Source organism: Martes martes, assembly GCF_963455335.1.
Source record: "Martes martes genome assembly, chromosome: 16".
NCBI lineage: Eukaryota > Metazoa > Chordata > Mammalia > Carnivora > Mustelidae > Martes > Martes martes.
The window spans coordinates 49,759,199-50,912,631 of NC_137904.1; the positions used below are offsets into that span (position 1 = coordinate 49,759,199).

Below are 1,153,433 nucleotides of genomic sequence, written 5' to 3' on the forward strand. Positions count from 1 at the left end.
AAATGTTAATTGCAGTTTTATAGCTGAAAACTGGAAACAACCCAAATGTCTTTCAACATGTGAATGGTTAAATGAAGTGTGGTACATTCAAAATACTATTGAACAATATGAAGAAATGAACTATTGATAGACACAACCACCGTATGACTCTCCGGAGGATTAGGCCTGAGTGAATAAAGCCAATCCCCAAAGGTTATATACCACATGATGCCATTTATAGGAGATTCTTGCAATGATAAAATTATAGAAATAGATTAGTGGTTGCCAGGGGTTAAGGAGGGGAGAGGGGTAAGAGAGAAGCAGATGCAGTAATAAAATGGCTAACATGGGAGATCCTTGTGGCAAAGGAAATGTTCTGCATCTTGGCTATATCAATGTCAATATCCTGGTTGTGACAGTGGGCTACATATAGTTTTATAAGTTACTATTGGAGGGGCATCTCAGTGGCACAGTCAGTTGAGTGTCTGACTCTTGCTTTTGGCTCAGGTCATGAGCTCAGGGTTGTGAGATCGAGCCCTGCATCCGGCTGTGCACTGAGTGCAGGGTCTGCTTACGTTTCTCTCTCCCTCTGCCCCTTCCCATCTCGCTTGCACTCTTTAATAAGAAAATCTTAAAAAAAAAAAAAAAAAGTTACTATTGGATAAAGAGTATATGAGATTTCTCTGTATTACTTCTTATAACTGTACATGAATCTACAATGATTCCAAAATAAAATGTTTAATTAAAAGAGTCAGGTGGGGGTGCATGGGTGGCCAGTCAGTTAAGTGTCTGCCTTCGGCTCAGGTCACGATCTCCAGAGTCTGCTTTTCCCTCTGCAACCCCTCGTCATGCTCTCGCTCATAAAGTCTTTTTTTTTTTTTTTTAAGATTTTATTTATTTCTTTGACAGAGATCACAAGTAGGCAGAGAGGCAGGCAGAGAGAGAGAGGGGGAAGCAGACTCCCCCACCAAGCAGAGAGCCTGATGCGGGGCTCAATCCCAGCACCCTGGGATCATGACCTGAGCAGAAGGCAGAGGCTTTAACCCACTGAGCCACCCAGGCACCCCTCTCTCATAAAGTCTTAAAAAAAAAAAAGTCAGGTAATATTTTTGCTGCTTGGGATATAACAGATGTCTTAGAGTCCTCCAGCCCACCTCAAAATGACTGTTCAATGGCTCACCATCAACGGTTCCCTGTTGACTCTATCCAGAATATTCCATGTAAGGGTACTGGAATCCTATGAAGTGCTATTATTCCTAGTTCTCTGACGAGGAACCTGAAGTCAGTGAGGTCCACTGACCTGCCCCAGGCCACACAGGTGCAAAGTCCAGTGTTCTCAAACCCTGGAGACCATGTTCTAAACCACCCTCAGGAAGCAGAAGATCAGGGGCGCCTGGGTGGCTCAGTGGGTTTAAGCCTCTGCCTTTGGCTCAGGTCATGATCCCAGGGTCCTGGGATCGAGCCCTGCATTGGGCTCTCTGCTCAGCAGGGAGCCTGCTTCCTCCTTTCTCTCTCTCTGCCTGCATCTCTGCCTACTTGTGATCTCTGTCAAATAAATAAATAAAAATCTTAAAAAAAAAAAAAGCTGAAGATCATAAAGTAGGGTAAGAGGTGAAGAAGTGAAATGAAACACCTTTAATGTTCAGATGACTCAAAGTAGGTAGTTACAAGCCCAGTTATAGGTCTCCACCCAACCCATGCTGCTTTGATGGTCCTTCCCAAAGACTACTCCCTCCAGGTGGCTTTTCTAGAATTTCCAAACCAGTGACGTCTTGCCCCTTTCTCCCAGACTTGAGAGTCTTGGTTCAGTGCAGTCCACACTGCTTGTTGGTCAACCTCAAGGAGACGATATGCCTACTGAAGACGGTAGACCTGTATCCATGGCAGACCTCCTGTGTGGCAATGTCAGAGCCCTCCAGAAGCCCAGAGGAGCCGGGTGCCAGCCCAGGGGAGAGGGTAGAACAGGACAAAGCCTCCATGGGCTGCGGATCAAGACTGTGGGTCCCCGGAACTACAGCTGGTCATCACATAGAGCTTAAAGGCAGAGGATGGGAGAATGAAGAGGTTGGCAGGGGCCAAGTGCACATTTTAATCACCTGGAGGGAGGGTTAAAAATAGCACCACCTTCAGAGATCCAGAAGACAGCTCAGCTGCAACAAGGGCACCCTGGTGGTTCTGATGTCCTGGATGGCAGGGGCTGGCACACAGGCTCTGTTTGAGTTTCCTATGCCTTCCACATCCAGCGCACTATGAAATTATGGCTATGCAAACAAAATCGTGGTTTAGAGATACATACAGAAGTATTTACAAAGGAGACAGCTTATGAGGAGTGAATTCCATGCTGAGGAGTTGGTTTGTATTTTTTGAGAAAGACTTTATTTATTTAAAGAGGGCATGAGCCAGGGAAGGGCAGAGGGAGAGAGAGACAGAATCTCAGGCAGACACCCTGCTGAGCCTAGAGCCCAACGTGGGGCTTGATCCCACATCCCTGAGATCCTGAGCTGAACCAAAACCAAGAGTCAGAGGCTTAACCAACTGAGCCACCCAGGTGCCCTGGTTTGTATTTTGAAGGCAAAAGGGGTGTCTTTTGGAGAATTTTAAGGAGAAATGTTGTAAGATCAGATTTGTAATTTTCAAAGGTTATTGGTATTTGTTCCAATAACGTGCTTTCTAGCAAAAGCAAGCTCCAAATCACAGGTTGCATTCTGCAGTCACATCTCTGCAGTTACCTTTAATCAGAAAAGCCTCCTCGCTGCTTCCATTGTCTTTTGTGAACTTGACATTTTTAAAGGGTCTGGCCAGTTACTTTGCAATGTGTCTTGATTTGGGTTTTCTTATGTTTCCTCTTGATTATATTCAGGTTATGCATTTTTTTTCAAGATTTTATTTACTTATTTGACAGACAGAGATCACAAGTAGGCAGAGAGGCAGAGAGAGAGGGGAAAGCAGGCTCCCCGCTGAGCAGAGAGCCCGATTCGGGGCTTGATCCCAGGACCCTGAGATCATGACCTGAGCTGAAGGCAGAGGCTTAACCCACTGAGCCACCCAGGTGCCCCCAGGTTATGCATTTTTGACAGAAATACCCTAGAACTAATGTGTGTCCTCCTTAGTCCATCACATCAGGTGGTATCACAAGGTCGCATTAATTGTGGTGTTAATTTAGCTCCTTGGTTAAGGTGGTGCCTATCCAGTGTTTTCATTGGAATGTTACTTTTCCCTTTGTAACTTACAAGATCATTCTCTCTTGGTGAAACAGATTTTGAGAGGATTGTAAATATGCTTTTACTCCTCAAATTTTTACCATTTAGTTTTAGTAAAAATGAATGATTGTTGCTGGAGTCTATTATTACCATGATGGTTGCCATATGACAATTTTCTACTTTCATCATTCCTTCCATATTTATCAGTTGGTTTTGCTCTGTAAAGCAAAAATTTCCCTTTTCTTCCATTTATTTATTTACACAACACAGACTCATATTCTTGTTTTATTCAGCAAATTTCTTGACTTTTAATCTTTCTGCATCATGTTTTAGGTGTTTCCCTTGTAATCAGCACACAGCTAGGCCTTTTCTTCCTCCATCCTCAACTTTCTAACCTTTAAATGGTAGGTTTTTAGATGAATTGTGAAAAGAGTATCATGGATTTATTTCTACAAAAGATGGATATCTACATGTAGTGATGTAGAAAAATGTCTAAGATGTAGTCTAATGTAAAAAATTATAGGCAAGTATGCATCATAGGAGCCCATCTGTCAGAAGAAACCGTGCATGTACACCTATTTCCATAGTCCTGAAAGTCTGGAAGGTTACACAGGAAGTAGGTTAACACTGATGACTTCTAAGGAACTGGGGTAAGGGTCTACTCACAGTTTGATATTTTATTTGAAATTTTTTTTAAGATTTTTTTTTTTTAATTTGACAGATCACAAGTAGGCAGAGACCAGGCAAAGGGGGGTGGGGAGCAGGCTCCCCACTGAGCAGAGAGCTGGATGTGGTGCTCAATCCCAGGACTCTGGGATCATGACCTGAGCCGAAGGCAGAGGCTTAACCCACTGAGCCACCCAGGTGCCCCTTTTATTTGAATTTTAACACCTGTAAACAGTTTTGGGGTTTTGTTTTTGTTTCTTAATAATGAAAAGGCCCAACATCTGCCTGCTAGCAACCCACAGCACAGGACAGAAACTGATGATCACTTGTACTGCACATTATCTGAGGCCAGTAGAGAGGGGCCTGGGCAGGGTGCTGTAAGAGCCAGCAACATGAGAAGTCAGGGGAGGCCCTCCGGAGAAGACATCTGAGTGTAGTTTTAAAGGGAGGCATCTTGACTTCATGGAAAGAATGTAGGCACTGGAATCATGCAGGCTTGGATCAAAGTCTCTCTTTACCTACTCATCAGCTGTGTGACCTTCAGCAAAGCCTGCAAGTCCCATAGTGTTGTTGGGAGGATTAGAAATTATATGTGTCCGACACCAAAATAGTGCCAGTGTAAACAGTCCACGTATTTTTGAAGAATGAGTGCGTGTTAAGTGAGGGAAGAAAGGGGGCCATGAGGGGAAGGCCTTGTTGAGAGGAGTGGCAGGTGGTTTACTGGGCCCGAGTGGGGGAGTGGAGGGCACGCCAAGGACGGCTTATGGAGAGGACAGAATTCCAGGTTAAGGAGTTTGGTTTGCATTCTGAAGGCAAGCGGCATCTCTTGAAGGATTTTAAGGAGAAATGGCTACAAAATCAGATCTGTAAGTTGGAAAGGTCATTGGCAACCGACTGAAGGGAGAAGGGCTAAAAGTAGAATTGGGAAGGCCAGTTTGAGTGTTGTAGTAACCCAGACTGGGTTACTTTAGTTATCTTTGTGTTAACTATCGTAAGTATGGTCATGCGTGCAGGTAGGCAGAGGAGCAGATGTGGAGTAAAGGAGTCCAGTTTGGCATGTTGAGTTTAAGGTGCCTTTGGGATATCCAACTGGTGATTTAGTAAGCCCCAGGGAATGCGAGGCTGGAGCTCAGAAGGCAGTCTGTGCACGAGTTAAACTCCATTTCATTTAGCGCAAGAGAGGATGGATGGCCAGAAAAACAATGATAATTTTGGGTAATGATCAAGCACGATGGGGCATAGACTTGGTGTGGTTACTTAGTCTTCAGATTCTAAATAAAAGGCTGATGAGAAGTTTCAGTATCAATAACGAGACTTAAAGGAGTAGGAGAAGTTTAAGGATGACACCAGGAGGTCATTCCTGTGAAAATAACCAAACAATTCTGGACGTCAGCACAGACTTCAACTCTCTGTACTTGCAAGGGGAGCCAGTAACATGACAACTATTGAAACACATGTGGCAAGTGGTAAACCTGAAGCTGACAATGACCATATTTGTTCCAATCAGAGATGTAAACCTATGGTTGGAAGAGTCTCTGAGAAAGGCTATTAAATCAGACAAGAATCCTGAGTAGAATACTTGAAAGCCCATGCTGAAGCTTTGGGTGTGGTTCACTGTCGCATCCTTGTGAGAATTAGGTGAAATGATCAGAGCAGCATTAAAGAAAAGTTAAGAATCCTGATTTTTGCTTCCGCAACGAGCCCTATAGGACTGATAGGGAAACCCCAGGTCGTTGCTGATGCCTCCCCATGGAGGTTTTCGCTTGGGTCCCTAGGAGAGGGAATTCACAGGGAATTCACAGTATCTGTTTTAGAGAGAGTGTAAACAGGGGGAGGAGCAGAAAGGGGAGGAAAGAATCTGAAGCAGACTCCCCGCTGGGCTCCATTTCACCACCCTGAGAACACCACCTGAGCCAAAGTAAGAGCTGGAGGCTCAACCAACTGAGCCGCCTAGGCACCCCCCAGCTGATTTTTCTCTTCCTCTGACTTCCCCCTACTTTCTCCTTTTAGCTATTTCCTATGTGTTTGTTTCTTTCTTTGTCTCTTGACTATGCCTTGGGCTTACCAGGCCACAAAGGAATTTGCTTACCCCACTGTCTAGCCCTGTTTATTCCACATACAGTGCAAATGGCTGCTGACCCTTGGTCTAGAGAAGTGATTTCAAGCACCCTCACCTCCCTATCAAAAATAAATAAATAACAGAACCTCCTCCAATCTTTCTGTTTTGTCAAAAGAAATCTTGCATGGAGGTCAATTTAGCAAACTGATTTAAAATACAAAGAGCAGGGACGCCTGGGTGGCTCAGTGGGTTAAGCCTCTGCCTTCGGCTGGGGTCATGATCCCAGGGTCCTGAGATTGAGACCCACGTCGGGCTCTCTGCTCAGTAGGGAGCCTGCTTCCCACCGCCCGCCCTCCTGCCTCTCTGCCTACTTGCGATCTCTGTCTGTCAAATAAAGTCTTTAAAAAAACAAAAATCAAAGGGCAGCTGTGTATGTACCAAAGTGGGGCAGCCTGGTCCCCACCCACCAGGCCAGCTACAGTTGGGTATTAAGTCACACTGAGATGGAGATCAGTGGACAACTCCATGACAGTCCCTGCAGGGGAGCTGTAGTGCCCATGGTGCCAAGGGGTGCAAGATAAGTATATCTCTGATCTGCTGGGCCTCAAAGCTTATCCAGATGGGGTAGCCCTTGAGGAGGGAAAGGAGGCACAGACTGGCTCTCCTGGTTGGTTGAGTTGTAGAATATGATGTGAGCAAAATGGATGATTCAGGCCGGATTTCTTCCTCAGTCTGAGCAGCTCCAGGTTGCTGCCTGACTTTTCTCCAGAGTGAGCTCCTTCTGAGAGCTGTGGAGGAGAGCCGCATAAACCCACCTGTAATGCTGGGGAAGAAAAGGACCAACCCTGCAGAACACTGCGTATGATTTGTCAATTACGAAAAAAAAAAGGATCCTTCTGAATGTGTCTTCTGATGGCTTTCCTAAATCGGGAGGAAATAATTTCAAAGTCCTTAGTCCCTCTTCCAACTTACCCCTTTGTTGACTGTTTAGAAATGAGTACAGTCATCCTTATGGTCCTTCATCATCATCTTGGGACAAAGGAATGGCCAACCAGGTGATCTCGAAGGTTTTAAAGTCATCGTGGCTGATCCTACCAGTAGAAGTGCCAGATACCTCCAGATACTATGAAGCCATGTCATCTGGCCACTTTCTTGTCCAGCCCTAGGGGAAGCCAGATCACCCATCCCGCTGCTAGTGGTCAGGCTGTCTTGGGTAACCTGGGTATTTCTACTCCCCTGGGCTTTGGCGCCCAGGTTACTGACCTAGTTCTGGTGCTTTTGCACCTGTTTTGGATGAATTCTCTTACTTGACCAAGTTTCTCCAGCCATCAGAGTTCAACTGTCTGAAGCTGGCCTCATGTGATGCTTCCCTCCTTCATGCTCCACTCGCTCCTCTGTCCAGGGATTTTATCACCTGCCTGGCCTTCCTCCACCTAGTTTCCTGCTGCGTCCTCTCCCCTGCCTCTTTCCTGCCACCTTGCTGCTGTCCCCGGGTAGATGTCCCGACTCCCTTGTAGAGCGTGAACCGCGGAGTCACTTGGAGAGGCCAAGCCTTGATTCTAGCCATGAGGGCATCGCCCAGTTTATTGGTACAACTCTTGCCTTCAAGCCTGTCTCACATTATTTTGAGTATCTTCAGCGACTCTACTTCAGGGATTGACGTTTTTTCAAATGGCCAGCCATTATTCAGGGCCACGCACAGTAAAGAAGATTGTGATCAAACCCAACGCTGTCACTTGTGTCACTTAAGTACTAAGATTGATTTTCCGTGGCAATTTGTCATTTGGGCTCCAAAAGAAATTCCATTAGGACCGTAAGCGTGAGGGTAGGCGCTGCATTTGCTCTGCTCACCACTCGACGCTCAGCTTGGAAAACTAGGTGCTCTATAAATACGCTGAGTGAGTGAGTAGGAGGACTTCCAAGAATGTCTAGAGAGGAAGCTGCAGCGTTCAAACAGGAAGGTGACCTCTCAAGGTGACGGCTTTGAGAGGACCCCCACTGGCTCAGCGCAGAAATCCTGACGTGTGTGCGTCCTCTCCTTTATTCCTTTCTGTGCATGTGGAAATACACTTCTGATGAGTTGCAAGTCCAGAGAGTTAGGAACAATTAAACCAGGAATGTAAACCTTAGGATCATCTCCATGTTGAAGCCATGTGTGCAGACGTTCCCACGTGAACCGTGGCCAGGGCTGACGGTCACCGCCATGTGTCGAAGTCTTTCCATTATAAATCATTATTCCCAGAAAATTAAAAAAAATGTTTTCAAGTACAGCTCAGTGCTTTAGATAGATTTGTTTTTCCCTTCATGTGGTAGACTCACATCTGGACATTAGTTAGATATATTTCATCTAAAAATAGCATTTATCCAATTTACTGTCACTTGAGGAGAGATATCTTTTTTTTTTTTTCCTTTGAGGCAGGCTCCACTTCTTATTCTCTGCAGTCTTTCCTGGCTCACTGCCATTTAATATTAAAAAAAAAAAAAAGGTATCAGGTCGTGTGTGTGAGTGTGTGTGTGTGAGTATGTGTGGAAGTACAATGAAATAGTTATTTTTAGAGGCTGCAAAATTATGACAACTGCATTTTCATTCTTTGTCTTCCTTTTTTCTTTAAAGTTGTCGCTGATGCTGATCTTTGCGGCTATGTTGTTAAACCCTAAACTCCGCACTGGTATGAATGCCATCAGACTTTCCTTAGTCATTATTTGGGAGTGATGGCACATGAATTTGGGGATTCTTATGTTTTCTTTCAGACCGTCTCCTTTTTACTCTCGTTGGTTGTGTCCTCTCCTTGGTCTGTGGTTTGGAGGTTAGAAAGAATGGAGGAGAGAAGTGAGAGCGGAGTCAGGAGAAGAGATGAAGCAGTGGTTAAGGCACTAGGCCTGTGGAGCCTTCTGGAGAAATCTGCACGCATTTAAGCCAATAACCAGAATTAAATCTGACTAAGGAAAAATCAGTACTCTGCTGCTTCATCTGCCAGCACTGACATTAAGTAAGAGTTGGCTTGGGAGGGACTGGTTGTAAATAAGGGGGCACTTGCTAGTCAACCTGATTTTATATTTGTCAAAGTCCTTGATTGTTCTGGAAAGATTTATCTTTGGCTATAGGACTCAGACCTTTCTTGCTTTGTGATCCTTGTCCTGCCTCCCTAAAGAGAACTCTGGCTTTTGCCCTTTTTCTCTGAAGGCACAGCACTCTCCCCAGCGCTCTACTCGCCAACTGGGATCATTATATTTACATTACATTACATTACATTACATTACATTACATTACATTACGAATGGGGGAGGGGCAGAGGGAGAGAATCTCAAGCAGACTCCATACTGAGTGGGGAGCAGGGCTCAATCCCACAACCCTGAGATCATGACCTGAGCCAAAATCATGATTCAGACGCTTAACCGACTGAGCCACTCAGGTGCCCCAACTGGGATCATTATTGTCGTCATTGTATCATCATTTTCTTTTGTTTCTTCCCACCTTCCAGAGTTATTTGGTCAGACCTGTTATTGTTAAAATGTGTCCTCCCTTGTGTGTTAAAGTGGCTTCCCTGGCCCTCAGTGAGTACAGCCCGTGCTTGGCGATCCTCTCCATGCTTCAGGGAAGGGTTCACCTAACATCATCCACACCCTCTGTCCTCGTTTGTGTCCTCCCATAGAGCGGTGAAATGTAAAATGGCAGAGAGGTGTTAGGGCTTTAGCCTGACCTATTGAACTGAGCAACACCGGGTGAGCCGAATGGCCATTCAGTCCAGGCTCTTGGTCTCATCAGTACCATGTTCAAGCAGGCATGCTAAGAGCCAACATATCCAACCAGGTAAGTTGAAACACATATGAGAGGATTATCTTCTGATCCACCAACACAGGGGTCTCCCAGGTCCTGAGCATATTCTGTCTGTACAAACACTTGCAGCATCAGCCCTGAGAATGGACCTGCTGAACCATTTTCATTTCGTGAAGTATTTTTATAGATTTTTCTTTGGGTATGTCTTGGCATAAATGAAACAACAGACTTAACATTTTAAGAGAAATTCTCATTCTACTGTAGTTATTTGCAGCCCTCATTTCTCATCTATAAAAATTTAGCAGCTACGTGAAGATCATGGGTAGAATGAAATTAAGTTTTACCACCCACAATAATTCATTAGCGAACTAGTGTATTTAATGGATCTTTGCTTGGTGTACCTAAAATTATTTCATCATAACAAAAGGTCTTGAAAGACTAAAAAAAAGTATGAGGACAATTAAGTTGCCTATCTGAACAGTATTACTGTATGAAAGGAAAAGTCTTAAAAATAGCTCATTGTAGAGTTGAAAGAGATGGAGAAATTCATAAAGGAAGCACAAAGGTGTTGCAAATGGAATGAAAACCTTTTAAAAAAATACCAACAGGGCACTTGTTCTTTGCCAAATCAGAGTCCCTGATTTTTACAATCTTTCATGCTTCCATTTCATCTGTGGGGGTGTGTGTGTGACTTGCTTCAGGTAGAAGCCTAAGCAAACTCTATTTCCCTGCTCTAAAAGGCAACCCTTTATCCCTCCCAAATGTATAGGAAAGCTTTGTATTCTTCCCATTTGAAACCTACCAATTAAGAATCTGACACTGTCTATGAAAAAAAGCCAACAGGACAGGGAGACAGGAGAGACGATTTAACAGACTTTGCTCCATCCTCTCATAGCGCCCCCTACATAACGTTGCCCTTAGGGGGGTTTTAGCAGCCACTAGTGGAGACCCTCTTTTCCAGACAGAGACAATGGAGCCAGGAGACGGTGGGCGATTTGCTCCAGGCCAGGCAACCAGGGAGTGGCCAAGGAGAAGAACGCAGCCTGGTGCCCTCCCTCACTGTAGCTCCTGGACACCCGTGTTCACTTCAGCACGAATACATTTTTATAGCTATTTGTCTTTATTAATGCATCCAATTGAAAGAAGTCACATTCCTTCAAAACGTCCTCTAATGCAGACTTTGCAGAGAGAACATTTCAACGCGGCGTCCTTCGTGCTCCATCCTGAGCCCAGGTGAGTGTGGTTCGAAGATGTTTTCCTACAGACGTTCCTGCGAGGAGGTGAATAAGTGGAAGCCTTTGGTTTCTTAGGTCAGAGAATGGGGACCCTGCTCAGAATGAGGAGGTCTGGAATCCTCTTGGTCCCATGAGGTCTTCTTAGTCTTCCTTCCCCTCCGCTCCTCTTGACTCTCCAAGGCAAAAACAGGGAATGAACCCCACATTTCTTTTTCATGATCTGGTAACATTGTGCTAAAATGGCTCTTTTACTTTTCTGGTTTTCTAGCTGCTTGTGTTTTTATGGTCTGGACTTCAGAAATTTTTTAAGTGATAAATAATCATCTTGTGAAAGGTTAAAAGAAAGGGGGGTGTGAAATCTGGATTCCGCACGGGTTCCGCTACGTCGTTGCAGTCTTTCAGCACTTATCTCTGTGCTTGGCATTTGGTGTGTGGCGGGAGGGATAAAACAAAACAAAACAACAACAACAACCAAAAACCAGACCAGAGGGGCCCCATAATCAATTTTTAGGCTGAAGGAAACAAACAACAAAAAACCCTAGAAATTAAAGGTGAGTTACTGATAATACAGTAACCATGCAGCTGTCTCTGGGGACTTTGTAATGTGGGTCGCATGTCATCTTTTTTCCTCATGACGCAGTTCACCCAGATGCAGAGAAGGACTAAACGGACTGGAACCAGGGGGAGGCAAGCGAATCACTTACCGTGGGTGTACAATTTAAGGGGGCTCCAGAAACTCAGTAATCAAAATGAATACAAATCCATGATGAATGGATTCATCCACTCAATCCATAATGAATTGAATCCCTAATGAATCCATGATGAACAAGGTATCAACATTTTAAATAAAGAGAAGACCAGTATTAATGATTTTTCTTTCTTCTGTTGCCTCAGGCTCTAATGTGGCTCGGCACAGCATTTGAGTTAATATCCAGAGATAAAGCAGAATAAGTGTGCGTACGTGTGCGTGTTTCAGGCAGGCTCTCTCCAAGGACAGGCTGATGGAGATATGTGAGTGAGTGAGAGACAGAGGAATCCTAAAGCTGGAGGAAATCTTAATCCCAAAAGGTTAGTCCAGTCAATTTTACAGATGAGGAAATGGGGAAATGATTTACCTTGAACCGATCACACACATTTTGGAAAAATCCCAAAGCCTAGGTCTCTCGACACGAGTCCTGTGGATAGTTGCACAGGGACGGCTTTCAAGGTGGGGGAAACTCACCTCTCCCAAGAGGAGGCGAGCTCAGTGAACTGGTCGAATTAGGGCATTTTGATGGGCCACAGATGTAGTGCTAGAACTTTTAAAATAGAGGTTCAGAGCACACATGTAGTCTGTTTGGAGTCTGTACCTATAAGTGTTCCTGAAAAATAAAGCATGGCCTGGAGACCCAGCCACTGCCTCTTTTCAGGGCACCAGTCTTTCCGGAGGGTTGAGGAATTCTTGGGGGGCAGGGGCAGCTCAGTTGATATGCCTACCACATTGGCTAGAAGACCTGCCTGGCTGGAGCCATTGGGGCAAATACATCCTTGCTCTCTACCCGTCCCTTGTTCTTTGGCTCTGGTCCCCGGTGACTCTCCTGGCTTGGCTTTTCCTCACATCACAGGGGTTTGAGTTAAGATCTGAATTTCGTGCTTTGGTTCTGATTCAGCTAGAGGAAGCCTTTCTCTGGAGTTTGACAGTAGGGTTTGGGGCCAAAACCCCAGCTAGAATTAAGTGCCCCTTTTCCCCCAGGGATTCTAGAGTCCCTTGTGACCCTGCAGGGAGTGTAGGTGACAGAGGAAAGACGGTCTGGGTGTGGCAGGTCCCTGGCCCAACTCTTAGCAATCCAGTGTTTCTCAGTGTACAAGTAACTGTCAACAACTGAGGCTGACAAGACAAGAGTGTAGTTCAGGGATGGTTGATGGTGAAAATCTGTTCCTCCTGCTCCTTCCCTATCCAGATCTAGGGGGACAAAGCCTAACTTGGGCTCTGAACACAGCAAGAATTCTGAGTAAGGCAAAGGACAGGCTGCAGCCTGCAGTTCAGACCCAGCTCTTTGCCCCCGTGGGTTCTGGTAATGCTGCACGGCCCATGGATGCTGGGGACCTGGTCTGAGAGGATCTGTTCTCGTTAAATCGATCAACCTGTACCAGGTTGCTCGGGACTCTGCTGCTTTTAGCCCTGAACCTGGGAAACTGGGACAACTGGCCAGCAGCCAGTAGTCCCTAGGCCACACAGTGATCTCTAGTTAGCACAGAGGGGGAGGCTTTGCCTTTTTCTTAAGAACAGGAGGGAAGCCCCAGTGTGTGGAGTAAAGGGGCAGATGAACTTGCTTTTCAAGTTTGGGGAGAGGAGCTCTGGTAAAACCTGTCCTTCAGCCTCTGGTTTGTGTAGATAAGAATCTTAATAATTATCTTAATCTTAATTATCTTATTTAACTATTTTTTAATTTTTTGTTTTTAATTTTATTTTAAAAATATTTATCTTAAGATAATCTTTATCTAGTTATCTTAATTATCTTAAGAAGATAAGAAGGAATAAGAATCAGATGCTTTTGGCCGGGGTCTGTTCTGAAGGCTGCCCTTCAAAAGCACTAAGAGTCTACGACTTAGGCCCCAGGCCAGGGACATCTGGGGAGGACCCTTGGGTCTTAGGCAAGCAATGATGCTGGCAGCAAGCGGACTAGAAAATCCTGGGTGTCTGATTCCTTCCCCCATTAGAATCAGGGAAGAGGGAAGGAAGGCAGGAACTCCTGTACCCACCATCCAGGGACAGGGATTCCAGGGTGATATTTTGTGGCTGGCTTTGTAAGAACTCTGTCTTCACAATCACTAACCCAAACTTGCCCTCGGTACTCAGGCTCCTCCAAGGATGGGCTGACGGAGACGTGTGCGTGAGCCAACACACGCATGGTTAGGAGCACTCACCTGGATGTTGAGAGGCAGCTGTGGACAGGAAGGCAAGCGAGTATGCGGGCTGGCAAACCCTTCAGAGGGCTCTCTCCCACTCCAGGGGGCACACACACATACTCCAGTCTGAGCAAAGCATGAAGAACTCTCAGGAGAGAAATGAGAACTGAGAAGTCCTGAGTGAAGTCGGAACTGAGGGTCCCAAAAGTGAGTGGCCAAGGGGATCGAGTTACCCCGCAGCTCCGACGGATGTTCACGGTGCTCAGGGCCTCTCTGAGATCTGCACAGTGCCAGTGGATTCAGGCTGTCCTAAAGGCCCCACTGAGCCTCCAGCCATGACTCCCATGGTCCAGGGATGAACCTCCATGCTGTGGAGGTCACGGGGAGACCACGTGCAACGGAAGGCCTGCTGTGATAATGAGTAGGATGGAGAGGGGTGGGCTTGAGACAGAGACTGGGGGGGTGGGGTATGAGAGATGGAGGGTGGTCATAGGCTCCAGACACAGAGCTGGGGGTGGGGCTTAAAGAAGAGTCTGTACTGTAAGCTGAGACTGATCTTTCCTGCCTTCCAGTTACTGGTATATACTGCTCATTGTGCCTAATTCTCTTCCCACGTAGCCCCTCCACTTTCAAATTGTTAAGACCCCTAAAGACAGGGCTAGGCCTTGCGATACCCGTATCAGTGTTTACCACAGTGCCTTGAACATCACAGATAGCCAGAAACGTCCCTGGTGAAAATGGAAGCAGCATTTAAGCACGGATTTATTGAAGTTTCAGGCATATATTTTGGGACAACGAAGAGCCGCCACAGATGTGGAAATAAACCTAGAAGCCAACTGAAGTCCATGTCAGTTGTGGCCCACATCAGAGTAGCCCCAATGCCAAGTACGGATCATTTCTAGCACATGTGGAAACCAAATTATTCAAGCTATAAAACTAAAGTATAAAAAGTACATGGCGGGGTGCCTGGCTGGTTCAGCTGGTGGAGCATGTAACTCTTGATCTCAGGGTTATGAGTTCGAGCCCCATGTAGGGTGTAGAAATTACTTAAATATTTTAAAAAGTACATGGACTTCAAGATCATGCACATCATTTCAATTAATGTAACTTTAACACTTTAAAAATGCCCATGAAATTAGAATAGAGATCTGAATGACCCAATTCCACGTAAGTCAGAATGACCAATTTGGTAACTTGGAAGGGCTTTGTGTTTGCAACCTCTCGCGTTCTGCAGGCCGGCTCCTCATTAGGGACGGCCCATCTTCAGCGACAGGGGGTGGCTGATTATGGGCCAAAGCACCTGGGGAGAGTGTTCCTTCACTTCTCAGGTTATACAGTCTTTCCTCTCTTCGGTTCCTGTACTTTGTTCCCCACCTTCGTTTCCTTGCTGCCTTCCTACCTTCAGGAGTCTATGCCCACTCCCTTGTAGGGGCACCTGCCTGCCCTTCGTCTGTCACCCCACTCCCCTGCGCCACTCTTCCTGAGCTGATCGCTCAGCTTTCCTTGGGGGTCCATGAGCTCTTATAACCATCGCTCTCTTACAGGAGCTTGTCTAAGTAGATTTCTGTTCTTACAACTGGGAGTGTCTCAAACCCCTTCCTCCAACAGACTCTGTTGTAGTCGCACTGTGTGGAACTGCTCAGCCCTTGTCGGGTCACCCAGGACGTAAGAGGGACACCACCCAACCTGGACGCCGCAAAGGGTCAGTATTTGGAAAGGGGTAGACCACTGAATTTTCTTTTCACTGAAATGTTTTAGATCTTGTGGACAAGGCTCGTGGGCTACACTTAAGCACCTTGCTGAGACCATCAAATGAATCTTGTTGTGCAAAACAAGGAGGATTCACGCAGATGTTGCCACTGAGCCCTGCCTACGTGGTAGGCTTAGCTGCCCAGAGGTGGTCAGGGATTTCGGTTATTTATTTATTTATTTTTGAGAACGACAAACGTTTAAAATTGGGAAATAAAGTGGACTTTCTCTCTGTAAAAGGAAGGGCTGTATTCTATCTCCAGAAGGGAATTGTGGCAAGAGAACAGAAGCTTTATAGGGAATTACTGGTATTATCAAAGGCTTTTCAAAATAGACTTGAAATGAATAGTTGTGTGCTGGTCTTATTACTGCTTTGCGAGTTTACATTTTGTTTTTGTACGGTATTCCCCCCTCCCCCCAGGAGATGGTTGCTAGGGCATGAGAGCAAATAACCTTTATTGTGTTAAATTTGGGACTGAATACAATTATCTTATAATTTGGGTTCATAGTGCCATTTTTGACAAGTTATATTATGAGCTTTTTGAGGAAAACTGAGCCCACATGCCATAAGCCGCTTCCTACTCGGTAACTCTCCAAGTTACGGTGTCACTGCTCTCCCCTCCCCCCCACCCTTCCTCGGCACAGGGGCAGCCTTGGGACCAGATGCTGCTGGAGGCGAACCAGATGATCCCGTGAGTAAACAAATTTTGCAAATCATGACCATGTTCCTAGGAACCTCCAGGACCAGTTCAGAGAGGCTTCATCTCCCATTTCTGACTGGTCTGTAGTCGGCAACACTTGGGACCATAGCATTTCTGTAAAGGTAGGCAATGAGCTGTAAGGAGACACTAACACGCACCGTGGGAGCACACACTTACAGAAATGCTTCTGAAAAACAATCCTTTTTCTCTGTTCCTTCCTATGGCCCTGGCAGAAATTGGGGTTCCCCTAGCAGCAGGCCTTGAGATAAGGGTTTACGTGCAAATGGCTTACTAGGGAGGTAAGACAGGGAAGGACAGGAAGTCAATTCAAGCAAGGACATGGAGGGCACGAGGGCGGGCTGGGGGTGCCCAGTCCTGCTGGGAACCTCTGGGAGGCAGTGGAGAGGGCCTGCCTTGGTTTCATAACCACCTGAAGAGCGGGAGCCTGGGCTTTATCCATGGGCTCCCACGGTCCAAATTAGGCGAGGGCTGCATTCGGGGAAGGAGGTGTCAATTTCCCAGCCCTTCTACCTTCTACAGGGGCAGGGGCTATTCCAATCCAAGAAAGCTCTTGGATAGTAAGTGCTGGTAGCTGGCAGCCAAGCCAAATGTAAATGGCTGAAACATAAACGGCTCTGGGCAGGACACCCATAGTCTGCTATGCTTAGCTTCTCAGAGCATGTGTGAGGAGGTGGGACTCTCCGTAGCCCCTGAGCATCCCTAAAATGACCATTGCTTACTGGTGTCTTCTATATGAATTATCTGCCAATCAAAAAAGATTCATGGGGTGTTGGCTGGCTCAGTCGGTAGAGCATGGGACTCTGGATGTTGGGGTCATGAGTTCAAGCCCCATCTTGGGTGTAGAGTATGTGTGTGTATGTGTGTGTGTGTGTGTGTGTTTAAGGCTTTTAAAAATTATTAGGAAAGTGAAGTATATCCCTCAAAATGCCTTCTTTATGCAGAAAAACTAGGAAATGTAACCAGTGGCTACAACCAATGGATTAATCTCAACCCTTTTCAAAATGCTCCCATCCATCCTTGTCAGTGGGCGGAAGATCTAGAAGTGAATAGATACAGCCTTTATTCTCAAGATGATCTTTGATCTACCATCAGTGATTTCCAGGAATAGCATATGCTTACCCCTTAGATGCTTTTCAAAAGTGCTCGCCTATCCCTGGGTACCTTGTGGACCCTGGTGTGGGAGGCAGACCAGCTCTAACTTGCCCAGGCGGGTGGGGGTCAAACAGAGGTATGTGACACCATCCTTTATTTAGGTACCAGCTCTGAACACTAACAACTGAAAAGTGTGTGATTGAACCCAGGCATCCTAATTCCCATGACATTCTCCTGGCGACCTGGAGCCTCTGTTTCTCCCTGATGTCAGTCTGGCAGGTGCCCCAGTTGGCCTCTTGTTGTTTTTGAGAGTTGATGAGTCTAAGTTCCTCATATAGCATGAGCGCGAGAACTTGGTAAGGAGGAGAATTAAGCTCCTGGAGTCAGGACAACACACAGATGCCACAACTGAGTGGAGCTGGGCTTCCCTTGAGAAGCATACTGATGGACCGGAATCTTGGCCAAATGGAATTCAGAACACTTCTCCATCAAGTCCGCCTAAGTGGCAGCCTGTATCTGTATCAGATCCATTGACCATTTCCACTTGGACTCCTAATTCCAGTCCCTGGTATGTAATTTGTGAGATTTCAGAGCTAGAAAAAGATTTTAAAGATCACTTAGCCAACCTGTCTGTTTAACTGATAAGGGTACTGCATTCCAGTGTGGTTAAGTAATTTGCCCAAAATCAAACAGCTAGTGGAGAGCTGGCCCGAAGGGGAAGAGCCCGTCTTCTCCCTCTTTGCTGTGAAGCTAATAAGGCAGAATTTCTCAGTGGATTCAGTAGAAGGAAATGCTTGATTCCACAAATTTTCTTGAATTTTCCTCAAGACAGTGCAAGGCCGGGTGGGAGACTTGAAGAACCAGACATGGTGTCCTCATGGCTCTTAGTCATGCAGGTGTAGAGAACTAACTGTACAGTGTAGCAGAGGAGTTTTGTTTTAATATGTGGGCCCCTATGATCAAACGAGGGACTCACCTTGCACCCCATGTTTGATGAAGCTCCCATTACTGGCAAGGAATCCAGCCTTCCAAATCTGTGCTGGGACACGGGGCTCCAGGGCCCGGCAGCAGACACAGGAGAGGACACATGGGTAGAGACAGGCAAGTAGACTCCCTGTCCCTCACTCCCCTTTGTCAGAGATGACTGAGGTCTGAGGTCCGCTGCCTGCGACCACCCACCCGCAGCTACTTCCTGACTCTGCAGCCTTGGGCAGGTACGAGATCCTAAAATCGGATTTCCCCATTTCTAAAATCCTACAGATCGCAGCCACAGTGGTGGCAGGCAGGAAGACTAAGGCAGGTAACACACGGCAAATTCTCAGCCCGTGATAAATACTAGGGTCAGTGTTCTTATCCCCAGTGGCTACCTCTGCCCCACAGTACCTCCCCCTTTCTCTGCCGCTTCTGAACAGCTTCCCACCCTTCCCTTCTCCCCCTGCTCTCCTGCACCATGTGCTCAAGCTCTTGGCTTCCTAGCTCTTACCCTCCTACTTCTACTCCCCTCTCCCTGGTCTTCATTCCCTCTTACTCTTCCAGTTCATTCGCCTTCCTGCTTTCTTATAAATTATGTCTTTCATGTCAATTCCCTTCTCCCACCGCTTCTCTGTCCCCCTTCACCGGGTTCTCTTGCCCTTCTCGGCTGTTCCTTTCCTCCTGTTTGCCTGTAGTCCACTCCCTTTAGACTCCCCTGGACAGCCTTGCTCTGCCCTCTCCAGTGTTCCAGGCCTAATTAGGAGCCTGACCTCCACCCTCCGTCTCTCCCACTCACAGTTTGAATCTAGGAAGCATACCGGATTATGGTGGTAGCAGCCTCTGCGATGGCCCCCAAAAGTCCCCACCTCCTCGGATCCGTGCTGTCGTGGAATCCTCTCCCTTTCAGTACGCGCTGGACCTAGTAACTGGATTCTTAGGAACAGGATAAAAATGATGGGATGCTGCTTCTGAGCTTAGGTTAAGAAAGACTGCTGCTTCCATCTTCGGTGCTCTCTGGCTCTGAGGAAGCCGGCTGCTAGGCTGTAAACTGCCCTGTGCGAGGCACACGTACCAAGGAGCTGAAGTCTCCCACCAGGGAGGTCTGCCGACAACCACCTCTCAAGCCCCAAGATCACTCACAGTCTGTGAGGGATCCGCGAAATCCCAGGCACCTGGCGAAGAGGTTCTAGATTCCAACCCACAGAACTGTAAGACAATAGACGGTCACTGAAGATGTTCAATTTTAGGGTAACTTGTTAGGCTGCAATGTTAAAAATGTGGAGTTGTCCTTCCTAGATCACCCTTCAGCAAGGTTTGTCTCCTATGACCTTGAGCAAATCACTGCTGTTCTCTGGCTCCAACTCCTCCCCTACCTAAGAGACGTGGGGGTTAGCGGCCTGCGTCCCAGGTCTCTGGTCCATGAGGATGTGGTCGAGGATGTTACAAGAGGCCTATGTGTTCTGCTGTGGCACAGAGGGAGCCCAGCTAACCCGGCGCATCTCTGTATTTCAAGCTCCACATCTCTGTATGTGCCTCACATTTTTCACTCCTATTATCTGAAGTCTGTTTCTAATTTCTGACAGAACCGCCATGGCCTATTGTGGGCCGCACTCTACGTGACATGCCAATTTCATTTTGGAGTCACTGCTATTGTCTTTTGCCCTGCTAATCTCTCTTGTTTTGCAAAAATTCCAACAGAACGCATGAACCCAGAGAGCTGCCCTTGCGCCCGATCTTGGCGCTCTGTGGCCCCCACACAGGGGTGGATGACAGACAGACAGACAGCCCGTCTGCCACCCGAGGCATCTTTTCTTGCTTAAAAATTTGCTTTCCAGATTGCAGACTCCCTTCCAACTTGAGCAAAGACTGGAACGTACTAAATAAAAGCAGAGCTGAAATTGGACAGAATGTCTCAGCCCCTTCGATTCAGACCTCGCTTGCAGGGGAAGGCGTGGGGAAGCGGAAGGGGCTCGGACGGACGTGCCTGCATGGGGAATGCAGGGGAGGAAGGCTTCCATACCTTTCTCCTACCATTCGAGCCTGAAGCGGGGCCTGTAACCCAGGACCCATCACTTATGTATGGTGTCCATGGCAACCAGGCAATGGTATGGGACCCCTTCTCACTGGGGAATTCCTTTTATGGCTCATTTCCGAAACCAGCATGGCCAGTACACGAGTCGGCAGTTTCCCAGTTGCTTAGCAACCAGCTCCAATGCTCTAGTCACTAGGAAAAGCAGACAGTCTTTTTTTTTTTTTAAAAAAACTGTTTGTCGTCAGAATCATATGTTATATTCTCTCTACTTTGTCTCTTTAGAATAAAATAATTAGCGTGTGATAAGGATGCAGGAAAGGGCGACCGCTCCCGTCATTAATGCCTCCACTGCTCCTGGAGGGCCGTGCGGCAGGCAAGGAGAGGGAGGAAAATGTTAGCATGCTGGTAATTAAGCAGTGTGAGCCATCTGCACGTTGAAAGCTCTACATTTTTCACGTCTCGTGGGGGCATCGAGTAAGTAGAGGGCCAGCAATCTGTGCTGCGTTCCCTCCCCCAAAGCAGAGCAGCCCGGCCCCACCCACAGGTGTCACCGGGCCACGGCTCCTTGGCTTATGCTGGGGAGGGGGCTCCGAGGGGAGGGTTGTTGGGTTTTGGGCAGCAAGCTAAGGATACCGTCTAACTCCGTTGACTTATGGTCGTGGTTTCCAGAAAGGGGTGCTCCCAGGCAACTGTTGGGTAAGGTCTGCAGACATTTCTGGTTGCCACAACTGCTGGGGGAGGGGGAGGTTACTGAGATGCTGTGGATGATACTGCTGAGGGCTAGAGAGCAGGGGTGTTGCTCGACGTCCTACAATGCAAAGGACAGCCCCCCAAAACAAAGAAGTATCCTGCCCACATATCAATACGCTCAGGCTAAAAAACCCTGAGTTCGAGCAATCAGAATTCCCATCTGTCTTGTTAAAAACCAGCACTAGAGCGGACTAGGAAAAATGTTGACAAGGTAAAGGGACTGATCACAGTCTGTTCGACACAATTCCAACCTGAATTTCTGTATGGCCCAGAACTGCACCCCTACCAGCAGTGGACTTGGCCAAGGTGTAGAAAAGAGAGTCCCTGGTGGTTAGTGGTAATGGAGATGAGCCCTGAGGTTGTAAAAGAACAGAGATGGAATGGTCTCTCCTTCCAGGGAGGCAACTTTGGTGCCAGGAAGATTTAGTTTCACAGACGGGGTCTACTGCCTACACACCATGGGCATGTAGGCACATTATGTAATCGGAGACCCAGTCTCCCGGGCCCAAATGAGCCAAAATGGAAATTCAAATGGGTGTTGTGAGAATGACAGGTCAGAACACTCAAAATGCCTGCCCCCTAGTAGGCCCTCCCCTTCCCCTTCTTGTCTCGGTCCCAGGACCCTAACTGTCCCCCTCCCTCCAGCTTTGAACCATAGATTTATAGAACAAATATGCTAGTCCTAGAATGACTGAGGTCCGTTTTCTCCAGCAGTGAGCAAAGGACAAAACCACCATTTCTGGAATTTAGGGTGGTAGTCTTAGACTAAATTTAAGCATGAACTACGGAAAACCATACAGGTGAGAGAGAATCAGTACTACCATTAAGAATATGCCTAGAGGGCACCTGGGTAGCTCAGTGGGTTAAGCCTCTGCCTTCGTCTCAGGTCATGATCTCAGGATCCTGGGATCGAGTCCCACATCGGGCTCTCTGCTCAGCAGGGAGCCTGCTTCCCCTCCACCCCCCGCCTGCCTCTCTGCCTACTTGTGATCTCTATCAAATAAATAAAATCTTAAAAAATATATGTATATGCCTGGGCTTCCAAGTCCCACCCCCTCCAATTACTGGGTGTGTGATCGTGAGTAGTTACTTAACCTGAGTGGTTTCTCTTCTATGAAATGGGGTGATTATTATCTCTTACAGCATTATTTTAAGCATTAAAGATAAGGTATAGACTACCACCTCTCATGCCACCTAACAGTAGGTAGGCACCTGAGCAGAGGACAATACTTTTTTAAAAAAGTTTAAAAAGGGGCGCCTGGGTGGCTCAGTGGGTTAAAGCCTCTGCCTTCGGCTCAGGTCGTGATCCCAGGGTCCTGGGATCGAGCCCCGCATCGGGCTCTCTGCTTGGCGGGGAGCCTGCTTCCTCCTCCCTCTCTCTCTGCCTGCCTCTCTGCCTACTTGTGATCTCTGTCTGTCAAATAAATAAAATATTTAAAAAAAAAAGTTTAAAAAAAGATTGGCAGGCGTGGTCCAGCCACGGATGCTGAGGGTGAGGATAAAGGCTGTCTTTAGGAAGACACACATGGCCTCCCTATTATCTCCGACAATCAGATTTCCCTCAGGAACCTAGGACAGCTCCAGCAGCCATAATGTGATGTAAGCAGCTTTGAAGCCAATTCTACTTTCAGCCTGTGCTACCTCGGGGTGGGGGAGTGGGTCATGAGTTCCATACATTTAGTAACCTTTTCTTACTTCCTTAAGACTATCTCAGAATACTTCCTAGTTCCGAATAAGTGGGTTTGGGTTTACGTTCACTTTCTCCGTGCCTTTCAGAATTTTCCAGACTGGAGCGTATCCCCCATCAGCCTCCACCCTGGCTTGCTATGGAACCCCTCCAGCCCCCGCCGCCCCAATCACTGAAAATGCCTTGTGAGCTCCGTTATTCCTTTCTTGAAATGCGTCAACCAGAACTGCACATTCTTTGCAAAGGTAAGGTAATATCTCTTCTTTATATTTCTGTTCGTCATTCTTCCTACCAGGTTCCAAAAATTGGGAGGCCTTTTGGGGCTGGAGTCTTGGCTGCACACTGTCGCCATGAATCCTGAGGCCTTTTCTAGGGTCACAACCGTTGGTTTATAGAGGCAGCATCTCACCACCTACAGTTTGTACTTGCCCTGCTGGTCATGCTTAGTCCCAGCCAGGTTTTGGCCACTCACCCAGCTTCATCTAATCTCAACAGGGTTGGCTTCTTGCTGAATACCTAATACAGCCCGGCGATCTCTAAACACTTAGAGATTTCACTCCCCCTCCTCGACTGTTGTGTGATCCCACCTGATTTTGCCCAATCAACAGAAGCTTCTTGGGAGTGCAGCTCTAAACATGTCACCGCTGTGATTTTTTTTTCCCGTCCACCTGGGATAATTAAATGATGTTAAATTTAGAGGTTGCTTGTTCATCCCTCCCAAGCAGAATTATGGAATCTCACCTAGAAGCCACCATAATTGGGAAAAGCGGCAGAAGGGTGTTTACTGGGCATGCACAAGCCCAGCCCCCCCAAGAATGTAGCACACAGGTGTCTTGTGGGAGCCAGGCACCCCAGAGCAGTGGTGAGTGGCTAAACATGGGACATCTCAAGGTTTACCAGAAGGACCAGAAGCACTCAAAGTATGTAGAGGTCAGGGCAGCAGTAAAGAAAGCGTACAGGCAGGCTGGGGAGGGGTCAAGGGCCATCAGGCAGCCGAGGAAAGGGCAGGCAACATGTCTGGGATCCAGGATGACAGATGGGAGATTCAAAACAGGGCACCATTAGAGCCCTGAGACAAGGCAAAATTTTATGAAAGGAGGAACAACAGAGCTCCAGGAACAAGAGCAGTGGGGCCTGGCTAAAGTGGGGGGCAAAGGGGCAGCAGCTGAAGGTAGATTCTTGTAACAGTAAAACAGCAGGGGAATCAGGGTGGGAGGGGGCTGATGCTGCTTTGGGGGCAAATTTTCTCCCTATTCATGCAACAGTAGGGGTTCCTAAAAGATCAGTCGGTCAACTGGCAGGGAACGCTGAAGTGTGCTCTGGGTATCACACACCATATATGGCCACTACGTTCACAGAGCCCCTGCAGAACCGAAGACAGGGCTATGCTTACTAAGTTTGGGATTTCTGCATAGTACAAGTCCCTCTTGGAAATTGATACTGTACATCAGTGTTTTAAAAGCTCTAAAAACCCCTGCATAGAAACTTGTTTGTTTTTAATTCAATGTTTCTCCAACACAGTTCCCAGCAGGATCCTTTAGTTACGTAAAAAAGTATGAATATCCTGTGGACACACCTTGAGAGACATTGTTCTAGAACATTCCTAATCTGGTGTTCCCAGGCCCTTTACAACCTGGGCCTGCCCATGTTCCCCAACTTGACCTTCCTTTATTTTCCTACATTCCAGCTACACTGAACTCTTCCCTTGCACATGCTTCCTTCTTCATTACGGCAGGTGATTCATCATCTGCCCCAAAATGGAAAAAAAGCTAAGCCTCCCTCACTTCACCCCTGCCCCCCATTTCTATATATTCTTTAAGGCCTACCTCAGAAAGGACACTTGATCCATCTCTGCCCCAGCCCCCCTGTTACTATAAATAATCCGTTCTCTCCTGTGATCCCTTATTTCATACTATCTATTACATTTAGAGCATTTAGCACTTTTAAATTCCTGTAGGGCCATTTATGCATTTCTTTTTAGAAGACAGAATTCACATCTGATTCTTTTTCATATCTCCACCTCGGAATACAGCACATCTGTAGGACTGTTAAGGGATGCAGAAACGATCCTATGACCCCTATGGTTGAAATAAACTTCTCAACACGAATGCCAGAGATGGCCAAAATTCTGGCTTATCTGCTGCCAACCCACACTCCCCTGTGACGCAGAGACCCATCCATCACCACGTGCTTTTGCCCTGGGGCCCAGAAAGCCCCCCAGAATGCTTCTCAACACAGTGCTTTCAACAGGCACAATCACCGGGTTGGGCCTGGCATAACAGAGAAAATCTAATTGTCATCCCTGATTTGGACTTTTCCGTGAAGTGAAAAGAGAATTTAGCAAGCCGAATATGGGAGCTGTTAATACTTCAGATCAGGGACTGTCCATAACAGAAAAGAGCAATTAGCAAAACTATTCATTATACTTTCATGTTCATGTCTAGTCTCACGGCTAATTATTTGTATAATTAACATGTTACCAAATGCAAATAATTGATGAGCCTGATTTCTTGGAATGAAATACGAGTCTTGTGAAATGTAAATAGCTGTGAATTACCAACAGCTTTCCTTTACTACGGCTTCCTAATAGGGCAACGCCTGTAAATTAAAGAAACAATGTAAGTATAATTCTCATTTATGTTTTAAAAAAAAAAAAACCTGACTAAATAAAAACAATACAATGTGTTTAAATGCATAGAAAAAACAGAGGCTTTAATTCTTTACCACGTTCCAGCTGGGTGACCTGGGCAAGTCACTTAACCTCCGCCTGATTACTCATGTTCCTTGTAAGCCTTAGTTTCTGCAGTTAGAGAAGGTCCTAGGGAACCCGTAGTTCACTGTGAGAATTAAGGAAGCTAACTCACTTGTAGAGAGCACACAGTAAATATGAGCCATTGTTTTCACTAGTATACCTTAACTGCCTTTTTTTTTTTTAAATACAGTAAGTGCCTAAGAAACATTGGTGGGAACGGGATACAGACGTCTCTGCTGTGACACCATATACTTGTTTCTGAGAAGCTCCCATGGTCTACAGCGTGGACTGGTGGGGACAAAACTGGGTTGGGGCAGACCACACTCAAAGCCCATACAACTTTGTAACCAGAGCACTCGCAAAAACTTTGTCAAAACTAACAAAAATGGGGCCACAGTCCATTAAGCATCTGTCTTCCACTCAGGTCATGATCTCTGGTCCTGGGATGGAGCCTGCACTGGCTCCCTGCTCTGCCTGCTTCTCCCCCCTCCCACCCTGCTGCTCCCCCACTGCCTGTGCTCGAGCTCGCTCGCTCACTCTCAAATAAAATCTTTAAAAAAAAGTAAAAACTAACAGAATGGGAGCCCCACTAAACCTCAATGTGCACAAACATCTACACATGGCATCCTGGCCTTGAACTGGGGGCTCCTTGTGGTGCTTTTGAAATAAAAGTCCTGGGGGACATTAATTCTCTCTCTCTCTTTTTTTGGTTAAGATTTTATTTATTTATTTGAGAGAGAGCATGAGAGAGGAGGGTCAGAGGGGGAAGCAGATTCCCTGCTGAGCAGGGAGCCCCCGACATGGGACTCGATCCCAGGACTCCAGGATCCTGACCTGAGCTGAAGGCCGTTGCTTAACCGACTGAGCCACCCAGGTGCCCCAAGGACATTAGTTCCTAATGGGGACCAGCTGCATCACAATTCAATACTGGATTTTTTTTTTTAATTTTTTTTATTTTAATAAACATATAATGTATTTTTATCCCCAGGGGTACAGGTCTGTGAATCGTCTGGTTTACACATTTCACAGCACTCATCATAGCACATACCCTCCCCAATGTCCATTTCCCCACCACCCTCTCCCGTCCCCCTTCCCCCCCGCAACCCTCAGTCTGTTTCTTGAGATTGAGTCTTTTATGGTTTGTCTCCCTCCCAATCCCATCTTTTCATTTTTTCTTTTCCTACCTCCCCCCAAACCCCCCCACCTTGCATCTCCACTTCCTCATATCAAAGAGATCATATGATAGTTATATTTCTCCGATTGACTTATTTCGCTAAGCATGATACCCTCTAGTTCCATCCACGTCGTCGCAAATGGCAAGATTTCATGTCTTTTGATGGCTGCATAGTATTCCATTGTGTATATATACCACATCTTCTTTATCCATTCATCTGTTGATGGACATCTAGGCGCTTTCCACAGTTTGGCTATTGTGGACATTGCTGCTATAAACATTCGGGTGCACGTGCCCCTTCGGAGCACCACGTTTGTATCTTTAGGATATATACCCAGGAGTGCAATTGCTGGGTCGTAGGGTAGCTCTATTTTCAGTTTTTTGAGGAACCTCCACACTGTTTTCCAGAGTGGTTGCACCAGCTTGCATTCCCACCAACAGTGTAGGAGGGTTCCCCTCTCTCCGCATCCTCGCCAGCATCTGTCATTTCTTGACTTGTTAATTTTAGCCATTCTGACTGGTGTGAGGTGGTATCTCATTGTGGTTTTGATTTGTATTTCCCTGATGCCGAGTGATGTGGAGCATTTTTTCATGTGTCTGTTGGCCATCTGGATGTCTTCCTTGCAGAAATGTCTGTTCATGTCCTCTGCCCATTTCTTGACTGGATTATTTGTTCTTTGGGTATTGAGTTTGATAAGCTCTTTATAGATTTTGGATACGAGCCCTTTATCTGATATGTCGTTTGCAAATATCTTCTCCCATTCTGTCAGTTGTCTTTTGGTTTTGTTAACTGTTTCCTTTGCTGTGCAAAAGCTTTTGATCTTGATGAAATCCCAATAGTTCATTTTTGCCCTTGCTTCTGTTGCCTTTGGCGATGTTCCTAGGAAGAAGTTGCTGCGGTGGAGGTCAAAGAGGTTGCTGCCTGCATTCTCCTCAAGGATTTTGATAGATTCCTTTCGCACATTGAGGTCCTTCATCCACTTTGAGTCTATTTTCGTGTGTGGTGTAAGGAAATAGTCCAATTTCATTTTTCTGCATGTGGCTGTCCAATTTTCCCAGCACCATTTGTTGAAGAGGCTCAATACTGGATTTTTAAGGAGTAGCATTTACTATCTCTCCTGGTTTAAAGGGAAACGGCTTCACAGCTTCATCTGCATCTTCACTTGTCCTGAAAGCTTGCCGGGGATTCTTAAAGTCCCTACATCAGTCCTTTTCTGTAGGTAAAGAGGGCAGCTCTGTGTAGTCTCAGCTCTTCCCAAAGGCCTTCACAGAATGCAGAATTTCCTCTTGTTAAAGAGGCAGTTACCATGAGAAGGCTTACCTCTGGTGGCTTCAAATATGAAGATGCTAGAAAAAAGTTCCATAGGAACCAACAGGACTTCATGTTATACCAATTCCCTATTTACCTATGGCACATAAGGTCATTCCCATTTAAGGGACACATGTTGTAGCAAAATAGTGTATACTGAATATCTCTTATCCCTTGCTATGGTAGGAGCTAAATATAAACCATGTGATTTACTCTGCACATTAACCTAATGGGGTAGGTGACCTTATCTCTGAGACCTTATCTCTGAAACCCAGGGACATTAACTTGCCTGAGATCACAAGTTTTTAAGTAGCAAAGCCAGGATTCCTAGCTAGTCCAACTGACACCAGAACTCAAGCTCTTTGAGACCACACTACCCCTTTAAGAGTGGAGGGAGGCAGGGAAGAAAACAGCCTTTCCACCCCCCACTGCTGACCGGTGTCCTATTCCTAACCACAAGTCACTAACTTTTAATCTTTTTTAAAGATTTATTTGAGGGGCACCTTGGTGGCTCAGTGGGTTAAAGCCTCTGCCTTTGGCTCACGTCATGATTCCAGGGTCCTGGGATCGAGCCCCACATCGGGCTCTCTGCTCAGCGGGGCGCCTGTTTCCCTTCCTCTCTCTCTGCCTGCCTCTCTGCCTACTTGTGATCTCCGTCTGTCAAATTAAAAAAAAAAGAAATCTTAAAAAAAAAATGTATTTGAAAGCAAGCAGTGAGGAGGGACAGAGGGCGACGGAGCAGATGCCCTGCTGACTGCAGAGCTCGACGTGGGGCTCAATCCCAGCACTCTGAGATCTTTTTTTAAAATTATTATTTTATTTATTTATTTGACAGAGACACAGTGAGAGAGGGAACGCAAGCAGGGGCAGAGAGAGAGGGAAAAGCAGGCTTCTCAATGAGCAGGGAGCCCAATGTGGGGCTCAAACCCAGGACCCTGGGATCATGACCTGAGCTGAAGGCAGAGGTTTAACGACTGAGCCACCCAAGTGCCCCAACATTCTGAGGTCTTGACCCGAGCCAAAATCAAGAGTCAGACGCTCAAATGACCGAGCCTCTCAGGTGCCCCTAATCTGATTTTTACTTTTGTTGTTGTTGTTGTTTTATAAAAGATTTGCGAGAGCAAGAGAGAACACAAGCAGGGGGAGTGGGAGAGGGAGCAGCAGACTCCAAACTGAGCGGGGAGCCCCACACAAAGCTCGATCCGAGGACCCCAGGAACAAGACCTAAGCTGAATGCAGATGCTTAACTGACTGAGCCATCCAGGTACCCCCTTAATCTCATTTTTAAAAAAGATTTTATTTTTTAAGTAATCTGCACCCACTGTGGGGCTCAAACTTACAACCCTGAGATCAAGAGTTGCATGAGCCAGTCAGGCGCCCATATTTAATCTCATTTAATCCTCACAACAACCTTGCTACTTAGGTATTTGTTCCACGACTTTTATAATGAGAAAGTGAAGCTCAGAGAAGTTAGAATTGTCTGGCAGTGGAGCCAGGATTCAGACCTACACCAGCTGTTTCCTAAACGGGAGTGTTTCTCCCTTTTTCCTATTTAGGTTTATGTCTTCATACTTAAAGACACCATTTCCTGAACATCCCGGTTAGTCTGCTAGTTTTCAAAAAGCTACGTGAGCTGGACATCCCCATTCCCTCATGTGGCAAATTTCACTAAGTGTGTACATTCATACAACTGGCAATTCTCAGGGGTAGAGCTTATCAAGCACGTTTCATACCAAAGCCATAAAGTCACAGCCTCTTTTTCAGTTTCTGAATATTTTCTCTTTGCTATTTAAGTTTGCCTTTTAAACCTCCCAGAAAAGAATTCATAGCTAGAAAAATGCTACCTACTTAGAATCCAAAAGAAAGAATTTATCAGGTGGAATATAATTTATTGATTCTGTTAATTTATTTTTCCCTCCAGTTTACTTTTAAAGTGACAGTGCATTTGATTTTTTACCAAGTTATAAAATTTTGTTTCAATAATGCATTTCATGTGGAAAAGTGTTATCTGCTGATCAGACTAAACGAAATTAGAAAAATGATGTGTGAGGAAAGAGTTTAAAGAAATAAAAACCATCAAAAAAAAAACCCAAATAGATATTCTAGAGCTGAAAAATACAATGACTGAAGAATTCAACAGAGATCTTTAAATGCAGACTCAACAATGCAAAAGAAAATCAGTGACCTGGAACAAAGAAAATTTGATATTATCCAGTCAGAGGAGCAAGAAGAAAGGGAAAAAGAATGAAGAAAACCTACAGGAATTGTGCGACACAAAAGAAGTAATATGCACATTATGGGAATGCCAGGAAGAGAAGAGAAAGAAAAAGGGACGAAGTGTATTTAAAGCAATAATGGCTGAAAACTTCCCAAATCTGGAGAAAGAAAAGGACATCAAGATTCATGATGCCCAAAGGACCCAAAGTAGGTTGAGCATGAGCACCAAGATACATTGAATTGTCAAGAGTCAAAAACAGAGAAAGAGAAAAGCAGCAAGAGGAAAGAAAATGATATGCAAGTGTATCCCTATTAAGTCTCCTGGCAGATTTCTCAACAGAAACATTTTAGGCCAGAGGAAAATGGGATGGTATATTTAAAATATTGAAAGGAAAAAAACCCTGTCAACCAAGAATTCTATAACCAGCAACAATGTCCTTTGGAAATGAAGGAGAGAGAAAGACTTTCTCAGAAAAACAAAAGCTGAGGGAGTTCATAATCACTAGAACAGCCTGACAAGAAATGCTAAAGGGAGTTCTTTGAGCAGAAGTAAAAGGATGCCGATTAACATTATAAAAACAAGGTAGTTTAACTCACTGGTAATGGTAAATATATATATATATATATATATATAGAGAGAGAGAGAGAGAGAGAGAGAGAGTGTCAAAGTTAGATTCTATAATTGATAATGGTGCTGTGTGATTAGCTTAAAACTCTGGCTTAAAATTTAAAACCCAAATGTACTAAAAATAACCGTAACTACAATAATCTGTTATTGTACTGTTTATACACAGTATAAAAAATGTGAATTGTAACATCAACAAACTGAAATGTGAGGAGGAGAAGTGAAAATATAAAATTTCGGCATGCTATTGAAATTATCACTTTAAAATAGGGTATTGTGATTTCAAGATATTTTATGTAATAACCTATAGAGAGAAAAACCTGTAGAAATTATACGAAAGAACATGATGAAAGAGGTCAAAACTTACTGATACAGAAAGGCATCAAAACATACAAAAAAGACAATGTATGTGAAACAAACAATAGTGCTATAAAGCAGAAAACAACGAATTGGTAGTAAGTCCTGACCTGGGACACCTGGGTGGCTCAGTGGGTTAAGCCTCTGTCTTCAGCTCAGGCCATGATCTCAGGGTCCTGGGATCAAGTCCCTCATCAGGCTCTCCGCTCAGCAGGGAGCCTGCTCTCTCTCTCTCTCTCTGCCTGCCTCTCTGCCTACTTATGATCTCTCTGTCAAATAAATAAATAAAAATCTTAAAAAAAAAAAAAAAGTCCTGACCTGTAATTACTTTAAATGTAAATAGATTAAATTCTCCAACCAAAAAATACAGAATTGCTGAATGGATTAAAAAACAATAACAAGATCTAATGAGTCCTGCCTACAGGACTCACTTTGACCTTAAAGATACACATAGACTAAGAGTGAAGGGATAGAAAAAGATACTTCAAACAAATGGTAACCCAGAAAAAGTCAGACTTTAAAAATGGTAAAAAGAGACAAGGTCCTTATATAATGATAAAATGATAAATCTATCAAGAGGATATAACAATTGTACATCTTTATGCAGTCAACACCAGAGTACCTACATGTATAAACCAAAATCTTACAGAGCTAGAAAGAGAAATAAACAGCAATACAAGAATAGCTAGGGACTTCAGCATTTCACTCTTAACAATGGGTCTACCACACAGAGAATAAGGGAACAGCATATTTGAACAACACCACAGACCAAATGGACCTAACAAAACGTATACAGGCTGTTGTATCTGTGCATTAGCAGAATATACATTCTTCACAATTACGCCAGAAGCATTTTCTACAATAGACCCTATGTTAAGCCACAAAACCAGTCTTAGCACATTCAGTAAGACTGAAATCATACCAGCTATCTTCTCTGACCATATGGTATACTATTAGAAATCAGTAACAGGAGGAAAACTGGAAAACTCAAATACATGGAAGTTGACACTCTCCTGAGCAACCAATGGATCAAAGAAATTAAAAGGAAAATGAAAAAGAATCTTGAGACAAATGAAAATGGAAACACAACCAAAACTTATAGGATATAGCGAAAGCAGTTCTAAGAGGGACTTTCACAGCAGAAAAACCTACATAAAGAAACAACTAACTATGCCATTAGGAACTACAAAAAGAAGAACAGGAGTCCCTGGGTGGACCAGCTAATTAAATGTCTGACTCTTGATTTTGACTCAGGTCATGATTTCAGGGTCATGAGATCCAGCCCCACACCAGGCTCCACAACCAGCACAGAATCAGCTTGTCCCTCTCCCTAGCCCTACTTGCCCTTGTGTTCTCTCTAAAAATCTTAAAAAAAAAAAAAATTTTGAATGACCCTAAAGACTCCACCAAAAACTATTAGAATAAGTGAATTCTGCAGTTACAAGATAAAAATCAACATATAGGAATCTATTGTTACTTCTATACAGCAATAATGAAGTAACAGAAAAAGAAATAAAATATTCCAATTTACAATTACACCAAAAAGAATACCTAGGAATAAACTTAACCAAGGTGGTGAAAGACCTGTACTCTGAAAAGCATAAAACACTGATGAAAGAAATTGAAAAGAACACAAACAAATGGAAAGACATACCATGTTCATGGATTGAAAGAAATAATATTGTTTAAAATGTCCAGACTACCCGAAGCAAGCTACAGATTAAATGTAATCCCTATCAAAATACCAACAGTATTTTTCACTGAACTAGAACACATAATCCTAAAACTTGTACAGAAGCACAGATAACCCTGGAATAGCCAAAAACAATCTTAAGAAAGAGGAACAAAGCTAGAGAAATCATAATCCCAGACTTCAAAATATACTACACATAGCTATGAAAGAGTATGGTATTGGGGCCCCAGGGTGGCTCAGTCAATTAAGTGCCTGACTCTTGATTTTGGCTCAGGTCATGACCTCAGGGTCATGAGATCTCAAGGTTGGCCCTGATCTCAGGGTTGTGGGATTGAGCCCTGCATCAGGCTTCATGCTTGGCATGGAGTCTGCTTGAGATTCTCTCTCCCTCTCCCCCAACTTGTGCACTCTCTACATGAATAAATAAAATCTTTACTACAAAAACAAGTATAGTAGTGGCACAGAAACATAGGTCAAAGGAACAGAACAGAGAGCCCAGAGATGCCCATGTTTATATGGTCACTCTATTATAAAGAGGCAAGAATATACAATGGGGGAAAACAGCCTCTTCAATAAATGATGATAGAAAAAACTGTATAGCTGCATGCATAAGAGTAAAACTGGACACTTTGCTACACCTTACACAAAAATAAACTCAAAATGGATTAAAGACCTAAATGTGAGACCTGAAACCATAAAACTCCTAGAAGAAAACATAGGCAGTAATTTCTTTGACATCAGCCTTAGCAACATTCTCCTAGATATGTCTCCTAGGGCAAAGAAAACAAAAGCAAAAATAAACTACTGGAACTATATCAAAATAAAAAGCTTTGGTACAGTGAAGGAAACCATTAGCAAAACAAAAAGACAACCTTCTGAATAGAAGATATTTGCAAATGATGGATCCAAAACAGGGTTACTATCCAAAATTAAAGAACACCCTACAACACCAAAAAAAAAAAAAAAAAAAAAAAAAAAGAAAAAAAAAGAAAAAAAAATCCAAATAATCGATTTAAAAAATGGGCAGAGGATCTAAATAGATATTTCCCAAAGACGACATGCAGGGGGCCAACAGACATGTGAAAAGATGCTCAACATCACTAACCGTGAAGGAAATGCAAATCGAACCCATAAGGAGCTATCCCCTTACAGCCCTCAGAATGGCTAATGTCAAAGACAAGTTAACAAGTGTTGGAGAGGATGTAGAGAAAAAAGAAACCTTATGCACTGTTAGTGGGAATGTAATTGGTGTAGCCGCTGTGGAAAACAGTATGGAGGTTTCTAAAAAATAATTAAAAATATAAATATCAGATGAACCAGTAATTCTACCACTGGTTATCTACCCCCGAAAACAAAAACACCAATTCAAAAAGATACACCCCTCCTATGTACATCACAGCATTATTTACAACAGCCAAGATACACAGGCAACCCAACTGTCCATCAAGAGATGAATGGAATATTACTCAGCCATATAGAAGAATGAAGTCTTGCCATTTGTTAACAATATGGATGGACCTGGAGGGTATTATGCTAAGTGAAATAAGTAATACAAAGACAAATAACACTGCACATTTTTTTTAAAGATTTTATTTATTTACTTGACAGAGATCACAAGTAGGCAGAGAGGCAGGCAGAGAGAGAGGAAGGGAAGCATGCTCCCCGCTGAGCAGAGAGCCCGACGTGGGACTCGATCCCAGGACCCTGGGATCATGACCTGAGCCAAAGGCAGAGGCCCCAACCCACTGAGCCACCCAGGCGCCCTAACATTGCACTTTTATGTGGAATCTGAAAAAACAAACAGAAACAGACCCATAATAAGAGAATAAAGTGGTGGCTGCCAGAGGGAAGGGGATGGGACCTGGGCAAAATGAGTGAAAGGGAACTGGAGAATCAGGCTTCCAGTTACTGAATAAATACCTCACCAGCGTGAAAGGTAGCACAGGGAATATTGTCAGTAGTATTGGCAACAGAACTGTATAGTGACAGATGGTAGCTATACTTATGAGCTTAGCAAAATGTACAGAGCTGTCAAGTCACTATGTTGTACACCTGAAACCATTTAATACTGAGTCAACTGTACTTCAATTTAAAACAAAAATGTTATTATTGGGGCACCTGGGTGGCTCAGTGGGTTAAGCCTCTGCCTTCAGCTCAGGTCATGATCTCAGGGTTCTGGGATCGAGGCCCGCATCGGGCTCTCTGCTCACCAGGGAGCCTGCCCCCAACACCTACCTCTCTGCCTACTTGTGATCTCTGTCAAATAAATAAATAAAAATCTTTAAAATTAAAAAAAAAATGTCATTATTGATGTAAGATTTGAATGGATACCTTCCAAAGGACAGGTAAAATTGTGAACACTGATGACACAAAACTCTGGCAAAAATTTGGAGCGACTGGAACACAATTCTGTGAATTTGACAAAAATTGTCAAATTGTTGTTGACAGAAGCATAAAATGGTGAAGACCATCCTGGAAAACAGCCTGTAGTTTCCCACAAATTTGAACTCACACCTATCCTATGATTTTAAGCATTCCACACCTAGGTATTTACCCAAGAGAAAGGAAACTATAGGTCCACAAAAAGGCTTGAACAATGATATTCATAGCAGCTTTATCCATAATAGAAAATGAACGACTACAAATATGCATCAATTGGACAGCAGACTTTTTTAAGATTTTATTTGAGAGGGTGGGTGAGCAAGCAAGCATGAACAGGGGGAGGAGCCGAGGAAGAGGAAAAGGGAGAATGATTCCCCACTAAGTGAAGAGGCCGATGCAGGGCTCGATCCCAGGATACCAAGATTATGTATGACCTGAGCTGAAGTCAGATGCTAACCTGCTGAGCCGCCCAGGCACCCCTGGACAATGGATTTTTAGAACTTGGGTATATTCGTGCAACAGGAGAATACTCAGCAATAAAATGGAACTACTGATGATATGCGAAAACATGGATGAGTCTTTTAGACATTATGCTGGGCACAATAAGACTGACACAAGAGTATACACCGTCTGGTTCTATTTATATGAAACTCTAGAGCAGGCACGAGTAATCAATGGTGAAAAAAAAAAACAAAACCCAGAAAGTAGTAGCCTGAAAGGTGTGTAGGATGGACTGAGAAGAACAATGGAACGTCCAAGGTGACAGAAATATTCTAGATTTTATCGAAGTACGTATTTGTCAAATTCACAGAATCGTGTACTTAAGATCTGTGCATTTCATTTTATGTAAATTTGACCTTACAAGACAAACAAACAATTTTGAACTCTAGTAGATTTGCTTTTCACAGTGGTATAGGTTAGCAATTCTGAAAATTTTTTCTGTTTATTGCAAATGAGTAAAAATATTCAGGATAATGAGATCCAGGCTTCTCACTATGAAGAACAGTTTGTATGGAAAGGATGTGGGGGAAAAAAAAATACTTCTCAGATACAGAGAACACATTGGTGGTTGCAGAGGCAGCAGGGGCGGGATAAAGGGGGCCAACAGGTTATAAGACAGAAGTTCTAAGTTATTCCAGGTGTAAGTCAGTGCTGGGGATGTGATGTACAGCATGGTGACTGTAGTTAAAACTGTACTGTATATTTGAAAGTTGCTAAGAGATTAAAAGTTACAAGAAAAAACACCTTGTAACTATCTGGTGATGGAAGTTAACCACATTCACTGCAGTAATCATTTCTTGAAATAAAATTACTCTGTACGTAAAAGGAATACAATGTTATATGTCAATTATATCTTAAAGAAAAAAAAAAGGATGTATTCAACACTGTATCCAAACCAGCGCTGGCTTGGAACTAGACATCAGTATGAACTCATTGAGTGTGTGTGTGTTTATGTGTGTGTGTGTCTGCTTCCTGTCAGAGCCTAGAAACAGTATCACACCACTAGAAATGAACACATTAAGACCAAAGATCCTGGTTTCAAAATGTTTCCCCCCTGAAAGGAACCACTGGGGTTGAGGAAAGGAACCACTAATTCCAGGGTTGCAACAGGGAAAGAACAAGATGAACCTAGGTCTTGTTGCTCTAGAGAGTGCCCGAAAGAGGTCCTACTGGGCAAATCAGAGAGGACTGGAGCATCACAGTACATAATGGCAGGGAAACATTATAACTTGTTCAATAAAAAAGAATTCTATGAGTCCATATTGATGTAAATTTAAAAAAAAAAGAACTTCTGTACTTAAGATATTAATTATTTTTTTTGACGTGCTTGCTTCGGCAGCACATATACTAAAATTTTATTTGTTTTTTTAAGAGACAGAGAGCACAAGCTGGGAGGAGGGAAAAGCAGGCTCAGTCTGAGCTCAGTCCCAGGACTACGACCTGAGCCAAATACAGACGCTTAACTGACTGAGCCACCCAGGCACCCCAGAGAAATTTCTTCATAGTAGCAAGGCAACTGATGTACATAGAAGAAATGATGGTGTTATGGAGTCATCAGTGGATATTAAAACCAGTGGGTAAATGTTTTATGGGAAATAGCATATTGACATAGTCTCAAAGTATTTCCCAAAAAACTACTACTCACAAAGGGAAAGACAGAAACTTTACAGTAGAGAAACTGAGCAAAGACCATCTGATTTATTTATCAGAGCATGAGCAGAAGGGGGAGAGGGAGAGAGAGAGAGTCTCAAACAGACTCTCCACTGAGTGTGGAGCATGATGAGGGGGTTGGGGGAGCTCGACCCCATGACCTGGAGCCAAAACCAAGAGTCGGATGCTTAACTGACTGCGCCGCCCAGGTGCCCCCAAGTGATCATATGTATATTATCAACACTGGAACCAACTTCCATCATGGGACATTTCTAACTTATTCTCAAGTGACTCTGAAAATTGGATACCTACAGTAAAGAAAGGAAGGGAGGAAAAAAGAAAAAGAGGCAAACAGGGGTTAATAAGGGAGTTCCTTGCACTATTCTCGGAACTTCTCTGTATGTTTTCAATTGTATCAAAATAAAATGTTACCCCAAAATGTTGGAAAAGATTCTGGGGGACAATTCTCCATAACCTCTCATGTTTCTCCCATTACGTGATCAGATGCACCGACAGCTTTTGCCTCAGACTAGTTTTTCAAGGATATTTATACAGTGAAAGAGCCTTAGAAAATAAAGATCATATCCTCTTATAGAGCAAAGGGCAGATTTGTTTCCTGTCGAGTATAGTAATATAATGTCTCCCACCAGGGCAAAGGTATAGGTTCACCTGTAGCCCATTTCAGAAGATTCAGATTCCCTAAACTCCGTGTCCTCAGCCTTGAAGCAAATCTGTGCACAACCTCTAGCTGGGCCCCTGTGTGTCATTCTTTAAGACTCTACGGCGGGGAGAGAGGGACAGGTGGAATTATGGAGCTCACGCCGCCTGATCTGCCACCGCCTGATCTGCCATAAGTAATAAAGTTTTTCTGTCTCTAACCCATCGGTCTTATATCTTCTGACACATTCATGCAACAGTGATAGGCTAACTTCTTAATTTCCAATAGGAGGAAATCTCAGACCCTTCACCATTCTTGACAAAAGGAAATACAAAAGCAAGCACTGTCAGTCAATTTGATTACTGTGGGTATGTGTTGTTTTACATTACTGGACAGCTAACAGAAGTCACGGGGTGCTATATACTTGGGAACAGGGGGGCCAGGGAGGAATCTGGAGAGAAGAGATGTCAACAGGAAGGAGAAGTGAACAAAGGTAGCAGAACAGTCATGGGGGAGCAATGATGATCAGAATTCTGAGATTTACAATATAGAAACAAGTGTCCTACAGCAGTATAACAGTGGTGAAAAGATTCATTGGGGGGGGTGTTTGTTTAGTTCTTTTCATTTATATACACATAAAACAGACTTGGGAGAAATTCTTCATTTGAGCTTTAAGCTAACTGGGGTCAGAGAAGACTGTGACTTATGTTCCTTTATTTTGCCCCTACTAACCTGTAACTCAGTGGTCCACCCAATAATTTTTTTTTTAAGGGTTACTTATTTGAGGGAGAGAGTGTAAGCAGGAGGAGCAGCAGAGGGAGTGGGAGAAGCAGGCTCCCCGCTGAGCAGGGAGTCTGATATCGGACTCTATCCCAGGATCATGACCTGAGCTGAAGCCAGACACTTAACCGACAGAGCCCCCCAGAAGCTCCCCAATAAATACTATTTTGTAAAAGTTTTTATTTAAATTCTAGTTAGTTAACATAGTCCAATAACGGTTTCAGGTGTACAATCTGGTGAATCAACACAACACAAGGGGCTCATCACAAGGGCCCTCCTTAATCCCCATCACCTGTTTAACAGCCCCCCCCCCATGACCATCAGATTGTTCTCCATAGTTAAGAGTCTGTTTCTTGGTTTAGCTCGCTCTTCCCTTTGCTCATTTGTTTTGTCTCCTAAATTCCACACGAGTGAGATCATATGGTATTTGCCTTTCTCTTACTTTGCTTAGCATAATACCCTCTAGTTCTATCCATGTGGTTGCACATGGCAAGATTTCGTTTTTTTATTGCTGAGTCATATTCCATTGTGTGTATACACACACACGACCCGCATCTTTTTTTTTTTTTAAGTTTATATTTAATCTCTACACAGAACATGGGGCTCGAACTCATGACCCCAAGGACAACAGTCACATGCTCCTCCGACTGAGCCAGCCAGGTGCCCCTATACTACATCCTCTTTATCCATTCATCAGTCCATGAACATCTGGACTCTTTCCATATTTGGCTTTTTTTTTTTTTTGAAGATTTGTATTTTTGGGGCGCCTGGGTGGCTCAGTGGGTTAAGGCCTCTGCCTTTGGCTTGGGTCATGATCTCAGTGTCCTGGGATCGAGCCCCATGTCGGGCTCTCTGCTCAGTGGGGAGCCTGCTTCCTTTCCTCTCTCCCTGCCTGCCTCTCTGCCTACTTCTGATCTCTGTCTGTCAAATGAATAAATAAAAAATCTTAAAAAAAAAAAAGAATTAAAAAAAAGAGATTTGTATTTTTGTCAGAGAGAGAGAGAGTGAGCGCACAATCAGGAGGGAGCAGCTGGCAGAGGGAGACGCAGGCTCCCCACCAAGTGGGAGGGGACCCTGGGATCATGACCTGAGCTGAAGGCAGACACTTAACTGACTGAGCTGCCCAGACATCCCCAGACTCTGGCTATTGTTGACAGTAAATGCCTTTTAAACAATCAATTCTATAAGAAATAGCCCTACTTTTGTGCTGGTAGTAGTGAAGAAAGAAAACAAGTTTTCATAAATTCCCCTCACAGTATTTCACTAAAAAAAAAAAAAAAAAAGCCTTTAAATCCTCATTATAAGAGTAATAAATGTTTATTAAAATAAACTCAGAAAATTAAAAGAAAAAACTAGATCACCTTCATTTTATCTGGAGAAAAATCACTGTTAATATTTTTGCTTGTTTTCACTTTACACAAAATCAAAATTCTGTTGTATGTAATTTTGTATCTTGCTTTTTAACCTAATGCTGCACTGAAAAAATGTTTACATCTTGAATTTTTTTTTAAAAGCATGACTTTCATGGCTACATATCATACCTAATGAACCTCCTATCATATATTTTAATTATTTTTCTGGTCTGGGTCATTTTTACGTTGTTTCCAATTTTTTGCTTGTGCATGATAAACTCATTGTTTAGGATTAATTTCCATGGGTGGGATTACTGAAGTCCTTTTCAAGTAGCTTACTAGAAAAGTTCTGCAACTTTGCCATTCCATATAGAAACACAGGTATGAATGTATTGCTGACAAAACCTTAACCACATAATTTAAGAACATGTGTTTTAAGTTGTGATTATTACTGAGGTTTATACTTTAAAATTATTATTAATAAAACAGTATGGTAGACAAAGACAGGCACACCGATCAGTGGAACAGAGAGCCCAAGAATAAACCCATGCATATACGGTCAATTAATTTATGACAAAGGAGCTGAGAACAGACAGTGGGGAAGAGAGTCCCTTCAACAAATGGGGCAGGGAAAGCTGGACAGCCACATGGGAAAGAATGAAACTGGACTGCTGTCTTACACCACACACAAAAATTAACCCAAAATGGACTGAGGATTTGAACATTAAGACCTGAAAACCATAAAAGTCCTAGAAGAGAAAACCTAGTCAGGTAGCTCCTTGACACTGGTCTCGGCAATGAAAATGGTTTTGGATTTGGTATCAGAAGCAAAGGCAACAAAAGCAAAAATCAAACAGGCCTACGTTCAACTAAGAACCTGCATCGCAAAGGAAACCATCAACAAAGTGAATTTTTTTTTTTTTTAACAAAGTGAAATCTTAAAAAGATTAAAGAATTTTCTTAAAGAAAAGCGGGAATGGGAGAAAACGTGGGCAGATCATTTATATGTTAAGGGATGAATATTCAAAACATATAAAGAACTCATAGAGCTCAATAGCAAAAACACAATCTGATGTTTAAAATGGGGAGATCTAACAGACATTTTCCCAAAAAAGACATACAGATGACCAAGAGGTATGTGAAAAAGCTCAACATCACTTATCACCAGGGAAATGCAAATCAAAACCACAATGAAATACCCCTTCACACTTTTTAGAACAGCTTCTATCAAAAAGACAAGAAATATGCGGTGCCTGGGTGGCTCAGTGGGTTAAAGCCGCTGCCTTCGGCTCAGGTCATGATCCCAGCGTCCTGGGATCGAGCCCCGCATCGGGGCTCTCTGCTCAGCAGGGAGCCTGCTTCCTCCCTTCTCTCTCTGCCCGCCTCTCTGCCTACTTGTGATCTGTCAAATAAATAAATAAAATCTTAAAAAAAAAAAAAGACAAGAAATAAGTGTGAGGAGAGTGTGGAGAAAGGGAACCCTTGTGCACTGCTGGTGGGAGTGCAAACTGGTGCAGCCCCTATGGAAAACAGACAGAGCTTCCTCAAAAAATTAAAAATAGAATTACCATATGATCCAGCAATTAGACTCTCAGGTATTTATCCAAAGAAAATGAAAACGCTAACTCAGGAAGGTATATGCACCATGTCCATTGGAATACTATGTACCATAGCTAAGACACTGTGGCAACCTACGTGTCCACTGATGGATGAATGAATAAAGAAAATGTGGCGCATATGCACAATGGAATGTTATTCAGCTATAAAAAAAAGGAAATCTTCCCATTTATGACAACCTGGGTGGATCTTGGGGGCATTATGCTAAGAAAAATAAGTCAGAGAAAGATAAATACTATATGATCTTAATTGTAGAAGCTAAAAAAAAAAATTTTTTTTTTCAAACACACAAAAACCAAAAAAAAAGCAAGATAAAACCCAAAACTCCGAGATAACAGAGAACAAGCTGGTGGTGGTCAGAGGTCAGGGGTGGGAAGTGAGTGAAACAGGTGAAGGAAGTCAAAAGGCACAAACTTCCAGTGACAAAATAAGTGTCATGGGAACATAATGTACAGCATGGTGAGTATAGTTAATACTGTCTTTTGCATTTGAAAGCTGCTAAGAGAATAGATCTTGAAAAGTTATCAAAGGAAAAAAAATTTTTTGTTACCTATGTACAGTGGCAGATGTGAACTAGACTCTGTGCTTACAATGGACTACAGAGGGAGGAGCTCAGGCTTAGGAACCAGAAACCCTGGGGTTTAATCATTCTTCGGTGCTGTGGAAATTCAATTAGATAACATTTGTGACATAAATACTATATACAAATTACCTAACACAATGTCTGACACTCAGAAAATGTTGGTTTTCTTCTCCTATCTGGTTTTCTGGGTCTGCAAAAAGGAAATTCTTTGATAGCAAACATGGATAGGAACATTTTATTTATTATTTTTTTAACTTCAGACAGGCAAAGGAATGAAAGAAATGCGCCTTTCTGTTGATAGACTGACTGCCCAGATCCCAACGTAACTAGAATTTCCAAAAGGTAAACCTGATCTTATAACATTTTTAATCCAAATTTCTATGTACTTCATGAGAACGGTTTTCTTGTTGCCTATACCTTTATTGTCAAGCTGTCAAAATAGTCACTTCCTACCGAAGTTCTATTTATACAAGCATATAAAGTGCTTTTTATTAAATTTACTTGTGGTTGAATTAGATGGAATCTTTTAGAGGAAATAAATCATTCTTACAGCAGTAAGGAGGCTGACCTTAAGGGCACCTTCCTGAGAATGATGTCTCATTATCATTACCAGGAAGTACTGGATCAGCTTCTGGAAGCTACAAGACTTTCTGAGTTCTGGAGACGTGGGGCAGTACCTCTCATACCCGTGTTTTATCAGGCTTTCTGCCTGGGTCCTACCCACTCTGAGGGTGGCTTTCTTTGTCTTCACTCTTTGTGCCTGTTATACAGACTGATGCATTTGAGACAAAACCACTAAGAAGGCAAGAAGCAGGAGCTGTCTTCAGTGTAAGCATCCCCCAGAAGCCAACCCTTGGAAGATGGAAATGATAAAGAAGCTCTTTACTAGGGTCCTCTTTGTGCAAGAGGTCATTTGGCACACAAATGGAGAATCAAAAAGGGTGGGGGGAGAAGGTGGAGAGGGAGACGCTCATCTATAGAATGAGCATTGAGACCCTTGGCTTCTCAGCCTATAAATCCTGGCTCTGGTCAGATTTGGGTACATGAACTTTCCTGAGATTGCTGGAGAAGAAATCACCTGCTGGCTGTGTTCTGTTGGTTGGATTGCGAGGGAAAAGGTTTAGAGGCAAGAACTCCATTTTTCCTGCAGTTACATACGCCAGCACCAGGGGAAACGGATGGTCACCAGTTGTCTGTATGCTCCTTTCTGCTGGGCTGGGCTGCATCCTTACTGGAGCCCCAAGAATGCTTACTGTCCTGTGGACTAACTTCACATCCTCTCTCCGTTTTCTGCAGGCTACAAACGCCTTGGAAATGAGTATGTGCCCCTCATTGTTTTCACGAGGTGTTGCTGTAGATCATTGTCCAGGAAAATGGACTGCTAGACGGGCTATCTTACTATAGAAGTTCAGCTGTGTTCCCAGTCTGGTTAGGTGGGCTGTCAGTTTCATTTATTGTTAAATTTTTTGTAGTGGTTGTCAAGTAAGGGGTTGGCAGTCCTCAAGAACACAGTTCTCGGTTTCATCCCCAGACAGGAGACAATGTAATTTGACACTTAACTGCCAAGGAGGAACCTGTCCTTCCAATTCAGCTTATTGTTTTGTTTTTTTTTTCTTATGGGCTCTGTATGATTTCAAAAGTCTCTTCAAAAGGGCAGCCAAATTAGCCTTAAATAGCATTTCTTGGATTGCTTCTAACAATGGCAGTAAGGCCAAAGCTTCTAGTCTTGTTAGAAGCGGTTTCTTTACAACTTGTTTTTATCCTGCCAGCATAAGCCAACAAAACTTGAAAATGTGTTTTATTAAGGCTAAAGACCACGTTTTAGCTGATATCTCCCGCAAGGGGAGAACAATCTGCAAATTTGTTTCTTACATCTCTCTTTAGCTTTCTGCTCCTAAGGCAAAAACGAGGGGGTTTTGTTTGTATTTTATCGAGGAACTTGTGCCTTCACTTAGCACAAGGAACCTATCAACAAAAATGTGTGTTCCCTAAGTTCTGCCTTTCGCTGCAAACAGTCAAACTTTTAAAGCGACGTTCATTTACCAAGAGCCATAATCAAGATTTAAAAAAACAAAAACAAAAACAAAACAACTTTGAAATTGAACAAGCAGAAATATCCACTATTTTGCACATCTTCTTCCCTTGCAGATGACATTCGCCTATGATCCAGACATGATATCATCTCCAGGGTGTACCCCGTGCCAAACGACTGCATGCTTTTGCCCCAAACGGTGGTTTTGTGCAGACTTACAAATACGGCCTGAATAGCTTTGAGTCGGTCTGCACATTCACAAACAGGTCAGAGCAGATTTGAGTTACACAACTCCCGCCGAGGGAGCCTGGTCCCCCCGTGGCCAGCTGGAGAGTTTACATTTGTCAATTACTTCCTTCAGGGCCTGGCTCAAGATTCATTTCCTCCAAAACTCCTTCTTCTACGAACTCACTTTGCTCAGCCATTCCCTCCTCCCACATCTGCTTATTACTCATCTCATACTCTTTGTTCTGCTCTGCCACGTACTGTTGTGTTTTACCTCGTGATCATTCTCTGAATTTTTACTTTATCCTTCAGCTAAATTAAAACTGCCTTGAAAGTAGGGCCTGTCTGCTCCTTTTGTATGCTCCCGTGGCTCTTAAGTACAGTGCTACACGTGTAATGGTTTCCTAATAAAAGAGGAATGTTTTGTGGTTGTCGGGTTGGGCTTGGGATCCTGCCTTTGCCTTCTGTTCCTGAAACCCACATTCAGTGCTTCGACATTCACAGGTTTTCCCAGGTCTGCTCTAGCGACAGGATGTCACTTTGGTTTATTCCTCTCTGACCCCAGAAATTTCTCCCCTGACATCTCATGGATTTGATCATCCAGAGGTTAGATGGTCCACAATCAGGAAGGCAGGGGTGAGGAGGCAGGGAAGAACCAAGTCTGTGCAGAGGGATATTAAGTGGACAGCACAGGATCCAAGAGGGGAGGGCAGTACACCTGTAAGTGGCAGAGGGAATAATGTTGGCGGGGGGGGGGGGCGGCTGGAGAGGTAGTTGGGATAGGACACAGCAAAGAGCTTCAGATCTTTGGAGAAGGCTCAGGCTGGGGACGAGCTGGGACAGTCTAGAGCCAAAGTGTTCAGAATCAATGTGGATTTGAAGAAGAGGCAGAGGTACAGTCTAGCATGTCTGAAATAAAGATACAAGGTCTCACACATTCCTAGGGGGGATACATGACAACGTGCTGGGGGAAATATGAACCCACAGGAGAGACAAGGCACTTTTTCTGGAATGTCTATTTTACTACACAATTTAGGAATCTTCCAGTTGCAAATGAACTAGCCTAATAAGCAAACTCACCCTGCCCTTTGTTGGAGGGGTGCACTTAACCCCAAGGCCTATGAAGCTTCAGGTACGGCTGGATACGGCGCTCTAGGTACATTGCCAGAGCTCTAGCTTTCTCTCTCTCTGCCCTGCTTGGCTTTCTTCTGTGTGTAGGCTTTCTCCAAGTTGCATTTGTATGCTGGCAACTCCACATCCTTATTTACCTCGCTGAGCCACCCAGAAGAGGAAAAAGAACTTCTCTTGGGGCTCCTGCCTGGCTCAGTGGTAGAGCATGTGACTCTGGATCTGGGGGTTGTGAGTTCAAGCCCCATGTTAGGTACAGATTACTTAACAATAAATTTTTTTAAAAAGGAAAAAAAAAAAAGGCACTTCTATCCATACACCTATTAAAGAAAGAGGCGGCTGCTGGGCCTTGCTGGAGATATGTGCCAGTGGGGTACCATGGTGAGCCCTACCTGGGTCAGCAGCCTGTGAACAGAGATCAATGCCATGGTCATGAATGCTGGCTCCACAGCCTTGGTGCAGCAGGGGACTAGGATTTCTCCCAAGGACAGGATGCTAGCAGACAAAAACCTCATGTCCACAACATGTCCGTATTCCATAATCGAACACATGTGTATATTCAAATAAACCCACCGTGGGCTGCCAGCAGGGGCTGGGTACGTGGTTTACTTTATTTCTGCTGATAATAGAACTTTGATGAAAAGGTTTGAGGAACACTGATCAATATATAAGCCTTTTCAAACCCACAGCTACTGGGTGGAATTAGATGTGATTGTACTTATCGCACTGGACAGCTGGGCCTTTCAGAGAGAGGCTAGACAGTGTTTGCAGACATTGTAAAAGTAGAGGGTGTTAGAAACAAAACATGAATATAGGGGAAGAGAAGGAAAAATAAAATAAGGTGAAGTCAGGGAGGGAGACAAAACCGTAAGAGACTCTTAACTACAGGAAACAAACTAAAGATTGCTGGAGGGGAGGCGGGTCGGGGGACGGGGTAACTGGGTGATGGGCATTACAGGGCACCTGATGGAATGAGCACTGGGTGTTATATGCAACTGATGAATCCCTAAAACTCTACCTCTGAAACTAATAATAAAGTATATGTTAATTAAATTGATTTTAAATAAAAAAAAATTAAAGAGTGTTTTTTCAATTTCATGGACAGCATCAATCTCCTTGCTCCTTGTATCCGGCAGACCTACATTGTTGACTTGTGGGCAGTTGTGGTAAGAGCCAATCATGGGTGTTGCTACCATTTCACTCCAGTGGAATGGACACCTTAGAAAACGACAGGAGGGCAGGAGACAAGGCTGGAGAAGCACCTGGAGAATAGGCAGGAGCAGGAAGGAGAACTGGCATGGGGGAACACATTGCTCTGGTCAGCACAGGACGTATCCTACTGCTCTGATCTGCACAGGCTTGGCCTGCTAAGCACCCACCCCACCCGGGGTTTCATGCTCCCCAAGTAAAGGGAAAACCAGAAGGAAGGAGTAGCTGATGCGGTCAGTGCCCCACGTTTATCCCTTTACCTACCACTGCTAACAGGAGACCACCAGACTTCTGGCTTCCACCACCTCCACTTCCTTGCTCGACGGTGGGCCTCCTGGCTGTGCTAGCGTGGCCGGCTAGAAGTGCTGGGTATCATTTCTCCTGTCGCAGCCCTTAGCCAGTGCCCGCCTGGCAGGAGCTGAAGAAATACCCCATCTCCTTATCTCGTCTTTCGGATGATGCTCCTCTGAGGTATGTTCTATTCTGGCTCTGAGAACGTGCCCCACGGGACTAAGTTCCAGTCGCTCACAGTAGCAGCTGACCTGGAAACCCATCGTTGGTGGTCTGGTTCCCCTTCCTTGTGTCACTCCATCCCACACTTCTGTCACTTAAACGAACTATTTGAACCTGAACCTTTATCTCACAGTCAACTTGAGTGGGAGTGGGGGTGGGGGGGGTGTACACCACACCCAAGCCAAGATGGAGCTTTCTGGTAAAGGCTTGGGATCTTTTCTTAGACCAGTGAAGGCTTTCTGTCATTCTGGACAGGAATGGTGGGCCCATTATGCAAATATTCACTAATGTCTCTGTAGATTCATCTGGTTATTAACTTTGGGATTTAGGGCTATTCTGAGGTTATGGAACCACAGAGAGCCGATATGACCCCGTAATACCTATTGGTTAGTTATTGTTAGTGACAGTAGTGATCCACCATAATAATAATCCCTTGTTGTTACGGTTCATGCATCCAGGAATTGGCTGGGGCTGGCTGATCGAGACTGGACTTGCGCATACAGGCACAGTCAATTGGGGGCTCTTACAGGTGGAGCTTAGCAGGGGTCTTTCCTCACTGCCTGGGGCCAGTCAGCCAGCCTGGGCACATTTTCTTCTTGGCAGTGGCAGAGGTAGAGCAGTCACATGTCCAAATGAGCAAGGGCGTTTCTGAGCCTCTGTTTGCATCCTGTATGTGAGCGTTCTTTGGCAGATGTAAATCAAACGGTCCAACTCAGAGTCAAAGAGTAGAAAAATCTATTCTTCCCCCCTTGGTGGGGGGTAGGAAATCTGCAGGGTCACATGGCAAAGGACACAAGAGAGGGAAGAATGAGGAACTGAGGCCAAATCTACTCAGCACCTAAACACTTGTCCTTTTAAGTCCACTTTTCTATTTGTCCCCGGAAAAGCTCTGCAGGAAACACTTGGCTCTCATCAATTTAAAAAAAAAAAAAAAGGAGATTTGAGAGCGAGCGAGCTTGCATGCACGAGTGCGAGTTGGGAGGAAGGCAGAGAGAGAAGCAGGTACACTGCCCCCCAGCAGGGAGCCCGATGCAGGGCTCCATCCCAGGACCCCAGGATCATGAACGGAGTCGAAGGCAGACGCTTAACCGACTGAGCCACCCAGACGCCCTCTCATTAATTTTTATAACATGTAAATTACATATTACATTCTGACTTGGCCTCTTTTTCTATTTCTTTCTTTTTTTTTTTTTTAAAGATTTTATTTATTTATTTGACAGAGAGATCTCAAGTAGGCAGAGAGGCAGGCAGAGAGAGAGGTGGAAGCAGGCTCCCTGCTGAGCAGAGAGCCCGACGGGCTCGATCCCAGGACCCTGGGATCATGACCCGAGCTGTAGGCAGAGGCTTTAACCCACTGAGCCACCCAGGCGCCCCTGGCCTCTTTTTCTTAAGGATTTTCTATGCTTCTTTTTCTCTTATGCAGTAAACCTGTTCTTATTAATTTAAAATGAATCCAATAAAGGTGTCCATCGGAGCTTGCCTTCGTACCGAACTAATGAATCTGCAGTGAAGTGTGTATTTCAGTAGCTGAAGCATAAAAGGAATAAGAAATTAGCAAGCAGGAGCACTGCTTCAAGACAACACACACTCTGCCGGAAGTGTTTAATCGGAGGATTTCTTTTCGTGATGATTCAGACAGCCTTACTTCTGAAACCTGACACGGACCATCATCAGGCCTTCCCCAGACCTGCTGAAATGGCAGGAAAATGGAAAAACCTATCATCAGTATTCATGCTCGTCCTTTTTTGTACGCTCTGTCCATCAGAGGGAGAGAAAAAAAGTTTTATGACTCATTGTTTTTCAAGGATGCTGCTTCCTCTACAGTTTTACAGGTTGTTTTTGGATAAGATTTTCTCCTTGTTTATACACTGCCCACTGGAGTTCTTTTTATAACCCAGGTCTGTATGTTTAAGGGCCCAGCAGCAAACTTTGTAGTACTATTTTTCTGCCCCTCAATTACGTTTGGTGCTTTGAAACTGACCTGATATGCAAAAGAGGAAGAAAATGTATCTAGATTCTGCTAATGCCATTAAAAAGTGATCCTACTGTTTGACCTATCCCTCTGATAACCTTTTAGGATAGTTCAGTTTCCCCAGATCTGCTCTTTGGGATGGCCTCTGGCCATTTCTGAAGGGGTAGGCTTCTGGGGTTCTCTAGGGAATTGTCCCATAATCTGTGGGAGCCCAGGAAGGAATCTTACAGTAATTCTGCTACAGTGAAACATTTGCCTTGAGGCCAGAATCAAAAATAGCAGTTGGAAGGACATCTGGAAAGGGGGGCACGGTGTGGGAGTGCAAGAGAGCTGGAGAGGGAGAGCTTTTCACATTTGGATAAAAATACTATCTCTAAGGCAAAACTGAGACAGGGCTGGCATCTCCCACCCTTGAAACGATCCCATCTCCTCAGGCTTGGCTCTCCAAGCCAGTGATTTCAGTGCTCAGAGCACTGACCGGGGTCAGCGCACCACGCTTGGCAACGCACAGCGAGCACCAAGATTCCTGGATGGTGACCAGCAGCCCTGGCTTCTCTTCCCACCACACCGAGAAGCCCAGAGAGACGGCTGCTCCTCCCGCAGCCGGTTAGCCTCCAACATGCAGACCAGTTTGCTGGAGTAACTAGAAACTGAAGGACTCCTCTGAGCCCTCTGAAAACTTCGGGGAAGAGATGCTCCAACTGTAAGCAACAAGTGTCACTGCAACCCAGGACTCGGGATTATAGGAGGTCTGAGCTGGAGCCTAAGAGAAACACATCATCAGGACAGAAGACATGGAGACGGCCAGTCTGCGAAGACGGCCTCCGGCGAGCCATACCGCTGAGCACTAGTCATAGTGCCCTTGAGAAATTTCCTTCCTTGCATCTGAGCTGCCTTGTGAGTTGTGACTATCAGAACAGGGCTTAAATGACACTGTGGGACTTCTCAGTCTAGGTCATAAGCAGCCTTGCAGCTTCTGCCTGGGCAAAGGGAGATACTCCTCTGGGACACCCCCCCCCAACCCCCGCTCCAAACCCAGCCACCAGTCCATGGTGAACTCAAGCCGCATGGAGAGTCCATGAGCAGGGATTCTAGAGGGCAGCCCAGCTGTATTCCCTCTTGACAGCCAACATCAACTCTCACTTCAGAGAACTCCAGCTGCCACTCGACAGCAACCACATGAACTGTCCCAAAAAAAACCGCTCAGCTGAGAGCACGGAACACCAAACAGGAGCTCATGGGATCATAATGTTGTCTTAAGCCATTCAGTTCGATGGTGTATATAACCCAGCAACAGGTAACCGGAAGTCATACACGTATATGCATGGACATACACCCTGACGGATGGACATAGCCACGGATAGATTAGTTGAATGGTTTTTTATTTACTCACTTGTTCATTGATGCAATAAGTATGGGGCATACACGGGCCAGGCACTGTGCTAGTCTCTGGGAACACAGTGGTCAACAAATCAATTATGGTTGCTGCCTCCAAAGAGCTGATGGGCAGGGGGGATAGACAACAAACAAGCACACGCACAATCGTAGGACTGTAAGTTATGTCAAGTTTTAGGCTAAAAAAAAAAAAAAGACCTTGGTGCTGTGCCTGAACAAGAGAGGGAGACCCACCCTAGCCTGGGTGATCAGGAAAAGTTGCTGTGAGGTGATGGTTTTGAAGTGGACAGCTGATCTATGAGGAGGAGCTAGCCCTGTTAGGGGTGGGGAGTGCAAAGAGCTTTCTAGAATAAGGGAATAAGGAAGAACCTAAAGTAGGAAGGAGCCTGGGGTATAGGGAGGACCAAGAGAAAGCCAGCATGGTTGGGCTGGAGTTATTCTCAGGGAGAGAGGCTGGAGAGGGAGACCTGGGCCATGGTGGGCAGGCTTGCAGGCTGTCGGGGAGGAGTTCGAAGTTTCTCTTAAATGCAATGGGAAACCCTTAAAGGGTTTTAAACAGGAGTGACAAGATCCAATTTACATTTTAAAAAGGTCACCCAGGCAGTCTGGTGGCTAAGGGATTAGAAGGGGGCAGGAGGGGAATCAGGGAGGCCGTCATCAGGGTTAGAAAACAGAGGCCTGGGACACTCCAGACAGAGCCCTAAGAGGCACCACATGGCACCTGCTTCTCGCCCTGTCACTGGGGCCACCGCTCCTCAAACAGCCACCGCTGTCCTAAGGCCGTTGCTCCACAGAGTGCACTTCTGATTGATGACAAACGCCACAGGCCCATCAATTCTCATTCAGAGAATCTAAACCGTTTTCAGCAATGCAAACAGGACCCTTGTTCCTGCTTGACAGACCAACAGCACTTAGCGCCGACCCAGCCCAGTGAGGCGGTGTGTCAAGCAGTGCTCCCCAAGCCTGCCCAGCTCACCCACCTCTCTAGCACGCCCCGTCATTTTACAGAGGACACCATGCCATTGGGGGGGGGTGTACAGGAACATCGCCACCCCCCACAGCAAATCCTGTATCTTGGGACTCCTGAGGACTGAGGTGCCAATCCATCTGGTTGACCAGATTTACCACCCGCCGGGATGAGGCAGCGTTTCCTGACCAAGGTACTTGTTAGAACCAGTCAGTACTGGGTCCTTGTGCTGTCACCTGTGCTGTGAATAAAAGGGAACCCCAGTAACTAAAGCCCCCAGTCCCCAGAGCCTAGAGAAAACCTGCCAATAGTTATTATTCCCCAAAATTGTCCTTACAAAGACATTTAGCTCTGCATGTTCCATTTCCCTCTGACTTTCTCAGGATTTACAGACTGTACTTTCATAGAAACCGCCAGCCACATCTGACAAAAAAACCCTGCCTATGTATAACCAAGTGTGCGAGGCAGGCACTGAACGGAGCCTTCTGGGGAATGGATGCTGCCGCCCATCCCCAACCCTCCCCTCCACTCCGCTTCCCCCAGGTCTCCCACCTCCCCCAGCACCATCTGCCCACTGTCTGCCGAAAGTCTGGGAGTCAACCTTGACCTTCTCCTCCCATCTTCCTCCCTACCACCACTCACAGGATACCCTTCCAAACTGTTCACTTGGTTCCTTTTGCTCAGGGAGTTCAGGATGTCGCCAGCAGCTGTCTCTCCAGTCTCTGCATCCAGGCTCCTCCCACCCACTTTCTGCAGCCTCCTCTCACCTCCCCGGCCTCCTCACCCACCTCCTCTCTGCAGCAGCAGTACGGGATCAACTCTCAGTCCCTCAACCCTGCTTTCTCCCAATGCTGGGCCTTGTACCATGGAGTCAGCAAACAAGGTTCCATGGGCCTGGTGCCTGTTTTGTAAATAGAGTGCTTTTGGCACACATCCCTACCCGATCGTTTGTCCACAATACAACATGGAACATATAACACTCAACGGCAGCACAGTGGCAACAGACTCCACAGCTCACAAAGCCTCAAATATTTACTATCTGGTTCTGTATAGAAAAGCTTTGCTGTCCCTGCTATATACCATTCCTTCTGCCTGAACGCTCCTCTCCTTCTGTCCTTTTGCCACATCCACTCCTTCCCTCCCTTCACTTGCTAACACCTACTTAGCCTTCAGCTCTTAGCCCAGTGATAACTTCCTCCAGGAAGTCCTTCCTGACCACACCGCATCCCCTCTACAGGTTTTTCTAACACTCTAGTTGTGTGTCACAACAATAACTACATCTGCCCACCGGTGTCTCCCACTAGACTGTGGGCCCCTTGAGGAGCTGGAGGCTGGGTCTGCCTTGTGGCCCTGCTTCTCCATTTGCGGGCCCTGAGGCAAGAATATAAATAAAGTCCGATGTTCCATTCGTTCAAATATTTAAGCAACATACACTACATTGTAACTGACAAGCTAACACAGTTAAAGAATACGTCTTTATATTCTTACCCTGACAAGTATTCCTTCATATGTGGTGAAAAATACATGTAAAGTTAGGATTCTGAGGGGATTAAAAGTTGGCAAAATAGTAAAGACATGTTTAGATGAGTCATGAAAATGGCACACAATTTAAGAACTAGCGTATATTTTATGAGATTTATTTTTCTTGTCTTTGTTTCAGCTTAACCACTAATTATGTCACTATAATCTGATTTTTACACAATGTGTGTTTGGTTGTTCATAATCTAAAGGATTAAAAATAAAATTAATTGTATTGGAAGTACAAAATTTCATCAAAAGTAAACTGAAATAGGGGCATCTGGGTGGCTCAGTCAGTAGAGTGTGTGACTCCTGATCTTGATGTTGTGAGTTTGAGCCCCATGTTGGGAGCAGAGATTACTTAAAAATAAAATCTTAAGGGGCGCCTGGGTGGCTCAGTCGGTTAAAGCCTCTGCCTTCAGCTCAGGTCATGATCCCAGGGTCCTGGGATCGAGTCCCGCATCGGGCTTTCTGCTCAGCGGGGAGCCTGCTTCCTCCTGTCTCTCTGCCTGCCTCTCTGCCTACTTGTGATCTCTGCCTGTGACATAAATAAATAAAATCTAAAAGAAAAAAAAGAGCAAATTGAAGTAAAAAGGGGCGCCTGGGTGGCTCAGTGGGTTAAAGCCTCTGCCTTCGGCTCGGGTCATGGTCTCAGGGTCCTAGGATCGAGCCCCGCATTGGGCTCTCTGCTCAGCAGGGAGCGTACTTCCCCCTCTTTCTCTGCCTGCCTCTCTGCCTACTTGTGATCTCTCTCTCTGTCAAATAAATAAAAAAATCTTAAAAAAAAATCGAAGTAAAAATAAGCAAATCACGATTATATCTATGCTATCTTCTAAATTATTAAAAACTAGAGCTTAAAAGGCAAGTAAGTATAATTAATGAATTAAAACTATTCAAAGCTATATTTTAATTTCATAAGAATGAAACCTTAGTAAATACATACAGATAAAAGGATTCCAATTCTAGCGTGCAATGTCTACCAGAGGACGATGTAAAAGAGTTGGTATCATTCTTCATGTGCTATTTCTAGACCTACGCAGGCACAAACAGGAACTGTTTAATACAGTCAATATCATATTATTTCATAAGTACCTTTAGAACTAGGAATTAAAAGAATCCGGAGAGAAGCCAGGAAAAGGAACTTCAGCCCCACTGGGAAACCATCCTTTGTTTTTCAACAATTTATTGCCTTCATGCGGAAAGGAAGTTTTGACAACTTGTCTGCCTTTTCTCTTACCTGAGCCCTTCCACTGCTCATAGCTTCCCCACCCGCCAAAGAAGTATTCCTCTCCGGTATCAGCAGTGGCACAACCCACATCTTTGTGGCACTGACACACCGTCTTCAGTCTCTTCAATCTTAAGGACACATTGCCAGGATGTAGCAAAAAGCTTCCCTGGGACCCACATGGCCTGGGCTCCAAGGAGAGCTGCTTCGAGTTCTAGGCCACCGGGAGCCAAAGCCAAGTCCAAGGGCCCACACAGTCTCTTGAGTCTGTTTCTGTAGGTTTATAACCTGCATGGCTGTCTCAAATGAAGGGCCCTCTCACCCAAGTTCTCACCCATGGTCATTTCCCTACTTCTTAACCATCGAGTCTGGCACAGACCAGTCAGGCACTAATACATAAATGATTCCTCTCTGGCCTGACCACCATTCGTGTAGCTGACTACTAGGGGTGTGGGGAGGGGCGGGGGGCGGTCAGCAAACCTTTTCTGGAAAGGGCCAGATGGTGAATAGTTTGGTCCCGTGGGCTAGGTCACCTTGTTGCAAACATTCAACTCTGCTGTTGTCATACAAAAGCAGCCATAGACAATATGTCTGCAAGTGTGACCACGCTCCAAGAGGACTTTATAGAAACGCGGGTGGGCCAGATTGGACGAGTGGGTGGCAGTTTGCCAACCCCCACACTAGAGCACAGGAGGAAAGGGATAGTGCTGAAGGAGAGGAGGGACAGGTGGACACCATTTAGGAGGCGCCATTGCTAGGAGCCGGTGACTGCTAAGGACATGGCCAGCCTCTCTGATGGCCTTCATGACTATGGTACTGGGAGTCTCCGCTGAAACTGCCAAGGGATGCTAAAGGCATCCTCCTGCTGGCTTTCCTTCCTCTGGGCTGTTTCTGCTTCCCCAGCTTTGTCACCTTGACGGCCGGTCTTTCTACAGGTATCTGCTTTCTGTCTAGTTCAGCGCTTCTCCAGCCTGGCCGTGCATTAGAATCGCCCAGGGACTTGATGAGAAAGACCTGTCTGGACTCTCCCAGGTGTGTTAGTCTGCTTGGACTGCTGCAACAAAACACTACAGACTGCGTGGCTTAAACAACAAATTTATATTCTCACAGTCCTGGAGGCTAGGAGTCCGAGATCAAGGTACTGTCAGGGTTGGTGTCTGATGCAGCCTTTCTCCATGGTTCGCAAATGGCCACCTTCTTGCTCTGTCCTCACATGGCCTTTTCCCTGTGCAAACACTGGCAGAGAAAACAAGATCTGGTGTCTATTTCTTTTAAGAACACCAGTCCTATCAGATTAGGGCCCCCACTCTTGTGACCTCGTTTAACCTTAATTACCTCCTTACAGGCCTTATCCCAAAATAGAGTCACATTTCCATGTAAAGTTTCAATGCAGGAATGGGGGGCACGTTTTGGTCCTGCGATATTGTGATTTATAAAAAATATATGTTTGGCCCATTGTTCCTGGCACATAGCTCCTAAAACCCTTGCAAAGAGCCCTTTTGTAAAGGGGTACCTTTTGTTACAATATTTAGTTTTTCCTCAGATCCTGAAATAGCTTCAGAGCCTAAAGTGAGTGTCTTTTGTTATTCATAACAAGCCCCTTTCAACCACACTGAGTTTATGTTAATGAGGTGACTTTTGGAAAGCCCCTAAGGATGGGGGCTGGTTGCCAGGGGAACCAACCAAGATTAGTGGGCTGGCACTTTCAGCCTCCCATTTCCACCCCCCACACCATCTCTGGGTAGGGGAGAGGGGCTAGAGACTGATTAAATCACTGGCCATTGGTGATTTAACACAATCATGCCTATGTAGTGAACCCTCCAAAAAAATCCGAAAGGATGGGTTTCCGAGAGCTCCTGGGTTGGTAAATAAGTATGCATCCGTGTGCTGGAAAGGGGCAAACTCCAAACTCCCCTGGGACAGAAGCTCTTGTGCTCAGGACCCTTCCAGACCTTGTCCCATGTATCATTTCATTTGGCTGTTCTCGTTTGTGTCCTTTAATGTTCTTTGTAATAAACCAGTCATGTAGTAAGCAAGCTGGTTTCCTGGGTTCCGAGAGCCGCCCTACCCAATGAATCAAACCTGAAGAGGGGAGTCTGGGAAGCTCAGATTTGTAACTGATCTGTCAGAAGCACAGGGGACAGTCGGGACTTGCAACTGACATCTGAAATCGGGGGGAGGCGGTCCTATAGACCTGACATTTTCTCCAGTGTCAGAATTAAGCTATAGGACATGCAGCTGGTATTACAGAATTGCTTGATGTGTGAAAAACCTATACATCTGGTGTTAAAAGTAGTGTAGAATTGAGAATAGAGACCCAGGAGATGTATTTTTCCTTTCTAAGACCATCATACCAGGTTTGGGGATTAACTGGTTTCAGATGGGGTCCACATACACATATACAATGCTCTGTGCAGCTGAGAAGCCACTCAGATCTGATATTCTGGTTCTGATCTTGTTATCAGCCCAGCTCGGAAAGAGAACTGGATGGGATGGGGAAGGTGGCAGAAGCAGGCTCATTCAGTTGGTGGGAACTCCATGGAGGAAGAGGTCTACAGGGAAAGGGGCTGCGTCTGGCTTGGTCATGTCGACCTTCAGAGATGCCAGTGAGAGTCACATGCCATCAGCAGGTTTGGGACCGAGAGGTCTCAGCTACAAATAAAGATGTTAAGTCTTCATCAGCATACAGGGAGGAACTGAGTACCTGGGAGTGAAGGAGTAGGAGAGGAGGGTCAGAAATGGAAACCTGGAGAATTTTAGCTCTTAAGACAGGGAGAAACAGTTTCCAGCGAACAAGACTAGCCAGGAGCCATCTGAGTTAGTTGAAAAACTAGAGGAGGCGATAAAAAGGAGGAGAAAATTATAAAATGTAACCAAGGAGCTGGGTTTAAAAGCTTAAGCATCTCCTGGATTTGATAGTTAGGAGGCATGGGCAAATGTCGTGAGATGTTTGGGACCTGCGGATACCTTTGGTTTGGCCCTGCTCTCAGCCCTCGGAGTTTGACCTGTATGGGCAGCATCAGCGGATTTTCTGGCCTTCTGGCTTAGCCAATGGGGAATATTAACAGGAAATCAGAGGGAGAAAGGAGAGAAGGGTCGAGGTATTGATCTCACTTGGCTCCCTTGACGTAGGTCTCATTTGGCTCCCGTGACGTAGGTCAATATGGCCTGCCTGCATTCCTCCCGAAGACCACCACTCTTGAAGGGTGGTCCTCTCCATACAGTACTCTCTCAGGCTGTGCTCCCAGAAAGCCTCCCTCCCCTTCCCCTGCAGGCCTAGGGTAATGACAGCTTCCCTGCTGTTACCAGCCCTTGGGGTGCCACACTATTCTTTTGGCTTCAGTATCCTGTCAGCATCTTTGTAAACAGTCCCTATATTAAACCCTCCTCAAATTACCCTATTTGTGCCCTTCGTTTCCTGCTAGGATCTTGACTGATGCAGGACACAATCCAAATGGCAGTGGGTTGGGGAATCAGTGGCAGTATAGAATATGCATTATTTTGAAAAGTACCATAGAAAAGTACAGATGATATAAAACTATGTGCTACTAGAATGAAAAAAAAATTATCATTTTACTTCGGATTAAAAAAAAAGAGAGAGTAATAGGGACACCCAGGTGGCTCAGTCAGTTAAGCAGCCGACTCTTGGTTTCAGTTCCGGTCATGATCTCAGGGTCCTGGGGTTGAGCCCCAATGTGGGGTTCTGTGCTCAGCAGGGAGTCTGCTTGTCCTCCCTGTGCTCTTCCCCCCGACCTTGCTCTCATGCGACCTCTCTCTCATAAATATATCTTTTTTTTTTTTTAAGATTTTTATTTCTTTATTTAACAGAGAGAGAGAGATCACAAGTAGGCAGAGAGGCAGGCAGAGAGAGAGGGGGAAACAGGCTCCCTGCTTTATATACTTTATATACTTTACTATTTACTATTACTATTTACTATTACTTTATATACTTTACTATTAGTACGTATATTTTTAGAATTTACCTAAATGCTGCCATACTAGATCACTCAGCAGATCCTTTCTTTTCTCCTAAATACATCGTTGAGAACGAGCCATGCTGATATTTACAGAGCTCGGTCATTCATTTCAAGTGTTGCACAGTATTTCATTTTTTAAATCTATTTATTCTGTTAATGGACATTTTTAGGATTCCAGTTTTTCTACTATAAAACAATACTGTAATGAACATCTTTGTACCTTTCTCCTGATAGGAGGGTTTGTCCAGAGTATATAAATAGAAGGGAAAGTACTGATTCTGGGGTTTATCTATTTTTAACTTTACTAGGCATGACCAAATTGACACCCTCCCCAAGTAGTTCTACAAATTCCTGTAAGCAGTGGGTACAGGTTCTTGTTTCTTCATTTCATGGTCAACATTTTATACTATCAGAGTCTATAATTTTTGAAAATCTGATGATTGCAAAATCAGCATTCAAAAACCAGTATCCAACTGTTGCTATTAAATATAAATGTATTGGAGTGCCTGGGTGGCTCAGTCAGTTAAGCATCTGTCTTTGGTTCAGATCATGATCCCGGGGGGTCCTGGGATCAAGCCCCGTGTGTCAGGCTCCCTACTCAGCAGGAAGTCTGCTTCTCCCTCTGCCCCTGTTCTTTCTCACACACTTTCTCACTCAAATAAATAAATAAAATCTTAAAATTACATATATATATACTTATATGTATATATACATATATGTATTTTCAGAGTGACTAACATGCACATGGTATGACATTCAGAAGGTACAAGAGCATATGCAGTAGAAAGTGACTCTTCCCCATCCTGTCCCTTAGCCACCAAAGCTCTGCCTGGTTATTGGTTTCTTGTGTTCTTCAGATACATTCTGTGTTAAATCTGTGCAACACTACACTAAAATAATTGTTGGGGGTCGCCTGGGTGGCTCAGTGGGTTAAAGCCTCTGCCTTCGGCTCAGATCATGGGTCCTGGGATCTAGCCCGGCGTTGGGCTCTCTACTCAGCAGGGAGCCTGCTTCCTCCTCTCTCTCTCTCTGCCTGCTGCTCTGCCTACTTGTGATCTGTCAAATAAATAAATAAAAATCTTAAAAAAAAAATAATTGTTGGTATCTCACTTCCTTTGCTGCAGTAGATTCTACACAGTTTTATAGACTCAACGTTGTGTTCATTTCACCATAAACCCTGTTTCCTCAGATTGTGTAATCCCAGGTTTGGGTGACAACTTGAAAAGCTCCCAATCCTGGACTCCTCACCTCCAAAGATCCCATCACAACTGTTATGAGGGGCTTTGAGAACCTCTAAAGTAAGTTCTACCGTCCTAAGGTTTCCAATGAAGCTTGTGGACTAGGTTCTTTTATCCGTCATGGTACAGTCCAGAAAACAGTCCCTGCTATATGTACTTCCAACAGGAAGGGGTTTAACACAGGGAATCAGACGCTTTCACAACTCTAAGTTGCAGGAGGGATGGAGGTTAGGAACCTTTCAGAGAAGCTGGAAGTGCAGCGACCACAAGGAAGCCACTGCCATTGATCTCAGCCGCCTGTACAGCAGATTCCTGGAGGCAAAAATCCCACATCAGCCATTCCTGCTGCTGCTGCCCATGGTACCCCCAGAAAACAATGGCTTCTCCTCCTTTCTCTACCGAGTATCATGCAAGTGCCTCTCATCGGTGGAGTCTAAATAGGCCATATTCTCTTGTGGAAAAAGAGTCAGTGCCCAGAAAGGCAGACAGGGTACCAAGTATCCCCAAAAGGCAACCTGCAGGGTTCCCAGTAAAATCCCCTCCCTCTATACCGGATAACAACCAACTTTGTAATATTACATTCTGTCCCGGGTAGGGGCAGACACCATGAGAATTTGTGGGACAGCTGTAATTTATGTCACAGATTTTATATAGGCCAACAACGACTAAGCACCTTTTTTACCTTCCAAATGGCCCAGAAGGGGAGAAAGATTTTGGGAAAAGTAACAGAAAAGGAAAGACAAGACCCAGTTCCCGTCCTTAAGGAACCATCATTCATTCAACAGACTTTGAGAACCTACAGTGTGTTTATATCAGAAATCCTAGGAAAGGAGAACTTGAGAGGGACACATAAATATGCAGTCAAAGGATAAAAATCGGCACAGGAATGATACACCTGATAGAGAGATAGAGATTGTTTATGGGTGGGAGGGGACACTGCTACAATTGTGCAAGTAATGTTTTAAACTAGATGGCAGATATACATTTGTGTATTTATTTTTACCTCCAGTTTTTCCTGTGGCTGAAATATTTCATTTAAAAAAAAAAAAATCAAGAAAGGAACCAGGCAAGGTCTCTGTCCTTGACCTTACATTTTAATGGGAAAGGTCCCTCTTTTTCATATAAACACACACACACACACACACACACACACACAAAATAGAATAACAATGTCAAAAATTGACATGGGAGGGCACCTAGATGGCTCAATCAGTTAAGCCTCTGTCTCAGGTCCTGACCACCCCCCCACCCCCCCCACCCCCCCAGGATTGAGTCCCACAAGTCCCATGGCACTACCTGCTCAGCAGGGAGTCTGCCCCTCCTCTGATCCCTCCCCCTGCTCATGCTTTCTCTAGCTCACACTCTCTCTCTCAAATAAATCTTTTTTTTTTTTTTTAAAGATTTTATTTACTTATTTGACAGAGATCACAAGTACATAGAGAGGCAGACAGGGCGGGGGTGGGGGCAAGCAGGCTCCCTGCTGAGCAGAGAGCCCAATGCGGGGCTCCATCCCAGGACCCTGGGATCATGACCTGAGCCGAAAGCAGAGGCTTAACCCACTGAGCCACCCAGGCACCCCTCAAATCAATAAAATCTTAAACAAAAATTGATTTGGGGCTGAGCAGCTCTCTTGGGTAGAAAAGCTTTCTGAAAGCCAACCTTTGTGGAGTTAATCAACTATATGAAGTAGAGAAATTACATGTGAACTCTGCAACAAAGGGTTGATTGAGGGTTGGCATAAAATTTTTTTTATATCAAGGCGATCATACTTAAAAATCTTTCTTGCTTTGGGAAGTAAGACAGAATGAAGCCAAAAAGCGGTCTCTCACGCTGATTTCTATGAATCGACATCAAACAGAACATTCTACAGACCAAACACGTAAGTGCAGAGGCAAAGTAAGCAGCAAGAGGTGAGGGCAGCTGAGTTCTGAGCCAGGCTTTGGTGGGCCAGAAGATGATAAGGAGATGGAGGGTGACGCACAGCAGTGAGAAAGGGAAGGAAAGGGAGAAAAAGGCAAACATGAGAAATTCACTTGCAGTTGAGACTTATTTTAGAGGTCATAGAAAGTTAAAAGAACAAGACACGTTCCCTGGCCTCAAAAAACTTAAGTATTTAAGTTTCAAGACTTGAACAGCCTTGAATGATGCTAAATGCACTCTGTGCTTTACAAGGATGGTCTCGGTTAATCCACTCCCTGACCCCATGACGTGCGCACGTCTAAGCTCATATTCAGGTGAGGAAACTGAGGCACAGAGCTGTTCCACAACTTGCTCCCCTCCATCAAGAAGCAGAGCCTGGAGCTCGTCAGCCCCATTCTTAACTGCTGCCCCTTCCAGGCAAGAAAAGACTTGGTGGATGATGGAACTCATGAGGGTCTGGAAAGATTTGTCTCCAGAAGATAGAAACCTAACTTGTTCATTCCCCAGCCTCCTCCTCAGGTCCGACGAATTTATTTTCTGGCTCATGCTATTTTGAGTCATATTCCCTATTCTCCTGCCCCCTCAAATACCCTTTTCCCCACGCTCATTTTCTCTCTCTGTCCAACTCCTCTCCCAAAGCCTCTCCAAGGCAGTACATACACACCAAGCAGTTCTGCTTTCAAGTTTTCCAAATGGTCTTCATTCTTTGGGTGTATGTTTGGATGAGCTCCAACAGGTAATCCCTGAAGAGCCTTTCAGACTGTAATTTTCCCTCTGTCCTGCATCATTCCCATCAGCTTAGAGACATAGTTTAGCTCTCCTATCTTTAAAAAAAAAAAAAAAATTTTTTTTTTTGAAAACCTGTCCTTGACCCCATACACTCTTGGAATTGTTTTTGTATTCCTCACTTAGAGTGTCTTAGAAAAAAGTTGTCTGCAGCCGCTGTCTTCATTTCTTACCTCTCTTCAACCCACTTTATTGGCTCCTGTCCCACTCTCTATGCTGATAACTCCCAAATTTATATTTCCAGCCCCAACCTTCCTTCTTAACCAGCTGCCTACTTCACATCTAATTTGGATGTTTAATTTCCAAATTAACATGCCCCAAGGCAAACTCCTGTTTTCCCAGCCTGATCTACTCTTCTCCCAACTTTCCTTATCTGGCAAATAACTTTCACGGGAGCCCAAGCCAGGAATGTGGGGCTCACTCATCCCCCCCCCCCACCTCATTAAATCCACCACCGAGGGCTAACTACTCTCCTCTACCTCCAGAATAACCCAAATCTGTCTGTTTCTCTCCATCTTTATCCTCACCCAAGCCACCATCATCTCTCACCAGAGTTCCTGTTAGACCCACTTTATATAATCCACTCCCCACATGGTAGCCAGAGAAATGTTTTAAAATGCAAGTCAGATAATATCATCCCTCTGCTTAAAACCCTTCTAGGTCTTTCCATTACATTTAGCATAAAATCTGGCCTTCAAGGCTTTACATGATCAGGTTCTGGTCCCCTGCTAAGCCCCCCAGCCATACTTGCTGTCTTTCTGTTTGTTGAGCATTATCAAGTTTGGGAGCTTCTGTACTATTTTCTCCCTCTCCCTAGATGATGAATTCCCTTGATCTTCCATTACTGGCTTCCTCCCACTGTCTGGGTCCCAAGTCAACGTCACCTTCTTGGAGTGGCCTTTCCTCATGACCCAATTTAAAATACTCATTTACTGTCACCCTGTCCTATTTTCATATTCACACTTGTTACTCCCTAATGTTCCATTTCTGTGCGGGTCTAGTCACATTAGAATGCAAGCTCTGTGGGAACTAGAACCTAGGATTTGTGTTTTGCCATATGCGCAGCACCTGGAATGGTGCCTAGCACTGTAGGCACTCAAGTATTAGTTTCATAAATTAGTGAAAGAGAAGATCCTCAAGGGGCACCTGGGGGGCTCAGTCCGTTAAGTGTCTGCCTTTTTGGCTTGGGTCAGGATCCCGGATGGGATCGGAGCCCTGGGATGGGCTCCCTGCTCAGCAGAGACTGCTGCTTCTCCCTCTGCTCCTTCTTCCACTCATGTGCACCCATGCACTCACTCGCGTTCTCTCTCAAATAAATAAAATCTTTACAAAATCCTTGAAACCTGGGACTACAATTAACTCAATTTTTTAAAGAGATTGTTTAGAGAGTGAGCGAGCAAGAGAGTGAGCACAAGAGCAAAGGGGTGGGTGGGGTGGGGTGGGGAGGGGCAGATGGAGGGAGAGAACTTCAAGCAGACTCACCACTGAGCCTGAAGCACAACGAGGGGCTCCATCCTAAGACCCTGAGATCATGACTTAATGAAATTAAGAGTCAGATGTTCAACTGACTGAGCCACCCAGGTGCCCCACGACGCATAAACTTCTATACAACTTTTCCCAACTGCCTAATGACGTGACTATACCTCTAATAAGTTCTCAGAATTGGAGGACGAAAATACGCAACACATCTCCCGTAAAAATTCTAGCAACAAAGGGAAAGTGACCACCTTAACGTAGGCTTCACTTTAACAAAACATTTCTAATGAAAACTTGTGATAAATCAAAGTAATACCAACTACAAGCCTCTGAACATGGGAATTTTTTTCTAGGTTTGGGGTTCAATTCTTAGAACCAATAACTGGGTGGTAAGTCCCAAAGGCAAAGCATTCCCCAACTACCTTCATCTGTCACCCTTGGCCTCCTTTCTCCCTCTACCCTGTGAACTGTAGGAATAATCCGTACTGAAGAAGTCTTCTCTTCCATCAAGAAAGTGTCAGGAATTCCATGCCCTGGAGAATTTCAGGTATATATTATGAAACACTTTTTTAAAAAGTAGGTTATAGGTACTTTTCTATACACACTGTATAACTCTCATAGATTGTGTAATGCCTTACGAAGGGCCTGGATGCTCACCACCCACACCTCCAGTCGAAAACTAGGTTAGGAGTAAAATGAAAACTCTGCAAAAAAAAAAAAAAAAAAAAAATTTCCTCCTGCTTCTCATAAAGTCCTCAGCTCAATTCATATCTTATAGCCATGGAAATCCAGAGCATGCAAAGAGGTCAAGAATCTAAGTAATTAGGGGCACCTGGGTGGCTCAGTGGGTTAAGCCTCTGCCTTCGGCTCAGGTCATGATCTTAGGGTCCTGGGATCGAGCCCCGCATTGGGTTCTCTGCTCAGTGGGGAGCCTGCTTCTCTCTCTTTGCCTTCCTCTCTGCCTATATGTGATCTCTGTCAAATAAATAAATAAAATATTAAAAAAAAAGAATCTAAGTAATTATTCAGCTAGTAATAAACAGTAGGAGACACTCCCTTTGAAATTGTGGGAATTCTCATTTCCACGCTAAAGTCAAGAAACACAGCCCTGATCAGCAGGCAAGAAGACTGGAGAGGTATTTTCCTTATCTACCTGATAGCTCCTGCCCTACTTCATCCAGAACAAAGCCAGTCTGCCACACCTAGGGTTCAGGAAATTTTAGGGAGGAGGAGGGGTAGGGTGGAAGCGAGAGGCTTATCAAGCTGAACTACACATAGTCTGGGAAAGTGCCCAAGTGAGAACAATTGAACACCCAATCGTTTTCCCACAAGGCTGGTAGAGGTGAGGTTTCCACAGACCGTTAAGCTTCAACCGCTCTGTAAACTCTACGGGGATCTCTTTAAGGTCCTACTTTCTTCCCCCCTGGGGAGAGGTCTTCACTCCGCTTCAGGACGGTAGCCTGGGAAGATACAGTTATCTGCAATCCACCCCTGTCCTCCCACAGTTCCCCACAGTTCCCGTGCTCCACCCTAATTGACTTTAGGAAACTGAAAGGGCAGCTGTGGAAATAGAGTAAAACATTCTCTTCCCTTCAAGGCAGCTGGCACTGTTTGCACTTTTCCAAAAAAAGGGGCCAGGAGGTGGTTATTTTCCATTTTTTAAAATGGTTATGGACCCAAACGCAACTAAGCAACCACACCAGCATGGCGTCAATTGGTCCACAGTTCACAGGTAGCTCATAAGTACATAGATATTCACTCGGAACTTTGTACTGTATTTTAAAATGTCCACAGCAGTAGAGAATAGTTCAACAAACCCCAGCGCTTGATAACCCAGCTTCAGTGATTATCCATGTAAATCCACTCCTTCTTTAATGTTCTTACAACAAACCACAATTTTATTGTGAGAATGAGCCCATGTGTCCTATGGGCTGTTACATTTAATTTGTTATGATATATAATAACTTCTTCAGAGTTTTGGGGCAGAAGAGTAAAACTTCACAAGTTCTGACTAATTGGCTCGAAGTCTATCCAAACGATTGAAAAAGCCGCATTATGCAATTTTTTAAAGGCAGCTTTATCACTTCCAAGTTAAAGAGGACCATAAAAGCACTGCCAAGGAGAGGGCCTATCGGTTTTGCTTTAATGAACACACACTCAAGCGGTAACTGTAAAATTATCATCTTTGCATGCAAATAGGTGTTTCAAAGCTAACCTAAGATGGGTTCACCAGCGCACACTGTCACCGAAAAACAACATAGCCCGGGAGGATTACACAACATAAATTAATTTTCTCACCGGTCTGGAGGCTGGAAGTCCGAAATCCGGGAGCCGTCGTAGCCAGGGTACGGCGGGAGTTCTCGTCTCGCTGGGACCTCAAACGGCAGAGAGAGCTCACGAGCTTTCAGGTAAACCTTATCAGGGCACTAATCCTATCAGGAGGGCTCCACCCGCAGGACCTCCTCTAAACCTAATTGCCTCCCAAAGGCCCCAACTCCAAATACTGTCACCCTGCAGACTGGGGCTTCCACGTAGGAATCTGCAGCAGCAGGAGGACCGATGAGGGACCCCATTCGGACCACAGCAAAAGACAAGTTTTATTTATTAATTTATTTTATTAAAAAAAAAATATCTTCTGGGGCGCCTGGGTGGCTCAGTGGGTTAAGCCTCTGCCTTCAACTCAGGTCGTGATCTCAGGGTCCTTGGATCAAGCCCCGCATCAGGGGGAGCCTGCTTCCCACCACCCCCTGCTTGCCTCTCTGCCTACTTGTGATCTCTCTCTATCAAATAAATAAATAAAATCTTAAAAAAAAAAGATTTTAAGAAAAAAATTTATTTATTTGATAGAGATTACAAGTAGGCAGAGAGACAGACAGAGAGAGAGGGAGAAGCAGACTCCCCACTGAGCAGAGAGCCCGATGTGGGGCTCGATCCCAGGATGCTGGGACCATGACCTGAGCCAAAGGCAGAGGCTTTAACCCACTGAGCCACCCAGGTGCGCCGAAAGACAAGTTTTATTCCTTCATGTTGAAGTCCTCTTTTTTGCAAATTATAATTATGGAGACATTACGTATTTGCCGAGCACACCCTTTTTATTCATGGTGCAAATACAAACTTCAGACCAATTCGCAGACCACAAATTCTGTATTAGGTAAATTTTATTGAATAGGTTTTACAGTATATTAAATAACTAGTCAGTATCTGCCAAGCTGTTACTCTTGGCCCAGACATTTCCCCCTAAATAAACTGATAAGGGACAAAAAGTGATAAGGAATGGGTAGGCTTTCTGAGTCTGCCCCTGGGTCTGAAGGTGGAGGCAGGGTTGTGAAGGCTGGTTTCGGGTTTATAGAGTTAATTATCAAAGCTTACCTAGTAATATTCAAATGGATACTAAGATCTTCTAAAAGTAACCCGGATTTAAATCTTGCTTGTGTTTTTCTAAAGATCAGTCTTTTTTTTTTTTTTTTTTAATTGACAGAAGTTAGGATGCTTACCAGGAGACCTGGTAAAAATCCGGGCCCTCAAAATTCCCCTTGAATTTTCAAGTGGGTCATTCATTATTCTGCTCCTGTCCTGTGGATGCCCAGCTTTTGGTGGCTGAACTCTCCTGGAAAGGTGACCCTGCTGGAGAGGTGAGGTCATGGTCAGAGTGCTGCTGAGAGCTCGCCTTGAATGAAATGGGGCGTATGTTCTCGTCCTAAGGCCTTTCTGATTGGAGATGAAAGGGCTTTGGAGACGTGGGGCCCAACCTCGTGAATTAAGAGCAGGAAAAAAAAGGGTACTTTGTGACAGGTGTCTGAGTTCTCAACACCTGGGAGAACTTAAGAATGATCTGTAACCAACCGTAGTGAAACTTCGTCTTGACATTTTCCACGGAAGCTGGGAGTAAATATTGAAAATCAGAATGCTTAGTTTGAGGAGTAGCAACAAATTAACTGGAAGATAGCACATTGTAGCATATACCCTTATTATACCTAATGTTATTACTGCTTGTGAGGCTTGGGAGTTTGGAAGTTCTGAGTTCAAATTCTGCCTTCAACATGGAGTAGCTGTGTGACTCAGGCTAATTTCTGGGCCTCCTCATTTTGTTTTTGTTTTTTAAATCTGGAAGACAGAGATATCAGCACATACCTTCAGGAAGTGGTTGTAAGGAATAAAAAAATATATGTAAATAGCTTGGCATACTATCTGGTACAGAGTAAGAGCCAAATAAATGGTGGCTACTATTATTAGCTTAGCATCATTGAACGTCAACAATTATAATTAACTACACCTGCAAAATTTGAGTAAAGATTCCTTTCCTTACTATCTCAACAATCAGAGACACCTTCTTGGGGCACCTGGGTGGCTTAGTCGTTAAGCATCTGTCTTCAGCTCAGGTCATGATCCCAGGGTCCTGGGATCAAGCCCCACATTGGGTTCCCTGCTCAGTGGGAAGCCTGCTTCTCCCCCTCCCACTCCCCCTGCCTGTGTTCTCTCTCTCACTGTCTCTCTCTCTGTGTCAAATAAACAAGTAAATAAAATACAAAAAAAAAAAAAAAGAAACACCTTCTCAAGGGAAGGAAGGTAGATTTTTTAAACTCCCCTCAGCGTTTAGGTTGTACATCTTTGGAGTATTTTAAAAGATGGCAAGCAGGGTTTTTTTTTTTTGTTTTTGTTTTTGTTTTTTAGCATTTTAGAGTATCCTTCTGGCTCATAGGATATCGGTAGCTTATTTGCCACTTACATGAGAAGCTGTGTCTTCAGTCCAACTTTGCAGGAAATAATATCCACCAAGCACTTTTCAGAAGTAAGAGGTAAAACATTCAACCAAGGTTCTGGGGATATCTATATGGTGCAACAAGATAAATATGGGGTCTCAATGTAATATACAATCCCGCTGAAAGTAAGTGTGAGTTTACTCCCCCAGGGGTATAGGAGTTGCCCAAGTGGACCGCTCTAGGACTCCTGCAATCACAGCAAAAGGACCAGCACGAGCCGACTGTAGCTCTGGGATACACTGAATGAGACGGCCCAGCCTCGATAGGCCTCAGTGTCTCATTTATGGTGAGGAAGGCAGTATCTGCCTCCGAGAGTGTGAAATTCATCTGCAGATTCCAAGGGGGGGGAAGCTGGAAGCTGAAGACTACATGAGAAGACGTGAAGTCTTTCAGGAAAACATGGTGAAGTGGTAACAGGAAAATGATGCTCTTGAGTTCTATTTCTCCATAAGTAAGTTGCTTGAGAAGAGTTGGTCTGATTAAGACAGAGAAAAAAATATCCATGTGCCAGAAAACGAAAAGTGGGTCTTGCCTTGTGGTCTCCTTGCTCACTACCAACATTTTTTTTTTTTCTATTAAGAGCTAGGAATGGGGTAGTGCAAAATTCCACATTTATGAATAGTGTAAATCAAGTTTTACTAATTGAATTCTAAAATGGGGGGAGGGGGTAGTGATTAGAACACTGTGGAGTAAAATGTTTCATCAGTGTGAAGTCTTGCCAGCTGCTACAGTTGGTATAATATAATATATCCCTGGGTACAGTTCTGGCAAACAAGTGCCAGGAGCGCTGTGGTTAATCTGGATGTGAGAGGATACTGACATTCACACGTGCTCCGTGGGCCTGGGAATGTGTGTTATAGGTGATACGTTCAGGTTCCTTCATCCTGAAGGCTTTCACGGTGCTTCTCAATCTTGGGTAAAGTAGTAACCTCTTCTAAAGAGAAATGAAAATGCTCCGCTGAGCCTTACATTTCCTTTAAATCACCCCTAATGTGTTATACGTTACCGTAACATACCAAAATAAAACGAGGTGCAAACTCCTAATATTTATAGTTCTTATGAACCAAAGGTTTTTATTTTTCAGGTTAAATTTAAATCACACTATCAAGCCAATGGTATTTAAACTGATAATACTAATTTAATGAGATGGATGATATTATTTTGCTGAAAGTATGTAACCGATTATAAAGTAAACATGCTACTGATTGCCACAGGGTAGGTTCTTTCGATTTCAGTGCATTTATAATGGTAATTTTTCTTTATTTGAACTATTAGATTACCTTCCTTAATACAGTGGTAATGTATCATTCACATGCTAAGGCCAACTCTGTTCTTTTCTCATTTGCCTAGGATGACTGGAGAATGCTACATTGTGTCAGTTTGATCACAAACACAAAGCAAGCAGGAGTGAAATTGAGGCAGTACTCAGTTATAAAGTGGTCATTTTATTTTTAATGAAACTGTTCTATCTCTGCATTCTCCAAAGCCACATGTGGCTATTGAGCACTTGAAGTAGACAAGAGTAACCCAGGGACAGGATTTCTAATTAATTTTCATTCAGTCACATGAGGCTAGTGGCTACTGTTGGTTGGTGCAGAATCCTTGTTCATGTATTTACTGGATAGTTTTTTAGGTTATCATTAAAATGAAATCACTGGCTCTGTAAGCAGGGCAATGTATTTAACCTTTCCAAACTTCATTGCCTCATCTATAAATTGGGGATGAGATATAACGCATTTAATCACTCAGCGAGGTGCTAAATGAAAAGAAACAACATTTAACCCCTAGGGATGCGAGTGGGCGATAGGCTGGAAGTCTACCCTTGCTCATAGTCTCCATGGCTGCCCTCTCACCTCACCCGTGGCTGTACTTCTTTGAAATATACATTAACATTTTCTCCATTTCATGTTAAGTACCAGTAGAGGCATTGTCAGACAACGTTGTTATTTTTATTAACCTCTAACAGGCAGACTAAGTAAAAACAGTGTGTTTACCAGGCAAATGCAGCTTTGATTAGTCACCTGCCTTCCACTCAGATTGTCCCCCTAACACCTGGGTGGCTCACTTGGTTGTGTTCAACCCTTGATTTCAGCTCAGGTCCTGATCTCAGGGTTGTGAGATGGAGCCCCCCCTGGGGTTTCCCGCTCAGCAGGGAGTCTGCTTAAGATTCTTTCTCTCCCTCTGTCTCTCCTGCCTCTAAAAAAAAAATCGATGGTCTCCCTGAACCCCTCCCATATTGAAATTCTGCAGCTGCCGGTGATCTTGAATAACTGTCACAGGTGCATCAAATAGCCAAGGTGTTTAGACCTCATTTTTACTTCTGTGGAAAACAGGAAGCCTAAGTCCCTTAGGGGTATAGTGGACCATTATGAAATTGCTTCTGTCACACTACGTACTGCCTCTGATGCTACTCCTGCAGGGGATATCCTTCCATTTCCCCAGGTCCGATATATCCCATTTGGACCTAGCTAACATTTGGCATGATTTTCCAGAATCTACTCAAGTTTCCCCTCATCTATGGAACCTTTCCCGACCCTTCCAGGCAAAACTTATCTCCCTTATCGCTGCCCTCACCCTGTCCTTTGACAGAGACTGCATCATAGCACCCATAGTCCTCACATTTATTTTACATTTATTCTTAACCTTATGTTTTTTCTTTTTTTTTTTTAAGATTTTATTTATTTATTTGACACAGAGAGAGAGATCACAAGTAGGCAGGGGGCGGGGGAAGGAGAGGAGCGGGAAGCAGGCTCCCTGCTGAGCAGAGAGCCCAATGCGGGGCTGGATCCCAGGACCCTGAGATCATGATCTGAGCCGAAGGCAGAGGCTTAACCCACTGAGCCACTCAGGCGCCCCTTAACCTTATGTTATTGACTGAACAGTTTCCCCTCCAAAAATAGGTTGAAATCCTAACTTCCAGTACCTCAGATTATGTCCTTATTTGAAAATAGGGGCATTGCAGATGGAATCGGTCAGGTGAAGATGAGATCCTCCCGGTAGTGGGCGTGCCCTGGATCTGTTACGACTTCCCTCTAAGAAGAGGAAAAGAGAGACACACAAGGGGGGGAAGTCAGAAATTTAAGTGTTGCAGCTCTAAGCCAAGGAATGCCACTGATTGCAAGGAGGGATTCTCCTCTACAGGCTTTGGAGGGAGTACAGCCCTGCTGACACCTTGCTCTCAGACCTCAAGCTTCCAGAACTGTGAGGCCGTAAGTTTGTTTTTGCAAGCCACTCTGTTTGTCTGTTGTTGTTTGTTACAGCAACCCTAGGAAGCCAACATGCCTTATGAAAATCATAAGCTCCCTGAGGGCAGGGACTTTGCTTAATTTATTCCCGTATCCTTAAAGCTGTCAGTGTCTGGATGGATAAATGAAAGAATGGATAAATGAAAGATGGATGGATAAATGAAAGAATATGGCATCTATTCCTTTGCCTTCATCTGGTCTCAAACTGGAACTGCAGAAAAATCACTTTAAATAAATTCGGTGCTGCTGCCTATGGCCACACAGGCTAGGTGGGCACTGTATGATTCCAGAGTTGTGTGATGTGGTGACCATTGATTATTTATTATTGAATAACTGAATCTACATAAGGAAAGTCAGTAGAACAGTGAACTCCACCCCCTGCCCCGTACCATCTTGTTAGAAGAACTGCTGCTATTATGAGGTTCAGCTCTTACTTTGCCCAACAACAGAAAACCATAAATAATTAGCCTCTAGATTGAAGGACTGGTAATCTACAGCCTTGAGCCAAGTCCAGCCTGCTTTTGTAAATAAAGTTTTATTGGAACACAGTTACACTCACTGATTAACATATTGTTTATGGCTGCTTAAATCCTACAGTGAGAGTGATGAGTGGCTGTGATGTAGCCCACAGAGCCTAAAACAGTTACTGTCTGGCCCTTTACAGAAAAAAATCTGCAAAGCCCTGCTCTAGATAATATAAATTGGTAGACATTGCCAGAATGTTTTATATTAAGTGGTAAAAATCCCACCTTGAAACTGAAGCAATTCATTTTATCACGGTTTGGAAGATTCTATAAAACTACTGTTAACGTCGGCACGCCAGAAAGAAAATTATGTGTAGAAAGTAATTTATTTCTTCCTCGAAATGGGAGCCAAGGATTAAGAAGAAAAGAATGTATGAGCTTATTTATGTGTGTATGTGAATAGGGGGTGTGGGCAGTATAAGTTCCAATCAAATATAACATATGTAACTTATACAATTAGGTGCTCTATATAGGGAATTTTTTGAACTGTGTCCAGCTCCGCAACCTGGAGAGGTAAGAAGTGGAGAAATGGATGGAGATCTATTACAAAGTCCAGGAGGAGAAATGCTGTTCCAATGTTTACGAGAACAGTTTTGCCTGCAGTTTTATTCTTTCTGGAAAGTATTGTGGAAAGTCTTAGACCTTTGTGAGAGGCCCCTTATGCATCAAGCCTGCCATGTGACCCCATCACCCTGGCCTCAGATGATTGGGCCCATGCTGGATGCCTGATCCAAAGGTCAAAGGCCTAGGCAATGGCCTAGTACAAGGACTCTGCCCAGTAGGGGTGAATACTGGCCACACCAACCACATGCTCTCTTTGGGGGAGTTTAGAGACTTAATGGAGACAGTGAATCTATTTATCAAGATTAGCAAAGCAGAAACAGAGCATACTTGTTACCACAATGACAGGGCAATTGTTACCTAAAAAGAAAATCTGTTCACAAGTAACACTGCCTCCTGAGGGATGTTGACATTTCCGGAGGCTGACTATGCCATTGGCATGGGCCAGCGTGCACCATTTTTGTGTTACTGTTAGGGGATGGGTTTAGTTCATGGTCAGCTCAGTTTCTTGATCTCATCACCTCATCCATTCCCTTCCCATCCTCCGCATCCTTGTCTGATTGCCTTGCAAACTCTGATTCTCCACCAACCCAAACAATTACTTTTCTGTTCTTCCACGTGGGCAGTTAGGGCTCACCCAGCCCTAAATATAGTCCCACCACTGTGTTGGTGGGGTTATAAACACGTGGTTTCCAACCTCAGCTTGACTCTCCGGATGCTCCTTTATGAGTCTGTATTTGACTCACTCACCGATCCCTCGCAGTTGAGAGCGCAAACCTTCAGTCCTTCCCAGGCTTCCATCTCCACCGTTAACCTTGCTTTCCACATCAGAGAAAACTGATCTAGCTTCAATTTCCAGACTCTCTCCAACAACTTTATAAACCTGCACCCTTTCTTTCCTGCTTTCCTGTTTCTAAGAGGTGAAACTCTCCTGTTAAAGCTAATCCTTCACCTAGGCTCCAAATCCCAAGATCTTCCATTCTTGATTCCAGCCTTACTCCCGTAAGACTGACTGTTCCCTCTCATTCCCATATCTGCCATTTCTCCCTTGGTTTTTTCCTCCCTTGCCACTTCTCTATGGTTTCTTTCCTTGAGCATATGTAAATGCTCGCGTGTCCCCTCTTTAAAGCCCTTTCCTGACACTTCATAACCTACTAGCTATCATCTTATCGAACTCATTCATTTTAAGGTTATTCACTTTAAAAAGGACAGGCAATGGTCAATATGGAGAACTGGGGTAACTTAAAAGAACCCCGTTCCCAAGTCTAAGTACATAGAAATGTTTAAAAGACAATAATGTATTTGCTTCTCAGACTTTGTTTTGAAGCATCACATAGCCCATCCTGACTGATATCAAGAAAATAGCAAGCAGAGGCAAAAGACACCACTTTAAAGTGTTAATGAGATTTTTCTAGAATTGAAAAAAGATAGGAGTCTTCACATTAAGTGAGAATATTGAGTTCTGAGGACAAATAAAAACAAATCCACAATCACACACATAATAATAAAACTGCAGAACATAAAAGCATTCTTCATCTCGTTAAATCCTCATAGCAATCCTATTATATAATATCACTATTCCTATTTTATATATGAGGAAGGCAAACCTCAGTAGACGGCCATAAGGTAAGTAAGGTACAGAACCCGAATTCAAACACAAATCTATCTTCCAAAACCCACCCTTTTTCATACCTCATTTGAAATCTCACTTTGACTTCACAACACTCTTATTTTTCCACTTTGTAGACAAGAAAGCTGAGGCTGACAAATGCTAGATGACTTGGCTGAGAAAAGAAAGCTGGTACACGGCAGGGCTCAGGTTTGAACTCAGGTCTTGTTGGATTTCAAGCCTAAACTGTTTTTCCTATATCATACTGCCTCCCCTACTTTCTATGAAATTTGGCTTACATACTGTTATTATTAAATTTTTATGCATTTACTCTCCAGCCACAGTGGCCTTCCTCCTGCTCCCTGAATACGCCAAGTACGTTGCACCCTTAGGGTCCTTCCATTGAAGGTTCCTTCTGCCTGGAATGCTCTTTCCTCAGGCAGCATGATGATCCTGATTCCAGCTCAAATTTTATAGTTAGAGTCTTCCCTTTACCACTCTCATCCTTCATGTTCTTTCCCCTTACTCTGTTTCCTTTTCTTCGTAGTGTGTACAGTTATCCAGCATTAGAAATCAACTTGTTCAGGGGGCACCTGGGTGGCTCAGCCATTAAGCATCTGACTCTTAGGGGCACCTGGGTGGCTCAGTGGGTTAAAGCCTCTGCCTTCTGTTCAGGTCACGATCCCAGGGTCGTGGGATCGAGCCCCGCATCAGGCTCTCTGCTCAGCAGAGAGTTTGCTTCCTCCTCTCTCTCTCTCTCAGCCTGCTTCTCTGCCTACTTGTGATCTCTGTCAAATAAATAAATAAAATCTTAAAAAAAAAAAGAATCTGACTCTTGATCTCAGCTCAGGTCTTGATCTCAGGGTCATGAGTTCAAACCCTGTATTGGGTTCCATGCTGGGTGTGGAGCCTACTTAAGAAAAAAAAAAAAGAAAAAAGAAATCACCTGGCTTATTGTCTCTCTCCCCATCTCTAATGAAAGCTCTATGAGAGTGGGTTCCTTGTTCTTCCTCCTCAGTGTCTAGAACAGTGCCAGGCACATACAAGTTGCTCAGTAAATATTGTTGAGTGAACAAATGAACCACAGAGTGTCTACACTTAGCAGCACTGAGCCTCATGAGAATAACACGAAGTGCCGTGGTATTATAGGTCAAAATGTCTCCTCCAGAAAATGTCTCCTCTATGTTGAAGGGCTTCCCTCCTTAGTATTTATAATCCAATATGATGGGTTTCCTTATAAAAACAATGCCATGTGAAGAGACCAAGAACTCCGTGTGGTCATGCAGGACTGGAGTGATGTGTCTACAGGCCACGGAAAACCAAAGGTTGCAGGCGAGGCACCAGAAGCTAGGACCAGGCAAGGAAGGATTCACTGACAGGTTTCAGAGGAAGTGTGATTTCAGCTTCTGGCCTCCAGAACTGTGAGACAGTAACTTTCTCTTGTTCTAACCCACCCGATTTGTGGTTCTTCGCTATGGCAACTAACTAGGAAACTAACACAGCCTCTCCTCTGTGCCTTACCATCTTGGATATTTAGGGCAGGGTTGACTTGTAAGGAATGAGTGGAGAAAGAATGCATGCTTAAAGAGTCTAGAGACTTCATTTTGGCTGAGATCCCAAAAATAGAACCAGGAAGCACCTAATGATTTATTTATTCACATTATAATATCTACAAATGTGCAGAAGTGGGTCCTCCAGTTGACCAAGTACAAGTTTGTTCACTAGAAAGAGTACACCAGGGAAAATGAGATGTTGCCCTGGGCAACCTCCCCAACATGTGTTTGTCATCGCCCACCTCCTCACCCCCAAATTCAAATGATACTTATGGATCTCCCTAATTACATCCAAGATGCTTTCCTCTTCTTTCTTCTTCTCCCTACTCTCTAACCTCAACAACCACTGGTTTTTTTTCTTCAGCTTACCCTGGTTTTGTTTTAAATCTGGCAGTGATATCGTAAAGCAGTTCTTTAATCCCACTGGAAGGAAACAGAGTACCAAAATATCCAATCCCAGCTCTACCACTTCAATCCACATGTATTCCTTTGAACAACGTGATAACTCTCCCTGGTGCTGCCATCAAGACACGGAGTTGGGGGCGGGGAAGACAGAGAGAGGGAGAGAGAGAGGCAGACTCTGTGTAGCCCGCAGCGGAACAGAGAGAGTGACAAGGAACATGAAAGTAGACATGAAGGTGGGTGACTGAGGGTCCCCCACCTTTCCTCCTGGAGTGGATGTTCTGAAGCTTCTTGACCCTTGGGAAATAAACATTTTCCAGTGTTTCCTTGCCTTCTGCTCTGAATTTCTTATTCTGATTTTTAGAAGTGAAAAAAATATTTTGATTTAAGCCATATGGCCTTTTTCTCCTTACGCTGGAGCTGTGGAAAACTCAGAGGGGCAGGTGTGGAAAGCAGTGGCAGCAGGGTGGGTGGGTACATAGGGTCTGTGTGTCTATAGCTTGTGCGATTCTGTAGCTATGGCAACCATGAGCAATGTCACTTGCGTAGCATCATAACATGGCCCTAGAGTTACCCCTGGCTCCTCAACTATTCCTCTTCAATGCACTCTCCATGCTGCTGTTTCCTAGCTACCATAGCTGTTATATTTTTTTGAAGTCGTGCTTAAGTATTGTTTCTGTCAGCTGTGCTGCTTGTCACCACACTTTAGTTCAGCTGGTAGCAAAACCAAAAACCCATTTCTCATAAATACTGTTAATTGTTAAAAATTGTCAGTACCTAAATATATTGAGTTGTAAAGATTCTTGCGCCTGTGATCTGGACAAGGTGACCCCTTGAGACTTTTTCTGGTTCTAAAGCCCCATGCTGGATTCTGTCAGAGCTCATGATAGTATCAATCGACTGCCTGCCTACTGAAAATTATTATTTTTTCTTTCTTTCTTTTTTTTTTTTTTGCCAGTTGTTGTAATTTCCCAACTATAAAAGTGGTTAAAATTTATAACAGTATATGCAAATATTCTATGGAGCTTGTACACAAGAAAATATGTGTATATATGGCCCATAAATGAAAACTTCATTGTGTTAATTCTGAGAATATATACATGAATAATTTCTTTTATTTATTGTTAAGAACAATCCCCAAATCCTCAGAAATATTTCTTCTGTAATTAAATTTGAATGCTTTTTAAAAAATTCATGTGAGTTGGCAATTTACTATGTTCGTATTTTAGCTTCCTTATGTTTGGTCATTAATTGTGGTATCATAAACAGCTAAGATTTACAGCCCTTAACCTTCCCAGGCCCAAGCAGAAGCAAGATGTCAACACCCATAAGTTATGAGCAGGCTCCCAAAGGGACTGTAATACAAAATACACTTATAATTGAATTAACTCAGGAGAGGATTCTGGGAAGATGACAGCATCAGTAATATTTCATTCTCTCTGAATCCTTACATAAAGATAGAGAGAAAAACTGGATAGCAAACCCCAAAACCTGTGAACAATATTTACAACACACCTAAGTGACAAGGCACCCCCGTAAACTCCAAAATATAAGTGGATGGGTACAAACCACCACGGGCCACCAGACCTTCATGGTATCAGTGTCTTTGTGGGAGAAGGGATAAGGAAGATGCATCCGAGGGACCTGAGAACAGGAAGACCCCCAAATAGCCAATGGGCATTGGCTGGAAAGAGGACAGGCCAATTTGAGAAGAGCAGCTGGAACTGGAAGGGGTTTTGACCAATATCAATATCACGCCCATGAGAAAAGGTCTGATGGAGCTCCTATGAATTCTCAAAATCAACCCCTTTGTAGGACAGTGACTCAAAGCAAAGAGAAACTACTTAGGGTGGAATAACAATTTAGCAGGACATGGACAACAGAGATGAGAACGAAAAGGCCCAGACCAAAGCGGTATAATATTATAAAGCAAACTGCCTTATTTAAAAAAATTTTTTTTAATTATTTTTTTTAACATATAATGTATTATTTGCTTCAGGTCTGTGATTCATCAGTCTTACGCAATTCATAGCACTCACCATAGCACATACCCTCCCCAGTGTCCATCACCCAGCCTCCCTATCCCTCCCTCACAACCCCCCAGCAACCCTCAGTTTGTTTCCTGAGAGTAAGAGTCTCTTACATACGGTTTGTCTCTCTCTCTGGTTTCATCTTGTTTCATTTTTCCCTCCCTTCCCCTATGATCCTCTGTCTTGTTTCTCAAATTCCTCATATCAGTGAGATCATGTGATAATTGTCTTTTTCTGATTGACTTATTTCACTTAGCATAATACCCTCTAGTTCTATCCACACTGTTGCAAAGCTGCCTTATTTTTTTAATACTTTCCAAAATCAACAGAGGAAGTTCTGTGAAGTGAGGAATGCTTTTGTGAATACCACCTTCTAACAAAAGTTCAGGAAAACTGATTTCATATTATAAGGAGCAACAGAAAAGAAAAAAAAAAAAAGAGGGGGACAAGAAGCTGAGTAACATCCCTTCAGACAATGAGAGTGCTCTGGAAAGTCATACTCACAAAACAGAGCAAAACTGTAACCTGCTATTGCCAAATGAGCTAAAAGAAACTAAGAAAATAATATAAGATATGTAATAACAGAAAAAAATTTTTTTTCCTTTTCATTTCTTCAGAAATGAAGTGATAGGACTCAAAAATAATTAGAAATAAGGAAACAGGGGTGCCTAGCTGGTTCAGTCAGAGGAGTATGTGACTCTTATTGGGGTTGTGAGTTTGGGTCCCACGTTGGGTGTACAGATTACTTAAGAATAAAATCTTAAAAGAAAAAGAGCAATAAACAATAATTTAAGAAATGATGAGTATTTGAGAAAGGAAGTAAGAGAAAATAAATTCAACAGTACTGCCCAAAGAGAAATCAACAAAATAAAATATTTTTTTTAATGAAGAAAGAGACAAAAAAGGATTTGAGAGAAAGTGACAGATATGAAGGAGTGACAAAGAGGATCCAAAAAACAGATAAAAGAAATCTGTAAAGAAGAAAACAAAATGATATGAGAACAGAACAAATACTAAAACTATATCCAAGAAAATCTTTCTGGGGAAAAAAAAAAGTGAAATGAGTCACTGACAGAGTACACCACCATATTCAGAGTACAGAATAAAATTCTAGTAAGATTATTGGATTTTAAAGAAAAAGAAAAGAATATTTTGGGCCCCTAGAAAAGAGGACTATATGACTCAAAAGGGAAAGGAAATGAGATTATTATCAGGCTTACTTTTTAAAATTATTATCAGAAAAAAAGAGTCATATCTTTAAGATAATTAAGAAAAGAATGATGAGTCAAGTAAGAACAAAGTCAGACTGTTAACCACCTCTAAGAACTCAAGGAATATTGTTTCCATGAGCCCTCTCCAAGGAATTTACTAGTAAATGAACTTCAGACAAACAGCATGACTGGAGAGACAACATATGAAATGGTGGTGAGCATTAAGAATTACTGGTATAACTAAGACTAAGTGGGGGCAAAAAGAGATAATTATATATAATGGCTGTATGCTCTGATGATATAGATGTAGCCCAACTATAAAATGTGAGAGGAGAGCATATGGAAAAAAAATGGTGGGAGTATTAGTATTTTTTTTTTAAGATTTTATTTATTTATTTGAGAGAGAAACCGTGAGAGAGAGCATGAGAGGGGGGAAGGTCAGAGGGAGAAGCAGACTCCCCGTGGAGCTGGGAGCCTGATGCGGGACTCGATCCTGGGATTCCAGGATCATGACCCTCAGTTGCTTAACCAACTGAGCCACCCAGGCACCCCTGGTATTAGTATTATTATCTTAAGACCATCCTGGGGAGACAAAAGTTGGACTTTAGGGTTTGTATTAGTCAGGATACTCCAGAGAAACAGAACCAACGGGATACATATAGAGAGATATATAAGAGGAGATTTATTATAGGAATTAGCTCAAGCAGTTAGAGAGGTCAGGAAATCCCATGATCTGCCATCTGTAGGCTGGAGAACCAAGAAAGCTCGTAGAATAATTTAATTCAAGTCTGAAGGCTGAGAACCAGAAGAACTGATGGTGTTACTCCCAGCCCAAGGACAAAAGCCTGAGAATGGGGGCCTACTTGTGTAAGTACCGGAGTCAAAAGGCCTGAGAACCTGCAGTGCTGATATCCAAGGGTGGGAGAGGATGGACATCCTAGTTCAAGAAGAGAGGGAGAGAGAGAGAGAGAGAGAGAGAGAATTCACCCTTCCTCCACCATTTTGTTCTATTCCAGCCCTCAACAGATTGAATGGTGCCTGCCCACATTGGTGAAGGGCACTCTTCCTTATTCAGTCCACTGATTCAAATGCTAATCTCTTTTGGAAACACTCTCACAAACACTCCCAGAAATAATGATTTACCAGCTATCTGGTCATCCCTTAGCCCAGTCAAGTTTGCACATAAAATTAACCATTCCAGGGTCCATCAAGGAGAAAGAATTCTGATAACAAACAAGGGTTTTAATGAAGAGTCCTGAAAAGGCTATGCCCTAGAATTAGGGTAGCTTAGTCTTACCTGGATAAGGGTGATGTGCCTGAAGTCTGTCTCACCACCAGAAGAAAATGAACTGTTCTGTAGAGAATAATATCATCATTCAGAACCTTATAATTTTTCATATACAAAGCCTAGCATTCAATTTAAAAAAAAATCAGTAATGCTGGGAAGCAGGACTATATGGCTGAAAATCAAGAGACAAAACAGATCGTGGAAAAAAACCTACATGGGACAATCATACTTGTCTTATTTATTTAGTCACAATTAAAAAAATATGATTAGTATGTTTAAGGAACTAGATGAAAAGATGAAGAAAAGATGGAGAATTAGTATTAATAAAAACATAATCATTATAAATCCTAGAAGTGAAAAATATAATAAACAAAATTCAGAATTCAATAGATGGGCACTTGTGGACTGTTGAGGGGAATGTAAATTGGTGAAACCATTGTGGAAAACAGTATGGAGGATCCTCAAAAAAATAAAAATAGAAATACTATGTGGTACAGTAATTCCACTACTGGGGATATACCCAAAGAAAATTAAAACACCAATTTGAAAAGATATATGCACACTTATGTTTATTGCAGCATTATTTACAATAACCAAGCTAGAGAAATAAATCAAGGGTCCACTGATAGAAGAATGGATAAAGAAGATGTGGTTCACATGTGCGTGTGTGCACACGCATGTACACACACACAGACTGGAATATTACTTAGCCATATAAAAGAACAAGATCTTGCCATTTGTGACAATATGGATGGACCGAGAGGGTATTACGCTAAGTGAGATAAGACAAAGACAAATGCCATATGATTTCACTTAATGTGGAATCTAAACAAACAAACAAAAAGCAGAATCCAACCCATAAACATAGAGAACAAACAAATGGTTGTCAGAGGGGAGGAGAGTCAGGGAGATGGGCAAAATGGGTAAATGGGAGTGGGAGATACAGCCTCTAGTTGGAAAAAATAAGTCACGAGGATAAAAGGTACAGCACAGGGAATATAGTCAATGGTATTGTAACAGTGTTGTATGGTGACAGATGGTAGCTACACTTGTAGTGAGCATAGCACAATGTAGAGACTTGTCAAATCATTATGTTTTATACCTAAAACTAATGTAACATTGTGTGTCAACTATACTTCAATTAAAAAAAAAAACAACCCTGCAGAAGAGATTAGTGAACTAGAAGATTGGTTGATAGAAAATATCCAGATTGAAGCATAGAGAAAAAACTAGGGAATATAGAGAAAAGAACATAAGAAACATATGGGACATGATGGGAGATTTTGTTATGATTGTCAATGGAGTCCCAGAAGGAGGAGAGACAAGAAATGTGTCAGGAGACATATTTGAAGAGACACTAGCCAAGAATTTCCCCTGTCAGAAGACATTAAGTCACAGAATCAAGAAGCTATATAAATCTGAAGCAAGATAAATACAAGGAAAACTGTACCTAGCCAAGCCACTGAAAACTAAATGCTAATATTAAAATGCTAAAATCAGCTGGCGGGAGGAGGGGGGAAGGCACATTATCTTCAAATGAGCAACAATAAAACTGACAGCTAACTTTTCCAGCAGAAGTGATGGAAACAGGAAGACAATGGAGTGACATCCAGAGAATGGAGTACCCAGAAGACAATGGAGTGGGGAAAAATTACAGCAAACTTAGAATTCTATAGCTAGCAAAAATATTCTCCAAAAATTAAGGTAAAACAGACATTTTCATAAAAATAAGAACCTAGAGAGTCTAATGTCAGTAGATGTGCACTAAGAGAAATAATAAAAAGAATTTTTTCAGTGGAAGTCAAAAGAATCAGCAAGGAGCCCAGAAATTCAAGAAAGGACAAACAACTCCAGGTAGAGAACATCTGAATTTGTATTGATAGTTTAAAACAACAATAACAATGTCTTGTGGTGTTTAAAAACCCTTCCGGTAACTTTCATACCGATGGATGGAACGCTGTTCTCATTCAAACCCAGCATGTACATTCTTGCCTTTGTGCCTCTGGTCTCTCCCTTGTCCATTCTTCAAGGCCAGATGTACATCATCTCATCTTTAGGAAGAGATCACTGGCCACTCCTTCATTTATGTCTCCTCCTCACCCCTCTAACTCAGTACCATGTTGTGTGGGTCCCTTATTCAACCTGAAATGGAGACAAACTTTGGCTCTTTTTTTTTTTTTTCGTTTTTATTTCATTTTGTTTCTTGGTTACTCAAATGGAATGTAAATTTAATGTCCTTTCAAAGTGTCCACTCTACATTATCTATACAGTATGTGCTGAACAGGTGTTTGCCAAATAATGAAATCTGTTGAAGAATAAATTGGTAATAAGTGGACTGACCTTGCTGTTTTCTAGAATAGAATTTTCCATCCATTAGTTAATTATTTTTCTAAAATTTAGTAAGGCATCTGCTGTAAACATATTCAAAAAAAGTTTTAGTAACTTCTTAGATGATGGATCCATGAAGAATAGATTGGATATTCACACTACACACATAATTTTTTGAAACTGATTTTATGCCTGTTTTTCTTTTTGCCCCCCTCCCCTCCAATTCCATACCTGTTTAATACAATCTTTCTTGGTATTATTGTCCAATGTATAAGGCTGGTTGCAGTATGTCACAGGTATGGCATTTATTTATTTTGAAAAATTTATTTATTTAGGAGAGAGAGCACATGTGCATGGCTGGGGGTGGATGGGTAGAGGGAGAGGGAGAGAGAGAATCTAAAGCAGACCTCTCACTGAACATGGAGCCCAATGTGGGGCTCGATCCCACAATGTCAAGATCATGACCTGAGCTGAAATCAAGAGTCGGAGGCTTAATTGACTAAGTCACCCAGGCACCCCTTAATGTGAGTCATTCATACCATTCCTGGATGCTAAAGAAATATAAGTCACAACTCTTGAGTTCCCCAGACTATGTAAAATCTAGTTGGAGGCTAAAACATATATATACAAAACAATTTGAGATGAAATCTAAAGAAATATTTCAGTAACTGCAAGAAAATAAGTATCGTGTAGACCAAAGCTACAAGAGATAAGAAAGCTAAAAATAGTAAGTGATCACACTCAAGATGTGTGATTACCAGGGAAGGCATGTGAAAAGAGGTATGTTCTGGTTTTGAAGGTTAGATGGGCATAGAAGAGAAGAGGCATAGTTTTTTGTTTTTTGTTTTTTGTTTTTCCTAAGCAGGGAGAAGAACTTGCAAAGCACAGAGGCAAAATAGTAAGCCATGTTCCGGCAACTACATTACAGACAAGCTTGGGGAATGGAGGAAATAGCGCAGCTTGAGAGAGGCAGAGGGGCGGTTGACAGAAGACATCAAAAATGTTTATTTTTTGAAATTGTGTGGAATTTTAGTTCTCTTTTCAGTAGAAATAACCTTTATGTCAACAGCCCATTCAGAGCCCTTAGCTGATATAATGACGATCCCAGCCTTCTAGGCTACTATTTGCAATAATTTTAGCCATATGAGTGTAATGGGAAAAACATACCACAAATGAATTATTTTTGAAATGTATTGCATGTTGACATTTGGGAAATTAGATCCTGAACGAAATGCCTCCTGATTATTTGAGGTGCCTTCCCATCATGAAAAGATAAATTCAGCCCAACAATTAACAAAAGAAAATCTGCATGTTAGATTAATTTAAAGTTCTGTTCTTGGGCAGGGTTCTTCTCTGAACTTTTGGTTACCATTCAGATGAATAACCGTGGGCAGAGATTATTCCTTGCCTAAACAATCTGGTCTGAGGAGTCCAGATGCCCTCATTCAAACATATTTTAGGCCAGCCCCTGGCTGTAACTGCCAGCCTAGCCCCATCTTGTGAAGAATTCTGTTGTGCCCATCCTCTATGTACCCCAAAGTGTCAGTGCTAGAGATGACCTTGCTCAGCTGGTTTCCTTTTCATTTTCTGGAAAAAGCACAGCCCTACTCTCTTATGAAAAACAAACGAGTCTTCACTTCTCCATTCCCACTCAGCAAATTCCTCTGGCACCACTGGCCCATCTCATCATGAATATACATTTGCTTTAGCCCTTCCTCCTCCTCCGGTAAGTTTGTGTGTTGATGGGCTTCTGGGATCAGCCACAGTCAGTTCGGCAGCCCTAAATCCAGAAGCACAGATAAGGAATGAGTTTGACAAAGAGCCTTCTGAGAGATACCATAAATGCTACTTCAAGGCGAAAGCCTTCCTTGTTTTCTGAATGCCTCCAGTTCGTGTGCTGAATAGAGCAATGTGATGAGAGCATGGGAAGATGGATGGGGGAAAAAATGGGACCTCACATGAAGAGTAGAGCATGAACCTGGAAATTAACGGGGAATGCTAAAGAGGAATAAGGATATAAATGGAATAGGGAAGGGTCGATAGTTTCTACATTCTCTGGTCATTGAACTAAGCATGCTTATAACCATGGCTTTCCATATAAAATAATAGCTCTTGGCCATGACCCTGTCCTTTGGAGTCAGAGAGACCTGGGTTTGTATCCTGGCTTATTGCACATCAGATTAACGACTTTGATTCTATTACTTAACCTTTCTAAGTCCTTGTTTCTTTATTTATAAAACGTGAATGCTAATAGTATCTCCCTCAATGGGATTATTGTGCGGATAAAAAAGATAGTACTGGCAAAGAGCTTAGCACTTTGCCTAACATGCAGTAAGCACAAAATAAATGTTAATTTTTTTTTTTTTAATTTATGTTAGTCTAGTTTCTCTAAGGCAAACTGGTTTATACTCATGAGGAGGAATGCATAATGAAAAGAATCTTCTGCTGAGTCTTTGGGGGCAGCAAATCATCACCCTCTGACTGACCTTTTTTGGTGCAGCTGTATTTTCATTGAGTTGGCTTAAATCAAGTTGCACCTGTGAATATAAGTACGCCTATGTTGTCACTGAGCAAGTTTTCTTGTCGAAAGCTAAGCATATGTTTAATAAATAGTGAACAGAGTTTGTAATTTCCACAAAGCGGATTTGGTGACTACCACTAATACTCAAATTCTGTTGTGATTTTATAAATAAATATATATTTATATTTTACATGTAAATTATAAACATAAAATATACAATAAATGTTAAATATTTATGAATTATTATAATAAATATGTATAAATACATATACTTTATAGATCAGGAAACTGCATCAGAAAGAGATTAAAGTCACAGTGCTTGCTGGATACATCTGCTTGATCATTTTCCAGGTGTCTTATACTTAAATATTGTCCAAAACTGAACTCATCATATCGGCCCACAAACTTCCTCTTCTTATGTTCCTTTTCTCAGTTAATGGTACTACCATCTACCTAGCGACCCAAGCCAGAAATCTGTGAATCCTCTCAACATCTCCCTCTCCCTCACTCATCATCACACCAGATTCTATAAAGTTTAACTATTTAGTATTTTTTGAGTTTGACCTCCTCTTCTCCATTCTTACCACCACTGATTTTATTCAAGCTTCCACCATTTCTTACTCAAACTATGGCAGTTGCCTCCAAACTGGCCTGATACTAGCCATGCTGCTTTCATATCAGTCTCCTATACAATGGCCAAGATGTTAGGTCTAAAAAACACTAATCATGTCAACCCCCATCTTAAAAACTCAAAGGTTCCCTTCCTCTAAATGAAGCCCAGGTTTCTTATGGCCTTCATAATCCCAAAGCACACCTCTTGGTCCCAACCAAGGTAATTTAATATGTAGTGTGTATGTGATTGTCTCCCTTTTTAGACTCTGGGCTCCTTAAAGGTAGAGGCAAAGTCTTTTCAGTCTTTGTATCTTGGCATCTGTTTGTGTCAGTAAAAAATTGTTAAATTCAAACAAAATGGTTGACATCAGGTTTGAAGTCAGGTGGTTCAGATAACACTTTTTAACATGGTCATTATTCTTTAAAAAAACTGAGATTAAATCCACCATTTTAGTATATCCAGTGGTTTTTGGCATATTCACAGTTGTGTAAACATAATCACTATCTAATTCCAGAATATTTCTGTCACCTATAAAAGTGCTTACATGGGGTACCTGGGTGGCTCAGATGGTTAAGCATCTGCCTTCAGCTCAGGTCATGATCGCAGGGTCCTGGGATTGAGCCCCATGTTGGGCCCCCTGCTTGGTGGGGAGCCTGCTTCTCCCTATCCCTCTGCCTGCCAATCCCCTTGCTTATAATCTCTCTCAAATAAATGAATAAAATCTTAAAAAAAAAATAAACTGCTTACCCATTAACAGTCATTCTCTATTATTCCCTCTTCCTCTTCACCATCAAGAAAATGAAAAGGTAGTTCACAGAACGGGAGGCAATATCTGCAAATCATATATCTGATATGGGACTAGTATCCAGAATATATAAAGAACTCTTAAAACTCAGCAATAAAAAGACAACCCAATTAGGGGCGCCTGGGTGGCTCAGTGGTTTAAGCCTCTGCCTTCGGCTCGGGTCATGATCTCAGGGTCCTGGGATCGGGCCCCGCATCGGGCTCTCTGCTCAGCGGGAGCCTGCTTCCCTCTCTCTCTGTCTGCCTCTCTGCCTAGCTCTGATTTCTCTCTGTCAAAATAAATAAAATTTAAAAAAAAAAAAAAAAAGACAACCCAATTAAAGAATGGGCAAAGGATTTTAATAGTTAATTCTCCAAAAGAAGTACGCAAATGGCCAATAAGCCGATGAAAATATGTTCGTCATTCGTCATTAGGGAAATGCAAATCAAAACCATGATGAAATACAACTTTTCACCCAATAGGATAGGTATAGTCAAAAGGACATAACAACATGAAGTGCTGGCAAGGATGTGGAGAAATGTAACATGGTACAGCTGCTCTGGAAAATAATTTGGCAGTTTCTCAAAAAGTTAAACGTAGAGTTACCATATGACCCAGCAATTCTGCACTTAGTATATATCCAAGAAAACTGAAGATGTATATGCACACAAAAATATGTACATGAGTGTTCATAGTGGCACTATTCATAACAGTGTTGAAGTGGAGTACAACTCAAATGCCCATAAACTGATGAATGGATAAATAAAGTGTGATAAAGCCAAACAATGGAATATTACTGGGCTTTAAAAAAGAGTAGCGGCAGCATGGCTGAACTTCAGAAACATTACGCTAAGTGAAAGGAACCACACGCAGAAGACCACACGCTGAATAATTTCACTTATATGAAATGTCCACAATAGGCAAATCTGTAGAGACAAAAAGTAGATTAGTGGTTGCTGAGGGCTGGAAGGGTTGAGAGGAAATGAGGAATGCCTGCTAATGGGTAAAGGGTTCCTTCTGGGGGTGATGAAATGTTCTAAAATCTATTGTGGTGATGGTTTCACAACTCTGTGAATATACTAAAAAACCACTGAATTATATATTTTAAATGATGAATTTGATGGTATGGGAATTAAAACTCAAAATATTATAAAAGAAAAAAGGCAAAAAAAAAAGGCAATGCATAAATATACAACTGGCCATTTACACCTAAAAAAGGAAAAACCAAAAAGAAAAAATGGTTATCCTGCCTTTCCTGTATAAAGTGGGGCTCAACTGAGGACTGGATCAGGTTAGCAGGAATTTTCTCTAGGATAAATTGCCTGAAGCAAGAGAAAGGAAGGGGAATTTAAATATCCTTCAAATGAGAGAAAATAGGGGTTAAGGGGATAGAGAAGGAATTGTACGTTTTCAGGTTCATCCCAAAACTCTGGTTTGAACAATTGTTTCCAATTTGGGCTGCTAAGCCACTCTTGGAAACAGATATCTAGTCCTGCTTATTCTGATCGAGATCTTGAAAGCATAACTGAAAAGCCCTGGCACAGTTTATCCCAGGCAGGACCTGACTTCGATGCCAAATTTAGCCTTTGGCAACTTCTTTCTGTTGAGAGTCCCTGGGGACTTGTTTGACCTCCTTTTGGAGTGCTGCAAGGGAATTCACTTCTGGACGGTGGCCCAGCAAGCAGGGAGTGGCTCAGCAGGCTCCCTAATCCTCTATTACATTAATGATAAAGTGTACCCGGGCACCGGGCACCGTCCACTGAAAGGCCAATTCCCTATATGTGGGGTTTGGACCAGGAATTTTCCAGATAACCAAAGGTAATCCCAGCATTTAATATTATAATCATCTTGAGAGGAGATCTTTCAGAATGCATTGTTTACACTCCTGCCTTTTTGTACTTAGAATTTTTTCAACTGATAATGAAAGTATGACGTGGCCACCCAAAACTTGGAAAGTACAGTGCCATTTTCCTTCCCTGGAGTTAACCATTGCCAATAGTTTGGTGTGTATCCTTTCAGACCTTTTTAAACTTTTTTTTTTTAAATTTCTTAAAAGATTTTTATTTATTTGACAGACAGATCACAAGTAGGCAGAGAGGCAGACAGAGAGAGAGAGGAGGAAGCAGGCTCCTCACTGAGGGGAGAGCCCGAGTCGGGGCTCAATCCCTGGACCCCGGGATCATGACCCGAGCCGAAGGTAGAGGCTTTAACCCACTGAGCCACCCAGGCGCCCCTTTTCAGGCCTTTTTAAAAATCTGTTTATAAGCATAGATACACACACATATGCACACACACTTATATCTGTAGCAGGGTTTTTTTAAAACTTTTTTTTAAAAACATAAATAAGATCATACTCTATCTCCTGGTCTATCACTTGCTTTTCTATTTAACAATACATGTGGGAGGGGCGCCTGGGTGGCTCAGTGGGTTAGGGCCTCTGCCTTCGGCTCGGGTCATGATCCCAGGGTCCTGGGATCGAGACCCGCATCGGGCTCTCTGCTCGGTGGGGAACCTGCTTTCCTTCCTCTCTCTCTCTCTCTGCCTACTTGTGATCTCTGTCAAATAAATAAATAAAATCTAAAAAAAAAAACCAAAAAAACCAAAACAAACAAACAAAAAAAAACAATACATGTGGGAGATCTTTCCATGTCAGTACATGTAAATCTACCTTGCTCTTTCTTAGGCCTATATATCCTTATATAGGATATATCCTATATATGGTATGGATATATGTAATCACTCCCTAATGATGCATATTTCCTATATTTCTAATTTTTCTTTATGACCATGAATGATGAAATAACAACTCTTATACAACATCTCTGTATGTGTCTACATACAAGAGTATTTTGGGGGATGTCTTCGAAGAAGTATGATTATTTATTTACATTTTTGATACATCTGGAAATTATCTTTAAAAGCTTTATTTTTTTTTAAAGATTTTATTTATTTATTTGACAGAGATCACAAGGAGGCAGAGAGGCAGGCAGAGAGAAGTGGGGGAAGCAGGTTCTCCCCTGAGCAGAGAGTCCAATGCGGGGCTCGATCCCAGGACCCTGGGATTATGACCTGAGTGGAAGGCAGAGGCTTTAAACCACTGAGCCACCCAGGCGCCCCTAAAAGCTTTATATTTTGAAATAATTCCAAATACACAGCAAAGCTGCAAGAGTAGCATAATGAATGGCCATATCCTCTTCAGCTCAATCCCCCAATTGTTATCATATACGTACGATTGGTTTTTCTGATCCATTTGAGACAGCTGGTCCATTGTGGGCATAAAGCCCTTCCTTGTAAACACTTCAGTGTGTAGTTCCTAAACACAAGCACATGCTCTCATGTAACTTTAGCACAGGCATCCGAATCAGGACATAGAAATACAACTTTGAGGTCACACCAGTTTCTCCAGTCCATCACAGAGTTCATTTTAGGCTTCTCACTTTCCACATTCGTAACACCCCTCTCCAACAGAAAACTGCTTTCACCATCCTCCATGTATTTCCTCTTCTGTCCAACACTCCTGAATATGACAGTTCTCCCTGCCATGCCAGTTGTCTCCTCTGTCCTACCATACTGCCTGCTGTTTGCTTGGCTCCAGCTAGCCCAATCCTAGCCATGCCAGCCTCCACCATGCTGGCTGCTGCCTGTCCAGGCCTTGGCCCTGACCATGCCAAATGCCAGGTAGGGGAAGTTAATTATTTTTGAATGATGTGATGTAAGAGATATACTTTTTTTTCCTTTGAGTGCATAGCCGGTATTCTCAATTATTTGAAATTCTTTTACATATGTTTGTGTCAGTAGCTGAGGGTCTATCCTCTTTCACTAACTTATTCTTCTATTTATGAGCCAATATGATACTTTAATTACTGTGATTGTATAACATGTTCTGATATCTGGTAAGAAGAAGACCCTCAGGGGCGCCTGGGTGGCTCAGTGGGTTGAACCTCTGCCTTTGGCTCAGGTCATGATCTCGGGGTCCTGGGATTGAGCCCTGCACCAGGCTCAGTGGGGAGCCTGCTTGGTGGGGAGCCTGCTCCCTCCTCCGCCCGCCTCTGCCTGCCTCTCTGCCTGCTTGTGATCTCTCTCTGTCAAATAAATAAATAAAAATCTTAAAAAAAAAAAAAAGAAGACGACGACCGTCATGATACTTAACAAAAGTCTAGCTATTCTTAAGTCTTTATTCTTCCAGATGGATTTTAGAATTAGCCTGTCAGGTGCACCTGGGTGGCTCAGTCGGTTAAGCAACTGCCTTCAGCTCAAGTCATCATCTCAGGGTCCCAGGATTGAGTCTTGTATTGGACTCCCTCCTCAGCGGGGAGTCTGCTTGTCCCTCTGCTCCTCTCCCTGCTTGTTTTCTCTCTCTCTTACTCCCTGTCTCTTTCTCAAATGAATAAATAAATAATCTTAAAAAAATTATCCTGTCAATTTTGTTAAAATTCCTATTGTAATTTTGGTTGGAATTACACTGAATTTGTAAATTATTTGGGTAAAATGGCACCTTTACAATAATGAGTCTTCCCATCAGGGAAAATGGTATGCCTCTTCATTTCTGCAGGTTTGCACTTTCCTCCAGTGAATACTTATAGTTCTCTTTGTGTGAGTATTGAACATATAGTTTGTTCCTAGGTTTGAAAAAACTTGGGGGGGGTGGGCATTATTAATGAGATCTTTCCATTTCATTTTCTTTCCATATATGTTGTATGTTGTTGAGATTAGGCTGCATAGACAGTTCTGTATCCTCTTTTTTAATTTAATATTTTGCCATATAAGTTTCCTAATAAAAATATAGTTTTTCCTGTTGCATATTTGTCGAACAAATATGTATGTGTCATAATTTATTTAACCATTCTTTGGGGTTGGTAGATTGCTTCTGATTTTTAAAATGCTAAATACTACCGTGATGAACATCTTTGTGCATAAATCTTTGTTCTGTTTTGGATTATTCCTTAAAATGTACTCCTTTAAGTGGTATTTCTTTATCTTCTGCATTATATAGATATTCCCTGAGAAAGTCTTGGATAACACAAAATCAGGATAAGTTGAAATTATCTTCTTACTTTTTTAAAGTTTTAATATTTTGTTCTTATTCAATTACTTATTTTACAAAATAGACCTACATTCTTCCTAACTCTTTGTCACTTTTTGGACATGGTTAAAAGTAACAAAATGGGGCATAAGCAAACAGCAGTTTCATAACCCAAGCTGATTGTATGAGAGTCTATCTGGGACCAAAAGCCATGCAAGACTGACCACAGAGGTCCATTATCTCCTTGTACCTGCAACTTCTGCCCTTACATTCTTTCTTTGCATTGCTCATTTGTATACTTGACTTCTTCAGATTTCTCTGTGTGATATAAAATCTCTCACATCTTCAAAATTTTATTATGTGCCTTATGGAACTATTTACATAAAGCTGAGTGCTGCATAACTCAGGGAATGTCTTCATACTGAATGTAATTTAATTTTCTTGACTTTTCAGGGTTAATATAGAATCAATTTAAAAAATTTCTTCCCTAAGGCCTATGGAGTAGGACTGTTTTCTCCTCTGCTAAAGGCACTAAATGGCTGTGTTTTTTGATCATTAAGTAAATTTCTATGCCTTTTCTCATCTCTACACTGTTTAAGACTTCCAGCTTTTTCTTCTCACTGCTATCTGCATGCCTGCATGCGATAGTTTCTCCTCCCTCTTCCAGTTTACTGCTTTTAATTTTTTATGAGTTTGGAAACCAGATTGCCAGGTCTTTTAAAATCGAATCCAAGTAAAAATTAATAGCCTCTGAGAAAGGGCTTCGATGAATTGAAGCTCTAGCAGTAATGGGCATAATCTTTAGGGCACAGTCTTTGGTGATTTTTGTTTTGTTTTTGCAGAGGTCTTTTTCCATCTCCTTTATTTCCCTGGGTCTTTGTGGTGCTCCAGATAGATGAGATTGTCAGATAACCAAGTTCCATATAAATGAAGCTCCATGACAATTATTATATTGGTAACATTAAGATGCCTCTTTTCCTTTTCCTCTACTGAATTTTGATTCTTTATTTTCTTTTGTTCCTTTCACATTGTGTGTCAGGCTGGTTGACTAAATCTAGAGAAAACGTTAATTGGGCTTCAGATGTGTGAGATAAGGTCCAATGGAAAACTTTACTTCCCCTAGATTTTCTTCCTTATACTTCTTTTTAATAACTATAACTTCTCTATACTTCCCATCAATACAACTACAATTCCCTTGTATTTAAAGTAATTCATTTCTTATCTAAAGATTCTTTTGATTAAAAAGAAGTGAAATGTATTCCATTATATGTAAGAAAGAAAACACAATTTACACAATTCTACTATATTCTTTACTTTTACTCATGGTTAATTGATAAGGGCTGTGGTACTAAATCAAGATTGTGTGCTCATTCTCTGCAGAGGCCAGTCATTCCCCCTTTGCTTCTAATCATCTCTCCTAATATTTCCAAACTACCGTGTAACTACTTAGGTGCTTTGAGTGAGGGGATATAGCAGGTTCATTAAAACCCATGCAATATTAGAGAATCAGCTCAATTTAATATTTATTAATGCAGAATCCAAGGATAGAAATGGGATGGATCCATGGACTCAAATGCCATTAAGGTAGGTTCCCTAACTTCTGACCTATGTTTTTCTCTATGAGACTCTCTCTTTTTCCTCTCCCCTCTCATTCTGCATTTAAGCATTTTCTCTTTCTCAGGCTCACATTAGGAAACAGATCAGCTAACAGCATCCATAGTTTCAGCTACTATGGTGAGACTGATTTGAATTTCTGGATATAAAGCACAAAAATTCCAGACGGGGCTCTGATGGGCCAAGCTTGCCTGTGTCAAGAGCTTTCTGGCAGTTAATTCCAAGGGTATCCATTACAAAATGTGTGACCTGTACAAATATGAATAATCTTTTTTTTTCCTAAAAGGGAGGATCCATTGGTTCTATCAGATTCTTAACTGATTCGTAATTCAAAAGCAATAAAAAACTACTACAAACACAAAATATGCTAACACCATCCCTTTCTGTCTTCTCTTTCAAACCAATCCTGCTGACTCCCCTGCTTCTGTCATAGGTACCACGGTCTTCTAGAGTCTTGTCACCTTGCTGTATTTTGATTTCTCACTCTTCTTTACCTTTTGCAGTTATTCAGAAAGTTCTGTTAATTCTTCCCATGCAATAGCTGTTGGAACTATCCCTTTCTATTTCCACTGCCACAATTCTTGACTATCAGCTGTCACCTTCTTTAGCTCATAAAATACTAATATCTTCTTAACTGTGTCCTTATCATTTGTCCTTCCATGCTGAAATCCACCTGTCTAGAGAAAGTTTTAAACATTGTCTTCTTGTCATTCTTCTGCTCAGAGATTTCATGGTGTCTTCCTTTCCTGGGCACCACCCTCTGCAGTTTGGTCCTGGCCCTTTTTCCCAACCTCTTACCAATCAAATGTTACCAGATGTTTTATCTCTTGATTAGTAAGTAGTCTTCTATTCATCAGTAGTCTTCTATTCATCAACACTTAATTGCTCATTGGCCTGTTTTTTAGGTTTGTACCCTATGTAGTTAACACCAAGGCTTGTCTTTGTTAAGGAGGCAACTCACCTCCAAAAGGGACTTCTTCTTTAACTTAAGAGTTGTTATGCTAAGGGAGCCTGGGTGGCTCAGTTGTTAAGCACCTGCCTTCTGCTCAGGTCATGATCCCAGGGTCCTGGAATTGAGCCCAGTATCAGGCTCTCTGCTCCGTGGAAAGCCTGCTTCTCCCTCTCCCACTCCCCCTGCTTGTGTTCCCTCTCTTGCTGTGTCTCTGTCAAATAAATAAATAAATAAAATCTAAAAAAAATTAAAAAAAAAAGAGTTATGCTTGTTCCCTGCTTTAAACTTTTGTTGATTCTCTAGGGCCCTCCCTGGAATAGTTCTTCCTTCTTTCCATCTGTATTATTTCCTTTTCTACTTTCCTCAAGTAGCAGTCCCATACCATTCCAGTCAAACTTACCTCTCTTCCTTTTAGGAATTATTACAGAACCTGCTACTTTACTCATGTCTTAACACTTAATTCTATAATATGCTGTATTAATATTTAAATGTTTAAAGTACTTTGTTTCCTATAGTAGGCAAGACATCCCTCAAACTGTTAAATATGCACTGTGGTACTTACTATAGTTATAAGCATTCAGTAGGCACAAATACTTGTCAAGCATTTATCAATGTCAATTAAAAATATATGGAGTTTTGCTTCTTCATAATATAAATGACATTTTCACTTTCAAAAAAAAAAAGTGATTTACCAGAAACTTCTTTTAAGTAGTAGCTCCTCTACCTGGAAATGCTATTATGTGTTAGTCTTAAAATTATTAAATATTCATCAAAAGACCGAGGTGGGAGTTGGTGGGGAAAATGTCGAAGCTATTGAGTTTAGAATTATTAATTGCAGTTAAAAAGAAATGAGATTATGAAAAACAATCAATGAGAAGAATATCTCTTACATCAAGTTTTGAGAGAGACCTTCATTGTGTCATATGGTTCACATTTTTCAAATGATGTATTCTGTGTTCTCATTTATATTTCATAGACCATTATCTTGAGGATAACTGATAGAGGATAAAGTTTGTTTGGGTTTACACTGTGATCTTGACCAGTCATTTAACCTCTCAAAGCCACCCACCCATTCAGTGTGATCTTGACCCGGTCATTTAACCTCTCAAAGCCACCCCCTCCCCACCAATTTAGAAACCTGAGACAATATTGATGGGATATTGTGAGAATTAAATGCAATAGTATATATAAGGCATTTAGTAAAGTATTTGTAGCCAGTAGGCAATCAATCAATGCTGGATGTCATTATTCTTTATTCAATAGGGAGAGAATTGAAAAAAAGGGTAGGCAAGGTGAGCCTGATGGTTTGCGTAAGAGACTTAGAGGTGCCGGGGAAGACATGCAGGGGTGAGTATGAGTGTGCAGAGTTGACGGATCAAGAGGACATTTTGACTGGTATAGATGGCACTGATAAGTTGGTAGGTATAAGGTAAGGTTGGGTTAATTTATGCATATTTGCATATTCCTCTTTTTTTTTTTTTTTTTTTTTTTTTAAAGTTTAATTTCTAACTCCTGGATATGGCTGAATTGGGCCTCAGGAGTTTCCCTTAGTTTTTTTTTTTTTTTTTTTTTTTTTAAGATTTTTATTTATTTATTTGACAGAGAGAGAGAGAGAGATTGCAAGTAGGCAGAGAGGCAGGCAGAGAGAGAGAGGGGGAAGCAGGCTCCCTGCTGAGCAGAGAGCCCGACGCGGGGCTCGATCCCAGGACCCTGGGATCACGACCTGAACCGAAGGCAGAGGCTTTAACCCACTGAGCCATCCAGGCGCCCCTGCATATTCCTCTTAATGGCATACGTTATGTTTCCAAATTTAAGTTACAGACTAAATGATCATTTTAACTAGAAGGGATTTTTACTAGGTTAAAAAAATTAGCATTCGCAGGATTTCAGGTATCTTTGACAGAAAAGCAAATCAGGGAGAAGAGCTGAGAACAGGGGTGACTTCTCTCTATAATGTTACTCACCATCCCTACTATACCCCACTCTTATCTCTGTCAAGGACAGAGGGTTTCCTTCACAAAGTTAGAGTGTGGCAGCAAATTGCAAGACTTAACAGCAGTATTATGTGGAAGAGAATGGGCTGAATAGAATCATGCTGGATGATCAAAACAGCAAGGCGGTGAGTTCATTCAGTGGGTACTCGCACTGCTCAGTGTGAGCATGGGATCTGGGAAAGGTCAGCCAAAAGAAATGGAGACTGATCTTTGGGAGTATGATGAGGACAGTGAGTCAGAGTTACTCACTTCATCAGAGTAAGAGACCCTGTGGGTCACAGCTATTAGAGCTTACTGTGGGAAAATCCAATAAAGAGAGATCTGCTGCTAAAACTGAACAATTACAGTGTTTTTCTAATTTCCAGGAAAAATGGACTTCAAGGCTTTCATTTTGTGAATTGTTATTAAACTTTTGGTAGTTTCTACTTTGTGAAAAGTTGCAAACAAATTTTAAAGGAAAAACATGGACTTATTATTTCTTAAAACTACATTTTTAAAAATATGTGAGAGATCTGCATAAACATCATATAGCCAGATTTAGTGCTGGTAAAATTGTCATGTCCATATGGCAGAATTAAATCTATCAATATTTCATGGTGTTCCACAATGAACACAATAATTTCTAAGTACTGCCACCTGAACTAGTTTGAAAACTAACACATTACACCCCTGACTGCCTTTTGTTATTTCTTGTAGGAAGGAATGTTATTAGCCTCACTGAAACTCACAAAGGTTGAGATACAAAGTAATCTTCAAAATAAACAAACAAATAAAAAACTCAAAGGAGAACCGAAGAGGGCAAATTTGAGTGCAAAAAGAGTAAGATAACAATAGCTACTGCTTCCTGAGCCCTTACTATATACCAGGCTCTGGGCTAACTATTTTTCCAAGATAATTTTACTTAATTTTTACAATTATCCTGTGAGGTATGATCATCCACATTAGACAGATGAAGAAAAGAAGGCTCAGAGACTTGCTTAAGGTCACAGAGCTGGTAAGTCATGTGTGACACAGATTTAAACCCAGGTTTCCAGACTCCAATCATGATGATGTAGTGCCTCTCTGCATGTATGAATGCACATTTTGCATATGTATTAACCCTTGTAGTCATAGCTAGATCAAGATATTGAACATTTCCAGCAACCCAGAAGGCTCCCTCCTGCACTGTCAAATCCCCCATAAATAATCACTATCATGCGACTATCACCATAGATAGGTTATAGTTAAAGTTAATCTAAGTTTTTGGAGTTATCACCAAAAGATTCCATATATCAATCCTTCGCCTTGCCATTTTAGCTGTAGTATTCAAAGCTGCTCCAACTTTTCAAGCATTCATTATAGAAAATAGCTGTTGAAAATGGCGTCGTATTCCATTTCTTCTATTATTCTGAAGTTAATACTAATTTTTAAAAAGCCAAAGAGACTCCTGGATGAAGTAGGTTCAAAGAACTGTTAGCAAACAAACAAAATTATCTTGGGAACACCACGGACACACGTTCCTTGACTGAGGTAGTTTGGGGGCATCTATTTTCAATCATGCTGTCTCATTAGGAAATAGATGACCAGGAAAGGTCGTCTCAGTTTATGAACAGTAAGATTAGCCAGGAAGAGTATGTAATAGTGATTGTTTTGCATCATCTCACAGCACACGAAAAAATTTATGTCCAGATATCTTCCACAGTTGGCTTGGTGTTTTATGATGCAAGGGAAAGGAAAAGGAGAAGAAGCTCTAGGTGGGGGGTAGTGGGGAGGAAGTAAGACCTCGGAGGAGGCTTTAATGTGGTGGCTTTCCGTGCCTTGCCCACTAGCTCTTAAAACCACATTACTTCTGTCCCACCTGACAGCGACAGAAGCAGCGTCACAACTTCACCTCAGGTTCTCAAGCTTTGGTTGGTGAATTTTCGGCATTTATTCTAGATAACATAGTCTCCCTTCTCTCTCCTCCCTCCCCACCCACCTCCCCACCCATGGCTGGTTTTGCACCTCATTCTGATTCCCATCACAGCCAACTGTGGCATTTGGAGCAGTTTACATATTACAGTTGAGCATCAGGCAAAGGGTTTGATGATTCCGGGAGTGATGCGTACGTAAGGTGACTGAAGTGGGGGGAAATCTAGAGGAACGTTCTGCCCATTAAAGCAGGAGGACAGGCCCAGAAGTGGGCGCACGTGACAGCAGCAGCACCTCGAGAGTGACATCACCCCTCCGGGGGCGGAGCCGAACTATTTAGGGCCTTGTCTGCTACTGAGCTTCCAACCCCTCTTCCGCACCAAACGCCCTCGACCCCACCAGTCAGAGCCCCCTGAGGAAACGAGAAATGCCCAGACCTCACAGAGCAGCAGAGTCAGGGCCCAACCTCTCGGCGCAGGGAAGGGTTCGGTCTTCGCTCTCTCTCCCAGCCACTCCCCACCCCCAAACTGTGGAGGGGGCGGGGGCGCGCGCGCTCCACCACGCACGCGCCCCCACGCACGCGCTCTCCCTCCGCGCTCGCGCTCCTCCCTACCCCGGCCCGGAGGGGGCGGGGCTGCGGGCGGCCTGAGAGGGTGCGACGCCCCCGGCGCGGCGGCGGCGCTAGCGAGCGGCCGGCCGGGCGCGGGTTGCTGGGCGCGCTGTTCCGGCGGGGCCCGCTGGCACAGCCGCCTCACGCGAGCCGCCCGCCGGGCGGGGGAAGCTGTGAGCACTCCGAGCGCTGGGCTCGGGGCTGCCGGCGCTGCCCTCCCGCCGCCGCCCTCCGCGCCTCCTCCGGGCGGCCCCGCCCCCGTTCCCATCCCCCTCGCGCTCACCTCCCGGCTGTGCCGCGCGCGAGGCGGAGCAAGGCTCCCGCCGCAGCTGCCGCCGCCGCCGCGCTGAGGGGCGAGAGCCTGCACCGGCGCCGCCGCTGACAAGAGGACCGCCGCGGGCTGCGCTTGCCAGCCGCGAGGCCCCGCCGCGCCTTTCCGGGGCGCAGACCCACCGCGGACGTCGGAGCGCAGCGAGGTGCTCTGGGAATCGCGGGCGGCGCCGGTGGGCGGCGCGGTCCTCACTGGGGATCCCGGGGGCTGGGGCTTGACCCCGAGGTGCAGCGAGCCCCTGAGAGCGGCAGGTAAGAGACCCGGAGAGCGGCGGAAGGAGGGGTCGCCTCAGTGACAGGGGCGTTCGCCTCCAGTGTCTCGGCTTCAGGGAGAGGGGCGGGGGCGAGCAGGGAAGCAGCGAAACGGGCTGCGAGCGAAGTGCCTCCGGTGTCCAAGGTGTGGGGAAGGTTGGCTCCAAATGTGGCCCTCAGGATGGCTTCAGATTGGGCCAGGGACGGTCACTTCGGTGTCACCGAAGGTGTCACGGAATTTGGTACCGAGAGAGTCTCTAGGTGACGGGGACCCAGGATGAGATGCGAGGCAGATTGCTAAACGTGGCAGGCAGTGTGGTGCAGAACGAGTTGCAAAATGTGCCCCCAGAATGCAGCATAAAAAGTAGTTGTGAAATGTGCCAGGTAAGGCGCAGGGTGGGTTGGCCTGTGTGGCATCGAAATTGATGGTAGAAGTGTTGTGAGCAATATTAACAATCCCACTGGGAATGGAGATGTAGTCTAAGAAAAGATTAATAAGGCTCATTGCTAGATATTTTATCACAGGAAATCGAGAGGAGCTATGATATGCTATTTTTTGAGATAGAGATAGTACGTACCCACGTGAAAGAAAAAAAGCATATTGTGTCTGGTTGTGAGATGGGAAAGAAAAAATAAGGCTAAAATAATTCTAGGTTTTGCTGTCAGCTTGTAGAGAGCACTGATAGAATTGTATCCTGGCGTTTATTTCAGTTGTGGAATGTTTAAAATGGGTTTCACAAAACATAAACAATGATCATTAACATTAGGAAGATTTGGTGTTTTGGGTGTCTTTCACGCTGTTCTCTCCTCCTCTCCAGGAAAAGAAACACAATAAACAAAAAAACACCACATCTTGATCATAATTCTGAGTTCAAGATCATTAGGCAAAGGGATTTTTTTCCCCTATGTGCTGCTGTCTTCATTTTCACACAGGTGAAATTATCTGGAATGAAGAAAACAAAACAATATGGTGAACAAAAGGGATAAATTTTCAGGCATTTTGAGGGGTTGGAGCCAAAAGCTATTGCAGTGGTTAATTACAGTGAATGACAGTAGTGATATATTCTTGCATGTTCTTCGTGTTGGGGTGGCAAAATAGGGGAAAAAATTGAATACAGTAAATGTAGCATAAAAAGCAGCAACATGGATACTGTCAGTGGAGCACTTCTTACAGCGTTTCCCAGGTACATCATCTTAGGAATGTGAGCACAAGAATAAAATAGTATTCTCTCTCATCTGTTTGTCTTTATGTATGAAATTACCCACATGCTGCAAAACATTGTGATTTCCATTTAAGAAGGACATCTGTGGTCTGAGAGGATTGTCAGAAAATAGCTGGAATTTCAGAAGTAACAAAAGATAGTTCAATGAGCTATGTAATAGAACTTACATATGTACATTCAATGAGTGTCTCTATGGTATGAAACAAGCAGACATAATCTGGACGCATTCATTAGGATGTAGTTAATGACTGAGAATTTAGTGGTTTGTGTTGTGATTATTGTATAGAGAAATTGAATTACTTGCCTGAAGAATGTTGTTTTTATAATAACAGTAAGTAATTTGCTAGATAATACTGAAAATTCATACTGATTGGCATCCTCCTGCATCCACATTCAGACACTGAGGGATCATTTGCTTCAAAGAGAAAACTGGATTTTACTTGGTGATTAATAATGGGTTTTAGCGTTTTCTATAGATACGTCCCTCACCTTGAGTCTATGTTGGGGCTAAAGCAGAGAGGAGAGGGCAGAGGAGAATAAAGAGCAGTTCTGTTGGGTCTTCCTGTTTTGTTCTGACTGTAAGCCGTATGTACTGCCACCCCCTACTGTCTGTAGAAAGAGGTGTTGCAGAGCCCCATTCTTTTCTTGTTATCACTGCCCCCTTGTGTAAGGGAAGAAATTGATAGTTGCACTTGGGAAAACTGCTCTCAGGTTGTTCTTGACAGGGTTGTTATGTGGTTCTATTAATAATCTATTCTTTTCAGAGTTGCAGGGCTTCTAACTTACTGTTAATCAGGCTTCAGATTTAATGTCTGTTTTTAATAGTATCCAGTTTTAGTCAGTAATTAAAATTGCACAGAATGTTTTTAATATTTTTGGGAAGATGGAGTACTGTTACTAGTAGAAGTACTAGTTGTAATAACTCACCCTCTTATGGCTCTTATTCTGTGCCATTCCTGTTATACATGTTTTATCAATTTCAATACCCTATGAAGTGTGTAATGCTATTTACATCTTACTGATGAGAAACTGAAACACAGAGATGTTCAATAACTTGCATAGGACAGTCAAGAAACAAATTTACCTGGCAAGTGGAAGAGTTGAGTTTTAGTAAGACGCATAAATGTTAAACCTACAAATATACCAAAAATACAGTTATTTTTGGTAAGAACATTTCTCTTATGGGATTTATTTTTGTAATTTATCTCTGGAATTTTGAGTAGAGGAGTATCAGTACTTTTTATGTAGTTAAGGAGATATTGTGATGGAGGTTGGTTTGGGGGGACTTTAAAGATAATTACTTTCAAGTGGTTTGGGGGGTGTGTGTGTGTGTGTGTGTACACAGTTTGCTGTAAAGGTTTACTGGTGCTTTTAAAGAGATAGTACACCACACACACAGAGATCTACACATTCTCTCTTTAAAAGCACCAGTAAATCTTTCCTGCTGACTTTCTCAATGAAAATTGAGGAGAAATTATCTATTTTTCCTTCCTATTCATATTTTTATGATTTATTTTATTTAAAAAAGTAACAAATATGGATTGGATGAATGTGTATATTTTACCGCTTCCATCAATAATTGTTGGCTCAGATTTTTGTCACTCTTACACGTTCATATATATTACATATGAAATCATATTTATAAAAAATGTGTAAAGTATAAAGAATATAGGGGGCACCTGGGTGGCTCAGTCAGTTAAGCATCCAACTTGATTTCGGTTCAGTTCATGATCTCAGGGTTGTGAGATTGAGCCCTGTTTTGGGCTCATGTGCTGGGTGTGGAGCCTGCTTAAAATTTTCTCTTTCCTTCTCCCCCTCCCCCACTCCCTAATAAAAAGAAGAAAAAAGAATAAATCAAATCATCTCTTATACATGTAACAATTATTTTCTTCTGTAAGCCAAGCTTTCTGCCATTCTATAAATCATATACCTCATGTAATCAAACATTTCTTTCATTTTTATGTATGTTTGTTGATAAGGGAATTCAAGATAATGTACTGATTATGGATAAGTTTTATTTAGGGTGTACATTTATGTGCTTTAGTATATTTAGTAAATTGTCATAGACTTAGATCATGCTCTGTATTTTGGATTGGTTGATAGTTCCTTTTAGCATACTTCATTTATGAAACCTAATTTGATGTTTGCATCTTTATCGTAAAGTTTTACTAAAGTTGTTAAACGTGCAATGATTTCCCTCTTCCATGTTTGATTTTTGGACTGTCCCATGCTGGCTCTGCTGGCTCTCTAGCTTTCCCCCATACTTCCCCATAAATGCCTTCTCTCTTTTCACGTTTTTTGAAAGATTTTGCGTGCATTATTTTGAGTGGAGAAGAAAGTAAGCCTGGAAGGAAGTATAATAATCCCCTCTTACCTGTGGGGGATACATTGCAAGACCCTCAGTGGATGCCTGAAACCATGGATAGTACTGAACCCTATGTATACTGTTTTCTTCTGTGAGTACATACACACAATAAAGTATAATTTATAAATTGCGCATAGTAAGAGATTAACAATAGTAAGAACAATTATAACAGTATATTATAATAAAGTTAAGAGAATGTGGTCTCTCCTCTCTAATTATCTTACTGTATTGAATTCACTCTTCTTGTGATGACCCAAGATGATAAAATGCCTATGTGATGAGATGAAATGAAGTGAATGGTGTAGGCAATGTGATGTAGCCTTGTGTCACTATTGACCTTCTGACTGTACATCAGAACGAGGATCATCTGCTTCTGGACTGTGAGTGGATTAGCAGGGGACTAACATATACTAAGCCAGTACTAGTTCCAAAGAGGGAATATTAGGATAGTTGATTTTTTTTTTTTTAATTTATTTGAGTGAAAGACAGAGCATGACGGGGGGAAGGGCGGAGGGAGTGTGAGAAGCTGGCTTCCGGCTGACACAGAGCCCTGTGCGGGGCTCCATCCCAGGACCCTGGGATCATGACCCAAGCCGAAGGCAAATACTTAACAACTGAGCCACCCAGGCGCCCCCATCTAACATGGTCATCTGATTATGTCATTCTTTTCTTCAGAATCTTATTGTAGCACCTCATCACTTAATGTATAAAACCGAAACTCCTTCCCAAACCATGTATAGTCCTTCGTGATGGTCTGATCTTTGCCTCCTCTTTAGACTCATTGTCACATTCTTCAACGTTCTAGGCATCAGGAGATAGGTGTAGAGAAATATATATACATATACCCACCCATCTAGAATATTATTCAGAGTAACTCCTGGACTATAGTGAAAAGACTCTAAAGATAAACTAATTTTTATTTCTTTTTTATTTCCTGGGTTGGGGAGAGGAAGATTAGAAGTTTCCCTGTGTGACGTTTAGCTGAATTTTTTTCATTGTATATTACAGAGGTTGGCAGGCTACAGTGCATGGGCCAAATGTAGCCCAGTGTCTGTTTTTGTATGACCTGCAAGCTAAAATTGTTTTTTATATTTTTAAATGATTGAAAAGATATCAAAAAAAGAATAATGCATTGTGATATGTGAAAATTATAGGAAATTCAAATTCACTGGCCATGAAGAAAGTTTTATTGGCATATGACCATGCTCATTCATTTATGTATTGGTTATGGCAGTTCTTTGTGTACAGCCACAGAGTTAGGTAGTTTCTATAGAAACCTAAGAGTACACAAAACCTAAATATTTACTATCTAGACCTTTACAGATAAAGTTACCAGGCCTTAGGTTATTATGTAAATGATCATTGAATGTCAGGTATGTCTGTTGAAGGCTCTTGCAGGGCATAATTGCTTCTATCTATTGAGAAAAGATTGGCTACTTTGCCTTAGTAGGGATTTATCTGACAGTCTCCATGTGACAACCACATTGTGTCTAACTCTGAAGAAGTTTCTGACAAAGTATATTCTTTTTCTTAGATGAGGTATCCCACCTAAGAGTTTTGGAGCACAGCATATGAGAACATTTTTCTTTGTTTGCCCAAGTCTCAGTCTCTCTTTTGCATATTTTATGTTAAAAAAGATTGTAGTTACATTAAAAAAAAAGAAAACCCTTGATTTTTTGTATTAGTTTGTTTTACAGATATCTTGGTTTAAAGGCATATGAGTTGAGTTAGATTAGTTATATTGGAGAAATTGAGGGATTTTTATGCAGTATATTAATGCATTAAATCATACACTTAAATATTTGGTGACTGTATACTATGTTTTTACTACTGTAGTCTTTCAGTTGAAGGTGGGCATTTCATATTCTTCCTTAAATCAAAACTAATAGTGTAATTCAGAATTCTGTGTCCAAATATTCATTCTATTCTGGGAAAAATATAAGTAGTAAAACCCCATGTATTAAAATTTGTCACTTCCGTAAAGTTTTACTGGCCAATGTTCATAAGTTTTACTGTTTTCATTAGGTGGCAAAGGTATCATGAAAAGGAAAACAGTGGGCACCGGGGTGGCTCAGACGGTTAAGCATCTGCCTTTGGCTCAGGTCACGATCTCAGGGTCCTGGGGATGGAGTCTCTCATTAGGTTTCCTGCTCAGTGGTGAGTCTGCTTCTCCCTCTGCCCCTGTGCCCAGCTCATGCAGGCATGCTTGTGCTCTCTCTCTTTCTCTCACAAAAATAGATAAATAAAATCTTAAAAAAAAAACAACACCAAATTAAAGGAAAACAGTGATTCAAACATTCCTTTTTATAAATGTCGAAAGTATTGCAGACCCAAAATTCACAAAGCAATATATATAAGCAATAATAATGGAAAGCTTATTTACTTGAAACAGGTATCTTTGGACTAGGTAGCCATGCTTTATTTCCTTGTTTGTAATACTGTACTTGCACTATCATATCCGATTATATCAGATAACGAAGGATTATGGAGATTGATAACATGAAGAAATATGGCAACAGTTTTTTATTGCCATGAGAACCCCACCTATGGATCTAGCCTTATAAGTAGATTAGTTAGTTATTAAACTTGGAAATGGGACTAGGTATGTAGATACTGTGATTTTAGTCATTTTAGTCAAGGAGACTTTAGTCATTTTGGTCATGGAGAATCTGCCTCAGAACTCAGTAAATTCCTTCTGTCTAAATGAAGGAAGTCTTTTCTTAGCCCTTTGTAATCTTGGGTTGTGGGGTCCCACAATTTCTAGCTCCAGTTGCTAAAATTTGGTAGGGCAAAGCTAGTCAGGTTATGGAAGCTTGATGGGTATGTGTTGTTACTCTAGAATTCTGTTTTTGTTCCAATTCCAAGGGATTCTGTTGGGTTCCTTCGGATTGGGAATTAGGGTGAATGAAAGTAATTAGTTTTATTAGACATGTGGGATGAAGATTTACTTCATCCATACCCATACCCTGTTCTAGCATCAGAGAATCTTAGCTCGCTCTTTTTAGGGTTTTGAAGAGGAAGAAAGACTTCCTTTGGAAGTTATCAGACATTCCTTTACTTTATTTAATTTTTTTTAGAGGGGAGAGTGACAGAGGGAGAGAGAGACTCTTAAGCAGGTTCCATGCTTCCTGTGGATCCTGAGGTGGTGATGTATCTCTTGACCTTGAAATCATGATCTGAGCAGAAATCAAGAGTCAGATGTTTGACTGAGCCGCCCAGGCTCCCCACACATTTCATTATGATAGAATGACAATACTGTTGTTCAGTTGTAAGAAGCTTTTGAAATTCTACAATCATGAGACCCATTTTATAGTAGAAAGAACACGAAATTTTGAGTTTTTTAATCATGGAAACAGGTTCGAATTATTGCTCTGTCACTTAATGAATGTACGAGGGGCTAAAATCTATCTCGTAGGTTTCGATGATGGCAAAGTGAAATAATATCAGTGAAAATCCTTAGGACATGTCTGGTACTTAAGGAATGGCAATTTTTATTAGGCTTTGGAAATCATCCTGGATTCCTCTTTTTTGATGCATGCTTCACCCAACTCCTCTGCACAGTTTTCTACTAGCCTGTCAGTCCAGCTTTTCCTTGTTATCTTGTCTTGCTCTCCTTTTCAGCCTTGTAGGGCACTTAAAAGATACCATGGTAATTAAGCTATTGATTTATTTTGTATCCTGAAATTTTCTCTTATGAAAGATTTGATGAGAGCTGAGAGAGAGAGTTCTTAAATAACTGCAGATTTAAAAACAAAGAGTCTTAGAAGTGAGATGCCCTTGGGCAGACTTCTGGTGTGCATACCTTTTTGGGCTATTTCCCTTTAAGTACCACAAACTCGACAAAAAATTTAGTTTTTAATCTTATTTATAAAATAGCAAACCATGCCATTTCTTGAGACTGTGAGCCCTTTGACAGTTCATTTTTCAACTCGGTCATGTAAATGTCAGTTTTTAATAAACATTATTCACTTTTGTGAATAACTGGAATTTTCTGTGATAACTTTATCTCCATCACCCATGCTACATGTTGCTAGCTTTTTGTAATTTTTCTTTTTTAAAATTGTGTATGAGATAATCAGTTAAAGTGGTTGCTTTTCTTTTGTGATTTACTTAATAAAAAAGCCTTGTCTAGTTACAGTGTAAAATAATACATTAGAAAAAATCACCCATTTCTTTAGTATAAGTATTCAGAATCTCATTTTTTCTTGAGTTTCCATTATTTCTGTATCATTTTGCCCATTTTTGCTAATCAGTGTATCATGTGTACAGTTATTCATTGAATATTTTTCTTTGACTCACTTTCTCTTAGTTTTATTTGTAGTTGTCAAAATATCCATGAGTGGATAAGTTTGTGCTGGTTATAAAAGAAAAACTGGTTCATCCTGAAGACATTTAGCTTAATGCACTTCAGAAAGACTACTTATATGCAACTTTGGGTCCAGATTGGATTGTTTTGTATTTTTAAATAAATTAATTTTGTAATAATTCCTCTCCTTGCTTTACATAATTTAACTCTAATTTTGTCTTTGGATGCATTAAAATTAGTCACTTACTGGTTGTCAACTAATGTTAATTGTCATTACTTTTAATAGGTAACTGTTCTCTCCCCCCCCATTCTACCTTTATTAAAAAATTATAAAAGTCAGACTCTGCTTGCAACCACGAAAATAAACAAATAAGGGTGAATAAAGGAAAAGTTAGTATTTTCCTCTCCCCTCAGGTCTCTCCCTTCTCCAGTTTTCCTCCCTGGAGTAGCCAACATTAACCAACACTGAGTATTTTTCAACATCTTTTTCTCACTCAAAATCATATAAGTACATAAACACACATATAGGTTTTTTGTAACTTGCTTTATTCTTTTAAGAATGTATCACGGCATCTCCCCAGTTTAGTAAGTGGAACTCTAATTTTAAAAAGCTGAATAACATTCCAAGGGAAATTACACCATAATTGATACTGTTGTTCCCCAACTGATGGACATTAAGATTGTTTTCTTTCTTTCTTTTTTTTGGCCATAATAGACATTAGTCCACTCTTATTCATGGCCAGAGAAGCAAACATTCTTTTTTTTTTTTTTTTTAAAATATTTATTTATTTATTTTAGCAAGAGAGCATGTGTGAGTGTGGAGAGGGGCTCAGGGGAAGGGAGAGAGAGAAAATCTCCAGCAGTCTCCTCCTGAGCACGGAGTCCAATGCAGGGCTGGATCTCACGACCCTGAGATCACCACCTGAGCTGAAATCAAGAGTTGGACATTCAACCAACTGAGCCACCCAGGTGCCCAAGAGAAGCAAACATTCTAAAATATTAGCAAGATTAAACTAGTAGTGTATTTAAGAGATAATATATCAGAGTTTATTCCAGGAAGGAATAAACATAATTTACTATATAAAAAAATTACAAGATCAAAACTATATAATTACCTCTCTCTTTTGGTATGAATTGGAAGACTTTGTATTGTATTTATACAAAATAACATAGGGAGATGCCTGCCTCTGTGGACAGTGGTCTAAGTTTTGTACAATTCTTTGACCCACAAAGTTGATAGAAGCCTTTTTTTCAGAGTCTTTGGGGAACGTTGTGGGGCCTAGGCCTCAGCTTAGACTTTCGCCTGACTCCTGGAATTTGGTTACTAAAGCCTGGTACCCTTGACACTGTGGAAATGAGTATACTTCCTGAGACTGGGAGGTATGATAAGAGTGAGCCTATCCAACTTAGGGTTGGTGTCTTTTAAGATCTTGTATTTGATAACTCTGGGCTTAAGGAGCACCTTGTGGCCTCTGTACTGGTGCTCATTGTTTGGAAATATTGGCCTGAATCTTTTTCAGGCCTTTTTTGTGCTTGTTGGCAAAATATGCATTCCTTAGGATCTAATTTTCTTGAAGCTTTCTAGGGCTGGTTGTATATGATGTTCTTGGATTTGGCCATTCTGTACTGCCAGTGGTAGAGACTGAAAGAAAAGAAACCCATGACTATCTTATTGGATGCCAAAAAAGCATTTGGAGTAATTTCCTCAGTGGATGTAGCACAATTTCTGAATCCTTGTTTGACTGAAAATGCCTGTCTTATCTTGGCTGTATAGTGTTCTTGGCTCATCATCCCCCTCTTATTTTTCCTGCTATATAACATATACCCCATCTATTGCGTGTGCAATAGATAAGTCTGATGCCAGTCTGATTCTGCTTTCTTTATGAGTAGCTGGTTCTTCATTTCCGACACAGTGTTGCCACCCTTATGTACCCTGAGATTTTTAGATTTAATCTCATTCTGCACTTTAACCCTTTTATAGCCTGGGAAACCCAGTGCTGCTCGTTCATCTCTCATTTTCTGGACTCCTGTCTATCGTTCTGTATGTCCCCCTTTCTGACCCCAGTCCCCCACCCGTTTTTTCCTTAATGTTTAGTAATAGTATAGTAAAATAATTTTGGTTGTTCTGAGTTGATATTCTCAGGGACACATTGCGCTCTTTAAAAATGTAGTTTAAAATCTTTATTTCAGGGAACTTTTTAAAAATTATTATTTTTACTATTCTGTTCTTTGCTTGGATTTCCTTCTTCCAGGGTTCCTATCACTGTATATTCAATCTTCGTTGCCTATTTTCAACATTTGTCAGTTTTTCTCAAACCTTTTTGATTTGAGTTTTAAAATTTTCTTCTTTTTTACTTTGTATTTTTCTTAAGGGGTTATCTGTTTTTATTTACTCTTTATTTCTGGAATGATTCATTCCTTTTGTTTTTAATTATTTTGAGTTTTGTCATTTTGAGTTTTTATAATTCTTACATCTGTTATTCTTTCATGTTTTGTGCCATTCTCTTAAGATCTTTTAATTCATTTTGAAATAGCATGTTACAGTTTTGTTTTTGTTTTTTTTTTTTTAAGATTTTATTAATTTGAGAGGTGGAGAGAGAACAAGAGCAAGCAAGAGCTCAAGAGTTGGGTGTGGGGAAGAAGAAGCAGACTCCCTTCTGAGCAAGGAGCTCAATGTGGGGCTCAATCCCAGGATGCTGGGATCATGACCTGAGCCAAAGGCAGCTGCTTAACCCACTGAGCCATCCAGGTGCCCCTAGCATTTCACAGTTTTGATCTGAGGGCATGTCTTTCTGGCATGCTTTCATCATTTGCAGGGATGTTATTCTGCCCCTATTCTCTCTTCTTGTAACTTAGTATATAGAATTGACCTGATATTTTCTGTGACTCATTTTTATTTGAAATTAATTTCAAAAAATCTTTTAGAAAGGGGCTGGATTCAGGAAAGCTTTTTCTAATTTCCTCGAGCTTTTCCTGTGGTTGTTTTTGTGCAGTGTTAAAAAATATGGTGCTTGGGGCGCCTGCGTGGCTCAGTGGGTTAAAGCCTCTGCCTTCGGCTCAGGTCATGATCCCAAGGTCCTGGGATGGAGCGACATCCAGCTCTCTGCTCGGCGGGGAGCCTGCTTCCCTCTCTCTCTCTCTGCCTGCCTCTCTGCCTACTTGTGATCTCTGTCAAATAAATAAATAAAATCTTAAAAAAAAATATGGTGCTTGTGTTCTGAGATTTCCTGGCCTTATTTCCTCCAGTAGTTTTGTCTGGACCTTTTCTTTCCTTCATCTCTCTTGTCTGATCCCAATTTTCACCCCTTTATGATCACTGAACCCTTTTCTCTGTGCCTTCTGGAGTTCACTGTCAGTCATCTGCAAAACTCCCTTTATTTTTAACCTCTTCTCTAAACATGAATATCTTCTTGCTCTCAGTAAACTTACCTTTCCCCTGGGGGTGCTACTTCCCCATGGAGTTCTTAACTGGTGGCTCCTCCTAGTGACATGGGTTAAGTGTTCTCTTTGCTTTCTTTTAGCTTGTGGGGGCGGGGTGGAGGGTGCGGTTCACTGGTACTCTCCTACTACTCCAGTTGTGATTTTTGGTGATTACAGTATCTATACAGATGAGCCTTCTGGTGTTCTGGCCTCGTGACTTCCTCTCCTCTACTGCTCTTGCCCTTTGCTTCAGCCTTCACTTTTATGGCATATCTGGTGCAGATGTTTTTAAACCCTCAGTTCATCTGCATTAACTGGGGAGCTTTGAGAAACTACAGGGATCACTCCCAGAGAGTCTGATTTGGTTAATCTAAGGTGTGGCTTGGTATGCGAGTTTTAAGTTTTCCAGGGTGACTTTAATGTGCAGCCAGGATTGAAAGTCATTGTCCTACACCTCGTTATTAACAATAGCTACAACTTTCCATAATGTAATTTCTGGCATTTTACTCTCCAACTACCACTTCCAGTTTTTCTGGCTCACTTCTAAGTACCCAACAACCTTAAATCTTTGACCTCAACTGGGACCTTTTAATTTACCACCTTTTCACTTTTCCTCCATACATACTTGTTCTCAATTCCTTTTATGACTTGGTGAATTCCCTTTTCAGTATTCCTCGATGCATACATGTTCTCAGTTCCTTTTTTGACTTGCTGAATTCTCATTGTAATTGCTCTTCTGCATTTATACTCAACCCCCTTGACCTCTCTCCCTTGGTTGTTCTTGCCTGGCAAAACCCAATTTTATTTAAAACCAACTCTACTTTCTTACACCTGTGTACTTGTAGCTGTGTATGGCTGGAGCAACACAACTATGCTGACTTTAAATTCTTAGTTAATACCCAGTGACTTTAAATTCATTGCTTAATGCTGCCAAGCTATCCTACTTTATTATTTTAGTTCTCCCATACTCCCATTTGCTTAGATGATTATATCTTTTCCTTGCATGCAAATCTTCAGTATTTCCCTTTGCATTCTCCCTTTCAGCTGTTGACCTTCCTATTTCATTAAGAAAATAGAAACAATCTTCCTACCACCTGCATCTTTACCAGTTATTGTGAATTAACTGTCTTTTCCTCTATTGAAGGTCATTCCCACGAATTGTTCCTTTGAGCCCATCCCTTCTTGCCTTCTCAAGGACATTCTTCCTGCAGTTCTTCCTGTTTTTCCTTTTCTGGATCACTGTCAGTAGCATAAGAGCATATTGTAATTTCTTTCATCTGAAAGAAACAGTCTCTTGACCATACTAACCCTTGCAGCTACTACCTCATTTCTTTTATCATTTATGCTAGACTCTGTAAAACAGTTATCTGTGTTTACCTTATCCAACTCTCTTTTTTTTTATAGCTTTATTGAGGTAGATTGTTCATATTTCAAAATTTACCCATTGTAATAGTACAATTGGATGATTATGGGTAAATTTATAGAGTTGTGCAGTCATCACCACAATCCAGTTTTACAATATTTTCATCATTCCCCAAAATTCTTTGAGCTCATTTGCATTCAGTCTCCATTCCTACCCCTACCTACCCTTAGGCAACCACTCATCTGCCTTTCTTTCTATAAATTGGCCTTTGGACATTCATGCAAAAGGAATCATAAATATGTAGTTTTGTTTTATAATATGCAGTCTTGCTTCTGTCTTCTTTCACTTAGCGTAATTTTTTGAGGTTAGTATTTCATTCCTTTTTATTGCTGAATATCGTTTCATTTTATGGACATACAAATCCATACCTTTCAATTGTTTCCAGTTTTTGGCTTTTATGAATAATGCTGCTATAATCATTCATTTACAAGCCTTGGTGTGACTATATGTTTTCATTTCTCCTGGATAGATCCCTAGGAGTGGAATTGCTGGGCTTGTGATCCACTTTAAGTTAATTTTTGGATATGGTATGAGGTAAGGATCTAGGTTTGTTTTTTCTCCATATAGATATACAGTTGTCCCAATACCATTTGTTGAAAAGACTATCCTTTCTTGCAGTGAATTGTCTTAATACAATTTAAAAAAAAAATCAATACTTGGGGCCTGAGAAGGGATTATCATCCAGATATAGTGGCTGTATCACTACTTGGTACTTCCTGTTAAATCCTCAGTCCATTAGTTTATTGTTTGCTTAGAACAGGAATACAGCCTCAGGCTAGGAGCTCTGACACTGCCTCTGGTCACTTGCCAGTGAGATGGCTACTTCAGTTGGTAGTGCTATTAATTGAGTCCCGTTAGGCAGCAGCAGTAGCAATGCTCCTGGTTTTCATGGCCTGGTCCACCATGCTTGAGCCACTACTTATAGGGGCCCCATTGGGGAGAGTGAGAGTAGCCCCAGGCAAAAATGCCACAGGCTTTCGTCATTCTTACCCAATGTTGCCTAGTTTGCTTGAATCATCATTTCTTAGTTTGTTGTACACCTTTAGTTGATTTCCAGAGTGTTGTTTAAGTCAGATCTCCATTCTCTTTGAACCCATTCCAACCAGGCTTCCTCTCCCACCATTTCACTGCAGCTTCTTCTTGTGGTCATCAATGACTTTCATATTGCTTAATCCGGTGGTAGCTTCTTAGTCTCTCTTGCTTGATCTATCAGTACTGTTTGATATAATTGATTACACTCTTCTTGAAGTCTTTGACTTCCAAGATAGCACTGTCTCTTGGATGCTCCCGTTTTTGTGAATTTCTTTCACTTAGTCCTCCTCATTCTAATAAGCCTATAAAACTTGTAGTGCCTTAGGAATTTTATCTCTCCTGAGGACATTATTTCTCCTACTGCCATCTCAAGAGATGCCCTTCCCTTTTTTTCTTCTCATAACCCTCATAGCACTGGATAGGAAAATAGAAACTCTCTTCATTTACCCCTTTCAGGATTTAAATCTTTCTTCTCTCTTCCCTAAAATTCTCTAGCTTTGAAGTTTATGCCATCACATATTATTTACTACAACCCCTGTTGCTGTTGACTGTATTTCCTGGTTCATCCCCTGCAATGAATTCTGATGATTACGATCTGAGATTAGACCAAACTTCACATGTTAAGGACACAGTCGTCCACAGGACAACTTTCACTTCAGACGCCAGCTGCAGGCTTGGGGGTTCCAGAATCACCCTTATTTCTAACCAACTGGCGGCAAATGTGGGAGTTCCTGCTACTCCCTCAGGTTTGATAATTTACTAGAATAGCTATAGAACTCAGGAAAGTGCTAAACTTATACAGTTTTACTGTAGCAAAAAGGATACAAAACAGAACCAGCCAAAAGAAGGGACACATAGGGTAAGGCTTAGGAAGCTCTCAAATGTGCAGCTTCTGGTGTCCTCCCTGTTTGGAATCAGGACACATCATCCTCCTGGAACTTTTTCCTTCTGGCACATCAGTGTACTTACAGTACACAAAGTATTGCAAACCCTGAAGCTCACCCAAACTTTGGTGTCCAGAGTTTTTATTGGGGTTTTGGTATGTAGGCATGTTTGATTGAATCATTGACCATTGATTAAACTCAGTCTCCAGCCTCTGTCCTCTCACTGGAAGTCAGGCTGTGATAATCCTGGCTCAAAGCCCCAGCCCTCTGATTACATGGATGGTCTTTTTGGTAAAGCTAGCCCCCATTCTGAGTCATTTTATTAGCGTGAACTATTTAGGGGCCCACCAGGAATCATCGCCTTAGCATAGGCTATCAGGGTCTACCATGAATAACAGTGACACTCCTGTCACTCAGGAAATTCCTAGGATTTGGAGACTACCTCCCAGCTACCAGGAATGAAAGCCAGCCAAATTCTTGATTATACAGGATTCCTTCCTTCTTCTTACTTTTTTGTTTGTTTGTTTATACTCTTCTTTTCTTTCACCAGTACTGTGTCTGATCTCAATTCTTGGTGATTTCAACCATATAGATATTTTTTCAACATTCACATCTTTCAGTTCTTTGAATCTCCATCAGTGATCTTGTCTTCCACCTTATGTAAATCATTCATTACCAAATTATACCCTAGATCGTGACTAATTATTGCAGCTTCTCCATAATTTCAATTTCGTTTCCCACTCTCTGATCACCATTTGCTCTTTTTTAAAATTTTTATTTTATTTTTAAAATTTATTTATTTAACAGACAGAGATCACAAGTAGGCAGAGAGGCAGGCAGAAAGAGAGAGGGGGAAGCAGGCTCCCCACCGAGCAGAGAGCCTGATGCGGGGCTGGATCCCAGGACCTTGAGATCATGACCTGAGCCGAAGGCAGAGGCTTTAACCCACTGAGCCACCCAGGCACCCCCCCCATTTGCTCTTTCTGAATCTTTTTCCCTTTAGTACTCTGACTCCAGTAATTCTTTAACCCCACTAGGACCTCTAATCTACTGATTTTACCATCATTTCATGGTCTCACTCTTGATAACTTCTTTCCTTTCCGAACTCAGATCATGCATAACTATAGTTATCCCTTGCACATACCTTTGATATTTCTTCTTTCTTGATTTGTTGTCCTTGCTGTGCCAAAACCACATTCCTCGTTAAATCTGCTTACCAGCTGTTCCATGCCTGCCCACATGAAGCTGAATGTAGTTAGTGAAAACCATACAAGCATGCTAATTGGTTTCATTTTGAATTCGTGACCATAAACCTGAAGCAGAGCCCTAATGCTTCCAGGTAATCATGATATATATCCTTAGTCTAGTAGTTGGGAGAATGAATGGATGATTATTTTATACCTTTTCCCCTCTCATCTCACTTCTAATACTTCCATTCTTTTTCTCAGCTAAGGACTTTTTTTCCTACTTTATTGAAAAGGTTGAAGAGAACTTCTGTAGAATTCCACAGTCATATTTACTCATTTATCAGCATTTGCATTCACATATTCTGACAGTTGCTATGGAACTATGCCTACTTCTGCCTGAGGCAGTTCCTCTATTAGTGCACCAGATCATATCCACTCTTGCCTAATCAAGAACATTGCCTGAATTATTTTCTCCTCCTTCAATTTTTTCTTCTCTGACGCATTCCCATCAGCACAAACATGTTATTTCTCTCATGTTAAAAAAAAAAAAAGGTTTTTTTGACCTTACCTTTCCCTCCAACTATCACCTAATTTCTCTGTTCCCTCTTGTAGCAAGCCCTTCAAGAGTTGTCTCTATAATGCTGTTCCATTTTTCTCCTCCCATTCTTTTTTCAATTTTTGAATTTTTTACTTTGGAATTAAAACATTACAGTAGTGTCAGCTCTCACAGGTAAGGGCTCATTTTTACCAGACTGCTCCCTCTTATCCCAACTTCAAATGCCAATCTCAAGTTCAGGTTATCATCTGTGCTTTCGATCAACTGGCTGTAAATTAGAGCTTCCAGTGCCCCCCTCCTCAGGTTTAATTCATTTGCTAGAGCGGTTCATAGAACTCAGGGAGACACATTTACCAGTTTATTAAAGGTCATGGTAAAGGATACAAATGAACAGCCAGATGAAGAGATATATAGAGTGAGGTCTGGGAGGGTCCCAAGTGCAGGAGCTTCTGGCCTGGTGGAATTGAGGTGTGTCACCCTCCTTGTGTGGTGTGTTCGGCAGCCTAGAAGTCCCCTGAACCCCACGCTATTGGGATTTTATAGAGGCTTCCTCATGTAGACATGATCAGTTATTTACGTTTCTAGTCCCCGCTGCCGTCTTTGGAGGATATGGAGTAAAGCTGAAAATTCCAAGCTTCTAAGCATGGTTTGGTCTTACTGGTAACCAGCCCCCATCTTAGAGTCATCCAGGAGCCCACCCAGAGTCACTTCATTAGAACAGAAGATGCACCCCTCGTGCTGTAATTATTTAGAAATTTACAAGGGTTTTAGGAGCCCTGTGTTAGTGAGAGGTCTAAGACAAATATTAGAACAAGAGATGTTCCCAGTGTTTGTATCACTTAGGAAGTTACAATGGTTTTAGGAGCTCTGTGCCAGAAACTAGGGGCAGAGACCAATATGTATGTTTTCTGTGATTTCACAATATTCTGCTATGGAAAAGCCAGCCAAGCCTTTGTCTTCCGTTCCTTAATTACTAATATGAACTCACAGGTTCCTACTTTATTTAGTGGGTTATGATCTATTTCTATTATTTGTTCATGCTCAGATTGTTCCTGGTTTTCCCAATGGGAGCAGCTTCAGACTGATTCCTTGCTACATGCACTGATCATTATTTTGAGCACTTCCTTACATTTTGGAGCACCATGATATTCTAGGCTCAAGTTTTGCTTTCCTATCCCAGCAGTAGGATCAGGCATTTCTCCATGGAGCCTTGGATTCCTTTTTATCTTCCTTTTAATTGAGGTATGATTTATAGAGAATCATATGCAAAGATATTAATGTTTAGTTTAATGAGTATTAGCAGTTTTATACATATGTGTGATTATTACTACAAACGTGATATAGAACATTTCTATCATCTAAGAAAGTTTACTCATGCGTCTTCCTATCCAATCCTTCTCCCTTCCCCCAAATAAGAGGCAACCTTTTTTTTTTTTTTAAACTTCCACTACCATGGATTAGTTTTGTCTGTTGTTTTACTTCATATACATGGAATCATACACTAAGGATTTTTTTGGTTTGGTTTCTGTATCAGTCTGAGTCTAGTCATGAGAGAGAAACTACATAGTAATTTGAATAGCAAACATTTAATATAAAGAGTTACTAACTATAGTGGGAAAATGGAGTAATGAGGCTTGTAAAAAGCAGGGAAAAATTAGGAATAGGAGGTGTACAGAGAAGACACTACTCGATTAAGTGAAATAGAATGTCCAAGGAAAAGTGCTCACCCCAACCCCCAGCTGACATCCAGGCTTTGTTGGGAAGGGCATGGCCCTGACTCACTTGAATTGCTGTGATGCTGCACTGAAAGAACTTTCTGGAAATCTGTCCTACCAAGGAAAGCTGTACAAAGGGAAGTGTCTCACTAAAGGTACTTTAAAACCACCAGAGGGAGAGTGTTTGGTGAAGGTGCTGGTTGCTGGGTCTTCTTGGCTACCCTGTAGCCCAGGGGCAGGACATTGGATAAGCTGCACCTAACTTGATGTTGGAGAAGCTGCCTTTGCCACAGGAACCAGGTGCTGAGAGATCATGTGCCCTGTAGGAATCCGCTGAGCAAGCACAGTGGAATACAGAAACAAAACTTTCTTTCGGCAAAGTTTCTCCAGTGAATTTTGATAAAGCTTAATATGGTGGCACCTGGCAAAGGAAAAAAAATATTTAAAGGTCTCAGATCCATTTTCACAGAGCAGGCAAAAAAGGATGAATTTGGAGCTGAGAGTAAAAATGTTATTAGTGCTGGTCACATTTTCTTTGGAATCTTCTAATTTTTGTTTGTATGCTAAGCATTTTGTATAAAAGAATAATAGAGACTTAAATAAATAATATTCATCTCCATGCTACTACTTCTGCCCCATAACTAGAGTAGGAGGCTTTAGTCAGTCTCATTTATCTTTGACCTGTGACTGGGCTTTGTTGTTTAGTTAATTTTATTTCACCACTGGCTTCTAATATATTAAGGGTGGTGTCAGGACTTTTTTGTCAGGAGGGCTTAGTATCTGCATACTGGCAAGTTTTCAGAGACCTCTTTGTGATTTACAACTTAGCCATCAGCTTCTGAATGCAGAAGATTTCTTTCTGTTTTATGTCCTGGCTGCCAAGTGTTTTTGGCTTATCCTTTCTGTGTTTATTCTTCTAAAAAATTAGCATATATGTGCATATAAATTTTAATTTTCTCTTTCTTATAGAAAAGGTAGCATAATATAGTACTCTTTTACATTTTGCTTTTTTAACAATATACCTCAAATAATTTTGTATGTTTTATAGAGACATTTATTCCCTTTTTTTTTTTTAACGGTTCTGTATAGTACTTCTAGTGTATATGGGCCATTGTTTATTTCCTTGACTCCCTGTGTTTGAGCATTTACATAGTTTCCAGTATATTGCAGTAAAAAAATATTCTGTAATAAGTAATCTTTTCTGTATGTATTAATGGAGTACATCCTGTTTCCAAGTCTTTCTAAACAGAATTTTGCTTTTACTATTCCATTGAAACTTCTCTTATCAAAGACCTCAGTGTCCTCTATGTTGCCCAATACAATAGTCCTATCTAAGATGAAGATTTCATATGATCTCAGTCTGTACTTATTCCCTATGTCTGTATTTACTGCCTATATGCTGGTAACTGCCAGGTCTATGTATCCAATCGAGATTGCTTTTCCAAATTCCAAACTCCTATATCCAGCTGCTTACTTGACATTTCTCCTTGCATGTTTAATAGACATTTTAAGCACACTTGCCCCAAATTAAACTTCTCACTATTCCATTTCTCTCTTCCCCCCCAGCTATTCTACCTGCAGTCTTTTCCATCATATTGTAGAAGCCTCTTCCTTTTACTTGTTCAGAATGTTGGAGTCATCCTGATTTGTTGTTTACTTGCCATATCCAATCTATCAGGAGATCTATTGGCTACCTTTAAAACCTACTTAGAATCTGACCACTACTGACCATTTCCACCCAGGTCTGAGCTACTGGTATCACTTACCTGAATTACTGTAGCTACCTAATAACTGGTTTGCTTCTATAGTTTCTTTAAAAACAAAAAACAAAAACAAAAACAAAAAACAGCCAGGGGCGCCTGGGTGGCTCAGTGTTTTAAAGCCTCTGCCTTCAGTTCAGGTCATGATCCCAGGGTTCTGGGATCGAGTCCTGCATTGGGCTCTCTGCTTAGCAGGGGGCCTGCTTCCTCCTCTATCTCTCTCTGCCTGCCTCTCTGCCTACTTGTGATCTCTGTCAAATAAATAAATCTTAAAAAAAAAAACACAAAACAGCCAGAGTGATCTTTTAAAAAATATGTTGGATTATGTCTTTACTCTTGTTAATATCTGTCCTGTGAATTTTTATTTTACTCGAATAAAAGCTAAAGTTCTTATAAGAGCCAATAAGGCCTTTCATATTGTGGCTCAAGTCAGTTCTCTGATCTTACCTCCTTCTTTAACACCTCCCTCCTGCCCCTGATGCCCTGGGCTTTAGTTACACAGGCCTTCTTGCTGCCCCTTGAATAAGCTGAGCAGGGTTCTGGCTTATGACCTTTGCTTTTACTGTTTCTTCTGTCTAGAATTTTCTTTCCCCAGATATCTGCATAGTTTATTTCATCATCCTCTTCAGGTGTTGCTTATCCGGTTTATAGTTGCAACCTTCCAGTCTTCCTTTCTCTCAGCCTTCAGTATTCTGGTCCCCTTTCCTTGCCACCCCCCAACCTTTTAGGGTTTATTATTTTCTCACATACTGTGCTTTACTTATTTATTTATATAGATTTTAAAAAAATACTTATTAATTTGACAGCGAGAGAGAGATCACAAGTAGGCAAAGAGGCAGGCAGGGAGAGAGGGGGAAGCAGGCTCCCCCGCTGAGCAGAGAGCCCGATGTGGGGCTCTGTCCCAGAACCCTGAGATCATGACCTGAGCTGAAGGCAGAGGCTTAACCCACTGAGCCACCCAGGTGCCGTATTTATATAGATTTTTATATAGACTCTGAGCTTGCTAAAAGCAAAGATTGCTGCCTGGTTCCTCGCTATATTTGTATAGAATAGTGTTTGACACATAGTAAATAATCCGTAATGACTTGTTGAATGAGTTGAATTAATCATTCCTCTCTTGAACTCAGAGCTCTTTAAATCTTAAAGCTTAAATCTGTTTTTCATCTTAGAGCATTAGTTCTCAAACTTTAGCATGACTCATGCCTTTTGATTAGAAGGGAAAACTAACATTTCATTTACTATAAAAGTACATTCAGAACAATTGTTTTAAATGTTATGAATGTATGTGAAGATTATAAAAAACTGGTAGGAAGATTAGGATTTCAATAGATCTTGTAAGGCTCACAAGGAGAAGGAAGGAGATAATACAAAGAGGGAGGATGGGGTAAGTTGTAGAGAAAAAGATTTAAAAATGATAATGAATAAGTTTGCTTAGCTGGTAGGTCGGGATCTGGCAGAGTGTGGGTGAGTGAGGTTTAAATTTTTAAATGGATTAACTTAAACTTTGTCCTTAAAACTTCACCTCTCTTTTTTATCCCCAGTGTTTTGTTTTTTTTTTTCTTTAAAGATTTCTTTTATTTATTTGATAAAGAGCACAAGCTGGGGGAAGTGGTGGGCACCACCAGAGGGAGAAGCAGACCTCCCCACTGAGTAAGGAGCCTGATGTGGGACTCGATCCTAGGACCCTGAGATCATGACCTGAGCTGAAGGCAGGCATATAAACCAACTGAGCCATCCAGGCATCACTTTTATCCCCAGTTTTATTTTCTGATTTTGTCTTGCTCTGTCTTTGCCTTTTCTCTGCCCCTTTCTCTGATTATTATATTACCTGTTTATTCTGTCTACTTTGCTTCATATCACATTCTGTGCCCTTCCACATTCTGATCCAGAAAATTAGCTTGGTAGTATTCTCTTTCTGCTATTGTTTTGTAATGTATTTCATTATTTTAAGCGAAGAGTGCTTACTGGCTATTATTTTAAAAAGTAACTAAATTGTTTCTTAATCTTTATCTGTCATTAACTCTCCACTTAACATTTTACTTTATCTGAAACAGAATTCTTAGTTTTAGTTGTGTGCCCCCTCCCTAATAGCAGTCTCAAATTCATGTATTTCATTCCATAACATTTAGGGCTTGCACATTGTGGTGTGGGTATGCTGTATTAGTGAATGAACTTAAAAGCTATAATAACAGAATTTTCATCCAAATGCATTTTTTTCTTCTTTGTATTTCACCAAGGACACCTTTCTTGATTAAAACTATATACATCCTTTGATTCTCTGTGTTAGAATATATATCTTAGTGAATACATTATAATACCCCAGGTTTTAATAACTGGGTTTTGTGTGCACATGTATGTGTGTTAGTTCACATCCCACTGTTTCATTGCTTTACTGATGAATAATTTAACACTACTTTATTGTTGAAGAATTTAACACGTCCTGTTAAATGAGAAGTTTTGTGAGATAATTGCCTTTACTGGTCTTCTAGTTGTTGGATTCTTTTCCTAGGTGCTTTTACACACTGTTAGGATTGTGTTCAGCTGCATGTAACAGAAACTCAAGTGCAATGGCTTAATCAAATTGGGCTTTTTCTTCAGGTAACAAAGAAACGTGGATGTAGGCAGTCTGGGGTTTACTGCAGTTACACAATGCCATCATGCTCCTTCTTTGTTTCTTCTCTGTTATCTTTGAAGGGTGGCTTTTGCTCAGTGGATTGCAGGATGGCTACTTTCTCCCCATTTTAGCTTTTTCTTAGCAAAACAGTAACTTTCCTTTAATCCTTGCTCATAAGCCTTATGCTTTTATCTCATTGGTTACAAATGGGTCACATGGCTACTATGGGCTGCAGGAGAGTGTGGGAAGTTGATATTTTAGTCACATTACTTGCTTTCTCCAAAATTAGTCTTCTGATAACAGGGAAGAGAATGAGAATTTGGGGTGGGTAACTTAAGCAGTTGGTAGGTGATATCAAATAATGCATCTTTATTCCTTTACAACAGCCTTGCAAGTTTAGATGGTGTCATTTTCATCACAGAGGTGAAACTGGGGGGTCATAGAAGCTAAATAACTTGTATAGATAAAGTAATTGATAAAGCCAGGATATGAATATAAGTAAATCTCTGTCCAAAGATCATATTCTTTCCATTATGTTGTATGATCTCTTTATATTATCCACTTAGCAGTCTGATTTAAGTAAAGATTTTGTATAAATAGTATTTAAGATGTTTTTTAGAATGTGATGCTCTTTTAGAACACTTTATTGGTTTTTAAAAAATATAGTGAGTACAAGAGGGTTCCTGCTATTTGATCTTTTGGATATATAAAAATGATGAAATTCTTGTATCAGAATCAAGATAAGCTGTGAATGCTGTAACTTTATTGAGATCTGCTCAGATAGAGGATTATCATAACATCTTATAAGGACCATAGCTGGCTTTTCAAATTAAATGAGATACAGTAATATTTAATAATCTGGGAATTGTCATAAAGCAGATCATTTCTGTTTCTTTGACCAAGTTCATCAGTATTCTGTGATTTATAATCACCACCTACCTAAATACTAATGTTCCTTAACATGTCTGACTAGAAAATCTAATGTAGCAAATCATAAAGTGTCACCAATTTGATATTTTGATAAATGCTTTTATTAAGAATAAACTTGTTTTCACATTGGCAAAATGTTCCCTTTTTGCTTTGTATCTTTTTCATCTCTTATTTGCAAATTCTGGTACTTCAGATACTTGTTTGGACCACATTTTTCTTCTTTGTCATCTTACGGATAACTGCTCATTAAAGTGTATTTGTCTAGCTTTCTTATAAATGTGTCGAAGAGCTTATAATGAGATATGGATAGGTAGAGATATTAAAACAAGTAGAAATTATTATTGACACTGAGAGAAAAACGTAAGTTCTCTTCTTCCTCTCTGCCTTCTTCCCCACTGCCAGGGTTCAAATTCCATGGATCTGAGTGATCATAATTTGGTTGGGGAAGGTGGTGGTTTGCATTAAGGAATAATGGAAATTTCCTCATCTCTCCCAGTGGGGGACTTTGAATGTAAGAATAATACAACTTACCACTCTTAGCGAAAATATTTATTGAACATTAACATGGCAGACAATGAGCAACTTGCTAAAGATAAAGGATGAATTTAGGGAAAACATTATTTCATGATACATGAGATAAGTGATTATGAGCACAGGTTTTGGAGTCTGACAGACCTGAGTTCACATTCTGACTCACTTGCCAGGTATATGATTTGTGTCTAGTTATTTGACCCCTCGAAGCCTCAGGGTTCTCATCTGTAAAAGACTCATGTCATAGTGTTTTTGGGTTAAATGAATGAATGCATCTAAAGTGCTTAGCACAGTTTTGGCATATGGTAAGCATCTCAAAAACTATTATCTACTGCTATGATGATAATGAAGGTATAGTAGGGTATAAACATGCAACCCAGTGGAAAGAGTGTTTTTATTGTTGTTGTTGTTGTTTAGGAGGGGTGAGAGGAGGAGAATGGAACGTATTAATAAAAGAAGTCACTTGTCACATAATATGGCTATCTTTCATAGTTTTGACAGTGCATGTAGTAAGTCTCCACTAAGCATAGTCTTTTGATTCACTGGTAATATTTTTGCTTGGTGAGAGTAATAATTTTTCTTGCAAGATAAGGGATAAATACATGGGAAATCAGATTACTTCAATCTCAGGATGTCTTAGATGGGACCTGCTTCCTGCTTTAAATACTTTATTGTGGATTTTCTTCAGCACTTAAGCTTTGCTCATACTATAATGACGTTTTCTCTGGTTGCATGTTGAGAATAGCAGTGGTGTTCTTGTGTAAGAATGATTTTTGAAGTTTAAATGCAGTTGATGTATAGTGAGAATATGTATTGAGGTGTAGGATTGCTTTGGATTATAGTCCAAAATAGGCAAATCAGGAATTTAGAGGAAAATAGATAAGGAAAAAAAAATTTTTTTAAATGGTATACAATTAGGGCTACAGAATTAGGGCAAAAATAATAAAATGATTCTTACTGAGTATGGTCTAGATATCCTGGATTTACAAATCCAGCACTCAGGCACAGCTCTGAAGTTTCTCAGAAGACCAAATCAGCACTGGCTCTAGTTGGGCAATATGCCCCAGAACTGAGCTTAGAGACAGAAGGAGATGGAGAAAAGGAGCCATGGTTTATGTGAAACTTTCCCTTGAATTTTATTTCCGGGAAGCTAGGAGAAATTATTTTACTTATGTAAAAGTCTACTTCTAGGAAGATGACATTTTAAAAAAGAAATAGGCAGCCAGTGTAAAACACTTGTTATAAATAAACAACTAAGGAATTTAGAAAAGTGATGGTGGTTTGTATCCCCAGTGAATACTGATTTTCAGATAACACTTTTTTTTTTTTTTAAATTTTGTTTGTTTGTTTATTTATTTGTCAGAGAGGGGGAGAGAGAGAGAGAGAGAGAGAACAGGCAGGGGGAACAGCAGGCAGAGGGCAGAGGGAGAAGCAGTCTCCCCCTGAACAGAGAGCCCTATGTGGGGCTCCATCCCAGGACACTGGGATCATGACCCCAGCTGAAGGCGGTGCTTAACCAACTGAGCCACCCAGGCTTCCCAACAGTTAGCATTTTCATGTTTATCAGTTGGTTAGTAGATGCCAGACTGTATGAAGTCCTTTATTTGCTTTAGTTCCCTTAATTTTTATTTATTTATTTATTTATTTTTTAGTTCCCTTAATTTTTAAAAATTTTTTTAAAAAAGATTTTATTTTCTTTATTTCAGAGAGAGAGAGCACAAGCAGGGGAGAGGTCAAGGGAGAGGGAGAAGCAGGCTCCCCGCAGAGCAGGGGAAGCCCGATATGGGACTCCATTTCAGGACTCTGGGATCATGACCCGAGCCGAAGGCTGTGGCCTAATCAACTGAGCCACCAGGCGCCCTCCCTAAATTTTAAAGTGGAAAGCCACTTTAATATTATTATCCTCAATTTATAGATGAGGAAACTGAGTCTTTGAAAGGCTAGTTTGCTCACAGTCAGAAAACTAGTAAGTAGCAATGGAGAATATCCCCAGAGCCCCAGTTCTTACCATTACACTAATACAGTTAACTGGAGGTTTTTTTGGTTTGGTATGAAGAGAGAATCAAATATGACAGTGATGATTAAAGACAGATATTGGGAAACCTGATTTCTAATGTTAGTTCTGATTTGGTGAAAATTCTGGGGTAGTTAAATAATCTGCCTTGCATCTACTCCTGAGTCATCATCTTTCAAGTCTGGCTTGTCTTCTGATGTCTTCTGCTTCCTATGTCTGTCAGCTTTAGAAATTGGAGGCTGATCCTGGCATTATCTTTAAATGTCCCAAGTAAATAGCTGGGAGTAGCATGGAAGCCAAGTAAAGGTTGTAAGTAGCATTTTCAAAAATTTGAAAATGGTTCATATTTGGAGGATTAATGGATTTAACTTGTGTCCATATTTCATGATGAAATCATAAAAAATTGCTTTGGAGGACAGATATTCTGATACGAATAGTTGATTTCTTACTATAACTAATAATTATGGTTTTCCCTGGCATTAACTGTTTCGGTAAAAAAAAATTAAAGTGTTCTTATGGGTAACTTATTTTGATCTCCTTAATGACAATGTATTATTCTGCTAACTGCTTATAAAATAGGAGTTTATTGACAATCTTTGTTTGGTTTTAGGTTATTGCAATGTCCAAGAATATCCAGTCATTGCTTTCTAAGAATGTTTATTAGAAAACAGCAAATTATTTCCCATCCTCAATACTCTAAGAATTGAGATTAAGTATTTTGGTGGATATAAGCACTAATATACTCAGTTCTGTTCTATCACTTATTCTGAAAATGTGAATTTATTTTAATGTGATTGATATATCAAGGAACGATTTGAGCATAATGGGAAGTTCACGTGGTTATGCACAATTACCTCTGTGAGAAATACTAGGGAAATGGAGAAAACTGTACCCAACCCCAAGATCAAGAGCTTCATGCTCCACTGACTGAGCCAGTCAGGCCCCCTACACTGTGAAATTTTTTTTTTTTAATTTTTAAATTAAAAAATATTTTTTAAAGATTTTATTTATTTGACAGATTGACAGAGAGCATAAGCAGGAGGAGCAGGAGAGGGAGAGGAAGGCTTCACGCTGATGTGGGGCTTGATCCCAGGGTCCTGGGATCATGACCTGAGCCAAAGGCAGATCCTTAACTGACTGAGCCCCCTAGGAGCACTAGGCTGTCAGATTTCTTGAGGGCTGTGCATTGTTGCTATCCTTAGTACCCAGCATGACACTGGGCACCTTACTAAACACTTAGGAACAGTTTGTTTATGTAAACCCTCTTACAAACTCCCATCACACTTTGTATTTCTCTTGTGCTACCTAGCACCTTCTATTTTGAATTGTATTTCACTTCTGTTTTCCTTAACTCTAATTACTAGACTGGATGCTCCTTTTAGGCAGGAACTATTATTAACTTAAAATTTTTTTTCTTCAGTACCTTCTTAAGGCCTTATATTTAGTTTGTTCATAATGAACATTGAATAATTAGAAGATCAGAAGGCAGAATTTTATTTATAGGTTAATACTAGAAACAGATTTGAGGCGGCCTTGCCCATCTGTATTTCACATGTTTTAGAAATAGAGAAGCATTCCTAAGCCCAAGAATATAATTTGTAAAGAATTTTAGCGAGCATATGTTACTAAAATAAAGTTTTTACTGTGTAGATGTGTTTTGGTTGTTTCTTGATGTTATTTATAAGAATGCTTAGTGCCTGGACTTGGTCCTCTAAAATAGCAGGTTAATTTTAACTTCACAGTCCTGCTGGACTGCTTCATTACATGGTTTGGAGAAACCAGGGGAAAGCAAATGATGCAGGAAGTGGTAGTGGTAGTTCTGTACTCTTGATTTGACCTTTTGCTGAACTGGTGACAAAACAGTTCTGTAGTGTAACTTTAAAATATTTTATTAGAAATGCCTATATTAAAAAGGATGTAAAATTTTAAACTTCATCTCCATGATTTTGGATTTTTTTTGGGGGGGGCGGATATAGAAATGCATTGAGACATTGTAGATTGGTGGGATAACTCTTTTGAGAAGCCAGTCAACTTAAAAGACCAAGATTTTCTAGAGTGCTCGTCACCCCTTGAGATCTTGTCTTCTTTGTGGGGATTCACAGAAAATTTGTACTGACTTAATGAATAATTAAAAAGTTATACTGACATTAATAATGAAGAAATACTTTTGGGGTGATGAAAATGTTTTGGAACTAGACAACGATGGTGAGTGTAGTACATGCCACACTGAATTTCTTTTTTTATTTTTTAAGTTAAGTATATTTATAAAAATTGCTCCTTTATCTCCCTTTTCATACTGTACTCATTTTCTGTGGGAAGGTTTATAAAGTTTTGTGTGTATTTTATTACACTTCTAAATACATACACACACAGGTCTATAAACATATAGTTTTAAAAATTATAACAAGGCCATATTTTACATACTGCTCTGTGACTTACTTGTTTTCACTTTTCGTCTTACGATAGATACACTGTACACTGTTTAAAATCTACATAACTTTCCATGGTTCATAGTATCTCATATGCCAAAAATTTGATCATTTCTCTATTAATTGCTCCTCCCTTTCCTCATCTTTCTCTCATTTTCTTCTTTTCTTTTTAAAAAAGCAGTTAATCTTTATTTTTTAGAACAGTTTCGAATTCACGGCACAGTTGAGCAGAAAGTACAGAAGTTCTCATGTCCCCCCCCCCCCGCCCGTCCTCATGCATGTGCAGCCCTCCTCCCACTCAGCCTCCCACGCCATGATTGTATACATCCGTTAAAATTGGTGAACCTACATTAACACATTAGTATCACCCAAAGTCTGTAGTTTACATTAGGGTTCACTCTTGGTTCACTGAATATTTCACTGAGTTACAAAGTAGAAATGGCTGAAGAGAGAATTAATGATTTGCAGTAGATTTGAAGAAATTGCCAGAGTGCAGTGTAGAGAAAGAGATGGAAAATAGGGGAGTGATTAAGAGAGAAAGGGCCTTTTCCTTCTGTAGTAAACACTATTGGTTCCTGCTCATATTTCCTTAAGCCCACTTGAATACTTAGATGAAATGGGTGGCTTAAAAAAATATTTTAAAAACTGACTCAAGAAACAGAAAACCTGAATATGCCAGTAATCATTAAATGACTTGCATCAGTGGAAATGGGTAGATAGGCATAGATGAGAAGACGACTCAGTCCTGTTATTCTCTTCCTTTAGTTGAATTCTGTGATTCAACTGTAAAAGGGACTACTTCTCCCTCCCCCTTTAGTCAGTAGAGTGTATACCCCATTATCGTTGTTATCAGGCCACATAGAAAGCGTTCTTTCTGGGCATCCTCAATTCATAGATCAGAATTTTGGTTGGATCTCTGGTCCAGAGAAGATGTTGCCATTCTACTACTGAACTGCAATTTCTTCCCAGCCCTTTCCACTCTGAGTCCTCCCTATCCTTTTCCTGTCCTTCTGCAGTACGGATACCATTCTCAAATTCTTGCCTTAGACATATCCCAGGCACAATCCACAATCTGAGGTTTGTGCTTTAGAATCTGTGAAAGGGAACTCATTGCTTCCATGTGTGGTGGAGGGAGGTGTCTTCCTTTTCTTAGAGAAGTAACTAAGGACTCCTCCCTAAGGCATTAAGTATCCCCTCCTTCTCCTTATGATTACTGTGTCCTGCTCACTTGTGGGATGGTGATATGTGTTGTTAATCTGGTCAGTGAATGAATCTCTTCTTAGCTCCCACTTGGAGCACTACTGGCTAATCTTTGCTTATTAGTGTCAGTTGGCAGGCAGGGGTGGCTCCCTTCTTCTCCCTGCCAGTTCTGGCTCTGGTTTGGTTGTACTATGTTAAGCTTGCAAGTATTCCTCTGAATTATTAGTTACGACTTCTGAGACTATATACAGTTGTTTTCAAAACCCATTTTACTGGAGGGCTATAGTCACCCATTAGTTAGTGATAATTTCTGACATTCCTGGAAGAGAGAACATTTTTACCTTTAGTCTTCCCTATGAGGAGTGTTCACTGTTCCCTTTCTCCCCTTTACTGATATAGGATGTTACAAATCTTCCCATTTTCATTTGGGAAATGGCTCATTTGGGAACAGTGGCTCAAGTTTTAAGGGTGTGTAAATCAAGGCTGCTCCAGATATATATACAAAACTCAGATGACCTCCACTCCTTCTATTACCTCAGTGGTTTGGGGGTGGAAGCAGTTGATTTTGCACTGTCAATAATTAATACTGTGATCATAGTGTAAGGATCATTCTTGTTGCCCTGTGATATTCAATTTAATGCTAGTAAGGACATGTATGAAGTTTTTATCAATCTGTATTTCTGAATGTACCTCTATATATTCTCCTTATATTTTTGGATTATTATTTACTTCAGTGATAAAACTCAAACTTATTAATGGTATATTAGTCTCTTGGATGGTTTCTGAATAGGGAATGCCATATGTTTATTTTCTCTGAATCATCTTGATACAGAATTGATCCCTCAGTCATTTGAAGTGGGTGTATAAAAGGTTATTGTGCAAAGGCTTATGGGGGTTGTAAAGAGTCATTACAGGGACATTGATTTTTCCACCATTGTTTAACATTGCTGCTTGCAGTGCTTTCCCATCTCTCTCCAAAACTAGGCCATAGATTGAGTACCTGCCTTAAAGTACACACAGTTGCCCCTGCTGTTTTCTTGCTGATGTAAGATGCTAAGACCTGCCAGACTCTCTCTGGTCAACTTGGCAAGGGGCTTAGTGAGAGCCATGTAATCTGTCTGTTATATCTGCTTAGTCTCTCAAATATCATTTTCTAAAGATGGTGCAGTTAGGCATTTGAGCAATTCTTCTCTCTGACCTTGTTTGAGAAATTATGGCTCTGCCTCATAGCTTCCCTCACTGAGTTATGATAAAAATGACACTCATCCAAGTGATGGTTTTAACTGTCTCCTATAGGCAGTATAGCACCATGGGGGACATTATTGCGTCTCTTAACTTACATTCCATTTTCCCTTTGGTTTAGTAGCTTTAATTTTAGTGCGAAATGCCGTTTCTCAATATCCATTCACTTGGCCTGAGAGGGGCAAGAGGAGGAGGATATGACATAGGCCTTAGCTGATCAGTGTGTCATTTTGGTTTGGTTCAGTAGTACACACATGACCTAAACCAGCGGGTCAGAGTAAATCTCAGAACAAAGACCTTGCTCTCTCCTGTTGGACTGGATATGCTGATGATGTGAGTGTTAAGTTGTTGGGGACCACATTGTGGGTACTGAGACTAGATCCAGTCTAGGTGAAAGAGAGCCAGGAGTTGGATCCTTGGGACACCTGAGGGCTCAGTCAGTTAAGCATCTGCTTTTGGCTCAGGTCATGATCCCAGGGTCCTGGGATCGAGTCCCAAATTGGGCTTCCTGCTCAGTGGGGAGCCTGCTTCTTCCTCTGCCTGCTGCTCCCCCTACTTGTGTGCACACACTCTCTCTGACAAATAAATAAATGAAATCTTAAAAAAGAAAAAGAAGAGTAGAATCTTTGTCATCCTCAAGCCTTGGTTGCAACAGAGGTCAACTTACTCCTGGTTATTCTCTAAAATAAATAGCAGATTCTCTGTTTTGCTTACACCAGTGAGGAGTGAGTTTGTTTCCTTGTTACAGAAAGTCTTAACTGCTGAGGATACCTTAAAGAATTGCTTCTCCTATTCTTTGTAAGTCCTTCCAGATAGTTATGTCTCTATTAGATGTTGGGATATTTGCAAAGACTCAGACTTGGTTGTCATGCCAATTTTTAAAACAAACTTAATATCCCTTAAATAATTGACTTTTGACCAAGCAATCTTTTGAAAATGTGCTCTGGAATTCTTGGGACTTCTGTAACTCTGTTGTCCTCTTTTTACACAAACTATATTTCCACTTGTGGGAGTGGGAATACATTACTCCTATCTCATAGCTGTTTCTTTAGTCCCCTTTTTATTTTGGCAAATTGTTGAAATCAAAACTGTTTATCACCACCCTTTGGAAGGTGCTGGCTAAGATGTGTAGGTGGTGGTCCCCTGGGTCCTTGGAATTTCTGATTGTATAAAATTAGCATACAAAACATATATTAGGAGGTTGATCAGATATTGCACCCCATTTAGTAACCAACAACATGGATGTTATTATCTGAAATCATAGTTGGTCTGTCTAATGTGTGTTTTTTTCAGCACCACTGAGCAGTTATCTTAATTCTGACCCTACCTCAAGATAGGGCCAGATCCCACAGGTTAAGGGCTCAGTGCTTGCTGCAAGATTGCCTGCTGCCTCCTAGAGTCCACTTCAGATGCCTGTTGCAAATCTAGGTTGTCATCTGTGCTTCTGAGCCTACTGAATGTAGATTGAAGACATCAAGCATACTGTGTCCCCTTCCTTGTGGTCAGCTAATGTGCTAGAGTGGCTCACAGAATTCAGAAGAACTTTTTACTTATGAGATTACCAGTTTATTATAAAAGGATACAACTCAGGAACAGCCAGATTGAAGGGATGCATAGGGCAAGGTATGCAAGAAGGGGCATGGAGCTTTCCTGTTCTGTAGGTGCAACACTCTTCCTAAATCTCCATGTGTTCACCAACCTGGTGGAAGTTCTCTGAACCTCATCCTTCTGGTTTTTTATGGAGACTTCATTACATAGGCACAATTGGTTAAATCTCTGGGCATTGGTGATTAATTCAACCTCCAGCCTTTCCCTTCTTCCCCAAATGTTTGTGGGGTAAGACTAAAAGTTCCAACCCTCTAATTACATTGTTGGTTCTCTTGGCAACCAACTCCCATCCTGAGGTTACCTAGAGGCTTTCCAAAAGTCATCTTATTAACATAACAAAAGAATATTACCACTCCCTTGGCAAATCACTAGAGTTTTACTAGTTTTGTTCCTAGAACAGTGGTTGAAGACTAAGTATATATTTCTTTTTATCAAGTCACAGTCTTGCAGTTGGTTCCAAATAGTGCACTAGTATGGTGAGACTTGGAGGGTCCACATACTGCTGAAGTAACTTCTGCTTTCTTAACCCCAGTATTCTTTTAGAAATCCCAAGCATTGTACAGTGTACCTCACCAGCCCTACCCCATTCAGATCTGGGTATGTATATATGAGCCAAGTACAGCGAATAGACCAACCAGAAACTGGTTGTGGCTTATTCGTCATAATAAATTTGATATGGCTCTTCTTACCGCAGCCTTCACTTGCTGTCCCACCAGTCTCAGGGAGGTTGGAGATATTGGAAGCAATGCTTTGGGGTTGAGTCTTACGCCATGTGGAGTATGAGTAGTTTCAGTTCGGGGTTCAAAGATTATTTCCTCATCTCGTTTTTCAAAAAATGGGAGGAGTTCTTGTGATGGATTTAATTTATCAGAATATGCTGTATTAGACAGCAGGGTAACAGAAACTAGGTTACCCTTACCAAGGAGGCTTCTGAGTGCTCCCCACCTTCCAGAAGATAAGGCTTAGAGTAATTTTTCACTGTGTTTATTATAGCTGTTAGCACAGTAATGTGTTTCTCTGAAGCCACATCTGTCTATTTTCCTGAAAAGGGTGTTTTTGTCAAGATGGCAGTAGGGGTTGTTCAAGTCCTGCAAATAGCTAGTTCAGTCTCAGAATGATATATTGACAAGTTAAACCAATCTTTATCTTGCTAATATTGATTGCCTCTTAGAACAAAACTCTGGCGAATTATTATTATACTCATTATCTCTATATCCTGGCTTTGTATGGATCAGGGTCCTGGTGTGATGATGATGATGTTGGTTTGATGATGATGGTGATGGTGATGGTGATGGTGTGTGTGTGTGTGTGTGTGTTCTGCTAATTGTCCTTGGAAGGGGTGGACTAGGGAAACATGTCATTGCAACTTATTCCTCTTGTAATCTAGTTATTACTGTATTAGTTTATGCCTTCATCCTGCAAATATTTATTGAGCGCTTAAAAAAAAGATGTATTTACTTATTTTAGAGAGACCATGAGCAGGGGGAGGGGCAGAGAAGGAGAGAGAGTCTTAAGCAGACTCACTACAGGGTGTGGAGCCTGATGTGGGGCTTAATCCCACGACCCTGAAATCATGACCTGAGCCGGAACGAAGAGTTGTATGCTCAACCAACTGAGCCTATGTACCCCAATTGTGCACCTTTTATGTGTGGGACACAGAAGGTGCAAAGATATAAAGTTTAATTTTTCCATTTATAGAGCTGATAGGCTAGTAGGGGAAATAGTTAAAAAAAGCAATTATGATAGAATATAAGTGTTGATAGAATTGTAAGTGTTTGTTATAAGAGAAGGACAAAGGAGGGACAGGTAACCAGAACTTGACAGGGTAGTCAGGGAGTCTAAGCTAAAATTTCAAGAATGAGTAGGAGTTAGACAAACTGAGGTAGAAGTATGTTTGACTATCTAACTTATGTAAATCTATTTATTTTGTTAAATCTTAATAAAATAGTTATACAATTATTTCAGTCTCCTGAAATAATAATGACCAATATTTAAGGGCTTTTAATATAAAAAATAATATATAATGGTCTTTTTCATTAGCCAGCCAGTGTGTTAAGTTTTTACATGAATTACTTAATTTCTGTAAGGTACAGAAAATTTAAGTAACTTGCCCAATATAACATAACTAGGAAGTGGTAGGACAGCAAGACTTTACTTTTGATCATTGTGGTATACTGCTTTTTTTCATAATAGTCATCTAGTGAGTTTTTTCCTACACATTTTTTAAAAAAGATTTTATTTGTTTATTTGACAGAAAGCATGAAGAAGGGGAGTGGCAGACAGAGGGAGAGGGATAAGCAGAGAGCTAAGCAGAGAGCCTGACTTGGGACTTGGTCCCAGGACCCTGGGATCATGACCTGAAGGCAAACACTTAACTGACTGAGCCACCCAGGCATCCTGAAATAGAACTTTTTAAGATGGACTTAACAAATACACCTCAAATCTGGTTCTTTGAAAAGAACAATAGGTAAATTGCTGACCAAGAAAAAGGAAGAAATGTTTATAAATAATATTAATCTGATTTCCTCATACCTCACTGATATCACCATATCAGCAAATCATGTAAATTGTACCTTTAAAATATATATAGTTAAGTACTGTAAGAATAAAAGGGGGGATTTTAAGATGGTAGAGGAGTAGGAGATCTTAGTTTCATCTGGTCCCAGGAATTCAGCTAGATAGCTGTCAAATCATTCTGAATACCCGCAAACTCCAGCAGATCTAAGAAAAGAATAGCTGCAACTCTACAAATAGAAAAGTGATCACTTTCTGCAAGAATGACAAGATGGAAAAACTTAATTCAAGAAAAGAGAACAAGAGGCAGTATGGACTGCCATGGACTTAATCAGTATGGATGTCAGAACCAGAGTTTAGAAGAATGGTTATAAAGATAGTAGCTGGGCTTGAAAAAAAGCATAGAAGACACTAGAGAATCCCTTTCTGGAGAAATAAAAGAACTAAAATCTAATCAAGTTGAAATAAAAAAGGGTACTAATGAGATGCAATAAAAAATGGAGGGTAGAACTGCTGGAACAAATGATGCAGAAGAGAGACTTAGTGATATAGAAGACAAAATGATGGAGAAGAAAGAAGCTGAAAAAAAGATAAGCAAATACTGGATCATGGGGGGAGAATTTGAGAGAGATGTGATACCATAAAGCAAAACAATATTAGAATAACTGGGATCCCAGAAGAAGAGGAAAGAGAGAGAGGGGCAGAAGGTATATTGGAGCAAATTATAGTGGAGAGAACTTCCCTAATCTGGGGAAAGAAGCAGGCATTCAAGTCCAGGAGACACAAAGAATCCCCCTCAAAATCAATAAAATAGGCCAATACCTTGACATATAATAGTGAAACTTGCAAATCTCTGAGACAAAGAGAAAATCCTGAAAGCATCTTAGGACAAGAGGTCCTTAACCTACAAGGGTAGAAACATTAGGTGGGCAACAAACCTATACACAGAGACCTGACAGGCCAGAAAGGGCTAGAATGATATATTCAGGTTGCTAAGTGAGAAAAATATGCACCCAAGAATACTTTATCCAGCAGGGATGGCATTCAAAATAGGAGAGATTAAAAGCCTCCAGGACAAACAGAAACTAAAAGAATTTGTGATCACTAAACCAGCCCTGCAAAACATATTAAAGGAGATCTTTTAAGTGAAGAGAGAGCCCAAAAGTAACATAGACCAGAAAGGAACAGAGACAATCTACAGAAACAGTGACTTTATAGGCAATTCAATGGCACTAAATTTATATCTTTCAGTAGTTACTCTGAATGTAAATGGACTAAATGCCCCAATCAAAAGATGCAAGGTATCATGTTGGATAAAAAAGCAAGACCTGTCAATAGAACAAAAAACACAAAAAACACATCAATAATAATACAATAATAGTAGGGGACTTTAACACCCTACTCACTACAATGGACACATCATCTATGCAGGAGATCAATAAGGAAACAAGGGCTCTGAATGACACACTGGACCAGATGGACTTCACAGATGTTTTCAGAGCATTCCATCCTAAAGCAACAGAATATACATTCTCCTTGAGTGCAAATGGAACATTCTCCAGAATAGATCACATACTGGGTCACAAATCAGGTCTCAGCTAATATCAGAGATATTCCCTGTATATTTTTGGACCACAATACTCTGAAACTTGAATTCAGTCATGAAAGGAAATTTGGAAAGAACTCAAAACATGGAGGTTAAAGAGCATCCTATCAAAGAATGAATGGGTCAACCAGAAAATTAAAGAAGAATTAAAAAAATTCATGGAAGCAAATGAAAATGAACGCACAGCTTTGGGAGGCAGCAAAGGCAGTCCCAAGAGGGAAATACATAGCAATACAAGCCTTTCTCAAGAAACAAGAAAGGTCTCAAATACACAGCCTAACCTAAATGAGCTGGAGAAAGAACAGCAAACAAAGCCTAAACCCAGCAGGAGAAGAGAAATATAGAAGGATTAGAGCAGAAATCAGTGAAATGAAGCCAAAATAACAGGAGAACAAATCAATGAGACTAGATGCTGGTTTTTTGAAAGAATTAATAAGATTGAAAAACCCCTGGCCAGACTTATCAAAGAGAAAAGAGAAAGGACCGAAATAAATAAAATCGTAAATGAAAGAGGAGATACCACAACCAGCACCGAAGAAATGCAAACAATTGTAAGAACATATTATGAGCAACTATATGCCAACAAATTAGGCAATCTGGAAGAAATGGATACATCCCTAGAGACATATAAACTACCAAAACTGAACTAGGAAGAAATAGAAAACCTGAACAGACCCATAACCAGCAAGGAAATTGAGGCAGTAATAAAAAAATCTCCCAAAAAACAAGAGTCCTGGGCTGGATGGCTTCTCAGGGGAATTCTGCCAAACATTTAAAGAAGAATTGATACCTGTTCTTCTGAAGCTGTTTCAAAAAATAGAAATGGAAGGAAAACTTCCAGACTCTTTCTGTGAGGCCAACATTACTTTGATCCCAAAGTCAGACAAAGACCCCACCAAAAATGAGAATTACAGACCAATATCCCTGATGAACACAGATGCAAAAATTCTCATCAAGATAATAGCCAAGAGGATCCAACAGTATGTTGAAAAGATTACTCACTGAGACCAAGTGGGATTTATTCCTGGGCTGCAAGGGTGGTTCAATGTCTGCAATCAGTCAGTAGATGCAGAAAAAGCATTTGACAATGTGCAGCATCCTTTCTTGATTACACCTCTTCACAGTGTAGGGATAGAGGGAACATACCTCGATATCATAAAAGCCACATATGAAAAGCCCACAGTGAATATCATTCTCAGTGAGGAAAAAACCGAGAGCTTTTCCCCCTAAGATCAGGAACATGACAGGGATGTCTGCTCTCACCACTGACCAACATAGTACCAGAAGTTCTAGCCTCAGTAGTCAGGCAACAAAAAGAAATAAAAGACATCCAGATCAGCAAAGAAGAAGTCAAACTTTCACTCTTTGCAGATGACATGAATATTCTCTGAAAATCCCAAAGACTCCACCTCAAAATTGCTAGTATTCATACAGGAATTTAGCAAAGAGCTGGATATAAAATCAATGCACAAAAATCAGTTGCATTTCTATACAATAACAATGAGACAGAAGAAAGAGAAATTAAGGAGTCGATCCATTTACAATTGGACCCAAAACCACAAGATAACTAGGAATAAATCTAATCAAAGAGGCAAAGGATCTGTACTCAGAAAAATACAAAATAGTAATTGAAAGAAATTGAAGAAGACACAAAGAAACAGAAGAAGGTTCCATGCTCATAGATTGGAAGAACAAGTATTATTAAAATGTCTATGCTACCTACAACAATCTATAACATTCAATGCAGTCCTGATGAAAATACCATCAACTTTTTCACAGGGCTGGAAAAAATAATCCTAAAACTTGTATGAAACCAGAAAAGATCCCAAATAGCCAAAGGAATGTTGAAAAAGAAAACAAGCTGGTGGTATCATTATTCTGGACTTAAAGCTGAATGATAAAGCTGTAATCATCAAGACAGTATGCTATTGGCACAAAAACAGACACATAGATCAATGGAACAGAATAGAGAACCCAGTAATGGACCCTCAACTGTGTGGTCTACTAATCTTCGACAAAGCAGGAAAGAACATCTAATGGAAAAAAAGACAGTCTTCAACAAATGGTGTTGGGAAAATTGGACAGCCACATGTAGAAGAATGAAACTGGATCATTTCCTTATACCATAAATAGACTCAAAATGGGTGAAAGACCTAAATGTGGGATATGAATCCATCCAAATCCTAGAAGAGAACCAGGCAGCAACCTCTGTGACCTCAGCCCTGCAGCAACTTACTGCTAGACATGTCTCCAAAGGCAAGGGAAAACAAAGGCAAAAATGAACTATTGGGAGTTCATCAAGATAAAAAGCTTTTGCACAGCAAAGGAAACAGTCAACAAAACCAAAGATAACTGACAGAATGGGAGAAGATAATTGCAAATGTCTTGTCAGGTAAAGGGGTGGTATCTAAAATCTATAAACTTACCAAATTCAACATTCAAAGAATAAATAATCCAGTCAAGAAATGGGCAGAAGACATGGATATTTCTCCAAAGAAGACATCTAAATGGCAAACAGACACATGAAAAAATGCTCCACATCACTTGGCATCAGGGAAATATAAATCAAAACCACAATGAGGTATCACCTCACACCGGTCAGAATGGCTAAAATTATCAAGGCAGGAAATTGCAGATATTGGTGAGGATGCGGAGAAAGGGGAACCCTCTTACATTGTGGTGCAGTCACTCTGGAAAAGAGTATGGAGGTGCCTCAAAAGTTGAAAATAGAACTACCCTATGACCCAGCGGTTGCATTATTGGATGATTTACCCCAAAGATATAAATGTAGTGATCCAAAGCGACACATGCACCCCAATGTTTATAGCAGCAGTGTCCATAATAGCCGAACTATGGAAAGAGCCCAGGTGTCCATCGACAAATGAATGGGTGAAGAAGATGTGGTATATATATATATATCAAAATATATACATGTTGTATACATAAAAACTATATATGTGTGTGTGTATATATGTTTGTGTGTGTGTGTGTATATATATATACACACACACAAATATAATGGAGTACTACTCAGCCATCAAGAAAAATGAAACCTTGCTATTTGCAACGATGTGGATGGAACTAGAGGTTATTATGCTAAGTGAAATAAGTCAATCAAAGAAAGACATTGTATGATCTCACTGATAGGTGGAATTTAAGAAACAAAACAGAATCATGGAGAAGAGAGGAAAAAATAAAATAAGATGAAATCAGAGAGGGAGACAAAGCATAAGTGACTCTTAATTATAGGAAACAAACTGAGGGTTGCTGGAGGGGAAGGGGGGTAGTGGGATGGGGGAGCTGAGTGATAGGCCTTAAGGTGGGCACGTGATGTAATGAGCCCAGGGTATTATATAAGACTGATGAATCACTGACCTCTGCCTCTGAAAAAATATATCATATGTTAATTAACTGGATTTAAATAAAAAAGAAACATATACAGCAGTTCTTTAAACAAAAACATTATAAAACACATAGCAATTATTTTATGTATTTGGCAGAGAGAGAGAGAGCAACAGAGAGCACAAGCAGGGGAGAGACAGGCAGAGGGAGATGGAGAAGCAGGCTCCCCGCTGAGCAGAGAGCCCTACGTGGGACTCTATTCTAGGACCCTGAGATCATGACCTGAGCCAATGGCAGATGCTTAACTGACTGAGGCACCCAGGTGCCCCCTATAGCAATTTTGACCAGTTAGTACATCATTTCTGCCATGATGGTGGTAGTCCTCATAATCTCTTACTTGGGCTACTCCAGAAGGATTCTAAGATTGCAGGTCTACCTGCAATCTTTTGTTTGTGGAGCAGTGTTTCATGAAAATTCTCTACTGGTTTCCCACCATACTGAATAAAATTCAGTCTTTACCAGGATCTACAGTACCTTTATAATCTGAACCCGGGCTACCTCTGTGACCTCATCTACCATTACTCTTCTCCAGTCACATTGGCCTTCATTTTTGTTCCTTGAACATTCCAAGCTCATTCCTGCCTCAGTATTTTTGTAATTGCTTTTTCTCTGGCCCAGATCTTCATATAAATTCTGAAGGATTGCCTCATTTCATTCAGATCTCTGCAAATGTCATCCTCTCAGACAAAACTTCCCTGATCTTATTTGTATAAAATAGCACCTTATCTCACTTTCTAAACACTACCCTTCTTTATTCGTCTTCATAGTGTTTTTCACTACTTGAAATTAGATCATTTATTCATTTGTTTACTTATTGTATCTTTTCCCTTCTAAATTAGCAAAAATCTTGTATGGCTCTCTCTCTCTCTTTTTTTTTAAGGCTTTATATTTACCTGCCCGTAAATATAGAAGGTCCCGTGATATATAGTAGAAAATGAAAGGTCCCGTGATATATAGTAGAAAATGAAAACTCTCAGTTGAAGGTAGGAGAGAAAAAGAGATCTAACTACAGATATACCAGAGATTAAGAATGAGAGACTATTGCATATAAGTTTTGGTTAACAATTTGAAAAATTAGAAGGAATGCCTTTTCCAAGAAAAATATAGACTATGATATTTAAAAATAAATGGAAACCTAAATTATTTATGTGAATTATCTGGAATAGGTGACTCCATAAGAACAGAAAACAGATTAGTGTTTATCAGGGCTGGTTTCTGAATTCTGGTATATTAAGTATGTAAGTATCGAGTATATCAAACTGTGCCCCTGCACTGCTGAATTGATTGATTTGTCACAGTATTAGCTCTTTCTTATATATCAACTCTGTGTGTGTGTGTGTGTGTGTGTTACCTTTTACGTAAACCTTCCTTACGTCAGTTATCTCACTTTTTGTCTTTTAATTTCATTCTTTTTTAAAAAAAAAATTTATCTGAGGAGAGAGCAAGAGAACAGGAGAGAGAGTACAAGCTGGGGAGAGGGGCAGAAAGAAAGGGAAAAAAGTAGGCTCCCTGCTAAGCAGGGAGCCTGACCTGAGGCTCAATTCCAGGACCCTGGGATCATGACCTGAGCTGAAGGCAGATGTTTGGCCACCTGAGGCACCCAGCTCATTCTTTTTTTTTTTTTTTTTTTAAGATTGTTTTCTGTCCCTGTTTTATGAAAGCCATGTCTTATTGTATTGTCTTTTGGGTTTGAATTAGATTCTTTTAAAGGACATCCCTTTCCTTTGGTTAGCTGGATCATAAACTCCATGAGGAAAGGGACTTCTGTTTTGTTCATTGCTGTATCATTAGCACCTAGGACAGTACTGGTGCTTGGTAAGCATGAAAGTAAATATTTTTTTTTTTAAGATTTTATTTATTTATTTACTTGACAGACAGAGATCACAAGTAGGCAGAGAGGCAGGCAGAGAGAGAGCAGGAAGCGGGCTCTCCACTGAGCAGGGAACCCGATGCGGGGCTCGATCCCAGGACCCTGGGATCACGACCGGAGTCGAAGGCAGAGGCTTTAACCCACTGAGCCACCCAAGCGCCCCGAAAGTAAATGTTTGATGAATGAATGAGGGGATACATGCTCCCTTTATTCTGCAGCATTTTATAAAATGTACCTCATATTGAGTTATGATATTTATCTATGTTTATCACCAGATGTGGGGTATGGCTTGGCTTTGGTTTTGCCATTTATTTATTCATTATTTACTGAGGCTCTAGTATATGTCAGTCAGTGTGTAGGTACTGGATGACAATGAACATGACAAACATGGTCTATCGCCTCGTGGGACATAAATCTGTTTAGTGTGGAAGTCAAACACTGTAAGTTATTAATGTTATAAAAGATCAAGAACAAGGTGTCTAAGTATTGGGAGTTATAATTGCTGGAGGTGATCTAGTTTGGGGCATGAGTGATGGTATATGCTTACTGGTTAGAAAAGTAGGTGGGTGAGAATGAATAAGGGATGATTGAACATGTTCGTGATGATGCTAATTTACTGGGCTAGAAAGTACTAACTAAAACTCAAAGAGGATGAGATTTGATTATCCAGATAATAGGTGGCAAAATAATGGCAGTGGATGAACTAGAGAAGGAGGACATTGAGAAAGGATTTTTATGTTTTTAAGATGGGAGGATCTTGAGCATAGGGAGATGCCCATGGAAGGAGCAATTAAAGGAAGAAGTTCAAAATCTAAAAGGCAAAATATAAAAAGTCCCAGGAAGAATGGAAGGGAGTGGGATACAGAGCAAAGGTAGAGAATTTGACAGTAATACATTTGTCTGTCCAATTGTCTGTTTTTATTTAGCAACAGAGATATATTTATTTTTTTCCTATTTAGATTGATAATACCACTTCCTTCTGGAGTGAATTTGTATGATTTTCTTTTTTTTAAATTTTAATTACAGTGTAGTTAACATACAATGTTATTATTAGTTTCAGGTATATAATATAGTGAGTCAGCAATTCTGTACATTAATCAGTGCTCATCAAGATAAGCGTACCTTTAATTCCCTTCACCTAAGTAATACATTTATTTTAATAGGAGATGAAGGTGTGTGTTGATGGGCTCAAATCTGTATGTTTGTTGGTAGATAGTTAAAGGAATTCTTTCTGATAATTTTGAAGATACATATTTATTTTTCTTCGTGTTATGGGAGCCAAAACCATTGGCTGAGAGTGTTGGGGAGAAATGGAGACTCAGACAGAGTTCAGAAGGAATTAACTAGAGAAAAACAGTAGATTGCTGAACAATGAAAAGGGTCAGTTGAAATTTGCAACCATGGATTTCTAGTTTATCAGTCTAGTCTGGCTAGTAACATGACTCTCTGCAGTAGTGCTTAGTGGGCTTGATAGAGTAGAATCAGCTTGAATTTTGATTTTTGTCTGGTTGTGGAACCAGAGCAAAGAGGCTAAGGAGTTTGGGATTTTGGTTGGAGAGTGATTGAAATGATAGATCCAGTATTCTTATTGGGTGATATAGAACTAAAGACCACAGGGGACTGATTCCTTGGACTCAAAAGCCTTCATTTAATATTGCTGTATTTGTTGAAACTGTAAAGTTTTATAGGCGAGATAAACATGACAGCGGGCGAGGTAGGCACAAGGCAAGATTTATTAAAGGCACTCTCCGGCGAAGTTTCAGGGCTCAGGAGAAGGGGAGCCAGGAAAGTTGCACCAGGAGGAGGTGGGCACCCTCGGGCGAGGTTCCTCAACTCCAGAAAGGGGAGTGGGGGAAGTCGCACTGGGAGGGAGATGGCAGGGGTTTTTTATAGGGCCAAAGCAGGGCATGGGCTCACATCCATATATGGTAGGGTATTTGGTGATCAGAGGGTATGGGGTGGGGGGTCCTGATACCTCTGTTTCCTGCATAGGTATGAGGTTACCTATGGAGACGTGACCTGGGCATACATCCTTTTGGCGGGAGAGTCAAGGGTTAAGGAAAGGTGGTGGGGGAGGAGGCTGGAAGATGGCGGGACCCGGTGGTGGTCATTTCTGTTGTTCCTCCTGCATTCCTGGAGCCCACCGAACCCAACAGAAACCACTTCCTAAAATCTGGGGGAAAAAAGTTCTATGCATATTTTCTTGTGCTCTTGTGTGCCACATTTTCATTTATGTTCCCATCTTTTTCTTTGGTGATCTAACCAGAAAACTTTAACGTTGTATAGGTTGACAGAAAGATTTGAGGCTAAGTTTTAGATTTCTGTACACCTTACACATCTAAGGCACACCCCAATGCTGTTCTTAGGTGGTGTTACGAGAGCTCTTTAGATATGGTGTAAATTTTTTTTTAGGATTTTACTTATTTGAGAGAAAGGGCAAGCACAAGTGAGGATGGGATTGTGTGCGGAAGGACAAGCAGACTCCCTGCTGAGCATAGAGCCCATCATATATTTAGTGGCTTAAAACAACACACAGCTGTATTATATTTCTTACAGTTCTGGAGATCAGAAGGTTGAAATGGATTAGTTATGGGCTAAAACCAAGGTTTCAGCGTATTTGTGCTCCTTCTGGAGGCACTATCAGAGACTCTTTTCCTTATCTTTTCCAGTGTCTGGTAGCCACCTAAATTTTTTGGCTTAGGGCTACACCACTTTGACCTCTCTTCTGTCATAATGTTTTCTGAGATGTTTCTGCAGTCTTTTCCTGTTTTAAGGACTTGTGTGATTACATTGGGCTCATCTAGGTAAAATCTAGGATAATCTCCCTTTATTAAATTCCTAACTTAATCACATCTACAAAGTCCCTTTTGCCATGTAAGGTAGTAAGTCCTAGAGATTAGACTTTGGATACCTTGGGGGGTGCTTTATTGACTTTGTTCTTTTTTGAGAATGTTTTGGCTCTTCTGGCTCCCTTGCATTTCCGTATGAATTCTAGGATTGACTTCTCAATTTCTGCAAAAAGGTACCTGGGATTTTCTGAGGTTACTGCATTGAATCTACAGATCAGTTTGAGGAATATTGCTATCTTAACAATATAAGGCTTTCTAATCCATGAACAGGGGGTGTCTTTCCATTTATATAATTAGATCTTTTTAAAAGTTTTTTCAGTGATGCTTTGTAGTTTTCAGTGCACAAGTCTTGTGCTTTTTTTTTTTTTTCGCTCACTTTATTCCTAAATTTTTAAATGTTCTATTTGATGCTATCACAAATGGAATTGTTTTCTTGATTTCATTTTTGGATTGTTCATTACTATAGTATAGAAATACAACTGATTTTTGTGTCCTGCAACTTTGTTGAATTCTTTTATTAGCTCTACTAGTTTTTAGTGGATTCTTTAGACATACATAAGGTCAAGTAATCTGTGAATATAGACAGATTTACTTCTTCTTTTCGTTTTTAGATACTTCTCTTTCTTTTTCTTGCCTAATTGCCCTGCCTAGAACTTTTCTAACAATGTTGAATGGAAGTGATAAGAGCAGACATCCACCTTGTCTTAGGGGACAGTAGCATCTTTGAGCTTTAAGGATGATGTTAGCTGTAGGTTTTTCATAGATGCCCTTTATCAAATTGAGCAAGTTTCCTTCTGTTCCAAGTGTTTGGTGGTTTTGTCGTGGAAGAGTATAGTTTTTTGTCAAATGCTTTTTCTTTTTCTGGTTGAGGTGATTATTAGGGTTTTGCCCTTTATTAGTATGGTGAATTACATTGATTGGTTTTTCAGTAGATTGATGGTTCATTTCCATGAATGAAATTTATAAATTAATAAATTTCTAGAATTTATTCATCGATTATTGAGTGTGAAAAAATTCATCTGTGATATGGTGATCTGAAGACTCATAGTCTGAGACTTACATTACACGATCATTTTCACCTTCATCAGTGTTTAGAGTGCTGCCGTCTATCTTTTTTGCATTCATCTTCTCATCTAATAATTGTGAAACATCTTCCTTTGATAGTATTCTTTGACATTTTTGGCAGAAAACAAAAATTTCTGTATTCTCAAATATGTTCTGTGAGAGCTTTAAAAAAAAAAAAAAAGGAAAAAAAAGTCTACAAAACTGGTGTTGCCAAACTTATATCTTGTTGAAAGTTGATGCAACACTTTTCAGCAAAGTGATAAGAAAACCAAAGGAGGATGTAATAGTGATAATTTACTTCATTGTTGAGTCATTCTTTTAGAAAATTCCAGCATGGGGATGCCTAGGTGGCTCAATTGGTTAAGTGTTTGCCTTTGGCTCAGGTCATGATCCCAGAGCCCTGGGATGGAGTCCCACATCAGGCTTCTTGCTCAGCAAGGAGCCTGCTTCTCCCTCTGCCTGCCACTCCCTTTGCTTGTGTGCTCTCACACGCGCTCTCTCTCTCTCTCACATAAAAACAAAATACTAAGAAAATTCCAGCATGTCTTTTTTTTTTTAAGAAGTTTTAGGATTTTTTAAAAAAGATTTTATTTATCTACTTAAGAGAGAGAAAGAGAGCAAGGGAGGAGCAGAGGGGAAGTGACAAGCAGATTCCCAGCTGAGTTTGGAGCCTGACATTGGAATCTATCCCACAATCCTGATATCATGACCTGAGCTGAAATCAAGATTTGGATGCCCAGTCAACTGAGCCAGCCATGTGCCCCCAGCATGTTTCTATTTTCTTTTTCCCCCCTATCTTTTATTTTTTTAAAAGATTTAATTAAGTAATATATTTCAGGCATGACCAGAGGGAGGAGCAGAAGGTGAGGGAGAGAGAGAATCTCAAGCAGACTCTGTGCTGAGTATGGAACTTGATGTGGGGCTCAGTCTTACGACCCTGAGAGACCTGAGGCAAAATGAAGGATTGGATACTCCTAACTGACTGAGCCACCCTGGAGCCCCATTTTTTCCTATCTTTTACAGTGAATATACATTATATAATAATAAAGCATTTTTTTTTTCCTCAACACCATTCTAAATCCCATTATTTTATCTGGCTATTCCACATTGTTTCTTAGGCAGTGCAGCCTGCAGGGGCTCAGATGATGCTAGTAGCTGTGTTTGGGCAGGAGTGGCAAACTGGGGATATACGAGCCTATGATATAAAGATCCAGAATCTTGCATGAATTGAGAACTCACTCAGTTGTAAATCTGTCTGGACAGACTACTTGTGATAAAATATTTGGTTGAGTTTCAATTTAGAAGTTAGGCCACTTTCCCTAATGGGGAGGAAGACTGGGGTGGGTGTTGATATTTATATATGTGTGTGTGTGTGTGTGTGTGTGTATACACACACACGTAAGAAATTATGCTGTCTTTTAGATATTTTCAAAATACATATTTTAAAATTTAAGGATATGTATTTAATTGCTTAGTATCTCTTTCACTAAAACCATGTATTTTAAAATGTTACCACTGTTTTTTAACATTTCCATCACATCTGCCTCATTAACCACTGCATCCTTTCATATAGTGTTTAAAATTTTCTTTGAAATTTTGTAAATGTGTGTATGTGTGTTTTGTTGCCTTACAAAATTTCTCTGAAGGGAAGCTCCAGATTGATAAATGCTGCAGAATGGGTAGCATTTACCTTAAAGGTACATAATTTACTTTTTGTAGTTATACCAACAGGTTATTTTCAAGGGGACTTTAAAGGCAATATCCAGATTAGTACCGTAGAGAAAATCATAAAAGGAGATTTTGTTGGTTGCCTGAGTAAGGAAAGATAATTCTTAATCCATCATTTGTATCAATATGCATTTTTGGTTTTGTAGTAGAATTCTACAGACAATATTTTACTTTATTACTTTTCCTTATTTTTTATTTTCTTACTATTTGAAACATTCTCTTCAGATCCTGTAGAACTTTAAAAGCACTTCAGTGGTATTGTTTATCCATTAAGCATAGTTCTAGTGTCAAGAAACTTGTTCCTAGAATTGGAAAACAAAAAAATAAGACCAAGCCAGTCTATCACAAAACCAACAATGAAAATAAAAATATCATCAAACACTCAAAATGGAAAAGGATATAGAAAAATATATATATTTTTTAAAAAGCCAGCTTGTAGGATAAAAAAGCTCCTGTGTGGAAGAGTTAAGGGGAATACTGTGATTATTTAGCCTGAATAGTGCAGAAGTGCTTAACAGTTAATTTGATTTCATCATTGTTACATAAACATTTTTATGAAGGGAGATATTTTGCTCCTGTTTTGAATAAAAAAGTAAGAAAAGGTCTTTATACAGGAGGGATGAACACTGAAAATGAAAATCGATTGTCCACTAATAAAAGAGCTTGAGAGTATATTCAGTAATACATTGAGTGTCCAGCCTTGGTGGACCATTTAGAGGAGAATAGTCAATACTTTCCTTCAGTGGTTTAGACCAGGTGTTACAAACATGAAAGCTTAGGGGCCATGTAGATAACAAAACGTTTGAATCAGTTAATTATAAGACAATTAGAAATGACTGGGGGCCTGTGAATGGCTTGTTTGTTATCCTTCTGCCAGAGATTTTTCACTTGCTAGGAATTTATTTGATGATTTCTCCTGAGAGAGATACCATTTTTAACTTTGGACATATAATTTGGAAAAGTAAGATGAAATTTAGCCATATATTACTATCATAAATCCAATTAGATGGAACTGCTATTTCCCACTTAGCTTCAATTTTGTGGAGTTTCTGTACTAATATTTTATTACAATAAATTTTCGGGTGATGTGTTAACTTGAATAAGAAAGTCATTTTATCAAAGTGTAATATGAGATGGATAATTAGTTTTAAATAAGTATTTTATGTTTCATTTCATTCTTCATACACTTCAGTCAATTTTTATAAAATATTTTAGGACTAGCAAAGAAAAACCTTTATACTTCAAAAAGTGATCATTGTAATTATTTTATTGCATTTTCTATGCACAGAAAATCTTATATGTAAGAAAATAGTTATTCATTCACTTTCAAGAAAATAAAAATTGAAGAGTTATAAGATTTATTGTTTAAATGTTATGGTTTATTTCAAAACATGGAATATATTTCATATATATCATTGCATATGACACAATTTTTTCAAGTTTTCAAATATTAGTGAAGTAAATACCAGACTTAGATTTTCTACTTCTCAGGTAGTCTCTTAAAGTAAATAGGGGCCAAAAGAAACTAAGAATAGCTCTCGAGATGAATATATTTCTTAAATGTTTGAAATACTCTTTTCAGGATTTATTACCTTATTTATTTTCACTGATTAAAAGGGTAAGTTATTTGTTGGTGTTCACCTATTTCTTTATGTTTTACACTGTATTAGTGACCTTACTAAGCTGACTTATTCTAATAGTTTATAAATTCCTTTAGGTTTTCTTTCTTTCTTTTTTTTTTTTTTTAAAGATTTTATTTATTTATTTGACAGACAGAGATCACAAGTAGGCAGAGAGGCAGGCAGAGAGAGAGGAGGAAGCAAGCTCCCTGCCGAGCAGAGAGCCCGATGCGGGGCTCGATCCCAGGACCCTAGGATCATGACCCGAGCCGAAGGCAGAGGCTTTAACCCACTGAGCCACCCAGGCGCCCCTAGGTTTTCTAAGTATATAATTATATTGTCTGTGAAAGTAGCATTTTTATTTCTTTTGCATTCTTTATATTCCATCTTCTTACCTTTTTGTAAAGGCGTAGTCCTCCAGGATCATATTGAGTGTAAGTGGTGATAAGAAGTGGTCACATCATTCATTTCAGGTAGAATATTTTTATTCATTTACCATTAAGTATGATGTTTACTCTGAGTTTTAAAAAAGATATGCTTCTATAGTATTAAGGAACTTATCTTATTTCTAGTTTTATAGAAGGTTTTTAGATCATGGATAAGGAAGTGTTGAATTTCATCAATTACTTTTGCTTCATCTATTGATAATATTTCTTTCTCTTGTTAATGTGGTTTAAGTTGTATTGATTTCTGTATGTTCAATCATTTTTGTATTTCTGGATTAAACCCACAGTGGGTCCTGATCAGTGTTTTGGTAGATTTTGTTTTCCCAATATTTTGTTTAGGGTTTTTGCATCTGTGTCAAAAGAGAGGTTTGTAATTTCTTATAAATTATTTCTTATAATAACCATGTAATTTTTGTTATCAAACTTATGTTATCTTTGGAAAACAAGTTTGGAAGTAATCCCTATTTTTACTGTCTGGAACAATTTGTGTAAGATTGGTATTATTTCTTATTAAATGCTGGTGGAATGCATTGTTGAATGATCTAGACTTAGAGTTTCCTTTGTGGGAGTGTGTTTTTAACATACATAAAAACTTTCAAATATATAGAAAATTTAACGTGATTTTACAGTTAACACATGTATACTCACTACTTAGAATCTACTGTTAACATTTTGCTATAATTGCTGTATTACATTATCTGCCTTACCATCATTCCTCCATCCATTCATTTCACCTTATTTTTTCATGCATTTCAAAGGAATTGGAGATATACGAGGCTTTATTCTAAATATTTAAGCATGAATGTAATTAAGTAGAGTTCAATGTTTACTCTTTTCCTTTTAGGTAAAATATATATGCAGTATGATTCATAAGTCTGATGTGAACATTTGCTGAATTTTGACAAATGCCTACATCTGTGTATTCCAGACTTCTTCAAGATAAAGAATTTACCATCATCTTAGAAAGTTTCCTTTTGCCTTTTCTCAGTTAATCCTCAAATTTACCCCCAAGAGACAACCATTATTCTGATTTTTTTCTACCATTGATTATTGCATACACTTTTATGTCAAGTTCTTTTATTCAGCATATTTTAATTTTGAGATTTATCTATGCTGTTATATACAAATATATGAATACTTCATAGCTTTTTTTTTTAAGATTTTATTTTTATTTATTTATTTATTTGACAGAGAGTGAGAGAGCACAAGCAGGGGGAGCAGAGGGTGGGTGAGAAGCAGACTCCCCACTGAGCAGGGAGCCCGATGTGGGGCTTGATCCCAGTATCCTGGATCATGACCTGAGTGGAAGGCAGGCACTTAACCATCTGAGCCACCCAGGCGCCCTAGTTCATAGCTTTTTAATGCTGAGTAGTATCCTACTATATGAAAATCCCAAAGACCCCCATTTTCCTATTGATGAACACCTGGGCTACTTTTGGGCTGTTATGAATAAAGCTAATATGAAAATTGTTATAATAGTCTTTTTATGCACATGTTTTAATTCCTCCTGAGTATATATGTAATATATGGAGTTGTATGTTAGGAATATGCTTAGTTTTGTAATAAACTGCTAGACTTCTGCCTAAAGCAATTGTACTATTCAACTCTTGAAACAGTATATTAAGAGTTTCAGTTGCTCTTCATCCTTGTCAATATTTGGTATTGTCAGTCTTTCAAAAGTTTGCTTTTCTGATGGATCATAGTGGTAGCTCATTGTAATTTGTATTTTCCCAGTGACAGATTTTGTTAATCTCTTTCAATATGTGTGTTGGCCAGTCATATACTTTTATAAAAAGTGTCTGTTCAAATCTTTAACCCATTAAAAAATGTGATTGTCTCTTTGTTGGGTTGTAGGTGTTCTTTATATATCTTGGATATCAGTTCTGTTAGATACATGTTTTGTGAATAATTTCTCCCAGTTTGTGACTTGCCTATTCATTTTGGTGATGTTATTTTTTTATGAGCAGATGTTTTTAAAAATTTTAATAAAGACTAAATACATACTTTTTTTCTTTTATGGTTATTACTTTCTGCATTCTAAGAAACCTTTGCCTATGGCTGAATAATAAGGATATTCTTTTGTGTTTTCTTCTAAAAGCTTTATGATTTTAGCATTCATGTGTTTGATGCTTGATTTATTTTGAATTAATTTTCATGTATACTGTGAAGCACAGATCAAGGATAATTTTTTAAAAAGTGGATATCTATTAGTTCCACCACCACTTGTTGAAAAGACTTCTTTTTATTCATTAATGACTTCATCCCAAAAAATGGCCATATAAGTGTAGGTCTTTTTCTGGACTGCCTATTCAGTGTTGTTGATCCACTTGATGATACTTATGAGAGTACCATACTGCCGTGATTTCTGGAGCTGTAGAGTAAGTCTTGAATTCAGGTCATATAAGTGCTCCAGCTTTGTTGTTAGTTTCCAAGATTGCTTTGGATGTTCTTGGCTCTTTGTATTACCATCGGTGTTTAAGAATGAGCTGCTGGATTTCTTTCTTCTTTCTTTCTTTTTTTTTTTTTAAAGATTTTATTTATTTATTTGACAGATCACAAGTAGGCAGAGAGGCAGGCAGGGGGAGGGGGGAGCAGGCTCCCTGCAGAGCAGAGAGCCTGATGTGGGGCTTGATCCCAGGACCCTGGGATCATGACCTGAGCCGAAGGCAGAGTCTTTAACCCACTGAGCCACCCAGGTGCCCCGAGGTGCTCAATTTCTTTCTTTCTTTCTTTTTTTTTAAAAAATATTTTATTTATTTATTTGACAGCAAGAGAGAGAGAGATCACAAGTAGGCAGAGAGGCAGGCAGAGAGGGGGGAAGCAGGCTCCCTGTTGAGCAGAGAGCCCGATGTGGGGCTCAATCCCAGGACCCTGAGATCATGACCTGAGCCAAAGGCAGAGGCTTAACCCACTGAGCCACCCAGGTGCCCCGAGGTGCTCAATCTCTTTAAAAAAAAAAATAAAATAAATAAAAGCCTGCTAGAATTTGAGGTTTTGTTGTCTCTTTAGGGCATTATAGGGAGAATCAACATTTTGGCAACATTGAACTTTCCACTTTATGAATGTGGTCTATCTCTGCTTAAGTTTTCTTTAATTTTTTTTTAAAAGATTTTATTTATTTGGCAGAGAGAGAGATCACAAGTAGGCAGAGAGGCAGGCAGAGAGAGAGGAGAAGCAGGCCCTGCTGAGCAGAGAGCCTGGCATGGATTTCAATCCCAGGACCCTGAGATCATGACCTGGGTCAAAGGCAGAGGCCTAACCCACTGAGCCACCCAGATGCCCCTTCTTTAATTTTTTTAAGCAACCTTTTGTACTTTTCAATGTCTTTTATTAAGGATTTTTTTGAATCTATGTTCATGAGGTTTGTGGTCTGTAATTTTCTTATAATTTCTGTTGGGTTTTGGAATTAAGATCATGCTGCTTTCATAATATATGTTTGGAAATATTCCTTCTGTTTTTTTAAGGAAATTCTATAAAATTGGTATTGTTTGTACCTTAAATGTTTGGTAGACTTCACCAGTGAAATAATCTGGCCTGGTAGTTTTCTTTCTGGGAGGAGTTTTGATAAGTTCAATTTCTTTAATAGAAATAGGGCTGTTTCAAATTTTCTGCTCAATTTTGTGTCAGTTTTTTTAAGTTGTATTTTTCAAAGTTTGTTTTATGTAAAACAGTAAATTTTGTGTTTATTTAAAACAGCCTTTAGGGGCGCCTGGGTGGCTCAGTGGGTTAAAGCCTCTGCCTTTGGCTCAGGTCATGATCCCAGGGTCCTGGAATCGAGCCCCGCATCGGGCTCTCTGCTCAGCAGGGAGCTTGCTTTTCCCTCTCTCTGCCTGCCTCTCTGTCTACTTGTGATCTCTGTCTGTCAAATAAATAAATAAAATCTTTAAAAAAAAAAATAAAACAGCCTTTAATACCTGAAATGGTGCCCCCTATTCCTTTCTGATATTGGCAATTTCTCTCTCTCTCTCTCTCTCTCTTTTGATTAGCTTTGCTAGGGATTTATTAATTTTACTACTTTCCAGAAACCCAGTGGTTTTTTTAATTGATTTTATCTGTTTGGGATTTGTTTTCTATTTCATTCATTTCTACTCTTTTTCTTTCCTTTTGCTTTCTTTGATTTGTTGTTTGTTTTTGAACTATTTGAAATAGAAGCTTAGATACTGATTTCATCCTTCTCTTCTAATGCATTCCATCTTCTCTATATTTATTTATAAGCATTGTTTTAGTTTCATTCTCTATGTTTCCATCATTTATATTTTCATTATAATTTATTGCCGATACATTGAAATTTCCATTGTGATTTATGTACTTTTATTTTTAAAATTTTTAAAAAGATTTTATTTATTTATTTGACAGAGAGAGATCACAAGTAGACAGAAAGGCAGGCAGAGAGAGAGAGAGAGGGAGGCAGGCTCCCCGCTGAGCAGAGAGCCCGATGCGGGACTCGATCCCAGGACCCTGAGATCATGACCTGAGCCGAAGGCAGCGGCTTAACCCACTGAGCCACCCAGGTGCCCCTATGTACTTTTACTTTTTGACTCAGAAGTTATTTAGAAGTATGTCACTTAATTTTCAAGTAGTAGGGGAGTTTCTCAATTTTTAAAAATTGTTCATTTAGAGAATATGCTCTCAAAGACTTAAGTCCTTTGAAATTTATTGGAACTTGCTTTATGATGCAGACTGTGGTTCATTTTGGCAAATATTTTGTGTACAGGTTGTATATTCTTTTTATTTGGAAGAATGTACTATGTATATTAAGTCTTGTTAGTTAATCAGATAGTTCAAATCTGTGTCTTAGTAAAAAAGTTTTTTCATCTGCTTGATCTTGTAGCTATTGACAAGGGTGTGTTTGTCTCCCACGTGATTATGGGTTTTCCACATCCTCTATTAGTTTTGTATATTTTTGCTTTATATATTTTTAAGCTTTGTTATTGGATCCATTCATACTTAGAAGTAGGATATCTTTTTGTTGGTTTGACTTTTTAATTATTAGGCAATGTCTCTCTTTATCTTTAGTAGTGTTTATTGCCTTAAGTTGACTTTGGTATTGGCATAGCTTTGACAGCTTCCTTTTAATTGTTTTTTGGATGATAAGCTTTTTCGCATCATCTTCTATTTAATCTTTCTTTGAACATAAGTAGTCTTATAGTAGAGTTAAAATTTAACATGGTAACTATAATTTGAGTTTAAAGCTAACATCTTATTATTTGTTTTATATTATTGATGTGCACTATGCTTTTTTCTCTCACTTTTTACCTTCTTTGGTCTAATGAAATATTTTATTCTTTTTCTCACTTCAATTAACCTTTAATGGCTATTCTAGAAATTACTACATTAGTTTTGAGTTATTGCAGTCTGATGGAGATTATTACTTCTTCCATTTCCTGCATAATACAGATATCTCAAAAAGTTTTAATTCCATTTATCCCAGTCCTGACCTTTTTTTGGTTATTGTTGTCACACATTTTAAATCTACATATATTTTAAACTTAACAAGTTATTAATGTAATTATCTTTATGGTCATTGTTCATGTTTGCAAACATTTACCTTTTTTATGGCTCTTCCTTTTTGCATTTCCATGCTTTTTTTCTAGTATCATTTTCCTTCTGTTGGAAGAAATCCCTTTTTAGTATCTCTTTTACTGATAAATTCTTGTTATTTTTCTGAAATCACCTTTAATTCATTTTCATTTTCAAACATTTTAAAATTGTGATTGGATTTGACTGGCTTCTATTTTCTTTCAGAATTTCCAGGAAGTCATTCCATTCTCTTCTGCCATTCTTAATTTCTGTTGAGAGTTATTTCTGTTGATTGTTGCTTATTTAAATTTTTAATTTTTTTCTCTAGCTCTTTAAAGTTGTGACTTTATGTTAGGAAATTCTTCTTTGTTATTATTTCAAATATTGGTTCTTTCTTGTTTTCTCTTTCCTTTCTTCTGGGATTTCAACGATGCATATGGTAGAACCTTTCAGTGGATTCCATAGGCCTCTTATTCTCTTATGTTTTCAACCTTTATTTCTCAGTGCTTTGGTTTGGATATTTTTTGTTAACCTCCATTTTAGTTTATGTTTATTCTGTTCCATCTGCTGGAGGCACCAAGTATTAACAACACTTTTTGGAAATTTTGCTACGGAGAGTAACGATATTGGCAGTAATTGGACCATGTGGGAGCAAAGAGAGGGACTTGCTTATTTGTTTTTGGTTAGGAGATACTAGCATGTTTGTGTTATGATTGGAATGATTCAGTAGCGTGAAAAAAATTAAAGCTGTGTGAGAAGGAAAAAGTAGATGGTTTTTGGCTAAACGTCCTTGAAGAGGTGAAAGAGGACATAATCCAAAGCACAACTGGAAGAATTTTCCTTTGATAGAAGTGGGACATAAAGAGGATAGGCACTTGTTCACATATATCATTGGTCTTTGAGGTGGAATTCTGGCTCAGTCAGTGGAAAATATGCAACTGGTCTAAGTTTCTCGACTTATTAAATTTTGGATGTGTGTGTGTGTGTGTGTGTGTGTGTGTGTGTTGGCATGTGGGAAAATTGTCCAAGAAAAGGAGAGTCAAATGAAAGAAATTTATAGCTACCTAATTCTTTATTTTATTTCTTTGTACCCTTCATGATTCCTATCTTTATCTCTTCGGGCACTCAAAGTATTGTAGTATATTTTTGAAGAAACACTAAAATGTTTAATTAAGTTAATTTAATTAAATGTTTTTGTCATATTGTTAAAATTTCTGTACTATATATTTAAACATAATTTAATTCCAGATAGTGCATTTAAAATTAATTATTAATAGTATTTTGAGTAGAAAATCAAGTTTTCTAATGTATTTTCCCATATTTTCTTTTACAGCCTTGTGAGAAGTAGAATAGCACAACCATGTTTCGGAATAGTCTCAAGATGCTTCTTACTGGAGGGAAATCAAGTCGTAAAAACAGATCAAGTGGTAAGTGACTATTTTACACTTATTCTGTGTGATATTTTAGAAAGGGAAGTTCTTCTAGGGATCTGAATTGATGCTACAACTTTATATTTATTAAATGGTTTGTTTAATTTAGAAAAAAAGAAAGTTTATATTCCTCTAGGCTGCCATACTCTTAATTAAGAGGTTGGAACACTTGAATACTTACCAGGAGCAGTCAGATAAAAGAAAGATTGTGGAGGAAACATATTTACTTAAAATATATGACAGAGTAATTCTTCTGTATACTACTTATTAAAAACTTTCTAGACCAAAATTTACTTTATGAATTAACATGTGATATTATTTCAGTCCTAGGCACTCTTTGGGGAAAGAGACTGTAAAAATAGAAACTGTCCTCAGAGGGTTGTACAGAAAGTGAAATACAATGCAACTGATATAGAATTCTGCAGTCATTAAAATAAAGTTTATTAAGGTTGTATAAGGAATAAGGAAGTAATTCTTAGGCTTTTAAGGCTTTTAAGGTAAAAACAAACAAATTATATATATACTTTTTTGGAGAAATGTTGATGAGAGATGTACTAAATATTTGTTTTTTGCTAATGGGTTATAGATATTTATTATATTCTTTTAATCTTTTCATTTCCCAGTTTTTCTGCATTTTACAAGTTAATTTTCTTTTTTGACAGTTTTTGAGATTGACCTTATTTGATGAATGTTTTGGATGCACCTGAGGATAATGTGGATTCTGCAGTTATTGGGCACAGTGTAGTTAATGGTGGTATTCATGTATTTTAGATCCTTATTTATTTTAAAGAAATTATTTACTGAGATATGATTAAATCTTATACTGTGATTATTGAATTGTCTGTTTCTCTTTCTTGTTCCTAACGGTTTTTGCTTTAAATATTTGGAAGCTATTTTATTAGATACATTGTCATTTAGAATTGCTCTGTCTTCCTGGTGAATTTGACTATTTCACCATAATGAAATGCCTCTTTATTTCTAATAATGTCTTTTGTTTGAAAGCTGACTTTGTCTAATATTACTGTAGCTATCCTAACTTTCTCTTGATTAGTGTTTGCATAGTATGATTTGTTTTATTCTTTTACTTTTAGCATTTCTATATGGTTTTAATGTTAATAGGATATAGTTGAACTTTATTCTTTCAGACAAGTTTTTTCTCTTAAGGATGATGTTGGTTAATCCACATTAATTCAACCAATGATCTGTTTGGGTTTAAATATCACATATTTCAGTGTACTTTCTACTTGTTCTGACTGATGTTCTTTCTCCTTTCTTGGTTTATTTTATATTGATCAAAAACGTTTTTTAATTATTCCATATCTCTTCCCTTTGACTTGGAAGTTACATATTCTTGCAATTCTTTGTGTGATTACCTTAAAGATTCGAGTATCCAAGTTTAATGTCAATTGGTACTTTCACTTTCTTCTTGGACAATACAAGACCATTAGGTTCTTTTTACCTGTTTATGTTTTTTAAACTCCACAAGACATTATTATTGTTGTTTTATGTAGTCACCATTATTTAGGTTTACCTACATATTTGATCGTTATAATGATTTTCATTCCTTCCTTCATCCCTTACTTTCTTCTAGATGGGATAACCTTTTTATCTGGAGAAGACTCTCTTATCATTTCCTTTCTGTGGTAAATTTACTTTTCTTTATGTGAAAACGTCCTTATTTTGTCTTTATTTTTTGTAGGATATTTTTGCTGGCAGTAGAATTCTAGGTTGGCAGTTATCTTCCTTCAGCACTTTCAGGTATAGTTCATTGTCTTCACCACTTGAATTATTTCTGGTGAGAAGTCAGTTGTTAGTCTAATTGCTGCCTCTTTAAAGGTGATCTGTCTTTTTTCTCCTTTTTTTTTAGTTTTCTAGATTTACACTGATGTGCCTAGGAGTGGTTTTCTTTTTTCTTTTCTCCTTTTTTTTTTTTTATTATTATTAAAGTATGGTTGACATACAGTGTTATATTAGTTTCAGGTATACAACATACTCATTGCTCACCATGATAATTGTAATCACCATCTGTTGCCATACAACATTATTACAGTGTTACTGACCATATTCCCTATACTGTACTTTCCATCTCTGTGACTTATTTTATAACTGAAAGTATGTATCTCTTGATCTCCATTATCTTTTTTGCCCATCCCCCCAAACCCCTCCCTTTTGGCATCCACCAGTTGGTTCTCTGTATTTATGAATTTGTTTCTGTTTTTTTGGTTGATTGTTTTTTTTCTTTTAGATTCCACATATCAGTGAAAACAAATGTTGTTTGTCTTTGTCTGATTCATTTCACTTATACCCTGTTCTGTCTTTTTTTTTTTTTAAGATTTTTATTTATTTATTTGACACAGAGAGAGAACACAAGCAGGGGTAGTGGCAGAGGAAGAGGCTCCTCACTGAGCAGGGAGCCTGATGTGGAGCTCCATCCCGGGACCCCGGGATCATGACCTGAGCAGAAGGCAGACCCTTAACAACTGCACCACCCAGGCGATCCTTTTAGTGTGTATTTCTTAAGGACAGGGAAATTCTTTTACATAATCACAGTATAGTTATCAATCTCAAACAGTTTAACATCGATAGAATGCTTTCATCTAATCTACCATTTTCCAAATTTTGTCAGTTTACCCAGTAATTTCTTTTGTAGAACTTTCCCCCTTATTTCCAAGATCTAATCAGGATAAGGCACTGCATGACTTGTTGTGTCTTTTTACTCTCATTCAATTTGAAATAGTTTCTCTGCCTTTTGGACAGTTTTGAAGAATAAAAGCTCTCTGTCCTTTTGAAAATAAGCAGAATGCCCCTAATTTTGTGTTTGATATTTTTTTTTTAAATGATTAGATGCAGGGTATGTATCTCTGGTCTGAATGTTACTTAAATGTATTTTTTTTTCCCTTTGGGGCATCATAGCCAGAAACATACAATGACTCTGTCATTCATTAGTGATTTTGATGACCAAATCAAGGTATTCTCCATGTTTTTCTATTATATAGATACTGATTTTCCCCTTTCAACTGAAAAACAATTGGCAGATGGACACCATTTTATTTATGGTTTCCTATTCTTTGTCAGTATTCTCAATCTTGTCTCTTGCCTGGAGCCTGATGTGGGGCTTGATCCCAGGACTCTGGGATCATGACCTGAGCCAAAGGCGGATGCTTAGCCTACTGAGCCACTCAGGTACCTGTAGATTAAATTTAGATTTAAAGAGTTGCAAAGATAGTACAGACAATTCTCATATACCTCTTACCCACTTTTATCTGTTGTTACATCTTAATTATTATGGTCCATTTGTCTAAACTAAGAAACCAATGTTGGTACACTACTGTTTACTAAATTCCAGATTTTTATTTGGATTTCATTAGTTTTTCCATTCATGTCCTCATTCTGCTTCAGAACCCAATCCAGAGAACTACATTGCATTTAGTTATTTTGTCTCCCCAGATAGACTGAGTTTGGTAGAAGACAATAATTGACATCATTCCACTGGTCACTTTTTGATTACACACACACACACACACACACACACACACACACTAATATATGTCAGATATCCAAACTGCCTCCACATTTGACATTTAAAGAAATGGTTTGTCTAAGATTTGTTTTGTGGCCTAGAACCATGATTTTCTTAGACACCTTTAGCTGTTCACTTTTGACAGCAGCACCAGCATTTTCTCTCACTTTGACAACTTCATATAACTAATAGAAATCAGTTAAGCCGTAATAGGGTACAGTTGTGGATAGTCTTTGCCCTGAGTACTGGATAAGTAACTTATGCATATATACTATCCTTATTAAAGGTAGGCATTATATTTTCACTTTAGCAAAATTACAAATTATTATATGCGAGGCTTCTGAGTAATACTGCTCTAGTAGAGATATTGTTAAATTCATACATGTCAAGGTTCTACTGTATTATTAAAACTAATTCCTTTGATTTACTAGGTATTTAATTATGTCAATAATGATTTTGGGGGTCTTATTTTAGTATTTATGCTTCTCCATGGTTTTTCATGTAAAATGTTTATAATTTAGAGTAGTTATGTTAGAGTAGTTATAAAAATAGTGCTTTGTATTCTGTATGAAAAGAACCCTATTTGTAGAGAAGCAGTACTTTTCTTCAAATGTACTCCAAGGCAGGAAATTCTAGAGCAAGAATAAATTTTATAATTAAAAAAAAAAGTATGCTAATGGAATGACTTCATTAGTGTTTTCATCATTACTTTTTTCTTTAGTTAATGAATAATTGGGTGGACTTTATTCTTTATATTAACTTTTGTTCATAGCTTATATTTAGGATTAATAAGGTGAGATTTCTCATAGGCATAATTATTTGGGTATTAGGAAACCAACTTAGTATTAGTTTAAAAAGAATTTGTAATAAAGAGAAGTTGTTATAATTTGTCTTTTATTTTTTTAAAGATTTTATTTATTTGACAGAAAGAGATATAGCAAGAGAGGGAACACAAGCAAGGGGATTGGGAGAGGGAGAAGCAGGCTCCCTGGGAACCGGTTGTGGGACTCGATCCCAGGACCCTGTGATCACGACCAGAGCCGAAGGCAGATGCTTAATGACTGAGCCACCCAGGCACCCCATAATTTGTCTTTTAAATAGTTGATCTGAACTTTTGTGTAGGCCACTAGATAAATATTTCACAGAAATAGATTTTATATCATATAATAACATGAATTTTCTCAAGCAGTGTTTTCCCCCTAAGGACATGTGAATATCAGCTTTGAATTTTATAACTTAATTCATATTTTCCATGTAAAATTGTTCTTGATGCATATAGGACTAGGTGCTCCTAAGTTTTTATGAAAAAAAAAAATTGTATGACTCTCCTGAATTATGAGTTATAAAGGAAATATATATGTGTTTCTATGCTATTTAAAAGTTATATGTTTATATAGATCTTTTCTTAACTTTATTTTAACCTTATTACTTAAAATCATTCAAGTAATTAGTAAAAGTTAAAATATGCTTCTTTGATATATGTAAATGCTATTACTTAGTATCACTGTAATGGTAAACCATCATTCAAGTATGAGCAGGAAAAATAACTGCTAATTTCAGATATTCAAGGACTCAGAAAGTATAGTACCCCAAGTATAACAAAGCTATGGGGAGAAAAAAACTTGAGGGTGTCTCCCAGCAAAGTAAAAAAAAAAAAAAAAAAAAAGAGGGCAGGAGTATAGAAAGAAAAGTAAGACAAAGTAAGTGAGTAAAGCTTATAGTTAAATACAAATAATCACCAGCGGTGCCTGGGTGGCTCAGTTGGTTAGAGTCTGCCTTTGGCTCAGGTCATGATCTCTGGGTCCTGGGATGGAGACCCACATTAGGCTCCCTGCTTAGCAGGGAGTCTCCTTCTCCCTCTCTCTCTGCTCCCCAACCCCCACTCGTGTGTGCTCTCTCTCTCTCTCTCAAATAAATAAATAAAATATTTAACTATATTAAGTAAACTAATTTTGTAACTGCTAATTTTTAAACTACTAATTTCATAACTCATATATGTTAATTTCTTTTTCTTTTTTCCTTCCTTCCTTTTTTTTTTTTTTGCCTAGTCGAGTGTCCAGTACTTTTTTGCCTTAAATCTATCTGGATTTTTGTATTTAAGGTGTATCTCTTGTAAATGTCATGTATTTTTGTCTTGTTGTTAAGTTCAATTTGATTTTCTATTTCTAAATGGTATAATTAGTCCATTTACATTGACTGTATAACTTGATATGATTTGGTTTAAGTCTCTTATCTTTGTTTTACATTCCATATGTTCCTTGTTCTTTTTTTCCCTGCTTCCTGTCTTTTAAAAATTTATCAAATTTTTTTTTATATTCTATCCATTTTCTTAGCCTTTTTGCTATACCTTCTTGGAATTTTGTTAAAGAGATTACACAGGGATTACAGCCTGCATTTTTAACTTTTTATGGTTTAACTTGAATTTTTATTTTACTACTTTCTTAGCACTGTAATGACCTTATGATATTTAATTCTACTTATATCCTACTCTGTTGTCTTATATTTTACTTCTTTTTTTAATTTTTAAAAGATTTTTATTTATTTGGTAGAGACACAGCGAGAGGAAGGAACACAAGCAGGGGGAGTGGGAGAGGGAGAAGCAGACTCCCCACTGAGCAGGGAGCTCGATGCGGGGCTCGATCCCAGGACCCTGAGATCATAACCTGAGCTGAAGGCAGACGCTTAATGACTGAGCCACCCAGGCGCTCCTTATATTTTACTTCTGTGGCATATATTTCATAATATGTTATACTACTGTTGCTTTAAGCAGTCAGTATCTTCAAGACATTTTCTAAAATGTCTTTTATATTTACCCATATATTTATCTCTTCTAGTATACTTCCTTCCTTCTTACAAAATGACATTTTAGGGGTGCCTGGGTGGCTCATTCGGTTAAGTGTCTGCCTTTGGCTCAGGTCATGATCCCAGGGTTCTGGTATCAAGCCCCACATGGGGCTCTCTGCTCCATGGGGAGTCTCCTTCTTCTTCTCCCTCTGCCTGCTGTTCCCACTGCTTGTGTTCTCTCTTTCTTTCTCTCTCTCTCTTTCTGTCAGATAAATAAATAAAATCTTAAAAAAAGAAAAATGGTGTTCTATGTGGGATTCTTCTTCACCCTGAAGAATTTCCTTTGCTTTTCTTTAAGTGTAGGTCTGCTAGCAGTGAATTATCTCAGTTCTTGTTTTCCCATGATGTTTTTACTTTACCTTCATTTTTGAAGGATATTTTCCTTAGGTGTGAAATTTTAGATTGGTAATTTTTTTCTTTCAACACTTTAAAGATGTTTTCTATTATCTTTTGACTCTTATTGTTTCTGGTGGAAGGTTAGCCTCACTTGTGTTGTTTCTCTCCCCCCCCGCCCCCCAAAATTGGCATGTAATGTGACCTAATTTGGTCTGTTTGCTTTAAATTTTTTTTTCTTCATTTTGGCTTTTATCACTGGGATATGATATTGCCTAGGCATATGACTTTCATTCTGTTACCTTTTTTAGGTTTTGGAGAGCTTTAGTTTATGTGTTGATGTCTCATCAATTGTAGAAAACCTTAGCCATTATTTCTCAAAGTATTTCTTCTATTTTTTTTTTTCATCTGTGTTTTGGAACCTTAGTTTGTATATATTAGATTCTTTGATATTATGTACATGGAACTGTGTAATTTTTGTTTTTTGGACTTTTTTTTATTGTTGGTTAATTTATGTTCGCCTGTCTTCATGTTTACTGATACTTTCTTCTGCTTTGTCCAGTCAGCCGTTAAGCCCAGTTAGTTAATTCTAACTTAGCAGTTTTCAGTTATAGAATGTTCATATGGTTCTTTTATTTTTTTATTTTTATTTATTTTTATTTTAAAAAGATTTTATTTACTTATGTGACAAGGAGAGAGAGAGCACAAGCAGAGGGAGAGGGAGAAGCAGACTCTGCTGAGCTGGGAGCCTGATGTGGGGCTTGATCCCCGGACTCTGGGATCATGACCTGAGCCGAAGTCAGATGCCTAACTGACTGAGCCACTCAGGCACCCCCATATGGTTCTTTTAAAGATAATTACATTTCTCTATTGAAATTTTCAACCCATTTTTTTGTTTTTATTTTTTTATTTTCTTTTTTTTTAAAGATTTTATTTATTTATTTGTCAGAGAGAGAGTACACACAAGCAGGCAGAGAGGCAGGCAGAGGCAGCGAGAGAAGCAGGCTCCCTGCTGAGCAAGGAGCCCGATGTGGGACTCGATCCCAGGACCCTGGGATCATGACCTGAGCCGAAGGCAGCGGCTCAACCAACTGAGCCACCCAGGCGTCCCGATTTTTTGTTTTTATTTTTAACATCTTTTTTCTTAGCATATATAATAGCTAAAAATAATAGCTTAATAGCTGACGTCTTTGCTAAGACACGTAGGTCATATATGCATTGGCTTCCATTAATTATTATTATTTTTTAAATATTTTATTTATTTATTTGTCAGAGAGAGAGGAGAGGGAACAGGCAGGCGGAGGCAGAGGGAGAAACAGGCTTCCCGCTGAGCAAGGAGCCCGATGCGGGACTCGATCCCAGGGTGCTGGGATCATGACCCGAGTCGCTTAACTGACTGAGCCACCCAGGCATCCCTTCCATTAATTATTTTGCCAGTTGATTATGGATCATGTTTTCCCGCTTCTTCACACATCTCAACATTTTTCTTTTGTTTATCAGACATTTTGTTTACAAGAACTGTAGTGTCTAGAGTAAATAATTTTCTCAAGAAAGGGAAAGCCTTTACTTATATAAGGCATCTGTGATGAGAGTCTGACCTTTTGGATTTCATGGACTGTTGAAGTGGATAAGGGATAGGTTAGAATTCAGCTTGTTTCAATTCACATGTATTCCATATGTCTAGGGTCAGATCTCTTTGTCCGTGTCAATCCTTACCCTTTAGCAGGACTCTGGCTAATTCCATCCAATCATGAGATTGTCATCAACTTTATTGTCAGTCTTCTAGTCCTCCATATTGTTGCCACCATGAACTTAGTAGAAATCCTGTGTGGAGAATCAGTGAGCATGGAGACCTAGTTTTGAATATAGGATCCCTCCATCTTCTATATTAGGAGCTGGTAAAGTGTGGCCTACAGGCTAAGTCTGGCCTACCACCTATTTTTGTAAATAAAATTTTATTGGGACATAGCCATACTCACTTGTTTATGTTTTGTTTATTTCTGCTTTTATGTTATAAGAACAGAATTCTGTAGTTACAACAGCGACTAATAAGTTTAATATTGGGGGGTACCTGGGTGGCTCAGTTGTTAAGCGTCTGCCTTTGGCCCAGGTCATGATCCCAGGGTCCTGGGATCGAGCCCTGCATTGGGGTCCCTGCTCTGTGGGAAGCCTGCTTCTCCCTCTCCTACTCCCCCTGCTTGTGTTCCCTCCCTCATTCTCTCTCTCTCAAATAAATAAATAAATAAAATCTTTAAAATAAACATATAAATAAAATGTTTAATATTGGGGTGCCTGTGTGGCTCAGTCAGTTTGGCATCTGACTCTTGATTTTGGCTCAGATCATGAACTCAGGGTTGTGAGATTGAGCCCTGTGTGGGGTTCCTTGCTCAGGGCAGCACAGAGTCTGCTTGGGATTCTCTTTCTCCCTCTCCCTCAACCTCTCCCCCTGCTCATGCATGTGTGCTCTCTCTCTAAATGAATACATAAATAAAGTCTTAAAAAAATGGACTTCAGGGGTACTTGGGAAATGCAGTTGGTTAAGTGTCCAACTCTTAATTTCAGCTCAGGTAGTGATCTCAGGATTATGAGATTGAGTCCTGTATCAGGTGCCATTCTCTGTGCGGTGTCTGCTTGATTTTCTCTTTCCATCTGCCCCTCCTGCTCTTGCTCTTTCTCTTTCTCTAAAATAAATAAATAAATCTTTAAAAAAATAAAATAGACTTTATTTTTTAGATCACTTTTAGGTTCATGGCAAAATGAGGGGAAAATACAGAGATTTCCCATATACCTCTGCCACCACATATGCATGTAGTACTCACTTGCCTTTCCTCTCAGTCTCCTCAGTGGTCTTCCTTTTCATCCCCTACTGTGTTCATACTCCATCCAATTATCATTTCTGTCCTGAGAATAGATATTATTTTTTGAGATATTTTACTTTGCTTGGTTTGGGTTGTTGTCAGTCTTTCTTGATAAGTGTAAGCCCTACAAGTTTACTGACTGACTGATTTCCAGCATCTAGAATATGCCTAGAAATTAGTAGATCTATAAATATTTGTTGAATGCATGAACAAACAAATATATTGTTTTCTGTGATTCACTATCATCTGCCCTCACTTTCATCCTACTGCCATGTTAATTTTCTCAGCTAAAAAGTTATTAGCTTGGCAGTACCTGACCTCATCTAACTTCTCAAGCCTTATTCCCTCTAATTCTTATTAAGAAACTTTCTACTTTATCTAAATCAGACTTCTTAATCCTTTATATTATTAATGTTTTACCCCTTTGATCATGACATTCACTCTATCTGGAATAAACTTGCCACTTGCTTTAAAGTTACCTCTTTAATCCTACCTAATCAGTCATTAAAGTCCAGCTTATATCTCATTTTGGTTCACAATTATCAGCCTTTTGCCTCATGTGCTATAGTGCTTATTGCCTGTATTCCTAATATGTAACTTCTGTTGTTTATGAACATTATAGAAATGTTTTCCTAATATAGTTAGGTTAACTATCTTATGAGTAAGGGATGTACACTTTTTTCTGTCCTCCCATCAGTTCAGACTGTCACTGAATTTACATTTATATATCCGTATTTCATTGAAAGTGAGTATAAGAGGTCAAGTAAAGTTACTGGCTTTGTTGGCTAGCTCTAACCTTACCTTTGCTTATCTTCTGTTTCACAAAGGCGGATGAATTTAACGTATATTATTCATTTAATCTGTATAGCAAATACCATGTCATTTTACAGATGAGAGAAAAAAGACTTGCTCAAGATAAAAAGACTTTCTCAAGTGTCCACAGCTAGTAGACAGCCATAGTAGAAACTTGAATTTTCACTTTTCATATATTGCTGTCACTGAATAAATGAGACAGTTAGTAATGGAATTAAGTCTAAACTGAGATCTGAAAACTATCTTTTCTTTGAAGTAACAAGTTGGATGTTAAGGGATTTTAAATTGCCAAGGATTATGTCACAGCAACAAGTAGGCCAGAGTTTAGTGGCTTCTTGTGGTAGTTGAGAGAGATTTTTTTTAAGTTGTGTGCATTTTTGCTCTTCGATTTTTTTCCCTTATTTTTCATGGAAATATTAAAAATGGGTACCAATCATTTGCTGTGAGTTGACTTGTCATTTTCTTATATGTTTATTATTTGAAAAATTGCCTTAGGGGCGCCTGGGTGGCTCAGTGGGTTGAGCCACTGCTTTCGGCTCAGGTCATGATCTCAGGGTCCTGGGATCGAGCCTCGCATCAGGCTCCTTGCTCGGTGGGGAGCCTGCTTCTCTCTCTGCCTCTGCCTGCCTCTCTGCCTGCTTGTGCTCTCTGTCAAATAAATAAATAAAATCTTTTAAAAAAAATTGCCTTAAATGTAAACTAATATTAACATCTCTCCATGGCTTTCCTGATTATTTTATTATTATTATTATTATTTTTTAAGAATTTATTTGTTTATTTGACAGAGAGAGATCACAAGTAGGCAGAGAGGCAGGCGGAGAGAGAGAGGAGGAAGCAGGCTCCCCGCTGAGCAGAGAGCCCCATGAGGGGCTGAGATCATGACCTGAGCCGAAGGCAGAGGCTAACGCACTGAGCCACCCAGGCGCCCCTATTATTTTTGTTTTTTTAGAGAGAGAGAGAGAGAGAGAGTGAGTAGGGGGTGGAGGGGTAAAAGGAGAGGGGGAGAGAATCTTGAGCTAGTTCCATGCTCAGCATGTCACAACCCTGACATCATGACCTGAGCTGAAATCAATTGTCAGATGCTTAACCAACTGAGCCACCTAGGGTACCCCTGCCATTCCTGATTATTAAATGTACAGTAATACAGTTGAGGTTAATTAAAAATAATTTTTTTCATGCAGCAGAATATTGATCTCAATAATTTTTCTGCCCATACACTCCTGCAATATTTACTAAAAATATTAGGGATTCTCAACTAGAGTGGCAAATATAAAGATGAGAATTGGGCAAGTTAAGTTAGATAATGCTTCCCTTCCAGATGTGGATATTTTCTCCTCTGTTCTTGCTGGCTTAAGGTAGAGTATTTGGGCATAGTCAAGTGGGGAGAAAGAATTGACAGAATGGAATGACAAATAGTGAAGGCCATAGTGAGAAATTATAGCAAGGAGTTGCCCCCTACCCTTTCTTTACGTCCCTCTTATTATTTTGCATGTACAGCCCTTTTATATTCTGTCTCTATTGTAATTATCACTATTTATCTTATTGTATATCTTGTTACTCTGTTTTATTATCTCTCTTTCCTACTGGAAAGCAAGTTTCATGACAAGTTCATTCTCTTTTCCACGGCTGTATCCTTAGCACAGCCCCAGCACCTAGTAAGCGCTTAGTGGTACTTGTTTTATGCATGAATTACATTTGTAGGAAAATATCTCTGGGATCAGTGCATAAAATGGACTGTAGTGAGGGGATACTAGTTAAGAGATGATGAAATGAGTAAAGAAGTGACAGTATGACCAATGAGGTTACACAAGGCAGACATTTTTGAGGTAAAATAGAAAGGACTTGGTTACTAGAATATCTGGGAAAGGAAAAGAATGAACAGAAATAGTTTGTTCTGAAATTTCTGGTGGGAGAGACTAGCTAACTAGTGACGTTGAATGATTTTGGACCCGTATTATGTGTACAGTGATCATATATTAAACAAATAACAATCCAGAGAGAAGCTTTTACCTTTGCATAGAATTTTTTTTCAATTTTAATAAATTATTTATTTATTTGTTTATTTAAATTTCTTTTCAGTGTAACAGAATTCATTGTTTATGCACCACACCCAGTGCTCCATGCAATACGTGTCCTCTGTAATACCCACCACCAGGCTCACCCAACCTCCCCCCCCCACCCCTTCAAAACCCTCAGATTGTTTTTCAGAGTCCATAGTCTCTCATGGTTCATCTCCCCCTCCAGTTTCCCTCAACTAATAGAATTTTGCTTTTAAATATAATTTATTTAACTCTATGGTTTATTTCCATTCTTCTGGGTTCCTTTGTAGTCTACCCTTATTTGAGCTTTGGAATTATGCTTCCCCTGGGCTTTAGGACAAATTAATGTTACAAGCCCTTTTAGCCCTGCACTACAATTACATAGGCCAAAAATTCATTTCGAAGGTTGTCTGTTTTCACAGTTTTCTGTTTCCATTCTTGTTGCTGAAGAAGGAAGCCAGAGAAATCTATGTAGGGTTTTTGCTATCAGCAGAAGTCCTTTTGTGACTCATTCTTTCCAATTTAAGGGATGTTGTTTTCATTCTTGTAATTAGTTTGTGCCTATCCTCCAGGTGCCCATTCTTTGCCTATTGCACAAGGTGCTTGAAATTTAAAATACTGATTGAAGTTCCTCTGAAAGCTGTCTTCAGTTATTAATCCAATCATATATTTTAAACAACAATTTTTTAAAAGATTAAATCATTTAAACTGGTTTAATTTAGACACTCTTCCTGTATATCAGTTACTTTAAAAAGCCAAGTATATTTCAGATAATGCCACTTACAATCCTACATTCACAAATCAGAATGTGCAATGAAGAAAAATAAATATTTAGGAAATAGATTCTAATTTTTGATTTAAAAAGATATTTAAGTAGTGTTAAAACATAAAATTTTCTTTTTAATGCTTTTTTTCATATAGTATACTTTGATATTTGGTAATGCTTTCACCAAGTTAAAATGGTAAATTATTTTAACACTGTCAGATTTTTCATCTAAATCGATCTAGTTTTTTGTTTTCTTAGAAAACTTTAAATATTTCATATAAAATGCTCTAGATTATAGATGTGTGCTTTTGCAAGTTTGTGATATTCAGTACTATCTCATGGTTTCCTCATATGTAATATAATCATGCTTATTTGTGATATGTGGCAGATTTTTTGGAGGGGGGTGGAGGGGCAGACAGAGAGGGTGAGAAGGCTTGTTAAACAGGCTCCACACCCAGCGCACAGCCAGCCGCATGGCTCAATCCCACCATCCCCACTATCATGACCTGAGCTGAAACCAAGATTCTAATGCTTAACTGACTGAGCCACCCAGGTACCCCTGCATGGCAGTTTTAATAAAAATACATACATGTACTCATGATAGTAAAACGTTAATGATAGATCCATGAAATGAATGAGATGCTAAAGAGAGAAACTATCTTTTAAAAGTTGCTGTGGGGTGGCTTTCATAAACTCTTGTCCTCAAGGATCTTTGGAGTATGGTTCTGTGAATGGGGAACATCTTTACTACAAGTTGTATGTCTTTAAAGAAACTCAGTTTTGGTGCCTGGGTCGCTCAGTCAGGTAAGTGTTGAACTCTTGGTTTTGGCTCAGGTCGTGATCTGGGGGTCATGGAATTGACCCCAGTGTTGGGCTTCATGGTCAGTGCAGAGTCTGCTTGAGAATCTTTCCCTCTTTCTCTCTCCGTTAGCCCCTCCTCCCACTTGTGTGTGGGTGCACGTGTATGTGTTTCTTTCTCTCTCAAATAAGTGAATAATAAAAGAAACCCAGTAACCAAAAATTTAACATTATAAATGTGTTCTGCAACCTCCCCTTCCCATTTTCATAAATTTCTTATATTCAGGTTTTATTTGACTTCCTGGAGAAAATAGGTTAACTTAATTTTTTCCAGATTCAGAGTGTTCTAAGAGTCATGATTTTTTTTTTTTTAAGAGTTTATTTATTTATGAGAGAGAGAGAGAGAGAGATGGCAAGAGTGATAGCATGGGGGGTGGGCAGGAGCAGAGGGAGAAGGAGAACCCGGCTCCCTACTGAGCAGGGGGCCCATCGCGGAGCTTCATCCCAGGACCCCGAGTTCACAACCCGAGCCTAAGGCAGACATGCTTAACTGACTTAGCCTCCCCGCCAACCCCGAGAGCCATGATTTTCTTTCATTCATCCCTAAGTATCTTCCATCAAAAGAACTGGTTCTTTAAAAAAGTTTCATAAGGATCTTTTATGTCTCACCAAGATATAAAGTAAGCTAGTCATGTTTTTAAATTAAAGATTAACGAGCTGGGTTTGATTTTGTTTTGTTTCTTCCTAAACCACCCTTAATCTTTTAATAAGTTGAAGGAATAAGTAACATTGAAAATGTTATCTTTACTATTAGAACGACTGAAATTCTTGCATAGTAGCTCCATGGTTCTAGCAATTTTCAGATGGAATGTCTTCGTAAAATTATTTCTTGTAATTAATAGGATGTATCAGTAAATAATAGGATATGGCAGATATGATAAAGATATCACTATAACACTAATTCTATTTCTATAACAAAAGAGTTTTACTGTCCTCAGATAGTAAACCTATGTCTATGGTATTGAAATGTCCTTTCTGTATGTATTGTCAGGGAACAAAAATTCCTGTTTCCATCAAGATCCTTCTTCTAGACTAAAAATCAAATTGACATGAGACAGATTAACAGGAGAAAATCAAATTTAGTAAACTAAGTATTGAAAATCCATATAGACATGGAGATTCCAAAGAGAGGCATCATAAGGTATATATGTCTTTCTGAACTAAGGAGGAGGGGAAAGGGTCCTGGGCTTCAAGGGGAAGGAATACCCTTCATAGGAAGATGAAAAAGAGTAAATGTTTAGTAAACAAATGTTTGCTGGGCCACTCAGACAAAATGGGACATGGAGGACTTGGATCAAACAGGTCTTGTCAGGTTCCTCCCAGTATACCATACTTAGTTTATACAATAATGTAGTTATCTATGGGGATAACTCTGTTCCTATAGTAGATTCTCTAAATTCTTTTTAGGCAGTTGAAGTGAGATAAAGCACTTTTCCTGAATTTGCTGGGTTTTGATTGCTTTCTAACTCAAAATGGTCTTTATGCTAAGGTGGCTCATTTTGAGGCAGCCTGCCCTTGGCTATTACAGTATATAAAGATACAAAACTGGGGGAAAAAACTTTGTTCATCTGCATTACAATAGACTCAGATTCAGCCTATATTTATTGAATATTTATTATGTGCCTTGCACTATATTAAATACTTTAACCAAAATTATAGTCATGTATTAGTCTACATTAACTTGAATTACATGTAAAAATTTGAAAATTGTGGGATGATTTGCTCACTAAAGATTTTATTTTAAGGGGGTGCCTGGGTGGCTCAGTGGGTTAAGCCTCTGCCTTCGGCTCAGGTCATGATCACAGGGTCCTGAGATCGAGCCTCACATCGGGCTCTCAGCTCAGTGGAGAACTCGCTTCCTCCTCTCTCTCTGCCTGCCTCTCTGCCTACTTGTGATCTCTCTCTCTGTCAAATGAATAGATAAAATCTTTAAAAAAAAAAGATTTTTATTTTAGGGAACTTACCATTTTGATTAGGAAAGAACTTGGTGTAAATATCATTTATGGTTATTGTAAAGCATTTAGGTAGTAGTCTGTGTTCAGATCAAGAATGTTATTGGGAACAGAGCTATCTCTTAGACATTTTATGTTCTTGGTCCCGTTTGTCACGTGGCATGAATTTTCTGAAAAAAGCCATATTATTTCATCTTATATTTTGTAACTTAGTGACCCTTTAGAGTAATGCTATTCAGTAGAACTTTCTGTGATGATGGATATATTTTATAAGTCTGCATCCAGAATTGTAATGGAAAGAACTTAGGACTGCCCCCCAAGTATGGTTAATTAAACCACAAAGGGTTTTTTTAGTGCTTATTCTGTATCAAGCATTGTGATACATGCTGGGGATAGTTCCTGTTCTCTGAGATCTTAAAGTTTAATATAGGAGAGAGATTCCTAGCCTAACAGTGATAATACAGTTGGGGGATAGGAAGGAGAGGAGAATGCAAGTTGAACACTGAAAGATAAGTATGAGTGAGGGCACACTGGGAAGGTAACATTTGCTGGTAGATGAAGATAGGAGACCATATGGTACATTCTGGCATGTGTAAGAATTCTCTATTCCTGGAACCTAGGGTGAGTTAGAAAGTTGCCAAAAAGAATGGACAGTTAATCACTCATCAGTCAGTGAAGTGTCTTGTGTGCCATACTGAAGTTTGAATTATAGCTTTAAAGCCACAAGGGAGCCATTGAAAGGTTTTAAGTAACTGATGAGTAAAAAAAGATTTTAGCATCTAAACTCAGTACCTCTGCCCCCATTTATTTATTTATTTATTTATTAAAGATTTTATTTATTTATTTGACAGAGAGAGAGATCACAAGCAGGCAGGGAGGCAGGCAGAGAGAGGAGGAAGCAGGCTCTCCGCAGAGCACAGAGCCCAACGTGGGGCTCGATCCCAAGACGCTGGGATCATGACTTGAGCTGAAGGCAGAGGCTTTAACCCACTGAGCCACCCAGGCGCCTCCCATTTTTTTTTTTTTTTTTAAGATTTTATTTATTTATTTGGCAGAGAGAGATCACAAGCAGGCAGGGAGGCAGGCAGAGAGAGGAGGAAGCAGGCTCCCCGCTGAGCAGAGAGCCCGATGCAGGGCTCGATCCTAGGACCCTGAGATCATGACCTGAGCCGAAGGCAGAGGCTTAATCCACTGAGCCACACAGGCGCCCCCCTCTGCCCCAAACTTTTTAAGTTTCAAATTTCTAGAGGAAATGAGAATTTTCTGTTAAAATTTACCTTTGATTAGGTCCTGTATAATCTTTTCCCTAGTCAGTTTTATTTGCTGTTGTAGCAGTTAGAATAGTTAGAATTACCAAAGATCCAATTTAGAATGACTGAGATATGAAGGGAATTTATAATTTCATATAGTAGAGAATTCTGGAGGTGTTGTGATTATAGAGAAGTTAATTCTGAGGCTCAACAACATCACGAAGGACTCAATTTATTTCAGTCTCTCTGCTCTGCCATTTTCAGCATATTGGTCATTGTTTTCCAGTTTGTCTGTACATAGCTGCAAGAGAATTACCACACCTTCAACATGTATATTTACACACATTGTTCAGAGACTGGTAGAACAACTGGCCTTCTTGAGTCCATTTTTAAGATTGAGGAAAAGTTTCTTGAAATCCATCTCTCTCCCACCCCCATTTGGTTCACATCCTGTTGACCAAAGAAAAGCATGTAACTTTCTTAAACCAATTAATGAAATTGCAATTGTTGTTACTAAGATTCATTTACTAATTAAGGTTCACTCCCGAAGGCTAGGGAAGAGAACCAACCTTAAAAAACCTAAAATAAAATCAGCGTTCTGTTAGTGTGAAAGAAGGGATTGGATGGGCAACCAGTGGAACCTGCCACTTTGGTTTACTAATCTAACTGTGGGGTTTTTTGGTTTATTTTTAAAATTAGTATTTTTTTCCTTACCAAGAATTACAACAGCCTGTGTTTGCCCCTAAATAGGAAAGACAGGAGGACCTCCTTATTGTTAGGGTCCGTGATCAAAGGAGCAAGACTGATACAAAGTGAAGGTCAAGCAAAGCTTTATTTCGGGGGAGCATGGAGAATCAAACCAACCGGTCGGGGCCGCCTCTTGCAGAGAGAGCAACCCCTCCCCAGCCTTATAGACTAACTTTTATCGGGCAAAGGCCATGTGGTTGAGCCTGGCCACACACAGGTGGCCAATGAGATTTTTAACACACAGAGAAAGTTGCATAGTCATGCTAGGTCACACACGGGTGGCCAGTTGAATTTCAATTTACCCTACAGTAGATATTTGAACTAGCCTATCACCTTGGTCAGAATTGGCGCCCAAAAGGCGGGGCCCACATTCTTTGGTAGTTAGGGAGATAGTATGTGCACTTTACTGATTGGACGCCTCCACCTGGCCTGACACATACTGGTATCTGGGCTCTGTTATCAGAAGCTGGTTGGCCATATTTTACTGGTTTCCCAGACTTGTTTCTAAGTAAGTTCCTCTGGGCGGGGGTAGGGGGTGGGCAGGGTCAATCTGAGTTCACTGCATAAACAACAAAATGGCTGTTCTACTGAGATGGGGTCGCTCTGGCTAAGTAGGCCCTTACACTTATGTTTGTCAATAATGTGTATACTTTGCTGTGAAGTTTGCAGGTGAAATAGAGCTATAGTGGCATAAGTCAGTCTCTTTGAGTCTTACCTACTTTGAAGACCTATCTTCTTTAAAGACTTGGTTTCTGACCTGCAAACCTGAAGACTGGGCTCTGAACCATAGGATTTTTCTGTATGAGAGGCCTTGCCTGGGAAACAAACCAGATGATCATGCTAGAAGATAGATTTCTATATTGTTCTGATCAGTGTAATTTTTTTCTGGTTTATAGAGTATGAGAACATGGGAGATTAGCTCTTACTAATTCTTTTCTCCTGAATATATATTTTTAATTATGTGAATCCTTTCTGTGTTTTTTGTTATGGTGCCAGATTTTTCAACTCACATATTTGGAACAGATTTGTCTGCTTTTTTGCCGTCACTTCCCATCCTAACCACAAAAGACTTGGCTGCTTTTGAATATTTGGTGGGAGAAAAACAATATTGCAGGAAAATTTATTTTTTCAAAATAATGCCTAGCTGTACTTTTTTGCCCTAAAATTTTACTTCATGCCTCGTTCTGTTACCTCTGATATTATTCATGCCCTAGTTAGTGCAGTCATTTCTTTACTCAGAATATTGTGTTACCTTGTGGCTATTCTTTGTTCCCATCTTAAAGAATGATGGCCAGACTAGTAATAAATCTCATTTCTGTTAACCTTCCAATTACTTTATATTCTGAGGCTGAAGTACTGTTAGATACTCTTTAGATACTTCTCTCTTCACCTCCTCTCTGTGTTCTATCTTTTCATCCCTGATTATATTGTGAGCACCTACTATATGGGTCAGGTGAAATACTGAGGCATATAGTTTACTTAGGGATATAAGACATAGTCTCTACCAGATTATACTCTATGGTATACATAAACCATTAGTATTAAAATATAGTGTGAACAGTATTAAGATAAAGTTCTGCCAGGATACTATTGCAGTACAGAGGAAGAACTGCATCTCAGACTTGAGGAGGATGGAACAATTTGTGGAGGAGGTGGTGACTATCATCATTTTAGGCAGAGGATACAGAAATTATAAAGGCTGAAGTTATGAGGGAGCTTGATAAATTTAGAAAATTACATACAGGTAGTTTGGTACTTTGGTTGGCTTTCATTTCTTACATCTGCTTCTTTCTGCATGTCTATTTCATTTTTTTTTTTTCTGATCTAAAACATTAGTTTCCTCTACTATTTGGTTCAAATAGTAGAACACTGCTACTAACAACATTTGAGTTATACATCTTATAGTTCAGGTGCCCAGAGGTGGACACCAACTCAGTCGTTTTGTTTTCAAATCTGTATGCCCATGGGTAGGTTAACTCTGACCTAATTTAGTTCTGGTATCCACCCCTGGACAAATCAGTTTGTGCTCTGGAGTAGGGTTTGGGTAAGGTTTGTCATCATGTCAGCTTGGGTTAGGTAACTTATCTTAGTGGAAATCAACTACAGCAGAGAGAGAGAGTAAAGTAGTAGATGAAATGAAAATTAGTGAAGGGCAGTTCCCAGAAAGAGGTGTGTATATGAAGGTGGGTGGGGCAGAACACATGTCATTTTTAGAAGCAGTGGCAGCATTGTGAGAGATTGAGATTGAGAGGTGAGAGATTGTGAGGGCCTGAAATAAGAGGGTGGCAGTGGAGATGAGTAGATACAATGGAAGAGTCAACTGGACTTGACTGAGTCTTGGCTTAAATGAAGGAGATACCATCATTTTTTAATTTTTTTATTTTATTTATTCGCTCAACAAAACTATTTGGTGAGTGCTTGCTCCAGTTAGAGGTACTAGAGATATAGCAGTGCTGTAGATCAGGTTATGGTCCTAGTTATGTAGTAACTGCAAAACTTATGGGCATTAAGGAGGGCATAAGATGTAATGAGCACTAGGTATTCTATGTAACTAATGAATCCTTGAACACTACATCAAAAACTAATGATGTACTATATGTTGGCTAATTGAATTTAAATAAAAATACTTATTCAAGGTTCATACTCATGTTTCTGGCTTAGATGATTGGGTGAATGGTGGGTTTTGTTCACTTGAAGTTTGAGGGCGTATATAATGAATTCATTTTGGAGATATTAAATTTGGACCGATAATGGTATATTTAAGAGAAGTTAGATATATAGGTTAGGGGTTTAGGATAGGGCAGTAAGAGGTCTAGAATTGGGAGTCACAATCACATGGTAGTGGCTGAAGTTTTAAAAACTAACCAAAAGGTAATATTTACTTAGCGTGTATCTCTAGTTCTGTGAATTTTTTAAAAATTTATTTGAGAGAGAGAGAGCACAAGCAGGGAGAGGGGCCGAGGAAGAGGGAGAATGAGAGAGAAAATCTCAAGGAGACTGCAGTGAGTGCAAGCCTGACACAAGCCTCAATCTCAAGACCCTGAGACCATGACCTCAGCTGAAACCAAGAGTCAGACACCCAACTGACTGAGCCACTCAGGTGTCCCTGTACAGTTCAGTGAATTTTAACATGCATATGAATGTATGTAGCTGCCACCACAATTAGTATACATCATGGTACCAGTTACATTATGATACCCTTTTCTAGTTACACCCTTACCCCACCCCTCATCCTGAAAAGCAGTGAACTATTTTTCTCTATCTCCATAGGTTCTGCTTGTTTTAAGAATGTGATATAAATGGAAGATGGAATAATACAGCTTTTAAGACTGGCTTCTTTTATTCAGCATAATGCCTTTGAGGTTCATTCAAGTTGTTCTGTCCAGCAGTAGTTGTTTTTTATTGCTCAGTGGTATGCTGTTTTATGGATGTACCATAGTTTCTTTATTCATTCACCTACTGAAGAACATTTGAGTTGTTTCCATTTTGGGGCAGTTATGAATAAGCCACTTATAAACATTCATATACAGGTTTTAGTGTGATTGTGAGCTTTCATTTCTCCAGGGTCAGTGCCTGGGAGAGAGATTTATAGATTATATGGGAAGTGTATGTTTAGCTATAAGAAACTGCCAAACTACTTTCCAGAGCAAATTTCATTCCCACCAGCAAAGTTTGAGACTTCCAGTTGTTCCGCATCCTTGCTGGCACTTGATATTGTCAAGATACTATATCTTTTAATTTTAGTCATCCTGTTAAATGAGTAGTGGTATCTCACTGTGTTTTTAATTTGCATTTCCCTAATGGCTAATGATGCTGAACATAGATTCAGGTGCTTGTTTGCCCTTTGTATATCCTGTATGGTCAAGTGTCTCTCTAGATTCTTTTGCCCATTTTTTAATTTGGTTGTTTGTTTTCTTGCTGTTGACTTTTGAGAGTTCATTATATATTCTAGATACAAGCCCTTTGTTGGTTGCTTTTTTGTTGTTCTCCTAATAGTGATTTTTTTCAGAGCAAAAATTTTAAATTTTGATGATGAAGTCCAGTTATCTTTTTTTAAAAGATTTTATTTATTTATTTCACAGACAGAGATCACAAGTAGGCAGAGATGCAGGCAGAGAGAGAGGGAGGAAGCAGGCTCCCTGCTGAGCAGAGAGCCCGATGCGGGGCTTGATCCCAGGACTCTGAGATCATGACCTGAGCCGAAGGCAGAGGCTTTAACCCACTGAGCCACCCAGGCGCCCCCAGTTATCTTTTTTTAATGGGTCATGGAGTGCCTGGGTGGCTCATTGGATTAAGATGCTGCCTTCAGTTCAGGTCATGATCTCAGGGTCCTGGGATCGAGTCCCGCATCGGGCTCTCTGCTCTTCAGGGGGCCTGTCCCCCACCCGACCCCCGCCGGCCTCTCTGCCTACTTGTGATCTCTGTCAAATAAATAAGTAAAATCTTAAAAAAAAAAAAAAAAGGGTCATGCTTTTGGTATCGTATCTTAAATCTGTGTCTTACCCAGGTCATAAAGATTTCTGCTATTTTTTTTCCTTAAAGTTTTACAGTTTATATTTAAGTTTGTGGTCTGTTTTGAGCTATTTTTCATATAATAAATGAGGTTAAGGTTGATGTGTGTGTTTTTTGCATATGGATATACAATTGTTCCAACACCAGTGTTGAAAAGACTGTCCTTTCTCCTTTGAATTGCTTTTGCATCATTGTAAAAAATCAGTTGGCCATATTCGTTTCGGTCTATTTCTTTCTCTTTCCTTTTTTTTTTTTTTTTAGAGAGAGAGAGAGCACAAGCAGGGCTGAGGGAGAGGGACAAGAAGGCTCCCTGCTGAGCAGGAAGCCCATTGCGGGGCTCAATCCCAAGACCCTGAGATCATGACCTGAGCCGAAGGCAAAAACTTAACTGACTGAGCCACTCAGTCGCCCCTGTTTGGGTCTATTTATGCACCATCTATTATTTTCCATGGTCTGTTTATGTATAATACTATCTTGATCACTGTAGCTTTGTAGGAGGTCTTAAAACAGGGTAGTATGGTTCCTGTAACTTTGTTTTTCTTTTGCAAACTTGTTTTAGATAGGTTAGATCCTTTGCCTTTCCATATACATTTTAGAATCTCTATGTATTAAAAAAAATACTTCTGGGATATTAGTTGGAATTTCATTACATCTATAGATCATTTGGAGTAGAATTGAAATCTTTACCATGTGGGGTCTTCCAGTCCATGAACATGATACTTTTTCCACTTATTTTGATCTTACCTGATGTCTTTCATTAGCATTTTGTAGTTTCTAACATACAGATCCTATATTTATTTTGTCAGATTTATACCGAAGTGTTTTCTTTTTTTAGCCGTTGTTAATGGTATTCCTTTAAAATCTTGAGATTATATATAATATTGATTGATTTTTGTTTTTTGAGATTGTACTGTGACCTTGCTAAACTCAGCTCTTAGTACTAAGAGGTGTTTTGGGGGGTTTTATTTGTTTGTTTTTTGTAGACTACTTTGAATTTTTAAGTGGACAATAATACCTTCTGAGAATAACGGTAGTTTTATTTCTTCCTTTCAAGTCTGTATGCAATGACTAGTGTATGGTAGCCAAGAGTGGTGAGAATGTGTGCTCTTGCCTTGTTCCTGATCTTAAGTGGGAAGCATTTAGTCTTTGCCACTAAGTATGATGTTGGCTGTTGGTTTTTTGTAGGTGTTCTTTATCAAGTTGAGGAAATTCCCCTCTATTCCTAATTTTCTAATTTTTTCATGAATGGATGTTGGATTTTGTTAATTAGTTTTCTGCATCAAGTGATATCATCATGTGATTTTTCTTTAAATCATTAATTTAATGGATTACATTGAATGATTTCCAAATATTAAACAAGTCGAACATGCCAGTATCAGCCTCTCTTGGTCATTGTGTGTGTGTGTGTTTATACACTACTGGATTTGATTTGCTAATATTTGTTGAGGATTTTTGTTTTGTTCAAGAGGGATACCAGAGTAGTAGTTTCCTTATTTTGTAATGTTTTTATCTGCTTTGATATCAGATTAACTTTGTCTTTAAAAAAAAAATGAGTTTGGAGTGTTTCCTTATCTTCTGTTTTCTGGAAGAGATAATGTAGAATTCTAGTGTTCTTTATTTAAATGTTTGGTAGAATTCACCTGTGAAACCATCTGGGCCTGGAGATTTCTTTTTTGTAGAATTTTTTTTCTTTTTTAAAGATTTTTACTTATTTATTTGTCAGAGAGAGAGAGAGTTCTAACAGGGGGAGCAGCAGGCAGAGGGAGAAGCAGGTCCCTCCTGAGCAAGGAGCCTGATGCGGGACTCCATCACAGGACCTTGGGATCATGACCTGAGCCGAAAGCAAGCACTTAACTGACTGAGCCACCCAGGTGTCCTTTTGTTGTTTGTTTGTTTTTAACTACAAAATTTATTTAATAGTTACAGGTATATTCAAGTTACTATTCAATTTTGGGTGAGTTTCAGGAGTTACTTACTTATTATAAGATGTTTTTGAAGACCAAGATTTGCTGCTGACTGGCTATGTGACTTTGGGAGAGGTACCTTAGTATTAACCTCTCTAGTCCTTAATCTGTTCATCTGAAAAATTAAAAAATTTATTTGATTTCTTTAAGGTTTCACCCAGTTTTTAAATTCTATAATTTGGAGGTGCCTGCGTGGCTCAGTCGTTAAGCATCTGCCTTTGGCTCAGGCTCGGGTCTTGATCCTGACGTCCTGGGATCCTGCCCCATATTGGGCTCCCTGCTCAGTAGGGAGCCTGCTTCTCCCTCTCTAGCTCCCTCGTGCTTGTGTTCCCCTCTCACTTTCTCTCTGTCATAAATAAATAAAATCTTTTTTAAAAATTCTATAATTTGCTTAAGATAAGAGTGTATATGTTTGAAGTTTATGTGAAAGGATTGTGAGCCTCTGTTTCTTGTTTAATCTGTTAGTGTTTGAACGTTGGTTTACCTTGATTCACTTAGTCTTTAACAGATAAGTTCTGTATTTTCTTCTTATCAGTGGATTATTTGGTGATGAAAAGGTATGGTTAGAGGCAGACCTTTTTATGCATTTATACATGATACTATTATGGAATATGAAAAATTACTTTCATAAGATAATTATGTAGGAAGATGTAAGGTACATCGTATGCTAGTTTTTAATGTTATATTTTTTGAGTAATTAAATTACCAGTTTAGAATTTATAGAGTGTTAGAAATGCATTTCTCTTTTGGTGATTATCCTTCTGAATGTTCATAATTTGGTGATTATCCTTCTGATTTGAAAAGTCACTCATTTTTTAGATACTTAATGGAGACAGTGTGTGTTTAAGTATTTTATGTAAAATTCATTTTTAAAAGGTGCACACTGTTGTGCATCCTGTCCATTTATTGGGTTAAAGCAAAGTGAAAATAGCATACAGATCTGCTGCCGAGGGAAACATTAAGTTGCAGGCTGCAGCTGGAGGATTTTACGTAGGCACCTGTGGGTTTGAGTGCGTTCAATATACAGACTGCAGTAGGAGGCTGGCACTGCCTCTGCTGACTCCAGTACACTCCTTCACTGCTGTCTGCCGATTTCTCCACTGTCCAGAAGACAAACAAAATGGTGCAGCACGTAGAGGGCATGGGAAAAAAATAACCGTCACTATGATTCAAAGGTGGGTTGAATAGCAGAGAAAATTGTTTAACAAGATTAAAAGCTTGGATATAGTTCAGTATGTCAGAAATCCTTAGCTGTTTTAATGTTTGATTGTGGCCATTTAAGAATGAGAATGTATAGTTTTGAAATCTGCATGCCCCTTATATAGGGAGATTTCAGGTATATTGCATGTGTGACATTAATAAATGTATGCATGGAAGATTATAAACAGGTTTATATTTGTACTAAGTGTGTGTGTGTGTGTGTGTGTATACACACACATACACATATGCATGAAGGGTTTTTTACTGTTAATACTGGATTGTTAAAAAAGTAAGCACTTACAGATTTTATATTTTCTCTGTTGCTTATTTGTCGCAGCTCCTACCAATGCCTTTTTCCTTATATTGTTCATTTTATAATAGTAGAGAGCATTAGTAGAGCATTCTCTGGTGAGATGGAAAATAGTAGAATGAACACTGGAGTTGGCACTTCATATCTTATTGATGACTGTAATGCAGTGTGAGTTCGCATTGCACATAGTCATCATTTAAATGATTACCTCTTTTATGAAAGCAAAATGTTTGTAAGAACGGCCATGTTGTAGACAGTGAGTATAAAATAAGGAGAGGAAGTAGGACAAGTAAAATTTCTCTGTCCTTGGTTTCTTGAGCAATGTTCAGCATTGACTCAGGCACTGTCATTTTAGAAGTACAGTACAGAAACAACTGAACATCAGACATAAAAAAAACATGGAGGTTTAGTTTCCCACCCCCTCCCGGAAGCACTTTACTTATGTACTCATATATTTTGGGTTTCAGTGGCTGCATGTTACTGGGGAGCTGTCCAGTTGAGACAAGATATATTTACTTAAGCCACACCCAACAGATTGAGCTTTTTATGCATTCAGGCACTATTTTAATCCTGTGCTGATTCGTAACCATCATATGTGGGATGCCTTTGAGTTGTAGAAAAAAAAGAAAAGAAAGAAAGAAAATACTAGATTCACAGGTTCCAGCTTAATGTGTTCTTGAATATCTGAGCTGCTATATTAATAGCACAGAAGAGCAGTGTTGAAGTTATGCAGTTATCTCTAGCAGAGAGAGAGATTGAGAGAGGAAATATTTGTATGGTGCCAGTACAAGTGTATGGCAAGTATTCTGGTCATATAGGTAACAGGGCTGCTGGTATACTATTTTTTGGTTAGTATCGTAGGTGTTAAATTGGGGGTTTGACATTTAGAGTGCAGATTTTCTTGGAGCAAATATTGGTCCAAGTGTTTTAAATATTTTACTTAATTTTCCCATGCTTTAAAAAATTGGAAAAGATTAAGCCTGAGTTTGAAATGTGTTTATAATATTTTATTCTATACTAATGACATGCTGTAAGTGATAAGAATTAACAACTGTATGGCTGTTTGCCACTGTGTTGGATTACCTCACCCACTTTACTATAAACAGAAATAATAAGGATCAGCATTCATCTTAGTAGTCTGCAGAGTGCCCACATTCTGTATTTTCACAAACTCTTTCTTTTAGACAAAGCAAATTCACTCTATCATCTTCTCAAAAAGAAAAATAACCCTCTCGTCTGTACTATTATTCCTTTGATTTGATTGAGTAACACAGAAGAATAATACAGGATTTTTCTATATCAAATTTAGTGACAATAAATAGCTAACTACAGATTGAAATATACTATATTATTAGAATGTTTCATGTATCTAAAATGTTATATAACCCTGATGGAATGTTGCAGATGAAACAAAGAAATCTGATTGGTTCCTCACAAGACACAGCAGCCTTGAAATCTGTTTTAACCAGAGGCTTCTACAGCAGACTGGATGGCTAGTTAGCATCACTGTAAAAACACAAAAAATACTGTGGAGACAGGGAGGGGTTTAGAGGAGAAAATGAAGTCGTTAAAGCCCTTCAGTAATTTCTATCTTTTGAGCATTTTATTTCCTTGCAGATCCCTCCCCCCACCTCACCGCTCCCCCCCCCCCACACTTTGCTTATAGTTACTTCAGGGGTGTTATATTCTATTAAGTTAGCAAACTTTTTAAATAGTGTTATTTAATTAAATAGAAGAGCTTCTCTAAAAAGAGTTTCATGTTAAGTGATAGGGTGGGTTAATGAATAATAGCATTTCAGAATATTTATTAAATAAAGATGAGTGGGACTTGTTGGGGGAGGAGGGAGGTTCTGATGGAAAAGAGTCCTGAAGAACAGGACACTAAGAGGAACTCTTTGGCCCTACCCTTCCCCATCCTATTACATTTGTATTAGCTTTGTCATCTAAGACTTCAGTGATGCTGGGTGAGGGCACATTGTTATTGACATTCAAACAGCAGCCTATTGCAAGTCAAAACAGGTGGAGAATTGTTTGCTGTCTGCTGGCTATTAGAAACATCCTTGAAATGTGAGAACAATATATGTTAGCTTTTATGTATTTTTTATTCTTGGCTAGGTGGTCTGCCGGAATATAGTTGTAAATTATAGTGCTGAATATCCAATCCTTTTATCCTTTTACAGAAAATATTCTGTGTAGTTTATTTTATTAAAATTTGAAATTCTTATTTTTAAACAGTTGTAGGTCAACCTCATTTATAGGATCTGGGGGAGGGAAAATTACTGTGAGCAGGAAATGAGCATTTAAATTAAGAAAATTAATTATATTGAAAGGAAGGAGAGAAGTAGAAGGCATAAAGAGTAATATCTAATAGATATATTCTGATAAAAACTAACTATATCTTTTATGTTCCATTTCTGTGCTCATTTTCTAAATTATCCGATATGCTAATAGAGTCAGGCTGAAGGCAGCTGGCTGCTCGTGTTACAAGCTGAAAACAAAATGGCTGGCAAGGATTAGTACTGTAAATTTGTGATAGAGAGCTGGATGCAATTAAGCTATCTTTTGTTGAAGGAGACTGTTACAGAGTAAGTTGATGAAGGGATGATGGTTGTAGATGTTTTAGACAATAAAGAAACATCTTTTTATTAAAAAATGTAAAAATACTCTATTACAGCATAAAAACAAAAGATTTTATGCTATAGAGAGTAATTCATTTTCAACTAAGCAATAAAAAACTCTTGTTAATATTCATTTAACCATCGTCGTCTTTGTCATTCTAGGGCCCAGGTATTTTCTGAGTGTATTATTTATGAATCTTTCAGATTCACAGTATGGTTAAATGAATACATACATTGAGTAGGGGAGAAAATCAGAGACAAGTTTCTGGGAGTTTTATACATAAAGGAATCTTTTAGATTAACATTAGATTTATTTATTTATGAATCTTTTAGAAGGATAAAAGAAATAGAATAACAGGAAGCTTTAGAGACAATGAAAATAGGGTTTAGAAAATGACTTTATCCCTAGGTTTGTATATTAGTAAGGGTTTTTCTCTGTATAACTCTAAGCCTTTTCTGATGATGTTTAGCAATTGTCAGACGATTAAATGACATTGAAATGGTTGATGGGCTCAGAAAGACTGAGAGATAGCTTCAGGAATTCCTAGTTACTTAACTGGAAGACTGTACGTTGGCTCACATGTCTGTCTCTCACAGTGTTATGGCTATGTACTGTGAGAGGACAGACAATATAAATTTGTCATCTCCACTTCTCCAACACCTAGTGCTATGCCCCAGCACTTACTGGGTGTCTAGTAACTGATGAAGAAGAATAACAGCACTTTGTGTGTGCATATAAGGACACGCATGCATACGTAAATACATACATAATTTTACCCATTTAATCTTAAGAACCTTATGGAATAAATTCTATTACAGTTGACCCTTGAACAACTCAAGGGTTAGGGACGCTGACTGCCATGTATTTGAAAATCCACAAATAACTTTTGACTCCCCCAAAACTTTAATAGCTGACTGTTGCCCAGAAGCCTTACAGATAGCACAGTTGATTAACACATAGTTTGTATGTTATATGTGTTATAGACTGTATTCTTGCAGTGAAGTAAGCTAGCAAAAAGAAAATGCTAAGAAAATCATAAGAAGAGAATATATATAGTACTATACCCTGTTAATAAAAAAATCCTGTATAAGTGGGTTTGCACAGTACACATCCACATTGTCAAGATCAGCTGTACTTTATTTTACACATTTAGCAGATGAAGAAACAGAGGCAGAGAAAAAGAAGTTCGGTGACTTGGCCAAAGTCGTACAGTAAGTGTTGGAGCCAGGATTTGTACTTAATGTGGTCCTTTTTTCATCTCTTCCTCCAGTAGCTGAAGATTGAGATGTTAGTATTCAACAGGATCCTTAACCCTCAGGAGGACATGCTATGCATATAATCTGGCAGAAACTGCAGAGCAGGGAAATCCTTTCTGGTACCTCTCTTTCAAATTGCTTTAACTGGTATTTTGTTTTCTAAAAACCTTTTCTATCACTTAACTATGGTTGATGGCCCATTATCATCATCAGCTAATGTAGATGTCATTTCTAAAATCTACTTAAAAGCCCATAGCAGGTGTATTCAGGAAGCAGTTAGAAAACATACAAAGCTTTCTGCACTCCCAAAATGGCTGCCAACATCTAACCCGTCCAGTTGATTAGAACTTCTGAATGCTTCTTAACTTGGTTTTCTCTTGTCCTCTTCCATTCTCACGTCCTAATTTAGGATTTCCTCTTTTTCCACTTAAATTATTACATTTCCAGTCTCAGTACCCTTTAGTCCATTCTCTGTTTTGCTGCAGTTGTGCGTTTTCATAAATGTAAATTCCTATAACTTTCAAAATAAAATATGGCATGTCTTTTCACTAGTTCTCATTGCTATAACCATATCCTAACAGATGGACACATAATATAGATAATACACAGACTCATACATACAGATAAAGAATTTGGTTAAAAAAAAAAAAGTTGATGTTTGAATCTCCTTTATCAGAGATGAAAAATCTTAATATAGTTGTAACCATGAATAATTTTTAGTATTGTATGTGTTCTAAAATTTACTAAGCGGTATCATTCTCTCTGTGGAATTCTGCATCTTGCTTATTTTACTCTTGTTGGTGTATATGGATTTGATTTATTTCTCGTGTGTTGCGTAGTATTCAATTTCATTAGCACATTTCTCTTATTCATTTCTCTCCTAATAGAAGTCTGAGTTTATTTCAGTGTTTGTTTTGTTCTGTGTTATTACAAATCAGGCTGCAATGAATATCCTTACACATGTATCAGAGTTTTTCTAGGGGCTATACCTGAAAGTGGAATTGCCAGGTTGTAGATCATTTGCATTTCACTTTCACTGGGTAATTTCTTTGCTTTGTCACTGTACCAGTTTATAGTCTTCTCAGAAGTGTTTGAGAGTTTCTGTTTTGTAGTATGCTTGCCAACATTCATATGATCAGACTTCATCATTTTCCCTAATCTGGTACATGAAAGGTAGTATCCTACTGATTTAATTTCTGTTTCCTTAATTTCTAGTGAAGCCAAATATCCTTTGATGTGTTTGGCCCTTCAGATGACCTCTTTTGTTAATAGCTTCCTTATATTCTTTGTGCATTTTTTTTTCTTGGATTTATTTATCTTTGTCTTATTGATTTATGGATATTCTTTATATATTCTAGACAGGGTTCAGCAAACTATAGCTCCTGGGTCAAATCCGGTCTACTACTTGTTCTTGTGCAACCTGTGAGTGAAGGGTACTTTTTACAATTATTTTATGATTCAGAAAAAAAAAGAATGTTAAAATATGTGAAAATTATATGAAATTCAAATTTCTATGTCCATAAAGAAAATTTTATTGGAATACAGCCACATTTGTTTATTACATATTGTCTGTGGCTGCCTTTGTGCTACAATGGTAGAGTGAAGTAGTTGCAAAAGAGAACATATGGTCTGCAAAGCCTAAAATATTTACTCTCTTTACAGAAGTTCATAGATCCCTGCTGTAGATCGATCCTTAGTCTTTGATATTTATTGTGGATATCTTTTCTTAGTCTGTTCTGTCTTAAGACTTTGCTTTTGGTTATAAGTCTAAAACTCTAAACCTCTGTTGAATGTAAGTTTAAAATTTTAGTTTATTCATTTTTATCATTCTTTATTACCCCTGTGTTGTTTCAGAAAATTTCTTTTAATGATTGAAGTTTTGATTTTTCACTTTCAGATTTTTTACTACATTTTTACTACATTTAATACATTTTTCCCCTTAATTTTTTAGTAATGAGATTGAGGTATGACAAGGAGATAGTTGTTTTTTCTCATATGGAAAAAGTTAGTTTTTGTACCCTCTTTGTTGTTGAATAGGCTTTTCTTTCTCCAGTGCTATATAATGCTATTTTCTCATATATGAAGTTCCTTTATCTAAATGTGAGTCTGTTTTCTTGATTCCTTATTCAGTTCATCCTTATTTTTTAATTAAATATTTCTTAAAAAAATTTTTTTTTTAAATTTTAGAGAGAGAACACATGTAACTGGGGGAAGGGACCTAGGGAGAGGGAGAGAGAGAATCTTAAGCAGACTTCCCTCAATCTCAGGACCCTGAGATCCAGACCCGAGCCGAAGTCAAGAGTCACTTAGTCAATCAAGTCCACCCATCTGCCCTGATTAAATATGTCTATATTCTACAAGATCCTAATGATTCCTGTTATTCAACCACTTAATCATTGTTGTATTTATGTTTCCTAGTTACATAGGAGAAAAATACAAAGTAGTAACACTCTAGTAAGGACTTTACTAATGACAAGTTTAGAGAAGGGAATATTGTTCTGAATTTTGTATATGACATATACCAAGGTTTTTCCTTTAAAAAAAATTTCCTTAAAACATTTTGGTCTTAATTTTTTCTATTCATTGCCATCATTATATTCAAATAATATAGGTGTATGGGATTAATAAAGTATAATTTGTTTGTGAAAAAAATGAAGGTCTCATTAGATAAAATATTTTCTGGCTTTTTGTTATTTTGGGTTTTCGGTGAGTATCAAGTACATTTAAGTACACTTATTAGTCAAAACAGAAAGATGTGCCCTTTTGAGGGGTGAGGTGGGAGAGGGGGAGATTTGATTTTTAATCTGTCAGTAGCTATCATTCTATCTTTTTAAGGTATAAGAGGAATAAATTTAAGGTTTTATTTTATTATGAATGTATGACATAAAATAAATATTTTCTATTATTAGTGCTTTTGAAACTTACTTATCCTTATATATGAAGGGAGGAATTTGGGATCAAAATCACTTTATCCTGACTTCCCAAGCATATAGTAGTTGTTTCTCAGGTTTCTACTTTAGATCTTGAAGGTAGAGATCAGAACCTGAACCAAAGCCAATATTAGGAAAACAAAGGGAGCTCTAATTAGAAATGAAGCTGGAAAAGTCGAATCTTATAGACCACGTTAAGAATTTATATCTGTTCTAATGGGGATCACTTCAACATTTTAAACATTAAATGGGGAAACTATTACAGCTGCATTTCTAAATGATTATTTGGACATTTTGTGGATAAACATTTAGAAGGGAATGGGTGTAGGAATTGGAAACAGGTTCGGTATGGATTCAAGGGACATTAGGAAGGAGAATCAACAAAATTTGGTGATGAATTCATTGAGATGGGGAGCTCTGATAGTATCAGATTTGAAGGGGTGAGGGGTGAGAATTTCCTGTTTGGGTATTTTGAGTTTGAGGTATATATGAGACATTCAAGCAGAAATTTCAAAAAGGCAATTAATTAGTAGATGGACCTCTCTAATTTTTACACAAATAGATGAATAAAGGGACCTCCTTTTACATTAGAATACATTAGAATAATGTATTTAAAAGTTAAACATAAACATTTGTGTTGAGAATTGAGAATCGTTATAGAGTTCCTGTTTGAGAATTACCTGTTTGGTTTAAAAACAAACAAACAAACAAACAAGGGATTAAATAATTTCATTTCCGGCTGTTCATGTTTCCCTCCTTCCAGTCTTAGAACTCGAATTGATGAGGCACTAAATAGAGGTTAAGATTAAATTAGGTTGTAAATTAAATCTTTAGTTAAAGTGACATATTATTTCTTCTTCCCAGTCTGCCATCTTCTATGCTTTATCTTGGTTAATGGAATTACATTAAGTCCAGTGAAATCCCCAAATTTGGGGAATTTCTAAGGCATCCAGAATTCCCTTCCTTCACTCATTTCACTCACACAAATTAATTCAGACATCAGCTGTTGCTGTAGGCATTTGTCCTCATAGACCTTACATTCTAGTAGAGGAAATGGCTAAAATTAAAGTAAATAAGTAAGATATAGAATCTGTTAGTGGTAACTGCTAAGGAGAAGCAAGAATCAGGGAAGGGAGAAAAAAGCATGTCTATGTAAATCTGGTGTCTGAGGGGCTACGATTTTAGATAGGGTGCTGAGGGAAGATGGTTGTTGAGGGGACACTTAGATGCCATCTGAAGGAAATGAAAGAACAGGCCATACTGATATCTGAGAGAGAAATATTCTAAGCAGATGCCTTGATATGGGTACATCTTTGTTGTGTATATTTTTTATTTTTATTTTTAAAAGATTTTATTTATTTGAGAGTGAGTGAGAAAGAGCAGGGACATGGGGAGGAGCAAAGGGAGAGGGAGAAGTAGACTCCCCATCGAGCAGGGAGCCCTGCCATGGAACTCCATCCCAGGACTCTGGGATCATGACCTGAGTAGAAGGCAGACACTTAGCTGACTGAGCCACCCAGGCACCCCTCTTTGGCATGTTTAAAGTATGAAGGGAACCAGTATGCTTCAGTGAAGTCAGAGGCGCAAGAGTAGTAGGAGATGAAGTCAGAGAGGTAATGAGGGCCATATTGTGTAGCGCCTTGATCTAAGTGCTTTGACTTTTACTCTTACTAAGATGGGGAATCCTTGAGGAGAGGAGTGTCACGATGTGATTTGTGTTTTAACAGAATCATTCTGATTGCTGTGTGGAGAAAAAACTGAAGCCAGGCTGGGGCAGAAGCAGAGAAACCAGGTCATAGACAAAGGTGGCTGGGACCAGGGTGGCAGGAGTAAAGGGTGAGAAGTAGTTTGGATATATTATGAAGGTACAGCTGACAGAGTTTATTGTTGGAATGCATTTGCAGCATGAGACAAAGATAGGGAGGGGTTAAGGATAACTCCCAGGTTTTTGACTGGAGCAACTAAAAGAATGGATTTGCTATTCACAGAGATAAGGAATGGGGGAATAAGAGGGGAAATGAGTGAGAGGGGGAATGAGAGGCTGCGTCAAGTTTGGAGATGCCTGCTTAATTTCAAAGTAGAGATCTGGGGTGGGCAATTCGGAAGTGCTGAGCTCATTCACAAACAAGGTTCAGGCTGGACACACAGATTTGGGAACCATTAGCATCTAGATGAAACATAAAGCCCTGAGTCTGTTTGAGATAAACAAAGGAGTGTACATAGGAGAAAGTACCAATTAGAAAAATGAGCCCTGGGGCACTGGGCCATGTAGGGACTGGGGAGAAGAGGCAGAACAAGCCAAAAAGACTAAGAGGGAACCGCAGAGATTGGAAAGGGTGGTGTCTTGGAAGTTAAGTGAAGAGAAAGCTTCAAGGAAAAGAGAATGGTGAACTGCATCAAATGTTGTTATAATAAGGCAAAAAGTAAGAAAACAGAACTGACCACTGGAATTAGCAGTAGACTTTATAGGAGATCTTCATAAGTGTGAATTTGCTGGAGCAGCATGGGCGAAAGCCTGATGAGAATAGATTCAAGGAAGAAAGGGGAAAGAAAACTGATTGACAGTGATTGGAACACCTCTTTCAAAAGGATACAAAATATTTGGGGTTCTTAATCCTAAATATGCCACGAACCTACCCTTTCTTCTGTATTCGCAGTGTTAACGTATTTCTTCAGGCTTTCCTTTCCTCTGGGCTTATTTGCAGTGATCTCTTTGCCTCTTTGACCCCATAGTGCCATCTATAAATGCTCAACAGATTTATCTTTTGAAAACACCGTTCAGATCATGTTACTCTCCTGCTCACTGTCCTTCATTTTCTTCCCCACACTTAGAGGATGAAGTCTAATCGTGAATAATGATTATGCCTTTTGTGATGATGCTTTTGCCAACTTTTCTACTTTGATATCCTGCCTTTTCCCCATACTTTCTGTGCTCTAGTATACCAGGCTCTTTGGATTTTCCTAAGTGCACCACGTTCTTTTATTCCTGTCTGTTTTTATAAATAAAATCTCATATGGTTCCTGAACATCCCTTCTCATGCTTTAGGAGCTGGGACTTTCTTGAGACCAGGTTGATGTGAAGAAGCAGAGGCTATTCTAGTTTCCAGAATCTTAGGAAGCTTTACATCTAGAAGACAAAATCATCTTGGTAGTATAACTTCACAAACCCATCTCAAAAAAGTAAATTTAGTCTAGTTAACTGTATGTTAGAACCTTCTTCAAATTATGCAATATTATCCTGGTTTACTCCATAAACTCCCCAACTCACCAAAATCAGTAGTAAATAGGGAGTGAACATACGAGTGTAACCTTCCTCAATTTAGGGATCATACCCTTTAGTATAATTAGTATTTCTTACCTGTAGCATCTGTTAGCCCTGGAAACTTGCAGATGGATCCAGTTTGTTTCTGTATCCAAGCACCACTTCATCTCTATGAATATTTCTCAACTTTGGCTGCATGCTGAATCATCCAGGGAGGTTTTTTTTTTTTTTTTTAAAGATCTTATTTATTTATTTGTCAGAGAGAGTGAGCATAGGCAGACAGAGAGCCAGGCAGAGGGAGAAGCAGGCTCCCTGCTGAGCAAGGAGCCGGATGTGGGACTCGATCCCAGGACCCTGGGATCATGACCGGAGCCGAAGGCAGCCGCTTAATCAACTGAGCCACCCAGGCGTCCCTATCCAGGGAGTTTTAAAGAACTAGTCATGCTTGGGTCTCTCTCTCAATTCTTATTTCATTGATCCGGGGGGTAGCTTGAGCATGAGGATTTTTTTTAAATCCCTGGATTTTTAGATCAATCTGGTTATATGGCCAAAGATTGAGACTCACTTGTATCCTCCTCAGCATCCAGTTTCAACAGATAAAAACACCAAAAATAAACAAAGTATGTGTATGTGTATATACACTTATTGTTGACGTTCAGTTATATTTTTAACTGTTGTTAAGTTGTTCTGCTGGACTGCTTTTTGCTAAGCTTCACCCTCACAAATTGTTTAAAAAGCATAAATTGACAAAAATAAACACAAAATTCCTTCTTAGCGCTATCATTCTGGGACTCTAAGAAGTGTTTTTCTGTAGAGCAATCTATGCTTCTTAACAACTCCAAGCAAACTGTTAAACTCAAGAATTCAGGTGAGCCATACTGAGTACCCGATTTGAGGGGAAGAAGTTTGAAATCAGAGATTATTTCAAATTCACCTTGGAATGTTTTCATGTTTTTTTGGTCTCCTATCAACTGCATTGTTGAGCTCTCTTAACCTGTCGTGCTATGTTTGTGTATAGACAGAGAATGGTGGAGAAGAGAACAGGCTTTAGAATGATTCAGATTCTGGATCCTGCACTTAAAAACTACAGCTGTGGCCATGTTTGCTTGAAATTTTGATTCCTGTTTCCTGATCTAGCAAAAAGAAAAATGGTATTTATATCATAAGGTTTTACTGAGGATTGAATGACATAAATCTGTACAACATTTTGCAGTGTCTGACACATAGTAAGAAACAAATAGGTAATGTCTGTTTTCATTAACAGCACAGCTGAAGAAGCTAGAGCTTGAGTTTTCTTTTTAGTTATGTAGGGTATGTAAAACACCTAGACCTATTTATTTAGTTTCAGTATATTGATAGTATGCATTCTTGAAATTAAATGATGGAGAGAGCAATTTGCCTCTGTGGTCTTCTTCTTCTCACCTATAACCCGAGTCTAATCATGAGAAAAACATCAGACAAACCGCAAAAGAGGTTGTTGTATAGAATTCCTTACTAGTACTCCTCAGAACTGTGAAAGTCACCAAAAACAACAAAAGTTCCTGAGAAACTAGTCTAAGGAGTCTAAGAATACATAATGATGATGATTAAATGTAATATGGCATCATGGAATGGAAAACAAACATTAAAAAAAAAACTAAGGAAATCTAAGTAAAGTGTGGACTTTAGTTAATAATATTGTATCAATATTGATTCATTAGTTTTGGCAAATGACTAATCTAAGTGGGAAACTGGGTGTAGGGTTTATGGGATCTCCCTGTACTATCTCAGCAACTTTTCTATAAATCTGAAACTGTTCTAAAGTAAAAACTTTATTAATAAAAAACAAGAAAAATATATAATTGCAGATAACCTTTGTTTTTTATAGTTGTTCTATTTAATTTTGTGTTAGGCTTGACATTTTATATATTCATTGTGCACCTTGAAAGCATAGTCATCAAGTTTTAAACTACTGGCATTATTACTGGTGATTACTCCATTTACATTTAGCAAGTCTACTTTGTTTTCCTTTTATTACTCATCATCATTGATGTATAGCTCCGTCATGAGAATCAAACCATTCTGTGTTTGGAACTACTTCTCTTAAGCTACAGATCAGACTTTCTGGGATACCTTAGGCAATTTTGGATACATTAGGCAAATATAAATTGATAACTCATCACAGGGAAGTCATTTGTCATATTGAGATTTAGAGTACAGAAGCTAGATCTATGAAAACTTGTGAGAAGTATTAACTATAGTATTGATGGCATTATGTGAAATACTTTTTATTTGGAATAGAATGCTTCCTTTAGTATAGATGTTTTCTTAAGAACTAAATCACTTTTAGGGGGTCTGGCTTACCTGTGAAAATTCTTTTTGATAATTAAGATCTTTGAGAATAATGTGGAGGATAAGGTCTTTGTGCTTTAGAATAATGCCACTCTTCTTTTCACAGTAATAGTTTGGATAAGAAAAAGACAACATTGAACTCCTTAAACTGTGTCTCAAAACCACATCCATACCACTTGTTTTTTCCTTGAGCTTGGTTTGGTTTTATGAATACACTAATTTTAGAGGTGGCTCTTGACAAAATTAATTCAACAATTTTTGCGGGGTGGAGAATACCCACGCCATACCAGATTCTAAGTTGGCACTGAAAATATCAAGATGAAAAAAGCTTTCAAGAGGCACACTTTGAACTTTAGTCCAAAGATAGTCATGTAAATAATTAATCATGCAATGTGTCAGTGCTATAAAATAGATATGTATAGTGTGCTAGAGAAGAAGAGAAAACAATTAATTCTTAATGGGATTCTCCCAAAAATCTTACAGAGAAGATAAGGAAATGATATTTAAACCATCTTTTGGATGAAAGGATGTTGTTATTGATCATAATGATGATCGCTGAAGATTCCCGTTATTTAAGAAGTGTTTACTTAGTGGGGCGCCTGGGTGGCTCAGTGGGTTGGAGCCTCTGCCTTCGGCTCAGGTCATGATCCCGGGGTCCTGGGATGGAGTCCCACATCGGGCTCTCTGCTCAGCAAGGGAGCCTGCTTCCCTTCCTCTCTCTCTGCCTGCATCTCTGCCTACTTGTGATCTCTGTCTGTCAAATAAATAAATAAAATCTTAAAAAAAAAAAAAAGAAGTGTTTACTTAGTGCCAGATGGCATGCTGTGTTTTATATACATTACTGCATTTGTTTTTTACCACAACTTCATAGGTCTTACTAATATCAGCTTCACAGGTAAATTGAGGTTCAGAGGATTTCATTAAATTTCTTTTTTTTTTTTTTAAAGATTTTATTTATTTATTTGACAGAGAGAGATCACAGGTAGGCAGAGAGGCAGGCAGAGAGAGAGGAAGGGAAGCAGGCTCCCTGCTGAGCAAAGAGCCCGACGCGGGGCTCGATCCCAGGACCCTGGGATCACGACCCGAGCCGAAAGCAGAGGCCCTAACCCACTGAGCCACCCAGGTGCCCCGATTTCATTAAATTTCTTAAGGTCATGTAAATAATAGTAGTTCAAAGATTGAGTCTAGCTTAGTTGTGCTAGACACTAAGCCCTATTAATATGTGTTAGATACAATTTCCTTATATTGTTAAGTAGAGGCAGCTGCATTTTAGGTAGAGGAAAAAGTGTGAATAAGTTGATGGAGGCCTTGTAATGCGTTTCCTCTTTGAATATCATCAAGTAGGTTTGTGCTGCCAGAGTCTAGTGGAATGGGATTGTAGGGAATAGAATATTTGCCTCAGAATTGCTTATACGAGGGGTTAGCAAACTTTTTCTGTAAAGGGCTACATAGTAAATATGTTAGGTGTTGTAGGCCATACAGTTTGCAACTACTGAACTCTGTCACTGTAGTGTAAAAGCAGCCATCCACTCATTTATAAAGGAGTGATCATGACTGTGTGCTAATAAAACTTTATGGACACTCAGATTTGAATTTCATATACTTTTTATGTCATGAAATATTACTTTTTAAATTTTCAATTGTTTAAAAATGTAAAAACTATTCTTACTTAGCTCACTGGTTGTCCAAAAATAGGTGGCAGGCCAGATTTGGCTTATGGGCTAGTTTCCTCAACTCTGGTTTATATGATGGGAAGGATTTGTTGGTTATATAACTATAGACCAGAAATAGGGTAGTTTTCTTCAGTAATCCAGTGTTAATAAGGACCTTGACGTCTTGCATCCAAGGTCTCCATGGGTTGTCTAACATGTCTAGGGAGAGATAAGACCTTTTCCAGAAACTCTTTCTAATCACTCTTGAGCTTAATCCCATTAGTTTCATCCCTACCACTCCACAGGAATCAAGTTAAAGTTTATCTACATCGACTAAATTTAATGGTCAGTTCTCAGTCTTCATGTTACTTGACCTATCAACATTTGACCTTTTCCGTTTCATGAAAGGCTGCTGCTGGTGCTGCTGCTTCTGCTTCTCATCCTGCTCCTCTTTGTCCTTCTCCTTCTTTTTTTTAAAGTAGACTCCATGCCTAGCCTGGAGCCCAATACCGGGCTTGAACTCATGACCTGCGATCGAGAGTCTTAACTGACTGAGCCACCCAGGTACCCCCATGCAACTCTTTCTTTACTTGACTTCTGTAGTCTTCTTGTTTTGTTCCTGTTCTCTGGTTGCTACTTCTTACTGTTTGCTGTTGTTTCTCATATTACTGGCTTCTGCATGTTGGATTCAGCCCCAAGGTTTAGTCTTTTGACTTCACTCTTTCTCTGTCCCCCAACCCCTCAACTATAGTCCTTCCATGGGGATGTCATACAGTTTATTAAAAGTGGTTTCTGTACTGATGGCATATGTATATTCATGTCTGCTTATTTGTGTAACGGGTACCTCAAGCTTGGTGTGTCCAGAACTGAGCTCCAAATACTCTCCTGATCCCCAGCCTATACGTTCACAGTCTTCCCTATCTCAGTAAATTGCAGATCCGTTGTTTGGGCCCAAAATACTGGTATTACCCTTGATTATTTCTTTGTTTTTCTCTTCTGACAGGTGATTCTTTCTGCTCCAGCAACAAAATATATCCAGAATCTGACCTCTTCTCACCACTTCCACTGCCCCCTTAGTCCAAATGTTTATTTTCTTCTGAATATTTGCAGTAGCCTCTGGTTTGATTTCTGTCCACTTTTGCTCTCTTTTCGCTTCATGACCCTGTACCACCCCCTTAATGACTTCTTTGTTATAGAAGAGAGCAGCGGAGAGTTTTGAAACCAGACAGTTTGAATTTTAGGATTATAGTGGGATTTGGGGAAAGTCACTTTACTTCCCTGAATCTCAGTCTTACATTTTTTTTAAAATTTTAATTTATTTAAGATTTTATGTATTTATTTGACAGACAGAGATCACAAGCAGGCAGAAAGGTAGAGAGGAGGAAGCAGGCTCACTGCTGAGCAGAGACCCTGATGTGAGGCTCGATCCCAGGCTCCTGAGATCATGACCTGAGCTGAAAGCAGAGTCTTTAACCCACTGAGCCATCCAGGTGCCCCTCAGTCTTACCTTTTAAATGGGCACAATATTTGTTTCATAGAATTGTTATTAGTAATGAATGAGATAATGTTGTAAAGATCTTTCTGGCACTACACCCAGTAGTGAATAGATAATGGACAAATAAATTCCTTTTCTCTTTTCTACCCCAAACAAATGAGCTTCTTTTTTTTTGGTTATTAAAGTGCTTATGTAGCCAGGGAGCATCTTATCTATGTACCTATTCGTAAGTGACCTTTGGCTAATAAATAAGTCTAGCTTATGTTCCTAGTCCTTTCTTTTGCACTTTAAAAAAATTCCATTCATACCTTCCAGTCATGTCTGCCTTGTTGGCCTTAGGTGTATCTAGTTCTTACAAATTCATGCTTGATTAGTAAAAAGCACCAGAGTTTATACTTGAATAGTAAAACTTTAATCTCTTTGTATTGTATTCTATTCAGTTTTAATACCCCTCCCATGTCTTCTATTAGGGTTGTATATTTAAGTTACCAAAGAAAGATTGAAAGCAACCAACTTCAAAATTTTTATTCATAAAAACTAATCTGTTATTCTAGCACAGTATTTAGCTGAAAACACTAAAGATGAGCTTGGCTTACCAAATTCAAGGTTACTTAAATTGCTAATTTTTCAACTCTAATATTTTGATCCTGGGCTGAAAAGAAGAATCATTTAAAGTATCCCCTTCTTACAGGAAAGAAAATATTTTTCTTGGAATTGTTCAGGCACTTTCTCATTAGACTTTCTCTAACTTAAGTACCTTCATAGAAATCAGTACATACTGAATATCCCAATATGGTTGGTATTTCTTTACCAGGCATATTTCAGTGCTTTAATACACCTCAATTGAAAGCTGTCTACCCTGTGAGGTAAATTCTCCAGTGACATTTTCCCCTTTGAAATAATGGGAATAGGAAATCTATTCATGTTTCTCAGTATTAAAAGTATATTGTTTTATATTACTTGCTGGATTTAACTCAGTATGCAGTTAAAAAAAAATAAATGTTCTCTGCTGATTATCTCAAATCCAGGAAACTTAAGGTCTGGTTTTGAAAGCTAGCACTTTAGTTGGACAGTCAGGTCTTTTTTTATATCTGTATCTGTTACAACAGGGGGTTTTCCTCTGGGAAGTTCACAGCATATCTGAAGTAAGTCTTTAACTCAGGTTTGATGAGTAAATTCTTACTTCATAGACGCAGCCCAGTCCTACCTTCTACACCCTGGGGTGAGGTAATCAGTCTTATGCAAATAACTTGACTTGCTTGACGACTGAAGGTCTTCTGTTTTGTCCATAAATGTAGATGTAAGTGTCCTGCGTGGGAGGTCTTATCTGTACTGAAGGAATTGTGTGTTAAGCAAAGCAAAAACATTTGAAGTACTGTATGTCATTGTAGTCTTGCTATTTTGGATAATGGATTCATTGGTTCCGTAAGCATACCACAAACACTTTTAAAGAGGTTGAAATTTTTTTCCTGCATCATCTTGGGAAAGTGGTGAGTTTATTCTTCTTAAAAAATCTTTAACTGTTTACTTTTACCTGAGAGTTAATCTCAACTCTTAGGCTCAGTCTTCATTGGAGTAAGACATGGATGGTTATAGGGTTTCAGTCTTAGAGGAGTGAATTGCTCAAATTTACTGTAATGTATTTCTGATTTAATTTTGAAAATTTAGGCAGTTAAAACATTTTAGATTATGATGGTATCAAAATTGTGATTTGTTTTTTGTCTTGGAATTCACTGCCCGGCTAACTCAAAACTATGTCTTAAACCATTTCTTGCCTGTATTTTTCCTGTGGATTGTTTTATTGATACCCTGACATTCCACAGATCATGCAAAAATACTGTTTAAAGCCTAGGTTTTGTTTTGTTTCGTTTTGTTTTGCCTCTTATTGTTTAGGAAGGCAGTCCTGATAAGGGGACATGTCTATGTTTTATTCATATTACTTCTCACATACTTTAAGAGCATGTTTTGATGTTAAAACAGATTATATATGTAATTTTATCTTCATAAAAAATTAGAAAAATGAAAATTTAAGACCTGCCTGGATATGAATGTTGCTCATTGTAATTGATTTCCAAGGAAGATACTTGCATAAAAAATTAATTACTAGGAAGAAAAATTGGCTAATACTATATTTACACATCCTGATTTAAGGTGCCATAGATTCCTGATATAGTTTTGTATTTTGATAAAATGAATGTTGGGTCTCCTGTGTGGTTCAGTCAGTTAAGCATCTGCCTTAAGCTCGGGTCATGATCCCAGGGTTCTGGAATGGATCCCACATTGGGCTCTCTGCTCAGCAGGAAGCCTGCTTCTCCCTTTCCCTCTGCCTCCTGCTCCCCCTGCTTGTGCTTTCTCTCCCTTTCAATAATAAAATAAATAAATAAATAAATAAAATCTTTAAAGAAAAAAAAAAAAAGAATGTTTATTCCACAATAATTTAGGACTGCATAATACTTTATCTTTTTCTTTTGTTTAATTATTTGTCCTGTAAAATTTCCCACAATCTGAATTTTGTTGTATGCTCGGGAACAATTCAACATTTTCCTCTGTCTTTTGCTTTTCCTGAAAACTGACAGCTAGATTCAGAGGTTTGACAAGACTCAGGTTTGATCGAAAACTGTAGCTGTTGTGCTCCTATCATCAAGGGGCATATAATGTCTGGTTTTTACTCCTTTTTAATGTTATTAATCATTGATGCTCAGTGCCTCTGGAGCTATTAGTTCATTATGAAATGGTGATATTATGATTTTTTCTTTTGGTTCCCATTTATTATCTGGAATGATTTTATAGAAGATCTCACTTATGTACTCTTTGTGTACCAGTACAATTTATATAGGAAATATAGGATAAATTGCTTGGTTCTTTCCTTTTTCCCAGATTTCAAGATAATGAACTGGATTCCTGTCTTCCTCAGAAGGTGACCAGTTAGTTTAGTGTTGTTTCTTAAACGTCATTGTGATCTCAAGACCAGAGAGAGCAGACTCCCCACTGAGCTTGATCCCAGGACCCTGAGATCATGACCTGAGCTGAAATCAAGTCATCAGCTGGGCTCAGCCAACTGAGCCACCCAGAGGCCCCAACTTTCTTTTTCTTTTAAGTTCTTTTGTTATGTTTATTTGTTTATTTTCCTATAGTTCAGTCTTTAGTACTGGAATGACTTTTGTTTTATTTCTAGTTCTTTCTTGGTTTCTGTCTCTTCATTTCTGAGTTTTTCTGATACTAATTTACATTGTTCTTTCATGTATTATATAATTTTCTTATTATAACTTATGAGACATATAAATGTAATTTTTATTAGTAAAACATAGAGCCCAAGGAATTGTTTGACATACTTCAAACAGGCAGCTGTAATTAATTTAGACGTTGCTTTAAATCTTTAAATCAAGGTTTCAATACTGGAATCTGTGAGTGAATTTCAGGGTTGATAACATTATTCATTTCATGCAAAGTAGAGTGTATGTGTATAGGAATAGGGAAAGAACACCTTGACTTTCTTTACATTTCCAGAGGGGAGTGTTAACTGTCCTCACAAAAATATGGGTAAGAACGTTTGGTTTATATAGGAAAAAGTCTCCTCAAATATTTTAATGATTGAGATTGTAAGAAATGAGAACAAATGCTAGACATCATAGTTGTTTTTTTTTCAAAGATTTATTTATTTATTTTAGAGAGAGAGAGGGAGAGAGAGCGTGTGCAGGGTTGGAGGGTTGGAGGGAGAGGGAGAGCGAGGATCCAGGCAGACTCCCTGCTGAGTGCAGAACCCAGTGCTGAGTTTGATTTCACAACTCTGCAACCCTGAGATCATGACCTGACCCAAAATCAGGAGTTGAACACATAACCAGCTGAGCCACCCAAGTGCCCCCAGATGTCGTAGTTTTAAGATACAAATGGTACCGTAGAAGATACTACATCAGTTCCATTATCTATTTGCTTATGCCCTTTCTACTTGTATATAGATGGAGGGAGCGAGGAACCACCGGATCGAAGACAGTCAAGTGTAGACTCTCGCCAAAGCCGCTCTGGCCAAGGTAAGCTTTCATTAAATTTATTATTAAATTAAAAAGAAAAGATATCAGCTGTTCTTTTCTAGTACTTTATCTGAGGTTTGGGGTTTTCCCTGGGTCTAGTTTAGGTATTCCAGTTTCTCCTTTAGGGCTTTAAATGTTGCAGTCTAAAAGTTCTGTGATATCATTTATTCAAGGTAAAATGAAAAATGTTCTCATATCATTTTTAAATGGTAATACCATAATAAGATTTTAAGTAGTTTAGGAACATTGTGATATATATCTGGATATCACTTTTGGAATATAACCAAAAGTAAATTTTTAACAGTAACATTTGTATCAGCACGCTGGCTTTTTAAGATTTCATCAGCACAATATTTGTTGTTTTAGCTCTCAGAAGAAATGGTTTTTGTGTATAGTTGCTATTTTAAATTAGGACCTTACTAATTATTTTCCTTTTCTGTTTAAAATTTATTATAAGCTGTAGACTGGTTTTTTGAAGTGACAACTTCCAAACTAGGTAAAAACATCCTGTATCAGTGAAATCTTCATATAGGCCTTTCCTAATTAACTTGTTTAAAATTGTATGACTAGTACCTCCACATTCTTTTTCTTCATAGTACTTATCACCTTTGTATTTATTTTATTTTCTCTGTCCAAAACTAGAATGAATGTTTCATGATTGTAGAGATTTTTGTCTTGTTTGTTCATTGCTGTATTTCCAGTGCCAAGAATAAGTACCAGGCATGTAGTAGTTACTAAATAAATATTGCTGAATGAATGAAATGGCCACTAAGAGAATGGAGTTGAGAACCCAAATTGATGAATATATTATAAAACTTCAGGCAGTCATTTTGACTGATGTATGATTCTTAGAGAATCTTTACTTAGAAATAAAATAAAGCTTTGATTTACAAATGTATGGTGTTTTTATCCTGTAAAAGTTCCTGGTTCTTTTGTTCCATAATCTTCTTACCTTTTTTCTCCAAGTTTGCTCTACCCAAGTTTTAGAGTTGTGTTTTTATTTATTTTATTTTTATTTTTTAAAGATTTTATTTATTTATATGAGAGAGAGAGAAAGCACAAGCCGTGGGGGAAGGGTTAGAGGGAGTGGGAAAAGCAGGCTCCCTGCTGAGCAAGGGGCCCAACATGGGGCTCTATCCCAGGACCCTGAGATCATGACCTGAGCCAAAGGCAGGCACTTAACTGACTGAGCCACCCAGGTTCCCCGAGTTGTGCAGTTTTTAAAAAATTGTTTGTTGCAGAATAAAAAGAGGAATAATATACGCAGGTTGATTTGGAAATTTTAACTTGTACTAGTACTTATTCATTTTTAAATAATATGCATGGTATTTTATCAGGAATTTGTCTAATTTTTCTCCTTTTTTCCCCTTAAACATATTTTTATATGAAAGAAGAAGTTAAAATGAATTATAGTATATAAGCATATCAAATCAACACATTGTACACCCTAAATTTTTATAATGTTATATATGTCAGTGATATCTCAATAAACCTGGGTTGGGGGGAAAGAAAGAAAATGAGCACATGTGTGAAAGACCCTAAAAATAAAATTAGTAGAAATTAATAGAAAAAAATTATACTAATTTTATTAAATATCATAATTTGTATTAAATGTCACAGATGTAGATACGGGAATTATTCATTTATCTTATGCCCCTTAGGCTGTGTCAGTTAAAATATTTTTCAAATCAATGAGTGTAGTTGAGTTTTAATAACAAAAGCTGAGGGGCACCTGGGTGACTCAGTCAGTTAAGTGTCTGCCGTTGGCTCAGGTCATGAACCTGAGGTCCTGGGATTGAGCCCTGCATCCTGCTTCCTGCTCAGCCGGCGGGTGGGGGGTGGGGGGGTGGGGGGGTGCTGATTCTCCCTCTCTCTCTGCCCTTCCCCCGTTTGTGCTCTCTCTCTCTCTCAAATAAAATCTTTAAGAAAACAGCAGAAACAAAAGCTGAACCTAATAACAGCAAAATCCATGATCTCTGTGACCTTGAGCACTACTACCTGATTTCAATCAGAAATTACCAGGAATTCCATCATCATCAGAGTTAACTAATAGTTAAAACGTGTTTCTTACCTTCTTGGAAATTTTGTTTGTAGTATCTCTTTATTTAGACGGCAGACATAAAAATACATGTATAACGAGCTGAATGAGCATCAGTATTATCAGGAGTAAAGAGATGGAATAAACACACATTTCTACATTTGCTCCTTGCAGAAACCTGCTAAACCATCAGTAAAGGGGGACTGGAGAAAAGCCAACATCAACACAATTTTAGAAACTGGAGAGTATATGAATAATTAAAAACTGAACCCTAAGCTCAATAGCAGAGAAAATCAGGAAAACAACCTCCAGAAGCCTCAAAAAACTCGAGAATGGTAGCATGTAGAGATGGAGGTGAAAGGAAGATTAGCTGAAAGTCAGTTGAAGAAGCATTTGATTCCTGAGACCTCTTCCTCAAAATTAGCTAACCAGTCAGCTGGGCAGGTGCCCAAGTCCCTACTCTTAACCTTGGCAAAACTCAGAAATGTATTCTTCGGAACAAAATAGAGATTCTCTGGGAGACATCTACCAGGCACAGTTGAGGGCAGTCCTCTACTGAAAATAGGACAATTGCATTCCAGCTGTCTTTATCCTACTGGCACTAGGATACTGGCAGTTAGGCTTTCATATTTCAGGCAGGAGGTTGGCATAGTCTTTTCTGAAGAATCTGACTAAAGAGAAGGCCACAAAATGTAGCCATCAGAGATTACTTAAAAAACAAAAACAAACAAACAAAAAAACCCATCCCAGCCAGTTCACTCTATGTATCAAAGCTCTCAATCAGCCTTTTAGTCCTGTTCTTTTAAATATTAGCAACTAACCAAGGGTTACTTTAGATATTTGAGGAAACCTTCTAATGTATGAAAGATAGAGATTAAAATAAATAGAATAAAGCAACTTAGAGAGAACTTGGAGAAATTTTGCAGAGAGAAGTAATAGAACCATTATTAACATCCTTACGGAAATAAACTAATACAATCTTTTAAGACATGTAAGTTTTTTGGTTTGTTGTTGTTTTGCCTGCCTTGTACCCTTTCTTAGGACTCTTTAGGATATGATCCATCAACATGAGAAAGACAAATAAACGAAAGAGATGGGTTATAGGAAATAGGAAATTCAACAAAGGAGAAAGGTAGAGAAGTCTTTAGAATGACAGTGAGAAAACAGGGAGAGAGGGCAACCAAACCAAATTGGAGTATGTTAGAAGTCTCCAGAAGAGTTATCTCGTGAAAATGAGATTGTTAGAAACCTGCTGCATTAATTATCTTCAGAAAAATTTTAAACAATTGGCAAAAGGTTTAGGGTTGATTGGTGATAAATACATAAAATAGTAAGTAAAAAAAAGAAGTCCTAAATTCAAGAGAAAACAAATAATGTGTGGGAAAGAAGATATTCTTCAGAGTAAGTCCTCAGTCTTGGGGCAAGGTCTGGGGTAGCTGATGTCTATGCCCGTCTAATCACTTTACTCCAGCGTGGTACAAATACTTCCATTATTTGATTTGGACCAGTGAGCAAATCTGGTGTATGTGGCTTTTATTTGTACAGTTGATTTGATTTGCTAAAACAATTTTATTATTTTTGCATCTATGTTCAAGTGGGATATTGACCTTTAGTTTTCTTTGCTTACAATGCCTTTGTCTGATTTTGGTAACTGAGTAATGCTGGCCTCCTAGAATAAGTAGAAAGTTGAGAAGCATTTCCTCCACTTCAATTTTCCTAGAATATTTTGTATAGAACTAGTATTATTTCATCCTTAAATGTTTAATAGACTTTTTCAGAGAAACCATCTGGGCCTGGAATTTTCTTTATGGAAAGTTTTAAGATACAAATTAAATTTCTTGAATAAAGTATGACTATTTGAATTATATCTTCTTGAGTAACCTTTTAAAATCTGTGGATCTTCAGTGATGTCACCTCTTTCATTCCTGATATTGGTAATTTGGGTATTCTTTCTTTTTGAACTGATCATTCTGGGAAGAGATTTATCAGTTTTATTGATCTCAAAGAATCAGTTTCAGTTTTCGTTTATTTTCTCTGCTGCTTTCCTCTTCTGTATTTCATTGATTTCTGCTTTACTCTTTATTCCTTTCTTCTTTCTGCTTTGGGTTTAATTTCTTTTTCTTCTCTACTTTTTTCGAGTGGAAGCTAAGGTGATTGTTTGGAACTTTCTTTTTAGTATAGGAATTTTAGTGCTATAAAATTTCCCACAATGGGGATGCCTGCGTGGCTCAAGTCAGTTAAGCTGCTGCCTTCGGCTCAGGTCATGATCCCAGGATCCTAGGATCCAGTCCCGCATCAGCCTCCTTGCTCAGCTGGGAGCCTGCTTCTCTCTCTGCCTCTGCCTGCCACTCTGCCTGCTTGTGCTCTCTCTCCCTCTCTCTTTGACAAATAAATAAATAAATAAAATCTTAAAAATACTGCTTTATGTACTGCTTTAGCTGCATTTCACAGAATTTGATGAGTATGATTTCATTTAGTTTGAAATACTGTCTGATTTCCCTTATGACTTCTTTAACTTGTGTTATTTAGAAGTGTGTTGATGTAGTTTCCAAATATTTGTGAATTTTCCATATCTTTCTTATATTGATTTCTAGTTTAATTTCATTATCATCAAAGAACACTTTCTTTGAGCTGAATCACTTTTTATTGAAACTTGTTTTATGCTCCAGGAAATGATCTTATGTTCAGTATGCACTTAAAAAGAATGTATATTTTACTCTTCTGGGATGGAAGGTCCCATAAATATCAATCTGGTCAAGTTGATTGATAGTGTTGTTCATGTCTTCTCTACCTTTGATGATTTTCTGTTGGCTCATCCTTTCAGGTAGTAGGAGAGGAATATTGAAATCTCAAATTATAAGTATGGATTTATCTATTTCTCCTTTCAGTTATATCATAGTCCTTAGGCTTGTGTTCTTCTGGTCAAAAGGATTCCCCTCCCTCAGAGACTTAAGTCTCCCCTCAGTAACAGCTGCCAATAGTGAAAAAAGTTTGCCTGGGGGGCGGAGCTGGAAGAAAAAGGTAAAAAGAAAAAAAAAGCCGGGGGATTTCCCCTCAGTCCCCTAAGGAGCCACCCTCACCCCCTTCATTCATACTGCCTAATCAGGTAGAGAAGACTTGTTCTTGCATCTTTCTTTTCATCCATGCTCTGCTATTTCAGGATTTGGATTTCCTTTGAGTTCAGAGTTTGGGGACATTAAAAACAGTAGGAAATGTGCAACTGAATTGGTTGTCCTTCAAATTCTGCTTTCCTTCCACAGTTTGCCTGCTACTGTTTATTTTTCAGAGTCTTCAGATTGCTGTTCTACTTTCCAGGGTTTTCATTTACATTCACCAGTTTTAGTTACATTGAGTTAAGGTGGAGCGTGCTTATTCCGTCTTAACCCAGGACTAGAGGTCTTTGGTGTTATTTTATTTTGTGTTTGCCTCTCTGAAGGGGTGATGTTCAAATTACTTAACAATTAATATGCCATAAACATCAACTTACCAAAACAAATGGCAGTCTTTTGGGAACAGATACTAGTTTTAAACAACTGATAGGCATCTGTAGGTGTATAATGCTTGGTGACTGCCCTGCCTGATTGTGAATTCAGTTTTCATTTAGTGTCTCTTCTCCCATGATAACAGTAGACGGTAAGGTAAAGGGTCTGGTGAGATGTCTTATCTAGGGGCATGATAGCTCTTTCCTATGTGTTGACTGACTAGCTTGGCCTCTGTTCTGTTTCTCAGGTACAGTGGATTCTGACTCAAACATGACCACACTCCCTGCTCTAGCTTGGGGCAGAGACCTGTGATGTCTTCTGCTTATAAAATGTAGGAGATGGGAGATGCCTGACTCCTTGCAGTGAGTCCAGTCCTGCTCCTCTCATTCAGACTGCTGCCCATGGGCACTTCCTGCTCCTTGAATCTACTGCTTCTGTCCTTAAAACAGACCTGGAAACACTCATCTTTCACAGTTATCCTCCTACACATGCTCTGGGCTATAATTTCCTCACTCCGAATGCATCTAGTTTCTGTCTTCCATGGATTTCTTAACATTTATCCTCTGTTACTGGCTTTTTGTTTTATTTTATTATGCTTTAAGAATTTTTCTTTTTAAAATACTCTTTTGTCATTCCACCCTACCTCTGTTGCCATTTTAGTCTGAACTACCCTCATTTCTTTCCTTACAGTCTGTTATAGTCTGTTGTCCTTGTGATAGCTAGAGTGTTCTTATTAATACAGATCAAATCATTTATTTCCCCAGACTTGAAGTAAAACTCCTCAGTAGCCTTCTCACGTTTAGAATAAACTCCAGCCTTTATCACTCCCTATAGAACCCTACCTGAATTGCCCTTTTCCTAGAACTCTAAATCTGTGCCTTAGCACTCCCTCCATTTTCTACTTTGTTTCCTTTCTGCTGGCCTTTTTGTTTAAACATGTTAAGAGTATTTTCTTTTTAAGGCCTTTATACTTGTTCTTTCTTGAATAAAGGGCCATAGATTTCTGCTTAAGTCAGAGGCCTTCTGTGACCATCATACCAAATACCCTAGACCCTAACCTTCATAGTGTTTATCACTACCTGAAAATAATTATTTATTCATTTACTTGTTTCGTTGTTGTCTCAATTACTAGAAAGTAGGTTTCATTTGAGCAGACTTCATCTTCTTCACTACACTTGCCTTAGAACACTTGCATATATGAATTTGTCAGTATTTGTTGAATGAAAGATTGAACAAGTAGCACTTAGGGTGCTTGGTAAGATATATGAATGTTCCCAGGCTACATAATGGATGCAGTATTCACTTCTGTTACTTAACATAACTAAACAAGTAAAGTATTGAAGAAATTATGTTGAGGGACACTGGGTGGCTCAGTCAGTTAAGTGCCTGCCTTTGGCTCAGGTCAGTCCTGGGATGGAGCCTGGAGCTGGGCTCCCTGCTCAGCAGGGGAGTCTGCTTTTCCCTCTGCCCCTGCTGCTGTGCTGTCTTGCTCACTCTCTCTCAAATAAACACGTAAATAAATCTTAAAAGAATTTTTTTGTTGTTGTTGAGTGTAGGTAGTTTATCAGACTAATTAATTTGTGAAATGAGGATCCTGGAGTATGATTGTGCCTGTTAAACTTCTAAGTTAAGGCCTTCTGAGATTGGGTGGATATTTTCTGCTTTCCAGTATAACATATTGTGTATAATTGGGATATATTATTTATTGTATTTAGTCTTGTCTGTTGAGTCTCTTTTTTTCCATGTAATTTAGGAGTTCATTATCAGTAGGATCTTTGCATCTAGCACAGTGCTACTGTCTTGCAGTTAGGTCATCAATTTGACCATCAGTTCTAGGAATTCTAGTTCTGTATTTCATATGTTACTTATCAGAATTGGTTTTGGTATACTAGCTCCATTTTCTGCAGCAAATGATTTTTTCATTAGAGGTCATATATAAACAGAACTTACTTCGTTCTAGATATTAAATAAATGCATGAACCAGTGTGATGTGACTGAAACCCAATTTTTATTTAGTTTTACAAGAATAGCATTAAGCTGGTATTAGGCTCTGATACACAAAATGTGTATTGGTGTAGTAATGCTCATGAGCAGCTCATGCTGGAAGGCTGGGAAACTGTACAGGGTTTAACTTTGCATGATTCTCATTATCTGTAGCCAGTTTTATTTGATTAGTACATGTTGGTGCATTTATAGGAATAATACAGTAAATGGTCAAATATGATGTGTTCTGATTATTTTTCTTTCCTTGCTAATATGTAAAATATATAGTAGAAATGAGATGTTCATGCTCTTAAAACATACACAGATTATTTTTCAGTCTGGTAAGTTACAAAGATTTCTTTATTAAACCAACTGTTTAATAACATAAAATGATAAGGAAAATTATTTCAGCATTTAATGTGTCATTTTTGTATCATTGTAAGTATCACTATAGTGGGTCACTAATGAACAAAATTTTTTATTGTTTTAGTGGTTTATCATTGTGATAAAAAAATCACTTAGTTTTCAACATAGGTTGCTTTGAAAAAAAAAATTTAATTATACATATGTGCCAGGCTCTGGGCGAGGTGCTTTTACATAATCCTCATTTAATTCTCAGAATAATGCTGTGAAGTAGGTATTATTTTCAGTAGGAAAATATTTCAAGCTTTATACTAATCTACACCAGAAGTTTCAAATCAGCTTTGTTGGTAGCATGTACTTAGAACCCTTCTGTTCTGATATTTAAAATTAAATTTGTTGGTGGTTGGATAAGATCTAGAATGAAAGATCTGACCTTAAATGATAAATCCCTCTAAAGTGCCTTTATTGCTAGTCCTGTAATTCTGAAATTTAACTTCATGTTTATTATTCTTTGTATAACACTCATTTTTCATAGACTTAAACTTGAAATTGGCCTTTTAGCAAACAACTTCTTACTATCTTGGGCCTCTAGGAATGTGTCAGAATGTATTTACATATATTAGTCATGCTTTTTAAAATGTGAGTTATAATAATTTTACTAATTAAAAGATTACTTTTTACCAACAATTTAGATATTTAAAAAGAACATGTTAAGGCTTCTTTTCCTTCTACTACCCTAGAGTAACTAATATTAACTACATTCAGTCTGTATCCTTTCATGTTTTTTCCCTGAGTTCATATTGGCAAATGTAGGGATGTGTCTGTATGGATGGGTGGGTGTATTAGTTTGAAGATTTTTAAAAATAAAATGCAGTTTTAGTTCATTATCCCCCAGTCAGCATGACCATCCCTCAGGAGCATACTTAAGTTCTAATTGTAAAAAATCGGTATAATGGTTCACAGCATAAGCAACCCATAATTTATTTCACCATTTCCTCATACATGAGTGTTCAGACTTTCAAAGTGATTCATAATCATTTATCTAATAACACCTTAAACTCTTGGAATTTGCAACCCCAAGCACATTTTGTGTCAGAACATACTAAGTATCCTACTTACATTATGATAATTGGCCTAGTTAACACTAGAAACATTGTAGAAACCTCTCCTTGCTTATCCATATTTATGAAAGAAAAGGAATAAAAGCATGACAACTAAAAAGGTTGGAAAAGGTATCTTTCCAAACATCTTTTTTGGCAAGAGATAAAAATCATAAAACCTCTTTGGAAAACTTCATAATCTTTAATTAAGGGCCGTACAGAGTTGAATAACAAAAGGTGAAGAAGAGACCTGTTAGTAAAGCCTGGGATAAAGTTATTACTGAGTAAATATATTTTTTGTTTTATTTGAGGTACAGTTTGGATTTATTAGTAAGTCTTATTCCTAGTGAGAGATTAAAGAGCTGGTTCCCACAAGGGGGCAGACTAAGACTACCTGAAAACCTTCATACTATAAAGAATATTTATTTTAAATTCATAGTTGATTTGTTAAGAAAGAGGAAATTACCTGGGGCTAGAAATGAGTAGGAAGATAACTGGTTGATCATCCCGTGAATGGTACCATATATTGGGGCCATACACCTACCTCATCCTCAGTGTAAGCATGGACTGTTGGCATGTTGGATACTCAGCTGTGGCTATGGTCAGATTAGCCTGGGTGAGTGGAAGTCCATATTGCTGAGCCCATGTATAAATTCCATCCCTACTACCATGGCCACTTTGTTAATGGGCCCTTTGCGCAGGGTTAGTGTGACTGAGTAGAAAGACTGTCTCCCCCCAATAGGTCATCTAATCTTCTGTGTTCAGCACCTTCTCTGCAGTTTGCTTTTTGGTAAGCATTCACATGGGACATAAATTGCTCCATATTCTGTGCTCTTTCAAAGGGTCTATTCATATACCTCATCCCCAGATTTCCTTGTCACTAGTTTTCCAGTTATTCCTTTCAAATCTCTGAATATCCATTAAACACTCTCCATGAGTCAGTTCCTCTGTCATCTCTTTTCCAAGGCAAAGTAAACAACTAGGTACCGTGTTCCAATTTCTGCCACTGGAAGGGTTTCCCTTCACTAATGTCCTTTAAGACTGCCTCAAAGTGGGGTTGTAGTGTTGTCATCTCTGGTGTGCTGTTATCTTGCAGAACTATCAGTTAACAGGCCTGATTTTTTTTTTTTTTCTTCTTCAGTAAGATGGTTATAGAGAATTTACCAGATTAAGTGAAAAGAAGCTATAGCAGGAGCAGGAACCTTGGGCATCTGGGCCACTTGCTCATGCAAATTATTTGTGCCTTCAGGACCTGCTCAAGCCTAATCTCATGTACACTTCTTCCTTTTGCTGGTGAAGTGCTGTAGTACACACCCAAGCATATTGATTTCTTGTTTTAACAATACTTAGTTCGTGATGGGCTGCCGAGGTCACATGCATTCATTCTGAGGTCCTATGGTAAGGCAAAAACTAATTTTCAAGAAAGGGTAGTAGTTGTTTACACAGATAGGATGGCATAGGTTTTTTTTTTTTTTTTTTTTCTTCTTCTTTTCCAAAGTACTAGAGGTCTTCCCTGAGATTGACCTAAAGTTCTGCAATAACAGTGCAAGAGCTCTGTCTACCACAGAAACTTCAAACATCAGAACTGGTAGGTTATATAACCCGAGGGGCAAAGTAGCCCATATTTATTGCAAAACCTTCTATTGTTCTGGTCCTCTCTCACATCCAGCAGTGTTGGTAAATGGTTCACAGTCTCATAACCCAGTGAGGTACAGGGTGCTTAAAAAAATCAAGGAGGTCTACTAGGCACTGTACCTCTTTCTCAGTAGTAAGGGAGAGTAGATGCAGCAACTTCTTCACCTTGGAAGGGGTGTTTTGAATTGCTTAAGACCATAGGGCTCACAGAAGTTTCACAGTGTGGAAGATCTCTTGACTTTTGTTAAGATTTATTTCCCACTCTCTGGCAAGCATGTTTTACCACAGTAGCTAGATAGTTGCTACTTCCTATTCACCAAGTTTAATCATCATGAAATTATCAGTATAGTAGTACAGCAATAGTGTCCTATGAAATTGAGGGACAGTTAAGATTATTACCTAGAGCAGGAGAATTAATGGGAGGTAGGACAGTGAAAATATATAGCTGACCCTGACAGCTGAATGCATACTGCATCTGATTATCTCATTCTCAGGTCAATAACTGCAAACCAGGTGTTAGGGATATGCTGATTTGCTTTAGCAAGAAACCATATCTAAAATAGTAGCAGCAGTGGGAGTCACAACCTGAATAAGTTACAGAAATACACTGTCTCCAAGATATGTCTATCCTCTGCACTGGGCAAATAGATGAGTTGAATGGGGATGTGGTAAGAGTCATCACCCTTTGATCTTTCCAGCGTTTAGTGATTGGATCTACTTTTACCTTATACCTTAGAGACTAATTGAACTTAGTTCTAGATATAGGTCTAGAACTTCACTGGGCAGTACAGTAGTCATTGGCCACATGTGGCTGTTAAACACTCGAAATGTGGCTGGTCTGAAGGAAGATGTGTTGTATATGTAAAATACACACTGGATTTGAGACTTCCTATTTTTCTGTTCATTTCAAGAATATTTGCCTTTACTTACTGAAGCATTTTTGTAATAGTTGCTTTAAGGTCTTTGATTTTAATTCTAACATCTTTGTAATCTCAGGAATGCTGTTATGGATTTTTTTTTCCCCCTTAGATTGAGATTTTCTTATTCCTTCATATGCCATGTAATTTTGGATTATGTTCTGAATGTTTTAAATATTATCTATGAGACTGTGGGTTTTATTTAAATCCTAAGGAGAATGTTGTTTTTTGTGTGGTTAGTGGCCAGTCAAGCAGAATTTGTTCAGGACACAGTTCCTGTGGGGGCTGTGTTTCCAGTGTCAGTTCTGTTTTCTAAGCATTTGGTGTACTACTGAGATGGGTCCCATGTGTGTGACCAGTGTCCATTCTTGGATCCGAGTAGTGGTACATCTTGTTGTTCTGTTCTCAAAGCCCGTGTGTGCTGTTTAGGGTCAGATCCATGCACACAGAGCTCTTAGATAAACCCAGAAGTTCATATACAGCTTCATGGGATTGTTTTCTTGATATCCCTTCTTACTCCAATCTTGTGAACAATTTCCAGCTTCCTCCTTTCCCAGCACTCCTGCTAAAAAAACAGACTCTAGTTTTCCCATTCTGGTGTTCAATGACTGTAATGGTTTGTATCTAGATCGAGATAAAAGGACATAGAGAGGGAAGAAAGCAGTGAGGATTTACCACAAACTAGTGGGCTCACAATTCTTGGAGTTAGAGAAAAGGGTTCCTTCTCCCAGAGTGTTAGGTGCCTGCTCAGTCACCTGTACCATCTCTGTGTAGCTGCTGACAAAGAATTGTCTGGACATTGATATAGAAGATAAGGAGGAAAAGAGGGCTTTCCCTAGTCTCTCAGACCAGTTAGGGCCCCCTTACCTGCTCCTACCAACAAGGGAGAAATTTTATTGGAGCTCTTTCTTACCTGGTATGCAATTCTGAGTTTTAAGTGTCCTGGTCAGGCAGTACCTGAGGAAGAAACATGGTAAACTCACCACCACTTCAGTGGAACTGCATACTCTGTGCTCCTTTCCCAGTCCTCCCACTGCTGTTTTCTTTTTCAGTCCTCAGATAGCTACTCTGTGCATTCTTTTTATTTGTTTTGTTTGTACATTTAAAATTTCTAAAAATAAATTGTATATTTTAGAGTAGTTTTAGGTTTACAGCAAAACTGAGTGGAAGGTACAAAGAGTTCCCCGATGGCTCTTGGACCCACATGTGTAGAGCCTCCCCCATTATCAGTATCCCTCACCAGACTGATACATTTGTTTATAATAGATGACCCTACCTTAACATATCATTTCACCCTAAGTCCGTAGTTTACAGTAGAGTTCACTCTTGTCGAACTTTTTATGGGTTTTGACAAATGTATACTGACATGTGTCTGCCAGTATAATATCATAGTTTCACTGCCCTAAAAATCTTCTATGCTCTGGCTATTCATCCCTCCCTCCCCCAATCCCTGGGAACCACTAATCTTTTTACTGTTTCCATAGTTTTGCCTTTTCCAGAATGTCATTCTATTGGAATCATACAGTATGTCCCCTTTCCCAGTTAGCTGCTTTCACTTAGTGTTGTGCATGTTAGGTTCTGCAGTCTTCTCATGGCTTGATAGCTCATTTCTTTTTACTGCTGAATAATACTCTGTTTCCTGGATCTGCCATAGTTTATTTACTGTTCATCTACTGAAGGACATCTTGGTTGTTTCCAAGTTTTGACAATTATGAATAAAGCTGCAATAAACATGCATGTGCAGGTTTTAGTGTGAATATATTTTCAACTCATTTGGGTATATACCAAGGAGCACAATTGCTGAATTGTAAGATAATGTTTAGTTTTGTAAGAAACTGCCACACTGTCTTCCAAAGTGGCTGTACCATTTTGCATTCCCACCAGCAATGAATGAGAGTTCCTATTGCTCTGTATCCATGTCAGCATTTGGTGTTGTCAGTGTTTGGGATTTTGACTATTTTAGTAAGTATGTAGTGGTTATCTTATTGTTGTTTTAATTTGTAATTCTCTGGTAACGTATAATGTTAGACATCTTTTCATGTGTTTATTTGCCATCTAGATGCTTCTTTAGTGAGGTGTCTGTTCAGATCTTTTATCCTTTTTTTACCTGTGTTTTTCATCTTATTGAGTTTGTATATTTTGCATAATGGCCCTTTATTACATGTCTTTTGCAGAGCTGAAGTTTTAAATGTTTAAAATTTAAATTAATGAAGTCTAACTTATTATGTCTTTCATGGATTATGCTTTTGAGGTTGTATGTAAAAAAGTCACTGTAGGGGCACCTGGGTGGTTCAGTGGGTTAAGCCTCTGCCTTTGGCTCAGGTCAGATCTCAGGGCCCTGGGATCAAGCCCTGCATTGGGCTCCCTGCTAAGCAAAGAACCTGCTTCCCCCTTTCTCTCTGCCTGCCTCTGTCTACTTGTGATCTTTCTCTCAATAAACAAAATCTTAAAAAAAAAAAGTCACTGTCATACCCAAGGTCATCTAGTTTTTCTCCTGTGTTACCTTCTAGGAGTTTTGTAGTTTTACATGCTACCTTTAGGTGTATAATCCATTTTGAGTTAATTTTTTGTGAAGGGTGTAACGTCTGTGTCTAGATTCATTTTTTTGAATGTGGAGGTCTAGTTTTCCCAGCACCCTTTGTTGAAAAGACTTTTCTCCAGTGTATTGCCTTTGCTCCTTTGTCAAAGAGCAGTTGACGTAGTTTTGAGGGTCTATTTCTGGGCTCTCCATTTTCTTTCTTTCTTTCTTTTTTTTTTTTTTAAAGATTTTATTTATTTATTTGTCAGAGAGAGAGAGAGAGAGCGCGCGCGCGCGCACCCACACAAGCAGGCAGGGTGGCAGGCGCACAACGAGGCAGAGTGGAAGGCAGAGGCCGAGAGAGAAGCAGGCTCCCCATTAAGCAAGGAGCCTGAAGCAGGACTAGATCCCAGGACCCTGGGATCATGACCTGAGCCGAAGGCTGCGACTTAACCCACTGAGCCACCCAGGCATCCCTGGACTCTCCATTTTCTTATATCGATCTATTTGCCTGTTCTTTCACCACTATGACACTGCCTTAATTACTGTGGCTTTGCAGTAAGTTTTGAAGTTCAGTAATGTCTGTTCCCTGACTTTATCCTTCTTCAAATATTGAGTTGACTTTTTGGGTCTTTCGCCTCTGCATATAAACTTTAGGATCAGTTTGTCAATATTAACAAAATAATTTCCTGGGATTTGATTGGCATTGCTTTGAATCTATCTGATAGATCAAATTGGGGAAAACTGACATTTTGACAATATTAATTCTTTCTATCCATGAACATGAAATATTTTTCCATCTATTTAAAATTCCTTTTATCAGAGTTTTGTAGTTTTCCTCATATAGTTCTTATACATATTTTGTTAGAATCATGTCTAAGTATTACATTTTTAAATCTTTTAAAATTCTTTTAAAATTTTAAAAATTCTTTTAAAATTCCTTTTATCAGAGTTTTGTAGTTTTCCTCATATAGTTCTTATACATATTTTTTTAAAATTCCTTTTATCAGAGTTTTGTAGTTTTCCTCATATAGTTCTTATACATATTTTTTTAAAATTCCTTTTATCAGAGTTTTGTAGTTTTCCTCATATAGTTCTTATACATATTTTGTTAGAATCATGTCTAAGTATTACATTTTTTAAATTCACAGTTTGGTAATCCTGACATCCCTGCCATATCTGTTTCTGGTTTGACACATATTCTTTCTTTTCAAATTGTATTTTTTGCCTTTTAGTATGGCGTGTAAGTTTCTGCTGAAAGGTAGATATGGCGTTCATGGTAAAATGAGCTGTGCTAAGTAGTAATGTAACGGTAAAGTGGGACGGGGAAGTGCTCTGTAGTCCTATAAGGAAGCTGGAAGTGAGCTCTCTGCATTCTTTCAAGGGGTTAAGTTGCATTCAGTGGGAGAGTAAAGGTGGAATATGTTTATTCCATCTTTCCTGGAACAGGAACCTAATCATGTTTTTCAAAGATATAACCTTACTGATACTTATAAAACACTCATAGGACTTGTTTCTTTGTATTAATTCTCTTATGTAGAACAAAGGAAAATTTGGGGTTGAAGGCTCTCCCACATGGTGTATATTCATAGATTTCTTTCCAGTGTGAGTTCTCATGTCTGTAAAGGCAAGAGGGATCATTGAAACCTTTCCCACGTTTTATATATATGTATAAAGCTTCTCTTCAGCGTGCGTGCTCACATTTTTCCCGTGGGATGAGTGACGTCTAAAAACTTTTTCACAATTATTGCATTCATAGACTTTCTTCCCAGGATGTACTTGCATATGTTTGGTAAGTTTAAGGTTTGCATAGAAGGCTTTTCTGAATTTATCACAGTCATGGTGTTTCTCCTTTGTGTATTCACATAGACCTGTGAGCTTACTTTTCCTACTGAAGGCTTTTTCTCAGTCATTTGTGGTTGTAGAATTTCTCCCCATTGTGGATGCCCTGGTAAGAAGTAAAATGAGTGATCCTGCTAAAGGCTTTCTTTTAGTCTTTTTGTTCATAGTTTCTGCCCAGTATGTATTCTCTTGTGTACCGCAAGACCAGACATTAATAAAGTTTGTCTCCAGTGTGCAATCTCATGTATATTTTGGAGATGACTATAGACCAGATGCTTGTCTGCTCTGAAATTATTTGAAGAACCCTTCATTTTAATTCTCCTATTTCTTTGAAGAAAATAATGGTTATTTAAGGCTTTTTTAGAATTCTTATATTCGTGATTTGTTTCTCTTAATGATTCCTCCTGTAAAATAAGATTAGTGCTCCTTCTGAAGGCTTTTCCACATAGATTACATTCATAGAGTTTATCTCATTAAGGTTGCCTTCTATTTGCATCTCATTTATGCAGACACTGTAGTGAAAAGCTGAAAGCATTCCTTCCCTCTCTGATATCTGCTATCACTGCTTTTCTTCATCTGTGTCTGGAGATCCTAGCCAGTGCAGTAAAGCCTCTGTATGGAGAGATGTTCTTTCTGTACTAAGATCAGGATGGTAAGAAGAAACACTGAAAAGAGACCTTAGGACAGAGCATCCAGGCAGATGGAAGGGTCAGAGCTGGGCCCCCACAGAATACTGGGAGCCTGAGTCAGCAATGCCACCCGTCTCTACCCAAGGGTAACTCCAGTACCCAGGTCTCAATCAGGCCAAAGGACAGGAGCAATAAACAAGCCAAACATTTCTACTATTATAATGCTTTCATTCTAGAGGAGTGAGACATGAAAGAACCAGGGAATTTCAGGTCATGATAAGTGCTATCAAGAAAAAATAGGAGGACACCTGGGTGGCTCAGTTGGTTAAGCCACTGCCTTTGATTCAGGTCATGATCCCAGGGTCCTGGGACTGAGTCCTGCATTGGGCTCCTTGTTCAGCAAGGCTTCTCTCTCCGCCACTCTCTCTGCCACTCTGCCTGCTTGTGCGCTCTCGTGTGCGCGCACGCTCGCTTTCTCTTTCTCTTTCTCTGAGAAATAAATAAATAAAATATTAAAAAATATGACTGAATCTCCTTTAAAAAAAAAAAGAAAAGAAAATAGGATTGTGTGTTAGAGAATGAGAAGTGGGTTGGGGCGCCTGGCTGGCTCAGTCGTTAAGCATCCCTGCTTGTATTCCCTCTCTTGGGGGTCTCTCTCTATCAAATAAATAAATAAAATCTTTAAAAAAAAATGAGAAGTGGGGAAAAGAGTGAATGGTAACTTTAGGTTAATCCTGGTAGCATTAGGCATTAGGTTAATCCTGGTCAGCATTTTGTTTTTGAATTTTAGCCATTTCACTAGATATACAGTGACATCTCCTAATTTGCATTTCCCAAATGATTAGTGATGTTTTTTCACGTGTTTATCAGACATCCATATCTCTTATTTAATGAAATGTCAGTTCAGATCTTCTGCCAACTTTTTAAATTGGAGTAGTATCTTGTTCCTGAGTTAAGAGTTCTACTTATATTCTAAATACCAGTCCTTTACATGTATGTGTTTTGCAAATGTATTCTTTCAGTTGATACTGTTTTTTTCATTTTGTAACAGTGTCTTTTTGAAGAGTAAATTTTTAAAATATATAAATATTTATGAATCCCAAAACTTACCAGTTTTTCTTGAATAGCTCATCTTTTTGGGGTTCATTATAATAAATCTTTGCCTGACACAAGTTCATCCAGATTTTCTCCTATGTTTTCTTCTAGAAGTTTTATAGTTTTAGGTTTTGCATTAAGGTCTATGATCCATTTCAGCATGATTTTTGTATGTGGTAAAGATTTAGGTAAAGGTTTGTTTTTTGTGTATGGATATCCAGTTGTTCCAAAGCTATTTGTTGAGAAGATTATCCTTTGAACGTTAGGTTGTCCATATACTTTTGTCAAAAATTACTTGACCAGGGTGCCTGCATGGCGCAGTCAATCACCCAACTCTTGATTTGGGCTCAGGTTGTGATCTCAGGGTTGTGAGATTGAGGCCTGTGTTGGGCTCTATGCCCAGTGCCGAGCTGGAATTCGCTCTCTCTCCCTCTACTCTTCTCTCCTTCCCTCTTTCTTTCTTTAAAAAAAAAAAAAGAAGAAAAGAAAAAAAATTAGTTGACTGTATTTGTGTGAGTCTTTTTCTGAACTCTGTAGTCTGTTCCATTGATTTCATGTCCATTCTTTTGCCAGTACCACATACTGTCTGGATTACTGTAACTTTACAGTTAGTCTTGAAATTAGGTCCTGTGAGACTTCAAAGTTTGCTTTTCCTTGCTGAAAATTGTTTTGTCTGTGTTTTTGAAATTTTTACATATAAAGTTTAAAATCAGAGGTGCATGGCTGGCTCAGTTAGTAGAGCATGAGACTCTTGATCTTGGACTTATTTCAAAAAAATAAAATCGGCTTGTTGATTTTTACCAAAATACTGCCTGCTAGATTTTCACTGGAATTGCTTCAAATCTATAGATCACTTTGAGAATAGGCGTCATAATGATAGGCATCTTCAGATCCATGAACACATTCTATCTCTCCATTTTGATTTTTTATATTTTTCATCAGTGTTTTACAGTTCTTAGCATACAAATATTGTACTATTGTATTTATTTTGTCAGATTTATTCCTGATTAATTTTGTTGTTTCTAATGATGCTATTTTGATGGTGTGCTTTAAAAAATTTTTATTTTCCAAGTATTATTGCTAGTATGTACAAAGACACTTGACTTTTGTACTTTGACTCTTGAACCTTTGAATTTACCTAACCCACTTATTTTATTCTAGTAGCTTTTTTTTTTTTTAAAGATTTTATTTATTTATTTGACAGAGGTCACAAGTAGTCAGAGTGGCAGGCAAAGAGAGAGAGGGGGAAGCAAGCTCCCTGCTGAGCAGAGAGCCCGATGCGGGGCTTGATTCCAGGACCCTGGGATCATGACCTGAACCGAAGGCAGAGGCTTAACCCACTGAGCCACCCAGGTGCCCCTCTAGTAGCTTCTTTGTAGATTCTTGAGAGTTTTCTACAGAGGCAGTCACGGTGTCTGATTACATGATCCTGTATGAGTTATTATACTTCTCAATGCCTGTTGCCTGCCTCATATATGGATCTGTTGCAAGAATATTGCCAAATTACAAAGTGATATAAGCCATGAGTTAAAAGGATGTTCAGAGTAATTTAGGCGAGCACCCTTTGTTTTTGAAATATGTAAAAGTCCTTTGACTTTAGGGGCTATTTTTTTTACTAGGCTTTTTAAAAATAAACTTTTATTAAAGTGTAATATATAAACTGAAAAATTCACGAATCATATGTGTAGTTCAGTGAAGTATCATGCAGGAGGTTTTGATTTGTAAGTTTTATTTGTGTTTAGTCATGTAATATGAAAAGTTAGAAGGCCATTCTAGAATAAGTATTGCCTTTGACTAAGGGATTTATTAACTTGAGCTTCAATATCTAATAATCATCTATATTAGACTTAGTGATGACCAAAATTTTTATTGAATTATAATTACTCCTAACACTTCTTTTTTTAAAACTAATTTATTTATTTTAATAAACATATAATGTATTTTTATCCCCAGGCATACAGGTCTGTGAATCGCCAGGTTTACACATTTCACAGCACTCATCATAGCACATACCCTCCCCAATGTCCATATCCCCACCACCCTCTCCCGTCCCCCCTTCCCCCAGCAACCCTCAGTCTGTTTTTTGAGATTGAGTCTTATGGTTTGTCTCCCTCCCAATCCCATCTTCTTTCATTTTTTCTTTTCCTACCTCCCCCAACTCCCCCACATTGCATCTCTGCTTCCTCATATCAGGGAGATCATATGATAGTTGTCTTTCTCCGATTGACTTATTTCACTAAGCATAATACCCTCTAGTTCCATCCCTGTCGTCGCAAATGGCAAGATTTCGTTTCTTTTGATGGCTGCATAGTATTCCATTGTGTATATATACCACATCTTCTTTATCCATTCATCTGTTGATGGACATCTAGGTTCTTTCCATAGTTTGGCTGTTGTGGACATTGCTGCTATAAACATTCGGGTGCATGTGCCCCTTCGGAGCACCACGTTTGTATCTTTAGGATATATACCCAGTAGTGCAATCACTGGGTCATAGGGTAGCTCTATTTTCAGTTTTTTGAGGAACCTCCACACTGTTTTCCAGAGTGGTTGCACCAGCTTGCATTCCCACCAACAGTGTAGGAGGGTTCCCCTCTCTCCACATCCTCGTCAGCATCTGTCATTTCTTGACTTGTTAATTATAGCCATTCTGACTGGTGTGAGGTGGTATCTCATTGTGGTTTTGATTTGTATTTCCCTGATGCCGAGTGAGGTGGAGCATTTTTTCATGTGTCTGTTGGCCATCTAGATGTCTTCTTTGCAGAAATGTCTGTTCATGTCCTCAGCCTATTTCTTGATTGGATTATTTGTTCTTCGGGTGTTGAGTTTGCTAAGTTCTTTATAGATTTTAGACACTAGCCCTTTATCTGATATGTCGTTTGCAAATATCTTCTCTCATTCTGTCAGTTGTCTTTTGGTTTTGTTAACTGTTTCCTTTGTTGTGCAAAAGCTTTTGATCTTGATGAAATCCCAATAGTTCATTTTTGCCCTTGCTTCTGTTGCCTTTGGTGATGTTCCTAGGAAGAAGTTGCTGCAGTCGAGGTCAAAGAGATTGCAGCCTGCGTTCTCCTCAAGGATTTTGATGGATTCCTTTCTTACATTGAGGTCCTTCATCCATTTTGAGTCTATTTTCGTGTGTGGTGTAAGGAAATAGTCCAATTTCATTTTTCTGCATGTGGCCGTCCAATTTTCCCAGCACCATTTGTTGAAGAGGCTGTCTTTTTTCCATTGGACATTCCTTCCTGCTTTGTCGAAGATTAGTTGACCATAGAGTTGAGGGTCTATTTCTGGGCTCTCTGTTCTGTTCCATTGATCTATATGTCTGTTTTTGTGCCAGTACCATACTGTCTTGATGATGACAGCTTTGTAATAGAGCTTGAAGTCTGGAATTGTGATGCCACCGACTTTGGCTTTCTTTTTCAATATTCCTTTGGCTATTCGATGTCTTTTCTGGTTCCATATAAATTTTAGGATTATATGTTCTATTTCTTTGAAAAAAATGGATGGGATTTTGATAGGGATTGCATTAAATGTGTAGATTGCTTTAGGTAGAATAGACATTTTCACAATATTTGTTCTTCCAATCCAGGAGCATGGAACATATTTCCATTTCTTTGTGTCTTCCTCAGTTTCTTTCATGAGTACTTTATAGTTTTCTGAGTATAGATTCTTTGCCTCTTTGGTTAGGTTTATTCTAGGTATCTTATGGTTTAGGGTGCAATTGTAAATGGGACTGACTCCTCAATTTCTTCTTATTGTTAGTGTAAAGAAATGCAACTGATTTGTGTGCATTGACTTTATATCCTGATACTTTACTGAATTACTGTACAAGTTCTAGCAGTTTTGGAGTGGAGCCTTTTGGGTTTTCCACATATAGTATCATATCATCTGCAAAGAGTGATAGTTTGACTTCTTCTTTGCCAATTTGGATGCCTTTAATTTCTTTTTGTTGTCTGATTGATTTCTGCTCTGATCTTTATGATTTCTCTTCTCCTGCTGGGTTTAGGCTTTCTTTGTTGTTCTCTCTCCAGCTCCTTTAGGTGTAGGGTTAGGTTGTGTATTTGAGACCTTTCTTGTTTCTTGAGAAAGGCTTGTACCGCTATATATTTTCCTCTCAGGACTGCCTTTGTTGTGTCCCACAGATTTTGAACCGTTGTGTTTTCATTATCATTTTTTTCCATGAATTTTTTCAATTCTTCTTTAATTTCCTGGTTGACCCATTCATTCTTTAGAAGGATGCTGTTTAGTCTCCATGTATTTGCGTTCTTTCCAAATTTCCTCTTGAGATTGAGTTCTAGCTTCAGAGCATTGTGGTCTGAAAATATGCAGGGAATGATCCCAATCTTTTGATACCGGTTGAGACCTGATTTATGACCCAGGATGTGGTCTATTCTGGAGAATGTTCCATGTGCACTAGAGAAGAATGTATATTCTGTTGCTTTGGGATGGAATGTTCTGAATATATCTGTGATGTCCACCTGGTCCAGTGTGTCATTCAAGGCCTTTATTTCCTTGTTGATCTTTTGCTTGGATGATCTCTCCATTTCAGTGAGGGAAGTGTTAAAGTCCCCTACTATTATTGTATTAATGTCGATGTATTTCTTTGATTTTGTTATTAATTGGTTTATATAGTTGGCTGCTCCCATGTTAGGGGCATAGATATTTAAGATTGTTAGGTCTTCTTGTTGGACAGACCCTTTGAGTATGATATAGTGTCCTTCCTCATCTCTTATTATAGTCTTTGGCTTAAAATCTAATTGATCTGATATATAAGGATTGCCACCCCAGCTTTCTTCTGATGTCCATTAGCATGGTACATTGTTTTCCACCCCCTCACTTTAAATCTGGAGGTGTCTTCGGGTCTAAAAGGAGTTTCTTGTAGGCAGCATATTGATGGGTTTTGTTTTTTTATCCATTCTGATACCCTGTGTCTTTTGGTTGGGGCATTTAGCCCATTAACATTCAGGGTAACTATTGAGAGATATGAATTTAGTGACATTGTATTGCCTGTAAGGTGACTGTTACTGTATATTGTCTCTGTTTCTTTCTGATCTTCTACTTTTAGGGTCTCTCTTTGCTTAGAGGACCCCTTTCAATATTTCCTGTAGAGCTGGTTTGGTGTTTGCAAATTCTTTCAGCTTTTGTTTGTCCTGGAAGCTCTTTATCTCTCCTTCTATTTTCAATGATAGCCTAGCTGGATATAGTATTCTTGGCTGCATGTTTTTCTCGTTTAGTGCTCTGAATATATCATGCCAGTTCTTTCTGGCCTGCCAGGTCTCTGTGGATAGGTCTGCTGTCAATCTAATGTTTTTACCCTTGTATGTTACAGACTTCTTTTCCCGGGCTGCTTTCAGGATTTTCTCTTTGTCGCTAAGACTTGTAAATTTTACTATCAGGTGACGAGGTGTGGATCTATTTTTATTGATTTTGAGGGGCGTTCTTAGCATCTCCTGGATTTTGATGTTTGTTCCCTTTGCCATATTAGGGAAATTCTCTCCAATAATTGTCTCCAATATACTTTCTGCTCCCCTCTCTCTTCTTCTTCTGGAATCCCAATTATTCTAATGTTGTGTCGTCTTATGGTGTCGCTTATCTCTCGAATTCTCTCCTCGTAGTCCAGTATTTGTTTGTCTCTCTTTTGCTCAGCTTCTTTATTCTCTGTCATTTGGTCTTCTATGTCACTAATTCTTTCTTCTGCCTCATTTATCCTAGCAGTAAGAGCTTCCATTTTTGATTGCACCTCATTAATAGCTTTTTTGATTTCAACTTGGTTAGATTTTAGTTCTTTTATTTCTCCAGAAAGGGCTTTTATCTCTCCGGAGAGGGTTTCTCTAATATCTTCTATGCCTTTTTCGAGCCCGGCTAGAACCTTGAGAATCATCATTCTGAACTCTAGATCTGTCATATTACCAATGTCCATGTTGATTGGGTCCCCAGCATTCGGTACTGCCTCTTGTTCTTTTTTTTTGTGGTGAGTTTTTCCGCCTTGTCTTTTTGTCCAGATAAGATTTGCTTTCTCCTCCTATTGAATTTCGCTGTTCTTGGTGAGTGAAGTTGGTCTTGGCTGGGTTTCTTGTTGATCTTCTGGGGGAGGGGCCTGTTGTAGTGATTCTCAAGTGTCTTTGCCCCAGGCGGAATTGCACCGCCCTTACCAGGGGCCGGGCTAAGTAATGTGCTCGGGTTTGCTTTCGGGAGCTTTTGTTCCCTGAGCCCTTTCCGTAGAGTTCTGGAGGACGGCAGTGAAGATGGTGGCCTCCCAGTCTCCGGCTCTGGGCCGAGAGCTCAGGGTCCCGCTCCTCAGTGCGCCCTCAGAGAAAAGCGCCCAACCACCCCTGCCTCTCTGGCCTCCAGTTGCGCCTGGAGGAAAGCGCTCAGTTGCTCACTTGGAGAAAAGCGCCCGGTCGTTTCCTTCTCCGTGGCCTCCAGCTGCGCTCCGAGCCCACCCAGCCTGCGACCGGCTCAAGGTAACCCTGAGCTGAGAGCTCACTCCTCGGCTTTGTTGCTGTGGCCGGCTTCCCCGCTCTAATACCTGCGAGCTCTGCAATGCTCAGACACCCCCGGTCCTTCTGTGACCGCCGGGACCTGGGGTTACGCTGACCCCGCGTGGGCTTCCCCCCCGGTTTAGCCTTCGGAGCGATGTCCCTCCGTGGAGCAGACTTTTAAAAGTCCCGATTTTGTGCTCCGTTGCTCCGCCGCTTGCCGGGAGCCGTCCCCTCCCCCCGCGGTCTGTCTTCCTGTCGCTTTGGATTCACTTCTCCGCAGGTCCTACCTTTCAGAAAGTGATCGATTTTCTGTTTCTAGACTTGTTGCTCTTCTTCTCTTCGATTTCCCGTTGGATTTGTAGGTGTTCGCAATGGCTAGATAAGCTATCTAGCTGATCTCCTGCTATGCGATGTCGTCTCAGCCTGCTACTTCTCCGCCATCTTGACTCCTCCTCCACTCCTAATACTTCTTTAGTGTCCATCTACTTGATGTCCTGTGCTTTCTTAGTTCAGCTTTTGAATATTTAATCACCAGGTGTCCAACATAACAATTTTTTAAGCAGGTTATTTTATTCTGCCATAATTTTTATCACATTATTACAGTAACTTTTATTTGGTTGATTGAAGCAGGAAAAGTGGTAGGGGAAAAAAAGATGGAAGATGAAGATGAGTAATTTGGAATACCAGTAAATATCATCCTACATGCTTGGTAAATTGGATTCCCAGTTTCACTTCCTCTCTGTTATAAGATTAATTATTCCTTCATCCCTTTGTAGTCTCTTTCCCCCCTTATACTGCCCTGTTTCTTTCTGTAGCAGAGCTTCTGTAAATGTCAAAAGAGTCTGTAGTTTAGGCTTTGTGAGCTCTATGGTCTCTCTTGCAACTACTCGATTATGTCATTATGGCACATAGGCAATATGCATATAAATGTGTGTTGTGATCCAGTAAAACTTACTTACAAAAATAGGTGGAGGCCAGATTTTACCAGCAACCATTGTATGCTGGGCCTTGCTCTAGAGCTAGCACTTTGCACCCCTGGAAAAATGTTATTTATTATCTTTCACTAGAATATGGGTGCTTAATAAATATGCTGAACATATGAGGAATGAATAAGGAGCATTGCTTAAACATTGAAAAAAATTAATCATCCATTCTTTTTGCTATGCAACTTTGCTACATGTAGTTCCCACTGAAACAGGCCAAGTGGAATGTCAGTGAACAGAGGTCTTAAATATGCTCCACTGGTTTGACTTGGCCTTCTACACGCTTGTGATCTACCTTGAGAGGAACAGCCCCACATATTCACTACCTCTTCAGTGATTAGGCCCAGTATTGCAAACCCACTGGAGTAGTTCTGAACCTGATAGCTCAGCCTAGCTCAGCCGACCCACAGTGAGATCCACAGTCTCATGAGTCTGAAGACTCATGAGAAAAGTAAATGTTATAGACTACTGAGATTTTGAGGTTGCTAGTTATCCAAGAAAAACTGGCTAATGTAGCCGAATTCTGTTAATGCTTACCAGAACTTTACTTGAAACATATTTTTAGTTTTTTCCTCTTTAGCTACAATGAGTTCAAGCACAATTTATAGGACAAAGAATATGAAGGAAAATATTTTTAAGTAGAAAAGTGAACTAGGACATCCAGACCGGACTAATTGCAGTATTATTCCTTAAGGAGTATTATTAGATTCTAAAATTATCAGCCAGGTTCTCATACTGGAACATTTCAAGTGAGGAGGAATGCTTCACTAAATCAAATGCATTCTTCTAGATACATTGCTTTTAAAAAATATAATGCTGATTTTTCTCAACAAAAGGATTCCTTAGTTAGGGAATTACATAAATAGCATGTCTCTGTGTGTGTAAACATAAAATATTTTAATTCCATATAATTCAGTCTCAAGTCTATTCATGAATGCCCAAAGATTAGAAATCTATTATGAGAGAAAGAGAGACTTGAAAAATATGTCTAGGAGATACTATATCCATCTGATCATTGTTCCAGAGAGAGAAAAAAGAATAGTTGGAAGAGAAGAGTTAGTCAACGTAGTAGAAGAAAGGACCCAGAGACTAATGAGAAGAAAAAAGTTAAGTCAAATCTTGGTAAAATTTTTAAGCTCCAAGGATAAGGAATAAATTCTATATTTCTGCCAACAGAATCTTGGAGGAAAATAATAGTGATCTGGACTATGGTAATGGTAGGAAAAATGGAGAGAGTATAGCTGATTTGAAATCTGTTTATACTAATAATCTGTAGAACTTCTAATGCATTTGTTGCAAAGGGATGTGTCAGGAAGAAATTAACAACAATTTACTAGGTTTCTCAGGTTGAATAAATATGTGAGTAGGTGGTAAGTATCTACATAAAATTTTTTTATTGAGGTAAAATTCACTGTTTAAAAATGTACAATTCAGTGGCTTTTAACGCATTTATAATGTTTTGCAAACATTACTGCATTCATTACTCCAAAAGGAAATTCTGTACTTCATAAGCAGTCACTCTTCATTCCTTCCTCTCTGTAGTCCATAGTCTACTTTTTCTCTAGATTTGCCTATTCTGAACATTTCATATAAATGGGATCTTACAACATGTGACCTTTTGTGGTTTTTTTTTTTTCACTTAAACGTAATGTTTTCAAGGTTTATCAATATTATAGCATGATTCAGGCTAGCTTCTTTTTATTGCTAAAGAATATTCGATTATATAAATATGCCACATTTTGTTTATCCATTCACCAGTTCATGACTTTTAGTTATTTCCACTTTTGAATATTGTGACTAATGCTGCTGTGAACATTCACGTTCAGGTTTTTGCTTGAAAACTTGTTTTCATTGCTTTTGGGTGTATACACAGAAGTGGGATGGCTGGGTTATTCTGTGTTTAACTTTTTGAGGAACAGCACACTGTTTTACACAGCAGTCATACCATCTTATATTCCTACCAGCAATGTATTAAGGTTCTAACTAACTTCTCTACATCCTCAACAACACTTTTTTGTTGTCTGTTTTTGTTTTGTTTTGTTTTAATCGCTATCCTACTGGGTATAAAGTGATATCTCACTGTGACTGATTTACATTCCATAATGATTAATGATGCCGAATACCTTTTCATGTGCTTTTTGTCCATTTGTATCTCTTCGTCAGAGAGATGTCTATTCAGATCTTTTGCCTGTTTTTAAGTTGCATTGTCAAGCTGTAAAAGTTGTAGAAGTTCTTTATATAGTCTGGATTCTAGACTCTTTTTAGATACATGATTTGCACATATTTTCTGCCATTCTAGATGTTGTCTTTTCACACTTTTTTTTTTTTTTGGAGAGAGCGCATGCATGTGCATGAGGTGGGGAGTGGAAGGTGGCAGCAGAGGAGGGGCAGAGGAAGCAGACTCCCCGCTGAGCAGGGAGCCCAAGGACCCAGGGCTTGATTCCAGAACACTGAGACCATAACCTGAGCAGAGGGCAGACGCTTAACTAACTGAGCCACCCAGGCACCCCCATTCACACTCTTGTTATAGTGTCTTTTGATGCATAAACCTTTTGCCTTCCAGTTTACTAATTATCTCTTCATCTCTGTCTAATCTGTTTTTCAATTCATCTGTTGAGTTTTTATTTTTATAATTTTAATTCTTAGCTAGAATTCTAAAGTTTTATTTTCTCCAAATATTTAAGCATACCACTACACCCCCCTTTTTTTTTACATGCAACATGACACAGACTTTTTTTTTTTAAAGATTCACTTATTTATTTGAGAGAGGGCACAAGAGAAATAAAGCGAGTGGGGGTTGGGCAGAGGGAGAGAACTTTCAAGCACACTCCCCACTGAGCAGGAGGCCAACATGGGCCTGATCTCTTAAGACCCATGAGATCATGATCTGACCCAAAACCAGGAGTAGAACGTTCAACCAACTGAGCCATCCAGGCTCTCCTACACAGACTTGATACAGCATTTAGTCAGTATTTCTCAGTGGAAACTCTCAGCACTTTGACCCAGTAATACTATATGTATTATCTATAGAAATACTATGGAAAGAGCTGTGTAAGTGGCCCTTAATTAGAGACTGGTTATGTTATAATGCATGATACATCACAGTAGTTTTTGGTGGTTATTTTTTTAAGATTTTACTTATTCATTTGAGATAGATACAGAGAGAGAGAGAGAGCATGAGCAGAGGGAGAGGCAAAGGGAGAGGGAGAAGCAGACTCCCCAATGAGCAGGGAGTCTGACATGGGGCTCAATCCCAGAAACCGGAGATCATGACCTGAGCTCAAGGCAGATGCTTAACCATCTCGGCTCCCCATGGTAGGTTTTTTAAATGAGTTAGAATTGCATATGATGAAATTACAACTATAACACAATTGGGAACCTAAGTGAGACACTTGCTTTAATTTTTTAAAAAATATTTTATTTACTTATTTGTCAGAGAGAGAGAGAGAGCGAGCGTGTGAGCGAGCATGCACTAGTGGGGAGGAGGGGCAGAGAGAGGGGGAGAAGCAGAGTCCCCACTGAGCAGGGAGCCTGATGTCGGACTCGATCCCAGGACCCTGGGATCATGACCTGAGTTGAAGGTGGTGGCTTAACCAACTGAGCCACCGAGGCATCCCCACTTGCTTTAATTTTACTTCTCAGTGTAAACCACATTACCATCATTTCATGTAAGACCATGTGCTTGTTTTTTTAAATTTTCCACTCTTTTACCCCAGGTTTATTGAGTTATGATTGAGAAATACAAATTGCATATATTTAAGGTATATAACATGTTATTTTGATAAATGTATACATTGTGAAATGATTACCACCATCACACTAATTAAATATCTATTACTGCACAAAATTATCCTTCCTGTGCATGTGTGAGAACACTTGAGATCTACACACTTAGGAAATTTCAAGTATGCAGTGTGTTATTATTATCACCACTAGTCATCATGCTGTACATTAGATCTCCAGAATTTACTTAACTTATTACTGAACAACATCTCTCTTTTCCCCTCATCTCCTTAGTCTGGGTAGTCACCATTCACCTCTCTTTACTATGAGTTTGGCTTTATTTTTTAGATTACACATATAAATGAGATTATGCAGTATTTGTCTTTCTGTGTCTGGCTTATTTGGCTTAGCATAATATTTTCTAGATTCATCCATGTTGTTATAAGCGGCAGGATTTCCTTCTCTTTTATGGATGAGTAATATTCATTTGTGTGTGTGTGTGTGTGTGTGTGTGTGTGTGTGTGTAAAAATCACATTTTCTTCATCTGTCATTTGACAGACACTGAGGTTGTTCCAGATTGTGGCTACTATGAATAATAATCCCTCTTTAGAATGATAGTTTTATTTCCTTTTAGTATATACTCAGAAGTAGAACTGCTTGGTCATGTGGTAGTTCTATTTTTAATTTTTTGAGGATCTTCCATGTTGTTTTACATAATGGTTGTACCAATTTACATTGCCACCAACAGTGTACAAGGGATCCCTTTTCTCCACATCAGTGCCAACACTTGTTATCTTTTGACTTGACTTTTTGACTTTTTGATAATAGCTGTCTTAACAGGTGTGAAGTGGTATCTTATAGTGGTTTTGATTTGCATTTTTCTGATGGTTAGTGATATTGAACACCTTTTTATGTACCTGTTGGCTATTTGTGTGTCTGCTTTGGAAAAAATGTTTATTCTCGTCTTTTGCCCATTTTATAATTAGGTTGTTTGTTTTTTTGCTATTGAGTATGAGTTTCTTTTTTGTTTTTTTTTAAAGATTTTATTTTTATTTATTTGACAGAGAGAGAGAGATCACAAGTAGGCAGAGAGGCAGGCGGCGGGAGGGAGGGGGAAGCAGGCTCCCTGCTGAGCAGAGAGCCCGATGTGGAGCTTGATCCCAGGACTCATGGGATCCATGATCCCAGGACTCATGGGATCCATGATCCCAGGATCATGACCTGAACCAAAGGCAGAGGCTTTAACCCACTGAGCCACCCAGGTGCCCCGAGTATGAGTTTCTTACGTATTTTGGATATTAACCCTAACGATGTGTGGTTTGCAAATATTTTCTCTGGTTCCATAGGTTGCTTTTTCATTTTGTTGGTTGTTTACTTTGCTGTGCAGAAACTTTTCATTTGATGTAGTCTCACCTGCTTACTTTTGCTTTTGTTGCCTGTGCTTTTGGTATCAAATCTAAAAAACCATTGCCAAGACCAATTTCAAGGAGTCTTTCTCCTGTGTTTTTGTCTAAGAGTTTTATGGCATCAGGTCTTATGTTTGTCTTTAACCCATTTTTCAGTTGATTTTTGTATATAGTATAAGATAAGGATCCAATTTCATTCTTTTCACGTGGCTTTTCAGTTTTCGCAGCGCCGTTTATTCAAAAGACTCTCATTTCACCGTTGTATATCCTTGGTGCCCTTGTCAAAGATTAGTTGACCATATACGTGTGAGTTTATTTGTAGGCTTTCTATTCTGTTCTTTTGGTCTATGTTCCTTTGGTCTTCTGCTCTGTTTTTATGCTACCACCAATTGTTTTGATTACTATAGCTTTGTAATATACTTTGAAATTAGGAAGTATGATGGCTCCCACTTTGTTTTTCTCTCTCTTAGAATTGCTGTAGTTACTTAGCGTCTTTTGTGATTTCATGTAAATTTTAGAATTGCTTTTTTCTACTTCTATAAAAAATGCTATTGGAAACTTAATAGGGGTTCCACTGAACCTATAGATGACTTTGGGTTATATGGATATTTTATTTTATTTTATTTTTTTTAAAGGTTTTATTTATTCATTTGACAGAGATCACAAGCTGGCAGAGAAGCAGGCAGAGAGAGAGAGGAGGAAACAGGTTCCCTGCTGAGCAGAGAGCCTGACATGGGGCTCGATCCCAGGACTCTGGGATCATGACCCGAGCTGAAGGCAGAGGCTTTAACCCACTGAGCCACCCAGGCGCCCCTATGTGGATATTTTAACAGTACTAATTCTTCTGGTCCATGAACTTGGGATATCTTTCCACTTATTCTTCAGTTTCTTTCATCAGTGTCTTACAGTTTTCAGTGTGTGGATCTTTCACATCCTTGGTTAAATTTATTTCAAATTATTTTAATCTTTCAGATGTTAATTAAATATACTACTTTAAATTCTGTGCCTCATTGCTCCATAATCTCTATCCCTGGTGAGACTATCTCTTTTGAATGGTCTTTCTGATTTACTTTTTTCATATTGTTTTACCTCTTTGTGTTTGTTAATTAAGGGCCAGATACTGTGTATGAAAAATTATAGCAGTAATTTGAGACCTATGACAATGTTGTCTCCCTCTAAGAAGATTTGTGTTAGTTTTTGGCAGGCATTAGCAATCCAAGATTGCCTTAATTTAATTTTGTGGTAGACATTTCGAGCTGAGCTTTTCTTCCTGTAAAAGGCCAGACTAGCTTTGGTTCATACTTACTCCTAGAGTGTAGCCCTTTAGGCTTCCAAACAAAAGTGTTGGAATTTTACCAGCTTTCCTTTCTGTCTATGGGTTTTCTCTGCATTTCAATATTTGCCCTTCCAGCTCTTTAAAACTGTCAATAACTTCTTAGCGTCTCAGATGCCACTAAGTAAAAAGTAGCCACAAATACCAGACTTCAGTCCCCCCAACCCGGCTTTTTTTTCTTTTTGTAATCTTTCATCATGCTATTAACTCTTCAGTGCCCGGGAAGATTTTAAAATATATGTATAGTTCTAGTTTTTCTTAGGGAAAAGTTGGTCTGAAGTATATACTCTGCCATTATTAGAAGTAGAAGTCAACAGAATATAGGTAGAAATACATAATTTTTTAAAAATATCAAAGCGGATTCAAAAATCACCATATAATAATGTCAGTCTTACCTACTTGTATTTGCACATACTTTCTTGAAGAAAAGAGTGAGAAATAGAGTTGCATTGGTCCTACTAGCAATTATACATATTAGATTATCAAGCAGGTGAATATCTTCTTTTATGGTTTTTATCAGGGGGAAAAAACCAAGACCAGTGCTCAAATTGTAACACAGCGTTGTACCATAATTATTTCTTTATGGGACTGTATCATTCATGGGGCAGTGAGCCCTTATAAGGAGGAGCCTTGTTTTATCCATGTTTTATTTCCTAGTGCTAAACCTGGTGTTAAGTGTCCATTTAGTAAGTATAGAAATGAATTTGGGTGTTGAAAATAACCTTATTTGGCTTTTCACTGTGAAAATCAACATGGGTATATGGTGTTCTGAATTACCTTAAAAGGTAGATCTTAGAGAAGAAAATCTTTTCTTATCAGCTCTTTTGTTCCATCCTTTCCTGTCCTAACAGGTGGCATCTCCACAGAAAGCGACTGTGCTTTTGAGCCAGACTACGCCGTTCCGCCACTTCCAGTGAGTGAAGGTATGCAGCACATTCGGATTATGGAGGGCATGTCTCGCTCTCTTCCATCCTCCCCCTTACTCACACATCAGTCTATCAGTGTTCGGCTCCAACCTGTGAAGAAGTTAACTGGTAAGGACTTTACCTAAATTTAGTATGTTTAACAGGAAACCTAACAGTATAGCACTTGAGGTCATAACAGATATATTTATGTGCATCTTTAGGGTTTTCCTTTTTGGCCTTCCTAATGTCACAGACATTGGAAAGTGAAACTCCTACTGATTTTAATTTAGGGAATTAGAATAGTATGCAGTTTGACAGATTGATGTATTTATTTTCTAAGTGATCCATCTGTTGTGGACATATTTTTCTGGGCTTTCAGGAAACTTCTGGTTTTGCCAGAATACACTGTTGTTCTGATTTCATTTATCAGCTTGTTTCATTTATCAGCTTGTTTGTGTCAGATTAACAGATGGAGATGTTGTAATTTTAGGATAGTAAGAGCTTCATAGTTCAGCAAAGGTACATCAGTCATGTTTTGTTTTTAATCCTAATCTGTATATTTCACATCTATTTCTAAAAGCTGATTTAGATATTTTTCTTCTCCTATTGTACATTCTTTCAGCTTCTTAGGGTATTAACTATAATTAATAAGTTGTGGATTGTACTGACTTTTTAATATGATCTCACAGTATATATTACCCATTCAGTTCCAGTGATTAGGTGTGAAACTGTGTCTTAATTACTGAATGAACTTTTGTCTTTTTAAACTTTCTCAGAGAAGAAATTTTAATAGGTTGAATGATACTTACATGTGAAAATATGTAAGCCTAGGTCAGTTTCTTAGGTTTCTTTTAACATTATCAATATATATCTGGTATCATTAAGTTGACTGGTATTGGTGGGTTATGAGTGATTGGGGCAAGAAATTAAGTCATTCCCAAAGGATACATTAACTACTTCCTGTATGTCTGGCACTGAGCTAGGCCATGGGGAGGTTTGATTATCATATGACAGTTCAAAAGAAAACAGGAGGAGAGAAAGGAAAATGGAATTTTTAGACTCTTCCATCTGTTTTGAATAAAAATTTTACAATGTGTATAATTTTCATGAAAATAATAGTATTTCTTTATTCTTTAGTTCCACAAGGCATAAATCATGCCTCTTACATTGTTTTTAGACTTCTTCATATAACTGAGTCAAAGTCTACTTTTGATTCATGGGTCATTAAATAAAAATCAGTAAAATAGCCTAGTAACATTTTACTGAAATATTTATTCCCTCTGATATCTAAAAATAGGATAAATTCTATGTGTTTGAACTTAATAAAATTTCTTTGCTTAGAAATCTCCCCTTTTTCTTATAGTTTAAGACATTACTATTACTGAGATACAATCAACCAAATATAAGATGGCTACCAAGTGATGTTTGTCATTTACCACACATTGGAAGAGTTAGCAAGAAAAGTTGTTTCCTTGCAGAAATGAAACTGGATTGCCTGAGGTCCCTATCCCATCTGCCTATCCCAGTTTAAGCTTTCCTATCCCATCTGCCTATCCCAGTTTAAATAAGGAACTTTATTAAAAGATAAGTACGTTTAATAACAAAGTCAATTACATGCCTGATATCACAGAGATGAGACAGGGAAGTAGTAATAAGAGACTTAATTGGTTATTGGCATGTGTGAACTATTCGGTTTTAATTTTTTGATGTTTGAAGTATTTGAATGCTATCAAACAGTTTCATTTGTTGAAGAGACTGCTAAAGGCCTAAGAATTTAAAGATTGAGGATGCATTTTAAAATTTCTGAATGAGAGAAATCTGTCTCCTGCAAAAGGATGCCATGAACATTTTCCTGTGGCCAATTTTCTGCCAAGTGAAGCAGATGATAAGAACTTTTTGATTTAACCTAGAATGAAATTACTTTGAAATTTAAATTTAAAACCTTAGTTAGTAAAGTTATGAGTTATCTTTCCTTTCCTAATTATATTTTGTTATGAATAACTAAAAAGAAAGCCAAATAGAGAAAGATTTGCTGACCATAAGTAAATGTCCTCCAGAGAATGGTTTTTAACAAAATGCATTAATTTAATCCAGCCATTAGGGCTTCACTTACTGATTTATCCATTTCCATGCATTTAAATTTCCAATTACCTATATTTCTTGTATTCATATTACCAACCAAACTGAATAAGTAGGGCCAGAATAGTCATCTTACTCTGTTTTCTTTCTGACGTTCTAATGTTTAGTTCCTGTCTTTGCTATAGTCAAAGTGGTTTATTATTTTTCTGTGCTTTTCACCTAATTGTTCAGCAAATGTTTGTTTAGAACCAGTAATATGCCAAGCACTGCTCTAGACCCACTTAATAGAGTGGTGAAAAATTTTAGATGGTGACAAGTAATATGAGGGTAATAAAATAAGCAATGGAATAGAGGGAGAGTGGAGTGGAGGTAGGATTTCTTTCTTTGGAGTCATCAGGGAAAGTCAAAAGAGGAGCTGTTTGAACAGAGATGTGAATAACAAAAGGAAGCCAGTTGTGGGAAGATACGGGATCAGAGCCTTGTAGGCAGAGGGAACAGCCAGAACAAAAGTCCTAAAGCAGAAAGCGGCATGTTCAGGGAATGAATAGAAAGAAGGCAAGTGTGGTTTCAGCAGAGTAAGTCAGAGGGGAGGGTAGTAGAAAATAGTTGAGGAGGTAGGCAGAAACCAGGGTTTTTAGATCATGGTAAGGAACCTAACTCTGTAGGATTTTAAGCAGAGCCAGAATGGCAAGTAAAGTGATCCGATTTACCTTTTTATCAGATCTTGTTGGCAAATGTGTAAAGAATGGCATATGAGGGGATAAAGTTTGCTATGTTCATTAACCTTGTGTGTTTTCCTGATCTTTAAATCTTGTCTTTAACTTCTAACAAGTTAATAGAATGGTGAAAAGAAATCTTTTTTTCTTTTATCTTGTGAGATATAGTGAAGAAATAACTAACCTTTTCCTGTCATTTTTATTATAGAACCTTTGTACTCCTAACATATTTAGCCTAGTTCTTCACACAGGTGTAGATGATGACCCATTTGGTATATCAATTAAGACTTTTTTATTCCAAGGGACAAGATACAGCCAAATGGTTTAAGCATTAAAGGAAAACCAGAAGACCTAAGGTTGGGCAGGCCTCAAGTTTCATTTGACTTAGTTGGATATCACTGTGCATTGGGGAGGTACGGATGAAAGTGTGCAGAGACACTGTTGGCCCCTGTTACTGTGGTAATGGCATTGCCCCAGTTCTCCAGATTCTTGTTCAGTGCTCTTTCCAAGATGTTCTTGTTCATAATATCCCAAAGCCCCTCAAGCATGCTTCTTAAAATATAGATAATTAGGAGTGCCAATAATTCATTCATTGAACACTTTAAACCGTTTGCCTATTAGATACACTGTAAATTTAGTAAAAGTTAAATTTTGAGTATTCACATTTTTGGTAGGGTTATAAATCATTGCAACCTTTTTGTAGGGTAGTTTGATAGTGTGTATCAAAATTGTAATGCACAGGGGTGTCTAGGTGGCTCAGTTGGTTAAGCCTCCAACTCAACAGTTTCAGCTCGGATTGCACGTGCACTCTCAAATAAATAAGATCTTTTAAAAAATTGTAAGGCACATAATCCTTGACACAGTAATTTTATCGCACAGAGTTTATTTTACAAATAAATTTGAACAAGTTTGAAATATGTATATATCTATACATATGTATAATAAAAACTAAAATCTAAATATTTGTCACTAAGAGTAATCTATTTATGTCTCTCTCACACACACACACACACACACACACACACACACACACACAGACACGCATTCGGTGGTGGTATGGAGAAACAGTAATTCTAACCCAAAAGTGGGAGAGGGATGACAGATTCTGTTGTGTACCTTTCTGTAGTGTTTGTGTTTTTTTACCACGTGTAAAATCTGAAGTCTCTTGCAAAATGGACTCTGACTGCTGTTTCTTAACTGTGTAAACTTAAGCAAATTTGCTAAAAGTCTTTGTACTTCACTTTCCTTCTTTCTAAAGTAGGGATAATAGGACTTTACAAGAATTGCACGAGTTGGTACGTATAAAGCTCATGAGACAGTATCTGACAAAGAATAAGTAGTCAATAAATGTTAGCCGTATTTATTATAATTCTAGAAGAGATTTGGGTGACTTTCCATCAGCTCTGTTTATATGAGTTCTGAGCCTTTGGGAGGTGATCTTCAAGTAATTTATTTAATCACCTTAAGTAAGCCCTTTCTCTTTTCTGAGGCATAACCTTCAAATATTAATACCCAATGGATTATTATCTGATCATTGGGAAATTTTATTTGGCCTGATTTGAAAAGTATTTGCTGCATAGATTAGAATGACTGTGTGGCAGTCCAATTTAGATGGTAAGTAAGTCATAGTAGCCTACATGATCATGCTACAGCCTAGTTACTTTGATGCTAGCTATGGCCAAAATATTATTTCCATCATGGATAAAAAGGAGTCATTGACTTGTTTATGATACATTCTGGGGAAAAGATTTCAGGCTATTTTGACATTAAAAACAGCCCGTGCGTAATATTAGTCTACATATTCTGATGTATTTTAGTGAACTTAAGATAACTTTTTCACATGATAGTCTTGTAATTTTTGGAAGCACTGGAATTCAAGATGTACTTTAGTGAATTTTATTGTTAAAAAAAAATATAGGGTTCCTGTGAAGATTGAATAAGATTTCTTAAACTTAAAACCTAATACATAATAAACATTAAGTAAGTGTTACTTTTCTTTTCATTTATTATCTTGGATAAAATGGAAACATAATCTTGAGAAAATTATTGAAAAGTCAACTTGAAAATATAAAGAGCATAATGATATTGTGTATTTATAGTCTGATTTATTGCAGTGTACTTATGATTCTGTAGCATGAGTAAATATCTTGCAATTTTAGGAAAAATATTAGAATTCAAGATCTAGTGAATTTTATTAGATTAAAAATATAGTGTGTGTGTGTGTGTGTGTATACATATATATATATTTATATATATATGGTAGTCTAAGCTCCATCATTGCTGATGTTAAATATTTATTTATTTTTTATTTATTTTTTAAAGATTTTATTTATTTGACAGAGAGAGACACAGCAGAAGAGGGAACACAAGCAGGGGGAGTGGAACAGGGAGAAGCAGGCTTCCCGCCAAGCGGGGAGCCCGATATGGGGCTCGATCCCAGGACCCTGGGATTATGACCTGAGCCGAAGGCAGACACTTAAATGATTGAGCCAACCAGGCGCCCCTGATGTTAAATATTTCTATTTTAATTTCCATATGGATAAAGTATCTTACCAAATATCTCACTGTGGTCCCTAGAACCACTCACATTAGAAATACTGGGAATACTTCTTTGGAAAAAGCAGATCCCTGAGTATCCAGATTTACCTAATCAACCTCACTTCAGAGATTCTGTCTCATTAAATCTGGAGCCCCAGAATCTCTGTTTTTTTAAGGTTAAATGAGAAAATGTATATGAAGAATTTTAAGCTCTTTGGAATGATAGTACTAATTAAACTAGGTCTGGACCTCATTACTGTTTCTAATTCAGATTCTCTAGTTTTATGGGTTAAAGATTATGCTGTTGTAAATTCCAAGTTTTACTCAGTGGCAGGGGTAGAGAAAAGGGGACTCTTCCATTGCTGTCCCTGTAGTCTTCCAGACCAGAAGTATAGAATGTTAAGAGGTTGTTACTTAATTCAGTTTAGATAATTTCAGTTATCATCAGTCAGTATTGTTAAAACCAGAGCTGGACAGTAGGTAGTATTCAGGAACTATTGCAATGGAGAAAAGAGACCTTAGCGCAGAACTGGGCTCAATTCTAAATTCAGTAAAAGAAAGCTAAGGATTTATAGCCAAGGAGCAAGGTGAGGAGGGCAGCATGGTGGATGGAAAATTACAAAGAGGGAGACATCAGGTAGAGGGATCCTTGCTAAAACCAGTTTAACAGGACTCTTGCTGGATTGGCCAGGGTGATTCGAAGAGGGTGGTAGGATTCTCTCTAAATGGACTTAGCGATCCCTAGGGCTACTGAACTAGACTGCAGGCTTGAGGATAAGGCTCAAGGAGGAGGCACAGTAGAAAGCAGCTCAGAGGAGCCTGACAAAGTTTAGTCAAGGACAGAGTCTTTGTCAGTATATATATTTTGAACAACTAAAAGTCACCATGTATTACCAAATAAAGAATCCTTTTGCGATGTTTACACATGCTGGATTTGCAACATAATTCTCTTTTTAGATTTTGTAAGAACCGAGCCTAAGAATTTGTATGTAAGAAAATAACTCTGTTCTACTAACTATTTTCATAATTGAATGGAAGTCACTCAGAGTGGAACTCTTGTCCATAGTATTATAGTTTTATTTATAGTAAGATTATTTATTGCAGCTGTAGTATCATTGTATATATTTCATTGAAATATAAGAGTCCTGTTTTCCTGCCCCTATTCAACCATTACTAGGGAAAGTTTGCAAAAATGCCACAATGTTCCTTAATGGAGAAGGGATCAAAATAATAAATTATTTACATTTTTCTTATGAACTGGTTTTGTTTCTGTCAGGTTAGAAGATTCATATATGGAGACTTTATCACACACAAAACCTTACACCTTATTATAGAAAAAGCAAATGAAAGGTGACTGGGTGGCTCAGTTAGTTAAGCACCTGGCTCTTGGTTTCAGTGTGGGTTGTGATCTCGCTGTCGTGGGATCGAGCCCTGCTGGCTTTGTGCTCAGCTTGGAGTCTGTCCCTCTCCCTCTGCTCTGTCCCCTGCTCCTGTTCTCTCCATCTATCTGTAGAGTGCATAAATGAAATCCTTTTTTTAAAAAAAAAAAAAGGAAAAGCAAATGAATTTGATACTTGGAAAAGCAGTGTATTCCAATGTTTGGCTTCAAGTAACAAAATACATGGGCAGTGGTGTTTTTGTAGGATTGAAACAAGTGTGAAGAGCCCATAGGTCCACTTTTAAAGCCTCCTCATGCATTCCTCAAGTATAAGAACCGCAAGTATAATGGAAACAAATGGGCTTTGCTCTTAAAGTAAGCTGAATCTCAGGCTTGCCTCTTTCTGGCTGTGTTATACAAAGTATGTTAGTTAATTTATGCTTGCTTTGGTTTTCTCTGATACAGAAATGTGATAATTTACCTTCACACAGGTGCTGTTAAAATGAAGTGAGATACCTATATACACAGCCCGGCACATAGACATTGAGTAATTGATACTTTTCTTCTAATTTTCTGCACCTCCTCCAACACACATTTACACATGAAAAAAAGAAAAAGAAAAAAGAGGGAGGTCGAATTTGTGGCTCCAATACTATAGGAAAATCATTACCTATGTAAAATGCTTATGGACAGTGTCTCTCATGTGTGGCCCCTCGATCACTTGCATTAGAAATCCTGGGAGTACTTTGAAAAATTCAAATTCCTGAGTATCCAAATTTACCTAATCAATCTCACTTCACAGATTCTGTCTCTAATTCTGTCCAGATTACATCTGGAGCCTACGGATTTCTATTTTTAGCAGTCTGTTTTGCTCACTAAAGTTTGAGAGCCACTGCCCTGAGGAGTTACTGTAGATAGTTGCTTTTGTTTTGTTTTGTTTTGTTTTTTACAGTATTAAGAATTTATCTCTTCAGATTACTAAACAAACAAACAAAAACAACAAAAAACCCCCCACATTTTGGAAGAGCATCTTTGAAGAATGTGTTATTTACTTACATGCTCAATTTAACCTTTTCTTGATGATTTAGAGTTGTTACTATGAACATGAAAAACTGAACTAGACTCTGGTATGTCTTTCGGTGACCTACTGGAGTTGTAGCAGTTTGCTCCTACCCCATGTGCCCAAATCATTATAGTTTGACTGTTCTCTCCTTTAATCACACACTCTTTTGTCAGTTTCCACAACTCTATTTTTACCTATTACAGTTCTTCATCTCCTTCTAGTTTGAACTTAATGAACTTAGAAATCACATTACTAAACCTGTTGACCTGGTGTATGGCATTCTCTTACTTCGTCACTGAAGGCATGGGAGGGTAGGTACATCGTATTGGTAAAATCCTAGGCTACATATCCATACATTAACGCAAAGGAATCTGAGAAACGTAAATTTTTGGCTTTCTAGCCATATTAGTATAGAAACACAAGTTGGAAGAGTTGAATAAACCAGCTTACGGTGTTTGCCACCAAAGTCTTCACATTGCTCTTGAACTTAATAGTTCATACTTTATCCTCTGTTAATGAATGACACATCCAAAAAAAAGAAGAAGAAGAATGACACATCCAGTCAGCGTGATATTCAGGGAAAAAAATCCAACTTAGTGAGTCTCTGTGGGTTGTATGAATATATCAGTGGTGACTTAATCTATTTAAATAGAAAGTCTCTTAATATTTCTGTAGGTCTTCTCAGTGATGTGAGTGGTGTTAACTAATAACTGGTAATATATTCTTTTGTATTCTTTATGTACTTCTTACTGCTCTGATTAATAATTGGTCTCTTGGTGATATGAAGTATTTCATAGTTTAAAAGTTGGTACAATTTTTGTCAATCTAATTAGCATAAATATAGTCTTATAGATGGTTTTACCTTATAATTCAAGTAACTTTAAACTAGCACAGTACAGATTCTTTTTAGCAGTTTTATTATAATGATTTATTATTAGGATAGTGATAATGTAAGTGCTGAAATGAATTTCTTTAAAAGTAGCACTTTTGAAATCATCCCAAAAGTAATATTAACATTTTTCTACTTTTACATTTGCCTTAGTTCATAAATGGCAGATATTGACATGCTATTTTTTCTATTAAATATTTAATAATATATTTTTTAAAGATTTTATTTATTTATTTGACAGAGATCATAAGTAGGAAGAGAGGCAGGCAGAGAGAGAGGAAGGGAAGCAGGCTCCCTGCTGAGCAGAGAGCACGATGTAGGGCTCGATCCCAGGAGCCTGGAATCATGACCTGAGCCAAAGGCAGAGGCTTTAACCCACTGAGCCACCCAGGCACTCCTAATAATATTTTATAAAAATTTTGGAAATTCATATTTTTGATGTGTTTAATTATCAGAATGTTCTAATTATTATCACTGATTTTTTTTTGATTGAAGTATAGCTGACACACAGTGTTACATTAGCTTCTGGCATACAACATAGTGATTCGACGAGTCTGTACGTTATGCTGCGCTAACCACAAGTGTGGCCACCATCTGTCACCATAATTTTTACTATGGCACCATTGACTGTATTCCCTTGCTCTACCTTTTATCCCCATGACTGACTCATTCCATAACTGGAAGCCTGTATCTTCCACTCTTCCTCAGCCACTTTACTCACACTTTCACTACCCCCTCACCCCTGACCACCATCAGTTTGTTTGCTGTATTTATGGGTCTGTATCTGTTTTTCATTTGTTTATTTATTTATTTTGTGTTCTAGAGTCTACATATCAATGAAATGATATGATACTGTCTTTCTCTGACGTATTTCACTTAGCATAATACTCTGGGTCCATCCATGTTGTTGCAACTGGCAAGATCTCATTTTTTTTTTTTATGGTCTTCTGTCATATCAATGGACACTTGAGTTGCTTCTATATCTTAGCTATTATAAATAATGCTGCAGTAAACATAGGGGTACATATATCTTTTTTTTTTAAGATTTTATTTATTTTTTTGACAGACAGAGATCACCAGTAGGCAGAGAGGCAGAGAGAGGGAGAGGAGGAAGCAGGCCCCCCGCTGAGCAGAGAGCCAGATGCGGGGCTCCATCCCAGGACCCTGGGATCATGACCTGAGCTGAAGGCAGAGGCTTTAACCCACTGAGCCACCCAGGTGCCCCATCTTTTTGAATTAGTGTTTTCATTTTCCTTGGGTAAATACCCACTAGTGAAATTACTGGATCATGTGGTATTTCTACTTAATTATTATAGTTGAAATAAGACATGGTTTATGTCTTCAGAAAGTTTTACACACCACACATGTAACTGATTTATTTTTTCTTTATTCCACTGTGCATTTATGTGTATTTCTATATGCTTGAATGCTATTAAAAAGTAATTTTATTAATCATTTAACTCAAGGAGATAGAAGAACAAGTAAATATAAAAGAAATAATGAAAATTAAAAGCATAAATGAATAAAATTAAAAATAAAAAACCTCTTGATTAGTGAAGACACAAGCAAGTTTATTGGAAAGACTAAGAATAGAAAAATCTTTGTCAGGAATGATCAAAGTGAAAAAGAGAGGAGAGAGGGAAGATAAATAATATATGTAACACGTAGAATAAGAAATGAAATAGTCACTGATAATGTTTTCTTATTAAAAGAGAATATAGTTATACAGCTTTGTAGCAAAATAACATAAAAAAACTAGAGGAGATAGTGGTGCCTAGCTGGCTCAGTCAGTAGAGCATATGACTCTTGATCTTGGGGCCCACACTGGGTACAGAGATTACTTAATCATAAATACACCCATACATACAGACATGGAAGAAAACAGACTGTAATTGACATAAAAATATGTCTAGCCCATTACCATAGAAATCAAAGATCCCTAAGAGTCAGCAGGCACAGATGATTTTACAGGAAGTTTTACTAAACATTTAAGTAATAGTATCTGTAATAATAGATAATGTGTATTGAGCTGTTTGTATGTCCCAGACGATATGAAGTGCTTTACATATGGAAGCAAATTTAGTTTTCAGAGCAAAAATCCCAAGTGGCTAGTCAACAGCTTCTGTGTGAAAACTTTCAATGAGGGCAAACTTTCTACTTTGTAGCATAGCTTATTCCTTTGTTGAATAGTTTTAACTGTCAATATTCTGATTTACACAGATGGAAATCTGTTCCTCTTTTGCTCCTTCCCTTTAGTCCTAGTACTGCCTGCTAAGCTGTATGACAGAAGTAAACCTCCTCTTTCCCATGGCAGTCCTTAATATACTGGGAAGCTACTCTCAGATCTGCTTTTCTCTAGCTTACCTGTCCAGTGTCAAGATGGCACTACATCTGTGTTATTTCCTTCATGTTCTGTATCAAAATGGACATGAGGTTATTTTGGAATTACTTTTCCTTCTGATCCCTTATTGACTCTTAGTGTTTCTGCCTTTGTAAAGATTTTATATAAACTATTTTATATCCATATTTTGCCGCTATCTAGTCCTGCAACCCTCCTAGTTTTCTGTATGGTTTTGCAAAGACTGCTGTTAGTATTTTCATGTTCTTATCCTCATGTTCTTTTAGAACTCAAATGTCAATTGTGTGGGCCTAAATTTTGAGTATATGTTTTTTATAACCTGTCTTCATAGTCATAACATACACTTCAGTAATTCTTAACAATGTTTATTCACCCTTTTTAGTTTAAATATATTTTCTTTGATGGAGAAGATTAAGGGAAACTAAGGTGGAATAATTGTTCTATGTCTCTTGGTTGGAGGCAGGATGTTGTTAAACACGGCAAACTTTGGAGTCAGTCATACTTGAGTTCAAGCCCTGATTCTGCCACGCATTAGCTCTGTGACTTAGTCAAGTCACGTATCTACTCTGAGCAAGTTTGCTTATCTGTATTATTATTTTCATTTTTATTATTTCTGCCTCACAGGGCATTGTATGGATTGAGTAAGATATTATGTATGTCAAGAACATAGAGTTTAGCTCATAGCAGCTGATTCATAAATGAAAGCTTATAACAGAGTCATTTCTTTTGTTCTCTTTCTCATGCACTGGATCTGGCCGTCCTTTGTCCATTTTTTTATTCTAAAAATATCCCAACAATCCTTAATGCTGTCTTAGAGACACAGCGCTTCTCAGCTTAGGCTCTGTTCTTTCTAGACAATATAATTAGAAAGTTTTCCACTGTTCGTTTTTGATTATATCATTCTCTCTTTGTATATTTCTTTTTTTGGACACAGATCTGTCTTTATCAGAAAATTCCTGGTATGGCCATATTTATTTCTTTGTATTTTTTCATACATTAGTGATTGCATAAATTACTTATTAATTTTTAGCCTGTATTCTCAAGCTATATTCCTTCTTAGAATTACTGACTATTGGCTCATAGCTTCTTTTCTCTGCATTTTTTTAAAAGCTGTTTGCCTAAAATATGAAGTATAGATTTTACTTTATCCAGGATTTGTATTAGAGTGGTGGCCCCCTAAAGGGACACCTAGGATCTGAGGTGGAGAAGGCAATTTAGTAAGATGCAGTCTGATAGCAATCACTAAGTGGAGACCTAAATAGACCCTATATATTAGGGTGACCAGCAATAAGTAATTGTTGTTGGGATGCCTGGGTGGCTCAGTTGGTTGAGCCGCTGCCTTCGGCTCAGGTCATGATCCTGGGGTCCTGGGATCAAGTCCCGCATTGGGCTCCTTGCTTGGCAGGGAGCCTGCTTCCTCCTCTCTCTCTGCCTGCCTCTCTGCCTGCTTGTGTGTACTCTCTCTGACATATAAATAAAATCTTAAAAAAAAAAAATAAGTAATTGTTGTCACAGGAGGGTAGGGGGGTGGACCCTTTTAATCCAAGGGAAGGGAATATAGGAGCAGATGACAGGCAGAGTTCTAGGAGGGCAGGTGGTCAACATCAAGAAAGATGTTTAACAAGGAGAACACACCATAAAACAATGTTCTTGGCAGATCTTTATGGGATAAAGTTATAGCTATATCTATAATGTGGCAGAATTAAGGCTTAGAACTCTAGGCCCAAAAGAACTGATAATGCCAAACTGGTCAAGAGCCAGGCTCTCTTGGACAAAAAACGAGTTTGAAATTCTGTACTCATTAATTTGTAAGCTGTATGTCTGAACAGATTAACTCTTTTTGAGCTTCTGTTTCCTCATATACATAGTAAGAATAATAATATCATAGGGCTGAAAGGAAAACAGAAATGTTTGTAGAGTTTCTCTATGTGCCTAGCACTTTACATTATAAAATGTAAGTATAATTCAATAGTTACTTTTTATTTTTTAAAGGTTTTATTTATTTATTTAATTTGTTTATTGAGCATGAGTTGGGGGAGGGGCAGAGGGAAAGAGAGAATCCCCAGCAGACTCCCTACTCAGTGTGGAGCTCGAGGGGGTGCTTGATCCCAGGACCCAGAGATCATGACCTGAGCTAAAATCGAGAGTTGGGTGCTGAACTGACTGAGCCACCCAGGTACCCAGTTATTTACTTTTTAAATATCATTATTGTTACCACAATTAAGCTCTGTAACATTCAGTATCATATCCTGGATATAATCCTCCGTATTTAAAAAAGCCTCAAGGAAAATACACGTTAACTAGTCATAAAATAACATGGGCCAGCTTACTTTGCTTTGGATGAAATTATATCATCTTACTGGGATCAATTCACATTTTTTTTAAAAGATTTTATTTATTTATTTGACAGAGAGAGAGATCACAAGCAGACAGGGAGGCAGGCACAGAGAGAGAGGGGGGAGCAGGCTTCCCGCTGAGCAGAGAGCCCGATGCGGGGCTCGACCCCAGGACCCTGAGACCACGACCCGAGCCGAAGGCAGAGGCCTTAACCCACTGAGCCACCCAGGTGCCCCTGATCAATTCACATTTATTTGAAACTGTAGTAAATAGTTATTATATCTTGTTTAAATTAATAAAATTTTTGATACATAAAATCTTTCAAAATGCTAAGTATGTATAAATGGAAAAAATAATAAAAGGAATCCTAACAGAAAAGTTGGCAATCACTTTGTTAATAATCTCTGATATCATTTTTTTGCAGCTATATGGTGGTTCTAAGATTTGGATATCAATTTCATTTATTTTTAAGATTTTATCTTTAAGTAATCTCTATACCCAGCATGGGGCTCAAACTTAAAACCCCGAGATCAAGAGTTGCACACTGTACCAACTGAGCCAGGCGCCCCGGATATCACTTTTAAATGTGGCAAATACCATGGAGGTTACAAGAAAAAAAATACTTCATTGTCCATGCCTTCTGTGATCTTCCCCAGAAAACTCACCACTGTTTTATGCCACAGTTCCTAGAAAGTCTGTGATTATGCTTAACTGACCTTATCTCCTTACTTGCTTATCTGCCTACCTACTGTGGAATATAAGCAGTTGAAAAAGGGTCAAACGTTGAATGTAAAGACGAGTATTGGTCATCAAGAATACTTCTCAGTCACAAAGCATTGTGAGAGAGGCAAATGAGTCAAATATCCACGATTCAAAAGAAATTCTCTTAGTGATTCTCCCAACAAGAAATAATTACAGTATGGGATAATAGAAAGCTTAGCACAGAATATATATTATTGCTGTTATAATAACAGAACTTATTATAATGTTCAACCATGTTTTTTTTCTCATTGTAGAAAATTATGTGCCCAAATTGATGTATCAGCCCGCAGAAGTAATAAACATGTGGTGTGACACAATGCTCCCTCTCTGATGAACATTTTAAACACCAGAGGGCAGAATGTTCCAGAGGACATTTTCTTTATTATAAATACATCATCTTATTGTCATTTATACTTTTTTGTCACTGGCTACATTAAAAATAAGAGATATGACCATTTTGGAATTGTGTGTATATGAGTGGTCTGTTTTGTTTAGACAACATAATGAACAGTCTTCTGAAATATAGCAGAGTTTATTGAACATCTGTGTTTTCCCCACTTTCTGGTTAAAGTCAGTATTTCTGGCTTCTAAAGTGATTACATTTAAAAAAAAGTCATATATACATCTGTATCATTTAGTGAATTTCATAAATTCAGATTCACTTAATGAATTAAGTAAAGTGAGAGGAAGAAGATTTGATGTGAATATCTTTAGCTCAATACGCTCTTTTACATTCTATTAATCAGTAAAAAAAATTCTGAAAGAGCCACCTGCCATCAAATGATCTTTTTCAAATGTTGAGATTATAATTTAGAAGTAACATCACACATTTGGTGTTAGGTAATAGAGTCTACATATCAAGTGAAAGCTATATATAATGAAAATTATTCTCAGAGGTCCTGTAACTGTCATTCATGACATTTGTTAAACACCGCTTTTCTTTTCTTTTTTTTTTTTTTTAAGATTTTATTTATTTATTTGAGAGAGAAAGAGAGAGTGAGAGTGAGAGAGAGCATGAGAGGGGAGAAATTCAGAGGGAGAAGCAGACTCCCTGAGGAGCTGGAAGCCCAATGCAGGACTCGATCCCGGGAGTCAGGATCATGACCTGAGCCAAAGGGAGACGCTCAACTGACTGAGCCACCCAGGTGCCCTAAACACTGCTTTTCATTATGTCCAACTTCCAGTTTATCCTACTCTTTTACTGACCACCAGATGAATAGTTGTCTTACATGTAGAGGCTACATTATATCGTGTTTAGGTATTTTATGGTATTTCTTTCTCTTCTCTTAGTCACCATTGTACTGTTGCAAATTGACATTCTAATCTGGAGCAGTAGCCATTCCTAAGAAAGGAAAAACCCAACATTAGAAATCTGGCCAAAGCTTGAAGGGGTGCCTGGGTAGCTCAGTTGGTTAAGCATCCAACTCTTGATCTCATTTCAGGATCATGAGTTCAAGCCCTGTATTGGGCTCCATGCTGGGCATGGAACCTACTTAAAAAAAAAAAAAGAAAAGAAAGAAATCTGACCAAAGCTTGAATTGCTATAACAAGTAGGATGGATACTTTATGACTTCTGTGGAAAAAAAAAAAAATGATTTCATATATTCACCTCTTCACAAGTATTACCCTACCTTTAGACACTGCAGAGTTCAGCACTGATGATTACTCTTTAGAGGAAGCTTATAAAGGGGGAAGATTGAAAAAAGAATAAAAATAATATAAAACTCTGTATAAGTTTTAGAATGATTTACCTAAATTAAGCATAAGGGAGTTAAAAATTAGTAGCCAAGGAAATAGTTTAGCACCTTAAATCTCTCTCTACTCTTACCTTAATTAAACCCATTTTTACAAAAAAACACACAAAAACCTATGTGTTTTGTCTTTTAAGGTACCTCAACCATGGCCATTTCCCAATCAGCTCCTATAGAGCATAAACAATGTTAAAATGAATGTCAGTGGAAAGTAATTATTTGTCAAAGTTTGTATTTTTTTACAAGACCAGTGCTCTAACCCCTGAGCTATGGAGCCTTCAAAGTTTGTATTTTTTTAATAAAATTATTCTAGAATCCTTCTAATACATGGATCAGCTCAACTTGATTTGGGACAGACATGGACTTGCCCTCTTTTTCCTAAAGGTATTGAGTTCTTGGTGTTCTAAAAGTAACAACTAAAGAGAATTTCCCACAAAAATAACCAGTGTGGCAAGACAATATTTGATTTTAAAGCTTCACTAGAGAGAAGAGGTTAGATTATCAAGGAGAGAAAATTTGAGATATGTTTGTGGAATTTTAAAATCTAACATAAATGCCTATTTTTAGGTTTACCCTACAGTTTTCTAGTTAGGAGAGTTGAGAAGTATTGAAAGTAATTTGAAACAAGTTTCTTACTTTGCATGTTATTTAGTATTATTCTATCAAAATTGCTTATTCTTCTCTCTCTCCAAGTTATAATTTTCTAAAGCCATGAGTAAGTCGTATTGGGGTAGTGGGGTTACTTTTACATTATTATCTTAAATAACCCTTTAGCATTAGTCTACAACATCTCTGTTTACTATAATTTTAAAATGAAAGGGTTCCTTGCAGCAAGTATGTGCAGTGTGATGAGACCATACATTTAATCAAACAAAAAACTAGCCTGACATATATTTTCTCTTATGGGCCATTTTCTGTCTGTTGAGTTCTATTGAAATCTTTTTTTCCTTTTTTATCTTCACTGTTTTGCTTAATTAGGTATTTTTAAATATGATAACAGATTTTTAGAATTTCAAGGCTTTACATTATTTTATTTTATTTCTATAGTTGCTTTAGGAAGAAGTAGAAAATACGTTATTACTCAGACTTGACTTCTGATGAGTTTGAGTATTGGAATTAAGTGATTTACCAGGGTTAGGTCTCATAAGCAACTAAGCCATTACTGCAACCACCATCAGAAGACAAGTCAAGGATATGTCCTTTTTTTTTTTCTTTTTTAAGATTTTATTTATTTATTTGTCAGAGAGAGAGCCTGAGCGTGGGCAGGGAGAAGCAGGCTCCCCACTGAGCAAGGGTCCTGATGCTGGACTCAGTCCCAGGACCCTGAGATCATGACCTGAGCTAAAGGCAGATGCTTAACTGACTGAGCCACCCAGGTGTCCCGGCTGTGTCCTTTCTATTAAATTGCAGTCCTTTTCATTCACATTGTACTAGGGTTATTATCATTTATGGAGATTAAAATATCATAAATTCATAATGAACAAATATGTAATTATATCAGAATTATTGTACTGGTAATGCTGTCCACATAAGAGAACCTTGTAATGAATGTTTTACCTAATTGTTTTGCTTTATTTTGCATCTTAACATTTCATTAAATACACTGTGCTAGGAAGGAAGCATGTATCCATATGATACAGAACAATTTCATGTAGAATTGCCCTATCTAAATAGATGGATAGCACCAGCGGATCATGATCCAGAAGCCTAAGGCTCAGAGCTACATCTAGAGTACTGCAGGGAGAGTACTGTAACCACTGCTCAATTCACGCGTGGACACTTTCCCCAGTTTTCTCCTTCCATGATTGTTTTTTGACACTCCTTCTGTCCCCTGGAAGGGAAGGGGCTCTTCTGGATTCCTAGATTCTCACAGGGGAAACTGTCAGGAGAAAGGTTCTCCAGAGCCAGTAGGGAAAGTCTTCAGAAGCGTGGGGTGGAACAGTAACCCTGTCTCACCATTGATTGACACAAGGAATTTCCTTGATCTTAAGTTAAGGCTATTGGCATTTTCAGGGAAGTTAGTGTCTTTTGAATCTTTCTGCTTCTAGAAGAATACCGGTAGAAGGAAGACCGGCAGTTTGCCGGTCTTTGAAATTAATATCATTGCTACTGTATCAGTCAGTTGGTTGTTCTCTAGTGTTGGTGTCTTTGAAGCTACCATCTTAATGAAAGACATTTAGTCAGGTTTTTAGTATCTCTAAGGGTTTAAAAATAAATTTTCTGCTCTCACATTCTAGACAGTTCTTATTATCACTGTCTAATTTTACCATTTAACCCAGTAAATTATGGAGATACCACAGGCACATGTGTTGCTAAAGTGTTATTAATCTTTTTAGTTACCTCAGTGTGTGGTTTTTTGTTAGTGTCTACTTAGTTTACTGTATTTTGCAATATTTATTCACACACTTCTGATTTGGGAATTCAGAACAGAAAAATCTGAGGTGGAATTAGTAAGAGGAGTTTATAGCTTTAAGGCATGAGGAGCTTACAGCTTTTTAATATAAATTGTTCCCAGAATCCATGTCACAGCTCCTTATATGGTGCTGCTTTTTTCCCTCTCGGTTGCTATGACAACAGCAGCACTGCACCATTCATCAGCTCTGGACCTGGGCTGCATAGCTAGCCTTCCCTGTTACTCCTGAATGTTAAGAACATCCGTGAATCATTCACTATGTTAATGCTGCGCCATTAGAAACCTAAGAACCAGTTTTTCCAGCAGTTTGCTCTAACGGAAGGGTAAACTAAACTGCGCCACAGAGAAAAATTATATAAAAACATTTCTTTTTTTTCCTAAGGGAATCATACAATCTATATTTGCTGCAGTAGTCTGAAAGGATAAGCTGCTGTCAGGCAATCTCATGAAAAGAGCTCGTCTGTGTAATCTTTCTTGAAATCATTAGCTGTTCAAAACAAATATCACATTGCATCTCTGGATATAAAAAGAAGCAGGTGATGTTGTTAGGGGTTCTAAGCTCCTGTGGGAGCATCCCTAGTGCTTTGGGACCACAATCAACAGCTGCCGTATGAAGTATCACCTGTAACGCACAGTAAGTTCTGGGCAGTGTGAAGAGCTGGCTGGAGAAGATTAAAGTGTGGATCATTACTGACGTATCAGATCCGATAACAACGTGACCAGTGAGTAAGAAGAAGCCTTTCAGGTTTTCAGGATAAAAGACTATATAGTATTGACTAATGAGGAAGAAAAATTAAAGCCTGTGAGTATGATGAGTAGAGTATTTGTGTGTTACATGGATTTTTGAGATCTAAGGCCTACTTTGAGCTTTGTAAAAAACGAAATGCAACCTAAGAGAATTTGACACTTAGTTTTTTAGGGAAGCCATTAAGAAATGTCGTTAGGCACATTTGTTTAATTTTTAATTGTGTGTTCTTTTACTGTGTGTGTGTGTATATATGAGTCTTTTAAAGTAGTTTCATATTTTAAAAAATAATTCATTGTGAAGAAAGATACTAATTTTTCAATGTAAATGTGACAGGTTGCTTTTTTTGTTAGGTTGTGATTCCAGAATAGATTTCTACTTCTTAATGTAATATCCTTATGAGTAAAATACATTAAAAAAGAAAGTAATGGTATGGGAACCTAAAATTGTTTAAGCCTGCTTCCTTAATACATCAGATCTTTCTTATCTCATCAACGAAGTGCTTACAAATGGATGTTCTTGCAGTTTACGGATTTTTTTCTTAAACTTGACATTATTTGCTAGTTTGGTTTATATTGTCTGTTTTCCCAGTTGAGAAAGGTAAATTATTTACCATTCTTGTATTTTTAGGCCATTTAGTAATTATAAATTTAAGGCAAGTTGAATTTATAGACTGGATTTTCTCACAAGATTCGGTCTCTTTCCTGGCTCTTAATTCTTTTCTCTTTTTAGTTCCTCAGCTAACCATGGTAACTTAGAAATGTGCTAAAAGTAGGAACTTTGGTTTTTCAAAATTAGAATATTCAGACTGGTGTTCAGCTACCTCACAAAAGAAAAAGGCATTTCATCTGGGTTTATACTTTCAGTTAGTTATCTTCCTGAATTACTCTTCTTAAATGCATGTTATTCAGAGAAGATACACTATAGGGAAATAACTGTTCCTTTAATCTGCACGAATAGAGGGGGAAAAATATTTTCTTTCTTTGTTGTTACTTCATTTTGATTTCTATTCTTTCTTCCATTTTTGAGATTTTTGCCTACAGGTCTATACATATGACTTTGCCCAATGTTTAAGAAGCCTTTAAATAGGGAGAATTAATATATTAAAGAATAATGAAGGTACTAATCACTTATATTTACTGTCATATTTGTCTTTAATAAAAGGATTTTACTTTTATTTGAAAGCCTATAATTAATAGATTAAGTAAATTGACTATTCATACTTTAACCATTGTTGTATAAGAAAATAGGAATTTTGAATTGTATGTATATTTAGTAACTGTATACATTGTCAGTTGACACTCTTTTATGACTCCACACAAACATATATAACTAAAGGATTTTGTATTCCATTATCTCTGAAACCATAATTCTTCTTAAAAATAACAAAGACTAATTTGGACTCTTCTAACAAGAATAGTATTTTGATAACATATTTATTTATTTTAAAGTAATCTTTATATCCTTTGATATTTTTTTCTGTTTGGAGCCTTGCCCAATGGATTATTCCAGAAAGGTTGTATATAAGCATATTTGTTTGTTTGTAAAGTGTCTAAATTAAAATCTACCCATGAAGCTATTTTGAGAGATTCTGCAGTAAGGTAATTTGGTGAATCTATGTATCATGTACTAGGTTTTCTTAAGTAGGAGCCGTCTGTTTTTTTTTTTTTTCCCCAGAATATAAAGATTCAAATTACAGATTTAACTGGCAACATGCTATGAAAAATTAAGCCTCATGCTTTGGATTTGTAGTTCAACCCCTCAGTTTCAAAATCTTCAGGTTTACTTTCTGAAATCCTTTGAAGTCTTTTCAATATTATTAATATAATAGGTAACTGCCTAAATCATAAATTGATAGTAGGCATTGCCTTTATTTGCGAGGAAATGTGCTAGTGAAGAAATAATGTATAAAATTTATAAATATAAAAGGTGTAAGTTTCTTCCCTAGTTTCCATTAGCTAAAACTTAAACAGTCATTCTAATAATAACTTCTGGATATCTAGAAACTTATTAGTACCACTAAAAAGGTTTTACAAGGAAATAGGTGCTTCATTTATGTCAAGATCTACATTAAAATTTAAAATCTCATACTGGTGATAAATTATTTTAGAAGAGTGATTCCTAGTTATTTATTATTATTATAATTTTTTTTTTTTTGGCTCATGGGAATCAGCAGTCATAAAGTTTCTGTGATAAATGTGTCTTCTTGATCACTCCAACATTATGTAGTAAAACCTTTTAACCACTTGTCAGTGTTGCAGCTTAGGACATGTTAACCTCTCTGAAGTCTCCCTTCTATACAGTTAATGAACTAATGCCTTTTTGCAGTGTCATTGCAGACATTGAGAAAGATACTGTATGTAAAGGATTTAGTATAGGACTGAGCACAAAGGAAACATTTTCTAAGTAATTTTCTTCTCTACTCTTCCTCTCCACCGACCTATTTCTTGGGCTTTACCTTGGCAGTACCTGTAGGACAGAGGAATCTGAATGCATACCCGTAGGGTGTGGGATGTAGCCTAAAGGGCTTCCTAAAGCAAATGTGGAGGCGCCCAGGTGGTGCAGTCCTTTGACGGTCCGACTCTTGCTTTTAGCTTAGGTTGTGGTCTGAGGTCCTGAGATGGGGTTTTGAGATCCTCCTGCATTGGCCCTGTGCTCACGGTGGAGTTAGCTTGGGATTCTCTCTACCTCTCCCTCAGCCCCTTCCGCTTGTTCTCTCTCTCTCTCTTTCTCTCTAAAAGTAAATGGATAAATCTTTAAAAACAAACAAAAGCAAATGTGGAAATTTCCTGAACCTCATATTTCTTTTTCTTTTAAAAGAGTCTGCATTCGGGGCGCCTGGGTGGCTCAGTGGGTTAAAGCCTCTGCCTTCGGCTCAGGTCATGATCCCAGGGTCCTGGGATCGAGCCCTGAGGCGGGCTCTCTGCTCGGCAGGGAACCTGCTTCCTCCTCTCTCTCTGCCTGCCTCTCTGCCTACTTGTGATCTCTCTCTGTCAAATAAATAAAATCTTAAAAAAAAAAAAAAAAAGAAAGAGTCTGCATTCTACATTTCTCATCATAGAAAATGTTTTCTAAAAAAATATTTGAGTAAAACAAACTCTTCAGGAAAACATGCCACATTTCTTCCTATTAACATGCATGCCCCCAACAACACATTACTACCTATGTCTATGAATTTCTAAACGTAAAACATACTACTTAGATCTCTTGGCATGGGTATCATTTTTAGGAAATAAAGATTGTGAAATAAAAGAAGTATTTATTTCTCTGAAGAAACAGATTGAGAATCAACAGTCTGGGACGAAAAATGAATTTGATTAAAGCTGAAAATGTACTCAGTTCAAGAGTAAGTAGTGGTATGGAGCTAGGTCAAGCTGTAGTGAGTTGAGAGAGGAATACCTTCAAGTCAGAAATAAAAATGATAATGGAGAAACTAATAGTTAAGCATTGTTAAAGCTGTGAGAAGTCCTACAATAAAGGAAACTATTTGGCTGTTTAATCTCACACCTCTAAAACTCAATTTAACAACAGACCCCCTTTTTTTCTTACACAACTCCAGCAAAATCATGACAGGTGAGCATTTCAGGGAGCATACTTAGGGAAATAAATGACTGAAGGGAGTTATTATGTCACTTAGAGGGAAAGAAGAATGGGTAACTGTACAAAATGAAGTTTGGCAGCAATCATTTTGGCACTGCAGAAGATTATGTAAAAGTTAATTTTACTTAAATTCCTCCCAAAAATTGTGCTTTAATATTTTGAAGAACAGTATTTTTTTATTTTTTTAAGCTGGAGGAAAGATGATCATGTAGATTAGCAAGTGAAATGAGAAAGTGACTTGAGTAAGTACTTGGAGCAAGAGTTTATAGGAGACATGCAAATTGTAGACACTTCAGTTTGTCTGGAACAGGGGTTTTGTGAAGGATGCTGTGGAAGAGGATAGCAGGACCAGACTGAGGAGGCCTTTCGGGCAATGGTAAACTAAGATGGTGGCAGTGGAAAAGGTTCAAGGAAAGAAAGGTTTTGAGAAATAAGATAATTAGTGATTGATCAATTCTAGGATCCGGGAATGTGGGATATCTGTCAAAGATGATGCCAAGACTTGAAGGTAGAACTTGATGGCCTCACCAATAGGAATAGAAGGACTGAGACAACTGGTTTTAGAAGAATCAGGCACATTGAGTGAGTTCATGGTGGCTACAGGATATTGTAGTAGAAATCGTGTCTGCAACATTTTAAGAAGAAGTAAAACTTTAACGTCTAAATTTGTAAGTTATACGCATAGTAGTTAAAACTTGAAAAGTAGGTAAGAAAAAAAATCTCTTGAAAATGAGAGTAGAGGGGCACCTGAGTGGCTCAGTCGGTTAAGTCTGCCTTTGGCTCAGGTCATGATCTCAGGGTCCTGGGATCAAGCCCCGCATTGGGCTCCATGCTCAATGGGCAATCTGCTTCTTCTCTTCCTCTCCCTCTGTCCCCTATTCATGTTCTCTTTATCACTTTTTCTCTCTATCTCAAATAAATAAATACTTTAAATTAAAAAAAAATGAGAGTAGAACATATAAACAGAAAAAGTGAGAAATGAGTATTTCATGAGCATATATCAGGCATTTTTACTTTAACTCGTGATGTTTTTTCAAAAGCGGTTTGAATTATTACGGCCCTGATCTTACAGATTAAGAAAACAAGACCTAAGCAGGTTAACCATTAAGCAATTTAAGCATAAGAGATCAGGATTCCAACTTAGGTCTTTTTCTAACTTGAGTACCTACTCTCAGGGGTCAAGAAGTAAATCTTAAGGAATATCCACTTACCAAAAGGGGAAAACCCGTGTTAAAAACAGATGAGATAAATAAGGAGCAGTCTGAAAGACCCTGGAAGGACCAAGTAGTAAAACTATTATGGAAGCTGAAGTTTGAGGGGGGGGTTTAAAGTATATTTAATCACCATTTTCAAATTTAGAAGTCAGGAATATAAATTCATATGGGAACATGAATCTATTTTTTAAGTGATTCTGCTTTTTATTTCCTGAACTGTGGATGAAACTCTTAGCTGCAGTCATCTGCATTAGACAAATAAATAATTGCATTCTGTTTCTTGGAAGAGGAGAAGGGAGAGAGGCTGCCTAAAACAGGTGTGAGTGGAGATGGAACAAAGGAAGCATCTAGCAAGAAATCCACGGCTAAATATGCTTCTTGGAGTTGTACTTGTTTTTTGGTATCTATAATATACAGTCACAAATAGGACCCTTCAGGACTTTTGAAGATAGTTTAAAACTAAGTTTCTTTTCATTTAACATCACCCCAGTAAATTTCCCATTTTTAACATAGTTGAAGTTATCCCTAAAGCAAGATGATTATTTTACATTAATTCCTGTGATATGATGTAGTAGTTAACATTCTACCACTTCCTAGCTTTGTGATATTTGATATGTTCTATAACCTCTCTATTTCATTTCCCTCATCTGTGAAGTAAGTACAATAGTTCCCATATGGTTTGTAAGGGTTGGATGTGTTTTTACAGGCAAAATGCTTTGAACAGCCTTTAGTACATAGTAAGTTACTCAGTAATAATAACTGATGATGATAGTACTTATTGGCAATTCCAGCACTTCATTAATCTTTTCCTGTACACTTCTTTACTTTTCCAGTTTTTCCTTTGGTGATAAGGGGAACTGTTTTTACTCTCTCTGTTGTTATTAAAGTGAGCGGAGAATAGTTAAAGCTCTGATCAGAAGATTTAAAGTATGCTTGGATTTAGAAAACATCTTTCTGTCCTTAGTGGTGGGTACTAGTGTGGCCCTTTCTCTGGAACACTGTTACAGAGTATTTCAATGTTCACAGTATTTCAGGGTGAATTTATGTTACTTCCAGGAAAAATTGGTTTCATACTCAGACCAAAACAATTTGTAAGTGTACAATTTTCTCTTCCTTATTTGAAAGAACCTCCTTCCCTGAAAGTATGAACAGGCAAGTTTATTGTCATATTAATATGATATAATGAGAAGCTTAGAATTGTAAAATTGTACATTCAGTACAGAGTGGGCTTTTCATGTTAGTATTTATGAGAAATACATGTTTTAAGTTATTTCGCAGTATAGTTTGGCATGAAAGGCTATGTAACATGGTTTGTGGACTCTGGAACCAGACTGCGTACATTTAAATCCTGACTGACACTCACTAGTTCTGTGTCTTTGGGCAAGTAATCGAACCTCTTTGTGCCTCAGTTTCCTCATCCATAAAAAACAGGTCATAGTAGTATCTACTTCGTACTGTTGTTGTGAGGATTAAATGAGTACAATGCTTTGAACAGTTTCAGATCAGAATTGCCCAATTGTTAACTTTTCTTGTGATTTTGTATATAATTTAGGTCTTGTCTTCTTACAAGGCAGAACCAGTAGTTATCCTCTTCATTACTATATTTCAATTCTTTAGGACAATGCCTATAATACAGTAGATATTCACAGTAGATGTTCAATACCCATTTGTTGAATAAATCAATGAAACATTCTGAGCTTACCTAGGGCTTCAGTAATATTCTTGCTTGAATACCTTCAGCAAGCAGACCAAGGCAGTTTCACCCTTGTATAATGTGAAATGCTTTCTCACTAAGGTTTTAAGTAAAGTCTTGAAGGTGCCCAACTTACCATTTTGTTTACTGATCAGATTTGTGATGGTAAACACTTTTAAACTGAGGTTCAGGGAACCTGGGTGGCTCAGTGGGTTAAAGCCTCTGCTTTCAGCTCAGGTCATGATCCCGGGGTCCTGGGATCGAGCCCCGCATCGGGCTCTCTGCTCTGCGGGGAGCCTGCTTCCCCCTCTCTCTCTGCCTGTCTCTCTGCCTACTTGTGATCTCTGCCTGTCAAATAAATAAATAAAATTTTAAAAAAAAAAAAAAACTGAGGTTCAAAGTCAGTATGACAAATCGGTCTGGCTCTTCCTCTCCTCCCTGATTCTCAGGATTCTCTGAAGATATTATTATAGTACCTAGAAAAGGAAGAAATAGCTTTCTTCATGCCAATTTTGACCTGGTTTAAGAACTTCGTCTGGAAAACTTGCTCTGATGTATGAGATCAGCTTACCTAAGTTCAAGGCTGGGGTATGCTGCAGGTCTAAGTCTCTCACTTTTAAGTACCAGAAAAGGTCAGATTTAGTTTGGCAAAGTTGAGATTAAGAATTAGTTTTTTTTCTTTTTCTCACCACTGGATCTTCTCTATTGTGTTGTGGAATTCTCTATTGTACTAGTATTTTTTTGCTCGTCCTCTTTCTGGGGATAAATCATTGCTTTAATGAACAATCTTTGTAACTATGTTAGTATCTTGTCTGTTTAGCTTTGATTATTTCAAATTGTGAGCTACCTCTTCTACTTCTAACTTAATTTTATTTGGATTTTAATTGTGTCATTTTTCCTAGATTACACCTTGGATTTTGAAAAGACATTTTTTTGTTTACTGTTAATCTGTCTGAAGCAATTTTGTTGTATATTTCTAGAATTGCTTTTGATACTTTACTTCTCAAATAGTTTATTGTTAAGAATATGGTTAGTAGACCACCAGATACTCTTTGGACTTGAATCACTAAGTAGTACATATGAAACTAATATTGAACTGTATGTTAACTAACTGGAATTTAAGTAAAGACTTAAAAAAAAAAAAGAATATACTCAGTAGAATGTCAGGTAACTCCCTTTTATGGAAATCTATTCATGCTTTATTCCCCATCGTTAGTTAGGTCATCTCTGTCTTTTTAATTATGGACGTTGGCTCTCATCAGTCACCATAGTGGATTGGCAGGATTTTATACTCTGTGTTTTATTTCCAAATCTAAATCTTGGTGATTGGTCCCTTGCAGGCATCTTGTTATCTGGACGATGTTCAGTTAAGTTTCTGAGTCCAGTCTTAACATTCTCATCTGCATTCTACATGTAAGTATACTCTAGGCAGGATGTGTTAGCTCTGCTAGTAACAGGAGAAACTTTCTTAACTGACTTTCACTTAACCACTTGCACAATTGAATAATGTTCTCCATTCCCTTTTTGACACCCCCCTGACTGTTGTTAGGATAAGATGGATATCATAGGCCAGTTGGCCACCTTCTGACTTAACCCTGGTGCTTCTGTTATCCTGTGGCGGCATGTGCTTACTGAGAGGCAATTAAATTACTGTTCATTGTACTTCTTATTAGGATCATATAACTAAAATTTTTATATATAAACTAATGAAATATAGATGCAACAAGGATAACATTTATAAAGGTACCATATCTAAGAAAACTCTGAAAAGTCTTGGAAAAAATCAATTAAAATGTCAGCAAAGATAATTTGCTAAAAAAAATGCTATAATGAATTAGGATGAACACTGAGGGGGATAAGATTGATGGTGCTTAAGGGTACAAACTTGTAACGAGTAGTAAATAAACCACAGAGATCTAATGTACAATATAATGAATATCAACAATTATATATACTTATGTATGTGACAAATATTGCTACATCACCAGTCATATTACATATCTAAAGTATCAGTAACACGCTATACACTTTATACAATGTTACATGTCAAGTTTATTCAATTAAAAAACACTTAAAAATCCATCTGTACTTAGGGTATCTAAATTTGTTTTATTTTAGAGAAAATGAATGCACTGCATATTTTAGCATAGTTTATATCAGAAAGAAAAACTGGAATTCATGTTCAAACAGAAAGGCCTTGGCTTCACATCGGAAGTTTGGTGAATAAATGTGCATTTATATTTTAAGTTTAAGAGTTTCATATGTGTACCATTTTTGTCTTTCCCCACTTCTATCAAATTTTTAAAAATCTGATAGTTCCTATCAGTGTAGCATATGAGGACTTCTAGTATGTACATTACCATGATATTTTTTTGAAAGCCCTGAACGAATTTGGGAGAATCATGATAAGAATCATAATTTGTGTGGAATAGATCTGTGAATTCTGGTCTCATCTGTATAGGACTAAGGCCCAGGTTTAATTGTAAGTAGGGATTTGTGTTTAGTAACATGTCACTCCTGCCCATTAAGTTTAAATGCCATCTGTCAAACTAGGGAGCCATGTAAAAAGAATATTCTGTTCCTTTGGGTAGAAGTGCATACTTCAAGGTAGTGTGCAGAAGTAGTTAAGTTACTGGACTTTGTAGTCAGACATACAAAGTTCAGTTTCCAGCATTACCACTGTAAAAAGTGGGACTTTTTACAAGTTATTCCTACTCTCCCAGTTTCAATTTCACTGTTTATAAAATGTGCATAATACAAGTAAGTGCCTCGTAAGAATGTTACGAGGATAAGCAAACAATGTATGTCAAGTGCCTAGCTTTGTATATAGTGAATCATATATTACCTATGCGTATACCATTAGAATATGCTCACAGTTAGACACACAAACTGTTAGGTGATCTTTATTATTAATAGTATAAATAATGTTGAAAGCTCATAAAAATATGTAATAGAGCTAGTAAACTGATATATGTATGTACAGAAACACATAGCAGGGGTGCCTGGGTGGCTCAGTGGGTTAAAGCCTCTGCCTTCGGCTCAGGTCATGATCCCAGTGTCCTGGGATCGAGCCCCGAGTCGGGCTCTCTGCTCAGCAGGGAGCCTGCTACCCCACCCCTCTCTCTGCCTGCCTCTCTGTCTACTTGTGATCTCTGTCTGTGAAATAAATAAATAAAATCTTAAAAAAAAAAAAAGAAAAGAAACACATAGCAACAACTAAGAACAAGAGAGTTAGCATTGTCACTACCTGTTGGTATAAGTCCAATTAAAATGAAAAAATAAATTATAGTCACCACCTTCTATTTCCCTTATGGCAACCCTGTTATATGGCTACATAATTATAAAATAGGAAATAAAATCTGGCTATTTATAGTTTTCCTTCAGTATTTGAGTTAATTATTTCTTTCCTCTTAGCCAAATTTTTTTCCCATTAGGTAGCACCATAAAAGATGTATTCTCTTCTGTTAGCTGTTTGTTAATTCCTTTCTTAAAAGGAGTCAGTACTTGACAATTACTTTATAAATCTGTTAATTTACTGTTTACATTTCAGGGGACATGGCCTAACCTAACACATAATTGAATCTGTACAATTATAAAATATTTTATTTTGGGTATTATTACCAAACAATTCTACATACCTTTTTAAGAGCAAAATAGTTTTTTTATGCCAGGAGGCTTCCCTGAGAATTTGAAGCTCTGATTTAGTACAGTTGAAATTATATTAAACAGTAAATTCAGAACTCCTTGTAATATACATACTTCTCTGCAGCTTACATTGATATGCACAAACACCACTAAAATTTATAAACAATTACTAAATCAGTTTATTTTTCAGGAATCTAAAAACAAAACATTAACTTTTTATTCCTTCAAAGTAGTGGGAAAATGAATGTAGCAAATTTTTAGAGATTCAGACACCATCAATGAAGATTAAGCTTCAGGAGGTTAAAACTGAGGAACATTGAATAGATCAGAAGACACAAAATACTGACTAGAATTTTAAAACCCAGGAAAGGTTTTTTAAGAATTGTGGCTAAATAGAATTTATTTAAAAGACAATGGCTCTAGTCAAACTGCTTTGGAATATGTTGTGTGATGACAGTAGGAATAGAAGACTGATTCTCCACTGTGCTTTTTTTTTTAGTGGAAAGTCTGTGGCTATAATGGTGGAGGATACATAACATAAAAGCTGTCGGAGAAAAGGAAAATATCAGGATCATTTGTTGACTGGTTATATATTTTGGTTTTTCTTGCTGACCACTCCCTTCTCCACCCCATGAAAAAAGGGAAGGGGGGGATTAAATGTATATCTCTTACCAAATATCACATCATCATTACTGTTTCAAGCAAAATTTCTTTTTTTTTTTCTGTTTGCATCAGTTGTGTGGATTTGTATGTAAATTGGTTTTCATCAGTATTAATGGATGTTCAAAATCAAGTGTAAACCACTTACTTTCAAGACTTTTTATATGACATTATTTCATAGCTTTTAAATTGGAGATCATCTGGATTGGTGAGTTTAGAGTGTGGTCTATGGACTGGCATCACCAGCATCACCTGGAAACTTTTTGGAAGCATAGATTCTCGGGCCCTGCACCAAACTACTGTATCAGAAACTCTGAGGATGGAGTCCACCAATCCAAGTGATTCTGATGCATGCTAAAGTTTGACATTTACTTATCGAGATGTTGTAGCTTCTTAGGAGGGTATTTTTCACCAGACTGTTTCAAATAGAATTACACACTACTTGCTTTTGAGATCAGTTGGAAGGGGAACTCCCCTTTGCAGGCAGTAGGTACCTTTGTATTATATCTAGAATGAAATGCCTATTCTACGTGTGTTAGGCTGCCTGGCTATTCTCCTCGTAGTTGAACAGCCTGAAGATAAAGTTTTGGGGACAACAAACTACTCTTTGGCCAGGATTACACATCAAGTTGGCTATAAGATGGACTTGCCTTGTAAGGAAGAACTGCGAAGCCCTTAATTACTTGAGCCTGCTTTACTTTAGAATTGGTAGGGAATGAGTGGATTGGCCAGATTTCCCAGAGAAAAGAAACAGAGACATACCAGTTTTTCCACAGGAGTAGTAGAGACTTAGGTGACATTACCACTGCCGTTTATTAGACTCCAATAAGTCTCTTAAAGCTGAAGGTTTGGCATTTCTTTCCTGGTGAATGCCTCAGGATGGCCTATTATCACTGTAGCTGATTTTATTCTTTCTTGTGTCAAAGCAAGGAAGGGAACCAAATATTAGAAGCTTAAAAAAGGCAAAGGTGTTGGAAAAGTGACATTGTTTATATTTCTATCTTTTCCATTCTCTCTGTACCCTACATATTTTTTTCAGAGTTATCCAGAGATTAATACACTTTTTAAGTGGATACTTACCCTATTCTAGTACTCCTGGTAATACAGATGGTGCTATGAAAATGTTACTATAACTTGCTCTTTAGAAGTTCTATTACCTGTTTGAGACTAAGATAAAAGTGACAACTTTCTGGTAATGCTTTTTGTTAACAGTTACATTCAAACTACACTGACTATTATAGAGATTGCAAACTTTTTCTTAAACAGATAATTTAGGCTTTGTTGGCTAACAGGTAAAATCAAGAATATTGTGTAGGTATTTATGTAATCACTTAAAATGTAACTGTTTAAAAATTTAAAAGCCAGTCTTAGCTCACGGGTCATAAAAAGGTGGATGGCCAGATTTGGCTCACAAGCCACATGACTTATGAAATAGAAAGGATCCTTAGATATTTACCCTTCAAATTTTGGGGTGGTATACATCAGTGACTATGTTATATATTAATTATGTAATTCCATATAATATGGTTACATAATAAACTTGGTCAATAAGTTCTTTTTCACCAGAATATCTTAGAAATAGAAACATCTGTCCCTCTTTAAATTACCAAGCATTCCAAATTATAGGTTTAATTTCATATTTTACGTTAATGGGAAATAAGGGAAATGGATTCTTGGAGGCCCTTCAAGATAACTTTTGAATGCTATGAAAATATTACAGAAATATATGTAAGTTTACGTCAATTCATAAATAAGAAACTTCAGAAGTTTGCTATTCAGAGAAAAGGAAAAAAAATACATGATAATTTGAAGAGAAACTAGTTGTGTTGTAATGAATATATATAAAATTCAGCTGTTTGGAATCATTCGGAATGTCAGAATCTAAGTTACAATATCTTACTGCATAGGAGGGAGATTTGAGAGACTGTTCTTTGTAGTCGTTTGGAAAAATAACCCATCGTGAACCATTTTCTTCAGCCAAATAGGATAGGGACAAAATATGCATAAATAAGACACTGGGGCTAGACCTAACCATAAGTCATGAAAAGTCTAGTTATTTGAAAAGAATGTTCTATTAGAAGACCTGCCTACCGTTCCTTTTTCTAGGTGATCTAATACATTCCTACAACTTGAAAATATCTGTATGCTGATGTCAGGAACTCAGAACTCTCTTATGAGCTTCCAGTTATTAACCACTAAATCCGGCTGCCCTGCTGACAGATCTACAGATCTAGAGATCCTGTAGAAGACTAGGTATTGAGGAAGGGAAAAGCAAATTTTGATGCCTATTATAATGTTTTGCGTGTTAAAGTTACCTAATAAATACTTAATGTTTTCAATTTTTTTAAAGGGAGAAACATTTATTTTCTAATAGTTTTATGTGTGTTTGTTTTAATGAAAGGATAATACACATGTTTTGTTTTGTTTTGTTTTGTTTTTAATTCAAAGTGGGAGTGCCTGGGTGGCACAGTTGGTTAAGTGTTCAACTTGGTTTCAGCTCAGGTCATGATCTCAGGGTCCTGAGATCCAGCCCCACATTGGGTTCTGTGCTCTGCATGGAGTCTGCTTAAGATTCTTCCTCTCCTCTCCCCGACCTCCCTGTCAGCACACACTCTCTCTCTCAAATAAATAAATAAATCTTAAAAGAAAAAATGAAAGTGTATGGAAAGGCTTAAAATGAAAAGCTACTGTCCCTAACCTTACCTTTTCTCATTCCTAATTCTGCTCCCCTAGGGGACAATCACTTAAAGGCTTTTGGCTATTTCTTTTGGTAGTTATGTCCACATCTTTAGTTAACATGCTTCTGCTGGCATTTCTTGATTGATCAGTTTTAAAACATCTAATGAAAAAGTAAGCTTATTTGCAATGCTCGCACCTTTCCTCCCAGCATAATTATGTCACTGGTTTTTGTTTTATTGGTTATGGCTATAAATGATTTATTTTTTATTTCTATATTTCTTGTTCCATTAGGTATAAAACACTGTTTCTTGATTTCCACTTTGTAGGAAGTTGTTAGTACCCCTACCCTACCCTTCCTTCTTCCCACTTCCTAAATTCTGTCATCTGTAATTTATGGTTCAAAGGCTGATCATGTTTACATTCTGGTGTATAATCATAATTAAGTCATTTGTGCTTTATCTCTAGATTAATTTTAGAACTTGAAAATCAATATAAATATTGTTCTGATTATGTAAATATTGTTACCTGCAGGGACAGGTCATGTACTATGACTACATCTTTTCTATATCATTATTTGTTTTTCCTGTAGTTTCTAATTATGTTTCTTTGTTGTACTGCCAATATTTTTCAAACTCTTCACCATATAAGATAACAGATCTTTTTTACTTTTCACCAGAAACCTTCCGAGTATCTTCCAAACTCCTCTACCCAACTGGAATGGTTACTGTCTAGACTTAAAGTTGTGCTATACTCCTGTATCTTAGCTGTTTTGCTTTTTTTTTTTTTTTAAGATTTTATGTATTTATTTGACAGAGAGAGAGAGAACGAGAGAGGGAACACAGAGGGAATGGAAGAGGGAGAAGCAGGCTTCCCGCTGAGCGGGGAGTCCAAAGTGGGACTCGATCCCAGAAATCTGAGATCATGACCTGAGCTGAAGGCAGACGCTTAATGCTTAACAACTAAGCCACCCAGGCATTCCCACTGTTTTGCTTTCTTGATTGATTATCCCATTTTCTGGATCCCAAATATTTCTTTCTTGGTTTATTCACTCTTTTGCTGCACCATTCCTTCAAGCAACCTCTCAAGAAGTGATGTGTAAGAATTCAATTTATGAGTTTTTATACATCTGAAAATATTTTTATTTTGCTACCACACTTGATGTAAAATGTAGAACATTTGGAACTGTACAGATCTATTTGTACCTTCTGTCACCCTTCATGCTATCGCTGTCATGTGTCTCACGTCTGTGTACATTTTAAATCCCATGAGAATATGTGAAACAGTCACATGTATTGGAAAGAAATTAAGGATAAAAGAACAGTCTTTTGCATTTACTCAGATTTTTACCATTTCTAATGCTCTTCATTTTCTGAACACTTATATTTCCATGTGGTATCATTTTTCTTCACTTAGTAACCTTTAACATTTCACAGTATGCATCTGCTCTTGACATATTCTCTAAGTTTTTTGTTGTCTAAAAATGTCTTATTTTGGGATGCCTGTGTGGCTCAGTTGGTTGAGTGTCTGCCTTTAGCTCAGGTCCTGATCCCAGGGCTCTGGGATCAAGCCCCATATCGGGCTCCTTGCTCAGTAGAGAGCCTGCTTCTCCTTCTCCCTCTGCCCCTGCCCCCAACTCCCACTCACATGCTTGCTCTCTCTCCCCAGCCCCATAAATAAATAAATTAAATGCCTTATTTTGCCTCCGTTTTTGATGTATATTTTCACTGGATATAGACTAATGCGTTGATTTTTTTTCCAAACCTCCTCGCTCTTTAGGGATGTTACTTTATTTTGTTTTGGCTGCCATAGTTTCTATGAGAAACTAGATGAGAAGTTAGACATCATTCAAATTGTTGTGTTGACCCTTGTATGTAATAATCTTGGTTTTCTCTGGCTGCTTTCAAAATTCTCTCTCTCTCTCTCTCTCCTTTTTTTTTTTAAGCCATTTGACTATAATGAGCCTAGTATGTTTCTGTTCATATTTATCCTGGACTCCTTGATTATGAAAATTTATGTCTTTTACAGACATAAGATATTTAGCCAGTATTTCCTGAAATATTTTATCTGCCTCGTTTTCTCTTCTTCTCAGCCTCTAATTACATACATATTAGACCTTGGGATATCATCTCACAGGTCCTGAGGTATTTTTTGTTTTGTGTTTTGTTTTTAATCCTTGTTCTCCATGGTCTTCAAATTGTATAATTTTCATTCTTTTGTCTTCAAATTCACTGACTCCTCTGTCATTTTAAACTTTTCAATTTACTATATACTATTTATGTATGTGTGTACATACATATATATAACATACTATATAGTATCATTTAAATTGTGATATTTAAACCAGTGACTTTTTAATCTTAGCTTTTTATCTTAGCTATTATGTTTTTCAGTTCTAGAATTTGCATTTGGTTCTTTTTTAGTTTCTCTTTCTCTGATGAGATTTTCTTGCCTTTTTTTTTTATTAAGAAAATGTATTTCTTTACCTCTCTGAAAATAGTTATAATAGCTGTTTTAAATTTCTTATGTGCTGATTATAATATCTAGAGTGTTGCAGTGTTGGTCTCCGTCTTTTCTCTTGATGATGGATCTTATTTTCCTGGTTCTTCATGTGATGAGTAATTTTGTATCCTAAACATTTCATTTTGTAGATACTCTGTATTTTGTTATATTCCTTCAAAGAGCATTACCAGTTTTCTTTTAGCAAGCAATTAACTTGGTTTGATTTAACGGAAAACTCTGTCTTTAGAGCATCAGTTTAATTCAGTTCAGCTGTGTTAGACATAGCCCGTCTGCTGCGTGCAGTGCATGGTTCAGCAATCAGCCAGAGGTCTGAGCAGAGTTTATACACAGAATTTTGGCTACCTATTATAGCTCTCTCTCTCTTTTCTGGAAATCCTCTTCCCTATAACTTTTCAGTGACTTATAGCTCTAAGCTCTGTCTTTTGATACTTCAGAGTAGAAGAACTATAGGTTTTGTCTTGGAGTTTCAGTGACCCTATGCGGTGCTGTGGTTTGTTTTTAGCTCAGAAGCCAAAAAATAAAAATAAATTTAAAAAAGAGAAACGCCTAATGATCTGTTGTTGTTGTTTTGTTTTTTTTTTTTAACACCCCCCAATTGTTAGCTCTCTTCCAGAATCTATTATGTTTAATCTCCAGGGTTCAGTTTAAAGTTAATCTGTAAGGGGCTCCATCTAGTAGAAGCTTACTTGGCTGTAGAGAAGCAGAACCTTTCTGATAGGATTTTCAGATTTTTGCCTTTCATAATATTGAAAGTTTCTCAGGTTGTTTCTAATTATAGAAATATTTATGCGTTGGGGAGCTGACATTTAGCTTTAGGACCCAGTTTTATAAAAAATGACTTTAGTGTTCTTTTCCTTACCACTTATTGTTCCATACTCAAATGTATATCTGTTTTCTCTTTTCCATACGTCCAGTAAGGTACATTATTAAAATGAGAGAAATCATATGGAAAATTTATGAACTCTTCAATTTGAGATTTACTTTTTGGCTCCTGTTCCTCTTTCATGTAATAAGCACCACTGCTTCTGCCTCCATCCAGCTGTCAGATTTTTTTTTTTAATCTCAAAGAAGTAATGTGGTGAATAGAACAATATGTTTTATTAGTTTAAAAACCAGGAGTGGGAGGAGACTTATAAAAACCCTAGGGGAAAAAAAAGATTTCTAAGCTTAAGTCAGTGTCTGCTTATGCATATTTATAGACCACCCTTTTATTAACATACAACCAAGGAGAGTAAAGCAAACCATTTGTTTCTTTTGTGTACTTAAGGAACGTCAGAATAAAAATTTCTGCTTTTATCTCTAACTCAAAGACTTGCCTGGTAGAACAATAATTCTGTTCCTCCCATTAGCCCTCTTTTTTTTCATGATTTACTTTCCTTGTGAGTAGGCAACTCATCTTTCCATAACATGTTCTTGTCAGCAGTTAATCATCATCTTATATTCATCCCTATTCCTTTCCAGTCAGATGATCCCAAGGTTTCTGAGAGATGAAAAGCAACTTACCCTGTTAGAGACTGGGAATTGCTGAGAGATATTCTAAGGTTAGAGGAACGCTGGTGATTCTTTACCCGTGGTTAGTGGCCAGGGAAATTGTTCTCTGTTGTGAATTCTTTATTATAAGATTAGTAACAACTGCACATTCCAAAAACAAGCCAAAAGTTATTGGTCCTTCATACTTAATCTCTGAAAATGTCTCAGTAGTCATTTTTGCTCGTGGGACAAAGACTTAATTTGTTTTAAATCTACCCTTGTAGAATTTCATTACAGTCTGGCACAATGTTAATGTTCATGCAGATCTTAGCAGTTTTCTGCCTCCCACATTGACTGCCTAGGATCTTTTTCAGTATACTTTCTTTAAGTTTTGAAAAAGAAAAAAAAAGGGGTTTTAATTTCCTTCCCTAATGGTTAACTTTTTCTTTGTTAGCTCTAGCCTTTTGGGTCTGCCTTGGAGAAATCCATTTGGAATTGTCAGTAAATGACAGCTAACCATTATTTACATGCTTACCATCCAGGTTTATTTTTCCTATCAATTCTTAAGTGTATGTAAATCTATTTTTTTCCAAGGAATTTTATGTTACTGTACATGGCATGTTTTCAGCCATTATTGAGAACTGGTACAAAATGAAAAATAGCATTATATATCATTCTTAAAACGCTGTTCTGAGATGATTATTCTATAGTCCTTGCCCTCAAAGAGTTTATAATCTGGTAGGCTTTGATGATTTAGACAAAAATAATCGGGGATAATGGAATTTATACTTAAAATTTATAATGCCAGAATCCCATATCCAATGACCTATAACATACATACATACATTGGTTGATTGATTCATTTGATGTAAGCTCCACACTCAAAGTGGAACCCAATGCAGGACTTAAACTCATGACCTTAAGATTGAGACCTGAGCTGAAATCTAGAGTCAGATGCTTAACTGACTGAGCTACCCAGGTACCCCTCTATAGCATACTTTTAAATAATAGTTTGTAAAGCATTCAGAAAGAAACTATCACTAGCTTTCTCATATTATAAAACCTCTTCTCCAACTTATGTTACCTTTCCTCATCATATATACAAGAGGAACTGTACTAGTTCTCATGGTATAATACATATTCCACTAAAGAGAGAAACTTCATCCATTAAACAACAGCTATCCTTTTGGGTGCAGGGAGATAGGGAGACAGAACTGAAGCAAGAAGTGTGAGTAGATTGCTTCTTGCAATCTGACATCATAAATCATCCCCTCTAGATGCCAAACATTCTGATCAGCATCTTGAAATTTACTTTGTATGTGTCCACGTCCTTGCATTACCTATCACATCATCACTATCATCATCAAATACTAATAATGACAACAACATCTAGTAGTGAGCACACTTTATGTGCAAAGCACTATGCTAATTGCTTTACAAAGATGAATTCATTTAAATCTTCATAATATCCTTGAGAGGTTAAGTAGCATATTATTGTGATTACTTAAGCCACTTAGTTTAAAGATGTACACAGCGTCTATTGTGTGCACTGTGGTTGATCCACAAATCTAAGATCCATATTTTAGTTCCCGTTCCAGGGATAGTTCAGTCTCTGGCCTTGAGTAGCACATTGTGCTTCAGCTTACTATTTCCAAAGTATAATAAATGTTAATACCTTCTTTTTTAGCCTTACCTGTATTGCTCCTAAAATGTAATCCTCATAACAATTCTGAGAGAGAGAGATTGTGGCCCACATTTTAAAGATGCAGACTCCAGGCTTGGAAAAGTTGGATAATTTGTTGAAGACCACATAACAGGGGCAGTATGATGCAAGTTTCACTTGAAAGCCCTTTCTTTCAATCACTGTGTTCTTTATCCTACTGTTTCTTTCCCCCTACTTTCTCATAAATGTAGATGAGAAGATATGAATTATAGATGTAATATTCCTGTCTTAAAGGTGCTAAAGAAGATACTTTTTTTTTTTTAGAAGAGGTAGCGTATTCATGAATTTTTAGAACATTTACAAGTACATCTCACCTCATGCCTTACAGTCATACCACATGTCTACTCTGTGTTATGGCATAAATTGTATATATAAATATGTTATATTTTTAGTTACATTTACATTTTGAGGAGGTGAGAGCTAACAAGGAAAAAGCTGTGACTAATATTCAAGTTCATATTAGTGGAGCAAATGTTCTTGGACATCACACGATCTCCCTTCATGTAAAATGTTGCTCAGTGAGTTCGCTTGCCACTTTTAGGGTCTTAAGTATTTAAAAAAGAAGTCAGCACGCCTGGGTAGCTCAGTTGGTTGAGGATCCAGCTCTTGATTTTTTGCTCAGGTCATGACCTCAGGGTCCTGAGATGGAGCCCTGCGTCAGGCTCCCTGCTCAGTGGGGGAGTCTGCTTGAGATTCTCTCTCTCCCTCTCCCACTGCCTCTCCGCCTGTTTGCGCACTGTCTCCCTCTCTCTCTCAAATAAATAAATCTTTATTTTTTTTAAAAAGCAAAGGCAGAAGTCATTAGTCATTTTTAGCTGCTTTTGTTGGCATTAAAATTTTATATAAAATAAAATGATCAGAAGGGTCATAATGCTTTGGAATTTTAACAAAGGTAGGACTCTGATCATTTTTAGCTGCATTATTTGCTTCTTGTATTTTCCAATCTTCCTGTGATGAAACATGTTTCTATAATATTTTAAATTTAAATATAGTTATATTTCATTGCTAAAATTCAGAAGTTAACCTGACACATACGTAGAATTTCTTATATCGGTATACCAATAATCACACATAAACCAACGTAAGTAAAATTTTGAAATTTGGAACTCTTTTATGTTATCAGAAACTTAATGCTTCTTCAGATGTACGGAAATGAAATCTAATATCATTGGCTTTTGAGTATTGTGTTGGCTTATTTAAAAGTCTTTTGTATATGCAAAGCTATTAAAATAGGTAATTGACATATACACTGCCTTATTTTATCTCCTATACCATGACTTTTGCCATACACTGAAATAGATAACATTTTCAACAATGAGTTGTAAGCTATAATAATTTGCCTTTTTATTTGTAATCACATGTAAACAAAGATTTAAATCCCAATTTCTTCTTGAATTGAGAATTTCTATTTAAATTATTCAAAATCGTATTGAAGTAATGTCTTATAGGAATGTCTTAAAAGTTGTTGGCAATCATTTTTGGAGTAACTGTTTCTTTGGAGCATCATGTTGTTTCTGTATTTATTGCTCGTATGGTCTATCTGTATTTCAAAGTGTCTAGTGTACCCTTTTGTATAAGACAACATAATTGTATGAACATAGAAATTAGGATCAGACTTACTCTTGATTACCTTGGATACCGCTTAGAATCACCTGTTTTCTTAGGCCTTAAGCACAAAATGGATGAAGGACAAATAGAGAATTTATACCTCCAAAAATATATGGATAAACAGAAATAGTTCATTTAACTTCATCCCACTCCGATGGTGAAAAACCAGTGCTGGACTTGCCCTCCCACTAGAAACAACTGTTTTCAGACATTGGACAGTTAATAGCATGGTAATGTGATCCCTGAGAGAGAGGATGGGGGAGGAAACTGGGCGAACCCTGGCTTTTTGCCTAAGGGTATTCTCTTGATGGTGGAGAACTCAAAGAAAGATAATCTTACTGAATTGAGGAAATAGATCAAAAATTGGGGAAGTCAAGGCAACTGAAATTTACAGAGTACTAAGGAATAGGAGGCTTTCAGAAACAGAACTACAGAATTCTGCAGAAGGGTCCTTTTGAATCTTTTTTTTTTTTAATTTTTTATTTCTTTTTCAGCGTAACAGTATTCATTGTTTTTTGCACCACACCCAGTGCTCCATGCAATACGTGCCCTCCCTAATACCCACCACCTGGCTCCCCCAGCCCCCCCCCCCCCCCGCCCCGTCAAAACCCTCAGGTTGTTTTTCAGAGTCCATAGTCTCTCATGGTTCACCTCCCCTTCCAATTTCCCTCAACTCCCTTCTCCTCTCCATCTCCCCTTGTCCTCCATGTTGTTTGTTATGCTCCACAAATAAGTGAAACCATATGATAATTGACTCTCTCTGCTTGACTTATTTCACTCAGCATAATCTCTTCCAGTCCCATCCATGTTGCTACAAAAGTCGGGTACTCATCCTTTCTGATGGAGACATAATACTCCATAGTGTATATGGACCACATCTTCCTTATCTATTTGTCCCTTGAAGGGCATCTTGGTTCTTTCCACAGTTTGGCGACCGTGGCCATTGCTGCTATAAACATTGGGGTACAGATGGCCCTTCTTTTCACTACAACTGTATCTTTGGGGTAAATACCCAGTAGTGCAATTGCAGGGTCATAGGGAAGCTCTATTTTTAATTTCTTGAGGAATCTCCACACTGTTCTCCAAGGTGGCTGCACCAACTTGCATTCCCACCAACAGTGTAAGAATGTTCCACTTTCTCCACATCCTCTCCAACACATGTTGTTTCCTGTCTTGCTAATTTTGGCCATTCTAACTGGTGTAAGGTGGTATCTCAATGTGGTTTTAATTTGAATCTCCCTGATGGCTAGTGATGATGAACATTTTTTCATGTGTCTGATAGCCATTTGTATGTCTTCATTGGAGAAGTGTCTGTTCATATCTTCTGCCCATTTTTTGATGGGCAGATAGATATCCAGGATCTATAAAGAACTCCTCAAACTCAACACACACAAAACAGATAATCATAAGCGAAAATGAACTTTTGGGACTTCATCAAGATCAAAAGCTTCTGCACAGCAAAGGAAACAGTCAACAAAACAAAGAGGCAACCCACGGAATGGGAGAAGATATTTGCAAATGACAGTACAGACAAAAGGTTGATATCTTTTTGAATCTTTAACTTAATACTAAGTTGCATATAGATGAGGTGAGACCCCATGAGGCTGGAGAAAGAATACCAGGGAGTTATAAACAACAATTCCTAGAGTTCCCATAGGAATGGGAGATTTTTTTTCATTCTGAGCAGCCAGAATGTAGAGAATCTTGTTTTAAACCTGCAGCATTCTGTAGAGATCCAAGAAAGAACACACTTTGGTAGTGAGGCTAAACTAGCCTTAGAGTAAAAAGTTACTCCATACCTGCCTAAACAAAGCTTTTAAGGCTCAAAAGGATCAGACTGATCCACCAGTGACTTATATGCCTTGGGTCAGAAAGCAGCTGCTTAGCCTTCCTGTTGAAAGTTAAGAATAAAAAGGATGTTGACTTACTCTGTTAATACATCCTTCAAATATCCCTGAGTGTGGAAGAGCTTGGGTGCAGACAAAGACTTTACAGCCAAAGTCTTCTAGGCTTTCTTTCCCTTCTAACTCAAATGTATTCTCAGCATATTTTGTTGGATATTTCTTATGGAAAATAATCCAGTCATTAAAGCTAGAAATTAAATGATTATAGTCTGATTGTAATGATGATGATTAATACAATGTTTGTTTTATGAAAGTCTGAGTCTCTCAGTCAGGTGATTTATACTGTGATTAACATTTATAATATCCATGAGTGCTTTTTAAAACTCACTTTTTAAAATCATTTGTTTTATTGGAATCATTTGTTTTATTTGTAATGCTTGTCTTTGTTTTGATTTTCTACTCCATACTATTCATTTAGCAGTTATTAACCAGCTGCCATATGCCAGACAGTATTATAGGCACTGTAATCCAAAGCATTATATTTGAGAAAATACTGATTAAGCTAATTTTTTATGATATATATTCAGCCCATTTAAAAGAAGGAGCTAAATTTATACAGAATTTGCTCCTTTGTTCATTAGTTCTGCATCTTTTATGAATTGTCAAGCTATTATGTAAGATATAGCAAAGAATGCTATGTGTTCACCAAAATTTATTCCCTTTCCTCCTTGGGATTGGGATTTAGGCAAATTATATATTCCAGCCTTTCATGCAGATAAGTGTGTCATGTGACTGAATTTTGAACAATATGAATGGAAATAATGTATACAGATTCCAGCTAGGCTATAAAAAGGTCACATATGCATCTTCCCTCCCCCCTCCCCCACTCCCCCTTTCCCAGGTCTTTAGCTTGATGTGGAGAACCCACAAGAGAACAACTCTAAGGCTTATCTTAGGATAAGAAGCTGCCTGCTGAACACCCATACTGAGTGAGAACTCTGTTCTGTTGTGTTCAGCCTCTGAGATTTTAGGGTTGTTTTATTTCTTGGCCTACCCTAGTGCAAGGAGGAAACATGATTGTGCTGTAACTGCAGTGATGTATCTGTGGAAGAGGACAATGATTTTTACAAACACCTAACTGAGTTGAGAGATTTCAGTCTTTCTCAGTGTGTCTGTTGTGTACACTAGTTCGTTCAGGTGCAAACACTGCTCTCTTCCTTTGGGCTCGGGTGTGGGCCCTGGTTCCACTTGAGCCACTGAAGAGCTGCTTTAACCTCCTACTCCCATACCTCCCCCATACCCTGTCTCCATCTCCCTGTCAGTCTGCGTCCGTTCTTCCACTTCCCTGCGTCCGTTCTTCCACTTCCACTTTCTCCTCTTCTCCATCTTACCTACCTTTCCTCTTCTTTTTCTTAATAATCAGGGGCAATTTTTTTAAAGATTTTTCTTTCAGTGCCAGGTTTAGTGCATAAGCACGATGAGACCCCCTTTACCTTTTCCTAAGTGTGGTAGCACAGTGTTGAAACTATGAGTGTTAGAACGCACTGATCACCCATCACATCTAAGAACGACCTCATGGTTTACTCAATTTAACAGACCAACGAAAACTTTTCTGTGTTGACACGTTGCACTTGTTTAAGGATGCCACAATACCCTACATGTAGTTTCCTCGGAGGTGGGTGCTGTATGATAACTGATTCAATCTGTGCTCCTTTCCCCCTTTTTTTTCTTTTTTGAATTCAGCCTTTTATTGAATATGTTACAAAAGAAGTTCAGTCAGAAAGACCAAAGCCCATGTCATCATCACACTCCTCAGATTCTTCTTTCTTTGCTTCCGCTTCTCTTCTCCTCAGCTGGGGAGCAGTGGTGGAGGGGACAGGACCTCCTCTTGGTGCAGGTGAGGCTCCCAATGTTGATGTCAGCCACGGACTTGGTAAATTAACCTGGCCAAAAAGTTCAACATTTACACTGGCTGCTTTTTTTTTTTTTTTAAGATTTTATTTATTTATTTGACAGAGATCACAAGTAGGCAGAGGCAGGGCAGAGAGAGAGGGGGAAGCAGGCTCCCTGCTGAGCAGAGAGCCCAATGCAGGCTCAATCCCGGGACCCTGGGATCATGACCTGAGCTGAAGGCAGAGGCTTAACTCACTGAGCCACCCAGGTGCACCTATGCTGGCTGCTTTAATGATCATATTATTGTCTCTCACCCTAATCTCATTGTCTTGCTGGGTGAGGGCCACGTAGATGCAGGTGAGCTCCAAGACAGAGGCCATGGTATGGGCAAATGGTGGACTGGGCGCTGCTGGGTGTGGTGCTAGTTGACTGATGAAGTGAGGGCCTTACCGCAGCTCAGCCTAGCTTTCTCAGAAAGATGGAACACCTTAGTGGCAGCTGAGGAGATCCTCTTTCCCCACTTTTGACCTCTGACTATGCATCAGTGGCTCTTATAAGTGTATAGAAATGGGTTGGTCCTCCTGAAAAGATGTCCTCCCCCTACCCCCCCAAAAAAAGTGTTAGGAAGAGACTGCTCTGATGAATCAAATGACTAGATTGCCCAAATGACCTTAAGTCTATTTATATGAGAAGTCTTTTTTTTTTTAAGCTTAATTTATTTTCACCATTTATACCTGTTACCTCCTGAGTCTCAATTACTATCTTTAGTGATAACCAATATCTCAGTTATGACTAGAGTAGATTGTTCTTATTATCTCGGAGTATTTAATCAGTTCTATTCCTTCACACTGGATACCAGTTCAAATGCAGTTGCCTAATATTTTGCTCCCATCTTAACTTGGAATGGACAGAAAATAGAAAATTAAATTAAGTCACCCATTTGAGATACAGTTTAGTACAGTGCACGTTTCTCAAATTTCCTTCATTGGCATAGTTCCTTCATGATTTTTGCCATTCCTGCTTATAACCGTACTTTTTTAACCTAATATTTTCTTTGAATTTCATGCTTTTATTTAAATAAATTTACTTTAAAAGAAGTTATATATTACTAATCAAACTGTAAAGTCAGTATTACACATTATAATTGTATAATTATCCAGAATGTTAATTCTAGTTAAATACTTTCGAATGGCACTGACATCAAAATCTTTTCCCTCTTTTTAAAAAGTTGGATTAGCTAGTATTAGCACATTAAAATTTTCTTCTGGACCTATTCTGAAAGATGGAAACATAATTGGAAAAAGAATAACACTGTAGCCATTTCATTTAGAATAAGCTAGACAATGCTGTCATGACAACAACTTCACAAATCTCAGTGGTTTAACACAAAGAATGTCTATTTCTAGTTTACCCAACAAGCCTGGGCAACTCTCCAGGGCAGCTGTTCTTTGTATAGTAGCACAGCAATTCAGCCTGTTTCAATCTTGTATCTGTACCATCTCAACATGAGATTTCTCTGAGTTTTGTGTCATAGGAGAAGACAGACTATAAAATCATGCAGGGCCTATGTCACCTGTGTTCTCATTTCATAAATCTGAACCAGTCACATAATCCTAAACTTCATGGGAGCTGGCAATCGTAGTCACCCTTGTGCCTAGAAAGGAATGGAGACTAGGATGTTGGTAGGCATTAGTACAGCCCACCATATTATGTAATTCAGTGCTATTTACTGCCAGTTCTATAAATCATTTAAAATCATCTCTTGTTTTTTTTTTTTAAAGATTTTATTTATCTATTTGACAGAGATCACAAGTAGGCAGAGAGGCAGGTGGGGGGGGGGGAGCAGGCTCCCTACTGAGCAGAGAGCCCAATGCAGACTCGATCCCAGGACCCTGAGATCATGACCTGAGCCGAAGGCAGAGGCTTAACCCACTGAGCCACCCAGGTGCCCCTCTTGTTTTTTTTTTATTATTATGTTATGTTAGTCACCATATAGTACATCATTAGTTTTTTATGTAGTTTCCTTGATTCATTGTTTGTGTATAACACCCAGTGCTCCATGCAATAGGTGCTCTCTTTAATACCCATCACCGGGCTCACCCATCCCCTCTAAAACCCTCAGTTTGTTTCTCGGAGTCCATAGTTTTTCATGGTTCCTCTCCCACTCCAATTTCCTCCCCTTTTCCCTTCCTTCTCCTAATGTCCTCTGTGCTATTCCTTATGTTCCACAAATAAGTGAAACCATGTGATAATTGACTCTCTCTGCTTAACTCATTTTACTTAGCATAATCTCCTCCAGTCCCATCCATGTTGATGCAAAAGTTGGGTTTTCATCTTTTCTGATGGCTGAGTAATATTCTGTTGTATATATGGACCACATCTTCTTTATCCATTTGTCTATTGAAGGACATCTTGGCTCTTTCCACAGTTTGGCTATTGTGGACATTGCTGCTATAAACATTGGGGTGTATGTGCCCCTTCTTTTAACTACATCTGTATCTTTGAGGTAAATATCCAGTAGTGCAATTGCTGGGTCACAGGATAGCTCTATTTTTAATTTTTTGAGGAACCTCCGCACTGTTTTCTAAAGTGGCTGCACCAACTTGCATTCCTACCAACAGTGTAAGAGGGTTCTCCTTTCTCCACAACCTCTCCAACACTGTTGTTTTTTGCCATTCTAACTGGTGTAAGGTGGTGTTTCAGTGTGGTTTTGTTTTTTTGTTTTTTTTAAAGATTTTATTTATTTATTTGACAGAGAGAGATCACAAGTAGGCAGAGAGGCAGGCAGAGAGAGAAAGAGAGAGAGGAGGAAGCAGACTGCCTGCAGAGCAGAGAGCCCGATATGGGGCTCGATCCCAGCACCCCGTGACCATGACCCAAGCCAAAGGCAGAGGCTTCAACCCGCTGAGCCACCCAGGTGCCCCTCAGTGTGGTTTTGATTTGAATTTCCCTGATGGCTAACAATGATGAACTCAACATCGGCTAATGATGATGAACTCTTCAACATCGGCCACAGCAACCTCTTTCAAGACACGTCTCCAAAGTCATCTCTTGTTAAATGAGTTCCATACCTTGAAGAACAATATTGTTGATCAAACAATATAGTATTCTAAATTGAAAGCCCCGGATATGGTTTTATAATCTACCATTTAAATACTCTGATCTTGGGTAAGAGATCTTGTGATTCTGTTTTCCCTTCTGCAACAAGGTTAATGTGTTCCTCATGGAAAAATTATGAAGTGTAAAAAAAATATAAAATAAACTGTTATACAGATGTGAACAAGGCATCTGGGTGGCTCAGTTGGTTAAGTGACTGACTTTTGATTTTGGCTCAGGTCATGATCTCAGTCAGGGTCCTGAGATGAAGCCCCGTGTTGGCTCTACACTCAGTGCAGAGTTGGCTGAAGAGTCTCCCTTTCCTTCTGCCCCTCCCCCCCACTCATGTGCATGTTCTCTCTCAAAAAAAAAAAAAAAAAGTTAGCTGTTATTCGTTGTAGGGTAGCTTTTTTGAGAGTAAAAGTATGTTTTTAGAGCTACATACCTGACATTAGAATCTAGCTTTGACAAGAAGTTAGTTTCACTAACTTTAATTTCACAAGAGATTAATCTTTCTAAAACAAAGTTTAAGCATATTTCTCTACAATGAAAATGCTCTTCATAAAAAATTTTTGTGTACTTCATTCTGTTTTGAATTACCAAATAAGATCAGAGCAAACTTAAGAATTTTTTAAAGAAAACTATCAATTAATGTAATGTTAGGAAACTTGGTTTTTAAACTTTTTTGATAAAATTTACAATAGTGTATTTATTTTTAAGACAAAGCAGAGTGATACTTAAATGATGAAACTAAGAATAAATTCACAAATCAAATGAATACTACATATTTCTTATAGACCACTGATATAAAATCTAGTCACATGTACCCAAAGTAATCTGTTTTTCTAGGTCACTTGTTCCTGTCCCACCTTCTTCCCTATTTCCTGATAGAGTTTATAGAGGAGTTCTATTTCTTCTTAAATAGTTGGTATAGTTCACTAGTGATGCCATCTGGGACATGGCTTTTCTTTATGGGAAGACGTTAATTGTTTCCTCGTGTGTTACCTATCTATTCAGATTTTCTATTTCTTAAAGAGTCAGTTTTGATCATTTGTGTCTTTCCAGGAATTTGTTTATCTAAGCTGTCTAATTTGTTGGCATAAATTTGTTCATAACATTGCCTTATAATCCTTTTCATTTCTGTTGTGTTGATGGTGATATCCCTTTTTTCATTCCTTATTTTGATAATTTGTGTCTTTGCTATTTTCCTTGATCAGTCTAGTTTAAGGTGTTTTCAGTTTTGTTCATCTTTTCAAAGATTCTTGATTTCAGTATTATTCTCTATTTACTATTTTCTTTCTTTCTGCTATAATCTTTATTGTTTCCTTTTTCTGCTTGCTTTTAATTTTAGTTTGCTCTTTTTCAACTTTTTAAAAACATACACTATTTCCCCAGTAGCATTTTAAATGTTATAAAACTCTGCTTTAAAACTTTATTTTTTTTTTAAGATTTTTTTTTATTATTTAACAGAGAGAGACACAGTGAGAGAGGGAACACAAGCAGGGGGAGTGGGAGAGAGAGAAGCAGGCTTCCTGCCAAGCAGGGAGCTAGCTCCATGCGGGGCTCAATCCCAGGACACCGGGATCATGACCCGAGCTGAAGGCAGACACTTAACGCTTAATGACTAAGCCACCCAGGCACCCCTGCTTTGAAACTTAAAAAAAAAAAAAAGTAAACTAGAAAAACTTAGTAATTCTCTCCAAATTAGCTTTTAGAAATAACCTTGTAATTTTGATTTTAATAGAAAATGAATGGTTTTTAAACTTTTTACTGAGTTGGGAGGTACTCTGAAGTAGATTTTTCTCTTCTTTAAACTCTATGACTCGTGCTTCGTATTGTTTTGTGGCACTTAGCTTTCTCTGCTTTATATCATGGCTGTTCTTACTCTGTCTCATCTCCATCACTGAGTTCCTTCAGGCCACAAACTGTTCTAATCCTGTTTGAATCCCGTGAACCATCTAACACTGAGCGCTGCACATGGCAGAACACAGTAACATTTTACTGACTTGAGCGGAACAGCTCTCTCATGCATCTTATGGTTGGTTTACAAATAGTTGCATTCAGTTTTCTAACAAAACAATTCTCATTTTAAAAGTATCGCTCTTTATGTGTGAAAATTTCATTTAGCATCAGATTTACATATTCAGGAAATGATATATCTTAATATTGCCAAATGATTATGATAATCCCTTAAGTGTATCCTGATGGCTTTGTTTTTGTTTACATAGAAAGTAATTAGATTGTAATTATATTAGTTTTCAGTAATATGTTTTCTACACATAAACTTTCCATCTCACAACTAGAACTTCTGAGTAAGAAAGTACAAGTAAAGCATTTAGCCCTAATATCTCAACCTCTCTATTTTAGTCAGTAGACAACTTTATGAATATATTTGTGGTAATTATTATCATTATTATTATTAAATATTATTCTTGAAGTTATTAGTTGTGAATGAGTAAAGGCACTAATGTACGTTCTCAAATTCCGTTTCTTTTGGTTATCTCTGTGTAGCAGTGTGCTTTGTCACTGATAGGAAGTAGTTCTATCCTTTATTAAATTATATACAAATTTAAAATTATTAATGGCATTTCAGTTATTTGGATGTTGTTACTTTAGAGTTTTTTGTTTTGTTTGCATTGTTAGGAAGTTAGTATTAAACTCTTTATGTGGTAGATAGTTTCTTTAAAAAACTTATTTTGACTTCCAAATTGCTAAATTTTTAACATATTGAAAGTCAGAAAGAATATTTTCCCCACATTTGGCTAGCTTCTGTAGTCTTTGTGATGTTCAAGTGAGCCCCTTCCTTTCACTAGGACCATAATACCGTAAGTTAATACTGATTAACTAACTTTCTTTTCCTTTCTTTTAAAAATGGATATAGTTGGTGTTATTCTTGGATGAGTTGGATAAATTGTAAAATTATGTAAGGTTGATTCTTTACTCAAGTAAAATGAATCCTGTTTTGGCTGTTCATTATAATCAGTCAAGATAGAGATATGTGAGCCTGTCATGGACAACTAGAGGCCATACACTAACTGATATTTATATTTCTAAACAAAGTTAACTTTACTTGGCCACACTGCACACATTTTGTATTTCACTTGTATTTGCACAGCTTTCAGAGAAATCAGATGTCTATTATAGTTGTCAAGAATATGTGCATTGTATGTCTAGCTACACTAATATATCTTTATTCAGATTTAAAATAAATATGTTCTAATTATTTGATACTTCATGGCATAATATGAATGTAAAACAACATGGAACAGTTTGTATTTGTAAAGTAGAGTCAGAGAGTGGGGAGACTAAAGAGGATAGTGCATGGTATTTGAGGAAAATGCAGGAAAAAGAAAAGTGTATAAAACATACATTTCATTTATTATACTTTCATGGACAGAAGAAAAGAGAGCTGGAATAATACTCTGCAGCTATGTATTAATTTTGTAGTTGGTTTTAGATCAGTAAAGTTTTGTTTTTCGTTATAAAGAGTCAGCTTATTTCTACAGTAGATCAGATTTTATTTGATATAGATTGTCATGTCAAGTTCTAATTTCCTCTTTCTGCATTGTATCTGGGGGGGTTTATTTTTTTTCTTTTATTTAGATACATTTTCCTTGCAAAAAACCCAAGGAACTATGTGAATTGTAGTTCTTTTTCTCCATCTACTTTTCACTTACATCTAGTCTTTGCCAAGTTGTCAAATTCTATTGTTTTTTATCTCTCACTTTTTTTTTTTTTAAACTTTGTTGATTTTGATCCTCTGTTTTGGGGAAGGTGCAATACTAAACAGTGAAAGCTCCTTGGCATTCCCCTTCCTTCAAGGTATTGTTTATGTCATTTAAGCATGATCATGAACGGTAGTTAATTAGGAATTTGGATAGGTTAGAATTTCTAGATTTTAAACCCACCATAGACTAGGGGTTAAGAAGGAGGAAATAGAGAATGTCATAAATATCTCTCCTCTACACTTTTCCCCCACTCTTCCACTCCAGGAAATTCATGGCATGCAAAGGTTTATTTTTTAATAATTGTTTAGGAGCTAAAATGTTACGAATATTCATAAGATTCTGCCTATTAAAGCTTTGTTAAAAACTTTTTAAAATACAGTTGACTCTTTCCAGATAAAATTTCCACCATTTTTCTCCAACTTCCTTTAATAGTTCTCCATTAATATCTTTTTCTCTTGTGTTTTCCTCTCAGAGTTTTAGAATTTTAATTCTTATATATAGGTCTTTGATCCGTTTTGGTTTTGTTTTTTTTTTAATTTATTTATTTGTCAGAGAGAGAGTGGGAGAGAGAGTGAGCGAGCATAGGCAGAGGCAGAGGGAGAAGCAGGCTCCCTGCCAAGCAAGGAGCCCGATGTGGGACTCGATCCCAGGACGCTGGGATCATGACCTGAGCCGAAGGCAGCTGCTTAACCAACTGAGCCACCCAGGTGTCCCTTTTGATCTGTTTTGAGTTAATTTTAGTATATGGTGTAAGATAGGTATCCAGCTTCTCCTTTTGCATATAGATATCCAGTTTCCCCAGCACCATTTATTGAAAAGGTTGGCCTATTCCCATAAAATGGTCTTGGTACCTTCATAAAATCCTTCAACCATAGGATTTATATATCTGTCTTTATGAAAGAGTACCACACTGTTTTGATTACTTTGTAGGAAGCTTTATGGTAAGTTTTAAAATCATGAAGTGTAAGACCTCCAACTTTGTTCTTTTTGAGATTGGTTTGGCTCTTCAGGGTTCCTTGAGATTCTATATGAATTTTAGGATGGATTTTTCTATTTCTGCAAAAAAATGTCGTCGGGATTTTTATTAAGATTGCATTGAATCCATAGGTCACTTTGGGAAGTATTGCCATTTTGACAATATTAAGTCTTCAAATCTGTGAACAAGGGATATCTTTCCATTTATATGTGTCTTTAATTTCAGCAGTGGTTTGTAGTTTTTCAGTGTACAAGTCTTTTGCCTCCTTAATTAAGTTTATTCCTAAGTATTCTTTTTTTGCTATTTTTTTTTAATTTTATTTATTTATTTTGACAGAGAGAGATCACAAGTAGGCAGAGAGGCAGGCAGAGAGAGAAGGGGAAGCAGGCTTCCCGCTGAGCAGAGAGCCCGATGTGGGGCCCCATCCTAGGACCCTGAGACCACGACCCGAGCCGAAGGCAGAGGCTTTAACCCGCTGAGCCACCCAGGCGCCCCTGTTGCTATTTTAAATTGAATTGTTTTCTTAATTTCATTCTGGGATAGCTCATCATTAGTAACCTTTTGTGTATGGATTTTATATCTTGCATCTTTCCTCAGTTTGTTTATTCTAACAGTTTTATTATAGAATCTTCACTTTCATTTAAGGTTTTCTACATTTACAGAACGTCATCTACAAACAAGAGATAATTTTACTTATTCCGCTCTGACTTGGATGCCGTATATTTCTTATTCTCACCTATAGCTAAAATCATTTTGCCCTGCTTTCACATTTGACAATGACTTTGTCTTCGATTAATCTTACTGAATATGCTTTTTATCATAAAACCAACTCTGTGAAGAGAGTTTCTTGGTACTTTATGTTGTTCTCATCTTAAATGTATCCTTCAGTTCTCTTTTTCTGGTCCTTGCTTTGGTTTGGTCGGCCTTCATACCTGTCTCCCATAATTATCTGGGTCCTGTGCCAGTTGTCTCCTAAAAATTCCCACCTGCTCTGAAACCTTTATCAAAGACAGATACCTTAGTAGTTATTTAAAATCCTTATTTTAGTGCCTTGATTCTTGCTTGGATTAGGTGTGCTTCAGCATTATCTACAACATTCCGGTTTGCAGAGGCAGATTTTCTCATTTACCATTCATGTTGCTGTGTGATGGATCCGATTGTTCTTATTTCCTCCCCAAGGAAATTTATTTTGTCTCCTCCCCAAGTGAGTACAAAGAATATTGCTCTCTCTTCAAAATAGGCCCCAAATGATAGATAGTTATAACTTAGGACTCTTTTTAAAAAATACATAACATGGGCGCCTGAGTGGCTCAGTTGGTTAAGCATCTTCCTTTGGGTCAGGTCATGTGGGATCAAGTCCCACATCGGGCTCCCTGTTCCACAGGGAGCCTTCTTCTCCCTCTGCCTCTGCTTCTCTCTCTCTCTCTCTCATGAATAAATAAAATCTTTGAAAAAAAAAATTACACAACAGTTATATTGCTTTCTTAGGAAAGTCCCCTTCCTGATCTGCTGTGATGAGGTATTTACAGATATCTTTCTCTAATCCAGTATTCACAAACTTTAGCATGCATAGAATCATTGGAGGGCTTGCTACATGAAGATTGCTGGGCTCCACCTCTCACAGTTTCTGATTCAGCTGATCTGAGGAGTCCGATCATTTCCATTTTTAACAAATTCCCAGATGATGCTTTGCTGCTGGTCCAGGCACCACATTTTGAGAACCAGTGGTCGAATCACACTATTTAATTTTCTTTCTTTACAATATTTGACAATGACAGTATTTCTCCTTGTCTAGACCATTTTGATTTGGGTAACCTACTACCTTCTAAGTTATAACATGTTTTCCTCAACATTATTTCCTTCTAAATTAAAAAAAAATTGTTGACGTCACTTTTCTTGTCATTCTCCTATGACATCTTAGACATCCTTGTTTTCTTCCTTCCAGCCATACACAATTCAGACTCTACAAATCACGCTGCATCTGTGATGATAGTGATGAGGCCAAAACAGTGAGAAAAACAGCTAGCATTTATGGAGGACTTATTATGTGCTAGACATGGTTCGGAGCATTTTATTTCAATCAGTGTAATCCTTAAAATCCCCCCCACGGAATGGGTAATGTTATTAAGTTCGAATAACTGATCAGAAACTTAGAGAAATATTCTCAGCTAGGGAAAAGTAGAAGAGATGGAATCTAACTTAAGCTTTCTGGTTTCAGGGCCCAGACTTTAATTCCTCGGCTGTCGAACCCCTCACTCCTCTACTACCTACCACGTTATATCACAGTAAAATACCTGGTTTGGTGTTAGAATCCTCCTGCCCATCTCACTTCAGCCACTTGCTAAAAAACGGTCTGTTAAACCCTTTTGACATGGAATTCTTGTACCCAGCTGAATCATCTTCTGTACCCTTTTTTTTTTTTTAACAATGAAGTATATTAGAATTCTAGGCTTCCAAGCAAAATATCATGTCTATCTTCCAAATTGACCTCTTATGTTCTCCACCAAGCAGTATTAAGACTATCAGACAACCTTTCATACCTGCGATTGTATCCCCTGTGTTTGGACTTACAGACAGCACTAATTTTCTGTAATTTGTATGAGAGGAACATTATAATCTGCCTTAAAAGATAATTTAAAGTCATTATTAGACATGTACGGTATCCCACGAATGAGGATAGAGGTGAAGGTAGAAAAAAAAGAACCAGATGTCCACTGTGAGCTGGAAAGATAACCTCAGTTGGACTTCCTGAGAAGGGAAAATCAAGATGTCTGCATGGCATGGAGTTTACAGATCTCTGGGATCCTGAGTTATTCCCTCGACTCCATCTCATAAGTCTTATACATTCCTCATACCACCCCCCTCAGTTTCTCCTGCCATCCTTCAATTTCTTCCTTATCTACCCTAAGTTGCTGATTTCTGTCTGACTACTAGCCCACTAGTATAACTTTCATTATAAAAATTGTTGTTAAGATTTTTAGATATATGGAATCCCTTGAACAGGGACCAGTACTGTCTTTGTCAGAACTCAGGAGGTAAAATAATTTTTCTGCTGCCATGATAAAGAAAATTGAAAAATTCTAGTAAAGGACTTAATAGCTTTAAGAATTAAATTATAATCATTTCTATACAGAACAATACTGGATAAATAAAATGTTTCATTATTTTTTTAATTGGTTGGTGAGATTATAATGAAAGAGACTCTAATATTGGTTATTAGTAGCCTGCAGATCTGCATATAAATCACTTGAGATCTTTGTGATAGTGACTTTTAAAAATAGGCTCAGTTATTACAGTTTTAGCAGAGGTGAGAGTTCTGCTGTTCCAAAGCTTACTTTTGGCGGAGAACCATACTGTTAGCACCTTTGTTGCTATGGAGACAGAAACAGGATTTATTTTGTTTTTTAACATACACTTAAAATATACATACATATCTTAAGATTTAAAATGTGATTTAGTTGCCTGTAGGCTTTGAGTACTGGCACATTTCAAAAGTACTTCTATATTTTTTAATACTTTATTATTTTTATCCTCCAGAGAAAATAGAGAATTCTGGCCATTATAATGACCAAGTTTTATATTACTTTTTACAGGGTCTTTTAGGAATAACTTAGAATCCCCTATGGATCAGTAATGGATGAGGATTTTGAAGAACATGCAGAAATTTTGAAAAAAGCAATGTGATCTTAAACACTCCCATGTCTTGGACACCTATAGTTATGACACAAATATATAATGCATGCAACTCATTTTCAGATTCAAACGATAATTTTGAACCAGTGTTATGCTAAGCACTTTGACCCTGTTGTCATTTATTTAATGAAACTCAATTTGAAAGTACAAAAGTAATCTTCCTAATGTTAATTTTTAATGTATTACATGGATTATTTAAATGTATATCAATAGTGTCCCTTAACTCTTCTCCCTACAAATCAATACATAGAATTTATACAAGCCTTTGATAACTAGAACTTTAAATTCGTGAATTATACTTTCTATTTCATTCCTTACAAGAATGAATGGATTCCATGGCATGGGATATGACTAATCCATAGAACTCCTGAGTATATGTGCAACTAAAGCACCTCTCTTTACCTTTAGCATCCTGTGTCAGACTGGCATCTTAGTCCACTAGCAGTTTTGACTTCTTACCTTAATAGCTGAGCCATCAGGTGATTGATTTCCTTTTAAGCTAGGTAGATTAATCCTAGTTATGGTATTTATCACAACTGAGTATTATAGCAGTTATTTCTGGTTAAAGAAAACCTTTGATTACAGTTGTTATAAACAGAATTTTAAAACTTAGCCCTATACTTTCCTCAGTTCATACCTTTATTTAATGGCAAAGGAAGACAAAATAGCTCATTACTTTCTAAAGAGAGAAAGTAGCTAAAGGTGATAGACAGTTGCAACTCAGGCTCATAGTTTTGAATATTAGATTTTAACTTTTCCAGTTTGCAGTGACTTTTTAACAAGACCCATCTCCTCTATGAAGAATGCAGTTCATTTTTTTTCTGGCACAAAAAAATAGGGTAACCTGATCTGAGTCTGACAGAGTGTGTCGTTCATTTAAGTGCTTCCATCTGTTGCCTGCTGTTCCCCTTACTCATGACCCCTCTATGTTTCTCTTTCCCTTCTCCTTCCCCGTTTCTCTTTCCTTTTTCTTTCTTCCTTCCTTTCTGTTTTCTTCTCTCTCTGTCTCTCTCTGTTTTTCTCTCTCTCCTTTTTCCCTCTCCCTCTCTCTCTGTCTCTTTTTTTTGTCCTTAGCCCCTCTGAGGAAAGCAAAGTTTGTTGAGAGCCCACGAATTCCAGAATCCGAGCTTGGCTCACCAACCCTCGCTTCAGCTCAGAAACTGGACGTGGATGCGTACTGCCCTGGTAAGCATGCATGCAAAGTGTCTGCTTTGACAGAGGGAGGTTTGGATCAGGCCCATACAGCAGAGCAGTGTTTTGCATGTATCCTATTCATAAAAACATATCCATAATCCCTTTTGCAACTGATGGCATATTTTCCTTATTAGAACATAGTTTTTACTGAATATCCTTTTTGGCTATTGATGTAATAATGAGTAGGTATTGAAAACCATTTCCAGGATAATCTTCAAAAGAATTAAAATAATTTTGGTAGATCGGTGTTTTTCAGGGTGATTTTTGTTATTTGAGATACTTGAAGAAATTTTCCTCTGGCCATGTGCAAATAAGAATATTAAAGATATGAATAAAAATGTTCATTCAACACTAGCCCTTTATATATGACCTACTTTTTCTAATTCCCATTGGATTTCTGCAGAGTTATAGAAAATAGTTGTGATGTTGGAAACATTAAACTTAAATTACTAGAAAAGAAGCCTTATAGGTTCCCAATTTGGACTCCTGGACATTCACTTTTAGAAATACCTCTTCTTCATGAATGGCCTGTGAGCACATGTGGGAGTTCACTAAAACCCTTCTCTTGTGGGAGCCAAGCTGAGACAGAATCATTATCAATGCTTAGATTCTTGCGAACTGAGATGAGTTGCCTGGCAACATCCTTTACACTCATTCTACAGTGAGTCTATAGAGCTGTGTCAGAAATGTTCAAAGATCTACTTGAGTATACAGATCAGAGCTTTAGCAGAGGGCCGTAGAAGACTTGGTTTTAGGTCTTTTGTTTTTATTTCTGCTCATTAAAATTGATGTCAAGCCATAGAATGAAACTAGTACATATTTACAGCATTAGGGGTCAGCAGAATAAAATAATTTTTAGTTCTAGGGAAGGTATCAATAATCTGAAACATCAGGATAATATGGCTCTGAAGCCAAATAATACATATTTAAGGGGGAAAAAAAGGTTAATAGGCGAAAACTTGGACCAAACCTAATCAGAGACATTGATTGGATGCATCAGTTTTAAATATTGAAGGACCTTGGGGATTTTACTTTCAGGATGCAGAATCCCAGGTTTCATCCACCGTCGGAGATGACTGTTTTTAAGTCAGTCACAGTTATGTATCAGAAACCAGCTTTTCTGTGTCTGAAAGGAACAAAATTGCTCTTTAAAAGGCACCATAGCACATGGTTAGAGGAATCGTTTTCATGTTTTGAGGTACTGTCACACTTCTTGGGCAGTGGCATAGTGTGCTTTGCATTTCTTCATACAAATTTTGGTATAATTAAGTAAAACAAATAAATGCCCTAATTATTACATTAAGTTTTGGGAAAGAAACTTCTGTTGGAGGGCTTTTGCCTTCCAGATTTGCAAGTCAGAATGGCTCTCAGGAAGACAATCTTTCACTTCCTGATTGTCCATCTGACATCTTTAATCTAATCTAGCCATTGTTATCTTCAGGAACCAAGGTAGCTGCTGTTTGTTGGAATGCCAGTGCTGAACCCCTCTGAAAAATCTTATCCACGTTTTTTATGTATATTTCCCACAAATATGAATCTTTGCTGAATTGGAATCGAACCAAACTAAACCTCAGTTGAAACTTCCAGAAAGCCAGGAAAAACTAAAATATGTTGCCAGAATGTTAATTGCCATGCTCCTCAGTCTCTCCTTTTCTTATCTGAACAGACTTAATGCACAGAAACTTCTTAGTGTTTTACTCTTTTATAATGAAGTTATTAAACTCTCCGAAAATAAGTTTCTACTGAGATAAGATTAGTGACCTGAAGGTTGAAGCTGTTATCTTCTACATAGTACCAAAACTTAATAAACAGATGAACTCAGTGTACTCAGAAAGCAAACAAATCATTCGTTCCTTTTGAATTTCTCTTACATAGGATATACTAATAGACAGAGATTGTGTTTTATCATATGCTTATATATAGTGACTCAGTTCAGGCTGTTTCTCTTCTTGCCCACCTGCTTTATTCATTATCACATATGAATTTAGGAAAATAGTATGTGTATCTCACAGAGACAACAGTCATAAACCAAAGGTTCGAGCAGTGACTTTCAGATTTTGGCATGCTTCAGAATTACCGGAAAGAGTTGTTGCAGATTGCGGGGCCCACCCTCAGAATTTCTGATTCAGTAAACCCGGGTTAGGTTGAGAATTTGTTTTTCTGATGAAGTCAGAACAGCTGGGTTACAGGACTGCTGCAGGCTGCTTACAAGCGGTCCAGTGAACAATTCCAGAAAGTCATTCTGCTCTTCTGCGGATGTTGTTTCTGTATTATCTGAACTTAAACCTTTTGATGCCTGTACCTTAGGTTGGAAGAATAAAGCTTTTGTGTATAAGAAACGGACATGTCTTTTTTTTGGTTGGTCCTTTTGTTCCTGGTATCTGTGTACCTATGTCTAGTTTTCAGTATTGTCCTACGTGTAAAAGGAGATTGTGAATCAAATCAGAGCACGTCACTGATATTTGGTCTGCAAAGTCTATAGAAAGCTATACTGAGATATAGCCGTTGATCCAGAATATTTGTCAACAAATTATGGGATGCAGTCTACATAGCATTAGATTCTAAAATACCTAACTTATATTTTACCATTCCTCAAATCAGATTTGTTGTATGTAAAAAATGTAAGAAAAATATAAGTGAACAGTGTGTTTTGGTTCTGTGCTAAAACCATGGGACATGATTGATGATGTTGCATAACTGACCCACCAGAGCGTAGGGGATGTTAAGTGAATTGTGTTTGATAATTGTCTTACAGTGGGGAAATTAAGACCTAGAGAATTTAAGTGATTTGTATAGTGTCACAAGCAGAATTTATTGTTGAACTCCTGAAGTAGACACAGCGTAATCCAGGAATTCTGGTACTGTTTAAATTCCATAAACACCCCTTAACTCTCTTTTAATTAAGATGCAGAAAATTCAGTTTTTACTTATGAGACTGGGCTGTAATCTGTTTTTAGGGTAACCAACTGATATCAGGGATTTCAATAAAAGCAATCCCAAGGTAAGAGAACAGATTCATCCTACACTCTGACTTTCTTGCTTATGGCATTATTTATTAGCTGTGTGGTTTTAGGCAAGTCACTTAACCTTTCTGAGCTTCAGTTTCCTCATCTGTAAAAATGGGAATAATCTTAAATCAGATTAATATAAAGCACTTAGCAGAAACCTGATTCATAGTAAATGCTTATAAATGTTAGCTGATTTTGTTACTATTATAGTGATAATCCTGAAGTATACTGCAGGGTGTTAAAGCATCTTCTTAATTATCAGGGAGGTGGGAAGATGTAAAGGTTTAGGGTCATTTTTATTTTATTTGTTTTTTTTTATTATTATTTATTTATTTTAGAGAGGGAAGGGGAGAATCTTAAGCAGGCTCCACACCCAGCACAGAGTCCAGCTCAAGGCTCAATCTTGCAACCCTGAGATCATGACCTGAACCAAAAATCAAGAGTCAGACGCTTAACCGACTGAGCCATCCACGTTCCCCAAGAGTCATTTTTACTTAAGTATTCTGTGTTTCAGTTCTGATTTCCCCCCTACTAGTCATGTGATCCTAAACGTGTGATATAATGTCTCTGGTGTGCCTCAGTTTCCTGTCACAGCAACATGGCATATACCATGATCTTATTTCTGTAATTTAACATATATATAAATATATAATTAATTTAACATTATATAACATATATATAAATATATAGATTCTCAGGGAAAACATTGGTTGCCTAAAGAGAAAGAGAGTTGGGATTGGTTAAGTCAGGAGAGAGTGGGATTAGTGTTAGCAGTGGTTGTGGCTGGTTGGTGGGGTTATAGGTGGTTTTAATTTCATTCTTGGGCAGCATATATTAGTGAATGAGAGCTCAAGTTCTAGAGTTAGATCTGGGTTTAATTTCTGACTTTGTCACCTACTAGTTGTAACAACATGTTAACTTTCATAACCTTGAATTATTTGCAAGCTTTGATTAAAATAGGTCTTTTATGGTAGGTTTATCTCATAGGGTTGTTAAGATTAAGTAAAATAACACAAATGTCATGTATTTTTATATGTACTACATAGTACATATACATATACTGCAAAAAAAAGTAGTAATATATATGCCAAATGCTTACTTCAGGCAAAATAATAAGAGCACCTTTCCTGTTACTGTTGTTCATCATCATCATTACACTTTGTTCCTTTTCTAAATTTTCTACAATGACTGTGTACTGAAATCTTGTAGTCATCAGATGCCACTAAAGGATGGTGATATTCTTTATTTAAATACCTTTGTTTCTTAAGTTTTTGTATTGGGTGTTGTAATAATCATCTCAACTGTAGAAACGAATCTTGACACAAGCCAACTGAACAGTTTTATAGGACTTTTGACTACACATGCAAGGTTAAGGGCCAAAGTCCAGACTGGTATTCTGAAAATAGACAGGCTTTTATCCACACCGATTATTTTCAGAGAAATTTGAGATTAATCTTTTTATAATAGATCTTTTAAATCTCTTTTAAAATGGCACTGCCCTTTAAAGGACAGTGTTATTTAAGATGACAACAAGATTAGGATGTATTTAAAACTCAAGAATGGAAAAGAGTTTTATGATAGTTATTTGGTACATATTCATATTTATATATATTTTTTGAATTCATAAGGATTTTTCCTCTGGACTTCTTATCAGCATTGTACATTCTGTGGACATATACAAGCCACTGTAGATAAATGTTTTATAAAAAGTAATTCCTTGAACCTCTTTTCCCAACTCCTGTATAGTTGTGGTCATTCTATTTAAAAGAAAAGGATAATTTGTTTTCTCATCTTTTTCTTTATATTTTTTTCCCTGAAAACATTATCAAATGTTATCTTCATTATTTAGACATGCTTCATTTGTTCTGCTGTGAATTTTATACTTAAAATTATATTTTAAAACCCTCTTTATAATTTTTGATTGGCATGTAGATACCAGGGGCCTTTTCTTGTAATTTACATCTTTTGCTATGTTGTGTTTGTATTCCCTATGTCTACTTGTGTGAAGCAAGGTTTTTAACCTGACTTAAATTGGTGGGCTTTAAGGGTGCTCTAAACTCCTTATTATACACAAACATTCTGTAATGTGCATGTGTGCTTCTTTCTTTTTTTTAGATTTTATTTATTTTTGCAAGAGAGCGTATGTGTGTGAGCACAAGGGAGGGGAGGGCGAGAGGGAGAATCAGGCTCCTCACTGAGCAGGGAGCCCAATGCGGGACTTGATCCCAGGACCCTGGGATCATAACCTGAGCCAAGGCAGACACTTAACCAGCTGAGCCACCCAGGTGCCCGAATGTGTGCTGCTTTCTATAAGAGGCTCCCAGAGCAGTCTGTGACATATACTTAACCACCCCAAATAAAGGAGAAAAGAAATACTCTTGTAAAGATAGAAATGAAACAAAGGTTGTTAGTGGTATAGCTATTAGAACAACAACAACAACAACAACAAAATACACACACACACACACATATAGTGGACAGACTTGTAAATGGAATGAAGGGAATAGCTGAAAAACAGTGCTGCTCTAATCACAATGTGAAAGTCAGTATAGAAAGGAGAGCTCAGAAGCAGAGAGATAAACTGAACATATTTCAGTGTATTTTAAGTACGAGAGACACAGCCTGGTTACTGGTTATGAAAAAAAGCATGCCAAAGAACTAGAATATGAATATGAATAACTTTTCTTGCCCATATTCCTTAGCCACTGGTAAATTCTTAACATGTCAGAAAGTTATTTCAGTGCACAGATGCTTTGTTGAATAAAATGTTTCATTTTGATAATTTTTAGTTGTTTTCCTGATTTACATCTTACTATTATTTAAAAGATAAATAGTCTCATCCCACAAACTCTTAGATTAGCTTTTCTCAGATGTCTTGCATCACAAATTCTAAAAACTTGGCCTACGCATGTGGCGCCTAGATCCATAAATTAGATATCCAAAAGAACAGTTTTTCCATTAATTGAAAAACGTTTTAACTTACAATTTTTTTTAAAGGTTTTATTTATTTATTTGACAGCGAGAGATCACAAGTAGGCAGAGAGGCAGGCAGAGAGAGAGCGGAGGAAGCAGGCTCCCTGCCAAGCAGAGAGCCTGATGCGGGACTCGATCCCAGGACCCTGAGATCATGACCTGAGCCGAAGGCAGAGGCTTAACCCACTGAGCCACCCAGGCGCCCTTAACTTACAATTTTTGAGGCAGAAAAATGCACTGATTTAGAGTAAAATGCACTGGTGTAGACAACAGATCTTGAAGCTAGAGTGCCTATGTTCAAACATTTGTTCTGTCACTACTTGTGTGACCTTGAGCAAAAAACAACCATAAGAAATTAATTTCCTTATCTGTAAAATGGAGATTATAATATTACCTACACCATAGGAATGCTGCAAAGATTTGTTAAACTATGTAAAATAATCAAAACAGTTATGTATGTGGCCTATAGTGCTGTGTAAATCTTAGCTACAATTATTATAATGTTTTAGAACCTTTAGTGCCTTTTATTTAAGAATACTGTGGATAAGGCTATCATCCTTTTTAGAGTACTTTGCAGAAGATAAAATTACACCTGTATCCTGTAGTCATTAGTTGTTTTTACAGGCAATGTATGTATATGTATAGATGCTAAGTTGTGCGGGTTCTAGGTTTTGTTTTTTTTAGTGGAGGCAGTTTTTCACAGCGGTAAATAGCTCAGGCCCTGGGATCAGACAAGCTTGGATTCAACTCTAGCTGTGCTGCATATTAGCTGTAACTTTTATTACTTTATCTTTCTAATCCTCTGGTTCCTCGTTTGTAAAATGAAGATAGTCATATCGCCTACTCCATAGGGTGTTTGTGATGATTAAGTAAGATACAATACATAATTTACTTAGCTCAGCATCTGGAACATCAATTATTATGACTAATAACTTGTGTTTCACAAGTCTATATTACTGTAAATTTATTTCTGAAAATAAATATAGTTTTATCTTTTTCTTTTCCTAAACAGTATATAAGTTCCTGCAGCCTAATATCCATGAAAAATTCTGTGGGTGGAAGGAAGGGATAGAAAGGTATTCTTGACCTGTGTTTTGACACCCAACAAACTCGAGACTTATGAATTCTGTATGAAGTCGCCAGTGCCATCCTTTATTTCTAAGTCACTTAAAATCCTCCTTGTCTTTTTGTTTGTGTTTTTCCTTATCTAGAAGTTCTGCATTGTAACATTTACGCTTATAAGACTTGTGGGAAGTGTTGGTTAAATTCTGTTTATTTTCACAGAGTTCACTTGAAAATAGATCCTGTATTAGTGATCTATTGCTATATAACAAATGAACATAAAACTTAGTAGCTTAAAACAATAGCCCTTAACTATCTCACAGTTTCTGTGGGTCAGGAATTTAGAGGCGGCTTAGCTTCTTTGTGTGGCTCAGGGTCGTACATAAGCTGCAGTCATGTTGACAGCCTGGGCTGTAGTCATCTCAAGACTCAACTAGGGAAGGATCCTCTTTCAAGTTTATATATGTGGTTGTTGGAAGGATTTGGTTACCTGTGGGTTGTTGAACTTAGGGTCTTAGTTCCTTACTAGCTTTTTAGCCGGAGGCCACCTTTAGTTCCTTTCCATGTGTATTTCTCCATAGGCACCTCACAACATGGAAACTTGCTTCATGAGAGCAAGCAAGCAGAGGCAAAGTGAGTGCAAGCAAAATGAAAGTGACGATCTTTTGTAGTATAATCTCAACAGTAACCGGGCACCTGGCTGGTTCAGTCAGAAGAGCATGCGACTCTTGATCTTGGGGTCATGAGTTTGAACCCCACGTGGGGTATAGCAATTACTTAAATAAATAGAACTTTTTTAAAAAGTAGAATCCTCTAGTTTTTGCCATATTCCATTTGTTGGAAGGAAGTCACTACATCCAGTCCACACACTCAAGGGAGTAAATTGGAATATTGAGGAAAGTTGTTTAAATGAAGCAACAGATTTTTCTTGTTTTTTCTACATATTTGATATATGCCATCCCATGGTCTGGAAGCATGTATCTTTCTCATCCTTACATTCCAATAGAAAAAAAATCTATATATTCCTAGTATCCACCCTTTTTATATTCAGAAACTTCTGCTGTCCTTTTTATAACTATCTATAGGTCTTTCCCTGATTTATCTGTACAGATTATTTACAGATTACAAATTGTTAACCTGTACTGCTAAGCAATTATAATCAATGCTACTATACCTTTAAGTTTACTGTAATGTGTTTTGACTTTATAGAAAAATATATTCAGTGAAAATAACTAAGTAATATAAAGTGGTTTATACCACTTGCATGAGGTTTTGGCTTGGAAAAATCTGTCTCATGATGCCATATAAAGATTCTGATGTTGCAGCTAGCATTTCCGGATTTGTTTTTCGTGGTCAACATAGAAAGGAAGAATAAAGAACAAAGATAACTTACCACCCCTTTGTATTATACCCTTCTTTCCTACCACTATTCAAAAATCTTTTTTCAGGGGCTCCTGGGTGGCTCAGTTGTTAAGCATCTGCCTTCAGCTCAGGGCATGATGGGATCGAGCCCAGCATTGGGCTCCCTGCTCAGTGGGAAGCCTGCTTCTCCCTCTGCCACTCCCCCTGTTTGTGTTCCCTCTCTCACTGCCTCTCTGTCAAATAAATTAATAAAATCTTTAAAAATTTTTCTTTTCAAAGTATAACATTATTCCTTACCAAGAGGTGGCCAGTATTCAAACGTATTTATGCCAAAAAACATGCACAAACCACATTATGGAAGATTACTATGTCCTGTTACCATCTTAGATTGTATTTACTATATTAGAACAGATATCCTTACTTAGAACAGGATTTCCTAGACTGTGATCCAGCGAAGTGATATGTTAGTTTATGCTACATGAGCCACGCTAAACTATAAGATCTATGAATGTGGAACCTGTTCAGTATCCCTAGCACTCAGACCAGTGACTGCTATATAATACTCAACAAATACTAGACGGATAAATGGTCAACTATAAAACAGTGGCAACAACTAAAAATTGGAATATTTTGCAAACAAGGAAAATACCAGAAAAGAAGAGGTTAATTCTAGAGATGATAGCAGATTCTAAGGAGTATGTGAAACAAAATCTCATAAGAGCTGCTGTGTCAGATACCATGAACACACATTCAGCAGATTATTTGGAAATGATCTGAGGAACAGTTTGTATTACAAGCATTATCTTTTGGCATTAGACAAGCCAGTCCTTGAAGAAAAGGCAGCTACTGCAAATACATAGATTCTGCTGGATTCTCTCTCCTCATCTTTCAATTTACTCAGGGAGATTAAAAGAAAATGCCACATTTAAACAACTGAAGGAACCTCTGGGTGGCATAGTCAGTTAAGCATCTAGTTCAGTTTCCACTCAGGAGATGTTCTCAGGATCATGACATCAAGCCCTGTGTAGGGCTCCATGCTCAGGGAGGAGTTTGCTTAGGACTCTCTCCCTCTCCCTTTGCCCATCGCCCCCATGCTTATGTTCACGCTCTTTCTCTCAAATAAATAAATCTTTAAAAATAAATAAATAAAGCAACCGAAGGAAGTATTAAATTCTTGTATACACTAAAAAAAATTTCCGTAAGAGCTGACTAGGAGAGTCCATTCTAGATCAATCCCCTACTTTCTTCCCTAATACTTCAGCTTTCCATTTCACATCATCAAACTGTACTAATCACTACTTTTCCTTGTTGAAGTTTCTCTAGACTCTGAGGTCATACCACTAATTCTTTAAAGGTTTTAGCTGCTGGTTCATCAGAATTCCTGCTATCCTACCCATTTTGTTTTCAAAACGCCCCTGCCACTTTAAAAAAAAAAAAAATTTTTAAGTAATCTCACCCCCCCAGTGTGAGGCTTGAACTCACAACCCAGAGATCAAGAGTCACATGCTTCACCGACTGAGCCAGCCAGGTGCCCCTACCCTGCTGTTTTTCATATAATTACCTGTAGGTCTTTCCCAGTCTGTACTGATTATTACAGTACAGTGAAATAATTCTTCCTAGAATGGTGCTTTTCTCTTTAAGCCTGCATGATTACATCATGTTATTTTAGTGTGCAGTTTCTAGAATAGATCCGAGATTTGGAAGTCAACAGATTGTAAATTTATTTAGACAAACATGAGTTTTGAGGATAATACTTTTCCTTACTGTAACCAGTATATACATACCTAGCTTTCTACATTAGAATAAATTGTGCTGTGGATGAGGAAATCCAGGCCAACAGGGAAATAATATGGAGAATACTGCATTACAGAAGTAATGCTTTTTTACCATCACTTGTATCTCAAACATATGTCTATTCAAAGCAGACGTTAGAAACCTCAGTTTAAAGCCCAAAGGAACACTCAGTGAGAAACATCAGTCTTAGAGATTTCAGTGAAGCATTTAAGGTTCTTGAGCTTGTCAAATACTGCTTTTTATCCCAGCCAAATAGTCATCACTATACATCATTGTGCACATACTACTTTTTGTACACTGGGGGCAATTACGTAGGCAAGGAAACACTACTCTAAGTGTTGCCAGCAGCGAGTACTTTCTATATATCCTGTCTTTGCAGTGATTCCTACTTCAGTGGGAGAGAATCAGAAGTAGGGTGTTGTGATAGAAGATTATTTAGCATTTTAAAACCTGTTTTTTTTTAAACAAATAACATTTAAGTTTATCTCAATGCCAAAAAAATATCATAGAAGTTACTGAATATAAATGTACCGAATAGATTTTTATCCTCTAATTCACAAAGTCAGTGGCTGTTTCCTTCCTTCCTTTCTCCCCGCTTCCTCCCTCCCTTCCTTCCTTTTTTCCATCTCTTGCTCCTTCCCTTAACTCCCTTACTGCTTGCCTTCCCTCCCCTTTTCCTCCCTCTTCCTTCCTTGCCTTCCAGGATTTTTGTAATTGCACACCTGTTGAAACCTGGAAGAATTTAATGAGTACACCCATAACCTCACCTCCCAAAGACAGTGAGTACACCCATAACCTCACCTCCCAAAGACAGTGACAGTCATATTTTTACATAACGACATCCCAAATTTTGTGTATATATTAAAAGCTTGCTCAGTATAGAATAAAAGCCTGTTTTCTTAGCCAAGTGCCAAACTAATGAGATAAAAAAATATGCAGAGTCCCAGGCAACCTGGTGGCTAGGTCAGTTGGGTGTCTGACTCTTGATCTTAGCTCAGGTCTTGATCTTCAGGTTGTAAGTTCGGGCCCCATGTTGGCGCCACTAAAACAAAATAAAACAAAACAAAACAAAAAGTAGACTCCCTAATCTTTAAACATTTAATTTCTAAATAGCAAAAGGACCAACAGGTATGTGTTTATATGTGTGGGTGACTTTTTTCCACTTACTTATGTCTAAGTTATTAGTTAAAAGACTATAAGATTATGAAAGATTAGATAAATTTATTAAATTTACTTATTCTTTAGGGAACATATTTGTAAAAACATTTTTTCCAGCTTTTATGAGATATAGTTGATATATGACATTGTGTAAGCTTAAGGTCTACAATATGTGTGATTTCATATATGTATATCTTGCAGAATGATTGCTGATGAAATTTATGGACAATCTCTCCAGAAAATTGAACCTACATACAAAATTTTGCATATTGTCTGGAGTTTCGAAAAAATTAATGAAACATTAATATTTGTTGCATTATGTAAATAGTTTTATGTGAAAGCTAGTCTGAACAAACCAAAGTTAATAAGAAAGACTAACCTGGAGTACTCTAACGAATCTAACTCCCATCCCATACCCTAAAGCAAGGCATCTAAATACTCCTCTCTGTAACTGGAGAGAGTCCTTAAAAGTTGATTCTTTAACTTGGGCTCTAGGTAAGTTAATTTAAAGAAGGCAATAATTTGGAAGAGAAGGAAGGGTAAGTTGGAGAGGCTCAGACACTTCCCTTTTCAAGAGATGGGGTCCTTTAATTAAAGATCCTTAGACTTTTATGTACCTGCCCCAATTTAGGCAATTTTTTCCTCAGTTGAGGATGGACAGTGACGTGTCATTGATAGCCTAACATGGACCTAGTTTTCCCATCTATCTCCAGGAACCATTCTTCTCTACTTTTCTGTCCTCTGGACCAAATTGAGAGGTAGTTCTCAGAACTATGGAAAACATGTTAGACTATCATCTTAACCTCCAAACTTATATAACGTCCAAACTTACAGACTACCATCTTAACCTCCAAACTAGTAAAATAGTAGATAAATTTTTCTAGACAGTTAATCAAAATCCTGTTTGACAAGCACATTTTTAAAAAATTAGGATTAGAATGCCCTCTTGTTGGCCATACACTTCATAGTTGAGTATACATTTTACCATTTCCTACTACCACTAACCCAGCCATGACAGGCATATTAAAACTGCTTGTATCCTGAAGGTATTTGAGTTTGCAGTCTCTGCTATGGGTTACTGGGAATTGTTATTTTCTTTTTCTAGGAGATGCAAAGAAGCAGTGGAGGATAGAAGAATGAAAATTTCCTTTATTCTTTCCCTATTAAAACAAACAATTTCAGCAGATTCACAGACTTCCAAAAGAGCAGGTAGCAGAGGGCCTCAGATCAAGAGTTCCTGATTGAGATCCTCTGTTAGCTTCCATATGCTACGGTTTAGAGGATCATTTCTTATTAGCTACCGTGGTTAGCTGTACCAGGAGAAAATATGCATGACTGAACAGTTGAAATGTGAAGTTACTTTGAAAAGAAAAGAACTAAGGAGACTTTCCTCAACCAATAACTTCTAGTGGTGTTAGGGAAATATTTGCCATCTTCAGTGCTGTGAACATCAGATAACTCATTCTTGTAGCTCTTCTACAACTCACTCCTTCCTCCATCTCCACCGATCATCATGCCATAGACACTAGTTCTTTTCTACCGCAGTTTTACAAGATTATATTAAGAACTATCTTAAGAGATCAACCATAATTCTATAACCCCATCACCTTTACCACTATTACTTTTGCTTATTATTTCTTCTAGTTCTTTTGTCTTTGCATACCCCTAATTATTTTTGTGTGCTGGATTTAATATTTGAGAATGTTCATAGAAATAACCTGAAGATAGGATGGGGGTTCCCCCCTCCCCTTCAGAGAAGATTTGTATTTGCTTCTGCCACCTGAGACCAGTTTGATCCAAGTTCAGAGTTTGTGGTTTCCCAGGCTAATCAGATGACGTAAGTCAAAATTACAAGGCTTAGTTTACTTCTGGTTTATCTTTACCCCCCGGGTACAGTTAAGGGTCTCAGCCCAAAGTGTAGGTTGCTTTACTAGATTTCCCACTCTTGGCAGATTCTAGACTCCACAGTTTTGTTCCCCTGACCTTGTGAGACAGACAGAAGCACAGCTCAGCCGTGCAATCATTTCTTCCCTGTTAACAAATGCCCCTGTTTAAAGTGGCCATTGGTAGTGGGTGAGATCTCCATTCTGGATTTTCCTCTTCCTGTTCTTTTGATTTATCACCATCTTGTTAGGTTTTTAATGCTTTAAAAAAGATATTTAAGGTATGTTTTGTCCAGTTTGTATTAGTTGTCTTCAGCTAGAAGAAGGTCTCCAGTTACTGGGAGGTCCCTGCCACCACCATTTCCTTTGGGGGCAGCAGGGGAAATTCTAGCATTTATATTTTTAGATTGCATACACATTCTAAAGTGTATAAAAAGAACATTTTAATTTTTCATTCTGTGCTCTCCATGAAGTTAAATGGAAACAGACTGGATACTAAAATAGTCTTAGAACACTACCTCTTTGAATAAACCAGTCAACCTAAGTTCTGGGAGCTATATAATAAGAAATTGAAATGGTATTGTTAGCCAGGTGATTACTTGAAATATAAAGAAGTTCCCTTTTCAAACAGGCTTTTACAGTTGATTCATGGTCTGTCTCTTTGAGCAAGTTGTCTCCTATTTGGACTTGGAAACTAAATCTCAAATTTGTATTTTGCATCAAAATTTTGCAAGTTTTGCCTATTGTGGTTATAAGACCTTTGATACTAAATTGTTGAAAAATTTGTCTTTCTGCTTCTGATCTCCATCTGGCCTCATTTGACCTGTTACCATTAGCGTGGAGTGAAAAATGTCTGCTTTATCCAGCCACAAATCTCAAATGTATCTCATAGATCATTAAGATAAGTTCAGCGTTATTTTGTTTTCTAGTTTTATCTTAACTTCTACAGTAGCCATGAAAGCTCACTTATAAATATGAGTAGATGAAACTGATGTTTCTTTTGTTGCCAGGAAAAAAGTACTAAATAGGAAATAGGAGTAATCATGCAAAATGAGTAGAGAGTTTCTTTTCGTGTTTGAAGAGGATCATGAGACATAAGCTTACTACAGTCTGGGTTTATATTGCTTGGCTCTGTTGCAAACCAGTTTTAAAGGAATGTTCTTATCTGCTGGTCAATGTTTTATTAAAACATCAAATTTCAAAAGCCACACAATACATTTTTGTATTTACCACAAAATGACTAGTGTATATATTGAAGACTTACCCTTCTATTAATCCATGTAAATCATCTTTGGCTACTCTAGAACAGAAGGCTACCCTTAAAATCTAAAGGTATTATTTGTTTTATATAAGTAATTTTTCTATTTATAAGTCTTAAAGAACATTGGTTAGAATTCATATATGTACAAGTAAAACTTCCATTTCATTCAGGGACATAAAATATGGATGCTGTTTTCTGGCATCTTAACAAAACAATGATGCTGATTTTCTTCATTAAAATGAGTTCTCTACTATAACAAATGCCTTAGCTGGTCCCTAACCAAGTAACATTTTCTATAATGACAGAGAAGGTCTGCTGTTTGCCCTAGAGAAAAGAAAGAGTTAAGCTGTAGGTGAATCATCATGGCCTTTTTTCAGTGAAAGCTTTTAAATAACTATTCCTCAATCATTTCTTCTCAAGTGCCCAATCAAGAAAAAATAAACACTAAAATTATCAAAAACACCCATCTGGAGAATTTAATAGATTTTCTCCCTTATGCTTACAGTTGTATTCACGGTGCTTCCTGTAGTGCCTGGTACATAGTAGACTTTCATTCAGTGTGTGTTGAATGAATGAAATGAACCCCAAAAGTCAGAGGAAGGCAAAATGAAACAATTTAATATGTTATAAATGTATGTAAATGACAGATATTTCTCTCTACTAAGAATATATCTTTTCACTGTCTCATTTGCTACAAAGGGGTTCATAAGCTTGAAGAACTGGAGCCATATAACAAGCTGGAGCCCAGTTTGGGGAGAATGTGGCAGAGCCCGTGTGCCGGCTTCAGCACTTACTGTGACAAATAACAGCCCTGGTTTTAACAGCCATCCATTTCCCAATATTCTTTAGAAAATGAAAAAGTTTAGGTAATCATTTAAGAACTGAGAAATGAAAATGTTACCAGGTTTGCTTTGGGCCAAGCTAATCATAGGTTTTATAATTCTGTGAGAGAGAATGAATGGGTTTCTTTATTTGATTAAATGTAGTACAAATTTCTGAGTTTTGCAATAGATGAGAACAAGTGGTTTATAATTAGCAGATCATAAAGGAAAAATGTAAACAACCCGATGTGAAAATGCTAAGAGAATGTGGAGAATTAAGAGAGTCTATACACTGAGACTCTGTGTAGCCTGCCATGTTGCGGATGTAGATTAGGGGTTTGGATGCATTAGCTATTAGACATTCATTTCTTTTTTTTTTCCTTCATGTTCAGTTAGCCAGCATATAGTACATCATAAGTTTTTGTTGTAGTGTGCTGTGATTTACTAGTTGTATATAACACCCAGTGCTCATCGCATCACGTGCCCTTCTCAGTACCCATCACCCGGTCACCCCATACACAGTCGTTTCTTTACACAGTTTTAGTCATTGTCTAATCCCTCTGTGGTTGGGCTACAGAAGTAGCCAAATAGAAGACACAGTTTTTTGCAAATATAAAGTGTAAACCATCTCTGAAAGGAGAATTGGTATCATCAAGGAAAACAAGGACCAAAATGTTCAGCACTTGCTTTTTTACAGCATCCTCTTTCTTGCTTGCATTGTATTTCTCACGTATTTTAATTTACTATGATTTAATTAATGGACTGATTGATTTTCTTTTTTCCCCCAAGAGACTGTAACCCCCTTAAGAATGGAGGCTATGCCCGTTGTTCATAAATGTGTAGGTAACACCTGACACAGTGCTGGGGACATACAGAAAGTACTCAGTAAATATTTATTGAGTTAATGAATGCTTTCCTATATTGTCTGTCATCAGGATACTGTTAAAGATAAACGTAGGGGCTCCTGGGTGGCTCAGTTGGTTCAGCGTCTGCCTTTGGCTCAGGTCTTGATCCTAGGGTCCTCGGATGGAGCCCTGCATCGGGCTTCCTGCTCAGTGGGGAGTCTGCTTTTCCCTCTCTCCCTCCTTCCTCCTCATGCACTCACACACTCTCTCTGTCAAATAAATAAATAAAATCTTTTTTAAAAGATGAAAGTGAACAAAGTAACCATATAAACAGTTCATATACAGCAATCACCTATTTCCTGGCGAAATAATAAGGTGGTTGAGAACACGGGCCCAGGAGCCTGACAACCTGGACTTCAGCATTAACTCTGTCACTGATCTAACTCTGTAACCACGGGCAGGCAAGAACTGTCTCCATGTACCTCCCTTTTACTGACTGTAGGGTAGGGAACCTTGTGAAGATTAAGTGATTTAATACATGTAAAGCACTTAGGAAAGTACTAGACACTAATAGCCCAGTAAGTATTAGTTATCATTGTTATTACTACTAGTCTACTATCAATATTATTATTCTAGAAATAAATTTAAAACACTCTTGTAGAACAACATTAAATATGCTGCATTTAATCCGTCTTGAAATTAGAGCTCTATGTTTGTGTTGAACTGGCAAGTCATATAGAATGTGAATCTGGAGATCATTCTCTCAGCTCCCTCAGAGCTCCCTAGCTCTACTGTTATAAAACCAGCCTCATCCATTATAAGACTTCTGAATATAGCCTCGTTTAAGAGCCCTCTTCCCTCCTTTTCCTGCTTCCACCCTTCCAAGACAAGTTTAATTGTTTTCTCTGTGGTCTCCAGCACTTTCTTTATTTATAAAACATTTCTTGTATTCATTGGCTTCTCTCTCTCTCTGTACGTCATTGCTCTACTTTAAGTTGTTAACTGGTACAAGAGGAGTGGCCAAGTACTTTTTAATTTTATACTAAATTTTGAAATACGTACAGCATTATTTCTTTTTTCATAATTCTGATTTATTTCTTGGAGGAAAAAACAGTATCAATAATTGTTTCATTCTTAAACCCAGTGTCTTTAGTATATTTTCTGTTAAGTTTTAAAAATTGAACTATAGGGGTGCCTGTGTGACTCAGTGAGTTAAGCCTTTGCCTTTGGCTCAGGTCATGATCTCGGGGTCCTGAGATCGAGCCCCGCATCGGGCTCCCTGCTCAGCAGGGAGCCTGCTTCCCCCTCTCTGCCTGCCTCTCTGCCTACTTGTGATCTCTCTTTCTGTCAAATAAATTAATAAAATATTTTTAAAAATTAAACTATAAATACAGAAGGGCATACCAATCGTAATTATGTAGTCTTGATGAAATTCTCTGAAGCAAACCCCCACCTAACCACTACCTAGGTCAAGATATAGAATATTACCAAGCACTTTAGAAGTTTTCCTCGTGCTTCCCCCACATCATTATCTACTCTGTGAGTATAACCACTATACGACTGCCATTCTGTTATTTCCTTTCCCCGTTTTCACACTTTGTACAAATAAAATCACTTAGTATGTATTCTTTTGAATCTCTCTTCTTTTGTTCAATAGGATATTTGTTAGATTCTCTCTTATTGCTGTCGTATTTCATTGTGTCTATACTGTTAATGGACATTGTCAATTTTGGCTATTATGAACAACTCAGTGAATATTTGTTACATATATTTTGGTGCACCTATGTATACTTTTCCTTTTGGTAGATACCCAGCAGTGTACATGCTACAGTTTTCAGTACGTTCAACTTAAAATTTTTCCCAAATCTAATGCTACCAATTTGCAATCCCACCAGCACAGCAGTATTTAAGTATTTTTTTACACTGTATTGTCAGGGTTGTTTGTTTATTTGTTTTGCATGCTATTCTGCACTGTACATGTGCAGTGGTATCTCACTGTGATTTTTATTTTCATCTCCCAGTAATGTTTTGGGTTTTTGGGGGGAGGCAGCATTGTTTTTGTTTTTAGCAGGATTCTTTTCTTTTCATTTTATTTTATTTTACTTTATTCTATTGTGTTAGTCACGATACATCATTAGTTTTTGATGTAGTGTTCCATGATTCATTGTTTGCGTATAACATCGAGTGCTCCATGCAGTACATTCCTTCCTTAATATCCATCACTGGGCTAACCCATCCCCCAACCAGCCTCCCTTCTGAAACCCTCAATTTGTTTCTTGTAGTCCATAGTATTTCCCAATAATGTTGAACAGCTTTTCATATGCCTATTGGTCATTTGGGCATATTCTTTTGTAAATTCTTGTATAAATTTTTTGGTTCATCTTTTGATAAGATTGTCTTTATTTTTCTTACTGATATGTATGGATTCTCTGTATATTCTAGAATAAGCCCTTTGTTGGATATTTGAATTAGAGATTTCTTTTCCTACCATATGGCTTGCCTTCTTACCATCTTAATGGTGTCTTTGGTGAACAGAAGTTTTTCTTATCAATAAACTTCACTAAGAACCAGTCTTCTTTTGTGGTTAAGTGCCCTTTTTGTCCTGTTTAAAATGTCTTTGCCCAGTCCTAGGTCATGCAGATATTCTGTTAGTTTATCTCCCAGAAAATGTATTGTTTTACCTTTCATATTTGGGTTGTAATCCTTATGGAATTGAGCTTTGTATATGGTGTGATGTAGGAACAAGTTTTATTTTTATTCATATCATATTGATCCATCATCAATTACTGAAAATACTGTCCTGTTACTAAAATATGGCAGTGGCTTTCCCTTGTCCTAAATGAGGTGAATTATACATGTATAAATATGCTTCTTGATTCTTTATTCTCTTCCACTGGTCTTTTTATCTATGCTTGTGTCAGTCACATTCTATCTTAAGTGCTTTAGCATTATATTAAATCTTGATATTAAGTAATGAAAGTCATTCTTCTTCAAGTTTTCTTTACTATTCCTGGACCTTTCCATTTCTGTGTAAATTTTAGAATCCTTTATCTCTTACGGTGCTATATTCTTTATTCAGTGTTCTGGGAGCAAAGCCTAATGCATGAATACACTCATCCTAAACAGCTAAAATAAAACAAGGCTGTAAATTTAAATAGTTTTGATCAGCAGAGAATGTATGAAAGTTATATGATTTATTTCGTGTAAAATAGTCTTACAGTGATCACTTGTTTTGTTTATCATATTCCAAATTCATCATTATTAAAGAAGTCAGAGTAGAATTCCACTCAAGGAAAGTACTATCTTTGTTTACAGGCATACCTTAATTGGGTGTGTTTGGTCATAAAAATGCCTAGATGGTCATGGACAAGTCAAAAAGGTGGGTAAAACATTTGGTATGAAGAAGAGGATTTTTTTTTAAGATTTTATTTATCTATTTGAGACAGAGAGAGTGAGCATGGGCAGGGGCAATGGGGAGGGGCAGAGGAATAAGGAAGAGGGAGAAGTAGACTCCCCACTGAGTACGGAGCCCATCATGTGACTTGATTCCAAGACTCCAAGATCACCACCAGAGTTGAAGTCAGACATTTACCCAACTGAGCCACGTAGGTGTCCCATGAGGAATTTTGACAGCAAATATTTGGTAGGAGGATTTAAGAGGAATTTTGAGAGTTATGAGAGTAGGTACCCTGAGTAGAGGGGTGGTAGGGAGTGATGCCAGCGACACGGTAAGAGACTGGAATCAAGGATTACAGTATAACCTGGGGTTAAGAGCTTGAGTTCTAGATCCAAATTGCCTGGACAACCACTCATTACCCATATGAATGTGGGTAAGTTACTTATTCTTTCTGTGCCTACTTCCCTTATCTGTAAAATAAGGATAAGAATACTTACCCTTGTAAGGCAGTTAGGATAATTAAATGGGTTAGTATGTATAATACAATACTTAGAAACAGTACATGACATATAGTTAATCTTCATATGTGCTAGCTATTGTTTTAATTAATAAAGGATCATCTGTGTTATCATCTGAGATGTATTATATTTTTATTTAAGTTCTTCTGTGCCTTGTTCTGTTTCTCCACCCTTGACATACACAGTTCATCCCCAGTAAGTCCTATGTAAGACCAAAGTGTGTTGAAGACTGAAAAGATTATTAGAACCTAGTAGTACAGAAAACAAACCCCACACTCAGGAAAGAAACAATCTAAAGACTAAAACTTCATTGTAAGCCAGAAATTGAAGTAATTCTAGGAATTCTCAGAAATAACAGATTGCGGGCACCTGGGTGGCTCAGTCAGTTGAGTGTCTACCTTCAGCTCAAATCATGATCCCAGGGTCCTGGGATCCAGCCCTGCATCTATAGGGCTCCCTGCTTAGCAGGGAGTCTCCTTCTACCCCTGAGTCTGCCCCTCCCCCTGCTCATGCTCTCTCTCTCTTTCTCTCTCCCTCCCCCTCACTCTTGTGCTCTCTCTCTTTCAAATTAAAAAAAAGAAAGAAAGAAAGAAAGAACTAACAGATTGGACACTCTGTGTTGAGAGTACATCCAGTTTGACAAATTTTGAAAGGGAGGGTGTTTCAGAGTTTCTCAGCCTCAGTACTGTTAAACTGTTGAGGCTAGAGAATCCCTTATTATGGGGAGCTCTCTTGTAAAATGTTTATGTTTAGCAGAATTCCTGGTCTCTATCTACTAGAGCTTATGTCCACTCAAAACCTTGTACATGAATGTTTGTAGTAGCTTTGTTCAGAATATACAGAAATTGGAAACAACCCGAACGTCCTTCAGTAGGTAAATGGTTAAACAAAATGTGGGTACTTCTATGCAATGTATTACTGCTACTCAGAAATAAAAAAGGAACAAACTATTAAAACAGGCAACAATTTGAATGGATCTTAAAAGCATTATGCTAAATTTTTAAAAAGCCAGTCTCAGGTATAATTTTTTACTGTATGATAGTCTCAAAATCACAGAATGGCTCACAGAACTCAGGAAAACACTTGAATATTACCAGTTTATCATAAGGGATTTATTTTATTTTATTTTATTTTAAGTAAGCTCCATGCCCGACACAGGGATTGAACTCATGACCCTGAGATCAAGACCCGAGCTGAGATCAAGAGTCAGATGCTTGGGCGCCTGGGTGGCTCAGTCAGTTGGGCATCTGCCTTCAGCTCAGGTCATGATCCTGGGGTGCTGGGATCAAGCCCACCTTGGGCTCCCTGCTCAGCGAAGTGCCTGCTTCTTCCTCTCTTCCCTGCTCATGCTCTGTCACTATCTCCGTCGCTCTCTCAAATAAATAAATAAAATCTTTTTATAAAAAAGTTAAAAAAAAAAAAGTCAGGTGCTTAACCAACTGAGCCACCCAGATATCCCTCATAAGGGATATCTTTACTGATACAAATGAACAGTCAGATGAAGAGGTACATAAGGGGAGGTCCAGAAAAGTCCTGAGCACAAGAGCTTCAGTCTTTGTGGAGTTTAGGTGTACCATCCTCCCAGTGTGTGGATGTGTTTATCAACCTGGAAGCTCTCCAAACCTCATTGTTTAGTATTTTCATGGAAGTTCCATTATGTAGGTATGATTGATTAATCATTGACCATAGCTGATTAACTCAATCTTCAGCCCCCTTTCCCCTCCCTGTATGTTGGGGAGTGGGAGTGAAAGTTCCAACCTTCTAATAACATGGTTGATTCTCTGGTAACTGTTATTCTCTGATTCTCTGGTAACTCCCACAGCTGTTTAGTGGTCCACTAAGAGTCACCTCAAAAGGGCTTCTGAAAAACAAAACATGTTTCTCTCACCACTGTCACTCACAAAATTCCTAGAGTTCAGGAGCTCTGTTCCAACAACTGGGAACAAGGACCAGATATACATTTCTTATATCACAATATCACATATAAGCAATATGGCTGTTAATAAGTTGTCTCTCATTTAGACATTCTCACTATTTGTAATATTACTTTCTAGTGAGTGAGCCGTATAACTTACTAGCTGGGCACATTGATTCTGGAGTTAGGGAGCCTGGGTTCTAAACCTGGCTCTATCATTTATTGCTTGTCCCTAAGTTTTCTCATCTGTAAAATGAGGATGATAATACCTATTTCATAAAGTTGTTATAAAGACGAGTTAATATTTGTAGATTGTTCAGTGACTTGTACATAATAAGCACTATATGTTAAATAAATGAATCATATAATTTAATGTCTTATTTTCCACATAGAGTATAAACTTTAAAATCAGTGACTGTACCTCCTCCACATTATCTAAAGCCTCATAGTACCTGGTGTTATTAACATGTACATAGAAAATACTTGATAATTGCCAGAATAAGTCCTAGAAGAAAATGAAGTGGAGCCCCAAAATGTCTAAAGGTCAGGAATCTATGCTAAGAAGAATTTGGAAAAGCTTAGCTAGTTTAATCTATAGAAGGGGAAAAGGGTAATTCATCCATTTGAATATAGCAGTTACCTTTTTTTTTTTTTTTAAGATTTTATTTATTTGACAGAGAGAGATCACAAGTAGGCAGAGAGGCAGGCGGGGTATGGGGGGGGAAGCAGACTCCCTGCCGAGCAGAGAACCCAATGCGGGGCTCAATCCCAGGACCCTGAGATCATGACCCAAGCCGAAGGCAGAGGCTCAACCCACTGAGCTACCCAGGCGCCCAGTAGTTACCTTTTTATGAAGGAATAAAAGGCTTTCATTCTTGAGGTGAGTCGGGGGGGCAGCAAGAACTGTGTAAACTTAAATATTTGTAAATAAAAATAACCTCATTGGTTCTATTATATCTGTTCTGTGGCAGAGAATCTATTTTTGTTGACTCTTGGAGAGGAAGTAGGGAAGAGAAAATAAAGCCTGCTTTTCTATTCTGACATAAATTCAGTTAAAGTTCTGTATAGATTTTCCACAGATGCACCACTTGAGTTCAGCAATAGTATGCAAAAATATACAAATAGTCCCTTCCTCTGACCCCCAGCTTATAACTTTAGTAGAGAAGTTAAGATAAATGTAAACTGAATAATAACAATGTTAATCACATTTTCTTGCCATATGGAATGGTTTAATGTGTAAGACTGAATATTAAGAAAAAATTAAGAAGCTATTTTGGCATCAAACCATATGACATTATAGCTGATGCTTCTTGTGTTAAAAGGATATGTCTCTCTCTAAAAAAGATTTTTGTAATGTCCTGTAGAATCTGTGCTTCTGTGGATTGTTATAAAGTTAGATTAAATGCATCTAAATGTCAACAAAATCTGAAAAAATGTTAACCATGAGTCAAGTTAGTATAAACAGGTAGTTTAAATAAATTATTTCTACATCACATTTAGAGTAGATCATATTGCATTCCTTGGCTCCTTTTTGTGTGATTTCTATAAATTCTCTTTTTTCACTTGATCTTAGCCAAAAGACTGAGAAACGATGATAAATTCTCGATTTGAAAGTAAGTTTATCTTGATGGTGAGTCCAAGGAAAAACCTCATACTGACTTTGTTTAGCATCCCTCAGTGAAAAGGTTTGAAAAAGAATGATTCCTATAGTTGGTGACCACTGAAAAATTGCCTAAATAGAAAAAGAACCTAAAAAAGCAAATTGTATGAAAAGAATGTAGCAGTCTCTAGATAGAGGATTAAAATGAATACCAATGATCAGGAATTTGGGAGGGGGGTTGTATAAATTTCAGGGCAAAAATGAACTTTAATGGGGTTTCTTTTTGGAGTGATTAAAATATTCTGGTATTAGAAAGTGATGGTGGTTGTGTAACCTTATGAATATATTAAAAACCATTGAACTGTGCAATTCAAGAGGATAGAGTTGATGGTATGTGAATTATATATCAATTTTTAAAAAATTACCCTGGGGGCACCTGGGTGGCTCGGTTAAGCGTTGGACTTGTGATTTTGGCTCAGGTCATGATCTCATGGCTTGTGGGATCGATCAAGCCCTGCATAAGGCTGTGTGCTCAGTGGGGAGTCTGCTTGAGATTCTCTCTCCCTCTGCCCCTAGGCTCCACTCTCATGTGCACGTGTTATGTTCTCTCTCTCTCTCTCTTAAAAAAAAAAAAAAAATGACTCTGACTGTGGGGGACATGCTAGTCAGCCTCCTGTGGCATGGGGTAGGACCCCAAGCTGGGGGAGTAGAGCACTTGTGTGCAGGATGGCAGTGAGCAGCAGTGACATTTGTATTTAAAGGGGGAACAGATTAAGTAAGGATAGTGAGAGTCAGATTTCTCACAATAGGAGAACTATGGGAAAAAAGCTTTGGGGAAAAATAAAACCTAAATTAACCTTATGGTATTGAATTGGAATTAGAGCATCACTGGGAACTTTTGGGGTATATGTTTGTGTACAGAATTACAAACAAAAATGAATATAAGGATGTATGAATGTGTATGTATATATACATGTATGTATGTACATGATTATACTGCCTAACTCTGTCCCAGTGGACCTGGAGGTCAATGGCATCCTAACAGCCATAAGCATACCTGATATTCTAAATGCCTTTCTCCACTAAAAATAACCAGGGCTTCTTGGAAAAACATCTGATTCTAAGGCTAGGGCAGGGAAAGTAAAAGATGATCCTGGAACTTCTTATTGTACCAGAAAGAAAAGAAGTACTCAGAAAATGACACAAGTATTTCCAAAGGTTACAAGAGACACACTGAAACGGCTTACCCTGGCCAAATCTGGAACAACAAAATAAATAACGATAGTAACAGATTGTAAGTCAGTGAATATATAGGAATCATTAAGTTCGGATAAATAAGTAAGGAAAAGAAACTAAGCTGTAGAAAGAGTGATGGGTTTAGAAAAATTACTATTTGGCATGATAGTAATTAATTCAATCAAGAAGCATTAGTGAATGCTAAAAAAATAGTGGGCAAAAGTTCACTGAGGAGAGTCAGACTGATACTTTTACACCAGTGTCTATACGATCATTATTCTAATATATAACATATATAGAAATATATATATATGATATATTCTAATATCTAATAGATAAAAACAACCCCCAGGTCCAATATCAGTTGAATAAACTATGGTAATATACATACAATGGAATATTATTTATTCATAAAAAGGAATGAAATTCTGATACATGCTACAACATGAATGACCCTTGAAAACATGCAAAGTCAGTTAGGCAGGATCTCAAAGGACAAATATTGTGTGGTTCCACTTACATGGTACCAAGAAAAGGCAAATTTGTAGAGATAGAAAGCAGAATAGAGACTAGTTGGGGCTAGTAAGAGGGGGGAATGGGAAGTTTTTATTTAATGGGTACAGAGTTTCTTTAGGGGAAGATGAAAAAGTTCTGGAAATAGACAGTGGCAGTGGCTGTACAACACTATGAATGAGCTTAATGCCACTGACTTGTACATGTTAAAATGGTTAAAATGGAAAATCATGGTATATATTTTTTATCACAAACATTTTTTAATTTAAAAACTTGTTGATATATTTATGTAGACTCAAAGTAAACCCCCCCCACACAGAATACTTATTAATTACAAAGAGAAAAGTATAATTTTAGAATGGCAGAATATAGCAAACACTACTATAACCAAGCGATCAAAGTTAACAGAGCATCACTTTTGTGATAGTTCTGCCCAAAATGCATAACCTGAGTCAAAGTACAAGGTAACAGGAGATAAATTCGAATTGAGGGACACTGTACAAAACAACTGGCCTACAATTTTCAGAAGTGTCAAGGTCATGAAAGTTAAGAAGACTGGAGGACTGTTCCAAATTAAAAGAGTTACAAGAGAACTGAGAATGAAATGCACTGAATAACACTGAAATGGATCCTTTTGCTAGAAAGGACGTTGCTGGGACAAAACTTGAACGGGATCTGTGGGTGAAATCATAATAATGCCAAATGTTAGTTTCCTGACGTCTGTGCTGGTGCTGTGATCATGTAAAGAGAATGCCCTTGTTTATAGGACACACTAACTGGGGATGATGTGACATCATGTCTATACTTTCAAATGGTTAAGGGAAACAATGTTCTTTTTACTATTCTTGAAACTTTTTTTGAAGTTTAAACTTATTTCAAAATCTTTTGAAAAAAAGAATATTTACACAAACTGTAAGAGAAAAGAAAAAGAAGATAAAAGAACTTGAATGAAGGTGGGGATTGTGGCTGGAGCTAGATCCCAAGACTAGAACTGAATTGGAACCCTAACTGCCAAAGAAATAGGAAACTTCTCCTAGTTAGTAAATTACAAACATTCTCTTAAACCCAGGTTTCAAGTAGACACGTTGAGGATAATCGGAGGAAACAATATTTCAATTGTGCAGAAGTGGGAAAATCAGCTTCTAGGCAGGGACCTGGTAATTTTGGATTTAGAACTAAAACAAAGGAAATGACCAAATTAAATATAAGAATAGCTGTGGGACGAGGCCATTTTATTTTGAAAGACTCAAGTGTTTCAATGTCTGTCTGTTTTAGGTGATGCTGAACAGGAACTTGGTCCCCCTCCATCTGTAGATGAGGCAGCAAACACACTCATGACTCGTCTGGGTTTCCTCCTTGGAGAGAAAGTCACGGAAGTTCAGCCGGGTGACCAATACAACATGGAGGTACAGGATGAAAATCAGGTAAACTGCTTGCTGTCACCTGCAAAATGTGGAATAAATCAGCCTGTTATATCAGGAACAATGTTGCAGGGTGTGTGTATGTCTGCATCCCAATGGTTGAATGACTTTTTTTTTTTTTTTTTTTTGGTTGAATGACTTTTGAGGCCTGAAGATGTAGCTTAACTTTCTATCATCACTGTATTGCTTTAGTTTATGAAACACCTTTTAGTTTCATTCTTAGGTCTAAAAAGTCACTTTAAAGTTTTGATTCATTATGGAATGAATGAGGAAATTATTAAGTGCATAAGCCAAGAAACAGAATTGACCTTTATGTGAGCACTGCACCCGGAAATTATAGAATATACATTGTTTTCAGGTACATATGGATTATCTACCAAGTTGACAATATGCTGACCAGGTCTCGATAAATTTCGGATTACAATTACTGTGATCATAGTAGAATTAATCAATTACAAAATGATAACCTTAATAATAGCTAGAAGATAATTTAGAAAATCCCCCAAATATTTGGCTATTAATCTACTTCTAAATAGCCTTTCAGTCAAAGAAGAAATCGTAAGAAATTAGAAAATATTTTAAACTGAAATAATAACAAAATATAACAAAACTTATAGTATGTATTAGTAACATATAAAACTTACTGTTAAAGAGGTGCTTTAAAAATTTAAATTTGAATACATAATTAGAAAAGTGAAAATCTGAAAAATTAATAATCTATTCATGTCAGAAAGTTTAAAAATATCAGCAATGTGAACATTTATTTCATAGATTTTTTTTCTTCTAGCTATTTTTTACTTTAAATATAGCAACGGAAGTAGACTCAGATTTATTTTTGTGCTCATTTTTAAAATGTATGTCCTGTAGTGAATCCTTTATTCTAGAAGATGACAGTTTGAGATCATCTTGTATATTCTTCGCAAATATTTGTAAGGATTCTGTGTCCTATGTTAGTTTTGTCACAAAATAAGACAGTCTTTAAGGATTATATTTATAGATCATGTGGATAATATTCAGGTGTTCCAGAGCTCTCTCCTCTGACTTCCCTTTGCTCATTCCCTTGGTCATTGGTTTTGCTGACTGCACATTATAATCACCTGGGCAGTTTTTATAAAATTCCGGTGCCTGGAGATTCTAATCATACTGAAACTCCTCCATTCCTTTTTTTTTTTAAATACTCTCTTAACTCCTGAATTGCCTCTGGCCCTGCCTTTCCCCTTAACTCCAGTGTATTTCCAGCTACCTGTACTCCCTTTTCTACGTGTGTCCAAGACACAGCTCAAACCTAACATGTCAAAACCTGAACCCTTACATTGTTTCCCAGAACCTGCTCCTTCTGCAGTGTTTTCAGTCTGAGTAGTTTGTACCACTTTCATGCTTTGGACAAAAGCATCGGAGCCCTTCTTGAGTTTTCACTGTCAGATTATTCATTCACTCTTTTGGCAAATCATGTAGGCTTTGTCTGCAAAATATATGCTGAATCTGCTCCTTTCTCTTTATTTCCACTGCTACACCTGAGTCCAGGTCATTGTCCTCTTGCCTGGGCTACTCTGATGGTTACTGGACTGTAAGGCCTGGAACTTTTTTTTTTATTTTTTTAAGATTTTACTCATCTATTTGAGAGAGAGAGTCAGAGATAGTGAGAAAGAAAAAGAGCATGAGTGGGGAGGAGAGGGAGAAGCAGGCTCCTCGCCAAGCAAGGAGCCCAACTCAGGGCCAATCCCAGGATCCTGGGATCATGACCCTACCGACCAAGCCACCCAGGCACCCCTGGAACTTTCGCCTGTTCTATTTACTGCTGTATCCTCTGCATCTAGAATAGGGTCTAGCATTGGCAGGTGCTCAGTAAATATTTACTGAATGAATAAATAACCTCCTAATAGGCCTCTGCTTCCACTCTTGCTCCTTTGTAATCTGTTCACACAGTAACCAGAGTGATCCTTGTAAATTGTGAATCCGATCCTTTTGCTTCTGTGCTCGCAATCTTCCACTGTTTTCCCATCACATTTAGAGTTGAATCTAAAATCTTCAGCATGATCAGAAAGGCACTGCCTCATCTGACCCCTTGCTACTACCTCTCCTACACTGCCAACTCTTCTCCCTTTGACCTGCAGCCTGCAGCATCACTGGCCTTCCTGTCATTCCTCTGACACAGAGCATTCCTTTAATACTGGAAAGCACTCCCCTCAGAACTCACTTGCTCACTTCATTCAGTGCTCTGCTCAAGTGTTACCTCTTCAGGGAAGCCTTCCTTAACTGCTGTCTCTAATAGCACCTGCCCGTCATTATGGCCCCTTATCCTGTTGTTGTTTTTTTAATAGCTCTTAATCATTAATTTATTACACTCCATATTTAATTGTGGATTTCTGTTTTTGTTTTATTGTGTGTCTCTCATACAGGAGTGTAAGCTTCATAATGGCAGGGATTGATCATTTTTTAAAATCAGTTTATATTATAACTGTGTTGGTATACTATGTCCCGTGAATAAAAAATAGGAATGATATATGTTGAGGGCCTTTCTGATACTGGTTTAAGTAAAACATCCATTTTTATTTTTTACTTTTTATTTCTTGATATTCGTGTCAATTTAAAAATGTGACTGTGTTCTAATAATGACCAAGGAACATGATGTTACAGTAGGAGTATTTGCCAAGGATCATGTTGTTTCTAATAATAGAATAGTCATTTACATTTGTGGTGAGCATAGCATAACATAAACTTGTCAGAATCACTGTTATTCATCTGAAGCTGATGTAACATTGGGGGTCAACTATACTTCAGTTAACAAAAGAAAGAAAACAGAAAGTCCCTGAACGAGGAAGTAAAAAATCTGTGCCCTGCTTCCAACTCTACCACCTATGACTTTGTAAATTCGAACATGTCACTTAACCTCCCTGAGCTTTAGGTTTTTCATAGGTAATAACAGCTGACATTTATGAAATGCTTACTGCATGCTAATCATTGTACTAATTGCTTTATTTGTACTATTTTGTCTAAGCTTCCTTACAACCCAATGTGGTAGGGTCCTTGGATATTCCAGATTTCAGATAAAAAAGTGGAAACACGGTGCCACAAAATGATGGAATAGTATTCAAATCCAGACAGTCTGCTTTTACAAATTTCTGTTCTAAACAGCTGCACCGTACTGTTTCAGTGTAATATAAAATAATAACACTTGACAGGATTGTTGTGAGGATCAAGGTAAATCATGAATATGAAATTACTTTGTAAGCTGTGAAATGCCATATAAATAAAAGGTATAAAATACTATGCAGTATAATTAGTATATAAATATATGGCAAGAACTATGATTTGGGGAAGTTAAAGCTTTCATTCTTGAGGGAAGTTTCTTATTCACATTTCTTAATGGGAAAATAATGTTCATTTTGCCTTATATTTGGTTGGTAAGGAGTAAATGAAATAATGCTAAAATTTTTTAAACTGTAAAGCATTGAACAAATGTAAAATATCAATAATGATGACTGTCTTGGAATATAATATACCATGAAACTATCTTGGAGCTACGGAAGGAAGTGACTAAATTGATCATTGGAATTGGAATTTTTAGTCTTAGGAAGGTTATTAAGGTTATCATGTTCATTTGGTGACTTTCTTCTGAGCTAATCAGCATGCTAACAAAGATAAATTGCTTTGTTCTGGAGGGCCTGAGGGTAATGGCATCCTCAGAATTATACTAGAAAGGACAGAATCCAGCACAGGAAAGTTAGCATGTATCGTTTTTCTACAAAAGACAAAGTACTGAAGTGATATTCAACCAACCATTATATTTTCTTCACTCAGAATTTCTGGAGTAGTAGGATGTACTTTAGGAATTCCATCATCAGGTTCTTACCTTGTGTAATTGTAGAACCTTTAAGAGATCAGACTGGGAGTTTGGGATCCTTCCAGAGAACACAATTGAAAAACGACTGAAAGTCTTTGAAAGTGGAGTGGTTTAATTAGATGTCCATTTTAGCTTAAAGTATGGAGAACTGTTAATGTTGTCTTTCTCTGCCTAGAAGAGATTTCTGTATCTCATTAACTAGCCTCCTTAGATAAAGAGGAGGCCTGCTTTTTAATTCATAAGCCATGAGCAAATTTCTGCTTTCTAAACGGCTTGATCTTTAAGCTTTGCTTTTACAGTTAAAGCTTTTAAAGCATACATTCTGTGATACAAGTTTTATTTTGTAGAGAACAACTTGTAGTAAAAATAGTGTCGTTTGGGCTTAACCTCCACATTGGCTGTATTATGTGTATAAGATAGTTTCCTTGCTCAAAGAACAGACCGAGAATCTTGTCTAAAAATGGAAATGAGTTGCTATGGAGGTAATAGATTCATACCAAAATGGAACTTTTTCAATATGGAATGACTATAGATATATTTAATGTAAAAAAAAATCCTAGTATAGTTCATTTCATCTACCCACATATTTTTTAAAACTGAGAGTGAGGAGGTTAAAAATTGCCATGTTAGATTCTAACTAGGGAGGATTCTGATTCAGTAAGTCTGGGGTGTGGGGTTCTACATCTGTCAATTTCATTGGGGAGCTTGCTTTTTTACATTCCATAGGTGATTCTCCTGCATGCCCAGTTAAAACTCATTGCTGTGGTAGGCCAGCATCATTTTATAAAAATAGAGGAGATTACAAAGAAATTGAAACTCCTCCATCCTCTGGAGAAAAAAATGACAGAGAAGAGAAATGGTATAGATTGGAGGGCTTGTGGTATGACTAACAAAAATCAGTTCCTAATATTATTAATACAATTGAAAAGATTTGCTTCATTGCAAGGTTCTGAGAATGTCACTTGTGCTTTAAGTTGACTGTATCCTTTATGACCTAGCTATAGCATTTAAATTAAAGTCAAAACCTGGATTCAACACATGTGATTAAATACAAGGGATTGTATCTGAAACTTATTTTAGAATGAGTGAAAGAGCCTTAATTTTCTCGTATTTAGTGATTAACACATTTTCAAGTCAAGTTGTTAAATGTAGATCTTCAATTTTAGTGGAGAGAATGTGAATAGTGACTCTGTAGGTAAAGAACTCAAAAGATTTCTTTTAGATTTGACATTTAAAGATGTTGAATGGTAGGTATCATTAGTGTTCCTTCAGTAATTTTGTCACTGATAACTTACCATTTTAAAAAGGATAGAATTTTTTTAGTTTGAAAAATATATACTTGTATTTATTATTTTGGCAATTTGTTTGGGTAGAAAGAGCTAAGGAAAAGTGGATTTTTGTTAAATTAGGTTAAGCCAAGATATATTGCCACCAATCTTTTTGGTGATTATTCATTCCTTCCCATCAAAAACTTTAAACTGAGGTGACCTCAGATATAAAAGTCATTCAAGATACAAAGCAATCTCAGTCTATAATCAGTTTCTACAGAGAAATTATTTAGTTTTGCTTTAAATGAACATTGTTTTTTTTTATCTATTTTTTAGTTAGACTTTCAGGATAAGGCATGTTCTCTGCATTCATTTACTGTCTTAGAGTAGCCACCTATGTATTTTTTAAAAAATGTTTATTTGCATTGAGAGCCTTATTTTTATTTCTCCTTGGCTGCAGATTATTTTTTTTCAGTCTGAAGAAAAGTATTAACAAGACTAAATTCTAAGCCTTCAGAATAGTTTTGTTTATAGGAAAAAGCAAGCACAACTTGCAGTTAATTAAAAATAACTTTGTGGGGAAAAAAAAAAATCTCTCTGAATTCATGGAAGTGATAAAGAATATTTGTCACTAGAAATTTCTTAGGCAGAAAAACTGACCACAGTCTCTGCTTGTGTTAAATTTATCAAGTTGCGCCTTAATTGTATGATGCAGACTCTCTTACCCCAGAAGGCAAAAAGCAACTAGTACCTAGTTGACGTAAAACCTATGTATGTAGATTTTGTTCTTTTTCTCATCAAAGCATATATTTTGCCATAAGATACATTTTACTTTAACAGCGATCAGTTGATCTTGTTTTTCATTCCAATTTTTCAGACCTCAGCAATCACTCAGCGGATAAGTCCCTGTTCCACCTTGACTAGTAGCACTGCCTCTCCACCAGCCAGTAGCCCCTGCTCCACCCTCCCGCCAGTCAGTACAAATGCAGCTGCCAAAGACTGCAGCTATGGGGCTGTTACTAGTCCAACCTCTACCCTTGAAAGCAGAGATAGCGGCATTATTGGTGAGTTGATTTTTACATTAATCATTTTTTGGGTTTTTTTCCCCTCTTTAAAATAATTACACAAACTTAAGGTTTTAAAAAGTTCTGTGTTTGAATTGTTGAAGTATGTATACAAAATGTCCTTTTTAATGATGCTGGAGAGAGAAATAAAGGTAAACAAAATGAAAGCTATCCCTCCCTCCTCAACCACTCCTTTAAAGATAATTACCTGATAAAAGACGGGGTGGATAAAAAAAGTTTTGTCTACTGCTCCCTGTAAATTCATCTCTCTGCCAACAGAAGCGGTTCAGAAAAGGTTCATTCCTCACTGAGCTGAGGTTCTCAGTTCTTCATATATGTATTGCTTACTGTGTGCTTATTAAGGGGAGTCAGTCGAATGGAAATGAGTGAAGTTTTGGGAAATGAGGAATCTGAAGAAAGGGAATCCACAGAGAAGGAAACAGGAATGAGCACCGAATCTTAGGCCATGTTCAAATTGAGCAGGAAATTAGAGGTAGGAGAATGAGCCCGTGGACAGAAGTAGTCAGACAAATAGAAGAATTGGAGGAAGGCCAAAGAAGATAGAAGTTTCAGGGCAGGGATGAGGAAAGGTTGGTCAACAAATGACAAAAGCTGAAAAGACCAGGCATAGGGAAAATATTTCTTCTTCATTTGGCTTCCTTCTGAAAGTTACCAAATCAAACTATTTACTTATGTAGATGGTGAGGCAGATATTAATGCCACGCAACTAAATATATATCTACTACCTAAAGGCATATATATTAACTTGTGGATTCATTCATTTGAAATAAGTATTAAGTAAATGAAAAGAATTTTTTTTTAAGATTTTATTTATCAGAGAGAGAGAGAGAGAGCACAGGTGAGCACAAATGAGGAGGAGGGGCAGAGGGAGAGAGATAAGCAGACTCCCTGCTGAACAGGAAGCCTGACATGGGGCTCAGTCCCAAGACCCTGAGATCATGACCTGAACTGGAGGCAGATGCCCAACCCAGTGAGCCACCCAGGTGCCCCAATGAAAAGAATATTTTAACAGCAGAGTTGCAGGATACAAAATGAGCACACAAGAACCAGTTGCATTTCATACATGCTAACCATGAACAATTCAAAAAGAAAATTATGAAAACAGTTCCATTATTATAGCATCAAAAAGAACAAAATACTTAGGAATAAATTTAACCGAGGTAAAAGACTTCTACACTAAACAGTACACTAAACTAAGACCAGTACACAAAACACAAAATATTGCTTAAGGAGTTTTAAAAGATTTAAATAAATAAAGATATATTCTGTGTTCATGGATTGGAAGACTTAATACTGTTAAAGTGATATTTCTCAAAGCAATCTACACATTCAGTGAAATTACTATCATAATCCCAACAAAGTTCTTTGCGCAAATAGAAACACTTGGTGTTTCTATCCTAAAATTCAGTGGAATCTGAGAGGATCCTGAGTAGCCAAAACAATCTTGAAAAAAAAGAACAAAGTTAGAGGACCCAGGTTTCTTTATTTCACAACTTATTACAAAGCTTCTTAAAGGCAGGATTCATGTCTTACAGTTTGTATACATCCTCAGGATTTAGTGTAATAATTTCTAACTTGTGATTTATTTATATGAGAAGTCTTTATGAAGATATAGTCATTAAGTGACTAAATGTTTTAACAAAATAAAATAGAGAAATAAACTGTAGAAGAGTACCCTCTTTCTATCCTCAGAATAATTTATGGAAGATTGGAATTATCAGTTCCTTGACTATTTAGTAGGACTTGCCATTAAAATAATCTGGAGCTGATACTCATGAGGGTTTTTTTAAACTACTACTTTTTTAAAAAGATTTATTTAATTTTTGAGAGACAAAGAACAAGTGGGGAGGGAGAATAAGTCGAGGGAGAGAGAGAGAGAGACAACCCCAAGCAAACTCCCCACTGAGCACAGAGCCTGGCGCAGAGCTTGATCCCAGAACCCTGAGATCATGTCCTGAGCTGAAACCAAGAGTTGGAAGCTCAACTGACTGTGCCAACCAGAAGCCCTTAACTACTGATTCATATAGTATTTAATAACTATAGGACTTTCTAAGTTTTCTCTTTGTTTTTAAATCAGTTTTCCTTCATTATGGTTTTTATCTTTTTCAAATTTACTGGTATAAAGTTGTCCAAAATATTCACTACCTACACAGGAACCTGAGCTAAAGAGCTGAGAGGAGACCTTCCCTCCCCCCACCCTAAATTTCTTATCCCCAGATTTTATTTTCATCTTTCTTAGTATTGTCTGGGCAGTCCTCATTATCTTAGACATAGATTAATATAAATGTAACTATTATTTCTGCTTTTCATCTTGTCCCTTCCAAGTCTATTTTTCACACAACCACCAAAGTGAATTAACCGAAAACCAATTACTCTTTTGATCCTGTTATCTATAAGGTAGATAGTGAACTACCTGAAAATCAAGTCTGATCATAACACTCCTTTGACTCCCATTTACCTATAAAATAAAGCCCAGGCCCTCCGGACCTGACCATGGCCAGTTTCTCCAGCCATCTGTCCCACTATTTCTAGCTTTGTATATATTGTTCTAGCAACATTAGACTTTATTGTTACCTGATGCATTCCAGTTTTTTTCCTCTCTGTGCTGTTGCTCATATTGACCATTCTGCCTGTAATCTCTCTCACACATATGAATGAGTCCTATGGATTTTTTAAGACTTTGTTAAGTATTCTGCCACTTACTGCAACCACCACCTCCCTTCAATTTTCCACTTCATCTCCTATCCAGTATATATTATTATTCCATGTTCCCAGTAACACCTGAGCATATAGACGTCATGGCATTTAATGTGTGGTGTAATAATTACTTTTTGAACCTGCTTTCCACCATTCAACTGTTAATCTCTTATTGGCAGAAACATTGCCTTACTCATCGGTATCTGCAGCATCTGGTCCAGTAACTGGTATGTGGTAGCACAGTCAGTGTTTAAGGAAATGTTTACAAATGGAAGGAGAGCAAAAGGGGAGAAGGAGAAGGGCCCAAGGACTGACCTGGTATTTTGCATTATTTTTTCGATAGTGCTTAGAGTGACCTTTAGGTACAAGATAGGTATTGGATTTATTCGATTTTGAACAGAGTAGAGATTAGAGTTATCCATTGACCAGTTTTGTTCTCTTACATTCTCTTTATGATTAATTTTAGCAAAATGACTTTTATAAACCCAGCCACGCTTCTTCTTGGGTTCTTCTGTTGATATTGCTAGTGTCTATCATTGCATATCCCCTTTGTTGCATATAGAAATGTGTTCATCCAAGTGGAAGGGATGGTTCTCATGGATCAGACAAAGTATGTTTATAAGTAGTTACCTGTCAAAGGGAAAACCTAACACGTCAGTGGATGTTCAGAGTTAATGTTCGTATGTCCTGAAAATTAAAAATGGAATCTTGCTTTGACTTAACAGCTGGCAGTGTTTCTCTATTTTTTTTTCTGAGAAGTTTCCAAAATTGTGTTCCTTGTACCGTAAGTGCCTTTGTTCGTAATAGGTGTAATTTAAAGAATGATGAACTTCCATTCTTTAATGTATGTAAATAAACATTTGCTTACAAAATTATGAGAGAAGAATGAGAATAATATCTGGTCATCAAATTACTTCAGCTGTAGAACAGTTATCAAATTATATGTGCAGTTAACTTAAGAAATGTTTTGTTTCTCTTTCGTTTTTATTTTTTTAAATGCAATTTGAGTCTGAAGAAAACAGAATGTGGCATAAGTAATAATAGTCAAAGATTGTTATTACCTTGGAAATCTCATGACTGACCTACCTTAACTGTTAAATACACTTTCTTTAAGTATTTTCCCCTCTGATTATACAAACACCTGCTTTTCCAAAAATCATATTGCTTGCATTATTTCAAACAAAACTTCCAAGATGGTCTGTTGTTTATTAGTGCTCTGTATTTAAATCCTGCCCTATTAGCAAAAACGCACAAAAGTTATTAAATGTTTTAATTTATGCATTTTAAATTCCTGTGTAGGTCAGCTTATTGTGATCCTTTGTGATGCACTGCATTTTCCACTTATAGCTATCAGAATTTTAGCCATTCATGTGCTTGACTGTATCACTCGCGTAGTTGACCAAAATTATGTAGAATACTAGTTAAAGATTTGGAATACTAGAAATACAGACTTCCTAAATTTTTAAGTATTCTGAATGTAAAATAGGGTTTTAGAAGATTTTAAATAACTGTGACTTATTTGATTTTGTGTAGTCGATTCAGCCCAGACGTGAGCTAATTTCCACAGAAAGCATTCTCTGCTCCAATTGTAGCATCCCTCCCCAAATTCATAACCCTTCTTAAATATGTGGTGAAATGTCACCAACACAGTTGTCAGATATTTGCGTGTTAATTTTATATCTGTGACTCTTTTTTAATTTTATTGGTAAAACTCTAATAGTATAATGGTCTTATGTATGTGCCTAGTAGGTGATACCACTAATGACATATAATCTCCTATCAGCTGTATCTCTATTTATCTGTATATGTATTTATATATCCACATATATAGATACATATACACATAACTTCAAGCAAAAATCTTGACAGTTGTAACCTCCATGAGATACCATTTTTCTATCCTGTTCCTTTTTCATGTTAAGTTTTAATAATGGTCCTTTTTGGTATGGTTATACAGCAAAATGAATTTAAGCATGGGTCCATTTTGCTTTTCCTCTTGTTTATTTGGAGGTCACAGTTCTTTCCAGAATAGTATAATTCTTGAATTATTTCTTTTAATCAAATCTTGGAATGTTTTAAGTCCTGATTTTGTTGCCAAATTTCCTATAGCCTTATATCACTTAACACCTACAAAGATGTAGTATCTGTGACTTTGCCCATTTTTTGTGATTATGTTTTCCTAATGTTTCACATTAGTAAGTAAAAATAATCAGTATTAGACTCTGGCAACCCCAGAGATGAGCATAGGGTTGGCCCAGTCTAGTTGTAAAATAACTCTGCCTTATCTAATAGTGTAATAATCTTCCTTAGAATTAAAAAACCAAGATTCAAAAATAATTAGTCTCAGGTCACAAAGACAGTAAGAGGCAAAGCTAAGATTCAGATTCAGGTCTGTATGACTGTAGACCAGTGGGATGTTGTATATTCTTTATTTGATTCAGATTGTCATATCTTGAAAGTCATACCTCCCAGAGGGAAGGGGTTACGGGGATGAGCAACATCGGTAAAAGGGAGTGGGAGATACAGTCTTCCAGCTACAGAGTGAGTAGGCTGTGGGGATAAAAGGCACAGCATAGGAAATACAGTCGGTGATATTGTAATAGCATTATAGGATGACAGATGGTAGCTACACTTGCAGTGAGCATAGCATAACCTATAGAGGTGTTGAGTCACTGTGTTATGTGCCTGAAACTAATGTAATACTGTGTGTGAACTAAACTAAAAAAAATTAAAATAAAAAAGTTACCCCTCTGGGTCATAATCTGAACATTACATCATTTGAATTACTTTTTCATGTTTTCCCCAACCTGTTTTCAGAAAAGTGCAGGTTTATTTTTACTACTGAGTTTTTCCACTCATTGTTCTATGACTCCATCATTCTTCCCACCTCTCTAATCACTTAGCCCTAAGTAAAATGTCAATAGCTATAATATGACATGCTTGTTAAAGAAATCTGGACACTGCTTATTAGAATGATCAAGGAGACCTAACAAAGCATTTCTCTTGCATATTGACCTAATAGTAACAACCAGCATTTATTGCGTACAAACATTGAGCCAAGTACCATTATTTAATTGTTACAGTGATTTTTTTTTTTTTTAATTTGACAGACAGATCACAAGTAGGCAGAGAGGCAGGCAGAGAGAGAGGAGGAAGCAAGCTCCCCGCTGAGCAGGGAGCCTGATGTGGGGCTCGATCTCAGGACCCCGGGATCATGACCCGAGCTGAAGGCAGAGGCTTAACTGAGCCACACAGGCGCCCCTGTTACAATGATCTTGTAAGAAATTAGTTGTCAAGATTTCACAGGGTCATGTCATTGATATGATACATAAGACTTGACAGAGAATGCTTATAAAGTCTTTTAATAAAGATACAGAATAGCAGGTAAAGGAGAATGCAAACAAGCAGAGGACCCTAGACACTTCCAAGTACAGCTCTCCAAGTTCTTTCTTAAACAGGATGTGCTCTATCTCCAGAATATAAATGACCAAATTTGTACAAGGAATCTTGGTTTCAGGAGAGCTCCCCAGAAGTTTATAGTGAAGATTTTTATGCCCCTCTTATCCCATAGCCAAGTCAGGTTGTCTAAGTCCTCCAGTATAAGTTGTCAATAAACTGCTAGTTTTGGGGGCTGCAAGAGGAGTTTAAAACTTTAAAGAGCAAATTATAGATCTTTAGTTATCTTGGTGAAGAATCAGTAATAGACTCCCAGGCAACCCCAGAAATAAGCATGGGAATGGCCCAGTCTAGTTGTAAAATAACTCTGTCTTATATAATAGGATAAGAATCTTTCTTAGAATTAGAAAACTGAAATTCAAAAATAATTGGTCTCAGGTCATATTATAGACTGTAAGAGGCAAAGCTGAGATTCAAGTTCAGGTCTGTATGACTTCAAAACCCCTGGTCCTAATTATTACAGAACAGTGCATAGTTCTGAAATAATTCTGCCTCCGGATAGATGACTTAGAACTATTATATGGCATTAAAAATGTAGTCTCTATCAACAAAAGTAGAGTAATGAGTCAAGATAAAAAAATTAGCTCTGTTAGTTTTAAAATATTATAGAAGACAGATGAACCAATTTTATTTTATATATATATATGTATATATATATATTTTTTTTAATTTTAGTATAGCTGACACACAATGTTACATTAGTTTCAGGTGAACAATGTCATGATTCAACACCTGCATACCTTATACTGTGTTTACCACAAGTGTACCAACCATCTGTCACCATACAGTGCTTTCACAATATCATTGACTATTATTCCCTAAACTGTGCCTTTCATCCCCATGACTTATTCAATCCATAACTGGAAGCCTGGATCCCCTTCTCCCCTTCTTCCATTTTTCCACCCCCACTCCTTCTCTCTAGCAACCATCAGTTTGTTCTCTGTATCTCTAGGTCTGATTCTGCTTTTTGTTTGTAAACAATCCAGTTTTAAAATGTACAAAAGACATTGGATAGGCATTTCACCAAATAGGATACATGAATAACTAGTAGGCACAGAAAAAAAAATGCTCATTATCATCAGTCATTAGAGAAGTGCAATTAAAACCACAGTGGGACACTACTGTTTACCTACTAGAATGGCTGTTACCAAAAAAAAAAAAAAAAAAGTACCAAGTATTGGCAAAGATGTGGAAAAACGAGAACCTTCATGTATTGCCCTCATGTATTACTTTATGTTTATGAAGTAAACATAAACTTACCATATGACCTAGCAGTTCTGCTCTTTGGAATAGGTCCAAAAGAAATAAAAACATGTCTCAGAAAGAAGCATTATTCATAATAGCCAAAAACTAGAACAGTCTAGATATCCATCACTTGGTGAATGGATGTACAAAATGTGGACTGTCCTTACAATGGAGTACTCTTTTGGCAATAAAGAGGGAAGAGGTTATTAATAAATGCTACAGAATGAATTGACCTCAAACATAAGGGCTCCATCTTGTGTGATTCTGTTTATATGAAATTCCAAAAAAGGCGTGTTTATAGAGGCAGAAAGCAAATCAGTAGTTGCCTGGTACTGGGATGAGAACAGAAATTAACTGCAAACAGGCACAAAGGAACTTCTAGGGGTTATGGAAACATTCTAGAACTGAATCATAGTGATGATTGCACTGATCTATAAATTTGCTAAAAATCATTGAATCGTACGTTTACAGTGGGTATATTTTACAGTATGTAAATTGTACCTCAATAAAACTGATTTAAAAGCATAGAGAGTTAATTTTATTCACAGTAAGCCTGTTTTATGTGCCTGTGATTCCTTCTTCCTCACACTATCTCTTTTCTGGCCTCTATGACAATACAAACAGACGTGTCACATAAATAGTTCTTTATACTGAGGTAACAATTTTTTTCTGTATCAGAGAAGGAAATCTCTTCAGTTACTTGAGACTCAGTATTTTCTTCCTATCCTTTGTTCCACCTGGTCATTATTAGAAATAATGATAGATTAGGGAAACAAATATGTATATTTTCAATGAGGAACCGTGTCTTCCTTTCCAACTCCATTCATAGAAACTTTACACATATGAGTGCTTAATTCATCTAGGCCCAGCTAATGCGGCACAAAGACTGCATGCATGGGCTTTGGGCTTTTGAAACTTCTAGCATGCATGAAAATATTACTGCATTCTCTGATGCTTTAGTTACCCTGATGACCCTAAATTATATGAGATCTCACCATAGAGGAATGGTTGAATAAAATAGGATGTATCCATAAAGGTGGATAATATACAGACATTAGCCTATTGTTATTAAAAATAGCATCTCATTTTATGATTCATTTTTCTTTGTATGACCTCTTTTGTCACAGAATTGTCCTTCTTCTATGATTAAGGATTTAGGACCTATCTTATTATATATTAGTTGCTCAGTAAAAATTTATTGGATCGGTAGGTGAATGGAATTAACCAAAAGTCACCAAGTACAGTAAAAAGCATCAATGAAGCAAATATGCACAAAATCCCTAATTAGAAGTAGTTGCTTAGAGAATTTCACTTCTAGTATTTTGTGTCAGTTGTCTATTTTTACTTTCTGTGCCCCTAAGATCCTAGACCATTGTGCATCAAATAAAACTGAGGTAGGATCCTTAGGCCACTGAATAATTCCATCTCTGTGTACCACAGATTAACTCACAGTTTCTCTAATCTTTCCACCACTGATCAGTACTTTCATAATTTTTGTTGGTAGATCCCATAGTTTTGAAAATTTTTTCAGCATCACTCTATTTGTTATTTAGCAGTTTCTCATGTTTAATTTATCAAACATGTATTTCTGCCAAAGCTTCTGTTTAATGAGGTAACTGATGTTGTCACCTTTGATATAGTTCTACCTATGTTGGCAGAAGTTTGATGTTTTAACTAGCTACCAGTTTTAACTAGCTACATATTATTTATAAATTACTTGAAATACTGAAAATAGTGAACTCCGTTGCTACTTTCTTTAGACCTGTAAAGGTATAGTAGTCCAGTGTACTGAATATTTTCATGTTTTATCTGGGGAAAAGGGGTATATTTCCGGGATATTTAGCAGGCTAAGACCACACAGATCCAGGTAGTTCTTAGCCAAATCTGATTAGGGACTTAAAAATAAAAACTTCTTTTGGACACAACACAAAAAAACATAAAAGGTAATGGGTTAAATAGCAGACACTTCACATGTAGACAAGTTCTCTGGGAAACAAGAGTTTTCCTTCTCTGGCTTGATTCAGCATACTGATCCTAGCAGCTATATGAACTCTGAGCTTCTTGCAAAGAATTACAAAGCCAGCTGAATCACTACATCTTTATACCAAATGAAATATTATTTTCCAATTTTTACTGAATATTTAGCAAATTTTACTAAAAAAAGTTCAAGTATATTCTAAATTAATGAGATAATTTTCAGAAATTAGGAAGAGAACACACTATCCCAGATTCATCACTTAACAACTGATTGATCTTAAGAACATCACTTACCCTCTCAGAGTATTATCTTTCTCATCTAGAAAATGGGTTAATGCAACTCTCCTTATACATATTGATAGAATTTCAAATGAGGTAATACAAGCATGATACTTGGTGATAAATTAATAGTTGTAACTTATTATCACAAATATATATATATATAAAATAAAAGAACACACAGGTACATACATAATATAAATATGCTATCACTGAACACATTTAGAAATTACAAAATAATGCTGTGGAATCCATGATAACCTCATCAGGAAAGGTATAGCATTATGTTTAGCAACAAAAAGTTAGGAACTATTGGGCTGTTCATGACTGAAAGTCTGAATATATGAAAGGAATTTTTAATTAAAGTGAGTAGTTTTGACTGAATACTGAAACTGACTTGAATATTTGGATTAGCTATAAGAGTATCCCATGGTTCTCAACATTTTCATCAACAAGACTTCCTGAGCATAGATTCCTTAGAAAAATAGAGCCTGAGACAAAAAAGTTATGTGCTCATATTATGTTAAGGGAGTATAAATGAAGGAAACAAGAGTGAATGAAAGAGAAGTGAGGCAGAAAAGGAGGAGAAACAGTTATAAGGAAAGGAATTACAGAGCTGGCAGAGGTGATTGCTTGATTCTACTGAAAGTCTTCAGAGAGACCATGCATTTCTTAACTGTGGAAGAGGGAATTACAAGGTGATATTACTGCTAGTAATTCTCACATTTGTATGTTAGCCCTAATAGGATACTATTTCCCTGACTCTTACTATTGCATAAATCCAGTAGCCCTACTGCATCTCATGTCTCCATGGCAACTAGGAAGTCTAGAGACAGATAAAAGGCTGTATGGCAGTACATAAGACAGTGGTTGACTTCTGCCCGTGATTATTACAAAGGACCAAGAATAGCCACTATAGTCAGTTCTTCAGTATGGAGCAGTATGTTAATAACAAGGACCCAGCTCCAATCATGGGAATAGTCTACACCACTGCTAGAGTTGACGTAGCCAGACAAGAGGCAGGTAAGTACATTTAGAGTGGCAAATCCAGTTCAACTCCTATACTACGTAGATCAATTATTAATAACCTCTTTTAGCATCTGGTCTCACCTGGGAACATGATACTGTGATACTCAATTCTTTTCTGAGAGGAGAGATCCAAATCCAGTTCTTCAAGATGACCAGTAGCAGTCTCCCAAAAAGACTTAGAAATGGTTGGTAAATGAATATTAAGTCCCTGTTGCTCCTGCTGGTCCTGGAGTCTATACTATATGCTCATCCTCTCCCTCATTCACCCGTTTCAGAACAAAGAGTATCAAGATAGATTTCAGAATAAACAGTGATAACCTATCAAGAAGGTCATTTCATAATGATAAATGGGTCATTTCATCAATAGGAAATAACAATCCAAAATATTCATGCGTGGAATAACAAAGCTTCAAAATGACAGAAATCCGCAGAGATTTTTTTACCTCTCATCTCTCAGTGGTTTAAAGAACAAGTAGGAAATCAATTAGCATGTAAAAGACCTAAACAATTCCATGAACCAACTTGACCTAATTATTTTTTATAGGACAGTCCACCTAACAATAGCATAGTTCAGATTCTTTTTAGGTATACACAGAAGATGCACCAAGAGACCATATTCTGTTTCATAAAACAGGTCTCAATAAAGGTAAATGGATTAAACCATTACAAACTGTGTTCTCTAACCACAGTGTTTAAACTAGAAACCAGTAATAGAAAAATATCAGGAGATTTCACAAATGCTTAGAGATTAAACACATTTCTAAATAACATGGTCAAAAAAGAATCACAGTGGAAATTTTAAAGTATTTTTAATTGAATGATAATGAAAGAAAAATATCAAAATTTTTAGAATGCAGCTAAAGAAGTGCTTAGAGGAAAATTTATAGCATTAGATGCTTATTTTAGAAAAGGAAGTTTTTTTTTTTGTCTCAGAATTTTATTTTTTTTATTTTCTTATTAACATAAATGTATTATTTGCTTCAGGGGTACAGGTCTGTGAATCATCAGTCTTACACAATTCACAGCACTCACCATAGCACATACCCTCCCCAATGTCCATCGCCCAGCCACCCCATCCCTCCCCCACCGAAAAGAAAGTTTTTTAATTAGTGAACTAAACTTCTACTTAAATAAGAAAAAAAAGAAATTCAAATCAGACCAAAGTAGGAAATAATAAAAAGCAGACATCGGTGAAATAGGAACAGAGAAAATCAGTGAAACTGAAAGCTTGTTCTCAGAGAAAATTATATTGATATACCGCTAGTCATATTAACCAGGAAAAAAAGAAGATAAAAATTACCGTTATCAGGAACAAAAGAGGGACATCACTACAGACCCCACAAACATTAAAAGGGTAAGTAAATGTCATGAACAACTTTATGCCAATATATTTGACAATTTAGATGAACAAATTCCTGGAAATAATACATGACCAAAGATCATTTGAGAAAAAAAAGATAACCTGAATAGTTTTATAGCTGTTAAATATAAATTGAATTTGTTATTTAAAACTCTCCCACAGGGAAGCTCTTAGTCCAGATGCCTTGACAGGTAAATTCTACCAAACATTTAAGGAAGGCATAATACCATTTCTTTTTTTCTTCTTTATTATTATTATTATTTTTTTAAAGATTTTATTTATTTACTTAACAGACAGAGATCACAAGTAGGCAGAGAGGCAGGAAGAGAGAGGGGGAAGCAGGCTCCCTGCTGAGCAGAGAGCCAGATGCAGGGCTCAATCCCAGGACCCTGGGATCATGACCTGAGCCGAAGGCAGCGGCTTTAACCCACTGAGCCACCCAGGTGCCCCTATTATTATTATTTTTTTATTATGTTCAGTTAGCCACTGTATGGTACATAATTAGTTTTTGATGTAGTAGTTCAACAATTCATTCGTTAAGTATAACACCAGTGCTCATCACAGCACATGCTCTCCTCACTACCCATCACCATTACCCCCTCCCCCAGCCTCCTCCCCTCTGAAACCCCCAGATTGTTTCTCAGGGTCCATAGCCTCTCATGGTTCATCTCCCTCTCTGATTTCTCCCCCTTTAGATTTCCCTCCCTTCCCCTATTATCCTCATGCTATTGCTTATGTTCCATATATGAGTACAACCATATGATAATTGTCTTTCTCTGCTTGACTTACTTCACTTAACATAATCCCCTCCAGTTCCACCCATGTTGATGTAAATGGTGGATATTCATCTTTTCTGATGGCTGAATAATATTCCATTGTGTATATGGACCACATCTTCTTTATCCATTCATCTGTTGAGGGACATCTCAGCTCCTTCCATAGTTTGGCTGTTGTGGACATTGATGCTATGAACATTGGGGTACATGTGCTTCTTCTTTTCCCTATGTCTGTATCTTTGGGGTAAACACCAAGTAGTGCAATTGCTGCATCATAGGGTAGCTCTATTCTTAACATCTTGAGGAACCTACGCACTGTTTTCCAGAGTGACTGTACCAGCTTGCATTCCCACCAATGGTGTAAGAGGGCTTCTCTTTCTCTACATCCTCACCAACATTTGTTGTTTCCTGTTTTGTTAATTTTTGCCATTCTAACTGGTATAAGGTAGTATCTCATTGTGGTTTTGATTTGTATTTCTCTGATGGCTAGTGATATTGAGCATTTTTTCATGTGTCTCTTAGCCATTTGTATGTCTTTTTTAGAGGAGTGTCTGTTCATGTCTTCTGCCCATTTTTTGCCGTGATTATCTGTTTTTTGAGTGTTGAGTTTGAGGAGTTCTTTATAGATCTTGGTTATCAGCCCTTTGTCTGTAATGTCATTTGCACATATCTTCACCCATTTCTATAGAAACTGCTCCAGGAAGTTGAAGTGAAAGGAATACTTTATGAGACCAACATTATCTTAAGATCAGACCAAAGACATTATATAAAAAGTAAACTGCAGGGGCGCCTGGGTGGCTCAGTGGGTTAAAGCCTCTGCCTTTGGCTTAGGTCATGATCCCAGGGTCCTGGGATGGAGCCCCGCATCAGGCTCTCTGCTCAGCAGGGAGCCTGCTTCCCTTTCTCTCTCTCTGCCTGCCTCTCTGCTTACTTGTGATCTCTGTCAAATAAATAAATAAAATCTTAAAAAAAAAAAAAAAAGTAAACTACAGGCCAGTATCGCTCATGAACATAGACATAAAAGTCCTTAACAGAATTCCAACATTGAATCCAGCAATATATAAAAAAGATAATAGGGCAATATACAAAAAGGATGTGTCAGGGCACCTGAGTAGCTCAGTTGGTTGAGCATCAACTATTGATTTCAACTCACATCATGATCTCAGGGTCCTGGGGTCGAGCATCAACTATTGATTTCAACTCACATCATGATCTCAGGGTCCTGGGGTCAAGCCCCATGTTGGGCTCTGCGCTCAGCAGGGATTCTGCTTGAGGATTCTGCTTGTCCTCTGCCCTTCCCCCTGCACACACACACACACACACACACACACACACACACTTTCAAATAAATGAATAAATCTTTAAAAAAAGGAGGGGAGAATGTGTCAAGAGTAGGTAGGGGTAGGGAGCGTTGTCATCTTTGAGAAGCCTAATGGTGACTGCCCACTCCGATGCAATCAACAGGTAGATTTTGCCTTGGAACTAGACTCCCTTAGTATCAGTGAGGATACAGAGACCAGTTGGCAGCACTTAATTCTCAGATACAAGGAGGACTTATTATTGTAAAGAGCAGAAAGTCTCGAAGGCAACGAGGGTGTCTTCCTTTGTAACTCATCTTTTCCCCTGTTACTACAAAGTCCAGAATTCCATTTACATTTCCAAAGAGAAAACCTCACTAAAAGGGATTATGGAAATTACCTAATAAATTTAGGTCTCTTCTTTTAACAACAAGTATATTGAAGATGTAAGAAGAGAATATGAACTAACCTATTAAAAACTCTCCTGGGATGACCTCTTTTATTCTTATAATTATTGCTAAGATTTTTATAATCTTGATTTTAATGTTTTTAATCCTTGCATTTCTAGCATTGATGAAAGTTTTTTAAAATCTTCGGGGTTTGTTTGATTTCATGCAGGAACATCTAGGGTTAGCGGTACAAGGGGTAACTGTACAAGAAGGCCCTGTACTACTTCCTTATTTGGACAGATTATTTCTCCTGTATATCCTATGTGTCTACTTAAGGACCGTTTGTTTTTTTCTAATTCTTAACTACACAGAAGGAGCCAGGAAATAAATTTAACTGAGGGAAAATATGGGATAAAAAGAACATAAAGATCTTTTTGAGATTTGGAGGACTCTCCAGCAATCCATGAAAATTATATAAATTCCCTTTTTGATGAAATTCTGAAATTTTTAGCATTGATAGGTTCTAGTTGTAGATCTTTAAGCACTGATGTATGAATGTGTTTAGTTCCATTTAGAGTTGTTAAAGTAAATACATAACAGATGTGAGAGAAAATATATAAGAATTATTTTGCTTTCAATTATTTAAAGTTCATGGAGATGAAACGATCATCTGTAACTTCTTAAAAATAGTATCGTTACTACTCTTAATAGCTAGTCATGAATTTGCATAGTAGTAAACAGCTTAATCTGTAAGTTTGTGAGGGTTTTTTTAAACTTGTTCTACTCTCTTTTTCAGCTACGTTGACAAGCTATTCTGAAAATGTAGAACGCACAAAATATGTTGGGGAAAGCAGTAAAGAATTAGGATCTGGAGGAAACCTAAAACCTTGGCAGTCTCAAAAATCCAGCATGGATTCCTGTTTGTATCGAGTAGATGAAAACATGACGGCTTCTACCTATAGTCTGAATAAGATTCCAGAGAGGAATTTGGAAACAGTTTTATCACAATCCGTACAGTCTATTCCTCTGTATCTTATGCCACGGCCAAATTCAGTAGCAGGTAAGATTTTTTTTTTTTAATTGACCATTTTACCGGCTTATATACTGGAATGAAAGCAAATTCTGCTTTAACAGAATTTTCCATTCATCTTCTTTGACTAAGCTATTCTTTTGTGTTTGGGTAATATGCACGTGTGTATCTTTTTGAACCTGGCTTTGAATATGAATATCATCATATTCAAGTGGTTATTTAGTTCTGCTCCCAGAGTGTGTAACAGCATGCATAAAATCAGAAGTAAAACCAATAAAGTTTATTATTGAATTTCTAATTGTATTTTTTTCACATCCGAAGTCTTTGAAAAGATTTCAGTTTGAGGTTTTTAAAAACAATAGTGTTAAAAAACATTTTAAAATTAATGTGTATTTCAGTAGAAGTTGTGTTATCAGAAATCATCATCCATAGTTTGAGGGAGTGACAGGCAGGCAAGGCAGAGCTCAGTATTTTCAAAATACCCCGGTCATCCTATCATAGGAAAATCACCAGGTACCTACATTGCTAAAGAATAACTCAAACACTCCTAGCAGTCTTAGTCATAAACTCATAAAGGAAGTTTGGAGCCATTATCCTTTAGCAGCTGTTCAGAATTGATGTCAAAGGATATTTTTATACAGCTAAGTTGCTACTTAATAATTCAGACCAGGAGCTTTTGCAGAATAGTTGGCATTTTCAAAATGCAACCTTATCTAGATTTTGTCCGTACTATAACATCGTAGTTATGTTTGTCTTTCTTACTTGCCTGATGAATGCCTGAAAGGTTTGTCTCTCTGACACAAGGTAATAAAACACTTATTGTAGTTGGGAGCTCTTTTTTCCCAGATACAATGATTTATATTATACAGATGATAATGTGATGCTTCTTGCCTCTTTGTACCTTTTCTAAAACATTGCTCTTTGTTCCATTGTCTGGGAGACCATCAACCTCAGTCATCACATGTGATTATGTGGTAACTGTAGGGATTTTAATATTAATTTTTCAAGATTATGCACTTTAAATAGTGACAGAAACTTTTCTCTCTTAGGTTGTTTGGAATATATTGATCCCTACTAATGATGTCATATTAGAATCCTAGAATGCTGTAACTTAAACAGTGCTAAGCAAATTCAGTCTTTCCAGAAAAGAACTGTTTAAGTCCTTGCCTGCATAACATTGAGGAAATATAGCTACCAGTCTTAATGGTACATCCCACCTTCTTAACTAAGCTGCAGCGATTTATAGGAAAATTCCGGCTCTGCTATTAGAGAAGGGCACTGAGCACTTGGTAGGAGTCAAAAGTATAAGCTTCTCTTGTCCTCTTTTTAGTTTACTGGAGAGATTATAAAGTACTTTGCCCTTCTTAAGAATAAATATCTGTATTCATTATTTTACCCTATTCAGATGCTAACCTTAGGTTGTACAAAGAATTGTCCAGGACGAACTGGCCAGATATTATCCTTCTCTCTCTCTCTCTCTCTAAAGTTTTCTAACACTCCTGTTTTCTAGGAATTAGCACAAGGCAACTGTCATAAGTATCAGTGAGTTACCAGTTCCTTCTCTAATACATATAGAAGAAATTGACTGTATAACTCCATCACAGAGAACAGAACTTAGCTTTTTTACAGAGAACAGAGAACAGAACTTTAGCTTTTTTTAGAACTTAGTATTTTAATCACCAGGTAAAAAATGCCATTTAAAATATTTTTTTTTTAAACTTTCCAAAGCAAGCAACATTTTATCAGGTGAAGAGTACCTTTTTTTCTTTTACATGGGTTGTAAGATTTTCGTTTATTTAGAATTTTATCTTGCAAGAGCTGATATTCTAGTTACTTAATAAAATCTTTTAAATTGTGGTCAACTTTCAGGGAATTGCCATCCAATCTGTGAATTTTGAGGACTTCTAAACTACCTCTCATGGTATATTTTTTGGTAACTGCCATTTAGCAACTCTACCCCTTATAGGCATCAATATATTTGTGGCTACACTTCAACTTCAGTAAGTCTTTGCATATTCTTTGGGACACTGACTTCAGCAAATATTAGGATAAGAATTTTACATGGGCGCCTGGGTGGCTCAGTGGGTTAAGCATCTGCCTTAGCTCTGGTCATGATCCCAGGGTTCTGGGATCGAGCCCCATGTTGGGCTCCCTGCTCTTCCGGGAGCCTGCTTCTGCCTCTCCCCTCTGCTTGTGCTCTCTCTGTCTCTCAAATAAATTTTAAAAACTTTTAAAAAAAAAAAAGATAATTTTACAGAGAATTACAGGATGGAATTCTAATTGACATCCATTGCTGTTTTTGTAAAATAGTCAGCCTCACTGCTCTAATACAGTAATTTATAAAGTACCATAGGAACACAGAGGAGGGAAGCATCTGAACGCCAAGGAAGGAGGGTAGAGGCACCTAGGTGGCTCAGTCAGTCAAGCGTCTGCCATCTGCTCAGGTCATGATCTCACAGTCCTGGGATCAAGCCCCATGTCAGGCTCCCTGCTCATCAGGGAGTCTGCTTCTCCCTCTCCCTCTGCCCCTCCTCCTAGCTCTTGCTCTCTCTCTCTCTCAAATTAATTAATTAATCTTTTAAAAAGGAGGGGGAGAGGGTAGAGAGGAATAGAAGACATCACAGAAAGGGATGAGCGAGAAGTCACAAGAAGGACACAAAAAAAGAGGAAAGGCACCAAGAAGTGAAGGAACTTGGCATGTTACTGGCATTTCAGCATGACCAGAACCTGGCGTACAGTGACAACATAGTAGAAAATGATGTTGCAGGTGATACCGAGGAGCTTCTGTGCTCTGATGGTATTAGGTTTATTTTGTTGCTAGTCAGTATAAGCAGGAGCTGTATAACCAGATTTGCAGATTAGAAAAATAGCTATATACTCAACCATATAGGATGAACTGAAGGAGGAGAGCCTGGAGTTAGAGAAAATAGTTCATCAAAAGCTTGTGGTATTATGCAGAATTATAGGGAGCGAATCACCAGGTATTGGTAGAGTTGAGAAAATGGCCTGGGAGATTTTCTTCTCTTATTGCCTTAAAAAGTAACATTTATTAGATTTTTTTTAAAAAATACAGAGAAATACAAAGAAGAAAACAAAACAAAAATGAGCCATAATTTCCTTGCCCAGTAGTTCCTGCTGACATATTCTAGAAATTAAAGATTCATATGTGTTACATAATATATATAAAAATCAAACAAAAGTTAAAATTCGAACAAAAAAATATAAGAGAAAAAGCCACTCCTCTCCAAAGGTTAATATTACTTATGAGTCTTTAAAGTATATATATTATACATATAATATCCAGATTATATATGTAATACATAATATATACATATGTATGATTATAATATATGTAAGAGACATGTGAGGTCAAAAAATCAGTAGGATTTATAGAGAGAGAAATGGAAACATATGTTCTTACAAAGGTATACACTTTTATTTGTTAATAGCCAAAAATTGGGAACATCCCGAATGGCCCCCAGCAGTTGAATGGATAAACAAATTAGATCATATCCTTCTGATGGGTACTACCTAGCAGTAAAAAGAAATGAACTATTGATACTGCAGCAATGCATACAAGTTTCAAAATGGTTACAATGAGTGAAAGAAGTCAGACAAAAAGGAGAATATACTATATGATTCCACTTACAAATTCCTAGAAAACACAAATTAATTCATAGGCACAGTGCACCTCTTCTCACAGCACACCCATCTGCATGTGCTGGTGTCACCCAGCTCTTGGTGTTGCCCGTGGGAATTCCGCCTCAGAGAGCAACTCCAGTGTTGATACTCTGGCTTTTCTTTTCTTCTGAGTAATGAAATGTCTTTCATCTCTGACCTACATGTCTCATGTCTTCCGCCATCCCAGTTTGTTAGAAGTAGAGTAAGATATCAGATCCTTCCTACTTCCTGGCAGTGAGATACGACTGTGGGCATACCCACAAAATTAAAAGGAATGACAATACCACGTGTTAGTGTGGATGTGATGCAGTTGAAATTGTCATATATTGCTAATGGGAGTGTAATAATAAACTGGAACTAGCACTTTGTAAAGGTGCTTGGCAAGGTCTATTAAAGGTGTCCAAAGCTGTTTATGCATGTTACCTAAAACCTATCAGTTCCACTCCTGCATAGAATGGCCATCAAAAATAAATCCCCAGGTGCCTGGCTGGCTCAGCTGGTAGAGCACATGACTTTTGGTCTCAGGGTCATGAGTGCAGGCCCCGTGTTGGGCATGGAGCCTACTGGGGAAAAAAAAAAGTCTTTATATTCACCAAAAAATAACTAAAATAAATATAAATAAATGTAAGAATGTTCATATCTATTTTATTCATAATACCCAAAAGCTGAAATCATCCAAATGTCTGTCAACAATAGACTGGTTTAATAAATTTTATATAACAATGAAAAAGAATGTTGTAGCCAAGATAACATCATGGAGAGGGCATACTATATGAAATATGTATATTTATATGAAGTGTAGAAAATTAGACAAAACTATGTCATTTCTATGGTGATAGAACTGAGATAGTGGGTACCTTTGGTGGGAATGTCAAGGGAGCCTTCTATATCTTGATTGAATGGTGGTTGCATGGGTGTGTACACATACAGTCATTTCTTGAGCTATGCACTTAAGATTTATATAGTTAACATATATAAGCCATACCTCAATTTTAAAAAAATGTATAAAGTATTTAGGCTTCTGTCTTTCTAGAAGAATTTTCCCTTTGGTTTAGAAATAGTGGTTCTTGGTGACATAACTAGGTCTTTGAAGAAATACCTAATTTTAGTGTTGACTAAAAGTCACCTAGGGGTGGGGCGCCTGGGTGGCTCACTGGGTTAAAGCCTCTGCCTTCAGCTCAGGTCATGATCCCACGGTCCTGGGATCAAGCCCCGCATTGGGCTCTCTGCTCCGCAGGGAGCCTGCTTCCTCTTCTCTCTCTGCCTGCTTCTCTGCCTATTTGTGATCTCTGTCTGTCAAATAAATAAATAAAATCTTAAAAAAAAAAAAAAATCACCTAGGGGCGCCTGGGTGGCTCAGGCTGTTAAGTGTCAGACTGCTGATTTTGATTCAGGTCATGATCTCAGGATGTTGAGATCAATCCTCTTGTCTAGCTCTGCATTGGGGGTGGAGTCTACTTGGGATTCTCTCTCTTCCTGTGCCCCCCACCCCTCTCTCAGAATAAATGAATGAATATATACGTGTGTGTGTGTGTGTGTGTGTACATATATAAATTATCCATTTGTTGAAATTACTAGGTTAGTGTATATATATGTATGTATATTATGTATATACATATATACACACACATATATACATATACATACATATATACATATTATATATATAATATATATACATACATATATATGTATACTAACCTAGTAACTTCAACAAATGGATAATTTACTTAAATTGTTCCACGTGTTAAGACCATAAACCTAGGATCAGTACCCAAACTGGCCAGAAATTATTTTAATTGTCACCTTAGTTCAGTGTTAGCCTAGATAAAGTCCTGAAGTAGCAGTCTGTATGTGAATTTATCCTTTTTTAAAAAACAATTATTTTGAGTTATGTTTTACATATCATAAAATTTACCCATTTTGAATAATCTACCCAATTTAGTAATTTATAGCATATTTACTAAGTTATGCAACCTTTACCATAAATCAATCTTAGAACATTCATCATCCCAATAATATGTCATGATGACATGGTCCTCATGTCTATTTAATATTAATTTTATTCCCATCCCCTGCCCCAGGCAGCCACTTATCTATTTTCTATTTCTGTAGACTTATCTTTTCTGGACATTTTGTATAAATGTAGTCTGTGGTCTCTTGTGTCTGGCTTCTTAGCATCATGTTTTTGAGGTTCATCTATGATATAGCATGTATCAGAAGTTTGTTCCTTCTTATTGCAAATAGTATTCCTTTGTGTGCCTGTACCACATTTTATCCATTCACCAGTTGACAGGCATTTAGGTTTTTTCCAGTTTTTGGCTATTTTGATAGTGCTACTATGAACATTCGTGTGCAAGTCTTCAGATGGACATATGGTTTCATTTCTCTTGGATAGATACCTAGGAGTGGAAATGCTGTATCATAGGGTAAATTTATGTTTAACTTTTTAAGAAATTGCCAAAATGTTTTCTAAAGTAGCTGCACCATTTTACATTCCCACCCATAATGTATGTGTGGATTCCTCTTTCTCCACATTCTCTCTACCGTTTGTTACTGTCTTATCTCTTACTATCGTTACTTGGGTGGGTGTGGAGTACTGTCTTGTTATATTTTTAATTTGTATTTTCTTAATGACTGATGGTGTTGAGCTTATTTTGTGTTGGATTGTTTGTCTTACTGAGTTGTAAGCATTTGTTGTATATTCCGGATACAATGCTTTTATCAAACGACGGGTTTGCAAAATATTTTCTCCAAGTCTGTTGCTTATCTTTTCATTTCTTCATTGATGTATTTTGAAGCACAAACATTTTGATCATATCAGTTTATCAAATTTTTCTTTTTGTGGATCATGCTTTTGGTGTCATTTTTTATCTTTTTAATAGAAAGTACACTGTTTATATCATAAACACCACAAAATAATGATTTTTCTTTGTTATGGAATTTATTTGTTTTAAATTCAAGTATTGGAAAATATTTTCTGTACTCACTTAAATTCTTTCTACCCTCTTCTTTTCTTTCTCCTGCCCCTCCCCCATGTTCAAAAAAATAAAAGGGATAACATTAGCCTGTTTTGCTATGCCCATAGACCGTAACTGTTGATTATTTTTCCATTTATCACAGTGTTCATACCATAATTAGAGCCTTTCTGGCTAGCACAGATTTTCGGATTCTTAAGTAGTACTGATCATGTTTGCTCAAAAAAAAAGGGTAAAAGGTAAATGTACCATCAGAAGCCAGATAGATCAGGGGTTCCTGGGTGGCTTGGTTAAGCATCTGCCTTTGGCTGAGGTCATGATCCCAGGGTCACTGCTCAGTGGGGAGTCAGCTTCTCACTCTCCCCCTTGCTCCCCCAACTTATGTGCTCCCTTGCTCTTTCTCTCCTCTCAAATAAACAAATAAAATCTTTTTTTTTTTTTAAGTTTAAAAAGGAAGAGAAAAAAAAGAAGCCAGACAGATCTGTCTTGAAGAATAGGATTTTATACTCTCCGAGTAGTACAAATTGAATGTATTGGAGTATGAGCATACTTCATCAGAAAATTGGTTTTTATCATTGTTGAATGTAATACAAACAAATCTAGTGTTGCCTACAGTGCTAGTCATAGGTCAGGGAATAGTTTGTATTGGATTGTTTTCTGTATCTGGAAACCATGGTTTCAGTATCCTCACAAAGAGGCAGGAAAGTGAACTATAAACCAGAGGACTCCGTTATCTTTAAAATTTAATAGGTTATAGGTTGAAAATGTTTCCAGAATGTAGAGAAATAAAGTTACTTTTACAGGGAATAATCTTGCTAACTGTGTAATGTTCTATAAATGTTTGGTAAGACCACAACCTCTGATAGTTAAAATGATTAGGTATCTAAATCATTTTTAAAAACAATTTCTTAGCTGTGGAGGGTCAGCTCTCGATATAGCTCTAGATATACTTATTTTCCTTTACTTTCTAATGTGCACATATGAGTGGTTTCCCAAAGTGTGGGAAGATCAAATACTCAAATCTCCTTAGTGAACAGGAGTAACTGAGGATTTCAAATCTGAGATATTTATTTATACTTATTAAATTATTCTAAGCATATGAACAGTTGAGGGAAAAAATAATGCCAGTTATAAAAGGCCTTGTTCAAATCCAGCTCTTAAATTTGCCTTCTTTTTAAACTTTATTTCAGTATGAATAATATAATTACTTTAGAGACAAAATAACATTGAATAATGATGTGAAAATACCATTCACATCACTTCAGAAAATCTGGGGGAATAATTGTTTAAATGGTCCTTGCTATGTTATAGACTTTTTCCTACTTGGGGAAGAGAGTCACCTCCTTTGCTTGAGCTCGCTGGCATCTTTATGGGGCCACATCTTCTGGCAGGCCCAGGAAATTGTCAAGGAATTATTTAAATTAATTTGCTGCATTGAATTCCAAAGAATAAAATTGACTTTATTATTCCATATAACCCTTGATTTTAAAAAGAATGGGAAGGACACTTTTGTAACACTTTTTACTTAGAAATGGGGTCAGTACATATTCAGATGTTTATGGTGATTTTTAAACATTTTTTTCTGAGCTTTGAACTCACCTGCAACATAAAAGGAAAATAGATATGTAAGGAAATCTTTAAAACAACCATGTACTGGGGCACCTGGGTGGCTCAGTCCATTAAGCATCTGCCTTTGACTCAGGTCATGATCCTGGGGTCCTGGGATCGAGTCCCGTGTCAGGCCCCCTGCTCAGCAGGGAGACTCCTTCTCCCTCGCACTGCCTGCTGCTTCCCTTGTTTGTGCTCTCTCTTTCTGTCAAATAAGTAAATAAAAATCTGTTAAAAAAAAGAAGAAGAAAGAAAAAACAACAACCATGTACTCATTATTAACTATTAAAATAGAAGTCTGATTATTCTAAGTATAAATATATTGATCCATTAGATTGGTCCAAAAGCTGTATACGTTTAGAAACATAAAGATTCAAACAAGTGAAGTCTATACTTAGATGTATCATTTAAAAGCTCGATGATATACCATATATGAAGGTAGTGCTATTTACTGAAAATAAAAACTTTTAACTCGAATGACAAAGTGATTAAAGCTGAGTTTTGGCAATCTCTACCTTCAAGGCTTGAGTTTTTCCTAGAGTACCTCGGTTTTCTGAATATAAATTCAGATGTATAGATTACCTTTAAATTAAAACTCTAAGATACAGAAAATTGAAACTACTGTCTTTTGTTGTTTTCAAAATGTAAATCACTACTGCATGTTTATTTTTTAAGCCTGTTGTGCTGAAAGGAATTAGACAATTTGTGGACTTGCGGTTGCATGGCAGAAATTATCGGAGAGTAGGATGTCTGTGATCTCTTAAAATGAGATTGGCTGGGAATTGGAGGGATGTGGACGGCAGGAATAGTCACTTACAGCAGCTGTCCTCATTGCTTTGTGTGAAAATGAGGAGTCTGTCAAGGAAACATATAAGCAGTGGAAGTCAGTGAGAATACAAACTCTCAGCATCTACTTGCTAATCTTTGGAGCTGCACATTTTCCTAAGAAAAAGATCTTAAGAATCAGGTAAATGCAAAATGGGAATCTTGGGGGATTTAGGTGAATCCAATCAGAAGCTGTAATGAGGATCTTATGAAGAAGAAAATATGGGCTTTTCAGCAGTCAGAATGTTGATTTTATGCATCAAGGGTATAAGGACAGCAGAGTGGCTTCTTGCCCAGACTGTAGCAAACATAATGTCATTCCAAGCTCCCTGCTCAGGTCAGCCAGAATGACAGTCGTTTGTACTAAAATCTGTTTGTACTAGTGACAACTGATATAAGAAGAAACAATTCAGGCTGGTTTCATACTCAATATAGAGTTGCCTCTGGAATGTTTTGTACCAAATGCTGTCTGCTGGATTTTTTTCTGCCCACTTATTTGTTAAGTTATTTTGACTTCAAAAAGTATGTCAGTTAAATGTTCTATAAATGAATCAGCTGTTCAATCCTATGAGATCTCAAAAAATATATAGATGCTCCCTTTTTCCTCTTCCCTCTTCCTTCTCTGAAAACAAGGATTTTTAATGACATAGATTTTATTAGAGAGATTTTACATAAAAGTTTACTTTTTAAAGCATTTTCTTTTCACATAATTTTTTTAAATTGTATATTTGTTTTTCTTCTTTCTTTTGTTCAATCCAAGTTACCTAATTATCTCCTATGCATGTATCTGGAAAATGTTCATTAAATATTATAGTATTAATTTAACTTGATGGAACTCTCTCAGATAAAACATGCTAGGACAGTTTCACAGTGAGAGTACCACCGTGAGGTGGAAACATGTATGTCCCTGTAGATCTGCCATTGGTGTTTGTATGTGATGAAGATATTCAAGACATTGTTGCTATAGCCACCTCCTTCATCCTTAGCTTTCAAAACAACCCCGTAAGAAAAACCTAATTTGTCATTCATTGATCATTTAAATGTAGCCAGAACACAGAGTGTATGTCAAATACAATTATTCAGTTATTAGACAAGTGTTTACTGAACATGTACTGTATATATGGCAGGCAGTGTTCAAAACACTTGAGAAACATCAGTTAACAAAACAGAAATCCCTTCCCACCCCCCACGAAGCTTATATTCTAGCCAGAGAAAATAAAATAAAGGTAATAGGTAATTTATATAGTATGAAAGAAAGTGATATCTGCTATAGAAAAAAGTAGAAGAGGGACTTCAAGACAAGTACTTCAGCGGTACTTGAAAGAAGTTTATATAAACATCATTGGAGCCGAGCATATTATCATAGTGATGTCTGGTAAGCATTAAACAGAGCAATGAAGAGGATGAAGCTAGAGCCAGACATATCTCTAAATCTAGGTATTTAGTTCTGTATTAAGCATAAGGTGCAGAGTACTTTGATTTACTCTGAGGGGACAGGGTTATCAAAGATGAATCAGACATCGCTTTCTTGCCTTCCAGAACCTACTATAACAAGGGAAGACAGCAATGTAGACAAGTAGCTGAATAACACAGATTTAATTAATATATGTATGTGGTTGCTAAAGGGGAGAAGCAATTAATTTTGACTGGAGGATCAGTCAGGGAAGCAGAGAAAATATAACTTGAGTAAATTTGACAGAGTGAGATGTTTAACAAACTACAACAGACTTCTCAGAAAGTGGCTTACAAATGGAAAACATTCAAGTGATCATGAGGGAGAGTACACCTATACAACTAGTGGAACAAAGGGCCACAGCTAACAGAATTTCAGGTCTCCTGGCTCATCTTTCCAATATTTGTCTCATATTCCTTTAAATTATGGGCAAGAATTTTGAAAATGATGAGGCAGTGAGAAGCAAAGTAAGACTAAGGAGAATAGTGATTTAATAAGGGATACGAGCAGTGAAAAAAAAATTTTGGATTATTTGATAAAGCTGTGATAGATTCAGAGATCAACAAAAAGAAGATACTGGTTGCTAAAATAAGAAAAAGAACAAATGTTTGAGTAGACTTAAGTAGCACTAAACATAATTTATTTGCAATCCGGATTAAAACAGTAGTTCCCCATCAGCTGATTTGAGGTCTGTCTGTGTCCTGAATCAGGCTTCAGAGCTCTTGCACTTGACACCGAAGATCACTGTTTTTCCTTAGTTCACTGTTTGCCTATGAGTATCTGGATTTGTAGAGGAATGAACCGTTCATTCAGCTCGATAATTACGGTATTTGCCTTTTTCTCCTAATGTCATCTGACTGAAATTGAGACGTGCTCATTCCAAAATAGCTTTACTACATTTCTTGGTTTTGCAAAGTAAAGCAATAAAACAACTGATGTCCATTTTCCAAGGAATTAAGATGGTAAAGGTTCGTTTAGCAAAGCTTGTTAAGTTCACACTAAATGTTTAGATTTAACAAATGCTGCCAGCAGCTCTTTTGGAATAGGAAACTGACGCTGTGAAACTGAGGCTGGAGCTGGTAGTACCTGCCAGAAGGTCTTTTCAGTAAAGAGAAATTAAAATGAATTGTCTGTTATTCAGATCTCTACTCAAAGTACAGATCTCACTGAGTTTAATCTCTAAAAGATTTATAGATGAATATAATACAGAAAAATAATTTAGGAGAAAGGGCCATTTTTTCCTTAACACAGCTTTTTGCTCCACTCCACGTTGTTGCTGTATCATTCCACCTACTGTTAAAGAAATACACATTCTCTTTTTATTAAAACGTATCAAACCATTTTAGTGCATTGACATTTTAGCAAGAGAATGTTGCTTTAAAATTACATAATGTGCCATTAATATTGCCATAATGGTAACCCGAAACTAAGCACTCATCCAGTGGTTAAAGTTTCCATTTGAGTTTTATTTTGATGTGAGTAAAAGATTCTTGTTGTCATTAATACTCTTTTCATATTACTCTTAGTTTATCAGCTTTAGAAAGTACCTTATCTGTATTTTTCATATTAAAAAAAAATAACAAATTTGGGGGCTTTTGTTTGTTCTCTTATTTCTTACTGTGGGAAAAATATTTGAAGGGTGAAGATTATTAGTCCGGGCTACACCAGCACTTTCACTTGCATTCTAAGGTCTCTGTTGCCCAAGTTTGATTACTGCTCTTTGAAGCCATAAAAAACTAGGAGTTGAGGGGAAGTGACAAAGATGAAGAAGGGATTAAAAAAAATAAGCCTTTTAAGGAAGAATTTAAATCTGTTTAAGCTTTAAAGATGGGGGAAAGGGGCACAATGCAGAGAGCACTCACTGGACTGATGATGACCAGATAGCTGGTTTTGAGGCCTGGCTCTACCGTAAAGGAGTGATTCACTGTAGACAAGTCACTCTACAGTACTAATCTGTAAAATGAAGCTATTTGACTGGTTTGGGATCAACAGATGTTCTATTAAAAGGCCAGCTAGTAGGTATTTTAGGCTTTGCAGGCCAATATGACCTCTCTCGCAACTCTGTTGTAAATGAATACTTAAGGAACAGGCAAGGCTGTGTTTCAGTAAAACTTTATTTACAAAAATGGACAGCAGGCCAGATTTCACCTACAGGCCTTAGTGTGCTGACCTCTGGACTAGGTGACTGTTAAGATTCCTTCCACATCCTCATTCTGTGGTATGGCTTTATTACCAACATCACATATATGAAAAGATTGCTGCTCCACTACATTCTGTGGTGTATGGGTCAGGGGCTAGCCAGGATACAAAAATCGTATTTTACCAGAAAATTCGATATGTAAAAAATGGTTGACTATGTTTAAATGAACTGAAAAGGTAAAAAGGAAACACTGAGGTATCATGGACTTAGCAACTGCAGGAAACAGCTAGCATCTCTGAGCCTGCGGGCATAAGAAGAGGCTGCGGTTATTAACCCATAGAAACTTGGAGGAAAGGCCCTACAAAGCTGAAACTCTGATCTCTGTGTAAGAGGCCCTGCTCAGCTGATGGTAATATTTCTCTGTTCCTGCAAGGGTTCTGTGGGAATGGAAATTCTGAGGGCTCTTTTTTTTTCCCCTCTCCCTTTCTTCTTCCTCTCCTCCTCCTCCTCCTCCTCCTTCTTCTCCTCCTCCTCCTCCTCCTTTTTTTTTTTTTTGGTAGCTACACACAGACAGGCAAAGAACCATACAAAGGAAAACAGACTTAGATTAAAGCAGGAAAGACTAATAAACATAAGAAAGAACTAATTCACGGAACCACATTAGAGTACCAGTGGGAATAGTGTAAGTCATTGTCCACAGTGTTTTTATATGAAAACTTCTGTAGTTATTTTTTCTGGATAGTTTTAGTTTCCGAATGCAAAGATCAAGATCATCTCTTATTCCTCTGTTACTCTCCCAGTGGGAATGATGTAAGAGTCATATCTCCAGTGTTTTTAAATAAAAGATTAAATAGTAATCTCTTCTGCATCGTTTTAATTTCAGAATGCGGAGATCAAGATTATCTCCTACTCCTCTGAGACTCTCTCCCACTGATGTGTAATGTGACATTTGACTTCCTTTTCTTGGTTTACTTCCCAAGATGAGCTTTCAGAGACTTTTATTTCCCCATAGAAACTATATCTCTAAATTTGGAGAATTCCTTTTGTCTAGGTTTCTAGCAGACCCAAGTAACTGAGGTTATTGCAGTAGTTGAAGGACGAAGGGAATATATATCTCTTGAACATGTTCTCTCTTGTTCTTTTCTGTTTTTCTCTACCCCTATTCTGTTTTTCTCTGTCTTCCCCGACCCCCTTTTCAGCTCAGAGAGCACTTTGTGACTTTCTTTGTGCCACTTAGTCATAATCCACCTTAGATTGTTGTTTGTGTCTTACCTCAACTAGGGATATGGACAGTACTTCATTAGAGCTCTGTAGCCAAGAGTGATCTCATTTTGCTTCCTCTCACCCACTCAAAACAGTTACCAGAGGTAAACTGGCAGCCATGCCAGGGAGGGCCTCAAGAACAGGGCCTGGCACACAGTAAACTCTTGGTAAATAATTGCCATTGAAGAACTGAATAACCCCCGGCACAGAATCGTACATAATTAGCAACAAACTGAACCAACAGTTTAATTAATAATTTATAAGCTCTAAATAATTGTATTCTGACAGAAGTTTGGGCGTGTTATTGTTAAAAACTGTTTTGTCTTTAGTGCTGATCCTTAATTTCCTCACTTTTTGGTTCATTGTGAATGTTCCCAACAGCTCTCAATATATAGCCGTGCCAATACCCATGCATTTTCCCTTTCTCTCCTGTGGCTGGGTTAAAGGGTTTATACATGCAATGGGGGGCCTTTATTACCTGACTATGTTTGGAGGGCAACTAAGTGTTTCTTGGAATTCATGGACATTAGCAGTTCCCTAAAGGCTCTTTAGCAGTTCTCTATCTGTTGTCCTAGTGCCCATCTTTCCAAAAGATACACACACATGAAAATTGTTTTCAGAATGTTTTCATATTTCATTCTTTAGCATGAAGGGAAAATGTCAGAAACAGAGCTTCATGTTTTTCTTACAGCTCAATATAATTTGGAACATGGTTCTCCACTGATGATGTTTATGCCTTTTTCTACAAGTGGTAGTTGTGACCCCAAAGAAGCAAAAACTAGTAATTTTTGTTGTCAGGTACAAGTGTGTTTGCCAGCCTGTTGCTAGTACTCTTCATAACGTCAGGCAGTTGATAGCGATGAAGGAGCTGAAGACAACTCTTGACATTTCCCCCCGCACATGTTCGGGACACTGATGAAGACCATGAGTTCTGCAAACTCTTGGTAAATGTATGTGCTGGAATAAGCTCTGATTCCCAAGTTCGGGAGATAGAGACTAACTGAAAGTGTTCTGAACTTATATATTCTGACTAAACTTTTCTGTCTTGTCAGCCACAAGCTCTGCCCACTTGGAGGACCTTGCTTACCTGGATGAGCAGAGACATACGCCTTTGAGAACTTCTCTTCGAATGCCGAGACAGAGCATGGGCGGTGCTCGCACACAACAGGATTTAAGAGGTTAGAACTGCAGAAGGGCTTTGCCTGGTGATGCCCAGGCAAAAGTGGACATGGGCAGTAGGCAAAAAGCTTGTTTCCTATTTCCACTGTTACTGAAGCCTCGCTTAAGAAATGAGCATGTCACCATAGAAGAGAAAGATAAACACCAATACATTATACTCATCATAGACATTGTAATTTTGAACAGTTGGAAACATTGACCCTTGAAATTCTCCAAGGAAATAAGAGTAAAGGTGGTGATGGAGGAAACAACCTAGATTTCAGAAGTGGGTGTTGATTCACTTCAGCCCTAGTGCCCCTGGTGAGCTTGGTGCTAATGGTCACATGTTTCTTGGAGAATTCATTTTGTTTTCATCCTAGTGGCCATTTCCAGTGACATACAATAAGTTTATTAACTTGGAGTTTTATACAGTGCTTCTAATTCTCCCCTGGCAACATTTAAACCACTTACTCTTTTCCCACTCAGGCAACAGTTTCTTTACATTTTTTATGCATACTGCTCATTTCTACAATCAGGAACCCAGTCTTTTCAAAAACTTTTCATTTTGTTGATCCTTTCCAAAGACAGTCTAGCTGAGAAACGTGTTAGTGGTATCACTGCTTGTGCTTCTGGCTTGTTCAAAATGAACCAGACCATTTCTGATCACCTTAACAGAGAGTGGTCTGCTTTCTCTAATATGTCATCATCTAGAGTTCTAATATCCCAAGTCCCTTTTTAAAAATTATATCTCCTAGATTATTTTCATCTTTCCTCTGCTCTCCTCCTCACCACTTGTCCAGTGCTAATCCATATAGGCCAACATGCGTAACTCACACAGGAAGGGTTACATTCATGCCTCCTGTCCATTCTGGAAGTCATGGTGCTGATAGTTTATCAGTGATGACTGGGCAACTAGGAGCATAAAATAATTGGGTGTATTGCTGCAGTTACCAAACCTCCCATCAACTATAGTGAGTTGACGCCTGTCAGTTTTAGTTCCCAGTCCTGTTCATTCTCCTCACCATTTCTTCAGCTAAGCCACGTGCTAGTTGCTTAGTGTATACAGTTGTGTATTTCCAGCCTCGGAAGTGGAATTCTATTTAGTACTACTTAGTGCTGATTGATTGGTTATATCCAAAGCCTGAATAAATCTAATCAAAAGACTGAATAAGTGATTTGTGCTAAAACCAGTATGCATAGCCATAATAAAGAAGTTTGGACACCTGATTTCACTCATATGTGGAATTTAAGAAACAAAAGGAATGATCATAGGGGAAAAAAAGAGAGAGGCAAACCAAGAAACAGATTCTTAGCTGTAGAGAACAAACTGATGGTCACCAGAGGGGAGGGGCAGGATGGGTTAAATTGGGGATGAGGATTAAAGAGTGCACTTGTCTTGATGAGCACTAGGTATTACGTGTAAGTGTTGAATCACTAAATTGTACACTGTACATTAACTGGAATTCAAATAAAAAAAAAAGATTGGATACAGCTATTGATCTGTATAGACCTTCAGATTTGGCTGAAAATCTGCTGCATTGACATCACCTTGTATTTCATGGCTGGAAGACATACACTGTTTATCCTGTTTTGTGCTCTGCTAGTCATTGAATGATGGATTTCATACGACAGGCATACTTCAGAGATCTTGCGAGTTTGGTTTCAAACCACCGCAGTTTTAAAGTAATATCACAATAGAGCAAGTCAAATGGATTTTTACCTATAAAAGTTATCTTTACACTATATTGTAGTTTATTAAGTATATAAAAGTATTGTCTAGAAAAAACAATGTGCATACCTTAATTTTAAAATACTTTATTACTTAGGGGCCCCTGGGTGGCTCAGTTAGTTAAGCATCTGCCTTCGGCTCAGGTCATAATCCCAGGGATCGAGCCCCACGTTGGACTCTGTCCTCGGTAGGAGTCTGCTTCTCTCTCTCCCTCTGCCCCTTCTTCTGCTCATGCTCTCAGTCTCTCTCAAATAAAAAAAAATTTTTTTTAAATCTTTGAAATACTTTATTACTTAAAAAATGGCAACATCATCTGAGCTTTCAGTGAGTCATAATCACTGATCACAGATCACCATAACAAATATAATAATGATGAAAAAGTTTGAAATAGTGCACACATTCCCAAAATGGGACACAGAGACAAAGAGTAAGCAAATACTCTTGGAAAATGGCACTAGTAGACGTGCTCAATGCAGGGTTGCAACAGACCTTCAAATTGTTTAAAAAAAAAAAAAAAAGGAATTATCTGCATGTGAAACAAGAAAACAAGGTATGCCTGAAAGTAGAAAATAACATCTGTTGACAGATTGCAGCTGTATATTTTTGAGAACCCTTCTCAAAGGGTTGGGTTCTCTTAATACTTGATGGTGTCTATCTGCTCTGGTAGGTAAAGACTTAGTAAGATCTTTGACAGATGCATTCTAGTGAGCATGATATTTAGACACAGATAGCGCTTATATCCAGAAAACAACAAAAAGCTTTGCTATAGCCCTGAGCTTCAGCCTCAGCGTTCAGTAAAACCAAAGCGCATCCGAAGATTTTCAAAGCATGCCTAAATCTTTAGAGAGCTCTCTGCCTGAATAATGCATTCCTAACAAAACGAATTTTATATTCTTGCAGATAGTGTCTCAATTTACTGTTTACACTACTACTTGAAGATGCAGTTTTTCATTGATAAAGGTGCTGTAATAGGAGTGTTTTAGTTTCTTAAAGTTGTTCTTTGAAGAGCTTTTTGTTCAGCAATCCAAAGAGTTAGAACATGCCATTCCGTTGAGTACTTTAATCCATAAGAGACTGGGTGTTTACTAAGAAATATTTTGCCTTCTAAATTAGCATACTAATCTTCCCTTAAAAAGCAACATGTTATCTTAATTACTATTTACAGATGAACTCTTTGTCTCCTGATATGACTTAAAACACATTAACAAGAAAGGAAAGCAGACTTGGATTGACTTCCGTTATGTTTCTATAGACCTGCTTGGCAAGCCTTTATAATTTGTACTTGTTATACCCAAACATTGTACTTCATCGTAGAAACAGTATTATATTGTTTTCCTGGCATAATTTTAGAAAACATGTCACATCATGGTTTCTGTTTTATTTAAAGAGACATACAAATTTCAGTCATATTTTGGTCTTACATATTTTTCTTCTGGCTGTGATTGAAGTAAGACAACTTTACCCCAGAAAAATAATAATGTGATTGAAACCTTTTGTGGTATCTAAGATAAATCTTTCTACACTAGAGATAGATCTTTCTATACTTTAAAATATTACTCAGACAAGTCCTATGAAATAGTGAAATAGTTTTTCTATCACAATTATCATAAGTGATGGGTTTTAAATGACCCTGGATCTTCAGAGAAGGTAGTTAATGGTCAGATATACTGTAGTGTATCCGTTGGCTACTGAATTTACTTGACTGATTCCCAGCATGGAGATTATCTGAAATAATATCTTTTGAGGATAAGTCTAAACAGGTAGGTAGCAAACACTTTTTGGGCACTTCATACAGACATTCTTGCATTATTCTATTTAGAGCGGTGGTTCTTGAACTTTTTGGTATCAGCACCCTTTTATACACTTAAAAAAATTACTGAGGACGTTAAAAGCTTGTGTTTATGTGAGTTATATTTATTGATATTTGCCATATTAGAAGTTAAAACTGAGAAAGTGTTCAAGTATCTGTTCGTTTTTCAAAGACAATAGTAGACCCATTATTTGTTAATATCACATAAGCTCTGGAAAATTCTGCCATACATTTGTGAGAGGATGAACACGGAAAAAGACAAGTAACCTCTGAGTATTAAATAATTATGATTTTGTGGACCCCCTGAAAGTGTCTTTAAAAACTCTCTGGGGCCTCCAGATCACACTTCAAGAACCATTGGTTTAGCAATTGGAGGTAAGTGCCTTTACATCTTTAAGGACCATAAAGTCTATTTACAGAAATAGGAAAAAGTATAGTTTTAGAATTGGTTAAAAGTCATTCATAGGGGAGCCTGGGTGGCTCAGTGGATTAAAGCCTCTGCCTTCGGCTCAGGTCATGATCCCAGGGTCCTGGGATCGAGCCCTGCATGGGGCTCTCTGCTCAGCAGGGAGCCTGCCTCCCCCTCTCTCTCTGCTTGCCTCTCTGCCTACTTGTGATCTCTGTCCGTCAAATAAATAAATAAAATCTTAAAAAAAAAAAAAAGTCATTCATACACATTGTTTAACAGTACAAGGATAGAGCTGTACTTCTCATCTCTGTGACTTATTTTATGACTGGAAGTTTGTACCCTACCCACCTCCCCTCTGGCAGCCACCAGTTTGTTCTCTGTATTTAAGAGTCTGTTTTGTTCATTTGTTTTTTAGATTCTGTATATAAGTGAAATCATGTGGTATCTGTCTTTGTCTATCTAAGGTTTTCACATCTTTTTATATTTCCACACTAGCAGGACTCTTGTAGCTGATAGGCTGTACTCTTCTTCGAGCTCTGGGTAGAAGTACTTTTTGAATATTTGTCCTGAGTTCACTTAGGTTAGATACTTTCATTCTGGAATTCTAAGCTATCTGTATGATTCTTTAATCCTTTTATCACTAGCATTTATTATGCTAACTTTGTGTTAAAAGAGCCAGCCTTTAATTGTGTTCTTTAGTTGTGTTATTTAAATACAGTGACTGAAACCTTACAGATAAGAGTTGATGCAAAATGGCTCTGTCATTGAGTGCTGACCATTCTGCCTGAAATCCAACACTTAAACAGTTGCCAGAGTACCTGTGCAATAAATGTTTATTTGAATTAATTAAAAAAAAAAAGACTGCAGGCATAGTTCACTTAATAGTTGCCTTAATAGTAACTACGGTTGTTTGATCATAATGGTAGTGTTTTAACCACTGAAGCAGAAGTTGCTGGGTAACATCTAAGCTAGAATTTGGATCTTAAGTAGGGTAGTAACACTAGCATTTGCAAGGGGGAAAAAAAAAAAGAGCACAGATAAAATACAGAATAAAGAAAAGCAATAGAAAGAATTTTTTTAAAAATCCGCATTTGCTTCATTAGTAAAAAGTCTCTCTCTTTTTTTTTTTTTTTTAACTTCTCAAGGCAGCTGTTTTGAACAACTGTTCTACCAAAATTGATGTTTCCAGAGACCCAGCCCAACAATGGGGAGAAGGTCACATAAGTGCACTGTCCAAGATCCCATTGCAGCAAGTTAGTAGATTCCTAGCTGTCAGCCATCCAAGAGCCTGAGCTCTCATGGTAAAACAGTTACAGAAGATTGTGTACTAGGAGTGCAGAGTAGATAGCTGGCTAGCCAACCATGAATGCCTTTTCTAATCTCAAAGCCTAAAGTCTTTGATAGATATTAATTTGAAACATTATTGAAGTTTTTAATTTAAGTTTTAAACATTATTTTGGAGTCCATTTTTAAAAGTTTAATCACCATTGTGTTAATGTGAAGTTAGGCTAGGAATAACCTACCTGAAAACTCTCATTCTTTCTGACCATCTTAATGGACTCTCTTCTTCCACAGAGAAAGACAGAAACCAAGTTTGCTGTCTAGCCAAAGGAAGGCAGAGGTTGTTGGTTTTTATGGATAAATGTAATAAATCTTATGATGGAAGACGTAAAGGGAACAAGGGGGAATTAAAATACACAAAACAAATCATAGCATACTGATTTCCCAGAGTAGCTACTTGGGGTAAATAACAATAAATTATTAATTATAATATTCTAACACTGTTCTGGTTGAAGAGATTATAAACCTAATTAAAATTTATTTCCCAATATATGTTGGTTTCCCTAGGACTTTTACTAAATCCCATTACTCAATGACCACTCACAGGCATTGGCTTTAGTTCACAGCTACCTTAGTAGATACTAGGTGGGAGGGCATATGTGCAAATGATAATCTGACTCACTGGCAGCATTTATATGAAACTGACCTTGCCATGGTTAATGTCGCTTTGTCAAAGCAAAATGTTGAATTTTCATCAAATAAAATCAGTGCATCACAATATTTGTGAGTCCCTTTTCCAAAACAATGAATTCATTATGAAGATGACTAAGATGCATGTCATGAAGCTAATTCTCTTGCATTAGCCCACTGAGTCACACACCCCTGAGGTTCTTAGTCATCTTGATCATGACCTGGCTGGCTCTTACAGTTACAGGAGAATATTTCCATCATTGTCTTCTGTCTCACTGTTCACTATTCTATTTTTACAAGATTAGGTTTCTTTTAAAATTCAGAAGTAAGATTGCATGTACATACTGCCTATAGATAAATAGATAGTAATATATTATAGATATATATGTATACATATAATCTGTATAGATAAATAAATTATAATCTTTAATTATATGAAGTTGATCCTTGCACACCCCAGTCAGCTCTTTTGGAAAGTACCTTAAAATCTGAAAATGCAGTGTTCAAACTGGTTATCTTTGAATGTCTGCTAGAAACTAGTTTATGCTTTTTGTAGTAGTCTGGATATGATTTTTTAAAGCAGATCATTACTTGTTAAAGGAGCTCAGACTGATCTGGTTTTTATGTAACCCAGCCTTGTTTACTAAATTTTATCCTAAAGTTTAAGAATCCAAACAGTAGCTAATATACAACAGAGTTCCCCTGCATGACCCACAAGGGAGAAATAACCTTTGAGAAAGAGAAGAGACTATAAAACACATCTATAAAAATCACAGGGTCTTCTAACAGGCACATATTGACCCCTTGCATTAAATAACACACTACTTAAAGAAAACCCATGGAGTAACATGAAAGAGATTCTAATCATGATATCTAATTCTGCAAGAATAAATCACTGAAAATACTTTTAAATGCCTTAAGTGCAATAAAGGAAAAATAAGTAACCATTAGGACATTTTGATTTTTGATCTAAATGAGATTTAAAGAATCGGCTTCCCAGTTAATCTATCATTATTTTCTCCAAAAGTGACTAAATCTTATTAAGTAATCATATTGCCAGTAAATTTACTTAGGTAACCCTTTGCAAAACATTTTTTGATTCTGTAAAATGATTTAATCTTTCCACTCTTGTATATAGAAGTTCTTTTATGTTGGGGTGCCTGAGTGGCTCAGTTGGCTAAGTGTCTGCCTTCGGCTCAGGTCATGATCACAGGTCATGATCTCAGGGTCCTGGGATTAAGCCCCATGTCGGGCTCCCTGCTCAGCGGGGAGTCTGCTTGTCCCTCTGATTCCACCCTTCCCCCTGTTCACGCTGTCTCTCTTGCTCACTCACTCTGTCTCTCAAATGAAATTTTTTAAAAGTTTTTTAATGGAATTACTCCACAAGTATAATAAAATATAAAAATGGAAAATTTCCTTTGTAAAACTGTAGCTGTTTCATCACTGAAAGTTCACTTAAAAATGTTTAATCTTAGGGGTGTCTGGATTGAACGTCTCATCTTAGGGGCTCAGTCATTTGAGTGTCTAACTCTTCATTTTGGCTCAGATCTTGATCCCAGAGGTGTTGGGCTCATGGAGCCTACGTTAAAAAAAAAAAGTTTAATCTTAAATTTCAAGTAATTAACCAGTTTTGATGTTCCAGTAAAAATATGTCTCATACCTCACATTCAAGGCCAACAATTTAGTAGCATAAAACTGTTGACATAGTTATATAATTATTTTATCAAACGTTTCACATTTTAGAAGCTTTACTGTTTTTATATTTTCCCTACATTTTGAGATATTTAACATGAGGAAACATAAAAATTGACAACATTTGAGAGAGTTTGGCTTTCCTTATTTCCCTTACTATTTTCCAAAGGGAAAATCCCTTCCTGAAAATTCCACTCAGCAATGACTCCAAATTTTTCTCAACAAATGTTTTCCTATAAGACTAATGTCAGAAAGCTGAAATTTAATATACAGTTACTTGAGGACTCAAAGTATAATTTTTCAGAGTAAACTAAGCCTCTTCCCTTTGTTACCCCTACATTAATAGAATACAGTAGACTTTTTAAAACACTAAGACAAATGCTGAGTTTGGGACACTTTTAGGCAGATATAAAAATGATAGCTTGCTTTTATTGGAGTTCTTATTCTTTGTAGTCACAGTGCTAAGAGCTTTAAATGTGTTCGTTTTTAATCCTCACAGCTCTTTGATCTAAGCAGTGCTAATTAGGAAACTGGGATTTGAAGAGGTTAAATAACTTGCTTAAGGTTACATATCTAGTCATTGGCAGTGCCAGGATTCACTTCATATCTGGCCAACTCCAGAGGCTATGTTCTTAACCACCATATTATACAATGTTATAGACAGTTATAGACAGTATAATATAAAAAGCAATGAGGAATGTAATAATGTACCAATACAGTGGCTAATTATAGATACTCAGGACTCTGGGGCATTAGGTATGGGAAAGAGAGCTGCATATCAACACTAACTGCTGATGACTGTCCTTTTGGCAACTCTGATCAAACAGGGCACTGCTGTGATTATTTAGCCCGAACTAGCTCCTACTTCCCTATTTCTATTAATAGTGCGCCAATTTTTCTGTGACCTCAGTTTTAACTCTTGAAGTCAGCTCTGAATCACTGTCTTCTTTATCTCCCATATCCAGTCACTTAGGACACCCTGAGGATTCTACTCTCCCAGTTTCTCCCATGTTCTCCCTTCTCAATACTGCTAATTAGTTTGTCTCCCTCCTCTGGTCTTTCCAAGTTTGAATCAAGCTAATGCCTGGCTTGCCAGATTAGTCCTTCTAAAATGCAGCTCAGATAATGTCATTTCTCTGTCTTATAGTTATCATTGCTATCATCCTTCTCTGGTCCAGAAATCAGAAAAATAAAAAAGTGGTTTTGGAGAAGACAGGTTATGGTTTGTTAATACCTTTAAAAATCAACGTTGTTGATACTTAAGCTAAATAATATTCTTTAAAATGGATACTGCCAGATGGACCATGAAATAGAACCTGTGGTAGACAGGAACTAAAGGAGCAGATATACAGATAATGTTCGAGAAACCTGCCTAGACCATGCTTAATGAATTTTATTCATTCATTCAAAAACAAAGTCTTAAATCACTTCCATGCTAGTTGAGTAAGACCCTTTTCCACATGGAGTCACTGATAGCAACTCAGTTGTTTTTATCTTTTTTATTTTTCTTCTAAGATTTTATTTATGTATTTTAAAGAGAGAGTGCAAGCGGGGGGAGGACCAGAGGGAGAGGGACAAGCTTGACTCCACACTGAGCAAGAAGCGTGACATGGGACTCTATACCACAACCCCTGAGATCGTGTCCTGAGCCAAAACCAAGAGTGAGATGCTAAACTGACTGAGCCACCCAGGTGCCCCAGCTCAGTTGTTTTTAACTGAGTTACTGAACCATAACAAGGAAGACAAGTAGAATAATTAAGAAAGAAGAAATAGATGAATAAACATATATTAAATTAAAGATAAGGGGGGAGAAGTTAAATTGTAATGTGAAACATCTAGAACTCATAAGTAAAGGAATTACAATGGAAAGAAATTACTTTTGCATTTATATTTTAAAGTACTTAAAAAGAGAGTAAAAAGGTAGCCTGTGGACTAAGAGAAAGTATTTGCAAACCATATAATTGATAAGGGGTCAATAACCAAAATATATAAGGAAATCCTATAACTCAATAGCAAAAAAACTTAATAACCCAATTTTAAAAACAGGCAAAGTGCCTGGGTGGCTCAGTCAGTTAAGCATTTGATTCTTGATCTCAGCTCAGATCTTGATCTCAGGATCATGAATTCAAGCCCTGCATTGAGCTCCATGCCCAACATAGAGCCTACTTAAAAATAAGGTAAAATAAATAAAAATGGGCAAAGGACTTGAGTAAACACTTCTCCAAAGCAAACATAGAGATGGCCAACAGGTATTTGAAAAGATGCTCAACATCACTAATTATCAGGGATATGCAAATGAAAACCACAATGACCTCACAGCTGTAAGAATGGCTATTAGAAAACACACACATACACAAAGAAAATAACAAGGACATAGAGAAATTGAAATCCTTGTGCACTGTTGTTAGGAATGCAAAATGGTGCAGCCACTGTGGAAAACAGCATGGTGGTTCCTCAAAAAATTAAAAATAAAACTACCATATGATCCAGCAATCCCACTTCTGGGGTATATATCCAAAAGAATTGAAATTGAGATCTCGAAGAGATATTCCCCTCCTTTTTTTCATTGCAGCATTATTCACAGTAGTGAAGAGGTGGGAGGAACCTAAATATCCGTTGATGGATGAATGGATAAAGAAAATGCGCCGTGTCCATACAACAGAATGTTATTCAGCCATTAAAAAAGAAGGAAATTCTGGGGCGCCTGGGTGGCTCAGTGGGTTAAAGCCTCTGCCTTCGGCTCAGGTCATGATCCCAGGGTCCTGGGATCGAGTTCCGCATTGGGCTCTCTGCTCAGCAGGGAGCCTGCTTCCCTTCCTCTCTCTGCCTGCCTCTCTGCCTGCTTGTGGTCTCTGCCTGTCAAATAAATAAATAAAATCTTGGGGAAAAAAAAGGAAATTCTGTTATATGATAAAAGATGGATTAAGTTTGATGATAATTGTGCTAATAAATTAAATAAACCAGTCATAGAAGGACAAATACCACAGGATTTCACTCACAGACCGTATCTGAAGTAGTCACACTCCTCCAAGCACAGAGTAGAATGGTGTATGCTAGGCCCTGGAGGGAAGGGAAAGTGAGTTGCTGTTCAATGGGTGAAGTTTCAGTCATACAAGATGAAGAAGTTCTAGATATCTGTACAACATTGTGCTTATCTGATGATCTTGTATGCTGATTTGCTGTAGAATATTTTCTTTGGTGAAGAAGCATCTGTACATATGTTTTGTTCAGTTTTTATTGGCTTGTTTCTTGTTACTGAGTTCTGAGAGTTTGTCATATAGTTTGGATACAAGTTCTTTATCAGATACATGCTTTGCAAATATTTTTTCCCGTATTATGGCTTGCATTTTCACTCCCTTAACAGTATCTTTTGAAGAACCAAAGTTTTTAGAAATCCAGTTTATGAATTTGTGCCTTGTTGGATCATTCTTTTGGTGTTGTGTCTAAGATTTTTTTGACTAACCGAAGGTCACAAATATCTTCTATATATTTTTCCAGAAGTTTTACAGTTTCAGATTTTACATTTAGGTCTATGATCGATTTTAATTTTTATGTATGGTACAGGATATGTATGAAAGTAGTTTTTTGGGGTTTTGTTGGGGGGTTTTTTTGGATACACTTATCCAGTTGTTCCAACACCATTTGTTGTAAAGTCAACAAAAATCTTACATATTAACCTATGTAATTCTCATTTCTGGTGTTCTTCATTTCTTTATGTTAATCCATATTTCTACATTTTTCTTCTGCCTGCAGGTTGGTTTTTTTTTTTGCATTTTTTTGCATTTTTTTGTATTGTGGATCTGCTGGTAATTAATTTTTTCAGTTCTTAAATGTCTAAAAAAGTCTTTATTTCACCATTACTTTTGAAAGATAAATTTAAATGTTCACTGGGTTTATAATTTTAGATTGACAGGTTTTTTTCTTTCCGTTAATATAAAGCTGTAGGTCCACAGTCTTTTCAGTTCCATTGTTTCTGACAAGAAATCTGCTGTCATCTTTATCTTTGTTCCTCTGTACTTCATTATCCTTTTTTATCTGTGGCTGCTTTTAAGATTTTCTATTTATCTCTGGTTTTGAACAGTTTGATTATGATGTGCCTTGGTTTGGTTTTCTTCATATTTCTTGTACTTGGGACTCATTGAGCTCCTTGGATCTGTGATTTTATAGTTTCCATCAAATTTAAGAAATTTTATAGCTGTTATTTTTTAAAGATTTTTTAATTTATTTGACAAAGAGAGAAGGAACACAAGCAGGGGGAGCAGCAGGCAGAGGGAGAGGGAGAAGCAGGCTCCCCACAGAGCAGGGAGCCTGACATGGGGCTCTGTCCCAGGACCCTGAGATCATGACCTGAGCTGAGTCATATGTGAGGTTTTTCTATCCTGGCTGCTGGTAGTAGGCACTATTCAGGCCCTCCTCCTTCTAATCGTCTTGGATAGGTCATCTCCTGGTCTCAGGCAGCTTTTTTACATACATGTGCCAACCAGTACTCTACTTTCCACAGATCTACAGATTTATTTCTGTTCAGTGTTCATCTTCTCAGTCCTCTGTCCTTTGAACAGTTGCTGCCTTAGTCTCCCTGGATTCTCAGTTCCGTCTCCTCAACTCAGGGAGTCTGCCAGAATCTGACTGGGTTTTCTCTCCTACATTATGGCCTGAAAATTCTCTGAAGGCAGTAAGTGGGCATAGGATATGCCTGTTGTTTTCCATCTCTCAAGGATCATTATTTTTCATTGCTTATGTCTAATGTCTTAAAAACCATTGTTTTATATACTTTGTCTAGAGGTTTGTTTGTTTGTTTGGGAAATCTCTTAGGAGGGTAAATAGAGTCCTTGTTACTCCATCTTGGACAAAAATAGAATTAGACTTGGGTTCTCTGTGAACTAAACTACATATTGTACATATAATGATAAAAATTAAATATGGTCATTTGTTGCACAAGAATAAATCTCACATGTAGGATTAGCAAGACCTCAGTTACTAAATGGATTCATGTGGATCCAGCCTTTTCAGTAACTTTTCTAAAAGAAAACAAGAATTTTTTTTTAGAAATATTTATTCTGTCGTCCGTGGACACTAGCTCTAAGACACCATTTTCTCCCTTCCCCTGTCTTCCTATAGCAATAGTATTCTTTGACTGTTGGTACTTAGGTAACATCCAGGCCTTGCTTGTGATATGCACAGAGCTTGGAAAATAACATTTTTTCTATCTTGTTTTTAATGGCCTACTTGTTTTTGACAGTTGCCTCTATACAGGACTGTATCCCTGAAAGGTGCCAAACAAATGAATTCATTTCTTTTTATTGTTACAGTACAGAGCAATGATTTTTCAAAGACCTGAATTTGCATCCTTTAACTGTCTTCCATGAGCTCTCCTGCTCTACCAAAGTGAAATGTATAGTACTATATTTCCCTGCAGCTGGGGAAGAAAAATCCATATTAACTATTTCCATTCATGAATTCATTTATTAAATGTTATTTAATATACCTACCCTATGAGAAGAACTGTGGTAGTTAGTAAGTTAATGAAGTTAATAACTTAATAGGTTAGATGACTGTGGTAGGGCGATTTGATGACATGTGAGAGTAGAATGTAGAGGTTGACATGATCATGATGGATAGATGGATGGATAGATAGATTGATTTGGTAGCTGTATACAAAAGGAACAATAACCTATTTAAGTACATAGTAAAAGCAAGAGATGTTGAGAGAACCTAAACTATATGGCTGCCATTCATTGAGGATTAAGGGTCTGGGCTAAGAACTTTAACATACATTTTCTCAGCCTAAGGCAGTAGATACTCCTAGTACCCTAGTTTACAGAAGACAAAATGGAGACTTAGAGTGATCAGTAGCTCCCCCAAGTTTATACCACTAGTAGCAGTGGAGTAGGGAAGAAAAAAGGAATTATATCTGAGAGATAGTCCTCACGAATAATTTTTTTAAAGATTTACTAATTTATTTTAGAGAGAGAGAGCATGAGCAGGGGGAGGGACAGACGGCGAGGGAGAGAATCTCAGGCAGACTCCCTGCTGAGCATGGAGTCTGATGTGGGGCTCCATCTCACGACTCTGAGATCATGACCTGAGCTCCAACAAAAAGTCAGACACTCAACCAGTTGAGCCACTCAGGCACCCCTTTTCTCAAGAATTACTAATAGGACTTGTGACAAATTAGATATAAATATTAAGGAAAAAGAAATCCTGATGAGTGTCAGTTTCTGTCTGGAAATACCAGGCAGATTGGTGATATTTCATTAACTGAGATAATAAATGAAAGAGAAAGAGTTAGATTAAGGTGAGTGAGTCAGTAACTTTACTTTTAAACAAGGTTGAGGTTTTTATTGGAAATCCAAGCAGATAACTCTTGAGTTGTTGGAGATGCTATATAGGAGTTTGATAATGAGGAATAGAAATACAAACCATCACCACTTAGATAGCTGGGAAAGCTATTAGTCTATTCCTTTGAGATTATCCAGGGAGATCATGAAGAAGAAAAAAATGAAATATAGAACCAAGAATTGGCAGTATCTTAGGAATGGGCAGAAGAGGAGGAATCATTAAAGACACATCAGGAGGAGAGGACAAAAAAAGAACTAGAAGAAAGTGTTACCATGTGAAGCCCAAGAAGGGAATGTATTTCCAAAATTGGGGGTTAGTTAAAAGTGTTAAATACTGAGGAGTGGTTAAGAAGCATAAAGACTTGGGGCGGGGGGAGCATGAAGACTGGAAAAAGAAATCATCACACTTAACAATTAGAAAGTTTGTGGTGACTTTAAGCAAATAGTTTGAGCAGATATGCTGTTGAATAATACAGGAGGAGGCCAGGCTAGAGTGCATGATTGCTGCGGAAGTGAAGAGAGCAAACTGGGCTCTTTCAAAATGTTGGGTAGGGAAAAGAAGGGAGATAAGTCAGAAGCCTCAGAGGGACGAGAGCTTAAAGAGAGTCATTATGTTCTCAATATCCTTTTTGCTAAGTTTTGTTTTAAATAAGTGTATGTGGGAGGGAGGTGATTACAGTTTCTCTGAATGTCTTTTTGGCTTGATGATGTCGCTGGTGCTAGCCGCTAACACAGGTAACCACTAGACACTGTCCTAGGCCCATCACATCTTTTAACTCATCTAATCCTCAGGTGTCTTTGTTATCCCTATTTTTAAAATGAGGAAGACTGAGATATCCTGAACCTAAGTAATTATCCTGAGGCCACACCATCAGTAAGTAACAGAGACAGGATACAAACTAAGGGATCCTGGCTCTGAGTCCATAGTTTTCCTACTCTGCTGTGTTTCCTTATTGACCCCAAAAGTGATTCCACTTTATTTAACCTTTTTTTTTTCTTTTTTTAAACTGAAGTTTTCTGGAATGAACATTTCTCAGACTGTTATCTTTAGATTGTCTTTTAAGACCTGCTTCAAATTGCTTTACATTCTTCAGAAACTCATTTCCTGGTATAGAAATAGCTGTCTACTGTAGTCCTCTCCAGAGCAGCAGGAATAAACAACAGACCTAAAGAGATTTGATTCCTGTAAACGGGAGAGTGAACCTTCTAGAAACTCAGTAGACAAATCAACTCCTGCCCTGGTTTAAACATTTCTTAAGAAAAAAAATAAGTGTGTTTTATGACAGAGGTTTGGTGCTGATGTGATATCAGGTTGTGTCTGCAGCACATGTGTTTTTTCTCTGCTTTGGCATGCATGTCATGAGCCCTGAGAATGAGCCTGAAATTATCTTTTGTTCTGAGGAATAGAGGTACTTCCAGGCTAGACTTTACAGTCATTGTGGAAGAATGTGAGGAAACACATCTCTGCTCCTGTTTGCACCAGACCTTGGCTGTATTACACACACCCTTTCTTCTGCCAGTCCTGTGACTGACTGCTTTCAAGATGATTCATGATTGTTTTCCATGAGTAAATATGCTTTAGTCTAAATCCACTTAGAGCTCCTTTGCCTCCACTTCCCCTTCCCCCTTTCCCCTTACTGCAGCTGTTTATATTTGCATTGGGGCAGGCTGATCTCTTAGCCTTAATGCACGTTAGTGTTGTTGTTTTTTAATGTTTATGCTTTGCCTTAGTTAAAGGTCTGTTTTCTCCGTAAGCCTAGGTATATAATTACACTTATTGATGGTCTCACAGAGGCTGTTTCCTAGAGAGAACTCATTCGTCTGCTCCAAGCCTCATTTACATTGAGGTGATGCCCACACCGATCTGAGTCTGGAGTAGTTATTAAATCCTTTTAAAAACTACTTTCCTTAAGCTTATCTTATTTGTGTGCCCTATTGAAATGTGATTCTTTTCCATGGTGTTTTTTTTTCCCTTTAACATTTTATTAGGAAAATTTTCAGATATACCAGAAAGGAAAGACTCTTACAGTTAACACTTACATACCCACCACTTTGATTATGTCATGAACATTTGCTGTTTTGTTTTATCACCTGTCTATCCATCTGTCCATCTCTTTACCCACCCATCATTTTTTTATGAATTTTGAAGTAAATTACAGGTATCTGTATGCTTTTAAAAAAAGAAAGATTTATTTATTTATTTAAGAGAGAGGGAGAGAGAGAGCTTGCGCTCAAGTCAGGGTGGAGGCAGAGGGAGAGAATCTTTAAGCAGACTCCCCTCTGAGTGCAGAGCCTGATGTGAGGCTCAATCTCATAACCCACGAGATCAAGACCTGAGCCGGAAACCAAGAGTCCGATGCTTAACCAACTGAACCACGCAGACACCCTAGTATACTTTATCAGAAAGCTTTGAGACAGGTGGGATTGTCTTTGCTGAGCTGAGACTGCCAACTCTTGAGTGCCAGGGTAAGAAAGCCACATCTGCTACTAAATGGTACGGATTAACTCATCTTTTTTCCCTTAGCTCAGCAGTAGTTGCAGTGGTAATTTCTCATGGATTATTTCAGTATTTCTGCCTTAGAAAATCTCTCGGAAGCCAGCTGATATCCCAAACAAACATTTATTTAGGAATATGAACTCCACAGAGAACATCCATTACCTCCATGTCCCACAATGCAGGCCAAAGTGCTTTCTTGTTCATATGCCCTAAATTTATTGTTGGTACATAGGAAGCAGGGCTTTCTTTTATCATACGGAGCTGACAAAAGCCTTAGGTTCTGAAGTACAGAAATTGTTTCTAGGCTGTTCTTGGCGTCTACAGTTGTTTTACCATATGGTACTGGGCTAATTTTGTCTGTTCTTCCCTTGAGGCTTTTGTGAATTGATTACATTTTTAGAAAATTTTTTAAATAACTTTTTAAAATGTCAAAGCTTTCTCAGTAGAATAAAATATGATGGGAGATTACGTCAACATGAGAACAAGTTCAGAAATTTTTCTCAAAAACTTAAGCATTTAAATTGAGTCTATACTTAATTCCATATTATAAATTAACATTGGTCGTATTCACGAAAGCCCCTTTGATAGAAAATATAAAATAACCTTGGACCTGAAGAAATAAGTCAGTTAGTGTAGAAATCATATGAGAGTTTGTGTAGCTCTTACCTCTGTGGAAAGGTCATTTCTGGCCAAGCATGCAGTTCCTAAAGGGAAGCACAAGAAAAGTGAAGGAGGAAGACCATGTAGCCCATCGGCTAAGCCTAATCAGTCCTCATCATCAGTGGGATCATTCATGTCACTTCCAGATTTGAAAGTCACATCTTGTAGAACAGTTGCAACATAATATAGTGGGGGGGAAAAAACCTGGATTTTTGAGTCGGAATTAGGTTTTGTTTCTAGTTCTGAAACCGGCTGTGTAACTTTAGGTCTCACTAGGCCTCATTAGACTCATCACAAACCAACTGATCTATTTCCTCCTTCCCCCCGGGGAGTCCTATCACTGCTCATCCCAATCTTAGTGTGTCTGTCTGGGTACCCACCAAGCAAACTCAGGTACCCAGGAAGCCCCAAGTGGATAGCAGTCACCTACTATCAAGTGACATGGAAAATGGTAGAGTAAGGAGCTCCAAGAATCAGTCCCACCACTGAAGCAGCCATCAGGCAAGTCTGACAGAATCAACCTTTTCAGAATTCTGGAATTGCTAAGTGAAAGATTTAAAAAGGAGATTATAAAACAGTATGATCCCATTTTGGGGATCATACCAAAATGGATCGCATTTTGGGTTTTTAGATTAAGTATTTATGGTACAGAAAAAAATTCAGAGTATATGTGAGTAGTGTTTCTCTCTGGCTATTGGGAGTACAATTATTATCTTGTTTATCTGCTTTTCCTAAGTTTTCTATAGTGAATATGTATTACTTCTCTAAAAAATAGCAAAAAGGAAAATAGAACAGTTTGGCAGTTTCTCAAAAAGTTAAACATAGAGTTTCCAGATGACTCAGCAATACCACTCCTAGATATATACCCAAGATAACTAAAAACATATGTACACAAAAACTTGTACATGAATGTTTATACCAGCATAATTCATAATAGCCAAAAAGTGGGAACACATCAGATGTTTATCAGATAAATTGATAAACAAAATGTGATATATCCATATAATGGAATACTACTCAACTATAAAAAGAACGAAGTACCGATACATGCTTCAATATGAATGAACCTCAGAAACGTGCTAAATGAGCCAGACACAAAAGACCACATATTACACGATAGCATTTACCATGTATGTCCAGAATAGGTAAATCTGTAAAGATGGGAAATCTGGTTATGAGGGTCTAGGAGGAAGGGGAACTGGGGAGTAACAGCTAATGGGTGTAGAGGTTTCTTTGGGGGATGATAAAAAAGTTCAGGAATTATATAGTGATGGTTGCACAACTTCTTGAATATATAGTTGAGCCTCAACCAACACAGATTTGACCTGTGCTGGTTGACTCATATGTGGATTTTTTACAGACTGTATCATACAGGTATTTTCTCTTATGATTTTCTTGCTAACATTTTCTTTTCTCTAGCTTATTGTATTGTAAGGATATAGTGTATAGTATGTATGACATACAAAATATGTGTTAGTTGACTACCAGTAAGGGTTTCAGTCAGATAGGCTATTAATAAAGTTTTTGGGGAGTCAGGTGTTACACATAGATTTTCAACTTCATGAGGCATCACCTCCTCTATCCCCCACATAGTTCAGGGGTCAGCTGTACTGAAAACCCCTGAACTGTATACTTTAAAAGGGTGAATTTAATGATCTGTAAAGTGTAGCTCAATAAAGTAATGTTTAAGAAAGGTAAAATAGAGTATGAGCTACAAGTCATTAGCATTAAAAAGAATATATTTAGCAAGTTATAGTCAAATTTTTCACTGAATTCTTTAATTATGATTATGGATTTTTTTAATTTTTATTTTAAGTCCAGTTAACATACAGTGTTATATTAGCCTATTGTTATAGATTTTATTATTTTACGTTTTTAGTTATGGATTTTAGAAAAGTAAGTTTTGTTAAAGAAATGAGAATCAGGAAATTATAAGCAATTATATAGCTGAATCTCCACAGCCTTTTTTTTTTTCTTTTTAGTGAAAATTTGGAACATTTTAAAATTGTTAGAGGAAACTATTTTCTTCTCATTTTAGAGTTTGGCTTAATATTTTTAATTATTTGCACTATTTTTGGAATTGTTACATTTTTTTAATGCTCAGTTATTCTAATAGCTTTCAGAGAGTTTTTAATGAGTATGTACATGTATGCTTGCTTATGAGTAGATTTTCTCAAGCTGCCATCTCTAGATCCCATTTAATGATGTATAGGTGGCTTAAGTATGTTCTAGAATAATATGAGCAATAAAAATAGATCTCATTTCCCTCTTTCTCCTGTCCTCATTCCCTTCCCTTGGGCTTTATCCTCCAAAATATAAAAATGAACTTAGAGTATAATACCTTATTCTTCATTAATTATTTCAGTAAGCATTTATTGAGTACCTGCTTTTTGTCAAAGCACTGTGCTATGGTGTTAAAGGTATGAACATAAAATACCTGGTTCCTGGAGCACCTGGCTGTCTAAGTCGGTAGAGCATGTGACTCTTGATCTCGGGGTCATGAGTTCAAGCCCCATGCTGGGCTTAGAGCTTACTGAAAACGACAACAGCAACAACAGCCTGGTTCCAGACAGATAAAATGATACATCTTAGAGCTACTCTCTGAATAGTTAGGAAGGCATTTAACCCACGTAAGAGAGGTCATAGACAAGACTTCTTTCCACCATCAATAAAATTAAAAGGTTGATCTTTGAAACCAAGTCACATCTATTATGCATTATTAGAAAGCTACTGAAAGTAGAGCCTATGCTTTGCTCTTAGCACATCCCACAACTTCAGAAGCACAGAAATGAGAAAAGCAGTACCAGGTCTCCATGGTGTATATAAGCCAAAAATCTTTGTTGTTTTGTTTTGTTTTGTTTTGTTTTTTTAGTGGCATGAATACAAGCAGTAGAGGAGCAAAGACCTGAGGTCAAAGTTTGGTTTCTGCTTCCTTGACTGCTTAACATGTTGAAGACTTTTTAAACTAGCAGAGCTTTTAGAGGTAAAGAGCTGATGCTGTAAGACATCTGGAAGCTCTGCCGTAGCCTGGACTCTCCCCCAGGAACTCCCACCCTGCATCTCCCCACAATCCAACAGCTAAAAGGTTATTGCCAGGCAGAGAAGGAAGCCTGGACCCTGCTTCTGTACTACTTCGGCGTCCATTCTGAGTGCTGGTGCTGGGCCCTCCCCACTATTTAATAATTTTGAATATCACCCTATCTTTCTGACTGTTCCATAAATCATTAGCATTTTAATTGTGTTTGTTTTCTGCCAACTAGAGTATCAAATGACCCTAGTTCACCTGCTGTTGCTCATCTGCATAGAAGCGAAGTTGAGTTGTATTATTTGCTGAATAACCCAGGATGCCATTGTACTGTAACTGATAGTCTCCTAAACCGTGCGGCTCTGCTTCTGTTTTTCTTTCAATGATGACAGTTTGGCCTAAGTTGTGTGTTCTCTTATTGTTCCTTCCAGTTCACTTTGCACCTTATAGGCCTCCAGATATCTCCCTGAAGCCTCTGCTCTTTGAAGTGCCCAGCATCACTACAGAGTCAGTGTTTGTTGGCCGAGATTGGGTTTTCCACGAAATAGATGCTCAACTTCAGAGTTCAAATGCCAGCGTCAACCAAGGAGTAGTGATTGTGGGAAACATTGGGTTCGGCAAAACTGCCATCATCTCCAGACTGGTGGCCCTCAGCTGCCATGGAACACGGATGAGACAGATTGCCTCAGACAGCCCACATGCCTCCCCCAAACGTACGTATTCCTTTTTAAAGAACTCCCTGCTTCGTTGCTGAAAGTTTTTCTGACGTATTAAGCCTTTACACCCTTTTATTTTCTGATCTGCAAAACCTGACTTGCTCAAGAGGACCATTAATTCAGAGTTGAGAGAAAGAATGTAATACTCTGTTTATATTTAACCCACATATCTAGCAGTCACCTAAATGTGACTGAGAAAACCTTTCTCTGGGAATAAATTTATGACTCTTCCCTTCTGGCATTCCGGCTAGCCTGTCCTTTGGACACCGACTCCAGCCTTGCCTGTAATTGCCGCTCGCACCCATCACCGTCAGCTGCTGCTCTGCTGGGGCCCAGGTCTTTTCATTCTGAGCAGGCACAGTCTGTCTGCAGCCTCCGTTCCTTGCTCTTGATGTCAGTACTGTGCTGCTTGGGCTTGAACTTCATTGTGTCCTTGAAGGATTTCTCCTGCTTCCTTGTGAAAAGATGCTGAGATCTCGTATATATTCGTACTTCTTTCATCACAGAGAGGGCGCAGCTCAACGATCACCACCAGGATCTTGTTTATTTTTAAAATACTCATGTGGTCCTTAGTACCAGGCATTCTCTAAGATCTTAACTAATATTAATTCACCCAATCCTCTTATCAACTCAGTAAGGTAGTTCTGTTATCTTCATGTCACAGAGCAGTGATCCGAGGCTCAAAGAGGTTAAGTAGACCTCAGAAGTTTCAAAGCCAGTAAATGGTGAAACAAGAATTTGAGCCTAAGCAGTCTGTGTCAGAGCCCACTGTCTTATCTGCTTTGCTATCCTGCCTCTCCTTATTGGAGGAACTCATCTGCAGAAAGGAAATAAATAGGTGTTCTTCCTATATAACCTGTATGTATAACCAGTCTACCTGGTTTCTATTAGTTGTAAGAGAATAAAACCAGAAACTATTGCTCTGCTATCCCAAATCAATAATCTAGCTCACCACAAATTTTCAGACAGCAACCAGTAGAAATGGTTTGAGATCATAGTAGTTACAGAGTAGTGCATGCTGGAAACTTAATAGGAACTCACTTCACATCCTCCAGACATTCTGGTTTCCTGATGAAATTAATTAGCAGCCCCTTTCATTCAGTAGGCAGATTACCTCTGGCTAACTTAATGGATATCTCACATGGAGAAGAACTAGTGTCTACAGAGAAAACTCATTGAATTGAGAGTCCTGTTTACCAGGGTATGATAAAAATTGGTATGGAAGAATTCCTTTCTCACAAGCAGTAGCATGCTTAATTTCTCTAGGAAGCTTTTCTTAGGTAGATTGGCATTGTGTCATGGGAGCCAAGAGCCCAGAGTTTGAGCCCCAACACTCAAGTGACTACACATACTTTGTAACTTGAGAATTCTGAGTTTTTAAAATCTGTTTTCTCATCTGTAAAATGAGGAAGTGATCTTTAAGATTTGTTCCTGTGTTAAAATTCTGTGATTCTAAAAACATATCTTCTTGAAAAGTAGTTGAAATTAACTTTCGAACCTATTCCAGTATTTTCCTTTGAATACTTAAATATCACACCAGACTACATCTTATCTGAGTAATCCAAGAGGTTAACTCTTTGAGTGTGTTAGAAAGAAAACCAGATAGCTAATAGTCTCTCTGACTCCTCTGTGTATGAGTGTTGCAGATAACGGAATGGTAGAATCCTATAGGACTGAATAAATCCCAAGGGCAGAAAGAGCTGCTTTCTGAGAAAGGTACCTGGGAGAACAAGAGTTAACAGAACATAGCCCATGTGCTCCCTAAAGCAGAGGTTCTTTAGAGGTGGTTCTTTAAGTTATTCTCTGACATCCATTGCCTTTTATCTCCAGAGGTACTCTAAAAATAGCAGGATGCTGCCATTCTTGAGATAAATGTCCATATGTTGTGACTGTAGATTTGCCCTGATAGTTAACTTTCAAAACTTGAAGATGGTGTCAGAGGAGATAGAATATGTGTTATGTATTTATCGGAATCACACAGAACCAGCAGTTGCCTTGTACAAAATAACTTCTGTTGTAATCTGCCCAAGTCCAAACTACATCCTACCTCTGCTGCCTTCCCAGAGCCACTAGCCCTTAAGAAGGGTCAAGAATAAGTGACTGATAAAGTGTGCGAGCTGTTTTTTTCACATTAATCTGTTATTATGTAAGCTGGCGCTGGGAGTTTTACTGGCAACAGCAGAATTTCTTTCATTAATGAATAAAAATGATGTCTGTATGGAGAGATGGCTTAATTTTTCCACAGAGTTTAATTTACATCAAGCTTAAATAGGTTTATTTGAATTCCCAATGGCTTTCCTAACCCCCCCCCCCCCCGTCAGCGATACCAATGATAGAGTTGTAGAAATAACGAAAACACAGTGGAAAATCGTTGGAGCTCCCAGCTCCCATCTCTGCATCATCTGCCTTCTTCCTTCCGCCCCTGCCTCCTCCACGCTGCGCAGCATCGCTGTGAAAGATGGGAGCCGCTCAGCCTGCAGCCCTGCGCTGCCTGGCTCTGTCTTTCCCCCACAGACACTCAGCCCCCGGCCCGCCCCCTCCTTGTCATTTTCCTGGGAAGGTACAGAAAAACTGTCAAGGCAGGCACTAGCCTGTCATCCTGCTTTCCACCCACACCCCTTCCCAAACCTGACTCCCCCGTCAGTCTCCACCACCACCGTCATCACCCACCCCCCTCCCCAGCACAGACACACAAAGCACAAAAACATTTTGTAAAAATAGAGCCGTTGTGTAATTTAGGCTCTATTACGTTAACTACAAGTATACTCAGTACAGTAGTTAGGGAAGCTCTGTCTAATACAAGACTATCTTTTCCGATCACTAAAAGTCTCAGTGTAGGTATTGTTTGGATTTGACATTTGCTAACAGCTGCCAGGCCCCCAGCGAGCTGTTAAGTAAGTGACCCCTACCCTCCGTAGTCTGTTCGCTTCAGAAGCAGTGACTGTTTTGCCCGTTTCCTGTGCACATTGACTGCCTACCTCTGAACTTATTCTCCTGTTCTCTGAGTACCAGGTGGAGAGTAAAGCTACTCCTGACGAAAAGGAAGGCATCTCCCAAAAGCAGTAGCTAGAAGACAGGGTATTCAGGCACTAATCGCCCACAAAATCAAATACCGGATAAAGGGGAGTGGGGTGGGGAGAAGAAGTGAACAACAGAAATGATACAGTGACAGTCACAGAGCTTTACCTCAGTTCACACATTTTCAGTCTTTTTCCACTGCTGCCTCCCACTCCTGTCCTCCTACAGTTATTCTGAACTCGGCTCCAGTGACCAGAGATTTTACTCTCCCAGCTGGATGGAAGAAGTCTCAATTCAGTCCTGCTGGTCGGGAGTTAAATGAGGACTACCTTCCCCTATTCCTCCTCCTTTTCCATGGCTAGTAACCATCAAACAGTCTCCTGATTTGGGTACCCATTTTTATATTGTGATCTGTATCCATATATATATAGTCTATAATTTCTAGTAGGAGATAAGACATTTTCTAAATAACGTGAACAAATGAGATTTTTTTAAAAACAGCTTTATTAAGCTACAACTCACATACCACGCAATTCACCCACTTAAATTGTTCAACTCAGTGCTTTTTGGCATATTCACAGAGTTGTACAGCAATCAGCATCATCTAATATCAGAACATTCTTGTCTCCCCCTAAAAGAAATGCCCATTAGTGGTCAATCTCCACTCTCCCCCTAACTCCCTGCCTTCACCCCTATATAACCACCAGTTTACTTTTTGTCTATGTGGATTTCTCTACTCTGTGAATTTCATGTAGAGAGAATCATACAGTAGATGGTCTTTTGTAACTGGCTTCTTCGAGTGAGCGTAATATTCCATTGTATAGATATTCCATATTCCATATTTTAACCATTTGTCAGTTGGTGGGCATTTGGGTTGTTTTCACTTTTGTGCTGTTATGAATCTTGCTTCTTTGAACACCTGCGTACAAGCTTTTCTGTGGACCTAAGTTTTTATTTCTCTTGGAGTAGAATTGCTGGATCATAGAACAAATGGAATTTAACCAGTCTTCCTTTAATTCAGGGTTTTATGAATATCTCATGCAAACATCTCATCTTTTTAATCCAGATGTGGATGCCAACAGAGAACTGCCACTCACACAGCCACCTTCAGCTCACTCATCCATCCCCAGTGGAAGCTGCCCAGGAACCCCAGAGATGCGCAGGCGGCAGGAGGAGGCTATGCGGAGACTAGCCTCGCAGGTACAATAGGGTTTTCAGGGTGCGGGCGTGCCAGTTCCATTTTGACCTCAAGGGGCAAAGGTAGGGGGACCCTTGGCAAAGTGGACAGAAATGTGTACAGCTATATCATGAGACCATGGAGAAGAGTTTCTCTTTCTATGCTGTTCCTAGAAAAGTATGTTGTCATTATAGAATGAAAGCCTTACTGTTTGAAAGGCCCTCAGAAATAACCAGAGTCCCATAATGAATAGATAAGGAAGTTAAGACTCAAAGAAGTTATATGATTTACCCAAATCACAGTATAAGCACTCAGTAGTTTATTTTCATTCCACTATTTCAAAACTCTTCCTGCTATACTATACATTCATAATATTTTTTTATATGTTTGGGTTTTAAACTTCTATTTTTTTATCTAAGTAACACCTGCTTGATTTTCAAAAATCAGTTAATGCTCAAAGACTTACAATAAAAACCAGCAATTCTTTTCCCCTCCTCACCCCAGAGGTAGCCACTTTCAACCCCTGAGGCTGTTCTTCTGATCTTTACCTTCACGGTTTCTAAATAATATTCTTATACTGCTGTAATTTTTTTTCATCAGTTTTATGCGCTATCTCTTGCTGCTTCTTATGGATGACGAGAATTTTAGATCTTTAACTTTCCTTCCTCCCTCCATCATCTCTGTACCATTACATCATGATTTTTGTCTGAATCCACCTTATAGTAGTTTCAGTATTAGTACTATGCACATATGTTTCATTGTGGAACCAAGGGTAACATTTCCTTCTTGAGCAATTTTGCTTTTCCTAGGGTTATGAAATGCCTCTTTTTAAATTTTGCTTATTCTTGGCAGGGGGCACCTGGCTGGCTCAGTTGGTAGAGCATGGGACCATGTGACTCTTGATCTCAGAGGTGTGACTTCAAGCCCCATGTTGGGTGTGTAGCTTATTTTAAAAAAATTTAAAAATAAAGTAAAATTTGCTTTCTTTTTCAAATCTATAGCTATAATCCATAATCCTTAATAGCTTTGTAAAATGCCTCTCAGTACAATTTTCCACATCAGTTGCATTTCCCCTGAGAGCTTAGAGCCTTCCATCAAACTCAGCCTGGACCTAGGATGCTCTTGAGGCTTACCACCTAGCTCTTATCCTGGAAATTCCCATTACTTTTCATCTGTGTTTGATCCCATGTCATCATCTTCTTTCTTGACTTTATTTCTCATTTTGGTGGAGCACATCCGCCAGTAGCCACTGCACCGTGAAATAGTGCACGGGAGGTAAGTTTTTAAAATTTAATGTTTCTAAAAGCATCATTATTCCATTCTCATACATTACTATTTATTTGATGTAATGTAATTCTAGGTTAAAAATTATTTCCCCTCAGAATTTTGAAGGCATTGCTCCATTGACTTGAGCTTCTAATAATTTTGTTATTTCTTTTAAACAGTAGCCTTTTTCTTTTTTAAAGATTTATTTATTTATTTGACAGAAAGGGACATCACAAGTAGGCAGAGAGGCAGGCGGGGGAGGGGGGGATGCAGGCTCCCCGCTGAGCAGAGAGCCCGATGCGGGGCTAGATCCCAGGACCCTGAGACCATGACCTAAGCCAAAGGGAGAGGCTTAACCTACTGAGCCACCCAGGTGCCCCAGTAATTTTGTTATTAAATGATATTTTTATTCCTAATTCTTTTTTTTATTAAAGATATTTATTTATTTATTTATTTATTTATTTATCAGAGAGAGCAAGCAAGCATAAGCAGGGGGAGCAGCAGGCAAAAGGAGAAGCAGGTTCCCTGCTGAGCAAGGAGCCCGATGCTGGACTCAATCCCAGGACCCTGAGACCATGACCTGAGCCACAGGCAGAAACTTTACTGACTGAGCCACCCAGGCATCCCTTATACTTAATTCTTTATCCATATTTTCTTTCCAGAAACTTTTAGGATCTTATTTTTTTATCACCATTGTCCTTGGGCCTTTTTTCCATTTATTCTTTTGGTACCTCGTAAGCCCTGGAGATGTTCTTTGATTCTGGGAAGTGTTTTTGTACTACTTGTTGATAATTTTATCACACTATCTGCTCTGTTTTCTCCTTCTACAACTCTTTTTAATCAAAAATTATATTCCTTGGGGGCGCCTGAGTGGCTCAGTGGGTTAATCCTCTGCTTTCGGCTCAGGTCCTGATCCCTCAGGGTCCTGGGATCGAGCCCCAAATCAGGCTCTCTGCTCAGTGGGGAGCCTACTTCCCCCTCTCTCTCTGCCTGCCTACTTGTGATCTTTCTCTCTGTGTGTCAAATAAATAAATAAATAATCTTAAAAAAAAATTATATTCCTTAATCTGATACTCTAGTTTTCTTAAGCTTTCTTTCCTGTATTCTACTTTTATTTTTCTATTTTGTTTTTTGGTTTAAGAGATTTCACAACACTACCTTCTAATCCTTTCACAAGGATTGGCTATCATAGTTTTAATTTCCAATAATTCTTTCTTTGGCCCTAGTTGTTCCCTTCTTTTTCACAGCATTCTGTTCTTGTTTTATAAATGGAGTATTTTCTCTTATCTCTTCCTTAGTACTTAGGCACTAGAAAACTGATTGGAAGCTTATGTGTATAGAGAGCTTAACTATACAGCAGTAAGACAGCCCACCAGCCTTTATTGGAAACACCCAAAAGTCAGTGTTCATAAAATTTTTTCCTTGTGCTATTCTTCTTTAGCAAAAAATTCCACCTGTCTCTTTCCTGGAGGATATACATCCTGGGTATATATCTAGAGTTGGCAAGAGAAGAGTTAGAGTTTCACCATTCAGTATGCAGACTTACTTAAGTCCCTGCATCGTTTTCAGTCCTACCCTTGACCCTTACCTATTCTATGTCTACTAGCCCTAAGTCTATTTGCCCTGGTTTTGTTTCTCTAATGAATATAATTCTCTTTCCTGTGGCTGTTGGGGAAGGTAGTCACCTGGCTGGGCAAGGTGGGTGTGGCTATCTGGAGATCTAACTGCCCCTTATATAAACTTCAAATAATTTCTGTATTTTCAATTCCCTTCCTTACCCCCATCTTCCATAGTACCTGGTGCTTCTAACTTCTGTGCTTTTCTGAGGTTTTACAGATAATCTGGCCTAGTCCTGTTGTCATTACCTCCAGCGGGCATTTGTTTCACCTTCTTCTATCTGTTGAGTCATTTATGAATTGTGCATCTACTTTCCAACCATATATATTATAATCTGAGATTATAGATAGAGATCCCTATAGGTCGAGGTTTATTTTTGAGGTTTTTCAAGAGACGAACAAGAGTTTTAAAGTGTCTGTTTCCAATATTCAGAGAAATCTCTTGTCATAGTTAATTAGTAAGGAGGAACCGGGAGTCATCTGTAATATCATAAGGTTCTAATTTCTTCATAGAAATCCAGTCCAGCCCAGAGCTCAAAGCAGCGTATTTCCCCCAAGTACATTTTTAACCGCCCCTACTTAACAGTGGGCTTCTGAAAACAGTCTCAGATTTCCCTCATATTCATTCCCTCAACTCTGCAACTTTAAAAGACATCTGCTTTTTTCTAAATATTTTGTATAAACTAGCTCCCACTTCTTCTTTAGAAGAATCAGAATAAATATCACTTTGGAAATGCATTGAATGCTGAAGAGCTTCCATCATCGTCATCATCATCATCAACTTACTCATTTTAGAATGGATGTTTCGAATGCATGGAATACAAGACTAAAGTTAAGGCAGTGAACAAAACAGACACAGTCCCTGCTGTTTTGTAGCCCACGTTCTTGGAGTGGGAGAAAGCCAATAAACAAACGTAATATGTCAGATCGTGATGAGTGCTGAAAAGAGCTACAGGAATTACATCTCCCCACATTGTCACTTCTTAGTCTCTCTTTCATCAAGTTTATGTTCAATATTTGGAAAATGTTACATATAGTTAGTAGGAAATTAGTGACTACACTTAAGAAGTAATCTCATTTTCAAGTCCATGATTTCGTGTCTATCTTAAGCAAAATGTAAATAAATCTTTTTTGTGCCTAAAGATGAGATATCTCAAATTTATATTAAACCTTATATAAGAAATGGCCCTTTAAATTAAAATTGATGTTGATGTTCAAGATTTGGAAAATGTTAAATATTGTGAGTAGAAAATTAGTGATTATTTACACTTACTCAAGGAATATATTTTAAATTTCATGATTACTTTCTCCTTAAGCAAAATAGAAATGCACATGTTTGTGCTAGAGATAGGATAGTTTTAAGTTTATAGTGAATGTTGTATAAGAAATGGCACCTAAATATCCCAGTAATTGTGCCATGTGTTACATTTTAAGTATATAAGTTTGTTCTTGGAAGCATAGAGCAGAAGCCAGCAATCTTACTTCTCACTATAACAGGCCAGTAAGCAGAAGCCTTTTCAGTAAGATTTTCAAATCAATTAGTATTTTGATGAAGTAAGCTAATATATGTGAATTAAAAGTGTCTGTGGGGACGCCTGGGTGGCTCAGTTGGTTAAGCAGCTGCCTTCGGCTCAGGTCATGATCCCAGCGTCCTGGGATCGAGTCCCACATCGGGCTCCTTGCTTGGTGGGGAGCCTGCTTCTCCCTCTGCCTCTGCCTGTGCTCGCTCTCTCTCTCTCCCTCTCTCTCTCTGACAAATAAATAAATAAAATCTTTAAAAAAAAAAATAAAATAAAAATAAAAGTGTCTGTGAAAAACCTCTTGATTTGATAGATAAAGTTCTTAATGCCGGTTCTTGTACATCAGTAATTATCATTGGTATTTTCAGGACGTAATGTTAGGTGGGGAGGAGAGTGCAAAGGAGCAACTACAGGATGCTAACTTTCATGTAAGAAAGAAAGAGATATATAAAAATACACATGTATCTGCTTATTTGTACAAAAGAAATGCAGGAAGGATTAACCAGAAGGAAAAGATACTGGTTACCTAAAGCAGATTGGTGGGATGGAGAATAGGAAGAAATGGGTAATGGAAATGGGGTACCCATTAAGATGAAGAGAGATGTGGCACTCCTTTGCATGTATCTTTTTGTATAGCTGTGACTCCTAGAAACATAGTGATATTTCACATACCCAGAGCATGATTAAAACCAACAAGTATGTTGGGGTCAGGGAAGCCCAAAGTGGAATCCAAACATTTACAAATAAATCTCACTGTATTTCAAGATTTTATCCATTTTATTTAGAGTGAGAGAGAGTGCACACATGTGAGCAGGGAGGGAGTAGAGGGAGAGAGAGAATCCCATGCAGACTCCATGCTAAGTCATGCTGAGTGTGGAGCCCAGTGCAAGGCTCTGCCTCACAACACTGAGGTCATGATCAAGATTTGGAGCCAAAATCAACAGTTGGACGCTTAACCAGCTGAGCCACCCGGGTGCCTCAGACCTAACTGTGTATCAAATGGGTAACATGACCACACCGAAGAACGCAGTTTGGAAGACAACATCTTGACTGAATACTGTAAGGCTAGACAAAAAGAGCTGTGCATAATGCTATATTCTGATTAATAAGTGTGTGGTTAACAATTCTGAAAATCCTTCGTGTATGTACTAGAGAATGGACCGAGTAAATAAAAATATTGTAAATAGCAACCCCAGGTTTCTCGTTGTTGGAGAAGGAAGTTAACAAATGAGGAAAGGGAAATCAAAAGTGAGCCAGGTGGCACTGGATTGAAATCTGAGGTATCAGTGCATATTCACAATTTTTAATATGTATATCTGTATCTATAGCTACTTCTATAGATATATTTAGAGAGATATACAGAAATATAGATTAATCTTTGTGTGTGAATTAGTGTCTGTATGTGCATTTCCTAGCTCTCTCCACCAAGAGGGCCCCAAATCAAAGGCACTTCAATAGCACTAAGCACACCTACTGCTCAGATCTTGTTTTATAAACACCATTCTCCAGTAAAAGAAACCAGGGCTCTGAAGAAGTTAAATGATTCCAGGTCTGGGGCCAAGTAAATTTAAGATGATCCTGGAGCATGTTATGGTGCCAGAATATAAGAAAGTGCTTTTAAAAGGATGGGGGGTAGGGAAGATGGGGGGCTTCTTGAAAGAACACAGATACCAACCTGGAAGGATTTCTAAGATTTCCTAGAAGGAAATCCTAATGACTGAAGCTGGAGCAAAGTGACAACAAAATAAATATAGTACTGGATATAACTAATGGAATAAAATAAATCCATACTTAAAATCACTCAAGTAAACAAATGAGGCTTGAGGAGGGACAGCTCGCTCTTCCGGTAGAATTCTGATAGTAAATGTAGAAGGAAAAGGGGAGGAAATAGAGCATCACTCTCAGGCAAACACTACATGGTAGTTGTTGCAGACAAGATCCACTGATGGATACTAAAATCATTGGGCAGAAATTTGAGGAGAAACAGGATTTGCATTATCTCCAAGTGTCTCCCCCAGGATATTTATTAACTACAAAGAGAAAGAGAGTAACTTTATAGTAGACAAATCTGGCAGGAACCTTTACCTTACCTTGATCAAGGTCAGCGTCGCCAGTAACAAAACATGTCAACATCGCGGGCCCGTGATGGGATCCACTGAGAAGGACACAACATTGTTTTTGTGGTATTCTTGCCCAGAAATCTCAGTTGGATTATGAAGAAAACATTAGACAAACCCAAATTGACATTCACCAGAATAACTGATCAGTACTCTTCGAAAGTGTCAAGGTCATGAAAGATAAAGCCCGAGGAACTCTTACAGACTTACACTCACAGGAGTGTGAGGAGAAATAACAACTAAATGCGATACGGGACCGAAAGAATCTTGGAACAGAAAAAAGGACATTAGTGGAAAACTGGTAAAATTTGAATAATGCCTTTAGTTAGTAATGTTGTGCCAGTGTTATTTCCTAGGTTTGATAATTACGCTATGATTATGTAAGATATTAATAAAAAGAGAAGCTGGGTGAGGGATATACAGAAACTCTGTGTACTACTTTGCAACATTTCTGTAAGTCTAAAATTAGTTCAAAATAAAAAGTTAAAAAATAAAAGTCCTACTGCCAAAAAAAAAAAAAAGTAGATCTCCACGCTGGAAAATTACTGAGGCAGAACCCAAGTCTGGAGGCTATTCTTAGCCTCCAGCCCCAGGGTAAGGATTAGAGTCAGAGTTGAGGGACTAAGAAAGGCAAGCAAAGGTCCTTACTCATACTAAACCTCCAGGTCCCTGGAAATATTAGAAGCCACACTAAAGTGTTGGAAGGGATGTGCTGAGCTTGGAATCATTCAGGTGGGGATGAGGAAATTCAAGGAGTCATGAAAATGAGACCTGGAGTAAGAATATGAGAGCAGACCTGAAGGGAGAATTTAAATAGTACAAGTGCCAGTCATTATGTAAATCAAGTTTTTATTTCCAGCTGAATTCCAGATAGTCAGAGCTGTCCTTTTCTTTATGTGAGATTAGCTTAATCCTGTCACAGATTATTCATTTCAAGTAGAAAACAGTCTTTGGAGAGTAAAGGTCTGGGATTTTTAACTGGAGCCTGACAGGTTTGCAGCCAGTCAATCATTTGATTAGGCCCTTTGATGAGGATTATACTTCATCTTATGATTTCTTATATACAGCACTAAATCAAAGCTTTTTATTTTTTTCTTTAAGATTTTATTTTTTAAGTAATGTCTACACCCAGTGTATGACTTAAACCCACATCCCCAAGCTCTAGTTTCATGCTCCACAGAATGAGCTAGCCAGAGGTCCCATATCAAAGTTTTTTTTTTTTAAGATTTTATTTATTTATTTGACAGAGAGAGAGAGACCACAAATAGGCAGAGAGGCAGGCCGAGAGAGGGGGGGAAGCAGGCTCCCTACTGAGCAGAGAGCCCAGTGCGGGGCTCAATCCCAGGACCCTGAGATCATGAGCTGAGCGGAAGGCAGAGGCTTAACCCACTGAGCCACCCAGGCTGCCCTTAGTCTTTTCTTTTGTCTATAGCCTACAAACCTGCCTTTTCTTTCTTTCCTCATAGAAGTAATCTAAAATTTACTTTCTATTGGGGTGTCTGGGAGGCTCTGTCAGTTAAGTGTCCTACTCTTGATTTTGGCTCAGGTCATGATCTCCAGGTCATGAGATCAAGCCCTGCATCAGATTCTGCACCCAGTGTGGAACCTGTTTAAGATTCTCCTTTCCCTCTGCCCCTCCCTTCCTCTGCCTCTCTAAAAAAATAAATAAGTAAAATTTACTCTCTGTCTTTCCCAAAGAATTAATACAATTCTGGTCATATCTGACATATTTTGACTAGAATTATTTTAATAAAAAGTCTAGGGATTTAACAGAAAAACTTGACATGGAGAGAAGTTAATAATAAGAGAGGCATAGCTGAAAATGAAATTTCAACAAGTCATCATGAGAGACAAGAATTCAAGGAAAAAGATTCTACCTGCTAATTTATTGGGGGTAGACTAATTCTGAATCATTTCCAAGAAGCTGACATGATAGTGATTGAACACAAGTGGCCATGGTAATTTTCTCAAAGCTGCAGGAAAAATCTAATACCATTGAACACTGGTGCAATGAGAGACTGAAGGGAAAAACTACATTAGCAGACTTGTTTCCTATTTGTATATGTAGGAAAAGTCGTAGATGATGTCAACACACAATTTGGAGGAAGCACCAGATAGGTTTGACAAATGAACCTGTGTTTATTGATTACTACGTGTGCATGTTCTATGTACATATACTGCCAAACTGCTTTGAAATGTCTAGTAAATAACCCATTTTGAGCCACAGTGCAAATTTCATGAAAATGTTGAATGGTCTTTCTACCTGAATTCTGCAAAGCAGTCGAGACTTTATATTTGGAATGCTGAAGAAATATTTCAAACTAAAAGAAAGAAAGGTAGCCCCAGAAGGGGTAGCTTTCGCAGTGTCCTTTGTTAGATAAAACCTCATTCAGCCTAGAGCACAGATGATTTTTAATAAAATCAATAAGAGAAACCTCTTCCTAAATTTCAGAATTTTTATCTTAAAACTTCTATCCCGTTACTTTAGGTAAAGGGTAAGTTCCAGCTGATTTGCTCAGCTTTGCTTCACCTCGACATGTGGAAGGTAAAATATGATGAAAGTTCTTATTGATTCAGAGATTTGCTGTTTGCTCGTTGTGAAGTGGATATTTGTATCCATGTGGATATAACCACTGACCTTCACTGTTCATTGAGAGGAGAGATCAGCTGCTGCTAGGTTTTCTCTTTGGCTCTTTACATTGTGCTTAAGAAAGGTATAATAAGGGGCACCTGGGTGGCTCAGTGGGTTGGGCGTCTGCCTTTGGCTCGGGTCATGATCTCAGGGTCCTGGGATCAAGCCCCGCATCGGGCTCTCTGCTCGGCGGGGAGCCTGCTTCCCTCTCTTTCTCTCTGCCTGCCTCTCTGCTTGTGATCTCTGTCTGTCAAATGAATAAATAAAATCTTTAAAAAAAAAAAAAAAAGAAAGGTATAATAAAGCAGTGACCAGTCTATCTAAAGGAAAGAGTGGAGATTTTTTTTTTTTTTTAAAGATCCTATTCATTTATTTGACAGAGAGCGAGATCACAAGTAGGCAGAGAGGCAGGCAGAGAGAGAGGAGGAAGCAGGCTCCCCGTTGAGCAGAGAGCCGGATGCGGAACTCGATCCCAGGACCCTGAGACCACGACCGGAGCTGAAGGCAGAGGCTTAACCCACTGAGCCACCCAGGCACCCAAGAGTGGAGATTTTTAAAATGTAACTTCTCACTTCCAATTCCAAATTATGATCACATCTCATTGCTTCACTCACAAGCAATTTCTGTCCTCAGCTGTCTATGGATAGTAACATTTCCCATATTAAAATTTTCTCTGTGTGCCTAATGAGAAGGATTTCGGGTTTTTAAAGAAAAAAAGTGACATTTCTAGTATTTGTTAAAGAGCAAGAGTGACCTGTAGATTGGGAGTCTTTTCAAAACGGAACACTTTAGGGGTACCTGGGTGGCTCAGTTCTTAAGTGTTTGCCATCAGCTCAGGTCATGATCCCAAGAGTCCTGGATAGAGCCCCACATCAGGCTCCTTGCTCAGTGAGAAGCCTGCTTCTCCCCTCCCACTCCCACTGCTTGTGTTCCCTCTCTTGCCGTGTCTCTCTCTGTCAAATAAGTAATAAAATCTTCAAAAAAAAAAAAAAAATAGAACACTTTGGTGGATGGCTGCTCCCAGGGCAGTTTTCATCTGCCTAAAGGCACAAAGCCAGCAGCCAGAAAAGAAGGAGTATACAGAACTTGGATGATGTTGATGGCGATGGAGAGGGGGTAGGGCAATGATGGTGATGGCAGTGTCAGCTGACATTGCTGTGCATCTTCTTTGTGCTGAGCACCGTGCCAGGTGGTTTCCATACGTTCAGGCTGACTCTCCCCTGCCAATTTCATGTTACCTCTTCAGTCTTGTTACTTCCATGGGTAGTACTGAGCCAACAGAGTGCTGTAGATTAAAATCACCCTCTGCACTTACTTTGAGGCAAAGAGAACAGCCAGAAGATATGGAGTGAGCTCTGTGCAAATTCAAACAAACAAAAAACCCAGAGGTTAAAACCAGGCTCCAGCCAGACAGCCCAGACGGATGGATGATATTAAGACTCACACATTTTCTAAGTTCTTTGAATATAAGACCTGCAGCTAACAAAAATCTCAGTCATTTCCTTTTTCCTGCCATCTAATTCTGGTTGTCTCTGGGCGCTAGAAAATACTAATGATAATTCCTAAATCTGAATTATTTTTTATAAAGCTATTTACAGGGGCACCTGGGTGGCTCAGTGGGTTAAAGCCTCTGCCTTCGGCTCAGGTCATGATCTCAGGGTCCTGGGATCGAGCCCCACATCGGGCTCTCTGCTCAGCAGGGAACCTGCTTCCTCCTCTCTCTCTGCCTGCCTCTCTGTCTACTTGTGATCTCTGTCTGTCAAATAAATAATAAAATATTTAAAAAAAAATAAATAAAGCTATTTACAACATTAATTTTAAAAAGTAAGGACTTAATAAGTTATATGTGTTTATTGAGATTAACATGGGTTCTCTGGGGTCATTTTAGTCCTAACGCTTTGGTACTACAAGATTAGAAATTTTCCTGTACTGTTCCATGCTGAATAAATATTAGAGAGATAAATGTAAATCTTTATTGTCAGGCTTGTTTCCCATTTCTTAAAATCTAAAACCCAAATTCTGCAAAGGAATCTTATCATCCAAAACTCAGTTTGCATTTATAAATTTTAATTATATGTGTATTCAGTAGAAATACTGTACCAAATTTCTGTCTTAGGTAAAACAGGCCGTTTCTGAGATAGCAGCTTTTGTTTTTACTTGAAAAAGTTGTGGAATGGGGAGATGGAAGACCGAGTTAGAGAATGATCCTACGGTAACCGTGGCTGCTGCTCTTGCTCCTGACAAACCTGTTGGCATTTTCATCTCTCTGCTGTAGGTGGTTGCCTATCACTATTGCCAAGCAGATAACGCCTACACCTGCCTGGTCCCAGAATTCGTCCACAATGTCGCTGCCCTGCTCTGCCGCTCACCTCAGCTGACGGCCTACCGGGAGCAGCTGCTTCGGGAGCCTCACTTACAGAGCATGCTGAGCCTTCGGTCCTGTGTCCAAGACCCCATGGCCTCCTTCCGGAGGGGAGTCCTGGAGCCCCTGGAGAATCTCCACAAAGGTACAGATGGGGAGCTCAGAAGGCGAAAGGTGGAAGCTTTGGAGCCCAAGTTTACCTAGAGTGTGTCCTAGAAATGATGATTTTTATCACATTGCCAAAACCAAATGTGCCATAACTGATGTCCCACAGGGTACAGTTAACAGAGAAAAGATTTTACTTGAAAAAATGAAAATTCCTACAGGAACTGCTACTTCTTTTCTCCTTTCCCTCTAAAAATTCTCACTCTCGCTTCCAAATAGAATACATTTTTCTTGTACTCAAGGTAGTAGTGCTTCTAGTCCTCTCTGTAGAGTTCAAAAAAACCAGTACAGCCATGGCTCCCACTCCATGTTGTAGAGTTCGTATGGTTAGAAACCTCCTCATCATAATGTTTGGGTGTTTTTTTTTTTCCACTCCATAGTCAGGTAAAATGAAATGGTGTCTATGGCAGCACAACTCTGTGTATGTCCTAAACCTCAGCTTTCTTCGAAAAACTATGTAAAGGGTATTTAAGATATGTTTAAGAAATGGGGGTGGGAGATAAAATGGAATCCAACTCCCTCTCGTACTCATGCCCTCTTTCCCTCTTTCCTCTGCAACTCTGATGTCAGCTGTGGCCTATGCACAAGCATCCCCTCCTTCACCCGTGTCTATCCCATCCCCTTAAGAGTGTTTTATCAGTGCTGGAAGCCAGAGAGAAGGACTCGAGCGAGCATGAGGTTCCTGAGCAGTCGTGTTTATTCCTAAGAGACTTACATCTTTCTTGAAGGTTTTGGAGGTGCTCAGTAAGAAAAAATGATTATAATTGCCTTTCTCCTGGCCACCATCTTCAGTTATTTCAACCTCCATACTAGTAGCTTGGATATCAGAGTTTCTTTTCTCAACTTTCTATACCTCTACTACCTACCTATTAGCTTCTCTGTACCCTAGACCTTGGAATTTCTCCACAGATATTTTAAAGCCTATTTTCTGTACTGTCAATCTACATCCTGCTAATTCTGCCTTCATGATGTTTCTCCCATCCATTAGTCTCATATTCATTCCTGCCATTGTCCCCCCAAAGGCCATTCAGTTGCTCATGGCATCATGTCTATATTACTACCCTTCCTGGTCTTCTCTGGTTTGGGGGTTTAGTGCTGCTTTCACATCATAGCACGCTTAGAAAATTATAAAAATTTGTATAGCATACTGAGATAAAAAATCACAACTCCTTACAGCTAGACATGACAGGCCTTGAGGTTACAGCTGTGCTAAACCCCCAGAGCCCTGAGGGCTAAAGAGATTCATTTTTAAGTGCACCTCTAACCCGTTCTTGACATACCTGGTAGGGAGGCTCTGCCCTAGCCTCTGCATCCTGTAGACTTTATGTGCTGCTTCCAAATAAAGCTTCATAAAGTATCACTCTCATCACTTAATTTCCCTGTTCAGAAACCTAACTATTGCTTACTGAATTAACTTCCAGCTTCTTAGTCTAGTGTGTAAGGTACTTGATAGCCTGGGTCCAACCCACTTTCCAGCCTTACTATAGACTTTTACCTGTATGAATCCTGTGTTTACATGTGAAATACTCACTAGTTCTTAAACACTCACGTACATATTCCTGCCTCCTTACATTTTCTCATTTTTCCATTTCTTGTTATGCCTTCTGCTTACATCTCTATTAGAATTCTACCCATCTTTCAACAACCAGCTTAAATGCCACCTTGTTCATAAGAGGCCTGATGATCCCCCTGCCAGCCTCTAGTAAGATAGAGTATTCTTCCACATTGATATTAGGGATTTTTTTTTGTATTTTTATTTAGAGTACTTAACACATTATTATATGCATAGTAAGGATTTAAAATTTTATTACTAACATTTATTGAACTATATGTCAGATACTATACTTTGTGCTTTATAAGAATTAGTTATTTCTGTGCCTGTCCTATCCCTTCGACTAAATTGTATGCTATTGAAGTTAGGAATCTTTTCTCATTCATCTTTTAAACTTGGATATGGTTACGTCACCTTGAACACGGTGGGCATTTCAGGAAATAAAGTTTGAACAAATGAGTGAACATAGAAATTGCTCACATACTGAGTACCTTGAAGGAAGGACAGTGATACAAAGATCTACATCTTATAGCTCATTCAAGGAGAATATCCAAATGCTTGCAGGTTCAGCTCTAGATTGTTAGCCATGACTCACGTGTTTCAATTTTGCTTCTCATGTAGGTCTCCATAAACAGCTTTATAGCCTTATTGATGAATATTGTTCTCAATGAATTTAATTATTCCATCTGATTCCCATGTTCTTACTTTTAAAACAAGATCCCCATCATGAGCAATAGCTGTAAACAGAATTTATAAAGTAAATGAAATACTAAAAATTATTTTATCAACCAATAAGAGGACAGGAAAGAAAAACAGAATAAAAATTGTTTTTAGGCAGCTCTTTCTGCCCATAGGTCCCATCCCAATGCTTTAATAGAACCACCTTTTTGCGCGCGCGCACGCACACACACACACACACACAAAATTTTAAATTGAACAAGTGGAAATCAAAGGCACAGCTTAAAGAATATAGTCAGTGATATCATAGAAGTGTATGGTGACAGGTGGTAGCTCCACTGGTGGTAAGCATAGCATAACATATAGAGAAGTTGAACTACGTCATAAGCCTGAAACTAATGTAACATTGTGTGTCAACTATATTCAAATTAAAAAAAATTTTTTAATTAAAAATTTTTAAAAAGAAATATAAGAAAATAAAATGGTATTGTGTTAGGCTGCCAAAAGAAGCAGTAAGTCAAGCAGAGAAAGAAAAATACTGTATGATCCCACTTATATGTGGAATCTAAAAAAAACAAAACCAAAAAAAAAAAAAAAAACAAAAAAAAAAAAAAACAAAGCCAATCTCATAGATCCAGAGAACAGATTGATGGTTGCCAGAGGTGGGGTGTGGGGAAAGGGGTCAAAAAAACTTTCAGTTATAAAATTTATAAGTCATGGAAAAATACAGCTTGTGACTATATTTAATAATACTGTATTGCACATTTTTAACTTGCTAAGAGAGTAAATCTTTAAAGTTCTCATCACAAGAAAAGAAAGTTTGTAATTGTGTAAGGTGATAGATGTTAACAGACTTGTGGTTTTCATTTTACAATGTATGCAAATACCGAATCATAATGCTATAGAACTGAACCAAAAACACAAAATCAAATTAAACTTTTTTAAAAAGCAAAATGCTATACTTAAAGTCAGTCATATCAATAATTACATTACGTTTAAATGGACTAAGCATTTATATTAAAAGGCAGAAACTACCAGACTGAATAAAAAGCAAGACCCAACAATATGCTATCTACAAGAGAGGTTATCTGAATACAAAGACACAGATTGGAAGTGAAAGGGTAGAGAATATATATAATCACGGAGCATAAGAAGGCTGGAATGGTTGTATTAATGTGAGACAGAACAGACTTCAAGACAAGAAGTGTAACCAGAGGGCCATTTGATAAACATGAAAGGACCAATTTCTGGGAAGATAAAATAATCCTAATGTATATATACCTAATAACAGAGGCTCAAATTACATGAATCATTGTCAAATCACTGTATTATACACCTAAAATGAATATAACATTGTATGTCAACTGTACTTCACTAATACATATTTTTCAGAAGAATGAAGAAATTATTTCAAATAAGTTTTTTAAGTGAAAAAAAAATACATGAGTCAAAAACTAATAGAACCAAAGAGATAAACAGGAAAATAATGATAGCTGGTGATTTTAACACCTCTCAATAAGTATAAGAACAAGCAGATAAAAACCAAGTGTGTAGAAGATTTCAATGACACTGTCAACCAGCCCGATCCACTTACCGTTTGTAGACTACTACCCAAGAACTGCAGAATATATGTTCTTCTCGACTGCACGAGGACCATATTCTGGGCCATAAAACCAAGTTGGAAGGTTTCTTTGCTTTTCTTTCTTTATTTTTTTTAAGACGTATTATTTATTTGACAGAGAATGAGAGAGAGTACGAGCAGGGGGCGCAGCAGGTAGAGGGTGAAGCAGATTCCCCACCGAGCAGGGAGCCTGGTGCGGGGCTCAATCCCAGGGCCCTGGATCATGACCTGAGCTGAAGGCAGACACTCAACTGACTGAGCCACCCAGGTGCCCCAAGTCTAAAGGTTTCAAAAAATGAAAATCTTATAGAAAATGTTATCTGACATAATGGAATTAAATGAGAAATCGATACAAATAAAATTCCCAAATATTTAGAAATTTAACGACATACTTCTAAATCACCTATAAGACAAAGAAGAAATCACAGAGGAAATGATAAAGTATCTCAAAATGAGTAGTGTAAAATCAATATCTAAGTTTCTGACTTCATAAACTAGAAAAAAATGAGGAAAATAAACCCAGAGTAAGCAGAAAGAAAAAAACAGTAAAAACAAGAACAGACATCAATAAATAGAAAAAAATTAATATTTAAAATGAATAAACCCCTAGCAAGACTGATCAAGAAAATGAGAAAAAAAACTCAAATTAACATCAGATATAAAAAGGGGATAGCTTTATAGTTCCTGTAGACATTAAAAGAAAAATAAGGGATTATTATAAACATATTTTTTTTAAAGATTTATTTATTTATTTATTTGACAGACAGAGATTACAAGTAGGCAGAGAGGCAGGCAGAGAGAGAGAGGAGGAAGCAGGCTCCCTGCTGAGCAGAGAGCCCGACGCGGGGCTCGATCCCAGGACCCTGGGATCATGACCTGAGCCGAAGGCAGAGGCTTTAACCCACTGAGCCACCCAGGCGCCCCTAAACATTTTTTGTTCCCATGGGGCTCAATTCCAGGACCTTGGGATCATGATCTGAGCTGAAGGCAGACACTTAACCATCTGAGCCACTCAGGTGTCTCTATAAACATCTTTATAACATAAATTCAACAACATAAACTGGACAAATCCTCTAAAAAATACAGTTTACTGGGGTGCCTGGGTGGCTCAGGTCGTGATCTCAGGGTCCTGGGATCGAGCCCCGCATCGGGCTCTCTGCTCAGCGGGGACCCTGCTTCCCTCTCTCTCTCTCTCTGCCTGCCTCTCTGCCTACTTGTGATCTCTCTCTCTGTCAAATAAATAAATTTTAAAAAAAAATACAGCTTACTGAAAGTGACTCAAGGGGAAATAGACAATCTGAATAGCCCTTATCTATTTAATTTAATTTGTAATTTAAAAGGAAAAAAATCTTCAACCAAAAAACTCCAGACTCACATGGTTTCACTGACGAATTGTTTTCAACATTTAAAGAAGAAATAATATTTCTGCAAAACTAATAAAATACAAAAAGATAAAGAAGAAATATATCATACACATGTCTTCAGAAAACTAGAGGAGACAAACATTTCTCAACCTGTTTTATTAAATAAGTGTTACACTGAAACCAAAATACAGTAAGGATCTCATAAGAAAAGAAAATTATAGGTCAGTATTCCTCATGACTATAAGAACAAAATCCTGATAAAACTAATAGCAAATCAATTAGTCCTACTCGATTAACATTTGAAAATTTAGGGCTCTCTACTCAGCAGGGAGCCTGCTTCCCCCCCACCCCGCACCTGTCTCTCTGCCTTCTTATGCTCTCTGTCAAATAAATTTTTAAAAAAATCTTAAAAAAAACACTTTGAAAATTTATCAGTGTAATTCATCATATTAACAATAAATGAGAAAATCTATATGTCTTTATATAAATGTATATTTATATAAAATATATGCATACATAATCTTTTCAATAAATGCAATAAAGCAGGGGCGCCTGGCCGGTGGGTTAAATCCTCTGCCTTCAGCTCAGGTCATGATCCCAGGGTCCTGGGATCGAGCCCCACATCGGGCTCTCTGCTCAGCAGGGAGCCTGCTTCCTCCTCTCTCTCTGCTGCTTGTGATCTCTGTCTGTCAAATAAATCAGTAAAATCTTTTAAAATTTAAAAAAAATAATAATAAAATAAATGCAATAAAGCATTTGACCAAATATTATAATTAACAATAAAACTTTCTACAAACTAAGAATAGAAGAAAACTTAGTCTAATAAAGGAAAACTCCAAAAAACATACAGCTAACAATGAAATGTTAAATATTTTCCCCCTAATAGCGAGGAACAAGACAAGAATATTCCTTCACTCACACCACTTACATTAAACTCAACATTCCACTAGTAGTCCAAGCTAGCACAAGAAGAAAACAAACAAGCGAATAGTAAAGATTGGAAAGGAAGAAATAAAACTGTCTTTATTTGTAGATTATTTACCTAAAATACTCTCAGGAATGTACAAAAGAAAAAATAAGCCTACTAGAACTATTAATAAATATAGAACTCCAGGCTATAAGGCCAATATGCATATATCTATTGTATTTTTATACTGGCAGAAAACAATTGAAAACTGAAACTTAAAAAGTAGTGTGGCAGGGTACCTGGGTGGCTCAGTTGGTTAAGCGACTGCCTTTGGCTCAGGTCATGATCCTGGAGTCCCGGGATTGAGTCCCACATCTGGCTCCCTGCTCCATGGGGAGTGTGTTTCTCCCTCTGGTTTTCTCCCCTCTAATGCTCTCACTCTCTCTCTAAAATAAATAGATAAAATCTTAAAAAAAAAAGTAGTTTTTGGATTTTTTAAGCTTCTTTATTTAAGTAATCTTTACACCCAACATGAGGCTTGAACTCATAACCCTGAGATCAAGAATCACACACTCCTCCAACTGAGCCAGCCAGTTCCCCGGTAGTGTGGCAGTTTTAAAAGATGGCTGTAAATTCTTTGGCATTCCTCCTATCCAGAGTTGGGGGTCTTTGTCTCCTCCTCTTGAATTTTTTTAGCAGGCTTGTGACTGCTTCAACCAATAGAATACTACAAGCTGATGCTAGGTGACATCTTGAGGCTAGGTCATGAATGTCCACACAGCTTTCATCTTGTTCACTGAAACACTTGCTTTTGGAGGATTGCATTGTCATGTAAGAACTAAAGAAGTACCAACACTTAAGTGTTCTGGTTGACTAGCCCTGACATGGGAGTTTTTGTTCCAGGTGATTTCAGCCCACAGCCATTTGAGTAACCCCTACAGGTCTGATGCAGCAGTAGTTAACTGTAACAAACAATGTATTTATTTTATTTTATTTTATTTTATTTTATTTTATTTTATTTTATTTTATTTTATTTTTTTAGTGTTGCAAGTTTCATTGTTTATGAACCATACCCAGTGCTCAATCCAATACGTGCCCTCCACAGTACCCACCACCAGGCTCACCCATCCTCCTATCCCCTCCCCTCCAAAACCCTTACTTGGTTTCTCAGAGTCCATAGTCTCTCATGCATCCTCTCCCCCTCCAATTTATCCCAATTCACTTTTCCTTTCCTTCTCCTAATGTCCTCCATGTTATTACTTATGCTTCACGAGTAAGTGAAACCATAAGATAATTGACTTTCTCTGCTTGCCTTATTTCACTCAACACAATCTCTTCCAGTCCTGTCCATGTTGATACAAAAGTTGGGTATTCATCCTTTCTGATGGCTGCATAATATTCCACTGTATATATAGACCGTATCTTCTTTATCCATTCGTCTGTTGAAGGGTATCTTGGCTCTTTCCACAGTTTGGCAAGCCATTGCTGCTATGAACATTGGGGTACAGATGGCCCTTCTTTTCACTACATCTGTATCTTTGGGGTAAATACTCAGTAGTGCAATTGCAGAGTAGCTGTATGTTTAATTTTTGAGGGATCTCCACACTGTTTTCCAAAGTGGCTACACCAGTGGAACAGAAGAGTAGAGAGTCCAGATATGGACCCTCAACTCTATGGTCAAATAATCTTTGATAAAGCAGGAAAAGATATCCAGTGGAAAAGACAGTCCCTTCAATAAATGGTGCTGGGAGAATTGGACAGCTATGTATAGAGGAATGAAACTCAACCATTCTTTTACACCATACACAAAGATAAACTCGAAATGAATGAAAGACCTCAACGTGAGGCAGAAATCTATCAAAATCCTAGAGGAGAACATAGGCAGTAACTTCTTCGACATCAGCCATAGCAACTTCTTTCAAGACATGTCTCCAAAGGCAAAGGAAACAAAAGCGAAAATGAACTTTTGAGACTTCATCAAGATAAAAAGCTTCTGCACAGCAAAGGAAACAGTCAACAAAACAAAGAGGCAACCCACGGAATGGGAGAAGATATTCTCAAATGACACTACAAACAATATTTTATGTAGTGTCAAAGTACTTAAGAAAAAACTTAACAAAAGATGATAAGACCTTCTCAGTGAAAGCTACAAAACATTTTAGAGTGAAATTACAGAACTTAGTAAATGGAAATATACCTAGTTTGTAGATTAGAATTTTTCCCCCACACTGGTCTATAGAGTCAACATAATCTAAAGACACTTCACAAAAGAAGATACCAAGTGCGCCTACAAGCACAAGAAAAGGTGTTTAACATCATTAGTCATCAGAAAAATGCAAATTAAAAACACAGTGAGACACCACTTTACTCCCACTAGAATAGGTTAAAATTTTTTAAGTCGAGCGTCAAATGTTGGTGATGGTGATGAGCAGCTGGAACTCTCACATGATGCTGGTGGGAGTATGAGATGGTACAACTACTTTGGAAAACTGGCAGTTCTTTATAAAGTTAAATATAAATCTGCTTTATGACCAAGAAATTCTATGCCTATGTGTTTACCCAAAAGAAATGAAAACATATGTCTACAAAAAGACTTGTACAACAATGTTCATAGCAGTTTTATTCATCGTAGTTAGAAACTGGATACAACCCAAATGTCCTTCAACAGAATAGGTAAACAAGTTGTTGTATATTCACTCAATGGAATACTTCATAATATTAAAAAAGGAATAAACTAATAATATATATAATAATCTATATATAGTAATAATAATATACTCAACATATATAGAGGAATCTCAATATCATGTTAAACAAAAGAAACAAGTGTATATAGTCTATGGTGATAGAAGAGTGATTGCCTATTAAAGATTGGGAGGGAACCTAAGAGAAATTTCTGGAATGATGAAAATGTTTTATATTTTGATTGGCATGTTAGTTACATGAGTTACATATATTTGTCAAAACTGATCGAAGTGTGCAGTTAAGTTCTTCACAATTAACTCTAAGTAAATTTTATCACAATAATTTTTAAGATAGATTATTTTTAAAGGTAGCTGAAGCTTTCTTTACGGGGAAGTTCAGTGGTAAACATTTTCAGTTTAGATTCAGAAGCTAGATTTCAAATTGTACATTTTTCTTTTAAAAAATGAAAAGTCATGGGGCTCCCAGGTCACTCAGTCGGTTAGACATCTGCCTTTGGTTCAGGTTGTGATCCCAGAGTCCTGGGATCGAGTTCTGCATTGGGTTCCCTGCTCAGTAGGGAGTCTGCTTCTCCCTTGCCCGGTTAGTGCGTGCTGTTGCGCGCTCGCTGTCTCGCTTGCTCACTCTCAAATAAATAAATAAAATCTTTTTTTTTTAATAGAAGTATTTTCTTTTTTTTTTAAAGATTTTATTTAATTATTTGACAGAGAGAGATCACAAGCAGGCAGAGAGGCAGCCAGAGAGAGAGGGGGAAGCAGGCTCCCTGCTGAGCAGAGAGCCCGATGTGGGTCTCGATCCCAGGACCCTGAGATCATGACCTGAGCCAAAGGCAGAGGCTTAACCCCCTGAGCCACCCAGGTGCCCCTAAATAGAAGTATTTTCACAATACTCTAAGGTTCTACAAGTGTAGTGACAAAAACACATACAGGGATGCCTGGGTGGCTCAGCTGTTTCAACATCCAACTCCTGATTTTGGCCCAAGTCATGATCTCAGGGCCTGAAATTGAGCCCCCCCCCCCACCATTGGGCTTTGCACTGGGAATGCAGCCAGCTTAAGATTCTCTCTCTCCCCTTCCCTGCACACATGTGCAGCCTCTCTAAGGAAAAAAAAAAAAAAAAAAAAAAAAAAAAAAACTTTTTTTTTTTTAAATAACAAAACACATACATGCAAAACAAATGGAAAAGTTTTGCAGTTTCCTGGTGAGCTCTTGCTTCAGCCACCGATATGCAATAAAAGGAGATACTAATTTGTTATCACAACTAAAAGGAAGATAATTCACATGTGATGTGCAGCTTTTCTGAACAAAAAATGTTGTCTGATATGAGCCTTCCTTTCACTTTTGATAATTCCTACACAGTATACCAGTAAAATCCCACGCAGTAGGATTTAGTTCTGACTATAGTACTAGCTACCATCTCTTCTCTTGCAGTCTCTGTCCTTCTTATTTCTCTCAGATTCCTAGGTACAGAGTCTCAGAATAGGGGTGCTAAGCACGAGTTCCAGCATTTGTTGAGTGTACATATAAGCAAGGGCAGTAGGGAATCCCTGGTGAATACAGTTTTACAAGGGAATAAAAACAAAGGTTAAAGGGCTTATAAACTTTTCCAGGGACTTGTCAGCTAGAACAGTGGCTCCTAAGCACCAGTCCCTTCGAAGTTTTCATTAGTCCATTAACAAAATAAGAAAACAAACAGCCTAGAATTTGTGTGAATATAGTTTGGTATATATGTGTATGTAAAAGTTAGAGAGATTACATCTTTCCTCTTTTTTAATATTAAAGTATTTTTATTCTATGAACTAATGGTGATAGTAGATGGTAATTGCACTTTTTTTTTTTAAGATTTTTTTTTTTATTTATTTGACAGACAGAGATCACAAGTAGACAGAGAGTCAGGCAGAGAGAGAGGAGGAAGCAGGCTCCCAGGGAGCAGAGAGCCTGATGCGGGGCTTGATCCCAGGACCCTCGGATCATGACCTGAGCCAAAGGCAGAGGCTTTAACCCTCTGAGCCACCCAGGCGCCCCGGTAATTGCACTTTAAATGTTCTTACTGGTCGGATGCCTGGCTGGCTTAGTAGGTAGAGCACAGCACGTGACTCTTGAACCTTGGGGTCGTTAGTTCAAGCATCATGTTGGGTATAGAGTATACTTTAAAAAATAAATAAATAAATAAGAAACAGCAATCCTTTGTTGGCCCCCAATTTTTTTTAATTTTTATTTGTCTATAAAACCTTTTAAAGCTACTGATGATAGAATATGTATTTAAAGAACCTGCCAAAATTTGGAAATGAGCATGCAGAAGCACTCTGTAAGGCTAGTTGCATTTGAGAGGTGAAAGCTAAATATCATTAAGTCCTCATCTCTTAAATTTATAACTGAGATACCTTATTTAGCAGAGGAAAAGGAAATTTTTTAGGAATACTTCTCATTGTTTTACAATATTAGTACCGTTTGGAAATCCTTTGCATTTATTCTTAATCCTAAAAAAAGTAATCTTAGATAAACATGATGTCCTTATTTCTTAACAGATGAAATATTTTTGATACTTCCTTTATATCACCGGTATTACTAGGTGACTTCTAAGTAACCTCTTCAAGGAAGCAAATCTCCAAAAAAAGGAAAAAATAGCCAAGATTGAGAACAATGTAATTATCATAAGTGGGACATACTTCCTTTAAAAAAAAAAAAAGAAATAATACATTGTCTACTTTACTCTTGGCATGAGTAATATAATCTACTGGGAATTTATGCAAATAAAAATGTAATTTTTATCAGCTATGGAATTATCTCATTCATTAAAATGTCCAGATCACAATTTAGAGCATGTTCTTGATCTTTATGCTTAAGAATGTGTTTGAAATGTTTTTCCCAAAGAAAATCCCAGCAAATGCATTACCACCAGACTTTTTCTCCACTGGAAGATCATGGCTTTCTGACGAAAGAGTCTGGGTGAAGTTAAGGGAGGTGTAATTGAAGGTAGGGAGACAATGATGTGCTGATAAAATTTTAACAGCCAGCTGGAGAGGGAGGGTTTGTAATATTTGCCCATTTCCACTGTGTAAATAAATATTCCCTCCTGGGCCAGTTTTAGGCTACCAGCTGTTTAACAACCAGCTCTTAAAAAGACTGCAGCTGATTTTCCTGGATCAGTACAGGTGGGCTTCAGCCCACCACTTGGTGGGGCAAGGTGATGGTGCCCAGTAAGGAAGAGATCTATTACAGCTGCCAAGTAGAATGTAATTAGAAAATTCCTCTATGGACATTAAAGGCACAATTATGCTTATGGGTGCCATGGTCCTCGAAATCAAGAACATAAGAGCCCCCACTTTTGTGGGTCAGTCCATTAGTTCCAAACAACCTTTTTTGTCTTTCTTAATTCTTTGGACTCCCTATAGGAATAATGTTTTTTCTTAGTACTATGTCATCAAGGATGTCATTTCATTAATAATCATTGTTAACAGAGCTGGAATCCATAGTTCATTTCAAAGAGTCACCAGATGAAAGTAACAGTTAAAATTCTTCATAATTTGAGAACTGACTTACAGTCCTTAGGATATTAAAATTAAATTGCTATAATATAAAGCTTGTACTTTAGGGGAGAAATAGAAAGTTTTATTAATCATGAAAAAAATCTGCATATTTTCAAGTAGGAAACCAAAATATGTATTTTCGATTGGTCTTAACTCTTTTAAAAGAGCTAGTCTTGTACAGAAGTCTATGGACTTTTACTTCTGTCCCCAACTTCTTGCTTTCCTCCTTGCAGAACCTGTCAAGTCCTACTAACCATAGTTGATCCTTAAACAACCCAGAGGTTAGGGTCACTGACACCTACAAAAACAAAAATCTGCATACAACTTGTGACTCCCCCAAAATTAACTATTTTTTTAAATTTTTATTTTTATTTTTTTTAAATTAACTATAGCCTACTGTTGACCTGAAGCCTTACCAATAACATGAACAGTCAATTAACACATATTCTGTATGATGTATGTATTATGTAATGTATTCTCACAATGAAGTAAGCTAGAGAAATAAGTTATTCAGAAAGTCATAAGGAAGAGAAAACACATTTACAGTACTGTACTGTATTTATCTAAAAAAAATCCACATGTAAGTGGACCCATGCAATTCAAAGCCATGTTGTTTAAGGGTCGAATGTAGTAATTTTTAGTTACTACTTACAATTCCTTTGTACTAAAGTGTACATTTTAATCTCTATAATTTGTTCACTGTGGTTCAAGAATCACTAAGCATTTAATGAGAGTGGAAGCCTGAAAACCCTCCAACCCTTATTCTACAGCCTAGCCCTAAAGATAAACTGATTTTGTCAAGCTGGGAGAGTATAGAGTTCAGGAGAGAACTAAACACAAAAGTGGCACGTATTTGTCTTTCCCATTGACTCCGTCTTCCTGGGAAGATCACACAACGGTCTGGTCCCACTGAAGCTGCATTAGGTGCAGTGTAGGAAGCTGCTAGTTCTGTAAGATCTTGGGATCCAACCTTCCTCATTGAGATCTCTCTACTGGCTCGGATTTTTTCTCTTTGTTCCACCCCCTTCTTTCCCACTACACATTCACATGAAGTCATATATACTGCTTTGGACTTCACATTAAACCTTTTTCATAGGGGCAGGTTGGGGGTATGAGAAGGAATTCCCAAAGGAACATGTGACTCTGTTCTCTTTAATGCTATCAGTTAGAAAAAAACAACACATTCTTTTCAGCATTTTCGAGTTTGGGAGAAAAATGAATTTCCATGTGCAAATTTTCACAAATGTCCTGTTTAGTTTGTCTCAAAACTGATAACATGGGGGAGATGATGATCATACATACACTTCATATATTACATGTATAACAAAACTTTCACCTCTGGTAAAAACAAAATGAATTCACTAAATAAATTATTCTTTGTCTTTATAATAAATTATGTGCCCTGAGCATTTAGTAAACACACAAGAGATCTTTTTCTAATTTTTTTTTCCCGAAACAGATAATTGGTCAAAGACCCAAAAAGAACTCAGTTATCCACTTGGTAACTATTAAGTAATCTGTTTCTTTCTGCCTCAGAGAGAAAAATCCCAGATGAAGATTTCATCATCCTAATTGATGGATTAAATGAAGCAGAATTTCACAAACCGGATTATGGGGATACAATTGTTTCATTTCTGAGTAAAATGATTGGAAAATTTCCTTCTTGGCTCAAACTAATTGTAACAGTTAGGACCAGTTTACAGGTATGTGTTTGTTTGCTTTGGGACCATATTTCTCTTAGAGAGTGCTTAAACAAACAAAATTCTAAATCTGTGTTCCCTTAGTGGTGAGTTGTTTTTTGTGTTTTTTTTTTAACACCTCTACCATGTCCTGGAGCACTAGCAAGAATAATTCCCTAAGAGTATATTTTGAGAGTGAGAGATCAGATGATCTAGAGAGAGCAGTCTCTGTATATGTATGCCTGTCTTACATAGTGGGATAGGTGGGATAGCATTCCCATTGCTCTGGATAAGTTTTGATAAAGTATCCCTCAATTAACATGAAAAGAAAGTCCATTTTTCTAGACTTTGTCCTTAACATAGCAATACAAATTCAGTCCCTAACACTCTGATTTGCTGTTTGACTTTTGTTTGACTTTTTTTTTTTTCTAAATCATGTAATGCCATGTAAAACCCAGTTCTGTCTGCCATTTAGAGTCAGATTTTCTCCTTCCCCCCTCTGCTTCAACTTGAACAACTTTTCTATAACAGGACGGTGTATGCCTTCCTCTAAGAAAAATTGGCAGTATTAAGGCTTTAGATTAAATGTATGACAACTGGGAGATAAGATTTTTTTTTTTAATCTTTTTTACCTTCCATCCTCTCCCACTGATCACTTAATGGCCCGGAAGAAGGACTAGAAATGTGGGACTAAGCCTGCAAAGACATATGGGCTAGGGATAAATGACTTCACCTAATCTCTCATAAGATTACGTAAAACCTTGTTCTCACTGTAGCTGAGTTGGTGTCCCCTATTCCTTTCATACTTGGTTTGGAACAGAGTTTCTCAAGTTTTTTTTTTTTTTTTTTTTTTTTTTTTTGCATAACCATTGCCTTGTTTGTTGAGCATCAAAGTCTCACATATTATACACCTATCCCACTATCTCGATATAGCCCATTTGTAATAATTACTAGTGTGCAGAAAACAGCTTCTCCTTCCTTTTCCCCTCTCCCAGGGACTTAGTGGTACTCCTGCATGTGGACCAATTAGCTTTGCTCCCTTCTTTGATTAGAAACTATACTTACAATGCTGGCCACCACCTTACAGATGTTTGTTATTAATCTCAAAGTAATTTAAATTAAAGGATGTGGATAAATCAATGTAAATGCATCTTTACAACTAAAAATTGTGTAATCTATTGTTACTGGTCAGTAGCTTGATTGTTAAAGGAGAAGGATGAAAAAAAGAAACTTCCAGAAACACAATCTCTGACTAGTTTTACTAAATGTATGCTTAGGAGATGTTCTTCTCATTTGTATTTTTACATAAGACCATGTGCAATCTCAAAAGACATTTTAAGTATGACTTGAACAGATGACTTTAACTTTTCAGCTATGCCAAAGGACAGGAAAAGTACTACTATGCATACTAATCTACAAAGTCAAAATTTCAGTGTCCTCATAATTCAAGACCTGTAATAACTTCCCAGATACTTCATTCACTTCGACCGAGAATTTTCTTATTTTCATTCAGCTCTGACAGTGAAATAATTCATAGGTCTTTAAAAAAAAAAACCCTCATATTTGATCATTCATTATTTCCACAGACATTTCTTAAGTACTTCACATGTGTCAGGCACTTCCTAGGAGCTGAAGATCGAGCAGTAAACAAGACAAATTCTGTCGCTGCCCTCATAAAGCTTATATTCCAGTGAAGAACACGAATGAAAACTAAGTGAAAAATTAAACGTATATTAAAATTTTAGATAGTATTGGTGTTATGAAGACAAATAGGATAAAGAGACAGTTATTTTAGACAGGGCAATGGGAAAGCCCTCTCCCAGGAGCCTGGCAAAATAATGAGATCTGATTTACCTTTTTAAAAGATTTCTTTGGCTGCTGGCCACAAAGGTAATAAAATGCAGGGGATCAAGAATAGGAGCAGTATAGGTGAAAGGTGATGGTGGCTTAGACTAGAGTGGTCATAGCAGGGACCTTGTGAAGTAGTCATATTTGGACTATACTTTGAAGGAAAATCAAAAGGACTTAATGATGGGCTGAATGTAGGGTGAGCAAGAAAGAAGATTCAAAAGCAAAACATGGGATTTTGGTGAACAGTTGGGTAAATGCCAGCGTGAGGGAAAGAGAAAGATCACAGACACCTATAATTTGGTGGTAGGCTTGGTAGTGATGCTGTTTGTTGACATGGGGAAGTTTCTGTGGCAGGGGGCAAAATTCATTAGTTCTGATTTAGCCATGTTAAGTTTGTCTATGCAACATCCTGATAATGTAAATGTCAAGTAGACCGAGGTATACGATAAGAGTTCAGGGGAGAGGACTAAGTCGGAAACATTAAGTCGGAAACAGGTTAGGCCTCATCCAGGTGAGGCAAAAATTACATAAAACCTTAGCAAGAACCATTTCAGTGAAATGATGCGGTTGAAGTCTGATTGCAGCAAATAGAGGACAGAATGGGAAGGAGGAACAAGAGATAGGAAATAAGGAAATTCTTCTGTGAAGTTTTGCTAAAAATGGGGACAGAGATATAGGATAGTATTTGGGGGGAGGGATTGTGGTGCCATTCGTCTGTGTGATCCTGTAGAGAAAAAGAAACTGATGCAGAAGAAAGTAGATACTTAGAGGACCAAAGTCTGTATGCAGGTAAAATGGAATCCAGAGCATAAGTAACCACAAAGCCCTATTACCTTTCCCCAGTATACTTTCCAGCACATCACCAAGGTACCAAACATATTAGAAGTATTCCTTTGGGCTAAGGCCTCTGCAAAAAGTCTCCATTAAAATGTAGTCATCCTATTAGGAAGGTTGGAAAGGCACATTTTTATATGGTGTTCCTTGAGTCCTCATGCATTTCTCTTACTGAATTGTACTTTGACATTATGCCATGGTTTACACTGAGAAAAACGACAACAAAAGAGTTATATGGCACTCCATTTTCCCTTCATGTTAGGAGTGTTATTTAGAATATTGACTGTTAAATCACTCCTTAGGTAGCCTTTATGAAGACCCATAAAAATTTCTCTCAAGTCTCAATATTAGGAAAAATTGTGTCCCCTCTGTGCAACAGATGTGTTTTAACCTATGGATACTGATACTTGATCCTGTTTCCCTCTTCGGCCACTCGGAAGTTTAGGATCAATGTGTGGACCTCAGAGTGTATCACAAGAGTTAGGGGAAACTGAAGGTCTTTCTGTCTCTCTCTCTCTCTCCATCTGTTTTAGGAAATTACCAAGCTGCTGCCTTTCCATAGGATTTTTTTGGATCGACTAGAAGAGAACGAAGCCATAGACCAGGATCTGCAGGCTTACATCCTGCACCGGATACACAGCAGCTCAGAGATCCAGAATAACATTTCACTTAATGGCAAAATGGACAATACTACATTTGGCAAACTCAGTTCTCACCTCAAGACCCTCAGTCAAGGGTCCTATCTATACCTGAAACTCACATTTGACCTCATAGAGAAAGGCTATCTAGTGTTAAAGAGCTCTAGCTACAAAGTAGTTCCTGTTTCGCTCTCGGAGGTTTATTTGCTCCAGTGTAATATGAAGTTCCCCACCCAGTCTTCCTTTGACCGGGTGATGCCTCTCCTGAATGTGGCAGTGGCCTCTCTGCACCCACTGACTGATGAACATATCTTCCAAGCCATCAATGCTGGTAGCATTGAAGGCACCCTAGAATGGGAGGATTTTCAGCAGAGAATGGAGAACCTCTCCATGTTCCTAATCAAACGCAGAGACATGACTCGTATGTTTGTACATCCTTCTTTTCGAGAGTGGCTTATCTGGAGAGAAGAAGGAGAGAAAACCAAATTTCTCTGTGATCCCAGGTAAGCCATCACCTGTAATAAGCAATTCTGAGCCTATTTTGTATTGATTGCATGGAGCATGGGTATTGAAAGCAATGAGAAGTGTTCTTCATTGAACATTTCACGCAAAGGCAACATCATCTCTGTTTCTTCCCAAGACAAGGCTGTAATGAGGTTTATTTTCTCACAATGTTATTTCCGTAAGACTCAAACTTTGCATAGATATTTAAAATACCCCCCTACCATCCTATGTATTCCTAAATAATTTTCTTTGTGCTGCTGAACCCAGGTTATAACTAATTTAGCCATTTCATAGACTTCCTCAGTGTTCTTCCGATATGATGAAAGAATTCATATAATGTTCATCTCTTTGACTTAGACCAAAATTGTTTTAAAATTGCAATTGCCCTTTTAAAAGCCATAACATTTTTAAAGCCACCAGTGACTAAGCCCATTAGAGCCCAGCCAGTGCTAAGGTTTTTGCTGGAAAATGGAATCTTAAACCTCATAGCTAAACAGACCTGAAGAGGTCAGCTGACCTAGCTGCCCTCCTTATAGATGAATAAGTTACCATTGTCCCTATTTTACAAAGGTCCCCTTTTACAAAGGCCTTAAAATGATGAATCAGTGCTGGAAGTCATCAAGTTAATAGGTGGGGGAAAGGAAGAAGGACTAGAAAAAGAACAGCAGATATGTGGTACGTACCACCTCTCCCCTGCCCTGCAGCTGTGCACGTCCAGCACTCTCACCTCATCAACATGACCCTGACTTAACACTTTCTCAGCGCAACATGCCAGACTAGGTGTGAAACTGTTTCCCATTCTCTTGGGTAGAACCTAGATCTCTAGCATTCTAGTGAGGTGTGCTTTCTACTCCACACTACCTTTTTATAAAAGAATTATTCCCTTAACAAAGTTGGTGTTTCCCAAAGCAGACCTATCCCTGCCTTCCTAGAAACAAAGAAGACACCAACGACATAGCTGGCAAATGCAGAACTTGTTTTGGCCTAGAAAGAAGAGAGGCCACATTTGACTGTGCCTCCATCCGTGACTCATCAGAGAGACAAAACCATGCTGGGGTTTTATTTCTCTCCTGGCGTGTTCTTCACCCAGCCTTATTGGACACAACTGTGCTTGTGGCCATGCTGCCCAGCCGACTTCATGTCAGTTCGTTAGAAAATTAGTTCCAGATTCTGATGAAGATATTAAGCCAGGCAGTAGATTCTGTGGTATTTTGGTATTTTCCCTGAGACAGGAACTTTTAAAGAAACAAGCTCTAGTGGAAAGAACATGGATTTTTGAGTCATTACCTGCATGTAAATCGTATTTCTTCTAGGAACTGTGACCTTTGGAGAGTTTTATGTTTCTGGGACCATTTTCTTACCTATGTAAAAGAGATAATTCCTAAAGTTGTTGAGAACTAAAGAGGTCATGTAGTATAATACCTAAAATAGTACAGAGTACAAAGAAAGTGTTCAAGGAATGTTCTTCTCTCTACCCCTGCCTTTGCAGTAATAGACCCTTCAGATATACCTTAACTAAATCCTGTGGCTAATTCAATAGACAGCAGTAGTCTTCTGCTATTAGTATTCAGGGGCACAAGATTTAAAAAAACAAAACAAAACTGAGTCTGAGTTTCTTCTATAAATTGTATGACATTCCCAAGAGTATTTTATTATAAATCCCACTAGTACTGCTACAATGCTTAATACACAGAGTTGGCAGCCACATATTTAATAAAAAGAGACCAATCTAGAATTGCCTCATGAAAACTTAGAAATCTATTTCCAGAGAAACTTCGCTAGTTGATCCGCTCTCTCTTTTCCTGGAACATCTCAGAGAATTGAATGCTGAGGTCCAAGGCAGCCAGGCTACCACTGAATAAACGGTGTCTTTACAACAGATAAAACCCTCAGGGGCTCCGAAAAGAGAAAATATGGTATTTTGTAGCCATATCATGACTTTACAGGCTTACCTTCTCAACATGATTTATTAACCAGAAACATCTTGGCAACCAGCTGATACATGGGGACAAGCAAACACTTCTAACTTCAGATGCTTTGTAGTCTGTTCCCTGGTGATTGAATAACATGCAGAGCTGCTGAGGGATCATCATATATCACTTAATGGCAGAGAGAATAAAATAGTAGGACCAGGAGTTATCAAAAAAGCTTCCTCACATTTCATTTCAGTTGGAATTCAGCCTTCTACCCAGCACTGTCTGGCACCAGCTTTGTTACTGAAGTATTGATCTCAGAGTTTGAGGCCCCCTGGGTCAATGAGATGGAAATTCACTAAGAGTTTAATGCTATTGGCAAAGCCCAAGCTGGCCTTTCAAAGAAACTGGCTGTAATTGCTTTCCATTTCAGGCAGTCTGATTAGCGGGACTCTTTCAAAGCAGGGTTTGGCTTTGTAGCCTTCAGCCTCTACTTCCTGTACATTCCCCTTCTGCTCTTCTGTTCTTCTGTTTCTCCCTGGTTTCTCTCCAGAGCATTGCACGTATTTCAGTAGACCAGAGAGACCAACTCAGTGCCTCCGAAATCACACCGTGTAAATCCGTGCTGAAGGCCTGTCTCCGTGTAAGGAGAACTCTCAGAGGCAACAGAACATCTCTGGCTCTTCTAGTCCATCTTCCCAGGCTTTCAACACTCACTCGTTCACCCTAAACTTGCTGACCTTATTAGGGAAGTAGACACAGAGGAGAATATTCTGTACTGAAGCCAAAAAGTAGTTGATCTTCCTCAGAAATAGGCCACCCACATAAGCTGAAGGGAGTCTATAATCTGAGGATGGTGCAGGAAAGAGGAAATAGCAGAGCCAGAGGTCAGTACTACAGCTGAGATAGAGTTTTCCTTATTTTAAATATCAGATGGCCTGTTGTCCCAGGATGTCAGCTCCGACATCCCGGAGAGAATGACCTAATGTTGCATAAACATATAACTGTCACAGAAAGAGATGAGTTATGGATGTCTTTTCTTAGCTTGGTAACAGGATGGGTGTGTGTGTGTGTGTGTGTGTGTCAAACTGTAAGCAGAGCATCACTGAAAATTTTTTTTTGTCACATCAGAACTTCTAAAACTTTGGATTTACATTCTGGATAAAAATATGCCTCTTGAAGCCCTGACAAACCTTAGACTTCACCATCTTATTCTGCTCTCTGTTTCCCACTACTCATCACTGTTATATCCTGTCATACTCTGAGATTAATCCATCTTATATTTTATTCCCCCGGGCACTGAGCTATCAGATTAACTCACTAATCTTATAAACTAATCTCTGCTATTATGCTAATAAGAGGAAGACAGCAAACCCATTTGAAGCAACTTGTGCATTTCCAGTAAGGTGTTTGAGAAAAGTCATCAGTCTTTGTTATCTAACTTTTGGTAACTTTGATCGTTGAAATTGGAGGCTGGGAGAGTAAACAGTTGGGGGCTGCTGGCCCTTGCTGCTTAATATTTCTGCAGAGCATGCATTAGGCTTAATATTTCTGCATGAACCCTCACCCTTTTTTTGTTTCCGTTCTTCACTATCTTTGTCTTCACAGTATCTAGCCTCCCCTTCCATAGGAACAGCTCACAGATCAGTGTTTGTTTATATACATATATATAGGAAGATACATGTAAGATCTTTATAAAAAGATCAGAGGACTCAGTTATCTTATTTTTAACTGTTTGAATAAAACACATGAGGTTGGTGAACTTTTTTTGAGTAACTGAATCACTATGACCTAATGAAGTAATGATTTGGGAGCCTCATCTGGGTTGACCTGGTTTCCTCAAACTAAGAGAAGCAAACTTTATGGCAGGCGAAGGAGGGAAAGGGCTGCACAAATCCTGTGAGGATAGTTGAGTACTTACTTGACTCTCTGTGACTGGAATTGATATTTTATAATACGTGGTCTGTTGAGATTTTTCCTAACTATTTTGGTCAATGTTAGCCCATCCATGAGTTACACATTGAACACCTGATGCTCCAGAATCCATGCCACAAAGCAGACCATCGGAGGAGAAGCAGTTTGCCTAAGGCGAAAAGAAGGCATTCCCCCTAAAAGGGAAAACGAACTCTGGGCAGAGGACCTGCCCAGCCTGCCTTCTTAAAGAATACATGGGTCTGGAGTAACCACAGGGCCAAGGTGATCCTGACTGTTCTAAATCCAGACATGAGCCTCCGGGCAGGATGACATTTAACCTTGCCCTTGCTGAAGCATGAACTCTGGGTTACTGCTGATAGCCATTGCAGGCTCCTACAATGAACTCTTACATTGGGAATAGGTTCTGCTTTCTAAAAGCAGTAGGAAAGAATTCAGCAAAGTGACGGATCATGGGAAGGAAAAAAGGGTCTGGAACCACATCAGCCCTTAGGAGGTCTGGAAGAGTTACAGCAAGGAAAAAGGCTGTGTATATCCTTTACTAGCATTAGTAGATGATCTTACCTGCCTGGAAATATTAACTCTCTAATCTCTCTGCCAGGTCTACATCTTGCTACGCTTCGAATTCCTTTCTATCACTGGGGGGAGCTTAGTCTTCTGATGTCACAATTTGAGTGTGTACTTCCAAGGAGAGATTTCATTGATGTGTAATATTATTAGAGGTTTATCTAATTTGCCAATAAATTTTCCCTTATTATCTAATCCAGTTTCTAACTCCCTGTTGGCATCAAGGATAAATGTGAGACTCATATCTGAAGTATTACTCTCGTCACCTAAGGTCATGGTTTTGTGATTTAATGCAAGGGAGATATTAAATAAAATCTAATGTATATCTTGGACTGTGTCCAGTTTGCCAATTGCATGAATGTCCTTCAACTTTAAAAATTTGTTTTCTCTCAGTATAAATCATGGGACCCACATCTATTAGTCGAATAGACAAACCATTCCCATCTTTAAAGCTCTTATACCCTCAAAGATGGGCAACAATAATTCTTTTTTTTTTTCCCCTTTTCCAAATCCAAAATTAAGTTTGGGGAAAGCTAGTAATCATTCTTACTGTCATAAAAACTCATGTGAAGTTTCCTAAGTTAATAAATATACAGAGAAATAGTTATTATAAGATGGAGAGAGAGCATTCTTTTATGGTTTGGAAGACATGCAGAAGAGTCAACTGAAGAAAACACAAAAAGGGCTTGTATTGTCCTATATTTGATTTTGCTAAAAGAAAGTAATACTGCTTTATATGTTTAAAATTATATATGTATGTATATGTATTTTTTAAGTGGTTATGCCCTGAATAGCAAATGCTGATTAAAACAACTTAACTAAAAAATCAAAAATAGGAAGAAGTAGAGCAGGCAGTTAAGGAAAAGTTTTGGTACCAAAAGTAGCATAGGAAGTTGAGGCTAATTTGTCCTATTAATGAGTACTGAAGCAACACTGGCTGAATGAAAAGATGGGAATTCCACAGGCTTTCCTAGGTTGTCAAACCAAGATTAATGGCCCAGCAATCAGAAGTAGTTTTCACCAGCTTAGGGGGACATGACAGCGCATTTTCTTTTTTGTGACTGCAGCAACTTACTCAACTGTCTCTAGAGACTTTCAAAAGCAGCTAGATCTCCACATTTGGTAGAATCAGCACTAATAGCCTGTCCTCTCAACCGTAAGAACCCACAGCTGTGAGGCATGTATTCACGCAGCCATGAGCATATCCAGTTGGTTTGGCCGTTCCAATTTTATCATAAGTGTTCCCTGACTTGTTTCCACCTCTGCAGACCACACCCTCGGTTCTCACGTGAACTGCTTTAACCACCTAACTAGGGAGAGCCTCCCCTCTATCCATTTTCCACCAGCAGCCACAATCATTTTTTTTTTTGAAAGCATAAATCCAACCATGTAACTTCCTCATGAAAATCCCTTAATATCTACTTCAAAGCCCTCTGTAACAAAGGTATCTTCCGCCCACCTTTTTAAATTGAGCTCCTTCATTCTCCCTCTTATTCTCCCTGATATTCTGGTCATAACTGATCGCCTGCTAATTCCCAGAACTTGCTAAGCTCTCTCCCACCTCTGGGCCTTCGCACTTAACAATTCCCGCCATCTGGAGCTCACTTTCCCTGGCTCATCACATGGCAAGATCTCTCACTCCTCCTCAGATCTCAGCTTAAAAATGCCATCTCCTCAGAGAGACTTCCACTTGTCACCTTATATAAAGAAGTCCTTCCTTGTTCTCTTTATCATAGCAACCTATATACTTCCTTCCTAACAGTTGTCACAATCTACTATTAATTTGTTGTATGTGAATACTTGTTTCTATGATCCATTTTCCCCTATAGAATATGAGTGTGCTCATGAGGACAGGAACCCTTTCTGTCATGCTCACCTTGGGCTTCCTAGTGATTGATACGGTACCTGGCACACAGCACTCAGTAAATACTTTTTAAAATAATGAATTAAGTAGACAAAGGAATGATAAGTGCTACTAATTCTAAGCTTGCAACTAAAAATATTTGTGAAACTGTTCTGACAGTTCAGCAGTGTCTTTTGTTCACTCTGTCACCATGTGTCAGGAATGAGCGAAGACACGCATTTCCGCAAGGGTCCAATGAACAGTTATTAAGTAATATTTTTAAGACTGTGTTAAGCACTGACGAGGATACAAATATAAGTTAGATAGATCTGTCTACTAGGACTTACAGGTTAGTGGTTTTAACAGACACATTTACAACTTGCTATAAATCAAGGCAGAGTGCTATGCTAGAGGTATAAACAATGAGCAAGCAGCATGGGGGAGGAAGAGTGACGTGATAAATCTTCAGTGCCTGCTATTATTGTTCTAAATTGTGACAAGTCAGTGGAGCCATAGCTCTTCTGCTTCACAGATCCCTGCCAACTGCCCAAAGATTTCATTGTCAGAGGACAAGTGTCCATTTTCCTCAGGCCAGTGATGCCTTAACGGAACAGAAGGGCTGTAGGAAACTGTGGGGTGAAGTGGGAGAAAGCAGGAAATCTCTATCCAGATTCCATATTTAAAAAGATGGAACTTCTACAAAGTTCCACTTCTACAAAGGCAGATCTTGGGCACACTCTACTTTTACAGTCTGCAACTTGGGGTTCACTTCATCAGGCTCTTTCATTTCACTTCCACGTTGACTCTGAAACAGTAGGACAAGCTGACTAGCAATGTATTTGGTATCCAGGTGCCATGAGAAAACCATGACGAGAACATTCCAAAGCAGTTACCGACTGATAAGCTAAAGATGGAAGAAATTTTTGCAAAGATGTGTGGGTGTCATTTGCTGAGATTTGATAGCAACAAGCAGACTGTAAGGCAGCAACCACCAAAGTGTGGCTGCAGGCAGAGTTTTTAAGATGAGAGGTGAAAAGGATCAGGAATGTCAGTCTCTTGTCAATATTTGAGTTATAGTTATACTCCTTCACAGTGAAACAGTGGCAACAGAGATGCCTGCAAATTCAAGGCCAAAGTGGGTTAGTGAGTTAGAAAGCAGACCTGCAAGTCCTCGTGTTTCTTTTTCTTGACCCCATCTGCTTAGCATGGATTCATTCATGAAACATTTAGTGAACTTCTACTCTACACCAAGGACTGTGCTATCCACTGGAGAAACTTTAGACGAATGAGACACCTCCTGACACTAAAGCCATTACCTTCTAAAGGGGAATCAGACCCCAAGCAACCAACAATAGTGCCATAGTACAGAATACCCTAGGAACCTAGACAAAGAGGAAATGCTTTGCAGAAGAGGTGACATTCCCACTGGAATGTCTTGAAGGATGAGTTGATTCCAAGAAGCAGCTCTGGAGTGGGAGAGCGCTATTGGCAGGCAAGACAAGGTCACGGCAGGAGCAAAAGCAGGTGTGAAGGTAGGAAATGCCTTTGCCGAATTGTGAAAAGATGTGATTAGAGAATAAGACACGCGATCAGAAAGAATGAATGGAAGTGTCACTAGGAAGAAAGCCTTGACTGCCATGTTTAGGACTTCGCAATTTATTCTGTAAGTAACAGGGAGTCTCTATAACCTTTTAAGGACAAGGAGACAATGATTAAATAACTCTGATGATGTAAAAAATAGTTCTAATGAATGGTGTATGGAAGATGGGTTGAAGAAGAGGAGAGAGTGCAGGTAGGAATACTAGTTATGAGGTTTGTAGCAATAGTGTAGGTAAGAAATGCCAAGACCTACAATGTGAGAATGGAGAGCAAGGTATACCTTAGACATTTTGGAGATACTCAAAAGCACTGGGTCTTTTTTGTGTGTGTACAGCCATTGAGGGTGGAGGGCTTAAAAATTACTGTGAAACTTATCTTGAATGGTGGCAGGAAGTGAAACTACTGATCAATATAGAACATTCTGAGGGAGGAGGGCTCCTAGCATGAGCAAGGGCGGGAGGATGAGTAATAGGTTTAGTGGGAGAAGGTGAGTCCTGTTTTGGACATGTTGTTAATGAATTACCTCCAAGGAAGGTGCACAAGTATATTTAGAATGTGACTTTGGAAAATAGGGAAAGAGAAGGGTCAAAGCACAGGGTTATGGATTTGGAAGTCATCAGCAAGTACCTGACAGCAGAAGTTGTAGGACTAAACAAGGTAACCCAAGTTAAGAGTATAGAGCAGGAAGTTTAGAAGTGTGTGAACAGAATAGTTATATTTAAACACTAGGGGAAATGATGGACTAACTAATAATTGGCAAGGGAAATATTAGAAGACACAAGAGAAAGTAAGGTCATGGAAGTCAAAGGAGAAAACTTTTCTGGGCCAGGTTTGAAGTGATGAATATAATTTCTGCCTATATCCCATTAGCCAGAACTCCATCCTCAACCCCACTTGAATAAGTGAATGCGAGGTTCCTGGTGAAGTCGCCACCTCCTAGCAACAAGTGTTGGCTATGGAAGGGAGCGCAGATCTTTTGTAGACAGCTGTCCCTCTCTGCCAGGTAATTCTGATCTCACTAGGTCTCCCTTTATAAATAATTCCCCACATCTACCTCTATGCTAGAAAGTCATTCCACAGCAGCCTCGCACATTGCTTCTGCCCAAATTATAAGATAGTTCAGCTAGCTTGTAAGCAACACCTTAGCAGCGGGCTGTAACTATTCCACTTTATCATGTCTGAGCCCTGCACAGAAGAATATCAAAACACCTAAGTGGAGTTTCTCTGAAACACTAACGTGTTGTATATCGACTTTCAACATAACAGCTAATGAAATCTTTGTGACTACACATCAGTGACTGTGACTAGAACAAAGGAGAAAACATCCATGTCAGAAATATTTAAGTTAAACATTTGTTAGCATGTTTCCCTACTATAAATAGAAACTTTAAGTCTAGCTGTCTCCCTGGGGTGTTAAGCAAAAATCTATTATAAAAACAATATATATTTTATGCCATTGTATATTTTGCATAAAACAACTATTCTTCAGTTTCCAAACTGTTAAACAGGTGGAGGGAAAGGAGGGTGATTCTTGCTTATAAAGGGTTTTTTTCTCTTAAAGTCTCCCTAGCTCTGAAGTCTTGAGGTATAGGGAAACAGGGTTATCATGTAAGAGATAAACAGGGTTATCATGTAAGAGATGTTATCTCTTGATAACATCTTATCAATGATAATATCTGATAATATCTTAAGAGCGGCTCTTCACTGCCTTGTAATCTGTCAGTGTCCAAGGGTGAGCATCACTTGTCTCCAATAATCCATCTCAAGGGGCTGTTGATGCCTGCAAAAAGGAATGGAGATAGGATTGACCCTCTGCTCTTCTGAACACTACCTTCTCTACCTTTCGTCAGAACTTACACATCTAGGAGAAGGGAGAGGGGACAGGGCCAGGGGGGGAATCTGCAACTCTGACCTGTGATTGGTTCTCCCCTAAAATACCTCAAAAGCAAATCCATCTCGAATATAAAGTTCAGTATCCTCTTGAAAACACCTCTGGTCTCCTTGAGAAATTTATATTCCTCCTGTTAGCTTAAATGTTATGTTATTTCTTAGGGACCAGTTAGCTCTGTCTTCGTCTCCCCTCTCTGCCTGAAATTATGCTACCAAGTTTTCCTGCATTGACTAACAGGGAATGGCACCCATACCCAATAACTGTTCCCTGATATGTGGATTTCTCTTTTGGTCCTGAAGGTAGTGGGGTCAAGGTGGGAAGGGATAAAGATTGGGCTTAAGGATGAGGTATCGCATTTAAAAGTTAAAGTCTGTTTGTGCACACAGTTATCTGCCAATATGTATAAAGTCACGTGGTTAATATTCATTCCTTAAGTATAGCAGTATCCTAGTTCTTACAGAGAATATACATCTCACTTAATATAGCTCACTTAATTCTCACCACAATCCTAAGAGGTGGTTATCACTATTCCTGTCTTACAGAGGGGTTAAGTAGTTTTTCCAAGGTTACAGAGCTTCTAAGTGACAGAAGCAGGATTTGAACATAGGTCTATTTTGATTTTGCTTCAGAGATGAAGAGGCAGCACTGTGAATGCAAACAGGGAAATTTGCTATGTGGCTTTGAATCACAAGGTGATCTCATTTTGTATAAGCTATGTGGAAATAATTCTGCCTTCGCCGCTGCCCTCCACCCCCATTTGGTCTTTATTATCACTATGAACCCACACCAAAGTTGACTTTGATTACCATCCTCTTTAATTATAGAAGGAAGACATAGTTGTGTTCAGTCATGCCTAAAATCATGTCACACTGATGAGGGCTCCCTCTGTTTTTTAACTAGTCTCTCCCAAAATGCCAATCAAAAAATGTCAAAATTAATTGCTGATTTTAATTATGTTAAGAATTCAGGGTTTATACCATACAAACGAATACATTGCTCTTAATATTGGTTGACTTTTCACACAAAAATGCCCATTTTTCGCAGAAATGAAAACCAAGTCGCTAATCTTGTCAGCGTGTTAACAGAACTAAGTTTCAGAAAACCCTGGGTTCTCATCCCATCTCTCTTTGATCCCAGCCACGTGAGTTGGGGGCTGTCCTTCAGTCTTGCCAAGTCTCTGTCTTCCATGATAATATTAGGAGTAATATTTAGTCCTATGTCTATAATATAGGTGTTTGTGAGAATCTAAAAAAATGTTAAAGTATTTTTTAAATGATAAGGTCGTGTGCAACTTTATAGTATTTTTAATTCAGTCATTCTATAAATACGTGTTCCAGTTGCCTGGGAGTACATATGTGAAAAAACATGGCTTCCAGCCTCCATACAGTCTTATGGGAAGGCCGACATGCAGACAGGTAGTGTGCTGTGGTAGGTGTGATAGGGGTGTGTACCTACTACAAGAATCCGAGGGAAAGAGCCCCTGAGTCTGTCTGGTGGGACCAGGGAGGACTTCACGGAGGAGATGGTGTGAACTGAGAGTTCAGGAATGAGGAAGAGTTTGCCTTGTGAACTAAATGGGGAAGAGAATTACAGGCAGAGGAAAAGTGTGTTTGAAACCTAGAATAATTTACTTCATCTGAAAATACAAGCACCAAGTAAAAGGGTAAAGAGAGACAAATAGACAGGGGACAAATTACAGAGAGCCTTTGAATACCATGCTACAGAGCTTAGATTATATATGGGAGGAAGTATAAAGCCATTGAAGAATTTTGAGCAGACTTTTTATCAGGTTTCTACACTGTAGATTATTGGCATGGGCCAGGGAGCAGGCAGTGGAAAGAACGAGGCTCTTGCAGTTATCCAAAAGAGAAAGTATATAAAGGGAGGAGAAAAACAAGTGCTAGATTTTATGCCTGAGTGACTGGCAATATATTAAAAAATAAAGAAATCCTAAACGGATTCGGTTTTTGTTTTTTTGTTTTTTATTTGACAGAGACAGCGAGAGAGGGAACACACACAGGGGAGCAACAGAGGGAGAGGGAGAAGCAGGCTTCCCGCCAAGCAGGGATCCTGATGTGGGGCTCTATCCCAGGACCCTGGGATCATGACCTGAGCCGAAGGCAGAAGCTTAACAACTGAGCCATCCAGGCGCCCCATAAATGCATTTGGTTTTGAGGGAAAGCTTCAACTTCAGATAGTGTCATATGACAGGTCATTTGAAGGACGAGAGATCCAGCAGGCAATTAGAGAACCAAAACAATATGTCTGTGCTAGAGATGTCGCTACAGTGAGAGCTGAAGCCAGGAGACCTATGAAATAAGAGGAAATGGGAAATAAAGCAGAGAAGTTACATCACTGAAGGAAATGGGAGAAAAAGCATCAGGGCAATGTCACAGATACGGAGAGAAGAGAGTTCAGGGGAGGTAGTCAATAGGACCTAGTGCTGGAGGGAGAAAAGAAAAAGATAAAGCTCAAAGGCTCAAAGACAACCAATTAAGAGGCTGCTGGTAATCTCAGAGAATGGCGAGGCTAAGAGTCAAAAGAAGTGAGGTTGGAAGTGAGCAAATAATTAGAAAATAGAAATAAACACAGACAAGTGTAGTGTAACACATTCAGATGGTAGGTTAGCCAGTGGCTCCATATCTTATCAGAACAGTAGGGGACAGATGGAAATGTCAGCATATAATTTAAATTGCTGTTTTCCTTTGTGTCCTGAACACCATAAACTCTGAGTCCAGTGAACTGATCAGAACCATTCTTTCATGAATAATGTGAGATGCTTGTGTCCAAAAGGAAATGAACTATAGTTGTCACCTTCATCTTTTCCTTGATTCGTATTGCTTGCTGTTCTCCTTAGTGCGAGATCAATGACAGCAAAAGCAAGCACTGTCCTCTCTGGCTAGCTGAAGTGCATACTAAAGAAATGCACACTTCGTACTGGGATTTCTTACTTATGGTAGTAAACCCAAAGCACTAGGGTGATGTCAGTTCTGTGTCTAATTCATTTCCTTGTCAGACCTTTTTTTTTTTTATCTTAACCCTGTTGGGAATGGCCTGAAGCATGGGTAGGTAGTGGGTCAGAGGCCTGTATTCAGGGGTTCTGGTACTATGTAGCTGAGTCAATGGATGAGTCACTTAAAGCAGTAATTCTTACAGCAGGGAGGCTACAGTAATTTCAGTGTTAATAACTGGGTAGGACTTTGAGAACTTGAGATAGGGCCTTTCCTAAATGTTGCATGTCACCTTCTAATATGCTCTGTTGAAATAACCTACCAACTAAATTGGGCTTTCAAAAGATAAATGAAAGTTCAGGGGTGCCTGGGTGGCTCAGTGGGTCAAGCCTCTGCCTTCGGCTCAGGTCTTGGTCTCTTGGGATCGAGCCCCACGTCGGGCTCTCTGCTTGGTGAGGAACCTGCTTCCCCCTCTCTCTCAGTCCGCCTCTCTGCCTACTTGTGATCTCTCTCTCCATCAAATAAATAAGTAAAATCTTAAAAAAAAAAAAAAGTTCAATAACAATTTCCAGATTTTGTGAATGTGGAACAATCTGGGCTCATACCCTCAGATGATACTGATGATTCCATGCAGGCTACTCTTCTCTGAGATAGTCTTTCAATTAAATAACTTCCTTCCCATTATGGTTAATCTTATCGAGTGAAATAAGTTGGCACGTTATCCACTAGAATTCAGAAATTCTTGAAGCTCAATATTAGAACCTTGCTAGAATTTCTTTTTAAAGTCTTTTTGGAGAGAAATTTCTTTATAATGATTCCTGGGTAAGTTGTCCCATCGCCTAGTTTTCAGATTCTTTACTGAAGCTTGAAAAAAAAAAATCAAAGAATAAATTAAAAATGTATTTGTTTTTCAGACAAATGTGAGGTTTGTCACACTAGTGACACACTAGTGGTTAAACCTGGCAGAGTAGCCAGTGTTCGATATGAGAGAAAATCATCCAGTAGATATTTGGGCATCTTTTCGGGGAAATATCATCAACGAAATTTACTTGCTATTTTTTTACCTTCTTTTTGATTAATTCATTAGACTTGAAACTGAGACAGTGGTTTCATTTCCCTCTTCTATGGCACTCCAAGTGAAAGGAGTAGAAGAGTTTTGTTACCAGTGGCATAAAGAACTCTACTGACCACTAATCTGGCGGGCAGTAGAGAGACAGTTCTAAGTGTCTGCAGTTCCTACAACCTAGAGCAAATGTGGCAAGAGAGCACATCCCAAAAGTGATCCAGCATCCTTTCTTTAATACCTCATTTTCTCTTGCTTCCAAAAAATGTTACTGAGAATGTTTATATGCAGTACACTGTGTTAGGCACTCCAGGAAATATAAATAACTCAGAATTTCTGTCCTAATGTAAATAGAAATACACATACATCTTGTATACATACATACATACATTCACACTTAAAGGAATATATCAGGGGCACCTGGGTGCATAGTTGGTTGGGCATCAGACTCTTGGTTTTGGCTCAAGTCTGATCTCAAGGTCATGAGATTGAGCCCTGCGTCAGGCTCCACACTGAGCATGAAGTCTGTTTGGTTTTCTCTCTTCCTCTCCCTCTGCACCTCCCCCCACCCCCTTCAAATAAATAAAATCTTCTTTAAAGGAAGAATACATACCATTAAGATGCTTTGAGCTAGAAGAACTAAAATACTCCTAACTCAAATGGAGTATAAATGTATTTTATAAATGTATAAAGTATACAGTAATGTATAAAGTATAAATGGGTTATTTCATATAACAAGTCCAAACTTTGGGGAGCTTCTGATGCCATATAGTCAGGGCCTAAGCTCTATTTTTCTGCAGTCCTCTTAGCTTAGCCCTTCTGTTAGCTTTGTCTTCAGACCAGGTGACCACATGATTACGAGAGCCATGGCAGTTCTGAGTACCATGGGCTAATAAGACAACATGGGGAGGCAGAAAAGAGAGTTTTCTCTTAAGAGATTAAGAATCCATTATCAAGGAGATGGAGTGGATGCCATCTGGAAACCTGCAGTCGCGCAGAGGAGAGGCACGAAATAGCATGCTGTATACCATACGAGAGAGATACACAATCTGTAATGCTTGTACCAAAAAGAAAATACTCCCTGTTTCTCGGCTGCAGGGAAGGTAGAGGGGATCAAAGAAGACTTCCCTTGGGGAAGAGGTAGTTAATCCATCTGGGGACATGTTGAGCTTGAGGTACTGCAGGACCTCCAGGCGGAGAAATCCAACAAACTGTTGGATGTATATTGGTGGAAGTCTCGGAAGTCTAGATCAAGAAGAAGATTCAGGGGACGCCTGGGTGGCTCAGTTGGTTGGGCGGCTGCCTTCGGCTCAGGTCATGATCCCAGCATCCTGGGATCGAGTCCCACATCGGGCTCCTTGCTCGGCGGGGAGCCTGCTTCTCCGTCTGCCTCTGCCTACCACTCTCTGCCTGTGCTCACTCACTCTCTCTCTAACAAATAAATAAATTTTAAAAAATTAAAAAAAAAAAAGAAGAAGAAGAAGAAGATTCAGGTGGTGGTGAAGGTTCTCAGTCAGGATGGATGAGCTACTGGAGAGAGGACAGACGAGGACCAAAATGGAGATCCTGAGGAGCACTGACATTTAAAATATGGGTAAAATAAGTGGAGAGTTCACAGAGACAGAAAATAAAAATGAATCTGTTGATGCCATCTGTGTGTGGGATGGTGTAAGCCAACTAGAAATGACATTTTGTGATATTCACACATGTGATCTGGGTAAAGGACTGGTAAAAGTTAGAGACCTTTCAGTACCCATTATTTGCCCAGCAGCAGGTGCCCTTCTCTTAGAAACTAGTTGAATGAGACAGAGTTTCGCTGGACGTATGGATGGACCTGAACAGTCCCCCACCCAATGCAGAACGGGGCCATTAAAATTCTAAAATGAGTCTCTTTTTCTTTGCAGGAGTGGTCACACATTACTTGCTTTCTGGTTTTCCCGCCAAGAGGGAAAACTAAACCGACAGCAGACTATTGAACTGGGACATCACATCCTCAAAGCACACATTTTTAAGGTAATTAGAGAAGTTGAAGCCTTTTTTCTTTCAATCTCCAGCAGGCTTTCCTTAACACTGTGGATGAAGCTACTCATTTCAATGTAGTCCCTGCTTTTTGTTGTAGAGTTGATCCACCTCCTAAAATTTGTAGACTGTTCCTCTCTAGGTCTTTGGAAAGAGAACTACATTTGTCATCTCCCAGTTTAGCAGATTGCTAGGCTTTTTAGGAAATGTGCATGTATAATCATTTAGGTAAGAAGCATATACACATACATATGTGTACTCCATATATGACCTACCATCTCCTGAAGACAGTCATGCTCTAGCAATTAGCTGCAGATATTCACAGTGTCTAAAAAGAATGACTGAGAGCAGTTACTCTTTCAATTTTCTTACAATTGTGTTATGAAGATTTTAATATTCCTGGTACTATGATTTTCCAACTATTTATCTGGAACCAACATTAACCTCTCTTTGAGCTACTTCCACCATTCTCCATTCAAATTGTAATCCCGGTTTTTCTCCCAGTAGTTTCAAAACTTCTAAGAACTCTGTGGCATCAGTGTCCCTCTCTCAGTACTAGCAAGGCTAGAGCGGACACACAATGCCAGAGGAGACAGCACGTAATTCATCTGTCTGCGCCTGTAGGGGCGTTCATTTGTTTATTCAGCACTTAATGTAGGCATTGTCCTAGGGATACAGAAACAAAAAAGATAATGTCCCTAATCTCAAGGAATTTAAAGTCTAAGTAAGAGTTGTTGGATAAAGCACAAAAGTCAGGAAAGAAATTTGTTCTCATGGTCTTCCTAGCCCACAGTTTGCTATTGCATCTGCTCCCTCCAGCCCCTGCAATCGCATCAGAGTGCTTTTCCTGCCTCAGGATGGAGAAATACAAGTATCTTAAATAGTTCTCTGTGTCAGACTTCCCCGCAAGGGATACTGCTAAAGATAAAACGGTTCTCTTCAGAGAGAAAGATGTCATTAAGGGCAACTCCGAGAGCCTAGCAAATTCTTCCCAGTATATAAGCGCACAGCCGGAGAGGCCTGTTCAGCAGACATACAGAAGTGGAACCCACAGTGACAAGTCCTTTATTTGAATCATAATTGCCTTATCTAACAAATCACTGTACCAAAAATGACTCTACCCAGTGACCTTACTTAGCGGGAGCAGAATGAGACTGAAATAACAGGCCAGGTGTCTCATTCCAACTTCAAGTGGCCCAAAAAGTGTCTGCTACTTCTACAAACTCTGAGATCATTGTCCTTCAATCAGCTAGGAAAGTAACGTAAGTATTAAGCATTACCGCTTTAAACACTTAAGCTTTTAGCCTCACCATCTGCCTAGGATCAGATACAAAGAAGTTGATTCCTGTCTTTTCTATACCATAAAATAAACAAATACCACATTAACAGATAAATGATACAAAGTTTCTTTGACCCAGGGTGATTATATCCAGTACGTGAAAACCTACGTTCAGACGTTCAAACCACACACTCCTATGGTTGACACAGTTTTATCTTAAGTTGCTGCAGACAGCACAGTTGCCTGAGATAAGACTGGCTCCGTGTGTGATTCTGGCCGTAAATACTCGGGTGTGCAGCATATGGTGATGACATGACTGTGGGCTGAAGAATGTAGACTTGGACTATGACTTTCCTGATGCTACACTTTTCAGGGTCCTTTAAATGCCCAGTGCTCCCTGTCGATTCACGTTAGCTTCTCCCAGACTGCTAGAATTTTCAGTCCCCATCAATTGAGGGTCATGAAAACGCAAAGACAGACTGGTTATAACCAGTACCATTTAGAACTCCCAATTAGCAGTGACATATAATCCAATTTATATTTCTTTCCAATTAATTTTAAATTCCCTCTGTTTTATCTTTGTTCATGAAAAATTGCGTACAGTATCATTAACTACCTTTAAAGTACACAGTTGTAGGCCTGATTCTGGATATTTGGCTGGCTAAGAAGCCCTTTTCATTCTTTTTGCTTTTAATAGCTTTATTGAGGTATAATTTATATACCATAAAAGTAACCCATTTTGAATGTACAGATCAGTGACTTTTAGTGTATCTACAGAGTTGTGTAACTATCACCACTACTTGTACATTTCCATCACCCTAAAAAACCTCATGCCCACTTGAAGGTACTCCCCATACTTCCCTGGCAACCACCAGCCCGCTTTCTATCTCTGTAGATTTGACTTTTCTACACATTGTATATAAACAGAATCATACAGTATGTGACCTTCTGTGTCTGGCTTCTTTCACTTAGCATGTTTTCAGGGTTCTTCTGTGTTACAGCATGTATCAGCACTTGATTCCTTTTTCTTTCCCTAAGATTTTTAAAACTTGTTTATTTTAGAGGTAGAGAGAGAGCGCGCACCTGCTTAGAGAGGAGGAGCAGAGGGAGAGTGACAAGCAGACTCCACGCTGAGCACAGAGCCCAGTGCAGGGCTCAGTCTCACGACCCTGAGATTGTGACCTGAGCTGGAATCAAGAGTTGGATACTTAGCCAACTGAGCCACCCAGGCACCCCGCTTTATTCCTTTTTATTACCAAATAATATTCTGTTTATTTATCCATTCACCAGTTGGACATTTGGGTTGTTTCTGCTTTTTAGCTATTGTGACTAACATTGCTATGAATATTAGCTTACAGATTTTCCCTTTTTTAATTTTTTTTAATAAAATTATCCATTTTAGGGGCGCCTGGGTGGCTCAGTGGGTTAAAGCCTCTGCCTTCGGCTCAGGTCATGATCCCAGGGTCCTGGGATCGAGCCCCGCATCGGGCTCTCTGCTCAGCAGGGAGCCTGCTTCCTCCTCTCTCTCTGCCTGCCTCTCTGCCTACTTGTGTCTGTCAAATAAATAAATAAAATCTTTTTAAAAAATGCTTTAAAAAAAATTATCCATTTTAAAGTGAACAACTCAGTGGCATTTAGTATGTTTACAGTGTTAGTGTTCAGGTTTTTATGTGAACATGTATTCACTTCTCTTGGATATATACCAGGATGGAATTACTAGGTCATATAATAACTCTGTGTTTAACATTTTGGGGAATTGCAAATCTGTTTTCCAAAGGAGCTGCATCATTTTACATTCCCACCAGCAATGTATGAGGGTTCCAGTTTTTTTCAAGCCCTTGCCAACACTTGTTAGGTATTGTCTGTCTTATGGGAGCCATTTTAGTGTGATGTGGTAGCTCACTGTAGTGTTAATTTGCACTTCCCTAATGACCACCAGTGTTGAGCACTTAACAGTTCTGTTGTGATCCTCTAATTGCCATTTCGATTTTTTTTAATCTATGAAAAGAAAGCAGGCTGTTTGTGAATTGTGGCCAGAGATATTTCAATCTACCTTGTAATGCAAGGTGTTTTATTGGATTGAGTCTGGCCACCAAAAGGGTTTCAGAGCGCTCTTGCAGTTCACTGCCTAAATGCTGCCCTCTGAAATGTTTCTTTGATTGGTCAGTTCTATAACATTTCTTACCAGAAGAGAACTGTTGGCCAAGGGGGATAGGTGCTATACGCAGGCATCTGGTAGGAAGAAGAAAGATCCTTGGACATCAGTCAAAAGGCATGGGTTTCAGTACAGACTGTACCACTTAAGCAATCTGTTTTCTCATCTGTAAAATGGTAACAGTATCTAACTCTCAGAATTGTTATCAGGATCATAGAAGATATACAAAAGAGGTACATTATAAGATGCAAAGTACTAGACATATATCTAAGGTTTTATGATCAAACTTACTAGTAATAATCTCTTGCCTGATAGTAAGAATTAATAATGAGCATAAATTCCAGATGGTGATATAACCTTGTCAGAGGTTACCTGGCATCCACTACAGCAGTGATCAGCAAATACGGCTTTGTAGTCCGTATAAACTGTGTTGAAACCATTTAACTCTGCCATTATAATTCAAAAACAGCTAAAGGTGATACAGAAATAAATGGATATGGTCATATTCGAGTAAAACATGATTTATAAAAGTTCATGAAAGGCTGGATTTAGCTCCAGGCTATAGTTTGCCAACCCCTTTTTTTTTTACCAGGATCTTTTCATTATAACCAAGCATGGCCACACGGATAGTCAGATAAGAATGGTAATGATTTACCTGAGATGCTTGGATAACTATAGGTTATATCACTGTAGTCACTAATGACATATTTGTAAATAATTTGCCTTAACCTCACCTAGGGGCGCCTGGGTGGCTCAGTGGGTTAAAGCCTCTGCCTTTGGCCTAGGTCATGATCTCAGAGTCCTGGGATCAAGCCCCGCATTGGGCTCTCTGCTCAGCAGGGAGCCTGTTTCTTCCTCTCTCTCTGCCTGCCTCTCTGTCTACTTGTGATCTCTGTCTGTTAAATAAATAAATAAAATCTTAAAAAAAAAAAAAAAAAAGAACCTCACCGGATGAGCCCCCTAGGTTATTTTTTGCCATGATCTTATGATACCTGACCCAGAGCTCAGATTGTTAAGATGAGATTGCTGTCATCTCTTTATGCTTTCCCTTTTTGTAGTCTAAACAACTGAGCAAGCTTTCTCCCAGCTGATAAACTGTGTTGTATATTTAGACTCTAACGAATATTTAAGGAAGGGACCCCATTACCATCCATCTCTGACAGAGATCCCTTGTTGCCTGAGCAGTAGTTAGATACTAAAGAAGCACTTTTTCTAGTTATTTGAACTTAAAGTTCTCTTTAAGAATCCATCAGCTCAGAATTTAATTACAGGTTATTTTTGGCTACATCCTGCCTGATAATGGGATCCTGCCTATCACGTCTGTTGAGATGAATTTAACTAAACTGAAGCTCTTTCCTCTTATACCACATAGAAGCAAAGAGTCAACCCCACCAAGCAGAAGAAATCAGCAGAGCAAGTCCATGGCACAAGTAAAGCTCATCCTCCAAATCCTAGAGTGTAGCTCTGAATTTCCGGCTTCTTTCCTATGTATTTACTTCAACCTCATTGGGACCCTCGGTGCTGCCTTGTAGTCCATTTACTGGACCGTTTCATTGAAATTCATTTGCCAAGGTCTATTCTTACTCAGTTCCTTTTCCCATTTCTTTTTTGTCTGGCTCTTAACCAAGTCAACTGCACAAACAGCCTGACTTATGAGTCACTGAGGAAATCAAACCCATTGAGTGTGACTTCCCTTAACGACTTTCCTCCTCTCACCAAAAAAATCAATCTACAGTATCATCAGTTCTTACCTCAACTTTCTCTTGTCTCAGAGGAGGAAATATCCCTCTCTCCCCCTTTTTAAAAATTTTATTATATTTCAAACATACCAGAAATCACAGATAACCAAATAATCAAATACTCTATCGGATTTAAGACATTAAAATTTTTCCATATTTGCTGCGAATCTTTTTCTTTATTTTGAAGAAATGAAAATATAATACTTAGAGTAGAAGCCCTCTGTAACTCGATTTCTCTCCCCTTTTCAGAGATGATTTCTACCCTAAAGTTCACGTGTGTTCTTCTTATCCATATTTTGCATTTTTCCAACATAGAATGTATTCATAAACAGTATATAGACTTACTTTGCTAAATTTTAAATTTGACATAAACAGAGTCATACTGTTTGTGAAATTCTCTTTTTTCACCCAATTTTGTATATTCGAGATTTATCTGTGGGTCGAGATCAATGGCCAGTGGCTTTCAGTTTGGCTGTACATTAGATTCTCCTGGAGAACTTTAATAAATTTTATTTATTTATTTGACAGAGAGAGAGCACAAGCAGGCGAAGTAGCAGGGAGTGGGAGAGGGAGAAGCAGGCTCCCCGCTGAGCAAGGAGCCCAATGAGGGGCTTGATCTCAGGACTCTGGGATCATGACTTGAACTGAAAGCAGTTGCTTAACCAGCTGAGCCACCCAGGCGCCCCTCTCCCAGAGAACTTTAAGCACACGCGTGTGCGTGCATGCACACACACACCCCTCTGAGCCTTACTCCCAGAGATTATCAATCATTGCTCTGGAGTAGAACCCAGGTATTGTCTGTCTGTTTGATCTTAATAGACTTTCTTTCTTAGAGCAGTTTTAGGTTTACATAAAACACAAGAGAATTTCCATATACTCACTGTCCCACCAGTTTCCCCTATTATTAACTTCTTGCACTGGTGCAGTACACTGCTAAAATTGATGAACCTATATCAATACATCATTATTAACTGAAGTCCACAGTTCATATTCGGTCTTAACTGTGTCGTATGCTTCTGTGGATTTTGCCAAATGCCTAATATGTATCCACCATTACAGTATCTTACAGAAGAGTTTCACTGCCCTAAAAATCCCAAAGCTATTAAAAGTACTCCTAGCTAATTCTGCAGAATTGGCAAACACATTGCAGAGAAAAGTAGCTCTAAGCTGCTCTCCTGGGCTCCATCCTATCCTTACTTGGGCTAGTAATTCTTCTCCAACCTGTTATTCCTCCCATGTCTTTGATGAGGGTGATTTTTAAATCTTGTACCATTTTTCCTAGCTATCCTTAGCAGGATCAAGTTTAGATCCACCATTACCAGAAGTAGAAGTATACCTAGGTCCCCTTGAGGAAAAATTATGACTTGGTATTCTGGGAACATTCAGCTTTTCTCTAACCATCTTAGGCTTTCTCATTTAAAATTCCTTTGGTTCTTTAAATGACCAAAACTGTCTTCAGTATCACACAGAAAAGAGAAGCAATTTATATTCAGGAAAACTAAACCCAAATTTATAGGCCCTGAGCAAAGGAGTGAGTTGCTGTATCTTTCCAAGAAGCTAAATACAACATTTTCTGAGCTCCCTCTGATGCTGGAGACCTTGAGTAAAAGTAGAATTGCTGTGTGACTTTAATAAGCACTGGTTCAGCATTATTTCTCTGTAGGATAATCTTCATAATATTCTAATGGATTAAATGAACATATCTAAGGAATTTTATGTAAGTCAGTGTTTAAGAGAAAGTTGACTATTATAGATCATAGTCATAGTTTTACTTTAAATATCATAGTTAGAAAAGAAATAATGCTTAGCTGGAATCATAAGAGTAAAGCCATAGGAATAGATCAGATTGTCTAGGATAAAAAAGGACAGTTTTAAAGAAGACACTCAAGGGTGGAGAATGGGTCAGAATTAAATGGAGAAGCCAGCAATCAGCTACTTTATTTTAGTTGCTACTTTTCCAGCTAAGAATTCAGAATTGAAGTCCTGGCCCAGGTTTAACTTGGTCTAATGGAAGGAACATGAACTTTAGAGTTAAAAGGACTTGGCTTCTAACTCCAGCTCCACTTTTTAATGGCTGTAGGACTTTGGGCAAATTACTTAGTCCTCTCTGGGTTGTTTCCTCCTAATAAAAATAATAATAAATTCAACTTCATAGGACTGTCATGGAGATTAAAGGAGCTAATGTATGAAAAGGCCCTACCATAGAACCTGACACATAGATACTGAATAAATGTTGGATTCCCTTCCTTTTTTCCCCTTCAACCACAATTTATAAGCTTGTCTTCCATTACTAAAAGCTCCCTCTGTTGGAAATAAATATTAATTTCTAATGATTTTTCTGTATAATTGGTTAATATAGTTTACAGTTCCTCAAAAGATCTTGGTGAGGCTCACACATAGTCTAGATTAGGAGACTGAGGCCCAAAGAGGGAGTCAGAGCTAGGTTTCCTGGTTTTCCAGGATCTACAGTGGAAGTAAGCTCTAGACCCTAACTTACCTGTAAGTAAATTATGATACATCCGTTTAATGGACTACTATGTCTCTCTTGAAATAAAATGAGGCAAAAACGTGTACATGTATGGAATATGTGCACAATATTTTGTTTAAAAATTAATAGAGGGGCACCTGGGTGGCTCAGTCAGTTAAGCAGCTGCCTTCAGCTCAGGTCATGATCCTAGGGTCCTGGGATGGAGCCCCACATCAAGTTCCCTGCTCAGGGGGAAGCCTGCTTCTCCCTCTCTGCCTGCTGCACTGTGTACTTGTGTTCTCTCTGTATCTCTCTATCAAATAAATAAAAATCTTTATAAAAAATTAATAGGAAAAAATCTCATTTTTTTTCTCTACATTTTTAAAGTGTTTTAAAATTGGTTGTAGTATATGGATCTTTTCTGGATCACAATTTAGAAAAAAATTATTTTTTTTCTGAAACGGTCAAGGAAATTTAGACACTGGATATCTCATATTATGGAATCCTTGTTAATTTTAGGTATCATAACGATGTTGGGCTTTTAGAGGCATTTACTGAAATATTTGGATATTGACTGATAAGAGGTCTGGGATTTGCTTCCAAATAATTCAGTCATGGGGAAAGGGGGTGGTAGGGTCAGGAGTATAAATAAAACAAAGTTGGCCATGAATTACTGTTTTGGACATAAGTAGGTATTCTAGGCAAGAACAACCTCCTTTTCAAAAACAAAGCAGGCAGGAGTAGCTTAAGTTTTTTAAGAGATACCTCCCCAGATTCACTTATTAGATGCCAAACTTCATTGTTAGTATCTTCCTTCCCTCAGGATTTCCCACTTTAACTCACTTCACCGAGATATAGGCAGAATAATAAAATGACTGCCAGAGAATACCTGACTATCCAGAAATTTTGAAAAGTATTCTGACTTCCTTCTGGAGAAGCCACAGTGAAAGGAGCAAATATTAGTACATTCAGTGGGACCTATGCTGGTCATACTAGAGAAAATTTGTTGCTCATGATGATCCAACCTATGTTGTTGTTTTCCAAAGATAAACAGATATGATCACTCTAGGGTGCATTAGGCAGGGTGAGGAGTGCTAACTGCTGTAACAAACCTGTAAGATCTCAAGGACTTGACAAAGGTTCATTTCTCTCTCCTGTTACAGTCCAGGGCAGATCAACAGGCAGGCTTCCTCCATAGAGTAATTCTGAAATAGTCTAGGGCCTCGGAATCATCCACTGCATCTTCCAGCCTGCAGTCCAGAGGAGCAGTAAAAAGTGGGGTTGGGGGGGGTGGGCGGTTGGGGCCAAGCCTGGACACAAGATACTGTTTCTGCCCATACTTAACTAGCTAGAAGTCAGTCACATGGGCCATCAAACTGTAAAGGAGGCTGGGAAACATCATTTTCCCAAACGCCCAGGGAGAAAATGAGATGGAGATTGGTGACCACATTGCATTATCTTTGCCACAGTATGTATTTTAGTAACTTGAATTTGAGAGATTGATTCAAGAAGGGTAATAGAAAAGGTATGGGAAAGGAATTACATCCAGACATAGCAGAAAAAGAAGGGTATTAAGTAGATTTGTTGCCAGAGACTGCTAATATAGAAACAGTTTAAATCAGCTTGTTCCTACAGGACTAGTCTTTGTCCCCATGAGTGGATTGGCTTTGCTGGGCATGGACGTAGTTAGGGCAAGACTCTGTTCTCATTTCTTAGTACAACAGACCTAGCAGCCACTACTTACTCATGGTACTCTTCAGCTGGGCTACTAATTTAACTGTCTCTATTTCTTTTTCAGGGTTTGAGTAAAAAAGTTGGTGTGTCCTCTTCCATCCTCCAAGGTCTCTGGATCTCCTACAGCACAGAAGGTCTTTCCATGGCATTGGCATCTTTACGAAATCTCTACACTCCAAATATAAAGGTAGATGCTTGTAGACTACAGACAGATTAAAGAATTAGCTGTGCAAAAATAAAGTTAAGACATTTAAGTGGCAGTTTAACTGATCTTTGACTTAACCTTAGACTGTCTCCCGTAATCAGACTTTTATTGATAATCTAATCTATTTTAAATGGTTGCATTTTATTCTGTGAATTGAAGACCAGACCTGTTGAGCTACTACCTTCTATAAGCTGGTTCTGATTTATAGGGTCAGGACCTCCTGCCTCTAGCAGTAAATTAATCTCAGGTAGGCTTTGTTTCGGTAGGAGCTTTTCCAGCCAGCGGTTCACCTAGTAGAGGCTGTGTTCAGCCTACGGTGTGGGTGGCAGTCGGCTCTCATGACTGAGCAGTTCATGGAAAGGAGACATGTCACATCCCGTTCTAAAGGCAAGGTATCAAAAAAGGAGCAAGTGGAGACTGATAAAGCAGTTTCTAAATGCTCCTGGGGTGCTGTTGTGGGGTCCCAGATGACTTCATTAAAGATGACTGAAAGGGGGCACCTGGGTGGCTCAGTGGGTGAAGCCTCTGCCTTCAGCTCAGGTCATGATCCCAGGGTCCTGGGATCGAGCCCCACATCAGGCTCTCTGCTCGGCGGGAAGTCGGCTTGCCCCTCTCTCTCTGCCTGCCTCTCTGCCTACTTGTGATCTTTCTCTCTGTCAAATAAATAAATAAAATCTTTAAAGATGACTGAAAGGATGCAACTGAAATTTGCCTGAGTGTGATTTCTGTTTACTTATTTCCAGGTCAGCCGACTGCTGATTTTGGGAGGTGCCAACATCAACTACCGGACAGAGGTTTTAAATAATGCTCCAATTCTGTGTGTCCAGTCTCACCTTGGTTACACAGAAATGGTGGCCCTGCTGTTGGAGTTTGGGGCCAATGTGGATGCCTCATCTGAGAGCGGCCTGACCCCTCTGGGCTATGCCGCCGCAGCCGGCTACCTGAGCATCGTGGTGCTGCTGTGCAAGAAGCGAGCCAAGGTAACGGCTGCCCCGCCCACTGCCCTTCCCCGTCTCTGTGGCCCTGTGCAGTCTCCCTCTTGGGAGTCCAGGCAGAGCACACCACGCCCAGCAGGGTGCAGAGCACGGGGAGCCCTGGCCCATTGTTGGCCACTTGCTACTGCCCCTTCTGCAGCACATCAGGACACGGTTCTAGAACCCCTGGGGGGTACTTAGGAAACTGCCTCTATCAGCAGTCACAAAAAGTCCCCACCTAACAATCAGGGACTTCTCTGCTGAGCACAGAGGGAGGAAGGAGAAGGAAAGGAGCAAAGAGACTGCATTGGGAAGGGGGAACTGAACCATGCCCACAGCGTTTCATGTGTAGAGAAGAGAAGTTCGCCGTGGAGGCAAGAACAGAGGCCAGACTCCCTCAGCCTAGCCTTGAAGACCAGTGTCTAGAGGTATGAGGAGAACATGACTCTCTGTGTTGGTCCTCAAACCGACCAGAGGCACTCAGCAGTGTTTCTGCTAGTGTACTTTAATTCTCTGAAGACCTTTCTGAAAACGTGTTTGCTTTATAGTATCTCAAGAGCTGTTGATACCAAAAAAAAAACCTCAATTTCAAAATTTTGGCGAAAGGAAAAATGCTGATCGCAACAGTGCAAGCCTCTGGGGAAAATTGTGGCCTTGTGGCGTTTTGTTTCAGTCTTGAAAACAGACTGAGGATTTCGGTGGTTTTGCACTGAAATATAAGTAATATGTGTGACCTCATTCTGAGGTGTCCAGTGTTTTTACCAAGGAAGAAAGGAGGACTCTTGAGACTTTTGAAACCTGGGACCTGAGACTCTCGGTGAAATCCCAGAGCCTTGAGTGTCTTCTGTGACACAGACCTATACTGTCCACCTGTAATGTCCTATTCATCTGAATGAACATCTCTAAAAAAAGAACAACTGGGCCTTATTACTACTGCTGTCATTTCACATTCTCATCTCACTGAGACTTTCCTACTGCCCAGTTACCATTCTAACCATCTGTCGTTTTCCTCAGAGCAGATATGGAAGTCATTTGCATTCATCTCCACACTCCGTCACACCTCTTGGCCTCCTGCATTACCAAAATTGAGTTCATCTCCACGTGCCTCTGTCTCAGAACTCTGTTAATCCTTACCGACACTCACTTCACATCTGCCTCAGAGAAGGAAGTGTTTACCTTCCTTTCCAAAGCACTTGCCTCCACCTGTATTTTTTAATCTCTGTATGTTGCTATTCTCTTACAATTCTTTTCACTCTTTTTCTAAATTCGCAACAAATTGGGTTGCCTGGATGGCTTAGTTGGTTGAGCGTCTGCCTGCAGCTTGGGTCATGATCCTCTGGCGTCCTGGGATGGAGTCCCGCGTCAGCCTCCCTGCTCAGCGGGAAGCCTGCTTCTCCCTCTGCCTGCCGCTTCCCCTGCTTGTGCTCATGCTCTCTCGCTCTCTGTCTCTCTGACAAATAAATAAATAAGTAAATCTTTAAAAATAAAAATAAAAAATAAATTCTCGACAAACCTATGAGTGTCTCCTATAACTCAAAAAAACAGCTTCCCTCTCTGCTGCTAACCAGAAGCTGCCATCCCATCTCTTCCCTTCTGTGTCCACCAGTCTGAGCCCAAGAGTCATCTCTACTTGCCACCTCTGCTTCCTTACTGCCCCTTAACCACTTTTCGTCTGGCTTCCATGAGAGAAAGAGGAGTTAAATCATTAAAATTATAAACTTTGGTATCAAACACAACTTGGTCAAAGCCTCCATTTACACTTCTTTCTCCAAGGGCAGGGACAAGTCATTTAACCTCTCAGTCTCACTATTTTCATCTATAAAAAGGATTAATGGGGGTCACCATGGGAAAAGTGAGAAAGTCTTTTTAAAAAGAGATAAAGTCTTGGGGCACCTGGGTGACTTAGTTAAACCTCTGACTCTTGATTTTGGCTCAGGTCATGATCTCAGGGTCGTGAGATTGAGTCCTGTGTTGCCTCATTGGGGAGTCTGCTTCCTCCTTCTCCCTCTCCCTCTCCTTTTGCCCCTCCCCCTGCTCTCTCTTGCTCTTTCTCTCAAATAAATAAATCTTTTAAAAAAGAGAGTGAGAGAGATGAAGTCTCTTTTCATCTCTTGCAGGGCCTAATACATAATATTCTTTAAGAAAAATGGGGGGTGGGCACGCCCAGCTGTCTCAGTCGGTAGAGCATGTGACACTTGACCTCAGGGTTATAAGTTCAAGCCCCATGTTCAGTGTGGAGATCACTTAAAAATAAAATCTTTAGGGGCGCCGGGGTGGCTCAGTTGTTGGGCGCCTGAGTGGCTCAGTCATTAAGCATCTGCCTTCGTCTTAGGTCATGATCCCAGGGTCCTAGAATCGAGCCCCGTATCAGGCTCCCTGCTTGGCGGGAAGCCTGCTTCTCCCACTCCCCCTGCTTCTGTCCCCTCTCTCACTCTCTCTCTCTGTCATATAAATAAATAAAATCTTTTAAAAATAATAATAAATTTTAAAAATGTTCAAAAAAAAAAAAGAAAGGAAACCCCTAACCTCTTGGCATTCAACTGAAGCTACTTTCTCAAAAGCCACAAACAACTGCCAACCACCAAATAAAGTAACTTTTTCTCATTTCTCACCCCTGATTGACACAACACTTCCTAGAACTTGTAGTGTGGTCCTGGTTCTCTCCCTGCCTGTCTGGTTGCTTTTTTCTCTTTCTTCTCCTAATATCACTGTTCCCTGAGATTTTGTCCTCTGGTCTTCTCCATCCTCATACTCTCTCCCATGGCATCAGCACCAAAATACTGAAGAATATTAACTAGTTATTTGTAGGATATTCTCCAGTTTTACTTTGAGATTTTCTCAGTTAGATTGAGTTTATATATTCTCAGCAAGACTCGCACAGAGGTGCTGCTGGGTCCCTTCCTCATGCAGCACGCAGGAGGGGTGGGTGAAGTTGCTGAGGCCTGTTGCCGGGGGATGCTGACCTCCATCACCCGGGTCACATTGTGTCTGCCAGGTTTGTCAGGTCTCAAGTTACTGTTTTTCCCTTTGTAATTAAGAAGTATCTTTGAGGGAGATGCTTTGAGGCTAGGCCAGTATCTTGTTTCTCATGCTTTTGTCCATTGCTTTTAGGATCCAACAGAGATTCTTGCTGCAATGATGATTGCTATGCTGTTTTTGCACTTTTCTGTTTCCCTCATTCCTTCAACATTTATTAATTAGAATTCTAATGTAAGGAAGAGCAGTCCCTTCTCCCCTACATATGTATTTGTTTATTCATTTATAGCATTATGGATTCGTGTATTTACTTTATAGTAGGACCTATAACCCATTGCCATTATTATTTGTTGCTCAAATTGCCCAAGATTTGGCCTTTAGGAACTCCTTCAAGTTGGCTCCGGTGTCCTCCCAGTCTCCACTAAGTATTTTATGAGCTTTTCAGGACTTTCTGGCACTACCAGATTTTCCACACTCATCATTTACTATTAGTGCCCCAGCCCAGGAATTAATCATTTCCAAGGAGCCAAAGCACCTTTTATTCATCCCCTTAGTTTTTGAAAATGTAGTATGAGCATGAAAATTCTCAATGACTCTCCATTACCCCTGATTAAAATTCAGGCCACTTAGCCTGGCATTCAGACCCTCTCAACTTTGTAATTTAAACTTTCCCTCCATGTACCTTACCTTTACAAAAACTAGAATTAATCATTTCCTATCTCAGCCAAGCGAGATGGATCTTTTCTTAGTCCGTTTGGGCTGCTATAACAAAATACCACAGACAGAGTGGCCAGTAGACAGCACTTACTTCCCACAGTTCTGAGGCTACATCTCAAGAGTACGGTGCCAGAAGATTGGGCATCTGGTGAGAGCCTCCTGGTGCACAGTCACACCTTCTTGCTATGTTCTCCCGTGGTGGAGGAGGGAAAGCAAGCTCTCCGGGAACATGATAGTAGGAGACTCACCACTTCCCAAACATCCCATCTCCTTGGAATATCATTACATTGGGGATGAGAATTCCAACAAATAATTTCAATGGAACAAAAACATTTAGACTCCAGCACCTTTCCTTCAGAATCTGTCCCTGATTCTAGTTAGGAATTCTCTCCAGTTTCATTGCACTTTTACTTTCCTTACGACATTCTTTATCCTTTGTTGGATAGATTTCTATTGTATTGGTCGCATCTCCCCTACCTTATTTGAAAGTCCTTGAGAACAGAATCTATATTTTACTACCCTATTCACCTTTTCATCCTATGTGGTACCTTGTACAAAGTAGGCATTCAGTAAACATTCATTAAATAGATTGCTGGGTGGAAATAAAGCTGGGGTGAACCAGATGCAGCACTTACGTTTCCAGCGCTCTAACTACCCCGGGAAGTCTACCCGCCAGAAAAGGCCACTCTTGTGTTGAAACTTGTGGCTGCCTTAACCAGCCTCTTCTTTCAACCTGAATGACCAACCAACATTGCAACCATAAAAGCCACTACTGGAACATAGTCTAGCATTAGACTCCAAGGATCTCTAGCCATTTTGGCCAGATCTGAGATTCTTCCCTCGCATTGGAAGAAAAAAGTAGCCTCCGCCAAAGCTTGGTGGTCAAAAGTATAATTCATGATATGAGGTATTTTGCTTCTTTGGAAGACCAAAAAATTTGAGCTTCAAAATGTTTTTCTTCTCTTTCATGATTTCAAAGACAGGTTTTTGGGTTTTTTGGGTTGGGTTTTGGTTTTTTGTTTTTTTTTTTTTTTTTTTTTTGTGCCAGCAGAGCTGCAAGTCTTTCAAATCTTGGTCTGAAAAGAACTATTCGAGGACAAAGGAGAATGTACCTCAGGAAAACAAAGCTGGAGCTGGAAGTTTTGTTTTTTTGGTTCCTTTTTCTGTGAAAACAAAAGCCTGACCTTACGAAAAGAGGTTCTCCCCTGAGGGACATCTATCAGAGTTCTAGCTCAGCAGTGATCTAACCTGAGTAGGAGAGAACTTTCTAGATTTTCTCAGAGATGGATTCAGGGTTTGGGAAGGGATGAGTCTTGCTAGTCTAGTCATGTGCAGTGGACCAATGTAACTGGATTAGGAGTGTGGCCACAAATCTTTGTTCACATCCATTTCTCTGTTTTTCCCCTGAGGTGGATCATTTGGACAAGAATGGGCAGTGTGCTTTGGTCCATGCTGCACTCCGAGGTCACCTGGAGGTTGTCAAGTTTTTGATTCAGTGTGACTGGACAATGGCCGGCCAGCAGCAAGGAGTATTTAAGAAGAGCCACGCCATCCAGCAGGCCCTCATTGCCGCAGCCAGCATGGGGTACACGGAGGTAAGAAAGCAGGTGGTAAGGGTTAGGGTTTTTAGGTTTTTTCAGGCTGTGTATTAAAGGACTTAGGAAAGGGGCAAGGGGTTGCATTATTACAAAATTACCTGCCTAATTAATGTGAATTAGCATTTTGGTCATTGGTTTTAAGGAATCGAAACTGAATTCCATGAAACACTTTAATTCTCAAATACCAGCATATCTAAAATTATGAACACAACACGAGACTGGAAAAGCACTTTGGAAATCATCGAGTCCAATTCCTTCCCCATTTTGCCACCCTTATTTACAGGCAGTGACACTAGGCTCCTAGGGATTATTTATTGACCTGTACTCACATGAGTAGGTGGTGTGGAATGGGAAGAGCATAATATTTGAAATCTCAGAAGGACCAGGTTTGAGTCCCAGTTTGCTCCTCATTTGCTCTGGACCTTGGGTGGTTTACCTAATCTCTTAGAACCTTCGTTTCCCATCAGTAAAATTAGTCTAATATATTCTTTTTTACTCAGCCGGTATGAAAGGTGGTTTGTAAGCTGTGAAACACTATACGAATGGTATTTTTGCCAATTTTTTTACTAATCATAGTAATAATACAGTAACAAATGCATGGAATTAAAAATTGCTAGGAAATGTTGAACATCCAGTTATGGGAGGGTTGTGTAGTGGAATAGAAGTATGTGTGTATGTGTGCATACATACTTAAAATTGGTATAAATTTTACTGATACGGGGGCACCTAGGTGGCTCAGTTGGTTATGCCCCTGTCCTTGGCTTGGGTCGTGATCCTGGGGTCCTGGGATCAACCCACATGTTGGGCTTCCTGCTCGGCAGGGAGTCTGCTTCTCCCTCTCCCTCGGCCACTCCCCTGCTTGTGCTCTCTCTATCTCAAATAAATAAATAAAATCTTCTTAAAAAAACTTTACTTATAATGAAGAACATGTAGCATATAGTTTACAAATATAGAATATACATTGTAGAATGCTTGATTTTTGTGAAATTCACATCTGAAGCCAACCTGTGGTTGCAATTCAGCAATCATTTATAGATGATCTCTTTTGCTCTTTTCCCAATAATTTTCTTGTCATTAAATATGGTATGTGATCTATGTTAAACTACTTCTCACCCTCATACAAAAACTGGAGTCTCTTTGGGCATAAGCACTAAATCAAATCTTGATTTATGTTTGCCAATTGCCAAGGTGTAAATGCTCCCCCGACACTTGCCACAGAGCTGCCATTGTGACATCACTCAACACAGAGTTGCGAAGAGAGGCGCAGGAGCACACATTGTAGTGTGGATTTCCACCACATGATACAATACACATAAATCACCTCAAGAACACAGATAATGTCGAGTGTAGTAAATAAGAAGTCATGAGATTTTATACTTTTAAACTTTGTTTTTAATATAATTTATTTGTTATTTAATTTTTAATAAACATCTTCGTCGAAGAACCAGCTTACAAAGTCTCTGCACATGTAATGCTCTGCTTTCATGGTCCAGAACACACTGGCTCACCACCGCATGGGAATGCCTTAGTGTCCAGCTGTCCTGCCAGCTGACCTGATATGTCACCAAGGGAATATTAAGTAAAACTGGAATTTTTTGTATCTGTAGGTTTTTAAACTCTCTCTACCAGCAAATTCCCAGAAACAGAGCTGCCACTTTCCTTTTATGTTAGTAGTCGTTCTCCCTTTATTATCCCCAGAGTAGTCCTTGTACTTCCAAGCAGAAAAGAGATCATTGCTCTACTCTGATGAAATACAGGTCCTACATTTTCTTCATGTTTGTTTTCTGGTTTTTATTGATTGATTATCTTTTTTCTCTTTCTTTTATTTTCTTTTAAAGATTTTACTTATTTATTTGAGAGAGAGATCAAGAGTAGGAGGAGGAGCAGAGGGAGAAGCAGACTTTCCACCGAGCAGGGAGCCGGATGCGGGGCTTGATCCCAGGACCCTGGGATCATGACCTGAGCCAAAGGCAACCACTTAACCAACTGAGCCACCCAGGCACCCCTTTTTTTTCTCTATTTATTGGTATTTTTACTGGAGGATGAGGGGTTGCTTCTTTACCTTAAGTATGAGGAATAAATAATTTTTTAAAAGTCACATGCTGTGTAAGTGAGTTTTGTTCAAGAGAAACGTATAAACTCTACCTGATACAAGAAATGTCCATCGCGGCTGCTTCGGGTTTCTTTGCTGGGATAGTCGGTTCTGGTTTCTTCTGTGTACAAGAGCTTGCATCACGCTTGGGTCATCCAGGCATCTTTCAGACCTCACAGGCTAGAGCCTGTAGCATAGTTTCCCACCTCAAGGTTGAACTGACACAACTTCTCATTTCAGATTGTCTCCTACCTACTTGATCTTCCAGAAAAAGATGAAGAAGAAGTAGAGCGAGCACAGATCAACAGTTTTGACAGTCTCTGGGGAGAAACAGGTACTTCTCATGGACATTACCCCCTTTTCTCAGTAATGTGTTGTGTTTGGATGAAGATATTTGGCATCTCACACCCTGATTTTTCCTCTGCATACCTTTGGCAGTCTCCACTGTACGGCTTTTGTACTGGAGATTGATTCAGCCAAAGTAAAAAGTCAAGCAGTGTCCTTCTTCCAATCCTCTTTCCCTTTGGACTCTCCAAATCATTAGCACCAGTGTCGTCTTTCAACCAAAACTTTAGTCTGCTCTTGTTTCCAAATATTTTTAGAAGACTGAAAGTTTCCTTACAATGTGCCAAACCAGAGCAGAAAATAGTTGTGGCCTCTCTCTTCTTTTATGGGATTCTTGTAGCAATTAGGATAAATTTTTCTCCCATCAAAAGAACTCCACCTGCAGTTGTAATCCAGGAGGTTAAATTTTTATCCACACCTCTGGCTTAACCAGGTGTTATCATGACAGAGTGGTATCTGACATGGCTAAACTATACATTCGGAGTAAAGTTGCTCTCTGAATGCGAAATGAAGGTACTGCCCTCTAAGGCACAGCCCCATGCAGTCCCTCTTGATCTGTAGCCAAGAGATGTCTGTATTGCTTGGTACTTACTACACAAACAGAAGCTTCTTCCTTGTGGCCTTTGCAGGAAATGGTTGTTGTCTTTCCCCCAAGTCTAAACTGGAACATCTGGAGAAACATTAATAACCTTTTATGTGTTGTTATGAAACCAGGGCACTGAAAGCTGTGGAGTCACCACAGATATGTGTCATATTTGCCAGGAGAAGAAGACCAATACTGAGATGGCCAACATAGGGGGAATATTTTCTTAAACAAAGAGAGTGTGTGTTTTAGTTAGAGTCAGAGTGTTATTAAAGATAAAGGAGGCCCTTGAATTCATTTAAAATTTATCACGACCTATCAAATTGTGATGTTTCCATTCATGGCAAATATCATAGGTAGGTTTCATGGCTTCTTTAACATCATGTAGAATGGTCCAAAGCTTGGGAATTTGCTTCTCCAACAATCCGTCCCTCTGTGAGAGCCAAAAGAGAACAGATGCCAGGCAGCTGCAGCTTAAGAGCCCATGACAGATTAAAGGAAAATGTGCAGCTGGAAACAGCTGCCGTCTCTGGGACTCTAACCCGCAGGAAGCCAGAGGACGGCCTGAGGGGAAGGGATTGACCAGGACGCTAGCCATCCTGGAGCGTGTATATTGTGACTGAGAGCTGCAGAAGGGACATGGTGCTTTACCGTTCCCATCAGCACAGCCTTGCCCAGCACAGTGTTGCTGAACCTCCCAACTGGCTCCTGATGCCAGCCATGCACATGGAACCCCAGGGGAGGGTAGAAAAAAAGTATGGCCTGATAAGGATAATAGATGGGAATTATAAGGTTAACAATCAGTGATGAATATCAAACACATTCTATTGCTGTACTTGAAAGAATTTCTTAAAAATGTTCAAGAAGGGAGTGAACTAAGTGGAAGACTTATTTTTATTGATATGAATTTCTTATTAGAATAAAACTTTATGGGGGCGCCTGGGTGGTTCAGTCAGTTAGACGTTGGACTCTTGATTTCAGCTCAGCTCATGATCTCAGGGTTGTGAGATCGAGCCCCGTGTCAGCTGTGCACTGAGCATGGAGCCTGCTTGGAGTTCCCTCCCTCTTCTTCTGCACTTTTCTCTTTCTCTTTCTCTCTTCATCCGCCTCTTAAAAAAAAAAGGGGGATAAAATTGTATTACCTCAGGACTTTTTTAAATATCTCCCTTTAACATGCACAACAAAGTTTGTTATATTTATTTATTTAAATATGTACCATATCTCAAGATTGTAAAAAAAATCAAAGCTTCATGTGAGTTGGCTTATAATCACAATTGGGTTGTGTTTAACTTGATACATACATGAAATAATTTCAGGATTATAAACATAAAATGCTGTTTAAATAGTGCTAGAATGAAATGCATCTGTAATACAATTTATAGATCTATAAATAGTTATTTGGCTTCAGGAAAATTTCTAGGAAATAATGTCTGCTATGCAAGACATTATTCCTCCTCACTAAAAGCAACTCATAGTTGCTTTTCTATATATATATACATACACACATATATATATATAGTATATAGTTGCTTTTCTATATATATATATATATATAGCAACTCATAGTTGCTTTTCTATCTATAGTGATAGATTTAATAAATATACATGTTCCTTTCTACCTTGTAGCACATAATCATTTAAAATGTATAATGACCCAGTGAATTGTAATCTTTTCTCCAGTGGCAAAATCTTTTCTCCAATGGCAAAATCTTAAACATGTCCCTATGTAGAGAATGAAGATCTGTGACCTGCAGCCCGCTGGTTGGGTCTCATACCTACAGCCCTGGTCTAAACAACACAATTTTTACCTAAGGAAAATCAAATGATTGTGATGGTCCCAACAATCTGTATCCCTTACTATATCAAATCTAAGACACTTCTAACTATAGGAAACTATATAGCCATTAATTTATGTACCACTACAAAAAAAAAGGAAGCCTTCACCTATTAAACTGACACAGTTCTTTATTATCACAGCAATCACAAGATGCATCCCAGTTTTAGAGATGTTAAAATGTGAAGGGTATTAAAGAGGGCACAGATTGCATGGAGCACTGGGTGTTATATGCAAATGATCATGGAACACTACATCAAAAACTAATGATGTACTGTGTGGTGACTAACATAACACAATTAAAAAAATGTGAAGGGGAAAAAGTGCATCTTAGAATCAATGAAATTTATCTTAGCATATAATGAAATAATCGAGATATAATTTTTACAGGGCAGATTTTCTAATAGCAGGTCACTAGAATATCCTGGTTGCTTTTGTCCTCCTTTTGCAGCCTCCTTATTCTTCCAGAGAGCATCTGCCTACAACCAGCCTCCACCATCTGGCTGGCCCCCTCCCATCCCATAGGGTTTTCATAGACTTCTTATGGAATAGTACAGAAGAAAAGCAATTAAGGTGACAAGATTGTTCACTACTCCCTCTTCTTCCTTGTCTTAGGAACTTAGACCAGGACCAGCATTAAAAATCTTCTAACATCTCTGGAGCGCCTGAACTGTCCTATGATCCAAAAGAAGCAAGGGTTCACAAAATAAACAAGATACCCATAACTCATGCTCTTATCATCCTTTGCCTAATTTATTGCAGCCACCTCCTCACTGATTGTCTTGTCACCCTTTCATGATTCATCTCCCTTGTGACTTCTGCCAGAGTGATCTTTGTGAGCCACAATCTGTTGATGTCACTTTCCTGCTTACCACCATTTACTGACCACCTGTACCATTAATGAAGTTATTTAGTGGAGCCCAAGAAGACCAGTCATGATCTCTAGCCTTATCTATTGCCTGGCTTCTCTGGCAACTCCAATAACAATAAACTTGTCGTCTCCCACCTCAGGGCCTTTGTACGTGCTCTCCCTGTGCCTGGCATGCCTCTCAGTTTTCTGTTTCTCTTTAAGCATCTAGCTCAGATGAGCACCTCTTCTGGAAGACCTTCTCAGATGCTTCTTCCTCTCTGTTACCTCCATACAACTTATACACTGGATAGTAATGTTATTTTTATTTGTCTGTTATCCTTACTCAACCTTGAGTTCCTTGAGAGCAGAGACAGTGTCTGACAAATAGTTCAAAAAAATGTTTAGTTAATGTTTTAGATAGCAGTGATTAGCTTATGTCTCCCCAACCACCTCTCTCATTGGTCTTGCATGACCTGTCTGTGCTATACTCTCTCAACAGTTGAAAATAGATAAACAGAACCATTTGCTTTGCCGCATTCTGTTTAGTGTCCCCATCCCATCCAAGCAGACTTTGGCTATTGCCCCAACTCTGAGCTGCATCCTGTCTGCCTCTTCAGACTCCTTAGATATTTTGCTTTGAAAAAGGGCCATTTATGTTAGATAATTTCATCAGCTGCTGACAAGCTAGGGAACAAATTCTGTTACTGGTCTCTTAGGAGGAGATTTCCTCCAAACTGCTCTGTTTGCTCTAAGAATTGGTTTGTTGTTTTACAGAACCGACTTTACCTTAATCATCTTTCTTTCAAAAAGTTTTAACAGTTTTTGATAAGACTTACATAAAACTCAGCCAAAGCAGTTTTTTGCTCTTGGATTTTGAAAAGTACAAATCCCATTATACATAGCATGTTGTTCTGAGATGAAATTGGCCAGCTGTGTTAATGACCGTGTCCAGCTATCAGCTGGAGATTCCTACTAAATTACATCATGACCTAAGCAACAGAGATGATACAACAAAGAAAACAGCCAAATGGAACATTCTCTCTCATATAGATGTGTTATCCAACAAGTTGAAATGCGCCAGCCAGAGCAATGTAACTCCAGGTTAGAGTGAACAGTAGAAGTTTCAGCTTTCAAGATGGGAACTCTGGTTGTAAGTTTTCAGCAGTGTTCTGTGAACTGGCATCCTTGGTGAAAGGCTTGATTCTGAAATACTGTCTCTATTTTCTCCAGCAGGCTACAATCATTTTGTGAAAGGAATTTTCACAAATTCACAAATTCCCCTACCCCCGCCCGCTATACTCAGGGCATTAAAAGGGAGGTTTGGGCATAGCTACTTTAAATGGAATCAGAAAGGAAGAGTTAGAAATTCTACAAATCCTTTGTTTCATGTACCAACAAGATGATTCTTATGGTTCCTAATGAGTGTCTACCCCAGTCAAGTTATTTCTGTTCCAGCTTTACTGAGAGCTCGTTTATATATACATGTGTAAACTAAGGTGTACAACATGATTTCCAGTCAAGGTCTTAAGCTACTCTTGTGTTCTGACCCAAGAATTGAAGTTTTTTTCCTGAACTATTAGAACGGTGAAGTTGGGTTCTTGGGGTGCCTGGGTGGCTCAGTCGGTTAAGCGTCTGCCTTTGCCTCAGGTCATGATCCCAGGGTCCTGGGATGAAGCCTCATGTGGGGCTCCCAGCTCAGTGGGGAGTCTCCTTCTCCCTCTGTCCCTTCCCCCTCCCCCCAACTTGTGTTCTGTCTCTCTCAGATAAATAAATAAAATCTTAAAAATAAAAAAAGAAATATAACCCCTGAAACAAATAATACATTATATGTTAATTTTAAAAAAAGAAAGAAATGGAAAGTTGCCAAAGATCTCTTTGATGTAAGGAACAAGACACAAAACTTCTTTGTCAAGTAAATAATCATACCCATCAGTACCTGTACTCACTCACTGAGGGCTTGGAAATGATCCTCATAGGACAGAAACGCCAATGTTAAGAATTCCAAAATAAAACTGAAAATACACCTAAGACAAGACAGATACATCTAGTTTGAGTAAATATATCTTCTAAAACTGTCACATTTCCCTTCATAAATTCTTCTTATACTTGAGGAAAGAAAAGATTACTTGGAGGCTTAGCTTAGTGGAAATTACAGGTAGTTTGACTTTGCATATGAATCAGTTGTGTTTCGCAAAGCCCAAAGACAAAATGCGACCAGTTGCACTTGAATGAAAAAAATTTCAAGTCACCATTTGATTTGAATTTCAGTTGTCTTCCTGATTAGATACCAACATTTGCAAACTGGAATATTATCTGCACTTGCGAAATACTATCTTTTTTTAGTTGCCATTGGAGTAGGAGGCCAGGATCAAGGAAGGACTTCCTGGCCACCACCTCGGGTGTCCAAGTCAGTTTGAGAATAAGTTCTCTATCCTCTTTCTTTAAAAAACATAATTCCTGCCACCTTCTAATAGTGTTTACCGTCCTCTCCACCCTCCTCCATTCTTTAAAACCCTGAGCCTATGCATTTGAGACGCCATGGTCAAATGAAATATATATATATATATTTGTTGAAATATGGACTTAGTAGGAAAATCTATCTCCAAATCCCTCTTGCTGCTATTGGCCCAGTGCTCAGAGAATGAAAGTGGCACTTATGAATCTCCACTCTCTCAGAGATCATAAACGGACAGTAACACACAAAAAAGAATGTTTAAGTTTCTCCCTGTTGTGTCCCTTGTAGTCACTATAGTAATTTTTTAAAAAGATTTTATTTATTTATTTGACAGAGATCACAATTAGGCAGAGAAGGCAGGCAGAGAGAGAAAGAGGGAAGCAGGCTCCCTGCTGAGCAGAGAGCCCGATGCGGGGCTCGATCGGAGGACCCTGGGATCATGACCTGAGCTGAAGGCAGAGGCTTTAACCCACTGAGCCACCCAGTACCCCACTATAGCAATTTTTATTACCAGTGACTCCATTATTTCATATTCAGAAGAGCCTTTGCCGTACCTCTTCTCTCATCTTTAAGGCTATTACCTTGAACAGTTCTGACCTCTACATGAAAGTGGTTGCAAATGTTGCAAAAGTTCTGTCTCAACTAATGAAGGAAAAAAGAAAAGAAAAGAAAACTGGCCCAGGACCCTGAGACAGCCATTCCTGACTTTGGTTCTTTAGGCTTAGGAACCCAGAAATGGTTCCTAGCTAATTCTAAAAAAGATCTTACTTGGAGCACCTGGGTGGCCCAGTCAGTTAAATGTAGGTTCAGGTCACGATCCCAGGGGCCTGTGCGTCAGGTTCCCTGCTCACTAGAAAGCCTGCTTTTCCCTCTTCCTCTACAGCTCCCCCTGCTTGTGCTCTCTCATTCTTTCTTTGTCAAATAAGTGTACAGAATCTTAAATAAATAAATAGGGGCCCTGGGTGGGTTCAGTCATTAAGCGTCTAACTTCGGCTCAGGTCATGATCCCAGGGTCTGGATATCAAGCCCCCGCATCAGGCTCCCCGCTCAGCAGGGAGCCTGCTTCTCCCTCTCCCATTCCCCCTGCTTGTATTCCCTCTCTTGCTAACTGTCTCTGTCAAGTAAATAAATAAAATCTTTTAAAATAATAATAAATAAATATCTTAAAAGTAAAATTAAAAGGCCTTACTCTGCAGAAACCCTCTCTCTACATTCCACCCATGCATACACACCCGTGAAAAGTTCCTAGCTAGGAAGAGATACCAAAAAAAGAGGTAAGTCAAAAGTAGGGAAGACAGTCTAGGTAGGAAAAATTAAACCAAGTCAGTTTAATCAAAGGTGATTTTCAAATAAATTTATTATTGCAATTGTCTCCATAGATGGGAAGCCCACTTAAATGTAGTTTTATTCATGATTTTTCTTTAAAAATATCCTTCATGGCAAAAGTAGCCACTCTCACGCTTGGAGGTAACGTAGCAGAGAGACTTCCGTACTCACACAGAGGGTGGAGGAGGGCAAGACCCGCCTGTTCTCAGTCTGTGTTCTCTGCTCTTAGCACTGACAGCTGCAGCCGGGAGGGGCAAACTGGAGGTGTGCCGTCTGCTCTTGGAACAGGGGGCAGCAGTAGCCCAGCCAAACCGCCGAGGGGCAGTGCCTCTGTTCAGCACTGTTCGCCAGGGCCACTGGCAGGTAAGCAGGCTAGCTACTTCCAGCCCCTCAGGGAGGGGTGAGTTCTAGACAGCAACTTCTGAAGCAGAGAGAAAAAAAAAAGTCACGTTTGGGTTACTCACCAGTCATCGGGTTTGAGGACTTGGGCTTGGTTATTAGTATTCTGGTTCATTGAGAAGATGTCAGAAACCTAACATTCAAAATCATCATCATTTTTTTTTTAAAGTCATCATCATGATCTAGATTGCATAGAGGGACTAGCTCCTTCTGGCCTGGTCATGGAGTGAGCTGCTTCCCACATTTCGCAGTATCCACGGGTCCTCTAGAAGATTCATATCCCAACAAATCCCTGCTAACAGGTGTCTTGCAGGTGTCTCAGACTTGCTGAAAGAAAACGTGGTGTACGTAAATTCTAGCTAAGCAGTCATTCCAGATGTTTGAATTCCAGATAAATGCTAATTTATACACTTACAATGGAGAAGAACATATATTGGTAATAATCTTTGGAAGTATTTGTGTAGAAAAAAGCTCTAGAAGCCAGACAGTATAGAAGAGTTATTAGAGGCACTTTGCTGTATTCATTTCAGTCATAAATCCTCACTACAGGCAAGTTAGCAGCCCCTAGAGGTCAATAAAACGGCACTTGCATAGGTAGTGACTAGTGTCAGAGCTTCCACTGTGGGATGGTTTAGTCTACATGTTGGCCTTTTGTATCTTAAATTCTTTTTCACTTCAGGGATAAGTCAGACATTCAGAGTTGAATTCTCATTTGGCTTTCCCTAAGAGAGTCAGATCAAATCACATGGTACTAGGACTCTGCAGGAATTAGATAGACCCTTGCAGTAGAAAGTTACATGGAGAAGTGACTCGCCTGTGCAGCAGAAGGAGATCCCCCCAGTGTAGGGAACAGCGTGCACATGTCTACTCACCAGCTCTTCCCGGCTCATTCATCCCTGTTTCTCTGCACTTACAGATTGTTGATCTTTTACTCACCCATGGAGCTGATGTCAACATGGCAGACAAGCAGGGTCGTACTCCCCTGATGATGGCTGCCTCCGAAGGCCATCTAGGAACTGTGGACTTTCTACTTGCACAAGGTCAGTCTTGGGATGCCAGAGCTGCATGGGCAGTGCCTATAATAACCCAAGGAACTAGTGATGGATTCTAAGAGATGTTAAGAATAGATATTATTGGGGCACCTGGGTGGCCCAGTCAGTTGAGCATCCAGACTCTTGGTTTAGGCTTGGAGCATGATCTCAGGGTCCTGGGATCAAGCCCCCCACATTGGGCTACATGCTTAGCAGAGAGTCTACTTAAGTTTCTCTCCCTCTCCTCCCCTCCCATGCATGTGCACACATGCTCTCTCTCTCTCTCCCTCTAAATAAATCTTAAAAAAATATATATGTATTATGAATCTAGTTGGTTAAGATGTGAAAGTTCATCTCCTTTTATATACAATGGGACCCTTTAACTCTGATATTCTTTGTTTCCTTATGAATTAAGGGAGTTTTGGTATCCTAATCGGATTAACATATTCTAAATTCTCTAATTCAAACCTGTAATCTCCAAACTTTGATTTTTTAATATATACTCAGTAGTTGTTCATCTTCCAAGGACTGTGTTTTTTCTTTAATTTTTATCAATTCTTTTGTAAGCCTGCACAACTATTTTTCTTATATCCAAAGAAGACAAAGGTTAAGATAATTGCTGACAGTGGGACCCTATTTGAGAAATCAGGATATTCTCTTCTGTTGTAATAAATTCCTTTTGACATTAACATTCACATGCTCCTGGTGAATGGGAAATAAAGAGATTGTGGTCACACCACCTTCAAAAGCATTTCAGGCTCCTTTTGATTGCTCTGACCTCAGTCACCTATGCAAAACGGGTGAATGAGCGTGGCCTTTTGCAGAAGGAAAACTCAAGTCACTGTTGACTCTACAGTACCATCTAGTGGACATTGAGCATTTACATGAAGCAGGAGATAGTGTGATTGTGCCCAAGGCTAATGACTTCATTCCAGTTAGCCTTCCCTATTAGTAAAATGGACCTAAACATTTAAAATTATATCTGTGGGCACATTCACTTCAAGGAATCCAAGCTCCTGAAAGAAGAATCCTAACCAGGCCGGCACAACTGAGGGTAGTCGAATTAAAAAGACGATGAGGTTTCTTCTAAGATTTCAAACTGAAACTCAGAGATTTACTAGGCCTTTAGCCCTATCCTCCAAAGAAGAGGTATTTGTTTCCACAGCCTCAGACTCGCAATGCTGGGCCAGAACCAGAAAACCACTCTCCCAGTATGCAAAGTGGTTCTTGCTTCCGTAATACAAGTCAACAAACAAGTCTGGTTTTGTGATATCTATCCTTACTTCTGCCAGGAGAGGGTTGGGGAGGATAGGGGGTGTACCTAGATTCCCAAGATAAGATGTGGCAGGAAAAAAAGTCTCAGAACAACCCAAGTCTACTGGAAAAGGCAAGACCTCTTCAGGCACTGATAACTTTTAGATCACTGCACAGTGTCTGCCACACACCAGTGGAAGCTTATCAGACAGAGTGCAGAGATGTGTTCTCCCTTAACCCTTGCAGACATGCTGGTCTTTGTACTACCAGTCTTCCTCAACTTAGGATGGGCTTAGGTCCTGATAAACCCAAGTCGAAAATACCCTAAGTTGAAAATATCTGAAGTTGAAGATGCATTTAATATACCTAGCTTATGGAACATGATCGCTTAGCCTACTGTATAATAGTGCTGAGTATCTCATGTAGTTTATTGAATACTATACTGAAAGTGAAAAACAGAATGGTTGTAAGCGTATCTGTTGTTTACATTCGTGGTGGCGTGGCTGCTGGCTTGCTGGGGCTCCCTGCTGCTGGCCAGCATCACGAGATAGCATCATACCGCACATCGCTATCCTGGAAAAAGGTCCAGATTCAAGATTCACAGTACATTCTCTACTGAACGCATATCACTTTGGCGCCATCATAAAGTTGGAAAATTGTAAGTCAAACCATCAAGAGTCAGGGATCCTCTGTATTTCATTTTTTTACACTTAAATCAGAGACTCAAAAAAATCAGCAAATTCTGCCAGCATTTATTTACCCAACTTCACTTGCAGAACACTGTACCAGTGCTGTACCAGCAAGTGATTTTCTTTTAATGGATACTCTGTAATCTGTTCCCTCCAAGACTCTGTAATCCAGCAAGGAAGGGATGAAACGAAGATCAATACCTGAAAACCAGAGAATCCTAAGTGCTCTGTTTAAGGTATTTGAGTTAGGAAAGGACAGACTTTGAAAGGTGAATAGGAAAAAAGTTGTCCTGTTTAGGGAGGGGAACGTGACTGAAAATCAACGGGGAGAATCCAGCACACAAGAGGTTTGGGGAAATAATGCAAGTTGTCCAGTGAAGTACCTGAGGGCTCTTGGGAAGTAAAATTGGAAATATATGTGGAAAGAAAGTGAAAAGGAACAGACCAAAAGAGGTTTTGGACTTAATTCTGAAGGCAATGGGGAGCCTTTCAAGACTTTTTAAAACGGAATTGATGCCGGAGTTGTGCTTTAAAAGAAAAATTCCTCTGGCAATAGTACAATTTGATGGAGGAATTATAGTGGGCCGGGGGATCAATTAGGAAGCATTGTAATAGATGAGAAGTAATAAGGCTCTAATCCAGGTGTGGTAGCTGTTAGAAGAGAGCAGAAGGGCCAAGTACAAAGACGATTTTGGATATAGAGTAATTACATGTAAGAAATAATGACAATTGAGTTAAAGATAACTCCGAAGTTTTAAAATGGATGTTTGGAAAAAATGTGATTCCATTAACTGCAAGGGGAAGAAAAGAGTGAAGGGAAAGATTACGTATTGAATTTTGGACGTATATTGAATAAATGGGTTCATTTCATACGTATCTCCTATTAATTTCTTAAATTCCAGCTTTCCTTATCTTTGGAAAATCAACTTATCTGTAATACACATCCAGAACCTTCTTTTTTTTTTTTTTTTAAAGATTTTATTTATTTATTTGACAGACAGAGATCACAAGTAGGCAGAGAGGCAGGCCAAGAGAGAGAGAGAGGAGGAAGCAGGCTCCCCGCCGAGCAGAGAGCCCGATGCGGGACTCAATCCCAGGACCCTGGGATCATGACCTGAGCCGAAAACAGAGGCTTTAACCCACTGAGCCACCCAGGTTCCCCATCCAGAACCTTCTTATCCTGCTTCTTCCACATTGGAGGCTCTGTCCAGGGAGTTTCTAGACGTTCCATCTGAGAAAACTCCTTAGATTTTCTCCCACATTCAAATTCATTCTGTGTTAGAGCCGATGATTTCTTTGTAAACTGCACCATTATGAAAAGAGAACCCAGTACGTAAGTGGCTATCATCAGGGTGAGAGGTAGCTTCCAGCCCTTCATCCTGCTGCGGGAAACCACAAATTCTGGTTGTCTGACCCACACTGAGCCTGCTATGGTATATCCTAAGCTTGATCTGACCTCCGAGTCCTGTCTAGCTGAGGAGGTGGCCTGGAAAGTATTCTGTACGCAGTAAGCTGATCCTAATTTAGTTAGTGCGCCACATCCACTGTGTGAAAAGAATTCTTAGGTACTCTTCAGAACCAGCAAGGAAGTGATAAGCCCTTTGCCATCCAAGAGTTTACAGTCTAGGCTAAGAACAAAATATATATTGAACTTTAGACTAATTATAAAACAGTGTATCGAGTACGCTTGATCCTTATGGAAGAAAATAGAAATGTTGAAGAGAAACATGTAGAATACCAACAAGGCTAAGGGAGTGGGGATGGGATCGTTGAAGGCTGACAAGTTTAAATTAAGCTCTGAATTTCCCTGTGGCTTGGGCTCTGTCTCTTCCCGTGAGTTCATCTCTCCCACATTCTAGAGAGAAAGAACGTGATCTGGTGCTATTGCCAGTGATAAGCGCAGACTGAGCTCCTCCTGCTTTATGAGAATCTCTCCATGAGTTTATACTGTTCCAAAGGGAAGACTTCTGCTGCTTCCTGAAAACATTCACTGAAAATTTATTACATGCAAGTAGGATACATAAAAAAGAAGATTAAGAACAGAATAAGGTGACATATGTTAAGCACATTCAAGATGAGGTGAACAGTGAACCAGGAGAAGCTTCCTGGAAACGGGGGGATTTAAAATGGTCCCTAGAGAATGAGTAGAAGTGAGGCAGGAATGACAAGACTCCCCACGTGGGAGCAAACATGACCAGAAGTGAGAATATGGGAATATTGTGGGAGAGTCAGGAGGCTGTGAGCACATCCACGTGGCCCAAGTAGAGGATTCTCTGTGGGGTGTGCTGGAACTTACGTACAAAGAGGCAGCCTTGTGGGGGGCCCAGGATACTCAGTAAAAATAGCTGGACTCTCTTCTACCGAGAGCTTGTAGGAACAGGGGTTTTTTTTTTTTTTTTAGCAGTGTTAGTGCAAGAGAACTGCCCCCCCCCCCCCAAAAAAAAACAGCTGTGCTTTGGCCGAGCATTCAGCTTAGGGACCTGCTTTCCCACCTGCTCTGGGCGGCCCTGTGTTTCCTATTTCCTCAGCCCTGTGTTACACTCGCTCTTGTAGGTGCCTCCATTGCTCTAATGGACAAAGAAGGACTGACAGCCCTCAGCTGGGCTTGTCTGAAGGGTCATCTCCCAGTAGTCCGTTCTCTGGTAGATAATGGAGCTGCTACAGACCACGCTGACAAGAACGGCCGCACCCCACTGGACCTGGCAGCTTTCTACGGTGATGCCGAGGTGGTGAGTGCCTTTACATGTGCCTTTGGGTAGTAGGGATGGGAAAGGTTCTCCATCCATAATGTTATTGGGTTAAGAGTAGAGTAACATGTTGATGATTCCTGATAGAAAGTTCTTGGAGGGCACCTGGGTGGCTCCATCAGTTTAGTGTCTGCCTTTAGCTCAGGTCATGATTTCAGGGTCCTGGGATCGAACCCCACATTAGGTTCCTTGTTCAGTGGGGAGTCTGCTTCCCTCTCTCTCAAATAGATAAATGTATGTGTGTGTGTGTGTGTGTGTGTGTATGTATATGTATATATATGTATATATATATGGTTCTTGGACCTGTACTTGCTAGAGGACAAGCATATTCAAAACACCATCAAAGATCAAGAATACAGTATGGCCTGAAGTCCCGTGGCTACCCAGCCTGGTTCAGACCAGCGGTTGAATAAAGTCCAGGCAACAGCCAGAGCCCTCAGGGGGGCGGCACTGAGCCATTGCACTTGTGCTAACTGTTCCCCTTGATCCCCATCCTAGGTCCAGTTCCTGGTGGATCATGGGGCCATGATCGAGCATGTTGACTACAGTGGAATGCGCCCTCTGGATAGAGCAGTGGGGTGCCGGAACACATCTGTTGTTGTCACTCTTCTGAAGAAAGGAGCCAAGATAGGTAGGAGAAAGGAAGAAGGTGCTGGCCATCTGTGCCCGGGGGCCAGACTGGTCCAGTGGTCTGGCTGCCCTGGGTGTTTGGTGCGAGTGTGTATAGTCTCCCCTCTGCCCTGCCCCAGTTGTTGTCCAAGTGAAGAGAAAGGCTCTGGGCCCAGAGAAAGCACCCTCGGAGCCCTGGTCGACACTACTCCGTGTCCACAATCACCTGGTTATCTGCTGTGCCCCTCGTCGCCTTCACCAGGAGGCTGCTCTAACCTTAAGCACATTTTCGTGCTAACGCCTCTGTGCCAGCACCCCACCCCCCAACCAGCACCCTGGATCCCCGCACTGCCGTGAGCCTCTGCTTTCCCTGCTCTGTATGTGCTTCAGACTCTCCAGTCCCTGCTGCTGCTGCCCCATCTGCTCCCCATCCCACGGACCTGTAGGCGAGGGTTGGCTGATATGCTGGCTTTTTTGCTGCCTGCCTCTCACTGCTGCTTTTTCCTTCCTTTTTTTTTTTTTTTTTTTTCACCTTCATCCATTTTTTTTTCCTCTCCTACAACTTTTTGTTTTCTCCTTTCTTTGAAGGTTGTCAGACGTTACCGAGTCGCCCACGAGGTATATTTCACCGCTGTCAGCATCAGGCGTGGTCTGATGGCTTGGTCAGCTTTGCCTTCTCCTCTTTGATTTAGCCTGCATGAGTTCCCTACACCTCTAATCTTTTAATTTACTTCACCTTAAAAGAAGATTTTTTTTAACGACTGTTGTAGAGAATAACTTGAACTTTTGATAACTAACCCTGAAAAGCTTAGTTGGTAAATAATTCAGGCGTCTATAAACTAATCAGTTTAACCTCTTCTTTCTCTGTGTGGGTAAAGTAGTTCTCAGTCATGTTGGCTTGTTTCACGTCTTTTGACATTCGAACTGTGCTCCTGATTCAAAGTAAATCCCAGGGAGGCCTATTCAGTACTTACAAATTAAGGGAGCCTTTAGAATCTTTAATGGTTCTCCTTTCTGCAAAGTACATATTTTTAAATTAAGAGACTAAACAGCTAGGGATTTTGAGTCCCGGGTTCTAAAATAAACCGCCCTTTTTGGATTTTCTAAATCTCTTGGTGACATTTGATGTAAACTCTCTCCGAATGACCTCGTTTAAAACAGCGCCAGGCTAAGCCATGGCCTGCTCAAATACAGCGCGTTGGCAGGCTTTGCTGCCCTCCTGTGGTGCCGGCTCAGACAGGTCAGGTGCTCTTATTTTAAGGTGAATACCAGTCCAGCGCAGCTTCTTGGCAATGGGAGTCCCTAAGACACTCCCAGGTCTAAACGATGAGGAAGTTGTTGTGGAGCAAGTTGTTCTCTCAGCAGAAATCCCCCAGGATGTTTTTTTCACCTAGCTTCCTGCCACCCTTACATTGTCTGAGTTTTTTACCCATCATGCATCCTGTACACTACAGGTCCAGCCACGTGGGCGATGGCCACCTCCAAACCAGACATCATGATCATCCTGTTGAGCAAGCTGATGGAAGAGGGGGACATGTTTTATAAGGTGAGGGGGGGAAGGAACAGGTTCCTCAAAGCGGCCACTGACTTCTCTCCCTGTAGAATCTACTAAAGTCTTGACAGTCTCATCCTCCGCCCTAGAGGCAAAGGGAGAATGCCATCCCTCAATGATGGGCTCCTAGGTTGACCATCCTGAGTTTTTAGTTTCCCAACAAGAGAGCGAGAGTGGCCTACATAAGCCTGCAGCTGATCAACTCGAAGACCTAGTTTTATCTGGTCACTAATAGGCAGTTACCTAGTTTCCGCATGGAATCTGCTAAGTGGGACTTGGAAACTCATGGCACAAGTAAAGTAAAATTATGTAGTACAGATATTTCTAGTCTGTGGGAAAAGGCATTGATCTTCACTTTCATATTTAATATATATATGTAGATATAAAAGTCTAGTAATAATAGCTTGTCAACATCCCTGAGTAAGATAAGGAAAGCAAGACAAATAGCAATTATAAAATTTTCTTTAAGTCACTCACCGAATGACCACAAAAAATATATGGAGTCTTTTTGTAGTCACAATTCAAGCCAAAGTCTCCAGTACCCTAACACAGACACTCTCCCACAGCCTGTAGAAAATCCTAAAAGAACATTACATGACAGGACACCTGGCTGGTTCAGTCAGAAGAGCATGCCACTCTTGATCTCAGGGTTGTGAGTTCAAGCCTCACGTTGGGTGCAGAGATTACTTAAAAAGAAAAAAAGAAAAGAAAAGCACACTATATGTTATGGTAACCTGATTGTATTAAGATTAGCGGCATCTTCTTCTCCTAAGGGTAAACACAAATCCAGCCGCACTGAGCTATCAGGCCCAAAGATGGGAGATGATTATGAAGCACATTATTTCCACCTCTCACCCACCCCTATGTAAGAAATGTTTTGAGTTCCTGGGAGAAGAGTTATATTTCCTGAGGACCCTCCGTGTGAAAGTCATGACAATCTAGGAATCTTGGTCTTCTAAGAAACTTGAGTCCTGACCCTCCCAGGATTTCACATGACTTCCAAGAAGGGCCTCATTACTCCAGGTGTCATATTTACGGACTTGGGGATAACATTGGTCTCAAGAATCTAAGCCCTGACTATAATATAACTTCTCATATTCCAACAAAAAGAGTCCTACCTCCTAATGAGGATAGGCAGAGTTCTACCTTGGTAGACTCCAGATCTCTCCGTGAGGAAAGATGCTGAAGAGAACATGAGAGGATCAGGCTCCCTGATGGAGTTGCAGCTGCACAGAAGGAATGGAACGGATTAAGATCAGCTAAATGAAGGGGAGATGCCTCCAGCCTCATTTTGAGCTCAGCTGATAGATTTTCATTTGTTTTATTTATTTATGTGTACATGTATATAGGTATTTATTTATTAGCTGATAGATTTTCAGATACAGAATGTAAGGAAAATTCAAGGCCCCTGCTACCAGGTCCCTAAGTTGGTCCTAGACTTACTTCATCTTGGAAAATCCCTCCTATGCAGATGGAACACAAATTCTAAACTTCTCTACTAATTTCACCCTACCCCAAGCCTTTTCTAAAAATGGGAACACTGGCAACTATTTTATGCATTGAGACTAGGGAAGCAACAGCTAGACTGTTTTAGCTCCCACCTCCTTTGTGAGGAAGAGCATGACCTCTTCTAGAGGACTGGCGAGGAGGAGCATCAAACAGGAAGAGTTTTCCAGGCAAACCAAAAGTGAAGAAGGAGTAATAACTCCGGAGTAGTTGGGACTAGAAAATAATATGTGTCCCGGGGAAATCAGGTCAAGAAAAAGCTCCTTTGAAATGAGCAAGATCAGTCTCTTGGGATTCTGGTCAGGAAGCTGGGGGTTCCAGGTGTTGGTTCTTTGGCTTGTGTCTTGGGCATCCCCTTCAACCTTGCCCTTCCTGCCAGGTGATTTTCCTGTTGAAAAGACTGGACCCTCTTCTCTCACCAGTAGGGCCAGACCTACTCCCTAGGCTGGTGTTTGGGAGGGCTAACTTAACAATCACTGCAGAGAGGAGGAAGGGAGCGGGCCAGACCTCCTCGGCTGCTCAGCAAACCAACTATGTGTTTTGCCGTCTTCTACTCCCATTAGAAAGGTAAAGTAAAGGAGGCTGCCCAGCGCTACCAGTACGCCCTGAAGAAATTCCCTCGAGAAGGGTTTGGTGAGGACTTGAAAACCTTCCGGGAACTAAAGGTGTCTCTCCTCCTCAACCTCTCTCGATGTCGCAGGAAAATGAACGTAAGTCCCTCTCCTCCCAGCTGCTTCCTACAACCCTGGAAGCTGACCGTCCACGTCACTCACTGGCTCTTAACCAGGCCTCTGAAATCGTTCTCGGCCCCATTTGGAACTTGGTTGTCCTTCACAGAGCACTGACATTTGCAATTTGAAAGAAATCAAGTCTAAGTACAATCCGTATCTTAAACTGTAAAAAAGTTAATGCTGTGGGCACTTTTGGAGCTTTCTGAATTTTTAGTTCCCACTGAAAGTGATTGGAATGCCATCATCATCATCTCCTACCCCCAAGGCAGTTTTCTGATCTTTGGGAAAATGTGAGAGCAGTGGTCACTAGAATTCCAGCTGCAATTCGATATGAACTGTAGTCACTCCCTTCCTTTCTAGTAGACCCCTAGTCTCTTAAGGGCTGGAAAGAGAACTCAGGACCATGGACTTCAAGGTTTATTTCAAAGGCTGATCTTGAACTTTTCACTTCCTTCCTCATCTTTTTACGCCAGCATGCCATGTCCCTTCCTGTCACAGAGGGAATCTTAGAACTCCTTCTGGTCCTCTGTTACCTCCCAAATAGTCCTTGGTCCTTCTCGCCTGCCATGCAGAAACGGTGTCTGATGCCTTCAGCCACTGCTCCCGTGACACGCAGACATGCAGATGCTCCCAGGCCAAGAATCCTCTCTCGGAGACTGGGAATAGATGAGATCGTGTCAGGAACCTCTGATAATCCCCCGCCTGAGGTCTCACAGTTCCTCAGGAGCTAAAAGCAATCCACCCCAAAAAAGGATGCTGATGAGTAGAGAACCCAGCTGTGCAGAAGCGAGATTTCAGCTGCAGGGACAAGAGGTCTGCTTCAGTTCCAGAGAGGCTGTTTGTGCGTACGACCTTTGTAGCCTCCGTCTAAACCCTGGCAATGAGGAGAGCCGTGATGGCCCAGAGAGCACAGTTGCGGCCCGAAGAGGCGGAGCTGCCCCATGGTGTCGAGGAGACTGTGGACAGGGTAGCGGTTCCTGTGGGAAGGGGACGCCCCAGGGGAAGGCAGTGAGGCTCTTCTGTGAAACAGAACCAGACCTGCAGCACCCAGGGTCCCCCGGGGCTCCAGCCAGTGCGAATGAGGTAACGCTCAGGAGCCGCTCCCAGCCCACCGCCTTCTCTTGGCCTGAACAAATAATCTTAAAAGCATTCCGATCTTGCCAGAAACGATGATTGTTGAAAAGAGAAAAAAAAAATTAAAGATAAGATTGGAAACAGAGTAGCGATAGATGATGACTCCCATAGAATGAGCGCTCCCTCTCTAGCTCGACTTGCCCAGGAAGAGGTCGGCTCCCACGGCCGGCACTGGACGACGCTCCCGAGGCCTGTCTCCTTCGGTCCAAGAGGGCTCGTTACTTTTCCTGCTTAGTTTCCACCCATGCTCCAGGCCTTTGTTCTGCCTCTGGAATCACGCGTGTCACCAGCGGTCACTGTGCTGCCCTAAGGCTTGGACACCGAATGAAAGGAGAGAAAGAACACTCCTTTTAGCTTAGCATGGAAGGGTATCTTTAAAACTATGGCTCTGTGTCGCAGGTCCCTGTTCCCAGGGTTCTCAGATGAGGACAGATGAGACCATGCTCTTCTCGGGAGCCTCAGTGATCAAGAGATGATCTGTCACAAACCCCAGTCACAGCCAGGGCCCTCTCTTATTTTATTTTTGTTGTTGTTTTCAATGTTTTCTAAGTAAGGACCCAGTTAAGAGAAGGGAGAGGCCATTTACTGAGCATCTGCTCTGTGCTGGAAATGGTGTTGGGGCTTTCAAATGCATCCTCACACTTCATCCCACCTGTGAAGTAGGTGTGGATGAGAAGACACACCACCACCCCCTCCGAAGGGTTATGGGGTCGGCTGGAGGACTGAACCCAAGTCTGTCAGGCACCCTGACCCCAGGTAGTCTCCCTGGTCCATGTAGCTCTCCTCTCCACAGACCTCATCCCACTGGCCCTCCCTCGCCCCTTAGGAAGCAGAGGAATAGCGGGTGCGATGGGAGCTGGGGAGTAGGGTGAGGCCCCGTGTGAGGCACGTGTCTGTTTGCCTCATACACGCACGTGTGACAACGGGTCAGGTTTCCAACTTCAGGAGCTTCATTGGGTTCACATTTGGCTGCTGGCCTAGAAGGAACTTCATTAGAAAAGCAGAAGGAAGGCACATTAGAGTATTTTAATGCTCCTGGGCAGATAAATTCCCAGGACCTACTGCAGGGCCACTCAGGGCAAAGGCAGAAGCAACTCCCAGTCTGGGCCACGTGGCTAGAGCCGTGCCAGGCATGTCGAGAATCCCAGGTGTTCCATCCATAAATGTCAAAAGAAATGTACATATAATCTGTTTTATTCCCAAGTTGTCTATTTTTCATATCTCTTCAATGACTCATTTGCACACCTATTGTAATGACAGGATTTTGGAATGGCGGAGGAATTTGCTACTAAGGCCCTGGAGCTGAAACCGAAATCTTATGAAGCTTACTATGCAAGAGCAAGGGCAAAGCGCAGCAGCAGGTGAGGAGAGAGAGAGAGGGTGACGAGCAAGAGGTCTCTTCTCTGAAAATCTGGCCGAGCCAATGTAGGCCATCCTGGGGCGTATGTACCCAAATGTGTCTCTCCCTGAGGACGTTTAGGGACATGCTTTGGCGATGGCTTCCATAGCACAGAACTCCACTTGAGACTGGCAAATCTGCAGGGCTACAGAGATCTAGAACATTTTGCTTTGCGAGGAAAATGCCTTCATATTGCTGGAGAATGGCACCTTCTTTCAAGGAGCCTCTGCCATCTCTCAATCACTTTTTAACCCCTGGAGCAGACAACATAGACGCCAGTGACTTAAGAGGAGGTCGCTTAAGCAAAACATCCTCCTGGCCCTTTTAGAAGGAAAAGTAGGATGGGTCATTTATACCACAGGCTCTCCTTTTCTGGTAGACATTTGAGGAGTCCCTGGATTATTTAGTCTTCCTTCTGGAGTTCTCCTCAGGTCTGGTGGCATCAGATCTCCTCCTAACCCAAGTCACCACCACCAGCACCACCACAACCTCATGGAGACAGGAGGTCCCTGCTGCCAGGGTCGAGGGGGCCCAAGAAAAACTCCATCCCTCATGTCCATCTGCTGTGGCTTGGCCAAATGGGCAGAAAAGTCTCCAGAAAGACCTAGAACCTGCCATCACTGATCTTTGGATAACTTGTCACTGTCCTTGGTGCCTCCTGCCCAGTGTCCCACCCTTCTCCCAAACTCTTCCCTGGGAAAGAACTGCTTCACATTCACTGTTGTGGCCAGCGGGGGATATGGTCCTAAAAAACCAAACCCAGGTTAAATCTAGTGATGACAGGGGTGATAACATTAGTCTTAACTAGCTGGGGTAAGAAAGTCCTTAAAGAAGCTTAACTGTCAAATTCTCTTTATCCCCAGAGAATTCCTTCCCAACAAGGCCAGTTGCCCCTTTCCTGTGATTATTAATAGAGTGATTATTAATTAATAGAGTGATTATTAATAGAGTGATTAATAGGGTGATTAACAGAGAAGACAAAACTGTCTCTGAGAGTTCATGTCCTCATCTGTAAATTAGGATCTGAGTTGCCTAGTCAGTGAGCCTAAGACCTGCCCAGCTCTGATGTAGCCAAACAGAGGAGCGACAGTGCTATGGGGCGAAGGGGAGAAAAGGGCAGAAGTCGGGCTTCTTGCCTAGGATGGAACAGGCCTGAAATTTGGGGCCAAAATATTGAGAATATAAAGAAAAAATTATGCTGGATCAGCAAGATTTTTAAATATTGTAGTTACTGTTTTGTTCCTAAGCTAATTGACAGTGACCCTGTAAATGACAACCCCACCCAACCCACATACCGCCTGGTGTGCCTTTGGGCACTAAGAGAATCTTCCTGAAGGGCCTGGCTGGACTGACAAAATGGGGCCACTTCTCTGCTAATCCCAGAGAGGCCAGAAGGAAGACGGAGGCTAAACAGGCTAAGGAAGCATTCTGGGCTCTTCCAGAATGACAGCCTACCTGTTTCCTCCCTTACAAATCAAACAAAACCAACCCCCACCCCAGATTCCCACAGACGCTACCCCGCAGTTCTCTGCAGCAGTGACCGCGTTCTCAGCTCTTGGTGGTTCCTGTTGGTTCAGAATAACTCCAGTTCCTGTGTTTACATTTTGTCGAGCAGACAGTTTGCAGCAGCCTTAGAGGATCTGAACGAGGCCATCAAGCTCTGTCCAAACAACCGTGAGATCCAGAGACTCCTGCTGCGAGTGGAGGAGGAGTGCCGCCAGGTGCAGCCGCCGCCCCAGCAGCCGCCGCAGCCCCCGCTGCCTGAGGAGACGGAGCCCGAACCGCAGCACGAAGATCTCTACTCCGTCCAGGATATATTTGAGGAGGAGTACCTCGAACAGGATGTTGAAAACGTTTCCATTGGCCTCCAGACCGAGGCTCGGCCCAGTCAGGGGCTCCCGATAATCCAGAGCCCGCCGTCCTCCCCAGCCCATCGGGACTCAGCCTACATCTCCAGCTCACCACTCGGCTCGCATCAGGTCTTTGACTTCCGTTCCAGTAGTTCCGTAGGTTCTCCCACCAGACAGGGCTATCAGTCCACTTCCCCCGCTCTTTCTCCTACTCACCAGAACTCCCACTACAGGCCCAGCCCACCACACACCTCCCCGGCGCACCAGAGCGGGTCTTACCGCTTCAGCCCCCCGCCCATGGGAGGACAGGGCAAGGAATACCCAAGCCCTCCCCCTTCCCCCCTCCGTAGAGGCCCTCAGTATCGGGCCAGCCCTCCAGCTGAAAGCATGAGTGTCTACAGATCCCAGTCGGGCTCCCCCGTGCGCTATCAGCAAGACACAAATGTGAGTCAGCTTCCTGGCAGACCAAAATCTCCATTATCCAAAATGACCCAGCGGCCCTACCAGATGCCTCAGCTGCCTGTGGCGGTTCCCCAGCAAGGGCTCAGGCTACAGCCTGCCAAGGCCCAGATTGTGAGAAGCAACCAGCCCAGCTCAGCAGTTCATTCCAGCACCGTCATCTCCACAGGGGCCTATGGCCAAGTAGCCCACTCGATGGCTAGTAAGTACCAGTCTTCCCAAGGAGACATGGGAGTAAGTCAGAGCCGCTTGGTTTATCAAGGGTCAATTGGGGGGATAGTAGGAGATGGGAGACCCGTGCAGCATGTCCAGGCTAGCCTGAGTGCGGGCGCCATCTGTCAGCATGGAGGGTTGACCAAAGAAGACCTTCCGCAGCGACCTTCCTCGGCATACCGAGGCGGTATGAGATACAGCCAGACGCCGCAGATTGGACGTAGCCAGTCCGCATCCTACTACCCAGTCTGTCACTCAAAACTAGATCTGGAGCGTTCCTCCAGCCAGCTAGGTTCCCCTGATGTGTCGCATTTAATCAGAAGACCTATTAGTGTCAACCCCAACGAAATCAAGCCCCACCCACCAACTCCCAGGCCGCTGCTGCACTCCCAGAGCGTAGGCCTCCGCTTCTCTCCATCCAGCAATAGTATCTCATCAGCCTCCAACCTCACTCCAACCTTCCGGCCGTCTTCCTCGATTCAGCAAATGGAGATCCCACTGAAACCGGCATATGATAGGTCATGTGATGAGCTGTCACCAGTGTCTCCCACTCAGGGAGGTTATCCCAGCGAGCCCACCCGATCCAGGACCACACCATTCATGGGGATCATAGATAAAACAGCCCGGACTCAACAGTACCCCCACCTTCACCAGCAGAATCGGACCTGGGCCGTGTCATCCGTGGATACCGTTCTCAGTCCCACGTCTCCAGGCAACCTGCCTCAGCCTGAGTCCTTCAGTCCACCATCATCCATCAGCAACATTGCCTTTTATAACAAAACCAACAATGCACAGAATGGCCATTTGCTGGAGGACGATTATTACAGCCCCCATGGGATGCTGGCCAACGGGTCCCGCGGAGACCTCTTGGAGAGAGTCGGCCAGGCCTCCTCGTACCCCGATGTGAAGGTGGCTCGGACCCTCCCTGTGGCTCAGGCATACCAGGACAACCTGTACAGGCAGTTGTCCCGGGACTCTCGGCAAGGGCAGACATCCCCTATCAAACCAAAGAGACCATTTGTGGAGTCTAATGTTTAAAAGACGTTTGTTGGAGTGAGACCCATATGTTTTCACTGCACATTTTCAGGCTTGGTTTCCACATTTGAGGTAGTTCTCTGGCTTAATTTCTCATGTAGTTTCTGTGTGGTGTTCAGAGGTGGCAGCCCACATGCTGGAGTTCTTTGCATGCAGCCGACCGGGAAGCTGGCCTCCAGCGAGCCAGGACTTGAGTTCCTCCCGTCTGTGCCCCAGCCACAAGCTCTCTCCCTCTCTTCCGACGCCAACGAGGAGATTGTTGTGCCGTGTGCTTTAACCCAGGGAGATCAGACACACTGGTCAGCTTTTTCCAGGAGACAATCGCTTTCACTGATGTTCTTGTTGTGGGAATGTCTTTCTCCTTTTTTACAAAAATAAGGTGTTCTCGTTTGTTTTCTTCTAGGAACTTTAGAAAGAGTATGATGCCCCTTTGCCTTCGCATTCTTATCCAGTGTTATCCAAATAGCCAGCCCCAGTGCATTCTCGTGCCATGGTCTCCTCCCCTGGACTGCCAGCTCCCTGCAGTCATCAGGTCTAGAATGTTCATTTAGGTTATTGCTGGTCTTCCTAGGGGGGCAAAAGGATCCAGGAGAAAGAGAGGAAACAGGTCTATTAAATTGGAAGGGGGGAAAAAACCAATATAATTATTTGAAACATTTTATGAATATTTAGAAAACAACCAGCCCTTTAAATATTTTACTCAGCCAAGGAAATCGGATGAGAATCATGGGTATTATTAAATAATCTACTGAGAGGTATTCTCCAGGTTTTTAGCCAACCAGTAACTATTAAAAGTCTACTGATTTTCCAGGGGTGGTAGCAGGGGGGATCTACATAAATATATAGAAAAGAGAGGAAGAAAGACTGTTCTGGACTCTCAGTGAAAGGCTAGGGAAGATCTTTGTCTTGGAGAAGTCTGCGTTTTAGCTCCTGAGAGATCACTGAGCATCATACTCTACAAAAGCAAACTCTTGCTGAGGTTTGAGTGGTACCCTAATTCTGTTAGTGGGGTCTTCACTCAGAACCAGACTGTGTTCCACCGGCCCTCCTATTTCAGCCCACACGGTGTAGTGAAGAAATTGGTTCTCTGGGAAGCAAATTGAATTCTCTCGGGACCGTAACCTTATTCCTGAAATTTGCACCCAGGGTCATTGCATCCTGCACCAGACGCCGTCTGATTCCATTTTGAGATCTATAGTCCCATTATCTGTTACTTTAGGAATCGTTTCTTCTTTTCTTTTTTTTCAAGGTAGGAGTGTTTGGGGAGCAATCTTTGAAAACCAGAAACTGCAACATGTTTCAGGGAGAACACAGACCCCTTTCAGCCCTGGGTGGGGGCACGTGAGACAGACAGCAGGTCTTCTGACCCGGGTAGCCTGCACCCTTCCGTGTCTTGAGGTCGTTTGCTGACCTCTCCTTTGTGTGATTGAGGCCAGCATGAGGTGGACAGCAAGAACACGGAAACCAAAGCCTTAGTACAGGCCTGGTGCTGACGGCACGTCAACTCTGAAAACTTAAGAAACTGAAGCAAAAGCGAATCCGTTCTCTGTTATTAAGAATCATTCTGCTCTTGTTAGTAAAGGGCTATTGGAAGGGCAGTTTCCTGAACAAAAATCCAGATATGACCAGACCGGTTTGTAAGTGTCCTCTGAAAGTATCACTAAGACATGGGGAGCACGAAGTTGAGATCAGAAACATTTCTCTACTAATTTAGATTCTGCCAAATAGATGGGCCCCTCTGCCCCCAAGCCTGAAACAGGCCAGGACTTGTCTCTGTGCTAGCAGCAGACAGCTGGGCCATCTCAAGACCCAGACTCTTTCCTCTCTCTCTCTCTCTCTCTGATGCCCAGGGACTGTGTCCTACTCAGCTAGCCCAGGGTGGGCCCCAGCGTCTTGGCCCTTCCCTTCTCCCTCTTTCTCTCACTGAGAAGATGAAATGTCCAGCTGTGGCACCTGGACAGGTGCCTACAGCCAGGAGCCCAGCTCCCGCTTTGTCCAGGTCTCAGCCCTAGGGGGCTCTTTGCATCTCCTCCCTTCCTAAGCACCTCTCACCGAGGAGCTGCTGCGACATTCTGAACAATGTCTGCGTCTGTCAGAAAAGCGCCCCCGCTTATTCGGAACACCACACATGCAACCTCAGCTCTCCCGGGGAGCCAGCAGGTTCTGCATTTCACCAACACGCCCCTGATGCCGCTTGTCCCCAGGGTCTCTCTTGGTTTTCCTGGACAAACCAGAAATTTAGGGTCTATGCCTTATTGGGCAAAATACTTAAAACAGTCAAAATGCAGCCTCTTTGTTAGCCATTGTAAGAGGGAGTGAATATCACTGCTGGGTGCCAGTTGAGTTTGACTAGAAAATGCCAACTGGACCTTCCTGGGGGCAGGAGACCAGTTCTCCTTGTAGGCGGACTGCCCGTGCCCTGTTGCGCTACTTCACTGCCATGGGCCGGTCTTAGTACCGAGATGGCCTCTCCCCGGCAACACTTGCTGAATCGATGTCTGGCTTCCGGTGGGGGGAGTTTTGCAGATGGGCCTGGTAAGTTCCACTCACCCAATTCACATCACCCTGCAGTGGAGACAGTGGTAACAAACCTCAGCCTCTAGGTTTCTCACCAAATTGTACGTTTCATTCACCCAGAATTCTTGCACTAATGGGTTCCCATCACATCATGTCTATAAATGGGTGCACTTTACTGTTTGAATTTGTAACTCTGATAAATACTGGATATTTAAGTGTGCGTAATGTCTTCATTAGAAAATAGCAAAACCGCTCTTGTCTTTTAGTGTATCTTTCAAGGGAAAAAAAAAAAGGAAAAAAAGGAAAGAAATCAAGCAGTGGATCACAACATTTATAGCACAAGAAATAACTGTTGTATATAAGCATCAAAAAGATTAAGAATTTTTAAATACAAAAAAATATTTGCAGTGATTTTAAAGTGCTTTTCCAGCAATTTTCTTAGGGACTCCTGAGACGTGGTTACTTTATTTACTGGATCAGTAAGGCACACAATTAACAATTAAAAATTAATGTTTATTTACAAAGTAAAGGGAAAACCTGTGTAACATGAGAATTTGGCATGGACAAAATGGAGACCATTTTGTATCTGCTGTTGTATCTCGTCTGGGTTGCAGATGTGCACTATTAAATCCCCAAGTTAATAGAGCACAAACCCTTCTTGTTCCTCTCCCATGTGCCCCTCTTTCTAGATGTGTTTAACTTAAACTCGAAGGCTCAGGAAAATTCCACTAATTAGAATCATGTACAGTACCCCAGGTCGTTGTCCAGAGACACAAGTTTGCTAATTTAGTTAAGCCTGGATTATTAAAACACTTTTCCTAAATTATTGTAAACAGAACAGCCTAGAGAAAGGTATCCTTGGTCCTTATATTGTATAGTAGTTTATGAACCCCTCTCTAAATATTGGTATTTTTATATTCCAGAGATGTACCCAATAGAAAAATTAACCAGTATCTAATTTAATATCCATAAGTATTTTCCTTAGATTTTAGTCCTATACAGTGGGTTATGTGGACGTCACCTTGCTTCAACCATACTCTACCACTAGGTGTCACTGTGGCTCTGCACCAGGCTTGTCTGGTGGCAAAGAATGGCAGCAGGTTCCCCTGGAGGAGCCGCTCCCAGGGCGGCAGGCAGGCCCAGAGGGTTCAGGAAGGAGGGGACAGGCCTGCAGAGGGGTCTTCACGTATTTGTGCCCATTGTGGCGAGATAAGCTCTGAACACTACCCGCTTTGGACCTTCAGCCAGGCAGAGGATGGGAGAATTGACTAGAACTCCCTTGCTCTGGTGGATGGATGGGTATGAGAAAGCCTCCTTCACTTCCCGTGAGCATCCCTCTCAGTTCCTCTTGGCCTCCAACTTTTATAACTCCAGAGATGTCACAGTTGGCTGGTTTGATTCAAAAATTGTTATTTTTCTACTGCAGAAATGCCTTGGACAAAACCAGTTGCTCACTGAATCTTTGCCACAAAATGGAACAGGCTCCCCCGGGGGGCGAGGAGGGGGGGCAGGATGTTCCCCCCTCCCTGTCCTGGCCTCTCCCACCCTGTCTGTCCTTGGGCTGCCCACTTCTCAAGAAGCCAACTTGCAGAGGCAGCCTGCTGCTGCTTCCACACCGAGGCCCGTGCTGCCCAGTGCATGCACGTCGGGAGGTGTGGCTTTTTCTCCTTTTCCTCTAGGAATTCCAGACTGACCATCTACCATGACTAACAACAATGAACAAAGGGCTTAGGGGTAAGAGCTACCTACAAAGACGTGTCATGGAAACCTTCACCATGCAATGCCTTGAACTCCGCTCTGGCTGCTCCCCAGAAAAGGCGGCTGGCTGGGGGCCTGGACACAAGCACAACGGGAACGGTAGAGCCACTGTGCAGAGCTACTTGAATAATCACTGGGTCTTCATCAACTCCGTTTATAACACAGACCACTGAAGGGCTGAAGTGTTGGTAACCTGCATTTGGTGTCCAATGCCTCACAGCTGCTGAGCCGCCCTGAGATGCTTGTGGCCATGCGATGGCCACGGTCAGAGCTTTGAAAGTCAGTACCAAATGAATGCGTAATTGGACACCAAAAATCAAGTGTTACTTTCATGTTTCCTCACCCATATCATCTCACTTCTTCCTGCCGACTCTGATACTCTCCACGAAGCTGACCTGCCAGGTTTTAGCTGAACGCATCTAGATGCAGGCCGGCGTCACTCGTTTTTCAGACAGACCTACTCCGTGGAAAGGAAGGAGCCTAGCTGCTTTGTTTTTGTAGCACTTACTGGCTGGATTTTTCTTTTGCCTAATCACTAACCAGAACCAGAACCACTAACCTGGTTAGGGGGACTCCACTCCATCCCTTGGGTCCCCAGGACCAGACAGACTGTAAATTCTGGAAATTCAGTACTTGAATGTACCTGCCTTATTGTGTACCAGCTGACTGGAAAAAAAGAGTTAGAAATGCCGGCTCCAGATCTCTCCTTCATTCACAGGTTATTTTGGAAATCTTGTAAGTTACACTTCCTGTTCCAGTTTGTTTTTGTTTTTGTTTTTTCCTTTGGCTGATTCCTGCTGAGTGGGGCCAGTTCCTCATCGGGCTCAGGGCAGGTGCCATCCTCAGGCATGGCCTCCTTTCCATTTAGCGCAGCATATCCGTCTCTGTTCTGTCTCCTCCAAATCCAAGATGATTTTAATTAGTACAGACATGTACAGTCTACAATTAAAGAGTGATTTGTACTAATATGATTTTGATTCCTCCTCCTCTTTGCTGTCCTTTCAAGACACTTGCTGGAAAAAGCTTTAATGCACTTAGTTTTCCTTTAGGTTTTCTATGACTCAGATGTAAAGGACTTTCTCTGTACAGTATATTATCCAATGCATGTTTGTTCTCTCTCCCAATATATTGAACACCACACAGTTGTGAACTCGTGCAGTGGGGATGTCCCACACCCAACAGAGGCATCTAGCCCCCTGTGTATAAGGAAAGACCTTTTCCTTTGCTGTACTTGCTTGAGCAGTTGTATTGTCTGTACATGTGAGCTGTGTGAGATAGATGTGAAAAGTTAAATGAATGCATTTTCCTGCCCATGTGTACAGATCGCCATCCGTACAATGAACTGTATGTATGAAAGCAGATGTACTTATTTATAAAGGGTAACACTTGGAAAAACACGGTGTTGTGGTGCTTTCTCCTTCCGGTACCGTGCGCCTCCCAAGAGCTGCCTGGAGCTCGCCCTCCCCTCACGGTCCCACAGTGCTGAGGAGGGACCTCCCCCAGGTGAAGGCGGAGGCCAGATTCCTGGTGATCCGGTTGGTCTCCCGTGGGACACGCACAGTCACCCCTCCAGGCTCGAATTCATTCAGTGAGGTGACTGGGCACCCCCCCTCGGAGCTGGGGCAGTGCAGTAGGTATGTGACGGGCACTCAAGAGGTGTGGCTGAGGAAAGACAGTTCTGTGGGTCTGTTGGCGAAGGCTTGCCAGACTCACTGAGAGAGGGAGGCTTTTTCCTCAGTGGGTTCCTCTCCCGCCAAACCAAGGGAGCACTGAGGTGTCCTGTTTGATTTTAGTAGCTGAGGCTGCAGGCCCGAGGGGAGGGGAGGGAACAGCCCTAGCTAGAGATCCCCGAGCGAACTTGGTCAGAGCTGGAAGCCCACTGCTTCCACTGGCTTATTTTCTCGTCAGCAATCTGGCCAGAATTTCCCATTCTTACCAGCTAGAGAGCTAGGCGGCTGCATCGTAAGCGGAGAAGCTGCAGGTTTCCTGAAACCGGCTGGAGACTCTTGAGACCTTTTTTGAAAAAGCAGCCAGCCCGGAGTCCTGCAGCCTTTCCTCCTCGCTGGTACTGCTCTGTCTATGGCAGGGACGAGCAAGGAAGGAGACTGCTTCTTCTAGACGCCACATTGTGCTGAACAAACATCCCTGTTGTGCAATTACATCCATTTCCCCAAAACAGCCAGAGCCGGGGAAGCAGGAAAGCTCCAGGCATGCAGTTACCCCAGCCTGGATGCCAGAGTTACCTTCAAAGAGGACAGGAGAGGACTCTGGAAGGAACCACCTGCTTGGTCTGAAAACTTTGAGACCTCAAGGGGTTCCAAACCCAGTCAGGTGAGGGACACCCTGAGCCGGTGAAGGTAGGGGAGGCGTCTCCTTCACGTCTGGGATCATTTGAATATTTTCAAATACGGAGACCCTGGATCCAGAGGCGAACACAGAAGTCGGAGGTGACATGGGCCACTCACGGGGTCCAGGGGCTTCCGCCCTCACCCTGAGAGACAGCTGTGATCTTGACCGAGCCATTAGCTCGTGACATGTACCAAGCCATGTGCTTTGCATGCTTTTAAGCAAATGAAGCTTCACACAGAAGCCCTGATTCAGGAGACAGACTCCACAGACGCAGAAAGCAAAGACCTCTCAAGAATATGGAGAATAAAGTCAGTATCAGGAAGGATTCATGTAACCCGAGGATCACGCATCAGAGCACTTGCTGTAGGGCCCTGTTAGTGTTCTCAGTGACGTGCCCATCTGGAGCCCCCAGAGCGTCCCGGGTGAGGCCCCGCCCGACCTCACCGTAAACGCACCTCCTGCCTGGGCCTCGGGAATGGCTCTCAAGTAAAATCTCCACTTGTTCCCCAAGTTTTGCTCCTCCTCTGAAGGAATAAAGAGACGTATTTTTAAAAGGCAGAAAGTTACTGGGGGAGAACTTCTTGCCAAGGCCCTTATCGGGCTCCACCCTCCAGGCCACTTTCTCCAGGTTGAGAAAATGGTTTCTCCCCCACTGGGTCCACAGACCGAGAGGCCCCCGGGCCATCTCCGAGCCTGTGTCCTGACAGCACGCATCACTTTACCTTCTCTGCCCAGCCGGGGGATGTTCCGTTTGTCAAGCCCGGTAGAACTAACCTTGTACCCGACTCTTCTGGAAGCACCTTTTTGTCGCCACAGTAAATGAAGCTAGCAGGCCAGAGATCCGCTGTAGACATTTATTGAATCATCCATTGCACCACACTTCACTACACCACACTTCGAAGAAGACTGGCCACAGGCAAAGTGAAATAAACCACGTGGGGCGCTTTCAGGGGGCCTCCAGAATCATCCAACAGACACTTGGGCCAACTAACCAGTTTACAGGTTTTTACCAGAAATCTAAGGTTCCGTCTCTCTCTGGGGCGTCCTGGCAAGGGAGAGACACAATTGCACTTGGGTTTGTCCGAGGGGGCTTTCTCCACGTGAAAATCTCTGGCTGTAGGCCGCGTGCCAGGCGGGGGAAGAACAGACGGGACCCTGGTGCAGGCAGAGCGCGCCGTGTCACCGGCGCCCCGGCCAGCCAGGCCAGCTGCAGCAGGGAAGGGGGCTCGGAGGGGACTGGGCCGCCCTGCTGGGGAGGGCTCGGGACCACAGCCACCTGCTCGCTGAAGTGGCATCGCTGGAGGCAGGGCTCAAGGCCAGAATGGAGTGTTCGCAATCGGAGGGAGCACGAGAGGAGGCTGGCCCCTCTCTCGAAGGCAGCGCTGAGGCGAGAAAAAGGCAACCGTCAAAAGAACAGCGGTCAGGTTTGGAAAGCTCTTCGCATTTCTTCATTTACGTAACCGGTGTCTGTCTCAAACTGTGTCATGTTCCTCAAAGCTCAGAACAGGAGGAAAACAAGGAGAGAGCATTCACCGAGTCCAAGAAGCACAAGGTCAATGCTCTAATCATGTTCCTTCTAGGCTGAAGCCAAAGAGTGACTCGGCGGCACAGAGCACGTTAGGCAGCTGGGAGGACGCTCGATTCCGGCTCAGCCCCGACGGCTCAGCCCGGACTGCCCGCAGAGACGGGCGCAGCGGGGAGGAGGGCGCTCTCCTCCGCATAGAAGCCGGCGGCTCTGCCTTCCCTGGGAACAGGGCAGCGGCAGCAGCAGCAGCAGCAGCAGCTTTCAGCTTGAAAAAAAAAAAAAAAAAAAAAAAGATAGAAGCCCCGGGGCTGAGGTCAGAGTGAGAGCAGCGCCCAAGCCAGCTGCTAAGGGCGGGGAGCCTGGCGGCGGCCAGCACGCCCCAACCCTGGGGAGCTGAGCCCCAGCGCCAGCAGCCCAGCGCGCCTGCCCGGGGGCCATCTCGGCCTCCTCTCTCGGTGGCCCTCAGGCGCCAAGGACAGTTTGTCTCCAGCCTGGGCCCTGGCCCTCTCCCGGCAGAGCCGTCCTGGGGCTGAGGACTGGAAAGAAGAAGGCTGAGAGTGCAGCTGGGCCGAAGCCACATCTCCACAGCTTCCCAGGGGCCCGCCCCTCCCCTCTCCAGGGGACCCTTGCTCTGGACACCAGCATAGTTTATACATAATATCACCTGCGCCGCTGCCAGAGTCGGGGCCCATTCTCACCACGTGTTATTCAGACGGACGGGACTCTGGTCTGAATTCAGCGTTACACAAAGCAAGTCTCGGCCTTGCCAGGCCTGTCACTAAGCCCCAGTTTCTCCCACAGCTTTGTGCTCTCGGCAGCCCCTGGACTCGGCCCAGCATCCGCTCCTCAAGAGGAGAGCCACTCTGCGTCTTCTTGAAGGATCTGTGCTTTTGTAGCCAGGACCGACCACCCAAAACCCTACCCGAAGCGGCTCGAGTGGAGGGGGTGACGGTGACAACAGGGCCGGGGTCTGTGCGTGACTAACGGGACTCTAAAGCAGCAACAAGGAGGGAAAGCAGAGGAAGCCAAGCCCTACAGCCCACGACCGAGCGCCGCCCCCACGCGCCCGCCGCACTGGCCAGCCCTCCCCAGGAGCCGCCGAGCCAGAAGAGCGGCGACAGAGCGTGGGAAAGTCGCCTACCCAACCCCCCCCCACCCCGAACTGCGGCTGCCAGCCACAGCCAGGCCCTCTGTGCGGGACGAGGACAGGCCGTCACTGGGAGCCGGGGCTGTCGCCTTCTGTCAGCGTCTTGAAGTCCATGGAGAGGGCTTGTTCCTCCGCCTGGGGTGGCCGCTTCCAGTCAGAGCGAGTCAAGATGTAGAGCACGGTCACCCCGAAGCCGACCAGCAGCAAGCCCAGCACGTTGGCCAGGACACCCTCAGCCTCAAACGTGCTGTACTTGGCCCTGCGGGGTTAGGCGGAAGGGAGAAGCCCCCGAGGGGTCACTGTCGGGCCAAATGCCCTCCGCACCCAGAAACAGCAGTAAGATGGCCTGGTATCCCCCACCCCAGCCCCGCCCGTCCCCTCCCCTGGAGGAAAACCACTGCTTCTCTAACTCCGGGGAGAGCAGAGGGGAGGACGCTCACCCAAGTTTAAACAGCAGCGCCTCCTTCAGGCCCAGCAGGGCGGTGCCCACGGACAGGAGGAAGATGGCGGCGCCGAAGAAGACGTGCTGTGGGCGGTAGCGGCTCCGCAGGGAAAACGAAGCTCCAGGGAACAGGAAGAAGCTCAAGCCCACGAGCCACTGCAAGGACAGGCGGGGGCTGCCAGAGACCGAGCTGGCCATCCGTCTGACGGAGCCCGGGTCACACCGACAGGCAAGGAAGCAGAACCCCTGCGTCCACCCGTCGGGCTCCCTCCACCCTAAGAGCGTGGGTGCCACCGCAGAAAGCACCCGGGCGGAGGTCCCAGCCGCGCTGCCCCAGGCCTTGGCCACACAGATGTGCCACGTGCCTTGGCCACACAGACGTGCTCTGAGGCACCCTCGCCTGGGAAATCCTGGCTTTTGCACCCATTTCAGAGTCCCCAGGCAGCCGCCAGCGGTGCTAAAGCACCTCTTTCACTTTCAGGCACAGGGCCCGGAAGTGGGCCATGGTGGGACACCCGGGTCGTACCCCACCCCCACCCCCGCCCCTGTCGCCGTGGGCTGAAACCTCACCTGCACGAAGTAGAGAACCAACACGAGGAGGCCACACCAGCTGTGCAGGCTGTACAGGTCCGCGTAGCCCTTCTTCCGGTGGTAGTCGAACACTGCCACCATGCCTGGGCCAGAGAGAGAGGCCGCGTGAGGACAGGGCCGCCGGGGAGGTGACCCAAGGGAAACCCGACTCGCTGGCACTTCTGGGATCTGGTCCCGGCTCGGTGGCTGCCAGCACCCAGTGTCCCAGCCGGGGATGCCCGGAGGGGGGGGCGGAGGGCCGGGGAGGGGACCGTAACAGAATTGGAGTGGAGACCGGACGGATCAAGCAGCTACTTCCCCAAGTCCAAAGCAGAGATGGGAACAGGGGGCGCCTGTGCCCGGGAACTCACCCACCAGGGCGATGACGAGCGCGAAGACGTGCAGCAGCCCGTGCAGGACCTTGGTTGTGCGTTTGGCCTCATTCCTGAAGACCCGGTAAACCAGCAAGGCTTATGGGGAGTGAGAAAGGGACCATGAGGCCGGCCTGCCACCAGCACCAAGGAGACACCCCTTGGCTGGGGGAGGCGATCAGAATGAAGGGCTTGTCAAGGTCCTCCAGCCACAACCAAGGGGAGAGAAAACAAGGCTCCGTGGGGCCCGGCAGGGGTCCCCGGATGTGTGTCCCCAACACCCCTGCCACCATCACTTCCTTGTCAAGTGTGCTGTGTACTCCAGGCTGTGTGGTAGGGTCATCGCACAGTGATGCTGAGGTGTCACCAAGCTTCTGCATTCACCTCTTAGCTATGATGAATAGTCCAGGATGGAACCCTGAGCAGACACTCACTACCTTTACCAAGCACGCTCCCTAGACAGGGAGACAGGGAGCCCCCAGGTCTGAAGCTAACTCCCCACCCCGTCACTGCGCTGAGCCAGACAGACCCAGGTGACACAGGGAATGCCTCTGCCGAGCGGCTGCTGCTGGAGGAATGGCTGTCACCAGGACCACCTCTAGGGAGAATGGGTCAAACAGATCCAGACTTCTCCTTAGCAGAGGAGAAGGCCACAGAAGGCAAGCGGGAGCCAAGCACAGCTTCACTCCTTCAGAAAGGAACTTCAGCTCTGCCAAGTCCAACACCCACTCACACACACACACATGCACACAACACGCACACACTCAAACCCACCCTCTTTCTCCCGATATCAAACTGTCCCCACAGAAGCTGGCCTCAGCTCACAGCCCAAACCCTGGGCTTCCTGCTCTAAGCAGCACACACACCATTGGATGCTCCCATGGAAAGACCAGGACAAGTAGGAAAGAAGTTGCCACCCCCATACCTCAGGCCCCTGGATTTGGATGCCTGGTGTCCCCAGGCTCCAAGCCAGCTTCCTTCCTGTCTTTTGTGGAACAACCTCAGGACAAGAGTGTTTGTGCAAACAGCCTCTCTCAGGAGCGGCTCCTGGCGCACGGGCGGGACTCACCGTCTCCCTGCAGGAAGATCAGGCCTATGACCATGCAGAGCGGATGCACGTTAAACTGCAGGGCGCCCTCCCAGGCGATGCCACCCCTGTACAGACCGAGCCAAGCCCCCGTCGTGGCCACCACAGTCAGGCCCAGCAGCTGGGAGAAAGCCACGTAGTAAGGCAGTGCTCCGGGCGTGGCTGCCAGGCCGGCCCGACTGTCCATGCTGCGGCAGCTGCTGGAGGAGAAACAGACAGCTCAGAGCACCATACGCCACACCCTGGCCTCCCATGGCCAAGCCCAACGCCCCACACCCCCATCCCCCCTCCCCCAGGCCCCTGTGCTAAAGCCGGCCACCCCAAGTCTCTAGTGCGGTGGGCAGAGGTGCCCCGCGTCCCCGGAAACAGGCCAGATACCGGGTGAGAGAGGCCACGAGAGTGCAAGTGAAGGTCCCCCAAATTCGGGTGGGAGCAGGTGTAAAGCCTGCACCTGGCTTTACATTCGGTTTCACGAGGCCCTGGGTTTTCTCAGGGGCTTCACAGATGAGGGACAGAGAAGTGAGGAAATCCCTCGAACGAACGGGGTTCCTCACTGTTTGTCCCCCAGGTGTGTCCTAAGGCCATCGGGTGCATTCCCTACCCCAGTGTGCAAGCCTGCCGCCCGAGAGGAAGAGGAGTCCTGCCCTCCCCACAGCAGGCCCCTGCTTATAGCAGGGATGTGCTCGGACCCCGTTTTGCCCGACACACACGGGCAACGGGAGCAGCCACGCAGCCTGCTACCCCCGCGGCTGCCCCTTCCCCCCACCCGCCCTGCCCGGGGCAGGCCAATCCGCACTCCCGCTCACCTGACACTTCCAAAACTAAAGTCACCAGAAGTGAGCCCTACAGGGAACAGCACCTCGCCCTTCAGGGCTCCTGGTGTGTTTCATACACGTCACTCCGCTCCCGGTGAGCCTGTGTGAGGCCATAAGCAGGGAGTTACTGGCCCCATGCTACAGATGAGAAAATGGCAGTTCCAGGAGGTTTGGGGTGTGGGTGTGTGTGTGTGTGTGTGTAGAGCGCATTTCCTGGCTCCTCTGCCCAGTCCACCCCTCTGGTAGTCTCCTCCCCACCCACCCCACCCACCAGTTAGGATGGCCTTCCGCCTCCGTGCCAGCTTTTCACCCTGAATCAGTTGGTTCTCCTGACCCAGAGCCCAGCCCTGGCCCAGACACCCAGGAGGGAGAGGCAGCCTGGGCACGAACAAAGATGGCCTCCATCCCCCTTGCCTTGCCGCTGGGGTGTCCTGTGCCCACAGAAAGGTGCTCTCCCCCTCCCCAGTCCTGGCCTCGCCTAGCCCTGCTGGAAACATCCCAGAGAAAGAGAGCCGAGCAGAGACATGCCTAACAGGCTTCTGGGTCCCCTGCTCACAGCCAGCGTGAGCTCTTTCTCTACCCTGTACTGCACAAGAACTTGTGTCCAGGCGGCCTGGTCTTCTACGGCTACTGGGGAGGTTACCCCCAATTCTCTCTGCCATATCCGACAAATGTTGGCAACTTCACCATCAAAAAAAGTCAGGGGCAGTGGGGAGTGTTACTAATACACACTTCTTACAGTAAAATACAGATTAGCAAAAAAAAAGGGAAAAATTACAAGTAATCAGCATTTTCATGTGCGTCCTTACATCACTTCTTTCTAGAAATATATACATTATTTTATAGAAACAGAATCCTACTGATTTCTAACCTGTTTTAACTTCATAGTAGGTCATACTCATCTCTTCATGTCAAAGAAAATCCATCTGCTTTACGCCAGCATTTCAATGACGTCACAGGATTATAGGATATGGCTGTTCCGTGCTTTAACCAACCTGTTGAACCTGTTGTTCAACATTTAGCTAGCTCCCAGTTTTTCACTAAATAAACCAGGCTATGTGATCATCTTTGCACACGTGTTAATTAATTCCTCACTGGAGAAACAGAGGTTTTTCACATTTTATCAAATCATCTTCCAAACACACTCCCATAGCAGGTAGCAACACCTGTCTCCAGAAGGCCTGGCGGACAACAACCCTCTGCTTCTGAAACTCTTGTCTCTGTGTCTGTCACCTCTACACAGGTAACTCCTCAATGTATGGCCCGTTCAGTGCTCTCCCCCAAATACAAACCCCATTTCCAGCCACCCCACCATTCGCCTCTACCGACAACCCACACAACACTCCAAACGCAGCACGTCCAAAGTCAACTCATCTGCCCGTGACAACCAAGCCCACTCCTGTCCACGCACGTGGCCGATGTGGCTGCCCTCCTGGTCCGGCGCTGACATCTGTGGAGCGGTCAGTGGAGACAGGCCACCGAATGCGAGAGGATCTCCCCTGGGCCCCCCGCCATCACTTCCCTCCCGGCCATCTTCCTTGCCACCACCCCAGCCAGGCATGGGGCTTCTGCTCCAATCTCTACACCCCCCTGCTGCCCCACCTCGCACAAACAGCGCCCCTGCCTGCTGGTGAAACGCCACCTCTGTAACACCATCCAAACTCCCAACTCCGTTTCCATGTGCCCCCCCCCCCGGGGTTTTCTCACCAAATCCACTCAGAAGAGACTCTCACTTCCCCTACCACCCTCTGCCTCACACTTCTGGGCCTCACTCCCTGCTCCCCGCCACTCTCACACCCCCCCCCACCTCCTCCACTCACCCTCCCCTCCATCCCTCGGCCCACAACCTGAACCCGGCATTTCATTCATCTCTGGCAGGTCCTCTGCACCCCCAAGCCCGGCGCGGGGCTCAGTTACCCCACGGCGGTCTGCCTTCCGGGAAGCTCGCCTGCGCCCCTCTGCTCACCTGCCCTGGGAGCTCGCGCAAGGCAGGCCAGGCGTCCTGCTCTTCCTTGGATCAACTCCGGGATCTGTTGCCTTGCACTGACTCGAACAGGAAAGATCTACCAAACAGCCGCTGTCCTCGGGTCACCTGTTCTCAGTCCTCCTCCCCTTTATTAGATTCATCCCCAGAACGCCTGGGGCACAGTCAGAACCTGATTAGCTCTGAAGGAGAAAGAACACAGGGAACGTGCTCTGCGGCTGGTAGACCTGCCACAGCTTCCGCAGGCCAAGCTGAATGACCGACGACAGCAGTGGGAGCTCAGAGCAGCCAAGGAACTGTCGCTCCCAGATCTCGGAGCTACTACGTGGCCAGGCCAGCCAGCCTCCTACTGAGACAGGCAGAAATCAAAGCGAGGGTCTCTGCAGAGCTGTGAGATTGTGACTTAGAAGAAGGAGTACATAGGATGGAGCTCCTAAAACCCTTGGAATTTCCCAGCCAAGCCAGAAACCTGCCTTGTTAACGAGCCCTTAGATAACCTGTGGGCGAGGGCTGGTTGCCAGGGAAACCAACCACGTGATTGACGGCTGGAACCTTCCGTTCCACCCTCTCAACCTCTAGGGAGCGGAGAGGAGCTGGAGATTTGAGTTCCATCGCCAATGGCCAATGATCTAATCGAGCCTGTCCAAGTAATGAAGCCTCAGTAAAATCCAAAAGGAGCTTCCCAGAGGACGGCTACCCTAGTTCCCCAGGGACAGAAGCTCCTATGTTCAGGACCTTCGGGACCTTGCCCGAATGTTCCTCTTCCATCTGGCAGTTCCTGAGTCATAGCCTTTTAAAACAAATCTACTAAGTAAATGTTTCACTGAGTTCTGTGAGCTGCTCTAGCAAATTACTTGAACCCGGAGAGAAGGCCAGGGGAACTTCTCATCTACAGCAGGTGGGTTGGAGCCACAGGGGCAAACCTGGATTTGCGACTGGCTTCCGAAGTGGGGAGCAGTCTTGCGGGACTGAGCCCTTCACCTGCGGGCTCTGACGCGATCTCCAGGTAAACAGTGTCGGGACTGAGTTAACCTGCACGACACCCAGTCTTTGTCCGCTGAGAACCGGAGAAGTGGCTGGTAGTGCTGAAAAGGACACGCACTTTGGAATAGCCGAAACCACCGAACGGGGGGCTTGAACATTCTGCACTGTAATTTCCCATCCTGAATTCCCCAGGAAGTTCGAACCCTAATGGTGTTTGGAGCAGAGCACAGGCCTGCCTGTGTGGCTGGGAGGATGGCTCCCAGCGGACTGCAAGCCCCCTCCTCTGTGCTCAGCCTTCTCTCGCTTAACCTCCGCAATACCACTAGGATAATAGGAGTGTTGTCCCACTTTAATGTGTGAGGAAACTGGGGCTCAAAGAGGATACATGACATGCCCCAAATTATCAGCCGCGAATAGCTACTCAACGCATTTGTTCATTGAGCACCTGCTGCATGCTGGCGAGACTACCAGATGATGGAGCTATACAGGTAAGACGTGATCCCTGCCTTCGAGAAGCTTGCAGACAAGCTGCAGAGCAGATGCGGAATTTTTTAGCAAAGGGTGGTAAGAATTCAGGCCGCAAGCTCAACTCAGGCCTCCAAGGGCACTTGCCACTATCCATCGGCTTTAAACAGGGAGGTGACTCGCCCCAGCAGCTGGTCGTCGGGCAGAGGCGTGGCTTTGCCCAGCATGGAGGGTGGATCTGAAAGCAATCAACGATCTGAACGCGCGCCTGCCAAAGAAGTCACTCTGAACCAGAGCAGCCGAAGAAGTCACTCTGAACCAGAGCAGCAAGAAGACTCTCTCTGTCCCACACCAGCCCTCCAGTGTCCCTCACCTCTCAGGAAATCGGGCTCCTAAGGGAGGCCCATCACCGCATCTAGCACTGGTGTCCCCTGCGGGCTCTCCTGGGAGAGAAGGAGGCAGGATGGGAACAGGCAGTTAAGGGTGAAAGGGTGGCAGGAGGGCAAACCAGCCCATCCATGAGATTTTCACATCAGCTGCTCCAAAGGCAGCTCCCCTGCCCCATCTGTGCAGGGAACTAGGCATCTGGGTGATGAGGCGCCCAAGAGGAAACCATCAATTAAGAATGACCTTTGGAACTACGAAAGCCCAAGCTGTCTCCTCCACTCTTCCTTTCAGTGTGAAGGTGATTTAAGTCCAAGCATGAGGGATGCAAGAAAACTTACAACCAAGCAAGACCATCCTGCCTCAGGCAGGCCTGTGTCTTGCCTCCGGGTGGCCTCACAGTCAGTAAGCTCCAAGGGTGAAAAATCCAGATTCACAAAAAAGACAAAGCAGTGGGTGGTTCTGTGCTTTACAGAACATGAACTGAACGATTCCTTCAACAACAGCTTATTCGGTTCAACATCGCGGACAACCCATCTTTGGCCAAGGAGGGCCTGCTTCCAATGCTGGAGAGAGAACACATTTCACTGACTCCGGTTGGAAACTGACCCACCCACAAAAACACATTTTGCATGTGCAAACTTGGAAATCAGTCGAACTTGGAAACCAGTCGAGAGTCACTCCCTAGTAAGCAGTTGCCTTTGAATCATGTGCCTTTGGTTCCCAATCCAGACAGTGACAACACTCTTTCTCCCTTCCCAATCAGGCTGCCCCCCACCCCCCACCCCAGAATGCCGGTGGTTCCTGGGCCTTTGTTCCCGGAGCAGAAGCAGCAGCACCAAGGGCCTGGAAGCCGCCATTCTCCACCCCAAAGCTCTCCTCCGCCGGGCAGACTGGAGTCTTAAAAGAGAGGAGGCTCTTACAGCCCTTTCCACAGCCACTCTCTTTCCTATCAGAGCACAGGATGGGGGTGACAGTTTTGGCAGCTTCTGGAACCCTGGGCTGAGACAGTCACACACCACCCCCACCCCACCCCGCCCCTCCCGCACACACTTGCAGGCCGGATCCACTTAATGCAATCAAACAGGCACAGGAGCGACCCGCAGGGCTTGACTGTGCTCAGAATCACTCTCTCTCCCCATGTCCACAGTTTCATTTAAAGGCCACCAGGCCTAATCTCATTATGGGGACCAGACACTGCTCCTGTCCTAGAGCCTGGAAGCAGGCAGCTTGTCCACAGCGGGGTTTTAAAATTGGGTTAGAGGAGATTATATTGGGGACAGAAGTTAGAGCCTTTCTTGATGGGTGAGTGCCGGGAGGAGGGGACAACTCAATTGCCCTAGAATATCCTAGAAAGTGATGGAATAGAAGGCAAAATGAAGGTTGAGGTGTCAGGCAGGGCCCCACGTTGAGTGTGGGAAGAAAGCAAAGCTTGAAGTCAAACACTGAGTTTCTCCATTAGGTACAGTGGGCTTGGGCCCAGGGTTCCCAATACTTGTAGGGTCCCACAAAAACTGTTCAGATTTCTGCTATATCAGGAGGAAAAACAAATTCAGTGTTGAAGAAAATGCTTTAATTTTTAATCCAGCCTGGATTATATCTGCTTTATACCAACACAGTTGTAAAATATAGGGTGTGTGTTTTCTTTAATTGTTACTATTTTTAGTGGATTTAGCGGATTATTTTGCCCACCAAGGCAAAAGTGCCTGGGACCCACGAGTGCAGCTCGGGTCAAACACATGTGATTTTAAAGCCAGCCCTACTGTTTATGTGCTCCTGGTCAAGCCAAGTCCCCTCTCTGGACCTGCTTGCTCATCGGCGAGATAGGGGACATTGAGTCCCACCTTACCACTCACTGGCCTAGCAAAAATTAAGAGGGATAACTATGTACGAGAGCCTAGCAAAGTGCCTGCCACATGGTAGGCATTCAGGTAACAACCTAATAAGAATAAATCTGACCCTAACAGCAGCTTGGTTAGAGTCACACATCAGACGTTGTTGACATAGAGGTCTGGGGCCAAAGAGAGCCAGAAGGCAGCAGACAGCACTACCCCTCTCATAAATCCATATGCCAATTCTGCCTACTCTCCGGCCGTCCCCCATGGCGCAGAAACGCCTGGATCTGGGGCAGATTCCTCCACCAGTGCCTCCTGGTGCTGCCGCCCCACCCCATATTGGGCCAAGGAAAGCGGCCAGGGCTGGGAAGTTGTGGGGCAGACAGGGGTGGTTCCCCCTCCCAGTATGGCAGGCTTCTCCTGCATAGGGGGGTGGGCGACAGTGGTGGCAGTTTGCAGCACCCTTTCTCTATGTGGGTCTCACCTTGGCATTTACAAGTTTTCTTTCTGTACTTTCTGCCTCAAATCCAATGTCACAAGAGAAATCAAGAGATCCGTGAGAAGGTGGCAAAGCTTTGGCATTTCTTCATTTGTTATGAAAACAAAGGAATCGAATCCAGAAGTCCTGAGATGGAGCTTCATTTAATGAGACTTAGCAGCTCCTCAAAGACTGCCAAGTAAGGGTGTATGAGAGGAGAGGGGCAACCTCAAGGAGAAAGGCTGGGGGAGAGGGGGCGGGTCCAGCGGGATCCCTGGGGGAAAGAGCAGGTGGAGACGGGAGGCGGCTGTCTTAACCCAGGCGTCAAAGGTAGCAGCAGACCCCCTCCCTCGGCTCCGTTCTGTGCCCGCTGTGCCCACAGCTCTGGGCCCACCAGGGCCAACCCCATGAGCCAGGGTTTCCCAAACGAGGAACTCCTTGGCTAGGTACTTCTCAGCAAGAGGAGAGAGGCGGGCTCAGGGAGGCCCCGCCACCAGCAAAGCAGTTCGGCCAGTCTCGGTTTCAGGTTTCCAAAGAACGGTCATAGCAAATGTTGGCTGATCCACGTCTACCTTGTTTCTAGAATATGGCCAACTATCAGGCGTGAGCCCCTAGATAAACGTGAGGTCACCTGGCGCTCGGGTCTAACTTCCGCGGACTGGCCCGGAGGCTGACCCAGGGCCCGAGGCCGACAGCCCAGGCCGGGCGCACGGCCTGCTCTCTCACCTCCCGCCCTGCTCCGCGGGGCTCGGCAGCGGGTGAGGCGAGGGCCCGGGGTGGTGGCGGGTGAGGGGCTGGAGAAAGACCCGCGGCGGCTCGGGGGGCGGGCCCGTTCCGCGGCGGGAACACCTGTGCCCCGGCCCCGGCTCCGCGCGGGGACTCGGCTCGCTCCCACCCGCCCCGGCCGCCTACCTGGCCGGGCGCCGGGCCCGGAGCTCGTCCCCGCCGCGCAGCGCCTCACCGCGCACGGGCAGGCGAGCTCCCCGCGCCGCGCCCCTGCCGCTCGGCGGGTTCCGCCCGCCGCGCCCCGCGCAGAGCTACGGCGTCGCCATGACGACAGGGCGGTGGCTGCGGGTGGGGCGCGAGGTGGGAGGTGCGGCGAGGGTTACTGGGGGCAGGGGGCGCCGGAAGTGCCCCCGCGCGTCCCGGCACGCGGGGCCGGGCCCGGCGTCCACTAGTGCCCCGCTCTCGGGGCCCCCGCCGGATCCCGGGCCCAGACCTTGACGCCGCGCGAAGGGAGATGCGGCGCGGCCACCGGGACCCCGGCCTTCTGGACCCGAGCTCGGGTAACCTTCGAAATCCGGGCCTCGCGACCCGGGGCGCGTTCAGGGGCGGAAGGGGGTCTGCGATCCTGTGAGTGTGAGGGCCTCCCGCCCAGGCCTGACGCGGAGGCCGCGGGCGCTCCTCGGGGGGATGGGCTGCGGGACGGGGACCGGGACCCAGGACGGGCACGGGGACAGGCCCGGGCGCCGTGGGGAGGGGCTGGCGGCCGGGCGAGCAGTTGCCGGTCCTGGTCCCGGGCGTGGGCTCCGCGCTTCCTGATTCCCTCCACGCCCTCCTTCCGCTTCCCTCCCACCTTCTTCCCCCTTCCCCTCGCCCCGCCCCGGGCTCAGGTGGCCACTAGGTGTCAGACACGGCCCAGACCTGGGCCCAGGCTGACGCTCCCGCAGCCCTGGGGGACACACCCCTCCCTCCTGGCCCCGAGGGAGATGTCACTGGTGGGCAAGGCAGGACTCACCCCTTTCCCAGTACCGCCTCCCCAACACACACACACACACACACACACACACATACGGTGGCTTTTTTTGGCACCCCTTTCTTAGGGGACTTTGTCTGAGACTGACTACCCACCCCCCAGACAAACCAGCCTAAGGATAAATACCAATTCTCACCGGCCGCTCCTGAAGGCCTAGCTCTTGCCAGCAGCAGCCTCCCCTGTCCTAACAGCTGAGAGAAGGATGCCAAGGCCAAGGCTGGGGGGCCAGCCCCTACCGCAGCCCCCTATCCAGGAAATGCTGTGGGTAGATAACAAGTCCAGCTCAGACTTCTCACAAGCTCAGAACAAAAGGTTCTTTCCTGTCAGATGCCTGGCAAGGCTCATCAAGAGCCTGAGGGTAGGAGGGAAATGGGGTTTCCTCCCCTGGAGTTGTAAAAAAGACACCCCTCCCCCAGGGTGTCCCTCCCCCTCCCCCTACCTCCCACACTGTGGGCTTCCCATGGGCAGTGGCCAAGGGCTCCTGAAGAACCCTGGCCAACCGGGGCCTTGGGGATCTAATTCCCCCTTACAGAGAGAACATACTCTCAAGCCCATGGCAAGACACCCAAGGGTGCCCACTGTCGTGGCACATCTTCTAAGGGGGCAGACACAGCAGGGCCCGCCCCTCAGAGTAACCAAGGTTAAACCTGCCACAGCATAAATTTGTTGGAGTAGCTTTCCAGTTGGAGGGAGTTAATGGACATTTTAAATTAAGAAACAGCTTCCTTCGCGTGCCAGCAGGCAAACAGCAGGCAACAAATGCTCTGTGTGTTAAATGTGGAACTGAGCCATTTCCCATTGTTTGGCCTGTATATCTGGGCTTAGAGGAGGAGGACTGGAGTGGGCAGGGTGGCACAGGAGCGGAGCCTGCTGGGAACTCTCTGATTTGAGTGCCGAGCTTCCCTGTGTAGAGCTTTCAGCCCCTTCCAAAGCTGAGAGAGAGACGCCTGCTGGGGCAGGATGGGGCCCCTTGAGTCCTTCCACCTGTCCCCATGGTCCTATGGCCTTGAGCAGCAGCATTTTCCTCTCAGAAGGGAGTGACTACCCTGCCAGCTTACAGTGGGGAGGGGAGAGCCATGGTGCTCTGATGCAGGTGAGGTGCCTCCCTGAGGACCAGCCATACAGAGACTTCGCACTAAGGACTCAGGGCTCCACTCAACCATTTTAAAGAGTAGGTGATCCCACTAAACAGCCACCGAGCTCCAGAACCCCCAACCCAGGATGGCAGACACTCCCACTCTGCCCCCACTGCCCCCACTGCCCCCACTGCTGAGACTCCTGCCTCAGAAGCTACAGAAGCTTCCACCCTCGGCTGGGGGCAGAGGTAGGTAAGAGCAGGCTAGTGGAGCAGCACTAAGACACCTTCTTGAGGACGGAGGTTGTGGTCCTTTTCCATGCAACAACCTGCCCCCGCTTACCCCGCTTACCGCACTCACAAAGCCACACTAGACTCACCAAATTCACTCCTGCCTCTCCTTCCGAATGCCCTGGTTATCACTTGGCTTATTCCTTCCCATGTCAACTCCTGAGAGAGGCCTTCCCTAACCATCCAGTCCGTGGGGTTGAGGTTGAGACGTAGGGAGGGACTTTGCATTAACTGTGCTCGGGACAGTGCTGGGAAACCACAGCTGGCGCTCACCCTGTTCTTTGGCCAAAAGCATTTATTTAACGAATAGGAGGAACCAAGAGAGCATAATGTACTTCATGGGTAGGGTCTCAGATGCCCCTGGGGAACCAGGCTGTTCAGCGCTGCCCTTACTAGGGTTCCCAGACTGAGAAAGAAGGATTCCCAGTTAAATTCGAATTTAGTATTGTTTTTGGCATCATCATGCTCCACTGATGTGTAATATACTGAAAATGTATTTGTCATTTATTTGGTATTCAGATGTAGCTGGATATCCTGTATTACCTGGCAAGCCTATCTTGCTGCTCTGTGGGAAGGACAGGAGAGGAGCCTCCTAGCCATTCCAGCCCCCACCCCCCCAGCAGAGCTCCCACACCTCCAATAGGCTGAAACACCCAGTTCACTCCTGTTCAGAGTCAGGTCAAGGTGCATCTCATGCACATTCCTCTTCAGCACGGGATGTAGACAGAGGCCTTCACCTTGGGATACAGAGAATGCGAAAGGCATAGGAGACGGGGTTTCCCAGACCAAAGGCTCTGTAAGACATGCACACACAGAATTCACTCACTCTTTACAGCGGCGATTTATCGAGTCCCTTCTGTGTGCCAGGTGCTGGGCGACCCTGGGACAATATCAGTGGACATGACAGGCAAAGCCCTTTTCTTTCAGGCCTCAGCTTATAGAAAGGCAACCCAGATGTGAGAGTCAGGGAAGGCTTCTGGAACCCTGACATAGACTCAGAGAGCTGCAGGACAAGTAGGGGTTCCCCTGGCAGAGGGACCATGGGGAGAGGGCAGGAGTATCCCGGCCGAAGACACAGCTAGAGTGGCTAGAGCATTGTGCAGGAAGGTGAACATGGCCTAACTGGTACACCCTTGGGGCTCCCGGGCCACCACCGCCAGAGTCCACAAGCTTGCCCCAAAGCCTGCGCGGCCCTGGGAGCTGAGCCTTGCCTTGGGATGGCTGGTCACTGAAAGACGCTTATTCTGACCCGTCTGCGGAGGCAGGAGCCACCCAGGGCGTGGGGTGGCCCCATCAGGCCCCCTCCCAGAGGAACTTGTTCCAGCTTCCTCGAAAAGAAAACGAGGCTTATTCTGAAAGTACCGGGTCACTTTGATGAGCTGCAGATGAGACGAATCCCTCAGGGAGAAACCTCCCTCTTTTGGTTTGGAGGGGCACGGGCCCCAGCAGGAGCAGCAGGAGCTGCAGCGATGGGGAAGGCATGGCAGGGAGGCGGGGTGGGGGGGGGGGCTGGCTCCGGATGAAGACAGTCACCTGGGACCTCTGGAATTCCAGGGCATTGAGCTGAAGGCTGTCTGTCACAGGCTGTGGGTTCCAGGCTGACGCCAAAGCTGGTCCGGTCTGGGAAGATAAGACTCAGACAAACACACCAAGTTAGCCCTGCGGGACGGCTGGAGAAGCGTTGAGAATCAGCGGAGTCAGGCCAGCTTTTCCCTCTGCCCGCTCTGAGGGAACCGGCTGGGGTTAGATAAACAGTGAGGACTGGCCTGGGGCAAGAGGGGGCGTGAGGGCCCTGGGTGCGCGAGGTGGGGGGCCATGAAAGGGGCGGGCTTTCCAACCTCCCAGGGTGTTTCTAATGACACATACGCACAGACATGTATGTGTGCACCCACACACAGAAACCTAGTTGCACATGACAGCAAGTGTTACAAAGAAAATAAAGCAGGAGAAGGGCTGGAGTGTCACAGGAGGAAGGCTCTCTGAGGAGAGAGGGATGCAGGCCCTGTGGAGATGGAGGGGAGGTTAAGTCCAGCAGAGGGAAGAGGGAGGAAGGGCAAAGGCCCTGAGGCAGGAATGCGCATGGTCAGCTCCATCCCGTCCTGCCCTCTAACACTCCTCTTCCCCCGGCAGAGGAGATGCTGTATGCAGAAGGTGGCAAGAATGCAAACAGGTCCTCGCGGAGGGGAGATGTTGAAGATGTGAGGTATGTTGGAGGGACTTAGCAGTGGTTCCCAGGGCATCTAAGAGGTGTCCGCAGGTCCATAGTTGTATCTGATTACGGAGCACATCCCTCACACAATGGGGAATCTGGACGGAGGGTCACAGTCGCTAGGGCACTGCCAAGCTCCCCTTGTCCAGCATGGCCTGCACAGGAGGCATTGGAGCCCAGCTCCAGGACCTCACTCTCCTGGGCCAGCTCTCCCCTCCAGGAAGAAAACTCGAAGAGGTTTGTATCCCAGTGGTGCAACTGCCCCTCAGAACAATGTATTACTTAAAACATAACCCCTGGGAAATTTTACTAGTTACCAAGCATATTTAGATATAGCCTTAAGGAAAACACATACTGCAACAGGCCTTTGGGGGAGAGGACGATATACGGCCTTGAAGCCGAGCAGCTGGGGATGCCCGGCCCGCTCAGGGCAGAACGCCACCTGCTCATTTTTCCATTATCTCCCCTTTCCCCCCCGGAGAGCACCTGTGGCTACTTAGATAAGTCCTTTAAATGTGCTTGTTCAACTATAAACTTTATACTGCTTGTACAGACACATTTTGCCCTCCTTCTTGGTTATCTACGAGACATATGACTAATGTTTGGCCTTCTTCGACTCTTCTATTGGTTACTCTCTAATAAAAGCGAGACTGAAGAGTTGTTCGGGGCAACAGTCTTTCCTACTCCTGTCCCCGGCTCGCTCTCTCTTGCAGCTCACTTGTTTGTGCCTCATTCTTCTCCTGCTCGCCGACAGGAAGCGGCACAGTGGTGTCCTCCATCCCGACCTTCACCTTCGGCTTTTCTCCTTGGGTAGATCAGTCAGTCAGTCAGTCAACAAACATCGAAGGCCTGCTGTGTGAGTGCTAGGGGCATTCACTGTGGAGAGCAAAGGTGTGAGGCCTGGGGTAGAGGGTGGCCAGAGCCTTGCGTGCTGTCAGCAGGGATATGGGAAGGGAGAGGAGATCCTGCTGATAATGACAGCCGCCTAATCAACTCCACAAGCCAGCTATAAACTGCAGGGCTAGGACTCTTGCACTTTGTTCAAAGCCTGTGACAGCTCTACATTCTCATCTTGACTCTGAGAGCTACGCCAACTCGAGCTCCATACCCCGTGGTTCTTGGCCAACCTTCTCATGACAGAAGTGCCGCAAGGGTATGGTGGCCATGCTGAGCCAAAAGTGAGGGGTGCCCAAGCCATGGCCCAGAGGGTGCCCGGAGAGACTTAGGCATCATTCCCCAGGGGTGACTTTATGGCATCCCTCTCCAAGTCAGCCCTCAGCTGAAACCAGAAGAGAGAAAAAAGGGGGCACTCATATAAGACACTGTCTCTGATGAGTGCGCTAAGGCTGGTGACTCTTCCAAGGTCATCACAAGTTAGCAACATACCCTTCCTGAGTCTGAGATTTCACTTAACCCGGCTCCACCCCTCCCACCTCCATTCTTCACACTCTCTTGACCTTGGTCATCGCCTCCTACCTCGAGTGCTCCTATCAGGCCGCTGGTCTTTCTTGAGAGCAGATTAGATTTGAAGTCACCTTGACCTTAGCTCAGAACCTCCCTTACCCAAGAGGCCATGCTCCTTGGATCCCTCCCGGCTGGTCACTGGGATATGCTAACCAGTGGGCTACAACCAGGGAGAATCCCACCCCTGTCAGCTGGGCCCCCAGTTCGAATTGATCCTTGTCTCTTGCATCATCACACACTGTGAGCCCGTCAGGCCTCCCGCTCCAGCACGGATCCGAGGGGCCAGTTCTGGAGCAGGGCTGAAGTGGGGCCTCGTTCTCTGGCAGCTCAGGTCTCCTGGGTAGGGCTGCTTCAAAGTCTCCCCCTAAAGCTCCGGGGCCCACGAGTGTTGCCCAAGGACTGGCTCTTAGGTTCTAGAACATAAGACTGTATCTTTGGAAGGCAAAGATACTATTTGGAGGCTTTAATAAGTCATCCATCCCAACATCCCTTTCTCCCCTGTGAAGTGATTGCCCTTTACAGCTGGAAGGGCAGTGTCCCGTCCTGACATTGATGGGACTTGGAGCGCATTCATCTATCTTGTGTTTCTCCCTTTCCAAGGGCCACTCTGCATTTGATAAATTCAAGCACCCCCAGGGCTTGTTCTGGCCGCGGGTTCAGTCCTGGCTTCACTTCACCATGAAATTAAGCGCCAGCTGCACCTGCTTGCCCGGGCAGTTGTACACAGGCACATGTGGCAGCCTTGTGTCAGCAAGCCAGCTCCTGAGCTCTGTGGTGGCCCAGCGTTCTGCTTACCACCCCCATGGCGTCCCCAGTGCTCAGCTGTCCCCTAGATGATCAGGCCACTGCAGAGCTGGGCCCCATGCAGGTTCCTCCACGGAGAGGCTTCTCCCCAGAAACCCTAGCGCCCTTCTTGCCAGCTGACATCAGAGGAGGTCTGCTAAGATAGGAGGGTCTCAGCTCACCGCATTCTTTCCTCCTCCGCCTCCTCCTTGTTGGTCAACCACTCTCAAGTGGTGGTGGGGGGGGGGTGTGTGTGACATGAGCTGGCCTCTGTCTAACCACAGAAGTCCACCGCCACCTTCCCCTCAACATGGGACTTTCTGTCTGACAGCTGTTTAAAATGCCCTCTCAAGAGGTTCTGCCTAAAACAAACGACTACAAAGTAATGAAAAATGTCATTTTTTTTCTCTATGAATCGCTCCTCTGACCCATCTTTGATGCCTTCAGGAAGTTTATCGAGAGGCCCTCAGGGAAAGGGTAAGGGGGCCAGGCCGAGTCAGGGTGCTGCCTGGGTTGACAGCAGGGCCAGAGGGCCCTCAGGGATCCTAGGCATTCAGAGGACTTTGCCAAGGCCCTGGACATCGACTGGTGGAGGGTGGACCCCGAGGTGAATTTGCCTCCTGTGCCCTGGGTCCCACAATGGAGTCTGCGTTAGAGCCAACAGGCAGGTGCCTCCCCTCCAGCCCAGCGGGAGGCCCGCCGAACCTCCAGCTCCAGGCTCCCACCCCCACGCCTCTCTGATGGCAGCGGCCCCTCCCCATTTCTCTGTGGGTCCCCCAGGTTTCTGTCTCTGCTGCCAGCCTCGGGCTGGGTTTCACCCCTGTCCACCTGTCTTTCTCAGCTTCTCTCTCTGGGCTCTCTCCCTCCCCGCCCTCCGTGGCTTCCTGTGTGACCTGAGCTTCCCTGGGCCGCCAGGAAGCAGATGATAATCTCCAGCCCCTCAGAGTGTGGCCAGTTCCCCGGCCCCCTCTGGGAACCCTGTGCAAGCTACAGACCCACAGGAAGGCCCACGCGGCCCCGGCCCCCGTCGTGCTTTGGGGACAGTTAGACGCCTGAGCCCCCAAGCCCCTGAACTCCCCTCAGAACCTCTCTGGGGCTGGGGAGGGGTCGCTCCAGAGCCCTCTCCGGGGCCCTCAGAGCAAGAGAGCCCACCCGCTGCAGCCAGGGAGGCCTGGGCAGCCCCATGGCCCCTCACCACCGCCACAGCCATGCCTGCTCCAAGGGGGTTTGGAACCGACTTGTTCCAGGCGGGATCTCAGCAAAGCTGCCATGTACCCGGGTGGCCGCAGGTGCACCAGGCTCTGGAAGTGTGACTTTGAGTACGCCCAGTTTCTACGCCCCGGAGGCCCGTGGGGAGACAAATGTGCCAGTGCTCTGGGCCCTACTCACTGAACACTGTGCTGAATGCTGAGGCCTTTCTTTGGGAAAGAAAGGGCAGGGCAGGCCTGGAGGGACGACCAGGACCAGCCAACAGGAGGAGGGCACGTTCCAGGCAGAAGGAGCGAGAGAGGCAGGAAAGACCCAGAGTTCAGGGTCTGCCTGACATGCCGGTGGGGCAGCTTCGGCAGACCACTGAGTCGTCAGGGAAAAGGTGGAGTCTGACCGGAGTCGCACACACTTTTTAGTTTGCCAAGTAAGACATTTAAAAAAAATACGTCATTTTTTCACGCCACCATTTTATCAAAGAAGTAATATTTTAACTGCAAAAAAAAAAGAAAGGATATTTGGGATAAAAGATATTGTGACCAAGAAAGGACAACTGGCCACTTGGCTGATATATGCTGATTGATTTTTATATCTGACTATTCTTGTTTTGCTCCCTTTCTTGCTGACTCTCGAACACTTTATCAAGGCCAGAGTCGCCAGCGACGGGCCTCTGGGAGCACTGACACAGGGACCTGTGGAGGAGGCAGGGGCCACACCAGGGAGGACTTTGGACTTCACGCTGAGGAGTGCGCATTTTATCCCTCAGAGGACAAGGGGAGGGATTTGCCAACAGATGCTGTTTTCAGGTTTATGCTTTAGGACACATGTCCATTCCCAGGCTGCCCGTGAGAATGGCCTTCAGGGAGACACACGGAAAGGGGAGAGCAGAGGTGAGGCCTGCGAGAGATGATGAGGGTCCGTAGGTGGGGACCGTGGCAGTGGGACTGGGAGGGAGGCGGTGCGCTGCTGTGAGCAGGTGAGGTGAGGAGCCACACAGAACCAGGAAGAGGAAGATGTCACATCTGTCTAAGTTCATGCAGGGACTGCAGCAGAGGTCCCCTCACCAGGAGCAAAACCAGGAGAAGGGGGGTTAAGATTTGGGATTAAAAATAAGAACTTCCTGACTCTAACGAGGATGGCATTTGACATATCCCGTGACCGTGAATGGACACAGCATTCTGGAGGAGAATGCAGGCGGGGACAGTGCAGTGGCTCGCAGTGGGGGCGTTTATCTGACTTTGCATTTGGGCTCCCCCACTTGGGTGACCTTAGTCACCTTACTAAGCTTTTTGTGCCTCAGTTTCCTCATCTGTAAAATGGGAATCAAATAGTAGCTAACTCATAGGATTGCTAGGAGATTGAAAAGAATGAAGATATATAAAGCTCTTAGACGCCTGACTCAGTGGACGTGGCCTGATATTAACGTCCATCGCTGTATCTCCAGCACCCGCAGCATAGGACAGGCCATTAATGTTGGCGAAATGGACAAGGAGGTATGATCGGGGCAAATGCCAGGCCAGCTTTATGGAAGGACAAGAGTCTAAGACAGGACTTCGAATGTTCCTCAGTCCTCTGCAGGCAGCCTCACGTGCTTCTCCACATTCACTGAGCAGGGACTGAGATGGAAAATATGGTGGGCCTGGGGAGGAGGAGGGATGCAACACCTGGAGATTCTCTGAGATGGATGTTCTCTGGGGTCCAGCAGCATCTCAACAGGCAGAAGGCAGGCAGAGAAAAGGCACAAAGGATCCCGGGGAGGCCAAGTGGACCAGAGGCCCCGTAGCAGCTGTGGGGGGCTGGTGAGGGGGGCTGGCTTCTTAGTCACCCACCTCCTCACTCCAAAGGACCAGCACCCTCCAACACTGACTCTTTATCTCCTTTCCCTCCCTCCCACCACTCAAACCTGCTTCTAGAATGTTCCTCTCCTAGGAACTTGTCTTTCAGAGCATCATCACCCCCCTCAACTCCTCCACCCTTCCCCGCCAACCAGCCAGCTCCTGCCTTCTTTCCATCCCACCTCCCTTGGCACAACCCTCAATCTACGACTTCCCTGAGACTCTGGGGGACCCTAGCCCACTGCCTTCTCCCACCACCTCCAGGCCCTCTCAGTTTGCTGATCACATCTTCCCTGATGGCCCTAAAATATAAGTGTGGCCAGGGCACTGCCCAAGCCGAAGTCTTCCTTATGACAAAGTCTGACCACCCACCTCGGCTTTGGCAGCCTCAGCCTGCTTTTCCAGCCTCTACTCACATCCTAGTGCTGGGCAGTATAAATTTCTCTTTCCTCTGTTCGAAATGTGTCTTTTGACAGCTGGCCCGATCGGATCAATTCCTACCCCTTCTGTCAGGGCTCACCCCAAGCAACATCCCAAGCGGGGGCTCAAGGGCCTTCACATCTTCGGGAATTGCTTGTTAAACATCCGGGTAGTTGATGTCGGTGAGACTGTCTCTGGCATGAGCACAGTGGTCTCGGGAGAGATGTGCAGAGGAACCAGTGAGAGAAAGGAAAGCAGGGAGACAAGTTTAATGAAGACTTGGCAAAATTAGGCAATAGGAGACAGGACAGCTATGAGTCAAAGATTACTCAGAGATGTCAAGGCTCCTGTAGGCATCACTTGTAAGAGTTCCCAACCATTTTTCTCCTCCCAAACATTCCCTGGTTAAGGAATCCCATGTTTTGAAATACTGAATCGATTTCACAAGCTGTACTTATTCAAAGGAAAAAGTATCCCATTTTATTTTTTTTAATTTTTTTATTTTAATAAACATATAATGTATTTTTATCCCCAGGGGTACAGGTCTGTGAATCGTCAGGTTTACACATTTCACAGCACTCATCATAGCCCATACCCTCCCCAATGTCCATTTCCCCACAACCCTCTCCCGTCCGTCCCCCCCCCCCACCCTCAGTCTGTTTCAAAGTATCCCATTTTAATAGCCAAACACCTGTCTCCTGTCAGTCATCAGACACTTAGGCAGGCTAAACCTACTGACTAGAAGAAGTGATTTAGCCACAGGGGGCTGGAAATGCTTCTAAGAAGAAGCATAAGATTCTGCCTTTCGGCCAGAATCCCCTCTTCCAGCAAGGTGCCAAAATGTCCGGCCCAAAGGGAAAGAAGAGAGGCAGCACTGTGCGTTTTAGGCCTGCCTTTTAGAAAACACAGAGTTGCTCCTTTGGCCATATACATGCGAATCTTCAAGAAAGGTGAAATTGTCGACATCAAGGGAATGGGCACTGCTCAAAAAGGACTGCCCCACAAATGTTACCATGGCAAAATTGGAAGCGCCCTCCGTGTTACCCAGCATGCTGTTGGCATCGTTGTAAACAAACAAGTTAAGGGCAAGTTTCTTGCCAAGAGAATTAACGTACGTCCTGAGCATATTAAGCGCTTCAAGAGCCAAGATAGTTCCTGAAACGTGGGAAGGAAAATGATGAGAACAAGAGAGAAGCTGAAGGGAAAGTTACCTGGGCTCCCCAGAAGCACCAACCTGCTCTGCCCAGAGACCCACGCTTGGGGAGAACGGGTGGGCAGAAGCCTAAGCCGCTGGAACCTGTTGCCTAAGAATTCATGGTTTAATAGGTGTAAAAATAGGTTAGTGAGTAAGCAAATAAATACATAAAAGACCTCTGGGCTGGTTTTTTCAAAAGGAGCTTGTGCCAGAGCTGAGATTTAACTTGGGGTTCTGGTCCGAGGGCCAGGGAAAGACTCGGGTGGGGGAAAAAAGTTCGAGAGTAAACACCTGAGTATACAATGGGGCTGACGTGAGGCTGGGGGCAGGAGGGTACAGATTCAAAGGGGGTGTCCGTGCTCTGCTCTGGAACCTATCTGATCAGTAGGGGCTTTGACCATGATCTCCAGGGGCCAGATCTACAGGGAGTGAAGAGGAGCCAGCCCAAAAGATAAAAGCCAACAACTTTTAAAGTAAGACCTTCTTCTGTGATTGAGACACCCCAAGGAAATGCAAACAAGTCACAAGCTGGGAATTCTGTCTGCAGCACACTGAAATAACAAAGGACTATTAGCCAGGATATTTGAAGAACTGTGTGAGTCAAGAAGAAGGAGGAAATCATGGGCAAAGGACACAAACAGGAGCAGCAGCGAAGAGGAAGCACAAACGCCCCCTAGACACTGAGAAGGTAATCCAGCCGCGGCAGCCGCAAGGGACAGAAAACGTGTCCTACGCACAGAATTGGTACAAACTTAAAAACTGGACAAGAGTAAGTGTTGATGAAGATGGGGAACAGCACAGGAGCTCTCACCCACGGCTGGTGGGAGTACAGATCAGTAGGAGTATTTTGTTTTGTCTTGTCTTGTCTTTTACTTATTTATTTTTATTTTAAGTAGGTTCCACGCCCAACGTGGGAACCCACGACCCTGAGATCAAGAGTCGCACTTTCTGCCGACTGAGCCAGCCAGGCGCCCCCAGTATACGTATTTTAGAAAGCAGTTTGACATTTGGACACCCTTGAACTTTTGCATGTCTTTGAACATCTGCATACCCTTGACTCAGCAATTTTACTCCCAGTATACTCCCCAGAGCAATATTTCTCAATGAGGACCAGTTTTGATTTTATTTTACTTTTCACTATGCTGGGGAAGCAATCCTTTTGTAAATTACAATAAAAATGAATTTCTGAAAAATGAAGTTAAAAAAAGAGACATGCAATCTACAAGCCCTGATATTTTATTATTCAATTCAACATCCCCTACCGGTTATGTTTACCGAGGAGACATGTCTGAGCACGTTACTGGCACACTGTTTTGCAATAGCAGAAAAACAAGAGGTAACTCACGTGTCCAGTGACAGAATTAGAGACTGGAGGAATAAATCGTGGTATCATCACGCTGGGTGATGGGCTGTCACACAGTTGTGAAAATAAATGAACTACAACTTTATGCAATAGCACCAATTAAGTCTCAGAAACATCACTGTGAGAGAAAAAGCAAGCTTCAAGCTGACGGACATCTGGCTTGTTTGCACTTTTCGGCTGCTTTGACTAACAGTGCTTTGCACACAAGTCTTCACACGGCCATGTATCTTCATTTCTCTTAGGTACATTCCTAGGTGACCCTGTTTTTATAAAATTCTTAAACAAGCAAAGCGAAATAGTGTTATGTTTAGAAATACGAAGAACTGAAACTATTCTTTAAAAGTGAAGAGAGGGGCGCCTGGGTGGCTCAGTGGGTTAAAGTCTCTGCCTTCAGCTCAGGTCATGATCCCAGGGTCCTGGACCGCGCCCCCCCCCCCCCATCGGGCTCTCTGCTCCACAGGGAGTCTGCTTCTCTCTCTTTCTGCCTGCCTCTCTGCCTACTTGTGATCTCTCTCTGTCAAATAAATAAATAAAATCTTTAAAAAAATAAAAAAATAAAGTGAAGAGAGTTGGGCACCTGGATGGCGCGTAGTCAGTTGAGTGACGGACTCTTGGTTTCCTCTCAGGCCATGATCTTGGGGTCCGGGATCTGGTCTTGGCATGGAGCTCTGTGCTCACTGCGGAGTCGGCCTGGGACTCCCTCTCCCTCTGCCCCTTTGGCTGGTGTGCTCTCTCTCTCTCTCTCTCTCTCAAATAAATCTTTAAAAGTGAAGAGAGTAATAAACACAACATTTAGGGGAGTTAGTCGGGGGTGTATGGGGGAGCAGAAGACGGGAAAGGGAAAGACGGGTCCCAACTAGATGAGAATGATGAGGCAGAGGGAGTTTATGGTGTTCCTTTTATTAAATGCTTCATAACATACATTAGCTATCATGCCTACATACGTATTTATATTATTTATACTGTATGTATATTACATTAAAAGACATTTTTAAAAACAAAAGGCTGCCTCCAATACTCTAATTCCATTGGGTTCTCACGTCACGATAACCAGGTCCCCCCTCCAGCGGACAAGATGACCCACGCTCTGGCCACCTGTGTGCACTCAGCTGTTCACAGCTCCCTGGGCGCCCTCTACATAGGCCCTCTCGCTGGCTGTCCCTCAGAGGTGGGGCGCAGTCCCTGCAGGCCCACAGGAGCCCCTCCCCAGATGTCCAGGCTGCTGGTTGGCTCCCTTCAGGGCCTTTCTTCCCCTGAAGTCTTGGATGGGACAGCACGTCTGCCTGTCTGCCTCTCTGTACCCCAACCCTAGCCTCATTTGCTTTGCAACATAGCGTTGTCATTCCCCTGCCACCGACACATGGGCAGCTAGGCTCTGCCTCGCTCTCTGCTGCGACCCCAGCACGCAGAGGAGCCTGGCTGTAACAGGGTCTCAGCAAATACTTACAGAGTGAAATAAAGCATGCAAGCTTGTGAACAGATGGAGACTGTTGGAGTTATCCAACTGAGCTGCTCTGTGTCCACTGAAGGCACAAAATGGTGTGCTCTAAGTAACCTGGCAACAGGTGCACATCGGGGAAATGTAGGATTCCAATTGGAAGTACTCATCTGACCCTCATGAGCACCTTCAAGGACCCCTGCAGGTCTAGGGTTCCATTTGGAGGCAGCTGGGGTAGGTGAGCCTTAAAGTACTCTGCACAACTAGGATTCCACGTGTCCATGGTGGGGTGGCCTCTGGAGGAAAGGGTCATATAGTCATCACGATCATAATCCAGACCCTACACAGATAATTCTGGAAAGCAGTGGAGCATGAGCCTAGAGCCCAGGGAGGTCTGGGCTGGAAGTGTGGATTTAGAAGCTGTCTTCAATCCCACAATCTACCCTCAAAATCTTAACTCTAGGGCTGCACTGCCCAACCAAAAACCATTTGCCCCATGTGGCTATTGAACATTTGAAATGTGGCCAGTGTAACTGGATTTTAATTTTCTTTGATTAATTTTAATTTAAAAACAGAAGCAGTACACAATGTTTTTCCATTGAACAAAACTCCATTGCTGTGGTAAGATTACATTTCACTGTAACTTGACAGTTTAGCATCCAAATTGTGATGTGTAAAACGCACACCAGATTTTTAAGACTTAGCACACACACACGTAAAATATCTCGTTATTTTACTAATGATTGCGTGTTGAAATGATAATATTTTGGATATATCAGTTTTAAATAAAATATTAAATTATTTTTATATCAATGTTACTAAAATTAATGTTACCTCTTTCTTTTTACGTTTTTAAATGTGGTTCCAGAAATTACATAATTCTGTATGCAGCTCTCATTATATTTCTATTGGACAGACATTTCCACCAGCACGAGAAAGTTCCACTGGACTGTGCTAGTTGAGTCTAAATAAACCGTGCTCACGCTGACCCCCCAGCATCCTTGTTACCCCCTCCCATACCGGGCTCCCATACTGGGCTCCTGGGGGCCTCCCTCTCTCAGATTCTGCCTCCCTCCCAAGGAATCTGTCTTGTTTGTCCTCTCCAGCCTGCTGGAGCCTTCTTCCTCCCAGCTCCTTAGCACCTTCTACTGATACCGCATGTGGCCTCACAGACCTAATCTTCTCTTCACCCCATTTTTTACATTAAAGGCAACAATCTTGTATTTCCCCTTCAGCCCAGTGCCTTGCACATAACGAACGGGAGCGGATGGTTTTTTTTTTTTTTTCAAGATTTTATTTATTTATTTGACAGAGATCACAAGTAGGCAGAGAGGCAGGCAGAGAGAGGAGGAAGCAGGCTCCCCGCTGAGCAGAGAGCCCGATGCGGGGCTCGATCCCAGGACCCTGGGATCATGACCCGAGCCGAAGGCAGAGGCTCTAACCCACTGAGCCACCCAGGCGCCCCAGGAGTAGATGGTTTTTAAAATATTAATACCATCTTGTTTTTGTGTGACAACTGTCATTTTCTCACAACCCCTCGAGGGAGGATGGGTAAAGGGTCTACAGCCATTTTACCCAGGATGAAACTGAGGCTCAGAAAGGTATTTTGCTCAGGTCGTAAGACTTTAAGTGTGGCCCCGATTTTTCTGGCTCCTAATCCATCCCCTACACTGTGCTTTGGGGGCCTGTATGCGTTAATGCTGAATAAATATGGAAAAGAGAGATTAGCAGGGATTAAGGAAACTAGAGCTATTTTGGGATTGGGCTCTGATAGATGGGTGGGTTTTATTTTATTTTTTTAATTCATTTGTTTTTAAATATTTTAATTTATTTATTTGACACAGAGAGAGAGAGAGAGAACACAAATGGGCAAAGCAGCAGACAGAGGGAGAGGGAGAAGCAGGCTCCCCGCTGAGCAGGGAGCCCTACATGGGGCTCCATCCCAGCACCCTGAGATCATGACCTGAGCTGAAGACAGACACTTAACCATCTGAGCTACCCAGGCGCCCCAGGGGTTTTAGCTAAGCAGGAGTAAGTGGGTATTCGGTAAGAGACCCACAGCTTCTCTAAAAACCTGTCAATAATCAGGAGATTTCTTGATGAACATAGAATGATAGAAGTAAACCCTTGGGCATATTTTTTAATAAATCCAATTCCTATAGTATAAAATCCCCCCCTTTCTCGAAGTGTACAGTTCAGTGGTTTTCAGTATGCTCACAGTTACGCCACCTTCTCTGCTAATTTCAGAACATTTTCATCATCCCATAAAGAAACCATACCATTGGCACTCACTCCCAATTCCTCTCCCCACATCCCTGGCACCCACTAATCCTTTTTCTGTCTCTATGGATTTACCTATTCTAGAAATTTCACATGAATGGATTTATAAAATATGTGGCTTTTCGTGACCAGCTGCTTTCACTTAGCATAACGTTTTCAAGGTTCCTCTGTGTTGTAGCCTGAACAGCACCAGTATTCGCAGTGTATAATCAATACTTCATTTCGTTTTATGGCAGAATAATATACCATTGTATGAATATACTACCTTTTGTTTATCCATCCATCAGTTGATGGACATTTGTGTCGTTTTCCATTTTGGGCTATTATGAACAATAACATGCTGCTTTGAGCATTTGTGTAAAAATATTTTGTGCGGACACTTCTTCAGTACTTGGTTACATACCTCGGAATGGGGTTGCAGGGTCACACAGTAACGTTATGGTCAACAAATTGAGGAACTGCCAATCTGTTTTCCCAAAGTGGCTGCACCATTTTACAATCCCACTAGCAATGTACAAGGATTCCAGTTTCTCCACATCCTCAACAACATTTGTTATTGTCTTTAAAAAAAATTTTTTAATGTATTTTTTTAAAGCAATCTCTCCACCCAACACGGGGTGTGAACTCACAACCCAGAGATCAAGAATCACGTGCTCTTCTGAATCAGCTAGTCAGGTGCCCTGTCTCATTTATTTTAGGCATCTTGGTGGGTGTGAAGTGGTAGCTCATTCTGTGGTTTGACTTGCATTTCCCTGATGATTAATGAAGTTGAGCATCTTTTCATGTGCTTATTGGTCATTCTGTATCTCTTTGGAGAACGTCTATTCAAATCCTCTGCCAATTTTTAAATTGAGTTATTTGTCTTTTTGTTGAGTTGCAAGAGTTCTTTATATATTCTGGGCACAAGTCCCTTATCATAGGCATGCTCTGCAAATATTTTCTCCCGTTTCATGGCTTGTCTGTTCGTTTTCTTGGTGGTGTCCTTTGAAGCCCAAAAGTTTTTAATTTTGACAAAGTCTAATTTATCTAATTTTTCTTTTGTCACTTATGCTTTTGGTGTCACATCTAAGAAACTATTGCCTAATCCAAGGTCACAAAGATTTATGTCTATGTTTCTTCTAAGATTTTTGTGATTTTACCCCTTACATTGTCTATGATCTGTTTGGGTTAATTTTTATAAACAGTATGAGGTGGGGGTCCAACTTTATTCTCTGGCAGGTAGAAATCCAGTGTCCCAGAACCATTTGTTAAAAAGAATTTCTTTCCTTTCCCTCTACCCCGTTTAATTGTCTGGGCACCCTTATCAAAAACTCAGTTGAACATAATTTAAGGATTTATTTATAGACTCTAAAATTTTATTCCATTTGGGGGCATATTTTCTAAGGGATTTTTTTCCCCCTCAAACTGTGATAGCTGGTGATTCCTCCTTCCCTGGAAGAGAGGAGGAGATAGGGAGTGATCTCCCAAGCGGACTGCATTTCCTTTGTTGGTTTGGTCATCCGTAGCTCTTTGCACTGGCCTAACCACAATCAGAACAATGACAATGACAATGACAATCAGAACATCCTCCATTGATTTGATGGCATCTGGGAAGTAACTGACCGTATCTCTTTCCTACCTCTCAAGGTTATTACCATTATCAAATTAGATAATTCCCACAAAAGAATTGAGGAGGTCAAAGTGCTATCCAAATGTAATGTGTATTCTTATTATACCTCTCCCTCATGAATAGGACCCTAAAGAGAGAGAGAGGTTATTTTTAACTTTTACTCATTGAGATCAAGGTTGTAACATCAATATTATTGCAAATTCCAAATTAGTGAGTTTTGGTCCTTCCTGTTACTCCTGCAGAAGGCTGGGAGCCTGCCACCTGGCAAGCGAGTATGAATGATGTTTATCCCTTTTATCCACATGGCCCTCTTCCTTGACTGAGGGCTTACTTTGTGCCAGGTGCTGTGCTGAGCTCTGGGAAAACCAGAGACTAAGGCAGACCCAGTCTCTGTCTCCTGGCGCTGATGGTGTAGTGGGGAAGCAGGCTACCAGAGTGAACCATCGTTAGGGAGGTGCGGGTGATGCCTTCAACCAGCCCTCGTATCTGTTTGCTCCACATAAACCACGGAGATGAGATTATCTTCCAACCCATTTACCTTGGCTTCTTTTATTTTTTATTTTTTTAAAAGATTTTATTTATTTATTTGACAGATACAGACCACAAGTATGCAGAGAGGCAGGCAGAGACAGAGAGGAGGAAGCAGGCTCCCTGCTGAGCAGAGAGCCTGATGTGGGGCTCAATCCCAGGACCCTGAGATCATGACCTGAGCCGAAGGCAGAGGCTTAACCCACTGAGCCACCCAGGCTCCCCCTTGCTTCTTTTATTTTTCAATGAGGCAGAAGCTGTCCCATGCTGAACTCAGTCACTAACCCAGATGTTCCATAGACATCGTCACAGTGCCACATAGACCTGAACGGACCAGCCTGCTCCGCTGTCCTCCTAGATCCGGTTCTCAGAGGGAAGCTCTTCCGAGGGCAGTGCAGGCTGAAATCTACCTCCATCCTGCTTTCCTTGGGTTTCTTTTCTGACTACAGAGAAAGGCTCCCTAGTTACAAGCTAAGCCTTCCACTCTGCCCCTCCTCCCCGACCCTGACCCTTCCTTCAGGGCCTGAAGGGGTGTTAGACTCCACACCGTACCCCCCACCACTGCCTGCCGCCAGGAGACAGCAGCTCACTTGGACCACCCAAGAGCCCGCATGGCTCTGGGCAGGAGAGCCCAGGCCCACCGCTGCACCCTCAGCCTGGGCCCTCCCCCTTGCTAGGGCAGTCACAGGGGTGCACCTGCCCAGCCCTGAGATGCACCAGTGTCCCTTGGCATGAGGGAAAGCTAGGAAACCTAGCTATCTACCCTCTTCCCTCCCCCCGCCCCCGTCCCCCGTCCACCCCATCCTCCTTCACACACCTCTCCCTGCCACCATGTCGCTTGATAAGTCATCTCGGGCATTTAGGTCACAGCCTCCTGAGCACACTCCATATGACAAGGGGAGCCCGTGTGTCCCTTGGAGCCTCAGGCAGCAGGCACTGTCCACACACAGACACCCAGACACAGGGATTCCCAACTGCCTGGAGCAGCTGAATGGGTTGGGGAGCCACCCACGGTGGTCCCTTTCCTGCTTCCTCTGCCCTGCCTCTGGCTCCTTCCACCGCCCCTCCCACTTGCTTGTCTAGGTCTGCTAGGGTCTTGGGTCGTCGACACCCGCCCCTCCCCCCCACCCCGCCGCCTCTGGGGACAGACGCCGTGGTGCTGAGGAGTTAGGGGAGGACCTTCCGCTGCCACAACCACCTCAGGCAGATACCACTCTCTTCCTTCCCTGCGCTTGTCCCCTGAAGACGTGAATGACACCGGAAAAGAATGATGGGGAGTGTGGGGACCTGAGGCGACTTGGAGCAAGCCACTCAAAACGCAGTCTTAATTTCTTCATCTGTCACAGTGAGGGGATAAATTCTCATCTGGAGGCTCCTCTCGTCGTTCGCAAAGGCTGCGAGTCCCTGTGGTTGCTTCTGCGTAAGACACAACGGCTCGCATCCCCAGCGGGAAGGGGGCATGCGTGCCAGCGCTCCAGTGCCTCTAGACAAACCCTCCCAGCACAGCCCCTCCGTTCTCCCCTCTTTCTTGATAGTCCCCCAGCCAGTCCCCAGGTGAACCTCGCGGCAGCACCTCTCCCAGGCGCCTCCAAAGCGGAAACTTTCCCCCGGGGCCGGTGCGGGTCACACCCCCTCCCCCCAAGGCCTGGTGGAGAAGCTGGACCCGGTGACTGATCATTAACCCCATCTCTGCTGCGCTGGCGGCGCCGCGGACGGCTCCCCCACTTTGTCACTCCGGAGACGCCTGGGGCGGTTCGGCCGGGAGACGGAGCCCCGGAGATCGCGGGGCTCCCGGGTGCCTGCGCCGAGGCTGGGCGATGGCAAGGAGAGGGCACCGAGTGCAGACTGAGCTGTTCCGGCGAACTGCTGGCTCGCTCAGCCTCGGAGGTCTGTGTGTGCCGGGAGGGTCCCCCCTTCCAGCCTCCTCTGTGAGAGCCTGACCTGAGCCCCATCCGCCACCCCCCGGGCGACAGCTCGCGGGGGGCCGCCTTGGCCCCTCCCCGGGCCGGCGCCCCTGCCCAGGCTGGCCAGGAAGCGTCGGTCCCCGCCCCGCTCGCTTAGGCCCGCAGCCGGGGGACTTTGGAGTCGGGGAGGAAGCAAGCGGGGCGGGGAGGTGGGGGTGTGTCGGAAGGCGGCGGCGGGGTTTTATAATCCGCAGGCCGGGAGCCGCGCGGGAGAAGGGGCAGCGCCGCGCCGTGCACCGCGCACCGCGCCATGGGGGCCGCGTCGGGCAGTGCGGGGCGGGGGCCGCCGCCGCCGCTGCCGCTGCTGCTCCTGCCGCTGCTGCTCCTGCCGCCGCGGCCGCCCGCCGCCCTGGCGCTCCACCCCGACCTGGAGCCCGGAAACTTTTCCGCAGACGAGGCCGGGGCGCAGCTCTTCGTGCAGAGCTTCAACTCGAGCGCCGAGCTGGTGATGTACCAGAGCACGGTCGCCAGCTGGGCGTACGACACCAACATCACCGAGGAGAACGCGCGGCGCCAGGTGGGCGCGCGGGCCCGGGGCGGGGGCGGGGCCCGGACGCCCAATCACAGGCCTGCGGCTGGGCGCTGGGGGGCGGGGAGTCACGGCCGGGCGCGCGCCCCCGGCCCCTGAGCCTCGGGGACCCGGTGGGACCCGCGGACGCCGCCGACCCCGCTGCGCCCATCAGACCCGCGGTGGATGTCCCAGCACGGTGCTGGGCGCATGGTCCGTCCCCAAGAACCAAAATGGATAAGGCTGGCTCGCCTGACCTCGAGTCACCCCAGGTTGCAGCGCTCTGGGATGACATCGGGCTGGGTCAGGGGCAGTCTTCTCCGAGGGTGCCCTCTCTGCTCTGGGCCCTCATCCTCCGTAGCCGCTACCTACGCGTCTCTCACTGTCCCTGTCACTGCTCATCACTATCTACCCTCCCCTCCGCCCGCCTCTCTTCTGGCCCCAGTTTCTGCTCCGCCGCCCACCTGAGGCAGATTCCCCCAGCTCCTGACCCCCAAGAGGAAGGAGCAGTGCTTCCCCAAGCCCCAGTGTCCAGAAGACCCTGGCCTTCCTCCCCTTGCCCAGCATCATGGCCTCTGCTGTGTCCCCTCTGGTGCCCACAGGAGGAAGCAGCCTTACTCAACCAGGAGTTTGCTGAGGTCTGGGGCCAGAAGGCCAAGGATCTGTACGACCCAATCTGGCAGAACTTCAGCGACCCCATCCTGCGAAGGGTCATCAGCGGTGTTCGCACCCTGGGTCCTGCCAATCTGCCTGTGGAAAAGCGGCAGCAGGTGGGCCTGGTGGGCCGGAGGGGGGACGCAGATGTGGCCAGCATGCCTCCCAGGGCTGCCCTGGGCCAGCGGGGGGGGGGGGGGGGTTGAAGCCTGGCGGGAGGGGGCTCTGGGGTCTGTACACACCCTGACTGGGAAGCCTCTGTGAGCACAGAACGGCTCCCTGAAACACTGATTTCTCCTGGAGTTGGAGTATAGAAAGTGAAATTCAAGAAAACAGATGAAAAGGGGGTTTTCAAAATTTTGCCATAGTCCGGTGTGGTTTATGCGCTTCTGAAAGATTGAGGAGGACTGAGAGGGCATTGAGGCCAGAGTGAAAGAAATTTGCCCTCACTGCGACGTGGTGACCGAGCTGGACTTGAAGCCCATCCCAAATTCTAAGGACACTTGTTTCCACCTCCGTAGGCGGCCTCCATGGAAAGGGGAATTAGTATATTAGTGATCAGAATGTCCTGAGTGCCACAAGGGGCCTTGGCCAAGCCACATGCCCTCTCCGGGCCTCCTTTTCATCCCAGCAAAAAGAGGAGGGGGCAGCCCAATGGTCTCTGGGGGCTGTTTGATGCTAACATTTTCCACACTCTAACTCCCCAGTACAACTCTCTGCTAAGCAACATGAACAGGATCTACTCCACAGCCAGGGTCTGCTTCTATCCCAACAAGACTGCCATCTGCTGGTCCCTGGACCCAGGTATGGCTCTGTCTCTAATTGTCTCTGTTGGGGCTTCCCAGCCCTCCCCCACAGCCCTGCTGCACCCAGGAAAAGGGTGTGTTTAACAGGAGGCCCATGGAGGGAGTGGGTAAACCAAAGGCATTGACCTCCAATTGGGACTGGACTGTCGGATGCGCCCACCCCTGCTTCTGGCACACTGATTTCTCATACCTCCAGCCTCCAGCTCCCAGCCCACCCAACTCCCACCCCCATGGGTGCTTTGGCCTCTCCCATCCCCACTAGCCTTCCTCCTGGCTGCCTGGTTTTGCCCTTTCACCAGTCCTCTGAGTCTCCCAAGAGCCCTCCACAGAACATAGACTCCTTGTCACTTCTGCCTAAACCTCCCCGTCTCCCCCGACACCGACACCCCCAACAACGAGGCAGCCTGAGGTTAGCTGCTCCAACCCATGAGCCATGAAAAGTCTGTCTGGGTTTTGGCCTCTGGATGGCCCCTTTGTGTGTACTGCCTTAGAGCCTCACTTTCCTAGGGACCAGGACCCCTCTTGTATAGGTCCCAGCCCCAGCCCACCCAGGCTGCAGGCGGCCCTTGGCTTGGGGGGCATCATGATGTTGAGGAAGTAGGTAGAGATGGTGAGGACTGGCGTGGGAGCTCTCCTGAAGATGGCTGCTGCCTTCAGTGGAAACAACTGACCCCCCTCACCCATGTCCCAGAGCTCACCCACATCATGGCCATCTCAAGAAACTACGCCCTGCTACTCTATGCCTGGGAGGGCTGGCACAATGCCGTGGGCACCCCGCTGAAGCCGCTGTACCAGAACTTCACCACCCTCAGCAATGAGGCTTACCAGAAGGATGGTGAGTTGACCCACCCCACCCCTGGTGTGAGCGAGCGCTGCCCTTCCCAGCTTGCCAGGGCTCTCCCATCCACAGTCCCCTCAGAGCCCGACCCCTGAGGCAGACAGAGCAGCAGTCGCCATATTCCGACTCAAGGTCGCCCAGCCAGTGGATGGTGGCACTGGCTGGAGCTGCACCTGCCTTCCTCGGGGCTGCTGTGTGGTCCTCGCGCTGCCCCTCCCGGCACACGTCGGAGCCCCAGCACTCATCTTTGCCGTGCTAGGATCTGTTTAGCTGGAGTTGAAACAACCCTAGTTGGAAAATCCTAGAGCGGCAGTCCCTCAGCCATCTTTCCCAGCTAGCTGGCAGATATGCAGGCCCCGAGCCCGGAGGATGGGGAAGCAGGAGCTGACCACGGAGGTGCCAGAACCTTGGGTCTGAGCTGCACCCCAACACCCCCCTCAGGCTTCTCAGACACAGGGGCCTACTGGCGCTCCTGGTATGAATCACCCACCTTCGTGGAAGATCTGGAGCACCTCTACCATCAAGTAGAGCCCCTCTACCTGAACCTCCACGCCTACGTCCGCCGCGCACTGCACCGCCGATACGGAGACAGATACATCAACCTCAGGGGCCCCATTCCTGCACATCTGCTGGGTGAGGACCTTGCCTCGCTTCCATGCGTGTCCCACGGATTCTCCTCCTCGTGTCTCCCGTTATCGAGCCCCATCCTGTGTGCTCCCCCACGCACGACCCCCGTGGCTCACTCCACAACCCCATGAAGCAGGCGGCCCTTCTCAATCACCACAGCTGTTCCTGCTTTTCAGACGGGGACCCGGAGGCTTGAGGCGCGTAGAGTTCGCAGAGGGCAGAGGACAGAGAACTGGTGAAAGGTGGAGCTGGGAGTCACACTACAGACTTTTGACTCCAGGTCCAGTGGGGGAGGAGTAATCGTCTTAGATTATGTCCTAGGAAGCAAGCCCGGGCTTGGCAGTGTGAGCCCAACTGATGCTGCTGGGGTCCTTCCTGCCAGGGTCCTTGCCAACCCTGGGGAACCTGGAGCATTCGGGAGCGTGAGTGGGCCTGAGGGGGCGAGCAGGCTGCTACCCTTGAGTGCCCAGGGTCCGGGTGCCAGGGACCCAAAGGGCTGTTCGGGGACACACCTGGGGAAGCAGGCCGGAAGGAAGCCGGCCAGACAGAGAGCTAAGCTGACTGGCTCCCCTCCTCTGTCTAGGGGACATGTGGGCCCAGAGCTGGGACAACCTCTATGACATGATGGTGCCTTTCCCTGACAAGCCGAGTCTCGATGTTACCAGCACGATGGTGCGGAAGGTAAGCTCGAGGTTGGGCTGGAGTGGGGGGCAGCATGAAGGCGTCAGACATGGGGGGAGGGGCAGGAAGATGGTACAGGAGGGAGATGGGTCTCCCCCTTTCTACAGAGCAGTAGCCCGGAGTGTGCATGCCAGCAGTGAGCTGCGGTCTGTGTCCGGGGCGAGATGCCGGCCCCTCCCTCCAGGACCCCACAGGTGGGGTGTGGGCAGCCGTCTACTTTTACTGACCCACTGTGGTTAGTGGGGGCCCTGCCTCTGGGAAGGGAGGCCGCCAGAGCGGGGACTGGGCAAGGAGCTGAGCTAGGTGGGAGCCGCAGTGAGCTCCCACAGCTGGTCCCTGACGTGTACCTGCTCCCCGCTCCCTCCCGCAGGGTTGGAACACTACACACATGTTCCGGGTGGCGGAGGAGTTCTTCACCTCCCTAGGGCTCTCGCCCATGCCTCCTGAGTTTTGGGCAGGGTCCATGCTGGAGAAACCAACTGACGGGCGTGAGGTGGTGTGCCACGCCTCTGCCTGGGACTTCTACAACAGGAGAGACTTCAGGTCTAGACGTGGGAGGGGGAGGGGGGTCTGGAGCTCCAGGAAGGGTGGGCAGACTGGGCACAGAGAAGCCAGGTCCCCAAACCACCTCTTCCCTGAGCCCTGACACTCTCTGGTGGGGCTGGGTCTATTCCAAGGCTATTGGGCATAGGAGACCCCTTAGGCCGCCTTCCTTTGGCAGCTTTGGCAGGCAGCAGCGCTTCACATTGGGATGGAGGAAGAAGGCCCTGAGTGTGGGCTGGGGCAGGGCAAAGGATTTGTATGTTTCCACCAGCTCCTTCGAGCCCCAGGGCAGTGCCCGGCTGGCTCCTTTCCCTTAGGCGCCGGCCTCCCCGTGCTCTGGTGCTTGCCCTGCCCTGTCCTTCACCCTCACCCTCGCCATCTCCCTGCCCCAGGATCAAGCAGTGCACGCGGGTCACTATGGACCAGCTGTCCACGGTGCACCACGAGATGGGCCACGTGCAGTACTATCTGCAGTACAAGGAGCAGCCCGTCTCCCTGCGCCAAGGGGCCAACCCTGGCTTCCACGAGGCCATCGGGGATGTGCTGGCGCTCTCCGTCTCCACTCCTGCACATCTGTACAAAATTGGCCTGCTGGACAATGTCAGCAATGACATGGGTATGGGGGGTGGAGAGGACCCAGCCCGGCCCCCCCTGGACCCCATTCCAGCCCACGCTCCCTCCTGCCCTTCCTGATTCTGCCTCTCCGCCCCAGCTCAGGCAGGTTTGGGCATCCGCCTGGAGCCTCACAGCTCACCCCAAGTTCCAACTGGACACTGCCCAAGGGCCCTCTTCCAAGCAGGGCTCCATGGTTGTGACGGGCGGCCTTCCCTTCTCTGCATCGGCCACCCCCACCTCATGCTGGCTCCGGCCCAGGCCCACCCTATTCTAGCTGGACCCCCATCTCCCTCTGACCTCCCCCTTCTCGTCTCCTCTTCCAACAGAAAGTGACATCAACTTCTTGTTGAAGATGGCACTGGAAAAAATTGCCTTCCTTCCCTTTGGCTACTTGGTAGACCAGTGGCGTTGGGGGGTCTTTAGTGGGCGGACCCCCCCTTCCCGCTACAACTTTGACTGGTGGTATCTTCGGTGAGTAAAGAGGGATCAGGAAGGGCCTAACCCCAAGTTTTCCCTCCTCCCTCTCCTGGGCCCCCAGGAGCCTCCTGCCTCCGTCAGTCCGGTCCCATCCGCTCTAATGTTGTCCCTACCCTTTTCCCCACCCATTCTTTTCTACCCAAAACTCCCTCCTCTGGGAAGTCTCCCAGAGTTCACCAGAGGGGGACAGGATGGCCTGGTGGGAATGCCTGCTTCACAGCATTTTCTGCAAAGGCTAAGTCAGCCTGTCCTGAGGCAATTTACCCATCCTCTTCTAGAACCAAGTATCAGGGGATCTGTCCTCCAGTTGCCCGAAACGAAACCCACTTTGATGCCGGAGCTAAGTTTCATGTCCCAAATGTGACACCGTACATCAGGTACCAGTGCCCCTCCCCCCACCCAGTTCGGTCACACTGTTCGTCCCCCTCCCCCTTCTCAGGGCTGATCCCCACACTCTTCTGGGCACCCCCCAAGGGCCTGGGGTTTCAGTGGGCCTCTTTCTTGAGCTAGGGTGGGTTCTCCCTTCTCCCCCAAGGCGGCCCGTGTGGTTGGTGCCTGGCCAAAGGCTTCCCCACCACTCGCCCTGACGCCCGCCCTGTACCTGCAGGTACTTCGTGAGTTTTGTCCTGCAGTTCCAGTTCCATCAAGCCCTGTGCAAGGAGGCAGGCCAACAGCACCCACTGCACAAGTGTGACATCTACCAGTCCACCCAGGCGGGGGCCAAGCTCCGGTGTGTAGGGGGAGCAGCAGGGCCAGTGGGAAGGGAGGGGAGGGGAGGGGAGAGGTGGGGAGGAAGACATGTCTGGAAGGCAACTGGCTGCCCATGGGAAAACCACAAGGCCCAACTGGGGGAAGGCCCCTTCCTCCCCTCCCAGCCCCTTTTTTTTGTCCTCAAGGATTTACAGAGCAGGCCTTTGGCGGGTACAACACAGGATGATGTCCCGGGCCCCTCGCCAGAGCTCCTAGTCCCGAGAGTCTTAATGCTGGTGCTCTGACAGGCCAGGGGGCACGGAGGTGGGCCAGGGGCCGGTGTCGGACGGTGGTCTGAGCGCCCTGAGCGCCTCCCACCAACAGGGAGGCGCTGCGGGCAGGCTCCTCGAGGCCCTGGCAGGAGGTGCTGAAGGAGGCGATCGGCACGGACACCCTGGATGCCCAGCCGCTGCTCGATTACTTCCAGCCGGTCTACCAGTGGCTACAGGAGCAGAACGAGCGCAACGGGGAAGTGCTGGGGTGGCCCGAATACCAGTGGCGGCCTCCGATGCCCAACAATTACCCACAGGACATCGGTAAAGCCCGGAGTGAGGGTGGGGCTGGCTAACGTAAGTTCTTGGTTCTGGGCTCTGGACTCAGGCTCTGGTTCCTGGTCAGCCACTCCCAGCTGGGCCCCGGCACCCTGCCCTTAAGGACCGTGCAGCCTAGCACCCTTAGCTCATCACGGGGCCTTGGGGTGGGAATGAGCATGCCTTTTCCCCAGCATTCTAGGGAGGGGGTGCCCAGATCTGAGGCCCCCCCGGGGGCAAGTTGGCGGGCACACTGCTCTATGAGGTCACATTGCAGGCTCCGCTCTTATTGGCCGGGGAACTGTGGCTACAGGGCTCTGCTCTCCTGCGGCCATGGGCCAAGGTTGGGCTGCTCCGGGACTACCCAGGCTCTTCTTCCTCCTACTCTGCTGTGGGCACCCCATGCTGGTCCCCAGCCAGGAGACAACCCACCAGGTGACAACCAACCAGGCAACAACCAGCCAGACAACAACCACCAGCCAGGCAACAACCAGCAGCCAGACAACAACCAGCCAGGCAACAACCAGCAGCCAGACACCCCAGAGCCCAAGTGGGACCAGCTGGGGGGCGGGGCGGGGCCTGGGGGGTAGCGGGGTAGGAGCAGGAGGCTGGGGCAGGGGCAGGCTCAGGCCAACGCGCAGCAGAGGGCAAGGGGAGGCCTGTCTGTTTCCCTCCACTTTGTTCCACAGGCATGGTGACCGATGAGGTTGAAGCCAGCAGCTTTGTGGAGGAGTATGACCGGAGGTCCCTGGTGATATGGAACGAGTATGCCGAGGCTAACTGGAACTATAACACAAACATCACCACAGAGGCCAGCAAGATCCTGGTAGGGGCCCTGCCCCCGCCCCATGCTCGCGCACACGCGCACACACTCATGCACACCGGCGGCCCACATGCGAACTCCTGCCCCCAGGGACTGAGCCTCAAAACCCAAGACAGCACAGAGCAGGCTGCCCCCTCCCTCCCTTAGGGCAGGGGGCGTGGGGGGAGCCTATCAGAATTTGTGAAAAATACAAATGTAATATTTAAAATAGTACTCAACTTCAGATTTGGGTGGGCATATACTCAATGCCTAAGGAAGTTGTCTTTCTTTACCAAGCAACCTGTTGTTCATAGCAGAATGATTTGCACAGACACAGGGGAGACTAAAGCTGGGTTTTTAGGTTGAAAGCCCCTGTTTGCCACCACAGTAAGGACTCGCGGCCCCTCACCCCTTCCCAGCCTGTGTGATGTGCTCACAGAGCACATGTGCTCCAGAGGTGAGCTCTGGAGAACCGTTTCTTGAGGACCACTGTGAACGTTACGGCTGTTGCCTCCTTTAGTCCTCATCTGTCTTTGCAAAACCGGTGATCTTGTTCCCATTTTACAGATGGGACCCTGAGGCTCCGAAAGGCCACAGAACTAACACCAACCTGTCCCCATCCTAACAAGATACATGGGGTGCGTCCCCTTCTGTCTACCAGGAATGTCCTGTGTGACGCTGGGTATCTGTTGTGGGGCACACACTGCATTCAAGACCCCATAGATGGTCCAGGTTGAAGAGCAAAGGCAACAACTTGACAAAACTGCCCCGTCCCACGGCAACACCCAGTCCCTTCCACTCCCCCCGTGACCCCTCCACCTCAGAGGCTTCTCCAAAGCTCCCAGGCCTCAAGGCATGGTTCCCTGTGTGCCCTCAGCTGCAGAAGAACATACAGATGGCAAACCACACCTTAAAGTTCGGCACCTGGGCCAGGCAGTTCGATGTGACTAACTTCCAGAACGCCAGCATCAAGCGGATGATAAAGAAGATTCAGGACCTAGAGCGAGCAGCGCTGCCTGCCAATGAGCTGGAGGAGGTATGTGGCTTGTGGGGAGCAGGGAATGGAAGGTCCAAGGTCAAGACCAGGTCCCACCTTGGGGGACTGAGCCCAGTACAGGGTCTGGCCTTCCTGTTGCTTCCTCTTCCTCTGTCGTGACATCTCTCCCGTTGGCATCACCTGTAGAACTCCTGAGAAGGCAACAACTTTGGGAACACGCTCCCCCAGCTCCATAGGTCCCCCTCTGCACATGGTGGTGCCTGGGGCAGAACAGGTAGCAAAGGGGGGCAGCTTGCTCTCTCTCTCCTTCCTCCTGCAGTACAACCAGATCCTGCTGGACATGGAAACCACCTACAGCGTTGCCTCTGTGTGCCACGCCAATGGCACTTGTCTGCAGCTGGACCCTGGTGAGCACACGTGGGGAACGAGAGGGAGGGTGGGGAAGGCTGGCGTGGGCAATGTTAGGGGTACTGGCCCATTGAGGGGGTTAGGGTCCCCTGACTCACAGGGTCAGCGTGTCCAGGAGATTCACTCCTCTGTTTTCCACCAGTGGGGGCTTCTCTGCCACCACCGAGGATGGGCACCCACTTTACCTCTGCTCTGATCGTGGCTCTCCATGGGTCCGTGCTTCTGCTCCCTCTGGGTCCCCCTGGACTCCCTCTTTTCCTCTCTGCACTCTGCCCATCAGAGTAGGGGGTACCTCTGACTTGTCAGCTGAGTGCTTATACCTGCAACTAAGGAGAGTAACTCTAGGTCCCTTCCTTCCTTCACCCAACCCATGTCTTTCCCACCCTCCCTGGCCTCCTCCTTGCCCCCTGTCCCCCACATTGAGGCCACGGCTCATGGAACCCACCTCCCGCTCGAAGGAATGCCCCGGCTCTTCCTCATCCCCTTCTCTCTCCACACTGGCTGGACGCTCGAGTACCTGTGCACAGATACGTTCCGTTCTCCCTCCTGACCCCATTCTCCCAAGGGTTGGGGAGCTAGAGCCATAAACATTCTTCCTGAGGAATCACTACCCAGAAACCATCTCTTCCTGGCCCTCTGCCCAAGTCCCTCATTAGAACAATGACAAATAGAAGGGGAAATGGAAAATAAACAGGAGAGAGAGACAGTTTTCCTGAGACAGGGTTTGACCTATGGTTTGTATACACAGGGAGGCACGCACAGAGCTGCGGGGGGCGTATGCGTGCCTGTGTGCGCGTGTGTGCATATGTATGTGGAAGAGCGTAGCCTTCAGCCTCTCCCTGCCGCTGCCCCCCGCCCCCCCCACCCCCGTCAGTTAGCCTCTTAATCCAGGCCCGGGCCATCAGATCAGTGCCATTAGTAAAACGAGGAAGCACCCACAAAAAACAATACTCGCATCAGCAGAGGGCAGAAGTGAAATTCTCACAATACATTTTTTCCCAAAACAATGCATTTGAATATACTTTCTCAGGGAGAAGTAGATATCATGAAGCATATTCTGAAATAGGGAGAGAGCACAAGTCAGATAGTAAGGTACAGATGGTCTCAAAGGGTGTCTGCTGTCTTCTGGCTCAGGCCTGGGGGCCAAGAGCAGGCACCACCCCGGGTGTCAGGGTGGGGGACTGCGAAAGTGCCACGTGAGCTCAGGCCCTCCTTGTCCCAGCTCTGCCAGGTGTGTGTCAGCTCCGTGCAAGCCATATGGAGAAGGCTACACGCACAGTGTGGCTTTGACCAGACCCAGACCTAGGACTCCAGCCTTCCTGGCGGCACTGGGATGGCTCTCTGTACTTTGTCTCTACGGCCATCCTTGATTCCGTCCAGTTTGCCAGCAATCGGTGCTAGATGGCCTAGGCCTCATGAATACTCAGAGACCGATGGGGAGTGTGCCCACTCAGGGCCCTTGTGCCCCCATTTGATTTTTACACCCCCCCCCATGAGTGCTGGCATATCCCCATTTGAAAGATAGGGGAAGAAGGGTCCCATGACTCGTGAGGTTATTTTGGGGTCAGTGGGAGACTAGACAGGAACTCAGGTCTTGTGCCCTCTAAGCCATTTGTCCCTCCCACGGAGGGGGTGAGCAGGAAATCCGTGGTGAGCAGCAGCTCTGGAGTCCGGGCCTTTGGTTTGTGCCTGGCTGGGCCACTTCCTGGCTGGGGGAACCTGCCATGTCACCAACACACTCATGTGAAGGCCAGTGCACCCCTCACGGGGCTGTTGCAAACTTGAAGTGGCGTGCAGGTCCCCTGAGCCCAGGGACGGCCACCAGGAAGCCTCTGTAGAAAGCGTAGGAGCCTTTCTCCCATGTCCCTGGACAGGCTGCCTGGACAGCCCTCTTCACGGGATCTCCCAGCTGGACCCCGGCCTCAAACTCCTATGACCCAGTCCACTTTACAGGAGGTGGGAGTTGAGCCGAGGGCTCGAGGTTCCAGCCCTTCAACTCCTTCCAACTCCTTCCCGCAGATCTGACGAACCTCATGGCCACATCCCGGAAGTATGAAGAGCTGTTGTGGGCCTGGACGAGCTGGCGGGACAAGGTGGGGAGAGCCATCCTCCCTTTCTTTCCCAAGTATGTGGAACTCGCCAACAAGGCTGCCCGGCTCAACGGTGAGTCCCTCCGGCCATTATCGCCGGCTCTCGGGTCCCAGCCCCGCTGGGGCCCTCAGAAGGGTCCTCGGAGCCTCCTACACTTGCTGAGAGGGAGGTCCCTAGAGGAGGCGGGGCGGAGGGTGCTCAGGGACTGGTCGGGTGTCCCCTCTGCAGGCTACGAAGATGCAGGGGACTCCTGGAGAGTCATGTATGAGATGCCGTCCTTGGAACAAGACCTGGAGCAGCTCTACCAGGAGCTGCAGCCGCTGTACTTGAACCTGCACGCCTACGTACGCCGGGCCCTGCACCGCCACTACGGGTCGCAGCACATCAACCTGGAGGGCCCAATTCCCGCTCACCTGCTGGGTGAGGACACGTACCTCAGGGCGGGCCCGGGAACAGAGCCCGGATGAGGGAGGGTGGGACCAGTGCTGTCCAAAGGGCGAGGAGAGGCTGGGAGGGACCGTCGGATGGCGCCTTGGGCGGAGGGAGTGTAGACTTGAGGCTGAGGGAATGTTGCCAGGGCTGGGGTGGGGTGGCAGCTAGGTGTGCGGAGATGAACCCCCTGCTTGTCTTGAGCACCCCATTTGCTACGGAGCCCCATGGTACAGATCACCCTGATGGAGCAGCGGGAGGATTCATAATAAGTTTACGGGAGACCCTATCACCCATCCCCGCTCAAGGCAGCGCGACACTGGGGGTGCGGGCGAGGGAGGGGCTGGGAGTGAGAACCTGGGCCTCCCCGAGAGGCGGCATGTGAGCAGAGCCTTCAAAGATGAGAGAGGATCCCACAGATGGAAAAAGTAGCGGTAGAGAGAAGGGCAGACTGATGCTCAGGCCGGGGCAGAGGGAGTTAGGAGCACAGAGGACAACATGGAGAGTGTAGAGCCATTGCAAACCTCTGGAGCCTCGTGTTTTCAGGGCTTGTAAGCTCAGATGCCCAGAAGGCAGGAAGTAGGCAGTAGAAGACAGTGAAGGATGGTGGGCAGGGAGGCAAAACAGAGGCTCCCGGGTTCCTGTCCGTCCCTGCTGGGCCACTGAGGACACAGCCCTAAGGGGCTTATTGCTATGAGTAGAGAGGCCAGACAGGGCCACAGACCATTTGCCAACCACGAGAGAGCCCCCAGAAGCTTGACCAGGTTTGGGGACCTTGTAGCCCAGGAGCCCAGCCATCCTTGACCTGCTCTGGTGTGACCAAGAATATCTGAGGAGATATCAGCTTGATGACTGTAAAACACAGACCCCCAAAGGGGAGGCACCAGGCCCAAGTGGCCCCAGGAGCAGGAGGCCGAGCTGAGACTTTGAACTAAGACCTTAGCACTCAGAGCAGATAATGACTTCGTGCACTGGATGTACAGGCTGAAGACCCATGTGTGTCGAATGCCCGGCACCATTTGCAAACAGCAGGTGCTCAAGAGAAGCCGTTAAGATCCTAAGACGGGGATCTGGTTCCCTTTTCATGGGTGATAATGCTGAGTCTAAGAAATAACATCGGTCTCTCCTCTCTCTCTGCCTTCTCTTCCCTGGCCTGCCTCCAGGAAACATGTGGGCTCAGACCTGGTCCAACATCTATGACTTGGTGGTGCCCTTCCCTTCAGCCCCCAAGATAGACGCCACAGAGGCCATGATAAAGCAGGTGCACACTGGGCCCCTCGTCACACTTCTGCCCCTCCAGGGCAGCCTCTGGGCACAGGGGAGGGGAGACCTCTGCCTCAGTGGGAGATGGGCCTCCGATTCAGGAATTCTCTCTGGCTTGGGCTTTTCCCAACCCCCACCCCAACCGCAGCACACAGTGTAGCCCCTTAGTCCCCAGTTTGGACAGAGCTCCCTCTGCTTGCAGGGCTGGACTCCCAAAAGGATGTTTGAAGAAGCAGACAAGTTCTTCACCTCCCTGGGGCTGTTACCTGTGCCCTTTGAGTTCTGGAACAAGTCAATGCTGGAGAAGCCAACCGATGGGCGGGAAGTAGTGTGCCATGCCTCTGCCTGGGACTTCTACAATGGAAAGGACTTCAGGTATGTCCAGGTAGCAGTCAGGGGACTATATCCTGAACCCAGTGGGCAAGGAGACGAGCCAAGTAAAGGTTCTCCTATTGTCCCGTCAGCCAGAGTGAGCAGAAACAAGCACAGGGACCAGAGCTTAGGATGAGGGTCGAGAGCCTTGGGCCTGACCCCAGCTTGGCCATTGACTTCCAGTGGGAGAACATTGTCTACCAGGCAAGGGTCTTCTCAGGCACTGGCCAGTCCCGGATGTGAGCACTGTGGGAGCTGCCCAGGCTTCTCTCACTCTGCAGAGGCCCCTGCTTGTAGCAGGCCATCTTCCTGGCAACATGTGCCTTGACACAGAGAGGTACCTGAGGACACTGGGGGCTTCACACAGGCCCACCATTAGCAGAGGCTCAGAATCTGTCTTCATCAGAGGATCGTTATCTATTGCTGCCTAACAAACCACCCTAGAACTTAGTGGTAGAAAACAATCACTTGTTTAGTTCATGATTTTATTGGTCAGGAGCACCGGCAACATGCAATGGACATGGCCGCTCCTACATACAGTGATGGAGACCTCAGCTGCGGTGGCTCTGGTGGCTGGAGAGCGCGGGGTGGGGACTTGGTTCTGGCTCTTGGTTGGGTTCCTCAGTTTTTCTCCATGTGGCACGTGCTGGGGCAGGAAGTTTCAAGCTGCCTTCTTTACTCACATGTTGGGTCCTTGGGCTGGGATGACTGGAGCAGCTGGGAGTTGATGGACATAGGTCTGTGCAGGCTAGCTTGGGCTTTTGCCCAGTATGAGAGATAGGCAGTCAGATTTCCTATCTGGCAGTTGGCATCCTTCAGAAAGAAAGCAAAACCAACCAGGTCTTTCAAAGGCTAAATCCAAAACTGGCCAAGTCACTTCTACCACACTTCATTGGCTAAAGCAAGTCACAAGGACAATCCAGAGTCAAAGAAGGGAAAGAAGACCCCACCTCTTGGGAGAAGTGGCAAGGATGATCTGCCATTATGGGTGAAGTGTCTTCTTATGAGAGTGGACACAGAGAGGCTAGAACAAAGCAGCCAGGCTTCACTGGACTGCCCGTTCTTGGGTCCCTCTTTCAAAGGCATGAGGGCTGCAACTGTAGGGCTGGATGGAGACAGAATCAAGAGGGTGAGAGCCCTTCTGGGGGGGGGTCTTTCCTTGTATGGGGAGTCATAGGAGAAGGTGGACAGACTCCAACCTGGATGCAGGGAAGCCCTTCCTATACAATGACAATACAATGACAAAAATATGGGATCAACTGAACTGAAGGGCTCTGGTTAGTTCCAAGGGAGAATTTCTTTGGCTCACAAAAGAGACTGAAGAAAGATGAAGAAGGAGGCGGAACCTCTGGTGTGGACAGCTCTGCAGATGACATTTCAGCCTGAGCCAGAGACCTCCTGGGGTGAAGATGTTTGCTGGTGTTGGGCACATGGGATGTAGAATGGCTCAGAATAACTGTTGTTTCCTTCAGGAAGCCTGAGTCTTGGAAGAGGAAAAAAAAAATGTGTGCATGAAAAATCACAGTACCAAAAAAGAAAAAAAAATCATAGCACCCACATTCTAGAAAGTCCTACACAATCATAGCTAAGTGTCCCAATGCCTCTGGAGCAAGTACTTTGCACAGTTAGAAAGCAACATAGCAGTGAGGGCTGGAGTTATTCAGGGAAGTTGGAGGCAGAGAGATGGCCTGAATGACCATACTTTAGGGACTTCCAACCCTCAGATTGCCTCTTTCTCAAGCTTACTTCATGCCTCCTTTGGTTTTCCTTCCAATAATGCTGTGTTCCCTGCATAGAGCATTGATGGGCATGTAGTTCGTATGCAGGGAGGACAGCAGGTCCCTTTGCCCCACTCCTTGTGTTCCAGGATCAAGCAGTGCACCACGGTGAACATGGAGGACCTGGTGGTGGCCCATCACGAAATGGGCCACATACAGTATTTCATGCAGTATAAGGACTTGCCTGTGACCTTCCGGGAGGGTGCCAACCCTGGCTTTCACGAGGCCATCGGAGATGTGCTGGCGCTCTCTGTGTCTACCCCCAAGCACCTACACAGTATTAACCTACTGAGTAGCGAGAGCGGCGGCTATGGTGAGAAAGGAATGGGAGGTCCCGCTGGACAGAGGGACTGAGAAGGGCCAGTGAGCTTGGGAGGCTGTGGGAGGGCCCTTGATGGCTCACAGGCAGCAGCTGGGACAGAACAATGGGGAACAAGGAGGCCACCAGCTCGGTGACCTGGGAGGACAGAACCCTCATACCAGCCCAAGAGGCAGGTCGCTGGACCCAGAGAGGCACAGCCCGCTCCTCCCCTCTCTAGCCGCTGCACACGCATCCAGGCTGAGCTGCTGGGATGTGGCAGGAGGCTGGTGGAGATCTGACGACCAGGCTCCCTTCCCTTGGCAGAGCAAGACATCAATTTTCTGATGAAGATGGCACTCGACAAGATCGCCTTTGTCCCCTTCAGCTACCTCGTCGACCAGTGGCGCTGGAGGGTATTCGATGGAAGCATCACCAAGGAGAACTACAACCAGGAGTGGTGGAACCTCAGGTTCTAGAATGTTCCCGTGAGACTGTGGGTTGTGGGAGGGTCTTCGTCGGTATCTGTGTCTCTGCATGTGGGGTGTGTGTGCGGTGTTTAGAGAGGGGATGTGTCTGTGAACAACACATGAGTCTGTGTGTGTGTGTGTGTGTGTGTGTAAGTGATGAGGGGCACAGGGGCTGATTGTGCACGAGGTACAGCACACCAGAATCTGGAGTATCCAGTGTAGCTCCAGGGGCAAGTAGCTCTTTACTTCAAAAACGCCAACTCTTCCTGACTTGATTCTTCCCAAACCCTCCCTCCAACGTACCTTTCCCCTTGACAGGCTGAAGTACCAGGGCCTCTGCCCCCCAGTGGCCCGGTCTCAAGGTGACTTTGACCCAGGGGCCAAGTTCCACGTTCCTTCAAGTGTGCCTTATATCAGGTAAAAGGGAAGGGAAGAGGCCATTCAGTCTTTGAAGGGCCGTTGCTGCCCTGTGGAGAGTTACCTGTCTGGATGACCCAGAGGGCCTGGCTGCATGACACACAGTGCCTAGGTCACTCACCTGAAACCACGGCTCCCTGTTGTTTCACACTTTTGATGTGATGAGAGTCTCCCCTCCAGGCAGTTGAAAACAGAAACTCTACTGTAATTGGCTAATGGTTACAAGACCTTGGTTGGATAGTTAACATTATTAACCATGACCCATGACCCTTGGCTAGATCATGACCTAAGAACTTTCGGTTTGTTTTGTTTTGTTTTGTTTTTATTTTTTTTTTATTTTTAAGATTTTATTTATTTGACAGACAAGTAGGCAGAGAGGCAGGCAGAGACAGAGAGAGGAGGAAGCAGGCTCCTCACTGAGCAGAGAGCCCGATGTGGGGCTCGATCCCAGTACCCTGGGATCATGACCTGAGCCGAAGGCAGAGGTTTTAACCCACTGAGCCACCCAGGCGCCCCAGAACTTTCTGTTTTTAAACAAGATTGTGATTCCTTTACTATATATTCAACAAATTACCTGTGATAAAATTTGAGTTGTGCCTGGAAGAACTTCTATACACTAAATCCAGGGTTAGAGACCCAGCTGGATCTGGGGCCCTCCCTGGGAGGGAAGGGTCTAGAGAGACCTCAAGAGGGAAGGGCCCAGATGTCTCTGAGCTGCAGAGAGCCCAGACCACCCAAGAGGCAAGGCAGGGGGTGGGATGGGGTGGGGACTGCTGGGTGAGGGCTGCCCCAGGAGGGCTGTGGCTACCTCTAGCCCTTGCCACCTTCAGTCCCAGGAATGCCATTGAGGGAGGATTCATGCTCACCATGCCCATCTTTCCACCCTAGCACCTGGCATGATGTCTGCATATAGTCAAGACCTAATACATAAGTGTGGGTTGGGTGAATTGTTTCCAGAGTCCAGGAAGGGAGAGAAAGCCTGCTCAGATGTTCCAGAACCTTGGGCAGGGGACCAAGGGGACTGAAGGGTACCTCAGAACAGGTCCAACCTGGACAGTGCACGAGGTTGACCTGTAAAAAGGGCCCCTACCTGCCTTCTCCACTGGTTTCCTTCTTCCAGGCTGGCACTAGCTTTCCCATGGAAGCCAGGCCCAAGTGATGGTTAGCTTCTGAGCTTAGTGTAGATAACTCTCCAGGCAGGGGTGGGTGAAGGAGACACATTCCAAATTCTGACCAGCAACCTTGGCAAAGCACTTTTAAGAAATGCCAGGAAAGTCAGTGGCACATGGCTTGTGCCCAGCATTCAAAGTGGGAGGCCTGCACTGCTAGTTTGGGACATTCTGAACCAAGTGCGGAGAATTTGCTGTGGCCTTGACCGGCAGATTTCTACCAGGGAATCCCTGCTGTTTGGGATAAAGGAGATCATTTGCGCTGGCTTCCTTGCCCAGACCACCCTGCCAGATGCATGTGACCCTAGAGCCAACACCTGGCCTCTGCCTGCTTCTAACCCAGACCGCACTGCTTCGGAAGCAACCTGCCAAAACTTTGAAGGGCTCTGCCCTGACCCTCCTCACCCATGAGTGATCACCAGACCTCCTCAGAACAGCCTCCCTGAGATGCAGCGGGAGCCTCTCCGGTGGGAGGCATGGAACTAGGGAGACTTGCTGACCCTGCAGACCAGAGGGTGTGCTCACCCTGACTGGCTGGCTGCAGAGGAAGGTGAGGGGCACTGGGGCTCGGTGGCACAGGTCCCCAGCCACCCCACCCCAGGCCGTGCTTCCCTCCACGCCAGGTACTTCGTGGGCTTTGTCATTCAGTTCCAGTTCCACGAGGCTCTGTGTCAGGCAGCTGGCCACAAGGGCCCCTTGCACACGTGTGACATCTACCAATCGAAGGAGGCAGGGAAGCGCCTGGCGTGAGTGTCCTCCAGCTTTCTTTTGGCCATTTTCCACCCTCTAACCCTTCAGCTTTGAAGAGCCCCCTGGGGCTCTTCTGGGAACACCTGCTGTCGGGGTGCCTGTGCTGGAGATCCCAGGTGGAGCCCGTGCCAGGGCCTTAATGTGCCATCCCAGTAGGGACCTACAGCCCTCTGCGCCCCGGTCATCCCTCCCCTACTCCCACTCCCACTCCTCCAGGCCTGCCCAGGCCTTCCCAATCCCGAAGGAGGTTGATGCTGGGGGGAGGGGGGGAGTGAGAATTAGGTTGGGGGCTGGAGCAGGGAGCCTCCCCTCCTGTCCTTCTGACTCAGTTTCCCTTCTTTGGTGCTCCCCCAGGGATGCCATGAAACTGGGCTTCAGTAAGCCGTGGCCGGAAGCCATGAAGCTGATCACAGGCCAGTCCAACATGTCCGCGTCCGCCATGATGAACTACTTCAAGCCGCTGCTGGACTGGCTCCTCACCGAGAACGGGCGGCACGGGGAGAAGCTGGGCTGGCCTCAGTACAACTGGACGCCAAACTCCGGTACCGCTCCCCGTCCCCCTCCGCCCGAGGCGCGCCCCCAGAGCTCCCGCGGGCCCGGGCCCCTCCGCGGTCCACGCGGGCTGCAGCGGGCCTGACCGGTCGGCCCGCCCACCGCCTGCTCTCCTTGCCTCCCCCGCCCAGCTCGCTCCGAAGGCCCCTTCGCGGGCAACGGCCGCGTCAACTTCCTGGGCCTGCAGCTGGACGAGCAGCAGGCCCGCGTGGGCCAGTGGGTGCTGCTCTTCCTGGGCGTCGCCCTGCTGGTGGCCACCCTGGGCCTCACCCAGCGGCTCTTCAGCATCCGCCACCACAGCCTCCGCCGGCCCCACCGCGGGCCCCAGTTCGGCTCTGAGGTGGAGCTGAGACACTCCTGAGAGGCCCGGGGCGGCCTGGGCCTGCCGGGGAGCGTCCGCCACCGAGAGACCAGACTGGGGGCACGGGGTCGTGGGCGGAGGACCCACCGCCCCCCCCTCACGGCTCACCCCGGCCCGCCCTCCTCCCCCCACCCGGTCCCCCCTCACCGCGCCGCGAACCCCGCGCTGACAGCCCGCCCTCCAGACCGCGAGCCCCCGCGGCCCCTGCCCCCAAATCCCAGGGCAGCAGTCCGCCTAACACGGAGCCCCCTCCTCGTCCCTCTCTGAAGACAATTAAAGGACCTGCCTCCCCCATCTGAGTCTGTGTCCCTCATGGGGAAGCCAGGGGCAGGCACAGGGACGCTCTCCCACCTCCTGGCAGTCAAGTGGGTCACTTCGCTGGGCGTCTTCATCCTCCTCCAAGAAGAGCCTGGGAAAATGTCCTGGAGCTCGGGCCCCAGCACCCACCTCTAGCCCAGGCAGTCGGCCAATGTCCTGCACGGCAGGCGGCCCCTGCCAGCCTCGGCACCAACCCAAGGGGACTCTGGGAAGCAAAGGGGGAGCTGACATTCTGGGCTTCCGGCCTTGCCTTTCCACTTGCTTGGGGAGCCCTGCCCCAACTGTTCCCTTAAAATGGCAGGTCTTTAAGATGGAAGGCTCCGGGCTGTCCTCTGGTTCCCTGGGGGAGAAGCCTTGCATGCGTCTGACTCACTGAGGGCACAGCTCTGTTCCCCTTGGTCGCCTCAGGCTCCTGCCTGCACCAGCTCCACCTCTGCTTGTATGACTAGACCGAGCTCCCTGAGTATCGTCCCTGGGGACCCGGGCCAGATCCCTTGTCCTCAGCTGGAGAGGGGCCCTAAATGCTGGAGCTTGGCAAGAGCTAGTGCTCAAGTAGGGATTCAATGCCCGAGGCTGCCCCTGCCCTCCCCCGAGCTCACACACTCACCCTGAGCCTTCCCTCAGGAAGCCAAGGTGGGCTTGAGGGAGCAGAATTCTTTTTTTTTTTTTTTTTTTTTTTTTTTTTTTTTTTTTTTTTGAGGGAGCAGAATTCTGAGGGACCCTTTAATAACCTTATCATAGAAAATTTGGAAAATAGAGAAAACTAAAGAAGATTAAAGCCCTTTATATGAACACCAAGAGACAAGCACTGATGGCAGTTGATTGTCCACTGTTTTTCTCAGCACATATTTTAAATGAGATCATCCTATGTGACGGTTGTGTATCCTTTTCCCAGTTAACATACAATCTGTTTTTCAGCTATTTAAATGCCAAGTCTAGAACCTGGCCAAAGGGAAGTTGGCAGTTTTCCAGGGCCAGAGGCTCCCATTGTAAGCCTGGTTCCCTCCCTCAGGACACTGGGCCCAGAGCCCGTCCCAGCTTTGGGGATGCCTTGACCCCAGCCAGGCCGAGCCCCCAATAACTTCCCCCAATATCCTTTAGTCCACAGGTTTTTTTTTTAACCCCCAATCTCCAGCTGCCGTGTGTGTGTGTGTGTGTGTGTGTGTGTGTGTGTGTGTGTTGTGCACAGACTAGGTCCTAGGGGCCTGTTCCACAGAGCAGGATGTGGAGTTGAGGTATTTTGGATATGCAAGAGGATAGAAGTTTATGATTACTTAGGACAATGGAATTTATAAACACATCCTCTAAATAGTTCCAAGCCTTCTACCACCAATGACTTTTTAATTACTCTCCTCCCCAGCCTGGTGTTTCAAAAGCTGCCCCTCTGCCAGACAACGATCATTGTCACAACACCCAGTTTCCTATCTTTGTGAAAGCGGGGGTTCCTCTGCCTGTGGCAGCTCGTAGAACAGCCTGAGGGCACCAGCACTCAACACCCAGAGCTCTGAGCCACAGACTGAGAACAAAGAAACTTAACACTGGGGTCAGCCTGACCAGCTTTATCCCCTGGACCTTTTGAAATACTTAAATTGCTTAGATTCCTGTTGCTGCCTCCTTGGGTCTACCTGGAAGAAGGCAGAGGAAGGGTAGGGGGTGACAGCAGAAAGAGAGGCCATTCTGGCATTTTCTACCAGTGTCCCTGAAGTCTGAGCCCTTCTCTGGGTTGTACCTGCTAATATCTGATGGCTGATCTCTCCTCTGCAACCAGCTCTTCGCTACAAGGGCCAAAGATGAGCATAGTTGCTGGACAGTTTCTCTGATCTCTCAAACCCCCTCTCGTCCCACGTTGGCTCTAATATAAGTGAATCTGGTGGCTTTGGATTATGCCCAAGTCAAATCTTGCCTCTGTACTTACCACCTATATACCCTGGAGAATTCCATTTTCTGAGCCTATGAAACGGTTCTTGCAAACCCTCCTATGGCTGCTGCGAAGATTAGGTGAGATAATATGCAACTTCCTGTATAGAGTTCCCTCTCTTGATAATGAATACATCACCTCCCCCAGTCACGGACTGTGAGAGCAGGAAAGTCAAGCAGAGATCAGCCCCTCACTAGACAGGAGGAGGGAGAGGTCCAGAGCAGCCTGCTGGAGACAGCTGAGTGCCCACATTTCCCTCCGGTGCCTTCCAGGAACTTTCTGTGGTTTCTGCGCCATCGACTTCCCTAGAGTGCAATGAGCTTGTTCACTTGGGGACTGTTCACTTGGGGACTCGGCTTCCTTCAGTTCTGGAAACGAGGGCATCATCTCTTTGAATGTCACCCTTCCCCTCCTATCCAGGCTCAGGATAGGGGACTCCTACCAGATGCTGCTCGGAGCTTTCTCTTTTGCCCTCTGTGCCTCCCAAATCCTTGCTCGTAGTTCTCATCTCTTTCTCTGCCCTGCGTTCCAGGGGATTCCCCAGTCATGTCTTCGAAGGCTCCGGTTCTGCATTTCAATCTGCGGCTTCTCCCGCCCATAGGGATTTATGTGGTTCTGATGTAATAACTCTTTTTTTCATTTTCGCATCTCTCCTTCAAATCTCCTGTGTGTTCACAAAAGCCCATTCTTGCTTCATGGATTCTATGCCTTCTTTTATCACTTTAAGATTTGTATTTTTTTTAAGTCATGGTAAAATGTACGTACCATACACTATACCATTCTGTCTTTAAGCGCGAGTTCAGGGGCACTGAGGACATTCATACTGTCCTGCAACCATCACCACCGTATCTTTCAAGTCCCTGCTTCCAATTCTTTTGAATGCGGGCCCCAAATTGGGATTGCTTGATCATATGGTAATCCTATAATTTTTTGAGGAGCCACCACACTACTTTTCACGGAGGCTGCACTATTTTATATTCCCAGCAGGAATGCGCAAGGCTTCCAGTTTTTCCATGTGTTGGCCAACAGATGAGGTTTTCTGGGTGGTTGGGTAATAATCATCCTAGCAGTATCTCCTGGTTTTGATTTGTATTTCCCTAATAATTAATAATAGTATCTTTTCAAGTGCTTATTATCTGTATATACCTTCTCTTTAGAGAGATGTCTATTCAAGCCCTTTGCCCCCTGCTGAATTGAGTTGTTGGTTGTTTTTTTTAATTGTCGAGTTTGGGAGTTCTTTATATATTCCAGATCTGAATCACTTACCAGATGTATGATTTATGAACACTTTCTCTCTTTCTGTGGGTTGTCTTTGTGCTCTGTTGTTAATGTCCTTTGATGTGCAAAGGTTTTTTAAATTGATGAAGTTTGGTTTTCGTTGTCATTGTTGTCTGTGTTTTTGGTGTCCTAGCCAAGATAGCACTGACAAATCGAACATCAGGAAGCTTTTCCCAGGTGATTTCTTGAAAGAGTTTCATGATCTTAGCTCTTATGTTTAGGTCTTTAATCCAGTTTCATTTACTTTTTCCAGATGGTGTAAAGATCTGTATTTTAAGTCCTTTCCAGATTGCTCCAAGACCCGTCCTTCCTCAGGTGTGTCTGTCATTTAGCAAAGGCTCTGGAGCCAGAGCATGGGGATTTGAGTCCCACCTCTACTTTTTGCCAGCTGTGTGACTGTGAGCAAGTTCCTCAACCTCTCTGTGCCTCCGTTTCCTCATCTGTAAAGTAGGAGTGTTGATCACAGTACATACCTCATATGTTTTTTACAAGGATGCCTATACTAAAAGCTCTCAAAGAGTCCCTAGCACCTGGAAAAGTGCTCAGAGGGGACTGGTGAGCATCACTGACCCTCACGACACTGCCCTTTTCTCTTGGTCATCTTGACCTATGAGCCGGTTTCAGTGGGAACATTCTTCTTCAGGGTCCCATGCGCACAGCATGTGCATGTGTTGTGAAGAAGTCCCCAGGGTCAGGTTCATGGTTGCTTCTTGTAGGACCCCCTTAGAAAGGAAGCCATCTGTTGGTTCTCAGCTCAACGGAGGATCACCTCTCCCCCTGCAGGCCGCCATGCTGCAGCGCATTGAACATGGACGTACTCTGATTTCCCATACCGGCCCCCACTCACTGTGGCATGAACCCTCTTTGTCTCCCCAGCATCTGAACAGTTCCCTTTCTTGCTTCCCATCTCAGCTCTGTATTTTGCATTTTAAAAAGCACTATGTTGAGGGCACCTGGGTGGCTCAGTCAGTTAGGCTTCTGCCCTCAGCTCAGGTTTTGAACTCGGGGTCTTGGGATTGACCCCGAGTCATCGGGCTCTCTGCTCACTGGGGAGTCTAGTCTACTTCTCCATCTCACTCTCCCTCTGTGCTCACGCTCTCTCTCTCAAATAAATGAATAAAATCTTAAAAAAAAAAAAACACACACTATTTTTAAGCCCAAGTAGCCAAAGCAATCTTGAGAAAGAAGAATAAAGCTGGAAGCATCACACTTCCTATCTTCAAACTATGTACCAAAGTCATTGTATTCAAAACAGTATGGAACCAGCATAAAAACAGACATATAGATCAATGGAACAGAATAGAGAGCCCCCAAATAAACCCACCCATATGTGGTCAACATATTTATGACATAACAGCCAGGAATATGCAATGGGGAAAGGACAGTTTCTTCAATAAATGGTGTTGGGGAAGCTGGACAGCCACATGCCAAAGAATGAAACTGGGGCCCTATCTTACATCATGCGAAAAAATCAACAGAAAATGGATTAAAGACACAAGCATGAGGCCAGAAGGCATAGAACACCTATGAAAACATAGATGGTGAGTTCCTAGACATTGGTCTTGACAAGGATTTTTTTGGATTTGACACCAAAAACAAAGATAACAAAAGTAAAAATCAACAGGTGGGATGACATCAGACTAAAAAGCTCTTACACAACAAAGTCAATCATCAGCAAAATGAAAAGGCAACCTACAGAGTGGGAGCGAATACTTGCAAATTACATATCTGATAAGGGATTAATAGCCAAAATATATAAAGAACTCTTACAACTCAAAACAAACACTCCAATTAAAAAATGAGCAGAGGAACTGGATAGACATTTTTCCAAAGACGACATACAGATGGCCAACAGATGCAAGAAATGGTGGCCAACATCACTAAACATCAGGGAAATGCAGATCAGAACCACAATTAGATAGCACCTTATGTCTGGTAGAAGGGCTGTTATCAAAAAGAAATAACAGGTGCTGGCCAGGATGGGGAGAAAAGGGAACTCTTGTGAGCTATTGGTGGGAACGTGAATTGGCAGCCACTATAGACAACGGTATAGAGCTTCCTCAAAAAGTCAAAAATAGAACACTATATGACCCAGCAATTTCACTTCTGGGTATTTATACAAAGAAAATGAAATCGCTGTCTTGAAAAGTTATCTGCACTCCTGTGTTCATCGCAACACAACTTACAATAACCAAGACACGGAAACAACCTACATGTCTAATGACAGGTGAATGGATAATGAAAAGGTGGTAAAAAACTGAGCCCACAGACACACAGAACAGATTCGTGGTTGCCAGAAGTGGGGGTGGGAGGGACGGCAAAACGGGTGAAGGTGGGCAAAAGGCATCAGCTGCTGGTGATAATATAAATAAGTCCCGGGAAATGTAAGGTACAGCACGATGAGTATCGTTAACGACAACAAAATTCTGTATTTTATCAAGCATGTCTACATGCTTGAAGCAGAACCCGGTCAGCCAGCTTACCCAAAAGTGTCACAGATTTTTTTCTTTCCTGGTATTTTAAATAATTTTGATCATAACATCATATTTGGAGGGTTATTTGGTCAGTTTCTCTGGGGGATGTCGGCTCAGGCGAAGAGGTGAAGCGTCTGGGAGATTGTGGGTACACCTGGGCTGAGAAGGGGGAGTGAAAGGAACATAGGGTCGAGGGCATGTGAGTGTGGAGGAAAGCAAATCTGAGCAAAAAATCCCGAAGGGAGATAGATGGGCTCATCTCCCCCACGCTAAGTGTATCAGACTAGTGGGGAGTCACCAGGCCAGCAGAGAGCTGGGGTCCTGCCAGCTTGTGGTCCAAGCAGGCTCAGGTACTCAGGGACATGCATCTTGAGTGGAAGGTGCCAACCACTCATTCCCCAGAGCCCTCACAGCCCTCTGCCCTCTGTGCTTCCTCCTGACTGCAAACTCATAGCATGAGGCTATCCCTGGGGAAACAGATTTAAGGACAAGGGGAAGGGAAGAAGGGTCCTGCGTCGCCCGAGGGATGATCACACATCCCATAAGAGAGGAGGCGGCCAAAAATGAGAACATAAGAGGTTAGGTCAAAAGAACAGGGAGAGACAACTGGGCTTCCAGATTCCAGAAACCCAGAGACATCACTTCCGTACCTCTATCCATCCACTCACCCATTCATCCTTCTATCCACCTTCTCAGAGGTAATGCCAGCCTGTGGAGGGCAGGGGTCTCACCAATCCCCGGCCAAGGTCCAAGGGTGGTTCCAATGCCAAGGAAAAGTGACCAAGTAGACCAAAATAAGCTTTGGCCTAAAAATCAAGAGCCCTGGTTCTCTTCTTGGCTCTGCCACTCACTAGCTGTGTGAACCAGGTCATGTGGCTTGACCTCAGTCTCCTCACCTGTAAAATGGGAATGGTTGGACCAGAAGGTGGGTGGAGATTTTCCAGTTCTGACATTCCATGGCTAACTCTTCAGCTCCTGATGTCACAATATGGAGCTGGACTGCGATTGGCCCACAGCCTCACCCAGCTCTGCTGTTCTCTTGGCCATGGGCACAAGATGGACTTGCCATGGACCTTCCCTATTTGTGCTCTTCTGTTATGGGCAGCTCTTGCCTTGGCTCAGGACCGAGGATGATCAGAGCTTAGGTGGGGCTGGGACCTGAAGGAACCGGGGACCAGACAAGGGGACCAGTCAGGGGCAGGCCCCTCCCAGGACATCATGATGCCCACCTCCTTCTCCACAGACAAGTTCTACAATGAGACCGTGGCAAAGGCGTTCCTGCAGTTTTATGAACATACCGCCCAGGTTGTGTGGAACCAGTTCATGGAGGCCACGTGGAACTATGTCACCAACATCACCAAGAAAAATCGGGAGGAGATGGTGTGGTACCACCTCAACTCCAGCCCCTTCTCCCCTTGCTCTTCTCAGGGATCTGGGGCGGTTGGGGGAACCATACCTTTTGCCCCCTGTCCAGAGCTAGAGGAAGGAGGGAATCCCCAAAGTACATGTCAAAGCAGGCTGCAAGCTCTGGGCCTCTTGCTGGCCCGAGAAGCTCCCTGGACCAGAACCTCTGGTTTCTTTCCCCTTGTAAATATCACCTCCTTGCTTTTAAGGACCCAGGCTCCTCCCCTTCTCCCTCTTAGCAAATTTCCAGTGATTGTGACCCCTTAAAGTAGACTTTGGGAGGAGGTTGGTAGGACTGTGACCCTGGAGTTCAATGTGGGGCCCTTCCTCCCTCCCCCAACTTCCCATGATAAATATGGTGGCCCTCATTCCAGCTGCACAAGGACTCAGAGAGGTCCCGGCACATGCTGTACTTTGGCACCCGGGCCCGCCTGTTTAAGACCTCCAGGTTCCAGGACCCGACTGTGAAGCGCATGCTGAGTAAGCTGCAGACCATAGACAAGGCGGCCCTGCCCCAGGACGAGCTCCGGGAGGTGATGGACGGAGCCCCCAGGTCTCCAGGCACATGCTCCCCACCCCAGGGGTGGGTGGGCCTGCCGGGAGGGAAGCCAGACTGCCTGGGCAGGGGGGGAGGGGGACGGGCAGGGCTAGAGCTTCCTGGGTGGTGGGGGGTGGGAGGAGAGAAACAGAGGCTGGTGGGAAGATGCCTCAGACAGGCCTGCCCCTCCCAGCTGGTGGGGCTAGTGCTGGGGGTGGGCCCACGGGTGCAGGCCTGCTCTAGGTGACACTTGCCCCACCCCAGTACAACCAGCTTCTGGCCTACATGGAGACGACGTACAGCATGGCCCAGGTGTGCCTGAATGAGGGACCCTGCTTGCCCCTGGAGCCTGGTGAGCCCCCAAGCCTCATCCCCGTCCAACCCCAGAGTCTCCAGCATGGGCCCCTTCCACAAGCCTAGCCCCGGTCCCCATTGTCGTCCTTGCCCCAGCGCACTCACTTGTCGGAGGGTGTGGCAGGGGGAGGGGCGGTCTGCCTGCAGCAGGAGAGGGCAGGAGGCAGGCAGGAGTGGGCGGGTCCCACCTTGGCTCCTTTTTCCCCTGGCACAGACCTCCAAGAAGTCATGGCCACCTCCCGGGACCAGAAGGAGCTGCTGTGGGCCTGGCAGGGCTGGCGGGATGCTGTGGGTCGTCAGCTCCGCATGACCTTTGAACGCTACGTGCAGCTCAGCAACAAGGCTGCAAAGCTCAACGGTGAGGCCCCCACCCCCCACCCCGGCCAGCCCAGTCTGCGCCCCACAGGGCGCAGGCCTCGGTGGGAAGGGCAAAGCGGACTCTGCAGGGGATAAGGGCAATAGTAGGACCTGGAGATGGGGACCCTGAGCCCTGCAGCTGGGGGAAGCAAAGGTGTTTCACTCACCATTGGTCTACAAATATTGCTTGAGCACCTACTGTGTGCCAGGCCCTGGAGAGGTTCTAAAGATTTGTGGGTGAAAAGACAGAAGATGCTCGTCCTCCTAGGCAGGGCCTACGGTCTGGGGGACAGACAAGATTTGTGCAAATGCACATCTCTGGACAAGTGCCCAGAGAGAAGGGGAAGGGAAGGCCTTGAGACACTTCCCCAAGGCCCGAAAGAAGGCAAACAAGAAGTGGAAGAGCGGCCCAAGCCCCACGATGGGAGGATCTGAGAAGAGGGAGGTGGTCTTAGGGCTTGGACAGGTGGGGTTCAAGGTGGGCGTGAGGACCAGGGCCTCATTGGGTCCTATCCAACCAGGCACGGTGAGGAGCACGGAGTGTGTACTGTGCCAAGTGCTTTTCCACCCCTGATCTCATCCAGTCTGAACTTGACCTTGGGAGGCACATTTCCCATTTGGCAGATGAAGAGCCTGAGGAACAGGGAGGTTAAGCGGCTTCCCCAGAAAGTGCCCGGGTCTCCTGCCTGCCAGGCCGGCGCTGCAGGAAGGGTGGGTGGTGAGTGCTTTTGAGCTCCCCCTCTCCTATCCTAGGTTACACAGACATGGGGGCCTTGTGGAGGTCCAAGTATGAGTCCGACACGCTGGAGCAGGACCTGGAGCAGCTCTACGAGGAGCTGCAGCCACTGTACTTGAACCTGCACGCCTACGTGCGCCGGGCCCTGCACCGCTACTACGGGCCCGAGCTTATGGACCCAAGGGGGCCCATCCCCGCTCACCTGCTGGGTAAAGCCCTTGCTGGTAGCAGAGTGGGGTGGGCAGAGCGGGCCTCCAGCCTGGCCCCCAGCAATGGGAGGGGCGCTCCCCGGACTCCTCTGAGCCCCTGCACGCCCCTTCCAGGGAACATGTGGGCTCAGTCCTGGGTCAACATCTTAGACCTGGTCCTACCCTTCCCAAAGAAGCCCCCCGAGGATATCACGAAGAACATGAAAAGCCAGGTTAGTACTGGGCCTCCCTCTGCCCCTGCTGGCGCAGCCCCACCACCCCCCCCGTCCCCCGCATCCCCCTCTGCTCCCCGGGCAGGGCCCCATACAGCCCCTCTTCCCCACAGCACTGGAAGCCCTCCAAAATGTTCGAAGAGGCGGACAAGTTCTTCACCTCCCTGGGGCTGCTTTCCACCCCTCCCAGCTTCTGGAAAAAATCCATGATGGAAAGGCCGGCTGACGGACGGGAGGTGGAATGCCACGCCTCCGCCTGGGACTTTTACAACGGCAAGGACTTCAGGTCTCACCCTGCGCCAGCACCACCCTCCCGCCCCTCTCTCGCCCTTCTTCCCCTCCTCCGGCTCCTCCTCCGTCCACTGGTCTGAGGAGGTACGTCAGGAGGTGTGTGAGCAAGGCTGGAGCCCGGAGGTGGAGGGGGATGTGAGCTGGTAACGTGGGTGAGAGGGACCCAGAGTGAGAAGCGACAGCACCCAAGGCCCTGATGGTCTCCAGCCCGACCGCCCCAGTCCCTCCATGGAGTCTGAATCCAGAGATCTCCCCTTGTCCCAGGGCCTCCCCGTGCTCCTTGACCCCTGCCCTTTAACCCTAGGATAAAGAAGTGCACCGAGGTGACCATAGAAGACCTGCTCTCCATCTTCCACCAGATGGGCCATATCCAGTACTTCCTGCAGTACAAGAACCTCTCTATGATCTTCCGCGAAGGCGCCAACCCAGCCTTTGAAGAGGCCGTGGGGTCCACGATCACCCTCTCGGCCTCCTCCCACAAGCACCTGCTCAACAGAGGCCTGCTCAGCCACCAGCACCAGGACTCAGGTGATGGGGACTAAGAGAACCGTAGCAGGGCCGCCAAGACTGAGGCTGCCCCCTGGGCTCTCTGGGAAAAGCTGAAGGGAAGGTGAGCCAGGAGCCACCTCCTGACTGCACCCTCTTCCCCAGAGGAGGAGGTCAATTTCCTGATGGGCATTGCCCTGGAGAAGATCGCTTTAATCCCTTTCGCCTACCTGATGGACCTGTTCCGCTGGAAGGTCTTTGATGGCACCATCCGGAAGGACGTCTACAACCAGGAGTGGTGGAACCTCAGGTGGGGAGAGGATGGCCGCCCTGGGCTCTCTGCCCCCTCTGCCCCTGGTGGGTCGGGCTTCCGGGTCAGCCTCATGGACATGCCCACGCAATGTCTTCTCTATGATCTTCTGCGCAGGCCCCAACCCAGCCACTGCACACGCACACACACACACACTTGCCCCTGGTTTAGCATCCTTAGGCATGTCCAAGGTCAGAACTGGCTGCTGAAAGAGCCCGCCAGCAGTCAGGCAGCACCCCGCTTGAGCAAGGGGCATCCACAGTACGTCTCCTCACCGACCGCTGGCTGTTTGATGGGATAATGAATGGCCAGGGCACCCCGTCTCCACCAGGCCTCAGTATGACCTGCTCAAGTCTGCCAGGCACAGCGTGGTTTGGGGTGACCATGAAGGGGCTGCAAGCTCTGCACGAGGCCCTTCCGTTTCTTTGATCCTGTGCAACGTCCCAGGGTCATCTGCAGGAGCAGAATGTGTGAGCAGCCCAGGGTCCCACGGCACCCCAGGGTGGCAAAGCTGGGTGCTCCTCTCTTTGTCCACTCACCCTCTTACCCTCTCCCCCGAATTCAGGCCCCAGGCTTACTAGCGAGGTTGGCAGAGTCTTGACCTTGTACTCCTCCAAGGGCAAACCCCACTAGCCATCTGGGCTATCCGCAGGGGCCCTTTCCCCTCCCGGGTCAGCTGCACCTACCACCATCAATGGGGAAATCCAGGGGCACAGGGAGAGAGGTGGCAATTTCCTGGGCCTGACCAAGGAAGGCTCTGTCAACCAGGAGAGATACCACCCCACTGTCTGTCAACCCCAGAGCGTGCCTCAGAGGCGACCAGTGAGCCAATAATCAAACAATGAGAACTTTTCGTAGACTTTGTCTCATCCCAGGGATGGATCATTTTACCCCCATCTTAGACAACATTTTGCGACAAGGCTCAGTGACAGTAACTTTCTCGCAGTGACACAGCGCAGAGGGTTAATGGGATCTGCCAGTGATGAGTTCTGTGACCTCCCACCAGTTCCCTGACCTCTAAACTTTGGTCTCCTCATCTGTAAACTGGGAATGATAACAGCTCTATGCCACAGAGATGCTGTTCCGTGTTCTTCTTGGCTGTTCTTGCCAAATGAGACGACCTTGTTGATTGGTCTCTAACCGTCATCATCATTAGGATTATAAGCAAGACCTTGCGAAGCCCATTCCCTCCCAAGTCCCCAGAACCATGGTAGTGTCGAGTGAGTCTAGTGTCGAGTGAGTCTGTGTGAAGAGCTTAGCACGGTTCCTCCGCAGAGGAAGTCAGTGTTAACCACTATTACCATTTGACACTGATTCCCAATCCCCTGTGTTTTCAACTCATTTATTTAATCTATAAAAATGCATGAAATGTCCTGCGTCAGCCAAGTCCACTTTTGGGAGCTGTGCAAATACTTCTAAGGGAAAAGGCTCTGAGAACCCAGCTGGGTGGTACCAGCCCCCCATTCTCCCTGGCAGGTTGAAGTACCAGGGCCTGTGCCCCCCCGTCCCTCGGACAGAGGATGACTTTGATCCCGGTGCCAAGTTCCACATCTCTGCCAGCATGCCCTACATACGGTAACGGTCTGGGCCTGCCAGCAGAGACAGCTCTGGGAGTTGGGGGTTGGCGGGGGGGGGGGCTTGGGAACTGGGCTGAGGATTCCCAGGAAGGCCCTGGATCCAAATGTCCCCCCCACCTACCCACCTATCTGTTGGGTTGCACAGCCCACCCTGGGACAATTTGGGCTTTTAGATCGGATCCTGCACGGAGGGCAGAGCTGTTGGGAAGGTTCTAAACCATTTCTACTGTCCCCAAGAGGAGGGCAGGGAAGAAGGAGGCAAGGGCTGGTTCAGAAGACTGAGGAGGAGAGCCCCTGGCTGAGGTGGGACCTTGCCGAAGGAGCCTCCACCCAGAAAGACTGGGACCTGGCAGAGCCCTCGGGCCCCTGCCCATCAGAGCGACCAGCCTCCAAATGGCTCTGGGCTTCCCACCCCTGCCACCAGCTCCCCAGCCTGCCCTCCCGTTCCTCTACCCAGGTACTTCCTCAGCCTCGTGCTCCAGTTCCAGTTCCACGAAGCTCTGTGCAAGGCCTCGGGTCACGTGGGCCCCCTGCACCGCTGTGACATCTCTAACTCCAAGATGGCTGGGAAGCTCCTGGAGTGAGTGCTCTCCTCCCTCGTTTGTTCTCAGCTCTCCCTGCCCCTGACTGGACGCTTAGCCCCTGACCCCCTGTCCTCACCAGGCCACCCTGGGTACCCCAAGCAGGCCTCATGGACCTTAGAGTGTAGGGGAAGTTCTTCCTTGTGTCAGACTGCAGTCTCTCCAAAAATAATCGAAGCTCATTTCCTTGTGTGTAGCCCCTCATGCTCAGATGCACTCTCTGGCCTCTGCTACACACACACACACACACACACACACACACACACACACACACACACACTCATACTCACAGTCATTCTCACACCCACACACTCGCACCTTCTCACACACAAGCTTGCACACACTCACTACTACACACTCCCTCACTCACCTGTGCTCATGGTTCTCCACACGCGCATGCACGCACGCGCGCACACACACACACACACACACGCCAATAAATCAAACTGTCCCCAATGGGAAGTCACGCTGGAGTCCCACCTCAGCGTCCAGACTTCCATCCAAACCCCTTCATCCTTTCCTACCCTCGGCAGCATTGAGGCACCCTCAGGTGCACACGGCTCTTCCCACCTCTTCCTGGAGGTGCCTGGATGCAGCTCCCAGGCTGACGCAGGTCACTTTCACACCAGCCTTTGGGACGCGCTGGTCAGCGTGTGGTCCACTTTGACTCCCTACCCATAATCTTTTCTTCCTGCAGTTGGGATCCAGCCATCCTTTCTATTCCTGCCTCTGCAGAGGTGGTTTTAGCCCTGAAGCAAACCTGGAGGGGGATGGGGGGTCGACCCGATGGCGGGGAGCATTTGCTGGTAGAGGCTGGGCTCTTTGAGGAGTGCTCCTATGAGTTCTCATGTGAGCGGCTCGGAACCTGCAGAATGGATATGATTAGCCACATTTCATAAATAATGAAACAAACCTAAGAGAGAAAATACGCTTGCCCATCACTCATCTAGCAAGTGGCAAAATCAGGCTTTGAGTCCCGAACTGATTCCAGAACGCATTCTCATTCACACGGTTGCTTCCACCAATCCAGGGGGCCAGGTCTGGTGAGGTTAGACTTCGGTCTGCCGGCTCCAAGGTCAGTGATCCCACCACCCGAGATGCAGAGCCCACCCACTGACATGGTCTTCTCCCCACCAATTTTCAGCCCTTTTCAGGGGGTCCATTTCCCTGACTGGTCAAGGTCATTTTGAGTTTTATTCCTGTCTCCCAGAGGATTAACATAGCCACAGGATTCAGTACCCTCCAGAAATTTAACAAGCATATTTTGATTCCACCATGGGGTTTGTCAGGAACCACTAGGACAGATGGAGCTGCGGGACTGTTTCCCTGGCTTTGCTCCCAAGGAGGGCTGCACCTTGTAGGCCAAGTGTCAACCTAGTCTGTTTGCTTTTCCTTCTTTCCACACTACAGGGGTTTATGATAGCCGACGGCCCATGTTGGAGCTTTTCTGAACGTGTGGAACGTAAAGGGCCTCTCTGCTCTCTGCATTCATGTCTCTGGTCTCCCATCATTTACTCATTCAGCAAACATTTACTTGTGCACGTGCCAATCAGCCTGCCCTGTGTCCAGCAGGGGGCAATGGGCCACAGGATAATGACCACACTACAAGAAAGGAGCTGGTGCGGTAGGAAAGGGCTTTGGTGAACATGCAGAGAGGGTGAGGAGGTCACACCGGGGGACAAGGAAGGGATCTCTGTCCCCAAAAGCAGAAGTGCAAGAAATAGAGACATCTGTTTTCTATACATCAACTCACGTTTAACTCTGAGCTTTCACCACGTGATGGGTGGGACATCTGACCTCAGTCATTCCCATCACACCCTCTCCTACCACCACCCTCAGGGCACATGAGGCTCCCAGCATCTGACTTGGCACCAAAGCACCTGCCAGTCAACACTGATCATTGCTCTCGAATCCTCACACGTTGCTATCCAGACCCCTGGATGCCAGGGAAGACCCCAAGTTCCAGGTTTAGGACTTTGAATGCTATCTTCTGGGCAGAGGGCAGAGGAGAGGGCTCTGGGAAAGGAGGATGTCCTGAGCTTTGGGGAAATGACACAGAGCAGAGTGGAATATAGGTTGTGTGTGGGGGGGTAAGTGCTTGCAGAGGAGAAGGGGGAGGGCAAGATTCTTGGCTGCTTTTTTAATATATCTTAGAATTTGACTCATCTTCCTATATGTGATTGCTCTGGGTTGGTTCTGCTGGGAATGGAGAGTTGAAGTGGATTTGATCCAAGTTCCCAAAGCCCTTGGCTCATCTGGCCGCCGTGGTAGGCCTGACCTTGTCCATGGGACACCTCGTAGCCACTTTGGAGTTGAGGGTTCCAGTTATGACCTTTGCAAGTCTCAGATGCTGGCCACACTGGCTGTGAGCCGGGCTTGGGTCAAACCTCTTGTCCCACTGTTTCTAAGTGGGCAGACTTTCAGTGGTCAAAACTTTTCTCTCATCAGGTCCTTCCTTTCTCTCAGGACCCGCATCTGATAAAATCCTCTTGCCTAAATGTAGTTGTGGGGTTTTGCTTTGTTTTTCTTTTAATCTTGACGACTTTGCCCCTGCATTTCTCTCAGATCTTAACTACATTTTCCCCTGGTGGTTTCTGTCAAGGATCCACTAACATTTAGTTTCCCCCTCATTCTTCCTCTGCTGTTTATGAAGCAATGCATACAAGTGTGTGCATGCTACAAAGCCTTCTGTCACCACCATGATGTGGCTTAGTCTGCACCACGGTGAAAGGTGGGTATTAATGGGACCCATTTTCCTGATGGAGAAACTGAGGCTAAGAGGAGCTCAGTTGATTGCCTGCGGTTATACGGGCCATTAGTAGCACTGCTGAATCTTGAACGTGGGTCCTGTTAGTCTAGACTCCACAGTCCTGACTTGTGGGCCTCTAGAGCCCCTCTCTCTCCTGGTCAGGACTCGGACACAGATTAAGAAGGATCAACCTATACCCCCCACTGCCTCTGCAGGGGCCCTAGTGGGAACAGCCCAGAACCCTGGCTTCTGCAGAACACTGTGCCCCCACCAAGCCTCAGGCTGGTCCCCCTGCCACCAAACACCGGGTGTGCTGGATGACAGCTGACATTAAGGCAGTGCCTCAGGCAATGCACAGAGCACATCCCACGCTGGCCATCTCCCTAATCCTCCCAAACACTCCCTGCGAGACCGGAAAGGCCCCTCCCCCACTGACATAGAGCACCTCATGGGAAACAGTGTCTCAAGACTTTATGCCTCTCTGAGTCCAGGAGAATAATGTTCATCACATAATAATAAGAAGCAGCTAACATTTATTGTCTGCCTACAATAAATGATGATTTAATCATTGTGCCAACCCTAGGAGGTAGTACTTTTATCTCCATTTTGTGAATATGGACTCTCAGACTCAGGGAGGTTAAGTCACTGGCCCGAAGCCCCACAGAGTTCAAACGCAGGTCAGTCTTATTTCAGAGCTTGTGATTCTATCCCTGGCGCTGAGCACTGTGGGAAGAGCCTGGCTAGCAAAGCCGTGAGGCCAGGGCGGGGCACACAAAAGGGTCCCAGCAGCACCAGCTGATGCTCCCACACAGTCTCACAGCTGTATCCAATCTTCCAGAGACACCCTAAAGCTAGGCTCCAGCAAGCCCTGGCCAGAAGTTCTACAGAAGATAACCGGCCAGACCAAAGTGTCCGTAAGAGCCCTCATGACCTACTTCAAGCCCTTGCTGGACTGGCTGGTCACCGAGAATGTGCGCCATGGGGAGATCCTGGGCTGGCCAGACTTCAGCTGTACCTTTGAAGGTTTGATCATGACCTTAGTGCTAGCTCTGGTACAGCCCCAAGCCCTACCCCAGTCTGCCCTGGGCCAGGCCCCACCTCAACCCAGCTTTAACCCCTAACCTATCTACGACCTGGCTTGAACAAGTAACAGCCCTGTTGCTACGTGGCCCAGTCTGCACCTGATGCAGTCTTGGCCAAGACCGCAGCCCACAGCCCAGCCACTGGCTCAGTGGCTTTCTTGCACACTGTTCAGCTAGAAGGCCCGGTTGACATAGGGTGGGCTTCTTTCCTCCTGACCCTTGCACAGAGCCACCACTGGGCACCATAGGGACGTAGCCCTAGCTATGCCCATCTCCTCCTCCTCTCCCTTCTATTCCTTTCTCACCCTCCTGAGGCTGAGGAAGGAGGCCAGTGGCAGTCAGGTACTCTGATTTCCTTGGGGCACCCCAGGGCTTCTTCCCTCCTTCTGCCAGCTCTACAAGACTCCTATGTCTTCCACAGAAAAAGACCCAGACAAGGTGACGTTTCTGAGTCTGGAGCTGGACCCTGACCAGGCCAAATTTGGGCAGTGGGTGTTGCTGGCCCTCAGCTTGGTCATGTTCCTGCTAGCCCTACTGCTGGCCTGCAGGTTGTACTCCCGGGAAAAAAGGTCACTGTCCCAGGACACCAACGCCCAGGACACTGGTTCACGGGACTCCGGTGCCCCCGAGAAACAGCCCAAGGCCTACTTCCTGGGCGTAGCCATGGCGCCCCGCCTAGCTGCCAAAAGACAGTGGATCCTGCTGGGCATCTGCCTGGTCCTGACGCTGTGCTCAATCTGCCTGATCATTCGGATTTTCACACAGCACTACAGGAAGCCTCCGTGGATGAGAGCTGAATGGTGGAGCTGGGACTAGACACCAGTACGACTGGTGAGGCTGGAGGGCAAGAGGAGGGCGGCCAAGGCAGAGAGGGCTGAGGGGCTGGGGAGGAGACCGCTTGCATGCATAGTGTCCAGCTGCAGTTGGGTGCAGCTGTCGCCGATCTGGGTACATGGGGGGTCGTAACTGTGTGTCTGGAACTCATGTATGTGCGCAGGCTACTGACTCTTGTGTGATTTCATGTATGCTCTGGCTTCCAGACCAACCTCCATCCCCTAGGGAGGGCTCAGGAACCATGGTTTTAGCGACCCAGTGACTATGTCATTCCAATCCAGTCCCCACCCCAATTCATGCCCTGAACTGTTCTTCCCACAGCCTGTGAGGCTGGGCCAGGACATGCCCAAGGAATGTCCTCTCTGGCTAGAAACAGGACACTGCTTCAATCCCCTTATAAAACATAGTCAAGTAGAACCGGACATTCTGTACAAATCACCAGTGCCCGTTCATGAGCACTGTGCTCCGTGCGCTACCCCGCACATTTTTCTGCTGATCCCCTGGCCTACCCTGTGTTGGGCTGCATGATCCAGCCCCAAAAGCTGCTTGCCAGCTGCGTGAGATGCAACATGGCCCTCCCTGGCCCAGTCCCGGCTCCCAAATGGAGACAGTGGGGAGCTGGGCACCAAGCCAGGCTTGATTAATGATTGACTTCTTTAATATTTAAACAAAGCTCATCTCCAGCCACTCCGCTCCAGAGATGGCCTTGTTCAACACACACACACCTGCTGCCTGGCCTGTTGCCCTGGGGACAGAGCACAGGGCAAACAGCACCTTTCCAGGCTCAGTGGGGGAGGGGAAAACAGGATGAAGAGAGCTGTAGGAGGGCATTTGGGAAATGAGTACTCTGGGACAAGCTTGAAAAGAGAGAGAGCAAGCCTCTGCTCCTTCCTCTTCTAGCCCTTTCTTTCCGGCCTGGGTCTGCCCACCACAGGGATGCCACATCCAATACATGTGGGCTCACTGAGTTGGGAATGAGGCCACAAGGCTGAAAATCAGTGCCTGTCAGAGATTAGGGGAGTCTTGAGGCAAGTAGCCTCATAACCAGTAACCGCAGAGACAGGCAGTAGGGCTACGGTTGAGTTGGTGGGAGCGCAGTGAAAAGATGGGACTGGCTCTGTCTAGATTAAGGATCTGAATCCAGATGTCAAGAGTTCAGGGAACAAGAGGGACTGGGCTGAGATCTCCATGGACCCTACCTCTGCCCCAGGTTTCAAGAAGTCTTCCTGAGTTCTAGCTAAACCCAAGAAATCCCTGCTCTGCCTGCAGGCTCCACAGCACTCTTATTTGATGTTTCTGTCACTGCTTTTACTTTGCTGTGCTGTAATGTCCTTATTTGTCCCCATTACTAGCTGGTAGCTCTGTAAGGACAGGACACCCATCAGGAGTGTGCCCCTGCATAATATCTTTAGCCAGCACAGGCCATAGAACATGGTGGAGACTTGGAAAATGTTTGAAAGTGAATGAATGAGTATCCCACTGCCCAAGTTCCCCCTCAGAGCTCAGCATCCTGCTCTGAGTCCATGAGAAACAGCCCCACTTTTCCTCCACAGCCAGCCTGCACCCCCAAATAAGGGGCAGCCAGGACAACTCTGCCCCCCTAGGAGGCCACGCTTGCAGCCTTCCCATTCCCCAGCCACAGTGGCCAGCCAGGCCCCCATCCGGCATTGTGGCTCTGTGTGGCAAAGGCACACCCAGCCCAGGACTCCAAGCCTCTCATCTGGACTCCAGCAGAAACCTCACTGAGCCTCCTTGTCCATCCTCTCTCCCCCACCCGCCATTGTAAAGTTTCTTTCACTGGAATATTTCCTTCGTTAACTGCCTAAGAACTTGCTTGTCCATCAATTAAATCTAGATGTTCAAAATGGCATCTGAGGGTCTTTATCAATTCCCCTTTTGTCCAAACCTCACCTCTCCCATGCCCCAGCTGAGCCCCTTGGCACTGCTTCCACCATTGGCCTTTGCCTAAGGTGCATGCCTCATTTGAATGCTTGCCTTCCAAGGCCTGACTCAAAACTGTTCATTGGACCCTCTGCAAAGCTCCAAGACCAGCCACTGACGTGCTCAGTGAACAGTGATCCTCTTCTCTCCCTCCTCTCCAAGAAGCCTCTTTCAATAAACCTCACCCCATCCCCATCTGCTCTGCTAGTGTATTATTTCCAGTCAGTACTCAGACACTTTTATCAGTGGTCACTTGCTAATAGGTGGCTTTAAATCTGCCCCCACCCCCACCCCCCAACCCAAGCAGTGCCTGTAGGCTAAGAGCTCTCAGGCCTCTGAAGAAGATACCTTATTGTATATTTTTTGTACACCTCCATATGTACTCCTACCCATGTTCCCAGGGCCAGGGCCATGTTGAGCTTGCCACTTAGGAGCTCTGCATGTTGCACTGGGATTCAGCTGGAAGGCACGCGGCAAGGGCAAGGGCGGATTAAGGGTTGTTTAACCGTGAAAGAAACAGTCAGCAAAAGACCACCTGAGGCCTCTAACAACTGCTCCCCTTCTCCTCCCCTTCCACCTAAAAGACCCGGCCCGGCAAGGTATGGACGGCCCTACGGTAGCGGGAAAGGGCCCGATAGGGGCTGAGGCCATTGGCCAGTGGGACAGGAGCAGAAAGAAGCTCCGGAGAGGAGCCCCGACCCATTCCCTGATGCAGCACTTCTGCCCAGCTCCGCCCCCTAGGAGTCAGGGCCCCGCCCCTGCCCCGTCGGGTCCGGGAGAAGTTGCCCCCGCCCAGCGAACCCCGCCCCGCCGCCGCGCGGCTTCTTTCAGCACCGCGGCGCGGACAGCTCCAGGGCCGGAGCCGGGGGAGTGAGGCGCGGGAGCCGCGGGCCTGGGAGGGCGGAGCAGGGAGGGCAGCAGAGGGTAGGCGCAGGCGGGCAGGAGGGGCACGTAGCCCCGTGGCCCACTTCGGGGCGGCGCCCACCCGGAACCGGACGCCGCTGAGCCCGTGGACAGGTGGAGACGTAGGGAGCCGGGCGCTGGTGGCTCCGGGCGGAGGTTGCAGCCGAAAGATGCCTGTCCGCAGGGGCCACGTCGCGCCCCAAAACACGTACCTGGACACCATCATCCGCAAGTTCGAGGGCCAGAGTGAGTGTATGCGTTAAGGTGGGGGCGGATCTGAACTCCTGGTTCGGTGGCAGGAGTGGTGGGACTCCTTTACTTACTTCGAATGGAGCAGAGTGGGGGGTATTGACGCTGAATGCAAAATCCTTCGTTTTAATGTCCCCGGACATCATCTGTTCCAGCGAGCCCCACTTAACTCAAATGCCACACACTCCTCTAGAGCGAGAGAGGCAGGCTGCAGTGCCCCCTTCCCCGAGCTGATTTCTCAGTATTCCAATCGCTGACCTTCCCTTCTATCACTGTCCTGCTTCCTCCTCCTGACACCAACCCCCTCCTCCACTTCCTCCAAAGGTTTCCTTGATCCCTCCTTTTTATCTCCTGACCCTAGCCACTCTAATTTTTATAGGAGCTCTCGCCAGGCCTGAGCCCCATCTGTTCACATCCCTGCTCCCTCTTCCTGACTCCTTGCACTGACTCCAGGAAGCTTTGGGCCTCTTTCCCACTTCACTGACCCTGTTACTGCCCTGGTCTTCCCACTACCCCCAGGCCTGACTCCCCTTCCCCAACACTTCTCTGGTCACTGTTCTGATCCCCCCACCCCTTACCATCACCCTCATTACTTTCAAGAGTCCCATGGCCATCCCCCATGACTCTGGCCCCTGAGGTCTTCCCACCCTCTCCAGACCTGACTTCTCTCCCTCATTCTGGTTACTGCTCTGCTCTCCCATCTAGACACCCCCTCACTGCTGCCAAGAATCCCTATGATCTTTCTGCCCTCTGTTGCCCAGTCTTGGTCACCATGGGCTTCCCACATCCCACCCCAGGTCGGAAGTTCCTGATAGCCAATGCACAGATGGAGAACTGCGCCATCATTTACTGCAACGATGGCTTCTGTGAACTCTTCGGCTACTCCCGAGTGGAGGTGATGCAGCGACCCTGTACCTGCGACTTCCTCACAGGACCCAATACCCCGCGCAGTGCCATGTCCCGCCTAGCGCAGGCCCTGCTGGGGACCGAGGAGTGCAAGGTGGACATTCTCTACTACCGCAAGGATGGTGAGCTTCCTTTGGGCCACAGGTGTTGCAGGGCTGACCCGGCCCCTCTCTTGTCCAGCCACAGTGGCCATCAGGAGGGCACTGACCCAGGGACCAAAGGCCCCAACAAATCCTGTTCCTCTCTGCTCCTCAGTTTCCTTATCTGCATGGGTGGGGGGAGCAATAGGCATTGGAATCAATGCCTTCTGAGGTCCTTTCCCAAAGCTGGGGACCAGGGTGACTCACCGACTGATCCTCACTCCAGGCAGGGCCCCCCGCTCCACCATCCCTCCCCCACATCCCCAGTCTCCTGGCTGCCCACTCTGTCACTGTCAGCCCCAGCTGTCAGGCAGCTGGAATGAAAATGAACCTTTCCTCATCTCTGTCTGCTCTGGAGATTAGGGGAGGAGTCACCCCCTCAATGCCTCTGTGGGCAGGCAAGGCTTGGGGGCTGCTTGCTGGGAAACAGGAGTGGACCTGGATCACCCAGCCCCAGATCCTCGGGGAGATAGAGTCTGGAGTTTGCCCCTACCCAGAGGCTCATCCAGTTTGGGATGTTACTGCCAGCCCACGTTTATTGCAAGCAGGACAGAAGCATGGGGCAGGAGCTGAGGACAGAGCTCTGTGGCCCTTTGAGACTCTCCCCCTAGGACCTCAGAGTCTTAGACAGTGGGTGGGAAGGAGGGGAGAGATGAGTGGGAACTAGGATCCTAAAAGTCCTTTGAAATCACTTAATGGCCCCCCCACCCTCGTTCTGCATCAGAATTACCTGGGACGTGTTTTCCAAAACATACCTTCCCTAGAGAGAGGCTGACTCAGAGGTATGAGTTGAAACCAAAGCAGGTGCATTTGGAGAAATCTCCCTGGTGGTTCTGATGTTCTGTCAATTAAGGAACCACTGGCTTAGATAAATCCCTTCATTTCATGGATGAAGAAACCAAGGCCCAAGACAACGGAGAGACTTGCCGGATATCCTACTGCTGGGGTCCAACTTGGGGCAGAACCCAAGTCTCCGGATTTTTGCCTTGAGCTATTTGTTCTGAGTAATCCCAAGAGGGGAGAAAGGACCCCCCAGTTGCCTCTGCTAAGAAGCCGGACTTCTGGAGAAGGCAGGCATGAGGGTCTCTGAGTATAAAGACCAGGTTCCTTTGGATTGGGGCCAAGGGGTACTGAGAACCGGGGCCCTAGGGGCCTGGGGTGTGTGTGGAGCATGAATGTAAGTGGACATAAGCATGTATGTGTGTGCATGTTTGTGTTCAAGGGCTTCTAGGGTGCTTCATGGCTGGGTCCTGGATGTGTCCCCCCACTGCTGCCAACTAAGCAGATGCAGGGGTAATCATTAGGGGAGTAGGAAGAATCTGGTTTAGTTTGGCAGCCCTTGCAGGGTTAATGAAGTCAGAGTATTTTTAAAAGCTGTGACCTCACCTCCTCACATCATTGCAGGGAGGAGGTGACAGTCAGGGGAGTGAGAAGGGTCCCCTAGAGATAGGATGGGACGGCAGGAAATGGGGGGATAACAGGTCCTTAACCCCAGAGCTCTAGCTGGGCCCCAGAGGGGTATGGGCCGGTCTCAGACTCCTAGGGATGTCAGATCAGCTTTCTTAGGGTCTCTCCTCAGCACCCTGCAGGTACCTGGCCAGGGGGCAGAGATCAAGACCAGGCTTTGGCCCTCTCAGATCAGGATCCAGATCTTCAGAACCCTGCTGGGGTCTTCCAGATATCAGAAGAGATCCCAGGACCTAGTCTTGGGGGCATTCCCTAGGTGAAAATGGAAAATTACCACATATCTGGTGCCTGCAAACCCCAGCCTATGCCACTAAGCCCTTCTCTGCCCTGTTACCCAAGCCTTAGACCACTTGGACCTACCTGAGATTGGCCCAAAATCCAGAAAGGAGAGCCTCTTGGCCTGTATTACCCTAAGGAAAGGATGTGGTACTCAGATAACTTATATTCACCTTATGGTCCACTCTGACTACATGATTCCTCTTTTATAATGTTCACATATACCTTTTAGTCCTCCTGACAGGTCTCCTAATGGTGATTTCTTCCCTCTTCCAGTCAATACCTCCTCTCTTCCCCTCCCCCTGACTCCAGGGAAGTGGAAAAGGGTCCTGAACAGAACTCTAGCTGGTTTATTTATAATCCTCTTTTCCTCTAAAAGGGTAATCCACTGACGGTCACTCCAAGTCAAAATGAAAGTGTTCATTTATCTCTGCATTATACAGCCGCACAAAGTTGGATTCAAAGAAGCCACGGCACTTGGCAAAAATTGCCCCATGAGATAGGGCTCAGAGACCCCTAAGAACCTGGCTCTTCCGCCACCTGCCTTACCGAGGAAAGTAAGAATCTAACAGATAAGGAGGAATGGGGACAGTCATGACAGACTAAAACGAATGAGAGTTTGGAGGGAGGAATAGAGAGTGCTCAGATCTCCCCCAACTTTATGCCGGCCCCCGCTGGACCCTTGGCAGAGGAGCCTAGACCTGCCTGCTTTGGTCGGGCCCTCTTCTCTAATGACCCCAAACCAGAGAGCCTCCTCATTTCCAAGCCACACTAGAGGATGCCTGGGCTCCTCCAGTCCTCAGCTCTGGATGAGGAGGACAGGGTAAGGGCCAAGGTCAGAGGCCCCAGTGTTTTCCACATACTCACCCATGAATGCCAGAAGCTCCAAGCAGGAGGCCACCCTCCTCTGTTACCCTCTCAGTGGCAGCTTTCTACAGCACCAGCTTCTCCCTGAGGGCTCCCTGCAAACCAGGATGGGGCATAAAGAGGTGGGGGTGATAGACAGGGAGGCTGTGTGGAGGAGGGGCAAGGGCCAGGGGGCAAGGGGTGGGGACAATGGGAAACTGAAGGAAGGAGCACATCTAGGAGGCAGAGCAGAGCAGAGAGAAGGGCTGCGTCCCAGGGGGCAGACAAGTCTGCTGCCCTTGGTCAGAGGTGAGGTGGGCCCTAGAAGGAGCCCCTGGAAGGGATAAAAGGTAGCTCTCCCTCCAGCAGTGGGGCAAGAGCACAGGGACACCGCCTCTCCTGGACACCACCTGGGGTGACACACTCAACTGCTTCTGGTCACCCAGATACAGAGCAAGGGCAGCCTAGGGCTGTGGAAAAGGAACGCTCCAAACTCATCTAAATCCTCACAGGCTCCTCTCTCGGCCCACCCTAGAGGCAGCAAGAATGAAGGTCCGGCATGGGATGCACGACTCCCCTCCAGCCCTCACTATTATGATGGGTCTTTGGTTCATTCCCAGCCTCAGTTTTCCCAAGAGAGCATCCGTGGGCAGGTCCTACCCCTTGAAGACTGGGCCTTGTCAGTGCCCAACAGCGTAGAGAGCCTGGAGACCCTGCCCCTCTGTCCAGCTCTGCCCTCTCCCTGCCCTATCCCAGGCCAGATCTCTGGAGTGCCAGAGAGGAGTGCCAGTAAGGCGACAGTCTGGCCTTGGAGGGGGATGTGTCGGACCACTGGCCAGCAAGGCTTCCTGGCTAGGTCCCAGCATCCCAGGCTAAGAGTTTGGTCTGTGGTTCGGGAGGCTGAGCCCATAGCCCTCTGAGCCCAGGAGCGGTCACAGAGGCAGGTGGGTGGCCTCTCCTCGGTGTGGATGTCTCCCCCGGGGCCCAGGGCAGCAGCTGGCAGATGGCTGCCTGGTGCCTGGGAGTCGGGGAATCTGATCCAGGAGATCCCTGCTCCCAGGGAAGAAGGTAGGAGGGAGGATGCAGGCCCCTTAGCTGCACCCCAGCGCTGATGGTGTGAGGAGACAGTTTGGGGGAAGAGAGATCCTAATGGACCCCAAAGTAGCAATGCTCCTGTCAACCGGCCTCCTGCGTACTCACATTTACACGTTCTTTCATTCACTCAACCAACACACAACACCCGGGACAGGTACTGACCCCTCATACGTGAGACAGACCCAAATCTGCCCTCAGGCAGGCTGATCTGCATATTTACTTGAGGCCCCTGGCTCTTAGCATCCTGCCCTTTGGGCCTGATATCCACCAACAGTTTCAGCTGAGGGACCTGGGACCACTGGGTATCATGGAGAGGGGGCTTATAGAGCATCTACCTATCAACTCAGCCCATAGTCTGGGCTCTGGGAGTATGTGGCTGCCTTAGCTCTGATTGCCCCCCCCCCCATACACACACACAGAGGAGACCCTGAAGCCAAGAAAGAAGAACAGAGGGCCAACAGCTAGGTCTAAGCTGCCTAAGAGGGCGTGAGAGGAACAGAAGGGAAGGGGCCTGTCCCCAAACTGCCATCTCTCTCCTTCTCCAGACCCCAGGCCACTGCCCAGCCTGCCCTCCAGTCCCAGTACCTCTGCCTTGGGACCCCTGGGGCAGCAGCCTGGCCTTTACTCCAGTGTCTTCATCCTGGACCTGTCCCTTCTCCCCAAGCTGTTATGTGCTGAGAGCTCAGCGAGACTAGCCCCACCCCACCTCCCCTTCCAGCCCTCGCCAGTCAGTTTCTCAGAACCCCAGGCTCTGCAGAATGGAGGGGAGGGCTATGTCTGCCCGTCCCTTGAGGCACCACCATGGATCTTGAGGCCTAAAGTGCCCACTGGCTCCAGGTACAGTACTTAGTGTGTTTTCCGAGTTCCTTCCAGCATCGAGGGAGCGGGGCATCTTTGTCGGGTAAGAATATGGCAGCTGAACCCAGAGCTAGCCAGAGCGACATGGGGGTAGAACACCCGACATCACCTCCCCACTTAATCCACCCCATCTGCTCAGCTTTAATTACAGCAGAAGCAAACCTCAAGGTTAAGCCCTGAGCGGAGGGCTGAGTGTGGACTTGGGCCCGATGCTACATTATCTCCTAATGAGCAGCTAAGCTGCTCTCCCCACCTCTGCCCTGTGGGTGGGGCACCTGCTGGGCAGCATCACCAACCCTCTACCCAATAGTCCCATGGCTGCCCTTCACTTGACCTCCACCCAGCCCCCTCCCTGGCTTCCCCTGGCCGTGTTACTGCAGGAGAGGATCCCTTCTGTGACCCCTCCCAATGGTGTCTGCAGCCTCCAGCTTCCGCTGCCTGGTGGACGTGGTACCCGTGAAGAACGAGGACGGGGCCGTCATCATGTTCATCCTCAACTTCGAGGACCTGGCCCAGCTCCTGGCCAAAAGCGAACGGCGCAGCCTGTCCCAGTGCCTGCTGTCCCAGAGCTTCCTGGGCTCCGGTGAGGTGGGGGTGCGGGTGGTGGGGGGAAGGACGCATGGGGGTACCAGATGGGACAGCTGGTCCCCTGGGCCTGGCTGCTCTGACCCTGGGCCTGGTTTCAGAGAGCTCTCATGGCAGGCCGGGGGCACAGGGGCCTGGCACAGGCAGGGTCAAGTACAGAACCATTGGCCAGATCCCACAGTTCACGCTCAACTTCGTGGAGTTCAACCTCGAGAAGCACCGCTCGGGCTCGACCACGGAGATTGAGATCATCGCACCGCACAAGGTGGTGGAGCGAACCCAGAACGTCACTGAGAAGGTCACCCAGGTGCGGGTTGCAGGGCAGGGTGGCGGAGCTGTGCTGGGCCTCGTGGGTCCCTTCTCAGGCCTGGGGCTGGGGGTGATAGAGGCAGTCAGCTTGTCCAGCCCCCTGGGGTCTGGTCTGAGCCCCAGGCCCCCTGTCCTGCCGCAGTCTGATTCTTTAGCCCTGAAGGCCTACCTAGAGCCCACCGTCCTGATGGAAGAGGCAGGGAGGTCGGTATCAACAGAGCCTGGGAATAGTGCCACACCCTAGCTCTGGAGGAATCTGGGAGGGGGGATCACCCAGGCCACCACGGGGGCCTGTTCAGGTCTCTGCCAGTCACAGAAAAGGAGAAGCAGAGAGAAGTGTCAGGGCGGTCCTAAGGGGAGAAGAGGAAGAGGCATGGAGGACCCTGTTCCTGTCCCTGTTCCCACCTCCATCCCCCAGCCCACAAAAGGGTCCTCCCGCCAGCCAGGCGGAGCAGAGTTGGCCCTGGCATCTTAAGTTCTCTTTGAGCACCTTCCTGGGGATTCATGCCCTGAAGCAGGCCCAGGGTCAGAGCAGCCAGGGACAGGGGACCAGCTGTCCCATCTGGAATGACTCCCTCCCCTTAAGCCTCTCCTTGACCAGCCCCAGGCAAACCTTCCTGGGTTTTCTGTTTCACTTGACCCCAGTGTGCCTTCGCATAGGGCCTGATGTCCCAGTCCCCACCACCATTCTAGAGGGAAATCCAAGAGCCCTGTCTGAGGTTCAGATGACTGGAGTCCTGCCCCTGACTTGTTGTATGACCTTGGACAAGTAACCTTACCCCTTTCTGGGCCCCAGAGCTCTCATGTAGAGAGAGTTGGACTCCATGGTCTCTAAGGATCCTTTTGACATTGAGTAATGGAGACATCAAAGGGGGCTAGGCCAGGGCTGAGTGAGGAAGTACAGGTCGTGGGGGTGGGGGCCTGGGGGGGCCTCCACTCAGCTTCTCTGAGGCTTTGCTTTCATGGGGGATGGGTCAGTTCTTTTTTCTCCCTGCCCCCTTTCACCTGTGACAGAACGGGTGGGATGGAAACTCCCTGTCACCCAGCCCCTCCCCAAATGTGAGAACCCTGGGAAGGAAGCACCCCAGGCTGCAGGGCTGGGGCCTCAGAGGTCAGGCAGGGTGGCCCTAGTGACCTGACCATGGGAGTCCTGCCAAGGACACTCACCCCAGGCCCTCAGGTTGGCACAGCAATGATGGGGGATGTTAGATTGGAAATTTGCCCATGAAAGACTGACAGGCCTGGCTGGGGCCCATGGTCCCTGCTCCACCAGCCTACCTGCTCCTATCCTGCCCCCCCACCCCAGCGCCCCAGCCTGCCTTGGCTTTCCTAGCTCACCCCGTAAGGGCCCTCAGGTAAGAGAGGTGCCTGACAGAGCTCAGGGGAGGGAGATGGCATGGGCCCCGAGTAGGGAAGTTTCCCCCGCCTCAACCAAGGCTCAGAGGGCTGGGCCCTCACACCTGAGCTCCTACCTCCTAAGGACCTAAGCCCTTTGATGGATCCTCCTTATTGTGACCTCATCTGTTAATGGATCTGATTTGCAAAGGTTAGAATGTAACACTGCAGATTTTCTCAAATCAGGGCCATCTGCCAGGGCCTATCCAGTGGTGGTGGTGGGGTCAACGGGCCAGCCCTCAGGCTCCATCAGGAATGATCATAGAGCAGCATGTGCCACTGGGATGCACGATCACGTCTGGAGTTGGTTGTGCTTTGTTATCCACTCTGCGGACGAAGGAACTGAGGCTCATTGAGCTCATAAAATTCACCCCAAGACAGACATATAGCAATGTCGGAACTGGGATCAGCCTGGAAGGTCTGGCTGGCTTCAAAACACATGCCCTTCCTGGTGCCCCAGCTGCCTCTAGCGTTGGGTGGCTGGCAAGAGCCTGGGCATGCCAGGCTGGGCCTGGTGACCCTATATTGGCCATAGTCTCCGAGGCAGGGTGGGAGGGGCAGAACAGAGGGGGCTCAGCTGAAAGTAATGAGCAAAGCCCCCTTGCACACATGCAAAATAGTCGGGGCTCCTTGGTGCCCAGGACCTGTCAAGGGCTCAAATTAGCTACATGACCCAAAGTTTGACTCTTCCCAACTCTGTGAGTTGGCCCCAGGGAGGCCCCTCGTTGGTCTAGGCTCCCCGGGGCCTTCAGGACTGAAGAGGTTCTTCTGCGAGTGACTTGGTCCCATCAGCAATCCTGACCTCTGGGAACCTCCCAAACCCACCAGAGAGGATCGAACCCCCAGCTACCCCCTTCGATCTAAGTTCTTCTCTGGAACATTCCCACGGATGACTCCGAGCCTGGTTCTCCTCCCACCCACCCACCCCCCTCTGCCCCAGTGCTGTCTCCACTCCAGGCTGGCCTGTTTGTGAGGGAGCTGGCGAACTTCCAGCCCGGGTTCCCTATGCAACAGAGCTGTGTCCTTCCTCATGTAACCCATCTCCCCTCTGTACTTCCTCCCAATACACCTGTCGCCTTATGAATTTGCCTCACACATGCTCTCCCCATCTTTGCTTCATCCCCTCTACCCGCCCCAGCCCTCATCACCCAGCCCCCTCCCCCAGCCTCTCCGAGAAGCCTTCATCCCTCCCAGCCCTGTCTCACTAGCAAAGGACACCCTATGTGTCCCCACCCCCAGGTTCTGTCCCTGGGCGCCGACGTGCTGCCGGAGTACAAGCTGCAGGCTCCACGCATCCACCGGGGGACACTGCTGCACTACAGCCCCTTCAAGGCCGTGTGGGACTGGCTCATCCTGTTGCTGGTCATCTACACGGCCATCTTCACACCCTACTCAGCCGCCTTCCTGCTCAGCGACCAGGACGAGTCACAACGCGTGGACTGTGGCTACACCTGTAGTCCCCTCACCGTGGTGGACCTCATCGTAGACATCATGTTTGTCGTGGACATTGTCATCAACTTCCGCACCACCTATGTCAACACCAATGACGAGGTGGTCAGCCACCCTCGCCGCATCGCCGTCCACTACTTCAAGGGCTGGTTCCTCATTGACATGGTGGCCGCCATCCCCTTCGACCTGCTCATCTTCCGCACTGGCTCCGATGAGGTGAGCAAACCCCATTCAGGCCAGTGGCTGTGGCCACTCCCTGTGCCCCAGCCCTGGGGCTTCCCAGCCCCACGGTCCTGGGTGCAGGGAGCACTTGGTGTTGGGTACCTTTGCCAAACAAGGTGGGGATAGAGAGGGGGCCTCAAACATGTGTCATCTCCCAGCCCCTTGTGCGGGCTTCTAAAGCACACTTACCCTGGTGTTGGAAAGGGAATCCACAGGCTGCTTCTCTGCAAGTCAGCCTGACCCCCTTGTCACCCCCAGACCCTCTACTATGCCCACTCACTTCCTACGGCTGACATGAAGGCATTTGCAGGCTATTCTCTTAGCTTCTAGTCCCACAACGTCCTTTTGCCCCCATCCTTGGGATCAGCTTTCCATTCAGATCAGCTCTGCCTTCTGTGTACCAGCCACCCCCACAACAGCCCGCCCAGCAGGGGGCTGGTGGGGAGGGAAGTCCATCATCACTCCCTGCTCCCATGCCCACCCACTTCTAGCCAATCTCTTCCCCTCCTCCCCACCCCAACTGCCCCTGCCAGAACACTGAGCGGCCGTCTTACCCACCTCTGCCCCAGTGCTGCACCTGCCAGCCTCATTCCTCCACACAGAAACCGGGACCAGTTTCAAAATCATTTATCTGACCCTGTAGAACCTTCATTGGTTTCTCAGTGGCTTGAAATAAAAGCCAAGTTCTTTTTTGGACCTTGAGGTCCACAGGAGCAGCCCCTGCTCACCCACCCTCCAGGCTCGTTTCTCACCACTCCAGCATCTACCCTGCACTCCAGGCGCCAACACTGCACTTGGTTTCCCATGAGGGCTGTGCCGTTTCACGCCTCCAAGCCTTGCTTGGCCTGTTCTACTCCCTGTGCCTAGAATGCCTTTCCCTCTCCCTCTGTCTGCCTGCAGACAGACTCTCAAGATTCAGCTCATGAGTGAAGCCTCCCCTGTCCTATATTGATCACCCTTTTCTCTGCATTCCCCTGGACTTCTGTCCTCACAACCATAACAATGTTTCGAGATTTAGGCTGAGAGCTCCTTAAGATCCTCTGCTGTGCTGTGCTGTGCTGCCACAGGCCAAGAGCCCGATGTTTGTTGAATGACTGTGTGACCACATGCACAAGAAACCAAAGGTGATCCTAAGTGCAGCCTTTCCAGGGCTGACCCTCGGTTCCATGGCCCCCTCCCTGCCCCTCCAGACCACAACCTTGATCGGGCTGCTGAAAACGGCGAGGTTGCTGCGGCTGGTGCGCGTGGCGCGGAAGCTGGACCGCTACTCTGAGTACGGGGCAGCTGTTCTTTTCCTGCTCATGTGCACTTTTGCGCTCATTGCACACTGGCTAGCCTGCATCTGGTACGCCATCGGCAACGTGGAGCGGCCCTACCTGGAGCCCAAGATTGGCTGGCTGGACAGCCTGGGCGCGCAGCTCGGCAAACGCTACAATGGCAGTGACCCAGCCTCCGGCCCCTCGGTGCAGGACAAGTATGTCACTGCCCTCTACTTCACCTTCAGCAGCCTCACCAGTGTGGGCTTCGGCAACGTCTCCCCCAACACCAACTCTGAGAAGGTCTTCTCTATCTGCGTCATGCTCATCGGCTGTGAGTGCTACCCCATGCCCAGGCCTTACCTGTGCCGTTCAAGTTTTAGTTGGGTAATGAGACAGAACACAGTAAAGCTGTGGGGGATGGGCAAATACGAAGCATGCAGCACAAGGAAATTTTGCACCTGTTCACCTACTACACACAGAATTTAACACACGTACAACATTTTGTTCTGTGCCAGGCACAGGACCAGCTATATTACTTGTAGGGCCCAGTACAAAATGAAAAGGTGGGGACTGTTTTTTTTAAAAAGTCTTAAGGATTTCCAGAATGGTGACAGCAGAGTCAGCAACCAAGTCCGGGGGCCCTTCTTAGCACAGCTCGCACACCCATGAAGCTGGCCCCTCAGGCATTTTTGTAAGTGCTTGTCAAAGGTGCATGCCCTGTGGGGTCCATATTACAAGCCCAGTTTACAGACCAAGGAGACTGAGGGTCCTAACTTGCCAGGGATACACAGAGACCCAGTTTTATCCCGGGGGCCAGCTCCTATGGCTATGTGTGTTCCAGGCCCTGCACTGCGCTGCCTGCTCCCCAAGACACCTCGTCTAGCAACACAAGAGTCAGATGGAATTTTACACGTAGAAGAAGTTGTCATGTTCAGGGTATTTAGAGATGTGAAAGCCTGGAGAAACAAAAACAAGAAAAAAAAAATGGGTGAAAACAGAGAGCAAGAGTTTTCCCTTTATTATACCTTTTTTTTTTTTTTTTTTTTTTTTTACAACTTGAAGGAGGAAAACAAATCTGTACTAAAAAAATCATTGCCCTAGTTCTCAGGAGTCTGGCCTCTGGGTCCAGGAAGGTGCCAAGAGACACAGCACAGAGGGAGGAGGGAGGAGGGCAGGAAGCCCAGGGGCTTTTGTCCCTCTGTGTGCCCTGGCACCGTTCTGGGCATTCTGACTTGGCTCTGGACAGAGGGGCCCCTGATTAGAGGGTTCCTAGGGAGAAGGAGGTCTGGAGCAGGCCTTGGGGTGCTATGGCCTGGTGGGGCTGCAAAGAAGCTCACTCCCCGCACCCCTGCTTCTTCACCCCAGCCCTCATGTACGCCAGCATCTTTGGCAACGTGTCAGCCATCATCCAGCGCCTGTACTCGGGCACTGCGCGCTACCACACGCAGATGTTACGTGTCAAGGAGTTCATCCGCTTCCACCAGATCCCAAACCCGCTGCGGCAGCGCCTGGAAGAGTACTTCCAGCATGCCTGGTCCTACACCAACGGCATTGACATGAACGCGGTGAGCCCCGCCACCTTACCTCGGGTGGGGCGGGCGATCCAGCTCATGTCCCAGCTCTGGCTGAATGCCCCCGGGGAGGCCGAGGTCCCGTGGGCACAGGGCACCCCCAGCCCCCTACCCCCTTCCACTTTACCCCCCACCCCCCACCCCCGCTCCATTCCCCTAGCCCCAGGCCCAGTGGCATCCTGCTGGACGGGGCCGCCCCCCTCACAGGTGCTGAAGGGCTTCCCCGAGTGCCTGCAGGCCGACATCTGCCTGCACCTGCACCGCGCGCTGCTGCAGCACTGCCCTGCCTTCCGTGGAGCCAGCAAGGGCTGCTTGCGAGCGCTGGCGGTCAAGTTCAAGACGACTCACGCACCGCCGGGGGACACACTGGTGCACCTGGGCGACGTGCTCTCCACACTCTACTTCATCTCTCGTGGCTCCATTGAGATCTTGCGCGACGACGTGGTGGTGGCCATCCTAGGTGGGTCGGGCAGGGAGGGCAAGACCGGTATGGGTGGGTGGGGTGGAAATAGAGATGTCCTTCCTGGACTACTCCATTCCTAACGAGGATGGCACGTTTTACTGGCCTGCCACGTGCGCATGCTCGGTGCTCGGTGGAGAGCTTTTTTTTTTTTTTTTTCTTCTTTAAATACCTAGCTCACTGAACCCTTAAAACAAATCTCTACCATGGGTTCCCATTTTCCTGATAGGGAAGTAGAGGCTCAGAGAGGTCATGCCGACAGGTGGCCAGGCCAGGATTCCAGGACTATGTGTCTGACTCCAAAGTCCAAGAAGGCACCTACCTTCTTCCACTCTTGGGGAGCTCAATGTGAGAGGGCAAAGCTTTGTCTTGGGTGGAGGGAGGACCCCAGTCTCATTCACTGCTGCTATACGGACAGCTGGACACTTTGGAAGAAGGATATGAGCACTGGACAGGGGACAGAGTTGGGGACACACAAGCCTCTGCTCCTTACCAACCATGTGACCTGATGCAAGTCACTTCACCTCTCTGAGACGATTCTCATCTTCCTTGTCTTCTCCCTGACTTCAGCCCACCCCAAGACCCTGATCAGGATGCCAGCCTCTCCTTCCTTTGGTCTCCATGGCTGGGCTCTCCTCCAGCCCCACTGAACAGGCCGCCTCCAGTTCCTCTGCTCGGTCCTCTCCCTTTGGTCGCCCCCCAGCTGGTGTTCACCAAGTGTGGGCTCTGCTTTCTTTTCCTCACTCAGTACCCTCACCTGAGCTACTGCCTTGCTCCCACGTTCTCAGCCGTCCTGGCCCCAATATCTCCTTAGGCCAGAATATTCCATTCCTTCCTGGGTATGGCCACCCTATATTCCATAGGCAGACCAAACAACGTGTCTGTGTCTAAAATCATTATCTTTCCTCAAATCTGCTCCTTCAGAATCCCCATCACTGTGAACCATCCGTTGCTGGGGCCAGAGATCTGGAAACCAACCAAGGGAGCACCCTTCTCCTTTCCTGTCCCATCCCCACCATCCAGGCAGCCACAGACTCCCATCTGTTACCCTCCTTAATACCTCTCTACCCCACACCTGTCTCCTTGTCCCTGCCTGGCTCCAGCCCTCATCACGTCCTTCCTGGGCACATGTCAAGCACTCCTTTCCTGTGTCCCTACATCTGGTCTACCCCCATACTCCATATTTTCCACCTTCTGCCAGAGACCTGAAATTCACATCTGCATATTCCTCATCTGTTCAAAATCTTTCCATGGTTCCCCATGACCCATGACATATGTAAACCCCTGATCACAACATGCACAGCCCTCCCTGATCTGGCCTCCCTAAATCCTGCCAACCCCCCAACCGATACTTCATGCTGCCACCATCCAAACACTTAGACTTCCCTACCCTGCAGTATCTGTCACACCTCCCTGCCTTTGCACGTGCTGCCACTCTGCTTGGAGCACTTGCCTGGGGGATCCTGGTCATTCATCAAGGCTGAGCTCAAGCCGCGGGCTCCTCTATGAGACCTTCCCTCACTCCCAGCCTGCCTTAGAAGTGCCATCCACGTGGGAAGGATAATAAATTCTATTTAATAATTAAGAAGCTAGTTCAGTTTAAATTTCAGTTAGAGACTTGAAATCCTCTCATTTTGCCTTGAGTGGAAATGGACATTAGATCATAATCCTTTGTCTACTGGATAACCATCATTTTATGATGGTGCCCAGTTTTCGAGCTTATGAATTTCATATGTGACTCTGGTGAGTCCCTTCCCTCTCTGGACCTTAGTCCCCTCCTCTTGAGTGATCTTTGATCCTGTTCTCTTAGGCAACAGGTCTTGGCTTCCATCCATCATTGTCCATGTAAGCCATTAGGGCTCCTGGTCGTACTGCCAGGCTGAGGGGCTGGACCTCCCTGTGGGGAGTGGATGTCAGGCAATCATGGTCCCTGGCACCCCAGCCCTGGGCTCTCTGTCTGCCCTCACTGGGCAGATGATTCTTCTACTCCAATTGCCTTTCTCCTGCGGGCCCAGCCCTCATTGTCACAACCCAGCCCCCACATCACATCTTCTGTAATCCCTTCATCCCGGCCTCCACCAACCCTGGTCGATTGAGCTCCTCCCCCTCCTTGGCCCCTTAGCTTTTTGTTCTCCCCATCCTAAGACTCTGCACATGATGCGTAAACTAGTTGATGGCTTAGGTGCCTGTTTTGTGGGACTTTGGGGGCTCTTTGGGGGGGGGGTATAGGATCTTATTCACGTTTACATCCTGTGGCCAGCACAGGGGGCCTGGCACCAACCTGTCTGGTGCTTCTTGCTATTTGAGGCAGGTTCTCAAGCATCCCATCTGTTCCTCTGGACAGCCCAGTGGGGCAGGCAAGGCAGATATAGTTAAACCCATTTTAGAGAGGAGAATGGTGGGGTCCAGAGAGAGGAAGTGACTTCCCCAGGCTTCCTCTGCCAGGGCTATGCTGGTTACCTGGCCCCACAATAGGGAGTGGGAACACAAAGAGATAGAAGCCTCAGACCTCGCTGTGGGGGCCGTGGGGGCTCCCTGCCCTGGGTTCCCTGCACTCACAGCACCAGCAGACTGAGGGACGAAGAAGAGGTTGAGCAGGGAACCTTTAGTGTCCTTTCCTGCCCACTTTCCCCTGGAGTGGAGGGATGGATAGGGGCAGTGCCAGAGAACAAAGAAAATAGAAGGGGGGCGGATTCTGATAGGGGGTGGTCCTGAGGGGCCTGGAGACTAGTGTTGGGGGAGACCTACATGCTGGGATGGTATATGTCCTCTTCAGAGTTCAAAGAACAAAGAAAAAGGCAGGTTTCAGGTCCAACCCCTCCCCACCCCCAGCCAGCACACCCAGGCTTGTCCGTAGCCCCAGCCTGGCAGGATCTCTGGAAGGGGGGAGAGTTCATGATCAAGGGGCCCTCAGGGAGGCTCTTCCAAGGAGAGCTTGGAGCCAGACCCTGGAGAGACCCCTGTCCCTCTGGCTGGCAGGAAAGAACGACATCTTTGGGGAACCCATTAGCCTTCACGCTCGGCCGGGCAAGTCCAGTGCAGATGTGCGGGCCCTGACCTACTGTGACCTGCACAAGATCCAGCGGGCAGACCTGCTGGAGGTGCTGGACATGTACCCCGCGTTTGCAGACAGCTTCTGGAGTAAGCTGGAAGTCACCTTCAACCTGCGGGACGTGAGTCTGGGCTGGGTGGGCCAGGGCGGGGAGTGGCCCTCAGCCAGCTGGTAACGGGCCATGGAGGCTGCTAAGCCCTTGGCCTGCCTGGCCTGAGGGGGCCCATCTGACCACCTCCCTTCCTTATCACCCCATCCTGTGTCCTTCACCGTAATTTCTTCTACGTCTACTGTAGCCAACAATAATGTCAAATGTGATGAGAGCTACTAGTTATTGAGCACCAACCCAGCTTCATTTACACGATCTTATTTAGTCTTCTCCTTGCACAGGGTGTAATTTCCCCCACTTTCTAGATGAAGAGACTGAGGGTCAGAGAGGATGAGTACATCGGCTAAAGCCATACCGCCATTCAGTAAGCCATACAGTCAAAGGCAGAGCCAAAGAGTGGACTCAAGTTTGTGCAAATCTACAGCTGAGGTTTTTCCCACCTCACAGCATCAGGCTGGAAGGGGGCATCTGCCATCCAGGGGCTCACAGTGCCAGGTCCCAGGGGTGTAAATGAGTGATAGAGCAGCCTCTCCTCTCAAGCTTATCACTCAGTGGAAGAGATTATAACAACTCAATGAAAATAAAGAGCCTCATAGTTAAATAACCAAGGAAGTCACGAGGATGTGTGGGGAGACCAAATTTCTACGGAGCTCAGGGTTACCAAGGAGTGCCCAGAAGGGACTGTATGGAGAAGGGGTGTCTGGAATCAGTTAGTGTGAAGGAGGGGGCAGGCATGCCTGGCAGGGAAAACAGTGGCTGAGGTCCTGGCACTGAGCCTGCCACCCCCCCAGCCTCAGGAGGATGGGTTCTGCTGGCTCAAGCCCCATGCCCACCTTCTAGAAGGTGGTGCTCAGGTAGGTTTTCTTGCTATGGACAGCCATTCCAACCCTGTCTGTTCTGCTCTTCTACCCCCAGCCAGTATCTCCTGTTCCCACCTGATCTGTCTAGGAGATGTTTTATAAGGAAACTGCCTTGGGGCCCCTACCCCCTAGGAGCCATCAGATGGCCCAAATGCTCAGTGGCTGGACTCTAGAGCAAGAGGGATGTGGTCCTGTGGCCTGGGGCATCTGTAGCCCCTCAGTACCTCCAAGTTACATGGTGCCAAGAGGGTGGTCTGCCAAGGGTGTTACTGAGGGTATCCTGGATGGATTAGGGATTCCAGACTGAGTCTCCTCAGAGGAAACTTCCCAGTAGCCCAAGCTGAGGACGGGAGCAGCAGGGAGTTCAGGAAAGGGAAGACTGCAAGAACAGCTCCTCTGTCCCCCTCCCCCCTACCCCACCAAATCTTGCTACTCAAGGCTGCCTCTCCCAAGACTCTTGGTTGGGGGATGGGGTAGTCAGCACATCTCCAGGTCCCTGTTAATCTCCTGCCCACCTGTGCAGGAGAGAACCTTCAGGAAGCTTTCTGGAGCATCAGGGGAAGCCTGGCCTCCTGTTACTACTTTCTCACCTAGCTGTCTCAAGGGCCACAGGAGGGGGGTTGCAAGGGAGAAAAAAGCTGTCCCAGCTTTGGTACCTGTCACTTGATGCTCTTGTTCCCCACAAGGCAGGCGGGGGTTTCCAGTCATCACCCCAGCCAGCTCCAGGCAGCCAGGACCCCCAAGCCTTCTTCCTTGGTGACAACCAGTCAGGTAAGCAAAGCCAGCCTCCATTAACGTTGGCCCCAGCCTCGCCTAAAGCCCCTGCCCAGCCTTCTACCCCCTTTCAGGTCCTTCCCCATCTTCCTCACCTTGAGACAGAGGGCAGCTCCCTCTCTGAGGCTCAAGAATAGACACCCTTGTCTCCTTCCTGCCCCCGTGCGCTCAGAACTTGAGCAAGGGCTGTTTCACATCAAGGCACAAGGGGAGTGGCTGGGCTGCAACTCCCTGGACAGTGAGGCCAGGGCTGGACTGTCCCCACGCAGCCAGCACGCCCCCCCCCAACCTGGGACCCTAGCCCCCTTTCCGGGGTTAGAGTTTTCTGGGCCCTAGAAGCCAGACCTCTATGGGGGCAGGACCTCGTACTCCAGGGCACCCAGGTAAAGAGATCCACTCCTCCCAACCTGTGTTGCCATGGTAGGTAAGGGAAGGGGATGGGCTCTGCTCCAGTTCATGCCTGTGGAACCAGCTACACCGAAGCTCTGGCTTCCCTTTCCCTCCTGCAGCCGCAGCCCCTTCCCTGAGCATCTCAGATGCATCTGGCCTCTGGCCTGAGTTGCTGCAGCAAGTGCCCCCAAAGCCAAGGCACAGCCCCCCCAACCCTCAGGGAGACCCAGACTGCTGGCCTCGAGAGCTAGGCTCCAGGCTAGAACAGCTCCAGGCCCAGATGAACAGGTGAGTGTCCTGTGGGCCAGGAATGGGGGTGGCTGCAGAGAGCAGGCCCAGCAGTGGGCTAGGCACGGGTGCCCCCTCTTGGTGGCTCAGGGACATCACTGTGTACTCTGGGTTTTAGAATGGCTAGCCCCATTTGGCTGCAAGACTCCCCTTCCCTAGCTCACTAAGCCCACTTCCTCGGGTGGCTTCTCCTAGCGAACCCCCAAACACACCAAGGAAGACTTTCTGGAAGAGGAGCATAACCTCATGCAGACACAAATTCCATACGCCCTTGGAAAGAGTCTGTGGCCTGTGGATGGCAGGGCTGTGGTGGTAGAGGGAGGCTTGGGGCAGTAGAGTCTTGGGCTCCTAACCTGGCTCTGCAGCTGACCAGCAAGAATGTGGACAAGTTACTTAACTATTCTGAGCCTCTGTTTGCCCTTTCACGAAATGGGGATAACCAGAATACCCATACTAAAGCTCCCTTAAGAGGGCTAAATGAGGTGTGCATAATGCCTGGTCGCTGTTATTATTGAAGTCAGGGATGTGCTAAGGGAAATTTCAGCAGACCTGTGGACTGTAGCAGGGAAGTAGCATCAGGTAGGTCCCAGGCTGCCATTGCATGCAGCAGGAATGGCATGCAGGCTGCAAAATTGAGAGCTGCCTCGGGACCTGAACTGCTCTCCCTTACCCTGATGCTGACTCTGACCCTGACCTTGACTGTGGGGTTCTGTCTGGCAGGCTGGAGTCCCGCATGTCCTCAGACCTCAGCCGTATCCTACAGCTCCTTCAGCATCTCCCGCCCCAGGGTCACACTGGCTGCATTCTAGGAGCCCCTATGTCTGATGACCTGGCCTTGTTTCCTGCAGCCTCAGCCACTCAGAGTCCAGGAACTAGGCTGCCCCCGGGCGGTCTGACCCCTGAACAGGTGAGCAGATGAAGGGATCCCCAAGGGCTTTCCTGGAGGCAGCTGCATGTCTGCCCCACCCGGAACTTGGTCTCATTGTGGCATCAAGCCCAGAGCCTTTGCGGTCAGAGAGCAGCTGTGGCTTCTGCTGTCCTCCTTTACGTCATGACAAGCAGGCTGGACAGGTGGTGGCAAAGCCCAGATTGTAACCATAGATCCCACAGCTGGGGCAAGGGCAACAGGACACAGCTCCTGCCAGTTCCCATCCCTGACGTTGGTGGCCGACCCCTTTCTTGCCCCCACCCCAGGTCCCAAGCTGTGGCGACTTGAACAAATATAGGCTGACGCGAAGGAACTCCTCCTCCAGGGGGCCTCCCCTGGCTCCCCTGGCTGCAACAGACAAAATTCTCACCATTTCCTCAGAACAGGAGCAGCCTGAGGGGCTCCTGTCGCCCTTGGCCTCACCTCTTCATCCCCTGGAGGTACAGGGACTCATCTGTGGTCCCCGTTTTCCCTCCCTCCCTGAACACCTCAGCTCTATCCCCAAGCAGCTGGAGTTCCAGAGACATGGCTCAGATCCTGGATTGGCAGGAAGTTGGAGCCACTGAACCCTAAGATAAGATACCATGAGGGGATTGAAAGTGGGTGAGAATGAAGGATTTGGGGGAGGCAGACAGCTGCCCAATGGACCTCTGAAAACCATTCTCCTACCGTAGCTACAAACTGCCAACCCAAGTGGCCCACAATGGCGAATGGTAAAGAGGCACAGGAATTTCCCAGACTCCTCTAGGGCTCTGTTTAGAGGGTATTTGAGGGGCGCCTGGGTGGCTCAGTGGGTTAAAGCTGCTGCCTTTGGCTCAGGTCAAGATCCCAGCGTCCTGGGATCGAGCCCCGCATCGGGCTCTCTGCTCAGCAGGGAGCCTGCTTCCTCCCTTCTCTCTGCCTGCCTCTCTGCCTACTTGTGATCTGTCTGTCAAATAAATAAATAAAATCTTTAGAGGGTGTTTGAGGCTCAGGTGTAGAGGTAGCTTACAGGACAGAGGAGTCACTGAAGAAAGAAGTTTTTGATCCATGTGAGAACCTTGCTCTCGGCTGGGTCCTGTCACCTGTGGCTCAGAACGATCCACCGCTTCATGGCTCAGCACCCAAGGTTAGTGAGACCTCCTGCCAAGAGCCTTTGAACCGGCTGAGGACAAAAGTGTCCTCTGTAGTGGACACATCAGGGCACAGAGCTCCAGCCCCCAGCTACTCCACCCCTCATGGTTCTGTGATGACCTTTGGGACTCTACCAGGCAATGAAATGTCTCACAGCTAATAAAGTCAGCACATTTCATGTTGGGCTGGGTGTGTTACTTACCTGAGAGTCATCAGGTCCTTGATTGTGCTGTGACTCCAACAGCTGTGGTCTTCTTCGAGTCCCTCCCACAAAGATTTGTGTGTCGGGGACCAAGGTGCTCTGCTGGACCCAGAAACCCACAGGAGCATGGGGCTTTTAGCTAGGCTAGGGTAAAGGGAAACAGAGAGGGTCTGGCTTGGCCAACACATCTGTGCCAGGCCCCTGCTGACAGTTCTGTAGATACTGGTTCCCTAAGCCTCACCACAACCCGATGGGGTCGGTATTATTGGCCCTGTTTAAGAGACGAGGAATCAGAAGCAGCAAGAGGCTATGAAATTTACGCAAGCATGAGGGGGACCTCTGGGATGCTAGTACCTTCCTGCTTCCTGATCCAGGAGCTGTGATGTAAGTGTATTTCAGATGATGAAAATATGTGCACTTCTATGTGTAAATTATACTTCGATTTAAAAAAAAGGAATGAAGGGGCGCCTGGGTGGCTCAGTGGGTTAAAGCCTCTGCCTTCGGCTCAGGTCATGATCCCAGGGTCCTGGGATGGAGCCCCACATCGGGCTCTCTGCTCAGCAGGGAGCCTGCTTCCCTTCCTCTCTCTCTCTCTCTGCCCGCCTCTCTGTCTACTCGTGATCTCTGCCTGTCAAATAAATAAATAAAATCTTAAAAAAAAAAAAAAAAGGAATCTTGGGACACCTGGGTGGCTCAGTTGGTTGAGCATCTGTCTTCAGCTCAGGTCATGATCTTGGGGTCCTGGGATCGAGACCCGTGTCAGGCTCTCTGCTCAGCACAGAGTCTGCTTTTCCCTCTCCCTCTGCCTCTCCTGCTGCCTCTCCCTCTGCTTGTGCACTCTCTCTCTCAAATAAATAGATAAAATCTTTAAAAAAAAAAAAAAAAAAGGAATCTTCCCTAACATTATGGGGAAAGGACGACATGGTTTCAATCCAGGTCTGGGCTGAGAACATTGCAGTTAATCACTCCAGTGAAATGGAATTTTGTCCAAAAAGTACCTGGTCGCTAGCCCTCAGTCCTTTTTCAGAACTCCTTGAAAGAATTTTGAAAATGAATCTCTCCTATCACATGCACATTTTTAACTTAACATTTGAAGTATTTCACTGATGAGCTTAAACAATTGCAAGCATGTAATTTCTATCAATCCATTTAGATCCAAGTAGCATAGTGATTTCAAAACCAACATCATTCTTTTTTTTTTTTTTTTAAGATTTTTTATTTATTTAACAGACAGATCACAAGTAGGCAGAGAGGCAGGCAGAGAGAGAAGGGAGGAAGCAGGCTCCCTGCTGAGCAGAGAGCCCGATACAGGGCTCGATCCCAGGACCTTGGGATCATGACCTGAGCCGAAGGCAGCGGCTTTAACCCACTGAGCCACCCAGGCGCCCCATCTTTTTTTTTTTTTTTTTTTTTTTAAGTAGGATCCATGCCCAATGTGGGGCTTGAATTCATAACCCTAAGATCAAGTGTCACACGTCTGTCAACTGAGATAGCCAGGAACCCCTAACATAATTCATTTTTTTTAACTTATTTTATTTAAATTCGGTTAGTTAACATTTAGTGTAACATTAGGTTCAGATATAGAGTTCATTGATTCATCAGTTGCATATAACACCCAGTGCTCATTACATCATGTGCCCTCCTTAATGCCCATTACCGGGTTATCCCATCCCCCCCTTTCTCCCCTCCAGGAACCCTCAGTTTGTTTCCTATAGTTAAGAGTCTCTTACGGTTTGTCTCCCTCTCTGATTTCATCTTATTTTATTTTCCCCTCCTTTCCCCTATGATCTTCTGTTATGTTTCTTAAATTCCACATATGAGTGAAACCGTATAATTGTCTTTCTCTGATTGACTTATTTTGCTTACCATAATACCCTCCAGTTACATCCATGTCATTGTAAATGGTAAGATATCATCCTTTTTCATCGCTGATTAATACTACATTATATATATATGTATATATACACACACACACACACCCCACACACACATATATATATATCTCACACCTTTTTTACAGCATTCATTTTAAAAAGGCAAAAATAGGGGCACCTGGGTGACTCACTTGGTTAGTGGCTGCCTTTGGCTCAGGTCATGGTCTCAGGGTCCTGGGATCTAGCCTCATGTTGGGCTGCCTGCTCAGCAGGTAATCTGTTTCTCCCTTTCCCTCTGCCCCTTCCCCCACTCATGCTCTCTTTCTTTCAAATAAATGAAATCTTTTAAAAAATAAAAAATAAAAACACGAGAATAAGCTCTTTTTTAACATCATTCTTTTGTCTCTTTTCATAATTCCATTCTATTCCCACCACAGTTTATGCTACATGTAATTTATTTCCAGATTTAAGATCTCTTATTGATAACCTGATCATAACTGTTGGCAACAAATATATATATACATATATCTGTCTGTATATATATACACATATATGTATACAAATATATATATGTATTTGTCAAATATAATCTTTTTTTAAAAAATATATATATATATACACACATTAAAAAAATATTTTATTTATGTATTTGACAGATCACAAGTAGGCAGGCGGGGGGTGGGGAGCAGGCTCCCTGCTGAGCAGAGAACCTGATGCAGGACTCCATCCCAGGACCCTGAGATCATGACCTGAGCTGAAGGCAGAGGCTCAACCCACTGAGCCACCCAGGTGCCCCTATATATACAAATGTTAAAATTAAATTTTTGTAACCTTACCAAGCTTTAAGGATTACACTTATTAGTACAGAGTTGTTCAAAACACCAGAAATATATTTCAAATTTTCTTAAAATTATTTTTTAAAGTTTAAAAAAATTTTTATTTAAGTAATCTCTACACCCAAGGTGGGGCTTGAACTCAATGACCCCAACATCAAGAGATGGATGCTCTACCAACTGAGCCAGCCAGGGGCCCCAAATATATTTCAAAAAAAATTTTTATAGAAATTACAATTTTATTGGAAATGCATGTATAAAGGAGGGTATTTTCCTCTCATAGCTCATGTGTGGATGAATATCACTTTTTTTTATCAGAGACAAGGTTCAGCAACACTTTTATATCTATTTTTCTTTATTTTTTAGAAAACTTGTTCAAATAAGTAAGCAGATAGAACACTAAGGGGTTTGTTATATACAGCAGTCACTTAATTCTTTTTGAGTTGCTCAAAGATCCACTATATTTAAAACAATAATGATATCATCTAGCAGTCCCATAGGATTCTCCTTTGTGTTGAAAGCAAAGCATAAGAAATCATTCAAATTATAAAAGAGATGTTACCTAGATTCAGACCCTTCTCCATTTCAAACTGACGACACAGATAGGTTTAGGACTTGATTAGCTTTTGCCTTGGGCTCGTGGGCTCTGGAGGGGAAAGGATGAAATGAATGGGAACCGACAAAAATTTAGGGCCAAGCAAGTAGGGTCGCCGATTTAACTGAAAACCAACCCTGAAATTCCGAGCATTTCTAGAATGTCCAGGAAAGCGCGGGAAGTCCTGACTAAAGGTGGGTCGGTCTGCAAAGGCGCGTCCTCCGCCGGCCCTTGGGGGTTACTGGGAGACCAGCTCCCTGGCGTGCAGGGCTGTGGGCACCAGGAGGAAATTAAGGTGATTCCCACTTGGCTGGGGCCAGGCTGCCAGGCCGCAGGCCCCTGGGTAAGGCAGAATGTAAATTTCTACTGGACAGCGTGGAGAAGACTCTCAGAACGGCAGCTGCAGAGAAGTCAGAGCAGGTCACGTAGGCGGTTTCACTGTCAGAGACTTGGCCTAGAACTTAAGAGGCCTGGCATGCTGTAGCTAGCTAACTAGCCTCTAGGCCACCCACGCCCCCATTCACCCGCACTGCGCCGTTATCTCTCTGACTGACATCTTTGCCAGCCAATCACCTTTGCGGCTGAGAAAGCGCCTGCCCCCCCCCGAAGTTGGGCCGGGCAAGTCATTGGAATGACAAACATTTGCACCAATAGCGAAGGGCTTCAGAAACTACGGGCGTACTAGCCAATGAGAAGAAGGAACCTTTCAAAACGACATGTCAGGCAGCCAACGGCCGGCGCCGCTACGGGGGTCGCGTGGCTTCCGTTTCGAGAGGGCGGGGCGGGGCTTCAAACGGAAGGTGGCTGTTGTCCGAGCCGAAGCAGGTTTGAAACTGGGGGTCGGGCCCGGCAGTCGTTGTCTGTCGCCGCGGCCCCGCTTCCGGGCTAGGCCGTTCCTGCCCGCCCCCGCCCCGCCTCCCTTCGGACCCCTCAGTCTCAGGCCCGGCTCCCCGCCTGACTCGCGCCCGGCCTGCAGCAGCTCGCTGTCGTCCCGGCCCGCACTGCGGCCCCGCCGCCACCACCATGTCCCTGCACGGCAAACGGAAGGAGATCTACAAGTATGAAGCGCCTTGGACGGTCTACGCCATGAACTGGAGCGTGCGGCCCGACAAGCGCTTTCGCCTGGCTCTGGGCAGCTTCGTGGAAGAATACAACAACAAGGTGGGCCGGGCAGGGGCTCGGAACCCAGCTGGCGGGGAGCGGGCCCCGGGAGCATCCTTTCCGGGCCGGAGCCCAGAGCCCAGCACCCTGCTGCGGACTTGTCTTAGCGCCCCCGGAGCGGTTCCTCTGTGTCTGGCCCTGGGCAGAAGCTTTCGCACTCGTTGTCTCATTTAATCCTGGCAGCACTCCTGTGTAGTCAGGAGCGTAATTACCCCCATTTTACTTGTGGGGAAACTGAGGCATCGTGTGTGACTTGCCCGGGTCAGACAGCTATTTAGTGGGGGGAGATGGCTCTCAGACTTGACTTTTCACCCGAAAGCTATGCAGTTTATCACTCCAGTCGTCTCCCTTCCCGCCGCATTGCTTCAGCTGGGGGGTGGCCTGGGGAAGAGAGAGGGATGGCTATGAAGATGCTGGTGCCTCGGTTGGTGGTCATACACTTTTGGCTACACTAGGTTTCTGTTAGGGCTGTTTACTGTGCAGGCCTCCCCGCCTCCTCCCACCCCCAGGTACCCTTCATGGATCCCCCAGCCTGTCTGCCGGGAGTGTCACTGCTGTTGCTGCCTCACATCTGTCCTCTTAAAAGTGATCTCTTTTTGGAAATTTTGGTCTGTGACCGTGATCCTGCCACTGTTTCCTGAATAGAGAAGGATGACGCTTTCCTTATGTCTTCTTGGCTTCTTTCATGGTGATACAGAAGTGTAACCTTAAGTAGTAAGTTTTTCTGGACATTGACAATTTGAGGATCTTTCATAGAAGCACAGGCAGTAGGAAGCTTTTAAGCTGACATTGCAACATGAATTTAGTTTTGAAAGTTGTTGAATATGTCAGTGGGAAGAATTTTCTTTTCCTTTATCCCTTAATCTCTTCCACTTACAGTATTAAGCACTGTGAGAATGATCAGAGCAACCTAGAGCCTTGGCTAGTGGTGTTTAAAGCCTTATACTCCTTCTTGACACCATGAACACCATGACCTAAGAAGAATGAAACTTTGGGGCCAGTGATAGGCATGGTGCCTCGGCCCCAGGGGGGCGGGGCGCAGGGGGCCTGGGTGGAGTTTGGTTCTGTTTAGTGTGCTGAATAGCTGTGACATGTTGTACAGGTTAATCTTATTTCTGACTCACAGTTTCTTGTAGGAAAAGAGTTCTTTTTTACACATAAAGGTCCTGTCAAAAAACATTTGTACATTGTGAGTTTGTTTACAGTGTTCCAGAAGCGTTAGAGTCTAGGTCTCAACTTTTCTGGAACCTCCCACCCTTTTTTAAGATTTTATTTATTTATTTGAGAGAGAGTGAGAGTGAACTTATGTGTACGAGGTGGGGTGGAGGAGGGAGCGAGACAACCAGACTCCCTGCTCACCAGGGAGCTGGACGATGGCCTCCATCCCAGGACCCAGGGCTCATGACCTGAGCCGAGGGCAGAAGCTTAACTGACTGAGCCCCCCAGGCGCCCCTCTGAAATTCCCTTTGAGAAATTGATGGAAGCGACGGACCCTGATTGCCCACACATAACACATAACACACACAGTTTACACACAAATCCCGGGGACTACTTGATGATATTGAAGTCCACCCATTGTCCACAAAAAGAGTCCTGAGAGAGACATAGTTTTATTTTCTGTAATGGCTTGCTCTTCCCTACCTCCCATGGTAGTCTTCAGAATGGAATGGAATTCAAGGTCCTGATGTGGAAACTGTGTCTGTGTTAGTAAAATTGAGACTACTAGAACTATTATTTGAGAATATATGTTTTTTTTTAAAAGTAAAATATATTTTTCAAAGGGCTTGAGATTTTTTACACAAATTGATGGACTTTTTTTTTGGGGTGAGGAGGCAAGGTCTTCCAGAGTCAGTTTGGGTAAGCACTAGCAGCCCCATTTCTAAGAAAGGAAACTAAGCCAAAGTTAGGCTACTAGTGGAATCAGTGAAGTAACTGGGGTCAAACCTCACTTACAGAAACTCTACCCCAAATTTTGTCCTTTCTCTTTTTTTTAATAAAGATTTTATTTGTCAGAGAGAGAGAGAGCACAAGTAGGCAGAGTGGCAGGTAGATGAGAGGGAGAAGCAGGCTCTCTGCAGAGCAGGGAGCTGGATATGGGGCTCGATCCCAGGATCCTGAGATCATGACCTGAGCCGGGGGCAGCCGCTTAACTGACTGAGCCACCCAGGCGCCCCGAAGTTTGTCCTTTCATTTAGCAAGCTATTGGAACTCTTGTGTCAGGCACACAGGAAGTGTGGATCTTAGTAGTGAAATGTAAATTAATAATCCTAGTAGTCACACCATAAGCAGTTACTTCTATCTTAACTCACTTGCGTGATGTAGGCAACAGAGTATCTTAAAACTGTTTTTGTGCACCAACCTATCTAGGTCATAGTTCTTAACGTGTGTGTATGTGTGTGTGTGTGTGTGTGTGCATGCCATGGACACCTTTGGCAAGCTGAAGCCAATAGACCTCTTTTCATAATTACGTTTTCTTTTTTTTAAAAAGACTTTTGTTTATTTATTTGACAGACAGAGATCACAAGTAGGCAGAGAGGCAGGCAGAGAGAGAGAGAGGAAGCAGGCTCCCTGCTGAGCAGAGAGCCCAGTGCGGGGCTCCATCCCAAGACCCTGAGATCATGACCTGAGCTGAAGGCAGAGGCTTTAACCCGCTGAGCCACCCAGGTGCCCCTATAATTACGTTTTCAAATGTGTAAAATACATAAGAATATGAAGGAAATGAATTATATTGAATTACAGTTATCAAAAACATTTTTTAAAAAGTGGACCTATAGTAATATGTAAATTTTTTAGAGGGTGAGGGAAGGGCAGAGGGAGAGAGAGACTCCCTGCTGAGCTCAGAGCCCATCATGGGGTTCAAGCTCAGGATCCTGAGATCATGACCTGAGCCCAAACCAAGAGTTGGACACTTAACTAAATGAACCACCCAGGCGCACCTATACTTTTAAATTAATTCATTAAGTTACACCATCCAGTGCAATTATTACTATAATTTTAAAGTAGTGATGAGGGTAAATAGCATTTTAAGATGGTTCGTTATAGTAATGTGATATGATAAAAATCTGATTTCTGTCAGTGACAAAGTCAAATATTGACATGGCTATAAGTAGCTGCCTTCCTTCTTTATGGAAGGAAATGCTAAATTTCAGTCAAATGTTAGTGAAAATATGAATATGATTTTCCAATTCAAACTCATGGACCTCAAGTTAAGAAACCTTTATGTAAAGGATCTGTGCCTGGGGGCTGGTGAGCAGTAAATACCTCTTTAACACAGGGTCTTTTAGGCTCAGTTTTGGAAAAGACTTTTGCCAAAGAGGTGCCAGACTTCACAGTTTACAGGAATTTAAAAGTTAACTGGTTTTTTCGGTTCTTTGTTTTCTGCTTGCTGTCAACAATAATTGCCAGTAGAGGGCAAAATAAATGGATGCAGCTTTTAACATTGGTGAAAAAGCCCAGAAGTGTTCATCTTTCTTACCCTGGAGATACTGACATAAGAATACATGATAATAATTCCTAAAAGTTTCTGTAGTAATGTAATCATGTTTTTCCTATAGTAAAATTACTTGTATTTGGAGAATAGATTTAAATTTATTTATAATTCAAGAACAACTTGACTTTCAAGTGTTCCACTTTCTGAATAAATTTGGGAATTGTTTCAGAGTAAAGAACTGGATTCCATCAACTACACCTAGAATAGTAAGTCCCATGATCACTAATTGTGTTTCATCTTTTCTCTTATGGTCTCCGCTGGGGGATATAGCAGCACTGGTGTTGGAATGGTGGTTCTCTAAATCGTAGTGTGTATCTGACACTCCCCTGAGGGATTTGCACATTCCTGGGCTCCACCCCTGAAGTTAACAGATGCTCAGCTGATTAAGAAACAGGTGGTACAGATGGCACTCTAAGAACATTACCCTGGGATTACCTTGACATCTGCTGACCAGAGGCAGAAATCCTATCACATCCACCTGTGCATTGATTCTTCTCTTCCGTCCCATGCAGAAAGCTCCGTTACCAGATGCCCCTTTGACGTACTTTGTGTTAGTCCTGCCTCTTCCCAGTTTGTGTGGCCTTGGGCAATTGTTGTCATTTAATTCAACAGATATATATGGACACATATTTATGTATTTGGGGCACGCTGATGATACTTAGTAACCTTCTGTAGCCTTTGTTAGCAGATGTGAAATTGACAACAGAAAAGACTAAAAGTGTTTTAGTACACCTAAGGGTTTGTGAGACTTGGAATTTTGCAGTGCTCCATCAGTCCCTGGCAAGACTGTAGCAGGAGAATTTAAAATATAAAACTCTTCTGGTTTTAACTTCCTCCTTTCTTTCTTCTAGACAGTGAGAGTACTAATTCCTCCATGGGACTACTGGATTAAAGTGCTGCAGCTTTATTACTTTTTGTCCTAACCTGGTTCTTACAGACTTACTGGAGGTGCTGTGATTTGAACAAGGACTGAATCTCTGTTCTGTAGGTAGTCTGGCTTGCCTGAGGCCAGGATGACAGAGCTGATTGGTTAGCCTCTGAGCCAGGAGCCAAAGGGGTAGTATGCCAGAATTCATCTCAAAGTTTGACAAGGCAGGACTTTCTCTGCAGACATTGATCAACAATAATCAGTCAGGAACAGGCTTGAAGGGAGGACAAATGGAAAAGATTAAGAAAAGCTGGTTTATTCTCTCAGGATTTTGCTTAGCTAATTTTGGTTATATTAACAATGATAGAAAATGTTGCACTGACTGGAGTGGTATATTGCTTTGCATAACTTGGGGGCTTTAAAAAAAAATTAAATATATACAGGGATGTCTGGGTGGCTCCGTTAATTGGTTGAGCATCTGCCTCTTGATATCAGCTCAGGTCTTGACCTGAGGGTTTTGAGATCTAGCCCCACATTGGGCTCCATGCTGCGTGTGGAGCCTACTTAAAAAAAAAAAAGAAAAGAAAAGAAAGAATTTTATATATACATACACATGTTCTGGTACTAGCAGTGTGTGTAATAAAGTAGAATACACAGGTTCCTCCCTCAAAGAGTGTCTAATAACAAGATAGACATGGTACCTTTTAAATTTTTTAAAACATAACATGTGTGTAATGTGGATAGTAACTTATGTTGTTATTCATGAAAGCATTTGAAAGTGAAGATGTGGCCGTGTCTTAATAAATATTTTATATCGCATATAGCTTCTTTAAAGGTTTATTTATTAGAGAGAGGGAGGGCGTGTGCACGCGTGCATGTGAGGGGGCGGGGTGGGGGCAGGGGCATAGGGAGAGAGAGTCTCAAACAGACTCCACACGAAGCGTGGAGCCTGACACGAGGCTCTATCATGTGTATATCCCATGACCCTGAGACCATGACCTGAGCCGAAACCAAAGTTGGATGTTCAACTGGCTACGTCACCCAGGCATCCTACATATATGCTTCCTAAGAGACATCTGACATAGTAATACCCACAGTTTTAAAATAAGTAAAAATAATTTTTACTGCCTTTTCTTTTTAGGAACTTTTTTTTTCACATGTTGGAGTAAAGCATTGTGAAGCAATAGGTGCAGAAAGGTGGTAGAAATGGGAGATAAAAGTTTGATAGGACAGGGAAGACATAGCGAAAAAGGGACGAGGGCAACCTAAGTGTTGACAGTAAGATGTTTAAAGTCAGATAATTTTTCCTTATGCTCCTGATGGGAACTGAGGAAGAACAGAAGGATAATGAAGATCCCATGCATATAGGAAAATGCTAAGAAAGGAGATCTTTGGCTTCAGATTTTAAACTCATACAGTTCTCCAGAATAGGATTTTGACAGGCAAAATCAGCAGTCCTTTGTTTGAGACAGTGAGAAGAGGGTGCACAGTCTGGCAGCAGGCACTTCTCCATTTGACACCTTGGATAAGAGGGGTGCTGAGCTATACCAGGAGACACATAGATGTGCCATCTTCTCTAGAAGCAGCAGATAAGGCAGGTTGGATGAGAGGTTGAATTGTGAGCAGCTTGACAGTTTATCATCCCTATTGGCTGGGGAAATGCAAAAGCTTTGTGTGTTTCTGTTAACTTGGAACATGGCACTGGCTTCTCCCACAGGGGCTTCCTTCAGAGCACATAGGAAGAACTTGCCTCAGTCAAAAGGAACCAGCACAACAGCTCTAGAAAGATACTATAGAAAAGAGGAAAATATGGGAAACAAGTGGCAGGTAAAGTACCCACACTAGAAAAAATGTTTGTTTGTTTTTTTACCTCATATACAAATTAATGGCCAGTTCTGCATAAATTCAAAGAACTTAAGGAAATAAAGAACTCAAAGCAGAGATACAGAAGATCAGGTAAAATAAGGCACAGTGGCAGGAGGAAATGGAGCCACAGCAGGTAGAGCCCAGGAAAATAGTGGAAGAGAAGACAAAAGTTACCACAGAATTAAAAGCCACATTGGAAAGAGAATAAAAACAAATACAAACTGCTGAAAACTTAATGAAGGATAAGAAAGATAGGTTGAGAAAATGAAATGGAAATGAACAACTGACTATAGTAGATGCAGAAAACGAAGAAGATATAACTTAGGTATAATTGGTGTCCCTGGAAAAAGAAGACCAAGGAAATGAAACACAAAAGCTCAAGTATGTAATTAAAGACTTTATGGAAATAAAGGTTTGAAGAAATGAGTTTGAGCCATCTTTCAAGAAAAATGGACACAAAACAATTGACACTGAAAACATTCCTAGGAAAATTACTCTATTTTAATCATGAAGAAAGAATCTTGGGCAGCCAGGCAAAACAGTTGAGTTCTCCTGAAGAGGAGAGATTAGGCATACCACATTTGATGACACCAGGTAATGGAGCAGTGTCTGCAAATGTGCAATTATTATAGATTGTGCCCCCTTAAATACCTGAAAATATGCTTAAGAATATATAAGATCTATGTTGTAAAAATAATGCACTTTTTAAAAAGATAACTCAGTTTATAAAAATGGACCTCTATTAAGAAAACATTTTTTAAGGGAAGTCAGTTGATTAGGAAAAATTATTATATATCAAAGCTTAAGGGAAGATGAGAAAACTGAGGCCCAGATATGATAAATGACTTGTCCAGAGTGATATAGATGGTAAAGGCAGGACCAGAATTGGAATACTGATTGTCGCCAGAGCCTTAAAAATAAATTTATACAAATGTCAAAAAAAAAAAATTTATGAGGAAAAAGGATGTGTTGAAAAACAGAGGGGAACAGTTGCCCTACCAGAATAGAATAAATATACTGGAATTGGTATAGTTATACCCAGAGAGATTAGTGGAACCACATAGAATGTTCCAAAGCAGATCTGAGTGTATATGGAAATGTAGTATGTGGTAAGATAGAACCTTACTTAATTCACTAGGAAAAAAGATAATAAATTTATGGCATAATTAGCTGTCCATCTGGCAGAAAAACTTAGAGCCTGCTAATTCACTTTGTATATGAAAATCAATTCTAAATAAAATATTTAAGTGTTAAGTCTCACAAGCAATAATAAGAGAAAATGGACTAGGAAGTTTGCACTGAAGCAGTGGGGGTGAGCAGAGGAGAAGGCAGTCTTAAAACCAGTCATTCAATCCAGAGTCAAACAAGGAAGAGATTGACAGAGTATACTCCATACAAATAAAACATTTCTTTGTGAAAAATTAATGCTGTGGACAAAGTCAAAAGACAAATGATAGGCCAGGGGAAATATTTTCAAAACATGACAGGTGAATGTACTTAGTGTGATAGAAAAATGGACAAAGTGGGATACCTGAGGAGTGGCTCATTTGGTTAAGTGTCTACGTTTGGCTCAGGTCATGATCCCATGGTTCTGGGATCAAGCCCCACATCAGACTCTCTGCTTAGTGGGGCGCCTGCTTCTCCTCCCTCTGCCCGCCTCTGCCTACTTGTGCATACTTTCTCTCTGTCAAATAAATGAATAAAATCTTAAAAAAAAAAATTGGACAGGGGCGCCTGGGTGGCTCATTGGGTTAAAGCCTCTGCCTTTGGCTCTGGTTATGATCCCAGGGTCCTGGGATCGAGCCCCACATCGGGCTCTCTGCTCAGCAGGGAGCCTGCTTCCTCCTCTCTCTCTGCCTGCCTCTCTGCCTACTTGTGATCTCTGTCTGTCAAATAAATAAATAAAATCTTTAAAAAAAAAAGAAATTCTTTAAAAAAAAATGGACAGAGTATAAATAGCCTTTCAAAGTAGTGAATGCAAACAAGTGCTCAATAAATAGGAAAAGATGCTCAACCTCACAGGTAGTTAAGGGAAATGAGAATTGAACTTGTGACTTTTTTTCCTTTCAAATGTATAAAAATTAAGTTAACTGCTTAAAGTGTCGTTGGTGGTATGAGGAAATGAACACTTACATATGCCAGTAGGAGTCTGAATTGCTACAGCCTATTTCGAAAGTAAATCAGCATCCCTTAAAATTAAAAATGCACATACCTTGGGTTGCCTGTCTGGCTCAGTTGATAGATCGTGTGACTCTTGATCTCAGGGTCGTAAGTTCAGGTTCCACATTGGGCTTGGGAATGGAGCCTACTTAAAATTAAAAAAAAATAAAAAGGGGCACCTGGGTGGCTCAGGCCATTATTCCCAGGGTTCTGGGATCGAGCCCTACATCAGGCTCTTTGCGGGAACCTGCTTCTTCTCCCACTCCATCTGCCTGTGTTCCCTCTCTCGCTGTGTCTCTCTCTGTCAAATAAAATAAAAAATAAGTTAATTAAAGCAAGTATTGCTGCATTTAAATAAAATATGCATACCTTCAAATACAGTAGTCTCATTCTTGAGATTGGCCTCCAGAAGTAAAGATCTTACATAAGCACATATGTACAAGTCATGTAAGTAGTGGCAAAAAAAGGGAAACAACATACATCATTAGGGAAGTTGTGGAGCCACATAATATAGTATATTTATTCTATGAAATATGCGTCAATTAGAGAATGATTTGGATCTATGTATTAACTTGAGGGATGTCCTTATTTTGTCAAATTAATGAAAAGATTCATAACACTGGATATAGTATTCCATTTTTCTGAAAGTTAAGGGTAAATCCTACATTATATTAATATATATTGTATATATTTGAGCATAAAGAAGCAACGTAGAGGGGCGCCTGGGTGGCTCAGTGGGTTAAAGCCTCTGCTTTCAGCTCTGGTCGTGATCCCAGGGTCCTGGGATCGATCCCCATATCGGGCTCTCTGCTCAGTGGGGAGCCTGCTTCCTCCTCCTCTCTCTCTGCCTGCCTCTCTGCCTACTTGTGATCTCTGTCTGTCAAATAAATAAATAAAATCTTAAAAAAAAAACAACGTAGACTAAATAATTGTGATATATTGGAGATGGGGTGGGGGAGAAGTTTTGCATGTTTTTTTGTATACCTATACTTTGGTTTTATACACTGGTCATACATTTTATAATTCTTTTACAATCTAAAAAAGTTCATTTAAAAAATAAAATAAACCCAATTGACAGATCATTAAAAATAAATAAAAAAGAGAAATCGCTTAGTTAGAACTTGTAAGTCTGAGCAAGAAAATAATAGAAGATATAATGGTAGGGGGTTTAGGGTAGAATTTTGGTGTCTGAATTTTACCAGTCACCCCCTTTCCCCTTGGGACCTTCTTAACAAGGAAGTTATATACGAATAATAATAATAATAATAGCCAAGGGAGAAATCTAGCCCCACTCTACTAATGAGTGAACGAGCACCTCCAATCTGATGCTACTCCTTGGTGAACTAAATTGGAGAAATGCAGATTAGCCTTAAAGCCTAAGTGAGACTTGCTGCTTTTCCATCTAATTTATGGGCAGACCCAGATGACCTCACCTATTCAGCTGAAGGTGGAGAGAAGCTGGGGCAAAGGATGCCCAGACCCATAATGAGCAGGCTGGTTTGCCTCTCTATGTAGGAGCAGGATGGGAAGGAGCAAGAGTGCAGTTGAGCCTGCCTATCAGAGCAGCAGTCCCCCTAGTGAGGCATGTCCATGTGCCTGGCTCAGGGCTTTGGCCATCTTAGCAGTTGGAACTAGTTAAGGGTAGGGATGCAAGAACAGAACTCCTCACCCTCGGTATTTCTTCCCATGGGGACAGGACAGGAACGGAAACCGCCCCCCTCCTTTTTTAAGATTATTTATTTATGTGAGAGGAGAGAGTGCAAGCAGGGGCTGTGGAGGAGGGAAGGGGAGAAGCAGACTCCCCACCGAGCAGGGAGCCCAGTGTTGTGCTTGATCCCAGGACCCCAGGATCATGACCTGATCGGAAGGCAGATGCTTAACCAACTGAGCCACCCGGGTGCCCTAGAAACTCCCTTTCCTGTGGGCATAAGTGGGCATATGGGGTAGGAAGTGAGGTGTAAAGATCGAGAGTGCTACTAACAGTTTTTTTTAGACTGTAGTCAGCCTAGATAAAGCATGGTTTTAAGGCAAAACAAAGTGTCAGATTTTAGTAGGAAATCTGAATAATTAAATTCCTGAGGGTTTTTTGAAGAATTGAAAATGTAGCCAAGGATCTACTCCCAAAAAGGCACCACCTCAAGAGTCTTATGGGCAAATTTATCAAAGGCATAGTAACCGTCTATAAGAGTTCCTATACATCAAGAAGAAAAATGTGGACACGACTCAGTAGAATAAACTGGGCAAATGTTTTAAGTTAGTGTTTTTTAGCATAGTGGTGAAGAGCTTGGGCTGTGGGATAGGATTATCTGTATTTGTATTATGTGTATTATCTGTATTTAAAAGGCAGCTTCAGGGGATACCTCAGTGGCTCAGTAGGTTGGGTATTCTACTTTTGATTTCGGTCACGTCATGGTCTCAGGATTCTGAGATTGATCCCCGAGTGGGGCTCTGCCCTCAGCTTGGAATCTGCTGGAGATTTTCTCTCTCCCTCTCCCTCTGCCCCTCCCCAAGCACGCACACATGCTCCCTCTGTCTCTCAAATAAAGAAATAAAATCTTTAAAAGGCAGCTTCATGATTGTGGGCAGGTTACTTACTGTCTCTTTTATTCAGTATCTTAGAAAAGTGGGAAGAAGAACAGCACCTGGGTTGTTGTGAAGATGCTGAGAGGGTTAGAGGTAGTGCATGTACAGCAGTAAGCCCAGTGCTTGTACTTCACACGTCTCGTAAGCACCCACACAGTTAACTTGTTACTGTTAATCAGAAGTAGAAATAGTAAACATGCTGAGCTTCAAGAGCAAAATGGTGAAATACCCTTTGTATCCATCAGATTAGCAAAAATGTAAAAGTTGTTTTTAGGTGGTTTTTGGCGGGCGGGCGGGGGGGTTGTTTGTTTGTTTGTTTTAGATCTTATTTCTTTGACAGAGACACAGTGAGAGAGGGAACACAAGCAGGGGGAATGGGAAAGGGAGAAGCAGGCCTCCCACGGAGCAGGGAACCCGATGTGGGGCTCAATCCCAGGTCCCCAGGACCTGAGCCAAAGGCAGCACTTAATGACTGAGCCACCCAGGCGCCCTGTTTTCAGTGTTTTAAAAGTTATGGTGAGGGGCGCCTGGGTGGCTCAGTGGGTTAAAGCCTCTGCCTTCAGCACAGGTCATGATCCCGGGGTCCTGGGATCGAGCCCCGCATCGGGCTCTCTGCTCAGTGGGGAGCCTGCTTCCCCCTCTCTCTCTGCCTGCCTCTCTGCCTACTTGTGATCTCTGTCTGTCAAATAAATAAATAAAATCTTAAAAAAAAAAAAAAAGTTATGGTGAAATTGGCACTCACACACTGTTCGAGAAAATGTAAATGGAAGCAACCTTTCAAAGGCCTTTGGGTCAAATCTATTAACTTTTTTTTAAGCTTAAAACAACACATATTATCTCATAGTTTCTATGGAACATTTAAAATGTGATGCAACAGTTATACATCTAGCAATCTATCCAATAAAACATTTGCACATGTGTACACAGTATTGTTTATAATAGCAAAACAATGGGTTATAACCACGATAACTCTGAATGGTAATAAATTATGGTGTGCTTAACATGGCCTGCTATAGAAGAATAAGGTAAACCTGAGAAGACCTTCCAGGATAAGTTGTTAAGAGCAAGGTGCAGAATACATTTTGTGGTCCAAGCTGCTTTATGTTTTTTAAAACATCTCATCACATACATATGCATACAAATGCACAGAAGCCCATTTGGAAAGATACACATCCAGCTGGTTTGAGAATAAGTTGAATTGGGGGTGGAGTTAATGGGAGACTTTACCCTCTGCTCTCTATTAGGCGAATATTCACAGAGAACTTCCATTCTGTTTCATCATCACATTTTAAACGTGTGAGTATCTGAACAAAAAAACTGAATAACAGTGAGAGCCAGTTGTTATTCCTCTGAATACTAGGTTGGCAACTTAGAGCAGAAGACCTAAAGTCAGGTTAAGGATAAAACACAGGTCTGTGCAAACACATGAAGTCTTTGGGAACATTTGGGAAAGATGAAATCCGAGGCATTACTTACTTCTTCCCTGGGTTCGGTACTGTTGGTGCAGAGGTTATCAGACCTTGCTGAATCAGTCACCCAGGGAGGTTCTTAAGAATATATTCCTGGGCCCTACTTGACACTTGTTGAGTCAGAATCTTGGGCTAGAGTTGGGGGTCCCAGCTCCAGGTAAATTTGATGGCCAAATTTGGAGACCACCACTGCTGTCTGTAGTACAAGCAGAAATAAGACGGGTCCTGTTTTTAAGGCATTTACTAAGTGAAATAGCAGAAGACAGCAATCTAAGTACTTTGATTTGGCAGTATGGGGTTACTCACCAAATGGATGGTACAGATCAGTGCCAAAAGAGCACTGTACCAGGAAGACTGCAAGTGGTTTATGGAGGAGGTGAGACATAGTAGTAATATTAAAAGCTCATACTCTGGGTATGAGTATATACTAGCCTAAGCAGAGAGTGTTGCAAAGAACTCTTAGGTAACTGTGAATGTCTTTATTTTAATAAATTTAATAAATTTTAATTTAAAATTTTTAAAATTTTAATTTTAAAATTTAATTTAAATTAATTTAAAATTTAATAAATTTTAATTTACTTTACAGATGGGAAAACCAGTTTAGCAAAGTTAAGTAACATGTCCTACAGCTAGCAAGTGGTAAGGAAAGGGCCCTGGTTCCTGATGCCACTGTGCTGTATTAAAATTGGGTGGGATTTAAGTCGATGGAAAGGAGGTAGGAGGGTTTTACAAGCATAGAGGGCCCTGTAAGGAAAGGAATCTGAAAAAGATGAGAAGCAGTGACTAGATAAATTAAGAGTGGAAGTGGGATAGGCTAGGGCTGGGCGTGAAGAGCCTTGAATATCTGCTTAAGAGGATCCAAGTGGCAAATGCTTGCAGGATCTGACATTTCAAGGTTGAAGGGAAATCTCTGATGACTTGAAAGGTAGCTTTTAGAAGGAAGTGTAGTCTCACGGTGTTCTCTGCATGGTTAGGGAGATTTTGTCTCTTGCACTCGGTGCCATATCCCCAGCACTTAGAACAGTGTTTGGCACCTAGTAGCTACTCATTAAGATTCATTGAATAAGTACCTGAATGAAATACCTGGCTCAGAATCTATATGAGAGGCTTATTCTTTACTCTGCCCAAAGAGCCCACAGATTTAACCTCTCGTCTGTTTTCTCCTTCCTCCCCCAGGAGGGTTGATGCAAATTTTCACTGTTCCATCTAGAATCTTCTTTTTTATGCATTATTTTCTGGAAAATTCTGAATTCTCAAAGAACTGTTCATTTGGTCAAAATCCCTCTTGTGGCCACCTGTGGTTGCCCCTTGCCATTCTCACTATCACCATAGGCCCTTAACCTTTTCCAGTTCTCCTGCCACCTTCTCAGACACCTTCACAGGGGAAAGCCCAGCTAGGTCCTCAGTTCACTTTCAGGGATCTGTAGCCTGCCCCAGGCACACCTTCCCAGGCCCGTCTGTACTGTTCTCTCAGATAGTTCCTCTCAAACAGATTTTCATGCTGCCACCAGCTAGGTCATTTAGTTTGTCGCCTTAGTACATTGATTTGTTCTTTCTCTCCCATCTGCCTGGGGTGCCGTCCCTTTGTTCTCTGCCTCCCCAGAACCTTTCCACACATTTTTGAAGACTGCTCAAGTCCTACCTACTTTTCCTTTAAATTATTGCTTTCTTCTAAACTGTTAACAGTTAACTATGTTATAAATAAGCAGCTTATCATGTATTACCTGTGATATCACTTTTATTGCTATCTTAGGGATTGTTATTGTGTTTTAGGACAGTGAGTTTTTTTCTCCTTTTATATCTTCATACATCATCTCCCCTAACACATTATATTTTTTGGTTTTTGAAAGCCTGTAGGTGTTCCATAAAAATGAATATTTAGATTAAGTCATTATGAAGTTTTTAAAAGACATGGATGGCAAGATCTATAAATATACATAGAAAAATCCTTAGGTATCTACCAAGGAAGCTGTTAAAACTAATTACTAATTTACCAAAGATACAGGATTCAAGATTAATGTACAAAAGTCAGTTCTATATAGTGCCAATAAACAATTGGAAATGGAATTTTTAAAACAATTTCTTTTATAACAGGATAAAAAACACTTAGGAATGAAGTTAGTGAAAAAAGTGGAAGACTGGTACATTAAAAACTCCAAAACACTGCTGAAAGAAATTAAAGCCTAAATAAATGGAGAAATATGCTGTTTATGGGCTAGACAACTCATTATTGTTAAGAGAGTTTTCCAAACTGATTTGTAGGTGCAACACAATCCCAAGCCAAATCTTAGCAGGCTTTTGGTAGAATTTAGCAATCTGGTTCTAAAACTTACACAGAAAAGCAAATGTATGGAATAGCTAAATCATTCTGGGAAAAAAAAAACAGTTTAAGAACTCACACCATCTGGGGCACCTGGGTGGCTCAGTGGGTTAAAGCCTCTGCCTTCGGCTCCGGTCGTGATCCCGGGGTCCTGGGATCGAGCCCCGTATCGGGCTCTCTGCTCAGCGGGGAGCCTGCTTCCTCTTCTCTCTCTGCCTGCCTCTCTGCCTACTTGTGATCTCTGTCTGTCAAATAAATAAATAAAATCTTTAAAAAAAAAATAAAATAAAAACTCACACCATCTGATTTCAGGACTTCACTGGAAAGCTGCTATAATCAAGACAGTGTGGTGCTGGTAAATAGATAGGCTTATAGATCAATAGCTCAGAATAAGAGTCCAGAAATAGATACACAAATACATGGTCAGTTGATTTTCAGCAAAGTGGCCAAAGTAATTCAAAGGAGAAAGGATAGTTTTTATCAAATGATGCTGGGACAGTCAGACATTCATATGTAAAAAAAACGAACCTTGATTCATACTTCACATCATACAATGCAATTAACTTGAAATGGATCATGGGCTTAAATGTAAAGCCTAAAACTACAAAACTTTTAGAAGAAAACATAAGAAAAAATTTGTGGGCTGCAGTGGGGCAAAGATTTCCTAGCAAGGACACAAAAACCTTTAGTTAAAAAAAAAAAAAAAGCAACAATAAACAGACATCTTCAAAATTTACAATTTCTGTTCTTTGGGGCATCTGGCTGGCTCAGTCTGTAGAGCATACATGACTCTTAATCTCCGGGTTGTGAATTCGAGCCCCATGTTGGGTGTAGAGATTACTTAAGTAAATAAAACTTTTAAAATAAATAAAATTTCTGTTCTTCAAAAAACACTGAAAGAAAATGATGGAACAGCTGTAGACTCTGGAAACATAGTTGCAAAACACATAACTGGGGCTTGTATCCAGATCATGCAAAGAACTCTCAGAACTCAGTAAATAAGAGAACAGCCTGGTAAAGAATGAAGTGAGACTATTCTGTATGATTCCGATTTGGTGCATACATGTCGTAATCTACAGATCATACCAACACAAAGGGCGAACTCTAAACTATAGACTTTGGGTGATTATGTATCAGTGTACATTCATCATTTGAACGAATGTACCATTTTGGTGCTGGTGCTTAGATAGTGGATGTGGTGTGTACATGAGGTATAGGAGGTACATGGGAACACTACTCTCTGCCCAATTTTTCTGAGTCTAAAAAGCCAAGTCTTTTTTTTTTTTTTTTTAAAGGACAAAATATCTGAACAGGCTTCACTGGAGAATAAGCATATCTTATTCTCATTAGTATCTCATTAGTGAGAAAATGCAATTTAATATATTGCTATACACCTGTTAAAATGATTTTTTTTTTTTTTTTAAAGCTGGCAACACCAAGCTTTGACCAGGGATGTGGAGGGTGTGGACCTCTCCTATATTAGAGGAGTGGAATATAGTGGGGATGCAGGACACAGCCACTTCAGAAAACAGTTGGCCGTTTGTCTTTTAATCAAGTTAAACCTACATTTACAACATGACCCAGCAGTTCTACTCTCAGTTGTCTACCCAAGAGAAATGAAAGCTTGTCCAAGAAAAACTTATGCATAAGTATTCATAGCAATATCTCTAATGGTCCCAAACTAGAAATAACCTAAAAGGTAACCAGTTGATAAATGAATACATAAATTACAGTATTTCCACATAATGCAGTGTTTTCAGCAATGAAAGGGAAGGCGCTACTGATACACCCAGTAATGTGGACGAATCTCAGGAGCTTTGTGCTGGAAGTAGCCAGTCCCAGGACTCATGACCATATGATTTCGTTTGTATGGTGTTACAGAAGGGCCAGAACTACAGATCAGTGGTTGCTTGGGGCTACGGGTAAGGGGTTAACTGCACAGGAACCCAAGAGAACTTTTGGGGGTAATAGAAATGTTCTGTATCTTAATTACCATGGGGGGTTTCCCAACTGTATACCTTTGTGCATATACACATTCTGTGTCATTGAACTGTACACTTAAATGACTTCTACTGCATGCAGCTGTACCTAAATAAAATTGTTTAAAAAAAAAGAGGAAGAAGTAGGAAGACAGTGGTATCTAAGACTGAAGTTAGGCAGCAGTAGTAGGAATTCTGTTTTTCTTCAGTCCGGTTAGTGCTTATCCACTTACTATGGATCTTTACCAAAAATTCCCCATTCCATCTTCCAGTCAGTGAAAATCAATAAACAACTATATACCAAGTGGCATTTCTTACTGAGCCGGACTGAGTTTGACAGAAAAGAATGGAAGTTAATATTGGTCCAAATCAACTCTTAAGAAAACGTGGCTGGAAACCGGGGAACTTTGCCGTCAGTGGCAACCACTTTTTTGCCACTTACAGTGGGTTTGGGTTCTTTCTGGGTAGGAGGGTGGAGGGAGGGGCAGAAGGAGAGGAAGAGAGAATCTTAAGCGGGCTCCGGGTCCAGCTCAGAGCCTGATGCGGGGATTCAGTCTCACAACCCTGACTGAGATGATGACCTGAACTGAAATCCAGAGTTGGACCCTTAACCAACTGAGCCACTCAGGTGACCCAGTGGTTTGCTTTCTTGAAGGCTCCTTTGACACATGCTTATGTGTAAGTACAGGTCTAGGTGAGGCGTTGGGAGGTAGGGGGAAGGATCCGAGGTATTCGATACTGCTCCAGAAACACAAATGTTTCTCCATGGCTCGCTTTGGTTGTGTTACAGGTCCAGCTTGTTGGTTTAGATGAAGAGAGTTCGGAGTTTATTTGCAGAAACACCTTTGACCATCCGTACCCCACGACAAAGCTCATGTGGATCCCCGACACAAAAGGCGTCTATCCAGACCTACTGGCGACAAGTGGCGACTATCTCCGTGTGTGGAGGGTGAGCAGGTGTTCAGTCAGCGGCCAGACTGATGGGCTTTCTCCACGTTAGCTGTTACTAAGCAGCGTTGAGTCGCAGAACTGACTGGGGTTGGAAGCAGCAAGTGTCACTGTAGCCCAGGAGAAGCAAATGGGAGTGATTCTGGAATGACCTTTATTGGTTCAGCAGATTCCCCAGGAAATCTAGCCGGGATTCCTTGAAGTCCTGCTGTGGTCAGGCCACAGTCAGCCCTGGAAACTTGAGAGGCTCAGTTAACCTGGTGAAATGAAGAGAACCTTCTCTGGGTGGGGCGGGTAGGAGGCGGGGGGATGCTTGAGGCTTGTTACTCTGTCTACAGCCAAGATATTTTTGAGTAATTTAAAAACAAAATACCAGGCCGTTGAGTCTAGTTAAGTGTGTGAGTGGACCGTGGAGCCTCACGTCCTCTCTCGGCTGAGCGCATCCGTAGCGGCGTCTCTTCTGGCCCGGAGTAGTGCCAGGCGGGGTGCGGAGGTTCCAGGTCGGGCAAGGTGAGGAGACCGCTCCTCTCGGAATGTCTCGGGGTGAAAATTGGAAAAAACAAAGCGGGACAGAGGAGAAAGCTTGGAAAGAAGTAGCGTTTGGGGGAGTTCCTCTGGATTTTATTACTCTATGATAATAATGTTTTTCTCCTGTGTCTTTTGTTTAATAATATATTGTCTAAACAGAGCTTTTAAAAGTTTTCTGTGAAGATAAGACTGGCTGATTTTTAAAAATTGTTGTTCCTTCAGGTTGGTGAAACGGAAACCCGGCTGGAATGTTTGCTAAACAATAACAAGAACTCAGATTTCTGTGCTCCTCTAACTTCCTTTGACTGGAATGAGGTGGATCCTTATCTGTTAGGTAAGGGAGCGAGGGGGTGCATATTCCTTTTTGAAGAAGCAGAGATGCATTTCCTCAGATAAAACACTGGGCCTGTGGTCCATGGACCAGCCTAAAACGGGCCAGAGGGAAAGAGGCCAAATACGGAATGTAGTTATTAATTCCTCGTATGGATCTGAGCTTCCCATGTGTGTATATCTTGTCTCTCCAGTCAGCAGAGTCTGAGGTCCTGGGGTAGGGATTGAATACTTGACTCTTGTTGCCTAGCAAGTATCTGTGGCATGTCGTCTCCTGGGTTACACAGAGCGGTAGACACAAGGAGGGAAGCCTCACTCCTGTCAACCACTGACTTGCACTGGTTGTTTCCAGGTACCTCCAGCATTGATACGACTTGTACCATCTGGGGGCTGGAGACAGGGCAGGTGTTGGGGCGAGTGAATCTTGTCTCTGGTCACGTGAAGACCCAACTGATCGCGCATGACAAGGAGGTAATGATGCTGTTCCTCTTTCTGCTTTCCTCAGCTGCTTTCTGTGCCTTTAGTTTGAGGTCAGACCACCCTCTCACTGTTGTGCAAAGTATGTGGAAAATCATAATGCCGATGTCTTGTTGAAATTGAAAATGGTAATATGTCAAAATAGTGAAAAACAACACTGTTGTAAACTAACGTGTTTTTTTGGCTGATACAAGCAACCCAATCTACATATATAGTTTTTGTGCCAGAGATGGCTGTTTTGTAATAATGAACTCTCTTAGTGGACCTGATGGGACTGAAAAATAACACTTATCTTGAAATATATTTACTTTTTGGAGGGGAGGGAAGTGGGGGAAACCAGGAAGAGGGAAAATTTCTTGGCAGACAAACCTAAATCATCGTTTTTTCTCTCAACTTGTTTTATGAAATTCTAGTATGTTCCTTAATACTTTCAGTACAATCTGGAATGGAATATGGTTTATTTTCATGGTGATGTTTCTCCTGTGTTCGTTGGAAAAGCCGAGGAGAGCTATTTGTGATTGTGTTTTGATCAAAGCATTCTTCTGAGGAGAGCTTTTGGAAACTGGTCATAAATTTTTTTCCTCCCAGAGCCACTGCATGTTTCTTGTACTCTGATTTCCTGTGGGTCATGTTTCTTTTTCTTTTCTCCCTTACCCTGCTCAGCAAGGAGTATTAGTACAGATAAAAGGAACGCCTTGACCTCAGGTCAGACACTTGAGGTCCTCAGCATGGGAAGATGGTGACCAGGTTATCACTCTTAGAAAGGGATTGGTCTTTGGCTTTCTGTGCTCCTCAGGGTAAGCTCTGTTACAAGATTGCTCAACTTAGCTGCTGCTAAGCCAAGGGGCAAAGGAAGAGTTTGTCCGACAGAGAGGACCAGTAAGGAACTTCTGGAAACCCTCTTGACATCAAGTGGAACAGGTTGCTACATTTTAGTTCTGTGACAACCTCGTTTGCTCTTCTCTGTCAGGGTCCAACCCAGAAGACTGCAACTACTCTAAATATTTAAACTTGGGATTTAACCTAGGGCATTGCTCACACAGTTGATGGTGAAGCTGGGAAGCCACACTGGCAGCAGTGAGGTCATGTGGAGAATAGGAGCAGGAAGCTGCTGCTGTCTGTAGGCCAGAGGGGCAAAGGGAGGAGACAGGGTTCCTGGAGCCCAGGGGCTGGGTCTCCCCAGTAAAAGCTACAACGGTGGAGGGGACACAGACATGGGCAAAGACACTTGAGGGTACAGAGAGAGGGAATGAGAAATACCTTAGCTTCTCCCTAGGGCAAGGGCCAGGGACGGATCTTAATGGCAGACGGGCCCTGGGCCAGCACCCTGGCCTTGAAGAAATAGACCTGGGAGGGTGGCTCTCAGAGACACAGTGACACCTGCTAGACCTTTGCTCTTCCTCAGTCCACGTCTCTGTCAAAGTGGAGACTTGTTTGGAGGCTCTTCCTTGTTGCTGCCTGCCAGAGGGCTGGGTGTGGAGGAGGGAAATATATATCCAGGAGTTGTCACCTTCCCTTGGTTTAGGAGGAAATGCCCAGATGGAGCACAGAGGAAGGAGCTGAGAGAGCTTGACGTACTCAGCCACATTGCCTGTGGCATCTAAGCACTTAGCAGTGCAGCCATGGTGTCCCTGTCCCTGGGAGTTCTTGGCAGCCAGCCCGTGGGTAACACATCTTGTAAATATACCCACGCCCTAACATGGCTGGATGGTGCTGGACGGAGCTGTGATCTGTCAGGCCTCTTTGTAATGACTGGCCCAGTTCGCTTTTGAACCACTCTTAGTTCCAACCATAGAAAGAGAAGCATGATTTCATAGCCAGAGGAAAAGGAATTTATGAGGTCACATAAAAATAGATGTTCCTTTGGCAATGTCCCTTAGTAGGTAGAACCTCAAGAAGGCTAGAGTCCCAGTATTTAGTGAGAGATGCCACTTGTGTCTCCTCAGAAGTCAGCTGTCGCTGTCTTTGACCCCAGGAGATCCTTGGCACTGGTTTTTCAGTTTTTCTCTTTCTCGCTCTGGCTCTGGCTTTGTCCGTCTCTCTTCATCCCTTTCTTTCTCTGAAGCTGTTTGTTGCCCTCTGCCTCTGTTTTCTCATAGATATTAGTGTGCAATGTTTGCAGGAGGTAATAAATGCAGAAAACAATGATTCAAAACCTAAATTGACTCACTTCTGAATACAAACCAACTGGGAGAAGAAATAGAGCATGCCCTAGGACAAGAGAGTGATCCCGAACCTCTTTGTGAAGACAGGAACCCCTGAGTGTCCCATGATTTGAAACTGCTCTTACTTCTTTCATGAAAATGAGTCTCAGGTCCAGGTTTCACAGCAGAACCCGAGTGGCTGTTAGTAAGCGCCACAGGAGGGCTGCCTCCACCTCTCAAATCAGTGACCTTAATGTGGGCATCGGTCTGTCTCTGATCACACACAAACAAAAGCCATCACGACCCAGGAAACAAACGTCTGGATTTTGTAGTGTGGCGGAGGACAGCCACTGGCTGACCCCATACAGAACACTTGCTCCGTGCTGTGCTCTGCGGCTCAGCAGGGTTTCTGCTCTTTGTCTTATCACAAAGGTTGGAGGAAACAGACTCAGAAAGCAGGAATGCAGGAGGAAGCCAGCCAGTTTGCATAGCAGAAAGTCACGGAGGTTAGAGGTCTCAGGTGCCAGAACTCACAGATACTGTTTGGCTGTCTTGCCCTTCTTCTGTGTCATGAGGGGGGCATAGGGGAACTAGGGATGATAGAGTTCCCTGGTATAGGAAAAGAAGGTCCCGGATATGAATCTGACTGAAGCTTCTTATTCACCAACAGGTCTATGATATTGCATTTAGTCGGGCTGGGGGTGGCCGGGACATGTTTGCTTCTGTGGGCGCTGATGGCTCGGTGCGGATGTTTGACCTTCGTCATCTAGAACACAGCACCATCATTTACGAAGACCCACAGCATCACCCACTGCTTCGCCTCTGCTGGAACAAGCAGGACCCTAACTACCTGGCCACCATGGCCATGGATGGAATGGAGGTGAGTACCCTGCTCCGGGCTGCCCACGGCATGGCCTCCTGTCTGTGGCACCAGTGAGGGCAGCTAGAAGAGTGGTTCTCGGCCGGTGGCAGTTTCCTCTCCAGTGAAGTTTTAAAAACGTCAAGACATTTTGGATTGCCGCAACTCGGGGGCAGGTGGCAGTGCTGCTGGTATCTGGTGGGCGAATGCCAGGGATCCTACTAAACATCCCACGTACAAGAGTACCCCCCACCCCGCTCAAGAATGATCAGACCCAAAATGTCAGCAGCGCTGGGATTGAGTAAGCCTCGTCTAAAGCAAGGACTGTGTGTTAAGAACTTTTTAAAACTTGGAGCATTGGCGTTGGAGCCAAGAAAAGCAGTGTCTAAAAAGCAGACCAAATCGTATGTGCTTATGGTGCTGAAACAGGCACTTTTCCTCTTTGGTGGTCTGGACAGATTCTTCCAGCTTTAGCAAACAGACATAGAAATGACAACTCTTCGTGGCCTGTTTCTTAATAAAAGCAATGAAGTGTGGGTGGAGATGAAGCAGTGATTAACTTTTGGGGAAGCTGGTACCTCAGACTTCTTACATTTCAAATTCTGCTTTGGGGGTTGTGGGGAGAGGCCTCTCATTCTGTCCACTGAGCATGCGCGGAATTCTTAGTACAAGCACCAAACAGGACCTGGTCCTATTATCCAAACTCATGTTACCTACTCCTACTTCTCCCCTTCCTTATCAGTCTAAATGCCCTACGTTGCTTAAGACATAGACTACAAACTGCCTGTGTCTTTGCTTTTAGTCTTGTCTTTTTCCTCAATCCTATAGCTGCTTTTGGGCCCAAGACCCTCTGCCTCTATGGTCTTAAATCCACAAATGAACACGTTATGCTTTAGAATTATGTTTTCCTTGTGTAATGTCTGTTTTCCTGTTACACCCTGAAGTTCCTGAGCCGTTCACTTGTTATTTCTGCAGGTAGTGATTCTGGATGTCCGAGTCCCCTGCACACCTGTCGCCAGGTTGAACAACCACCGAGCATGTGTCAACGGCATCGCTTGGGCCCCACACTCCTCCTGCCACATCTGTACCGCAGGTAATCACGGTGGCGGGGTGTGGGGACAAGCCACAGGGAGGGCAAGGGGAGGAGGTCTCCCTCTGTCTCCTTAGAACTGTAATCATTGCTATTTCCAAAGGGTGGTTTGAGAGATTTAGCGAAGTAGCTCAACAGAGAGCCTCCCTCCACTTGTGAAATTGGAGTAGTCCACATATCCAGAAGATCCTGTACCCTCAGTGGTAGCAGAGCTCCTGCCCTATACTGTTTACATCACGTATCAGTTGTAGGCTGTACCTCCCTGAAATCCACGTTGGCCCAGAGGACTCAGATCCAGGACTGTGGAGAAGGGGGGCAGTGTCTCTTAGATGGAACAGAACGTTTGGGAATGGCCAAGGTTGGCACTCCTGGGGAGACAGAGCTGCCTTGCAATAGGCTTTGGAGGTGTTGAAGGCCCTGCGTGGCTTGATCAGTGGGGTGAGACTTACAGTCCCCACCTTACCATTTGCCAGACCGAAAAGAGTACCCCTTAAAAATATCCTGTCAGTGTGCTTTTATTCTAGGAATAATGTAAGTCTGTTATTAAAAATTAAAATAGCCTGGGTGGCTGAGTGGGTTAAGCCTCTGCCTTCGGCTCAGGTCATGATCTCAGGGTCCTGGGACTGAGCCCCACATCGGGCTCCTTGCTCAGCTCCTTGCTCAGCGGGAAGCCTCTCTCTGCCTGCTGCTCCGCCTACTTGTGATCTCTCTCTCTGTCAAATAAATAAATAAAATCTTTAAAAAAATTAAAACAATACTGAGGTATATAAAATAGGAAGGTGAAAGTCATCTTTTCTCCTTCCTGTCCTATGTCCACCTCAGTCCCACTCTCCATCGGTGACCTCTGACAACAGCGTGTCTCCTTCAAGACCTTTTTATGTGGGTACCTGCCTCCATATACCACCCACCAATATGAATATCTGCCCCTTTATTTTGTACAGACAGAATTCCACTCTCATCCCATGATGTTTTGCTTCTTATCTTTTTCATTTTTGATGCCTTGGGTTTCTTTCTAACATACTTTCTCCTTTCCTCACTCATAAGTAACATCCTCATTTCCTTGCTCATTATGAAGCCAGAGGAGCAGAGTAGTTTGGTGGTTTTGCACTATTTTGGTATTCATTGGAAAGGCATGAACCTTTTCCTGTTTCTGGCCCTCTCCCCATGCCTGTATGTCACTGAGGAGCAGTTAGGGGCCTTCTGCCTTCCTCTGCACCTCAGGTTGTGGGCTGACTCCTTCATGATTGCCTTCTCTTTTCCCAGGGGTGTGGCTAGGGAAGGGTGGGAGAAGGAAGACAAAAACGGTATGGTCCTTATTCCTGAAGAAGAATGGTACCAGTGCCCCCCAGTAGAAGTTTGTCTTCTGCTCCTGGTGGCTTCTTTTGCCCTGCTTGCGGCTGTGTGTGTTGTACCTTTCCAGAGTCCCTTCAGCTGAAGGAGCTGTGGCTGGAGAATGTGCTTGGTTAAGAGGGGCGCTGAGGAGAAGGAGCTTAGTGCTGTAGATGTGCTGAGCATTGCAAACAGCTCCCCAGAGCCCCTGACAGAGATTGTCCCTAGGAAGGGCATCTTGTACCTCGCCTGGGTTATAGGGCCATAGCACAAGGCTAGTGTTGCCCACGTGAGCATGGCCTGTTAGGCTCCTCAGATCTCCTGTGTATCAGAGACAGGTTTTCACATCAGGATGGGCTGATGGGATCAGGGGACACTGTGGTATTGAAGGTCGTTGCCTTTTTATTTTTCTTCCCTTAAGTCTAAGGACTTATTGTTTTGATTATGAAAGTGAATGACCACATTACAGATCACTTACCAACTGGTAAAAAGTAAACATAGCTCATAACTATGCCATCCTCATAGTACCACTGTTCTCATTTTGATATATTTTCTTCCAGTCCTTTTTCATGTGCTTAAGTATTTTTTTGAGGTGGTTACCTTCTTTCTGGTACTTCCCAGGGCAAAGAAGGTAGCTTTTCTAGGGAAAATTGTTTTGTTTTGTTTTGTTTTTTGGTGGGGGGTGGGATTGTTTTTAAGAGCACATGTCCACTGAGCATTTCACCTCATCTATGTAACACCTCATCAAAGTATAGAAGTTCATGATATGGGGTAAAATCCCATTAAGCTGAATCATCAGAGAGGGATCTTTAATCACTCAGGTACTTTAAGTGGCTGCAGATGACATGTTTGGGGATAATTTTTATATCCCCTGGTCCTTTCCTGATGCTTGCCCCAGGTGAGAGGTGCCCGTCTGGGTCCCATTCTGCCATCCTCACTCTGCTGCAGTGACTGGGGCCCTGGGACACATCAGAGGCTTTGCTCTGAGTCCTGGCTCCGCTGTGCACTGGCTGCATAGCTCTATGGCTTGGGGCAAGTGCCTGAACATTTCTGAGTCTCAGTTTCTTAATCTATAAAACAGAGGCTTGAAATAAAACCTCCCTCACTGGGATCTTGGTGAGCAAGTGCTTTGTAAACTGTGATCCCTTCACCCACTCCGAATGTGGGGACCGATTTCCTCCTTGCCTGAGTTGTGACCTTGCTGCTGGCTTTCTCTGTCACTAGCGGATGATCACCAGGCTCTCATCTGGGATATCCAGCAAATGCCCCGGGCCATCGAGGACCCGATCCTGGCCTACACAGCTGAAGGAGAGATCAACAACGTGCAGTGGGCATCGACTCAGCCCGACTGGATTGCCATCTGCTACAACAACTGCCTGGAGATACTCAGAGTGTAGCGTTGGCAGCGCCTTGCCCACGAGGCGGGGGCTTGTGTGTTTCCTGCCTCTGCCCCATCCCCAAAGTAAGAAGAAATGTGTTTCTGGTGGCCAGTATGTCTCTCATTGCTTTGCACCACTGTTACCAGAAGCTGCTCTAGGAGTTCCTGGCCGGTTGTCCCATCGCTGTCTGTGCCAGACTCAGTGCTGTGTGGCGCCTCCTCAGCCTAGGGCTGAGTTTTAAGATTTTCTCTCCTTTTCTCTTCTCCTTTGGTTCCTCCATTAAAATTTTCTGTATATTTGTTTGTCAGCTGTTGCGTTCATGAGCATTGCAGGCCCTGGCTGTGTTTGTTGTATTCATCTACCCCAGATGTCTCTTATCTGTCTGCTGCCCAAGGCGGCGCTCTGTGTCTGTGTCATGTCAGCACTTAAGTGGGAACAGATACCGGTTTGGAGTTGTCTTTCTTCCTGTTATCAGTGTCTTTAACAAATTTCAACTTTGTATATTTTTTACCTATCAGGCTAATTTTTTTACAAAAAGAATTTTACTCTTCCTGGTTTCTTCCTTTGTTTCATAGTCCACCCCATTAGCACTTCCTCTCTTCCCTCAGTGCCTGGATCTAGCACTGGGCCCTTGACCCCATGAGCAGTTTACCTTCTTGAATCACTGCCTGAGAGCAACGTACCTGAGCAGGAGTCCCCAACCGCCTCGGTGCTCTGAAGTCAGCCAGTTCTCTCACTTTTGTCTGAGCCCGGCTCTTCTCAAGGGCATTCTGGGCTCCCAAACAGATATGTGAAGCCTTCTCTTCCTCAAGTACCTCTGTCTGACCGCCCTGGGACCTGCTGGCAATGTGTTAGAGCTGAGAGAGACAGCGTGTCTGACTTGAAGGGAATGGTTTCAGAAAAGCTGAGCTTAGAGTGCATTTCCAGGACATAGTTTCCGAGCCTGTGTTTCCCTCCTGATGTAAGTCCCAGGCCATTTTCTCTCACGTCTTGAGTGATAGGCAAGCACAGTCTATAAGCTGAACTTCGGTATCTCTGGTTGGTTGGTTTACTGTGACTGATGGTTGGCCACTCTTTGAGTGAGAGGGTCCTGCTTTAGAGGCACATAGTCCGTGCCTTGAATTCTGAACAAGATCTCCTTTAGAGTGTGGGGGACTGTGAGCTCCTGGAAGGAGTGGACTAATGGGCTGTGATAATCCCAGGCCATTGAGTAAATAGGTAGCTGTGGGGCCAGCCAGTTAATGCGCATCTGTCAACCCTCCTGCACCACCCCTCAGCCGCCCCATCCCCCCACCATTAGGTAATGAGCAGTATTGGACTTGCAGGCTGCAGTGTCTGTTTCCGTTGCATGTATGAGTTCCATGGAGGGGGCTTGTGTGTGATTCTGGCGCTGGATGAGTCTTTGGGCAGGCAGGGTTTGGGACATGCTCAGTCTTGGGGGCCTTTGGTCTAGTGTGTTCTGCCATAGGTTTTTGAGCCCCTCTGAGTTGCACAGTGTTGAGTAGGGGAGTAGCAGACCTTAAAGCTGGTGGTTTTGTCCACTTGTGTTCTCACCTGCTTTTGAGACACAAAACAGTTTTGTTCTTCTGGGCCCTGAAACTCTTATGGTTGAGTCTCCTTTTCCAGAGCAGATGTATTTTTGTCTCCAAAGTCCCAGCTCTTTGCTTTACTACACAGGCGCTTGTCCAAAGAAAAAGACTCTTTCTTAGTGTCTTTCCCCTTCACTTTTTTACTTTCTTATTCCAATTTTGAGGCTCTTTAGCTGGCCCTCCACTTGAGGTTGGCTTTGCTGCATTTACTACCAGATTTGCACTGTGTCATTCAGAGGTGTAAAGTGAGCAGTTCTTGGTCAGAGCCCTCCTTTGCTTGTAATTGTATTTGCTGGTTCCAGGGTCCCTCTCCTAAGGGTAGCAAGTCTAAGTTGATGGTAGCTTGCTCTAGGAGGCCATTGGGTCCTTCCCCTGGAAAAGGGTCTGAGATGGAGGTCAGACTAGTAGGAGGGGCTGGTCCTCCTGGGGCAACGTTTAACCGCACTGAGTTCTATGTTCAGATTCCTTTCCTGATCTGCACTTAAGCATGGTCTGCATGGTGAGAAGATTTGTCAACTGGAACTGGAAAACAATCAGGGGAAATAATTAGTAATTAGAATATATTTGCATAAAGTTGTGATCACTCTGGAAACCAACAAATTTTGGTGGGTTTTTTCCCTTGCCCTGTGGGCTCCCAGACCTTTCTTCCCTCCCTAGGTCTTGCAGTGTGGTCCTCCTCCTCCTGGCATCCACCTGGGGCCCAGGTGAGACTCCCCAGTCTCCCTGCGCAAACACAAACATACTCACAGTTCCAGAGATGCCGGTGTTTTGAAGTCCCAGCTCTCTTACCCTCCGTTTACAACATAGGCCAGGTGGCCTCATGGCTGAGGAGAGGATTTCTGTAGTCTCAAGACTGAGAAAGCCTCTTAGCCAGGGATGCTCCGGGAAGCAGAGATCTGTTGTTGTTTCAAAAGCAAGTGTCTGTTGGTGGCCCTTCCATGTGCTCCTGTGGCCCCCTCTACCCCCCGCCTCCGTGGGGCCAAAGCTGCCTCTGTTTTCCTTGTCCACTCTGAGGGGACCGAGAGGTGCTGAATAAATTCGGCTTCAGGTTCCATATCAGGGAGTTGGTGAATAGATACAAGTCGTTCAGGGGCTTGAGTATTTATACCCAGAAGAGTTGGAACCCTCTCCTTCTAGGGAGGAATGGAGCTGTCAGTCAAGGACTTGAAGAGGGAAGATACTTGATCACTTGGTGAGAATTTCTTACCGGAATCAGGATCAGCTCTCAACCAGTTAAGTTTGGGGGTGGGGGGGTACAGAAAAAGTTGAGAGTCCTACAAGGTTTTGATGATGGTTTTGGCTGAAATTTTCAGAGGATATTTAAGATGTGGGAGAAAATCTGTGGTAAGTGTTTCTTTAGATCAAGGGAAAAGATATTAGAGGGCATGAAAGGTCTGAGGTGGCCATGGAATGAAGCTGTGCCCTCAGCCCGTGTCAGCCTTTTTGGAACTTTTGTCAGATAATCTGTGACACTGTCTAATTGTGGGGACAGGATGCCAGCTGGGGCAGAGGAGCCCCTTCCTGCAGCACTGAGCCATGGGTGATGTTAGTGGCAACAATCCGCAGGTGTTGGCAGTCTCGTGGCCATTCCTGATCATGGCTGTCTTTGGTTGTAGGCTTGTACAGAGCAGAGGAAGTAGAGGTGGTAAACAGTCCTGCCGATTTTCCTCCCTTCCCTTTTCTTTTTCTTCCTCTGGCCTTGCCCCCATGGAACTTTCTCCCTGCTGCAGCCTGGGCCTCAAGTCTGAGGTGGTAAGAACAGTTGGGACCTTACAGGGTTTACCACACGTCAGGGCCCTCCCCCAGTTTGAGAATGTGGCGGCTTCTTTGCCTGCCTGGGTTGGAGTAAGGGAAACCGTTTAAGTAGACGCCTCTCTCAAAGCAGACGCTTCCCTTTACTCCCTGCACTCCAGGATGAGGAAGGAAGGTCATGCCTGGCACTTAAGTTGGGATTTCCCGGGGAGAAGAGCTGAGCTGAGCGTCACTGCGAGCCCTGGAGAAGGTTCTCTGTACTGGCTGGGCCAGCTGCCCACAGTGTCTGCTGTTGCAGAGCCTTGCCCACCTTTCCCACCTGTACCCTCTTCTTCTCCCACCATTGTCATTGCCACTGGCTCTCAGAGTCAAAGGTGTGACTATACAGTGCGGGGCTGGTCCTCTCAGGCTACTTTGTGGATTTTATTTTTTAAGTCTGGAAACATGCGGGTGCCTTCCCAAAGAGGCTTGGACTGGTGTAAAACCAGAAACAAATAAGCTAGTGAAAGTGTGAACTCAAGAAGAAGGATGTTGGCAGTCTGTGTAACAGCTAGAAAACTTATAAGGACCCACCTTTAGGACAACCCATTGGCTGTGGACTCGTGGTGTCTGCTGTTGAAGAGAAACCCTCTCGCCTGGGGTTGGTTGTGGTAACCCAGTGTGCAACGAGACTTGTTGAGCTAAAGCTTTGACTTGGCTTGAGTTGAGTATGGATCACTTGCTTTGGTTCCTGTGTATTTTATGACCCTGTCAGTGACCTTCCCCCGCTCCTCCCCCGAGTGTGAACTTGTAGCATGATTGTACAAACCTCTATGTAGGAAATGGAGATTCCTTGTTCTCCGAGATGTTAATCTAGCCAATCAATTTCTGTCTCCTCTAGCCTAGTACGTCTGAACTTAATTTCTTGTTATATATTTAAACTTTTCCTCTATACTCTAGCTTTTGTGACCTCCCATGGTCAGGTGGAGAGGAAGCTGTCCCCTTGCAGAACTGTACTATCCCATTTTTCTTTTTTAAAATATTATTATCACAGGACTGATTGTACACAGGGCTTGTAATAAAATGTTAACACTGTGCTGTGAGACCACAATGGTAAATCTCCATTGAAGGCGACTCCAAAGGCACCTGAAAGTGGAGTGTTACATCTATGACTTTATTTCTTGCTTCCTGAGTATATTAAACCTAATTTTCACCCTTTCATTCTGTTTCAGCCTCCTGTATAAGAAGTACCGTATTTTCTGCCCATCACACTTTGTAATAAAACTTGAACATGTATAGATTGACTGAATTTCTTCTTGTGATGAATTCAGTTCTTCCCATTCTGCCACTGTGGTCATGTTCCAGAGACACTGGCTGGGTGACGAGAATCCCCCCAGCCCATCATACTATCTGACAGCCTGAGTCATTCCTTTTACTAAAACACAGAGCACCTACTCTGTGCCAGGGGCTGTGACCCTCAAGTTGCTTGCAGTCTCCCAGATAAACAGTTCCTGGCAGTGTTGAAACTATGGGAGTGTTTAGGCTTACTGGTTGCCCTGAGGAGGAGGTGATCCCCTATGTCTGGGTAGGAGCCAGAGGAGGTCAGGGAAAACTTCACAAGACAAGGGATGGTCAAACTGAATTTTGAAGGCTGGGTAGGAGTTCTTTGGGAATAGGGAAAGATATTTAAAGCAGAAGGAACATCCATGTACAACGTATAGAGGCAAGAAAGAATATGGCCATATTCAGAGAATTATAAGTTGATGTGGGGTTTTGAATGGGGACTGTCGCTAGAGAAGTAGGTAGAAGCCAGATCAGGCAGAGTCTTTTGTGCATTGCAGGAAGTTTAGACCTTACACCTGTATGAGATTTTGGAAAACTCACATAGAGGCAAGTCATGCTCAGAACTGCACCTTACTTAGGAGGTAGTGAAGAATATGCCCGTGTAGGGAATGAAACAGGGAGTCCATTCACCTACTGTAATAGGATCAGAGAAAGTAAAATCCTGAACTAAAGCAGGAGCAGCAGGGGAGGAAAGGACAGGACATAACTGAAGAGATTTAAGAGGCGGGGTCATCAGGATGCAGTCAACTGCTGGCTCTGAAGGATGACAAATGATAATTCCAGACCCTGTGGGTTTGGACACCAGGTTCTGATGCCAGCTAGGGTTTCCAAGTCCAAGCCGGTTTCCTCAGCCTACATCCCAACGTGGTAAGATGGAGGAGTGCCTGTCCCCACTGCTGTTCAGATGGTCTAAGTCCTGGTTGAATACTCCTTCTGTTTATTTTTATTTTCATTCTGGGCTCACATTAAATCATTTCAACGGAAGAGAAGTAGGGTAAATTGTGATTGATTCCATGACCCAGTATTCGGCAAGTAACTGCCATTGTGACAGAAGCATTGAGCTGGGGGCGGCAGTGGGTCTGGGGAAAAGAAGTACGTACTCTAAGAGTTTATGGGGCTCCTGGCTGGCTCAGTCAGTAGAGCACGTGACCCTAAATCTCGGGGCTGTGAGTTCAAGCCCCATGTTGGGCGTGGAGCCTTCTTAAAAAACAAAAAACCACTTCCAAGAGTTTAGACTCCACAGGACAAAATGAGCACCTGCTGGCTCTGTTAGAAATGTGCTGTACAGTCTGATGACACGGATGGGAAATAGGAGATTCCTGCTCTTTCGTTTTTAAGGGGCGCTCTGGGAGAGTCGTGCTGGCGGTATTTACCTCGCTAGCCTGGGCTAAGCGGCAGTAACAAACCGCCACATCTCAGAGACTGAACACAACAAAATGTTACTTTTTGCTTATGTGAAGTCCTTTGGAGGTCGGTCAGCTACATCATCCAGAACTTGTGGCCTCCCAGGTTGCTTGGAAGGGGAAAATATGTTAGGAATAGTTCTGCCCATATCTGCCAAATTCAGTCCCGTGAGCCCAACCTAACTGCAAGAACGTTTAAGAAAGGTAGTCTGCCTGTACGCCTAGGAAGAGGAAATAAAGTGGTGAGTAAATAGTTCTGTTCCTGCCCACCAACAATTTAGTGACCAAGGCTCATTGTAAATGATTTCAGTGATCCTGAAAACCAGGCTCTAGCAACGGTTCAGTCATCTGTGCATTTATCTTGAGACAGTATTAGCTCAAACTGAGAAAGTAAAATTGTGCTCTGCTGTTCATCACAGATAAATAGACACATAAAACAAGCTGCAAAGTTAACAGGAAACAATATTCCTCACAAGCACACCTGCAACTTAAAATGTCATAAAAGTTTCCTTCTCTGAGTGACAGCTTTTTTTTTTTAATGATTCACTGAGAAACTTTGTTCTCTAAAATCAGAGACTGTCAGAAAGTTTGCTGTCTGAAATTCTATCAGTGAGAATGAGGACTTAACAGTCTTGCTTTTAGAGAATCTAAGTCACTCTGACAGAGATGCAGCCTTGATTTCCAACCCAGGTATAAAACTTCAGAGCAGGTGCTTCGGAATCCGGCACTCCCCATTGAGTTTTGTAGTTTGCATGGAAACTGAACTCAGTCTGCTTTGCAGTCCAGAGCTGATGCTGACACAGCTTCTGTGTTCTGTTGAGACTATTGAGCTCTATTCCATTGAAATTTCACCTAACCTCCACCTTTCCCCACAATCCTATAATAATTGTCTTTTCCTGTGTTTGGTGAGACACCCCACCATCCCTCCGGTGTGGAGTTTTTCTTGTTGCACTGAGTCCAGAGCTGACCTGGTTGAACTACAGGTTTGCCCCGGTAGACTTAGGCTGATTGGACTAGGGCAGTCTCAAACTTTACTTTGGCCTTCATGCTTATTTGTGATTCCCTTAATTTGCCTTTTGCTATTCAAAAGGACATATTAAACTGTATTTTTAAATGACAAAAAATACTATATATGCATAGCTAGTAAGCACATGAAAACATCTTAGACATCATTAGTCATGAGAGAAATACGAATCAAAACCACGGTGAGTTATCACTTTATACTCACTAGGGTGGCAACAGTTACAGTCAAAAAGAGATAAGTGTTGGCAAGGATGTGGAGAACAGTGGAAACCTCATACATTGCTGGTCGGAACATAAAATAATGCAACTGTTTTGGAAAACAGCCTGGCAGTTCCTCAAAAGGTTAAATGGAGGGCGCCTGGGTGGCTCAGTGGGTTAAGCCTCTGCCTTCGGCTCAGGTCATGATCTCAGGGTCCTGGGATCGAGTCCCACATCGGGCTCTCTGCTCCGCGGGGAGCCTGCTTCCTTCTCTCTCTCTTTCTGCCTGCCTCTCTGCCTACTTGTGATCTCTGTCAAATTAAAAAAAAAAAAAAAGATTAAAAAAAAAAAAAGGTTAAACGGAGTCACTGCGACAACTCATCAGTTCCACTCCTAGGTATATACCCAAGAGAAACAAAAACATGTCTATACAAAAACATGTCTATACAAAAACTTGTACATGACAAGTTTGTGACAATATTAGTCCAAAGGTGGAAACAACCCAAATGTCCATCAACTGATGAATGGATAAATAAAATGTTGTAGATTCATACAATGGAATATTATTTGGCAATAAAAGAGGAATGAAGTACTGATACATGCTATATCAATGAACCCCAAAAACATGCTAAGTGAAAGAAGTCAGTCACAAAGGACCACATATTATATGATTCTATTCATGTGAAATGTCCAGAATAGGCAAACCCATAGAGGAAGAAGTAAATTTTCTACCTAGGACTGAGAAAATTGAAGGGAAATGGGAAATGACTGCTAATGGATACAGGGTTTCTTTTTGGGGTGACTAAAATGTAAAACTGATTATAGTGATGGTAACACAAGTCTGAATACATATCCTAAAGACCATTATACACTTTAAATTGGTGATGTATGACCTGTGAATTATTTCAATAAAGCTGTTATTTAAAAAAAAAAAAAAAAAGAACTATGCTGGACACGGGGTCCTGTCCTGGTCTCAAAGAATTTAATACTGTGGTGGAGACAAACATTTTTAGATTAAAAAGTGCTAAGGTACAGGCGAGTATGAAGGGTCATCTGAGCACGAAGTAGGGCATCTGCGCCCAACTGGAGAATTAGGGCATGTTTTCCTTTGGTGGAAAATCATGTCCGAACTGAATCTTGAAGGAAGAGCAAAATTTAGCCAAGTGAAGTGAAGTGGAACAAGGATCCGCAAAGACCCAGGTTTGTTCTGAATACAGGAACTGGAAAAGGTACCAGGAGCAATCTGTTTCTAATATGGCAAAGTAGAAGGAGGAGAGTGCCGAGCCCATCACAAAGTAGGCTGGATAATAAGCAACAACAATAATAAATTCCTAAGCGAACTATTAGTTAAAGCTAAAAAATTTGAGTTGTACTCCAAAAGTCGCCCCCACCTTGGCCCCGGCTCAGCAGAGGCGCGAGACTGGAGCAAGTACCGTGCGGCGGAACGGATTTTTCCGGCGTTGGGGGCGCGTTTCTGGAACGGACCGGAGAAAGGAAGTGTGCTACATTATCTAAGGCACCCGCTCCTGGCTTCCGCGGGTCTCGTATTGGGTCGTTCGGGTCCCGGCTCCCCCGAGCTGGCCTGAGCCCTTGGGTCTCCGGAGACGAGTGGAGGCGGCCTCAGGCTCAGGACCCGCTCATTTCTGCCTCGGACGCCGCGGGCTGATCTTAGCCGCTGCTCGTTGGCTGTTCTTGCTGACCTTGGTCCAGGGTCGGAGCCAATGGCAGCTTGGGCTGCCGTCAGCCTGAGCAGCGTCGCTGCCCGATGCTTGCGGGGAGCGCTAGGCTCCGGGGTCCGGGCGGCTCTTCCACCCACCCTCGCGGCTTCCCAGCCTGAGCCCACGGGCTGTACCAGCGCTCCGGGCAGGACGCTGCACCTCACCGCGGCCGTCCCCGCCGGGCACAACAAGTGGTCCAAAGTCCGGCATATCAAGGGTCCCAAGGACGCCGAAAAGAGTCGCGTCTTCTCCAAGCTCTGTTTGAGCATCCGCCTGGCAGTTAAAGGTAAGTCACCCGCTGCTGCACTTTGTGCGCCCACAGCTAAACCAGGGGCCCACCCCTAACCTTTGTCCTTCATATTCTTGTCTTTTCCTAATTCCCACCGTGGCCCACACCTACCTGCATTGTATGTGTCCACTCACCTTTCCAGATGCTGAGCATCTGCCTGCATGGCAGGAGTTGCTTTTAGTACGATAATTGTAAAAGTGACTTCATTCTAGTGTGTAGCGGGGTACTTCAATGGAAACAGACTCTAAGAGTAAGGTCTATGTGTTTCTTGCCTTAAGAGACAAATCAAGGGGCGCCTAGGTGGCTCAGTGGGTTAAAGCCTCTGCCTTCGGCTCAGGTCATGATCTCAGGGTCCTGGGATCGAGCCCCGCATCGGGCTTTCTGCTCAGCAGGGAGCCTGCTTCCTCCTCTCTCTCTGCCTGCCTCTCTGCCTGCTTGTGATCTCTGTCTGTCAAATAAATAAATAAAATATTTTTAAAAAAAGAGAGAGAGAGACAAATCAAGCTCTCTAGTACCCTCTGGTTGTGGACCACAGTGTAGGTTGTTGAAGGGACGTTGAGTAAATCTGTTACTTGCCCAGTGTCAGTTTGCTTCATTAGGATTTCCTAAGACACATTTTCTTGGAAGGTAATTTTGCAACCATGTCTTTTTCAATTGTGTAGCCACTGCAAGACGACTTTTTTGTTTTTGTATTTAGTGTCAGATACCTGTAGGAGTGGAGAAAAAGGTCCTGTAAAAATCATGGACCGTGGGGTCAAGAAAACTTGGTTTCTGTCACTTATGAACTGATGATGTTGAGCAAATGGCTTAACCTTGCAGAGTTTCAGTTTCCTTCTGTAAAACAGGGATAGTACCCACTGTATGGTCATTTCTCGCACATAATAGGCACTCAGTAAATACTAATTTTTCCCTAGAATTCATGCCTGAAATTTCTCTTGGCTTCCTTCTACATTCTTGATACCAAGTGAGATCAACACTATTGAGTGTTTGTTATGTGCACTGGTAATACAGAATAATGAGGTATAGCTCCTACTCTGAGAGACAGCATGATTACACGCTATCATATGAGCGTTTCAATAATTACACACAAAATAGTAGAGTCAGAGCAAGGGGTATTAACAAGTCCAGGAAATGTTCGTACCATTTTCATCCCTCACCTCTTCGTCTGATGCAAAGCGATGTTTGCTGAAACCTAGCAGAAAGATATCCATCCTTAGAGAGGGAATTAGGAACTTCTTTTCCGAGGTGCCTGGGTAGCTCAGCAGGTTAAGCAGCTGCCTTCAGCTCAGGTCATGATCCCAGAGTCCTGGGATCAAGCCCTGCATCAGGCTCCCTGCTGACTGGGGAGCCTGCTTCTCCCTCTTCCTCTGCCTGCTGCTCCCTCTACTTGTGCGCTCTCTGCCAAATAAATAAGTAAAATCTTTTGGGGCGCCTGGGCGGCTCAGTCGTTAAACGTTTCCCTTCCGCTCAGGTTATGATTGCAGGGTCCTGGGATCAAGCCCCTCGTCAGGCTCCCTGCTTGGCGGGAAGCCTGCTTCTTCCTCTCCCACTCTACTCGCTTATGTTCCCTCTTTTACTGCGTCTATCTCTGTCAAATAAATACATAAAATCTTTATTTTTAAAAAAAAGATTTTATTTATTTGAGAGACAGAGAGAGAAAGGGAGCATGAGCAGGGGGAGGGGCAGAGGGAAAAGCAGGCTCCTCACTGAGTGGGGAGCCCGACATGGGCCTCAATCCCTGGACTCCGGATCATGATCTGAACCGAAGGCAGATGCTTAACCGACTGAGCTACCCAGGTGCCCCAAGAGACTCTTAATGATAGAGAATAAACAGAGTTGATGGAAGGAGGTGGGTGGGGGATGGGCTAGATGGATGATGGGTATTAAGGAGGGCACTTGTTATGAGGAGCACTAGGTGTTGTATGTAAATGATAAATCACTGAATTCTACTCCAGAAACCAATATTGCACTGTACGTTAACTACCTAAAATATAAATTTAAAAATATAATAAAAATTTAGGGCACCTGCGTGGCTCAGTTGGTTAAGTGGCTGTCTTCAGCTCAGGTCATGATCCCAGGGTCTTGGGATCGAGCCCTTCATTGGGCTCCCTGCTCACTGGGGAGCCTGCTTCTCCCTCTCCCTTTGCCTGCTGCTCCCTCTACTTGTGCTGTCTCTCTCTGTCAAATAAATAAAATCTTTAAAAAACAAACAAACAAACCTTCTTTTCCAAAATACTGCTCCAAGTTCCATTTAAACATTTAATATTGAATAAATGTTCAAAATTAACTGAGAGCCAGGTAGAGACTTGCTACTCTTTTGGGTGGGGATGAGTAGAGTGACAGAAATCCCTTCTTTCTCCCAGCTGTAATGAGATGTGTTCACTCACTCTTTTCTTTCCTATCTCAGAAGGAGGCCCCAACCCTGAGCACAACAGCAGTCTGGCCAACATCTTAGAGGTGTGTCGCAGCAAGCACATGCCCAAGTCAACGATTGAGGCATCGCTGAAAATGGGGGTATGTCCTCAATTTGACTTCTTGTTATTGCTCCCAGCCCCTCCAGGGCCCATGTCCGGAAGGCTGCCAGACACTCCCTAGATTATCAGAGAGACCAGTAGCATTGTGATTGATACCCTCAATGCAGAGCCTTCTGGTGGCTCTCTGACCTTGGACATAGGACATGGGAGCACAGTCAGGAATAGGATGAATAGAGAGTGTACAGAACCAGACGGCTTAGGTCTACTCAGCCAAAGTGTGAGGACGTGAGGTAGAAAGAAGGGGTACAATGTGGGGAGTGTTAGATTGAGGAAGGGTGTGTTTTTCAGATATTTATGCCTTAAAGGAGAAGAGCCAGTAGAAAGGGAGATGGGGCATTAGTGATTGTGGGAGGGACAGTGTAGAGCCCAGGTGAGAGGACACCTCTTTCTCTGGGACAGTAGGAAGGATTTGAGGAAGTGATAATCATCTTAATAACTAAAAACTATGGAGTGCTTACTCTAGAACAAGCACTTTAGTAAGAACTTTGTATGCATTATCTTACTGAATCGTCAGAACAACCTCAGAACTTCCTCAAAAGTGGAAACTGAAACACAGAAAGATTAGGTGACCAAGTCACATGGAAAATGACAGACTTGAAACCAAGCAGACTCTAGAACCTGTTTTCTAATCATTATACACATGCCTCCATGTGGGCTGTGGTGCAGATAAAGTGGAAAGAGGATTTCCCCCCACCTGGTGGTCTCTTATTTCCTTTGTGAAAGAAGAAGGAATAAGTTGTCGTTTGAGAGTTCCCGGAAAGGCAGCAAGGCAGGGTGCTGGGAGAGAGTGGTGGAGGTCAGATGTGTGGGCAAGGGATGAGTGGAGGCAGCATGGGAGGTCCGGTGAGACTGGTCACTAGACCTTCATTGAATTGTTTATATTTTGTGGCCATACTGTTTTCAGTGGTTCTTATGATAGGGCCCAGGGTGCTATTTCTTAAAGCGATACTCAGCACCCCAGGGGTAGGAGACTTCACAGGTGGGTCTCATGTGGGATGGGTGTAGGAGGATGAGTCTTGGTGGGAGTGTGGGGGGTGATGTGTGTGTTAGATGTGGGATTCAGTTGGGACAGGGAGGAAATGAAACTAGGAGATGGCTTATTGATTGTTCGGGGACCAGAGAAACAGACTCCCTTCCCAGTAAGGGGTCATACTTGCAATTACCTCAAAATGGGTCCCAAAGGGCCACCTCTCAGAGGTAGGGGACAGCAATAAAGACTTGAGACCCTAAGCTGTACCCCAGAGTGCCCATCCCGTGGAGTCAGTATCTGTATTCTGGGTTGGGATGCAAGAGGTAATTTGGAAACAGGAAAATATGCTCATGTTGTTTATTGCAGAAAACCAAGGATGTTTATTTGCTGTATGAGGGCCGAGGCCCTGGTGGCTCTTCTCTGCTCATTGAGGCATTATCTAACAGTGGCTCCAAGTGCTATTCAGACATCAGACGTATCCTGAACAAGAATGGGTAGGTGTAAGTCTGGGGAGAGTGGAAGGGTATGAAGCCTGGAGGTTCCAATTCTTTGCAAGGAAACTACAGTTGTTCCTGGTGGCCTTTGAAGTTTTAAGCATATTTCATCCATAACAGAATCCAAATGGGATCATTTCTTCTCCTTTAATTCATTCTATACTAGGCAGGATCCAAAAGACTTGTCTATCAGGTGGAGAAGAGGCCTTTTGTCCCATTTTTTCCCACCTGTAGCTATGTAATGTCCAAGTCTTAAAATGTACCACTAAGACTGGAATTTTAAATGATGAGCAACGTCTTTGCATCCACTAAACTGCAATCAGGGCAGAAAGAAGGGGATGGGGACACGTTTGGATTTTTCCCTTGCCCAGTGGTCACTGCATACTCTCCTTCAGAAGTGTGTATGTCTATACTTCGGAGGCTGGGTGGGAAACAGAGTAATTAGAATGCAGTGCTATGGGGGGGCTGAGTGTCTACAGGCATTCAGTCTAGTGTGTTTCCTGTCCTTTGAGGGGAATGATGGCTGATGGAGCTCGCCACTCTTTTGACAAAAAGGGGGTGATCGTGGTTGGAGTGGAGGACAGAGAGAAGAAAGCTGTGAACCTAGAGCGTGCCCTGGAGCTGGCAATTGAAGCTGGAGCTGAAGATGTCAAGGAAACTGAAGACGAAGAGGAAAAGAACATTTTTAAAGTGAGTATGAAGCCTTGGTGTTTGCTGGACTTTTGTCCTAATAGATGCGTTAAGGCATGCTTCTATTTCTTCTTTCTCGCACCCTGGGGTACAAGTGACAAAAAGAGTTCACATGTTGCATAAACATTTATTAAGTGAATACTACATAGGGCTTGCTTTACTGAGGACTACAAGAAGCATCCAGAACTCTGAAAACTATAGCCCTGCTGGTAAGAACTTAAACACAGTGATTCAGGTTTTGCAAAACTCTGACTGCCTTTATTCTGCTGTCTCCTGGCCCCTTACCTCTTGACTTTCTTTTGTCCCTAGTTTATTTGTGATGCCTCTTCACTGCATCAAGTGAGGAAGAAGCTGGACTCCCTGGGCTTGTGTTCGGTGTCCTGTTCTCTAGAATTCATCCCCAATACAAAGGTGCAGCTGGCTGACCCCGACCTGGAGCAGGCCGCCCTTCTCATTCAGGCTCTTGGCAACCATGAGGATGTGATCCAGGTCTATGACAACATTGAGTAACTAGCTCTATGTGCCCCTGGGGGCCTTTCTAGGCAACTGGCAGCTCATTCTGGAGCACACGCTTCTGCAGTGACTGAGACTGAAGCAGACTGGAGGCCTACTAGGGTAGGAGGCATAAAACCAAGACCTGCATGGATACGGGAGTGGCCAAGGGAGTCACTGCATCTCCGTGGGGCCTCTTTGTCAGCTCTGCTGGTGTCTCAGAGCCCTCCTGGCTGTAGGGAGGAGACAGCCAGCTAATCAGACTCTGATCTTAGGAAGTTGGTCCTTGGGGGAACAGCAGGTACCCTGAGGGCCCTTTTACTAGAAACTTCTCTTAAATAATATAACTGATCTGGGTTGCTACACTCCTGTTTTGTGGCTGTTGTGTTTTCCTGGGTTTTTGTCCAGCTGTTGGGACCCTCTTGACTTCCTTTGAAGTCTATAGGTTTAGTTCTACTACTCTAGTCCCAGGCTTTTTTTTTTGGACCAGAGAAATGTAGATCTCTCTGGCACCATTTTGCCCTAATGCTGGTCTGGTGGCCTAAACCTGTCATTAATCATGCATGTAGTATTTATTAAACACCTGTGTACCAGGAACTGTACTTAACCAGGAGCACAAGCTGTTTAGTTGGTGCCCTGTGTTAGATCCCGCTCGTAAGACCTAGGACCTCAGAGGTCAGACACAGGACTGCTGTCTGCTGGAACTGCCCTAGGCCAGTGTGAGCTGCTCTGCATGCCTCCTTGTTCTCTTCTTGTGGCCTCCTTGCCCTCACTCTGCCGGAGAGCTTAAGGCTCTAACCCAGTGGGAAATCAAGTGCCAGTGATAAGGGACTCCCAGGCCCTGTTTCACCCAGGCCCCTGTGTGTTCTGAGATTGGTCAGAGCAGACCTCTCAGCAGAGCTCCTTGGTCACCAGAATGCCCGCCCTAGCTCCTTTTCATCCCTGCTGCCAAATGCTGGGGCACTGGGAACTGGAGAGGAAACGAAAACAGAAAGAAGGGTAAAGGACTGAGTCAGAGCCTGGCCAGCTGAGAAAGAGGACCCTTTGTACCTTTGGCTCCTAAGTGTCAGTTTTGGGTTTTGAGAGACCAGGAGTGCTAGTCACTTGTGCAGAAGCCCATCAAGCATGTCAGGCCTGGAGTGGCTTTTTGATCCCTGTTATTTACCTACTTACAAGTTGTTTAAGCCAGTTCTGAGATCAGAGTAATTTTCCTAAAGGAGCTTCAGGTAAATGAGGAAAAGAACAAAAACCAATTGGCTGGCTATAAATAATAACTTCAGCTTCTAAGAAAACAGATTACTAATTCCATGATGACTTTAACAATTGGAGAGCAAAGGCTAAGGAAAGGAAAACCAATGAAATAACCCACGAAAATGCCAAAGCATATGCTCTTACACCTCATTACATAACATGATACCACCTGGCATTCTTTACTTTTTTTGTTTTGTTTTGTTTTGTTTTGAAGATTTATTTATTTGTGAGAGAGAGAATCCCAAGAGGCTCTGCACTCAGCGTAGAGCCCAACACAGGGCTTGATCTCACCACCCTGAGATCATGACCTGAGCTGAAATCAAGAGTCGGATGCTTTACAAACTGAGCCACCCAGGCATCCCACATTCTTTAGTTTCTAAAGGAGATAATTCATCTAGATATCTGATGAGCACATCCTTAAAATAGTGCAATTTAAAGTGCTGCTTTGTAATTTTTAAGATACTTAACATGTTATTTCTTTGATTTTCACAGCAAACCTATAAAATAATCAGGCCAAGTATTTTATGCACAAATGGTCTTATAGCAAGCAGGTGAGAGTAGGTCTAATACTATATCTTATATTGATAGACCTTGGTTTATAAAAATAGCTCTGTTTTATAAATGTTGAATATAATTTGGAAGAATCTGATAACTTCCGATCTGAGAAATCTGGACGAGGAGAGCCTGCTCTGGAAGGGAATGTGGCTATTCATGTGAATAGTTTTCTAATCTAATAGATAGGATTTGTTTAAAAGGATTTTTGTGTAACTGCTTTCTGCTTTGAGTGACTCTGCACTGACCCCTGGTGGTGCCCCTCAGTCTTTCCTGCGGCTAATGTGGGAAAGGCAGAAATGGAGCCTTATTTGGACCTTGTTTGGCCTCTAAGTCTGCTAAAGAGACCCTTAGCTACATAGGTTAAATAGTTAAGTAACTATTTAACTGAATAGTTAAGTAGAGAGGATATGTGTTATTCTGCCACTCAAAATTATTTTCTGAAGAATATTTTATGTCAAAGCATGTTTACAACATAATATTAAGTGGAAAAACAAAGATGTAAAGCTATATGTATAGTATGGTCCAAATTTTAAAATATAATCATACTTTAATCTATGAACTTTTTAAAAAAAGACTAGAAGGAAGTATAGCAAAATCTCAAAACTGGTTATCTGTGGGTGGAGATGTTATCACTGAGCTTTATTTTCTATAGTCATATATTTTATGAGCAGAAACATTTAAAAAAAAAAAAGAAAACTAGTCACATTATTGTCCAACTAGGGTGACAGCATGTGAGAGGCCAGGCATCAGGCATACCTTAACCTCCAAAGAATGAGATCTGGTCTTGGCTTGCCTTTGCCTTATCGTCCGTCATTGTCTTAGCAGACAAAATCATTCAATGCCTTGCAGCTGGCTTTGGCTCACTTTCAGGTGACCTTTCCATGGGATGGAAGTATTTGTGACAGGTTCCGTCCACAGCCTTGCCTCTCACAAGAAGCGTTCACATGGTACATAGCTGCCTTCCCTCTGCCAGAGGGCTCAGCTGAATCGAACAGGAACCATGAAGGCTCTGCTTCCAGTCCACAGTGGAAATTCAGCCATGGCCGGAGTTACTTTTTTGGTTTTTTGTTTTGTTTTGTTTTGTTTTACTCTCTGAAACTTACAGCACAACAGTCAATAAAACTTCACACTTGAAGAAACCCCAACTTGTAGACTTTGATTTGAATCCCTGGGGACTCCTCTGGAGCCATTCTGAAGAGGAAATAAATGAGCCAGTAAGTCTGGCAAGAGGGAGTGATGATAGATACCACACTAGTCTAGACCGGAACCACTTTCTCTCCTTATGCCCTCCTCAGACACCGAACACGATAGTAGTTTTTGCTTTTTCTCTTTTTGTCTTTCTTTTAGCAATGTGAAAGGGGTAACATCTGTGGTTTTTGAATGAATAAGTGAACCTCAAATGGGAGATTCCCTACCCTGTTCCTTCTAAGATACAACCACAGTTAATCTACTCTGTATTATTCTACTCCTTGGAACCAGTCTGCTGGGGAATAGATTTCAACTCTGCCAGTTGCCAGGAACCCTGGACAAGAACTTAACCTCCGTGCACGCATTTCTTCATCTATAGAAAGAGGACAATAGTACCTATCTCACAGGGCTATTTTAACAAATGTTAAGCACTTAAAACAGTGCCTGGCAATAGTAAGTGCTCAATAAATGTTGGCCTTCTCCCCCCAACTCAGTATGAATGAACATTTTTATTTATTTTTTTTTTAAAGATTTTTTTTTATTTCTTTATTTGACAGACAGAGATCACAAGTAGGCAGAGAGGCAGGCAGAGAGAGAGGAGGAAGCAGGCTCCCTGCTGAGCAGAGAGCCCGATGCGGGACTAGATCCCAGGACCCTGGGATCATGACCTGAGCCAAAAGCAGAGGCTTTAACCCACTGAACCACCCAGGTTCCCCTGAATGAACATTTTTAAAAACTGAAATGTGATCACCCTCTACATTTCTGCTTTATAAGTAGTTTTTGTTTTTTTCACTTAACAATGTATCCTGGATGCTTCAGTGACCATTACTTACCTTTGCTCACTTGTAGAGTGTTCCCTAGGATAAATTTATAGAAGTGAAATTTCTAAATGAAAAGCAAATTTTCCCTATTAGTATCAATAATATATAAAATATCAATGTTTTAAAAATCTTCTCCGAGGTAGACATCATTCCTTAACAAATGCAGATAAAATAACTGGTTGAACTACTGATCTGAATATATTCTTTACCTCTGAATTGAAAAAACTTTCAATAGGGGCACCTGGGTGGTTCAGTTGGTTAAGTGTCTGCCTTCCACTCAGGTCATGATCCTGGGGTCCTGGGATTGAGGTCTACATAGGGTTCCCTGCTCAGTGGGGAGTCTGTTTCTCCCTCTACCCTTACCCCTCACTCATACTCACTCTCTTCCCTCAAATAAATAAATAAAACCTTTTTTTTTTAATAATTTTCATCAAATCAAGGGGTAGCTTTGTTGGCATTCTTTTTCTTTTCTTATTTTAGAGAGAATGCACATAAGCAGGGGTGGGGGAGCAGAGAGAGAAAGAGAGAGAGAGACAATCTTAAGGCTCCACACCCACTTGGATCCTGATGCAGGGCTCAGTCTTGACCCTGAGATCACGACCTGAGCCAAAATTGAGTCCAACCCTTACCCAACTGAGCCACCCATGCACCCCTTGTTTTCTCTTTTAATACCAAATTCATTGAGCTATCCCTGAAAAGAATTCATTCATCTTTATTATTCCCTATCTCATGTCCGAGTGTCTCTGTGCTCTTGAAAGGAAAAAAAGAGAGTGTTCAGCTGGTTTATCAGACTGTCTGACGCCCTTAGCATTGGGATCAGGTATGGCTCAGGTACTTAACCAGGGGCATCTACTCTGTGACACCATGGTAACAGACTTGAGAAGGCATGACCCAGATGGGAGTCTTCACATGGGGAAAATGAAGAGTGAGGAGAGAAACAATATAGAAAGAGAAAAAACTAAAAGGGCACACTTGTTGAGATTACATTCAACTACTAACATCCCCAGTTAAGGTTCACTTACTAAAAAAAAAATTTTTTTTTTTTTTAAATGTACCGTGAAAGATGCTAGGCATACCGATCTGAATGACAGCTTCTGTCTCTATGCTTACTTCCTTAAAGGCAGTTACAAAAGAGTGGGACGGGTGCTTTGGTGAAGAAAGTATTAGGTGCTCTAGTACCCAGAATTGTGAGTATTTGTCTGGAAGGGTTTCTGGGAGGGAGTGATGTTCAGGCTTAGTTCTTTCCTGAAAGAATGAAGATGGGGGGAAGAGTGGAGGAGACGAGTATTCAAAACAAAACAAAATAGCAGATGCAGAGGTATAGAGGCGAGACGAACTACAGTGGTTCTTTGTGGCCAGAACATAGAATTTGAATGACAGGGTTAGCAGAGGTGGGGAATGGAAAAGCTTGTGGCTGAAGAGGCATAGCCTGAGTCTGGCAGGGCCTTCTTATCTATATCCACATACTTGATTTATCCTAAGGGCTATAGGAAACTATAAAGTTTTTAAGCAGAGCATGACGGGATCAGGATCCATTTTAGAAAGATCACCCTGTGATGTAAGCAGACACTGTTATACTGGGTTTGAACTAGGATGGTGGAGCTGAGGTTGGGAGAGGAATGGACAGATTGGTGACATGGTCAAGGTTAGCTGTGGGAGGAGAGAAATGGAGAGGAAGTGTTCTCCAAGGTAGAGAATTCACAGGGCAAACCTGGGAAACTGAAGATCGCAGAGGAAATACAGAACGATGGAGGAAAATGATGAATTCAGTTCAGACCTGTAGAATCTGAGATGCCTATGGGAAGCTAGAGGATGAGGCCTTGGAAGCTCAGAGGAAAGTCTAGTATGGTAACTTCAGCATGGGAATGTTTGAGATGGCTGCTAAGGGACAGACAATGTAAAGGAAGCCCTCAAAGCAGTTGCTAGAAGGAAAGAAAGTCACAAGACTCTTTTCAGCTAAAAACTTATGTGTTTATACTGCAGTTCTCTCCTATGTGCGAGGCACTATTCTAAGTGCTGGTGATGGGATAAGGCAGTGAACGGGACAAAATCCCTGCTGCCACACAGCTTATGTTCATGGTAGTTAGAGGAAAGACTAACATACAATTTTAGTCACTATGAAGAAAAATAAGGCAGAATAAAGAATGATGGAGAGGAGAGGGGCTCTTTTGGAAAGGGTGCTTACAAACTCAAAAGAGTTGATGTTTGAGCAAAGACCTGAATAAAATGCAGGAGTTAGCCATGGGAACACTTTGGGGAAGAGCATTCCAGGTAGAACAAATGGCAAGTGCAAAGATCTTGAGGTTGATAGGTTCAAAATGTGCTAAGACAGCAGTGTGGCTGGAAGAGTGATCATGGGAGAGAGTTAGAGATGAGGTAGGAGAGGATGGCAGGGCCAGCTCCTACTGAGTCTGAAAGGCCATGACAAAGACTTCTTGGGTATTATTCTAAGTGCAGGGGGAAGCCATTGGAGGCTTAACAGCAGGGCGATGGCATGCCCTGAATTACACTGTATAAGGATCGCTCTGGCTGCTGTGCAGAGAATCATTTTTCAAGTGGCCACAGAGGAAACAGGGGGATGGGTTAGGAAGCTAGGGCAGTCATCCAGGAGAGGGTAGCAGCTTGGACCAGGCTGATAGTGGTGAGAAGTGGTTGGATTCAGATATATTTTGAAACCAGAGGCGAGAAGACCTGCTGAAGGATTAGATATAGGGGTGTTAGGCAAAGAGCAAAACCAAATACAATGGGAAAATAGAGGAGCTGGATGTTTTCGGGGGAGGGAGAAAGGTTAAAGAGTTCAGGGTGAAACTTGTGAAATTGGGAGATGTGTTTCAGACGTTCCAAGAAAAGCTGCTGAATAAACCTTCCAATACAGGCAATGGAGTGAGTACTAGATTTCCACTTGCATAGTTATGTCTTTTTTTAATATTTATCTCACAGGTCAATAAAATTTAGGGTCAGATATGAGCCTCAGATTGGTAGATTGAGACCTCCAGCCCTGGCTTGTTACACACATTCTCACCAGGGTGATACCCCATGGAGGGAAAAATGATTAAGGGGTGAAAAAAAAATCTTAGATAATACAGTGGTATGTGGCCTTCAAAGCTCAACCCTACTTGACCAAATCTTATTCCTTAGTATTTAATTTCTCTCATTAGAATTTACATTTAATTAAGTAATTCAGAATGTTCTCCTGGGTGGGGGGCAAGGGGAAGGTGATAATGAAAAAGCAGTTAAGAAACACTGGCCTGGTACAAGAACATGACATTTGGTGGCAGGTAGACCTGGTATGAATCCTGGCTTTACCACTTGGACATGGTCCTTGACTTGTTTGAGCTTCCATTTCCTCATTTAAATGCCAATAGTATTACTTACCTCAGTTATTGAAAAGATTAAATAAGATGATGTGCCTGGCATATAATAAACAACTAATAATTATTAATTTTCTTTCCTTTTTACTTTTTTTAAACTTTTAAAAATATTTTATTTATTTATTTATTTGACAGAGAGTCACAGCGAGAGGGAAAACAAGCAGGGGGAGAGGGAAAGGGGAAAAGTGGGATTCTGCGCAGAGCGGGGAGCCGCATGTGGGTCTCGATTCCAGGACCCTGGGATCATGACATGAGCCGAAGGCAGAGGCTTAACGACTGAGCCACCCAGGCGCCCCTTTCCCTTTTACTTTCTCCCCTTCCCAGAAAAGAGATTTTTATAGTTAAGAACTACTTAACTGGATAGGGATCTATCCAGATCTTAAACTGGATAGGGATCTATCCAGATCTTAAACTGGATAGGGATCTAATCAAGTGGGAGAAAGACCGACTTAAAAGCTTGTTGGAAAGAAAAAAGAAAACAGGATAAGGAGCCTGATTGAATATTGGGGGGAGGAGGGAGAGAGTGTAAAGAAAGAGGGGAGTCCAAAGTAATTCTTGACAGATTTGACACCCAAGGCAAAGCCACCACTAAAGATTCTTAGTTGACGGTTGACAATGGCATCAGAGGAAGATTATTCTGGCGTCTGACTTGTACTACAGCGGAACAGCAAGAGAGGAAGGGAGCCCATATTAATTGCGATGGATTTGGCATCTGAAGACGTGGGTGTATAAAATACTGAACAATGAGTGTTGGGGAAATTAATTATGGTCATTCTCTATTTTGAAATATCATGCAGCCAGTACAATTGTTTTGGAACAATATTTCAGTGGCACGGGAAAACACATAATAAAATGTAAGCACACTACAAAACAATATGAAGCCATTTTTGTCTAACATTGTGTATCTCGGTAGGAAAGAGATTAAATTATCCCTGGCGTGGATTTTTTTTTTCGGTTTTAATTCGAATAGCTTGTATTGCTTTCATAACCAAAGAAAAAAAAGCTTTTATCCGAAAGAACATCTCTGACCTCGCCACTTACTGGTGTCAGCCCTGGCCAGCAGCGGAACTCCCAGACTTCTGAGGACCCACATTCCAGTACTACCCCAGCCCCTCGGAGGGTGTGGCCCCGGAGGTAGGAGACCCAGGAAAAGGCGGGCAGTGGTGAGGCCGCCCCTGCCTCCCGGCAAGCGCAGCGTCCGGACCGGAGGACTTGTCAGGGGATCGGGCGGCAGAGATGGCCACACGCCGGGAAGCGCTCAGAGCCAGAACCCTCCCCGCTTTCTCTGCGCCCGGTGCGGGAACAAGAAGGGGCAGGACGCCGGCCTCAGGGGCCGCCCGGGCCTCCGAGAACAGGGAGGGCGGGAGGCTGGCGGCCCCTCCAGCCGCTTTCCCAAACTCCAGCCCCAAAGTAGCCGGGGGGAAACAGCGCCAGCCCGCGCGCCTGCCGAGCCATCAGTGACCGACGGGAGGTGGGAATGTGGGCGGAGCCTCTCGCGGGAGCTGTGATTGGAGCAACCAACACCTCCCGGGGAGAGAGGGCGGGCGAGACGGCCCGAGATGCGTAGAGGCGGGTGCTCAGAGCCCTCTGCGTGATTGGCTAGCAGAGAGTGAACCGGGTGCTGTTTCGATGATTGGCAGGCAGTAGACAGCCCTCGGAAACGGCCTTGGCTTCGCCCATTGGCAACCTGCGAGAGTGGGCGGGATTGGTTCATCGTGTGGTGCTGATGATTAGCTGGCGACTGAGAGTTAGGGTGTTGGGAAGAGAGCGGAGTTGGGGGGCGACTGGGGCAGCGACTTCCTCCCTGTTATTGGCTGGTGAAGTGAGTGGGGGTGGTATGAAGGTCCAGCGACTGCCTGGGATTGGCGGGCGCTGCGGTGAGTGACAGGCAAGGGGGCGAGCTGCGCGACCAGCGGTTTGTTTTTCGGAGCGTTCCTGAGGTGGAGAACGGTGGCCGGACGGAGCGACTGCGGGACTGAGAGACTGGCGGGCGGGCGGGCCGAGCGGCGCCGCCGAGGCCGGGCTGGGCCGAGCCGAGGAGCGCCGGGGATGTAGCGGGCCACCCTGCCCATGCCACAGCGCCCGGCCGCGGGCGGAGCCGGAGCCGGAGCCTGGGGAGGCGGCGGGGGGCCCGAGCGCAGCCCGCGCCCCCCGCGCGGAGCCAGGCCCGCTGCCGTCCCCGCCGCCCGGGCCCCCGGCATGCAGCTCCGGCTGCGGAGGTGACACTCGGGCCCGAGCCGCCGCCGCCGCCATCGCCACCATGGGTGAGTGTCGCCACCGCCCCGGCCTGTGCCCGCGCTGCTTCGCCTCGCCCCGCCCCGGGCTGAGGGGAGGAGGACCCTGGGCCGCCGCCTGACAGGCATGGACAGCCCGCAGGGCCCGGGCTGCTGACCGCCGGCGCCCGCCCGCCTCGGTCGCAGCTCGGCGGCCGGGGCGGGGGTTCGGTTTCCCCCAGGCCGCCGGGGCGGTCCCAGCCGGCGGAGCCCACTGGGCAGCCTTCTTCCGGGCCGCGCGGCGGGCGCATCCCGAGGAGGCGGTGGCTGGATCGAGGGCCCGTGCTTGGCGGGGCAGCCCACTCCGGCCCGAGCGAGCCGGACCGCGAGCCCGAGGGCGGGGGAGCGGGAGCTCAGTGTGGGGCCCGGGCTGGAGGCTGGTGCAGGCCCAGCTGCTGTTGTGTCTTTTCCTTGATTTGCTTTTTTTTCCTGCCTGTGTCATTTCCTTCCCTTTGCTCACACAGGCCGGCCAGCGAGAGTTCCCGGGGCTTGCTCTCAAGCCCTGTGCGCGCCCCAGCGCAGGGGGGAGGGCGTGCGGGGAGATAGGCTGAGAGGTGATTAAAACGACAATCACTGTTATCAACAGCGCGGTTGAGAAATGCGAGCCGCACGCAGATTGCTGGAGGTTAGGAATTGGTCGGGGACTGCCAGTTATAATTCACATCCTACTTTTTTGAAAAATCCTGTTGCAGTGTTTTACATCCATTATTTTTATTTAGCGGTATCGCTGAAATTATGTAACTTTTAAAAGAAGCATTCGCTGCACAAAAGAATTTATGAAATCATTTCCTTTTCATCAATACTTGCAATTTCAGTTGTGAAGATGTAATCTAAGAAACGCTTTTAATGTCTTCTGCACGCGGCATTTGAACCGAATTATATTTCGGTGTCCTTTTTGGTAATTTAGCAAATGATTAGTGGACTAGGTTAAGAAGTAAATAACATTTTAGATGTACTTTGCTTCTCTTGTTGGATCGGTTATTGTGATACTGTTGTCCACAATCACAAGTTTTGCAAAGTATTTGGTATTGTCCTAAATAACCAAGGAGTAAACTTCAGTGAGAGGATCTTTTGCAACGGCGTTCATTGTATCTGTGAAGTGCCATGCACGTGAAGAAGGAATGTTAATATTTGCTTTGCCCTATAGCAAGGTCAAGTCATTTTCGTAGAAGGTTAAGTGTATGCTGTGTATGCTGTGTCACATTGAGCAGATAACTGTTTTGCTGCCTGTCTCTACACTGTGCCTTTGAATGAATTGCCTTGTTCTATTCCACACTTCCCCTGTACAGTAAAGGATGGGTTTGTTCATTTGCTGGTTTTACTGTTTCCTTCCCATGCTTTGCTTCAAAAGCACTTGCTCTTCTGGAATAGTCTCCTGTGACAGCAAGCAGAAAAAGGAACCCATTAAGGCTTGATATTTAAATATATAATTCAGCAAATACTTACCAAACATTTACTATAAATGGGGTACATGATTCTTCTTGTCCTCCCCAAGCTTCAAACATTTATCTCGTGTTTTGGAATTTGATGATTGAACTCAATCCTTGAGTTGGTTTGTGAACCAGTGTTTGTGATAGTCTTTCCTCTTTGTCTGGTGAGGGAGGTCTTAAGTCCTGAAGGGGAGTATGTAATACTTTAGGATGGGCAGACTCCCACTCCCCACTTTCTTGACTGCTAAATCAGTAAAAGTGCCCAGATTTATTCATTACATTTGCATGTCCAACATGAAAATAGATGTCAGCCTGTTTTCACATTTCCGGACATTTTTAAGAACTATTTTAAGTGTTTGAGTTTATGGAGAGACAGTGATGGGGAGGAAAGGAACTATATAGGTAGTGGCCAGAACGCAAAGAAAAAAGGACCAGGAACTCTGCTTTTCATTTGTCCCCATGTCTGTTTTACATAAAGCAACTGAGGCAGTGAGAGGGGAACTAACTTGCCTGGTGGCTGCCATGTATTAGGCAAGCTGGTTTAAGAGCCACTGCCTAGCTTTCTTCAGCAGGTTCCCCTCATACCATTCTCTCTCTCTCTCTCTCTCTCTCGCTCTCGCTCTCGCTCTTTTTTTTTTTTTTTTTTTTTTTTGTAGATGACCTTGATATGCAATTAGAACTAATACTGAGTTCTTCCAGAGCCTGGATCTTTAATTTACTGTATAAAAGGTTCAGCAAGGATATGTATACACACACACACAGAGTGTCTCTTAAATACTGACTTCCAGTATTTAAGAATTTTCATCAGGGACGCCTGGGTGGCTCAGTTGGTTAAGCAGCTGCCTTCGGCTCAGGTCATGATCCCAGCGCCCTGGGATCGAGTCCCACATCGGGCTCCTTGCTCGGCAGGGATCCTGCTTCTCCCTTTGCCTGCCACTCTGTCTGCTTGTGCTCACTCTCGCTCCTCTCTCTCTCTGACAAATAAATAAATAAATAAATCTTTAAAAAAAAAAAAAAAAAAGAATTTTCATCAGATGAAAATTCAGATTCCCAGATTAGTTTGCTTTAGTTGCTGTGGTTCTAAATGTATTATGATACAGCAAGAGGTTGATAAGAGAGACATACAGACTTATTAATATTTTCATGATACTTGTTAAACTTCAGCTCAGTGAGGAAAGGACCAAAACTAATTGGAGTCTCTGCCCTGCAGGTTCTTTGGTTAATAGTCATATTTTTCTGAGCTGTTGAAAGCCCCAGACTCAAGCTTGTTTGACAACTTGGGTTGGTAATAAAAACAGGTTAGATTTTATATTGGCTGTTAGCCTCAGTAAATGCCTAGTGGGAACTACGTTTATCCCTGTAGTACATTTAACCTTGTAAATAATAGGAAATATGGAGATAGGCTTCTTTTTTTTTTTCTTTTGGCTTTGATACTATGTTGTTATTAAAAAAAATTGGGATTGACTGCTCATTTTTCTTGGTCACACTAGAATACTCTCCCGGTTTTAGTAATTATAGTGGCAAATGCTGTTAATAACACTTGAGACTAATTCACTTGTGTGTATTTGGACTTTTTATAAATGCAATCTGAAACTTAGTGGGAAATGTTACTGAAAAACATGTAGCAACTTGGAAATGTTGCGGGAAACTATAGTGAACTGAGTACAGGATTAAGGATGGGTTGGTTCTGCTTTGATAGCTTGGTTGGAAGTCAGAATCATTGTGATTTGCAGACAACTTGGGTCTCTAAGGTTCCAGGGCTGTTATGAGCTCTCAGTAGACCATTGTCAGTTCAGCTTGTCTAGAATCTGACAACCTGACAATCTAGACTCTGACCGTCAACTGTTTTAATTGAAATTTGATGAGTCAACATGGCTGTGTGTCGACTAGATTTCTGATATGTTTTAAATGACAGTTGGATTTCATTTTTTAAAAAGAATTTATTTATTTGAGAGGAAGCAGGAGTGGGGGGTGAGGTGAGGGAAGGGGTAGAGGGAAAGGGAGAGGTAGATTCCGCATTGAGCAGGGAGTCCCACAGGGCTTAGTCCCAGGACCCCAGGATCATGACCTGAGCCGAAGGCAGACATTTAACCTACTGAGCCACCCAGGTGCCCCTAACAGTTGGATTTTAAAACTAAATTTTAGGCATTTATAAAAAGTAAGTATCCAACTGGGGAATACACAAAGGATAAGAAGCAGTTTTCTTGGTTCTGTCTATATAAGCTATTCCTTTAATCTTTATTCATTTATTTATTGGCTCTTATGTGTTGGGAGCAGTACTAGACACTATATCTGTATTTATCCTGCCTTAACAAGTTACCTTAAAAAGGTAAGTTGAACCTGAAACATGTAAACAAGTGAGTACAAGGGGTGTTGTAGGTACTTTGTCCAAACCGTGTAAAGATGCATGGGAGCGAGAGATCAGTTCTATAGTTTTGGGATTGACATACATAATTTTATAGTTTCCAGACCTTTAGGCTAATTTCATTAAACATTAAAATAAAATATAGTGGTGATATGTTGATTCTTATGAGGAAGCAACAGCTTACTTTGTAATATGTATTTTTAAATTTTGGGGGTACCTGGGTGGCTCAGTCAGTTAAGTGTCTGCCTTTGGCTCAGGTCATGATCTTGGGGTCCTGGGATCGAGTCCCATGTCAGGCGTCCTGCTCAGTACGAAGATTGCTTCTCCCTCTCCCTCTGCCTCTCCCCAGCTTGTCCTCAGTGACTTTCTCACTCTCGCTCCCTTTCTCTCTCAAATAAATAAAGAAAAACTTTAAAAAATAAATTTTTAGTGGTTAGTTTCTTTGGAAGGGCTGTTATATCCCAGAAACAGAAAAATAAACACCAGAATTTGACTTTGAGATCTAGCAAAGGTTCAGCCATGTCTATGAAGGAAAAAAGTTTCTTGTGAGTTGAGGCTCAGGCCTTTTTGTTTGTGCTTACTATAAAATAATGTTTGCCACTATAAAATAATGTTTGCCCAGGTTCTGACAAGGTGAAGGCAGTGGGAATATGTGAAATGTCATGAAGATCAAGATAGTAAAATCTGGGGGTGCTTGGGTGGCTCAGTTGGTTAAGTGTCTGCCCTCAGCTCAGGTCATGATCCCAGGGTCCTGGGATCAAGCCCCATGTGGGGCTCCCTGCTCAGTGGAGAGTCTGCTTCCCCCTCTCCCTCTGTCTTCCGCTCTCCCTGCTTGTGCTCACTCATCCTCTCTCTCTGTCTGTCAAATAAATAAAATCTTTAAAGAAAGGGGGGAGAAGGTAATAAAATCTGACTCAGGGACACTGAAAACAGCATCTCCTGGGTGAGCAATGTAATCGGACAGCCTGGCACTGCTGAGTAGAGTGCTGGCCACATGAAGAAATAACAACGTTAGTTAAGTGAAAACAACAATTAAAACATTATTTTGGAGATTTGTATATATGGAAAAGGGAGGGTGTCTGACATAGTACACAGATGTCATAAGGACAACAATGTTTACTGAAGGACAATGTGCTACTAGAAATTTTTCTGTGTTTTTAGCCAAGGGAATTCGTAAATGGGAGTGCCTTAAGACCCTACTTTTAGATGGATGTAATAGTTCACTCTGCAAGATTGACTTTGTGCTGGAGGTAAGGAGAAAGGAATGTGTTGCCTGGCAGCCCCCAGACCATAGGTCAGTGTATCCAGAGAAGAAAAAGTCCGTGCTGCTGGATTATTATGGATAGCTGTCTGCTTAAGACTGCTTGCGAGTTTCCATTTTTTAAGCCTGAACTCTAATCCTTTTTTCATAGATCCCTTCTTTTTTCTTTTCTATGAATACGCCTTCTCTCTGTAGTCATAGCCTCTTAACCTCTAGAATGAACTTCTTCCTCTCTGCTTCTTCCTGGTAGCGTTTAAGTGTGTCAAACCACCTCCATCCTCAGGAAATCTTTTCAAGGTTATAGCACACTGACTATTACCCTAGCCTCAAGTTGCTCATGTGTAAAGTTCACAAATGAATTTGTTGATTTCTACTACTTCCAGTGTCCTTTTAATCTCCAGCTTCTTGATTCCCTTTAAAATTTTGTTTCTGCCTCTGCCGCTCTATTGGACCTGCCTGGCCTGTGCCTGCCACTGTCCTTCTTTGGTCCTGACTGCTCTGGTGTCACTCTCATTTTTTTTTTTTCCAGTCCTCTTAAAGATTTCTTTGCCAGCATACTTTCTTCCCACTCTACTCGATAAGGATTAGTACTCATTGAGGATCAGTCCCTGACCCGCTTTTCTTCCCCTCAGTCCCCTCACTTGCTTTTAGGTTCTTTCTCGTCTTCAGTTCATTTTTTCAGCTCTCCTGTGTAGCTGGAATAGCTTGCTTTATTGAAAGAATCCTTATTCTGTTAATAATTATGTAAAGTAATCTATAAAACCTCTTGCTACTCACTGTAAAAATTTTTTTTACGTGTGTGTATTTATGTACTCTGGTCTGTATATTGTCTAAGTCCATCGCTTTATTTGTGTAAGCTTGTATTTGGGTCTCATTCATTCTTTTACCCCTAGGGTTTGAACAGCTTGGAACTATCTAATGTATAAGAACTTGGAACTATCTAATGTGTATTATATATCTAATATATACATATTGGTACTCAGTAAATGGCTGTTGTTAATGACTAATAAATATCCAGGAAAAATTAAGCATTAGGGTTAAATAGTGTCCAGTCTTTTTCCACTGACCTTTTTCCCATTGACGATAAATAGCCAGCATTTTTTTAGCATTACTAAGTGTTAGTTAGGTACCATGAGGAATAATTTTAAGTTCTTTTTCCTTTAGCTCTTACAGCAGCTCTGTGAGATGATACTTTTATTATCTCCATTTTACAGATGAGGAAACTGAGGCTTAAAGGGAATAAGTGATCTGTTGAAAGCCTCCTTAAACCCAGGTCTTTCTGACTTCAAAGTGCATGTAAATGCTAGCTGTACTCTCAAGAAAGCTGCCATTTGTTTTAAAAAGTTTTGTTTGTTTGGTTTTGTTTTTGAGGCATATCATACTAGAGTGCTGATAATTCAGTTAAAAATCTCCATCCAGGAAGAAATGCCTAAAAGAGCCACTTGATTTACTTCCTGTCTTTATCCACATCCTCAGTTTGAAGTATCAGTTTAAGAAGCTGTCTGCCTTTAGCAGTGTTTTCGGCTTTGACAAAAATCAGATTCTATATTCCTGTGTCCATTTTGTCAGTTATCCTGGGTTTTAAGAGATAGTGCCAAACCATTCCTCTGGTGTGTTCTCAGCCCTGGAACTACCAAACAAGTTTATCCATGAAGTAATGCCAGGAATTGGTTAGCTTGCCGGAAACCAAATTTGTCAACCTGATAAACCAGCTCTTATAATAGCATCATCTTATACAGAATTAGAAATGATTCTGTAGTTCTACTTGTCGTGGATTTGACTTGACAAGCATGTGTGTTGTGCATCTCTGTGTGTATATTCACATCCATCTAGGTTCAATATCTGAGTTGAGACAACAATAGAAATTACCAATTCTCAGGGTGGTTCCCTTGATACTGAAAACTCCATGTATTTTCCTGTTTGGAATATCACTGGATGTGCTTCAGAAAACACCTACCTAGTCATAATTCTCTTTGTAGTGATCCCAGTTTACTGCTACAGTTGGCCCCAAAGTTGTATACACATATATTAAATAGTACATAAACTAGCTTAATATGTAAGCCTACACATATTATATATATAAGCCAGTCTTCTGAGCTTAGATGTTATGCTCTAATTTTTAAATCTTGGTTGGGAGGTTAAAAAACAAAACAAAATATCATAAAACTTCCCTTTCTTTAAGGAGCTTTTAGGGAAACTGCTAGAAAATATAAAACAATTGATAGGACGTTTTGTGTTTGTTTCTTTGTTTGTTTGTTTTCCACTGTGACTGTTTTATCTTGGGATGTATGTGTTTAAGTTTTGACATGTTTTTCTGTAGATACCTACTTCCTTTACAGTCACTATCCCATTTATTTATCCTTTCGGTTCTACATCAACTTTCATGTATACTTTGGTACATATTTTGAAATGGAATTGGATGGAAAGCTACTCTAGTGGTGTTTTCTCTGCACATTTTAAGTCTGATTTTACTTTTATGAGCAGGCAAAAACCTTCACATGGGTGCCCTTCTCCTTCCTTTCCTGAACCTCCTCAGAGGGCCTGTTGGCACTTGAGCACATTTGATCTAGAAAGTGGGAAGAGGCAAATAGCACAGTTTTACTTCCTACACTAAATGCTGTTCTTTTCACAGGGTGTTAGAACATTTCCAAGGCACAATGACGAAAGACAAAAAACAGGTACTCTCTGGGTGGAGTCTCTTGTACTTACTTCTTTTAAGGTGTGCTCCAGGTCCCCAAGTGACTCACTTGTCACCAAAACGTGTAACAACTCATCTTTCATATTCTTTTCCAGATCAACAGATTTATTTTCAACTCCCAAATGCTCTCCTCAAGGACCTGGGAGAATTTTGCTAAACATGGAATTGGGCTGGTTTGGGTTCTGGGTTTTTTGTCCAGTCGTCTTCAGTGCGTGAGAATTCTAGTACTCTATGCTAGTTCAAGAAAAGGGGATTAAAAGTAATACCAATAAGGCAGAGACAATGCATTGCTTGGTCAGTTAGGGAAGAAAAACAATAGAGCTGCCTTTTGGCTTCCCTATGGGAAGCAGAAGGCCTATAAACTTGTAAAGAGTTGGGAGGGGGCATTCAAAGAGTAGGCTTGTAAAATAACTTCTGTTCAAAGCAGAGGTCCTTGTTTGGTACCTTTTAGAATGTGCTCTTCTACATGGGATGCTCTAAGAATAAGTCTGTGTGTGACTCTGACCCATAATCAGCTCTCTGAGAATTCATCTTTTCACTCGCTACCTTACTACACTGTGCTATGTTGTTGTTCGCTCCAACTTTTTATCTGTTTTTCCTGGTTGAGTTTCTCTGGCACTGGAAGAATTGCCCTGTTTGAGTACCTCCCTTGCCACCAGTGAACTGGTAAATATTGCTGCCAGAAGTCTTATTGGAGATTTGTTAAGAATCCATTAAAATTTAAGTGGCCATAGTCTGACCTCATTTATCTATTCTTCAGACATCAGATGCATGCGATTGTAGTTACAGGGTCTGTCATTTTACCTGGGCAGAACTCCCTATTAGTCATATAATTTTTTTCTTTTTTTTTTCTTAAAGATTTTAGTTATTTATTTGATAGAGATCACAAGTAGGCAGAGAAGCAGGCAGAGAAAGAGAGGAGGAAGCAGGCTCCCTGCTGAGCAGAGAGCCTGATGCAGGGCTCGATCCCAGCACTCTGGGATCATGACCTGAGCTGAAGGCAGAGGCTTTAACCCACTGAGCCACCCAGGCGCCCAGTCATATAATTTTTGATAGTAATTTGCTGGCCTGTATTTTTAAGTTTTTATTTAAATTCCAGTTAGTTAACATACAGTGTAATATTAGTTTCACGTGTACAGTTTAGTGATTCAACACTTAACTATGGTCCCTATTAAAGTATCTTAACCCATGTGCTCTCTTTCGTTACAGATGAACAGGAGGCATTGAACTCAATCATGAAGGATCTGGTGGCGCTCCAGATGAGCCGACGTCCCCGGGTGCCTGGATATGAGACCATGAAGAACAAAGACACAGGTCACCCAAATAGGCAGGTGTGTGTGTGGCTATGGCAAACCCAACTAAATTGCTGGGGAGGGGTTTTCAAATGGGAAATATTTGAGAAGCCAAGGATACTCTACTACTAGGCTTGAATGCTATTGGCCTCTTTCTTTCACAGTCTGTTAAATAGTAAGTGATATAACCCAGTCAGGTGTGGGTCATGATCTGGAGTCCCAAAGCCTTGTGTATCTGACCTTGTGCCTACTGTTTATCTGTAGAGAATAAGAGTAATTCCTTCATTTATAGAGACAGGATTCATATAACTGTTGCTTTACTGATGATTTGGCAAGTGTTTAATCCAGATTCATAATCTCTAACTCAGAAGGTTTTTAACTACCTTACAGTATATACTTAGGAAAAATTAATTAATTTTAGTATTAGCTTATGTAAAATATAATTAAGAAGGAAAGTTTATTTAATAAAATGTCATACAATATATTCTAAAGAAAACAATAATTATTGTTTTTCAGTTGTTTCCCCTCATAGTAACTCAGGTAGTTGAGGGTGCCTGTTTTATTGACAGTTGTGTGCTTCTTTAGGAAAACAGTTCTTATTTTTATTAACATTTAAACTCGTGCACTGTTGAGAACTGCCTTCTGGCCTCCAATGTCATTTACAGACTCCCTGATTCCTGGGTTCTCTGGCCTGCAGAGAGGAGTGAATGATGGAGAGCTTTCCTCCCTAATGGGTATCTAGTGCTATATCATATGGCTATGTTTAGTGTGTTTGATGAGAATTTGTCCTTGCCATTTTCCCTTGCGGGTCTCTTCATTATCAGCTAACCTCTTTCCTGATTTGCACCTTATTTACCAATTGTTCCGAAGAATCCTTGGTTCCTAGAGAAAAAGTAAGGCCCTAAAACTTTTACTGTCTAAGGTCTGCTAGATATAGCCTCTCAGAGTATTTCCTGCCTTTAGGAAAACTAGGGACCCTGAGTCCTTTTGTTTCATGATATAACAGAAGGATTAGCTTAGAAAGCTGCTTTCATTTTTATGGCTACCTTACAGAACTGGGGGAATAACAGAATAGGGCCCATTCTTATACTATTTTCATACATTATTCTGTCTAATTGTGTGGGTTCTGCCTTGTGGTAACTCTCTTCTATTCAAAGCTGCTTTTGGAAGAGCATTTTACCAGAAGTGAGTCCCCTCCCCCAGGCTTGAGCCTAATGACCTCACTTTCCTTCCTGTCTTCCTATGGTGGAGTGTGCTGCTCCAGTCAGCTGATCTTTCTCCAAATGGGGCTATTAGCGTGGATATCAGGTGAAAAGGGGAAGCTTTCTTGATTTGGAAGACCCAAAGGAACCAGGCTGGGAAGAGGAGGGTAGTGTGGTGGTCCCTGATCCATTTCTTGAAGGGAGATTACCTTTTAGAGATCCTTCTGATGAAAACCTAAAAGCTATTGTAAGAAAAGTCCTGATCTTGTCCTGTGCCTGCTGCTGTGTTATTAAAGTCAAGTCCGTGGTTATGAAGGGAGAAGGCTGTAAAAAAGGATTGCCTGTTGGTTAAGAAGTAATCTTAAGAGGTAGTGGGTCTGAGTACCTACAATTTACTTGAATATCATCAACTTTTTTTCTGTTGCATGGAGGATACAAATTATTAACCCCAGTCTGTTTGGTTTTTTTTTTTTTTTTTTTTTTTTTTTTTTTTTTAAAGATTTTATTTATTTATTTGACAGACAGAGATCACAAGTAGGCAGAGAGGCAGGCAGAGAGAGAGGAGGAAGCAGGCTCCCTGCGGAGCAGAGAGCCCCATGTGGGGCTCGATCCCAGGACCCCGGGATCATGACCTGAGCCGAAGACAGAGGCTTCAACCCACTGGGCCACCCAGGCGCCCCTGTCTGTTTGTTTTTAAAGAAAAAACAAAACAGCGGCAGCTCAGCCCTTCTGAAGAGCCCCACACTAACAACAAGCTCATGTGCAGGGGCCAGTGAGGAAAAGAAATTTTTGGTAAGGAACCAAATTACTCATAAAGCTAAAATGTGCTTTCAGATCTGATCCAAGTACAGGAAAAGTGTGGAGTTCATTTCCTAGGCAAGTCATTTTAGTGGATTTGTAGGGAGCACTGGTTACTCATTACCTATGTTCTGTGCTTTTAGTCACCATGTCACAGAACAGTATTATTCATAAGCAGCGTCTGTCAGTGCTGTTCAGTATACTCTGTGTGATGATAGAAGTGTTCTGTATCTGTGCTGTCCAGTGTAGTAGCCACTAGCCACACGTAGCTATTGAGCCACTGAGGCAGTGAATTTTAGATTTTAGTTAATTTTAATTAATTTTAATTTAAATAGGCATATGTGGCTAGTGGCTACTGTCTTGGACAGCACAACTTTATACATTATATAAGGGACTCTTGGCTTGCTGGGCAAGAAAATAAGTGCATGCTTGAGGTGTTTAGCGATTCATTGAGATGTTCATTCCTCCACACCCATCATGTGTTTCTGCACATTGTGATAAGCTCATCAGTGGGAAGCCTAGCTAAGATTCTATTCCAGGAGGCAGGGGGGTCTGGGGGAAACATGGAGCTGTGGAACTAGTATGGCTGTTTAGAAATGGAAGCCCAAAGTTTATGCTAACATTGGGTAAAAGGCAATGACAATGTCAAGATCACTTTTTCCCTTAATAAAGTCAAGGTTGTAGAATGGTGTCTCCTGGGAATTGTAGCAGATGTTCAGCTTCTGACCAGGAGGGGTATTCTTCAGCAAAATCCAAAAGCGGAAACTTGGGGAAAAAGTCTCAGTGAATACATTTCTAGGAAGGAGGGGGTGAAATGGGGGTAGGGGGAACCTTGGAGGGAGATGTGTTTACAGCTTAGTGTAATGAAAAGAACCTGGCCTAAGAGTCTGGTGATGTTAATAATATGTTAACATAGGACTTGACATTTTATAGAACAAATCCGTATTTATTAATATTATTGTTTTTGTTTGTTAGGGCTTAGGATAGGATTAAACCATTTTCTCCATTACCAGTTCTTCTGCCAGGAGGTCTATACTTGGGAGAGAGGAATGAAAGATTAAAACCTAATTTAAATGGCTAAGAGATGCCAGATTAGCTAGGAGATGTTAAATAGGGCTAAAGATTCAAATTGCAGAGTTCCAGCTGAAAGTAACTAAGTATTTTGGCCAGCAGGAAAAGTTGCCTATTCAGGCAGGTGATGGTGCCAGCACAGGCAAAGAGTGCTTACTTCAGCGTGAGAAGGGCAGTGTTGGCTACAGGGCAGAGCTGAGATTGGCATTGCCTCATGGAGCTCAAGCTGGACACAGGAAAGGAAAGCCAGAAGAGCTGTGGGTTCATTGACAGAAATATTGGGGGTGGGGGGCTGAGGCCTGGAAGAACTGGAAAAACCTAACTTAACATCTCTGCTTGGTAGGACTTCAGACATCCTCTTCCCTAAGTGACTAAAATAGGTAACTAATTGAAGAGGAGAATGCATTTGGCAACAACTAAGCATTCTGAGCAGCTGTGGAAGTACATGGGCAGTGAGGTGCTTAGCTATGAACTGTTTGCTAGGAGGCAGGATTTGTGCTCTCTTCTTCCTCCTGTACATTAGATCCCTGGAAGCCTACAGCCTGATTAGAGCTGGCTGAACATTCTTAAATGTGTGGCCCATCCCAGGTGGCCTGGGCCATGTGGACAGTTTTGCAGACCGCGATGAGCAGCATCCCTTTCCTGGTCTTAACTCAGTGCTGTATCAGCAGGTGCAATGTTTCTGTGAAGCTGACAGCTTAGTAGAGTGAAAAGAGCACTGGCTTGGAAGTCATTGTTACTGATCCATTAACTTAGGATTTTACAGTGTACATAGTGCTTTCAACAACAACAGTTAACAATAATAACAACAACCATAGTACATGTATAATACTTTAGAGTTTGCAAAGTGCTTACACAAAGGTATCGAGTAGAGCTGGGACGCAAATTCAGGAGTCATATCTTCTGACTCCTGGTCACAGTGATTTTACTGTGTCTAAGTCTAATAATCTTTCTAAACCTCAGTTTTTCCATCGGATATACAGACATCATAATACCCACTGTGTCTACCTCTTAAAAGTTGTTGTAAGATTGTAGAATGTAAAGCATCTTGTACATTATGAAACAAATGTACAGATGTAAAGCGGCAGTGATTACATCACTTCTGTTCTGGCATTGCAGTATGAGCTCTGACGAAAGCTTCTATTCAGAACTCTGCATACTGTCATGGAACTCTGAAAGGGTTAAGGTTTTTTGCCCTTATTGGATTGTTACCAGATAGTCCTTTGCAAACCTCTGAGGCTAGCCTAACTTCTAAGAATCGCAGTAGGGGAAGAAATAGATACTCTATTTATTAAAGATTTTATTTATTTATTTGGGAGAGAGAGGGAGAGCATGAGCGGGTGGGAGGGGCAAAGGAGAGAGGGAGAAGCAGACTGCCTGCTGAGCAGGGAGCTCACCCCAGAACTCAATCCCTGGACCCGGGGATCATGGCCTGAGCCGAAGACAGATGCTTAACCAACTGAGCCACCCCACTGCCCGAAATAGAATCTTTAATTCCAGTTTTTCTCAAATCTTACCAAACTGGTAAGGCTTGAACAGAACTCAGGGTCTGCTGGGTCTGACCTTGCAGATGTTCACTAGTGGGAGCTTCAGAATGGAAAAATTGCTTTCCTCACTGCAGGCACGAGCAGGGCAGAGCTCTTGGTTCTCAGTTCCAAAGGAGGAGAATTCTAGGGGCTATTCTTCCAGCAAGGTCAGTGATTGAGCAGACGGTCTTTGCTTTTACTGTGATAGACCTGGCTCTTCAGGACTTCCTTTCTCTTTCAAAGGTTGTTGATAAGATAGTCTGGCTAGTTTGGAAATAAAACATAAAGCAATATATAAGTCTGACATTTTATAAGAAGATTGCTTTACATATATTTTATATACATATATATATGTTTACATTTATTTATGTGTGTACAGTGGTGATTTATTAGGCAGCCACAGATAAGTAATAAGCCATTTAATCACTGATTCATTCAGACTGAACTGCTCCTGCATGCCAGATAAAATGCAAGGACTGAGGATATAGAAAGAACTAGGGCAGAGAAGTTTGCCTTATAATCGTCTCTTCCATTGATCTCTTAGGACTTTCCAGAGTCACACAAAATTATTTTTGTTGTCCTTTTTTTTCTTCTCATTTATTTACTATCTTTGGCAAAATAAGGACTCCAGTACCAAAGTCAAATTAGTTCACAAGCCTTGTATAATAAATTCTGATTTTTACGGGGATTCCTGGGAGCTCTCTTGTGTTGCATGTTCAGTTTTTGAGTTTAGTTTAGAGAAGATTATTTCTACTTAAGTTTGTTATCATTAGGATGCCTGCGTGGCTCAGTTGGTTGGGTGCCTGCCTTCAGCTCGGGTCATGATCCCAGGTTTCTGGGATCGAGTCCCATGTCGGGCTCCTCGCTTGGCAGGGAGCCTGCCTCTCCCTCTGCCTGCCACTCCCCATACTTGTACTCTCTCGCTCTCTCTGACAAATAAATAAATAAAATCTTAAAAAAAAAAAAGTTTGGTATCATTGTTGGTTACTCCTGTCATGCCTGCCAAGTTGCCAAATCTGTATTTCAACCTGCACTGTCCTCCTGGCCATGGCCCTCATTGTTACTGGATTGACTGTGGTGGGCAGGGAACTTGAACTTGTCTAGATCTGAATTTTTGTACTGGAATTCTTTTTCTTAGCAAGATGGCCCCTCTCCTTCGGTTCAATATGTGCCTATAGTCCAGCCTTAGACATACAATGAAATACGTTCCCTGTACTCTGAGAATCGTACAGTCTTATTGGGAAATGAGAAATACATGAAAAAAAGAAACTGAGGTGGGGTTCCTGGATGCTGCAGTCAGTTAAGCATCTAGCTCTTCGTTTCAGCTTGGCTGTGGTCTCAGGGTCGTGAGATCGAGCCCTGCATCGGGCTCTGTGCTCAGTGGGGAGTCTGCTTGGGATTCTCTTTCTCCCTCTGCTCCCCCACCCTGTGCTCTCTCTCTCTCTCTCAAATAAATAAATAAATAAATAAATAAAAAAGAAACTGTGATGGGATGCAACTCTGCCTAAATGTATGGTACGGACAGTGAGTGCTGTAGAAGACCAGGAAAGTGAAAGGTGAACTTGAGCCAAAGGAGTTACAGACTCATTTCTGAAGGAGGTAGCACTTGAACTGTGAAGATGTGTGAACGTTTAGTTAGGTGGCAGGGAGGAAGGGTGGCACTCCAAATCAGGCAGCTGGTTAAAGGCCTAGGGGAAGCAATGAACATGGCTTATTTCAGGATGATTGGGCTGCAGAGAGCATTCCTGCTGAGAACAGCGTGAGATGTCTAGGTAAACTGAGTGAGAGTAAATTCGAAGGGCTTTGAATGACAGCTGAAAATTTAGACTTTATTCCATAGGTCAGGGGTGTCACTGATTGCTTTTTGAACAAGGAAGGGACGTGGCAAAATCCATGGTTAAAATGGTCAGCACTATAGAGGAATGTAGAATGTGTTGGAAAAGGGAGCTGAGAAGTACAGAGGCTCCCTTAGGAATCCAGGGGTGAGGGAAAGGGGCTCAGTGAGAGAAAGGACAGAGAGAATGAGAAGTGGGGTGCTATAACAGAGGCCTTTGAAGGGAGAATTGGAAGGCAGAGGAAGGAAAGAATCAAGCAGAACTCAGAGGTTTGAGTCTGCAGCCAAGGGAGCTGTGGTACCAATGTGAGAAGTGGCAGTGCTGAGAAGGGGACCAGTTTAGGAGGGCTATTGGTCCAGACATACATGGAGCCAGGTTGAGTTTGAGGTCATAGTGAAAAAAACTCAGAATGTGTGTGTGTGTGTGTGTGTGTGTGTGTGTGTGATTTTTTGCAGGTCCACCATCACTTATCTGCAATTCTGAAATCCAAAGAGTACTGGAAACTGAAAAGGCTTTTTTTCCTTTTTTCAATTTGTGGCAAACTCGTTTGGCAGCAAAACCTGGCTTGAGTGGATGCAGGGCTATTTATAGTCTTTATTTATTCTACTTATTGTGAGCATTTATACTTTTCACTACAAAAACTAGCTTGTACTATGTTACTAGAAAAACCCTAGATCTTAGGTGACTTAACACAATATCCCCAGTATGGGCAAGGGAAAGACAGTGTTCCCCACAGTCAGGACCCTGGTTGAGGGCGGCCACACTGACCTGGGACATGGCTGCCAGGGAAGGGAGTATAGAACTCAGTGATGTTTCCAGCTCTTGGTGAGAACTAGTCAAAAAGCCCCAAACTAACTTCAGGAGAGGCTAAGTGATGCAGAGAAGCATGGGGAATACCTGTTCGTATTCTGCCTGTGGCATGGAAGTTCTGCCCCAGACACCCTACCCTGGGGGGAGGCATTACATCATACATGGAACATGTATACTGCCTCCCTGTGTCTACAGTGTGCACCCTGACACGCATTTGGTCCCACGGATTTTGGCTAAAGGCTCATGGACTTGTGTTAACATTTATTGAGCACTTACTATGTCCCAGGCACTGTTCTCTTATCTTTACCTAAGTATTTTATTTAATTCTTTTGATAATTCCCTGAGATAAATATTGTTATGGTTTGCACTTTACAGATGAGGAAACTGAGTCACAGGTTAGTCAAATTCAAGATCATGTAGTTAGGAGGTCGTAGAGCCAGGAGTTGAAGCCAAATGGTTTGACTCTAATGCTGCATTCTTACCAATGACTTACCTGCCTCAGTTACATGGCAGACAGAGGAAGTTTTGCATGAGAGATTGGGGCTGGTCAGAGACTTGGGGATTTTCTATTTATAAGTTGCCTTTTTTTTTATTCCTACTGAAGAGAAGATGTGAAGAATGGGGAGAAATCCAGAGGCGGAAAGTCCAAACATCAAGGAACATCATGTGTTGGGGGAGGGGTGGGAGAAGGCATGAGGAAGAGGAACCAGCAAAGAAGCAGAAGTGGTTAGAGTGGTGGCAGGTTGTCTGGGCTGGGCAGAGTCACAGAAGGCAAGGGAGGAGAGAACCTCATTAAAGAGGATTTGGCCACGAGTATGAAATGTCTCAGAGAGGCAAGGAGGATGGTTGGCAGGAGGAACTGAATAAAGTTATCTTTACCTGAACTTTTCTTATCCATGGCTTATTCTGGTCAGCCTGACAGGGGGAACTCAGATTTAGGAGCTTGGCAGGTGTGGGCACCCGTGGGGTACCTGCAGGCATCCTGCTCGGGAAAGGCTGTCACCACATCAGAGAAGGGATTCAGAACATGAGGCGTCTTTGTTTACACTGCTTACTAATCACAGGCTTGGTTAGTCTTGAGTAGGAGTGATTTATGGTTTAAGGCAAAAGTTTAATTCCCTTTCTAACTGAATTCACATAGAATAGTGCTTGAATTATGACCGAGATGAAATAAATTTAGTTCCTTCGGTCCCACAAAGAGACAGAGGAGATTCCTTTATAAATGCATCAAAGTATAGTGTCCCAGTTGAAGAGATATTGCTATATGCTTTTTTATTGCTATAAAAAGAGAAAAATCGAGAGAGGAATACACATTTTTTAAGATAGATTTATTTATTTATTTATTTATTTTGAAGGTGGGGCGGAGAGAGAGCATGTGAGAGAGAGAGGGAGAGAGAATGTGCCAGCCAGGGAAGGGAGGGGCAGAGCCAAAAGGAGAGAGAGAACCTCAAGCAGACTGTGCTGAGCACAGAGTCTAACCTGGGGCTCGATTTCACGATCCTGAGATCATGCCCTGAGCCAAAATCAAGAGTCAGAAGCCCAACTGACTGAGCCACCCAGGCATGCCCTACAATTTTTTTTTTTTAATCAACAGAAAGAAATAAACCCTAAGGGTATCTGAATAAACTATGAACCTTAGGTAATACATCGGTATTGGTTAATTAATTGTAACAAAAACAAATGTACCATACTAGTGTATGATGTCAATAGAGGAAATTGATGGGGAGAAGAGTATGTGGGCTCTATCTGCTCAATTTTTCTGAAAATCAAAAACAGTTCTAAAAATAAAATCCAGGGGCACCTGGGTGGCTCAGTGGGTTAAAGCCTCTGCCTTTGGCTCGGGTCATGATTCTTGGGTCCTGGGATCGAGCCCCACATCGGGCTCTCTGCTCAGCAGGGAGCCTGCTTCCCCCTCTCTCTCTGCCTGCCTCTCTGCCTACTTGTGATCTCTGTCTTTCAAATAAATAAATAAAATCTTTTAAAAAATCTATTAATAAAAAATAGCAATAATGAGAGCTATACCAAGGTGTGCTGGGCTGCGAGCAGCAGGAGGTGCAGGGCTGTGGTAACCCACCTGCAGGGGCAGACAGGGCTGCGCACTGAGGTGAGCGTCCACGTAACTCCAGGGCTGGCTGCGGGACTAGAGCGTGTAGGCAGCTGGAGGTGGCATGTCGGTGCACGGCACCCTGTCATAGGCACTGTGCCGTGGGGAGCCCTGGCTGTGCTAACTGCTCAGCATTTCAGGGAAGGAGAAGAAGACCAAAAACTGCTGTCACTTGCATAAACCTTAAATCCACACAACTTTCTCTGCCCCGCCTTGCTGCTCGGGCATGCACGCATGCACAAACACACCCGCACACGTACACACAGTAGCGCGCACACACAAGTGCAGACCGGATGGAGCGCACTGACCTCCCCATTCTACCTCCTTCATCTCTGTCTACTCACAACCTCAGCCAAAGCCTCCACTGCTGGTTTTCCAGGCCCTGTACCTATAGCTTGTTACATGACTGCTACCTCAGGCTCCTGGTTCTGACTCCATTATTCCTCCATCTCCACCATGAGTTCCAAAAAGTAAGGTCACAAAAGATCCTTTGATAGTTTCTCCCATTGAAGCCCTGCATCTGTGAGTGAGATAAACCTCCTTTGCCTCTGAGACACTGAAGTTGTAGCTAGGATGGTGGTCAAGGGCTGGGCTTGCAGGGTTTGAATCCTGGCTCACTCTTTAAAGCATGGTGACACTGAGGGGACTTATTTAACTTCATTGTAACTCAGTTTCTCCTGTAAAACAAGACAATAACAGTATCTGTTGTGAGGGTTTGTTTAACTGATAAATGGAACATGTTTAGAACGAGGCTTAGCACACAGCAAATGTTAAATAAACATTAGCTATTTTCATATACTATTAGTGGATAAAGTGGTCTGTATGTTACATTAAAAGATGAGAGGGCGGGGCGCCTGGGTGGCTCAGTGGGTTAAGCCTCTGCCTTCAGCTCAGGTCATGATCCCAGGGTCCTGGGATCGAGCCCCGCATCGGGCTCTCTGCTGGGCAGGGAGCCTGCTTCCCTTCCTTTCTGCCTGCCTCTCTGCCTACTTGTGATCTCTGTCTGTCAAATAAATAAAATCTTAAAAAAAAAAAAAAAGATGAGAGGGCAAAATCAGGACTGTTTTGAAGAGTTATCACATTGCAGTTTAGGGGAGCTTTGTTGTCCACTGTTTAGCATGTGAACTTTTCAGGGATATGAAGCTCTTTGAGCCCCAGCTACACCTTGTCTTTAAAATAATGGGGGGTACCTGGGTGGCTCAGTTGTTAAGCGTCTGCCTTTGGCTCAGGTCATGATCCCAGGGTCTTTGGGTCAAGCCCCACATCCAGCTCCTTGCTCAGCGGGAAGCTTGCTTCTTCCTTCCCCACTCCCCTTGCTTGTGTTCCCTCTCTTGATGTCTCTCTCTCAATCTGTGTCAAATAAATAAATAAATAAACCTTTAAAAAAATAAAATAAAATAATGGGTTAGAAGAGTGCATTCTTATATTTTGATGCAGTGATTCTCAAGCTGTGGGCTAGGAATACTTAGGAAGTTCCCAAGAACTTTACAGGGGGTCCATGAGGTCAATACTGTTTTCATATGAATACTAAAATGTTACTTGCCCTTTTTACCTTCATTCTCTTAAGAATGTACAGTAGAGTTTTCCAGAAGCTACATGATATATATTATCACAACAGATTAAAACCAGAAGCTGACATGAGAACCCAGCTGTCTCCTATTAAGCTATGCATTAAAGAAATTTGTGTTCTCTCACTAAACTCTAAAAATATATAGTTATTTTTATAACAATGTGTTTATGTTAACATGTAATATTTTTAGTTAAAGTATATAAAATAAATTTAATTTTCTGTTTTAATTTCTCATATAGCAAATCTCAGTAGATGCAATCTATATAAACAAAAGCTCTTTGAGGTCCTCAGTCATTTTTTTTTAATATTTTATTTATTTATTTGTCAGAGAGAGAGAGAGAGAGAGAGTGAGCACAGGCAGACAGAGTGGCAGAGGGAGAAGCAGGCTCCCTGTGGAGCAAGGAGCCCGATGTGGGACTCGATCCCAGGACGCTGGGATCATGACCTGAGCCGAAGGCAGCCGCTTAACCAACTGAGCCACCCAGGCGTCCCGAGGTCCTCAGTCATTTTTAGAGTGTAAATTAGAACCACCCGTCCAGGCCAGTGGACTGGAGGAGAATTCTAGCCTTCTAATCTCTTGGGTAAAGGAAGTCCTTTATGTATCCACCCTACCTTTGACATTCTGTCCCATTCTGTCCTTTTCTCTCTCTGCTCTGTGCTTCTCATCTAAAGATACTTTGGAACCTTCTTTCTTCTAAGCCACAGTCTATTCATTTCTCTTTATTCTCAGTATACTTCTTATTCACTGATTATGTACTCTTTCTCTCCTCCATCTCTATTATTTGTTGGTTTCCTGACAGTCTTAACTTTTCTTTTTTCTATATACCTTTTCTTTTCTTCTATAATATCTTTTCCTTTTTCCTGCCATTTTAAACTCCTTTGAGTCATTTGTTTGCCCTTTACAATATCTCTTCCTCCTTGATTTATTTCTTAACGTTCTGATGCTTCAACTTCCTCCTATTTCTGATATTTACACTCTTTACACAATTCTGTTCTTTACCCATTTAATCCATTTGGATAAATAGTAAGCTCAGGTATTATATACCAGTCCCCTTGCTTTCCACTGGGGGTACAGAAACAAGATAGCTGCAGTTCATGTCCTCCTGCACCTTACAGGTTACCCATCATGGTCATTTAGGACAAATCTGGGAACATTTCTGCAGTAACTTGTCCAGGATCCCACTTTACCCCACTGGGAGTAGTATTGAAAGGAACTGGGGGGGTGGGCACCTGGGTGGCGCAGTGGGTTAAAGCCTCTGCCTTCTGCTCAGGTCATGATCCCAGGGTCCTGGGATCGAGCCCTGCATCAGGCTCTCTGCTCAGCGTGGAGCCTGCTTCCTCCTCTCTCTCTGCCTGCCTCTCTGCCTACTTGTGATCTCTGTCTGTCAAATAAATAAATAAAATCTTAAAAAAAAACCCAGAAAGGAACTCAGAAATCTGTAGTAGCAGCAGCAACCATTTATCACATGTCTACTTTGTATCTGGTGTTTTATTTACATTATGTTGTTTTGTTCTCATAGCAGCTCTGCAAATTAGGTATGTTTAACCCCACTGTACACTGGAAAACTACAGATAAGTAACTTGTTTGTGGACCCATAGCTAGGAAGTATCCATCCCAAGATTTCTCTTTCTGTTCAGTCACATCAGCCAAGAAGGAAAGGTATCCTGGCCAGGAGGTGATATGGTGAGAGAAACTCCAATGTCTGTTGTGGAAATGAGTGTAGAACTTAGAAATGACCTGTCAGAGCATAGCAGCTGATCTGGGGCCGCTACTTGGGGATCTTGTCCCAGGAGCTTTCTTGCTCCTGAGGTTAGAACTGGAAGGCTCCCAACTCATTGGAAAGGAATGCATATGAGGTAGAGAAGCTGGAACAGGAGCCATCAGGGATGTTTGTCTAACGTTGCTAGAGGACTACCTGAAGCTTACCTGGGAATGGCAGGCTAACACATGCCACAGATAACACAGAGAATCCGCTAACCTGTCTATCATTCCTTTGGCAGAGTGACGTCAGAATCAAGTTTGAGCACAACGGGGAGAGGCGGTAAGTCTTCCTTCTGATCAGTGGTTGTGTTCACGTGTGCTGCAGCTCTCAGAAAGCATTGAACTTATGAAAGCTGTGTTCCCTGGAGTGATCCCTCTGGAGTCACTGGCTGGGTGATGGGGTTTATTGGGCACAGAAGAGTAATTTTCATCTTTTATTTGGCTTGCAGTTGAATTTTATTTCTGGTCTCAGAATTGGAAGCCATTTCATCTGCTGATGTTTTGCTCTTCTGTTCTTATTCTACCCCTGAGGGGTCTACCACTTTGCTAGGGAAGGAAGTCAGGACTCCAGCTCTACTCAGAGTTATGGCTTCCAAACTGACACTGTGCCATTTACGAGCATCAGAAAGAGACTGGGATTCTCCTGTGATGTGATGCTATTCCTAGCCCAACAGAATGGCCCTGGCTTTGTCCATATCAGGGCCAGGTTAGTGAATTGGAAGTTTCTTTAGAATGTGTCTGGGGGGGAAAACTGCATCAAGTTTGTCAGTTGTGAAAGATTTCAGATCATTTGAGGATATAGAAAGAGGGAGTTTTTCAGTCTATATTCAGTATCTTACCTTGTTAAGGAAGTGAAAGTAATGTTACGAAACCCTTCTGTCCTTTCCTCCATTGTTAGTGTTTGTTTTTTTGTAGAAAGTCAAGGTAGAAGTTCTCAGTGGAGAAAAATAAGACTCCACTTAATTTCTCACGTTATTTAAGAAAAAACTTATTTTTTAAAAGATTTTATTTTTAAGTAATCTCTACACCCAACATGAGGCTCGAACTCACAACCCCGAAATCAAGAGTTGCATGCTCCACCAACTGAGCCAGCCCGGCACCTCTTGAGAAAAACTTACATTTTTTCCTAAGATTTTATTTATTTATTTGAGAGAGAGAGAAAGAGATAGCACAAGCAAGCAGGGCAGAGGGAGAGAGAGAATCCCAAGCAAATTTCATGCCGAGTACAGAGCCTGATGCAGAGCTTGATCCCAGGACCCCTGAGCCAAAACCAAGAGTTAGACGTTTAACTGACTGTGCCACCCAGTCATCCCAAGGAAAAACTTCTAAGAAGCATACAGAACTCTGGTCATGGATAATTAGAATCCTGTGTGTGCATGTATGTGGCATATATGTACCTAAGCGTGCTTTTAGGTATCTGCTCCCTGCTGTGCACTTCTCTCCCATTGATACCCTCCTTTTCCCTTTGAACATTTGGAAATGTGAAGAGCATACCCATGAGAATAAGCTGCTTGTACTATGTAAGTCCCACCAGAGGACCTTAGTGCCTCCAAACATCTTAGCATGGGTCCAGATATACGGCTGCTGTTCTCCCTTAAAAAGGTATATTCACAAGCCTGCAAGGTTGTCAGAGGTTGCTGGGTGAATACACTGTGATCTGCAGAGCCTTAGTTGTGCTGCTGCCATGTGGATTCTAGAGCTGTTTCAGGCCTAGAGGGAGGAAAGTCTTCTGAGCCCTGTCTCCAGCTGCTCATCCTGTGTCCTGCCAGTAGCAGGGAAGTTAAATTGTCACTTCATTGTTGCTGCTTTTCACACTTCTGGAATGACGGGGCTTTGGAGGGGTTGCCAAACTCAGAGCAGCAGAGAGTTTTCAGAAGTAGATACAAAATCAAAAGCTCAATTGTGTTGGAGTTAATTATGCAGTTACCCTCTCCTGAATTCCTGTTCCTAAAGTGGGTATGCAGTGTTAGTGAGCGGACTTACACTGAGAAAGTGTATGTGTTTAGTTTCAGAGAAGCTGCCAGATCGAAACCACAAATATTTAAGGTGGTCAGGCAGGAATGGCCTTGAGCAGCAGAGTGTTGGTATCAAGATTTTAAAAACTGTGCATTCTCTTTCTATGGAGCTGTTTTCAGGAGCCATGGTATTTCACTGTTTGCGTACTATGTGTGGAATTGAGGACCTTATAAAGTTGGTGCAGGGAAGCCAAGTTCAAACTGCTCTGTGCCAGATAGCTCTGGTTTCATGTGTTTCAAGTCTTGGGATTTTGTAGAGAATATTATTGTGGGCTTTCTTTACTTTTTACGGGGAATATGGATAGTATCTATCTAAATGTAGTAGGCCCTTATAGAATTAGAATGTATAGAAAAGAGAAAAGAAATAGTGACTTTTTCCATTCATCTATACCAGGTATCCATTCTGTTTCTCTTTACTTTGGAAGGGTAGGAACCAGGTTCCTAATGCTTTTCTCTTTTAGCCCCAGGAGGACAGAAGAGGAGGACTATAGATTCAAATTTCTTCCCTTTAAAAATCTTCCTGTCTGGACAGTGGTGGGGGTGGTTGTCATAGGTGTTTGGCCCCTCTTTGAAGCACTGGCTAAAAATGCCTGTTATTCATTGTGATGGCAGCAGCTTAGATCCTACCAAACCTGAAAGTCCTGGTTTCTAATCTTGACTTTGGGCTGGCTTTTGGTGATTTTGAATGCCTCATCGCCAGACCAAATGCAGGAGAACTTATCTGAGCCTGATTCTTTTCTAGCAGTGTGCTAGGGACATCCAAAAGGTCTTCTGGTATTTTGTTCAGAAAGACTGTTGCTGGGGTCCTGGTGAAGGGGGTATGATTTGCTATTAGGAATTAATGGGAAGCCATTCTCTTAAAAGACTCCAGAAAACGCCTATGTCCATATAACCCATACCTAGATAGAATCTAACAGTATCACTCTCTGGAACAGTTGATTTGAGGGGAAAAAAAGCATACAAGGATTACAATATGAATGGATTTCCAGGTGGGATATAAACTACTGTATTCGGCAGTATAATTTACAAAAATGAAAGGTGGTGATGAATGAAGGAAAAGTTATGGAGAAATTATCTTTCTGAGATGTTAGGCTTTGTGTGAAGGATAAGATAGACTATGGTTGATATCAATGTAAAAAGAACTTTATGCTATAATGTAAATGTTATATACCTGTGTTGCCCAGTATGATGGCCACTGGTCACATATGGCTAGTGAGCACTTGCAGTGTGCTGAGTAAGACTGAGGAACCAATCTAACATGTAATTTTAATTAGTTTGATTTGAACTAGCCACATATTGAAGAGCGCAGTTCTTGATGATGAAATTTATTCGCTGCCCACTTATTTGTGCCAGCCTGGCACAGAAGAGTGTTAAAGAAATTATCTGGTCAGATTCCATTAAAATCCAGTGGCTTAGATCCTCTATCCTGTGACTTATTGCTTCTTCCTCTGGTTCTAACACTTCCCACTCAGGGGGAGCAGAGAAGATGTAAAAGAACCATACACTTCTCAGCATCAAGGAGGGCAAGGACTGTAGAGGCCCCAGGTGTGAGTGCTGCTCTGCTGCCCAGCACTAGTCCGATTTCATCCAGTCTAGGCTGCCAAGAGATGAAGGTGGTTTTGATCTGCATTTCCTCCATCATATTAAACATAACTTCACGTGTTTATTAGTCGTTCATAATTCTTTGAATTTTTGTCAGCATGTCCTTTGCCCATGTTTCTGCTGGGTTGTTTATCTTTGTCTTACTGATTTTGCAAGGATTTTTTTCCCCCCCAAACTTGATATTTGTTTTTCAACTTTGTTGATGGCTCATTTTGCTATCAGAAGTTTAAAGTTTTCTTGTCGGGCACCTGGGTGGCTTAGTCTGTTGAGTGTCCCACTCTTAATCTGGGCTCAGGTCGTGATCTCAGGGTCTTGGAGTGGAGCCCAGTGTCAGGCTCTGTGCTCAGTGGGGAATCTGCTTGAGGACTTTCTTCCTCTCCCTCTCCCCCTGCTGGCATATGCATGCTCTCTTTCTCTCTCTCTCTCTAAAATAAATAAATAAATAAATCTTCAAATTTTTGTTGTCAAATCTGTCTTCTTGTCTTCTGTATTTTATGTAATGCTTAGGAAGACCTTCTCCACTCCAGTGTTTTTTTAATCCTATACTTTCTTCTGTATATATGGAATATATATATATATGAGTTTCTTTCTAATACTCTCTTGTTTCATTTATCTCTTTGCTTATTTTTGTCTTAAGGATTTAAGTTTTAGAGTATTGGGTTGGAACCATATGAAATTGCCACTGTTGTATCAAAAATTGTTAACTACCAGCCATATCATGTAGTTCAACCTGACATATTCATTAAAACTTTATTCTGAAAATCAAATACACACAAAAGTAGGGGGAATATCACACTAAATCCTTCTGAACTTGTAATGCAGCTTTAACATTATCAACATTTTGCCAATTTTTTGTTTACTTCATTCTTCTGTGTTTCGTTCATTTTGTATATATCATCTATCCCCACTTTTGCATTTTGCTGTGATGTTTAATTGACAAATCATTTTAACACCTCTTTGAACAAGTTCTTGCTCTTCTCTCTATTTATAGAAATAGTTCTTTGAACTGACCTAATGAGTCTCTCTAGAAAAGTGTCAGGATCAACACTACTTATATGATTGTATGTGTCACTAGTTAAGAAAACTTAGGCATATAACCAAATCAAAGGTAATTCCTTTGACTCTGAGGTAGAAAATCTCAATTCTGAGGATAATTAGCATTGAGATTCCTCTGGCATCAGCATTGGAAAAGACCTTTCAAGTCCTGGAGTTGAGACCATGTTTTCAGGAACACTGCTCCAATCTCCAGGTTTTCTTCCTAACAGGAGTATTTGGAACCTTGTTTTTAAATCCAGGTGTCCTGCTTTGATAGTGAACTGTCATTGACAGATCTGAGCTGAAGTGAAAGCATAATGATTGGGATTGAGCAGTGCTTGTGATGCTCAGAAGAAGAGTGAAAAAAATACGGTGGTTAGGAGAAGGAAAGAAACAGAAAGGCAAGCTGTGTGAAGGAGAAAAAGAGAATTCTGTGTTTAAAAGAACAGGAAGATATCACTCACGAGTCCTAGCTTTCCATATCTGACTTTTAAAATATGCAATTAACCACGCTTCCTATTTGTCTTCAGAATTATACCGTTCAGCCGGCCTGTGAGATACGAAGATGTGGAACACAAGGTGACAACAGTGTTCGGGCAGCCTCTTGATCTGCATTACATGAACAATGAGGTGAGAGACTAGATGGATGGTGTGGGGACAAGGAAGGGTGCCAACTGACTACCTTTTTCTTCCTGCTTCACTGAGGATCTTTTTAGTTTGTTCCTCTAGTGTCATCTGCAGGTTTTCATTTTCTGGAGCCTCTTTTCTTAATTCCAGTCATTCTGGGATTTGTGGTTTTTACTACATGGGAGATGACATAGCTGTTTCCATTCTCCTGCTCATTCAGTGCCGGTAGCTCTAATACTTCACAGTGGAATCAGCTATGGTACCAGGGCCAGGGCTTATATCGTCTCCTTAATGTTTTGTAGCTTACTTTTTTCTTTCTAGCACAGTCTTAACAAGAAGCAGAGGTTTAGGAGGGGCTGGAGAGGTGTGGAAAACTGGTGGGTAGTTCCCTTATTGACGGTCATAAATGCTGGATTCTTCTCTCAGAGTTTAACTACCAACTGTAGCTTGTTTCCAAAGTTAGCACCTGCCTGAGTGATTTCTTTAACTCTTCCTTCTCCTGTCCTCCACCCCTCTAGTCCTTATTTTATCATACTTTGAATATCACCCAGAGTGGAATTCTTTTGAATGTCAATTACTTGGCTGCTTTCCCAGCTCCAGGAAAGGTATGAGAGGCTACAGTCTGCTTGGGCTGGTGCTTTGTATTAGTGTGAGAGGCAGTGTGTTGATACCTAGTAAAGAGTGTGCATCTTGAGGGAACTGAGTTGGAGGGCAAGACAGGAAACCCAGGCAACATCCTGGCTCTTTGAGAAACTGGTCCTTACTGTGTAGTTTTGTTTTATTGGTTGAAGAGTTAAGAATCACCTCCATAAAGCAACCCAAGTGTCCATTAATAGATGAATGGATAAAGAAGCTGTGGTGTGTATATACAGTGGAATATTACTCAGCTGTAAAAAATATGCAACAACATAAACAGACCTAGAGGGTACTATGTTAAGTGAAATAAGTCAGACAGAGAAAGACAAATACCATTTGATTTCAATTGTATGTAGAATTTAAAACCGAAAACAAGAGAGAAAAGCAGAAACTGACCCATAAATACAGAGAACAAACTAATGATTAGCAGAGGGGTGGGGGATGGGCAAAATGGATGAAGGGAAGTGGGAGATACAAGCTTCCAATTATGGAATGAATAAATCGTGGGGATAAAAGGTACAGCATAAGGAATATAGTCAGTGGTATGGCAACAGATGGGGGCTACACTTATGGTCAGCCTAGCATAAGGTATGGACTTGTTGAATCACTGTGTTATATGCCTAAAACTAATGTGACACGTGTCAACTATATTTAATAAAACAAACAAACCTTCAGCTCGAGGGGAATTAAAAAAGGCATTTCTTCCATAGTTTGGGGGCTGAAATCTATAGAAGCTGTGATTTGTTGGCTAAAAACTCCCTGGTCCCCTTTATACAAAATGTATAATTACAATTGGATATATTGCTAAATAGTTAACAAAAACAAGACCGTCTGATCTTTTGTGTTTTGGACAAATTTTAGAAATAGAACAAATTTGGAAAATAAACCACTAACTCTATAGTTAATAAGTAATCCAGATGTAAGTATTTTAAAGTATGTAAACTAAAACATTTGAAATACAGGATATGAGGGGTGCCTGGGTGGCTCAGTGGGTTAAGTGTTTGACTCTTGATTTTGGCTCAGGTCATGATCTCAGGGTTGTAAGATCGAACCCTGCAGCAGTCTCCACTCTGGGTGTGGAGCCTGCTTAAGATTCTTGCTCTCCCTCTCTTCCCCCATTCCCCCAATAGCATATGCTCGCTCCCTCTCTCAAAAAACAAAACAAAACAAAAAACAAGATAAGAGAACCCAAAAGATATAAATGTCAAATGCATAGAACTTTAAAAAATTGCACCTCAAGCTTCAATTACTAAGAAAGTGAGGCTAGGGGTGCCTGGGTGGCTCAGGGGGTTAAAGCCTCTGCCTTCAGCTCGGGTCGTGGTCCCGGGGTCCTGGGATCAAGCCCCGTGTTGGGCTCTCTGCTCGGAGGGGAGCCTGCTTCCCCTTCTCTCTCTGCCTCTGCCTGCCTCTCTGCCTACTTGTGATCTCTGTCTGTCAAATAAATAAATTTTAAAAACCTTAAAAAAAAAAAAAAGTGAGGCTAGAGTAAGCCAGCTAATTTGCATTTCCCTAATGCCTATGACATAGAGCATCTTTTTAGGGCTTACTAGCCATTTGTCTATCATCTTTGGGTAATGTCTGTTCAAATCCTTTGCCCGTTGAAAGAATTGGATTATTTGTCCTCTTACTGTTGAGTTTTAAGAGTTCTTTTCTATATTCTGGATATCTAGACCCATACCATATGTTTAAAAAATTGTAGTTTGTTTAAGCTAAAGCCTACTTCCTTTATTCTATTTTATTATTTTTTTAAAGCCTACTTCTTTTATTTTAAAGAAATAAATTCTTGGGGCGCCTAGGTGGCTCAGTGGGTTAAAGCCTCTGCCTTTGGCTCAGGTCATGATCCCAGGGTCCTGGGATCGAGCCCCACATCGGGTTTTCTGCTCAGCAGGGAGCCTGCTTCCCTTCCTCTCTCTCTGCCTGCCTCTCTGCCTGCCTCTCTGCCTACTTGTGATCTCTGTCTGTCAAATAAATAAATACAATCTTTAAAAAAAAAAAAAAAGAAAGAAAGAAATTCTTTAAAAAATAATTTAAAAATAGGGGCGCCTGGGTGGCTCATTGGGTTTAAATGTCTGCCTTCGGTTCAGGTCATAATCTTGGAATCCTGGGATCGAGCCCTGCATTGGGCTCCCTGCTCAGCGGGGAGCCTGCTTCCCCCTCTCTCTCTCTCTGCCTGCTGCTCTGCCTACTTGTGATCTCTCTCTCTGTCAAATGAATGGATTAAATATTATTAAAAAATAAAGATTTTATTTATTTATTTGAGACAGAGAGAGAGAGAGACAAGAGATAGCGAGCATGAACGGTGGGGAGGGGGAGAGGGAGAAGCCGGCTCCCCACAGAGTAGGGAGCCCAATGTGGGGTTCAACCCCAGGAGCCTGTGATCATGACCTGAGCCCAAGGCAGGCACTTAACCTACTGAGCCACCCAGGTGCCCCCAAAAGAGGCAAATTTATAGAGACAGAAAGTACATTAGTGGTTGCCTAAGGGTCTATAGGTGGGAAGAGGAATGACTACAAGTGGGCACAAGATCTTTTTGGAAAACTGGGAATGTTTCAAAATGGAATTATGGTGATGGTTGTACAGCTCTGTAAATTTATTAAAAATTATTGAATTGTACATTTAGGGAAAAGAAAAAGGAAATATCTATATGGTTTCAATTGGTTTTAAGACCCCCTAGTATCCGGGGCGCCTGGGTGGCTCAGTGGGTTAAAGCCTCTGCCTTCGGCTCAGGTCATGATCCCAGGGTCGTGGGATCGAGCCCCGCATCAGGCTCTCTGCTCCGTGGAGAGCCTGCTTTCTCCTCTCTCTCTGCCTGCCTCTCTGCCTACTTGTGATTTCTGTCTGTCAAATGAATAAATAAAATCTTTAAAAAAAAACAAACAAAAAAACAAAACAAAACAAAAAAAGACCCCCTAGTATCCAATGGGATTGTTTTCCTTCAATCTTACTTTTTTCTTGTGTATTTTGCTTATTTTTTAGAAACTAACAACTTTTCTTTTATATGATTCTTTTTCTGTGTCCTGTGTCACAGCTCTCCATCCTGCTGAAGAACCAAGATGATCTTGATAAAGCAATTGACATATTAGACAGAAGCTCAAGCATGAAAAGCCTTAGGATATTGCTGCTGTCCCAGGACAGAAATCATGTAAGTAGCGCCTATGATGGCCTGGCAGCTGAAAACAGAACTTGCTCTCCTTCAGGGGTTTACCTGGCTGCCTGGACAGAATTTTGTGCTTCTCAGCTGCTATTAAAGCAAGCACACAAGGGAGGGGGGAGCACCTGGGTGGCTCAGTCAGTTGGGCATCCAACTCTTGATTTTAGTTCAGGTCATGATCTTGGGGCACTGGGACAACAGGCTCCATGCTCAGCGTGTCTGCTTGGGATTCTCTCTCTCCCTCTGCACCCCCACTTCTCTCTACAAAAAAAAAAATTAAAAATTAAAAAAATGAAGCAAGCACTTAAGTGCAGCCCAGCCCACCGTGTCATTGGCCAGGTAGCATTTTGCTTGTGATTTCACTGCAAAGTCAAATCTATGTTAAAGTTGCAGCTAAAGGTTACTTGGCTTGTGGCATGGGAAGAAGGAAAACATATATGATAAAAGAGAAAGTTCTTTTTCTCTGTACTTATGTTATTTCAATTTAATTTGGACCCCAACAAGAGAGTTTTGATTAGGGTGGAGATGCTGATTAGCAAAGGCTGCCAAGGATTTGACACTGTCATGTAAATCTCTCAACAACTTCTCAGCAACTATGCCTGTGTCTTGTGACACATGTGGGAAACAAACTTTTCTTTCTGTACAGTGGAAAAGAGGCCATGGAATGGAGGGCCTCTTGTAGTTTATCAGTTGCTGCCTTACCAAATGGCAGGCAGTCTGCAGGGGCCGGCAGAAGTGGGAAATTATCCCTTATGTAGCTGCTTCTCCTAAAAGGTCTCTGAAGGCCTACATTTCACAAGTGATTGCAGTCTGAGTCTGTCTTTTTTTTTTTTTTTTTTTTTGAGAGAGAACACAAGCACAAGTGAGGGGCAGAGACAGAGAGAGGGGAGAAGCAGACTCCCCACTGAGTAGGGAGCCCCATGTGGAGCTCAATCCCAGGACCCTGAGATTATGACCTGAGCTGAAGGCAAACTCTTAACCGACTGAGCCACCAGGTGCCCCCAGGATCTGTCTTCCAACCACCAATTTCTACACATGTTTTCTTAAGATGCATGTTCCTAAAGGTTTCTTGGCAGTCTTTCCTTTCCTTATACTTGAAAACAGCCAACTATGGACAGCTGACATTGCTGCATGAGGACAGTGAATGCACCATAGTAGGACAGAGTTTAGATCGAATGGTGCTTGTGCTGACCATTTATTTATTTATTTAAAGATTTATTATCATTATTATTATTATTTGAGAGAGAGAAGAGAGAGCACAAGCAGGGGGTAGAAACAGATGGAGAGGGAGAAGCAGACTCCCCACTGAGCGGGGAGCCCGACACTGACACCAGGCTCTATCCCAGGACTCTGAGAGCCTGACCTGAGCTGAAGGCAGGTGGTTAACCAACTGAGCCACCCAGGCGCCCCCTGACCTTTTCTTTTTAAGGAAACGTATTGGGATCGGGCTGTCCTAATGATGAAAGGGAGGCAGAGGAGAATGCAGTTGGGGGCCTTAGAATAAAGAAAACTTTTTCTAATATTACAGAAGTGTCCTTGTGACTGAGGATTGTTCTCCTCTGTCCCAGATGTATCTCTTTTCTGGATATGTTTTGGGAAGTATTCTGAAATAAAATATATACTTTATTATTTTATTTCTCTGTTCAAGTTACTCACTTACTCCTTATAGTCTTTCTTTATTGCCTATTGTAGAGGATCTAAATGTAGCCTAGCATCCAGGGTTTATCACCAACTACCCTTCTTTCCAGCTCCCCAGTTTCATCTTTCCACATTCTTCAGCACACTCCCCAATTCTGCAGTTCTTCCTTATCACTCTTTGCCATGGCTATCACCTTGTTTTCAGGATCTAGCTTGATTTACCTGCTACAGTGTTGTCATTGTTTTTCACTGAGGCCATCTTGATTATTCCCTGTTCCTTTAGTCATTGGATAAAATGTGCCCACCAGTTTATAGGTTGCTTGGTAATTGCCCTCCATTTGTTGCATATTTATAAGTTTTACCCCAAAAGATTATTAAGCTCCTCAAGAGCATGAGCCGTGATTAATTGTTTTGGGACCCTACCCCACCCATCTTCTTAAGAAAACACAGTAAATGCTTCTTGATTATTCGGCAGAAGTCAAGCGGAGATCATATTCAGCAAACCCTTTCTATACAGAAGAAGCTAGAATTGGGGTTTGGTTTAATGGAGTAATTGCTTGATTGGGAGCTAGCACCCTTGGTTATGATCCCTTCATTCCCTTGATGAGAAGGTATAGACAAGTGGTTCTTTACATCCACTTTCTCATCCTTTAAGGGGTGCACATGGCTGCAGATACTGCTGCAACACCCAGGCTCTTTGAAAGATGACCACCCAAGCTCCTCCCTCTCTGCCTGCCTCTCTGCCCACTTGTGATCTCTGTCTGTCAAACTAAAAAAAAAAAAAAAAAGCTCTGACATTGCATTAGATGGCGCATAAAAGAAATGCCACATTGATGCCTCTCTTTCTAAGGACTTAAAAATTACTGTAATGTCAGTATAACCTTTTATAAAGTTGAAAAAGACAATTATTGGGGTGTCTGGGTGGCGTAGTCGGTTAAGCATTTGACTCTTGGTTTTGGCTCAGGCATGTTCTCAGGGTTGTGAGATCAAGCCCTGCTTGGGACTCCGCGCTCATCGGGGAGTCTGCTTGGGATTCTGTCTCCCTCCCCCTCTCCCTCTGCCCCTCCTCACCGCTTACACACTCTCTCTCTCAATTAAATAAATAAATCTTTAAAAAAGAATTATCCTATGTAAACCTATCACTATAACACATTTATTGATATTTACATGTGCCCCTGCAGTTTTGGCCATATGTATATATACTTTAAATGTTGTCATGTGGTCATACAATTTTCTAATTTATTTTTTCACTTAACATTGTCATGCACATTTTTCTAAGATAATTTGTCATCTTCACAATTATAATTTATAAAGATGTATAAATCCCTTGAGTTGATATACCATAATTTAATTAAATAACCATTTTTGTTACTGTCAGGTCACTTAACCTGCTCCAACTTTTTGCATTTGTAAAGATTTACATTTAAGACTAGTAATGGTAATGGTGGTGATGAGATCTTTTCTTGGGAACTTCCTCAGCTATACTTCAGGGCTTTTTTAATAAAAAGATTTTATTTAGGGGCGCCTGGGTGGCTCAGTGGGTTAAAGCCTCTGCCTTCGGCTCAGGTCATGGTCTCAGGGTCCTGGGATCGAGCCCTGCATCGGGCTGTCTGCTCAGCAGGGAACCCCCTCTCTCTCTGCCTACCTCTCTGCCTACTTGTGATCTCTCTCTCTCGTGAAATAAATAAATTTTTAAAAAAATCTTTAAAAAAAAAAAGATTTTATTTATTTATTTGTTGGGGGGAGAATATGGAGGGGGCTGAGGAAGAAGCAGACTCCCCACTGAGCAGGGAGCCTGATGTGGGGCTCAATCCCAGGACCCCGAGATCATGACCTCAGGTACACTTAACTGACTGAGCCACCCAGGCGCCCCACTTCAGGCTTAATAAACACAAGTGTCATGAACTGGACTTGCTGTGTGCTCATGAGTCCCACCTCAAGAACAGTGCTTCTCTAACCCTCTGTGATGAAATACTAGTTTTATTCTTTTAATTTCCAGTCTGCTATGGACCAGTTCTTTTTAAAACACAAAAACTGGAAAATGAAATGGAAAAATAAATGAGGGACATACATAATACAAGACTCTAGTTCTTATTGCTAGAGCTGGTAGGCAGAAAGTCACTCTGCTAAATTGCTGTAAAAGTTTGTAAAGAGTTATTTTCCGTTTCTGTATTACCTTGTTGAGGATTATTATACCATCGGCTGTCGCCGGGTCCCAGCCACACAGAGCACGCTTGAGCACCCTGCTCCAGGACACCACAGCGCCCTGCTTTACCTCCAGCTGCTAACTGGCAGTCACTTAGTTTCTCTATTGAGTTTCTTCCATTTTTAGCAATCTGTTGCCTCATTCACCTTTTGTTACCACTTACACCTTCACTTCCCTTCTTATTCCTGTCTTTAAATGTGCAGTTTTTCTTTCTGAATTCCTTTTCTACTGATCCTTCTATGACAACTTCTAATCTTCCCTTTGTATTTACCTCTCCTACCTCACCTGGCCAAGGCCATGTCATAGGCTTCAGTATTGTTCTTACCTGAGAACTCCTGGAGTCTGGTCATCACAGAGCCTCCCTTTAGTCTGAAGAGCTCCTCTCTAGCCTTGCTTTCTCCTGCCATTTTAAGATACTTCATCGTCTCCTTAAGTAGTTCTTGCTGCCTTAGGCCTGTGCCCTGGACCATTAACTCTTTTTTTTTCTTAGATTTTATTTATTTATTTGACAGAGAGAAAGAGATCACAAGTAGGCAGAGAGGCAGGCAGAGAGAGAGGGGGAAGCAGGCTCCCTGCTGAGCAGAGAGCCCGATGCGGGGCTCAGTCCCAGGACCCCAAGATCATGACCTGAGCCAAAGATAGAGGCTTAACCCACTGAGCCACCCAGGCACCCTGGACCATTAACTCTTAATTCTGCTCTAACCATGTTTGTGTTTAACTTTTCACTCTTGACCTTATAACTTCCTAGACTCAGATTTTCTACTATCTTAAAATAATCTCACGCTTACATTCTTTTGTCACTTCTGTCTGTCCGGGCTACCTTAAACTGATGATGGCATTTTGTTTTGTTATCTTAGATTCTCCCTGACAAAAGTAAACTTCTGATCTTCTCATCCAGATGTTGCCCGCTTCCCAAATATCCCAGCAATGAGTTTGATGTTATCTTGTCTACTATTTAAGTTAAAAATATCAAGGATAATCTAAATAGTAATTCTTTTCAGTCTTATTAAAGTAAGGGGCAAGTGCAGGAAGATAGGACCAAAGCTGTTGAATACAATAGCTTCAGTCTGGCCCCTGTTTAAACCTAACACCTTACATGTATAAGTGCTTTTGTCTGTCATTTGACTCTTGCAACTTTTAGAGGTCCATGGCAAGGATATGTACTTGCCAGTCTATACCTGGGGAAACCAAGACTTAGGGTCACTTGCCCACGGTGAAGCAGCCAGTGGTGACAGAGCTGGTCTAGAATCCAGATCTTCTGACTTACAGTTCAGTACCTATTAGTCACCCTCCTGGAAAGGGGTCTTAGAGTTCTTGTAACCCTTGGAAGACCTCCCCCAGGTTCCTCCACAGTTTATCAGAAGCAGAACAGAAAGTGTAATGTTGCCCATGGAGAGAAGTTGTAAGATGTTGTGTCATTCTCTTTCCCACAGCTCAGAGGGTAACCAAGCTGGAAGAAGGTCCAAGGGAAGACAGCATTTTCAAGGGATTATATGTGGTCGCCTTTAGTCCAGAAAGGCACCCTAATCTATATATAAGCAGTCAAAGTCTAGAAAGCACTGGAGAGTGCAGATAATGAAAACACAGATTTAGTCACCTTATTTCAATTTGGATGAACCCTTTTTTTTTTTTTAAGATTTTATTTATTTATTTGACAGAAATCACAAGCAGGCAGAGAGGCAGGCAGAGAGAGAGAGAGGGAAGCAGGCTCCCTGCTGAGCAGAGAGCCTGATGCGGGGCTCAATCCCAGGACCCCGGGATCGTGACCTGAGCCGAAGGCAGAGGCCCCAACCCACTGAGCCACCCAGGCACCCCTGGATGAACCCTTTAAATACTGGGTGTTATCAGGGTGCCTGGGTGGCTCAGTCATTAAGTGTCTGCCTTCAGCTCAGGTCGTGATACCAGTATCCTGGGATCAAGCCCGGAATCGGGTTGCCGGCTTGGCGGGAAGCCTGCTTCTCCCTCTCCCACTCTCCCTGCTTGTGTTCCCTCTCTCACTGTGTCTGTCTCTGTCAAATAAATAAAATATTTATTAATAAATAAATAAATAAAATCTTAAAGATATTGGGGGTTATCTTAGAAGAAGAAAATACAACTGTCGTAACTATTGTAGTCTTCTGTGCAAAGTCTCTTGGTGCCACCCTTGAAGCAGAGGACTGGTGAGATCCCAGGGGCCATTTCTCACCTTATGTTCCTGTGAACCAAACTGAAACAAACACACAGACACACACACCTCTTTACCCCCTGCAGGGTTGAATCCACTTGTTCGTTTTGTCTCATACCACCAAATCTTTTTTTTTTAAGATTTTATTTATTTATTTGTCAGAGAGAGACACAATGAGAGAGAGGGAACAGAAGCACAGGGAGTGAGAGAGGGGGAAGCAGGCCTCCTGCTGAGCAGAGAGCCTGATGTGGGGCTCGATCCCGGCACCCTGGGATCATGACCTGAGTCGAAGGCAGACACTTAACGATTATGCCACCCAGGTGCCCCCCACCAAATCTTTTACCAAGATCATCTGTGAGCCCACTCTTGTGACCACTTTTTCTGCTGATCTCCTAGTTTCCAGTCACTGCAGTCTTTATGGATGTGGTTCCCTGGTAATTTCTCATGTTGTTTGTGTCAGCTATACACACTGCTACCTACAGAGTCCTTTGGTGAGATTTACACTGAGTAGTCAAATGCCACCTTCTGTTTGCTATGATTACAACATTCTGTCGGCCACGCTTTATACTTGTAGGCTCTCCTTTCACTCCACTACAGTCCCCTTTTGTTTTTCCTAGCCCCTCCTTCTTTCCCACTTCTTCTTCTTTTTTTTTTTTTTTTTTAAGATTTTACTTATTTATTTGCCAGAGAGAAGAGAGAGAGAGAGAAAACAAGCAGGGGGAGCGGCAGGCAGAGGGAGAAGCAGACTCCCCGCCAAGCAAGGAGCCCGATGCAGGACTTGATCCCAGGACCCAGGGATCATGACCTGAGCTGAAGGCAGAGATGTTTAACCAACTAAACCACCCAGGCATCCTCTCTCTTTTCCACTTGTGCTCAAAGTTCCCTGAATCCTTGCATGAACCTCATTTTTGTTTACCATGCAGTTCTCTTCTATCCCTTTAAATCAGGGTTTTCAGACTTGACTGAATATTACAAACACTTGAGGAGATTTAAAAAAATACCAGTCCTTGGGCGCCATCCCCAGAAATTCTGTTGTAGGTGGTGTGAGGTGTCTGAAGCCCCATAGGTAGCTCTAGTGGGTGGCTAGGGTCGAGACCCATGACCTTAAATTGAAGTATGACTCTCCTCCTAAGACCTTGCTGCTCAAAGTATGGTCCATGGACCAGCAGCGTCAGCATACTTGGAAGCTTGTTAGAAATGCAGATTCTCGGGGCGCCTGGGTGGCTCAGTGGGTTAGGCCTCTGCCTTCAGCTCAGGTCATGATCTCAGGGTCCTGGGAATGAGCCTCACATCTGGCTCTCTGCTCAGCAGGGAGCCTGCTTCCCCTTTCCCCTCGCCTGCCTACATGTGATCTGACTATTTGTGATCTCTCTCTCTCTGTCAAATAAATAGATAAAAATCTTTTTTAAAAATGCAGATTCTCAGGGCATCTGGCTGGTACGCTCAGTCAGGTAGAGCATGTGACTCTTGGTCTTGGGGTTAAGTTCAAATCCCACATTGGGTGTAGAGATGACCTTAAAATTAAAATCTTAGGGGTGCCTGGGTGGCTCAGTCGGTTAAGCATCTGCCTTCGGCTTAAGCCATGATCCTGGAGTCCTGGGATTGAGCCCTGTATCAGTCTCCCTAATCAGTGGGGAGTCTGCTTCTCCCTCCCCCTCTGCTGCTCCCCTTGCTTGTACTTTCCCTTGCTCTCTCTCCCACTGTCTGTCAAATAAATAAATAGAATCTTAAAAAAAAAAATTAAGATTTTTTACCCCATCCCAGACCTACAGAGTCAGAACCTGTGTTTTAACAAGGCCCTAGGTGATTTGTGCACATTAAGGGGTGAGAATCCCTGCTTTGGGGCGCCTGGGTGGCTCAGTGGGTTAAGTCTCTGTCTTCGGCTCGGGTCATGATCTCAGGGTCCTGGGATCCAGTCCCGCATCAGTCTCTGCTCAGCGGGGAGCCTGCTCCCCCCACCCAACCTCTCTGCCTGCCTCTCTGCCTAATTGTGATCTCTCTCTCTCTCTCTGTGTCAAATAAATAAATAAATAAAATATTAAAAAAAAAAAAAAAAAGAATCCCTGCTTTGAAGCCTCCACTGATTCCCTTCATCTGTTTTCCAGCCTGTTGCTATAACTTCAGCCTTTTCTTCTACAACCAAAGCTTGTGCTGGCTGTGGAACCTACTTTCCTGTGTCAGCTCTTAGAGTTTAAAATTGAGTTTAGAGTGTATGTTCTTCGGTGCATTTCAAATTCACATCACTGCGATTTGTGGAATTCTCACTACGTGCAAGGCCCTGTGTGTGAGCAGGTGTCCTCGGGGGGCTCATCATGGGGCTCTTCTCTTTCCGACAGCAGGGCTGTGGCCTTTCCTTGCCCTTCACTGGCCTCCTTCCCCAGTGTGTGGCTTTGACTGTTTTTTCCTTTCTGACTCTCAGCAGAAAGCTATTGCACATCGGAGGCTTCAGCAAGAACATTCCACTTCCCCTTGGTTCTGACTTCCCGTTAGAGCAAGACAGTTTGTAAAGACAGCCCTGCATGTGATAAAGTCTGGCATGGAGAGACCAGAGGAGGCTGCTTGGCAGCTGAATTCACCCCCGAGAGCGGGAAGCCTTTTTCCTGGAGGACAGGATATAGTTTGTTTAGGTTGGACTTTTTTTTTTTTTCTTATGTGAGGTAGAAGAGCTAGAGAAGCAAGTTGAAACTTTGCCTCAAGTTATTTAGTGCTCCTGACCCCCCATTCCCGCTCTCTGTAGTGCTCCACATGCTTGTAATCGCACCCGCACATCACTTGCTCACTGCCCACCTTCGGTTTTCCCCTTTCTCATTGTGAGGGCCCCCTGCATTGCTTTGTTTTTGTTTTTTTTTTTTTTTCCTAGGGCTCACTTGGTGGTTTGACTAGAACAGTGCAGAAGTGAGGGTGCATGTGGTGAGGTTGCTGACCCTATTCTGGGGTCCTTGACCTCTGGCAAAAATGGCACCTGTGATAGCCTTTCCCAGATAACACAAGCCTGAGATGGTTTCTCATGGAAACCCTGGTGATACTAAGCAGCTGAGATTTTGCTGTGATTTGGGGGGAGTGATTGTGGTTGGGTAGAAGCAGCACATCAAGCTACTTTTAGAAATACGTGTTTACCGGCCAGAATTCTGTTTGGCAGGGAGGTTGCGGTCATTCTCTATTCTGACACCCCCCACCCCCACCAACTCGGCAGGTGATCTCGCTGCTGAAATAATTTCCTGCTATTTTTTCCCAAGTTCTCTCTCTGGAGATTTTATGAGAGGGTATTTACAGCTCACTTTTCTGTTTGACATATTATTATAGGAAAACCTGTTATTCTTCCATGCCTGGGTCATCACCTTTTAAACTGGGGCAGTGGGTCTCAGTGCTCAGATATCACTGACGCTATAAAACTACGATGAGGAAATAGTGGTTTGCCAAGACAGATTGAGGAGTGAGATTTAGGGGGAGGCTAGATACCTCACATATTGAAAGTGTGAAGGCAGGGGCCCCCGGGTGGCTCAGTCAGCTAAGCCTCTGCCTTTGGCTCAGGCCATGACCCCAGGGACCTGGGAGAAAGCCCTGCATTGGGCTCCCTCCTCAGCAGGGTTGGGGGGGGTGTCTGCTTCTCCCTATCCCTCTGCCCCTCCTCCCTGCTTGTGTTCTCTCTCTCTCTCTCGAATAGATAAATATTTAAAAAAAAAAAAAAGTGGGAAGGCAACTAAGAGCACAAGGAGTCCTAGGGAAGGGCAAGCGGGCCTTTCTTGGCCTGTCTGCCTAAAGATGGCTCAACCTTTTTCCTCTTATCTTACAGACCAGTCCCTCTCCCCATTCCGGGGTGTCCAGGCAGGTGCGGATCAAAGCTTCCCAGTCTGCAGGAGATGTCAATACCATCTACCAGCCCCCTGAGCCCAGAAGCAGGCACCTCTCTGTCAGTGAGTATTTCGCCGCTTTTTTCCTTTTCATCTAATTTATCTGCCCATGCTTTTTAAAAATCAAGTATTTATTAATTTAAAAAACCACCATCATACATTAATAGACTATTACTCTATGTAAAATAATCCTCTAGGCCTTTATTTGGTGGGGAAGGGGTAGAGAAATGACTGGGATGGTGTCCTGACTCTCAGAGAGCTTACAATGTAACAATGTGATGGCACGACCAAGTTCCTTTTTAAACATGTCTGAAAAAGTGATCTCCTCAAACATCTGCTGAAGACCTCTGGCAACGAACAGTCCACTCTCATTTTTGACCATTGTTTCATCAAAGAACTGGAGACTTGAGGTTAGGAATAAGGCCCAAGTTTGAGTTTTGACCTCAGACCTCTTGCTTCTGATTCCCGAGGGGTCCTTATGCTTTGGCGAAGATGTTGACCAATGAAAACTTTGGAGAATTAAACCAGCTTGTCTGGGAAGGATGGGAGACTGTTGACATAGTATATAGGACTGGCTAACTAGGAAGAAAACTACGTAGCTGCCCCCAGGCCTCCCCAGGAAAGAAATCCAAGTCAGGCTTGTGCATTATACCGGATAACCTAGTATTGCTCTGGATCCCATTTTCCAGAGTCTGAGGAGAAAGCCCATGTCCTGAATTGTGGAATTTGTATCAAGAGGCAAACCTGGCCTTATCAAACATTTGTGTTGAACCTACTGCCCTAATGTTGCTGAGACCCCTGCTGCTGCTAGGAAGACAAGTTCTGTCCACACAGGTAGAGTTGCATCGAATGGAACTGCTCTCTGAAGATCTTGAGCTGAGCTTGGGGAGTTCTGAACATCACGCGGAGCCTGTCTGTGAGTGAGAAGCCTCCTGAGAGGGTAGCAGGAAGAATGTGTTACTGAGGCACTGACTTTGCCTTGCTGAGTGATTTTTGGAACTTGAGCAAACCTGATATTAAGTGTTGCCAAGCTGAAGATCTGTATATGAGTTTCATATTTCTCTAACATTGTGGATAATTGGTGGCTATGTTTTCAATAAGCTGGTAGAGGGGAGAGAGCCAACCCCCGAGCAAGGAGGCCCTATCTGGAACATCTCTGGCTCTGGAATCCAGGTGCCCTGAAGCCTAGGAAACTCTGCCAGCTTGGCCTCCATTCCAGAGCCCTCAGAGAGATTGAGGGGCTGGAGGAAGGCAGCATTGTTCCTTTGTACAGTAAGCAATGAGGATTGACATGGGGCCGTGATTGGGCCTGCTCCTGAGCAAGAGCCTGTGATTTGTGTGTAGAGGCAAGAGCCAAATGCTGGGCCATTGTTGTGAGGAGCCATATGTGGAATTTCCTTGTCTGAGAACGCTGAGGAATAGGATTTCTATGAAGTAGTTCCTGTGTATTTAGAGAATGGCCAGCGTAGCCTCCTAGCACACGTAGATCCAGGGTTCCGTTGTTCAGTAAGCAGTATGTGCACCAGCCGTTGAGCTAGGGTAAGGGCTACAATGGAGGCATGTACGATGGGGGCTACAGGGTGGGGTGGGAGGAGGCATAACCAACTCAGCCCAGGACTTGGAGAAGTGCTTCCACAGAAGAGGAAACATCAGGGGCGCCTGAGTGGCTCAGATGGTTAAGTGTCTGCCTTTGGCTCAGGTCATGATCTCCAGGTCCTGGGATCGGGTCGGGCTCCCAGTTCAGTGGAGGGTCTGCTTTTCCCTCTCCCTCTGCTTCTCCCCCTGCTTGTGCTCTAGTTCTCCATCTCTGTCTCTGTCTCAGATGAATAAATAAAATCTTTAAAAAAAAAAAAAAAAAGAGGAAACATCAGAGCTGCCACGAAGGAAAGATTTACTGAGCATAGAGATATTCCTGGCACAGGACGGGGCACCTGCCAGACACTATCACAAAAGAAGGTGGTGGGTTGGGAGAACCACAACTGGCATGGAGTATGGCAGATGTGAGGGAAGAAGTGGGCGGAAACTGCCAGCCTTTCCATAGAGCCGAGTCATGGCCTAGGTTTTTTCTAACCGGAATGGCTAGGGACCGGCATTCTGTGGAGGAGCTATTTGAACTGGATCTTTAGAGATGGTAGGGAATTTCAGTAGATAAGGATGAGGCGGGAGAGCTTTTCAGCTGTCTGTGGAGATCTCACTTGGCATTCAGCCTGGCTGATCAATTTAAAGGAGAATAAAGAAGCTGAGAAAGGATCCCTGGGCCACCCCTAAGGAGCCTGGACTGCCCTTGGGCTTATTTGGTAGGCAGTGGGAAGCCATTGACCAAGGGACCAAATATTGGTCCCTTATGCCCATCTCTGTTACAGTGCTCATCATATTATCTTACTCTTTTTTTGTCTCCCTCTCAAACTCCATTTTTGTTTATTCATTTATTCACTTAGGATTTAATTGGCCAAGTATCAGCTGTGTGCACGAAACATGGGAAGCAAGAAAGACCTGGCTCCTGCCTCTGTGGCTCTTATAGCTGCATGGGAAGACAAACACTTGTCATGATGAGGCTGTTGTGTAATTTATAGGATGTGACTGAAAGGAGTATGTTGCCATGAGCATGCATCCTAATTTTGGGGCCAGGAAAGCCTTAGCCTATGATCCGGAGTATGAATGATGCAAAGGGGAAGCAGGGAAGAGAGTGCCAGGCAGGGAGAGCCACACGTGTGGAGGCCCCAAGAACAGTGGGGCAGAGAAATGGACTGAGGCTGGGGAGGGAGGCAGAGGCTTGTGGTCCATGATGAAGATTTTGGTCCTTAATGTTGAAAGCAGTAAAAATCCACTCTCTGGTTTTTAAATTGAACAGGAATAGGTGGTATGACGTACTCAGATTTGTGTCTTGAAAAGATTACTCTAGATACAGTGTGGAGAACAGATTGCAGGGGAGCCAGAACAGACCAAAGGGGAAACCACGTTAAGCTAATGTTGTTTGGTCCAGGTGAAGAAGACGGAAGTTTGGATTAGGCTAGTGACAGTAGTGGAGAGAGGAAGGCACAGATGGATTTGAGACATTTAGAAGGTAAAACCAACAGAACATGGTGTTGCTTGGTTCTCAAAGTGTGGTCTGGGAACTTGGGGTGGGGGCGGTCCCTGAGATCGTTTCAGGAAGTCTATGATTTGCCTTTTTAATCCATTCTCTCATGAGTATGAGTGGAGTTTTCCATAGGTCACCCGACTGAGGTGATGTCATTGCTCTGATGGCTAATGGAATGTGTGCTTGTGTATTAGTGTGTTTTCAAAATGTTTGAGCTTTAATTTCTAATATAGTGAATATCAGTTGATATAACCCACTTAATAAAAGCTCTTTAATGTTCTTGTTTTTTTTTTTTTAATTTTTAAAATTATTTATTTATTTATTTGACAGAGAGAGAGATCATAAGTAGGCAGAGAGAGAGGGGGAAGCAGGCTCTCCACTGAGCAGAGAGCCTGATGCGGGGCTCGATCCCAGGACCCTGAGATCATGACCTGAGCCGAAGGCAGAGGCTTAACCTGAGCCACCCAGGCGCCCCTTTCTTGATTTTCAAAGTGTAAAAGAGTTCTAAGAGGTTTAAGAACCACTGTGGTATTGGATTGACTTTGTGAATGTTGAAAGAGCAGGAGGTTAAGTTACTGGTTTATGGATCTGGATAAATGGCCCTGCCTTTCACTAAGACAGTAACGAGAGATGAGAGGCTGGTTTCACGTGCTGCGAAGAGGCAGACCTGATGTCTTAGATAGGTTGAATTGGAGGTGGCTTTGAGACAGCTATGAGGAGCTATCAAATGAACAGGTAGATATACAGGTCTCTACCTCAAAGGAGAGGAAATCAGGATGAGAAAAAAATATTAGAAATTGTCCAGGTGAAGCCACAGGTCCAGATGAGAGGCCCTAGGCAAAGACTGCAGAGTAAGAAGAAGCCGAGAGCTGAGCCTCAGGAACCCAGACACTTAGTGGCCAATTAGAGGAGGATGAACCTGCAAGGGACACAGGATAGGAGTGAACAGAGAAACAGGAGAGGGTGGGAGGAGGCCTTACATGGTACCAGCCAGGCTGGAAAGGATAAGAGACACAACTTGTTTTCATCCACAGTTGTCTGAGTGCTTGCTGTGCTGGGCAGTGTAAGGCCTTCTGGAAGTAGAAGAAAACAGGAAGAGGGGAGAGTCAGTTTTTAAAGTATCAGGAATGAGAAGTCCTTGCAGTAGAAACTGGGTCAAAAGAGAAGCCTTAGCGATTCAACCCCAAGCAGCAGGAGCAAGGGGGCTTTGCCTTCCTCCCTCCCCTAACATGAAGGAAGCTGTGAGTATTTAGTGAGAAATGGCAACATGAGGGTCATTCAGCCCCCATGGCACCATTTTCAGTGTTGGGAAAGTGCAAGGTAGCCCAATCCCTGCTATTTCTTTGAACTTCTTCCGTATATTGAATTGAAAATCTGCCTTCCCTCACTTTACCCAGTGACTCTGGTACTGCTCTCTTGAGCAACACAGATACAAAGATAACAGGTTTTCTTTCATGACAGGTTTTAACTGTTTGAAGCCAGCTGTCATGTTTGTGTTTTGTTTGCCCCATCATAATATACATACCTTGAATTTAATTTTTTTAAACCAATTAGTCTATTAAACTAGTTCATGCTGAAGGACAAGAACAAGTAACAAACAAAAACAACAACAACTAGGTCATGAGTTAACCCAAAAGACCCCTGTGGGGAGATCTTCAGACAAGGCAGGTGGAATTTCCCTAGGTAACAGTGCCCTTCCTTATATCTTTGCCCATAGAAATTCTGCCTACCTTTGAAGCTGAGCTCAAGCACCATTTTTTCCCATAATATGTTGAGTGGTGCCCTTAAGCCACGCAGCCAAGCCTCAAATTCAGGACTTGTCCCTGCCGCATTCTGACTCCCACTGGGTCTGATGCATCTCCTTAAGTGCCTTTGCCTCCGTTCCTACTCCATCTTGCTCCTTGTCATGCCAGTGCAGTCCCACAGTAAAGCAAGCCAGATTGCAGCCCCTAAAAAACGAGCAGCAGGGGAGTGGAGGCCATCAGTTCTTTCAAGGAGTTTAGCTGTGAAAGAGAAACAGGTTGGTTAGTGGCTTACAGGAGAGGCGAGAAGGAAGGTCCAGGCTATAAACGAAGAAGGGAGGCTCAGAGTCAGCTGAAAAGGGGAATGACGCAGGTGCCAAGGGGACATGGGAAGGTGACTCCTGCTGCAAGTGACGTGGGGAGTGCATGTAGAGGGTGCTTGATGCCTTGGTAACGGGGAAGGGAGGAGGAGGAAAAAATTCAGGCAGAGGAGGAGAGAGTGTTGAAAAGATGAGGTGACTTGCAGGGAGCCCCTGGCAGCAGCTGGTTAGAGAGCTGTGCGCAGCGCAGACCTCCTGCCCTGGTGCAGTGCGAAGGGCGGAGCCCCCCATCACACAGGTCAGCTTCTTTCACCTCCACGGGGTTTTCCTCCTTGCCTTAAACTCTTCTGTGATGCCAGAGACCAGAAACTATTTAGTAGTGGTGGCAGCTTCAAAATCAGATGGGAATTTTGGAAGTTGAAACATCCAGGATGTTCTCAGGGTCTTGTGGGAGGAAATGTTGAGAAGCTCTGTTCTGCTTCAAGCTCCTGGTCCAGTGGGAGCGCACCGAAAAATACTGGTCAAGATTTCCCAGAGTTGATTCCTCCCCCAGTCTCATCTGCCCAGCAAGAGACAGCAGGATTTCGAGAAAATAGTTGATGGCCAAAACAGCTATCTCTTTATACTTGCAATGACCTGCACATTAACACTGACCCCAAACCCTAAAACTCCCTGCGGAGGGAACTTCCTGACTGCATCAGCTTCCTGACCGGAGTCTCCTATGGAAGGGCTAGAATCGGAGAGCCGGTCTTTCAGCTTTCGGTGAGAGTTTTGCTCGGACTTTGCACCGTGGGTTAAGGAGCCAGCGAGGGCTGGCATGCCCTGGGAGAACTACAGCGGGTCAGCAGCTTCAAGCCCTGGCTTTCTCCTTGTGTGTAGAACACCTTGGTGCAGAGCTGTGGGCTGCTCTGCACACAGGATGACGACTCTGCTTTGTTGCTTCAGCTGCTGCTGCTGGGGCCCCCTTGACACAAACAGCCTCATGAGAACAGAGCAAGATCCGTCTGGAATGCCAGGGAAGGGCATCCCAGAGAGCTTGCTATCCCCACCACACCTGCCTTCCAAGGCCTAGAATGAGTTGTCTTGCATAGTACTGTGGTTTGTACTATCTATTTCACTGCTGTCTTTGTTAATATGTTACAACATGTCTTTGTTAATAATGGGCGCATCATCCGTGAGTCTAGCAGCCCAGCATCCTGACCCGTTAAGGTCCCTGTCTCATTTCTTCTTGACGGCTGTTGTGTGTCTCATTAGCCCCCAATTTCTGAATTGAAGATAAAAACAAAACTGAAAATGCTCTGGAGCAGTTCTGCCAACTCCTGGTTTTTCCATTTGCTTCCTCTGATAGCCATTGGTTTGGGGAGACTTCCCTTTCCTGCCCCAAGCTGTGGGCCTGTGCACAATAGCCCCTGGCCCACTGCCCATCAGATAGCAAGGCTGGCTCTCTGCAGGCAGCGGTGTGTATTGGAAAAAGTGAAAGTCTCTGGCTGGAAATAAAAGCTCAGAAAACCTTTGCTATTTTCCTCCAGCCCCTCCTGGGTCTGTAGGGCTGGCCTCGTGCAAGCCAGTCCCATCCTACCTGTAAAACCAGGGGAGAGTTCAGTGGCAACTGGTAAAGGAGAGAATGGGTGTCCGGGTCCTTGGATATTTTATCCCAGGGAGGCTTCACCTAGATAATCCCTGTAACAGACTGAGGGTGGTTCATCCTGTCTGGGGATACTTTGGACCACTGTCTGGGACTTCATCAATAAGTAAGTTTTTCTTCCTCTCTAATCAGTCCCTTACAAGAGATATTTTTGGTTCATTCTCTGTCAAATGAGTAATACCTTTTCACTCCAGAGTATATTGGTCAGGGTTCAGGTGCACAGGGTAGAATCCATTCTAACTAGTTTTGGGAAGAAGAAACTTAGCGCACATCCTGGTTTACAAAGTGATTGTAGAGAAAGAAACAGATTCTAGGTTAAGAAGCCACAGAGCTCCTCCCTCTTCTGTAACCAGGAAGCTACCAGATTCAGAAGCACAGTGCCCCTCTGCTCTGGTCATAGGAATGACTGCATCTGTGTCTTGATATCAGGAAAACTGGACTCCAGGTGCGGGGCCTCTGCTAATGCGGCCACGTACAAACCAGGGCTTCTGCGACTGTGCCCAGGAGCAGTAGGAGCCGCAGGCAGCCAACTAAATCTCACCCAAGTGCATCTGAGTGGCTGGACCTTAGGGGGTCTTAGGAATAATGGCTTTTAGCTAATTAACTTCTGAAATATAGGAAGGCATACTAGAAAGTTAGAATGGATTTTTTTTTCTTTTTAAGATTTCATTTATTTATTTGACAGAGAGATAGCAAGAGAGGGAACACAAGCAGGGGGAGTGGGAGAGGGAGAAGCAAGCTCCCTGCTGACTCGGGGCTCAGTCCCAGGATCCTGAGATTATGACCTGAGCTGAAGGCAGACGCTTAATGCTTAACAACTGAGCCACCCAGGCGCCCCAGTAGAATGGATCTTGAGTCTAACCCATTTGTATCTGCCACATAGAGTGAAGGAAATAAATGGAATTCTGCTGAGTTCCTACCTGGTACCAGCCTCTGCAACAGATGTTTGGTCTGACCTCACCCCCTCTCTGCTGCTCTCCGCCACACATTCTGGGCTCTGTTGTAAAAGGTCTTGTTTCTATGCTCTAGGCTCCCAGAACCCTGGCCGAAGCTCACCTCCCCCTGGCTACGTGCCTGAGCGACAGCAACGCATTGCCCGGCAGGGTTCCTACACCAGCATCAACAGTGAGGGAGAGTTCATCCCGGAGACCAGCGAGCAGTGCGTGAGTATAGGGCTCAGGGTGCTCCTTGGCGTGTGTCCGGCCAAGGTTATAATGGGGCTTCTCCATATGCATGGGACAGAGCTGAGGGATTTGAACCTCATCCAGTAGCTCCTTTGTAAAGTAGGCCTTCCCAGATATGGATTATTCTTTTTAGGGGCCAACTGTTAATTCCTGCCATGAACAGTGTGTAAACTACCAGCCACCTTGGTGTTGGATGAGCATTTGACAGATACTTCCTCTGCTGAGCTCCTCTCAGTGGGTCCCTGCAGAACCCCACTCTGCTATTGGAGCACTTCCTTACAACTGCCTGTGAAAGCAGCAGAGTTTAACATATGACCAGTCCTAAACTGACAGATTTTGTTGTTCATCAGCCATATTTTAGTTTTACTATTTCTTGATGAAAGGTAGGGGGTGTACCATATCCAAATTACACTATAGAAATGCTTACTTTGGGTGAGTTTTTATAATGGTAGCTATATTAGTCATCTGTTCCTACACAACAAATTACCACAAACTTAGCAGTTTAAAAACACCATACAGTTATTATTTTATAATTTCCCTGGGTAAGGAACCTAGGCATGATTTAACGGGGTCCTCCATCCGGGGTTACTTCTTCTTGCTGTCTTTTGGCCAGGGGCCACTCTGAGCTCCTAGAAGCCACTTTCAGTTCCTTGCTACATGGCTCTCTCACAGTGTGGCAGCTTTGTCAAGGCCAGAGGTGAATCTCTTGCTTCAGTCTGTAAAGATGGAGTCATCAAATGTAACGTAATCATGGAAATGAATATGCCACCCCCTTTGCCATAGTCTTGACTAGAAACAATAAGTTCTACCCTTACTTTAGGCGAGGGGTTTATATAAGACTGTGACTCATTGTGGCGGCCACCTTTAGGGTATGCCCACCGCAATGGCTCACCCATTTTAAGGGCTAACTTTTTAACTAGTGGCTCACTTGATGAAAATGGCATTTTGGCTTCGTGAACTCAGCAAGAGTGAGATCTTTGGCTTCACTGTGAAGTCTTTTCGATAAGCTTGCTTTGATTGCATAAGAGAAAGATCTGCTCTTAAAAATGTTGAGGATTTGGTCTGGGAAAGGGAAATTTCTTAAGAGCAAAGCATCCAATAGAAGGGCCAGCACCACCACATGAGGGATTTTACAGAGAACTGATCCTTATAACTTTTCTTTCCCCTAAAACTAATTCTTAAAACTTTTCTTTCCCAGTGATAGCTAACTTCTGTAAAGCATTATCCAAAGTACATAGACTGTGAGAAGCCCTTTATACTGCTGCTTTTTTTTTCTGTAATTCCTGCTTTCCAGATAAATTTATGTTTAGAGCAGTGACCTGGGGTGCTTTTAGTTAAGGATTCCCTTATTGGGTATTTTACTGACCATCCTTTCTGTTTTCTCTAACCAGAGCACTTCTGGCCATCAGCTGTGTTAGAGGTGACTTCGGTGTAAAATCTGAGATTGCGAATGAGTTCATTGCTTTTGTCTCTGTCCTTCCACATGTACCTATATCATGGTCCCTTTACATCTTTGCTTTACCTGGCTACCCTTGGAAGATGTGGGAGTATTGGACTCCTAGTGAGGACAGATTTTTAGACAGAGGCCAAAGAAGAAATGCCTCGGTCCTTCCCCTTAACTAAAGTGAATTGTTCCTGGTAACCAGCAATTCAAGATAAATCCACTTAACAGAGACCAAAACAGTGTAGTATATAGTGAAAGAATATTCAACTGGGACTTTGTTGAAAAGTGAAACTAAGATAGGTTTATTTTGTTTTTTCTTTCATCAGATTAAGGTAATAGTTGCATCTATTTGCTAATTTTTAGAATGAACAAAAGCATGATTCATGTTAAGTTTTTTGGCTAAATTTTTCTAACAAAAATTTTGCTGGCACAATGTAACCTCCTTTACTTCCCCTTTGACTGCTGCGACACTGTTATAAAGAGGGCCCTTTTTTACAGAAGGCTTCATAGGATTCAGTGGATTTTCCAAAGGCCTCTCTTGAATCTTTGGTGTTCTTCCTCCTTCGTCATGCCTTTCATGTTACTGTATTTGCACATTCTTCTGTTAACTGGTCTCGCTTTTAAATTATGGGCAAGATGGACCCTAGTATTAAATAGGAAGGGGTAATTTGAGTTGGAAACTAATTTTATGAATGTTGTTAGTGAATTCTCATAATTCTGATTTTTGCTTCCCTCTGTAATGTTTAACTTTGGATCTCAGACCATGAATACTCTGATAAGAAATCCACTCACGGGCAAAATGAAGGGACATGAGTTGGAGACAAAGCTAACCTGAAGGCTTTTTGTTACCTCATTGACCAAGGGCTGGAGAAACATTTTAACTTACATAGATACTTACTGCCTCCCTTTGAGAACCAGGAACATTTTTCATCTGTATCAGCTGCATAATGCTAGTTTCGTGACTTGAAACAATTCTCCTAACCTTCCTAGACCTGCAGTGGCCTGTCTATGAAACAAAGGCAATACTTGCCTCTGTAAATTTTAAAATTATGAAGTGTAAACAGAAGCATTACAGTCCCACCCATATGCCATGGAAGCCTCCACGGAGTAGTACCAGCTTCCGTGCCGGGCTCCCAGTGTTCATGAGCCAACAAAATGCCAACACGAGAAGTAGCGTCTCTGCTTTGCTCTCCTGGCAGAGCTCCTTGGGATGCCGGCCAGGCATTTTTCTCCCTCCTGGGAAGTTGCCTTTCAAACTACGGGGGAGAATGGTACCTTCCTAACCATTCTTCCCACTGCACAGGCAGAGAAAGGGCACTTTCATATTTTGACAAAAAGGACTATTTGCTGGCCTTGGCTAGGTCAGTGAGCCCTGAGTTACCTAGCTGGGACTGGAGCTGGGGCTGGGGTTTTATTGTGTGACTTGCCTTGCAGATACTGGATCCCCTGAGCAGTGCTGAAAATTCCTTGTCAGGAAGCTGCCAATCCTTGGACAGGTCGGCAGACAGGTATGGGACTGTGGCTGCTTTGGGGGCTAGTGCGTAGGCATGTTTGGGACTGATGGGCTGAGGAAGCAGAGTTAGCTAGTATGTCTCTGATCTAGACGGCAGTCTGCAGGTCCGCGGTTAAAACATCATGCTTCTGGGGAAGAAACCTCTTTATGGGATGCCTAGCCCTCTCCTTAATTTTTCAAGTACCGTGAGAATGTTATGTTTGTGTAATTAGGTGAGTGTAACAATAGCTCACAAGAGCAAGTCACATGCATTAAATGTTTGCTCTGTTATCCCAAGCACTTTACTTGTTTTTAGTTTCTGTGTAATACATGCTGCTCTTGTGCCCTTGGCCTCATTGATGTGATCTGGCCTGAGAAGTAGTGAACCTTCAATGTTTTGGGGCAAATATTGAATTCTTACCTGTGCGTTTACTTTCTTTTTTTTTTTCCTCCAAATGTCTCTGATGGAGTAAGAAACTGGGATAGAAAAACCAGAAAACGAAATATCCAGACTGTCTAGCTTACCACAGTATCTGCTTGGTGTGTAATCTTGTTCTCACACTTGAGGAGGGAACAAGTGCTGTCTTTTACATACCAAATGGTTCTGTAGAGCTGGTTCACCCATCAGCAGGGGTATGTTTAGAGTTGGTTTTGGCACTGATCCAGCCAGTCTCTCACCTTGACCTTGTTATGCCCAATAGCATATTTGATCATGGCTGGCTGGGCTTAGGGCTGGACCAAGTTTGGGGATTTTTTTTTCCTTTGTATAACTGATTAATTGTTCACATGGGTACTGGCCAAATTTGTACTTTGTCTTTCCTAACAGATCTGCAAACTGATGAACACTGTCTTCCCTCTAGACGTCATAGAGTACAGTCATAGTTACTTGTTGGTGCCCAGTTCATAGCATTGCTTGGGGCTTGCTCTTCAACCAGGGGAGCAAGGAGGCCCAGGTAAAAGTGCCAGGAGCTGCTGCCACAAATGGAAGACTCTGCCAGAATAGGGACCGACTCTGATTTTGGATTATCTCCTAAGCTTTATGGCCAAGCAGGGCTGGGAAGTGGGGTGGGCAGCAGAACAAGACCATGGAAGGTCTAGTAGTCGTGAAGTAGGAGGCAGCCCCCGTGTCATTGCCTTGACCGTTTCTGACCCGGGGCCCTCTCAAAAGGCAGTCTCACATGGAAGGTAGAGGACCATTCCAGTGAATTCTAGGAAAGATAGCTGAGCGTACCCACTTGATCCTTGGGTTTTGCCTCCATCCCTCCAATGCTTTGTTTTCATTTCTTTGGGAGTAAAACCCAGTGACCTGGACTTACTCCTTTGAGGCCTGGCCTCACTTGAGCATAGGGCTTTCCTCTCCTCCTTGCAGGATCTGGAGCCACATAGACCCCAGCTCCCCATCAAATATAAGTCAAATAGCTTCCCTTATCCTCTCCATTCCTCAGTTTCCCTATCTCTAAAGTGGGGTGGTGCTTAGTCTGAAAGGAAGATACTTGGTGTTGTTATTTTTATTACTGCCTTGGGCAAGAGATGTTTTGCAACCCATCCCCTGTTACCAAGGTGGGAGGAAAGGGCAAGAAGGGAAAGTGGTGTGCCAGATTCCAAGGTGGAGTTTGTGAGGGCTGGATGAATTGATTCTTCCAGGTCCTGTCAGATTTGGGCCTCAGACTCTTAAGGAGAAAGCAGTAGGCCGAACTCAGAAAAGGGCTGTTTCTCTCAAACTCTGCTTCCCTCCCAAACTGTGAGATTACACACCAAGCAGGCATTGTGGTAAGCTAGGCAGTCTGGATATTTTGTTTTCTGGTTTTTCTATCCCGTGTAATGATGCGGGAGGGAGTCAGAAAAGAGAATCTATCTGGAGATCCTGCCTTCTGCCCTCATGGGAAGCTTTTTGAAGTAGGCTGATGTCTACGTTGTGATTTTGTTTTGTTTTTTTCCAGCCCATCCTTCCGCAAATCAAGAATGTCCCGAGCCCAGAGCTTCCCAGACAACAGACAGGAGTTCTCGGGTGAGTTCCCCAGAGCCTGGAAGAGCACCACGGGGTATCTGGTTGGGACAGCAGGCATTCTGCTTTTGGTAGCCATGTTGGGAAGCCAGGACTGTATTTTTTTTTTTTTTTAAAGATTTATTTATTTATTTATTTGTCAGAGAGAGAGAGAGAGAGAGAGAGAGAGAGAGAGAGAGGAGCGAGAGTGAGCACAAGCAGACAGAGTGGCAGGCAGAGTTGGGAAGCCAGGACTGTATTTTTTTTTTTTTTAAAGATTTATTTATTTATTTATTTGTCAGAGAGAGAGAGAGAGAGAGAGAGAGAGAGAGGAGCGAGAGTGAGCACAAGCAGACAGAGTGGCAGGCAGAGTTGGGAAGCCAGGACTGTATTTTTTTTTTTTTTTAAAGATTTATTTATTTATTTATTTGTCAGAGAGAGAGAGAGAGAGAGAGAGAGAGAGAGAGAGAGAGAGAAGCGAGAGTGAGCACAAGCAGACAGAGTGGCAGGCAGAGGGAGAAGCAGGCTCCCTGCCAAGCAAGGAGCCCGATGTGGGACTCGATCCCAGGACGCTGGGATCATGACCTGAGCCGAAGGCAGCTGCTTAACCAACTGAGCCACCCAGGCGTCCCGCCAGGGCTGTATTTTATCTCTCCTCTGGCCTGCTGCTCTGAGGTCTCAGGTGACATAGGGGCTTAAATGCTCACTCACACTGAGCTGCCCCAAACCAGCGATTCCTCATCTCCTCTGTCTTACTCAGATCGGGAAACTCAGCTGTATGACAAAGGGGTCAAAGGTGGAACCTACCCCCGGCGCTACCATGTGTCTGTGCACCACAAGGACTACAACGAGGGTGAGTAATGCCTCTACCCTGCCCCCTGCTGGCTGCCTCAGAATAGACATGGGTAGAACTTTGCCATCCAAAAGCCACTGCCAGCAGCTGGGCCCAGGCCCTCCAGACCAAATGTTTTCTTTATTCCTGAGGAGCTGTGGCCACACTTGAGGCACTAGAGACAGAGGGGAGATGGGTGGAAGGGCGGTGTTTGGAAACCAAGATCCTGCTGCTGGGAACACTGTCCTTGGTCTGAATCCCTAGTGTGCCCCATGGTGCTAGCTCTCCAGCGCCCTCTTCTGCCCCATGGCAGCAGACAGAATGGAGCTTCCGCAAAGGTTTAGGTTTAGGAAGACAGACTGCAGCAGTGGACTGGCCTTGTGAGTGATGTGGTGCCCGAGGGTTAGCCCTGTGCCTTCCCTTTGGCCAGGGCTTCCTGAACCATCCGTGGCTGCTTCCTAATTTCCTGCTTTTGCCCTGATTCTCAGGGTGCTTGGGACATTAGCCATTCTGGCATGGATTAGGTAAAAGGGCAGATGGGATGATGTGGTTTGCACATTTAGCCCTGTGGCCAGGGGTCTGACTTGCTCTACCCTGGCTCCTGCACCCCTTCAGGCAGAAGAACTTTTCCACGAATACGGCGTCATCAAGGCAACCTCTTTACCCTGGTGCCGTCCAGCCGCTCCCTGAGCACAAATGGCGAGAACATGGGTCTGGCAGTGCAATACCTGGACCCCAGAGGGCGCCTGCGGAGTGCGGACAGCGAGAATGCCCTCTCTGTGCAGGAGAGGAATGTGCCGACCAAGTGTGAGGAATGGGCCCTGGCCACAAGGAGACTGCCCCGGTGGGGGGGGGGTGCTCAGACAGGCGGCAGGGCAAGAGGCCAGAGGTCCCCTGGGGCTGTTCAGCCTCACCACACTGGAAGAGCCTGTGGGTCGGCGGCAGATCCCCTAGACCTTAGGCCTCGCTCCACTGTGGTGTGGCATGCCACTCCCCCTCTCTGGTCTTTAGTCTCTCTGTGTTTAAACGGACTCCTCAGTCTTTGCCATATTCAGATGTTTAGGGACTTAGGAAGTAAAGGTATCTAATCAGTTCAGAGGAGTGTTTAACCATGACGGTAGCCAGTCGTCTGTCTCTCAGGACTCCGACTCGGTGGTCCCACTGATCAGGGAGGGCACTGAGCCTGCTCCAGATGGGGGTGGAGATGCTGGGCTGAGAGATGGGAGGGTGCTGGGTGAGCAGGGTCTTGAGCCGGAGGTCCCGTCACAGAGCCTCTGGAGACTTAACAGAAGATCTCAGTAAATAATGTATCTGAGCTAATGCTCTTTCCTTCCATTTTCCTATAGCTCCTAGTGCCCCCATCAATTGGCGCCGTGGGAAGCTCCTGGGCCAGGGTGCCTTTGGCAGGGTCTATCTGTGCTATGATGTGGACACAGGACGTGAACTTGCTTCCAAACAAGTCCAGTTTGATCCAGACAGCCCGGAGACAAGCAAGGTACTGCCTTCCCCATGGTCTGGCTTCCAGTTTCCCCCCTTAACGAGAAATTCCTGTCTCACTGTGTAGATTAACTGCTCAAAAAGCTACAGGTTGCTTCCCCCATCATTCTTCAAGTTCCCTTGTTCTCCACCCTGGCCATGGCCACTGGGCGAAGAGACTGTGGTCCGAAGAAGCATCAGACCCCCTGGGGGAGGGATTAGGTATAAGGAGCTGAGTTGATGCCAAAGTACCAAACCACCCGCACTGAGAGGCAGTGGCCAGCGCCACAAAGAGCAGTACCTGCCCTCCCTCCCCAACGGATGCCTCTCAACCCTCATCCAGGAAGGAGCTTAGCTTTGGAGTTCAGCTTCAGGTGTGGCTTACACTCCAGTCTCAGTGAACAAATGCAGCAGTTATCTTAACTCAGTACCTACACACATTCCCCCACCCCACCGTCTGCCTTCTTCCAGCATGGGAGTGCCACTGTCCCATGGGTCGCCCAGCATTGCATCCCAGGGCCAGACGGTTAAGAGAGTTCCCCTTTGCTCCAGCTGAAGTTCCCAAGGCAGACAGACCCCTCCAAGGTCACTTATTAGGGCAGTCAGAGCTGATTCCAGGTGGGCAGAAGCGGGACCCTGCAAGCCAGGGTAACCACCGGGTCCCTCCCCTAGGAGGTGAGTGCTCTGGAGTGTGAGATCCAGCTGCTGAAGAACCTGCAGCACGAGCGCATAGTGCAGTACTACGGCTGTCTGCGGGACCGTGCCGAGAAGACTCTGACCATCTTCATGGAGTACATGCCGGGGGTATGTGCTCCTCCATGCATGTGGGACACCCACAAAAGAGGCCACCCTGACCTGAGGCTTATAGGGTGGTTGCACTGTCCAGTAAGGACCGCCTGTACCTGGAGCGGAGGGGCCTCCCTCCTGAGTTTAGGTCATATGTTACTTAAGGGTACTGTTCTGGTAACTCTGCCTGGTTACCCCCCAGCAAAGCCAGGGGCATCGCTCACTGGGATTGCCTGAATCATTCCTTTGTTGCAATGCTGGGGGCTGGAAATAGCCTTGCCCCCCTCCCTACCCTTTTCTGAGCTGACTCCCTCTGACTCCTGTGGCTGCAGGGCTCAGTGAAAGACCAGCTAAAGGCCTACGGAGCTCTGACAGAGAGTGTGACCCGCAAGTACACCCGGCAGATCCTGGAGGGCATGTCCTACCTGCATAGCAACATGATCGTTCACCGAGACATCAAGGGTGAGCAGGCACGGGCTGTGGGGTCCCCGAGACTTAGTCACTTAACCATTCTGAATTTTCTGAAAAGTGAGACCCTAATTGCTTCCTTGGGACGTTGGTATGGATTGGTTGGGTAATTGGGGAAGCCACTTGTAGAGTGCTGTGCAGATGTTGGCCATGGTGGTGATTGTTTTGTGCTATAGGGCGGAGCCAGTGGCACTCTGTGTATGTCATGTCTCATTCATGGTAGTCTCCATCCTCCCCTGCAGCGCCATGACCCGGTGGGGAGGGGAAGAGGGTGGATGGTAGAAAATACTCTAGGGCCCAGAGTTGTAGCCTCTGCCCTTTCATGCCTTAGGAGCCAACATCCTCCGAGATTCTGCCGGGAATGTGAAGCTGGGGGACTTCGGGGCCAGCAAGCGCCTGCAGACCATCTGCATGTCAGGCACAGGCATGCGCTCGGTCACTGGCACGCCCTACTGGATGAGCCCCGAGGTGATCAGTGGTGAGGGCTACGGAAGGAAGGCAGATGTGTGGTGAGTGCTGAGGACATGCGGGGATGGCCTCTCCACATGTGGGCTGTCATGACTCTAACTTGGAAATGAGCTGTGGGGGCTGTGCGGTGTGGTGGGAGGAAGAGGAGACTCACCTCTCGGTAGCCACGCCAGGAGGCAGGCTCCATGAGTGCAGGGACGTTGGTGCCCGCCCCAGCACATACGGCAAGTGCATTGCCTTTTAACCCCAAATAGCGCCTATCTGCTATTGATGAGAACTTGGGCCATGGAAAAAATCCCTAGTGTTTGCTAAATTCCTAACAGAAGCAGCACCAGTCTGAAGGCCTGGGTCAGTCTCTGAATCGTAGTAGGATTCTTTCTTTCCAAGCATTCAGAGGACTTGTGTTTGTTCTATCTTCCTTCTTGTGCATCCTCTGAAAGGGCCTGGCAGTTGTGAGAGCATCTCTTCCCCTCAGAACGGTATTGTGGTGGGCTGAGTAATGGTTCCCCAAAGATGCCCATGTAGTAACCCATGCCTTGTTAATGTTTCCTTATGTGGCAGCAAGGCCTTTGCAGATATGCTTAATTTAAGGATTTTGAGATGGGGAGCTTATTCTGGATTATCCAGGGCGGCTCAGGATAATGGGAGTCCTTACAAAGGGGAGGCAGCCGGTGAGAGTAGATAGCAAGAGATGGGACAGTGGAAGCAAGAGACTGGAGTGGTATAAGGAGGGCCCATGAAACAAGGAGTGCTGGCAGCCACTAGAAGCAGAGCCTCCAGAAGGAACAATCCCTGCTGACCCGTTGACTTTAGCCCATTGAGACTAGCTCTAGACTTCTGATCTCCAGAATAATTTTTGTTGTCTTGTGCTCATGGTAATTTGTTACAGTGGCAATAGGAAACTAACACGATTATCTCAGAGCTCTTTCTGTCCATGCCAAGGGGTCTCTTCCCCAATCTAAAGATTCACCCAAGTGGGTGTAGGTCAGTGAAGCCCTTGTAGATGAGGCCTTGGGGACCCCCTACAGAGGTGTCAACCCTCAGCTTGCCCAGTCCTGCCTCAGGGTGTTCTGAGAAAGGTACCTCCTTTCATGATGGTGGGCAGGTCAGGGAGCCTGGGATGACATGGGATTCTCTCTCTCCAGGAGCCTGGGCTGCACTGTGGTAGAGATGCTGACAGAGAAACCACCTTGGGCAGAGTATGAAGCCATGGCTGCCATTTTCAAGATTGCCACCCAGCCCACCAATCCTCAGCTGCCCTCCCACATCTCTGAGCACGGCCGGGACTTCCTGAGGCGCATATTTGTGGAGGCCCGCCAGAGACCTTCGGCTGAGGAGCTGCTCACACACCACTTTGCACAGCTCGTGTACTGAGCTCGCAAGGCACACTGTTGCCAGCTGCCCCTGCTGCACGGGCAAGGGGCTGCCGAGGGGCTCCGCGAAGTTGCTGCTTCTCCCAGGCAATGCTGTGGACCATGGAGCTCCAGTCCAACCAGCGTTCGTCTGCGCCCCTTCCACCACTGGGGCTCAGAGCCACGGCGGGGTGGCTGCAGCCTCAAGGACTGGGAGCCCCCAGCCTGCCAGACCTGAGAGCTCCGGCATCCTAAGCTCCACATGGAGGGGAAGGGGCTAGGAACAGTGTGCAAAGCGCTGAGGGCCTTCCCCTCAGGGCTATGTGTTGATGCCGCAGTCAGCGCCAAAGCCCCATGGGTCTGGGGGCCCAGGACGGACATGAGGGTCTGAATAGTGTTACTTTCATTCAGAGTGTTATTTTGTTTCTCCTCCCATGTCTGGAGACCACCAGGGCATCTCTGGGCTGGATAAGCCCACCCAAGCCTGAGGTAAAGCCCAGCATCCCACAGCCGATGGAAGGCAGAGGCTGGGGCTGTGCTCCCCCCGGAGCCCCCAGATCAGCTTTGCCAGTCCCTGTCCTTTACCAAAGATGAATGAAGCAAATGTTATGCTGCCTTATTCAGGGAAGGAGGAGCCCATCCTGCCTGCCCCCATGACCCCGCACCCCCCCCCCCCAGCAGGGGCTTGAGGTGTGGAACTGCCCCCACTTGGGGGGGGGGAGACCCAGTTTTGTCAATGCAATTGTCTCTGTTTTACAAGTTGGAGTCACTCTTATGCTGTATCCAGTTTCTAAACTGGAGACCGTGTGCCCTCGGGCTCTAAGTATCCCTGCTGTGGGCTTGGGCCTTGGGCTGGATTGGAAAGAGCTGAAGGTAATGGCCTTTGTGTTCCTGACCTGGCACCTTTTCCCCCACTGGAGCAGAAAGGAAGATGGACAGCGTGGTGAGGGAATCTGACCCAGCTGGCTGCCCTGAGCCCTGGGCAGGCTCTTCTGGATAGCCAGGGAAGTTGGATCAGTCTTTCTGTGAGTCGTGACCCTGCTAGGCCAGAGCCCTCTCCGCCTGGTAGAAGGGAGAGCCCGTAAGATGTCACCAACTCTGTCCCAAACTACCATCTCTGATCCTCCTTGGCCAGCCTCGCCCATCCCCATGAGGTCTCACCTCTTTCCCTTCTTAGAGGAGGAATGGTAGCAGGGGTCGGGGAGCCAGTATCTCCAAGCAGCTTAGAGTTGGCCTTATTTACCTCAGCCTGGGCGCTGGTCCTTTCTTCCGGCCCCTCCCCTCCAAAATGTGCCTATTGCTAGAGCTCCTCCCTCCCAACACCCAGTTTCCTTGGGAGTTGTCATTAAAGGAACAATAACAACAACAACAATAACAACGCCAGTGCCCAGGGATGGGCCTCTCTGGGGAGCTTGGGATTAGCGCCAGGCAGCTCATTGCCAGCCATGCCCACTTCCCCATGGGCACCAGAACAAGCCAAAGCCTTCGTTGTATGTTGACGATGCACTTTTATGAATGTAGTTTCTATCGCTGTTTTTAGCCTTTTCACATCATGTAATGTGAGGCCTTGTACTTGTTAATTTATATCTCAGATCATATTTGATGGTTTTTATATATATCAATTCTAGATTGTTACAGGTGATGGACGCCTCAAGAGAGAGAAGAGAAAATGAAAGCAGCTGGTTTTGCAGGAATGTGTGTTGCACGGTGCCAGTTGGGCCTGAGCCCCTCTGTTTCCATCCTTTTCCCCCAGGGGCCTCTGTCAGGCAAGCTCAGCCCTCTGAAGACAGTGAGCATGTGCTCCTGTCTCCACCTCAGCCCTGGCCCAGGGTGGGGACTGGCCCTTCAACTTGACCAAAGCCGCCACGTGGCAGCTCGGCCTCTCCACGACTCCATCCTGATGGCTGTAGCACTCTTCTTGGGCCCACACCCCCGTCCCCAGTCCCTGTTCCCCAAGAGGAAACAGCACAGTGCGGATGCGACAAGACAACTCTGTGTGTCCCAGCTTCAGGCTCTCACAGAGCCCCACCTCCTGGGGTCTTACCTCACAGGGAATGGGTTTTCAAAGTGAATTTGCAAACAGGCCAACAAACGCTGCACTCCAAAAAAAACAAAAGACCCTGATTTTTTTTGTGTGCCAAAAACTGTGGACATGCTGGCTCAGCATCCTCAGGACCAAGCTGTTGCTTAATTTTAATTTATTGTCTTTATATTAAATAACCCAGATAACAAGTTGTGGGCCTAGGACAGCCTGGGCCCGAAGATTCTAAAAGGCAGTCCCCTGGCAGCCCCAGGCTTGCTGTGAGAAGGGCCGTGCTGCCATTTGCTCAGCATTCCATGGGCTATGTCAGCCTTGGCCAGACCTACGTGGAGAGGCCAGGGCTGGGGACAGTCCACACTCCGCCGCCCTCCTGCCCCTCCTGCCCCTCCTATCCACCTCAGCTCTGTGTCTGTGTCTGAATTGTGGATCGTGCAGAAGAACCTGCAGCCATAGTTATTGGACTATATCTCGACCGAGGGCTTGCAGTGCAAAGCCAGGCCAGTGTCGCACATTACTTAGAATAAAAGGGATCATTTATACCCAAGGGGTCCTGTGGCAATGCTTCCAGTTGGGGAGTGGAGAGAGTAGGTGTTTTCCCAGGAGGAGCAGGTATGGTGCCTGGTAACCAGCTTGGGTCCCTCAGCAGAGAACTTGAAATGACTCCAAGCAGGGTCCTAGGCAGGGATGACTTGGTTGATACCACTGCTAGCTCAGAGGTGGTTCCCTTCTCTCCCCCACTTCCAGGAGCTCTGCTGAGGGTGCTTCTGTCAGGACTGATTATCAAGCTGGTACTGTCAGCCACCCCTGACCCAAGTGTCACCAGTGGCTGGGTTCCAGAACTTCATGGCATCTAGGAGTCTTCTCGGTGCAGGGAAGTCCTCCCCTGAGCCGTATTCTGCAGGGCAGGTCTCAGTCATCTCCAGGAGCCACCTCTCTGTTATCTTCCCCTGGCCTATCGGCGGCTGGTGCTTAGCTCAGAGCAAGGAGAGACTGCCCTTGCCCCCATCTGAGGCCTCCGGTGCAGAATTTGGGCCAGCTTTGAATGAGCCTCTCGGTGCTCCTCATGCTGAAGACCCAGTGCCATCTCTGCTGACAAGCAGCTCTGCTGCAAGGGGCAGCGTCTACTTCACACAGCACAGTGGCCCATCTGCCACCAGTTTGAGTACCCGCTCCCTACCCTGACCTATGGGCATGGCATCACTTAGGAACTTACGGTCTTATATCGGGTGCAGTGGCAGCATGTCCCCCCAGGAGTCAGCCCTCTGGCTTCACCAGTTCATGTAGCCCACGGACAGTTTGGGAAAATCAGAACAGATGGGTCTGGGACAGACATACCGGACTTCCTGCATATAATCCGCTCGGGGTGGGGGTGTCTCAAGGCCTCCAGGTTGGCTTTGCTTGCCCTGCTGTAAACTTGTCCCTCAGAGTAGCAGATAAGCTGTTTTCTCCTTGGACTACCTGAGACGGTGACCGTGGCTGCCCTACTCCAGAGCTTGAAAAAGCAAGGGGAAGATGACAGATGGGGAAGGACACAGTGAGAGAACTTTCAATAGTACTTGCTGAATCTGCTGGTTTCCACCATCCTTTGCTGATTTCCAGGGCAAGGGAATTCCAGACAAGGACTCAGCAGAAGGGTTCTGCCTTGCAGTATACTGAAAGGCAGTGAGGCCATGCCCCATCACCTACTGATGGCCTGACCCTCTTTTTTTTTTCTTTTTAAAGTAAGTTCCATACTCAGTGCAGGGTTTGAACTCACAACCCTGAGATCAAGAGTTGTATCCTCTACCGACTGAGCCAGCTGTCCTGACCCTCTTGTAACCGACCCAAGGCTGAGAAGCAAAGTGGAATTTCCGTTCTAAAACCACTCTGGTTATGACAGCACAGAGGCCTGGCTGTTGAAAAAAGAGCACCCCCTCTTTTTCTCAGGCTGGCGTCATTTCCTTCACACCCATCACCAGCCCCAACCCCCACCCCAATCAAGGCCAGGAGTGTTCTGGGCTGACCATGTCCCCTGTCACTTCTGCATGATAAGTCTGCATCCTTCCTGCCACAAAGCCCCCTCCCGCCAACTGCCCCATCAGGCCACATAATACAGAGTCAGAATCTGTTAAAACGTGTTTAAAACAGGGTTGATCACAACAGTCAGAACCGGCAGCAACAGGGGACAAGAGGAGAGGAGCGTGGCCCATGCCAGACCCCAGCCAGTCTCTGTGGCTCTCAGCATGGCAGGTGCTTTAGCTTCTGCTTCTTGACTCCGGTGGTGCAAGATGGGTCCCAAGCCCCACTTCTTTCAGGGGAGGGCGGGGCTAATCCACTTCCCCCTCCCCACCCCACCCCAAGGGCCTTGGTGGGCATTCTGTGAGGCCCAGCCAGGGCACGCTGGCTCTCCTTCCTCCGGTCTCCATGGCTCAGAACCAGGCTAAGGGCAGAGGTAGATGGGGAGACATGAGGGCCCCAGAGGGCCCCAGGTGGCAGTGAAGGAGCTTGGGACCCTGAGGGGGCATGGTGACTCCTTGCTGGAGAAAAGGCACCTAGATAGGGAAGCTGGGCCTGGGGGCCTCCCAGGGGGCCAGGGGTGAGGTGGGATAGGCTGAAAGAAGTCGGAAGCAGGGTGGTGAGCAAAACCCTATCCTGGTTCCCAAACGAACCCCCCTCCCTGGCCCCAGGGAGAATGAAGGAACCCTGGAGCTGAGCCCTGCCCCCCAACCCTCTGCCTGAGCAAGATGGCTTTATCCCCATCCCACGCTGCCCCCCAACCCAAGCCCAGGTCCAATCTCTTTCCCACCCTTCCCACTGCCCCTCTCCAGGCCCTCTTCTACAGAGACAGTGGATGATGGCACAGGGGCCTCAGGCCGTCTTGGTGCCGGAGTCCACCTCCTTGTGGGCCCAAAGCTCCTTATGCTGCTTCCGGCCGAAGCCCTCATCGTAGTTGCCTTTGCTCTTAAACAGCTGCTGAAAGTGGGGTTTGCAGTAAAACTCCCCGTGCAGTGCGGCGTAGCTGCCCAGGCTGCAGAAGCAGAACAACTGTGGTCAGGTCAGGTCAGGGCTGGCAGGCGAGGGCAGGGGCAGGGCAAGGGCGCACCTCAGCTTGGTGTGACAGTGCTTGCAACAGAAGCAAGAGTTGTGGAAAATGAGCTTGTCGGCCACCAGCCGCTCCATGGGGTACACGGTCTTCTGGCAGGCGGCACAGCTCTCCTTCACCTGGGCCCGAAGGCTGAAGGACTGTTGCAGGGAGAGAGTCAGCCAGGGGCCTGACCCATGCCCATCCCTTCTCCCCCGCCCCAGCACTGCACTCTCAGGGCCCCTACCTTGGAGCGCTGGACAGTGCTGCCTGCACCGCTGCCTTTGGCTTCCTAAGGGAGAAGGTCAGTTAGGGTCAGGTCAGAGGGATGCCCCAGACCATGGCTGCGGTAACCAACTCAGAACCCAGGCACTTGGCGGGGTGGGGGTGGAGGGTCGGGGCAAAGGGTGACAAACCTGCCGCCCCTCACCCCTTCACCCCAGGCCAGACGTCTGAAGGAGAGGAGCCCTCCCGCCCCGCTGATCACCTACATGAGAGGGGGTGGCCTGGGCGGCTTCTGCAGCCTGGAACATGGCTCGGTGGGGGTGATGGAGGCCCCAGGTGGAGACGCGGCACCCGCTCGGTTCTGCAAGGGGAAGTCGGTCGGTCGGGCCCCACAAGCCCTTCCCTAGCCTGCAGGGTGGGGTGGGAGTGTTTACAGGCAAGGGGCTGGGGGGCTGCGGTTGGGACTTTCCCTAAGTCATTTCCTGTTGCTCTGGGTCTTGCCACTTCCGCCCCTCACCCACCTCCCCCTTTCGCCCGCCCGCCCCCCACGCTGCTCCCCAAGGGACAGAGATCCCTGAGTGGAACCATGTGTCGGGGGAAGAACAGAGTTAGCCGGGAGCGGCCGGGGGAGGGGGCGCCGCGCAGCCGCCGTGGGTGCCCTGTGGCTCGGGACCCCGCCTGGACTAGAGGAGGTCAGGGGCGGGCGGGCCGGGCGGGGCTTCGGTGAGAATCCGCTGGCCCGGCCTGACCCTGGCCCAACACTGCCGAGGCCGCCGGTGCCCCCAGCTCGGCCGGCCCAGCCCCTGGACAGCGCTCCCGGGCTGCGCGCCCGCCCCGCCCGGCAGACCCGCCGCCCGCGCGCCCCGCTTCTCGCCCCCGGGCCCGCGAGGACCGGACCCCAAATCGGGGACCCCCGCGGACGCAGCCGAATCCCTCTGGCTGCGGAGGCCCGCCCGGGAGGGTGTCCGCTGGCCTTGGGGTCCCGGGCGAGAGCGACGGGAGGGGGCGCTGGGCGTCGGGACCCCGCGAGCGTCGGTCCTTGCGCCCGCACCCCCACCTCGGCGCCCGGGTTTGTGAGACGGATGCAGGCCCCCTCCCCGGCCCGCCCGCGGGTCTCACCGGGGCCCCGGCCTGGGCCGCGGGGCGGGGGGTCTGTCTCCGGGGGGCGCCTCGGGTGCGAGGAGGGCGCGGGCGCGAGCTGCCGCCGCTGCCAGTGATCCCCGAGCGGCCGCCGCCGCCACCGCCTTATCGCGGCGCCGCCCCCGCCGGCCCCCGCCCCGCGCCCGCCCATTGGCTCCGCTGCGCCCGGAGCCGCCTCCGGGGCCCCGGCGCCGCCGCCGACCCCCTCTGTGCTTTGTCTTTCCCTCGCTCTCCGTCCCCTGCCTTTGTCTGCCCCCCGCCCCGACCCCGCGTTCCGGGCGCTCGCACCGTCCCCGCGGGCCCCGCGCTCGCCGGCCTCCAGAAGCCGGCAGCCCCGTCGGCCCGCTCCGGACCCAGGCAAGGCCCGGAGCGGGAGTGTATCGCACGCCTCAGGGCGAGGACGAGTTCAGGTTGAGACGCCTGGGGTCCCGGGACAAACGGCGCTCCCGGCGACGCCCCTGCGGCGGGAAAGCATCACCGGGGCGCTCCTGGGCCTTTCGCTGCCTCAGTTTCCCCCGGCTGGCCCTCGTGCGGGCCCGGCGCTCCGTGGGCCCTGCGGTTTGACAGACCCCGCGGGGGCGGCCCCGTCCGGGATCCCACGCCCCCTCCGGCCGCGCAGTCCTCCCGCCGCCAGAGGCCGCCCCCGCTCGGCCGCGGGAGGAAGAAGGTAGCGGCGGCCGGCACGCGGTCACGCCACGCGAGGCTGCGAGGCCCGGTGTCCCCGTGCTCTGCCCCCAGGCTACACGAGGGGTCCGGCGGGAGCACCACCCCTCAGCGCTTTCTCCTGCGACCCCATAGACGAGGGCCCCGGGAGGCTCCAAGGCCCGCCGTCCTGAAGCGTTTCTGTGGCGAGTTTTTGCGGCCGTAGGCACCCCCGGTTCCTGCGGGCGGGCGCCGTGGCCTGCGAGCGGGCACTCCCTCCGGGGGAAGAGATTTCCATCCTTCAGACAAGCAAATCTCGGCGCACCCTAACCCCGCTTAACACAAGGGAGAGGCCTGAGGATCCGAAGTGCCTGGTTCCAAGGAACAAAGCGAGAGCAGCAGGGCTGGCGCCAGAAGCCGCGCCCCCCGCCCCTGGCTCCCTACTCCCTGGCCCCCGACCCGGCGGCGGCCGCGGCCCCAGCACCCCGCACGACAGGTCGGAGGCGCGCGGGAGGCAGGTGACCGGCACCCACTGGTGGGGGTAGCGCCTCAGCCGTGCTGCGCACGTGGGGGCAGCGGCTTCCTGGAGGGATCTCTGCCGGGAGACCCGGGTCTCGTTCGCCCCAGGGACGGGCGGGCTCTGCCTGCCGTCTGGCTGGAAGCCGTTCCCAAACAGCCCTAAACATAGCTTGTTCCCACACTGTGGCAGGAATAGAACTAGTGGCTCCAGAGCGCGGCCCACACACGCGCCAGGGAACAGAACAACTCGGCGCCCCCGTGCCCGGCAGGGGAGGCCGGAGAGGCGGCAGGCTTCCCCAGCCCCCAGCCCGTTCCCTCGGCTCCCGCAGGGCCCCTCTGGGCTCGCAGGCGGCGCTCTGCTTTTCCTCCCCAGCCTCCTGCCCCTCTCTAGAGGAAGATTTACGCTTGGGTGGAGCTGCAGGCCCAGGACTCCCTGGCTGGGGTGTGTGCGTGCGTGTGACACTTCTGAAATTGTGTTTATGTGCATCTTTCCTGGCAGTGTGCACAGCGGCCACCTGATTCTCAAAGGCGGCTGCCCTGATGCAGGAAGGTGCGGCCCTCCCCGGCACCGGGAGCACCGGGAGCAGCAGGTAGCCTGGCCCCCTCCCCTGCCCAGGACGGGTCTGCAGGGGCAGCTGCGGGCAGCCCCCACAGAAGCAGCAGCTTGAGCGCGGAGTCTGAGCTGACCACAGGTGAAGCGGTTCAGAAGGAAAGAAAACAGGCTGATAATGGTGTTGAGAAAAGGGAACTTGAGGTCTAAAGAGAAGATGAGCTGGGCAGGGGTTAGGAGGAAGGCTGGAAACAAAGGTGACCTGGGCTCCCCACTCGGCCTCACTGTGGGTATCCATTCCCTCCACCTCAACCCCTGTGACTGTCCAAAGGAAGAGGGGTTTTATTGTTCATTTTTAAACTGGTATTAAAATTTCTGGGGGAAGGGAAAGTGAGAGCATTTGAGGGTTCAAAGCAGCTTTAGAGAAGAGGGAGGGGCACTTCCTTAATCTGACATTTTTAGTGCCTGAGCCAGAGAAGGGTGCCTCACCCCTAAGGGACGGGCAGGGGGGAAGGTGCCCATGCAGGCTGGGAAGCGCCATGGAGACCCAGGGTGGAATCACCCCCTTGCCCAGCCTCATTGGCCACCACCAGCCAGGATGACAGAGAGGGGACAGATCTGGGTCTTAGGTTACCTGCTCTTTGGGTATTAGTTCCAGGGGTAAGGAGACACTGCAAGTCATGTTACAGAACGAAACCCTCCACCTCCTTTCCTGCCAAAGACGAGCCTCTTCTGCCTCCACTCCTAGTGGCCCCGAAGTGGGGCCTGCGGAAGGGCTAGTCTTCGGCACCTAGACTTTTCCAGCCCCAAAGTGGTTTGATGGATGGTCGCAGGCTAAAACGAATAGTCTTACATTTCTGGGTGTGAGGAGACAGCTCTATGATGTCTGTTGTGAGGCTTTCTTAATGAAAGTGGTCGGGGCACCTGGGTGGCTCAGTGGGTTAAGCCTCTGCCTTCAGCTCAGGTCATGATCCCAAGGTCTTGGGATCGAGCCCCGCATCAGGCTCTCTGCTCAGCAGGGAGCCTGCTTCCCCCACCTCTCTCTCTGCCTGCCTCTCTACCTACTTGCAATCTCTGTCTGTCAAATAAATAAATTAAATCTTTAAAAAAAAAAAAGAAAGAAGGAAAGTGGTCACAGCCATGCTTCTGCATGCACTCCTGGGACCGCTCTGGGACAGAGAATGTGGGACTGGGTGACTCCTGTCCAAGCCTATACGGCCAGCACACAGCAATGCCACTCTCCAGTGGATTCTCCAAAAATTTTAATTTGTTCTGGCGATGAAACTAAAGCGGCATAAGGACTTAAATCCTCAGGCTAGGCAAGACGTTGTGGCCTTGGAAAAAGCCTCAAGGCAGCCAGCAGAAGGCAGTAAGATGGACTCTTGGTGGGGAAGGGATGAACCACACGATGAACTATGGGAAAGTTCTCGATGTTGCAGCCCAAGCAATGAGAGGGATAAGGAGGGACTGCCCCCTTCACCTGGTGCTTAACAAGAAAAAATGCCCTTCCTTTCAATCATTAGGGCGCGGTCTGGGGGCTAGGATGGGAGGCAGGTTGCTTATTGCTTGCCCCTCCATGGACCTATAGGATCTGAGAGCAGAGGAAGAGAATGGAACAGCCTGGTAGGACAGCAAGAGTGAGAAGAGGAAGTCCCACAGTCCCCTGGGTCAAAGAGTCAAACCCTGGGCTTGGCCTTCAGCCCTCTGGGGCCAGAATAGCATCTCTTCCTTCTGAAGAGGTCGCCTGAGCTCCCAGGATGGAATGTCAGCTTCCCGGCCTCTCTGGTCACTGGTTGCTGGGATTCCCTTGATCTCAGAAGTCCCGGAGCAATAAAGAAGGTTTGTCTTCAGGAATTTCTCTCCCAGTGAGTAAGCGGCCAACTCTGGTGGCAGAAATGTCCTTTCTACCCAATCTGCACCCAGGAGGGTGGGAATGTGGCCAGCCCTCGGGAAGGGCCCCCGGGGCTCATGCGTCCCGGGACGGAGAACGTGAACATCCTTCAGAGGCTTAGAACTCCCAGTCGTCCACCTCTAGCTCTTCCAGGTTTGTTACCAGGCCAAAGATCCCGCTGTGATCCTGAGGCTGGCTGCCCTCAAAATTGGTGATGGGGGTGACAGGGCGAAGTAACTCAGGCAAGGCCTCTGAGGCACGTCGCTTGATCTGAGGGAGGAGAGACAGTTAGGGGTGGATCCCGATGCTCTGGTTCCCAGGACAGCATGGGGCCAAGTGGCCCCATGACAGTTGGCCTGTTAGAGCCCAAAATCTCTAGGAGAGGAAGGAGCGGCGCCTCTAAGGGGCTTCAGAAACAGGGCCATTGCTCTGACTCAAAGGGAGGAGGAGAGAATACACTAAGGATCCCAAAGCAAAGGTGGTGCAGGGTGGTTCGAAGCACAGGCAAGGGAAAAACCACCCCAGGGAGCCTCGGGAAAGTGCTGTTGTACCTGCTTGAAGAAAGAATGGTTCAGGAGGGTGCTGGCACTTGGTCTGTAGAGAAAGCGGAAGAGAGACCAGCATCACCCCTGTGCCCCAGACTTCCCAAACCCTGCTGCTGACACCTTATCCTCCGGCATCCTCTACTTCTTCCCTCAGCCCCCGGAAAAACGACAGCCAGAGCTACCCAGGCTGGCTTCTTAGTAAACCCTTGTGCTCATCCCTCCGGCCACAGGGGCTTGGGACTCCTCCGGGAACCCAGCCCTTTCCGGGATAGATGCGTCCTCTCAAACTCGGACTTCAACCCCCACAGCCCCCCATGCTCTCCCGAAAGCCCACTCTCAGCCCGGAGAGGGTACCTTACGTCTGGGTTGCGCTGAAGGCACTGCTCCACGAAGTGGTGGAAGTGAGGGGAAAAGGTGCGGTGATAGGGGTGGGACGGCGAGTCGCCATTGGAGGTCCTGGGGGTGCTGGGGGCCAGGCTCTCACTCAGGCCCGAGTTGGCTGCTGAGCGCGAGGTGCTCATGGTCAGCTCCTCGGCGGGGATGGTGCTGGTGTCCAGCAGGCAGGGCACTGTGCCGTTCAGCTTCTCCAGCAGCATCTGGGGAGGACAGAGCCGGGACCCGGGCTGAACGGGGGGCCCCTGGGAGATCTATAGCGTTTCCTTACAAATACACTTTTCCCAAAATACAAATTTGGTTTGGGGGAGTAGAGAAAAGAGAAGTGGGGTAAGTCTGATTTTTCAAAAGCAATGCGGGTCGCGGGCTCAGCAGCCATCCCTTAGCTAGGCCAGAGTGCCAAGGAGAGGGCCTACCGAAATGCACCCCCCGACTACGGCTGCAAGGAAGGGGCTCCCAGTCTCCTCTCCCGTTTATAAGACACCATGATCACAGCCTTCCAACCGTAGAGCCCCCACCCTAGAGTGAAGGCGGCCATCAGGTCATTGTGTTTGGAGCCCGGCTCCAATTTGTGGTGCCCCTGTGGGTCCAAAGGGGTGCGTTGCGTGGCGCCCGCCCCACCCTGCCCCGGGCTGTCACTGTGGCAGGCTGCACAGGATCCCGGGGGCAGGGTCCGCTAGGGTGGCTGGGCTGAAGTCCTCGGACTCTACGCGAGCAAAACCAGCCCCGCCTCAGGGACTGCCGTCCTTAGTGTTGCCCTCGTAAACTGCAGAGCCAGAAACCTGGAAGGCTTTCTAGAGCTGTGCTCCCTAATACGGCTGCCACCAGTCATAGGCAGTTGTTTATACTTAAGTGAATTTAAATTTGCCTGATAATTCAGTTCCTCCATCTCACTGGGCACACTGTAAGTGGCCACCGTACTGGGCAGCACCGATAAGGAATTCCCACAATCCCAGAAAGTGCTACTGGACCGTGCTGTTTCTGGGTCCATACCTCTTGTTCACCTCACATAGCCTTTCACTTTCCCAGAGCTCCTTTCTGCGATGGTCTTAGATTTTTCTGGATTCCTTACGTATGGTTCCATAACCCTCCTAACTAGTCTGCTAGGTCTAATCTACCTGCTGTAGTGATCTAACAAAATGCATCTGAGGCTATCGCTTCTGGGCTCAGAAGCCACCAGCAGTTCTCCACATGCTTTGGGCCAGGAACCAAATGCCCTGGCGTGGCACACAAAGTCCTTCAGGATCTGCTCTGGCTTCCTTCTCCAGCCACATCACCCAGCAGCCCCCGGGAAGTGCCTTGTACTTAAGCTATTTGTAACTATCGCCATTCCCCTGATCCTGTCCTTTCTTGACTCTGGATCTTTGCACATGCTGTTCCCTCTAGCCAAGAGTTTCCTTCTACTAACCATTCTTCACATATCTGCCTTCAAGGCTCAAATGTCACCTCCTCCTAGAAGCCTCCCCGGGACCCCTGCTCCACAGAGCTCCCCTCTGGCCATTCTCTAAGTGCCCCTTTTCCCATAGGGCAATCTGTGGGCTTAAGGAGAGGCTCGCTCAGAGCCAAACCCCCCTCCCAGTTCTAGATCATGCTCTAGGGTACTTAGGACTCAGGTAATCCTTGCCCAGGTATCCCAAGTCTGCTTCTTGGACTTGATAAGGCCTGGATAAGCCTCTCCCCCAGGCTGTCTCCCAAAGGTACACGATGCCACTGGCTGTGCGTGCCAAGGAGTGACCAAAGGGCAGTTGTTTTAAGGGGCATGAAAGGAAATTGAACTTGTAAGCCAAAGGTTCCAAAGGTATTGGCCAAAATGTGGTAGCAGGTAGCACAGAACCTGAGGAGTCTGAGAACTATAAATTAGAAACAGACCTTCCAAGTATATTTATCAAAGTAGGAGGATAGCATATATTTTATAAATTTATAAAAATGCGTTAGCTTGATTTAAACACCTAAACAGACACGAGGCACGTGGGCCTCTTTTTGTACTCCTGCTCCAGGCCCCACAGAAGTGAGCAGTGGGCCTGCTCCTGAGCTCTCCTCCCCTGGGGTCCCCTTCCACAGCAGGGGAAGGCATGCAGGGGGGCAGGCAAGAAGGAAACCAGGCTGCAGGCTCACCTGGGTGGCAGGCATATCCTTAAAGGGGACGTGGCCATTGGCCAGCTCACAGGCTGTGATTCCCACGCTGTAGATGTCAGACTTGGCATCGTAACCCTGAAGATTCTAAGTCAGGAGAAAAAAAAAAGCACAGATCACTCCATCGATAGCCTGAGAAGGGCATGGGGCGACATCCAAGGAGAGGAACAGAATGCCTGTCTCCAGTCCAGCCCACTTTCCTTGCCTTATTCTTCCTTACTACTGAAGAGTAGCTGATATTTTAAAGGAAGGAATGTTTGATGCTGTGTCACAAGAAGGAAGAAATGTGGGGCCCTATGCTCCTGCTTAGTGGAGGGGTGTGGAGAGCACGAACTATTTGCAAAAGGCTCACTCTTCCTATAAGATGGGAAGGCCTCTGAAGGGGACTGAAATAGTATTCGGCCCAGTTTGGGACCCCACAGAGGGGAAACACCACCACCTGCAATGGGTGCCCAACACCCACGCTGAGAGGCCTCCCAGGTCCACCTGCCAACAGGGAACCCCTCCCTCTAGAACCCCTCACTCCACCCAGAAGCGAAGCACCCCCGTCCCAGGAAATTCCTGAAGGCTCCCTTGGGACACTGAGTTGGTGAGGGATGGGGGCTCCTCAGGACTCAGTGCACAGACCTGCTGGAGGACCTCTGGGCTGAGCCAAGGCAGAACCTTGACACTGTACTTGGGAAAGTCGTGGACCACACGTTGCCGCTGCCCGTGGCTGATCATGCTGAGGTTGCTGCGTAAACCAGAGAGGTAGACCTTCCCGTCGGATGAGATCAGGATGTGGCTGGCTTTGACACTCCTGGGAGGGCAGGGAGAGGGTGTCATGGGGCAGCCGGAGCCCCTCACACCGCAAACCTTTGATTGTCACCTACTAGCTCCAGTCAGCAATCTCCCTGGCAGCGTCTGGCTGTGTGTCTTACGCATGTATATATTCATGCCATTTATACATAAACACATATTTGTAAGTATATAACACATATATGAGGAAAGAGAAAGTAGCATGAACCAATTTACATATCACCAGATTTTAAAACTTACTTATATTTTGCTGAAGTTCTCTTTTATGCTCCCAGACCACTGCTTCCCCTACCATCTACTGCCTTCAATCTATACTTTTTTGTTTGTAGGTATTCTTATAAAGCGTAGCATGGTTTTGTATGCATATATTTTCAATTTACCCAACGGTGCTGTGCTATCCCCCCCATTCTCCCTTTACCTCTCAGTGCTGTTCATAAGATCCCTCTGTATTGCCCCCTGCGTACAACTAAGCTTTGCTCCTAACTGCTGCCTGTACTCTGGGCCAGGTTCTAACACTTTTACTCATCCGCTCTCCCAGGGAGGAGCACTGACGCTGCCTCTAACCCCACATGAATGTGAACAATGACACCCACACCTATCCCCTGAGGGTTTCTTTGGGGTGTCCACCTGGAGCAGCACTGATGGTCCCAGTCCCGAGCAACCCCGGCCGTCAGGGCATCTTCCAGTGTGTGGACAGGAGACCCCATCTCCTCACTGCCCTGGGCCTCCTCCAGCCTCCACCTTACACCCGTCTCAGGTGTACAGGGTAACAGCATCCTGTTTTAATTTGCTTTTCTTTCTTTCTTTTTTTTAAGATTTCATTTATCCATTTGACAGAGAGAGAGAGATCAAAAGTAGGCAGAGAGGCAGGCAGAGAGGGGCGGGGGGAAGCAGGCTCCCTGAGGAGTGGAGAGCCCAACGTGGGGCTCAATCCCAGGACCCTGAGATCATGACCTGAGCTGAAGGCAGAGGCTTAACCCACTGAGCCACCCAGGCGCCCCTTAATTTGCTTTTCTGATTATTGTTAGCTTTGAGCATCTGTTCATACAACAGTTAGTCCTTTGGGTTTCCTCTTTTATAAACTTCAAACCATTTGCTCTTTTTTCTACTGCTTTGCCATCCTTTTCTTGTTGATGCACAGGATTTCTTTGTTACAGATCTCCTGTGTGTTTTACACAAAGCTTACACCTCGCACCCTGTCACCCATTTCTTAATTTTGTTCCTGATGTCCTTCAGAGAGATCTTTACTTGTGATATAATCAAATCCGTCAATTTGTTTGTCTTATGTCTTGTACTTCTAAAATATCTAGACAGTCTCTGATGCCTCAGGTCACAAAAACATTTCCTTCTATCTAAGTCCGTAGTTTCACATCGGACATTGAGGCCATCTGAACTGCTCCTTTGTATGTGGAGTTAGGTAGGGGTCTGGTTTCATTATCTTCCCTACTGTGAGCTGCTTGTCCTGATACCATCTACTAAGCAACCTGCCTTCCCCCCAGCCTCTCGGCACTGGGCTGACTTTAGCGCACATACACCAGTTTGGGTGCTCCAAGGGGTGGGGGGCGCAGAGGTCTGTGACAGATGTTCTTCTCAGGACCAAGCCACTCCGTAAAGAGAAAGTCAGCACTGACAGACCAAATGCTCTGTCTACCAAGTCAGAGGCGAGGACAGGATGCTGAGCCTTGGTTTAAACTCTGACGTCACTAACTTCAGTCAACCTCCCACTTTCCTCGAAGGCTCATGCGCTCTCGGAAGGGGCGGTTATGCCCGAGACTGCACCTGTGCACGTATCCCATGTGGTGGATGTAGTCCAAGGCCTTGAGCACCCCCTGCAGGATGTAAGCAATCGCCAGTTCATTCATGCCGTCCATGAAGTGTGTGCAGATGAGATCCTTTGCAGAACCTGAAGAAAACAGTCGTGGGGGCCGGGGGAAGGGTAACAGAGAAGGGAAACTGCACGTGAGCCGGCTGACAACACAGCTCCCAGAACACCTCTCTGCCAGGACCCATGTCCCACTCACCATACGCCATGAATGATGTGACAACCCACAGCTCATTGTCTGCAATAAAGGTGGCTCGATATGGCAGGATGTTGGGATGGCTGAAGAGTTTAGAGACATGAAGCTCCCCCTGAAAGCAACGGTAAGGGGAAGTCAGAATCAAGTGCGCTGGACGGCATGAATAACATGGTGACCTAGTACTTCCGGAGCTCTTCTCAGAGTCCTGGGAGCAGCCCGCGCCAGAGGCCAGCCAGAGGAGACAGGCCAGGCTCTGCGGTCTCCACACGGAGCCCAGCACTGCTCTGCCAGCTTCTGCCTCAGTTTGGCTCCACCAAACTGAACTAAACTAAAAGCCTCAAGAAAAATCCCCCCCACCCCATGGGGAAACTGCCAACAGCACAATCAAGGGTCCCAGCTCGCCACCTCAGAAACAATGAGAACCAACTACTGACTGAAGACTTAGGAAGTAATGAGCTTAGAGCTTAGCTCGACTTCAAGGGCCAAGGCACAGAACTCCTCTTTAAGGTAAGAAAACAAAGAATGTTTTCCCATTGTAAAGGAAAATGTTGTAATGGACAGAACAAGGAAAGCACCAGAGAGCAAACGATAACTACTAGATATCCGAAGGGGCTTCTCCAGCAACCCGGAGAGCGGTTACGGAAAGTGTCAGACCTATGGGATTTTTTTTTTTAAGATTTTATTTATTTATTTGACAGAGAGAGACACAATGAGGGAGGGAACACAAGCAGGGGGAGTGGGAGAGGGAGAAGCAGGCCTCCCGCTGAGCAGAGAGCCCCATGTAGGGCTTGATCCCTGGGATCATGACCTGAGCTGAAGGCAGATGCTTAACAACTGAGCCACCCAGGTGCCCCAGACCTATGGGATTTTAAAATAAATTTGGACGAAAGAATTACAGACACTCCAGGGTCCTGAGATGGGATATGAGCTAAGGTCAAAGAAGCTATACCTTCTACCTGTCCACTGCTCCAGAAAATTAAAAAAGAATCCTAAAGTCAAACATGCTCTAGAATAAACTGAAATATCTTTCTTCCCAAATAACTAAGCGGGGACTGACGTTCAGTTCCATCCTCAGACCCACAAAACTGCTCCGACCACATGAATGGGTGGGTATTAGAGCACCATCAGATGAGCATGAATTCAGAGACACGTTATGAATGAAGTAGGAGGACAGGCTGCACGTCCACTGCTGAAAATACACCGACCCAGGCCCTGGATCTCAGGGGTTCTCAGTGCAGGCCTGCATCAGTGAAGGAGAGTCTTGCAAGCAGCTACTTGCTTCTCCAACAGAAAGGAACCTTGGGCCAACAGGGTGATGAGAGCTGGAACACGGCTGTCGTGGCAGAGCAGGCTGCCCTGAATCTGGAACAAGACTGCCCGGGTTTGAATCCCGGCTCAACTACATACAAGTGTGTGTGACCACAGGCAAGCTACTTAGCCTCTGAATAGTAAACAAGTGAATAAATGAGCCACAAAGCGGTCTTTGGAGAAGAGGAGGGGACTATAAATTGGCCTGAGCAGCTTTATAGAATCCTTAGTGCCAAAATCCCAGGATTTTTCATTAAGAGCTTCTGTAATGTCTCGGTTTAGTCCACCTTTGTTTTCTTCCAGCTACTTTCAGAAGACAGATGTAAGAGATGCCCTGTGATTACTACTGGAACTAAGAGCCCACCCTTCCAGTGTCCCATTCACATTTTATTACCTGCAAGAATGTCACCATCTCATTGGAACAGGCTTCCAGGTTAATCCTTCGTACCGTCACATACTCTCCTGTTGGTTTGTACCTTGCTAGGTTCACGGTCATCAGTTCCTCAAATCCTTTGCCTAAAAGAAAAGGGGAATGGCCATAAACAAGGACAAGAGCAACAAAGGTTGCCTTAAAGAGACCTGATCTTGGGGCGCCTGGGTGGCTCAGTGGTTTAAGCCTCTGCCTTCAGCTCAGGTCATGATCTCGGGGTCCTGGGATCGAGCCCCGCATCGGGCTCTCTGCTCAGCAGGGAGCCTGCTTCCCCCTCTCTCTGCCTGCTTCCCCGCCTACTTGTGATCTCTCTCTCTGTGAAATAAATAAATAAAATCTTAAAAAAAAAAAAAGAGACCTGATCTAAAAAGAAGATTCAAGTTAAAACCGTCACTACTGTTACCCTCAGGGCTGACATTTCTTGATTTGTCTCCTTTCAGTTCCTCCTCCACCAACCATTCGAACTGACTACGGCACAGGACATCAGAAGTGTACAAGCCGAAAAGGAAAAACTGCAAAAGAGCTTCTCTCCTGGTAACAAGAGCTCTTTTCCCATACTTGGAAGACAAAAGCAAAGGAGACCCCCAAATTTGTCACCCTGAATCCTGCTAACTAGCTCACAGCTTCTGGCACACATTCATTTTGGGGAAGGGGGGGAGGCGCAGAGGAGACCCTGGAGCCTGAGAGTGGCAGTCCCTGGACTTTACCTATGATGGTGAGTAGCTCATAGCGCCCTCCCTCTGGCAGGAAGCTACTCATGATCTCCTGTTTAGAGAGGGATGCTATCGACTCTGAGCTCGCTTCATTGGTCTAAAGAAAAAGAAAAATAGGTTAATAAGAGAAAATTGGGTGTGAGATGGGAGTGGGAGGTGGCAATTCAGACCCATGAGGAGACTGGCATCTAACCACACAAATTCTGACTCTGGGGCAAAGAAATTGTTCCAGCACTATTCGATGAGAAATGTAAAACACCAATGTTCAATGTAGTCACCAGCTCTAATATCAGAGCCAGTAAATGTGAGTACTATATAGGAATGGGAGTGGGGGACAGGCCCAGTTTCAGTCGACTGTTGATTTGCTTGTCCATTCCAACAACTGGCTCATTTGCTAAAAACTGTGAAATTCTTATCTGGGGACAGGATGTCTGGAGAAAGCCATGTTTATAAAAGAGATGCGGGATGGAGAGGTGGGGGAGGGGTTCCTACTTTAAGGTCCTGAACACAAGATTTCAAAGGTCACATGCTGAATCTTGGTATAGGGAAAATGTGGCCAAAAGAAGTCGACTCTTTAGCAAACCAAGAGCCCAGACCAATTATTCCCTGACATTTCCAAGTAAAGCAAAAAAAAAAAAAAAAAAAAAAAAAAAAAAAAAATCAGCCAGCACACAGGGCTGCAGGCAAGGAACAGAACTGTCGGGTCTCAGTCATCATCCCAGGCAGCAGAAGTGACCTGCTTCCTTGTTCCTGCCACAAATGAAGCTGGACTCCAGCCAGTTAAGATGTGGGCATCACACCTCTGACCTTTGAGGTCCAGAAGAAGAGTGCCCATCAAAGTCGATGGCAGACCAACAGCTCTTCTTCCAGCTCAAAAGGCTGCTTCCTTCTTCCAGACCTAAATTTATTTACATGATTTCGGGGTCACGTTTTTCTTTCTTTTGGATCATCTTTCTTCAGACGTGTGTCCTACTGAAATGGAGAACCTTAGGCCAGCTCAAATTCCATATGCTATGTTCCTAAACCTGAGCGCTAGTTAGGAAAAGGTCTTTGTGGACACACGAAAGGCCCCAGACTCGGGGCTAGCCAGAAGAGAGTGAGTCGAGAATGTTCTGGCATGGTGGTACCACCTCTCAGGGGGTCCCTGACGTTCCATGCACATCTGGTTTCAAGAGTTCATGCTGCCAGTGGGGAAAGAAACCACGTGGGGTTCTTCCTCTTGTACCACTTACTATGACAGTAAGAGGAATCTCGTGAAGACAGCCTGGTCAGCAAATTTCTAATTCAGTTTTTCTATATGTAAGATTCGTCCATATTGTTGTGTTTAGCCAAGCTATCTACCTATGTTGTGTAATAGTCATCTTATGACCCTATCTCAGTTTATCCATTCCAGTGTCGATGGGCTTTTTGGGTTGTTTCCGGTTCTGCTATTATGAACTGTGCTACCAGAAACCCATCTGAATGTGTTTCCTGATGCGTATATACAAGAGTTATGCTAAAGCTTAGGCCCAGAAATGGAATTGGTAGGTTACAGAGCAAATGAACGATCAATTTTACAAACTAATGCAAAATTGTTTTCCAAAAAGGTTATACCCATCTACACTCCCTCCAGCATTATACGCATGTTCTCATTGGTCCATTTTCCTCCATCACTTAATCAGAAGTAATTGTTGCCAATGTCACTGTAGGTTTGATTTACATTTCCTTGATGACTAACAAGGTTGAACATCTTTTCATGTATTTGTTGACCATGTGGGTTTCTCCCAGGTGAAACTGCCTCTTTGTTTTTCTTGTCCATTTTTCTACTGGTTGTTTTAATGCAAGATTTCCCCCAAAGGCCCCCTGAAACACTGATCTTGGCAGTTAACACACAGAAACAGTTTACATGTTCAATTAAATGAGAAAAGGCAGCATTTTCTTCCTCGTGAAGAATCATAAGGGGTGCTCGTTTTGAGAAGTTTTATAGTGAGGAAACTTGTTTAACTTTGTTTAACCTAGCATTTCCCAAATCTACTTATCCAGAGAACTTTTTGTTAAATTTTGGAAAAGATAATTTGGGAAAGGCTATTTTAAGCAAGATAAATGGTACAATACAAAGACTATAGGATCAGGAATCAGAGAGAGTCAGAACTTGAACTCAGGTCTATCACTTGCTCTGTGGCCCTGGGTAAGTCACTCTAAACTCTTAGGGTCTCTGTTATCTCATTAGTGGAATAAATTCCCAATTCATAGGGCTGTTGTGACAATGAAATGAGATGAAATATGGAAAGAGCTTAGCGCTACCTGGGGTCTCATAGGTATTCAATTAATATGAATTTTGTTCTTCTCCTCCCTCTTTTACTGCCTACTGTTTGGTCACTCTCCTGTTCGACAAATAAGATGGAACAGAGAAAACAAAGAAAACAGAATCCTAAGAAGAGCTCAATAAATGGTTAAGGTTGGTTTGATTTTGGTTTTTATAGTTATCTGTGTTTTCCAATGCTCTGAAAACAAACTCTAGGATCATCGATAGCCATTATAGCTTCTTGACACTGTCTGGTCTTCAGAATAATGCTAAGATACCAGTTACTACCTCCCAAGTGCCTCGGACAGGTGAGAGATACACAACCAAGGGACAAAATTTGACCAAAAAGCCCAAACCAGGAGCTCTGAAATGGCAGCTTACCATTTTTTTAAAAAGATTTTATTTATGTATTGGACAGAGAGATCACAAGTAGGCAGAGAGGCAGGCAGAGAGAGATGGGGAAGTAGGCTCTCTGCTGAGCAGAGAGCCCAATGTGGGGTTCGATCCCAGGAACCTGAGATCACGACTTGAGCTGAAGGCAGAGGCTTAACCCACTGAGCCACCCAGCTGCCCCTTACCATTTGTTTAGAACTGTTTAGAACTGACAAGCTGCAAGCTAAGTTAGTCTTGAGTCCTATCTTCTTAACTTCCTACCTCTCACTATCCATACCTATTGTTCTTCTTTGGATCCTGTGTTCTCAAGTATTAATCTACTCCTCAATAACATCGGTGTCATCAGTTAACATATAACGCAGGGGGTGGTTTGTAGACCCTAAGTCCCTGCTCTGGCCTATGAGGATCCACATGACTCGGCCCCTGCCTACTTCTAATGACATCCCTTACCACGTCCCCAACTTGCTATACTTGACCCATGAGAACAGGTTTGCATGGGTCAAGTTTGAACTGGGAAGGTCTCCTGCCCATGACCTTGTCATTGCCATGAGCTGAAGAGGCTTGGGGACATGTACCAGCCAGTTCCACCAGAGACAGAGTTCAACATATTGACCCAGACTGAAAACACCTGCTGTCATGTGACACACTTACCAGATCCCTTGTTACTAGGGGCGCTTTATAGATCAGAATCTGGTACTTGCCTGTAAGGAAGTACTGCATTTTTTAGCAAGTAGCAATACAGTCCCAATGAGAACAAATCTAAAACTACTATATATTTGAAGGTCTTCTCTCCTCCGATTTCTAGGCAAACTCCTTAATATTTCTGTAATTTGAAATAGAGACTAAGATGGACAGCTGGAGTTGTGAGATGAAAGTACTTATTAAATGCATTTTAAATAACTCCCTTGGGAAAAACTGATAGATACTTTTTTATGACCTATGTCCTTCTTCCTTGCTACAAGTGCATAGAAGACGTAGTGTCTAGTAGGCTACACACTAGAGACACGCTCCTGTTGAGCCTAGGGAGGAAATGATGTAATAAACTACTGGTATGATTAGGTAGTAACTTGGCAAGTATTTCTACTATCTTTGCTGACTACAGAAAATGACTCAAAAGTGTTCGTTTTAGGAAATAAAATTCTTTAGGTAATTGGGAATGTGAATTCTTGGCAATCGGGAATTGCATGAGATAAACTAGTCTAGTGGCTGCTGTTCCCATCTCACTGGCAATGATCCTAAAATGGGCGAGTTCTAGTTTGTGGATGTTCTATAGGTCTGAACTCAGAGAGAAACCAACCTTTATTTAGGAAAACAAACAAACAAAGACAGTATTTTGAAAGGAAGAGGTCGGGTCTGATATTGCCACAAGAAGGGGGGTTAGTTCAGTATACTGTTTCAGAGTTAGAAAAGGCCAAAATTCAGATGAAAAGGATGAAATTCTCTTTAAACACAGCATGGCATAGTTGTATTAGCATGAAGTATAATCTCAAATTGTCTAGAGAAACTAATTCTAGCAAAGCTGCTTAGTTCCCCCTGCCATGAAAACCATTTTATTCATTTTGAAGCATTTGGACAATACATAAGCTACTGATAGCCAGAAATGACCACTAAATAACTTTGTTTAAAGAGTTTAAGATGAAGTACAATAGAGCACACAAAAACAATATTTGTGAAATGCTATATCCACCCCACCCCCACCACCAGGTTTCACACAGGATAACTCTTAGCATAATGCCAGCAGCTGTGAAAACATAAAAATTATATATAATGGGCATTCTGTTCTGGAAAAATATCTAACTGATGGTACAGGGAATGCTTTTTGGTCTTCTGACTAGAACATATTTCAATCTGCCAAAGCTTTGCTCAGAAATTCCTAGTCAACATCACCATCCTTCAACTGTGGGGCTGCCCGCAAAATGTGCAGATGTCGGTCACCTGAAAAGACCAAGAAGTCTTTTGGGGAAGGGGGGGCGCAGAGGAGACCCCGGAGGTTCTTTTCCCCTCTATAAGACACTGATTTATGTTATCAAAAATAGCTTGGTACACTGTGCCCACCTGGTGTTACATTGGTGAAATGAGCTACAAGAGTAGGAAGCAGGACAAGAGTCTTTCAACTTCTGCCAATTAAAAAATGCACCTCTGTTTTGTACTTTTTAATGTGGGGTTTTGTTTTTAAGGTAGATTTGAGGTACAGCCTATAATCGAGGTAGAGCTCTGTATGATCTCTGTGGACTGAAATCAATTAACAATAGACCTAATTGGATGGAAAATGTAGCACCACCAGGCACTAAAAGATAACCACATCTTCGATTGTTGAAACTTTCTTTTTTTTGGAGGGGTGGTGGGAGACTGGTAGGGTCGGGAAGGGGAGGAGACCTTAATCCCCAAGACAGAGACAAAAAGTGCCTGAGACTTTTTCAGCTTCCAAAGTACACACTGAAATCTTTCCAGGGTGAAACCTGAATTTCCACACTACAAACACAACTCATTGAGAGAAGCGGAAACACAAAATGATAAGCCAACCCAAACCACAAATTTCCACAAGAAGTCATCCCCATGCAACAGCCATCATGCTAGAACCTAGAAAGTCACTTACTTTTCTCCGAGTGTCACCCGGAGGCTGTTCTAGAGTAGAGAAATTGGTTGTTGGCGTTTGGGTTTTTAGCAGAAGACACATCCACATTCACAATAGCAATGATTACACTTAGGACTACATTTATTTATGGAACCACTTAAGAGTCATTATGGTAATAAGTGCCCACAGGGTTAGATATGAACACATACACATGCGCACAAACACTAGCTAACACACAGAGAGACCCACAGTCAAAACATTACACATAGATGGCGTTTTAAACATGAATCTCTGGGTCTTCAGAAGATGGCAAGGCTACTATTCTCTGGGTATTCTTTGGCAAGTATAACTCAACTGCTGTAACTCTAGTCTTACATTTACTTTCCATCAGCACACAATGTTACTTTCAATAGGCTGGTTTCAGAGTCTTATATCGTGAACAAAACATTCATTATAAAGTTGCAGAGATATGTGGCTATATTTCCCAGAAAGTGCAGGGACAAGAAAACAGGCTTTCAAAAAAAAAAAAAAAGGCAAAAATGTTTTAATACAGCAACATGGATACATGGGACCGTTACCCACTTAGATTCTTCAGTCACATGCATTCTGTTCTGAATACAGATGAAGCAAGGGCTTTTGGGCCCTCTGCTACTCTAGGTGAAAATAAATAAAGCAAAGGACAACTCAAATAACATCCTGCCCTTAAATCAGACAAATTCTGTATCTGTACTTTCTATTTTTATCATTCTATGAAAGTGAGAAAAATCATCAAAGTTGATTTTTAACTGGAAAGTACTGGAATGATCACATATTTCCAAGTATCTTAAGTTAGAAATCAGAGCATCCAACTGTATTGTTAGAAGAGACTGGCCACAGATAAATTAGCCTCAATTTGTCAAAATAAGATTTTTTTTTTTTTTTTTTTTGCTTTGGACATCAGTTTTCTGGTATACAAGTGGCAGGTACATTTGCTTAAGAAAGTCTATTAAAGCCAAGTGAATAAATTAAAGGAAATCAAGTCCAATCTTACAGAGTAGAAGGCAAATTCCAAGTTGTATAAAACCTCATAATACATACTTCATCAAGCTGTAAACAATATACAGACCAATCCCTTCACTCTCCTCAGATCAGAGACAAGGGAATTGTCAAAAGTCTGCCAGAGATCCTACACTCAAGATGCTGAAACCAAAATCCTTAATTCAGTTCACATATACTGGAATATTTTTAACTAATTAATTGTAAACTGGACTTCCAACTCAATTTTCATCAGTGCCAATGTCTCCTTTTAAACCATGGTATTTCCATTTATGATTAGAAGAAAATGACAACAGGACCAGAATATAATATTTTTTTCCCATTTAGCTTTTCCTTTACTGTGCAGCTAATTTTTAATCTTCAGAACTAGAACAAAAATAACTCATCATTTTTCTAAACTCTCATTTGTCTAAAACAGAATACTTTGACAGAGTTCACAAATAATACTCCTCTGGAAGGTCTTTGAGTGACATTAGGGAAAATAAATGAACAAGTATCACTTAGTAACTAACAAGTTTTAGTTCTCAATGACTGAAGTCTATCTGAGGGTATTTTTTTTTTGGATCAGTCAACCGATGCACTCAATCTAATAACTTGCTTCTTTAGCCGGAGAGTGTCTTGGTATCCAGACACAAAGAATGGGGCTCTACTACTATTACTTGTGTAGAAAAGCATTTTCTTTGCGTAAAATTAAGATCACAGTTCTGGAAAAGGCTCAATTTGAAAAGAATCAAAGGCAAATGCCTGGCCCTATTAAACCTCAAAATTGCAAGGTTACAACTTCCGAAATCAGCATGTGGATTTTACAACAGGAAGTCGGTTAATATTTTTGTCCTGACAGATTTTTTCCCTTAGTTCTCTTAAGTCTCATAATTTCTACCATGAAAAGATGAGTCAACTAGATTTATCAGTAAACCAAAACTTTTATATCATTGCTACCTTTGTTCTAATAATTTTATTTTTAAAATCTTCAAGATTAGAAGCTTTTAAACACTTAGTATTTTTCCTTTAAGAATATGTCTTTCAACTGGACGAATACTTAAAAGAAATAAATATGATTTTAAGTAAATACTGACTTTCTAATAATCAAGACAGGCCAAGATCAACTGCCAGATGAGTCCTCAAATCTTTGGGAAACCATGGATTCAAAATGGAGCCAAATGAATAGAAGAGCTGGCGTTTACACTTGCCCTTACAATTGACTTAGTCAACAAATCACAACAAAGTGACATTACCCTGAAGTGATGGCAAAATGCCATACTGTACTTACCTCCAAATAGCTCCAAATCTCTTAAGCCCTCAACAATGAACTTTTCCGAGACCCACCGCTAAAGAGGAAAACCCCAAAGAGAATTAGTATTTCTTCCAAGCCACAAAAAATTAGCTATCAGCCATTAGACAAACATAAACTGCAAAAATAAGAATCATGCCATACAGTTAAGATGCATTTCTATGGAAAAGTTTTAAAAAGAATCCTGGATTTAAGTCAACAGAAAACAATAGGTTAACTCCTTGCCCTAATTTGATAAATAATCTTCAAATTTGACAGATAGTTGTGAAACATGTAGTACTGGCCCTAATAACGAAGAAGGTTTTTTTGTCCTTCCTATACATAAAGCTATCTTCTGATTCCATCTGACTCTCTCAATGGCTGTCTATTACAGATGCTTTGGATCGTGAATGCCAATGTGAAAAATGCTACTGGAATTCATAATATGGAAAATAGAGATCAAACGGTTTTTCACAAGCCTCTGTTAATTTGTAAAAGAAAACAGTAAGTTGAATATTCTTTCATCCACTAGGATTTCTAAAGACGTCACCACTTACATTTTCTACCAGGTTTACAAGGACCACACTTACTTCACCAATCATGGTTCACTTTACTATCCTATTTCAAATGAGTGTTGGATTTCCTTAATACTGATCGGTGGTCTGGTTTCACATGAATCAGGCAAGGTTGACACAGAGAAAAAGCTCATATGTAAAAGTAATGGAAATCAAGGTTGAATTTCACTTAAGAAATAGTGTTCAAGGTTGGCTTGGGGGCATTCTTTCCACCAGACAAGAGTTCAGGCTAAGGAGAGATTCTGTTTTTCCTCTTAACAGTGAAGTTTACTCTTCCCAGTATAAATTATTCTTATATACACAAACACAGGAAAAGAGAAGATTAAGTAACATTCAGAAATAAGCTGTATAAGATGGGTTTTGAATTGGAACTATAACGTCATTCTCTGTCCTCCTCTATATCAGTTTTTTTCTAAATTAAAAAAAAGAACACCCAAAATAATAATAATAAAAAAAAACTTGGTGTAAAAAAAAATGTATACTGTATCACAAAATATAACATATACTTTAATATTTAAAGAAAGTGGTATGTTCATGTGTCATATAGCACTTCTTCCTTGTTACAGAATTTTAAATAATTACTACTGCATTTAGAAATTAAATACTTGATAATAAATAAAATATAATGCCCTTTTATGAAGTCAAGGAAGCTTACAAACAAGCTAAATCCAGTATTTGTTCTTGAGGTCATTTTAGCTGGTGAAGTTTTCAGGTGTAATAACATTTTTCACGTTTAAAGAGTCTTCAGTTAAAACCCATGATTATACTTAGAAAAAGTGTTCCAATAATGACAATTTGATACTGATTTTTAAAACACACAAACTCGCTGAAAATACATAGGAAATAGGCAGCTTATTAGCAATTACATATCTATAGTGAAAAGGGACATTTACTCATTTAATTTTGTATGAGTGATATTCAAAAAATAAGCCACCGTTTCTTCTCTATCAGACGAACTGGTGGGTGTATTTGGTGTCTCTGGTCAGCCTCTGCCTGCAAGCTCTTTTCTCAGGAATGGAGGCTGTAATATCTGCTTTACTTCCCGCATTCCTCCCTTCCAGAGGATTCTGAGCATCACATAAAAACGACCTACAATATCTGCCAAAACACATTGCTTTACAGAAAATAAAAATAGTAAAGCCAGAAGAATAGAAACACTCACCCTAATTCGCTCTGGTTTACTTACAAGAAAAGACATGAGTTCCTAATGTGTAGACCTACTTCAATTTCAAAAATTTAAGCCTAAAAGGAAAACAGAAACAGGTTAGTCAAATCTCCTTTTATAGATATGCCTTTTGATTAACAAAACCTCCTATGAGTCTACCACTCAGAGCACTGTACCAGACCTATAAATTTCTAGATTCTGAAGACTGGTTTAGAGAAACTTCCAGAGACAATAAAACTGTATGTACTCTAGCCACTACATTTGGAAATACCACAATCTCTATAAGAAAAGACAGGTTTGTTATTACGTGGTTTTCTTCTTTAATTTTTAAATTTCTCTTGACCCAATTCCCCACTGATCCTTTCCCAGAAGTAATGAGCTTCGCTTCTTTTGGCTGTTTATCCTGCTTTTTATTAGCATTCTTAAAAAAATGTTTATATGGCCATTTTAGGTATTTATCTACTAAATTTCTACTGTGGTAGATGAAGACTAAACTCTCCTATATCACCTTCCTGCATCCTACTTTCTTTCATTCTTAACACAATTCTGGCATACTGTTTGATTAAATCAATAGTCCACATTTACATTGTTATGACTGTGGAAACATGGTTCAGAGCTGAGGCAAAGATGACCGCATCTGTTTTCTTGTACACTATTTGTTTTCCTAGAGTTGATAATGGACTCACTTTTTTTTTTTTTTTTACTTGTTTGGTTTTCCACATATCTATTAACTGACTTTTTCAAAGTACATCTCTGCTATTTGTCTTATCCATATATTTTACCATACATTCAAACTCATCCATTCCAATTTTTCCCTAAAGATTGCTTTTCTAAGGCTCTCCATCCCCATGCTACAATCTAGACTAGTTGCTTTCTAAGCTAGCTGCACTTAGCCTTTTTTTTTTTTTTAAGATTTTATTTTTTTAAGTAATCTCTACACCCAACCCAACGTGGGGCTCAAACTCACGACCCTAAGATCAAGAGTTGCATGCTCTACCAACTGAGCCAGCCAGGCTCTCCTACCTTAGCCTTTTTAGTGTGGAAATTTTGATCTTCCAATTCTGGGAAATATTCTTGTATTATTTCTTTGATAATTTTGTCTCCTCCACTTTCTCTGTTTTTATGTTACAGAATTCCTAATAAAAACATACTTCTAGAATTAATTTATACTTGTTTTGTTCCTATTTTACAACTCTACTTTCCAAGATATTTCTTCAATTTTATTTTCTAACCCTTCTACTAATTTTTAAATTTTGTTTATACATTTCCAAGAACTTTTGCCATTTCTCAAATGTTTCTTTTTTCATATCATCCTGACCTTGTTTTATGTTTGGTTAATTTATAGTTAAGAATTATATCTGGAGGGGCTCCTGGGTGGCTCAGTCGGTTGGGTATCTGCGTTCACAGCTCAGGTCATGATTTCAGTGTCCTGGGATCAAGCCCCATATCAGGCTTCCTGCTCAGCAGCAAGTCTGCTTCTCCCTCTCCCTCTTCCTCTGTGATATCTCGCTCTCTCTCTCTCAAGTAAATAAGTAAAAATCTTAAAAAATTATATCTAGAGTGACTAAAAGCATAACGCATCATGACCAAGTGGGGTTAATCTCAGGAACTAAAGACTGTTTTAACACTAAAAAATGAATCAATATATACCAAACTGTTTTTGTCCAAAGTTGTATGCAAATAAAAAACAATTTTAAGGAGTTAAAAGAAACGGTAGGGTGAGCAGAAAAAAAATGAACTTGGTAGAGCTTGTGACTCTTGATGTCATGTTCATGCGTTCAAGCCCCACACTGGGTGTTAGAGCTTACTTAAAAAAAAAGAAAGAATCAATGTAATTTTACCAGAGTAACTGAGTAAACAAGAAAAAAAAAAAAAAACCATCTTGATAGAGAAAAATCATCTGAAAAAATTCAATACCAATTCTTGATTTAACAATTCAGTCAAATAAGAATAGTCAAATAGGAATAGAATAGAAATAGAATTTACCAAGTCAACTTGGTAAAAAATATATATGAAAGGGAAGCCTGGGTGGCTCAGTCAGTTAGACATCAGACTCTTGATTCGGCTCAGGTCACAATCTCAGGGTTGAGAGCAAGCCCTGCCATCAGGATCCGCACTCAGTGTGGAGTCTGCCTCTCCCTCTCCCTCCTCTCTTGGAGGGAGCGCTCCAAGAGAGCGTGTGTGCATGCTCTCTCTCAAATAAATAAATAAATAAAATATTTAAAAATGCTAAAATATGTAGGAAAAATGTATAAGGTAACATCATACTTAGTAGTAAAAAGAATTAGTGACTTGCCTCTAAGAACAGAAGCGAAACAAGAATGTCTGCTCCTATCACTTCTGTACATCATTGTACTAGTGGTCTTGGCCAAAGCAAAAAGGAAAAAAAGAAACAAAAGGCAAACAGATTGGAGAAGAAGGTGTAAAACTCTTTATTCATAGACAACATGATTGTGTATGTAGAAAATTCTAAGAATTATACAAAAAAATTATTAGATCTAAAAAAATGAATTTTGAAAAGCTCAATTACAAAACTCAATTGTATTTCTCTATACTAGCAAAGAACAATTAGAAAATGAAATTTTAAAAAATGAAATTATAATACAAACAAAAACATAAAATAATTAGGAATGATTTTTTTAAATTATGAATAAGAACCTGTATGTTTAAAATTATAAAACATGGCTAAGAGGTATTAAAGATAAGCTAAATAAGAGATACGCTATGTTCATAGATTAGAAGACTCAGTATTGTGAGGATGTCAACTCCCTCCAAATTGATGTATGGAGGGACGCCTGGGTGGCTCAGTTGGTTAAGCGGCTGTCTTTGGCTCAGGTCATGATCCCAGCGTCCTGGGATCGAGTCCCACATCGGGCTCCTTGCTCGGTGGGGAGCCTGCTTCTCCCTCTGCCTCTGCCTGCCACTCTGTCTGCCTGTGCTCGCTCTCTTGCTCTCTCTCTCTCTCTCTGACAAATAAAGAAAGAAAATCTTTAAAAAAAAAATTGATGTATGGATTCAGTGCAATCCCAGTCAAAATCCCAGCAGACTTTTAAAGAGAAATTGATAACTGATCTTCAAATTTATATGGAAATACAGGGGACCAAAAATAGCCAAAATTATTTTGAAAAGACTTACTTACTCACTTTATTTATTTATTATTATTTATTTGACAGACAGAGATCACAAGTAGGCAGAGAGGCAGGCAGAGAGAGAAGAGGGGAAGCAGGCTCCCTGCTGAGCAGAGAGCCCGATGCAGGGCTTGATCCCAGGACCCTGAGATCATGACCTGAGCCGAAGGCAGAGGCTTTAACCCACTGAGCCACCCAGGCGCCCCTCCAGACTTACTTTAATACTACAGTAATCAAGACAGTGTACTTTGGTCTAGCATAGACAAATGGATCAATGAAACAGAACAGAGAATCCAGAAATAGATCCATGCATGTATGGGCAATTAATTTTCAAGAGAGGGGCCAGAGTAATTCCATGGGGGAAAATAACCTAGATACAACTTAATATACATTTAGAAAAAATGAACTTTCACCCTTACCTTATATGATACACAAAAATTAACTTGAAAAGGATCGCAGAAGTAAAGAAAAAGTTGAAACTACTAAGAAAACAGGAGAAAAACTTCATGATGTTGGGATAAGAAAAAATAATTTAAAAAAGAATACCAAGAGCATGAAATAAAAAAGAAAAATATAAACTTTATGAAGATGAAAAAATTCTGCCTTTGAAAGACACCACTAAGAAAATAAACAAGTTGGGAGAGAAGTGTGTGTGTGTGTGTGTACAAAACATTTTATATACAGAATATTTGAAGAACTTGTACAACTCAATAAGACAACTCATTTTAAAAAATGGGCAAAATTGATTTGAACAGAAGAATAGAAATGGCCACTAAGCACAAGAAATGATGCTCAACATCACTCGTCATCAGGGAAATGTATATAAAGCCACAATAAGATACTACTATACACCTACTGAAATGGCTAAAAATAAAAACTGACAATACCAACCATTGACAAGGATACTGACCAACAGAAACTCTCATTCACTGCTGATGGGGATGCAAACTATTGTAACAGCCACTTTGGAAAACAGTTTAGTAGCTTCCTGTGACCCACTAAGTCTGCTCTAGGTAGTCTACTCAAGAGAAATGGAAACATATGTTCACATAGACTTGTACATGAATGTCATAACAGCGTTATTCACCATGGCCCCAAATCGGAAACAATCCAAATGTCTATCAACTGGTAAGTGAAAAACCAAAACGTGGTATATTCACAAGTGGAATACTACTCAGGAATAAAAAGGAACAAAGTACGGATACGTACAATATCATGTTAAGTGAAAGTCAGACATAAATCTACGTATTCATATATATGAAATTCTAGAGAAAGTAAAAATACTATGACAGAAAGCAGGTCATTGGTTGCCTCGGACCAAATTCAAAGAGACACACAAGAACTTTTTGGGTGCTGGAAATGTTTTGTAATTTGATTGCATTATAGTTACACAAGTGTATCTGTCAAAATTCAACAAACCATATACTTCGTGTAGGCATATTTTATTGTAGGTAAATTGTATCTCAACAAACATGACTTTAAAAGTAAAATGACTAAATAATCAGAAACACTTTTGAAGAATCTAGGAAAAATCCTTGCCATGTTTCCTTTTTTTTTTTTTTGAGGTGGGTTGGGGTTTTGAGGGATTGTGATAGTATATAGTATAGCAATGGGAGTGGGAACTTAATCAGATATGCAGAGCTCTTGGAATCCTTGGAACTGCTTCAGAGAAATCAAAGCAATGGTTTTCAATCCAGGGGCAAGAGGAGACCTTTTAAAATCATCTATATATTTTTATCAAATTGCATTTATCCTCACCCCTATCCTAATCTTCTTATAGAAGATCATCACCATGTTGAGAATCATTTATCCTGGCATGAAATAGTAAAAATATTGACTGACTTTAAAAAAACAATATTATTAGAGAGCACATTATTTAATAACATTAAACACAAAGCATCGTGCAAAAGAAATTTAAGAGGAAGCAGGGTCCATATCCATATGTAGTCTACAACAGAAAGAAAACAGAATATTAATGTAGATAAAAAGATGATTTTTATCTGCAGAAGGAACTGTTTATGCTCTGGGAAAATACTGGAAATAGAAAGTAAAGTCTGTCTCCAAAAACTATAAATTAATAAAACCTAAGAATTGCTCCTAGACTACCACACCAACAGCTTCATTAATTTTCTGAACATGGGCTCCCAAACCAGGATGTGTTTCAAATTAACTCATGTAGTTATAAAAACCTATGGGTGCTCAAACTCCCACCTTCAAAAATTTTTAATTCAGCAGGTCTGGGGAAGGCATATGTAGAAATGGGCAAATCCTTACAGTGTTCAGCAAAGGGAAAGACAGTTACTATAACCTGGGACAGACCTGGGTAGTTTTATTGCAGGGGTGGAGCTTCAGTGTCAAAGAGGACTTAAAGAAAATGGGAATTCCAAGCATGAAATAGTATTAGGTGCTCCTTTTTAGTGCTTCCCTTGTTTTGTCCACACGTGTATCTCTCAGTTTCTAGACGAGTGTGTATCACGTAGTAGGCACTCAGTAATGTTGACTGACTGACCAAATATACCGAGAAGTTATGTCAGCCCTTTGCATAACCAGTTATAGAAGCACAACTCCAGATATATGAGAACAATGAAGAGGCCTTATGTGCATGCTAGAGGATGCATTTTCTTCACCAGGCAATAGGGAGCCACTGTAGGTTTTAAACAGAAAAGTGACAAACACAAAACAGTGGTCTAAGATAGTGTCTCTCAAACTTTATAGTGCATTGACAAAATTTGAGGATCTTGTTAAAAGCGCAGATGTTGATTTAGAAGGTCTGGAGTGGGCCTCATACTTCTAACAAACTCCCAGATGATGGTAACGCTGCTGGTCTGTGGACCATTGTATTGACTAATGTTTGAGAAGCCTTGTTCTAAGAAACATTAGAAGGAATATTAATCTGCAAACGGATGGAAGAATGGGAGGTGAAAAATCCCCAGAGGAAGGAATGCCAGTTAGAACACAATTACAGTGGACCAAAATTGGGGTGATAAGAGCTTGTAGCAGAGGGAATGTTAAGAAATAGATGGGTAGGGGCACCTGGGTGGCTCAGTGGGTTAAAGCCTCTGCTTTCGGCTCAGGTCATGGTCCCAGGGTCCTCGGATGGAGCCCCACATCGGGCTCTCTGCTCGGTGGGGAGCCTGCTTCCCTTCCTCTTTCTCTGCCTGCCTCTCTGCCTGTTTGTGATCTCTGTCAAATAAATAAATAAAATCCTTTAAATAAATAAATAAATAAATAAAAATTTTTAAAAAAGAAATAGATGGGTAGGGGATGAAGGAAAAATAAAGAAATTATATTTAGTTAGTTAAGACACCATAAATCATCTAGCCCATCCTCCACCCTTTAGGGGAAGAGCTTTTACAGACCCTAGGATGCAAGGTTATTTAGCCTCTGCTTGAAAACTTCCCCTGCCAGAGACTCACTGCCTTATCACGGAACCATTCTACTTGTGGACAACCCTGATGACTCTGATTTTTTTTGTGCCCAAGTAACTGGGAAAGAGTAGTGTGTCAGCAACAAAACAGGAAACTCAGAGGTGGAAGTGGTTCTGGTGGGAAGATGAGTTCGAGTTTTTAAATCATGTTGAAGTTGAGAAAATAGTTATATATCCCAAGTGAGAAGATATAGCAGTCAGAAAACTAAGACTGATGCTTAAGAGAGATGTTAGAGATGGCTATGTGGACCTGGGAGTTAGCCAAAGCTATACAGTGACAAATGCACTCAAGGAGAAAATGGGGAGAAAAAAGAAGGCTGGGAAACAAGCCTTGGGGTAAGTCCATATGTCGGACATCATGCTTGAAGGCAGGTAGGAAATGGCGTCCGAAGGAAGAACTTTAAAGATTCTGCTTCCCTTCTTGAACCATTTGCACTCCCCCAACCACAACCCCAACTCCAAGTTAAGCTGGTTAACTTTGACCTGTCATTCCTTACTACTCATCTCATGTACCCTGTGCTACAGAAGTCCTCCCTGGCCACCATTCTCCCCCCTGCCCCCACCCCGCATCTCTGTTAGGTGTTCAGCCTCTGTATTCAACCCTTACACCTACCGCAATGTCAACTGCTAAGTGCATCTTATACACTATTGCATTCCCAGGGGCTGCGGTGCCCAACATATAAGATGGGCGCTTCTTTATATTTATATATCGGTTATATTGTTAATAGCAAAAATAATAAAAGCAGCACGCACTTATGGTGAACTTACTATATGCTAAATGCTTCACAGAGATTGGCTCACAGTTAAGTAGTATCTTCCTCATTTTACAGATCAGCAGCTTAAAGCTTAGAGAGGTTAAATCCCCAGAATGACACAGGTAACTGGTAGAGGACCAGGTAGATGTGTTCCAATGCTTGTGCTCTAGAAACCAGAGTGATTACGGAGAAGTCTAGGGAGAAGTGTCAAGACAGTGTCTGCAAAGATTCAATGATGACTGACCAAGAAGACATGGCCAGATTTGACAGTGTGGCTGACCAGATGCCAAATAGAACAGAAAATAATTCGTTTACCTTGCTCTATTTCTTTTTTTCCCTTTTCCCCTGTTTCTGTCACTGTTTTCCTAAACTTCTTCTATGTCTGGGGTTACAACTACAAACACTGCATTTGAGTTACGACACTCTAAGAAACCTGGCTGAAGGGTCAGGGAACAGACTTTACAAGTTCAGCACTGTAACTAAGAGCTGAGTAGGTTCCTGGCCTAAGGCAGGTAACCAGTAAGACTCGGTTTCTTCAATTCTCAAGAATAAGAAACAGGCTTGGGTGTCTTTAGATAGTATGAATCAGTCAATGGAGCACTGTCCTCAAGCCTCAAATACATACTGAATTACGGTTGTACTTCAACAGGTATTATACAGTAAGAAAAGGACCAGTTCGAACGGCTTTTCCTCTTCGGGGAAAGTCGACTTAGAATATGCTAGGTTATCTTAACAGAAGGCTGGGCAGAAAAATTAGTCCCCCATTTCCTGGAAACTTGAACAATTTTATTTAACCACTCCCCTTCCCTCGCGCTCACTTCCCTACCCCCACCGCCCATCGCCACCCCAAATCTACCGTGGGCACTGAAACATTCTTGGAAAACAACAGGACAATTAGAAGCTCTTTGTTTTTGCTGATTCAAGGAGTCACCTAAATCTCTCTTCTTAAGCTTGATTCGCTGCCTGTCCAGACTGGGATGGATGGGAACTGGGGTTGTGGGATGGGGGCGGGGGGTGGGGTCAGCACAGCATCGGCCACCTCTTTGGGCAGGGCAGACCGACACCTGGGCCCCATCTAGGAGTCAGGGGGAAAGATGGGTACGGAAAGCAGGCGCTCGCCTCTCTCGCCCGGCAACTCCGCTCCGGCGTCTCCCGGGCAGGCCCAAGCCTATCCTGCTCTCAGGCTGCAGCCCCTCTCATTGCGGGAATCGAGGAGGACGGGGTGAAAAGGGACCCATGGAGGGCGAGGGGGGGCCGGGATGGCCGATCTGACGAAGGCCTGCCCCTGAGGAGATGGAATCGGCGTCAGGGCGGGAAGGGACTGGTCCCTGGAGCGCACCAGGCGGCCCCGCCAGCCCGGTACCTGGTCCTGGAGTTAGCAAGCAGTCCCGACCCCGTCTCAGCTCCGCCTCCTTAGTTTAGGGCCGCGCCGCCTGGCCGGTTGCTGGGGGTGGGGGGAGGTACGCAACGTGCCATGCGCAGTAGCGGGACCGGGGTAGGGCTGGTGGAGGAGAGCCCCGCCCCGCCCCGCCCCGCCCCGGCTCCTCCGCGAAGCGGGTGGGGAAGCTCGGTCCTCGGTTCCTCGCCCGGCTCCCTCAGCGCCGGGGGTGGGGCTGCTCCCCAGTGCGTCCCGCGTCGCGTCGGGTGCTCTGGCACCCCCACCCCCCCACCCCCGCAGGCTCCTGGCACCGGCCGCTTCCCGCACCGGCCGCGCGGGGAGCGCTTCTTCGGTTCTAAGTTAGCTCGGTCCGCGCAGCGCGTTCCTGAGGGAAGGCACGCGGTCTCTAACAGAAGGGGTCCTTTTCCCCAAGTGTGCGGAAGCCGAAGGCGTAGCTGGGCCGCGGCGGGGCCTGCGGGGTCCGACAAGGGCTCCCGGGAGCCTCCCCGCCCCCGCAGCAGGAAGGAAGCAGGAGGATTTCAATAGTGAAGAGTCAGGGGGGACTAGAGGAAGGCAAACAAACACTGGCTGATGACTTGGCTACTTCAAAAAGAAATTTTTTCTTTCCATTTTGTGTGGTAGGATTTTAGTGAAAAAAGCTGTCTCGCACTTCTCTTTGAAGGCCTCCCAAAGGCCCCTCCAGCACCAGACCGACAAGCTGCGAAGGGAAAACCCACTCTCCGGGCTTCAGTTTCCTTAGCTGTAAAAGGAGTAAAACAGCTCAGCTAACAGGAACTTTTCCCCCCACTTCTGGATCTTTCTGTCCCTGGATCCTTCCTCGTGCACAAGTCTGAGAGGCCTGTGCTGCAAGCCTGAGCCGAGTTCGCGCTGGGCTCGAGAGGAGATGGCAATCGAGAGAGGCTCCTTTGTGTGGACCTGCGTGTCCGGCTGGGGCGTGTGTCCAAAGTTGGAGAGATCCCACCAAGGAGCGAACACTGGCTCTGACCGGTGACACAGATTCATAGTGGCCCAGCTTCCAAGATGGGAGAGAAGTTCAGCTGCGTGCAAACGGGCAGAAATATGTGAATGTGAACGTAAACTTTGCCAGTGACTCAGGACCTCATTCAATTTCACGTACATCACTTTGATCTTATCTAGTGCTTCAAGTTTCCAAAGCAGGACCCACACTTTTCTCTCGTTTTCAAAATAAGTGGCCCCTCTGCGCAGCAAACGGTAAACTGACAACAGCAAGATGGTAAAAATGGAAGTAAAATTCTTGGCGATGTTCTTTAGAAAAAAAGACCTTCTTCACATGTGGTCTTTCGAATTGAGGGTGCCAGAAAGGTCAGTGCCTGAAAAGATGCCAAATGATGCAGCCACTGCTATGGGGAATTTAAACATGGAGGTTCTTCCCAGCCCACTGGCCCAGCTGCCATGTCATTATCTAACTGGATGTTAATCCGTCAAGGTGGCTGAAAGGTCTCGCCATCTTCATGGCTGCCCACAAATGCTGGTTAGAGAAACCTTTGGCCCAGCTTCTGTTGTGACTGTTTCTAGAAGCAAATTTCCATTCACTTTAGTTTTCCTTGCAAATGGACCTCCTAAATCCAGATAACTTAGAAAACCAGTGTAATGGAAGGTCAACTTTCAGAGTTTACAAAGACTCCCTGCTTTGCTTTTTACTTGTGATGAGCAAGTTTTGCTTTCAACTCAGAGCATCCAGTTTAAACTAAATTCACTGGCCTCTTCAAGATACCATATAAACTGTCAGAAAAGTAAGGTAAAACTAATTGCCTAGAATACTCAAGTGAGGGAAATGCTTATGATGTTTGGTTTAGTAAAATGGGCAGGATTATTTAATTTGTAGAACGTTTTATATGTCAAAGTGCATTATACATGTTGTCTGTTATATCACAAGGGGGAAGAGTGGAGAATGCTCCCTCACAGAGGAGGGAATAGACTTGGTCCAGCACTAGGAAAGCATCAGGGTCTCTGCTACAAACCCAGGGCTCTTTCCTAAAGCAGAAAACTGGCTTTTAGCTTCTAGCATTGCTACAAACTTTCTAAGTGATTGCATTAAAAAAAAAAGAAGAAAAGAAAAGAAAGAAAAGATGCAGAAGAAAGTGATATAAGCATTTAAGTTCAAAATGTGGTAGGAACTAATTACTTAAAAAGGCCTGGGTGTTGGGACGCCTGGGTGGCTCAGTTGGTTAAGCAGCTGCCTTCGGCTCAGGTCATGGTCCCGGCGTCCTGGGATCGAGTCCCACATCGGGCTCCTTGCTCCGCAGGGAGCCTGCTTCTCCCTCTGTCACTCTGTCTGCCTGTGCTCGCTCTCTCTCTCTCTGACAAATAAATAAATAAAAAAAAATCTTTAAAAAAAAAAAAAAAAAAAAAAAAAAAAAAAAAAGGCCTGGGTGTCTTAAATAAAAGTCACCCTATTTGGATAAAACCAAAGAGGTGAAATTTTAAAAGGCAGTTAATTTTATTTGGTAGTTAATTTTAGAAGATGAAGGTAAGAACAAAATATCCATTAAAAGTGGTATAGTAGATGTACGTTTCTGCCTTTCAGAAGAAAAAAGTCCGTTTTATTCTGAAGTTGGTATTCTCAGTTAATGGAGTTGAGAAGATAACATTCAGCTTGTCCAAGGATTAAAACATTACACTTTCTTTCAAATACAAATAAAACTTTTGCTGATCACCAAACTCAAGAAAATAAGTAACATCATACTTTTCACTATTGTTTTAGCAGCGTGTCATAAAAGCCACTCCTGTTGGGTGTAACTGCTTCTTCCCTTTTATAGCCTTTCAAATCATTCAAAATGAGTAGAAACATGAACAATAAGGATAAAGAATCTAACACTATAAAGTTCAGTATTTCACCCATCCCACCAAAACCAACAGATCCTTTATATAACACTGCTCTAAATAATTTTCATGTGCCTAGTCCTATTGTACGGGGGAGTGAGAATACCAATCAGTGTTTTTCTTTGGTCTAAGTCTCATCTAAAGAAGTTTCAACTTCTAGTGCATGACAGGAAAAGATTCTATTACTAAGGAAACAGAAAGGTATCACTATTCCCCCAACCCACATTCCAAAGTACCCTGTCCCATTTTGCAGATAAAGAGAACCCTGAAAGGATCTGCTTGGTTTCCATTGGGTGAAAGGAAAGCAAAAGAGAATAAAGCAAAAATGCACCACTTGGAGAACAGTCCCAGATGATACCTCACATGTTTAAAGTACTGTAGTTTATGAAAGAATTTCACACATATTATATATCTCTTCGTGCTAACCTACCTGTGAGGTAGGAAGAAAACAGTTACTATCCTTACTTTGTAGGAAGAACAGAACAGAGAGTCAAAGAGTTTAGTGACTTGCCCAAAGTCAAGGGGTTGGTATTGACTTTGCTGGCACTACAGCCAGGTCTTTATTTTCTAGTCCAGTGCCTGTTTTGTCCTTGCTGAGGGCCCATGCAATGCAGAAAAGGAGGGCTTAGTGGTTTTCCAATGTGTGACAGTCAACAATACTCTCCTCTCATTCATGGGAGAGATACTGGTGTCTTAACTAAGGAGGCAGACTTTGGGGAAGAGCCCATTAATAATATATAAACCTCTAAAAATATAAAACATTCTAAAAATAACTGGTAACAAACTAAAGGATTATTATCAAGGTCAACTCCTTTGAAGGAAAAGCATTTCAGCGCTGACTTCTTTTGAACAAAAAGAACATTCCTTTGGGCTTATACTCTTGAAGGGCAACCCCAGAAAAGTAAAGGCGGCACTCTGAGATTTTTGTCAATTAGTTTAATATATGTCCATAGGTAGTTCATATGAATGCTTAAATTACAAAATTAGCTGCCATGGTCCAAATGTGTGGGACTTTAAGAAAGCTTTTAATAATCAAAAGATAGCTAAGCATATCAACTTTGATTTCTAAAATGTATTTTAAACTTTGTAAAACAAGGCTAATTCTAGAATTATATAGCATTAAAGTAATTAAATCTTACGTTATTGTTATTTTAATAACTTAATTTCATGAACTGTTAAAAAAAATATTACATTTGCATCTCCCAGTTTACACATTTCTGCATTAACTTAGAGAAAAATCCATGTGAAAAGTTTCCATGCAGTTACAAAGGCAGCAGCACATACTGCTTTCACAGCAACTTGTTATTGCCTCAGAACACACCGGCACATAAAGCATCAACAAAAAAATATCCACCCACCCCTCTCCCACCAAAAAACCCAACCTTTTCCCATCCCCAGCAAAAATTACCTGGTACAAGCAGTGACTTAAAAAATGCTTTCTTAAGTAGGAAGCATTTATAAAATGCAGAGATCTGAACAAGCTAAATGCTCGTGCAGATAGATGGGCCTCTCCCCCAAGAGTTCCTTCCTCAAGAGGCAGAGAGAACTCTCAATAGTTTAGGAAAGCTCATTTTTAAAAGTGTATTTATGCATATTCATGGCTATTTCTTTGAAACAATATACCTAGCCTCAACTGTGGAAGAAATAAAAGCAGAAGGAAAAGCAAAGGGACACGGCCATAACACAGAGAACAGAGCTTCTCTATGAACACATCCAATAGTTTGCAACAACCAAGAAGGAACAACATGTGTAACTTCACATAGACCACTGATCTGATCTAGGTGAAGCAGTTAATTTTTCATGCATTTGTTACTCAAGGAAAACGAACAACCACTTAAATACAGCATTCACATTGTCATTAGCTCATGGTATCAGCTCAGGAAAAAACTGTGCTCCTGTACTACCTATCCTTAGAATTTTCCATGTATGTGTAAATATCCTAAACCCTATTAACACTGTCATCAGCACCTCCCACCTACAAAACATACACTGAACTACATTATGTTTTGAGTCCCTGAAATTTCAATACCACATATAGTGTTCTAATTTTTACTGTTTTACAAGGTTAATGTACACACAGAAGAAAACACCAAGCAATGTGTATTGTGCAATTCCAATAGTTATTTGTGGAATCTTGGTTTAGAGTCAGTCTTTATAGCCTTGCAACTACCCAGTTTAAACAAAAAGCAACAATCTAATTATGTATCTATAAATTTCATGATATTTCTTCAAACATCAAAGCACTAAAAGCACTGATGATTCATGTTATAATTTTAAAAGTATTTTAAAACTACACAGATTCATATATCATTCCTTTTATAAAGTAATCAAAATAATTTGGTTATCTGGAAGAGAATTACTGAAACAGAGTCCTTCCATTGCATCTATAACCTCTGTAAAACTCCGAACCAAAACCAGAACAGGTGATGAAATAAGGATTTCTTAGTCACTTAGGAGTGTTTGGCCTTTAAGATGAGAAATGGACTGGTATTTTTTATGTTTCCCATGAATTCAGAGCTTACAGGTAGCATCAGGACTCTGATCTCTGGGATGATTCTACATGGCTTTCACTTTGATTTGTTTCATTTTCATCTGCTTCTTCTCTAATTTCTTTTGCTCACGTCTCAAGGCAGCTTCCTAGAGAAAGAAAGAGAATCCAAACTAAGCTCTAAGCACACACAGAAAAAAACAAAACTAGAACACTGCCTATATTATTCAAAATCCCAGTCTATAGTCTATAACTTTCCAAAAGACAGTTATAAAAATTGCTAATATCTATGCTGGTTAATGAAAATTAGCTTGAAGTGAAGTAACAGTAACTAAAATCTCAAATTAGAAAGAAACTAAACACATTTTTTTTAAATTTATTTATTTCGACAGACAGAGATCACAAGTAGGCAAAGAGGCAGGCAGAGAGACAGGAGGAAGCAGGCTCCCTGCTGAGCAGAGAGCCTGATGTGGGGCTCGATCCCAGGACCCTGGGATCATGACCTGAGCCGAAGGCAGAGGCTTTAACCCACTGAGCCACCCAGGCGCCCCTAAACACTACATTTAAGCAATTTTGTTATTCTGATTTTTCCTAACCCAACACTAACCAACACTAACCCAACTTTCATCATAACATTTACATGTATCTGTCAAGGATGTGTACTTCAGTTCAGAAAAGCTTAAGATTTTGTTTGTTTAGGCTATTAATGGTGCATCTCTTCTTTAAGCGTAGATATTAAACCTCAGCACAATACTTCAGTGCATAAATATAAACAAAAAATATTAGGATTCTCTAATTCTATAATCAAATTAAACATTTTATAAAACAAGCTGCATTGGACCACAGGGCACATGTGCTGGCTTCAATTAAAATTCCTAATTTCTTTCAGTTAAGTGTTTGGCTTGAAAGATAAGAGTAGAACTTTCAAAATGGGATTGTGCTGGGGAAAGGATAATTTTTATCATTCTCCAGGATCATAGACTCCATCTAACCTGGTTTGAGTAAGATGGATTATTTATTGTTCTTAATAGTGCTACCAACTAAGTAATAATGCCCCAAGTGCAGAGAAAATGCTAAACTTTTAAGCCTGTGTACATTCCTACATAGAATTACCTTTACAGTCAATGATGCATAATTAGAAGTAATTATATTACCGTAATTAGAAGGCGCCCTTCTAAACCCTAGTTTTACCATTAAGCAGGGTAAGAAACATCGGTCTTACCTCCAGCCTGCGCTGTTTCTCAGGATCCTCCTCATTCATGATTCGCTCCTTCTCTGCTCTTTTCTTCTCCTCGCGCCGAGACTGTGCAGCTTCTTGTCTTTGCACATGTGTCAGCTTCAAGAAGTTTTCTTCTACTCGAGCTCGGTTTTTATCTGCTTTCTGTTTGCCCTTTTCCCCAAGAAACAAGACGATTCGTAAGAAATCCATTTCAATCCAACAGAACCAAGTCCCATTTAGTATTCTTTTATAAAACTATTCCCATTTAGCACTTTGAGGTCAACTAGCAAAGATAAAATCACTGAAATCACTGCTCTCTGACTCCCCCAGTGGGAAAACAATAAAAGGTGCCAACTTAAAATAAAGGCTGTGGGTCTTACTTCTCTGTTGAGTCGGAACTTTTTGGCTTTATCAATAGAATAAATCACCATGTTCATCAAGGGTAGCAAAGCCTCCATATCCTTTGGGTAAGTGTTACCTGAGCCAGGCACTGAAAAACAAAGCCATTTTCCTATTGAGTTAATGGCAGCATTAATCCTTCTGGGTCACCCAACTCTTTTTTTAAATTAATTAATTAATTAACCCCCCCCTCCTTTTTTTGGTATTAATAGACTCCTTTCTCCAAGTGTCTTAGGCAGCTAAAAAGCAGCAGAAAATAGAAATTAAAATAAATAGAAGGATTTCTTATTGAAGAAACCCCAAAACCAACAAGCAGGCAGGCATGGGGTGGGTTTTAATGTAGCTTTTTATGGCTGTCATAAAGGAACAATATTCTCCTTAAGATCCTCTCACAGAAAATTAAGAACTCAGGCAAGACTACAGAATACTTACCATTAAATGTAAACAATAGTGTCCTCTTAGTGTCAGGAAGCTTTAAAGGCTGGCCTTCCCTGTCATAAAAGAAAGGCTATTTAGAAAGAACATAAGAGAGATACTTCCCATTCACATCTATCACCCAATTCATTTAGATGAACAGATTCCTGCAGATAATCCACACAGTGTTTGGCTTGGCATCCACAGTTACATATAATCTCAGAGCCTGAAGGAGCTTTACAGGTCCCTGGTCCACTTGTCTTATCTGATGGATGCATTCCCAAGTGATCTTTATCCTCTACCCGAACCCCTCCAGTGATGTTCTCGAGGCAGGATATATTCCTCTCACCCGGGGAGCCAGAATGAGCCTATATTTAAGTATGATGACTGTATTTTTTTTTTTTTAAAGATTTTATTTATTTATTTGACAGATCACAAGTAGGCAGAGAGGCAGGCAGAGAGAGAAGTGAGGAAGCAGGCTCCCTGCTGAGCAGAGAGCCCGATGCGGGGCTCGATCCCAGGATGCTGGGATCATGACCTGAGCCGAAGGTAGCGGCTTTAACCCACTGAGCCACCCAGGCACCCCATGATGACTGTATTTTTAAAAATATTTTTGTTTATTTTGAAGGATTTTTATATTTTATTTCCAACTCCTACTCTATCTCCCTATAATGAAGCATCTTTATTTTTGAGTCAGGCTCAGAATAAATTTAGAAATGATCTACTATAGCATATATAATTTAGTTCTGACTCACCAAAGATTCCTTTGTTATCTTTAACTATCAACCCTCCCTCCTCCCCTCACACATTAAAGGCTTTATGAATGTCACAACGTGATACTTTGCCCACAGTGTTGTTATTAAGCAAGGCAAGGAAGATGCAACACTATCCACAGGAATAAGGTCCTGAGTAATTTTGACATACAACTAAAATCCAGATTGGCTTTTAACTGTATTTAACTCCACAGATTATGTGAGAGAAACCCTTAACCGAAAATTTAGGTCAGAACCAATTCTACACCAAGGGTAAACTTAAATAAGTATGCGCTCCTGAGATAGGATGAGATTTCAAGCAACAAATTTAAGCTCTGAATATGAATACTCAAATAATATTACTCTAAAGCCAGAAACTCTGCACATTGAGAGCATCTGATAATATACTAGAAAAGAATATAATCACCCAACTATTCAAAGAAGGAAGCCAAAAAGGCCATGAAATAAAATGCAGAAATCTGCAGTCAAACATAAAACAAAATCACAGATTTGTATCATAAATTAAAAAGGGGGAAAAAAAACTTTGACTACAAAGGACAAAGAGATTAGCAATTGCATTTTCTTTAGTATCTGCCAACCTGTAAGAGTCTCATCTACCTCACTGAGTGGCTGGTGCATACATGTGGCGACACACTGCAAACTGGGGGGCTTATCTGTTTGTCTCCCATAAGTTTTCAGTTACCTTCATGACACATGCAGTCAAAGCGAAGGAAAGCTTAGAAAGCCTGTCATCAACTTCCCTCGCTCATTTGGTAAGAAAAACTGCAGAAGCACCTTGCAGGTGTTTCAACACAGAAAGCTAGTGGGGACAGTTAATTTCAATATTTTTATCTCATACGTACTCTTGCATAATTTTTGGACCAGAGAACTGGTCTGAAAAATGAACGGATTCAATCTTGTCAGCATAGTGTGTAAGAAAGTGAACCATCTGAAATAAAGAAAAAAAAAATTTTAAAGTAGGGTTTGATGCATTTCCCTTTTTTCATAATGATATTCACTCCTTAATCCTCCTTGATTTTTCACAACAAGCATTAAGGTTAAAGCTTTTAAAAAATGAAATTTAAATAAGATAAGGGATCTCTCTACGATGGAACTAGCACCTTTAGTCACACCAATGATCAAATTTCTTCTTATTGAGCAGCTGAAATTATATCTCAAAATAATGTTCTAAACAAGAATGAATACATAAAAATAAAACCTAAAATAATTTCAGGGCATTCTTCATAAACACATCACCTTGAACTTACATTAGTTCAATGTAAGTTTTTGAGCTACTCTGTACTTTTGTGATGCTAAGATATGCTGGCTGTTACCATTCTATAACCAACAGTTTATGGTTCTCTATACATTTATCCTCTTCTACACTAATTGAAGCTAGGAAAAAATGGACTCAATGACATAGTGGTAAGGATCAACGCTGTAGTCCTTTTAGAAAAACTTGAAAGCCATTAGCAATCCTAGGAATAAATTGCTCTTGATTCAGAGAGAAGTACTTGACTAATCAAACTGTCTCTTTTGACAAGTTATTCTATTGCTTAAAGAAGGTATTTTAATGTTTGTGTGGGAAAGGAATGGAGCAGTGTCATAAAATGAAGAACCCTGTGCAGTGTGACTTTTAGGGGGAGTGCCTGTAATTGCTACGGTCTGCAAATGTAGGTCTTCTACTGCATTTACCTTTGTATCCATCATTCCCTCTGTGACTTCTCCCATCTCTGACAGGATGGCCAAGGAATCTGGCAGTCCATACTTTGCTCCAGACTTAGGTTTGTCACTACAAAACTCACTCTAGAGGAAGAAGTAATTGAAGGTAAGACATGATATTTTATTATGCACAAACTTTTTTTTCCTCAAGATAATATGTTCTGACCTATTTCAAAGTGGTGCTTAACAAGTCAAATGATATGATTAATTACCCTGTGCTTTAGAGCTGAATGCCTATGTAATAAGGAGGAACAGTTCTGCATGTATTTGAGTTGGAACAACGAGACATACCAGATCCTGCATCTCTTTCTGTAGTCGCACCAAGGCTTTCCGAGTGCCAACAGCAAATACGTAGGTATCCATGTCTTCATCATTCATGGTTACTTTTATTTGCTTTAAAAACAACAAGAAAACTCACCTGTTAGGTTCTGTGATAGGCAGAGTCCTCTGATGACCCCTGAGAGTCCCACCCCCTGGTGTCTACATCCTCTCCTTGAATGTGAGAGGAACCTGTGAGTGTGGTGGCTATCACTCCTGTGATTATGTTGTGTCACGTGGCAGAAGGCTGCTGAGCAGATGACACTGAGATAGTCAAAAGGGACTTTATCTAGGAATGACCTAATTAGATAAGCCCTCAAAAGGGTCTGCGCCCTAGTTGAGGAAAAGAGTTGAATTGGGAAAGGGCTTATGGGGGTGGGTGGGGGATGGAGACCACGTGGCAAAGACTTCAGAATGGTCTCTAGGAGCTGAAGAGTTTCCAGTTGGCAACAGTAAGAAAATGGGGACTTAAAACCATGGGGAGCTGACTTCTGTCATCAAGCTGAATGACCTTAAAAAGAGGACCCCAAGCTCTCGAAATTCAAGTTGCTGAACATTCGGACTTGCAGGGAGGGCAGTGTATCCAGAGAGGGCCTGGAAGCCCTTTGCATACCACCCCCACTCCCATAACTTGCCTCTCTTCCACTTGGCTATTCCTGAATTGTACCCTGTCAATAAAAATGTTTTCCTGAGTTCTAGGAGCCATTCTAACAAATTACTGGACCCCAAAGAAGGGCCATGGAACTCTTGATTTATAGCCAAGTAATCTCAGAAGTACAAGACTTGCCTGGGACCTGCAAGTGGCATCTGAGGTGTGAGCAGTCTTGTGGAACTGAGACTTTAACCTGTGGAGTCTGGCACTAACTCCAAGTCAGATGAATTGTTGGACACATAGCTGGTATCTGGACAACCAGAGAACTGGCTCTTCATGTTGGAAAACACCACAGATAAACAGTTTTTATATACTGCACTGGACCAGGGAGATAAAGTTATAAACCTGGTATGATAAAACATAGCGCTATTTGTCATCCTAACTATATCTTAAAATGTCTGGGTCAAAAATTATCAGTATGTAGAGGGAAGTGTTAAAGTAGGGAAATATAACAAAGACCTGGAAAGATAGCAGCTCTAAAAGGAAAGGTTTTCTGCTCTTTCATCACTGAGCAGAAATTACACAAAACACCTACACAAAACCCAGAAAAAGGGCTAAAAAATACAGAGAATCGTGTTTGTTGAGACTGTTTATCTTTGCAGAAAAAATAAGAGATAAAACAATGGCTGACTCAAGAAAAGACACTAAATCTACTTCAAGAAAGAACTCAAAATGATTAAAACAACACTCTAAAGAGTAATTTCCACAAAAGGATAGCTGAAGATATATCAAAATCTCCTCGTTTCCTACCTAATAAGACGGTATCTAGTAGGAGAAAGAATGACAGGACTCTTAACTGATGAGGCTTTAAAAATCAGTGGATTAAACCAACCATCAGTGGCCATATTAGAAAAACTAAAATAAGTAAAAGTTATAGATTTGCAACTAAAAATGAGGCCTTTAAAATAATAACATGAGTTTCGATCTAATGACATTTCTAAGTATCTACATATTACTAATACAGTATTTGTTAACCAAATACTACTTTGTATTTTGACATATATGTAGACATTTCTTTTCTTCTAGTTTATATAAAAGAAACTGTATTTTTTAGTATATTTTGGTTTCTCATAGCAGTGGGAGCCAGCACAATTATTTGTTGAATGAATGAAGGGGAGGGGATTTGGCATTTCTGGCAAAGGAATAATTTGCAGATTAACATGTTGATTTAAATAAAGGGAAGAAGATATACAAAACAATAAGGTCCCCAGATCATGATTTGAACTCGTTCAGCCCAAGATGTATTATTTGAAGCAGAAAATATTTAAGAAACCCACCTTATTGTCAAAGATAAAAGCATTCACGAGGCACGAGTAAGATGTGAGAGCAAAGCTGTGACAACTATTTTCCCCTCCACCATCCAGGCTGATTCAGCGAATTCACCTAGTGATAGAGTATTATCTCCTTCCCTACAAAAAAACACATGTTCCCTACTCTCCATGGTTGGTACACTAAGTAGAAGATAAGCCATCAAAATAGAAAAGGGTCCATTTTCGACAAGGGACCCAAGTTGCTTCAAATTCAAACAGAATCCATCCAGGAATGGAATAAGCTCTAAGAAGTTAAGAATTTAATCTGTACAGAGAAAACCAGCAGGTAGGATACATACCACTTGATCACTCACTGGTCTCATCATCCGGGCCAGGACATTCAGTAAGTCTTGTCTCTTGAGGAACTGAAAAAACAAAAGAATAGTTGCAACTTTTTTTACGATAAAGGAAAGACCGTGAAGGGAGAATCGAATATTTTAAGAAATATAATCTACATTTGCCAATTAATAGAAAGATGATTTTTATATTTTATTTTTAGCTAAAAGAGAAAGGATGAGACAGTGAATTTGGATTTGGACTCACACTGGAAAACAATTAAGGAAGATACACATTGTACCAGAAATTCCATACTTACTCTCAGCTGGATAAGCATCCCTTCACAGCATACTCGACCAGAACACCACAGATTATAGATGTGCTCGTTCTCCTGGTTCAGCTTTCCTGTGCTTGTGGCTTCTTTGTTAGTTCCATCATCCCCTGGGGGTAAAACCACTGAATGTGATCTGCTGAAAATGTGGGGGCTTTACTATCTTACAGAACTCTCCTTTGGACATACAATAGATGGTCATCATTCCTTTTAATACTCTTTGTCTGCAACAAAAAACTATGGACTCTAGGAGTGCCTGGCTAGTTGAGTTAGTAGAGCATGGGACTCTTGAACTTCAGATTGTGTGTTCAAGCCCCACGTTGGGTGTAGAGATTACTGAAAAATGTAATCTTAAAAAAAATAATCACGGACTCTACTAGTATTACTTGTTAATGATGATTAGTTTGGAATATAAATTTCTCAAAAGTAGATACACAATGGAGCAAAGTCAGTTTAAATGTCTCTATCAAAGGTTAGACAAAACAAAACTCCTATGCAGTGAATTAAAAAGTACCATTAATAAGAACTATTCACCGCTCCCTCCTGTGTCTCCTATGGATTAACTTTAATCAAGTTTAGTTTTCCAACAGCAACATGGTAATAGTGCTATTAAGAGTTGTATTTTAGATCTAGAATGGGCTCAAATACCGATCATTTCTTCCTTCATTTAATTCATTAAGTGTATAAAAGAAATTGTTCAATGACACAAGGTAAAGCAGACCAATACACCAAATGAAAACACATAAGGGGTCGTGGAAGGCATTAAAGGCTGTTCATTTTCCCCCCTAATTTCCAAGTCAAAAAGGACCCTGAAATACTTTGGTACAGTGGAGAGCAAGCAGGGACACTAAAAGCAGGTAGACTAGGTTCTAATATCATGGTTGCCATTTAATAGCTTAGACAAATTTTAACACTTGTGGACTTTCCTTCCTCCTTAAGAAAATAGAAACTATATCCAATTGAGAGTATTGTTATAAAGATTAAATAAGAAACAATGTATGCAAAGCACCTAGCATAACACAGAAACAGTCTGCTGAAGAGCTGAGATGGAGGGACGCCTGGGTGGCTCAGTTGGTTAAGCGGCTGTCTTTGGCTCAGGTCATGATCCCAGCGTCCTGGGATCGAGTCCCACATCGGGCTCCTTGCTCGGCAGGGAGCCTGCTTCTCCCTCTGCCTGCCACTCTGTTTGCTTGTGCTCACTCTCGCTCCTCTCTCTCTCTGATAAATAAATAAATAAATCTTAAAAAAAAAAAAAAAAGAGCTGAGATGGACACTTGCTTACTAAAAGTAAACAAAGTGTGAAAGGCCAAACTGAGGAGCTTACTCCCTACACTACACAAGTACAGGGCTTCCTCTAAGGTCCTTCAGTGTATACCTTTTCAGTGGATCCAAAACTAAAGTTCCCAGAATGTGAGGAAATTCTAAAGGATTTCTAATTTCTTTTTTTTTTTTTTAAGATTTTATTTATTTATTTGACAGAGAGAGAGATCACAAGTAGGCAGAGAGAGAGGGGAAGCAGGCTCCCCGGTGAGCAGAGAGCCCGATGCGGGGCTTGATCCCAGGACCTTGAGATCATGAACTGAGCCAAAGGCAGACGCTTAACCCACTGAGCCACCCAGGCGCCCCACGGATTTCTAATTTCTAAATGATGAAATGAAAGCATTTATCAAGCTACCTGAAATGTCAAAATTCCTTTTTTCCAGCCAGACTTCTATCAACTTGTTTTAATAGCACTGATTATCTCATTCCAATCAGAAGAGGTTAATCAATAACTGCTAACTGGCAATCACTGATTAATGAAAAATTAGAAGATTACTTCATAGATGCAATTAATTCAGTACATGAGACCTAATAAAAACGGAATCCTTCCTGAGAGGAAAAAAAAGCATCCTCTTCAGCAGTCCATGAAAGCAGTTAGATGCTTATACTGAGGAGAATTAACAGTTCTTACCAGGTGGTGATCAGGCACGCAGCTGGACTTGTATTAGCCTAACTTACCTACTAAGGTAAAGTTGCTCTCCAAAAGCTCTCTATGAGTATTAAACCAGGCTTGAGCAAGACGGCTGTTTTTATTCTTCCCAATGATATAATTCATGATATAGGCGAGCAGACCAGTTACCATCAAAATTTCTAGATAATAACTCTCCCAACTGTTCTGGAGGTGTGCAGGCACCTAAAGATGAACAATCATTCCACTTAATGTTGGGTGAGGATGAAGGATGGAGTCTAACTCATGGGATAAAGGGGAATAAGGGAAGTGGATAATTTAGGTAACTGTCACTGAATATGGTTATACATTGAAAAATATGCCTATTTGGTCAGCTTTTGAAAGATTCTTTAAGGAAATGTTAGGACAATCAAATGGAATGAAAAGCTGGAAAGCCCTTTCCATTAAACTTGATTCTGAGTCCTACCAACCAAATAAACCCAGTTTCTAGTCTCTTCATCATTCCTTGATAAATAAAACTAGAAGACTAGAAAAAAAAACATAGCAGTTGCTTCTCTACGTGTGGAGTTTTATCATTAGAATTGATGTCAAATTCTCACCATTATATCAACACCAGCTACATGTCACTAATTATATTTCTGGGATTAATAACAGTCAGATATTTTGTTGGTTAGTCTGGAATTCAGAATCCGGTATACCTACATCAACAATTGTTATTGGGTCTTTATTTTTGCTAGAAGTAGTATCTGGTTTGTCTTCATAACCTTCGAATTCTTCATCATCATATGGCTCACTCTCTGTATCGCCCTCCTACAAAAACGAGGAACAATCTGTTTTCCCCTACAAATGTGCCCAGCAATTGCATCTCATTTTTGTAGGCAACATTAGTAGAGGAAAACAGAACATGTAAGTAGCAGCACAGAACAAAGAAATATTCCATGTTTGTAACAAATGGTAACTCTCCATGCATTTGAACTCTGACACAATTCCCACCCACACACAGGATCTATTCTCCACCCCTTCCAACCAGGCTCTCCATAGAGACGAAAAATACAATTTATTCTTCTATAAATGTAAAAGATGGAACATACCACGAAACATCTAGAAGAACTCCACCTACTGAACAAAAGTGAAGATAGCAGAGAGTAAAGATCTCCTTAGATCTGGGTGTTACTTTTAATGTCTGGAGAAAGTGCCTGTTACAAATCTTCCCATCCTTCCACTTTCCCAAAATCAAGAAAAAGAACCTCACCTGGGTATCTGTATCTTCAAAATCTCCTTCTTGGTTTTCATCCTGCCCTTCTAACTCCACAGTGGTCTCGTCTTCATCATCTTCCGTTGTTATCACCCGTTGAGGATTTTCAGTAACAGAATCTTCTGTGACATCCTCGAATTCAGCAAAGTCATTATCATCATATTCTACTATGTCTTCCTCATCCTCAAAATCATCAAACTTGGCTTCAGAGACACTCCCGAACACCAAAAGGATGACACAGAAAGCAAGGAAGGCTTTCATTGCACCTAAAAATGAGTTAAAAAAATAAACCAAAACCCTAAACAGACAGCCATTCTTCTATATATACCAATCAAATTTTGTAAATACTTAAAAAATAAATCTGTGACCCTCCTGCTTTTAAAAATTTAATGTAATTCCTTTCAGATAGCATTATATAAAGAGCAATGAGGTGAGGGGCAAGAGGACTGGGTTCTAGTCTGGACTCTGTCACTAGTTAACTGTGAAATCTTGGACAAGTCATTTAATTTCTTTTTTTTAATTATTGTTATTTTTTGTGGATTTTTTTTTAAAGATTTTATTTATTTGTCAGAGAGAGTGAGCGTGCGCACAAGCAGGGGGAGCAACAGGCAGAGAGAAAAGCAGGCTCCCCATGGAGCAAGGAACCCAATGTGGGACTTGATCCCAGGATCCTGGGATCGTGACTGGAGCCGAAGGCAGATGCTTAACTGACTGAGCCACCCACATGTTCCTTTAGGTTGATTTCCATTAACACTATGTATTAATCCTAAGCATTTAGGAACTGGGAAGTAGTATAATGAACTAAGAACGAAATGCAACTATTATCTATTAGCAGTAATTTGTGAATAGAAAAAGCCTTTCATCCTTAGGTCAACTTTGTGTGTGATATATGAACATCATCATCACCAAAGCAAACATTTAAGATACAAAAGTTCTAGGCCCTATCCTAAAGGCTTTATAAAAAGCCACTAACTTAATCCTCATAACAACCCTCTGAGAAAAGTAGCATTAACATCTCCGTTTCACAGATAAGTAAAATGAAGCACAGAGATGCTAAGTAATACAGATACCAAGTGGCACAGAGCTATGATTTGATCCCAGTTATTCCTGCAGAATCCCTACTATGAACCACTTCTCAACCTGCTTCTCAAATGTAGGCCAGTGGCTGTGATTTCACATCACTTAAATTAGTAGTAGTAATTTTTTTCTAACAAAATTGTTCCTAGTATACATGATGGAATTAAATACATTAGCATTTCACAGCTTTCTGAAAAGAACACTAGGTATTCCACGATCTAAACAAGTTTCTGAACCAACAAATATAATGAAATCAGATCTGTGACAAAAATGTGCCAAATGATTTGAAAACATAGATGACAATGAAATCATCATACCAAACAGGTTAAGACTTTATCAAAAAAGGGAGTACATGTGATCTAGAGTTTGAAGAGTACTTAGAGTTAAACCATCAAATCTATTTAGGCTGTATTTCTAGTCCTCCCCTCTCATCTAAACACCAGCCTTAGAGCACCAGTTGTGTAACAGACATGTCCATTTCTGTGCTCTACACACTTTTTCTGAATAGGGTCAAATAATAAATATTTTAGGCTTTGTGTACAACATACTGTTCTCCATTACACGTTCTTTTTTAAAACAACCCTTTAAAAATGTAAAAACCATTCTTAGTTCATATGCTATACAAAGAAAGTCTGTCTTTCAGGCTACAGTCTGCTAACCATCGCCCTACAATCATCTCAAAATTAACAGATAACTAAATTTCTCTATCTCTATGTTAACATCAATCCCATTTTTCCAGTCTTACTTGTTGAAAAGAGCAAGATATCTACTTTCTCATTTCCTTTTCTCCTCCATATCTAATCAGACATCAAATCCTTGTATTTCCTTGTTTGGTTCCCAAAGCCACCATGACAATCCAAGTTATCAACACCTGCTGAAGAATCAGTGTTCTCCTAAATGGTCTCCCCATCCCAATTCTCTCCCTATTCCCTACTTCTCTTCCCCAAAAAACACACTGCCTTTCTAAAACGCAACTTTTGTTACATAAGAATTCAATAAACACGAAAGGCTAACCAATTCCTACAAAATATTATAAACTCTTCTGGCTCTCGCTGCTTTCCATAAGATGATCCTACCATATCTAATCAAATGTACCCTCACTGAACACATCACCACATCAAATACTATGCCAAGAGAAGGAAAATATCATAAATTTGCATGATACTTCAAGATGTGTTACTAAAAGTATTACTTGTGATAGTAAAAAATTTCAAACTGTGGGGTTAAACTGTGGGTACATACAAAAAACAAATTTATTTTTTGTCCATTAAAAATTGTTACAAATGGGGACGCCTGGGTGGCTCAGTTGGTTGAGCGGCTGCCTTCAGCTCGGGTCATGATCCCAGCGCCCTGGGATCGAGTCCCACATCAGGCTCCTTGCTCGGCAGGGAGCCTGCTTCACCCTCTGCCTCTGCCTGCTACTCTGTCTGCCTGTGCTCGCTCTCTCTCTCTCTCTGACTAATAAATAAATAAAATCTTAAAAAAAAAATTGTTACAAATGAATTAAGAACCCCTCTTGTTTTAGAAGCAATTACACAACACCGAAAAGGTTTAGAAAGATGTTTATCTATATATAAGTAGTTATTTTGTATGGTAAGATAATGGGTATTTTGCCTTTACTTTTTAATTTTTCTATGATGTGCTTTTGTAAAAAGTTCTTTAAAAAAATAAAATAAGGGACACCTGGGTGACTCAGTTGGTTAAGCATCTGCCTTTGGCTCAGGTCATGATCCCAGAGTCCTCGGATTGAGTACCACATCTGGCTCCTTGCTCAGCGGGGAGCTTGCCTCCCCCTCTGCCTGGCACTCCCCCTGCTTATGTGCACGTGCACACTCTCTCGCTCTCTCTCTCACACATAAATAAAATCTTTTTTTTTTTGAAGATTTTTATTTATTTATTTATTTGACAGAGACAAAGATCACAAGTAGGCAGAGAGAGAGGGGAAACAGGCTCCTCACTGAGCAGAGAGCCTGATGTGCGGCTAGATCCAGGACGCTGAGATCATGACCTGAGCCGAAGGTAGAGGCTTAACCCACTGAGCCACCCAGGCGCCCCAAATGAAATCTTTAAAAATAAAAAATAAGAAATAAAAGCATGGTTCCTGTGCTCAAGAAGAGGTGCTGCAGACTACGGGATAGCTATAGCACAGAGCCCTGGTATCTTAGAAGTCTGGTAAAATGGAGCATTGGGTTTATAGATCCAAGTCAGGGAAATTAGGCTAGGAAGGCAAGCAAGAGCCAGATCATGCGATCCTTACTTAAATACCACACAAAGAAGTTTGGGTGCTTAGAATCAACTAAGAGTTTAGGTAAGAGAGTGGCACTTTCAGATTTGCAAATTAACCCTGACAGCTCATATGTAAGGTGAACTGGGCTTCAGGTGGAATGTACCTGAGGCAGGAAAAATAAAAGTGGCTGAGATAGTTAGATAAGAGATAAAACAAGGCTGAGCTGGCAGTGCTATTGGGGATGAACAGGAAAACAACTTGACAGATACTAAGAATTATATTGGTCAGCATAAAGTGACTGGATATAGGAATGTGGGAAAGGAAGATCTGGGTGATTCTAAGTTTTGGCTTGATTCATAACTAAACAAAGTCATCCTTGAGATAAAGAACAAAGGAGGAAAATTGTGGGTGGGGGGAATAAATTAAATTTAGTACCTGTTGAAAAGTTTGGAGTGTTTTCAGGTAGTATGTTAGATGATCAACATTTACTTCTTGATTTTCACAAACTCCCTATAAAAAGGAATTATTACCTATTTTACAGAGGGAGAAAAGAAGTATTTAGAAACAGAAGTCTGGAGTTCAGGACAGAAGCCTAACTAAGATGGAAACAGAGATGATGCCAGAATAGGTGAGATCCCCAGAGAGTATTAAGAATTAGGTTAAAAAACAAACACCAAAACTCTTGAAACAAATCATAACAGCTAAGAGGTGGGCATAATGGGAAGAACTGGAATGGGAAACTAAGAAGGAATGGTTAGAAAAAAAAAAAAAAAGAGGGGCACCTGGGTGGCTCAGTCAGTTAAGGGTCTGCCTTTGGCTCAGGTCATGATCCCAGGGTCCTGGGATCGAGTCCCGTGTCAGGGTTTCTGCTTGGCGGGGAGCATGCTGATCCCTCTCCCTCTGCCTGCTGCTCTGTATGCTTGTACTCTCTCTCTCTCTCTCTGTCAAATAAATAAAATATTTTTTAAAAATTTAAAAAAAGAGTAGATGTTAAAAAGTTCTCATCACAAAAAAAAAAGAAAAAAGAAAAAAGAAAAAAAAAGAAGGGACTCTCATCAAAGTGGTATCATAGAAGTCAAAGGAGAAGCATATTTCTAAGAAGGAAAAGAACTCAGTTTCAATTGCTGCAGAAAGTTCAAGCAAAATATGGACCAGAAATTTCCAAATACTTGTAACAAAATCATTATTGGCAACTGCAAGGAAGTGGTCAAGATGGAAGCCAGAATGCAGGGAGTTGAGTGAGGCGAGTGGGTGGTAAAGGGAGTGAGCACTACTCCTTCAAGGTGCTCTGGGATAGTGAGTATTCTGTATCTCATATTTACAACACTGTAGACTCTTAAAGGAATCAGTTCACTATCAAAGGCTATTGCCCAATACCTTGCAATCCATGGCTGATCAAGAAACATACTTAAAATTAGGGGCACCTGGCTCAGTTGGTTAAGTGTCTGCCTTCTGCTCAGGTCATGGTCCCAGGGACTGGGCTCCCTGCTCAGTGGGGAGTCTGCTTCTCCCCCTGCCCCGCCCCCTGCTCATGCTCTCTCTCTCTCAAATAAGTAAATAAATCTAAAAATGAAAGAAAGAAATATACTTAAAATTGAACAAAATTAATAAAATTTGAAAGGCACAAATAATGTGAGAAATGCCATAAAGGACAGGCCAACGGCATATCCTTTCCAATATCTGGTCTTGGAGGTTAGCACCAGGTTAACACTAACCTTAAAGAGGTTTGTGGTATGTCTCCAAATATCTCTAGTTCCTTTAACAATCTTTTATTATAGTCAAAAGTAGAGGAAATATGAAAAAGAGCACACACTTTGGTTGAGTTACATTTGGTTTAAAACATCAGCGGTACCATTTAAGAGCCATATGATCTTGTACTAATTACTTAAAATTCCCTGTTCCCCACATACCTATTCACTATTTGCCTCATAAGGCTGTAGCTGGTATTAGAGGAGATATGTGCCCCGCATATAGAAGGCATTCAATAAATATTAGTTCTCCTTACTTCCTTCAAGCCCTGTGCCTATAAACACCCTTTAAGGTTTAAAAAACTTAACTCTTAGTGCTTCCCTGTCCAGGTCTCAATCTTATACTTTTTCAAATAGAAGCAAATAAAGATTAACATTGGCACAGACAACTTGAATAACTACCAAAAAGTCATCATTTCAAATCATAACTTCCAGTTAGAATGTTCACACCATAGAAACATTTCTAAGATAACTCAGCACTGTAACACGGCTTCTTCAAGGTTATTTAGGTTAAAGTTATCCAAGCCACTTATATCTTGGCCTTCCTTCTGAGAAGTTTCTCTGCTGCACCTGTCATCTCATTTTTCAAAGGCACAACTCCCTGCCAGGCCTCCCAGTCCTGAGAGACCTGGGGCAGGGAACACAAGCACTAACAGGTCTGGTTTAGTTATCTCCCTAGCTCACTGGGTGGTCTCGGGGTAACTGGGTCTGTACTTAAAAATCTGAAGAGGAATAAGTGGGGGAAATCATTCCTTGTTGTCATTTTATTATTTTTTTTTTAAAGATTTATTTGTCAGAGAGAGAGCGAGCGCACAGGCAGAGCAAGGAGCCCAATGTGGGACTCGATCCCAGGATGCTGGGATCCTGACCTGAGCCGAAGGCAGCCGCTTAACACACTGAGCCACCCAGGCGTCCCCCTTGTCATTTTAGGTTAGGCCTTTCTGACAACTACCAGACTACCAGACTTTTGGAAAACATGTAGACATTTCCCTGTCTCCTTACACCCTTCGGATAAAAACCGGCTTATGTCAGAAACCTTCAGAGAAAACTAGCCAGAGGTTGTTGCTTCTTTTAAGCCACTGGGGTCTAGTCTTTCCCACCATGGAGAATCAATTCATCCTATCGGTTATACTCCATTCTTCCTGTTGCACCCTGTAGCTTCCTGTAACTTTGCCCTTCTAGCTGGCATTTGCCCGTAGCTCTGCAGGCAAGTTCTCAAAAACGTCAAAATCACCCCAACCCCGAAGACCAAGAGAAAATGGGCCTTGGGGTGGACGAAATTTGTTTTCTGTTTTTAAGGAGGCCAGGAAAGGTGAGAAGGCGCGATCCGTGTCACCCCGGGCCTGACTTCGTGGGGCTGGGTGGGAAACGGGACCTGGCTAGGCCACGCAACTTAAAAGTCGCTGCTCGGCCTGGCTGGGCCCCCACCGACTAACGCGTCATGGCCCGTTTCGTACCTGAACTGCTGCTAGAACCCGGCCCAGCGCTCCTGCAGCCGCCGCTTCTCGGACCGGCTGCCACCTAATCGGTCACCGCGATTTCACTGCCCCCGATCTCTCTAGCACGCAGCCGGACCAGGTAGCTCAGTCACGCTGAGCCACTCTTCACGTAGTCTCCGCCATCCGTTACGTAGAATGCGTGCGGACTGTCCGCGCTTGCGCGCGGTGGAGGGCGGTGAGGGGGCGGGCCGCGGCCTCGGGAACCGCGCGAGACCTCCTCCTCCCCCGCCCAGCGGAGGCAAGGTGGGGCTGCTGGGAAAATTACATAATCCTGGCCCCTTGGCCGGAACTGTCCACACCGATCCCAGCCCTCTCCACTAGGGTTCAGTCAAGTTATCACCACTCTAAACTGGTGCTCCGGAAGCTAAAAGTGGCCATGCTCTGTGAGACCACGTGGCCAGAGGCAAGCGGAGAAATGTTGCCTAGGTCGTATTTGCAAAGGACCAGAGTTTAAGGAGTCCACAATTTTACGTATATGTGGCTTCCGCCCAAGCCCTTTTCTTGGGATTTCTAGGCGGCTGTCATTGCTACGCTTTCTTCACCCCCTAGGCCGACCTCCTGGGCTACGAGCACGCCCCAACAGCAGTGTCCGCTGAGTGGTCTGTGAGGCGTTATGGAGCTTTAAGGTCCGGAGCCCGCGGCACCTTCCGGGAGCCGTAGCCCCCAGGCCCCGCCCTTCGGCCCGCGCTCTCTGCACTGCGCATGTCAGCTTTGCGTTCCCCTCCCCCCCGGTCAGCAACGGGCCGAGAAGCAGCGGCGGCGGCGGCGAAGGGGGCGGAGAGGAAGGAGCGCGGCGGACGCGGCCTGGACCGCGCGTACTCTGGCCGTGGGATTCTCTCCGCGTCGGCGGTGGTATCAGCTGCCGCTGCAGCCACAGCGGCAGGTCTGTGCGACGTGGGCCTGGGCTCGGGGTCGCTACCCCTTGGGGCCAATGGAGGCAACTGCGGGGCCTAGCGAGGACCAAGGAACCTCGGCCTCGCTTAACAAAAGAGCCTGCGGAGCCTCGGGGCACCGGCGGCGCAGGGGGCTGGGAGGGGTGGGTGTGCGAGGCAGAGGCCTCCAAGGGTCTTACCCAACCTCGTCGCCCTCCCACGACTCCCGCTTCTCCCGTAACTCTCATTGTGGCCCAGTTGGCGGCTTTCCGGAGGCGGCGCCCGCTCGCCCTGCTATGAAAGGGATTTGCAGGGTGCTGGGCTCCGAGTAGGAATATCCATAAGGAGGGTTCTGACCGAAGTCGGCAGTATTTGGCAGATGCAAGCCTCCAAATCAGGGGACCCGATAGGTAAAAGTTCCCAAATCGAAAGGCAGTATAAACGTAGTCAGTGATCTTTGTGCAACCTTGAGTACATCATTATTGTCGCACAAACTTTTGCGGCCTATTTAAGAGCCTGTCTGATGCGTGTAAATAATTTATATGGAGTTGCAAGCATACGCACCAGTAACATAAGGAGGAACTGTTGTGCTGGTTGAGAGTTTTGGAGAATTACAGCTTTCCACATCACCTTAGTGAAGCATTCCCTCTTTGCTCCTCACTCCTTTAGGTGGTCATTCAATTTCCTTTGACTGTATATTGTGTTTTGTAAATGATGTTTCTGTGTGTATTCTCCATACGCGCACCCTAGAGCTTCTAAAGGGCAGAGTTTATGTCTTAATCTGCTCTAACTTTGCAGAGCCAAGCCCAGTTCTGGCACATAGGAGGTGAGCAATATGTATTTTATACAAAAATTAACTTTAAGATTTTCAGCGATGGGAAAAAAAGTATGTTGTATTTTCTTTTACCTAGAAGGGGCATTATATGGTCTGATCTACAGTTCATTCGAGGAATTTTTTTGTTGAGGTCTGCTGTGTGCCTGTTCCCCAGCACCGTTCTATGTCTGTGACCCCTGCCCTCCTGAAACTTACTTTCTTTTTGGGGAAAGAGATAATAAATTATACTGTATGTTAGAAGGTGATTACTGACTTAGGTTTAAAAAAAAAAAAGAGGGATGGGAAGGTATTGCATTTTGAAATAGGGCAGGCAGGGTGGTATTTACAGACCAGCTGATATTTAAGCAGCCTAGAAGGGGGTGAGGGAGTGAACCCACCAAGTATCAGGGGAAAGGAACAGTCCAGGCAGAGGGAACACCAAGTGTAAAGACCTTGTAGAGGACAGTGGCCTGTTAAGAGGAATAGAAGAGCAGTGTGCTTTGGAGCATTGTGAGCAGAGGAGGAGGAATAGGAGATAAGGTCAGGGAAGACCTGGGGGCGGGAACACCAGAACAACCAGGAACTTTTAGGCTATTAGGAGGATTTCACTTTATCTCTGCCTGAGGCTTTTGAGCAGAGGAATGGAAGATCTGACAGGTTGTAATGATTTCGTGTAATTCGTGGAGGAGTGCATTTGTTTTTATTTTTAGATTTGTCAGATTCATAGAATCATCTTAGTTTCTTTAAGCTAACAGGAAAGAGTTGCTTCCAAAATAAGTATAACCAGAATTTACTTGTATTTGGCTTTAGAAGAAAATGAAGAAATTCTGGGGTTTTGTACAGATTCTCATTAAAGAGCTGCCCAGTGTATAGTGTCTGAGATGTTCTCAAGGCAGATTAATAGATAGAATAGATGCTAATCAACTACCGCCAGGACTTTCTCCTATTCCAGAAACTCAACTGATAAAGTAACATGGTTTTATAATCATTGTTTTGTAATCAACTATTTTTAAAGGCATTAAGATCATAGCTTATTTTCTACCATTGCCCAGAACATAAACTCTAGACAAATAATCTTTCTTACATTCCACGCTTATTCTTCTGTCTTTGCTTATTCTTCCTAGCCTTTGCTGTTTCTAGCTTTCTCCTTACAATATTTTCTTCCTTCATACTTCTCTAATCAGCTTGCATCTTCTGTGCCTAGCCTGGGGTTCTAGTTCTCTTATAAAGCCATCCCTACTTGTCAGCTCTTCATGATCTCGGACATCTTCAGTGTCATGTGGCACGTATGTGTGGGATCCGAGAGTTGAAAGGCAGTTATTTAACCAGCTGAGCCACCCAGGTGCCCCAGGTTGTTCTCTTTAAAGTAGATGGTATCGAAATTTTTTTCATGCTTCTGTTACAAAGCTAATTCTCTTCAAATTAGAAATTTTAAAATGCAGTCTTTTAAAGAAAAAAGGTAGTTGAATTTTTACAAATATGTTTGCATCTCAGAGCAGAGACTGAGGTCTAGACATCGTTTTTCCCTCATAAAGTGGATGAAATAGCAGTGGAAAACAGTGCAAATGACTCTAATTCTTTAACTTTCATAATTTTCTGTTGTTTTTAAAAGATACGTACAAAACTTTTTTTTTTTTAAGATTTTATTTATTTATTTGACAGAGATCACAAGTAGGCAGAGAGGCAGGCAGAGAGAGAGGAGGAAGCAGGCCCCCCGCTAAGCAGAGAGCCCGACTGGGGCTCGATCCCAGGACCCTAGGATCACCACCCGAGCCGAAGGCAGAGGCTTTAACCCACTGAGCCACCCAGGCGCCCCACGTACAAAACTGTTTTAAGTGTATAGTTCAGTGACATTGATTTTGTACACATTGTTGTGCTGCCATAACCACTGTAGCGTTCACAGAATTCTTTATCTTGTAAAACTGAACCTGTGTACCCATTAAATAATAACTCTCCACTCCTCCATTCCTCCATTCATCCCCCAGGCCTTGACAACCCATTCTACTTTCTTTCTCTGAGTTTAACTGTTTTACCTCATGTAAGTGGAATTGTATGCTATTTGTCCTTTTTGACTGGCTTAATTCCTTAACATGATGCCCTCAAGTTTCATTCATGTTGTAGCATGTGTCGGGATTTCCTTCCTTTTTAAGGCTGAATAATATTGTTGGTCTGTGTGTGTATAATAGTTTATTCATCCATCATGGACACTTAGGTTGCTTCCATCTTTTGACTGTTGTGAATAGCACTGCTGAGATCATGGGTCAGCTCTCCCTGCTTTCAGTTCTTTTGGGTGTGTGGAATTGCTCGATCATATGGTAGGTCTTTTTCATTTCTTCTTTTTTTGGGTCAGAGAACACAAGTAGGGGGAATGGCAGTCAGAGGGAGAAGCAGGCTCTCTGTTGAGCTGGGAGCCGGGTGCAGAACTCAATCCCAGGACCTTGAGATCATGACCTGAACTGAAGGCAGACGCCTAACCTGAGCCACCCAGGTGTCCCTCATATGGTAGTTCTGTGATTAATTTTTTGAAGACCCACCATACTATACCGTTTTCCATAGTGGATGAGCCATTTTAAATTCCCACCAGCATTATACAGGGTTCCAGGTTCTCCACATCCTTGGCAACATGTGTTTTTTTCTGTTGTGTTGTTTTTTTGTTTGTTTTTGGTTTTTTTAGTAGTCATCCTAATGAGTGAGGAGGTGTAGTTTTCATTACATTTAATGATTAGTGATGTCCAGCATCTTTTCATATGTTTATTGGCCATTTATATATCTTTGGAGAATGTCTGTTCAGGTACTTTGCCTAGTTTTAAATGGATCATTTGAGATTTTTTGGTTGGTTGGTATTTTTCAGGAAGTCGGTGAATTTCACCTGGGTGTGGAAGCCATGTGGTGATTTTATATGCACTGAAGTTAGTGGGTGTTTTCGCCTTTTCTTGTCAATATGAGAAGTGTTTATGGAGGCAGAGGTGAAATTTCAGAGCTATTTGATAGGAGTTTGCCAGCTTGGTAGGAAGGGTGTAGCAGGCATATTATTGTTATCTAAGAGAAGGCTTAGAAGCACACGCATGTGCTCAGACCAAATAAAGGGAGCTTTGAGAAGACCCACAAATAGCAGGAATATAGCTAATTTTTTAATATGCTCACTGTATTTACTTTTTGATAAACTGTTTACTGGATGTCTCTTCTCCAAACAATGATTGTTTAGAGAATGCAAATTAACTTTAATAGCCTAAACAGAGGAAGGGGGGGGTCATCCTTATTATTATTATTATTTTTTTTTTTTAAACATACAACCATAGGGACGCCTGGGTGGCTCAGTTGGTTAAGCCGCTGCCTTCGGCTCAGGTCATGATCCCAGGGTCCTGGGATCGAGTCCCACATCGGGCTCCTTTTGCTTCTCTCGTTGCCTCTGCCTGCCACTCTGCCTGCTTGTGTGTACTCTCTCTCTCACTGACTAATAAATGAATAAATAAAATCTTCTAAACATACAACCATAAAGATTAGGTTGGCTCTCTTTTGCTTGTTATATGAGTTACAATCCCCCAAACCTCTGTGATGGTCAAGGGTCTATAGCCATACACATATATAGTATAGCCTACATAGTCCAATAGGAAGGATTATTGTCAAGAGTAAAGAATTAATGGTGCATTGAGGATGATAGGCTTAGATTTCGTCAGGAAGGCTGGATGGCAAGGTTTATAATAATGGAAGATGATGGCTTTCACAAATACTGGGGTGAATTTTGAAGAGCCTGAATGCATGATATTTACTCATCCAACAAAAAATGTTTGAGTCCTAAACACACATTAGGCTCAAAGGATACAGTTCTGTACAGAACACACAAAGGCCCTGCCCTCATGGAGCTAGCATTCTAGTCAGTGTGGTATTATAGAAAGTGCAGTTGTTTGGCCTGGCTAGAGGAAGTAAATTAGGGAAAATGGGCAGTGTGTTCTAGATCAACTAGTGAAGGCTCGAGAGTTCTGAAGTGTTCGATCTTTTGGTTGACCCATTTCTCAGAAGAGTAAAGAAAAAGGTATTGTGTATTTTGGATCTTGTTCCCTCTGAAAGCCATTGGCTCTTACCTGCTTAAAATCACACTACCTGCCTATTTGTAGCAGAAAGTGAATTTTTAACACCAAGTATGTGATTTGGTGCTTCTGTAATTTGAGGCCTCTGATTTTATTAGGTCTAATTTATGTCTGTGCCCATCCTTTCCTCCTATCCAGTATCTTACTTTCTTCAGTCTCCTCCTCAGGACCTCTGTCTTAGGATTTGCCTTTCATCCTACATCTTCAGTTTTTGTATCTCTGTTGGCTTTCCTCTTTAGCATATAAACATGCTTATATTCCCTTCTTTCTTTCCTTTTTTTTTTTTTTAAGATTTTATTTATTTATTTATTTATTTAAAGATTTTATTTATTTATTTGACAGACAGAGATCACAAGCAGGCAGAGAGAGAGGAGGAAACAGCTCCCTGCTGAGCAGAGAGCCTGATTCGGGGCTCGATCCTGGGATCATGACCCCAGCTGAAGGCAGAGGCTTTAACCCACTGAGCCACCCAGGCGCCCCTAAAGATTTTATTTATTTATTTGACAGAGAGAGAGCGAGCCAGAGAGCACAATTTGCGGGGGAGGGGATGGCAGAGGGAGAGGGAGAAGCAGACTCCCCTGCTAAGCAGGGAGCCCAATGCGGGACTTGATCCCAGGACCCTGGGATCATGACCTGAGCCAAAGGCAGATGCTTAACCAGACTGACTGAACCACCCAGGTGCCCGGCTTCTTTCTTAACAAACAAAATCCTAGTCAGCATCTCACTCTTTTGGTCCTATATTTGGTATAAAGCTTAGAAAGTAATCTTTACTCCTCGTGACCTAGTCTTACTGTGTACCACTTACCAGTCACTCCTCAACCCTGCCCCTACTATTCCTTTGAAACTCTTGCCCTGATGACTTCCTGGTTGCATATCCAACAGAGGCCTTTTCAGTTCTGCTTTTCCGGCATCTCTTTAGTTTTTAACATCGGACAATTCTTTCTGCCTATAAAATTTCTCTCACCTTCTATGCCACTATTCCCCACTGTTCTCCCTCCCTCCTCTCCTTCTCAGGTCGCCATGTGAGCTTCTCTTTCCCTGCCCATTCCTAAGGATTACCTGCTCTAACATTTGTCTTGCTCCTTTTCTCACTCTCTACGCCCTCTCTCTGCTGGCTTATCTACCCCGGAAACCTCAGATGCAGATGCGTTATATCAAATCTGCGGCTCCATCACAGACCCTTCTTTGCACTTACAGACCCACCGTGGCATCTTTCCTTGGCTCTTCCATCTCATGTTCTAACCCGTTTATCTGGGCCCTGCCTGTCTTTCTGAACATGTGTTTTAGAACTTTCCTAGATGTCCTGCTGAACTCTAGCTGCATGGCACTATTTCTGGTTCTCTGTGGTGATACTTTTCTTCAGTCGAAAATGCCCTCCTTTCACACTTCTACCCTGGTCCAATGCCTCTTCAGATTTTAAAACTGAAAACTGTGTCATCTCCAGAAAAACTGTGTCTTCTCCCCAACTCATCCTGGGTTGGATACCCCTTTCCTGGGCCACCAGTGAGCACATTCTGTGCAGTACCTCTGCCACAGCATATTGTGTTGGTTTTTTTAGCTGTTTTAAACTACCTTGAACCCCTTCAGAATGGGACTGTATTTTTCAGTATATAGATGCCCAGCTCCTAATACCTCTGACAGTCCTCAGCAAGCTTTCAGCAAACCACTGAGTTCTCCTGCTAGGAGATTGTTCATGTGATTCTTAAAATCTACCCAAACTTAAAGGGTGTTTTTCCATTGTTCTTTGTCTACCTTCTGATTTCTATGGCTTATATATTAGCCCCTCATGATACTTTATATACACTAGGAAAAATATTAAAATTCAGATTCATCATTTTTGTTGTTTAGGAGCAGCTGTTGTAAAGTCAGGTTCACACATTGGTTAAGCAATACTACCAGATGCTAGAGTTTTCTTGTTTGTAAATGTTCTTACCAAATCTTACCTCATTAGAATCATGTTGGTTCTCTTTAAGGGATTCTTAAAGAAAGCAGGAGATGGTCTTAAATTCAAGCAAACTAGTACTTACTAAGTGCTTATTTTAGCCACGTGTAACTTTTATGGAAGGTCCAAAATGATTAAAGACATCTTCCCCCACCCCCAAAGACATTCTCTACCTGTAACTAAGGGCGGAGATTGACTCAGCATAAATGAGATTTAGTACTAAGTAGACTAAACTAAATGCTATATGATAACAGTTCAAACAAAACCTGTAAGGTATATATGGGGAGGGGCACAGAACCAGAAAAGTAGAGCATGTTCACGGTTTTTTCAACAATGTTGTAGTGTAAAAAGCAGCTTTGGGAACTCTTTTCCCCATTGGCTTCAGAATCCATTATAAACATATTGTTCTTTTTAATGGTAAACCTTAATACAAGGAAGAAAGTAAAAATGAAATAACTGCTATTAACATTCTGATCGACAGCCCTCCAGCTTTGTGTGTCTAACCATACTTTTATATTGAATGACATTGAATCATGCCACCCACCTTGTTTTATGCCCATTTATTCAGTGTGCATGGGGCACTTCTCCATAAACGTAAATAGTAGTTAAGGTTTTAAAACTTAGACTGCATTGTCCCTTTGGTTAAGCAATTACATTTTGCAAATTGATTCTATCAAGCTCTACCTTGGGCTCCCTGCTGAGCCAGGAGCTTCCTTCTCCCTCTCACTCTGCCTCTCTGCCCTGCTTGTGCCCTCACACACTCTTGTCTCTCACTTGCTCTTATATATCTCAAAATCTTTATATATTTTTAAATAACATCTTTTAAAAAAAATAAAAAGAAAATTGATCCTAAAGAAGTAACTACGGGTATGCGGAAAGATTCAGCTATGTGATATGTTTCACAACATTATAAAACGGTAGTGGAGGGGGGTGCCTGGGCAGCTCAGTCAGTTGAGTGTCCGACTTTGGAGTTCGGCTCAGGTCATGATCGCAGGGTCCTGAGAGCAAGCCCTGTGTAGGGCTCCACACTCAGTATGGAGTCTGCTTGAGATTCTCTCTCCCTCTGCCCACCTCCCCACTCGTGCTCTCTCTGGCTCTCGAAAATATTTTTTTAAAAAACGCTTTAGGGGCGCCTGGGTGGCTCAGTCGGTTGGGCATCTGCTTTCGGCTTGGGTCGTGGTTCTGGGGTCCTGGGATCGAGTCCTGCATCAGTCTCCCTGCTCGGCAGGGAGTCTGCTTCTCCCTCTGCCCCTCCCACTCTCTCTCTCTCTCTGTCAAATAAAAAAAATAAAATCTTTGGGGAAAAAAACCCTTTAAAAAATAAAAATAGTGGTGGAGAAATATATTTGTTGACATTTAAAGATGTTCATAGTGTATCATTAGGTGAAGAAATTGGTAACTAAAGCAATACATATAGTATGGTTTCAGTTTTGTTTTTAAATTTGTGTATACACATAGTGTAGAAGAAATAACAACAGATACCAAAATTACATACCTAGGAGAGGAAATTTCAAGTAGTTTTAAATTTTGTTCCTTTTTGCTTTCTGGTCTTTCTGCTTTTCTATAAAACTTAGGTAGCTTGTGTCATTAAAAAGGGTTTTTTGGGGCCAAGACTAGTAAGATAATATAGTATTGTTTTTAAAATGATTTGATCAGTGCTCAGGAAATTTCTTTGCACTTTTTAACCATAGTCTGAGTACTTTAGGCAACATATCAGTGAATCATTTTTTCTTCCTGGCTAGTATTCTAAGTGGGCATTTTGCAATAAACACACAGTTTGTGAGTACCCTTCAGAGACAATTGCATAGATACTTTCTACAAATAACTGATCTTTCAGATTTTGATTCTTTCATTCTTCTGGTGTCATTACCAAAGGATAATCTTTCATTTTGGGACAGTTTTGCTGATAGCACCTCAGTCTCTGTGACAGCAAACACTATATTATATTGTAGTTGTAGGTTTTTATCCGGGGGGGGGGGGTTGGGTCATCTATTTTCCTAGTAGACTATAATATAAACTCCTTGGGAATAAATATTAAGAGATTAAGTCTTTTCATCTTGGTATCTTTAGTTGCCTGACAGAAGCCTAGCACACATCAGATCCTCACAATATTTGTTGTCTTGTGAGTATTTTTGGTAGCTTAAAGATGTTAAATTCACAGTCAAATCCTTTTGAAGGGGATGATGTTAAATACTACACTCCTGTTTAGATTGTGATCCTAAAAAATGAATAATTCTTTAGTGTTTTTAGAAAAGTTGACTGTTCTTTTGGGGTTGGCATATCACATAGCTGAAGTACAAAGTTAAGTAGTTTTTTGTTTTTTGTTTTTGAGTGTTTTCTTAGGATTTATTATTTTAGAGAGAGACTGCATGCAAGTGTGGGGAGGACAGGAGGAGGGAGAGACAATCCTCAAGCAGACTCTGCACTGAGTACAGAGCCTGACGTGGGACTCAATCCCAGGACCCTGAGATCATCAAGCTAAGAGACGAACACTCAAATACCTGAGCCACCCAGGTGCCCCCTCCCAAATTAAATAGTTTTGAGAGGCAGAAGTTTAAAATGAATTGTAGGCAGAAGTTGGAAGAGACATAAAAATCAGTGGGCTATTCATAAAGTTATGAATATTAGTGTATTCATACACATACACATATGAATACACACAGAGTGTATTTATTCACACATTCATAGTATATTTTTTTCCTTATAGATCAGCCATTGACACCATGAACTGGAATAAAGGTGGCCCTGGAACCAAAAGGGGATTTGGCTTTGGAGGTTTTGCTATTAGTGCTGGAAAGAAGGAGGAACCCAAACTCCCACAGCAGTCCCACAGTGCCTTTGGGGCAACCAGCTCTTCTTCTGGATTTGGAAAGTCAGCTCCACCACAACTCCCTTCTTTCTACAAAATTGGATCTAAACGGGCCAACTTTGATGAAGAAAATGCGTAAGTGGTAGTTCTGGTAGTTTAGCCAAGGGTGGGCTTTGAGATACTCACTCTATCAAAAGAAATTGAGGTAAAGAAACCATTTGTTTCCCGAATAATAATATGAGTTCTTTAATTGCTTATCTCACTGAATTGTATTGTTCCTAATAAGTTAAATTGTTGAGTTTATTCATTTTGTAAGGAACATAATGCTTATGTGCTTACTTACATCTTTCCCTGTTCCAAAAAAAGATTTGAAGCTGTTCAAACCTAAATATGACTGAAGAGTTTTAAATAGTATGTGGTTTTGATGGCCTTTGTTGAAGTCTTTTACTGACCCCATGTAAGTTGTTTTGTGACACAGGCAGTTGTCACAACTGGTAGAGACACAGTTTGTCAACAGTCAGATCTTAAAACAATTATGTTGTGACATCTTATAGTGGGGGAAAAAATCTACTTGGGTTATTGCCCAGAGTTTTCAGGAAACAAACTTACCAATTACCTTTTTTAACTTGAGTATCTGATGGGTGGTTGTTATAAAAAGCTAAGGTTTGAGGGTTTGAGCTCTAACACCTATAGTTTTAAAGGCTTGTATGTTGCAGGGATTAAAATATAGAAGTAGATGTTTGAGGTTTAGCAAAGTCAAGGATCATTATTCTCGAGAGCAGTTTAGTAGTTCAGGGATACTTTTTCTTTTGCTAAATGAAACTTATATAAATGAGTATGTATGTATGTGTAGCAGATGATAGAGCTTTTAAAATAATTCCCATGAAGACCTGAAATGCTTTAAAATTTTAAGTTGCGGTTGTTTTTTAGTTAATATTTGGTTGTTAATATTTAATTTTGAGATAAGGTCTAAACAGTGCTTTTGTTTTTAGTTTATAAAGAGCTATGAAGTCTTTTCTGAATAAGAAGTGTGGGGAATGATTTTGGATTGAGCATTTATTATTATTATTCTCTTAGATTTTATTCATTTATTTGACACAGAGAGAGAGAGAGAGGGAGAGAGAGACAGCAAGAGAGGGAACACAAGCAGGGAGAGTTGGAGAGGGAGAAGCAGGCTTCCCGCTGAGCAGGGAGCCCAATGTGGGGCTCAGTCCAAGGACCCTGGGAACACAATCCAAGCTGAATACAGACGCTTGAAGACTGAGCTACCCAGGCACCCCTGGACTGAGTATTTATTCTTAATCCTTGACGTTTTCTGTTAGTCCTCAGAAAGTAGTCCAGAACTTCTGAAGAAAAGTCCCTAGCCTTATGAATATGTTGCTGAAATTTTTTTAAGGATTATAAAGAAAGGGGCGCCTGGGTGGCTCAGTGGGTTAAAGACTCTGCCTTCAGCTCGGGTCATGATCCCAGAGCCCTGGGATCAAGCCCCACATCAGGCTCTCTGCTCGTCAGGGAGCTTGCTTCCCTTTCTCTCTCTCTCTGCCTGTCTCTCTGCCTACTTGTGATTTCTGACTGTCAAATAAACAAAATCTTAAAAAAAAAAAAGGATTATAAAGAAAAAACTAGGTTTTTAGTATTTATACATATATACAAAGGTGGTTTTTTTCCATAGCATACATTCTTTAGTATTTGCTCTATCTATTCAGCAGTGATACATGAATTTTTTACTGAAAACTCATCCCTTTTAACAGAACTGGAAATGTGATTTGGATATACTGTGTTGAAATGAGAGAATCTGCTGTGACTGGGGTTTGTTTGTTTTTTTGGGGGGGGGGCAATATTAGAATTTTGCGTGTATTAAACAATAATAGGTCATTTGCCAAAGCCTGGAGGTCTCTAACATGTATAGTTCAGATCTCTTATTAGTAACATATATACAGCATAATAATTTCTGTTAAATGAAGAATTCACTGACCCCAAATTAAACGTTCACTTTACCAGTCATGCCTCTTAATTTTCAGATATATGTATTTTTACATTTCCAGATATTTTGAAGATGAGGAAGAAGACTCTAGCAATGTTGATTTACCTTACATTCCTGCTGAAAACTCGCCTACCCGCCAGCAGTTCCATTCCAAGCCAGCAGATTCTGACAGCGATGACGATCCCTTGGAGGCGTTCATGGCTGAAGTGGAGGCAAGTATCTAGGCTGTTTTGTTAAGCTGCAGGAGTTAGAATAGATCAAATTAACCTAGTGTTTCAGTCATTCAGAATTTGGTTTTTGCCCTCTCTTGGGAGAATTTTGCTCTTATACTCTATAGTTTCTTTTTTTTCTTTTTTTTAATTTTTAAATTTATTTGTCGGAAAGCACAAGTAGGGGAAGCAACAAGCAGAGGGAGAGGGAGAAGCAGACTCACCGCCAAGTGGGGAGCCCAGCAGAGGGCCCAGTCCCAGGACCCTGGGATCTTGACCTGAGCTGAAGACAGACACTTAATGACTGAGCCACCCAGGGGCCCCTCATACTCTATAGCCTCTTAAACATATGTCCACATGCCTTGTAGTATTTTCAGAGATGATTGGTGCCTAGAAGTTTGAATAGTGACCCTTGAACAAGGGTAGTTCAAGATTTATATGTGTATGTTTTAATATTTCTTTGTCTGTTCTTATATGGAATGAACATTACCTCCTTCAGTCTAGCATTAAAGGCAGTTAAACTTCTAAAAAGTTCAGAAAGGCAATTAAACTTCTAAAAACTTGCTAAAATTATGAATTCTGTGTTCTGTACTTTTAATATTTGTTTCTTATTACCAACATTATCAGCATCCTGACCTCCCTGTAGAAATGACACTTGTAACCACTTTGTTCTTAAAACTCTTCTCACTGGGCTTTTGTGATTTTTCATTTTGTCCTTTTTCTCCTATCTTTTTGACATTTGTATTTTTTTTTTTTACCTTTCATTATGAAAAATTTCAGATACATACAAAAGTAGAATAATAAAATGAACTCCCATGTATCCTTCACCCTGCTTTATCAATTAACAATTTCTGGCCAATCTTGTGTTATCTAACCCCTCTTCCCTCTTTTAAATTGTTTTAAAGTAAATCCCAGGCATGTCATGTCATCCATTAGTATCACTGTTATCTTTGTAAGATAATGCTTAAAAACCATAACTACCATATCATTGTACCAATAAAAAATTCATTACATATTCATCTTACTATTACTGTTACTTTTATGACCCCCTGCTAATTTCTCAAATACATTGATTCCTATAGTTCTCTATATTGATTTGCTATTTTCACTCTGTACATTCTCTGCTGACCTTGTCCACTTGAATTCTGTGTAACTAATTCATGTCTTTAGTCTCACAGTCTCTTTTATATCAGCTCTGCTTTTCTAAATCATGACCGTTTTTACATGGATGGGGTCCCCCTGGCATCTTTTCCTAAACCAGGTTTTTTGTCTTTTATGTTCTTAATGCTAGAAGATCAAACATGCTCCTGACTTAACTTCATTTAATCCTCAGAATAACAGTGGGGAATTGGCAGAAAAAAATATATGGGAATACAATTTTTTAAAAAATAACAAGAAAACTGAGCCCTGTGGTAATTCAAATCCCTTGCCTCAAATCGCGTTGGTAACTGTGCGGCAGAGCTGGGACCTGGGTATTTCTGGCTTCGTAGTCCTGAGAACCTAGCTCTTTCTGGTATGTCCTGGTACTTTTCCTCTTATATGGCAAGTTCTCTCAATCTTTATAGTCTCTTTTGCACCTCTTCCTTCCTTTCTGTTTCCACTATAGTCAGCCTGCTTTACACTTTGATTAACTCTTGTCTGGTGTAACTTTTCTCCCACCTTCGGTTCTCTGTTTTCCCATTTGTGTGGTGTACAGAAACAGAGTAATTAGACTAAAGCATGTTGTTTGTCACGTTATTCCTCTTGCTCAAAAAACTGTCACTTCATTGTTTATGAAAAAGAGTCCTTCCAGATTCCTCAGGTACTTGTAAGCTAAAATCTTCAGCCACATCTCATCTCTAAGAAAGGAGGGAAAGAAGGAAAACAATGTAGATGTTTTCCTCGGCCTAGATATTGCCTTTTTTTTTTTTTAAGATTTATTTATTTATTTATTTGTCAGAGAAAGAGCGAGAGAGCGAGAGCGAGCACAGGCAGACAGAGTGAGAAGCAGGCTCCCTGCCGAGCAAGGAGACCCGATGTGGGACTCGATCCCGGGATGCTGGGATCATGACCTGAGCTGAAGGCAGCTGCTTAACCAACTGAGCCACCCAGGTGTCCCTAGATACTGCTTTTTAAACATGTGGGCCAAAATTTTGAAGATTAGAAGATTTTATCTAAAAGTTCAGGCTCTTGAAAAGTGGACACTCTGGCAAGACTAAGCCTGCATTCTTATTCTTGCAAGACAAAAGCAGTTTTGTGCGCTAATGGCTGTCTGCTCTAGATAGGTAGGCCTTGCTTTTTCTTGTTCACCTTAGGTCTGTCAGTTCCTTTTATCGTCTTGACACTGAAGCTACCATTTACAACCATTTATCTTCACACTTGTGTTTAGTTTTCTTACGGTGGAGAAATATTTTTCTGTGCTTAGGTGTCCGTGTGATACAGGAAAAGCTGCAGCATGCTTCTTTAGAATATTCCTACTTACTAAAGTGCAAGCAAAGCACGTCTGTATCAAAAGAAAATAACTTTTCTTATCCTGGTTTACTTCCTTCGTTGCCAGATTAGTACCCGTTACTGTTTCCCATCTTGGTTTTAGACTAACTCAGATTACCTGCTTCTTAAAGAGCATGCACTTTATAGGTAGCAAAGCCAGAATTCAAGTGCAAATCCCATATTCTTTCTGCTGTGTCATTCCATATCTAAGTTCTTGTAGCACTCTATTTTTGGGATAACACCAGAACTATTCAGAACTTTCATGTGCTTTGCAACGTGGTAGCGATTTAGTTCAGTATGTTAAATGGTTCTCTCTGCAAGTAAAGGTGGTAGTGTTTTGTCGTGTTTGAGGTGTCTTATATGGATTTTTCCCCCTCTTGGGATACAGACATTTCCCAAAGGGCTGTTTTTCATTTTATCTTGCAATCCCTAGTTTAAATCCCTGGTTTAAATTCAGATTTAATTTTTTGTAATTGAACTTGGTGTAACCCCTTTTGAGTGGGAGTATCCAAGAATAGCCCAGATTTTCCTGCTTGGCATTTCAAGTAGTTGAAATTGTAGGAGAGTAAATCTTTTTGATACAATATTATTCTTCAGGGGCGCCTGGGTGGCTCAGTGGATTAAGCCGCTGCCTTCAGCTCAGGTCATGATCTCAGGGTCCTGGGATTGAGCCCCGCATCGGGCTCTCTGTTCGGCAGGGAGCCTGCCTTCCCCCCTTGCTCTGCCTGCCTCTCTGCCTACTTGTGATCTCTGTCTGTCCAATAGATAAATAAAATCTTTAAAAAACAAAACAAAACAATATTATTCTTCAGGGTGGTTTTTGGTACACTATCCAAAGGGGTTTTGCTGATTTTTGGATAGAGAGATTGGATATTGTCTGATCTTGGAGAGAGTGTTGTTGCCACAATATTGCATTAATCCTTGATCTCAGGTATATTCTTTACTAGAAAATGTAAACTTCTCTAGTGTTTGAAGTCAAGATGAAGATTATTTTTAATCAGTGTTTCAAAAGAGGATTTGTGTAGGTTTAAAAAATAGGTTCTATAAATGTTTGTGACCCATTCCTTACGTGACATTGCTTATGCCATCTTCACTTTATTTGTAGTCTTGAGTATGCTGTATATTTGGCTCAATTTCTTAAAAAAGTAATTTTGTTTATATTTAATATTCTGTTTTAAAATAAGTCCTCTTGGGGCACCTGGGTGGCTCAGTGGGTTAAAGCCTCTACCTTCAGCTCAGGTCATGGTCCCAGGGTCCTGGGATCGAGCCCCGCATCAGGCTCTCTGCTCAGCGGGGAGCCTGCTTCCTCCTCTCTCTGCCTGCCTCTCTGCCTACTTGTGATCTCTGTCTGTCAAATAAACAAATAAAATCTTTTAAAAAAATAAATAAGTTAAGTCCTCTTTATCAGGAACATTTGATTAGATAGAACACCTGACCATGCCAGGTTACAGTTAGTGACATTTTTTTAAATCAAAGAAATCAGAAAAACTAATGTTGTTTTATAACAAGAAATGATAGTGCAGGATGTGTTTTACCTTGGAAAAATTACTTAATTCTTCTGACCTTGAGTTTCACATGTATAAAACAAAGAGATCAGTGATTATTTATTTGCTGTGTATAACAATTACCTTTGGAAAATGGAAAATACATGCATTTAACTCCACCCCCAAGAATTCTGATTTGGTAGATTTAGAGAAGTGTTTTTCAACCTCAGACTGTCAACATCTGGGGATAATTTGTTTTGGGGCCTGTCCTGTGCATTGTAGGATGTTTAGCAGCATGTGTAGCCTTTACACACTAGATATTGGTAACAACCCCCTGGTCCCTCTCCCCCCCCCCCCCCCCCGCCCCGTCTCGAAGCAACCAGAAACATCTCCAGATATTGCCAGATGTTCACTGGGGACAAGTTCACCCGGGTTGAGAACAGTCTTTCCAAAGTCAGATCCAGAAATTTGCCATTATTTTACTAGTCCCATTAATAGTTTGATATTAATGGTCTTAAGCTACACTTTGAGAAAGGCTAGTTTGCCAGAATTTAAGGCCTTTTATAGCCATAATTTTTTTAAGTTACTAGTTAAGCATTTTTTCCTAATTTTTTCATGTTTGGCAAATATTGTAGCTAAAAATTATGTAATCTACATATAGCCAAATTTTTAGAACATTTAGGTATTTCTCTGAAAAAGTAAGTGTCAGAATACAATTTGATGGGGCGCCTGGGTGGCTCAGTGGGTTGAAGCCTCTACCTTCAGCTCAGGTCATGATCCCAAGGTCCAGGGATCGAGCCCCGCATCGGGCTCTCTGCTCAGCAGGGAGCCTGCTTCCTCCTCTCTCTCTGCCTGCCTCTCTGCCTACTTGTAATCTCTGTCTGTCAAAGAAATAAATAAAATCTTTAAAAAAAAAAAAAAGAATACAATTTGATTACATCAAGATGTAACTGTCGAAATACATAGCTAAAAGTGTGATGGTACTTGTTCAAATCTAAAAATTCTTTATAAAGAAATTCCCCTTTGGAACCCTCCTACACTGTTGGTGGAAATGCAAGCTGGTGCGGCACTCTGGAAGACAGTATGGAGGTTCCTCAGAAAGTTGAAAATAGAGCTACTCTATGACCCAGCAGTTGCACTACTGGGTATTTAGCCAAAGATGCAAATGTAGTGAGCCGAAGGGGCATGTGCACCCCAGTGTTTACAGCAGCAATGTCCACAATAGCCAAAGTATGGAAAGAGCCTAGATGTCCATCAACAGTTGAATGAGTAAAGAAGATGTGGTGTGTATATACAAGGGAATATTATGCAGCCATAAAAAATGAAATCTTGCCATTTGCAATGACATGGATGAAACTAGAGGGTAAGCGAAATAAGTCAATCAGAGAAAAGACAATTATCATACTCTCTCACTGGTAGGTGGAATTTGAGAAACAAGACAGAGAATCATAGGGGAAGAGAGGAGAAAATGAAACAAGAGGAAACCAGAGAGGGAGACAAACCATAAGAGAGACTCATAGGAAACAAACTGAGGGTTACTGGAGTGGAGGGGCTGGGTGGGGTGGCTGGGTGTTGGACTTTGGGGAGGATATGTGCTATGGTGAGCACTGTGAATTGTGTAAGACGGATGAATCATGGAACTGTACCCCTGAAACAAATAATACAGTATAAAAAATAAAATAATCTAACTTTAAAAAAATTCCCCTTTTCATGTGTTTAGTGGAAACGATTCCATATGGCCTTTTGTTTCATTAGGATCAGGCGGCTAGAGACATGAAGAGGCTTGAAGAAAAGGACAAGGAAAGAAAAAACGTAAAGTAAGTTGTTTTCTTCTCCCTCACAAAGGTTACATGAAAAATGCTAAAGTATTACAAAGCTTATTCCCCCAAAGTTTGTAGAGAAAAATTAAAATACATGAATGTCTTGCCTTGAAATTACCCCTGTATCTTATAATAGAGATGACAAAATCTTTGCATTTGCAGTAATTAAAAACATTCTTTTTGGTAGAATAGTATTTAGTGTTTCATTGTAATTTTTTAGTAGATGCAAGAGTGAGTTACAGTGGGAGTTGAAAGAGTATAATTACTAAAGTTTGGGCTTATTGTTCTGAGTTTTGTCCCATAATTAATACAAAGTAAGTTAATGCCTACATAATTAATTATGAGTAATGTGATTATATCATAAAAAGTATGTTACCAATAAATATGCAGACTGGTTTATTTAAGGAGTGATATGCTTTAGCAACAAATCAGAACTTGAAGTATCTTATTATCTGGGAAAGTGAATTCTTCTCTTTCCCCTTGCTGAATACACTACTCTTAAGGCTTTTGCTTACCAGGCCCAGGTGGGCATGGATGGACTTACCCTCTGCTTGTCAGTCAGTGCCTCAGGCCCTTGCCAGGGTTCCTGCGCCACATGGAGGTTCAGCCCTCTCTTTGGTGCTTACTGTGTGTTACCATCCTCTTCCAGCTGCCCTGCGCTGGTGACGTTGCTTTCCTTGAGAACAGCAAGTGCTCTAGGTTAGGTGGAAAGTCTGTTAGAAACAGATGGTTGTGGGAACTACACAGCCATACTCTCTGTAGCCGCTGAGAGATGCTGCAAGTGGTGACACCCCCTTCTCCACGAGAACTGCTTGGGAGTTTTAGTATCAGACTTTAAAGAGTTGAGGTAGTTCTTCTCTGTCCGCAAGGATTTTGGCTGAATCCAGTTCCTCCAGAGCTAGAAACTCTGGAGGACAGTAAGAAAATTGTGACATTCCTTTTAGTATATACCAAATAGAGGGTTTTTGGCTTTTTTTTTTTTTTTAATAAAATGCAGTTTCTTTTAAAAATGCCTTTCACAACTGCGCTGTGTTTGTCTTATGGGGTTTTCAAGGCTAGGATCTTTGGGTATCTATCTTCAAAGGTTTTTACTCCTTATATCCTCATTAGTAATTGATGTTTCTAGGGTACCATGTCATCCCATTCAGAAGAGTGCAAAGTGCAGCTTTCAGGGTGAAGGCACACATACATGCTGAATGGATCGTGTACAGTGTGCTTATTGCTGCTTTGTTATTGTTAGTGTTGAGAGTTCCTGTGCTGTATGGAATTCAACACTAACCTGCTATAAGTATGGAGCTGGGTATGTGGAACATTTGCAGGGAAGTTTGTTTCTCCGCTTGTTTTTCCAGGGGTATTCGAGATGACATTGAAGAGGAAGATGACCAAGTGAGTTCCTATGCAGTATTTCTATCTTTTATTTTCACCCCACAAAGTCTGTACTGGGGACGAGCTAGAGGTTGCCTTCACTGAAATGGCCATTCCTGACAGTGAGCAGCAGGGAATGTCATGTGACTTGCTCCTTTTCTACCTATATGACCAATTGGTAATAGAAAAATTCACATAGCTTTCCCCCATGTTGAAGATGGAACTTTTCATCAACTACGACATCAAAAACAAATATGAGCTTTATTCAGCTTGATTTTTTTTTTTCCAAAATTAAATGTTTATGCTTCTAAGTCAAGAAGTAGTGTGGGATCTACTGATGGCCTCTAGCAACATCTAACCTTTACCTCTTTCTAAGGGTTCTGTTTGTGATTCTAATGTTTCAAGATGGAACATTAGTTTAATGACTGTCCTTCAGTATTTTTCTTCCCCATTGTTCAGTTGTGGGATGGTGAGAAGGGAACCAGAGTGAGCAGTAGCCCTTTCCAGGTTTGTGAACCTTCTAATCAGTGTCAACTTCCAAACTTGGATTGGTCAGTCCACAGCATGTGTTCCACAGCTCTGGGCAGGGTAGGTAGACACCCCACCCCAGGAAGGCTGCGGGATAGACAGCTTTGTAAGTCTTGTTAAACAAGTTAAATCATTGTGCAGTACTAACTGTCTCATTCATTTCTTTTGATTGTCCCTCTGAATACTGCTGTTGTTAAAGGAATCATTGCTAGTATAAGTCTTGCCTTACTTGGTAGGTATTTTAACTGTGTGCAGTCATCTGGTACACTGTGTGCCCTAATTACAGGAGCGGAGATGTTCTTAGTTGTATTTGGGTGTGATTATGTTCTTGTGCTTTCCTGCAGGAAGCTTACTTTCGGTACATGGCAGAGAACCCAACTGCTGGTGTGGTTCAGGAGGAAGAAGAAGATAATTTGGAATATGACAGTGATGGAAATCCCATCGCACCTTCCAAAAAAATCATTGATCCTCTTCCTCCCATTGATCATTCGGAGGTATGGTGTTTCTTGGTGAATTTGATTCTTATTTCAAAAGCTGATAGTTCCCTTCAGCTTTAATATTAGATTTTCTCAATCTCTCAGTAATCCTGATTCATACTCCTTATGTCCTGAAAATATTTGTTCTTTGGGATCTTCCCATCTCTGCTAAGTGGTCGAGTCAGGAAGTGAAGCTTTATAGCTTATGTTGTTCAAGGCACAGCTGACTCGCTCGCTCCCATTCGATTTTAGGCTAAGAATTTTTTCAAGCAATTGTACTTGTTTTCCAGACCATCATTTACCTTTCAGAATGGGCCCTGGGGCCTTGATTTGTCTTTTAATTGCTGTAAATCTTTATTGTTTCTCTCAGATCTGGGGCATATGAGCAGCTGTTCCTTCAAAGTGGAGCCAGGAATTATAGTTTCCTTAAGTCAGGAAAAAGAGAATGAGAATGAGGATATCCGTATACCCACTTGAAAAAAAAAAGGTGTTTCATTCAGGTTAAATATCAGACTAGGTCTTGCATGCCTTAATCTAGATCTAGGATGGTGGTTCTCAAAGTGTGGTCCAAGGACTCCTGCAAGGATCTTTTCAGGGAGTCTGCATACTCTAAACAATTTTCATAATAATGCCAGCATAATTTGCCTCTTCCAATGCATCAGTATCTGCATCAATAGTTAAAAGCACAGGTAGGTCGCGCTCCTGAAACCTTAGCACGAATGAATGAAGGCAGTGTTATCAGCTTGTCGAGTAGTGGTTATACTCTTCCCTGCCACACCCTCACAGTTTAAAAAAAAAAAAGGCCAGCTTCACTAAAGAAAATCCTGGATAAAACGGTGAAAGTTATGATTTATTAAATCTTTTTTTTTTTAAGATTTTACTTATTTATTTGACAGACAGAGAGGCAGGCAGAGAGAGAGGGAAGCAGGCTCCCCGCTGAGCAGAGAGCCCGACGTGGGGCTCGATCCCAGGACCCTGAGATCATGACCTGAGCCGAAGGCAGAAGCTTTAACCCACTGAGCCACCCCAGGCACCCCTGATTTATTAAATCTTGACCCTTGTGTTAGGTTCTTTTTCTTCTGTGTGACAAAATGAGAAGTACGAATAAAGCATTTCTGTTGCATGCCAGAATAGGATAGTTGTCTCTAGGATAGGCACTTAGGTGTTTCAGTTGTAAGCTGACCTAGCTGCTTTTTTTTCATGGAATACCATTTTCATTTGAGAAAATGAATGACTTCTCAAGGGAAACAATTGAAAATGTTTATTGCCAGTGATAGGAATTCAAGCTTTCAAGTGAAAATTAGAATTTGGGAAACTTGTATTCACAAACTTCTATTCACGGGAGTTTAACAGCTTTCCAATACTTAAAGACTGTTGTAATGAAATTGATAGTGATAAACAAGTATGATTTTTTTTTATTATATCGCGAAATGTTTTACCATGTGGATGCTCTGCATACTACCTCAGTGAACCAGTATTTTCAAATATACAATGCATGATTTTACAAGATTGTGCATGAGTAAAGGCTTCATTCAAAATGTGTGATAGACCCATGGATTATAATATAATAATGTGAGAATCTAATTTATGTGGTGTCAGATTATACAATGAAAATATATTTTAAGAAGTGACCACTTGTCAAGGCTCAGTGTACTATCAAAGAAGTAAAAATCCACCAGAATTTGAAAAGACTACTAAAAATAAATATTCTCTTCCCTTTCTAATTACATACCTTTATGAGGCCAGATTTTCCTCTTAGGCTTCAATCAAAGCAGTATATTGCAACAATTTGAATATAGTAGGGACCAATTTCTTTTAAATCAGACATTAAAGAGATATATAAAAATGTAAAACAAGCTTATAACTTACTTATTTATTTATTTTTTCTCAAAGATTTTATGTATTTATTTGACAGACAGAGATCACAAGTAGACAGAGAGACAGGCAGAGAGCGAAGAGGAAGCAGGCTCCCTGCTGAGCAGAGAGCCTGACTTGGGGCTCGATCCCAGGACCCTGGGATCATGACCTGAGCAGAAGGCAGAAGCTTTAACCCACCAAGCCACCCAGGCACCCCTATAACTTTTTTTTCAAGTAAAGCTTTTATGTTATAGTATAGTGGTGTGTTACTGTTTTTAAATGAATAAATCTTAAAGAATTTTCCCAGTTTTAATTTTAATATGGTAACTGTCAGCGGATAAAACCCCCACAAGCAAAAGCTCGTTGTGTTTTTGATACGTGTAAAGGGCACCTGAGACTAAAACATTTGGAGGACTACTGGTCTAAACTAGAGTATGGGTTATACTCAAATTTTTAAATGTTTCCTTTTGCACAGATGCTACCAAATAATGCCTTGGTGTTTACATGTGGCAAATGAAACTAAAAATGTGACACTGATGTGGGAGGAAGCATCCATGATAAGATAAAGGATGAAAATCTAATAAGAAAAAACACACAAGTACTTGAAATAATCATCTAATAAGATATTTGAGATACTTGACAAAGCTGTCAAACCTCGTCATTGTGCTGGGGTAGCCCACAGTTGTCCTCATGTAGTGCGGGCAGCCTGCCAGGAGAGACCAGAAGTAAGGAAAGGATAGCCTTTCCGCTTCTGTGTAGCTTTCTTCACATTCATTTCATGTATTTATTCATATGTTTGTTATGTTATTCATTTCATACATATATATAACAAAAAATAACACATTTGTATGTACAATTTGTGAACGAAGACAATTCTGCCCTCAGGGAGCTTCCATTCTGAAAAAGAGAGGGGAACTGAGGAAAATCCTGTTGTTGCCTAGTGCAGCCTAGTGGGGAGTATAAAAGGTTCTGCTTATTTGTAGTGCTAAAGGAGAACTTTTTAAAAAACTTAATTTCTTACTTTTTTGTTGATAATACCATAGAAAGGTAATTTTAGGCTATATCTAGAATTAATGTAATTTTATTGTAGACCACTTAGGTGGTTAAAGAGAATCATTTAACCAAATTCGTAAGTGGTGATATGCTTATTTTTATAGTCTCAGTACATTAAGTTGTAAAAAGAGTAGCAGGAATGACTTCTTTCCTCTTTGGAATTGGAAATGCTTCGCCATACATTTTTTAAAAGTTACGTAAAGAGTTTCATGTTTTTAAAAAGAATAGCACTCCCTCTAAAGGCAGAGCTCTCCTCATAGGAAATAACTAGAAATGGTTTTAAATGCTAGAGCTCGGTGAACAGCTTATTCCAAAGCATATTTAAATGTATAAAGTGAAATGTCTTTAAAACACTTGTCCTCTAAAATAAAACAAGAACAAACTGTGAGAGACTCTAAACCGTAGGAAACAAACTGAGGGTTGCTGGGCAGGGTGGGGATGGGGTAACTGGATGATGGACATTAAGGAGGGCCTGTGATGTAATGAGCACTGGGTGTTATATAAGAATGATGAATCACTGAATTCTGCCTCTGAAACTAATAATACACTATATGTTAATTAATTGAATTTAGATTTTAAAAAAATAAAAAAAATACTTGTCTTCTGAGGCCTTTGGCTATGTAGAGATTCCTTAGTCTGCATCAAGGTGGTTCAAATCTGCAGTGTTCTTTAGGAGTCTCTTTAGGAGGTAGGGTGGTGTTTATGTTGAAAATGGAAATTGGTAAAGATACTGGCTGTACATTTGGGATGTGTGTCATGAATAAGTGAATTCCTTTGTCCTCTTGCTGGTTAAGGCTTTACTTACGTAATATGTGTAAAAGGTTATTTTGTGTTAAAATCAAACTTACAGGATTGACTCTTGAATTCTAGACTAACTTTGAATAATTGGACCTGCAGATTGACTATCCACCATTTGAAAAAAATTTTTACAATGAGCATGAAGAGATAACCAACCTCACCCCTCAGCAGCTAATAGATCTCCGTCATAAGCTCAATCTTCGGGTAAGTCGATCATTAAGCCAAAATTTTTTTTTTTTCTTTTAAGATTTTATTTATTTATTTAAGAGAGAGAGCACAAACGGGGAGCTGCAGAGGGCAAGGGAGAAGCAGACTCCCCACCAAGCAGGGAGCCTGATGCAGGTCTCCATCCGGGAACCTTGGGATCATGACCTGAGGCAGATGCTTAACCAACTGAGCCACTAGGCTCTCCTAAGCCATATATTCTTAAATTAGTATTAGTTAGTCCAGGGTTAGTAGTATCACTTATCCAAACTAAAATAACCTTCTTTTCTAATGGTTCTTGGACTGTCTTTGATAGAGTAATAACTATATCCTTTTAGGCTCCTATGTATTGATTTTTATTGTTTTAGTCTTCCAGCTCTTTTAGGATAGGATTGTTTTTTCTTTAATGCAACACATGTGAATGCCATATATATGTTCAGTCAATTTTGTATCTTGTGTTGGAATAAGAAGTCATTGTGACATTAAAATTAGTCAGGAAGTGTTTCTGCAGTGAGTACTGTGTGCTAGGAACTGTGTTGGGCAGGCTGGAAATGAAGGGGGTAAGAGTCCCCATCATCAGGAAGGAGAGACAGGATTAATAGATATAAACAATATGTGAAGTCTTAGAATATTTTAAAATTAAGACATCTCAAATTATATGTAGCATACTTTTTTAAAAATTAGAAGAAATGAACACCTTCTTAAAGTATGCACTGATTTCAGTATAATAGTTGGGGGTTTTTTTTTAAAGATTTTATTTATTTATTTATTTGACGGAGACAGGGCGAGAGAGGTAACACAAACGGGGAGAACGAGAGGGAGAAGCAGGCTTCCCACTAAGCAGGGAGCCCAATGTGGGGCTTGATCCCAGGACCCCGGGATCATGACCGGAGCCTATGGCAGACGCTTAATGCCTGAGCTACCCAGGCGCCCCATACTTGAGTAAAATACTCATTTTGAGGTTATATCTTTTCAAACAGTATGCACTTTTGACCACAGACTTCTGTTTTCCCTTGTGTATACTGAAGTGAAGTCCAAGGTGCAGGTGAACGTGTTGAACTTCCAGTGCTGCTCATATTGAAATACGAGTCACTCCTGGGAGTTGTCTTTATTTGTAGGTCTCTGGTGCTGCACCTCCTAGACCGGGAAGTAGTTTTGCTCATTTTGGGTTTGATGAACAACTTATGCACCAGATTCGGAAATCTGAGTACACACAGCCCACTCCAATACAGTGCCAGGTAAGTAAAGCATAATGAAAGAACAACAAAGCAGGATGATACTCAGTGACCATGCTGATTTTACAGACAAGTCAGAGCAGCAAAATAGTATGTAGTCCAAAATTATATTGGCATAGATAGAAGGTATCTAAATATTTCATCTGTGGCTTAGTCTCCAAATTTTGCTTGGAAAAAACATAGATGAAATCCAAGAGTATTTTTGAAACATTTAAAAATTAAAGAGTAAAAAAAAATTAACAAAAATGTATTACTGACCATTCTAAGATGTTGCTAAAGGAGCTGGGAAATATTCTTTTGTATCTGCTAAATATCTTGAAAATATGACCTGAAGAAAGCAGTTTTTTAAATAAACATAACAAAAAAGATTTGGGTGTAGACAAGCACTGCCAGTGACTAAGATTCCTTTGGCTGTGACCTGAAAATTCTCATTTATAATTGGAAGTAATAACTTGTTCTCCATTTATATATGGGATTTATTCATTCCTACACAGAATATGAGAATTTTCTGTATGTGGATGAGTAAGCTAGTCTGTACCTTCTCAAGTGGAAATTTTTCTGATTTTAGCCACCCACTTACATTATAAATTGCAGTTTTTTATTTCTGTATCTCAAGCAAAATGGTCGTTCATATTTTGTAAACCATGGCTGACCCACATGTAGTGAATGATAATATTATTTGCTATAAATCAAGCAATTTATGGAAATGCCAGGTATTCCTTGTTATTTTATAGCCAGTGTGCATGACCTATCAGGATATTTTTGTTTCATTGGAAATGAATGTCATTAGTTTCCCTAGGATTTCCTTCAGTATGTCTTTCAAAGTGAAAGTTTAGAGTGGATATACTTTATTTTTTCTCTAGGGTGTGCCTGTGGCATTAAGTGGTAGAGACATGATTGGTATTGCCAAAACAGGCAGTGGGAAAACTGCAGCTTTTATCTGGCCCATGTTGATTCATATAATGGACCAGAAGGAATTGGAACCAGGAGATGGACCAATCGCAGTGATCGTGTGTCCTACTAGAGAGCTCTGCCAGCAGGTGCGTGCTTTCTGTAGAATGCCCCCTTCTGTGTGTGAACTAGGAAGGGACTAGTCAGTCAAGAGGGTAGAATTAACTGGGAAGCTTCTTCAAAATGTGGTGAAATGTGCATAAAATTGATCATTTTAATCACTTTTTAAGTATACAGTTCCATAGTATGAAGAACATTCACATTGTTACACTACCAGGAAACTTTTGGAAAATACTGTGTTCCTATGTATTTTCCATATGACCAAACACATATTTTTCCCTAAAAATGTTGAAAGAGAAAAAATATTTGGGAATTGCTTGTATTTTAAGTTCCCAGTATTTTCCTCCTGGGTTAATTCATTTTGCTTGGGTAGAAAGGCAATGACAAGGTCAGGAAGAAAAGTTTAAAAGAAAAAAAGAATAATCAAGACAGGGTTGCAGATAGCCTGTTGGTGCTCTGTTCATTTACTTTATGAATAAAAATGTGATTTAAAAGCATTTTCTAGCTTTTGATTTTCTATGACATCACATTCTCTGGGTTTTTTTTTTTTTTTAGAACTCCCTTTTGGGTATTGGTCAGGGTCCTGGTTTGTTCATGTCATTATGTCAACAACTTTGCAGATCCACGCAGAATGTAAGCGGTTTGGGAAAGCGTATAATCTTCGATCAGTCGCCGTATATGGAGGAGGAAGCATGTGGGAGCAGGCCAAGGCCCTTCAGGAGGGGGCAGAGATTGTTGTGTGTACCCCAGTAAGTATGTCTTGGGTTCAAGTGGCTTCTCAGCCATTCTTGGTATGGAAAGGGGTTGGTTATTGAATGGAATGGCCCCTAAAATGTGGTAAAGCAGGGTCGAGAATACTCTGATAATCACAGCTTGTGGCTTTGGTTTAATTTTTCTTTTTTTTTTTAAAGAATTTATTTATTTATTTGAGACAGAGATAGAGAGATCATGAGAGGGGAGAAGGTCAGAGGGAGAAGCAGATTCCCTGTGGAGCTGGGAACCTGATGCGGGACTCGATCCCGGGCCTCCGGGACCACGACCCGAGCTGAAGGCAGCTGCTTAACCAACTGAGCCACCCAGGCGCCCCACTTTGGTTTAACTTTGATTGGGTGCCTAGATTAGCAGTCTGTTAAGACTGTATTGACATATATGTTAGTAGCTACAGATTCCGCTCTGTTTCAGGTTTTTTTTTTTTTAAAGATTTTATTTATTTATTTGACAGACAGAGATCACAAGTAGACAGAGAGGCAGGCAGAGAGAGAGAGAAGGAAGCAGGCTCCCTGCTGAGCAGAGAGCCCGATGCGGGACTCGATCCCAGGACCCTGAGATCATGACCTGAGCCGAAGGCAGCGGCTTAACCCACTGAGCCACCCAGGCGCCCTGTTTCAGTTTTTTTTAGTGCTTTCCTAGAAAGTGGATCTATGGTTACTTGAGACCGTCAGGAATCAAAAAGAAGATGATCTTTGGACCGTACAATTTGGAGTTTGGTCATAGTTCCTAAAAGAGTATAGTCTAAATAAAAAGCTATCAAAAAGGTCCTAAATTAGGTTGTTTTAGAAAGCTCCAGAAAATAGTTCTGGCCATGTTCCCACAACTGAGTTTTCTAATTTTCTGTTCTTTTAAGCTCTGTAGTGCATAAAGTCCCAAGTCTGTCCGACCCAGTGTCTGTTACAGTCGACAGCTGGAGTATTAGCACTTTTTCCAGGAGTACAATTCTAGAAAGTTCTTGTAAATGTCTTTAATTATACTTCCTATTCATTTTCTGGATCTCATAGGGACGACTAATTGATCATGTGAAGAAGAAAGCTACCAATCTTCAAAGAGTCTCTTACCTTGTGTTTGATGAAGCAGATCGCATGTTTGACATGGGATTTGGTATGCCTTTGGTACCAGTTTCTTCTGTCTGCATCTTCATGATACTCGTTTTTTTCTTGTCTTTCTAGACTTAGCATTTTCTTTCTGTATGAGAGATGCTAAAAATACTCCTGTATAGGATTAGACCATAGAGTTAGAGCTAAACCATTAACTATTTTTAGGCATTCTCTCAGGAAGTATGTTAGGCTTGACGGGGTTACAGACATTTTGAAAGTGCCTTTGTGTATAGGGAAAATATTTTCTCTTTATTTTTATTCATATACCTTTGATTGTGGAGGTCAAGGTCTATGTTCTTAGGTAGTAGATGTCATATCATTTTAGGCTCCTTGCTTTCCTGTCCTCCCAACTTAACCAGCTTTGTGGAAATTCTGAATAACCCATCTTTATTGATGGAAACTACTGGGCCCAGCTTAGCTGGGTGGAGGGGAAAGGATTTCTGGGTTTCGTACTGAATGATAGGCCTGGGAGTTTCACATTTTCTTTAGTAGTTATAACTCCTCATATGGATATTTTTACTAAAATGACTTTTTCCTAGACATCCCAAACCATCATATGGAGTTATAATGTTAATTTTACTATTTTACTTTTTCCAGAGTACCAGGTGCGATCCATAGCAAGTCATGTCCGTCCTGACAGACAGAGTATGTATGAAGCAGTTTTATTAAGTCACATTTGTATTCAGAATAAACACCTATGTATTTTATAAACACTCACAGTATGGCAGCAAAAATGGTCATGTGGGTACTGGTGAGAACCATAGAGGAGGAGATAAAAACTTTGAGTGGCACAGAACCTTAGAGATCATCAGCTATAACTCACTCGTTTTTGTAGGTAATAATCCAAGCCTGAGAATTAAATGACCTGTCCCAAGTTACGTGGGTTTATCAGCGCGTGGAGTTAAAGCACAGTGCAGGGCTGCTGACTGGAAGTCAGATCCTTTTCGAACCTTGTTGACAGTCCCTGTCTTAACTGCGAATGTATAAAAATAGAAAAAGGAAAATGGTTTTTTCCTTAGTGAATCAATTTTGAAACTTAATTTTAAAGTTCAGGTGGGTTTATTTTATAAAACTGAATAATTCTGAGTATCAGTAGGAGGCTTAGTGGGTTTTCAAAAACAAAGTCACTGTTTCTTTAACAGAATTTGCTTCACCTTTTAGCTCTCTTATTCAGTGCAACTTTTCGGAAAAAGATTGAAAAACTGGCCAGAGACATCCTGATCGACCCTATTCGTGTGGTGCAGGGAGACATTGGAGAGGTAACCCTAATAAGCAAGGCTAGATTATTATAGGTTATTTCTCATATTTGGGAGACATGGAATTAGTTTTCCACTATTGTGAGGAAAAACACAACACTGTGCTTATGTATTTATAGATGAGGCAGTGTAATTCAGATTTGTTTTAAAAAACACAAGGTTAGGAGCATAGATGAGACAGCTAGATTTTAAAAATACGGATAATTGTTGAAGTCGGGTGATGGGTACATAGGAGGTGATTATGTTCACTTCTTTTTTTGGAATGTTTAAAATTTTATGTGATAAAAATTAAAAACTTTTAGCGGGGAGAAAAAGCGGGCTTTGCCTGGAAGACAGGATAGAACAGACATTTAAAGTGATTGTAGTAGGAGTGGGATGACTTGAAAGGCCTGGTGAAAATGAGTTCGTGGAATTTACCTTTCCATATGCGCTATGTGGAAAATTTGGCTACCTTGAGAGTTCTGAAGTTGCTTTGCCGTGTTTATTATTAAAGTTCTGTGCAGTTAGCTGGTGTTAGGACATTTTCTGCTTTTCATTTTTGAGTGCTTTCTATGTGTATATGAATTGTATTAGGAGCAGTGAGTGGGAAGGAGGGAAAAGGAGTTTAATTTATTAGGAATAAATAATCTGAATTTCTTGTAACACTGCATTACAAAGTCACTGCGGTAGAGCACAGTGACTTGAGAAGGGATGTAGCTTTCAAGCTGCACTTGAGTTGCTGAAGGAAAGCCTGAAGAGAAGAGGGGTGGTGGAAAGTGATGTCTGGTCCTTGTTCGGGTGCCTTTTGGCACAAATGTCACAGTCCTCTTTTCTTCCTTTTCAGGCAAATGAAGATGTGACACAGATTGTGGAGATTCTCCATTCTGGGCCTAGTAAATGGAACTGGCTTACCCGGCGTCTGGTAGAATTTACCTCTTCAGGAAGTGTTCTCCTGTTTGTTACTAAAAAAGCCAATGCTGAGGAGCTAGCCAATAACCTTAAGCAGGAGGGTCATAATCTTGGGCTGCTTCATGGGGACATGGATCAGAGTGAAAGAAACAAGGTCATTTCAGACTTTAAGAAAAAGGACATCCCAGTCCTGGTGGCCACAGATGTTGCAGGTAGAGTAAAACTTTCCCCAGTGACCTCATGGCCCTGCGCTGTAAGGGTGCTCTGTTTTGCTGTGTAGGAGCTAGAACACGGGGGGTGCCTTGGGGGCTCAGTCCATTTAGCGCCTGCCATTGGTTCAGGTCATGATCCCGAGGTCCTCGGACCGAGTCCTGCTTTGGGCTCCTTGCTCAGTGGGGAGCCTGCTGCTCCCTCTGCTTGTACTCCCTCTCTCTCACAAGTAAATAAAATCTTAAAAAAACAACAGCTAGAGCACTGAGCAGGCTGGCAGAGGTGCTCTACTGGCCTGGCTGGCCACCCCGCAAGCAGCTCAGACCGTAGTGACCAAACCTGGAGCTCTGGGTGCCACGTTCACTTAATGTTTCTCTGCAGTTAGAAGATACTGAGGGGAAAAAATTGTGGAGCCAGTTAGATCATAGGCCATGCCTTTATAGTGTGTTTTAACATTGATTGGGCATGCTTCACTCAAGACCGAAAAGTTCTTTGAAGTATGATTTTTGGCTTTATTCTCAGTTTGTTTGTTTTTAAGATTTTTATTTATTTGACAGAGATCAAAGTAGGCAGAGAGGCAGGCAGAGAGAGTGGGGGGGAGGCAGGCTCCCTGCCAAGCAGAGAGCCTGATGTGGGGCTCGATCCCAGGACCCTGGGATCATGACCTGAGCCGAAGGTCATGGCTCATAACCCACTGAGCCACCCAGGCACCCCGGCTTTATTCTGTTTTAATAGTTGCCCTTAAAAAACTGGTATTTTCTCTCCAAAAAGGAGATAATTTCTCAGCTACAAGCCAATTTGATGCTGGCTTTCATCATTTTACATATTCCTGGTGCAAGAGTGAGGCCATGGCGGGTTACTGATGTCAGAAGGCCTGTGTCCGTCAGCTAGACAGCCTGGCATCAGAGAGTCAATGATGTTGACATTTGCTCTAGAAGGGCAACTTAAATGCTTGGATCTTACCAGCTCACCACACCATGCAGTTTGCCTAAGTAAAAGGAATGTGGGTTCTTAGAGGATCAGCATTTTTGCTTACTTCGATTTTTTGACTCCTGCTAAAGGATAAAAGAATTTGGGTGTTTTTATTTCAGCCCGTGGTCTGGACATTCCTTCAATTAAGACTGTCATTAACTATGACGTGGCACGAGACATTGATACTCATACTCACAGGATTGGCCGCACAGGACGAGCCGGTGAGAAAGGTGTGGCCTATACCTTACTGACCCCCAAGGACAGCAATTTTGCTGGTGACCTCGTCCGGAACTTGGAAGGAGCCAATCAGCATGTTTCCAAGGAACTCCTCGATCTGGCGATGCAGGTAAGTGGCAGAGTATACTAAAGATGGTTCCAGGTTCTGAAACTAGTAAAAAAAAAAAAAAAAAAAAAAAAACACAAAGATGGTTCCAGGTTCTGAAACTAGTAAAAAAAAAAAAAAAAAAAAAAACCACACACACACACACACACACACACACACACGCCTGATGAGCTAACATAGACACATGACAGAAAAGTTGCAGATATATATAGGGGAGTCCTTAGGGGGTACAGATCCGTATTGTAGGACATTAAAATTCATCAGGTCTATCTTCTTTCAGCAACATTGATTTGAAAAAAGCTTTTTCCTTTCTGTGTGCTAAAATCTGTCTCTCTGAAATTTCTGCCTGCTTGCCCCATAGCACACTTGTAAGTTTAATCTCAAAGATGGGTGTTTTCCCCTTACTGTCCTTACTCCCAGTCTTCATCTTGAGGAGTTAAAAATGTGTGATGTCTTAAGAAAATATGATGTATTTAACTGTTTCTCATAGACTTAGGTCTAAGACCTTTAACCACTTTGATTACCAATCTAAGCTGGACGTCCTACTGAAGTAAATCCTGAGTCATCTTAATATATGTAGTCCCCAAATTACCAGTGGGTGCAGTATATACATTTTGATAGTAGAGACTTATGTCTTTTTTAGAGTCATAAGTCAGCGCACAGAATAGTCAATCCGTCCTGCACTGTGCGGTGTGGTATGCTGCCCATGCTCTGGCTTCTGGGAGTAGAGGACCTGCATTGCAGGAAGGAGTAAAATGATGTTTCCTTCCATTTCCTAGGTACAGAAAGCCCATCATAAACTACATTTTCAAACAGGATATATCCGGTCTTTGGCTTTTTCCTACATTTCTTTTTGTGCCTTAGGCTTTCTGTGCTCTCAGACTGTGCGATCAGCTTCCCTGGTCAGTGCCTTTCTGAAGCCAGCCCTACCTCTTAAGTATTTCACTTAGATTGTAACATGTGATTGTTAGATAAAGGGCTATGTCTTCCATTGATGTTTGCATTCTGAAAAGAACATAAATCTGATTCATAATATGCTGGCAGTGATCAGGTTCAAGGAACACTTCAGGCTTTGGGTACATAAAACTTTCAGTTTTGTGGCTAATTGCCCTGGACATCTGCCCTAGGGCCAGTTCTGGTGAACCTCACTTCACATGGTCTTTTTCTTTCACTTCTGAACCCTCTTATAAGCTCCAAACATGTATGTCCAGTAGTACATCTAAGATTAATAAATGGAAAGTCCGTTCCTTTTCCGCTAGGAAGTTAGAAGTGGCCCAAGTAAGTGCTCTGCACCTAAGGCTTACCTCCTCACTGCCCTCCCTGAAGGCCCTGAGAAACAGTATCGGAAGCCTCAGATAAGGGGCTGGGCCCCTGACGAAGTTGGTAGACTACACTCCCAAAAGAAGCTCATCTGTGGTTCCTGCGAGCAGTTGCCATAAATACATTGGCTAAAGATGAACCATTACTTTCTTCCTTCCCACTTCGTTTCTGATGATGTCCTCCTTCCCTGGCCGCCACTTCCTTCTGTGACCTAACCTTAAATTGTGTTCAATGCAGAATGCCTGGTTTCGGAAATCCCGCTTTAAAGGAGGAAAAGGCAAAAAGCTGAACATTGGTGGAGGCGGCCTCGGCTACAGGGAGCGGCCTGGCCTAGGCTCAGAGAACACGGTGAGTCCAGACTGCCAGACTGTAGCTGTGCCCTTTACGCTGCTCCAAGTCCTGGAGGGTGTTATGACGGTCCTACTCTACCTCAGTGAGTGCAGAATCTGGCCTAGAGAGGAATGTTGGGACTTTCTCTTAAAGAAGCATCTGTGTGTACTTGGTGACTAGATATGCTCAGGAAATCAGTCTTTTCACATCAGTTCTCAGATTTGGTCCTAGAGCAACAGTAAATGCGTATTCGTGCCCCACCCCAGACCTGGTGAGTCGGAAACTTAACAAGCCCTCTAGCACTGGCCTTAGAGTCTGCCGCTGGGAACTCTTAACTTCTGGTCTTAAGAGTTCCTACATTCTGTGGGAAATTGCATCAGAGAGGAGAGGTAGCTTTTCTTACAAAACAGGTAACAAAAGTGCCCCTTACTGGCTTTTAACCGCCTGTTTCATATCACCTTGATTCGTAAACCAAAGACGCAAACTGCCAGTCTGTATTTCTGGAGCGTTATTGTCAGTTTGGTGTCTCTGATACAGCGTCTCCCCGGCTCAGTAACAGTGATGAGCATGTGCCTGACACAGGTGGTCGTGGTAGCTAATGTTGACTTACTGCTGGCAGGCAGTCATGCATGTTAACCTCATCCGCCAACCCCTGGGGAGCACAGGTCTGCTGGTCAGGAAACTGAGGCACCCCAGGTTACACTCCAATAAGTGTTGAAACTGAGACTTGGGCTTTTAAGAGTGGATTCAGAGCCTGGGCCACGTACGGGCAATATGCATGTGCTCTCTGGTGCCTCGTGGCCTCTTCATGCTGAGCATGAAGCTTCACAGAATCACGTAAACACGCTTGTGTGTGTAAATAAAACCTTATGATCGGCTTTGGCCATAATTTGACTTCAGGGTTAGGGTTAATTCCTAAAAACATAATTACTGGGTTAAAAAGGATAAGCATTTTTTTTTTATTTGATTTCTTTCTTTGACAGAGAAAGAGTGTGTACAAGCAGGGGGAGTGGCAGGGAGAGGGAGAAGCAGGCTCCGCACTGAGCAGGGAGCCCAACGCAGGTCATGAGATCATGATCGTCATTCTCAAGGTCATGAGATCGTGATCTGAGCGAAAGGCAGATGCCCAACTCAGAACCACCAGGCGTCCTAGGATTTTTAAAAAATTACCGTACCTTTTCCCATTCGATACAAATACCTGTTTGCGTCGCAGCACCTACTTGTGTTTCTAGTATGTGAGGCCCGTTCTGGCAGCAGGCTCGCCTGCTCATTCTGTCCTCATGGGTGTGCCTTTTTCTTTTCTTTCTTTATTTTTTAAAGGACCGAGGCAACAACAACAACGTGATGAGCAATTACGAGGCCTACAAGCCCTCCACAGGAGCCATGGGAGATCGGCTGACGGCAATGAAAGCAGCTTTCCAGGTCTGAAATTAAGCAGTTAGCTAAAAGAGCTTTGCGCAGTGATGAGGGGTCTGGTCTGAGAGGGTAGCTGAGCTTGTAGGCTTGCTGCTAGACTTAGGGCCTTCTCACTGCTTTCAGTTGTGAATGTCCGCTTCGTGCCAGGTTACTTGGAGCTGCAGGTGTAGAGGCTGGGCAGTCTGAGGCTCAGGGACGTGCGCTGTCCCAGACCCTGGGACTGTTGTACTGTAGCAGGGCTCGTGTTCCCTCCCTGCCAACAGTGTTGCCCACCTCCAAGGCTCTTGTAATCAGGTTGAGAGTAATTGCCATTTTTTTTTTTTTTTTAGCTAAGACAAGTTTGATTCTGAAGCTCTTGTGAATGCTGAACCCCCCTCTATACTTACACCTCTAGTTAGCTAGATAACCGGTTGAGCCTTAAGTTTATGCATTTTATCTGGGTTCAGACTGATGTTTTAGCTAGGTCCCCTAGATTTATTCTTTCTCATTAATAGAGGAACAGGGCTGTGGGGCCTACAGTACCAGGAGAGCATAGAATTTCTATGTACCTTCTCATTTCCAAGCTTCCCGTATCCAAGTTTCTTGAACCTATTGTCTTAGCTATTGTTGTTTCTCTTTTAGTCACAGTACAAGAGTCACTTTGTTGCTGCCAGCTTAAGCAACCAGAAGGCGGGAAGCTCTGCTGCTGGGGCGAGTGGATGGACTAGTGCAGGGAGCTTGAATTCTGTTCCAACTAATTCAGCCCAACAGGGCCATAACAGTCCAGACAGCCCCATTGCCAGTGCCACCAAGGGTATCCCAGGCTTTGGCAATACTGGGAACCTCAGCAGTGCTCCAGTGACCTATCCTCCTCCTGGAGCCCAGGGAGTCAACAATACAGCTCCAGGGAGTAACAGCCGAGAAGGGCCTGGGGGAGGCAATGGGAAGAGAGAGAGATACACGGAGAACCGGGGTGGCAGCCGTCACGGTCATGGAGAGAGTGGCAATCGGCATGGCGACAGTCCACGTCATGGAGATGGTGGTCGCCATGGAGATGGATACCGCTACCCAGAAAGCAGCAGCAGCAGCAGCAGCCGTCATGCTGATGGTCACCGTCACGGGGAGAATAGGCATGGAGGAGGTGGCAGTCGACATGGAGAGAGCCGAGGCGCAGGAGAGAGCCGAGGCGCAGGAGAGAGCCGAGGTGCAAACGATGGTCGGAATGGTGAAAGCAGGAAAGAGGCTTGTAATCGTGAAAGCAAGGTGGACCCCAAGGTGGACAGCAAGATGGACAAGGTGGACAGCAAGACAGATAAGACAGCTGATGGTTTCGCTGTCCCCGAGCCACCCAAGCGCAAGAAAAGCCGATGGGACAGTTAGAGGGTATGTGCTACAGTGTGAAATAATTGTCTTTAATTTTATTTTTAGAAGGACTTTTGGTAACTAGGCGTCTCAGGGCTGGGTTGGGGCCCAAGGTGTAAGGACCCCCTGCCCTTAGTGGATTAGCTGGAGCTTGGAGACATGACCCCTTCATCTGGATCAGTTTTCAGATGTCTTCTTGGGAAGCTGCTTTGGTCCTTGGAAGCAGTGAGAGCTGGGAACCTTCTGTTGGGCTCTGGGTGAGTTGTGAAGGTCAATTGAGGATCCCCTGAAAGGGCCTTCTAGGGCACAAAACTCACTCTAGGTTTATATTATATGTAGCGTTATATTTTTTACTAAAATGTCACCTTATAAACATCTACAAATAAGATTTCTTTTCTTAGCCGTGTGGCCAGGCAGTCCGCTTTTTAGGAGTTGGCTTTCTGCAAACCCAACCCACTGAAGCATTTGTTAGAGATTTGGGGAAGCATTTTGGTGCTTCTAGATTTTGCAGGGAAGGGAGATGTCTAATTCTAAGTGGGAGTCCATGCTCAGGTTTCCCAGCCAGGTTTGTGTCCAGTCCTGAGACAGGAAGCAGCAGCCTGCCAGACCCAGAGAGCCTCTACCCTCGAAGAGGAAGATGATCCTGGAAACAAGACTGCTCCAGGTCTGAAGTGTTACTAAATTGAAAAAAAAAAAAAAACAAAACTCAACAGCTTTTAAAGTGTCTTCTATTTCATTGTTTTTTTTTTTAACTTGCCACAATGGTAGAAAAATCTTTTGCTGAAATGATTTTGATGATTTTTTTGTTCTATCTATCTTGTTTATAAAAGGAAAAGAAATATACATACTTCAAATTTTGTGACTTTGTGAAGGTTTCTTTAAGATGTGCATTCCTTTCTGCTTGCTCTAGTAAATGTTTTACTACTGGGACCTGTGGATTGTTTGTCATTTCTACTTCACAGTGAGTATATACTATGATTTTTAACAGTGCATGGTGTGAATACCCAGCTGTCTTGAGTTAGCGCTTAATGGGAATTGGGAACTAAAAGTCAGAAAAGATACTACCCTGGTTTTATTCAGATAACAAGAGGCTGGGGAAGACCTGAGGGGCCAGCTTGCCCAGAAAGAGCGACTGCCACTCCAACACTGACCTTCCCCGCAGGAGACTATTCATCTAGTCTCCACATTCCTAACAAGAGCTGGGGGGGGGGGGGGGGTGCCTGTGCTACAGCACCAACAGGACATGACCCAAGACCTTCCTTCAGGCAGGGGAACATCTTCCCTCACCCCTCAGGACCACCACGAGAGTTCTAGGCACCCCATCTGTCTTTCCAGCAGACTACGACACAAGGAAGCCTATAGCTGGTACCAGGGGAGCCGGAATCACACCTCTGTGTCCTCACGCTGTCTTCTCAGGGGCCCTGGGGGCTCTGCTCACTTCCGTCTGTGTTTTTTCTTCTGCTCTTTCCTTTGCTGTGCTCTTTGGTCTTTCTTCATCCTTGAGTCCACCACCTTGAAGTGGCCTCGGACCCCAGCTGGCCGTCGCACTTTGCGGCCCACGCCTTTTTTGGCTACCACGTAGGTGACTTGGCGTTTCTCCTTGCCGAGCCCGGCCTTCTTGTAGAGACTATAAATGGAAGGGACAGTTAGAGGCTCCCAGCCACCCTTTTTAACCCTGTGTACCTTTGTGGGTGACCCCTCTCTCCTTTATACCTCCGAAGCTGAGCCACTTTCTCGCGTTCTGAGATGTCCACGGTGTTCACCACAGCCTCTGCCTTCTTCTTGGTTTGCTCCAGCTTCTTCAGCATCTGTAGGGGGGCCTCGGTCAGGCAGACCTCTTCCCCACTCCCGCCCCGGCACTTAAGCAGCAGGCGGCTCCACTCCTTACCCTCCGTTTCTTTCTGGCCTTCGCCTCGGCTACTTTCTTGATGGGCCGCGCGTTGATCTCCCGCCAGCGTCTGCGGTAGTGTTCCACTTCCTTCTTGTCAACAGGCAGCTGCCGGAGCCTGTGCTGCTTTTCCTCTTGCACAAACCACTCAGGAAGCTCCCCCTCCTCCTCATTAAATGCGTACCTAGACAGAGAAGACAGCGGCCCTGAAATCATGCCCCTGACTCAGCCCCCTCCAGGGCCGCCTGTCAGGATTTCCTGGCCCCCTTACCGGCTGAAGGAGTCATCTATGAGATCCCGCTTAGCCTTTTTGGAAGAGGCAATGAGAGCACCTAGGGCAAGGCCTTCAGGGTCTAGTACCTGATGTTTCACTAGAGAGGAAGGGAAAGTCAAAGCTCCGTTCCAACCCAGACTTCCGCTGTCCCCTCCTATTTCGTAAGGTACTGAGCTAACCTGGGTCCTCGATAGGCACAATCTCAAACCCGTCGTCATCGGACTTAGGCCTGCAGCTTCGCTTCTTCCCGCGCTTAGGTTCCCAACTGCAGAAGGGGGATGACCATGTCACTGTGCCGCCAGTCCCCAGCCCCACTCCTGCCTCACCGCAACCCCGCTTCCTACTGCATACTGAGAAACTTCCCAAAAGGCCCCCCAGGCTGTACTACAGACCACTTAATTCAAGATCATCACTATTTTTTTTTAAAGTATCTACAGCCAAGGGTGGAAACCCTGAACATGGAGAAAAGGTCAGAACAGCTGCAGCCACTCGCCTTTCTTCATCGCTGCTGCTGTCACTGTCCGAGCTGCCATCCCCTTCCTCACCGGGCCCAGGGGCCGTCTTGGCTGCTGCTAGAGCCTCTGGCCCCTTAGGGTCTTCCTCCTGGTGCTGGGGAGGTTTCTTCTCAGTCTTCAGACTGGGAGGTGGTGCTGGCCCCTGCTGTCGCCCCTTACGACGGCTCTCAGACAGTAGCTGGGCCTGACGGATCTCCAGCGCCTCATCAGCATCATCCTCGATCCCACTGAAGCCATCCTGGGAGAGGGGAAGACTCAGCCACCGGTCTCTTACGAAGTCCTTGTCTGTCTGTGCCCCCAAACCCCTTCCTACCTTAGAGAACCACAGACTGGCTTGTTCTTCCTGCACTACCGTCTTTTCCTCCAGTGGTATCAGCAGTGGATTCTCTTCTTCTTCCTCTTCTTTTTTATCATCTTCTACTTCAGCAAATCGTACACTGTAGACCCAAGGACAGTGGGTGGGGGCTTGGGGGACTTGCTCTCCAACTCCCTCTGGTGACCCCTGTGCCCAGCTCTGCTTCAGGGCTCATGCTGAGGGCGTCAAGGCCTCTGCTTGCATAGCCCCCCACTTACCGCTTTTGGTCCTTCAGATGCTGAGATCCTCCAACTCCAGCCAGCTCCTCTGGATCCAGGTCACTCTCCAGAGAATCATCGTCATCGTCGTCTTCAACATCGGACACGTAGATGTCATCTCTTGGCAGATCGGACAGAAGTGTGTCTGCAGCGCTCATATCCCCTTGTGTGACCGCCTCCAACAGCTGGCATTTGACAGAGAAAGAGGTCAAGGGTTCTTAGGAGGCATATACCACTTTTTCCCCCCTGTATCTGTTATCTTAGCAACGTTTGAAAATACACTGACAGATACAGACAGGGAAGTGATGGGCTGAGTGCATGAAACATCCATTCAGGGTGCCTGGGTGGCTTGGTTAAGTGTCTGCCTTTGGCTCAGGTCATGATTCCAGGGTCCTGGGATCGAGCCCCCCATCAGGCTTCCTGCTCAGTGGGAAGTCTGCTTCTCCCTCTGCTACCCCCGCTGGGCTCTCTGACAAAAACTTAAAAATAAAACACCCCACTCTAGGGGCACCTGGGTGGCGTAGTTGGCTGGGTCCGACTCTTGGTGTTCGCTCAGGTCATGACCTTAGGGATTGTGAGGTCAGGCCCCACATTGGGCTCCTTGCCAGAGGGGAGTCTGCTTGAGAGTCTGCCCTCCCCCCATTGCGGGGTGCACATGTGCTCACTCTCTAAAAAAGTGTTTTGGTTTTTTTTAAGATTTATTTTACAAAGTGAGCACACACAAGCACAAGCAAGGGGAGCAAGAAGGAGAGGCAGGCTCCCCGCGGAGCAGGGGGCCCAGTACAGGGCTTGATCCCAGGAATCTGGGATCATGACCCAAGCCAAAAACAAAGGCTTAACTGACTAAGCCCCTCAGGCACCCCTATAAGAAGAAATCTTCCCAAAAAGTCCATTCACAGCCAGGTCACTGACCTAGCTCACTTGGCTGTCTCCTCTCCAGTGGTGGTAGAATAGGCTTAGAGATAAACACCTCAAGCCTATATACTGCCCAATCTTACATTACTCTAAAACATTGGTTTTTCTTAAAAAATTACTCTCAGGAAGCATATCACGAGAGAAAACAACAACAACAACAAAAAAATCACCTGAGAATAATATGACCTACAAATGTTGTTTCCACTGAATAGAGGAATCCAGGCAACACATCTAACAATTACTTCACTTAAAAACTATCAGCCTCAAAATTTACTTCCTCGTAACAGCTAGTAGTTCTTCAGAGTTCACCACATTACCAGGGATTACACCTAAACTCTCTTTTAAAAATTCCTCCCCAAAACCCTAGTCAGTAGGTTCTATCATTCTCCACACATGAGAAAACTAAGGCAAAGAACGACTAAGAGGTCATCTACTGCAGAACCACTACGCTCTCTTTGCGAGCTGTTCTCGTAACAAAGAGGACCTGGTTTTCCATTCCCACCGGAGGCTCAGAAGTTCATTTTGCTTGTTGATGCTGCTTTAATCAGGAGCAGCAGCCTATGGCAGCAAGGGGCTAACCTGGTCTCGGGGAACGGAAGAACGCCGCCCTCCTCTGAGGAAAACCCTCCATCACACATCCGGGCATCCCAGGGACCCTGGTGGCTGCAGAGAGGGCCTCTTGGTTCTAATGTTCTAGCTTCCACAACAATAAATCCACAGCACACTCATAAATGTTCCTCATCTCATTGTTTCAGACGTGTTTCTTCCTAGCCTTTCAGGAAAAAAACTTTTTTTCTGCCCAGTCTCCTCTCACTGAAAGAGTCACCCTTCACAGATGAACACAGCAACTATGAGCCGTAAACATTCAGCGCACTTCAAAAGAAATCCGGGGCACCTGGGTGGCTCAGTGGGTTAATAAGCCTCTGCCTTCGGCTCAGGTCATGATCTCAGGGTCCTGGGATCGAGCCCCACATCGGGCTCTCTGCTCAGCAGGGAGCTTGCTTCCTGCACCCCCCACCCCGGCCCCACCGCCTGCTGCTCTGCCTACTTGTGATCTCTGTCAAATAAATAAAATCTTAAAAAAAAAAAAAATCCAATGTATATACCCCCCATATCCAAATATGCAAGCAGGCGGTCCTGTCTCCTCGATCTGCCCTCACCCCGCCTCACCTGGTGACCCCGGATGGTGCGCAGGGAGAACATGCCAGTCTCCCCCTCATCTGCAATAGAAACCCCGGGAAGATCCATCTTCAGCTCCACACGCTCCCGCTGTTTTCTCTGCTCACGCAGCAGCTTCTTTTTCTTCCTGAGCGGACAATTTGAGGAATTCAACCTGCCCTAGCTCTCAAGATTCCCCATCTGTGCCTCCATCCTGTTCCCCCATCTTCACAGCCTGAGGAACTCTGTGGTGGGGGTGCCCGTTCCCCGAGCTCTTCCCCGCTCCTCTCACCTCTTTAATTCTGCCACCTCCTGCGCCTTCATCTCCGCCAGGGTCTGGTTTAATTGTTCCTCCTCTTCGTCCTCCTTAGAGAGCTGCTGCCCAGTTCCAGCCTTAGACTCCTCCTCACCCCCTTCCTCCTCTTCCTCTCCCGAACTGAGGCTGAGGGAACAGCGCCGGCAGTTTGGTTCTTTCCTCACGCACGCCGCCGACCCCAGCCGACCCCCACCCTGGGCGGATTCCCGCCGCACCTGATGTCCAGGGCCTTCGCTTGCTCTTTCAGCTTCTTAGCCACGTATCGCCGGAGCTTTGTTCTCCAGTTCAGGAGGGACCTACCCAGAAATACCAATGCTGACCCTGACGTTTCCCTCTTTGCCCTGTCCCGCCCTTTTTTTTTTTTTTAATATTTTATTTATTTGACAGAAATCACAAGTAGGCAGAGAGGCAGGCAGAGAGAGGGGGAAGCAGGCTCCCCGCCAAGCAGAGAGCCTGATGTGGGGCTGGATCTCAGAGATCATGACCCGAGCTGAAGGCAGAGGCTTAACCCACTGAACCACCCAGGCGCCCCTGCCCCATCCCCCTTTCAGGCCCCCTCCCAAATATCTAACATAGGCGCATCCTGTTCCCCAATATCCAGCGCTGGGTGAATTCCTCAAATCGTCCCCTCAGGAAGAAAAATGCTACTGCGTCTTCAAAGGCCCTTCCCTGCCTTGGGGGCTCCGGGCACCTGTGCTCACCCCCATGGCATACCTGAGCTCCTTGCGCCCCAGCACTTTGATATCCTGACAGCACGCCTGGATGTCCTCAGTGGTAGCTGGATGCTGGGCCAACTCTTCATCATCCAGTGAGATCTGTTTGGGAGAAGAGAAATGAGTCGGGATTATCTCAGGGACATGTTTCTGGAGCTTCCCTGCACCCCTCCAATCCCAGGACTCACTTCGCTGGCTTTGGAGAGGAAGTCAACAGGGTTGGCAGCTCGGAGGAAGTCAGTGACTGAAGTACGGTGGTAGAGTGTGAGATCGCCCTCAGCATAACCCTCAGCCTTAGGGAGGGAAAGAAGGAAGGTTGAGAAGTCCTTTCTTAAGGTGTGTGCAGGACCCACCAGGCCCAAGTTCCCCTGAACTCCAAGACCTGAGAGTGGCCCCATTCCCCAAACACACCTTTGGCTTCTTCTTAGTCACCAACTCAGTAACAGTCTTGGCCTGAACTTCGACCTCCTTGAAGGCAAACTTGGGGTCAAAGAATTTACTGTCAACCTTGTCAGGAGCCAGGAATCCTAAGATGATAGGGTGTATAAGTAAGAATGCTTTTGGGACGCCTGGGTGGCTCAGTGGGTTAAGCCTCTGCCTTCAGCTCAGGTCATGATCCCAGGGTCCTGGGATTGAGCCCCACATCCCACTCTCTGCTCAGCGGAGAGCCTGTTTCTCCCCCTCTCTGCCTCCCTCTCTGCCTACTTGTGGTCTCTGTCAAATAAATAAAATCTTTTGTTTAAAAAAAAAAAAAAAGGAAAGTATGCTTTGGTAGCTAAGAAACCAACTCCTGAGAAAGAAAAAGTGATGCCCACCTTGGCAAACAACAAAGATCTCTGCAGATTCGTGTCGAGAGGCTTGGGGCTTAGTGGCCTGGACACGGTGGAAGAGTTGCTGAAAGATCCACAGTAGAGGCTGATAGTCACGGGAACGAAAAACCTTTGTGATGAAGCAGCCTCCACGGGCCAGAAAATCACAAGCCAAACGCAGAGCCATCAGTGTCAAATGGGCTGTGGGAGAGAGACAATTAGTTTGAGAACCTCTGCAGCCTGAGTGGCAAGCCCATGTCCACCCTCATCTCCACGCCCCCCACTCTCAGCACCTTGTGAGTAAGCATCATGGACCCAGCTAGCCCCAACGTTGGGGGCCCCATCATTGAGCACAACATCAACTTTCCAGGTCTTCAGTTCCTTTCTCAGGGCCTATACAGAAAAAAAGCAACCACAGCAACAGCTATCGTTCAGCCATTTGTCCATGTGGGCATTTGCTCAATGCAAATGCAGTCTACTAGCGAGCCCTTTCCCATTGAAAAAAACTTCAACAATATCTCTGCACTTGTTCCAATTCCAAACACCTTATTACCGATTAAATAAAGCCTAGAGCGGAGCCTGAGGGTGTCATGGGCCTTGTCATACAGACGATGCAGGCACTGCTCAGGCGTGTTAAACTGAAAAAGCTTGCCTCCAGAGCATTTGGTGAGAGGGAGAGACGTGAGTGTCTGCATATAAAGCAGATGGGAAAAGAGATTCCTATTACCTGCCTACAGCGTTCTGTTGTGATGTCCTCCTGGAGTGTCACCACATTGGGAAGAGGCTTGATTGGAACCAGGTCCACTCCTAGAAGAAATCAAGTCAGAGAGTTCCAAAAAGTTGCCTCAAACAAGGAAAAAGGAAATGTAGAACACAATTAGTACCTCACTCTCCCAACCCCTTCACAGTCAGGGAGGGCGCACCCGTTACTCACCTACAATAAGGCTGGATACAGGCATAAACTTAGCAGCCACCTGCAACCTATAAGAAAGTAACACCGATTAAAGTAATCCAGGACTGTTCTTCCCCCTCCGTTGGCAATATGGTCTCTCACCATGCGTATTAAGAGCCTCTACCAAGTGCAGTGGCCGGAGCATATAACGTACAAGTTTCAGACATTTTCTCTGAGGCCTACCTCTACGGAGAAATTTGAGACTGGTATTACTGTATCCCACCCTCCCTCCCCTAAAGCAACTCTCAGTCATCCAACGCCGGAACCCAGAAAGCAGCCATGAAGAGCCACAGGTGCCGGGTGTTACCCACCATCCCCCTGGCGCAGCACACAAGTCCAGCAAGGCTCGAGCTTTCTGCAGGAACTGAAAGCGGCGATTCAACTGGATCAGTTTGAAAGCAGAACGGGAGCGGTAACCTGGGGGCACCGACAAAATGTTAAACTCGGCGGGGCGCTTTCCCAGGGTGATTTATGCAGCTTCCCAATCCACCACCCCTTGTGGGGAACAGGAACTCAATATCCGGGAAGCGGGGAGCGAATCGAAAAGATCATTCGTTCGCTCGCAGACGGCGCGGACACTAACTCACCGGTCTCCTTCGCCAGGTGATAGAACTTGTCCCGCCGGCTCTTCCCGACCTTGCCCTTCTTGCCCATGGTGAAACGAGAGGGGGAGGTGTCACTCGGTCTGCGGACAGAGTAAAAACTGGAACGTCTCTTTCCGGACCTTCTGGACCACTAAATTTCGCTCTCCGTTCCCTAACTCTACAAACACCGGGAACCAGGGCCCTTTTCACCACTCTGGCAGAAGCACGTGTGGACAGCACACGTACTTCCGTTTCCACTTGCGTCCCCGCCTCCACGTTTCCGCCATTTTGAGAGTGGCCGCAGATTCTTCTCTATGTTCTCAAGTATTGGAAGTTGGAAGGTGGGACAAGGTGAGCAGATTACCTGAACTAAAACCGAGTTCCTAGAGAGCAACGTTTAGTAGTTCTGTGGTCTTTTCATCCCTTTCCAAGATACTGACCTCGCGTAGCCACCTTCCTATCATGGCCTCTGTTTTTGTAATTGTCTCGACGCACACCCCGCCCATTGACCCGGAATTCTTCTCTTCTAGGGTCGCCGGACGCCAAGCCCCTGCTTTTGCGCCTGCGCGCCAAAGCGCCTCGGATGCCGGCGGTCTCCGTGAGAGAGGAAAGATGGCGCTTGACGGACCGGAGCAGGTATGGCGGCTGCAGCGGCCGGGCGGGGACGGGGGCTCGATGCGAAGCAGGCGTGATCTGAGGTGGGCCGCCGGCCGGGGCAGCAGGGTCGGGTGGGTTGGATGGGTCGGGGGTGGGTGGGCCAATCCAGACTGGGCCGTGCCTAGGACCGGATCTGCTGTGTCAGCGCCGCCCCCGGCGGGTCAGAGCAGGGCCGGGAGAAGAAGACCCTGTGGAAGCGGAGGGAGTGAGGGGAACGATGGGAACGGGAACCGGCTCGTCCGCGAGTCGCAGGACGTAGGGCCCCGTTCCTCCAGGTGGCTCCACCTCTAGCAATGATACCTCGGGTTTTTATAGCGCTTGAATCGCTACAAAGCGCTCCCGTGTATGTTGTCTCTTGATTCTCCTGGAAGTCTTATGAGGTAGGCGGCATTCTCATTCTGCTTTTAGTTTAGTCACGGGGAAGTGGAGGGTTTTAAAGAGATGGACTGAGGCATTCGAACCCAAATCATTTCTCTAAAGCCCAAACTGCAAGTGGGTTTTTCCCTTGAAAAATTTTTGGCCTGTTTTATAATTACACTGTGTTTTCAGATGGAGCTAGAAGAGGGGAAGGCAGGCAGTGGACTCCGCCAGTATTACCTGTCCAAGATCGAAGAACTCCAGGTGAGGACGGACGCGAGAGGTCCACAGGTAGCTAGAAGAGGGATGAAGGATTGATGGAGTGTGTTTCTATAAATCCATTTAGTTCCACTGGGGGGCGCAATAAAAGAAGTAACTGGTAACTATAGGAAGTATATGAAGTTAAGTCTCTTGTTTTTCTCAAGTCCCACCCCTTTGAAGGTAAAAAGTCTTGGAAGTTTATTAGACATCGTGAAAACTTAAAGTTTTAACCTAAAAGGTACTCTTATCCAAATGCCACTCCGTCTAGAAGTAGTCTGAATGTGAGGGTTGGTTTTGTAAGGGAACACGAAGGTTCCCTTGAGATTTAGCCCACTGGGGTTGGGGCAGGGTGAGAGTGGGAGGGCAGACAGAACTGCCCAGTCTGTATAATGCTGATTTCTTGGGACTTAGTGAAAAGGAATTGGGCAGCGCAGTGCTCCAGCCTAAAGAGGCAACAGGGACTCTAGCAATAAGGAAAACACATACATTGGAGGAAGGAAAGTCACAAGAGCAATTTCTAAACTCCTGGTACATTTGTAGCTATCATATAAGGTTTATCATTTTTGAAGTGCTCTTACATGTGGTGTCATTTGTCCTCCACAGTAGTCCAGAAAAGAGGCAGGGCAGGTAATGCTATATTTGCTTACAGTTTGGTAACAGATCTTGACGTTTTAAGTGGCTTCCCTTAGTTTTACCTACCTGTTAATTGGCAGCAGTGGAGTTAGAACTTAGGCTTCGGACTCAGTGATCTTCCCCGACTACCATGTCATTGCCTTACAAGAAATTGACTACATGAGGCAGCTTAAGTTTTCTCCATTAAGGCTTATTATTCCTGGAGCAGTGTGTTAGGACAACTAGCCTTTTTTGATGGCTGCCCTAGGCCTCTTGGAAGTAAGGACAGAGTCCTTAGGATCCTACTGGACAATCTGGAACGTGCAGGTGCCCTGTGCTCTTGTCACTCAGCTCATACCAGCCTGTGAGGATCCTGGCCAAGAGCTTAACCTCCTAGTGTTTTCTGCTCTGTTTCTTGTCCTCCATAGCTGATTGTAAATGATAAGAGCCAAAATCTCCGGAGGCTGCAGGCACAGAGGAATGAGCTTAATGCAAAAGGTGAGGAGGGAAAGATGGGAAGGCTGCATTTGGACAGTCTGTCTGAGGTCTGACTGCTCAATCTCCCTAAACTGAGACTTCACGTTCGGTGCTTATTTCTCATGGAGTCTGAGGCTATGCTTTGCACGGTTACTTGGCTGTTCACATGCATGCCTCTCCTGAGCTGCACTGTAATCCCTTTAGAGACTTAAATTTTGACCTTTTTTGTGTGTTCTTCTAAAACTTCAGAACGGTGCTTCATTCATGCCTGTTGAATTGAGTCGTAGGAGAGGGGACACCAAAGAAGCTGGGTGACCATTATGTCTGTTTCCCATCCAGTTCGCTTACTGCGGGAAGAGCTCCAGCTGCTGCAGGAACAGGGCTCCTACGTGGGGGAAGTAGTCCGGGCCATGGATAAGAAAAAAGTGTTGGTTAAGGTAAAGGCACCATGGCCTCCAGGGAGCAGCCCAATGCCCTGTGCATTCTCATGCTTCTGTGTGTAGTCTTGCCGGGACACTGTTCTGTTATTTTAGGGCTCATGGGTCTTTCTGGGCGAGGCGGATGGTTCGGTGACTGTCAGGAAAGGTCATGAGCCCTTGTTTCTTTAGGTGCATCCAGAAGGCAAGTTTGTTGTAGATGTGGACAAGAACATCGACATCAACGACGTGAGTGCAGCAGGTGAGGTGGGAGGTTGGGCTCAGCTCTTGCCACATCACTTCCTGAAACTCTCCCCTTGCCCAGGTGACACCCAATTGCCGGGTGGCTCTAAGAAACGACAGCTACACTCTGCACAAGATCTTGCCCAACAAGGTAGACCCACTGGTGTCACTGATGATGGTGGAAAAGGTGCCAGATTCAACCTATGAGATGATTGGCGGACTGGACAAGCAGATTAAGGAGATCAAAGAAGTGATCGAGCTGCCTGTCAAGCATCCCGAGCTCTTTGAAGCACTGGGCATTGCGCAGCCCAAGGTGAGAAGCGAGAGTCGTGTGGAAGTGTCACGCTGTTACTGGCACGTCCTGCCCCAGGGGAGGTGTCACTCACCCACTTACGCTGGCCCTCCCCAAGGAAGAGGGGCTCGGAGGAGTGCTGCCAGGGTACTGCAGTAGCTCAGAGAAAAGCACTAGGAAGGACCTCAACGTTCGTTATTTATACCCTTGGCATCTAGCACAGGGTATAGCCCAGAGTGAGCACTTGGTACATGTTCCCTAGTGTAATGGGACTGGCTGCTGCTCTGAGTCTGCTATTTCTCCCTAGGGGGTGCTGCTGTATGGACCCCCAGGCACTGGGAAGACACTGTTGGCCCGGGCTGTGGCTCATCATACAGACTGCACCTTTATTCGCGTTTCTGGCTCTGAATTGGTACAGAAATTCATTGGGGAAGGTAACTATGGGCAGAAACATGAAAACCAAGCAGAAGTAAGGGGGTGGAGGTGAGGGTAGGGAGCTCGTTGCCTCCGTAACGCCAGATTGGCCTCTGCACAGGGGCAAGAATGGTGAGGGAGCTGTTTGTCATGGCGCGAGAACACGCTCCATCTATCATCTTCATGGACGAAATTGACTCCATTGGCTCCTCACGGCTGGAGGGGGGTTCTGGAGGGGACAGTGAGGTGCAGCGGACGATGCTGGAGCTGCTCAACCAGCTCGATGGCTTTGAGGCCACCAAGAATATCAAGGTGAGGTGGCGTCTGAGGGAAGGCCCTGGCTGAGGTGCAGCGTGAGGAAGGGCTTGGCTGATGCCGCCACCACCCCCTTTCTCCACTCAGGTTATCATGGCCACTAATAGGATTGACATCCTGGACTCCGCTCTGCTTCGCCCTGGGCGCATCGACAGAAAAATTGAATTCCCACCCCCCAATGAGGAGGTCCGTGAGGGGCAGAGCTGGGAGTGGCTCTGGCTGTGGGGGTAGGCCGCAGGGTTCAGGCTTTCCCTCTCTCCCCCCTCTCTAGGCCCGGCTGGACATCTTAAAGATTCACTCTCGGAAAATGAACCTGACGCGGGGGATCAACCTGCGGAAAATCGCTGAGCTCATGCCTGGAGCATCAGGGGCTGAAGTGAAGGTAACCAGAGGGCCCAAGGAAAGGGGGGCTAAGGCAGAAAGCTGTGGCTTCTGGGACACAGCAGCAGTGTCTGGCTTCCCTTCTTTGCTCAGGGTGTGTGCACCGAAGCCGGCATGTACGCCTTGCGGGAGCGGCGGGTCCACGTCACCCAGGAGGACTTCGAGATGGCTGTCGCGAAGGTAGAGGCCTCCCATCTTTCTGCCCTTGCAGATGGGGTTTCGAGCAGGGGGCGGACAGAGCATGTGTTCATTGTTCCATTTATAACTGAATGCTTTCTCTCTCCAGGTCATGCAGAAGGACAGTGAGAAAAATATGTCTATCAAGAAGCTGTGGAAGTGAGGCGCTTGTCTTCTCTGTGGATCCCTCAAATAAAGCTCGCAGGACAAGCCCTTAAGGACCTTAGTCTGTTACTGAGTGGCCACACTGTTGAATGACCAGGTCCGGGTACCACCAATAAACAAGGATTTATTTGGAAATTTCCAAACCTGCCAGAAGTGGCACTTGCCAAGCCCTGGGGTCCACCCTTCTACCAAGCTCTGAAGGGCAGCAACAGTCCTTCCCAGCTGCCCCCTCACGTCCCCCTGCCCTCCACCAAGCACGCACACCCGTACCTCAGGCCATGCCAGAGAACTGGAGCCCCCTCCGAGGCGGCTCTACCACCCTGGGCTCAAGAGCTGGGCTGGCAGGCCTCTGGCGTCCGAGGAGATGATGGCGGCCAGAGCCGCTTGCATAGATTGAGGAAAAACAGAAGGAGGCACCAAACAGGGCTCCCTGAAAACCCCAACTTACCCCTGTACAAAAAAAGTGGCTCCCGCATAGAAAAACCTGCTTCCCACATAGTGCAAATACCCAAAGAAAAGGAAAAACCAGCAGCAAGGCTGGGCTGGTAGGAATGGCAAAGAACTTTGGTTTAGAAAGGCCAGGAAGAGTGTGAGCTGTGCTCCTCTTCCTCACCCAGCTCCCCAGAGCCAGCTCGACACTGGCCCCAAGGGGGTGTGTAAACAAGCAAAGCCAGCGGGCCTGGGTCTGATGGGTCTGAAAGGTCTCCATGACAATGTCAATCAAAGCATAGCCTCCAGCGGACCGACTGGGGCCGGCCTGCCTGCAGGGAGCAGAGGAGGCAGCTCTGGAGAACCCATTTAAAGCCAAAGTAAAAAGTAAGTATAAGGCTTTGGGGACCAAGCAACAAGGAATCCTAGCACTACATTTATGAAACTATAGCTGGGGAGCAGAGGGGGACAGGAGGCACCCCTCACCCCATCCTTAGCCTATGTGTCTGTGACCCCAGAGGGTGGTCCCCTTCCCAGCAGAGGAGGGGGTCCCTGAGCAGTTAGGTCAAGCGGATTCCCAGCACCTGTTCCAGTTCCTGCCTTCGCTGCTGCACCTGGGGGAGAGAACAGAGACGAGTGGCTCAGGACTCTGCTGCTCACGAACTCAAGAGGGCACACAGGGCAGAGCCTCACCTTGGCAAAAATGTGCCTCCCCACTGCTTCCTGGGCCCACGGCTGATGGTAGAAAGCAGCTCGTCTCTCCTCCTCCGGATTCCCGATCACATCAGTGATGATCTGCAGAGAGCCAGGAGGAGAGCTGTGTGCAGCACTGTGCCCGCCCCTGCGCCAGTCGGCCCCAGGAAGCGGAAGTTGTGACATGGGTAAACATCCCTTAGGGCCTAGCCTGGGATCAACCTCAGGATGGGAACCACACCTTGAGGTCTCGGCGCTGGGAGCGGAGCCATTCCTGGATGAAGTCCTGAGGATCGGTGCTAAAGCTGAGCATGAAATCCCTCTGGGTCTTCAGCTGGTTGATGGACTCAATGGTCTCATGGATCTGGAGAAGGGAGTCCATGCTTCAATCCGGACTCACAGATACTATCGCAAGGTGCTCACATGCAGAAATGCCCAACAGAGCGTGCCCACCCCCATCCTGGATCCCAGAGGCTGGAGGGGCTGAGAGCCCACCTTGACATCAAGGGAGGCAATCTCCTGCTGATTGGTGGTAGAGGCCAGAAAATTGCTCATCTGGGCCTTCAGTGGGTCGTCCACCTCCACATCAATATCATAACATGCAGTCTTCTTTTGGTCGTTAGGGTCTACACTGCAGGCAGGACACAGGAGGGGAAGGCTAAGCTTACAGCTATGTTCATCCCACCGGCCTGGGCCAAACCTGCACACGCTCAGCAAGCAAGAAACCAAACGTGCTACTTCTCTTTGGCTTTTAGATCAAGCCAAAGGTAAAGGGCTCTAAAATGGGAAGAGGAGGATGGGAAGGCTCTTTTACCTAATGACATGGTTGATGACAATGGGGTCTGGATGCTGCAGCAGCCCAGCCAGCTTCATGGGAATCTCGGAGAAACGAAGGCGGCCACAACTGAAGATCTAGAGAGTACCAAAGGCTCGGTGATGCCTTTGAGGGCACAGAGGAAGTGGACCATCCCAGGGTCAGTGTGGAGAAGGTGGCCAGAAACCTGCCCTGCAGGGGCTGTGGAGCAGGGGGCGGGGCAGGGCGGGGCAGCGAGCCGCGTGGGGAGGTCCACGCTCACCTGGCGGAAGTACCGGTTGCAGTTGATGTACTCGCGCTCGTGCCCGTCCTGCAGCTGGTTGTGTTTGATATAAAGCCAAAGGGCCTGCATGATGGCCGCCCTGGTCTGTGTGTGCACCCCCAGCAGCCTTGCCAGACGGGGGTCCAACTTGTACTGGGGAGGCTGGAGATGCACAGAGGGGAGTCAGGGGGTGGGGCTGTGTTCGTGGGAGAAACCAAAGTGGAAGGATGGGAAGGGTGTACAACAGGAACCTGCCCCCCTTCCCCAAGAGCACTCCCTGTGGCCCCAGACGCGTGTCACCTGATGATCCAGCATGAGCAGGAGGGTGCACTTGACGTTGAGGTCTCCGGGCCGTTTCACCTGGAAGCCATCAGTCTCCTGGGTGGTGGGCATCCGGTGCCACTGACAGGGAGGAGGGGAGCAGACCTCGTCACCAAAGGAGTGGGCAGGGTGTACACGCTTGGCCCTCCAAGGGACCAAGGCCGCTTCTCTGACCCCCCACAGCATGTCAGCCTGCGCTCCCCACGCCCCAGGGCCTCTCACCTCCACCAGGTGGTTGTCAGGTCCATACAGCTCCTTGTCCAGCTCAATGACGAGGCTCTTGAAGAACGAAGAAAACTTCCTCTTCTGTTTGCTGGGCTGGGGAACGGTCATGGGTGTAAGCGTGGGGTGCTGCGGGGCTCTCAGACCTGACCCAGGCGAAGCCCCCGACAAGAGGACTATTTCAACTCTCAGGCTCAGGGTACTGGAGATTCGGGGGCCCCGAAAGAAGCAAGGAGACCGGGTGCCTGGAAAGGACTCTGGGTGCAGCCCGGCTAGCAGCCAACAGGGTCTGAATTCGAAAGGGGCACCCCCTTCCTCAAGATGCCTCACTGCCACCTGCAGGATAACCACTGTAACAACCAAACAGATCTTCACCCTCCAACCTCTAAGCGGCCTGGAGCTGTGACCCCGAGCAGAGGCCTCTCCCTCAGGCAGGACTTCTCCGGAAGCGCCCCAGTGTCTGGCCCAGTCTCTACCCCACACAGGCCACCTCCCCTCCAGACAGCACCTTTCCCCAACTCACATCATCCAGCAGTTTTCCCTCCACTCGGAGTTCCCAGGAAGCTACTTTGTCCCCTGCGGGGGTTCCCCCGGGGGGCCCTGTGGTCCCCGCAGTGTCACCTTCTGCCTTGCTGGGACTGAACGTATTGGAAATATAGATCCGCAGCTTTCGTTTTTGCTAGAGAGAGAGACAGCCAGCTAGAGGTGAGGCAACATGCTGGAAACAACGCTACTCAACGCTCCTGTCTGTATTCATTCAACATCAATACTGAGTGTAGACGGGCCAGGCACCCCGTCAGGCACCAAAAATCAGGAACCAGAAATCCCGGTCCCAGACTGGAAGGAACTCACAGTTCTGCGGGGGACAGACGGGCTACCGACAATTCCAACACAGTGGGATCGGTGGTGTGACAGGGACATACAGGGTACTGTCAGGCAAATCCAAAGTCTCCAGCTCACACTAAATGCTACTCAGACACCCATCATGACCCCAAAGTATCCTTGTCTCTGGAAGCTTTCATCACTCAGGGGACTGTTCTAGATTATTTTTAAAAAGGTGGCAGGGGGTGGGGAGACAGGAACTATCCCTATCTACCCTCTAGTCTTGCCCTGCAAACTTCTGACCATGATCTATAATGTTTACATTTTAAATCGTGACCCACAATCCACATATATAAACATCTGAAACAAAATGTCATTAAATGATACTTCTATGGTAATTACTACACTACTGTGAGGTATCATAATTTCTGTTTTCTCTTTTAAAAAACATGCTGGTCCCACCATGTTAAACTGAGTTCATGCTCCACTAATGGGCTGTGGCCAGCAGTGTGAGAAATCATAGCCCTGTGCTTGGCCCCCGGAAAACAAGACCAAGGAGACAAAGAGAAGTCTGGGAAAGCCCAGGGCTGGCCAGGGCTGCACACACACCGTCAGAGGCTTTTTGATGGCCTCTTGGATCTCCATCCGCTTTCGGGCAATGGTCTGGTCCAGCTTCCGCTCAAAAGCCAAGAGATCCATGTACGCCTGAGACTCTGGGACAAGCTCCCGAATCTGGAAGAAGGGAGGAATTCAACTTGTTTCTGCTGCATCTCTGGCTCCTTGCTCCTCCATCCCAGGATAGGGGGAGCCCGGTTGCACCCACAGTCCACCAGCTACTGGGCAGGCTTCCTGGGCCCCTGCCCACATACTCACTCGCTGAGGTAGAACCTTATCTGCCATCTTCCTCCTCTTCAACCTAGGGAGGACGAAAACTCAAGACATCAGTGATCCAAACACGCCTCCCCCACACCTACCCCTCCAGCCCCTAGGACTCTCCCCAAGAAGAGCCAGGAGTCCTCCTCAGTCATCATAGCTCTTCGGACTCTCTGTCACTACTATAGCTGAGCTAGGTGGAGGGAGGAGAAATGGGATGGTCTTACCCCCGGCGCTGGGCAGGCATTGGGGGCTGGGCCTGGGGCACAAGCAGGCGTTTGCGGAATGGGTCCATCATGGTGGGTGGCATCCCAGGTCGAAGTGCAGCAGCTGTGCCGAAGGGGGATCCAGTGGGAGGTCCCACCTGCAAGCCAGCCATGGGCATCCGGCTCCCTGGTGACATACCAGGCCGCTGGGGGAAGCAAGCCAATGGGGGTGCATAGGTCAGTGGTAGGGCCCCATGGGGCCCGTAACCCACTCTCTCCATCCTTCTCCTGGGCCGGGTCAGGCCCGAAGCAGCACAGCACAGAGCTCGGGGCGGAGGACCAGGAACAAAGGGGAGCAGGTGCCTGAGAGGAGAAATATAAACCACACCTGCCCTGCCCCCAGCCCCCGCCCTGGCATCTGTGCCAGCAAATGGGGCCTGCTGGAACCCGGGGGGTGGGACGAGAGCCTGCCTGAGACAGAAGGGCCTGTGGGAGTGTCTCAGGGCCCAGCCCCACCTTCTGGCCCCCGCCCCACAGGCGATGCCCTGCTCCCTGGGACCAGAGGGGTAGGAAGCACTCCTGATCACCTCATGTGGCCCCACCAAGCACTCCCATCCAACTGGACAGGAAAGCACGCCGCAGGGGCCAGGTCCCAGCTGGGTGGAGAGGTACAGTGTGATAGTAGTAGGCAAAACCCCAACAGCTATCTCCTGGCACTGGCCCAGCAGTGTGACCAAGGGGAGGAAGATGGTCCAAGGGGCTGGCGTGCCCATCAGGCAGTGGCCCCCTAGGTAAGCAATTCCAGCAGGATGGCTTGGAGCATGTCCCGACTGGTGGGGGTGGCCTCAACAGAGTCCGGAGACCATCTGGTCACCATATGGCCCCTCCTTACAACCCAGACCTGGACCCTTCTCTCCACCTCCCTACTGCCCTGCTCCCCACCCCGAAGCCAGAAGACCCTGAGAGGAAAGCTGTGGCTCCTGGGTGGCCTCTGGGAGAGCAGCCGGCACCCAGCCTCCATCTGGGGTCCAGGTACCACCAGATTGCTGGGGAAAACTGAGCCTGAATTCAGCCCACAGAGTCCTAAACTGGAGAACAGAGATGAGATTATCCTCGGATACAAGATCAGGCATAGGGTCACCAGGAATCTGGGTAACAGAAACGGCTTCTGTAGAAGCCTGCAGAAGGATTTCCCACCAAGGTCCAGTTCCCCAACATTTCTGGGAGTCCCCCGGGCCCCTTGCCCCCCTCCCCACAGCTGCTGCCTGCAAGGCCTGTTTGGCAGCTCTGCCTTGCACACACTGTCCCTGGCAGCTTCTCAGGGCTGGCCCCAGGGCCCAGATTATGCAACCAGCACAACTACCCAACCAAGCCAGGCTGGGTGGGGACTTGCACCAAATCAGAGGACCCCCCCCACCCCTCACCCCTGGCCCAGTATCATGGAGATGAGATGCTTCCCCTACTTTTTCATCTAGCCCTGAACTCCTGTTTTCAGCACAGAGGGCCAGACTCCCGACCAGAGGCGGAGATGGAGCAAAATGACCCAGAGATGTAGGGCAGCGGGAAAAAGGCGGCGCTGGGACAAGCATCTGGGAGAACGGAGTTAAACGTAGGGGACTCTGGGGCCTCAGGAGTCCTGCCACAATTTCTCCTCGTCAGGATAAGATTCGCCTGGGCTGTTGAAAGGTGAAAGACAGCCTATTTTTTATTTCTCAGCCTTAATGAGCCATGGCCGGAGATTACAGTAAAAACCCCCGGTGTGGCCACAGCTGTAAGCCCAGGCCCCAGACATCCTGGCCGTATTTAACCCCACCCCGAGCCTGAGCCGGAGGGAGGAACAAGTGGAGCAAGGGGTCTGCGGAGAGCGAGCTCGGCCCGGGGTCCCCACTCACTAGGGCGGGAAGCTACTCACTAGGGCGTTCACAAAACCTCCCGGGCACCACCCATCCCTCCTGGGCAGGTGCTCCTGTGGCAGGAAGTCCCAAGTCAAGGCGGCACAGACAGGGCCTGGCATAGGCTCCTCCCCGACATGGGCTCCCGACTTCCCAGGCACAGAGCGCCCCCCCCCACTTGCCCAGGGCCCCCAGCTTCTCCCAAGAGAGAGAAGGGGCCCAGGGGAAGGTTGCTTACAGCTCACAAAGTCCCAGCTTGGTCCTGCCAAGCTCCACACCTGCTCTTTGAAGCACCAGTAACTCCTCTTCAAAATAAAAAAAAACCCAAGAGGAAAACAACAACAACAACAAAACACAAAACACAACACACACACACACACACACACACACACACACGTCAGGTCTCTCCAAGCTCTGTTAAGTCCCCGCCTGCAGCAGAACTGGGCAGGCCTGGCTCAGTGCCCTGAACCTCTGAAGCGTGCGACAGCGTCCTCCCGGCAGCCCGGCACCAGCCCACACCCTAGGTGGGCCTCCGCCTCCACACCCGGGACAGCAGGGGCAGGTGGCTGGGCCTGAGAGAAGAGAACATAGCCCTCCGTGAGCAGAACATATTTTGAACTCCGGGGTGAACCCAACAATCTGTGCTTCTTTGGGTTTTGTTTTTTTCACTTCTTGTTTTCCTTAAGCTCCTCTGTTGAGTACGGACATGGCTAGAACCACGATGTGGAGGGAGGAGGGTCCTCACTTCCCTCCTTTCCAGGGGCTCCCCTAGTTGCCCAAATGGGCCCCGAAACCCTCGCTCTTCTAGCTCACCTCATGTGCCCCTACAGGAACCCCTTTGCTCCTCAGATCTCAAGCCCAATCTCCTGAAGTCACACAGCTGGACTTGCAAAGAGGCCAAGCACCATCTTTCTCGAACTCAGCCAGAGTGAACCGGGTCCTCCCTCTCCCCTTGGACCTCCACTGCCCCCCTCCCTGGGAGAGGAGGGGGAGGAGGTGACAAAAACACCTGAGTGGCTCAGTCGGTTAAGCGACTGCTTTTGGCTCAGGTCATGATCCCAGGGTCCTGGGACTGAGCCCCAAGTCAGGCTCCCTGCTCAGCAGGGAGTCTGCTTCTCACCCCCGACCACCCCCACTCATGCTCTCTCTCTTTCAAATAAATAAAATCTTAAAAAGAAAAGGAAAGCTGGGGGGATAGGAAGCCTGCAGAAGCAGAGGCTCAGTGCCTTCCCCTTGGTCCCCAACCCTAGCAGCCTGGGGCCACCCAGCCAGTCGGTTGGACCTTGCCACTGGCCCAAGAGCACTCCCTACACAGGGCTGTGCAACCTGTTCTCTCCACGGGCTCTTCCCAGGTCACATAGCCCATGGGTTTCGAGCAGAAGACACCAGAGAGGCTTCTATCTCTTCCTTAGATCCTTCTCAGGCCAAAGGCCCACAGGGAGACTCCAAGGCCAGTCCTCAGCCAGCTGGCCCAGGGGCTGGAATGACTCATGCAGGGACCCCTCAGCATCACCTTGGACCCATGAATCCCCAAATGGGAAAGCAAGATGGAAAAGGTGGGAGTCGTTGGGACCAGGTCTACCTCTGTCAATACCCAGACACTTTGTTTTTGTTTTTACAGGGGAGGAGGGAGAATGAGGAACAAGAGGAGACAATCACTGTCCCCAGTTAAGCATCTCCTTAGAAAGTGAGGGATCAGAGCTCCAGCGGCGGGGGGGGGGGGGGGGGGGTGTAGATATGCACACCCTCTTCTATGAGGATCCACTGTGCAGCCGCTACCTGGAGACATGAGGTGGGAGCAGAGTAAGCCCCAGCCTCCCTGGGAGATGAGCGAAGAATCCAGTGCCACATGCTGGGGCACATGGGTTGGGTGGGCTATGGTGTTGTTTGAACCTAAAGATGAAATAAAGGTGGAGAGGGAGTGGGAAAAGGGGTGGGGACCATTCCCAAGCATTCTGGGGCAACCAGAAACAACGCACTGGAGGGGGGTGGGAAACGACTGAGGAGCTCCCCCAGCAGGGTCAGGCCCTAAGGATAGAGTCTCTGTCTCTCAATGGCCTTTGAAGCTGCAACCTGAGAAGCTCTCTCTTTAAGCCAAACTCCAAACGGGTCAGAACTCTTTGAAGCAACTTTCACAGGCTCCTCCAGCCCTAGACCAGTAGGGCTCAGTGGAGCCTCTCCGCTCCTGCAGACCGATCTACTCCTGGACACTAGGACACCAGCGGAGAGCCAAAAAGAGAGTTTGCCCAGAGTGGGCTGGGCTTTCCGCCTCAGGCCTGGCGGCCACCACCTCTACTCAAACCCAAAGCCATCCCGCGCCAGGGTCCTGACCTGGAGAAGACCCCGCCTGGCACAGGCTGAGATCCCCTCGCTCTAGGCTCGACCTCCCAAGCCGTGGGAAGCCAGGCCCTTCTTCCTCCTCCTCTGCAGCTGGGAGCCATCTCAGACACGCTAGAACTCTGCCAGTTCCCAACTAGAAAAAAAAAAAACAGCGCAGACTTGGAGTGGGATCAAGGCCAATGCAGGGTAACCCTTGTTTCTCAGTGAGGGCCCTTTTGCAAAACTTTCTCAGCACTTCCCTGATCCCCCTTCCCTAAAAGCTACACCAGAGTACACTAGATCTACACTAGACTTCTCAGCCCACTCGCTCACAGCTCACTGGCTCCGATTCCTCCATCTCTCAGTTACTCAGAATCCCTGTTCTAAGATAGCCTCCAGAGCCTCCCTCCATCCCACGGTCGCTCTTACCCTCTCCCCCAACTGCCCTGCCACCCGGCCTTGCCCTCCACCATGTCCCGCGCACTCCACACGCTGGGCCCCGTGCCCTGTGTCAAGGCGGCCGCCCCGGGGCTCTCACTCGAGGCCCCCCGTCGCCCGCAGCCCCGGGCGTGCTCGCGGGGCCGCCCGCCCATCCACGCGGCTCACCTGGTACTGCGCCGCGGGGCCCGCGGGGCCCATGGGGCGGAAGGCGGCGGCCCCGGGGCCCCCCACGCCTCCGGCCGGCCCTGGCCCCCTGAGCGCCGGTCCGGGCAGCATGCCGGGTCCCGCTGGCGGAGGCGGCGCTCCCAGGGCCGCGGCAACGGCGCCGCCACCAGGACTCAGCGGAGGCAGCGGGAACCCGCCCGCGCCACGGCCCGACATCGCTCCGTCCCGTCCGGCGCTGTCGCGATCCGGGCTCCGGACTCCGTGTCGAGTCCGCTCCGCGATCCGTGCTCCGGGACTTTCCGATCTAAATTCCGGGTTCTGGGGTTTGTTGATCCGGGTTCCGGGATTTCCCAATCCAAGTTCTCGAGCTCCTCGCAGACTCGGTTTGGGGCAGGGCCGATCCTGATTCCGGTCCTGCACGGGGAATTCCGGATCCGGGATCTATTGCAGGCCCGCCTGCCGCCCGCGGCCTCCGGGGGTTTGGCTGCCAGAGCCCAGTTACCCGGAGGCGGCAACTAACTCCCAGACCCGCCCAAACAAGCGCAGCGCTAGGCCCCGCCTAGAACCAGCAGTCCAATGCCGGGATGCCTCCTCAAGTCCCGCCCCCCGCGAGACCCGCCCCTAACAGGCACCTCCCCTAACCGCCAGCCCTAGAGCCACGCCCACACCCCTTGGTCCAGCCCTCGGCCGGAGGGGCGGGGGCGGAAAGCTGCGCAGGAAACGCTGTGCAAGGCGCGGGGTCAGAGGTTGAAGGTCACGTAGGCCTTCAACAGTGAATGGGTAGCTGTTGAACTCGCCCCGTTGTAGCCAACTCCCGGAGGCTCCCGCTTAGCTCCGTGAAAATAGTTTTCTTAAGTCTCCTTTCTACATTTTTCAGCATTAAAGACTCAGCTCCCTGAGGGGGAAGAGCCGCCAACTTGACTTTGTTTAAAAGCTCATCCTCGGGGCGCCTGGGTGGCTCAGTGGGTTAAAGCCTCTGCCTTCGGCTCAGGTCATGATCCCAGGGTCCTAGAATCGAGCCCCACATCGGGCTCTCTGCTCAGCAGGGAGCCTGCTTCCTCCTTTCTCTCTGCCTGCTTCTCTGTAATCTCCATCTGTCAAATAAGTAAATAAAATCTTTAAAAAAAAATAAAATAAAAGCTCCTCCTCGTAGCTCAGAGCTGCCAAGGGACATCAGCTGCCCCAGACCCGATCCAGCTGTGTGAAGGGCGAACTTGGCCAAGCGCCGAGTTCTTATCGCATATTTTTAAAGTGGCTCTGCCTCACTTTAAGGAAGCCTAGTACTTTTTTCCTCCACAGGAAATGTTTCCAGGGGGAGGAATTCTGCATTATGAGAAATCTCCCTGCAGTTAAATAAGGTCTTTCTGCAGGATTTATAGTACTTAATTGAAAAAAATTCAATACCTTTTCAGAAACCACTGTCCTGTATCATAAGGTATTCAAAATAAAGTGTTTCAGGTGTGTCAGAGCCTACATTCTGGTCATCCGGCGTTTTCTTGCCATCAGACCAGTGCTTCTATAAACTTTAAAGAGTGGGGGCGCCTGGGTGGCTCAGGGATTTAAGCCTCTGCCTTCAGCTCGGGTCATGATCTCAGGGTCCTGGGATCGAGCCCCGCATCGGGCTCTCCGCTCAGCGGGAGCCTGCTTCCCCTTCTCTCTGTCTGCCTAGCTCTGATTTCTCTCTGTCAAATAAATAAAATCTTTTAAAAAAAATTTTTTTTTTAAATAATAAAAAAAAATTAAAAAAAAATTTTAAAAAAAAGAGTGTAAGAAACATCCGGGGCTCTTACTTAAAATGCAGATTATGATTCAGTAGGTCTGGGGTCTGGGCTTAAGCAGGGCTTAAGATTCTGCATTTCTTTTATTTATTTAAAGTTAGTCAACACATAGTGTATTACTAGGTTCAGGGTAGAGTTTAGTGATTCATCAGTTGCTTATAACACCCAGTGCTCCTTATATCAAGTGCCCTCCTTAATGCCCATCGCCCAAATCCCCCCACAACCCTCCAGCAATCCTCAGTTGGTTCCCTAGAGTTAAGAGTCTCTTATGGTTTGCTTCTATTTTCATCCTATTTTTCCTTCCCTCCCCCTGTGTTCATCTGTTTTGTTTCTTAAATTTCACATGAGTGAAATCATATGGTATTTGACTTTCTCTGACTTACTTCACTTAGCATAATACACTCTAGTCTGGTTCCATCCACATCCTTGCAAATGGCAAGATTTCACTCTTTTTGATGGCTGAGTAATATTCCATATGAGATATATATCATATATATTTTAACATTTTCTTTATCCATTCACCCCTTGATGGACATCTGGGCTCTTTCCATATTTTGGCAGTTGTGGACATTGCTGCTATAATCATCGGGGTGCATGTACCCCTTCCAATCACTATTTTTGTATCCTTAAGTTAAATACCTAGTAGTACAATTGCTTCTAGAGCTCCAAAGCTATGTTGTTGCTACTCCGACAATAATTTTGAGTAGCCAAGATTGATTTTCACTATATAATTTCTCTGCTTTGTTTTCATCCCTAACCAAGTCTTGCACCATAGCACCCCAGATCCTGTTTATAGTATAGTATAGTCCTCCAGCCCTTTTTAGAAATCAGTTCTGCTCAACTGTACTTCCTGGTATCTTTCCAACAGTGATGAGCCCTGCCTGCCACTGCTGTCTTGCCTTTTGGTCTTCACAGAGCTCACTTTCCTCTTTCTGCCTAAAAGTGGGTTACCTGCCAGTCTGAGAGCAGGCCACTGGAATTATTATAGTCATTGAACCAGGGCCTCTTCCCACCCCTGAAAAGTGGGTAAAGAATTCATAATAATGCAATTAATATCCATTTCAAGTCTTTCAAGATCCTAGAGCAACTCTAGGGCTATAGAGGAAGTAGTAGGGGCAAATCCCCTGGGGAGCTATCTCAAAATATCCTTGCCAGCTATCCCCCTGCACAACACACACATACAAAATACAGTGGCTTCCAGTGTTATAGTTTATGAATAAGCCCCCCAGTATTGTACACCTGAAACTAATGTAACACTGTATGTTAATTATACTAGACTTAAAATTTAAAAACGTAACAGAAGAAGCCCCCCAGGTAACTCTGATACAACCTGCCTTGTAGAGATACTTTCCTCTAGAAAACAGACAAGCTCATAAGTGCATTTAAAAAGAAGATAAAACAGTTAAATGTAATTCAGGTCCTCTTTATCCCTTGCTTAAATCCCTCCCCAGCTCCCCATTGCTCTTAGAGTGAATACCACACTCCCTCTCATGACATGTAAGTTTCTGCAGGATGAGGCTTCTGCTTATCTCCTTGGGGTCATTTAAAAATCACTGCCTCTAGTCCTCTAAGAGTCAGTCCAGAGGTTCTCCTGGCAATTTCTGAAACTGCTAAGCCCCTTCCGACCTGAGAGCCTCTTTACTTCCAGCTCTTCCTTAGCTTTTCCACCATCTCCCCTGACTTTATTTCCCACCAAGTGATTATCACAATATAAAACTGCTTGTTTATATGAACTGGTTAACTGTCTTATCTGGCTCCTTTGCTAAAATACAAATTCTATTAAGGCAGGAACTCTTTCTCCTTTTATTTTTTTTTTTAATTGCAGTGAGATTCCCATAGTGGAGAAATAAGCATTTTAAAGCAAACAATTCATTGGCATTTGGTACATTCACAGTATTGTACAACCACCATCTCTACCTAGTTCTAAAACATTTCATCACTCCAAAAGAAAATTCCATACCTGTTAAGCAACTGCTTCTCATTCACCCCTTCTCCTACCCGCTGGTACCCACCAATCTGCGTTCTGTCTTTCTGGATTTACCTATTCTAATTATTTCGTATAAATGGAATCATACAACATGTAACTTCTGTGTCTGGCTTTTTTCAACCAGCATGATGTTTCAAGGTATGTTGTAACATGTACCACTACTTCATTTCTTTTTATGGCTGAATAATATTCCATTGTGTGTATATGCCATAATTCGCTTACGCATTTATCTGTTGATAGACATTTAGGTTGTTCTCCTCTCTTAGTTATCGTAAGGAGTGCTGCTGTGAATGTGTGTACGTGTGTTTGAGTACCTGTTTTTAATTATTTAGGGAATATATTGTGTCACTCAACCATTGTCACAACATAATAAATGTGTTTAAATAAGTGAATGATCTTTAAGTGCAGTGAGAGAGAATGATAAATAAAATATCACCAATGAGTTAGTTACTATGATAAAATATCCTCAAGGTGTTAAGGGGGGAAATAGAGCTATCTAAGGGATAAAGATAAGCCAAGAAGAGCTAACACTTATTAAGTGTTTACATACATATTACCTTTTTTATCCTTCACAATGCATATGAGGTAAATACTAATTTTACTTCTATTTTAGAAATCAAGGCAGAGAGATTCAGTTACTTCCCCTATTCTCACTGTGATGGCGCCAGGATTCAAACCTGGCCCTGACCTGGTTCTGGAATCCATAATCCAGGCACTTAACTACCATATACAACTTCTTGTACACTGCTGTTTCTTCTGTTATTACCTCTGGTCTGTTATTACTTGCAAAGAAAGCTTTCAAACTGAAAAGCAAGTTCTGTGGGAACTCAGAGAAAAGGAGGTTAATTGGCAGAAATGGATTAATTAGGAAAGTTTCCTAGAGGGGCACCTGGGTGGCTCAGTTGGTTGAGCCTCTGACTCTTGGTTTCTGCTCAGGTCATGATCTCAGGGTCACGGGATAGAGCTCTGCTTCAGGCTCTGCACTCAGCGGGGAGTCTGCTTGAGAGTCTCTCTCTCCCTCTGCCTCTGTCCCTGCCCCCCGGCGCAATAAAATAAATAAAATCCTAAAAAGAAAAAAAAAAAAAAGGTTTTCTGGAGCATTTTGCTTTGAAGGAGATACCACTGGCGATCACCCAATAGGCAAATGGGATTTGATGTATCACTAGGGACAATTCAGGACCTTGTAAAAGAGAACACTGAGTTCATGCTCAAGAATCAAAAAAGGTAAAAAAAAAAAAAAAAAAAATCAAAAGAGGTGGAGGGGCAGCCATTCCCACTACCACAGAAATAGGACCCGATAATGTAGCCAACTACAGAACTTGCAGTCACAGAGGCAGCATTCCCAGGCCTTTTTCCCTTGACTTAGAATGCCTTTTTCTCTTTCTCTCTTCTTCCCTTGCTATTTACTCTACTCACTGACCACGTTTCAGAATTTCATTCTGAAACATTCTCTGGTGTCAGAAGAGGGAATTTCCTATAACCTCTGACCCTATGGCATCTACAGACGCTCAGAGACTTAATGGAACTAAAATATTTAATTTATTAAAGTATTTAAAAAGTATTTAATAAGCCTGAGCCAAAGGGACAATTCCCAGTGTGGGCACTCTGCTTCCTCCCCCCAGCTGTTTGGTGGGCAAAACAGCTCCCAAAGAGCTCCTAGAAGAAAGGCCCTTGGAGCAAGATGGCCCAGTACTTCCCCTAGAGCAGGCCAGCAAAGGATCACTCCTCAGTATGATGGCCCTCAGGAGGTTCGAATTTCAGAAGCAGCAATGTAGACAGGTCATGGTAGGGAACGTTCACCAAAATGGCAACACTACTGGGGCAGTGCCAGGAGCCTCTCCTAGGTGGAACCCTAAGCAGTCAAAGCATCCATCTTCCACATGGGTGTGGTGGTGAGGCCCGCCTGGGGCCCCGTCCAGTCAGAGCAGCAGAAGTCCTGCACAGCAAAGTAGCAGATGCTGTCTTCACCATTTGAGAATCACTTACTGAGCAGCTTCTACATGCCAGTCCCTGACATCCTCTAGTAAAGATAAATGCAGAAATAGATCCTTTCTCCATGGGACAATTGCTAAGATAAAGATATCCGTAAGGTACCATGGGGAAACAGAGGAGGGGCCTTTAAGGAAGGAAAGGGATTAGTGAAGACTTCTTGGAGGACGTTATGCAAAAAAGGCTACGCAGGAGTTAGGCAAAGAAAACAGAATAAGGCTCAAAGGCATGAAACAGTACAAGGTGAAGAGCATCAGAATCGATTTTGCTGGATCATCAAGTATACAAAAACTCCTCCTCTATGTGCACAACACAGTCACAGTTCTCGATACACTATTTCCACAGTCAATACAGTTTAGCAGGTAACACTTAAGAACAGTGTCTTCCAGTAGTGGGAGTAGATACCAGGATTCAAGAGGTGAGCTTCAGGTCTATAGGTGACACCCCTGAAATCTTTGGAGCCAAGGTTTAGGGCATGATGCTAACAGCTGTTCTCTACCATGCAAGGTACAGGGTTATAGCACATTCAGAGACCTGGGTGGCACTGTGGTTTGAGTCTTCTTGGACACCTTCCAAACCCTCTCAGAGGTGACCTCCTGGCTCTTGAATTTGGACTCAGAGCCACCAGCATAACTGAAAAACAGACCACTAAGGCAAAGGAAAGATAAGGCAAGGGTCTCCACTGGGTCCCAAAATGTGCTTGTCTTCTGGGGTTCTATCTTTAGCTCTTTTCAGTATACATGTGACCTACCCAGACATACTTATCTATTCCCATCCTATCAATTACTATCTACTTTCTGATGAGCCTACATCTCTAACTCCAATTACCACCTCTCTTCTAAGGCTTAGATCCATATTTCCAATTCACTGCTGGATACTCCATAGGTCATTTAAACCCATCTGTCCAAAATCAAGGTCTCATTGTCCTCCCTCTCAGTCTCCCCTCCTATATCTATCCTGACTTAGGGCATGAGGACATGGTGAAGGGCCAACCCTGCCTTGCTGAGACATTTCAAACTGGTCTTGTAAGCAGATGAAAGCCAAAGATGGAGTGACCCAACCAGGTGCCCAGGACACCTACAATCAAAGAGGGGAATAGGGGCGCCTTGGTGACTCAGTGGGTTAAAGCCTCTGCCTTTGGCTTGGGTTGTGATCTCAGGGTCCTGGGATCGAGCCCCACATCAGGCTCTCTGCTCGGTGGGGAGCCTGCTTACCAACCCCCCTCTGCCTGCCTCTCTGCCCACTTTTGATCTCTGTCCGTCAAATAAATAAAATCTTAAAAAAAAAAAAAAGAGGTGAATAGAACAGAGAAAGCCTTAAGGACCTCCATTCTGTGGTCTTGAAATGATCTTTTACTCCTCCGACTCTTGTTCCCCCTCAGTCTTAGTCTTCAAATTAGTCTTCAAATTCTATTGGCTTTACCTCCTTAATCTTTTTTGGGTCTATCCTACCTGCCATAGGTAGGTCATCAACATCTCTTCCTTTCATAATCCACCCAACTAGTTTCTCCGCTAATAAGCCACCCTACCCCATCCTTCCTGGCATATTTATCTCAAGGCAGCAAATATGACCCCATCTCTCCATTTTCATCTATTTGTGTACCCCCCATTATGCTCAGCAGTGGGCTTTAAACCCACTGTGGTCCTTTTGGTTTCTCAGAGCTGTTGTGATGACCTGAGAGTGAGAAGGGAGGGCAGCATGGAGAGGTCCTCTCCCACCCTACCCCACATCTCATCCCTACTTCAACAAGGAATTCTGGTTTTATTGTTTTATTTATATGGTGACCTTGCAAGGTTCTTTGGTGGAAAGGTTTCCATAGCTCTAAAATGCTGAAAAGGCAAGGGCTTGCACAAGAGTATCTAAACTTTTCCGCATGGCATAATTGCCTCTTACTCTGTCTTCCTTCTACCCCTCTAACTTTATTTTCCACCAACATCCCAACTGAAATCGCCCTTCCCTGAACACACCAAGCTATTACATGCTGTGATTCTTCTGCCTATGACATCACTAGAATGTAAGATCCTCCAAGGCTGGAGCTTTATTTGTTGCTGTGTCCCCACTACCTAGAATAATAGTCCTGGCACAAGTTAAGTACTCAATTCATATTTATTAAAAGAGTAAGTGTTCCTCCCCAGTTCTCTTGTAAGCAAGTGTCTGTTTATTCTTCAAGGCCAACTCAAATGCCACTGCCTCTGGAATTTTCCATGACTATCTATCCCCACCTTCCAACTGCCATCATCAATTTGTTTTCTGTTTTCCATAATACTCAGTCTAAATTTGTGTAAGAGTAATCATCATACTGTGCTGTGGCTTTTGTTTAGGACTCTGTCTCTAGTCACACACGCCTCCAGTGTGAATTCTAGGAGGACAAGGACAGTGCAGAAACAATGCTTGTTCAGGAAATAGCTCTGATAAAAAGTTACCTCCGCTTCCCCACCAAGAACTCTGTTCCAAGTCAGTCCTGATTAGGCCTCACCCATCAGGGCAGGTTAAAACCAGCTTAGCTGTAACAGTTAACTTTGGCACCCAAATATTTCTCAAGTTTTATGCTCTTGCTTTCTTAAACCTTATTGATGTGTGACCTTTCACCTGGATTCTTGGATTTTTCTTTCTTTACTCCTTAGCCCAGATCTTATCCTCACCTTGACTCTGATGGGCTGGCCAAGGTTGATTTACTTAATACTAACTCCTGATTTTAACCCTTAATTTTCTGTTCTAATTCTGGTGAAGACTGTACTGACCCTAACCAACCATGGAGCTTCTATAAACAGTGTGCCTATGAGCCAGGCATTGACAGCCCCACGAATTAAAAAAAAAACAAAAAACAAAAAACAGGTAAGGGAGAAAAGTTTTTTTTTTGTTGTTGTTGTTGTTGTTGTTTTTTTTAATTTGCCACAGAGAGAGAGAGAGAGAGAGAGAGTACACACAAGCAGGCAGAGAGGCAAGCAGAGGCAGGGAGAGAAGCAGGCTCCCTGCCGAGCAAGGACCAGATGCAGGACTCAATCCCAGGAGCCTGGGATCATGACCTGAGCCGGAGGCAGCTGCTTAACCAACTGAGCCACACAGGCATCCCAGGGAGAAAACTTTTAAAGGATCAGCGAAGCATCAGATTTGGGGAGCCCAGAAACAAAGTAAAGTAGTTAAAAGGGAAATGCCACTTCAGAAGAGGACATCCCTCTAGCTGTGCCCCTGCTTTTGACAGATTCAAACCTACTGCTTCTATAACCCATCCCCCCAGCCAAAGCAATTATCCCTGGAAGGAATGATTTATCTACTTCCCTAGGAAAGTACCATTCACACAAAGAAATGGGTCAAATGGAGCAAGCCCACTTGCACAAATTCAATTCACTATGGACTAATTTACAAAAGTACGATAATTTTTAAGAACTATTTTTATACGATACACCTTATTAGATGGGATTATATTACAACCTTAAAATATTAAAATTTAAGATTTTAATTGAAGAAATGAAAGTTAAGGTTGATAATGCCCGCGAAGAGTTAGCTAAAGGACAATAAAAATGTAAGCATACGACAAAATAGAATATGACATTCAAAAGGACCTTATAAAAATAAGCAGCTGAAAAAAATCCTGCTAAGTGCAGAGACTGTGGTTTCTAGCAAGGGATGATGAATAGAATGTTGATTTGGTAGCACTCTGCAGAAATATTTAACGTGAATGAGCAAAACCCATTCAAAGCCATAAAAGAGAAATGAGGATAGCCTGAAGGGGTGACTGTGATAGGTCTTACAAACTAGCCTCGAATAACCCCTGACAGTTTTAAGGGGGGTAGTCAGGAAAGGTCTTTCTATGATTGCAAAAGGAAAACAGACTACCATTTATTGAACACCTACTTCGTGTCAAAAATCATGGTAGGCACTTTCATATCCATAAACCAGATGTCATTCCTTTTGACAGAAGAGGAACTAGAAGTTATATAATTTTCCCATAGTTCCAAAGCCAGTAAGACACGGAAGAGGAATTCATAGACAGGTCTGTCTGCCCCCAAAGCTTCTATTCCTCGTGACATTCTCCCTCAACTTTCAGTATGGAAGGAGGCAAAGCATTGGTACAACTAGGGTACACGAAAGGTCGCTGCCCTTCTTGGACAAGAAGCCGCTCATAATCTCAAAGAAATCAGCCTTCCTCCATAAAATGGAGTTAGTGGTAGTGCCTCCCTCAAAGGAATTACAGTAAATGAGACAGGGAGTGCGCATAGTAATTGGTCCCTGCAAAACAAACTCCCAAATCCTCAGAGTTCGCCGCACTAAGGAACTCAGCCCATGGCTCACGGTCGGACAAGCCTGACGGAGAGCGACACCGGAGAGCGGCATCGCAGGGCGGCACCGCAGGATGCCCCTGAGAATGGCCCAATAATTCAGACGCAGGCCAGTGTTCTTGAGAAATGAGCCTCGGAAGACGTCTGGCACGAGAGTGGAGGAAAAGCGCCTCGGGGGAGAGATGCAACACAGGATTTACTCACCCCCATTTTGATGGCTTATTGATAGCTCCTCGGCGGGGAGCGGGGGTGAGGAAGGGAATGCTCATTCACTCAAGACTGTTATTTGTTATGTGGAGAAACGGGAGGCGCGGGGCAAAAAAAGATCTTATTGGATATTGGCAAAAAGAACCCATTTCCCACGTCACCCACGAAGAGCCCGCAGTAACGCCAGCTAGATTTTCGAGCCAGTGAGGGGCCGAGATGCGACGCCAAAGAAGCTGAGCTGCCCGACACCGGAACGCGGCTGAGAGCAGCGCTTTCCCGCGCGCGGCGCATCACGTGTTCAGGCCGTACCACATGACGAACAGGCACAGGGGCGCACAACCCTTTGTTTTTCTTATAGTGCCGTTACATGCCACAAAAATCCCTCCTCTTTCGTTTTCACTTTGTTTCACTGGGTAGCTATTATTTGGGATCAAAAATGCGCCCTCTACCAAGCAAGATACAAGCTTCTCTACCCGTGTCTTCCCCGCAACCCCCTCCTGTGGTTTTAGCTTCCTGGCCCGCCCCACTTGTCTCGGCCAACCCTTGCTAAGCTGCTCTGCAGACGTCACGAGTTTCTGGGCAGATCGGGAAAGCCTCCCGCCAGGCGCTCCGTCGCGCGCCCCCTCCTGGCCGTGCCTCCCAAACGGTCTGAGCGCGTGGCCGGTTTCTGAGGGCGGTGCGGGCGACGCAGCGGAGCAGGCGAGGCGGTCGAGCACCCCGCGAGGAGTGACCCGAGCAGCGAGGAGCGGCTCTCAGTGAGGATTTACATCTAGCTTTGTGTGCTTCGGTTCGTGCCTGTGTCTCCTCCTGGCTTTTCCGTCAAGTGTGCGGAGGTCTGACCTCGCGAGGCGGGCTTCGCTTCCTCACACGGTTAGCGGGCCAGAACCCCCGGAGGAGCACTGGCTCAGGGTTTTTTATTCCGCGTGTCTTTCATGTTTGAAATATCGTCTTCCCTTAAGGGCCTGTCGGGCCAAGCTTGTGAGAGCCACACTGTATGCACACGTGACACGAGGCTCGGTCCGAGCAGGAGCGGGCCTTGCGCCGTGTCCAGCGCTGGGCTCAGGCCCCCACACCTCCAGTATTTGCAACTGCTGTAGCCGCTTCGTCCTTCCGTCCGTCGGAGCTGGAGGTGCCCTGCCCTCCCAGGCTGGGGGGGTGGCGAACATCCGGGTGGGGGAGGTAGACTAGCAGACCTGAGAAGGGAGTGAGAGCGGCAGATGGAGGGTGGGGGGGCGGCCTGGGCACTGAAGGTGGGAGGCAGGCAGGGTGGTGGTGCTGGGCCCCCCTCGCGAAGGCATCGTGAACGGGCGGGAGCGGGTATCCCCAGAGCAGGAAGCCAACTCCGGGGAATTCGAGAGAAAAGACAGCGCAGGGGAGGGTGGGGTTCAAGGCTGTACCAGACACTACAAGAAACGCTGGAAGAGCCCCAGACGTGGACTGGAAGTCCAGGTCGGCTACAGAGCAATCCCAGCGGTAGATCAGGGTTTGTGGCCCTCCCCTCAACTGCCTGCGCTCTCCCTGCAACCCTTTAGTGGCTGGATTATAGGTCTAGGATTTCAGACACGTTAATCCCTGAATTTGGAGCTATCATCTACAGAGCAAGTAAGCCAAGGAATTTTAAAAATATTTAAATATCACTACCCCTTAGGAATGCTTTCTTTGTTCTTAAGTGAGTGAATATAAAAGGGCACGTTTCAGTACCTGATCATAACATGCCATGTGAAAACAAGGATGAAATTGTAGAGCTGTGGGGATACCTCAAGAACACTTGAAACAACACAAAACAAAGTTATGGTCTGTGTAGGAGTAATAAAACAAAAGAATCACACACACACACACCCCCCCCGGCCTTTTTCTTAGATCTGTATGGCTATGCTAGTAGCAACCACAGGGCAAAACCAGCTAGCCTGGCTTGTAATCATCAAAGAAGGATTAGTCTTTTTTATCTAAGGCTCTAGGAGCATAATATAACCCATGAGATTCATTCACAGCAAGACTGGGCTTGCAGAGAAAGGTAACATCAGCAAGGGAAGGAGAGATGACTAAAATAGGAGCTCTTGGATTAACCTCTATGCAGAATTGTTTGGGGCACTGTGACCCCATCAAAGCATAGATAATTTAGATTCACTGAACAGAGAAAAACAATGAAATAGTTAGCACTGCCCTGTAGTCAAGATGCCTCGGTTTGAATCCTGGTTTTACTTTTTTTTTTTTTTTAAATTTTTTATTTACTTATGTGACACAGAGAGAGGGGTCACAGGTAGGCAGAGAGGCAGGCAGAGAGAGGGGGAAGCAGGCTCCCCACTGAGCAGAGAGCCCTATGTGGGGCTGGATCCCAGGACCCTGAGACCATGACCTGAGCCGAAGGCAAAGGCCCAACCCACTGAGCCACCCAGGTGCCCCTTGGTTTTACCTCTTAATTAGTTGCGTGACTTGGTGTAACTTACTTTACCTCTCTTAGCTTCCATCTCTTCATCTATAAAATTGGCAATAATCATAGGATTGCTATGAGATAACTAAAGTAAACCACTCAGTGTCGTGCCTGGAACATAGTCTATGGTTACTAAATATTAAATGGTATTAGACAACATGTGATTAAGAAAGAGTCATTGAAGTGAGATATAGATCAGTAGTGAGTTGCCTACCTTGGAGTGGGTGTTAGGAAGAGAACATGTTACCTCAAGAAATTAAAGAGTTGATAGGAATTGTACAGTGTCAAGTTAATGTGACTGGTATTTCTCTTTAATTATATAGGTTTTTTTTTAAGATTTTATTTATTTGGCAGAGATCACAAGTAGGCAGAGAGGCAGGCAGAGAGGCAGGCAGAGAGACAGGAGGAAGCAGGCTCCCTTGCCAAGCAGAGAGCTGGATGTGGGGCTTGATCCCAGGACCCTGAGATCATGACCCGAGCCAAAGGCAGAGGCTTTAAGCCACTGAGCCACCCAGGTGCCCCTAAATTATATAGTTGAGTGAATGTTATACATGTCCTTCAAACAGTGGAAATGCCATTTTCTTCTGCCCTTTCCATGCCACTTTCAAAATACTAGATGTGAATAATTGATATTTTCTAAATATGTGAAAAAATATTTAGAATATTTTTATTGATCTGTAAGATACACTTTAAGTAAAACCAGTATGTGTACTATGTAAACACAAACCTCTAGCCTCTATTTCCAACCAGACTGAGACCCCCTAAACATCTTATGTATAGAAATTTTGCAGCCACCACTGCCTTCAGGCCCTCTCACATCTCTTGGATTGTACCTCACTTTATGGATTACTGGTTTGGATTACTTCTGTAGATCTCCTGGCCATCAATCTTCTCTTCATCTTTCCTTTTTCCACACTCTGCCAGTGTTGTTATCTTGAAAAATAAAGCTGATCATCTCACTCCCATGCTTTAAAAGTTCTGTAAATTCCTACCTGCCTACTCAACTGTAAACCTACTTCTCTAACTTTATCCCACAGTTCTTACCCTCTACCCATATCGAACTTGACTTTTCTCAGTTAAGTCTGTCCTGACCTCTTCACCATATCACTTCATTCCTTAATAAACTTCCAGTCATAATAGAAAACCCAGTTCAAAGTAGGTGTCTCTGAGAAACCTCAACTCCTTCAGGGAGTAGTAATGGTTTCCTCCTCAGTGCTTCTTGATCAATTTGTTTATTACTGGCAGCATCAGCAACAGTGACACAATCAGCATCATCACTACCTTAACTGAAATCTTAGCAGGAATGGGGCTAATCACTTGGCTTAAATTAAGTCATTTAATTCTCATTTTACTCCCCCCACCCTGAATTTTTATAATAACACTTGACATTATGTTTTTGTTTTTGTTCATTTGTATTTGTTTTTCTTAGTAAATTCCAGGAATTCCTGTTGTTGTTGGATAAATCTTGGTAACTTCAGCACCTTCCTAAAAGCCTGGAATACTGTAGATGCTCAGTAATTGTCTGCTGAAGTAATGTATGAATGTAAGCTTTTATACTTTTTCAAAAAGAGCTGTCATTACTTAAAACTCTTAGAACTTCAGTCTGGGGTTACGTTAGAGTATCTTCAGTAATAGAAGATCCTGCTTGGAAAGAGACTCAGAGCTAAGTCTGGTGAATAAGGTGTCTGAGTCATACCATTTTTGCTCAAAGAGTAATAAAATAGTTTAAGAAAAAGACTGATATATCTTTTGTAGCTTAAAAGCCAGTTCTAAATCACTTCTAAAAAACGTTTTTAATAATGGTGTCATTATTGGAATAAATGTATTGTTTCCCAAAGTATTTGAAGAATAACAATCACTTGGAATTATAAATTTTGATATGCCTGTTATCTTATCCATGTATAAAAAAGACCCCCCCCCAAGAAAACAGCCTCTTTCAGACCAGCATACAAGTAAAGATAGACCTGTGTAAAACCCAATGCATGAAAACTCCAATACAGAATTAGAGGGTAATTGTTCATTTAATGGAATCCCTGTAACATGTTAGTCACTGTGCTAGGTGCTGGAGATGCAAGATAAATAAATTATAGTCTCTCGTCCTCGGGGAATTTCCAGCATTGTAATAATTTCATCATCAAAAATAATTCACTAAAGTGAATTACATTTTAATATACATAGCTTCAGAAATCATGTTTGGCATAAAGTGAGGTACAATGTGTAGTAAGGGACTGTGAAGTGGGACAGGGTTAGGAACGTTTCTTAGAAAAAAGCTTGAATGGGGTTTTGAAAGAAGAAAAACTTGGTATGGATTGGTGGAGAAAAGAGAAGTGGACACTTTACACTTAGCCAAAGTCATAATCCAATGGTTGCTTGGTGAACGTGGAGGCAGATCAGAAAGAGGTGGTTTATCTTGAGGGATAGTTCATAGAGGTCATGAGGAGAGAGCTGTGTTGAAACATTTCTCCCTTACATCAGAGAATGGGATTCTAGGGACCGTGTTTTCTAGATCCAGGGTTACTTTCCACTGGACAGTGCTAGATATACATTGGCTGATCTCATCTCTCCAAACTTCATTTTTTTATTTTCACGCTAACAGCCTTCTATTGACTCAAATAGATGGAGGCAAATACATGAACAGATAAATGCAATACAAACTTATACAGGAGTCTCACTAAATCTAATGTCCTCTATGAATATTTTCCTACGTCCTTTTAGTACACCCACACCACACCACTGTTACTCTTGCTACAATTTCTCCAGACTATGCAAGGTTTTAGGAAAGGGGCTGACCTTTAACAATATCAAAGAAACAATTTTCTGTATCCTTTTTCTTTTCCTTGGTCACTTTCTCCAGCATTGTTTTCTCCTTTCTCTCCAGCTTTTGGCCCTTCTCACAAGGATGGAAATGCTACTATTTCGTGTCTGGGCCCTGCTGGCCTTGATCCCTTTCCCAGGTGAGGCTATTTGGGACATTTTCTTTAGTCATTATGTGCCAGACTGCAGGTGGCTGACCAATGAGAAAGAGGCTCAGAAGTACTGAGTGGGGCGAAAATTGAGTATTCACTTGTCCAAACCCTAGGGAGAGGTTCGTATTTCGGGATCACTGGGACACAGAATCTATAGTTGGTTCTTTGGCTTATAATTGGGGAACCCTAATTGAGGGACAGGATAGTAGAACACCAGAGAGAACTCTCCTTAAGAAATATGCCTTTTCTCCTTGGTTCCCTGCTGCCCCAGGACTGTCCTGTTTTCCTGCTCTTGAGAATATTTTTACTTCATTGTTGCCACCTTTTGTGTCATGAAAAGCTACAATAGGATCTTGATAGGAAAGGGCCCATAGCTCGATTGTGAGAAGTGAGTTCTCTGGATGGCAAGAAAGGAACTGGGGTAGTAGTGGGTAACATTGCTACATGAGTTGTGTATTTGTGGAAGGGACTGGTATTTGGCAGATGAAGCAGATGGTGGACATGGGGTAGCTAAAGGGGACCTGTAGGGAAGCTTTCAGGAGACTCCCTTTCACCTATGTCAGGCATCTAAAATTTACCTGATGTCTCTCTCATTGCACCTGAGATTTCCCTAGCAGACTAAACTCTGAAGCATCTAAAAATATCTGTTGCCTTAGTACCAAAGCAAAGAGGAATAGTCTCATTTTGAGAAGAGGTGAAAAGTTCCATGGGAAATGAGTGACCCTAGGAGTCATATTTAGGCTAGTGGTTCTCCTCATTTGGCGTGCATATGGGTCATCAGGAATGCTTGTTTTGTTCACTTGTGTTATTTCCAGGTCCCACTTTCACAAGTTCTTAATCATTCAGTCTGAGGCAGAGCTAGAATCTGCAGTTTTACAAGCACCCCAGGTGATTCTGGCGAAGGCAGTCTTTAGACCATAATTTCAAAGAGACACTGCTTTGAGGTATAAGTAACAAAGCTCTTTTCTCCAGGACCTGTTAACCCCTTGAGAGCCCTCAGCAGCCAATCCTGGAGCTTCCAAGACATTTGGAAGCTCAGAAAGAGAATGGTTTCCTGGGCATGAATTTTAAGAACTCCATAGTTTCTAAGGTGACACTAATGGAGAAATCAAGATCTCTAGAAAGATAATGAGTGGAGGGAATGAATGGTGGTGGAATCAGGGTTCTAACTTGTTCATTAAGGGTCTTTTTCTTGTCTAGTTTGTAACTTTTACTTCAGGGTATGTTTCCTATTTCTAACCATCAAATAGAATTAGCTTTGTATTTTATTTGGCTCATGTGGTCCTCACCAAAGTCTTTGGGATATATGGTTGATCATTTCAGAGGCGACTGAAGAGATATTTGAGGTTTCTGTTTGGCCAGATCAGGCCCTGGTAAAGCTTGGACAGTCCCTAATGGTCAACTGCAGCACTACCTGTTCAGACCCCGGGCCCAGTGGAATTGAGACTTTCTTAAAGAAAACCCAGGTGGACAAAGGACCTCAGTGGAAGGAGTTTCTTCTGGAGGATGTCACAGAAAATTCTGTTCTGCAGTGCTTCTTCTCTTGTGCAGGGATCCAAAAGGACACAAGCCTTGGCATCACTGTGTATCGTGAGTAGGGCTGAGGAGGAAGGGAAGAGTGGGGGAAAAGGACTATGTCTTATTTAGGGAAAAAATAGAGATTTCTTTTAGGGGAGAGAATTAGGGACCTTAATAGAGATTTCTGTCATACTGTAGGAATTCTAGGGCCAATTACTCCTATTTACCTTTGGTGTAGGATTTTAAATTTGGAGCAGACCATAGAGGGCATCCAGACATTGTGCTTGAGCATATGTTCAAGCACAGGAGGCATAAGCTAGTAATGCTAGCTTATACATGATCAAAAAAGTATGCAATTAGTGCTAAATTATTTGACACAAATATTTAGAATAAATAGGGATTGGAGAAAGGAGGGTCTTTGTGGGCTGGGGTAGTTAGAGAAGTCTCCATGGAAAAGGAGGCTCTTGAGCTTCTCTCCTGCAGAATAATAAGGATTGGAAGTGTTGGAGATGGCTGAGGAAGGTCTTAGCAGATAGCACTGGCAAAGATAAGGCCATATGAGTAAGCGTGACCTCAGTGGGTGTAAAAGCGCGGTAAACCAGGGTATAGTTTTTATGTGATGCTAAGGAGCTCCTCAGAAGCTGCTCATGCCTCTGAAGCACCTCTGTTAAGAGATAAAAGTTCTCCAGCATGGCAGCTACAGTCAACACAAAGGACTTCCCCCTCAACAGTCATTTCTTGGCTATGACTTTAGCCACATTTGATGGGCAGAAAAAGAGTCAGAAGACTGACTTGTTTCATGTAGGGTGGAGTTGGCAGAAAGCTGACACTGTTGATCAGATGGTTTAAGGGTAACAGTCACCTTGTATCACAGGCAGCCTGTCCTGTATCACTTCTTTCTGGAAAGGTGAGTAGCCTTCTCTCATCCAGCCCACCTTTTTGTCTTACAGAGCCACCAGAGCAGGTGATCCTAGAGCTGCAGCCTTCATGGGTAGCCATGGGTGAAGCCTTGACAGTGAAGTGCCATGTGCCCAGCGTGGTGCCCCTGGAGAACCTCAGCCTTACCCTTCTCCAGGGTAACCAGGAACTGCATAGAAAGAACTTTATGAGCTTGGCTGTGGCCTCCCAAAGAGCTGAGGTCACCATCAATGTCAAAGCCCAAAGGGAAGATGACAGGTGTAATTTCTCATGCCGTGCAGAACTGGACTTGAGTTCACACGGTGGAGGACTCTTTCACAGTAGTTCAGCCATCAAGGTACTTCGGATCTTTGGTGAGTCAGAGCCCAGGTGTGGAAGGATCCTGAGGCTCATTTTCCTTGTCTTACCTTGGCCTTTGGGACTAAGTACCCACAAAGTTTGAGACGGGGATGTGAAGGTAATTGTGCTCTACCTCTACGTGGGTCTTAAACTTACTCTGGGGACAGAGTGCTTTTAGGCCCACTCCCTTCCTACATTGTGAGGCCCCACATAGCACATGATTTATCGTGGCTTTTCTCCTTTCTTTCCTTTTTTTTCATTTCTTGACAGAATTCTCTCAGAGCCCCCAAATCTGGGTCTCCCCACTTTTGGAGATTGGGATGGCAGAGACTGTAAGCTGTGAGTTGTCTAGGGTGTTCCCAGCCAGAGAGGTCATGTTCCACATGTTCCTGGGAGACCAGGAGCTGAGCCCCTTTGTCTCCTGGAAAGGAGACACAGCATGGGCCAATGCCACTGTTCGGGCCATGGAGACTGGTGATCAGGAGCTGTCTTGCCTTGTATCTCTGGGTCCAATGGAACAGAAAACAAGAGAGCCAGTGCACGTCTATAGTAAGTGACCTGCCTCTTCCATTCCTCACAGGGGTTCTCTGCCACTGAAATCTTCCACAGTAAAGTCTTGGTGATTCAACAGCAAATATCCCTACTAACCTTTCTTAGGTACACTCTCAAGTGAGTTTCCTCTGGTGCATGCATTGAGACAGTAGTTCTATTCAGCCTTCACCCTGTTTCCTTAGGCCAGCCTACTTACAGAGTGATTGTGGGTCCTTCAACTTGTTTCTAGAACAACTTTTTGAGGTAAAGAGGAAAAATCTGTAAGATGAAAAGCCATCTTACCATCCTTGCCACAGAGGCATAGCCAAATGTATGCACACTGCATCTGTTTTAAGAAGAGCTTTCAAATTCCCAAATCTCATTGCTCCTGCCATTCAGCACAGAGGCAGGAGGGTGTCTCCCATCTTGTCTGCCTAGATACCACTCCTTTAGCAGCAACAGTATAGGAGTGGGAGTTTTGAGAAATATGTTTGGTTCTCTTTTCCTTTTTACAGGCTTCCCTCCACCAATCCTGGAGATAGAAGAATTATACCCATTGGCAGGGAGAGACATTAATGTGACCTGTTCGGGGCATGTATTAACATCACCCAGCCCTACTCTTCGGCTGAAGGGAGCCCCAGACATCCCTGCCCCTGGGGAGACTGCCTGGCTTTTACTTACCACCAGGGAGGAAGATAATGGCCGAAATTTCTCCTGTGAGGCCTCTTTGGAGGTTCAGGGTCAACGGTTGATCAAAACCACTGCAATGCAGCTCCATGTCTTATGTGAGTAGAAGCCTGATCTTTCTGGTCAAAACGAGAATTATTATTAGTATCTCATTTCCAGAGGTCTTGGCCAGCAACTTCATTATTAGAGTTGCTACATTTTACCCATTTAAAAAAAAATTGAAGGAGGAAATGAAATTAAAGCTCCCCAAGCTTAACTTAGCCCCAGGAAAGGGAGCTGGGAGAAACATGAAGGGGCACTGGGAATGGAAAAGAGAATACAGGGTGATCAGGTGGCATTAGTTGATGGCTGATGGCTGAGGACACAGGAAGTGGTAGTTGGGAGTTTATGCTGAGGAGGGAAATTTCTACCTAAGAATCTGTATTTTGAAAAGTAGAAAATCCCTCATCTCTGGGGTCACCCCTACACATCTCCTCACTCACTGAGAAGCAAAGATGGGAAGCAGGAAATCCACCATTGATAGGACAGCCCAGATCATTTAGTCTGAACCTATTAGAATGCCTTTGCTGCATGCATCTCAGACTCCTTGCCCCTAGGGAAGGGAAGACAAGACTGGCCCAAAACAGGGAACAACAGTGGTTCTTCCCTTGGGAGGGAAAGCTGTCCGGTTAAAAGGACACAGTATTTGGATTAGGGGAAAGGGGGAGCTGAGCATCTTGGTGGGGAAGGAATGTGGCACATGGAACTCAGTTCCCTGGGGGACTGTCTTTTCCAGACAAGCCTCGGTTAGAGGAATCTGATTGTCCTGGCAACCAGACATGGGTGAAAGGAACAGAGCAGATGCTTGCATGTGTCCCAAAGGGAAACCCAACTCCAACGTTGGTGTGTACCTGGAATGGAGTAATCTTCAACCTTGACGTTCCACAGCAGGCAACCCAGAACCACACGGGAACCTACTGCTGCACAGCCACTAACCAACTGGGCTCTGTCAGCAAAGACATTGCTGTCATGGTTCAAGGTGACTGTGGGTCTCCTGCTGCCAGGCCCAGGATGGAAATCCCCCAGGGGTTTGGGATTCTTATCCAAACCTGGAAAAAAGAAAAATTCCAGTGGGCGGAGGGAGGGTGAGACTGAGAAGTGGGTGTGGTAGGCTGGGGAAGACAGGGGTTCTCTTTGCCCGGTAACCCTCCCGAACTCTGTCTTCTGTACTTGGGCAGGACTGGATGAAGGAATCAGCTCCACCATCTTCATCATCATTATTGTCGCCCTTGGAGTGGGTGTGGTCACCATAGCACTGTATCTGAACTACAAGCCTTGCAAAATAGAGAGGCGGAAATTGCCCTATAGGCAGAAAGAGAAGAACAACGAGGAGGAAAGCCAGTTTGCTGTTCAGCGAGCAGAAAAGTGCAATGCATATAATTGTTAAATGGAAACAGCTATTTGGTTGAAGGCAACCTCTACTGCCGGGGTTTCCTAAGGGAGGAAAGAGGGAGGAGAAAGGAGACATTACTCTTTGTGTTCTGCAGTCCCACAAGACAGGTGTTTCGGACCCCCATGTTCCTTGTATCTCACCCATCCACAAGCTCAGCTCCTCTGAGGTCACTCTAGTCACTAGGAATTTCACTCTCAGTGTCCAGTTAAGGAGAGGGCCTCTTGCTCCTTACTGTGTGCTTAATCAGTCCACTCGCTCTTAGACTCAAAAAAAAAAAAAAAAGGTCTTGTCTTTTGCTCCCAAACATCAGACTAAAGAGATAGTCAGAAATATCTCAGAAATCCAACTCATTTCTCATGGTTTCCTCATGACTAAATGGGAACCAGTTTCTTAGTCCACAGACAGGACTTCAAAGGGACTGAATACCAAAGAGATAGGAATCAGAAGCTTATTCCTGCCTATACATTCCCCTGCTCCCTTATATTTTATATAAGGATTTGGGAGTGCTGGCTTCCAGAGCTGAATTTGATAACACCATTATGGGTCGTGGGTGGTTAGGCTTCAACTCGCTAACCATCTATTGTACGCCTCAGAGGAGTGTAAAAGTCATAAATTCCACATTGGGTCAGACAAGCAGCTTATCTAACCCCATATTCTGTCCCTGAAGTGGAAATTAGAGTTCTTCCATTAAATTGGCTTCATAGTTCATGGGCTCCAAACATCTCTGAATTCCTCTTCATGATCCACTATAAAGTAATCATTTTTCACATTTGGCATATTAATTTTTTAATCTATACAGGCTCTTACGATATAGTTCCAGTATTTATTCTCCCTTTCCATAAAGCAGTATATATTTTCTTACGTCTGCAAACTATTTAAGCTTCAGAACAACTCCTCCTATGACAGTGTTTACCATATGATCTTATGATTCAGCTTCCTTTTCTGTTCTTTGGAAAATATATGTTCACCCGTACAGAAGACATGCAGAATCATAAAACCAAATCTTTTCTTCCAAATCAGTCATGTATGGGTCACCGAAATGTTGTATATGGTAAAAAATAAAAGTGCTTTTATGATATCTGAAAGTATTTCTCTTCTGTGTCATTTTGGAAAACTCTTATTAAGCCACATGGTTGCATTCTGAGTACAGTTTCTAATAAAAGAATGTTAAGACGGTAGCACAAACAACTAGCCCAGGGCAGGTGGTGCTTTAGCTCAGGGCAACAGCCTGTTTGACCTACCCTTAAAACTAAAGTTGAGACCTCCAGAGAGAGGTCTTCAGTCTTCCAAATTGTAGACACTACAAGAAAGAATACAGCATCAGGCATCACAGTGAAAAAAAAAAAAAAATCATTCTTTCCAGTCCTTACCTGAATCTGGGTTATGGGTTAAGTATAAAGATAACCCTTTGATTTCAACACACACAAGGCAGTGGGGATACAATGGTGAACAAAGCAGTGTCCCTGCCTTCTACAAGCTTCTAGTCAATGAGGGAAGCCAGAGCAAGTCAACAGGAAATCAATTGCACCTTAACTCCCATAACCAGGAAAACACAGGTCCTTATGAAAATGCCTAACTTGGGATCAAGGGAGGCTTCCTGGGAGGAGATTGGGAATACCTTGTTTGACTTTCAAAACAGCAGGCACCCCCCCCCACCCCCGCCATCAAATGACCTCAGCCTCAATTTTCCCAGTAAATACAGCAGCCATTCCTCTCATGTTGTGAGAAAATTACTTTTCTGAATTCAGCACTCAGGGAAATAAGGAAGTGGGTTTACAAGAGTATAGAGCAGCCTAATCCAGGAATCTCCAGCCATTTCAGTGTCTTGGGATCAGCTGTATCAGGTCTGTAGTTACCCCATAGAGCAAACCCCACATCAAGGCCCCCATACCCTGAGGCACAGGGGAGGCACCAGGAAGTCTAGAGGCTCCTGCCTTTGCCTCTCATTGCCACTTGGTGTCACTATTGACAGTCCTACACAGGCCATAAAACCTTGTCCACCGCCATGGATTTTTCAGGGAGGACGATTCTCTTCCCGGGGCTTGGTCTAGCTAGGGTGATTCCTTGCATGAATTTCCAAGGTTACAGACCTCACTACTTTAGATTAGCCGTCTAGCAAGGTTCTTCAGATTTCAGTAGGTCCTTCCCTGTGTAGACTTGGAACATCTGTTCCCTTCCTTTCCTTCCCCAGGAATCCACACCACCAGGGGGCATGCAGCCCCTCCCAGCCAATTCTTAAAAGTACAAAGGGTCTCATTACATCTCTTTTCCAGAATAATAAAGCTGGTCTCTGCCCATTCTTCTGAGAGTGGCTGCCTTGCCTTCAGGGGACCCCACCCCAAAAAGGTCTGCATATGCCTTTCCTAAACAACCATCTCACACTTAACTGTAGCTACTCCGATTATCTTCAGGCAAAGAGAACTACCTTTAATACTCTAAAAATGTTTCCTCTTAAGAAAGTCAAGGTGCGGGTGCCTGGATGGCTCAGTTGGTTGGGTGCCTGCCTTCGGCTCAGGTCATGATCCCAGGATCAAGTCCCCCCATTGGGCTCCCAGCTCCACAGGGAGTCTGTTTCTCCCTCTGACCTCCTCTCTCATGCTCCTTCTCAGTCTCTCTCTCAAATAAATAAATAAAATCTTTTTTAATAGCGAGAGAAGGAACACAAGCAGGGGGAGTGGGAGAGCGAGAACCAGGCCTCCCGCTGAGCAGGGAGTCCGATGTAGGACTCAAACCCAGGACCCTGGGATCATGACCAGAGCCAAAGGCAGACACTTAACTGAGCCAATCAGGTGCCCCTGGTATCTTTCTGCATAGGCCTGAAAGAAAACAAGTTAATTCTTCGATAGGACCTTCTTACTATAGGGATAATACTACTAGTTACCTATCATTTTAGGATTAGAGTTGGAAAGAAATGACATAGTACTTATAAAACACACTAGCATGATGTTGTACATGTGTACACAATATCGGTTCTCATTACACTAATAATGCTGGTAGTGATCATACCCGTAATCATCTTGAACTGAAAGCAAAAGTCAGAAAACCATGGCAGCAGCCATGGAGGGCCACCAAAAGCCACATACACCACGAACACCTCCTTTCTCTTTTCCAGTGAGTTCTTTCTTCCTTTTCTATTCCTTTCCCTCGTTCTTTCTCTACTTTCCCCCCTTTTTTGTTCCCTATGATGTAGGACTACTAGTAGGAAGACCAGTTGTACCAGTCTGCATTGAGCTGAGGTGTTCTGAGACGCTAAAATCAGTACTCTCATGCAGATCAGGAGGAGTTGATGACCGTAATACTCATATAACTTTAAGTATTTTTCATGTTTGCTGGGGCCTCCCGAATTAAAGCTGCGATGCCAAGTGGCGTGTTTATTTGACCCAGAAGACCAGGTCCGGTCATTCTGAGGACTTGTGAAGAAAGGGGAAAGGGTCAGTTCTGATCTCAAATCTGTATAAAAGATCAAAACAATATATACATGTTTCAGCAATGCTGATGTGTTAACCTTAAAAACAAAACTGGGAGTTATGTTACCAGCAAAAATGGGTTTATTAGTGAATAGCAGAGATTTGCAATCCAGGATAAGCAAGCTGGAGCAAAACCCCAGGCAAATCTGTAGAACAGAGGAGTGGGACTTGGAAGTATGGTGGCTTCTCATTGGCTGAGTTGTGAGTGTCTCTCATTGGCTGGGCTGTTGCTGGGGGAGGAGGAAAGTCTTTCTTCCTCCTAAGTGATTGGCAAAGCAATACCCAGATGCATGGTCTGTCTCCTTTGGGTCTGCAATTGCCAACGGTAGGGTATGAGAGCTCCGCCTGCTGGTCTCCCAATTCCTTTCTAAACAAGATTTCCTTTGATTAGTTTTCACATTTCCCCTTTATGATCAAGATCTTTCTTTGAAAGCATCACTGGTCAAGAGTCAGGTTCTCCACATTTCGTGATTTTGTCCCTTGGTACCACGAAGGACCTTTCCTAGCTGTCATGTTTTAAGTTGGTAGGAAAGTGCCTAGCAGCTGGAAACCACTCAAGCCACTTTTGGGTAACAAGGAATGTTAGGAGGGCTAACTCTCAGGTATTTCCCCTCTGTAGTCTATATGTGTCAAGACTGTAAGCACTGGGGGCGCCTGGGTGGCTCAGTGGGTTAGAGCCTCTGCCTTCGGCTCAGGTCATGATCTCAGGGTCCTGGGATCAAGCCCCGCATCGGGCTCTCTGCTCAGCAGGGAGCCTGCTTCCCTTCCTCTCTCTCTGCCTGCCTCTCTGCCTGCTTGTGATCTCTGTGAAATAAATAAAATCTTTAAAAAAAAGAAAAAAGACTGTAAGCACTGGAGATCATCTCCAAGGGCCAGCCAGCCTCACCTTATTGTGTACATCGTTTTTAAAAGTCTGATAGGCAACAAAATACAAAAAAACTCAAAAAATACAAAAATACAAAAAACAAAAAATAAAAAAACTCAAAATAATGATACAAAACAGAAAAAGGAATTTAACAATTCCACATCATACAATGGTTCTAAACCAGGACTCTAGGTCTGAAAGTAGCTCATTCGGACTTAGGGGAGAAAGTTTCTCCCTGTGAAGGCAAAGTCTCCACTTAAAGCAATCATGAAAGGGGAATTGTGGCTCCTACAAGAGCACATGGAGAGAATCAGCCCCGTGCAGTTGGGAAGATACAGTGCAGGTATAAACATGAAGCAACAGTGCACTTTTTGCAAAAGAGCAAACTTTGAAAACTGTTTAAGAACCGTACTGTTATCTCAAAAGAACTATTGGAACCAAATGTGTTACTGATAATAGTCTCTAAGGTCGCAGAGACCCTGAAGTTCAGAGACCATGAATTTGGCTAAGAGTCTAAATTCAGTTAACAATTCAGATAAAAGAAGCCTTTTGTGAATTCTGAACCTTCTAATCCTTCAGAAAAAGCAAGTGTAAGATTCATTTGTCCTGGGATCATCATGAGGCTGTTTCCAAAAGCCCATAATCAAAAAAGGTTTCCCCCTTTTGCACAGGCTTAGAAAATGCAGGCAAGGGAATTATCCTTCCACGAAAAAGAAGCAATGGTGAGAAAAATGTATACAGGCCCACCCTGATGTCTTGGAAAAGGGGTCTCATTAGATGTCATCTGCTTCAATTCTGGGCAATCTTACTTTCAGGTCACCAGAGGTCATGTGGGTCCAGTCAGGGTTTGGGCTTTCTTTAGGAGGGTCACGTGAATTTAAGAATCTATTCTCTGGAGTTTGGTGGCATAAGAGTTGATTAGAAGTTCTTGACAAAGTCCTTTCCAGTGATGTTGAAGACAGTCTTTTTGGAGGGGTCTTTACCAACAGATGAAATCTCTGGGTTGCAGGGCATGAGGCTTAAGGTCACCATCTCCCAGGAGTGTACCATGAAAAGACGGCTGTACCAAAGCATGGTTATGTTAACCAAGCAGTTGGGCCTCTGCAATACTGAAGTGTATCTTCTTTTGTCTACTGGGGATCAGAGGAGGCAGGGGCCAAGTGTATCAGACATCCTGTGACAACCTCAAAGGGTCAGAGTCTGAGTTCCGGAGAGGGTAGATCTGAGATTCAGGTGCAATGGCAATGGTTTGGGTCAGCGTATTTGAAGGATTTCTTCAAATTTTGCCAATTGAGTCTTAATAGTGCCATTAGTCTATTCAACCAAGGATTGGAGGATCGAGGATGGTATGAACAATGAAAAGCATTCTGAAACCAGCCAATAGCACAGACTTGGAGCACCTGACTGGCAAAATAGGTTCTCTGGGTTCCCCGGGCAGGGATAATTTTTTTTTTAAGATTTTATTTATTTATTTGACAGAGATCACAAGTAGGCAGAGAGGCAGGCAGAGAGAGAGAAGAGGGGAAGCAGGCTCCCTGCGGAGCAGAGAGCCCAATGCGGGACTCGATCCCAGGACCCTGAGATCATGACCTGAACCGAAGGCAGAGGCTTAACCCACTGAGCCACCCAGGTGCCTGATAATTTTTTTCTAATGGAATTTTAGCCACAGAACATTAGCCTGTCTACAAGAGAAAGCATGACACTAGTGAGAAACATACAAACCATGACTTAAACATATCCACGAGACAGGGAAGCTGCAGGAAATCCATTTGTACACACAGTTTTCCCTGAATTATACTTTAGACAGATGGGACAAGGGAGGTAGGTACTTTTTGTGACCTTGTTAATATTTCCCCACCGATATTGCATGAATGATATTACTTCTAGTAGACCAATTTTTTAAAAGATTTTATTTATTTCTTTGACAGACAGAGATCACAAGTAGGCAGAGAGACAGGCAGAGAGAGAGAGAGAGGGAAGCAGGCTCCCCACTGAGCAAAGAGCCTGATGCGGGGCTCGATCCCAGAACTCTGGGATCACGACCCGAGCCGAAGGCAGAGGCTTTAACCCACTGAGCCATGCAGGTGCCCCTAGTAGACCAATGTTTAATGCACATACAGTGCTAAGGAGTAGGAAATTTAGAACTTCTGGTAGGGCTGGATTGTTATTTGGTCCAAACCAGAGGTCCCCCTTTTTAATGAGACAACAATGACTAGATTTCCAATATTGTTTTTCCCTCTCTGGGGCCAACTGTTGGGTATCTCTGGTCAACTTTTCCAAGTTATCATCTGGGAGAACATCACTTTGGAACATGACAGAAGTTTAGCACTGCTGTTGGCAGAAATATAAGTGAAGTGGTTTACTGTGGCATCCAGGAAGCTGAGTCTTAAATGCCAGTACCCTTAGTAATAGCCACAGCAGCCAGCAAAGTATGGTATTTAAAAATTTTGGGACATAGAAACCATTTTAAATTTTATTTCCATCGGAGGTAGAGACACCTTCCTATTTCCATAACATTCCAAAGTCATGAGCTACCCCCAAAGCATACCAACTATCAGTATAAGTGCTAACAGTTTTATCCTCAAGCTAAGTTACAAGCTGGAGTAAGGCTGAATTATAAAGGTAAAGCTCTGGACTCAACGACTTCAAAAGGAGCTGCTACAGCAAACCCAGCACAAAATTTACCATCCTTTAAATAAGAACCATCAGTAAGGGGCGCCTGGGTGGTGCAGTTGGTTAAGCATCTGACTCATGATTTCAGCTCAGGTCATAATCTTGACATCATGGGACTGAGCCCTACATCGGGCTCCACACTCAACGTGGGGTCTGCATGGTACTTTCTCTCTCTCTGCCCCTGTACCCCCCAGTACACTTGACCTCACCTGTACTCTCTAAAATAAATAAATCTTAAAATAAAGAAAAAGAAAAGAAAAGAAACCTGGGTGGCTCGGTGGGTTAAAGCCTCTGCCTTCACCTCAGGTCACAATCCCAAGGTCCTGGGATCGGGCCCTGCGTTGGACTCTCTGCTCCATGGGGAGACTCCTTCCTCCTCTCTTTCTGCCTGCTTCTCTGCCTACTTGTGATCTCTGTCAAATAAATAAATAAATAAATAAATAAATCTTAAAAAAGAAAGAAGGAAAGAAAGAAACATCAGTAAAGCATGAAAAACCTGCATTGGTTAGAGGTGTTTCCTGTATATTTCCATGGGGGGGGGGGTGTCAAAAGGTAATCTGTCAGTGTCAAGCAGTTGTGAGGGGTTTTGTCTGGGTCTAAATGTAGTCCTTGTTTCAGGATTAGATGTCCTAAGTGTTGAACCTGAGTTTGAGCAAGTGGCCTTTTTTTTTTTTTTTTTTTTGAGACCTTATGTCCCTTTAAGGCCAAAAGTTTTAACAGGTGGATGCTGTCTCCTGTGAAGAGGTTTGAGAAAGGGAGCAGAGAAGTAAATCATATACAAATTGTAACAAAATAGAGCCTGCAGAAAACTTTCTATCACCCAAATCAGCTTTTAAGGTTTGTGAAAAGTAAAAACGACTGTGTGTAACCCTGGGGCTTACTGTCCAGGAGCATTTCCATTCTTCCCAAGTGAAAGCAAAAAGGCATGGGCTATCTTTATCAACGGAATGGTAAAAATGCACTTCATAGATCAACTACAGTGAAAAATTTGCCTTCAGAGGGAATGGATGTCAGTAGCATATGGGGCTTAGGAACAACAGGTGCCAAGCGGTAACAATGTTATTTATTGCTCAGAGGTCGGGGACAAACCCCCATCCTCAGCTACTGGGCTTTTTCACAGGTAAAACAGTGGTATTACAGGGACTAGTGCAGGGGACAATGAGGCTCCGAGCCTTGTCATCTTCTATTATAGCCTTGATGCCTTGAAGGGCTTCTTTATATAGTATTGATCCATCCTGAGAAGAGATTTTGAGAAATCCATTGGAATCCTGATGGGAGGTGCACTGTGGATTCTGCCAGTATTACCGGAAGATGTTGCCCATAAAGATGGCGGTAGCGAGGCCAAGAGGGACAAATGATAATGGCCCCCAGACTCTGCTGTAGTGAGTCTGATCTCTGTCACACCAAAGGCCAACAGACTTCCAACAGCCACCGTTCCACCGGGAGCAGTCTGGTTCCAAACAGGAGTCAGACCGAAGGGCAGCCTAATCCGAAAGGAACGGTTCAGTTCTGGAAAAGAGTCAGACCGAAGGCCAAGCGAACACTCAGAAAAAATGAGATCTTAAAACAGATCCTGAATAAAGCCTGGAGAACTCAAACACAAAGAGAGCGGAGCTCAAAATCCAGGGGGAAACTTACCCTTCTCAGACTCCAAGGTCCCAGAGGGCTCAGTGAGCCCGATTGGCTCTGCGGGTACCAGCACCAGTTTGCTCCCTAGCCTCAAAATTGTTGGACAGCTTCTCTGGATGCCACTCACAATCGTTAATGTTAACCTTAAAAATAAAATGCCTGTTATTTTTACCAGCAAAAATGGGTTTATAGGGGAATAACAAAGAGTCACAATTCACTCAACCTACACCACAGCAAACCCATCCGAAAGTCTGCAGGACAAAGGAGAGGACTGCCTTTTTATAGAGGAAACGGGACGTTGGGAAAACTGTTGTAAACAGAAAGTCCATTGGAGTAAAGTGAGAGTTGGAAGTATGGTGGCTTCTCATTGGCTGAATTGTGAGTGTCTCTCATTGGCTGGGTTGTTGCTGGGGTAGGAGGAAAGTCTTCCCTCTGGTTGCCTGATAGTAAAGTGGTATCTGCAAGGTCCATCTCTCACGGCTGGATCTGCAAATACCAAGTGGTAGGACACGAGAGCTCCCCCTGCTGGCCTCCCAACTCCGTTCTAAACTAGGTTTCTTTTTATTGATTTTCACAGAAGAAATTCAGGTTAGAGTAAATTTAAAAGAGCACATGGAGTCAGAAAAACATTATTCCGTGGGGGTGGGGGACTTCCAGAATACTTGAGCTCTGGCTGTTGAACTCCTTCTTCGGGAAATCTCACTGATCTTACTTTTGGGAAGATTTTTCATTTGAAGTTTAAAATTTTTTTTAAAGTTGTGGTAAAATATACATAACATAAAATTTACCATCTTAACTATTTTTTTTTTAAAAAGCATTTTATTTTTAAACAATCTCTACACCCAAGATGGGGCTCAAACTCACAACCCCAAGATCAAGAGTCAGGTGCTCTACCAACTGAGCCAGACAGGCGCCCCCCATCTTAACCATTTTAAGTGTACAGTTCAGTAGTGCCAAGTACATTTACACTGCAACCAGTCTCCAGAAGTCCTCGTTTTGCAAAACTGATATTCCACCCATTAAATAACAACTCATTCCCTCTTCCCCCAGTCCTGGTAACCAACCATTCTACTTTCTTGTCTTTATAAATTTAACTATGCTAAGTATCTCCTGGAGAGAAATCATATAGCACTTGTCTTTTTGTTACTGGCTTGTTAAAAGAATTTTAGAGGACTGTTTAGAATTAGAAACAGAGAGAAACACGACTGACCTAGGTCTTCATCATGGGTGGACCTGGATATGTGATCTTTGCTGTCCCTAACTCAGTGGTTCTCAGCTTTGTTTGCACATTAGACTCAGTTTTTAAAACCACACCTTTCTCCATCCCTTCCAGACCAATTAAATCAGAATTGCAGGGAGTGGAGGCTCCTGCAAGAGTTGTTTAGAAAACATTTCAGGGGGTGCCTGGGTGGCTCAGTGGGTTAAAGCCTCTGCCTTGGGCTCAGGTCATGATCGCAGGGTCCTGGGATCCAGCCCCACATCAGGCTCTCTGCTCCGCAGGGAGCGGGCTTCCTCCTCTCTCTCTGCCTGCCTCTCTGCCTAGTTGTGATTTCTCTCTGTCAAATAAATAAAATATTAAAAAAAAAAAAGTTTCAGGTGTTTCTAATTTGTGATGGAGGGTGGCATCCATCGCTTGACTGAAAAGCTGAAAGGCAGAATAACATTTGTCAAATCAAGAAGTTTAGGGGAGATGGCCTTTTGGGTCTTTTTAAAATTCTAAAAATTTGCAAAATCAGTTAGTGCCTCTCAACCCGCGTTGGTGGATTGGATTCTGCTAAACCCAGAAGGAACTGAGCAGATGCTGCCAGGACTGTGGCTCCCCCTGCAGTCTACTGCTGTCATGACAACCCCACTTTAGAACCCTCTCACTAGTAGCTTACTCCCCATAGGCACCCTTCTCCTGCCACATTCATTCAACAAACACTGTACTTTTAAAAGATGGTTCACATTTCCTTCTCAAACACTTATGCAAGCTAAGAGGTCATTATATTTATGCTCATGACCTCAACTTCTGAAGAATATGAGATTTCCAAATAGGAGATCAAATGAGGGATAATACATGAATATTGCTTTTCAGCTTAGTGTACGAAATACTTCTCTGAAAACAGAGTGGTTTAATAAAGTGAGTTGTCTTGTGAGATTGTGACTCCCTTCACACTAGTGCTACACAGTGAGTACTATCTCTAAGTGATGCTATAGAATAAGAGTTCCTAAATTAGAATGAATTAGGGTGACCCATGAACCCCTTCCAACCCCCAAAGTCCATGATTTTAAGCCAGACAATAAAATAGTGACCTATGGGAGAAGCATGGTTTCTGAGTTAAGAAGTGGAGCTTGGGGTTCTGATAATTCCAGCTTTCAACCATTCCCCAAGAACTTACTAAATGTAAAATACCCAAAACGAATACAGGTGGGTCTTGTTCTAAAGAAAATCCATCATAGCTTATACAGATTTGAACTTTTCATAAAGATTAATTAGGACACTGACTATTGTATTATAAAAGAATTATTGATTTTGTAAAATCATGTTTGGATACTAGAGTTCCTCTGAGCGTCTAAGTATTGATTTGTAGGGCACTACTTAGCGAAGGCGTTTGGGTGACCAAAGACTTCATTCTTTGTAAGTTCATGTGGAAATAAGAACCAGTAAAGAAGCTATTAGCAAAACAGAATTTGATTTGATAACAAGTATTTAAATATTCCATCAGAAAACATGGAACAACAACAAAAAAAGAAAACATGGAACATTCCAAAATTCAGTATAAAAGAGCTGCAGAAACACCATTTTACCTAATCCTAACATAGCCTTGCAAGGCAATTTGTTATCATCCATTTTATAGGTGAGAAAACTGGGTCCCAGAAAGGTTAAGGAATCTACTCATGAGCCTAAATTCAGGTCCAGATATTTCTGATTCATTCTCTCACAAGTTATCCCAATCCACTGCCCTTAGAAGAAATTACTCACTGACAGCTTGAAGAGCAAATGGGTTTGGGCTCATTTTTGCCCTTAAAAATGTTTTCAATATGGGTGCGCCTGGGTGGCTCATTCAGTTAAGTGTCCAACTCTTGGTTTCGGCTCAGGTCATGATCTCAGGGTTGTGAGATTGAGCCCCGAGTCAGGCTTCAGGCTCAGTGCCCAGTGTGCTTGAGATCTTTCCCCCTCCCTGACTCTCCCTCCGCTCCTCCCCCCATTCACACACGCTCTCTCTAAAATAAATAAAATATTTTAAAAAATGTTTTGAATGTGAATTAGTCACGAATGTTTTAAAAATCAGATTTCACGTGAAAGTCTGTATGTCCTGTGTGTCTTGAAAAATTCAGAAGCTTTAATAACCTTGCCCCGTGGTCCTAAATGGGGCGAAGTCTGGCTAGGCCCCCAACTTCACTGGGGCCTGAATTCTTCAGGTTGCTCCAGTCCCTGTGATCTGGGCTGTACCCCTGATGCGGAAGTGGAGTGTCAGTTAGGACTTACCCTTCACGCCCAGCCCTCCTTACTTTCGTAATTATCTACCTGGCCCCTGCTGGTACTTAATTTGCAACCCTGATTTAGTGTCTTTCCTCCACTTCCTTGGCCACCATTCAGATCCCGAATATTCTAAAGCTGTTTTGCATCGTTTCCGCTTCCCAAGAGTGGGAGGGTCTAACTGTGTCTTCATCTTAGACTTTCTGCACAAAAGTAATTCTGATTTCTCTCTTTGTTTTCTCCCATGTTGGGGCATTTTGCTTCTGTACTTAATAGCTTGCCTTGCTTTCCATTTCTTCCTGCTCTTGGGGGCTAGATTTGGTGTTGTGGCGCCCATGGGGGAGGGAAGAACGCCTCCAGGGAATTTATGGGGGTGCTCCTGACCTATGGTTGCCCAGTGAGCTGGGGCCTGGGGCCTGGGGCCTGGGCAGGGGACTTGATGTGCCATGGACAGGAGTGAACGTGTCAGTTTCTTTTTAGCCCAGGGAGAATGGGGTCAGTTATCTGCCCCAGCAGACCCCCCAGGATGCCAACGGTTGTCTTCCCAGCCAGCCACTTGCCCCGCGTGATAGCATGACGCCCACTCAGACGCTGTGATGCAATTTCATTTTATTAGGAAAGCACAGTGGACGCTGGAGAGGCCCTTTCCAGGGTCAGGGGAGGCTGTGGGGACGGGGTGAAAGGGAAGCCCGGCAACTAGAAGGCACAGCTGCTTTCCACGAAGCGGCGACACTTCATGACCCGCAGATACGTCTCGGCCTTGTGCAGGTCCTTCTTGAAGCAGGAGAGCAGCCCATAGTTCTTGAGCAGCGCGTCGTCGCTGCGCAGGTTTGTGTCAAACTTGTCGTAGGTTTGCTTCAGGATCTGCCCGGCCCGGGGGCTGCCGTCTTCCAGCTCCTGCCAAAGGGGAGGAGGGACAGAGAGGCCCAGGCGTCGCCCGCTGCTCCTTCCCTGTCCTCCCCGAGAACGGCCCTCCCCTCCAGGGCTCCGAGAAGGGAATGGAGGATTCCCAGGAGGAACCGAATAAGCGTTCTTGGGGGTCAAGGTCGGATTGCTTGCTCTAAAGGAAGGGGCACCGTCTCCCAGGCCCTGCAAGACCCCCGCCCCTCGTCGGAGCCAGCGGGGCCAGCAGGCCCAGGGCAGGGGACCCACGGCGCCCTCCGCACCCGCATCAGTGCTTGGATGCCTTCCTCCAGGTCCTTCAGCTTCTCGTAGACTCGGTCCGAGGTGCCGAACACCAGGCTGTTGGTGAAGACCCTGCTGAGGAACTGCACGGGCCCCAGCCACGACTGGATGAGCAGCAGCGAGAAGCGGAGCAGCTCCACATCCTGCGGGCAGAGGGGGCGGTGGGCGGGCTGGCCTCGGCCGGGGGGGGGGCCTCCCCCTGCCGCCCTGCCACCCAGCGCCCCCTCCGCCCCAGGGGTCCGACTCCTGCGCAGAGCAGGGGCCCCCTTCTTGGAAGGAGGGAGGCCCGTGACCCTCAGCCGGCCCGCCCTGGGCCACTCACGGATCTCTGCTGGGCCTCGTCCTTGCCGGTGGGCGCCGGGATGGTCTCCGAGAAGCAGAAGGCAGCCTGCGCGTTCTGGATGGAGTACCTCTGGCCCTCGGGGATGTACGCCCGCTCCTGGAGGAAGGATGCCCAGGCCCTCCTCAATACGTGACTCGGAGCCCCCCCCCCCATGTGTGTGCTCAGGGGACAGCCTCTTCACTCCTCGGTTTCCTCTCCTTGCGTCCCAGGGGTTGGGGGAAAGTCACCCCTTCCTGCCCCACCCCCAGCACCCATTCCTGGGAAGCTTACAAAGTCTTTGTAGGTGTCGGCAGCCAGCTGGTGCAGGTGCTGGGCCCGGAGCACTGCGTTAGCAAACAGGCTAGACAAGGGCATGGCCGGGAAGGCGCCCACCTCCTGAGGCCAGGGCAGGCAGAGCAGGGTGAAGACCAGGAGCACGGAGTTCCAAGGACCTGCACACAGAGAGACACAGAGGGCAAGGCTGGGGCCCAGACAACGAGATGCCCGTTTCCTGCCAGCCCTTCCCCTCCCCCAGGGGCTGAGAACATTTAACACTTGGCCAAACGTCTGGGCAGAGCCGTCTGTGCTCCCCTCCAGCAGCCCCAGAGCCCAGGGTTAGCGCCCCCAACCATTGGCAGCCCCACTCCCCCCCCCCCCACTGCCTTGCCCCTCAGTACATGCCAAGGCCAAGGGGACTTACCAGCAGCCATTGCAGCCAGGTGAGCTGTCCACAGGACCCTGAGCGCTTTGGGGAGCTGGGTGCTGGGATCCTGGAATCGGTCCCTTGCGGGCCCTTTTTATACCCTGGTCCCTTCTCTCTCCCCCTCTGCCCCCACCTATTTTCTCTATACATTTATGCATTGGGCCAGTGGCCGGTCTGTGCTGATGGATAATTTAGAGCCTCCTCCCTCTTGTCCTGTTCCCGCTCTTCTTGGGGTCATGTCCCCCAGGCCGTCCCTGACATTTCCCCCTCTCCACCGTCGCCGGCCCTGAGGATTGGGCACACAGGGTCTCAGCTGGAGAGACCACCCAATCTGTCCTCATTTCCAGGGGCAGGTGGCAGGTGCGATGTGGTAGGGCACCATCATGGGGTGGTTCGCCCAGGGAAGGAGGACCCAACCAGTCCCAGAATGGGGGGCCGTGTAGGCCGGGTGTGCTGTGAGGGCTGCACCTCCCCCTCTGTTCCCGTTCCTCCTCCCTGCACAGCTGCCCTCTGTCCACCAGGGAGAGCGTGTATTTGGGGAAAGGGAGCCCAGAACAGCCCTGGATCCTGGGGTTTCTGGGTACAATTCAGCCCCAGGTTCCGCCTGTGCCGCTGTCACCATCCCCCCACCCTTTCCGGCCATCGGACCACCGGGTCTGGCCTGAGGCAGATGGTGCTGAACTCGGACCTCCAGAGGGCCCCAGCCCCACACTGTCTGCCCCTGCCCCCACCCCGTTTTCCTGAGGTAGGGGCACCTCTAGGTGACTGGGGCTGAGGACCAGAACTGGAGGCATACGCCCCCCCAACTCCTCGAACCTGCTATCGAGATGCAAACCAAGAAGAGAAGTGCCAGGGACAGACCCAGTTCCTGGGGCTTCCCCCCGGCCAGCCCAGCCGCCGCCAGAGGATCTCCAGTTCGGAAGAGCCCTTGAGAGTTTGGGTCTCGTCCCCACACTGGAACTTCGGGTACAGCACCCCCAAAGATGCTCTCTCCAGTCACCTCAGTTACCTCCCAGTCTTTCTTCTCCTTTAATATTTGTATAGAACTCTTCCCGTCGTGACACGTTTGACCCTCATGACCATCTCGTGAAGGCGGAATTATTGCCTCCCCATTTTACAGAGGAGCTGACTGAGGCTCAGAGAGGCTTGCTCTCGCCAGCTACTTCAGCCAAAGCTGACCTCCCAAACCTTCCTCTTCCCCTGTTGATCATCCCAAACCCTTTCTCCCTAGCAGACTGGGTGGGCCACTCAGTTATTGTATCTTCTAAATGTCTCTCAAAACAGAGATCCTGGGGCGCCTGGGTGGCTCAGTCAGTTAAGCATCTGCCTTCAGCTCAGGTCATAAGCCCAGGGTCCTGGAATCGAGCCCCGCATCGGGCTCCTGCTCAGAGGGAAGCCTGCTTCTCCCTCTCCCACTCCCCCTGCTTGTGTTCCCTCTCTCTATCAAATAAATAAATAAAACCTTAAAAAAACAAAAACAAAAACAGAGATCCTGCCCCTCATCACGAGGGTCCCTTTGCTTCACTTTGTCCTCTCCCACGAGGTGGAATGTGGTCCCTCATTTCCCAAGCAAGACTGGGCCAGAGACATGGGGTGCATGTTGGAGACCAGGTAGCCGTGCAAGGTGGGGGCTGGGTAGGACAGTCGTCTTTCAGCCTCCAGGCCAGGGCGTGGGGACATTGTGGCCTCTGCAGGCCACCAGCATCAGATCACCCCCAGGACTAAGAGTGGGAATTCCCCTCCCTGTACACCTTCCACCTCTTGAGTCTAAGAACATCTAGCACTTGCCCTGTGGGAAAATAAACAAATGAACCAGTAAACCCTTCTAGAGGTTGTTGGCTATGGCGTTGGCAACCAATGTTGAAAAGCCACACCCTCGTGGTCCAGGATGCAAATGCTGGCCTCTTGCCACCTCCCACTTTTAGGATACAGCTTCCTTTTCTCCCATCATTCCAGAATCATTGCCCAGCTGTGCCCTGATTCACTGTCTGTTGGGGAAGGCACCGGGACGCACAGAGCGCTTCCCTAGGCAGGGCTGAGGGAGGACCAGAGGGGGCTGTCATTAAAGACGTAGGCCTGAGGAAGAGGGGGGCATGGGGAAGGCTCTCTGCTCTTCCTTGCAGCTCTACGACAGAGGAGGGGCCAGGAGCAAAATGGAGGAAGTTCTCCGAGCTCCACGCAGCCTTCTGCCTCCCCCCTCCCTCTTTCTACCTTGTGGAGGACGGATGTGGAACACTTCATGACCAGTTTCTAGCTCATGGTGGGGGAACTTGTATGTGAACTGTGGACCATGGTGAGGCCTCAGGCCTCCCCTAGGAGTGAGGGTACAGGAGCTCAAGTTGGGGACTGCTCAAGAACCACACAAGATGGGTACAAGGGAGGTGTGGCTAAGGTTCTCCTCAGGTAGGGTACTGCCAAGAATAGATGGAACCAGTCAGATCAGGGGTCTGGACCTTCTCTTCTCACCAAACCCACTTCCATTGACCCCAGAACTAGACTGGCTCACGGGACTCTGGAGGTCCCTGAGGATGCCCCATTGGGGTTACCACAGTGACAGCAAGAATGGAAGGATGTGGAGGTAGACTAGGGATTTTCCCTCCAGTGCTGGGGAGTCACCCACCCTTTCTTGGGGCACCACGGGGCCAGACCCCTGGCTTCTCCAGGTTCAGAGACATAGAACCATGGCCTCCGCGTGGTGGCAAGTGGGAAAAGGCTGTGATTAGCATCTCTGGGGTCAGCCTCAAAAGGCTCAAGATGAATTGCCCATCATCTTGGAATCCATGAAATTCAGTGTGTTTGGAAGCCCTTCATATTTTTGGATTTGGAATCTGGGGTTTTCTGTACCTATTGTGGAAGCTTGCAGATCGGCTCTTGATCTGAAAGTAACCTCTTTCAGGCTTCAGGAGCCCCTCTGAGGTTCAATCCATGGGGTCTGGAGTCTTTTTTTGGGGTCATACTTACTGCAGGCTCAGGGACAGCCTCAGAGGGACTGATGGCAGTTCTTTCCTCTCCCACCACTTTGGTCACTTGAGGTCCACATTTCCCACTACGAACTTGGTGCTGCTTTTCTTGAGGCCAGACGCTGGGATTGTCCCTGGGACGTAACTCCGCCTCCTCTTTGCTTCCAGCATGAGTCCCAGCACCATGTCAATCATTCCGCATTGGGTTAAGGTCTCTAGAGAATATTATGTGGGGGTTTCCAAAGGCTCCGTCAGGGGAGTCGGGGAAGGAGAACAACATTTCTGAGTGCCCACCATGTGCCAGGCTCTGTCCTGGCTGATAGGAGTGGGAGGCCCATTTCAGACAAGGACACTCAGACTCAAAGAAATACAGAAGTTTACCCACGGTCTCTTCCCACCACATGGGACTCTTTAGAACCCTCGTCCTGGAAAGACGGGGGTGCTGCCGGGCATGGACAGAACTTTCCTCAGCACAAAGCTAACAGAGGAGGGTCAAGTCCCTGCTCAGAAGATGTTCAGTGAAGCTGGGGGGAATTGAACGGAAAGAGCTTCACCCCAGAATGAGGTCCACTGACACCAAGAAAAGCTGCAGAAAAAAACAACCCGATGTAACCCGATTTAATGAACCAAATCACATCATCCTTCACATGTGAATTGCACGTTTCAGTGTACATCATGTTTTCACTTCCTTTATCTCATTGGACCCTTGGGTTTGCCACAGGGCTTAAGCATGGAGGAAGGGCCTTGGAGGGCTTTGGGGGTGGGACATAGGATAGGGGTAGGCACTCCTGTGGGCTGATAAGAGGGTTGTTTACCCTGGCTGAGAACCTTTGAACCATCTGCGAGTGCCTCACAGCTTCCGTAGCTGGCCCTATGAATGTCCACTTTGGGGATTATTCCCCAGGAAGACAGTCCCCTGGAGAAAGAAGTAGTGAAAGGGCACCTGGGTGGCTCAGTCAGTTGGGCAACTGCCTTTGGCTCTGGTCATGATCCCAGGATCCTGGGATCGAGACCCATGTAGGGCTCCCTGCTCAGCAGGGAGTCTGCTTCTCCCTCTGCCCTTCTCCCCGATCTCTCTCTCTCTCACTCTCTCAAATAAATAAAATCTTAAAAAAAAAAAAAAAAAGAAAGAATAGTAGTGAGTACCCAGGTGTGTCCAGCAGCTGTGGGAACTCTGGGGTGCTTTCCTGATTGGTGCCTTTAACTGGAAATCACCTCTGACTCCTTTTACCTGATTCAGTGCTTATTTGTGGACATTTTATGCCCCTTGTGGGACTGTAAACCCTTTGAGGCTGGATTCTTGCCTTTTATCTATTCATTCGTTCACTCATTCTCTTCCTCACGCATTAGCTGGTTCTAGAAGTAGTCGTCGCTCTTTCTACGTGCTGGATAGCATACCCGGCAGATGGGCATGCCCAGATGAAAAAAAGGCCCCGTTCTTTCTCTGCTGGAGCTTAGAGTCTAAGGGGAAGAGAGACAAGAGCAAACAAATACAGACGTAATGGCAAACTATACCAGGAGATTTCACATTGTGAAAAATGCCATGAAGAAAATAGCTAAGATAGAGAGGAGAGAGCAAACCCTGGGAAGAAGGGGCAACGGGCAGAGGGCACAGTCCCAGAGCCAGGAACTCAACCAGCACGTGCTAGGTGGAGTGAGCTGACGTGGGGACAACGCCAAGGGAAGAATGCAAATACCCACCCCCACCCCAGACTTGGTCAGGGAGGCCAGCTTGTGTCTCTGTGTCCTCCTTAGAGGATGAATCCAAAGTAAGTACCAAAAAAAAAAAAAAAATCATATAAAGTACAAGATCTTACAGTGCACAGCACCACATGCATGAAAAAACTTAAATGGAAAAAATAGACAAGGCAGTATGCACATGCTGATCACAAGTACATACAAATATTCTACACGGACTCATGACTTACAGAGCCTGAGCCCTAAGCAGGTCCTCCGGAGGCATCAGGCACCACTCCCCGCTGGCCTCCCGCACTGAAAAAAAGTGGGGTTCGGTAAGAGAGAAAGAGATCTTTATTATTTTCTTTTTAATTTAAGAAATGCACGAGGATCCATTTAAATGTGCTTTAGCAAACTACGCTCTGAACTTGGGATGGAACATTGGTTAATTTTTGTGCTCTGTGGAGTCATCTAGATTTCCAGGTAAAGGCTTTGGAGTTGGAGGGCCCGCTGAGGTATCCCAAGTAGAAGGTTTGGCATTGCTTTGTTTTTGTTTGCGACTGAGTCCCCAGCAGATTCTGAGGGTGCCGGAACCAGGAGTGCCACGGGGAGCCAGACACACCCAGGAATTTCACAGACGCGGGCTCTGAACCCAGCCCCGAGGGTCATCTAAAGAGCAGAACCCTCACAGACGGAATATGGGAATCCCAAACCCCGTGTTCCATGATGGCCTTTTGTAGCCCCTTTGCAGAAGACTCAGACTCCTCCTGCCTGAGACTCCAACACTACAAACCGGCGACACCCACACAGCGGCCGCTTTTGACATTTTGTTTTGTTTTTCTCTCACCTCTGATTCTGCTGGAAAAAACACCCAAACCCTCAGGTCAGAGCACCCCCAGCCTGGCAGCACCTGCATCGAAGGGGCCGGAAGTCAAGCTAGAACGAAGAAGGAACCAGCCTATGCTTACAGCAGGGCCCCGAGGGACCTGGCTGGATTCCCCCAGTGGGCAGTGGGGCTTGTGCCCACCAAGGCGCCTCAGGGCTGCGTTCTGTGGAAGGGGAGGCCTGGGGGAGCCAGCCAGAGTGGGACCCCTGGAAGGATGGCCCCATGGCGCCAACTCCAGCCCGTCTAGGATTCATGTTCCCATGTGTTGGAACCTGAGAACAATGGGAAATGTTTGCAGATGGCCAATGTTGCCCCAGGATTCTCTCCTCCCTGGTTCTCCTCCTTCTTTACTTCCTCCTCAGTGTCTCCATACTGCACACTCCTCCAAGGGAGGCAGCTGCGAGGGACTGGGAAGAATGCTGGGCCTGGCGTCAGAAGGTGTCCCATGCCCCAGGAGCTCTGGGTTTGGCCCATTGTTATCTCCTTGAACTTGATTAGCTCATTTATCAGATGCGGATGATGCTGCCCCCTTCCAGGGTTACAGCGGGACTTATGCAAGATTATGTACATGAACGTGGGGCTGTCCGATACAATTTTAGCATTTCAGAGGTTCTCATTATGTAAGTATCTTGGGGGCCCAATAAAAGATTTTGGTTCATGTTCCGTATCCTGATTGCAGTGGGGGGGGGCGTGTCATATAAGTCTGCACAAATGATAAAATTCATCAAACTGTACACTGAAAGAAAACAAAGTCAATTTAACTGTACGACAATGTTTTTTCTTAAAACAGATCAGCATCTGGTTCCCTGACAAAGTCTTGCCCTGAGACAAGTTTTTATGATTCCCATTCTACAGATAAAGCAACTGAGACCTGAGACGTTCATCACCCCCAGCAGCCTCACTCAGCTTCATCTGCATTGCCTTAGTCAGTTCTGGGGGCCAGGGGCCCGTAAGCTAGATATGACCATAGACAGAGCATAAGCCCCTAAAACAGAAAAACAAAAACAAAAACAAAGAAAAAAAAAAAAGGCAAAGAGACCAGGGAGGGTTTCTATATCATAACCATGAGGACAAATACCCTCTAGGGTGTCTGGGGAAGGAGGCAGAACTTACGGTTCAAACTTCTCTGCCAACAGCACTGCCAAATGTTAGGAAAACTCAGTGATTCAAAAGTATTGGTCTTTTGGTAAAGCCAGGGCCGGTTCTAGACTCAGAGCAGCCCCAGGTCAGGGGAGACCCTGCTGGGGGGAGAAGTGAAGACACCCTCCCACCCCCAGCCGGGCTGCTAGGGTCCCTGGCGGAGGCAGGAGGACAGAATTAGCGCCACTATGCAAAGCAGCAGGAGAGGAAGGGCTCCAGCTCAGTGGAGGCAGATGCCAAAACAAACCATTTTCCTCGGGCCACCCAGAGGCCACGGAGGCTGTGGAGGGAGTGGGCCCTGCCTGGCCTGCCCGGCCCGGCTCCCGGGGAGCGCCACTGAGCCAAGCATACACGGAGTGTTGGGAACCCCAGGCTCCAGAACCTTAGCCCCCTGCCCCAGCTGCAGGTCCGTGGGGTGGTGGGGGGAGTGCAGGGGGAAAGCTGGTAGCAACTGGTGGGTGTTCTTACTGGTCCCCACATGCTGGTCTTGCTTCTCCGGTTAAATTGGCACTTCCCTGGGGGCAGGGATTTCTCTGGCCTGAATCCAGAGCACCAGTGGCAAAGAGGTGTCTCAGGGTCCCCCAAGGTCAACAGGAAGCTGAGTGAGGCCTGGCTTTGCACACGGAGGTTCACTGCTCTTAAGCTCCTACCTGGGAACTGTTCCCAGTCACTCCTGCCGCTGGCAGGTTGGGGTCCTAGTTTGTAGGCCCCTAGGGATCATTTTGTAGGGACGTTGGGGCCTTAGGGGGCCTCTGATGTGTTGCTGGGAAAGGCTGAAGGAATCACCTAAGGGCCCCCAAACTTCACCACCACAAAGCCTCCCTCTTTAGGGATCTCTCTCTTGCGTGGCTCTGGGTCAAACTTAAAAACAAAATTTTCAGGTGTGGTGGGGAGTAGTTTAACTGGAGAACAAAGGCCAGCATGGGCAGCGCAAGGCACAGACGGGGCTTGGGCAGGGACTGGGGATATTTCGGAGGGCTTCTCGCAGATGGAGGGCCTTCAAGGACAGCAGGATTGGGATGGGCGGGCGAGGGCAAGCTCCTTCAAGGCTGAGACCCCTGCCCTAAAGAGCAGGACCCAAGTGCTGCTTGTGGGCTACAGGGAATGCAGGATGAAGGCGTCCCTGCCAAAAAGGGCTACCAGCTTTTCTCCGGTCTGGACCCAGCTAGGGAAAGCCAGAAGGGCGTAACTGCAGATCCCAGCCAGACTTTCAGAGAGAAGCCCTAGTGAGCCCAGGAGAGGTCCATGAGACCCATGGCAGTCATCCTCTCCCACACCCTACAGGCCCACAGAGGCCCAAACACTTGTGTCCAGAGAGATACGCTAACCCACCCTATACCCATAGATGTCACAAGCCTGTGTGTGGTTTCTCGACACACTGTTTATTCCATGGGAGAATGGGATCAAGGCTAGGAGCCCCCTGGGGTGGGAGAGGGAGGAGATGGTGAGAGAGGGTGAGAGAGAGTAGGAGAGGGTGAGAGAGGGTGGGAGAGGGTGAGAGAGAGTAGGAGAGGGTGAGAGAGGGTGGGAGAGGGTGAGAGAGGATGAGAGAGGGTGGGAGAGGGTGGGAGAGGCATGTAGCCCTCTGTGGCCCATCTGTGGCCAAGTGGGATGGCCCATGGCTTCTCCTGGGCTCTGCAGGAAGCTGGTCTGCCTGAGTCCATTCGCAGGTTCCAGACAAGCCTCTGCCTTCCCCATTCTGAACGTGGGCTGGATCCCCACACAGCACCCCGGAAGTCTGGGTCCAGTCTATCCCCAGAGAACTCCCCACTCCAAATCACTGCCCGGCCCTACGGCCCTTCTGCTCCAGTCTCTTCGGCAAGAGCTGGGGACCAGGGGCCAGGGCGGGGGGCAGGCAGATGCGGTGGGCCAGCTTCAGAGGCTGACCGAGGTCCAGGGAAGAGGGGATGAGCTGGGAGCTGGAGGCGGCTCTCACACAGTCAATGCAGGCCCGGCGGGCGGGGCCCAGGGGCGTGGGGAGGGCCGGCCCCTCACTCTTGACCTGGGTGCTCCCCGACTGACCATTTCACCTCTCCTGTCCGCAGAGTCACTATGTCCTCATAGGTGGCCGTCTGGTCAATGTTCAGGCCCTGGAAACACAGGACGGTGCTCAGGCCTTGACTCCCCTCTGACCACACCAGTGGACGGTGTCGCCAACCACCCCACAGCCCTCAGCGCCGCGGGGTCCCCCTCTGCCTTACCTCATAGGTGTGGTCTTCATCCATCCCAGCCTTGCCATCATCCTGGTGGGGCCGGGGATGGAGAACAGAGCGTTAGCTGCCCCCACCCCATCTGCAACTGGGCCAGGCCGGGGAGAGGGGTTGGGGGCCAGGGGAGAGGGGGTGAGGAGCACTCAGAACTGAATGGACGAAGGTAAGACTGCAGAGACGAGTCAATGGGTGGGCTCCCGGGCTGGGGAGATGGAGAGCCTGCCCACGTCTGGCCTGTCCCAGGGCCGCCCCCACCCCGGCCGCCGTGGTCACCTTGTCCAACAGCAGGAAGACGGGCACGATGATGAAAAGGATGATGAGCAGGGTCTGGATCATGATGATGCCGTCTTTTAGTGTGTTCCTCCGCTTCAACTGTGCCAAGGTGCTTAACCCTGTGGGGAGGTGGCGGGGGAGGTGGGGCCGTGAGGGGGGGCGGTGAGGTTGGGGGCCCCCTCCTTGGGCCCCGTGGCCCTCGGGACCCCCTCAGTGGCTCTCCTGGGAGATCTACGGCCATGGCCACCTTCACAGTGTGGCCCCCCCGCAACCAGTGGGAGTCTGGGCTGGGCTGTGAATGGCTCTACAAAGGCTCCGTGGCCCCGTGGCCCCCTCTCCCACCCTGGTGGGAGGACAGGCCCCTAACACACCCATGACTCGCAGTTCAGTGCTGCAGCCCTTGCTCAGGAACTCATTGGGGCACTTCTGCTGGCAGAAGTAGATGCCCGTGTGCTGGGAATGGATGCCTTTGATGGTGAGCGTGGCGATGGAGCCGTTCCGGGTCTGCAGCATGTCGCCCTCGTTCAGCAGCAGCTTGGGCTCCGAGTCCATCTCCCGCTTCCGGAGCCAGCTCACGGTCCCCAGCTCCTCAGTGTAGCACCTGATTTCCACCGTGGAGCCCCTTTTCCGGGCTATGAAGCGTGGGTTCTGCCGGATGCCGGAGCAAGTGCTTCCTGTGGGCGCCAAGGCCGGGGTCAGCACCCTGCGGTGTGTCTTCCTCGCTGCCAGCCCCACTGTGGGCCCCTCCCCTTGTGGCACTCCCCTGGCTCAGCGCCCCGCCTCGTCTGTCCTTGCTCCTGGGTGTAGGACAGTCATGAGGCAGAGGTGTGTGGGAGCTGGGCCACATGAGTGGCTAGAGGCCAAACCACTGGGTCCCGCCCCTTTCCGACTGCCCCCACCACAGCAGTTGATTTTCCTTTAGAAGGGCTTTGGACCTTCCTATACCTTTCCATGCCCATATGGCGGCATGATCTAGGCCTCACTCACTGGGGCCCAGAGGCCCATAGGACGGCGCTCCACCTGGCCTGGTGCTCCCACTTTTTGATTCCTAAACCTTCTTTCTCAGCTTGGCAAGATCTCCCCACCCACCTGCTCTGAAAATCCCCCTCCTACATCATTCCCAGTGTTCCCAGTGAGGGGCCCCTGGGAATCTCTGAGGCCCTGTGGCCTGTCAGAGCCCCTAAGGTTACAGGCTCCTTCCCAGGCTGAGTCCGACTCCCCAAATAGACAGATCCAGCCTGAGTCCTCGGTACAATTCCCTCTGGCCTCCCCCCTCACCCTGGGTTGGGCCATACCCCTTAGCTGCTGGGACTGGAGCACTTAGTCTAATGAGGGTGAGAGCTGGCAGGAGGGGTGCTGGGAGGGCCCTTGGAGCCAGGCATCTGAGACAGAGACCCTAAGGTAGCCTAGAGATGGGTGTCCTGGCTGGGGAGATCCAGGGGGACAAGGGCACAGGGGCAGCCATGGGACAGCCCCTGGGGCAGGAACCAGCACTGGACACACACATACTTGCCCCCATAAGGGGCAGGGGAAGTTACTGACCTTTGGGATCCCGGTACTTGTCTTCTGTTTTGGCTGCTAGCACACCTGCTGGGTGGGAGGAAGTAGGCGGGGCTGGCTCAGGGCTCCCCACTGGAAACTGGCCGCCCCACCCCTGCGGCCCCCTGCATTCCTAGACCCACTTCCTCTTCCCGGGACATCAAGGTCAGGACCTCTGAGCCCTCCCTGGCACGGCTCTGGAGAGACTGGAGGGGGGAAGAGTCACCAGAAATCCACCTCCAAGTCCCCCTTTTGCCTTTGGCCTGTCGGCTGGCCTTGAGCAGGCACCTGGATGAAACAGGAGGAAAGTCACACCTGGAGGACTGTCCTGTCTTCCAGACCAGGGGACCATTTCTGGAATGTGCACATCCCAGGGTATGGTTGGGGGCAGCGCCTCTCCTGTGTACCCCCCCCTCCCCACACACAATGCTCTCTGGGGACTGCGGGTAAACCATACTCCTCTCTTCCTTCCCAACCGCTCACCCCAGCTCAGCCTGACACCCTCTAAGAAGGAGAGGGGCTGGGGCCACAGACCCCTGAGCCCATCAGCATGGTATCCCCACAGACCCAGGCCCCACGGCAGTCCGAGTGAGGCAGAAGGCAGAAAGTGTGAGAGACAGAATGGGGAGGTTGGAGAGAGTAGGACACAGAATGGTAGAAACAACCAAACAGCCAGTGACAGAGAGTGAAACCTGTGGGCCTCCTTTGGGGTGTGGGGGGGGGCATACCTGAAAGCAGCAGCAGCACCACCAGACAGTTGCTGGGCACGGGAGACAGCACCAGCCCGGCCATGGTCACCAATCCACCTTGGACTCCAAGCTGGTGACTAGGACAGACGCTCCTGGGTGGGAAACGTGTAACTGCCTGGGCTGCAGCCTGTCCCCTCCCTGCCTCTTCCCCACCAGGCCCCTTCCTGCCATGCAAATTGGGACCCAGGGGAGGCACCAGCTCTCTCGGGACCCTGGGGGAGGGCTGGGCTCTCTTGTCAGCTGTGCAGCTAAGGCTCAAAGGACACCACAGTGGATGACCCTTGGAGGCAAGGGCCGCCAAGTCTCCCGAGGGCAGCTTGTGCTTCCCTCCCCGTGTCCCCACCCCACTGACGGTCATGTCCTGGGGTCCCCAGGCTTCCATTGCACAGTCTAGGTTCCCAGACCCTTAGCTGAACACATCTGGGGCCTGTGGGTGAATGTGAGCACAGCTCCTTGGCTCTGGGACAGCCAGCACTCTGCAGGAAGAGAGGCGCCAAGGAAAGATGGAGCAGGGGTGCTGGGGGAGGGTTGCTACATGCCTAGCCCAGGTTTCCGGAGGGCCCAGAGTGCGGCCTCTCAGCTGGAGTGCAGGCAGCCATGGTGGGGATTGACGAAGACTTGACCCTGGGGAGGAAGGGAGCCACAGAGGTTCTTGAGCAAGAGCCAGATGTGGTAGCTAATTGGGAGAAGACATAGTCCAGACTCTGGCAAGAGGCCTCCCTCCCTCACTTGGTAAGAGAATTTGCTAGAAGCTGCAAAAGGGGGTGGACTTAGGTAGAGACAGCTTAGAAAAACCCCACCACTCAGCCATCAGGGGACTCCCAGAGAGTTGTCCAAAGCTCCCAGGTCTGGGGTGGGGGACAAGAGGCTAGTGTGGGGAAACCTCCAGGTTCTGACACTCAAAGGCTCTCTGGCTTTATCTTGCCAGTCAGTAGAGTGGTGGATGGAACCACAGTGTTCAGAAACTTGTCTGAGTTTCTGTTTTTATGTCCCTGGGCAGACACAACTTTGACACATTGGGGGCCGGGGCCGCCCTTGTGCAGTGCACAACCTGCACAGCCACACAAGGCAGGCTTGCATACCTCAGCCCTGCAGCTGAGCTCACTCTTAGTTTTATGTCTCCCCCCTTTTCTCTCTTGTCCCCTCAACCCCTCTCTTCTCCCAACTCCCAGGAGGGGAAGAAAGAAGCTGAAGCCTGTGTGTCCTCTGTCTACATCTCATTCTCCTGCCACCCTCCATTTTTCAAACAGCCTACGTTACCAGTGCATCTGTTTGGGTTCAGAGAGATGTGGACCTGCTCCATGCCCCAGGGTTGGCAATGAGAAAGGCAGGGGTCTGGGTGGTGCCCCCTCAGTCCTGGTTGCCACAGGCCTTACCTGGATGGTACGGGCCACTGCAAAGGAGTGCCAGCCAGGACCAGAGCTATAGAAAACAGGGACAGAAGGGTTAAGCTTTCATCCAAGGAACAGCTTGTTCCTCGCAGTCCCAGATGCTCTGTTTCCAGATGTTCCAAATGGAAAAAAAAAACAACAAGCCAACAACATTTCTCTGAAAAGGTGTCAGATGTTCAGTTCACGGAACAAACAGCCCAGGAATATAAACATCACCTGAGGTCAGCCTGGGGACCACAGGCCCCTTGTGCTGGGGCGGTGAGGGGGGGTGGTTGGTTGAAGACCCCACCCCCAGAGGAATGGGGGAAATCCAGGGGTTTTTTCCTTTAGCAAAATACTTCCTCATGAGGGAGACCTTGGTTAGCTTTGGACCTAGTGCACCCCCACTTTGGGAAGATGATTGGGGAAGGGTTGGGGCACACGCATGTATGTGTGCATGTGACCGCTCACACGGTGTGTTGCCTGGGCTGTGTGGTGTGGACTCTGCTCAGGAGCTGGGCCCAGGGCCCAGGGTGACTACAGGGGGGCACGGAGGTTGGGGGGCAGATGGCATCTTCCAAACACATCCACACACCCACATCCCCTGTGGGCAGGCATGCAGATGTGTCCTTTGGACTTCATTCCCATTCATGCCTGGCAGGGATCCATCTTCAGGAGTGGGTGGAAGCAGTGGGGCCCCCACCACCGGTGGGGTTATTTGTCACAGCTGGGGCTGTGCTGTTCCTTCTCCGATGACAACAGCACAGAGCTCTATCTGGGGTCGTGACGCCTTTTCTTTCCTGGAACAGGAGGCCCCATAAGCCCATTCCTGCCTCTGCCCCCAGCTACCCTGGGCTGCACACCCCGGTACTAGGCCGCCTCCACCTCTCCTTTCCAGGAAGGCAGCATTGAGACAAGAGATGGGGGTGGAGGGAGAGGGGACAAGAGGCTTAGGAATTTGAGGAAGCAAGCGGTCAGGGACCCACAGCACTCCTGGAGAGGGTGGGAGAGGGCAGAACCTCAGTTTGGAAGGAGGGGCTCAGACTGCTGCCCCTCCCCCTCAGTCCACTCTACCTGGCTCTGCTGGGCTTGCTGTTTTGTGGGCGGAGGGTGGAGGCCCACTGGCTAAGGAGGAGGTGGGTTTGATTCCTGACCCTGCAGCCTACCAGCCAGAAAGCCAACCCCTTACCTGGCAGTTCTCATTGAGGAGTGGTCCCACCCCACCCTAGGGGGCAATTGCAAAGGCACTGGGGCCAGCTGATAGCTGATGGAGGGGATGACTTTGAAATATTAGCTTATGCTTTTCATCTAGTATTTTGCCTCTTTTCCTCCACTATTCAAGGCTCAGGGGAAGGGTGGGTCACGGCTCCTTGCTAGCTCTCCTGTCCTTGGAGCTGGAGAAGCCCCAGGCACAGTGTGGAGAAACTTAGATTGGGAAGGAGCACCCCCATCCCAGGGAGGGAGGTCAGTACCCTGGTTCAGGGCTCAGAACCCTACAGGGATGCTAAACCCCTCTCCCCAAGCATAGAGAACAGCAAGGAGGGAAGGGGCCTCAGGAATATGGCTGAGGGACATCAGGGTGCCCTCCACAGCCAGCACAGGGTCCATGTAACCTTAGGACCCAAGAAAAGAGGGTGTAGAAATATTGTAAAGGAATGCTTCCTCGTTTGTACAAATAAAGCTTTGGAAGTCAGAAATCAAGTTGTAGAAAACAAAATTATATATAAAATTGTATTTCATTCACCAGGCTTGTGGACTTAGCTCACTATGTCATATTACTCATTATCACAGGTCCATGGGACCCTGGGCTCTCTGAGGTCAGAGTTCAGAGGTCGGGTCCTCGGGGGACAGTATCCCTAACTGTGGGGAGAGAAGGGTCACACCATGGGTCCCTCAGGCACCTTGGGGCCTCTGGGGGGCGCAGAGAAGTGAAGGAGGCTTCCAGAGAGGAGGGGCTGGGGCTACTGGGTCCCAGTACCATTTCCTGGGCACCATCATGGGTGGGAGAGGGACTGTGGCGCTGCCTGTTGGAGAGGGGCCCACGACCCCTGACCTCACCTGGCCTCCTGATACGAGGTTGGAGCTGCAACCTTAAAAATAAAACTGCCAGTTATTTTACTGGCGAAAGACGGCTTAATTCGGGAAAGCAGAGAACGGCCACGCCACACAAGCAAACTGGGTAAAACTGGAGGCACCGCCCCAAGGCAGACGCCGGGCTCGTTTATAGAGGAAAGGGGGAGACTGGAAAGGCTGCTGTAAACGAAAAGTCCATTGGAGTGAAGTGGGAGTTGGAAGTATGGTGACTTCTTATTGGCTGAGTTGTGAGTGTCTCTCATTGGCTGGGCTGTTGCCGGGGGAGGAGGAAAGTCTTCCCTTCTCCTGCCAGACAGTAAAATGGTAGGCACGTGCAAGGTGCATCTCTTCCCAGTCGGTCTGCAATTGATGAGAAGTGATGGAAACTGAGAGCTCCTCCTGCTGAACCTCCCGACTCCGTTTTAGTGAGGCTTTTCCCTTTATTAATTTTCAAAGTCCAAGTCTCCTTTTGGAGGGGGTCAGGAGAGAGCCGGACTGGGCCAGTTGGGGCCCTCCTTATCTTGGCCTCTACCCACCCTGAGGCTCCCCAAGTCTTCCCCATTTTGGCCCCAATACCCACCAGCCCTTCTTGCCTCTTGCATCCCTCAGACCCTGTCAACGTCCGCACGAGGAGGTACAGAAGGAAGAAGTCTGCAGGTGAGGCACAGGCGGGGGGTGGGTGTCGAGGGGTGGCAGGTTTATTATAAGAACTGTACAAAGGAGCCTGCCTGCCAGCCTGGCTTGGGTCTGTTCCCACCGGGACAGAGTGGGGATGGGTGTAGGTGTGGACAGGGGGCCACAGGCCGGGGGTGGGGTGGGTGGGTCTCTGTAGTCTCCATGGAGTCTTTGGGTGAATATCCAGTTCAACAGATGCGGAGGCTCTTGGGGACACCCCAGTTTGGGGGAAGGGCAGGGGACAGGGTACTGGTCAGGGAGGAGGCTGCCCTCTCTAGGATGCATCTTCTGAAGGAAGAGACAGACGGTTGTGGGAAGGTAGAAGGAGTGGGGCCTCCTTCCATGGAGGACATAGGCAAGAGACAGGGAGCGGGGCTGAGGCAATGGGTGTGATGAAGGGAATAGGAGGAAGGGGCAGTGGCTGGCCAGGAGGCCAGAGAGTAAGGCAGACAGAAAGAGAGGCTCCAGCCTGTGGGCGGGCACGCACACACACACACACACACACACCCACAGCCACATTGTTTTGGAGGTTTTGCTGCTTCCTGAGTTTTAATCAAACTGTTCACAAGAAACAAAGAGAAGAGGAACTAAGGCCAACGGGGACTCAACGTGCAAACCTTACCATGCACGTTCACACTCATTCACACACAGCACAGGCACACCCCACGGACAGGCTGCACAGGACACACACGCGCGCGCGCACCAGTCAGACTACAGGGGCACGTGGACACAACACACACACACGTGGAGGCAGGACACAGTGCTTTGAGGACTCGAACGCACACACAGCTGTACACACAGGCATGAAGCAGACCCGAGGTACACGCACAAGTGAGTCAGTCCAGTGATGCCTGAGGTGTCTCCATGCCTCCTCTGAGCTTGGCCTCCGTCTGTTCTCCGGGAGCCGGAAGAGGCCTGGCTCGACCATGCCCGGACCAGTGGTGCCAACAAAAATGCCGCCCGGTGTGCCAGGCAGCAGGAAGTTGGAAGGTTGGGCCTGAGCCAGGGGAGCTGTGCACATCCCGGTGTTGAAATCTAACATGGGCTCAAGGACAATACTTTTAGATCACTTTGAGGATGGGGAGAGAAGGATGAGGAGGGAGGGAGAGATGGGTGTGGCAGGGGCTGAGGGGATCTGGAGGCTGGGTGAGGCTACAGAGAGCCCTGTGGTGCTAAAGCGGGAGGGAGGGAACAGAAATCTACCCCCGGGCTCCAGGGTCCCTGCCCCTGCCCCAGGTCTGGGTGCTCTGGCCAAGGAAGCCTCCAGGGCAGTGATGCGGCTGGCGGGACCCCACCTCTGTCAACCCGCCATGCTTCCTAGAAGAAGACCATTCTTGAGGGGAACCCTCCCTCCTGCTCTTCCCCCAGGGGACGACCAGGGGAGCCAGGGGCTGCACAATGGACAAAGCGGGACGTGGTTTCAGGGGCTACAACCCCAGCCAGATGCATCGGGATCCAGTGGCCAACCAGACTCAGGGAACCACTGGTGGACCAGTGACTTTTCTTTTCTCTGGTTAACTTGTGGTCTGGAAGGACATAGCTGTATCCCAGGCAGGGGAGGGCTGGTAGGCTCTGGGTCAGGAGTCTGCTCTCACTGAGGTTAAGACATCTTTATCCAGGAGAGGCCTGGGGGGCCTGAGCCACTTCCTGGGGAGAGGCCTATAGCCCTTAAGACTCTGGTGGAGGAGGGCAGCTCATCCCTCCACTGTAGGCTGACTCCTCCCCCACGTGGGGGGCAGAGATTTCTGATGTTCTGACCTCCCCCAAGAGGAGAGGCAGCAGGGCCCATGAGGAGGTGAGAGCAACTTGAAATGAGAAACCATGGACGCGGGGAGAGCCTCAGGCCCAGGGTGGTGTCCGAGTGCAATTCCCATTTTCCACGGCCTGGGGGGTCAGCCCCAGTGTGGCCAAATCCTGTCCCCGCCAGGGAGCCGATCAGCCGCAGACTCAAAGCCTGCTCCCTCAGTTAGCAGGCACCATGAGGGTTTTGGGGGGGGCTGTGCCAGGCTCAGCGGGCCACCTCGCCGCTGCTATTAGACAAGAGATTCTTTGACCCCCGGGCGGACTGTCTGCCCCAGGGGTGGGGAGGGAGGGAGGGCAGCATCTGAAGGGCTGATGGGCGTGAGCCCAATGGCCGGTCCGGAGTCCCCCGTCGAGCCCCTGTCCTCACCCGTGCCCGGCAAGCTGCTGTTCCCATTTTCTTGGCCATACATCTTGCTCATGGTGGTGGCGATCAGGCCCTCCTTCTCGGGGCCACCGTCCCCGCCGCCGTCCTGGCCGTGGCGGTACATGTAGGACGCCTGCTTCACCGTGCGCTGGAGCAGGTGCCGGCGGTAGGCCCTCTGGATCTTGATGGCACACACTTCCTCGTGCTTCCTCTTGAGGGTGGTGGTGATGGGCTCATAGGAGACCTTGGAGGGGTTGGCGGCCATGAACTTCTCCTCCATGGTCTCCTTGAGAGCATCCATTTCCCCAGAGTCGCCTAGGACCTCCTTGGTGAGGGCAAAGAGGATGTCCAGGCAGTGGATTTTGTCCCCCGGCACCATGGGTAGGTCCAGCGTGATGAGCTTGATCTTGTTGGGCTTGGCGATCCTCAGCGGCTCCTGCAGGGTGTCCACAAAGTCCGAGAGGCGGCTGTAGTCGATGAACTGCGTGGCGTCGGGGTCAAACTTCTCCCACGTCTCATAGAACATCTCGAAGTCGTCCTCGCTCAGGGGCTCACTGCTCTCCTCGGTGGCCACATTGAAGTTCTCCAGGATGATGGCGATGTACATGTTGACCACGATGAGGAAGGAGATGATGATGTAGCTGCAGAAGAAGCAGATGCCAATGGAAGGGTTGCCACAGTCACCCCTGACGCTGGTGCCCGGGTTCTCAAGTGTTGGGTCACAGTCCGGGGGCCCACTGTTGAGGATGGGGTTCAGGAGCCCATCCCAGCCGGCTGATGTGGTGATCTCGAAGAGGCAGATGATGCTGTTGCCAAAGGTCTCAAAGTTGAACATGTCATCGATGCCCGACTCCTTCTTGACGTAGGCAAAGTTGGACATGCCGAAGATGGAGTAGATAAACATTACGAGGAAGAGGAGGAGGCCGATGTTGAAGAGGGCAGGCAAGGACATCATGAGGGCAAAGAGCAGAGTCCGGATGCCCTTGGCCCCCCGGATCAGCCGCAGGACACGCCCGATCCGGGCCAGGCGGATCACTCGGAACAGTGTGGGTGACACGAAGTATTTCTGGATCAGATCGGAGAGCGCAAGGCCTGCAGGGAGCAAGAGTGAGGAGCTCTGTCCTTGGGGTGGGAGGCGGGGTCAGGGAGCAGGTGCGGGGTGGGGGTTGGGGGAGGCATGTGGGGCTCAAGGGAGCCTAGCCTGGTGTGCTGTTCCCCAGAAGGGAGCAGGAGAAGCACAGCCCAAATGGCTTGACTGATGAGGTCGGGCTCTCCCAGGGTCCTGGGGGTGGGAGCTCCACTCCACCCTGACACAGCCAGACGGAGGTGAGATATGCCCAGGCTGGTGAGACAGAGGGAGGACAGCTGTGTGTGTGACTCTGAGCCTAACCTGTTTGTGACTCACCTTCCTCACCTGTTAAAGCAGAGGTGGTAACAGCACCTACCTCCTGGGATAGCACAGTGTCTGGCAAATCGTAAATGATCAATAAGTGGTTAGTTGCTATCACACTGACACACGTCTGTGCACTTCTGTGTGTACGGATACTGGAACCATCTGTCTTCCACTAGGCACCTCGGCAGCCCAGTGTGCATCTACTGATCAGGCAAATGTTTTTAGAAGTGTGTCGTGGGTGTGCAGCTGACAGCCTGCCTGTGAGCCCAGCCCGTGTGCTTTCTGGGCATGGTGTGGACGCCAGCAGCCTATGCACGTGTGTCCGTGTACATGCGTGTGCGAGCTTTCCAGGTGCAAGGGCAGGTGTGTGAGCGCAAGGACAGGAGCCGCAGGCCTCCCCGGGTGGGTCTGCCCAGCCCGGCCCCACTCACCCACGATGGACAGGATGACGACCACGAAGTCGAAGATGTTCCAGCCCACGGTGAAGTAGTACTGGCGCAGGGCGAGCATCTTGAGCACGCACTCGCCGGTGAAGATGATGATGAAGACCATGTTGATGTTGTACAGGATATCCACCTTGAGCTGGCTCTGGTCGTCCGTCTCCACCATCATGGTGACCATGTTGAGGCAGATCAGGATCATGATCGTGATGTCGAACACCTGCTTGGTCACGCAGTCATACACCATGCCCTGGATCTTGTTCTGCAGCACGGGGAAGGGTGCGAGGGTGCGGGGGGTGGATGTGGGGGGCAGTGGTCAGGACCCAAACGGTGTGGACAGGCTGGGGGCATGGGGTGACACACAGCATGACAGAGGGGTGTCAGGACTCGTGATAGAGTCAGCCACGGCAGGGAGGGGAGACCTGTCCAGACAGGATGTCCTGGGGGGTCCATAGGCTGCTTCCTCCCTCCAGGACACTTTCTCCCCTCAGGTTCCCCCGGCAACCTCTCTTCCTGCTCCTGAAGTTGTTGCTCACTGGGGAGGGTGGCTGGACATCCTCTTCCACCCACTTCTAGGGGCCTCCCTCCCACTAAAGGGGTGGGCAGACACGGAGGGCTGTGCAAGGCCAGGTGAGGGGCAAACCAGTGGCTGGGGTTTGAGGCCACTGCTGCCCCAGCCTCACCGCAGGTGGCCCCAGCCTCACGGTAGGGACACCTCCTGGTGGACAGAGGGCAGCCTGCGTTTGGTCCCCATCGGCCCCCTTGGCTGGAAGGTACATCCAGGCTGTAGGAGGAGGGGCTCAGAGGGCTGGTACCTGGGGCCGGGGAATTGGCTTCTGAGGCTTCTTGGAGCCAAGCTTCTTCATGGCATTGTAGTATTTCTTCTGTTCCTCCGTCATAAAGATGTCTTTCCCTCCAAAGTATAATGGGATGGTGCCAGTAAGGTTGAGGGCCCCTCTCCTGTGTCTTCAGGACCTCCCCACCTCGGGCACCACCCTTAAAGCAGCCCCCACACCAGCAAGGGGACCTGGAGGGGCCAGAGATAGGGGCTGAGGGAGGGAGGGAGGGGAAGGGGGTCTGCAGGGTCCAGAGAAAGGAGGGAGGGGAGTGGGGTGACAGACAGAGTGTGGAAGAGGACCAGCACTGGCTCATGGCCTAGGCCACGTCACTTTCTCAAAGTCGCCGGGGAGGATCTGAACCCAGGCTTGCCGCTTCAGTCATACCACCAGCACCACACAGTAGGGGCTGAGGCGGCATGCGGGACTATATGAAGGGATGGGGGAGCGAAGAGAGGGAGGGTAGAGCCCAGGGAGGGTGGGTGGATACTCATCTTCTTCTTCTGCTGGTTGAAGTTGTCAATGATGACACCGATGAAGAGGTTGAGGGTGAAGAAGGACCCAAAGATGATGAAGATGACAAAATAGAGGTACATGTAGATGTTCACCTCGTACTGGGGCTGTTCTTCCTTCTGCAGAGGACACAGGACAGGACAGGATAGGACAGCCACAGGGATGGGACAGGATGGGACGGGATGGGGGTGGGATGGGATGGGATGGGATGGCGAGGTTGGGGGGCATGTTGGCTGCTCCCTGCTCCCCATCTCACTGTTGGCAGGAAGGGCATCCTGGGGCCCAGAGGTGGACCCTTCTACCCCTCAGGCTGCTGAGTTTGGGGGCTCCTCAGGAGGTGGCATGGGGCCGGGGATGGTTGTGTTTCTGGTCTGTACCCTCTCCCCTGGCTTGCTTGCCAGCCACATTTCGGTGAGCCCCACTCACCTCCCGGGAGTCCACTGCCGCATACATGATGTCCATCCAGCCCTTGAAGGTGGCCTGGGAGAGTGTGGTTAGGTTTGAAGAGAGAGGCTCCTTCCCATTTCTACCATCCATGAGTCTCCCTCCTCACCCTAGTCTGGTCCTCCCCAGAACCCCACAGGGCAGGCATCACATAGAGACCAGAGAGATCTAGATACTACCTCAGGGTCCCACAGCACTGGAAGCAGGGTGGGGGGCCTCCTAACGAGGAGTAGCAGTGGGTACAGGTACAATAAGAATCTGGGAGCACTTCCATTCTCAGTTTAGTGCAAGGGCAGCAGGTTACACTTACCACCTGCAAGAGGGAGAGGTAGCCTAGACCCACGTTGTCATAGTTGACCTTGACGTTGAGCCAGCGGACCTGGCCTGTGTGCATCAGGCTCTCACAATCAGATTTGTTGTTGACCTCGGAGATGTCAAACCTCTCAGAGGTGGTGGTATTGATGCAGTAGTAGAACTTGCCGGCAAACAGGTTGACGCCCATGATGCTGAAGATGAGCCAGAAGATGAGGCAGACAAGCAGCACATTCATGATGGAGGGGATGGCTCCCAAGAGGGCGTTCACCACCACCTGGGGGGCCAGGGTGAGGGCTTGTTGCCAGATCTTTACCCAGGCTCCTTTGGGACAAGGCTCCCCACCTACACTAAAAAGTGGACCAGACAGGGCTGGGCGTGGTTATTCAGGGAAGGCTTCCTGGAGGAGGGTCGCTCTGAGCTAGGCCTGGGGGAGAAGTCTGCTGGGCTCTATGTTGGGGGTGGGAGTGGGGAAGTGAGGAGTAGGGTTGGGGTGCTGCTGGCCTAGTGGTTGAAGAGGGCTCTCTGCTTGGCTGGAGCTATCAGCCCAGAGTCAGGGCATCAGCCTTCTCTGGAAGCAGCCTGGCCACGGGTCACTAGGCAGGAGACAAACACTCCTTTCTTGGCCCCTATAGGAAACTCAGCCCCCGTGACCCGGCCCCCTGCTCATCCGTTCCTAGCATTAGAGACACAGATACAGAAAAGAAGCCATCGGGGTCTTCAAAGCAGAAGGACCCTGTGCCCCACCCCCAGCCCTGGTTGCACAGGCTAGCTTCACTCTGTCGGGTTGGCCTAATCTTGAGAATCGTCCTTTTCTGAGGAGAAGGTGTTTCATGACTTCCAGACAGAGTGGGCGGCACAGCCCTGGTGATGCCTGGGGTATAGCTCTATTCTTGGCCGGGGCACCAGCCAGCTGCATGGGCAGGTCATCTCCCCTCGGGGAGGAGGGGTCCCTGGTTCTGAGGCGGGAGGACCCAAGCACTGGCTGGCCCCTTGCATGAACAGGAGGGAGCCCCTCTGGCTGAGCGCCCTGCTGGCCTGTGACCAGCTGCTTCACAGACATCTGTCCCTGTGAGTGGGTCTTGTTCCCAACAGACCTCTCTTGGCTGGGGAAGTCCCAATTGTCTTGGCCAAAGCTTCTGTTATTTACTGTCACTTCTGTTCTCAAGGGCCTGATGGAAGGGTGGGCAGGCTCAGAGCCCAGGCCCAGGTCCAGGTTGCAGAGTTCTGGTGGGCCGGGGTCTGAGGCCGGGGAGGGACATCTCGACACCCACGGGCCTGCCTCTCTTCTTCCTCCGTCCTAGGGAGGGAGAGCCCTTCCTAGGAGCTGATGCAGCCTCTGCTGCCCCCCAGCGGTGGCAGGGAGGCGCTAAGGAGGGGCTGAGCAGTGGAAGGGGCATTTGGGTGGTGTGGGAGGATGTCTGGGGGTCCTCAAATCTGGCCTTCAGCAGGGCCCAGAGTCCCCGGCCTCTCCTCCCCCAGCGGTGGCTGGAGTACAGACCTGTGCTCACTGCACCCCGCCCTGTGGTGGCTGCTCCCCCAAACCCTAGCCCTCCTCAGAGCCCCCTTGGGCACCCACCCTCATGCCCTCAAATCGGGACAGTGCCCTCAGGGGACGCAGGGCCCGCAGTGTCCGCAGGGATTTGATGGGTCCCAGCTCCGAGTAGCCCAGCCAGTTGGCCACCAGACTGATGATGGAGACCTGCAGAGGAAGAGTGAGCTGGTCAGGGCGGGCAGGGCCTCCTCTGCCCCAGGGGTGCCTTGGGATCTGGCCGCAGGGCACACTCACATCCACAATGAGGAAGTCCAGCCAGCACCAGGCATTGGTGAAGTACACCTTGAAGCCGTAGGCCACCCACTTGAGCAGCATCTCCAGGATGAAGATGTAGGTGAACACCTTGTCCGCGTACTCCAGGATGGTGCGGATGACTCGCCGCTGCTCGATGTAGATGTCCTCAAAGGCCTGGGGATGCCAGCATGGCTGGGGGTGGCCGGAGCCACAGAGGCCAGGGCGGCAGCCCCGTCCCCCACCCAGTCTACTGCCATGGCTTTCCTGGGGTCTGGACTGGGACCAGGCCAAGGCCAGGCTGTTGGCTTTTCTTAGACTCTGGGGGGCCCATGGGGCAAGCGAGTTTCCCCACAGGGAGAAGCCGCTCAGCAGCCCTTCCCCAGGGGTGACACTCAGTCACCTGCTTGGGGGCCTGCACTGTGACACATGTTCAGCCCTGACCACCCCCTCACTCAACATTCCCACCTCTGCCCTGGCCGCCACCTGTCACTGGGGGTGCACACAGAGTTGGACCCTGCCTGTTGCTTTACGAAAATGAACACTTTCTGCGTCATATCCCACAAGCACAAGCGAGTCCCTTTAGGGTTCTCTGGGTCTCATCCCTCCCATGGTATGAAAAAGGAGGGAGTCCCAGGGGGGCCTCGTTTGGGCCTGGCACCTGCCGCTGCCCATGCCCGCCCCCCAGGTCGTGCCTACCAAGGCTCCGCTGCTGAGCAGGATCATGAAGACGATGAAGGTCTCAAACCAGTTGTGCTCGACAATCTTGAAGCAGGCCCTACGGAGTGCCCACCACATCTTCCCACGGCCCTGGGAAATGTCCACGTAGAGGACAGGGCAGCGTTGCACGCAGGCTGGGGGAGGAAAGGGGGCAAGGGTACCACATCACAGGACTGGGGGCTGGCCCCAGACCCGCAGGCAGCATGCTCCCACCCCCTTCCCTAGATTGGCTGAGCCCATCTTCCCCACCCCTCCCTGGCAGGCTTTACACCCAGGCCCTGGGTGCAGCAGGGGGTGTGCAGGGCTCTCTCCTGCAAGGCCAGGCTGGCCTCTCTCTGCTGGTGAAGCCAACGAGGGTAGTAGTCCTAGAGCAGCCATTCCAGAGCACCGGCCCTTCCCAAGCATTGGGTCACACTCAGGGCCCTGTGGGGGTTCCGTGCAGCAGTCCGCAGGACCTGGTGTGCACACACCGCACATGCTTGAGGCTCAGGGGGTCAGGGGCTGGGAGGCATTCGGGCTCTGGTGCCCCTCCCTGGGGCTGTATTCCCCCCAGGCTGTGTCAGGGCAGGGCAGCATGGGGGGTTGGGGGGAGGCTCTGCTTGCTCTCAGTGATGCACATGGTCTTGAGATGTCCTCGAGGAGGCAGGTGGCTGGGGCTGGGCTGGGATGTCACCTGCACCCCAGGCCCTGGCCTGGTCCATCCCTTCCAGGGGCTGCTAGGCTAGGGGAGGCGATAGGGGTGCACACACATGGCTCGCCCTCACCCTCCGTGAAGCACTCCTCGGGCTGTTCCCCATCGGGGTTCTCTTCAGCCTGCTCCTCGGGGTCCTCCTCGGGGGGCTTATAGTCGGCGGTGCTGCAGACGGAGGAGTTCCCATCTAGGGGCTGCACTGGCTTCTGCAGGGGAACACAGGGTGACGTGAACCCTGTGTTCTCCCACCAGGTGAACGGAAGAGGTCAGGATGGGAGACAAGAAGGGAGAGGAGAAAGGGGGTGGAGCTGACCTACTCATTCATTCAGCACTCATTCATTCCCTGAGCCCTGGATTATGGAGTCAGAGCCATGGCCTTCGCAGAACCACAGCAACCAAGGCAGCTATGGTCCTGCCCTCACGCACTTCCATTTGGAGCAGGGCTGGGCCGAGGCCTGGGAAGGGATGGTGAGGACAGGAGGCAGGTGAGGGCCTCAGGTAAGGGAGGAGGCTGGGGGGTGGCTGAGCCAGGCTGGGGAAATGGAGGAATAAGAGGCCTGAAGGGACTTTTGAGGGAGCACGAAAGGGGTCAGAATGGAGCTGGGGCTGCCAAAGCCCTCAGGGAATTGCACGCAGTGTCCTCAAGATCTGGGCCTTCCCATGCCCAGGGTCCGCTGGGCTGAGGAGCCCAGAAAGGATGAAAAACTTTCCCCAGCAGAAGCTCCAGCCTGGGGCACAGGGAACCCGATGGGAGTGGGGCAAGACTGGGGAGGCGAGTGTCTGGCCTGGCCAGGCTTCCCCCTGTCCTGAGCCAGGTTCTTGGCCCTAGCCTCCCTCCTCAAGGGAACCCCTTCATGGCTGGAGCTGAGGTCCCTGAATGGGAAGATGGAGAGGACAGCTCTAGATCCAGAATGGCACCAGAAAATTAAGGAGGTTCCCTTGTGCCCAGTTGACAGAAAAGGAAACCGAGGCAGGCACTAGGTCAGCCAGGGCACCCACTAAGCCACTTGTCCTGCTTGTGTGTCCCAACTCCCACAATCACCCTTGGAGCCTTGTTTGCCCCCCTGAGAGTCCCTGGAGCCTTGGCCCTGGGTGCTCTCCAGCCCTCCCCCACCCCCGCTCCTCATACCGAGGTCGGTGCCACATTTCCCTGGGTATTTATAGCTTGGCAGGCACTTGGTCCCCTGGTAAGTCAGTGTGACACATATCGGGGGAATAAGGAGTCAAGAGCTTTCAGGGCAAAATTGTTTGAGACTCCAGTGCCCAGCCAGGCCCAGGGCCGAGATGGTGGAGATGGGGAGGGGGCCCTGCCCTACCCGAGGTGCTAGCCCTTCCCTTGCCAGAGCTGGAGGACAGGATTTGGGGCTCAGAGTCTGCTCCCAGGAGAGGCTCAGGCCTCAGCCTGAGCCTCTCCTGGGGTGACTACCAGTCCCTCTGTCACCCTTGCTGGGAAGAGGCAGGAGGAGGGGGGCATCTCCTGGGTGGGTGGGTCCGGGCTACTGCTCAGACTGCCCAGCTCTCTGCTCTCCTTGCACCCAGCCTCCGTGGCCCACCAACCCCCTCCACCTCTCAGAGTCCCCAGCCCAGACCCAGCACTTTGGCCCACCCTGGGAGGTTGGGACCAGCTCCAGTGGGATAACGGGAGAGACTTCAAGTTCAGAGGGGGATTAAGAGGGTCATCTTGGGTCCTAACCCTGGAGCCAAGGCGCCACAGATAGGAACGTCCTGTCCAAGAGCACCACCTGCTGGTGAGAGGGGGGCCCAGGTGGAGGTGTGGAACCAGAGTGAAGGGACACTGGGCAAGGACAGGCAGGGCCCATCCGGTTAATCGGTTAACCATCAGTCACCATGCACAGAGAGCCTTCTGTGTGCTTAAACACAGCATCTCACCTACTGCTCCCGACCCTGCCCTGAGGGAGGTGCCATACCCCCATTTTACAGATGGAGAAACTGAGGCTCAGGATTTGTGACTTGTCTAGGGTCACACAAAAACTTGAAGCCATGTCTATCTGACCCCTGGACCCCTCAAGCTGGGTGCTGTGATGGGCTCACCTTGCTATCCTCAGGCTCTGAGAACGTGTCAGTCTCCTCCTCCGTGGGCATCTCCAGGTCAGACTCCTCGGAGGCGATGGGCACGTGAATGGTCAGGTAGGGGTTGTTGATGAAGTTGAGGTGGTCCAGCTCGATGCTGGGGGGAGGACCGTCAACCAGGGCCACATGGTTCAAGATGTGATTGTCCTTCTTCAGGTCCTTGTCACCCTCGTCGGGTGGCAGTTCCTTCTTCTCGTCCTCTGGGGCACTCTCCCCGGCCTCCCCGGCCTCCCCAGCCTCCCCAGGCTTCCCGAGGCTGAGCATGATGTCCTTGGGGCGCAGGATCTTGCCATGCAGCAGTCCCAGGAGAAAGGCTTTGGCAAAGCCAATGCCCCACTTAATGCGCCCAATGGCGATCTGCAGGTTGTTCATTTCGCCATCCTCGTCGGAGGCAGCCAGGCTGTCAGCGCTGAAGGAGCTCAGCAGCAGGGCCAAGAAGAGGTTCAGGACCTGGGAAGCAGGGGTTGGGGGGAACCTGAGCTCAGCCTCAGGGGGCCCACTGAGGGTGCCACCTTCAGCCGGCACGAGGGGCCTCAGGCCTCCAGATCAGACCTACCACATGGGGGCATTTAAAAGGTTATCACCTAATGGAATCCTCACAACTGCTCGGGGAGGTGGAGCATTCCTATCAGCCCCACTTTGCAGAAAGAGAAGTTGAGGCTTAGGCACATGCCAGGAGTCTGCAAGATCAGGGCAGAGGCAGGGTTTGGGGAGGCCCACTGGGTGACAAGGACTCTTTCCAGGACTCTGTCCTCCACCTCCGCTGCAGAACAAAGAACAGGGCTCATGTTTCTGAGTTTCCAGGACTTATTGGGACCCTGAATTGGCTGAGCCTTCTTTTCCTGTTAATAGAGCCTGTGCTCCCTGGTGCTCAGAGCAACGTACCCTATTGCTCTGGGGAGGGCATTTGCTAGTCACCCCCTTTTCTCTCCTCGGGATTCCCTGCTCCACCTGGCTTTTTCCCACTCCCATCTCCCTGCTGAAAGATTTAATACTGGTCTACCCCTCCAGTCTCCAGCTTTATTTTCCAGAGACAGACCATTGCTGAGCCTCTGCCACTGTGATGTCAGGGAGTTCTAACCTAGTAGAGGCAGACATTTGACCAGATCAGTGCGGTGGGTTTGTGTGGTAGTAGAGACTGGGGTGTGCAGGCTTTGAAACCATGCTGCTTGGCCTTGAAGCCCGGTGTACTAGTGATGTGTCCTGAGGCAAATCATATCGCTTCTCTGTGCCTCTGTTTCCTCATGGGTATAATGGGGATGGTTCTAGTATCCACCTCCTTGCATTGTTGTGAAGATTGAAAGATCAGGACAAGTAGAGCACACAGTAGGCACTCAAAACATGTTGGCTGTCATGTGCACAAGTGCAGAAGATATAAGGTCTAGGGAAGAGTGTGATTAGCTCTGAGGTCAGCTCAGCATTTTATTAATAAGGAAACTAAGTCCCAGAGAGGTAGAGGGATATGCCCTGAGACATCCAACACAGTCAGGACTAGAATCCAGGTGTCCAGTCATTACATAACTTTGGAAGACATCATTCATTTAGACTACAATGTGAATGGCAGCTCCAGAGGCTGTGCCTCTACCTTCCTGGTGGCTCTGCCTCCCACCAGTCTCCCTTCCCCAGGGAACAAAAAGGACAGTGAAGCCCAGCTGCAGTGGGGGGTCCTGGTTCCCGCCAGCCAGAGGAAGGGCTGGGACTTACACCAAGGGACAGGGCTGGGTGTATAAGTGCACAAGAAGGAATAGGGGAGCCTGTACATGTCCACCCTCGACTGACTTCTCCAAGTGGCTCTCATGGCCTGATTTCACCAGGACTCCTCCAAGGCCTTTTTATCATCACCTTAACTACCATGTTAGCATAATGCCTTTAAAGTATGTATTTCTATAGATACACACACTGGGGAGAAGGTGTGTGCCAGGGGCATTCCTCCCCATCTCCCTGCCCCCTAGCTGCTTTTCTGCTTTTGCCCCCAACCCACATTTATGGGTCTTTCTTTCCCATTGCTGGGGTGGGGTGGGGGGGGGAGGCATCCAGTGTTCAGAAACACATCTGAGACGGGAATTAGCTGCTCTCTGGGTCAGCAGGGTTTGCACACGGCTCCTGCCTAGGACAGAAATAGCTGTGTCAGGCAAGGCGTGGGGAAGAGGACTGGGGGGAAGGGGGATGGACATCATGTTCCCCCAGGGGCTCTGAGGGGTGGGTTACCTACACCCTCATCATTTCCTCTTCTTCGCAGTAACCCAGAGCAAGTGCCCAAGTGCCACAATGCAGGGGGCATGGGGCCCAACACTCACTGGCAGGATGCCTCCAGTGCCCTCTAGCAGACACTGGCTTCCAGGAAGCCGGGGGGGGGGGCAGTAGGCGGGGACAGTGACCAAGGAGCTGCTGGTGCCGCCTCCCTGGGCTGCTCTACTCCCCCTGAGCCAAGCGAGAGCAGATCAAGGCAGAGCTGGGCTGGGAAGGAGTATGGGGTGTGTGTGTGTGTGTGTCTGCACGTGTGCGTGTGTGTGTGTGGAGTGACATGCCTGTGTGACAGGCACACAGAGGCAGTGCAGGGGTTCTAGACTGCTTGGGTTCCAATCCTGTGCAGGTTACTAGCTTCCCTCCCTGAGCCTTTGCTTCCCTGTCTAAAAAGCAGAGATGAGGGGCGCCTGGGTGGCTCAGTGGGTTGAGCCTCTGCCTTCAGCTCGGGTCATGATCCCAGGGTCCTGGGATCGAGCCCCGCATCGGGCTCTCTGCTCTGTGGAGAGCCTGCTTCCTCCTCCCTCTTTCTGCCTGCCTCTCTGTCTACTTGTGATCTCTGTCTGTCAAATAAATAAATAAAATCTTAAAAAAAAATAAAAATAAAAAGCAGAGATGAAACAGCACGTCCCCCTAAGGTGATGGTGAGCATCAGGAGATAGACACACAGAAGGCGCTCAGAATGCTGGACAAGTGCACATGGAGGTCAGCTGTCACTGTCATTACTGCCCGTGTTGATGCTGTCATTCTCACCCCCCCACTGCTGTTACTGACGCAGACTCAGGTTCTAGTCCGGGCTCAGTCTCACACTAGCTGTGTGGTCCCCAGCAGTGGCTTCTTGGAGCTCGGTGCCAACGTGACCTCCCTCCCGGGGTTGGGAGAGCATTAGGGATAAGGCAGGGAAAGCCCTTTGCGCAGGCAGGAGCCCAGTCCTCAGGGAGGTTGGGGGTGACCCCTATGGCAGAGACCTGAACTACCACTCCGCAGCCCACCCCCCCAGCCCCCGGCTTGTAGACCAAGTGCTTTGCTGGGCGCTCAGCCCGCGTGCTCAAGTGGTTCACCACCGTCACCATCCCCATTTTCCACGTGAGAAAAATTGAGGCCAGAGAGATGGTTAAATAATGTCTCAGGGTTTCCCAGTCAGTATGTGGCAAAGCAGGGGCTTGCAATGTTTTTGAGTTTACCCACATACAGACAGAAACCCACTGCAGACACTTTCAGTCGTGCTGGGCCCTTAACCTTTACCTTCACAAGCTTCTACTCAGAGCTAGCTACCCACGCCATCCCACCCCTGTTCTGCTGGGGCATCTTCTCTCTCTCTCCCCCACACCCCAGGCTCTGGGGTTCTCTTGCCTAACTGTCCCTGGGGGCTCAGGACCTCAGTGGAGGTGACACTGGACGGCTCCTGCCCCAGCCGGAGCTCAGTGATATCTGAGAAGTGCTGACCCAGCAGCCCAAGGATTCCACCAGCCTTTGCGGAACGTGGGGACGTGCATCTTCCCACCTCCCTGTTGCCCAGGGCGGCATCGGCCATGGGGGCAGCTGGGCACCAGGCTCCTGGCAGGAGTGCTGCCCACCCTGAGCAGGGCAGGAATTGTGGCGTCAGGGTGTGGAGACAGGCCACCCTGGGGCCCCAGCCACAGAAATGCTGGTCAGCGTGACGGCAGCCCACACCCCTGCTCATCATGGGGCCCCCTGCAGCTCCTCCCCAGCACCAGCCCCACAAGGAAGCCCTGAGCCACAGAAAGCGGCAGGATGAAGGCCATTTATGCCATACTCTGGATTCTCCCTACTCCCGGGGCCTGATGCCAGGAACGGAAGAGGGTGAGAGAGGGACAGGAGGCCCTGGAGTTCTGGAGCCAACCCCGCGTGCCACCTTCCCGCACCCAGCTGACCACAGAGCAGTCGCTCATTCAAGGTCACACAGATGACAGCGGAGCTAGGCCTGGAGTGTGGGTCTGCCTCCAGTTGTCATGTTACTTTGCCCCAAATGCTAGGTTTCAACAGTACTACTCACAGTGTCGCCTCTGGACCTGTGACAGCTGCGCTGGTTAGAAAGGCAGATTCCTAGGCCCTGGCCCCTAAGCTGCTGAATCAGACTCTGGGGATGTGGGGCCAGGAATCTATCTGGGTTTTAAGAAACTTCCAGGTGATTCTTAAACAGGGTAAAATTGGAGAGCCACAGTGTTAAACTGTTTAAAATTGCCCTTTTGGGTGGGGGAGGCAGACTACAGTCCAGTGGCAGTGATTTCATCCAGTTTAACTGCATGGGGCAAAGGCCCTGGAAGGACAGCCCAATTTAAAGGACTTAATTGAAGGTGACATGTCCCGCCTGGGTTTCCTGGCAGTGGTGGGGGGAGAGAGGAGCCACCCAGCGGGCCCAACTCACCACTAGGTTGCCGATGACCATGACCATGAGGAAGACCGTGAGGCACATGGCCTGGCCGGCCACCTCCATGCAGTCCCACATGGTCTCGATCCATTCCCCGCACAGGATGCGGAAGACGATGAGGAAGGAGTGGAAGAAGTCATGCATGTGCCAGCGGGGCAAGCTGCAGTCGGCGGCGATCTTGCACACGCACTCCTTGTAGCTCTTGCCGAACAGCTGCATGCCCACCACGGCGAAGATGAACACGATGATGGCCAGCACCAGTGTCAGGTTGCCCAGCGCGCCCACCGAGTTGCCGATGATCTTGATGAGCATGTTGAGCGTCGGCCACGACTTGGCCAGCTTGAAGACCCGCAGCTGGGGGCAGGCGGATGGCAGGCGCCAGTGAGGCCCAGCCCCCTCCCCCCACCAGGCCTGACCCGAGGGAGCCCCATCCTCGGGAGAAACAACTCTCCAGAACAACTCAAATCCCTGCCCCATGAGTGATCTGAGGCCTCGGTCTGTATCATTTAAAGATATAGACTGAAGTATTTACAGAGACAGTATATGTCAGGATTTGCTTTAACATGCTCCCCCCCACAAAAAATAGGGGAGAGATGTTGATGGCTGTTGGAATGTTGATGGCCGTTGGAGTGGGTGTAGGTACACAGATTTCGGTATACTTGATATGTTTGTGGATGAAGGACAGGTCCCGTAATAAAGTCTGGAAAAATTAGAAGTGTTCCTATGGGGTGGTGGAAAGGATCCTAAACCGGACTCCTGATTCCACTACTAATGAGCTTCCCGAGCCCCAGCCTTCAGGTCTGCAATATGGTCTCTTGCTCCACTGTCACCCAGGTCCCTGGGAGTCAAGCCCAAATGTCAGCTCCCAGGGCTATCATTTCGGTCCCTGGTAGCCCTATGTGGTAAGGGAGGGGGCTCTCTTTCTCCCCATTTCTAGTCAGGAAGGTTCTGAGTGGTGGAGTGGCATGCACAAGTGGCTTCTTGGGGATCCCTCCTCCCATTCCCCTGCATACCCCCACCTGGCCCCTCCTCAGCCTGGCCACAGGGCCTCACGCACCAGTCGGAAGGAGCGGAGCACGGACAGCCCTTGCACGTTGGCCAGGCCCAGTTCCACCAGGCTGAGGGTGACGATGATACTGTCAAAGATGTTCCAGCCCTGCTGGAAGTACTCATAGGGGTCCATGGCGATGAGCTTCAGCACCATCTCTGCTGTGAAGATGCCAGTGAAGACCTGTGGGGTGGGGGGTGGTCCACATCACAGAGCCTCAGTTTGCACAGGGCCTGGGGAGTCCCCCCTGACTCCTACCTCCTGGCAGAGCCTTGAGCGGGGGCAGGCAGTGGTACCCGCGGCCTACAGGTGTGCATCCGTGCGTGTGTGAGGAGTGGAATGGCCCTGCCCCAGAACACAGTGGGTACCACCCTGAGACACCTGAACCCATCTGCTTCTGGCCTTGTGCCCATGGGCCAGTCACTTCACTTCTTGTGGCCTCACCCCGCTCATAATATATAGCGCTCAAATAGCACTTTGTGGTTGATGTGATGACCTCACTAGGATGATGCCAATTTCTACATATTGTGAGCGATGGTCCCTTGTCCCAGAAATGAGAACACTGAGACTCCGAGAGATAAGCGGCAAGTGCTTGCTCAAGCCACCCACATAGGAATGAGTCAGACCTCAAACCCAGGTCTTGGGGTACTTAATTCAGTCTTCCTGTCTCTACACCCTACCCTCTCTACCCTGACTGGCAGGGGTCCTGAAGCTCAGCAAACCTTGGTGGACTTAGAAGTCTAGGGTAGGGGCCAAAAGGGGCAAGCCCAGGGATCCAGAAGGCCAGAGCTGCCCTCCATAAACCAGGCACAGGGGCGTAAGGGCTGCCTAGCCTCTGAAAACTCCCTGAGCACAGCCCCCCTCCTGCCGGGCACCAGCTGCCCTGGTCTACAGCCTGCCCAGGCACATGCTGAACCCTGCCCGGGAGCTGTCCCTAGCCATAGCAGGTGCCCAGACGGCAGTGGAGTGCGGGCAGGGGGAAGGCAGGGGGCGGGCAGGTGGCAAGCTGGGCCCATCACGCAAGGCCCAGCAGCTGCACTGCGAGCCCAGGGCACACCCTTGCCCCCCCAGCCCAGTCTGGCCTGGCTGCCTCAGACGGATCCATGGGATAGACGTGCCTGCTTCATAGGCTGGGAGCCCAGGGTCTGATGCCCACGCCACCCACATCGTACTACCACAGGCCCCCACATCTCATTCTCCTTGGGCTCTCCTCTCCCTCAGGGTTGGGGGAGCATCTCGCCCATTTGCCATCTGGAAACATGCTAAGGGAATGGGGAAGGGTGGGGCAGGGCTGGAGGATGAGGCGGCTTTTTCCCTTTGTCAGGCTCCACCGGGGCTGGAAATGAGGTGATAATGCTCCTAATGGGCAGGGATAAGCAGGCGGATCAGTGCATGTCAACAATAGCCAGGCAGGAAAGGCCTGCAGGGAGCAGGACTGGCCACACTGGGGGAAATGGTAGTGGGCAGTGGGTTTGGGAGGAGGAGGGGGCTATGCCTGGGGCACCTCTTGGGCCTCGGTGCCCAGGGCCATATGCCCCCACTTTCAGGTCCCTTGGTCCCTCTTAGGCCCACAACAACCTCTGAAGGTAGAGACCTGTCACTCATGTCCCCACCACCCCCACCTCTGCCTCCATCCAGGGCATGGCCTGGACCTCAGACACCCTGAATCCTGATCCTAAAATGTCTAGCACCTCATCCCCACTCTTTCTGCCTCCACATACCCTAAAAAATTCCACATCCCATCGGTCACCCCATGTACCTCCCTTATATCTCAGTTCCTATCCCCCGTATACTGGGAGAATAAGCTCAGCTTGTCCCCGTATGCCCCCAATAGTGCCCCGTATTTCCCACAGCCCAGGTGGCCCCTCCCCCATCCTGCCTGGGAGTGACACCTCTCCCTGTCCCCTCCTTACCAGGTTGCCCACGGTGAGCACGTTGTCGAAGTGCTCTGTCATGGGGTAATGTTCCATGGCCATGAAGAGGGTGTTGAGCACAATGCAGATGGTGATGCCCAGGTCCACGAAGGGGTCCATGACAATCAGGTGGATGATGTTCTTGAACTTCACCCATGGGGTGCAGCAGTTCCATATGAGGACTTTGTGGGCACACTTGTACCACCACGGGGGGCACTTCTGGTGGGCCTCTTCCAGCTCTGGGAGTAGGGTAGAAACACGCCTGATGAGCACCCCCAGCCCCCGTGTCCTCCTTCCCTGACCCAGACCTTATGTCCCACCTTCTAGGCCTGCCCCTAGAATTTCACATCTCAAACATATCCCCTCAGCCAAGCCTACTTCAAGCCCCCCTCTCGGTGGGTTGCCCTCAAGAACTGCCCCTGGAGGCCCCACCCATATGCCCCAACCCCCTTAATATCCCACCCCCCAAAGCCCCACCCATTAATGCTCCCCCCCTCAAACCCCGACCCCCTCGGCCAGCCCTACCTGGAGCCCTTCTCTTAATGCCCTGCCTCAGGCTGGGCCTTCTTGGCATACCTCACAAAGCCCGCCCCCCCCCGTGACTCCCACATTCTGCCCATGGCTCAGGGCTGTGATCTTTGGCAGAGGAGACCCCTGATCTCTGGCTGGGCCTGAGGGTCCCCAGGGAGAGGTGGGAGGCCCCTGCAGAGGGTTGGGTCCCATTCCACTTGCTGCTGGCCAGTGTCATTCAGAGCAATCCAAGGATCCCCCAGAGGGCTCTCCCTCCCATTGTCAGCAAAACTGACCCCTCCACTGTCCCCAGCCAGTCTAGCCTTTCCCACCAGAGTGGCTTTCTGGAAACATCCCCTGTTCTTGCCATCCCAGCTCTAGAGCCCAGGGGCTCTGTCAGGCCCATGGATAAAGCTGCCCTTCCTGCTGGTCCTGAAGGCCTCCGCTGCCTGTGTGAGTCCTCAGCCTCAGCAGGATCTTATTTCATTACCACCAGAAATTTATGAGAGAAGTGCTATTAGTGTCCCCCATCTCTAGATGAGGAAAGAATTGGAGAAGTCCCATGGAGACCTGGGTTCAAGTGCATGACTGGGACACCCCCGGGAATTAGCTAATTGGACCTCTCAAAGGCTGCGGACTCTAGTCTGATAGTAACAGCCCCACCCCCAAGCTGGTGACCCCCAAGTCACTTCAGGTGACTCAAACAGTGTCTGACACCCAAAACTTCTCACAACGTCCCAGCCAGGGTAGCGTTAAGTGATCTTCTCAGGCAGTGACACCGAGGACCCCTGGGGCATGCTCTGGGGCAGGTCCCTGGATGCCTGTCATACAAAGTCAGGTGAGAAGGTGTCCTCTAGAGGTCTCCAAAGTCCTTTAGCCCCTCCCAGTCCTTCCTGGCAAAAGGAAGGGGAGGGGGACCTGAGAAGGGAACCAGATCTCTTCCATGTCAGATTTCCATTATTCTTCCTTCCCTTGTTTCCTCCTTCCCTCCTTCCTCCTTTTTTCCCCTTCCCTCCCCTCTTTCCTCTCATTCATCCATACACCCGTGTCTCTTCCCATTCATTGATCTTCCAGCCCATCCATCCATCCATCCATCCATCCATCCATCCATCCGTGTTTGTGTCTATCCACCCTGTCCTTGTTACCTTATCCTGTTCTTTCCCTGACACTTGTAGGACCGTATGGGGATTTGTGGGAATCTGTGACCTCTACCTGGGCAGAGTTTGGCCTTTGACCTTTAGTTTCTGCCCAGAAGACATTTGAGGAGCAGGATTTCCAGTTTCTAGAACACTGGGCCTTCCTGGTTAGTATGATCCTCCTGTTCTTCCCCATTGTCTTGGCAACCCCCAAGGCCCTCCAGGAAGCCCCCACTTCCCACAGCAGCCTGGCCTTGCAGCCAGAACTGGGCCTGGCTAAGCCAGGACTATATTTATCACGGCCATTTCTTCGATGCCTATATTAAGTTACTGTCCTTCCAAAGCTGGGCCCAGCCAGGCCCCACCTCCCCCCACCCCACGAGTCCGAGTGGCCTAACGGGCAGGACAAGCAGAATAGGATGTCTTAGGGGTGTCAAGCACTCACCTTCCATAGCGTCTGAGATACCACTGTCTGCACTGCAGCTCTGTCGTGGGGGGCCCTTCTCCCCGAGCGAGGTGTCTAGGCTGCCGTTGCAGTCTTTGCTGTGGGCTGGGTCCCCATCGGCCTCCCCGCCTTCCAGAGCCTGGGCAGCCTTGGCCTGTGGATCAGCAAGGGTGGTGGGCACAGAGTCCATCTCAGAGCCTGGTGGACTCTCAGAGCTTCTTTCCAAGTCCTTTAGGATGGGGCCCCTCTTCTTGTCCTACGCTGAGCCTGGTGCGGGTTGGGGGACGACCTCGGTGGTGATGGGATTGACAGGGTAGGGACCAAAATGACTGAAGACCTTCATCCCTGAAGACCCCCCACTCTTGGAAGCCTTGACAAACCCTACACTTCAGGCGGTGGTGAGGCAATGGGGGGCTGCACCCCGGGGCCTCCCCAGGACCCACCTCTCCCCCAGCATGGACCCATATCCTGCCCAGAAAGAATCACAAGACCACAGATATTTGAGCTGGAAGGTTACTTCAGGTTTAACTCCTCCAGATCCCTTGCTGTTTATAGGGAAACTGAGGCAGAGAGCTGCAGAATACTCTTTCTACTGCCTGGATGCCTCTCATTCCACCGAAGCCCCCAGCCTGGGGCCTTATACTCACCCTGCCTTGCAGCCCCCTACCCCATGCCTCTCCCTCACTCTCAGCCTCCCCAGGAGAACCCTTGGCCTCCTCTCCCCGAGTCCAGACCTTCTCCAGCTCCTCCTGCTGCTTTTTGAATTTCTCCAACATCTGCTGAAACTCTTCTTCTTTCTCCTGATCCTCGGCCAGGGTGGCCTCATTCTGCTCTGCATACGCCATGGCCACCACCGCCAGGATCAGGTTAATGAGGTAGAAGGAGCCCAAGAAAATGATGACCACGAAGAAGATCATGTAGGTCTTGCCAGCTGCTCGAAGGGTCTGGGAAGAGGGGGAGAAGAAGAGGGAGTGTAGCATGGCCCCCTGCCTACTTTCACCCACCACCCCTCTCCACACACCCATTGCCCAGAAACAGGGAGGGTCGCTCACAGAGCTTGGTGATTTGAGGACCTTGAGGCAGGGGATAGCCATCTTTGGCAGGCTAAGCCACATTCTGGGGAGCTTCAAAATAAACATTGGGGACCCAGACTTTCCTGGTCTCCTGACTCAGAGAGCCCTGAGGACCAGAGACAGATATCTTGAGATCAGAGAGCCAGGATAAAAAAAAAATTTTTTTAAATGGTGAACACGGACTTTGGGGTCAACTTGAATCCTACCGTTGCTGCTGTGCCTGGCATCTAATACAAGCTCAACAAATAATAGTTGCCATTATTTTTACTATCATCGATATCATCCGTGTTAGACACACTACCAGAAACCAGAAGGCACTGCTGCTCCAGAGGCCACCTGCCTACCTACACAAACAGTAGAAGCCGAATACTTGTGTAGGGGCCATGCTGAATTTCTAAGCTACCCTACTGGTTGCTGTGAGGCCTGGGGGTCTGTTCCAGGCCCAGATCTCAGTGCTTAAGGCAAAGGTGGAGAAGGAAGAAAAGGCTGTGCCTCAGATGTGGCAGGTCCCCAGTGTCAGAAGCCTCCAAGAAGCTGTCTGCTGGGGCCCTGGGAGGGCTCTCAGGGAGGAGGGGGCCTTGTTGCAGGTCCTGCCCTGAGGAGGTTGGGGTGAGGAAGGGTAGGTGGTGGTTGGGCTCGGAGGCAGTGCTTCGAGGCAGGGCAGTGGCAGTCCTACCAGCTGGAAGAGATTCTCCCAGTAGTCCTGGGTCATGAGGCGGAAGAGAGCTAGGAAGGCCCAGCTGAACGTGTCGTAGCTGGTGTAGCCGTAGTTGGGGTTCCGCCCAGCCTTGATACACTCGTAACCCTCGGGGCAGTGCCTGTGGATAAAACGGGGTGCTGGCTTTAGGGAGGGAAGAGAACTCGAGCCGAGGGACAGTTGGGGGATCCCAAGGGGAAAAATCCTCTAGTTCTGTCTGCACCCCCCAAACACGGAAGGGTTCCTTTCATGTCCACGGGTTTTCCTTACGTTCCCATCCACCCCACGTCCTTGTCCCTAATCAGTTCCCGTCTTCCGACACCCCTCGGACACCTTTTCCCCGCCTCCCTGTACACTCACCCGGCATCGCTGCTGTTCCCACAGAGCAGGGCGTCATTGGCACCCTCCAGGAAATAGTAGTTCCCTTTGGGAGTCAGAGGCCACAAAGGAAACATGTCACCCACGTGGACACACTGTGGACACACGCACCCGTTGCACGCCTGTGGGCACATTTGCGTCCACCACATACACCAAGAGGAGGCTCTCTGGCTGCCCCTGCCCCTCATGTAAGGTCTCTGGGTAGATACATGACAGGGAGCTGAGCCATGGGCAGCGTCAGCTCCGCACCTCGGCTGTGGGGCGGGCAGTCGGGATGCAGCGGGGGCACAGAGAGCCGGTGGGTTGGGGGGCGCATGCGCGCGCGCATGCGCGCAGCTCCCACGCACCTGCGCCGGCAGCCTGACTGAGAGGTGAGCAGGTGTGGCGAGAGCCGGAATCCAGGGCCCAGGCTGAAGAAGGGGTACTCCCCCCTGCCTCCCCAGGGTGCATTCTTACTTTCATCACTGATGTAGGCATCCCAGTCAAAGGTCGAGTTGCTGGCCCAGCTCTCATGGCTGTTCCACGTGTCGTTGCCATACCACGTGTCATTGCCGTACCACGCGTCATTGCCGTACCACGTGTCATTGCCGTACCACGTGGTGTTCGTGTCATTGAAGGGCGGGGGCCAGCGGACGCACTTCTGCCGTAGGTTTCCCATGAAGAGCTGCAGCCCCACCAGAGCAAAGACGCTCAGACAGAAGACGGTGAGGATCATCACATCGGACAGCTTTTTCACCGACTGGATCAGGGCCCCCACAATCGTCTTCAGCCCTGACCAGAGGGAGGGTGAGAGTAGGGGATGGGCAGGCGGAAAGCTCCTTCTCCTGCCCCCCTCAGGCCTTTGCCTACCACATCTCCTTCAAGGCTTGACTTACTAGGGGCACCACGTCCCTGAAGCCTTCCCAAATGAGCCCACCCTTCTCCCATCACATCCTTGATACGGAGCATTTGAACGGCACGGAGTCTCGGCCATGAGGAGAATGCACTATGAGGACTTTCCAGGCTGTTGCCTGACTCATAGAACACACAGGCACATGGTGGTGTTGAATAAATGTCACCAAGTCAACACTCCCAAACTGTTTTACACAGCACTGATCTCCCCAGCTGTGCCCTTTAAAAAGAAGGGGTTCAATAAATGTTTGGGCAAGTCTCAGTTCTAGATTTTGCTCTTGGAGCATGACTGTAGATTATCCTAACAAAGGCTCTGACAAGTCCTGTAGAAACAAACACACTTTAATACCATGTTTCCTAAACTTACTTGACAACAGAACCCTTTTTCTTACAATGCCTATTCATACCCAAGGAACAGCAGCTCTAGACTGAGTTGGAGATATTATTGCAACCTGACCCTTTGGACAGACAAGGCATAGAAACTTTTACAGACTTCCAGAGATGGATTCCCATCATTTATGGAAAAGCCATAACTACTTCTTTGGGCCTATTCAAAATGTCTCTCACTTCCGTATCAGTTCATTTCCTTTTCTTATCCTGATGCAGAAAACAGGCGCTCAGCACCACCTTATCAAAACTCTCTGAGCTGGGAGGATGCTGGAAGCCTGGCATTGAGGAAATGTACTCTGGCCTTCACTCAGTGACCAGTGAGCAGTGTGGCCTTCAGGAAGTACTTCCCCTCCCAAGGCCTGTCAGGGTCTCACTTTCCTCAGACACATTTGTGGGTGTTGGACTAGGAGAAAATGATGGTATTTTCCAGCATTTAGACCTAATCCTCCTCCTCCCAGGGTCCGTCTCTTTTCAGACTGTCTTTCATGAAGCTTGTCCGGTTTCTCCACGTGCTTTTTTGAGGGTCTAGGTGATCTGGATTCTATTTATTTCATACTTCTTGATGCATTACTTTGGAGTTGCCCTGGCCTCATTGCTCAGTGGTTATGTGGTGAGTTCCTTATCAAGCCCTCGGGGCTGGGACTTTCCATCACTCGTTCCCTTTGTCTCTCTCAGGTTGAGTTCTCTGCTCTGTCCAACTGCTCATTTCATTTTACGCACATCCATGCACATTTAATCCTCGTAACACCCCAATGAGTGTTATCACACACATTTTATAGAGGAGGAAACTGAGTCATAGGTAGGTTGAACCAATTACCTGAGGTCAAAGTTAGAAAGTGGTGGAGATGAGACTTGAGCTCAGGAAATCTGACTCAGAGTCTGTGTTCTAACCACCTTGTTGTGCTGCTTCTTGTATGTCCATCCTCCAGCCTCTGGCTCCTTCTCCTCCTTGGCCATGGGGCCCCCCCGACTACGTTCAGGTTTTGGTGTCACAGCATTGTGACCCTGGGTCAGGCTCCTGGACCTGAGTGTTAGGTTCCAGGCCTGGCATAGGGGGGAGGACTGCTGGCCCAGGCAGGGGTTCCCTGCACCTCCCCAGTACCTGGAATGACTGTGATGGTTTTCAGGGCCCGCAGCACCCGGAAGGTTCTCAGGGCTGAGATGTTGCCCAAGTCCACAAACTCCGTCAGGTACCTGGGCCAGGGGGTTGGGGTGAAGACTGTGTCAGAGTCGGGAGCAAATATGACGGCAGAAGTCACAGCTTCTCTAGGCCCAGAATGAGGATTCCTGAGGAATCCTTGTGGTTGGGGTTACCACAGCGGTTAGGGGGAAGGCCATGTCAGACACCCCAAGGTTCCTCTTGGGCCCTGAGAGCTGGGGAAGACAGTGCAGGAACTTTGATGGGAGTGGGGGTTGGGTAGCTCAGCTCTCCCAGTGTGTGAGGCCCATGGGATCGGGGTCCAGCACTGCCTTGTGTCGTGGCACACGGCGTGTGGAGGCACGTGGAGGAGGCATTGGGAGAGCCTCCAAGCCAGACCCCAGCCATGCCAGCCCCTAGGACGAGGCAGCTCACTGCACACCTGCCCGTCACCCCCGCAGCCTGCCCCTCCCAGAAGGTCAACCCACTCAGCTTCCCCCTTTGAGGCCTGGCCCCCTTTTCTCCCACTCCTCTGCCTTGGGAAGCCCTCCAGGCCCTGCTTACGCCATGGTGATGACGCTGAAGTCCAGCCAGTTCCAGGGGTCCCGGAGGAATGTGAAGTCATCAATGCAGAAGCCCCGGGCCAGCATCTTGATTAGGGACTCAAAGGTATAGATCCCCGTGAACGTGTACCTGGTGGGGAGAGGGTGGCCAGGGCCAGATGTGGCCATGATGGACCTCCCAGGAGGGAGGTCTCAAAAATGAAATATGCTGCCCGGGGAGTTGATTGGTGAGAGTGACAGTGTGCACCCCCTCCCCGGGGGGCGGTGTTGATGGGGGGACAGTAAGAGTGTGTGTCTTCCTGGAAGACAAGAGCAGTGCCACATGGATCACCCTCAGAATTCAGACCCCTGGGGTGGGCTATGTCCCAGACCTGGATGGGGTGGGAGGAGGGGGCCTCCGAGAAGGAGGAAGGAAGAGACTTACTCCACGTGCTTAGACCAGGAAGGCGGGTTGCTCATGGTCATGAACACACAGTTGGTCAGGATGGTGATCATGATGAACATGCTGAACAGCGTCAGGGGAGGGTCAAGGAAAGTGAGGGAGCAGGTGGGAGCAGAGGTGGGTGGAGGGCCTCCTCGCCTATAGCACCTGGCTTTGCCCGCCCCCAGCCCGTTCTTGCCCCGGCACACGCCCCGCTTGGGCAGGATATGAGTGTATGAGCACTTTGATGGCGCCACGTCTGACGACACTGAAGGGGCTCAGCATGTAGAGAGCGGGCGTCGCGGAGAAGCGGAAGATGGCCTTGCCCTTGTTAAGGACGATGAAGGTCTGCGGCAGAGAGGGAGCTGTGAGACCCGGGGACAGGCAGACAGATGGAAGATGGACAGGTGGAAGAGGAAACCCTACCGGCCCAGACCTTCTTGTCACTGTAGTAGGGGTCCAGGTCCTCCAGGGGGATGCCAATGACCTCGGGTGGGGGGTCCCCGTAGATGAGGGGCAGGTTCTTGCCAGCCTCCAGGTCACTGCGTGGCTTTCTTTCAGGCTCCTCGATCTCCATCTGCTTGTTCCGCTGCTGCCGGGCCTCTTCCTCCAGTGCCCGCCGCTCTATGGCCGCCAGGGACTCCCGGGTGAAGGGGCGCAGGCTCTCAGGGCCCAGAGGCACCAGGGTGGGCAGAGATGAGCTCGCCATCCTCGCATCCTGGGCTCGGCGGCCAGGAGGGTGGCAGGTGGCCTGGGTGGTTGCAGTGTGCCGCCCCCTGGGGGCTGGGTGCCTACCAGGCCCTGGGCCTGCTGTCTGCTACTCACCTCCTGTCTGCCCCGGGGCCAGGCCGGGGGTGCTGGCGCGCAAGCGCTGTCGGGACTGGGAGCTGTGCCTGCAAGGCCTGGGCAGGTGCTGGACACAAGAGCATCCCCCCTCGGGCCTGCACCACTCTCCCCAGTAGGGGGTGGGCTGCCCTCGGGACGGCCAGCAAACCCACCAGGTCCTCTTTGGTGGGGCCAATGCCCCAGTGCCTTCAACCACCTCCTGCGCCCAAGCTCCGGAACTGGGTGGCGTCAGCCTATGGGGACAGAGAGAACCACAGCTGGCTATGCTCAGGTGGTTCTGTCCTGCAGCGAGGCGGACAGAAGTCAGATGTGAATGTGCTCGCGGCCCCGAGGGTCAAGAGGAAGGGCCTGGTGGGAGCAACCCTAAAGCGGGAGTGGCAGATGGATTTCGTCTTAAGGGCTGACCTAGATCAGCTGCTGTGGGCGCCTGGAGATGCGGGTGGATACCGTCCAGGCTGCAGCCAGCCTGGTTGGAAAAGGACTGTTGTGATTGATTAGTGATGTCTGCCAGGGCATCAGAGAAGAGAATGTCGTGGATCTGCCTGTATTTACCATCCTTGGTCTAGAAGGAAGGGGAAAGAAAGATATGGGGTGGGGGCTACCATATCCTGAGCTTTGGGAAAGCATGATTTGGATCAGGAGAGGGAAGAAGGAAGGCACCCAGGCTCTGCAGAGGGTCCCACCAGTTCCCTCCCATGGAACCTGTGGGATCTACCCCATGGACAAGCAGAGGGGTTGGAGCAGGAGGATACAGGGTGTGTGTGTGTGTGTGTGTGTGTGTGTGTGTGTGGCCACAGCAGGAGGGCCTGCAGATGTTAATGTGGAAGAGGAGGACACAAAGGCAAGGTCATGGGGATAATGACATGGACGGTTTTAATGGTGGAGAGAGGGCTAGAGGTCCCAGGGACTGTTTTTGGCTGGTGGTCCCTGTGTGGACTGGGTGCACCCCCCCCCCCGGAGCTTTAGAGGCCTGTGAGAACAGTATGGACTGTCCCTTGGCCTCTCCTGATGGCCCCTCTCCTGCCCAGCCCTCCTGAGCCCATTCCCTGTGGAAGGGAGGCGGTGGGTCACTTATCCAAAAGGTCCTGGGGAATGACCCACGTCAGCAGGCAGGCACAGGGGGACCGCGGAAGCCCATTCACACGAGCCACTGCAAGGCCTGCCCAGACAGACACCCCAGAGCCACCTCGCCTTTGAAGGGGCTCAGACAGACCCTGCCAGAGGCCCCCAAAGCTCCACTGGATGGTGGTCCTTTCTCAGCAGGCTCCGATGCCTGCGCTGTGTCCCTGCCCCAGCCAGCACAGCACTTCCTTGGGCTTGGCCAACAGGTGGGGAGGGCGGCCCAGGGAGAGGCCAGAGCCATTGGGCAGAGCCGGCCACGCCCCCTGGCCTGGCGGCCCAGCTGCTCCCTGCCATCACCCAGGGAGTCGTGTTTCCACGGGGGATGACTCTGCTCATCCCTGCTGACCCCATCCCTCAGCTGCTCCTTGGCCCCATTGTGGGCGTGGGAGCGTGCGTGTGCAAGCACACACGCATACACACACGCACACGCCCCGCAGTCCTACCCTGCTGCCAGCCGCACACCTTCCCACCTTCATCCCACCCCCGGGCCCACAGACACGCCCAGACAGAAGACGCTGACCTGCCTGATGGCCCTGCGGACAGCCCGTGGCTGCTGGGCGCCCTCCCAGTTCACAAGCCTCGCTTGGCAACCATCCTCTGGCTTGCCACTGCCCACTCTGCCCTTCACGGGGGCCCAAGTGGGACGACAGACAACCAGAGACAGTTTGGCTCCACCCCATCCCTCATGAGGCCACACTTGCTGGAGTCCCCAGAGGCCCCCCAGTGCGCAAACCCTGCGGCTTCTTCTCAGCTGGCCCTCCCGCGCCCCTCAGGCACCTCGTGCTGCCGCTGTCTTTCTCCTTCTTCCCCTTCCCCTCCTCCTCCTCCTTCTTTTCTCTCTCTCTTTTTTTAAGAGACAGTCCCACTTCCTCGATGGCCCCAGACCAGTGGAGTCACGGCTCCCTTCCTGCAGCCAGAGTCTTCAAAGCTCTAAGGTCAGTGGTAATTCATGCCCTGCTTGCCGGGTTGTCCCTTGCTATCTGTCTCCCCCAGCAGACTCCTCACAGCCTGGGGTTTGGGGTCACCACTGAATCTGGTGCCTGGCCCATCGGCACAGGTCTGTTTAGAGACGGCTGCCCAGCCCTTGCCTCTCTTCCCCCCACCCCGGGATCTCCCTCTGCCAGGCTCTGGACCCACACAGGCAGGCCTAGCACCTCTTCCTGCTGACCCCGGCTGGCCCCAGGCAGAGTCCGCATCTCCCCCTTCAAAATCTGTACTTCATCCTAAATTCCTGTCCTGCCCTCTTCACCAGGCCTGAAGCCCCTTGGTGTCTGGATGTCTTGTTCCAGGAGGGGGAAAGTGCCATCCCTGGCTGGGCCAGCTGAGGCATGGATTTGGCTGGTGGTACACCTGGTCCAACCCCAGGTCCAGCACCCACAAGGCGCTCTGTCCTTCTGGCTCCTGCTCCTTCATCACCCTTCACCTGCTCTGTCCAGATACCCCCCACCTGCCTCCCTACTTCCCACTGGGCTCCACTGTAATCCACCACCCACATTTCTGAAATCACAAATCTGATGAAACCTGGCTGCTCCTTCAGTGGCTTCTTACTGCTTAGTAGTGTGTCCACACCTTCCACCTGGCCTCCTAGTCTCAACATGACCCCATCCCCACCTTACCACCCTCCCCTGCCCCGCACGGGCCCACACTCTGGCTGTGCCGCTGCCATCTCTCAAATGGACCAAGCTGTTTTATAACCAACCCTGGGCCTTTGCTTATGGTCTTCTTGTCTTCCTGGAACACCCCTCCTTTTTGTCACCCCAGAGAACTTTAATTTGTCTTTCTAGTCTCAACCTACATAAGAACCACTGCCTCCAGAAACCCTCCCTGGATGCCCTGAGTGGATTTCTCCTTTGTACCACCCGTGTGCCTAATGCTGAACAAAAGTGTTTGTTTGTGTTTTTTTGAGATTTTGTTTTTAAGTCATCTCTACACCCAACATGGGGCTCGAACTCACAACCCTAAGATCAAAAGTCACATGCTCTACCAACTGAGCCCGCCAGGTGCCCCATAAGAGGTTATTAAACGAATGAATGAATGAATGAATGGGAGGAGCCCTCCACTTTTGCCCCCTCTCCTCTAAGCACACCCTGAATCTAAATCATGACCAGAGACCACATCTCCTTTAATAGTCCCTCCCCCCTCTTACCTTTCAGCTCACAGTCAAGTGCCCTTTGCTGCGATCCTTGGGATTCTCCAGCCTTCACCCCCTTGTCCCTGCATTTTCTTCCTCTCCAGCAGAACCCTCTGACTTACCCAGCTTACCTATAAGCGCCATCTTCACAATCCCTCCTCGAAAATACTTTCGGCTCTGGCCTTCTCTCTCCTTCCATCTCACTCATCTGGGGAAGCCCCAGCCCGTGTCCCAGCTGTGCTGTTTCTGGCTCAGCCCTTGAGTGGCTGGACGTTGCTGGAACAAAGGCTGGGCTGGACAGGGTTCGCAGCTGACGTCGTGGTTACAAATGTCATGTGTGCCCTCCCTTTTGTCCAGGGAGTACAGGTTTCTCTGGTGGCCTCACTTTTCCAATTTGTGAGAAAACTACTCCACGCCTTCTCTCCTTTTCTCAACACCCCCACCCCACGCTCCTCCCTGGGATGCTCCCAGGCGGTGACTTTTCCTGGCCTCCAATGAGAACATAGCATCGCACACTGTCTAACTGACAAAAACCTCTTTGCTGCCCCCTGCCCCTGCCATCCTGCTGAAACGGAAGATGAGGAGTCACCAAAGCCCAGGCCTTGCATGTGGGCTCAGCCCTGACCCCTCTTGCCTTCCTAAGGACCCCATTCTCTAATTATCTTCTCTCTACCACCGTCAACTTCTTCCTGTCTATGACCAGGCTGTCCCATCGCAAACATAATGGCCCTGGTGACAAAAACCACCCTTCCAGCCTCACACCTCCCTTCATCTATTGCCCTATTTTTCGATTTCCCTTCATGGAGAAACTTCTTAGAAAGTGTCTACACCAGCTGTCTTTACTTCCTTACCTTTTGTTCACTCCCCAGCCCATTCCAACCTGGCTTCCATCCCCCCCCACTCAACTGAAATGGCTTTTGTCAAGTCACTAGCACCTTCTCTGCTGCCAAGTCTGCTGAACACGTTTCTGTCTTCACCTCCCTCAACCTCTCACAAGTATTCAACCCACTTGGCTGCCGCCCCCTTCTGGAAAGGCTCTATTCGCTCAGCCTCCCTGAGAGTACATCCATGGTTTCCCTCCTACCTCTCTGGCTGCTTCTTTTCAATTTCTTCGCTTGTTCCTCTTTCTTCCCCAATCTCTAAAGTTTCTCAGAGCTCAGTCTGGGTCTAGATGGCGTCATTCCTAGGACTGTGAGTAGTGTGACAAGAATAGCATCACATTTCCTTTGAACTCCAGACTGATGTATGCAATTGCCAACTGGACCACTCCATGTGGAGAGCTAAGAGGTATCCCAACCTATGTATGGTATCTGGGACGAAGCATTTGTGCTCTTCAACTGTTCAACCCTTAGTCTTCCTCAACCCAGAAAATGTCCATCCATCCATCTGGTTGCTCCAGGCAAACATCAGGGTGCCTCCCTGAATGCTTTTTTTCCCCTCGCCTTCTACACCAAGCCCATCCAAAGTTCCATTAATACTATCTCCAAAATATACGCGACCTCCACCTTTTCCCCCTGGACCATATCACAATAATCTCTTGCAATAGCCTGCTTCCTGCTAACTTTTTGCCCTGCCCCCTGCAAAACCGTTCCATAGAGCAGCCAGTGATCTTTTAAAAACAAGAAACTAATCATGTTGTTTCTCCTGCTTAAATTTCTCCAGCAATTTCCTGTTGTGCTTTGAACAAAACCTGAAAGTCTTACAGTGACCTACAAGGCCCAGGCGATCCAGTCCCTGCCTCCTTCTCCACCCTTGTCTCCTAATTCCTCCCTCTTCCTTCTGCCCCAGTCCCGCTGGCCCCTTTCCAGCTCACCCCTAGCCTAGGCTCAAATGTCTCTTCTCCAAGTGGTGTTCTCCTTCTCTACTCTCCTTCTCTACTCTACTCTATCACAGTCTCCTGTGTTTCCCATCACATATGTTATAATTGATAATTACTTAAACAAGTATTTTGCCTAATTTATTTTGTCTGTCTTCTCCACTAGACTGAAATGCCAAGAGGACACGAGCTGTCTGTCTAGCTCGCTATAGCCAGTCCTGGGACTGGGCACACAGTAGGCACTCAAGACATGTTTGCTGAAAGAATGAGTGGATGAAGACTTGAATACAGACCTGCCCAGGGATAAAATGTATTCTGATATATTTCATCCATCCATCCATCCATCCATCCATCCATCCAGTTCATAAGCCAGAAGCTAAGGTAGCCCTGAATAGGACACAAAGATGCACCTGTTGGGCATCCTGCTTTCCAAGAGCTGGTGGTTGGGGGAAGGTAGACACGAGCCCATGTAACTATGACATGAGGAGAAAACGGTGCTTGCTCTAAAGAAGGGAGGTCATTGTGGGAGTTCGTGTGGATGAATGGTTACTCCCAGGTCAGGGAAAGAAAGATGGGGTTTTTCAGTTGGGCCTCAAAGGATGCTTAAGTTATAAACACAGAGAAATAGCGGGGAAGAACCTTCCAGGGAGAGGGAGCAGCCAGAGCAAAGACAGAGGCCGGACATAGGGAGCTGCAGGTATGTCAGTCTTTGTGGGGCACAGAATCTATTCAGGGATTTGGGGAAGGTGGGTTGGGCCGCTGGCCATAGCCTCGATTTTCAGGGATGGGAGTCTGGACTTCACCTTGTAGCCTTGGAGAGCCCCTCACAGGGGCAGTGGGTTGAGATAAGACCACAGTTAGTTGGCAAGTATGTGCCTTCTGTCCACCCTTTCAGTGTGTCCAGAATAGACAGGACAAGCTATACTGTTTGCAGTGGACACCAGTGGAGGAATGAAGGGTTATCTGGGATGTGTGCATGGTGGCTTCCTGGCAGGGACAAGCGCCAAGGAGCCACATATCATGGGTTAGGGGTCATGATGGCGCATCTCCATCTTCCAGCTACAACCTGGAGTAAAGGCGGCCGCCGTGACAGCTTGAACCTTCTTCCTCCCAACCGCCAGAGATCAGACTCTGGCCTCCACCCCGTCTGTCCTTCAGATGTGGCAGCTGAGGGCCTGCAGGGGGCTCCAGACAACCTCTTCCCACTGAATTTAAGAACGTTGGAGTTGCAAGGACTCAAGAGATCAAGGAGTCCAACTCCCTCGTTTCACAGATGGGGAACCTGAGGCCCAGAGAGGAGCAGCAACTCCCCCCAGATCATACATTTATTCATTCAACAAACATTTCTTGAGCATCTGCTCTGTGCTGGGTTCTGTCCTAGGAGCCACAGTATAATGGTGGCAGACTCCCTGTCCTCACTGAGCTTGCATTCCAGAGGGAGGAGGCAGATAATAAATAGGGAAGCAAATAAGATAATTTTAGAGAGTGATAAATGAGAGGCCACACCAAGAATAAAACCCAGCTCCCTGAGCGCCAGGGCCAAAGCCTATTTAGTAAGTGAGAAGCCCCAACGGAACCTGCATTGAAACGGAAGTTTGGGCGGAAGTGGTGAGTAAAGTCGGGCCATCTTGGGGGCCTGGAGGTGGTGAGCAGACAGGGATGAGGGTGGGGGAAGAAGGGTCAGGAGTTGGGGAGCCAGGCTGGGGCCAGCTGTCCATAGGCAGGGAGCGGAGTGTAAGGACACAGGAGGGCGAGGCAGCTCCGCTCTGGAGCAGGTCCAGCCCAGCATTGTCTTTCTCTGTGGGGCTGCCAGGTTGGAACACCCAATTCCAGACAGAGTCTGACCACAGACAGAGGCCTTTTCCCTCCGGCCTAGACACCCTTTGTATTCATTCATCCCAAGATAGCATTCACTTTTTCAGCAGCCTACTCATAAGGTGAAATTTGCAATCACTCCTGGATCTTTTCCTCCTTGAACTATAGTCAAATTAGACGTTCCCTATCCTATAAATTGTGCAATTGATTTTTTTCCCTTTTAAATCCAGGTGGACCCCAAACAAAATATTAACAAATCAAATCTCACAATGTATAAAAATCAGCATAACTACAACCAAGTGGGGTTTATCCCAAGTATGCAAGGCAGGTTCAACATTAGAAAATCCACTAACGTAATCCATCACATCCATAGGTTACAGAAGAAAAATCACATACAATCATATCAAGAGATGCAGGAAAAGAATTTGACAAAACCCCATACCCATTCATAATAAAACAACAACAACAACAATGACAACAACTCAATAAACTAGGAATAGTAGAGAACTTCCTCAGCCTGATAAAGAACATTTACAAAAACCCTACAGCTAACATAGTACTTAATGATGAGAACCTAGAAGTTTTCCACTAAGGTCAGGAACAAGGCAAGGATGCTGCCTCCTACCACTGCTTTCCAAAATCATATGGAAGTCCTAGCTAATGCAATAAGACAAGAAAAGGAAATAAAAGGTACACTGATTGGAGAGGAAGAAATAAAAGTATCTTCGTTCACAGATGACATGATTATCTAGGTACAAAATCCAAAAGAACTGACCAAAAAAATCCCCCAAACCTGAAACTAATAATGGTTTCAGGATGCAAAGTTAATATAAATCTAAGTGTTGGACTTTACATTCTACAAATTCCCCTTGTCCATTGCACCTCTTCACTTCTAGGTTTTTTTTTTTTTTAAGATTTTATTTATTTATTTGACAGAGAGAGAGACAGCGAGAGAGGGAATACAAGCAGGGGGAGTGGGAGAGGGACGAGCAGGGTTTTCGCACTGAGCAGGGAGCCCGACGTAGGGCTCGATCCCAAGACCCTAGGATCATGTCCTGACCCAAAGGCAGATGTTTAACGACTGAGCCACCCAGGTGCCCCTTACTTCTAGTCTTTGTGAAAGCCTATTGGATCTTGATTTTTTCCTCTCAGTTCAACACCCTCACAGCTGGGTGTCTGTGATCCTGACTGTCCCAAATTATTGACCAAACATGACTCAGGATAGACATCACTACCACCACCTCCACCACCACATGCTTCTAGAACCTTCTCTCCTAGGAAACTTTGCCTTCAAAGACGGTCCTTCAAACATCCAGAAACCCACCTCACTGCACTTGCATTGGCCTGAAATCCTCCAAGAAGCGCCAGCAATGCCATACTAGCCTGAGATATAAAAGCCACTATGAGAACTCTCCTGGAAGATTGGGAATGGATGTGACCTGTCCCTCGAAGCCTTCCCTGTTCATTCTAGGGCTAGGGCCCATCCCTGTGGATGCAGGTAGCTTGCTGGCCTTGCTCAGGACCCAGTCATCGTGCCTCTTGCCAACCAAGCATGTCGTTCCCTGGCAGCAGAGTGCAGGCCAGGGGCAGGCTGTTTTGTTTCTCTGTGGACTGGAAGCAAGATTATTTCAGAGCTCCATGTGGCCAGTGGAGACCCCTCCTTAAGCTTCACCTGCAGTGAGGGCTCAGACTCAGAACTTTCTGGGAAACTGGAAGGGATCACACTTTTTCTATCCTGGCCAAAGACAGCGCCGGGCATCCGGGTGGCCTACTTCCCAAATTCCTTCATTCCCACTGTGGCCCAGCTCCAGGAATGCAAAACGGATCCCTATGCCCCCTCCTTATAAATCTCAAGTCACAGCTTTTTCTCAGCTGGGGCAGCCTGAGGGTGGGGATGGGAAAGGGGTAGCTTTGTTGTTTCTCTGCCAGCACTTAGGGCTGAAGGGTTGGCAGGCCAGGGCCCTGGAGGAAGTCACCCCAGGTGCCCTCCACTCCTGATCTAACACTCTGCAGAGGAAATCTGCTCCAAGAGGTCTTGGAGGGAGGCCTGGAGCCGAGAGTGGACACCTCCGGACACTCAGGAGCCCCGAGAGTTCCGGAAACTATCAGGGGCACATGAGGGGTGCTGTAGGGTGAGGGGTGGGCTAATGACGATTGCACTTTCCATGTGGGGCTCACTGGACCAAAACATGCCTCCCCCTTTTTTAGGGACGTGAGTCAACCAGCCTAATAATGTGTCCACTGCAAGGGGTAAGTACGATAGTGGTGACCACATTTATTTTGTACTTACTGTATGCCAAGTTTGTTTTCTTGTTCAGGATATATCAGCAGCCCCTTCTCCCCCAATCACATCCATTCTCTGCCAACCCCCAACAGCTCTCAGAAGTTTTCACCAACTTGCCTCCTCCTCTCAAACCTCTTTGCCTTCACCCAGAGTGTTTCTGGTTGGCTTGGGGCCCGATGAAATAAAAACCCCACAAATGGGAAATAAATCCTCAAATGGGCTGTGTTTGGGTTTTGTGAACTGTGTCCCCTTCTTTCTAACTCCTCCCAGCTCATCTGTCAACAGCCCTGGAAGCCTGGAAGCCTTTTCTCCCTAGAAGCAGGGCTTTCCCCTCCCAAGACTGAGCTTCAAATCGAAGGAATTCGTCTAAAGACGTAAAATTCCCACCTCAGTCAGCATGGGGAAGAGTCTGTTGGGAGTGAAGGAGGTTGGTTCCTTCAGCCCCCAGACCTCAGCCCCTTCACCCAGGCTACTGACATGCATAGGCCCTCGCAGTGGAGGTTGAAGGATTATTTCTTGAAGAAAAGCAGTCTTGGATCTGTTTATTTGGTGCTTACTGAGTGCCTGGCACTCAGCCTCGGCCTCCCAGCTGACAAGTGGCAGGCGCAGAATTTGAACGCAGCTCTCCGATGCCAGTCCACATGCCTGCTCCTACAAACGCTGCCTCCTCCCAGCCCTCTGGGGGACTGGGCTGGCCTGACCCTCCCCTGTCTGTCCTCTTCAAAGGGCAGACCAGGGTCCTTGGGCCAAGCCCCTAAAACGCACCAGTTGGGGTGGGCGTCTGGCAGGCCCTGGCAGGACTAGACTCAGGCCTCCTGGGGCTGTGTGTGTTGAGAATTGTGGGAGTGGGGACCATAAGTCAACAGCTTGGTAAAGAGACTTCCTTGAGGTATGGGTTTCTTTTAGACCAGTCGACCCTCATGTACCCACTAAGTCCCTTTGCAGCCCATTGTACACACACACACACACACACACACACACACACACACACACACACACACATCGCTTCTATGAGTCATTTCTCAGCTGCTCCAAAGGGTGGGGAGGCTGATTCGTTCCACCCAGGCCTGGGGCTTCCTGCCCTCTGCTAGCTTGGTTCACTCTCAGAATCCCCCAAGCATGACCACCAGGGTTCCGTGGATGTCACCCCTCAAACCTGTGCACGCACACCTGGACACATCTGTGCCCACCTCCCCCGCCTTTGGGCAGATCCACCCCGCACACTGGGCTGCTCCCCTGCCCTGCCTGCTTTGACCTGCAGTCCAACCCGGGAGATGCCTGCCTCTGTTCTCGTCTCTCACTGCCCCACACCCTTACCCTTCCCAGCCCGTGGCAAAGAGTCTCTTTTCCTACCACAGGCCCACCAAGAGGGCGACGGGAAGACTGTTCAAAACTGATCAGAGCCCACCTGGCTCCCTGTTTCCTCCATCCAGGTAAGGTGGGCTTTGAGCCCTGCCTGCTGGGCCCCCCCCCCCCAACACCTGCCAGGTCCCGGGAGCTGGGGATCGTGGTCACCAGCGCCAGGAAGAGTGATCCTCTTGCTGCCCGTGGAGCCCTAGTCCCATCACCGGAAACCCACAAGGAAGGCTGGCGGAGTTATTCTGGTCCCTTCAGCCAGCGGGGCCCTGCCACTTTTTTGGAGAACTCCACTCTACACCGGAAACTGCTCTAGGGATGTTTTCCCACCAACAATTCCGGTACAAGGTCCTTCTCCCCAGTTAAGGCCAATCAAGATCTTACAAGCCTCCAAAGAGACCAGAGTCACAAGCTGATCTTGCGGAAATGGGAACCAGAGGGACTCTGCTTGGTTTTTGGAGTCACTGTCCTCACAGCAACATGAGTCAGCCGCGGACCCTCCGGAAAGGGGGTCTGCCATCCACTTTATAGAAGGATCTCCCTCACCTGAGGGAGACCAGATAGGGAAAAAAACGTATCCCCCATCCCAGCTATGCAGGGTGCCCAGCGCTGGGTAAGGTTGTCCTGCCTCCTGCCCGGCAGACCCACCTTCTGTAACTCCTTTCCCTCCTTTCGTTGCCCAACCTTCCCCGCCCCAAGATGAGACATTGATATCAGAGTCACAGCCTGGTAAGAGCCACGATGATTAACTACTAGTTAACACTTACGTAGGACTGACTACGTGCCAAGCATTGTTCTGGGCACCTCCCATTCATGAGCTCTTACTCCTCACCATGATCCTATCGTCATGCCCTTTGACAGAGAAGGAAACTGAGGCATAGAGAAGGTAAGTCACTTGGCGGAGGTGATTTATGTAGTAGACTGGGGCTGAAACCTGGCCCATGGGGCTCTCGGGAGAACCCCGGCACTTGAACACTAAGCTACATCATCACCCAGGTCTTACGTGGACCATGTCCTTCTAGCACCTAACTTGTGGGGAGCGGGGAGGTGGGCTGGGGCACCTGGCTTCACAAACCAGTTAAAAAAACAGAGTGGGGTCTGGTGACCATTGTGGTTCTGTCCTTTGCATTTATGCTAGGGCTCCTGGCCGAGGGCAGTAAGGCCTGAGGGAAAGGGGCAGCCTGCCTGTTGAGGGGCACAGCTCCCTGCCACCCCCCCTCTCCGTCTGCTCCTTGAGCCCCTCCTTCTCCTCCTGCTGCCCCATCCCCCAATGATGGCTGTTGACTGAAAACCTCAGGGAATAAAAATAGCTGTTGCTGACGAGGCAGAAGGGGGGCCAGAGCACATGAAAGGCCTGGGGCAGAGGTGGTGGAGGTAGAGGGAACCTGGGATTCCCCCAGCCCCATAAGCAAACCCCTCCTAAAGGAGCCCCTGGACACCATGGCATGTCTCTGCTGCTACAGAGTGGGGACCCCTGCCAGAGGCCCAGCACCTGCCCCAGCCCTCAGGCTGCCCACGGGACCCTCTCTGCACCACCCCCAAGTCTCAGGGGCCAGCTCTGCCCACCCCCAGCCCTGCACCAGCATCAGCACCCCTCACTAGCTGTATGCCTTGGGCAAGTGACAGGACGCTTGGACACTGAACCCTTCCTCAAGAGGAGTCAACACCCTGGGTGTTGACGACCACCCTCCCCTGTCCCCTCTCTTCTCCCTACCTGCTCTCTGGGAACTCAGGCCTCAGATTTTTCATTTCCCATCAACACATCTCTCTTCTGTCACCTGGAGAGAGCCCAATAAAGTCCAATCCCTTGTCTCCTCTGTGGCTGTGCCTGGCCCTGGGAGACTTCTCTGAACTCTGCCCCCAGCTGGACTCTCCCACCCCCTCCCCACCACTCTCTACAATTTTCTCTGTTCTGGGGGCCAGAATAGCCTCCGAAGGCAGGGCCCTTGTCAGGACCACCCCCATAGTCTGGCCAAGAGATGTGTGTTTTCAGTATTGAACTCGGGCTTCCCCAGGACCTGGGCCCACGTAAGGGACCCAGCAGCCCAGGCAAGAGAAGCCGGTAGGCAGGCCTTGGTGCTCAGGGCAGCCTAGAGCTAGGAAGGTGGTTCCGAGTCCTGAGCCCTCACCTCGGGCAGGTTCCCAACCAGAAATGACAAGCAGAGCCAGGCTGGGACAGGGGCACCTAGGAAGGACCCTTAATTATCTTCCCAAAACCCCAGTAAAAATCCCAGCCGATCCCCTGAGAGATGCCTGGGATGGACACGGGAGTGGGCCCTTGGGTTATGTCTGGGACCTCATATCGCCCACACAGGTGATGTGGCTCCAGATACGTATGTGGTCACCTCAACTGTCCACAAGTGGCCTCCAAGAGTGAGGCCGCCAGCCACGGCCAGGGGGCTAGGGATGACCCCAGAGGAATCTGGAGGGTCCTGGGAAAGCCGGTCCTCCCCCTGGGTCCCCCCTACTGCCACCCCTGAGGTCTCCTTAGCTCTCCACCTCAGGGCCCTGGGAGGCAGTCATGGTCTTGGTCATAGAAGAATGACAACAGGACCCACCATTGGCTCTTCCTATCTCTCTGTCAGACCCTTCCCCTCTCCAGACGAGCCAGACTGGCCTCAAACTGGTCTCCAGCTACTTTCCTCAAGCTGGCTGTTTCCACAGAGGCTAAACTCAAGGGCCTCCCAGTCTCCCTCGGGCTCTGCCCTTCGCGGGCTCTGGGGGGACTTATTTCCGGGCAGGCCCCCGCTGCAGCTGGTATGGGTGGACGGGCCTGTGTTTAGGATCCACCTGGTGGCCCTCTCCCCACCTGGGGCAGTGTGAACCCTTGTGGTGCCCGGGCCTGGTGCCCTGGGCAGGGGGAGGGGCCGTCCGACGTGGTTAGCCTTTGCTGGGTGGACTGGGAAGGCGCTCAGGCCCTCTGTGCCACGCCAGTGCCTTCTTGGAAAGTCTCAGAAGCCCCCATCCCACCCTCAGGGCCCTCTGGATGGGGACTTCCCAATCTTTTGAACAAATGCCTCTCTCTGATAAGCAACACCACACTCCTCTCAAACCCCTTCTCCTACCTCCGCTCAGACCTTTCGGCTTCTCGAACTAGTAGCTGCCCGCCCCCTCTTCCCCGGAGGCCTGGGGTGCCGGCTCTGCCAGCAGGGAGGGGGAGGGGGCTGCGCTCTGCCCTGGCGCCAGGGCCCCTCCCGAACCCCCCAGTGGCCCCTCAGGGCTGTGGCCCCATCTCCTTCCCCTTGGGCCAGGCTTTCTGCCTTCCCCACTTGTCCAGGAAAGGAGCCCAGCCTTGCCACAAGCTGCCGGGGGAGAGGCAGGGGCGGTGGGCAGAGCCTGGGCGGTGCAGCCTGAGTGAGATGTGTCCTCTGCTGGCATCTGGAAGATTCCTGTTTCAGCCGAGCAAAGGAGCCGCCACCACCCCCCACCCGGCCTCCCCCCGCCGCTCTCCTCCCCCTAGAGCTCTGCCTTCCCAGCCGGTGAACAGGCTGAGCCTCCACTGGGAACAGGCGTTTTGGCTTCTCTGCTCTCCTCTCCTGAAGACACTCAGCCCAGTCCCGTCCCCCGGGTCACCCTGCGCTCGTCTGGAGCTGAGCCTTCGCCACTGGGCCATTGGTGACCTCAGGACTCTTGCTGAGGGCAAAGACAGCCAGCCAGGGGCACCGAGGGCAGCCGAGGGGGGCCCCAAGAGGCGAGTTTGGGGACGGGGAGGGTCAAGGCCCAAGGAACTCCGCTGCGGCCGGGGCAGAGCAGGGCCCGGTGTGGGCAGGAGGACAGCGGTGCCCGGAGCAAAGTGGTGGCTTCCTTGAAGCCAGGCTGGGCATGGGGCCAGGGTGCCCTGCTCCTCGGGGTGGCAGGCCCTCGGGGTGCCGGGCGGGGCGGGGTGCGGTACTCACTGCTGGACAGGAGCGGAGTGCTTGCGGCCGAGCCTGGAGCGCCGTGCCCACCTCGGGCTGGGGCTGGGACTCTGGGGGACTTGGCCGGGGGGCCGGCCGGCGGGGACAGCTGCTGCCGCTGATGTCACAGGGTCATGAGTGAAACCTGAGGACTGGGCCAATCTTCAGGTGGGAGCCTGGGCTGCGCTTCACCGGGTGTGCTCAGGCTCAGCCCCGGACTGCCGGGGTCTGGGACTGCTGGCACACTCTCTCCTGCTCACACTCACACACGCGTGCACACGCACATGCACGTGCACACACAGTGGGGCACGCGGATGAGCCCATTCACGCAGGTCCTTTCCCATCCTTGAGGAGCTTACCCAGGCTCATTCTACACGCCAGGCTCCTTTCACGCTCATTCCCAGGAGCCCCGGCGGCATGTGCCAGCTCGCACACTCACACTCGCTCCGTACACACTCATGGATGCATCTCCCTATAAATACCACACTCACACGTGCTCAGCCATACACAAAAATCAGCCTTCATACATTCACACAAAACCTTCCACCGTGTGTTACCCCCATTCCCACACATGCTAATTGCTCACGCAAACACGCTCCCACACTCACATCAGGCTTGTGCATATACTTGTATTATTACAGACATATGGTCATATCTACCCTCCTGCCCAGGTGAACATGAACACCACGTATCCCGGACACTAGACTTTTATCACGTGTGTGTCTGTGTGTACACACACCCACACTCACGGTCACACTCGGGCATTCACGCATGCCCATGCATGTTCCTCCTATCTGCACCGATGTCTAAGTACACACTCCTGTTCACACGTGCACAGGGCCACCTGTGTGTACCTATGGTCACTAGATATTCATTAAATGTATGTCTATCTGTATACACACACACACACACACACACGCACGCACGCATAACTGTCCGCTGGACAACACAGAAGTCTCGAGAGTCATTTCTTCACCACCACTCTCCCCCCCACCCCCGCCACCATCCCACCCGCTAGACATCTGTCCCTCAGAGCTTGGGGAGCGGAGGGTGGGTTGGGGGCAGGAGGAGGTGGGTTTAGCTGCCCCCCACCCTCCAACCACCCCCCCACCCCCCCCACCCACTCTGCATTCTGGGGCTGTGATGACCCCTAGTGGAGCTGATGTGAAATGACCCACCTCCCAGCTCCCCAACCGTACTAGCCCGAGGCGGACTAGAGAACCCCTGGCTGAATCCAGAGTCACTGTTCCCCAAAGCTCCCAGCATTGCTCCCCGTCTCCCATGCCCGTCCCTGACACCATCTTTTCTGGTAGCCAGAGCTCCAGCCAAGCTGAGCCCAGGACAGAGTGACCTTTGTGAGGGGCTCAGGGAGGCCTGGGGAGTGGTCACCCTCAGTCCGAGGCTGGATGGCCTCTCTCCTCCCAGCACACTCTCGGTGGACCCAGCGTCAGTCTTGGCGAACCCCTTCTTGGGGGCCAGGCCTGGTTGTGGTTGGAGAACTTCTGCTATGCCTGCACTGTGCACATCTCTCCCCAGGGGACCAACACCAACTTCATACCCTCAGAGGTATGTCTCCCAAACCTACAGGTGTGAAATTGGTGTTCTCTGTGTGTGGTTCTTAGGCTGCTTGGCTCACACACCTTTCTGACACAAGTTTTCCATGTAGTTTTTCTGCTAATGTGATCCAGGTGTCTGCATGCCCCTGCCTCTTCTTTGCATGGATCCTCTTCTTTTAGCACTCAGAGGAAAAGCAAACATTTTGTCTCTTCCTTCCCAAGTTGTCTCTCTGGAACTGTTCCCTAGGGTTCATGTCATTACTCATGGCCCTGCCTTGGCTCCAGTTCGCTTTGCTGCTAGCTACTGTCCCCTTTGTAGCTCACTCCTCCCTGTCTTTGGGCACTGGAGAGGAAGTAGGCAGGCAACTGTCATTACCATTTATGGTCTCTACCTGGGCACTACCTAGAGTTCTATGGGGTAAGAATTTCTTTAATGAGGGGATGAAGTAATTGAAGGGAATTGTAGTATATGAAGGGTGGGGAGGGCTGCTGTGTTCGGTTGTCTGGGCTGTACACTGTACAATTCTGGGCACCAATCACGTTTGTTATCAATATAGATTCATGTATTTAAGATGATAATTGTCTAGCAGAGGGTAGCAAACTATCTGAAGGACAGGGCTAATGTTTCTAATTTGCGTGAGGTGTCATTTGGACTAGGAATAAGGCTGACTGGAAAACCAAAGCTGTATGTGAAATAAGACTTTTACCCAAAGCCCAAGGAGAATGAATGCCTCTCTCTCTTAATGACAATATTCCTCCTTCCTTTGGGGAACTGTCCTTTCCCTACCTTAAATATGTCATTCTGGTATGGCTGCTGATTACACCTTCCACCTTGGCCATGGAGATGGCCAGGTCACCCAGGTCTGGTCAACGCTCTTGGCCATAGTGGTTGGTCCCAAAGGTGGCTATGTGACACAGGCAGGGTCAATCATAGTCCCTCCTGGGGATTTATGTGTGTCCATACAAAAGAAAGATACTCTGTCTCTCCTCAGAATTCTCTAAGTTTGTGTAGAGTAACTGAAGTAAGTCTGAAGGTGCCTGAGGCATGTCTCCCACCAAGTGGAAGATCCTGTCTGTGGGATGAGAAACGAGAACACCACACACAGGTGAGGGAGACGAGAGAGGGACCTGAAGACCCTGCTTGACCCCTGAGTCAGTGAGACTACAGAGCAGCCCCGTCACCGCCCTCCCCCATCACGTGAGCCAAAAAGCTTCCCTTTTCCTTAGGCTAGTTTAGGCTGAGTTTCAGTTGGCCACAAACACAAGAATTCTGCAGAATAGAACCACCTTTCAGAAAATCCCACCCTGACCTTGTCGTACACTGTCCCGGCCACTACCCTCCACCCCTCACCCCGACTTGGGCCTCAGTTTCCTCCCTGAGCCATGCACGCAGGGGGACTTCCTGGGATCTTCAGCAGGTGCTCCCCCATGGTTGGCGGCACCCCAATTCCAGGGAGTAGGGGAGGGGAGGGGCTCAGGGCTCCACCCCACAGCTCACAAGGAGAGCCAGGATCTGGAGAAACAACACAGTCAGAACCTTTAAGAAGAAAACTGGAATTTCTTTACTGTGGTATTTTCAAGACCGTCCCAACGTAGCCAGTCAGTCAGTCACGTAAATAGCTCCTTCCGGTTAGTGTCCCCGTTGGGACCGGGGCCCAAGAAAAGGGCCTGCTGTCGGGTCGTCTGTCTCTGTTCAGCACTTCCTCATCTGTACCAAAAAGAAACACTGAAATTTCCACCGGAGTCCTTGTCTTTTCTCTCTGTTCCCGTCTGAGGAGGAAAGGAAGGAGCTCATGTTTTGCATGTTTTTTTAAAAATGACTGCACAAGCTTCCTTTGAGTGACTTGCCTTCAGTTACACAGCCATTCCCTTCTTGGAGGACACTGGTATGTTCGATTTTCGATCCTTAAAAATAACACTGTGTGTGATGAACACATTTGAAAAGAAATCTTTTGCCGTGTTTAGTTTATTCCCAGAAATAGATTTACAGAGGCAACAGGGAGGACTTCTGATATATATCACTGAGGGACACTCAGAAACAAACAAACAAATGAAAAACCCGGTAAAACAAAACAAAACAAAACAAAAAGCAAAGATGCGAACGAGAGTCCTCACGGGGACAAAATGAAAAGGAAATAAATGAAAAGGTAGAGTGTTCAGTGCCTCAAGGAAAATAATAGTGGGCCAGCCAAATGGCTGGAAAGTCACTTCCTCCCCTGTCAGACTAATGTCAGATCTATAAGCAAAATAGCTCAGGCAGATAAACACGTGCAGTTCTGCCATTCTCCAAAAGCCAAATGCTTCAGTTTCCTTTGACAAAGAACTCTACTTACATACGGAAACCAGGCCGTTTTACCTCAGCCCTATCTTCCAGAACGCGTGTGGGCTCAACAGCGATCTTATGTCTGAGGTACTGAAGTAATCGCCAAGCCCTGCCTGTTTTCCACAGCTGCCTCCAGCCTGCTCTGGGCTGCTTTTATTTATTTTTAATTTTTTAAAAGATTTTATTTATTTGAGAGAGAGAGAGAGCGCGCACAAGCCGGGGGAGGGGCAGAGGGAGAGGAGAAGTAGACTCCCCGTTGAACAGGGAGCCCACCGTGGGTCTTGATCCCAGAACCCTGGGATCATGACCTGAGCAGCAGGCAGACGCTTAACCTACCGAGCCACCCAGGCGCCCCTCTGGGCTGCTTTTAGAGGGAGGAGGATGGTGGCCTGCAGTGGGCCTCCCTGCTGCCAGTTTTGCCTCAGTGTAATCCATTGGCTGTTACACTCCCAGATGACTTTTCTTCAGCATCTGTTTTGCTATTTTCCTTCACTGAACACAGATCTATCATAGAGTTACTAGGACTGCCTTTTCCAGGAGTTTTTAGCAGCCCAGGGGCAGAGACAGAGAGAATGGGAAGCTGGAGTCTTAGTTTGGATTCCCCTAAAAGCAGAGCCTGAGACAAGGATTTGGCAGGCAAGAATTCTACCACTGAACCACCCATGCTGAGACAAGGATTTGGGAGCAAGTAGTTTATTTGGAAGGAGATCCCAGGAAGCACTCACTGTGAAGGAATGGAGAAATGACAGAGGAAGGAAAAAAGCCAGTGAAGTATATATTCTCTTGGTAAGTAGGTTGTAACTGGGACACCTGGGGGTGTTGAGAGACTTTGGGGGGAAGATTCTCCCAGAGTTGTCCCACTGAGGCCAGTGGGCTCTACCATCAGCTGCTGTCCCTCAAGTGCATCAGGGTTGCTTCTGGCCAGAAGTCACTGGCCTGCCTCACCTGTAGCCAGAAAATATCCCCAGGTGGAGACGCTGTAGGTGAGTTAAGGAACCAACTGTATACAAAGATGTGAGGAACAAGTTGAATCTTCCTAAAACATAGCCGTGCACACTTCACCCCCCATTTCTGTCCTGCTCAGAATGCACCAAGAGCTCTCTATTACCCACACGGCACAGCATAAATTCCTGACTGGGCCTGCGAGTCTGACCTGTTTCTGGCTGGGCTGCTGGAATTTCTCTCAGCCCAGACCCTGCACCACAGTCAGACAAGGTGGCCACTGCATCATTACAGGCCGTCGATGCCTGACCCTACGCTGTTGCCCAGGCTGTGTCCCCAGCCTGGCCTGCCCTCTCTCTCTCCCACACGGTTTGGCCCCATCCCAAGGCGGTCCGCTTCAAAACGCTATCCCTCAGTGCTCAATTCATCTCTATATGACCCCTTCTTCTAGGTCTCTCCCGCGGGAGCCTCGTATTTTCGCTCCCTTCTCCTGAGTACATTTTCACTTCCCAACAATGCTGGGCCCAGCCAGAATACACCACTGTGTCTCCAGTGTTCAGAAGGGCACCTTGCAGGCAACTCCTGGGTTAAGGTTTTGCTGATGCTAAACACGAGGACTGGTTTTGCCCCTCTTACTGCCATGAGGGTGCAGAGGGAAAGGCGGAAAGATGCACCTCTGTGCTCCTCCCACTCCATCCAGGCCTGTCACCAAATTGCAGGATGTCAGCTTGTTGAAGGCCACTGAAGTGGTAAGACTCCCAGCTAAAGCTCTGCCCACAGGCCCCCTCCCAGGGACTAAGACACAAGAGAGGAGGTCCGAATGGTCTTTGTGGTTCTAGATACCAGAACTCCTGAGAAGAGAAGCTGAATAGAAGTAGAGGGTGGGGGAAGGGCAACTCAAGGGTGCTAATCCCAGCTTCCTGTCTGGATTTTCCTTGACTGCTGCTCAGGGCCTATCTTAGGATGGTCACAGCTGCCGAAATAGATCTCTCCCCTCACCTGTTCCGAAGCGAAGAAGACCTTGATAACTTCCTGTCAAAAGAATGCATGCTTTGGTCATTTTTCCAGGATGTGGGATAATAATGGGGGCACTGGGGCTGATCTCCCCAGGGTTCTCCACCTCTGCCAAGCAGCAGCCAGGAATGAGGGAGCAAAGAGCCACGGGTGGGTGGGGGGGGGCGGTCAAGGGGCCAGCCACCTGTTTCTGGCCAGGGCCCAGCCTTTTCTGGGAGCTTGGTTGATGTTTCCGTCCTTGGTCTGCTCCAGAAACCACTCCTGGCCCAAAGGATGCCCCTCGGATTCAGACTGACCGAGAACACACCCCTTGCCTTCAATCACCTGCCCTTCCCTACCAAGCTTAACTCATCATCCTAGCCAATCCTGGGACCTGAAAACCAAGGCATTGGTGCCGGAATTCCCAGCCCCTCACTCATTCCCTCACAAACATGAGCCCAGAAGTGCGCAGGGCGGCAGGTACAGCGAGGACCTTGGAGCCCCGCGGCGCAGGGGTGTTGGAGGTGGACATCCCGCAGAGGGAGCGGCCTCCTGGGGCAGGGAGTCCTCGGGACTCCTTGTTCTCCGCCACCCCTCCGCCAAGGTGAGGAGAGCAAAGAGAGCCCTGAGCACCGGCGCCGGGGAGGGACCTGCGCATGCGTGGGAAGAGACTTTGGCGTCGCCCTCGTCGCCCAGGTAACTCTGACCCGCAGGTGCCCGCATGGCCTCCGGCACTGGAGGGAGCTGGGGTCAGGCCTCACCGCAGAGTGCCGCCCAGACGGTGAGGGCTGAGCCGGCTTATACCTGGGAGGCCTGGGGGGTTGGCTGACTGGGGAGCCGTCCCCGGAGGGACGGAACCCTGGAGGAAGTGGGGTGGGTGCAGAGAGCGACTCCAGCCGCCCAGGAGACTCCGGGAACCGGGAGGCTGTGCGGGCAGGGAGGAGAACGAGGCCCGGCGGGGCGAGGCCACTCGCGGGGTGCACGGGGGCGGGGGGTGGGGAGAACTTGGTCCGATCCCTTGCCGGCCTCGCAGAGCTGAGTCTCCCCCTCCCCCCAGCCCTGGGTGACGGTCCTGCAGCCCGTCGCGTGGGCGGTCCCACCGCCAACCCCGCAGCGGGGTGGATTGAAGGAAGGTGAGACTCCGGGCTCACCCACCTTGTACCCCACTCTGCTTCGCACATTCTCTGGGCGTCCTCGCTGCACCTCCCTCCCGCGCGGTCCTGGGCTGGGCGTTGGGGGGGTGGGGCGGGGGAGGTAAGGCCCTGGGAGCCGGGCCTGCTGAACTCCCCCTTCCCCCCCGCCCGCCAGACCTGCTGGAACTGATGTTGCTGCAGAACGCGCAGATGCACCAGCTGCTGCTGAGCGGGCTGGTGGCCATGGCGCTCAACCCAGGACCAGCGTCTCGCCACCCGCAGGTGCGTCAGCTGGGGGTGGGGCGCAGGTGTGCCACCGGCGTCACCCACCTGCAAGTCCAAGGGTGGGGATCCATCTGGGGTGGATCCTGGAGAAAAAGAATCAGGCAACAGTGCAGCTGTCCCCAGTGGGTCCCTTTGGCGTGTTATGTGCCAGGTCCCCAAAGCAGCATGGAGTGGGAGTCCGCAAATCCAGAGCACTCAGGTCTTGTGTTCAAGGAGGTCTCCCTGCCATGTACCCCCTACTAGACTGCAGGCCCAGAAGGACAGGCACCCCTGTACCCAGAGTCTGCAGGTTGCCGAACACTTACTAGGGGCTCTGGTGATATTTGTTGAACAAGTAAAAAAATAAATGAATGACTATGAATACAAGGCGACTTTGCCCGACTGGCACAGGGAGAGCAGAAAGGTACGAGCGCGCGCGTGCACTGGGGAATGCGGAAGGGCTCCTTAGGGGAGCAGGTGACCTTGGAACCAGTCCTTGAAAGCCAGGTAGGATTTTGGCGCTTGGAGGAGGCCAGGTTGTGTCCATCATCCGGGCTGGGGAGGCGGCTGCCCCTCTGCACACCCCGGCCTTCAGGGGGCGCCTGGGATGAGCACCCCACCTCCCTGATGGGGCTGGTGGGTCCAGGGGCAGGGGGCAAGGCCAGATGCAGGTCCCTGGCCTCCTGACCCCGCTCTGGAGTCATACCTGGATTCTTCCAGTCCCTGCTCAGCCACTTATTAGCGGGCAACCTTAGACAAGTTTCTCAACCTCTCTGAGCCTCAGTTTTCCCTCCTGCAAAATAAGGAAAAAACGTCTCCAAAGTACCCGACTTGCCCACAGTAGCTGCTCAGTAAAGGGAAGCCGGTTTATGACGCTCATCTGGGGAAATCAGAGGAACAGAGAAGTGGGGGTGGGGACACTGGGTCCTGTTTCATCCTCCCTCCTCCCTTTGTCCCCCAATCCCCAGGTCTACCTGGAGGGTCAACAGGAGGAGGAGGAGGAGGAGGAGGAGGAGATGCAAGCCCTGGAGGAAGGGCCTTTGGTGATTCACCACCACTACCTGCCCTGCCCGATGCCTATGCTGGGCCCCTCGCTACCCTGGCTGGTCCCTTCCCCTTCCCTCCCCCCACATCAGCCCCACTTGCAGGACACAGCCAGGATTCAGCACTGCCCTCCTGCCTCTCGGAAAAGGGGGGGGTAAGTGAGGACAGGGGATCTGGGTGTTGCCGAGGTCCTGCTCGGGGGCGGGGCTGGAAGAGCCCACTAGGAGCTGGGCGTGGGTGAAGATACCTCTGGGTAAGGCCCTAGAGACCACTTCTGATGCGGGGGGGTCTTTCTTTTCTTTCCTCCATGTCAGGAGAGCTGTGACCGTGCCCCCACCCCCACCCCCCAGTGCCACAGGCACTGTGGGTGCGGATGTACCCCCCGCTTCAGGTAGGGGCAGGGTGAGTGGGCAGTGGGGCCCAGGGATGGGTCAGGAGGGCCATGTTGGGGGCTGGGGAGCACCTGTCATCACTGCTGCAGGCCACTGGCCTGTCCCCTTCCCTTTCGCTCCTTGGGGCCTTGTTAGGCAGGCGGGAGCCAAGACACAGGTGCCGTCTCTCCCCAGACTACTATGATGCCGAGAGCCTACCATGAGGACAGACACCAGCCCTGGGACCCTGCCAGCTTCATTGCAGAGCTGGAAAGAGCCCTGGAGCCCCCGAGTGCCCCTCTAGAGCCTGTGACTCTGCACCCATGCCTGGCAGCCCTCCCCAACCCTCCCCAACCCCTCAACCACAGCCAGGCCCTCTCCTGTGTGAATCAAAACCCTCTTCACCACATGGAGACCTTGAACTGGCCTCAGCTCTGCCCCGGAGCACAGGCCCCTCTAAGCACATCCAGAACTGGGAAGCCGCCGCCGGTGGGGGGCCTTGGGGGTCTGGGAACCAGAGCCCTCCCTTGACCTCCTCCACTCACCCCTATCTGGGATGGTAGTGCTGTGGGGTTTTGGTGGCCTAAAGACAGAGCAGGAGGTGAGGGGAGGACTGCCTTTGTTGTGCAAGGCTCTTTGAAGGCCTAGAGTGATGGGAGAGAGGCCTGGCTCGGAGGGTCCTGGAGCTGAGCCCGTTCCCTTGGCCCCACCCTTGCCGCAGGAAGCTGGCTCTTTTGACCAAAAGAAGCCAGAGCCGTCCTGCTCCAAGCAGGAGTGGCCTGAGGTCCCCGAGCACCAAGTAGGAACAGACCGTCTTTCTGCCCTCCTGGGCCAGGGCGTGTCTCCCCCAGCGTCCCTCAGGAGAAATGAGTCACTCAGGGCTCCATGAGGTTGGGTGTCTGGTGCCTGGGCTGGTCAGCAAGGGCCTGGGCTGGCTGGGGCTCTGGAGGCCCCTGTGAGGGGAGAAGGTCGAGGGAGGCTTAGGAGACCTCTGGGGAGAGAAGTCCAGGCCCGGTGGTTGCCTTTCCTGGCTGTGGAGAAGACATGGAGGCACAGGATTGGGTCCACGTGTTTATATGCAAACTAGAAGAGGAAACGACCCCATTGTCCTCGGCTGCTTGTAACCGTCCCGCAGCCAGGGCTAGACCACAGTCCTGAGGAGTCCCGCCGAGTTCCAGCGGCTGCTGCCGCCGTGGCCGTGCCACTCATGTAGGCTGTGCCAGTAGGCCCGACTCAGGCCCCACCTAAGCATCTTGTACCCCGTAGGCGCCCATCCGCCTCTGGCGCCAGTGCTGGCCCAAGATGAAGCACAGGAGGATAGACGTCACAAACAAGAACAGCAGCACCGACACAACGGAGATGATGACGACCATCTGGTTGTCCGGCGTGGGCTCTGGGGAGGAAAGAAGGGGCAGGGGTCTTAGATGTCCCCTGGTCCCTGATGGCAGGGCCCAAGGGGGAGTAGATGTCTGCCTGTCACCTGCCCACGCCTCATCGGTCTTGCAGCCACCTGGGCTGCAGAGAGGAGTGGCCAACGGTGTAGGATCTCGGGGAAAGTTAGGCGGGGTCCGGGCCACCAGCCAGCCCTCTGTGAGGGCTGCCACCGGCCCTTGGCACCAGCATATGCTGGCCACTGTGGCCTGGACGGCAGCGTGGTCCAAGCCCAGCCCTGCCCTGGGCCGAGCTGAGTGAGCTCCTACCAAACCCTCCGAAGACAGGGAACACCTTGACCATCGAGAGCCACGGAATAGCAGAGCTCCAGGGGACCTCCGGGCCCAACCTCTGAACGCAAAGAGGGGCCATGGCCAGAGAGAGGAGGGTGCCTTGGTCAAGGTCACGCAGTTCACTCATTGCTAAGCAACTAGTTCAGTTCCAAACTGGGCACTCAGAGAGAGCTCCGGGGAAGAGTGAGAGGGAAGCCCCGGGATTCAGTGCGGGGTCCCTGGGTGCCTGCCCCCTGAGCTGGCAGAGGGTGTGCTGAAGGCTTTTTCCTCCCCTAAGGAACAGAAAGCGATTGTCCTCTCCCACCCCTCCCATCCTGGGGGCGCCCCTCACCATAGACCTTGAGCATCTGGGGCTCGGAGACCTGGTGAATGATGTCCCCGCCGCGAGACCGCAGATCCAGGCGGGCGTGGCACGAGAAGTTGTGGCGGCCGTCCTCCCTGTGAGCCATGCCCTTGTGCGTAGCCGTGGCTCCTTGGGTGTCATTTTTCTCCTCCGTAAAGGTCTTGTTGCACAGGGTCTCCTTGCCACGGAGCAGGGTGAGAGTGAGGCTCTCAAGGGGTTTCACATCTGGCACGTGGCACTCGACAGTGAAGGACTTCCCCACAGCCACCCACGTGGGCTGTATCTTCAGGAGCATTTGCTTGGGAGGGTCTGCAGGGAAGGAGGAAGGAGGGCTGGTCAGGGTGAGGGTGTAGGCCTAGGCTTCCTCCAGCCCCGGGCACTGCTGTGTTTTCAGGTCCTTGGCTAGACATGGGGAGGAGGGCCCGGGCCTGGCCTACTCTAGAGCACAAGGAGAGGAAGGAGGAAGCAGTTCAAGGTGAAGGATGGATGGGCTGGGAGTTTTACCAACATGATGTTTTCTGGAATCGACAAGAATCGAGGTGGTCAGGGGTCTACAAAGAGGAGGTCCAGAAATTGTACAGTCGACTAGGAACAAAAAAAATTTGGATCTGTCTCCTTCTTTTCCAGAAGTCAAACATAAATTTCCGTATCAAACAGCTGGATAATTGTCCTGAGACTAAAAAGGGAGTGCTCACTGGAACCGGGCCAAGAGTTGTGGGGTCCTCACTTAAGGGGTGGGGGCTGGAGTCCGACCTGCCTTGCTTAGTTAGACCTGCCATCCCTTGTCCATTAAACAGGACCCTCAGTGGTAGCCTGGATACCCTGCCCCCCTCGCCCCGAGGTCATATGTTGGATTTAGGACATGTTCCTTTTCACTGGATCCCCTGATGCTGGTCATGGGGAGCACCCAAGCCATAGCCTTGGTGCTGAGATGTTGAGAGAATCCTGCCCTCTGGGAAGGTCTCCCCGGCCTGTGTGCAGGTGTGTGTGTGGGGGTGATGGTCCCACATTTGGCAGGGGCCCTCAGGAATATAAAAGCAGGGGTGCCTGGGTGGTTCAGTCAATTCGATTAAGCATCCAACTCTTAGTTCCGGCTCAGCTCATGATCTCAGGCTTGTGCGATCGAACCCTGCGTCCGGCTCCACGCTCAGCACCGAGTTGGCCCGGGTTCTCTCTCCCTCCCTCTCCCCTCTCTCTCTACCCACCTCTCTCAAATAAATAAATAAATCTTTAAAAAAAAGAAAAAGGACTATAAAAGCACCAGGTGATGCGTTTACCTTCTCTGCGTGAGACAAAGGGGTGGCTGGAGAGCATGGTGGCCCTTCTGTTGGCACCCTGCTATTTGTGGGGGGGTAGGGGGTGTCCGGTGATGGGGCTGCTACTGAGCGGGGAGGAGACTGTGAGCACGGTGGGGAAATGACTCGTAAATCTGTGCAAACCTTGCCTGGACTGTCCTCTGAGCAAGCCGCAGAGCTGGTGTGGCCAGCAGGCTCAAGGAAGCCAGGGAAGGTTGTGAACAGATTCCAAGCCCACGGGCAGGGTCTGGCTCCCTGTCACCCCAGGAGCCCAGGGGGGTGGGGGCCAGAGCGAGTGCCCAGGGTAGCTTTGCAGACAGCAGACACGGGCTCTGCCTGGTGAGGAGGGCCCCACAGGGTAGCACTCACAGTACACGCTGACGTTAAGACTCTTCAACTTCTGCTTCCCGAAGCAGGTGAAGTAGCAGTGGACGACAGTGTCCTGGGAGATGTTGGAGACCAAGAACTGCTTCCACTGGGGTCCGGACTGGTTCAGGGTCTTGATGAGCGTGGTCTCCAGGCCACCGTTCTTCGGGTTCGCACAGCTGGTGCTACAGTTGACCAGCTGGGACCCTCCGGGTTCCACCGCCAGCTGCTCCGGGTACATGTGGACCTCGAACTCCTCCCCAGACCCTGGAAGACCAGAAAGGGCAGCAAAGGTCTCTGCTGCCCTGCCCCCTGCTGGCAGTCTGATCGCGGGGCAGGTGCCCAAGAAGATAGGCCAGAGATGGCCCCCCTGCCACTCTTCTCTTGTTCAGGCCTTGCGTACGGACTGTGTCTAGACTGTGGGCAAGGCTTTGCATATTGCCCGGGTCTAGGCCGCAGAGGCTGCCCCACAGCCATCTCCCTGCCTCTGGGTGCTCTTCCTCCAGCCCACCACCTTTGGATGAGTCTTCTCCATGCATAGCCTCCATCTCCATGCAGAGGGATCCTATGCAACCTTCAAAGCCCAGCCCAAATGCCCCCTCCCTTCATGAAGGCCTCTCAGAGATGGAGGTGGACTGGGTCCTCTGGGCCTTCCCTCCCTCCTTTCCTTCCTTCTGCAAATACTTTTTGATTACCTGCTGTGTGCCAGGCCCTGTTCTAGGCTCCAGTGACACAGCAGCGACCCAAGCAGACCCAACCTTGCCCTTGCAGAGCTCCCATTATCATGAAGGAGACAGACAATAATCGGCAAGTGAGAGAGCCAGCCCGTCAGACAGTGATCAGTGCCTGGGGCAGGACAGGAATGGGGGGGAGTTGCCATTTTAATAGGGTGGTCAGTCCGGACCTCACCAAGGCATCGACATTTGAGCAAAGACATGGAAGAGGTGGGTGTGAGCCCCACAGATACGTGGGGAGCAGGGAGTGTTCCCGGAGTTAAGACCCTGGGTCAAGGGCATGCTTGGTGTGCTTGGGAACAGCAAGGTCAGGACGGGCTAGAGCCCAGCAAGGAGGAAGGCAGGGGGAGAGAAGTTCAGGAAGGTGATGGGACCACCTTGCCAATGACTGGTAGAGCTTCTAGAAGGTAGGGCCCAGATTTCCCTCAGTGCTCAGCACAATGCCCTGTGTGCAACGGACATTCAGAAGTGTTTGATGCATCAAGACTGAGTCCTCGGAGCTCACCTCCCACTCAGAGGGTCCTTGATCTCAACCAACTGGGCCTGTCCTGTGCTCCCTCCACACCAGCATGTCCCCACTCAGCCCTCAGCGAGTGGCATATAATGAAGTGGCAAGAAAGGAGCTTTGCAGGTAGACGGAGCTGGATTTGAATCCTGAGTTTGCCATGTACCAGCTGTGTGACCCTGGGCAGGGTGCTTTCTCTCTCTGAACCTGTTTCTTCATCTGTCAAATGGGCTAGTAACCCCTTTCCTGCAGGGTTGTGACGAGGTAGCCCTTGAAAAGCACCTGGCAGGTTGTCCAAAACAGGCTCAGCACACGGTAGCACTTTCCTCCACAGTCCCCTGACTCCCTGGAGGACTCCCTTGGACAGTAGTCAAAAGGCCATGTCCTCTGCTGCCCCCTGCTGTCCCTGCGCCACATCTGAAGAACAGCTGGGGCATTCCCTCCCCTTCCCTTGAACCCCAGCATCGCCTCCGGCCTCAGGCCTCCACACAGCCCACCACTCAGCCTCCACGACTTGCCACTTCCACAGGCCATGAAGCCATGGGGCCTGTTCAGCCTGCTGTCCCACCGGCCAGCTTTCCCCCACCATCCAGGATCATGGGGAAGCCTGGCCGGCACGGCATCCAGTGCCCAGGGTGGGCTACCACTGTGTTCAAAGCCTCAGTGACTTCAGGACCAGCCCTGCCTCCCACCCCAGACGCCAGGGGGCCGGCAGCTCCCACTTTGGGCTGGCACGTGCCAAGTCAGGAACCCCAGGTACCAGCTCACCTGGGCAGCAGAACAGGGCAAGAAGGGCGGTGGGCAGACCCCAGCATCCAAAAGGGGACATCTCAAGTGGCATCCACAGGCTTGCTGGGAACAGCCGAGGGTCTCCTGGAGGGAGATGGTGGACCCAGGTCAGGGAGTGGTGGCCTAGAGCCGCAGCCCGGAACCCCAGCCTTCTATGAGCTGATGACCACATTTCCTCTCATTATCTGAGAGGTCTTCTGGAAGCCACGTGGAAGGCCAGCTCTCAGAGCTCCCGGCCTGCAGGAACGCAGGCAGAGGAAGCCGGGAGGGAGCCGATAAGTCAGGGTATAACCTGGCCTCCCGCCATGCTGCTGAGCAGGGGGCAGGGCGAGTGGCAGGCATGCATGTGTGCGAGGCTTGTGCATGCACATGGGGCTCGGGGCACTGTGTGTGCACAAAGGACAGTGAGGCCTACAAGCCCCAGACCTGAGAACCCCCAATCCCACAGGTTACATTATTGAGTTCCCTTTTGGGAACAGAATATCCGAAATCAGGTCTGCCCAGGACATGCCATCTCCGTCACAAAGCGGGCCCGGGAGCTGGACTTCTCTAAGGAGACCCGGGGAAGGCCCTGGAGGCGCTCCAGGGGACACCCCCAGTGCCCCCTGACACAGCTTCTGAAACCTCCACACCCACCGGGCTCACGACCTCAACCCTCCCTGACCCAGCCGATAGGGACAACTTGAGGGAAGAGCTCCCATGACAGTCCCCAGCAGCCCAGGCACCGACAGAGGTAATGGGGGTTGGTCTGGCTGTAGCCCAAACCCCCAGCCTCCATTTCCAGGGCCTGGCTTATGGTGTCTCCCCCCAACCCTTCAGGGGAGCCTTGGTCCGGGGAGGGAGGCATTACAGTGCATTTCTAGGGAGGCTTTGTCACCTACTGAGGGAATCCCCAGGAGCAGGAGTCCCTGGGACCAGCAGGGCCTGGGAGAGGCAGGAGAGGTGTAGGTCTCCTTGCTTTATCAAGGGGTGCCCCAGCATTTCCAGGGCTCAAGCCCAACTCTGTTCCTGGGTTGTGAGGGTCCTGGGTTGTGAAGTTGTGTCCTTCTCTTTGGCTGCTGAGGCCAAAGGCTGTCACCACTGTGTATGGTGTGCAAGGGCGGCTGGTCAGCCTGGATGCGGGGATGTCCCCAGACCACACTGCTTCAGAGCAAGGCAGAGAGAAGATGGAGGAAGAGTGAGCTGTGACCCCAGCCCGGGATCTAGTCCATGCGGCGCAGCAGGGAACACTCCTCCAGCCCACGGGGAGGCAGAGGGTGCGGCCTCAGGGCTCAGACAGCGGGTGCTGCGGGGCTGGAAACTCTGTGGTCTCCACTGGGTCAGAGTAATAATGATGAGGGGAGCGACAGCAGCACAAATTATAACAAAAACCATGCAATAGTGAACTGACTCCGGGTCAGCACTGTCATAAGCGTATCTCTGTGAGGTAGGTACTCTCGCCGTCCCATCTTACCAATGGGGAAACTGAGGCACAGGGTGATTGACTTGCCCAAGGTCACATCCCTAGGAGAGAGTGAAGTCTTTATGAGTGAGAGGAGAGCAGGGGTAGAGGAGGGATTCTTACAAGCTACATCCCCAGGAGACCCTTGAGAGAGAAATGCAAGAGAGCAGAAAGCCAGAGGAAATTGCTGGGCCTGCCTTGCCATGAGGAGCTGGGCGGGGGTCATGGTGGTGGTGGTGGTGGTTGTGGGGTGTGTGTGTGTGTGTGTCTTGTGCCCAGGGAGCTCCAAACAGCTTCTAGAAGGATCTGTGCCTGTGAATCCCAATCGCACGCACAGCTGGACCAGCCAGACTCCATCCCCACCAGTGATCAACAGAAGCTTCTGGGGCCCACAGGTCTTGCTTTAAGCTGGTCAGCCCCTGTTCCCACCCACCATTTCCTCTTTGATCTCCAGGGAATGTGGTTTTGCCTCTGATAGCTTACACATCAACGTCCCCCCACCCGCCCCCCGCCGGCCTATCCCCCCGTGAGGGCAGAAGCTGATTCTAGAGCTGTTTGCTGTTCTAGAGCGGATATGGTAGGTTGTACCTGGCAAAGAGTTGATGTTGAGTAACTGTCCAGTAAGAGGATAGATGGAGGGAGGTAGGGACGGAGGGAGGGATGGATGGATGGAAGGAGGGAGGGAGGGATGGATGGATGAGTAAATGAACAGAAGAAGTTTGTCTTGGTGTACAACCCAGATAAGATTGAATTGGAGGGGGGGGGAATCTTTCTCTTTGTGCCCAGTGTACCTTTCTCCTGCTGATGTCTCTGCTGACCCCCAGGCCACGGAGCTGAGCTGAACACCTAACAAGGCCAACCAGAGCTCTTCATCCCTCAAAGATGGGCCCTCAGAGTGAAGCCCGGGCAGTGGTTTTTCTGGGACTTTCTGAACCAGAACTGGTAGGAACAAGCCCTTCCCTTTCTGATCCTAGCAGAGGCACCCATAAGCCAGCAGCTGTCAGCCCTTATGCCCCCAGCAGGTGAAGAAGCTGATAGAAAGGAACTTGACTCAGTGGAGGGAAGGTGACTCAGAATTGTCCCAGGTCACGTGCTGGCTGCCAGGTGGCCTCTGGGTGGCAGGGCTGGTGATGATTCTGTGTGGCAGAAATGAAAAAGCTTTCCAAGCCGGAAGGTTCTGGCCCTTCAAACCTGTCCACGGGAGTCAGGGTCCTTGTGAAATGGGGGTTACTTGGAGCCCCGTTCTGCCTCCGGGAACTTCTGGGGAAGACTGGGAAGGCGGTGTTGGGGGCAGAAGGGCTGTCCTTGCATGAGGCTCTGAGGCCTTCTGGGAGAAAGAATGAAGTGGATTTGGCAGCCTGACGATCAGACCCTAAAAGGCCAAGGTAGATGCTTCCAAACGAAGAGGGAAGACCAACACTTCCTGTCACCAAGAAGTTGCCCGGGGATGACAGGAAGAACCCGACCATGATGTCGATGAGAGAAGAAATTCAGGTGCTCCTTCTTGGAGCTCTGTTCTACTACCAAATAGTCCCTGCCATGTTCTTTAGGTCTCTGAGCTCTCCAGTGAAGGGGACAATAAAGCTGAGAGGGTTAAGGTGTAAGAGCATTTGAGGGGAATGGAGATTGGTGTGTTGGTTTTCGGGAGTGAACTCGTCTCTTCATAGGGCTGGGGAAGGGTTTTGTCATGACTGGGTCTTAATCCAGTGACTTCTCTTGTGTTCCCAACAAAACACTCCGTCTTGCAAGAACCAAGATGAGAGAAAGATAAGCAGAGACTGAGAGAGTTTACCTTCAAGATACCTCCACTAAAGGAATTTTTAAAGATGTGTGTCCAGAAGGAAAAATGATGGCAGGATAGTTTTCTATGCAAGAAGGAAGCACGGGAAAATAAACTGGCAAATGAATATGGAAAATAAATATGTGATATTTATAATATTTAATTTGAGAAGTCTTAAAACGTTCAAAACTAAAATCCTGGGCAATAATATTTAAGAGAGGATTACAGTTAAAGCTTTCTAAACTGTGCATTGTTCGGGAGGGAGGATATACTTTAAGCTATAACAAGCATGGTAAAATTTCAAGAAAAACCAGCAGAGAGAGAGTGCTTAAGCTCTAAACCCCTAGAGAAGGTTGAAACGGCGTGAAAACAAACAAGCTTCAGTCAAAAAAATTAAAAGAGAAAAGCATGGAAGAAAAGGGACAAATGTAAATTTTTAAGAAGATGGTATTAAAAAGTCCAGATTTATAATAATCCCAATAAAGATGAAAAATTTAACTATGGTTAAAGGAAAGAGATTTTCAGATAGAATTTTTTTAAAATCCTTGCCCTGAGGGGGCACCTGGCTGGCCCAGTCAGTGGGAGCGTGGGACTCTTCATTTCAGGGTCATGAGTTCAAGCCCTATATTGGCTGTAGATTATTTAAAAATAAAATCTTAGGGGCGCCTGGGTAGCTCGGTGGGTTAAAGCCTCTGCCTTCGGCTCAGGTCATGATCTCAGGGTCCTGGGATTGAGCCCCGCATCAGGCTCTCTGCTCAGCGGGGAGCCTGCTTCCTCCCCTCTCTCTGCCTGCCTCTCTGCCTACTTGTGATTTCTGTCTGTCAAATAAATAAATAAAATGTTTAAAAAATTAAAAAAATAAAATCTTAAAAAAAAATCCTTGCCCTGTGTGAACCTATTTCTGTCTGGTGTCTGGATTTTATATAAGGACAATGCCTTGTATTCATAAATCAGTCACAGTGGAACAGCCAGGAAGAGGAATAGTGCCTGGGCCTGCCGCCTTTATAAACCTTCAAACTTTTTTTTTTTTTTTAAGATTTTATTTATTTATTTGACAGACAGAGATCACAAGTAGGCAGAGAGAGAGGAGGAAGCAGGCTCCCCGCCGAGCAGAGACCCCGATTCGGGGCTCGATCCCAGGATTCTGGGATCATGACCCAAGCTGAAGGCAGAGGCTTTAACCCACTGAGCCACCCAGGCGCCCCTAAACCTTCAAACTTTTAATGGGATTCAGGGCGATTCCCTTGGAAACCACAAGGTCTCACGTGACCCGCATGACCTGGATCGCGATTCCCTCTGGGGCCCTGGCGACATGCTTTTTCCTGCACACGCAACTGAGTTCTGAGTCACTTTAGCTCCCAGACAGCTTAAAGCCAGAGTGTGCCCTGATGGTTTATCAGATGTAGGTCAGAGGTGTTGGACTGAAAGGACGGATAACATACGGATGGGAACCCTCCCCACAGGAAGCAGAAAGGGAGGAACTTTCCAAGTTGGAGAAAGAGGGTCTGGAAGGCAGTAACTTCTTGTGTCCCTCCCTGCTTAGATTTCTGGTGGATACCCCCCCATCGCAGGGGAATCTGATTGGATGTGGAAGCCACACCCTGTTCTCAGCAAAACTTGATCCGATTTCTAAGAGAAGGGGGGGGATGGGAAACTAACACTTAGTTGATGTGTGTTCTCTGCTAGGGACTGAACGAGGTTTTAATACATTGTTTTCTTTACTTTCACACAAAAATAAGGAACCATTCTGCATTCTGATTATGCGATGGAGAGAGTAGGGCTCAGGTGAATTAATGACAGGCCCAGGTCATGGAACTAATAAGTGAAAGAGCGAGGACAGGAGAACTTAGGAAAGATCAGTGGTTGCCCGGAGTCGGGATGGAGGGACGGGTGAATAGGCAGAGGACAGAGGATATTTAGGGCATAGAACGAACACCGAGACTGAATGCTGATATAATTATGGACTTCGGGTGCTGACGAAGTGCCGGTGTAGCGTCACTGAAGGTAACAGACATACCCCTCTGGTGGGGGGTGTTGACGAAGGGGGAGTCTGCACATGCATGGGGGCTGTTTTGTGTTTTGCTGTGAAGAGAAAACTACTCTAAAAAAATAAATTCTATTTTTAAAAGTAGCTCAAACACAACCTCAGAAGAGAAACTTCTGGATTAGGTTCTTGCCAACTTGTTGAAAATACAGATTTTTTTTTTAAGATTTTATTTATTTATTTGACAGACAGAGATCACAAGTAGGCAGAGACGCAGGCAGAGGGAGAGGAGGAAGCAGGACCCCAGGACCCTGAGATCATGACCTGAGCCAAAGGCAGAGGCTTTAACCCACTGAGCCACCCAGGTGCCCCGAAAATACAGATTTTTCAACTCAACTCTTACTCAGTAGGGTGTCGTGGAAGTTGTGGACTCAGTCATTCCTAAATTCTCAACTCGGATTAGATTTTTAAAACATGAAAATACAAAACCCAGGGTCCCTGGGTGGCTCAGTCGGTTGAGTGTCTGCCTGCCTTCGGCTCAGGGCATGATCCCAGGGTCTTGGGATAGAGTCCTGCATTGGGGGGGCGGGATGGGGGGGGAGGTCACTGCTTGGCGGGGAAGCCTGCTTATCCCTCTCCCTTTACCCCTCCCCCACTGCTCGTGCGCTCTCTCTCAAATAATTAAATAAAATCTGAAAAAAAAAAAAAAACCCCACAAGACCTAGTTCTCTGGTGTTTATGAGACACACCTAAGGCATAAGAGTATGGAGTGGTTGAAAGTCGAAGGCTGGGAAAGACTATCCCCAGCGAGCACTAACCAAAAGAAAGCTGGGAAAGTTCTGTTTATATCAGAGAAAGAGAACTTCTAAGACAAAAATACTTATGAGGGGTAGCATGAATGTCTGGACTAAAAGGAGAGATCAGCAGAAAGTTAGAATTCTTCTAAATTTGTAAGTATCCACCTTGAAAGAACCAGAAAGAGAGCAAACCATGATTACAGCAAGGGATTGTAATGCATGTCCTCAATCAGGAATAATGAAGCCGACAAACAAGAGTGTGAAGAATGGATGAGCTGAAACACATAATTTAAAAGCTCGATCCGCACCTAAATTAGAGAGCACAAACTCTTCAAAAAGATAGGTTTTAGGGCACCTGGGTGGCATGGTCTGTTAAGTGCCTGCCTTCAGCTCAGGTCATGATCCCAGAGTCCTGGGTGTGAGTCCCACACTGGGCTCCCTGCTCAGTAGGGGGGGCTGCTTCTCCCTCTCCTCCCCACTCATGCTCTTTTGTTGTATCTCTGTCATATCTCTGTCTCTCTTAAATAAGTAAGTAGTAAATAAAATCTTCAAAAAAAAAAAAAAGGCTTATATACTCAGTCATGTGAAAATGTATTCTGACCCACAGGTCAACAGAAGACATTGCAATGACACGTTCAAAAAATCTTTGCATTGGGGTGCCTGGGTGGCTCAGTGGGTTAAGTCGCTGCCTTCAGCTCAGGTCATGATCCCAGGGTCCTGGGATCGAGCCCCGAGTTGGGCTCTCTGCTCAGCAGGGAGCCTGCTACCCCACCCCTCTCTCTGCCTGCCTCTCTGCCTACTTATGATCTCTGTCTGTCAAATAAATAAATAAAATCTTAAAAAAAAATATTCGCATTGAGCGATACATATATTAAAATGTCTGGGATGCATCAGAAGTGGCACTTGAAGGGAAATGGATAGCCTTGAATGCTTGCATTAGAAAAAAAGTCAAAAATAAGTATTCAATCTTTAGTAGGTAGTCAAGAAGTTAGAAAAAGAACGGCAAAGGAAACCCAAAAGTGACTCAAAAGGGAATCAAGATTAGGGCAGAAATCAAAGTAAACAGAACAACAAAGTAAATGCAAAAGGGAAAAATAAGGAGCAAAACCCAACAAAACAGAAAACAAAACTATGGTAGACAGGATTTATGAAACCAAAAGTTCTCCGGAGAAGCTCATAGTGTGGGCAAATCTCTGGGGAAATCTACTTACAAACCAAAGAAGGCACAAGTCGCCGTTATTCGTTATTCAGAATGAAAAGAGGAACATAGCTACAGGATTACAATGAAGACAGCACAAACCTACAGAAACAGAAGGTTGACGTGGTTGCCAGTGATTGGGGGAGGGGAAGTGAACGTGTTTCCTCGGCATAGTTTCAGTTTGCCAAGACGAAAACACTCTGGGACTTAGCTGCCAAACAACGTGAATGCACTTAACCAATTCTACACCAAAAAATGGTTAAGATGGTACATTTTATGTTATGTGTATTTTACCACAATTAAAAATTTTAAAACACTGTAGATGATTACGCCAAAAAAAAAAAAAAAAAAAGCAAAGCAGGCCAAATCTTAGAAAGATAAAATTTACCAAAATTGATTTGAGAAGACATAAAAAGTCTGAATGGTTCCATAACTACTAAAGAAACAGGGGTGCCTGGGTGGCTTGGTCGGTTGGGCGGCTGCCGTCGCCTCGGGTTGTGATCCCAGGGTCGTGAGCCCCGCATCCAGCTCCCTGCTCAGTGGAGAGCCTGCTTTTCCCTCTCCCTCTGCCTGCTGCTCTGCCTACTTGTGCTCTCTCTCTGTCAAATAAATAAATAAAATAAATCCTTAAAAAAAACCCAGCTGAATCCATAATTTAAAATCGCCCCACAAAGGAAACACCTGGTCCAGATGGTGTTACACAAGTTTAAGTAGAGGCAATTCTAATTTCATTAAAATCCCTCCCTGAGAATGGAAAAAGCAGGAACACAACTCCTTCTACGAGGCCAGGGTAACCTTCACCTTAACATCAAAATGAGACCAGCGCGGGATGAGAAAGAAAGATTAGAGGCCAGTCTCACTCATGGATATAGATGCAACAATTAAACGAAAAATGCTAGCCAACCAAATAAATACATGTAGCAGTGTATAAATATACACATCATATCCAAATTGAGTTTATCTCAGATATGCAGATGTGGCTTAACAATAAAAGAAAATCCACGGATATCATTTATTATGTTGGTAATAGAGACTTTGTGGGGCGCCTGGGTGGCTCAGTGGGTTAAGCCTCTGCCTTCGGCTCAGGTCATGATCCCGGGGTTCTGGGATCGAGCCCTGCATCTGGCTCTCTGCTCAGTGGAGAGCCTGCTTTCTTCTCTCTCTCTCTCTCTGCCTGCCTCTCTGCCTACTTGTGATCTCTGTCTATCGAATAAATAAATAAAATCTTCAAAAAAGAAAAAAAGAAGACTTTGTGCTCTGTCACATCACTTCTGCCCTCCTCTGATATCAGTAGTACTTACTGTGGATAATTTCATGCAGACTTAGGCTCACCTCGCCCTGCAGTGTCCCGCCTCAAGTTTATACCATGTTTCTTTTTGTTTCTTGCCTCCCAGTCTTCTTCAATGCTTTAGAAGCCACATATCAGCCTGCTAAGTGTTTCCCAAAAGTGGGAGAGAAGTTCCCTAAGACACATCCCTCCCCCAGTGAGGGATGAGCTAGAGGATGATATGAGCTCCAGCCTCTTGTTCTCCTTGGGCGACTGTGGGAGGCCTCTGGCAGGCTTCTCTGAGCGGGAGTCAAGCTCCCTTTGCCTGTGGCCACGACATCAGTCATGCACCTTTAACCGGCTTTTCTTTCTCCCCCTCTCTGTCCCCCTGCTCTTTCACTCCGGGCTTTCTGGGATCACCTCTCAACTAACCTACCTGAACCCAAGTCCTTGTTCCAGGCTCTGCCTTTAAAGGAGCCCAAACTAAAAACTTACTTAACAGATTTAAGAAGAAAAACATAGGATCATCCAGAAGAAAAAAAATTCAATATCCTTTCGTGAAAAAGATCTTAGATTAGAAGGAAACCATTTTTTCTTTTAAGTAATCTCTGCATCCAACATTGGGGCTCGAACTCACATCCCCGAGATCGAGAGTCACATGCTCTACCGACTGAGCCCGCCAGGCACCCCTAGAAGGAAACGTCTTTAAGCTGGTAAAGAGAACTTACAAAAAGCTTGTGCATGTATTATATTTAATGAGTAAATCTTAGGAGCATTTCCTATAAAAGCAGGACCCAGAGGAGGATGCCCACTATCTCTGCTATTTTCAACATTGCTCCAGAAGTCCTAGACAAACTATCAGCATTTTCATATGATGAGATTGCCTGGGTCGAAATCCAAAAGAATGGTCTCACGAGCGATTCAAAATTACCAGGGATTTTAGCAGGCCAACTAGGCTTCAGATCAGTATCTAAAACCAAGTCGCTTTTATGTCTATCAGTAACATAGAATAATATAATTTTGAAAGCACGTCATTTATAGCAGCAGTAAAAGAGGAATAACCTAGCAAAACCCGTGTCAGACCGATAGTAAGAAAGTTATCAAAAGGATTCATCAGGAACCCCAGATGCCATCCCAAGAAGAAGGGGACCATCCCTTTCTCTCTGCGTCTGCTCGGAGCACAGCTCTGATGGTTCAAGCCTTACCCACATGGGCCCGCCGACCAGAAGGCAGCCCCATGCTTCTAAATCCGTCACCCGATGGCAGAGCAGGAGAGGAAGTGGGAGGACAAAAACAGGAAACAACCGTAAAAGCAAGGTCAATATGGGGGTGGTTTTCACCCAGCGGGGAACATCTGCCCAGAAGGAACTCTGGGGAGCTCTGCCCGCTTTCCTCTCCGTTCCCAGGGAAACAGGCCAAGAGAGGGGAAGTGACTAGAAGTGAGGCCCTGACAGTCTGTCGGAAACCCTTTCCATGCTGCCAAGAGGGAAGGGAGAGTCGTGACCTTACCCGTCGTGTCGTCGTGGTAGTGGGCTGGCTGCCGATTTGAGGACTGTGCTGGGTGGGGGGGGGGGGGTTGCAGGAAGCAGGGCAGCCGGAGCCCAGCGCCCGGAGAGGTGGAAGGGGAAAATGTGCTCCCACTTCTGTGTCTCTGTGGTTCTGCGTGTGTGCACTCGGACTCCTCCCTCCCTCTGCACGTCGGAGTTACGTGCTTTCCTGTGCCAGGCTCCCCATTCAGATGAACCTCATTTTCAGACCCCTCCCGCTTGTATTTTTTTTTTAATGGTGGCAAAATACACGCAACTAGAAAAGGTACCATTTTAACCATTTTTAGGGCACCGTGCTGTGGCCTTCGGGTTTGTTTGCACTGTCTTGCTCCCATCACCACCACCAGCAACGTCTCCTTTCCAGACTGCAACGTGGTCCCATTAAACAGTAACTCCCAGTCCCTGGCCCCTCCCAGACCCCACAACCACTGTTCTTCTCTCCGTCTGTGCAAATCAGATGACTCCAGGAACCATGCATCGGCAGGACCCTACTGTGCCTGTCCTTTTGTCACTGGCTTGCTTCACTTCACGAGATGTCCTTAAGGGCCATCTGTGTCAAGAGTTGGTGTCAGAACCTGCTTCTTTTTTAAGGCTGAGTAACGCTCGGCTGCGTGCGTACACCCTATTCCTTATCCACTCTGGGTTCCTTCCACTTTTTGGCTACTGTGCATGACGCTGCCTTGGATGTGGGCACAGACACGTCCTCCAGGCCCTGCTTTCAGGTCTTCAAAGTGTAGACCCCATAAGTGGAATAACCAAGTCCTAGGACAGTTCTAGGTGCAAGGTTTTGAGCAACAAACATGGGCTCTCCCCCGACTCTCTCTCTGGATGTGCGGTGTCTGCACCACTGGGGCCCTTTGATGGGCAGAGGGGTCCAGGATGAGCTGCCCATTATGCCCCTGCTGGTGGCTGGTCACTGTCCCAGAGCTGGCTCTTCCCTGTATGGTACATGTCCTGCCATGAGAGACTTCTGTTTGTGACCAAGGACCATCGTGGATCTTGCCACATTTGCCACCTCACCTAGCAATGAAAAAATAAAATCTACCCCAGCAGAGTGGTTTGTCCCAATAGGCAGAAAGTATCAAAGCCAGGTGCAGGGGTGGGTGCCGGACCGCCACCTTGACTCACACCAGCGGGGGATCTTGCTCCCACAAGCCAGCCCTACCTACTATTTAAATTCCTGGCTGAGCAAAGTCATAAATTAGATTATGTGACAGACCACGGGTCAGGGAAGGCCATGAACGCTGAGGGTCTGCTGGGTTCTGGAACAATCCCTCTTGGTATCTTTGTGCATTGGCACCTTCACAAAAGTTCTTTTTGGGATCTCCCTGTCATACTGCTGGTGAAACAAAGCCAATGTGGGATGTTGGGTGGGAGGGCATCAGGGCCCAAGGCTTGGAGGAGCCCACGTGACTTGAAACTTTTGATGGCATCTGTCATAGACACAAATTAGAATGCAGTCTCATTGCAGTTTCCTCAGGAGTTATGTCTGCACTTGGCCCTTTTTGAGAGGAACCCCTCCTTTCTCTATTCTAGAAGGTTTTCTAGGGAGCTTCTGTCCTCCTACTCGATACCACTTTCCTGTCAAATGATTGGTCCAAGGTTGGTGTCGCAGTGCCCCGTGTTCAGGTCTAACCTTGAGGGATTTTGGTGGTGGTGGTGGTGGTGGTGTTTAACAAGTCATAGAAAGAGCCTTTCCCTGCCTGGATGCAGAGGTCAGAAGACAAATGCCACCTGAGGCTATCACCCCATTCACAGGAAAGGGGGGATCTGTAGAAGGTGAGGAGGTCAAAATGCACAGAGAAGAGGTGAAAACTTTCTGATGGCATTCCGGCTCCTGGTTCCAGCCATTCCTGAGGGCCTGTTCTTGAAGGTGGGTTTCCATGAGCCTATCCTTTTGCCATTTTTGCTTAAGCCAGTTTCAGCTGGATTCTGCCCTGTGTAACCAGAGTCTGCAGTAAGAAACCATGAATCATGCCAGAGAACCTGATCAGTCAACCAAGGAATCTTCCAGAATAAAATTGCACATTGATTGGATTGGCTCTGGCACCGGCGGTTTCATCTGGTGCTGGGTCTTCACAGTAAGAGGGCGAGTGAAAAGGCATCAGTGCTTGAGAACATCTCCACATGCCTTTTGGTTTAAGGTTTAGGAAGTAATACAGCATTTTGGCAACTGCTTTTTGAACTCTCGGTGGGTGAAAGCAACATTGCTTTGTATTGAGGAAAATCCGAGCGTGTAAGCAGTTCATTGTAGATTGCTGGGACTTGCGTAGGGTTCCTTCCTAATTCAGACTTGTTCTGTTTTGTCAGAGATAGCATCTTGCTGCATCTAGACACTCCCTGGGCCAGGGGAGCAAAGAGAGGAATGCGTGGGTTGTCTGAGCAAGGTACGTGGGGTCTGTGGCATGACCCCCCACAGGGCCCCTCTTGGCTAATGAGGCATCAGGCCCAGAATCACTAATCAGAGCCAGGACTGTAATAACTGTAACAACCTGGTACTGAGGGGAGGGCAGGAGCCTGGCAAGACTTCCCTGATGGGTGAGTGTGATCTTGGGGACCCAAGCTTGCTTTTCAGAGGGGGCGTAATGAGAGAAGGGGCTCGTCAAGTAGGCTTCGGCCCTGGCATTTATAGGCTCTTATCAACCCTTCCCTGGTCCAGGGTGGTCTAGACCTGGTCCCCAGCACTGCTTCTGACTCTCCTAAAATACAGTGAAATTGGATTTTCACATATATTATTTTTAGTGTGTCTCCAACATTGCACATGGTAACAGTGGCAACTTGTGTATGTATATATTGTGTTTTTTAAGCTCTCCAGCTAATTCCAGGGTGCACAATGCAGAGCACCAGCACGCGGGGTGGAAAAGCAGAAACGGGGGTGAGAAGTCCGGAAGTGAGCAGGAGCAGAAGCATGAGGGCTTGGTCCCCTTTGGTGCACTGGGGAGGGCAGTGGGCAGCTGGGGGCAGAGTGCAGAAGGTGCTTGAAAATCCCCAAGAGTGAGCTAAGGAAGGGGGAAGGCCACAGCGGTCCCTCTTCCGAAGGATGGGTGACATCTTCTTACTGCAAACAGTATCATACTCCACCAGGATGCCAAGCTCCACCGAAGCCTGGCTGTGAAGCCCCCAGAGCCATCTCAGGAAAGGGCAGCTTTGAGCAGTCGAGATGCTGGGCCCACTTCAGAACTGTCAGATCATAACCCTGGGTGCCTGCATTCAGAGCTGCTCCAGACAGTTCTGATGCCTCATTCAGGTCCATCCCTGACCTGCAAGCCCCCAACCCCTGTCTCTGCCCCCCCACCCCCACCATTTTGTAGCTTCTGGGGTAGATCCCATTTCATGTCTATTTCCTTCCCTTCAGTGCTAGGTTTCTGGGGCTCTCTTCTCCCAGCCACCCAGTGCATACTCAGGAAATGCTTGTTGGACTTAATTAAGCTTAGGGACTTGGCTTTCTGAGACATGAGAAAGTGCCCTCGAATTTTCACTCACATCACCTTGGAGAGCCCCATCCCCAGAGCTGCCAATTCACCCAGTCTGGCATGAGGCCGGAGAATTTGGATTCTTAAAATTTCCCGGGTGATGCTGATGCTTCTGGTCCCAAGACCACATTGCTTTAGCAAGAATAAGAATATGCTCTCCGTTTAAATAAAGTCAAGGCGGGGTCTGGGTGCCTCAGTGGGTTAAGCCTCTGCCTTCAGCTCAGGTCATGATCTTGGGGTCCTGGGATCGAGTCCCGAGTCGGGCTCTCTGCACAGCGGGGAGCTTGCTTCCCTCTCTCTCTCTGCCTGACTCTCTGCCTACTTGTGATCTCTGTCTGTCGAATAAATAAAGAAAAATCTTAAAAAAAAAAAAAGTCAAGGGAGTTGCAACTACAAGTAGAAACAGGGGTTCAGAGTAGAAATTCCACGTCCTTGGAAGGCCAGTGCTTCATGGACTTAGCGGCCTTCAGGCTGAAGGATGGAATCTGTGGGTCATTCTGGCAGAGTGTGATTCTCTGCACAGCATCTTGCCGGCTGTGTGACCTTGGGCAAGTTGCCTAACTTCTCTGAGCTTCAATCTGCCTACCTGTAACATGCAGAGAATACAGACAGCCAGCGTTTCTGCTGCGCTTACTCGGTGTGGGTGTTGAGTAGAGTAGTTGGGTTTTTTGAGCAGGTATGCAGCAGCAACCGGAGGCCACACAAAGATTATTCCAGGCGATTGGGCTCCCACACCTAAGCTCTAAGACCCTCTTGCCCACCTTAGAGCACCCTCGAAGGGCTTCTGGACTACTGTGTGGGTCCAGAGAATGTCAGACCCCAAGACCACCCCCATACAGGAGGGGGCTGTACATTTAATGTTACATGTCAGTGCTCAAGTGAGAAGAACTTGTGTATATGCATTACTTTCATAAAGGACTTGAGTTGTTTACAAAGCCAGGTCCTTTGGCCTTTTTTTTGGATCCCGGTCTCATCTCATAGGGAGCAGGCCCCCAGAGTTCGGAGGAGCAGTGGCCACACACGGGACTGGGGACAGCATAGGGTGCTGCGGGCCGAGGAGGAAACGAGGCTGCACACGGGCGCCATCTAGTGGCCGAAGTGACAAGGGGCCTGCCCCTCAGTCTGAGAGGCAGAAGTAAATCCTCCAGATGGAGTGGCCGTGGTAGGTCACACTTCTTTGCAAACACAAAGAGGCTGGAAATGGGCTGGGATCCTGGGGGGGGGGCTGTTTTTAAGGACGGTGATCTATATAGATGCAGCAGACTTATCCGGAACCACCCAACAGCCGAAGAGCTGACCGAGGGCGAGTTGAGAGGACCTCTCCCAGAAGGAAGATCGCCTTTTCCCTGGAAAATGTGGATGCCAGGGTAGGCACCTGTTGTCTTTTTCTTCCTTTCACCTTTACTGCAAGGGAGAGAATAAACTGAGATGCTTGACTAGGAACCCAGATGGGGAAAAGAGCTGCTTCCTTAGAAAAGACACCAAAGGCAGCAACTTGGCTTGTTGGAAAAGCAAAGGCAAAATCCAAGGGTGTGTGAGGTGACTTTTTTGTTTTACTGCGAGGCTGTTCTCTTTTGGGGCCTGAATGATAGATTAAGAGATATCTGAATACGGTTAAAGGTTATTTTTTTAAATATTAGGTATTGCAAGGTGTTTGTGTTTTTTCAATGGTTCTGACCGCATATTCTTTCTGTGCAGGGGGGCCCGCTGCAGGGTTGGGGCCCAGCGGCAGGGATAGGACCTCAGGGGGCTGGTGCTGGGGCTTGGATCCAGCTTCCCTGTTCCCCTCACGGCTGCGTGGGGCTCTCCGGCCACAACGAGGCCGCCCAGCCAGTCAGGTTCGGTTGTAACAATAGAGAATTGCCTCAGTTCCTCTGCTGGGGTAGAAGAGGGCCTCAGTAGCTGATAAAGTCAACGCCCCACAACCTCCTGGGCACCCCATGTCCCTTCCGGCTGCTGAGCAACTTTCCTTCCATTCAGATCACAGCCTGAAGGTGCGTTAACCCACGCGTGTGAACGGCCCTGGGCCTTGTCAGTCTGAAGGATGCAGTGCTCAGTCCCCACCAGCCCCTGAGTTTCGTCCATTTTCAGGACGCTGCTTCTCTCTGGTCAAACCTCCCATTTGCCCTCTGAAACCTGGTTCACTGGAGAAAAATCTGCCCACACCCCTCCCCTCTTCACAGACCCTCCATTGCCTCGCCCTGGCTGGAGCCTGGCCCCTGGCTGAGGATGCCTCTTTCCCCGCATTCTTCCTGAGTAAAGACTGAAAAGCAGAAAAAAACTCATTTTTGGGTGGGCACTGATCATTGGTTGTCTCTTCACGGCTTCAGCATTTGGGAAGCAAGCCCACCCTCTTGTGCTGTGCGCCCCCGAGGCCCAAGCCAACTCCCCGTCTCAAGGCCATTGCCCAACCTGGAATTCCTGGAGGACTTGACTCTCTCTTCCTGTCTACCTCTACCTCCCCTGCCTCCTGACTCTTGCTGCCACCGTGGTCAACCCCAGTTTCGACCAGAAGACCCAGCTACACCTGAGCCTCAACATCTGCTTGCTTCCTCAAACTGTAAGAGTCTTCTTCACTTTCTCTCCACCACCCACCCCTGCAGCCAAATCTCACTTTGTCCCCATGCAATACTGCTCCACTTCCATATCCTTCATCTCTAGAATCTCTTCTGACCACATTCCTCTCTCCCTCCATCAGCCTGGACCCCAGGGCCAACCACTGTCCCATCCACTCCCTCCGATATCCCTTCTTTGCACCCCTGCTGTGCCCACACAGTACCCCCATGCCCAGGAGGCTAGGTCTCCTCTACAGGCCACAGCCCTAGCCAAGGGCAGTGGCCTTGGCCTACAGTAACACACGAATGAGGTGGAGCTGAGGAGGGGCGCATCTGTCCAACAGAACCAGAGAGGGGCTTCACCTTGGAGGTTCAGGGCAAGGATGGCGGAGGCTGGGAGTGACATGTTAGAACCAGAATGAACTAGAAGTTGGTTCATAAAACATTTGACCCCTGATGTAGAAGGACAGATAGTAGCGGTTAATCCCCAGGCCAACAGTCAGAAGACTCTTCTCCAAAAACTTTGAAGGACCCCAGAGCAAAGACCTCTGCCCTCTGGCATTTAAGGATTCCCTGTATAATAACTTAAAAACAAAGCTTACCAGCTGACAAGCTCTACTTACCAACGCAGGGCCTCAATCAGCTTTTGCTGCCTCATTTTTTAATATGTATAACCCATTAAGCATCAACAACACTTAGGAAAATCTTCAACTTGGAAAAGAGAGATCAAGATAAACCAAAATTACCCCAAAGGATCCAGAGATGATACAGAGAACTGAAGAAAGCCGTTAAAAAAAAAAAAAAAAGTCTAATTAGTATCCTCAAATACTAATTTCCCCATAAGAAAGGGACAGGGATCAAGAGCTCTTGGAAATGCAAAACGATTGCTGAAACTAAGAAAAGTGTCATGGCAAATTTTGGAAATAAAGCCGGGACATTTTCCAGAAGGAACAAAATCAACAAATGTAATATAAGAAATAAGGCATAAGCGTCACAGAGGATCAAACCCAGAGTCCCAACATTCTACTGTTTGAAGTTAAAAAAAAATATAAACAGAAAATGGAGCGGAGACAATGATTTAAAAGTTAGACAAGCCAATTTTCTCCTGACGGAAAGACACAGGCCGTTGGGTTGAAAGGACTTGCCAGTGTCCAGCACGAGGAAATGAGACCCACATGCAGACATGTCTTTGGGAACAGGCAATAGCGAGATTCCTTCCCAAAGTTTCCATGGAACATACTGTCCTGGGGGCTGAGGGTGGGTGCTGGGGGTCTCTGACGGAGGGCATGACCACGTTCCTTCAGGGAGCCAGTAGCTGAGGAAACCAAACTCTTGCTCTCACCCGCCCTCCCAAGGAATGGGATGACCAGCTGTTCCTCAGCTCTGGGGACTGGCTTGTGGAAACCAGGCTTTTTAAAAAGTATGTACAATATCAATCCAGTTTGGATTTAAAAACTGGTATTCACTTATTTTTAATAGGTGAGAGACACACCGAAGCATTAATGGTACATATCTTGTGAACTTCCTTCCATCCATCTAGGCACTATGGCCTAGTGCCTAGATGGATAGTTCTCACCCTTGGGTTATGCCAGAATCACCTGGAAATCAAAGAAGGCAGAGACCCGGGCTTGTTGAAGCAGGATAGGACCGGGGCCTGTGTAAGTTTCCCGTTTCCCACACCACGATGCTGATAAGATCAGAGTTCGAAAACCACTGACCTAGCTAAAAATTCTAAGACTTACCAAACAATGACACTGGGTTTTGTCATCCTGGTTACAGCAAGTCCTATCGAAGAGGGCTTCCTTTGCAACCAACAAGTTCTCCACCTTCTGTCTGCCCTTCCCTCCCTGTGACAGCCACCCAGATGCTGAGAGTAACACGGCTCCCACATTGGAAGGGAGTAGGTTTCTGAGTCACCAGAATGGAGGTCAGACCCTCAGCTCTACACCGCATGGGGCCTAATGTAAATTATCTACCTTCTGCCCCTTAGTCCCTACTTTACTCCCCTTTAAAATTGTTCTGGGAAGAGTGGGTGCCAACGAGAGGAACTCTCCTTCCCAACTTCACCCTCCTCGGGTCCCCGCCAATTGGATGTCCCAAGCCCTGGGAGAGAGCACCGTGAACCCAGCAGGCCCTGTGAGGCCAAGGGAAGGCAGCGTGTGTGGGGTGCTATTGCCCTCCCCCTCCCACTTCCTCTATGGGGTTCAGCCACTTCTCATCAGGGTTCACCATGAGCACCGCTAACCACCAAACCATCAGGGGAACACAGGTAACCATAGAAGCCAAACGGGGCATCCAGTCATGACAGGAGGGGGGTGGATGAAAGACAGAGCAATAGACAGAGAATCCTTTCCTTTGTTCCCCTCAGATTGTTGACAACACGAACTTTTTAGTTGGCTAAAGTCACAGATGGCTGCGCACTGTCCCTTACTTTTCAGGTGACGGGTAGCAGCCTTTCTCTGGGACACTTTCTACCTGAACGGTTAGTCAGGATGGGCTTAGCTGCGTTGTGGTAATTAGCCCAGGCATCTCAGTGGTTTAACGCAAGGGTTCGTGTGTGTGTTTGTTTATCTTACGGATGAGAAGTCTGTTCTGAATCGGGTGACTTTTCAGGACAGCTTGTTTTCTGTGTGGGGCCTACGTGATTCAGGTGGCTTCCATTTTGTGTCGTGCCCATGCGGCCCATCACCGCATCAGAAGAGAGAGCTGGAGGCTTGCGCCCTGGGCTTTGGCTCAGAAGTGGCACCGTTTATTTCCCCTGTCAGCCATTGGCCAGAGTTAGTCATGTGCCCCAACCTAGCTTCGGGCGAAGCTGGGAAGGTTGTCTTCCTAGGAATCCAGAAAGAGGAAAATAAGATTTGATGAAAATGTTATTATCTCTGCCACTCCAAACATCCTTTAAAAAAATTAAGAATTAAAGGCAATGATTCAAGATGTCCTGTTAGTATATGGTGTTTTTGGTTTTTCTTTTGTTTGTTTTTTTAAGTAGGCTCCACACCCAGTGTGGGGCTTGAACTCACGACCCTGAGATTAGGAGTCACACTCCACCGACAGAGCCAACCGGGTGCCCCTCCTGTTAGTATATGAAAAGCTGAATGGTGTTGCGGTCAATAGGAAATCTGTCTGTAATCCATCATTTCCCGAGTTTATTTGGTCGTCGGGCCTTTTTGCCTAAGTGCAGTATTCCTTGGAACTGGAATTCTGAGGCGCACACTTGTCCTCAATGAGTCAGCGGTGGCTTGTGTCACCACTCTTAGAGCACCTGCGTCTGGAACAGCAGACGTCCCTGGCGGAATCTTGGAGAACACCAGCCCAGCCTCCTCCAATCATCAACAGATCCTTTGCGGTGCCCCCCCTCTCGGCTTCCTGTGAGGCACACCCAGCCAGGCAGCCTTTTCCAGGAACTCATCGCAGCGAGGGGCGGGCCTCAGTCGTAGATGCTTATTTGGAAGGGCCCTGAGTGCAACCTCTGACTCCAGGAAGAATTTCTTCCTGATCTGTTCAGGATGAGGCCCATCCCCTCTGCTGGATTCCTGCAGAGACCCAGCCCTCGCTCACTTGTCCAGCCTCCTTCGGCACTGTGGGCAGCTCAGGCTCCCGTCTAGAACCTGCTCCCCGATAGGCTAGCCCAGACCATCTGGAGCAAGGGAGCAAAGCCAGTTCCTCATCATGTGACAGATGTCTGAGGCCCCCACATCTCTGGTTTCAAGTGTCTGTGGCAGTTTCCAAGCCTCTTACGGCCCTGCCCTCCATCCCCAACCTCAACATCATGTCAAGGCAGGGCTCCCCACCATCCGTTGGGTTTGGGCTCAGCATTCCAGCTTCTTGCTATCTTCTGGAATCTTGACTGGGTCATGAATCACAATGGTGAAGAGTCATTCTTTCCAGGTTTGTGATGCCGGCAGGCAAACCCAATGAGCACACCTTTATGGCTTCATCTAGATCACCGAGCGGGCTTGGGTGAATCTGGAGAGGCAAAGGTTGGGGAAGGCAGGAAAGAACACCTACTGAGCTCGCCTGCTAACCCTCTCAGAGGCCAAATTCACTCAGCTACTGTCCTGCCGGCCCTGCCTCTCCTGTTTCTGGAAACCGCTCCCTCTACCCCCATCTTTTACTATGGTTTCCCAGGGGCTGCCACGTTCTTACCAGCCCTGCTCCCTCTGCCCACAGCTAAGTGGCTCAGATACAAGGTCATCACCTGATCTTTGGTCTTGGCAAAGGGTCCAGTAAGTGTCTCACTGTGGTAAAAGATGTACGTTTTTGATTGGAAGGGAAATGTTGGTCTGCAGGGGGAGAGGAATGAGGTCAGGCACAGCGCCTGGCCCAGTGGGAAGGGCAGACCGACGGGGCTGTTGTTGGCTCTTTTCATGAGCTCTTGTAGCTCAGGCATGCACCCAGCACAAATGACAGATGGGACAAATAATAGAGTAAGAGTCAGTGCCTTTGCTGATGAAACACTGTTGGTATATGTACGCATTTACCTAATGAAATGTATCCAACATTCAGAAAAAAGCACCGTCTTTGCAGCCCGACACTGACTCAGCATGCAAGCAGCGAACACTGCCTCAGTGGCCTGGAACCACGGCCCTGGCCGTGCCAGTGTCTCGACCACCTGCTGTCTTCCCTCCCGGGGAACCAGAGAGCGTCTCTGTTCTCGGACACAGCTGAGGGTGCTACCAGTGGCCTCCCTCCTTGGCCTGGACCAATTCCAAATGCAGCCCCTGCTCTGGCTTCGCAGCTCCCTGGGGACTCCAAGAGCTGGTTCTGTGTTGCCATCGAGTGGCCGGAGGCAGCGAGCAGGCGTCAACAGCCTCCTGCAGCCCCTCCTGCTCCCTTGGGTTTGGGCCCATCCTGGGGGTCCGGGATCCCGAGCTTCAGAGGCGCATCCCTAATTCCCAGGTGCGCTCCTGGGACCTGGCCGGCCAGAGGGATTGGATGGTGGCCGGCAGAGGGGAAGGAGCCGGTCCCAGGGCCTCGTGAGCGGTCCCTTCCTGCAATGCAAGAGAAAGGAACGTCCTCGGCTTTTTCACCAGATGGAAAGGAAGAAGCGAGCTGGTGGGATTCTAGTTCCGCCCAGACTGGCCGCTGGGCTCATCCCTAGGCCTGTGGGTAAACGGCTTAGGTGCCTCTGACACACTCAGTTCACGGCTATCCCAGCACTGCACAGGCCGAGTTACTAAAGCAGTTTTAACCCCTTCATGGGCTCCTCGGTCCTCCTCACTGTACACCCCCCAAACTCGGCTGGAGTCTCATTCTCGCCATGGGGCATTTTGGTCCCAACCCAACCGGGCCAGCTTCCTGGAATTCAGCCTGAACCAATACTTTTGGGGACTCCCTGCAGGGTTTCAAAGAACCTTTCCTCGCGGCCACCAAGGAGGACGTTCCAGCCCCCTGGACCGCACCGTGGACACCAGCGAGCAACCGCACCCTCCCTACCCCCCCCCCCCCCGCCGCCCGAATCAGCTGCTCACCCTCACCGCCCATGCCCCTACGGCCAGGAAGACCGCTGGGAATGACCCCTTGTCTGAGAGTGGGCGTCAAGCCTTCATGGAAATGAAGCCAGGTCTAAAACTACCTTTATTTGTGGTGGGCGCCGCACAAGACGCCTTCATCAATCAGCAGAATTATAAAACTGTACAGGAGGTACAAAAATAGGCTGTTTAACTTAGATAATTACCCTCACATCAAGCTTTAAAAATACACATAAAAATTGTACAATCTGGCAGTTTATAAAATATAAAGCTAAAAAGAGGATTGTAGGTTCACAGAGAGGATTCTATCGCACAATTAACACATACCCATTAAACAACTGTCCACAGAGAAGACACGATGGCACAGAATTTTTTTAAAAAAAAATCACTCAAAAGAGAAAACTTGAACCCTGACCAAATTTCTCACCCTTTCATGATAAAACTACTGTGAGGCATCCATCCCATGGAAGGATCCAGTATAACTTTTCCTTTTCCAGTTTTAGAATGGTCAGGGGTGTGTTGTCCAAAACGAATCTGATGTGCTTTAGAAGCAAGTGCAATTATAGCTGGATACACGTCAGAGTAAAAATTAAATAAATATAAATAGGTTAAATAAATAGGTCATCGCAAAAAGAACACTACGTAAGGTTTGCATTTGAGAATGCCACCTGGTTGACGGGTAATGCTTCCTAGGTAAGTGGGGATGGCCCCATCACAGCTTTTGGGATACTGAAAAGGAACACTGTACCCACCAGACGCACACAGATCACAGGGGGAGGCGAGAGGGGCGGGGACTTGGGCCGGAAGTGGACGTTAAGGCTGCCCCAGGGGGGGAGGCTCACTGCAGGTGCCTTCTTGGTGGTTGGCCAATGAATACAGAAGGGATTCACGCATGGATACAAGCAACCAGAACCAGGGTTACTCGCGGCGGAAATCACTGCTTCATCAAGAAAACAAAGTACAGGATGAGGAGACACTTTGGTTTAAAAGATCATGGTCCAACCTTGGAAGGTGAAATTTTGGCTCATCTCTATGGGACACCCAGCAACTTTCTTCTAGGAAAGGCCAAGGCCAGGCCAGACTCAGCTACAAGGACAACGCCAGGATGGTGAAGGAATGAGCAAGGAAGAGACACCGGGATACATGAAGAAAAGGGGGTCCAGATACTAAATGAGCAGAGAGAAGGCTAAAGAGAACGTAAGGAGGCTCTTCACAGGGGCGCTGTGCTCTCTCTCCCGGCTCTCATGGCACAGAAGGCAGCAGCAGGTGAACCAGCCTACCTCCTGCCAGGACCTCCAGGCTGAGGACCCAACACACAGATCGGGAGAGCGAGAGCAGACTCAGGAAACCGAAACCCGGCCGGAGTCCAACTTCTGGAGAGACAGCGGCCACGAAGAGAAAGGCCTGCAACCCAGAGGGCCACCCCCACCCCCCACCCCGTCTGCGAGAGCTCACATCAGCAGCCAATGCATCTCTCACTGTGGTGAGAAAGAACCGCAATGGGAAACAAATCACACAAAACTTAACCAAAATTTGACCCTGATCAAGGCCTTCCTTCTAGAGTTGGTAGAAAGAAAATCCTTCGCTGGGCCCACTGACCTGCAGATCCGTGTCACAAGTCGGAGTGAGCTCTCACTGAAAGGAGCCTGGGACGACTATGGCACGGAGAGAAAGGGGGAGGGAGAGCCCCCCCTGCACCCAGGGTTTTAGATCTGCCACTAGATGGTTTAGTGACTCACCGCAGGCACCAGTGATCCCCCAAAGTGCAAGTGCTCTGATGCCCAGGGACATGTGGGCTCTTGCTCAACTGAAGGTGAAAAGACCCGAGAAGCAACAAGAGAAGTTCTGGCAGGTGCACTGAAGACCGGTTCAACACAGGCTTCAATACCGGGCTGAAGGAGAGCGGCCCTGGGATTCCCAACAGATGGAACTAGATTCTGCTGTAAAAATGAAGACAACGTACTTCCAAGAAGTTAACAGCCTTCCTGGAATTGTGCTGAAGATCCAGCAGCTCTGCTGTGACAGGACGCACAAGGCTGCAGAACCCTGTTCTAGCAATGGTGCAGAGCAAAACAGGAGACCAGGATTCTGGAGATGAGGGCGAGATGCAGCAGAGGATGCCCGAGCTGTTTCCATGATGACGGGGCCACAGGACACCTCTTCAAGCCACCTGAGGGGCTGAGGAGTGACCAGGTTCCTCAAAGCGGAGAACGGCTCTTCCCAGAGCCCTGATCTTTACTGTTTGCTGCGTCTCTCCCTCCACGCTCTCACAAAAGCAGAGGTTTTGTCCGTCTCGTTCACCTCTGCGTCCCCAGCCCCCGGGATCTGGCCTGGCTCACTCTGCGAGTACTCAAAGTCAAATACATCGAATACATGAGCTTGAGAAGGTGCGTGGTTAGAAACGAAGGCGAGAAGGAGAAAGGGCATTTAAAAAACAGTTGTTCTGAAGACAAGCTGGGCCCAAACAGGGAGCGGACACACACCCTGGGCAGCCAGCTGTGACTGGCTACCCCCCCCCCCCCAAGGACACTGTTCAGCCACGAGATGGAAGCACCATAGACCTGACGCCAGCCCATCACTTGGGGCACCTTCTCCACCTGACCGCCTGGGGCGGCGGCGGGGAGCGGGGATCACACTCAGGCCCGGCAGCAAAGTGATCGCAGATCCTTAGGGACAACAGCGCAGATGCAGCAGAGTGGGGAGAGGACAGCCATCTGGCCGTGTTCCCAAACCGTGGGTGCCGTGGAGAACACGCAGCACGATGCCCACCCCCAGCCCCAGGGCTCCCAGGTCTAGGCGGGGTAACCGGAGAGGAGGGGGTAACAGCAGATGGAGGATGATGGGAACTTAAGAAAAAAGCACGTCCGGGCATTATGAAAGGAAGGGAACTGAATTCTAGACACAGGAGAGCTTCTGACGAGTGGCCCTCAGCCCAACCCACCATCAGGAAGAAGGAACGGAGCACTCTCGGTCCGTCAGCAACATCCTCGCTCCCGAGCGGGGTCTCCGAGCTCGCCGGGACTGAATGAAGGGCGAGGACCCACTCACCCGGCTGGACAAAGGACACGGGGGACATCGCCACACTGTACCCTGATCACATTGAACCGCTAAGGCTCTTGGTAGAGAAAAGACAGCAAGTTTGGACTGAGACTAAAGTTAAAAACTATACTAATTTTAGCCAAAAAGATGGTATTGACATAATTGAGGGAATATTACTTTCAAGTTGTTCAAGGGATGCGGACAGCCTTGCTATACTGCTTTACTCTTCGGCATCAGAGCACGTTCTGAACGTGAACGCTCTTTGCAGAGCGGATGGAGGCTTTTGGTACTACACAAAATATAAAGTGTATTATATATCTTGCATTTATCTTCTTCACAAGTAAGCTTCAAGTTCAGCTTCTGCTAACATAGCATTCTACAGTATGATCAAAATATAAAGTTATTAAAATCTGCCAAGAGAAACATAAAAGCCTGCCCACGAAGCTCGTGGTGACTCTGGCCTCTGCTCCCGACCCCCTGGCCTGTCCTCCGGTCCAGGGACAGAGAGCCTCATTGCCCACTTGCTGGCCCAGGACTCCCCCCAGGGTGGCCGTGAGTGTCGCATGTGGCCTTCTCCCCTCTGGTCCCAAAGGCCTGTTCCTGCCTGGGTGCTGCTCTTCTTGATGGGGGAACTTATCACCTCTTGCCCCCACATGCTCCTAGACATTCCCCAAACCCACCAAAGGCCACCAACGCACTGGACTACTGTGGACTCAGGACAGAGTACCCTCTTCGTTTCTAAGAGATCAGCAGACACGGCCTTGTCTTCCAGTGGGCGGCGCTCACCTGCCCCAAAGCAGTGCCTCACACTCAGGACTCTCGCTGCCCCCCAGGAACACTGGTTCTAGTGACCTGGGGAACTCTGGGCTCGTTCGCAATGAGTGAGGCATCTCCGATCCCCAGGAACGACGCCCTCTGAACTACCTCCTCCTCCCCAACGCCCCTCCCCTCTGGAGCTCCACTTAGAGCAGAGGCTCCATTTCGTGCCTCTCAGCCTCGCTGGTCGAGGAGAGAGATGCTCCTGGTCCCGCACGGAGGCAAAACGCAGGACTGCCTCCTCTCTCTTCCTTACAGGCCCACAGGCTGACACCAAACAAGAAGTTTAAAAAATAAACTGTAGGTCTGAAGCCAGCGCGTCCAGGAGAAGGCGGAGGATGTTTCTGTCACTGCGTCTGGGATGGGCCCTCCTTGGGAGAGGACCCCAACTGGAAAACTTTCATGGCCAACATCTTCCCAGCTCCCTACAGGTCAGAAGGGGTCGTGGTTCCCACCTCCTGGGGTTGGCGTCTTCCTCTGCTGGAGGCAGAGCGGGCAGCTCAAGGCACTTGTTTCGGGAGCCTGGTCTCCCTGCTAAGCCGGGAGGCATCCAGCTCGGACATGCAGAGACCAGGCCCACAGTCACAGCTGGGGCCACCAGAACGGATGGCCACCCTGGCTCAAGGGGTGTCTGCAGTCACTGGAGGCCAGGGCTCTGGGGGTTCCTGGAAGTAGTAGGGCTGGAAGAGCCGCTCGTGGCTGCACGGCTCCATGGCCCGGTAGGTGTGGGAGAGGAGGTGGGGGAAGCGGGACGTGAAGTAGCGCACGAAGTCGTCGGGGAGGGAGCCCAGCGTGTCCCGCACCTCCGCAGGGAGCTCCCGGTAGTGGTGCTTCTGCAAACAAGACGGACACACACACGGAGGTTAGCAGCTGGAAAGCCCAGGAAACACCGGTAAAAGATCCTCTCGAGAGTCAAGGAAAACAGAATGTTAATTGGTTCTCTGTCGAGGAGAAAAGGCGCAGGTACTCAACGGTCCATCTGCCTACCTTCCCTGTTTCTCCTCTTTCAGGAGGACACCTCAGAGCCGAGTCAGGCCCAGGGCTGGGGAGACAGGGACAAGCTTCCCTGCTGGAGTAGCCCACTGGCCAGGCCTCTGTGGGAAGGTCCCCATCGAGGGGGTTTATACTGCGCTGTCTCAGGCAGGAACAGGGCACACACAGGTCAGCAGATGACACCAGCATCAGGCAGCCCGCTTCCCAGAGCGGAACTCCTCACACCTCCACATCGCAGAAGAGAAAACCTGTCTAAGGGAACGAGTTGGCCCTGCGAGGTCAGAATTCTAGTAGGAGTGGAAGGACCCACAGAGAACAGAAAGGAGGAAGGTGGCTGTACCCGTCACCGGGCCCCCTTACCTTGTTTCTCATGGCTCGGAGGAGGTCTCGGACGGAGCCACCTTTATAGGTCCTGAATTTCCGCAGATCTAGGGAAGAAACGAGGAATGCCATATAACAAACCCATGTCTAAAGGGGAAAATTCCCGGGGCTCCTGGGGACCAAGCCATCAGACTGAAACACAACAGAACTACGCCATGCTCGTGGCTGACAGGAATGTGTCCCCCAGAATGAGCCTGACCGAGGGCCGTGCAAGGCTGAATTCCACCTCCGGGTCGCACCCACGAGCGCAAATAACCATTCAGAGCACAGCACCTGTCACTGTCTCTGTCACGTGAAGAGACAAAATGAAACCCACATCTGTGTAATGAACCCCAGAGGACACACCCACGAAAGCCTCAACCCCATGAGATCTGGAGCCCAAACCGCCCGGAGCTGCCAACTCCACGTTCACGTCTTAAGAAACGGCTGCTGCTCTTGAAACGTTTCCGCCAACACGCACGGCGGGGGCTTCAGCGTGGTCACCTGTCTGCAGGGGGACGGTGATGTTCTCCCTCCAGTCCATCTTCACCACGGCTCTCCCGCCTCGCTCCAGCTGCTTCACTATCGGGCCATCCAGGGACTCCTTTTCTATTCGGTCACTCACGTCCTGCGAGGGTGACAAGGGCAGCAGATGATGGTCAGTGTGTGGAGAACTGGAAGCTGGAGAAGCGACACACACAGGCACAGAATGGTCACTGCCACATGAGCCTCGGTCCCCGGCGCCAGCAGCAAGTGCTGTGCCTCAGTCCCTCCCGATCTGTCACCCTCTCCCTGCGAGCAGCCCTGTCTGTGGCTCACTGGGGAGAGACCCACACAGACCACTTCTGTGACAGGGGGACGTGTTGCACCTCTCCACAAACCCGAATGCCACACCCGTGTCTCACCCCTGTGCACGCCTACTGCCTCTCACACGGAGGCGAGATGCAGTCAACTGACTGTTCATCAGTGAACAAAGCTCAATTCTGCTCTGCATCTTGGGCTTTTCCGTCTACACAAGGAAACGGGACACGCTCAGATCCATAGCTGGTCAGCGGTCCTCGTACAAACAGAAAAGACAGATGAAGCCCTCTCCTAGAGGAAGAAAGTTGCTGACGAGGGTGTGGGCTCCGGAGGCCCTACCCTGGCCTCGAACCCTGCCCCGTGTCTGAGCTCGAGCTCCAGCAGCCGAGAAAACGGAGCGATGGGCCCCACACGTGTTAATGCGGCGCAGACTCACTGGCCATAGTCTTTTCTTTCTTTGACGAAGGTGAGGCCAGACTGGCTGACTCAGACTTGCAGTGGCTAGAGGGAAGCCCTGGACGGGTTACCCCCGACGCCTTGCTCACCCCCGACGCCCTGTGGACACAGACTTCTGCTGCAAAGCCGGGACAGCTATACGGGGGGAGGCAGGTGGGGTCACAAGATAGGGGACTGGGAAAAATGAAGACTTTAAATCCTAACCCACAGCGGGCTGGAGGTCCCTTTGTGTGAGCTTTATTCCTGTTCTACATCTTGTCATCATCAAAGGAACCTGGCTAGTTTCCAGAAGCCCCTGGAGGACACCTGACCTCCTAACTGTAGTATTATCACCCTAATGAACAATCCTAATGTTGTCCATGCCCACTGCTGCCCTGGGAAATGGCACGAAAGCCTCCCCTTCACAATCCATCCAAATACCTACTAAGCACCTGCTACGTGCCCGGCAGTGAAGACACAGCAACAAACGGGAAATCAACCACTCCTGGTCTCAGGGAGCTTCCATGTTGGGGGCTAAGGCTCTAGTCAGACTGCGGGTCAGGGTGACGGTCACTCCTAAACCCAAGCTTCACTCTGACCCAGACCACACTGCCCCAGTGGCCTGCCTTCCAGGGCGGGTGCGCTGGGTACCATATGTCTGGACGAGCTCTGCTGAACTGACCCCAGGGAGACTGAGAAACCCGTTCCCTTTCTACAAAAGCCACTGGGCGGGCAACACCACAAAGCCTTAAAATGGCCAAACCACCGGCGGAGCTCAGCTCTACCCATCCTCTAAGTATGCGTCTCAGAATCCACCGTAAGCAAAAAGAGATGTGGGCAAAGATTAGGTAAAAGAAGGAAGAAAGAATCCAGTGTAAGTAAATGTTTAGATTTTGGAGACTTGAATGAAATTATATAATGCCTGAGATTCCCTGCACAGTAATCTGGGGTGAAGATTCGAGAAGAGCACAGAGGTTCAGTTAATAATTGCTGGAGCTGGCGGACGGGTAAAGGGGAGTGCATGATCGTCTTCCCTCCACTTTTGTGTGTATTAGTAAGTTCCCGTAACATAAGGTTTTTAAATTACAGCACATCCACGGGACTGAGTATGAGAGTAGTTGAAATTTTAGAATTTAAAAAAAAATTTTAGAATTTTAACATGAAAAAATAGTATGTTAAAATACTACATTAAATATGGGGCGCCTGGGTGGCTCAGTGGGTTAAAGCCTCTGCCTTTGACTCAGGTCATGATCCCGGGGTCCTGGGATCGAGCCCTGCATGGGGCTCTCTGCTCAGCAGGGAGCCTGCTTCCTCCTCTCTCTCTGCTTGCCTCTCTGCCTACCTGTGATCTCTGTCCGTCAAATAAATAAATAAAATCTTAAAAAAAAATACTACATTAAATATATTAATAATATGCTACTATTAGGGGCGCCTGGGTGGCTCAGTGGGTTTAGCCTCTGCTTTTGGCTCAGGTCATGATCTCAGGGTCCTGGGATCAAGCCCCACATTGGGCTCTCTGCTCAGTGGGGAGCCTGCTTCCCCTCTCTCTCTCTGCCCGCCTCTCTGCCTACCTATGATCTCTGTCAGTCAAATAAATAAATCTTTAAAAAATACATAATAAAATATTGTATCAAAATATTAGGTGCTGAGGAAAAAAAGGACACAAAATTGTACATACAGTTTGACCCTAACACACTTTTATCTGTATAAAGAAACTATGTTAAAATGTTAACTGTGGTTCTCTCTTGGTTATGCGATTAGGAGTCATTTGTTTCATTGTCTTTTGCCATATTTTTTAAAATCTGGGAAAAGTTTAACGAAGGCTTCTGATAAAAAAAATACCCCCAAACCCAAAACCCAAGAGGCCGACCTGGAAGAACTGCAGCTGCTTCTCCAGGCTCCAGAAAAATGGGTGCTTCAGCACGTGTTTCGCGGACGGGCGTTTCTGAGGCTCCATGGCGATCATGTTCTCTATCAATTCCCGGGCAATGACGTCTTCTACAGAGGAGGAAGATAAGCAAGTTGTTACTGTCCCCGGTCCACGGTCATAGTGAAATATACGAACCTTAACAGCACGTGTGCCTTTTGATTCAAGATTCCACCGACGGGAAATCATTGCAGAAATGGAATTAAGAATGTGCACATGGGGAGCCTGGGCGGCTCAGTGGGTTAAAGCCTCTGCCTTCGGCTCAGGTCATGATCCCAGGGTCCTGGGATTGAGCCCCACATAGGGCTGTAGGCTCCGCAGGGAGCCTGCTTCCTCTTCTCTCTCTCTCTGCCTGCCTCTCTGCCTACTTGTGATCTCTCTCTGTCAAGTAAATAAATAAAATCTTAAAAAAAAAAAAAAAAAGAACATGCACAAACTTTGGCCAATACAGGGAGTTCTCACCAAGCGGTCTGGGAAAAAGGATAACTGGAAACACCCACTAGTGTAGGCTCCGGGAATGCCTCTGGGTCCGGGCCGTGCTCTGAACACAATGCCCCATCGAACACCAATCAATACGGAGAGGGACTCAATGGCACAGACGATTTACCTCCATGTTTTACAAAGACACACACCTGTCTAATTAGATGACTGGAATAAGATATACAAAGGTATTAACAGCAGGAATTCATCACTGTGTTAATGGAATTGGGGTCTTCATGCTAACCTACTGTTTCTACAGGGAATAAGGAAAATTAATCCATGGCAAAACAGTAAGTTAGTTTTTATTTTTTTAAAAAGATTTTGTTTATTTATTTGACAGAGAGAGATCACAAGTAGGCAGAGAGGCAGGCAGAGAGAGAGGAGGAAGCAGGCCCCCCCGTCAAGCAGAGAGCCCGAAGTGGGACTTGATCCCAGGACCCTGGGATCATGACCCGAGCTGAAGGCAGAGGCTCAACCCACTGAGCCACCCAGGCACCCTGGATTTTTTTTAAAGTTTTTTTTTTTTTTAAGATTTTATTTATTTATTTATTTGTCAGAGAGAGAGAGAGAGAGAGATGGCGCGCGTGCAAGCACACAAGCAGGCAGAGTGGCAGGCAGAGGCGGAGAGAGAAGCAGGCTCCCTGCAGAGCAAGGAGCCCAATGCAGGACTCGATCCCAGGACCCTGGAATCATGACCTGAGCCAAAGGCAGCGGCTTAACCGACTGAGCCACCCAGGCATCCCCTTTTTTTTTTTTTTAAAGATTTTATTTATTTGAGAGAGAGTGAGCGAGCATGTACATGTGAGCAGCGGGGAGGCTCAAAGGGGGATGGAGAGAGAGAATCCCAAGCAGACTCCGCACTGAGTGCAGAGCCCAATGTGGGGCTCAGTCTCATAATCCTGAGATCGTGACCGGAGCTGAAATTAAGATGGTTAACCGACTGAGCCACTCAGGTGCCCCAGTTTTAATTTAAAGGTGGCACTGGGTGTCATGGGTCAGTTATAACACAGGAAACCCTGAAGTTGGGAAGGAAGCCTTATTGCCCCTGCACCCAGAGAGTAAGACTCAGCCTGTCTGTCCGAGCCCAGACTGCACTGGCCACTGGCCTGCACACGCAAAGTTTACGAAGCAGGGACTATCTGTTTTCCTGAATGTTGGTGCAGGAAGGGACCTCGGGTTATTTAACCCTCACAGGTCACAAGCAAGAAAATAGAGGTCCCCAAAGGGGGTCTTCCCCAGGTCATCGGGTGACTTGAAGGACCTCAGAGCTGCTGGCCTTAGGAGGAGATGCTCCAAAGACAATCCACCCAACCTTCCACCAGCTTCGGGATGAGTCATCAATTCCCGGAGGCCCACGGGGTCTAGCTGGGCAGCTGGGGTGGCTCCCAACCCCTCCTGCCCCGTGGCCCGCTCACCGTGCTTCTCAGGGTGCAAGCAGTCCAGGCTGTAGGCTCCCAGGAGGATGTTGGCCTGCCGCTGCAGGGACTTGCCAAAAGGGTGGCTGCCCTCCGATATCACGTAGTAAAAGACACAGCCCGCAGAGAAGATGTCCACCGTGTAGGTCTGAAGAGAGATGGAGGGGGTGAGAGGCCTTCTGGAGAATGATCCTCCTCACTCAGCAGCGGTGAGGACAGGAGTGTTCCTGCTGCTTCTCCCACCCTGAAGGGGCCCCGGGAGACTCGACTAGCATATTCGAAGTGCCCAGGGCCCTGCCGGCCCCCTGCAAGGGCTGCGGGCATGTTGGCCTTCACAGCAGGAAACGTGGGCTCTAGAGCTGACACGCTGGGGCAGGAAGTGATTGGAAAAGTTCGGGAGTGGGGGGATAGCAAGTGCCCTCCCATTGGTCTGAACAGGAGACCATATGGAAAGCGCCAGCAGCATGCTGTTCACATAGAAGCTCTTTGACAAACGTCATTCTCCATGTGCCACAGCCCCCAAGGCTTGAATTCAGGGGCTGTCTCTCCTGAAGAGGCAGGAGGCGGAGAGCTGTGGGACTCACCGGGTTGTCCTTGCAGTCTTCGCTCAGCATCTCTGGAGCGATCCAGCCTTCTGTGCCCGGCACTCCTGAGCGGCGGCTGAAACTGTGCCTGCCTACGGCCAGCTTCTTGCACAGGCCGAAGTCTGAGATCATGGCCTTGATCTTGCCATGAGCATTGGGCATGGAGAGGAGAATGTTGTGGGGCTTCAGGTCTCTGTGAACTAAGAGAATGCTCCAGATCAGTCCCATACTTACCACGAGTAATGTCAGGGAGTGCACCCTCTCAGACTCCCAGCAGGCCTGCTGCCACCTCTAAGGGCACTAGCCTGCAACTGTGAAAGAGTCCTCTTTGAACTCTTATTGTCAGAAGGCCACCAAAACCCTCCTGTGCATACCAGCGATAAGGCACAGATTCTCAGCAGAGGGAGGGATGACGCCAGCAGCCGCCAGCCTGCCCCTCCCGCAGCGGGGGTGCAGCCTGGGGAAGGGAAGCCTCTCACCAATGTTGAGGGAGTGCAGATGTGCCAGGCCCGAGGTGGTCTGCTGCAGCAGGGTGATGGGCTCCAGGCCGAGGTGGGCAAAGTCCTTCTGCTCCACGTACTGCAAGAGACACGATGGCTAGGTCATGCACACAGCCCCTCCACAGGGACAGCCCCAACCCAACCCAACCCCCTCCCCCTGATCCTGCACAGTACGTTCTTTCTTTCATTCGAGTGATTTAATTTTGTTTAGAAAACTCCTGCCAGCAGCTTTTTGCTTTAGCTTTAATTAACATTTGGGATTAGGTCAGCTCATTTTCTTTGATCGTATTTATACTGACAACATTCTCCGCCCAAATCCACATCTACCAACGGACTTTCTCCTGAAGCCACAGGCTCACTTAACCAAACAGAAGTCCCAAGGGACTCATGTACAGTGATAAAGGTAAGAGTGCAAGGAATTCAAGTTCATGGCCTCATATAGGCAAACCTGCCAGTGCAGCCAGCTAATACCAAGACAGGTTCCCGGTGAGCCTGGAGACTGAGCAAAAGGGGTTCGCAGGAGGATCTCCAAGGCCTGACTGCTCGGCCAGCATCCTTCAAGCCCACACCAGCCCTGCTCAGGGTGAGAACTGCAGGGTTTCCTCGGGGCAATGGAGACAGACACCAACTACAACCAAAGATTGTCCCACCCAACAGAAGATGAGGGGCTGAAAAGGCTCTCCTTCAGGGCTGTTTGTGTTAAGTGGGCGTGTCTGTCAAAAGCACCAAACCGTTCACTCAAAGGCCTACGGGGTGTTGTGACTTCAATGAAGTGAATATAAAGAAATAAAAGAAAAAGAAAGTACAATCCCTCGAGCCACCGCTGCCGGGAGGAGGGAGGCTGCAGGAGGGAGGCTGCAGTGGCCCCCGGCCTGGCTACCGCCCCGGGCCCCCACCTCCTGCAGGGTGGCTGCGCATAGCTCGATGGCAATGTACTGGAACTGCCGGTCCCTCTCCGTGCAGAAGTAGCGGATCACGTTGGGGTGCTCATCGGATTCTCGAAGCAGCTGGACCTCACGGTCCGCGAAACTGAAACACTCGGGGAGGATCCTCTTGACGGCCACGTCACGGTTGTCAAACATGCCCCTGAGGACAAGGATCAGGGGCTGGGTTGGGGGTGCAAAGCAGGCTGTGGAGACGAGAGACCCACAGACCCACGGTGCTCCGTGTCCCTTGAGGCAGCAGCCACCCCGTGAGCCTCCCAGTCCTAACCAAGCACCAGGCGGCCGTCCCTTCCTCCCCGGAGGTGAACTCCTCCATCTCGGCCCCCCCACCCCGCTATGACCCTGCAGCATCCCCGGGGGCCTGGTCTGCCACATGCAAGCTGACAGGTGCTCAGACAGGAGGTGACATCACAGAGCTCTCGGGAGCCACTCACCGGTACACAATCGTGCCCTCAGCTCCGTGACCCAGCACGTCCTTGGGACAGAATGAAATCTTCCCAACTATCACCATGTTGGTTTCCTCATCTGGGACAAAACAGGAAGACGAAGTGGTTTTAAACGAACATAATCTCAAACCCCTCGAGGCTAGAAGGCTGCGAGCTTCCTGAGCTCAGATACAGAAACCAGAAACGGATCTCGCAGGCTGTACGTTCCCAGCCCGTGGTGAGCAGAAGCCGGCGGGTTTCACTCTCCACTGACACCGGGGCCATGGGCTCCCCGCCTCCTGCCATCTGTCCCTGCCTTGGCGTTACTGTCGGGAGACAGTGGTCCACCACAGATGTACCTATAATTTGCACCCGAAGCCTTTGGGGAGCACAGCCAATGTGCAATGGAGGGGCCAGGAAAAGGCCCCAGTTTGAGACTGGGGCTCAGGTCTCTTGCACGAGCTCCGCCTCCAGCCCCTCAGACTATCACCCCGACGGCTGGTCTGAGCCAACCCCCCCCCCAGAGAAATGGGGGTCAACAGCGGCAGTGTTAACGGGGCTGCTGGCTGGCCTCAGCAACGCTCTCAAGCCAGACACCCGGGCACTTCAGGCTAGCAGCAACTGCCAGCCCCTCCAGGGCAAGACGGAGGGAGAGACAGGATGGTCTCCCAAAGGGGAAAGGCCCTGGGGTGGTGTGGAAGCTCGGCCGCCAGAATGACAGGGAATGAGGTGAGAACACAGTGAACCCTTAGAAACGGCACTCCGTGATCCCGCGGACACTCCCTGGGAGGAACTGGTACTAGATGGCTCTTAGACTGTGTTGAAGTGAAAGAGAAAACAACAACTCGTTTTACCCTCATCGTCCTGCTCCAGGAAGGGGCTGCTGGCAGCCTTGGAGGCAGAGCCACTGGAGTGCAGTGAGTGGTTGGAGGCTCTGGGGGACGTGCTGGGGCTGCTGGTGCCTGAGCTCTCGGAGTACAGGCCGGACGAGTCCAAGGGCTCAGCATCCTGAGCCACGTCTCCAGGTGGATGGAAGGGCAGCTGCTGCTGTTGCAGTAGCTGGATTTTCTCTAGTTCCTTCTGGAACTGCTGGTGCTGGAGCTGCTGCTGCTGATGCATGCTCTGGGAAGAGAAACCCGCATCCAGACAAGGGCAGTCTGCTCCCCCCAGGGACACATACGGAGAAGCTCCCTGTGGCAGAGGAAGCAGGGGTCCTTTATGAGATCCCACAGGGACCAGTGAGAAAGCATAGGAGGCAGGATGGGTTCAATGACTGGGGCTCTTCTTGCCAGCTAGGATTTCCCAGGAGAGCCCACTCCCCCTGCTGGAGGGGCCCGGCAGGGGCAAGAGGGAGGACTGACGTAGGTGGAGATTGGGCCAGATGAAGGGGCCCAATTCTAAAACTCTGGGACTTTTATGGAAGTCTGGAGTTGTTACAAACATGGAACCAAACAGAGCACAGGAAAACCCGGGCTTGCTGTCCACTATGGCTGTGCACTTGATAAAGGCTAACACACAGATGGTCACTGATCCAGATGGGCAGGGGAAGCGCTGGGGCTCACAACCTCACAGCCATCTTCCCACAGCCACACAACCAGGATGTGGCTGTAACATGTGGCCTGGCCAAGTCCCACTGCCGCCATTTCGTCACGCTGCCTTCCCCACCTCCCCTACTCCTCTCATCTATCCCGCAAAATTCGTTCTGTCATAACGTGAAGTAGCAGTGATCCGTGATTATTACTACCTGTGTGGGAAGAGCACTGAAGGGACGGCTGTGTAGCCAACCTCCCGTCCCCCGGGAGTTTTCTGGCTCTCACGTACACTCCCACACTCTCTCTCTGAACTCGGGCTCAAATTCAGGAAATGCCAAAGATCAGCTGAGTAACACTGGGAACGTTATTTAACTTCCCCAAAACTTAGCTTCTTTGGGAGTAAGGCATAGCAATGATGACCTCCCGGAACTGTGGGAGGTAAAATATAAAACATTGCAGGTGAACCGTCTGTACAAATGGAAGGGTTTGTCATTCCCATTCCTATATGGGACATGAGCTTCCCAGACACTAGTATTCTAAGATGATGACACTTCAGTGCTCTGAGCAACTTGATGAAGGAATATTCTAGAATGTCTTATCCAAAAGACAACCTATTCAACTATGTAATCTTAGCTCACTCACTTCCAACAGAAAGTGGAAGGAATGCCGCCTTTTCCACTCTAGCTGGTATCTCTCACGGGCAGTTTGTAAGGGAGGAAAGTTAACTGGATTTTCATCTATCATCCCTATTCTTAAAAAGGAAAATACAGTTAACTATTTGAAATGATCTGCAGAAGCAAGGTTTACAAATCAGTTTTTACAATCAGTTAACTCTATGACATAGGTGAAAAAGAAAACCCAAAACCTGTCCTTTCCTGAGAAGCTAGAGTCTTTTTAACGACAATGCTAAAGATAAGCAAATACTAACTCTGAAATGTGAAAGGAAATGTGCCTGCTTGTCTGATGCGTGTGCTGAGCTCACGGGCACCAGGTGACCAGCCTGGAAGTTCAGAAACACCTGGGAGAGCGAAGGGAAGGGGCAGAGCTTTACCAAGGGGTAGGTGATGATGAAGGCCACCCAGCCGATGAGCAGGAAGGTGCTCAGGATGATGGTGGCGATGTCCTTGAGCACAGAGTCCACGGGGGCCTCAGGCTTGGCCGGGGCACGCTCGTATTTCTCTTCCACATCCTGTGAGACGGTGGTTGGTGCGTTTTCTGAGGTCTGGTCAACCAGGTTGATAACCTTGTAAGGGACAGAGTGACTACGTCACTGCACAATTTCTGGCCAGATATAAATGAGCCAAACAGTCAAGAGTAGCCATGATCCCAGGCGGGATCATGCTGTAGAATGTGCTGGGCCGTTTTGGTTAGGCTCACCAAAGATCACACAGCCAAACAATGGCTCTGCCTTTGTCAAAGTGACTGTCCTGAGAGGCCAGGCTTTACTGCAATGCAATGAGGTTATTATCAGTACTCAAAAACAGCTCGAGAGCAGTACTTCTGAAAGGGTCTTCAGATCCTATATTCTTTTATTTATTTATTTATTTATTTGACACAGAGAGAGGGAGATCACAAGTATGCAGAGAGGCAGGCAGAGTGAGAGGGGGAAGCAGGCTCCCCGCAGAGCAGAGAGCCCGATGCGGGGCTCAATCCCAGGACCCTGAGATCATGACCTGAGCCGAAGGCAGAGGCTTTAACCCTCTGAGCCACCCAGGCGCCCCTCCTATATTCTTTAGAAAATCCTCACTGAAGACAAAGATGTCCTCCTTTGAGGGTTGATTCTGAGATATCTGAGAAAACTCTGACACCCTCGGTGACAAAGTCTAGTGAAAAGGTTGATAGTCACTTTAATAAAACCATTTCACATTAAAAAGGAAAACCCTGGAGTGCCTGGGTGGCTCAGTGGGTTAAAGCCTCTGCCTTCAGCTCAGGTCATGAACCCAGGACCCTGGGATCCAGCCCCGAGTCCGAGTCCGGCTCTCTGCTCAGCAGGGAGCCTGCTACCCCCACCCCTCTCTCTGCCTGCCTCTCTGCCTACTTGTGATCTCTGTCTGTCAAATAAATAAATAAAATCTTTAAAAAAAAAAAAAAAAAAAAAGGAAAACCCTGTGTGGGGGCACAGATGTGGCTGAAGAAAACTAAAGCAGACTGTTTCTGTGGCTTGTAAACTTTCAGGGCAACTCCAAAAACAAAATCATTTTTTTCAAGTATCCCACTATTTTTCATGGTTTCTGAAAAGCATCAGAACCTTCTGTTAGAGAAAATTTTACTTGGAAGCCCAAAATGAAACCAGATAAAGGTGGACCTCCCGTCTCAGCTTTTCAGTGTCTCTAGGACTCCAAGAAGAGTTTGGAAAAATGTATCGATGCGTTCTCAAACATCCCGTACCCCTGGAGCGCCATCCGTCGCTGTTTGCCCAGTGAAGCGAACACAGCCCCGGGGCAAGCGCAGAACTTGGCACCCGCACCAGGCACCCACCTTTCCCCCCAGCCCAGACTTCTGCCTGCACTTCTCCCCCGCCACTCCCCCCACCCACAGTGTATGGGGCGGGGGTGGGGGGGCTCGGCTGATGGGGAGCAGGCAGCTGAGGAATGTCTGCTGAGCACGGGACCAGGAACAACCCTTGGTTATATTTGGTCCGAGGTGTTTGTTACAAAGGTTGTCTTGTTGCTGTGTAAATGCACCTCAGAGGATTTGAGGGGAGTTTTAAAAAAATCTGTTCAAGTTTGGATGTTTATTAAAATCTTAACTGTGGCTATCTCTGGCCTTAGAGCAAGGGTTCTGTCTTATTTTCTTCTTTATACTTTTATTTTCTAAGTGTTCAGTGGTGGATATGAGTAAGTTTGATAAGATCAACATCAGACCAAGACCTTAAGGCACCAATGCTGTCCGAAGTTGCTGTCTTAGGACTCAACGTACTTCTCCAACTGGCTATCTCCAGAGACCATAGGCAACTCGAGATATCTCGCTCTAGAGTCTTAAACAGCTTCATGACTTTCCTTTGGATCAAATCTGAGCCCTATAGTGAACTTGCTGTGATTGCGGCCCCCACATCAGCCAGTCCCCCGTGTCTTCCTCGGACCTTGCCCACAGCCCAGGCCCCTCTCAGGCTTGCATCCCCCGTGGGAGGGCTGCAGAAGCTACCAAGTCCGAATGGCTTCTCTAGATCCCCTTCCCCCACCACTGGCCATGCTGGAACCCCTCCTACAAAGCCCCCTCCTATGGGCACAGCAGTGGTCTCCCTGCCCTCTGATTCCCAACTGAGACCCCAGCAGATGGGGCAGGGGGTGGGAAAGGAGGCCCAGGTCTGTGGGGTTGCTGATTATGCCAACTGAAGCTCCAGGCTTTCCACTCCTGTCCCCCAACTTCAGGCTAAAGGATGCTAAGAGAACGCCTAGGGCTGTCCACATCTGTGAGAATAATCCCTTTACTAACTCCCCTCCGATCGTCCTACTCTGGATGGCCACCTGTGTCCGGCAGAGATCCTGCCCGGCACTCTGTGTCCCCAGAGCTGCAGGGGGGCAGCCCAGGGTAGAGGCTCGAGGTAGCTACCACCTGGGGGGGCCTCCCTGCTGCCCAAATCTCTGTTCTGTGGGCACGCTGGGTCCCTGCCAGACCAAGCCTCTACCAGACCAAGCAGCCGAGCCCACCGTTTCCAAAGGGCCACTCCTGGTTTCACGAAGCTTCAGGTCTCCCACCTCCTCTCCTCATCAACCGTTGGCTCCATTGCCAGGTGCAAGCAAAGCTGGGTAAGGTGGTTCCTCTGTAGCACGTGGTCCCACTTCCCACTGCCCCCCACATGGTGGCCTCAGATCTGGTCTCAGGCCCAGAGCTGCACACACAGGGTTTGTCCCACCTCTGGGCCTTCGTCTCTGCTGCCCTCTGTCCTCTGGTGCCCTTTACCTCTGTCCCATCAGGCCAGCCCTCTCCCCCATCCCTCTGCCTTTCCCACCGCCCTCACTAAGTGCTCTGACAGCCTCCCCGCGAGGCCTTCACTGGGTGATGTTTGCTGTGGGTTCCCGAGCAGTCCTCTCCTCTCCCGAGTCCACTGTGAGCTCCAAAGGCAAGGGCAAATGCCTTCCCCCAACACCTGACCCGAGGAGGCAGGAACTAACTGTTCACGGCCCCACTCACTTCCTCAAAGCTCTTCTTCTCTGAGTCGGCAGGAATCACGTTTTCCCGATGTTTGGGCAGGTTGTTGGGGAATCTCTCCAGCATCTTGGTAGACGCGGACAGGGGGGTTTCATGGTGCCCTGGGAGAGGAAACACATTTCCATGAGACTGGCTCCCCACACGGTGGGGGCTCTCCATGTCAAGCTTAGGCAACTGTCACTCCCTACCGAGGGGCCCAGAGGGTGAGCACCCACATTTGTAAAGGGAGAGAAAATGAGGAGCAGTTACCAGAAAAATCTCATTAAAACAGAAATTTTATTACTCAGTGGTAGGTATACAGTGTTCTGGATCTCACAGTGAGGGGCAAAGAAGTGTCCTTGTCAGGAGAGGAATCAGGATCTTTGGGATATGTTCAGAGTAAGACTTGCGTGGGTAACTCCTAATTTACGTGTGGGCTGCTGAAGCTTCTTGAAGCTCCATTAAAAATTCAAGCAGTTTCTCCCTTCAAGCACTACCTCGTAACATCACCCTACTAAGGCTATCACGTTCCCACCTTGGTATTTAAATCACTCAGGTGGCGTTCTATTCCTATTATCTAAATGCGAGCTTCCATCCTGGGAAGTGGTGAATTATTCACAAGAGAGAAACAGGACGCATTTGCTAGGGGAGCCGGGGTCACAGTTCTCTGGGCGCCCACTCACTGATCTCTCTGCTATTTGAAGACTACCTACTGTATGTTACACATTTATTGAGCATCGTCTGTATGCATATTACTGTAAGAGAGACAAAGTTGAGTAAAACTGGGATTCAGTATGGCTCGAAAATCTGTTTAGCTCTAACATGAAATGACGCCTATACTACCCAGAAGAGCCAGTTAACTCTCTCACAGTGGGCTGTTGGCTCCAGGACACAGTTTCCTTTGTGTTCTCTCCCTGTGATGCGGATCTCACTCTGTGTTCTTTCCGCTGTTGTCCCAAACCTACCAGAGATTTTTATGGTCTGTATTTCCAAAACAAAAATAAACAAGAAAAATCTTTATCTTTAGGTCAGTTCTCTATAAGATTGTTCTTTCTTTCTTTTTTTAAGATTGTATTTATTTATTTGAGAGAGAGAGAGGGAGAACAGAGGGAGAAACCGACTCCTGCTGAGTGGGGAGTCAGACATGGGACTCTATCCAAGACCCTGGGATTATGACCTGAGCAGAGGCTTAACCGACTGAGCCACCCAGGCGTCCCTAAACAAGATCACTTTGTTCTGAACCACCACGTTTCCCCTTGTTTGCGAGAACTTTGAAACATGCTTTACTGGGAAACAGGACGTCCTCATGTGGGGTCTTCCTGTTTCAGACCCTGGAATCAGACCCGCTGATGGGGTCCGGGGATCTGAATGTGAGTGTCTCCGGGCACCTCTGAGGTTCACTAACAAGAAACCTTTGCTCTAGGAGAAAACAGGTTGCCCTCCCACGTGCTGCCCTGTGCTGCAGGGCCCTGCCTGCCCCCACCCCTGCCCCCAGGGCCTGCTCCCTGTGTTTCAAGTTCTGCATCCCCTGTAGGAACTTAGCAACAGACAACTACAGACAGGATTAGCCCAGATCCTCGATTCCTGATTCCTGCCGTACTTCTGCTCACAGACAGGCGTCTCCCGTAGCTGGGCCCTGGCGCCATCAGGCTGCACGCTCTGAACCAACTTTTCCACGAGCATCAACAGGAGATCCCAACACATTTTTGTACAAACAGTACCTGGTCTTTGGGATTTATCTATCATCATCATCACGTCCGGGCTCTAGAGCAAAAAGCACAGGCCCTGGCCCGGACCCATGGACTCAGGATCTCCAGGGGTCACACATGCTTGTCTGACAAAGCTCCCACAGGAAGCCAACAGCACCCCAGGTTAAGGCCACCAGACCACATCGCTCAAGCTAAGAGGACTCATTTTATTTTCAAGACCAATGTGGAAGTGGGGATATCCTTAATGTCTTCCTCCAAAACCAGATCAAAGGACACAGTTGGACATAAAAGGGGATGTCATTTTACCTGTGGCCCCGAGTCTATGCAAAGATTGCCAAGTAGTTCCTTATTTAAAAATGACTAGCTCCGGAGTTCCTCCAGGGGACTTCAGAAGTGTGGGGTGATTCTCTAATGACTTCTTCACACTTTGTTGAGTTTCTCAGTTTTCGTACTAGGACAAACTTTCCACTTTAAAAGGATATCATTTTGCGACCTAGTCATGAAGACTTTCCCCCGTATTTTTTATAGTCTTAGGGACATATTTCCTTAGTTTTCTCAAAATTTTTTCTCTTCTTAGCCACTGGTGGGCTGGTTATGTATCCCTTAACTCATACAGAAAACTACATGACCTTGTAATTTTAATGGCCTCCGCTCATCTGTTATTTTTCCCCTCACATCGGCCATTCACACATACTCTTGAAACTACTTCTGTTCAAAAGAAAGGTAGAAGTGGGGCACCTGGGTGGCTCAGTGGGTTAAGCCTCTGCCTTCGGCTCGGGTTGTGGACTCAGGGTACTGGGATCGAGCCCCATATTGGGCTCTCTGCTCAACAGGGAGCCTGCTTTCCCTTCCCCCTCTACCTGCCTCGCTGCCTACTTGGGATCTGCTAAATAAGTAAATAAAATCTTAAAAAAAAAAAAAAGGTAGAATTACTCTGTTACCTCTTTTGCCCATTACTTGGCAGAAAAAATAAGCAGAGGAAAAATGACTACAGAGAGTCAGGAAGAACAAGACCCGGACAACCGTACAGGGACGGAACAGGACTCCGGGACGCTCAGGCTCCTATCTGCAACTCCCAGTTACACCCCCACCCCCAGCCCCCAGACCAGCCCAGGTGCCACCACGGGGGCTCCTGGGCCCGCACGCTTCCCAGCCACCCCACATCCCTTCCTGGTGCCTCCAGCGTTGCCCTCTCTCTGCCCCTTCCACTCAGCAGCTAGCATCCACTTGCCTCCCGTGCCCCCTCACAAAGCCGCATCCCTGCCTCTCACCATCTCTGGGGCCGGGAGGCAGCCGAAGTGGGGGAGATGGGATGCACGGAGACAAATCAAATTCAAGAAAACTCTGTCCTCCTCTAATCACTAGGGACACTTACCAGAGACACAGCTCCTCTCACGTGACTCTGCCTTCATTTATCACACTCACTGCCTTCAAGTCTCATCTCCACTTACCTCTGTGGCTGACAGGACCCCCAAGTCCCCCTGAGGGCCATTAGCAAGGACAGCAACAATGGAAGCGAAAGGGAAAGGGGACCCCACACATACACACACACTGGGGACTTCTGCTGTGGCTCCTTGACCCAAGCCCAGCCTCAATCTCTTTGCCACCTTCCATTCCTCCTGGGTCTCCAACAACCCACCCCCACACCCCGTCTCCAACTCTCCCCCCCAGCTCCTGCCCCACCCCCAGGGAACTCTTCCATAGGAATCGCCCTGGTTTCCCATATGTGGAGCAACACGGCTGTCTCCCCCACAAGGGGCCGCTGGCAGAAATGAAGAGATGGGTTTGAAAGTGCTTAGTGCCAGTGCCTGGCATATAACGGACGGTCCGCGTGCCGGATAACTGCACAAAGGTTATGTTAAGTCCATACTTGGGTTTTGGAACATGAAACGAATTTTGAGAACTGACTTGGTAACACAACTACCCTGTTTCTTTTCCTTGCAGATAAAAACAGTCCCAGGTCTGAAAGACCATCCTAGCACAATGCAGAGTTGACCACGGTAACGAGCAAGGCCGGTCTTTGCCCACCAGGGGGCAGCACGCGGCGGCCAGAAGGGATGAGAAACCAGCACTCACCTATCAGAAGCCAGTAGTTCCTCAGGTAGTTGAGCTTGTTCTTGCCTTTCAGCCCAGGGTCAAACTTGACGTCTGTGCTGGGCGTGATCACACACTCCCCTTTGTCCCCGATGGTGACCCCATCAGTCTGGGGGCCTTCCAGCAAAGGAAGAGTGCTGCCTCGGGGCTGTGAATAAAGAACGGGAGTGAGGTCTGGGGCAGCCCTTGTAGACGAGCACCCAAGGGAAGTGATTTCTAGTGTGGGGCTGGTCCAGGACAGCCAGAGCAAGACACAAAGCCCTCACATGGCAGAGCCTCCTCCCTCAACACCTTCATCAGGGACAGCTTTTTAAGTTCTTTTGTCTGGGGACTGGGAAGAACGTGTGTGGAATTTCCAGAGGCTACTATGAGAAGCAGAGATAAGTGAAGGAGCCCACAGCCTCTGCCCGGACCAGGGTAGAAGTTGTTCTGGCCAGGAGCCCGGTGCTGGCTCTGCACCTGGAAGAGGCTGGTGAGGTCTGAGGAGGCCTTGAGAGGTCACCAAAGAATGGGAAGGATTTGAGCAGGAAAAAGGAAGGGAGGGCATTTGATGCGTGAGGCACAGCCTGAACAAAGGTGGAGAAAGCCAAACAGGAACCTTCTGGAATGAGGGAGAAATGGCCTGTACAACTCCCACAGAGACCCGAGCAGTGTGGAAGAAGGGTCCCGAGGGCCCGGACAGAGACAGAGGAGGGTGTGAACACCAGCCTGGACAGTTTAGACTTGAACATGAAAGCAAAGCAGAATGACTAGGGCTTCCGGGGCTTGGGAAGCTGCTCTTGTCATCCATCTTCCCTCAGGAAGTAGAACGTGGTACATGGGCAGCAACTGTTTCTCGGGATCTAAGAGCTGCGTCTTGCATTCTTTCCCCACAGGATGTTCAAATATAATTCAGAGTCATTCTTTGCCAAAATGGAAGAGGAGTGCTTGGGAGGAGGCTGCCCCTGAGAGCCCCTGAGAGGAGACTTACCACAACGGCGACTCCCTCGTGAACCATGGAGGGGGAGGCATACAGGCTGGTAGAGTACTTCCCGACATACAGGGTGGGCCTAGGAGACAAGCAGAAACATGCATTCCACAGTCACTTAATTTCTATGTCCCACAAAGGGGCCTTTCTGGAGAGAAGTGTGCCAGGCCCAAATGGCCACGCTAAGGATACCCAGGTTAACCCCTGGCACTCTGGCAGCGGGGACGTGAAGGCAGGGCTACCGTCCTGGGAACCTGGACTGCAGGCCCTGGCTGTCACTGCCTCCAGGGGCGTGCACGAGTCAGCTAACTGTCAGCCTGGCTTCCCTCACCCGCCAAGGGCAGGCTGTGCTGGACCGTCCCCACGCCGCCTGCAGAAAGAACCACGGACAGTGCTCACCTGGGAAGGACCAAATGCTCACAACCACCGCCAAGCCACTAAGGTGGCCCAGGCCACAGCCCGCTCTGACAACCGAGCTGCCATTCTGTCTCGTGACTCGTCAGGAGTCTAGAGGTTCTACAGAAACCCTGAGACACACTTGGCTGCTCTCAGCTGGATGACTGCAGCAAAGGGATACACAAGAATTTCCAAACCGGGTGAGGGTGCTGCTCCCCCCGCTGGTGGGCAGCGAGGGGCGGCGGGGGGAGGGTCCGGCTTTGTCTGTGGGGTCGGCGTCAAGAGGCAGAGGCTGCACCTCCAGACCCTTGCAGTCACCAGCAATAGCCAGTGTGGGGTTGGTCATCACTAAACTCTTGAGACCTCCCTCGACAGACACCTGCCATGCGAAAGGTGCTGTGCAACTCGGAGAGCGCTCTCATCCCACCTGCTCTCCCTGCAGCCCTGCAGAGCAGGAAACGGGGATTCGGCAAGGCCCAGGGACCATGGTGCCAGCTGCTAACAGGTGGGGATGGCGAACACAAGCCTGCTGAGGCTCAGGCTTACACGCGGTAACACTCTTTCCCTCATTTTGGAAACGAATATGACTTAGAGTAAGAATTTAGAAAATCCAGAAAAGGTAAAGATATCTCTTGTCCTCCCGCCAGCTGAGACAGATGCAAACTGTGCTGGGGTTCTGTATCAGCAGTCTCTTATCCCCGTCCAGAATTTTGATTTATGTAATATTCGAGAACTCTGAAGCGTCAAGGCATGCCCCAGTGCATAGACGCATCTCGAACTTCCCGACGGAGCCAGTCCTGGCTCTTTATCCACCCTGTGCCATGGCATCCTGCGGACAGTCTGGGTCATGGCTTCCCTCTTCTGCCCTGGGTCCCCTGACTCACGTCAGCTTGCTCTTGGCCTCCGTCTCCTTGGGGAATGGGTACTTCCACTTGGTGATGCGGCCCACCTCCCCGGACATGAAGGTCAAGTAGCGCAGGGTCTCCACGGCGACGTTGATGTGCAGCACCTTCTTCAGACCCTCCCGCTGCCAGACGTAAAAGGCCACCACGGGGGAAGCGTAGTTTTGGATCCATAGGACGTCGCCGGATTCACTGTCCACGGTCACCACCAGCCCGTCGCCATTAGACACGAAGTGGGACATCTCTGCACAGATCAAATAAACAAAGCATGTGGTCTCACCCCATCTCGCAACCGACCACATCCTCTCTCTCCTGGCAAGAGGCAGTCACTCAGCTACAGGAAACAAGATTTCTGGAGCATTCTCAGATAGCTTCCCAACGATGTCACTTGTTTCCAGTGAACCCGGCGCAGGCTCTACAACATCAGGACAGCGAGAGCTGCCTGCTTCATAAACGTAAGCTAGGACCACTCTGTGGACGGCGGTTTACCTGGTGAGACTCTCCCGCACTCTACACAATTAGCTGGAGTCGACAGTGAGGAGGAAAGAGCCAGGGGAGAGGCCCAGGATTCGGATATTTTAGAGCAATCATTTCAAACCAACTGATGGAGTGGAAGGTTAAAGCTGACCACTGACACTGCCCCCATCTGCCCACAGAGGAGATGTCTGTCAGACGTTTGGGTATCAGCGTTCAGATGGCAAAACTGGCTTTCGGTTTTCGTTTGAGTTGGGGGAACGTTTACGAGAGAAATAAACTAGGGGGATGAGTCACACTTAGGGGGTGGACTGTTCACGTCACAGCATACTTAGTTCCACTTCCCAGGGGCTTGCGGTGCGTTCCTTCTGGGACACAGACTCAACATGGCGCTTCCTCCCTCCTCTCAGGATAACTCCCCACCTGCTCTGCTCAGGTTCCTCTCCACGCTTCTCACCCAGGCCCCTGCCTTCAATACCAACTGTCGAAGTGGCAACTCCAGAAGCTGGTGGCCAAGAGTGCCTTAAAAGAACACCCGGCACTTGGGAGTGACAGCGTCCTCCGTGGTCACACGTACCCCGCCAGCCTTGTGGAGCCTCCCGGGAGCACTTACTGTAGTCCCCGTCGTCCTCAGGCAGCGAGGCTGCGTAGTCGAAGTAGGTGGCGTTCCACCGGAGCTCGCGGGTTTTGGTGTCGTACATGGTGATGGTGTATTCTGGAGAACACACACCGGCCTGTTACCTGCAGGGGCCCCAGCGCCTGCTGAGGGGCCGACCTGACCTACATGACAACGGACAAATCCCCTCTACATGTCTGTAGAGTGTCCAGGCCATCCGTGGGGAAAGAGAAAGGCCACGTGAGCGGGAACTGAAGTCCCAGACACACGGGTGAACCTGGCTGACAGCGTGTGGAGCAGGGACGAGCCACTCATGCTGTGCCCTTGAACTCATGACTCACAGAATCAATATCACTGTGTTTATTTACCTTTTTTTTTTTTTTTTGCTATTGTGCATCACTTTATTTTTTTTTTTAATCACAGTATCATTTAAAACCACCTAAGTGATAGGGTGGTTTAGTATATAGCAATAGATAGCTGATGTTAGAAACTGGTACCCAGACATGGGATAGGGCTATGACAACATAGGGAAACGTGTGGCATTGGCTGGGACAAGGTGGCAGGGGGAGGCTGGCAGGCTGACGTGAAGACCGAAGGAGCAGGAAGGAAACTGCTCCTGGAAGCTGCCAAGGGGTGGCCCAGGCTATCGCGCGGTGACACGAGCACGGACCACTGTTTGCAGTAACTTGGAAAAGCGCAAGAAAGCACCTGGCGATCTTGCGGGTTTGGCTGCAGGGATCTCCAGGCAGAACGCAAAAAGTGTCAAGCAGGCTCTCCTAACTGCATGTGATGTATTGTGAGACAGAGGGGCTGAGAAGAAACCATTCAGTTTTTAAGCTGAATACAAAGAAAATACAGAGGGGCCAGGACTGATGCTCTAGCTGGAAGAGCCTCACTGTAAAAAACAGCCTCAGGGTCAAGATCAAATCAAGGCAAACAGGTGCATAGCTGGTGGAGAGGGACCCACTGCCGAATGTCTTTAAAAACAGCAATGCTTATTCTGGGAACTGACTGGAAAACGTTTAAGTCTGGATACAGTCGGGGAGAGGCAATAGAGGCCTTGGTCCCATCGCAAAGGTTCTGCAGGCCGTGGTGCTTTGGGCTAATCCCTCCGGCCATGGGGAGCCCTGGTGGGGGGATGGGGAAGGCTTTTAAAGGGGAACCAAGGTAGTAAAGTCTGTGTTTGGAGAAGACAGCTCTGGCCACCTTCTAGAAAATGAAGTCCGGAGCAGCAGAGACCCAGGGGGAGGTTACCTCACATCCTTTTTTTTCTTTTTTTTTTTGGAAACAGACAGGTTGTACACAAGAGAAGGTCCCTTCTTACCCGTTCGCCCAAGATACAGCAAAGAGGTTGATGGGCAGAGACTGTCTGCAAAGGCCGACGACAGAGTCTGCTGCTTCTCCCCGGTCAGAAGGTCGATGACATACCAAATGTCCTGCTTTTTACCTGAAAAGTCACAAGGACACACTGTGGTTTATACTCACCCCATATGGGAAAAAAACATATCCCTGCCAAACTAGCAGGCCAAGATGTTTCCTGTGCTGAGAGGCCGGGTGTTCTCCTGATGATGTTGAAGACATTTCTCGAATGCTCCGAGGGTGACAAGGTGAATGTTACAGCGGAGAGAATAAAACTTCTTGGCCCACTGGGTCTTCTAATAACTTAATAACCTAATGATGGTTTGAAAATGCCTTCAAACCTAACAACCTAATAAAACTCATAGACATCATTGCTTTGATGAGTGGCCTTAAATATGAAGAGCCTGGCCTCCGAAGGACAATCCTCTTCCCACAGACCAAGGTCTATATAAATAGAGAAATTCACCCAGGGTTGACTTCTCTGGTAACCGTCATTCACAGACCTCCACACCCCTCCCTAAGGAGGCCACATTTAAGAGGATCCACAGTTACTGTTTATAACTCTAATTAGCTGATACCTGGGACTGGGTAGTAGAGTTGGTAGCAACTTGGTGTTAATGAGGTCAAGCTTATCTCAGCCTTGGACCCCAGCACACACACTACACCCCCACACCCTGGTCAGCTGATTAAAAGGTATGAACAGGTGGACAGCACAGCCAGACAACACCACTGGGAAAACTCAAAGCATATGCCTCTGCGGTACATACTCCAGAGCACCCCACTAATGGTGGGTCGGTAGCACAGGCCTACCATCTGAAAGTCAACACAGTCACCATAAGGTACACATTTCTGTTCTGTAAGGCATGGCCTCTGGTTACTGGGATCTTTCTAACTTATTGGACAAGGGTCCTATTTCAAGGGCCTCTTGGAAGCAGAGTACAGAGATGTGGAGAAGATCACATGTCTGTGACCAAAGATCACAGAACAGGGCATCAGAACTTGCTGGAGCTACACTTAGTTCTAACAGATGGAACATACATGCCTAGTCTACATATGTGAGACTTGTCCACGGATGATAACATTCTGTTCTCAACGGCAAAATCTTAGTATGAAAAAGGTCTGCAGATGGAGTGAAAACATCGCCAAACAGCCGTGCCCATGATCCCTTTCCATCTGGCATGACGCCCTTCTGGTTACTTCGAGGACCATTACCATCTGGGTAACTCAGCTACCTCTTAAAGGATGGACTGGGCAATTGCCACAGTTTTAAATATGCTTAATGAACTCACTTACGAGGACACCATACATGGATGATAGAAACACACTAGCCTAAATGCATCTTAAGTGATGAACCGCTGCCAAAACCTAGAAACCCAGACAGACAACAGTTACACAGATGGTCAGAAGATGGTCAGGATGGGGCGCCTGGGTGGCTCAATCACTTAAGCATCTGCCTTCGGCTCGGGTCATGATCCTAGGGTCCTGGGATTGAGTCCTGCATCTGGCTCCCTGTTCAACAGGGAGCCTGCTTCTCCCTCTGTTCTTCCCCTGGTTGTGCTCACACTCTCTCTCAAATAAATAAATAAAATCTTAAAAAAGAAGATGGTCAGGAGGGCCTGGGGCATGGCCCAGGAGAGAGAAGAGAAAGCTTGTGTTGATCACTTCCTCTGAATCTCGAGGCTTGGGGCTGCCTCATCCTGAAGGTGTGGAAGAAAGCAAGAGCTCCCGAGTCCCAAGCAAAAACTTAAAATCCAGCCTGTACGTGAGGCCCAGAAATGCACTTAAAGCTCCCCGAGGCACGAATAGGCAATAAGTGCTTTCAGTTCCTCAGAAGGAAAGCTGCTATGTAAATATAGGATATTATTACTACTATGATTTCAAGATAAACACAGCTCTCCTTTGTATTACAAATGCATTTTTATTGACATTTTGGCAGCAACACGGTAAAAGAAAAGCAGGTGATCTGATGCTTTCAAAGAGGTGACCCCATAGGTATGAAGGTGGCTTATCTGGCCAAGCTGTTAAGTGCTGTTTTATCCAATATTCTGATAGCAGGAAATACTAAGAAAGTCCTATAATTAATAGGCAGAATCTGGCTTCCCTTTCTTGGCTCAGACTATTGTGTTCACTTTAAATTTCATCCAATTGCTTCTGGGTATGTTGCAATCTTTAAATCACTGGGGTAAGTCAACACGGCAGCTAAAAAGCTTGTTAAATGAGTAACCATATTAATGGTGTCAAGTCTGCTCCCAAGTGGAGGGAACCCTTTCTTAATTGGTCAGCTGACCCCGGTGTGAATAAGCACAACTGAGGTAAGAAAGACCTTTCCCAGAAGGGCTCGTGGGGAGTCACTGCACACCTCTCTCTCTGATGCACTACTTTCCCAGATTCATTTCCCAGGACTCATTTCCAAAGAGATCAAACAGTGTTGAAAACAGGAACTCTTACCCATGTAGAGAATTCCATCTGAACTTCGGCATGGGGATGCTTGTACCAACTCTGGGATGGTAAAAGGAAGTTTCTTAAAAAAAAAAAAAGGAAAAGGAAAAAATAAGTTAACCAAGTCTTGTGCAATTATTATAATTTTACTGCACAATCTGTTTCTGTTACCCAATTCTGCTAATAAGAGAGAGGCAGTGTGGATGGTTGATGGGAGTTTTCCTTACTGGAAACCAAGGAGAAGGGCTGCCCCAGGCTTCCATATCCACTTTGAACAAGCCTTGAGCTCCCAGGTCCCCTCCCAGAGCCCCTTAAAGTATCTTGTACAGAGCACTTCTGGGGAAGACACAAACCTTTTCTGAAAAGACTTATACAAATATGGAGAAGTTACACAATCTTTGAAATTGGGTGGGTGGGGGAGGCAGAAAGAACTCTCTTGTCTTTGGAAATTGACCCAGAACCAGCTAGGCTGAGTGGAATGACATGGTTTTCAGAGTGTGGGTGAGCCATGACATGGAAAGGAGACATCGTCATTATGTGGGTGACCCAGGAGTTTGAGGTGGAAAGTCATTTTGATGGTTTCTTCATTAAATAATGCTCTATTGAAAAAACAAGAAAATTAAGTCTTGGTATTAAAAAGAAATTACGGTAGGGGCGCCTGGGTGGCTCAGTGGGTTAAAGCTTCTGCCTTCGGCTCAGGTCATGATCCCAGGGTCCTGGGATCGAGCCCCGCATCGGGCTCTCTGCTCAGCAGGGAGCCTGCTTCCTCTCTCTCTCTGCCTGCCTCTCTGCCTACTTGTGATCTCTGTCTGTCAAATAAATAAATAAAATCTTTTAAAAAAATAAAAAAATTTAAAAAATAAAAAATAAAAAGAAATTATGGTAGATGCCAGGAAAAGAAACTCAAACTCAAACGAATCCATGTGTTTCAACAGCATTTCATCATACAACTGAGTCTACAGCTGACATCTGATGAGTTCCTTTGGTTAGTGTTCGTTTCGGTATACTTTATTTTTGGAACATTCTGTGTTCTTGAAACTATTCTATTTCTACTACACCGTCATCTTTTTCTCCAAAAAAGAAAAGATTTCTCTCTAGTTTTAATAAACAGAACTTGAAATAATCAATCATTTGGATTTCCCCCATTATCCCCACATTTAAATTGAACCTTAGAAAAGGAGAAATGCCACAGAATGGCCGTCATGGCTGACTGGGTTTTGCCAGATGTTTTGGAGAATCAGAAAGTCATTGCAAGGCTTCCAGTCCGGAGCCTATAGTCTGCTGAGCATTTCTACAGGCCCCCCTGTTTAAGGCCCAAGCTGGGAAACACACAGCTCGCGGAACTGTTAACCCACAACACAGGAAGACATGAGAGGTGGTGGTCAGAGCATCTTTTGGAAGTTCGAGTTCAAGTCCCAAGTTCCAACACTTGACGCTTTGGCCTTGGACACACTTCTTCAACCTCTGTGGGTGAAGTTTCCACTCCTCTTATGTAGGATAACATCTGTATCCCAGAGGGCTGCTGAAACATGAGACAACTTCCACAAATCACTGCACATGGTGTCTAGCGAACAGGGCACTCAGAAACAGGCTCTGGGGATGTGAAGGGAAATGCTGACGGTAGAACACACACACCTGTACGAAAGTCTTGCCTTCCTCTCATTCGCTCCAGTCCTGGCTATTCAGAAGATGAGGTTAAAATACCCCAATTAGAGCTCACAGCCACTTATAGTCTAGACCACTGGTTCTCAACCTTGGCTGTACATTAGAATCACTTGGAGACTTTCTTAGAGAAAAAACTTTTTTTTTTTTTGAAGATTTTATTTATTTTATTTGACAGACAGAGATTACAAGTAGGCAGAGAGGCAGGCAGAGAGAGGAGGAACCAGGCTCCCTGCTGAGCAGAGAGCCTGATGCGGGGCTCGATCCCAGGACCTTGGGATCATGACCTGAGCCGAAGGCAGGGGCCCAACCCACTGAGCCACCCAGGCGCCCCGAGAAAAAACTTTCTATTGAAGCAGGACACAAATGGCACCCGGAATTGTACACCTCAGCTTGGTGCAATGGCACAAAGTGAACCAACCCATGTAGCCAGAATGTACATGAAGCAGCAGGACATTTCCAGCGCTCCAAAATTCCTCTTCTTGCCTTCTCTTCCAATCCTAATCTTCCAGGGTAATCATTATCCTAACTTCAAAACAGCATAGACTAGTTTTTCCTGTCTTTGAGCTTTATATAAATGAATCACTCAGTGTGCAACCTTTCTTGTTTGTCATCTTTTGTCCAACCTCAGATCGGTGAGGTTCCTCCACGCTGCTGTGTAGACTCGCAGACTGTTGGTTCTCGCTGATGCACACTATTTCATTGTATTGCTGTTCCGTGATTTCTTTATCCTGTCTACTAGCGATGCTGTCTGGGCAGTTTTCACCTCTTGGTTATTTTCAGAAACGCTGCGGTAACTCTGGGTACCCTGTTTGGCGAATGCTCACAGGCGTTTCTGTTGGGTACATAATAACCTGGGAAGGAGGACTGGGTCATAAGGCTTTACAGAGTCTGCCAAACAGTTTCCAAACTGGATATACCAAGTGGCCCTTCTCCAGCAGTGCCCAGGAGCTCTGGTTGTTTCACTACCCCTCCCCCAACACCCGTTTTGTCTATTTCTCTCATTTTAGTAGTAGGACATTGTGATTTTTATTTGCATTTCCCTAATGATTAATGAAGCTGAGTATCTTTTCATATGTTTAATGACCATTTGGATAATCTCTTCTGCTATTTCTCTATTAGGTTCTCTTTTTAATAATCCATAGTTCTTTACATATTCTGAATATGAATCCTTTGTTGGAGTCATATGTGTATTGCCGGGTAGAGCATGGCCTGCCTCTCTTAACGGTGTCTCTTAAGGAAGAAAAACTCTTAATTTTAATATAATCATATATATATATATATATATATATATATATATATATTTGGCCTTTATGGTTAGTGTGGGGTGTTTCTGTTTTGTTTATCTCATTCTATTTAAGAAATCTTTTCTGGTGCACCTGGGTGGCTCAGTTGGTTAAGTGTCCAACTCTCAGTGTTGGCTCAGATCTTGATCTCACAATTTTGAGTTCAAACCCTGCACTGAACTCCACATTTGGCACAGAGCCAACCGAAAAAAAAAAGAAAGAAAGAAATCTTTTCCTACTTTAAGGTTGTGAAGATGTTCTGCTATGTTTTTTTCTTAAAGTTTTATTCCACATTTCACACTTAGTTACGCCATCTCTCTGAAACTGAGTCTCGTGTGTCTGGCATGAGGCAGGAGTTAAGATACTTTTTCACGGACATCCCAGCTGACTCATGCCATTTATTCAAAGACCACCTTTCCCCTACTGCCCTGCAGTATCACCCTTTTCATAAATCAGGTGACCATACGTGTGGGTCTGTTTCTAAATTCTCTTATCTGGGGAGCTTTTAAAAATTGCTGATGACCTAGATCAATTAAACAGAAACTTTTGGGATTGGGATACAGATTTTTTTTTAAAAGAGTGCTCCAGGTTACTATAATGTGTAGCTAAGGTTAAGAACCACTGGTCTAGATTCTCAAATGAAGATGGCATGGGAATGGAATCTCACCAGCTCCCTGTGCCAGAAGGGGACATTCGCTGGGGCGGGTGGGGATAAACAATGCTTTAAACCTCCAATTTGAGAATCGCTAGTTAGAGCAAGTCCTGCTGCTAAACGGAGTCTCATACCTCTCCAGCATGCTGGCTGGCCCATGGGAACCTGCTGGTCCAGGTCAGTGTTTCTGAATTCTGGCTGCCATGTAAAAGTTCATTTAGGGGGGCACCTGGGTGGCTCAGTTGGTTAAGTGTCTGCCTTCGGCTCGGGTCATGATCCTAGAGTCCTGGGATCGAGCCTCACATCAAACCCCCCATTGGGCTCCCTGCTCCGCGGGGAGCCTGCTTCTCCCTCTCCATCTGCTCTTCCATCCTGCTCCTGCTCTCTCTCAAATAAATAGATAAAATCTTATTAAGAATAAAAAATTAGGGATGCCTGGGTGGCTCAGTTGGTTAAGCAGCTGCCTTCGGCTCAGGTCATGATCCCAGCGTCCTGGGATCGAGTCCCACATCGGGCTCCTTGCTCAGCAGGGAGCCTGCTTCTCCCTCTGCCTGCCACTCTGTCTGCTTGTGCTCACTCTCGCTCCTCTCTCTCTCTCTGATAAATAAATAAAAATAAATCTTTAAAAAAAAAAAAAAAAAAAAAAGAATAAAAAATTAAAAGTTCATTTAAGAAGCTTTAAAAAATAAAAAGATATTGATGCCCAAATCTCACCCCACACAAATCACAATCTCCAGGGATATTTTTTTAAGCTCTCAGGTGATCTCAATGGGCAACAGTTGAGGACCACTGGTTCGGAACCTCGAAGTACACAAAGAAACTAAATACACTCACCGTCAGGCCTTCATTATTCTTGCCCCCAAGTGTATACAGGCTGCCGTCATTGGGATCTGGGAGGAAGGCAGGCCTAGAGATTGAGCAGTAAGTATCAGTGATAAATTACAGCCCAGGGCACAGAACAACATCCCAAAGCCATGCAAAGTCATGACTGGGGGAAGGGGGACATGTGTGTGTCTAAGACAATTCCACCCACCGCTCTTTCACTTTTAGCCACAAATAAAATATCCCTATGGTGATAGGCTATACTTGAGCAGAAAAAAAAGCAACCTGCAAGAAAGAAAAAAAGTAAAAAACCATAGAAGAGTAAATCATCATTTGGTCAAAGCGCTCCGGGTGACGACGATGAAGTAAAAAAGAACCCATTAAGTCTGCTTTTCAGTTTCTAAGTCAATTGTGTATAGAATGTCAACAATTAATATTTAATAGCATGGAACAGTATGTAAACAGGTAGGACAAATCTACCTTGGTGTTCAACAAACATTTATTTTTAAACTGGAGGCAATAAAAGCAGACTCAGAAAGCTTGACATAAAAAAAAAAAAAAAAAAAAAGAAAGCTTGACATCAGAGAGAACCTGCCAAGGAGAGGGATGACGGTCTCTAGTCCGTGGCTTTCCATGGTCTTTGGTAAGGTTAACTTGGTGAAGTCTGAACTAGGACTAGGCACTCAGAAACCCCTTGCTGAATCTTTTCTGTGCTTAGGATGCCCCCAACATTTGAGCTCTGACAGGTGCCACAGCACACACTCTAGTAGCAGGTGACGTTGTGTTTCCTCTCCATGGTATGACAGTGAAGACGGAGAGATCTAAACCCTCTGGCAGGACTTTGGCAGCATAAGCTCAAAACTCAACTTGAGTTTCATCTCAAGGAAGCCTCTTTTTAATATCACTATCTCCTTCCCCCGAGGAACGGACCACCCAACAGAGACCATACCACCTGTAAGACTTCCTGTCCCCATCATTCTCGTTATACCTCAAGTGTATGCATACATGCACTCCCAGCGTCTAGCTTCCTAAATATTGATGGAATAGTTTTTAAAAAATGCATTAAAGGGGAAGAACTGAAGCAAATCAGAAGACTTACTCTTCCACATGTGTTGGAACTTGCAGAACTGGATCTGTGCAAAACAACAACAAAGGCATCATCAGACTCTAAAATATCAGATTCCAAGAGGTCCCCAGGAAAGATTCACAAATGGTATCAAAACCTTAAATTTACCAGATATGTACGTGAAGGCACTTTAGAAAACACACACCCAGGGGCGCATGGGTGGCTCCGTGTTAAGCATCTGCTTTCGGCTCAGGTCATGATCCCAGAGTCCTGGAATTGAGCCCCATGCCAGGCTCCCTGCTCATCAGAGCGTCGACCTCTCTCCCTCTGCTCCTAACCCCTCTCTTGTACTTGCTCTCTCTCTTAAATAAATAAATCTTATTAAAAAAAAAAAGAAAGAAAGAAAAAAAAAAGAGAGAAAGCACACACCCAAAGACACAGATTGTCCCCGAGACTGGATAGAGAACATAGCAGAATGGAACTGATGTCAAGAAATGTGTACATGGGGGCACCTGGGTGGCTTAGTCGGTTGAGCACCCAAGTCTTAATTTCTGCTCAGGACATGACCTCAGGGTCATGAGATCAAGCCCTACATCAGGTTCCACGCTGAGCACAGTGTCTGCTTGAGGATTCTCTCTCTCTCTCACCCTCTGCCCTTCCCCCACTCTCTAAAATAAATAAATCTTTTTTTAAAAAGTGCACATAAGTTGAGAGATGGACAGTGAAGGAAGAACCAGTCGCAACCCACAGTGGACAATGAGTCACAGTGTCACTCTCTGACACACCAAGGCCTTTTAAAACCTAAACCATCACCTTGTCACAGATTCCTGTAGTGGTACTAGGAACTCCCATTCAGAAAAACAAAACTGTGGCTTAAGAATAAATTTTCCTGTTGATGAGAATCTGGCTGGTGGCAAATGGATACACCCCACTGGGGGATCAATATGGCAATCTTAGAGCCTCCAAGTGCTTGTTCCCCTTGATTCCCTTTGATCCATAAATTCCATTTCTACAAAATCTAGTTTAAATGTAATATAAAACACAGAAAATGCTTTGTGTACAAAGATGCTCACAGTAGCATTACAAATGACTTAACTATTCAATAATATGGTTCAATTAGAGAATGTCCACTTGGCAGAAAATAAAGGCTTCTAAAAGGGCTTATACAATTTTAAAAACGTACAAATCTCTATATTGTGATGTTCAGGAGAAAAGATAATGTACACAGAGTATTAATGCAGCTGAGGAGAAAATCTTCAATGCACACAGGAAAAAAAAATGATGGAAAGGCAAAAAATAAAAAAAATGCCTTCCCGTTAAAAAAGCTCGCCCCCCCCCCACCCTGGGCTACACAGCCACACCATCCACAACCTCAAAGCCGGGCGGGGGCAGTGAGGATGGCACATATTGTCCACAGGGTTTTGGATGCAGAGTGCCAGGCTCCCCAGGCTGTGCCGCTGATTCCCCAGCCCCCCTGGCATTCTCAGATGAAGAAAACTCTTTCAAGCCTTATCATCTGTTGACTTTACAAGCCCAGCTCCCACATGAAAGCACACATGGTGTTCGCGGGGACAGAAGCACACACAGCACATGTGGTCTGTGGGCTGCAAACAAACAATTCATTACACCAGAAACATCTTAGGAAACAGGAGGAACTTTCAGTTAGGAAGCGTCTGTTTACCGTTCCCATTAATCACCTGCGGGCACACGCTCACAAACAGACTGACGCAAGACACAGGAAACAAGAGACAGGTCCCCCTACCCCCCAACAGAGGCGAGGTGCAGCCACAGCCCAGCGCCCCCCGCCCAGCCCGGGGAGGTGACAATGCCGCGACGCCAGGGAAACACAGCGGCCAGAGGGCAGCTTTTTGGGTTGTCCATTTCGGCTGCTTCAAGGTACCACAGATAAACATAGCTGAAGAGGATGCGGCCAAATCCTCGCACTTTCCCGGAAACAAGACCTGGAAACTGACAGGATCTCGAGTCCCGGTCACGGAGTTATCTTTGCGGGACCATGCTTGCTCATGCTCGGAGACCTGTCCTCAGGGGCAGATCTCCCCAGTTTTCTAGAGCTCATCCGCTGGCCACCTGACACTGAGGCCTGAAGTCCCAAAACGTGTCCTGCACCCGAAAGGTTCCAGGGAAGACACAGGCCACTGGCAGGGAGCCAGGGAAGGACCAGTGGGACAGCTCTCCGGGTGTGTTAAGAACTGTGCTTCTAGAATGGTAGGCTTAGGAGGAAAGGAACTCCAGTAGGAGGAGCTTCTGGTCATCTTAACGTTCCCATCCACATAAGATGTGGTCCCTGGAGTGAACACGGGCAGAGCTGGAAGCCAGGTCACAGCACCACCATTAAGTCAACTCCCACAGGTGAAAAAAGTGCTGCTTGGCTTCTGAGAGCCAGCCGTGACCTACACCCTAGATTTTTGTTTTCTTAAAGAATCATTTGCGGGGCGCCTGAGTGGCTCAGTGGGTTAAAGCCTCTGCCTTCGGCTCAGGTCGTGGTCCCGGGGTCCTGGGATCGAGCCCCGCATCGGGCTCTCTGCTCAGCAGGGAGCCTGCTTCCTCCTCTCTCCCTCTGCCTGCCTCTCTGCCTACTTGTGATCTCTGTCTGTCAAATTAAAAAAAAAAAAAAAGAATCATTTGCATCTGTGAATATTAAAATATTACAGAAAAAAAGGGGTGCCTGCGTGGCTCAGTCGGTTAGGCGTCCAACCCTTGATTTCAGCTTAGGTCTTGAACTCAGGATCATGAGATCAAGCGCTGTGCTCAGTGCGGGGTCCGCCCCCCACCCAACGTGTGTGCACATGCTCGCTCTCTCTCTCAAATACATAAATAAAAATCTTTAAAATACTACAGGAAAAAAAAAACATATGCAAGGGCAGATAAAATGAAAAATGGAAGCCTACTGATAAATGTTAAAGACGAGGGGTGCCTGGGTGGCTCAGTGGGTTAAAGCCTCTGCCTTCGCATCAGGTCATGATCCCAGGGTCCTGGGATCGAGCCCCACATCAGGCTCTCTGCTCAGCCGGGAGCCTGCTTCCTCCTCTCTCTCTCTCTTCCTGCCTCTCTGCCTACTTGTGATCTCTGTCTGTCAAATAAATAAATAATCTTAAAAAAAAAAAATGTTGACGACCGTGGCAACACTGGGGAGTTATTTTGCTATTCCTTCTCCATATGCTTGAAATTCTCCCTAACATAACAGGTTAGAGATTAAAAAAAAAAAAAAATACTTGGAAAGCCAGCAAAATAAAAGCAAACAGCATCATCTGAAAATGTGCAATGAAAGCCCAAGGTGGAAAAGTGGTTGTTTTTATTTAATAATGAGAACTGGTATCAGGCAAGATTCTTGCTTTAAAAAAAAAAAAAAGAATTCAGCCATGTGAAAAGAAAGCTGGCCTAACTATAAGGCTATAAACAAACACTGCTACAAAATAAGCCACTCTATCTATATGGAGACTGATAAGGATAAAAGGTGTCTCACAAAGCTGTTTTACTTTCAGAAGGGAAAAAAGGGGTGGTGGCGGGGAGGGGGGGAGATTCCTGTGCATGTATGAAAACAGGTGTTAATCGAGGTACAGGTAAGGCTGGAGGAGGGACAGACAGGGGCAGACAGGAACCTGCTCCCTGCTCTCCAGGGAGCAGCCACGGGATGGGACCCCCTTCCCTAGGGGGTCCAGCTCAGACTTGAAATGACATAATCTTTACACCCAGAGACCCGGATGAGGTTGGGTGACCTCATTGCTACTGTTGTACTCATTGAAGCCTCCTTTTTAACCAGGGACAGAAATGCCTCATAACAGATGGTCACACCCTTCCTTTGCCCAAGTTCACAAGGGTGAAAACTGAAACATTTTTATCTCCACAAGACATGGATTTTTATCTTTCCATGAATAGTTTTTCTGGTCATTCTCCAACCTGTCCTCTCTGGAGCCTCATGCCCTCTCCCTCTGTCCTGGGCCACATGTGCACTCTTGACTTTGCTCCCCTTCTGAGCTATGGGTCTTCACGTCTCCACCCAGGAGCACCAACAGCTCTACTGTTTCTGCAGCTTCTCGACCATTCTGGCCACTGCATGCACCTGCTGCTCCGACCACCCACTAGGAGGCAGCCCCTCCACGGCCGCTTCCTGTTCTATGGCTTGCCCTGCCCCTTGAGTCTCGTACCTCTCAGCACAGACTGACTTCTGCCCCCCTCTTTGGCTCCCTCCCACAGGAACGGACATTTCCAGGTTCTCCCTTGAGTTATCTCAGAGAGCACATGCTTTCCGGAAGCTTCAACCATAACCACAATGGGAGATTTCAGGTCCCCATCATCTTCTGAGCTCTTCTTTCTGGATCAACCGGACATTTCCACTACTTCCTACCAGCACCTCAGCCACCACCCGCCCAAAGTCATGCCCTCCATCTTTTAATTCAAACCTACTTCTACTCTTGACCCCCCTACTTCGTTAACAGTGCCACTATTCTCTTAGAAGACAGGCAGGCTCCAAATGACACTGTTGACACTCATTTCTCCCCAACACATCCTGTCAGCTGCCAAACTCTAAGGTCTATATCTGTAACAATCATCGTTTTGTTCCCTATGCCCAGTATCCCTCTGTCATCAGAACTCCTTCCCTTTTAAGTGCTCCCTTTTTTCTGGTCTATGTGGCCTTTGGAATCAGATGAGTCTATGCTGAAGTCCTAACTCTGCCAATTACCAGCTGACTGACCTCAGCAGAATTACTTAATCTCTTTGGGCCTGAATTTCCTCATCAATAAAGAAAAAAATATATAATAACACCAATAACCCATGAGGCATCTCTCTGTGGATTAAATAAGGACGAAATGTTTGTTAAGACTTAAAGTCTGTGCCTTGAGAATGGTGATGCTTATAAGGACAGAAGTCAGATTATCCTTCTCTACCACTCAAAATCTTTTGGTGGTTTCCATTTCAATCATAAGGGCCAGTGGTCACCCAGTGGCCTACAACTCCCACACAATCCCACCCTCGCACCCTCTAATGCTCTCTCGCTATTTCCTCCTTGCTTATTCCAGCCGAGCTCTTCATAGCCTTCAAATACTGTCTAGCCTCCTCCTGCCTCAGGGACTTTGCATTTGCTGCCCCCTCTGCCCACATCTTTGATCAAATATCACCATCTTGGGGGGGTCTTCCTTGACCACCTCCTATCCCTCAGGGATCCCCCACACCTCTTCCCTACTTGATTTTTCTCCATGACTCTTAAACCACCTCTGAAGTACAGTATATTTAACTTATTTTTTAAGAAACATCGACTCCAGCCACTGATTGACCTTTTGTTGTCTGCCATATCCCCAACACCTAAAACAGTGCCTGGCACAGAGGACTGATTGGAACAATCAGTTCAGGTTCGTTTCCTTCCTACCTCTCTTCCTGCCCAGTCTGGACATCCATCATCAATGACTTTTAATAATCCAGCGACTAGGTTCTACCACTCCTCAACCCAAAATCTACCTAGCCAGCCCCTTTCCTCCATACCCAGGCTCTGAGTGCTTCTGAAGAAAACACTAAATCACTCTTGGAGAAACCATTCTCCAGCTGGGCCCCAAGTCATAAGAGATATGCTTATCTACTTCCTGGTTGGCCTCTGTTCCCTCTTCCTCACAGCTAATATTTCAAACCTTCACTCCTTGCCTCAAGTTCTCCTCCTCTCCACACCCGATTCTGCCTTCTGTGGCACAGGGGGAGTAAAAGAGGGCAGAGTGAGCTCTCCCAAACTTCCCACCCTTCTCCTCAAGTTTGCCCAATTTCACTCTTCCCTTCTAGCCCCCAGGTGGTACCATGTCTCCAAGGATCTTCTGGTCCTCCTCTGGCTGGCTTACTCCTTCCTCCCCAGCCCACAACACACCCAACCTCTGGGCTCTCCTTTCTCTCCTTACTCCTTTCTCTCCTTTTAGGTGTATAATTCGAGGAGTCTTGAGAAACCCACACATCCATGTAACCACCCTCACACCCTACGACATTTCCGTCACCCCAAAGCATTTTCTCACACTTCCATATCCCCACCTTCAAAATCCCCAACTCCCACTCCATAACCACCAATGGATTTGTCATGTTTGTTCTAAAATTGTACGAATGCAGTTCCCCCATTAGGTTCTCTTGAGTGTCTGGGTTCTTTCTCTCTGCGCCTGTTTTTGAAATTCAGCTATGCTGTTTGCACGTTATCACAGTGCTTTTATATTGCTAAGTACTGTCCCACTGCATGGATGTGCCACAATTTGTTTACTGATCTGCTGAGGGACACTGGGTTATTCCAGTTTGGGGCTGGAGAAACATGACTAAAGCTGTTACGAGCATCTGTGTGCAAGTGTTTGTTGGGTTTTCACTTCTGTTGGGAAAATACCTGGAATGTGGAGCCATGCTGGTTTACATCTGACTTGACAAGGAGCCACCCAACAGCTCTTCAAAGTGGTTGTGCTATTTTAGGTTCCCACCAGCAGAGTGTAAGTGTCTGTATACTTGATTCTCCCCTTAATTCTAACCCACTCCCATTCAATTAGATCCTGAGTTGTGTAAGATTCAGCCCAGTAAACATTTCTCAAGATCTGCCAAATTAGGCAACTACCATTTCTCACTGGGTCTCCCCAGCAGTCTCCTAACCAGCCCCCTGTCTGGGATCTCTAGCTTTCAGATGTGCATTCTACCTACCATCTTCAAGGCCTTGACAAAGGCAAATTAGTTCACATCTTTCCTCCACAAAAAACCCTACGACGGCTCCCCCCCTCTGCCTACTGAATACTTTCCAACTCTGTGGCTCAAGTCAGAAGATCCCAAACTTTCTTGGTTCATGGCACCCTTTGTGTCTCAGTAATTTCTTCAGAAGGCCCTAGGCCATACTTTCCAGTTCCATTTACTAAACAGTTAGTTCTACACGACCTAGGTATATAGGGACTAGCAACTCAGAAGCCACGTGAAAAAAAGGAAGACACATAAATGGAAAGAAAATCATTTATTTCATTCTTAACCATAATTACTTACTAATGGGATGTGCGCCTGCTGGGTGCCATACTATATCCCAAACCTTACAATCAGATTAGGCACTGGCCCCCCTCATTACCATTCCACGTTGATTATCATGCAGTATTTTAATTTTATCACAGCAACCACCAAAAATTGAGCTTTGCAAAGATACACTGTTGAAAGGAAAGGAGCACAACCTAACGTTGAAACTAGAAACTACCTTGAGTGTGGTGTCTGACGCTTGTTGAGTACTGCTAGGCTTCTCTCAAATATTTAAAACAAGGGGCGCCTGGGTGGCTCAGTCAGTTAAGTGTCTGCCTCCAGCTCAGGTCATGGTCCCACAGTCCTGGTATGGAACCCCGCATTGGGCATCCTGCTCAGCGGGGAGCCTGCTTCTCCCTCTGCCTGCTACTCCCCCTGCTTGTGTTCCCTCTCTGGCTGTCTCTGTCAAATAAATAAATAAAATCTTCAAAAACAAAAAATCTAGAACAAGGTACAATGCCTTTTGTGAATATACTGTGGCACCCGGGGCCCCTCAGCACGGCTTGGGAACCAGAGGCCTAGGCATTCAGGGTTCTGCAAAACCTGGGCCCAATTCTTCTCCAGGCTTCTCCTTCAATCACGTCTCTTCCCTGAATGCCCTCATGCTTTTACGTTGGTCTCTGTGCTCCAGGAAACCAGAAAATGACTGGCCAATGCACTTGGTATCTTCTTAGGAGGCATGGATCATCCCCCCCGCCCCAGGCATAGGCGACCCTTCTGGGTCTCAGATATCGCGAGGCTGGATTGAATTTTCAGCAGGTTGAAGGACAGAGCCCATCTATGTTGCATTCTGTGAAATATACATGGAAAAGTACACAAACCTTATGTACAGTTTAATGAGTAATCAGAGTGACGTCCGAGGTAACTGCCAAGGGGGCCTCTGCTCCCTCGTACTTAGTAGACGATGCTGTTTGCAGAATGAAAGGAAGTCAGGAATTTAGGATATTCAATACTGTATGTGAGATAGAGTCATTCCAATCTCATTTTTCCAAATGAAAAGGAATTTTCCACACAGAAACCTATGCAATAAAAGCCAAAGAGAGCTGCCACACACCATTGTTTGTTCACTCACATTTGAGATTTTACTTATTTGACAGAGAGAGAGAGAGAGAGCACAAGCAGGGCGAGCAGCAGGGAGAGGGAGAAGCAGATTCCCCACTGAGCAAGGAGCCCAACACAGAGCCCAATGCGGGGCTTGAGCCCAGGAGCTGGGATCATGACCTGAGCCAAAGGTGCTTAACTGACTGAGCAACCCAGGTGCCCCATGTTCACTCACATTTAAAAATTATTTAAATGTATGGGGAAAAAAATGATCTGATATTTGCTACAAAAGGAAGGAACTGAGGCCTGCCATGTGCTGACAGCCACTGATGGTGGGCACTGGCTGCGTGAGGATTTCATGATACTAGTCTACACTTCTGTGTGTGTTGAAGTTTTCAAAAAATGAAAAAAATTTTTAAAAAGAGAAGCTTAAAAAAAGGAGCCATTTAAGGAAAGCCTTTCTGATAGGTTCAGAAGAAACATCTGTTTTTCCTGCATTCACCTATAATACAAACCTTCATTTTTATTTTTTTTAAGTAATATCTATACTCAACATGGGGCTCGAACTCAAGATCCTGAGATCCCTACTGACTTAGCCAGCCAGGGGCCCTAAACCTTCCCTTTCTAAAGTGAAGCCTGATCCCCCAGGGTGTGAAGGCACTGGAGGGAACCAGGCTCGAAGGGCAAGGAGGACCCGGTCAGCAGCACAGCACACTTCCCTAACACACGCCTAGCAGAACTGGCAAGGGTGTGGGAACACAGAGGGGGTGATTAGACAGCAAAACCGAAAAACGTCTCTGATGAAGTCAACCAAAATTTACATAAGTGTCTCAAACCAGACCTCAGGTCTGCCAGCCTCTCCCTGGAGGTAGCTCTGGGCAGACTTTCTTCCACGTAGGAAGGAATGGATTCCTTTGATTACGGAAGCCACAAGAACAGGTTGCCCACTTGACTGGAGCTTGAGCAACCTTACAAGATCATTCTCTTCTCTTTCTCAGATGAGCATTGTTATTTCTGGAACACGCTGCTTCTCTGGTGAGATCTAGATGAGCCCTGGTTTTTCTGTCCTGCCTCACCACATTCTTTCCAAAGCACAACCACCTAGCTGACCCCTACTCTGTACCTGGCATTTAAAACTAGCTTACTCTCGGACTAGAAACTTCTCTAGGTACTAGATGACTTCTCTAGGTAAAACTAAGATGTCACAGCACATCTGAAATTCTCCAAACCAGCTCCTTCTATCTCTAGCAATGATTTGAACTCTTCTGGGTTGGCCCTTCTGAAAGGTATTTATGGACCAAAAAAGCCAGAAATGAAGGCTCCTCCTATACCAAATATTCAAGAGCCTTGTCCTCCCTCCCTCCCTTTCTGAGAAAGAATGTGACAACCCAACTACTGGTAATCACCTGTTGAGATTTACCACAGGCATCTCAAAAGCAAGTGTTGGGCATGTGCCAACTGTGTGGGATAAAGAAAGGAGTTTATAAAGCCGACGTACATGAACAGTGAATAATGAACTGCTGAAACCTATAGTATGTACCACAGGATTTCCCGGGTGACGGAAGTCACTGAGGGCTAGTGTACTCGGGGAAGACAGACTTCATAAAGAAGGAGGACTCAGAGGGCGGGGTCTGACCAGACAGCATGAGTGAAGAACCATCACCCCCATCTGTGGGAATGAAGACACAGGCTTGGCAAGCGGCAGGTGTTCTTCTGAGGAGCCATGAAAGTAAGGCCAGACAGTAGGCAGCGAGGCCATGGAGAAGAAAGTTGTGAAAACTCTGATGTGGTACGGTGGGCGCTAACCAGGGGCTGACTGGAGGCTTCTGAGCAAAAGACGCTCCGTGTCTGTTGAAGGAAGGTTAGACAGGCGGGCGTCAGGGCATGAAGTGAAGGAGAAAGCGAAGGAGTCACAAAAGGCAGTGAGGAAGGCGGCCCGGTAACCCCAGTCCGATGGCCTGCACCTGCACCGGCGTGGGGGCAGGAGGAAGGATGGCTGGAAGGGCGGCGGGAGGGCGGGATAGGAACCAAACAGGAGGGGGAAACGTGGCAGCAAAACCTCCTGTTCAAAAAATGCAGTGGAAAAAGGACGCAAAGGGGACATGGAGATTTAATCCTAGCAGATAGTGAAGCTAGACTGGCTGGTCTGAAGGCAGTAAACCACTGGCATCTCCTCAAGAAAATGCTTAAGGTTCTACTTTCTTATAAAAATTATTAGTAAAAACAGGTCACTCACCCTTCCTAACTCCAAAGGTAAGTCTCCCACATATGTTCAATGCACTCCAGTAAACCAGTTAGGGACTCCTTCTTCCCAGCAGCAGCTCATTTCCTTCCCCAAAGGAAAGTACTCCCCTAATGTAAACCTCAAGTTCCCATTAATTTGTAAGGTCCAACGTGTACGACAGCAAGTCTCAAATGTTCTTCAAAGTTCGGCTTTCTTGGGAGAGCATTTTATTTTATTTTTTAAGATTTTATTTATGTATTTGAGAGAGAAAGTGCACAAGTAGGGGGAGGAGCAGAGGGAGAGGGAGAAGCAGACTTCCCTCTGAACAGCGAGCCGGATGCGGGGCTCGATCCCACAACTCCAGGATCATGACCTGAGCTGAAGGCAGACGCTTAACTGACTGAGCCCCCCACGCGCCGCTGGGAGAGCCTTTTTTTTTTAAGATTTTATTTATTTGACAGAGATCACAAGTAGACAGAGAGGCAGACAGAGAGAGAGAGAGAGGGAAGCAGGCTCCCCGCTGAGCAGAGAGCCCGATGCGGGACTCGATCCCAGGACCCTGAGATCATGACCTGAGCCGAAGGCAGCAGCTTAACCCACTGAGCCATCCAGGCGCCCCCCGGGAGAGCCTTTTAACGCAGGCATCTAACCAAGAGCCGATCCTCAAATTCCAAATCTCACCAGAACTGGAAAAGGACATAACAAGGTTTCTTGCCGGTGAAGCTCTGCAAGTCACCAAATGTCACGTCGGACAGAGACAAGCATGCGGCGGGACCAAAGTCATCTGAAAAACCTCCCTTCCCACAGGCAGTCTGATTCTACTGTGTTCTTACTCACCCTTCCCCGGCAGAAGTAACTCAGACCTCAAAGTGCACATTGATCACTATAATCAACAGTGGAAGAATTCAAGGAGGAGAACAGGACAACTCAGTGCTACGGCCTGCGCCCAAACACCTCTCAGGACGTCAGAACGGCACAGAACTCATTCGTGGGCAATGGGAGTGCCCTCAAGCCTGGCACAAGTAACAAAGTCACAGCCTTCAACATTCACAACCATATCCCCAAACAGACCTAGTAATGCTGCAGAGAAGACCCCCGGAGTTGAAATCTGTGCCACTGTGTGTGGAGCTGCTGTTTAAGAGGCCCCCTGCCAACGAGAGACGTGGCGCTCTGAGGTAAAGCCGGGGCTTGAGGGAGGGCCATCAGAGGGGGCACCAGCGACACTGAACGGGAACTGAGGCTCAGGGAAGCTAAGGGATGAGTATAGGAGCATTTGCATCTCTAGCTGTCTCTGTGTTGGAATATGTTTAAAATCTTCCACGATAAAAAGGAAAACATGAAAAAGAGAAAGAAAACACATTTTCAAGATACTCGAAAGTAGAAACAGGCCTCCCTCTGATCCCCTCCCATAACATAATTTTCGGTCCTCCAAAGCAACAGAGAGCAAATAACCGCTTTCCTTGTGCTTAAGCAAGGAGGTACAAAGGCAGTAATGCGTATCTTAAGCCTAGAAAATTCCGAAAGAGTAGACCGATTAGAACTGCTAATGAAATGTTCCTTCTTACAATTCCCTTCTTCTGTTTCTGTCACACCTCTAAAGGCAGACCTCAGACTCTTCCAGAGGAACAGGCACGGTGTTTAGGGACAGGAGAGAACACCAACTGCAAAAAGTCACGAAAGCCGCATGAAACTCAAGGTAAGGAACTGGAACCTGCTGTGACAATGGTCCAAGTGACAGATGACACACCCCAAGGGGGCAGAGTCTAGTCTCATCTGTTCTCAGGCTTCCAAAAGACATCTTAGTGGGAAGGGTTCTGGGACCTAAGTCAGCATTAGGTGCCTGAGACATTTACAGAGCATCCCTGGCCGTCTAGAGAGCCCAGCCTCAGGAAGTTAGAATTTAGGGGGCAGCTGGGAGGTTCGGTCAGTTAAGTGTCCGACTCTTGATTTCAGCTCAGGTCATGATCTCAGGGTCATGACCTCAAGCCCCATGTCAGGCTCTGCGCTGAGCGAGCAGCCTACTTACGATTCCCTCTCCCTCTCTCCTGCCGCCCACCCCCACGCTCTTTCTCAAAAATAAATTAAAAAATAATTTAAAAAAAGAAGAAGTTAGAATTCAGTGGGAAGACAAACGCAGACAAAAATTTACAAGTACCCCCAAATCCACATGAGGAAGGGGCTCACCCAGCTTGAGGGGTCAAGCAGGTGGCCTTCGAAGGGGCTCTTGAAGGAGGACTAGGAGCCGGTCCAACACTGCAGGCTGCTGATGGGGAGGGAACACAAGCCAAGGCCCCGGGTCTCTGAGGCCTGGAGGGGTGGGTGAGGGCCAGATGGTGAAGGGCCTTGCCTGTACACCAAGGAGGTCAGACACGACCCTGTAAACCGGTGCGTCTCTAACCGTGGGGACGGACCAGCTATTGAAAATTCCAGCCCATCGTGGATGACGCCTGGGATCCCTCCTGGACTTCTTGCAGACAGCTGAGCAGACCACATCTGGAGTGCTGCCTTGGCTGGCACAAGGCTAGCTCAGCAGGGGTGTGGCATGGTCCGTGGTGTCATTAGAGGGCAGGTCTGACAGCAGCGTGATGGCTGAAGGACAGCCGGAAGCTCCTGTACTGATCTAGGAACGGATGCTGAGAGCCTGGCTAAGGCACTGGCAAGGAGGGCAGCGAGAAGGAGTCAGATTTGAGAGACATTACTTCGGTCGCCATGACAGAACTCAGTGAGCGAGTGGCAAAGCATCATGCTACACTTATCCAACTCGGGGGGCCGCAGCAGTGGTCGGGACCAGCAGGAACCATGGGAAGAGGCACGTGGTAAGAAAGGCAAACACACATGACACCTGAAGAAAATCTTCCCCTATAACTCTAGTGTATCTTTTACGCTATTCTGTCTAGCTTAGTCTTTTAAATAATTCTAGTTAATTTTAATAACTAGTATTTTCAAGGTGAATGCAAGAAGCCTGAAACCAGCCCTGGAGATACCAAAGAAAAGCCTTGCAGCCTCACCAAGCCAAAGCCGGCTTTAGGAAACTGACCTAATGCCAGACATGGCAGCAATGCTTTCTGTTTGCATCTGGGCTGAAAGTGCAGAAAGCAAACACCCTAACTGTCTTCACTGGTGAAATTTCAGACAAAGACAGACAGTTCTGGCGTGGCTACAGTCACAAAATCGCAGCCTAGAAAGATCGCACCTCACTTGGTATGTCACAACTCAAGTTAGTTTCTGAAAACAAAATTCATTTTCTGTACTAGATGCAGTTTGCTGCTGCGGTGTAAGAAATCTCCATTTCTGGGAACAGCAACACATGTTTGGGTGAAGAACAAAAGCACCTGCCAAAACTAATCTGTGGAAAGAAAAAAAGAAAACAAAACTCTCCCAGCTTGTTGGCCCCTGAAATGAGTAAACAAGTCAGGAAACCTGAAATGGAATAACAGGTATATATTCTGTCTAACCCCAGTTTGAGGAGTCACAGGGGTGTCTATTTCCATCGGCAGTTTCTTCCATTTGACTCTGATTCCCCACTGCCACTCAGGCCCAAACCCGTGGCCTCCCCTGCCTGGACTGGTGCAGTAGCCTCCACCTAGTCTGCAGCTTCCTCCTGGCCTCATCAGCTCAGTCTCAACACAGCATGTGCCGGCCCTGTGAAGTGGAGGCCAGGTGTCTTAGTCACCGCGGGTTGCCTCAACAAAATACCACAGCTTTAGTGGCTTCAACAACAGACACTTCTTCCTCACAGTTCCAGAGGCTTTAAGTCCAAGATCAGGGTGTCAGCATGGTTGGGTTCTGGGGAGAGCCCTGCTCCTGGCTTGCTGATGGCAGCCTTCTTGCCGTGTTCTCTTATGGTGAGAGAAAGCAAGAGCTCTAGGCCTTTCCTTTTCTCAGAAGAGCACTAATCCCATCATGGGCTGGAGCGGGGTGGGGGGGGGGCTCCCTCATGACTTCAACTAAGCTAAATCCCCCAAGCTCCACCTCCAAATACTATCACACAGTGGGGTAAGGCTTCACCACGTGAATTTTGGAGGGACACAAACATCAGTCCATAATACCATGGCATGTCACCCTCTGCTCAGCTATCTCCAATGGTGGCTTCAAAAAGGTCAACCTCCTCACACCAGTCACCAGGCCCTATGGCTCTATGGGGAGGGCACAGCTTGCCGGTACTGAGGAAATCTGTGAGGGCATTTCTTATTGGTCCCAGGGACTGGTGGGGGGTGTATGGGAGGTGAAGGGGGAACACAAGCACTAGGTATGGGGCAGAGAGCACTGCAGAGTCAAAGCCCATCCCAAATCTATACACGCTCTCATGTCTGTCAGACTCTCCCACAGGCCAAAAGACTTTAATAGCTTCCTGAGCCCACAACCTCACTTGTGTAAAAGCACAAAGGCACTTTTTGCATAGTTTTATACAGCTCATCTTCTCAGAATGTAACGATTGTATAAATCGGTTGAGGTCACACTCCTTTGGTTTGCAGCGTTATCAAGAATTATTCACCGTCTCGGAAACCCAGTCCCCGTCAGGATCCCGGTGTTTCGGTGTTTCGCTCGGTCCGTGGTAGCGGGCACCGCGTTCACTCGGAGATGGAGCCTCACGGTGTGTCAGAGCATTACGTGTTAAATCACATACACGTGAGTAAAAGTTACTTTTCCATTATTCCAGTGTTAGATTACCAGCTGGGTAATACATGCATTTCTTTCTGAAATTGTGTGTGTGCATGTGTGTAGCTTACGGTCTTACACATTTCATTCCAGGACACCAACGGGGGCATTTTTATAATAAATAGTCTATGAAGACAGTCTATGTGTCCTCGCGTGACCGGTGCTCTGAGCTCACCTCCGGCTACCCTTCCTCTCCTTCACCCCCGACTCTCCCTCCAGCCACGCCAACACGGTTCCTCCACCGGCCTCCCACCTCTGCCCCTGCTACGTTCTGCCTAAACACTCCCCTGCCGCCTTGAGTTCTTGCTCAAATGACACCTTCCCAGGAGCACCATTCCAGGTTAAAATTGCAGAGCCCCACCCCCCCCAACACCCGGTGCTCCCTAATTCCACTGCCCTGCTTTACTTTTCCTCTATGAAGTCTGCTAATTTATTTCCTTGTCCATTTTCCACTAGAATGAAAGCTCTAGGAGAGCAGGATTTTGTCTGTTTCATTCACCTGCTGTATTCTGAGGGCCTAGAACAATGTGGGGATACCTTTAAAGGTGATTTACAGATTAATGGTTTAAAAATACCAATTCTGGAAACTTTAGTTACAATTGCAAGATTAAGGGGCACCTGGGTGGCTCAGTGGGTTAAACCTCTGCCATCAGCTCAGGTCATGATCTCAGGGTCCTGGGACAGAGCCCTACATTGGGCTCTCTGCTCAGCAGGGAGCCTACTTCCTCCTCTCTCTGCCTGTCTCTCTGCCTGCTTGTGATCTCTGTCAAATAAATAAATAAAATCTTTTTTAAAAAATTTTTTAAAAATTGCAAGATTAAAACTGAATTAAAAACTCAAGGTCTGTAGGGGTGCCTGGGTGGCTCAGTGGGTTGGAGCCTCTGCCTTCGGCTCGGGTCATGGTCCCGGGGTCCTGGGATCGAGCCCCACGTCGGGCTCTCTGCTCAGCGGGGAGCCTGCTTCTCTTCCTCTCTCTCTGGCTGCCTCTCTGCCTACCTGTGATCTCTGTCTGTCAGATAAATAAATAAAATCTTTAAAAAAAAAAAAAAACTCAGGGTCTGTATACATTACTACTTCTAATCTTTGTATAGAAATATATATATGTATGTATACATATACATATGTATATGGGTGGCTGGGTGGCTCAGTGGGTTAAAGCCTCTACCTTTGGCTCAGGTCATGATCTCAGGGTCCTGGGATCGAGACCCTCATTGGGCTCTCTGCTCAGTGGGGAGCCTGCTTCTCCCTCTCTCTGTCTCTGCCTACTTGTGATCTCTGTCAAATAAATAAATAAAATCTTTAAAAAAAATACATATATATATGTGTGTGTGTGTATATATATATATGTATATATATACACTGTAATAAACATAGTACATAGATCTGTAGAAATACATATTATATATTTTATACAGCTACTGGAATCCAGGACTGAATTTAACTAAAAAAAAGCCAACCGATTCTTGGAAAAATGAGACTTAGAACATCTTAAATATTACTTGAAATTACTAGACCTTGCTGAGATTTCTCAAATTCTCCCTTTAAGTGTCTTTTAACACCTCCCTGCTCTGCTTCCCTAATCTGTTGCTGGATTCTACTGATTGTATTTCTGTCCCACCTTTCCCCTTCCCACTACCCCCCTTTGCACAGCCCTGGCCTCCCTGTCACCAGCCCACACTCCCACACTCCACTGCAGGATTAAAGGTTTAAACCTGTTGAGTCACTCACCTGCTGTCACATTAATGGTCCCAGCTTCCTGCTCATTCAAATACAAAAGCCTCGATGCTACCATAGGGGTCAACATCCCCTCCGGCTTCTCTCCCACCACCTGTCCTTAAGCTCCTCTCAGACAGGACCTGTTCCTATACCCCAGACCTGCTGCCCCCTTTGCAGGCCTCGCAGTCCCTACCACCTCCCTCAGAAACCCTGGCTCTATGCTGGAGCTATGGCACCTGTCATTTCTCCCTATCAGGCTGCGGGCTCCTTGAGGACAAGGACAGGCTGCTTATTCTCAGTGCCCTACAAAGTATCCTTCACAGACTAGATTCTCTAAACACTCGTTAACTAAGTAAAAGAGAGAACAATTCTTTAAGTTCTACAGTATGGGAGAGAAGAGAGGCGCCTGGGTGGCACAGTTGGTTAAGCGGCTGCCTTTAGCTCAGGTCATGATCCTGGGGTCCTGGGATTGAGCCCCACACTGGGCTCCCTGCTGCTCCCCCTGCTTGTGCTCTCTGTCAAATAAATAAATAAAACCTTTAAAAAAATTAAAAATAAAGTATAGGAAAGAAGAGATGGATTTTTATGTTTGGCTAAGTAACAAGTAAGGTGAGACACAGTTTTGCCAGATACAGCCAAGGCTACATGTAGAATGAAGACTTCGACAAGATCAATTTAAAACAATACACGCAGGGAGAAACAAAGCACAAGAATGAAGTAGCTTGGGCCAAAAATGCCCGGCCTGGGAACACTGAGACTGAGGACCCAGCCCTAATATTCAACAGTAAAAATGTTTATCTCAATCCTTCTGTTGAGGATTTGTTGAATTCACCTTTGGACAAAATCAGAAATGGTGAAAATTTAAAGAACGGTCCTGTTGTTTTAAAAACGTTAAAAGGTCAGCCACCGGGGAGGCTCAGTTGGTTTAGCGGTGAAGCGCCCGCCTTCCGCTCAGGTCATGATCCCGGGGTCCTGGGATGGAGCCCCAAGGCGGGTTCCCTGCTCAGCAGGGGGTCTGCTTCTCACCCTCCCTGCTCATGCTCTTGCACGTGCTCGCTCTCAAATGAATAAATTTTTTAAAAAATTATTTTAATAAAAATAAAAACTAAAAACATTAAAAGGCTTAAATACGAAGGAGAGAAAGTACGGATAACATTCTGGGAGCCTGTAATGCAATGCCAAAAGCTGGCTCCATAGTCTCCCCATGGCCACCCGCTCCTGGGAGCTCTGGTCCTTTCAGTTGCCTCGGGTTCCTGCTGATCCCAGCAGGAGCCAGACAGGTGAGGCAGGTGGTCTGTGGTACCCCAGCTGCCATCATCTCTGGGTGGCAACTAGGTTTGCTGTCGAACTGGTAAAATGGTGTGTGACCTTCTGACATAGGCCAATTTTTTTCCATTTAAAACACTGTTTTGGAACATTTTATTATCAAAGGAAAAACACTTGCTGTGCTCATGAAAATAATGAGTCACATCACAGAGCAGTGACGAAAGAGAGCATGCTGGTCAGACCCTAATCTACAGCCAAATCAGAATTATTACTGGACAGAATAATAGAGATGACTCTGAAAGCCCCAAATCCTTGGATTTGCATGGCTTTATCCAGGAAGATTACTTTGGAAATCAAATACCATTTCCCAGCTGTAGGACTCCACTCTGCTAACTATCACCAGGAAGACAAGATCATAAAAAAGGAGGCATGGCAGATTAAATGAGAAACAAGCTCTGTCTTTCACTTCCCTCAACGTAAAGACCCAATAAAGTGGCTAACTTGGATGAATGTCAAATTTTACAGCCCTCGAGGATTTCAGCCTCTATAAAAACAAATGAGTAATACGAGGTTACAGAAGATAGTTCTTGTAATTATGATTACAAGATTCTAATCATTAGATAGAACTTAAAAAAATTTAATGTAGTATGCCTTTGTGAAAGGCCTACCAGCCAGAACTATTAATAGAAAAGCCTAGAGCTACTTAAACATGAAATCTGGAAAGAGAAAAAAAAAAAAAAAAAAAGATAAAGCTTGCCTCATCAATTGATGCATTTGGTGAATGATCCCCATTCAAGCTGTAAACGTACCCTCTGAGTATAATTCCCTCTCTTCTCCTTGATGCCACTATCCTTTTTAATTTTAATAAAGATGGTGTAACTGTTTTTCTGGAATAGGTTTCCTCAGAAGCAGCTGAGCAAATGCCCATGTCACCCAAAGTCCAAAGCCAAATTACCTTCTTTTAAAGTCCATTTGATCGAGCCTGTCCTCTTGCTGACAGCATGCAAACTTCCATCCAGAGTTGACACAAACAACAAGGTTTCAGGAAGAGTCACTGTGCTGGGACTTCCAAAAATCTGCAACGAGATGTAGAAGAATCTTCGTGTTCAAAAGGATTCTTCATCTTGGGCATGCACGACCACACACAGAACCTCCGGGGACACCCCAGAAGCTATCCTTCTAAAATCTGCCACCTCACAGACGAAGACGTTGAGGTTACAGAGCCCACGTCCAAGGGCACATGTCTAGACAACAGCCAAGTCAGCACTAAACCCCAGGTCGCTTTATGCTATCTAAGCAGCAATCCTTCCTGCAGACAGACAGGCTTATAACCTGGTATGACAAAGACAAGGATTCTGGAATAATCCACGGGTAGCCTCCACTGAAACGGGAAGAAAGTATGCTCAGCTTTCTAATGGACTTCCTCCTCTTGGTTATACTTCACTTTCTAAAACCTGGTCGTCTTGCAAAGCTCCATGGTAGAAAAGAATGCCAACGTACCACATATACCCGCATGCAATTACAGAATTATAAAAAGGCGAAATATTAGGGGGAAGTGTTTAAAGCAAAATAGGAAAAAACAGCTCTCATTTTATAAAAAAATTTATATAACAAGAAAACAACAAGATTCCAAAAAAGACAGGTTATAAAATGTATGCAAAACATAACCCAAATTGTTCTTCACTTATAATCAAAATATAATTTAAATAAAAATGTACCTTTTATGCTTAATGAGTTAAAACACGCACTCTCTTTACAGAAAAGAGCCAAAGGTGGTGAAATTTACTTTCTCATCCATCGTTGGTGGCAATGAAAATTAGAAGTTGGTGCCCTCTTTCTGGAAAGCACAAACGTGCTCAGATTTTTGATCGTATAATTCCAATTCTACATCCTAAATAGTTTCAGATATGGAAAAAGCTGTGTGCCCAATGGCGCTCATTGTATCCCATTTGCAAACACAAAAACTGGAGATCTTAATGACTGAAATAAATTATGACACATACACTCAACGGAATATTATGCAATCATTAAAATAGCACCTCGGAAAATTTACAGCAACGTAGAAAAATGCTTCTATCAGTCTTCATGTGAAAAATATAGAATCCAAAATTTAATGTATACTGTGGTGACGATTATACTGGGCAGATTTTTTTGGTCTGCTTATCCTCTAGCATGGCTAAGAACTGTACCCTCCCCCACGCAGTCTCCACGGAAGCAGCTGTGTGTGAACGCACACGCATGTACACACGTGCAATGCACACATGTACAGGGGATGGCTGGTAAGGTTTTCTGCGACAACACCCCTTTGAGGTCTGGGCCCATTCAGCCATGCCACCTTGTAGTAAGATTTTCTCTTTGTCAGCACACTGTCCCACAAATTATCCGGTTCCTGGGGGTCTTCAATTAAAAATGGGCCAACACAACTTGCTTATACTGTGAGAATTTGGATTTGGGCACAAAAATTTTAAAATACAGGAGTATGGCTGGCTTTTAGCACTAAATAAGACTGGGGGTTTACTTGTGCACGGCAGCCTGACCCCAAAACACCTGCCCACTCTTGGTAAGAACCAGGATGGCACTTAGTTAGTGCCTTAAGAAGGAAAGCCCCATGGCTGTCTCCAAAACAGCCCGAGATGGCAGGACGAACACCGGGTCCCTGCATTTCTTCTCCACGGTGGAGACCCACCGGCAGAGGGGGCGAAGCAGCTGCTACACTGTCCTCCCTTGCTGGCTCCTGGCCTAGAGGTGAAGACGTTCTACCCTTTCCTTCGCACAGAGCCAGGGCCACTCACCTGGAACGGGAGAACCAAGAGCAACCTTCCCCACTGCCGGCTCCGTCTATCCTCGGTGTGAAGCCTCAACCCAAGGGAGAGGAGTCTGCTTTTTACCTGGCTGGGAAAACAGAAGCCTCAGCAAGGGTGGTGCCTGTCCTAGCAGGGAGTCCAGTGTTTTGGGGATAAAATCCTTTTAGCCTACAGGGTATAGACGGTGACAAACTTCATCTGCACCCGCTCACACCCGAAACGCTCATTGCCCAGAGCACACGGGCTTGCAGAACAGTGGCCCGAAGGCAAGACCACTGTGGGCTGCTGCTCGGCGAGACTGAAGGCGATCTCCCACGGAGAAGGTGGAATGGCTCTGCAGCTGATGGGGGACAGAGGGGTCATATCAGGTGGGGGCAGTCTAGACACTGAATAAAAAAAATCAAAAGGGGGGACGCCTGGGTGGCTCAGTTGGTTAAGCGGCTGCCTTCGGCTCAGGTCATGATCCCAGCGTCCTGGGATCGAGTCCCACATCGGGCTCCTTGCTCGGCAGGGAGCCTGCTTCTCCCTCTGCCTCTGCCTGCCTCTCTGTCTGCCTGTGCTCACTCTCTCTGACAAATAAATAAATAAAATCTTTAAAAAAAAAAAAAAAAAAAAAAAATCAAAAGGGAAGAATGTGTGCACACCTGGGGACCAAGAGGTGGGAAGGCCTGCTGGGCTCCCCTCCACCTGTCAAAATTTCCCTCAAGAACAGGCATTTTGTTAAGTAGGTCTCAGGGTGACACAAGAATTGTGTTGAGCTCTGTGGACCGCTCAACTGGTAAGAAACTAAACTCAGGCAATTTCTGTGAATGTTTGCTGGGTTGAGAGAGACAAAGACTGAAATGGGGAAAGAAGCCTGAGAAGAAACACAGCTGACAGACAGAGTGCTCTGGCTTCTACCCTTCCTCAGGCCAACTTCCTGTCCTTGGGCTCACAGAACCTCATGAGAAATTCCCCCTTTGCTGACATTTCTTGGAACCAGATTTCTGTCCCTTGCAACCCAAGACAAACACACACGCCCCTATGGAAAAAAAAATTATACATATGAAGACGAAGGAAATATTACAAAATTATAGGAACACTTTTTTCTCCTGTATTTTCTTAAATTTTCTATAATACAGTTGTGTAATCAGCAATGAATTTCTCGTAAAATAGAGAGGAGATGGCCCAGTGAGCAGATGGGAGAGAGGCTCAAATTTAAAGGAGCTTGAACAAGCCTGTAAGTTCCAGATGAAGCGCTTTCTGTATTAGGATTCTCAGACAACTCGGCCACCTTGGATCATTAACGTCCACAAGACAGAAACAAAAGTTTAGAAACAAAGAGGTCCGTCGGTAAGACAGTTCATATCCAGGAACAGATGAGTTCTGTCATTGTTATTAAAGCCTACAGTACAATTTTAATGAACTGAATGCCCCCAAATATATCTTATCACAGTATTAATATTCAAATGGGTCAATATTTACTAAAACCTATCAGTGCTGCTTCATTACTAGTGTGGAAACAAAAGCCACCTGCCTTGTCTGAGCATCTTGGAAACCACAGGAAGGCAATTGTCTATGGTTGGTTGGTGAATCGAAGTAAAACACTAATCACATAACTAACAGAGCCCTCTGAAAATCTCAAAAATACCACGTTTGGCTAGAAGTTGAATTTAGCAACTGAGAGCACTGACGGTTAATCACAGTGTCCACACTGACGTCACAAACCCTGTCACAACAGGCTTCTCTCTTCTTTGGAGCCTGCTGCTGGTTTCCAATTAGAACGTTCGGGGAGCCACTGTGAACAGTGTTATTCTCTCACATGGCAAATTAACATGACAACATTTCTGGCTTTTCTCCCCCAGCATTTTTGAAAGCGTGAAAATGCCTGCCTTCGGAGGCAGTTGCTATTACTAAGGTGAATTAAATAAGCTTCCAGATGCCTTCTGGGATACTGAGCACAGCTGAGAACGATTTGTACCTGGACATCTAAAAATGCTGCTTTACAATAATGACCTTGCGCATTAGCTCACCCAGCCATTGTAGCCGCCAGGGCTCCCTTCTCTCTACAGTGGAAGAAATGACCGGAGGCCCTACGGTTACACACGCTCATTTCTGGACAGCCTGAAAATGTAAACGAAATGCTGATTCTGCAGATCGGCTTCAAGCTGACCACCTGGAATCTGACTCATTTTTCCAGCGAGCGGGATATGTACTCCTGGCTTTGATGGCTGCTTCTAAGAAGTAAGCAGAGTGACACCGTGGAGGGGAGAACACTGGTGGCGGGTAACCGAGTCTAACCTAACACTAAACACCCATGAGCCAGCTGGTCCTCACGCAAGTCTGACCCTGCTCGCTCTCTCCCAGGAGGGGACCCTGACGTAACAATGCTATGAACAATGAACAAGGCTGGGCAGTTCGGGGCAGAGGACGCTGAGCAAAGGGTCGCTAGTACAACCCACTTATTTCACGTAGGTTCATTCAGTGATGGTAGAACTGCCCTCATGGCAGCCATGCTCGGCCAGGACTTCAACGAGAGCCTTTCTCCTGGGAAAACAAAGGCAGTACTGGAACTGCATCCTCATGTTCAAGGTTCTGATGGTAAAGCAAAGCTCAGCATCTACACCACTTCATAAAACACACCACTCATTCTGCCTTTCTGCCAAGACGTGGAAGCAACTACCAACAGCTTAGAGATGATTAAAATGAGAATTTCATTCTGATATTCTAAACTCAGCTGACTGTTAGTTGCTCTTGCATTAATTAATTCAACACCTTGTATTTCAGGTAAGAAAAAAAATCTTTCCTAAAATGAGTTCTGAAATAACTTGGTTTAGAAAATGTCTTCAGGGGCGCCTGGGTGGCCCAGTTGGTTCAGTGTACGTCTTTGGCTCAGATCACGATCCCAGAGCCCTGGGCTGGAGCCCCACATTGGGCTCTCTGCTTAGCGGGGAGTCTGCTTCTCCCTCTGTGTACCCCCTCCCATCCCACTTGTGCATGTGCACACGCTCTCTCTCTCAAATAAATAAAATCTTAAAAAAAAAAAAAGGAAAGAAAAAATATCTTCAATAAAGAGAATTGGACACCAGAGATTGGATCTGTTGAAGCAGCACAAAAACAGAGGAAACCACTTCTCCCAAACCCGCCCCACCCCCATTTTTGAACTAGTACTTGGGGACTGCTCAGGCAAGGAAGCAGTTCACCAGTGTCTGGAAAGCAACCAGTAAAGCCCAGGGCTTGGTTTCATTTTGGGCGCTCTGTCTACCACTGAGGTGGCTACTCCTTTTCACTCACCCTCTGCCCCCTGCCAGGGAAGAAGAGTGAGGAAGCACACACCAGCTCCTCCAAGATTCAGAACATGGGAGAACCCAGTGGTTCCCATCAGGGTTTGCAGAAATGCTGCATTTTCCGAAGAAATACAGTGCTTAAGTTTCAGATGCACATTTCAAGAAACAGGCCACACACACACTGACTACCTAACAACAGGGGTCAGAAATAAGTTAATAAAAATAGCACAGACTTTTCATCTTGAAGTCAGTGGGAAGGAGTGGTGCCACACACACGTGTCTCCTACCAGCTTTCCAAAGTCATTTATGCTTGGTAAGTGTGGTAGTGCTGGTTCTGTTTACAACACTGGTGATGACCCACCCCCCCGAAAAAGAGGTGTACACACACGCCCAGAAGACCCACCACCATGAACAAGGGAGCCACATCCTTCTCAGGTGGCGTGCCCATCAATCAAGTCAAGCCCAAGTTCAATCTATATGACAACACTGTAGCCGTAGCTTAGTCAGGTAAGCAGAAACAGTAAAAATAGTTACAATCTTTTCTCTGAATCTTCTCTACTTCCTACCTGCGCTCCAGCAGACCACAGTCTGTACAATAATATTAGAATATAATAATCCGGCTAATAACATCGTGATTTTTTTTTCTTTTAGAAGTACCACACCAATTTCCAGGATACGCCATTGAGATAGACCGATAAACTGTTGAGAGGCGGTTTTTTTGTTTTGTTGGTTTTTTTTTTTTTAACTAATTTTTCCTCCATCTTCATTGGATTACTCTTACATTGCATAATCCCAGCTTTAGTTTCTTTATTTCAGGCTAAGAAAATCATCCCTCCAAACTAAAAGTACAATACTTGTGTTACTCCAGCAAGGATACTGGCATGCTGCCAATAAAATATTATTACACAAGATAGCACGTACCTAAATTCCTGGAATCTACAACCTCCCATCTACAACCGGTCTGCCTTATGCAGTGCAGTGGCTCCTTGCCAGGCCTCAAACCCACTGGGCACTGGCAACAGAGGCAAAGTAGAAGGTAAAGTGACTTACGAGATCATTTTGGTTGGGATAATACATACACATTACGGTTTTACAGGTAAGATGTAAAACAAGTCTCCAAGCATGGGAAGGATTAGATAAGAAAGATTTCTGAGGTGTTTTGTCTTACTACTTAAGGATACGTGCGATCTTGAGAACATTTAAAACTGCATGTCCCCAGATGCAGAATAATGGATTTCGAATGGATTAGAATGTGCTACGGAATCAGAGCTTACAATTATTAATCTTAGCAACAATGCTCAGAGATGAGAAGGGCCTTCCCTGTGGGGGATGTACAATGCCAAAGGAGGGAAGAGAGACTGCTCGTGTGGAGTACGGGAGGTGGCCTCTGATGGGTAAGAAGGCAGCGGAGAGGGGTAACGGCTAACAGACCGGATTATTCTGCTGGTCATAATTAGCTGAAAGCTACAGGACAGATGAACTGATGTTGATAGATCAATAAGACACTTTCTGGCATGCCATAATAAGACATCACCCCTAGGGGCTTTACTCATGCACACGTGCATGCACATGTATACACACACACATCAACCTGTGTGGTAATAGGTCAATTCAGCACAAAGTACCTTTTTTTTTTTTTTTAAAGATTTTATTTATTTATCTGACAGAGAGAGAGATCAAAAGTAGGCAGAGAGGCAGGCGGGGGTGGGGGTGGGGGGGCGGGAAGCAGGCTCCCTGCTGAGCAGAGAGCCCGAAGTGGGGCTTGATCCCAGGACCCTGGGATCATGACCTGAGCCGAAGGCAGAGGCTTAACCCACTGAACCACCTGGGCACCCCCAGCACAAAGTACCTTAAAATAGTATTCTGTAACATGGTCCCCTGGCAGTCACTGAACAATATTCAAGAAAAAGGGCATCTGTTTCTATAATTCTGTTTACAGCAATATCATCTACTTCAGACTATAAACTTCAACAAAGCCTGGCTATTTGCAATTCTGGTTGCTTTATAAAAGTACCTAATAGAGTCACTGATCACATCGTAGAAGACCATGCAGATGACTGCCAAAAAACTATCAAGAATTCATCAAAGCAGCAGAAGACTGAAATCAGTGCCCAGTAACTGCCAGCACAGGCCCATTACATAAAGATCTCTTATTGACAAAAAAAAAAAAAAAAAAGAGTCCACAGGAGTTTAAGCCTCTTATTAATCAGGAAGAGGGGGCTAAACTAGCAGATCCCAAAGGCCTACCTGTGAAGGTATCATATGTAAAAGCCTGATCAGAGAGACAGACAAAGATTTTTATTCAAATCATACTCTGCTCCCCAACCCCCATCTAACTTACATTTCTGATCCAGCAGTAAAGTGCTCCTTTCCAAACATGGAGACTTCCATCCATATATAGGCAAGGGTACCAAGTGACATACAAAACTCACTGTGTTTAGTCTCCTGTCTGCTGCCTTGGGATAAAGATGAAGAAACAGAATTGAGACATGAGGGATATTAAGAGACTTGCCGGTTTAACTGTGTCTGTTTCAGTGACCTCTGTCTACTGCAGAATCATTCCTCACCCTATTCTACTTTGTTGAGCTGCAGGTAGGTCAGTAATAATCCATCAACTCTATAGTTCCTTCTAACCGGACTATTGGCTGTTGTTTCCTGATATTAAGTCAATAAAGGTAACCATGACATTTGCTTTGGATGGGAGTCAAGTGTCTGGTTGGGATGCAGAAAAGGGCAAGGCCTAACCGAACAGCCCTGTGTGGTTTCCAAACTGAGCGGCTAAGAGAGTTAAGGCTGCATTTGTGGCAATTCTTGTGTGTGGTGTAATTAACCACCACCCAAGACAGTTACAATTCTTCAGTTTAGGCTACTCTCCTAATGGTTGTCATAAAAGGTTCCTCCCAAGTCCGCTTGTTCCTGAGCCCAAAGACAGGTTACTTTTACAACAGGTGAATATATTCCCCCCAAACTGGTTCTGGGGCCCCAGGCCAAGTGCCTGAGTTCCAGGAGCTGGCACTTCTGTTTGTCTTCATGGTCGCTCTGCCGAGCACTTATACTGACACCACGGGAGGGGGAAATACATTTGGGCACGAAGGGTGCTACGGGAAACCTTGTGGCACACCATGGCCGAGGGAACAAGCCCTCATTGTTTCGGGTGCTATCAAATCCCCACGGCCCCCGAAGCATTTTATGGACATGAAAACTAAAACCCAAGGTTTCACAATCATTTAGTGGCTGAGATTCAGAATACAGGTGTTGCCACTATTATTTAGTTGCCTTCGCCAAAGGGAAACAGCAGCAGTTGGGATCTTGTAAAAACTGAGAGCCCTGGGGCACCTGGGTGGTTCAGTGGGTTAAGTCTCTGCCTTCAGCTCAGGTCATGATCTCAGGGTCCTGGGATCGAGCCCTGCATCTGGCTCTCTGCTGAACGGGGAGCCTGCTTCCCCCTCTCTCTGCCTGCCTCTCTGTCTACTTGTGATCTCTCTCTGTCTGTCAAATAAAAAACAAAACAAAACAAAACTGAGAGCCCTGTGAGGCTCACTTACCTTAATGGAATAGCATGGGGAACGAACCACGCTACGAACGGTCTACGGTCTGCCGTCAACCGCCAGCGCAGTGGGGGACTACCAGCCTCACAGAAAGCCTGATTCTATCTACTGGAGTTTGCATACTCAGGTGCAGTTAAACGTATCGTGAAGAACTCCCCCTTCAAAAACTCCAAGAGGGGGCGGGGTGCAGGACTCCATTAGATACCAAATTTTTCACTCCTAATAACTGCAACTGATTTCAAACTGTCAATTTCATGCTTTACATTGGCTAGAGATTTCTTTCGTGGGAGGGGAACAATTGGGGCCAAGCAAAAGTGGGTAAGTGCTCTAGTGGAATAAAAATGATCTACAAACAACTGTATTTATGACCTAATTGCCACCTAAGCTTGCCAGATGTTGCCAAGCTTTATAATAGAAGTTAAACACTATGAAACGCCACCTCTAGTTAAGAGAGATACCTGGCCAGTCTGTCCTCCCCTAGACAGAATCCCCACTGTTGCAACAAGAACATTTGAGGAATACAACTTCCCTACCAGCCCAGTGAGCCACACCCTGTTCTTCTCTCCGATTAGCCTGACAGGCATTGAAGCCCATATGGCTCCATATGACACAGATCAAACAGCAGGGACTATTTCCGGCTTCTGGGACAGGCCATTTTGGAGATGAAAAAGAGAGAGGAAGTCAAAGCCTGGAGAAGTGAAGTGACTTGCCCAAGGCACCAGAGACGGTTAACCATAGACGTAGGACTAGAACCAAGGCCTCCGCCTCTCCGTCTGGGCCTTGGCTCACTATACCACACTATAATTTCACTACTTTAAAATCACGGCTCTCTGACAACCATAAGCCTAAATTACTTCAGGCCTGGAGCTCCCCTTTGAATTCGGCTGGGGCAGAGAAAGATCAGCAAGCATCCTGCTCTGATAGGGGGGGCAGGAGCTCTTGGAGACCAAAATGTAATTTGTGGATTCTATACAGACACCCAACATACCAAAAGGCACTGCAAATTATACGGGGTGGGTGGGGTCTTTAGAAAATGTTCTGGATAAAAATTCCTGAGATCCCACTGTAGATTTAAGTGGATGAGAATAACACCAGAAAAAGTGAAAGACCACAGCCTCGGCCACCATAAAAAAATTCCTGCAATACACATTTATCCAACCCAGTTCCAATGGTTTAAAAAAAAAAAAAGCTCTTTGAACGTGATGATGATGATGATGATGACACAGTAGCCACTGCCAAATCCTTTGATGAAGCGAGTCATTTCTTTTAATGCCAGTGCCAAGGAAACACACATTACCGATCAGCATGGGACAACTCCTTTGAACAGCGAGAACCATTTTAATGACCAAACATACACTGACAGGCCTCAGGCAGTAAGCCGTGACTGCTGCACTTAGCAGGAACAAGAGGCTCACAGAAAAGGGAAGGAAATGCAGATCTGAAATACTGACTTTTTCATGTGAAAAAAGAAAAAAAAAAATCTGATGCCACCAGATTTCCGTAATTTCAGCCCAGGTCTCTGTGTTCCAGGCTCCTCTGAGAGGCAAATGTATACAACCCCATGCAATTCTCACACATGTGGACAGAGCCAGGAAGGCAAAGGAGACTACTTGGAAGACTGTTGGCACAACAAAGTCTACAGAGTTGTGGTTCGAAAACCCAGGACTGAGAAACCAGAGCAAAGCAAGGGGACTGGCCCGATGGAACAGGGCTGCTTTCTCCAGTTTACGGAGCGGTGGGCAGAGAACAGAAGCAGGAGAGCATTGCCGACAGGGAGTTAATCAGGCCTTTGGGGTCAAGGTAGAAAACCTTCCAGACACTAAGGAGAATAAAACTCCCTCCTGAGAAAGGAAATATGACCGTCTGGCGTGGGGATGGGAGGACAGAGCCGCTCGGCTGCCATCAGGCTCTGTTTTCCCAGAGGCCTCTCCTCCCAAAGTCATCATGCTGGTCAGGCTTCTGCCTTGTCGGGAGGTCATCCAATCTTACTGCCGATTTCTTGGGTCAATAAAGTGGCTCATGAGGGCATCCGCATTGTGGGACAAGGTGGCGAAGCTCCCAAATCTGTTCTTTCTTTTGAAAACTGAGGAACAGCAACATCTCCTTAAATGCTAAGAAAGCAAAATAAATGTTAAGAATGTTAAAGACAAGAGTTATGTAAACACTAGGGAAGATTGCTATATTAAAGAAATTGGTGGTGGCCAAAGATGCCATTGGAAAGTAAACACACTCAAAAACCTGACTATCCACTCTGTCTCAAAGCTTAACTGCTCCGCATTTACCCTCACGGGCAGACAGCAAGTAGACACGAGCTGGTGCTGACAATCTGAATAATTAAGAAAAGGTTAAAATATGTTTGGCTGGTGGTGTTTAAGCAGGGGGTGAGAATATAACTGCTGAAGAGACGTTCACCAAATTGTACATTTCAAGTTCAGGGACTGTATTTGAATTACCTGGAAACTCACTCATGTATTACCCTCCGTTCCCTGATGATGCTTGAGAATTCAACTTCCATTTGTTACTCTTCAATGTAGCGCCTGGCAGTGTGGCTGTTAGAAGGGCAGACTCCGGAGCCAGACCGTCCCCAGGAAGCTCTGTGCCTCGGTTCTCTCACCCGGAAATGGGGACGGTAATACCTACTTCAAAGGGCCGTTGGGAGGTCCAGCATACCCCAAATTCTTAGAACAGGGTCTAGTATGCAGCGAGCACCGGGTGAGGGCCTGTTATTATTACAACTAATCAAGAACTACGTAAGGCAAGAGCATCTAATCACAACAGATCTATGCCTGCCCTGGCGGACTTCACAGTCTAATAAGGGGCCACAGTAGTCAAATAATCACACAAACAGAATGACAAGCTGCAGGGAGTGCTGTGTAAAGGGCACACGGGGAACCATGAGAGCCTAGCAGAAGCTGCTCTGGTCTCATGATGGGGGTGCACGGGATTTCAGCGGCGAAGATCCGAAAGGAGTGACATTTGAACTAAGATCTATAGGAAGGGGGGGAAGGAAGGGAAGAATAGCCTGGGCAGAGGAAACAGCCTATGCAAAGGTCCTGAGACTAAAGATAATTTACGGTGGTTGAAGACCTATTGGCCCATGCTGCCGGAGAAAGCAGAGTCGGGGGATGGGCCAAGGTGGGGCTGAGGCAGCAGAGAGAAGCCCAAGGGCACACTCATGCACAGTGAGCCACAAAACCAGAACCTTCTTCATGTGCTTGTTTGTTACCCTTGCAGCCTAGAGAAAGAATAGGAAGGTGTGCTATTCCGATTGGTGTAAAGCTCATCTAGAAGGGAAAACAACCCTCCCCTAACGTGAAATATTTGATACACCAAACGCAGACAATCTGTGTTCACACCCCAGGTGAGTCTTCTCCGGTGTTTGAACTTAAACTGATGTTAGACTAGTGCTTCTTAGCTGGTTTAGAGCCGAGTATGAGCAGAACACACCAAAACTTCATGGGCAGGTTTAGTAAATCACTTGTGGTGAAATATGGCTACAGAACACACCCCAGTACAAGGGCTCTTGCTTTCCAAGACCCCTCACCTGAGGGACCTCTGACTGGCCACCCTCTGAAGCTCTCTCTTTAAACTTCAGGGGTGCTCCATCCCCCCAGTACCTGTGGTCAGTGCCAGGGCCATTCGTGTCCTGCAGGCAGAAATCTTGAGGGTACTAACCTTATAAAATGCGGTAAGTCACCAGATCACAGTCCCACATTACTCAAGAAGGTTGGCACGGATATGAAGGATTTATCAGTCTCTTCCAGGCACTCCCTGTTTCACACCTCTTCCTGTTGGCTGACTCTTCCATGGCCGACCTACTGGTTCACTCATTTCAACCCCACCCCCCGTCTTTTATCCTACAGAGACACAGAAGAGGGGTCCTGTCATGCATAAGGCACTGGAGCTCCAAGGTCTATAAACTCCTGCCTTCAAGGAGTTTACCATCTGGCAGAGCAGTAGTACAATCCAAGGGAAACGATGGCAGGTTCCCCATCCATGTCTGGAGCAATTCCCTAAGATTCTGAACGCACACTTCCCTGTTCAGGCCTTCTTCTCACTCTGTGGCCTAACCTGTGTTCATGTAACTCCAAAGCCCATTAATCATACTCTCAAAATTCCAAGTTAAAAAGCCCCAGAGTTCCTTAGGTGAGCCTGGTACGTGGTCAACACATGCTTCTGGGTGAATGACGCTGAAAGGAAAGCAGATGGGGCATGGGGCTATGAGTTGGGGTTTGGGCTCTGGGCAAGTCATTAAAATCTCTCTGGTTATCAGTTCCTGATTCTACAAAGTAAGACGACTGGGCTGAATCTGCCTGTTAGCTCAGAGATGTGATCATCGGTGATTTACCAGGCCCTCACCTCTCCTCAGGCTTTACCGCAGATTCTCCTAGCCGCACCAATCAACACATGCCCAAAACCTGCATAAGAATTCGAGAGTTTAAAAAGTCTTAATGCCTTTAAGCAGAGTCATTCCCAATCCTGGTCTTTCAACTTCCCACTGTCTCTGCTTATCTTGAAATATTTCAACGTTGGAAATTAGTAATAATCTGATTCACTTAAGGTTCAGGGTGGAGAAAAGAAATACCATAGAAATCAACTAATGTTATGTGGGAGGAAGTGGGTGACTCCCATGCGTACACTCTTGCTATAGATACTAAAAACCAACCACCTAAACTGAAAGGGAGACCTCGGTCTTCTCCAAACCACAAATCAGATAAGTGATTGAACTTTACCCAGGCACCAAAAGCCCTAAAGATTTCCAAGTACTGATCTAACAGACCAGGAGGACTTGGGATTGGCAACTGTGGTCTGGTTCCCAGTCAGCTGAGTGCCAGAACTACAGATAAACTTGTTCTTCATCTCTGTGTGCAAAGGAAACCGTTTTCTTCTTTGCAAAACTGGACCACGGCAAGTGGAAAATGAACCCTAACTCAACTATAGGATCAGGTCACAGGATTGTCCAGAGAGAGGTGGTGCCTTTGAAGTCAGAGATTCCCCGAACCCAGCTTTACATCTTTGTTGCAGTATCTGAATTTATCTGGAGAGCTTACAGATACTTCTACAATGGAAAAAAAACTAATTTTGTTTGTAAAAAATATATACACACCACATGCGCATTTGGGAGCAGAGCCATCACAAAAATCAAAGAATTGCTGGCTCTGTTCCTTGGATTGTGGGGGTTTCTGGGATTTCTTTGATAGAATTTTAAACTTTCTCTTGCTATGCTGTCATCAAAAATTGGCAACAGTTACACTCAATACCTCATATTTGCTCAGTGCTTTCAAACATACTTGAGTTGTCAATACCAGCCCTTCAGGAGACGAGAAACAAACTCAGGTATAAACTCATATATTAACCCCAACACTGTGCGATGTGATGTCACTCAGAGTGAGTCTAGGAGAGGACAGTAGTCAGGGAAGGCCCCACGCTTTGGCTGCGCCTTACACGACAGGTGAGTGACACCAGATGAAACCACGGCCCATCATTGTGGCAACTCCCGGGCCCTCACCTCCCTTGCTCTGCTCTAGGTTTTCTCTTTCCATAGAATTGTATCACTTTCTCACAAATACATGTATGTATTTATCACGCTGTTGTGCCTTGACTCTCTCCACCAAGTAGAAGTCTTCATGAGGGCACAGGTCTTTGTTGTGTTCATTAATGGGCCCCTCAAACAGTGCTTGGCATAGAATATATACCCAGTAAGACAGGTGAATGAGTGGATAAACAGAGGGAATCCACCACATTTGGGAGCTAGCAAAGCTGGGGCGGGGGGTGGCGGGCGGCCAAAGCAGCCTTCCTATCTTCGACCACCCAGGTAAGAGTGGATGTAAAGCTGTTGCGGGGAGGTGGGGGCTGGGGTAACTACTCATTTTAACCTAAATGGTTTTCCTAATTTGGGAAGACATTTAGGAATTGGCTGGCCTCGATTTTCTAGTTTCATGCCTTTATTTTATGGATGAGGAAACAGAGAGGAAATAATTCATTTGTCCAAAGTCTCCTAGCTGGCTAGCACCCAACCCCTCGTCTCCTACCTCCCACTCACTGAGAAAACACCCATGTATCATATGGGTCAAAATACACATGAAAACAGAAGACTGTGCCTATAAACTACATTTCAGAACAGCTAAAATGACAAACTATAGCTATCTGTCTGCTGAAAGAGGCCCCTGTCCCGAAGTTCATCCCATTCTGTCAGGTCAGATGCCCAGGCCCAGATAGAGGCTGTCGTCAAAGAGTGACCTCCCAATCCTACTGATCTCTGTCCCCATTGTTCCAGCAGGGCGTTAGATGTGGTCAAGCCCAGTCAACGTAACACTTAGAAGCGAGGTCCCCTTGCTTCTAAGCCACTATTCGGATTCCTAGGGTAACACCCAAGGCTGGTCCAGTTGCTGAGACAACGGGCTGGCCAGCTCCTGCGTCCGTTCTACAGTCGGGCCCTCCCGCAGTGTACCTGCTGCAGATTCCCGAGGGCTGATGAATAATTTGGATATCCACCCCTCCCAGGAGAAGGGAAGGCGAGTATCACAAACCATACCCTCCCATGATTGGCTTCCAACCCACATTCTCACCCTGATAAGAAAGGCCCTTTCTGTTTATATGCTTCATTCTTGTACTTTATCGAACATACTCCTTTCACACATTTCTTCCACACCCACTCCCCTGAGCTGCCTCACTTTGGCTCCAGCAGGCTTTTAACTCAGAGAGGGGGGGCCCCTGGGTGGCTCAGTCGGTGAAACGTCCACCTTTGACTCGGGTCATGACCCCAGGGTCCTGGGATGGAGCCCCACATCAGGCTCCCTGCTCAGTGGGGAGTCTGCTTCTCCCTCTGCCCCTCCCCCTGCTTGTGCACGCACATGCACGCTCTCTCTCTCAAAAATAAATAAAACCTTAAAAAAACAAACAAACTCAGAGAGGGTACTGCAAAGGAACCTGGAAGCCAGTATTATTCTGATTCATTCGGCCTCTTAACATATGGAGAAGGCAAAAACACTAAGTAAGCATGCAGTAGAACTTTAAAGAATTCCAAATACTTAATAATTCAATGACTAAGTTTATTTAATACAAAGCCAGTTTGGGGGCACCTGGGTGGCTCAGATGGTTGAGCATCTGCCTTGAGCTCAGGTCATGAGCTCTAGGTCCTAGGATGGAACCCCCTTCCCACCCCCACCCACCCACCTCAGGCTCCTTCCCAGCTCAGCTTCCCCTCTCCCTCTTCCCCTGCTTGTACTCTGTCTCTCTCTCATGAATAAATAAAATCTTAAAAAAAAAATAGAAAGTCAGTTTATAAGCTAAAGCTGATTTCTTAAAAAGCAATTTCAGTAGTTAGTACTCACCGTCTGGAATTACTTGTTCTTTTAAAGTTGGGCACTACGATATATTAGAAAAAGCACAATGCAACTGGTCCATGACTAGTTCTGCCACTAACCAGCAGGACGTATCAATCCCAATTTCTCTACAAAATGAGCCAAGCCTGTCTCCAGTTTGGTCTAGCTCTCTGTGATGTGACGGGACACAGAAGAGAGACACATTTGCTCTGTCTACAATGAAGGTATGGGAATTACCTGACAGCACATCAGAATCATCTGGGGGCTTGGGAAGAAGAAAAAAAAAATTTTTTTTTTTTTTTGTAAATGATGGGTGCTGGGCTACATTCCTAGAGATTCTGATTTCAGTCACTTTGGGGGGTACCTCAGCAGAGGGTGTTTAAAGAGCTCCCCAGGTGACTCTAGGTGACTAATTCAGCCAGGGCTGAGAGGCCCTGCCTCAAGTAACACATTGCTAGTTGCAGCTGTGGCCCTCTGGGCAGGTGTTTCTTTCACTCCCAGAGGCCCTCAGGAGTGAGGGGCTGTTTAAGAGAAGAGAGATCTGATTCAGTTTCGTCAACAAACTCCCATGACCCTACTGTAGATCAATGACAATATCTAGGGATTCTGACAACACCGTTTGTTCAGAAAACGTATGAGAAAACTTGGTTTCCATGACAAACACTTCTGCAGCCCAGACAAACAATTATTCCCTCATCTGAAATGGGGGGAAGAGGGGAGTAATCCATTGGAGAAAGGGGTGGTTTCGAATGAGAATGATAAATTAGTCTGCTAACTAGGGAAATCATGTTTCATACATAAGAGGACAACCCTAGATCAAGATTCATTTTTTTTAACAATGAAACATCATGCTGAGTGAAAAATGAAACTGACTTGGCATAATCACAAACCATTTAGCTCGCAGGGTTTGGCAATGGACAAATTAATCTCATTACCGAGGTGAGGAGACCATCAAGAGGGTCCCAGACACTATGGTTCACGCCCACCCAACCAAGTATCCTGGAACCCCCTCTCACTCTGTAGAAACACTACTGATGAGATCCCATTAAAGGGTACAGCAACATCTTCCTCCCTCCTACTCCCTGATAAGAAATCCACAACCCACATGCCTGACCATGAAACAGCTCCTTGTTTTATTGTTCTTAAAGAGCTTCAAAAAGGAATGAATATTCATCCTTACCTGCTGAGTGCTCACGGCAGTGGGTATGGCCAACTCTCATGCTAAATGCCACAGAGGATACAGATAAGTAAAACAGGGTCCCTTCCTTCTAGGGCAAACCAGCAAGAAAACTGACAGCCCTCTCCCCCCACCAGGGCACCTTCTTGGTGGCCTCCTCTCTCCCTCATTACACTCTCCTGAGACCCACCTAAGCTAACCTTCATCCCTCCACTGTGGTCCAAGGGCCAAGGCCACTCTCCTGTCACCACAGACCCACTTCCTGGTGCCGGAACCGCTTGGGAGGTAGGGGCCCCTGCAAAGGCCAACACTCCAGGCCCAGCCTCATGATTAGAGGTTCTAGCTTTTCAGGATCCCATACCAAAGACTGACTGCACCATGCAACTCTGGGTAAAGGCTTCTAAGACGTGAACTTTCAGTTTTGCTATTTCAGATACACTTCTGGGCAAGATCTTACTGAAAAAAAAAACATGCACCTGCTTGGATATTATTAGACCTAAGCAAAGAATTGAGCTTCAACTATGACCTGGTTTTAAGGGCCTCTGAATCTCCACTCTATTCACCTTCACTGGACTTGGCTCCAGAGTTGACAATGGTCCTTCTCGCTGATGGACAGTCTCAGGTGAAGGCAGTGTTTCCACCTCAAAGCTGCATCTTTCTACTACTGGAACAAAGGGTAAGAGGCCATGACTTTCTTGGGAGGAACAAGAGCATCATCTGCACACATTTCTGAAGCTTCCAAGAAAGTCTGCTTTCCTCTCTACCCACTCCTTCTCTAGAGCCAATCTCTCCTTGCAGCATGGTCGTCACCTGCTCAGGGTGTGACTGGGTAAACTGACAAAGCCACCAGGACACAAGCACTGTAGGAGCCGCTCTTCAAAGGGAAGCGGGAGGATTAGATTCAAAGTTCAGTTCCGCCACTGAAGCATGACCTTGGACAGGTCCCCAGCCCTCTCTGGCTCGGCATCCTCATCTGTCTGCTCTAGGGAACAGCAGAACAGCTATTGTTCACCTTGGGAGGGAAGGGCATGGTATATGCTACAAATATCACCCTCCAAGGTCCTAATGTGCTCCCACTGTTAGTGATGGATGTGCACTTTCCTATTCCTCACTTCGGGTGGGGAAATTACTGAGACCCATTGGGCTAGATCAACAAGACTCCTGCTACCCTGACTCTAGTTTCTTGGGAGGCTATTCATTTATTCATATGTGCTCCCACTGCTCACAATATTTCTGGAGTTTTTTGGAAATCCCCTTCAAAGAATATACTTTTGCATCCCCTAAATGATAATTAGTGTTTAGTTGGTTTTTAAAAACAATCAAAAATCAAATCCAAGTGTCCTCAATAAATTATGCAATCAAGCTGAGTAACAGTTTTGATCAAAATTTCAGTGTGAACCACGGAGAAGTTATATTCAAACAAACACTGGAAGGAATTGGGAAAGGTTTTAAATTGTGTAAGTATCGGGGCGCCTGGGTGGCTCAGTGGGTTAAGCCTCTGCCTTCAGCTCAGGTCATGATCTCAGGGTCCTGGGATCGAGCCCCGCATCGGGCTCTCTGCTCAGCAGGGAGCCTGCTTCCCTTCCTCTCTCTCTCTGCCTGCCTCTCTGCCTACTTGTGATCTCTGTCAAATAAATAAAATCTTTAAATTGTGTAAGTATCATTGGCTTAAGAGTAAATATTTGCTTGTTTAGGGTTCCTGAATTATTAAATGGGTTAAATGAATTCCTAAATGAAATACTGAAAAGAAAAAAAAAATTTAACTGATTTGTATGACACGAACCCTGACCTCTAAAGGGGTGATTATTTGGAAAGACACAACATTCTTTTGGACAAGTAAGTTTAGGTATGTTTGTGGAAAAGACAAAACACCACCAAAGGCATAATTCCATTGTCAAGTGGTACCTGAATCTTCCCAGGAAAAACACCTGTACGGACAAATTATTAAGAACTATGGTCTCCACAAGGGACAGTCAATGCTCCAACTCTTGATTTATTAAGAGTCTTGAGGCAAGACCTTAAATGGCCTCATGACAAACTACAGAAAGAATCTTGTCTGCAGAAGGTCGGCTACCCTCAAAACCAAACTCGCAGAATTATCCCGAGGTATTTCAGGGTGCTCGTGGGAGTCACATCTGTTAGAAAGCTGATCTGAAACCACTGCAGACCAAGTTACTTAACAAATTAGAATAAAACATTTCTCAGCAGCTTTTATGTATATAAGTTGTCAGCAAGACACTGCTACAGGCATTTACATCTTCAAAACATAAACAAAACAAGATCTAGAGGTTCCATTTTCACTTGACCTAAAATCCACACTGCTAAAAGAAAACAGGTTACTTTAAAATGGCTGCTATAAAATCAATTTAAAGGTTAGTTTTGTGCTTTTTAAAACATGCAGCATTCCCTGGAGGCTGGGGAAGAGGGCAAGAGTAAATAAGATTAGCAAATTCTGATTCTGAGAATTTATTCCAAGGAAATATTAGGCAGTTAAGATATGCTTAGCAACAAGAGGGTTTATCACATTGTTGTTTTTTGTTCTTAAGAAAGATTGTATTTATTTATTTGAGAGAAAGAGAGAGAGAGAGAGAGGAAGGAAGAGAGAGAGAATGAGCAGGGCAAGGAGCAGAGGGAGAGAGAGAGAAGCAGACTCCCTGCTGAGCTGGGAGCTGATACGGAGCTCTATCCTAGGACCCTGAGATTATGACCTCAGCCAAAGGCAGACACTTAACCAACTGAGCCACCCAGGCACCCCACCACACTGTTTGTAGTAATTAAAATTTAAAACAGCCTTAATAGCTTAATGGCTTACTGGCCAAATTATGGTATCCAAAAAAACCCCCCAAATTATGGTTCATCCAATGAGAGAAGTAGTATGCGACAGTGAGAATAATGTTGCAGAATTAAATTTATTGGCACAGAAAGATCCAGGATATGTTCTGGTTTGGGTAAGAAAAATATCTACACAAATATGTGCACAGAAAAAAAATGTCTGGAAGGATATATATCAAGACATTAGGGGGTGCCTGGGTGGCTCGGTCAGTAAGCATCTGCCTTTGGCTCAGGTCATGGGATGGAGCCCCGTGTAGGGCTCCCTGCTCAATGGGTAGCCTGCTTCTCCCTCTCCCACTCCCCCTGCTTGTGTTCCCTCTCTAGCTGTGTCTTTCTCTGCCAAATAAATAAATACATAAAATCTTTAAAAAAGAAAAGGGAAAAAAAGCACCAAACACAGAGATATGAAGAAAGGGAAATACACCTTTCCTTATAATAGTGGGAAAACTGGAAACAATCCATATGACCCAGCAGGGTGGCCACTAGGCAAAGCATGGTTTATTACCATATCGATCTTGGTCAGTGTGACCCCACTCTCCAAACTCAGGCTGGACATAGAAGGCTCAAATGCTTTTGGCATGGATGATGGTTTACCAAGGTGCCAGTCAAAGTGACAAATTCAATAACACACTCAGAAAATTTCCTAACAGTTATAGAAAGCTTCTGTGAAACTAAACATAAATATAGAACACGTATTTTTATGCTGCTGTATTTGCTGTGTGGTTGTACATGAACAAAGATCATATGATAATCAGAAGTGATGTAGAGGGGCGCCTGGCGGGCTCAGTCAGTAGAGCATGTGACTCTTGATCTCAGGGTCGTGAGTTCAAGCCCCACATTGGGCCAAGACCAAAAAAAAAAAAAAAAAAAAAAAGATGTAGAGACTAAAAATAAATTAAAAAAAAAAAAAGAATGCAAGGAGGGAGCTTATGATTCCTTTTAAAAGTTCTATTTTTCGGGGCGCCTGGGTGGCTTAGTGGCTTAAAGCCTCTGCCTTCGGCCCAGGTCCCAGTCCCGGGGTCCTGGGATCGAGCCCCACATTGGGCTCTCTGCTCGGTGGGGAGCCTGCTTCCTCCTCTCTCTGCCTGCTTGTGATCTCTGTCTGCCATATAAATAAATAAAATCTTTAAAAAAAAAAAAGTTCTACTTTTCCTAGCCCTTATCTTGTCTGTGGCACTCACTTAAATATCACTAAGAATGTGTTGCTCTGACGCAAGGAAGTCTGAAACCAAACAGGGGATATAGGTGAAGATAAAGATAGAAAAAAAAATCCCCAACCCCTAGGAAATACAGCCAACCAGCATGTTTATTATTCACAAACTATGATTCACTGTCCCTATTTTTTCAAGCCAGCATCACACTCTAATCATATTGCTAGGTTACAGGCCCCTAGTTATTTGTGCATAATAAAAACTGAATCCATTAAAATGATACATTACATTTTTCTTGCCTATATCATCTCTTCAGGGAGAACATTTGATCATTATAAAACATAGACAATCTTGAACCTAAAGATTACTTTGGATCCCCAAACCAGAGAGGTTTCCAGTGAAAATGAAATCATTATCCGAAAATTCCTCAACCTGAAAAATGGAGTCAAAATCTGACACAGGCAAAGAACTCTCTCCCCCAGGACTATGCAGGTGCCACGATTCTATCCAGACAAGAAGAAACCTTTACATAGCTCACTAGTTTTACGTTCAGGAATACAGCCTACTCTTGAACACTCTCAAGAGGAACTCTCATACACACTTCTCTCCTGCTCTGAGAAACTAAACTACTGTGGAAAGCCCAGAGGCCAGGCATGAAACAAAACACACACATGTGAACTACAGTCCAATTTCATGATCAGAAGCTCTGATATGAGCTTAATGAAACATTCTCCTCATGGTCTCAGTATAAATTCTTGATATCGCCTAGTAAGATCATTCGTGGAGGTGATAACTATCAGAGCAAATGATAAGCAAGGACATTTCTAGTTAAGTCTCTTGTCTCAGATGGTATCCTCAGTGTGTTTTTGTACACACATGGGCCTCGGTTCTTGGTGACATTGTTTATTCTCCTCTAAAACCAAAACACTGGCTGAATAAAAGAAATCGTATATATTGTAGCTCAAGATAGCATTTTGCCTCCCATGCTTCAGATCTGTTTGGTACCTGACAGAAACGGTACATAAACACCATTAAATAAGGACTAAAGGACAGTGATGATGTAATACAAACCAACACTGGGGACAAGATCCAGGTCCAGGGAGGAGGGAAAACATTCACTAAATAAGCACAATTTGGATTAACAAGAGGCAGCCTGAAGTTAGTAACACCAATGTTATTGCATTTTTGGATATGATAGCCTAGAGTCTCAGCCTAGGATGAGTCAATGTCTAGCTCAATCAGACACGCTCGTGAAAGAAACTCACAGTATTGCTTCCAACGCACGAGTTATTTCATCAATCAAAAAGAAACAGCATTGGGGCATCTGGCTGGCTCTGTCCGGTAGAGCATGCGACTCTTGATCTCGGGGTCATGAGTGCGAGTTCCACAATGGGTGTAGGGATTACTTAAAATAAATTTAAAACTTAAAAAAAGAACATTGAAAATATTCTTTGGAGGGGCGCCTGGGTGGCTCAGTGGGTTAAGCCTCTGCCTTCGGCTCAGGTCATGATCTCAGGGTTCTGGGATCGAGTCCCTCATGGGGGTCTCTCCTCAGCAGCGAGCCTGCTTCCTCCTCTCTCTCTCTCTGCCTGCCTCTCTGCCTACTTGTGATCTCTGTCAAATAAATAAATAAAATCTTAAAAAAAAAAAGAAAGAAAATATTCTTTTGGCGAGTGTATAACATTAAAAAAATAATGACAGTAAAAAACATGGGGGGTTACATTTATTACCTACGATATGCAAGGTGCCTTCACATGTGCTAGTTATCCCCATTTCACATATCAGGAAACAGACTCTCTAAAAAGTAAAATAATCTGTCTGAGGGCACAGCTAGCAAGTGACCAGTTTGAACTCAGGTTTGTCCAATTTTACACCCAATAGGTTTTGCGGGATATCACTCCTGCCTAGTTTAACTGCAAACTCTGCAATGGGTTCCACTTAAAATATAAAATAATAATTCTATGTTTGGGGATAAAAATTTTTACTGGTAGATAATTCCGGGAGTAAAATTCTGACATTTTACTTACAAAGCAGTTACACTAAAATGTAACTTTTTGATAAGGGTCTGGAATATTGTACCATGAACTTTGAGAAGTTTGGATTTCTAAATACAATTTGGAAATATTTACACAAACTGAAACTATAGTCCCAACTAAAGCTAAATAGTTATTTTTGGCTCTAAGTTACTGAATAACTAAAATACTAGAATCCTGCAAAGTAACAGCCAATGGAAAGATGTGGCAAAGAAAACCATATATACCTAGACCCTGATATGAAATGATCGATTTCCATATCATTTGTTTGATCATTATGTTTATACTCTTATTTATGAACAAATGCCGAGGAACAGTTAACCAATCCAGAGTGAAGTGTTCACATTCAAAATGTGATCCTAGTTGTAAAAGTGGATTCTCTTTTTTAATTAGAAAAAAAACTTGGGGCACATGGGTGGCTCAGTCTGTTAAGCATCTGCCTTGGGCTCAGGTTATGATTCCAAGGTCCTGGGATCAAACCCCAGTGGGGCTTCCTGCTCAGCCCAGAGTTTGCTTCTCCCTCTCCCTCCGCTCCCTCCCCCCACTGCTTGTGTTCTCTCTCTAAAATAAATACAATCTTAAAAAAATAAAAAAGAACAACTTACATGAGTTCTATCATGAAATGTGTACAAATTTTCCCCTTAAAACACCCCCAAATTTGAAAAAGGTGATCTTGTATTTTACTTCATCTATTTTCAAGGTCTTGTTACTCCAAGAGCACAGACTTTTACCAAACATGCATGACCTCTGAAGACTTCACACTGTGGCACTCAGGTACACACACGTCAATTCTCCACCTGGACACCTGGTACATGATATACCATATTAAAAGGTACATAGTGGAAGTCATTAAACAAGAACCTGAACCAATGTACCATACCCACATCCTGAACAATGAGGTTGTTTTTTTTTTTTTAAACCACGAATTTAGTTTTTTTTTCAACTAGAAGGAAAAAAGCCAAGTCTGTCCACAAAATGTCCTCCTCGGCCACGGGGCCCAAATCTACGGCCTGAGTGAAGGTCTTAAAATAGTTAAATAAATGTAATCCAGCCCTTTCTCTCCAGGAAAAGATGAAAAGACCCTTCGGACCGCTCCACAGTGCTCTGACGTGAGGAGATAGTCTCCATTTAAAGTTTTGAAGAGGCTTCACCGCTGTCTCACATGGGATCTTTAAAAAGAGTGTAAATCCCACAGCTTAACTTGCTTAACGAAGTCTTGGTGCCCAAAAGGATGCCTCCTGCCTCTGCACACTTAGAAACCTGCAAGGCAGGTAAGCAGAATCACACTTGCAGGTAAAAATGCTTACCCGCTCCCAGTGGCATTCGCTTCCCGAAGTTCTCGAATTTTTAAAAGTTCAAACAAGGATTATAAGCGCAAGACATTCCCCACCCCCCTCGATTATAGGGCCCCTTCTATCCTTGCCCCGCGGCCACCGCCAGACAGAGCCGGCGCCCACCTGTGGGAAGGGTCCGGCAGGTGGGGCCGCCTTCCAAGCGCCCGGGGCCTTCGAGAGGCCCCAACGTGCCGCCGGGACGACGCAAAGTTGTGCGGGAGTGCACGGGGCCCCGGGAGACGCTGCCCGTGACAGCCGCGCTGGCCGGCGAGGCCCCTCGGGTGGCGTGCGCCTCGGTCGGGCCGACCGCGGCCGCCACTCAGGCCGGCCCCGAGGTGCTCGCTCCCCGCCCGGCGCCGTCTCCTACGCCCTGCCCGAGCCTCCGCCGGGAAGCGCGGGGGCCCGGGCCGCCACCACCGCCGCGATCCCGGCTCGGACCCCAGTCCGCCCCGCGCTGTCCCCCACCCCACGCTCTCCGGGTCACTCACCCCGGGGCCAGGCAGCAGCAGCGCCAGCAGCACCAGCAGCAGCCGGGCCGGCATGGCGAGGACTCGGGCCTGGCTCCCGGCCCGGCCGGCCGGCTCCGGGGGGCGGTGCGGGCGGGCGGGCGGGCGGGCTGAGGACGGGGCGGGGGCGCCGCGACGACAGCGCCGCGGCGGCCGGACTTCAGCGGACGCAGAGCTGACTAGGCGGTGGCGGCACCCCCATGCCCAGCCCTATAAGCGCCGGGTGCCGGCGCTTCTTCCGGTCGGGGCGGGGTCGGGGGCGGGGCCGACCGAGGGGCGGCCCCGAAACTGGGCGGGGGCCGGGCCCGAAGGCGGAGCCTGGGGCGGGGCTGTTCTGGAGGGGCGGGGCCGGGGCGGCGCTGGCCTCCTGCCTTCGGGGAGTCACGCGGCCGCGGCTCCCGCGGAGAAGGACCAGACCTCGGTGTCCGGCGTCTAGGGGCGCTGAGCGTTTGAGGCAGGGAGCTTTGCCGAGGGCTGAGGGAGGCTGGCAGTCCCGCCCCGCGGGTGCACACCTTCCCCACGCGGTCCCCAGGCGGTCCCACCAACCCCACGGAGAAACCCGCTGTGTTAAGACTCGATCAGGGGAAAGTCCAGGAGACTGGTGGTGCCGGCTGTCCAGAGACCCCGCTTCGTCTTTCAGTCGTGGTGGAATCATGGACGACCTCCGGAGCCAGGGTCAGCTGCTGGCAGGGACTCCAGCAAACACGACCTTTCTGCCATGCGCGCAAGTCCGCAGCTCTACGGTGCTCCGACTGTTTCTCCGCGAGCCCCAAGGCCCTTTCTTCCGTTTGCCCTCAGGAATTCCCCTCAAATCTCGTCCAACAGCCATCTCTTCCCTTTGGAATAAACTTCAGCCAAGGCATTCTCCAAAAATTATAAGCAAAGAAGGAATCCATTTCAGCGGCTTGCGTTGTGTGTTAATGTGGCATTTCGTAGATGTGACTTCGTGGAGCTAGAGATGACATGGGTCACAACTCGTTGGAGGGAGTGGGTATGTTGAGGACTCATACAAGATCTATTTGAGGATTGTAGCCTATCAACCTAATTAAAAAGTCTGGCACCCATTTGGTCACAGGGTCCCCAGCTGCTCTCCACTTGCATGGAAGTGGAGAGAGAAGACATATTGTTTGTAACACGAGAAACTAAGACTCAAAGCATCGCATTTGCATATCCTTGGAGAAAAAGAAATAGGGGATAGCGACTTCTCTAATTTTTCCTGACTTGCTCACATGACAGCCTAAGATTTTTCAGGGTTTGGGGGAAAGGAGTAAGCAATGCTAGAGAAAACATCAAAGTAGCAGGGGACAGCCCAAATGTCTGGATCAACCCTTTTCAAATATAATAGATAGATGCTCACTGGAAGCCAAAATCCATAAACAGAGTTCCCTATTCCCAGCCCCAATGCCTGGATCGAAGTCAAGGGACCTATCTCTACCACTGCTGGAGAACCTAACACCAATTTTTTAAAAAATAAATATTTTATTTATTTATTTGACAGAGAGATCACAAGTAGGCAGAGAGGCAGGCAGAAAGAGAGAGGGGGAAGCAGGCTCCGCGCCGAGCAGGGAGCCCGATGTGGGGCTCCTTCCCAGGACCCTGGGATCATGACCTGAGTGGAAGGCAGAGACTTTAACCCACTGAGCCACCCAGGTGTCCCCCTAACACCAGTTTTTAAGAGTATGATGAATCTTGGCAACTGTGAAAGTGGTAGACATATTTTGAAGAGTGGTATCCACACGTTTCACTGTAGAGAGGTCTGGGATTGACAGGGAGATGGGTAGAAGCAGAGGGTCCATCACTCCTAGGCAGCATAGCCCCGGGTCCAGGGAGGAGCGTACAATCCAGAGACTGGGAGGGGTTTTTTACCTGTCCAGCTTGCCAGCTGAAGACAGGATCTGCAAGACCACAAGTTTGAGTTAAAAGAGGAGCTTGACTAGAAAATACTGCTTTCACATCCCTTCTCTGGTGCTTTTTCTCAAACAGCGTAAGTCTAGGAGGGGAACTTTCTGGCCTGGAACTCTGGCAGCCCTTTGACAATTCAAAATGTCACTGTGACCCTGTAAGCGCAGTAGATGAAACACAAAGGGGAATCTGACTCATCTGACTCATAAATTAGCTTTAAAGATCCAACAAAGAAAAAAAGAAATCTGTTCCAAGGAGTCTAGGCCAGGTAGGTATATTTTGTCTCTTGTACTCAGTTGGACCAAATCCCCAGGCCTTAACTGTGCTATTACAGATTGTCGGAATTTCTCACGCAGCACTTAGATTGTTCTTACACTTAAACAATTCCCATGTTTTATGCGCTTCTCCACTTAACTGGCAACTCTTATGATAAGCTCTGGTTTTTTTTTTTTTTTAAAGATTTTATTTATTTATTTGACAGAGAGAGATCACAAGTAGGCAGAGAGGCAGGCAGAGAGAGAGAGAGGGAAGCAGGATCCCTGCTGAGCAGAGAGCCCGATGCGGGACTCGATCCCAGCACCCTGAGATCATGACCTGAGCCGAAGGCAGCGGCTTAACCCACTGAGCCACCCAGGCGCCCCAATAAGCTCTGGTTTTATTTATGATAGCATTGCCCATAAAGTCTGTTCCATAGTTATGTCATACTGTTTTGACAGCTTTTTGCTTATGATAAAGCAAAAGCTGGCATCACTGATAAACAGAAACAGAAATGGAAATATTTTTGTAGGGTGCCTTTGAATTGGACCTGTAGAAAAGACCTGAAAATGAGCAGGCAGTAAATGAAGTTGCATTCAATAGCATGCTCTAAACAAGGCCAAGGTCATGGTCTTTGTGTGAAGATGCGGGACTCGATCCCAGCACCCTGAGATCATGACCTGAGCCGAAGGCAGCGGCTTAACCCACTGAGCCACCCAGGCGCCCCAATAAGCTCTGGTTTTATTTATGATAGCATTGCCCATAAAGTCTGTTCCATAGTTATGTCATACTGTTTTGACAGCTTTTTGCTTATGATAAAGCAAAAGCTGGCATCACTGATAAACAGAAACAGAAATGGAAATATTTTTGTAGGGTGCCTTTGAATTGGACCTGTAGAAAAGACCTGAAAATGAGCAGGCAGTAAATGAAGTTGCATTCAATAGCATGCTCTAAACAAGGCCAAGGTCATGGTCTTTGTGTGAAGATAAGCCCTCACTTTTCACCAAGACAAGAAAAATATGTGTATGGGGTTCGGCAATATGTCTGGAATATGTCTGCGGACCAGAATATGTCTGAGGAGCTGGGGGTTGGGAGAAAGTAAGTTCACAAAATCTTATTTTCACTTCTCTCTGAACCAGTGATTCCCAAACTTGGAGAATGTTTAAAAAACAGATTTCCAACACCTTTTCCTGTCCTCGTCCCCCACCAGCATCTCCAGGGATGGACCCCAGAGGCCTGTATGTTTTCCAGTTTCCGCAGGTGACTGAGGGTAGCCAAGAGCCTCCGCCTCGGCTCTCTCATAACGTCCGGTGTTAATTCCTGCAGCCGCTAATCCCTTTTGTTTATTTTAGCAAATGTCGCCCTCTGGTGGGATAAATTATGACTCAGCCTCTTCATTTCTGTTTAAAACCCTTCAAAATTTCATTTAAAAATGATTAAGAGGTTGGCTTGCAGATAGCTATTCAGTGAAAGGGTCGCTGCCTTTGAAGGACTTTTTTTTTTAATTTAAAATCAGTTTAATGAACATACGACGTATTATTAGTTTCAGAGGCAGAATTCAGTGATTCATCAGTTGCGTGTAACACGCAGGGCTCATTACGTTAAATGCCTTTTTAATGCCCATCACCCAGTTATCCCATCCCCCCACCCGCCTCCCCTCCAGCAACCCTCAGTTTATTTCCCACAGTTAAGGGTCCCTTATGGTTTGTCTCCCTCTCTGACTTCATCTTATTTTATTTTTCCTTCCCCTCCCCTATGTTCATCTGTTTTCTTAAGTTCTGCGTATGAGGGAAATCATATGATGTTTATCTTCCTCATGAAGGAATCTTGAAAGGGAAAGAAGCTGGTAAAACCAAAAAGAGAGGTCATGGTTGACAGTTCTGGGACCGTCTCAAAGGAACAGTGTCTTTATCAGAATAAGGTGACTGACTTTTTTGTGATGTCGATGCTACTGCTACTGCTTCCAAACGGATTCGACCTACAATGAGGCGAGAGTCTCTGGTAACAAGTGAAATCTTCACCTCCTTCAGGTTCCACCACTGAAGGGAAATTCAAGAAACGCTGCTGTCACTGGGAGCAGTGTGTTTAGGTAAACAGAACTTTGGCTCGTCCTGTTCCGGGATGACCAGATCTGGAAAGACAGTGACACTCTTTACCACAGAATCCAACCTACTGCACACTTCCTTGTGTTGCCAAGGGGGAATGTTCCTCATTATCACAGTGAAGGGTTATTGGCTGTTGGCTATTGTTTGGGAATGTGCGACGTAGGGTCACCTCACATTACCTGAGCAGTTCCAGAGGTGGGTTTTGTTTGCCCTGTTTTACACGTGACACGTTGAAATGTTAAAAGGTCCACAGTCTGGTGGGGGTAACACGTAGCTAGAAGGGGCACAACCTGGGCGCCTGGGTGGCTCAGTTGGTTGAACGACTGCCTTCGGCTCAGGTCATGATCCCGGACTTTCAGGATCGAGTCCCGCATCGGGCTCCCAGCTCCTTGGGGAGTCTGCTTCTCTCTCTGACCTTCTCCTCTCTCATGCTCTCTTTCACTCATTCTCTCTCAAATAAATAAATAAAATCTTTAAAAAAAAAAAAAAAAAAAAAAAAGAAGGGGCACAACCTGGATTAGGACTCAGCTGCGTACATGACATCAGAGTTCATCTGGTCAACCCCAGATGCTATGACACGCCTCCCCCATTAGCTGCTTGTTATTCTTGCTCCTCCCCCAGCGTGATGACAAGGTACCATGGTGTGACGTGTAAACATAGTTAGGAGCCCAGCTTGGCACTTCCCTCGAGTACCGATAACAACCAGAAATGCATACAAATGTGTGGTGATGAGGGGCATTGCCTCAAATAACGTGTAAGACTCCTAGACTCATCGGGGGAGTGTGCAAAAGAATGCGAATAATAGAGCAGCCATCTGGGAGAGAAGAGTGAGCTTCCTCCTGGCAGTTCTGCCCTGTGAGATAATCCAGTCTAATCCTGACTGATTATTTGTTCACTCACCTGTGAGCTGCCGTATTTCACACTCAGTTATACCAAGTCTGTGTGCCACCATGGGGAGGCGTCCATGGTATCACCGTTTATCAGAAATGTATGTTCTCCAAGAGCCAGCTCAGCACCAGTGTGAAAATGGCTGTCCTCTCAAAATGCCTCCACTTCCTCACTGGCCAGTCCCTCCTCCTCCCCTGGGGTCTGGCTTATTTCCACAGAACTCTCTGGAAACTTCCTTCAGGCAGCTCATAAACATTCTTCCTCTTGTGAAATCCCAGTGGCCATGCTTCGTCTAGTTTTTCCTGAGCCTCCCTTCAGACGTGTTAGTAGTTCTTCTTTCTGAACTTTCCCTCTCTGGGTGTTACCGTTTTCTGGCTCTTTTTCCTCCTTCCGGACTGTGTTTCTCACAGCTTAATACATATGTAGACCTTACTGACTTTCTCTCCTTTCTCCCTAGAACTCATTCACAGACATAACCGGATTTCAGAGCAGAAGGCAAACTTAGTTTTAATCTAGTCAGCTTCCTTTTGCCGATGACTTCATCTCTGACTTCTCCACAGATGATGACTACTCATTCATTCATTCTTTTAGCAAATATTGCCGAGGGCTTCTGACAACAAAGTGCCGTGAGGGAATATGACAGAGTTTGCAGGCTGGCAAAAGTGTTAGGACGTGCCCCGAAATAAGCACCACGCAAGGGCGACTGTGCAAAGTTTGAGAAAGCAGGAGTAAACTCAGAAACAGAATTATGGTGTTCAAGAGAGAGATGGGTCCGGGGGAAGGAAAGGGATGGGACGGATGGAGCAGGAGGGGGGCAGAGGCGTGCAGTGGGGGCTTCATGGAAGAAGTTGTTTCTGCACTGGGTCCTTTCAGATTTGGCAGGGGAAGAGGAGGGCCAGAACAAAGGCATGAGGAACGGGTGACCCTGTGTGGCTTCACGGAAGCCCGAGCTGACTCTTCGGTGAGCCCGAGTTTGACGTCCACACTGGGGACCGGTGGGAGATGAGGTGGGGAAGGCAGCCAGGATGGGCCAGTGGGGAGTACATAAATAAAAATTAAAAATTAAATAAGTAAGTAAATAAAAGTTAAAAATAAAAAGATAGAGCTGTTTTTCCTCCTTTGAATCTAGACAGGCTCCATGGCTGGTCTTGACCAGAAGTTGACCTTCAGGGACTTACCAGCCCAGGTTTAAGAGGCCTGGCAGCTTCCATTTCCTTCCTCTTAGAATTCTCACTTTGTGGATTCTGCTTCTTGGAACCTGGTTGCTGTGTTGGGAGAAGCCCAAGCCACCCACAGGCCACCTGGAGGACAACGGAGTTGTCCTAAATAACAGCTCCAGCTGAGCCCCCAGCGGCCAGCCAGCCCCAGCAGTCAGCCATCTGGGCGAGCCTCCTTGGATGTTCTAGCCCAGTCAAGCCCCTAGGTGTCATCATCGGACGCCCCATGGAGCCGAAGAACTTCTCAGCTGAGCCTAGTTAACACTCACACTTGCAAGAGATACTAAAATGGCTGATGTTTTTAGCTCTGACTCATGGCGTGGTTTGGATATGCAGTATTACACAAGCAAAACAGCCACCCATCTGGCCACCTTCACTTGACCCTACTCCACCTAGAGTCAGAAAAAGAAACTCATTTCCTTTCTGGTGGCCAAGCCAGGAGGTAGGAGGCCCAGGAACTGCCTCCATCCAGTAGAAAGCCAACAGAAAAGAAGGAAGTTGACAAGAAATGCACAGACGGAGTCAAGGTGCTCGGGACAAGCGTACGTTCTGATTTGATTTGGCTTGAGATTGGCCTGCCCAGCCTGGCATGCCTCCTCTATGGAACCAGGAGACCTTCCCCCGTTTACCTCAGCTAGCTCGAGTTGGGTTCATCACCCAAAACCAATAAACCCTGACTAAAATGCTGGCTCAGCATTTCTAGAAGGACTAAATCAACAATGGGTTTGACCTCGCGTGGCCCACGGCCGACCTTTAGTAAAGCAGAGTTTTCTTTCTCCTTTTCTCGTCCCCACCTACACCAGCGCTCGGAAGACGACTCTGGTCGAAGGAGGTTGAAAAAGGGACATGAAGTACATAAAATGTAAGGGTTTTCTTTTTACCCTCATCTACACTGTGGGCTGCTTGAAGATAGAGACTCTCCTTCACGGTTGTATTTCTTGTGCCCAGAATAGGATGAAGCATGGAAGGACTTTTAAAGTGTTTCCTGAAAGAGAAAGTGAATGAGAGGCCACATCTTCTGAGACCACAGAGAAGGGTCTCAAGGGTTGTGTTAGGTTGAGGTAGAGAAGAGGAAAGTTGAGGGAAGTTACAATGGGATGATTTGGGTCCCTTTTAGCTTCCACACATTACCTCCCTCCACACATATACCCATGGAAGCCACAGGAGCGAGTCACAACGCCGGCTGGATGATTGTTCTAGACAGTGTTCTCGTTTTCTTCATCTTTCTTTCTTTCAATTTTAAAAAGATTTTATTTATTTATTTGACATAAAGAGATCACAAGGAGGCAGAGAGGCAGGCAGAGAGAGAGGAGGAAGCAGGCTCCCTGCTGAGCAGAGAGCCCGATGCGGGGCTCGATCCCAGGATCCTGAGATCATGACCTGAGCCGAAGGCAGAGACTTTAACCCACTGAGCCACCCAGGTGCCCCTTCTCCATCTTTCATCCCCACGTGCTGGTGTCCCTTTCGCTTCCCAGGAGCCCTGTTCCACAGTCACCCCAGGCCCCTCCAGGCTCAGTGCCCTTCTTGACTCTGCTCCCAGGGACTTAGGTCTTAGCTCTTCTGTATAACTTCTGGGTCCATCTACCGTTCTAAGTTGGGACTCCCCACCACCCTATCTGCTCCTGGTCCCTTGGTTCACTGGGTAGTTCCTGGGGTGGGAAGTTAGTAAATGTCCCTCAAAAGTGAGGTCTGTAGGTCTGTATGTTGAATGAGCTCCACCTTCTCAGACAACAAGGAATGGTTTTGACTAAACGAGTGGCCTTTAGGAGGTTGCATGGAATAGTGATCAAAGAGCATAAGTTTTAAAATCAAATTGTTATGAATTCAAATCCCAGCTGTGCTTGGCCATCTGTTACTTGTGCAAATGTAATCGAATTACTTAATCTCTCTGAGCCCTGGTTCTGATTGTTCTGGAACTTAGAGCTAAAAACCAGAAATAGCATTCCCTACCTTTCAGGACTATCCCAAGAATTAGAACTAAAATATGTCAAGTGCCTTGCCTGTGGAAGGCACTCCCGTATTAGTAGCTCATGTTATTCTCGGGGCGGGGGGGGGGGCGGTGGGTGGGTAATAAATCTGGGCTGTGGAATGTCACAGGGAGCTTGAACTCTACCACACTGTCACTCTCTTGTTTAGAACCCATCAATGATAAATTGGATTTCATCAAAATTAAAAATGCCTCCTCTTTGAAAGACACTATCAGGGAAATAAAAAGGCAAATAGTCCCAATACTTAGATGTGAAAAAGGATCTAAAGAACTCCTATAACTCGTTACTAAGAAAAGAATTTTAAAAGTGGGCAAAAGAGGGGGCGCCTGGGTGGCTCAGTGGGTTAAGCCGCTGCCTTCGGCTCAGGTCATGATCTCAGGGTCCTGGGATCGAGTCCCGCATCGGGCTCTCTGCTCAGCAGGGAGCCTGCTTCCCTCTCTCCCTTTCTCTCTGCCTGCCTCTCTATCTACTCTGATCTCTCTCTGTCAAATAAATAAATAAAATCTTTAAAAAAAAAAAAAAAAAAAATAAAAGTGGGCAAAAGATCTGAACACGTTACAAAAATAGATATAGTCATGGCCAAATGAAAAGAGGGTCAACATCTTTGGACATCAGAAAAATGTAAACTAAAACCACGAGGAGCCCCATTAGATTGAGTGACAATGTCAAGTGCTGACCAGGATTTGAAATAACCAGACCTCTCATACATTGCTGGTGGGAGTGTAAAATGGTGTAATCACTTTGGAAAATAGGCTGTTTCTTATAAAGTTAAAGATATATGCCTATCACATGATCTAGAAATTCCATTCCTAGAAGGAATGCAAACAAATGTCCATAAAAAGACTTCTGCACTAATGTTCATAACAGCTTTATTCATCATAGCCCCAGACTGGAAACAACCCAAATTCTGTAAACATGTGGATGGAAAAACAAACTGTGGCATATTCATATAATGAAATCCTACTCAGCAATAAAACGGCATCAATCGCTGATACAATAACATGGATGAATCTCAAAAACATTCGTTTAAGGGACAGGAGCCAGACACAAAAGAGTACAAACTGCGTGAATCCATTTACAAGAGAATCTAAAACAGACAAAACCATTCTGTAATAACAGAACATGGGTCAGTGGCTGCCTGAGTTGGTGATTGAAGGCGGGGGCGGAAGGGGGGGGGGCACTGATTACAAAGAGGCAAGAGAGAAGCATTTTGGATCAGTGAGAATTTTCTGTCTTGATTGTGGGGGAGGTCACACAAATGTACCTATTTGGTTTTTGGGTTTTGGTGTTTTTAAAAGACATTTTAAAAAATTTATTTACTTGGGGCCCCTTGGTGGCTCAGTGAATTGAAGCCTCTGCCTTCAGCTCAGGTCATGATCTCAGCGTCCTGGGATCGAGCCCTGCATCGGGCTCTCTGCTCAGCAGGGAGCCTGTTTCTTCCTCTCTCTCTCTCTGCCTGCCTCTCTGCCTATTTGTGATCTCTGTCTGTCAAGTAAATAAATAAAATCTTAAAAAAAAAATTTATTTACTTGACAAACAGGGGGAACAGCAGGCAAAGGGAGAGGTAGAAGCAGGCCCCAGGCTGAGCAGGGAAACAGCCGTGGGGCTCAATCCCAGGACCCTGGGATCATGACAGAGTCAAAGGCGGACACTTAACCGACTGAGCCGCCCAGGCGCCCCCAAATCTATCTATTTGTAAAAACAAACAAACAAAACCCAGGGAAATGGACACTTAATATGGGTACCTTTTACTGTATATAAAGTTGAATTTTTTTAATAGTTTAATTTTAAAAGAGCAACTGCAGAAGAGAAAACCTGATTGTCAGCTGATTGCTCAATGATCATATAAAAATTACTAAACGCTTTAAAAATTTAACTGCACTGAGATACCATTGTATACTCACGTATGAAAAGTCTGACAATATCAAAAATTGGTGAGGGTGTAGGCCAGTGCGGGAGTGCAAAGGAGAGCAGCCACTTTGGAAAGTTATTCCCTATTATCTAGAAAATTGGAAATGTGCCTACCCTACCACCCAGCAATTGTGCCTCCATCTACATACCCCAAAGGAACTTGTTGGCACACCCACAAGAATATTCCGTGGGGCTTTCTTTGCAATAATGCAAACTGTAGCAAAATTTAAATTAAATTTAACTAAAGACTGTGTAGAAAATAATGAAAATAAGTACAATGTAACTACAAGCTCAGGTTGAAATGGTTTTCTTGTTTTTAATTAGGAGGAAAAAAGGAAAAGATTTCCCAAAGAGAACACTGAGGAAATAAAGAAAACCAGATATTGTGACTGGCTGCTGTTCTCCCTCCAGGTAAATTAAGCTCTCATGGGACAGTGCCATATTTTTCTCCATTACAGTTCACCCTTGAACAACATGGGTTTGAACTGCGTGGGTCCGCTTTTTTTTTTTTTCTTCAACAGATACCATACAGCACTGCAAATGTATTTCCTCTTCACGAATTTTTTAAAAGATTTTATTTATTTATTTGACAAACAGAACACAAGTAGGCAGAGAGCCAGGCAGAGGGAGAGGGAGAAACAGGCTCTCCGTTGAGCAGAGAGCCCGACTGTGGGGCTCGATTCCAGGACTCTGGGATCATGACCTGAGCTGAAGGCAGCCACTTAACCAATTGAGCCACCCAGGCACCCCTGAATTTTTTTTTTTTTTTAAGAGAGAAAGAAATAGGGAGAGGGAGAGAATGTGCAGGAGCAGGGCGAGGGGCAGAGGGAGAGAATCTCAAGCAGGATCCACACCTGCCAGAGCCCCACCTGAGGCGTATCTCACAATCCAGAGAGCATGACCTGAGGTGAAATAAAAAATCAGGAGCTTAACCTGCTGAGCTACCCAGGCACCACCCCTTGGTGGTGGTGGGGGAGTCATAATAGAGTCAGGAATTTTCCACCGCTGCGTGGTGGGTGCCCCAACGCCTCCCTCACCCCCTTCCTTGTTCAAGGGTCACCTGTAATGAAGAGGGTGCCTGGGTTACAGTAAGAGTTCAGTACTTAGAAGTACTTTTAACTTGCCCAAAGTTGGGCATTCTGTCCTTGGGGCTTCCACAGCGGATTGCTCATAGCTCTATTTCAGCATTTATTAAAGCACTGCCCTCACATAAGTTTTCCATATCACAGCAGTCCTTTAAAAACAATTATTTGAAAAAAAAAAAAATAAAAATAAAAACAATTATTTGTTTACCACTCAGAATGTGCTAGGCAACTGACATCATTTCATTTAATGTTCACAACAACTTTTTTGGATATTCCTAATCTCCTCCAGTTGAGGGTCATACAACAAATTCGTCACAAAGTCAGGATCTGGGGGCGCCTGGGTGGCTCAGTGGGTTAAAGCCTCTACCTTCGGCTCAGGTCGTGATTCCAGGGTCCTGGGATTGAGCCCCGCATCGGGCTCTGTGCACGGCAGGGAGCCTGCTTCCCCCTCTCTCTGCTTGCCTCTCTGCCTACTTGTGATCTCTCTCTCTCTGTGTCAAATAAATAAATAAATAAATAATCTTAAAAAAAAAAAAAAAAAAAAAAGGTCAGGATCTGGTTGCACATCCTCTAGTTTCAAAGACTCTTCTTGCCCGAACAGGTTACTTAAAAAAAAAAAAAAAAGACAAAGTTAGATTAGCACCTTTATATGCTCAGCTCCTAGCCTACCTCCTGGCACAGAACATCACAAACAAGTGACTCAGTTGGGTCCTATTTGTAAAAATTTCCTGTAAACTGCAGAGAAACGGGCTGATTACAAGCCTGCAATCAACATAGAAAGAAATGCAGACTGGCAGGCTTTCTTTGACTCCCATCTCTATGGTTGGCATTTGACCACTCTACACTCTGGAGGACTCAAGCGAGCACGGCCCCTCCTTAGGCTACGTTACGGCACGTGACCGGATGTTTCACTTGCTATTGGCTACTGCCGGCAAGGCCCGCCCAACCGCCTCCTATCAGCCCTTTAAGTAGAAGCCGGAGGGGGCGGCTCGTTCTTTCGGGGACTGTGACGCTGGGAAATTGAGGTGTGTTTCTGATGGGCTCTAGCGGGTCGGCGCGGGAGCCGGGTGGGTCGCTGGGGGTCCTGCAGTGATGACATTCCCAAAAAAAGCACGTGTTAGACTGCTGATGCGGGTGATGCGAACAACAATCTGAGCCGGGCCTCCGGGGTTGCGGCGGGCGGGGACCCGGCTTGATGGCGCACCCCCACTAACCCACTCCTCTCGTTCTTGCAGGTTCTGGCCGGGCCGAGGGCATCGGATCTCGCTGTCCTCCCCTTCGACCTCTCCCCACAGCCCCTCAATAAAATAATTTGATGCCAGCGCCGGCGTTGGGTGTCCTTGTCGCGACGCGCTGCCTTTGAGCCCCCGCTGCGCCTGCGCGTGGCGCCGGGGGTCAGGCTGCAGCGCCAGAGTACTGCGCTTGCGCATAACTGGGGCCGTCTGGTTACCCCGCCCGCGGCCCTTTTAACCGCGAGCGACAGAGCGGCTGCAGGGAGCTGGGAGGTTTTCCGCGGGGCGTTGCGACGACTCCAGCCTCAGTCTCGTAGCCAAGGTTTAAGCGCCCTGGAGGGGCGTTGGGGATCCCTTAGGCTTTGCTACCCAGTGCCCCGCACGTTCCTGACCGTGATCCTGGATACCCGCTGGTTAACCGCGGCGTGGATGGCCTCTGAAAGGTGGGGGTTGAGGGGGTTGCTAAATGAGCAGTGTAAGAGCCCCGGTATACTTCAAACGAACTGGTTTCAGTCTTGATGCGGCATGAATTTGGAAACTAGCCTAAGGTGTAGCAGCAACACACTTAGGAAGACTATCATTTAGGGCCAACTGCGTATTTGTATACTGTGCTGAGCGTGGGATAAAGGCTTTGGACAAATTAGCCCAGTTAGCCTAAACAAGGTCGTTGTAAAGATACATTCATGCATTACTGGGCACATCAGGCACCAAAGTAAATGCAATGCACACTCCTTCCCAGTCCAGATTGATGGTGATGAGCCATCTCTCCCCAGGGTTTAGGTGAAAGATGTATCAGTTCTGAGTGCAAGGCAGCACTGTTGAAGGGCAAGGATGCACGAGGGCAGTGTTTAAACTACTTTGGTGTATCTTAAGTGCAGGGCGCTTTAAATTAACAGGATTAACTAGGCTATTCAGGGTGTTAAGACGAGCGCAGAAACCAGACTGTCTCTCAGGTTCTTAAAATCAGCAACGTCAGGGTGTGGCGAGGACCACCTTGCAGTATTAGCCCATCTGGTGGTCACCCAGGAAATGGAAGCTACTTGGGCAGCTGAGTGCCCAAGTGACTTGTACACGCTGCTTATTCTCTCCCTATTCAAAATGGATTGAGTAGAAATAACTTGGATGCTTATCTAGTGTTTGACATTGAGATATTTATTTTGTGAAACAACGCAAGCGATTGTAAATCCCCACATACTATTTAAGTGCAATAGGGTAGTCGTGTAATCTCTTTACACAGTAGTGCATCTAGTCCTCTGCCTTTAGTTATTGCACAAAAATTATAGACCAGTGAACAAGACATGCGGACTGACAGGCAAATCGGCCTACACACTGAGAAATTAGAACAGTACACCGACTGGAATGATCAAATAATTTAAGTCAAATGTTTTAATGGTGCAATTAAAGTAATCAAGGATTCAAATATATTTTTTCAATATATTAATTTCTTTAAAGTCATGTTCAGGCAAGGTGCTGTTTAAAAAACCACTATTAGCTTTGTCCACAGATGTAAGTTATCAAAAGTTAACCCACAGTAGTTTTGATGTTGAATGCAGCTTTAAACAATAAAAAATTGTGTTTTAAGAGTACTTCTCAAAGCAAATTATACAACTACAGAGCCCCCAAACTTGTAAACTAAAGATTCTGACACAAACGCACCAAATAAGGTTGGCAACATTAAAGAAAGGTCACATGGATTTTTAGATAATGTAGTGTTTGATGTTGAGCAAACTTGGTCTTGACTCTCAAAGGTGACAGTTTGTTTTGGCTGTCAAAAGAGGAAACTGCCCACAACCTCAAAATACCCTAAACCAGTTAGATTAACAAAGCATGTAGATGCCTATATAAAGCACAGAGCACATAGGAGGTGCCTGATAGAAAGATGTGGACCTGGCTCTCTACCCTGACCCCAATCCATTCATTATGTGCAGTATTTGACATTTTCACATATGCTCATGTCTCAAGAAAACATTTGGGATTAGTTAAAAACCAGGTGATTGTAACTCATTGGTAGAAGGCTTGGGATGGTTTGATCTCATGGCTTTGCCTAATGTTCACATAAATCCCACTGTCCCCACCCCTGTCGATCGTATGTTAGTGTGTATGTGTTCTATGGCTACTTGCTTCCAAAATGCAAAATATGAAAAAAAGTTAAGTTGCTATGCGTATCTCTTTATCATCAATGAAATGGTTCACAAAATTCCACTCCCCACCCTCCACATGTTCCCGAATTGACATTCTCTGGGAGCCTGGAGGGCTACATCACCCACAAAATGCAGAAGTGAGAAAACATTCCATTGTGCACCGGCCGCCTGAGGAAAAGCTTTGGAGGAGTTGAGGCAAAGGGAAAGCCTTCCAGTTGTACAGCTTTGCTTTTACTATGCTCTTGCTGCCACAAAAACTGGTAGACTCAAAAGAGCCATGGAGTGAGTCATAGGTAGCCTCTGGGTCCACTGTGGTGATTGTCCCACAGTCCCCTTGGCTGAGTCTAAGCTTTGCAGCCAGCAACCCGGACACCAGTTCCCAGACGCGTGGAATGATACCTCGCAGTGGAATGGGCACCAGCAGGCAGAGGGCAGAAGCTGTGGCACGAGGAGAGGCCAGTGCTACAGCACGGATGGCAGCCGAGAACCCCACACCTTGAGCTAGGTCTCCTAATACTGGGAAGGTCAGCTCTTCACCCATCACAGCTGATCAGCAACCTCCACAAGTGGGTCCTTGAGGAGGCAGGAAGCGGAGCGAGGGTCCATGGCCGAGTGCATTATAGGGATATAGACATCATCCATGTTTGGCATGACAAAAACTTTCTGTAGAAAGAAATAGCCATGTGGAAGAATGCTTGCTTTTCGCAGGGTGTCACCCTATTTGTTCTGATCATTTTAGGATTTGGAGAAGTTTTAGAAGTATACATGAAACAACTTTTTGTGCACATTCTAAACTAGTTTCTCTGCCACATTTAAAGAGTCGAATCACATCAGCATATGAACTCGAACTCAGCTCTGGGGCAGAAGCAGCCTTTGATTTCATGTACATACAGTAAAATTACTCATGAATTCATAAATATTCAACACCATTATTTTAAGAGAATCGGCTTCAGGGACTTCTAGTATTTCCAAATTGCTATGTCCAGAACACAAATCCCAAGTGAATTTATTCATTTAAATCTTAGCAACAAAATGTAAACTAATTTTCTTCACCCAGAACCAGACAAAGCTATAAATGAAAGAAATCCTACTTTATAATGAACACAAGAAAAACAAGCAGTGATTGATAGTAATGGTGCTTTGCCTACCCTGTTTATAAACTAATTTTACACAAATGAATTTTGGCAATTCATTCAGTCTCCAGTAACACCCCTCTTACAAAAGCATACACAAAAGCAAAAAAAGATGGCTATGGGAGGTTGTAGCAATTACGCATCAACTTCCCAACTTGCCTCAAAATTACCAGATACCAGGGTGCCTGGGTGGCTCAGTCAATTGAGCCCAGTGTGTGTGACTCTTGATTTCGAATGAGGTCATGATCTCACGGTCATGAGATAGAGCCTCGAGCTGGGCTTTGCAATGGGCTTTGCACTCTGGAGGGAGTCTGGTTGAGATTCTCTCCCTCTCCCTTTGTACCTCCTCACACTCTCTCTCTAAAATAAATAAATCTTTTTAAAAAACCCCACCAAACACAAAACCCAGTTGCCAACCTCCACCCCTTGTCCTTTCTTTGTGCTCCTTGTACCCCAATATCCCTGAAAGAGATGACCCACTCTAATGCCTATTGTAGGATCTAGGGAAAAGGAAAAAAAAAATAAGGTGGTCTTTCCTCTCACTACGTTCAAAGTACTTTTCCATTTGGCGATATTGCTAAGCTTTCCAGAAACTGGTTTTCCGTTAACATTCATCCATAGCTTTTAAATACAAATATAAATTTTTAAAGGCAAGAGCTCAAAATATACCCCTGCAAAATTAGGGGTCTCCTTCAAAAGGTGAAACTCATTTACAAAGTAAATTGTTTGCCAATTCAAGACACCTTAAAGGACAACTGTGCCTTGAATACCTGATAGTTGATCCCAGGGCCTTGGCTACACCGCTATTTGCTTGGGCGGCAGAAAGCAGAAGCCAGGCTTGGAGAATGAGCTCTGGCTTAGCGAACCCACCTTTGGGGCTTCCTCTGAACAACTTAACGGGGTTCTGTGGCTAGGGCTCAGGGTTTCTGAGACTGTACCTAAAGTGGTATGCCCGTTTGATCATGATGGGTACTTTCCTGGGATGAGGGCCCATAGCTTTCATTAGATTCTCAAAAGCAGATCCTGACCCGGATGGACCTCAGAACCTCTGTTCTGCCCTGAGCTTTGAGACTCTGGCGAAACGCACACCAGGTGACAACCACACGTTTACCTGAAACTCTTGTTCCAGTTTCTTCTCTATCCAGTCTGTCACATGAACTAAAGTCACTTCTCTCTCTCCAAGTTTTGGCCGAGCTTTCAGCTCTACATATGGTGGCTTCCGGAAACCGTACCTTTTGAAGAAGACAAGTAGTAAACAACTACATTTAGATGCAAAGAGAGGAAGTAGACAAGTACCAACAGCAAACACTGTTCATTTACCCAGGGCTATCTGCCTATCTAAATGTTCTTTTGCTGTGAAAATCCCCTCTAAAATGATTCAAAGAAGCAAACAGGAATCGTGAGCTCCCACATCTGTGGACTATGTATACGGCTGAGATGATCCAAGAACAGTTCTGACAAGCTGGGAAATTAGGAAGCACTACTGGAAAAGTCTGACCTGGGCATTATTTTCTGTTTGCTTTTTTGTTTTTGTTGTTGTTATTTTTCCTGAAACAGCAAAGATCTTTGTTTCTATTTTAATAAAGGTAGTATATGTACATTGCAAACCCCAAAATATACATGTGTACAAAGAAGAATGTGAAAGATACTGCCTCTCTCTGAATCTCACCCCCAAGACAGGACCAGGGTCAACTTCCCCCACACTCCTAACATGCATATGTAAACAGAGAACGTTCTGTAACCTGCTTTTTCATCCCATCCCCTACAGCATGCTTACTAAGGCTTCCCAGTAGAGCAGACTGGCATTCAGAACTGTTGGCAAACGATCCAGACACGAGACTGTGTGCTATCAAACTACCTAAACACTTCCATTTGTCATGGATCAATGTTCTAAAAATTACAACAAAAATGTCAAATTGCTACAAGCATTTCTAAACACTCCCAAGATCTATACTTAACTTTATGGATTCATAACAAAGGCACTGGGTAGTAGGACCCCAGAAGCCTTTAATTTTGTCTTCCACTAAGCAGTGGCACCTGTAACTAATACATCTTAAAGCATGAAAGTGAAGAAATGTGTCAACTCTTACTATTAAAAAAATATTTTTTGTTAGGTTTGGAAGACTGTACAGCAAGATCTTAATAATGGTTATTTGTGGGTGGTAAGATGAGAGGTTTTTTTTTCCCCTCCACTTTTTTTCATTTGTTCCCAATCACTTTTTTTTTTTTGCCCAATGAAAATACTACTCTCGAAAAATAAAATCTAAAAAGGCATTTTAAAATTTTTACTGGGAAGCAGTGGTACCATCTTCAAATGGTTAGTCGATTGAAAAACTGTCTTCTGATCATTCTCATAAACCCTTCTGAATGCCAGGGATATGTACCAGCATGACAGTTTCAACTCTAGGAAAGAACAGAGCTATCTTTTTTAATGCCAACATAGTTTCTGGTACAATGAAGTCTCCTGCAATCACTGTATACACTTATATACATTTTAAAGGATATGGAATGTCAATTTTAAACTGCAGTTCACAGATAGTGATTTTCTTCTGCTGGACCCATGAATAATAGGTCATTTCAGTGGTTCTCAATCCTGGCTTAGTGCCCCATGCCCTGGATCCTGGGGGCTGGGTAAATCTTTGTTTTCAACAAGTCTGCAGTTGACTGTGCTACGGCAGGTAGGGTTGAGAACCACTGGTTCATTCGATGACAACTCCTTGGTTAGACTTCCTACCATAATTACCAAGTGCAGAGGCTCTGCCTCCTTAACACGGAGGTCTAACCCAGGGAGTCTTCCCTAAGCATCTCGGGCTCTGCTGAACGCATAAGCGGGTGACAGTGGTACCCATCTCTGCAGGATGCTGTGACTGTGAGGACTGATGGTGAAGCAGCGACACCCCATGCCAGGCAGAGAATAAGAGCTCTACAGATGGTGGCTGTTCTAACTGATGGAAAGAGCTGGCTTCCAAGGGGAGGAAGACCGAGAAGAGAAACATGTGAAGAGGAAGCTTTCGATGGGAATCAAACATTCACAGATGAAAGCAGAACTGGATTTGCAACGGACATTAAGGTTCCATGATGAACATTTGAGAGTGCTTCTGCCCAGGAGTGGGCGCTTTCCATCATTTCTGGGTAGGGGGGTGGCCGGCGGGAGATGCAGGGTCACGTGACCGGTAGTACGCACCATATTCGGTCAGTCGGCGGAGGTGGAATGTTGACTGCCAGGGTTCCTCTGCATTCCTGCACTTCCACGGTTAGCAGCAGGGGTGTGTTGGAGACTTCTTCAATCTTCTTCTTAATGAACTCTGTCTCTGTTGCTTTTTGGAAGTATTTTGACTTGGTAATTTTATCGACAAACCTCATGATCTTACTTGTTCGATGACCTCCAACATACCTTTAAATGAGGGACGCAGACAGGTGTTAGGATAAACTCTGCCCCCTCTCCCCCACAACCCTGCGGCTCTGCATTCACCTCACCTCAGACAGGAGTTTCTCAACCGAAGCACCACCCACATTTTGGACTGGCTAAATCTTTGTTCTCGGGGCTGTTTCGGGCACAATAGGTGGCTTAGGCACATCCCTGGCCTCAACCTTCTAGACCTCAACAGCATGCTTCCCTAGTCATGATAGTAAGAAATGTCTCCAGACGTCGCTTGAGGTCCGCTGGGGGCAAAATAAGCTCCAGCTGAGGAATTACTACATTAGAGAAGCTGCAGAGAGTGGACAGAGTCCACATCATGACCAACGGAGAGACAGAGTTCTCACAGCGCAGAGAAGGCATCTCACCTGTCCTCATACTACCTCCTCCTCTTATTACTACACCTACTATGACTGATTATAAATCCTGCGTCCTGTTAGAGAAACCGCCCCATCTCTACACATCAAATAAGAAATCATGCTGCAACGACAGGACATAAAATCCGGCAGTTAACTGACTGCCTTTTATTTATTTATTTATTTTATTATTATTATTTTTTACAGATTTTACTTATTTATTTGACAGAGATCACAAGTAGGCAGAGAGGCAGGCAGAGAGACGGGGAAGTAGGCTCCCTGCCGAGCAGAGAGCCCGATGCAGGGCTCGATCCCAGGACCCTGGGATCATGACCTGAGTCGAAGGCAGAGGCTTAACCCACTGAGCCCCTTGACTGCCTTTTAGGTGATGTTATTAGGTGATATTTAAATGGCAACTACTTTTCAAAGGGCTTAGAACTCCTTTCTAAAGAAAACTACCATGGAATACTATGCAGCCATCAAGAGACATGAAATCTTGCCATTTGCGACGACGTGGATGGAACTAGAGGGTATCATGCTTAGCGAAATAAGTCAATCGGAGAAAGACGACTATCATATGATCTCTTTGATATGAGGAAGTGGAGATGCAATGCGGGGGGGTTGGGGGGAGGTAGGAAAAGAAAAAATGAAAAATGAAAAGATGGGATTCGGAGGGAGACAAACCATAAAAGACTCAATCTCAAAAAACAGACTGAGGGTTGCTGGGGGGAGGGGGGACGGGAGAGGGTGGTGGGGAAATGGACACTGGGGAGGGTATGTGCTATGATGAGTGCTGTGAAATGTGTAAACCTGGCGATTCACAGACCTGTACCCCTGGGGATAAAAATACATTATATGTTTATTAAAATAAAAAATTAAAAAAAAAAAAAAGAAAGAAAGAAAACTACCCATCAAGCTGGCACGCCAGCAGGCCAAGAAAGCAAGCTTTTCTATCAGGTACTAGCTACATAAGACTTCCCTCAGAAGAGAGGATATTTGCTTTTAACAACCCTCCAGAGTTTCAGAGTGTCAGGCACAGTATGTGTGTGTAGGGAAAAGCAGTCATTCTTAGGAAGGTGAAGAGGGTAGGTTTTAAATAACATATACAAACTTTAGTGTCAACTCCTCAAATGTCCACGCTCTCTCCATCCTCTGTCAGATTTCAAAAGCGAACAGGCTGCTCTTTTCTTACTAAGTGCTTCTCAATCTCTGCTGTCTTTATAATCTTCGTTTCTCCAACTCACTTTAAATAACAAAAAGCTCCTTATGGAGAAGCTGTGTAAGCGCTCCAATTATTCCATAATCCAAGTAACAGGCAATGAAGTTCATGATCCAAAAGATCAGCTAAGTGACCCACATCTTCGAGCTACACCAAAGAAATCCCCCCAGCGTTCCGGTCTTGCAGGAAGGCGCAGGCAGCGCCAACAGAAACGCGACCGGACCAAGGGGGCGCAGTGCCCTCTGCCGACACCAGGGGGAGGTGTTGCATAAGCTGTGCCCCTGGCCGCAAGCAGGCCTTTCAATTCTGATTTTCTTACATGCAAGGGATGAATTAGTCAATTCTAATGATACAGTATAAGCTAATATATTAATTATAATACAACATATGCTAATAATACAATATACAATATATGCTAATTATTGAAATTAGCGAATAATACACTATATGCTAACTAACTTGAATTCAAGTAAAATCTTTAGAAAATACTAGTTTTCTTCAATGGCCTGGGAAAGCCATTCTGATGGGGGAATCTTCTCAGCTCAGGAAAGCTATTCGGGTGTTTTTGCTGTGGGGCCCAGGGTTGGAAGCCACTTTGGGTTCTTAATTCAAAAACCGTTCACTCAACGTGAAGGAGTAAGAAAGATTACTGCGAAGAGGGGGAAAAGCTCACTCCCGACTTGGCACCTTGACCCGTGGAGACCCTGGAAACCGGATCCACTCACCCTTCGGCCCCTGGGAGAAGGGGTTTGTCTCCTGCGCTGGGCTCTGGAGCGTCGTCTTCCTCTGAGGAGCCAGCACTGGACGACTCCTCCTCGCTGTCCGCCAGACAGTATGCCCTGGGCCTGCAACTGATGAGGGCAGAGTCACCACCTTAGCCTGCCCGTGGGGTTCTGCTTCGATAGAGAACACACATGCCCCACCGCAAACGTGTCCTCACTCTTCCCACCCCACCCAGAAAAGACGAGGCCCAATCCAAGAGCCCTGGGATTGGTTGGGGTACCCGGGAGACTCTTCAGCACAAAGTCCCCCGAGAGCAGCACAGAGGACTTGGGCCTCAGGAGTTCCATCTTGCGCATGCGTCAGGACAGGTGGGGGTGTGACACAGAATGCAGTGACCTCATCAGCAGTGCGCAGGAGCCAAGTGGGAGGGAGAATGGAAAGAACGATGGTTGCAGGGGGGAGGTGACAGCTTATGTAGGTGACATGACCTCCTCTCCCCCATGACAGGTATGTTCAGGCAAGTCCCTTGACTCTGGCTCAGCTCGATAACTATGATGCTTCCTTCATCACCTCCAGATTCGTTTTGACTCAAGACTCCTTCCTAGTGAAGCTACGTAGCCTACCCCATACCTGCCTTAGCTCCTAAAGGCCATAGAAAAAGTGACAAATCTCAACAATCACAAGAGACAAATCTCAAGGGACTCTGGGAAGCAACTGATGGGAGAACCCAGGAAGTTTCCTGGGGAAATACAAATTAAAAAACCATTTTAAAAATAAAGTAATACGAAGGCTCATCAAGGAGCAAAGTCCCTCATTAATCCTTCCAGGTTGGATACTCAGTGTCCAGAGGCAGGGGGGTTATTAGACCCCCAGCAGGGGCAAGTGCCCCTCTATGGCACAGGGCGGGGCTCCTGGCTGAGCTTTGGCCCCATGAAAGGCAGTTCCCTTCCCTCCCTGGACAGCGGCTTTGCTTCAGAGAAGCAGAGAGGCCGGGTCCATCTCTGAGGCTCATACACTTAACTGGGATGAAGCGAACAAGGGACAGATTAGTCTCTGAACACTACTAAGCAACCAAATGGTCACAAAGCTGAGGCGAGGCCTCGTATTTTTGATCAGGACAAAATTACTAGGATAGGAGAAGGCAGTGAGGCTTAGGTCCTGTCCCTACAGGTGCAATCCCTTTTGGGGTCTTCCTCTGATGCTCACGGCGGGGGGGGGAGGGGGGGCAGCAGGGGAGGCAGCCATCTCTTGGCCAACGGGGGCCAAGGGCACCCAAGGGCAGAGTACACACATGAGTGCAGACCTGAAGGGCCAGCAGAGGCCCCAGCCCTGGAAGGGTGGGGCTGAAATCCCCACCCCTGATCAGGAGCCGGGCTGTAAGAAGACCTCGCAAGTGTCCTCCCTGGCAGGACACCGGGCTCCTCCCCAAGCCCAGCTCGGAAACACGAGAACCAGCTGTTTCAGCCAACAGGCTTGAGTGTACAGTTAAAGGGAAGCTCCCCCTGCAGATACGAAAGCCTCCTGTCCCTGGCCAAGGGGACAGGACCGGACTGACTCCGCCTCCCTCCCATCAGCGTCCGGGCTAGTCCGGGAATGCTTACGGGTGCCCATTGCTCGCAAAGCCATGGCAGAGCTTCCCATGGTCAGGCGGCCTTCACAGAGATCTTCTTTTATATAAAATGTGCACAGCAAAATAGTATTCCCAAGAAAGCCCAAGCTGGGGCCTGGCCTGAGGAAAGTCAGGGAGGCAAATCCCCGAAGGTCACGTGGCCACCTGAGATGTCTGTTTTGCTCGTCCAGCAGCACAGTGCCCGGGCTCCCTGGCTCACAGACCCAGCGCCAGCAGGCGAGGCGTCTGTGTCCTCACGGCCCAGGAAGCCGGCTCCTCAGCCGCGCAGCACAGAAAGCTGCCTTGCGATCTGGGGCTACGGTGAGGCCCTCTGAGCCCCCACCCCCTCCTGTCCCCACTGGTACTTGTCATCTGGCAGCCCCCAGGCCTGAAGAAGAAGATGCCAAGGGCTGAGCACTGCGAAGAGCTCTCAGGTTCCCAAATTAATCCTCCGCAGGCCAGAGAACAGGAAAAATTCTGTGGCTTGAAGTTAGTCATTGAGACAACACCCTATCAGTTAAAGTAGACCGGGTGACATCAAATTGTGATTTTGAACAAACAGTACCTCTACATGGCACCAGATACTTAAATACTTAAACGGTACCTCTACATGGCACCAGCTAATTAAATGTGTCACTCTGTGTTTGGCAGATAGTTTTGTAACTGAACGTACATTTAATGATCTCACGATGGCAGCATGAGCTTCAGAGAAAGATACACTGCATATTCCTATATAAGAATGCTAGAACGTAATAAGCCTCATTTTTTAATATGCATCTTAGAATCCAGATGAGTATGATATCCTTTCAAAAAGCCACCTTAAAGGGCTAATTCTAGTTCTGCTGTTGCTGCTAAAAATCTTTTTGGACATGTGCTTAGAATCAGACACATAAGAAAAAGTGAATTATTGTATCACTGATACTCTATCTTGGACAGACCATTTTATTTCTTGGTCTCATGATCACCATCGCCTCTGAACAACTAGCAATTTCTCCAGGATCCAAAGCAGGATGATTTGCTGATGCTCAAAATAGTTAAAAGAATGTCACAGACTTGAGAGACAGTTCTAAAAGGCAGCTCCAAAAAACTGTAAGTGAAGGATGAGACAGCCCAGCGAGGTGGCCACCATACATGCGGCCCAGGCACGCACGTGTGCACACCCACAGAGAATGGCCGGGTCATGGGGTGGGCTGTAGGCACCTGGCTCCCCAAAACCAGGAGCTTCAGGATGGTGGTGGTTTGGGGTATGCTGTGGACTCGTGACCCAATATGGAGATGGCAGGGGCACCCCTGTGGACACTGGCTCGCTGGACCCAGGCTGCTGAGGTAGAGCATGAACAGGCCAATTGCCTTACAGGAAACGCCCTCCTCCAAAGCCATGGTCCCTTCAGAGAGCCCCCAGCATGGAGAACATTTTCCTGACTCCCTCTGGTCCTCTTTGGGTCAAGTCCTAAAGTTATGACTGCTCAGCTTGCTACCTGAATCCTACTTCGAGCACCTTATCGCCCCAAAGTGATGTTAACTACAATATATAAAAGGGCGGCTATTTGGGCAATAAAGACTAAAGGAAAAAAGTCTACGAATAAAAAGTACACACATATTTAAAAGAGAAAGGGCTTCACTGGACTAAAACCACACAGGTTGCCATTTCTTACTATCATCCTCAGGGTAGTAACGTGAGGACACGAGCAAACTTTCTACAAGTGGGGCTTCCCGCAGGGTGAGCAGCATCTTCTAGAGAAACACCCCCGCCCCCAGGGCACGATCACTTGCACACTTGAAGGGGGACTGAGAAAAAGCCGTGAGACAAAGCAGAGGCCCTGGCACAGGCTATCTTCGGAGAGATTCGCTGTTAAGGAAAATGTGGCGCATTGCTCTCTCCCTGGTATTTACACTCAGGGCGTTCCAATACGCTCAGGACTGAGGAAGTGAAGGTGTGGATTCTAGAATCACTTCTGGGATTACTGGGTTCTTAGTCATGGATGGGCTTTCAGAGGCTCTTAATACTCCCAGAAATTGTGAACCCAAACAGTATATGTGCGGGCATTTTCAGGGAGAAGGATCCAGAGCACTCGGATTCCCAAAGGGGTTCTTCATGTTAAAAAAAAAAAAAATTAATGGTCCATTTTTCCAGGCCTCTTTTCCCAAATGAAGTACTTTTGGAATGGCTCTTTGCCCTTGCTTTTAAAATTAAATAACAGACGATTACCCATTAACATATAAGGTAACACCGTCATAGGAAGAAGCAAGACATTTTATACCAGACTCCACCAGGAAAAAAAAAAAAATGGTACTTCAGAAGTATACTACAAAATCATACTACCATATTCCCAAAGCAAAGGATTTTTTTTCCCCATGCGTTCTGGAGAAGCACTGCTTGCTCAGAAACCTGCTCCTCTAATCAGCCAGGGTTTATGAACTTGAAATCGTGCCAAGAGAGCCATGTGAGTAAGGGTGAACGTGGAACGCCTACACGGCCAGAATCTCAGGGACCTAACTGTGTCGGGGTCCCACCTGCTGCCCAAGACGCCCCCTACCAATGGTGCTGGCACAGAGCTGTTTCCAGAATGGACTCCTTCTGACTGAAGTGTGCTCTGTCCCTGGCAGTGCAGTGGGGGTGTCCAGACACAGGAAACTGAGTCTGATTAGAGACCTAGATCAAAAGCCCAGCAACTCAGATCAGGGAAGTTGGCAAGACTTTCCCTCCCAGGAAAGCCTCTTATAGACTCTGACCTCAATCCTCTTAGGTCTACACACTGAGCCTTTATGTCCAGGAACATGATGAAAGGACAAGCTTCCTAGTGGCGTCACATGGGACCAAAACAAGACTCAGCACCTACAGGGTATGAAATGCTACACGGAGAGTTGATAAACACCACTCACCGGAAAATACAATCCACAGATTGCCGAATCCAAACACATTTTAACAAATAGCAGAAAAACGAAAGGAAAATAGCACAGATACAGGTTAGATTGCATACAGGTGGGGAAATTCTCTAATTATTTCATTAAATCAGAATAATCTAAGTAAAAGCACATTCTCAAATGTATGAGCCCCCCCATCTGCTATGACCACATGTACGAATATACGCGTTAGTCAGCATCGTAACTAAGCAAAAATCTAAGAGTCTGTGTGTCTTTTATCTAGACCCTGAGAAGGTGGCTCCTTGTGGGGTTTTCCTGTCAATGTACTATTAATTCCATGCCAAAGGGATAAAAATGTGAGAAGATCATACTCAGCATTTTTAGTTTGGTCAAGACAATACCATAATTTAAATTTGTGGTCAGAGGCAGTCATTTTAAAGTATATGGGAATGTAAAGTTTCAGTTTACCCATTCTAGGCATCTAAGGGGGAAAAAATTAACCTTCATTAACTATCTCATGAATCTGAAATATTTACCAAATCAGACAAACTCTGGGCAGCAGAAGCAAGATCTTCTACAAAGAGAAGAATTCACTACTAAACAAATCAATATTGTATTATTTAAGGAAAATACATCTCAAAACACTTTAGGAGCACCATGTTGGCTGCAAAATCAATCGTCTTATTAGAAATAATTCAGACTCTGTGATTAAAGCAGATAGACCCCCTAGGGCCCTTAGCGTTGCCCACACAATGCTGTCTGGGGCTGCAAGTTGAAGGAGGAAGTTTCTGGATGATGATCTCTTCACAGAACATTTTACTGTGCAGAAAAGCCTGCCCTACAGGTCTCGGTCAGTGATGCTTTCTGAGTAATTGATGCTGTGCGCCCCACCGGCAACACCGAGGTCACAAGGCGCTGAGCAGAGGTGGGGATGAAAACAGGGAATAATCCCCTGAAATCCTCTGTGGTCTGAAAGTATTTGCCCGGAAACTCACTCAACATCTAAGGCTACTACAAATCTAAGCTGTTTCTCAAAGACTAGAGGGAGAGGTTGGTTCCCCAGGGTTGGATTAGTAAATTCATGCGGCCCCTTACCCTTCTTTGCCAATTTCTCCAACCTTCAGGGCTTCAACAAGAGGCTCTTTACCTAGTTTGGTCAAATTCATTTTGGTCTCGAGAGTCATCAGAAAGGACCCATTGTAGGACATTTCCAAATCGATCCAGAGCCCTGGAGAAATGGTGAAAATACAGAAGTTTTTTTTTTTTTCACCCCAGAAAAACATGACTATAGATGACAGTATAAAAATATGTATTTTAAAGTATCGAAATAGGTATCACATTGAAAATCTGTAGATTTATATTGCCTGGACCACCCACGCGTGCAAGAGGAGGTCCTCCTGGAAAGGGTTCAAGCGTTTGTCAACTTGCCAACATGTGAATATCCATTAAAACGGTGAGCTCAGTGCACCTGTCAATGCTGGAGGGGTCCTGTTCTCTGGGTTCATTCTCACATGTAGTAGGAAAATACACTCCCACCAGGAGGATGGCTTGACCCAGGGTGAAGCCAGGACAAGGCCTGCTGAGTCCCAGCCAGTTATAAGGCAGAAGAGAGGTGCAGAGACCTCACTGAATGCTGGGCTATTCTTTAAAGACGTGTGTGAGAACCACTGCCTTCAAATGATCTCATGGGTGGGGGGGGTGGGGGTGGGGAAATGGGGCACAGGAAATGCTTCAGACTGAGCTCAGTATGATAAGGAGAGGGACAAACATCGTTAGTACCCTCTTCTTTTTGGAAATTGCTTAGTAATGGATAAAAGAATTCACATTCAAGCCCCAGAATTACCTGGATAAAGTAGGGTAACCTCTTGGTAACTTAGTTTAAAACTCTGTTCTTGGGGCGCCTGGGTGGCTCAGTGGGTTAAGCCTCTGCCTTTGGCTCAGGTCATGATCTCAAGGTCCTGGGATCGAGCCCTGCGTCAGGCTCTCTGCTCAGCAGGGAGCCTGCTTCCCCCTCTCTCTCTGCCTGACTCTCTGCCTACTTGTGTACTCTCTCTCTAATAAATAAATAAAATCCTTAAAAAAAAAAAACCAAAACCAAAAATGCTGTTCTTTACAAAAGACACCAGTGTCAGTGAGCTCGTATGTAAGAGGCTCTCATCCTTGTGGAATTGCACTGGGATGGGCCACCGACAGAAGTGGCCACTGACCAGAAGGCCACAATGCCATCAGGGACCACCTCCCGACCTGCCCCACCAGGACTCTGGGGTTTGGGGGTAGAACATGCTATGCCATGAGTGTTCAGACTCAGGGTTCCATAACACTTCACAGACTTTCATCAACGTGGGATCCCTCAAGTGGGTGTTTAAATGTTTATCAACTTTATAGATCCTCATAAGATGCATGACAACATCGAAAAGGAAGCAGGAAACTAATTTAAAACCATCGTTGACACACAGCAGGATTTTCAAGCAATTACAGTAAATAACCAATCCCCCATTTGGCCACCGTTTCAGATGAAAGCTCTGCTTCACCTCAAGAGGCACTAATGGTGTAATTCCTCACTAAAGGCGGAACGAGTCCCATTTTGTTTTCAACAAATTCTTTTTATTGTAATTGAAGGTAATTGTTTTCCACAAATGACATTAAGTGATATGCAGCTCAATGCGACTGTCTTGTTTGTAGCAGCTCACAAAACTGCTTTATTTCTTGCTTAAATTAATAAAAAGTCATCAATGAGCTTGCTCTTCAAAGGTACTGTTACTGGAAGCAAAGGGTACATCGGCTTTAAGGAAGACAGTCACTAATCACTTCTGGTGAAAAGGGAACAGGGCAAAGGCTTGATACGAACAGGCTTTAAACTTAGTATAGATAGAACATCAGTAAAGAAGATACTTATTGGGGCGCCTGGGTGGCTCAGTTGGAAGAGCAGGAGACTGTTGATCTCAGGGTCATGAGTTTGAGCCTCACATTCAGTAGAGACTATTAAAAAATAATAAGTAGGGGCGCCTGGGTGGCTCAGTGGGTTAAGCCTCTGCCTTCAGCTCACGTCATGATCTCAGGGTCCTGGGATCGAGCCCCACAGTGAGCTCTCTGCTCAGCAGGGAGCCTGCCTCCCCCTTCCCTCTGCCTGCCTCTCTGCCTACTTGTGATCTCTCTTTCTCTGTCAAATAAATAAATAAAATCTTTAAAAAAAAAAAAAGAAGATACTTATTACTGTAGAATATCTCCACCTTTTTTAAACTTGAGAATCGATGGGCTCCGACTACCTGGCTGCTGTCTGTATTCAGAAATAACTTTTGAAAATCCTGGTCAGGTTTCTAATAAATATTAATAGTATGTAGTGCCTTTGAGGATTGTTCTAATAAAGGCACCGGAATTTTACTTCTTGTCAAGTAGGTAGTTTTGTTTGTCTGTTTTTTCAATGAGGGGACACCGCTATGGCTTAGGGCGCTGCTGGCTTACACCCCGGTAACTGCAACACCCCCCCAGGGACATGTGGGCCAGTGCTCCCTCTGCCAGGAGCTGAGGGGAGGCAGGCAGAGGGAAGGGGCATGTGGAGCGCTGTCACTCAGACCAGCGCTTGAGCTCCACTGGAAGTTTCTAGACCTCTGTTCACCAGCCTCCTCATGAGCACAAGAGGAACTGCACTGCCTCTTCAGGGGGAGGGCTGGGTCCCTCCAGCCAGGGCCCTTCCCTCTCTCTGCTGTCACCAGCCCACTTCCTTACCTCCAGGACTCTCTGTGCCCACCTAGCTTCCTGCCGCTGCCATGGCAGATGGGGACCGGACCACAGGAGGCCGCTGGGCCAAGGGGGCACTGGGCAGGCAGAGAGCCCTGTCTGGGCTGGAGAGGGCACGAAGCATGCACCCTCTGACCAAGCCTCTGCGTGAGGAACGGGATCTGATTTATATCATCGTATGCGTCCCAACAGACCCACTCCATGGCCTTGTTCAGCCCTGGTTCTCAGGAAGAATCGGAAGACATCAAGAATGGCTTGACAACTTTTGGAAAACAGATCTAAACTGCAACCATTCCAACAAATTACTTTACTATGACATGCTTGCATTTAGATGAGGGTAAGGAGACTATTTTAGCATTAGGTGCAAAGAAAAACTTGCTTCTGTGACAATGATTCAGCGAGCCAAAGAGCACCCCGAAAACCCTGCAGCACACACAACCTGGCGCTGAGACCGAGCGGTTATGTAACGGGTGAGTCAGGAGGCACCTGCCTGTGGGACCGAAAGATGAGATTCACAGCTCCTGGGGAGGCTGTCCTCCCGTTGCGGACAAGCACGTCCACAGTGTGAGGACGGGGACACACGCGGCTCCACGAGCGGCGTCGGAGCTCGGACCGGGCTGACTGCGGCTCGTCTATGTGAATGTGGTCCCAGAGGATTTTCTTTTATGCTCCTGACAAATGTTAAGACTCTTTTGTGAGGCCTTTCATGAGAAATGCTGCTTTCTATAACCATCTGCTCTTGGTAGTGCTCAAGGACAAAAACCAGAAGTTGAGCAGGATAATTTTTTAAGCTGCTCCACAGGAGGAAGGCCGTCCGTGCACGCAGAGGTTCTCCAGAAAGACCATGAAGACAGAGGGTCTCAGTGAGTCCGCTGGGGCTGCCATAACAGAATACCACACGCGGGGCAGCTGACACAACAGGCATTTTTTTTCTCCCAGCTCTGGAGGCTGGAAGTCCAAGATCAAGGTGCTGGCCAATTCAGTTCCTAGTGAGAGCTCTCTTCCTGGCTTGCAGAAGGTCACCTTCTCACTGTGTCGTCCTCACGTGGCAGACAGACAGAGCCTGCTGACGTCTGCTCCCAAAACCCATCATCACGACCCCTCCCTCATGAACTCATCCAAACCTAGTCATCCCCCCCCAAAGCCCAGGTACCACCATGTTATAGGTTAGGGCTTCAACATCTGAGTTCGGGCGGGGGGATGGAGGGACGTTGAGTCCCTAACAGATCCCCCCCCACCCCCCCCACACACACACGAGGTGAAGAGTGGCAGCTGATTACCATTAAGTCTCTATGAAACCAGCACATCATTTGGCAACATGGGCAACAAACCGACAAAGACAACTTCAGTCGATTTTCATGCCAGGAGCTGTGAGGAGCTCGGATGGCAGTTTTTCCACTCTTCAGCTGAGGGCAGGATTGGTTACCATCCTCGCCACTCAGAGGGAGGCTGCAGCAGAAGTTACAGCCTGCTCCACCCAAAGTGTTCCTCGAGTTCTCAGGGCAAGACGTCGGAGCAAACCCTGAGGTAAATCCCCACCCTCAGGCACCTGATGCTCGAAGACGAATAAAGATGGCGGGGCCACCTGGGGCAGACTGACCATGGCGCCAGGAGAGATGAGCACACCTTATTGTCACAACGGACAACTAGACTAAGGGTCCCTCAGCCTTCCCTTGTGTTCTATTTGATAGATGCCACAGTCTCAGAACAGTCCGACTGTGGCCCCACAAATCTAGTAATTTCACTCAGGAGCTCACTCTTTTATTACTATTAAAATAGCAAAAAGGCATCCGTCTCACTGGAGTGGACTTAACAGGGTACCCGCTGCTTAGAAGGGGTAAGAGAACCCAAAGCCTTGCCCATCTGAGCTGGGCCCTTACGTTATCCGCTCCTCCATTTCTCTCTAATTATAACTATTACTGGTTGATTTTTCACTTTGAGAGGCAACATTTGGCATCCAAAGAACAAACTTCTTAAAATGGAACATTTAATAATATATGACCAAGAACAGATGTTGGGAGTTAGAGGTTCTGGGAAAAGCATACCAGTGATTGTTTTGTTCCTGGTGCCATACTGCTCGCTCATGTACCACAGAAAACTAGCAATCCTTGTATGTCAATGTGTCTTTTAGGACAGATGCCATTCTGTCTGCCTGAACTGTTCTCAGAAACAGTTCCACGTCTCAAGACTGACTTAGTCGCAAATCAGAGTCCCCTCTCTTGCAGCCCAACCAAACTCCACAAAACAGTATTTTTCTCCTTTTCCACGAAAAAGGTCCTTTTCCTTTCTGCAACATGATCTGGTTAGACTATGTGGGCCCACCCTGTCAGCACTGAGCCCCAGGTCCCAGTGCTTCCAGTTTTCTGCAATATTCAGTGGCAAAGTCCCTTCAGTCTCAGCACTGGATAAAGGCACGAGGCACTAAAGGTTAAGGTCCAGAAGACAAGTCGCCGATGGGGGACACCATCAGTCACGGCCAAGCACATCTCTGAAAGCGGACAAGGTTCCTGTTCCTGTGGGACACGGTACTCCTGCCACAGAAGCCAACACCTTCGTCAAAGCTCAGGCTGTTACTTGGGTATCTTGAAACAGGGTATAACCGGCACAGCACTCTGTCTGTGGGGGACGCTCAGTGTCTATCTGCAGTGTCTACCTACAACCGTGCGCCAAACGTCCTGAGGACTAAACGAACTGATCTGAACCTGAGGGGTTACAGCCCACACCAGTGGTTCATCCTGACATTGGCTGACATGCTGCACACACTGCTCAGACTCCCCTGGGCATCTGCGCCCACTGTGCCCCCACACACGGCCTCAGTCAGAGGTGCGCATGGAGTGAGCAGGGCTCAGAGATGAGGTGCGAGGTGTGCAGCCAGTTTCCAAGGGACAGATCTTCTCTATCTCCCAGCCACCTGCCTCTGGTGGGGAGTGAAGACGCCCCTGGGAAAGGCGGTCGGTCATTCAACCTGAGACACCAGCTGTGTGTCCTGGGACTCAGATAGGCCCATGGTGGCCAACAGGTGATTTCAGAACTACAGACGTCGCTCCTTTTAGTGGCAAGGCCTCAATACCTGAGAATGGCCTTTTTCTTTCCATTTATTCCTGTAAAATGGGTCAAATGGGCACCACAGCCGCCCACATTCTAAAGTCTCCAGGGGCAGCAGCGCAGGGACCACAACGGGTGGTGAAAGTAACAGCAGCCAGCACTCACCACACTTGGCTTCCAGGAGCCTCCACGCACTCACTCACTCAGTCCCTCAGACCAGCCTAGCCTACCGAGTCCTAGTCACCTCCCTGGAGAGAGAGATTAGCGGGGTGGATAGAACCTGCCCCAGGTCCCAGAGCCCTAAATCCCAAAGCCTGGCCCTAGAGCTATGCTCAGAACCACAGCTCCTTCCTCATCCCGAGGATGGAGTGATCCAACCAGCTCACCCGAATAGCCACCCTCCTCCATTTCCCCAGCCACGTGCCTCCAAAAAACCACACAAGTTAGGAAACACTTAAGAAAGAAAAGAAAGGTGTGTGTGTGTGTGTGTGTGTGTGTGTGTGTGTGTGTGTGCGCGCCTGGGGGGAGGGATTCCCCCAGGAGGTGCCCCCTCCTAGTGCTGTGGGAGCCTTATTCTACGGGCCTGCATTTCCCCGCAAGGTAAGCTCTGCTTCCCAGCGTCAGTTTCAGCCAATCACTGTTGATTTTCATTTCCTTCAAAGAAATTTTACCTTAGAGCAATGGAATCCAAAACAGAACATTTCCTTTACATTTATTTCTGTTTTATCTACCACATGCACCCTTTGTTGACTTGGAGAAACCAAATTTGATCAAACTTTTAAAACCCACAGGCTTTATGTCTTTTATCACTCCTTTCGTAACATTTCTTCCCTTGTTACATAAGCAGGCAGATGTCTAAAACTTGCCCTGAAAGGAGTGAAATAAGCCTCAAATGGATTAAAAACTGGCAAAGCTTTGATGTGCGTAGTGAAATGTCTTGCTCCAGAGGAAGAGGAAAGAGACTTAGGCATTTGGTGAATTTCCCTCAAAGCCTGACAAAGCTGCCCTGGGAGGCCGCAGAGTTCAAAGCTACAGGAGACACTCGTGAGGTGCGGCAAAGCCCAGCTGTGGCTTCTTTCTTGCTGGAAATTTCTACTAATTCAACAAAGGACAGAGATAAGAAACTGCTAACACATTAGGAAATAGAGCATGTCCACATGTTATTTACTTTCCTCAAGCCTGACTTTGTGGAGGTGCATGTTGGCTGATCATTTACCAGCTTGTTACAAATCAATCCCTAAAGAGGCAAAGAACAAAGGGGAGCCCAGAGCCTGCCAGAGCCAGAGGAAGAAAGGCAGGCAGCCCCTCGCATACAGATGAGGTGGAGATCCTAGCCAGGTACTCAACACATAAAAAATGCATCTTTAAAAATTTCACATGTGGTTAAAAGAACTCTAGCTAAACCATTTGCAGATTATCTTTTCTAGTTTTACCCTCAGTGCACCAGAAATTAGCCAAATCCAGGAGCTCACAGATTTATCAAAGTGTAGACATGATCCAGGGGTTACAGGTGATCTCAACATGCAGATATTGGACTTTTGGATTTGTAAATAACACTCTGGTCTATCTCTGAAATCCACAGAATGCTAAAAACACGGAAATAGGGACTCACTGTCAGCTGATATATCGCTAAGGAGATAATCAGAGCTGCTAATTGTAGGGCTAGGAAAAAATCTCTGTATTTACATCAAACACAGAAAATGATTTCACTAAGTATGATTTAAGAGCTATCCAATGCAGCCATACAGAGACAAAAGTAGACACTGCAGTCTATAAATCTATAAAGAACACTTACTTCAAAACAAACGTCACTCTTGCAAAGTTGTATTTCCTCCCCTACCTTTTGAGGAATGACGTTCCAGTTTGGGCAGAAAGAGGTACATGGGGAAAGGAATACTCTAGAAAAGAAGTCAACCGCTTCCACGGTGGGGAGATTTTCCTGCCTGTTCTTGGATTATGGTGGCCTGCCTGGCCCACACCTCTTTTCACCCCACTCCTCTGTATGAAATTTTCCATCATGGTCCATTTAAAACCACATGCCACAAAATACATGTAAATCTTCACGTCATAATTTACTTAAACTCTACACATCCTCAACAACTCTTCTTGCCCCAACCCACCACAGTAGGTATAAATACTGTCAGGAGAGCGTCTTCAAAATCAAACCTGAGCACCTTCCCCCAGCAGAGAGCTCTACTCTCAAAATATTGCTGACAACATCTGTCTTCATTTCTTAAACATGTCCTGAGCGCCTACTAGGCGTGGGAAGGCAGGCAAGATGTAAAACACGAAGGTCAGAGAACCTGCAACCTAGAAGTTGGAGCAAGGCAATGGTGAGAACGTGGATGGAGCAGTGGCAGCTCCTGGTGAGAGATGAGGGCTGTGGGGGGGCACACACTCGAGGCCACGAGGGATGGGGGCTATTTTCTGAATCACACAAGAGCCTGGCCCCGCCAACGGGTACATGAGCATGTTTGGGCTGGGGCAGGACTGGCAGGGATCTGAGAGACTAGACGAATTAGGAGGGGGATCTATTCCTGATCTGCTCCCCATCAGTTGAAGGCTGTGACTGTTCCCAACAAAAGATAATCAACGTAAGCCAGATGCTTAAATTGTCCCTGAGCCCCTCCCAACACAAAGCTTCGGTGATCCATCTGCAGTGATGGAGACATTTCCACCTGCGTACAAACGGTCAGTTCTCTGCTCGAGTTACCTTGGTGATCAACGTAAGGCTTGAAGGCCTGAAGGATTTTTGGCACAGCCACCCCCATGTCAAGTTCCGTCAGAGTTAGTTCATTCATAAAGTAGGGGAGCTGGAGGAGAGAAGGAAACAATGAATGAGATGTTAGTAACCTGGTCAATGTTAGAATTCAGCATCCGCTCAGAAGGAGTCAAGGTCAAGGTTTTGGGGACACAGTCACTTAACCGAAATTTACTGAACATGTATCACATATTAGGCATCATCCTAGAGAGAACTGCGGGCAATCGGGCAAGGTCCTTGCTCTCACGGGGTTTACATTGGAAAGGCAGGAACAGATAAATAAACTGATAAATTTATTTACAATCTTATTTATCATAAATAAATAAGATAAATAGAGAACTTGAGAGAGTGATTAGTGTTCCAGAGAGTAAGGCAAGTGGTGGGACAGAGGGAGCCAAGGTGTAGGGCAGGGTGGCTATTTTGGCCAAGGAAGTCGGTGAAGGCTTCGGTGAAGAATGCCCTTGGCAGGGGACTTGACTGAGGAGGTGGAGCCAGCCATACTGGTCAGGTTAACAACGCCTGGAGCTGGCCAGAGTGTGTGGGGCAGTGGACCCCTCTTAGATGACTAGTGAGGAGTTCAGAAATTGCTACAGCGTGTCTGACAGGCAAACTCACAACATTTATTTAAATCCTTGGAAAAAAAGAGAATCACATCCTTTGACCCAGTGCTGGACATTTTCTGTTTGCCCCCCACCTAGATCTGAGTTCCCCTGAGAGGCTAGTCTGTGCAAACCACGCGAATGGGCCCTCCTGCCCTCTGGCTTCTGGTTGCTTGGCCAATGGGCAACACCAATGGGCAGGGAAGATGGAAGGTAATGCAGAAGAGTGTTGTCAGGTAGCTGTCCCCTCCCTCTGTTGAAGGCCATGGCTCCTGTCAGACAGGCAACCTCCCCACACGGCCATGCTGCCCCAAGGTCTGGTAACTCCTCCCCACTTTTGCCCCTACAGGGAGTACTAACAGCTCCCACTGCTGCCAGCTTTGGTCCTACCCTAGCCCTTTCCGTTTCTCTACATTGGCCCACATATTTATAAATCTTTCCTTAATGAACTCTCCTCTCAGGTGACGTCACTCGAGAGTGCCATCTGTTTCTTGCTGCGACCCCCAACTAATACAGAGTCGTAGGAATTGCTCTAAAGGAAATAACTTGAGTATTAATACCATGCTTAGAAATTTCTACTTTGCCTCAAGACTACAGAATTAATTCAACTGTTTCTTTCACCTGAATTTAGGTATGTGTATATATTGTTATTTTTTTAAACCTGTAGTCCATTCCCCATTTCAATGTAAGATATAATTATAGATCCACCTTAATTTTTTTCCCCCAATGGCTTGTCAGGCGTCTTACTGAACACCCAATGCTTTCCCAGCTAACCTGTAGCAGTGTCCTTAAATGTGAGATTCCCACGACACTGGCACCTGTAATGAGCACCCTGTTTTTCTACCAGCATCAAACTGCTTTTTTAAAATAAATATACGCTGAACATTTCCCATAAAACGAGGCAGCATTTAGCCAGGCATGGATTTAACGCCTATTTTGGCTGGAGCTCTTCAGTTGTCAAAGGCATACACTTGACGATTTGCCAGAGAACTCCCTCTCTGCTTTTCTGCAGGGGTGGGTCGGTCAGAGTCACAATGTCTGTGATGAACAGAACGTGACCAAAGAGAGTACTCAAATGCACATTGTGAATTGGTAGTTGCTGGATTTGGAAAACCTTTTTCTAAGGCTTCAATGTTACATGGTGGCTGGCCTCCCAATCAGCCCACAGAATGTTACTTGGCCAAGAATGTAGCCAAATTCTTACACCCTTGCCCCAGACTGTCTATTATTATCACTTGAATGCCCAGTGAGTCAGGGGCCTGCTGGGTTCCTGTGGGAACAAGAGCCTAACACTGAGCCAAGGGGGTGAATGCAATGATGGCATTCCCGGAGCCCTGTGCCACCTCCCAGCCCTCCCAGCCTGCACCCTGGGGTCCCTACCAGGGCAGAGGAGGGACCTGAGACAAAGAAGAAACTGAGGAACCTGGGACTGGGACAGACTCAGCAGGGCTGGGCTGAGCTCTAATCACAAGTAGGTAGAACAAGGAAGGGCTCAACGGTGCCTGCTTCCTACTTCTTCCCCTGGGTGCCCAATTCCATAATTCTGGGATACCTCTAAGCACCCGTCCCCTACAAGTCACAACTGATTTGAATCAAAACTCTCAGGACCAGGCCCTAGTCTGGTCAGTCTCCTTCCTACTCTGCAGGGAAAGGCAACGAAAGGTCACTCCTGCTCTTTTCAACCAGAAATTCTCTTCTTCCCATCCAAAGACACCACAGTGAGACAAGAACCCACTGCATGTTCTTTACCCTCCTGAGTGAACCCAGCTGGACACTCAGGTGTATAGAACATTCTCAGGTTGGTGGGAGGAACTGTTGGAAGCCGTCTGCAGTAGTAACATTTGCTGACACGGGCACAAGAGGCCCTGACGACTGACGGCCCCAAGGCGGTGTTGGGAGGGGCTGGCCGAGGCCAGGAATGCGTTTGCTGTGGGGGCAGAAACTCAGCTTGTTTTAAACCATCCCTGGGCACCAGATACACACATAGCTCTGATCTTTCACACCATGAGTCACTGTCACATGTGAGGGTGACAATCTGAGACTGCAGGGCAAGGCCAGCAAAGAGCTCTCCGTATGTCAGGCCTTCAGGGGAAACCAGGAGACAGGGGAGATCTTTGTCAGAGCGGACAGCTCAGGCTCCTCCGGCCATTCTGGCTCTTGGACTGGCCATTAGCTAACACTCACTACTAGGTTTCCTTCTTCCCAGAATACTTGGCTCTTAGTGATAATAAGAGTCCTTTTGGCAGGGGTTGCGCTGGGTTGAGAACTAGAGTAACAGCCTGCTACCTTTCTGTTTGTTCCACTACACCCAGGGTCTCCTCTGGTCTCGCAGGGCACTGAGGTTAGGGTGGAGGTGTGAGGCTGGTGACAGAGGGAGCGCAGCCCACTCCTGGATCCAGGCCACTTGTTTCCATCCCCACCTTCTAGCCCTTCTGACCTCCGTTTTAAGTCTGCAAACTGAAAAGCTCACATGGCCAGCAAAGGGGGAGAAGAAAATAAAAGACTTTCCCTCAACTTCCTCTGGGATGAAAGAAGCCGCCATTCTCCAAGACAGCAGAGGTTCCATGGGCTTCCAGCCCCTGAGGGAAGCACGGCATGCTGCCCTGCCCCTGTCTGTTTTGGAATGTGTGTAACAGGGACAGGAGCGTCCCGTCTGGAGCTGAGGTGCACCCTGCTTTCTGCCTCCCCCTGGCAGGACCCCCGGTCCTCATGCTCAGGGAAGGGCCTGCAGCAGTCTTTGGGAAAAGAGGAGCGCCAAGCCCGCTCGTGTGTTCTGACCCAGGAATTCATCAAGCTCTCCATCTTTTTCCAGAAAGGGGGAGGCGGTGGAATGCGCCCCAGCTCGGCTGCTTGTCTGTGAACAAGGGAGGGTCACTGCCGCTTCCTGGCCCCCAGCCCCCGCCGGACCTGGCTAGCAGAGTGCATTCTACCCTCGATCTACCTGAAAACAACAGGCTGACTCATGTCAACAGAGCCCTCCCAAATCTTTGCCCCAAATTCTGCCTTGAAATCTGCTCTACCAGCTCAGAGCACAGACTCTCCTCTTCATCAGGGGTTAGGAAAAAGATGACACCGGCCTGCAGTTGGCAGATAGAGCCTGCCAGAGCTTGACTGAGCACTAAGGGGCTTGGTTTGTCCCCCAAAGGAATGACAAAGCCACGTCGAAGCTCCTTCATGCCCATATTTTCCTTCTAATGTAATTTTCCCTTAGCTCACAGTTTCCTAACCTGGAGACCTTGAACCCTCTGAAGTCATGGGCAAAATTCTGCATCACTATGCATTTTTCTAGGGAAAGGATCCATTCGTTTCTGTGTCTCAAAGGTATCTATGACCCAGAAAGATCCATGGATTTAAGCTGCTGACTGTGCAACTTCATCTGGGGACCAAAGGGACTCTTCCTTGGCTGGGTCTTTCCTGGGTCAAAAACTTACTTCTACGTAACCTAGCTGGGGTCTCTGGGTTGGCAGAAGTGGTACTAAAGGTGTCATTTAGTGGCAATCACGAGGAATATTGATGCAGTTTAAACTTACTTCCAAGTGGGCTTGATCAGCACCAGGACTGTTGTTTTTCAGCAAAGACAGAGCCCAAAATAAAATACCATCTGGCCAGAAGTAAAGGTCAGGCCCAGACACATTTAGAGTGCCATGCTAACTTTCCCGGCTTTGAGAGGGAGCACAACTTGGGAAAGAGGTCTGGAGTCTGGCACTTTCCTCAGCAGAGATGTTACGGCCCCCAGACTGTGAGGCTGGGTAGGCTCCTGAAGTACATTTTAAGTTCCTTACTCATTTCAAGATAATAGGGGTCTCCATGACAAACCAGCTACAAGAGCTCACATTGTCCCAAACCAGATTCTGGATTATCACCGAGAATGGCTAGACGAGGGCAACACCAAGGAAAAAGTAAACAGGAACACTCACTGAGTCCCCAGGTACGGTGAGTCATACGGCCAAGGTCACAGCTCAGGTATGTTATTGTTCGCATGTTATATGCTTGGTTTTAAACCAAGTTTAGGATATAATGGTACAAAACTTCTAAATTAAGACATGTGAGGAACTGGAAACCTCTTATGTGGAAAACGATACCTTTATTTTGCTGAGTTTCATTTGGATTTTCTTAGACACCAGATCAGACCAATATTTCTCTCCTAAGAAGTCCCAAAACATTCTTCCCAGCAAGGCGTTCACCCAGGCCTCCTGTTCTTCCTCCTCAGAGGGCGGGGCCTCCGGCAACTGGCAGAAGAAAGGGAACCAAAATTAGCTGGAAAGCAACTGGAGAATAAGACAGGTGCTTATTTTTACAAAGTCACTGAAGGTCCCTCCCCACAGAGAGGGGCGCCCACGGCAGTTGTATTCCTTCCCTACAAATTACCAGTCTCATGGTATGTCAGTGAATAGAAAAAGGGAGAAACAAAAGCCATCACCACAGATAAGAACTCCTCTTTGTTTTTTTTTCTTGTCAGTCGTCCTGTGATGGAGCTAGTATTTCATACGATTAGCTCAACCAGATTGCCCTGCTTCCCAAATGAGCTTGGTACCCACTTCTGATTCATGGCATGATCAAATGTCTGCCTCTCTTTCTTCCAGCTGAAAGTCTCTGGACATGCAAGTGTCAGGCTGGTCCTCCCGGGGCGGCCCCAAAGCCTCCCGTGGCCAGGATTCTTACGGTCAGCTGTGAACTCACAGCCCTCCGGGGCGAGGGGCAGGGGCTACTTAAAAATACAGGTGCCTGGGCCCTACACCCAGAGACACTAATTTAAGTGGGTATCAAAATGCCCAGAAGCTCCCTCACAGATGTAATGAACAGGTGAGGTTGAGAACTGCAGCCTCGGATTACAGAGAACCTGTTCTCAGGAATTCTGTGAAAATTCCTGTAGCTGTTCTCCCCAGTCCCACCCCAGTGACATCCTCTGGGCCTCCCCTCCACCAGGGACAATCTGTCTTAAACAACTAGCACGGCCAGTGTGAGCAAACCTTCGTTAGTCTCTGATTTCCCACGTTACTCATCAGACGAGGGATTCTTGCCCGGAGAGGGCCCCTCGGGGTGAAGCAGGAGTGACAGCCGCCGAGGGTGGGGTGAGCCACCTGGTAGTGTGGGGAATACTTGCTGACCGCCACCGTGGGTCACTGCTGCTGCCACTGACCCCATGCCAGGCCCGGAGAGAAGACCGCTTCCCAGGCTGCTGGTTTCCATCTTATAATACCCCAGAAAGACGGAACCGTGACTTCTATTTTAGGGATGAGGAAATGGACTTGGAACCATGCAGTGTCCTGCCTGAAGCCCCTGGTTCATCAGCACAGCCTGACTCAGAGCCTCCTTCTCCCTGATCTCCACCTGCTCTGTCCTGAGGGAGGAAGGTGGTGGCGGTAGGACAGGCACCTGGTGTGACAGACCTTTCCTTATGCCGAGGTCTCTAGACTTAGTCCTCACAGAAACAATTAGCTTTGGAAAGCAAGGACCAAAAAAACAAAAAACAAAAACCCAACAAACCTAGAAAAGCAGAAACCAACGAATTGTTTACCCTTTCTCTTCCTTCTGTGGTTCGTACAAATGCATCTACCCTGCCCTCATGAGCTGCCTGCAGGTGTAACACACATCAGACACCCTTGTCATCTCCACACTTTGTAAGCATGTGCTCATGCCTGCTCGATCTCTGGTGGACAGCAGTATGCCCAGGCCAGGGGGACTGTACCCAGGTGGCCTGGTGCTCATGGACTTGACCCTCGGAGATTTGATGACTTCCGAGTTCCCCCAAGGTTTATGGAACATTCCCGTGTGTGATTTTTCTGAAGCCTGGCGTTTGGGGGTCTGAAGCAGTCACTGAGCTTGCGCCAGGGCTCCTGGACTGCCCAGCACCCACCCGTCCACTAGTCTTGTCAGAGCATGCGCCGTCTCTCCCTTTGGGGGTCTGGGAGTTTGCCTGTGGTTTTTAATCTAATGTTATCCCGTATAAGGGGATATATTTTATGTTCTAGGAGTCCTTCAAATTCAGGTATTTTCACAGGTCTCCCTTAAGAATGTTGGGGAGTCTCTTTAAAAAAAAAATTAAACTCCGGTTTAAAAAACAATACATGTTGGTCATTCCATTTCAGAAGACATGGCTCTCCCTCACTCATTTCAATGGCTATACAGCACCTCTGTGCTCCCTAGTGCTGTACTATCTTTTGATATTAACCAAGACTTTTAAGATTTTATTTTTAAGCAATCTCTACACCCAACGTGCAGCTCAAAGTCACAACCCTGAGATCAAGAGTCGCATGCCCCCCGCCCCGCAGCCAACACAGCCCTCTGGGCGCCTCTCACCCAAACGCTTCTACCATCAGGTCCCGGATGCAAGAGCAGATGTCTGGGATCATCGGGGACTTGGTCACGCCACAGGCGGTACGTGTTTCTCAGACTCACTTTCCTCTCTGCCTCAACATCTGCGCCCCACCCTCCGAGGGGATGTGGTCTAGCGTTTCTGAGGTTACAGTCTTTGAGTCACATCTGATGGTCTACACAGACGTCCGAGTAAATACCCATCCAAGGGCAATGCTCTCCTCCCCCAGGTATTTCGGCAGTGCCAAGCTGTGGCCACACAAAGCAGCGCGTGTCTTGCTTTGATCTGGAGGCGACCCCAGAGAATCGGTCACTTTCCCCTCTCAAGAGTCTACCCTCTATTAACCTTTCTTTACAAACCAGGATATTCACAGCAAGCAGGTTGAGCACAAAATAGCAAGAAACAAAGACTATTTCACAATTTATGTCCAAGCCAAAGACATATGATGTGGAAACACATTTCTGAAATAACTGACAAGCAGGTTGTTTTTTCTTTTCAACAGTTCCTTCTATAGGCTTCTCTCCACAGACTCGTTGGGAACAAAGAAAAACCCAAGAGCAGCAGAACACTGACAATGCATCAAAGCAGCTTTATGAACAAAATCTGGATTCACTGGGCTACTAGAAAGAACTCACTTCCAATGAGTGTCATAAAAATTTGAGAGCTTAAAGAATAAATATGCCTACGTTTCCTAACACTGCCATTTGCCTGCAGGAAGGAATGTGAGAAGAATATTCATTTCACCATTTCAACTATATAGATCCATTTAGATAGGGTACCTTTCTCAAAATGACTTCCAAAAAAAGGTGTAGAGAGTCCGACAGCCTGAAGCTGACTGTCTAAGTAGCTCTTGGGATATAGTTTAGGAAAAGCTAACCTCCAGAGAAAAGTACAAATTTACTTAATTTTTTGGTGTAATCTTTCCTGCAACAAATGTGACACCAGGGTTCCACAAAGGACTGCTGGGTCCAGGAGAAGGCACAACGGAAGACCCTTCCCCCAGGTCTGTTACCTGTTTACCCAATTATAAAAACAGTACATATTTATTGCAAGAAATACCCATAATCCCACTATCCAAATATAATATATAAAACATTTTCCTCTATTTACTATCAGTCTTTTTTCAATGTATACATACAGAACTTGAAAAAAAAATAAAATTGGATCATATTAACATAGTTTTATATCTTTTTTTTACAGCTTTATGGAAATACAGTTCACATAACACACAATTCACCCATTTAAAGAGTACAATCTATGGCTTTTATCATATTCACAGAGTTGTGAAGCCATCATCATCAACTTTGGAACATTTGAATTACCCCTCAAAGAAACCTTATCCCTTAGCAGTTACCGGCCATTCTTCCCCAACTCCATCCCTGCCACCACCGTCCCCACCACCCCCACCACCCCCACCACTAGGTGCCTACCAGCCCCAGGCAAACTAATTTATCTCTGAAAATGCACCTATTCTAGATATTTCATATTAATGGAATCATACAGGGTGCCTGGGTGGCTCAGTGGGTTAAGCCTCTGCCTTCAGCTCAGGTCATGATCCCAGGGTCCTGGGATCGAGGCCCGCATCAGGCTTTCTGCTCAGCAAGGAGCCTGCTTCTCCCTCTCTCTGCCTGCCTCTCTGCCTACTTGTGATCTCCCTCTCTGAAAAATAAATAAACAAAATCTTTAAAAAAAAAAAAAAGGAATCATACAATATGTATTCCTTTCGGACTGACTTCTCTCATAAGCATAATATTCTCAAGATTTACCCGTGCTATAGCAGGTACTGGCACACTATTCCTTTTCATCACAGAATAATATTCTATTGTGTGGATATACCACACTTTATCCACTCATGACGGAAGTTTCAGGAGCTTCCACTTTTGACTACTGTGAATAACGCCGCCATGAACATTCGTGTACAAATTTTGGGGCAGAAGTAGGTTTCCACTTCTCTTGGCCGGACACCTACAGGGGGAGCTGCTAGATCGTATAGCTGTGTTTACTTTGAGGAACAACCAAAGTAGTTTTCCACGGAAGCAGCATCATTCTGCATTCCCACCGCCAATACACAAAGCTTTCTTCACATCCTAATACTTGCTATTACCTCTTTTATTCTAGCCATCCTAGTGGTTGCGAAGTGGTATCTCATTACGGTTTTGATTGCATTTCCTGGATGACTAATGACTGAGTATCTTTTCTAGGTTTATGGACTGACCATCTGTAGGTCTTCTTTGGAGAAATGTCTGTTCAAATCCTTCGTCCATTTCTTTTTTTTTTTTTTTTTTAAGATTTTATTTATTTGACAGAGAGAGAGAGAGAGAGAGAGAGAGCAAGCGCATGCATAAGCAAGGGGAGTGGCGCTCAGAGGGAGAAGGAGAAGCAGGCTCCCCGCTGAGCAGGGAGCCCAATGAGGGCCTTGATCCCAGGGCCCTGGGATCATGACTAGAGCTGAAGGCAGACACTTAAGGGACTGAGTCACACAGGTGTTCCCCTTTGCCCATTTCTTAATTGGGTCATTTACCTTTTTATTATTCAGTTTTAAGAATCCTTTGTTTATTCTAAGTACTAGTATATAAGATAAATGATTTGCAGAAATTTTCTCCCATTTAGCGGGTTATCTTTTCACTATCTTAATGGTATTGTTTGTAGTACAAAAGTTTTTCATTTTGATGAAATCTATTTTATCTTTTTTAATTTTTTTGGTTGCATGTGCTTTTTGGGTATCTTATCTAAGAAAGCTTTACCCAAGCTCAAACCACAGAGATTGACACCTATGTTTTCTTCTAAGAGTTTTATAGTTTTAGCTCCTACACTGAGGTCTATGATCCTTTTGAGTTAATTTTTGTGTAGTATGAGGTAGGGATCCAACTTCATTCTTTTGCCATGTGGATACCAGTCCTTCCAGCACCACCTGTTGAAGACTATTCTCTCCCTCCCCCTCCCCACTCCTTGAATTGTCTGGCACTCTTTTCTGGATCCTTTGTAAAATGTTAGCTTAAATTGGCTCTATGGCTTCATATTTTTTACTCACTGTAAGAGGAGCAGGGTTTTAGGCCACCACTTCTGGGGCTGTTACAAAGTAATAGTTAACTATAATACCTGCCCCTACCTTAGTCAAGACCGTCTCAAGCAGCAGACCACCCCTGAGACCAGGACACCGCCCACACATGCTTCAGGCCAAGTGGATGCAGGAGCCCAGCACCAGACCTCAGGCACCTTCTTTCGAAGCCCACAGTTCTGGCTTTCTGGTTTCCTAGCCCACACAGACTAGAATGGTTACATTTAGGGTAGGGGTGGGGGAGGGGGATAAGCACTCAAGGAGAAGCAACTAGAGGGACATATACCAATAGCAGCCAGCTGACAATCGAGAGAAACTATGCAGAATCTGCAGCCTGGGGTGGCTCAGATGGCCTCTGACCTCAAGCAGGCCTGCATAACTAACAAGTCTGAATTTCTGTTTGTTTTGTTAAGTCCTTAACTTATCAAGATTAAATCCTCTCTGTCTACTCTGCCTAAGGGGGTCAGGAAATGCAATGTGGTTTTTAAAGATTTTCATCAGACTTAGAAAAGGAAAAACATGTTTTGGTGCTTAAAGAGGTAAATGCCAAGGACTCAGGAAGGACGTTTGCACTAGAGAAGCCCCCGGGTGACAGGGATGCTGGGTCGAGGGGCTAGGTCATGGGCTACTGGGGCCCTCCCAGTGCCTCCGGGGGCTTCCGGAGACTCCAGCGATGACAAGACAAGCACATGCAACACTGAGGACATGATATTCTAAAACACGGTTTTGTTTTCGTATTTTTAACTTAAGGAACTCTTTTAAAGAGCAAGCATTTCATGAGATACATTGGTCTACAAGGCTCCTCCTAATTTCCCTCAATGTGATGAGAGTCCAGACAGCTGACAACCCAGGGAGACAAGGGGTTTGGGGTCGGGGGATTCACGGGTGGGAAACAGGACATTCCCAGAATTGTTTGGTACTACCCGACTCCAGCCTTGAGGAAGGCCTACTTCCTACCCTAGTTGGTAACAGGTCAGAGGGCAGTGGGGGAGGGGCCAAGCAGAGCCAGAGGGTCTCTTTTGGCCTGACCAAGTCTGCTGGATGAGGGTTCGGGACCTCCTCCCCACTGGAGAGGATCTATGGAATGAATCAAAACCCGCAACGGGTTAACAGCACAAGGAAGGCACCCAGTGCTTCCCATTAAGAGCAGAGGTACGGCCACTGGAAGAGGCCAGACACTCCAGTAGGGAACCGAACATGAGAAGAGCAGGCTGTGTATGCATGGGCTGGCCAGGTGCTGAGAGGATGAGTACGGTAGTGGCAGGCGGCCTGACGGCCAGCACAGCTTCCGAATGCCCACCAAAATGTCAGCGGTGGCAGCTGGGGGTCTGCGAGTGTCATATGGTTTTACACATGCCACCACTTGGCAACTGTGAAATTAAGCTACGTAACCCGTGTGAACCTGCTTCTCTATCGACAGAGTGGAGAGAAGAGCATCTCGTCTGCAAGGCTGCTGCAGGGGGCAGACGCATTCTGTTACAGGGCCTCACGGAAGCTGGCACATGGCAGCTTAGTTATCTTACTGCAGATGATGCTGAGTCCACGGCCAGCTGGTTACGCTGTGGGAAGAATGCTCGTGGCAAATCTTCAAAAGCCCTGGACATCGCTAATGAGTCTGAGAATTTGAGAATACAAAGGTAACTCGGGAATCAGGCCTCTATTGCCAACGATTCAGAGAACTTCCCCCACTGACTGCCCACTTGCTCGGGTCAAAGGTTAGGAGTGATCTTTGGCCCCTCTGGCTCTCTCACGCCCCACACATACTTCATCAGCAGATCCAGCCGCTCCCCTCCAACACAGAGCCCGAGCCGTTCTCACCACCTGCTGCTGACCCTCATCACAGCCCCATCGCCCACAGCCGGAAGCGCCCCCCACCCCCTCTCTTCTTCCTGACCACTCTCCATAGACAGTCACTTTTAGACTTAAATAGATCAACATGACTCCCTGCTCAAAACCCTCCCAGTGCTTCCCCTCTTCCTCAGAACTGACCCATGAGGCCCCGCTCTCTGTCACCTGGTCACCGTCACCACACTGGCCTCATCACGGTTCCTTGAATACTCCAACCACATCCCTGCCTCGGGGCGTTGGCACTTGCTGGTCCCCTCACCTGGAAGGGTCCTCCCCCACCCCCACCCCCTCCATGGCTCACTTCCTCACTTTGGTCAGGTCTCTGTACAAACATCACCTCCTCAAGGAGGCCCTCCTTGACCACCACTCTAAAACATCAGTCTGGCCACCCTTCATCTTCTCTTACTTGGCTTTAGTCCTTACCACCACCAGCTGTTTTGCTTCTTTCTGTCTCCCTGTTGAGAGCACAAGCCCCCTGAGGGCAAGGCCCCTTATCTATCTTGTTCATTACTGTGTCCCCAGTGCCTAGGGCAGGGCCTGGTACACAGGAAGCGCTCGAAGTGCTTCTGTAGGCAGAAGCGAGTTTGAGTAGAAAAGCAGAAAAGCCGCAGCCCAGGCAGCCAGCTTTACCTTCTTCCCAGTCGTGGGGCTGCTCTCCGCACTCTGCACTGGGCTCCTTTGGGGGCTTCGGTTTTCTTGGGGGACACACCTGGCCATGTACACGCTGTAGTCCAGAAGCATCTTCTGCCGCACGCCGCCCACCAGCTCCTTCTGCTTCGGCTGGGACATGATCTCCTCCACGCTGCCTTTGCTGCTGCTGCGGCTGTGGGTCAGGTGCCCCGAGGGGCTGCTGTGCCTGCTGTGCGAGGGCAGGACCCCTGCAGTGGAGAGGGGCCGCGGCTGTTAGGACGCAAAGTCAATGGAACATCGAACAAACTTCACCAGGCTAAGTCGACAACCAATGAAAATGCTAACAAACGACTGTTTAAGAAAAGAAGATTATATTATAAAGGTACTTCCTATCCTGAAAAATACCTTCCCTTCTAATAATAGCTCATTTTTTAGAACAGTTTTTAGTCTGCTCTAAGACAATTCAGAGGAACTGAAAGCCATGAAGTCCGTGTGGTAAAGTAAGTACCTTTTTTTTTTTCCTGGTGATCACTTAGGGTCAAATATGGAGCTGCCACACCCCCAGACAAATGGAAAGCAGGGAGAAAGCTAACTGTTCACCCACAGCTCACAGCAATTCCAGACCTGTCATCTTTCATTCAAAAAAGGTTTTTATCAAGCACTTTCTCTGGGCCAATTCCACATGAAAAGAGGAATGAGACATAATCCCTGCCCTTGAATTTGGGCACCTAGGCAAGTAAATCACAGCTCTGTAAAATAACCATTGTAACTGAAGCGTGACTGAAGGGCTTTCAGGGCCGAAAGAAGGAGGTGCTCTCTCTGCCCAAGAGAGCCCCAGGACTGACTTCCACAGGTCGTGTCCTCCGGGCTGCCTCTCAAAGAAACAGCTGGCATTTTCCTGGTGCAGGTGGGGGAAGAACATTCTAGGTAGAGGGAGGAACATATGCAAAAAGCGATGACAGGGGAACGCTGGATGTCTGGTTCAGTGAAGGCCCAAGTGGGCTACATGGGGCAGAAGGGACAGGAAATGAGCAGAGGCTCATTTATCAGTACAAATTTTGGGAGTCGGGAGACCAGAGGACTCTGCATTTCTATGGCGATCTGGGCCTTGCAGAACCTTGTTTGGGGCCAGGAGCTTGAGAACATTAGCCTGATATGCTGTCCTGACTCACCCGCCTGCTTATCCTCAGCAGGGTTCTCCTGATGTTTCTCTCAGAGGAGTCACAGTATGTGCAAATAAATATAACCCTAAGGAACCAATGATGGCAAAAAAAATCACACATCTACAAGCTGTTCCCTCACGGGTTAAATGATCCAGTACAAAGGGTTACAGCGATCGGCCTAAAAGGTGAATGGGTCCTGAGAACACTCCTCAGGTGGCACAGGGTCATCGGTTCGGGGTGGGCTTCCTTCCTTCCTACCTGGAAATCTCTGTCTGTTCTCCTATGGACCCTTGAAAAACACCTGAGCATCTAGCACACATGTCATTACCTGGTTTACTTGCAGAGACACCGGAGGTCCTCTTGATTTCTGACTTCAGTTTAGACGCCAGAACAAACCGCCTGAACCACTCCTCTTTCTCTCGGCCAGTTCTCCCAAAGAGATAGAGTATCTGGTCTCGCTGGCCAGATCGGGTTCCCTCCTGAGGATGCGGTGGCTTCTTGGGGTCCTCGCTTCCCAGCTCTCGCTCAGCTGGAGGCTTTTCTTCAGAAGTCTCTTTATCAGTCTGGGCCTTAGACATAAAGTCATCTTGTCGACCAAGCTCAATACAAATGGGGTACTTTTTATTCCAGATTCGTTTTCGAGCCAAACTTTTGGGTACAAGATAAATCTACGGGAAAGGGAAATGATGGTTGACATACAAAATTAAGAACTGGCCAGATTGTGCATTAATACTATGCAGAACACAAATGCAAACTTTATAGCCTTTTTGACTAAGACAATGAGTGTAAACTACCACCTGTCTACAACGTGAGTGTAGAAACTGGGATAGAGTTTAAGAAGTGACTTTTTATTCTTCTAACTCACCCCAGAAGTAGATGTTTAACAATTTTGCAAGAGTTACAAGCATCTATAATTTTCAGGTAACAGTGGCATAAAAATTATATAGGAGGTTATCGTCAACTAAGTTTCATGACCTGGACCAACCATACATTTTGGAAAAAAAAAAGAGTTTATCAAACTAGATCTAGATGAAGCTCAAGTTTATCATTCTCAAGAGTGAATTTATACAAAAATTATTTTAAATACTTCTGTCATTTGAGGTAAATTTAAAGATCATTCACATGAGTTATAACAAGAGAAAACCTACAGCTTTTTGGAACAGACAATTTACATTTCTCAACAATAGTAGTATATAACAGTTACCAAATGTAGTTATTTTGCATCTCCATAATTTTCACATTTACAGAGTCCTCATTCATTATTACCCTAGCACCACCACACTCAGCTTTTTGTTGGACTGAAGAAGTTAAAAGTTAACTCTCAAAGTCAGATGACTGTGTTATGTCTTTGTTCCCCAAAATGTGGTCCATGGACCACCAGCAGCAAGAGTATCACTTGGGAGCTCATAAAAATGCACTCTCAGGCCCCACTTAGAGTTGCTGAAATAGAATCTACATTGAAGAAGATGCTTGGGTGATTTGCATGAAATTACACACACACACACACACTACACACACATGCCCTTTTGAGGAGGAAAAATGCAGTAAAACAATCAAGATTGCAAATGCTTTTTTCATTTCGGTTTCTCAAATTGGCCAGGCTCACCTTGCTGTCTGAAAGGTCGTATATTTTCTGGCTGATGTAGGTAACCTCTGGCTTTGTTTCATTGTAGCTTGCCCTCCTGGATATATTTTTATTGGGCTTTGAAAGTCTTAAGGTCCCACCCTCAAGTCGAACAAAGACTGAATGTGTCAAAGTCGCATGGTAAGTTTCTGGATCATAGTTGTAAATCTCATTCATCCATCCCTGATGGAGAAAAACTTCCATTAGTAAAATTAGAGTAAACAGAAATCCTATTTGATACAAAAATGAAGATCACTGAGGTAGACAGGATGCTGAAACCAAACCTGACTGTGACACAAACATCGATTCATTGGTGACTGGGAGTTGCTCAGACAGGTGCGAAGCTTGAAGGATAATCAGTGTAGAGCTGTAAACTCCTAGGTTTCTGATAACTTAAAATGTGGATATGGGGGACTAATGATAATGTCCATTTCTCTAAATAAAAGGTTCTTTTCCTTCTTTTTTTAAAAGGTAACAAGGGAATCAGGAAACTCAAAAGTTTTATTCATGTAAATAGAGCAAGTCTTTCAGCCTAACCTCCTCTTGGGGTGAACACTACTACCCAGTCTGGTCTTCTTAAATTAGCCAAACTCATCCTCTTCTCACTCACCTGCAAACCATCTTTGGAATTTCACAGATGATACTAACTCATGCTACCATTCCAGGACTGAGACCTTCCACTCTAACTCACTGAAATCACACAGTAAGGAAGATGATCAGAAATTAGGCATTAAGAATTACAGATATGATCGGGGCGCCTGGGTGGCTCAGTCTTTAAGCGGCTGCCTTTGACTCAGGTCAGGATCCCAGGGTCCTGGGATCGAGCCCCGCATCGGGCTCCCTGCTCAGCGGGAAGCCTGCTTCTCCCTCTCCCACTCCCCCTGCTTGTGTTCCCTCTCTCTCTCTGTCAAATAAATAAAGTCTTAAAAAAATTATAGATATGATCAACAGTATGTCACAATCCAAAGAGATATAGTAACTTAAATGAGTAAAATTGTGCCCCAGGTCTCCCCCCACCCACCGGTCAACATAAATGAACGTATACACTGATCTTCACATACAGCACACATATGAAAGTGTAAGGACTAACACACCATAAAATTATAGTACAGCTCCTCTCATAGGGATGATCAATATTCATCATTTAATACTCTACCTGTCCCACAAGTCCTTTTTCAGACGATACAGTGGCCCAGATCTTTTTAAAAGAAGCTCACTATGGAATTTTAATTGATTCTCTTCCATACTCTTCATTTTCTTCTTCTTTTTTTTTTAAGATTTATTTATTTGAGAGAAAGAGAGAGCATGTGCACATGGTGGGGGGGGCAGAAGGAAAGGGAGAGAGAGAGAGACTCTCAAGCAGACTCCCCACTGAATGAGGTCAATCTCACAACCCTGAGATCATGGCCTGAGCAGAAATCAAGAGTCTGACGCTTGATCGACTGAGGGGCCACCCAGGCACCCCTCTACTCCCCTCATTTTATAAATGTTTTTGAACCGAGCAGAGAGGTACTAAAAATCACAATGCAGTTGGGAATGTCCTACTTTTCAAAGAATGGCCATTTCCACAGTGAGTACTTGGGTCTCACACTTAAGTTTTGACCTGTGAAATTTATGAGACAATTACATAGTTTTATATAGCTTTTTTTTTTTTTCCATTTTGAGTTTGAGTTAGGAGTAGCTCTGCCTCTTCCCAATGTGTCGCTGCATCTATTAAAGTGTTGAATGACGAAGCGCATGGCGACAGGGAGAGGGTGTCATCTAGATGCTGCAATGAATCAGAGCAATGAAATGAAAAGAGGGACAATCAAGACAGTGGGGCCTGCTGTGGACTGTACAGTCGGAGCATCAGTTTGGGAAGGTTTATTTCAGTAAGTATAGAACTAAGGACATTCTTTGGTTCACAGTTTTTTGTCTTTTTCCTTAGTCTGTTATTATGGTAAAGTATATTCATTGATTTTTGAATGTTGAACCAGTCTTGCATTCTTGTAGGTATTGGTCATGATGTGCTGAAGCTAGGTTCCACCAGCTCATGAGAGCTAATTCCACACACTTCTTCCTGATTCCGTTGTCAGGGACCTCACATTGGTAGCTTACAGCTGGCCACGGTGGGAGAGTTTTGTTTGTTTGTTTGTTTGTTTTTTGGTGGGAGTTTTTATATCATGGAAATCAGTGAAAAGTACAAATAGGGCTTCCCTTTGATCCAGAGAGCCATTTTATCAGCACAGTACTAGTATTATCCTTCTTTACATTGCAGAATTCGGCTTGCTAATACTTTGTTCATTTGTCCCCCTAAATTCATAAGGGAAATTGGTCTACAGTTTTCTTGCAATATCTTTCAATATTAGCTAGCCTCATAAAATGAGTTGGGAAGTGTTCCTTCTCCCATGTTCTGGAAGAGTTTGTATAAAATATTTCTTCCTAAAAGGTTGGGTAAATTTGCCAAGGAAGCCATCTGGGCCTGGAGTTTTCTTTATAGAAAGGTTTGAAACTATGAATTCAATTTCTTTAATTTCTACTAGAAATTAGGCTATCTATTTCTTCTTGAGTGAGCTTTGGTAGCTTGTGTCTTATAAAGAATTTGTCGGGACGCCTGGGTGGCTCAGTTGGTTAAGCGGCTGCCTTCGGCTCAGGTCATGATCCCAGCGTCCTGGGATCGAGTCCCACATCGGGCTCCTTGCTCGGCGGGGAGCCTGCTTCTCCCTCTGCCTCTGCCTACCACTCTGTCTGCCTGTGCTTGCTCTCTCTCTCTAACAAATAAATAAATTAAAAAAAAAAAAAAAATTTAAAAAAAAAAAAAAAAAAAAAAAAGAATTTGTCTATTTCATATAGGTTGCCCAACTTGTGGGCATAATGTTGTTTGTAATATTTCCCTATTATGCTTTTTAAGTCTGTAGAGTCTAGTAATATTCTTTTAGTCCTAATATTGGTAATTTATACTTTTTTTTTCTTAAGATTTTATTTATTTGACAGAGAGATCACAAGTAGGCAGAGAGGCAGACAGAGAGAGGGGGGGAAAGCAGGCTCCCTGCTGAGCAGAGAGGCCGATGCGGGGATCGATCCCAGGACCCTGAGATCACGACCTGAGCCAAAGGCAGAGGCTTTAACCCACTGAGCCACCCAGGCGCCCGGTAATTTATACTTCTAAAATAAACACTTAATGCTATTACTTTCCCTCTAAGCACTGCATTAGTTGCAATTTTTAATGTGTTGTATTTTCAATATCATTTGATTAAAATATTTTCTACTTTCCCCTGTGACTATCTTTGGACCAACAGTCTAATGAGAAGTATGCTGTTTAATTTCCAAGTGTGTGGGAATTTTCCAGATATCTTTCTGTTACTGATTTTTAGTTCCATTTCATGATGGTCAGAGAACACACTTTTTATAATTTCAGTTCTTTTAAATTTGTTAAGTTTTTATGGCCCAGTATATGGTGTGTCTGGTGAATGTTCCATGTATACTATAAAAAATATGCATTTTCCATAAACATATTTGTCTTTTTAAAAAATGTTTGTCTAAAATGTTTCAAACAACATTTTTGCTAAAGATCTCCTGGCACATAATCCAGTTTTCCTTTTATCCAATCTGGTTGCAGAAAGTCCTTTCTTACCTAAGTAGGTTTACTAGGCCGAAAGTTGTAAAGGCAACTAGATTAATAAAGAACTTGAAGCAGACCTGATTTTTCTGGCCTGCTTCAGAGCCATGCTCAAAGGCCAGGCTGTACTTACTTGCAGAGCTACTAAAACCAAGAAGAATCCGTGGAGGGAGGGATGGAAGGGTTGGTGCTGAAGAACTTCTTAGGGCCAGGGAATGACAATGAGATTAAAAAAGCCACTTCTATCAGTGTCACTTACGAGCCATTTAGCCATACAGTCCCCACCAGGGATTGCTCTTCTTGAATTATTTCACTCCCAGTGTACATCTCCTGCCTAGAATAGAGGTTTTTGAGGATACACGGCATGTTGAGATACCCTCTCTGGGGTCCATAATTACATTTTACCTGAGATGTTAAACCTTTTTTTCCTCTGATTCTTGAGTTACGATAATCATAATTTGATATACGTCAAACACTTCTACAATAATATCTCCATATAAAAGATTTTTCATTTGTTTCTAGCTATGTGAAATCGGGGAGGTTTATTTCGCTAAGTATATGGACATGTAAAGAAGTCAAAAGAAGTAACATGATACTGGAATTTTGGACAAAATACCCAGCATTATAGTTGTCATCATCACCAGACTAGAAAGGCTGGAAGAAAAAAAAGTTAGGCATATTATGAAGTTATTCTCAAATAACAGGAGAGTCTCTGAGAAATAAAGTAACGTGAGCTGTAGAGAGCCTCCCCTTTTGAAACTCTGAGACTGCACAGGTTAACTGATCTATGAATAGGAGACATTTGGGAATAAAAGGCTGTTTCTCTCCAATTGCTTTCATTTTGCCTTTCCTAATAAGTCAGAAAATGCAGAACTGTGCAGGGAAGCACTGTCCAATGGAAATATAACACAAACCATAAATATGCACCATGAAAATACATAATTTTAAACTGTCTAGTAACCATAATAAAAAAACAAAAAAGCAGGTGAAATTAATTTTAACTATGTTATTTAACTCAATACAGTCGACCCTTGAACAACATGGGTTTGAACTGTGCAGGTCCACTTATGCACAGATTTTTTTCAGTAAATACAGTATACTACTGTACATTTACTTTGTCTTCCTGATGACATTCTTAATATTTTCTTTAGCTTATTTTAAGAATATGGTATACAGGGGCGCCTGGGTGGCTCAGTGGGTTAAAGCCTCTGCCTTCAGCTCGGGTCATGATCTCAGGGTCCTGGGATCGAGCCCCACATCGGGCTCTCTGCTCAGCAGGGAGCCTGCTTCCCTTCCTCTCTCTCTGACTGCCTCTCTACCTACTTGTGATCTCTGTCAAATAAATAAAATCTTTAAAAAAAAAAAAGAATATGGTATACAATACATATACTGTACAAAATATGTGTTAATCACCTCTGTTAGTGGTAAGTCTTCCTGGTCAACCACAGGCTATTAGTAGTTAAGTTTTGGGGGAGTCGAAAGTTACACAAGGATTTTCAATTGCACAGGGGGTCGGTGTCCCTATCTCCCACACTGTTCAGCCGTCAACTATGTATCCAAATATTATCATGTAAACACATTACCATTATTGATTATATTTTACATTCTTTGTTTTGTACTAAGTCTTCAAAATCCAGCACATATTTCACACTTAGAGCACGGCTCGGTTTGAACTAGCTGCACTTCAAGCGCTCAATGGCCCCACGTGGCCAGTGGCTACTATATTAGCACACAGCTGACTCGTGGGTTCTGCCTTTTCGAACCTAGACACCTGGCTCAAGCAGAATGATCAAAATCCCCCTCTCTTCTCTCGCCGACACTTCCAGAATTCTAAATTTTATTTTACATTAGGTCATCTCTATGTCCAATATGGGACTCAAAGTCATGACCCCGAGATCAAGAGTCATACGCTCTGCTCACTGAGCCAGCCAGGTGCTCCTCTTGCTGACACTTCCAATATAAGCAGTTTCATGCTGTGTTTTACTAGGTGCTTTACCAAATTACATGAGAGAAGACGGTCTAAGTAATCTCCAGATGCAACATTCAATCTCAGAAATTCAAAACCACTTTAAAAACCTAACATGTGGGGCACCTGGCAGGCTCAGTCAGAAGAGAATGCGACTCTTGATTGGGGTCGTGACTTTGAGCTCCATATTGGGTATAGAAATTACTAAAAAAAATAAACAAACTTTAAAGAAAAGCTAACATGCAATCTTAAAAACTAAGGAATAAGAGTAAAAGTAATCTAAGTAAAAGGCTAAAGTTTTTGAAAACTGTTAGTTCTATAAGGTCATTAAGATACTCGATTTGCAAACAAACTTACATTAGGTTTTTAGCTTATTCTTCTGTTTTTTAGCAGAAAAGAAGAGAGGCTACAGAGGCACATGTGTTAGGTCACACTGCTTCAGCTCATCTGTTTACAGGATTACCTGGTGAAGAGCCATCACTCCGTACTAGTTTAACAAACTGCTGCCCAGCTACTATTCCTGTATCTGGTTAACAAGCCGTGCTTTGGGGGATTTGCTCCTGACCCAGCAGCCTGAGCTCCTACCCAACCCAGAGAGCCAGCCCTCCGGAGTTCTTGCTGGGCTGCAGCCCGTGACCCCCACCCCCCGACCATGGCCACAGTTCCAAGATGATACGTGGTCATCTTTGCTCACTGCTCTGACAGATAAGAAACAGGTCACCCTCTACCATTTGCCAAATTGCAGAAATACTAGAACAACCTGATTTAGAAGCATGTGGAGGAGAAAAGAGAGTTTCAAGTCCTAACCAGTTCGGGAACATAACCCCACACCTGCCCCACGAGTGGACACTGGGTAGAGGCAGAAGTAGGCCTAAGAAGAGAATCTAGGAGATGCCTTTCCTCAGTAAAGGTCCAGGAGGCTCCAAGCTGCCTTCTTCTGGTTCGGGGCTGGCTTGAGCCTCCTCCCCCTCACCTGCTCCTTTCGCAACCACCACTGGCTGCGTTCAACACAAAGGGCCCTGTGGCTTCTCTTTCCTTTTATCTTCACAGTGCCTGTTCCCTGCACTACCATTTGCTTTTCTTTGTGTTCAGGAGCTATCAGAGGCTAAAGCCCATGGCTGCCAACAGATAAATACAACCCACGAATCAGGATTTCAATTGCGTATCTATTGCGGACAATCATTTGTTAGCTTCAGGGAGGCCCCACCCTTGACCATCCATGACAGACTGCTGGTCAAAACACATGCACTGCAACCCACCCACAAACATGAGCAGAGCTTCTGAGCCTGACACATCTCTGTTCCAATCCTGGCTTCACCACTTGCTAACTGCCAAGCTGGGTGGTGCTTATCCTTAGATCCTTGGTCTTCTTGCCTGTGAGGGGGTCTAACCCAGCTTCATGCCCCCCACCCCCCTTCCCACCTCACCCTCTTGCTCCAGCTCTAATGAATTCCTCCATGCTAACAGTACTTTAGTGAGGTACAATCTGCATACATAGTAAAAGGAACAAATCTTACCCATGAGATTTTTAAGATATTAATATAATATTGGTAATAATAGCTGACCTCTGAGTTCACATTATGATCCGGGCACTTCAGCTGCACTAGCTGCTTCTGCCTATTACTTAAGATCTTCTAAGTGAGCAAGATGGTGAGAGGGGTTAAGTGATTTGCCTAAAGAGGTTAAAAAAACAAAAACAAAAAAGTGGCCCAGCGAATGGCAAATCCAGGACTTAAGCCAAATTTATCTGACTTCGAGGCCCAGGCTCCTACCTTCCCTCCATAGCACTGCCCACCTTCCGTATGGCTAGCCATCCCGCAGGTCATGGCGAAGGTGACACTTTTCCCAGGGAACCTCTCTGATCACCTAGGCTCTGTTGTCTACTGCCCTCCTCCTATCACTGTGTCTGTTAACTGCCTGGTCTACTTGCGTACAAACACGGCAAGACAATCAGAGTCATAGCACACGTTCACTGACTGAGTACCTGAATGCACCCTGATTCAGACGGGACCCGTGAGGGTTGTAGGGGATCTGTACATCGAGCACGAGTGAGCAGGACAAGCTGGTGTGCCCTTCACGGCCTGGAAGTATTGTTCTACTCGCAGAAGCGGAGAGAAGCACAGAAGGAGTGGAGAGCGCAGAGGCCGGCAGAGGTTATTTTGAAGCAGAAGGCTTGGTCACTGCTCCCAAGGAGAGAACCAAGTTATAATTGCACAAAATAGAACAAGAGAATAAGTAACCTCAGGAAGAATCTTAGGAGTAAAAGGTGTTCAAGCTTTTCAGGACAGACACTGAATTAGCTACTTCTCTATAACAGAGAGAGGCAGGTGTTGTGACTGGTACTCAGATTTCTTGATTCCCATGCTGGGCTCCTTCCAGAACATTATAAGCTTTGATAGGAAACCCTGAGAGAGTCATGAGGCTGCTACTTGACCTGCATCAGTCAGGCATGCAGGATGCTGATGGCCATTCGAAGGCTCTGGCCAAGAGGTGGCCAGGCATGATTCTCCTGCTTCTGTCCCCCAATGCACCTTACTGTCCCCAAACCGCGCAGGCTGCCCTTGCAGAAAGTGATCTCCCAGGGCAAACCCCACTGGCTTTTCATACCATAAACTGGCCAACTTCTTCCTGCAGTTTGACCAACTCCTTAGATTAAGCTGCAAATGGAATTTTCAGACCTAAGCAGTCAAATATCAAAGCTAGCGAGCAGCACGGCAACTTCAAGGCCTTCCTCCAGTTCCCCATACAGTGCCCAGCTGTCTACTGCCTGGCTGTTCTACAATTCTTAACCCTCCGTTTCTTAACAAGTAAGATACTTCTCCAGTTTTATTTTGTTATGAGACATAGGAGGGCATATAAAGAGATTTAGTATACAGTTAGCGACTCATTCCATTTCAACAGCTCAACTAAAAAACTCAGAGATGCTCTCAACCCACACTAAAGCAGCTTAGACAAGCCTCGTTTCTTTCGGAGGCTGGAACTGTTAAAATGGAGACAGTTTGCACGCACTGGGGGACAATGACCACAGTCAGCTGGCCCGCAGCTGTCTGGCCCACAGACTGGCCCTGTGATCCTGTCTGTAAAAGGTCAGGGGTTTCTCTTCAATTCTCCACTGGATTTAGAAGCCGTATCTGGCTGAAAGTACAAACCACAATCTATAAAGGGACTCATTTAACACTCAGAAAGATTAAAAGCTGCAATTAACCTTTTGCAAAATAATAAAGTCTGGAAGAACTACTATTGTGTTCACTTTCAGTTACAGAGCCAGTCAGGAGGTCAAGACCAATGCTCTCTCTTGGTCAGCTTGATGCTGTGCTGACCAGAGCAATGTGCCCGAGGAAGCGATGGGGCTTTCTCTCTCTATCTTCGGTGTCGTGTGGGCTGACATCCTGCTGTCACATGGCTGTGCTGGCATTTGAGGCTGCCTGTCACTCAGTTCCCCTGCATCGTTCCTTCACCCAGCCTATCAGGAAAGGAACAAATCAATCCTAAACATAAGAACAGAGCCAGGGCCCGAGGCCCTGGCTGCTGGAAATCCTCTGTGAAGCGGATAAAAAGGGTTGGGGACTTTTCTTTTGTCCCCAGAACTAAAGCATAAGCATAAGCAAGAGTCTTCTCTTTGCAGGTTTCAACCCTTTTTGATCTATTAATGGTTTAGGACTGGAAGTCATCAGTTAAAACACGATCTCACGGATCGTGGACTTAGAGACTATGGCAGGAACAGTCTACTTAAATTTACAGAACTTTAGATACAAATTTGATTTTACCCATAAATGACAAAAAAACCTACAGATATATAGACTTCATAGTATGAATGACAGCCTCAAGCAAACAGTCAACATTCAAAATAGATGCTACTCAAAGAAACCATCAAGAAGGAAAAAAAAAGTCCATTAGGGGAGAGAAGCACCAACATCAATACCATCCACATCCTCCAACTGCCCACTCCAAGGTCACCTTCATGGCCACGTCACTAGAAGCTGTGGAGTCAGAGCTAAAGCCACAGACTCTACCTGGCAAAATGGCCTTTATCTCAGCTTTTCCCATCCTTCAGGGCAGCATCTACTCAAAGAACACTTTTTAGAATGTACTGGCAAATAGTAGAAGAGAAAATGAGCATTCAAAAAAAAAAATGTTTTTTAGAGAAAGAGGAAGGGGAGGGTGAGAGGGAGAAGGAGATAGAATCTCAAGCAGACTCCACACCCAGTGCGGGGGCCCAGCGTGGGGCTTGATCTCATGACTCTGAGATCACGACCTGAGCCTGTATCATGAGTTGGACGCTTAACCAACTAAGCCACCCAGGCGCTCCTGAGCATTCAAATTTGACAGAAAAATAACACAATCTCAGATGAACCACTGAAATAATCAAGGTCTGATTCACACTAACACATGATAAACATTAAATCATTATCAACAAGTTTTGAAATTATAAGACAAGAGATTAGCAAGCCAATAAAATAGTAGCCTCTAAAATCTGAGATCACACAGACCCCCTCTCTCAGATCCACTATGCCCACAGCTTCTCTCCTTACTCCATAGATGAAACCTGCAACAAAACTAAAATGCATGGTCCTGGAATACCTAGCCAGAATCCAGAATATATTTTCTCAAGGAAATGATGCTATAAATTCAGTCACATATAAGTGAACCAGAATTACCATTTAGCCATGCTGTAAAGCTAATGAGTTGAGTGAGAAATTGGCAAAATGTTGGTAATTGTTGAAGCTGAGACTGGGCATTGGGTACATGGGGTTTCATTACACTATTCTCTTTACTTCTGTGTATACTAGACATTTTCTACAATAAAAAGTTAGAAAATACAAGCTCAAGAAAAAAAAATCATTCTGGAGTCACCTGACATCCTTAACCACACTATTCCGATGGAATTCAGGAAGCATTTTCTACACAGCTTTCCAACCAACTTTAAAACATGGGTACCTGCTTTTAAGTGAGGGCTGCCTGCACTGAAACATCTCACCACCTGGTATTTCTCAAGCAACAAGGGACACTGGGAAATAGCCATGTTTATAAAAGCCATCCATAAAAACTCAAGTGACCCATTATGGGAGCAGGGTATTTTCAGTTCAGAATAATGTAGAAAGAAATGCTTTTTTATTTCTTGTACTCACTGTATTAGGAGTTATAGACACCAACAAAAAGCAACCCAAGTCTCTTCTGGTTGTAATGGAGCTGTTCTCTCCTTAATATCTGAACACTCTAATTTCTTGAAAGAAAAAATTGCATGGAATTGAGATTAAATTTACAAGTTTGAATTTCTTCTCAAAATCTATAAAGTTCTCCCTACAAAATTATTTTTACGTGTCAATACCAAAGCCTGTATTTAGGGACTGCAATGATTTTTTTAAAAAAATCTATCCCCCTTACTAAAAACCTAAATGTGATATAACCTAAGGAAAAAAAAAAACATTCTCCAAAATTTATTTCTATTAGTTTTGCGATGGTGGAAATGAAATTTTAGTTGACCTTATGGGCCATATCTTTTTTTTTAAGATTTTATTTATTTTATGGAGAGATAGAGAGAGCCAGAGAGCACAAGCGGCGGGAGGAGAGGGAATGGCAGAGAGAGAAGGAGCAGCAGTCTCCTTACCGAGAAAGGAGCCTGATGTGGGGCTTGATCTCAGGGTCCTGGGTTCATGACCCAAGTCAAAGGCAGATGCTTAACCGATTGAGCCACCCAGGCGCTCTGTGAGCCACATATTTTAAAAAGAGCCAAGCTGTTTTGATGTTTATGTTAAAATAATTTTAGAAAAATTAAAAAAAAAAAGAGAGCGAGAGACAGACAGATCATCACTCTAGAAACCAACATTCTACGGTTGTGTTCCACGGGTGGTTTGTAAGTCAGAGATAAAGAATTTACCCATGACTATAGTTCAAAACTGCATGAGCCATACACTCAAACATACATCAAAGAACCTTATGAAATCTTCAGGAAGCTTATCATTACAGACACGTGGAAACCTTAGTGTACAGGAATGGCACTGAATTAGGTACACTCCTGGTCAATTGACAAGTACATTCTTTTTTTTTTTTTTAAGATTTTATTTATTCATTTGTGAGAGAGAGAGAGCATGCGCGTGCACAAGCAGGGGGAGCAGCAGGCAGAGGGAGAAGCAGGCTCCCTGCTGACCAAGGAACCCAATGCAGGACTCGATCCCAGAACCCTGAGATTATGACCTGACCTGGAGGCAGACACTTCACCGACAGAGCCACCCTGGCTTCCTATGACAGCACATTCTTAGAGAAGTCTCACCCAAATTGCCTAAGAATGCTCAGCGAAACCACACATTCCAAAGGCAGTGCTGACTCGGAATGTCTCATTCTCCCCGTGCCCAAATCCACTCTTTTCCCAGGGTCCCCAGCTCACAGTATCTAGCCAGTCGCCCAAAATAAAACCCCCAGAAGGTTCCTACACAGGTGTTGTTGCTCAAAATGAAGCCCTTGGGACTCTGCAGCACACGTGAGTCTCTGCCTTGAGCTAACATACCCAGACTGCCAAGCTTTCAGTCACATCTGCGTGTCCTAGCATTTTGGTGGCCCCCCTTCCTCTCACATGTTCGACTTGTCACTTGGTGCCTGTGTAGCCGCCTTTCTCCTATTTGCTGCTTCTCATCAGCAGCATGAATGTATGAAATAACAATGTATGAATTCCCAACATTAAGAACAAGCAGGCTTTCAAGGAGGTTCTAAGAGTCGTTCTATGGCCTTGGTGACAACGGTTTGGCCTTACAGGGGTTTTGACTGCTTCCGTCCCAGATGAGAGAGCTGCTGACTGGCAGGGTTGAGTGAGAGATAGCGAAGGGTCATGAGGCCAAATCAGCCACATATCGGTCTTTGAAGATTTTTTTTTTTTTTGACAGACAGAGATTACCAGTAGGCAGAGAGAGAGAGGAGGAAGCAGGCTCCCCGCTGAGCAGAGAGCCCGATGCGGGGCTCAATCCCAGGACCCTGGGATCATGACCTGAGCCGAAGGCAGAGGCCCTAACCCACTGAGCCACGCAGGCGCCCCCACATATCGGTCTTTGAGAACAGCTACTTCTTGGCTGCTAGCCAGTCTTTGTGACTCTCCATCCCATATACTCACCACTGTAGCAGTGTCATTTTTTGCTTTTTTTAGATTTTTTTATTTATTCATTTGAGAGAGACAGAGAAAGTCAGTGAGAGCACGGACAGGGGGAGGTCAGAGGCAGAGGGAGAAGCAGACTCCCTGCTGAGCAGGGAGCCCGATGTGGGGCTCGATCCCAGAACCCCAGGATCATGACACCACCTGAAGGCAGATGCTTAACCACCCAGGTGCCCCCTGAAGCAGGGTCATTTTTAAATACAAATATCCACAGTGTGGACAGAACAGTAAAATCACCGGGAGAAAGTACAAAAGAGCTTTACTTTTCTCCTCCCTTTCATCTTCATGTGAAGTCTTGCTGAAGAGAAACTGTAGTGCTTTCTGAATTGTTTATGGAGCCAATTTAGGACTTAGACTCTCAGTCCTGGGCCCATAGGTGAGAACCTCCGTGACTCAGAGGCTTAAAAACACACAGTCTCCTAAAATACTCCTGGAGCACTAACCCTCTTGCCTGTCTTGTTATGGGGCCCCGAAGATACAGTCTACTTAGGGCACGAAGCTCGGAGGATCATTTTCAATGCTGGGCCTCTATACTAGAGATCTTTATCACAGGCAGGTTTTACAGCCCATGTCCGCAAATTTTTTTTAAAAGTTTCCATGCCTGCCCTCAAAACTTGCACCATACATCCTCTGTAAAAACCAACAGAACAGTACCAGATCCACTGAAAATAATTCACAACAGCTAATTCCTTTATTGAAGCCTATTTTCAAAAAGGGGCTTTTTTGGCCCTAGGAACAAGTTCATAGATCTGCTTTATAAAGAAACCAAGGCTCATCTCCTGCATCACTTTTAAAGCCATAAATCTAGAGACCAGTAGTCTAGAACTTGCCACTGTCCCCATTTCTCTAATGCTCAACTTGGCAGATGCCAAGTCCTCTCCCCCTTTGAATTCAGGAGGCCAGCGCTGTAGCAGTGTAGGTAAGAGAAGAGCAGACTTGCTGCCAGAGATTTCTAAGTAGTAAAAATCAAGTTCCAAATCTTGTGAAAGATGGACCATCTTGGCTTTTCCACTGCTGTGGGAAAAGAAAAACCTCTTTATAATCTGCACTTTTTGGTAATTATTTTTTGTCTTCTTAAAAGACCACTCCTTTCAATCCAACTAAATTTTTTCCTTAAGTATTAGGGATTTCTGGGCACCTGGGTGGCTCAGATGGTTAAGCGTCTGCCTTCGGCTCAGGTCATGATCCTGGGGTCCTGGGACCGAGCCCCACATCAGGCTCCTGGCTCAGCAGGAAGTCTGCTTCTCCCTCTCCCTCTGCCTCTCCCCCTGCTTATGCTCTCTCCCTCCTTATGCTCTCTCACTCTGTTTCTCTCTGTTGCAAATAAATAAATAAAAATCCTTAAAAATTAAAAAAATATATCAAGGATTTCTTTTAAAAAGCAACTTGAGGAGCGCCTGGGTGGCTCAGTGGGTTAAGCCTCTGCCTTCGGCTCAGGTCATGATCCCAGGGTCCTGGGATCAAGCCCAACATCGGGCTCTCTGCTCAGCCGGGAGCCTGCTTTCTCCTCTCTCTCTGCCCGCCTCTCTACTTGTGATCTCTCTCTCTGTCAAATAAATAAATAAAATCTTTAAAAAAAAAAAAAAGGCAACTTCATTAGGAGATGACAAGGCCAATACTACCTCATCACCTACATTTCCTGATAAAGCCTCAACCATTCATTTACTCATTCATCATCCAAACATCTACCCACCTATTCATCCAATAATTATTTATCATGTGCCCAGTATGTGCCACGTGCTGAGGACACAACGATGGACACAATGGACGTGGCCTGTGCATGTCACCAGCCCATGGTGGACTGGAGAAGATGGGCAATAAACATGCATATAGGGGCGCCTGGGTGGCTCAGTGGGTTAAAGCCTCTGCCTTCGGCTCAGGTCGTGATCCCAGGGTCCTGGGATCGAGCCCCACATTGGGCTCTCTGCTCGCCAGGGAACCTGTTTCCTCCTCTCTCTCTCTCTGCCTGCCTCTCTGCCTACTTGTGATCTCTGTCTTTCAAATAAATAAATAAAAATCTTAAAAAAAAATGCATATAACTAGGGCTCTCACAAGTACTATGAAAGTGAGGCAGAGAAAGCTAGCTGTCCCTCAAACTTGGGCATTCCTTTCTACAGTCTATAGCTGTTGCTGGGAAGAAGTTACCCAGCCAAGTCCCAGATTCCCCATGACCCCCGACATTTTGGAGGATCTATGTGACTAGCTCACAACGGAATGTGAGTAGAAGTGCTGTGTGTCACTTCTAGGTCTAGGCATTATGAGAAGGCATGCCTTCTTTTGCTTTGTCATTCTCCTTATGCCAGCTGGATGTAAAGAACTCTAAAATCCTAGTACCCTAGGCAGGGATGAACAAACTGAGCCTGAGGCCTGTTTCTATAAAGTTTTATTGGAACAGGGCCACACCCATTTATTTACACATTGTCTGTGGCTGTTTTCCTGCTATAATAAAGAAGTAAGTGATTTAAAAAAAAGAAGAGTTAACTGATTGCAATAGAAACTATATGACCCACAAGCATAAAATATTTACTATCTGGCCTTTTAAGAAAGTTAGCTGAGCCACAAGATGGAAGGAGCTTGGCCCCTGAATCAACACCTAGGGATGGCCACCCACCCACCAGGAATATCCAAACAGGACTCTTCCACAGGCAAGACACAACTTCTCATTTGTTGTAATAGCTAGTGTTATCCTACCTCTTACAAAAAATAAAGCACAATGTCCAATGAGAAAATGTAAGAAAATAGATGCTCGAAGTAAGACTCCACTACCCTTTCCTTTTCTTATTACACCATCTGAGTCCTAAATTTAATGTCAACACTGCTAAATGTTTTAGAGTGTCATTTTTTTTTTTTTTTTGACAGATGGAAATCACAAGTAGGCAAAGAGGCAGGAAGAGAGAGAGAGGAGGAAGCGGGCTCCCCGCTGAGCAGAGAGCCCGATGTGGGGCTCGATCCCAGGACCCTGAGATCATGACCTGAGCTGGAGCCAGAGGCTTTAACCCACTGAGCCACCCAGGCACCCTTAGAGTGTCATATTTTTTAAACGGTTCCCAAGAGTATGATCTCCAACTCAGTAAAATTAATTAAGCCCAAAGAATATTTGCATTTGAAATCTTTGCCTTACAATACACAACCTACCCTTCTAATCTGTAGTAGTGTTCCTTTTTAAAAATAAAGTATTTAACCACGCCTCTAAAAACAGCCCTGTATACCAAACAGAAGACTTCCCGCTAAAATATAACTTTTCCTCAACAATAATGAAGCCCCCCTAAACAAGTCAAGTGCTTGAACCAGTTTAAAGTGAATGTCATCATCATTAGGCGCTGGAGTAATACAGAAGTACCATTTTCTTTGCTAAAGTTACAGTAACTGACTTCGAGGGCATGTAACTCAGGTAGTCAGAGCATCACCCTACGAAAAACACAACAACCATAATGAGTCCCTCTTACTCCACTTCGTATATTAATACTAAGCTGAAGTGTGTCACATCCTCAAGACTCAGCACCAGCTTCTCTTAAAAAAGAAGTCCTGTAACATATTGCCATGAGAAAGAAAAAAGAAAAAAATCAAATACATGATTCATTAAGTCAAAACAAAAAGAGTGAGTATGCACGCATGTGGTGTATATATACTTGCAGAAATTTAAAAAAAGAACAAAACCAGGATATATAACAAAATTGTTAATCCCTTCCCACTAGTGTGATAAAAAAATAAATTTTTTCTTTGGGTTTCCTATGTTTTTTTAAATATTGTCTGTGTATTTATTTTGAATAAGATTAAAAGTTTATGAAACTAGAAAACAAACAATGTTTTGGACCCTTAGCTTTCTTCCTCCCCTTGTTTTGCTTTTTCACTTGTGGGTTTTTTTGTTTGTTTGTTTGTTTGTTTGTTTTGCAGTAGAAAGACAGGCTGCCATTTTTTAAGCATTCTTATTTAAACAGAGGGGAGAAAAAACCTATTAACAGAGAAATGAAACCAGCTTTGAACTACCAAAATACTGCAAACAAACAAACCCCCCAAAAAAGTGTCGGCAAGGCTATGGAGAAATTAGAACCCCATGCTCTGCTGGTAGGAAGGTGAAATGGTACAGCCACTGTGGAAAACAGTATAGCAGTTCCTCGAAAAATTTGAAACAGAATTACCATCAGATCCAACAGTCCCACTTTGGGGTGTGTACCCAAAAGAACTGAAAACAAGAGCTCAAGAGCCATCTATAAACGCATGGTCACAGCATTATTCAGCATAACTAAAACATGGAAACAACCCAGGTGTCCACTGCTGGATGAATGGATAAGGAAAATGGGAGTACATGCATACGACCGAATGGTATTCGGCCTTAAAAGAAAAGCAAATTCTGGGGCACCTGGGTGGCTCAGTGGGTTAAGCCTCTGCCTTCAGCTCAGGTCATGATCTCAGGGTCCTGGGATTGAGCCCCACATCGGGCTCTCTGCTCAGCACGGAGCCTGCTTCCCCCTGTCTCTCTGCTTGCCTCTCTGCCTACTTGTGATCTCTGTCAAATAAATAAATAAAATCTTAAAAAAAAAAAAAAAAGAAAAGAAAAGCAAATTCTGACTAATTGTGATTATGCTAAGTAAAATAAGCCAGGCCCCAAGGGACAAATACTGTCTGATTCTACTTATATGACATAATCAAAAGGACCAAGTGGAACTATGGTTGCTAAGGTCTGGAGGGAGGGAAGAAATGAGGAGTTACCATTTAACAGGTAGAGAGCTTCTGTGGTACAAGATGAAAAGAGTTACGGGGATAGATGGTGGTGATGAGGCCATAAGAATGTGGATGTACTTAATGCCACTGAACTGTACACCGTACAATGGTTAAGATGGTAAATTGTATGCCATTTGTATCTTACCACAATTAAAAAATATATATATATATATATAAAGCATATATGTGCCTATGACTTACAAGCTATATAAGCTACAACTGTATGTTTATATCTTGTGTATTTTGAAACATACAAAAACACAGCAGCTTTTTAAATATACAAAAACAAATGTGAATGGAAGTTCTACCATTTTCTTCCCGCACCCTAATGGATCACCTGAGCACCCGCTGGGGGGCCCAGATCCCGAGACCACCACAGCCTGGAGAGTGAGGTCTCTTCTCCGGCCCGCATCTCACTGTGCACGAAGGCAAGAGGTGTGCCCGCAGCAGCCACCCATGGACATCGACCTGCCTTCTCTTCCTCCTTTCCTTCGCTGGCCTTCCAGGAGTGCTGAACCCTTCTCCAGGGTGTCAAGAATATGCAAGCCTGGCAGAAGCTCACTCAACTGCTAGCACCGGACCTAGAATGAGGTTTACCGGAGAAGTCTCTCGGGTGCCCAAAGAACGAAGAGAGACCCCAAAGCCTAAGACACACAGCTTGGGTGAAAACTCGTGACCATCGACTAGGAAAAAGAAGCTGGATCTAAACTCCGGCTGTCCGGGAGGGAGCGCGTGCGCTCGGCCGCGGCAGGGACTCACCTTTAGTATTTCCGGTTCTTGGATATCCAGAGATTTCGTGTTCCAGTGTTGTCGGTTTTTATGTAACCTGTGATGTTTATGAGCACTTGGTGGTGTAAAAAACCAAATCATGCAAACCGCAGTCATGAATCCAAGACCAATTCCCAGGAGGAGTCCGCTCACGTAATAGGGTAGAGGGAGGACGAGGTACCCGTACACGCACATTATAAAGAAGCCCAGTGTCTTCACGGGTAATTCCGGGTGCTGCACGGCTGACTGGGCCTCGTCCTCGCTGTCAAGGGCCGGAGCGTCCTCCGCCAGCACCGCGGGCTTGAGAGGGCTCTCCGGGAGCTTGTCGACTGTGCTCTCGGCCTCCGCTTCCAAATCGAAGTCCTCAGTGTACAGCTCGCAGAACTCCTCATCTTCTTTGCTCACTAAGGCAGACAAGGAACATTTCTCAAGAACTAGCGAGCTTGTCTTCAGGCCTAAGTCCTTCAGGCCACCCCCCTGGGAACTACTCTTGGGCTCTGCCTCTCTCGGGGGCTCATCGGAGGCCCTGGGGTGGTCACTCGCGGGGGCGCTGGGGTCACTGCCGCAGCCGTCCCCCTCTGAGTCACCGTCCTCCTCCTTGATGCTGTAGTTGTTACTGCTTTCCAGGTGACCGTTCAAGCTGGACAGATTGGAGAGTTCCGAAGCACTTGAAGATAAGGCTTTGGGCCTGTGGCTGCCACTTTCTTCCCCTATAATTTTACTGAGGAGCTGAAAAGGCTCATATATGACTTCTGAAAGGCGTCGCTTCGTGTCCTCGATTTTAGCCTCCATCTCGGGCACTTTGAAAAAGGAGCGCGTATCGGAGGGAGAAGTCAGCGGGGAAGAGGGGGCGGTTTTGGAGTCTCCGCCTGTGTTTCGTGGCTGTGTGAACTGCTTGAACAGGTGCAGGTTGAGCTTGGAGTCAGGGGGCTTATAGGACACGGCGTCTGACTCCTGCCGGGAGGTGTCTGTGGACAGAGACTTCACTAAAGTCTTCATCAAGTGCCTGTGCCTTGAGGGCTGTGGGGATTCTTTTGGCTCCACCTCGGTTGACAGGGACTTCACAAGGCTCATGAAGGGTCTGGTACTGGACAGGGTGGAGGACGAGGCACTGGAGGACAGGCTAGGAGACTTGGAAGGAGAGGACAACGGGGAGGAAGAACTGATTTTCTGCTCGGAGAGGGAAGACACACTGGGAGAGCTAGCTAAGGGCCCCGATGAAGACGACCCTGGGGACAGAGCCGATGGCACTGTACTTAATACTTGCACTGCCGGAGGAGGGGCCTCCAACAGCTTTACCGTGTTCTCGGAGACGGGCAGAATGGCAGGGGACACGCACAGGCCATCTGCCACGATGGGCTGGCCGGCAGGGCCAGTGGAGTCATGGCCACCCTGGGGTTCAAGGTAGAGGTCTTCCTTGGCTTCGAGCGCCGTCACAATGCTTTGGTCGTCCAGCCCCTCCTCAAGGTACTCCCTGAACTCCTCCTCCTCTTCCTCCTCCTCCTCGCCGGACGCCGAGAAGTGAATGGCGATAGTGTCTCGGGACACGGACCTCTGCACGTGCACTCTGGGGGCGGATGGTTTTGGCATGTCAATGGTCTTCTCGGCATGGCGACCATTCAGACTTGTCATCGCCGGCTTCACGAGGGCTCAGGCTCTGTGGAAACAGCAAGGAAACCAGAAGTCAGGGAGCAGTTTCTCCAAGGAGGGGCTGTCGTGTGCACACGGGAGCACAGATGAAGCTCCCTTCCAAATGGTGATTATGATTTTACTTGGCAGATGGCCACTGTTTTTCACTCGAGCGGGTTTGATGGTTTAATTTTCACCAGATAAATCCCAGTTAGGCACTCTCTTTTATGAGCACGCTACAAACCAGTATTACGGAGGCCCTGCGATCTGTCTGACTTCACAACAGCTGAGTAATTGTTTCCTCTCTCTTAACTGGCTCATTTCTACCAGCCTTTCCATATCTCAACCCTTGAAATACCTGCACAATAGATGTTACCAGAGTCATTTCAGAAAGCCAACAGGCTAGAAAGCAGCAGCCTGGGGATTTTGAGGATCTTGGAACAAAAATGTCACCACTGTTTTCTCGCTATAAAAAGCCAACCCAGGAGGATTATTGCTTTGATTGCTATTTTCCCAGCAATCCTAACAATTATTTGGCTGGCTTCTCCCACCAGGACTCGTACTATCTTGCCACGGCAAAGGAGCAGCCAAGTCTCCAAGTGTGGAAAGGGAAATCTCTAAATGGATTGCGATCAACTGTTGGCTTCTTTGGTCCCCAAATGGCAGAGTACTTGGGTAGCCATGAAGACAAGGTCATATTCTGGGGCTTCAGGATAAAGGAAACATATTTTAAACTGATCCCAAGATTCAGAGGGCAGGAAAGCTAAGTCTCAATGCTATAATCTACCACCAACCAAGAACTCTGTTAAGAGCTATGGTGAGAGACATGGGAGCTATGCTTTCTGCCCCTGTGGAGCTCAGCGGCCAGCTGGGGGGAAGACAGACACCTGAAAAGCTGTGCGGCACAACAGAAGACACCAAGCCAACCCTGTGGTATCTAGTACATTACCTCTCCCCCTATTCGCTAAAGGCCCGTTTCCTGGACACCACACACCATAACAGATCCTACAAAATGCAAATTAACACCACAATCTGGAAAGAGACCATATCAAAGGAGCTAAAACACACTTGAGGAATGAACCTCACATGAGCTGAGGAGGGTAAGACCAGTGTGGGAAGTAGGATACCTGCTTAGCCTTTTCTGATGGGTATGGGGCGCCTGGCTGCCTCCATCAGTACAGCGTGTGACTCTTAATCTCAGGGCTGTGAGTTCAGGCCCCATACGGGGCATGGAACCTACTTAAAATTTTAATAAATTAAAATTATGAATGGATGGGCAGGTTGTGGTGGAAGGAGCATGATCAGAAAGAAGCGAAAAGGTATAAAGATGAGCATGGGCTTGATGTGTCCTGCCAGACGGGCCTTTACCTCCAGGAGGGTGGGCGGGCGCTGGGGAGCAGTGGGAGACCAGCAGCACAAGAGCGGCATCATGGGGAGTGGAAGGGCAGCCCTGGGGGCTGCTGGTATATACATGCGGGCACGCAAATAGGGCTCCTGGGACCTGCTCCTTTTGCAGCTGACTCTGTGGGACCCGGAACAAGCCACAACTTCTCTGGTTCTCAGAATCTTCATCTGCAAAATGGAGGATCAAGAGTTCTTTCCAAATCTAAAGTCCTACATGATTATAGATGGTTGCATACAACCCAACATAACACACTTTGACAAATAATCTAGGATAGACGATCAAAGTCACGTTGCGTGTTGTGTTTCTTTAGTTTGAAGAACTCCTATATTTGAATCTTCTGTCAAACATTCATGTGCAAAATGCTGGCACCTGATACTACCAACAAGAGAAAAAGTAAATCCGTGGTGGGGGGGGACAGTGATCCTGTGTCGTGAGAACAGAAAATACCCCAATGATGACAAGAATGACCATTCAAGAGCACAGTCACAACACGGACACATTTGAAACTACACATTTTTAACATCAATGCTTAAGAGAAATTACATTCATAGAAACTTTCCAACAGAGTTTTGTCCGTGCTTACCATGACCCTCAGGTTCTCCTATTCCCAACAGATTCAGGAAAAGGGAATGATCTTTATGGACAGAGAAAGCAATTTAAATCCAGGAGCTGACAGCAAGTTGAAAACACACGGCCTCAGGTCCAGGACAATCCTCCCTGGTTATCTTTAAACCAACAGGTTTGTAAACTTAGTAAGAAGAAAAATACCAAGCACAACACACGTTGTTTTGTTTTGTTTTGTTTTCCATTTAACTGTCACCTAGTTTTATAAGAGTAATTTAAGAAGAAAATTATAGAGGTAATTTGAAAAGTTTGATATTTGATAATTCTCAGTAGGCTGAAAAATAAGCTTCGTTGGAATTGCTTTAATAATGGGGCACCTGGGTGGCTCAGTCGGTTAAGCATCCTACACTTCAGCTCAGGTTGTGATTTCAGGGTTGTGAGATCGAACCCTGTGTTGGGCTCCCCACTCAGTGAAGAGTCTGTTTGAAATTCTCTCTCCCTCTCCTCCTCCTGCTCATTCTCTCTCTCTCTCAAATAAAGAAATAAACTCTTTAAATTGCTTTAATAACATAAAGGATGACCTGTAAGGCTCTGCTGTTCTGAGTCTGCGTCCCAGGTAGCAATGGCTACGTGTTAAAATGACTTCGGGCACAGGGATAAAGACAGAGCATGACTTGGGTGCTGAACAGTGTGAGTCAGTCCTCTGGGAGCAAGGCAAGAGTGGAGAGAGTCCTGTCTGTAGTCGAGGGTGGGACGCCCTGGGAATCCACGGGCAAAGTCAGGGCCAGGCAGCAGCCAAAGGGAGAAAACAGTATATCCAGGAGCCTGTGGTACCATGAGCAAGCACCTGCCCAGGAAGGCCCACCCCCAGGGGCCTACTTGCACAATCCTCCTCCACACAGTCAGGCCCCCTGACTTGCCACTTGAAAACGTCTCTGCTTATCTCTGATCAGACTGTCTCAAGGCCTATGTCAGCCAATAGGGCCCAAGCTGGTCCCCACAGAGAGCTGGCTGCCAGGAAGCCCACTAAGGGCGGGCAGTCTGGCTCACCCCCACCCCCCCCGTGTCTTTCTCCAGGACTCAGGTGGCAGCCTCAGGGATCCAGTGTAAACTCCCCCACATCCCTGCTGACCAAAGCCTTTGCTCTACTTCACCAGTTTGGGGTTTTTTGAATGCTTATTTTTATCTGTTTTTTATCGGTTCTTTTCGGTTTTACCTGATAAAATATGGATAAAACACGCCCTGTGAGGCCACAGCAGCACTACTACTGTTTAAACACAAGTAAAACCTCAGGGCCCTGTTTGCTCATCTGCAAAATGAGGAGATGAGACTGAAGAAAAGCTTCTTCTAGGACCGACATTGCTGGGTAATGGAATGTCGTGGAACCAGAGACAATGGTTCGGGTTCCAGACAACCCTTCAAGCGGTCACTGCCTCCGCTCGATCCTCCCAATGGCTGGCTGCTGGGGCCTGCAAAACAGACCCTCTCACAGTCACAGCCCTGCAGGACGACCAAGGTCAAGAGAAAGGAGCACCTGACTGCTGCCCAGGAAGATAACGTGGTTTGTCCAAGGCCACGGCACTGACTCAGAAGGGGGAAGGGAGAGACAGTTAGACACGGATTTTTGACACTGATGTCCTGATGCCCTTTTCACCACAGCAGGCTGCCTCCTCCGGCATGTCACGCACGTTCTTTACAACTGCTTTGTCCTGGACTTGGTACCCGCCCTCTGCGGTCCTTCACCGACGTTTAGGGACAGCTCTCCCAGGAGCTAAAAGCTCAGTTCGCAGCCACCAACCTGGGACCAGCTGTGCAGAGAAATTAAAAGTCATCTCATCATCCACCTGACAATCCAGGATCCTAAAAAATAACTAGCTCCTGCCCTCTACTCCAGCTCAATTATAACCGGGCTCCAGAAAAGGAGACAACCTTATCAAGCCCTCAGGAAGTGAAAGGCCAGAAAGGAAATTTCTTTCCCAACAGGTCTCCTTCTTCCAAAGCCATCAGCAGATCACAGGACCCCGGGCTCTGACTCTGGCTCCTGAGTCCTGCGAGGGGAGGGCCTATAGCTCATGTTGCCACAGAGAAGGATTTCCTGCCAGAGGTGAGTTTGAACAAAAGTCTGATTTGGTTGTGAACAAAATGGGGCTAAAGATTAACCACATCCAGCCCCAGAACAGAGCAGAGGCAACACTGATAAACTGAAGCCAGAGGTCTGGTGTCTAGGAAGGCGAGTCCTATCATCAGGCTCAGCATTCTGTTGAAAACAGTTAACACTGAATTTGATGTTAAAAGGAAAAAAAAAATCTTCTAGAAAGCATTCAAGCTTTCACAATTGGGAAAGGAAAAACCAGGCGCAGGCTAAGGCCAACGGGAACCCAGAGAAGAGCTCTGGAGAAGCCAGGCTAGCCCTCAGAGCCCTGGATGATTCCTGGCAGACTGGAGCTTTCATTTTCACAATCTCCTGAGCGGAAATCGAAGTTCGGGGCTGACCGAGGTAGAGCACGAACTGAAGACCTTACCACAATGAACCAGAACCCCAGAGGGCTACATCCACTCAGCAGCAAGTGAACGACAGACCGACGTGCCCCCTTAGATCTGAGAACTTTGAGGACATCACACTAAGCAAAGTACACCAGTCACAGAAAGACAAATACCGAATGATTCCACTTACCTGAGGTACCTCGAGTAGACAAATTCCAATAAAAAGAACACAGAATGGCAGTTACTGGGGGCTGGGGGAGAGGGAAATGGGGAGTTGCTGTTTAGTGGGTACAGGTTTTCAGTTTCGTATGATGAAAAAGTTCTGGAGCTTGCTTGCATAACAAGGGGGATATATTTAACATTCCTCACCCAAAAACAGTGAAGACAGTAAATTTTACGCTGTGTATGTTTTGGCATAAATTCGAACTAAAAAATATTTTTAAAAATATTCATTCAAAACTTTACAATGAAATAATAAAATACTTTGAACTACTTATCATGCCAATGAAAACAATTCTACTCACAAAGTTCATACTGTTCTTTTAGCCTTTGCCATGTGGTTACATTCTAAGGTAACAAATGCAATTGTATTTATGCTCCCATACTTCTGGGAAGTAAAAAAAAAAAAAAAAAAGCTGTTTAGAGCCCAATGCTCCCTGGTTGGGTATGTTTCAGGGAAAAAGGATATTTCAAACTGTTCTGCTTGACCAGTCTTTCCTAAGATCCTGACTGCAATTCTCCTTAAAGTTCTTATGCCTTGTAAAGATGGCCACTGTTCTCATTAAGACTGAGAAAGCCTCCTCTCTCTATAAATAAATAAGGGGCGCCTGGGTGCCTCAGTCCATTAAGCATCTGACACTTGATTTTGGCTCAGGTCATGATCTCAGGGTTGTGCGATCGAGCCCCAAATAGGGCTCCACCCACACTGAGAGAGAAGCCTGCTTAAGATTCTCTCTCCCTCTCTCTCTGCCTCTCCCCCTCCTTAGGCACGGGCTTGTGCTCTCTCTCTAAATAAATAAATAAGACTGAGTAAGCCTCAAAGGAGGGCTTCCCTCCCTAGCATTCATGCTGGATTCGATTCTATCCAGTCTAAAACAAGGAATAAATCAATGGCTCAGATCCCATCTAACCTGAACTCATAAAAAACAAAGACTTTAAACAGGAAGCCAGGAGCCAACTGCCCTACCTATCACTTTGTGAAGTCCATGAGACTCTGAAACAGTACAGTCAAGGTTAGGATATGAAACATCCATGAAATTTATTTTATTTCTAGTCACTCAAAAAGGTTATCATCATTAATTAGGCCATGAAAAACCAATCAACAATAAATCAGACTACATAATGAAAAATGAAAAGCTATTTCAAGACTCAGTGTTGGCATTTATTAACTCAGATATAATAATCTTCCTGAATTCTGGTGATTTTTTTTTCGGGGGGGAGCTAATTTTCTAATAAAAATTGTCCTTCTTACCTCTAGCTGTCTTTGAAACAATTTAATCCTGGCATCCTACTGGGCCATAAAAAGAGAAACAGTTCCTTCCAGGTCACTCACTTACCAGCAATTCATCTACTTGGTCCTTCCACATTAAAACAAATAGCGAGGGGTGCCTGGGTGGCTCAGTCAGTTGAGGGTCCAACTCTGGATTTCGGCTCAGGTCATGATCTCAGGGTCCTGAGACTGAGCCCCATCAGGCCCCAAGGTCAGCAAGGAGTCTGCTTGGGATTCTCTCTCTCTCTCCCTGTGTCCCTCCCCCCCATTCATATGCACGTGTGCACACACACACACACTCTCTCTCTCTCTCTCAAATAATAAATCTTTTAAAAAAATGATGTGGCCATTATTATTATCATTACTATTAATTTCTAAATCATATAATAGATTAAACACTGGAGGAGGGAAAAAGAGGAGGAGGGAAGCAAGGAGGGAGAAGAACAATTTTTTTTTTTTTAAAGATTTTATTTATTTACTTGACGGACAGAGATCACAAGTAGGCAGAGAGGCAGGAAGAGAGAGGGGGGAAGCAGGCTCCCTGCTGAGCAGAGAGCCAGATGCGGGGCTCGATCCCAGGACCCTGGGATCATGACCTGAGCCGAAGGCAGCGGCTTTAACCCACTGAGCCACCCAGGTGCCCCGAGAAGAACAATTTTTTTAAAGATTTTATTTATTTATTTGAGAGAGAGAGAGAGAGAGCACAAGCAAGGGGATCAGCAGAGGGAGAGGGAGAAGCAGGCTCCCTGCTGAGCAGGGAGCCCAATGTGGGGCTCAATCCCCAGACCCTGGGATCATGACCTGAGCCGAAGGCAGATGCTTAACCGACTGAGCCACCCAGGGGTCCCGAAAAGAACAATGTTGACTAAAAACTCAACTAGTCTCCAGATAACATGTGCACAGTAATAGAGCAGATCTTAGGAGGCAAGCCTGTCTGGAATATGCCTCATTTTTCAGGAGCATCACTAATCCTTCAAGATCATTATTAAAATGCTTTGTCTTTGTAAGATTCAGCCTGTTGGATATTTGCTGCCTCTGAACAAGCCTGCACTTGGACGTATGATGTGTGAGTACCGTCTGCTAGCATGGGCTGTGTCAGTCAATAATTTTAATTCAAAAACTTCTCCTGGAAGGGGAAAAGAGGCCAGCTGCATTGTGTGGCAGAGGATGGCTTAATACCTCTTATCTGTACTTTTTTAAAAATAGGATTTGGTTTTATAAAAAGTAGGGAAGAGGCCTTAAGACTATTTTCCTGCCTTGAAGGTGCAAAGAAAACAGCTGAATCTGGTCAAACCAACCATCACAGGAAGGTCTGACTTAGTCTAAAAATTTCAAGCGCATCCGAATAGCTGTCTCTTGATTCATTGAAATTCAATGAAAGCAGCTGAGAATGGCCAGCCATTCTAATCTGTTAATACTCCACCTTGCAAACAAAAATCAATATTGACATTATAGATAATGAACTAGCTCTGGCCTTAAGTTTCATCTAAAAAAAGAAATGAAAGAGGAAAGAAAGTACTTTCAGCACAGGCAGCCTTCCCAAGGCACTCTGACTGTCAGAAACTCAGAATGCCTTTCCCATTAGTTATTAGGTTCTAAGACGCACACCCCAAGTCTCTTCCAACCCAGCAGGGTCCTGTGCCTCGACCACAGGCTTACTGGTCCACCCTCTTCGCCAATGCATGGACCTTTTCACCTGCCACAGAGAAGGCCCACCTGGGAGGAAAAAGGTGTTCAAATGCAGCAACACAGTTAGAATTTTGCTTTACAGACTGCTAGCTGGTTCCAATAATGGAATCCAAGTTCAGTTCATTGTAACTCCTTCAAAACCAGGTGACGCCTCCAGTACAACCGCATAAGGCCTATGGAGGCCGACAGAGGATAACGCCCGTGCTACCCACGGAGGGGAATTCAAGGAGACAACAGATGGAATCGTGTAGGACATCTTCGTGAAAGCAAAAAAACCCTCAAGTAAAACAGAAACTTAGAACAGGTGGGCCCAGATCAGTTGGGGCTAATCAAGTCAAGAAGTCTGGGAATGATTTTTTTTTAAAGCAGAAAAGTCGGGTCTATGGCCTAGACATGAAAAGAATATAGCAGATGTGAAACCTTAGCCCCTAAGATGGGAACAAGTCGGAAACAAGAAGGCGGCTAAACAGCTGGGTTAGCTACAGCTGAGGGGCTCCGCTGGCGGGCAGGGGAGGAAGGTTAATATCCGAGTTGAGGGGCAGGGAATCAACTGTTCAAAGCTTTTAAAGTGTTTGGATTTATATTTAAATCTTAGGAAACAGAACCCCTGTAGGTTCTTAAGAAATCTGAAAACTGGGTGTAGATGTTTTCGCTCAGGTGAGTGAATGCCTGGAACCCAGGAGGCCGGTGTTAGAAATCTGGAAGGAGGGTAAGAAGTAGAGTGGTCAGTGTCTGTGGTCACCACGTAAACACGGTTCAACTGTTTCAACTGCTGATGCGCATGGGGTCAAATGTTAACAAAAGGCAAATCTGGGAAAGAGTACATAGTGCTCCTTACTCAGTTTTTATTTTTGCAAACATTCTGAATTCTGAAATTATTTCCAAGTTAAAAACAAAAACAAAAAAGGCAGTGTTCCTTGCCCTTGTTTGGCATTGGATCTGTTGTCAAATGTTGCTGCTTCCCACACCCACCAGCTCTCCCAGTCAGAATGATCAAGGCCTTCAACAAGTACTAACAGGAGGGACCCTGACTTTTACCATAACCTGAACTTTTTTAAACTTTATTTTGAAATAATTAGAGGCTTGCAGTAAATTGCAAAAGTAGTACAAAGAAGGGCCGTGTACCTTTCACCAATCATTCCTTAAATTTTATTTTTATTATTATTATTTCTAAAGATTTTATTTATTTGAGAGACCGTGAGAGCAAGAGAGAGCAGGAGCAGGGAGGGGACAGAGACAGAGGGAGAAGCAGACTCCCCACTGAGCAGGGAGCCTGCCGAGGGGCTCGATCCCAGGACCCCAGGATCATAACCTGAGCCAAAAGCAAATGCTTAACCGACTGAGCCACCCAAGCGCCCCTCATTCCTTAAATTTTAAAGCCAAATCAATCCCAAGTGGTTAAGAAATCAGGTTTTAACCATAGACCACCAATTCATCCTTGTAAGAAAAATGCATTCTACCTGAGAGTGAAACTTCCCCTTATAAGGACTTTCTGATAATCTTTCTCAAGGTCTTGAATGATCAAGTTTAGGAAGGTATCATCAATAGATAATTCCTGACACATCATCAATAGGTAACATAAACAGGCAATTCACCCAAAAGTTCAAATGGCCAATACACAAACAAAAAAAGTTCAACTTACTAAAAATATCAGCTGGGAAACAAATCAGTGAAACAATTTGGGTCCTCAAATGCCAACATCCCATCATTAAAATATAATGTATGATGCTGTCAAGGGCACACGGATATAAACCCACTATTGCACTAATGGTTGGAACAAAATTGATAAGAACTTTTCAGAAACCAATTTTTCAGTACATTCCTCAATAATGTTCATTCCAGGGGCACCTGGGTGGCTCAGTCAGTTAAGCATCTGACTCTTGATTTCAGTTCAGGTCATGATCTCAAGGCTGTAAGATCGAGCCTAAGGCGTGTCCCTCTCCCTCTGTTCCTCCCTCCACTTGCATGTGCTCTAATAAATAAATTAAATCTTAAAAAAATAATAATGTTCATTCCACACATACACCAGCCAAACCCAGAGGGGGGCGGGCAGCACTAATATCAGTTAATGCTTATCAGTAATTTTTATTTTCTAGTTTTAAGTATTTCCAAATATTTTCATAATCTGGAAAAAAAATTACATGTAAATGGATGTCAATCTTTAAAATGAAATCATGGGAGCACCTGGGTGGCTCAGTGGGTTAAAGCCTCTGCCTTCAGCTCGGGTCATGATCTCGGGGTCCTGGGATGGAGCCCCGCATCGGGTTCTCTGCTCAGCGGGGAGCCTGCTTCTCCCTCTCTCTCTGCCTGCCTCTCTGCCTACTTGTGATCTCTGTCTGTCAAATAAATAAATTTAAAAAAAAAATGAAATCATGATCTTTGGAATACAAAATTGCACTAGCCCATCCTCCATAAGTTACCCAAAAGAAAACTAAGGCACAGAAAGATTCATTTTTATAAAATGAGTCACACCATATGTATGCATGCAATCTGTTTTTATACACAAGATTACACAGTGAAGTGATCTAGCATATGGGTATCAGTGAGGCCTTTGGCTTCAGTTCCACCAACGTGGGAGAAATCTGACCCTCAAGCGAGTTATTTACACTAGCCAAGCCTCTGTTTCTCCATCTGTAAAGTGGGAATGGCAAAAGACTTCAGATTAAATAGAACAATTTATGTAAAGCACTGAGCATGGTCTTTGGTACAAAGCAAGCATTCCCTAGATGTTAATTGTGCTTTTAAGTATTTCCTCAAGTCAAAAAAAAAAAAAAAGTATTTCCTCAAGTCAACAGAGACTTCTTTTACACATGATTTTAAATAGTTACCTAAAATTGACTATTCCATAACATAACTGTTTCAACACAAGATACTACTTGGAATTTGTTGCTACCACAAACAACTCTACAATGCGTTACGATTCTATACACAACCTTTGACTGTCTCTGATTATTTCCTCAATAAACGAGGTTTTAGAAGTGAAAATATAGAGTTACATAGCATCTATATATTTGCACTCCAGTTAAAAAAACAAATACAAAAAAAAAAAAAAAAAAAAGAACGACTTTCAAACTCATTGTAAAAACCTTCCAAAATTGCTCCCTTCAAATCAACTGCTTGGAACGTATCGTTCCTTTAAAAAAAAAAAAAAAGTATCCTTCATCCCAGTCCTTTCATATTTATAAATACACACAAACACATAGAGCTGTTTATTAGTCTTAAATGAGATCATATTATACATACTGCTTTGCAATTTGTTTTTCACTTACAATTTTTTAAGATTTTATTTATTTATTTGAGACAGAGAGCATGAGTTGGGTGGGGGGGTAGGCAGAAGGAAAGGGAGAAGCAGCCTCCCCGCAGGTCAGGGAGCCCGATATGGAGCTCCATCCCAGGACCCCAAGATCATGACCTGAGCCGAAGGCAGATGTGTAACTGACTGAGCCACCCAGGCAACCCTCACTATTTCTTGAACTTTTTCATACGCCTATATAGTAAATTGATAGGTATACATACACACACACGTTTTCTTTATGTAATACAGATACACTATCATCCAATTACTCATTCCTTTGATAGAAATTTGAGTTTTCTTAAATTCTCACTATTAGAAACAATGCTATCTTGAAAAGCCTTCTGTATAAATCTTGTGTCCAGTGCAAGCCTATCTGTAGGATACATTTCTAGAAGTGGAACTGATGGGTCAAAGGAAGTGCATATCGACAATTCTGGAACTGTCTTGCGAATTTGCCTGATTTGCTGATTTACACTCCTACCAGCAGCATATGAACTATCCACCCCGAACTTTGGTCAAGACCGAACATTATTTTTAAATTTTCGTCCAACTGATCGATAGTAAAATGGCATCTCAATGCTCTGATAATCATTTCAAGCTTTTCCCCATCTGTTTTCCTTCTTCTGTCAACTGGTCATTCATCGTTCTTGCTCAAGGGTTTTTCTTATTTACTTGGAGTCGTGGACAGTTACCACTTTCTCTACTGTCTATTGCAAATATCGCTTCCCATCTCTGACCTGCCTTTTAATTTTGAAATATACAAAGTTTTAGATTTTGAGGTGTTGAATCTCTCCATCTCTTACTTTGCAGTTTCTGGGTTTTACACTTCCCAAGAAAGTATTCCCCATTCCATCAGCTTAAGAACATTAGTCTCTGAAATCACTGCAGAAAACGATGACAATAGTATCTGTAACATGTACATTGTTCTCTGGTGCCCACACAAGGATCACACTCTTAACTTTAGAAAAACAGACTGTCAGGAACAATCATTCCTCTGTATTCTCTAGTCAAAATAAACATTAAAGTATTGGATTTTTTCCCCTCCAAATCATATTTGTAAACTAGAAAACCTAGTTCACATATCTGAATCCATTCGTATCAACTGATGGCTCAGCTTTTCCATGTGAGGAAAGTATTTCCGATTAATTCCTCAGAAATGGAAAAAATCTCTGAGAGAGAGAGAGAGAAAGGAAGCGACGGGTGGAGGTGAGAGAAGGTGACTTGAAGAAAGTGGAGAGCTGGCTCTTGTAGACTTGACAGGCTGACCACAAAGACTCAGTGAGTGTCGAGAGTACATCCTGTGAAGGACAGACCATGAGAAAAGGGAAGGAGACAAGAAACCCAAGGCCATGTTCAAGACCTGCAAGGTCACGAGGTACTGTGTTCCTGGCAGAGGCACAGTCCTGGATGGCCAAATGGCCACACTGCGGTTCCCTCTGAAGAGGACTACTTGCCTATAGGCCCCGTCAGGTAACATTCCCCCCATCCTACGCAACCACCATTGTGGATGTGACAGGGAAGGACTGGAGCTGGCGGCAGCCCAGTGATATGACCGAGCCCAACAGTTCTACCCAAGTGTGAGATTTTGATAATTGTTCAGCTGGTAGTAGAATCAGCCTCTGAAAATTCATACCGAGTGAAGCCATGAGGCAGCAGGGCCAGGAACTCCGAGGGGGACCGAGACCCTCAAATGACAGTGGTGGCGCTCCTCCACTTCACCTCCCTGACCCTGGGTTCTTTCACTGTAAACTGAGGGGACCCTCCTCGTTTTCGAGAAGTTTTCCAGAAAGCTCTAAATTCTGTACGTCTATGGTTCTATGATTCAATGTTCATGGAACAGAACCTCCTTAGAGTTCCTACATTTTCATTTTGCCCAGAGAAACTCTTGGCAATTGCCCAAGTCAAGCAAAAGGATGAGAGTACACTTGAAATGATTAACGTGCCTAAGGCAATTAAGTCAAAATATTTTCCTAATAATATTGAAACAGTTCATCTCAGATTAACAAATACTTCTAGACCTTGTCTTGCTTAGCCCAGCTGTGGAAACACCCCTCACTTCTTCTGGTTCTAGGTGGAGAGTCTGTCGAGTCTACGAAGAATGAGATGCAGACAGAAAATCAGCGCTCGCGTGTGCTGTGGCGACAGAAGGCTTCACCCTCTTGTGGATTCAAACAATACCTCCTCCAGGTTCCCATCTATCCTTACAGGGACACAATTCCATACCCTCTCACAAAAAATGATCCCCCTCCTATTCTGCTTGGCTTTTTTTTTTTTTTTTAATGGGGGAAGAGAGCAAGGTAAGAGAAGGGCTGGCCTAGTTTTTAAGACGAAACCACCATCTGTATTGTCAGATCAAACCACCATCTGTACTACCCCGTCTAAATCATTAACACCGCTATCTATCGCCTGCCAGACATCCCCACCCCCATGCCTACAAGTCCTTCCCACTGCTAGGGATCTTCATCCTGGGTAGGGAGGGTGTGGGGGGAGAGAGCTGGGTGGGGGATGCTCCAGATCCCAGCTAAGAGGTGACTACAGCATGCAGACCTGGACTAGGACATTGCTGTTTCCAGGAAATTCCTGAATTAGCTCATTGATTTCCTGGTCAGATCCCCCACTGGTGTGATTCCAGGCCTTGTCTCTCATCCAGGCCTCCCATTTTGTCTCCCTCTTTTCTCCCTCTAAGCAGATGGCCTTGCCCCTAATTCACTGGGAAGGTGGTAGGAGTTGCCATCTTGTCTCCCATACCCAACTATATACACGAATCCATCCCTTGGCTAGAAATTCTAGCTGTTCCTCTCTAATCTACACCCACACACAGATCCTATCTAGGTCTAAAGAGGCCTAATTCTAAACCCAATGGACCCATCTGTCCCCTCATTCCTGCCCACCCAACCTGACCCCACATTAACTCCCTCTCATCCATCAAGGGACCCCTGATCTTCCAACCACCAAGGCTCCAACTCCAATGGGTCATCTCTGATGTTCTCCTCTTCTTTATCCTCCAAGCCTCTTTTGTTCCCCAAGTCCTGTTGATGGAGTTCTTCTTTCATCATCTCATACCTCAACATTTCTTTCTGGTTTCATCCCTCATCCCCAGCCTCCAGCCCACATGGCATTCTACAGCCCGGCTAGCCTTTTTCTTCTTCTTCTTCTTTTTTTTTAAGATTTTATTTATTTATTTGAGAGAGCGAGAGAGAGCATAAGGAGAGAGGTCAGCAGGAGAAGCAGACTCCCTGCCGAGCAGGGAGCTCAATGTGGGACTCGGTACTGGGACTCCAGGATCATGACCTGAGCCGAAGGCAGTCACTTAACCAACTTAGCCACCCAGGCGCCCCAGCTAGCCTTCTTTAAACACTGCTCTCATCATGTCCCTCTTCTGCTCAAAGACCTATCTTCTGTCTCATCTAATCTCTTTGGCTTTAAGGGTCCAACATAACCCGGTCCCTTCTATCTACTCAACCTTATTTTCAGTTACTCTCCAACATGTTCCCAACATTCTGGTTGGGTCTGATGAGCCACTGGCTCATGTGAGAACCATCCTCCTTCCCACCTTCATTCAGGCAGCTCCCTGTATTTAAAGTGCCTTCCCCTCTTGTCTCTGCCACGTCAAGTGTAATGTCCTCCATGAAGCTAGTGATGCTTGAACTGAGCCCCAGGCCTTCCTCCTAGACAACTCTGGCCTGTCAGCGGACCTTCTACAACATTTATGCCATACAAGTAATTATAGTAAGTGAGTTCTCACCCAAGAGTGGGCTGAGTCTCAAAAGTTCATCAGTAAGTCAATTATGTGAAATTCAAAATCCATTTATCCTGAAGGAAAATACATGGGAAAGAGGTTCCTAAGCCCACAAAATTTACGCAGTCCACAATGTCACTGTGCTACAAATGTACCTTTCCGACCACACAGAACGTAACTCAAAACAAAACCACATTCTGAATTCAGATAATGCCAGGACCCTAGAACTAGGACCCCCCTGTACACACTCCAGAAAAAGACAGTTCTAGAGAATAGGAAACCAGCGACCCAGGGTGTAAACCCAGACAAACACTTCTCACCCACTGCCCCAATCAGACTTCTGGAGTCCAATTTCCAATCCAGCTCAAGGACATGAATCTGTTTAAACTCCTGTGTAAAACTTCAATAGACCCTGGAAAAATAGAGGAGTTGGACCGCCAGTCCCAAACACATAGGGGCCAGGCGGCAGTCAGAGGAAACACCTCCTCTCGGGGCCCCTCCAGGCAGCGACAGACCTGCTTCGATGACTTCCAAGCACTGACATGGCAAAAGGCATAAGGGAGAACATGGGAACATTTTTAATTTGTCCAGAGGATAGAGCAGGGCACACAGATAACTTCTAATTAGGAATCTGGTGGCCACTCATCACTGGGGATTAGGTTCTAAGGTCAGGGCAAAAATCTACCAAGAGCCAAGATTACCCCACAAAGGACAGTACAAACGCTTCAGGTGACCTTGTGTGGTCACTGTTGTGCCCAGTCAAGTTTGAGAAACTCCAAGGCCGACTACAGGACGGAGCGAAAGAAAAGCCTGACTGTGGCCTGGCTGTTCGCCCCACTCTGCCCCAAGGAGGACAAACAAAGCTCTGATGCCGAGGGGGGTTTCCTGGGGCTCCTGCTCGCCTGAAGCATTTGCTCCAGCTTATTCTAGTATCAAGCCTCTGTGACTTTAACGCAGGTAACAAATGTGTTTGTGGCGAGCATGAAGGTGGAAGATGGAAGCTGGTGAGTTTTCTGAAGTCAGAGAAACCCGGTTACCAGTTCAAACACTGGTGTTACACTGCCCCAGCTTCCGATCCCAGCTGCACTGCTGACCAGCGTGTGACTCTGGACAAATTATCACAAAAGGCCTCTTTTTCATTATTCAAATAAAACAGATCTAACAGTGCCCACCTCAGAAGGGCTGCTGGGAAAATGAATCTGGCACATGGAAATTATCATTATCCGCAGCAGGCACGTGAACATCTTTTTTATCCGTGCCCACGGGGCTGGAGCTGACCCCACCCAACCACGTTCTCAAGGATCAAACAGCTTGTCCCTGGCCTCTCTAACCACCTGAACTAGACTGTCCCGCCTGGCTGACTTCAGCTTTAGTTCAGGCAGCTGTGACCATTAAGAATTACAAACACAGGGGCAAAGCAGAAATATGGAGAAGTCTATACGTTATAGCACAACATGAAAAAGTAGAACTTGGAAGGGTGTGCATGGAAAAAAAAGAAAGTGCAGCCAACGGGATCCTAGGAAGCTACAGAGACGAAAGGTTAATAGTTGGTGCTTTACTATGAGTTGTCTTTTTTGCTTTTACTGTAGAATTGGTTAAAAGGATCACTTTTAAAATGAAGGCACCAGGCGCACCTTGGGTGACTCAGTCAGTTGGGCATCTGACTCTTGATTTCGGTTCAGGATTGTGGTCTCAGTTTCATGGGATCAAGCCCAGCATCAGGTACTTCACTCAGCAGGAGTCGCCGAGAGATTCTCTCTCCCTCTCCCCTCCCCACACTTGTATGTGCGTGCGTCCTCTCTCTCTCTAAAATAAATTTTTTCAAAAATACATAAAACAGGGGCACCTGGGTGGCTCAGTGGGTTAAAGCCTCTGCCTTCAGCTCGGGTCGTGGTCCCAGGGTCCTGGGATCGAGCCCCGCATCGGGCTCTCTGCTCAGCGGGGAGCCTGCTTCCTCCTCTCTCTCTGCCTGCCTCTTCATCTGCTTGTGATCTCTCTCTCTGTCAAATAAATAAATAAAATCCTAAAAAAAAAAATTAAAAAAAAAAACATAAAATAAAATAAAGACACTGAATGACATACGCAGTTCTACCAACCTTTTTTTCTGTCCCTTCTCCACTTTGGCCACATATTTGTGCTAGATTCTAACAAACGATGTTTAGTAGTAATGGGCTAATTCTATTTACTGTTTTTGCATTTCAATGCTGATCCAAATTTTAACCAATAATCCACATTTATAAAGGGTTTTAATTTTTTATTTGAGAGAGAGAGCACATGTGTGTGTGTATGCATACACACGTGAGAGAGAGAGAGCACACGTGCACACGAGCAGGGGGAAGGGAGAGAGGGAGAGGGAGAAGCAGATGCCCCACTGAGCAGGGAGCCCAACATGGACTTGATCCCAGCACCCTGGGATCATGACTGAGCCGAGGGCAGATGCTTAACTGACTGAGCTACCCAAGTGCCCTATAAAGGGTTTTAAATAACACTATGAAATCAAATCACTGCCATAGGTTTAAGGATGACAAACATTGCTAAGTAAGCAAGCAAGAATCAGTTGCTTAACTTTGATAGTCAAGGTCAACCCCATTCTAAAGGCAGTAAGAACATTCAGTTTGGGGAATGAGACCTGATACCAGCTCTAATAACAATATCCAGAGTTAGACCAATCCTGTCTCAGAAGTTCTTATGTAACTCACAGCCAATCAGCACTTGGAATCAGCATGAAACCACACAGACTTGGCAATTCCAAACAGAAGAAAAGAAACTTGATGATTTGGGTAGCTTTTGTGTCCTTGTCCCAGGTAAATGCATAGTTTGTCTGAAGCCTTTTGAAATACTGAAAATGGCTCCCTGGCTCCCATGGGCTCCTTTGCAGATGTCAGGTTGGAACCACCAGCCTAGATCAGCCCCACCCAGCACACTGCGATAGACTCTTACCACCCAGCTCTGAGCACCTTCTTGTCCCTCGTAACCAAAGGGCAAGTGGGCAAGTGCATTTGGGGACTGGGTAGAGCAGAGGGGTGCCAGAAAATCCTAGGGAATGTATTCATGCCAACGACACAGCCACCCCTCCCCATCTCAGGACCTGTCCTAACTAAGAAGGGGGGATTAGAAGACAAAGAATTTGAAACAATTTCCCAGTAATCACAGCCTATATAGGTGCACACATTTGCCCCAATACCTACCATGGAATTAAGACTCACCGGTCTAAATCACCCTGGAATATCAGGAACGCAGTATACTCACTCACTCACTAACTTACACACACACACAGGAACTCAGCTGAAGGCACAGTATCAGCTGTTCCTCGGCACCAGTAACTAGATAACCCAGTCTACGTCTACGTTAGAAGGCACTACCTTAGAGGCAACTCCTTTGGAAGAGGTGACCGGCTCTGTGCCTACATTAGAAAGGCGGAGGGCGGGCCTACCTCCACCAAGGTTAATCAGTGAACTACTTCAGATCTTTCAGATGAAGAATGAGAGGAGGGTCCCTGCTTCCATGGGCACAGGACACAACTGGACTGAATTCTGCTCTTGACCTTTGATTCACCTGACTGCACTGTTTGCCCCTGGAGCTGTGGCCTCATCTCCTGGGGCTTAGCCTATCCCCCCCCCCCAACAAACCCAGACCCCAGGTACAGAGCTGACCCCAGCCAGGGCCTCCATAGCTGCCCATTCTGAAGGTCTGTTTCATCACTGTCTAAGGGCCCAAAGCAAGAGAGAAGGCAGAAATGAAGGGCAAGTGAAATATACCAACTTGGACGCACAAAGTAACAAGAGAAAAAGCTGTTTCTTGGCGAATCAGGGAAAACACACACAAGGAGCATTTCATCACCAGAAACACGAGTACACAGCCTAGAACCAAACTGCCTCATCTAATTTGGGAGGCACTCTAACCCTGACACTGTACTGGGCCTCCATCTGACATCTCAAAGGGGTGAACGCTGTCAAGTTGTGATCTTGATGGTCTTCTGTTCACAGGTCCAGCAACCGCCTAACAGCAGTGTCCTGCCCTTTCCAGGTGATGATGCTGAGTCTGTTGTTGGCTTTTGTCTTCCAGCTCATGTGGGTCCTCAAAGAGGACTCTCCGCCAAAGGAAAATGCCAAAACAGGAGCAGAATTTTCTGGCTACCCAAGTGTAATTAAGGATTAACCATAAAATCCCACAGAGATAACTCAAAACCCAAAGGCACAGCCCGGGACAGCTGAGGCTAACTGGGAAGAGCGCTGGCTCGGGAGCAGCCTCGCTGGGGCCGTAGTTCCTGAGCTGTCAAATGAGGGTCGTGATGGTGAAAACCCACTCCTCAAATTGCTGGGAGAAAGAATAAATGGGACAGCACTTCATGAACTGTGAAGTTATGGGCACCGATGGCATAGAAATGTTATAATTAACCACGATGCTCTCTCCCCGTGGACAGGACGGAGTAAAGTATATCAAGGAAATATTATTACTTGTTCTCAAAAGACTCTGTTTGGCAGTTATTTTTATTTAAAACAATGTATTACGGTCATCTTCAGAAAATACAAGGGGGGGGCGCCTGGGTGGCTCAGTGGGTTAAAGCCTCTGCCTTCAGCTCGGGTCGTGATCTCAGCGTCCTGGGATAGAGCCCCGCATCGGGCTCTCTGCTCAGCGGGGAGCCTGCTTCCTCCTCTCTCTCTGCCTGCTTCTCTGCCTGCTTCTCTGCCTGCTTGTGATCTCTGTCAAATAAATAAATAAAATCTTTAAACAAAAACAAAAGAAAAAGAAAATACAAGGGGGGCGCCTGGGTGGCTCAGTGGTTAAAGCCTCTGCCTTCGGCTCAGGTCATGATCCCAGGGTCCTGGGATCGAGCCCCACATCAGACTCTCTGCTCAGCAGGGAGTCTGCTTCCCCCTCTCTCTCTGCCTGCTTCTGCTCTCTCTCAAATAAATAAATAAAATCTTTTAAAAAAGAAAGAAAGAAAGAAAGAAAGAAAGAAAATATAAGGGTTTTTTTCCCTCCAAAAGCTTTGAGAGCCATTTAAATGTCCACGGTAAAGAACACCATTCACATCCTGAGCATACATGCCCCAATCCCCTAAAGCTGCAGGAATTATTTCTTGGAGGAAAGGAGGGCCGAGGCCCACAGAGATCCAAGTGAGACACGATCTGGACGTGGGAGGATGTAGCAGAGGGATTCTGATAATTAACTTCTACACGCACCAGGCCTCGGGGCCTTACCAGCAAGATCTCACTGAAGACTAGCGACTTGGTGAGGTAGAAGCTAGTATTATTCCCACATTTTGCAGACGGGGGAAAAAGGAGGAGTGTTCTGTGCAACTTACCAAGGCAACAGAAAACTCCCGACTAGCAGAGCTGGGGCTCACCCTCCAAGGCCATGCTCTACACCCCTATTAACTGCCTCGTTCACGTATTTCCAAGGGCAAATCGATCCATGGGCAACAGAAGCTCTCTACTGGTGCTCTGTGCTTCAAGAAAGGCTTCCATCCATTCAACATTTACTGAGCACCGGCTGCATGCCAAGCCCACTGCTGAATGACAAAGACCTTCACACTGTCTGTCCAGGAGGGAGCATCAATTCCAGGGTGGACCCTGAGTATAACTCAGGGAAGCAATGAAAAGTACTTCTTAAAAAGTCCCAGTAATTCATAGGACAGGCTATAAAATGCTTTATTTTTCGCTCTACTCTTCCAGGCCCCTCAAAGCCTACTTGGGATAGTAATCAACCTATTAGGGAACTACGTTCCATGTTGGGAAGACTTTCTTATAGTAAATCACGGTTTACAGCAAAAAGAAATCCAGCAGGCCGGTATCAGCCCTCAGGACTACATGTTCTACCCACCCACCCCCCCACACACTTTATTCCTGCATATAAGTACATGTTCTATTGCATGCACAAAAATCTCAAGAAAACCCTAAAAATATGGCACATCTCTTTTTTGTGCTATGGGAATGTATATCCATCATAGGGAAGTTGGTCACAATTAGCTGGGACTTCACGGAGGCAGTGAAAGGTGGCATCAGAGGCGGCGGCTGTTTGTAGCAAAAGGTCCACCCATGTTATTGATTACCTGGTGACTTTCCTGATGTCTCTGCCTTCCCTTTTATACTAGCCATCACAGGCAGTCGCTACCACAGATTTTCCCTACATGGCCACTCCACGAAATGTTCATCCAAAGTGTCTAAAGGTGCGACCATACAGAAACTGACTTCAAAAACAGCACCTAAAGACAAATTCATTTTCCTCTCAATTTATTATACAAAACAAGCATTTGGAGTTGATAGTAGATCTAAGGCTCTCTTGATTTCACAGTTTACGCACTGGTACAGGTCTGTTTGCACAGACATTTTAATCTCAGCCAAACCTTTCTAGTTGGACATGTGGAACTAAAGCTCTGAGAGCAGAGACACATTTTAGCATTCAGTGCTTGCCACCTGCCTCCTGCCTTACAATGTCATAGCAGCACAGTATTGGAACAGCCCCCAGGGAGCTTAGAGGACAGGGGGCAGAGACCATCAAATAATCAATGCAAGGGCTATGAAGGAACACAAAGGGTGCCAAGAGAGTACAGCCAGCGGGGAGACCCCATCAGTTTGAGGCTCAGTCATGGAAGGGTCCCTAGAACAAGTGGAATTGGGCTGACATTTCAAGGATGAGGCAGAGCAGGCTGGGATGGTAGTGTGGGCGGTCCACAGGCAGAATGGCATGAGCAAGGGACCTGAGGCAGGAGCACAGCCTAATGGAGGAATCTAAAGAAGGACCCTTGAGGGGCGCCTGGGTGGCTCAGTGGGATAAAGCCTCTGCCTTCGGCTCGGGTCATGATCCCAGGGTCCTGGAATCGAGCCCCGCATCGGGCTCTCTGCTCAACGGGGGGCCTGCTTCCTCCTCTCTCTCTCTGCCTGCCTCTCTGCCTGCTTGTGATCTCTGCCTGTCAAATGAATAAATAAAATCTTTAAAAAAAAAAAAAAAAAAGAAGGACCCTTGAATGTAGGTATAGTGTACACAGCCTGAGACTGGAAAGGTGGGCAAGGACCAGGTCATGCAGGACATTGAAGGCCACACTGAGGAACTGGTTTTTATCCCAAGAGCAATGAGGAACAACTGAAGGGTTATTGTATGTGGTCTAGAGGCACATGCCGGTGATCAGATGGACATTCTGAAAGCTTACTCTGGGTACAGTTTGGAAGCAGACTGGAAAGGGACAAGAAGGGACTCAGAGTGATCAGTTACACTCTTACATTTTAGGTGAGAGGTGACAATAGCCTGGACAAGGGAGGTGGCTGTGAAGATGAAAGAAGGGGACTGAGAGAGAGATGACGACATGCGAGGGACCTGACGGGTAGGACAGGGAATGAGAAAGAAGGTGCTTTTAAGGACAAGCCTTAGGCTTTAGACTTACAAGACAGTGGTCAGCAATCCCATTTATCAAGTCTGGGGATAAGAGAAGGACCAGTTTAGGGAGGACATAGTAGGTTGTTTGGGACATCTTAAGAGTCTGACATTTGGTGGCTTCCAAGGGTGGATGTCAGAAAGGTGTTGGAAGTTCTGATTCACTAACTGATACTAGTACACAACCACCATGGAGGGAGACTAATGGTTCCTTACAAATTATGGCAAACCAGGGGCACCTGGGTGGCTCAGTTAAGCATCCCACTCTTGATTTCAGCTCAGGTCATGATCTCAGGGTCCTGGGATTGAGCCTTGTGTCAGTTTTTGCACTCAGTGGGGAGTTTGCCTGAGGATTCACTCCCTCTTTCTCTCTCTCTGCCCCTCCTCCCACTCTTGCACATGCACACGCGCTCCATTCTCTCCCTCTCTAAAATAGATACTTAAAAAATAAAAATTAAAAAAGCAAACAAACAGTAGAGAGAAAATTTGTTGGATGACAAAGTATTTTCTTTTTTTTTTAAAGATTTTATTTATTTATTTGACAGACAGAGATCACAAGTAAGCAGAGAGGCAGGCAGAGAGGGAGAGGGAGAAGCAGACTCCACGCTGAGTGGAGATCCTGATGTGGGGCTCGATCCCAGGACCCCGAGATCATGACCTGAGCCAAAGGCAGAGGCTTAACCCACTGAGCAACCCAGGCATCCCAACAAAGTATTTTCTTTGTTTAAAGTCAAAGTTCAAAGTCATGAACTTCTAACAATACCGTGCAAGTAACACATGCAATAAAACCATTGCATATGTCTCCCTACATTCAACATCTTTCAAGAGAAATTTAATGCCATCTACTATTCTACACACAAACACACACACACACACACACTTCTTCAACTTTGGGGACCCTAATTTAAACCAGGCAGCAAAGAAGAAACTTCAAACTGAAGCAGGAAAAAGAACTGTTTCCTAAAATGAGGAACAAGGTTGGGGGGGGGGGTGCGTATCTTGGCATTGCCCAGGCAGCTCACTTGGCAGGCACCAATTCATCTGAAGTTCTGAGTTACAGAGAAAAACTTTGATTGAAGATGTAAGTTCTGGATACATCAAGATACTCCTCATTTCACTTCTGGCTCTAAGAGGCAGGAACCGTGTTTTCATTTCAAATGAGGAATAGGAGACAGGGAAGTTGAGAGACTTGCCTAAGGCACCATTGCCAGTTAAGGGCAGAAATGCAAAGCAAATGGGTCCGGGCAACTCCCTTTAGTGATGCCCAAAACCACAGGGGAAAAGGAAGAAGCAGCTATTTCCTTGATGTTAATCCTCTGCTGTAGAAGTCGAACACTGGGATATTTATTTCAGAAGGTGTTTTCTGCGATCACCTGTCAATTTCATGCTTAGCCTCAAGATAATCTTAATTTTTTTTTAATTCTAAGCTATAACCATTTTCTTTATTTTATTTTCTTAAAAGATTTTATTGATTTAAGAGAAAGAGTGAGTAGAGGGAAGGGCAGAGGGACAAGCAGACTTCCCACTGAGCAGGGAGTCTGACATGGGGCTTGATTCCAGGACCCTGGGATCATGACCCAAGCCGAAGGCAGACGCTTAACCCACTGAGCCACCCAGGCGCCCCAAGATAATCTCAATTTTTAAAAAGTCTTGTCAATTCAATCCTCTCTGCTTTAGCTTCTGAAAAGGGTTTTGTCTGGTTAGAAATGTAAATTACACCCAAAGAAAGTTTTAAAAGTTTTGGTTATGATTGCTTATAACACTGGGATCCAAATGTAAACTCCAATCTGGAAAAACCAAATATTTGTTTTTCATCAAATGTCTACTACACGTTTCCAAATAAAATCCACTGAAACTGGGGCACCTGGGTGGCTCAGTGGGTTGAGCCTCTGCCTTCGGCTCAGGTCATGATCTCAGGGTCCTGGGATCGAGCCCCACATCGGGCTCTCTGCTCAGTGGGGAGCCTGCTTCCTCCCTCCTCTCTCTCTCTGCCTGCTTCTCTGCCTACTTGTGACCTCTGTCTGTCAAATAAATGAATAAAATCTTAAAAAAAAAAAAAATCCACTGAAACTATAGTGAGTAAGTGCCTCTGACTTACAGAACAATTTTTCAAAAACCATTTATTTATTCTTAAGCCAAACTCAGAACTTTTCTTCCTGAAGAAGAAATGGTATCAGGTACATTCCTTGCCAGGCCCCAGAGCTTAACAACTCAAGCAGTCAACCAAGGATCCTAACTGTGTTAACGGGAAATATTACATAGTCCTTACAAATAGCAAGTATGGGGCTGCCTGGGTGGCTCAGTCAGTTAAGTGTCTGCCTTCAGCTCAGGTCATGATCCCGGGGTCCTGGGACTGAGCCTCACGTTTGGGAGGGAGTCCCTGCTCAGCGGGGAGTCTGCTTCTCCCTCTGCCCCTCCCCTGTTCATGCTCTCTCTCAAATAAATACATAAAATTTTGAAAAAACAACAACACATAGCAAATATGTACAGAAGTGGGGTGATATGCAAATAAAATAATGATAAATGAGGAAAAAACACAAACTAGCACCTACACTGATTTACACAATCTTAGACATGTAAGAATGTAGAGTTTAATTTTCCACTGTATCTCGACACACACAGGCATGTATGTAAGTATATGTTTGTACGTATATGTGTGTGTATAAAGCTCTTCACCCACAAATGTGTAACATCTGTGAGCCCTCCAGGGATCTCAGAAGCACTGCTCAGCTTGGCACAGCCCGGCCTGCCTGACACAGACCCAGGGAGGCTGCCGGCCCAGGTACCAGGCAAAGTGGCTGAGGTGACACTAAAGAGGGGGGCAGAGCAGGAGTTACAAAGGGAAGAAGGGAGCAAGGGCCAGGTGGCCTCAGCCAGGTGAGGCAGGTGCCCAGAGGGGTGGTGAGAGCATGCTTTTCCAAACCCCACCTGGGTGACCCCCTCACCAGCTGCGTGACCTCAGGTTAGTTACACAGTCTTTTCGCGCTTCAGTTTTTTTATCTACAGAATGAGAAAAATAAACTCTACCCCATGGCATCTGTGTGGGGATGAAAGGAGTTCCACACAAGCCTTTATACGGGCTTCTCCCCGTGTGACTAGTGCCCTTCCTGCCTTGACAGGTGTGGTCAGTTTCCTGGTCTGCAAAGGGGCAGCCGTAACAACAGGATGCTGTGATGATTAAGGGCAAGGGTATGGCCCTGGCTCTGTCCATCGCGGCCCAATGCAAATACCAGTTATTAAAGTATCCTGGGATGACTGAGTACAGGCAGTAACCGTGGGGCTAACAGACCCCACATGTGAACAAAGGCAGCATCGCTGGCAGAAGTATATACTATTTCTGAAAAGGTTGTTTTATAATTTTGTGATTCAGTGCTTACACTTGATCTTAGCCAAGAGGCCAAGAAGCGACGTGATTCAGTGCTTAAAAATGACACTGGGGCGGGGGGAAGCCTTAGGCCAATAGCTGTAACCCTTCAGCCTGTACCCAGGCCCCTGTGTCTGGGACTCAGCCACACTCAGGTCAGCTGGCCTCTGGATGTGGGGACCCTTTCAGGGAAAGCATTCAGGTTGTCAGACCTCATGGAGCGACAAGTGGAGGGTCGGTTCATGCATTTTAAAGACCGCTGGGCACGCGTAACATCAGAAAGCGAGGTTCAGTGGTCAAGTTCAAAGGCAACCCAAGAGTAGGGAGATGCTCGGTCTGCTTTGAACCACCAGCATGACAGCCAGAGGCAACCTGCTCTCCTATTCCTGCCACAGGAAAACTGACAGTAAGAAAAAAAAGAGGGTACCAACCAGACTAAGACCAGTCACTCTCTCAAAAGGTCACTGATACCAAAGTCCCAACGCCTCAAAATATCCTACAAATTAGTTGGTCAAAATCTCTGCAAAGAAGCCTCACTGAATTCCATGGCCCCCAAGACAACTGTTACTCCCCAAAATTTGTTGTAGTAAAAACAATGGCAGGACTCAGCTCTAAGGTCTCCTCAGAAAGACTTTCCTGACCACTTTATTCTAAAAACACGGCCTCCCCAGCCCCTTATTTTATTTTTAAGAACAGTAATACTACCTGACATCGTGTTACACGGCTACTTACTTGTTACCTTTCAGCCCGCAGAATATATGCACTACAGAGTAGGCACTTAAATATTTATTGGTTCAATGAATGAAAGAACACCGCACTTAATACCTATGTAACCTGTTTACGTCCTTTTCAGGAAATTCCATATGGTATAGAAAATGAATATATCATTTATAGTCTAGTATATTTTTAGCAACTGGGCACCAAGTTTTAGCTCCAGAATGTAACATATTATAACACCTGTTAGGAGAAAGTGAGATCTAACTTCACACCCAGATCACCTCTACTGGTATCCTCTGCAGCAACACAAGCCTTTCCTAATGCAGGCTGTGAGCATGGTACCACTCTTTTCTACAGAACCACTGTGTATATACATAATGTTGTTTCTGCTGGGAAAATGCATTTCTTCTAGGAAATTGAAATTCCAAGCCAGCTGCTGTCAAAGGAAAGGATCCTTCAGGAGAAGGGCATATACCTCTGGGTGGTAGTGACTTCTCAGATCATTTTTTTAAGGTTTTAAAAAAATTTTTTATATGAAAGATAGTACACGTGCACATGCATGCAGGAGCAGGGGAGGCATAGAGAGGAGGGAGAGGGACAAGCAGACTCCCTGCTGCACGGGGAGCCCAACAAGATGCTCGACCCCAGGACCCAGAGATCATGACCTGAGCCGAAGTCAGACGCTTAACCAACTGAGCCACCCAGGCGCCCTATAGATCTCGATGGCATAAATAAAAGCTCCTCGGCAAGTCACCATCTACCAGGGGTTCAGAAGTGGAAATTGCAGAGCTGTTGCCATCAACAGAACTCCAAGGTGTCCACCTGTGGCTCCTGGGCCTGCCTTTGGACCAGAACCACCCTACTCCCAGCTTGTCTCACACGCCAGGCCCACTGGAAAGTGGAGCAGAGGATCTGAAAGCAGGACACAAATCCAATACATGCAGTTCTTACAGAATATATATTCTCAAATGGGAGAATTCTGAAATCCTGTTGTGCATAAGTAAGTATGCAATGCCTCCTTTTTAACTTACATAACAAGCAATTTATCCAACAAATTAATTTTCGGCTCTTAAAACCCACTTGGTCAAAGTCTGTATCAGTCTTTTTAAGGGGAAAAGGATATGAGCAACGAGGGAAATAAATGCAGAGTTGGTCCTGCTTTGTCACACATGCATAATCAATAACGCACTTACAAAGACCTTCTCCAAAAAGCCTCTGACAGCAAATGCTGGGCCCAGCTCTCGAGGGGAGCAGGGAGTTGCACCTTCTGGAAGCACTACTCTCAGACTGTACAACTCTCTCAAAATAGGCCTAGCTGGGGCACCTGCGTGGCTCAGTGGGTTAAAGCCTCTGCCTTCAGCTCAGGTCATGATCCCAGGGTCCTGGGATTGAGCCCCGCATCTGGCTCTCTGCTCCACGGGGAGCCAGCCTGCTTCCTCCTCTCTCTCTGCCTGTCTCTCTGACTACTTGTGATCTCTGTCTGTCAAATAAATAAAATCTTGGGAGAAAAAAAAAAAAAAAGGCCTGGCTGCGTATTCCAGCCCTGCTAAATCTTACCGTCCAACAACCCACAATGCACACTCCCCAGCAAGCACCTCGACCCTCCAGAGAAAAACGGCATCAGCACGAGCAGCATACTCCTTCCTAACATTCTCTTCCAAACTTTCCATCTTACTATTTTACATCAAGGGTTCTTAACATCCTATGGGCCAAATCTGGTCTGAGCGTACGTGTGTGGTTTCCTAGGGAGACGGTGCGTAGCTTTTAGAGGCGCAAAGGGGTGCACGTTCCAAAAGTTAAAACGCTGCTCTTTCGAGGGAGTAGCAGAACTTCATCTGTTATTTTGGGAAACCAAAGTTTTTTTGTTTTTTTTTTAAGATTTTTAAAATTTATTCATTTGATACAGAGAGAGCAAGTGAGCAGGGAGGAGGCAGAGGGAGAGAGCGAGAAGCAGACTCCCCGCTGAGCCAGGAGCCCGATGTGGGGTTCGATCCCAGGACCTAGAGATCATGACCTGAGCCAAAGGCAGATGCTTAAGCACGTGAGCCACCCAGGCAGCCAAAACCAAAGTTTCTCAGAGCCAGCTCTGGTTTGAACTGTTTGAGATCAAACAGTTTTTCCCAGGAAAAATACTAGGAAGCCAGAGTAGAGTACTGGCTCCCATACTTGGTTGCTGGGTATGGATCTCGTGCATTTCTGGAGTGCCCAACAAGAGCTCGCTGGACCTCCCAGCAGGGTAAATCAAGATGGCATGTCAGTGTGAGGTCTGCACTGAGGATGTTGATTCTGGAATTTGTTTGGGATTCTTCACTGTTGGCATTTTCCACCCCAGGGCTCTGACACCTCATGAAAATGACTATTTTTTCCTCAGAAACAATATTATTTTATCCAGCTTCGTAAGAAAGATCAAAATTAATGTTGAGTCTGCAATGCTCTAGTACATCACTCAAAATGCAGGGCACATCTCCACAGAAACTTTCCTCCTGGGCAAGTTTCTTCTTTGACTGAGTGCTTCTACATCAAATGTAATCCTTAAAGCACTATTCCCACTGCGCTCTGGCTCCTTCACTGGACTGTGTCCCAGGTTATCTTATTTTCAACATCCTGTAAGATGTATACGTGCACATTCCTCCTCCCATTTTTTAAAAATTGATTTTCTATTTTGGTCTTAACAAACCACTGTTCTTGATGAGGTTTTTCTAACTTGGAAATTATATATCATACCAACTTAAATATCCTTCAGATTTCACGAATTCTCCCCTTCCACCAACCCCAGCTGCTAGACCTACCGTGATCACATATCCTTTGTTTCTACAAGCGACGTAAGAAACTGGACCTTGTTACTCTGAAAATCTCACTTTCATCTCGAGTCTATCCAGTTGCCAATATTCTTTCACACATATGGCAATTCTTGGTCTCTCTTCAAAAATGTGGCCAAAGGTGTAATAAAAGAAAGGCTAAAAAAAAAACCCTGTTCTCTGCTTGTCTCCTGGACCACAATCTTCCTCTATTGTTTCTTCTAAACCAAAAGGTACCACTGTATTTGGAAAATAATCAGTTTTGGAAAAAGGTACCTTCACACTATTATTTCCAGAACAACTAGATGTACAGAAGAAGAAATTACAATCTGCTGAGAAAATTGCAAAATTATTACTGACACTATTTGCTATAATTTGACAATTCTGTCATAAGAGTCTGAGAATGGCACCATTGTGAGATGTCTGAAAACCATTGTCCTAACTGAAATCTGTTCAAATAGAATAGTTAGTTGATTTTCAAGTCACATAAAAGCACATATAGGGGCACCTGGGTGGCTCAGTGGGTTAAGCCTCTGCCTTCAGCTCAGGTCATGATCCCAGGGTCCTGGGATCAAGCCCCTGCATCAGGCTCTCTGCTCAGCGGGGAGCCTGCTTCCCCTTCTCTCTCTGCCTGCCTCTCTGCCTACTTGCGATCTCTCTCTGTCAAATAATAAATAAAAATCTTTAAAAAAAGAAAAAAAAAAGCACATATAGACCAGAGAGCCTTCCTATTAAATCAAGGCATGAAATACCTATAAAGCATATCACCAAAGCAATATAAATTTTAGCCTCAAAATATCCTAACCATTTATCTCAGTCTATGTAAGTATGCATCTTGAGATCTTTAAATGTTGACATACACACCAAATGAAGTATTGAACAATGCTCCTTTATTTTTATTTTTTTTAAAGATTTTTAAAATTTATTTAAAAATTGAAAATCTCCGCCGAGCAGAGAGCCTGATTCGGGGCTTGATCCCAGGACCGTGGGATCATGACCTGAGCCGAAGGCAGAGGCTTAACCCACTGAGCCACCCAGGCGCCCCAACAATGCTCCTTTAAAAGAAAAAAATCAATGTCAGGAAAAGCAGACATGTTCTATTTATCTAGCTGGTTTTCACTCACACATGTTTGTTCTCCATACATTTTTACTGTTTTCTTTTTTAAGATTTTATTTATTTATTTGACAGAGATCACAAGTAGGCAGAGAGGCAGACAGAGAGAGAGAGAGGAGGAAGCAGGCTCCCTGCCAAGCAGAGAGCCTGATCTGGGGCTTGATCCCAGGACCCTGGGAACACGACCTGAGCCTAAGGCAGAGGCTTTAACCCACTGAGCCACCCAGGCGCTCCATACTGTTTTCTTTTAAGTACATCGGACCTTTCACTTCTCTGTGTTCACAGAAGAGAAAAGCAGAATGGATAATCCCAAGCAATTGATTTGGGAATAAATGGCATTTTTTGGTAGCTTCCCATTAAAATGGGTCTGCGTGGGAGGAACATGAACCGAGCAGAGTGGAGTGGGACGGGAGCCCACAGGCACAATGGGGTGCAAAGGGAAGCCAGCTAAAGGCATAAAGACCAGCAAGAAATAACCTACTCAGATAACTGAGGGCTACTGCCGTAACTTCCTCTGTATTTAACATCCACAGTGCTGAGTCTTCATTAATTTTAGATGAATTTCACGGTAGGTTTTGTGTAATTACCAACAGCTTGCATTACTAGCTCATGAGATGGCTCTATCTATGAAGTGATCCGGTTTCCTAAGCAGAGCCTCCTGGACCGCACGCCCACCTCCGTGTGAAGGTGAGTGCTGCCAAGGAGCTAACGAGTCCTCAAAAGCAGGAAAAGAAGGAGACCTTCTGCCCAAACCCTTTCAGGGCCAGAGCCCTAGCTCCCCAGAGCACCGGGAGAAATTCGGAGAGGGAAAGAAGCTTAAACTACCAAAGGTAGAAAATGATCATCTTTCACTGTAATTTAAATTTCTGCTGTTGCAATGACGCACATCTGTCACCAATGCTCTCTTATATATTGGCCTGTCCCCGGAAGAACAGTCTTTCTGGAAGCAATAACTTCTGTTGTTTCTGCCTCTGGCAGCACTGGAATAAGGATTATAGACCAGAATCATACTTTCATGAACTGAGCTCACCATCATAGGATACATATAAGGTCCACAAGGAAAGGCAGGAGCCTGTGACAGCAAAGGCACGTGTGTGTTCCTGGCTGGGTGGAGGCCACCAGAGCAGATGGCTGGACTTTCGGGATGGAAGCGGGTAGTAAGCGGAGACCCCCAAGACATCCCAGGGAGGGGCAGGATCCACCGTCCAGAACCACAGGGCTGCGAGGCCTCCTGATTCTCTGTCTAGCTCAGGGCCCCCTTTCTGGCTGCAGACAAGAATTACCAGACCGAACAGAAAAGCCAATGGCAGGGAACAGATTAACTTAGAACACATTAAGGAAAAAAAAGGCGGGGGGGGGGGAAGGGGAGGAAGAGAAGGTGGTATAAGAGAGAAACCCAAGAAAAATGAGAAGAGAGGCCTAGGAGAAATTAGGAGGCAGTTAGGGCATTGACCAAAAGCAAGTGACTAAAGAAACCAAGGACAAAATATCCTAGCGCATGGCACCGGGCTTGTAGGACAAGTTCATCCAGTGCTCTGTAAGGATACCTTACAGATTTGAAGAGGGGAGAGGGGCTAGTAGGGAGGAAAGAGGCCCTCGGGGACCCAGAGGTAGCCAGGTATGACTATGAGAAGCCAGGCTAGCGTGCATGGGCTCCCACCAGTCAGGAACCTGCAGTCTGTGATCTAGGTTCTTTCCCTACTGTTAATCGGTCCTTCCTTTCTCAAAAGCTGGCTTTAGAGCTTTCTAGGTGAGAGGTAAAGAGACTTCAACTCCTTCGAGGGCTGTGTGAAAGCCTGACGAACGTAAGACCCTACCACCACCAAACACAAATCCATAAACACCCGCAAGATTTCACATTCGATTTGCAAGCAGGTACAGACTTCTCCCTTCCCCTCCCCAAGGTTAAAAACCCCGATTTAATGGGCTCCCTGCTCGGCGGGAAGCCTGCTTCTCCCTCTCCGACTCTCTGGATTGTATTCCCTCTCTCGATGTCTCTCTATCTCTCTGCCACATAAATAAATAAAATCTTTAAAAAAAAAAACAACCCTCATTTCAAGAACTCGTTACATTATTCTGAGGAAGATGTATAGAGGTTTGATGTACACCCTTTGGGTAGTGGGGTGTGCAGGCTTTTAGAAGTCTGGGCAGGACAAGAGAGAGGGCAAGGTGAAGTCCTGCCCCAAGAAAACAACAAAAGCTTCATGGGTTTTTTGTTTTTTTTTACTCCTGTGGCCAAGACCTTCATGGGAAAACAGAAAAAATTTCTAGACACTCTACAAACAACCAAAAGTTGAAAAGCAAATATTCTAAAACATACTTAAGTGCTTGCCTCAGTTAAAAAAGAAAGAAAAACTGGCACACTGACTTTTAAGCTATTAATCAGGAAGAAAAAAAATCGAATTAGCCATTTTTTAATTAAGAATGTATCATGTTTCATGCTATGCAAATACTTGCTTTAAGATTCTTCGAGACCTTCCTTAAAAAGAATGACAAAGTGGGTGAACACTTAAATGAGACTCTCATTTAAGAGGCTCACAGAAGACTGTCTTTCACTGGCCGGGAGAGTGGGGACCTGCCCTGTGACAGTCCCCCAAGTACAGCCACTGCTTTGGGAGCGGCGTCATCTGCTGAATGCTCAAGCGTCACCGGATGCCCAGCCCAGGTTAACTCAATGTGGGGACAACCCGTTTGATGAGTCCTTTCTCCAGCCCCAAATCACCACGAAATCTTCAAGCTGGCTCGATGAAAGCTTCCAAAGCTAGTTTCAGGGCTCCCTGCTTGTCTCGCAGGGTCACTCCCTCCCTAAGCAATAGCATCACACCAGTGACAGATCCGGATTTGTACTCTACAACGGGCAGAAATACAAACTGACAGGGCTGACCCAGGGAACCACCCCGCCTGACGGTGGCAAAAACCTCACTTGCCCTTTACGCACCCATGGGGGCACCTGTATGAACTCCAAAAATAGAAAAACATGGCAAAAAAAAAAAAAATCACACTTTTCCCCTTAGCTTGCTATGAAGTACTGAACACTTAACCAACCAATAGTGCCCACCTGCTCCGTGCCGTGTTGGGCGAGGGACCACCGGCCCCCGCTGCGGTGCCGTGCCAGAGTCCAGAAGGAGCAACAGGATGTTTCCGGGCGGGGAAACTGCAGCTACGGGGTCAACTCTGCCAAATCACACAAAATGCTCAAATTCTCAGGCCACAGTACAGCTAGGACTTCGAGATCGCTAATCCTGCAATTGCTGGAAGCCGTCTAAGCCATGGGTCATGTATTTTAAACATGTTTAAAATTCTATTTTTTGAGATAAACACTCTGGCATTATAAATTCATACAGTTGGAAGGAGCTCTTGATCACCTGCCCCAGAAAATTCTGGGCCCTGCCCTGGCTACGTGAGCTGCCAAAGCAACTCTGTCACCTAATTCAGAAACTCAAGATAGTTTTTCCCTTCCACAAGACTTTCTCGTACCACAAATCAGACCTCATGAGATAAAATTCGCTTCAGGCTGTTAAGCCTCTGCCAACAGCCCTCTTGATCGCAGTCAGACCTTAAAACAAAAGCTAGGCTGACCAAAGAAGTTCAGCCTCTGGCTCAGAGTATGATCAATAGTCATTTCTGTTGGGAGTTTTAGCCTTAAAAAAAATTAATGTTCCTGATTTACTATTAACCTTCCCCATCAGGATCGAATACTACTCACCATATCCCCACAGACATTAGTCTACCCTGGGATATTAAAACAAAAGCAACTCCTTTCCCATGGGTTTCCTACTACTCTGACTTATTTTCCACTTCAATCTTGCCTCTGAACTTCGCCAGGGCAAGCAGCTCAACTTGCCCTGAGGACAACTCCCTTCAGACTTCTAGGACGGGTACTGCAGTTTCTACTCCGAATTCTTCCAGGCCGGGGTGGGGGCGGGGGGGGGGGGAGTTGAGGCAGATGGCAGCCCGAGGAGGAGCCACATCAAATTAGTCATTGCCATGGCCTGATACTCTAGAGGTCATTTCCAAAGGGCATCTATATTTGAGAACACCAAGATGGCTCCTGTACAGCTAATGGGAGGAGCGGTTCCATCGTTTTTATCAAAAGAAATAGAAAGAGGCAGGAGATGCTCCAAGAGCAGGGGCTGTGGAGCCAGCCTGCCTAAACCCCAGCTCTGGGCTTATCTCCCGGCTCCCTCGCCCTCTGGATGGCTTTACCCTGTCCATGCCGTCAACCGGCTTTTCCTTATTTGTCTTCATTAGGTCCAAACAGCGCCCACCCAACACACACACACACACACACACACATCCTTCTCCCTGCTCTCAGAGGTAAAATATCAGCAAGGTGGCATTAAAATTTACCCTGTGGTCCACTTCTATTAACACTCACCTACAAACATCTTCACGGTCTACTACATCTGCTGGGGGCCTCTTTTAAGATCTGCCTGTGGAACAAAATCATTGCCACCTCAGTCTGGCAGGCCATCCTACAATTACATACCTGGTCGTGCCATCATGACTGGAAGGCTTGCTGCCAGCCTTCTGCAGTCAAGGCACACAGAGGAGTCTCTCCTAGGGTCTTCTCTGGGGCCACGTGTGCCCATACTCCTTTGCTCTATTTCAGTCTATGCCAATCCAATCCCAATAAGCGGATCACTTATTTACCTGGCTGTGATGTTAAGGTTTCCTCCAGTGCCTGGAGGCATTGGCTGCTCCCCCTCAGACACGAGTTGACAGATACCTGACCCCTTCCCTCCACGCTGTTCTCAAGCAGCTCCGGTGCTAATTTCCACTGGAGAGTTTCTGGGCACCACTTTGGTGCCCACACTGCCGCTGAGTCACAGAGGTCTCTATGTTATCTGGTTCTGCAAATTTCCTGTATGCTTTTTTTTTTTTTAACATGTATATACTTTTCTATCCCCTTAATATTCAGACTTGCAAGTCTCCCAGAAAACACATCACTCTTGTCCTCAATAAATACCTCCACTCTGGTTATCAGAGGACCTGGTCTGGGGACCCAATCCATTCTTCCCAAACAAAACAAAGGAAAGGAAAGTTACCTAGGAAACCAGGTAATAACGTCCCACATCAGTTTTCTCTCTCAGAATCACAATCGCAAAAGCTGTAGAGGAAATTTAACTGCCATCTCTGCCTCAAGCCCTCTTCCTGTTTAGAACTTCAAAGTTCCGGTGAAGATCCAGGTGTTTCCTATGACTCCCTCCCAAGTGACAGGTGATCTGAGGAGGCGGACTCCTCCCCTCATCTAGAAGTTGGCCTCAGTGGGAGGGCAAATCTCCCCATCTGCAGGGCCAGGTCTAAACACAGTTGCCTCTTTTCTCTCCAATGGTCAATCTCCCAACATCAGGAGATCCTTCCACCCCTACTGCTGTCTAGCGCCCTCTTTAGGGCCCATCTAGCATTATTTTTGAGTAGTACAGGGGCTATTCACAAACACCTGCTGAATACCCAAGGGTAGAGCACTCTGGTTTGCTGATGGGAGTTGGGGAGGGAGCAGGGAGTGTGACAGGGAGGAGCTACAAATAGGAACAGGGCACAATCCCCACCTTCTAGATAGAGAGGAAGACTACTATGTCCCTGACTGTGGGCTGCATATGGAAGACTCTAACCTTGAGGCCTCAGTTTGGAGCCCCATGCTACCGATGACATACTCAGCGAGAGTGATGCCTCCTGAGGCTGGGACAGGAACCCTGGCAACTTGGCCCACGTGGAGGCTTCAGGAGGTAAGGCAACCCCAGCCCGGAGGATGGAGAGGTGCGGAGGAGATGGGCTGAGGGCCTGGGCTGTCTTGCTCACCTATTTCTCCCCAGCACATAGTAGATGCTCGATGAGTGTGTTTCAAAAATGGATGACAGTTTTCAAGAATAGATTTAAGAGCAAATAAGGAGAACAGCTTTAAATTTATCTAGAAATTCTGACAAATAGGTGCCAAGGGAAGTGTAATACCAGTGAGTTGCAGAGTATGCAGAGCCAATGTTTTCTGCCAGAAGTAATTTACATTTCTTTTCACTGCGAATGCAAGCTGGCCCTCACCTAGTCCTTTACCAAGTGCTGTGATTTTTATCTTTAAACCTCTCCTCTCTCTCTCCAATTTCGCTGCCACCACTCTGGTCCAAACGACCACCTTTTTGCTTGGAAGACAGAAGCAGCCCCCTCCTGGCTCTCCCCACGGTGACTTCCATTTATTCACCCAACTGCAGTGGAAGAGGTTTTAAAAATTCCTAATATGGGGGCCCGCTGGCTGGCTCGATCAGCAGCGCATGCGACTCCTGATCTCAGGGTGGGTCTTGCATTCAAGCCCTACATTGGGAGCAGAGCTTACTTAAAAACAAAATTTAAAAATTTAAAAAAATCCTGGGGCGCCTGGGTGGCTCAGTCGGTTAAGCAGCTGCCTTGGGCTCAGGTCATGATCCCAGGGTCCTGGGATCGAGCCCCACAGCAGGCTCCCTGATCAGTGGAGAGCCTGCTTCTCCCTCTCCCTCTGCCTGCTGCTCTGCCTACTTGTGCTGTCAAATAAATAAATAAAATCTTTTAAAAAATTTAAACAAAAAATCCTAACATGAGCGTACCATATCCTTGCTCAAAACCCTATGACAGCTTCTTGTGGCTCATGGACTAGGATCCATGTTCTGAAAAGTGCTATATGGTCCAGCCCCTCCTGCCTTCTGCCTCAGCTGGGCCCATGCCGCTCTCCTCCTGGTTTATTATATTCCAGGCACCTTCCTGCTCCCACGAGGAAGGGATGGAGGCCTTTCAGGAACTGAACCACCTTGCTCCCTCTTCAGGAAACAACAGCACTACCCACTCACCTCATTCCCATTTGCACTTTCCTTTGTAGCACTTCTCACTATTGTTTAGGACATATTTTTTAGCAGACCTCTGCTTTTCTCCTTCCTCCAGGAGGGCAAGGACCTTGTGAGTTTTGCTCACCGCTGTATACACAGTACCTAGCACACCATCTGACCCATTGCGCAACCTCCTTTAATGTTTGTTGGGTGATGAATGAATGAATGCAAGCGTGGTAGAAAACAAGGAGAAACTTGAGATACGCTCTTCAAAACTTGGGTTCATAGAAGGAGTCAAACAGTTTTTAGAGTAGAATAATCCAGAACGGGAAATAAGGGGGGAAAGAGTCGGGAATCCATCCCTGGAGCTGTCCAATGGGTTCAGACCCATCTCACAGAAGAAGCATGTTCCGTGCCTTTGTCCCAGACTTGAAATGCATTCTCCTGACAACTTTTAAGGGTGGCCCTCTAGTCTGGGTGGGCTTCCTGTTCCAGCCTCAGGAGGCATCAATCTCACTGAGTATGTCATCGGAAGAATAGGGCTCCAACCTGAGGCCCCAAGGTTATAACCTTCCCTATGCAGCCAGGTCAGGGATGCCTAATTTTCATAAACAAGACTATGCAGACTTGCAAGAAATGTTCATTTAGGATTCTGAATTTCAACTACTAACACCAGTCCTGTAATTAGGCAGCATGTGGTAATTTTTTTTTTCTCTAGAACCATATCTACCATATAATTTTATATTACAAAGATACATTTATACTGTGACAGAAATCCACCAAAAATGCTTCAAATGGAAACTATCTTGGAACAAGATTAGCAAAATGTCGATAATTATTGAAACAATGATAGATACACAGGCCTCATTATATTATTCTCTACTTTTGTGAATTTAAAAAATGTTTCCAGAATAAATTAAAAAAAAAAAGAACTAGTGCAATTATATACAAATTTGATCAGTTCTAACAAAATATTCTGTAGGATACTAAAAAACTCTGATATGGCTGGGTTTCTATTTTACTGAACATCCCAAAGCAGGCCAAAGAACCAAAGCCAGTGACTCGTTTCATGAAGTTTTCCTCCTGTATGATCCCGAGGTGTGGCCGTTTCCCCGAGAAAGCACTATGCCAAATCTCATCGAGCATGGAGTTCAGGTGGGTACCACTTAGCAACTCTGAGTTGTCACCTTTGATCGCCTGCTAATGAGGCCACTGGCCTCTGCCTCCTTTTATGGGGGGGGGGGGGCGGTGGCTAAAAGTCTACCCTCCATATCAAAACCCAAAGCAGACAGCTGCAGGAAGGAGCTGAGGAGCGAAGCTTCCGGTTGAACAACGGCTCCCACAGCAGACAGGGTCGAGGCTCCATGCCAAGTGCTCCCCAGGCACAGGTGCTCCATGGTTAGCACACCACAGAGCATCCAACACCAAGCCACCTCAGAACGTGCCCAGCAGACGTGCATATTAGCCAGCTCGTCTCAACTTCAGCCCCATGGTTACTTTACACATAGAATGATGGAAAATGCTGACCACGAACAGAAGCTCATCCACTCCAGGTCAAGATGCTCATTGTGTGAGAATCAGCAAACCCTTAGCTCCAGTCCTTCCTGTACGTGCCTCGCACCGTTCTCCAGAATCCCCAGACATCAGCTCATTCAATCCTAACGGCCACTTAGGATGGGAAATTGAGGCACCAGGAGCCTAAGAAATCCCCAAGTCCCCTGAAGAAGTATCTGGCTCCTGAGCTGGGGGTCTTCACCTCTACCCTGCAGGGCTCTCCTGATGACTCACCTCCCCACAACCTCCTCAACACCTCCTCCCTTCTCTCCTCCCCATGCCACACTTTCTACATACACCCTGTTCCCTCTAGAAATGCTTTGCTGGACACTCCCAGTTGCTAGCTCCCTCCCTTTCTTCCTTCTCAGTCTTTCCCTTCCTAGGAAGGAGCCTTCACACTTATCACAATGTAATATACACATACAATGTATACATCTCTTGACTTGTTTACTGTCTGGACTAGATAATGTGCTATGTGCCCGCAGAGACCACATCTGTTTTGCTCCCCACTGGATTTCCAAGGACAGGCACAATGGTTGGCTCCAGTAGATGCTCAAATATTTATTGAACGAGTAATAATCATTGTTTAGTCAGTCCTTTCAGTGAAAAGATTTTTAAATTCTCTATTTCAAGCCCCAAATGATAAATATGACCATTTTTAGGAACACTGTTTAAAAGGCAGCATTAGATGCAAAAAGGAATTTAAAACTGAATACGAAAACAGGCCGGCTTACCCCAGCTGTAAGAAACAACAGAGAAATGAAACTCAGAAGTGCCTATTGTGATTCTGAAAGGTTATTGCAGGAGGGATCCGAGGGGTGGGTTTAAATCTCAAATCCCGAAGAAGCTTAAGACTGAAGTGGGCTCTGTTTGCCTGTCCTAGTCTCAATTTTTTTTTTTTTTTTAAGATTTTATCTATTTATCTGACAGGCAGAGATCACAAGTAGACAGAGAGGCCAGCGGGAGGGGGGAGTGGGGGCGGGGGAAGCAGACTCCCCGCTGAGCAGAGAGCTGAAGGCAGGACTCATTCCCAGGACTCTGAGATCATGACCTGAGCCCAAAGCAGAGGCCCAATCCACTGAGCCCCCCAGGCGCCCCCATTCTCAACTATTAGGATAAGCCCAGGAGGCACTCAATTTGTTAGGTCCAATAAACTGCCTGGGGAAAAGCCCTTAGAACCAACACTCCAGGCAAACCCAAAAGCGAAAGGTTACCTGATTGTTTCAAAGCCACCTACGTTTCCCATCCCACCAGCTCCACAGAGAAGGACTTGGATTCTGCTCTCAACGGTCCCACTTATGCTCACAGTGACCCAGCTTGCAGCTTCTGTTCACCAAAGGAAAATCTTGCCTTTCAAGGACTTAGGTAGCCTGCAACCGGCACAGGGGCTATTCTTTAAAGGTTGAGCAAAATTCTCCCAATTCACAGCGATGCCCTGAACAAGAACTCAGATTTTTTTTTTTAAGATTTTATTTATTTATTTAACAGAGAGACATCACAAGTAGGCAAAGAGGCAGGCAGAGAGAGGAGGGGGAAGCAGGCTCCCCGCTGAGCAGAGAGCCCAATGCACGTGGCTTGAGAAGATTCAAAGACCAGGCAGGGTCCACCTGAAAGCAACCAAAGAGCTCGCATTGGAGAGCAACAGAAGCCCTCATCTTTGCTGTGTGACCTTGGACGAGGTTCATACTTCTCTGAACTTCAGTGCTCTCATCTTACAATAAGATTGACAGTGGTCTCTCCTACTCACAGGGCCATGTGAAACTGAAAAGGAGACAGTGCCTGGCACACAGCAATTCTCCATAAATGATAGTTACTCATATTGTTATCACCTGACTACTGGTTTCTGCTTTACAAAGCATGATCACAAACACCCAAGTGAGACTTCAGGAGTCCTGAATGAAGGAACTCCTTTCAACCATTTAATTTCTCAGACTCTGGGGTGCCTGGGTGGCTCAGTCGTTAGGCATCTGCCTAGTCGTTAGGCATCTGCCTTTGGCTCCAGTTGCGATCCCAGGGTCCTCGGATCAAGCCCTGCCTCGGGCTCCCAGCTCCATGGGGAGTCTGCTTCTCCCACTCTCACTCCCCCTGCTTGTGTTCCTTCTCTCACCGTGTCCCTCTCTGTCAAATAAGTAAATAAAATCTTTTAAAAGAATAAGTAAATAACTTCTCAGATCCCTAGTTCATAAACTCACATAATCTCTGATACTGTGTTGAAGGGAGTCAGCGGAGGAGACTGAGAAATCAAGTCTTCATTTTTTTTTTTTTTAAGATTTTATTTATTTATTTGACAGACAGAGATCACAAGTAGTCAGACAGGCAGGCAGAGAGAGAGGAGGTAGCAGGCTCCCTGCAGAGCAGCGAGGCTGATGCGGGGCTCGATCCCAGGACCCTGGGACCATGACTTGAGCTGAAGGCAGAGGCTTTAATCCACTGAGCCACCCAGGCACCCCAAGTCTGCATTTTGGAAAAGAGAGCCTCGAGGCCCAGAGAGACCCTTGGGCCCAGGGCCCAATAACACACACAATAACGAGATAAATCCCAGGACTGGGAGCAGGCCTTCCGATGCTCACTCTAGAGCTCTCTCTGCCTCACCCAGTGCTAGTCAAGGGTTCTGCACCTTCATGACCTCCTAGGCTCCTACTGTGTAATAGCATCTCACCCAAAGCAATTAAACATCACAAGGAGTTTTGCAAGGGGAAACACAGAATCTTGTATATAACCTTGAGAGGCTTTAAAATTCACATGTAAGACTATGCAGGTTTCCAATCTTCTTATAATGATATTTATTTTTAACTTGGGATTTAAAATTGACAAAGACCTTAATGAACAGGCAGGACAAAGGGAGCTGTCTGCTCATGGCTCGTTAGCTCCTAGAGTTAATGCTCCTCATGGGGACAAGAGTCAGCTAAACACCAGAGTTCCAGGCAAACAGGAAAACGTTCCTCCAGCCCACAGATCATGGATTATTGCCTAGGCTCCAAGTCGCAAATCTTTGGAGGTGTTCTCCGGCTTCAGCCCAGAGCCACCTACCAGTTAACCCTAACCCTGTCATTCAGTACCATCAACTGACATTGGGTGCCCACTATGTGCCAGGCATGGAAGTGACTTCATGTAATCCCCACAACTACCTATAAAGACCGCACTACTGGGGTGCCTGGGTGGCTCAGTCAGTTCAGCATCTACCTTCGTCATGATCTCAGGGTCCTGGGATCCAGCCCTGTGTCAGACCCCTGCCCAGCAGGGAGTTTGTTTCTCCCTCTCCCGCCCCTCCCCCCGCTCATGCACGTACATGCGCTCTCTCTCAAATAAATAAATAAATATATATATTTTTAAAAGATTTTATTTATTTATTTGACAGACAAAGATCACAAGTAGGCAGAGAGGCAGGCAGAGAGAGAGGAGGAAGCAGGTTCCCTGCTGAGTAGAGCGCCCGATGCGGGGCTCGATTCCAGGACTCTGGGATCATGACCTGAGCTGAAGGCAGAGGCTTTAACCCACTGAGCCACCCAGGCGCCCCAATAAATTTTTTTTTAAAAGATTTTATTTATTTATTTGACAGAGAGAGATCACAAGTAGGCAGAGAGGCAGGCAGATAGAGAGAGGAGGAAGCAAGCAGGCTCCCTGCTGAGCAGAGAGCCCGATGCGGGGCTCGATCCCAGGACCCTGGGATCATGACCCGAGCCGAAGGCAAAGGCTTTAACTCACTGAGCCACCCAGGCGCCCCAATAAATATTTTTTTAAAATGAAGAATGCACTACTATAGTTCATCTGATCTAGAACCCCACTACTGTAAGATGTACCATTATATTATGTACCAAAAAAGGACATCACTGCCAACTACAACTGTGAGACCCCATAGATTATAAGATATTTTTCTTCAGAAACATTAAAAGGAGACAAACTGTACTTGTCTTACCATTGTTGAAATGTGAATACTGTCCCATTTTACAGATAAAGAAACTGACGTACAGAGAGAGAAAAAATAATTTGCCCAAAGTCACAGAGCTGCTAAATGGAAGCACTGGGATACGCCCTGGTAGGTCGGGTCACCTTTTCACAGCAGTAAACTCAAATTTCCTGGCAGCCACATGAATGACCCAAAAAGGTACCAGGCAGAGACACAGGACATAGGGTGCTAACTCCTGGACCACCATAAGCACAGTAACTGTGGCAATTCTGAACGTCTCTGAACCTGACCTTTCATATGTCCAAAGAAGGCACTGTGCTACAACCGCCATGCCTCTTCTGGGAGAAGCAACACAGTACAATGGAAACAGCATGTTTTGGAATCACAAGGTCCTCAACTGACATTCTTGCTCCACCATCTAACCAGCTTCTCATTCTAGACAAGTTACTGAGACTGCTCAGAGCTTCAGTTTGCTTGTCCATAAAATGAAGCTCCCACCATCTATCTCCCTTAGAGGGCTGCTCGAGGACTGGAGAAGATACCTATATCCACATCTACATCTATCTGATAGAGATATCTCCTGGAGAGAGAGAAAGATAGTAGTACAGAGCACAGTTGAAGTTCAACAAACGCTCTCTTTTCTATACTAGCTGCCTTCTGCTTTGGGACAGAATCCAAGAACAAACATTCCCTGTGACCTCAACAATGCCCAAGGGGGACCCTCAGGGGAGAGTAAGGATCAGAGAGAAGAAAGTAGATGCTGAGGGACAGTCGGGCGAAGAAAATGAAGTGGAAGCACCTAGAGGCCAGGGACAGTATTTGTCTGATGAACTTCCAAGTTTTTTAATAAATAAATTGATAGGAGAAAGGGAAAAAAGAAAGAACAGAAACCAACACCATGAAAAGATACCAGTGAATAGATATGAGAATGCAGATAATCTTATATCAAACCTGACACAGAAAACCACTCTTTGAAGTTTCAGTTTGATACCAGAAGTGAACTAAAGTGGGAAGAATTTCCCATTGTTCTGTTTTGTTCTTACATTAAGTAATATTCTGTGCATTTCTCCCCTTTCTTTCCTCAAGAACTTCAGAACAACCTCAGAAGAGAGCTTTTGACTTGGAGGGAAGGCAAATCATATGGCACATAGAACTAAACCCTCCACCCCTTTTGGTTTTTTCCACCATAACCCACAATGCTTCCAGGTTCTGGTACACTATTGACTTAATAAAAATTAGTCAAATGATGGGGCGCCTGGGTGGCTAGGTGGGTTAAGCCTCTGCCTTCAGCTCAGGTCATGATCTCAGGGTCCTGGGATCAAGCCCCGCATCGGGCTCTCTGCTCGGCGGAGAGCCTGCTTCCCCTTCTCTCTCTGCCTGCTTCTCTGCCTACTTGTGATCTCTGTCAAATAAATAAAATCTTAAAAAAAAAAAATTAGTCAAATGACTATTTTTCAGCTACATACAATTTCTTTTTGACGAAAACTCCAAAACACCCTGTACATTTATTCTACCCGAAAGCCTAATCTCTTCTGCTTTTCCAGAAGTATTCTAAAATCATCATCTCTAATGAACAAACAATACGTTTGGTACATGTGATATCTCCAACCCTCTCATAGGAGGACATTCTACTCTTTTCAAACCTCCAGGCCCCAGAAACTCAGCCCAAGCAAACTCCTGCACTTGCCCTCCCCAACTCTGTCCCAGCCCCTGGGTCCCTTGTCGGTTGTCTCCATTACCACCATCCTCCAACTTGAATCAGGTTGTTAATCTCCTTCCTCTCAGGCACAGCACCTCTTCCTGCAGATAAACGAACAGGCCAAGCTGAGTTCACCCAGAGCCCTCCATACGCTGACTGGAAGGCCTTCACTGACACTCCTGGAGAGCCCCATGTGAAAGAAACTGTCTGTCTAAAGACCCATCACCTTAGGAGGCTTACTTGTTTTCTGAAAGTTTGGACCAACCACCCATTCCTGAAAGAATCTGAAATACCAAAATTGCTTAAGGGTTAAGAAGAGCTAACAGGAATGACTGCTTGGAATGACTCTTCTAATACCTCCTACCAGATAAGCTTCACAGTGTCACCTAGTTCTAAACCCTCAAACCTAGACTCCTCATATACCCCCTTACTCTGGAGTTCAAGGATCATTTGCCCCTCGGTTTTTCCTTATTGGTTTCCATATAACAGCCACTCATTGGTTTCTGCCACCTTACATCTGGCTCCTGAAAGGACTCCTTTAAATCCTTTGATGGGGCTCATCAAAACATGCAGAAGGCTGGTTCCTTTCAATTCTTGGGCAGAGCTGCCACGGTGGACTTCAAACAGGAATATGGTACCACCCCTGCCTTCAAGGAGCCCACGCTTCCCCTTCAACTCTAAAAAAGTATGTCCTCCCAGCGCAGCGTCTGTAAAACGTAGTGACAAAGTACTTCATAGCTTTGGAGAAAAAGAGCGAGGGTGGGAACAGACTTTGCCCTTATATTTGATGCCCCGTAACCATAACAACCGATGGTTTAAGTAACCATCAACCCACTGAGGGGCTAAGTTTTCCAAAAAACCGTTTTCAAAAGGGGAAAACTCCCCTGCACCAACTCCCGCGTCGGCCATGCAATTTGGGCAGCGTGCATGGTGCTACTGGAGTCGCGGTGCATTCCTTCTCCCCGTCCCTCGGCTTCGCTGGTGTGCTCGCCAGCGGCCAGCAGCCACAGCCTCCACCGTCACACCCGCGCTCCCGGGCAGGGCACCTGGCGTTAGGCCTCAGCCCAATGTCACTTGTTAACCTTCCGATCCCCCGGCTCTCGGCACGCCGCCGCCTCCTGTCTAAGGCACGCAAACCGCCCCACGGCCACCCGCGATCTCCAGGAGTTGGGGAAAAACAACCCGAGCGCAGTCAGCCCCTGACAGATCCGCGTAAAAGTAACCGCGGTTCTTGACTTGCAAAGCGTTTCGTGACGTGGGCGAGGGGGGCGGCAGGAACCCGGGGCCCCATTCATAAAATTACAAGCTGTTTTCCCTTAGTTGCGTGTGGACTGCCCTCCCTGGTCCGGGCCGAGCCCAGAGCTGGCGGACCGCGGGCTCGGGGCGCGGGAGGCGGGGGGGTGGGGAGACGCGCTGGCCGGCGCCTCCGGTCGGGGTCAAGCCTAAACCGCCACACCCGACCCCAAAGGAAAGAGGGGTTCGCCTGGGGGCGTCGCGGGTGGGCGTCTCCATCAACACGGGGCCGTGACAGCGGGGCGGAGCCCTGGGGGGGCCCGATCCCCGCGCCCCGCCTCACCAACGGCCGCCGGCCCCTCGCGCAGCCGGGACCCAGCGGGGTTGGACCGCCCCCAGCCCGGGCCTTCTCTGCTGGCGCCCCTTCCACCGCCCCCCTGTCCGGCCCCAGTCGCGCTCACCCCGGCTCCGCTGGCTCCTTCATTGTACTGCGCCGGCGCCCGTGCTCCGCGGCCACCGCGGATCCGGCTTGGGCTCCAGCTCCGGCCGCTGTCCTGCCGCCCGCCCGCCCCCGGGCACCGGCCGCCCCGCCCCGCCGGCGGACCCGCCCCGCGCCCGCGGCCGCCGCCGCCAACCAGAGGACGGCAGGGGCGGAGCAGGCCGCGCGCCAGGCCCGGCCAATCCAGCCCCTACCCGCGCGCCGGGGAGCGGCCGCGGAAATGGGCGCGCGATTGGCCAGGTCTGTTAAAGGGACCGCCGCCCACGGGGCTAGAGAGGGGCGGCGGCAGAGTTACTGTTAAGAGTCCGGATGGGAGGGGTAGGAGCTTCTCTTCTCTCCGGGCTGCAATGCTTTCTTCAGTTCTTTGCACTTATTAATTTCCTCTTCCTGCAGCCTAGCAAACAAGTGGAGACAGAACCTGGCCGGGTTGGAGAGAGAAACTGAGGCTACGAGAACCAGGGATCCCGCGGGGGGCATATTCACTCAAATTTGGGTTTTAGAAGGCCGTCATCTATCCCGTCCAATCCCAGAAATTCACTTAAAAAGGCACATTCTCAGTCTCACCATGGAGGATTTTAACATGAAGATCCCTAGGTCCCACCCGAGTCTCTAATTGCCCACTTCTGGAGTGGGTCTGGGGAAAATATGCCTTTTTCAACATCCCTCCCCCGAAGTGAATCTAATGTAGGTGGTACAAACAGATCCACGCACGTTCAGGTGCATCTTTCGAGTCCATCATAGTCATGAAATTCAAATTTAACTGTCAAAAATAAAGCTAAACTCCTTTTTATCCTCAAAATCAGTAATATGGCTGGGAGACTCTCTAGTGGGCTGGAGGTCGCCTACTAAGAAACTCAGAGCAGTTCCCTGAGAGCGTCATGCTAAGATTTGAATTTGAAGGGAACTGGGCTGGGATGAAGCGAGAAACCAGTCTTGTCCCCTGACTGGTGAGACAGTGTTGAAATATCTTAATGGCAAACACACCCAGACCCAGTCATAAGCCCAGGAGCGTGCCTTGCCCCTCTGTAGCTTTCCTCCAATGTGCCTGAGCCCTGCCCACCGTCCCAGCCACATTCCTCTCCTCATCCCCAGTGTCCCAGATATACATCTGACCCAGAAGTTACTACCTTCAGTTTCAAGGTCAGCCCTGTCCACCTAGACCCCTCCTATGAGGAGCAAATGGCCTCCACAGAACACCCCATATTTTGCTGTAGTATCTGCTGGGTGCTGTGTTTGCAGGGACAGCTCCACACACACAGCGATCACCCTTGTCAGGGTTCAGTCTCAGGGTTGCTGATATCACTGCCTGGTATTACCATGTCTCCTCTTGGCATTCCCAAAGGGAAATGAGCTCTTGTCTCAACAGGAGAGGGCTCCATTCATGGATCTGTGGAAATGTCCAACAAGGGCGATTATCAGTGGAGATACAACCCCAGACTCTTTTTGGACACATCTTAAAATCTCCACCTCGGTGGGGTTTTGGTGGGGGGCAGACCCTGAAGCTGCATGGCTGCAAGGGTCCTTGGAAACTGGGAAGGTGCATCAGAGGGTACCCACCCTCCTTGTGCCTGTTCCAAGCCCTATATAAATATTAGATTAATTAATGCCTCATCAATCTGACCTCAAAGTGGAGGCCAATAAGATCCAGCACGAACACTTAGAAGAATCCCTTCTTTTCGAAGAGTGAGGAATTTGGATGCTTTGAAAAATAAATGAATATATAATAACAATAATCTAACACTTCCTACCTATTAAGAGGCTACTATGGGGTGCCTGGGTGACTCAGTGGGTTAAGCCTCTGCCTTCGGCTCAAGTCATGATCTCAGGGTCCTGGGATTGAACCCTGCATCAGGCTCTCTGCTCAGCATGGAGCCTGCTTCCGCCCCCCCCAACTCTCCCCCCACCCCCCGCCTCTCTGCCTACTTGTGATCCCTCTCTTGCGCTGTCAAATAAATAAAATCTTAAAAAAAAAAAAAAAAAGAGGCTACTATGTGCCTTACTCTGTCAAGGCCTTTGCACATATTAATTCACTGAAACCTTACAATAATCCTGTGTGGTAGATAGGATTGCTATTTTCTCTATTTTACGGATGCAAAAACTGAAGCCCAGAAAGGACGGCTGATGCGTCCAAGATCACAAGACTAGCTAAAGAAAGAGCCAGCATTCATGACCCTAATGACCAGGATCCTCCTAACTGTTCTGCTCCAGTGCCTGCCAAAATGCCCTTTGTTGCTGCCAGAAACAGGATGGATAACTTCAGAAGGCAAAAAGAAGCGAATATCACTAATCGTCACCAAGAGACCCTGTGATGCAGACACCGCCTTGGAGTTGAAGTTCCATTGCTCTAACTTACATCTGTTTGACTTTGAACAAGTCACATAATTAAATCTCCTTGGCCCTTGCATTGCTCGTCTATAAAATGGGATCATAACAAATTCTGCCTCCTTGGGCTGGTTTGAAAATCCAGTCAAATGAAGAATATGTGTATGAATCTACATGGACTTTGAACTCACAAATGAAAAGAGTCATTTTAGAGCTTGGCATCTGTGACTTCCTATGGTGACCTGTGACAAAGGGCAGGGATTGTGATGCAAAATTCAGATATCAAGCAAGATTCCTTACTCTATCCCCCTAATAGCTGCTCTATACGTACATCATGTACAAAGTAAAATAAATTTTTGTACCTACAGTAGAGGTAAAAGTCATAGAAATTCAAGCCCAAGTTATTAGTATTATTCTGGCATCTGCCTGCCTCTTTGTCCTCAGCCATCACCCCGGTCTCTCTCACAACCCGGACGGCAGCTTAAGCCTACCTGGGTTCTGGTATACTTGAATTATTCCCCATTGTGATACTTCAAGATAATCCTTATTTTCTCCCGAAACTCTAAACAAACAAACAAAAATGCTCTACGATTTTTAATTCAGTGTTTTAAAATTTTTTAAAAGATTTTTATTTATTTATTTGACAGACAGAGATCACAAGTAGGCAGAAAGGCAGGCAGAGAGAGAGAGGAGGAAGCAGGCTCCCTGCAGAGCAGAGAGCCCGATGTGGGGCTCGATCCCAGGACCCTGGGACCATGACCTGAGCCCAAGGCAGAGGCTTAACCCACTGAGCCACCCTGGCACCCCCTTTTAATTCAATGTTTTGACGCTGCATTGCACTTTTGAACGGAGAAATAGTTGCGATGTATACAAAAACAGAAAAGTTGATCCACTTGTATGCCTAACAAAAGCTAGGGACCCACTATGCTGCAAGCTGTACCATTAATGAGCAAACACGGAGAGCTCAGTAAGTACCAGGTGGTGTTGTAAGTACTGAGGATGGATATGAAGGTAACTATAAAAAAGTGTAAAAAAAAAAAAAGAAGAAGAAGGCTGAATTTGGGCACTAGAGCTAGTTAGAGAAAGTTCAGCAAGTTGATAGACCACTATAGGCTTCCTCGAATGTAAGCCCAGGAGCCATGGGGGCACAGAGTAGATGCTACTAACCCCTGGGGAACAGACGAGGTTTTAGGGGTGGCCAGAATAGGGCTATGAAGAAGAGAAACCAGAAAGGCGATTAAAAAAGCCCAGAAAGAGCGTTGTCACCAAAGCCAAGGGAGAGGACACTGGAGAAGGAGGAAGTGGTCGATAGCAACATAGCCTCCGAAGGTTCAAGTTGGAAGAGGTCTGAACCGTGAACCTTGGGATTTGGATATAAGACAACTATTGGGTCACTGACCAAAGCAGTGTAGGTGGGCCTGGAAATGCAGAGGACCCCCAGAGCTGGACTGAGGAGAAGAGCTAAGAAAAGAGAATGAAGAGGTTGGTCAGGAGAGGACCCACAGGACAGGGTCCCAGGAGGCCCACAGGGCAGGGGAGCCATCCTGGGGCAGGAAGAGGGTCCACTCTTCCACAGTAAGTTTTTTTTTTTTTTTTTTAAAGATTTTATTTATTTATTTGTCAGAGAGAGTGAGCACAGGCAGACAGAGAGGCAGGCAGAGGCAGAAGGAGAAGCAGGCTCCCTGCTGAGCAAGGATCGCTTGTGGGACTCAATCCCAGGACCCTGGGATCATGACCCGAGCCAAAGGCAGCCACTCAACCAACTGAGCCACCCAGGCGTCCCCTTCCACAGTAAGTTTGATGCAGCTAAGAATGGGTGTGGGTGCAACTTCATTCATAGGTGGAAGGCAGGAAGTTGAGGAAATTCCTGCCTGCTGGCTCCTACTTTTTTAGCTCTAAAGTGAGAAGCAAAGTCATCTCTTGAGAGTAGGTGGGAGGTGATAACAGGGGTTTGAAGGAAACAGTAAAGAACTGGAAAAGCCTCTGAGAGAAATGAAAGAGGGAGCTGCCAGATTGAGAGGGAGAATTCTGGGCGGCGCCACGGGCTCATGCACTCACCATGGCCCCAGGACTGCGGAGCGCTAGGCAGCAGGGCCCAGGTGTGCAGAAACCAGAGTCACGAATTCACAGGGTTGGGAACAGGAGGAAAACAAAACAGCCCGGGGACACCTGGGTGGCTCAGTCGGTTAAGTGTCTGCCTTCAGCTCAGATCATGATTCCAAGGTCCTAGGATGCCAGGGTCCTGGGATCTAGTCCCACGTCAGCTGCTTGATTAGCGGGGACCCCTGCTTCTCCCTCTGTCTGCTGCTCCCCATGCTTGTGCTCTCTCTCTTCCTCTCTCTCTCTGACAAGTAAGTAAGTAAATAAATAAATAAACAAATAAAATCTTAAAAAAAAAAAAAAAGAAAGAAAGAAAACGAAACAGCTCAGATACTGACAACAGGGGATTTGAAGTGATGGGTCCCCGGTCCTATGTTGGATGGAGATAGAGGGAAACCCAAAGATGGGGGAGGGGCTTGGGAGGGGAGCTTGGCAGGGGGAACACATGGTGGCAGGATTGATGAGGAGAACCAGCATTGCCTTCATTCGGAGTGGGATGGTAGAGGCAAGGTTTTCAGAGAAGAATGATTCCGAGTGATGACAAGGTCAGGTGTGGCCACAGAACTGGAACTTCTAAAGATGGTCAACTCCTGGGTTTCCCCTCCCTCTGCTCCGTATGAAGAAGGATCAGCCACAGTGAGACTTCTAGCACTTTCTGTTTACTCTGCACCAGCACTGGGGGGATGCTCCAAAATGATGGGGGGTAGAGGGTGGGGGGGTGGGGAGAACATATTCTCATCTGGTTTTCCTTCTAAAATAAAAATCTGCTAATAATCAGGACTCACACCATCATCAAGACACGAGCATCTGGGGGAAGGGATGCTTGAGAGAAGTCTTCAGGGCCTGCAGAGAGGCCTCCATCAGAGGGCTGATGCTCTGCGAAGATTTCCTAGCCATCATGGAACAGCAAACAGCAAGGTGATGTCAATTTTTTGCTCTGCTAGTTAGCATGTGAGACCTGCATTTATCAAATACAAATGTCTCAAAGCTCTGTCATTCCTGGGGGCACTGGGGGAATGGTGGCTTCCAATTGATGTGGACCAGCCAGAATGGAATTTCTAGGGAGAAAGACTGATATTTCCTTCCCGTTCCCTGCCCATTCTAAGCCTTGCCTCCCAGGCCCCCCGCCCCCAATGCTCATAGAGAATGAATACACAGTACAGAGGTTATTCCCCTGCTTTCCCGATAACCTTGATGTCCCCCACCATCCCTGCTGCCTTCCAACCACCAGGCCCACTGCTCCACTGCAGCATGGGAAATTCAATCTCCAGCTTGCCCAGAATCACCCGGGAGCATAGTTCTGACTCCAGGGATGAGAGGCTTAGGAGTGCCGCCAATACGGGTAGCCTCAGCCCTGTGTCTCTTGTCCCCACCAGAACACATCACTCCTTAAACAGCAGAAATGGGAGGGCTCAGCTGGACATTTAGTGACATATACGTCCACCTAAACATAGGGGAAGGTTGGGCATTTTGGTTTTGGTTTTTAATTCTTGGGAAGGAGATTTATATAATATGTATTATATACTCACACCCTGGTATATTTCCCAGGAGTTAGTGGGAAATGTTAGCTCCTGACCAGGTTGTTAAACAGAATTGAAATGGAAGTGGGCTTGCTTGTCTTGGCCATTTCCACATATCTATTCTACGCAACACCTCTGCAGTTCAGAAGAGAAGAATGGTCTGTATTTGAGGGAGCGTTTAAGGAAAGGAAACGTTTGGGAAGCTTGTGGGGGTATGGCCACGGAATCGGCCACGGTGGCCGTGGCTGGAAGTTCTCAAGTGATGCATAAGACGTTTCTGATACAAAGTCCATTTTCAAAAAGAGAACCTTGTAGAGTCCTCCCCATCAGGATACAAGCTTTCAAATGTCTTTTGATGTTGTTATAATGTTCGTTTTAGGGAATCGGCATCAGGCGAGTAGCTTTGGGGGCCTTTTGGACCTGGTTCAGGTTTCACCTTTGTCATTTCTGAGCCATGTGGCCTTGTAGAAGATACTGAACTTCCGGTGCCTGGGCGGCTCAGTGGGTTACGGCCTCTGTCTTCGGCTCAGGTCATGATCCCAGGGTCCTGGGATCGAGCCCCACATCGGGCTCTCTCCTCACCCAAAGGAGGAGCCTGCTTCCTCCTCTCTCTCTGCCTGCTTCTCTGTGATGTCTGTCAGATAAATAAATAAAATCTTAAAAAAAAAAAAAAAGAAGATACTGAATTTCCTGGAGCCCTGTTTTCTCATCTGTAAACTGAGATACCCACATCATATACCATAGTAAATATTAACTATGTGCATAAATGCTTAATATAGCATTTATCCATAATAGTTGCTCAGTTAATGGAAGCTGTTGTTTTTTCACTCTAGGGAAAACACACTCTGGCCAGGGAAGAAGACAAGGGATTGACAGGCTTAAGCCTCAAATATAAAAGGGAAAGAAGAGATCACATGGTTGCAGGGAACAAAAAAAAAGGACTCGTAATACTTTAAACAACCAAACAGTTCAACTACGGTGACTACCTATATTGGAGTTTGAAGGAAAGCATCGGTATCAAATATTCTGTCAGTATGTAAGCTCATATCTGAGAGGAAGTCATCTTGATCTTAGACCAGGAAATAACATAATAGACATATCCCATCAAGGAGAAACCTCAGCCCTCTACTTTCCTTTGCCCTGCCCGCTCCTGGAGAGTGGGAAGCATAGGTCTTCTCTAGGACAAGTTTCTTCTTCCCAGACCTCAGTGCAGGGCTCAGCTTTGTTTGCACAGGTGTGCCAATTAACAGCCAACAGCAGAGGAAGAACCCAAATCCACAGGTGGGGGGCTCCTTCCTCACTGCTCCCCCAGCCCCCCCTTCAGCCCCCCCAGCACCCCTCTCTCCTCCTGGGCCTGTGTGGTCCACCACCACTTTCTCCATTGAGAAAGTGACAGAGTTTAGAGTATTAAAAAAACAAAAACCTAGAAGGGGAAAAAAAGAAAAACCTCCCTCATTTTCTTACCGCTTATTAAAAACTGCCAACATTTTGTTTGTATTTCCTTCTGTTCTTTTTTTTTTTAAGATTTTTTTTTTTTTAATTTATTTGACAGACAGAGATCACAAGGAGGCAGAGAGGAAGGCAGAGAGAGAGGGGGAAGCAGGCTCTCTGCTGATGCGGGGCTTGATCCCAGGACCCTGGGATCATGACCTGAGCCGAAGGCAGAGGCTTTAACCCACTGAGCCATGCAGGCGCCCCTTCTTCTGTTCTTTTTAAAAGCATAATTTGATTTATTTCTTTGTTATTTATTTGATTTATTTATTTGTTATTTCATACTCTATATAATGTTGTATTCCCTATTTGACATTTAACACTGTGATATAATGGACGGCAGTATAGGCTGGGGGAAAGCAGGGTTTGGTTGGGGGTCAGAAAGGTCTGAGTGTTAATCTCAGCTCTGCCACTTATGGTATGACTTTGGGCATATTATTGGCCTTTTTTTTTTCTCAGCCTCAGGCTTGCCATCTGTATAAAGAAAATGATAGACACAGCCATTTTCTGGCATTAGTTTTTTGTGTGATCCTGGACTGTAGGAGCTAGACCTGTGGTCTGGACTGTAAATTCTGTAAGCACAAAGCTCTTTTGTCTGGTCCTCTGCTAAATCCCTTGGGCCTTGGGCTGTGGGGGAGTAAAGATGGTCACAAAGTCTTGGTCATTCTCCCCATCCAGAGGTAGAGTCTATTTCTCTACCCGTTGGAATCTTGGACTAGCCTGGTGTGACAGCCAGCCTCCAGGATGGTCCCAGTTGTCCTCACTTTCTGGTCATTCGTGTCCTTTCACAGTGTCCTCCCCGATTGCAAATCGGGGCTGGTCTGTGTGACAAAAGTTATGACAGACATGATGAAGTCTGCCTTCGAAGCTCACTTATAAAGGGCTACCTTGGTCTTTTGGATCACTCACTCTGAGGAAGCCAGCCACCATGTCACAAGGATATTCATGCAGGTCGTGGAGAGGCCCATCCAGAAGAACAGAGTCCTCTTGCCAAGAGCAAACCCAAATTTGCCAACTCAGTGAGCAGCCATCTTGGAAATGGATCCTCCAATCCCAGTCGAGCCCTCAGATGAGCACAGCTCTGGCTGACATTTTGACGGCAATCTCATGAGATATCCCAAGTAAGAACTGCCCAGCAAAACTGCTCCATATTTCCTAACTAACCCACAGAAGATGTGAGAGATAAATATTTATCATCATTTTATACCACTAAGTTTTAAATTTTTTTTTAATTTATTTATTTGTTAGAGAGAGCGAGCGAGCACAGGCAGACAGAGTGGCAGGCAGAGGCAGAGGGAGAAGCAGGCTCCCCGCCGAGCAAGGAGCCCTACGTGGGACTCGATCCCAGGACACCAGGATCATAACCTGAGCCGAAGGCAGTCGCTCAACCAACTGAGCCACCCAGGCGTCCCTACACCACTAAGTTTTAGAATCACTTGTTATGCAGCAGTAGGTAACTACTACACACACTATGACTGGCTTTACCCCAATAGAATGCAGCAGAAGTGGCATTCTGGGACTTCTGAGCCTGGGCATTATGGAGACTGACGGCTTCCACTTCCCTGGCTCTTGGCAATCAGTCACCATGCTTTGAGAAGCCCAAGCCAGGCAGAGAGGCCATACAGAAGAGAACTGAGGCATGCCAGGTGAGAGATGCAGGTTATCTCCCAACCAAAGATAGGCACCAACCGCCATCTTTCTGAGTGAGCCATCTTGAAGGTTCTAGCCGAGTCTTGCCTTGTCCAAGTAACTTGGGGCCTCGGCCATCACCCTATGGAGAAAAAGAACCACAGAGCTGAGATCAGTTGAACCACAGATATGTGAGAAATAATAAAATGACGGTTGTTTTAAGCCTCTGAGTTTTGGGGTAACGCATTGTGCCGCAATATTTAACCAAAACACTGGCCCAGCACTTGGCCCATAATTGGCTCTTGAGACATGCCCGGTGAATAAATGGATGACCTTTGTTGGACTTCAGTCTCCTATAACATCACAGAGGTGAGGCCATTGCGTGCCCTACATTCTGTGTGTTTCCATCTGTCTATTGTTTTATGGCTGTTTACCTGGCTGCCTGCCACGTGGTCACTTTACTGTTGTAGGAGAACTCTGGTGTCTGTGGCAGCTCTGTTCCTCACCCCACACAGTTCCTTCTTCTTTCTTCCTGTGCCGCGTACACACTCCAGGCCCCTGGCTAAGTTTCTGCTTCTGAGAACTCGTGTCAAGTTCTGGTTTCTCAGGTTCCCTTGTTTGCCACAAAGGTGCCACACTTTTATTAGTGGTGTCTATGGCCATCTGGGGTGGTAGATCTCTATCAATTCCATTAAAAAAAAAAAACTGCCTGCCTCTCTGCCTACTTGTGATCTCTCTCTGTCAAATAAATAAATAAAATCTTTTAAAAAAAAAAAAAAAAAAAAAGGGGCGCCTGGGTGGCTCAGTGGGTTGAAGCCTCTGCCTTCGGCTCAGATCATGATCCCAGGGTCCTGGGATCGAGCCCCGCATCGGACTCTCTGCTCAGTGGGGAGCTGCTTCCTCCTCTCTCTCTGCCTGCCTCTCTGCCTACTTGTGATCTCTCTCTGTCAAATAAATAAATAAAATCTTTTAAAAAAAATAAAAAATTAAAAAAAAAAAACAAAAAAAAAAAAAACCCAAAACAAATTAAACAGGATGGAAGAAGTCAAGTAGTTAGCCTGAGGTCACTAAGCAAACCCAGCTCCCTGGTGGAACTGAACTTGCCTTTCTCCCATCTTCTGACCACCCCACCCCCTCCATCCACCCTGCCCGTGTTGCTCTGAGCAATCATGGTGTGACCCATTTAAGTGATTATTCAGAAAGTAATTGGTCCTTGCCGACTATAAGTCATCCCCAAATCCTTGTCATCATTATAATTAGCAAGGCCTCTCTCGTGAAGCTCTGTAGGTATCTGTCCCAGACTCTACAAAGTCACCCAGTTTCTGGAGGCTGGGGGACCCCTGTTACAGGACCATCACCTGCTATTTGTCTATCTCTACAGAAAAAAAATATTGATTAAAGCCAACTACCTTCTAGGTGCTCTGCAAGGCGCTGGAGATACATCAGTGAACGAAACACGGGCCCTGTTTGCAAGGAGCTTATAGTCAGGGGCTGGAGACTTTCCTCCTCTTTGTGGAAGTCAGGATGGTGAGGCCACACCCAGGGCCAGCTCCTGCGTCAGTCTCATGCACTGCAGAGCGGAGCAGAGGAGAAAACCTCTCCCTTATGCTCTAGCCTTCCCCACCTGCCTGCTTGTCTCTGTGATACCTCGTAGTCATCTCATGTTAAAATTCCTCACATGCATCTCTGGGTCCCTGCCACCCCTATCTTAGTCCATGCCCCCCCCACTTGAGTTATTCTTTTTATTTTTTTAAGATTTTTATTTATTTATTTGACAGATCACAAGTAGAAAGAGAGGCAGGCAGAGCCTGGGAAGCAGGCTCCCTGCTGAGCAGAGAGCCCGATGTGGGGCTCGATCCCAGGACCCTGGGACCATGACGGGAGCCGAAGGCAGAGGCTTTAACTCACTGAGTCACCCGGGCACCCCCAATGAGTTATTCTTGATTTCACCCTCTCCTGGCCATATCCAGTCCACGAGCAAGTCCCTCTCCAATGTGTCTGCTTCTCTTCTTCCCCACAGCCACCAGCAGCCCCCATGGGGACCCTCTGCTTTCACCCTCACTCAGTGCTTCGAGCTTACATCCATTCCGAAAGACTCATGGGCATGCCAGGCCGGACAGCAAGGCTGCCTTTCCCCAGTGGGTTCACGCTCCTGCTCTCTGGCACAGTGCTGACCGCTCTCCCAGTAGATGCCCAACACCGCCTCCCCCCTCTTAGCTGCTGCTCTCATCGCCTCCATCCCCGGACATAAGGGCCCAGGGGGACAGGAAGCCCCCCATCTTCTCCTCAACAGTCTACCCGTGGCATCTTCATGCATACCCTCTGTTTCCTGTCCTCGGTCCTTTTATTTTTTTTTTATTTTTAATTTTTTAAGATTTTATTTATTCATTTGACAGAGAGAGATCACAAGTAGGCAGAGAGGCAGGCAGAGAGAGAGGAGGAAGCAGGCTCCCTGCCAAGCAGAGAGCCCGACGTGGGACTCGATCCCAGGACCCTGGGACCATGACCAGAGCCGAAGGCAGAGGCTTTAACCCACTGAGCCACCCAGGCGCCCTCCTCGGTCCTTTTAGAGGCTGACCTAGCTGGCTTCCTAGGAGTTTGTTGCTCTAGTCCGCCCCCCCCCTTCTCCTGCATAATCACTTTCTCCCCCTCTACTAGATCATTCCCACCAACTCACAAACATGCTCTAGCAGCTCTCTTCCGAAAACTTCCTTCTTTTCGGCCCAAGACTCCCTCCTGTGGTTCCCATGCTCCACCATCCCTTCCAGCACAACCTCTCCAGAAAGTTCTCCTCCTCTCCTATCATCCTCTATAACCTGCTCCTGAGAAGCTTCTGCCTCCACTGCTCCCCTGAAACGCTCCTGTCAAATCCTTGATATCTGTACCCTGCCAAATCTCAGGTCACTTCTCTGTCTTCCTGGACCCTGACTCAGTCCTTTCCAAAATGTCTACAGGCTACCGCTCACCTCATCCAGACTTGGCTCCCCTAGTCTGGTTTCTCACATCCCCTCGGAGCCAGGTTGCGACAGAGACGGCAATCTTGGCCATCCTGGTCCGGTTACACATTTCTGGTGGTCTGTTTCCTATCCAGCAGGCAGGACGTCTATCTGTCTGTTGGTGCCAGGAAATGTAAGAGTGGGGTGTTGGCCAGGGCAGGCCCTGGGATGTCTGCTGTGGTCACCAAACACTGTCCCCACGGGCCTGTTCTCTTCATCTGGCACAAAGGGCCGGAAATGGAAATTTCAAGGCGTTGATATGGGGTGGTGTGATAGGATGGCTGGTGTTTCTTCCCTCCACCCCTCTCAATTTCCATTATGTAGTTCTAACGGTGTTTGGGGAATAGAGAATACTTTGATGCCAAAAAAATAAAATGCCAGGTAAGAAGATTTGGGGCTCCTCTGCAAGGACCTGGTCTAGGGAGAAGGTGCCCATGACGGGCAATCTCCATGGAGGGGACCCGAAGCCATAGCAGTAAAGGACATGGCAGTCTGGGTGGGGCCTGGCTGGCATCACTCAAGCCTCCCACAGAGCTGTGATTCTTTCTCAGTGACATTTTCAAGAGCTTGTCTATAGAATTCTCAGGTCTGCTACAATTCTGGTTAGTGTTTATGCAGACGGAGTGTCCAGAGAACTTCCTGAAACCTCCTTGCTTTGTCTTCCTTTCTGGACATCCAGCAATTTAAATCCCAACTTGTCCAACCTTTCTCATCAATATCTACCTCCTTCTTCTCAACGCCTCTTCACTTTTACTAAAATCTTCCTTTTCTAAAGGTGAAATTGAGCCCGGTCACCCCGGTGACCGTTTCCTTTGGCCCCGAGTTGTAAATCAGAGTGGTCTGTCTGGGTCCCGCTGGTGCTGCCGTGTATCTGCTCTGTGACACTGACCGACGGGGTGATTCGAGCCATTATTGGCATCTCCACCTCTGGATGGTGAGTTTCAGGAGATCAGGAATCCGGTCTTGCTCCTCTCTCCTTCTGCCGGATGAGGCCTATCATGAGAAGGGCCCTATCTGGGCCTGTTGGGCGAGGGGAAACGACCATCAACTCTCCTCTCCTTGGCTGTTGTGGATACGTGTTCCACCAGCTATCATCCTCTTGGAGGGGTCCTGGCTGCCTCCAGCCTTGTTGAGCAGAAGGCCAGACGGGCAAAGTTCCTGCAGTCAAGGTACTGTTAGGCTAGATGCTGTTGGGATGAGCTGGAGTTTTCGTTCGGATTCCATGGTGGTCGGACAAACATCGATTCTTTCTAGGCTTTGGAAGCTTCGCCCTGACATGTCCCATCGAGGGAACAGAGCAGCCCCGTGAGAGAAAAGAGGCTCAGACTCTGAATGCAGGGGAGGGAGTCTCCAAGGCCTGGGGACAAGGACAAAAATTCTTCCGCTGTGTGGTGGCAGGAGAGCAGCGACTCCACCGACTGTATCCGACATCCACGAACCGAATGAAAACCTGAGGAGCACTGTTTGAGAGAGCGAATTCTCTCCCCTTGAAGGATTTTATTTCCTAAATCCCATGGAATAGATAAGGATAGGTAGAAATTGCTGTTTCTCTGGCCAAGTTGGGGAAAAACAGAGGGAGAAAGGCGTGCTAATGTTAGGTTCCTCTCAGAGACTCTTCCCCACCCCCCAGAATACCTAATATTAAATATCAAATGTTAAGAAACTTATATTTATAATTACTCATCTAGTAAAAGCTGGAGGCTTCTTCTCTTTACTAAGCACCTAGTGTTGGGTCCCCCCCAAAAACGGGTCCCCTAATAAGGGGTCCGTGATTAAAGGAGCAAGACTGATACAAAGTGAAAGTCAAGCAAAGCTTTATTTTGCGCCAAGCATCAAGAATCAGGGGCGCCTGGGTGGCTCAGTGGGTTAAGCCTCTGCCTTCGGCTCAGGTCATGATCTCAGGGTCCTGGGATTGAGCTCCGCATCGGGCTCTCTGCTCAGCGGGGAGCCTGCTTCCCCCCCCACCCCCCCGCCTTCCTCTGCCTACTTGTGATCTCTGTCTGTCAAATAAATAAATAAAACCTTAAAAAAAAAAGAATCCTTAAAAAAAAAAAAAAAAGAATCACACCGACTGTCAAACAAACCGGTTGGTCGGGGCCGCCCCTTACAGAGAGGACGACCCCTCCCTGCTTTCCAGACTAACTTTTATAGAGCAAAGGCCCTGTGGTTGGCCCTGGCCACACACAGGTGGCTAATTGAATTGCAATTCACCCCACAGTAGCCATGGAAACTAGCCCATCACCTTGGTAGCTCGGAGACAGTATGCGCCCCCCACTGATTGAATACCTCCACCTGGCCTGATCCACCCTTGTATTTGGACTTTGTTACCTGGGACTGGTTTCCCCGGACTTGCTTTTAAGTAAGTTCCCCTGGGGGTTGGGGGGAGGAGCAGAGTCAATTTAAGTTTTACAACAAAATGGCAGTTCAACCGGGATGGGGCCGCTCTGGCTGAATAGGCCCTTACACTAGTTTATTTTTTTCTTGCCTTTCTTTTTTTTTTTTTTTTTAATTTTATTTATTTATTGGACAGAGAGAGATAGATCACAAGTAGGCAGAGAGGCAATTAGAGAGAGAGAGGAAGAAGGCTCCCCGCTGAGCAGAGAGCCCGATGCAGGGCTCGATCCCAGGACCCTGAGATCATGACCTGAGCCGAAGGCAGAGGCTTAACCCGCTGAGCCACCCAGGTGCCCCTTTCTTGCCTTTCTTAATGGAGATGTAAATGACATGTAACATTATATTATTTTCAGATGTTCAACGTACTGATGCGATTTCTGTGTTTATTACAAAATGATCACCACGGTAAGACTAATGAACATCTAACGCCACACATAGTTACAAAAAGTGTTTTTTCTTGCAATGGGGACTTTTAAGATCTACTCTCCCATCAACTTTCAAATACGAAATACAGGATTAGCGACTATAGTCTCCATGGCGTACATTGTAACCCCAGAACTTACTTATTTTAATTTTTTATTTTTAAATTGTTTAGGACTTATTTATTTTGTAAGTGGAAGTTTATAGTTTCTGACCCCCTTTACCCATTTCACCCACCCCCTAACCCCCACCTCTGGCCACCACCAATCTGTTCTCTGCATCTATGAGTTCTGTTGCTTTTGTTTTTAAGATTCCACCCATAAGGACTCTTGAAGACTGAAAAACCAAGACTGGTCACCACACTCTCCTCAGCCTCCTCTTCTGGATCTACTGCCTGGGGACCAGCTGCCCTGAGCGAGTGGGGGAGGGGGCGGGGGAGCCCCTTGCTGGCAGTGTTGGCAAGGTGAAGCCCATGTATCCTGGGGCAAGAATGTGGGTCGGTGGATAGAAGGTTCCAGCCCCAGGAGGAAGTGCCAGAGGGGAGGGATGGAAGTAAAACAATGGAAGTGTGCTTGAGCAGAGTGACAAAGAGTATAACTAAAACTAACCTTCTTTAATTGTGATGCTGGGACCTCTCCTGGGGAGTCTCCAAATGCTCAATGCTTACCCTGGTCCAGAACACACAAAACATTCTGCTTTTTAAATTTATTTATTTATTTTTAAAAGATTTTATTTATTTATTTGACACAGAGAGAGAGAGAGATCACAAGTAGGCAGAGAGGCAGGCAGAGAGAGAGGGGAAGCAGGCTCCCTGCTGAGCAGAGAATCCGATGCGGGGCTCGATGCGGGGCTCGATCCCAGGACCCTGAGACCATGACCTGAGCCAAAGGCAAAGGCTTTAACCCACTGAGCCACCCAGGCGCCCCACACTTTTTTAAATTAAAAAAAAAATTTTTTTTAAATTTAAAAAATTTTTTTATAAACATACAATGTATTTTTATCCCCAGGGGTACAGGTCTGTGAATCGCCAGGTTTACACACTTCACAGCACTCACCATAGCACATACCCTCCCCAATGTCAATAACCCCACCCCCCTCTCCCGACCCCCCTCCCCTCAGCAACCCTCAGTTTGTTCTGTGAGATTGAGAGTCACTTATGGTTTGTCTCCCTCCCGATCCCATCTTGTTTCATTTATTCTTTTCCTACTCCCCAAACCCCCCATGTTGCATCTCCACTTCCTCATATCAGGGAGATCATATGATAGTTGTCTTTCTCCGATTGACTTATTTCACTAAGCATGATACCCTCTAGTTCCATCCACGTCGTCGCAAATGGCAAGATTTCATTTCTTTTGATGGCTTCATAGTATTCCATTGTGTATATATACCACATCATCTTTATCCATTCATCTGTTGATGGACATCTAGGTTCTTTCCATAGTTTGGCTATTGTAGACATCGCTGCTATAAACATTCGGATGCACGTGCCCCTTCGGATCACTACGTTTGTATCTTTACGGTAAATACCCAGTAGTGCAATTGCTGGGTCATAGGGTAGTTCTATTTTCAACTTTTTGAGGAACCTCCATGCTATATTCCAGAGTGGTTGCACCAGCTTGCATTCCCAGGAGGGTTCCCCTTTCTCCGCATCCTCGCCAGCATCTGTCATTTCCTGACTTGTTAATTTTAGCCATTCTGACTGGTGTGAGGTGGTATCTCATTGTGGTTTTGATTTGTATTTCCCTGATGCCGAGTGATGTGGAGCACTTTTTCATGTGTCTGTTGGCCATCTGGATGTCTTCTTTGCAGAAATGTCCTCTGCCCATTTCTTGATTGGATTATTTGTTCTTTGGGTGTTGAGTTTGCTAAGTTCTTTATAGATTTTGGACACTAGCCCTTTATCTGATATGTCATTTGCAAATATCTTCTCCCATTCTGTCAGTTGTCCTTTGGTTTTGTTAACTGTCCACACTTTTTAAATTTAAAACGATAGGTGAGGTTGTCCCGTAGGAAGGGGACACTGGACAGTTCCAGAAACTTGAAGTCTACCCCAAGCTAGGGTTGGGAAGTGAGTGCACAAAATTGTCATAGAGCATTGATTATAATTCAAAAGAGGATTCTCAGTCATTTAGAAGAATAAGGACCAGATCTTAAAGACCCTCTCCAGCTCTATGAATCTATTAAAAATAAAGAAAAGTCTTACCAAAACAAAAGTGATAGATATGTTTTGGTTTTAGGGAGACCTTAACTCTTGTTCGATAGGGAGAGAGAGATGTGCTAAACTACTCTGGAAAGCTACCCCATTTTTCCTGCCTTTCTCACTGAATTAGGCAGAATAGGAATTACGGGTCTGGCTTCTCTGATTATAAGATTTTTTTTATGGGTATATTTTAAGCCCTTTATCATAGAAATTTTCAAACATAAGCAAAAGTAGAAAGAACAGCATTATTTGATACCTATGTACCCATAATAGTTTTTTTTTTTTAAAGATTTTATTTTATTTATTTGACAGAGAGAGACACAGCGAGAGGGAACACAGCAGAGGGAGTGGGAGACAGAGAAGCAGGCTCCCTGCGGAGCAGTGAGCCGGACGTGGGGCTTGATCCCAGGACCCTGGGACCATGACCTGAGCTGAAGGCAGAGGCTTAACGACTGAGCCACCCAGGCGCCCCCCATAATGGAGTTTTATCAATGATCAACACATGCCAATTTTTTGTTTTTACTAATCCCCTACTCCCCCCCTCAAATGGATTACTTTTTAGTAAATTCTAGGTAATATTATTTCACTTGTAAACACTTTACTATGCATCTCTAGGAAAGACTTATTATTATTATTTTTTAAGATTAATTTATTTAAGTGATCTCTACACCCACCTGGGGCTGGAACTCATAACCCAGAGATCAAGGATCATATGTTCCACTGACTGAACCAACCACTGCTCCAAGAAAGGCTCTCCAAATATGTAACCACAGTACCACTAGCACGCCTAGAAAAATGAACAATAATTCTTTAATATAATAATATCCAGCCAGAATTTGTTTTCCTGAAAATTTTCTCATATTTGGTGCTATATCTTTATCAAGAGCCTTCCAAATATCTAGATGAGAGGAGTTCACCTCCAGCAATGAATCCAGAAAAATTTTAAGCATAAAGATGACGCTTTATCTAAAATAATGAAATTTGGCAATAAATGAAATGGACACACTAGGTGAATCGTTAAGTAAAACCCAATGAAACAGCACTATGATTAGAGAAAGGCAATTAAGCATCTTTCAACTCACAGATAAAATATGGGTAATAAGTGTCCACCTAAGTGGGTAGGCACTACTGTCATGAGGATTCTGGAAAAATGTGCTTAAAACATTCAGCTAATGTTTGCCTGGTTTCAAGTGAGCCCTTAATATACGTTCGCTGTATAATGGGCAGCAATAAAAGTGTTTATGATGAACTTGTAATAAGAAAAATATTATATCAAGTTTAAAAATGATTAAGCAATCACACTAGTCTAAAGCCACAACCATGAAAAAAAAAGTGTGCGAGTTAATATATCAAAATAACAGTTTATCATTGAGTGGTGGTGCCCCTCAAAAATTGGAAAGTGCAGAGTGGGGGGGGGGCGGAATGTGAGATTTGATCAGTTAAGAAGCTGAGCGATCTTGGGTGTTTCTTTTTAAAGACCTCAACGCCTAACTGCCCCCCCCAACTATGGTCCGCCCAGCCCGTTAGCGCCACCTTGTGATAAAACTCAACAACTACTTAGACAAAAATCCAATGCAGAATTAAACTGACAATTCTGTAATACGCAGCATAAATGTCACGCTGAATTTTCTGCTATGGGACTTCTCACCCAAGGTCCATCTCAGCCTGTGGGCATGGGGGGAATCCTGGGTACCTCATGTAAATGTCCTCAGGTGAGAAACATGGCTCATGTCCTTTCATATGACATCCTACATGAATCTAACTCACCTGTCCCACAGCTATTCTATGTCCGGCCGGAGCCTTTCTGGAAGCTTGTGTTCACTGAGTGTGTCCAACTTACAGAGGAGCCCAGCTGTCTCAGGGTTTACCGCCAGTGCAGAGAAAACCCAGCTGACACCTGCCCACCAGAGAATCACCTGAAAGAAGAGCCGCCCCCTCCCCTATAGCCTCTCCCACACCTGATCCTTCCCGTGTCACCCCTGTTCTCTAAGGCACTAGACTAGCTTCCAAGCCTCTCGTCCTGTGAAGTGGAGGGAATAGACCTGAGGTCCCTGAGCTTGGTGCCTGGATCAGCTGCATCCGAGTCGTTTGGGGAAGTTGGACACAACGAGTTTTGTTGCTTTCGCCCAGAAATTGTGACGCAGGTAGTCTGCAGGGTTGAGGATGAGATGGGGGTAGAATCTTCAATGCACAAAACCCCAGCAGGTCTGGGGATCTGGAAGTCTCCAGATGATGTCCTTTCCGGGATTGCCAGTCTCTCTCTTCTTCCTGCAGAGTCTGGAAAACTTCCTCCGGAGTACGGTGTTGTTTCAAATACATCCAAAAGTAACACAGACGTCATCGTGGTTAAAAGCGGGGCTCTGGAGGCAGATAGAAGATTTCCTCCTGGATCTGTCTTTTAACCTGACTAACCCTTAGATTCATCTGTGAAATAAAGATAATGATGTTATACCTACCTCACGGGGTCATTGTGCGGTGAAGATTAGATTATTTATTATAATCATTTAATTACACTTATATTTAAATTTAATTACAGTTCATTTATGTTTGCAAAGCCTGAAGCCCTTAAAACAGTGTCTAATACATAAGAGTTATTATTAGCAGTGATTATTTTAAACTGTTATCACCATTACTATTATATACAGATGGGTATCTCTAGATAATAATACTTTTTAAAAAGATACAACACCAAGGGACGCCTGGGTGGCTCAGTTGGTTAAGCGGCTGCCTTCGGCTCAGGTCATGATCCCAGCGTCCTGGGATCGAGTCCCACATCAGGCTCCTTGCTCGGCGGGGAGCCTGCTTCTCCCTCTGCCTCTGTCTACCACTCTGTCTGCCTGTGCTTGCTCGCTCTCTCTCTCTAACAAATAAATAAATTAAAAAAAAAAAAAAGATACAACACCGAAAACTTGAAAAAGAACCTATGAGTTGAAATACAGGGTTCAAACCACGCCCCTACTTCCTTCCCAGAGTGAATCCAGATGGAATACCCAGGACAAGGAGAAGCTTCACCATCTACAGAGGTAATCCTCTCTGGGGGAAGGATGAGTCGTGGGGGCCTGAGGCATTTTGGGAGCACGCAAGGCCAATTGTGGGGACAGGGGTGTGTCTCCAGGCCCTTAGGTTAGTACATGATGATACGGAGCAGGGTTTCCTGAAGTGGGCATCCCTGCAGACACCGAGATGTTTCTGGTGGTCCAGGGACCAGTTGGTCATTAAGACCATGGGCCACACCACTCTTTCGACCCTGACCACGATGGGTCAGCAGATACCAGTGCTCAGTGCTCTGGCTGCTCTGTGTCTTGGTTGAAATCAATTAACTGCAAATGGAGGCGCTGGACTGTAAGACACTCTACTGATGAGCGCGGGAGACCCCTCCCCACCCTGCACCTGATGCCTGGGCTTCACAGCGCTGTGCTGAGGGCAGTCAGAGCCGGTCAGTGGGGACCCAGCTTCGGCCCCTCCAGCCCCACTGGCTGAGTTTAAGTGTTCCTCGTGCGCACCCAGGACTGTCAGTGTACATAAGGCCAACAAGGTGAAGTCCGAATGAGCTTCCATCACAGAAAGAAGCGACATCTCTGAGGTACGGATGTGTGGCTGCTGGGAAGTGGGATCTGATTCTCAAAAGGTGGCCCCCAGCCCACATCAGGGGCAGGTAGCTGTTCTCAAAGGGCGGAGCTCAGAACAGAGACTGCCACTGTTCCCTTCTTTGACGATCAGCACAGCAATTAGAAGAATCACCCTGGGACACCACGGCAGCCCATTAGAGAACTGGGAAAGCGAGAGCGCCCCCCTGGGACGTCCCACAGTCAGGATCTGTCACTGTCCTAGCGTCCCAGCATGCCCATGGAAGGAAGGTCTCCTGTCTTGGAGGAAGCAGTGTGAGGCAGTAGAAAGAGCACTGTCTTGGGAGTCCAGGCAGGCCCCATCCCCCTCATGAGCATGCGGTGAGCCATGATGGAATCACTTATCAGGGGGAGTTTCCAGAGCGACTGATCAATGGATGAACCTCTCCCTGGGCTGAAGGAAGGATTCAAGGTCTTCCCACCCTGAGGGGACATGATGTATCCTGGGGGCCACTGCAAGAAACATCAGGAAACTTCTTCACAGCCCCAGGCTCTGGGCACATCAGGCTCCTCCTGCAAATTTGCTGGGGACCTTCCTCTGTGCACAGAGCCCCCTCGGCCTCCCTTCATGTTAGAGATTAAAGGGAACCCCCACCTGAATTGGATCCTCTTTCAAACAAAGCAACCATAAATAATGTTTTCGAAATAACTGGAGAAATTTGAATATGAACTGGGTATTAAGGATATTAAAGGAATATTATGACTTATGCTCGGGTGATAAGAGTATTGTATACAATAAAGTATCCTCGTTTGAAAAAAATTGTACTGAAATATTTAGGCGTGAACTGCCACAGTATCTGAAATTTACCTAAAATATTGTTCAGAAAAAATCTGGCAAGACGTTAACTAACAGTCCTTAAACCCAGGTAATGAGCATGTAAGTCTTTCTGTAGGTTTAGAAATTTGTGGCATATAATGTGGGAAGAACAGAAGTCACCCCCTCTAAGAAGCCTTCCCTGATTTCCCAGAACTGGATGGAGTGCTCCTCTTGTGGGCTACTACTGTTTCAGGACAGGAACTGTTGTCACCAGGGAACTTACTATCCTGAAGTCAAGCACCTGCTTCTCCCACCAGGCGAAGACCCTTGGGCACACGTCCCGGAGTCTGGTAGAGAATAGATGTTAATAAGGGGAGGAGAGGGGAGGCAGGAGGCTACAGGCCCAGCACCCATCTCAGTGCCTGGCAAAAAGCAGGTCTTCGAATCTTGTTTATTAGGCTGAATTTGCTAGGAAGCAGCCTTCTCTCCTGTCTTCTTTCTTCTTGAAGCGCCCTCAATGCAGCGGTCAGAACACAGATGGGCTTTCCCGGCCACCTTCACTGACTTTGTCTCAAGCACACCATCACCCGAAGTGCCGATGGAAATTGACATTAAGTATCTATGTCTACTACCCAAACACTCGTGCATGGATGTGTCTGACAGTGTCATTCATAAGACCCCAGACAACCCAAATGTCCATCAACGGATGAACGGACAAAATATGCTACATCGATACAGTGCTGTCTTATTTGGTAATAAAAAAGAATTAAGTACTGATTTGGTGATCCGGGAAAATAGGACGCCAAGTGAAAGAAGCCAGTCACAAAGGACCACATACTGTCTGATACCATTTATATGAAATAGACAGAACAGGTAAATCCACGGAGAGAGAAAGTAGATTGGTAGTTTCCTAGGGCCAGGGGCATTAAGGGAATAAAAGGGACGATTGGGGGTATGGGCTTTCTTTCGGGAGGTGACAAAAATGTCCTAAGATTGATGGTGGCGATGTAGCACAACTCTGAATATATAAAAGTCACCGAATTGTACACTTTAAAAGGATGTGTTTTATGGCATGTGAATTATATCTCAATCAAGCTGTTATTAAATATATATGCATAAATATTTATGGCCATTACCCAGTCTGTACCCAGGGGCGGTATGGCAGAGGAAGATAGATATGGCAGTGGCTATCTCCCCAGTTTAAAACAGAATAATAAAAGATGAACTTGGCAGGGAAGGGGGGTGGTTTAGTATGTAACAGAGCCCATAAATAAGACCTTGGCTGTTAGCTGTCAGATGCAAGGTGATGATTAGGGCTGGTTATCTGTGACTCCGCAAGGGGCAAGGTTTGATCTCCATCTATTTGCTAAAGAGCAAGTGTGATGCTACAGAGATAGGAAGGAAGAAAACGCCTTCCATGATGCTAGAGAAAGATCTAATTAAAAACATAAATTATACTTTCTAGGCTTTGGAGGCATTCATCATGCTGCTTTCCACAGGCATGCACAGATAAAGCGGTGTGAAGAATTCTATTAATTATCTTGGGAAAGAAAAGGAGGGGCCCTCTCTGGAGCTGTGGGCACTGTGACTGCCTGGAGGAGGGAAGGAACGAGGGCAGAGCTGCAGTTGGGTACAGCTCAGGGAGGGGGAGATCAGGAGGGAGTGTCACAGCCCGGTGGTCCTCACCAGAATGTGTTTGGTGGGTGCACACAGCATCAGAGAATTTTCTTATTCAGTTGCTGTGAGAATGTAAGTTGTGGGAGGGCAGAGATTTTTGTGTGTTTTGTTCATTGATGCCTCCAGATGGCTGGTATTCAGCAATTTTCTGTGCATGCAATGAATGAATGGATATTTTAAAAATTAGGAGATTTTTAAAATCTCCTGAATTTCTGTAGATTGAGAAATTTGGTCCATTCTGACCAGGATGGAGTACCAGGCACTAGCCTGAAACAACTTAAAAATTGGACAAAAATATATGCAACAGTGGTGGTCAAAACATTGGATGTTGGGCAGTGGGGGTCAGTGACTCTTGAGAGATGGGTCACAGATGAAGTGAGCCCTGCGATTGCCCCAGCTAACTGCCTGAAGGGTTTGCAGGCCCTGGTGTGGGCAGTGGGAATCGGATGGAATTTGGCAGCTTCCTTGAATTGAGGAGGTGGAGTTGGGTGGCCAGGGCAGCTATTTTGCAAGGCAGAGACCTGGAGAAGAAAGCTTCAGAAAGAGAAATTTCCAGAAATCTGCACAGGGTCCTGCTCAAGTCATCAGCTAAGTGCTGATCAGCACAAACACGTGAAGAAACTACTAGAAGCCAGAGAAAGGACCCCCCCCCCCCAACAATGGAACAGAGAGAACAATCTCTGGAGCTCACCTGGGGCCAGGAATGGTCCACGCTGCTACCAGCCGGAGTAGAAAACCTTGTAATTCATGAGGCTGCCCCCTGGATGTCCCCCATACTCTATAGGCAGCCATATGCAATGGGAGTAAGAGGCCAACAGAAAGTACCTTAGAGTAAGGAAGAGAAGCTTCTATGCCTACAGCCTCCCTCTAGCGCCCCCTACCGACAAAGCTTAATACGGTGCCAGCAACAAAGAAGAAATGCTTAAGAGTTCAGGGTGAACCGTGACAAATTCATTTGTAGCTGCGAGGGAATGAATTGGTAACTTCTACAGTCACAGGCTAATATCCAATAAAAAATTACCAGGCATTCAAAAAGAAAAAAATATGACCCGCAATGAGAAAAAAAAGTCGATCAATAGAAATAGATGTAAAAATTGCAGATAGTACAACTAGTAGACAGGACATAAGAACAGCAACAATACACCCTATGTATGAGAAGGTGGAGGAGAAGGGGCATGTTTAGTAAAGATATAGAAAACAGGAAAAAAGATCCAGACTAAACTACTAGGGATGAACAACACAGTGTCTGAGGGGGAAAAAATACACTGGATGGTATTAATTTCAGATTAGACACTGCAGGAGAAAAGATGCGTAAACTGGAAGACATGGCATTGGCAACTACCCAAAATGAAACACAGAGGGAAAAAAGACAAGGTGAAAAAAGGAACAGAGAGTCATTTCCCTGCTTCCCTTACCTCCCAGTGCAGAGATTGGGATCGTTTTTCTTAAAGGGTAGCTAGCGTTAAACTTGTGGGCCATATGGTTTCTATTGCAATCACTCAACTCTGCCTATTCACCTGTGCTCGAAAGCAACAGCAGACAATCTGGAACAAACCGGCATGTCTGTGTTCCAATAAAACTTTATAAAAACAGGCATCCAGAAGTGGCCTATAGTTTGCTGACTCTGTCCCAAGAGCATCTAGTCAGCACCCGGACGGCTCATTCAGCACCCCTAAAACTCAGAGGGGCTGTCTGGCCCACTAGATGAGAGCCCAGCCCAGGCTTCTGCCCTGTCTCCTTCTCTTCCTTCCTTTCTCTCCCCATTTGAACTTCTTCCAGCTCCCATCCCCCAGGGCCTCCAAAGCTAGCTAGCTGATAGGGTGACTTTATCTAGCTATTGTAGTTTGTTGGAAAATGGCCCTCCAAAAGGTAGCCACTTTCAAATCCCTGGAACCTATGGACGTTACTTTATATGGGAAAAGGATCTTTGCAGACGTGATTAACCTAAGGACCTTGAGATGGGGGAAGTTCTCCTGCTTTACCCTGGTGGCCCCTCTCTGCCATCATAGGTGTCCTTATGAGATAGAAGCAGAGGGAGATTTGATACACAGAGGGGAAGGCAATGTGAAGACAGAACAGAGGGAGACATGAACGTGAAGATGCTGGCCTTGGAGTGATGTGGCCACAGTGAAGGAATCAGCAGCTTCTGGAAGCTGTGAGAGGCAAGGAACAGATTCTTCTTTAGAGTCTCCGGGGGGACCACACCCCTGATCATGCCTTGATTTTGCCTAGTGTTACTGATTTGGGGCTTCTGGGTTCCAGAACTGTGAGAGAGAACGAAAAACCAAAAGCAAAAAAATGAGTATTGCTTTAAGCCACAGTTGGTGCCCATTTGTTACAGTAGCTAAGTAACAGATAGGGCCATCTCTACGTATCTGCAATAATTATCTGGGATCGGGGTACCTGAGTGGCTCAGTCTGTTGAGCATCGGACTCTTGATTTCAGCTCAGGTCATGATCTCAGGGTTGCGAGACCGAGCCCCGAGTTGGGTTCCGTGCTCAGCGTGGAATCTGCTTGAGATTTTCTCTCTCCTTCTCCCTCCCTTTCTGTCTCTCCCCCTCTAAATAATAATAATGATCCGTGATCATCAGTACAATTAAATGGCCTCCCTCCATCCTGGTAAATAGGTTTAGAGCCAAGTTAAAGGAGACTTTCTGGAGCCTTTGCCTTTGTCCACAGCTGGCTTCTTGGGAATGGGAAGGCAGCCCAGTCAAGGAAGTGGATGGAGTCCCAGCCAGGGAGTCAAGAGAGCTGAACTTGTGTCCCCCTCTGCCCCCCTCACTGCCTGAGGCCCAGGCAAGTCCCAGCTTTTGGTTTCCTCGTCTGTAAAACCCCCACACTGGGGTAGAGGAGGAGGTTTTCCTCTGGCTCCAATAGTCATTAAGCTTAAAGGAAATGCCGATGGGAACACTCAGCACGAACATGGGGCTGGGGGCTGAGGGGAAGGCAGTAGTTCTCAGATTCTACAACTGTTATTTTTACATAATTACAATTGTTATTTTAGGAATAACAATATTGATAATAGAATCAGCCCACCTGTACTGAGTATCTCCTACGTGCCAGGCGCTGTGCCAAGCATTTTATTTGTGCCCTTCTCCAAAGACACGGGGACATGGGACAGCAAGAGTTTGCACTTTTGGAACCAGAAAGACCTGAGCTGGAATCTCGGATCTGCCACAGTTAAGCTGTATGACCTCGAGCAAGTGGCTTAGCCTCGGGAAGCATCAGTATCGTCACCTACAAAATGGGGCTGCCTTGAGCTATCTTCCTGGGAGGACGCAAGGATCAGATTTGCCTTCAACCACACATCTGGCCGAGTCCTCTGATTACCATTTGTTTTTTATAACGAGCGGTGGACTGCTGGTGAACCCACAGGATCATCAGGGGTTTGCTGATGATGTCTCTCGGGGTGGGGACATCTAAGTGCCGCTGGCATCCATTCAAAGGGCAGCCCTCGCCCCCCACCCCCACCTGCCCCAGCCCCCACGGCTGCTGTACTATTGAACCCCTTCTAAAATGACAGCACCCGGACACTTGCATTTGCGGAAATCTTCAGGCAAGAGCTGAGCAACTAATTTCCCTCCCTAAAATTTATTCTCCCTTCTTTTGTTATTATAGGCTGGGAAACAGACATGATAAAACCCCTCTAAGTCTAGCAGAGAGAAACAGCACGAAATGTGATTTGAAATTGGGAGTAATCATTGCCTCTACAATTCTAAAAAAAATTAATAAAACAAGGAGAAGCTTTTAGAGCCAGGCTTAAGTCAGACAGAAGGGCCTGAGTTCAGCACAGAGGGCTCCGCACACCCAGCAATTCAGTTGTTGTTGTTGTTTTTCTCCCCAAAATGCTGCTTTGCCTAGACTTTCTGTCTTGGTTACAATTCCCACCAACCCCCAGACCCACTGGTGCTAGACTCAGCGGTGCTCTCCATGGTCCCTTCTGGCTCCAACAGGCTGCTTAGTACTGGGGTTTACTGCCTCTTGCAGCTGCGGGACATTGCCCCTGGCCTCACTACCTCCCTCCCCCAGCAGCAGCAAGGCAAGTTCCCTCGCCTGCAGGCCTGAACTTGGCTGAGCACCTCCAGGCCAGCTGCCGAGGGATCTTTCTGAAACACAGATGGAAAGATCCTAAACGGCAATCGACAACTACTTAGCTCCTACTGTCTGCCATCCTGCTCGTACTTTCATTTCCTCTCCAAAAGCCCACCAGATAGTTCGTACTGGTCCTACTTTACTAATGTGCCACCTTGCCTCGATGGCTTGGCAGGGTCCCTGAGCTGGTAAACAGGGGAACTGGGATTTGAACCCCGATCTGTGGGACTCCTAAGCTTTCATTTCACTGGTTTCCCTCATGGGCATCCTACTACTGATCACAGCTGAATTTCCCAAACTCTGCCCTTGGGGGCACCACTATGTAAGATGTTAATAATGATTTTTTTTTCTTTTAAAAAAAAACAGTGTCCACAGCAACGAGGTGTGTGTATGTGTGGTTGTGGTGGGTCTGTAGTTAAGTAACTTGGAGGCATATTCCCTAGGCTGCCTTGTCTTGGAGCATCCCTGACATATTAGTCTATCGAAGACTTTGATGTGTCCCGCAATTGAAAAAAAATCAAAGAACACATTAACCTAGAGTTTTCCAAAGGCATTTTGCCATGGGACCCCTTCACACATCAATCTGCAGGAGGACTAGTGTTCCTTGGCACACAGTCTGGGAACCACTGGCTCTCCAGCTCAAATTGCAGGTCCTTAACCTAGTGCACAAGCCCCAGAGCTGGCCCTACTTGCCTCTCCCAAGCTCACCTCCTCCTGTGCCTTGTGGAGATTTCTACTCCGGCCACACCTCACTGCTCACGTTTTCTCAAATAGGTGAACCTGTTCATGCCTCCATGTCTTTGCACGGGCTGTTCCCTCAATCCGGATTGCTGTTCCCTTCCTTCCCTCCTCCATGCACCTCAAGGACTGGCTGAAAGGTCTCCTGCTCTAGAGATGGTTTCCCAGGGCTTGGAACCAGAACGAATCACTGCCTAGATGGCAGTGAACCTCACTCTTACCTAGCTCATCGCGTTTCTCCACGTACATTGAAGATTTGTTTTCCCATGGCTGTCACCCCTGGAAGGCTGCAAACTTCACGAAGGGCCAGACGGTGCTTTCTTTATTTCCAAATCAATGCCTGGATAGGACCCAGTACTCAGTCGGTGTTGGCCGGCTGACCCTCCTATTGTCTTCTGGTCGATTTTCGGGATATATTTTGCTGATTATAAAATTAATTCAAGCCCACTGTGAGATTAATAATAATAATGATAATAAACAAATGTGTTTGTTTATTAAGATTTTATTTGTTTGACAGAGAGAGATCACAAGTAGGCAGAGAGGCAGGCAGAGAGAGGAGGAAGCAGGTTCCCCCCTGAGCAGAGAGGAGGATGTGGGACTCGATTCCAGGACCCTGAGATCATGACCTGAGCCGAAGGCAGAGGCTTAACCCACTGAGCCACCCAGGTGCCCGATAATGATAATAAACAAATTTAAAGAAAAACCTGCGAAAGGGACCAGGTGAATGGTTCTCAAACTGGTGTTAGCATAAGAATGAGCTGCACGAGCTTGTTAAAAATAGAGATGCCCCACCTGGAATGAGGCCACCTGGCTTCTGCCCCAGTGTACATGTGCACGGGTGTGTGTGTGCCTGCGTGTGTGTACATGGGTTTAGTAAACTTCCAGTTGATTCTAAAACGCAGCCCTTGTTAAAGCTCACTGCTTAGGTGAATTCCAATATTTTTGTCCTATAAACAAGGCTACGATGAGCATCTTCATAGATAAATCTTGCCCGTGGGTCTATGTATTGCCTCAGGATAGATACCCAGAAATGGACTCTCTGAGCCAAAGGGTGGGGAGGTTTTTAAAGCTCTCAGAAGGACTGATTCTTCAGAAAGACCGTGCTACTCCCCGCTCCCACCAACAGCTGATGAGGGTGTCTGTCTTTCTCACAACCCGTGATTATGGCCACTTTGGACGAGCACGAATACAAGAATAGTTGCTATTAAATGCGAAAGAAAAATTGCCTCGCTGGGTGGTTCTTTGGCAGAGACATTTAGCAAGCTTTTGAGATGTAATTACTGTTTACTCCAGCCTAGGAACGCACAGACTCATTTTCTTTTTGTGCATGGTTGGTTGGTGATTTTGCCCGCTCTGTGAGCACCCGTCACTCCATCCGTTCCCCCCCGGGCTCACGCTGCGGGTGGGTTTTCCTAGAAGAAAACTCTCTCTTTCTGTGTGTGGAACGAGTTTCCTCCTCCCCAGAGTCTCAGCGAAGGGGCAGGTCCCCCGACCTGAGAAGGTGAGACGGGGGCTGCCCACCCCTTAAGCTCAAAGCTCAGGATGCTTGGCTGTCCTCTTTCATTCTTTCCCCCTTTCCGCCTCCGGAAACTCTGTCGAGCAAGGGCACCCCTGGCAGAGCTTCTCAAAGGCTAGACCCACCTGCACCCGAAGTCTCTCCGGGCCAGCTCACTCCTGCCTGAGGATGCCCAAGGATGGAAAAGACCCCGCCTGCCTCGCTGTGCTCAAGAAGCCGAGGGTCTCCGTGAGCTCCAGTGTGGTAGGAAACAGACGTTTTCGAGAGGAGGGAACCACCTGTGACTGAGTCCAAGGGAGGACAAGAGCCATTTGAATGCCAAATGTGCTTGTGCTCTGACCCACAGTTCCCATGCCAGAAATTTTCCCCAGAGAACGCTCACGGTCGTGCATAATGGTGTTTGCAAGAACCCTGCTGTTTGCAATGGGGGGCAGGGGAGGGGGAAGTACCCTTTCATGAGCGAACTGGTTAAACAGGGAAAGGTCCTTCATTGTTATGGGATACCCGGCAGTTGCACCAGGCAGTTAAAAATAATGAGGCAAAAAGACAACGAGGCAGAGCCGCAGAGCCCTCCAGGCGCCAGGACACTATCTGCTTTAAATGAAAACAGCAAGCGGAGGAAAAATATGTTCCAAATGACCCCATTTATGCGAAAGAAAATACTTATTTTATTCAACCAACATTTAATGAGAACCTATTCCAGGCCGGGCACCATGGATACAAAGGCAAACTAAGCAAAACCCCCGCCCTCAGAGCACATGCCTAACCAGGGTTTACAAAGGAACGCAAGCA

At 44.7% G+C, this 1,153,433-nt stretch overlaps 23 protein-coding genes across 41 annotated transcripts; 11 read left to right on the plus strand and 12 right to left on the minus strand.

The window, feature by feature from the left end:
* The first annotated feature begins 99,850 nt into the window (after positions 1–99,850).
* TANC2 (tetratricopeptide repeat, ankyrin repeat and coiled-coil containing 2) lies at positions 99,851–472,424 on the plus strand. Its single transcript, XM_080825462.1, has 28 exons — positions 99,851–100,135; positions 156,527–156,620; positions 202,091–202,162; positions 234,544–234,726; positions 290,744–290,854; positions 317,485–317,633; positions 323,620–323,806; positions 339,130–339,393; positions 354,364–354,489; positions 375,032–375,313; positions 379,401–379,534; positions 390,938–391,169; positions 405,080–405,246; positions 408,441–409,048; positions 424,713–424,821; positions 434,266–434,388; positions 435,150–435,386; positions 440,483–440,668; positions 443,004–443,097; positions 450,386–450,519; positions 451,472–451,595; positions 456,083–456,258; positions 456,775–456,907; positions 457,474–457,503; positions 458,340–458,431; positions 460,507–460,653; positions 463,069–463,169; positions 464,823–472,424. The coding sequence occupies exons 2-28, from the start codon at positions 156,554–156,556 to the stop codon at positions 466,765–466,767; spliced, it is 6,213 nt and encodes a 2,070-aa protein (XP_080681588.1). The 5' UTR covers positions 99,851–100,135; positions 156,527–156,553; the 3' UTR covers positions 466,768–472,424.
* A 1,805-nt stretch (positions 472,425–474,229) lies between these two features.
* On the minus strand, positions 474,230–478,717 carry CYB561 (cytochrome b561; the record flags this gene model as incomplete). Its single annotated transcript, XM_080825463.1, has 5 exons — positions 474,230–476,319; positions 476,501–476,658; positions 477,073–477,176; positions 477,444–477,542; positions 478,513–478,717. The coding sequence occupies 5 exons, from the start codon at positions 478,715–478,717 to the stop codon at positions 476,127–476,129; spliced, it is 759 nt and encodes a 252-aa protein (XP_080681589.1). The 3' UTR covers positions 474,230–476,126.
* A 28,424-nt stretch (positions 478,718–507,141) lies between these two features.
* Positions 507,142–526,370, plus strand: LOC308357684 (angiotensin-converting enzyme; the record flags this gene model as incomplete). Of its 2 annotated transcripts, none has more annotated exons than XM_080827407.1 (25): positions 507,142–507,408; positions 508,002–508,169; positions 508,761–508,857; positions 509,551–509,694; positions 510,139–510,330; positions 510,908–511,005; positions 511,376–511,548; positions 511,941–512,164; positions 512,490–512,634; positions 512,919–513,017; positions 513,248–513,370; positions 513,715–513,926; positions 514,610–514,746; positions 515,600–515,758; positions 516,039–516,126; positions 518,147–518,290; positions 518,447–518,638; positions 519,811–519,908; positions 520,113–520,285; positions 522,150–522,373; positions 522,686–522,830; positions 523,147–523,245; positions 525,038–525,160; positions 525,519–525,706; positions 525,848–526,370. In XM_080827407.1, 25 exons carry the CDS (start codon positions 507,142–507,144, stop codon positions 526,075–526,077), a joined length of 3,942 nt encoding a protein of 1,313 aa, XP_080683533.1. In that variant the 3' UTR covers positions 526,078–526,370. The 2 variants fall into 2 exon arrangements, with proteins under 2 accessions (XP_080683533.1, XP_080683532.1); XM_080827406.1 differs by having other exon boundaries at positions 525,519–525,775; positions 525,848–526,364.
* A 6,751-nt stretch (positions 526,371–533,121) lies between these two features.
* On the plus strand, positions 533,122–543,767 carry LOC308357685 (angiotensin-converting enzyme-like protein Ace3; the record flags this gene model as incomplete). Its single annotated transcript, XM_080827408.1, is given in 16 exon segments — positions 533,122–533,196; positions 533,198–533,210; positions 533,309–533,445; positions 533,844–534,002; positions 534,272–534,359; positions 534,576–534,719; positions 535,472–535,663; positions 535,778–535,875; positions 535,989–536,161; positions 536,471–536,705; positions 536,709–536,777; positions 536,781–536,962; positions 538,439–538,537; positions 538,997–539,119; positions 542,708–542,892; positions 543,373–543,767. Coding segments are annotated over 16 exon segments (2,367 nt in total).
* A 3,032-nt stretch (positions 543,768–546,799) lies between these two features.
* On the plus strand, positions 546,800–566,683 carry KCNH6 (potassium voltage-gated channel subfamily H member 6; the record flags this gene model as incomplete). Of its 2 annotated transcripts, XM_080827495.1 has the most annotated exons (14): positions 546,800–546,875; positions 547,676–547,906; positions 552,888–553,049; positions 553,153–553,358; positions 555,995–556,420; positions 557,617–557,771; positions 557,931–558,016; positions 559,051–559,250; positions 559,464–559,716; positions 562,696–562,889; positions 564,424–564,508; positions 565,021–565,189; positions 565,910–566,096; positions 566,384–566,683. In XM_080827495.1, 14 exons carry the CDS (start codon positions 546,800–546,802, stop codon positions 566,681–566,683), a joined length of 2,730 nt encoding a protein of 909 aa, XP_080683621.1. The 2 variants fall into 2 exon arrangements, with proteins under 2 accessions (XP_080683621.1, XP_080683620.1); XM_080827494.1 differs by having other exon boundaries at positions 557,617–558,016.
* A 4,842-nt stretch (positions 566,684–571,525) lies between these two features.
* DCAF7 (DDB1 and CUL4 associated factor 7) lies at positions 571,526–602,338 on the plus strand. The gene is made up of 8 exons (XM_080827208.1): positions 571,526–571,895; positions 589,421–589,579; positions 590,329–590,440; positions 590,789–590,907; positions 593,728–593,937; positions 594,892–595,009; positions 597,560–597,797; positions 602,267–602,338. Exons 1-7 carry the CDS (start codon positions 571,758–571,760, stop codon positions 597,730–597,732), a joined length of 1,029 nt encoding a protein of 342 aa, XP_080683334.1. The 5' UTR covers positions 571,526–571,757; the 3' UTR covers positions 597,733–597,797; positions 602,267–602,338.
* A 4,168-nt stretch (positions 602,339–606,506) lies between these two features.
* TACO1 (translational activator of cytochrome c oxidase I) lies at positions 606,507–615,138 on the plus strand. Its single transcript, XM_080826862.1, has 5 exons — positions 606,507–607,006; positions 609,417–609,523; positions 610,880–611,007; positions 611,520–611,697; positions 612,007–615,138. Exons 1-5 carry the CDS (start codon positions 606,724–606,726, stop codon positions 612,205–612,207), a joined length of 897 nt encoding a protein of 298 aa, XP_080682988.1. The 5' UTR covers positions 606,507–606,723; the 3' UTR covers positions 612,208–615,138.
* Positions 615,139–621,334: 6,196 nt separating this feature from the next.
* Positions 621,335–683,152, plus strand: MAP3K3 (mitogen-activated protein kinase kinase kinase 3). 2 transcript variants are annotated; one of them, XM_080825460.1, is made up of 16 exons: positions 621,335–621,639; positions 630,612–630,733; positions 643,612–643,652; positions 648,555–648,654; positions 652,316–652,429; positions 662,240–662,360; positions 670,113–670,246; positions 673,146–673,219; positions 675,144–675,211; positions 675,948–676,040; positions 676,635–676,826; positions 677,366–677,514; positions 678,168–678,299; positions 678,614–678,743; positions 679,081–679,258; positions 680,363–683,152. In XM_080825460.1, exons 1-16 carry the CDS (start codon positions 621,636–621,638, stop codon positions 680,589–680,591), a joined length of 1,881 nt encoding a protein of 626 aa, XP_080681586.1. In that variant the 5' UTR covers positions 621,335–621,635; the 3' UTR covers positions 680,592–683,152. The 2 variants fall into 2 exon arrangements, with proteins under 2 accessions (XP_080681586.1, XP_080681585.1); XM_080825459.1 differs by having other exon boundaries at positions 621,506–621,639; positions 678,171–678,299; positions 680,363–683,145.
* Positions 683,153–684,328: 1,176 nt separating this feature from the next.
* Positions 684,329–687,153, minus strand: LIMD2 (LIM domain containing 2). The gene is made up of 5 exons (XM_080825461.1): positions 687,016–687,153; positions 686,163–686,257; positions 685,919–685,963; positions 685,693–685,832; positions 684,329–685,617 (listed from the first exon to the last, which is right to left on the minus strand). The coding sequence occupies exons 2-5, from the start codon at positions 686,202–686,204 to the stop codon at positions 685,458–685,460; spliced, it is 387 nt and encodes a 128-aa protein (XP_080681587.1). The 5' UTR covers positions 686,205–686,257; positions 687,016–687,153; the 3' UTR covers positions 684,329–685,457.
* A 1,913-nt stretch (positions 687,154–689,066) lies between these two features.
* Positions 689,067–717,033, minus strand: STRADA (STE20 related adaptor alpha). 4 transcript variants are annotated; one of them, XM_080827255.1, is made up of 13 exons: positions 716,947–717,033; positions 708,271–708,350; positions 706,534–706,591; positions 704,250–704,278; positions 698,971–699,073; positions 698,228–698,349; positions 696,529–696,637; positions 696,287–696,410; positions 694,337–694,508; positions 693,692–693,796; positions 691,538–691,779; positions 691,190–691,232; positions 689,067–690,908 (listed from the first exon to the last, which is right to left on the minus strand). In XM_080827255.1, the coding sequence occupies exons 2-13, from the start codon at positions 708,304–708,306 to the stop codon at positions 690,756–690,758; spliced, it is 1,296 nt and encodes a 431-aa protein (XP_080683381.1). In that variant the 5' UTR covers positions 708,307–708,350; positions 716,947–717,033; the 3' UTR covers positions 689,067–690,755. The 4 variants fall into 4 exon arrangements, with proteins under 4 accessions (XP_080683381.1, XP_080683382.1, XP_080683384.1 ...); XM_080827256.1 differs by having other exon boundaries at positions 708,295–708,350; positions 716,947–717,018; XM_080827258.1 differs by lacking the exon at positions 704,250–704,278 and having other exon boundaries at positions 708,295–708,350; positions 716,947–717,009.
* Positions 717,034–720,751: 3,718 nt separating this feature from the next.
* CCDC47 (coiled-coil domain containing 47) lies at positions 720,752–739,632 on the minus strand. 2 transcript variants are annotated; one of them, XM_080826870.1, is made up of 14 exons: positions 739,420–739,632; positions 736,650–736,744; positions 732,908–733,176; positions 732,358–732,465; positions 731,706–731,880; positions 729,696–729,817; positions 729,400–729,465; positions 727,112–727,213; positions 726,794–726,904; positions 725,962–726,047; positions 724,365–724,423; positions 723,914–724,023; positions 723,537–723,704; positions 720,752–722,463 (listed from the first exon to the last, which is right to left on the minus strand). In XM_080826870.1, the coding sequence occupies exons 3-14, from the start codon at positions 733,169–733,171 to the stop codon at positions 722,383–722,385; spliced, it is 1,452 nt and encodes a 483-aa protein (XP_080682996.1). In that variant the 5' UTR covers positions 733,172–733,176; positions 736,650–736,744; positions 739,420–739,632; the 3' UTR covers positions 720,752–722,382. The 2 variants fall into 2 exon arrangements, with proteins under 2 accessions (XP_080682996.1, XP_080682995.1); XM_080826869.1 differs by lacking the exon at positions 736,650–736,744 and having other exon boundaries at positions 720,753–722,463; positions 739,420–739,628.
* On the plus strand, positions 739,217–777,356 carry DDX42 (DEAD-box helicase 42). 5 transcript variants are annotated; one of them, XR_013968188.1, is made up of 20 exons: positions 739,822–740,344; positions 749,885–750,121; positions 752,032–752,182; positions 757,888–757,949; positions 759,302–759,338; positions 760,190–760,339; positions 764,129–764,233; positions 765,352–765,471; positions 766,332–766,508; positions 767,100–767,228; positions 768,255–768,354; positions 768,948–768,995; positions 769,512–769,609; positions 770,430–770,706; positions 771,796–772,022; positions 773,577–773,687; positions 774,990–775,091; positions 775,707–776,447; positions 776,608–776,683; positions 776,979–777,356. XR_013968188.1 is itself a non-coding variant. In XM_080826865.1 (19 exons), exons 2-18 carry the CDS (start codon positions 749,901–749,903, stop codon positions 776,442–776,444), a joined length of 2,853 nt encoding a protein of 950 aa, XP_080682991.1. In that variant the 5' UTR covers positions 739,822–740,344; positions 749,885–749,900; the 3' UTR covers positions 776,445–776,447; positions 776,608–777,356. The 5 variants fall into 5 exon arrangements, 4 of the variants coding, with proteins under 4 accessions (XP_080682990.1, XP_080682991.1, XP_080682989.1 ...); XM_080826865.1 differs by having other exon boundaries at positions 776,608–777,356; XM_080826864.1 differs by lacking the exon at positions 739,822–740,344 and adding an exon at positions 739,217–739,274 and having other exon boundaries at positions 775,707–777,356.
* FTSJ3 (FtsJ RNA 2'-O-methyltransferase 3) lies at positions 776,464–785,344 on the minus strand. 2 transcript variants are annotated; one of them, XM_080826868.1, is made up of 21 exons: positions 785,127–785,342; positions 784,851–784,956; positions 784,522–784,568; positions 784,315–784,394; positions 783,881–783,980; positions 783,594–783,788; positions 783,190–783,305; positions 782,967–783,071; positions 782,780–782,880; positions 782,281–782,361; positions 782,042–782,191; positions 781,762–781,897; positions 779,677–779,861; positions 779,417–779,540; positions 779,082–779,341; positions 778,768–778,853; positions 778,586–778,685; positions 778,315–778,498; positions 778,140–778,234; positions 777,816–778,053; positions 776,464–777,103 (listed from the first exon to the last, which is right to left on the minus strand). In XM_080826868.1, exons 1-20 carry the CDS (start codon positions 785,191–785,193, stop codon positions 777,861–777,863), a joined length of 2,511 nt encoding a protein of 836 aa, XP_080682994.1. In that variant the 5' UTR covers positions 785,194–785,342; the 3' UTR covers positions 776,464–777,103; positions 777,816–777,860. The 2 variants fall into 2 exon arrangements, with proteins under 2 accessions (XP_080682994.1, XP_080682993.1); XM_080826867.1 differs by lacking the exon at positions 776,464–777,103 and having other exon boundaries at positions 777,476–778,053; positions 785,127–785,344.
* A 331-nt stretch (positions 785,345–785,675) lies between these two features.
* PSMC5 (proteasome 26S subunit, ATPase 5) lies at positions 785,676–790,400 on the plus strand. Of its 2 annotated transcripts, none has more exons than XM_080827384.1 (12): positions 785,676–785,759; positions 786,330–786,401; positions 787,439–787,508; positions 787,827–787,924; positions 788,096–788,152; positions 788,229–788,459; positions 788,746–788,872; positions 788,974–789,164; positions 789,255–789,353; positions 789,439–789,549; positions 789,642–789,728; positions 789,835–790,400. In XM_080827384.1, exons 1-12 carry the CDS (start codon positions 785,736–785,738, stop codon positions 789,886–789,888), a joined length of 1,221 nt encoding a protein of 406 aa, XP_080683510.1. In that variant the 5' UTR covers positions 785,676–785,735; the 3' UTR covers positions 789,889–790,400. The 2 variants fall into 2 exon arrangements, with proteins under 2 accessions (XP_080683510.1, XP_080683511.1); XM_080827385.1 differs by lacking the exon at positions 785,676–785,759 and adding an exon at positions 785,939–786,160.
* Positions 789,995–799,693, minus strand: SMARCD2 (SWI/SNF related BAF chromatin remodeling complex subunit D2). The gene is made up of 13 exons (XM_080827383.1): positions 799,350–799,693; positions 794,554–794,738; positions 794,327–794,369; positions 794,063–794,185; positions 793,155–793,310; positions 792,632–792,727; positions 792,389–792,490; positions 792,089–792,250; positions 791,827–791,924; positions 791,508–791,643; positions 791,254–791,376; positions 791,013–791,114; positions 789,995–790,933 (listed from the first exon to the last, which is right to left on the minus strand). Exons 1-13 carry the CDS (start codon positions 799,563–799,565, stop codon positions 790,880–790,882), a joined length of 1,596 nt encoding a protein of 531 aa, XP_080683509.1. The 5' UTR covers positions 799,566–799,693; the 3' UTR covers positions 789,995–790,879.
* Positions 799,694–814,920: 15,227 nt separating this feature from the next.
* Positions 814,921–821,494, plus strand: LOC308357333 (intercellular adhesion molecule 1-like; the record flags this gene model as incomplete). The annotated part of the gene is made up of 7 exons (XM_080826833.1): positions 814,921–814,975; positions 816,311–816,577; positions 817,456–817,776; positions 818,033–818,311; positions 818,809–819,078; positions 819,756–819,998; positions 820,198–821,494. The coding sequence occupies 7 exons, from the start codon at positions 814,921–814,923 to the stop codon at positions 820,404–820,406; spliced, it is 1,644 nt and encodes a 547-aa protein (XP_080682959.1). The 3' UTR covers positions 820,407–821,494.
* An 11,711-nt stretch (positions 821,495–833,205) lies between these two features.
* Positions 833,206–834,877, minus strand: LOC308357203 (somatotropin-like; the record flags this gene model as incomplete). The annotated part of the gene is given in 6 exon segments (XM_080826670.1): positions 833,206–833,406; positions 833,676–833,837; positions 834,017–834,133; positions 834,308–834,468; positions 834,717–834,732; positions 834,734–834,877. Coding segments are annotated over 6 exon segments (801 nt in total).
* Positions 834,878–842,743: 7,866 nt separating this feature from the next.
* CD79B (CD79b molecule) lies at positions 842,744–846,589 on the minus strand. Its single transcript, XM_080826997.1, has 6 exons — positions 846,133–846,589; positions 845,408–845,452; positions 844,237–844,539; positions 843,866–843,984; positions 843,584–843,625; positions 842,744–843,472 (listed from the first exon to the last, which is right to left on the minus strand). Exons 1-6 carry the CDS (start codon positions 846,533–846,535, stop codon positions 843,374–843,376), a joined length of 1,011 nt encoding a protein of 336 aa, XP_080683123.1. The 5' UTR covers positions 846,536–846,589; the 3' UTR covers positions 842,744–843,373.
* A 2,659-nt stretch (positions 846,590–849,248) lies between these two features.
* Positions 849,249–877,612, minus strand: SCN4A (sodium voltage-gated channel alpha subunit 4; the record flags this gene model as incomplete). Its single annotated transcript, XM_080827118.1, has 24 exons — positions 849,249–853,530; positions 854,263–854,533; positions 855,087–855,184; positions 855,598–855,739; positions 856,047–856,100; positions 856,375–856,653; positions 857,956–858,078; positions 858,166–858,339; positions 858,862–859,016; positions 859,647–859,779; positions 861,626–862,114; positions 866,298–866,654; positions 867,358–867,531; positions 869,262–869,500; positions 871,353–871,506; positions 872,087–872,296; positions 873,102–873,243; positions 873,483–873,546; positions 873,957–874,271; positions 875,884–875,975; positions 876,484–876,612; positions 876,907–876,996; positions 877,133–877,251; positions 877,340–877,612. The coding sequence occupies 24 exons, from the start codon at positions 877,610–877,612 to the stop codon at positions 852,305–852,307; spliced, it is 5,502 nt and encodes a 1,833-aa protein (XP_080683244.1). The 3' UTR covers positions 849,249–852,304.
* A 21,092-nt stretch (positions 877,613–898,704) lies between these two features.
* On the plus strand, positions 898,705–901,019 carry PRR29 (proline rich 29; the record flags this gene model as incomplete). Its single annotated transcript, XM_080827443.1, has 6 exons — positions 898,705–898,764; positions 899,041–899,116; positions 899,292–899,398; positions 900,349–900,578; positions 900,739–900,815; positions 900,991–901,019. The coding sequence occupies 6 exons, from the start codon at positions 898,705–898,707 to the stop codon at positions 901,017–901,019; spliced, it is 579 nt and encodes a 192-aa protein (XP_080683569.1).
* ICAM2 (intercellular adhesion molecule 2) lies at positions 900,214–916,694 on the minus strand. Of its 5 annotated transcripts, none has more exons than XM_080827441.1 (5): positions 916,528–916,694; positions 906,531–906,635; positions 904,527–904,790; positions 902,851–903,171; positions 900,214–902,188 (listed from the first exon to the last, which is right to left on the minus strand). In XM_080827441.1, exons 2-5 carry the CDS (start codon positions 906,601–906,603, stop codon positions 902,040–902,042), a joined length of 807 nt encoding a protein of 268 aa, XP_080683567.1. In that variant the 5' UTR covers positions 906,604–906,635; positions 916,528–916,694; the 3' UTR covers positions 900,214–902,039. The 5 variants fall into 5 exon arrangements, with proteins under 5 accessions (XP_080683567.1, XP_080683566.1, XP_080683565.1 ...); XM_080827440.1 differs by having other exon boundaries at positions 904,527–904,820; positions 916,528–916,677; XM_080827439.1 differs by lacking the exon at positions 916,528–916,694 and adding an exon at positions 916,224–916,276.
* An 11,458-nt stretch (positions 916,695–928,152) lies between these two features.
* On the minus strand, positions 928,153–1,006,938 carry ERN1 (endoplasmic reticulum to nucleus signaling 1). The gene is made up of 22 exons (XM_080825464.1): positions 1,006,778–1,006,938; positions 981,775–981,895; positions 962,924–962,957; positions 961,837–961,909; positions 957,412–957,484; positions 954,929–955,051; positions 953,602–953,703; positions 952,497–952,758; positions 951,220–951,298; positions 950,232–950,397; positions 946,450–946,568; positions 943,367–943,558; positions 941,638–941,905; positions 940,793–940,883; positions 940,311–940,500; positions 939,394–939,493; positions 938,915–939,114; positions 938,331–938,478; positions 936,379–936,506; positions 933,777–933,900; positions 933,273–933,340; positions 928,153–932,752 (listed from the first exon to the last, which is right to left on the minus strand). The coding sequence occupies exons 1-22, from the start codon at positions 1,006,829–1,006,831 to the stop codon at positions 932,540–932,542; spliced, it is 2,928 nt and encodes a 975-aa protein (XP_080681590.1). The 5' UTR covers positions 1,006,832–1,006,938; the 3' UTR covers positions 928,153–932,539.
* Positions 1,006,939–1,020,510: 13,572 nt separating this feature from the next.
* TEX2 (testis expressed 2) lies at positions 1,020,511–1,123,258 on the minus strand. Of its 2 annotated transcripts, none has more exons than XM_080825465.1 (12): positions 1,123,126–1,123,258; positions 1,075,811–1,077,476; positions 1,057,607–1,057,807; positions 1,056,329–1,056,668; positions 1,054,838–1,055,085; positions 1,047,068–1,047,214; positions 1,042,339–1,042,438; positions 1,033,938–1,034,070; positions 1,028,371–1,028,496; positions 1,025,837–1,026,046; positions 1,023,764–1,023,884; positions 1,020,511–1,022,182 (listed from the first exon to the last, which is right to left on the minus strand). In XM_080825465.1, the coding sequence occupies exons 2-12, from the start codon at positions 1,077,449–1,077,451 to the stop codon at positions 1,022,060–1,022,062; spliced, it is 3,390 nt and encodes a 1,129-aa protein (XP_080681591.1). In that variant the 5' UTR covers positions 1,077,452–1,077,476; positions 1,123,126–1,123,258; the 3' UTR covers positions 1,020,511–1,022,059. The 2 variants fall into 2 exon arrangements, with proteins under 2 accessions (XP_080681591.1, XP_080681592.1); XM_080825466.1 differs by lacking the exon at positions 1,123,126–1,123,258 and adding an exon at positions 1,078,817–1,078,870.
* Between the last annotated feature and the right edge of the window lie 30,175 nt (positions 1,123,259–1,153,433).

What these genes read in the sequence shown, in the direction of transcription:
- TANC2 (XM_080825462.1), top strand. Translation starts at nt 156,554, where the DNA reads ATGTTTCGGAATAGTCTCAAGATGCTTCTTACTGGAGGGAAATCAAGT. An exon ending in TCGTAAAAACAGATCAAGTG is followed by an intron (nt 156,621 to 202,090) that starts GTAAGTGACTAT and finishes ACTTGTATATAG; the next exon opens with ATGGAGGGAGCGAGGAACCA. An exon ending in GATGTCGCAGGAAAATGAAC is followed by an intron (nt 460,654 to 463,068) that starts GTAAGTCCCTCT and finishes TTGTAATGACAG; the next exon opens with GATTTTGGAATGGCGGAGGA.
- DCAF7 (XM_080827208.1), top strand. Translation starts at nt 571,758, where the DNA reads ATGTCCCTGCACGGCAAACGGAAGGAGATCTACAAGTATGAAGCGCCT. An exon ending in GGTGGATCCTTATCTGTTAG is followed by an intron (nt 590,441 to 590,788) that starts GTAAGGGAGCGA and finishes GGTTGTTTCCAG; the next exon opens with GTACCTCCAGCATTGATACG. An exon ending in TGATCGCGCATGACAAGGAG is followed by an intron (nt 590,908 to 593,727) that starts GTAATGATGCTG and finishes ATTCACCAACAG; the next exon opens with GTCTATGATATTGCATTTAG.
- TACO1 (XM_080826862.1), top strand. Translation starts at nt 606,724, where the DNA reads ATGGCAGCTTGGGCTGCCGTCAGCCTGAGCAGCGTCGCTGCCCGATGC. An exon ending in CATCCGCCTGGCAGTTAAAG is followed by an intron (nt 607,007 to 609,416) that starts GTAAGTCACCCG and finishes TTCCTATCTCAG; the next exon opens with AAGGAGGCCCCAACCCTGAG. An exon ending in AGGAAAAGAACATTTTTAAA is followed by an intron (nt 611,698 to 612,006) that starts GTGAGTATGAAG and finishes TTTTGTCCCTAG; the next exon opens with TTTATTTGTGATGCCTCTTC.
- MAP3K3 (XM_080825460.1), top strand. An exon ending in TGTCCCAGGACAGAAATCAT is followed by an intron (nt 652,430 to 662,239) that starts GTAAGTAGCGCC and finishes CTTATCTTACAG; the next exon opens with ACCAGTCCCTCTCCCCATTC. An exon ending in CAACAGACAGGAGTTCTCGG is followed by an intron (nt 675,212 to 675,947) that starts GTGAGTTCCCCA and finishes TGTCTTACTCAG; the next exon opens with ATCGGGAAACTCAGCTGTAT.
- LIMD2 (XM_080825461.1), bottom strand. Translation starts at nt 686,204, where the DNA reads ATGTTCCAGGCTGCAGAAGCCGCCCAGGCCACCCCCTCTCAT. An exon ending in CCCAGGCCACCCCCTCTCAT is followed by an intron (nt 685,964 to 686,162) that starts GTAGGTGATCAG and finishes CTTCTCCCTTAG; the next exon opens with GAAGCCAAAGGCAGCGGTGC. An exon ending in CACTGTCACACCAAGCTGAG is followed by an intron (nt 685,618 to 685,692) that starts GTGCGCCCTTGC and finishes CTGCTTCTGCAG; the next exon opens with CCTGGGCAGCTACGCCGCAC.
- STRADA (XM_080827255.1), bottom strand. Translation starts at nt 708,306, where the DNA reads ATGTCTTTTCTTGTAAGTAAACCAGAGCGAATTAGG. An exon ending in AGATGGTGACATTCTTGCAG is followed by an intron (nt 696,638 to 698,227) that starts GTAATAAAATGT and finishes CGTTGCTTTCAG; the next exon opens with GGGGAGCTTCATGTCTCTAA. An exon ending in GCCCAGAGGTCCTCCAGCAG is followed by an intron (nt 693,797 to 694,336) that starts GTCTGTGCACTG and finishes CTCCTGACTTAG; the next exon opens with AATCTTCAGGGTTACGATGC.
- CCDC47 (XM_080826870.1), bottom strand. Translation starts at nt 733,171, where the DNA reads ATGAAAGCCTTCCTTGCTTTCTGTGTCATCCTTTTGGTGTTCGGGAGT. An exon ending in TTGAAGATACAGATACCCAG is followed by an intron (nt 732,466 to 732,907) that starts GTGAGGTTCTTT and finishes TCGTTTTTGTAG; the next exon opens with GAGGGCGATACAGAGAGTGA. An exon ending in AGAAACAGCGCAGGCTGGAG is followed by an intron (nt 722,464 to 723,536) that starts GTAAGACCGATG and finishes TTCTTTCTCTAG; the next exon opens with GAAGCTGCCTTGAGACGTGA.
- DDX42 (XM_080826864.1), top strand. Translation starts at nt 749,901, where the DNA reads ATGAACTGGAATAAAGGTGGCCCTGGAACCAAAAGGGGATTTGGCTTT. An exon ending in CTCCCATTGATCATTCGGAG is followed by an intron (nt 760,340 to 764,128) that starts GTATGGTGTTTC and finishes TTGGACCTGCAG; the next exon opens with ATTGACTATCCACCATTTGA. An exon ending in TGCAGGGAGACATTGGAGAG is followed by an intron (nt 769,610 to 770,429) that starts GTAACCCTAATA and finishes CTTCCTTTTCAG; the next exon opens with GCAAATGAAGATGTGACACA.
- FTSJ3 (XM_080826868.1), bottom strand. Translation starts at nt 785,193, where the DNA reads ATGGGCAAGAAGGGCAAGGTCGGGAAGAGCCGGCGGGACAAGTTCTAT. An exon ending in TGTATCCAGCCTTATTGTAG is followed by an intron (nt 784,395 to 784,521) that starts GTGAGTAACGGG and finishes GATTTCTTCTAG; the next exon opens with GAGTGGACCTGGTTCCAATC. An exon ending in CATCTGAAGGACCAAAAGCG is followed by an intron (nt 779,541 to 779,676) that starts GTAAGTGGGGGG and finishes TTGGGTCTACAG; the next exon opens with TGTACGATTTGCTGAAGTAG.
- PSMC5 (XM_080827384.1), top strand. Translation starts at nt 785,736, where the DNA reads ATGGCGCTTGACGGACCGGAGCAG. An exon ending in AGAAAAAAGTGTTGGTTAAG is followed by an intron (nt 787,925 to 788,095) that starts GTAAAGGCACCA and finishes TTGTTTCTTTAG; the next exon opens with GTGCATCCAGAAGGCAAGTT. An exon ending in ACAGAAATTCATTGGGGAAG is followed by an intron (nt 788,873 to 788,973) that starts GTAACTATGGGC and finishes GCCTCTGCACAG; the next exon opens with GGGCAAGAATGGTGAGGGAG.
- SMARCD2 (XM_080827383.1), bottom strand. Translation starts at nt 799,565, where the DNA reads ATGTCGGGCCGTGGCGCGGGCGGGTTCCCGCTGCCTCCGCTGAGTCCT. An exon ending in CCATCAAAAAGCCTCTGACG is followed by an intron (nt 793,311 to 794,062) that starts GTGTGTGTGCAG and finishes CTCTCTCTCTAG; the next exon opens with CAAAAACGAAAGCTGCGGAT. An exon ending in GGAGGCACATTTTTGCCAAG is followed by an intron (nt 790,934 to 791,012) that starts GTGAGGCTCTGC and finishes TCTCTCCCCCAG; the next exon opens with GTGCAGCAGCGAAGGCAGGA.
- CD79B (XM_080826997.1), bottom strand. Translation starts at nt 846,535, where the DNA reads ATGGAAGCCTGGGGACCCCAGGACATGACCGTCAGTGGGGTGGGGACA. An exon ending in CAAGTACCGGGATCCCAAAG is followed by an intron (nt 844,540 to 845,407) that starts GTCAGTAACTTC and finishes TGGCGCCCACAG; the next exon opens with GAAGCACTTGCTCCGGCATC. An exon ending in CACTGAACTGCGAGTCATGG is followed by an intron (nt 843,985 to 844,236) that starts GTGTGTTAGGGG and finishes ACCTCCCCACAG; the next exon opens with GGTTAAGCACCTTGGCACAG.
- ICAM2 (XM_080827438.1), bottom strand. Translation starts at nt 916,257, where the DNA reads ATGGGGCTGCCTTCTGGTCGGCGGGCCCATGTGG. An exon ending in TGGTCGGCGGGCCCATGTGG is followed by an intron (nt 906,636 to 916,223) that starts GTAAGGCTTGAA and finishes ATCTCCCTCCAG; the next exon opens with GAGACCCTCGGCTGTTCCCA. An exon ending in TCTTAACGTCAGCGTGTACT is followed by an intron (nt 903,172 to 904,526) that starts GTGAGTGCTACC and finishes CCTTCCCTGCAG; the next exon opens with ACCCTCCCAAGCAAATGCTC.
- ERN1 (XM_080825464.1), bottom strand. Translation starts at nt 1,006,831, where the DNA reads ATGCCGGCCCGGCTGCTGCTGGTGCTGCTGGCGCTGCTGCTGCCTGGC. An exon ending in TGCTGCTGCCTGGCCCCGGG is followed by an intron (nt 981,896 to 1,006,777) that starts GTGAGTGACCCG and finishes ATCTCGTTGCAG; the next exon opens with ATTTTTGGAAGTCCCAGCAC. An exon ending in CCTGGAGCAGGACGATGAGG is followed by an intron (nt 940,884 to 941,637) that starts GTAAAACGAGTT and finishes GTTTTGTCCCAG; the next exon opens with ATGAGGAAACCAACATGGTG.
- TEX2 (XM_080825465.1), bottom strand. Translation starts at nt 1,077,451, where the DNA reads ATGACAAGTCTGAATGGTCGCCATGCCGAGAAGACCATTGACATGCCA. An exon ending in AAGAACCGGAAATACTAAAG is followed by an intron (nt 1,057,808 to 1,075,810) that starts GTGAGTCCCTGC and finishes TTTCTCCATCAG; the next exon opens with GGATGGATGAATGAGATTTA. An exon ending in GCCCCACGACTGGGAAGAAG is followed by an intron (nt 1,047,215 to 1,054,837) that starts GTAAAGCTGGCT and finishes TTCTTCTGCCAG; the next exon opens with TTGCCGGAGGCCCCGCCCTC.